At 43.0% G+C, this 1,153,433-nt stretch overlaps 4 protein-coding genes across 4 annotated transcripts; 2 read left to right on the top strand and 2 right to left on the bottom strand.

Annotated features, from left to right (window-relative positions):
* Window positions 1–216,093: 216,093 nt before the first annotated feature.
* TMEFF1 (transmembrane protein with EGF like and two follistatin like domains 1) lies at window positions 216,094–478,718 on the top strand. Its single transcript, XM_069730570.1, has 10 exons — window positions 216,094–216,662; window positions 316,507–316,619; window positions 339,416–339,545; window positions 364,410–364,436; window positions 391,591–391,687; window positions 457,990–458,138; window positions 459,896–459,961; window positions 463,891–464,014; window positions 469,689–469,847; window positions 477,414–478,718. Exons 1-10 carry the CDS (start codon window positions 216,506–216,508, stop codon window positions 477,496–477,498), a joined length of 1,107 nt encoding a protein of 368 aa, XP_069586671.1. The 5' UTR covers window positions 216,094–216,505; the 3' UTR covers window positions 477,499–478,718.
* Window positions 274,691–278,537, bottom strand: LOC138642421 (uncharacterized). Its single transcript, XM_069730568.1, has 4 exons — window positions 278,455–278,537; window positions 277,881–278,057; window positions 277,553–277,663; window positions 274,691–277,371 (listed from the first exon to the last, which is right to left on the bottom strand). The coding sequence occupies exons 1-4, from the start codon at window positions 278,456–278,458 to the stop codon at window positions 276,689–276,691; spliced, it is 975 nt and encodes a 324-aa protein (XP_069586669.1). The 5' UTR covers window positions 278,459–278,537; the 3' UTR covers window positions 274,691–276,688.
* A 471-nt stretch (window positions 478,719–479,189) lies between the features above and the next one.
* CAVIN4 (caveolae associated protein 4) lies at window positions 479,190–497,250 on the top strand. The gene is made up of 2 exons (XM_069730571.1): window positions 479,190–479,715; window positions 494,654–497,250. The coding sequence occupies exons 1-2, from the start codon at window positions 479,311–479,313 to the stop codon at window positions 495,305–495,307; spliced, it is 1,059 nt and encodes a 352-aa protein (XP_069586672.1). The 5' UTR covers window positions 479,190–479,310; the 3' UTR covers window positions 495,308–497,250.
* Window positions 497,251–578,791: 81,541 nt separating this feature from the next.
* Window positions 578,792–1,125,172, bottom strand: LOC138642420 (dynein axonemal heavy chain 5-like). The gene is made up of 77 exons (XM_069730567.1): window positions 1,125,100–1,125,172; window positions 1,116,186–1,116,343; window positions 1,109,789–1,109,889; window positions 1,109,488–1,109,676; window positions 1,108,511–1,108,585; window positions 1,108,320–1,108,421; window positions 1,102,033–1,102,104; window positions 1,101,718–1,101,819; window positions 1,094,364–1,094,550; window positions 1,076,751–1,076,916; window positions 1,074,500–1,074,593; window positions 1,070,322–1,070,420; window positions 1,069,871–1,070,052; window positions 1,067,906–1,068,025; window positions 1,061,077–1,061,278; window positions 1,060,577–1,060,672; window positions 1,050,699–1,050,872; window positions 1,048,317–1,048,406; window positions 1,044,734–1,044,889; window positions 1,043,919–1,044,058; window positions 1,020,351–1,020,502; window positions 1,009,117–1,009,324; window positions 1,003,079–1,003,166; window positions 982,953–983,076; window positions 982,241–982,407; window positions 974,154–974,246; window positions 971,564–971,761; window positions 969,639–969,719; window positions 967,976–968,380; window positions 967,764–967,882; window positions 967,341–967,477; window positions 965,894–966,056; window positions 964,458–964,569; window positions 960,785–960,913; window positions 950,171–950,370; window positions 934,439–934,592; window positions 927,980–928,246; window positions 927,158–927,286; window positions 924,930–925,145; window positions 918,354–918,500; window positions 916,093–916,265; window positions 909,962–910,140; window positions 904,528–904,715; window positions 902,848–903,042; window positions 902,013–902,147; window positions 897,157–897,346; window positions 882,274–882,491; window positions 881,376–881,687; window positions 867,367–867,456; window positions 866,945–867,181; window positions 852,405–852,572; window positions 850,233–850,439; window positions 847,343–847,672; window positions 846,478–846,684; window positions 845,647–845,889; window positions 831,072–831,226; window positions 752,418–753,082; window positions 749,275–749,555; window positions 745,232–745,447; window positions 739,650–739,817; window positions 722,819–723,037; window positions 721,180–721,356; window positions 675,845–676,039; window positions 674,117–674,272; window positions 673,563–673,745; window positions 662,245–662,415; window positions 660,313–660,691; window positions 652,238–652,509; window positions 651,450–651,614; window positions 650,879–651,146; window positions 645,575–645,696; window positions 644,984–645,331; window positions 644,513–644,701; window positions 636,872–637,004; window positions 615,821–616,029; window positions 614,966–615,187; window positions 578,792–579,525 (listed from the first exon to the last, which is right to left on the bottom strand). Exons 2-77 carry the CDS (start codon window positions 1,116,331–1,116,333, stop codon window positions 579,307–579,309), a joined length of 13,968 nt encoding a protein of 4,655 aa, XP_069586668.1. The 5' UTR covers window positions 1,116,334–1,116,343; window positions 1,125,100–1,125,172; the 3' UTR covers window positions 578,792–579,306.
* Between the last annotated feature and the right edge of the window lie 28,261 nt (window positions 1,125,173–1,153,433).

The following is a 1,153,433-nucleotide window of genomic DNA, read 5'->3' as shown; positions in this document are numbered from 1 at the left end:
AGCGAAGGGAATGAGGATGTCGAGTCCACATGGGTCAAAATACATGGAGGTAAAAATACTGTAATAACAAAATTCTCATTGGGTCTGTTACAAACCCCAAACTATAACAGAAATCATAGAAAGTCTACTACTAAGGCAGATAGATGAAGCTGCAACTAATAATGAGGTCCTTGTAATGGGAACTTTAACTACCTGGATATTAACTGGGAAACAGAGACCTGCGAAACCCATAAAGGCAACAGGTTTCTGCTAAAAACCAAGATAAATTATCTTTCATAATTGGTACAGAATCCAACCAGAGGAGCAGCACTTTTAAACCTAATACTGTCTAATAGACCTGACAGAATAACAAATCTGCAGGTTGTCTGTCATCTAGGAGATAGCGACCACAATATTGTACAGTTCCTGTCGTCTTTCGCTAGGGGGACTTGTCAGGGAGTCACAAAAACACTGAAATCTAGGAAGGCAAAGTTTGACCAGCCTAGAGATGCCCTTAATCTGGTTGACTGGGACAATATACTCAGAAATAAGACTATAGATAATAAATGGGAAATGTTTAAGAACATCCTAAATAGGCACTGTAAGCGGTTTATACCTTGTGGGAATAAAAGCACAAGAAATAGGAAAAACCCAATTTGGCTAAATAAAGAAGTACGAGGGGCCATTAACAGTAAAAAGAAAGCATTAAAACTACTAAAGCAGGATGGCACCATTGAAACTCTAAAAAACTATAGGGAGAAAAATACTTTATCTAAAAAATTAATTAAAGCTGCCAAAAAGGAAACAGAAGCTCATTGCTGTGGAGAGTAAAACTAATCCCAAATTGTTCTTCAACTATAATCAATAGTAAAGGAATCAAAAGTGAAAGTGTAGGCCCCTTAAAAAATTGTGAGGAAAGAATGGTTGTAGATGAAGAGGAAAAAGCTAGTATTTTAAACACCTTCTTCTCCATGGTATTCACGGTGGAAAATAAAATGTTAGGTGAAATGCCAATAGACAAAGAAAACCCTATATGAAGGGTCACCAGTCTAACCCAAGAAGAGGTGCGGAACCAGCTAAATAAGATTAAAATAGATAAAACTCTGGGTCCGGATGGCATACACCCGCGAGTACTAAGAGAACTAAGTAATGTAATAGATAAACCATTATTTCTTATTTTTAGGGACTCTATAGTGACGGGGTCTGTTCCACAGGACTGGCGCATAGCAAATGTAGTACGAATATTCAAAATGGGCTCTAAAAGTGAACCTGGAAATTATAGGCCAGTAACTCTAACCTCTATTGTAGGTAAAATATTTGAAAGGTTGCTGAGGGATGTTATTCTGGATTATCTCAATGAGAATAACTGTTCAGCATGGGTTTATGAGGAATCGCTCCTGTCAAACCAATATAATCAGTATTTATGAAAATGTAAGCTATAGACCGGACCAAGGTGAGTCATTGGATGTGGTATATCTTGATTTTTCCAAAGCGTTTGATACCGTGCCACACAAGAGGTTAGTATACAAAATGAGAATGCTGGGTCTGGGGGAAAATGTGTGTAAATGGGTTAGTAACTGGCTTAATGATAGAAAGCAAAGGGTGAAAAAGCTATTTAAGTGGGCACCATCATACAATAGTCTATAAATACTTGTCTGGGATCACTACCATGCATGTAGAAAATTACTACAGAAACCATAAAAGAAACAGGTACATGCATATATTTGTAGGATCACCACAAGACAAAAGGATAATTTTCAAAAAGAATTTAGATTTTTATTATTAGACACACCACAGAAAAACAGACAATACACACGGTTAAAAACATTTAAAACTTGTTCCACATAGAACCAAAAATAGATCCAAGTCAATTACATATATTGTATAGTGATATAAATCAAATAACAACAACACTGCCCGGCTGTGCAATGTTATATATATATACAGGAAAAAAAAAATAATCGTATTTCCTATTAATACAAATGCACCAAATTTTTAAATATAAATCACTTGCGGAGGACTGGATAGGTTTATAGGGTATATAATAGAGCCCTCTTTCAGGGGGACAGCATCTCAGATAGTCATCTGTTCCATTTTACACTCTTGCAGTGCTAGAGCCCAATGCCCTGATGTACAAATTGCACCCTGATGTTGGAAGCAGTGCTACCTAACGTAGAGGAAATCCTAGGGCACAGGCTGGCACACACAAATATTCCTCCTTAACCCATGAGACACAGACTGTCTTTCTCAAGGTGGTAATGCCTGAGTTTTAACGGTTGTGTCTATTTATAAATACCTTGATTAGTATTTGCATTTCAGCTGTGAGAGGCGGCTTGTAGTTGGAGCAGATAGATCTAACCTCTAACACCCCGGAAGTAAAGTTCCCCGGTCACATGATTTACCTCACTGATGCCGAGACCAGTATTGTTGGGGGCGTTCAACAATACTGGTCTCGGCATCAACTACAAGCCGCCTCTCACAGCTGAAATGCAAATACTAATCAAGGTATTTATAAATAGACACAACCGTTAAAACTCAGGCATTACCACCTTGAGAAAGACACAGGGTGTGTCGGAACGCGTGGGTCCAGTAATCCTGCCCGGACTGTAGTACTGCACCTAGGACCATAAGGACGGTAGCGGACTGTGAGACGGTATAGGGTGAAGTATTACCATGTATTAGCCAGGCTATGCATTAGCAGTCTGTGTCTTATGGGTTAAGGAGGAATATTTGTGTGTGCCAGCCTGTGCCCTAGGATTTCCTCTACATTAGGTAGCACTGCTTCCAACATCAGGGTGCAATTTGTACATCAGGGCATTGGGCTCTAGCACTGCAAGAGTGTAAAATGGAACAGATGTCCCCCTGAAAGAGGGCTCTATTATATACCCTATAAACCTATCCAGTCCTCCGCAAGTCATTTATATTTAAAAATTTGGTGCATTTGTATTAATAGGAAATACGATTATTTTTTTTTCCTGTATATATATATATAACATTACACAGCCGGGCAGTGTTGTTGTTATTTGATTTATATCACTATTAGTGTTGAGCGATACCTTCCGATATCAGAAAGTATCGGTATCGGATTGGATCGGCCGATATTCAAAAAATATCGGATATCGCCGATACCGATACCCGATCCCAATGCAAGTCAATGGGACCAAAATATCGGAATTAAAATAAACCCTTTCTTTCCTTGTAGGTTCATTCTACATGAAGGAAAACAACTAAGAATAATGCAGGATGTATTTGGGGAGGTGGCGGAGACATTAAAGTCATAGAGGTTTAGCCCAATCAAATAGAACAGCATGTTTTTTTTTTTTTTAAAGACGTTCGGAGTGACAAAGATATTGACTATGTAAATATTTTTTTTATTTTGTCAGATATTGCTGTTTCACTATTCCACGCCCTTCCCCTTCTTTTTTTTTTACTTTTCCCACACTTTCATCTTCATCATCATCAGCATCTTTGACATCAACTTCTTCTTCACCTTATTCATCTTCTTCTTCATCCTTTACCTTTTTTTTTTTTGATTACATTCTTCATATTCATTTTATTCAACTATTATTATTCTTCCTATTCTACATATTCATTTTATTCAACTGTTATTATTCTTCCTATTCTACTTCTTCATCATATTCTCATTTGTGACAGGCATTCCCGCAGTTGTTATCTATAAAAGTTGGAAGATTACACCTTCCGTTCTGCCAGTCACAAAAGTTACATTTGTCCGCGTTCAGTTTGGCCTGCAGCATCAGGCTTTATCCAGGGGCACCACGAGGAGGAACGGACTCACCCCCATACACTGCTTAGTCTTCTTCTGCATATAATTTAGATAATATCTTTTGCTCTGATATTAAGTGTTATGCTTAATGTTCTTCTGCTCTTTGTTCTGCAGCCTCTTGTTCTTCTGCTTCTCGGTCTTACATGTCGTCGTCTCCAGGGTCGTCGTCTCCAGTGTCGTCGTCTCCGCCGTCGTTGTCTCCGCCGTCGTCGTCTCCGCCGTCGTCGTCGTCGTCGTCGTCATCGGGGTGGTCTTCCGGGTCGTCGACTTTAGGGTCTTCAACTTGGAAATGTTGCAGAAGGTACAAGAAGGCTGAGAAAATGCCAAGAACCAGCTGATGGAACTGGAACTCGAATGGCTACCCAAAGGTTCAAGAGCCTATGGAACTACCGAGGACCAGCTGACGTTACTGGAACCCGGTTACTAAGCAGGAGGTACCCGTGCTAAAAAGCACTACCAAGGACCGCCTGACGTTGGCGGAACTCGGATACCCAGAAGGAGGCACCTAAGCCAAAGGCTCTGCCCGGAACCAGCTGACGTTACTGGAACCAGGATGGGGAGCAGAAGGTACAAGAGCAAAAGACACTGCCGAGAACCAGCTGACGGTACTGGAACCCGGATGGGTAGCCGAAGGTCCAAGAGCCAATGGAACTACCGAGGACCAGCTGACGTTACTGGAACCCGGTTACTAAGCAGGAGGTACCCGTGCCTGAAAGCACTACCAAGGACCACCTGACGTTGGTGGAACTTGGATACCCAGAAGGAGGCACCTAAGCCAAAGGCTCTGCACGGAACCAGCTGACGGTACTGGAACCAGGATGGGGAGCAGAAGGTACAAGAGCAAAAGACACTGCCGAGAACCAGCTGATGGTGCTGGAACCAAGTGGTGGACCCGAAGGCCCACAGGAGAGGAGAGAACAGCTAGGCCGCGAGGCAGCCGCAGTTACCGAACACCAACAGTCCTACAGGGGGAGCTTGGCCTACTGGCACTACAGAACCAGCCTTGACTACCAATTCACGCAGCCCACATAGGAAGCTCCTAAACTGGAGGCACCCTGGAGTTGGCTAACCCGACCGCAACATGACGAGGCAAGCATAGGCGTCTCAGCGAGCTTGACACAACCCGGAAACAGCTGACGGTGCTGGAACCAGGCTTGGCACGAGGGAGTACCTGTGACAAAAACACTGCCGAGAACCAGCTGGCGGTGCTGGAACCCGGATGCGTTGCCCCAGTGTGCAAGAGCCAATGGCACGACCGAGGACCAGCTGACGGTGCTGGAACCCGGTTACTAAGCTGTAGGTGCCCGCGCTTAAAAGCACTACCAAGGACCGCCTGGCGTTGGCGGAACTCGGATACCCAGGAGGAGGCACCTAAGCCAAAGGCTCGGCCCGGAACCAGCTGACGGTGCTGGAACCAGGAGGTGGACCCGAAGGCCCACAGGAGAGGATAGAACAGCTAGGCCGCGAGGCAGCCGCAGTTACCGAACCCCAACAGTCCTACAGGGGGAGCTGGGCCTACTGGCACTACAGAACCAGCCTTGACTACCAATTCACGCAGCCCACATAGGAAGCTCCTAAACTGGAGGCACCCTGGAGTTGGCTAACCCGACCACAACACGACGGGGCAAGCATAGGCGTCTCAGTGAGTTTGACAGTCCCCGGAAACAGCTGACGGTGCTGGAACCAGGCTTGGCACGAGGGAGTACCTGTGACAAAAACACTGCCGAGAACCAGCTGGCGGTGCTGGAACCCGGATGCGTTGCCCCAGTGTGCAAGAGCCAATGGCATGACCGAGGACCTGCTGACGGTGCTGGAACCCGGTTACTAAGCTGTAGGTGCCCGCGCTTAAAAGCACTACCAAGGACCGTCTGGCGTTGGCGGAACTCGGATACCCAGGAGGAGGCACCTAAGCCAAAGGCTCGGCCCGGAACCAGCTGACGGTACTGGAACCAGGTGGTGGACCCGAAGGCCCACAGGAGAGGAGAGAACAGCTAGGCCGCAAGGCAGCCGCAGTTACCGAACACCAACAGTCCTACAGGGGGAGCTGGGCCTACTGGCACTACAGAACCAGCCTTGACTACCAATTCACGCAGCCCACATAGGAAGCTCCTAAACTGGAGGCACCCTGGAGTTGGCTAACCCGACCGCAACTCGACGGGGCAAGCATAGGCGTCTCAGCGAGCTTGACACAACCCGGAAACAGCTGACGGTGCTGAAACCAGGTTTGGCACGAGGGAGTACCTGTGACAAAAACACTGCCGAGAACCAGCTGGCGGTGCTGGAACCCGGATGCGTTGCCCCAGTGTGCAAGAGCCAATGGCACGACCGAGGACCAGCTGATGGTGCTGGAACCCGGTTACTAAGCTGTAGGTGCCCGCGCTTAAAAGCACTACCAAGGACCGCCTGGCGTTGGCGGAACTCGGATACCCAGGAGGAGGCACCTAAGCCAAAGGCTCGGCCCGGAACCAGTTGACGGTGCTGGAACCAGGAGGTGGACCCGAAGGCCCACAGGAGAGGATAGAACAGCTAGGCCGCGGGGCAGCCGCAGTTACCGAACCCCAACAGTCCTACAGGGGGAGCTGGGCCTACTGGCACTACAGAACCAGCCTTGACTACCAATTCACGCAGCCCACATAGGAAGCTCCTAAACTGGAGGCACCCTGGAGTTGGCTAACCCGACCGCAACAGGACGGGGCAAGCATAGGCATCTCAGTGAGTTTGACAGTCCCCGGAAACAGCTGACGGTGCTGGAACCAGGCTTGGCACGAGGGAGTACCTGTGACAAAAGCACTGCCGAGAACCAGCTGGCGGTGCTGGAACCCGGATGCGTTGCCCCAGTGTGCAAGAGCCAATGGCACGACCGAGGACCTGCTGACGGTGCTGGAACCCGGTTACTAAGCTGTAGGTGCCCGCGCTTAAAAGCACTACCAAGGACCGCCTGGCGTTGGCGGAACTCGGATACCCAGGAGGAGGCACCTAAGCCAAAGGCTCGGCCCGGAACCAGCTGACGGTGCTGGAACCAGGTGGTGGACCCGAAGGCCCACAGGAGAGGAGAGAACAGCTAGGCCGCGAGGCAGCCGCAGTTACCGAACACCAACAGTCCTACAGGGGGAGCTGGGCCTACTGGCACTACAGAACCAGCCTTGACTACCAATTCACGCAGCCCACATAGGAAGCTCCTAAACTGGAGGCACCCTGGAGTTGGCTAACCTGACCGCAACACGACGGGGCAAGCATAGGCGTCTCAGCGAGCTTGACACAACCCGGAAACAGCTGACGGTGCTGAAACCAGGCTTGGCGCGAGGGAGTACCTGTGACAAAAACACTGCCGAGAACCAGCTGGCGGTGCTGGAACCCGGATGCGTTGCCTATTAAAGATTGTCTTCCTAGAGCTCCAACTAGCGGTGTTGGAGCAAAGGGTAAGCAGGGGGAGCAGAGTGTAGGCCGAAGCCTGCACTGGAGGCAGCTTTGTGTCTGCGTTGCGTTTGCAGGACACTTTGCCGGCTACACAGTGGGGGAACAGCTGGCATTGCTGAACCCCACTGACACAATGGCGGGTGTTTTTCTCTGTGCAGCTAGCACTTCCGGGCAAAAACTTGCGGTGTTAGAGCCCAGGAGCAGCAGGAGGAGAGGAGCAGAGTGTAGGCCGAAGCCTAGTTGAACCAATTTCAAAGGAAACCTTTAACCCCCCCTCAGGTGTTACAAAGTACAAGAGCCACACCTTGTGCAGCATTAATGCTGCACAAGTCAATGGTTCCTCTATTAATTTGTCTGCTTGCACACGCTGAATGAAAGACGTACACAATTTAGCCCATTCTACAGTCAAACTGTAGTGGAGGCGTGACTTGTCTTTTTAAGGAGACGCAGCACAGGTGTCCCAAATAACGCCTTGGTGCTTGGCGCAGCTTCCTGAGCGTTGTTATTTGCTGTACAGGAGTCTACGCTCTTGTGTTATCCCTTGGCAATGCCCTGTTAGCGCTGCCCGTTTTATGACCTCATTTCATGTTGGCCGCTGCGGTTAACGATGGCCATAAATCCCAGACCCACAGTGCCTTTTCATAAAGTCACACTGCGGTGCTGGGATTCGTGGCCTTGGGCAGTAAATATTTTCGCCGCTCACACACGTCCTTACACCTGCTTCAGACTGGGCGGCCTCTGCTGATCCCTTCTCGCATGCCGCGGCCATGAGGCTGCACAGTCTGAAGAAGGCGGAAGGAGATGAGTGACGACAGGCGAACATATGCACTGCTCGTGCCCATAAACCACACCCTCGCTGACAAAATAAATAAGAAACCGAGGGGCGTTGTTTCGAGCAGGGCGGACGCACAGGCGCAGCCAGCTAACCAATGATGTCAAAAGACGGGAAGCGCTACCAAGGGTGGTGCTGCGTATCATTAGAAAGGAAAGTCACACCTCAGGGACAGTGGAATGGTCTCAATGAGACACATTTTCTCCGTGTTGAGTTCAACGTGGGCAAGTAGAAAAAGTCAGCCACCTTGTACAAATGCAGCAGTACTGCTGTACAAGGTGGCTGTTATACATAGAAACACCTGGGGGTGGGGGGCAGGCTTCCTTCAATTTCAGTTCATGTGCCTGCGTGGCGTTTGCAGGTCACGTTGCCGGCTACACAGCAGGGGAACAGCTGGCGGTGCTGAACCCCACTAACACATTGGCTGGTGTTTTTCTCTGTGCAGCTAGCACTTCCGGGCAAAAACTAGCGGTGTTTGAGCCCAGGGTCAGCAGGAGGAGGAGAGGAGCAGAATGTAGGCCGAAGCCTCCACTGGTGGCAGCTTTTGGTCAGTTGTGCCAGCGTGGCTTGTGCTGGACACGATGCCGGCTACACAGCAGGGGAACAGCTGGCGGTGCTGAACCCCACTTACACATTGGCTGGTGTTTTTCTCTGTGCAGCTAGCACTTCCGGGCAAAAACTAGCGGTGTTAGAGCCCAGGGTCAGCAGGAGGAGGAGAGGAGCAGAGTGTAGGCCGAAGCCTAGTTGAACCAATTTCAAAGGTAACCTTTAACCCCCCCTCAGGTGTTGCAAGGTACAAGAGCCACACCTTGTGCAGCATTATTGCTGCACAAGTAAAAGGTTGCTCTATTAATTTTGCTCCTTGCACACGGTGAATAAAACACGTACACTATTTAGCCCATTATACTGTCAAACAGTAGTGGAGGCGTGACTTGTCTTTTTAAGGAGACGCAGCACAGGTGTCAAATTTTACACCTAGGTGCTGGGCGCAGATTCCTGAGCGTTGTTATTTGCTGTACAGGAGTCTGCGCTATTGTGATCCCTTGGCCATGCGCTGTGAGCGCTGCCTGTCTTCTGACCTCATTTCATGTTGTCCGGTGCGTTTAGCAATGGCCATGAATCCCAGGCCCGCAGTGTGTTTTAAAAAAATCACACTGCGTGGCTGGGATTCGTGGCCTTGTGCAGTAAATATGTTTGCCGCTCACACATGTCCTTACACCTGTTTCAGACTGGGTGGCCTCAGCTGATCCCTTATCGCATGCCGCGGCCATGAGGCCACCCAGTCTGAAGAAGGCGGAAGGAGGGGAGTGAAGACAGGCGAAGATATGCACTGCTCGTGCCCATCAATCACACCCCCGCAGTCAAAATATATGAGACAACGAGGGGCGTTGTGTCGGGCAGGGCGGATGCACAGGCACAGGCAGCCAACCAATGATGTCAGAAGACGGGCAGCGCTAACAATACGGGTGCTGCGTGTCATTAAAAAGGAAAGTCACACCTCAGAGACATTGTAATGGTCTCTAATGAGACACATTTTGTACGTGTTGAGTTCCACGTGGGCAAGGAGAAAAAGTCAGCCACCTTGTACTAATGCAGCAGTACTGCAGTACAAGGTGGCTATTATACATACAAACACCTGGTGGTGGGGGGCAGGCTTCCTTCAATTTCAGTTCATGTGCCTGTGTGACGTTTGCAGGTCACGTTGCCGGCTACACAGCAGGGGAACAGCTGGCGGTGCTGAACCCCACTAACACATTGGCTGGTGTTTTTCTCTGTGCAGCTAGCACTTCCAGGCAAAAACTAGCGGTGTTTGAGCCCAGGGTCAGCAGGAGGAGTAGAGGAGCAGAGTGTAGGCTGAAGCCTCCACTGGTGGCAGCTTTTGGTCGGTTGTGCCAGCGTGGCTTGTGCTGGACACGATGCCGGCTACACAGCAGGGGAACAGCTGGCGGTGCTGAACCCAACTAACACATTGGCTGGTGTTTTTCTCTGTGCAGCTCGCATTTCTGGGCAAAAACTAGCGGTGTTAGAGCCCAGGGTCAGCAGGAGGAGGAGAGGAGCAGAGTGTAGGCCGAAGCCTGCACTGGTGGCAGCTTTTGGTCAGTTGTGCCAGCATGGCTTGTGCTGGACACGATGCCGGCTACACAGCAGGGGAACAGCTGGCGGTGCTGAACCCCACTAACACATTGACTGGTGTTTTTCTCTGTGCAGCTAGCACTTCCGGGCAAAAACTAGCGGTGTTAGAGCCCAGGGTCAGCAGGAAGAGGAGAGGAGCAGAGTGTAGGCCGAAGCCTAGTTGAACCAATTTCAAAGGTAACCTTTAACCCCCCCTCAGGTGTTGCAAGGTACAAGAGCCACACCTTGTGCAGCATTATTGCTGCACAAGTAAAAGGTTGCTCTATTAATTTTGCTCCTTGCACACGCTGAATAAAACACGTACACTATTTAGCCCATTATACTGTCAAACAGTAGTGGAGGCGTGACTTGTCTTTTTAAGGAGACGCAGCACAGGTGTCAAATTTTACACCTAGGTGCTGGGCGCAGATTCCTGAGCGTTGTTATTTGCTGTACAGGAGTCTGCGCTCTTGTTATCCCTTGGCCATGCGCTGTGAGCGCTTCCTGTCTTCTGACCTCATTTCATGTCGGCTGTTGCGGTTAGCGATGGACATGAATCCCAGACCCACAGTGTGTTTTCAAAAAATCACACTGCGTGGCTGGGATTCGTGCCCTTGTGCAGTAAATATGTTTGCCGCTCACACATGTCCTTACACCTGCTTCAGACTGGGCGGCCTCATCTGATCCCTTATCGCATGCCGCGGCCATGAGGCCACCCAGTCTGAAGAAGGCGGAAGGAGATGAGTAAACACAGGCAAACATATGCACTGCACATGCCCATCAATCACACCCTCGCAGTCAAAATAAATAAGACACCGAGGGGCGTTGTTTCTAGCAGGGCGGACGCACAGGCGCAGCCAGCTAACCAATGATGTCAAAAGACGGGCAGCGCTAGCAAGGGTGGTGCTGCGTATCATTAGAAAGGAAAGTCACACCTCAGGGACAGTGGAATGGTCTCAATGAGACACATTTAGTATGTGTTTAATTAAACGTGGGCAAGGAGAAAAAGTCAGCCACCTTGTACAAATGCAGCAGTACTGCTGTACAAGGTGGCTGTTATACATAGAAACACCTGGGGGGGTGGGGGCTGGTTCCCTTTAATTTCAGTTCAGGTGCCTGCATGGCGTTTGCAGGACACGTTGCCAGCTACACAGCAGGGGAACAGCTGGCGGTGCTGAACCCCACTGACACATTGACTGGTGTTTTTCTCTGTGCAGCTAGCACGTCCGAGCAAAAACTGGCGGTGTTAGAGCCCAGGGTCAGCAGGAGGAGGAGAGGATCAAAGTGTAGGCCGAAGCCTGCACTGGTGGCAGCTTTTGGTCTGTTGTGCCAGCGTGGCTTGTGCTGGACACGATGCCGGCTACACAGCAGGGGAACAGCTGGCGGTGCTGAACCCCACTAACACATTGGCTGGTGTTTTTCTCTGTGCAGCTCGCATTTCCAGGCAAAAGCTAGCGGTGTTTGAGCCCAGGGGCAGCAGGAGGAGGAGAGGAGTAGAGTGTATGCCGAGGCCTGCACTGGTGGCAGCTTTTGGTCTGTTGTGCCAGCGTGGCTTGTGCTGGACACGATGCCGGCTACACAGCAGGGGAACAGCTGGCGGTGCTGAACCCCACCAACACATTGGCTGGTGTTTTTCTCTGTGCAGCTCGCATTTCCGGGCAAAAACTAGCGGTGTTTGAGCCCAGGGGCAGCAGGAGGAGGAGAGGAGCAGAGTGTAGGCCGAGGCCTGCACTGGTGGCAGCTTTTGGTCTTTTGTGCCAGCGTGGCTTGTGCTGGACACGATGCCGGCTACACAGCAGGGGAACAGCTGGCGGTGCTGAACCCCACTAACACATTGGCTGGTGTTTTTCTCTGTGCAGCTCGCATTTCCAGGCAAAAGCTAGCGGTGTTTGAGCCCAGGGGCAGCAGGAGGAGGAGAGGAGCAGAGTGTATGCCAAGGCCTGCACTGGTGGCAGCTTTTGGTCTGTTGTGCCAGCGTGGCTTGTGCTGGACACGATGCCGGCTACACAGCAGGGGAACAGCTGGCGGTGCTGAACCCCACCAACACATTGGCTGGTGTTTTTCTCTGTGCAGCTCGCATTTCCGGGCAAAAACTAGCGGTGTTTGAGCCCAGGGGCAGCAGGAGGAGGAGAGGAGCAGAGTGTAGGCCAAGGCCTGCACTGGTGGCAGCTTTTGGTCAGTTGTGCCAGCGTGGCTTGTGCTGGACACGATGCCGGCTACACAGCAGGGGAACAGCTGGCGGTGCTGAACCCCACTAACACATTGGCTGGTGTTTTTCTCTGTGCAGCTAGCACTTCCGGGCAAAAACTAGCGGTGTTAGAGCCCAGGGTCAGCAGGAGGAGGAGAGGAGCAGAGTGTAGGCCGAAGCCTAGTTGAACCAATTTCAAAGGTAACCTTTAACCCCCCCTCAGATGTTGCAAGGTACAAGAGCCACACCTTGTGCAGCATTAATGCTGCTCAAGTCAAAGGTTGCTCTCTTAATTTTGCTCCTTGCACGCGCTGAATAAAACACGTACACTATTTAGCCCATTATACTGTCAAACAGTAGTGGAGGCGTGACTTGTCTTTTTAAAGAAAAGCAGCACAGTTGTCCAAAATAACACCTTGGTGCATGGGCGCAGCTTCCTGAGCGTTGTTATTTGCTGTACAGGAGTCTGCGCTCTTGTTATCCCTTGGCCATGCGCTGTGAGCGCTGCGTGTCTTCTCACCTCATTTCATGTTGGCCGGTGCGGTTAGCAATGGCCATGAATCCCAGGCCCGCAGTGTGTTTTCAAAAAATCACACTGCGTGGCTGGGATTCGTGGCCTTGTGCCGTAAATATGTTTGCCGCTCACACATGTCCTTACACCTGCTTCAGACTGGGCGGCCTCATCTGATCCCTTATCGCATGCCGCGGCCATGAGGCCACCCAGTCTGAAGAAGGCGGAAGGAGATGAGTGAACACAGGCAAACATATGCACTGCACATGCCCATCAATCACACCCTCACAGTCAAAATAAGTAAGACAACGAGGAGCATTGTTTCAGGCAGGGCGTACGCACAGGCGCAGCCAGCCAACCAATGATGTCAGAAGACGGGAAGCGCTACCAAGGGGGGAGCTGCGTATCATTAGAAAGGAAAGTCACACCTCAGGGACAGTGGAATGGTCTCAATGAGACACATTTTGTACGTGTTTAATTAAACGTGGGCAAGGAGAAAAAGTCAGCCACCTTGTACAAATGCAGCAGTACTGCTGTACAAGGTGGCTGTTATACATAGAAACACCTGGGGGTAGGGGGCAGGGTCCCTTTAATTTCAGTTCATGTGCCTGCGTCGCGTTTGCAGGTCACGTTGCCGGCTACACAGCAGGGGAACAGCTGGCGGTGCTGAACCCCACTAACACATTGGCTGGTGTTTTTCTCTGTGCAGCTAGCACTTACGGGCAAAAACTAGCGGTGTTTGAGCCCAGGGTCAGCAGGAGGAGGAGAGGAGCAGAGTGTAGGCCGAAGCCTGCACTGGTGGCAGCTTTTGTTCTGTTGTGCCAGCGTGGCTTGTGCTGGACACGTTGCCGACTACACAGCAGGGGAACAGCTGGCGGTGCTGAACCCCACTGACACATCAGCTAATGTTTTTTCTGTGTAGACAACACTTCCAGGTGGCAACTGACAGTGTTGAAACCCAGGGAATCAAAGAGGAGCAGAGTGTAGGCCGAAGCCTGCAGTGGAGCAAGTTGAAAGGGAACCTTTAACCCCCCCCCCCCAGGCATTTGTTGCTGAAAGAGCCATCTTGTACAGCAGTAATACTGCACATGGAAAATGGTGGCTCCTAAAATTATGCTCCTTGCAAACGCTGAAGTACACACTCATATAATGTGTCCCCTCACACCGTCAAACTGTCCCGGAAGTGGGACTTTCCTTTGTAATGTGACACAGCACAGCCGTCATTCCAACCCCCTTGGTGCCGTGCGCCACCTCCTCAACGTTGTTTGGTTCTGTCACGGAGCCCGCGCTGTAATGTTATCCCTTGGCCATGCACAGTTAGCGGTGCCCGTCTTCTGACATCATTTAGGTGTCAGGCTGGCAGTGCCTGTGCGTCCAAGCTGCCCGAGATCCAACCTCGCAGTGTCATCTAATGTAATCCCACTGCGGGCCAGGGATCCATGGGCATGCGCAGTGCATATCATCGCCTCTCACTCACCTCCTTCCTGCTTCTTCAGACTGTGTGGCGTCACGGTAGTGGCTTGCTATTAGGGATCAGCTGACGCCGCCTAGTCTGAAGAAGCGTGAAGAAGGGGAGTGAGAGGCTAGTATATGCACTGCGCATGGCCATGGATACCAGGCCCACTGTGGGATCACATTAGGCGACACTGCGAGGTGGGATTTCGGGCAGCGTGGTCCATGACGGAATCAAACAACGCTAAGGAGGCAGCGCACGGTGCCAAGGGGGTAGCAATGACGGCTGTGCTGCGTCACATTACAAAGGAAAGTCCCACCTCCGGGACGGTTGGACGGTGTGAGGGGACACATTACATGAGTGTGTAGTTCAGCGTTTGCAAGGAGAATAATTTCAAGAGCGACCTTTTCCTTGTGCAGTATTAGTGCTGCACAAGGTGGCTCTTTCAGTAACAAACGCCTAGGGGGGGGACAGGTCCCCTTACATTTTAGTTGTGCCAGCGTGGCGGTCGCATGACACGTTGCCGGATACACAGCTGGGGATCAGCTGACGTTACTGAACCCCAATAACAGAGGAGCGACTGTTGACTGTGCAGACAGCACTTCCAGGCACCAACTGGCGGTGTTAGAGCCCAGGGACAGCAGGAGGAGCAGATTGGAGGTATTGCCGCACACACAGCTGGGGATCAGCTGACGTTACTGAACCCCAATAACAGAGGAGCGACTGTTGACTGTGCAGACAGCACTTCCAGGCACCAACTGGCGGTGTTAGAGCCCAGGGACAGCAGGAGGAGCAGATTGGAGGTATTGCCGCACACACAGCTGGGGATCAGCTGACGTTACTGAACCCCAATAACAGAGGAGCGACTGTTGACTGTGCAGACAGCACTTCCAGGCACCAACTGGCGGTGTTAGAGCCCAGGGACAGCAGGAGGAGCAGAGGAACAGAGTGTAGGCCGAAGCCTGATTGGAGCAAGTTGAAAGGGAACCTTTAACCCCCCCCCAAGACGTTTGTAGCTGAAAGAGCCATCTTGTGCAGCACTAAGGATGCAAAAGGAAAAGGTTGCTCTTTTAATTATGCTCCTTGCAAACACAGAAGTAAACACTAAAAAGTGTGTCCCCTTATACCGTAAAACCGTCCCGGAGGTGGGAATTTCCTTCGTAATGGGACGCAGCACAGCTGTCATTCCTATCTCCTTGGTGCCGTGCGCTGCCTCCTCAGCGTTGTTTTAAGCTGTCACGGAGCCTGCGCTGTTCTGTTATCCCTTGGCCATGCCCAATTTGCGCTGCCTGTCTTCTGACATAATTTGGTGTCAGGCTGTCAGTGCCTGTGCGTCCACGCTGCTCCAGATCTCACCTCGCAGTGTCGTCTATTGTAATCCCACTGCGGGCCTTGGATCCATGGACATGCACAGTGCATATCCTCGACTCTCACTCCCCTCCTTCCCTCTTCTTCAGACTGTGCGGTGTCACGGCCGTGGCATGCTATTAGGGATCAGCTGACGGCGCACAGTCTAAAGAAGGCGGAGGGAGATGGGCGAGAGCCCGAGGTGAAGATATGCACTGCGCATGCCCATGGATCCCAGGCTCGCAGTGTGATTCAATCAGAAGACACTGCGAGGCGGGTTCTCGGGCAGCGCGGGCGCACAGGCGCAGCCATCCTGACACCAAATTATGTCAGAAGACAGGCAGCGCAAACTGGCCATGGCCAAGGGATAACAGAACAGCGCAGGCTCCGTGACAGCTTAAAACAACGCTGAGGAGGCAGCGCATGGCACCAAGGGGGTAGGAATGACGGCTGTGCTGCGTCACATTATGAAAGAAAGTCCCAGCTCCGGGACGGTATAACGGTATCAGTGAACACATTTTATAAGTGTTAAGTTCTGCGTGTGCAAGAAGCTAAAATAAAAGAGCTACCTTTTCCTTGTGCAACATTACTGCTGCACAAGATGGCTCTTTCAGTAACAAACGCCGAGGGGGGGGGACAGGTTCCCTTACATTTAGGTTGTTGTGCCAGCGTGGCGGTCGCAGGACACATTGCTGGCTACACAGCTGGGGATCAGCTGACGTTACTGAAACCCAATAACACTGGGTCGTATGTTTAGACTGTGCAGCCTGCACTTCTGAGCCGCAACTGGCGGTGTTGGAGCCCAGGAATAGCAGTTCAGGTGGTAGAAAGATGAACACATCAGGAGACCTGGATGACACCCAATTACTTAATCAGGCAGAGGAGTGGCAAATTCCTGCGAGATCCAGGCCTGGTTCATTTTCAGGAAAGTAAGCCGGTCAACGTTATCAGAGGATAGTCGCATGCGACGGTCTGTTAGTACACCACCTGCGGCACTAAAGACACGTTCCGATAAGACACTAGCCGCAGGGCAAGCCAGCACCTCCAATGCATACTGGCTTAGCTCTGGCCATGTATCCAGCTTAGAGACCCAAAACTTGAACGGGGAAGAGCCGTCTGGGAGTACACTAAGAGGGCAAGCCATGTAGTCTGTCACCATCTGACGGAACCGTTGCCTCCTGCTGACTGGAGCCGCTGGTGATGGTGTAGACATTTGGGGCGGGCACACAAAAGTTTTCCACAGTTGTGCCATACTTGGCTTGCCTTGGGCAGAGGCACTGCTTCTGCTCCCTCTTTGTGCAGAGCCTCCTCCTCCACTGCCTCGACGCACTGAGCTGCTTTGTAAAGCACTAGCAGCACTCCTCTCAGTTGGACTGGAGAAGATGATGGAATTCACCAGTGTGTCGTGGTACTCCCACATTTTACGCTCCCGTGTCAACGCCGGGATGAGGTTTTGGACATTGTCACGGTAGCGAGGATCGAGGAGGGCGTACACCCAATAATCAGGCACGTTGAGAATGTGGTCGATGCGGCGGTCGTCTCTCAGGCACTGCAAAATGAACTCAACCATGTGCTGCAGACTGCCAACTGGCCCAGAAACGCTGTCCCCTGCTTGAGACATGATCTCTGCCCGCTCTTCATCACCCCACCCTCGCTGTACACACTGACCACTGGACAATGGTGGAACTCCCTCCTCTGGACGTAGCTCTTCCTCGTCCATTGACTCCTCCTCATCCTCCTCACAAAGGGTCCCCTGCCGACCCCTTTGTGAGGAACCACGTGGCGCTGACTGTCCAGAACCTGATGGAAAAGGTGACTCCTCATCCTCCACCTCTTCCACATCATCCCTTATCCCCTGCAGGGTTTCTTGAAGCAAGCAGATAAGGGGGACAGTCATGCTGACTAGTGCATCATCTGCACTTGCCATCCGCGTGGAATAATCAAAAGGACGCAAAACCTGGCAGACGTCCTTCATAGTGGCCCACTCTGTGGTTGTGAAGTCTGAGCGGCGCTGACTGCGACTTTTTTGCGCCTGATGCAGCTGGTACTCCATTACTGCTTGCTGCTGCTCACACAACCGCTCCAACATATGTAACGTGGAATTCCACCTGGTAGGTAGGTCACATATGATGCGATGTTCAGGAAGGCGAAACCGACGCTGCAGAGCAGCAATGCGGGATCTTGCCAAGGTGGAACGCCGCAAGTGAGCACACTCTAGGCGGGCCTTGTGCAGAAGTGCATCAAGATCCGGATAGTCCCTCAGAAAACTCTGCACAACCAAATTGAGCACATGTGCCAGACATGGGATGTGAGTGAGGTTGCCAAGGCCTAAAGCTGCCACCAGATTTCGGCCATTGTCACACACTACCATGCCTGGCTGGAGATTCGCTGGCACAAACCACACATCGCTCTCCTGCTTTAGGGCATTCCAGAGCTCCTGCACTGTGTGGCTTCGATTCCCCAAAGAAACTAGTTTAAAGACGGCCTGCTGACGTTTGGCCACGGCTGTGCTCATGTCGGTCATAGGTAAACGTTCACGGGTCCATGTGGAGGTGGACTGTGACGGATCCTGCAGCGATGAATCTGAGGAACTGGTGTAAGAGGAGGAGTCAATGCGTACAGACTGGATTCCTGCTATCCTTGGAGTGAGCAGGACACGTCCTGCGCCACTCGCACGGTCTGTACCCAGCTCAACAACATTAACCCAATGGGCAGTGACGGAAAGGTATCGCCCCTGTCCATGTTGACTGGTCCACGCATCGGTGGTGAGGTGGACCTTGCTACTGACGGCGTTCAGTAGCGCGTGTTTTATTTGTCCCTCCACATGCTTGTGCAGGGCAGGGACAGCTTGCCTGCTGAAGTAAAAGCGGCTGGGCACCTTGTACTGTGGGACTGCCAATGCCATCAAGTCACGGAAGCTGTCAGTCTCCACCAGCCTGAATGAGAGCATTTCCAGCGACAGAAGTTTGGCAATGCCTGCATTCAGAGCCTGTGCTCGGGGGTGGTTTGCCGAGAATGCCCGCCTTTTCTCCCATGCCTGTACTACAGATGGCTGTAGACTAGGCTGGGAGTGTGAGGATGACTGGGAATGTGGTGCTGTGGGTGGAATTACACTAGGTCTCTGGACAACAGTGCCAGAGGTTCTTCCATGGCGATCCAAGGAGGAAGCCGAACCAGCTGTGCGTGAGCTGGAGGAAGAAGCAACACGAGCTGAAGAGGTGGTAGCTGCCACTGTTGGTTGGCCTAGCTCTTCAGTGTGTTTTTGGAACTCCACCGCGTGCCTGGTCCGCACATGTTTCCACATATTTGTGGTATTGAGGTTGCTGACACTTTTACCTCTTTTTACTTTCTGATGACACAGCTTGCATTTGACAAAACAAATGTCATCTGCAACTGTGTCAAAAAAGGACCAGGCACTGCAAGTCTTGGGAGCGCCCTTTTTGGCTTTTGAAAGAGACAGGCTCCTAACTGGTGCCAAAGTGGAGGCTACAGGCTCCGCAGTCTTCCCCCTCCCTCTCCTTCTTTGGCCCGTTAGGGGAATCTCTTCCTCTGAGCTGCTCCCACCACCTTCCTGTTCCTCACGCCACGATGGGTCAAGGACCTCATCATCTCCACTACCCTCTGCCACCAACTGCTCCTCCTGGGTAGTCTCGGCAGCACAGTACGCACCAGAAAGCGGCACCTGAGTTTCATCATCAGATGCGTACTGCGCTGTGGTCACCGCAGGCACTGACCCACCCGCCTCTTCAGAGTCAGAGAGACAAAGCTGTTGGGCATCACTGCACACTGCCTCTTCTTCCATTTCTCCAATACTGCTTGGCTGGCCCCCTGTTTCCAAGCCAAGAGATTCAGAGAACAGAAGTAGAGACGGCTCCTGTCCTGGGCTCTCTGACTGCCTGGCCAATTTGGCAGGTGGTGAAGAGACAGATGGCTGCTCTCCAGTGCTCGGTGCCTGAGAGGATGTGGCACTAATTGAAGTCGATGCGTTAGCTGCCATCCATCCGACAATGGCTTCAATTTGATCTTCACGCAGCAGTGGTGCACGGTGCTCTCCGACAAAGCTGCGCATGAAGGACTGTTCCCTGCTGAAACTGGGTGATGGTGAGTCACCGGTGCCAGCAGCAGGCACAGAATCACCACGTCCTCTCCCTGCTCCTCTCCCTGCTCCACGCCCACGCCCACGACCCTTACTCCCTGCCCTCTTCATCTTGGTTGACAGATAAAGATAAGCAGAAAAGTACTAAGGCCTTAGTGTGCTTATTCCTGAAATGCTCCTCCTAACAGGTGTAAGAAACACTAATGTTGTAAAGTGTGGACTAGACTTTATTATTGATAAAATGTGGCCTACACAAGTGTTAAGTGGTGTTTGGTGAACTTTACTTTTTTTTTTGTGCAGATCGGGCTACAGAGCTAGTTTAAATCACACGGAGACCGTGCAGACAGCCGTAAACGGCGCTGCTAGGCCCAAAAACCCTCCTCTAGGTTATCCTATCTAGTGTTTTTCCACTATTTTGCTGGAGACGGGTGGAAAGACACTAATAGGAAATTGTTTACAAAATTTTCAACAGGCTGCACTAGTTGAAAAAAAATTAAAAGTTGTTTAACGGTATGAGGCAGTGACAAACCCTGAGCTGAATACAACGGGCTGTCACTGCACACAGACTACAGGGCGAGCTGCGCTCACACGGAGACCGTGCAGACAGCCGTAAACGGCGCTGCAAGGCCCAAAAACCCTCCTCTAGGTTATCCTATCTAGTGTTTTTCCACTATTTAGCTGGAGACGGGTGGAAAGACACTAATAGGAATTTTTTAAATAATTTTTAAACAGGCTGCACTAGTTGAAAAAAATGAAAAGTTATTTAACGGTATGAGGCAGTGACAAACCCTGAGCTGAATACAACGGGCTGTCGCTGCACACAGACTACAGGGCGAGCTGCGCTCACACGGAGACCGTGCAGACAGCTGTAAACGGCGCTGCAAGGCCCAAAAACCCTCCTCTAGGTTATCCTATCTAGTGTTTTTCCACTATTTTGCTGGAGACGGGTGGAAAGACACTAATAGGAAATTTTAAAAAAAATTTTCAACAGGCTGCACTATTTGAAAAAAGGAAAAGTTATTTTACAGTATGAGGCAGTGACAAAACCCTGAGCTGAATACAACCGGCTGTGGCTGCACACAGACTACAGGGCGAGCTGCGCTCACACTGAGACCGTGCAGACAGCCGTAAACGGCGCTGCAAGGCCCAAAAACCCCCCTCTAGGTTATCCTATCTAGTGTTTTTCCACTATTTGGTTGGAGACGGGTGGAAAGACACTAATAGGAAATTTTAGAAAAAATGTGCAGCAGGCTGCACTATGAGCAAAAAAGGACAATGGATAGAACTGTGTGAGGCAGTGTGAACCCCCCCTGAGCTGAATACAACCTGGTATATGGCTGCACACAGACTACAGAGTGAGCTGCACACACACACACACTGAGACCTTGCAGAACGCTGTTAAAACAGCGCTGCAAGGCAAGAGCAAGGTGAACTGAACAGTGAACACATCGTTTGCTAAATTAGCCTTGGAAAAGCAAAATAAAGCAATTAGCTATCTCAACTGGCCCTCAGTTAGAACACAGCGTCCTGTCCCTAACTGAAATCACAGCAGAGTGAGCGCAAAATGGCGGCAGCGTTTTTTATAGTGCTGAGTGACATAATTTCAGCAGGCAATCACAGCCTTGCCAGTACTTACATGCCCACCATGCTAAACAGGAAGTGCCCACACTTCCATTCATTCCTCATTGGCTGCTGCGTTCAGTTTGAATTCTGGGAACTTCCGATTCCGGTATCCGATACGCGGGAAGTATCGGAATTCGGTATCGGAATTCCGATACCGCAAGTATCGGCCGATACCCGATACTTGCGGTATCGGAATGCTCAACACTAATCACTATACAATATATGTAATTGACTTGGATCTATTTTTGGTTCTATGTGGAACAAGTTTTAAATGTTTTTAACCGTGTGTATTGTCTGTTTTTCTGTGGTGTGTCTAATAATAAAAATCTAAATTCTTTTAGAAAGCAAAGGGTGGTTATAAATGGTATATTCTCTAACTGGGTCGCTGTGACCAGTGGGGTACCACAGAGGTCGGTGTAGTGACCTAAACTCTTCAACATTTTTATTAATGATCTGGTAGAAGGTTTACACAGTAAAATATCGAGATTTGCAGATGATACAAAACTATGTAAAGCAGTCAAAACAAGAGAAGATAGTATTCTGGTACAGATGGGTCTGGATAAGTTGGAAACTTGGGCCGAAAGGTGACAGATGCGGTTCAACAATGATAAATATAAAGTTATACACATAGGAAGAAGGAATCAATATCACCATTACACACTGAACGGAAAACCACTGGGTAAATCTCACTTGGAGAAAGGCTTGGGGATCCTAGTTAATGATAAACTTACCTGGAGAAGCCAGTGCCAGGCTGCCAAAGCAAACTGGATCATGGGGTGCATTAAAAGAGGCCTAGATACACATTATGAGTGCATTATACTGCCTCTGTACTCTTGACCACACATAGAGTACTGTGTACAGTTTTGGGCACTGGTGCTCAGGAAGGATATAATGGAACTAGAGTGAGTACAAAGGAGGGCAACAAAATTAATAAAGGGCATGAGGGAACTACAATACCCAGAGAGATTAGCAAAATTAGGATTATTTAGTCTAGTAGAAAGACGACTGAGGGGCGATCTAATAACCATGCATAAGTATATAAGGGGACAATACAAATATCTCTTCGAGAATTTGTTTATACCAAGGAAGGTGACGGGCACAAGGGGGCATTCTCTGCGACTGGAGGAGAGAAGGTTTTTCCACCAACAGAGAAGAGGATTCTTTACTGTTGGGGCAATGAGAATCTGGAATTCCTTGCCTGAGGAGGTGATGATGGCGAACTTAGTCGAGGGGTTCAAGAGAGGCCTGGATGTCTTCCTGGAGCAGAACAATATTGTATCATACAATTATTAGGTTCTGTAGAAGGACGTAGATCTGGGGATTTATTATGATGGAATATAGGCTGAACTGGTTGGACAAATATCTTTTTCGACCTTGCTATGTTACTATGTTACTACAATGCCCTATATGTGGCCAAAAATATTTTTGAGGCGCATTGCAAAGCTCAAAAGGGAAAAACCCTGGAATGGTTTGAGAATGCCATGTCACATTGGCAGAGCCCCTGAGGTGTCATAAGAACCACTCTATAAGTTACCCCATTTTACAAACTACACCCCCAATTAATTAATCTAGGGGTGCAGTGAGTACGTTTAACCCTCATGTGCCTCACAAAATTTTATACTATTGAGCAGTAATAAGTTAATACAAATAATTACATTTTTACCACTAAAATATTGTTTTAGCCCAAAGTTTTTAATTTTTATAAGGGTTAGTAGGAAAAAAATAGACCTCACAGTGCAATTTCTCCTAAGTGCGCCAATGCCTTACATGTATCTAAGATGAATTGTTTCATTTCTCCTTGTGGAGATTGACATGTTGAGAAGACTTAAAGCCGCAATGCTCCAATTAGCATGTCAATCTCCGCAAGAAGAAACTATAATTCTTGGATATTGGTCAGATGCCTCTCACTCAGTCAAACTTTGCACTGACAAGGGGCAGTACCCCGAAACACAGTGTCTGCAAATTGAGATTCTAGTTTGGCTTTTATCCTAAGTCATATGACAAGGCTCGTTAAAGGGTTGACATTGACGGTTAGGATTGCTACTTCCAATAGGTGGCATTAGAGTTCTAGTCCTCTTCCTCTCTGAAGAGACAATTTGTATAATACCTTACATGTAATTGTGAACTACTTTTAGGCACAGTGGATATCTCAGAATGGATAGATCGCCAAACAGTATTATAGTGCAGATTTTACTGTTATGGTTTGCAGGTGCCATGACCACTGAAAGATCCCCTGATGTGCCAGAACAGCAGAACCCCCATAAGTGAACCCATTTTACTAACTACACCTCTCAATAATTTCATGTAAGGCTGCATTAATCATATTGACAGAATTTTATATCATTGGGCAGTGAAGAAAAAATTATTAAATTTTTACAACAAAAAAATGTTGTTTTAGACCCAGATTTTACATTTTCATATGGGGAAATATGGCATCAAAATTTGTCACACAATTTCTAATGAACATGGCAATAGAATAAACAAGTATACATCAGGTTAAGAACTTGTTCTATTTATTTTTTAAGCTGTTTCTTGTGTTATCATTGATTAAATAGATTTATTCTTTGGGTTGGTGCGAATACAGTGAGACCAGATTAAGCTTTTTATGTTTGACTGCTATCACACACTAAAAATGCTTTTTTTTTGCAAATAAAACAACCTTTTGCATTGCCATATTTTTAGAGCTATAATTTTTCCATATTTCTGCCGATGTGCTTACCCCACATTCTCTTTATTATGGCCACAGGTAATGGACATTACGATCTATTTACACTATACAAACCTTGATCCACTGTGTTATTTTAGCATGACTACAAGGTCCTATTACATATACCGGTATATATTTTCTCACATACTATTATTGTGAGGACATAAATTAATTTATGAACATCTTTATCAGTTATACTATTATCCATATGTGCTTATTATCATATTGATATAAGGCTTTTCATCTTCTATTTACAATATGTACTGATTTTCACATTGCTATTTGAGTATTTATTATATAATTTTATAAATGTAATGGTCTTTCCTTTTTTTTTCTGTCACTGTATTCATGATCCATGTAGACAGAGAGTGTACCACTCCTGTCATTTTCTTATTGTATTTTGTATATATTTTCATTACGACTATTTAAAAAATGTGCATACTTTACTCTATTTGATCAGGGATCGATATTTTTTTGTGAGGAATACTATTGGTTTCAAATAAACAACAGGTCAAGAACTATTCATTTTTTACGCCGTTCCTCGTGCGGTATAAGTGATTAGGAGACTTTATTCTTCGGGTCGGTGCAATTACGATGCCAGATTTACTTTTTTTATGTTTGGCTGTTATCACACACTAAAAAATGCTTTTTTTTTTGCAAAAACAATCTTTTGAATTGCCATATTTTGAGAGTCATAATGTTTCTACATTTCTATATTTCTGCTGACAGAGCCATGCGGGGACTTATTTTTTTGCAGGACGAGTTAACGTTTTTATTAGCACCATTTTCAGGCACAAAACATTTTGTGATCGCTTTCTATTCTGATTTTTGGGAAGCAGAGAACAAAAAAAATCAGCAATTCAGGAATTGTTTTTTTTGTTGCTTTTTTATACTATTCACCATATGGGAAGAGCTATAAGGAGTGAGTGATAAATGCAGAAGTGGTGCACTTGTTTCTATTGTACTTTTCCTCTGTTCCACTCCTGGTTTTTGCATACAAATACTGATGGCAGGTACTTACCATATACAGAACATGTGAACGTGGCTTAAAAGAGCAGGTTCCCATCAGGGGTGTACATAGAAACCATGGGGCCCCATAGCAAAAATCTGAACCAAAAAAAAAAAATTCAGCTCACCGACTTGGGTTGCCACAAAGCCTCAGCTCCTCATGCTCCTTCTCCAGCAGCCGGTAGCTGCCCTCACAATTTCTTCAGAAATTTCAGGCTAATAAACCTGACCGCTGTCCAGTGGGGAAACTGTTTGTTCCTGATAGATGGACTAGTAAAGTGATTTCTGAGGTTCATTGTTCTGTGTTGGCTGGCCATCCTGGGATTTTTGGTACCAGAGATTTGGTTGGTTGGTCCATTTGGTGGCCTTCTTTGTCGCGGGATGTGCGTTCTTTTGTGCAGTCCTGTGGGATTTGTGCGTGGGCTAAGCCTTGCTGTTCCCGCGCTAGTGGGTTGCTTCTGCCTTTGCCGGTCCCTGAGAGACCTTGGACACATATTTCTATGGATTTTATTTCAGATCTTCCGGTTTCCCAGAGGATGTAGGTTATCTGGGTGGTTTGTGACCGGTTTTCTAAGATGGTTCATTTGGTACCTTTGCCTAAATTGCCTTCCTCTTCTGATTTGGTTCCGTTGATTTTTCAGCATGTGGTTCGTTTGCATTGCATTCTGGAGAATATTGTGTCCGATAGGGGTTCCCAGTTTGTCTCTAGGTTTTGGCAGGCCTTTTGTGCTAGGCTGGGCATTGATTTGTCTTTTTCTTCCGCATTTCATCCTCAGACAAATGGCCAAACCGAATGAACTAATCAGACCTTGGAAACTTATTTGAGATGCTTTGTGTCTGCTGATCAGGATGATTGGGTGCCTTTCTTGCCATTGGCCGAGTTTGCCCTTAATAATCGGGCTAGTTCTGCTACCTTGGTTTCGCCTTTTTTTTGTAATTTTGGTTTTCATCCTCGTTTTTCTTCAGGGCAGGTTGAGCCTTCTGATTGTCCTGGTGTGGATTCTGTGGTTGACAGGCTGCAGCAAATTTGGGCTCATGTGGTGGTCGGTGGACAATTTGGTGTTGTCTCAGGAGGAGGCTCAGCGTTTTGCTAACCGTCGTCGGTGTGTTGGTTCCCGGCTTCAGGTTGGGGATTTGGTCTGGTTGTCTTCCCGTCATGTTCCTATGAAGGTTTCTTCCCCTAAGTTCAAGCCTCGGTTTATTGGTCCTTATAGGATTTCTGAGATTATCAATCCAGTGTCTTTTCGTTTGGCCCTTCCAGCCTCTTTTTCCATCCATAATGTTTTCCATAGATCTTGGTTGCGGAAGTATGTGGTGCCCGTTGTTCCCTCTGTTGATCCTCCGGCCCCGGTGTTGATTGATGGGGAGTTGGAGTATGTGGTTGAGAAGATTTTGGATTCTCGTTTTTCGAGGCGGAAGCTTCAGTATCTGGTCAAATGGAAGGGTTATGGCCAGGAGGATAATTCTTGGGTTGTTGCCTCCGATGTTCATGCTGACGATTTGGTTCGTGCCTTTCATTTGGCTCATCCTGATCAGCCTGGGGGCTCTGGTGAGGGTTCGGTGACCCCTCCTCAAGGGGGGGTACTGTTGTGAATTCTGCTCTTGGGCTCCCTCCGGTGGTTATGAGTGGTAGTGCTGCTGTCTTTGGATCGCAGCATTTATCAGGTGTGTCCACTTTTTGCAATTTGGACTGGGCTATTTAGTCTTGCTTTATCCTTTAGTCAGTGCCAGTTGTCCATTGTTTTTGGAGGATTCACATCCATACCTGGTCTCTCCTGTTTGCTGTTCATTTCAAGATAAGATCTGGCTTTGTTTTTGCTGTCCACAGGCTGTGGACCTTATAGTTATGTGCATTTTCATGTTTTGTCTTGTCCAGCTTTGTCTGTGAAGGATTTTTTGCAGCCAAGCTGTGTCTCTGGAGATGCAGATTTACCCTCCATGTCTTTAGTCAGATGTGGAGATTTGTATTTTCTGTGGTGGATATTTTCTAGTGTTTTAATACTGACCGCATAGTACTCTGTCCTATTCTTTCTTTTTAGCTAGAATGGCCTCCTTTGCTAAATCCTGATTTCAGTCTGCGTATGTCATTTCCCTCTCCTCTCACAGTCAATATTTGTGGGGGGCTGTCTATCCTTTGGGGATTTTCTCTGAGGCAAGATAGTTTTCCCGTTTCTATCTTAAGGGGAAGTTAGTTCTTAGGCTGTGTCAAGGTGTCTAGGGAGTGTTAGGTACATCCCACGGCTACTTCTAGTTGCGGTGCTAAGTTCAGGGTCTGCGGTCAGTACAGGTACCACCTTCTCCAGATTACATCTCATGCTGCTCCTAGGCCACCAGATTATAACATATTCCACCATGACCATCATTGTCTTTTCCCCATCACCCCATCATTGCCCATTCCATCACCTACAACATTGCTTTCTCCCCCACCACCCCTATCATTGCCCTATCCTCCACCACCCCATCATTTCTCTCTCCCCCACCACCCCATCATTGCCCTCTCCCCCACCACCCCCACCATTGTCTTCCTCCCTACCACTTCCATCATTGCCTCCTTCCCCAGCACCCCATTTTTGTCCTTTCCACTGCCACCATCACTGCCTTCTCCTCCACCACCCCATCATTGCCCATTTCACCACCTCCATCATTTCCTCCTCCTCCACCAACCCCATCATTGCTCTTTCCACCATCATTGTCCTTTTCACCACCTCCATCATTGCCTTCTCCCCCACCACCACCATTGCCCATTCCACCACCTCCATCATTTCCTCCTCCCCGACCCCCCATTATTGCTCTTTCCACAACCCCCATGATTGCTTTCTCCCCCACTACCCCATCATTGCCCTTTCTGTCACCCCCTCCATTTCCTTCTCCCCATCACCCCCATCATTGCCTTCTCCCCATCACCCCATCATTGCCCTCTCCTCCACCTACACACACACAGACACACAGCACCATTCACCTCTCTACACGTTTCCCCGCAGCGCTGCGCACACACACATACACATACAAACCACCACTCATCTCTATATACACACACACAGCAGACAGCACCTCTCACCTCTCTGCATACTTTCCCACAGCCACAGCATCACCGTCGCCTCAGCTTCCTCTCACTGGCACAGCGGCTGCAGTGCTGAATGATGATGTCATCCAGCTGTGCCCCTGACTACTGTGTGAGACAAGAAGCAGGATGGATTGCTGCAGCTCTGCTGCTATTTTCTCTTAAAATATATCAATCTTCCATATAAGTAAATAAAAATGGAAATATGAAGAGATCCCACAAATAATGCCAATTAAAATATAACTTTTATTACATCTTATTAAAACAATTTAAAAAGCAACAATACCGTATAGTGGAAGCCGAACGGAAAAAGCCATAACAAAGTGTAAACAAGTGAAATGAACTAGCAACAATCATACATAATGACAAAAAGGTCTGGAAAGGAGTCCACATAATGCAACCATAATGGTATATCAAGATATCTTTCCATACAACCCGTATCTTTGGTACATAACCAATGTTAACAAAGATCTACTCAGCCGTGGAGAGGATAATAAGGATAATCCCTGTTATAAGCCAATAAAGATGATAAATGCCAGCCCAAAAGTTTATATAAAGTGCTTACCGCATCTCACATGTGTACCCGTTCGGCCTCCACTCACCCCGACGTACGTTTCGCCACCTGCTTCTCCCGATGTAATAAAAGTTATATTTTAATTGGCATTATTTGTGGGATCTCTTCATATTTCCATTTTTATTTACTTATATGGAAGATTGATATATTCTATGATTAGCAGTGCCCTTTGTGTACATGGGACATCCTTTTGGTGTAATTCTTGCTATTTTCTCTTGTAGCCTGCTCCCTGCCTGCCGCACATGAGGGCAATCTGGCCAGAGGCCTCCTGGAGCCTCGGGGCTGGATAAACAGGCCAGATTTCCCTCATTATTAGCCACCCTGCAGGTGCTCCCCGGAGTCTCTGGGCCCCGATGCAGCCGCACCGGCTGCACATGAGATATATCCGCCCCTCACACAGTCATTGCGGTCCAACTCTTCACCCCTCGGGGCCCCATAGCACTTGCTTTGCCTGCTGCCATTGGTGGTACGTCACTGGTTCCCATGAGTGTATAAAAAGCCATTCAGATTTTCATCTGGAAAAGTGAGACAATTTTTTTTCTCACTTGTCATCCATGTGCTGTCCGTATAAAATCATTTTTTTAAAATCAGCAGCTATTAACCATGTACAACATGATTTTCAATGTTGTTTGTTAAAGAAATGTAATGTATACGTAAAAATCGGATGCTATACTGTGGCCCTGTATGGTATCTCATTTTTTTTTACACACCCATAGACTTAAAGGGAACCTGTCACCCCGAAAATCGCGGGTGAGGTAAGCCCACCGGCATCAGGGGCTTATCTACAGCATTCTGTAATGCTGTAGATAAGCCGCCGATGTTACCTGAAAGAGGAGAAAAAGACGTTAGGTCGGATGGGCGTCTCTGGTCCGCTGCGGCGCCTCCTATCTTCATTCCATGAAGTCCTCTTCTGATCTTCAGCCACGGCTCCGGCGCAGGCGTACTTTGTCTGCCCTGTTGAGGCGCCGGAACGGTCAAAGAGGCCCGGCGCCTGCGCACTACAGTACTTTGCTCTGCCCTCAACAGGGCAGACAAAGTACGCAAGCGCCGGAGCCGTGGTTGACGATCAGAAGAGGACGTCATGGAATGAAGATAGGAGGCGCCGCAGCGGACCAGAGATGCCCATCCGACCGGACCAGCAGCGGGACCGCCCCTGGGTGAGTATAATCTAACGTCTTTTTCTCCTCTTTCAGGTAACATCGGGGGCTTATCTACAGCATTACAGAATGCTGTAGATAAGACCCTGATGCCGGTGGGCTTACCTCACCCGCAATTTTCGGGGTGACAGGTTCCCTTTAAATAGGTGAGACTCATCTGATTTACAGAAGATTCAGTCAATGAAAAATGTGGTCATCTGCACTGCTCCATTGAATAACATTGAATGAAATCTCGTTCGTTTTTTTTCACAGACAGCATTTGGACTGAAAATATGGCCATGCTAATGAGCACCTTAATAATAGGGAAAAGAGTTTATAAAGTGCTCTGCCAAATAACTAAAGAGGTTATCTGTTACTGGCAACCCCTTTTTAATAGCTTCACTCTGAAACACAAGATAAAAAAGCATATACTTCTCAGATTGGTGTTGTTCCTTAGATGTTCCTGCTGAGCCTTACGGTGGTCACATGATATAATGTCAAGTGGCTGCTGAAGCCAATCCGTGGCCGCTGATTAGCTACAGTGGTCACATGGCATTGTTTATGTCACGTGACCATTGAGAGACCTAGCGTAGAAGAAGATGAATGACACAAGTCCAGTAGTATGTTTCATTATTTTTTGCTGCATAGTGGAGATATTAAGAAGAGGTTGTCTGGTAGTAGATAACCCTGTTCTGAGAGACCTGTGGGAGGAAGAACCTTCTTGCACCCAGCTGCAATCTACAAAGTCATGGTCCCCTGCTTTCCTAGATGCCACAATCCATTCAGAGAATCTGGCTTTGGCAAGTAGACTAACTTCCCATGGCAGCAGACAGTAACAGAGAAGTCTTGACTTGGTCCACTCTCTTGCGGAAGACGGATCTGGAAGCTTCCACTAAATTATTGGAGTCATTCTACCATCAACAGAGCCACTTTTCTAGTGGTGCCCCAGGGGTGCAATGGGTATTTAATTTAATTTAATTTTGTTCACTAAGAGTGATTACAAAATATGTACTGTTCCATGGCAAATGTTGATACCTAATAAATAACGGAAAATTATTATAATAATAGGCACGTGTACACAATGAACATGAATGGGGCAAAAGTTTGGGATTTTTAATAAATGCGTTAAGCATCCTATTAGACTGTGCTTCTTTCTCAATATAAAATAGGGTCAAAAAGTGAAATTGACAGCCTGCTGTTGTCTTCAGGCATGAATTATTGTCTCCATTTACCCATTTATTGTTCTGTTTCTCCTCGTTATTCTGACTTTTTTAGAATTTATCTGCTTTTTGACTTTTAATTTACTTAGGTCTTTTCCAACTTTATGGCTCTGCATTCATATATTGCTTGTCCTCACTTCAGTGCTGCTCTCCAACCTCCTCATTCCCAGCAACAGCATGGGGTCCGCACAATGTGAGGGCCACTGCTGCTGATGTGTTAACTGCAGCCTATAAACTGAAAAGTGGGGGAGGTGAAGTCATTCTGGCAGATATGTTACTGAGACAAGAAGAGGTCAAGGGAAATATCCATTGAGGGGAAAGATACAATCTTTCCATTTTCACATCAGACATAATTATATCCAGCCTAAGTACTGTATAAATAGTGAAATGTCTGCAGTCAAGTAATAGAAAGGCTAAAATGGCATTCATCTAGGAAATCCAGTTATATTTGTCATGGGTCATCTATTACATCATTTATAAACCATATGGTCTTTGATTTTACCAGCATGACCATCTATGTACTATACACATACTGCATATTTTTTACATGAAACGGTGAAAAAAATGAAAACAATGACAGAATTGCTGTTATTTTTTTTTTTGCATATCATCCATACAATTTCTTACATGCTTATAAGAAGGTAGGGTGGCTTTAGGAGACGCTTGCTTGCGAATTCTGCAGTGGCTACAGTTTGTCTGGTAGGCCTTTCATGCTGGGGAGTTCTGCTGGACTGGTAGTTACTGCTCATATGGTGAGGACCTTTACACTGGGGAAGAATGTGCCAGTGGTCCTTACAGTTCATGTGGGAGTGCCTGCATGATGGTGCATGCATAGCGAGTGTCGTGTCTGTATAAAGAGGGCTCTAGAATAGGGCCAATAAGTTCATTCTGTTTTTCAAAGTTCAGTTCTGTTCTGTGGTCTACTTCCGGGACTGTTCAAGCTAGAAATAGAACAATTAGGTCTAAAGAGTTATTCTCATAATCATTAATAGTTAAAATTGCAACTTGCTTGTAAAAATAAGCAACCTTTTTTTCCAAAATACTTTCAACAAGGAAGCGATTTTCACTTTTTTTTGCTTACTGCTAATTGCCAAGTTTACTGGCCTGCATTGCAGTTAATCAGCGGAGGTTGGTCTCCTAGGCTAGTGGCATAGTGCTTACAAGCTCTTTCTAATAGAGCTCTTAAGTGCTGTTCTGAAGATGGCTGGATCTTGAAAGCCTCAGAGTTTCTATGTTTCTTCGATGCTGCAGAGAGAGACAAAGCTTCCTATGCTTACAGAAATGGAGAGAACATAGTTCAGGCCAGCTGTTTGAAGATGCTGTTGGTCCAAACTGTCAATCAAGCAGGAGCACACTGCCCTCTCTTCGGCAAACAGAAAGTCGGGTCAAACAACCCCTTTAAATATTATTATTATTTATTTTTATCGCGCCCTTTATTTCATGGCACTTTACATGTGAAAAGGGTGCAAATATAGACAAATACAATTAAATATGAGCAAAAAAAAACAAGGCAAACAGGTACATAAGGAGGGAGGACTCTGCCCGCGAGGGCTCACAGTCTGCAGGGGATGGGTGAGGAGGATACACTAGGAGAGGGTAGAGCTGGTTGTGCGGTTCAGTAGGTTGAGGATCACTGCAGGCTGTAGGCTTGTTGGAGGAGGTGAGTCTTCATGTTCTTTTTGAAGGTTTGTATGGTAGGCGAGAGTCTGATGTGTGTGGGGTAGAGAGTTCCAGAGTATGGGGGAAGCACAGGAGAAGTCTTGGATGCGGTTGTGGGAAGAAGAGATGAGAGGGGAGTAAAAGAGGAGATCTTGAGAGGATCAGAGGTTGCGTGTAGGAAAGTACCAGGAGATCATGTCACAGATGTATGGAGGAGACAGGTTGTGGATGGCTTTGTATGTCATTGTGAGGGTTTTAAACTGGAGTCTATGGGCGATAGGAAGCCAGTGAAGGGCTTAGCATAGGGGAGAGGCTGGGGAATAGCGGGGAGACAGGTAGATTAGTAGGGCAGCTGAGTGTAGGATGGATTGGAGTGGTGCCAGAGTGCTAGAGGGGAGGCCAGAGAGTATAAGGTTGCAGTAGTCGAGGCGAGAGATGATAAGGGCGTGCACTAGTGTTTTTGTGGTGTCGCAGTCAAGGAATGTGCGGATCTGGGAGATATTTTTGAGTTTGAGATGGCAGGAGGAGGCAAGGGCTTGGATATGTGGCTTGAAAGAGAGGGCAGAGTCGAGGATCACCCTGAGGCATCGGGCGTGTGGGACTGGAGAAAGTGAGCAGCCATTGACATTGATAGATAGGTCTGGTGGAGGGGTAAAGTGAGATGGGGGAAAGATGATGAATTCTGTTTTGTCCATGTTCAGTTTTAGAAAGCGAGCAGAAAAGAAGGCCGAGATAGCAGACAGACAGTGTAGGATTTTGGTGAGTAAGGAGCTGAGGTCAGGTCCGGATAGGTAGATCTGCGTGTCATCAGCGTAGAGATGATACTGCATACCGTGGGATTCTATGAGCTGTCCCAGACAAAGGTGTAGATGGAGAAGAGTAGGGGTCCCAGAACTGAGCCTTGAGGAACACCGACAGACAAGGGGCGCAGAGAGGACGTGGTGTGGGGGAGGGAGACACTGAATGTTTGGTCTGTCAGATATGATGAGATCCAGGATAGGGCCAAGTCGGTGATGCCGAGAGATGAGAGGATCTGCAGCAGAAGGGAGTGGTCTACAGTGTCAAAGGCAGAAGACAGGTCCAGGAGAAGGTGGACAGAGTAGTGTTGCTTGCTCTTGGCAGTTAGTAGGTCGTTGGTCACTTTAGTTAGGGCAGTTTCAGTTGAGTGATGGGGTCAGAAGCCAGTTTGTAAATGGTCAAAGAGGGAGCAGGAGGAAAGGTGGGAGGACAGTTCAAGATGGACATGTTGTTCGAGTAATTTTGAGGCATAAGGGAGAAGAGATATCGGGCGATAGCTAAACACAGAGGATGGGTCGAGGGAGGGCTTTTTGAAGATGGGTGTGATCTTGGCATGTTTGAAGGATGAGGGGAAGACACCTGTTGTGAGTGATAGGTTGAAGAGATGTGTTAGGGTTGGGATGAAGACCGTGGCAAGGTTAGGGATGAGGTGGGATGGGAGCGGGTCAAGCGTGCAAGTGGTGAGGTGTGATCTAGACAGGAGGGTGGAGAGCTGATCTTCTGCCATGGTGGAGAAGCTGGTTTTGGAGGAACAGGGTTGAGCAGCTAAGAGGGGCATTGGGCGCTGTGGGCCAAAGCATTATCTGATCGTATCGATCTTCTGTTTAAAGAAGGAGGAAAAGTCTTCAGCAGAAATGAGAGGGGAAGGAGGGGGTGCGGGGGGATGGAGTAGAGAATTGAAAAAGTGTTGAAAAGCTGTTTAGGGTTGTGAGACAGGGAGGATATGAGAGATGAGAAGTAAGTTTGTTTTGTGGCAGTGAGCGCGGACTTGAAGCTGGTAAGGGACTGCTTGTATGCAGTAAAGTGGTCAGCAGAGCGGGATCGCTTTCATCTCCGCTCAGCGACCCTGGAAGCCTGTCTCAGTTCTTTGGTCAGGCTGGTCAGCCAGAGCTGCTTGTTGAGTGTACGAGTTTTGCTATGCATAAGCAGAGCGGCCAAATCGAGTGTTGCTGTTACTGTGGTGTTATAGAAAGTGGCAGCAGCATCTGTGTCATCAAGGGAGGCTATGTCTGTAAGAGGGAGAAGGGACTCAGAGAGTGAGTGTAAGTTGAGGTGTTTGAGATTTCGGCGAGGATGATTGAGTTTGTGGAGTTGGGGTTGCACACTGGAAGAGGAGAGGGAAGAGAATGTCAGTAGGTTGTGGTCAGACAGGGGAAGGAGTGAGTTATAAACTGGAAGCAACATTAAATGTGCGAAATATGCTAAAAATAAAAAAGAAACAGCAAGTTTATTCTTAATATCCGACTCTATTTCCATCCCATCTTATATTGCAATCCCCAAGTGCCATGAAAGAAAAATCATGTCATGCCTCATAAAAACGGAACAACCCTATATATTTGCAACCAAACTATTGGGGGTAGTAAGGAGATCTAGAGAAGAAGCACAAGCATAAATGGACCTGAACACACAAAATGTTTCCACTCATCAGTTCATCTCATATTCTCAGTGGAGGGAATATAATCTTAATACACACATGCCTATGCACACATCTACTCACTAAGAAGGTAATACACATTTTTTCTCTACCAATGCATGTGTTCCTTTTGTACATGTCTGTTTTTGAGTAAATAGACATATACTACATAAATCATAATACTGTATATGCAATGCTTTATAGATTGCCAACGCGAACATAGAAAACACCTATGGTCAATAAGTAAAAACAGAACAAACAAATCTTCCACTGACATTGTAACAGGGTCGGCGTCAGCACCCAGGCAAGTGCCGGGGCCCTGGTGAGACGGAGGGCCCATTTACGGTACGGTACCCTAAGGTTCCGGGGGCCACTGCAGGCAGGACCGGCTTTAGGGGCAGGCAGCTGCCTAGGGCCCCCACTCCCCGAGGGGCCCTCAGCTAGTGGCACATCATGCAACCGCTATGGGGCCCCTGTGAGGCAGAGGGCGGTGTGGTCACAAGAAGAGGTTAGGAGTGTGTTTTTTTTGTTTGTTTGTTTTTTACTATAACAGTGAGTACTGAACTGTGGGGTCAATCTCGAGGGGAGGATGCATGTATACTTGGGCTGTGTTATATACCACTTGGCTCTGCTATATACTACATGGCTGTGCTATATGCTATGTGGGCTGTGTTATATACTACATGACTGTGCTATATACTACATGACTGTGCTATATGCTATGTGGGCTGTTATATACTATGTGGCTGTGCTATATACTACATGGGCTGTGTTATATACTATGTGGCTGTGTTATATACTATGTGGCTGTGCTATATACTAAGTGGGCTGTGTTATATGCTATGTGGCTGTGCTATATACTATGTGGCTGTGTTATATACTATGTGGCTGTGCTATATACTATGTGCGCTGTGTTATATGCTACATGGCTGTGCTATATACTATGTGACTGTGCTATATACTATGTGGGCTGTGTTATATGCTATATGGCTGTGCTATATACTATGTGGGCTGTGTTATATACTACGTGACTGTGCTATATAGTACGTGGGCTGTGTTATACACTTTGTGGCTGTGTTATATACTACTTAGCTGTGCTATATACTACGTGGGCTGTGTTATATACGTGACTGTGTTATATACTACGTAGCTTTGCTATATACTATGTGGGCTGTGTTATATACTATGTGGCTGTGCTATATACTACATGGCTGTGTTATATACTATGTGGCTGTGCTATATACTACATGGCTGTGCTATATGCTACGTGGGCTGTGTTATATACTACATGACTGTGCTATATACTACATGACTGTGCTATATGATATGTGGGCTGTGTTATATACTACGTGGCTGTGCTATATACTATGTGGGCTGTGTTATATACTACATGACTGTGCTATATACTACATGACTGTGCTATATGATATGTGGGCTGTGTTATATACTATGTGGCTGTGCTATATACTATGTGGGCTGTGTTATATACTATGTGGCTGTGCTATATACTACATGGCTGTGCTCTATACTACATAGCTGTGCTATATGCTATGTGGGCTGTGTTATATACTACATGACTGTGCTATATACTAAATGACTGTGCTATATGCTATGTGGACTGTGTTATATACTACGTGGCTGTGCTATATACTACGTGGGATGTGTTATATACTATGTGGGCTGTGTTATATGCTATGTGGCTGTGCTATATACTACATGGGCTGTGTTAAAAACTGTGTGGCTGTGCTATATACTACGTGGGCTGTGTTATATGCTACATGGCTGTGCTATATACTATGTGACTGTGCTATATACTATGTGGGCTGTGTTATATGCTACATGGCTGTGCTATATACTATGTGGGCTGTGTTATATACTACATGGCTGTGCTATATACTATGTGGGCTGTGTTATATACTATGTGGCTGTGTTATATACTACGTAGCTGTGCTATATACTATGTGGGCTGTGTTATATACTACATGACTGTGTTATATACTACGTAGCTGTGCTATATACTACGTGGGCTGTGTTATATACTACGTGGCTGTGCTAAATACTTCGTGGGCTGTGTTATATACTACGTGGCTGTTCTATATACTACATGGCTGTGCTATATGCTACCCATTTTGCAATTTTACAAATGTACTACGTTAATACTTTCTAATGTTTACTTTAAAAAGTTTTCCATTAAAAAATTGCCATATTCAATGTATGCAGTTTTTTCTTTGTAGCAAGTTCAGCTAACATTAAAATGCCTTCTGGTAACTGAGGAAGGGGGAGTAGGTCACAAAAATTGGCATATAAAGGGGTTGACTTATATAAAGCCCCTCTGCTGTATGGTATTGTAGAATTTACAATAGCTATCACTCATGTAAGAAGTGAAATCTGGGATTTTACCATACCTATACAGTATTTCTTTGCTGTATCTGTGCATCATGAATCGTGGCATGTGTTAAAGGGGGGGGGGGGGGCCCACTGAGACTCTTTCGCCCGGGGCCCTCAAAAACCTGGAGCCGGCCCTGCATTGTGAGCTCGTTTTTTTCTGTTCTTGTGAAGAAGAGTTGTATATTATTTTCCTATTGTAGAAAGCATGCTATGCTTGGCATTTCTTTTTTGCTGACAAAGTATGTCGGTAATAGCCTTTGGAAAGATCACACTTCTCACTTAGTTAAGAATTCAGATTTTCTTGCCAGCAAAAAAAATATTTATATAAACCAATACAGCATATGTGTTTTTATAGGTTTGCAAGTTTACTGTTTTATTGCCTGATCTTATATTATATTTAAATGTGTTGTCAGTACTGTGCCATTATATTTTATAGCAAATATTAGATGATTATAGTTTTTCTATGTGGCAGAGCATGAAGGATGTACAGCTTCCTACTATAGAGCTACAAAGAATGTTGTGCAGATGTATAGGCTCCAGCCTGTGCCTTACATATGAAGATTACTCTCCACTAGAATTAATGTATCTGGAAGCTGAGTCTGGAATTAAACATTTGCACTGTATTAATTTTCTCACCACTAGTATCTCCTTTACTCTATCATACTTTATTATTCAGTAATATTATTAGCATCAGAGATCCTGGCTCCAGCACCCAACTCCTTGTCTAGAGCCATGAATCTCCAACAACCATCACATTGAAATGTGTCAGTGTCAACATGACGATAATACAGTTCTGTCCTAATAAAAAATGAAACAAGCCGACCACTGTCCTTCTCCCACATGCTCTCCCTTTCTCTGCTTCTCCTCACTGCTGGAGACATATCTCCCAACCCTGGACCCCCACAGCTCATACCTCCCATTACTACCGCTCCCTATCTAATATGAACTACCGCAATCTTTCCAACATAAAACTCGTACCCCTGATGCCCACCCCCCTGCTCCCTCTCTCTGGAGCACTCTGGAATGCCCGCTCAATCTGCAATAAGCTTCATGTGATTCATGACCTTTTTCTTTCTCACAATCTTGCATTCCTCAGCCACACAAAAACATGGCTAACACATTCAGACACCGCCTCCCCTGCTGCGCTGTGTTATGGCGGCCTACACTTCACCCACACCCCTCACCCTGGCAACAGACATGGTGGAGGAGTGGGTCTTCTCCTTTCTTCAAACTGAACCTTTAACCCAATCCCACCTCTTCCCTCCCTTATCCTCCCCTCTTTTGGAGTCCACTCTGTCCGCATCTACTCTCCCTCCAACCTCCAAGTGGCCATCATATACAGACCTCCTGGCCCAGCCACTGCCTTTACTGACCAATTCTCCACCTGGCTTCTTCACCTTCTCTCTACTGACATTCCCACCATCATCATGGGTGACTTCAACATCCCCACTGATACCCTTCAGTTAGCAGCCTTCAAACTTCTGTCCCTTACTTCATCTTTTGGACTTACTCAGTGGTCCTCCGCAGCCACCCACACAGACGGTCATACACTAGACCTGGTCTTCAACCGTCTCTGCTCTCTAACTTCACCACCTCCCCTCTCCCTCTATCCAACCACCATCTGCTTACCTTCTCATCCCTGTCCTCTTCACCGGTCACCCATGTCCAGCAACATGCGCACCCCGCAGAAACCTTGCACACCTAGACACCCACACACTCTCTTACTCTATCATCCCACTGGCATCCATATCCTCACTCCACGACACAGTGCCGCTGCTTTCTACAATGCCACTCTCGTATCAGCTATTGACACGATTGCCCCTCTTGTTCATGGCAGAGTGCAACATATCAATAGACAACCTTGGCACAATAACACCACTAAAAAGCTCCGGCAAGTGTCCAGAGTTGCAGAACGGCGTTGGAAGAAAACACACTCGCAAGATGACTTCACTGCATTCAAACAGGCAATACTAGCCTTTAAATATGCTCTCACCTCTGCTAAACAGGCCTACTTCATAACCCTCATATTTTCCCTATCCTTCAACCCCAAACAGTTATTCAAAACCTTTAACTTCCTCCTCCACCCCCACTGCCCCTCCAACCTCCCTCATCTCTGCTGAGGACTTTGCCACACACTTTAAAAATAAGATCGACCAAACAAGGCAATTCTTCATTGTTCAACCACCACAACCCCTTTGTATTCCAGACCAATGCCAAAACCCCATAACCTCCCTATCCAACATCACTGAAGAGGGGATTAATTGTCTCCTTTTCAAATCGCACCTCACCACCTGTGCGCTCAACCCCATCCCATCCCACCTCCTCCCCAACCTCACCACCACACTTATCGCATCCCTAACCCACCTCTTCAACCTATTACTAACTTCTGGCACTTTCCCTTCTGCTTTCAAACATGCCACAATCACTCCTATCCTTAACCCCTTTACCCCAAAGGGTGGTTTGTACATTAATGACCAGGCCAATTTTTACAATTCTGACCACTGTCCCTTTATGAGGTTATACTGTGACTCTGGAACGCTTCAACGGATCCTGATGATTCTGACATTGTTTTCTCATGACATATTGTACTTCATGATAGTGGTAAAATTTCTTTGATATTACCTGCGTTTATTTGTTAAAAAAATAGAAATTTGGCGAAAAATTTTGAACATTTTGCAATTTTCCAACTTTGAATTTTTATGCCCTTAAATCACAGAGATATATCACACAAAATACTTCATAAGTAACATTTCCCACATTACATCAGCACAATTTTGGAACCAAAATTTGTTTTTGATTCAAGTTGTTTTTTCATTCAAGAAGTTTATTAACCCTTCAGGTGTTTCACAGGAATTTTTGGAATGTTTAACAAAAAATGAACATTTATCTTTTCTTCACAAAAAAATTACTTCAGCTCCAATTTGTTTTATTTTATCAAGGGTAGCAGGAGAAATTGGACCCCAAAATTTGTTGTGCAATTTGTCCTGAGTACGTTGATACCACATATGTGGGGTAAACCGCTGTTAGGGCACATAGCAGAGCTCAGAAGGGAAGGAGCGCCATTTGCCTTTTCAATGCAAAATTGGCTGGAATTGAGATCGCACGCCATGTTGTGTTTGGAGAGCCCCTGATGTGCCTAAACAGTGGAAACCCCCCAATTCTAACTGAAACCCTAACCCAAACACACCCCTAACCCTAGTACCAACCCTAACCACACCCCTGACTCCAACACTAATCAGCAAGACTGAGGCAGTTTCAGCCCAGTGACCGTGTGCTAGCGCTTATCTCCACGGTGTACAGCAAGTTCCTAGCCAAGTGGCAAGGCTCATATGAGGTGGTGGAAAAACTGGGTGAGTTGAATTACAATGTACGCAAGCCCGGTGAAAGGAAGCCATATCATGTGTATCATGTCAACTTGCTCAAGCCATGGCGAGACCGGGAACTGCTGGAAGCCCCTTTCCTGGAAGACCATCCTAAAGCCAAAGTGGAGGAAGTCACAATTCCAAATACTGTAATGACAGCCCAGAAGCAACAGTGTTGGAAACTGTTGCAGCGGAACCGTGACCTATTCTCAGAGTTGCCAGGGCATATACAGGTGGTGGAGCATGGCCTGTTAACAGAGCCACTTGTAAGGGTGAACCTCAAGCCCTATAGAATTTCTGAATCACGCTGTGAGATAATATCAAAGGAGGTTAAGAGTATGCTAGGCCTCGATGTGTGTTGTGAATTCTGTGGCAGAGCTCCCTCCTGTGGTCACAAGTGGTACTTCGGCTGATTCTCTCTGTGAGCTTCTGTTGGTGGAGGGAAGTGGTACTGCGGCTTCTGAGTTTCCTCCCTCAGGTGATCTGGTGAGGTCGTTAGGTGCTTCTCTACTTAACTCCACCTAATGCTTTGATCCTGGCTTCCTGTCAATGTTCCAGTGTTGGACTTGCTTTTCCCTGGATCATTCCTGTGGCCTGCTGCTCTGCATAGCTAAGTTCTTCTTTGCTATTTGTTTGCTATTTTTTCTGTCCAGCTTGTCTAATTTGTTGCTGGAAGCTCTGGGACGCAAAGGGTGTACCTCCGTGCCGTTAGTTCGGTACGGAGGGTCTTTTTGCCCCCTTTGCGTGGTTTTCTTTAGAGTTTTGTGTAGACCGCAAAGTTACCTTTTCTATCCTCGATCTGTTAAGAAAGTCGGGCCTCACTTTGCTGAATCCATTTCATCTCTACGTTTGTCTTTTCATCTTAACTCACAGTCATTATATGTGGGGGGCTGCCTTTTCCTTTGGGGTATTTCTCTGAGGCAAGGTAGGCTTATTTTCTATCTTCAGGCTAGTTAGTTTCTCAGGCTGTGCCGAGTTGCATAGGCAGAGTTAGGCGCAATCCACGGCTGCCTCTAGTGTTGTTTGGAGAGGATTAGGGATTGCGGTCTGCAGAGTTCCCACGTCTCAGAGCTCGTTCTATGATTTTGGGTTATTGTCAGATCACTGTATGTGCTCTGACCGCTATGTCCATTGTAGTACTGAATTGCCTTTCATAACAGTACAGGAAGCCCAAAGTACTAATGATTCTCAATAGAGGGAAAAAAGAAGTTCTGAGACCATTTTTTTTTCTTTGCACTGTGTTTTGCCTTTTTTTTCCCCTAGACATTTGGGTGGTTCAGTACACAGGTGTAGCGATGGACATTAGAAGTCTGTCTTCATTTGTGGATCAGCTCTCGGCAAGAGTACAAAAGATTCAAGACACTATTGATCAGAAAGCTATGTTGGAATTCCTATTCCTGATTTGTTTTTTGGAGATAGAACTAAGTTTCTGAGTTTCAAAAATAATTGTAAATTATTTCTGGCCTTGAAACCTCGCTCCTCTGGTGATCCAGTTCAACAGGTTTTGATTGTTATTTCTTTTTTGCGCGGCGACCCTCAGGACTGGGCATTTTCTCTTGCGCCAGGAGATCCTGCATTGAGTAATATCGATGCGTTTTTCCTGGCGCTCGGATTGCTGTACGATGAACCTAATTCAGTGGATCAGGCAGAGAAAAATTTGCTGGCTCTTTGTCAGGGTCAGGATGAGATAGAGGTATATTGTCAGAAATTTAGAAAGTGGTCCGTGCTCACTCAATGGAATGAATCTGCGCTGGCAGCTATGTTCAGAAAGGGTCTCTCTGAAGCCCTTAAGGATGTCATGGTGGGATTTCCTATGCCTGCTGGTTTGAATGAGTCTATGTCTTTGGCCATTCAGATCGGTCGACGCTTGCGTGAGCGTAAATCTGTGCACCAGTTGGCGGTATTACCTGAGCTTAAACCTGAGCCTATGCAGTGCGATAGGACTTTGACCAGAGTTAAACGGCAAGAACACAGACGTCTGAATGGGCTGTGTTTCTACTGTGGTGATTCCACTCATGCTATCTCTGATTGTCCTAAGCGCACTAAGCGGTTCGCTAGGTCTGCCACCATTGGTACAGTACAGTCAAAATTTCTTCTGTCCGTTACCTTGATCTGCTCTTTGTCATCGTATTCTGTCATGGCATTTGTGGATTCAGGCGCTGCCCTGAATTTGATGGACTTGGAGTATGCTAAGCGTTGTGGGTTTCTCTTAGAGCCCTTGCAGTGTCCTATTCCATTGAGAGGAATTGATGCCACGCCTTTGGCCAAGAATAAGCCTCAATACTGGACCCAGCTGACCATGTGCATGGCTCCTGCACATCAGGAGGTTATTCGCTTTCTGGTGTTGCATAATCTGCATGATGTGGTCGTGTTGGGGTTGCCATGGCTACAAGCCCATAATCCAGTATTAGATTGGAAATCCATGTCGGTGTCCAGCTGGGGTTGTCAGGGGGTACATGGTGATGTTCCATTTCTGTCAATTTCGTCATCCACCCCTTCTGAGGTTCCAGAGTTCTTGTCTGATTACCGGAATGTATTTCATGAGCCCAAGTCCGATGTCCTACCTCCGCATAGGGATTGTGATTGTGCTATCAATTTGATTCCTGGTAGTAAATTCCCAAAAGGTCGACTGTTTAATTTATCCGTGCCTGAGCACGCCGCTATGCGCAGTTATGTGAAGGAATCCCTGGAGAAGGGGCATATTCGCCCGTCATCGTCACCATTAGGAGCAGGGTTCTTTTTTGTAGCCAAGAAGGATGGTTCGCTGAGACCTAGTATAGATTACCGCCTTCTAAATAAGATCACGGTTAAATTTCAGTACCCCTTGCCATTGTTATCTGATTTGTTTGCTCGGATTAAGGAGGCTAGTTGGTTCACCAAGATAGATCTTCGTGGTGCGTATAATCTGGTGCGAATCAGGCGAGGAGATGAATGGAAAACTGCATTTAATACGCCCGAGGGTCATTTTGAGTATCTAGTGATGCCATTCAGACTTGCCAATGCTCCATCAGTGTTTCAGTCCTTTATGCATGACATCTTCAGAGAGTACCTGGATAAATTCCTGATTGTGTACTTGGATGACATTTTGATCTTCTCGGATGATTGGGAGTCTCATGTGAAGCAGGTCAGAACAGTTTTTCAGGTCCTGCGTGCTAATTCTTTGTTTGTGAAGGGATCAAAGTGTCTCTTTGGTGTGCAGAAGGTTTCATTTTTGGGGTTCATCTTTTCCCCTTCTACTATCGAGATAGATCCTGTTAAGGTCCAAGCCATCCATGATTGGACTCAGCCGACATCTCTGAAAAGTCTGCAAAAGTTCCTGGGCTTTGCTAATTTTTATCGTCGCTTCATCTGCAATTTTTCTAGTATTGCCAAACCATTGACCGATTTGACCAAGAAGGGTGCTGATTTGGTCAATTGGTCTTCTGCTGCTGTGGAAGCTTTTCAAGACTTGAAGCGTCGTTTTCTTCTGCCCCTGTGTTGTGTCAACCAGATGTTTCTCTTCCGTTCCAGGTCGAGGTTGATGCTTCTGAGATTGGAGCAGGGGCTGTTTTGTCGCAGAGAGGTTCTGATTGCTCAGTGATGAAACCATGCGCTTTTTTTTCCAGGAAGTTTTCGCCTGCTGAGCGAAATTATGATGTGGGCAACCGAGAGTTGCTGGCCATGAAGTGGGCATTCGAGGAGTGGCGTCATTGGCTTGAAGGAGCTAAGCATCACGTGGTGGTATTGACTGATCATAAGAACTTGACTTATCTTGAGTCTGCTAAGCGGTTGAATCCTAGACAGGCTCGTTGGTCGCTGTTTTTTGCCCGTTTTGACTTTGTGATTTCGTACCTTCCGGGCTCTAAAAATGTGAAGGTGGATGCTCTGTCTAGGAGCTTTGTGCCCGACTCTCCGGGTTTGTCTGAGCCGGCGGGTATCCTCAAGGAAGGAGTAATTGTGTCTGCCATCTCCCCTGATTTGCGGCGGGTGCTGCAAAAATTTCAGGGTAATAAACCTGATCGTTGTCCAGCGGAGAGACTGTTTATCCCTGATAGGTGGACCAATAAAGTTATCTCTGAGGTTCATTGTTCGGTGTTGGCTGGTCATCCTGGAATCTTTGGTACCAGAGAGTTGGTGGCTAGATCCTTTTGGCGGCCGTCTCTGTCGCAGGATGTGCGTGTTTTTGTGCAGTCCTGTGGGATTTGTGCTCGGGCTAAGCCCTGCTGTTCTCATGCCAGTGGGTTGCTTTTGCCCTTGCCGGTCCCGAAGAGGCCTTGGACACATATCTCTATGGATTTTATTTCTGATCTTCCCGTTTCTCAAAAGATGTCAGTCATTTGGGTGGTCTGTGATCGCTTTTCTAAGATGGTCCATCTGGTACCCTTGTCTAAATTGCCTTCCTCCTCTGATTTGGTGCCATTGTTCTTCCAGCATGTGGTTCGTTTACATGGCATTCCAGAGAATATCGTTTCTGACAGAGGTTCCCAGTTTGTTTCAAGGTTTTGGCGAGCCTTTTGTGGTAGGATGGGCATTGACTTGTCTTTTTCCTCGGCTTTCCATCCTCAGACTAATGGCCAGACCGAACGAACCAATCAGACCTTGGAAACATATCTGAGATGCTTTGTTTCTGCCGATCAGGATGACTGGGTGTACTTTTTGCCTTTGGCTGAGTTCGCCCTTAATAATCGGGCCAGCTCGGCTATCCTTGGTTTCGCCATTTTTCTGCAATTCTGGGTTCCATCCTCGTTTCTCTTCAGGACAGGTTGAGTCTTCGGACTGTCCTGGTGTGGATACTGTGGTGGACAGGTTGCAGCAGATTTGGACTCATGTAGTGGACAATTTGACCTTGTCCCAGGAGAAGGCTCAACGTTTCGCTAATCGCAGACGCCGTGTGGGTCCCCGACTTCGTGTTGGGGATCTGGTTTGGTTATCTTCTCGTCATATTCCTATGAAGGTTTCCTCTCCTAAGTTTAAACCTCGTTTCATTGGTCTGTATAGGATTTCTGAGGTTCTTAATCCTGTGTCTTTTCGTCTGACCCTTCCAGATTCTTTTTCCATACATAACGTATTCCATAGGTCATTGTTGCGGAGATACGTGGCACCTATGGTTCCATCTGTTGATCCTCCTGCCCCGGTTTTGGTGGAGGGGGAATTGGAGTATATTGTGGAGAAGATTTTGGATTCTCGTGTTTCTAGACGGAAACTCCAGTATCTGGTTAAATGGAAGGGTTATGCTCAGGAAGATAATTCCTGGGATTTTGCCTCTGATGTCCATGCTCCCGATCTTGTTCGTGCCTTTCATGTGGCTCATCCTGGTCGGCCTGGGGGCTCTGGTGAGGGTTCGGTGATCCCTCCTCAAGGGGGAAGTACTGTTGTGAATTCTGTGGCAGAGCTCCCTCCTGTGGTCACAAGTGGTACTTCGGCTGATTCTCTCTGTGAGCTTCTGTTGGTGGAGGGAAGTGGTACTGCGGCTTCAGAGTTTCCTCCCTCAGGTGATCTGGTGAGATCGTTAGGTGCTTCTCTACTTAACTCCACCTAATGCTTTGATCCTGGCTTCCTGTCAATGTTCCAGTGTTGGACTTGCTTTTCCCTGGATCATTCCTGTGGCCTGCTGCTCTGCATAGCTAAGTTCTTCTTTGCTATTTGTTTGCTATTTTTTCTGTCCAGCTTGTCTAATTTGTTGCTGGAAGCTCTGGGACGCAAAGGGTGTACCTCCGTGCCGTTAGTTCGGTACGGAGGGTCTTTTTGCCCCCTTTGCGTGGTTTTCTTTAGGGTTTTGTGTAGACCGCAAAGTTACCTTTTCTATCCTCGATCTGTTAAGAAAGTCGGGCCTCACTTTGCTGAATCCATTTCATCTCTACGTTTGTCTTTTCATCTTAACTCACAGTCATTATATGTGGGGGGCTGCCTTTTCCTTTGGGGTATTTCTCTGAGGCAAGGTAGGCTTATTTTCTATCTTCAGGCTAGTTAGTTTCTCAGGCTGTGCCGAGTTGCATAGGCAGAGTTAGGCGCAATCCACGGCTGCCTCTAGTGTTGTTTGGAGAGGATTAGGGATTGCGGTCTGCAGAGTTCCCACGTCTCAGAGCTCGTTCTATGATTTTGGGTTATTGTCAGATCACTGTATGTGCTCTGACCGCTATGTCCATTGTAGTACTGAATTGCCTTTCATAACAGATGTGATAGAGTCAAAAAGTGGTTGGTCGAGTCCCATCGTCCTTGTGCCAAAACAAGTGAGTGGCAGTATTGTAATGACTACCGCAGGCTGAACGAGGTGTCCAATTTTGATGCGTATCCGATGCCCCATGTGGACAAACTAATTGAGAGACTTGGACCATGAGGTACATTACAACCCTCGACCTGACGAAGGGCTACTGGCAGATCCCCATGTTCCAGAGTGCCAAGGAAAAGATGACCTTCTTGACGCCTGATGGGTGTTTCCAGTGCACCAGAATGCCCTTTGGACTGCAGGAGAACACAACTACTTTCCAGAGGGCTATGGATCAGATCTTGACTCCACATAAGAAGCATGACTCAGCCTACCTGGATGACACTGTGGTCTTCAGTCCTGACTGGAATAGTCATCTACCAAAGATACAGGCGATCCTAGATTCGTTGAGAAAATCTGGGTTCACCGTAAATCCATAGTGCTCAAAAAGATGTGGACAAGTATGTTTGAAAGTGCAGGATTTGTGCCACGTCTTAAGCCTCTCACCACTCCTGGGTTGATCCAGAAAATTTGTATGCAGATGAAGGAGTTCTGTCAGCAGCGTCAGTGTTTGGGGATCTCTGTGGATATAGTGGCTTGTGTTTTGTGGTCGACTTCTAAGTCTTTCGAGCCACAACAGGCACACCTTTTCTCCAGATGTTTTAGGTTTTGATATTCTGGCTGCAGTCTGTTTAGTATGACACAGGTGTTTTCATTTGTTTGCCTATAACCTTTTAAGTGCGGCCTGATATTCTGTTCAACACATTCTATAGCTGCTGCTTGATATCTGACACTTTCGTAAATAAGGACCGCAATTGCACAGTAAGGGTGTCCACGATGACTTCTCAGATAGTAATGTTATATGAGAGCAGCAAGTCACTTGGGAAAATAGATAAACTGACCTTGCGCTTCCTTTACAGACTAGGGACCCTGACCAGCAATCCCTAAAGGTTCCTGAGTGGGCAGAGATAGTCCTAGATTAGAAGATGGCAGCTTGGACCTAAAATGCCTGACAGGCCATCAAGTGCATCACGTACCTCCTAAATGCCTGGAGGGTAGGGTTGAGCGAAACGGATCGTTCATTTTCAAAAGTCGCCGACTTTTGGCACAGTCGGGTTTCATGAAACCCGACCCGATCCCTGTGTGGGGTCGGCCATGCGGTACGCGACTTTCGCGCCAAAGTCGCGTTTCAATGACGCGAAAAGCGCTATTTCTCAGCCAATGAAGGTGGACGCAGAGTGTGGGCAGCGTGATGACATAGGTCCTGGTCCCCACCATCTTAGAGAAGGGCATTGCAGTGATTGGCTTGCTGTCTGCGGCGTCACAGGGGCTATAAAGGGGCGTTCCCGCCGACCGCCATGTTACTGCTGCTGATCTGAGCATAGGGAGAGGTTGCTGCCGCTTCGTCAGAAGCAGGGATAGTGTTAGGCAGGGTCCATTAACCCCCAAACCGCTTGTGCTGTAGCGATTTCCACTGTCCAACACCACCTTTTGTTTGCAGGGACAGTGGAAGCTACATTTTTTTTCCTCAGCGCTGTAGCTCATTGGGCTGCCCTAGAAGGCTCCCTGATAGCTGCATTGCTGTGTGTACGCCGCTGTGCAAACCAACTGCTTTCTTTAAAGCACAAATCCTGTTGTTCCTTCCTTTCTGCACAGCTATCTTTTTTGTTTGTCCACAACACTTTTGATTTAATTTGTGCATCAGTCCACTCCTTATTGCTGCCTGCCATACCTGGCTGAGATTACTGCAGGGAGATAGTAATTGTAGGACAGTCCCTGTTTTTTTTTTTTTTTTTTTAATTCTCCCTGAAAAAAAATAAACAGTGGGAGATTAATATTGGCCTTTGTGCTTGTGTGCGCCAGTCCTGTGTGCCATCTCTCAAATATTGGGCCACAGAAAGCCTAGTGTCTGATTTTGGTTTTAAAATTCTCCCTGAAAAAAAAAAATAAACAGTGGGAGATTAATATTGGCCTTTGTGCTTGTGGGCGCGCCAGTCCTGTGTGCCATCTCTCAAATATTGGGCCACAGAAAGCCTTGTGTCTGTTTTTGTTTTTTTTTTTGTTTTTAAAATTCTCCCTGAAAAAAACAAATAAACAGTGGGAGATTAATATTGGCCTTTGTGCTTGTGTGCACCAGTCCTGGGTGCCATCTCTCAAATATTGGGCCACAGAAAGCCTAGTGTCTGATTTTGGTTTTAAAATTCTCCCTGAAAAAAAAAAAAAAAAACAGTGGGAGATTAATATTGGCCTTTGTGCTTGTGTGCGCGCCAGTCCTGTGTGCCATCTCTCAAATATTGGGCCACAGAAAGCCTAGTGTCTGTTTTTTTTTTTTTTTTTTGGTTTTAAAATTCTCCCTGAAAAAAACAAATAAACAGTGGGAGATTAATATTGGCCTTTGTGCTTGTGTGCGCCAGTCCTGGGTGCCATCTCTCAAATATTGGGCCACAGAAAGCCTAGTGTCTCATTTTGGTTTTAAAATTCTCCCTGAAAAAAAAAAAAAACAGTGGGAGATTAATATTGGCCTTTGTGCTTGTGTGCGCGCCAGTCCTGTGTGCCATCTCTCAAATATTGGGCCACAGAAAGCCTAGTGTCTGATTTTGGTTTTAAAATTCTCCCTGAAAAAAAAAAAATAAACAGTGGGAGATTAATATTGGCCTTTGTGCTTGTGTGCGCGCCAGTCCTGTGTGCCATCTCTCAAAAATATTGGGCCACAGAAAGCCTAGTGTCTGATTTTGGTTTTAAAATTCTCCCTGAAAAACAAATAAACAGTGGGAGATTAATATTGGCCTTTGTGCTTGTGTGCGCCAATCCTGGGTGCCATCTCTCAAATATTGGGCCACAGAAAGCCTAGTGTCTGTTTTTTTTTTTTTTTTTTTTAAATTCTCCCTGAAAAAAACAAATAAACAGTGGGAGATTAATATTGGCCTTTGTGCTTGTGTGCGCCAGTCCTGGGTGCCATCTCTCAAATATTGGGCCACAGAAAGCCTAGTGTCTCATTTTGGTTTTAAAATTCTCCCTGAAAAAAAAAAAAACAGTGGGAGATTAATATTGGCCTTTGTGCTTGTGTGCGCGCCAGTCCTGTGTGCCATCTCTCAAAAATATTGGGCCACAGAAAGCCTAGTGTCTGATTTTGGTTTTAAAATTCTCCCTGAAAAAAACAAATAAACAGTGGGAGATTAATATTGGCCTTTGTGCTTGTGTGACAGTCCTGCGTGTGTGGCATCTCTCTCATTTGGTGCCACAGAAAAAACCGAGTGTGTAACATTGTGCCTGATTTTCCTTGCAGTCTCACCCACCTATAAAGGGATATCTGAATCCTACATAAGTTTGAGTTCACCTTGTAAGTTGTTTTACAGTAACAAATACGGTTACTTTGGTTACGTTTTTAAAACAATGAGGAAGTCTGGTGGAAGAGGTCGTGGCCGTGGGCGTTCATTGCCAGCTGGTAATGATGGTAGTGGTGGTGGTGGTGGAGCATCAGGTAGTCATGGGAAAAACAATATAGCACCTAAGTCTCGAGCTGTGGAGCCAGGTTCGTCGTCTGGCTACACAAGGCCTCGAACGCTCCCTTTTTGTGGGAGTAGGAAAACCGCTTTTAAAGCTGGAGCAGCAAGAGCAAGTTTTGGCTTACCTTGCTGACTCAGCCTCTAGCTCTTTTGCCTCCTCTTCTGAAACTGGTAAATGTAAAAGCAGCGTGTTAGTTAGTGTTAGTGGATGTTCACGGTCAGGGACAAGTCTCTTCCTTGTCCTCTTCAGCAAAAACAACAATAGAGAAGGATGCGGCAGGCGACACAACGGGTCACTCCATGGAGCTCTTTACACATACCGTCCCTGGCTTAGAAAGTGAAACAGTTAACAGGCCATGCCCATTACAAGTTGAATCAGACATGGAGTGCACTGATGCACAGCCACAGCGAGATTACTATGCTGTTCCTTTTACTCAGACCACAACATTGCCCTCGCAGTGTACTGATCCAGAATCAGACCCTGATGAGACTATGGTGCCCCGTCACGAACGCTATACCACCGACTTACACGGTGAAACAGACGAAGTTGCACACGAGATAGAAGAGGAGGTTATAGATGACCCAGTTGTTGACCCCGATTGGCAGCCATTGGGGGAACAGGGTGCATGCAGCAGTAGTTCTGAAGCGGAGGAGGAGGGGCCGCAGCAGGCATCAACATCGCAACAGGTTCCATCTGCCGGGCCCGTATCTGGCCCAAAATGTGTGGCAAAGCCAAAACCTGTTGGAGGACAGCGTGGCCATCCGGTTAAAGCTCAGTCTGCAATGCCTGAAAAGGTATCCGATGCTAGAAAGAGTGCAGTCTGGCATTTTTTTTAAACAACATCCAATTGATCAGCGCAAAGTCATCTGTCAAAAATGTTCAACTACCTTAAGCAGAGGTCAGAATATGAAAAGTCTAAATACAAGTTGCATGCATAGACATTTAACCACAATGCATTTGCAAGCCTGGACTAACTACCAAACGTCCCTTAAGGTTGTAGCACCCTGGGCCAATGAAGCTAGTCAGCAACGCAACATCCCTTCCGTCACTGTAAGGCAACCATTTTCCGCACCACCTGCAGTATCTGTGCAAGTTTCGTTGCCAGGCCAAAGCAGTCAGGGTCAGGGAATCACCAGTTGCGTAGTAGGAAACACTGCATCTAGGGCACCGGCGGCAACAATACCGTCTCCAACCGTCTCTCTGTCTGCCATGTCCACCGGCACCCCCGCTAGTTCCACGATCTCCAGCTCTCCAATCCAGCTCACCCTACATGAGACTCTCGTTAGAAAAAGGAAGTACTTAGCCTCGCATCCGCGTACACAGGGTTTGAACGCCCACATAGCTAGACTAATCTCGTTAGAGATGATGCCCTACCGGTTAGTTAAAAGCGAAGCTTTCAAAGCCCTGATGGACTACGCTGTACCACGCTACGAGCTACCCAGTCGACACTTCTTTTCGAGAAAAGCCATCCCAGCCCTCCACCAGCATGTTAAAGAGCGCATCGTCCATGCAGTCAGGCAGTCTGTGAGTACAAAGGTGCACCTGACAACTGATGCATGGACCAGTAGGCATGGCCAGGGACATTACGTGTCCATCACGGCACACTGGGTGAATGTGGTGGATGCAGGGTCCACAGGGGACAGCAATTTTGGGACAGTTCTTCCTAGCCCACGGTCTAGGAAACAGTTGGCTGTAGCCGTTCGCACCCCCTCCTCCTCCTCCTCGTCCTCCTGCAGAAGCGAGAGCTCGTCCACAGACCGCAGTCGCACAACCACTCCATCCGCAGCTGCCACTGTTGCACACCAGGTGTCCCATTATGGGGCAGCTACTGCCAAGCGTCAGCAGGCTGTATTGGCTATGAAGTGTTTGGGCGACAACAGACACACTGCGGAAGTTCTGTCCGAGTTCTTGCAGAAAGAAACGCAGTCGTGGCTGGGCACTGTAGATCTTGAGGCAGGCAAGGTAGTGAGTGATAACGGAAGGAATTTCATGGCTGCCATCTCCCTTTCCCAACTGAAACACATTCCTTAAATCCTACACAAGACCAGAAAGGAGTAAATGTCCAACTAATGTTCATCCAATATAAATATTTTATTAATAAATTCAAAGTTTAAAACAATGTACAACAGACATGAAAGGTGAAAACAATATTTAAGATCTTGGTGCGCAAGCGCCGGATAGCGCTAATGAATGATGGCACACAGCTGATTCAGAGCAATATAAGTATGTGGGAATGGCACACACACACAGCCCCCGGAAGAAGCCCACGCGAAACGCGCGTTAGGGCTGCTGTGGATCGCACACTGACAGATACTATTATGGGTGAGTTGTAGCGTCCTGTTTAGGGGTCCATTAAATATTTGCTTTCCATTAGGCTCCATAGAGGATTTGAGATTAGCCTTTTATATGTGGATATGGTGGCCATGGTATTCTCATCAGTTCCCAGCTCTATTTTTGTGGCTTATATGCACTGCAAGGGGTCCTTGTGAATGTGGATGATATCCCTGTTAGGTATGCTCACTCGCCTGGTCTGTTACCTCAGTTGTGTTGCTCCTTCCCCTCATGAGTTATTGTTTTCACCTTTCATGTCTGTTGTACATTGTTTTAAACTTTGGATGTATTAATAAAATATTTATATTGGATGAACATTAGTTGAACATTTACTCCTTTCTGGTCTTGTGTAGGATTTATGTTGATCTGGAGTGTCCTGTGATATCTATCAGCAGTCTATCAATGTGGCAGTTTGCCCTTTGGATATATTTCTGTATATTTCAGTGGTTTTTCTTTCTATTGAAACACATTCCTTGCCTGGCTCACACCTTAAACCTGGTGGTGCAGTGCTTCCTGAAAAGTTATCCGGGGTTATCCGACCTGCTCCTCAAAGTGCGCGGACTTTGCTCGCATATCAGCCGTTCGCCCGTACACTCCAGCCGTATGCAGACCTATCAGCGGTCTTTGAACCTTCCCCAGCATCGCCTAATCATCGACGTTGCAACAAGGTGGAACTCAACACTGCACATGCTTCAGAGACTGTGCGAACAGAGGCGTGCTGTTATGTATTTGTGGGAGGATACACATACACGGGCAGGCAGTAGGATGGCAGACATGGAGTTGTCAGGTGTGCAGTGGTCAAAGATACAAGACATGTGTCAAGTCCTTCAGTGTTTTGAGGAATGCACACGGCTGGTTAGTGCAGACAACGCCATAATAAGCATGAGCATCCCCCTAATGCGTCTGCTGATGCAAAGTTTGACGCACATAAAGGAGCAGGCGTCTGCAGCAGAGGAAGAGTATATTATTGAACCACAGAAGTACCACACAATCTTACAAGATATGTCCTACAAAGAAATATAAATGTGTAAAATATTTGTATATTAATTTAAGGTACTCTGTGACAATGTGTGATGATAACCACCACCATTGAAGGGTAAGAACTACCAAACCACCATGAAAATGGACCTACCAGAGATAAACACCACAACAAGAATGTATCACTTAATCAACTTTTATTACATAATTCAAGTAACAATACTACAATCATTAGAAAGGTATCCAAATAAAAACAAACAATCAGTACATACCACAGGACATATAAAAATATTATAATAACAGCAAATACCCAGAATATACAAGTTCGATCCCTATCACGGATGAAAAAATAAATATATAAATATATATTCTATTAACGGTCACCAGGTTTAGAAAGATAATCTATTTCAAACAGCACATCTAGTCGTTAAAGGTATACAGCAAAAAAAAAAAAAAAAAAAGTATTTATATAGCAAGATTCATATGTGTTGACTAAGTGTTAATAATTGAAAAAATAAATAAAAAAATATAAAGTGCTATGTGCCAGGACAATTTATGTATATAAATATATTTTGATAAGCATATGCAAATGCCAACCAATTCAACTAAAAAAGTGTTAAGTGCTATAAGAATATAGCCAAATGCTCAAAGCCACAACAAATGCCTATAAAAACTGAGCCTAAGAACCAATAAGTGCTACGTGCTATGCTCAAAATCCAAATGAAGACGTGCAAACAGCAAAAAAAACTAACAATAAAAGGCCAGTGTAATGTATAAAAAAACAACAACTGGAAAGTGCTATGTGCCAAGACAATTATATAAATATATTATATAAGCATATGCAAATGCCGCCCAACTAAAAAAGTGCTAAGTGCTGTGTAAAAATATATAGCCAGATGCTCTTAGCCCCAGTAAATGGCTGTATAAAAAGAACTGAGCCTAAAACCAATAGGTGCTACGTGCTATGCTCCGGACACCCATATATCAGTGCCAGAGGGAAGATAGATGTAGGATACGCTGCCTCCACCTGCAGATGATCATGAAGCAGGGAAGTGCTGGAAACCATAGAGTGTCCGGAAGGGATCTATAGTAATGTAATGAGCGGTAAATACCTTGGGCAGCTGGGTCCTGTGGTTGCGCACACCCGACGCGCGTTTCGGACAAACTCCTTCGTCAGGGGGGTGTTGTATGTGAGTCCGAAGGAGATTATATAGCGGCGCTCCACTATCTCTAACGCCCCAAGGCCCGCCGGCGCATGCGCAGTCAGGAGGATCCGGAGGACTGAGGTCACGCCCCATGTGACCGGAAGTACGGGACTAGGTGCCCGACGTTACCAAGGACACAGGGACGCAACAACAGACGCCGGATCACAGACCGCACATGCGCTCCACCCGGGGCGCAGTATAGGAGAGACCGCAAACAATATAAGTGTCTATACGTGTCTGAACAGAGTGGGTCCCTCTATCAAGACCAGAAGGAAAATGATTCAGCCCCAGGAAATGTATAAAGTCTGATACTGCAGGACTTATACTGTGCTGACTATGTAGATAATATATGAAGAACAGTATCCTTATGAGTACATAAGTGATCTCATACCGGAACATACATAAAAAATTCTAATGTGTACTCAAATGAGAGCCAACACATACCATTGCTGGTCACAAAGCCCATCTGACGCACATAAAGGATCAGGCGTCTGCAGCAGAGGAAGAGGAAAGCCTTGATGACAGTCAGCCATTGTCTGGTCAGGGCAGTATACAGGACGAGGTAGCGGGCGAACAGGAGGAGGAGGAGGAGGATGACGAGGAGGATGATGGGGATGATTATTTTTGTAATGAGGAAGCTTCTCTGGGGCCAATAGCAACTGGTGGCGTTGCAAGGCCGGGGTCAGGTTTTTTTAGGGAGACAAGTGACTTAGATGTGCCTGAAACTGCCCCTCAACCCAGCACAACCGCAGATTTGACAACTGGAACTTTTGCCCACATGGCGGATTATGCCTTACGTATCCTCAAAAGGGACACACGTATTTGTAAAATGATGGCTGATGACGATTAATGGTTGGCCTGCCTCCTTGATCCTCGCTATAAAGGCAAATTGCAAAATATTATGCCACATGAAAACCTGGAACAAATATTAGCAACCAAACAATCAACTCTTGTTGACCGTTTGATTCAGGCATTCCCAGCACACAGCACCGGTGATCGTTATCACACGAGCTGCAGGGGGCAGCAGGCCAGAGGTGTTAGAGGTGCACAAATCAGAAGTGGCATTGGACAGAGGGGTTTTCTGACCAGGTTGTGGAGTGATTTTGCTATGACCGCAGACAGGACAGGTGCTGCAGCATCAATTCAAAGTGACAGGAGACAACATTTGTCCAGTATAATTACTAACTATTTTTCATCCCTTATCGACGTTCTCCCTCAACCGTCATTCCCATTTGATTACTGGGCATCCAAATTAGACACCTGGCCAGAATTGGCAGAATATGCATTGCAGGAGCTTGCTTGTCCAGCAGCTAGTGTCCTATCAGAAAGAGTATTCAGTGCTGCAGGTTCAATATTAACCGAAAAAAGGACTTGTCTGGCTACCCAAAATGTTGATGATCTAACCTTCATTAAAATGAACCACAACTGGATTTCGAATTCTTTTGCCCCACCTTGCCCGGCTGACACCTAGCTTTCCTATGAAAAGGTCTTGCTTGTGGACTGCTCTGACTAACTTTTCCAATCTCGTAATTTGCAGCAGCTGTTTGTCCAGCATACGACATGTTTACACCTCCCTAAATGGCCAAACTCCCCCCACGGGGCCGTGGTCTCGCCACTTGACGGAAGCACCCGTGAGAGTGTCGTTTGTCTGAAGAGGTGGGTGTGCCCGCTTTTGGTCGACGGCACTGCCACTGGGTCCCTCATAGTACAATAAAGTGTCTCTGGCGGTGGTGGTGCGCACCCAACGTCAGACACACCGTTGTAACATGAGGGGCCCTGGGCCTGTACCGCCGGCCACAAGAGAGTCCCCCCCAGCTCAAACAGTGCTCTACCGCTTGCAAAATTATCTCTCACAGTTCCACCAATGTTTAGTCTATGCGCTGACATCCTTCAATGCCTGGCACTGACAATACCAATGTGTTGACATGTATGATGGTACTTTAAATAGTCAGGGGCAGTGTCCTATATTTACACCAGTAAATACTTAGCGCCAAATTACTAGGTCTGCAACTCAGCAGAGTAGCCCACCCCTGTACCTAATTATTCCATCCATTTGTGTTTTCATTTTGGTGTATTGCAAGGCATTAACATCTATTTATTTTTTGGGAGTACTAACTGTCAGACACTCATTACAATCAGCCTCCGCTGACAACACCAATGCTGCCTGTGTACCCCTGCAAGAGAATTCAAAGTGTCTACAGCCCACTTTTGTTATGTTAGGCCTACTAAGCCTGTCTGCGGTCCATCCTTCCAATAGTCCTCCACTGACCACACCACTGCTGCCTGTGTACCCCTGAAACCTTTTTTAAAGTGCCTACAGCCTAATTTTGTTATGTTAGGCCTACTAAGCCTGTCTGCGGTCCATCCTTCCAATAGTCCTCCACTGACCACACCACTGCTGCCCGTGTACCCCTGGAACCTTTTTTAAAGTGCCTACAGCCTAATTTTGTTATGTTAGGCCTACTAAGCCTGTGTGCGGTCCATCCTTCCAATAGTCCTCAACTAACCACACCACTGCTGCCCGTGTACCCCTGGAACCTTTTTTAAAGTGCCTACAGCCTAATTTTGCTATGTTAGGCCTACTAAGCCTGTCTGCGGTCCATCCTTCCAATAGTCCTCCACTGACCACACCACTGCTGCCCGTGTACCCCTGGAACCTTTTTTAAAGTGCCTACAGCCTTAGCCCACTTTTGTTATGTTAGGCCTACTAAGCCTGTCTGCGGTCCATCCTTCCAATAGTCCTCCACTGACCACACCACTGCTGCTTGTGTACCCCTGAAACCTTTTTTAAAGTGCCTACAGCCTAATTTTGTTATGTTAGGCCTACTAAGCCTGTCTGCGGTCCATCCTTCCAATAGTCCTCCACTGACCACACCACTGCTGCCCGTGTACCCCTGGAACCTTTTTTAAAGTGCCTACAGCCTAATTTTGTTATGTTAGGCCTACTAAGCCTGTCTGCGGTCCATCCTTCCAATAGTCCTCAACTAACCACACCACTGCTGCCCGTGTACCCCTGGAACCTTTTTTAAAGTGCCTACAGCCTAATTTTGCTATGTTAGGCCTACTAAGCCTGTCTGCGGTCCATTCTTCCAATAGTCCTCCACTGACCACACCACTGCTGCCTGTGTAGCCATGGAACCTTTTTTAAAGTGCCTACAGCCTGAGCCCACTTTTGTTATGTTAGGCCTACTAAACCTGTCTGCGGTCCCTCCTTTCACTAGTCCTCCACTGACCAGACCACTGCTGCCCGTGTACCCCTGGAACCTTTTTTAAAGTGCCTACAGCCTAATTTTGTTATGTTAGGCCTACTAAGCCTGTCTGCGGTCCCTCCTTCCACTAGTCCTCCACTGACCAGACCACTGCTGCCCGTGTACCCCTGGAACCTTTTTTAAAGTGCCTACAGCCTAATTTTGTTATGTTAGGCCTACTAAGCCAGTCTGCGGTCCATCCTTCCAATAGTCCTCCACTGACCACACCACTGCTGCCCGTGTACCCCTGGAACCTTTTTTAAAGTGCCTACAGCCTAATTTTGTTATGTTAGGCCTACTAAGCCTGTCTGCGGTCCATCCTTCCAATAGTCCTCCACTGACCACACCACTGCTGCCCGTGTACCCCTGGAACCTTTTTTAAAATGCCTACAGCCTAATTTTGTTATGTTAGGCCTACTACGCCTGTCTGCGGTCCATCCTTCCAATAGTCCTCCACTGACCACACCACTGCTGCCCGTGTACCCCTGGAACCTTTTTTAAAGTGCCTACAGCCTAATTTTGTTATGTTAGGCCTACTAAGCCTGTCTGCGGTCCATCCTTCCAATAGTCCTCCACTGACCACACCACTGCTGCCCGTGTACCCCTGGAACCTTTTTTAAAGTGCCTACAGCCTGAGCCCACTTTTGTTATGTTAGGCCTACTAAGCCTGTCTGCGGTCCCTCCTTTCAATAGTCCTCCACTGACCAGACCACTGCTGCCCGTGTACCCCATGAACCTTTTTTAAAGTGCCTACAGCCTAATTTTGTTATGTTAGGCCTACTAAGCCTGTCTGCGGTCCATCCTTCCAATAGTCCTCCACTGACCACACCACTGCTGCCCGTGTACCCCTGGAACCTTTTTTAAAGTGCCTACAGCCTGAGCCCATTTTTGTTATGTTAGGCCTACTAAGCCTATCTGCGGTCCCTCCTTCCACTAGTCCTCCACTGACCAGACCACTGCTGCCCGTGTACCCCTGGAACCTTTTTTAAAGTGCCTACAGCCTAATTTTGTTATGTTAGGCCTACTAAGCCAGTCTGCGGTCCATCCTTCCAATAGTCCTCCACTGACCACACCACTGCTGCCCGTGTACCCCTGGAACCTTTTTTAAAGTGCCTACAGCCTAATTTTGTTATGTTAGGCCTACTAAGCCTGTCTGCGGTCCATCCTTCCAATAGTCCTCCACTGACCACACCACTGCTGCCTGTGTACCCCTGGAACCTTTTTTAACCCCTTAATCCCATATGACGTACTATCCCGTCCAGGTGACCTGGGACTTAATTCCCATGGACGGGATAGTACGTCATATGCGATCGGCCGCGCTCACGGGGGGAGCGCGGCCGATCGCGGCCGGGTGTCAGCTGCCTATCGCAGCTGACATCCGGCACTATGTGCCAGGAGCGGTCACGGACCGCTCCCGGCACATTTTACCCCCGGCACACCGCGATCAAAGATGATCGCGGTGTGCCGGCGGTGCAGGGAAGCATCGCGCAGGGAGGGGGCTCCCTGCGGGCTTCCCTGAGACGATCGGTACACGGTGATGTGCTCACCGTGTACCGAGCGTCTTCTCCCTGCAGTCCCCGGATCCAAAATGGCCGCCGGGCTGCATCCGGGTCCTGCAGGGAGCACTTCCGGGTCAGGATCAGGCTGCAGCTGCAGCTCTAATCCTGCCCGGCTGTATGTCAGATCACCGATCTAACAGAGTGCTGTGCACACTGTCAGATCGGTGATCTGTGATGTCCCCCCCTGGGACAAAGTGAAAAAGTAAAAAAAAAAATTTCCACACTTGTAAAAAAAAATAAAAAAAAAATTCCTAAATAAAGCAGAAAAAAAAAAATATTATTCCCATAAATACATTTCTTTACATAAAAAAAAAACAAAAAAAACAATAAAAGTACACATATTTAGTATCGCCGCGTCCGTAACGACCCGACCTATAAAACTGGCCCACTAGTTAACCCCTTCAGTGAACACCGTAAGAAAAAAAAAAAAAAAAACGAGCCAAAAAACAACGCTTTATTATCATAACGCTGAACAAAAAGTGGAATAACACGCAATCAAAAAGACGGATATAAATAACCATGGTACCTCTGAAAACGTCATCTTGTCCCGCAAAAAACGAGCCGCCATATAGCATCATAACCAAAAAAATAAAAAAGTTATAGTCCTGAGAATAAAGCGATGCCAAAATAATTATTTTTTCTATAAAATAGCTTTTATCGTATAAAAGCGCCAAAACATAAAAAAAATGATATAAATGAGGTATCGCTGTAATCGTACTGACCCGAAGAATAAAACTGCTTCATCAATTTTACCAAACGCGGAACGGTATAAACGCCTCCCCCAAAAGAAATTCATGAATAGCTGGTTTTTGGTCATTCTGCCTCACAAAAAATCGGAATAAAAAGCGATCAAAAACTGTCACATGTCCGAAAATGTAACCGATAAAAACGTCAACTCGTCCCGCAAAAAACAAGACCTCACATGACTCTGTGGACCAAAATATGGAAAAATTATAGGTCTCAAAATGTGGAGACGCAAAAACTTTTTTGCTATAAAAAGCGTCTTTTAGTGTGTGACGGCTGCCAATCATAAAAATCCGATATAAAAAACTCGCTATAAAAGTAAATCAAACCCCCCTTCATCACCCCCTTAGTTAGGCTAGGTTCACATTGCGTTAATGGGTTAACGCTAACGGACAGCGTTGCACGGCGAAAATGTCACAATTAACGCCGTGCAACGGGTCCGTTAGCACAACCATTGACAGCAATGTGATTTTCGGGTGTAGCGCATCGCTAGAGCGTGCCATTTTCGGCTCGCGCTAGCAAGGTGCCATTCTTTTGTGGCGCGCCTCAGACGCTGCTTGCAGCGTCCGCGGCGCGCCCGAGGTCCGATCCCCGATCTTCCAGAGCGGGGACGTTAACGCGACCACTAAACACGACACCTAAAAAGACATTGCGTTAGCGCAATCCGCTAGTGCTAAACGGATTTCCCTAATGCAATGTGAACCTAGCCTTAGGGAAAAATAATAAAATTAAAAAAAATGTATTTATTTCCATTTTCCCATTAGGGTTAGGGTTAGGGCTAGGGTTAGGGCTAGGGTTAGGGTTTGTATTACATTTACGGTTGGGATTAGGGTTGGGATTAGAATTAGGGGTGTGTCAGGGTTAGGTGTGTGGTTAGGGTTACAGTTGGGATTAGGGTTAGGGGTGCGTTTGGATTAGGGTTTCAGTTATAATTGGGGGGTTTCCACTGTTTCGGCACATCAGGGGCTCTCCAAACGCGACATGGCGTCCGATCTCAATTCCAGCCAATTCTGCATTGAAAAAGTAAAACAGTGCTCCTTCACTTCCGAGCTCTCCCGTGCGCCCAAACAGGGGTTTACCCCAACATATGGGGTATCATCGTACTCGAGACAAATTGGACAACAACTTTTTGGGTCCAAGTTCTCTTGTTATCCTTGGGAAAATAAAAATTTGGGGGGCTAAAAATCATTTTTGTGGGAAAAAAAAGGATTTTTTATTTTCACGGCTCTGCGTTGTAAACTGTAGTGAAACACTTGGGGGTTCAAAGTTTTCACAACACATCTAGATAAGTTCCATGGGAGGTCTAGTTTCAATATGGGGTCACTTGTGGGTGGTTTCTACTGTTTGGGTACATCAGGGGCTCTGCAAATGCAACGTGACGCCTGCAGACCAATCCATCTAAGTCTGCATTCCAAATGGCGCTCCTTCCCTTCCGATCTCTGCCATGCGCCCAAACAGTGGTTCCCCCCCACATACGGGGTATCAGCGTACTCAGGACAAATTGAACAACAACTTTTGGGGTCCAATTTATTCTGTTACCCTTGTAAAAATACAAAGCTGGGGGCTAAAAAATCATTTTTGTGAAAAAAAAAAAGAATTTTTATTTTCACGGCTCTGCGTTATAAACTGTAGTGAAACACTTGGGGGTTCAAAGTTCTCACAACACATCTAGATAAGTTCCTTGGGAGGTCTAGTTTCTAATATGGGGTCACTTGTGGGGGGTTTGTACTGTTTGGGTACATCAGGGGCTCTGCAAATGCAACGTGACTCCTGCAGACCAATCCATCTAAGTCTGCATTCCAAATGGCGCTCCTTCCCTTCCGAGCTCTGCCATGCGCCCAAACAGTGGTTCCCCCCCACATATGGGGTTTCAGCGTACTCAGGACAAATTGGACAACAACTTTTGGGGTCCAATTTATTATGTTACCCTTGTGAAAATACAAAACTGGGGGCTAAAAAATAATTTTTGCGAAAAAAAAAAAAAAATTATTTTAACGGCTCTGCGTTATAAACTGTAGTGAAACATTTGGGGGTTCAAAGCTCTCAAAACACATCTAGATAAGTTCCTTATGGGGTCTAGTTTCCAAAATGGTGTCACTTGTGAGGGGTTTTAATGTTTAGGCACATCAGGGGCTCTCCAAACCAACATGGCGTCCCAACTTAATTCCAGTCAATTTTGCATTGAAAAGTCAAATGGCGCTCCTTCCCTTCCGAGCTCTGCTATGCACCCAAAAAGTGGTTTACCCCCACATATGGGGTATCGTCGCACTCAGGACAAATTGCACAACAACTTTTGTGGTCTAATTTCTTCTCTTACCCTTGGGAAAATAAAAAATTGGGGGCGAAAAGATCATTTTTGTGAAAAAATAAGATTTTTTATTTTTACGGCTCTGCATTATAAACTTCTGTGAAGCACTTGTTGGGTCAAAGTGCTCACCACACATCTAGATAAGTTCCTTAAGGGGTCTACTTTTCAAAATGGTGTCACTTGTGAGGGGTTCCAATGTTTAGGCACATCAGGGGCTCTCCAAACGCAACATGGCGTCCCATCTCAATTCCAGTCAATTTTGCATTGAAAAGTCAAATGGCGCTCCTTCCCTTCCGAGCTCTGCCATACGCCCAAACAATGGTTTACACCCATATATGGGGTATCAGCGTACTCAGGACAAATTGGCCAACAATTTTTGAGGTCCAATTTCTTCTCTTACTCTTGGGAAAATAAAAAAATGGGGGCGAAAAGATCATTTTTGTGAAAAAATATGATTTTTTATTTTTACGGCTCTGCATTATAAACTTCTGTGAAGCAATTGGTGGGTCAAAGTGGTCACCACACATCTAGATAAGTTCCTTAGGGTGTCTACTTTCCAAAATGGTGTCACTTGTGGGGGGGTTTCAATGTTTAGGCACATCAGTGGCTCTCCAAACGCAACATGGTGTCCCATCTCAATTCCTGTCAATTTTGCATTTAAAAGTCAAATGGCGCTCCTTCCCTTCCGAGCTCTGCCATGCGCCCAAACAGTGGTTTACTCCCACATATGGGCTATCAGCGTACTCAGTACAGATTGTACAACAATGTTTGGCATCCATTTTATCCTGTTACCCTTGGTAAAATAAAACAAATTGGAGCTGAAATAAATTTTGTGTGAAAAAAAGTTAAATATTCATTCTTATTTAAACATTCCAAAAATTCCTGTGAAACCCCTGAAGGGTTAATAAACTTCTTGAATGTGGTTTTGAGCACCTTGAGGGGTGCAGTTTTTAGAATGGTCTCACACTTGGGTATTTTCTATCATATAGACCCCTCAAAATGACATCAAATGAGATGTGGTCCCTAAAAAAAAATGGTGTTGTAAAAATGAGAAATTGCTGGTCAACTTTTAACCCTTATAACTCCCTAACAAAAAAAAATTTTGGTTCCAAAATTGTGCTGATGTAAAGTAGACATGTGGGAAATGTTACTTATTAAGTATTTTGCATGAGATATCTCTGTGATTTAAGGGCATAAAAATTTAAAGTTGGAAAATTGCGAAACTTTCTAAATTTTCGCCAAATTTCCGTTTTTTTCACAAATAAACGCAAGTTATATCGAATAAATGTTACTACTAAAATGAAGTACAATATGTCACGAGAAAACAATGTCAGAATCGCCAAGATGCGTTGAAGCGTTCCAGAGTTATAACCTCATAAAGGGACAGTGGTCAGAATTGTAAAAATTGGCCCGGTCATTAACGTGCAAACCACCCTCGGGGCTTAAGGGGTTAATGTGCCTACAGCCTCATTTTGTTATGTTAGGCCTACTAAGCCTGTCTGTGGTCCATCCTTCCAATAGTCCTCCACTGACCACACCACTGCTGCCCGTGTACCCCTGGAACCTTTTTTAAAGTGCCTACAGCCTAATTTTGTTATGTTAGGCCTACTAAGCCAGTCTGCGGTCCATCCTTCCAATAGTCCTCCACTGACCACACCACTGCTGCCCGTGTACCCCTGGAACCTTTTTTAAAGTGCCTACAGCCTAATTTTGTTATGTTAGGCCTACTAAGCCTGTCTGAGGTCCCTCCTTCCACTAGTCCTCCACTGACCAGACCACTGCTGCCCGTGTACCCCTGGAACCTTTTTTAAAGTGCCTACAGCCTAATTTTGTTATGTTAGGCCTACTAAGCCTGTCTGCGGTCCCTCCTTCCACTAGTCCTCCACTGACCAGACCACTGCTGCCCGTGTACCCCTGGAACCTTTTTTAAAGTGCCTACAGCCTAATTTTGTTATGTTAGGCCTACTAAGCCTGTCTGAGGTCCCTCCTTCCACTAGTCCTCCACTGACCAGACCACTGCTGCCCGTGTACCCCTGGAACCTTTTTTAAAGTGCCTACAGCCTAATTTTGTTATGTTAGGCCTACTAAGCCTGTCTGCGGTCCCTCCTTCCACTAGTCCTCCACTGACCAGACCACTGCTGCCCGTGTACCCCTGGAACCTTTTTTAAAGTGCCTACAGCCTAATTTTGTTATGTTAGGCCTACTAAGCCAGTCTGCGGTCCATCCTTCCAATAGTCCTCCACTGACCACAACACTGCTGCCCGTGTACCCCTGGAACCTTTTTCAAAGTGCCTACAGCCTAATTTTGTTATGTTAGGCCTACTAAGCCTGTCTGCGGTCTATCCTTCCAATAGTCCTCCACTAACCACACCACTGCTGCCCGTGTACCCCTGGAACCTTTTTTAAAGTGCCTACAGCCTAATTTTGTTATGTTAGGCCTACTAAGCCTGTCTGCGGTCCATCCTTCCAATAGTCCTCCACTGACCACACCACTGCTGCCCGTGTACACCTGGAACCATTTTTAAAGTGCCTACAGCCTGAGCCCACTTTTGTTATGTTAGGCCTACTAAGCCTGTCTGCTGTCCCATCTTCCAAAAGTCCTCCACTGACCAGAGCACTGCTGCCCGTGTACCCCTGGAACCTTTTTTAAAGTGCCTACAGCCTAATTTTGTTATGTTAGGCCTACTAAGCCTGTCTGCAGGCCATCCTTCCAATAGTCCTCCACTGACCACACCACTGCTGCCCGTGTACCCCTGGAACCTTTTTTAAAGTTCCTACATCCTGAGCCCACTTTTGTTATGTTAGGCCTACTAAGCCTGTCTGCGGTCCCTCCTTCCAATAGTCCTCCACTGACCAGACCACTGCTGCCCGTGTACCCCTGGATCCATTTTTAAAGTGCCTACAGCCAAATTTTGTTATGATAGGCCTACTAAGCCAGTCTGCGGTCCATCCTTCCAATAGTCCTCCACTGACCACACCACTGCTGCCCGTGCACCCCTGGAACCTTTTTTAAAGTGCCTACAGCCTAATTTTGTTATGTTAGGCCTACTAAGCCAGTCTGCGGTCCATCCTTCCAATAATCCTCCACTGACCACACCACTGCTGCCCGTGTACCCCTGGAACCTTTTTTAAAGTGCCTACAGCCTAATTTTGTTATGTTAGGCCTACTAAGCCTGTCTGCAGGCCATCCTTCCAATAGTCCTCCACTGACCACACCACTGCTGCCCGTGTACCCCTGGAACCTTTTTTAAAGTTCCTACATCCTGAGCCCACTTTTGTTATGTTAGGCCTACTAAGCCTGTCTGCGGTCCCTCCTTCCAATAGTCCTCCACTGACCAGACCACTGCTGCCCGTGTACCCCTGGATCCATTTTTAAAGTGCCTACAGCCAAATTTTGTTATGATAGGCCTACTAAGCCAGTCTGCGGTCCATCCTTCCAATAGTCCTCCACTGACCACACCACTGCTGCCCGTGTACCCCTGGAACCTTTTTTAAAGTGCCTACAGCCTAATTTTGTTATGTTAGGCCTACTAAGCCAGTCTGCGGTCCATCCTTCCAATAATCCTCCACTGACCACACCACTGCTGCCCGTGTACCCCTGGAACCTTTTTAAAGTGCCTACAGCCTAATTTTGTTATGTTAGGCCTACTAAGCCTGTCTGAGGCCCCTCCTTCCACTAGTCCTCCACTGACCAGACCACTGCTGCCCGTGTACCCCTGGAACCTTTTTTAAAGTGCCTACAGCCTAATTTTGTTATGTTAGGCCTACTAAGCCTGTCTGCGGTCCCTCCTTTCACTAGTCCTCCACTGACCAGACCACTGCTGCCCGTGTACCCCTGGAACCTTTTTTAAAGTGCCTACAGCCTAATTTTGTTATGTTAGGCCTACTAAGCCAGTCTGCGGTCCATCCTTCCAATAGTCCTCCACTGACCACACCACTGCTGCCCGTGTACCCCTGGAAACTTTTTTAAAGTGCCTACAGCCTAATTTTGCTATGTTAGGCCTACTAAGCCTGTCTGCGGTCCCTCCTTCCACTAGTCCTCCACTGACCAGACCACTGCTGCCCGTGTACCCCTGGAACCTTTTTTAAAGTGCCTACAGCCTAATTTTGTTATGTTAGGCCTACTAAGCCAGTCTGCGGTCCATCCTTCCAAAAGTCCTCCACTGACCACACCACTGCTGCCCGTGTACCCCTGGAACCTTTTTCAAAGTGCCTACAGCCTAATTTTGTTATGTTAGGCCTACTAAGCCTGTCTGCGGTCTATCCATCCAATAGTCCTCCACTGACCACACCACTGCTGCCCGTGTACCCCTGGAACCTTTTTTAAAGTGCCTACAGCCTAATTTTGTTATGTTAGGCTTACTAAGCCTGTCTGCGGTCCATCCTTCCAATAGTCCTCCACTGACCACACCACTGCTGCCCGTGTACCCCTGGAACCTTTTTTAAAGTGCCTACAGCCTGAGCCCACTTTTGTTATGTTAGGCCTACTAAGCCTGTCTGCTGTCCCATCTTCCAATAGTCCTCCACTGACCAGACCACTGCTGCCCGTGTACCCCTGGAACCTTTTTTAAAGTGCCTACAGCCTAATTTTGTTATGTTAGGCCTACTAAGCCTGTCTGCGGTCCATCCTTCCAATAGTCCTCCACTGACCACACCACTGCTGCCCGTGTACCCCTGGAACCTTTTTTAAAGTGCCTACAGCCTGAGCCCACTTTTGTTATGTTAGGCCTACTAAGCCCGTCTGCGGTCCCTCCTTCCACTAGTCCTCCACTGACCAGACCACTGCTGTCCGTGTACCCCTGGATCCTTTTTTAAAGTGCCTACAGCCAAATTTTGTTATGTTAGGCCTGCTAAGCCAGTCTGCGGTCCATCCTTCCAATAGTCCTCCACTGACCACACCACTGCTGCCCATGTACCCCTGGATCCTTTTTCAAAGTGCCTACAGCCTAATTTTGTTATGTTAGGCCTACTAAGCCAGTCTGCGGTCCATCCTTCCAATAGTCCTCCACTGACCACACCACTGCTGCCCGTGTACCCCTGGACCCTTTTTTAAAGTGCCTACAGCCTAATTTTGTTATGTTAGGCCTACTAAGCCAGTCTGCGGTCCATCCTTCCAATAGTCCTCCACTGACCACACCTGCCCGTGTACCCCTGGAACCTTTTTTAAAGTGCCTACAGCCTAATTTTGTTCTGTTAGGCCTACTAAGCCTGTCTGAGGTCTCTCCTTCCACTAGTCCTCCACTGACCAGACCACTGCTGCCCGTGTACCCCTGGAACCTTTTTTAAAGTGCCTACAGCCTAATTTTGTTATGTTAGGCCTACTAAGCCTGTCTGCGGTCCCTCCTTCCACTAGTCCTCCACTGACCAGACCACTGCTGCCCGTGTACCCCTGGAACCTTTTTTAAAGTGCCTACAGCCTAATTTTGTTATGTTAGGCCTACTAAGCCAGTCTGCGGTCCATCCTTCCAATAGTCCTTCACTGACCACACCACTGCTGCCCGTGTACCCCTGGAACCTTTTTCAAAGTGCCTACAGCCTAATTTTGTTATGTTAGGCCTACTACGCCTGTCTGCGGTCTATCCTTCCAATAGTCCTCCACTGGCCACACCACTGCTGCCCGTGTACCCCTGGAACCTTTTTTAAAGTGCCTACAGCCTGAGCCCACTTTTGTTATGTTAGGCCTACTAAGCCTGTCTGCGGTCCCTCCTTCCAATAGTCCTCCACTGACCACACCACTGCTGCCCGTGTACCCCTGGAACCTTTTTTAAAGTGCCTACAGCCTGAGCCCACTTTTGTTATGTTAGGCCTGCTAAGCCAGTCTGCGGTCCATCCTTCCAATAGTCCTCCACTGACCACACCACTGCTGCCCATGTACCCCTGGAACCTTTTTCAAAGTGCCTACAGCCTAATTTTGTTATGTTAGGCCTACTAAGCCAGTCTGCGGTCCATCCTTCCAATAGTCCTCCACTGACCACACCACTGCTGCCCGTGTACCCCTGGAACCTTTTTTAAAGTGCCTACAGCCTAATTTTGTTATGTTAGGCCTACTAAGCCAGTCTGCGGTCCATCCTTCCAATAGTCCTCCACTGACCACACCTGCCCGTGTACCCCTGGAACCTTTTTTAAAGTGCCTACAGCCTAATTTTGTTCTGTTAGGCCTACTAAGCCTGTCTGAGGTCTCTCCTTCCACTAGTCCTCCACTGACCAGACCACTGCTGCCCGTGTACCCCTGGAACCTTTTTTAAAGTGCCTACAGCCAAATTTTGTTATGCTAGGCCTACTAAGCCAGTCTGCGGTCCGTCCTTCCAATAGTCCTCCACTGACCACACCACTGCTGCCCGTGTACCCCTGGAACCTTTTTTAAAGTGCCTACAGCCTAATTTTGTTATGTTAGGCCTACTAAGCCAGTCTGCGGTCCATCCTTCCAATAGTCCTCCACTGACCACACCACTGCTGCCCGTGTACCCCTGGAACCTTTTTCAAAGTGCCTACAGCCTAATTTTGTTATGTTAGGCCTACTAAGCCTGTCTGCGGTCCATCCTTCCAATAGTCCTCCACTGACCACACCAGTGCTGCCCGTGTACCCCTGGAACCTTTTTTTAAAGTGCCTACAGCCTGAGCCCACTTTTGTTATGTTAGGCCTACTAAGCCTGTCTGCGGTCCCTCCTTCCACTAGTCCTCCAATGACCAGACCACTGCTGCCCGTGTACCCCTGGAACCTTTTTTAAAGTGCCTACAGCCAAATTTTGTTATGCTAGGCCTACTAAGCCAGTCTGCGGTCCGTCCTTCCAATAGTCCTCCACTGACCACACCACTGCTGCCCATGTACCCCTGGAACCTTTTTTAAAGTGCCTACAGCCTAATTTTGTTATGTTAGGCCTACTAAGCAAGTCTGCGGTCCATCCTTCCAATAGTCCTCCACTGACCACACCACTGCTGCCCGTGTACCCCTGGAACCTTTTTTAAAGTGCCTACAGCCTAATTTTGTTATGTTAGGCCTACTAAGCCAGTCTGCGGTCCATCCTTCCAATAGTCCTCCACTGACCACACCTGCCCGTGTACCCCTGGAACCTTTTTTAAAGTGCCTACAGCCTAATTTTGTTATGTTAGGCCTACTAAGCCTGTCTGAGGTCCCTCCTTCCACTAGTCCTCCACTGACCAGACCACTGCTGCCCGTGTACCCCTGGAACCTTTTTTAAAGTGCCTACAGCCTAATTTTGTTATGTTAGGCCTACTAAGCCTGTCTGCGGTCCCTCCTTCCACTAGTCCTCCACTGACCAGACCACTGCTGCCCGTGTACCCCTGGAACCTTTTTTAAAGTGCCTACAGCCTAATTTTGTTATGTTAGGCCTACTAAGCCAGTCTGCGGTCCATCCTTCCAAAAGTCCTCCACTGACCACACCACTGCTGCCCGTGTACCCCTGGAACCTTTTTCAAAGTGCCTACAGCCTAATTTTGTTATGTTAGGCCTACTAAGCCTGTCTGCGGTCTATCCTTCCAATAGTCCTCCACTGGCCACACCACTGCTGCCCGTGTACCCCTGGAACCTTTTTTAAAGTGCCTACAGCCTAATTTTGTTATGTTAGGCCTACTAAGCCTGTCTGCGGTCCATCCTTCCAATAGTCCTCCACTGACCACACCAGTGCTGCCCCTGTACCCCTGGAACCTTTTTTAAAGTGCCTACAGCCTGAGCCCACTTTTGTTATGTTAGGCCTACTAAGCCTGTCTGCGGTCCCTCCTTCCACTAGTCCTCCAATGACCAGACCACTGCTGCCCGTGTACCCCTGGAACCTTTTTTAAAGTGCCTACAGCCAAATTTTGTTATGCTAGGCCTACTAAGCCAGTCTGCGGTCCGTCCTTCCAATAGTCCTCCACTGACCACACCACTGCTGCCCGTGTACCCCTGGAACCTTTTTTAAAGTGCCTACAGCCTAATTTTGTTATGTTAGACCTACTAAGCCAGTCTGCGGTCCATCCTTCCAATAGTCCTCCACTGACCACACCACTGCTGCCCGTGTACCCCTGGAACCTTTTTCAAAGTGCCTACAGCCTAATTTTGTTATGTTAGGCCTACTAAGCCAGTCTGCGGTCCATCCTTCCAATAAGTCCTCCACTGACCACACCACTGCTGCCCGTGTACCCCTGGACCCTTTTTTAAAGTGCCTACAGCCTAATTTTGTTATGTTAGGCCTACTAAGCCAGTCTGCGGTCCATCCTTCCAATAGTCCTCCACTGACCACACCTGCCCGTGTACCCCTGGAACCTTTTTTAAAGTGCCTACAGCCTAATTTTGTTATGTTAGGCCTACTAAGCCTGTCTGAGGTCCCTCCTTCCACTAGTCCTCCACTGACCAGACCACTGCTGCCCGTGTACCCCTGGAACCTTTTTTAAAGTGCCTACAGCCTAATTTTGTTATGTTAGGCCTACTAAGCCTGTCTGCGGTCCCTCCTTCCACTAGTCCTCCACTGACCAGACCACTGCTGCCCGTGTACCCCTGGAACCTTTTTTAAAGTGCCTACAGCCTAATTTTGTTATGTTAGGCCTACTAAGCCTGTCTGCGGTCCATCCTTCCAATAGTCCTCCACTGACCACACCACTGCTGCCCGTGTACCCCTGGAACGTTTTTCAAAGTGCCTACAGCCTAATTTTGTTATGTTAGGCCTACTAAGCCTGTCTGCGGTCTATCCTTCCAATAGTCCTCCACTGGCCACACCACTGCTGCCCGTGTACCCCTGGAACCTTTTTGTAAAGTGCCTACAGCCTAATTTTGTTATGTTAGGCCTACTAAGCCTGTCTGCGGTCCATCCTTCCAATAGTCATCCACTGACCACACCAGTGCTGCCCGTGTACCCCTGGAACCTTTTTTAAAGTGCCTACAGCCTGAGCCCACTTTTGTTATGTTAGGCCTACTAAGCCTGTCTGCGGTCCCTCCTTCCACTAGTCCTCCAATGACCAGACCACTGCTGCCCGTGTACCCCTGGAACCTTTTTTAAAGTGCCTACAGCCAAATTTTGTTATGTTAGGCCTACTAAGCCAGTCTGCGGTCCATCCTTCCAATAGTCCTCCACTGACCACACCACTGCTGCCCGTGTACCCCTGGAACCTTTTTCAAAGTGCCTACAGCCTAATTTTGTTATGTTAGGCCTACTAAGCCTGTCTGCGGTCCATCCTTCCAATAGTCCTCCACTGACCAGACCATTGCTGCCCGTGTACCCCTGGAACCTATTTTAAAGTGCCTACAGCCAACTTTTTTTATTTATTTTATAATTATAAAGCCAAAATGGACTACGCTGTACCACGGTACGAGCTACCCAGTCGTCACTACTTTTGCGACAAAAGCCATCCCAGCCCTCCACCATCATGTAAAAATCTGCATTGTCCATGCTCTCAGGCAATCTAATAGTTGAAAGGTGCACCTGACAACAGATGCATGGACTAGTAGGCATGTCCACGGAAGGTTACATGTCCATTACGGCGCACTGGGTTAATGTGGTGGATGCATGGTCCACAGGGGACAGCCTACTAAGTCTGTCTGCAGTCCCAAATTGAAATTGTCCTCCGCTTACCACACCAATGCTGCCTGTGTACCCCTGGAACATTTTATAAACTGCATTGAGCCAAATTTTTGTTTTAAGGCCTACTACCAGTGTCTGCCGCTCCAAGGTGTTCTCCAGGTTGCCCTTCCTGAGCTTCGATCTTCAGGCTCTTGTTAAACAGTTTTTTAATCAAACTGCAGTGGGGATAGTACCTGGGTTGGGGCCTACTACCAGTGTCTGCCGCTCCAAGGTGTTCTCCGGGTTGTTTTTCCTGAGCTTTGATCTTCAGGCTCTCAATAAATAGTTTTTAAATCAAACTGCAGTGGGGCTAGTACTTGGGTTGGGGCCTACTACCAGTGTCTACCGCTCCAAGATGTTCTCCGGGTTGCCTTTCCTGAGCTTCGATCTTCAGGCTCTTGTTAAACATTTTTTAAATCAAACTGCAGTGGGGCTAGTACTTGGGTTGGGGTCTACTACCAGTGTCTCACGCTCCAAGGTGTTCTCCTGGTTGCCTTTCCTGAGTTTCGATCTTCAGGCTCTTGTTAAACATTTTTTTAATCAAACTGCAGTTGGGCTAGTAATTGGGTTGGGGCCTACTACCAGTGTCTGCCGCTCCAAGGTGTTCTCCAGGTTTCCTCTCCATAGCTTCGAGCTTCTAGCTCTCATTTGGTAGTTGTTGAAAACAACACTGCATTAGGCCTACAAGTTGGGTCTGGGTTGTAGAGACGGTGTCTTCCACTCCAAGGTGTTCCCCAGGTTTCCTCTCCATTGCTTCAATCTTAAAGCTCTCGTTTAGTAGTTGTTGAAAACAACACTGCATTAGGCCTACAAGTTGGGTCTGGGTTGTAGAGACGGTGTCTTCCGCTCCAAGGTGTTCCCCAGGTTTCCTCTCCATAGCTTCAATCTTAAAGCTCTCGTTTAGTAGTTGTTGAAAACAACACTGCATTAGGCCTACAAGTTGGGTCTGGGCTGTAGAGAAGGTGTCTTCCGCTCCAAGGTGTTCCCCAGGTTTCCTCTCCATAGCTTCAATCTTAAAGCTCTCGTTTAGTAGTTGTTGAAAACAACACTGCATTAGGCCTACAAGTTGGGTCTGGGTTGTAGAGACGGTGTCTTCCGCTCCAAGGTGTTCCCCAGGTTTCCTCTCCATAGCTTCAATCTTAAAGCTCTCATTTAGTAGTTGTTGAAAACAACACTGCATTAGGCCTACAAGTTGGGTCTGGGTGGTAGAGACGGTGTCTTCCGCTCCAAGGTGTTCCCCAGGTTTCCTCTCCATAGATTCAATCTTAAAGCTCTCGTTTAGTAGTTGTTGAAAACAACACTGCATTAGGCCTACAAGTTGGGTCTGGGTTGTAGAGACGGTGTCTTCCACTCCAAGGTGTTCCCCAGGTTTCCTCTCCATTGCTTCAATCTTAAAGCTCTCGTTTAGTAGTTGTTGAAAACAACACTGCATTAGGCCTATAAGTTGGGTCTGAGTTGTAGAGACGGTGTCTTCCACTCCAAGGTGTTCCCCAGGTTTCCTCTAAATTGCTTCAATCTTCATGCTCGTCTCAAGTAGTTGTTGAAAACAACACTGCATTAGGCCTACAAGTTGGGTCTGGGTTGTAGAGACGGTGTCTTCCGCTCCAAGGTGTTCCCCAGGTTTCCTCTCCATAGCTTCAATCTTAAAGCTCTCGTTTAGTAGTTGTTGAAAACAACACTGCATTAGGCCTACAAGTTTGGTCTGAGTTGTAGAGACGGTGTCTTCCACTCCAAGGTGTTCCCCAGGTTTCCTCTCCATTGCTTCAATCTTCATGCTCGTCTTAAGTAGTTGTTGAAAACAACACTGCATTAGGCCTACAAGTTGGGTCTGGGTTGTAGAGACGGTGTCTTCCGCTCCAAGGTGTTCCTCAGGTTTCCTCTCCATAGCTTAGAGCTTCTAGCTCTCATTTAGTAGTTGTTGAAAACAACACTGCATTAGGCCTACAAGTTGGGTCTGGGTTGTAGAGACGGTGTCTTCCGCTCCAAGGTGTTCCCCAAGTTTCCTCTCCATAGCTTCAATCTTAAAGCTCTCGTTTAGTAGTTGTTGAAAACAACACTGCATTAGGCCTACAAGTTTGGTCTGAGTTGTAGAGACGGTGTCTTCCACTCCAAGGTGTTCCCCAGGTTTCCTCTCCATTGCTTCAATCTTCATGCTCGTCTTAAGTAGTTGTTGAAAACAACACTGCATTAGGCCTACAAGTTGGGTCTGGGTTGTAGAGACGGTGTCTTCCGCTCCAAGGTGTTCCCCAGGTTTCCTCTCCATAGCTTAGAGCTTCTAGCTCTCATTTAGTAGTTGTTGAAAACAACACTGCATTAGGCCTACAAGTTGGGTCTGGGTTGTAGAGACGGTGTCTTCCGCTCCAAGGTGTTCCCCAAGTTTCCTCTCCATAGCTTCAATCTTAAAGCTCTCGTTTAGTAGTTGTTTAAAACAACACTGCATTAGGCCTACAAGTTGGGTCTGAGTTGTAGAGACGGTGTCTTCCACTCCAAGGTGTTCCCCAGGTTTCCTCTCCATTGCTTCAATCTTCATGCTCGTCTTAAGTAGTAGTTGAAAACAACACTGCATTAGGCCTACAAGTTGGGTCTGGGTTGTAGAGACGGTGTCTTCCGCTCCAAGGTGTTCTCCAGGTTGCCTTTCCTGAGCTTCTATCTTCAGGCTCTTGTTAAATAGTTGTTAAATGGAACAACTGCATTTGGCCTACTAGTTGGGTTGGGGCCTACCAACAGTGTCTGCCGCTCCTTGCTGTTCTCCTGGTTTCCTGTCCTGAAATTCCATTTTCAGGCTCTCGTTAAGGCTGGGGTCACATTGCGTTTTAGTCAGAGCGCTAGCGGACAGCGTTGCACGGCGAAATTAACGCCATGCAACGCGTCTGTTAGCGCTCCCATTGCCCGCAATGTACCAGCGCATTGCTAGCGCGTGTCATTTTCGGCACGCGCTAGCGACGCGCCGGTCTTTTGCAAGCAGCGTCCGAGGCGCGCCCGAGGTCCGTTCCCCGCTCTCGCAGATCGGGGATCTGCGAGAGCGGGGACGTTAACGCGACCCCGAAACGCGACCCTTTAAAAACATTGCGTTAGCGCAATCCGCTAGCGCTAGCGCTAAACGGATTGCACTAACGCAATGTGACCCTAGCCTAAGTAGTTTTTAATGTTAGACTGCATTTGGCCTACTAGTTGGGTTGGGGCCTACTATCGGTGTCTGCCGCTCCTTGCTGTTCTCCTCCACTGAACAAAGCTGTGCCGCCTGTTTACTACTGTTGCCAATTTTGAACTGCATTTAGACTACTTACTGATTTGGGCCTACTCTCTGTGTCAGCCTCTCATTACAGTTGTCCTCCACTGAACAAAGCAATGCCCCCTGGTTAGTCCTCTTACCAATTTTGAACTGCATTTAACCCACTTTATTCTTTGGGCCTACATCTGTGTTTCCTCCTCATCCTGCCCATTGCCCAGCCAGTGATAGATGAGTCTGCTGGTACATTGACCCAGAACGCTACATTCCCCATGCACGCTACACAGCCAGAATGTGACCCTGCTGAAAGTCAGGTTCCCTTTCCCACATACCATAACACCTTACACGGGGACAAAGAGGAAAGTGCAGATGAAAGTGCAGGTTCCTTCATCAGGTGGGGGGGGGGAATACTCGTTGGCGACGTCACTGGCACAGGGCCCCTCATAGTACGCAAAAAGTGTCGCTGCCGGTGGGAGGCGCCCCCGCCGTGCAAACACACCGCCGTACTTTGAGGGGCCCTGTGCCAGTGCCAATGCCAACGAGTGGGCCCCCCCTGCTTGCTCAGGATCACAGCACTTGCAAAGTTTAAATACTTACCTCTCCCTGCTCCACTGCCCTGAGGTGGTCCAGATTACCTGGGCCCACTAAATACTTGAACCAGCCCTACCCCCCAGAACTTTAGCCAAATGGCCCCCAATTTCCAATGCCTAACTATTATTATAAGGGAAATTAAGATTGACAAGCTTCATTAAGAAGAATGGCTGGTTTTGCCATTAAAATGGGCACTCTAGGTGTTTTCCTGGCCCCCCACTCACTGCCGACTATGCTTCCCCATTGACTTGCATTGGGTTTCGTGTTTCGGTCGATCCCGACTTTACGTCATAATCGGCCGATTTCACTCAACCCGACTTTTGAGATAGTCGGGTTTTGCGAAACCCGACTCGACTCTAAAAAAGTCAAGGTCGCTCAACCCTACTGGAGGGCAGTGCAGAGTGTAAATTACCTACAAAAGGGAAAGTGTGCTGATGAAAGGAAAGATCCCAGTGTGAGTAAACCATGAAATGCAAAACAAAGTATAAATTATGCACTGTTAGAGTATATGCTGCCTACTTCCTAAAAAGAAACATAAGGTAGATGCAAAGGAAAGAACATACATAGCAAGGAAATAAACCTTTGCAGTTTTTTCGCTGACTGGCGGCTATAGCAGAATGGCTGAGCATCCACAAGAAACTAATCACTAGCAGGAAATGCCAGCAGGGGAACAGACTGTAATGCCGCACCTGAAAGGTGATAGGTGTTTTCTTTTGTTTGCAGTATTTTATGCTAAACGGACTGCAGCCAGAATAAAAAAAACTAAATTACAGGAGAAAAGGTGTGTCTGCTGTTGCTCAGCAGACAAAGAAGCTGACCACAAAAAACAGGCTCAAGGGTTTGAATCTAAAAGCATGACAGATGGGTGTCTGTTTAGCTTCCATTAGAGTATCTGCCAAAATTCTGTACACCATAATTGAAACCAAATGGCCCACGTTATAGTAAAGCTATATTAATTTCCATGACTATCCTTGTGTCTGACATATAAAATATGAGACATCAGTGATGACTATAGCTATCTGTCACTGGTATAATGTAAATAGTTGACAAACAATGAATGTTCCTATATCTAATTTTGAAATTGCACTCCTTCTTAAGCTTCACCCTTAAAGTACACTACTTTTGCTAGTATTTTTTGGTGAAAAAGGTAAAAATTCTAGAGGAACTGGTCATCAGAGCTTGTTATCTTACCCATAGGAATGGGGGGTACAGTTACCTTAGTCTCAAACCTATGCTGTTGTTTGGGGGCAAAGGTTTCATTGGGCAGGGGGGCCATCATTGGCTTGAATGGCTTCTTCTGCCTAGGGCACCAAAATACCTTGCCCAGCCCTGCCAGGATTACTCAATGTTGTATAACTCTGTCCAATTTCCAATGTATCCATACTATTTAAATGGATACACCACACAAGAAGAAAGCCTTTACTAACCTCAGGCACCAAGGTATGAATGACGATATTTTTGAAGAGTATCAGTCACTAAATGATTTTTACACTTATCATGAATTCAGGAAAAATGAACTATTTTAGTTGACAAATCTTAAATGTTTGTTTCTTTCATTTCAAGAAAGAGTGCAAAAATACAACTATTAAGGACAATATTGTCATTACTGACAACTACCATCTTCATCATCTCCTTGTTACCAGAGTACAGAGAAAGTGTAAATACGTAATTGCCATTTAAAGCAGTTAGGTTATTTTATATTTACTGTATATCATTCGGAAAAAGGATGCATTCAACAAAGTCACTATCTGAACAGTTGTTATATGTGATTACAGGTAATTGGGGAAAGTGCTTTATGCTGCTGACAACTAAGTGCATTTGCTTTATATGTAAAGGCATTGTACAAATGAATTTTCAAGAATATAAGTGAGTATCTGTAGAACAAAGTGTGTATTGCATGGTTAATGTTCTGTCCATTCTAGGAAGGACAGTGTAGCTCGTATTATGCATTAAGATTAGTACTATAGTGTTTGGTTTGTTGTGTTATAGCACCATCTAGTGGTGCTTAAATTTATAATATGTGTCTTAGTAATAATCAGAGTGTTGCATTGTGGGATTGTACCAAGGTATGGCGGGACAGGGAAACTCCATTACTTTCTGTGTACTTCCTGGGACACACGTGCTCATGTGCTGTGCTGGAACCATCTACTTACTTGCCATCCTGGTTAAGTTTATCAGGTAAGATTGTTACCTCTGCTCTTCAAATTTAGAGTTGTACAGAATGTGATTTACTGTATAGCAGCTAGTACTTAGGAAATCTATTATCAGTGACTTACTGTATGTAGTTATATACAAGTTGCATCATACTGTATGCTTTTTCTGTTAGTTGTAAAGTGTCAGCTGTGCTATTATTTTACCCAATACTTATTCATGTCATTTGTATTCTTATAGTTTTACCGCGCATTCGTAATAACTGTTTACCAATAAACAAGTTAGACTACAGAGAACAGTCTGCTTATTTGGAAGACAGAAGTGGTTTATGCTGTATGTTGGATCACACACCGTATCAACGTGTATGAAGACAGAACAGTTAAAGCTAATATGATTACTATCAGTAAACAGTAAGATGTGTTTGATACACCAAAGATTGTAGAAAATATCCATTTATACATAAAAGACAATGGGCCCAATTTGTCATTGCATTTTTGCCATTTTTTTCAGCCGTGAATACTTCTCAACTAGTGATTTTTTTATTTGTAAAAAATGTGATCAATTTGTGCATCTTTAAAGTTGTCTTTTGTTATTTAATTAGTTTTCGGATTTTTACACTAATGTAGTTTCTCCACATTTTCTAGATTGATTCATCAAATGTGACCTTTTAAGAAATTGCTAAATTTGGTGCAAAAACACTCTAGACCCCCCAAAATTGATTTTATTGATGTCAGTTATTGTGGCCCAAATTTTGTGCCATTTTATGAAACATGCAAGTTTTTCCACTAAAAAGGCACAAAAAAGGTGGTTCTTTAAAACATTGTATCAAAGCAGGGTGTGATTATCACTTAAAAATTAACAATTAATATCTTATTTTGAATTGTATTGTCCCTCCAGCCATGTGGGGGACTGTTAAACACGGGGGTAATTAGACAATGGGGGACTGCTAAACGCGGGGGTAATTAGACAATCTCAAGGAGATTGTCTAATTACCCCCGCGTTTAACAGTCCCCCACATGGCTGGAGGGACAATACAATTTTCCCCTGATGAGTGAATAGACGAGACGCGTAGGAAAATGTATTCTTTCTATTGGGGTTAATTAAAACACTGGCAGCTTGGGTTTATGTGTGGCCGGAATGTGCCCCCTTCCCGGATATAGCGCCAATACTGAGCGGTTACAACCTCGCTAGAGGAAGGAAGTCCAGAGGTGAGATCGTTCCAGTTTTTATATATCACTGTTACTGCGATTCACCCAATAACCGACATTTGTGATATGGGATATGCGGTCTGTGATTGTTAATGTGATGTGTTTATGATTCTCGTGTTGGGAGAATTACTCCCCTAGGAACTTGTATATGATTTTGGTTCTAAGAGTCTCGGGGATATGGTGGCTAATTTTAACATTCCTATGAATGTGATTTTTGGTGAGTCCTTTTTTCTATTTGCATTTTTCCATTTTTTTGGGGGGGATATTAATACTATTTTAAAATAAGATATTAAAAGTTAATTTTTAAGTGATAATCACACCCTGCTTTGATACATTGTTTTTGGATTGGTGGTCATTGTGCTCTTATTCTTTAAAACATTGCATAGCACTCGACCCAGTGTTATACTATAAGGCACATGTATTTTCTTATGCCGATTTGGCATGAGAGAACAATTGCAGCATTCTCCGATTGGCAGCGAGACGGGGGTGTCGGCTGTGGCCTTGGCTCACGGGACTGAGACTGCAGCTCCATAGTAAGGTAAGAAAATCTTGTCATCTTACCTGAATGTCCACTGTGCCCAGTCTGGGTCTATACCTCTTGCCGGTCAGGTGTGGTCACCACCGCATTCCCAGGTAGTGTAAAAAGTCCACGCCCTTATCCAAACCCTGGGATATAAGTCAAGGTGTCTGCTGTGTGCCGTGTATGTGTTCTATGTTTGTGTAGATCCAGGAGGTAGTTGGAACAGTGACTGATTTTTCTTGTGGTTGCTGGGAAACAGATAACAGGAAGTCAAATCACTCAATAAGTTATCACAGATTCCCTTGCACCAGAGGGAGAGGTGCTCCCAGATGTCCAGGCATGGAGGGTGATAACTTAGAGGGATACCACAGATTCCCTTATCTGGTGAGCCAGGCAGGACATCCAGCGCGAAGGTTGGTAGGACCAAGCAGTTGAGTGTTCTGTGCGATTAGCAGTTGTCGGTTAACAGGACAGCTGGTACGTGTCACAGAATAATAAAGAAGGCTTCGATTTCTCCCGGACATCTATTGATGTTGTTAATGTAACGTGCTGTCGTTTTGACTATAGAGTTGTAACCTAAAGCTTTTTTTTTATTTTTTGCACATTTCCCCTGTAAATCACACTGTCACATCGGTTCTTGCTCTACTTCCCATTTTGTATTCTGAGATAACTTCTAGCTGTAGCTTAGAAACTTTGCGGAACTGAAACTGTGCTGTGACTGTGCTGTGTGATACCTGTTTTTAGATACATGACTTTAGTGACTTTAGATACACCAGCAGACAAAAGGAGAAGTGAGCGTCTGAGTGCGTCCAAGCATAGACAAAGTGTTAGAACCTGTATCAACTTCTTGAAGTTTTTGAAATGGGGAATAAAGTGGGCAAACAGGAGGGTCTTTTACTTCCTGATGACAAAACTTTCCCCCAGATAGTTACTGAACAAGAAGGTGTTAAGTATGTGGAGAATTTTAGACTGCTCATGAAAGTATGTGGGCTTCATTAGGAAAGTAGACTTCAGGCTGCGGAATGGCATGACGTATTGAAAAGGAAAAAAGGAAAGTTAGTTAATGTTAAGTTGCTGAAGCATGCAAATGCGTGATATAAAGTAACAGCAAACTTACATTGTTTAGGAGGTACAGAAAGATATGTGAACAAACCAGGAAATGATTTTTATGTGTATAAGATGGGGAAAGGTGTTAAGCCATCAGCGCCTCCCCCAAATGGGGATAGGAGATATTGGACATGTGCAGTCTGATCTCAACAGAATCCATGGTATAGGGAAAATAGAGAGTGTGGCGCTCTCCGCCCCTCCCTACAGGGAGAAGGCATCATTGCTCCAACCATGCCCTCCCAAGCTACGCAAAAGAGGGAGGAATTTTCTCCTCCTTCCCCTCCTCTGTCACTCCCCTGTCCTTCTGTTTCTCCTCCTCCCCCTCCTCTGTCACTTCCCTCTCCTCCTTCTTCACATCTCTCTCCTCCTTCTCTTCCACATCTCTCTCCTCCTCCTTCTCTGCCACACCTCTCTCCTCCACACCTCTGTCCTCCTCCTCCCCTTCTGTCAATCCCCTCTCCTCCTTCTTCATGTCTCTCTCCTCCTTCTCTTCCACACCTCTCTCCTTCTCCTCCTCCTTCTCTTCCACACCTCTATCCTTCTCCACACCTCTCTCCTCCTCCTTCTCTGCCACACCTCTCTCCTTCTCCTCCTCCCTCTGCCACACCTCTCTCCTTCTCCACACCTCACTCCTCCTCCTCCTTCTCTGCCACACCTCTTCCTTCTCCTCACCTCTCTCCTCCTCCTCCTTCATTACTGGCTGTGTCTCTATATCCAGTTCTGACAGCACAAGGCAATTTCTATGTCCCAAGTACAGCACAGCCATTGCCAGTTATGATATCTGGAGAAGAAGGTGAGAACTTCCCTGCCCACAGTACTGCAGGCAGCCCCCAGACACATCAGGCAGCAGACAGCTCAGCCCGGGGTGCGGAGGAGGACAGACATCACCATCTGCTGGTAATGTACAATTTCAGCACCGGTCAGAGATGCCAACATTCACACCAACATGGAACTATAATCCACCGAAGCTCCAGTCAGCGGAGGGGACATCCTCACACAAAAAAGCAAATTCTAAGTCCAAATATCATCCCGTGCATGACCCCAGTACACAGTATCACAACTACTCTGACGAGGATGAAGATGGAACATCATACATGCTCCCCAGCACTAGGGAAAAAAACCCACAGGCATCAAGAAGGCAGGGGCAGATAGAGGCACTGCCTTTACACTATGTGCACTTCACCCCAAGTCAAGTTGAGAGAGAGAGGCTACTCGCTGCAGTAAGGGAGCCCAGAGCAGAACAGCAGAGAACTCACTGGGTACCAAGCAGGACCTGAACCATGTGACCGAGGGGAGTGGCCATGGGCGGAGCCAGGTGCCGGGGTGAAAGAAGGCGAACAGTGCTGGAGAGTAGTCAAATGTGCCAAGGTCAATAACCAGGGAATAAGTGAGGTACAGGAAGCTGAGACAGAAGGATAGTCAGGTGGAAGCCAGAGTTCAGAAAGCCGAGTAAGTGAATGGATAGAAACATAAAGCAGGGAAGCCGAGAGGATTAACCCCTTAATGACCGCCGATACATCTTTTAACGGCGGCAATTAAGGGTACTTAAACCACAGCGCCGTTAATTAACGGCACTGTGGAAAAAATGAATAGCGCCCTCAGAGTCTGATTTTCTCTGGGGTCTCGGTTGTTGGGGGTAGCTGAGACCCCAGAGAACATGATTCGGGTTTTTTTTTACCACCCCCGGGTTGCGATCACAGGTAATTAACCGTTTACCGGCGATCGCAAAAAAAATTTCCCATTTAATTTCTCTGTCTTCCGATGTGATCGCACATCAGAGGACAGAGAAATGGGGTCCCCGATAGCCCCCCCGATACTCACCTGTCTCCCCCGGTGCTCCTCATGGCTCCCGATGGGCGCCGCCATATTGCTCCAGCCAAAAAATGGCGGGCGCATGCGCAGTGCGCCCGCCGGCCGGCACCCGGAAGATCTTTGGGGTCTCAGGTGACGGGGGTAGCCGAAACCCAAAGAACATGATCGGGGTCGGTTTTTACCAACCCCTATTTTGTGATCGCCGGTAATTAACTGTTTACCGGCGACCGCAAAAAAAAAAGTGATGTAATTCTCTGTCCTCTGATGTGATCGCACATCAGAAGACAGAGAAATAGGGGGATTCGGGGACCCTATCATACTTACCGGTGTCCCTGGGTCCTCCTGCGTCCTCTCCTGCCCGCCGGCTTCTTCATCTGGTAAAAAAATGACGGGCGACAGGAGAGAGGAGTTGGGGCTAAATTTAGGGTTAGGGTTGGGGCTAAATTTAGGGTTAGGGTTGGGGCTAAATTTAGGGTTAGGGTTTGGGGCTAAATTTAGGGTTAGGGTTGGGGCTAAATTTAGGGTTAGGGTTGGGGCTAAATTTAGGGTTAGGGTTGGGGCTAAATTTAGGGTTAGGGTTAGGGTTGGGGCTAAATTTAGGGTTAGGGTTAGGATTGGGGCTAAATTTAGGGTTAGGGTTAGGGTTGAGGCTAAATTTAGGGTTAGGGTTTGGGCTAAATTTAGGGTTAGGGTTGGGGCTAAATTTAGGGCTAGGGTTAGGGTTGGGGCTAAATTTAGGGTTAGGGTTGGGGCTAAATTTAGGGTTAGGGTTATTGTTGGGGCTAAATTTAGGGTTAGGGTTGGGGCTAATTTAGGGTTAGGGTTGGGGCTAAATTTAGGGTTGGGGTTAATGTTAAGGTTGGGGCTAAATTTAGGGTTAGGGTTATTGCTGGGGCTAAATTTAGGGTTAGGGTTGGGGCTAAATTTAGGGTTGGGGTTAATGTTAAGGTTGGGGCTAAATTTAGGGTTAGGGTTAGGATTGGGGCTAAATTTTGGGTTAGGGCTAGGGTTAGACTTCTTTCACACATGCGTCGGTACGGGGCCTTCGCAATGCATCGGCCCAACGTACCGATGCACGTTGTAAAAATTGTGCACAACGTGGGCGGTGGATGCAGTTTTTCAACGCTTCTGCTGCCCAGTCTATGTCCTAAGGAGGAGGAGGTGGCGGAATTATGGCCACGCATGCGCGATCGGAAATGGCAGACGCGACGTACAAAGAAATGTTACATTGAACATTTTTTGTGACGACGGTCCGCCAAAGCACAACGGATCCAGTGCATGACAGACGTGACGTGTGGCCATCCATCGCGATCCGTAGGCAATACAAGTCTATTGGCAAAAAACGCATCCTGCGGGCACATTTGCAGGATCCGTTTTTTTGTCCAAAATGACGGATTGCGATGAATGCCACACAACGCAAGTGTGAAAGTAGCCTTAGGGCTAGGGTTAGGGTTGGGGCTAAAGTTAGGGCGAGGGTTAGGGTTGGGCTAGGGTTAGGGTTGGGGCTAAAGTTAGGGCTAGGTTTAGGGTTAGGGCTAAATTTAGGGTTAGGGCTAGGGTTAGGGTTGGGGCTAAAGTTAGGATTAGGGCTAGGGTTGGAGCTAAAGTTAGGGCTAGGGTTGGGGCTCAATTTAGGGCTAGGGTTGCGGCTAAAGTTAGGGTTAGAGTTGGGATTAGGGTTAAGGTTTGGATTAGGGTTAGTGTTAGGGTTAGGGTTGGCATTATGGTTACGTTTGGGATTAGGGTTAGGTTTGGGATTAGGGTTAAGGTTAGGGTTGGGTTAAGGTTAGGGTTGGGATTAGGATTTGGGGTGTATTGGGATTAGGGTTAGGGTTGAGGTTAGGGTTGAGATTAGGATTAGGGGTGTGTTGGATTTAGGGTTTTGATTAGGGTTATGGTTGAGGTCGAGATTAGGGTTGTTTTGGGGTTAGGGTTGTGATTATCGTTAAGGTTGTGATTAGGATTATGCATCGAGTTGGGATTAGGGTTAGGGGTGTGTTGGGATTAGGGTTGGAGTTAGAATTGGGGGGTTTCCACTGTTCAGGTACATCAGGGGGTCTCCAAACACGACAGCCAATTTTGCGCTCAAAAAGTCAAATGGTGCTCCCTCCCTTCTGAGCTCTGCCGTGCACCCAAACAGTGGTTTACCCCCACATATGGGGCATCAGCGTACTCGGTATAAATTTGACAACAACTTTTGGGGTCCAATTTCTCCTGTTACCCTTGTAAAAATAAAAACTTGGGGGCTAAAAAATCTTTTTTTGTGGAAAAAAAAATAGTTTTTTATTTTCACGACTCTGCATTATAAACTTCTGGGAAGCACTTGGGCATTCAAAGTTCTCACCACACATCTAGATAAGTTCCTTGTGGTGTCTAGTTTCTAAAATGGGGTCACTTGTGGGGGGTTTCTACTGTTTAGATACATCAGGGCCTCTGCAAATGCAACATAACGGCCGCAGATCATTCGATCAAAGTCTGCATTCCAAAACGGCTCTCCTTCCCTTCCGAGCTCTGCCGTGTGCCCAAACAGTGGTTCCCCCCACACATGGGGTACCAGCATACTCAGGACAAATTGGCAAACAACTTTTGGGGTCAAATTTCTCCTGTTACCCTTGTAAAAATAAAAACTTGGAGGCTACAAAATCTTTTTTGTGGAAAAAAATATATTTTTTTATTATCACGACTCTGAATTATAAACTTCTGGGAAGCACTTGGGCATTCAAAGTTCTCACCACACATCTAGACAAGTTCCTTGGGGTGTCTAGTTTCTAAAATGGGGTCACTTGTAGGGGGTTTCTACTGTTTAGGTACATCAGGGACTCTGCAAACGCAACATAACGCCCACAGACCATTCTATCAAAGTCTGCATTCCAAAACGGCTCTCCTTCCCTTCCGAGCTCTGCCGTGTGCCCAAACAGTGGTCCCCCCACACATGGGGTACCAGCATACTCAGGACAAATTGGCCAACAACTTTTGGGGTCAAATTTCTCTTGTTACCCCTGTGAAAATAAAAACTTGGGAGCTAAAAAATCTTTTTTGTGGAAAAAAAATATTTTTTATTTTCACGACTCTGCATTATAAACATCTGTGAAACACTTGGGCATTCAAAGTTCTCACCACACATCTCGATAAGTTCCTTGGGGGGTCTAGTTTCCAAAATGGGTTTTTTTTTGTTTAGGTACATCAGGGGCTCTTCAAATGCAACATAATGCCCGCAGACCATTCTATCAAAGTCTGCATTCCAAAACGGCCCTCCTTCCCTTCCGAGCTCTGCCATGCGCCCAAACAGTGGTCCCCCCCCATATATGGGGTATCAGCCTACTCAGCATAAATTGCACAATACATTTTGGGGCCCAATTTCTCCTGTTACCCTTGTGAAAGTACAAATTTGGGGGTGAAAAGATCATTTTTGTGGAAAAAATATGATTTTGTTTATTTTCATGGCTCTACATTATAAACATTATAAACTGTGAAGCAGTTGGGGGTTCATAGTGCTCACCACATATCTAGATAAACTCTTTGGGGGGTCTAGTTTCCAAAATGGGGTCACTTGTGGGGGCTTTCTACTATTTAGGCACATCAGTGACTCTCCAAACGCGACATGGCGTCCGATCTCAATTCCAGCCAATTCTACATTGAAAAAGTAAAATGGCACTCCTTCTCTTCCAAGCTCTGCGGTGCGCCCAAACAGTGGTTTACCCCCACATATGGGGTATGGACGTACTCAGGAGAAATTGCACAACAACGTTTGTGGTCTAATTTCTTCTGTTACCCTTGTGAAAATAAGAATTTGTGGGCAAGAAAATCATTTTTATGTAAACAAATGCGATTTTTTATTTTCACGGCTCTGCGTAATTACCTTCTGTGAAGCACTTGGGGGTTCAAAGTGCTCACCACACATCTAGATAAGTTCCTTAAGGGGTCTAGTTTCCAAAATAGTGTCACTTGTGGAGTGTTTCCACTGTTTAGGCACATCAGGGGCTCTCTAAATGTGACATGGCATCCTATCTCAATTCCAGCCAATTCTGCATTGAAAAAGTCAAACGGCGCTCCTTCTCTTCCAAGCTCTGCCGTGCGCCCAAACAGTGGGGTATCGGCGTATTCAGGAGAAATTGCACAACAAAATTTATGGTTAAATTTCTGTTTTTACACTTGTAAAAATAAAAAAAATGGTTCTGAAGTAAAATGTTTGCAAAAAAAAGATAAATGTTCATTTTTTCCAAAAAAAAAAAGGAATGTAGTCAGCTTACCGGTCTTAGACGAAATCCCCAGACCTGCCAACGCCCAGCACGGTTCGGGGTGAGCACCCACAGCAAATGAAGACAAAAAGAGAAATGATCCAGCTGGAGGTGGAGGCAGTTCAGACTTTGTGAGACTTTATTAGACAACTAAAGCAATAAAAAGTTCTTCAACAAGAAAAATCTTAACATAGCAAACACCTGGCACACCAGTGAGGAGGATCAACGCGTTTCAACTATGAAGTCTTACTCATGATTATGAGTAAGATTTCATAGTTGAAACGCGTTGATCCTCCTCACTGGTGTGCCAGGTGTTTGCTATGTTAAGATTTTTCTTGTTGAAGAACTTTTTATTGCTTTAGTTGTCTAATAAAGTCTCACAAAGTCTGAACTGCCTCCACCTCCAGCTGGATCATTTCTCTTTTTGTGTTCATTTTTTCCTTCCACATTGTTTCAGTTCCTGTGAAGCACGTAAAGGGTTAATAAACTTCTTGAATGTCGTCTTGATGGATCGAGTTGCACCAACACAGGAACTGAAATAAAACATTTATTTAGTGTCATGAAAGAATTTTTTGCAGCAACAGACCAATTTTTCACATCAGCCCCCTTGAGGGTGAGGTCCGTCAAAGGCTATACCACCTATGAAAAAACCCTTAATGAACTTCCTATAGAAGTTAGCAAAGCCCAAAAATCGCTGCAACCCCTTCAAGTCATGAGGCTGCACCCAATCTGTAATGGCCTGGACCTTTTTAGGATCCATGCGGAATCCCTCCCCTGACACAATTAAACCCAGAAAAGACAGTTCTTGCACAAAAAATGAACATTTTTCCATTTTAGCATACAAATTTTTCTCCATGAGTCTCCTAAGAACCATACGCAGATGGTGCAAGTGGGTTTGACTGTCCACTGAGTACACTAAAATGTCATCTAGGTAGATGACCACAAAATGCCCAATTAGGTCAGAGAAAATAACATTAATGAAGTTTTGAAAAATGGCAGGAGCATTAGTGAGACCAAAAGGCATAACTAAGTTTTCAAACAGCCCTTCAGTCGTCAGGAACGCTGTTTTCCGTTCATCCCCTTCCCGGACCCTTATAAGGTTATAAGCCCTTTGTAAATTGAGCTTAGAGAACCATTTGACCCGTGTGAGTTGGTTACATAAATCAGGGATCAGGGGAAGAGGGTACGTGTTTTTTACCGGAATCTTGTTCAGTTCCCGAAAGTCGAGGCACGGCCACAAGCCACCATCTTTCTTTTTTCCAAAAAGAACCCCGCTGCCATCGGTGAAACAGAAGGCCGAATATGCCCCTTGATATGCCCCTTGCTTGCTCTGGTATGTACTCCTTCATGGCTTGATGCTCAGGACGGGAAAAATAAAACAGGTGAGCCTTGGGTAGCTTGGCTCCCGGGACTAAATCAATGGCACAATCGAAAGGTCTATGTGGTGGAAGAGCCTCAGCCTCGCTTTCAGAAAACACGTCTTCAAAGTCTTTCAGGTATTCCGGAATACCCTCCAGACCGACAGACGACACAGATACAGATTTTACAGGGGTGACAAGAGGTACCAGGTTACAACATATACCATTATCCTTACATCCCCACTGAGTGATCTCCCCCGTCACCCAATCAAGGATTATGGCGCTGAAGCTAAGGCATTCCTAGTACCAGTCCAGCAGGCAAATTATCTAGTATCTAGTTTTCCACATGAGTAGAACCCACTTTCTGAGAAAAAACTTCAGACATGAAACAAATTCCGTCCCGAGTAAGAGGAGTCGAGTCAATAGCCACAATTTTAACAGTATCCTTAAGCCTGACTGTCCCTATCTTATTAAAAGTCACCTCCCGGGCATCGATCAGGTTAATGGTAGAACCGCAGTCAACAAAGGCGGTGGTCATGACAGGACTGCCAGCAAGTTCCAATTCCACCTGAAGCAAAATTTTAGCAAGTGAGGAAAAATGTACCTGGTAGTCTGGAAACTTCCTCGATCGTTACCCAAACTTAGGCGTTTCCCGATGTCTTAGCAGAAGAAGGACAAGAGGGACAGTCCCTTTTCCAATGTCCAGAGGCTCAACAGTAAAAGCATAGTTGGTTGTCTCTGCGGTGTCTTCTCTCTTTCCATCATGCGATAGCCCTAACCTCCATGAGCTCAGGGATGGACGTAGTGTCACACAGGTTGGAGTATAATGGAGACTACGGCCGCATCATTCCCCTGGCATGGAGACTTCGGTCCATGCGGGCTGCCTGCGTCATTGTATCCTCCAGGGTATCGGAGGGCAGATGTAATGCCAGAGAGTCCTGTAAACAGTCAACAGGCCCCTGCAGAACATCCCCCTCAGGGCAGCGTTTTTCCAGGATACTTCAGCCGCCCAGTGTCTAAACTCTGAGCAGAACCATTTGGCTGAGTGCCGCTCCTGTGTCACACTCATCACTTTGTCCTCTGACAGACACACTCTATCAGGCTCATCATAAATGTGCTCCAAAGCCTCAAAGAACAGGCTCACTGACATACGTTCAGAAGCAGAGGGAAAGAGAAAGCCCATGCCTGTGGAGCCTCCCTTAACAAGTACACAACAATCTCCACCCTCTGCCTTTCATTACTAGAAGCTTGGGGACATAACTCAAAAAAGAACTTGCATCACTCTTTAAAAACCTTAAACAATTTTTTATCCCTGGAAAAATTGTCAGGTAACTTTACTAGCGGTTCTGGGGTCCACTAGGGATATGTCAGTGGGGCCCCATCCCGAGTCCCCAATGGAACAGGACCCTGTAGAGCGCCCACCACATCTCTCTGCACCTGTTGGTGCAAGTGAGCCAGGGCTTGCTGCTCCATGGACAGCTTCTGCATAAGTTGAGAGAGCTCATTAACCTGCTCTGTGAGAGCCCGTGCCAGATCCATAATAAACTCCCACCTAACCACTTGAAGAGACTCTATGGTCAGTTATAATGTCAAGGCTCCCGGGTGTAATTACTGCTGGGAGGCTACTCGCTGCAGTAAGGAAGCCCAGAGCAGAACAGCAGAGAACTCACCGGGTAGCAAGCAGGACCTGAACCATGGGACCGAAGGAGAGTGGCCAGGGGTGGAGGCAGGCACCAAGGTGCAATGAGGTGAACAGCGCTGGAGAGCAGTCAAATGTGCTGAGGTCAGTAACTAGGGAAAAAGCAAGGTATCGGAGGGTGAGACAGAAGGATAGTCAGGTGGAAGCCGGAGGTCAGAAAGCCAAGTAAGTGAATGGATAGAAACACAAAGTAGAGAAGCAGAGAGGAATAAACAGATCAGATAAGGCACGGAGAGCATACAGACAACACAGAATGCACACGCACACCAGGGAGTTAGACACACGGCCAGAACAGATGTATAACTGACAGAGAATCCTAGTCCAGCATGGGTATAAGGCTGTGTGCACACGTTCAGGATTTTTTGCATTTTTTTGCTAGAAAAATGCAATAAAACCGTGAAAAAAACGCATACATTAAGCATCCTATTATTAGAATGCAATCCGCAATTTTTGTGCACATGTTGTGTTTTTATCCGTGGCAGAACGCATTCTGGAATTCTTTGTGCGGAATCGCGGGGATTCCACACACATAGGAAGGCATTGATCCACTTACTTTCCGCATGTGGCTATGGCCACCATGCAGGAAGTAAGCGGATCATGTGCGGTTGGTACCCAGGGTGGAGGAGAGAAGACTCTCCTCCAGGCCCTGGGAACCATATACCTGTAAAAAAAGAATTAAAATAAAAAATCGTGAGACTCTTACCTTCCGGTGGCCCCGGCAGCCTTCCCGCTCCTCGCGATGCTCCCGTTCCCAGGGATACTTTGCAGCAATGACCTGTGATGACGTAGCAGTCATTCTTAGACATCCACTGGAGATCCTAACTCCGCATGACATCTCAACAATCCTCAACCAAACCCAGCCAAACATCTCTCCACTGCTAGGAATCTTTGCCTCCAGTGCTATCTACTCTTGCCTGACAATGTCATCATCTCCAGATGCACGGTCCTAAACCCGGCCACTCTACTCCGACTCCCAAGGGGGGTGCAGATATGGACTCTTCAGATCAAAATCTGCATCGTACCTTTCACAAGGATCTGGATTTGCTCCGAACTGACGACCATGATTGTTTCAGCATCATGCAACAGGAAACAGCAGGATTACCCAATATGGTGGATGAGCCACTGGCAAACCCAGATTTGATCCTCTATGTAGATGGCTCCAGATTTGCAGATGATGAAGGAAGATTCCACACGGGATGTGCAGTTACCAGCAGTCAAGAAATCTTATGGTCCAGAAGTTTGCCACCTAGCCTGTTAGCCCAGGAAGCAGAACAGATACCGCTGACGAAAGACTGCTAGATGGAAATAGGCAAAGTTGTGAACATTTATACCAATTCCAAGTACTCACATGGCATAGCACATGACTTTGGACCCTTCTGGCCTGCAAGGGACTTCATCAAGAAAAGCGGGACAACTGTGAAGCATCATGGAGCCATCAGAGACTTACTGTGAATACACTCCAGCTACCAAAGGTGGTGGCAATATTAAAAGTCAAAGCACATGGAAAACTGAACACAGTAGAGGCACTGGTCAATAATATGCCAGACATGGCAGCCAAAAAAGCAGCCAAAGGAAGACAATATGGAGAGGTGGGGCATGTCGTACAGCCGGATGGCTACTACATGATGACTGAGGACAAGAAACCTGACAAAATTACATCCTGGGATTTGTTCAAGAAGTTGCAGGAGCAAGCTCCAAATAAGGAAAAAAAGAACTGGATGTGGAAGGGAGCAACACATGAAGAAGAAAGGGTATACACAATGGACTCCAAATCCTGTCTTCCTCGAGGCATGTACCCTATGGTGGTTGAATGGGCACATGGGCCCACACACAGATCGAAGACACAGATGAATGATCTGATCGGTGCTTACTGGTTCGCTCTGGGGATTTCCACCCTAACAGCCAAATTTACTAGCAGATGTTTGACCTGTGGCAATTGCAACCCTGGACGAGTGGAGAAAGTTCCCACACATTATCTTGCCAGACCACTGTACCCCTTCCAGAGGATCCAGATAGACTACATACAGTTGCCGCCAAGTGGAGGATTTGAATTTGCCCTTGTGGTTGTAGATGTGTTTTCAGAATGGCCAGAAGCTTTTCCAGTGAGGAACCAGTCGGCGAAGACTACTGCAAAGAAGCTACTTTCAGAAATAGTTTGCAGATATGGGGTTCCAGAAGTGATAGAGAGTGATCAGGGACCCACATTCACAGCAAACCTAACATGAGAGATCGGATCAGCAGTGGGATCAGATTTAGGCCTACACACTGCCTACCATCTCCAAACTGGCGGGACAGTGGAAAGACTAAATGGGATACTTAAGAACAGGATGTTGAAAGTTGCCCAAGAGTCAAACAAACTATGGCATGAGACACTCCCAATCACACTATCTAATGTAAGGCACACTCCCAGTGGCCCAGAAAAGCTGTCATCATATGAAATTTTGTTTGGGTCTAGTCCCAGGTTAGGGGTATTCTTCCCTCAGCAGCTGACTGGGCAATATGATACTTTGTCTGCTTATGTAATTGAACTCACCAAGAAACTTGCTAATATCCATTCTCGAGTTTTCTCTTCATTGCCAGATCCAGATTCAGTATCCGGTAGCACTCCTTGAAACCAGGAGACTGGATGTTGGTGAAAAAGTTTGTAAGAACGCCACTCGATCCCAGATTTGATGGTCTTTTCCAAGTGCTGCTGATGACACCAACCTCTGAGAAACTGGAGGGAGGACCCACTTGGATCCACGCATTGCATTGCAAGCAAGGTCCCTTACCAGAAGATACACCCAAGCCACAATGATGCTGTGGATGCCCTGCCTGACCGGATAGCTAACCTACCTAATAAAGAATACACACCGCTCACTAAACAAGCTGTTGACTAAGCGACTATGATTACAATGCCATGGACCCCCATTAGGGGCAGATCTCCTGACCACCCATTTGTGAAGTCAGTATGAAGGGGGGTGTATGCACTAGGCATGCGTCAGCTCACTGGCAGCATAAAAGAGTTCCAGCACTTTGGGACAGGAGGTTAGGATTAGGGCAAGTGATATCTAAGGGGGATTGTGATTGAAATATATTTATATATTTCATATAGATCTCACTTGTACATATACTCATATATACTCACAGCTAATATATATGCTATAATCCATTGCTTAAAATTTCTGACATAAACTGATATAAGCCAGACAGACTGTTTGGGGCTTTCCAGGCAAAAAGAGGAACAACACCAGATGTGCTAAGTGATGAGTAGACGTCTCAACTTTGTCCTAATTGCAGAAAAGGTGACAGTTACACTTTAGTTTCTTAATCAGCATTCATATGTGCGTTAATCACAATATCAATAATATAATGGTGGGAGCGTCACTCTGTCCGAAGCCTTTATAGACTGCGCAAGCGTGACGCACCGCACCTGCGCAGTCTGGGCCAGAGTGACGCAGCCGAACTTACTTATCCCCCCCAATATACCAGCCATGGGGGCTCCACACACCCGTGTATCCCCCATAATATAGCAGCCATGGGGGCTCCATGCTCTGCAGCTCCGGTCAGGGTAGATGTAGAGCCCAGCGGAGCTCCAGGACCTTCGATGATGTCACCAGCATGTGACCAGTGACGAGAGTGGGCAGAGTCAGCCCTCGCTGTGCTGGCTGTAGCGGTGCTGTATCCATTATAGCCAGCGCCGCACTCAGGCAGTAAGTACAGCCACACTCACGCAGTACAGCCACACTCGACCGCACTCACACAGTACAGCCAGACTCGCCCGCACTCACACAGTACACCCAGACTCGCCCGCACTCACACAGTACAGCCACACTCAGCCGCACTCACACAGTACAGGCACATTCAGCCGCACTCACACAGTACAGCCACACTCACACAGTACAGCCGCGCTCAGTATAGCTGCACTCAGGCAGTATAGCCGCACTCAGGCAGTATAGCCGCACTCAGGCAGCACAGTCGCACTCAGCACAGCCGCACTCAGCACAGCCGCACTCAGCACAGCAGCACTCAGCACAGCAGCACTCAGCACAGCCGCACTCGGGCAGCACAGCCAGAGAGAGAAAGATGGTAGCAACATATGGCAGAATGGAAACAGGAACAGGCAGAATGGGTGCAGCACATTACAACAGAATGGGGGCACAGGATGGGAGCAGAACATGACAGAATGGTTGCGCAGGATGGGAGCACCACATGACAGGATGGGGGCAGGATGGGAGCAGAACATGACAGAATGGTTGCGCAGGATGGGAGCACCACATGACAGGATGGGACAGAATGGGAACAGCACATGACAGAATGGTTGCGTACGATGGGAGCACCACATGTCAGGATGGGGGCAGGATGGGAGCAGCACATGACAAGACGGGGCGCAGGATGGGAGCACAAGACAGGATGGGGATGCAGGATAGAGCAGCACATGACAGGATGGGGATGCAGGTTGGAACAGCACATGACAGGATGGGGGCGCAGGGTGGAGCAGCACATGACAGGATGGGGATGCAGGATGGAGCAGCACATGACAGGATGTCGGCGCAGGATGGAGCAGCACATGACAGGATGGGGACGCAGGATGGAGCAGCACATGACAGGATGGGGGAGCAAGATGGGAGCAGCACATACCAGGATGGAGACCATATAGCAATATAAATGCTCGCCTCCCGGGCGTAGAATGGGTTCAATAGCTAGTCTACTATATAATTGTCTAAGGGTCACTTCCGTCTTTCTGTCCTTCTGTCTTTCTGTCACGGTTATTCATTCGCTGCCTGACATGGCTGCCGCGACCAATCAGCGACGGGCACGGTCCGGAAGAATATGGCCGCTCCTTACTCCCCGCAGTCAGTGCCTGTCGCCCGCATACTCCCCTCCGGTCACCGCTAACACAGGGTTAATGCCGGCGGTAACGGACCACGTTATGCCGCGGGTAACGCACTCCGTTACCGCCGCTATTAACCCTGTGTGTCCCCAACTTTTTACTATTGACGCTGCCTATGCGGCATCAATAGTAAAAAATGTAATGTTAAAAATAATAATTAAAAAAACCTGCTATACTCACCCTCTGTAGTCCGCTGAGCCTCTCGCGCCGGCCGCCATCTTCCGCTGCAGGTTCCGGTGGCAAAGATGGTATGGGAGAAGGACCTGCCATGACGTCACGGTCATGTGACCGCGATGTCATCACAGGCCCTGCGCGCCTGCGCGAGAAGGACCTGCCATGACATCACGGTCATGTGACCACGACGTCATCACAGGCCCTGCGCGCCTGCGCTAGAAAGACCTGCCTTGACAACATGGTCATGTGACCGCGACGTCATCACAGGTCCTGCGCTCATGCCAACCCTGGGAACGGAAGCTGCCGTGGACTACAAGGGGCCCTTGGAAAGGTGAGTATATGGTTATTTTTTATTTTTTAAACTGTGACAAACCTGGCTGGGCAATATACTACATAGCTGGGCAATATACTACGTGACTGGGCAATATACTACGTGGCTCTGTGCTGTATACTACTTCGCTGTGCAATATACTACGTGGCTCTGTGCTGTATACTACGTCGCTGTGCAATATACTACGTGGCTCTGTGCTGTATATTGCGTCACTGGGCAATATACTATGTCACTGGGCAATATACTACGTGGCTGCGCAATATACTACGTCTCTAGGCAATATACTACGTAACTGGGCAATATACTACGTCATTGGGCAATATACTACGTGGTTGGGTAATATACTACGTGGCTGGGCAATATACTACGTCATTGGGCAATATACTACGTTGCTGGGCAATATACTACGTCACTGGGCAATATACTACATCACTGGGCAATATACTACGTGGCTGGGCAATATACTACGTGGTTGGGCAATATACTACGTAGCTGGGCAATATACTACGTGACTGGACAATATACTACGTCACTGGGCAATATACTACGTGGCTGGGCAATATACTACGTGGTTGGGCAATATACTACATGGCTGGGCAATATACTATGTCCCTGGGCAATATACTACGTGACTGGGCAATATACTACGTGGCTGGGCAATATACTATGTGGCTGGGCAATATACTACGTGGCTGGGCAATATACTACGTGGGCTGTGCAATATACTACATGATTGGGCAATATAATACGTGGCTGGGCAATATACTACGTGGCTGGGCAATATACTATGAGGGCTGGGCAATATACTACATGGACATGCATATTCTAGAATACCCGATGCGTTAGAATCCGGCCACCATCTAGTTCCATATATATTTAGATAACCAATAACAGAGGAGCTTGACCATATGGTAATTAACTAACCACCCCTTTCTATATGCAATTATAAAACCATGTATGTACAATAAACCATCAGTATTGATGGAATGTTATTCTGTCACTTAGGTGTACAGTGCCATTCTGGAGCACTCAAAATACTCTGTCGAATTTGGGAATCGCCACAGAACACACGGATAAATTTATCCAAACCAAATATCCAGAATACCTTTACTAACTGGCTACAAATACGCCTATAAACAAACATGCCGCAACATCATGCAGTATGGTCATGGGGTGTACGGTTGCTATATTGGACCATAAAAACAGGTATGTAAATATTAACATATGCCTTTTTTAAAAGATTTGCTAAAAAAAGAATGAAACAAAAACCCACCATTGGGCCTTTACCAAAAATGTCAGGATAAGAAAAGCTAGAAAAGCTGGGTAGGAGTATATCCCAAAAGCACCTGCAACAGGTTCCTATATTATTACTACAAAAAAAATGCAAAAAAAAAAAAAAAAAAACATTTTGTGAAATAGGCAGTCATGTTAAAATTTCTGTAATGTAAAGATTTTGTATTGTCTTTAAAGGAAAGAAAAAGAGATGACTTGCGGTCTAACAAGCCAGGAAGCACACTTTCTGTGAAACACAAGACTTAGTTTCAGTATTTTCTTTAAGTAGCAAAAATTTGACATAGGTATATTAAATTACCATCCTCCTTTGCTGTGTGGGAAGAATAAACAAATGCAGTTATAAATATGCTGTTACTGCAGTATATCACAGCCATGTACCATAAAATCCTGACTGACAACCTCCTTCCCTCTGCCAGGACATTAAAAATGGGTGGTGGCTGGGTCTTCCAGCAAGACAATGACCCAAAACATACAGCCAAGGCAACAAAGAAGTGGCTCAAAAAGAAGCACATTAAGGTCATGGAGTGGCCTAGCCAGTCTCCAGACCTTAATCCCATATATAACTTATGGAGGGAGTTGAAGCTCCGAGTTGCCAAGCGACAGCTTCAAAATCTTAATGATTTAGAAATGATCTGCAAAGAGGAGTGGACCAAAATTCCTACTGACATGTGCTCAAACCCCATCATCAACTACAAAAAACATCTGACTGCTGCGCTTGCCAACAAGGTTTTTGCCACCAAGTATTAAGTCTTGTTTACCAGAGGGATCAAATACTTATTTCTTATTGCAAAATGCAAATAAATTTACATAATTTACACAATGTTATTTTCTTTATTTTATTTTTTAAACTCTATCTCTCAATGTTAACCCCTATCTGACCTCGGACCGGATAGTACGTCCGAGGTCAGATCCCCTGCTTTGATGCAGGGCTCCGCGGTGAGCCCGCACCAAAGCCGGGACATGTCAGCTGTTTTGAACAGCTGACATGTGCCCGTAATAGCCGCGGGCAGAATCGCGATCTGCCTGCACCTATTAACTAGTTAAATGCCGCTGTCAAACGCAGACAGCGGTATTTAACTACCGCAACCGGCCGGGCGGCCGGAAATGACGTCATCGCCGACCCCCGTCATATGATCGGGGGTCGGCGATGCGTCTCCATTGTAACCAACTGATCGCCGGTGGCTGTAAGCGCCACCCTGTGGTCAGCGCTCACAGCACACCTCCATTTCTGCTACATAGCAGCGATCAGCAGATCGCTGCTATGTAGCAGAGGCGATTGAGTTGTGCCTGCTTCTAGCCTCCCATGGAGGCTATTGAAGCATGGCAAAAGTAAAAAAAAAAAGTTGAAAAAAATGTGAAAAAAATAAAAAAAATATAAAAGTTTAAATCACCCCCCTTTCGCCCCAATCAAAATAAATCAATAAAAAAAATATAAAATCTACGCATATTTGGTATCGCCGCGCTCAGAATCGCCCAATCTATCAACTAAAAAAAAGCATTAACCTGATCGCTAAACAGCGTAGCGGGAAAAAAATTCAAAACGCCAGGATTACGTTTTTTTGGTCGCCGCGACATTGCATTAAAATGCAATAACGGGCGATCAAAAGAACGTATCTGCACTGAAATGCTATCATTAAAAACGTCATCTCGGCACGCAAAAAATAAGCCCTCAACCGACCCCAGATCACGAAAAATGGAGACGCTACGGGTATCGGAAAATGGCGCAATTTTTTTTTTTAGCAAAGTTTGGAATTTTTTTTCACCACTTAGATAAAAAATAACCTAGTTATGTTAGGTGTCTATGAACTCGTACTGACCTGGAGAATCATAATGGCAGGTCAGTTTTAGCATTTGGTGAACCTAGCAAAAAAGCCAAACAAAAAACAAGTGTGGGGTTGCACTTTTTTTGCAATTTCACCGCACTTGGAATTTTTTTCCCGTTTTCTAGTACACGACATGCTAAAACCAATGATGTCGTTCAAAAGTACAACTCGTCCCGCAAAAAATAAGTCCTCACATGACCAAATTGACGGAAAAATAAAAAAGTTATGGCTCTGGGAAGGAGGGGAGTGAAAAACGAACACGGAAAAACGTAAAATCCCAAGGTCATGAAGGGGTTAAAATTAACCTAACCTTAAAATTATAGACTGTTCGTGTCTTTGTCAGTGGTCATAAGTGAAAACACCGTGTGCACAGTCACTATATGGTGCATAGACTAGGTTCCCAGACCATCAATACAAATAAAAAAGAAGTCTAGCACTCATCTTCAGCAAATGTGGAATAGATTTATTTGTAGCACTTGAAACGTTTCAGTCCAAAGGGACTTTCATCAGTCAAAAGACGCCGCCACTCTATAGGGCACAAAGGATAGGAGTAATATAACTTAGGCAGAGTGCTAATATGGTGGGGCGATGACCACCTATAAAGTAAAACACCTGCAGTCTGAGGATGATGGTAACAGGAGAAAAAGAGGCACGACCTCCAGACACGGAATCCACCGCAAGTCTGATGAAAGTCCCTTTGGACTGAAACGTTTCAAGTGCTACAAATAAATCTATTCCACGTTTGCTGAAGATGAGTGCTAGACTTCTTTTTAATTTGTCAGTGGTCAAACTTACAAAATCAGCAAGGGATCAAGTACTTATTAACCCCACTGTATGTAGTTCAAGTGAATGGTACTACTATGGTGGACTTCATTATTTCTTCAATTTTCCAAAACTGTACATGAGAATTTCTTACTTCACCAATTTGGACACAGACTGTCGAGAAGTTTTCATATAAATATTTTGTATGGCTGCTATAGTTTTTCATAACTTTTTACCATTCCGATTCATCAATTTTACACGTGTCATGTGTTAGTTCAGTACAATAATCAAGCAAAACATTTGCATAGTGTAACATGAATGTGTTGAATTGCAGTATAAATATCTAAAGATGACATATAAATAAACAAAGAAAAAATCTCCTGATTTGTGCCTGAAAATACATATGTTAGTAATAGAAATGTGAGTTTTTCTCCAGTATGCAATTTTCACATTTGTGCTGCTGTATGTGAATATAAACAGGTGCAAGAGCTAATGCCAATCAATGCAAACAGATGCAGTTAGAAGATCAAAGAAAGAAGTATGAAATGTAATCTAGACACCAAAACTACATCACTGTGAAGCTCAGCGACCACGTCTCATATTTCATGAAAATTGCATGCTGGTTACTTATGTAAACACACACTGTGTCAAAAAATGTAGCAACATCAGCAATGCTTTATTAATAATAAATAATTAATAAATCCAGGAATAATTAGAGAGAAAGAAATACAGTATGTATGTAGGTTACTTGTTGAAAATGAATGTAGTCAGTGCAGATTTGTGTACTGTTTAGGTTATGTTCACATTACGCTAATGTAAAAAATGGATCCATTGCATAACTGATGCCAATGGAAATATAGGGTTCCCATTGATTATTATGGAGTCCATCTGTGTTCCGCTATGTTTCAATGTTTAGAACTGAAGAAAAAGTTGTACATGATGTGCTCTTTCTCCAGTAGAGTTGAGCGACCTTGACCTTTTTAGAGTCGAGCCGGGTTTCGCGAAACCCGACTATCTCAAAAGTCGGGTCGAGTGAAATCGGCCGATTATGACGTAAAGTCGGGATCGACCAAAACACGAAACCCAATGCAAGTCAATGGGGCAGCATAGTCGGCAGTGAGTGGGGGCCAGGAAAACACCTAGAGTGCCCATTTTAATGTCAAAACCATCCATTCTTCTTAATGAAGCTTGTCAAGCGTAATTTACCTTATAATAATTGGAAGGCATTTGAAATTGGGGGTCATTTGGCTAAAGTTGTGTGGGGTAGGGCTGGTTCAAGTAATTAGTGGGCCCAGGAAATCTGGACCACGTCACGGCAGTGGAGCAGGGAGAGGTAAGTATTTCAACTTTGCAAGTGCTGTGATCCTGAGCAAGCAGGGGGGGCCCACTTGTTGGCATTGGCACTGGCACAGGGCCCCTCAAAGTACAGCGGTGTGTTTGCACGGCGGGGGCGCCTCCCACCGGCAGCAACACTTTTGCGTACTATGAGAGGCCCTGTGCCAGTGACGTCGCCAACTAGTATTCCTCCCCCCACCTGATGAAGGAACCTGCACTTTCATCTGCACCTTCCTCTTTGTCCCCGTGTAAGGTGGTATGGTATGCGGGAAGAGCAACCTGACTTTCAGCAGGGTCACAATGTTGTTGTGTAGCATGCACGGGGAATGTTGCGTTATGGGTCAATGTACCAGCAGACTCATCTATCACTGGCTGGGCAATGGGCACGATGAAGTGGAAACACAGATATAGGCCCAAAGAATAAAGTGGGCTAAATGCAGTTCAAAATTGGTAACACAGGAATAACCAGGGGGCATTGCAGTGGAGGACAACTGGAATGAGAGGCTGACACAGAGAGTAGGGCCAAATCAGTAAGTAGCCGAAATGCAGTTCAAAATTGGCAACCGTAGTAAACAGGCGGCACAGCTTTGTTCAGTGGAGGAGAACAGCAAGGAGTGGCAGACACCGATAGTAGGCCCCAACCCAACTAGTAGGCCAAATGCAGTCTAACATTAACAACTACTTAACGAGAGCCTGAAAATGGAATTTCAGGACAGGAAACCAGGAGAACAGCAAGGAGTGGCAGACACCGATAGTAGGCCCCAAACCAACTAGTACGCCAAATGCAGTTGTTCCATTTAACCACAATTTAATGAGAGCCTGAAGATAGAAGCTCAGGAAAGGCAACCTGGGGAACACCTTGGAGTGTAACACACCATCTCTCTCCACCCCATACCCATTTTGTAGGCCTAATGCAGTGTACTTTTCTACAACTACTAAACGAGAGTCGGAAGACCGAAGCAATGGCAAGGAAACCTGGGGAACACCTTGGAGTGTAACACACCATCTCTCTCCACCCCATACCCAATTTGTAGGCCTAATGCAGTGTAGTTTCCAAGAACTACTAAACGAGAGCCGGAAGATCGAAGCTCAGGAAAGGCAACCTGGGGAACACCTTGGAGTGTAACACACCCTCTCTCTACACCCCATACCCAATTTGATGGCCTAATGCAGTGTAGTTTCCAAGAACTACTAAACGAGAGCCGGAAGATCGAAGCTCAGGAAAGGCAACCTGGGGAACACCTTGGAGTGTAACACACCCTCTCTCTACACCCCATACCCAATTTGAAGGCCTAATGCAGTGTAGTTTCCAAGAACTACTAAACGAGAGCCGGAAGATCGAAGCTCAGGAAAGGCAACCTGGGGAACACCTTGGAGTGTAACACACCTTCTCGCTACACCCCATACCCAATTTGAAGGCCTATTGCAGCGTAGTTTCCAACAACTACTAAACGAGAGCCGGAAGATCGAAGCTCAGGAAAGGCAACCTGGGGAACACCTTGGAGTGTAACACACCCTCTCTCTACACCCCATACCCAATTTGAAGGCCTAATGCAGCGTAGTTTCCAACAACTACTAAACGAGAGCCGGAAGATCGAAGCTCAGGAAAGGCAACCTGGGGAACACCTTGGAGTGTAACACAACGTCTCTCTACACCACGGAAGGGCTGATTCTTAGGAAGGAAGGCTGTTGGAAATAAGCATTGCGCGTCCGAGGGTGATTATATTCTTATTAGGTATATACTCACCCTCGGACGCGCCCTGCTTCTTTATTTGGAATGAATGTTTATTTGCAATGTGGTGTTGACTTTCTCTATTATTTTGGTAATTAATGATTTTATTATTTTCATTGTTTTGCATCTTCTCGGCAATAATATAAAGAAGATGCGACAGGACAACACTCGGTGGATGCCATATGTGTGTTTTCAATTTAAAAAACCTTTCAGTTAACTACTTGCAGGAGAAAGTAATTGTAGCTGGTGGCCATTTTTCGTACTGTACCAGATTTTAGTTGTGTGTTTGTTTTTAATGTTAAAATGTCTGCATTTGATATCTCACCAGTATTTTCTTTTTTATAAGCAAAATACTTTTTTTTTTATTTTATGATGTTGGTTCAAGGGGTACACGGGCAGCAGTAGACAGGTCAGTGGAGGCCTAGTGGAAGGAGGGACCGCAGACAGGCTTCGAAGCCCTAACATAATAAATTGGGCTGCCTGTAGGCAATTTAAAACTGGTTCCAGGGGAACACGGGCAGCAGTAGACAGGTCAGTGGAGGCCTAGAGGAAGGAGGGACCGCAGATGCGCCAATGTTTCCCCCATACCAAATTTGTAGGCCTAATGCAGTGTAGTTTCCAACAACTACTAAACGAGAGCCGGAATATCGAAGCTCAGGAAAGGCAACCTGGGGAACACCTTGGAGTGTAACACACCCTCTCTCTACACCCCATACCCAATTTGAAGGCCTAATGCAGCGTAGTTTCCGACAACTACTAAACGAGAGCATGAAGATCGAAGCTCAGGAAAGGCAACCTGGGGAACACCTTGGAGTGTAACACACCCTCTCTCTACACCCCATACCCAATTTGAAGGCCTAATGCAGCGTAGTTTCCAACAACTACTAAACGAGAGCCGGAAGATCGAAGCTCAGGAAAGGCAACCTGGGGAACACCTTGGAGTGTAACACAACGTCTCTCTACACCACGGAAGGGCTGATTCTTAGGAAGGAAGGCTGTTGGAAATAAGCATTGCGCGTCCGAGGGTGATTATATTCTTATTAGGTATATACTCACCCTCGGACGCGCCCTGCTTCTTTATTTGGAATGAATGTTTATTTGCAATGTGGTGTTGACTTTCTCTATTATTTTGGTAATTAATGATTTTATTATTTTCATTGTTTTGCATCTTCTCGGCAATAATATAAAGAAGACGCGACAGGACAACACTCGGTGGATGCCATATGTGTGTTTTCAATTTAAAAAACCTTTCAGTTAACTACTTGCAGGAGAAAGTAATTGTAGCTGGTGGCCATTTTTAGTACTGTACCAGATTTTAGTTGTGTGTTTGTTTTTAATGTTAAAATGTCTGCATTTGATATCTCACCAGTATTTTCTTTTTTATAAGCAAAATACTTTTTTTTTTATTTTATGATGTTGGTTCAAGGGGTACACGGGCAGCAGTAGACAGGTCAGTGGAGGCCTAGTGGAAGGAGGGACTGCAGACAGGCTTCGAAGCCCTAACATAATAAATTGGGCTGCCTGTAGGCAATTTAAAATTGGTTCCAGGAGAACACGGGCAGCAGTAGACAGGTCAGTGGAGGCCTAGAGGAAGGAGGGACCGCAGATGCGCCAATGTTTCCCCCATACCAAATTTGTAGGCCTAATGCAGTGTAGTTTCCAACAACTACTAAACGAGAGCCGGAATATCGAAGCTCAGGAAAGGCAACCTGGGGAACACCTTGGAGTGTAACACACCCTCTCTCTACACCCCATACCCAATTTGAAGGCCTAATGCAGTGTAGTTTCCAAGAACTACTAAACGAGAGCCGGAAGATCGAAGCTCAGGAAAGGCAACCTGGGGAACACCTTGGAGTGTAACACAACGTCTCTCTACACCACGGAAGGGCTGATTCTTAGGAAGGAAGGCTGTTGGAAATAAGCATTGCGCGTCCGAGGGTGATTATATTCTTATTAGGTATATACTCACCCTCGGACGCGCCCTGCTTCTTTATTTGGAATGAATGTTTATTTGCAATGTGGTGTTGACTTTCTCTATTATTTTGGTAATTAATGATTTTATTATTTTCATTGTTTTGCATCTTCTCGGCAATAATATAAAGAAGACGCGACAGGACAACACTCGGTGGATGCCATATGTGTGTTTTCAATTTAACCCCTTCAAGACCCAGCCTATTTTGACCTTAAAGACCTTGCCGTTTTTTGCAATTCTGACCAGTGTCCCTTTATGAGGTAATAACTCAGGAACGCTTCAACGGATCCTAGCGGTTCTGAGATTGTTTTTTCGTGACATATTGGGCTTCATGTTAGTGGTAAATTTAGGTCAATAAATTCTGCATTTATTTGTGATAAACACGGAAATTTGGCGAAAATTTTGAAAATTTCGCAATTTTCACATTTTGAATTTTTATTCTGTTAAACCAGAGAGATATGTGACACAAAATAGTTAATAAATAACATTTCCCACATGTTTACTTTACATCAGCACAATTTTGGAAACAAAATTTTTTTTTGTTAGGAAGTTATAAGGGTTAAAATTCGACCAGCGATTTGTCATTTTTACAACGAAATTTACAAAACCATTTTTTTTAGGGACCACCTCACATTTGAAGTCAGTTTGAGGGGTCTATATGGCTGAAAATACCCAAAAGTGACACCATTCTAAAAACTGCACCCCTCAAGGTACTCAAAACCACATTCAAGAAGTTTATTAACCCTTCAGGTGCTTCACAGCAGCAGAAGCAACATGGAAGGAAAAAATGAACATTTAACTTTTTAGTCACAAAAATTATCTTTTAGCAACAATTTTTTTATTTTCCCAATGGTAAAAGGAGAAACTGAACCACGAAAGTTGTTGTCCAATTTGTCCTGAGTACGCTGATACCTCATATGTGGGGGTAAACCACTGTTTTGGCGCACGGCAGGGCTTGGAAGGGAAGGAGCGCCATTTGACTTTTTGAATCAAAAATTGGCTCCACTCTTTAGCGGACACCATGTCACGTTTGGAGAGCCCCCGTGTGCCTAAAAATTGGAGCTCCCCCACAAGTGACCCCATTTTGGAAACTAGACGCCCCAAGGAACTTATCTAGATGCATAGTGAGCACTTTGAACCCCCAGGTGCTTCACAAATTGATCCGTAAAAATGAAAAAGTACTTTTTTTTCACAAAAAAATTCTTTTAGCCTCAATTTTTTCATTTTCACATGGGCAACAGGATAAAATGGATCCTAAAATGTGTTGGGCAATTTCTCCTGAGTACACCAATACCTCACATGTGGAGGTAAACCACTGTTTGGGCACATGGTAAGGCTCGGAAGGGAAGGAGCGCCATTTGACTTTTTGAATGAAAAATTATTTCCATCGTTAGCGGACACCATGTCGCGTTTGGATAGCTCCTGTGTGCCTAAACATTGGCGCTCCCCCACAAGTGACCCCATTTTGGAAACTAGACCCCCCAAGGAACTAATTTAGATGCCTAGTGAGCACTTTAAACCCTCAGGTGCTTCACAAATTGATCTGTAAAAATGAAAAAGTACTTTTTTTTCACAAAAAAATTCTTTTCGCCTCAATTTTTTCATTTTCACATGGGCAGTAGGATAAAATGGATCATAAAATTTGTTGGGCAATTTCTCCCGAGTACGCCGATACCTCATATGTGGGGGTAAACCACTGTTTGGGCACTCGGCAGGGCTCGGAAGAGAAGGCGCGCCATTTGACTTTTTGAATGGAAAATTAGCTCCAATTGTTAGCGGACACCATGTCGCGTTTGGAGAGCCCCTGTGTGCCTAAACATTGGAGCTCCCGCACAAGTGACCCCATTTTGGAAACTAGACCCCCCAAGGAACTTATCTAGATGCATATTGAGCACTTTAAACCCCCAGGTGCTTCACAGAAGTTTATAACGCAGAGCCATGAAAATAAAAAATAATTTTTCTTTCCTCAAAAATGATTTTTTAGCCTGGAATTTCCTATTTTGCCAAGGATAATAGGAGAAATTGGACCCCAAATATTGTTGTCCAGTTTGTCCTGAGTACGCTGATACCCCATATGTGGGGGTAAACCACTGTTTGGGCGCACGGCAGGGCTCGGAAGGGATGGCACGCCATTTGGCTTTTTAAATGGAAAATTAGCTCCAATCATTAGCGGACACCATGTCACGTTTGGAGAGCCCCTGTGTGCCTAAACATTGGAGATCCCCCAGAAATGACACCATTTTAGAAACTAGACCCCCAAAGGAACTAATCTAGATGTGTGGTGAGGACTTTGAACCCCCAAGTGCTTCACAGAAGTTTATAACGCAGAGCCATGAAAAAAAAAAAAAAAATTATTTTCTCAAAAATGATCTTTTAGCCTGCAATTTTTTATTTTCCCAAGGGTAACAGGAGAAATTTGACCCCAAAAGTTGTTGTCCAGTTTCTCCTGAGTACGCTGATACCCCATATGTGGGGGTAAATCACTGTTTGGGCACATGCCGGGGCTCGGAAGTGAAGTAGTGACGTTTTGAAATGCAGACTTTGATGGAATGCTCTGTGGGCGTCACGTTGCGTTTGCAGAGCCCCTGATGTGGCTTAACAGTAGAAACCCCCCACAAGTGACCCCATTTTGGAAACTAGACCCCCAAAGGAACTTATCTAGATGTGTGGTGAGCACTTTGAACCCCCAAGTGCTTCATAGAAGTTTATAATGCAGAGCCGTGAAAATAATAAATACGTTTTCTTTCCTCAAAAATAATTATTTAGCCCAGAGTTTTTTATTTTTCCCAAGGGTAACAGGAGAAATTTGACCCCAATATTTGTTGTCCAGTTTCTCCTGAGTACGGTGATACCCCATATGTGGGGGTAAACTACTGTTTGGGCACATGCCGGGGCTTGGAATTGAAGTAGTGACGTTTTGAAATGCAGACTTTGATGGAATGCTCTGCGGGCGTCACGTTGCGTTTGCAGAGCCCCTGATGTGCCTAAACAGTAGAAACCCCCCACAAGTGACCCCATTTTGGAAACTAGACCCTGAAAGGAACTTATCTAGATGTGTGGTGAGCACTTTGAACCCCCAAGTGCTTCATAGAAGTTTATAATGCAGAGCCGTGAAAATAATAAATACGTTTTCTTTCCTCAAAAATAATTATTTAGCCCAGAATTTTTTATTTTCCCAAGGGTTACAGGAGAAATTGGACCCCAAAAGTTGTTGTCCAGTTTCTCCTGAGTACGCTGATACCCCATATGTGGGGGTAAACCACTGTTTGGGCACACGTCGGGGCTCAGAAGGGAAGTAGTGACTTTTGAAATGCAGACTTTGATGGAATGGTCTGCGGGTGTCACGTTGCGTTTGCAGAGCCCCTGGTGTGCCTAAACAGTAGAAACCCCCCACAAGTGACCCCATTTTAGAAACTAGACCCCCCAAGGAACTTATCTAGATATGTGGTGAGCACTTTGAACCCCCAAGTGCTTCACAGACGTTTACAACACAGATCCGTGAAAATAAAAAATCATTTTTCTTTCCTCAAAAATTATGTTTTAGCAAGCATTTTTTTAGATTCACAAGGGTAACAGGAGAAATTGGACCCCAGTAATTGTTGCGCAGTTTGTCCTGAGTATGCTGGTACCCCATATGTGGGGGTAAACCACTGTTTGGGCACACGTCAGGGCTCGGAAGTGAGGGAGCACCATTTGACTTTTTGAATACGAGATTGGCTGGAATCAATGGTGGCGCCATGTTGCGTTTGGAGACCCCTGATGTGCCTAAACAGTGGTAACCCCTCAATTCTAACTCCAACACTAACCCCAACACACCCCTAACCCTAATCCCAACTGTAGCCATAATCCTAATCACAACCCTAACCCCAACACACCCCTAACCACAACACTAATTCCAACCCTAACCCTAAGGCTATGTGCCCACGTTGCGGATTCGTGTGAGATATTTCCGCACCATTTTTGAAAAATCTGCGGGTAAAAGGCACTGTGTTTTACCTGCGGATTTTCCGCGGATTTCCAGTGTTTTTTGTGCGGATTTCACCTGCGGATTCCTATTGAGGAACAGGTGTAAAACGCTGCGGAATCCGCACAAAGAATTCACATGCTGCGGAAAATACAACGCAGCGTTCCCGCGCGGTATTTTCCGCATCACGGGCACAGCGGATTTGGTTTTTCATATGTTTACATGGTACTGTAAACCTGATGGAACACTGCTGCGAATCCGCAGCCAAATCCGCACCGTGTGCACATAGCCTAATTCTAAAGGTATGTGCACACGCTGCGGAAAACGCTGCGGATCCGCAGCAGTTTCCCATGAGTGTACAGTTCAATGTAAACCTATGGGAAACAAAAATCGCTGTACACATGCTGCGGAAAAACTGCACGGAAACGCAGCGGTTTACATTCCGCAGCATGTCACTTCTTTGTGCGGATTCCGCAGCGGTTTTACAACTGCTCCAATAGAAAATCGCAATTGTAAAACCGCAGTGAAATGCGCAGAAAAAAACGCGGTAAATCCGCCATAAATCCGCAGCGGTTTAGCACTGCGGATTTATCAAATCCGCAGCGGAAAAATCCGCAGAGGACCAGAATACGTGTGCACATTCCTAACCCTAACCCTAGCCCTAACCCTAGCCCTAACCCTAACCCTACCCCTAACCCTACCCCTACCCCTAACCCTACCCCTACCCCTAACCCTACCCCTAACCCTACCCCTAACCCTAACCCTACCCCTAACCCTAACCCTATTCTAACATTAGTGGAAAAAAAAAAATTTCTTTATTTTTTTATTGTCCCTACCTATGGGGGTGACAAAGGGGGGGGGTCATTTATTATTTTTTTTATTTTGATCACTGAGATAGATTATATCTCAGTGATCAAAATGCACTTTGGAACGAATCTGCCGGCCGGCAGATTCGGCGGGCGCACTGCACATGCGCCCGCCATTTTGGAAGATGGCGGCGCCCGGGAGAAGACGGACGGGACCACGGCTGGATCGGTAAGTATGATAGGGTGGGGGGGGACCACGGGGGGGGGGATCGGAGCACGGGGGGGGGGATCGGAGCACGGGGGGGGGAATCGGAGCGCGGGAGGGGTGGAACGGAGCGCGGGGGGCGTGGAACGGAGCACGGGGGGGCTGGAATGGAGCACGGGGGGTGGAACGGAGCACGGGGGGGGTGGATCGGAGTGCAGGGGGGGTGATTGGAGCACGGGGGGGTGATTGGAGCACGGGGGGAGCGGACACGAGCACGGGGGGGAGCGGAGCACAGGGCGGAGGGGAGCCGGAGCAGTGTACCGGCCAGATCGGGGGGGGTGGGGGGGCGATCGGAGGGGTGGGGTGGGGGCACACTAGTATTTCCAGCCATGGCCGATGATATTTCAGCATCGGCCATGGCTGGATTGTAATATTTCACCCGTTATAATGGGTGAAATATTACAAATCGCTCTGATTGGCAGTTTCACTTTCAACAGCCAATCAGAGCGATCGTAGCCACGAGGGGGTGAAGCCACCCCCCCTGGGCTAAACTACCACTCCCCCTGTCCCTGCAGATCGGGTGAAATGGGAGTTAACCCTTTCACCCGATCTGCAGGGACGCGATCTTTCCATGACGCCGCATAGGCGTCATGGGTCGGAATGGCACCGACTTTCATGACGCCTACGTGGCGTCAAAGGTCGGGAAGGGGTTAAAAAACCTTTCAGTTAACTACTTGCAGGAGAAAGTAATTGTAGCTGGTGGCCATTTTTAGTACTGTACCAGATTTTAGTTGTGTGTTTGTTTTTAATGTTAAAATGTCTGCATTTGATATCTCTCCAGTATTTTCTTTTTTGTAAGCAAAATACTTATTTTTATATTTTCTGATGTTGGTTCCAGGGGTACACGGGCAGCAGTGCCCTGGTCAGTGTAGTAGTAGTTGAAAGAATGGACCGCAGACAGGCATCGAAGGCCTAAAATAAAAAAATTGGGCTGGCTGTAGGCAATTTTAAATTGGTTCCAGGGGTACACGGGCAGCAGTGGTGTGGTCAGTGGAAGCCTAGTGGAAGGAGTGACCGCAGACAGGCATCGAAGGCCTAAAATAATAACACATGGCTGTAGGCAATTTTAAATTGGTTCCAGGGGTACACGGGCAGCAGTGGTGTGGTCAGTGGAGGCCTAGTGGAAGGAGTGACCGCAGACAGGCATCGAAGGCCTAAAATAATAACACATGGCTGTAGGCAATTTTAAATTGGTTCCAGGGGTACACGGGCAGCAGTGCCCTGGTCAGTGTAGTAGTAGTTGAAAGAATGGACCGCAGACAGGCATCGAAGGCCTAAAATAAAAAAAGTGGGCTGGCTGTAGGCAATTTTAAATTGGTTCCAGGGGTACACGGGCAGCAGTGGTGTGGTCAGTGGAGGCCTAGTGGAAGGAGTGACCGCAGACAGGCATCGAAGGCCTAAAATAATAACACATGGCTGTAGGCAATTTTAAATTGGTTCCAGGGGTACACGGGCAGCAGTGGTGTGGTCAGTGGAGGCCTAGTGGAAGGAGTGACCGCAGACAGGCATCGAAGGCCTAAAATAATAACACATGGCTGTAGGCAATTTTAAATTGGTTCCAGGGGTACACGGACAGCAGTGGTGTGGTCAGTGGAGGCCTAGTGGAAGGAGTGACCGCAGACAGGCATCGAAGGCCTAAAATAATAACACATGGCTGTAGGCAATTTTAAATTGGTTCCAGGGGTACACGGGCAGCAGTGGTGTGGTCAGTGGAGGCCTAGTGGAAGGAGTGACCGCAGACAGGCATCGAAGGCCTAAAATAATAACACATGGCTGTAGGCAATTTTAAATTGGTTCCAGGGGTACACGGGCAGCAGTGGTGTGGTCAGTGGAGGCCTAGTGGAAGGAGTGACCGCAGACAGGCATCGAAGGCCTAAAATAATAACACATGGCTGTAGGCAATTTTAAATTGGTTCCAGGGGTACACGGGCAGCAGTGCCCTGGTCAGTGTAGTAGTAGTTGAAAGAATGGACCGCAGACAGGCATCGAAGGCCTAAAATAAAAAAATTGGGCTGGCTGTAGGCAATTTTAAATTTGTTCCAGGGGTACACGGGCAGCAGTGGTGTGGTCAGTGGAGGCCTAGTGGAAGGAGTGACCGCAGACAGGCATCGAAGGCCTAAAATAATAACACATGGCTGTAGGCAATTTTAAATTGGTTCCAGGGGTACACGGGCAGCAGTGCCCTGGTCAGTGTAGTAGTAGTTGAATGAATGGACCGCAGACAGGCATCGAAGGCCTAAAATAATAACACATGGCTGTAGGCAATTTTAAATTGGTTCCAGGGGTACACGGACAGCAGTGGTGTGGTCAGTGGAGGCCTAGTGGAAGGAGTGACCGCAGACAGGCATCGAAGGCCTAAAATAGTAACACATGGCTGTAGGCAATTTTAAATTGGTTCCAGGGGTACACGGGCAGCAGTGGTGTGGTCAGTGGAGGCCTAGTGGAAGGAGTGACCGCAGACAGGCATCGAAGGCCTAAAATAATAACACATGGCTGTAGGCAATTTTAAATTGGTTCCAGGGGTACACGGGCAGCAGTGCCCTGGTCAGTGTAGTAGTAGTTAAAAGAATGGACCGCAGACAGGCATCGAAGGCCTAAAATAAAAAAATTGGGCTGGCTGTAGGCAATTTTAAATTGGTTCCAGGGGTACACGGGCAGCAGTGGTGTGGTCAGTGGAGGCCTAGTGGAAGGAGTGACCGCAGACAGGCATCGAAGGCCTAAAATAATAACACATGGCTGTAGGCAATTTTAAATTGGTTCCAGGGGTACACGGGCAGCAGTGGTGTGGTCAGTGGAGGCCTAGTGGAAGGAGTGACCGCAGACAGGCATCGAAGGCCTAAAATAATAACACATGGCTGTAGGCAATTTTAAATTGGTTCCAGGGGTACACGGACAGCAGTGGTGTGGTCAGTGGAGGCCTAGTGGAAGGAGTGACCGCAGACAGGCATCGAAGGCCTAAAATAATAACACATGGCTGTAGGCAATTTTAAATTGGTTCCAGGGGTACACGGGCAGCAGTGGTGTGGTCAGTGGAGGCCTAGTGGAAGGAGTGACCGCAGACAGGCATCGAAGGCCTAAAATAATAACACATGGCTGTAGGCAATTTTAAATTGGTTCCAGGGGTACACGGGCAGCAGTGGTGTGGTCAGTGGAGGCCTAGTGGAAGGAGTGACCGCAGACAGGCATCGAAGGCCTAAAATAATAACACATGGCTGTAGGCAATTTTAAATTGGTTCCAGGGGTACACGGACAGCAGTGGTGTGGTCAGTGGAGGCCTAGTGGAAGGAGTGACCGCAGACAGGCATCGAAGGCCTAAAATAGTAACACATGGCTGTAGGCAATTTTAAATTGGTTCCAGGGGTACACGGGCAGCAGTGGTGTGGTCAGTGGAGGCCTAGTGGAAGGAGTGACCGCAGACAGGCATCGAAGGCCTAAAATAATAACACATGGCTGTAGGCAATTTTAAATTGGTTCCAGGGGTACACGGGCAGCAGTGCCCTGGTCAGTGTAGTAGTAGTTGAAAGAATGGACCGCAGACAGGCATCGAAGGCCTAAAATAAAAAAATTGGGCTGGCTGTAGGCAATTTTAAATTGGTTCCAGGGGTACACGGGCAGCAGTGGTGTGGTCAGTGGAGGCCTAGTGGAAGGAGTGACCGCAGACAGGCATCGAAGGCCTAAAATAATAACACATGGCTGTAGGCAATTTTAAATTGGTTCCAGGGGTACACGGACAGCAGTGGTGTGGTCAGTGGAGGCCTAGTGGAAGGAGTGACCGCAGACAGGCATCGAAGGCCTAAAATAGTAACACATGGCTGTAGGCAATTTTAAATTGGTTCCAGGGGTACACGGGCAGCAGTGGTGTGGTCAGTGGAGGCCTAGTGGAAGGAGTGACCGCAGACAGGCATCGAAGGCCTAAAATAATAACACATGGCTGTAGGCAATTTTAAATTGGTTCCAGGGGTACACGGGCAGCAGTGGTGTGGTCAGTGGAGGCCTAGTGGAAGGAGTGACCGCAGACAGGCATCGAAGGCCTAAAATAATAACACATGGCTGTAGGCAATTTAAAATTGGTTCCAGGGGTACACGGACAGCAGTGGTGTGGTCAGTGGAGGCCTAGTGGAAGGAGTGACCGCAGACAGGCATCGAAGGCCTAAAATAATAACACATGGCTGTAGGCAATTTTAAATTGGTTCCAGGGGTACACGGGCAGCAGTGGTGTGGTCAGTGGAGGCCTAGTGGAAGGAGTGACCGCAGACAGGCATCGAAGGCCTAAAATAATAACACATGGCTGTAGGCAATTTTAAATTGGTTCCAGGGGTACACGGGCAGCAGTGGTGTGGTCAGTGGAGGCCTAGTGGAAGGAGTGACCGCAGACAGGCATCGAAGGCCTAAAATAATAACACATGGCTGTAGGCAATTTTAAATTGGTTCCAGGGGTACACGGGCAGCAGTGGTGTGGTCAGTGGAGGCCTAGTGGAAGGAGTGACCGCAGACAGGCATCGAAGTTCTAAAATAATAACACATGGCTGTAGGCAATTTTAAATTGGTTCCAGGGGTACACGGACAGCAGTGGTGTGGTCAGTGGAGGCCTAGTGGAAGGAGTGACCGCAGACAGGCATCGAAGGCCTAAAATAGTAACACATGGCTGTAGGCAATTTTAAATTGGTTCCAGGGGTACACGGGCAGCAGTGGTGTGGTCAGTGGAGGCCTAGTGGAAGGAGTGACCGCAGACAGGCATCGAAGGCCTAAAATAATAACACATGGCTGTAGGCAATTTTAAATTGGTTCCAGGGGTACACGGGCAGCAGTGCCCTGGTCAGTGTAGTAGTAGTTGAAAGAATGGACCGCAGACAGGCATCGAAGGCCTAAAATAAAAAAATTGGGCTGGCTGTAGGCAATTTTAAATTGGTTCCAGGGGTACACGGGCAGCAGTGGTGTGGTCAGTGGAGGCCTAGTGGAAGGAGTGACCGCAGACAGGCATCGAAGGCCTAAAATAATAACACATGGCTGTAGGCAATTTTAAATTGGTTCCAGGGGTACACGGACAGCAGTGGTGTGGTCAGTGGAGGCCTAGTGGAAGGAGTGACCGCAGACAGGCATCGAAGGCCTAAAATAATAACACATGGCTGTAGGCAATTTTAAATTGGTTCCAGGGGTACACGGGCAGCAGTGGTGTGGTCAGTGGAGGCCTAGTGGAAGGAGTGACCGCAGACAGGCATCGAAGGCCTAAAATAATAACACATGGTTGTAGGCAATTTTAAATTGGTTCCAGGGGTACACGGGCAGCAGTGGTGTGGTCAGTGGAGGCCTAGTGGAAGGAGTGACCGCAGACAGGCATCGAAGGCCTAAAATAATAACACATGGCTGTAGGCAATTTTAAATTGGTTCCAGGGGTACACGGACAGCAGTGGTGTGGTCAGTGGAGGCCTAGTGGAAGGAGTGACCGCAGACAGGCATCGAAGGCCTAAAATAGTAACACATGGCTGTAGGCAATTTTAAATTGGTTCCAGGGGTACACGGGCAGCAGTGGTGTGGTCAGTGGAGGCCTAGTGGAAGGAGTGACCGCAGACAGGCATCGAAGGCCTAAAATAATAACACATGGCTGTAGGCAATTTTAAATTGGTTCCAGGGGTACACGGGCAGCAGTGCCCTGGTCAGTGTAGTAGTAGTTGAAAGAATGGACCGCAGACAGGCATCGAAGGCCTAAAATAAAAAAATTGGGCTGGCTGTAGGCAATTTTAAATTGGTTCCAGGGGTACACGGGCAGCAGTGGTGTGGTCAGTGGAGGCCTAGTGGAAGGAGTGACCGCAGACAGGCATCGAAGGCCTAAAATAATAACACATGGCTGTAGGCAATTTTAAATTGGTTCCAGGGGTACACGGGCAGCAGTGGTGTGGTCAGTGGAGGCCTAGTGGAAGGAGTGACCGCAGACAGGCATCGAAGGCCTAAAATAATAACACATGGCTGTAGGCAATTTTAAATTGGTTCCAGGGGTACACGGACAGCAGTGGTGTGGTCAGTGGAGGCCTAGTGGAAGGAGTGACCGCAGACAGGCATCGAAGGCCTAAAATAGTAACACATGGCTGTAGGCAATTTTAAATTGGTTCCAGGGGTACACGGGCAGCAGTGGTGTGGTCAGTGGAGGCCTAGTGGAAGGAGTGACCGCAGACAGGCATCGAAGGCCTAAAATAATAACACATGGCTGTAGGCAATTTTAAATTGGTTCCAGGGGTACACGGGCAGCAGTGCCCTGGTCAGTGTAGTAGTAGTTGAAAGAATGGACCGCAGACAGGCATCGAAGGCCTAAAATAAAAAAATTGGGCTGGCTGTAGGCAATTTTAAATTGGTTCCAGGGGTACACGGGCAGCAGTGGTGTGGTCAGTGGAGGCCTAGTGGAAGGAGTGACCGCAGACAGGCATCGAAGGCCTAAAATAATAACACATGGCTGTAGGCAATTTTAAATTGGTTCCAGGGGTACACGGACAGCAGTGGTGTGGTCAGTGGAGGCCTAGTGGAAGGAGTGACCGCAGACAGGCATCGAAGGCCTAAAATAGTAACACATGGCTGTAGGCAATTTTAAATTGGTTCCAGGGGTACACGGGCAGCAGTGGTGTGGTCAGTGGAGGCCTAGTGGAAGGAGTGACCGCAGACAGGCATCGAAGGCCTAAAATAATAACACATGGCTGTAGGCAATTTTAAATTGGTTCCAGGGGTACACGGGCAGCAGTGGTGTGGTCAGTGGAGGCCTAGTGGAAGGAGTGACCGCAGACAGGCATCGAAGGCCTAAAATAATAACACATGGCTGTAGGCAATTTTAAATTGGTTCCAGGGGTACACGGACAGCAGTGGTGTGGTCAGTGGAGGCCTAGTGGAAGGAGTGACTGCAGACAGGCATCGAAGGCCTAAAATAATAACACATGGCTGTAGGCAATTTTAAATTGGTTCCAGGGGTACACGGGCAGCAGTGGTGTGGTCAGTGGAGGCCTAGTGGAAGGAGTGACCGCAGACAGGCATCGAAGGCCTAAAATAATAACACATGGCTGTAGGCAATTTTAAATTGGTTCCAGGGGTACACGGGCAGCAGTGGTGTGGTCAGTGGAGGCCTAGTGGAAGGAGTGACCGCAGACAGGCATCGAAGGCCTAAAATAATAACACATGGCTGTAGGCAATTTTAAATTGGTTCCAGGGGTACACGGGCAGCAGTGGTGTGGTCAGTGGAGGCCTAGTGGAAGGAGTGACCGCAGACAGGCATCGAAGTTCTAAAATAATAACACATGGCTGTAGGCAATTTTAAATTGGTTCCAGGGGTACACGGACAGCAGTGGTGTGGTCAGTGGAGGCCTAGTGGAAGGAGTGACCGCAGACAGGCATCGAAGGCCTAAAATAGTAACACATGGCTGTAGGCAATTTTAAATTGGTTCCAGGGGTACACGGGCAGCAGTGGTGTGGTCAGTGGAGGCCTAGTGGAAGGAGTGACCGCAGACAGGCATCGAAGGCCTAAAATAATAACACATGGCTGTAGGCAATTTTAAATTGGTTCCAGGGGTACACGGGCAGCAGTGCCCTGGTCAGTGTAGTAGTAGTTGAAAGAATGGACCGCAGACAGGCATCGAAGGCCTAAAATAAAAAAATTGGGCTGGCTGTAGGCAATTTTAAATTGGTTCCAGGGGTACACGGGCAGCAGTGGTGTGGTCAGTGGAGGCCTAGTGGAAGGAGTGACCGCAGACAGGCATCGAAGGCCTAAAATAATAACACATGGCTGTAGGCAATTTTAAATTGGTTCCAGGGGTACACGGACAGCAGTGGTGTGGTCAGTGGAGGCCTAGTGGAAGGAGTGACCGCAGACAGGCATCGAAGGCCTAAAATAATAACACATGGCTGTAGGCAATTTTAAATTGGTTCCAGGGGTACACGGGCAGCAGTGGTGTGGTCAGTGGAGGCCTAGTGGAAGGAGTGACCGCAGACAGGCATCGAAGGCCTAAAATAATAACACATGGTTGTAGGCAATTTTAAATTGGTTCCAGGGGTACACGGGCAGCAGTGGTGTGGTCAGTGGAGGCCTAGTGGAAGGAGTGACCGCAGACAGGCATCGAAGGCCTAAAATAATAACACATGGCTGTAGGCAATTTTAAATTGGTTCCAGGGGTACACGGACAGCAGTGGTGTGGTCAGTGGAGGCCTAGTGGAAGGAGTGACCGCAGACAGGCATCGAAGGCCTAAAATAGTAACACATGGCTGTAGGCAATTTTAAATTGGTTCCAGGGGTACACGGGCAGCAGTGGTGTGGTCAGTGGAGGCCTAGTGGAAGGAGTGACCGCAGACAGGCATCGAAGGCCTAAAATAATAACACATGGCTGTAGGCAATTTTAAATTGGTTCCAGGGGTACACGGGCAGCAGTGCCCTGGTCAGTGTAGTAGTAGTTGAAAGAATGGACCGCAGACAGGCATCGAAGGCCTAAAATAAAAAAATTGGGCTGGCTGTAGGCAATTTTAAATTGGTTCCAGGGGTACACGGGCAGCAGTGGTGTGGTCAGTGGAGGCCTAGTGGAAGGAGTGACCGCAGACAGGCATCGAAGGCCTAAAATAATAACACATGGCTGTAGGCAATTTTAAATTGGTTCCAGGGGTACACGGGCAGCAGTGGTGTGGTCAGTGGAGGCCTAGTGGAAGGAGTGACCACAGACAGGCATCGAAGGCCTAACATAACAAAAATGTCAATACAATGGTATTGTCAGTGGCAGGCATTGAAGGATGTCAGCGCATAGACTAAACATTGGTGGAGCTGTGAGATAATTTTGCAAGTGGTAGAGCACTGTTTGAGCTGGGGTGGGGGGAAACTGTCTTGTGGCCGGCGGTACAGGCCCAGGGCCCCTCATATTACAACGGTGTGTCTGACGTTGGGTGCGCACCACCACCGCCAGAGACACTTTATTGTACTAGGAGGGACCCAGTGGCAGTGCTGTCGACCAAAAGCGGGCTCACCCACCTCTTCAGACAAACTGCACTCTCACGGGTGCTGTCGCCAAGTGTCGATACCACGGCCCCGTGTGGGGAGTTTGGCCATTTAGTGAGGTGTAAACATGTCGTATGATGGACAATCAGGTGCTGAAAATTACGAGATTGGAAAAGGCATTCAGAATAGTCCACAGGCAAGACCTTTTCATAGGAAAGCTATGTGTCAGCCGGGCAAGGTGGGGCAAAAGATTTTGAAATCCAGTTGTGGTTCATTTTAATGAAGGTTAGATCATCTACATTTTGGGTAGCCAGACGAGTCCTTTTTTCTGTTAGTATTGAACCTGCAGCACTGAATACTCTTTCTGAAAGGACACTAGCTGCCGGGCAAGCAAGCTCCTGCAATGCATATTCTGCCAATTCTGGCCAGGTGTCTAATTTTGATGCCCAGTAATCAAATGGGAATGACGGTTGAGGGAGAACATCGATAAGGGATGAAAAATAGTTTGTAACCATACTGGACAAATGTTGTCTCCTGTCACTTTGAATTGATGCTGCAGTACCTGTCCTGTCTGCGGTCATAGCAAAATCACTCCACAACCTGGTCAGAAAACCCCTCTGGCCAACGCCACTTCTGATTTCTGCCCCTCTAACTCCTCTGGTCTGCTGGCCCCTGCAGCTCGTGTGAGAACGATCACGGGCGCTGTGTGCAGGGAATGCCAGAAGCAAACGGTCAACAAGAGTTGATTGTTTGGTTGCTAATATTAGTTCCAAGTTCTCATGTGGCATTATATTTTGCAATTTGCCTTTATAGCGAGGATCAAGGAGGCAGGCCAACCAGTAATCGTCATCATTCATCATTTTAGTTATGCGTGTGTCCCTTTTGAGGATACGTAAGGCATAATCCGCCATGTGGGCCAAAGTTCCAGTTCTCAAATCTGCGGTTGTGCTTGGTTGAGGGGCAGTTTCAGGCAAATCCACGTCACTTGTGTCCCTCAAAAAACCAGAACCCGGCCTTGCCGCGCCACCAATTTCCAGTGGCCCCGGAAAAGCTTCCTCATTAAAAATATAATCATCCCCATCATCCTCCTCGTCCTCCTCCTCCTCTTCGCCCGCTACCTCGTCCTGTACACTGCCCTGGCCAGACAATGGCTGACTGTCATCAAGGCTTTCCTCTTCCTCAGCTGCAGACGCCTGATCCTTTATGTGCGTCAAACTTTGCATCAGCAGACGCATTAGGGGGATGCTCATGCTTATTATGGCGTTGTCTGCACTAACCAGCCGTGTGCATTCCTCAAAACACTGAAGGACTTGACACATGTCTTGAATCTTCGACCACTGCACACCTGACAACTCCATGTCTGCCATCCTACTGCCTGCCCGTGTATGTGTATCCTCCCACAAAAACATAACAGCCCGCCTCTGTTCACACAGTCTCTGAAGCATGTGCAGTGTTGAGTTCCACCTTGTTGCAACGTCTATGATTAGGCGATGCTGGGGAAGGTTCAAAGAACGCTGATAGGTCTGCATACGGCTGGAGTGTACGGGCGAACGGCGGATATGTGAGCAAAGTCCACGCACTTTGAGGAGCAGGTCGGATAACCCCGGATAACTTTTCAGGAAGCACTGCACCACCAGGTTTAAGGTGTGAGCCAGGCAAGGAATGTGTTTCAGTTGGGAAAGGGAGATGGCAGCCATGAAATTCCTTCCGTTATCACTCACTACCTTGCCTGCCTCAAGATCTACAGTGCCCAGCCACGACTGCGTTTCTTTCTGCAAGAACTCGGACAGAACTTCCGCGGTGTGTCTGTTGTCGCCCAAACACTTCATAGCCAATACAGCCTGCTGACGTTTGCCAGTAGCTGCCCCATAATGGGAGACCTGGTGTGCAACAGTGGCAGCTGCGGATGGAGTGGTTGTGCGACTGCGGTCTGTGGACGAGCTCTCGCTTCTGCAGGAGGACGAAGAGGAGGAGGAGGGGGTGCGAACGGCTACAGCCAATTGTTTCCTAGACCGTGGGCTAGGCAGAACTGTCCCAAACTTGCTGTCCCCTGTGGACCCTGCATCCACCACATTTAACCAGTGTGCCGTGATGGACACGTAACGTCCCTGGCCATGCCTACTGGTCCATGCATCTGTTGTCAGGTGCACCTTTGTGCTCACAGATTGCCTGAGTGCATGGACGATGCGCTCTTTAACATGCTGGTGGAGGGCTGGGATGGCTTTTCTGGAAAAAAAGTGTCGACTGGGTAGCTCGTAGCGTGGTACAGCGTAGTCCATCAGGGCTTTGAAAGCTTTGCTTTCAACTAACCGGTAGGGCATCATCTCTAACGAGATTAGTCTAGCTATGTGTGCGTTCAAACCCTGTGTACGCGGATGCGAGGCTAAGTACTTCCTTTTTCTAACCATAGTCTCATGTAGGGTGAGCTGGACTGGAGAGCTGGAGATCGTGGAACTAGCGGGGGTGCCGGTGGACATGGCAGACTGAGAGACGGTGGGAGATGGTATTGTTGCCACCGGTGCCCTAGATGCAGTGTTTCCTACTACGAAACTGGTGATTCCCTGACCCTGACGGCTTTGGCCTGGCAAAGAAACCTGCACAGATACTGCAGGTGGTGCGGAAAATGGTGGCCCTACACTGCCGGAAGGGATGTTGCGTTGCTGACTAGCTTCATTGGCCGAGGGTGCTACAACCTTAAGGGACGTTTGGTAGTTAGTCCAGGCTTGCAAATGCATGGTGGTTAAATGTCTATGCATGCAACTTGTATTGAGACTTTTCAGATTCTGTCCTCTGCTTAAGGTAGTTGAACATTTTTGACAGATGACTTTGCGCTGATCAATTGGATGTTGTTTAAAAAAATGCCAGACTGCACTCTTTCTAGCATCGGATACCTTTTCAGGCATTGCAGACTGAGCTTTAACCGGATGGCCACGCTGTCCTCCAACAGGTTTTAGCTTTGCCACGCGTTTTGGGCAAGATACGGGCCCGGTAGATGGAACCTGTTGCGATGTTGATGCCTGCTGCGGCCCCTCCTCCTCCGCTTCAGAACTGCTGCCGCCTGCACCCTGCTCCCCCAATGGCTGCCAATCGGGGTCAAGAACTGGGTCATCTATTACCTCTTCTTGTAGCTCGTGTGCAACTTCGTCTGTGTCACCGTGGCGGTCGGTGGTATAGCGTTCGTGATGGGGCAACATAGTCTCATCAGGGTCTGATTCTTGATCAGCACCCTGCGATGGCAATGTTGTGGTCTGAGTCAAAGGACCAGGATAGTAGTCTGGCTGTGGCTGTGCATCAGTGCACTCCATGTCAGATTCAACTTGTAATGGGCATGGACTGTTAACTGCTTCACTTTCTAAGCCAGGGACGGTATGTGTAAAGAGCTCCATGGAGTAACCCGTTGTGTCGCCTGCTGCATTCTTCTCTGTTGTTGTTTTTGCTGAAGAGGACAAGGAAGCGACTTGTCCCTGACCGTGAACATCCACTAACGACGCGCTGCTTTGACATTTACCAGTTTCACGAGAGGAGGCAAAAGAGCTAGAGGCTGAGTCAGCAAGATAAGCCAAAACTTGCTCTTGCTGCTCCGGCTTTAAAAGCGGTTTTCCTACTCCCAGAAAAGGGAGCGTTCGAGGCCTTGTGTAGCCAGACGACGAACCTGGCTCCACAGCTCCAGACTTAGGTGCAATATTTTTTTTCCCACGACCAGCTGATGCTCCACCACTACCACTACCCTCATTACCAGCTGACAATGAACGCCCCCGGCCACGACCTCTTCCACCAGACTTCCTCATTGTTTTAAAAACGTTAACAAACGAACGGTATTTGTTGCTGTCACACAACTTACACGGTGAGCTATAACTTCAGTATGATTTAGCTACCCCTTTACAGGTGGGTGAGACCACAACGAAAATCAGCCACAATGTTACACACTCTGTTGTTGTTGGCAACAAATGAGATGGCACACACGCAGGACTGTCACTGAAGCGCAAATGTAAATATTTATCTCCCACTGATTTGTGTTTGGTTTTTTTAAAAGGGAGACTTCAGAAAAAAAAAAAATTAAAAAAAAATTATTTTTTACAGAAGAATTTATAAAACAAATAAAATGAAATGATTGTTTCAGGGAGAATTTAGGAAAAAAAAAGGCTTTGTAGGGCCCACTGAGTGAGAGAGGACGCACACAGGAGTCAGGAGTGGCACACAAGCCCAGAGGCCAATATTAATCTCCCACTGATTGATTTAGTGATTTTTTTCAGGTAGATTTTGGAACCCAAATCAAGCAAAAAAATTAATAGGCTTTCTATGGCCAACAATTGGGGAGAGAGAGAGAGATGGCACACCCAGGAGTCAAGACTGGCACACAAGCAGAAGGGGCAATATGAATCTCCCACAGATTTTTTTTTTTTTTTTTTCAGGGAGACTTGAGAGAAAAAAAAATACCAAAAAAAATATTTTTTTCAGGAATAATTTAGAAACCAAAGAAAATAAAATGATTGTTTCAGGGAGAATTTAGAAAACAAATAAAACAAAAAATAGGCTTTCTAGGGCCCACTGAGTGACAGATGACGCACACAGGAGTCAGGAGTGGCACACAAGCCCAGAGGCCAATATTAATCTCCCACTGATTGATTTAGTGATTTTTTTTGGTAGATTTTGGAACCCAAATCAAGCAAAAAAATTAATAGGCTTTCTATGGCCCACAATTGGGGAGAGAGAGAGAGATGGCACACCCAGGAGTCAAGACTGGCACACAAGCAGAAGGGGCAATATGAATCTCCCACAGATTTTTTTTTTTTTTTTTTTTTCAGGGAGACTTGAGAGAAAAAAAAATACCAAAAAAAAGATTTTTTTCAGGAATAATTTAGAAACCAAAGAAAATAAAATGATTGTTTCAGGGAGAATTTAGAAAACAAATAAAACAAAAAATAGGCTTTCTAGGGCCCACTGAGTGACAGATGACGCACACAGGAGTCAGGAGTGGCACACAAGCCCAGAGGCCAATATTAATCTCCCACTGATTGATTTAGTGATTTTTTTCAGGTAGATTTTGGAACCCAAATCAAGCAAAAAAATTAATAGGCTTTCTATGGCCCACAATTGGGGAGAGAGAGAGAGATGGCACACCCAGGAGTCAAGACTGGCACACAAGCAGAAGGGGCAATATGAATCTCCCACAGATTTTTTTTTTTTTTTTTTTTTTCAGGGAGACTTGAGAGAAAAAAAAATACCAAAAAAATGATTTTTTTCAGGAATAATTTAGAAACCAAAGAAAATAAAATGATTGTTTCAGGGAGAATTTAGAAAACAAATAAAACAAAAAATAGGCTTTCTAGGGCCCACTGAGTGACAGATGACGCACACAGGAGTCAGGAGTGGCACACAAGCCCAGAGGCCAATATTAATCTCCCACTGATTGATTTAGTGATTTTTTTTTGGTAGATTTTGGAACCCAAATCAAGCAAAAAATTTAATAGGCTTGCTATGGCCCACAATTGGGGAGAGAAAGAGAGATGGCACACCCAGGAGTCAAGACTGGCACACAAGCAGAAGGGGCAATATGAATCTCCCACAGATTTTTTTTTTTTTTTCAGGGAGACTTGAGAGAAAAAAAAATACCAAAAAAAAGATTTTTTTCAGGAATAATTTAGAAACCAAAGAAAATAAAATGATTGTTTCAGGGAGAATTTAGAAAACAAATAAAACAAAAAATAGGCTTTCTAGGGCCCACTGAGTGACAGATGACGCACACAGGAGTCAGGAGTGGCACACAAGCCCAGAGGCCAATATTAATCTCCCACTGATTGATTTAGTGATTTTTTTCAGGTAGATTTTGGAACCCAAATCAAGCAAAAAAATTAATAGGCTTTCTATGGCCCCCAATTGGGGAGAGAGAGAGAGATGGCACACCCAGGAGTCAAGACTGGCACACAAGCAGAAGGGGCAATATGAATCTCCCACAGATTTTTTTTTTTTTTTTTTTTTCAGGGAGACTTGAGAGAAAAAAAAATACCAAAAAAATGATTTTTTTTCAGGAATAATTTAGAAACCAAAGAAAATAAAATGATTGTTTCATGGAGAATTTAGAAAACAAATAAAACAAAAAATAGGCTTTCTAGGGCCCACTGAGTGACAGATGACGCACACAGGAGTCAGGAGTGGCACACAAGCCCAGAGGCCAATATTAATCTCCCACTGATTGATTTAGTGATTTTTTTCAGGTAGATTTTGGAACCCAAATCAAGCAAAAAAATTAATAGGCTTTCTATGGCCCCCAATTGGGGAGAGAGAGAGAGATGGCACACCCAGGAGTCAAGACTGGCACACAAGCAGAAGGGGCAATATGAATCTCCCACAGATTTTTTTTTTTTTTTTCAGGGAGACTTGAGAGAAAAAAAAATACCAAAAAAATGATTTTTTTCAGGAATAATTTAGAAACCAAAGAAAATAAAATGATTGTTTCATGGAGAATTTAGAAAACAAATAAAACAAAAAATAGGCTTTCTAGGGCCCACTGAGTGACAGATGACGCACACAGGAGTCAGGAGTGGCACACAAGCCCAGAGGCCAATATTAATCTCCCACTGATTGATTTAGTGATTTTTTTTGGTAGATTTTGGAACCCAAATCAAGCAAAAAAATTAATAGGCTTTCTATGGCCCACAATTGGGGAGAGAGAGATGGCACACCCAGGAGTCAAGACTGGCACACAAGCAGAAGGGGCAATATGAATCTCCCACAGATTTTTTTTTTTTTTTCAGGGAGACTTGAGAGAAAAAAAAATACCAAAAAAAAGATTTTTTTCAGGAATAATTTAGAAACCAAAGAAAATAAAATGATTGTTTCAGGGAGAATTTAGAAAACAAATAAAACAAAAAATAGGCTTTCTAGGGCCCACTGAGTGACAGATGACGCACACAGGAGTCAGGAGTGGCACACAAGCCCAGAGGCCAATATTAATCTCCCACTGATTGATTTAGTGATTTTTTTCAGGTAGATTTTGGAACCCAAATCAAGCAAAGAAATTAATAGGCTTTCTATGGCCCACAATTGGGGAGAGAGAGAGAGATGGCACACCCAGGAGTCAAGACTGGCACACAAGCAGAAGGGGCAATATGAATCTCCCACAGATTTTTTTTTTTTTTTTTTCAGGGAGACTTGAGAGAAAAAAAAATACCAAAAAAATGATTTTTTTCAGGAATAATTTAGAAACCAAAGAAAATAAAATGATTGTTTCAGGGAGAATTTAGAAAACAAATAAAACAAAAAATAGGCTTTCTAGGGCCCACTGAGTGACAGATGACGCACACAGGAGTCAGGAGTGGCACACAAGCCCAGAGGCCAATATTAATCTCCCACTGATTGATTTAGTGATTTTTTTTTGGTAGATTTTGGAACCCAAATCAAGCAAAAAATTTAATAGGCTTGCTATGGCCCACAATTGGGGAGAGAGAGAGAGATGGCACACCCAGGAGTCAAGACTGGCACACAAGCAGAAGGGGCAATATGAATCTCCCACAGATTTTTTTTTTTTTTTCAGGGAGACTTGAGAGAAAAAAAAATACCAAAAAAAAGATTTTTTTCAGGAATAATTTAGAAACCAAAGAAAATAAAATGATTGTTTCAGGGAGAATTTAGAAAACAAATAAAACAAAAAATAGGCTTTCTAGGGCCCACTGAGTGACAGATGACGCACACAGGAGTCAGGAGTGGCACACAAGCCCAGAGGCCAATATTAATCTCCCACTGATTGATTTAGTGATTTTTTTCAGGTAGATTTTGGAACCCAAATCAAGCAAAAAAATTAATAGGCTTTCTATGGCCCCCAATTGGGGAGAGAGAGAGAGATGGCACACCCAGGAGTCAAGACTGGCACACAAGCAGAAGGGGCAATATGAATCTCCCACAGATTTTTTTTTTTTTTTTTTTTTTCAGGGAGACTTGAGAGAAAAAAAAATACCAAAAAAATGATTTTTTTCAGGAATAATTTAGAAACCAAAGAAAATAAAATGATTGTTTCATGGAGAATTTAGAAAACAAATAAAACAAAAAATAGGCTTTCTAGGGCCCACTGAGTGACAGATGACGCACACAGGAGTCAGGAGTGGCACACAAGCCCAGAGGCCAATATTAATCTCCCACTGATTGATTTAGTGATTTTTTTCAGGTAGATATTGGAACCCAAATCAAGCAAAAAAATTAATAGGCTTTCTATGGCCCCCAATTGGGGAGAGAGAGAGAGATGGCACACCCAGGAGTCAAGACTGGCACACAAGCAGAAGGGGCAATATGAATCTCCCACAGATTTTTTTTTTTTTTTTTTTTCAGGGAGACTTGAGAGAAAAAAAAATACCAAAAAAATGATTTTTTTCAGGAATAATTTAGAAACCAAAGAAAATAAAATGATTGTTTCATGGAGAATTTAGAAAACAAATAAAACAAAAAATAGGCTTTCTAGGGCCCACTGAGTGACAGATGACGCACACAGGAGTCAGGAGTGGCACACAAGCCCAGAGGCCAATATTAATCTCCCACTGATTGATTTAGTGATTTTTTTTGGTAGATTTTGGAACCCAAATCAAGCAAAAAAATTAATAGGCTTTCTATGGCCCACAATTGGGGAGAGAGAGATGGCACACCCAGGAGTCAAGACTGGCACACAAGCAGAAGGGGCAATATGAATCTCCCACAGATTTTTTTTTTTTTTTCAGGGAGACTTGAGAGAAAAAAAAATACCAAAAAAAAGATTTTTTTCAGGAATAATTTAGAAACCAAAGAAAATAAAATGATTGTTTCAGGGAGAATTTAGAAAACAAATAAAACAAAAAATAGGCTTTCTAGGGCCCACTGAGTGACAGATGACGCACACAGGAGTCAGGAGTGGCACACAAGCCCAGAGGCCAATATTAATCTCCCACTGATTGATTTAGTGATTTTTTTCAGGTAGATTTTGGAACCCAAATCAAGCAAAAAAATTAATAGGCTTTCTATGGCCCACAATTGGGGAGAGAGAGAGAGATGGCACACCCAGGAGTCAAGACTGGCACACAAGCAGAAGGGGCAATATGAATCTCCCACAGATTTTTTTTTTTTTTTTTTTTTTCAGGGAGACTTGAGAGAAAAAAAAATACCAAAAAAATGATTTTTTTCAGGAATAATTTAGAAACCAAAGAAAATAAAATGATTGTTTCAGGGAGAATTTAGAAAACAAATAAAACAAAAAATAGGCTTTCTAGGGCCCACTGAGTGACAGATGACGCACACAGGAGTCAGGAGTGGCACACAAGCCCAGAGGCCAATATTAATCTCCCACTGATTGATTTAGTGATTTTTTTTGGTAGATTTTGGAACCCAAATCAAGCAAAAAAATTAATAGGCTTTCTATGGCCCACAATTGGGGAGAGAGAGATGGCACACCCAGGAGTCAAGACTGGCACACAAGCAGAAGGGGCAATATGAATCTCCCACAGATTTTTTTTTTTTTTTTTTTTTCAGGGAGACTTGAGAGAAAAAAAAATACCAAAAAAAAGATTTTTTTCAGGAATAATTTAGAAACCAAAGAAAATAAAATGATTGTTTCAGGGAGAATTTAGAAAACAAATAAAACAAAAAATAGGCTTTCTAGGGCCCACTGAGTGACAGATGACGCACACAGGAGTCAGGAGTGGCACACAAGCCCAGAGGCCAATATTAATCTCCCACTGATTGATTTAGTGATTTTTTTCAGGTAGATTTTGGAACCCAAATCAAGCAAAAAAATTAATAGGCTTTCTATGGCCCACAATTGGGGAGAGAGAGAGAGATGGCACACCCAGGAGTCAAGACTGGCACACAAGCAGAAGGGGCAATATGAATCTCCCACAGATTTTTTTTTTTTTTTTTCAGGGAGACTTGAGAGAAAAAAAAATACCAAAAAAAAGTTTTATTTCAGGAATAATTTAGAAACCAAAGAAAATAAAATGATTGTTTCAGGGAGAATTTAGAAAACAAATAAAACAAAAAATAGGCTTTCTAGGGCCCACTGAGTGACAGATGACGCACACAGGAGTCAGGAGTGGCACACAAGCCCAGAGGCCAATATTAATCTCCCACTGATTGATTTAGTGATTTTTTTTGGTAGATTTTGGAACCCAAATCAAGCAAAAAAATTAATAGGCTTTCTATGGCCCACAATTGGGGAGAGAGAGAGAGATGGCACACCCAGGAGTCAAGACTGGCACACAAGCAGAAGGGGCAATATGAATCTCCCACAGATTTTTTTTTTTTTTTCAGGGAGACTTGAGAGAAAAAAAAATACCAAAAAAAATGATTTTTTTCAGGAATAATTTAGAAACCAAAGAAAATAAAATGATTGTTTCAGGGAGAATTTAGAAAACAAATAAAACAAAAAATAGGCTTTCTAGGGCCCACTGAGTGACAGATGACGCACACAGGAGTCAGGAGTGGCACACAAGCCCAGAGGCCAATATTAATCTCCCACTGATTGATTTAGTGATTTTTTTCAGGTAGATTTTGGAACCCAAATCAAGCAAAAAAATTAATAGGCTTTCTATGGCCCACTATTTGTGAGAGAGATGGCACGCTCAGGACTGGCACACAAGCCCAGAGGCCAATATTAATCTCCCATTTTTTTTTTTTTCCAGGGAAAATTTATAAACCCAATAAAAAAAATAATAATAAATAGGCTTTCTATGGCCCACTATCTGAGAGAGAGAGATGGCACGCTTAGGACTGGCACACAAGCCCAAAGCCCAATATTAATCTCCCACTGATTGATTTAATGATTTTTTCAGGTGGAATTTAGAACCCAAATCAAGCAAAAAAATTAATAGGCTTTCTATGGCCCACTGAGTGAGAGATGGCACACACAGGAGTAAGGAGTGGCACACAAGCCCTGAGGCCAATATTTTTCTCCCACTGATTGATTGATTGATTTTTTCAGGTAGAATTAGGAACCCAAATCAACCCAAAAAATAAATAGGCTTTCTATGGCCCACTATTTGTGAGAGAGATGGCACGCTCAGGACTGGCACACAAGCCCAGAGGCCAATATTAATCTCCCACTTTTTTTTTTTTTCCAGGGAAAATTTATAAACCCAATAAAAAAAATAATAATAAATAGGCTTTCTATGGCCCACTATCTGAGAGAGAGAGATGGCACGCTTAGGACTGGCACACAAGCCCAAAGGCCAATATTAATCTCCCACTGATTGATTGATTGATTTTTTCAGGTAGAATTATGAACCCAAATCAACCAAAAAAATAAATAGGCTTTCTATGGCCCACTATTTGTGAGAGAGATGGCACGCTCAGGACTGGCACACAAGCCCAGAGGCCAATATTAATCTCCCACTTTTTTTTTTTTCCAGGGAAAATTTATAAACCCAATTAAATAATAAAAAAATAGGCTTTCTATGGCCCACTATCTGAGAGAGAGAGATGGCACGCTTAGGACTGGCACACAAGCCCAAAGGCCAATATTAATCTCCCACTGATTGATTTATTGATTTTTTCAGGTAGAATTTAGAACCCAAATCAAGCAAAAAAATTAATAGGCTTTCTATGGCCCACTGAGTGAGAGATGGCACACACAGGAGTAAGGAGTGGCACACAAGCCCTGAGGCCAATATTTTTCTCCCACTGATTGATGTTGTGATTTTTTCTGGTAGATTTTGGAACCCAAATCAAGCAAAAAAATAAATAGGCTTTCTATGGCCCACTGAGTGAGAGATGACACAGACAGAGATGGCACTCTAGCAGAAATGTCAATCTTAATCTCCCACAAAAAAAAAAAAAAAAAAAAAAAAAAGGAACTGTCCTTCAATTACTATCTCCCTGCAGTAATCTCAGCCAGGTATGGCAGGCAGCAATAAGGAGTGGACTGATGCACAAATTAAATAAAAAGTGTGGACAAACAAACAAGATAGCTGTGCAGAAAGGAAGGAACAAGAGGATTTGTGCTTTGAAAAAAGCAGTTGGTTTGCACAGCGGCGTACACACAGCAATGCAGCTATCAGGGAGCCTTCTAGGGCAGCCCAATGAGCTACAGCGCTGAGGAAAAAAAAAAAAAAAGGAGCTTCCACTGTCCCTGCACACCGAAGGTGGTGTTGGGCAGTGGAAATCGCTACAGCACAAGCGGTTTTGTGGTTAATGGACCCTGCCTAACGCTATCCCTGCTTCTGACGAAGCGGCAGCAACCTCTCCCTAAGCTCAGATCAGCAGCAGTAACATGGCGGTCGGCAGGAACTCCCCTTTATAGCCCCTGTGACGCCGCAGACAGCAAGCCAATCACTGCAATGCCCTTCTCTAAGATGGTGGGGACCAGGACCTATGTCATCACGCTGCCCACACTCTGCGTTTACCTTCATTGGCTGAGAAATGGCGCTTTTCGCGTCATTGAAACGCGACTTTGGCGCGAAAGTCGCGTACCGCATGGCCGACCACGCACAGGGGTCGGATTGGGTTTCATGAAACTCGACTTCGCCAAAAGTCGGCGACTTTTGAAAATGTTCGACCCGTTTCGCTCAACCCTATTCTCCAGCTTTAAAAACGGGCACATACCTGAACCCTGACAGACCCCATAATAATCATTGTGGACCCTGTGCTTCCGTTTGCATCAGTTATGCCCTTTGACATAATTCCATTTGTTTTCAAACTTGAATAGACAAACAGAATGTCAAAGCGGAAAAGTGAACATATTCATACAGTACCTGCTTACCTAATTCTATATGGCATAGGTGCTAACCAGCGTCGGACTGGGGTGTCTGGGGCCCACAGGAGGAATTGACCCTAGGGGCCCATTCTACAGCTATATCCAAATACCTATATTGTTACAGATACAAGAAATGTCATAGGGATCTATGACTGGCACTACCTGGTCATCACGGCAGATAACTCATCACATATGTCGTTTTATGAGATTGGCATCAGTTATGGAGCTGTTGTGATATCACAGCCCATTGTGGTCAGGGGAGATGCTGTAATATTTCGGGTGAGTGACATTACAAGGGGAGTCATTGAGGCACACAGCTTCTGACAGTACAACCTTTCCAAACATGTAAAACGCTGTATAATCACAATTATGTATCACTCAGTTGAAAGGGATTGCCCAAGACCAAAGCCGCCCATCAGTGCTCATAACAATGAGATCCAGCCCCAACATCACTAGAACGCTGTCAGTGCGGGAGGTGAATATATATTTATTTTACAGTAGACAATATAGTATTTATGGAAGAGTTGTCCAAGTAGTGCTCAGCCCCTTTACGGATAGGTGATCAATATCCAACTGGCTGGGGACCCCAACTGATCAGCTGTTAGCAGCCCCCACTACCACCGGAAGTACTCCTGTACATGCTTTGTATACTGTGTATTCACCTTTCCCAGCTATTGTAGCTCTGCTCCCAATCACTTTAATAAGAGCTGAGCTACAATACTCGAGAATGGCCACTACGTGTACAGACCTGTGTTGTTCCAGCTCCGCAGGGACCTGGTAAAAGCTGACAGGTGGGTCATCAATATTGTAGCCTTGGAAAAAACCCTTAATTTGCTTCTGAAGTTCTGATTATAGCAGCAATCTGGTCATCTGTACCTTTAACCATGTCCTGGCCACACAGGCACACTCACACACAGACACGCAGGCACACACACACACTCACACACAGACAAACTCACACACAGACACGCAGGCACACACACACTCACACACAAACTCACACACAGACACACTCACACACAAACATGCAGGCACACTCACACACAGACACACTCACATACAAACACGCAGGCACACTCACACACAAACACGCAGGCACACACACACACTCACACACAAACTCACACACAGACACACTCACACACAAACATGTAGGCACACTCACACACAGACACACTCACACACAGACACACTCACTCACACACAGACACACTCACACACAAACACGCAGGCACACTCACACACAGACACACACACAGACACACTCACACACAAACACGCAGGCACACTCACACACAGACACACTCACACACAGACACACTCACACACAAACACGCAGGCACACTCACACACGCAGGCACACTCACACACAAACACACTCACACACAGACACACTCACACACAGACACACTCACATACAAACACGCAGGCACACTCACACACAGACACACACACACAGACACACTCACACACAAACACGCAGGCACACTCACACACAGACACACTCACACACAGACACACTCACACACAGACACACACACAAACACGCAGGCACGCTCACACACAGACACACACACACAGACACACTCACACACAAACATGCAGGCACACTCACACACAAACACACTCACACACAGACACACTCACACACAAACACGCAGGCACACTCACACACAGACACGCAGGCACACACACACACACACTCACACACAAACTCACACACAGACACACTCACACACAAACATGCAGGCACACACACACAGACACACTCACACACAGACACATAAACACGCAGGCACACTCACACACAGACACACTCACACACAGACACACTCACACACAAACACACTCACACACAGACACACTCACGCACAAACACGCAGGCACACTCACACACAGACACACACACACAGACACACTCACACACAAACACGCAGGCACACACACACACTCACGCAGAGACACACTCACACACAGACACGCAGGCACACTCACACACAGACACGCAGGCACACACACACAGACACGCAGGCACACTCACACACAAACACGCAGGCACACTCACACACAAACACAAACACGCAGGCATACTCACATACAGACACACTCACACACAGAGACACTCACACACAGACACACTCACACAAATACGCAGGCACACTCACACACAAATACACTCACACACAGACACACTCACACACAAACACGCAGGCACACTCACACACAGAAACTCAGGCACACACACACAGACACGCAGGCACACTCACACACAGACACACTCACACACAAACACGCAGGCACACTCACACACAAACACACTCACACAGAGACACACTCACACACAAACACGCAGGCACACTCACACACAGACACGCAGGCACACTCACACACAGACACGCAGGCACACTCACACACAGACACGCAGGCACACTCACACACAAACACGCAGGCACACACACACAAACACGCAGGCACACTCACACACAGACACACTCACACACAGACACACAGACACACTCACACACAAACACGCAGGCACACTCACACACAAACACACTGACACACTCACACACAGACACGCAGGCACACACACACAGACACGCAGGCACACTCACACACAGACACGCAGGCATACACACACAGACAGACACGCAGGCACACTCACACACAGACAGACACGCAGGCACACTCACACACAGACAGACACGCAGGCACACTCACACAGCACAGCTCACCTCCCTGCAGCCTGTTCTTTGCCGGCAGCTTTCTGTGTGAGACAACACGCTGGATGATGACGTCATCCAGCTGGGCTCTCACACAGGGAAGCAGGACGCCGGAATGTGCTGCTGCTGCTGCCAGGAGGTGAACTGCTGTGTGTCTGACTCTGTGTGCGGCTGTGCCTGTGTATGTGGTGCGGACGGTGCTTTTGCGGTGCTGTGTGTATGTGGTGCAGTGGTGCGGTGCTGGGGCTTTACATGCGGGCAGTGTTAGCCTCACCCTGCGGCTAACGCTGCCCGCTATTAAAGAGAAATGGTATTCACGCTTCTCCACGCCCCTATGGGCGTGGAGAAGCATGAATATTCATTTGGCTTTAGCAGCGGGGAAAGGATTCTGTCTCCAGCTGCTGCTAGGCTGGCACAGAGTGGGCCCCCTTGACTCAGGGGCCCCATAGCCAGTGGCTGGGGCCCCGGGAGCAGTGGGGGCCCTTGAAGCATTGGGGGCCCTAGGCAGCTGCTGGCAAGTATGCAAGCAGGTGTCAGTGCCTGGGCCCACCGGAGAATCCTCCGGTTCTCCGGTGGGCCAGTCCGAGCCTGGTGCTAACTCTATTCTGTTTTGTAATAAGAAGCCAGGTAATTTCTGCTATTCAGTTGTCAGTTTCATAAAATAGGAGTATAATGCTTTGGCATTTGCCTCAATAAATGGGTTTTCCAGCATATCCTAAATCTAATGGGTTTGGTAAGTATTTTGTATCAATCTGTTAAAGCCCAAACCTAGACTGGATTTAAAACAAAGTCAAAGTATAAGACTGTTGTTCCACTTCTGTGACGACACAGCAATTAATTTTAATTATGCCAGATGTCTATTTTCAGTAGCCCAGGAGACACAGGCTATTGTCTAAATGTTGGTTATTGATTTTACATGTTTTTCTTTGGTGGGTCAAGAAACAGACAGTTGTCATATGAGTCTGAAAGATGACTCTTGAATTGATGTGAATTGTTTAACTCTTATATCAGCTCCTACAGCTTATTATCTGCTATCCTTGGAGGACAGGGACGCAGGGTCATTGTTCAATCGATGTTTGCTAATATGTTGACTACCCATTGTATAACTCAATGTAGCTTGCAGACCTGCAAAACAGTGGAGGACAAACTATGCAGATTGATTAACCCTGCTGTTCTGTTGGTCAAAAATGACCGACTTTGAACTTCAATATTCTTTAAAATATTCAAGATGCGGCTCTGAAACCCGTGGCCGACCGACCCATCCTCATTTAAGTCAATCAACCACAAGTTTCAGAACCGCATCTTGAACACCCCAAAAAATACCAAAGTTCAAAATAGGTCTCCCCAGACCGAACAGAACAGCAGGGTTAAATACTCATATAATGAGAGTTGACCTCCTGTGACTTTCACCAATTCTGTGGAAAAATGCCTGAATAAGAGCTGTGATCAATAAAAAGGGATCTGCCTCTGTTTCTAGGAAGACTCTACAAAACAACAGCCAGGACACAATAGCTTCATCATTAAAGATTCTACACAACAGACAAGGCACTATCAAGATGAACACAGATTTAAAATTCTACAGGATGTCAGCTTAAGGGACCTCGGTCCTAGCTGGAGGAAAACAGATCTGCTTCATTGAGCCTCACAGAATTCATGAAATCATTTAGCAAAGCCTGGTTGGGACCCTCCGGTCACCTGCCCCATGGATATATTGGGGAAGCCAGGTTGGGACCCTCCAGTCACCTGGCCCCATGGAAATGTTCGGAAAAGCAGATTGGGAACCTCCAGTCACCTGGCCATATGTCTAATTGGACTGTCAGCTTCCTAAGCTTGTCATTACCTTCTCTCTGTAGATGCCTGCCAAAAGTAGTGTGCCACTGGTGGGGTTAGTAGGACCTGGAAGCTCCAAAGTCACAGCTATTATAATTCCAGCGTGTCAGCAGAAGAATGAGACTATGTAATTTTGCATCATCTTGGTATTTGCTGGGACTGTTCTATATGTTATTGTCTGTTTGGTGGTTCCATAGAGTATTGCCACACTGTTTTACCCTCACTCTGAGTTGTCTGAGTAGTATTATGCCCATGGGAACAGGAGCATGAGCATTCAGTGGGATGAACCCTGGTCCATGAGGTTTTTCTTAAGACAGCCAGGCTAGCGGACGAGAGCACCACTGACACTCATGTCTCCACAACTGCCAGTGGCTATACAATTCTTCCCTTTTTAGAGCTCCTTCAGATGTCCTTTTTTGCATTAGAAAAAAATGGTGATGTCTAAATTAGGCCCTAGGCTTAGGGTATAGGTACTGTATGTGCACATTACATCTTTTAGATGTCGGTGTAGCATGGTGGCTTGGTGGATTGCAATGTATCCTTATAGTACTAGGGTCCTGGGTTTAAATCCCACCGAGGACATGTTCTCCCTGTATTTGTGTGGGTTTCCTCCCAGTACTCCGGTTTCCTCCAACACTCCAAAGCCATACTGATAGGGAGTCTACATTGTGAGCTTCAATGGGGACAGTGCCAATAATGTCTGGAAAGTGCTGTGCAATTAATGTTACTGTATAATGAAGTAAAATAAATAAATACTTGATTTATTTTTGATGCAGAAAATTGCTGGGTGTATTTTTCTTTAAGCGCCATTTCTGATATTTTTTGGACATCTTTTGTGACTGCTTTGCCAGCAGCGTCTTTTTAAAAAAAAAAAAAAATCTACCAATACAAAAGTGTTAGAAAGAAGGTTTTCCGGACCAATAGTATTATTAGATTAGGAGAGGACTCAACAATGAATATAACCTATAAAGACTACGAAGTCACAGCCTCCAAGAATATCAATTAAAAATAGTTTTTATTTATCTAAAAATATATACAAAAAAATGATAAAAATGTCAATATGACATTCTAATTTAGCAAATGGCATATGAAATATAGGAATAGTTTCCATATAATAATCATGAAATGAGGTTCACAGATAGAACTCAAACAAGAGACACAGAGAAATACATGGGTAAAAACAGGTGAAAAAAATTGTTATTTTCTATATCTTTCAGTCATAAAGCATAAACATATATACCAGGGATAATCTTCGGACACATACAGGTGCTTCTCACAAAATTAGAATATCATCAAAAAGTTAATTTATTTCAGTTCTTCAACACAGAAAGTGAAACTCATATATAGAGTCATTACAAACAGAGTGATCTATTTCAAGTGTTTATTCCTGTTAATGTTGATGATTATGGCTTACAGCCAGCCAATGAAAACCCAAAAGTCATTGTCTCAGTAAATTAGAATAATAAACAAAAAAACCTGCAAAGGCTTCCTAAGCTTTAACCCCTTCCCGACCTGTGACACAGCGTATGCGTCATGAAAGTCGGTGCCAATCCGACCTGTGACGCATATGCTGTGTCACAGAAAGATCGCGTCCCTGCAGATCGGGTGAAAGGGTTAACTCCAATTTCACCCGGCCTGCAGGGACAGGGGGAGTGGTAGTTTAGCCCAGGGGGGGTGGCTTCACCCCCCCCGTGGCTACGATCGCTCTGATTAGCTGTTGAAAGTGAAACTGCCAATCAGCGATTTGTAATATTTCACCTAAAAAACTGGTGAAATATTACAATCCAGCCATGGCCGATGCTGCAATATCATTGGCCATGTAAATTTATCAAAAGTCCTCCAGTATAAAGCACACCTCAAAATCATATTCATAAACCAATATTCCTCCCACTATCCGAAAGGAATAAATGAGGGCATATTCAATACATTAAAAAACAAATTTTAATCAATAATTCACCATAAAAACATATGTCCCCTATTTGAGGAAGCCAGTCAGGCGAAACGGCGCTGTCGGGGTCGCTGTGGAACTTTATTTACCAGATCGCTGACTAAGTAAGTTCACATTGCCTATATGCTATTAGTCAGTATTGTACTAAGTTATGTGCTTAGGATATTGGCGTTTCATCAGGTGGCAGGGATTTTAGCCCTATAGGAATTAGCACTATGCGATTTGGCAGTATGCATTTTCCATTGCCCCTAACGCTAGAATAAGCATTTTTCTGTACTTTATTCTATATTCAGCTGCTTGAGGATTAGTTTTACAGTGTCATTTCACTAATTATTTATTTATGGACATAGTATTTAACTATTGCTACAATATTCCTCTATAGCTGTTCATGGTTAGTTAAACTATACTATCTGGTATTTATTGTTTTCCACTTTATGTTTTGTAAGCTTTACCCTGCTGTTGTTATATTTGTATGTTTTTATGGTGAATTATTGATTAAAATTTGTTTTTTAATGTATTGAATATGCCCTCATTTATTCCTTTCGGATAGTGGGAGGAATATTGGTTTATGAATATCATTGGCCATGGCTGGAAACACTTATGTGCACCCACCCCACCCCACCGATCGCCCCCCCAGCCCTCCGATCTGTGGTCCGCTCCCCTCCGTCCTGTGCTCCGCTCCCCCGTCCTCCTGTCCGCTCCCCCCGTGCTCCAATCACACCCCCCGTGCTCCAATCAAACCCCCCCGCACTCCGATCCCCCCCCGCACAGCGATCCCCCCCGCACAGCGATCCCCCCCCGTGCTCCGATCCACCCCCCCGCATAGCGATCCCCCACTCCGTGCTCCAATCCACCCCCCGTGTTCTGATCCACCCCCCCATGCTCCAACGCCCCCCCTCCCCGTGCCCTGATCTCCCCCCCTTATACTTACCGAGCCTCCCGGTGTCCGTCCGTCCGTCTTCTTTCCTGGGCGCCGCCATCTTCCAAAATGGCGGGCGCATTTTCAGTGCAGTGCGCCCGCCGAATCTGCCGGCCGGCAGATTCGTTCCAGAGTGAATTTTGATCACTGAGATATAACCTATCTCAGTGATCAAAATAAAAAAATAGTAAATGACCCCCCCCCCCCTTTGTCACCCCCATAGGTAGGGACAATAAAAAGAATAAAGAATTTTTTTTTTCCACTAAGGTTGGGGTAAGAACTAGGGTTAGGGTTAGGGGTAGGGTTAGGGTTAGGGGTAGGGTTAGGGTTAGGGTTAGGGGTAGGGTTAGGGGTAGGGGTAGGGTTAGGGGTAGGGGTAGGGTTAGGGGTAGGGTTAGGGTTCGGGATGTGCACACGTATTCTGGTCCTCTGCGGATTTTTCCGCAGAGGATTTGATAAATCCGCAGTGCTAAACCGCTGTGGATTTACCGCGGTTTTTCTGCGCATTTCACTGCGGTTTTACAACTGCGATTTTCTATTGGAGCAGTTGTAAAACCGCTGCGGAATCCGCAGAAAGAAGTGACATGCTGCGGAATGTAAACCGCTGCGTTTCCGTGCAGTTTTTCTGCAGCATGTGTACAGCGATTTTTGTTTCCCGTAGGTTTACATTGAACTGTAAACTCATGGGAAACTGCTGCGGATCCGCAGCGTTTTCCGCAGCGTGTGCACATACCTTTAGAATTAGGCTATGTGCACACGGTGTGGATTTGGCTGAGGATTCACAGCAGTGTTCCATCAGGTTTACAGTACCATGTAAACAAATGGAAAACCAAATCCGCTGTGCCCATGGTGCGGAAAATACAGCGCGGGAACGCTGCGTTGTATTTTCCGCAGCATGTCAATTCTTTGTGCGGATTCCGCAGCGTTTTACACCTGTTCCTCAATAGGAATCCACAGGTGAAATCCGCACAAAAAACACTGGCAATCCGCGGTAAATCCGCAGGTAAAACGCAGTGCCTTTTACCCGCGGATTTTTCAAAAATGGTGCTGAAAAATCTCATACGAATCCGCAACGTTGGCACATAGCCTTAGGGTTAGGGGTGTGTTGGGTTAGGGTTGTGATTAGGGTTACGGCTACAGTTGGGATAAGGTTTAGGGGTGTGTTGGAGTTAGAATTGAGGGGTTTCCACTGTTTAGGCACATCAGGGGGTCTCCAAACGCAACATGGCGCCACCATTGATTCCAGCCAATCTTGTATTCAAAAAGTCAAATGGTGCTCCCTCACTTCCGAGCCCCGACGTGTGCCCAAACAGTGGTTTACCCCCACATATGGGGTACCAGCATACTCAGGACAAACTGCGCAACAATTACTGGGGTCCAATTTCTCCTGTTACCCTTGAGAAAATAAAAAATTGCTTGCTAAAACATCATTTTTGAGGAAAGAAAAATGATTTTTTATTTTCACGGCTCTGCGTTGTAAACGTCTGTGAAGCACTTGGGGGTTCAAAGTGCTCAACACATATCTAGATAAGTTCCTTGGGGGGTCTAGTTTCCAAAATGGGGTCACTTGTGGGGGGTTTCTACTGTTTAGGCACACCAGGGGCTCTGCAAACGCAACATGATGTCCGCAGACCATTCCATCAAAGTCTGCATTTCAAAAGTCACTACTTCCCTTCTGAGCCCCGACGTGTGCCCAAACAGTGGTTTACCCCCACACATGGGGTATCAGCGTACTAAGGAGAAACTGGACAACAACTTTTGGGGTCCAATTTCTCCTGTAACCCTTGGGAAAATAAAAAATTCTGGGCTGAAAAATTATTTTTGAGGAAAGAAAACATATTTATTATTTTCACCGCTCTGCGTTATAAGCTTCTGTAAAGCACTTGGGGGTTGAAAGTGCTCACCACATATCTAGATAAGTTCCGTTGGGGGTCTAGTTTCCAAAATGGGGTCACTTGTGGGGGGTTTCTACTGTTTAGGCACACCAGGGGCTCTGCAAACGCAACGTGACGCCCGCAGACCATTCCATCAAAGTCTGCATTTCAAAAGTCACTACTTCCCTTCTGAGCCCCCACGTGTGCCCAAACAGTGGTTTACCCCCACACAAGGGGTATCAGCTTACTCAGGAGAAACTGGACAACAACTTTTGTGGTCCATTTTCTCCTGTAACCCTTGGGAAAATAAAAAATTCTGGGCTAAAAAATTATTTTTGAGGAAAGAAAACGTATTTATTATTTTCACTGCTCTGTGTTATGAACTTCTGTGAAGCACTTGGGGGTTCAAAGTGCTCACCTCACATCTATATAAGTTCCTTTCGGGGTCTAGTTTCCAAAATGGGGTCACTTGTGGGGGGTTTCTACTGTTTAGCCACATCAGGGGCTCTGCAAACGCAACGTGACGCCCGCAGAGCATTCCATCAAAGTCTGCATTTAAAAACGTCACTACTTCACTTCCAAGCCCCAGCATGTGCCTAAAAAGTGGTTTACCCCCACATATGGGGTATCAGCATACTCAGGAGAAACTGGACAACAACTTTTGGGGTCAAATTTCTCCTGTTACCCTTGGGAAAATAAAAAATTGCGGGCTAAAAAATCATTTTTGAGAAAAGAAATGTTTTATTTTATTTTCATGGCTCTGCGTTATAAACTTCTGTGAAGCACTTGAGGGTTCAAAGTGCTCACCACACATCTAGATTAGTTCCTTTTGGGGTCTAGTTTCCAAAATGGGGTCATTTGTGGGGGATCTCCAATGTTTAGGCACACAGGGGCTCTCCAAACGCGACATGGTGTCCGCTAATGATTGGAGCTAATTTTCCATTTAAAAAGCCAAATGGCGTGCCTTCCCTTCTGAGCCCTGCCGTGCACCCAAACAGTGGTTTACCCCCACATATGGGGTATCTGCGTACTCAGGACAAACTGGACAACAACATTTGTGGTCCAATTTCTCCTATTACTATTGTCTAAATAGGAAATTCCTGGCTAAAAAATCATTTTTGAGAAAAGAAAAATTATTTTTTATTTTCATGGCTCTGCATTATAAACTTCTGTGAAGCACCTGGGGGTTTAAAGTGCTCAGTATGCATCTAGATAAGTTCCTTGGGGGGTCTAGTTTCCAAAATGGGGTCACTTGTGGGGGAGCTCCAATGCATAGGCACACAGGGGCTCTCCAAATGCGACATGGTGTCCGCTAACAATTGGAGCTAATTTTCCATTCAAAGAGTCAAAAGGCGCGCCTTCCCTTCCGAGCCCTGCCGTGTGCCCAGTGGTTTACCCCCACATATGAGGTATCGGCGTACTCGGGAGAAATTGCTCAACAAATTTTAGGATCCATTTTATCCTATTGCCCATGTGAAAATGAAAAAATTGAGGCGAAAAGAAATTTTTTGTGAAAAAAAAGTACTTTTTCATTTTTACGGATCAATTTGTGAAGCACCTGAGGGTTTAAAGTGCTCACTAGGCATCTAGATAAGTTCCTTGGGGGGTCCAGTTTCCAAAATGGGGTCACTTGTGGGGGAGCTCCAATGTTAAGCACACAGGGTCTCTCCAAACGCGACATGGTGTCCGCTAACGATGGAGATAATTTTTCATTCAAAAAGTCAAATGCGCTCCTTCCCTTCCGAGCCTTACCATGTGCCCAAACAGTGGTTTACCCCCACATGTAAGGTATCAGTGTACTCAGGAGAAATTGCCCAACAAATTTTAGGATCCATTTTATCCTGTTGTCCATGTGAAAATGAAAAAATTGAGGCTAAAAGAATTTTTTTGTGAAAAAAAAGTACTTTTTCATTTTTACGGATCAATTTGTGAAGCACCTGGGGGTTTAAAGGGCTCACTATGCATCTAGATAAGTTCCTTGGGGCGTCTAGTTTCCAAGATGGGGTCACTTGTGGGGGAGCTCCAATTTTTAGGCACACGGGGGCTCTCCAAACGTGACATGGTGTCCGCTAAAGAGTGGAGCCAATTTTTCATTCAAAAAGTCAAATGGCGCTCCTTCCCTTCCAAGCCCTGCCGTGCGCCCAAACAGTGGTTTACCCCCACATATGAGGTATCAGCGTACTCAGGACGAATTGGACAACAACTTTCGTTGTTCAGTTTCTCCTTTTACCATTGGGAAAATAAAAAAATTGTTGCTGAAAAATCATTTTTGTGACTAAACAGTTAAATGTTTATTTTTTTTTCTTCCATGTTGCTTCTGCTGCTGTGAAGCACCTGAAGGGTTAATAAACTTCTTGAATGTGGTTTTGTGCACCTTGAGGGGTGCAGTTTTTAGAATGGTGTCACTTTTGGGTATTTTCAGCCATATAGACCCCTCAAACTGACTTTAAATGTGAGGTGGTCCTTAAAAAAAATGGTTTTGTAAATTTCGTTGTAAAAATGAGAAATCGCTGGTCAAATTTTAACCCTTATAACTTCCTAGCAAAAAAAAATTTTGTTTCCAAAATTGTGCTGATGTAAAGCAGACGTGTGGGAAATGTTATTTATTAACTATTTTGTGTCACATAACTCTCTGGTTTAACAGAGTAAAATTTAAAAATGTGAAAATTGCGAAATTTTCAAAATTTTCGCTAAATTTCCGTTTTTATCACAAATAAACACAGAAGCCCAATATGTCACGAAAAAACAATCTCAGAACCGCTAGGATCCATTGAAGCGTTCCTGAGTTATTACCTCATAAAGGGACACTGGTCAGAATTGCAAAAAACGGCAAGGTCTTTAAGGTCAAAATAGGCTGGGTCATGAAGGGGTTAAAAAGGCCCCTTAGTCTGTTTCAATAGGCTCCACATTCATGGGGAAGACTGCTGACTTGACCGATGTCCACAAGGCAGTCATTGACACTCCACAAGGAGGGTAAGCCACAAAAGGTCATTGCTAAAGAAGCTGGCTGTTCACAGAGTGCTGTATCCATCATATTAATGGAAAGTTGAGTGGAAGGAAAAAGCGTGGTAGAAAAAAGTGCACAAACAACAGGGATAGCCACAGCTTTGAAAGGATTATTAAGAAAAGGCCATTCAAAAATTTGGGGGAGATTCACAAGGAGTGGACTGCTGCTGGAGTCATTGCTTCAAGAGCTACCACACACAGACGTATCCAGGACATGGGCTACAAGTGTTGCATTCCTTGTGTCAAGCCACGTATGACCAATAGACAACGCCAGAAGCTTCTTACCTGGGTAAAGGAGAAAAAGAACTGGACTGTTACTCAGTGATCCAAGGTGTTGTTTTCAGATGAAAGTAAATTTTGCATTTCATTTGGAAATCAAGTTCCCAGAGTCTGGGAATCAAAGCATCCTGGGTTTCCATAAAACCTCAGGAGTGCCACAGGCTTATCGCCTCCATGCCAAGCCGCATTGATGAAGTAATTGATGCAAAAGAAGCCCCGACCAGGTATTGAGAGTATTTACTGAACATACATTTCAATAGGCCAACATTTTGGATTTTAAAATCATTTTTCAAGCTGGTGCCATAAAGGATTCTAATTTACTGAGATAATGACTTTTGCGTTTTCATTGGCTGTAAGCCATAATCATCAACATTAACAGAAATAAACACTTGAAATAGATCACTCTGTTTGTATTGATTTTATATAATATATGAGTTTCACTTTTTGTATTGAAGAACCGAAATAAATTAACTTTTTGATGATATTCTAATTTTGTGAGAAGCACCTGTATATGTAGTTATATATTGTACATACAAAGTTCCATGCTAAATACGAGTATACAAGATTATATCATAATAAATTGCATTGAGAATGTCAGTATTAATATAAAATATACATAAAATGTGTCCAGACAATTCCCTTCCTAAATTGTAGGTTCAATGCCCATTTGGAAAGCAAGTATTAAATAGCATATTGTATATACCATACAGTATGAGTAAATACCTGCAGTGTTTCTAATTTATAAGCGCAGGTAATCCACATGCTAAATTACATATACGGAAAGTTAGAACACCTTACCCGTCCCTGAGAGTACTCCAAATACCTCAACACAAGTTTCAGGGTGCCAGAAGAATGGTTAGGCAATTTCTTTTAGCCGCTTCACAGCTGTCTAAGGCGTAAGCGGTTAAAAAGAAATAACGAAAGGTGAAATATATGCCCAGAAAGTTTTATATGCAAATTGCCTCTTCTGAGAAAAAGAGGACTTAAACTCTATAGCGCCACCTATTTGAAGTAGCGATCCTACAAGTCACAATCAACTCTTTAACGAGTCGTGCAATATGACTTAGGATAAAAGCCAAATCAGTATCTCAATTCGCAGACACGGTGTTTCGGGCTGTTGGCCCTCGTCAGTGCAAAGCATGAGAACTGATTTGGCTAGGTGAGAGGCTCTGGACTGGGGTCTAAGGGGTATCGTTTCTCCTTGTGGAGAGTGACATACCATCTCTGGCTTGTCAAGGTAAGGAGGCTTATTCGCCATGCAACGCTCCTCTGGGAAATTAAATATGCAAATTGCCTCTTCTGAGAAAAAGAGGACTTAAACTCTATAGCGCCACCTATTGGAAGTAGCGATCCTACAAGTCACAATCAACTCTTTAACGAGTCGTGCAATATGACTTAGGATTAAAGCCAAATCAGTATCTCAATTCGCAGACACGGTGTTTCGGGCTGTTGGCCATCGTCGAGGCAATTTGCATATTTAATTTCCCAGAGGAGCGTTGCATGGCGAATAAGCCTCCTTACCTTGACAAGCCAGAGATGGTATGTCACTCTCCACAAGGAGAAACGATACCCCTTAGACCCCAGTCCAGAGCCTCTCACCTAGCCAAATCAGTTCTCATGCTTCGCACTGACGAGGGCCAACAGCCCGAAACACCGTGTCTGCGAATTGAGATACTGATTTGGCTTTAATCCTAAGTCATATTGCACGACTCGTTAAAGAGTTGATTGTGACTTGTAGGATCGCTACTTCCAATAGGTGGCGCTATAGAGTTTAAGTCCTCTTTTTCTCAGAAGAGGCAATTTGCATATTTAATTTCCCAGAGGAGCGTTGCATGGCGAATAAGCCTCCTTACCTTGACAAGCCAGAGATGGTATGTCACTCTCCACAAGGAGAAACGATACCCCTTGGACCCCAGAAAGTTTCAGTCATTTTGATGTGTTGTTAACACATTTTCAGGCAGGTTGCAGGAGTAGTCCCTTTGAAAAAGACATCATGTGCACATACTTTTGTGCCTTATTTATTTTGTTTTTTTTACGTACAAGAGTTTCATCAGTGATTTTCATCAGTTTGTGAAAAAGTGCTCTCCGATTTTTTTCACAGACCAAAGCCTTGCACTGTCGATTTTGATCTGAATCTCAAATCAAGATCAGACGTGTTTCTGTGATTTCGCACTGACTATGCGGTCTGAGAAAGAAATCAGACATGTGAACTACTACAAAGAATATTATTATTATTTACTATTTTTTTTATGGTGCTGTACCTGGTGATGAGAGGTGTGCTGATCCTGGGAAAAACACGATGTACTGTAGAGGCAAACACACCCTGGTCCAGGCACACATGAATATGTGGTTTTCCCATTAACAAAGTACATTTTAATTAATAGATCTTTCTGTGAGGTAAAACATGTTTTTGAACAGCAGGGAAATGTTAATACCTCACAGAAAGCAGCAGCTGCGATCCCCTGCTGTAATGTCTGTATACTCTTTTGCTTCCTCCCCTGCCCAGGAGCTGTGGTATGATCAGACCATGTCCCTGTACGGTCAGACACAGCCATTACACAGTACACAGTAGGGGCACATTTATAAGATTATCTCAGCACAGGAACATTTTTTTAACACATCCAATTATGAAAATTATTATAATTCAAAATGTATTAATTAAAATGTACTTTATTCAAAGGACAACCACTTCTACTATGGCTTCTATTATAACGGAGGCGCCAACGGTATATGCCCACAGAGAAACTTTAACATGTGTCTGTGCATTTTGTTTCTCCAGCCAGCCACTCCATAACACCAGAGGGAAATAATGTACTCTTTAATTTTGGAATTCACAAACAATAGGTTGTAGGGGCTTGAGAAAAATGTAATTACTTTGCAGATAAATCAAGGACCGATTGCAATGAATATGCTTTTTCATGTATCATTTTTTTAACAAACCAATTGTTCGCAAAAAGAAAAAACTAAACAAAACAAAATAAGACTTTCTACTTTGATCCGTGTTGTGGATCAAACTCACAATGCAAGCCAATGTCCTGTGATAAAACATTAACATGTGGATACCATCTTTATTCTGTCTGTATTTTACTATAATGGGTAGGAAAATATATCATTTTTGTTCTCTTTATATGTGAACACAGATTCTAAAAACTGATACATGGACCAAAAATGGCTGAACCAGAATTATCAAAAATGAGGAAAAAAATAATAGGCAAAAATCAGCCTTTTAGGTAAAACATGTTTTAAATGTTTTTCAATTCGTAAAAACTAAGCAGCCAACTACTGCTTTGCAAAACTGCAGCAATACTCAATAAAATCACATGCCACCGCGTTAACTCAGCTGTAGGGTGATAGCACTTTTTTAATACTTGTTTTAAAGTTAAAATGAGTTATGGATAATAAAGGAAGATAAGGTAAAAGATAAAGAACATATTCTACTCGTTATTTTAATCAACTCCTAGATTTGCTTTAAAAAGTATCGTAAATTTAAAAACTTGGCTCAAAACCCACAAATGTATGGAAATCCTCTGGACTACATATGCTATCACAAAAAAGGGAAAACATTGCTTAAATTGCTGTCTGTATCAGTGGACAGTATAGCTTGACTTTTTCCAGCAGTCCTATAGACAATGAATAGAGCAGAGGTTTGGGCATGCAATTGCTTTGGGGTCCCAAAAGCCAGAACACCACGTATTAGTAAGCTGTACCGTATACAATGGGTAGTGGATAATTTTCAGTTCTTCTAGTAACCTTTTAGGCATCTATCTCCAAAGTTTAAACTCTTAAGATTTTGTTTCTTCAGCTCTTCTTTTCTTAATGATTGGGTAACGTTTATGTTAAAAGCAGATGCTCTTTAAATACATGTACATGACATGAATTGCCTTTAAAGAAGTCACTGAAATGGTTTTTCAAACAGGATCCAGACTAAAGTGTTAAAAGTATGCTCTCTTATTCAATCCCTCGCCACCCAATCAACCCAATGGTATACACAATACATCACTAACCAAACAAACCCCAAGTTGGCTATGTGTGCCAGGCGCTGCTGCCTTTGGCTTCTCACTTGTAAAAGAAATCCAACGGTGACTTGCTGGGCAGACATGAAATTACAAAATCTTATAAAATAGTTAAAAATACAATCATACTTAGAACCCGTGTCAAATCGACAAATGGACGATTTTTCATCTGTTTTGTTCATCTATATGGCATGTGTTTTTGTCTATCAACAGTTAATAAAATTTACAAGATAAAATATAATTTCTTCTGTTAAGAATTGCAACGTATCCATAAAAATCAAATGTTATATAGTTGATCCATGTGGGATATGATTGTTTTTGCACACCTATAGACTTAAATAGGCAAGTTTCATCTGAATTTTGTATGAGAGTAGTGAGTGCTGCAATTTCTTTACGCGGACATTTGGGCAGTGTGAAAAGCTGCCCTCTGAAAGGCCCTTGTTATGCTGAGTCACTGTTCATGGATAAATGATGAAACAGGGTAGTCAGGAGGTCCAAGGTCAGATATCAGGAGGGTTCATAGATACAATGGTGTGGTGGAGTATCAGTCTAGTGTCAAATGCCATCAGGGAATGTCAAGATAAGAGGATCAAAGACCATATAGTCATAGGCCAAGTCCAGGGTCAGTAACCTGAGGTCAGAGAACGTCAACAGCAAAAGGGATACCACACATAAATAGTGACAAAAAATCCAGAGCTCAGAGAATCAGACACAGAACTATGCACACACAGCACAGAGCACAGCTGGCAATAGTCTGCTCATAGCTAGCCAGCTAAATAGCTAGCAATTAATCAAGAACAGGAGGCACCTGGAGGAACACCCGTAGGCTAGGCCAGATTGAGAAGCAGCAGCAGGTCTATCAATCAAAATTGCTGACAGTCAAGCATGTGCGAGCACCATATTGGAAAACTGGGCTGTCACTCAAAAAACTGACAGTGATAATAATAATAATAATAATAATTTTTATTTATATAGCGCCAACATATTCCACAGCACTTTACAATTAAGCGGGGACATGTACAAACAATAAATTCGGTACGAGTTAAGACAATTTAAACAGTGACATTAGGAGTAAGGTCCCTGCTCGCAAGCTTACAATCCTCGGCGTGTGACGTCATCTGCATCGTAAGTGCACTGGGAATGCGGGTAGCCACGTGGGCTCCTTGTGTGGTAGAACGGCAGGACGCCATCTAATAGTAGGTCTCCCACATGGTATTGTTTTCAACATCGCCATGGTTACTTACAGCTGCCACATGATTACCCTAAGGGAAGTGGTCATGTACATATGTTTTTTCCACACCCCTTTTTCTACTTAAATACAAGCCCTACACCTTTACCACTCTCTGCAGGACAGCATAGAGGGTGGCAGGACTTTATGTCCCTCCTTTTTAGCACATAGGCACTTTATCTCCATGCACAAGCAAATCCCCTGAAGAATTAGCTTGGATGAAACGCGTCGGGACGGACTATACAGGGAGAGTGCAGGGCATGTGTATACAGGGGTAGCTGTGGACTGCCCTTGTAAGGGCAGGAGCTTTGGGGATTGCTTACTGTTAGCCCCATAGGGATTGACATAGGGACTGTCATCTCTTCTTTTCTGGATCATCCCCTGACCAGAGGTTATCCGCTGCTCCTTTGCCTACACCCTGGAACTGGTGAGATTGTTCCTTTTTTACTATGTATATAGCCACAAGTAGCACTAGCTATATCATATGCTTTCATTGCTGGTAATTAATTGTTTTTACATGTAACTAGGTATATGATGCTGAGTGTTATATATGGTTTTCTGACTTCAGCTTCTTTACAGGCTATATCCTAGTTTAATTTGATTTCACTAACATCTCAGAGTCGAAATCATTTAATCCTGTTAGGGGTTAGTCAGTTTCTATGGTCACCATACCATTTGGTTGAGACTATGCCCCAGTTTTTATTCACTTGGGTGTTTGGTTTTGTTTTTGTGTGGCTTTAATAATAAAAGTTACGTTTTATTTTTTCCACTTATGCTTTGTTATATATAATTTACAGTGGTATTGTCTATGTGACTTACAGTCAGCATATAGATTTTGCTTTCTTCAAGCTTACAATCTACAAGGAAATGGGGGGACACAATAGGTGAAAAGTGATTGTTATTTCAGGTCTGGCAATTATAATAAATAGGGATTTTCATATAAAGCTGCATGATCCGGTCATCAGCCCGTGTGTTTAAGTGCAATAGTCAAGTATCAAGTGCAGTTATCATGTGTATGGAGGGTGTGGAGACAGATGAATAGTAGGGTGCAGATTCAGAGTAATATTTAGAAGGAGGGAACAGGGCAAAGTTAGTTTACTGAGTAGTTGATGTGGTAGGCTTATTTGAAGAAATTGGTTTTTCAAAGCGCACTTGAATTGGTCGGGGCTAGGTATCAGTCTGCTCGTCTGGGGAAGTGCATTCCAGAGAGCTGGCGCAGCATGACAGAAGTCTTGCAGAACTGTGGAGAGCTTTGTGGGTGAGAGAGATGAGTTTATACTGGACGCTGTAGCGAATGGGTAGCCAGTGTAATGACTGGCACAAGATGGAGTCATCGGTGAAGCGGCTGGACAGAAATATGACTCTGGCTGCAGCATTCAAGATGGATTTTTAAGATGCAGGTGACAACAGCGAGTGAGTGATCGGATATAGGGAGTAAAGGAAAGTTTGGCTTCGAATTTGACCCCAAAACAGCGGGCATGCTGCTTGGGAGTTATGGTTGAACCCTCCAGCGTAATTTCGATGTTGGGTAGAGTGAGGTTAGTAGAAGGGAGAAACACAAGAAGTTCAGTTTTGGAGAGATTTAGTTTCAGGTAGAGGGAAGACATGATGTTAGAGACAGCAGACAGACAATCCTTGGTATTTTGAATTAGGGTTGGGGTGATGTCGGGGGAAGAAGTGTATAATTGCGTGTCATCAGCATAGAGATGATACTGGAACCCAAATCTGCTGATTGTTTGTCCAATAGGGGCCGTGTAAAGAGAGAAGAGGAGGGGGCCTAGGACTGAGCCTTGCAGAACCCCGATAGTAAGGGGACGAGGAGAGGACGTGGGGCCGGCAAAAGATACAGTGAAGGAGCGGTCAGAGAGGTAGGAGGAGAACCAGGAGAGGCCTGTGTCCTTGAGGCCTATAGAGTGGAGCATAGTGAGGAGGAGCTGGTGATCCACAGTGTCAAATGCAGCAGAGAGATCCAGGAGAATCAGCAGAGAGCAATGACCTTTGGATTTAGCTGTTTTTAGATCACTAGAGACTTTAGTGAGGGCAGTTTCAGTGGAGTGTAAAGAGCGGAAACCAGATTGTAAGGGGTCAAGAAGAGAGTTATCCGAAAGATAGCGGATTAGACGGGAGTGGACCAAGCATTCCAGGAGTTTAGAGATGAAGGAAAGGTTAGAGACAGGTTTGTAGTTAGCAGTGCAGTTCTGGTCCAGGGATGGCTTTTTAAGTAAAGGGGTTATGATGGCATGTTTAAATGAGGGAAAGATACCTGAAGAAAGAGAGAGGTTAAATATTTTAGTCAGGAGAGTGGTGACCACTGGTGAGAGAGACTCCAGGATATGTGAAGGAATGGGGTCACTGTTGCAGGTTGTAGGCCGAGCAGAAGTGAGGAGCTTGGAAACTTCATCATCTGAAACAGGCTCAAAGATGTCTAGTGAGATTGAGGTGCAGCAGGGAAGGGGATCCAGGCACTGAAGAGATTGCGCTGAGATATTCTGATGGATGTGGTTGACTTTTTCTAAGAAATAAGTGGCCAGATCCTCACCGCTGAGGTTGGTGATGGGGCCTGTACTTTAGGTTTCAGGAGGGAGTTTAAGGTTTCAAAAAGTCGTTTTGGGTTGTTGGATAGTGAGGTGATAAGGGTGGTGAAGTAGGATTGTTTGGCCAGATAAAGGGCAGAGTTATAGGTTTTGAGCATGAACTTATAGTGGATGAAGTCTCCTGCTAAGAGAGATTTTCTCCACTGCCGCTCTGCACACCTTGAGCAACGCTGAAGAAAGCGTGTTTGCATAGTGTGCCAGGGCTGCCGTTGTTTGTGTCGGGTCTTTCTGCATGTAGAAGGTGCTGCTTCATCTAGGGCATTCTTCAGTGTATTACTGAAGTGTGACAATGCTAAGTCTGGACAGGAGAGGGAGGAGATGGGGGCTAGAGATGTGTGGAGATTGTCCACAAGCTGCTGGGTATTAATGGTACGTGTATTCCGATAAGTGTGGTAAGTGGGGGTGTCCCGGGTGAGGAGACAATTCTTGACAGAGAAGAAAAGACAGTTGTGGTCCGAGAGCGGGAGAGGGGAGTTAGTAAAGTCGTACAGTGAGCCGGGATGGGAGAAAACCAGGTCCAGAGTATTCCCGTCCTCATGCATAGGAGAATTAGTGAACTGTGAGAGGCCGAATGAAGAAGTTAGAGAAAGAAGATGAGAGGCAGATTGGGAGAGGGGATCATTGATGGGGATGTTAAAGTCTCCCATGATGAGGGCGGGGATGTCACAGGATAGAAAGTGAGTAAGCCAGGTGGCAAAGTGGTCTAGAAACTGGCGGGAGGAGCCTGGAGGGCGATAAACAACCACCACTCGCAAGGAGAAGGGCTTAGGCTGGTTTCACACTTGCGTTTCAAAACGCATGCATTTTTTAAAAAAACGCATGGTGAAAAAACGCATGTAAACGCGTGCAAACGTTGCGTTTTTTTGACGCATGCGTTTTTGCATGTGGTGAAAAAAATGCGGTGTTTTGACGCGTTTACATGCATTTTTTCATGCGTTTGCATTTTTTAAACGCATGCAGATAAATGTGTGACAGCTGCCAATCATCAAAATAAAGTAAAAAACCCACTATAAACAGAAAGAGCTAGGGTTAGGGTTAGGGGTAGGGTTAGGGGTAGGGATCCTAACCCTACCCCTAACCCTAAAGGGATCCTAACCCTAACCCTACCCCTAACCCTACCCCTAACCCTACCCCTAACCCTACCCTTAAAGGGATTAGGGTTAGGGGTAGGGTTAGGGGTAGGGTTAGGGGTAGGGTTAGGGTAAGGGGTAGGGTTAGGGTTAGGGGTAGGGTTAGGGGTAGGGTTAGGGTTAGGGGTAGGATCCCTTTATCAATTTTATGGTGTGGGGTGGTTTATCAGTGTGTTTTTATGTTTTTTTTTTTAAAAAACACATGCGTTTTTAACGCATGCAAACGCATGCACATAAAAGGCATGCGTTCCCATTGACTCCAATGTGTTTTTTGACCCCAAAAAAACGCATGAAAACGCATGCGTTTTTTTGTGTCCAAAAAACGCCTCTCAAAAATACTACAAGTTGCATTTTTGAAAATGAACGCATGCAGTAAAAAAACGCATGCGATTGAAAATGCGACCAAACGTGTACACAAAAAAACGCATGCGTTTTCAATGTTAAATATAGGGAAAAAAACGCATGCTTTTTTTGTGCAAAAAACGCTGCAGACAAAAACGCAAGTGTGAAACCACCCTTAAAGAGTCTGACGGCGTGGACTTCAAAGGAAGGAAATGTGAGTGAGGGAACCGGGGGGATGATCTGGAAAGCACATTGTGATGAAAGGAGCAAACCAACACCTCCACCCTGTCTGTTCTCAGGTCTGGTGGTATGTGAAAATTTCAGCCCACTAAACGAGAGTGCGGCAGCGGCGGTGGTGTCTTAATGCTGGCTCCAGGTCTCTGTAATAGCCAGAACGTTAAGGGAATTAGAGAGGAAAAGATCGTGAATATAAGTTATTTTGTTACACACAGACCGTGCATTCCAGAGAGCACAGTAGAAAGTGATAGGAGAAGGCATGCACTGAATGTTAATAAGATTAGCAGGGTTTCTATATGTAGAAACAGTGCAGCACATTCCAGATCCTATAGGGCAGCAAAGTTGTCACTCACAGCATCCCTAGGCCACAGTAAATGATGAATCCGTGACAGCCCTATTGACTAACATTGGATTTCGGACCAAAAATACAGATGTTTGAACATACCCTAAGGGTGAGTGGGCAGGAAGTGCCAAAAGAAAGAAAAGGAAAGAGAAGGCTATTAGTCTGCATGAAACATAAAGCTGTGGAATATGAATCCCTTTCACCAATTCTCAAAAGCCAGGAACAGATGATAAAGGTCACACTAGAGAGGAATACGGACGACCGAGAGGTGCAAAAACAATGCATTGCACACAGACCAATGTTTCTCTATGGGGCAGCTCCCATCAGCCGTATATTTCTTGGCCGTATTTTACGGGCTGAGAAAATCGCAGCATACTGCGTTTGTCTTTGTATTGCGCAAAAAATCCACCAATTAAAGTCTATGGGGGTGAGAAAAATACGGATTACACATGGACCATGCATTTGACTTGCGAGAAATACGCAACAGTGTTCTATAGAAAAGCCGGTAATTCAGTGCGGTGTACAGTAAAATCACACTGACAGATTAGAATAGAATAGATAAAATAAATGTGTACACATAGAATAGGTGTATATATATATGTCATTGACACACACATATACACTGTGTGCAGAATTATTAGGCAAGTTGTATTTTGATCACATGATACTTTTTATACATGTTGTCCTACTCCAAGCTGTTCAGACTTGAGAGCCAACTACCAATTAAGTAAATCAGCTGATGTGCATCTCTGTAATGAGGAGGGGTGTTATCTAATGACATCAAAACCCTACATAAGGTGTGCTTAAAATTATTAGGCAACTTCCTTTCCTTTGGCAAAATGGGTCAGAAGAGAGGTTTGACAGGCTCTGAAAAGTCCAAAATTGTTAGATGACAAAGTACTGCAGTGCGCAGGCGCCGGGCCTCTGACCTTTCCGGCGCCTGTGCACTGCAGTACTATCCTCTGCCCTCAAGAGGGCAGAGCAAAGTACGCCTGCGCCGGAGCCGTGGCTGAAGATCAGAAGACGTCTTGTAATGAAGATGGGAGGCGCCGCAGCGGACCAGAGACGCCCGTTTGACCTGACCAGCAGCGGGACCGCCCCTGGGTGAATATAATCTAACGTCTTTTTCTCCTCTTTCAGGTAACATCGGGGGCTTATCTACAGCATTACAGAATGCTGTAGATAAGCCCCTGATGCCGGTGGGCTTACCTCACCCGCGATTTTTGGGGTGACATGTTCCCTTTAAGACTGACTTTTCAAAGGTTTAATAGACTGATGAAATGAGTGACTCTTGATGGGCCCGAGGCTGGATCAGAAAAGGGCAGAGAGCTCCACTCCGACTCAGACGCTAGCAAGGTGGAGGTGGGGTACTGGTATGGGCTGGTATCATCAAAGATGAACTTGTGGGACCTTTTCGGGTTGAGAATGGAGTGCAGCTCAACTCCCAGATCTACTGCCAGTTTCTGGAAGACAACTTCTTCAAGCAGTGGTACAGGAAGAAGTCGGTATCGTTTAAAGAAAAACATGATTTTCATGCAGGACAATGCTCCATCACATGCCTCCAATTACTCCACAGCGTGGCTGGCCAGTAAAGGTCTCAAAGAAGAAAAAATAATGACATGGCCCCCTTGTTCACCTGATCTGAACCCCATAGAGAACATGTGGTCCCTCATAAAATGTGAGATCTACAGGGAGAGAAAACAGTACACCTCTCAAAACAATGTCTCGGAGGCTGTGGTGGCTGCTGCACGCAATGTTGATCGTAAACAGATCAAGCAACTGACAGAATCTATGGATGGAAGGCTTTTGAGTGTCATTATAAAGAAAGGTGACTGTATTGGTCACTAATTTGGGAGGGGGGTTGTTTTTGCAAGTCAGACCTGTTTATTTATAAATTTTGTGAAGTTATATTGGTTTACCTGGTGAAAATAAACAAGTGAGATGGGAATATATTTGGTTTTTATTAAGTTGCCTAATAATTCTGCACAGTAATAGTTACCTGCACAAACAGATATCCTCCTAAGATAGCCAAATAAAAAAAAACCTACTCCAACTTCCAAAAATATTAAGTTTTGATATTTATGAGTCTTTTGGGTTGATTGAGAACATAGTTGTTGATCAATAATAAAAATAATCATCTAAAATACAAATTGCCTAATAATTCTGTACACAGTGTATAATAATAATAATCTTTATTTATATAGGGCCAACATATTCCGCAGTGCTTTACAGCTTAACAGTTTCAAACACAACAGTCAAGTAACAACGTTAACAATACAATAATTAAAGCACAATAAGACAACCCTGCTCGTGAGAGCTTACAGTCTGCAATGAGGTGAGGGAGATGCAAAGTACAGGTGTGTATTTACAATGATGTATTTACAATGATGGTCCAGCCATCTTCAGGGAGTGGGGGATAGATGGAAGTAGTGAATGGGCTACACACGAACATAAAATGACTGATTAGGAAACGTGATAGGCCGCTCTGAACAAATGTGATTTGAGCGAGCGCCTAAAACTATGCAAATTGTGGATGGTCCTAATATCTTGGGGTAGAGCATTCCAGAGGATTGGCGCAGCACGGGAGAAGTCTTGGAGTCGGGAGTGGGAGGTACGGATTAGTACAGAGGTTAGTCGAAAGTCATTTGCAATGCTGCGCCCCCTGGTGGTATAAACTCATATGAACTCTAGCGTGAGAAAATATTCAGAAACATTCCCACGCTAGAGTTCATATGAGTTTATGCCACCAAGGGGGCGCAGAACCGCAAGTCAACGAAGCTGCATTCCATTCATTCCCCAGTTTTTACAGCCAGAGGCGGCTGCATTTGCAGGCTTCTGGTTGTAAATTTATGCAACTTTTATTAGCCACATAAGCACCAAACTGTAAAAGACAAGTAGGTGTGGCTTTGGGTTTCTGTATGAATTTACCAAAAAAAATCAAATACAACTTAGTGGTCCTGTTCATAGTCTTGCAGGCCCTTTAATTATTAGGTAACAGAAAGGTATCAACATTTAGGTTGATTCCCTATTAATGGTAATAATTATTATCACATGATGAAAATCTCAGGAAGTATGACAGAAGGAGAAATGACTCTGGTAAGTGCAGAGCTGTCACTGCTGAGATTTACTGAGCACGATTTCCATTTTCTTGCGTACTGAGAAAACACATGTAAACTGGGACGCTATGGCCATTGTGACGGGAAGGACAATGGAGTGGTAAGGACTGATTGTCAAGCTGTTTTTATAGAGGACACGTGACAATGCTCCAGATGTGTGAGGCGCATGTGGCTTGCTTTCAGGGACAGTCGTATACAGACATTGTGCCGTTCTATCAACTGCTCCAATCATATAGCACAAGTGTCAAATGTACTCATGCAGAGAGAGACTATAGACAGGGCCGTATTTGGCATTCATGATGCCCTAGACACTTTAAGTGGTCCCACCCCCTATTGGTAAATCAGAAAAGGGCCTCAAGCAGCCATCAGTGGTAGGGCTCGCTCCCACTTGCGATTAAATTGGACGAATGCAATCTGATTAAAAATCAAATTTCACTTGTTCCAATTTAATCTTATGCTTCTGCTGTCAATGACGGTTTTTTCTCCTGTTTCGATTGGATAGCGATTGGACGGAAAAAAAACACAGCGTGGCAAATTTGGATCTCATGCACCGTTATAAGTCTTTTGGTGTGTGTGAAACATCGCACTGCACCCGGATATCCCCAAAGTGCAGTGCCATTCTCGCGGACGCTGGCAATGGAGGACATTAATTTCTACATCTCCTCCACACTTGTGCTGCAATCCTCTCTTGTGAGAGCATCGGAGCACAGAGCACTGACACTTGGCACACGCTTGCAGCGGAGCAGGAGCCTAGGGTCATTAGCATATTACATCTGATACTCTCACATCGAATGTGATACATTAATGGGACTCCGGCCTTACACGTACACATTCTCTCCGTATTTTTCACGGCTACAACAGGTAACCAATATAGTCTATGAGACATTTCACAAATTCATGTTTTTTCACGGACTGTGTGCCCGTACAAAACTCACAGAGATATGTTCATTTTTTACAGTACAACATATGAAAAGTGTTACTACATGTCTATGGGTCCAGAAAAAACATATATATCACACGGATAGTATCAGTATACAGTCTATGTGTCATCCGTGTGCTGTATGTGATTAACATTGCAAAGTATAAGAGAAGCTTTGTGATTTATTTATTCACCTGTGAAAAGCACTGACGATAACTGATGGGAAAATGGACACATGGACAGTACACTGATGACACCGGAAACATTTTACACGTACGTGTTTAAACATGGATGTGTGAATAGTGCAGGGCCGGCGTCAGCACCCGGCGCACCCAGGCAAGTGCTGAGGTCCTGAGGAGGCAGGGGGCCCACTCGCCATCGGGGACACTGGCGCGTTATAGTGCCGGCCCCCGCGAGTAGACCCCCCGCCTGCTCCGGGCCCCGGCACTTGCGATACTTACCTCTCCCGCTTCCAGCGCTGCAGCGTCTTCCATCCTCTGACTGTGACATTCAGGTCTTAAAGCGCGATGACGTCACCAGTGCGCGCCCTCTGCCTGAGCAGTCGCAGCACAGAGAGCAGGAAGACGCCGACAGTGAAGAGTCCAGAGCAGAGCAACGTCAAGCAACGAGAGATGAGTATTTCATTTTTTTTTTTAATATTTGGAGCAATATATGGGGACCATCAGAAGGGGCCCATATATGGAGCATTATATGGGGCCAATTCTATAGGGAGCATTATATGGGGCCAATTTAATATGGAGCATCTTATGTGGCCAATTCAATATGGAGCAGTATATGGGGCCAATAACACTGGGGAACAATTTGAAAAAAAATTTCTGTTGAGTTAGGTTTTTGAGCTGATTTATACTAAAATTGGCATGCTGATTCCAAAAAATGTAGTCAGTTTTTTTCTAGCACGTCAAGTTTTTCCTCCACATCTTACCTGCCAGAGAAGCACAATTGCACTGATATCTGTGATAAGACTTGTTATCTGATTACAATTCGACTCATATAGAGCTACGTGGCAACTTGTAAGAGTAGTCACAACTGAGACAGTGTGGTGAGAGGTGTGTGCAGCTCCCAATACGTCATAATTATCAATATCTTTACAAAAAATTTTTATCATAGTAGGAATAAATAGGATTTGTGATAGCTTTTCTCTTTACATTGGGCGCTTAGTTGTAATTTATATATCTTTTATGATTTTTTTCTTTGTTAGTTTTCAAAGCTTGTAACTTTCCATCTCAGTGTTTTATTTACATATGTACATATTTCCTTTGTTTCAGATCATGTCTGCTCCTTCTTCCTCTCGTCGTTAATGCCTATTTGTACTATTTAAAAAAAAAAACACTTTTTAGGTACAGTAGTTTACATATTTTTGAGAAGACAAAAATCCTATAGTTCAAAAACTTGACGTGATAGAGAAAAACTGAGATCATTTCTGGATTTAGCATCCAAAAATTAGTTAAGAACAGTTGTCTGACTTAACTCCTAAAAAATTGTGTTCTCCAGTGTAATATATGAAGCATCTTATGGGACTAATTATATATGGAGCATTTTATATGGCCAATTATATTTGGAGCATTATATGGGGCCCATTATACATGGAGCATCTTATGGGGCCAATTATTTTTGGAGCATTATATGGGACCCATTCTGTAAGGAGTCTTATATGGGGCCCATTCTGTATGGAGCAATATATGGGACTCAGTATACTTTATGGTGCTGATCATATACTGTATGGAGCTTTATATGAGGTCCATTATATATGGAGCAATAGATGGGGCCCATCATATACTGTATGGAGAGTTATATGTGGCTCACTATACTATATGGAGCATTATATGGGGTCAATTCCATATGGAGCAATATATGCGGCTCATTCTGTATGGAGTAGTCTGTGGTGCTCATTATACTGTATGGAGCATTATATGAGGCTCATTATTCTGTATGGAGCAAAATATTGGGCTCATTATTCTGTTTGAAGCAATATATGGGGCTTATTATTCTGTATAGAGGACTATGTGGTGCCAATTATACTGTATGGAGCACTATATGGGGCTCATTATTCTGTATAGAGGACTATACTGTCTGGTTTCTGAGCTAATGTAGAATGCACAATAGATATCACTCATGTAATATAAGAAGTAAGTGAAATCTTTGGCATTGTACTATACCTATATTTCTCTGCTGTATCCATGCATTATGAATTGTGGTATGTGTTAAAGGGGCCCACAGGGACTCTTTCGCCCAGGGCCCATGAAAACCTGGAGCCAGCCCTGGAATAGTGCCTAAAAGTATCCATTCCCTTTAAATAGTAGTCAAGGGCCCCATACACATTAGACTAAGGTCAGCCAAACCTGCCAATATCTCTGTGCTCGGCCGACAATCTGATCCTATATTCACACATACGTGTGAGTGTTACAATCTGAGAGAAAGAGACATCCAGCCAGTACAAACCCTTGGAAAGTCACATTTTTATTCAAGTTTATCACTAAGCAACAAATGCAATCAATTCATTTCTACTGAGAGAAGCTGAATACATCCGAGTCGGAATGTGACCGCAGGTTTGCAAATCGCATGCATTAGGTCACATGACTGCCTTCTTGCATCAGGGAATCGCAATAACGTGCGCACCACCAAGCTGTCACGATGCAGCAGTCACATACAGTGCATGCAGACTCTTGTTCCAAGTCTGGACAACCCCTTTAATGGAATTGGCAGTAGATACCTCCTTGCCACCTGCCTCAACTAGGTGTATACAGTTGAAAAATGATGCCTGACAGAGCACATGCTGATTCCGTCTGCATCATTATAGTCAGCACATATCACTGACTGCTGTTTTGTGTGTCTTCAGATCTAAGCCGACATGCACCATATATATACGGTGCCACAGGGGCTGATTTCCGCATAGCGCAGGATATATACACTATTTCCAGTCACTGTGCTACATCATGCAGTGACAGGGTCAAAAATAGCTGCTGTCTCTGACAGCAGACCATTCCTGCACGTCTCCCTGATGTGTCTGTAGTGCCCCACCACATAGGCGAACGTTTTGATTGGCTGGTCAATTCTGACCAATCAAGCACAGCAATGTGACAATAAAGTTTGAATAAAATCCAAACATGTGACATGGTGTGATCGGTGCTGTCTGACACAGCACCAATCATCACATAAGTCACAATGGGTGGGGTGATCACAACGTTACCTCTCCTGATTAATCGCTTTGGCGCTGATTGGTGTGAGAATCAGACTGCACTCAGATGTCATCCGAGTGCAGTCCTATTGGAATACCTGGGGTGGACCCGCAGATCCATGACAACGAACCTCCCAAGGGTGAGCTGACCAGGTAGACCACCCCCTATACAGGGAGCGCTATGGGCAGACCCAAGGGAGACTATTGCCGCAGAAGCTGGAACCCGGAGACATGTAGTAGGAGGTACAAAATAGAGAAGCTGGGCGTAGGACGGACAGAGCGGAGTAAAATGAAGTACAGTTAGGTAAGAGCTGGGTACAGGCGAGACCAAAGGAGCACTGCAAAGGGGAGAAGGGGAAGACACAAAGGAAGCAGGACTGGACAGAGACACCAGACTAACAGAGTATGGAGAGGACACTGGGAAGGCTGGAATGGACGAGGAGACAAGGAAGCCTGGGGAAGGCAGAGAAGCTGAACTGGCTGGACATAGTGGAGACTCAAAACAGGCAGTGCAAAGACAAAGGTGGACCTGAGTCACAGAAACACAAATGACAGACAGGCAAGGAGCAGAGGAAGGAATCGCCTTATATACAAGGAGTGCTGGAGAACTTCCGGGTCACGGTCCTCCAGGATCACAGAGAGGAGATACAGAGCGCCTGTAAATCAGAAAGAGGAAGTGCTGGAGTGGGCGGTGCTCACGCGCACCCAACAAGAACCAGGGAACGGAGAAGAATGAAGGAGAGGATGCGCGCCTGCAGGAGGAGCGCGCCACAGCATGTAATAATGAGCGGGAGTGGCGGTGACAATTGGTTGACAATAGTTTCTGAACAATCAGTGCCAAAGGGGTTAATCTAAAATGGCAATCCCCACTCTCCATGCAATCTTTTCCTCAGAGTTGGCATGTTGAGTGGTTGTGAGACCCCCGTGTTACTTGAGAGAAAAAAATCATTGATGGATCAGTGAGATCCCCCTGCGACCTGTGTCTTTTGTTGTTGCGATCTCCTGTGCTACAATTTGCCTCCTGCTCCTGTGCTGCAAGCTCCTTGTGTGCTGGCTGCTGTGTGACTGATCTATAATCACAGCAGCAGCAGTCTCCCAGCCCCTGTCCCAGTCACCCAATCCTACCCTACTCTGTCCTCCTCCCCCCACCCACTTTTTTGTGTGTGCGGCATCCTGTGCTGAGCTTTCATGCTCTTCCCGTGACTACAGTGCTCTGGTCAGTATCGCTCCTAATCAGAGCCTGCGCCATGGGACTGTTTCTTTTTTTAGTTCAAGTAGCGGACATGCAAGTAACATTCGATTTTGTTTCAAGAAAAAAATGACAGCTTGAGCCCGCAGCTGTGTTCTGGGTAAAAACTTTAACTCTGGTCACTGACATCGGTTGATGGGACTACTGCTCCCATCAGCCTACGCCTGCTGCAGCTAATAACAGTGATAACAGGTGTGGCTGATGGGAGTATTCATCAGCCAGCACCTGCGCTCTAAATAATTAAAAAGAAAAGTGTGGGTTCTCTTGTATTTTTGATAACCAGCCAGGCAAAACTGACAGCTGCGGTTTGCAACCCTCAGCTGTCAGCTTTAGCAAGATTAGTTATCATTATCAAGAATAGAGGGGTTCCCAAGCCATTTTTTAAAAATTATTTAAATAAGTTATTTAAAAAAAGGTGTGGGGTCCTCAACATTTTTGAAAACCAGCCAAGCTAAAGCAGACAGCTGAGGGCTGGTGTTCTCAAGTTGGTAAGTGGCCATGGATATTGTCCCTAGCAGCCTAAAGATAGCAGCATGCAGCTGCCCTGAAAAAACGCATCTACTAAATGCACCAATTCTGCTACTTTGCCTGGCTCTATCCACTTGCCCTGTGGGGAACCCATGCCATTGTTTAAAATTATTTATTTAGCGCGCAGGCTGATGAATACTTCCAGTAGCCGATGCCTGCTCTTGCTGCTATTAGCAGCAGGAGGCTTAAGCTGATGGGAGTAGTACTCCCATCAGGGCCGGCTCCAGGTTTTTGAGGGCCCCGGGCGAAAGAGTCTCAGTGGGCCCCCCCTTTAACGCATACCATGATTCATGATCGCATGTAACACAGCCATGCAGTATATAACACAGCCCACGTAGTATATAGCACAGCCACGTAGCATATAACACAGCCATGTAGTATATAACAGCCCACGTAGCATATAACACAGCCACATAGTATATAGCACAGTCCACGTAGCATATAACAGCCCATATAGTATATAGCACAGCCACATATTATATAACACAGCCCACGCAGTATATAGAACAGCCATGTAGTATATAGCACAGCCCACATAGCATATAACATCCCATATAGTATATAGCACAGCCACATAGTGTATAATACGGCCCACATAGTTTATAGAACAGCCATGTAGTATATAGCACAGCCCATGTAGCATATAACAGCCCATGTAGTACATAACACGGCCCACGTAGTATATAGAGTACGGCCCATGTAGTATATATCACAGCCCACGTAGCATATAACAGCCCATATAGTACAGTTATATGAAAAAGTTTGGGCACCCCTATTAATCTTAAGCTTAATGTTTTATAAAAATTGTTTTTTTTGCAACAGCTATTTCAGTTTCATATATCTAATAACTGTTGGACATCGTAATGTTTCTGCCTTGAAATGAAGTTTATTGTACTAACAGAAAATGTGCAATCTGCATTCAAACAAAATTTGACAGGTGCATAAGTATGGGCGTTTGATACGGACCCCAAACTTTACTATTTAGGTTTGACCATCTTCATGATGTCCGATTTTCTTTTAGAAAAAAAAAAATAGTACAGTGTTGTTTTTAATAGATAGCGGGTTTACGTATTAGCGTGTCACTGTCAGAGACATCCGATTTTCTTTTTGAAAAAAATAATAGTACAGACTAGAGTAGTTTTATAGTTAGGGAGGTAGCGTCTTTTGCATTAAAAAATGTGATATCTCCAGGTATTAACTAGTGCATTAGGGGAGTGTAAGTCGCATTGTTAGTGACGTCTGTTTTTCTTTTGCAAAAAAAAACATTGTTTGCGTAGAGTAAATTTTTAGCGAGTGCATTAGGGGAGAATACGTCGCATTGTTAGTGACATCCGTTTTACTTTTGCAAAAACAAAAAAGAATAGTTAGCGTTAGGTAAATTTATAGGTAGGGCATTAGTATTGAACGTCACTGTCATTTTTTTAATACAAACTTTATTTTAAATCTGATTTTTCTTTTCATTTTTTCCTTTAAGTGTTTCTTCTAAATTTAACTTTTTTTTGCTCTTCTTTTTGGAAACATTTTGGGGAATTGTGCTGCATATGGGACATTCGGCAATACTGGAGTACTGATATTCTCTACAGCACACCGGTATACTGTATGGCCAGGGCAAGGCCACAATTTGAAGAGATCCAAAAATGTTTGCATTATAGTGATAAATCACAGTGTCCTCCCCGAAGTGATCCTAACTTTGATCGTCTATACAAAATTTAGCCAGTAGCTGACCACTTCAGCAGAATATTTGCTGAGGCGTACAACCCCCACAATGTTAACAAGGCTGTATCAATCAGTGGGTGTTTTCCTGAACTTGGTCCACACCCCAAATCAAGTTTCTGAGACTGGGATAAAAGGTGTGATACTATATATAAGTGTAATTGAATTTTATACTAGTAGGATTTGTACTGTGTTTTTATGATACCTGAAGAAGGATATATACTGTATCCGAAACGCGTTGTATCTCTTCTATTTTAAGTTATGAAATAAAAAAATATGAAATATCATCTTTGAATGTGAGTCCTGGGAAGCGCTGCCATTCATGGGCTGGATGTGCTTTTCTTGAACTACTCATCCTGTGTGAGCCTTACTCTGGCTCTCTCACTTGGATCCACCCGAGGCAAGCTGCAAGCCCTGTATATTGAAAAGTATCTCAGAGGGAATTTGGAGGATACACGATCTAAAGCCATTTTAGTCTTTTATCAGGTGAGTGCATAAAATTGTGCACCCTTTAAAGACTATAATATTGTGTTTACGCACTTAGGGCGCCGCGATTTGTCTGTTCTTCTCTCCCAAACAGGGTTTTTTTGTATATTGTTACCGAAAGGAGTTCTTCCTAATCGGTTGAAGATCGACACCCCAGACAGCAAAGGGGAGCGAGCAGCCTAGAGTGAAAATGGAGTATTATAACAACAGAATTGAGAGGAGAAAGGAGCTGTTATCATCCATTAAGAACATGACTAATACAAGGTTGGATAATTCTTGTACTGAACCTGTGATTGATATTGAGACTTTGAAAAACATATGAAGATGGAAATAAGACATCAGATTGATGCAGAATTTCTAGGTATTTGTATTCATCAAAAAATTGTTCCAAATGGTTTGAAGATACATTTTAATAGTACTTTTTCAGATGACAGTAATTTTACCAATAATTGGAATAATATTTTAAATGATTGTTCTTATAGTCTTATGAGTTTGTTAGTGGAAAAGCGTTCTGAGCTAGCCAGTAAAGCCACAATGATTTGTGAAAAGAAATTACTTGAACTTGAAAAGTTTAAAAGTTTAATTTTTTTTAATTTGGTGAATGATGACATTACCAGGAAACTCAAAGTATTTGAAAATGATCTAGTAGATGTAAAAATAAAAAAATTTCGTAGGGATACTGTTAAAACTAAACCAATGTCAAAGGAACCAATCAGGAATAAAAACCTGATAGGTATCAATGGACCAACAAAGAAAAAACCTACTAATTTAAGAACAGAAGTCCTGGTCCCACAGGAATTAGGTTTAAAACAAACAAGGACTATAATCAATTCAAATATAAAAAAATATACATGATATTGAAACAACTATATCTCAAATTAAATTACCTCTAAATACATCTACCCCAGAGAACATTCACACCATATTGAATAAAAATGCAAAAAAGAAAAAACCTCCACCCATTGAAAAAAACATTCCATTAGAGCCCAGGATCATTATAATGAAAAATGCTCCAACATTACCTCTCCCTAATCCTGGACTTCCCCCATTGGAAATTCCTACTGCTTCCCACAGGTTGGAAATTTCCAATGTTGAATTTGATATAAATGAACTAACTATCCATGATCATACAGAATCCCCATCTACATTCACCACAGTATTACAAGCGCCCACTCCATCACCATCTTCAGTAGTATCCAACATCTCTTTTTTAGAGATAGGTCCCACACGTCCAAGTGTTTCAGAAATAATTTTACCACCACTAATCAGTTCTTCACAAACAGCTCAAATTTTCAGTCCAATACAAAAGAATCATATTACAAATTACTTCGCACCAACTGTAATATCAAGATCCAAAAAAAGAAAAGTAGAGCAAGAGGAAAAAGAGGAAAGGGATCTAATAGAAATCTGAGAATATGTAAAAAAAACAAGGAACCCTGAAACTTATAAACAACTAAATCCGCCTCTGGTTAAAATATTTAATTTGTCGTCCCATATTTTATCCTCCTCAGAAATGGAAATTTTAAGTAGGGGACTAAATTTCTGCCCTGCTCAAGATATGAATGCATTCGATCTTTTTCTCGATTTAAATGCATACACTCGTAAACTCACTCTTAAAAGGCATTTCTTGTTGAACGAAAAAAATGGGGACATTGGGGATCCCCCAAAAATACTGATCCCAATAGAGACAAACAAAGAAAGGGAATATATTCATAAGGAGGTACACCCAAAATCTCTATTTAATCCTCATCAACACCGAGGACCAAATATAGATACCTTTTTTTCATTAGTATCTGAAGAATTTAGGAAATGGGAAAATAATAATAATAAACATAAAATCCAAAAGCATGGAACTGGAAAAAACAAGATAAAAAAGGAGAACAATATCTCTAAAAGAGAGAAAATGGCATTGGAGGATTTGAGACAAAATACAGATATAGTAATAAGGCAAGCTGATAAAGGAGGGGGAGTAGTTGTGCAAAACAGATCTGACTATATTGAGGAAGCTTTGAACATATTGTCTGATATGAGATATTACAAAATTCTAAAAGAAGATCCTACACAATCCTTTGTTCGGGACTATCACCATATGATTAAGGAAGCCTATGAGAGGAACATTCTCAATAAAACAGAAAAAAGGTTTTTATCAAATCCTGCGCCAACCATGGCGTTATTTTATCATCTACCAAAAGTGCATAAGAACTGTGAAAAACCACCTGGTAGACCAATTATATCAGGAATAGGGTCTTTAACTTGTCACCTTTCTCATTATATTGACCTGTTTCTACAAGATCTAGTAAAGTCTCTTCCTTCATATTTGAGAGATTCCACACAATTAATCGAGGAGCTGAGGGATATTGAATGGGAAGATAATTATTCCTTTATCTCATTGGATGTTAATTCATTATATTCCAACATAGATCACGAAATGGGGGTAAATGCAGTGGGTTTTTATTTAGCAAAGACAGAGATGCTCCCCGAACAAAGAGATTTTCTGTTAAAGGGTCTGAAATTCATTCTTGAACACAATGTGTTCATTTTTGAAGGCGTACTGTACTTACAGTTGCTCGGCACCGCGATGGGGACTCGGGTCGCGCCAAGTTTCGCAAACTTATTCATGGGGCGATTCGAGTCCTCATCGTCACTTTCTAAGCCTGTTTTCTATGACAAAATAAGGCTTTATAAGCGCTTCATAGATGATCTGATTATCATATGGAAGGGGACAGAGGAGGAAGCGGCACAATTCATAAAGGAGCTCAATAATAACACCTGGGGGATTACCTTTACATCACAAATTAATAAAGAAAAAATGGTATTTCTTGATTTAGAGATCAGCCATAGTGGTAAAAAAATCATCACGAAATCCCACTTCAAAAAAGTGGATTCAAATGGCTTTTTAGATTTCAATAGTGCACATTACAAGAAGTGGAAGGTTAATATACCCCACAGCCAATTTTATCGCATCAGAAAGAATTGTACGAGAGAATCTGATTATGTAGCTCAGTCTAAAATTCTAAAAAGAAAATTTAAAGAAAAAAGATACCCGAAAAATTTGATAAATGGTGCATACAGGGACAACAAAATAAAAACACAGGAAGAATGTTTAAAAGGAAAAACCAGGAAGGGGGACACTTTGACTACTGGTAAGGAAAAAAGTGATGATCGCTGGAAATTGAATTTTGTGACAACATTCAATAGGGGCAATAAAATCATAAGAACTGTGCTTTCTAAATATTGGTACATCTTGAAGCGTGACCCTGTCTTGGGAAAACATCTCCCTGATAAACCAGGGATTACATATAGAAGGGGGAAAACTTTGAAAAATTTGGTGGCCCCCAGTAAATTAAAAAAACAGTTGGATCCAAAAAGAAAAAACATTTATAAAAATAAGGATCAAACTTTATGTGGAGTTCTTCAAGGCACCGGAGTTTTTAAATGTAACTCCAAAAAATGTTGTACCTGTGGGATCCTAGATCATAGGGCTAAAACTATTAAATGCAATAATACTGGTGAGTGGTGATGTCTTTGAAATCTCACAAAGACTTGTGAGATTAGTAGATCATGTTGTATATGTCATCACATGCAGTTGTGGTTTGCAGTATGTGGGACGCACTGTACAGACACTGCGGTCCCGCATTAATGGCCACAGAAATAGAGCAAAAAATGGCTTTTTAAAACATAGTCTCTCAAGGCATCTACTACTTAAACATAATAAAATTTTTAACATAAAAGTAACTCCAGTGGAGCAGATACCCTCTGGAGTTGCAAACAGGAATGCTCTTTTAAACAGGAAAGAAACGTTTTGGATATATCGTTTGGGAACATTATTTCCAAATGGATTGAATGATATCATAGAGAGAGTTTAAAGGATTTTTTTTTTTTAAGTTTATTTATTTTTTTTCTTGTGATTTTTTTTCCTTCTTCTTGTGTTTTTTTTTTTTTTTTTTTTTCCCTTTGATATATATTTTTTCATTTATTTATTTTTATCTTTTTAATTTTTTTTTCTCTCTTCCTTGCATCAATGTTAACAAGGCTGTATCAATCAGTGGGTGTTTTCCTGAACTTGGTCCACACCCCAAATCAAGTTTCTGAGACTGGGATAAAAGGTGTGATACTATATATAAGTGTAATTGAATTTTATACTAGTAGGATTTGTACTGTGTTTTTATGATACCTGAAGAAGGATATATACTGTATCCGAAACGTGTTGTATCTCTTCTATTTTAAGTTATGAAATAAAAAAATATGAAATATCATCTTTGAATGTGAGTCCTGGGAAGCGCTGCCATTCATGGGCTGGATGTGCTTTTCTTGAACCCCCACAACATGCATTCAAACAAAATTTGACAGGTGCATAAGTATGGGCGTTTGATACGGACCCCAAAGCGTACAACATCGCTATAGTATAGATGAATCTCTGGTTCATTTCAAAGTGAGGCTAAAATTTCGACAATACCTGGTCAGTGAGAGGGCCAGGTGTGGAATGAAACTGTACAAGCTGTGTGAGAGTACGTCAGGGTACACCCACAGATTTATGGTCTACAAAGTGAAGGACACTCAGATTAACCCACCTGAGTGCCCCCCAGTCTTGAAGGTGAGTGGGGAATTTGTGTAGGAATTGCTGCACCCACTGCTGGATAAGGGTTATCATTGATAACATTGATAGCTTTTACACCAGCATCCCACTTTTCAAGACCCTCTCTGCCAGAGATACAGTTGCATATGACACTGTGTGAAAACATCAGAAAGGCCTCACTATGCCGCTAATTGGGCAACTGTTGAGACAGGGTGAAAGCAGAGCCCAATGTAGTGACAAAATGCTGGTCAAGTACAAGGACAAGAGGGATGTCCTTATCTTGACAACTTTACACCGTGACAACAGCTTCCATGTTACTGTCTGACGTACCACAACACAAGTCCCAGATTGTATCTTCGATTACAATAAGTACATGGGGGATGTAGAGCTCTCAGATCAGGTCCTCAAACCATACAGTGCAATGCAAAGAGCTAATGTATGGTACAAAACAAATCAGCCCTGCACATTGTACAGATGGTACAATGGATTTGTGCTGTTTCGATCTGCAGGCCATACGGGTACCTTCCTTCAGTTTCAGAAGGTAGTCTGGAGCGCCCCCAAGGACCGTGGGGTACTCGGTACTGGATCGGCACAGTTCTTAAAGGGGATGTGTCACAGCAGCAATGACCCGGTCTGTGGTCCTAGGCGTCCAATTAAAGGGGTGTGGATGAGAATAATGAAAAATGTGAATAAAGTTTACAGTAATAATGCATCACAACACCCAGATCACTGGTGTGTTATCCTAAAAGGTATGGGAATAAATTCCCACAATTTGAAACACCATAGTTATAAAGAGGAAAGGACATGGAAAGTCTAATAATAACTTCCCATGATGAAGCTGCGACTGCAGCGATACACGTGGGGCCTTTAGCTCACCCCCTCTTATCCTTTATTAGGATTCCATGCTCACATGGCTCCTTCTTACAGTCTTTCTCCTCAGTTGGTAATGCGGTTTTACCCACTCACATCCCATAGGCTATTGTAGCCTTCTGTTGATCTTTATTCCACCAGGAGTGACCATCTGTCAGGTTGTATATTTACCTTTTCCTAGTTGCTGCACGCTCCATTATTGGACTTTCCTTGTCCTTTCCTCTTTCCAACTATGGTGTTTCATATTGAAATTATTATATAAAGATATTAGAGTGATGTCATAGCTACATTGCAGCGGATAATTGTAATACCGATCGAATGTAGTCCGGAGTTGTGCATCCTGGGTGCCGTGGATGAGGAGATGTGGGTCCACCATGATAGAATATTTCTTCGGGAAGTTCTATTTATGGCTAGAAAAGCCATTTAGGTGGATGGAGGGGAAATCTCCTTCGATTAAACAGTGGAAGAAACTAATGAATTATATAATTCCTTATGAAAACATATTATATAGAAACAGAGGATGTCCCCAGAAGTTCCATAGGATTTGGGAAAGGTGGTGTGATTCACCCTTGACGCACTTGGCTCCTAATGCCATGGTCTCTTCAATTTAGCGATATAGTCCCTGATGTTGATCCCTTGCAGACCCTGAAAGTGATGATTTGGGTAGGCTTAATAATATGCGTGTTAGGCCGGCGTCACACTTGCGAGTTTTACGGACGTAAGAGCGCAGAAACTACGTCCGTAAAACTCGCATAACATACGGCACAATGATTCTCAATGGGTCTAGTCCTATCAGCCGTATATTACGGATCCGTAATATACGGCGTTCTACGGCTGCACAAAATCGCAGCATGCTGCATTTGTCAGCGTATCGCGCAAAAAATACGCCAATGCAAGTCTATGGGAGAGCGTATAATACGGAATGCATACGGACCATGCGTGTGCCTTGCGAGAAATACGCAACTTACTGGCAGATGTCCGGAAATGTCCAAAGGACTCAATCAGGCAGGTGAGACATGCTAATTAGCTGAAAAAGCCAGACAGTGAACCCGGAAGTCTGCTGCATGCCTCCACGGAGTGATATTCAGCATGGCAAACATTGTCAATACGGACATGCTGATAATTTTGGTCCAAGAGAGGCCTGTGATCTGGGACCAAAGAGACCCAAATTATGCCAACAGGGCACAAAAAGAGGCTGCATGGAGGAGTGTGTGTGGGTCCCTCTTCCCACATTATGACCAGCAGCCACGTGAGGCACAGCGACAGATAAGTAAGTACACCCATGTTTGAAATGTAATGTTCTTGTGAAACAGCAGGCCTTTACTACTTAGAATTTATCATCAAGAATGTCTTAAATATTCATGAAAGAACTAGAAAGCACACCAGTAGATACATGGTGTTGTACCTGATAAAAGGATTTCAGTAATGTTTGGAATAGGTGTCCCTCACTAACAGTGTTTCCCATTAATTGTCCTTTCTGTGATAGAGGTTAGGGGACTCTGTCCTTGTGGCCTTGCTTGATAATTGTGTGTGTGGTTTTTAAATTTAATATTAAATGTGCTCCACAAATGCCTATTTGTATGCTACACTTAAATCTGTGTATTCAATTTCACCTTGTGTGAGCAATCTGCATAATGGTGTAATGAATGTGTTTATTTTTTGTTGTTTTAGTGGGTGATGTTACAACAAGGTGGCGGAGTATCCGTGACCAGTATAGGAGGGAGAGGCAGCAGCGGGAGAAAAGTGGAGCCGGGGCACCTCCTAAAAAAAGAAAATACATCTACTTCGACCGCCTAACCTTCCTTAAACCCAGCATGGACCTCAGGCCGTAAGTACAAACATCACTCACTGTTTGTATTAAGTCTTTTGATAAAAATTTTCATTAAAATTTTGATTAAATATACATTTTTCGTTTTCAGAACTCAGTCTAACCTCACTGACAGGGAGACAGGGTCTGAGTCAGAGCTGGTCATTGACCCAGTTGGGGAAGGTGAAGAGGTGGCTGGTCCATCTGCTGCTCCCTCCGGCTCCATCCCTCATGGATCCTCCACATCTGGCCAGGCAGCTCCATCTGCATCAGAACCACACCCAGAGGCCCCAGAGTTTGCATCTTCCGCCGCAGCATCAGCAGCAGCAGCAGCAGCACCACCACCTAGCCAGGATGACCCTGGAAATAGCAGCAGCCCAACTGTTGCCCTGGATCCATCCCCACAGGCTGCAGTCAGACCACAGTGTTCACGCCGCAGGAGAGAGCTGATCCAAAGCCGGCGAAACGTTGATGCTGGGGTCATGAACTATTTGGCACGGGTTCGAGAGGATGATGGGGAGGAGGGATTTACAAGGAGGCTTGCCCAGTACTTAAGGTCCATAGAGCGGGAGTTGAGGCTGCGTTTGAGAGGGTGTTTTCAGATCCTTATTGACGCATGCACCCCCCCAAATAACCCATACAATCTCTTGCAGATGATTGAACAGTGGCAGATGTCACCTGAAAATATTCTGCGGCCTCAGAGATTACAAGGCCTGGCTGCTCAACAAGGATCTGAAGCACCCCCTCAACGTCAGCCAACCCCTCAACCCCAACCCACAACGAACCCACAATGGCAACCTCAGCAATATATGGCAGGATATCATCAAACAACCCAATATGGCCACTTGTCCTCACCTAGTGCTGGAGGCTGGTCCCAACCTGGGTATGGACAATATGGTCATTTTGGGTTGGGGTATGATTCCCGGACATATGGTCAGCAACAGCAGGGGTATGTCCCAAATCCTCGGCCCACTCTTCAAACTTTCCAGCATCATAGCTGGGCTAATGTCCCTCAGGCCACTACAACATCTGCACAGGGTGCTGGACAATTGGGCCTACAAAGGTAACTTGATGCTGACCCTGAGCAAGCTATATCTCCTGCACCAACCTACCAGGACTTTTAATTTTTTTGTGTTTTTTTTTTTTTTTTTAATTTTCCTTGTTATTTTTTTGTGGTTTATATTCTTTTATCCACAAAATTGGTTTAGATTGTGCATACATAGCAGTCTTAATTGTGGATGTTGTAAATAATTTTGTTGCCACTAAAAAAAGGCCAATTTGATGCCAAAATCTGGTTATGGGCCAAAAAAAAAAAAACCATAACAAATGTTCTACAGTAAAAAGTTATATTACTACCAATCAAAGTCTGGATGCGCTCGAATCATTCTACCATCACACACACATGATATGCTGACAACCATATGTGAAATAATTAAATACAACAGACCGAGTTTTTAAATTGGTTAACACATACTTCATAGATACAAATAATTAAACATGCAAAAATGCATAGTCTTGCCAGGGAGTAGCACCTTGAGGAGTCAAAAAATAATTTGTAAAGACATCATGAACTTTAAGACCAGAAAGTGGACGGCGCGAAGGAGGGACATATGGGGTAGGCCTACTAACATTGTTCATGAGGTGATCTTCAAAATTTGGAGAGGAACAATCATGTATTCTTGTGAAATTATGTAGAATTACACAGGCTTTGATCACTTCATTGATTGTAGCCTCACTCAGCTGGATGGCAGACTGAAGAACACGCCATTTGGCAACAAGAATCCCAAAGGCGCACTCAACCAGTCTCCGTGCCCTTGCAAGTCTCAAATTAAACACCCTCCGCCGGTGGTCAAGGTTGCGCCTGGGGTAAGGCCTCATGACGTGCCTCGTCAGTTGGAAGGCCTCATCTCCAACAAAAACAAAAGGCACTGCTTCCGCATTGGAGCCTGGGAGTTGTTGTGGTGGTGGGAGGTTCAACTGGTTGTCACGTAGCCGCCGACCCATTATGGACGAATTGAAGACCCTAGAGTCTCCAGTTCGCCCATAGGCCCCAATGTCTACAATTATAAACCTGTAGTTACTGTCAGCAACTGCTAACAGAACTACAGAGAAAAACTGTTTGTAATTGTAGAATTGGGAACCAGAGTTCGGCGGCTTACGCACCCTGATATGTTTCCCATCCACAGCTCCAATGCAGTTAGGGAAGTCACAAGTATTTTTGAAACCAGTGGCGATTTTGAGCCAATCCTCCAGTTTTTGGGCTCAGGCATCACAACTTCCTGAAGTTTCTGCCATATTTGGGAACAGGTTGTCCTAACAATGCCTGAAATTGTCGACCGCCCAATCAGAAACTCCAGGTGTAGACCCGCATAGGACAAGCCTGTGGACAGGAAGCTGCAATACAAGAAAAAGGTAAAAAAAACATTAACATGATGACTACGAAAACAGGAATAAGCACAAGTGTATATTTCATTTACTAGGACATTATTTACAATAGAAAAAGGTTAATTTTACTATCTTAAAATAATAGCATATTAACAACATTCTTTTATATGTGCTTGTGGCTTCATGTCCAAGTTAAGTTACTGAAACCTAGTAGGACACCACACAGTTTTGAACAAACAAAAAAACAGTATGGGCGAATGTGGAATACATACCGTAAGGTTAGGAGCAGACGCTCCTCAGCAGAGATGGCTTTTCTCATCCAGGTGTCCTGATAGGTGAGGCCAGGACGTAAGATCTCCAACAACATGTCAAAAGTCCTGATGGACATGCGACTATACAGGTAAAACTTGTCAGGATGTGCCCTCAAAGCTGAATATAGTCTCTGGAAATGTCCTTTACTCTGGCGTTGGGTCAATAGAGGATGGACCCACAATCTTCATCTCCTCCTTCGCGGATCAACATTGACCGGATATGGCTGGCCAAAGCGACGAGACAACACCCAGTGAAGCAACACCCGCTGAGTTGTGCTTAAATACACATGGTCAGACATGTTTGTAAGGTCCAAGCAACACAGCCAAAATATGCTAGAGAACATATAGGGCAGATGGGAGGGGTCCACCTGTTGTAGAGGACTTAAATAGTGTGTTTAATGATGATTTAAATGCTTTGCAGGCCAGAAAACCGTTAAATGTCCATTTTGTGAGGGTGCGTGAAAAATACGCAATACGGATTACATACGCGCAAAATACGCGACCACACCTAAGAAACACATTAACTACGGAAGTCGATTACGGAGACATTGTGGCATATTGAACGCGTAGTACGGACGTATAATACGTTCCGTATTGTCTTACGCCAAGTGTGACGCCGGCCTTAGGAGTCGAGTTTCCTCTGCTGCACAGGGGGAATCTCGATCCATCTCTGCTGCGGTCTCCCATTCTTCTCCAGCCGCAGTGGAGTCTGCTCAGCAGGGACGTCGATCCCAGCGTCTCGCTCAGTCTGACTCTGTGCGAAGAGTTACTGCTGCTTTTCCTGCTTCTGCCATTGAAGCCAGTGCTGGGCAGCGGCGAGTGGACGTTTCTGGATCTAAGTCCTGCTTTTCTCTGTCTGAGCATGCCCAGGGTAGGATCTCCCGTTGGAGATCGAGGGTCACATGCTCAGGTACTGCAGCACATCCCATTGGTCCTTTTGGCAGGTCCTGAAAGGGCAAAACTTCTGTAGCTGTTTCCTGTGCTGGAGCTATATAAACTGCGCATGACCACACGGCCATGCGCTAATATTGTCTTGTAAATATGTGTGTGTGTGTTGTGAGTGAAAGTCGCTCTTTAAATAACCCTCCCTATTGAATGTCTGTTCGCGGAAGGTGTATGTTTGCTATCTAGCGCCCGACTTATCCAACAGCACGAAACACACATTACAGCTACCAGTTGCTGTGTCCGCCAGTACGGCGCTGTGCGCTTGCTCTGCGCTTTCCTGACCCAAGCCTGGGTGGTTAGTGGCGTTCGTCAGTGCGGCACCGCACGCACTCTTGTGCCTTAATATTATTATTTATGTTCCTCTGAAACACCCAGTTGCGGTGTTGTGCCAGCAAGTGTCTAATCGGACTTCAATCCTGTGTAGGGGTTGAGTCCGCTGACTTCTTGTTCGCGCTTTATGTGCGGTACTGCGGTCCTGTGACGCAACAGGATCGCTTCCTTCACGCAGGGTGAAGTTAACCCATGTGTGTATACTTAGTACCGCCATATAGTCCGTCTTACTAGCAGCAGGGTCTTTTACCTGCACGGTGGACCTCGGACTGAGAACGCACCTAATACCATAACATCTGATTCTTGGTGCGTTCCGCCAGTCCCTAACAGAATACTAGCGCCAAGGTCTGGCTAGTAATGACGGACGATCAGCGTTCACAGCGGTACATCCAACAGCTGGAGGGTAGGTTGGCGGCTCTAGAGCGTGCAACCTCAGCTGTGGACGTTACTGCTGTCGCTGTTCAGGCTGCAAGTGCAGTTGCAGCCAGTTTGTCCGCTGCCACCCCTGCTCCGACCTTATCCCATCTCCCGCTTCCAGACAAGTTTGCTGGTGACAGTAAGCTATGTCGGGGATTCGTGAGCCAGTGCTCCATACATCTCGAGCTGCTGGCTGCACGTTTTCCTACGGAATGGGCGAGGGTGGGATTCATCTTGTCTCTTTTGTTGGGCAGGGCGTTGGAGTGGGCAACGCCGCTTTGGGAACGTGGTGATCGTGTGGTACAGAGTGCTCCTATCTTCCTGGACGCTCTGAGGCAGGTCTTTTTGGGACCCCGTGTCACCCACGATACCGCGCTCCAATTGTTGGCAATTACTCAGGCTTCGTCCATGGTCAGCCAGTTCGCCATCCTATTCCGGACTCTAGCTTCTGAGCTGGAATGGCCGGATAAAGTCCTTATTCCGGTGTTCTGGAAAGGACTGGCAGATCATGTGAAGGACGCCTTGGCCACCAGGGAGATTCCCGCCACACTGGAGGAGCTTATTACTATAGCTACCCGCATCGATCTCCGTTTTAACGAGCGGAGGTTGGAGCGGACCCAGTGTAGGCAGAGGTTTCGGCTGGCTCCCACATTTGCCAAACCTCTAGAATCTCCTGTTATGGCGTCTGACTCCCATGAGGCCATGGAGGTTTCTCGAGCGGGACCTAGGTCTCAGACCGCTCGAGTACCTGTGGTGTGTAAAAATTGCCAGCAACCGGGACATTACGCTAATAAATGTCCACGGCGGTCGGGAAAACGATCGCGTCTAGTGACCATTGGAGGAGGTTCACTGGACACAGCGGCATTTTCCTCCAAATTGTCCTTTAAAGGGACAATCCTGTTAGGCACATCCACTCTTACAGTAGAGCTTTGTGTGGATTCAGGAGCAGAAGGAAAATTTATGTCTTCTGCTTTTGCTCTGCGCCACGCAGTACCTCTGGTTATGCTTGCCAAACCAGTAACCGTTAGAGTGGTGAATGGGTCGACACTTCCGCTACAGATCACACATCAGACTGTCCCTTTCACGTTAGCCATGTCCCCATCCCACCAGGAGATTATTTCCCTTCTTGTCATTCCCGAGGGAATGGATGAGATTCTGCTGGGAATACCCTGGCTCCGTTTCCACTCCCCACATATTGAGTGGACCTCTGGGAGGATATTGGGTTGGAGTGAATCCTGTAAGGGCAGATGTGTGAAAGAGTGCGTTCAGGTTTCCACCACTGAGATGCCCGCAGATCTCTCTACTCTCCCCAAATACTATTGGTCTTATGCAGACGTCTTCTCCAAAAAGGCCGCGGAGACCGTCCCTATGACTGTCCTATAGATCTCTTGCCTGGAGCAGAATCTCCTCGGGGACGTGTCTATCCCCTCTCTCTCCCGGAAACGGAGGCTATGTCCCAGTACATCCAAGAGAATTTGGCAAGAGGGTTTATTAGGAAGTTAGTGTCACCAGCAGGGGCAGGGTTCTTCTTCGTACAGAAGAAGAATGGAGAGTTGCGTCCTTGCATAGACTACAGGGGTCTTAACGCCATCACCGTTAAGAATAAGTACCCGCTGCCCCTGATTTCTGAGCTTTTTGATAGGCTACGGGGAGCTAAGGTATTTACCAAATTAGACCTGCGGGGAGCTTATAACCTGATTCGCATCCGTGAGGGAGACGAATGGAAGACGGCGTTTAACACCAGAGATGGGCACTATGAGTATCTGGTGATGCCCTTCGGGCTCTGTAATGCCCCAGCCGTTTTCCAAGACTTTGTCAACGACATCTTCCGGGATATGCTTTCCACCTCGGTCATAGTCTATCTGGATGATATTCTCATCTTCTCTCCAGATATTGACTCCCACCGGAGAGATGTTGGCAGAGTCTTCGACCTCCTACGGGCAAACTCTCTTTACGCAAAGTTGGAGAAGTGTGTGTTTGAGCAGGAGTCTTTACCTTTCCTGGGCTATATCATCTCTGCCCAGGGATTGGCTATGGATCCTGCCAAACTACAGGCTGTGATGGACTGGCAAGAACCCCATTCACTTAAAGCGGTGCAGCGCTTTATGGGGTTCATTAATTATTACCGCCAGTTCATTCCCCATTTCTCAACTTTGGTAGCTCCCTTGGTAGCCCTCACCAAGAAGGGAGCAAATCCCAAAGTGTGGTCTGAAGAGGTCTCCAAAGCCTTTTCTTCTACTAAGTCTCATTTTGCTAGCGCTCCCATCCTACATCGTCCCGATGTCAATAAGCCGTTTATAATGGAGGTGGATGCCTCTTCCGTTGGTGCTGGAGCAGTCCTCTTCCAAAAGGATGCTCAAGGTCGGAAGCATCCGTGCTTCTTCTTCTCCATGACCTTCACACCAGCGGATAGGAATTATTCCATCGGGGACAGGGAGTTGCTAGCGATGAAATTGGCTTTCTCAGAGTGGAGACATCTCTTGGAGGGGCTCGTTTTCCCTTTCAAGTTTTTACAGACCACAAAAATTTGCTCTATTTGCAAACGGCCCAGCGGCTACATAGCCCCACAGACTCTCTGTGACATCTTGACTGGTATCCTGACCGACGATACGGACTGGACCTGTGACTTGGACTTATGACCTATTAGCTACCACCCTGAACGAGCCGTTAGCATCTTTCATCCTTTGGTATATATACATATGAGATTCTTCCCATGAGATTTTCCCTACATTGGTTGGGTCATTCTATCGAACCTGTAGCGGCTCTCTCTTTAGGATATGGTATCTGTTTAGCTTTACCCTCACCACTCATAGGCTGGTAGCTTTCTGTTTGGGTGTATATGTTTCTATAGGGGGTCCTAGTCTGCCTTGTGTTAGCTGGGACAGGTGCTACAGTGTTATGTTATGTTATTGTTATGCACATGCATGTATTTTGGATATTGCATTTGTCATTATCGCTCCTCTTTTTGGGTGCGCCCTGTTATTATTCTCAGCTCTCTCAGGTGCCAATATCTATAAATTACATATTTGTCTGTGGGCTATGCTCTGTATCCCTCGTCATTATGGGCATTTTTTGTGCTTTTAATTGGTTTTAAATGTGTTGTTTGCTTATTAGACTGCTAATATAATAAAATATTTTTGATATTTTGCTACCATTTAGTCCTGTTGATCTCCTTTACAACATGTCTTTTCTCTACTAGTTCTATAGCCCAGCGGCTAAATTCTCGCCAGGCCAGATGGTCCTTATTCTTCTCCCGATTCCACTTCACCCTCCATTATCTCGCTGGGGAGAAGAATATTCGAGCTGATGCTCTTTCTCGCTCTGTTGTGTCATCTGAGGAGGAGGAAGGAGAGCCTCGGCTTATTGTTCCTTCTGAGAGCTTGAGAACCGTGGCTCCGGTGTCGCTTGAGTCTGTGCCTCCGGGCAAGACTTTTGTGCCCATAAATTTGCGACCGGAGGTTCTCTCTTGGGCTCATTCCTCCAGGGTGGGTGGACACTTTGGGACAAAAAGGACATCTGAGCTGCTGGCGAGGACATACTGGTGGCCGCATATGCTCCGAGATGTCAGAGATTACGTTCTGGCGTGTGTCTCATGCGCCAAAAATAAGTCTCCTCGACAACGGCCGTCTGGGTTACTCTATCCCTTGCCGGTGGCAGACAGGCCCTGGGAGATGGTCGGTATGGACTTTGTAGTGGGTTTGCCCAAGTCTCGCGGCTGTACCATCATTTGGGTTATTACCGATCATTTCTCGAAAATGGTGCATTTGGTGCCGCTCCCACGGTTACCTTCTGCACGGGCCTTGGCATCGTTGTTCATAAGACACATCTTCCGCCTACACGGCATGCCAGACAAAATTGTCAGTGACCGGGGTCCCCAGTTTGCGTCTCGGTTCTGGAGAGAGCTTTGTCGTCTTCTCAGCATTGAGTTAAATCTCTCTTCCGCATATCATCGCGAGACGAATGGGTTGGTAGAGAGGGCCAATCAGACTCTGGTCACATATCTACGACATTTTGTTTCTGCCAGGCAGGATGACTGGGCATCTTTATTACCATGGGCAGAGTTCGCCCTTAATAACGCTGTAGCCGACTCCACCGGTCAGACTCCTTTCCTCCTTAATTACGGCCAGCATCCGCGGGTTCCTGTGCCTATGCCCGTGTCCTCTGCTGACTCCAGGGTGGCAGACTGGGCAGTGGAGGCACGGGACATTTGGGACCGCACTCAGGATGCCATTCGGGCCTCGAAGGAGAGAATGAGGTCCTCCGCCAATGCACATCGGCGCCCTGCCCCGACCTTTGCTCCTGGCGATTTAGTGTGGCTCTCCGCCCGTAACATCAGGCTGCGAGTTGAGTCCACTAAATTTGCTCCTCGCTACTTGGGCCCATTCAAGGTCCTTGAGCAGGTTAATCCTGTGGTCTATCGTTTGGCCCTTCTGCCACGCCTGGGTATCACCGACACCTTTCATGTGTCCCTCTTGAAACCCGTGTATATGTCCCGGTTTTCCGAGTCATCTGCTGGGACATCGGGTTCGTCTACGGACGATTATGAGGTGAACGCTATTTTGGGGTTCAAGGTGGTACGTGGCAAAAAATTTTATTTGGTGGACTGGAAGGGTTATGGCCCCGAGGACAGGTCCTGGGAGCCTGTTGAGCACATTCGGGCCCCGCAGCTCATTGCTGCCTTCGAACGTAGCGAGGCCCAAGGAGGGGGGCATGTTAGGAGTCGAGTTTCCTCTGCTGCACAGGGGGAATCTCGATCCGTCTCTGCTGCGGTCTCCCATTCTTCTCCAGCCGCAGTGGAGTCTGCTCAGCAGGGACGTCGATCCCAGCATCTCGCTCAGTCTGACTCTGTGCGAAGAGTTACTGCTGCTTTTCCTGCTTCTGCCATTGAAGCCAGTGCTGGGCAGCGGCGAGTGGACGTTTCTGGATCTAAGTCCTGCTTTTCTCTGTCTGAGCATGCCCAGGGCAGGATCTCCCGTTGCAGATCGAGGGTCACATGCTCAGGTACTGCAGCACATCCCATTGGTCCTTTTGGCAGGTCCTGAAAGGGCAAAACTTCTGTAGCTGTTTTCTGTGCTGCAGCTATATAAACTGCGCATGACCGCACGGCCATGCGCTAGTATTGTCTTGTAAATTTGTGTGTGTGTTGTGAGTGAAAGTCGCTCTTTAAATAACCCTCCCTATTGGATGTCTGTTCGCAGAAGGTGTATGTTTGCTATCTAGCGCCCGACTTATCCAACAGCACGAAACACACATTACAGCTACCAGTTGCTGTGTCCGCCAGTACGGCGCTGTGCGCTTGCTCTGCGCTTTCCTGACCCAAGCCTGGGTGGTTAGTGGCGTTTGTCAGTGCGGCACCGCACGCACTCTTGTGCCTTAATATTATTATTTATGTTCCTCTGACACACCCAGTTGCGGTGTTGTGCCAGCAAGTGTCTAATCGTACTTCAATCCTGTGTAGGGGTTGAGTCCGCTGACTTCTTGCTCGCGCTTTATGTGCGGTACTGCGGTCCTGTGACGCAACATGACGCAGGGTGAAGTTAACCCATGTGTGTATACTTAGTACCGCCATATAGTCCGTCTTACTAGCAGCAGGGTCTTTTACCTGCACGGTGGACCTCGGACTGCGAACGCACCTAATACCATAACATCTGATTCTTGGTGCGTTCCGCCAGTCCCTAACAATGCGACTATTATAATCTGACCTGGTACGGGTTTAAAACTTTTATAAAGAATCTGTTGGTTAGGAGGTGCAATGCCTGGTAGAGTATATTGCGCTGAATGTTATGTTACATTTGTTTTGTTTGTTTACTTTATTATTGAAAGTGTGACGTTATATCTATGTCAAGGTGAATGGTGATCATATGGATTATTTTGACTTTACACTACATTGTCATATGTTTGTTATCTTATTCTGTGGAATTTTTCAATAAAAAGAGTTTAAAAAAAGATGTTTTGTAGAGTTCTGATGGTGGTAGTGGTGGTGCAGGGCAGGCGTCGTAGGAACGAATTGTGAGGACACAGCAAGGTGAAGTATTCACTTTTTACTCACAGTCAGACGTTACTCCCCAGTCAGGGTGCTGTGACCTCCAGGTGAGCGGTCCAGGAAACTCTCCAGCAGATTGGGGTAGCTGTCCAGAACCCCCCTTTTTGTATGCCTTTCCTGGCCGTCTCTCTACGCTGGTTTTCACTCTTCCTTCCCAGCGTCTCACCCACAATGTCCTAAGCCAGCAACCACGAACCTTGTCGGGCGATGTCCTCTGAGTCCCCTGGGTTCTATCCAGCTACATTTTAGCCTGTTCTGGGTGGATGTGGCTGTGGCTTTTTACAGAAGTCCCAGTCTCCGGGATTCCAGTTGAGACTTTAAGTTCTTCCACTAGATCAGGGGCTGGTTCCCCTTTCTGCGACCTGGTCCCTCTAACCTGACACTTGTTAGACTGAATGTGGGCCCCATGGGTGGCTTCTGCACTTCCCGTGCCCCTGAGACCCTCTCTTCTCCTTCCTGGGAGCTTCCTTTCTTCCCCTCCACTCACAGGAACTGCAGACCCACACGTCTGCTCAGCTCTAGCTCTCCTCAAAGACTCCTCAACTCCTCCCTCCTGTCTCCCCTGACATCTCCTCACTCTCCACCCACACCTTCTACCTAATCCCTCCCTGGCCTGGGGAGGTCTGGTGTTGGGTGCAAATGTTAGGGTTCTGTACAGTGTCCTCTCCTTAACAGAGAGTTGGGGTACCACACCTCTAGCTGAGATGCAGTACCTCTGTGGCGACTGGACCTTCAGGGGCGCCACAAGTCATCAAGACCATAATGTTTGGCACTCAAGAAGGTCAGGGTTCCAGTACTTCTGAAACTGGTAGTACACGTATCGTGCCAGGTCGACATTTTCCAGTAGAGGTTCCCCAAACAGCAAAGAAGGGAAAATAACATAAATGGTGTAGAGTATGCTCCAAGAGAGGAATACAATTTACAATTGTGAAACCTGCCCGAAAAAATCTGGCCTTTACATTAAGCATAGCTTCAGAGAATGCCCCATGTATATAAATAAATAAAATTTGTTTTTACCTTGTTTACACAACACACTTTTATAATCTGATGTACTCCACCCGAAACCAAATTATAAATTCACACACCAGTAAAATCGAAAGCATTATAATCATTACTACAAAACTACACATCTAGATACATTCCTTGAGGGGTGTAATTTCCAAAATAGGGTCACTTGTTTGGGATGTCCACTGTTTAGGCACATCAGGGGCTCTCTAAAAGTGACTCGCAGACCTTTCCATCAAAGTCTGCACTCCAAACCATCACTCCTTCCCTGCTGAGCCCTGTTGTGCACCCAAACAGTAGTTTTCCACAACATATGGGGTATCAATGTAATCAGGGAAAATTGGAAAAGATTTTAGAGGTCCATATTCTCCTGTTTCCTTTGTAAAAATAAAAAAATTGGAGCTAAAAATACATTTTTTAGGAAAAAATCTGATTTCTTTTTTATTTTCACAGATCACCGTTATACATTTCTGTGAAGCACATGGGGGTTAAAGGTATTCACCACACATCTAGATAAGTTCCTTGATAGGTCTAAGTTCCAAAATGGGGTCATTTGTGGGTGATTTCCACTGTTTAGGCACATCTGTGGCTCTCTAAATGTGACATGGCGCTCGCAGACCAGTCCATCAAAGTCTGCGCTCCAAACTATCACTCCTTCCAGTGGTTTTCCCCCACATATGAGGTATCGGGCATACTCAGGAAAAATTACACAACTCTAGTGGTCCATTTTCTACTGTTACCCTTGTGAAAATAAAAACTGTGGGGCTGAAATATCATTTTTGTTTAAAAAAAATTAGATTTTTTATTTTCACAGCTCAACGTTATAAATTTCTGCGAAGCACCTGGCGGTTCAAGGTGCTCACTACACATCTAGATAAGTTTCTTGCTGGGTCTAGTTTCCAAAATGGGGTTACTTGTGGGGGGTTTCCACTGTTTCGGCACATCAGGGGCTCTCCAAACATCAACATGGCATCCACTCTTGATTCCAGCTAATTTTGCATTCAAAAAGTCAAACGGTGCTCCTTCCCTCCCAAGTCCTGTTGTGCAGAAAACAGTAGTTTTCCCTCACATATGTTGTACTGACTTATTCAGGAGAAATTGGCAACAATATTACGGGTCCATTTTCTCCTGATACCTTTGTGAAAATAAAAATTTTGTAGCTAAATATAATTTTTGTAGAAAAATGTGATTTTTTTCTTTTCACAGCTCAAAATTATAAATTTATGTGAAGCACTTTGGGGTTTCAAGGTGCTCCCCACACATCTAGATTACTTCTTTGAGGCGTCTAGTTTCCAAAATGGGGTCACTTGTGGGGAGTTTCTACTGCTTAGGCACATCAGGGGCTCTCCAAACATAGCATCTGCTCTAGATTCCAGCCAATTTTGCGCTCAAGAAATCTAACGGTGCTCCTTCCCATCAGAGCCTTGCTGAACACACAAACAGTGGTTTTCTCCCATATAAGGGGAATCGGCGTACTCCGGAGAAATTGCAGAACAAATTTTATGGTCCAATGTCTCCTGTTATCCTTGAGAAAATAAAAAAATGGATCTAAAATAACATTTTTGCGAAAAGAAGTTACATGTTTATTTTTTTCCTTCCGCGTTCCATTAATTCCTGATAAGCACCTGAAGTGTTAATAAACTTCTTGTATGTGGTTTTGAGCACCGTGAGGGATGCAGATTTTAGAATGGTGTCACTTTTGGGTATTTTCTGTGATATTGACCCCTCAAAGTCACTTCAAATGTAATGTGGTCCCTGAAAAATAATGGTTTTGTAAATTTTGTTGGAAAAATTAAAAATTGCTGGTCAATTCTTAACCCTTAAACTTTCTAAAAAAAAAAAATTGTTTCCAAAATTGTGCTGATGTAAAGTAGACATGTGAGAAATTATATCTATTAACTATTTTGTGACATATCTCTTTAAGGGCATAAGAATTAAAGGGAAGGTGCCATCAAAAAAAAAATTTTTTCAGAAATTGTAAAAATGTAAAGAATTAATGATTACATTTTCTTAAAAAATATTATCATTTGTTTATAATTTAGTAAAATATGAAAAATAATTTGAAAAGTTTTGGAATTTCCACTTTTCAACACTAGGGGGAGCAGCTGCTGAAATTTCAGAAAAACCTAGTGTAGAAATAGCTCACATTACAGCACTGCAGTAATAATGGGCGGAGTCTGCTGACATGTGATGTCTCCTCTCCTCTCCTTCTGGGTGTTTGCTAAGGGATTAGAGAGGATGATATTCAGGAACCCAGTGAGCAGCCATTTTGTTTGTGACTGCAGAGTATGGCTGCCGTCACACTATCAGTATTTGGTCAGTATTTTACCTCAGTATTTGTAAGCCAAAACCAGGAGTGGAACAATTAGAGGAAAAGTATAATAGAAACATGTCACCACTTCTGCATTTATCACCCACTCCTGGTTTTGGCTACAAATACTGAGGTAAAATACTGACCAAATACTGATAGTGGACGGCAGCCTTAGGCTACTTTCACACTAGCGTTGTTGGCTGTACGTTGCAATGCGTCATTCAGGAGAAAAAACGCATCCTGCAAAGTTGTCTGCAGGATGCGTTTTTTCCCCATAGACTAACATTACCGACGCATTGCGACGTATTGCCACACGTCACAACTGTCATGCGACGGTTGCGTCATGTTTTGGTGGACCGCCGCCACAAAAAAAGTTACATGTAACGTTTGTGCGTCGAGTCCACCATTTTCGACCGCGTATGCACGGCCGAAACTCCGCCCCCTCATGCCCAGACCTAACAATGGGGCAGCGGAAGCGTCGTAAGACTGCTTCTGCTGCCCACATCGGACATTTCTTTCACAGCATACGTCGGTAAGACGCACTGCGAAAGGCTCGTACCGACGCTAGTGTGAAAGCAGCCTTATACTGACAAGTAGACAGTCACCGAGGATGGCAGGCAGCAAGGATTCTGGGAGATATGTGGTGGAGGGAGCAGGGTGACAGCAGCACAGAGTATTTCAGGAGAGCAGTGTGCTGGTCTATGGGGGCCCCCTGTTTGGTGCGCGGAGCAGCCAGGGATTGTACATAGAGCGCTGTCTTTTATACACATGGATGGACCGTCAGCTCCACAGAAATCCAGGAAACATTTCTGCGGACTGATGGCCTGGTCTGATCCAGACTTTGCATGCAGACCCCATTCCCCTCCTCAGATCCTGTCTTCTCCATCCTGTCCTGGCGATGTGTGAAAGGGAGGCGACAGGCGAAGTACGGGGTGACGCTGGGAAGGAAATGTAGCCATATAGTAACAATAAAAATGAGACCCCTCTCTTCAGCTGCCTCACCAGCCCTGACTGCACCTAACTGGAGGTCACGCTGTCCCCTCTATTACCCCAGACCCGCGTGCTGGTGTTCAGCCAGAACCACCATAGAATGGGTCCGCTTTCTGAAGATAATACTGCCATAGTGTTCTCACATAATACCGCCATATAGATCACACACAATACTATCAAATAGATCACACAATACTGTCATACAGTTCTCACATAATACCACCATATAGATCACACATAATACCGCCAGTGTTCTCACATACCGCCATATAGATCACACATAATACTGCCATAGTGTTCTCACATAATACCGCCATATAGATCACACACAATACTATCAAATAGATCACACAATACTGTCATACAGTTCTCACATAATACCACCATATAGATCACACATAATACCGCCAGTGTTCTCACATACCGCCATATAGATCACACATAATACTGCCATAGTGTTCTCACATAATACCGCCATATAGATCACACACAATACTATCAAATAGATCACACAATACTGTCATACAGTTCTCACATAATACCACCATATAGATCACACATAATACCGCCAGTGTTCTCACATACCGCCATATAGATCACACATAATACCGCCAGTGTTCTCACATACCGCCATATAGATCACACATAATACTGCCATAGTGTTCTCACATAATACCGCCATATAGATCACACACAATACTATCAAATAGATCACACAATACTGTCATACAGTTCTCACATAATACCACCATATAGATCACACATAATACCGCCAGTGTTCTCACATACCGCCATATAAATCACACATAATACCGCCAGTGTTCTCACATACCGCCATATAGATCACATAATACTGCCATAGTGTTCTCACATAATACCGCCATATAGATCACACATACCGCCAGTGTTCTCACATACCACCATATATAGATCACACAATACTGCCAGTGTTCTCACATACCACCATATAGATCACACATAATACTGCCATAGTGTTCTCACATAATACCGCCATATAGATCACACATAATGTTGCCAGTGTTCTCACATAATACCGCCATATAGATCACACACAATACCACCATATAATTCTCACAATACTGATCAAGCATAATACCACCATACAGATCACATAATACCGTCATATAGATCTCACATAATGCCATAATACAGCATGACGCTCGCAGCTCGCATTGAGTTGAGTGTGCAATGGGGAAAGATATGCAGGGGGGAGAGGAGTGCATAGAAGTGGATTAGATACACGGTTCACCAGACAGTATCACACAGGAGAGGATTAGATACACGGCTCAGCAGTCAGTATTTCACAGGATTAGGCTATGTGCACACGTCAGGATTTTTTCCTGACATAATCCTGAGAATTCTGCCAGAAATCCGCGTGCTTTTTTTGCGCGGATTTCTTGCGGAATTTGCGCGATTTTTTGCGTTTTTTTTGCTTTTTTTTTTTATTTTCCGGAATGTCCTTTTTGATAGGAAATCCGCAAAAAGATAGAGCATGTCCGGATTTTTTGCGGTATGCGTTTTTTTTGCGGAAAAAAACGCTAACATCTGCACAAAAAATGCGGAATGCATTCTAAATGATAGGATGCATAATGTTAGCGTTTTTTTAGTGGATTTATAGCGTTTTTATGGCGAAATTCCGCAAAAAAAAAAACGCTAAAAATCCGGACGTGTGCACATAGCCTTAGATACACAGGTCAGCACAGGATAGGATTAGATACACGGTTCACCAGACAGTATCACACAGGAGAGGATTAGATACACGGCTCAGCAGACAGTATCACACAGGAGGATTAGATACACAGGTCAGCACAGGATAGGATTAGATACATGGCTCACCAGACAGTATCACACAGGATAGGATTAGATACACGGCTCAGCAGACAGTATTACACAGGAGATGATTAGATACACGGCTCAGCAGACAGTATCACACAGGATAGGATTAGATACACGGCTCAGCAGACAGTATCACACAGGATAGGATTAGATACACGGCTCAGCAGACAGTATCACACAGGAGAGGATTAGATACACGGCTCAACAGTCAGTATTCCACAGGATTAGATACACAGGTCAGCACAGGATAGGATTAGATACACGGTTCACCAGACAGTATCACACAGGAGAGGATTAGATACACGGTTCACCAGATAGTATCACACAGGAGAGGATTAGATACACGGCTCAGCAGACACTATCACACAGGAGAGGATTAGATACACGGCTCAGCAGACACTATCACACAGGAGAGGATTAGATACACGGCTCAGCACACAGTATAGGATTAGATACACGGCTCAGCAGACCGTATCACACAGGAGAGGATTAGATACACGGCTCAGCAGACAGTATCACACAGGAGAGGATTAGATACACGGCTCAGCAGACAGTATAGGATTAGATACACGGCTCAGCAGACAGTATCACACAGAAGAGGATTAGATACACGGCTCAGCAGACAGTATAGGATTAGATACACGGCTCAGCAGACAGTATCACACAGGAGAGGATTAGATACACGGCTCAGCAGACAGTATCACACAGGAGAGGATTAGATACACGGCTCAGCACACAGTATTACACAGGAGAGGATTAGATACACGGCTCAGCAGACAGTATCACACAGGAGAGGATTAGATACACGGCTCAGCAGACAGTATCACACAGGAGAGGATTAGATACATGGCTCAGCACACAGTATAGGATTAGATACACGGCTCAGCAGACCGTATCACCCAGGAGAGGATTAGATACACGGCTCAGCAGACAGTATAGGATTAGATACACGGCTCAGCAGACAGTATCACACAGGAGAGGATTAGATACACGGCTCAGCAGACAGTATAGGATTAGATACATGGCTCAGCAGACAGTATCACACAGGAGAGGATTAGATACACGGCTCAGCACACAGTATAGGATTAGATACACGGCTCAGCAGACCGTATCACACAGGAGAGGATTAGATACACGGCTCAGCAGACAGTATAGGATTAGATACACGGCTCAGCAGACAGTATCACACAGGAGAGGATTAGATACACGGCTCAGCAGACAGTATAGGATTAGATACACGGCTCAGCAGACAGTATCACACAGAAGAGGATTAGATACACGGCTCAGCAGACAGTATAGGATTAGATACACGGCTCAGCAGACAGTATCACACAGGAGAGGATTAGATACACGGCTCAGCAGACAGTATCACACAGGAGAGGATTAGATACACGGCTCAGCACACAGTATCACACAGGAGAGGATTAGATACACAGGTCAGCACAGGAGAGGATTAGATACATGGCTCAGCACAGTATAGTGATAGATGCAGGGTCTGATGTCCTGTGAGGAGATACAGTGAGGTCCGAGCAGCACAGAGATTCTCCCCCATCCCCCTCTGTTACCTCTCTGCAGCTCCAGATAAGAGGACATCAGACCACAGCACTTCAGACTCTCTAGCGATTCTAGAGATTCAGCCACACACCAGGCAGCAGAGGACAGGGAACGGCCGCTGAGTGTGAGGGGAGACAGATGGAGCTGCCCCTCCAACAGCACGGCTCTACAGTGGAGCTCACAGGTACACTCCACTATAGGCTGAAGCAAGATGGCGCCGATCTCCTGCCTCTGCTGTGATGTGGAGACCGCCCAGGGGGCGTGGCCACATCAGAGCAGAGAAGCTTATAATGGTAGTAGCTATGGGGTCGGACGCCGACTGCTGAGTCCTATGCCCAGGGCAGCCGTATGTGAAGACTGTAAGTGTCGTGCAGTTACACTTACAGTCCTGCAAATGAAAATGGCGGCGCCCAGTGGCAGAAAAAAAAATGAATTAAAAAAAAACAATAAATACTATGCACTTGAAAATAACTTATGAAAATAAGGAATTAAAGAGGTTTTTTTTTTTTTTTACAATATTAAAACGCGGCACCTTCCCTTTAAATGTTTGAAAATGGCTACATTTGACAAATTTTCGTCAAATTTCTCATATTTTGACAAATAAATGCAAGTCATATCAAACAAATTTTACCACTATAATGAAGAATAATATATAACTAGAAAATAATCTCTGAATCGATGGGATCCATTGACGCGTTCCAGAGTTATTACCTCATAAAGTGACACTGGTCAAAATTGGCTTGGTCATGATGGTGAAAGCAGGCTTTGGGTTGAAGGGGTTAACAATGATGACCTATCATTCGATAGGTCATCAAAGTCTGATCAGTGGGGGTGCAACACATGACACGCCGTCAATCAACTGTTCTTGATGTTGTCGGTGGCTGGAACTCCTCAGTTATGAGGCTGCACAGCTCCATCTACTGTAAAGTGGCTGCAGCAGGTACTGAATATCTGCCCCCTGTGCTGCGCAGGCATGTACTATGGAGGACAGAGAATGAACTTCAATCCAATATTGCAGCCAGCATGCAGCCAGCGGGTAAGGAAAGGGTGAATCAAACACCCGAAAACCCCACCCCTATGGCTGAAGATTGTTCCCTCCAAATTCAGGTGACAGAGTCCCTTTAAACATACAGAGAACTGCTGTATGTAAAAGCTCATGTTAAAATCGCATTGCATACGGATGTCATACAGTTACTAGATGAGGAAAATCGCATCCTCGCATTGTAAATGGATTAGACACGGATCACCGTACAGAGAACATCTGTGTGATTCTTGGCCCTCAAAATCGGACCGATTTTTTTATATACGTTAAGTGTGACTCCAGCTTTAGCCATATAGTTACGTGTAAGGTGGTCTCCTCCTGTTTGTTGCGGGCTCCGGCGATGAACTTTTTCAGCACGTCAGCTGATTTTATCACGATCCACCCACAGCTGTTAATATGTTAAATGCCACTGTCAATCTCTGACAGCAGCATTTAACACGATCGTGACAGAAGCACGTCACTAATCCCGCTAATCAGCGCCCGTGTCACATGACTGTGGCTCGCCGATGGGTTGGCATTACTACCTGGGGTCTGCAGCAGATACCTGTGGTTGTCATTGCCAGATTGTTATGAGCGCCGTCCAGTGGTTGGCACTCATAGCAAGTGAGCATTTCTGCTACACATAACAGGGCTAAAGCCCTGCTGTGTGTAGCACAATCGTTCAGATGATAACAGCTTCCAGTCTCCCTTGGGGACTATTGAAGCAAGTGTAAAGTAAAAACAAAACATTTTTAAAAATATTAAAAAAGTATAAAAGTTCAAATCACCCCCCATTCGCCCCATACAAAATAAAAAAAAATACCCATAGAAATATTTGCCCCATATAATGCTGCACATGGCCCCATAAGATGCTTCATAGAGATATTTACCCTCATACAATGCTGCACATGGCCCCATAAGATGCTCCATAGAAATATTTGCCCCATATAACGCTGCACATGGCCCCATAAGATGCTCCATAGAGATATTTGCCCCATATGCTGTTGCTGCAATAAAAAAAATCACATACTCACCTCTCATCGCTTAGGCCACCGGCACTTGCTATACTCACCTTTCCCGTTCCACCGTCGGCACCGCTGTGTCTTCTGCGTCCTCTGCAGTGACTGTTCAGGCAGAGGGCGGCGCGCACACTAATAGCGTCATCGCGCCCTCTGACCTGAGTGTCACTGCAGAGGACACAGAAGACGGAGCGGCGCCAATGGTGAAACGTGGGACAGGTGAATATGCCCCCGTTATACTCACCTGCTCCTGGCGCGGTCCTTGCAGGTCCCTGGTTCTCCGGGCGCTGACAGCTTCTTCCTGTATTGAGCGGTCACATGGTACCGCTCATTACAGTAATGAATATGCGGCTCCACCCCTATGGGAGTGGAGTGAGGTCCATATTCATTACTGTAATGAGCGGTACCATGTGACCGCTCAATACAGGAAGAAGCTGTCAGTGCCCGGAGAACCAATGACCTGCAGGGACCACGCCAGGAGCAGGTGAGTATTATTAGACAGCTGCCGCTCCCCCTCCCCTGCCGACCCCTGGGAATGACTCGAGTATAAGCCGAGAGGGGCAATTTCAGCCTAAAAAATGGGCTGAAATTCTTGGCTTATACTTGAGTATATACGGTAATCCGATCGATAAACTGCATCAAGAGAAAAAAAATGTAAACGCCAGAATTATGTTTGTTCGTCCGCTGCAACATTGCATTAAAATTAACTAGTCAAATATACAATATTGCACAAGGGTAATCATTCAAGTAGTAAATCATATAATGCCCCGTAAAACTATTTAGCATTGCTATCGGGTAATGGGACCCTGGGTTGTTAATAGGGTTCAACAGGGACCTTAGGGTAGCCGCCGTGGTGTGGGGGCGCCATAACGTTCCCCCTAGGGCGACAACCCCCGCAGGTAGGCAAGTACCAGTCCAGGTATTAGTGTAGGAATACTAGGTCTTCATACCTGTTTGTTCACGGTGTTTTTTGTGCATTTTTTTGGGGACTACCACAGGTTGGTGGTATTTTAAATATTTTCTAATAAAATAGTTTTACGGGGCATTATATGATTTACAACATTGCATTAAAATGCAATAATGGGCGAGCAAAAGATTGTATCTACACTAAAATGGTATCAATTAAAACGTCAGCTTGGCATTAAAAAAATAAGCACTCACCCAGCCCCAGATCACGAAAAATGAAGACGCTATGGGTCTCGTAAAATGGGGTTTTTGCTTTTTTTATCAATTTTGGATTTTTTTTTCACCACCGAAATAAAAAAGAACCTATACGTGTTTGGTATCTATGAACTCATTATGACCTAGAGAATCATAATGACAGGTCAGTTTTAGCATTTAGTAAACATTGCACTTTAAATGCAATTTCACCACACTTTGAATTTTTTCCCATTTTCCAGTACACTATATGGCAAAACCAATGGTGTTGTTCAAAAGTATAACTCGTCCCACAAAAACAAGCCCCCACATGGCCATATTGACGGAAAAATAAAAAAAGTTATGGCTCTGGGAAGAAGTGGAGCAAAAAACAGAAACTCAAAAACAGAAAAAAGGTGGTGATCATTCTTCTTGCCAGTGGATAGTCCTGTACAAACATGTGCTGCCAAGAGCAATCCTATTAGGCCTCTTTCACATGTCCGTATCTCCGGTTTTCACACATACCGTAGACATGTACACACGTAGACCAATCAAATGAATGGGTCTGTGCACGTCGGTGTGTTTCCATGGGCCGTGTGTCCGTGGGCAAAACGCGCTGACATGTATGTTTTTGCCGTCAGCACGGACAAAATGTCTCACACACATGCATACGGAGAACACACACTGATATTCTCCGTGTGACACGCATCGGCACAGGGGAAGAAGTGTTACAGTAAGCGCTGTTTCCTAGTGACTGGTGCTGAAGCCAGCTCGCATCATTCTTCCCTGCTCTGCCAGCGAGAATGATGAGCGTTATATTAAAGTCCGAACAACAGCAGGTGGGAGCTTTGGGGACTCTTACCCCCATCATCCGACACCTGCTGACGCTAATAACAGTGACAGTAGGTGCGAATGATTGGGGTATTCCACAGCCGCTGGCTGCGATCTACTGAAATAAATTAATGAAAAATCCACCAAAAAAGAAACGCACAAGCAGGGCGGCACAGTCTCTGTTACAGAGGTTATCTCCAGACTGCTACCTAGTATCTAGGTGCTCAGCAGCGGTTTATGCAGCCATAGAATTTCAACTTCAGGTGCTCCTCAGAAACAAAGACGTCCATCTGCACAATTCACATATAAGAAAGGATGAGGGCACTCACCAGTCTTCACGAAATTCAAACTTTTATTAGCAACATTTCCAGATAAAATTCATGGCCGGGAACAAAGGAGCCGGAGCTCATGTGAGCAGGGGAGAACAGGGACGACGGCCATTTTGCGCTGTGCTTGCACTTCTACGGGTCAGTTTGTGCAAGGGCAAGACAGCCGAAATATAGTGCCGGCCATGACACCTCCCTCCACCAGCAAATCCCTCCCACAAAACCTAAAATACACTTACTATAAAAAGCACAATTTAAAACAACATCACGCATTATGCATTTCTCTACAGCTTGCGAATAATGGCTGTCAATATAAACAAGGTTAATAATCTTGCATGAACAGTGCATATATATGTATATAAGAGTGATATCGCGTTCCATGAATCGCTTATGTCACAAACGGCATCTCTTTATATATACTGAAGCCTATCATCTACTTTCATTGTCACCTCAACTAGAGAAATATCGAAAGGTCTACCCTATCATTAAAGCCCAAGGGTCCCATCGCATTACTGCGCATGATCCACCTCGCCTCGGCTCTAAGGAGAAAATTATCCAGATCACCCCCTCTGGCTGGCAAACTGACCTTCTCGATCCCCGCAAAGGTGAGATACTCTGCACTGCCCTCATGTCTTTCTCTTACATGGGTAATCAGACGCAGTACCCCTTTACCTGTTACCACTGACCTGCAATGTTCACGGAAACGGACATACAGAGGTCGAATTGTCTTCCCTATGTAGTAATACCTACAGGGACAAAAGACCACATAAACTACGTGGTCTGTTCTGCACATTATGAAATCGTTCACTGCATGTTTCTGTGCACCTATATGGAGGACCCGTTCCGTTATATGTTGTCTACAGACAGAACAGTGTCCGCACCTGAAATTGCCTTTCAGTACCGCAGTACTTAGCCAGTTCTGATTAGACTTAGTTATCCGATTTCTCACTAATTTGTCTCTTAGTCTGACACTTCTTTTGTTGGCTATCAAAGGACCTCTAGCTACAACACTCGCCAATTCTTTGTCCTGTCCCAAAATATGCCAGTTTCTTTTGATAGCCAACCGTATCTGTCGGTCCATATTACTATATGTGAAACAAAAAGTAAATCTTTTCCCTGTATCAGAACTCTGTGTTGATGACCCGTGCTCACTGCCCATCTTTCTTTCTGTTGCTACTCTCTCCTTTGCTGATACTAATAAATTCTCTGGGTAACCCCTCTTTTTAAATCTCTGTAACATCTCCTCTGATTGGCATTCAAACCCCTCATCGATGTTGTTTACTCTACTTACCCTCAAAAATTGACTACGGGGCAACGCCTGCTTTGTATGCATAGGATGGAAGCTCTTAAAATGCATCATGGTATTAGCTGCCACGGGTTTACGGTATAATGATGTACAAATTTTATCTTTCTCAATCTCCACTAAAACATCTAGGAATTCCAGCCGTCGTCCTCCAAACACTGACGTGAAGGCCATATTCATACTATTGTTCCTATTTAGGTGTAATACAAAGTTATTAAAAGCCTCCTCTGTGCTATCCCAGACCACTACCACATCATCGATATATCTTTGATAAAATTTAATGTGCTGCAAAAAGACATTGCTATCCGCATAAACATATTTTTCCTCAAAAAGGCCCAAAAATAGATTGGCGAAAGTGCACGCTGCCGGAGTCCCCATCGCAGTCCCCACCTTCTGTACATACCAATCATCCAGAAACATAAACGCATTATGCGTAAGAATGAAATCCAGACCTTCGCATACAAACCCAATAAATTCACGGCTTTTATCTGTAGTGCACAAAATCTGCTCAATGGCCTCCACACCTGTCCTCTGGGGGATCCTCGTGTACAAACTTTCCACGTCTATCGAGGCCAAGGAATTATTATCCTGCCACTCAAAATTTTGAATGCTTTTAAGGAAAGAATTTGTATCCTTCAAATAGGCAGGAATATCCTTCAACATCGGGCGCAACAACCAATCGATGTACTGGGACAGGGGCTCAGTGAGCGACCCTATCCCAGACACGATTGGTTGTCCAGGAGGACACCGAACAGATTTGTGCACCTTCGGGATGTGGTACCAGTGGGGTCTGGTGGGGAACTCCGGCAGCAATTTCTCCGCTTTTCTCTGTGTAATAACACCCAATTCCACATACTTCCTCAAATAAGACCTCAACTCAGATTTATACTTTTGCAGCGGACTACTTGGTAACAATCTATACACCGTGCTATCTGACAATTGCCTCTTTGCTTCGGTGATGTAGTAGGATCTGGGAAGTAACACCGTTTTACCCCCCCTTGTCAGCGGCCCGTACCACCGTGTCTTCCCACGTACGTATCTCATGTAGGGCCCTAATCTCTTCTATGGTCAAATTATTGGGGGGGGTTTGATATATGAGTGCCTCCACATCTTTAATAACTTGCGCTTCAAACAAGTCCACTAAATTACCGGGGGAAACCGTGGGCATAAACCTGGAACTTTTTCCCCATCCTGATGGTTACAACTATCAAGATCTTCATTTATGCCTAACAATAATCTGGCATCCTCTCCTATGTCAGCTAAAGCCCCTGTTCCTGCCATGAACCCCAGTGGGCCAATTGAACATGGAGTCTCTCCTTCTGGAACATTACTGGCAATAGCTTTATTGTTAAACGCTTTCAAAAGGTGAATCTTCCTAGTGGACTTGAAAAGGTCAATTTTGAAATCGGTCATGCTAAATTCCTGCGGTACACAAAACCCCAAACCCTTAGCCAATAAAGACAAATGAGTCGGAATCAGCACATGGTCAGTCAGATTAATTACTGTATCTTCAACCGGAACGTCTAGTATCTGCGTGTCCATGCAACCTGTTTCCGTTTGTGCTGCTTGCCTATGCCGGCTCTTCCTTCTGCTCCTCCGGGTCTTTCTCCTAAAGGGGTCGACACTTCAGGAGTCTCAGTTTCCAAACCCTTAGTCCACGCGGGACTCTCCCATTATCACAATATGACTGGAGGGACTTGTTCGTCCAGAATAATTTAATCTCTTTTTCAGCCAAATTCGTCATTTTGTACTCCAAAGCTTTAGTGCTTAGTGAGTGTATCCCCTCCACCTGCTCACACTCTCGGAAATAACTATCAACATCTTCCCGGCCGGCTTGTAATCCCAATCTGGGTTGAGTGGCTGTCAAATCCATCTGCTCCATCTGGTGATCAAATCCACAAACCTCTTAACACCTGTCGGTCCAACCTTGGACGTGCTCGGCCCCAAAAGATATGATACAAAAATCCACCAAAAAAGAAACGCACAAGCAGGGCGGCACAGTCTCTGTTACAGAGGTTATCTCCAGACTGCTACCTAGTATCTAGGTGCTCAGCAGCGGTTTATGCAGCCATAGAATTTCAACTTCAGGTGCTCCTCAGAAACAAAGACGTCCATCTGCACAATCCACATATAAGAAAGGATGAGGGCACTCACCAGTCTTCAAGAAATTCAAACTTTTATTAGCAACATTTCCAGATAAAATTCATGGCCGGGAACGAAGGAGCCGGAGCTCGTGTGAGCAGGGGAGAACAGGGACGACGGCCGTTTCGCGCTGTGCTTGCGCTTCTAAATTAATGAAAAACCCGACGTGGGTTCCCCCCTATTTTCTTAACCATCCAGACAAAACTCACAGTTGGGGGCTGCAACCCTCAGCTTTCAGCTTCTGCAAGGTTGGTTAACAAGAATAGAGGGGACCCCACGCTGTTTTTTAAATTATTTAAAGAAATAATTTAAAAAAACGGCATGGGCTACTGTTTTGAGGCTGGGGGGAAGGGTTATATCAATGGCCCATTACCAGTCTGAGAATAGCAGCCCACAGCTGTTAGCTTTAGCAAGGCTGGTTGTCAAAAATTGAGGAGACCCCACGCCAGAATAGCCAATAATTCAATTGTCAGCTTCGGTAATATCAGAACTTGACAGGATATGAGACATGGTTTACATACAGTAAACCATTGCATATTCATTAGTTTTTTATATGTCCCTCACTAATAATGTTAGTAGTGTGTGTGTGCAAAATTTTGGAGCTGTAGGTGTTAAATTAAATAATTAAATCATGGAGACATCTGGTGTGGGCTCCCGCTCAATTTTCTCTGCCAGAGAGGGAAAGCCAGTGACTGAGGACAGATGTTTATAGCCAAGAGAGGGACCATGGATTTAGAGTGCAATAAAGATGGAAAACCTGTGTGTGTTTAATTATTTCAATAATAGACTTTATTCTGCATGTGTGTGTATTTTTTAACCCTTTCATACTAGTGGATTAATAATGGATAGGTGTCTTATTGACACCTCTCCATTATTAACCGGGCTTAATGTCACCTTACAATAGCAAGGAGAAATTAACCCCTTATTACCCCATATGCCACCCCAGCTCCAAAATTTTACACAAACACACTACTAACATTATTAGCGAGGGACATATATAAATCCAACAGATGTGCAATGGTTTACTGTATGTAAACCATGTCTCATATCGTGTCGGGTTCTGTAATGATTTAACAAAAGCCGCCAAATGAATTACCGGCTATTCTGCTATCTAGCTCTGTATGAAACATAAATATATATGTGTCTCACTGACATATATATATATATATAGACGGTATATATGTTTTCAGGGATATGTCCATTTTGCAAGCAGGCGAGAAAATCTCGCCATACGGATGACATATGGATGTCACATGGATGCTTACATGCGAGAAAATCGCATCCTCGCACTGCACACGGATGACATACGGATCACTGTTCAGGGAACATTTCTGCAATTCTCGTCCGTGTAAAACGGACAGCTTTTTTATACGTTGTGTGTGACTCCAACCTTAGGTAGAACCTCCAGGAAAACCAAGATACAAACTGGCCATAAGGATAAAACGCAAATACTTTATAAAAACAGATAACCATACAAACATTCATATTCATTACTGGTTTTCATTAACTTTTCTTGACTCGACGTCTTCTTCTACCCCCTACCCAAATATCTATCTTTAAATCGTAACCACTTTTGTAATTTGCTTTATTATAAAATTCTCTACCATTCTCTGTATCCTGCTAATCACTATGAGCTTTTTTTTCTCTTTACTTCTTGTGATGTTTCAGTTTAGGGTATTTTCAAAAGGAGCATCACAGAAGGATGGCCCTGCGTTCACTCCTCTGCAACTTCTATCACCGGCCTGAAACAGGACGTCATTATGGGGCAGTGCTGCTATCAGTTACCACAACTTCTTTCACCGCCATCCCGATTATATCCTGGCTCAGTAGTGATGATAGAGAAGAGACTGTAGCTTCAGTAGCCGCCATTACACTTCTTTTATCCCCGCCACCAGCATCTTCACTGATCACCACCACAATCTTCTGTCCCTGCTGCCCACATTTTCTGGGGCTGCAATTACACTTTTTCAGTTCCCAAAGCCCGCATTTTCAGCAGCCACCACCACACATCTTCTATATCAGCTGTTTAAATCTTCAGTGGTCACCACAGTTCTTTCCCTGTCACCAACACTCCACACTACAGTTCCTGCTTCTGACACTACCACCACTTTCCCTAAAAGGAATCGTCATCAGGGGATGGTGATAAAAGCAGGGTGAGTGACACTAGTGCCGCTCGTGATTTACTTGATAACATAGTTATTAAGGTTGAAGGAAGACTTTAAGTCCATCTAGTTCAACCCATAACCTAACCTAACATGCCATAACATGTTGATCCAGAGGAAGGCAAAAAAAAACCCATGTGGCAAAGAGTAAGCTCCACATTGGGGAAAAAATTCCTTCCCGACTCCACATACGGCAATCAGACTAGTTCTCTGGATTAACGCCCTACCAAGGAATCTAGTGTATATAACCTGTAACATTATACTTTTCAAGAAAGGTATCCAGTCCCCTCTTAAATTTTAGTAATGAACCGCTCATTACAACATCATACGGCAGAGAGTTCCATAGTCTCACTGCTCGTATAGTAAAAAATCCAGGTCTGTTATTAAACCTTAAACCTTTTTTCCTCCAAACGCAGAGGATGCCCCCTTGTCCCCGTCTCAGGTCTATGATTAAAAATATCATCAGAAAGGTCTTTGTACTGTCCTCTCATGTCTTTATACATTAAAATAAGATCACCCCTTAGCCTTCGTTTTTCAAAACTAAATAGCCCCAAGTGTAATAACCTATCTTGGAATTGCAGACCCCCCAGTCCTCTAATAGCCTTGGTCGCTCTTCTCTGCACCCGCTCCAATTCAGCTATGTCTTTCTTATACACCGGAGACCAGAACTGTGCACAGTATTCTAAGTGTGGTTGAACTAGTGACTTGTCTAGAGGTAAAATTATGTTCTCCTCATGAGCATCTATGCCTCTTTTAATGCATCCCATTATTTTATTTGCCTTTGTAGCAGCTGCCTGACACTGGCCACTAAATGTGAGTTTGTGATCCACCCATACTCCCAGGTCTTTTTCATTAATATTTATGTTAAAAGAACAGGGCCCAATACTGACCCCTGTGGTACCCCACAGCTAACAGCTACCCAGTCCGAGTGTGCTCCATTAATAACCACCCTTTGTTTCCTATCCCTGAGCCAGCTCTTAACCCACTTACACATATTTTCCCCTATCCCCATTATTCTCATTTTATGTATCAACCTTTTGTGAGGCACCGTATCAAAAGCTTTTGAAAAGTCCATATACACTACGTCCACTGGGTTCCCTTGGTCCAGTCCGGAACTTACCTCTTCATAGAAATTGATCAGATTAGTCTGACAGGAACGGTCCCTAGTAAACCCGTGCTGATACTGGGTCATGAGGTTATTCCTCTTCAGATATTCCAGCATAGCATCATTTAAAATACCCTCCAGGATTTTACCCACAGTAGAGGTTAAACTTACTGGTATATGATTTCCAAGTTCAGTTTTTGTTCCCTTTTTGAATATTGGCACATTTCCTATACGCCAGTCCTGTGGTACAGACCCTGTTATTATGGAGTCTTTAACCCCTTAAGCCCCAAGGGTGGTTTGCACGTTAATGACCGGGCCAATTTTTACAATTCTGACCACTGTCCATTTATGAGGTTATAACTCTGGAACGCTTCAATGGATCTTGGCGATTCTGACAAATTTTTCTCGTGATATATTGTACTTCATGATAGAGGTAAAATTTCTTCGATATAACTTGCATTTATTTGTGAAAAAAACAGAAATTTGGCGAAAATTTTGAAAATTTTGCAATTTTCCAACTTTGAATTTTTATGCCCTTAAATCACAGAGATATATCATATAAAATAATTAATAAGTAACATTTCCCACATGTCTACTTTACATCAGCCCAATTTTGGAACCAAACATTTTTTTTGTTAGGGAGTTATAAGGGTAAAAAGTTGACCAGCAATTTCTCATTTTTACAACACCAATATTTTTTAGGGACCACATCACATTTGAAGTAATTTTGAGGGGTCTATATGATAGAAAATAACCAAGTGTGACACTATTCTAAAACTGCACCCCTCAAGGTGCTGAAAACCACATTCAAGTAGTTTATTAACCCTTCAGGTGTTTTACAGGAATTTTTGGATTGTTTTAAAAAAAATTAACATTTAACTTTTTTTCACAAAAAAATGTACTTCAGATCCAATTTGTTTTATTTTCCCAAGGGTAAGAGAAGAAATTGGACCCCAATGGAGCGCCGTTTGACTTTTCAATGCAAAATTGACTGGAATTGAGATGGGACGCCATGTTGCGTTTGGAGAGCCCCTGATGTGCCTAAACATTGAAACCCCCCACAAGTGACACCATTTTGGAAAGTAGACCCCCTAAGGAACTTATGTAGATGTGTGGTGAGCACTTTAACCCACCAAGTGCTTCACAGAAGTTTTTTCACAAAAATTATTTTTTAGCCCCCAGTTTTGTATTTTCCCAAGGGTAACAGGAGAAATTCGACCCCAAAAGTTGTTATCCAATTTGTTCTGAGTACGCTGATACCCCATATGTGGGTAGGGACCACCGTTTGTGCGCATGGCAGAGCTCGGAAGGGAAGGAGCGCCATTTGGAATGCAGACATAGATGGATTGGTCTGCAGGCGTCACGTTGCATTTGCAAAGCCCCTGATGCACCTAAACAGTAGATATTCCCCAGAAGTGACACCATTTTGGAAACTAGACTAGATAAGGAACTTATCTTGATGTGTTTTGACAGCTTTGAACCCCCAAGTTTTTCACTACAGTTTATTAAGCAGAGTCGTGAAAATAAAAATTATTTTTTTTCCCACAAAAATGTTTTTTTAGACCCCCAAATTTTTATTTTCCCAAGGGTAACAAGAGAAATTGGACCCCAATAGTTGTTGTCCAAATTGTCCTGAGTATGCTGATACCATGGGGTAAACCCCTGTTTGGGGGCACGGGAGAGCTCGGAAGGGAAGGACTACTGTTTTACTTTTTCAATGCAGAATTGGCTGGAATTGAGATCGGACGCCATGTCGCGTTTGGAGAGCCCTGATGTGCCTAAACAGTGGAACCCCCAATTCTAACTGAAACCCTAACCCCAACTCACCCCTAACCCTAATCCCAACCATAACCCTAATCACACCCCTAACCCTGACACACCCCTAACCCTAATCCCAACCGTAAATGTAACCCTAACCCTAACTTTACCTCAACCCTAACTTTAGCCCCAATCCTAACTTTAGCCCCAACCCTAACCCTAACTTTAGCCCCAACCCTAACTCTAACTTTAGCCCCAACCCTAACTTTTGCCCCAACCCTAACCCTAGCCCCAACCCTAGCCCCAACCCTAACCCCAACCCTAACCCTAGCCCTAACCCTAGCCCTAACCCTAATGGGAAAATGGAAATAAATACATTTTTTTATTTTTTTTTATGTTTCCCTAACTAAGGGGGTGATGAAGGGGGGGTTTGATTTACTTTTATAGCGGGTTTTCTAGCGGATTTTTATGATTGGCAGCCGTCACAAACTACAAGACGCTTTTCTTTGCAAAAAATATTTTTTGCGTTACCACATTTTGAGACCTATAATTTTTCCATATTTTGGTCCACAGAGTCTTGTGAGATCTTGTTTTTTGCGGGACGAGTTGACATTTTTATTGGTAATATTTTCGGGCACGTGACATTTTTTGATTGCTTTTTATTCCAATTTTTGTGAGGCAGAATGACCAAAACCAGCTATTCATGAATTTCTTTTGGGTGGGGGGCGTTTATACCGTTCCGCATTTGGTAAAATGGATAAAGCAGTTTTATTCTTCGGATCAGTACGTTTACTGCGATACCTCATTTATATCTTTTTTTATGTTTTGGTGCTTTTTATACGATAAAAACTATTTTATAGAAAAAATAATTATTTTTGCATCGCTTTATTCTGAGGACTGTAACTTTTTTATTTTTTCACTGATGATGCTGTATGGCAGGACAAGATGACTTTTCAGCGGTCCCATGGTTATTTATATCCGTCTTTTTGATCGCATGTTATTCCACTTTTTGTTCAGCGGTATGATAATAAAGCGTTTTTTTTTTTTTTTTTTACGGTGTTCACTGAAGGGGTTAACTAGTGGGACAGTTTTATAGGTCGGTTCGTTACGGACGCGATGATACTAAATATGTGCACTTTTATTGTTTTGTTTTTTTATTTAGATCAAGAAATGTATTTATGGGAACAATATATATATTTTTTTCTTTATTTAGGAATTTTTTTTTTATTTTTTTTTACACATCTAAAAAATTTTTTTAAAACTTTGTCCCCGGGTAGACATCACTGTATAGTGACAGATCGCTGATCTGACACTTTGCAGAGCACTGTGTAAGATCAGCGATCTGGCGTGCCCTGCTGCTTGGTTACCAGAGCCTGCTCTGGACCTGGAAGTACTCCCTGCAGGACCCGGAAGTAGCCCCGCGGCCATTTTTGGATCCGGGGCCTGCAGGGAGGAGACACTCGGTACAAGGTGAGCACATCGCCTTGTACCGATCGTCTCAGGGAAGCCCGCAGGGAGCCCCTTCCCTGCGCAATGGTTTCCTATGCCCCTGGAACACTGTGATCATGTTTGATCATGGTATGTCGGGGGTTAATGTGCCGGGAGCGGTCCGTGACCGCTCCTGGCACATAGTGTCGGATGTCAGCTGCAATAGTCAGCTGACACCCGGCCGCGATCGGCCGCGCTCCCCCCATGAGCGCGGCCGATCGCATATGATGTACTGTCCCGTCACTGGGAATTAAGTCCCAGGTCACCTTGATGGGATAGTATGTCATATGGGATTAAGGGGTTAAAGAATAAAAATAATAGTCTATCAATGACTGTACTTAAAGGGAACCTGTCACCCCCCAGGCGTTTGTAACTAAAAGAGCCATCTTCTGCAGCACTAATGCTGTATTCTGACAAGGTGGCTCTTTTAGTTATTGTTCGTTGTACTGCAGAAATAATCACTTTTGAATTTGGTCCCTCATACCTGTGAAATCGCCACGGAGGCAGGTCTTTCCCCCCTCATCCAAACGCCTCCCTGCCGTCACTCTGCGAGAAGGGCGCCGCCTCCTCGGCGTTATTGTGTTGTCCAGGCGCATGCGGGTGCATGCAACTGCAGTAAACAAGACATCAAGTGATGTCAGTTGTCGGGCTTTGCGAACTGCGCATGCCCAAGGCAGAATATGACCGCGCAGGGCCCGGGGTTTTGTCAATTTTAGTGATTTTTAGACGCCTCCGTACTTCCTGCTGGGTTAAGCAGGTGACATTTAATGGGGAATTTTTGTTATCACTGATCATATTGTGTGCCATGGGATTTTCTTGTGTAAATACTGATGAAAAAAAAAGACATTTAGCATACTATTTACGTAGTTAAAGAATATTTTGGGATTATTTTTACTCTCTCTGGCAACGAGTCTCTCAATTTTTGCTGCCTTGATTTGCTTTTTACAGAATTTATTTAATTTTCTGTATTTATTTAATGCCTAAGCACTACCTGCTTGCTTTAATTCTCTAAATGCTTTCTTTTTGTCACTTATTGCGCCCCTTACAGCTCTATTTAGCCATATTGGTTTCCTCCTGTTTCTAGTATGTTTATTCCCATACGGTATATACTGTGCACAGGTCCTATCCAGGATGCTAATAAACGTCTCCCATTTTCTTTGTGTATTTTTATGTCTCAGGATATCATCCCAGTTAATTGCACCAAGATCATCTCTCATCCGTTGGAAATTTGCCCTCCTGAAGTTTAGTGTCCTTGTAACCCCTCTACTACACATCTTATTAACCCCTTTCTGACATGGGACGTACTATCCCGTCGAGGTGGGGTGGGCTCCCATGACCATGGACGGGATAGTACGTCCAGCGCGATCGGCGGCGCCCACGGGGGGAGCGCCGCCGATCGCGGCCGGGTGTCAGCTGTTTATCGCAGCTGACATCCGGCACTCTGTGCCAGGAGCGGTCACGGACCGCCCCCGGCACATTAACCCCTGGCACACCGCGATCAAAGATGATCGCGATGTGCCGGCGGTGCAGGGAAGCTTCCCGCAGGGAGGGGGCTCCCTGCGGGCTTCCCTGAGCCCCCCGCAGCAACGCGATGTGATCGCGTTGCTGCGAGTGTCTCACCTCCCTCCCTGCTTCCTCCAGCCCCGGATCCAAGATGGCCGCGGATCCAGGTCCTGCAGGGAGGGAGGTGGCTTCACAGAGCCTGCTCAGAGCAGGCACTGTGAAGGCTGCAGCGCTGCATGTCAGATCAGTGATCTGACAGAGTGCTGTGCAAACTGTCAGATCACTGATCTGTGATGTCCCCCCTGGGACAATGTAAAAAAGTTAAAAAAAAAATTTCAAAACGTGTAAAAAAAAATAAAAAAAATATTCCTAAATAATGAAAAAAAAAATAAAAATATTATTCCCCTAAATACATTTCTTTATCTAAATAAAAAAAAAACAATAAAAGTACACATATTTAGTATCGCCGCGTCCGTAACGGCCCGACCTATAAAACTGGCCCACTAGTTAACCCCTTCAGTAAACACCGTAAGAAAAAAAAAAAACGAGGCAAAAAACAACGCTTTATTATCATACCGCCGAACAAAAAGTGGAATAACACGCGATCAAAAAGACAGATATAAATAACCATGATACCGCTGAAAACGTCATCTTGTCCCGCAAACAACGAGCCGCCATACAGCATCATCAGCAAAAAAAAAAAAAGTTATAGTCCTGAGAATAAAGCGATGCAAAAATAATTATTTTTTCTATAAAATAGTTTTTATCGTATAAAAGCGCCAAAACATAAAAAAATGATATAAATGAGGTGTCGCTGTAATCGTACTGACCCGAAGAATAAAACTGATTTATCAATTTTACCAAACGCGGAACGGTATAAACGCCTCCCCCAAAAGAAATTCATGAATAGCTGGTTTTTGGTCATTCTGCCTCGCAAAAATCGGAATAAAAAGCAATCAAAAAATGTAACGTGCCCGAATATGTTACCAATAAAAACGTCAACTCGTCCCGCAAAAAACAAGACCTCACATGACTCTGTGAACCAAAATATGGAAAAATTATAGCTCTCAAAATGTGGTAACGCAAAAAATATTTTTTGCAATAAAAAGCGTCTTTCAGTGTGTGACGGCTGACAATCATAAAAATGCGCTAAAAAACCCGCTATAAAAGTAAATCAAACCCCCCTTCATCACCCCCTTAGTTAGGGAAAAATTAAAAAAATGTATTTATTTCCATTTTTCCATTAGGGCTAGGGCTAGGGTTAGGGTTTGGGCTAGGGCTAGGGTTAGGGTTAGGGCTAGGGTTAGGGCTAGGGTTAGGGCTAGGGTTAGGGTTAGGGCTAGGGCTAGGGCTATGGTTAGGGCTAGGGTTAAGGCTACAGTTAGGGTTGGGGCTAAAGTTAGGGTTAGGGCTATGGTTAGGGCTAGGGTTAGGGCTACAGTTTGGGTTGGGGCTAAAGTTAGGGTTGGGGCTAGGGTTAAGGCTACAGTTAGGGTTGGGGCTAAAGTTATGGTTAGGGTTTAGATTACATTTACAGTTGGGAATAGGGTTGGGATTAGGGTTAGGTGTGTGTCAGGGTTAGAGGTGTGGTTAGGGTTACTGTTGGGATTAGGGTTAGGGGTGTGTTTGGATTAGGGTTTCAGTTATAATTGGGGGGTTTCCACTGTTTAGGCACATCAGGGGCTCTCCAAACGCGACATGGCGTCCGATCTCAATTCCAGCCAATTCTGCGTTGAAAAAGTAAAACAGTGCTTCTTCCCTTCCGAGCTCTCCCGTGTGCCCAAACAGGGGTTTACCCCAACATATGGGGTATCAGCGTACTCAGGACAAATTGGACAACAACTTTTGGGGTCCAATTTCTCCTGTTACCCTTGGGAAAATACAAAACTGGGGGCTAAAAAATAATTTTTGTGGAAAAAAAAAAGATTTTTTATTTTCACGGCTCTGCGTTATAAACTGTAGTGAAACACTTGGGGGTTCAAAGTTCTCACAACACATCTAGATAAGTTCCATGGGGGTCTAGTTTCCAATATGGGGTCACTTGTGGGGGATTTCTACTGTTTAGGTACATTAGGGGTTCTGCAAACGCAATGTGACGCCTGCAGACCATTCCATCTAAGTCTGCATTCCAAATGGCACTCCTTCCCTTCCGAGCCCTCCCATGCGCCCAAAAGGTGGTTCCCCCCAACATATGGGGTATCAGCGTACTCAGGACAAATTGGACAACAACTTTTGGGGTCAAATTTCTCCTCTTACCCTCGGGAAAATACAAAACTGGGGGCTAAAAAATAATTTTTGGGGGAAAGATTTTTTTTTTCAATTTTCACGGCTCTGCGTTACAAACTGTAGTGAAACACTTGGGGGTTCAAAGCTCTCACAACACATCTAGATCAGTTCCTTAGGGGGTCTAGTTTCCAAAATGGTGTCACTTGTGGGGGGTTTCTACTGTTTCGGTACATTAGGGGCTCTGCAAATGCAATGTGACACCTGCAGACCATTCCATCTAAGCCTGCATTCCAAATGGAGCTCCTTCCCTTCCAAGCCCTCCCATGCGCCCAAACAGTGGTTCCCCCCCACATATGGGGTATCAGCGCACTCAGAACAAATTGGACAACAAATTTTGGGGTCCAATTTCTCCTGTTACCCTCGGGAAAATACAAAACTGGGGGCTTAAAAATAATTTTTGGGGGAAAGATTTTTTTTTTCAATTTTCACGGCTCTGCGTTACAAACTGTAGTGAAACACTTCGGGGTTCAAAGCTCTCACAACACATCTAGATCAGTTCCTTAGGGGGTCTAGTTTCCAAAATGGTGTCACTTGTGGGGGGTTTCTACTGTTTCGGTACATTAGGGGCTCTGCAAATGCAATGTGACACCTGCAGACCATTCCATCTAAGCCTGCATTCCAAATGGAGCTCCTTCCCTTCCGAGCCCTCCCATGCGCCCAAACAGTGGTTCCCCCCCACATATGGGGTATCAGCGCACTCAGAACAAATTGGACAACAAATTTTGGGGTCCAATTTCTCCTGTTACCCTCGGGAAAATACAAAACTGGGGGCTAAAAAATAATTTTTGTGGGAAAAAATTTTTGTTTTATTTTTACGGCTCTCCATTATAAACTTCTGTGAAGCCCTTGGTGGGTCAAAGTGCTCACCACACATGTAGATAAGTTCCTTAGAGGGTCTACTTTCCAAAATGGTGTCACTTGTGGGGGGTTTCTACTGTTTAGGTACATTAGGGGCTCTGCAAACGCAATGTGACACCTGCAGACCATTCCATCTAAGTCTGTATTCAAATGGCACTCCTTCCCTTCTGAACCCTCCCATGCGCCCAAACAGTGGTTCCCCCCACATATGGTGTATCATCGCACTCAGGACAAATTGGGCAACAAATTTTGGGGTCCACTTTCTCCTGTTACCCTCGGGAAAATACAAAATTGGGGGCTAAAAAAATAATTTTTGTGGGAAAAATTTTTTGTTTTATTTTTACGGCTCTGCATTATAAACTTCTGTGAAGCACTTGGTGGGTCAAAGTGCTCACCACACCTCTAGATAAGTTCCCTAGGGGGTCTACTTTCCAAAATGGTGTCACTTGTGGGGGGTTTCAATGTTTAGGCACATCAGTGGCTCTCCAAACGCAACATGGCGTCCCATCTCAATTCCTGTCAATTTTGCATTGAAAAGTCAAACAGTGCTCCTTCCCTTCCGAGCTCTCCCATCCGCCCAAACAGTGGTTTACCCCCACATGTGGGGTATTGTCGTGCTCAGGACAAATTGTACAACAATGTTTGGGGTCTATTTTCTCCTGTTACCCTTGGTAAAATTAAACAAATTGGAGCTGAATTAAATTTTTTGTGAAAAAAAGTTAAATGTTCATTTTTATTTAAACATTCAAAAAATTCCTGTGAAGCACCAGAAGGGTTAATAAACTTCTTGAATATGGTTTTGAGCACCTTGAGGGTTGTAGTTTTTAGAATGGTGTCAAACTTGGGTATTTTCTATCATATAGACCCCTCAAAATGACTTCAAATGAGATGTGGTCCCTAAAAAAAAATGGTGTTGTAGAAATGAGAAATTGCTGGTCAACTTTTAACCCTTATAACTCCCTAACAAAAAAAAATTTTGGTTCCAAAATTGTGCTGATGTAAAGTAGACATGTGGGAAATGTTACTTATTAAGTATTTTGTGTGACATATATCTGTGATTTAATTGCATAAAAATTCAAAGTTGGAAAATTGCGAAATTTTCATAATTTTCGCCAAATTTCCATTTTTTTCACAAATAAACGCAGGTACTATCAAAGAATTTTTACCATTGTCATGAAGTACAATATGTCACAAGAAAACAATGTCAGAATCACTGGGATCCGTTGAAGCGTTCCAGAGTTATAACCTCATAAATGGACAGTGGTCAGAATTGTAAAAATTGGCCCGGTCATTAACGTGCAAACCACCCTTGGGGGTAAAGGATACATGAAAACTTATTATTTTGTGATCACTATTCCCCAAGTGACCCCCAACCCTTATATTTGATATGCGGTCTGGCCTGTTTGTTAATATTAGGTCTAGCAGTGCCCCCCATCTTGTTGGGTCCTGAACCAGTTGTGAAAGCTAATGTTCTCTCATAGGTGTCAAAAAACGATTACCTTTGCTGGAACTGCAGATTTCTGTCCCCCAATCTATTTCAGGGTAGTTGAAGTCCCCCATAATAATGACTTCTCCTTGAGTCGCAGCTTCATCTATTTGCTTTATGAGGATATTCTCCGTTGCTTCCATTATTTTTGGAGACTTATAACTAACCCCTATCAGTAATTTATTATTTTTTCCCCCTCCCCTTATCTCCACCCACGGGGACTCTACATTTTCATTAGATTCACCTATATTATCCCGCAGGATTGGTTTTAAGGATGATTTTACATATAGACACACACCTCCCCCTCGCTTCTCCGTTCGGTCATTTCTGAACAGACTATAACCCTGCAAGTTAACAGCCCAGTCATGGCCCTCATCCAGCCACGTTTCAGATATCCCCACCATGTCATAATTATTCTCCAACAATATTAATTCTAATTCGTACATTTTGTTGGCGAGGCTACTGGCATTAGTATACATGCACTTTATGTATCTCTCTGTACCTCTATTCTTTCTTAAATTATTAATTGTTCTAACCCTACCCCCCACGCTACCACCAGCCCCAGCTTCCTTATTTGTGCCCAGGTCTCTATCTGCACTATCTTCCCCTCCTATAAAATGAATACCCTCCCCCAAATCCCTAGTTTAAACACTCCTCCAACCTTCTAGCCATTCTCTCCCCTAGCACAGCTGCACCTTCCCCATTGAGGTGCAGCCCGTCCCTAGCGTAGAACCTGTAGCCAACTGAGAAGTCGGCCCAGTTCTCCAGAAACCCAAACCACTTCTTCCTACACCAATTCTTGAGCCACTTATTAACCTCCCTAATCTCCCGTTGCCTCTCTGGCGTCGCACGTGGTATAGGCAGTATTTCGGAAAATACCACGTTGGAGGTCCTTGCTTTCAGCTTGCAGCCTAATTCCCTGAAATCATCTTTAAGGATCTTCCACCTACCTCTAACTTTGTCATTTGTACCAATGTGCACCATGACCGCTGGGTCCTTAATTGTTTGAGGGCAGTGTTTTTATGCAGGGACTGTGACAGCCAATGTGTCATGGTTAGGACATGGTTAATGTCCTGTTTTCTCAGGGTTAATGTTGTTGGCCTCTCTTTCAAGATGGGAGGGGTATTTATACTCACTCCTAGCTGGGTTTCTCTGTCAGCTATACGTTCTCCCTTAGTCTGTGTGCTTGACCCCTGCAAGTGTGTGGTCAGTTTGCATTGTGTTTATCTTGCTCTCCATGCGTTACTCTGTTTGCTCTTCTGGATTACTGAACTCTGACTTTGCTTCTGACTATCCCGTCTCTCCCTTTTGATACCTCGTGATCTTCTGGCTCCGATCTTTGCTTGTTTGATAACTCTTTAGTGTTTAACCCTTCTCTGTCCCTGGCATCTGGCTCTACCCCCTGACCTCCTCCCACTCTGTCACATGTCTAAGGTCCTGTTGGTTGCCAGGTTAGTAGCCTGGCATTTAGCTCAGCTCCTTTGCTGCTGTTTGCAGCTCTCCCGGCAGCATTAATACCCGGGAGCCGTGATAAAATGAAAATGTCAGCGGCAGAAACAGAAGAAGCTATGGGGCGGCCACTGAAGCTGTGGTCATTTCTCCATCACAGCTACTGAACCAGGACATCATCAGGGCATGGCGGTGACAGAAACTGTGGTCAATTCCATGGTGCTGTACATGAGAAGGGGTTACATACAAAATACAAATATAATTACAATGAAAAACTAACAATGACAGAGTAATACAGAAGGGAGAAGGCCCTGCCCTTATGGGCTTACAGTCTACAGGGTAAATGACAACAGTGCCGGCCCATGAACACAACCTATGTCAGGTGTGTGTGTGTAGGGGGGGGGGATAGAGGCTGTGGAGAAGTGCCTACAGAGCCCTCCTCCTGTGACATTCCCGAGACTCCCCTCAAACTAAACATCACAGGAAGTAAAGACAACATAAAAACAATAGCAAGATAGCACAACTTTATAATAAGGCAAATTGCAAGAGAAGATAGTGATGAGTGAGTGTACTCGTTGCTAGGATTTTCCCGCTCCGATTTACTCGGATTTGACCTCCGAGTATTTTTTAGTGCTCGGAGATTTAGTTTTCATCACGGCAGCTGAATGATTTACAGCTATTAGCCAGCCTGAGTACATGTGGGGGTGGCACGGTTGCTAGATAATCCCCACATGTAATCAAGCTGACTAATAGTTGTAAATCATGCTGCTGAGGCGATGAAAACTTAATCTCTGAGCAGTCATAAATACTCAGAGACCACCCGAGCATGCTCAGGAAAACCCGAGCAACGAGTACACTCGCTCATCACTAGTTAAAGATAAATATTTATAATGGTATATGGATGTCAGGGATGGAATTAGGGGCAGGCAAACTAGGCTTTTGCCTAGGGCCCCCACTCACCCAGAGGCACCTAGCCAGTGGCATACCGCGAATAGCGGCACACCACACAAACACTATGGGACCCGCATTGTGCATTCAACTGTACCAGCATCGTAGATATCAATACCGTTGAAAGAAAGTGTTTGGAGGAGCGTGAAGCGTGGAGGACACAGCGTTAGGTGATGCTCCCTCTACCATCATTCCCCCTCTGTGTCTGACACAGTGGTCGCGATGACGTCACTTCATCGTGTGACACTGTGCCGGCAGTGGAGCTGCTCAGAAGATGGGGCTACATCATACTTTATGGGGCTGCATCATACTGTATAGGGTGCTGCATTATACTCTATGTGAGGTTGCATTATGCACTCTATGAGGCTGCATTATACTATATGCACTCTATGGGGTTGCATTATACTATATGGAGCTGCATTATACTATATACCCTCTAGGGGGCTGAATTATACTCAATGAGGGCTGTATTATACTCAGTGGGGGCTTCATCATACTCTATGGATCTGCATCATACTGCATCAAGGACTATGGGGACCGCATTATACTATATGTACCCTATGGAGCTGCATTATACTCTATTGAGGACTATGGGCTGTGTATTATATTATATGAACTATATAGGGGGAATTCTATTGAGGACAATGGGGATTGCATTATACTATATAAAGGACTATGGGGGGCATTACAGTATGAGGAGTGCAAGGTATTATATGAATAATTATGGAGTGTGCATAAGACTATATTGAGGACTATGGGGGGTGCATTCTATTATATAGAGGATTATGGGAAGTGTATTATACTATAATGAGGACTATGGGGAGCATAGTATACTATATAGAGGACTATGGAGAGTATATTATACCATATGGTGGACTTTGGGGTGCATTATACTGTATGGTGAACTATGGGGTGTGCATTAGACTATATTGAGGACTATGGGGAGTGCATTATACTATATGGAGAACTATGGGGAGTGCATTATACCATATGGAGGACAATGGCGCACATTATACTATATGGAGGACAATGGTGCACATTATATTATATGGAGGACCATGGGGAGTGTATTATACTATATGGAGGACTATGAGGCTCATTATACTATATGGAGGATTATAGGGTGCATTACACTATGTGGAGGACTATGGGTGCATTATAACAAACAAGCAAAAAGCCAATTTATTGAAAACTGCAGGTATGCTGCTGATAACATGATAGGTATGGGGACAGATTGATCTACTAGTGACCGTTCTGAGCCCGTCATTCTTCCTTAGGCTACTTTCACAACTAGCGTCGGAATATCCCCGTCGCAATGCGTCGGGGAGAGATTCCGATGCTAGCGTTTAGTGCATTGCACAATGGAGGCTGTTGTGAATTCTGTTGTCGAACTCCCTCCTGTGGTCGTGAATGGTACTTCGGCGAGTTCTGTCTATGGGCTCCCTCTGGTGGCTATGAGTGAAGCTGCGGCTTCTGAGGTTCCTTACACAGGTGACGTGGTTTATCCTTTGGTTGGCTGTTCTATTTAACTCCTCTCTGATCGTTACTCCATGCCAGCTGTCAATGTTTTTGCATTTGTTCAGTTCGCTCCTGGATCTCTCTGGTGACCTGCCTTCTCCTGCAGAAGCTAAGTTCCTGATAGTCATTATTTGTTCACTGTTTTCTTGTCCAGCTGGTTATCATGATTTTTTCTTGCTAGCTGGAAGCTCTGGGATGCAGAGTGGCCCCTCTGCACCGTGAGTCGGTGCGGAGGTCTTTTTTGCACACTCTGCGTGGTTTTTTGTAGGTTTTTGTGCTGATCGCAAAGTTACCTTTCCTGTCCTCTGTCTATTTAGTAAGTCTGGCCTCCCTTTGCTGAAACCTGTTTCATTTCTGCGTTTGTGACTTTCTTCTTTACTCACAGTCAATATATGTGGGGGGCTTCCTTTACCTTTGGGGAATTTCTCTGAGGCAAGGTAGGCTTTATTTTCCATCTCTAGGGCTAGATAGCTCTTAGGCTGTGACGAGGTGCCTAGGTCTGGTCAGGAGTGCTCCACGGCTATTTCTAGTGTGTGATAGGATTAGGGCTTGCGGTCAGCAGAGTTCCCACATCCCAGAGCTGGTCCTGTATGTGGTTTAACTATCAGGTCATTCCGGGTGCTCCTAACCACCAGGTCATAACAGGAGGCAGTGGATGCATTTCTCCGGCGCATCCGCTGCCCTATTGTACGGTGCGGGGAGGTGGGGGCGGAGTTCCGGCCACGCATGCGCGGTCGGAAAAAGCGGTCCATCAGGAGCAAAAAACGTTACATGTAGCGTTTTTTGCTCCCGACGGTCCGCAGAAGCACGACGCATCCGTCGCTCGACGGATGCGACATGTGGCAATCCGTCGCAAATGCGTCGTCAATACAAGTCTATAGGGAAAAACCGCATCCTGCAAGCACTTTTGCAGGATGCGTTTTTTTGTGCAAAACGACGCATTGTGACGGATTGCAGAAAACGCTAGTGTGAAAGTAGCCTTAGCCGCAGTAAAGAGGCCAGGAAACAAGCGTCGAACACCTTCATTATTGTCGATCACGCTCGTTTGACGGCGTGAACTCAGCGCATGTAAATACAGCCGAAATGTTTCTGTGAGATGGTGCACTATGTGAGCATTTGGGCCCCACTTTATCGGAAAGGCTCCACTGATCAGTGACCTCTATGTCTGCTATGTGCTCTCTATGTATGCTATGACACTATAGATAGAGTTCTCCCATGCACAGTGTCTCCGCTCTCCCAGCAGTCAGCTCTGATGATGAGCATACTGTGGGCTCACTACTAGTGGCTACAAGGAGAGGCATGGGGGCTGCCGTCACGTGGGCCCCTTCATCTTCTCCTCCTCCTCCACTCAGTCCCTTTGTTGTGAGCAGCAGCCACACGTATTGCGCCCATCTAGCGGCTGGTGACATTGCCTCTGCTGCTGGGAACAATAACCGGGGGCAAGAGGGGAAGGAGGGGCAGAGCAGGCAGCGCCCGCCGGGGGTCTCTGGCATGGTCCTGAGGATGGGTGACAGCCTCCTGTGAGGTGAAGACACTGGCCGTCACTGGCTGCAGGGAATGAGGAGGCAGTGCCCGCTGCTGCCCCGTGCTGTGTGCCATCATTGATGCTCTTGGCCTGCCCGAGTAGCCGGTACCTTCCTCGCCACAGCCGCTCGTAGCCCCAGCATCCCGCTGCCCCTCGCCATGGACGGACCGTCTGCCGCTGCCTGCGGGCGGATGCCTCCCCTGTGGTCCTGCTCCTCTGTGCTGCTCTTCTTCCTCGCCTTCTCGGGGGTCCAGGCGTCCAACCAGCTGCCCAGCGAGTGCCAGAACGGCAAGGGCAAAGGCACCAACTGCTCAGGTACCGTGCCCGCCTCATGTGCCACTGACTGGGATGGGACCTGCCCGCACCTGGCCGGCATTGGCAGCACACTGTCTATGGATGCATGTGTAGATGCTGTGTATAGGTATAGATGTATATATACTGTATGTAGGTATGATTTATATATTCTGTATATAGGTATACATGTATATATACTGTGTATAGGTATAGATGTATAGATGCTGTATATAGGTATAGATGCTGTATATAGGTATAGATGCTGTGTATAGGTATACATGTATATAGGTATGATTTATATATACTGTATATAGGTATATATGTATATATACTGTATATAGGTATGATTTATATATTCTGTATATAGGTATACATGTATATATACTGTGTATAGGTATAGATGTATAGATGCTGTATATAGGTATAGATGCTGTATATAGGTATAGATGCTGTGTATAGGTATAGATGCTGTATATAGGTATATATGTATATATACTGTATATAGGTATAGATGTGTAGATGCTGTATATATATAGGTATACATTTATATATGCTGTACATGTATACATTTATATATACTGTGTGTGTATATATATATATATATATATATATATATATATATATATATATATATATATGCACACACATACACAGACGCACTTATACAATTCTCATAATGGACTCCATACTATAATATGCATGTGTTATATATGTGTAATATAAATATTTATAAATATGTAAACGTGTTTCTAGTTGTGTCCCAATTACGTAGACCTAGAGCATGTCTCACATACTGTACAATTGTGTTGTACTATATACCTACACATATATTTATACAGCAATCTACACACATATATATATATATACACATGATGAGGTTATCGAGCGGTGACGTTAGCATTGTCGGGGTCTCGGTCCTGGCACCGTCTGTGGGATTTCTGGATAGAAGGACTATTGTATATGTATTTGTGCTAATAGGACCGTGCATTGTATTAGACAAAGACCCCCGGTCGGCGTGTATTGTTTTAGTATATTCCTGTCTGTGGGAACAATAGGACGTGCAGCTCCCTGTGTGCTGGTACAGTGTGTCGGCAGATGATCCATCAGAGCTTGGTCGCTGGCAGGTGCTTGGCAGGAGTCATTAATAAGCACGCCGCACCCCTCGCTGGATATTGCTGGGCTCTTTCTGTCACTTTCGGTAGGAGCCCAGAATTGACCACGTGACATGACCCTTAGGGCTGGAAGTGACCCAGAAAGCTGATTGTCATGTATCCTCGGCATCGACTTCTGCTGGGTCCCAGCACAACTCCTCTGCCCCAGTGCCAGGGTGCCAGTGCATCGCAGAGCTGTTCCACCCCCCGTTTAGGATGCCCTCCTGCACGCTGCACCGCTGTGTACTGCACTATATATGAAGTTTGGGTCATGCTCATTTATTCCTGTTGGGTTAATTTGTTTTCAGCCCCTGAGGGGCGCTTAACAATGGCATAATAATGGCAGCGTATGCTAATCGCTCATAACGGTGGCTTTCTTTATCAAAGTCTCCTGGAGACAAGGCGTAACCTAATACGTATTAGTACAAGCACATAGAAGCATTGGAATTGAATGGAGCCAGAGAATAAATCTAGGACTCATCTGTTGGCCTGGATATTACGCAGAACGCCCCAGTTCTATGGCATGTCATGGTTGTGGGCTGAAAAATAACCCTTTGTTAGCTTTGCTAGAGTGTAATGCTATGGGTCAGTAGCTCTGCATTGTGGTGCGGGTCTGTTTTGTGGGTAATGACATGAACAAACATTTCCATGAATGTTAGAAAATGACAAAAAAGCAGTAACAGAAATCTCAAATTGCAAAAATTAAAATTTCAGTTCCATCTTTTCATTAAAGTATATGGGAAAGCTGTGTGACAACAAGGGAGGGCTCGTAGGGTATGTGCCCCTGCTGAGGGTGCCATAGGGGGCGCCACTCTTGCATTGCCCAGGATATTTAGATGCAAGCCTAGGGCAGCAGACCCGAGGTGAGAATGGTGGGCTAGCGGTGGTGAAGTCCAGGGACGTCCTGTGATGCCCCCATTTCTCTTGTGACGCAATTAGTTTTCGGCACAGAATTGATAGCAGGTTCCTCCTATTAGCAGCTTGCTTCACCATGGTATGTAGGTCACTATTAAAATGTGAATGACTACTCCAGTGACGTTCATCCTTCTTCCCACTGTGAGAGAAGCCTCTTTAATTCCGAGATTGCCACTTGGCTGGGGTAGTGGAGGATAGTCTCAGCGTGAGCTGACCTCATGATCCGCGGTTAGAAAATCAATCTCTAAAAAATGTCTTTAAAGTTCAAAGAACTGGATGAAATTCTTCTTAATGAAAGGTGATTTCAATACGAGAATAAAGGGAAACGGCTTCACCTTTGTTTAAGCATGAAACCCAAGTACATTTACAGAGGACGGGGAACAGCATGCACTTTTAATGTATAAACATCACAAGCTCATGTCTGATAGCACGTCAGACGGGTAAGATTTCATAAATGCTTGTTTTCCTCATGGATTAACAATTCTGGACATCTTTCCTTATAGTTCTCTATTGTTCCTCTGTTAATCCTCCTGCAAATATAGCAATTATCTCACAGCTGAGCATGACCATTTCCTTTCCAGTAGGATGTGCGCCTACACTGCCAGCCTTGACTGGACAGCGTCATTATGTAGGGAATTATGCCATGTTCACACATTTTATGAACGCGGCAGCATCATATATACTTATGATGATGCTGAATTCTGGTGAGGTAACCCACAGTCAGACTATGGACCGCAAAACACGGGTGTGTGAACCCGGCCTAAAGGAACATTTTGGTTAAAGGTTTTATCCAGTTTTATAATGATGGTATATCTTTAGCGTAGGCCACTAGATTGGTGGACCCTTAGCACCTACAGCTAAAAGAGCCACGGCACCTGCCCACCATTGCTTATACACCTCCGTACAGCTCAGCACTGCACTTTCAGTAACACCGATGGTCGTTATTGTAGGTTTTTCTTATTCATCAGTCTATGGGAGAAGTTCACCTTAGACGACCCTTCTTCTGGGGTGTATCATCCGATAACTTTCCTATCTACAATTTGAATGGTAGGGATGCCATATAAATTTCTATACCAGAAATGTAAGGGTATGATCACATGGAATTTTTTGTGAAAGGTCTTTGACCCAGATTCTATGCCAATTATCACATGGGAAAAAGATCACGTCAAACCTGCTTTCAACAAGCCTTCCGTTCATTCCAGTTGGAAATGTGGCAACTTCACACTATTTTGCCTACACGTGGTAGAACAACATGCCAATTCTTGATGGGAGTTTTTCACAGTCTTGTGATTTGTCTCCTGTTTTGTGTATGCTTCTATGGCTTTTGCCTGAAATGTGTCAAAAAGACATATCCTTTTGCCATATACATAGTATGATAAAAAGAATGATGAAAAATTGTATCATAACAGCGCCAAAAATCGCACGTTCTTACAAAAATGCTGAAGCCTGAAAAATCCACAAAACAGTGTGTGTGAACATACCTTTAGAATCAAACCTGTAGTTCGGTCAATGGAAACAGCACATCTGTACACGGCATGTACATACATATTTATACATATATGTATGTATATATTTTGCTATATATACACCACAGAGCATCTGGTTGACATTTTCTGCATATTTTCCGCAACAGTTTTTAGTTTTAGGGTACAATAAAAAAATAACTGGGATCCAGCCTATACCAGATATGATCAGTTCTACATTGTAATACACCTTGGTCCCATAGTGTAAATTTGGGGAACAGGACATAAACAATGTGTCCTTTTGGTCTTAAATAAAATCTGTTGGCGAAATGACACTCCTTGTAATGTCCCCCATTGTGCAGGAATATGTGATTGAAATGACAAATTCAGTTTGCGCCAATGTTTACGGCACAACTCATGGTGGTTTTCAGATGGACTTCTATGGTCCCACGATCTTATCCTAAAAGGTTCAGTTTTCTAATAGTTTCAGATGGTAGAAACAATATGTACTGCGCTCTAAATTGAAAACATGACTGTGGTTAGAAGAGAATAAAAATGATTATTGGCTGAGATGGGGCACACGTTTCGTGAGCTATGGCCCCCAGGACAAGCATGTTGTAGAGGAGATGTGGGCACTATAGGTGGCGGCACTAACGGTATTTCTAGGTTATTTTCTCTTGGCTACAGAGTGTAAAACAATCCCATTGTTTCTCACATAAGCGCAGTTTAAGGGCAGAACACTTCCAAGATCCCAATGTGTGGTGGAAATGTTCCTTGCGCTTGATCAGCTCTAGACAGACATATCACTTACAGTCTGTTTTGCCACCTGTTCTGTAGCTAAATAATATCCTTCCTATAGGTCTGAATTCAGCCCGGTTTCATTTTACCAGCTTTTGTTAAATGGCAGTTACATGCTTTCAATTAGAGCGTTGACAGTCATCCCATACCGAGCATATTGACGTGTGAAGAATGCCGCGCAGAACACCCTACTACTCTGGAGCGTGTATGGGCATAATGTACTAATCAGTGTTATCCTACAATATGGGACAATATATCTCTAGAATAAAAGTATGCATTGTATCCAAGAAGTGTCCCCGGGTATCAATGCAAAATCTGTATCAAGGACCATGTATAATACTGGTGTCCTCATATATGCCCACTGATGCACATGGGCCCAGGCGTAACTGCTATCCCGTCACTCCCTATAGCTATGGTATTGTAAGTAAAATGAGATTTCCTTGTAATTAGCATCCTTTTCCTTTGTTTTCAGGCATTAGCCTTCTGTGAGCATTGCTGCATTCATTCTCCATTGATTATTGTGCCGTAGAAGGTCATAATTAGGTACGCGGTTTGGTACCCCTTGCAGATACCGCTGGGTGAATGGAAAAGGGATTCTCCTTCCCTCAGGATATGCTACAAGTTACCACAGTCTTATTTCATATACGTCAGATTGTAAGTGTTCTTTTAATTGAAAGAAGCTTTCAGTTACAGAGATTGTAGGAAATGAATATTATTCCAACTGCAGTTATAAATATAATTAAAGAGTTTTCGCACTTCTAGTCCACCCCCTTCTTAAGTGCTATATTCTCACATGAAAAATAAAAATACCCTATCTTCAGTTTCCACACCACTACGCTCAGCGATGTCGGCCCTGAGTTTCCTGAGGTAAAATTAAAACAAAGCCACAATAACAGGAATTAGAATTCCCCCTAAAATTCAAAAGTTCACACAGCAAAAAAAGGGGACAGCAGTATTTACCTGCCCAGGTCTCAGAAATAATGCAGCAAACCTATGTAATAAAGATGGCGTCAACACAGGTGCAAAGTAATGAAGAGACAACCACTCACAGCCTACCAGTTCATGGAAGGGGTGATTGCTTAGCACTATCTGTGTATGACCAGTGTCCTATACAAGCCTTTTTCTTTGCAATTTTAATGCTAAACAACCACCCCCTCCATGAACTGGTAGGTTGTGAGTGTTGTCTCATCAGTATTTTGCACCTGTGTTGCCGCTATCTTTATTACATGGGTTTGCTGCATTAGTTCAGTGACCTGGGCAGGTACCGTAAATGCTGCTGCCCTTTTTAGCCGTGTGGCCTTTTGAGTTTCATGAGGCTTCCATGACATTGGTATGCCACATGAGCCCTGCACCCAATCAGTGACCGCTATTGAGCTGGTGCGCTCTCACTTTTTTCAGATGACCCTTGGACGTGCAAGGGAATTGTGAGTCTTTTAGCCCATTGGCTGCAGGGCTGTCATATCATAACAATGTCATGTGAGATTTGGAAGACTCAGCGCCAACATTGCTGAAACAGTGTCGGTATGGAATGTCAGAAATACAATTTTAAAGAAATGGTTATCTGAGCAGTGGACATCCCCTTTAAGTTTAGGGCTACACAGCAACTTTTGCCATGGTACAGGTTGCAAGACCAAATATCATTATGTATAGTTGCGACATTGCTGCTCTATATAAGTGACATTCTTTTTGTGGTGGCAGTAAACAAGGTATAACAATGCAACCCCATTCACTAGTCTCGGTTCTTAGTCCACGTATAGCTCCAGCCTAATTATTCCATACAGTCATGGCCAAAAGTATTGACACCCCTGCAATTCTGTCAGATAATACTCAGTTTCTTCCTGAAAATGATTGCAAACACAAATTATTTGGTATTATTATCTTCATTTAATTTGTCTTAAATGAAAAAAACACAAAAAGAATTGTACTAAAGCCAAATTGGATATAATTTCACACCAAACATAAAAAAGGGGGTGGACAAAAGTATTGGCACCCTTCGAAAAATCATGTGATGCTTCTCTAATTTTTGTAATTAACAGCACCTGTAACTTACCTGTGGCACCTAACAGGTGTTGGCAATAACTAAATCACACTTGCAGCCAGTTGACATGGATTAAAGTTGACTCAACCTCTGTCCTGTGTCCTTGTGTGCACCACATTGAGCATGGAGAAAAGAAAGAAGACCAAAGAACTGTCTGAGGACTTGAGAAACCAAATTGTGAGGAAGCATGAGCAATCTCAAGGCTACAGGTCCATCTCCAAAGACCTGAATGTTCCTGTGTCTACCGTGCGCAGTGTCATGAAGAAGTTTACAGCCCATGTCACTGTGGCTAACCTCCCTAGATGTGGACGGAAAAGAAAAATTGACAAGAGATATCAACGCAAGATTGTGCGGATGTTGGATAAAGAACCTCGACTAACATCCAAACAAGTTCAAGCTGCCCTGAAGTCTGAGGGTACAACAGTGTCAACCCATACTATCCGTCGGCATCTGAATGAATAGGGACTGTATGGTAGGATACCCAGGAAGACCCCACTTCTTACCACGAGATATAAAAAAGCCAGGCTGGAGTTTGACAAAACTTACCTGAAAAAGCCTAAAACGTTTTGGAAGAATGTTCTCTGGTCAGATGAGACAAAAGTAGAGCTTGTTGGGCAAAGGCATCAACATAGAGTTTACAGGAGAAAAAAAGAGGCATTCAAAGAAAAGAACACGGTCCCTACAGTCAAACATGGCAGAGGTTCCCTGATGTTTTGGGGTTGCTTTGCTGCCTCTGGCACTGGACTGCTTGACCGTGTGCATGGCATTATGAAGTTTGAAGACTACCAACAAATTTTTCAGCATAATGTAGGGCCCAGTGTGAGAAAGCTGGGTCTCCCTCAGAGGTCATGGGTCTTCCAGCAGGACAATGACCCAAAACACACTTCAAAAAGCACTAGAAAATGGTTTGAGAGAAAGCACTGGAGACTTCTAAGGTGGCCAGCAATGAGTCCAGACCTGAATCCCATAGAACACCTGTGGAGAGATCTAAAAATCGCAGTTTGGAGAAGGCACCCTTCAAATATCAGGGACCTGGAGCAGTTTGCCAAAGAAGAATGGTCTAAAATTCCAGCAGAGCATTGTAAGAAGCTCATTGATGGTTACCGGAAGCGGTTGGTCGCAGTTATTTTGGCTAAAGGTTGTGCAACCAAGTATTAGGCTGAGGGTGCCAATACTTTTGTCTGGCCCATTTTTGGAGTTTTGTGTGAAATAATCAATGTTTTGCTTTTTGCTTCATTCTCTTTTGTGTTTTTTCATTTAAGACAAATTAAATTAAGATAATAATACCAAATAATTTGTGTTTGCAATCATTTTCAGGAAGAAAATGAGTATTATTTGACAGAATTGGAGGGGTGTCAATACTTTTGGCCATGACTGTACTTCAGGATGCTACTTTAGGCCTGCCTAACATACATGATTCTGGGTCTCCAACAAACCACCCACACCGTCAATTCATGCAGGATATGTGCACGCCCCCTTTTAAGTCTAGCAGACGTGTAGATGTAGGGGCTGCAGAGGTAGCAGTCCCCCGTAGGCCCTGATGCCTGAGTGGGCCTAAAGCCCCTGTGCCCTACAACAAGACATCAGTATAATAAATGGCAAATTGTCATATTTTTCATTATGTTAGATGTTATTCAGCACCAGCAGCAAATAAATAACTAACGTAAATTTTGTATAATAACCAGGATTTGGTGATACTTTGGTGGGCCAGTCCAACCCTGGCTACAATGACAGAAGATGCCAAGTTTAACTTGACACACCATCTTGATAACTTGTCACAGAAGGTTATTTCATTTAATAGGATTAAGACGACTTAACAGTACACAAGCCATGGACGGATGTCATGTAAGGTTTCAAATTCCCTTTTTTTCTGCTGTGATACCATAGTGCTGTATTAAGGGTCTTAATCTTGGCTACATCTGTATTTCTTAGGCCGATGATTCTCTCGTGCAAGAGAATCTGATCGACTATGTAAATGATACTCTCTTAACCCTGATCGGAGTCTGAACCGAGTGTCGGCTTAGTGTGATCCGATTCTCTCTGAATTCTAGCACAGGAGTGGAGAAGGTGGAGAACAAAATTTCTCTATTCCTGCTCAGGCTTCGTTAGGTTCATTCTACCCTGACTTCAGGGACTATGAGGATTATAGATATCTTCATGCAGATTCAGGATGTAAAGTATACAAAATTAAGGGGAAGAATACATTTCAGCACATCTAAAATGAAAGCCATAATAAAATCCGCTCATTTTGGTGTGGATTTTGCTTCAGTGAATTTCATTGTGGAATTTTCAGTGTGGGAAGTCCACAGCATATCAGTCCTGTGTGAGCAAAACCTTGGCTTGAAGGTCACACTGGAGAAATGGAGGCCACTTGAGTAACAAAATGGGGGTATAAAAAAACATGTACATTTTTGCTGAGTAGCTATTTTATTAGGCAGAGAAAATCACTGGCGACTGTATCGCCCACTCAGAAACTTAAATAGCTATAGTACGGTAGTTACTGGGACCCCACTAAACGGCTCCCCTATAGCTTCCCGGGCTGTGAGCATTGTCTTCATGGTGGTGGGCATGTGTATATTCAGCAGCCAATCTGAATAGGCAGAGCTGCAGTATAAAGTAGGCCTCACACAAGCTTATTTTATGGTGTGTGTATATGCACTGCAATACATGGACTGACCGAGGGTCTCCCAACCTGAGTTTACAACCTCATATATGCTTATGAGTTTGTAAGTTTGATTCGGGAAACCCTTAGTTCATGCATTTCGATATGTATATACCGTATATACTCGAGTATAAGCCGACCCGAGTATAAGCCGACCCCCTAATTTTGCCACAAAAAACTGGGAAAACTTATTGACTCGAGTATAAGCCTAGGGTAGGAAATGCAGCAGCTACTGGTAAATTTCAAAAATAAAAATAGATGCTCCATACCGTTCATTATTGCCCCATAAGATGCTCCATATAAAGCTGTGCCACATATAATTCTCCATATCGTTCATTGTTGCCCCACAGATGCTCCATAGAAAGCTGTGCCCCATATATAATGCTCTGCACCGTTCATTATGGCCCCATAGATGCTCCATAGAAAGCTGTGCCATATATAATGCTCTGCACCGTTTATTATGGCCCCATAGATGCTCCATAGAAAGCTGTGCCCCATATATAATGCTCTGCACCGTTCATTATGGCCCCATAGATGCTCCATAGAAAGCTGTGCTCCATATAGAATGTTCTGCACCGTTGATTATGGCCCCATAGATGCTCCTTATAAAGCTGTGCCATATATAATGTTCTGCACCGTTCATTATTGCCCCATGGATGCTCCTTATAAAGCTGGGCCATATATAATGTTCTGCACCGTTCATTATTGCCCCATGGATGCTCCTTATAAAGCTGGGCCATATATAATGTTCTGCACCGTTGATTATGGCCCCATAGATGCTCCTTATAATGCTGTGCCATATATAATGTTCTGCACCGTTGATTATGGCCCCATAGATGCTCCTTATAATGCTGTGCCATATATAATGTTCTGCACCGTTGATTATGGCCCCATAGATGCTCCTTATAATGCTGTGCCATATATAATGTTCTGCACCGTTAATTATTGCCCCATGGATGCTCCTTATTAAGCTGGGCCATATATAATGTTCTGCACCGTTGATTATGGCCCCATAGATGCTCCTTATAATGCTGTGCCATATATAATGTTCTGCACCGTTCATTATGGCCCCATAGATGCTCCTTATAAAGCTGTGCCCCATATATATTGCTCTGCACCGTTCATTATGGCCCCATAGATGCTCCTTATAAAGCTGTGCCCCATATATATTGCTCTGCACCGTTCATTATTGCCCCATGGATGCTCCTTATAAAGCTGTGCCATATATAATGCTGCTGCTGCAATAAAAAAAAATCACATACTCACCTCTCTTGCTCAGGACGCCGGCGCTTTCAATATTTACCTGCTCCTCGTGCGGCTCCGTCTCCAGCACTGACGCTCAGCAGAGGGCGTGCACTGACTACGTCACCGCGCCCTCTAACCAGAGCGTCACTGCTAGAGGACGCTGGAGACGGAGCCGCACCGGAGCAAGGAGCAGGTAAATATCGCGCAGCACTGCGCTCCCCGTTTACTTACCTGCTCCTGGCGTGGTCCCTGCTTCCCCTGTGCTGCATCTTCTTCCTGTATTGAGCGGTCACAGTTACCGCTCATTTACAGCAATGAATATGCGGCTCCACCCCTATGGTTGGTGGAGCCGCATATTCATTTCTGTAATGAGCGGTACCATGTGACCACTCAGTACAGGAAGAATCTGCAGCGCCGGGGAAGCCAGGGACTGCAGGGACCGCGCCGGGAGCAGGTAAGTATAATTACACAGCCCCCGCTACCCCTCCCCTGCTGACCTCCCGGTATATGACTTGAGTATAAACCCAGAGGGGGACTTTCAGCCCAAAAAAATGGGCTGAAAATCTCGGCTTATACTCGAGTGTATACGGTACTATTAAATATGTCCGCCTAGAACTGGCCTTATAGTTTCAGCAAGATGTTGATCATATCTGTATGTGAGGAAAAGAAATAGCAGGTGAACATAACCAGCAGACATATTGGGAGCCTGCGGCAAGAGAGGTAGTGGAGTAAGGGAATGGTTAGACTGTGTGGTGGTGGTGCGGTGGTAGTGTGACTGCATCCATCTGTGCCGGGCCAATAGCTGTGCAATTGTGAAGCAAAATTGTGTGGCCATTAGCTATGGAGAGGTGGGTAGAGATCCAGACCTACCGTTTAGCTGTACCCTAAAGGTATATCACCCAGGAAATCTGAACAAGACAAAGGAATCCAGGCAAAGGTTTCACAGCAAAAGTAGTTTTTGGTAAACTGTTATTTCACCCTCAAAACTGTGGCAGGAGTCATGCGGTCATGTGGCATACCAACGTCATGTGACTTCTGGCAGACGCATCAGCGTTGTCGGTGCTGGAGATAAATAAGCATTTTTTTAATTTAGTGTGGCAAACGTAAGCTATTTAGGAGGGGTTTTCTAGTGGTGGACAACCCCTTTAATATCACCTGATTGTTCAGCCTTCCACACCAATACCAGTTTCTGATGGAGCCCATTGGGAAAACTAATAGGCCTCCCCTTGTCTGTATGTAGCATGGACAGTGATGAGGGTCTCTGGCATCTTCCTTGGCAGAGTGGTCTGCCTGTGATGACACAACTTTGTGAAGACCATTATAGTGCTGGTTTTATGTAGGATACTACTGTATGCAGAACACTATTGCCACCAGTGCTGATTTGACATCTATTAAATAGCGGTTTGCTTGTCTGCTGTAATTTCGTCACTCAGCCCCTAATTATATGGCGCCTATACCACGTAGGTATAATGTGCGATATTCTGCGGTATTTCACATCCGCCGCAGCTTTCTGTGACTGCTATTATATGTTTTCTGCTTCTCAGTACACTCAGCTTGTACTGTATTTGTTTTAGCTGACAAGAAAGAAAATGATGCTGTTACCCCCCATGGAAGTAAGAGACTTGTCTGAGTAAATGGCTTTTTAATCACTTCTTAGGCGAATTGAAAGGGAAATTTACTCAGATGCTTAGATTTTCTGTGTTTTCCCTGAGAAGATTGTTTTGAGGGACAACTTGCTTGGAGCAGTGAGCAATTATTGATTCTCTGCTCCAGTGAAGCTTTATGTTAGATCTTTTTTTATCAGCCGGCTAAGAAAACTGAAGCAGGCTGGGGTCCTTTGTTAGGCGGGAGACCAGGCCCGCTTTTTACTTTAGGTCATTAGGTGAGATCACTTGCTGATTGATGTTGCTGCCAGCCGTCGCCTTCTAATAATATGTTTAATTTTCTATGTAGGATCTGTCACATGTCAATTTCTAAATTCAGCCTGATGGGTTCTGCAGAAGGCCCTATCCTGTGATGTTATACTAAAATATAAAATGTGTGAAGACTAGAGTAAAATTATTTTGTAGAAAAATATATCTTTAGAAGGGTTGTCCTATAAGTAACATATATCCACAGAAAGATATGATAAATACATGATCCCTAGGGGTCTAGGAGTCCCTTGTGTGAATGGAGCAGTAGTGAGCATGTGCAGCCAGTGATGTGAGCAATAGTGAGCATGTAAAACCACTGGTGTGAGCAGTAATGAGCATGTGCAGCCAGTGGTGTGAGCAGTAGTGAGCATGTGCAGCCAGTGGTGAGAGCAGTAGTGAGCGTGTGAAACCACTGGTCTGAGCAGTAGTGAGCATGTGCAACCACTGGTGTGAGCAGTAGTGAGCATGTGAAACCACTGGTCAGAAAGTAGTGAGCATGTGCAGCCACTGGTGTGAGCAATAGTGAGCATGTGAAACCACTGGTCAGAAAGTAGTGAGCATGTGCAGCCACTGGTGTGAGCATGTGAAATCACTGGTCTGAGCAGTAGTCAGCTGGTGCAACCACTGGTGTGAGCAGTAGTGAGCATGTGCAACCACTGGTGTGAGGCTAGTGTGAGCAATACTGAGCATGTGCAGCCAGTGGTGTGAGCAGTAGTGAGCATGTGCAGACAGTGGGGTGAGCAGTAGTGAGCATGTGCAGCCAGTGGTGTGAGCAGTAGTGAGCATGTGCAGCCAGTGATGTGAGCAATAGTGAGCATGTAAAACCACTGGTGTGAGCAGTAATGAGCATGTGCAGCCAGTGTTGTGAGCAGTAGTGAGCATGTGAAACCACTGGTCTGAGTAGTAGTGAGCGTGTGCAGCTACTGGTGTGAGCAGTAGTGAGCATGTGAAACCACTGGTCAGAAAGTAGTGAGCATGTGCAACCAGTGGTGTGAGCAGGTGAAATCACTTGGCTGAGCAGTAGTGAGCTTGTGCAACCAGTGGTGTGAGCAGTAGTGAGCATGTGCAACCACTGGTTTGAGGCTACTGTGAGCAATAATTAGCATGTGCAGCCACTGATGTGAGCAGTAGTGAGCATGTGCAAACACACTGGTGTGAGCAGTAATGAGTATGTGCACTCATTACCTTTCTTTTCAGGCAGGATATTTTGGGCTTGATGCTCTTGGAATGAGTGGGGTATCAGTAGCCAGACCCCATAATATACTTATGAACTATTCTGTGAATATCAGATCTATGTTGTGTATGAGAAACACTGTTACTCTCTCTTGCTGTATACAGCGTTGATTATAGTAGCAGTAGTTAATTAATCAGGGTAAGTTTTTTGTATTCACTTTTCTCTTTCTGATGCTTTGTTGTATATTTTTAACTTGATATTATATTAGTAGTTGAAATATACAACTCTATGTATGGTTTTCAGAGATAATACCAGCATTTGCTGGACCTACCCAGCCCATTTATTATCATGGGAAACAAGCATAGGGCAGGATGAAGGTTGGCAGTAGCCACTTCCCCTACCTTGTGTAAAGGTATATAGTGTACATGAATGCTCATATGTTCTGAGCATGCATATTTATGGGCAAGCAAGCCTATAACCTGGTGTATAATAAAGAAATGTTGCTTATGAAGTAATATTTTATTACAAATATGGTGGCGTAATGTGCTACGGTCAGCAAAGCCGTGACATAATAATAATCCTGGATGAAATAAACTCACTAGATGAACCTTCATACAATTGTACGGCACGTAACTCATATACTGCCAGTGGCACTGAATAATTTAGGAAGGCTACGTTCCTTACATAAACAGAATATATTCAGAATAGAAATACAAAGCAATCATCCTATAAAATGATGAACTATGATGTATATGGCCGGAAAACGAGGGCTTCTATAACCTGGCAGTGACTAGTTCCATAAATATAGGATGCTGATGGGACATTGGAAATATACCTTCTCTCAGCCATTTGGCTCCCGTCACCAAGAAGCAGACATCTCAGGAACAGAACGGCCCCGTCCTCTCTGTCAGGCTAAATGGCTGAGCAGGAGATTCGGATAAGGACCTCAATAGGACAGAACAGTGTTTTAATGCCATGTAGGTCATCAATTACAGTCTTCTGTATAAAAATAGTATGACATCCAAACGCTTCTGCCGCTTTCTTCCTCCGTTATGATTTCAAGAGTGCGATTTGTGTAGCCATTAGGATTTACCTGCCGCTTTCGTCCGCCAGGGTCCCATCCTCCTTGTACCATTGTGACTTCTCCAAATGAGCACTTGATTTGTTCTCGCTTCTACAATAATCATGTAACGATGGTAGCTTCAGTAGGTAGCGCTTCCTGGATGTGAGCCTCGGGGGCGAGAGCGACGTGTCGGCTGGAGCACAGATTCACCCTATGTCTTCAATTATTTACTGCAACTTTTATCTGTAACTAAAAGTCCCACAGTAATGACACTGTTTCCCGATTCTGCACGCAGTGAACACCGTGCTCATTATGTCTTCTTGTCAGTGAGTGCAGGAAAGTGAATTTGCATTTGCTTCATATTCTGATTATCTCCAATACATAGATGTGATGAGCCCAGGAGTCATTTTTTTCTTTAAATAGTGCACAATAAATATCTACCATGTTGGTTCTCACTTACACCACTAAATAGTCTTATCCAATTTATTTCAGTTTAGTTATTGCAAAGCCTTTTGCATTAGCAGTAGAGGGTTTTTTACTTCCTTATGGCAGTGTCAATCAGGCCCTTGTCGTAGGAAGGTCTAGGCCCTTGTATCGCATAAGACCAATTTAATTTAAATAGCATTAACATTGAGGTCCAAGAGCTTTGATTTATACCTTTGCCCTCACAGAGGGTCCCCAGATTTACTGAACTTGGCACACCCAAGTATTATAGACATAGCAGGAAAAAGCTGCTGATTGTCAAATTTTCAGCTCTCACCTAAAAGTGCCCACCTACCTTAGATCACTATCAGCTGAATAGAGGTCTAAAGGGGTAAGGTTTCTCCTTGTGGAGAGTGACATACCAGCTCTGGCTTCTCAAGGTAAGGAGGCTTATTCGCCGTACAATGCTCCTCTGGGAAATATAATATGCAAATTGCCTCTTCAGAGAAAAAGAGGACTTAATTCTATAGCGCCACCTATTGGAAGTAGCGATCCTACAAGTCACAATCAACCCTTTAACTGACTGCTGTTTTGACGGGCTCTCCCATACACGCTGCTGAACCAGGCATACTTGTGTTTTCAATGGAGAAAGGTGGAATAAAGCACTGCCAGACATCGCGGCTTGGTGACAGCATATTTCCTGGAAGAACAAAAGAATCTGGCATTTAAATTCAGCAGGCCATTTAAAGTTCAACAAGCATGACTTCCAGTACACCATTCATCTTCTGATCAGAACTATGCCCAGACCGTTATCTAGAGTTCATACAGGCAGGTGGTGGCCATACGTGATAGAAATGAGGGAATTCATTCTCTGTAAATCAAATTTGTGTTGAATTTTATGCAACTCAAAGGTCCTAACAAATTTGGACAAGTTGCTTTTTTATTCATGTGAGTTACCAAAATAAATGGGCAAAGCCATGTTCACATTGCATAAGATTTCATTAGCCACAGTTGGATAACATACCGTAACTTCATTCACTACCGTCTCGGCTGCCAGATAATGCAATCCAACTGTTACATCGCATGGCATAGTGCAGCTAATCAGTAGGGAATATAAGATCTTATATAAAAGCCTAAGCAGGGAACGCAGCAGCAATTTTAGGGTGATATATGATAGTGAGAGGACATCAGAGCTTGCAGAAATAGAGTTAGGAAGGGAAAGTCCTAAAACATTGGGCAAATACTCCAAACAATAATGTGTTGTACAATGGCAGCGTGAAGACGATGAGTGAAGTAGTTTGCAAATAATACAAAGATTCAATCGATAAGGATAGAATTAGGATAGATATTGGCAGCTGTCACAGTGTAATTGATCAGTGATTTAGTGTAGCTGGCATTTGTCCTGCTGCATTTGAGTTACACATTTTTTACTTCATGCACTAGAAAGCTGCAGAAGAAAGTTTTCAGAAAAAAGTCTGAAACCATTGTCACAAGCGATTGTTCTGAGTTTTTGCATTTCTTGTGCAATCCTTTTTGTGAAATGGGGAATAATTTTTTAATGCAAAATAGAAATTCCCCAAAATCCAGATATCTGACTGTGATTGTCAACCTCACAAAGTATATATTACAAACATTTTTTTCACTACTGTTATTATTTTACTTGTCAAATTTTATATCCATCTACACCACACCAATGAAGCAAGGTCTTGCAGGTGCTGGCTTTTTGAATGTGTACTAACCTAGCAATTATTACTGCACATCTAGGGGAAGGGGAGTTATGGTACATTTTGTTAGAAAAATAGAAAAAAAATGTATACAGCTGTGCATGTCTGTCTTTGCACACATTTTACTAGTCCAGTTTGACAACAATATGTGCCACATCTACGGTATATTACAGACTGCTGCCACATTTTGCTTTCTGCACTGATATCTACCTATCTAGCATTTCTTGTTATGTCATTTTTGGAAAGGGTTGATTAACTTGGGGTTGAAAATACTGTCAAACGTACATTATACTGCTATACAAAAGATGTATGGTAAAAGAAGACGTGGCAATGTTAATGGATGGGTTAGTGTAAAAGAAAAAAAAATATGCTGGCTACGGCCAGTTTCACACGTCCGTTTATTTCCGGTACCGGAAAAAAAGTTGTACCGGAGATGACAGTGTCCGTGTGTGTAATACTTGCGGCAACCGTATGCCGCACCTGTGCCAGTATCACACGGACGGGCTCCAGAGAAGAAGTGCTACAGTAAGTGATGTTCCCCGGTGCGAAGGGCTGAAGATGGCTCTCATCATTCTCCTCATCTCTGCCGGCGAGTTGTATTCAAGAGATAACAATGACAGCAGGCAGCGGCTGATAGGACTATTACTCCCATCAGCCTACGCCCGCTGCTGCAAATAACAGTGACAGCAGGAGCGGCTGATGGGAGTATTCATCAGCTGTCACTTGCATTATAGATAAATAAATGAATGAAAAACCCGGCATGGATTCCCTTCTGTTTTCTATAACCAGCCAGGCAAAACAGCTGGATGCTGCAACCCTCAGCAAGGCTAGTTATCAAGAATAGAGGAGTCCCCATGCGGTTTTTTAAATTATTTAAATAAATAATTTTAAAAAACTGCGTGGAATCCCCACATTTTTGACAACCAGCCTTGATAAATCAGATAGCTGGGGGCTGGTATTCTCAGGCTGGTAAGGGGCCATTGATATAGGCCCCCGCAGCCTAAAAATAGCAGCCTGAAGCTGCCCAAAAAAGGCGCCTAGTCTGGCGTTTTGCCTGGCTCTTCCCTCTTGCCCTGTAGTGGTGGCAAGTGGGGTTCATATTTGTGGCGTTGATGTCACCTTTGTATTGTCAGGTGACATCAAGCCCACAGCTTAGTAATGGAGAGGTGTCTATAAGACACCTATTCAATACTAATCCTATAGTTACATTGTAGATAAAGACACAGCCAGAATAAAGTCTTTTATTAGAAATAAAATAAAACACAGTTTTAAAAATAATAAACACAGTTATACTCACTTAACACCTAATTCCACAGAAACCCTCGTCTCCTGTAATAAAACTAAAAATAAAAAGCAACAATATCCCTCACCCCTCCGTCATTCTGTCCCACGCTGTAATCCATGTCTGGGAGGATAAATAGTTTTCAACATGGATGGTGCCAAGATGCGATCGTCCAAGCTGAAAACCACTGGTGAATGAGCTGCTGCATAGCTATCTCTCCATTACTAAGCCGTGGGCTTGATGTCAAAGGTGACATCAACCCCACAAATATGAACCCCACTGCCACTGCTACAGGGCAAGTAGGAAGATCCGGGGAAAGCACCAGAATTGGCGCATCTAATGGATGTGCCTTTTCTGGGCAGCTGTGGGCTGCTATTTTTAGGCTAGGGGCCTATATCAATGGCCCCTTACCAGGCTGAGAATACCAGCCCCCCAGCTGTCAGCTTTAGCAAGGCTGTTTGTAAAAAATGAGACCCCATGCTGTTTTTTAAAGTTATTTATTTAAATAATTAAAAAAACAGTGTGGGGATTACTCTATTCTTGATAACTAGCCTTGCTGAAGCTGACAGCTGAGGGTTGCAGCCCCCAGCTGTCAGTTTTGCATGACTGCTTATAGAAAATACCCAGTCCAGGTTTTTCATTCATTTATTTATAGATCAAGTGGCAGCTGTCTGAATACTCCCATCAGCCGCTCCTGTTGTCACTGTTATTAGCTGCAGCAGGTGTAGGTTGATATGGGAGTAATAGTCCCATCAGCCGCCGCCTGCTGTCATTGTTTTCTCTTGAATACAACTCTCATCATTCTCCCCTTCTTGCACTGATCGCCTGCAAAGCAGGGGAGAAAGGTGAGAGCGTCTTCAGCAAACAGCTTCGGGGAACAGCGCTTACTGTAGCGCTTTTTCCCTGACACCGGTGCGTGTCACACGGATGACATCAATTTGTGTTATCCGTGTGCATGTGTGTGGGATGTTTTGTGGCCCTTGCTGACGGTATAAAATGGACATGTCAGCGTGTTTTGCCCACGGACACACGGTCCGTGGAAACATACTGACATGTGCACAGACCCATTCACTTGAATGGGTTTACGTGTCTCTGGTACATGCAAAAACTGTCACCACACGTATCGGAGACATGGACGTGTGAAAGAGCCCTAAGAATGTTGGAGTTGCTAACAGAAGAATTACCACTGCCAGTTGTCTGGGCAGTATTCATACCCAAACAGGGCCCAATAGACCTAATTTGCCTCCAGGAAATGTAATCATATTTGTGGGAAGTGGAGAAAGTTATGGAATATATAGCACATCATTTGTCTTAATCATAGCAGGCTGATGTTATTGCTGTCAGTGACCCCATCAGTTTGAGTCAGTGTTCTTCACTGAGCAGTTTGCCTGATTACAAAAGACTAAGAGGTGCAAACTTGAATGGTCTTTCATTGCATTTTTAGTAAATGGGCTGTTGGTTACTGACATGGCTACCATCTGTTTCTAGGATGAGGTCACTTTGATATTACTAAGGCCTTTTTCACAGGTCAGTGTGTCCAGTATGTGTGGTGACAGTTTTCACACGTACTGGACACACTTACACACATAGACCCATTCAAATGAATGGGTCTGTGAACAAGTCAGTGGATTTCCAAGGACCCTGTGTCTGTGGGCAAATTACTCTGACATGTCCGTTTTAACAGCAGCACGGGTCGCAAAACGTCTTGCACACGTGCACACAGGTGACACACGCAAACAAAAGAGGGAAAGCACTGCTGCAATGTATGCACACCACACAGATATGAAGGATTATATACGAAACATATTTATTGCAAACATGAACACATCACTACAAATAAAACATAATTAAAACCAGAACATACGCAACCCCTCAGGACGTGTAATACATGTCTGATATAACAGAGACATATACAAAGCCTAAAACCTATTGGCTCATGAGGTAACATAAACAGCCCTAAATGAGGAAAAAATGTCCCACATGGTCCAAACCACAAGAACACATATGATAAGGGATATCTACTATATAATTGTCTAAGGGTCACTTCCGTCTGTCCTTCTGTCTGTCTGTCACGGATATTCATTGGTCGCGGCCTCTGTCTGTCATGGAAATCCAAGTCGCTGAGTGGTTGCGGCAAAACAGCCACGACCAATCAGCGACGGGCACAGTCCGGAAGAAAATGGCCGCTCCTTACACCCCGCAGTCAGTGCCCGGCGCCCGCATACTCCCCTCCAGTCACCGCTCACACAGGGTTAAAGCCGGCAGTAAAGGACCGCGTTATGCCGTGGGTAACGCACTCTGTAACCGCTGCTATGAACCCTGTGTGACCAACTTTTTACTATTGATGCTGCCTGTGCGGCATCAATAATAAAAAATGTAATGTTAAAAATAATAAAAAAACAAAAAACCTGCTATTCTCACCCTCCGTATTCCGCCGAGCCGCACGCACCTGCCGCCATCTTCCGTTCCCGGTGATGCATTGCGAAATTACCCAGAAGACTTAGCGGTCTCGTGAGACCGCTAAGTCATCTGGGTAATTTCGCAATGCATCCTGTGAACCGAAGTTGGCGGCAGCTGTGCGCGTATCGCCGGAGCTTCGCTGGATCCCAGGTGTGAGTATATAACTATTTTTTATTATAATTATTTTTTAACAGGGATATGGTGCCCACACTGCTGTATACTACGTGAGCTGTGTTAGATACCGCGTGGCTGCTATATACTACATAGGCAGTGTTATATACTATGTGGGCAGTGTTATGTACTACGTGGGCAGTGTTATATACTACGTGGCTGTGCTATATACTACGTGGGATGTGTTATATACTATGTGGTTCTGTTATATACTTTGTGGGCAGTGTTATATACTACGTGGGCAGTGTTATATACTATCTGGCTGTGCTATATACTACATGGGCTATGTTCTATACTGCATGCTATATACTACGTGGCCACTGTTATATACTGTGTGGGCAGTGTTATATACTACATGGCTGCTATATACTGCGTGGGCTGTGCTATATATTACGTGGCCAGTGTTATATACTGCGTGGCCTGTGTTATATACTATGCCGCCTGTGTTATATACTGCGTGGCTGCTATATACTGCGTGGGCTGTGTTATATAGTACGTGGCTGTGTTATATACTGTGTGGCCACTGTTATATATTGCGTGGCCTGTATTAACGCATCGTGTATTCTACAATATGTATGTATATATATATATATATGTGTATGTATTTGTCGGCTATATACTACATGGCTCCTATATACTACGTGGCCTGTGCTATATACTATGTGGCTGCTATATACATAGTATATGTCATGTGGTGATTCAAGTTGCAGAATCACCACATGACACTTTTCTCTTCAAGTGATTTGATGAAATCCTCATACTTATCATATGTTGTGTTTCATGTTATTTTGTCTGATTTGTTTAATGTGGTATATCTGTTTTCTCACTTTTTGTTCTCATTTCTTGATATATAATCAGATTTTTATGTTCTATTTAGATAAACCTTGGTAAAGGCCTACCCTGGCCGAAATGTCGGTTTACTGATCACTGACTTTAATAAATTCATGAGTTCTGCAAAGATTTCTATTTTGTGTCTAAGGTTTTTCATTCAACTATTTTATCTTTTGCCATATGTATCAAGAGAGCAGCATTTGCAGTTTTACATTACTGGTCTGTCAGCAACAGCCAACAAACACAGCTCTGCAATGCCTAGTATTACAAGCTTTGTTTTGCAGGAGTGCTGGAGAGATGAGCTAACAATTATGTAAAAACAAACAGATGCAGATGGCAGAAGATAAAATCTGGCAGGAAGGGTACTGCACAGGAGCAGAGCTCATATAGGGTTATATATTGTGTTATAATTCTCAAATACACTTTGTGTCAGAGGTGTAGGCAGTGCAGAGTTATGCTGACAGATTTTTCTTTCATTATGAGCTAGAAACACGATGTAATAGTGGTTGCAGGGCATAATAAAACTTTTTTTTTATATTTCGCCTCTCCTTTCTGGAGATATTAGTAATCAAATTATTTTCACCTAATGAGTTAACTTTCGTTATGTCCAAGTGGGTGTTATCAGATAGCTTTCACTGGATGCTGTACTCCTTCTCCCAATATGAGTTGCTGTCTGATAGCACCCACTTGGACAAAAGTTAACTCATTAGGTACCAATACTTTCATTGCTAATATCTCCGCAATGGAGAGGCGCTATTACAAAAACAAAAAGTAAAAACATTTTTTTCTGCTCTGCAGCCACTATTATATAATGTGTCCAGTTCAACATGTAAAATTTAGTGAAAGGTTGCCTTTAAGTTTTTTGTTCTTTAGAACATGTATTTTCCTGCAGCGCCATCTCAGGCAAATGAGGTATTGCACAATTCCCACGGAAATCAGTGGCTGCCCATGTAATGCACAGACATACGAAGTCTTCTTGGTCGAAACATAATACATTTTTGTAGCTGCTTTCCATTTTTCCATATAAATGAGGGTCCTAAATGTGTGACCCTCATCTGGTAAAAGGGTTGCCCACTAAAGACCGATCTGTCGGATACATTTGGACTAACCATGTGATCTACACACCACATACTGTACGTGAAATATGTTACTGATGTAGCAGCTTGCTGCAGACATTCCCAGGCCAGACGCATTGCTTACTATCGAACGAGCTGCTCATCAGCTTTGAAGGATTCTGCTGTTATTTTTTCTGTCAATGTCACTCAACCCAGCCAGGAGGAAAACGTTATTGTATACCTCCCATCGCATACCTATCTCAAGGGACCTATAGAAAGCAATTGCCTGCATGCTAATGGTTACATCTGGTGGATGTTCCAGCAAAGATAGTAAGTGTTTTGTAATGGATTAATCATTGCTTTCCTGTGACCATCTCATACTGAATCGTTTAAGAAAATGACATGGGATGTTTTCTGTAGTTTGTGACAAGTCAGCCTATTCTAATATGCTGAAAAAGTGAATTGGCAGCACCTCCAAAAATTACACATTGATCTAATGCCGCTAGGTAAAATATATCTAACATTCTGATCAGACTGTATGAAGCCCACTGACTTCTCAGTGGGTCCCTATCGCCTTAAAGGAGAGGTGTCGTGTGCTAACCACTGCTGCAGCGACAATGCACCGACAGAGCGGTCAGCCTGGTGCCTATGTTGTACCCCAGAGTCCAGTTGCCATGGTGACATTGCCTCCCTCTGTAGGGTGATGTCATGCCTGGAAGCAGGAAGAGGTCCCCATGCCAGGTAATACACGGCATGCACCACAATTCCTGCTCCAGGCCAGAGGGGGAAGCTCTAAACCCAACTTCTGGGGAGCTGCTCTTTTTGGTCGGGAGGAGGAGTCAGTGTAGTCTGTTAGGGAGTTAGTCGGAGGAGAGGGGAGAGAGAGGAGCGGAGACAAGGACTCTGGGGAATTGCAACTGCGTCAGAGCTAACCCCAGAGCGGAGCGCTGACAAGAAGGACGCAAGAGTCCTTGGCTGTGCGGGTGCTGCACGCCCCGACAGCCGAATCTGGAGGGCAGGGGGCTGCCAGTGAACAGGCGGTGCCTGTGATAGGTCCTTGCTGTCTGCCATACAGGTCAGAGACAACATGCAGGAGAGCGCCGCAGCTTAGCTACAGGCAGCAAGGACCCGAAAAGAGAGTGAATGCCTCCAACCCCACCTGGCAGGGTGGACCCCCTGAATGCTTCCAGGCTAGCCGGACTCCTTCTGTCATCTGTAGCTGGTACCCTGGATTGCATTGTCATCTATTAAGAAGTAAAAGGTAATGAAAACTGAACTTTTCTGCGTCCCTTGCTTATTTTCTGCACTCCAACATTCACCACCACCTGAACCCACTGTTATATCTGCCGTGGGGCCCCGCTCTACTCGTGGGGAGCTGTACCATCTTTGCTGTGTCACCACCGGCCCCAGTGGAGCTGAACCGCAGCGTCGGCCATCCCTTGCCGAACACCACGGGTGGCTTCACGAATCAATCCCATATAACTTTCCCCTTTAATTTTTTATTGCATGCCCAGGGCCACGGAACCGGGTTATGGCCCCGTAACTTCCCCAAAGAACTGTCTGACCTGGTTCCGAGTACCCCATAGACCTGGTGGGTGTCGCACCTCACCTCGCCCATGCTGCAAGACTGAGTTCCCATGACTCCAGACCACATTGCCCCACCAGCACAAAGTCACAGAAACAATGGCCGCCACACAGCACCAACACCAAATGAAAGGAGCACTGAAACTCACCTTCCTCAAGCTCTCCCATGAGAGCAAAAAAATGGGCTAGACCCCTTTATTTGCAGTCTCCTGCAAATTTAAAATCACCTGTGTCATAGGACAGATCATGCAATATGCTGAAAAGGATAATGGACCGCATCTCCAAAAATCATACATTGATCTAATGCCGCTAGGCAAAAATATATATAACTGAACATGAGGTTCTTCGTTTAACATTCATTCCTTTAAGGTGATAGGGACCCACTGAGAGGTTTGCCGTGACGTGGCAGTGGGTTTCATACAGTCTGAGCAGAATGTTAAGCTAAGAACCTCATGTTCAGTAATACATATTTTTGCCCAGTTGCATTACATCAATGTATGAATTTTTTAAACTGCTGTCCGTGCTCTTTCTTTAGCCTATTCTAATAAGTAGAGATAGTAAATGTTGTTTTCAAGTCTAAAATGTAACATTTGTCAAAAACCGTTAATTAGTATTTGGTACGTCATTAGGATTGGTGATCTTTTCAGCATAATTTATATATAAGATAATTACATGACTACAGTATGGCAATACATTGCTTGTAGGAAAACGCCAGGAAAAACTGATGCATACAGTTCCAGTGAAATCTGCATTGTCATAATATAGCTTAAAGGGGTTGTCCGGTCTTCTGCTAAAAGTCTGTAGTCACATACTCTATAAGACTGCAAGCTTCTGATCCCTTATAGCGTGCAAGTTGCAGCAACACACATTGCCAAAAGGCCAGCAGATTAGGATTTCTTGCAGCTTGTACAGTATGCTGCCGGCATGGCAAATAGCTGGCTGTGACACAAGGAGGCAGTGCATGGCCAAGAATGTAAAAGCAATATTCCCTATGCCTGCACCACCCCCATAGGTCCTGCGCCAAGCACAGCACAGGGCATCAGTTCTCACTAATGTTTGGTTCTGTACATTCATGTTATGGCTCGTTCACCTGGCCGTATTTTCAGTCCAAGTGCAGTCCGTGAAAAAGACAAATTCAATGGAGCAGTGCAGATAACGGATTTTTTCCACTGATCGAATCTGCGTGCACTAGTTTCTTCCATAAATCAGATGAGTTTCACCCATTCAAGTCTATGGGTGCATGAAAAAAAAAAATCAGATGCCATACAGAGCTACAGTATAGCATCCAATTTTTACAGATACATTGCAGTTCTGTGACTTGGGAAACTGTAGATGGAATTGGGAATGATTAATAGCTGGTGTAAAATCGGATTGTATATGGATGACAAGTGAGAAACAAATTGTCCCACTTTTCTGACGATTTTTTATGCCCTCCTATAAACCTGGCCTAAGGGACAGACTTGCAATGTTAAACTTTTTGTCTACAGTCAATTAGCATTCATTCATGGACTCTTTGGGGCAGCTTCTGCTAATAGTTATCACTAGAATTCTGGCGTAATCATTTAGAAATGGCATAATGTTTTTGCTGAACTTGTAAATTACAAAAGTAAGTGCCTTCTAGTCCATCACTGGAGTATACTTTGGGCGGTGGCGCATGGTAGCGAAAAATGTGCAAATTCATTAAAAGGCATGAATTTGGCATATTTTACTCCAATGCTCTGCTCATCAAGCCTGGAATAAAAAAAAACACCAGTCTTGAGGAATTAGGCTGCCGTCACACTAGCAGTATTTGGTCAGTATTTTACATCAGTATGTGTAAGCCAAAACCAGGAGTGGGTGATAAATGCAGAAGTGGTGCATATGTTTCTGTTATACTTTTCCTCTATTTGTTCCACTCCTGGTTTTGGCTTACAAATACTAATGTAAAATACTGACCAAATACTGCTAGTGTGACGGCAGCCTTAAGGCCTTTGTGTTGTGTATGAATAAGTGTAAAACCTTTGCATGGTGTAACAGTGTAATCACATTCACTATGAGCTCCCAAGGTCTGATATTAAGAGCAAAGCCCACCATACTCATTTGTTGGCTGAACAGTTCTTTGGCAGATCGACCAGCTGGCAGCCATTAGGCCCTGCTCACCCACACACGGGACCGCTTGCTTGGCAGAGTGCTCCTGTGTTCTCTGTGAGAGCGTTATCTTCAGCTGTATGGTGGTGGCTTATTTCTGGGAGAACAATGCGATTGGCAGCCCTACCTGGATATGCTCGTTCCTGATAATCAGTTGTCCGGCTTCCAAGAACACATCTGATACCAGGGGTATATGCCGATTAAGCTGAGGTTAGTCTCCAGTGTATAGGCCCCTTAATTGTCCCCTTATCCTTCCATCAAGAGTCACGGATACATGCACAAAATCTGTAAGCCTGGCCTCCCGGAGATAACCTGAGCGAGCTAGTCTGCCAGAAACTGCAATAGAACCTTGATGAAAAATGTATTCCCGCACCAGTGGGGTCCCAGCTCACGGACCCCCACCAATGCAAACTTCTGACCTGCTTCTATTGTCTGATATAATAGCTCTAAATCACAACTTTACTGTAAGGAAGTTCAACTCTTAAAAACACTGATCCATTCAACTCAAGTCAAATCTGTTTCATGGCACATAAAATATTGATAATGGACCCTGGAGATGCTCCGCATTGTGCAGAACTTACTAGATATTATTTACAATCTATCTCGCATTTGATGGTGACACTTCTTATTGCTCTAAACAAGATCTGTACATACTAGTGACACTTATTTGTAATACAGCTAGTGACTGCATTCACGATTCGCTTCCACATGCTGCATGTTTGCTGGGATAAGCAACTCGGTTCCAGCTGATTGCCTCCCAGTCACATTACACTTCACACGGTTTGGAGATAACTTCCTCTTGAGAAAAATAAAAATCCTTACTTGGAGAATATATGCTTAGCATTTCAATCATAAGCACACTTTTCATAGCGTATTGAACGTTAAAGGAATATTTTCATGTTTAGAAGTCTATGGGATAGGCGATAACATCCCAATCGCCGCGGGTCCGACTGCTGGAACCCCACTGATTCTGAGAACCAGGGCACTAAAAAGCTCCAAGTGAATGGAATGGAGTAGAGGTCCATCATGCACACTGCCACTCCATTCATTCTTATAATACTTAATTAAATAAAACTACAGGACACTTCATAATGCAGATATCTTTCCAAACTTGAGAATACCCCTTTTATTGATATATTAAGTGTAATCATTATTGTATCAATCAAATGACATCATAACTCTTAACCCTCTACTATCATATGATGTATAGTTGCGTCATATGCTGGCTGACTTGGGTTCAGGAACTGAGCCCACGTCTTTGCCGGCAGATGATGGCTGTGATTTTCGGCCATCATCTGCATCTAATAGCCGCACGTACAGCAGAGCTCTGTCTGTGGCTCTTCACCTATTAAATGCCACTTCTGAGCTCTGACAGTGGTATTTACATATTGCTGTTGGGTGAGGCAGGTCATTCTATGTGTTCATTGGCACCCCTATGACACAATTGCGGAGTGCCAATGAGTTTGCACGACAGCAGAAAAAAATCTAAACACCAGAATTACATGTTTCGGCCAACTTCAGAGTTCTAAAAATTGTAATTAGAGGAGATAAAAATATTGTATGTACCCAAAAATGGTATAAATAATAATAATAATAATAATAATAATAATTTTTATTTATATAGCACCAACATATTCCGCAGCGCTTTACAAATTATAGAGGGGACTTGTACAGACAATAGACATTACAGCATAACAGAAATACAGTTCAAAACAGATACCAGGAGGAATGAGGGCCCTGCTCGCAAGCTTACAAACTATGAGGAAAAGGGGAGACACGAGAGGTGGATGGTAACAATTGCTTTAGTTATTCGGACCGGCCATAGTGTAAGGCTCGGGTGTTCATGTAAAGCTGCATGTACCAGTTAACTGCCTAAGTATGTAGCAGTACAGACACAGAGGGCTATTAACTGCATAAAGTGAATGAGAACATGATGCGAGGAACCTGATTGCCTATTTAAAAAAAATAAATAAATAAAAACAATAGGTTTTTTTTTTTTTTTAAATAGGCCACACAGGGATCGTTAGGTTAATACATTGAGGCGGTAGGCCAGTCTGAACAAATGAGTTTTTAGGGTACGCTTAAAACTGTGGGGATTGGGGATTAATCGTATTAACCTAGGTAGTGCATTCCAAAGAATCGGCGCAGCACGTGTAAAGTCTTGGAGACGGGAGTGGGAGGTTCTGATTATTGAGGATGCTAACCTGAGGTCATTAGCGGAGCGGAGGGCACGGGTATAGTGGTAGACTGAGACCAGAGAGGAGATGTAGGGTGGTGCCGAGCCATGGAGTGCTTTGTGGATGAGGGTAGTAGTTTTGTACTGGATTCTGGAGTGGATGGGTAGCCAGTGTAATGACTGGCACAGGGTAGAGGCATCGGTGTAACGGTTGGTGAGGAATATGATCCGGGCAGCAGCAGTCAGGACAGATTGGAGCGGGGAAAGTTTGGTAAATAAAAACGTCAGTTCAGGCTTCAAAGATCAAGCCCTCACGCAGCCCCATTGACTGAAAATGGAAACCATGTCAGGTCTTGGAAAATGGTGACACTAGCAAAAATGGTGGCACTAGCAAAAAAAGTATTTTTTTTACACATTTCTGATTTTTTTTTTCACTACTTAAATTCCAAAAAAAAATGCATGTGTTTGGTATCTCGGTAATCGTACTGACCAGGAGAATCATATTGGCAGGCAATTTTTACTGTATAGGGAGCACTCTAAGTAAAAACCCATAAAACTATTGGGGCATTGCGCTTTACTAAATTGGGAATTTCTTCTCTGCTTTCCAGTACATTCAAATTGTCCTGCAAAAAACAAGCACTCACTGAACTAAAGGTCCTTCTCAAAAAATTAGCATATAGTGTTAAATTTCATTATTTACCATAATGTAATGATTACAATTAAACTTTCATATATTATAGATTCATTATCCACCAACTGAAATTTGTCAGGTCTTTTATTGTTTTAATACTGATGATTTTGGCATACAACTCCTGATAACCCAAAAAACCTGTCTCAATAAATTAGCATATCAAGAAAAGGTTCTCTAAACGACCTATTAACCTAATCTTCTGAATCAACTAATTAACTCTAAACACATGCAAAAGATACCTGAGGCTTTTATAAACTCCCTGCCTGGTTCATTACTCAAAACCCCCATCATGGGTAAGACTAGCGACCTGACAGATGTCAAGAAGGCCATCATTGACACCCTCAAGCAAGAGGGTAAGACCCAGAAAGAAATTTCTCAACAAATAGGCTGTTCCCAGAGTGCTGTATCAAGGCACCTCAATGGTAAGTCTGTTGGAAGGAAACAATGTGGCAGAAAACGCTGTACAACGAGAAGAGGAGACCGGACCCTGAGGAAGATTGTGGAGAAGGACCGATTCCAGACCTTGGGGAACCTGAGGAAGCAGTGGACTGAGTCTGGTGTGGAAACATCCAGAGCCACCGTGCACAGGCGTGTGCAGGAAATGGGCTACAGGTGCCGCATTCCCCAGGTAAAGCCACTTTTGAACCATAAACAGCGGCAGAGGCGCCTGACCTGGGCTACAGAGAAGCAGCACTGGACTGTTGCTAAGTGGTCCCAAGTACTTTTTTCTGATGAAAGCAAATTTTGCATGTCATTCGGAAATCAAGGTGCCAGAGTCTGGAGGAAGACTGGGGAGAAGGAAATGCCAAAATGCCTGAAGTCCAGTGTCAAGTACCCACAGTCAGTGATGGTGTGGGGTGCCATGTCAGCTGCTGGTGTTGGTCCACTGTGTTTCATCAAGGGCAGGGTCAATGCAGCTAGCTATCAGGAGATTTTGGAGCACTTCATGCTTCCATCGGCTGAAATGCTTTATGGAGATGAAGATTTCATTTTTCAGCACGACCTGGCACCTGCTCACAGTGCCAAAACCACTGGTAAATGGTTTACTGACCATGGTATTACTGTGCTCAATTGGCCTGCCAACTCTCCTGACCTGAACCCCATAGAGAATCTGTGGGATATTGTGAAGAGAAAGTTGAGAGACGCAAGACCCAACACTCTGGATGAGCTTAAGGCCGCTATTGAAGCATCCTGGGCCTCCATAACATCTCAGCAGTGTCACAGGCTGATTGCCTCCATGCCACGCCGCATTGAAGCAGTCATTTCGGCCAAAGGATTCCCGACCAAGTATTGAGTGCATAACTGAACATTATTATTTGTTGGTTTTGTTGTTTGTTATTAAAAAACACTTTTATTTGATTGGATGGGTGAAATATGCTAATTTATTGAGACAGGTTTTTTGGGTTATCAGGAGTTGTATGCCAAAATCATCAGTATTAAAACAATAAAAGACCTGACAAATTTCAGTTGGTGGATAATGAATCTATAATATATGAAAGTTTAATTGTAATCATTACATTATGGTAAATAATGAAATTTAACACTATATGCTAATTTTTTGAGAAGGACCTGTATGTCGATGGAAAAATAAAAAAACGTTATGGATCCTGAAAGAAGGAGGGAAAAAAATAAAAACGCAAAAGCGGAAAACACCTGTGTTGGCAAGGGGTTAAAGCATGAAAACATAGCTTTTAGTATCGTAAATGGACTGGAAGCAGAAATATGGGGAGTTGTTAAATTTGTTCTTACACTGATTTTATTTTTGTAAATATAAATATAAATTAGATGTAAATTAAACAGAAAAAAAAATCAGTTGCAAAAAATCCTTGTGTTCTTGGAACATTTTGCAGAAGTTATATGTGGATTTGCATCAGATTTTACACTATAGTTAGACTGTCATGCTGTGAATACATTGCTACTTCTGTAATATGCTGTGCATGTTGCTCCTGGATTATTGTCATGTTATGCTGGATTATGTGCCCTATTGTCCCTCCACCCCTCCGGGAGCAAACACAACCCTCTGCTTTAAATTCAGAATGATTTGTATTGCACACAAGTATAATTTTACATTCCTTGGCTTGATATGAAGATGGTAATATTTAATGTTTTTTATTCGTGAAGAATGTATTGTAGATTGTCTAGGCTGTGAAGCTGATGGTAAATTTATACCTCTCTTGTATCTCACCTTGGCACTTATTTACTTCAGTGTGTTCATGAAATAAAACCTATAATGACATTTTTTAATAAAGGATGTTTAGGTTGGATGAAGGTTTTTAGTATATAACCTTTTTCTGGTGTGAATTGATTTTGGGCTATGCTGGATTGCTCAGTCTTACGACTCATTCACCATCCGATATTTTCATGTAGGAGAAAAACGGACCAATGATAAAGTAATAAGATGAGGTAGGAAGAATCACACCCAGTTGGACATCAGTAACCTGGTCAGATAACAAACTGGTTTAAAAGATTCACACGAGATAGAGCAGAAAGGTCAGAAACAGAAGGAACATTGTTGATCAACTGGACATTAACAACAAAGCTTTTCAAGCTCACTGTGGATACTGTTTTTGTTACTTTTCCCTAGTAGGTGACCCTGCATGAGAACCAAACTCTATCATCGCAATTTTCACGGTCTGCCACAATAACGGACCGCAAAAAACTTGAGGATTGCCATTTTTGCGTTTCCAATACTGTTGAAAAAGTATTGGAAAAAAAAAGCGGCATTCCGCAAAATCGGAAGTCACGGTGCACCACAAAAACAACCTTCCATTGTTTTTGCGGCCCCATTGATTTTCAATGGGGGCCGTGTCTGTAAGCCGTGAAAAAGGCTCAATATTTTTTCATGGTTGTAAATACGGCCCTCGCGGCCAAACGGCGCTCCGTGGAATTATTGCGGCCCCATAGAAATGTATTGGGGACGCAAAACCACAGTAAGTGTAAAACAAGCCTAATGTACACTCTGCACCCCATCTTGACTGAAAAAACTGAAATGTAGTAATTTTTGCAAATTTAATAAAAAAAGAAAAACTGAAATATCACATGGTCATAAGCAGGGGAGTAGCTACAACAGGTGCAGGGGTTGCAGTCGCACCCGAGCCCTGGAGCCTAGGGGGCCCTAAAAGTTCCTTTGGTCTATAGAAAAAGACTATTGCTATTAAAGATTTAAAATATTTGGGGGCCCCGTTGGAGCTTTCGCATCGGGGCCCATGAGTTTCAAGTTACGCCACTGGTCATAAGTATTCAGACCACTCAAATTAAGTCAGTCGTCTTCGTCTCATCAGACCAGAGAATCTTATTTCTCATAGTCTGGGAGTCCTTCATGTGTTTTTTAGCAATCTCTATGCAGGCTTTCATATGTCTTGCACTGAGGAGAGTCTTCCGTCAGGCCACTCTGCCATAAAGGCCCGACTGGTGGAGGGCTGTAGTGATAGTTGACTTTGTGGAACTTTCTCCCATCTCCCTACTGCATCTCTGGTGCTCAGCCACAGTGATCTTGGGGTTCTTCTTTACCTCTCTCACCAAGGCTCTTCTCCCACGATTGCTCAGTTTGGCTGGACGGCCAGGTCTAGGAAGACTACTGGTGGTCCCAAACTTCTTCCATTTAAGGATTATGGAGGCCACTGTGCTCTTAGGAACCTTGAGTACTGCAGATATTCTGTTGTAACCTTGGCCAGATTTGTGCCTTGCCACAGTTCTCTCTCTGAACTCCTTGGCCAGTTCCTTTGACCTCATGATTCTCATATGGTCTGACATGCACTGTGAGCTGTGAGGTCTTATATAGACAGGTGTGTGCCTTTCCAAATCAAGTCCTATCAGTTTAACTAAACACAGCTGGACTCCAATGAAGGAGTAGAACCATCTCCAGGAGGATCACAAGGAAATGGGCAGCATGTGACTTACTGTATGTTCTGGAGTCAAATGCTCCTGATTCATGAAGAGGAGTGCAGGACCTCTGTGTGAGTCACCACAAATCCTACTTCAGTCTCTAAGCTGGAGTAGGATTTGTGGCATAGTAAATTCCATTGCTCGTCATGAAATTGACGACCTGCTTTCACTAATGCCCCCATCCTGACCTAACTGCAGCTGAGTGAAAATGGCATAGAACACCAAAATATGCAATATTTTATCGCAGTCCGGACTTCTTCCAAATTATGCAACCTTTCAAAGCTTTTTACGTTAGAATACTGGCTAAAAGCTTTGATGGATCGGGCCCTAAATGTTGGCAACAGAGTAAAAGGGAGGGGTGGCTTAACTAAATGGTGCATTACCTGAACAGCAGCACCAGATTGCACCAAAACTTAGTAAATCAAATAAAACTTGGTATACAGTTAAACAAAAATGGCTAAAGTTTTACCAAAACTACCATCTAACATGAACTACTGTGACACATTTGGTCCATTTTAAGACTGTCTAGTCTGAATTTACACTGTCTAAAATTGAGACAGAATTAGGAAGTCTGTTCACTGTGTGTGATCTTTTTAATTGTGAAAATTTTCTTTATTACATCTAGACTAAAGAAACCCAGATACAAATCATGCACCATAATTTAATCAATGCTATATGGTCTTTGTGCCTACAGGTCTCTAGAGAAGAATGACTAGAATCATAGTATCCTTTCCTATAAATTACACTGGTCAACGCAATTTTTCTGGCAAAAGGTTTTAAAATATATTTTAAGTCAATTTTGGCTGCTGATTATGAATATGAACTCCGTTTTTGGCTATCAAATTAGGATTTTGAGATATTTTCAATTTTTGATAAAAATTACACTTGATGTTTTATGATAAAAACACATGATTTTTGATACTACACTTTGTATATTTTTAATCAAGGAATAACAAAGATTACAAAGTCTATGTACAGCAAATCAAATATACTTACAGAATTAAACTACAAAATATAAAAACAAATATATATGGCACACAGATAAATGACAAATGGCAGTTATTTGAACTTTCTTTTCTTGGCTGATCTGTCATGTACAGCTTCTGGGTTGTCTCTCTTCAAGCTCCAGCAATAGTCAGCCATCATATGTGAGTCCCAGCCGCCTTGATACCGTTCTTCCATTGTTTTAATGTCCTGATGAAAACGCTCCCCTTGTTCCTCGCTCACATCCCCAAGGTTCTTTGGAAAAAGTCCAAATGGCTGTGTAAATAGTGAATCTTGATACTCATTCTACATCCAAGATTTCGCAGACTCATTAGTAGCTCTTCCACAATCTCTTCATAGTTGTCTGCTTTCTTATTCCCTAGAAAATTCTGCACCACATTACAAAATGCATTCCAAGCCCTTTCTTCTGTCTCATTCATTGATGTGATAAAATTTGGGTCTCTCATAAGTGTTCTTATTTGAGGTCCATCAAATATTCCAGCCTTTTTCTTCTCTTCACTAAGACCAGGAAAAGTTGAACATATATAGTTAAAGCATTCTCCACTGTGATTGAGAGCTTTGACGAACTGCTTCATCAATCCAAGTTTTATGTGTAAGGGAGGAAAGACAATGTCCTTCCTATCCACTAGAGGATCATGGCTGACATTCTTATTGCCAGATGCCAAACTCTGTCGCTGAGGCCATTCAGTTTTCACCCAATGCTCTGCTGTAGCTCTACTGTCCCAGTAGCACAGAAAACAAGGGTGTTATCATAACAAATAGGAATTATGCATGTTCAAAGAAAACAAAGATCTTCTCACATTTATTGGGAGACTAAATGAAAACTAAATTTACCTTAGTGAACAGTATAAACCGGCACTTTCATACACTACTTATATTTATCATGGAATTCATGAAAATGGGCTATATACCTGTAATGCAAAAACGTGATGTGATAGAGAAATTATGAGATCAGATTTGAATTCAGCACCCTCAAATTAGTCTAAAACTGTTCTCAAAGTCCATGCCAGAAATTCTTTTTTTTTTGTAGACCAGTGTTATCCATTGTCCTATACAGTGGAAAAATGTCACATATTATAGACCATTTTTTTTTTACAGCTGGCCACTATGTGTTTCTTTTAGTTGATGTAGGATGGCTGGACTTAATGTTACAAATGAAAACAAATAAAAAGACCCTCTTTCAGTGTTAGATATTTGGCAATAACCAAGGAGAACATACATTTCATGAATACTACAGTATATAAAAAACTTGTGCGTTCACGTTCATGTTCGTTGCTAGAATGGCAACTCATAAGTATTCTCCGCATGGCTTTGTAACCTGACACAGCATGTTCCTTCCGGGATTATTATTGGCACAGTGTGTTTAAATATGTATATGCATGTTGTCTTCACCTCCCAAAGAATATAAATTCTGATCCCAATTATCTTTCATGGTTCACTGCATTCTGAATTTTTAAGGATATACTGCACAAATGAACCAAGACCGGCCAGGACATTTATCACCTGCTTGTTGATCCATTGTTGATGTGAATTGGGCTTCCAGGATTAATTCATGTCAGCTTGTTATGAGTCAGGGAGCATTCTGCATTTAGGGTGAAGCAAAATCAACATTATTTAAAGTATGGTTTATACTCCTTTACTAATTAAAGAAGGTAATAAGTTATTATTTTTGGAGAGTGTCCATAAACTTGTCAGATCCTCATAATCAAGTCAATGAATGTCGTATATTCATTGTTACATCTAGTTTCCATAGTCCTTAGTCCATCAGCAGGTGACCATGACATGGGGAAACACTTAAAAAGGACTTTTAAGTTTACCATCCTTAGTATAAAACTGTCTCCTATATTTGATGTATGCAGCATAACCTGCACTCTTTTTTCTTAAATAATTCCAATAAGAAACAGTTTCCGACTTAACTTTTCTAGAATCTGCTCGAGAGTTCATTAAGATGGAAAGAAGAACTGATTAGCCAAAGCTGTGATATTATTCTTCATATGTGTGTAATTTAGCTTTAATATTGAATTTATTAACGCTCATTTATTATTCATTCAGCTATGAATAATTTATCAGACTGGAAATGCTTTTTGAGCATCTTGCATTAGAAGTAGTTAGTTAAGAGATGCAACTTCATATGACATCATCTGGAAAGTGACATTCTTGTTTCTACAGTCCTTGGTATAATTTATGTTGCCATAATGGCTATATCTTAAGGATACTTTTATATAACGTTGATCCAAGCTTAAACTTTTTTTTATAAATGGTTTTAACATCAAGATGCGTGTGTAGTTACATGAACATCAAATGTCTTCTGCTTTTGATCCATTCTTCTTACGCTGACACAAGTAGGGCAAGCAAATGAAAACAAAGTACAATACTTTGATAAATTGATGTTATTCTAACTCTCTTTAGTAGTCAATTTTCAGACTTGTCAACAAGTCTTTGAGTATATGAGTCATCCAAGCAGATCTCTAGCACTATGATCTGATGTTCCATTTTGATGTGTAGTACTCGTATATACAGTAGTTTAGAAAGGATCAATATTTGTAGTAATGTGTATTGATGTATTGGGAAGTACATTTTGCAATGCTAGATTTTACTCACTTTTTTAATTTATAAAGGTGGTCAATTTTGGACATGTGATGAAGGCAAATTCACTAAGAAGGGAAATTCTACTCAGAATGGTCAGTGTTAAAAGGAAACAGGGAGACCAAAGGCCTGTTGGCTGAATACCATCAAGATTACAGTGGAATGAACATCAAGCAATTGAAAGGCCGTGAAAACAAGAAAGCCCAACAAGAAACGGCCTATAAAGTATCCATGGTCGCACACGACTAAATGGATGGAATCAGAAAGATGGTTCTCTTTACTGAGCTATTAAGCTTATAAAGAGGTGATAAGAACATGTAATAACCCATGTTCTTACTGGGATAGAAAGTTTTGCCACCCTCTTGTGTTTTACTTTTATTTTTGTCATGGATACAAGTAACGAGGTTGATTTTTTTTTTCCATTAACGCACTTCTCTATGTTGGAAAAATAAAACTGGCAACTATGGTACATGCAGCAAGCAAAAATCAAATGATAGATATAACTAATATCCATATATAGGGCAGTAAATGAGAATATGAGAACACACAGAAAAAAATGCACAGAGAACAAATGAAATTAATGAAATTGTTATTATATTTATTAAAAGTTAAAAGATAAGGGATAAAAAATGAACATGAGTCAATGTAGCAAAGTGATCAAATGATGGCACCACATCACTGACAGGTCAATATAATGTAATAAGAGACTTGGAAAATACATAAGGTAAATTCATGATAATATGAAGTATTAACGTACAGTTGAAAGATCAAGCTAAAATGAGTATCAAAATACTATAGTGTATCAAAAAATACTAACAGATGTCTGAATGCCAAGTCCAATCACAATAGATACTTGGACTTATTAAAGTAAATCACTGCAGGCCGAAACAACACAGAGAATTATCAGTATACTTGAGCTTTGCTTTGTAGTGGTGCCACTACCCCAACGCGCGTTTCTTCAGGCGTGCCTTCTTCTGGGGAGTGCACTTATCTTTTGATAACTTTTAATAAATGTAATAAAAATGTCATTATTTTTAAATCCATAAGTTCTCTGTGCACCTTTTTTCTATATGCTGGCATCCTCCTCTATATTGACCAATTTACCTAAGGCCGAGAAGTGGCAAAAATGTAGCAGGAAAGACATGATCAAACTCAAAGAGACTGTCATTAGGTTTATGCTGCCCGTTCTGAGAGCGGCTTAGAGTAGGAGCAGATGATGACAGCACAGTGTCACTTTTTTGAGCTTCTTGCTGCATTTTTTTTTCCAAGTTAAAAATTTTTATTGGAATTTTTTTTTTACAAATCAAGGAAATACAACAAGCAGCCACAAAATATGTCTCTATCCCTGTTTTGTGCTGCCCTCAGATTGCAAGTACATCTCTGATAACACATTCCCTTTAAGTACTAGAGTATTATTTCTCATTGGGCCTATTAAATACTGTGTCTCTGATCGATTCAGTGGGCAAGTCAGCAATGAATGTTCTGAACCTGATTATCATTTTGGTTGCTGAACAGGCCAAATTGAAGAGCAAATTTATGGATCTTTTGCTTGCAGATGAAGTTCATTCATTTTAAAATACATCTTCATTCAGTGTCTCATTGAAGTTCTGTTCATTGTATTTTTCAATATGAAAAATTACTGAAATTGAATTGTTACAAAGTCATCTAGCTTCTGTCGTCTTTTTGTAAGCATAGACCTTCCTCTTATTCCTCCAATAAATCTAGTTCTAGTTCATTAATTTAGGTGTCTCAAACAGTATATATGTTTAAAGAGAACTGTCGCCGCATAGAACACTATTTACTTGCTGATTTAGAGTAAATCTGCAAATAAATAGCATTGCAATGTTGCCCGATCACATTACTGAAAGTGCAGCTACCGTGGGAAAATTAACTTATTTCTTCCTGGGAGCCGCTGGCTTTCAGTCATAGGTGCATGCACAGAGCGCTTACAATCACTGCTCACAGCACAGCTCACTATACTGCGATTGACGGCTGTAAGTATGCACTTAAACATACAACACACTCTGCATAGAAACACTGAAGAGCAAGATGTCAATCAAAGTGCAGTGGCATGCTTACAGTCGCCACTCACAGTATAGTCAGCAAGGCTGTGAGCAATGGCTGTAATTTCTCTGTGCGCAGCCTCATGACTGAAAGCCGACGGCTCCCAAGAAGAAATAAGTTAATTTTCTTCCAGTAGCCACACTTTCAGTAAGGCGGCCAGTTAGAATTGTGAAGCTATTTAATCGACAATTAACCTTATATTAGCAGGTAAATAGCGTTTTCTGAGGTTGATGGGTTCCCTTTACTAAAAAAAAAAAGACAGGTTAATTCAGATCTGTTCCAGAAGAGTCTTTGGTCCAAAAGTATTGATTTCCAGAAAATAATATACATAGAGGACTGAACTTGATAAAGCTTTGCAGAAATATGTGCAGCGATGGTCTTGCATACTTTACGCCAACCAGAGAAAATTATGAAAAATGTCCATTATACAGAATAAGGCAATGACACTTTTAACTACATTGTAAATAAGAGATTGTGAGTTACACCCAAAAGGATTCATCTAAAAGGCCCCTTCACATTAAGCGACGCTGCAGCGATACCGACAACGATCCAGATCGCTGCAGCGTCGCTGTTTGGTCGCTGGAGAGCTGTCACACAGACAGCTCTCCAGTGACCAACGATCCCGAAGTCCCCGGGTAACCAGGGTAAACATCGGGTTACTAAGCGCAGGGCCGCGCTTAGTAACCCGATGTTTACCCTGGTTACCAGCGTAAAAGTAAAAAAAAACAAACACTACATACTTACCTACCGCTGTCTGTCCTCGGCGCTGTGCTCTGCATTCCTCCTGTACTGGCTGTGAGCACAGCAGCCGGAAAGCAGAGCGGTGACGTCACCGCTCTGCTTTCCGGCTGACCGACGCTCACAGCCAGTACAGGAGGAGTGCAGAGCACAGCGCCGAGGACAAACAGCGGTAGGTAAGTATGTAGTGTTTGTTTTTTTTTACTTTTACGCTGGTAACCAGGGTAAACATCGGGTTACTAAGCGCGGCCCTGCGCTTAGTTACCCGATGTTTACCCTGGTTACCAGTGAAGACATCACTGGATCGGTGTCACACATGCCGATCCAGTGATGTCCACGGGAGATCCAGCGACGAAATAAAGTTCTGGACTTTGTTCAGTGACCAACGATCTCCCAGCAGGGGCCTGATCGTTGGTCACTGTCACACATAACGATTTCCTTAACGATATCATTGCTACGTCACAAAAAGCAACGATATCGTTAACTATATCGTTATGTGTAAAGGTACCTTAATCTTTTTGAAAGTTATCTACCATAATGGGTTTTCTTCTAGTGGTCCTCATGGCCCTTGTTATGTGCCAGCTTAGCCTGGGGTCTAGACGAGTATCCATTAGTGCTCTCATTTGCTTGTCTGGCCCCAAACAAAAGAGACATTATCTTTTTGCACCTTGCCCCCCACCCTTTTAAATGCATTTGTTGTATGCTATATACCATGATAAGAGTCTAAACAGTCTTTAGCCTCGGAGTATCTTCTACCTGACTAAAGGTACCGTCACACTAAGCGACGCTGCAGCGATATAGAAAATGATCCGACCTAAACTAGATCGCTGCAGCGTCGCTGTTTAGGTCGATGTAGAGACGTCAAACACAGCAACTCCAGAACGATGCAGGAGCGATCCAGTGACGTAACGGCGACTCACTTATCGTTCTCGCTCCATGTAAAAACGTTGCTGGCGTCGTTGCCTTTGATGTCAAACATGACGATACACGCCAATCTAGCGACCAAATAAAGTTCTGGACTTCTATCTCCGACCAGCGATGTCACAGCAGGATCCTGATCGCTGCTGCATGTCAAATACAAAGAGATCGCTATCCAGGATGCTGCAATGTCACGGATCGTTGTCGTTCTCGTTGCAAAGTTGCTGAGTGTGACGGTACCTTAAGCGTTCTACACTTCCATTACCTAAACTTCTGGTAGTGGCAGAAGCATGACAAGCTCTATGTTCTTGGCACACAACCATCATTTATAATGCAAAATTACTGTGGGTCCCACTACTTGGACCACCACCAATCGTGAGAACATGGGTCTCATGTTTTCCAATTTAATGGAGCAGTAGTGACATGTGCACAACTGCTTCATTCACTGTCCCATAGACATGCGCCGAGACTCACTGAAGTATCCGAGGACAATGCATGTTTGCTTCAGTCAGTGGTTGGACATTTGCTTTACTGCTTTATTCAGTGTCTGTGGGACTCCCTGAAGTACCCCAGTACAAGTCTTGGCTACTTAAGTCAGTGGTTGGGCATGTGCACTTCTGCCGAGTGCAATGCTTGGCTATGTCAGTCAGTGGTTGGTCATGTTCTCTACTGCCAAGTACAATGCTTGGCTATGTCAGTCAGTTGTTGGGCATGTGCTCTACTGCCAAGTACAATGCTTGGCTATGTCAGTCAGTGTTTGGGCATGTGCTCTACTGCCGAGTACAATGCTTGGCTATGTCAATCAGTGACTGGGCATGTTCTCTACTGCCAAGTACAATGCTTGGCTATGTCAGTCAGTGGTTGGGCATGTGCACTACTGCGGAATACAATGCTTGGCTATGTCAGTCAGTGAATGGGCAGATGTAATACTGCTGAGTACAATGAATGGCCACTTCAGTCAGTGGTTGGGCATGTCCTCTACTGCCGAGTACAATGCTTGGCTATGTCCGTCAGTGATTGGGCATGTGCACTACTGCTGAGTACAATGCATGGCTACTTCAGTCAGTGGTTGGGCATGTACTCTACTGCCAAGTAAAAGGCTTGGCTATATCAGTCAGTTGTTTGGCATGTGCACTACTGCCAAGTACAATGCATGGCTACTTCAGTCGATGGTTGGGCATGTGCACTAAGGGTACGTGCCCACGGTCAGTAATCGGCAGCGCTTTCGACGTGGCACATGTCCGCTGCCAGCTTTTGAACACAGGTGATTCCGCATGTGTTCATTGAACACTTCCAATACATTTACTGGTGAAATTTATCTTGTGGAGACTCGAGTCTCCACAAGATAAATAGACAAGCTGCGGTCTGGAAACATGCGCCGCATGTCCATCTCCGCGGGTGATCCACGGACGTCTGTGCACGCATAGTGGGCATGGGATGTCTTGAAATACCATCCACTATGCTGTAATATCTGGACGCTGTGGGTTGGACGCTGCAGAGGCACGCAGCATCCAACCCGTAGCATTTACTGACCTTGTACCGTAAGAACTCTGATTGTGTCACAGCTGCTGCTCCCAGTAATCTAAGTGATACATCGTTGGAATCAGGGTTTCTTTCCCTATACTACGCTACTCTCAGATGGGGTAGCAAAAACCTACTGACAAATTCCCTTTAAATACTTCAGATTCAGTGCCACTCATTTCACTTTTCCATATCAAATGTGACCATGTTTGGCTGGATGAACTAGAGAGCTGCTGAAACCTCCTTGTGTCCCGACTCCCTAGTAGATCTTTGTGTTTCTTTATCATTCATGTCTTGTCATTGCAGGTCTCCTTCCTATTAATAATGAATACAGTATAATTTTGATTGTTTAGTCCAGGAATATTATCTTTTGGTTACACGTACCCCTGATAAACCAGCGACATAGCAGTTGCAGGGACTGTAAATTTTACTGAAGCTTTTCAATGGTTGACCCATGAAAATAAAGAAATTATTTGAATTCCTCTCTGTATCAATGTAATAAAATGTACAAATCTAAAACATGTTCTGGTCACTGTCAATGAACCTTACTTGTGTATTAATAAACACATGCTACTGTTAAATGAAATGCAAATTAAATTTATTTTTACTGTACGCTGTCAATTCTGCATTGCCACTTATTATGCAAAGTAAATCAGCATCAAGCTTGGTACTAATGGGGCACTAATGAAATTAGTTCATAACATGCACAGGAATTAAATACTATGTTTTATACCAACATTATTACAAATTTAGCATTCAGTAAAGTATTTTTTATGAGTGGTGGACTTCAGCTGACCTGATTGTTTTTGCTATTTGGTTTGACTGGTTTAAAAGAGGTTCCATTATTTAAAAAAAAATCACATTACAGGTGTTTTCCACTTTCCAAAAATACGACCCCAATTTCTTACATACAGAAAAAGCACCAAATGTAGCATGTACTCACTTTCCCAAGGTCCAGCTCCAGGTCTTCACAGTTGCCCTCGTTTACTAAAGTGTACATTACTGCTGCAGCTAATCACAGCAGCTTTGTTCTTGTAGGCAGGACATGCCACTGAGTTTGATGATTAGATGCAGCGGTGATATGCACTGGAGTCATGACATCAATGAACAATAAGTCAATAAATCCCAAAAGCAGTCACCCCGAGGATGGTGAGAAGCGGCTTCGTTTTCTATTTTATAAGTAAACAAGCCTTTGGGGCCATATTTTTAATGTGGGAAACTTCTTTATTAATATTAATAAATAGCAATAATATATTTACCATTGTTTATCCGAAAATTCTGTGCTGCTTATATAAATAACTAGATGGTGGCCCGATTCTAACGCATCGGCTATTCTAGAATATGCATGTCCACGTAGTATATTGCCCAGCCACGTAGTATATTGCCCAGTCACGTAGTATATTGCCCAGCTACATAGTATATTTTCCCAGCCATGTAGTATATTGCCCAGCCACGTAGTATATTGCCCAGTCATGTAGTATATTGCCCAGCCACGTAGTATATTGCCCAGTCATGTAGTATATTGCCCAGCCACGTAGTATATTGCCCAGTCATGTAGTATATTGCCCAGCCACGTAGTATATTGCCCAGTCATGTAGTATATTGCCCAGTCACGTAGTATATTGCCCAGCCACGTAGTATATTGCCCAGTCATGTAGTATATTGCCCAGCCACGTAGTATATTGCCCAGCCACGTAGTATATTGCCCAGTCACGTAGTATATTGCCCAGCCACGTAGTATATTGCCCAGTCATGTAGTATATTGCCCAGTTACTTAGTATATTGCCCAGCCACGTAGTATATTGCCCAGCCACGTAGTATATTGCTCAGCCACGTAGTATATTGCCCAGCCACGTATTATATTGCCCAGCCACATAGTATATTGCCCAGTCACTTAGTATATTGCCCAGCCACGTAGTATATTGCCCAGCCACATAGTATATTGCACAGCGACGGAGTATACAGCACAGAGCCATGTAGTATACAGACTTAAAATAAAAAATAAACATATACTCACCCTCCGTTGAAGTCCTGGCCCTGTGTGCGGTACACGCGGCAGCTTCCGGTCCCAGGGTTGGTATGGGCGCAGGACCTGTGATGACGTCGCGGTCACATAACCGTGACGTCATGGCAGGTCTTTCGCGCAGGACCTGTCATGACATCACGGTCACATGACCGAGACGTCATGGCAGGTCCTTGTCGCATATCATCCTTGCCACTGGAACCTGCCGCTTGAATGGGTCGGTCACCGGAGCATCGCGAGGAGCGGGAAAGGCGCCGGAATGTGAGTATATGATGATTTTTTATTTTTTAAAATATTTTTAACATTAGATCTTTTTACTATTGAGGCTGCATAGGCAGCCTCAATAGTAAAAAAGTTGGTCACACAGGGTTAATAGCAGCGTTAATGGAGTGCGTTACACCGCGGCATAATGCGGTCCATTAGCGCTGGCATTAACCCTGTGTGAGGGCTGACTGGAGGGGAGTACGGAGCGGGCACTGACTGCGGGGAGGAAGGAGCGGCCATTTTCTTCCAGACTGTGCCCGTCACTGATTGGTCGTGGCTGTTTTGCCATGACCAATCAGCGACTTGGATTACCATGACAGACAGAGGCCGCGACCAATGAATATCCGTGACAGAAAGAAGGACAGACAGAAAGACGGAAGTGACCCTTAGACAATTATATAGTACGATTAATCCCCAATCCCCACAGTTTTAAGCGTGCCCTAAAAACTCATTTGTTCAGACTGGCCTACCGCCTCAATGCATTAACCTAACGATCCCTGTGTGGCCTATTTATAATAAAAAAAAAAAAAAAAAAAAAAAAGGTTCCTCGCATCATGTTCTCATACACTTTATGCAGTATTAGCCCTCTGTGTCTGTACTGCTACATACTTAGGCAGGTAACTGGTTCATGCAGCTTTACATGAACACCTGAGCCTTACACTATAGCTGGTCCGAATAACTAAAGCAATTGTTACCATCCACCTCTCGTGTCTCCCCTTTTCCCCATAGTTTGTAAGCTTGCGAGCAGGGCCCTCATTCCTCCTGGTATCTGTTTTGAACTGTATTTCTGTTATGCTGTAATGTCTATTGTCTGTACAAGTCCCCTCTATAATTTGTAAAGCGCTGCGGAATATGTTGGCGCTATATAAATAAAATTATTATTATTATTCAGCAGTATATGCTTACTTTACATTTTACTTTATACATATATGTCATGGCTCGACTCCAGGGTTCGATCTAGTGACCTCTAGCTGTGGTCGGGTTCCGTCTCTGTTGGATCACAACCTGTGTTGTCTCTGGCCAAGTGCTAATAATGTTAGTCTTTTCTTTTCTGAGTTGCTGTTATGCAGATGTTTTCACTTCCTTGTTTGGCTTGTCCTATTACATCTTGGGAGGGGCTATTTATACTCACCATGTACATGCAGTCCTTGCTGGCTATCCCAGGTTACATGGATGTTTGGAGTCCCAGCTCCCCAGTCATGGATTATATTGCTGAAGTTGTTGTCAGTTACACTCTCAGTATAGTTGAGAATGCAGTTAAGGACACTCAGGGTCAGCTGTCGTTGAGTGTGGGTGCCATTGTGTAATTTTAGGGTGCCAACTCCACCGTCATGCAGGGGCAAATCAGGGACAAGTTAGGGATTTACCTAGTCTGTATAGTAACCTGTGGTATGTAAGTTTAGTAGTGGGCTAGTAATACAGGAGCTAAGCTAGGAGGTGTAGTGGGTGCGTAGTGCTTTAGCTAGGCTCAGAGGAGTAGTGGGTGAGTAATACTGGTGCATCCTTATACACCTCCCAAAAATGGAACATCACTGCTGACATTCCTTTAATATGGCAATGTTAAGGGACTGTATAACATGTAACCAACTGAGATGGCATCATCAGCTGGATCACAAAATTACTTGAGGGGTCTTGTAACTGCATTTAAGAAGCATAGGAAGAGGGTACTTTATCGTAAGTGTAAGTAAATGACAGGCTGGGAACCTTTTAGAGACCGAGTGCAATTCATAACCAACTTATTTTTCGCAAAGTGCCAGCATGGCAATTTAACCTGAATATTGAGGTCTTGGTCTCCATCTTCCTGTAATGTCCCCCATTCTGGTATAATGTCCCCATTCTGGTATAATGTGCTCAACTTGGTGTAATGTCCCCATTCTGTATATAATGTCCCCAATTCTGGAATAGTATCACTCATGGTGGTATAATGTCTCCATTCTGGTATTCACATTGCAGTCCTTTGGTCTGACCTTAGCAGGGCACAGAGAAGTTCGCCTACTCAGGAGCGTGATTGAGGGACACTGTGGATGACATAAGATGCGTCATTCACATGAACCAAGCAGGAGAACAGTGATTGTGACGAGAGAGGAGGTGCCGAAGCCAGACCAGCGTCACCCATTGGATTGCACTGTGCCATATGGGGACTTGTATCCAGCTTTCTAGAATGCTGTGAAAGAGGCCTTAAAGGTTGTGGCTATAGTTTATATTGGGAAAACCTCGCAACAGTTTCCCTTGAACCGTTCAGCAATTTGATCTGTGCCTGAACCCTTATATCTTTGATACACTATAAGTATATATAAATCTGTTTACAAGTGAAATATAAAGATTCCACTAATACTCAACTTTTGGAATAAAGAATATTTGGTTCTGAAACAATCTATATAGTTTGTGGACACAATCTCTTTCTTTCATGCTTTGGGCTACCATAGGTCTCAACATTTTGAAACACAGTCTTATTAATAGTACATTTTATTACCGTAAAATGTGGTCAAGCACATCTCAGTCATTTACAGTAAAAGAGTTGTAATTTTTTCACAGCTAACAATGTTCCTAGGTGTTTTCTAGAAAATCACAGATGACCCCCTTACCCTTTTCTTCTTTGTCCCTTACATAATGCACCATCATCAGTCATAAAACTCTGGACATTTAGAGCAGGGACCCCAATTAATAGCAGTCAGGACTGCTGCCCAAGAGCCAGTATATTGTGTTTAATTCTCTCAAATGCATTCAGGTAAGGGATTATAGGAAAAATTGTATTATCTTTATCCTGCAATTTAACATAAAAATAATATCCTGCACTAACATCCAGAGGATAATACCACAATTTCATCCTGGTTATAGCTGGGTGGATGGAGAACATACATAATAACAGCTTTTGAAGTGAAACAGCACTAAATGCTTCGCCTTTTACCACTCCGCTTAGCTCATTTATAGAACGGAAAGTAAAAATGCATAAATATGATTATAAAGGACTTCTACAGACTCTGTGCTTGCTACAGTCAGGACATTCACACAAGGGTCTGCTGTCGAGGCTACTAAAGATACTCATTTCTAATAACGAAGCCCACCAAAAAATTAGTATTTTGAGCCTGACTTTTGCCCACTTACCCCAATAGGAAAAATAAACCCCCTCCACCCAAATAAACTGGTGCAGTCAACATTAAATAACCCAAAAAATGAATCGAATGTTCACATGGAGTATTCTGGCTATAAAAATCTACAGAAATGTAAAAGTGGAAAAAATAGTTTTTGCCTTGTTTTTGGAATGTTTTTTATGCATGGGATGTTTTTTCCTGCTTCTTTTACTCAAGTAGCCAAAGTTGGAGCTACCCTCATTCCAGTGATGTCTCACCTACTGGACATGTTGTATTTTTGATACAATCTTTGTTTTATCTGCTGCAAACAGGGGAGTAACGTTCCTGGTCACAGATGTCTCGACCACAACCTGGCCCGAGTGTGTGAGGACCCGTGCGGATGAGCAGTCCACCAATGCCAGCAGAAACTTCAACTGGATTCATGGCTTCAGATGCACATCCTGGTGAAGTGTATTGCAGCGCACAGTGACACATTGCTGGGATCAGGGTCTCTGTGTGTACATTATGCTCCTCTCAGATTTGGTGGCAAAAGCCTGGTGACTGTTTCCCTTTAAGGCAGACACAACTCAATAATCAACATGTTGCTTTTTTCCACGCTGAAAAAAAAAAGCACCATGCGGTGTTTTCTCATCAAAATCAACAGAAAGCTTATTCAAAGCGTATTAGAAGTTGTATTTGAATCTGGGCTTCGGAAACTCTTTTCTGTGTAGACGTGCTGCTAAGCCAGTTGGATTCATTCTACAGCATAGCAATATACGGCATATAACAGACGTACCTATTGACTACGTTTTAGCTGTGATTTAGGTTACAAAATCATTATTCTTCACCATTGACAATACTTATTTCCAATTTATTGCTATCCCTAAAGGACATTTCCCATTTTCTTCCAAAATACTTTGCTAGAGATAATAAAATAATAGGTGCTATTAATCTATCTGGAAGACAATTGCTGACTCGGATAGCGTGTACATGACCCGCAGAGCCTCTCCCCTCCTCCATTAGAGCTGTGCTAGCTAGAACAAATCTGAGCTGTCTGCTACTTAAAGTATCAATGTGTATGGTAAAGGTTAATTAATGATTATGCCATTACAAGCTCACCCATGCTAAGAGGCCACTAAGCCTTCAATGACTGCAATTGATTGTAAGGGAAGTGTCTGACTTTCAGAGGGAATCAAAGGGCATTAGGGAAAGTTTCTATGTGTCTGAAGAAGCTGTTCTTCTAAAAGCAGTGGGGCCAAGTGAACCTACATGGCTCATTACTGCGACCCTATGGGAACGTTGTATTTCACCATCATAATTTCTGAATTTGAATTTTTTTGTGAAGCTGAAATCTGTTAAGGAGTTTTTCCAGTTTTGGAAAGCCCTGTTCCCGCCTCCCGCTGCAGTTAAAAAACAACAACTGCCTTTTACTCATCCTCCTCCAGTCCAGCGTTGAGTCTCTACCGCCATCTTGACGTTGTTGCAGCCAGTAGCTGAGCTTAGCAGTCAGAGCTGCTGAACTCCCTGATTGGCTGCCTCGCTGTCACCATGACATCATTGCTGCGGCATCGGGAGAAGCGGCAGAGACTCATCACTGGACTACAGGAGGGTGATAAAGGGTGATTTGCTTTTTCAATCAAACTGCAACCACTACACATTTTTGATCACTTAGGGTACATGCCCCACAATCCGGAGTTGCTGCGGGTTTAACGCTGCATATTTATGTTGCATCAAACCCGCATGTTGATTTCTCTTGCAGAGGCGCGAGCCTCCACAACAGAAATTACATCCCTAGAATGGAAGCCCCCCCCCAATATTACCTCCTGTCAGTGTATCGCCGGCGGTTGGATAGAGCGGTCACATCTCCTGATGTGACTGTTCTACACGTCCGTGGGACAATCTGGATTACCTGGACTACGGCGGACAGGGAGTATATGTTGGTTTATTATTTTACATTATTTCAAGGAAGAGAGGGCATCAGGGATTTGGTGTGAGGTGAGTATAATGTTTTTTTTAATTTTTATGTGAATATGTATTTAATTTTCCTTTTTTTAAACTGTGAGCAGAGGCAGCGGCAGATGATACTACTCTCCCATCAGCGGCACCTGCTATCACTGTTATCAGTGACGGCAGACATAGTTCGATGGGAGCAGTAGTCTCATGGGCCCACGCCTGCTTTTTTACCGAAGGTAATCGCTGTGGGTCACAGTCAGCTGTGGAATCACGCTGACATCTGCCAGCATGATCCTGCAGTGCTATGACCGACTGTACCGGTGGTAGCATTACCGCACATAGCCGCTCACACACACACAGACATCTGCACACACAGACACGTCACCCGCATACAGCCGCACACACACACAGACACCCGCACACACACACCCGCAGACAGACCCGCACATATTCTACGTCCACACACACATTCTCCGCCCTCTTCTTACTTCTGACATGATTTCCTTTCTGCAGCGTTTTTGCCAGCAAATCCGCAGACCTTTTTATACCTGCGGTTTGCTGCGGATTTGACTGACTCAATGGAAGTCAATGAGTGCAGAAACATTGCAGATCCGCAAAAAGAATTGGGTTGTCCACCGTGGACAAGTTCTATCTGTTAGTAGGGACCCTTGAGAATAAGCTGATCCCCCTTCCTTGTGGGCCCCAAGCTGCTGGACTATCATTTTTATCAGTGGTGGAATGTAAGCATGTAACACTTGGGACAATACATGTCTCTTCACTACTGAAATGATAGCATTATTCCTGGGGGCTAGTGATAACCCGAGTATTACCAGCACTTTTATAGCAGGCGTATGCTGATGTTTCCGTTCTTTTCCTGAAGTTGCAGTGAACGTTTGTTGCCGTACTTCTGCACATAATAATTGAATTTGTCATTCCAATCTGTTTGTTGTTATTGTAGCATATTATTCAGTGATGCATCATTTAATGTTACAACCAGTTTACAAGACTTATGTACTCAAGGCCAATTGGATTAAATGATTTTCATCCTTTACCAGACTAACAGATGTGTAGTAACCTGTATAATCTCCTGCAAATCTTCATCCTGCATGTTGGCGGTTGGGCAGCCTCTTCAAAGACTCTTTACTTAGGGATAATGATTATCATTATCATTTTTATTCAGTTTAGCATGTTCCTTATTATGTGTGTGGCCTCCTGACTCCCATTGTCTCTCATAGAAAACACAAGAGTGGCGTAGTACTTTGTAGAGTCGCCTTATTTTCAGTTGCAAGATTTCAACAATATATTAGTACTTACTGTAAAGGGAACCTGTCTCCAGGTCTTACCCACGTCCTCTTAGAGCATTATAATGCAGAGATAGACCCTGATTCTAGTGATGTGTCCTTACTGGGCTGCTTGCTGTAGTTTTGATAAAATCACTTTTTTTCTTACCAGCAGGAGCTTATCACTAGAGGACTAGTAAACTTGCTGCCATGTAGTCCTCTATATCCATGAGCTTTATATATCCTTAGCTCATCGCAAATTGGCAGCTTTGAATCTGTGAATTAGTGCGGTGGGCGGGGTTATAAAGGGCTCAGCATTCAGCGAACTGCAGCAAATAAAACAATGATTTTATTAAAATTACAGCAGGAAGTCGAGTAAGTGATGCATTGCTGGAATCAGGGTCTCTGTCCCTACATCATGCCGCTCTCAGATGAGGTAGCAAAAACCTGGTGACAGATTCCCTTTAAGTGGTTCTTGACCTGGCTGAGAGGGGAGTGGTATGGCATTTTTTTGCTGCCATAGTTGCAGTTTTTATCTGGGTAATATGGTGATACACATCCTAACTACAGCCTTCATTATTCAGTTGCCAGGATCACTTCCCCTGGGCCCCAGTGTGTCTCTTCTAATTCTGGTCTTCAAATTAATGCCATATTAACATAGGGCAAAGGGCAAATTACTCAGAAAATATGCCAATTTGTAAGCGGAAAAATGCATTAACAGCACATCAATTAAAATATTATAATTCTTGGTAAATAATCTTTTTTTTTACAATTAGGTAATATAAAAGATTTCCATGTTTCGATCATTATTGATTATTGGGATGATATTCATCATTTTTCTGCAAGTTACCTTCAGTCGAACAATAATATAAAACAGCTGCTCCAGTCCTGCCTTGTTGTGCTGGCTCAGTTACTAGGCTCATTGCTCATTTCCATTGTAGTACGGGAAGAGTAACCTGCTGTCATGGAGCCCAGTACCAGCTCAATGCAATCACTTTCCATCCATGCAAATCCAGTATAGAGCTAGGTGATTTGTCCAGTCTTTGACTTCTGCTAAGATACTATGCTTGATAAAAAAAATACTACTAAAATAAAATGGATAAACCTAAATATAATTATATTGACAATACTGAAAACTATGAAACAATAATCTAAATATATGTTAATTCATTATAAACTCTACTATCTACCTTCTGCTCATTCCCTTCTACTATATAATTGTCTAAGGGTCACGTCCGTCTGTCTTTCTGTCTGTCCTTCTGTCTTTCTGTCACGGATATTCATTGGTTGCGGCCTCTGTCATGGAAATCCAAGTCGCTGATTGGTCGCGGCAAAACAGCCACGACCAATCAGCAACGGGCACAGTCCGGAAGAAACTGGCCGCTCCTTACTCCCTACAGTCAGTGCCCGGGGCCCGCATACTCCCCTCCAGTCACCGCTCACACAGGGTTAATGCCGGCGGTAACGGACCGCGTTATGCCGCGGTTAACGCACTCTGTAACCGCTGCTATTAACCCTGTGTGTCCCCAACTTTTTACTATTGATGCTGCCTATGCGGCATCAATAGTAAAAAAATGTAATGTTAAAAATAACTAAAAAACAAAAAACCTGCTATTCTCACCCTCCGTAGTCCACCGAGCCGCTCGTGCCTGCCGCCATCTTCCGTTCCTGGTGATGCATTGCGAAATTACCCAGAAGACTTAGCGCTAAGTCATCTGGGTAGTTTCGCAATGCATCCTGGGAACGGAAGATGGCGACAGCCGCGTGCGTATCTCCGGAGCTTCGGTGGATCCTGCCAGAGGGTGAGTATATAACTATTTTTTATTTTAATTATTTTTTAACAGGGATATGGTGCCCACACTGCTGTATACTACGTGGGCTGTGTTAGATACCGCGTGGCTGCTATATACTACATAGGCAGTGTTATATACTATATGGGCAGTGTGATATACTCTGTGGGCTGTGCAATATATTACGTGGCCACTATTATATACTGCGTGGGCAGTGTTATATACTACGTGGCTGCTATATACTTTGTGGGCTGTGCTATATATTACGTGGCCAGTGTTATATACTGCGTGGCCTGTGTTATATACTATGTCACTTGTGTTATATATTGCGTGGCTGCTATATACTGCGTGGGCTGTGTTATATAGTACGTGGCTGTGTTATATACTGCGTGGCTGCTATATACTGCGTGGGTTGTGTTATATAGTACGTGGCTGTGTTATATACTGCGTGGCTGCTATATACTGCGTGGGCTGTTATAGTACGTGGCTGTGTTATATACTGCGTGGCTGCTATATACTGCGTGGGCTGTGTTATATAGTACATGGCTGTGTTATATACTGCGTGGCCACTGTTATATATTGCGTGGCCTGTATTAACGCATCTGGTATTCTACAATATGTATGTATATAGCAGCCACATAGTATATAGCACAGGTCACATAGTATTTGTCTGCTATATACTACATGGCCTGTGCTATATACTATGTGGCTGCTATTTACATACATAAATACATATCCTAGAATACCCGATGCGTTAGAATCGGACCACCATCTAGTGTTATATAATCAGTATACAATTTCTGAAAAATGCTGTGATGTCCCTCTTTTGATTTTAGACTTGATAAATGCCCTATTCTACACATTTCACATACATTTTTAGCTAACTGTGCCTGTACTGCTTCAGGTTTCTGCCGTGTACCTGTTTAATTGCTGCTGGATATCTTTCCTGCCAGAAAAATCAATATGGCCGCTCAGCTGGCTGAAATCCCTAGGGTTTGTGGAGGTGGCCGGTCATCAGTAGGGGAGAAGGTGTTTCTAGAGCAGCCGTCCTGCTGAGACTGAGCAGATAACGAGCCGCTCATTACTACACGAATGGACTAGAGATTGGAGATTGCGCCTGCCATGCTGACCATACTGTGCCCTTCTTTACTTCTTTTCATTCTCTTTACTATCCTGACAGCTCTTGGATAATAGCATATATACAGTATAAGAAATATGTTTTATGAAAACTACAGCAAGCATCCCAGTAAGTGAAATATCACTGGACTCAGGGTCTCTCTCTATATTATGCTGTTCTTAGAACTGAGAACGCATAGTCTGAGACAACGGCGCAGTGAAGCTGCTGGTCAGAAATGGCAATCAAGCAGGAGCAGAACGCCACCCAAGAATGAAGAAGCGATAGGCTGGGGAGCAGTGTGCTCCTGAACAAACCTTTAAGGCCTCATCATGACTGCTCCGTAGTAGCTTTTCTCAGTCAGTTATACACCTTATACTTCTAGTGACTTTTTCCGGAATGGGAACATTTGTTCCTAGTGTTCTAACACATCAGTTCGGCTCATTCTGTTGACAATTTCTTTGGTTTTCATAGAGAAAATTAAATGTTTTTCATTTCTATGGCATGTATCATTGAATAATCGTATCCCTACGTCCTAACCAATGATATATACCAGGAAACTATGTTTTTACCTAGATCTCCTATTGCCCTGCACTGAACACATAGTAGGCATAGTAGAATCAAATATCACATAGAATAGACATTTGAGATCCCCGGAGACCTACGGTATTTGTGCTTCGCATTTTGAGTGTTAATAGAGAAAATTGTAAAGACTCATCTGTAGACAAGGACACATGTGTCGGCAGTGGCAGATCCTGCAGAATTGTAATGGCTGATGTTATATGACGTGTTATGCTAGTCATATCCCTTGGAGACATTCGCTTATGGGTTTTTCTTAGCATTATAGTCTATGGCCACGTCGGCGCATACATCCGAATCACGTTTTGCAGGGGGGTTTCGGACGTTCGCCCCGACGGGGCCACTGAGTGTATACTAAACACAATGTGAAAGCACCCTTTCTTTGATATATACGCAGAGTGGAACCCTACCTGGACACCCTCATACCAGCAGCCCATATAACCACTATATCTTTGTCTATATACAGTTATATTGGATGTAGATAGTGTTAATTACTGATCATTTGTTTCTTGGTTTGATGACATTAACAGATGCATTTGTAAAGCACCACTCCAGCGTTCGAAACACCGCAAGTGCCGACACTGGTGGAATGGTGACGACACGGGGCGGTGAGTGCAGGTGTTTCTATTTTGATGGGGGAAAACATTCAGATTGAGATTAGCATTAGCAAACGTAGTCAGAAGGGTCCCTAAAGTCCCCTCCTAAAGAAAATGGCTTTTAATCAAAAGTGGGGTCTGAACTTCCAGGTTGAGGCATCCCGACAACATTCTGCAGCACTCCTCACTGCTCGTTTTGCACCGGCCCAGCACTGCTACACCCATTTCTGAAATAAAAGTAAAGCTTCTGTTTATCCTAAAACACCGCTGGGTTCTCCTGGATATGACTACATCCCATTCAAGTTATAAAAACAATGCTAACATTTACTTATTGCAGCAATTAGGCCGGACAGCATTCATGGGCTGTGCGATTATATAATAATGCTGCATGTATACCTTGCAGATATGTGGCTAACTATATGACATACATTTTACAACTTGATTTAATCTCTGCTGATGTAATTAGGTTATTGCGAAAGCGCCGTTAAAGAGCCATTTCCTTGGCGACCGAGCACTACAAAGAGCGGCTGTGCGCCGCTCGCAGGCTGATAACCTTGCTGTTGGCAAACAGTTTTGCATGAGGCTGATAGAAAATCTCAGATAAATGCGATTGATAACAACTCGCACATAAGACCTACGAACATGAAACAATACTGTATGTAGCCTGTTTTAGGCCGATAACTAGTTGTGAATGCATTGCCCTATTTATTCAGTGTTATATACATGACATGCTGTGACTCTTATAAATATGTAATGATCTGCAGGATATTTGTCTGTTTTATTTAAAAAAAAATCCAATAAGTAAGATAAAAAAATACATCAGTACAGAACATAGGCCTGGCAGCTCCATGCGCCATGTGTATATGGTCTGCTGTACCCTGCTGCTTAACGCAATGTTCTGGTAATTCAAATAATCCCATATTAATAGGTAAACACTTCTCAAAGGTAATACTTATAAATTACATGTTCACCAAGGTTAGAAAGGAATGTTACTATATATATATCTATTTTTTCAAATATTATTTTTATTAATAACTAGCTGAAGAGCCCGGCGTTGCCTGGGCATAGTAAATATCTGTGGTTAGTTATAGCACCTCACTTCTCTTATTTTCCCATCACGCCTCTCATTTTCCCAATCGCATCTTTCATTTTCCCCCTCACATCTTTCATTTTCTCCTCACACCTCTCATTTTCTCCCTCACTCCTCTCATTCCCCCCTAACACTTGTCATTTCGACCTCACATCTGTCATTTTCTGATCACTCCACTATTTTCCCTCACTCCTCTCATTTTGTACTCACACCTCTCATTTTCACCTCAGTATATACATGTTTGTCATCTCCCTTATATATATTATACACCTGTATGTCATCTCCTGTATATAGTATATACCTGTATGTCATCTCCCCTGTATATAGTATATATCTGCTGTGTGTCATCTCCCCTGTATATAGTATATACCTGTATGTCATCTCCTCTTTTATATAGTATATACCTGTATGTCATCTCCTTCTATATATAGTATATACCTGTATGTCATCTCCTCCTGTATATAGTATATACCTGTGTGTCATCTCCCCTGTATATAGTATATATCTGTGTGTCATCTCCTCCTGTATATAGTATATACCTGTATGTCATCTTCTATATATAGCATATAAGTAGTGTATAATAGCCATGATCCGTCAAACTCAATCTGACAGGTGCCCCGCCCCTATCAAAGTGTATCAAAATGTGTAACCCCTCCCCTCCCCTTGTCTGACGGCTGGTATCCAGCTGTCCCTCCTTGTTTGATTTCCCCTTTTGATATAGTTTAATATAGTTTAATTTGTTGTAGTTTTGATATTATTCCCGTATTTTGTGGAATAACACATGTTTATAATTATAGCCTAGTCGTGTATTTATTTTACACGTGGTTTATAACACCTTTCTCATTTGTTTTATAATAGATTTTATACGTATCCCCGAGTTTGATTCTGTAAGCTTTTGTTTTATTCACAGTGTATCCATATAGTGAATAGGGCTGATGTTTCTGTATGCAATCCTACATCCTGTTATGTGAAAAGTATTCTCAAACACTAACTAAATGGTGAACATTACCTAAATTAGGTTAACTGTGGGTCAGAGGTTTATAGCACCTAGGTCAAGCAATTGTTGTTGTATTTGCGTACCCCATAAATGTTTATTCTCACAAACAGAAAAGTTATTGTGTCCTGAAGATGGCATCTGAGGTTATTTGTTTTTTGTATTAGCTTTCTCAGAAAACAGCTGTGTTATCTGAGGGTCAGATATTTTTGTACAAACTCATGCTGTTTGGTGATCTTTGTGAAGCAGAACTTTGTTTTATAACACATTTGTACTTGTATTGTACCTGAATTGATATTTGCTTTCTCTTTTTTGTGTCCTGAAGATGGCATCTGCAAAGTTATTTGTTATCTACTGAGGCCATTGCAAGTTGTGTTTATTCACATTGTAGCAGGTTTTATCCTTGTGGCTGCCTTATATACACAGAAGAGATATGCACCAATGTCACAACACAAGTTATAATATGACCCAATGTTACAACACAAGTAAGAAGCGGCGTGTTTTATACGAATAAAAACCAAAGACACGATATTGTAAAAAATTTAAAAAGATTTATTTCTCACAATAAAACAGCATCTCAAAGACATTTCAATACTATGAATCCCAACCCGGCGGTAAATTTCTACTGTTCAGAGCATGGCTCTGCGTTGTACTACGTACCAAATCCAGTAAGTTAGACCCTGGTATTACGGATCCTTTGAAAATAAATTCAGCATTATTATTCCATGCTGTGACATTTTTATTCTGCAGCAACCTGTTTAGTAAAAATTCAGCATTCTTTTTATATCTTTGGTTTATATTATATTAGCTTTTTGTCATAGGTCAGGGATTTTTTTGCACTTTATTAATATGCTGAACACATAGGTCAGGGATTTTTGCACTTTATTAATATGCGGGCCACATAGGTCAGTGATTTTTGCACTTTATTAATATGCAGGCCACATAGGTCAGTGATTTTTTGCACTTTATTAATATACAACACACAAGAAATAGACATTTAGAACTTATTTATGATTAATATGCGATTATTAGGCATTTAGGACTTATGTTATCATGTTTTTGCACTTTATTAATATGCTGACCACATAGGTCAGGGATTTTTGCACTTTATTAATATGCGGGCCACATAGGTCAGTGATTTTTGCACTTTATTAACATACAACACACAAGAAATAGACATTTAGAACTTATTTATGATTAATATGCGATTATTAGGCATTTAGGACTTATGTTATCATGTTTTTGCACTTTATTAATATGCGGTTATTAGTCATTTAGGACTTATGTTATGTTTTTTGCACTTTATTAATATGCGGTTATTAGTCATTTAGGACTTATGTTATCATGTTTTTGCACTTTATTAATATGCTGAACACATAGGTCAGGGATTTTTGCACTTTATTAATATGCGGGCCACATTGGTCAGTGATTTTTGCACTTTATTAATATGCAGGCCACATAGGTCAGTGATTTTTGCACTTTATTAATATACAACACACAAGAAATAGACATTTAGAACTTATTTATGATTAATATGCGATTATTAGGCATTTAGGACTTATGTTATCATGTTTTTGCACTTTATTAATATGCTGACCACATAGGTCAGGGATTTTTGCACTTTATTAATATGCGGGCCACATAGGTCAGTGATTTTTGCACTTTATTAACATACAACACACAAGAAATAGACATTTAGAACTTATTTATGATTAATATGCGATTATTAGGCATTTAGGACTTATGTTATCATGTTTTTGCACTTTATTAATATGCGGTTATTAGTCATTTAGGACTTATGTTATCATGTTTTTGCACTTTATTAATATGCTGACCACATAGGTCAGGGATTTTTTGTACTTTATTAATATGCGGGCCACAAACACTTCTGCACCCACGGGCGCTTCTCAACCAACCATGCATCCGGTACTCATCAGGCACTGTGAAATAATGCAAAAATACATCTGTGCGCGGCTGTCGGCATCAACATTTTGCTATTATAAGTTTATGGTTCTGTAAAGAACACGCAACACATACAGAACTCACACACACACACACAAATACACACAGCACACAACACGCACACATTTCTCAAAATGCCATACACTTCAGAATATATTTGCAATTCACTACGCATGTAACACATATTTCTTCGCCCCACACGCATTTAACAGTCTTTCATATGTATCGCAGAAAGATTTTAGTTCCAACTGCGGGTCAGCGGCTTAAAGAAAAGTTATTGTGGCCTTGATTCTGGGGTAACACATGTTTATAAATATAGCCTAGTCGTGTATTTATTTTACACATGGTTTATAACACATTTCATTTGTTTTTGTTGTTTGATTGTCATGTAAGAAGCGTTGTGTTTTATACGAATATAAAAGTGACACATTCCCATATATTATTACAGCTTTCATTAATTCTACATTATTTTAGCACATATTAATTTTACACTATTAATTTTACAGGAGCCTGTGCTGCCTATAATTTGACTCCTTTTTATACAAAGACATCTAACATATACAGACTTTTAATATTTTTGTGTAAAATCGCGGTCAGACAGGCACAAACACACACACACACACACACACACACACGCACACAACACAGAACCACACACAACAAACACACAGAACCCACACACACACACACACACACAAGAAATAGACATTTAGGACTTATTTATGTTATTATCTTTATGCACTTTGGATGTGCTGTCTATAATTTGACTCTATCCTTGTTTTGTTGAAAATAACTGGACATACATAAGAAACCGGGCAATATATCTTTATAGAAATAACACTTCTGCACTCTTTGTGTATTTCTATCAGTTTTATTCAGGCATTTATAACACAACATGTTTGATATTGGTAATTTGATTCTGGGAACACATTTTAAGTTACTGCTGCACATGTATTACTGTTTTTCTTGTTTTTTGTGTAAAATTTCGTTGTTGGCTTACAAAGACATTTCTTTGAGAAATGTGTAGCATAACCAATTACCCATCACGGCCACTAGATGGCAGAATATCATATTAATTATTCTGGGATAACATTTCTCTTTGTGCATTTCTATCAGTTTTATTTATGCTTTTATAACACAACATGTCTGCTATTGTTAATTTGATTCGGGGATAACACATGTTTATAAAAATAACGCTATAGCAAGCGGTAATGTCAAATTCTGAAAATAGCCATTTTATATTGAATTACTAACATTTTTCTATTTTAGCGCTGACACAGCCACATATATTATTCCAGCTTTCTTTAATTCTGCATTATTTTATCACATGATGAAAATAGTCATTTTATATTGAATTACTGCAGCTCGCGGCGCGTTACCACTGGACTCGTTTCTCAATTAATTTCCCAGCTGGCGCCGCTATCTATAATTCTGCGTATACCTTAGGCGTGTATTTACATGGCAGTGTAATTATTTCTCACAATAAAACAACAGCTCAAATTTTAAGTTAGCTAACAGCATAATGATGACAAATGCATCTTTGCGGAATCTGATAACGACACGCTGAACAAAGGACGGAGCCTGACAAATACACACAACACACAACACGCACATATTATGAAAAATGACAACCATTGTATGTGATTTAAAAGACTTTAGTTAGATTTATCAGGGGTGATTTAGTTTGAAAGCACGCAGCTCCTCGGTAATGTCAGGTGTTGGACACGCATTTAACAGTCTTTCATATGTATCACAGAAAGATTTTAGTTCCATCTGTGCGAGTTTGCTTTGAGCGTACTGCGCAGACATGTCAGTAAACATTTTGACATGGTCAGCATCCCACGAAGGACGACCTGTGTAAGGTGTATGTACAGCAACTTTCTGCTTTCTACCTACACGGCGTCGGGATACGGTTCGCTTCTTTAGAGGTAATACAGGGGCAAAAACGCTAGAAGAGTCTGCAAGAGCAGTATCTGCAGATTGCACAGTCTGGCACACAGGTATATTGAGGGGCTCTGTGGGTGACCACATACCCTCGGAGAGCTGTTCAATTTCTCTGTTTTCAGGCGTAACTTGGGGTATGGCGCCTGTGCTATTGGCGGGCCGAGTTATGCGGGGCCTAGCGTTCGGCGCTGCACGTTTCTCTCTTGAAACGTTCGTATATTTCTGATGTGAAATCTTGGGGCTTGGATTCCCGGGTTGTTTTGGTGCAGCGTAGCATTCATCACGATCCACAACACAGATGGGCGAGAGAGATGTTGTTCGCACCGCCGTATTAGCTCTTTGTGGTTGATTCTCTTCAGTGTCGTAATTACGCCGGTGCAAAACTCGTTGTTGAAGAGGCGACGTATCTAAAAGAAAAGATACAAGTGGCGGTTAGCCGCGAAACGGCGCAAAATTGGAAAAGCTAAACGGCGACGCATAGCTATGATCATACGTAATATTTGAAAAGTTAATGGGGACAGGTAGCCATGAAATCATTGTAACAATATTTACATAAACCTGTATAGAGCAGTCCAGATATATACTTACAAGTATGAAGCGGGAATTGTCCCACATCAGCTCCTGGTTTAACGGGCAGCGCAATGCTCAAACTCGCAGAGGCGGGAATATTCTCTTTTTCAAGCTGTATTTTCCGGGCAACTAGATTAGCGGGTGTAAGTAAAAATATAACGATTAGCGAACACAGAATTGATTTTCTACACAAAACTGCAGCGGTGAGAAGAATATATATATATATATATATATATATATATATATATATTCAAAAATGAATTTTCTGACAGTTAGCTAGCAGCTGTAAGTAAATATGAGTATTACACAAAAGTGAGAATCGACTGTATTTCAAGTGAGCAGATACCTTTTCTATTCTTGAAACATCGGCGTAACGAGTTGCCGCGTCTTTTAGGCGCATCGGGTTTCGCTGAAGTTGCAGGGTTCTTGACATCTATGATCTCCACGTCTGAACCCAGCGTATCGCGTGGTTCGGGAACACACCAGTTTTCAGCCATATCGTCAGATGTCTCCGTGTCAGTATCTGTATGAGAAATTGCGCGTAGTTCGTGTTTACATACAAAGGATTAAAGCAACTGATATAGTATAATATAGTTTTACGGTATAAACATATTTGCGGTGTAAATTAATATAGCAAGACTTATGCCGCTATATATTAATAATTCAGTATTATATTGATGGCTACCGCTATTATTTGTTTTATTAATTTAATCATATATTTATTATGCCATAATTTGTGTAATACAATAGTTAATAGATGCTATAGTTTTACGCCATAAACAGTATATATTAACATAGATAATATATATATATATATATATTTAGCTTTCTTACATGTGATACATGAAAGATAAATATCTTTGTACCGTGTTACAATGACATTTTTCCCTATCTAAAAGCAAAAAGGTGCTCCTAATTACCCATGATGAGATGAAGAGCAGGCCCATTATCGGCTATCGGCGCCACGGCTTCAATGCGCGCATAATTCTGCGTTATGAAATTATTGCGCCAATCGGGCTACATACACGGCTCTTAAATAAGAAAGAATGCATGAATATATAATTAATATAATTTACTTATAATATAATGACACAATCAGAATGAGTCAATACTCTGTACATTATACGCGTATAATACCGAGTTAATACATGCATTAATTGCATGTATGACTGTGTTCTGGGTATTAACAGAAGGCGTGTGATGTGTCGTAACTGGGTGTGTTTCTGGGTGTTAACACCTGAGTTGCTTTCTGACACTCAGGATAAATACAGCTGACTGTCCCACTACAGGCCAACAGACATCCACCAGAAGCCCGACTAGGTTAAAAAGCAGAGCTATTCTAAATGTAAGTATATAAGACAGTTGTGTTATTATTCGCAAATGCTTAATTATATTTAACTATGCATCTCTAAAACCATAATTAAGGGTGTTATTTGTCTAATAAGTTAGTGTTATACTGGAAGCTAACTGCATATTTAGTAGCGATGTATAATATAGTTTTTACTGTATAAGCAATATTTGTGGGACATAATTAATATAGAAAGGCTTATGGCTGGGTCATAACAACCATTGTTATCTGACATGTGCGCGCAATTAGTCACGGGTGCCGTATAATGCGGTTTCCTGTAGGTGTGTTCACGGTGGGTGGTAATTTCTCTCTGAACAGTTGCGCTACTCTCTGAAAAGTAGGTGTTTACTGTTTTATTTGCGGTCTAATATTATCAATGCCTGTAAAGCATATTTTTGTAACGTAGTTTTAAACTGTATTTATTGGCGGCGCAGTTATAGATAAAACTTATCCCCTATTTATTTAAGATGGAAAGCCAATACCCTCGCGAGCAATGCAGCCCCCTTCTTGCAAGCACACAATTAGGTATTATACGCGTATAATGTACAGAGTATTGACTCATTCTGATTGTGTCATTATATTATAAGTAAATTATATTAATTATATATTCATGCATTCTTTCTTATTTAAGAGCCGTGTATGTAGCCCGATTGGCGCAATAATTTCATAACGCAGAATTATGCGCGCATTGAAGCCGTGGCGCCGATAGCCGATAATGGGCCTGCTCTTCATCTCATCATGGGTAATTAGGAGCACCTTTTTGCTTTTAGATAGGGAAAAATGTCATTGTAACACGGTACAAAGATATTTATCTTTCATGTATCACATGTAAGAAAGCTAAATATATATATATATATATATATATTATCTATGTTAATATATACTGTTTATGGCGTAAAACTATAGCATCTATTAACTATTGTATTACACAAATTATGGCATAATAAATATATGATTAAATTAATAAAACAAATAATAGCGGTAGCCATCAATATAATACTGAATTATTAATATATAGCGGCATAAGTCTTGCTATATTAATTTACACCGCAAATATGTTTATACCGTAAAACTATATTATACTATATCAGTTGCTTTAATCCTTTGTATGTAAACACGAACTACGCGCAATTTCTCATACAGATACTGACACGGAGACATCTGACGATATGGCTGAAAACTGGTGTGTTCCCGAACCACGCGATACGCTGGGTTCAGACGTGGAGATCATAGATGTCAAGAACCCTGCAACTTCAGCGAAACCCGATGCGCCTAAAAGACGCGGCAACTCGTTACGCCGATGTTTCAAGAATAGAAAAGGTATCTGCTCACTTGAAATACAGTCGATTCTCACTTTTGTGTAATACTCATATTTACTTACAGCTGCTAGCTAACTGTCAGAAAATTCATTTTTGAATATATATATATATATATATATATATATATATATATTCTTCTCACCGCTGCAGTTTTGTGTAGAAAATCAATTCTGTGTTCGCTAATCGTTATATTTTTACTTACACCCGCTAATCTAGTTGCCCGGAAAATACAGCTTGAAAAAGAGAATATTCCCGCCTCTGCGAGTTTGAGCATTGCGCTGCCCGTTAAACCAGGAGCTGATGTGGGACAATTCCCGCTTCATACTTGTAAGTATATATCTGGACTGCTCTATACAGGTTTATGTAAATATTGTTACAATGATTTCATGGCTACCTGTCCCCATTAACTTTTCAAATATTACGTATGATCATAGCTATGCGTCGCCGTTTAGCTTTTCCAATTTTGCGCCGTTTCGCGGCTAACCGCCACTTGTATCTTTTCTTTTAGATACGTCGCCTCTTCAACAACGAGTTTTGCACCGGCGTAATTACGACACTGAAGAGAATCAACCACAAAGAGCTAATACGGCGGTGCGAACAACATCTCTCTCGCCCATCTGTGTTGTGGATCGTGATGAATGCTACGCTGCACCAAAACAACCCGGGAATCCAAGCCCCAAGATTTCACATCAGAAATATACGAACGTTTCAAGAGAGAAACGTGCAGCGCCGAACGCTAGGCCCCGCATAACTCGGCCCGCCAATAGCACAGGCGCCATACCCCAAGTTACGCCTGAAAACAGAGAAATTGAACAGCTCTCCGAGGGTATGTGGTCACCCACAGAGCCCCTCAATATACCTGTGTGCCAGACTGTGCAATCTGCAGATACTGCTCTTGCAGACTCTTCTAGCGTTTTTGCCCCTGTATTACCTCTAAAGAAGCGAACCGTATCCCGACGCCGTGTAGGTAGAAAGCAGAAAGTTGCTGTACATACACCTTACACAGGTCGTCCTTCGTGGGATGCTGACCATGTCAAAATGTTTACTGACATGTCTGCGCAGTACGCTCAAAGCAAACTCGCACAGATGGAACTAAAATCTTTCTGTGATACATATGAAAGACTGTTAAATGCGTGTCCAACACCTGACATTACCGAGGAGCTGCGTGCTTTCAAACTAAATCACCCCTGATAAATCTAACTAAAGTCTTTTAAATCACATACAATGGTTGTCATTTTTCATAATATGTGCGTGTTGTGTGTTGTGTGTATTTGTCAGGCTCCGTCCTTTGTTCAGCGTGTCGTTATCAGATTCCGCAAAGATGCATTTGTCATCATTATGCTGTTAGCTAACTTAAAATTTGAGCTGTTGTTTTATTGTGAGAAATAATTACACTGCCATGTAAATACACGCCTAAGGTATACGCAGAATTATAGATAGCGGCGCCAGCTGGGAAATTAATTGAGAAACGAGTCCAGTGGTAACGCGCCGCGAGCTGCAGTAATTCAATATAAAATGACTATTTTCATCATGTGATAAAATAATGCAGAATTAAAGAAAGCTGGAATAATATATGTGGCTGTGTCAGCGCTAAAATAGAAAAATGTTAGTAATTCAATATAAAATGGCTATTTTCAGAATTTGACATTACCGCTTGCTATAGCGTTATTTTTATAAACATGTGTTATCCCCGAATCAAATTAACAATAGCAGACATGTTGTGTTATAAAAGCATAAATAAAACTGATAGAAATGCACAAAGAGAAATGTTATCCCAGAATAATTAATATGATATTCTGCCATCTAGTGGCCGTGATGGGTAATTGGTTATGCTACACATTTCTCAAAGAAATGTCTTTGTAAGCCAACAACGAAATTTTACACAAAAAACAAGAAAAACAGTAATACATGTGCAGCAGTAACTTAAAATGTGTTCCCAGAATCAAATTACCAATATCAAACATGTTGTGTTATAAATGCCTGAATAAAACTGATAGAAATACACAAAGAGTGCAGAAGTGTTATTTCTATAAAGATATATTGCCCGGTTTCTTATGTATGTCCAGTTATTTTCAACAAAACAAGGATAGAGTCAAATTATAGACAGCACATCCAAAGTGCATAAAGATAATAACATAAATAAGTCCTAAATGTCTATTTCTTGTGTGTGTGTGTGTGTGTGTGGGTTCTGTGTGTTTGTTGTGTGTGGTTCTGTGTTGTGTGCGTGTGTGTGTGTGTGTGTGTGTGTGTGTTTGTGCCTGTCTGACCGCGATTTTACACAAAAATATTAAAAGTCTGTATATGTTAGATGTCTTTGTATAAAAAGGAGTCAAATTATAGGCAGCACAGGCTCCTGTAAAATTAATAGTGTAAAATTAATATGTGCTAAAATAATGTAGAATTAATGAAAGCTGTAATAATATATGGGAATGTGTCACTTTTATATTCGTATAAAACACAACGCTTCTTACATGACAATCAAACAACAAAAACAAATGAAATGTGTTATAAACCATGTGTAAAATAAATACACGACTAGGCTATATTTATAAACATGTGTTACCCCAGAATCAAGGCCACAATAACTTTTCTTTAAGCCGCTGACCCGCAGTTGGAACTAAAATCTTTCTGCGATACATATGAAAGACTGTTAAATGCGTGTGGGGCGAAGAAATATGTGTTACATGCGTAGTGAATTGCAAATATATTCTGAAGTGTATGGCATTTTGAGAAATGTGTGCGTGTTGTGTGCTGTGTGTATTTGTGTGTGTGTGTGTGAGTTCTGTATGTGTTGCGTGTTCTTTACAGAACCATAAACTTATAATAGCAAAATGTTGATGCCGACAGCCGCGCACAGATGTATTTTTGCATTATTTCACAGTGCCTGATGAGTACCGGATGCATGGTTGGTTGAGAAGCGCCCGTGGGTGCAGAAGTGTTTGTGGCCCGCATATTAATAAAGTACAAAAAATCCCTGACCTATGTGGTCAGCATATTAATAAAGTGCAAAAACATGATAACATAAGTCCTAAATGACTAATAACCGCATATTAATAAAGTGCAAAAACATGATAACATAAGTCCTAAATGCCTAATAATCGCATATTAATCATAAATAAGTTCTAAATGTCTATTTCTTGTGTGTTGTATGTTAATAAAGTGCAAAAATCACTGACCTATGTGGCCCGCATATTAATAAAGTGCAAAAATCCCTGACCTATGTGGTCAGCATATTAATAAAGTGCAAAAACATGATAACATAAGTCCTAAATGCCTAATAATCGCATATTAATCATAAATAAGTTCTAAATGTCTATTTCTTGTGTGTTGTATATTAATAAAGTGCAAAAATCACTGACCTATGTGGCCTGCATATTAATAAAGTGCAAAAATCACTGACCAATGTGGCCCGCATATTAATAAAGTGCAAAAATCCCTGACCTATGTGTTCAGCATATTAATAAAGTGCAAAAACATGATAACATAAGTCCTAAATGACTAATAACCGCATATTAATAAAGTGCAAAAAACATAACATAAGTCCTAAATGACTAATAACCGCATATTAATAAAGTGCAAAAACATGATAACATAAGTCCTAAATGCCTAATAATCGCATATTAATCATAAATAAGTTCTAAATGTCTATTTCTTGTGTGTTGTATGTTAATAAAGTGCAAAAATCACTGACCTATGTGGCCCGCATATTAATAAAGTGCAAAAATCCCTGACCTATGTGGTCAGCATATTAATAAAGTGCAAAAACATGATAACATAAGTCCTAAATGCCTAATAATCGCATATTAATCATAAATAAGTTCTAAATGTCTATTTCTTGTGTGTTGTATATTAATAAAGTGCAAAAAATCACTGACCTATGTGGCCTGCATATTAATAAAGTGCAAAAATCACTGACCTATGTGGCCCGCATATTAATAAAGTGCAAAAATCCCTGACCTATGTGTTCAGCATATTAATAAAGTGCAAAAAAATCCCTGACCTATGACAAAAAGCTAATATAATATAAACCAAAGATATAAAAAGAATGCTGAATTTTTACTAAACAGGTTGCTGCAGAATAAAAATGTCACAGCATGGAATAATAATGCTGAATTTATTTTCAAAGGATCCGTAATACCAGGGTCTAACTTACTGGATTTGGTACGTAGTACAACGCAGAGCCATGCTCTGAACAGTAGAAATTTACCGCCGGGTTGGGATTCATAGTATTGAAATGTCTTTGAGATGCTGTTTTATTGTGAGAAATAAATCTTTTTAAATTTTTTACAATATCGTGTCTTTGGTTTTTATTCGTATAAAACACGCCGCTTCTTACTTGTGTTGTAACATTGGGTCATATTATAACTTGTGTTGTGACATTGGTGCATATCTCTTCTGTGTATATAAGGCAGCCACAAGGATAAAACCTGCTACAATGTGAATAAACACAACTTGCAATGGCCTCAGTAGATAACAAATAACTTTGCAGATGCCATCTTCAGGACACAAAAAAGAGAAAGCAAATATCAATTCAGGTACAATACAAGTACAAATGTGTTATAAAACAAAGTTCTGCTTCACAAAGATCACCAAACAGCATGAGTTTGTACAAAAATATCTGACCCTCAGATAACACAGCTGTTTTCTGAGAAAGCTAATACAAAAAACAAATAACCTCAGATGCCATCTTCAGGACACAATAACTTTTCTGTTTGTGAGAATAAACATTTATGGGGTACGCAAATACAACAACAATTGCTTGACCTAGGTGCTATAAACCTCTGACCCACAGTTAACCTAATTTAGGTAATGTTCACCATTTAGTTAGTGTTTGAGAATACTTTTCACATAACAGGATGTAGGATTGCATACAGAAACATCAGCCCTATTCACTATATGGATACACTGTGAATAAAACAAAAGCTTACAGAATCAAACTCGGGGATACGTATAAAATCTATTATAAAACAAATGAGAAAGGTGTTATAAACCACGTGTAAAATAAATACACGACTAGGCTATAATTATAAACATGTGTTATTCCACAAAATACGGGAATAATATCAAAACTACAACAAATTAAACTATATTAAACTATATCAAAAGGGGAAATCAAACAAGGAGGGACAGCTGGATACCAGCCGTCAGACAAGGGGAGGGGAGGGGTTACACATTTTGATACACTTTGATAGGGGCGGGGCACCTGTCAGATTGAGTTTGACGGATCATGGCTATTATACACTACTCATATACCTGTATGTCATCTCCTCCTGTATATAGTATATACCTGTAGGTCATCTGCTCCTGTATATAGTATATACCTGTGTATCATCTCCTCTTGTATATAGTATATACCTGTATGTCATCTCCTCCTGTATATATATGTACCTGTATGTCATCTCCTCCTCTATATAGTATATACCTGTGTGTCATCTCTCCTGTATATAGTATATATCTGTGTGTCATCTCCCCTGTATATAGTATATACCTGTGTGTCATCTCCTCCTGTATTAGACCTCATTCACACGTTATTTGCTCAGTATTTTTACCTCAGTATTTGTAAGCTAAATTGGCAGCCTGATAAATCCCCAGCCAACAGGAAGCCCTCCCCCTGGCAGTATATATTAGCTCACACATACACATAATAGACAGGTCATATGACTGACAGCTGCCGAATTTCCTATATGGTACATTTGTTGTTCTTATAGTTTATCTGCTTATTAATCAGATTTTTATTTTTGAAGGATACCAGACTTGTGTGTGTTTTAGGGTGAGTTTCGTTTGTCAAGTAGTGTGTGTTGAGTTGCATGTGGCAACATGCGTGTAGCAACTTTTTGTGTGTCAAGTTGCATATGACAGGTTAGTGTAGCAAGTTGTGTGCAGCAAGTTTTGCGCATGGCGAGTTTTGCGCGTGGCGAGTTTTATGTGTGGTGCCTTTTGAGTATGTGCAAGTTTTGTGTGAGGCAACTTTTGCATGTGTTGCAACTTTTGTGCATGTGGCAATTTTTCCGCGTGTGCAAGTTTTCCGTGTGGCGAGTTTTCCATGAGGTGAGTTTTGCACTTGTGGAGAGTTTTGCGTGAGCCTAGTTTTTGCATGTGGCGAGTTCTGCGCGTGGCGAGTTTTGAGCGCCGACTTTTGTGTTTCGACTTTTATGTGGCGAGGTTGGTGTATGTGTGGTGAAATGTGTGCTGAGGGTAATATGTGTTCATGCACGTCGTAGTGTGTGGCGCATTTTGTGTGTGTTCATATCCCCGTGTGTGGTGAGTATCCCATGTCGGGGCCCCACCTTAGCAACTGTACGGTATATACTCTTTGGCGCCATCGCTCTCATTCTTTAAGTCCCCCTTGTTCACATCTGGCAGCTGTCAATTTGCCTCCAACACTTTTCCTTTCACTTTTCCCCATTATGTAGATAGGGCCAAAATTGTTTGGTGAATTGGTAAGCGCGGGGTTAAAATTTCACCTCACAACATAGGCTATGACGCTATCGGGGTCCAGACGTGTGACTGTGCAAAATTTTGTGGCTGTAGCTGCGACGCCTCCAACACTTTTCCTTTCACTTTTTTCCCCATTATGTAGATAGGGGCAAAATTGTTTGATGAATTGGAACGCGCGGGGTTAAAATTTCACCTCACAATATAGCCTATGACGCTCTCGGGGTCCAGACGTGTGACCGTGCAAAATTTTGTGGCTGTAGCTGCGACGGTGCAGATGCCAATCCCGGACATACACACATACACACACACACACACACACATTCAGCTTTATATATTAGATTAATAAAAAGATTATTAAAATAAGAAAGGTACAGGATAAGAAGGAGGGGCGGAGACTCAAAAGTAGAATTTGCAAGACATAGGTAATTAATGTAAACCTCAGTAATTATGCATTGGCATATCTTCAGGACATGATTGCATAATATATCATTAACAATATATGCTATTGAGAGGTCACAAGTATAAAGTGAATAAGTAGTGCAGAATAAATACAAATTGAAACTATTACTTCTAATCACTTGTATCTGTTAGAGAAGACCTTATTGTAATAAATATATACGGTAGCTATTAACTGATTATATGCGTTCAGCAAAATAAGATATTTGTCCTGACTTCACATCTTTTTGTCATCCAAAGCAAAGCATCTGGCTAGTAAAGTATGTGAATGGATGCATAGAATACTGCTGGGTTTCACATGGTAGTGATAGGGAAAACCAGTATGTCATGTTACTAAGCGTACTTATTGTAACAGACCTAGTCGCAAACCTATTATGGGGATAATGGTAGAAAGAGCGCACCCAGAGTAGTAAAATAAAAGAAATTGGTGAATAAATGAAGTTATTACCCGAGTTGTAAGCAAGTAATGGCGGCAGTCCAGTCCTTGAAGCAGCATCTGAAGGAGTATTCATCTGAAATCCAAAAACATCTTTATATGCTGCATTATTAACCTGATTAATTAAAGTGGACCTGTCACCATTTTTCCTTTCTATTCTCCTTGATCCCCTGAGTTTGACCTTTTTTTGTTCTTTACAATCCGCCATATGGTTCCAAAGGTATGGGCACTAATTTTTACGGTCTTTACTAAAGGGGCGTGGTTGGGGGAATTTTCTGGGGCGCGTCTTTAGACCGCTCTGCATAATTACCCTGTGAGCAGCTCCCCCTTAGTAAAGACCATAAATATTAGTAATATTATTAATAATAGCACTAAATAGAAAACAAATGAAAGCAAAAACTAGACACTTTTCACCTGGAGATAGGTCCTCTTTAAAGACATACAGTGGTACCGTAGGGTTCTATATAAGAATAAGTTCACATTTGCGTATACGTGCGCAGCGTATCATCTGCATGCGGAAACGCATGCAAAAACGCATGCTTACGCTGCATTTTATATCCGCATCAGCTTACATAGTTACATAGTTACATAGTTATTAAGGTTGAAGGAAGACTATATGTCCATCTAGTTCAACCCATAGCCTAACCTAACATGTTGATCCAGAGGAAGGCAAAAAAAACCCATGTGCAAAGAGTAAGCTCCACATTGGGGAAAAAAATTCCTTCCCGACTCCACATACGGCAATCAGACTAGTTCCCTGGATCAACGCCCTATCAAGGAATCTAGTGTATATACCCTGTAACATTATACTTTTCCAGAAAGGTATCCAGTCCCCTCTTAAATTTAAGTAATGAATCACTCATTACAACATCATACGGCAGAGAGTTCCATAGTCTCACTGCTCTTACAGTAAAGAATCCGCGTCTGTTATTATGCTTAAACCTTTTTTCCTCCAACCGCAGAGGATGCCCCCTTGTCCCTGTTTCAGGTCTATGATTAAAAAGATCATCAGAAAGGTCTTTGTACTGTCCCCTCATATATTTATACATTAAAATAAGATCACCCCTTAGTCTTCGTTTTTCCAAACTAAATAGCCCCAAGTGTAATAACCTATCTTGGTATTGCAGACCCCCCAGTCCTCTAATAACCTTGGTCGCTCTTCTCTGCACCCGCTCCAGTTCAGCTATGTCTTTCTTAAACACCGGAGACCAGAACTGTGCACAGTATTCTAAGTGTGGTCGAACTAGTGACTTGTATAGAGGTAAAATTATGTTCTCCTCATGAGCATCTATGCCTCTTTTAATGCATCCCATTATTTTATTTGCCTTTGTAGCAGCTGCCTGACACTGGCCACTGAATTTAAGTTTGTCATCCACCCATACACCCAGGTCTTTTTCATTGACGGTTTTGCCCAGAGTTTTAGAATTAAGCACATAATTATACATCTTATTACTTCTACCCAAGTGCATGACCTTACATTTATCCCCATTAAAGCTTATTTGCCATTTATCAGCCCAAGCTTCTAGTTTACATAAATCATCCTGTAATATAAAAGCATTTGCATGCGTTTTTACCTTCGTTTGCGTGGTTTTTTGTGCATGCATTCGCTATTTCCAGAAGGGCGTGTCTCAATGGGCATGTCGCAATCAGTTCCTGGACATGCGCAGTCCGAAGTACGCAAGCGCATCGAACGCATGCGTACGCATTCGTTCCCATTGACAGTAATGTGTTTTTTGACGCACTCATCCACATGCGCATACCTGCGTATATTTGACTGATTTTTGACACCTCCAAAAATGCAACATGTTGCGTTCGCCTCGCCCCCCTGCCGCACACCACGAAACGACGCATGTGTACGCAAAAGCATGCAAACGCATGTCCATGCGTACACCATGTTAAATATATGTATATATATTCTATGCTGATCAAACGTTGTGCACAAAGACGCAAATGTGAAACCAGCCTAAGTATATGGTTGTATCATAATTTAGAGGTTATGTGAGGCCTTAAAAAGAGTATTCTTCTCTATTGACTGCCTCTATTCTAAGTTTATGGTACTGAAAGTATTCGAGACCAAGACAATATTTGGCTTTCTTTATCAGTGTCATAAACTTAGAGTGTCAGGGGGTATGCTTTACCATTTGCTCCATTCAACTCCTAACTGCAGTCATGTGGATAGGGAAGATCAGGGCTCTCCCCATAGTGGGGCCCAGGGCCACACCAATCTAACATTTATTGCCTATCCAGTGGATAGGTGATAGTTTAGGCTACTTTCACACTAGCGTCGGGATCTCCCCGTCGCAATGCGTCGGGCAGAGATTCCGACGCTAGCGTTTAACGCACTGCACAACGGAGGCAGCGGATGCATTTCTCTGGCGCATCCGCTGCCCCATTGTGAGGTGCGGGGAGGTGGGGGCGGAGTTCCGGCCACGCATGCGCGGTCGGAAAAAGCGGTCCGTCAGGAGCAAAAAACGTTACAAAGCGTTTTTTGCTCCCGACGGTCCGCCAAAGCACGACGCATCCGTCGCACGACGGATGCAACATGTGGCAATCCGTCGCAATGCGTCGTCAATACAAGTCTATGAGGAAAAAACGCATCCTGCAAGCACTTTTGCAGGATGCGTTTTTTCTGCAAAACGACGCATTGTGACGGATTGCAGTTAACGCTAGTGTGAAAGTAGCCTTATGCAGCCCAGGATACCCTCTTATTTGTCTCTCTGGCCTAGGTATCTGACTTTCAGCTTCCTTCAGCAGCACTTAAGCAGGTTTTCCTGGAGCCTTCATACCTGGTTTTATATAGGTAGGGCATGAAATAAATAACCAAAAATATACTGATCAGTTTTATCAATCATTATTTTTGTTTGTGAACTATACCATGACCATGATAACATCCTATGGGCAGATATTATTTGTTTCATTGTGTGTTTTTTTTAGCATATTTAACCAAAGTTAATTTTCTCAGCGACCTCTCCCAGAGGCCAGCATGTTTCCAAAGGCTATGGTTTCTGCATTTATTGCAGTTTACTACCTAGCACTATTATAGGAGTAATGGGCAGAATGTAAGTGACAGACTCCCTTTAAATAGAATTTTATTAGTGGGTAATGCCACATCTATAGCTGTAATTTAGATGGTCCTCTTGGAATTGCTGCCTAAATTAGGCTGTTTTGTAGCTTTCATCATGATCACATATCGCACATCAAGCCTGTATACATTTTATGTCAGTGCACGTCCTGCTTGATGAAATTTGATGTTGCCATTACTCAGAAGCCGTGATTTGTTAAAAGCCCTTGTCTTAGATGTCATTCGCTTATTATTATATGACAGATATGTTAGTTTTCACGTTGTTATTTTTACATAGATGGAATTTTGTCTGTAAGTCATGATTTGACGCGCCTGGAGCTGTCCTTTACCTCTTGCCCCACATGAAGGAAGTGGAGATAAAACCACTCCACAAGCTCCCTTGCTTTCCATCTATTATGGATGAGACCTAGAACACTCGACATTTCATAGCTGTGTTCACATATTTAATTACCGTACATACAACTTTAAGACCTACAGACACAGGTTCTTAATGGAAATTAGAGGGCATATCAGACTACAGAGCAAACACCTCCTTACTTTATCCACTCAACACTAGATCATTTTCTTAAGGATCTTGGTGAACAGTAACAGACTCAGCAGAAATCCCTGTTAAGTCCCAGAAGGAGTTTAAACTTCCGCCTATTACCAATCAGTGGTTTCACCTATTGATCTTGTGACTAGCAGTATGTTACTAATGCTGTAGCATTGAATAGAGGTCAATGGTTCATGCAAATAATGTTCCTGGATCAAAAACCTTGCTGATGAACTAGATTTTATTCCATTTTTGCCCCACTTAGAATAAAATATACAACCTTACAGGAATCGCACCAAAATTATATGAAAAATTAGGCTAATTTTTTCATTAAGAAAAAGATTTACAATATAATAACTTGACATTTGCATTTGATGTATCTAACAAGTTCAAAGGGTTAGCCATCCATGACTTTCCGACATTGACGTCAAATAAAAAATACTGGATGCTTGTATCACTGATGCCTGATAATGGTCTTCTAACGCTGCATGAGTCCATTATCTCTCTGTACATCGCGTTCTGACCATCCTGTTTGTGACCTGCACAGTCAGTCACCATGCAGTGATTGGCTACCTGAGTCACATGTCATGGTAGCCGGAGGAAGTAGAGGAGACCAGTGGGGAAATTGGACAGCATAGGAAGAGGAGCACGGATGAGTATGTTGACCTTTTTCCATTTACAGCATGCTGAACAGTTCCTGTAAAACATTTTTGGGGACTGGACAACCCTTTTCGTCTAATTAATAATTCACATTATTTAAACATATTTAATTATTTTATTTTGTAGTATTAATGATCTAGTCTTCAAAGAATTCAAGTGTTGCATTTACATGGTTACTCTATGAGCAGGCCACCTGATCAGGGCATATGAACATCCTCTGACAAGATCCCCTGTTCAAGGCCACCTTTTGTTTGCCAGTATGATGATCACACATGTAAGGTTACGTCTCTCTACTGTTTTGCTGTCTTAAAGATCTCCTTTAAGAGAGCAGAAGATGTCAATCTTCTATGGAGCCCTTACCCCTGAGAAGTTGAGTGCATTATATGTATAGCGTGAGCCGTCTAGTCTGAAGAGCAGTGAGGTCGCTGAGAAGAGGAGCAGAACTGCACTAGATCCTGGAGAAAGTGGCAGAATGTGAGTATATTTGTAAACTCACACCGTACACATATACACAGATTTAATAAAAATAATATACATGGAAGTGTTTCTTTAACTCCATTTATGCCCTGACATCTGCTCACACTCTCCAATGTCCCCTAGTTATTCTCTAGAAATCATACATTTTCTGTGCCAGTAACGGGTTTCGGATGTTTGCCAATAAACTGCTAAGAGTCTGAATGGGAATCCTGTTGGTAACAATCTTCTGAAAGCACCACTCCAGCGTGTCTTTTTATTCTATTGCTGAAGGCATGTTTCAAATGTAAGTCTCTTGTCCCATGTCTTATATTTCCCTACCGGAGCCTTCATCTGTTATTACCACTGCTCCCTTCAGTCTACGGCACTTTGTCGGCTCGCTCCAAGGTTTCATGGAGCGAGCCAGAAATCATAACTCAATACAAGTATAAAATAATCTCATTCTGGCTAACATTGAGAGCTTGTGACGTAGCTTCTGACTTCCAACCTGTCAGAAGCTGCTGTCACAAGATGGTGCCGCGGAGCTGGAGTTGCGGTGAAAAAAAGATGGAGACACTGGAGGGTGAGTATAAGAGTAGGGGCAGGGACCTAAGGTTTAAAGCACCACTCCAGTCCTGAAAAAAAAACTCTGGAGTAATGCTTTAATGATTTTAATGCATCACATTTTTGAGACAGCATCCCAAGAACATGTAACTCCTATATTATTATTTCTTTTTTTATAGTTAAGATTCCCTTCCAATTCTCTCAGTGTCTTACATTCATTTTGGATTATTTCTACCGTATATACTCGAGTATAAGCCGACCCAAGTATAAGCCAACCCCCCTAATTTTGCCACAAAAAACTTGGAAAACTTAATGACTCGAGTATAAGCCTAGGGTGGGAAATGCAGTAGCTACTGGTATAGATACCAATAAAAGTAAAATTAATTGAGACATCAGTAGGTTAAGTGTTTTTGAATATCCATATTGAATCAGGAGCCCCATATAATGCTCCATACAGTTTATGATGGCCCCATAAGATGCTCCATATTAAAATATGCCCCATATAACCCTGCATAAAGGTTAATAATGGCCCCATAAGATGCTCCATAGACAAATTTGCCCAATATAATGCTGCACAAATGTTGATTATGGCCCCATAAGATGCTCCATAAAGATATTTGCCCCATATAATGCTGCACAAACCTTGATTATGGCCCCATAAGATGCTCCATAAAGATATTTGCCCCATATAGTGCAGCACAAACATTGATTATGGCCCCACAAGAAGCTCCATAAAGATATTTGCCCCATATAGTGCTGCACAAACGTTATTGCCCCATAAGATACTCCATACAGACATTTGCCCCATACAATGCTGCATAAACGTTAATTATGGCCGCATATGATGCTACATAAAGATATTTGCCCTATATAGTGCTGCAGAAACGTTGATTATGGCCCCATAAGATGCTCCATACAGACACTTGCCCCACATAGTAACATAGTTTTTAAGGTTGAAGGAAGACTTTAAGACCATCTAGTTCAACCCATAGCCTAACCTAACATGCCCTAACATGTTGATCCAGAGGAAGGCAAAAAAACCCATGTGGCAAAGAGTAAGCTCCACATTTGGGAAAAAATTCCTTCCCGACTCCACATACGGCAATCAGACTAGTTCCCTGGATCAACACCCTAACAAGAAATCTAGTATATGTACCCTGTAACATTATACTTTTCAAGAAAGGCATCCAGTCCCCTCTTAAATTTAAGTAATGAATCACTCATTACAACATCATACGGCAGAGAGTTCCATAGTCTCGCTGCTCTTACAGTAAAGAATCCGCTTCTGTTATTATGCTTAAACCTTCTTTCCTCCAGACGTAGAGGATGCCCCCTTGTCCCTGTCTCAGGTCTATGATTAAAAAGATCATCAGAATGGTCTTTGTACTGTCCCCTCATATACTTATACAGTAACATAGGATCACCCCTTAGCCTTCGTTTTTCCAAACTAAATAGCCCCAAGTGTAATAACCTATCTTGGTCTTGCAGACCCCCCAGTCCTCTAATTATCTTGGTCGCTCTTCTCTGCATCCGCTCTAGTTCAGCTATGTCTTTCTTATTCACGGGAGACCAGAACTGTACACAGTATTCTAAGTGTGGTCGAACTAGTGACTTGTATAGAGGTAAAATTATGTTCTCCTCATGAGCATCTATGCCTCTTTTAATGCATCCCATTATTTTCTTTGCCTTTGCAGCAGCTGCCTGACACTGGCCACTAAATGTGAGTTTGTCATCCACCCATACTCGCAGGTCTTTTTCATTGACGGTTTTGCCCAAAGTTTTAGAATTAAGCACATAGTTAAACATCTTATTACTTCTACGCAAGTGCAAGACCTTACATTTATCCCCATTAAAGCTCATTTGCCATTTATCAGCCCAAGTTTCTAGTTTACATAAATCATCCTGTAATGTAAAATTGTCCTCCTCTGTATTGATTACCCTGCAGAGTTTAGTGTCATCTGCAAATTTTGAAATTCCACTCTGTATGCCCCCTACAAGATCATTAAAAAGAGATCATGTTAAAAAGAAGAGGGCCCAATACTGACCCCTCTGGTACCCCACCACTAACCCCACCCAGTCCGAGTGTGCTCCATTAATAACCACCCTTTGTTTCCTATCCCTGAGCCAGCTCTTAACCCTCTTACACATATTTTCCCCTATCCCCATTATTCTCATTTTATGTATCAACCTTTTGTGTGGCACCGTATCAAAAGCTTTTGAAAAGTCCATATACACTATGTCTACTGGGTTCCCTTGGTTCAGTCCGGAACCTACCTCTTCATAGAAATTGATCAGATTAGTCTGACATGAACGGTCCCTAGTAAACCCGTGCTGATACTGGGTCATGAGGTTATTCCTCTTCAGATACTCCAGCATAGCATCCCTTAGAATGCCCCCCAGGATTTTACCCACAGTAGAGGTTAAGCTTACTGGCCTATAATTTCCGAGTTCAGTTTTTGTCCCCTTTTTGAATATTGGCACCACATTTGCTATATGCCAGTCCTGTGGTACAGACCCTGTTATTATGGACTCTTTAAAGATTAAAAATAATGGTCTATCAATGACTGTACTTAATTCCTGCAGTACTCGGGGGTGTATCCCATGCGGGCCCGGAGATTTGTCAATTTTAGTGATTTTTAGACGCCGACGTACTTCCTGCTGGGTTAAGCAGGTGACACTTAATGGGGAATTTTTGTTATCGCTGATCATATTGTCTGCCATGGGATTTTCGTGTGTAAATACTGATGAAAAAAAGTCATTGAGCATATTGGCTTTTTCCTCATCCTCATCCACCATTTCACCCAGACAATTTTTAAGGGGGCCAACGCTATCATTTTTTAGTTTCTTACTATTTACGTAGTTAAAGAATATATAGTGAATATAAATAGTGCTGCACAAACGTTGATTATGGCCCCATACAGACACTTGCCCCATATAATGCTGCACAAACGTTATGGCCCCATAGATGCTTCATACAGACACTTGCCCCATTTGCTGTTGCTGTGATAAAAAAAAATCACATACTCACCTCTCCGTCGCACAGGCCCCCGGCACTTTCAATATTCACCTGACTTCGTGCCGGCGCCACTCTATCTTCAGCGTCTTCTGCACTGACGTTCAAGCAGAGGGCGCGCACTAACCATGTCATCGCGCCCTCTGACCTGAGTGTCACTGCAGAAGACGCTGAAGATGGAGCGGCACCCGGAACGGGGAGCAGGTGAATATCGCGCAGCGCTCCCCCTCCCCATTATACTCACCTGCTCCTGGCACGGTCCCTGCTTCCCGGCGTTGCAGCTTCTTACTGTACTGAGCGGTCACCGTTACCGCTCATTACAAAAAATGAATATGCGGCTCCACCCCTATGGGAGGTGGAGCCGCATATTCATTACTGTAATGAGCCGTACCATGCGACCGCTCAGTACAGGAAGAAACTGGGGCGCCGGTCAGCCAGGGACCTGTAGAGACCGCACCAGGAGCAGTTGAGTATAATTAGACAGCCCCCGCTCCCCTTCCCCTGCTGACCCCTGGGTATGACTCGAGTATAAGCTGAGAGGGTGACTTTTAACCCCCATAAATGGGCTGAAAATCTTGGCTTATACTTGAGTATATACGGTATTTTTCTTTCTATACCATGAAAATACCACACACTAGAGTCATTACTGGGGACTATGAATCCATCCCCTTTTCCAATTATTATGAAGTGTCTGTCGTGTAGTCTCGGTTTCATTAGTCATGTTGGCCTTGTACCTCTCAGTGTATATTTCATCTATGGAGCATTTCATAACGTCTAATTACTTACATATAAATAGCTGCACCTTATAAACAAGGTGATGAACACACTGCCATTAGAAAAGCACCAATGAACACATCTTAATTGCTTGCTGACCATTTCAGAGAAAACTCTCCAAGACAGCAATCTTCGTTACTCTCGGATGACGGGCTTTTGGTCATTTGTGCAATCTCGATGGGTTTAATTTTTTTAATGTTGTAGAGGCATTCACAAATGAAATAGATACATAATTTTGCTTTCCATTTATATTTGTTTTTCCCTATGACCACACAGCGCCAGAAACTCGTCAGACTATTTTTTCTATCACCAGCATGTGTATTTTAATAGTTTGATACTTATGGAATAAAACATGAATATTTTATCTATTTTTGGATATGTCGATCAATTTTACTTTTCTTGGACAAATTTATTGATGGTCATCTGTATTTAAAACAGCGCCCATTGCATACAAAGGATAAATTTGGTCATTCACAGCATGGTAAGCGATTTATTCACTACTTTTTTTAAGTATAACCTGGTTTTAGTTCATCTATGTCCAGATTACCTTGAACATTGGTTCACTCCTGTGAACGAAAGTTTGTTTAGGAACAGAAAATCATAATTCATGTCCAAAACGGATTGGTTGCATAATAGAAATAAAGTGACCCCATTAGTTATTAAGAGATCCGTCTGGTCTATGTTATGTGTCCATCTTTGGAACAGAAAAATAAAGGTCATCACGCTGAACTTAACGAAACACAGATGAAACCCATAATAGCCAATGGTGTACATCTGCTTCCTTTTACATCACATTGTGTAAGGGTCCATTTTGGACAATTAGTCCATTCGTTCCTAAATACAGAACTCCCATATGCAGGTCTGAACCCAGTCTTACTATGGTAAAGCTATGGCATTGACGACAATGATAATCTGTGGTCAATTCTTAGCTCCCTATTATATGCTGATAGTGTTTATGCAAAAATGTCTTCAATCATACGCCTCCTGATCATAATTAGCTTCAATAAAATGTGGACTCCACATACCATATACACTTTTCTATAAAACACATGATCGCAATGATTGATAACACTTGTCACCAGTGTTCCCTTGTTATCTTTGGTCATATTATGCATACGCAAGGCAGATCACAACACATCTGAAAGGCAATTCCCATCCACTATCATTTATCATAGTCCTCTGCATCTTATTGCCAGCACAGAAGGCACCGCATGTTGACAAACTCTAGACATTTTTCTGACCTGATACAAGTTCTATCTTAGCTTTTCAAATAAGTATCGTTACGGGGGAACAAAGAATCAAGCAGAGAGACACTGTGTGAACGCTAGAAGACTCTGTTAAGGAGGTGCAGAAAACACATCAAAAAGCACTTCAAGGAGTGATTATGAGATTGCTTTGTATGGTGTCACCAGAAACTCCGCCGCCGAGGAGACTTCACTTAATTGCCACGAAAAGTCATCTTTTACTGGGAAAAGCAGACCTTTTCTGGATGATTTTGGTAGTTCCAGTCACGAGAGCAGATTCTGCAACACTTAGCGAAGTAATTAATGTAGACTTACTGGAAGCCAATTAGAGATCTTGAACAATCAATGCTATCCTAAAGGACAGTGATGGAATGACAGATGGAAGAAGTCCTGCCAGATACAGCATTACTTCCTGCCATCATGCTATATGACACCCTAAAGACTGTATTTCCTAGAAAATTGTATATATCTTACTAATTGTCTTATGTGTCTAAAAATGCTTTTCTAGTAGTAGTTCCTGTTGTAATTATATCGCTAGAGAGACATGGGAGAGCAAGTGAATTAAAGAATCATCGACAATTGAAATCCGAGGCCCAATAAAAATTTGCAGATTTTTTAAAGTCACTTTTCTTTCTTTATCTTGTAATATTCATGGTTGTTTTTTGTACCACAGTCTTCAAAAAGGCTCACATGGGTCATGAATTTTGCACAAAGTAAAAAATGGTCTTTATTTTTGTCTTTGACCTCTTTTACAAATATTTTTTATCTGAAAAAGTGGTGTGTTTTGCAAACATTGCGCCAGAATGGTCTGATGTACATACGATTACTTTTAGGGGAAGATTGGAGTACATTTGCAAAAAAAAAAAAAAAAAAAAAAGAAATGTGACTTTTTCAAAACTTGCAATTGATGAATTATTTAAAAACATCTGGAAACGCCAAGGTCTGCCCAAAATGGAAAACATAAGAGAATAATACGGTAGGCAACAACATAAAGAATTGTCTTTAAAAAGGGAGAAAACTAAAACAAGAATTAGTCCAAAAACATCACAAACTAGACAAAAAACAACAATATAAATAAATGCAATATGGAATTGTGCCCCAAGTGTGCACTCTGGAGATATACAAGGCAGTCACATAAAAGGAGTAGTCCAGTGCGGCAAAATCCAGAAAAGTATTCATGAGGCATCAGAAAAACAAAAACAAACAGGAGACAATACCAGGTCAGTCCAATAGAAGAGTTAAGGTACCTTCACACATAACGATATTGTTAACGATATCGTTGCTATTTGTGACGTAGCAACGATATCGTTAATGAAATCGTTCTGTGTGACAGCGACCAGCGATCAGGCCCCTGCTGGGAGATCGTTGGTCGCTGAACAAAGTCCAGAACTTTAAGGCCCCTTCACATTAAGCGACGCTGCAGCGATACCGACAACGATCCGGATCGCTGCAGCGTCGCTGTTTGGTCGCTGGAGAGCTGTCACACAGACCGCTCTCCAGCGACCAACGATGCCGGTAACCAGGGTAAACATCGGGTAACTAAGCGCAGGGCCGCGCTTAGTAACCCGATGTTTACCCTGGATACCATCCTAAAAGTAAAAAAAAACAAACACTAGATACTTACCTACAGCTGTCTGTCCTCCAGCGCTGCGCTCTGCTTCTCTGCTCTCCTCCTGTACTGGCTGTGAGCCGGAAAGCAGAGCGGTGACGTCACCGCTCTGCTTTCCGGCTCACAGCCAGTGCAGGAGGAGTGCAGAGCACAGCGCTGGAGGACAGACAGCGGTAGGTAAGTATCTAGTGTTTGTTTTTTTTTACTTTTAGCATGGTAACCAGGGTAAACATCGGGTTACTAAGCGCGGCCCTGCGCTTAGTTACCCGATGTTTACCCTGGTTACCAGTGAAGACATCGCTGGATCGGTGTCACACACGCCGATCCAGCGATGTCTCCAGGGAGTCCAGCGACGAAATAAAGTTCTGGACTTTGTTCAGCGACCAACGATCTCCCAGCAGGGGCCTGATCGTTGGTCGCTGTCACACAGAACGATTTCATTAACGATATCGTTGCTACGTCACAAATAGCAACGATATCGTTAACAATATCGTTATGTGTGAAGGTACCTTTATTTCGTCGCTGGACTCCCTGGAGACATCGCTGGATCGGCGTGTGTGACACCGATCCAGCGATGTCTTCACTGGTAACCAGGGTAAACATCGGGTAACTAAGCGCAGGGCCGCGCTTAGTAACCCGATGTTTACCCTGGTTACCATGCTAAAAGTAAAAAAAAACAAACACTAGATACTTACCTACCGCTGTCTGTCCTCCAGCGCTGTGCTCTGCACTCCTCCTGCACTGGCTGTGAGCCGGAAAGCAGAGCGGTGACGTCACCGCTCTGCTTTCCGGCTCACAGCCAGTACAGGAGGAGAGCAGAGAAGCAGAGCGCAGCGCTGGAGGACAGACAGCTGTAGGTAAGTATCTAGTGTTTGTTTTTTTTTACTTTTAGGATGGTATCCAGGGTAAACATCGGGTTACTAAGCGCGGCCCTGCGCTTAGTTACCCGATGTTTACCCTGGTTACCGGCACCGTTGGTCGCTGGAGAGCGGTCTGTGTGACAGCTCTCCAGCGACCAAACAGCGACGCTGCAGCGATCCGGATCGTTGTCGGTATCACTGCAGCGTCGCTTAATGTGAAGGGGCCTTTACAGATACAATCCCTGACAGAGTCACTAGTGGGGATTTATGGTAAATAGTCGTCTAATGCACTCATTTGCCTGCTGAACCCGACTACCTGCTTGCCTCCTGGCTGGCCTCGGTGATTAGCTGCCGATTAGGACCATGGAATGCAAGATTCCTAATGTTTAATTCATAGATTGGGTGGTGCTCACTAGGAAAGTAACCCACTCCCCATACTGAATCACCACAAGAAGTAATGACTGGCCAGAAACAGAGCAATGGTGTATGATATCAAGAAGACCCCCACAGGAGCGGGGAAGGCAAATAGTAAATGGATATGAGAAAACTAACAATACAGATGGGTAGAATAGATAGATGTGTGAATAAAAATAGCACAGATGGACATATAGACAGGTAGATAAATAGAAAGTACAAACCAAATTCCCATAAATTTGGCCTCTGTGGTAAAATGTAAAGAAAACAAAAATGAAATGATTTGGAAACATCTAGCCATATACAGTGGGGAAAAAAGCATTTAGTCAACCACCAATTGTGCAAGTTCTCCCACTTAAAAAGATGAGAGAGGCCTGTAATTGACATCATAGGTAGACCACAACTATGAGAGTCAAAATGAGAAAACAAATCCAGAAAATCACCTGGTCTGATTTGGCAAGATTTATTTAGCAAATTATGGTGGAAAATAAGTATTTGAATGGGGCCATGTATGAAGAATGATTGGGCCATGTATCGTGAGATTTTGAGTGCAAACCTCCTTCCATCAGCAAGTGCATTAAATATGAAATGCGGATGGGTCTTTCAGCATAATAATGATCACAAGCACACTGCCAGGGCAATGAAGGAGTGGCTTCGTAAGAAGCATATGAAGGTCCTGAAGTGGTCTAGCCAGTCTCCAGATCTCAGCCCCATAGAAAACCTTTGGAGGGAGTTGAAAGTCCGTTTTGCCCATTAACAGGCCCAAAACATCACTGCTCTAGAGGAGATCTGCATGGAGGAATGGGCCAACATACCACCAACAGTGTGTGCCAACCTTTTGAAGACTTACAGAAAACCTTTGACCTCTGTCGTTGCCAACAAAGGATATATAACAAACTTTTGAGATGACCTTTTGTTAATGACCAAATACTTATTTTCCACCATAATTTGCAAAATAAATCTTGCCAAATCAGACAGGGTGGTTTTCTGGATTTGTTTTCTCATTTTGACTCTCATAGTTGTGGTCTACCTACGATGTCAATTACAGGCCTCTCTCATCTATTTAAGTGGGAGAACTTGCAACAATTGGTGGCTGATTAAATACTTTTTCCCCACTGTATTTTTCACAACAGGACATAAAACACATCTCAGAAGCTGAAAATTAGACATTTCTCCATTCAATTTGAAAACATTAACTCATTTAGAGATTATTGGCAATGGCAACAACACATCTTAAAAAAGTTGGTACAGAACCATGTATACCATTGTGTAGCATCGCCTATTCTTTTTACAATAGTTTGTAAACACCTGGAAAGTGGGGAGACCAGTTGTTGGAGTGTTAGGAGAGGCATGTTATACCATTCTTGTGTGATTTAGGATTCTAGATGTTCAACAGTACTGGGTCGTCTTTGTCTGATTTTTCGTTTCAAAATGTGTCTGAGGGCCCGTAGGTGAGTGAAATCTAATATAAGCCAACGGCTTATATTATGATGATATTATGTACTGTAGATGGTGAGATATTCAAGCTCTTTACAATTTTATGTTGATAATTTTTCTGAATTTGTTGAATAATTTTTAGACACAGTTGTTCACAGATTATCTAACCTTCTTTGGCTGTGAGAGACTCTGCCTCTCTGACATACTCTTTTTATACACAGTCATGCGACTTAGTTGAAAAATGACATTCCACTTGTTTTTCATTAGTACAACTTACTTTTGTTAACTTTGTAGCAATTTTTTTTACATTTGTTGGTGGCAGCAATTTCTATTTTTTTTTATGAAAGGGAAAAATGTTTAACTTGCAACTTGTAATATGTGTTGTACTGTATGTTATGTTGTTATAAAATATGACTATTAGAGATTTTTAAATCATTGCATTCTTGTTTTCTTTCGGAATTGGGGTTTTAGATGGTTAGATGCATAGATAGATAGATAGATAGATAGATAGATAGATAGATATGATCATATAAAAATGAGCATGTAAGACAGAGGGGTTTTTCATTTCTTTAAATTGGTATTTGATTAAATATGTATAATTGCACACACAAAAAAATTTCAACATTTATAATGTATTATTAACCATAAATACATTATTATATTTTATTAGACTGGAATGAAACATTCAGTAGTTATTAAAAAAAAATCTTACAACAAAATTCATAAATTGTGTGCTAGAGGCACTGGTAATCCAAATGAAATGTGAAGTTAGATTCCCATAGAAAGATGGAAAAACATATTGAATATGGTACTTTAACCTGAACGTAGGTGCAGCACGTGACATGCAAATCGTCCGCAGAAGACCTTACCTTTAAATCCTCAAACGTCTATACAGTATAGAGACAATTATGTGCTATAAACAATGAGGACAGTTTTCATAAATGTGAAGAAAAAGATAAGTAAAAAGTACTTTAGTCAAAAGGAAAAGTGATTTATAAGTGCAAGTGGGGGTTTGATTTCAGATGGAAATATAATCTTAAATAATAGAATTCATCATATGTTACATCAGCTGCTGTTTTACATGGAGTTACATGTTAGTACCGCAGACTATTATTTGGTGATGCCTACATTCTCAGCAGTATTGCACCTGACTATCGTACCTGTAGTACCTGACTGTAGAACCTGTACATTTCCCTGATGAAGGACATGCTACACATTAATTAAGACGGAAGAAATGAGGCCATTGTGTATTTACCTTTTTATATCTTGTTCATTTTTTTAATCCCAGAATTGCCTCTTTGAGGCTACAATCTGCACACTGGTATCTGGACCATTAGCTCCTCTTGTGCATGTCTCTTGAGTGCAGTGAATTATATATAAAGGGCAGCGACATTTTGCACCTTGAGCCTTTGATTTGTAAAGCTCTCTGCAATGAAGAACAGCACCGTAAAGCCAATCTATCAAAGCGTCTTAGAGGTATGCCTTACGGGATAATGGATGTTTCTAACTACATCTAAGGTCTATGTATATTTCAGAAGCAGTTTTATGGTTTTTTTTTGCCAAGTCTTAAAAAAGTAAGGTCCGTAAGCCATTAATCTATTGACTTTTGACCACAATAAAAAACACAATTTATCCTTGAAGAATGGTGCCAAGATGGAGTCAAATCCAAACACGCTCTAATTGTCATTCACATTTCTCTAGAACAATATTTGCATGTATGCTATGCTGTTTACCAAGTAATGGACATGGAGTAATAACTGTATGGAGCTATGGGGCATTGGTGATATCTCCAGTATGTTAGTATACAGTGCACAAAATCCATAGGAGCCTAGGAGCTCCTGATGAAGGTGTTGATTTCACAGTGCTCTGACACTATTGTATGAAGTCGAAAATTGGCCAAATTGTGTTGATGAATCACTCTCGATTGGTGATTCTCACTAATTTGGCAAGGACATACCAACAATTTAATATTTAGTGATAAAGGATGCCATACAGGCACACAAGGATCTGTTAGCAAGGATCTTTCATGAATGATTAGGCAATCAGTCCCGTTATTCAATATGATAACTGTTGGATAGATCCTTGTTCAGCATCGTGTATACATTCAACACCACCACTGCAGCTAATCACTGAGCTAAACAACAGAGGGAGGCAGCGCTGGACACAGGGAAAGTGAGTACATCATTGTTATTTTACTCCTGTGAGCACCTGTGTGCCAAAAAAGTGAAAAGTTATCTAACACAGAATTGTTTTGTTGCCCTATTTGGCTGATGACTTTGAAATAGGAGTTGATTGTATTTGTCCACTAATGATTTGGTTCTCATAACACTAAGAGCACACGGTATATGTTTGTATGTATACTTGCATTCAATAGCATTGTCTACTACTCCATATGGAACTGCGGATGCATACTGGCCTGGCGTATACTAAAAAGATACTGTCAACCGCATTCATAGTATGTATGTGTTGTTTATACAATGCCAATTTTAAAAAATTGGGACATTGTGCGAATTGTAAAGAGACAATAATGCAATGATTTGGAAATCTCTTATAGCCATATTGTATTGCCAACAGACCATAGAACACAGATCAGAAGTTGAAAGTTAGAAGTGCACCGATTTTGCAGCCTCCTCAAGCAACTGATCAGTAGCAGTGCCGATAGACTTCCACCGATCTAATGTGGTGGCCTATCCAAGGAATAAGCCTTCAATTTTAACAGGCTGTACTACTGGTCCTTCTCAGGGCACCTGTCCATGTCTGATCATCTAAGGAATCTTTCCATTCCAATCTGCCCAATAATATATGAAGACCTGTAAGGCAGAGTTCTCATCTCGCTTTTCCACACTTCAGTGGCTTTATTGCGTTTCCTTCTGAGGTCCTAAAAGACAGGATTCCGGTGCATTTTCCAGTGGGGCAATTGAATTTAGTGAAGCTGATGGAATCACTTTTTCCCCTGTCTGAACTCCTTTTCGGCAGTATCTGACTTTTTTGAAGTGGGCACAAAAACATGGTCGACTGCTTTTTTGTGCTCACCTGAAAAAAACAGACCTTGCCGAAAAGGAGGTAAGTCACGTGATTATGTCTGCTTCAATAAAATCAGTGAATCCCTGGGACAAAAATGTGAGGTGATGTGACCCTGGCCTTGTTCTGTTTCTTACTAGATGACTGTAAAAAATGGTTTGATGCTTAGGCATAGAAAAAAGAGCTGTTAATAATATCAAAGTAAGAATATAATATGTAAATCGTGATGGTACTTTGGGGGCCTGCCTATCAGTAGTCCCTTCCAATAGCACTGCAGTATGTATCGCCCCACCCGCAGAAGACTTCAGTATATTGGTTTATCTGCACCACCGTCATTAGCTGAGAGAGACCTTGGGATGAGTGCCCCATTTTATGCTGGTGTCTTATTAGGATTCATATTATGTACTAGAATCACGGTGTGATTAATCAGATATGCACTTGACATAGAGGAAAGCTTCTGCCAAAACATCACTTGTGTATTCATTGCTTAGGTCTCATGCTCCAATAAATACACCATTTTAGAGCATTATGCCTCACAGAATGCATTGATCTATCCAAGTACTGCCATCTTTTGGAAACAATTGAGATTTATATTGCTCCATAAACCTATACGCTTCGCGGGCATTGGAGTCATATTTGTGTAAATTGAGACTGGATACAGGAAACATAAAATAATATTTGCACTCTGATCTTTGCTGTGCTTATAATAAGTGAGGTCCGAAATCCTCTGGTGATTGTATAAGCTCTTAAAGAGAGTTTGTCAGGAGATTCCTACCCACTAAGCCAATAGGTGTGTCAGGCAGGATGTGAGAAACCATACCTGTCACCGATCAGCTGGAGTAGGAAATGTAGAGACCGACGGGGACCCAGAAGGCCACACTTCTGATTAATATGTATCACATATTTTCTATTATTTGACCCCATTCTGATCAGTGTCCCATGTGTTCAGTAGTTCTAACACTACTGAAAATGACTTTCTATCCTCTTGATATTCATTCATTCATTTTTAGAACATTACCCATAAAGGTAAATTCCAAACTATTAATATTCATGACATATCTGTCATCCTCTGCTGTACACTCACTTGGCTATCTCCATAGACTAAAATGGAAAGTGTCAACGTATGCCAGGCAAACTTTAACCTTTTCGCACCAATGAGATACAGAAACCTTTGTTCTGATTATATGGCCCCCTAGCCGTCAAAGCCGCATTGATCAAACAATTCTAGCATTATTTTTTATACTGAGATTCAGAATAACGTTTTATTTTATTTGATTTTATTTCATCAAGTCCCCTGTCCCATCTGTACAGACAGCATAATGCAGAATGTTGGGCCACAAAGGCCAGACCACACCAAGGCAACATAGTGAGGGTGTACTGATAAACCCAATATTTCCCAAGATGTATGATAAGAGGTGTTAAATAAACAAGAAAAATGGTACATGTCGATGGATGCCATTTATTATGCCATATATGTTCATTTGTATGTTTTTTTTCTTCATGGCAGAAGATTATATTGACTTAGAATCATGACAAATTATATAACTTAACGCAACCGAAGATAAGATCAGTTGGAAACCCTTAGGCTACTTTAGATCCATGTCAGCAAAGCCTGGTCCTCGGGGCACATGCAGTGTGCTAGCAAGTGCAATCAGTTCCTTACAGCATATGGAAGAACCGCTCTGATTGTGCCCTTCATGAGCCAGATGTCTGGCCTAATTGGCAGAGACCTGGCAATCACAGAATCATCACAAACAAGCAAAATTTACATTTATTTTTAAACCTGTTCATTGAAATGCAGACTCTGTTGAAACGTGAAAAGAAATGATCATGATCACATTTCTTTTGGTGAATACGAAGGGGGCATCATTACCTTCCTGCACTGCCTCTATGTTTAGACTGTGGGCATTACCAGCATTGTAGGAATGGTAAGAGGTTGATTACACCAGGCAGCCTTGCCCTATTTATCTGATCATTATTCCACCATGCACTGCCTTTGCTGTATCTTTTACATGTAATCCCTTCTTGCAGATACCCTGCTGGCACCTCATTGTTTTGTTGCTGTGCCCTCCTGCCTTGCCGTCTGTCAGCAGCGCCACAATCCCCTCTCATTCTTGATTCTTTTTAAATATGTTGTTTTTCACGTTTTTCTATGGACAACAAAGCTTCTGCTTTTCTTATCCTCAGAAATATGTCTAGTATGATAATTGCAAAACTCATTGGTATTAGAATCACTAGCACCACGCACTTTATTCATAGCAGTGGTTACATATATGTATCATGTTACCATTAAACCTCTCATTAACGTGAAATTTGAAATGCATTGATTTATTGTCTCCAAAGTGAATGGATTTTTACAAGGAATCTGTCAGCACGATCCAACCCCCTAAACTATCTATGTGGTAATGTCATCCATATCTTTTTATGCAAAGGTGGTAGGCAAGGAATAGAGTCAGATTAAAATGTGGATTTTTCAGTAATGGTGCTCCGGACTGCATAAAATAAATAAATGGTTGACGTTACTTTTCGGAGTGTAAAAAGTTTGCTTAAAAAAAAAAAAAAAAACATTCTGACCTGTACTCACCCTTCTCAGGTCCAGCACTGAGTCTCTGACGCTGCTCTTGTTGATTATTGTGCTAACGTCACATCAACAGCGCTGCAGCCACTAACTGGCTATTGGCTGCAGCACTGTTAGGCTACGTTCAGGCTAGCGTTGTGCTAGTGTGCGTCGGGTTAGCGTCGGGCGACGCAGCGGCAACGCACGCGTCATGCGCCCCTATGTTTAACATGGGGGACGCATGCGTTTTTGTTTGTTGCGTTTTGCGGTGCATGCGTCTTTTTTGCCGCAAGCGTCGGACCAAGAAAACGCAACAAGTTGTATTTTTCTTGCGTCCGATTTTCGGCAAAAAACGACGCACGCGTCGCAAAACGCAGCGTTTTTGCGTGCGTTTTGCTGCGTTTTTGCATGCGTTGTGCGTTGCGTCGCCGACGCAGCGGCGCACAACGCTAGTCTGAACGTAGCCTTAATGTGACATCAGCACTGCAGACAGCAGAAGCAGTGGCACACACTCAAAACTGAACCCAGGGAGGGTCCAACCTGCAACCGGGAGATGGATTTTATGAAAAATTTAAATAGCAAAATTTCTGATGAACCCAATGGTACCATATCAGCAATTCCACCTATAAAACAGACCTTGATGTGCTGGTCAGGTGACAAAAAATATAGTAATCTACTTTTCAAAAAGAGCAAATAGGGGTAAATTGCTCTCCTACTAATCCCTCTGCCCAGTCAGGAGATCTTATAGGGAATGTGTTATCAGAAAATGATCTATTGTTTATAATGATTTTTGCTAAATCTATTAAAAACATTAAAAAAAAACAATGGCAATGGCTAATTGTCCATATCACTGTCTAATTTTATTTTTTTTTTTAAATAGAGGTTTTATTTGTCATTATAATCCTGGCTGTGTTGATAGCAATACTGCTGGAAAGTCATTGGTACATAATAGGAAGTGTGAGTCTAATATTAGTCCCAGTGGCCAATGTGAAAATTTAAAGAGTTTTTGTTTAGTGATGGAAAAATGCTAAAAAAAAACCCAAACAATCACAACAAACAAACATAACATATATTTGTTATAAAAACTTGGCTTTAGTCAAAGGGCTCACAAAACTGCCACACTCTGCTTTAATTGATATAAATGTCTTTTATAAGAAGCATAGTTCCCTTACATGGTGACATAATGTATTTTTAAGAAAACTCTTGGTGATAAACGGCCTGAATTGTGCAGAGAAATAAAGATGTTGCCTCCAGGTTTATACTTGAAGAATTTCACATTTGTGTCATCATTGGACATTATTACCCCAAATTGTATTTACTGTCCTCGCACCACTTGTTTTCTCTTGGCTAATGGTTTTAGAGTGAGTTATTGGAGGTTGTCTCATTTATCATATAGGGCCTAATGCTGACTGCATCAGTATTGAAAAGTATCCAGGTACAGGTATGTTGCACAGTTTTGCCAGATTATCAAGGTAATTCTTGTGAAAGATGATCTGGGTTAAAGGCAAGGCGATGCGTTGGCTTTTAGGACAGCTGCATTGTGACTATCCAGCCAGCACAAAATATTCTGTGCAGAAATCTTCTCTTATGTTTTTTTAGTTTTCAGTAAAAAAAGCGAAGAGCCGCTTCTTTAAGAATGTGCTATTATATGATGAAAGAACATGAAAAGGCGTGAATATAGACTTCTTGAACCTTAAATCAATTTCCGAAACCAATAAGCTATTTTATTACTGATTCTCCCTTTGATGATTTCTTTTAAAAATATGTATGCTAATAAAAAGCAGGAGCTCGTGCTCATAAATGTTGCTCTTTTCTCAACCGGCATAGTGGACGACTACTAGCAAACTGTGTTCTGGAGATACTTTAACTCTAAGTAAGGACTGTAGAGGCCACCACACACATTAGTAGAAAGGCAAATGAAAATGGTGATTTCGGATGATGATGCAGTAAAAGAAAGAGCTGGCATCGAATGTCAGAATTTCACTGCCCAATTTGTTTGTCCTCCCGTGGGAAAAGTGGCCACCAGAGGAATCTGGCATCAGCTTACTCCATTCACCCCCATTGTCCTCTCGGCCAAAGCATGCACACGTGTGTATTGAGGAGACTGACGAAAAAGCTGCTGGCTAAAGGAGCACTTGGCCCATAGTTGTCTAAATGGTATGTGCATACAGTATATCCTCTTTTTCAGGCAAGTTTCACCTGACAAAGCGATGCGAAACCGAGGCAAAAAAATGAACATAGTGCACAGCAATGTAAAAAGGGCATTGCTGTGCACATGATCAGTCCATTGTACTTTGTCTCCACCGCTTCACGGTTTGGAAAAAGAAGTAGCCTGTTCACATAGGAAGCCGTCTCCTAGCCTGTTCACATAGGAAGCCGTCTCCTAGTTTACATTTTAGAAAAAAACGCCACTCCACAGCAAAAAGGATGGGAAAGATGTCAGCGAAGCCACTTCAGGAAAAAAACCACAAACTATTTCCTTAAGTGACTTTTTTTTAGCAAAACCTTGTCTACTGCGACGACATCTTAAAAGACTTCAAAGCAGCTCAGTGATTCAGATGTGAGCACTGTAGCCTTGGGTACCTGGGTTCAAATCTCACTAAGGACAATACCTGCGAGGCAAGCCCCTTGTGTGGGTTTCTTCCCACACTCCAAAGACATACTGGTAGAGAGCTTAGATGATGAATTCTGTTACATGCTATAGTATATGAAGTGCGGTAGAAATTAATGTGCTATATAAAGTGAATAAAATGTGCACATGCCCTAAGTGGCACCACAGTCCGCATGTTCACAGAAGCTACATACAAGTATACAGACGCTTCCTTATTTTTTCCAACACTCTTCTCTACTGTCTCCTTTGAATAACTTTCATATTTATTCTCTAGCCCCTTGCTGGTGTCTTCTGCTCTTGCTGGGATTAGCACACAGGGGAGGCACTGCTGCACTATAAGGGCTCAGACAGACTAACATATTTTCGGTCTGGGTGTAATCCAAAAAATCACCAGATGGCACTCAAACCAATATTATTTTATGGAGTTGTGAACATTTATAATTTTTTTTGTTGGACTGAAGTAAAAAAAATTGCAGCATGCCCAATTTGCATCTGTAAATCAGATTGCACTCAGGCATACAAGTCAATGGGTCCACCCCAAGAAACGGATGACATCTGAGTGAGGCCGATTTTCGTGGACTGGCATAGTGAAAATGGAGAAATTAAATTTTTGTTCTCCACATTGGAGAAAATCGGATCACACTATGATCACACGCTGATCTCAATGTGATTAGCATAATAGTCCCGATTCTCTCGGATGAGAGAAAATCGATCGTGTGACCCTGGCCTAAGGTGGTACTATTCACACTCCCCATGGTAGCCACTGATGCCCATTCATCTTCTGCAGTGTTTAACTATTAACTGAAGATGTAATTGAATTATTCTTTGTGTTCACCCTACAGCTTTAAGCAAATACTTGGTAGCCATTATCCCTGTTATAGTGGATCATCGATGTAAAACGCTGGCGGCTCTTGCACATCAACTGTGCGCCACCATAACTGGGATGTATAATTACGATAGTTTGCATTAAAGTGGATCTTTGGTTAAAGCAAGTTACAAGTGTCTGACCGTAGATCCATTCATTCACTTTGGGGCTTCCAGAAAAAAACAAGCACAGAGAGAGTAAATGGATCAGTGGTCAAGTCACACATGCCGCTGCAGTCTAATGGGGAATAAGTTTTGCCCTATGTCCCTGGTCCTGGCCCCATGTTCCTTGTGCTGTCCCCATGTCCCTTGTGCTGGCCCCATGCCCCTGGTCCCACATCATGCTGCATCCACAGAAGAAAAAAAAAACATTCTTCTTACCTTCCCAGCACCGGGCGGCGTCTTCACCCTTCAGATCCGGCGCAGTCGTGATAAAATGTCCGCCGACCTATCAGAGGCTAATGTTAGTGCGCCCGTCGAGGTCACTTTCATGCACTTCCTCTGATAGGCCGTTAAATATTGTGATGCAGACTTTCTGCATTGCAATACATTTCAACTGAATGTGCATCCTCAGACACACATTCAGATGAAACCAGTGGGCCCCATCTACTTCCTGCTCGGGAGCCCGCCAAAGACCCAGGCCCACCGGAGAATTGTCCTGTGGCCCGGCGCTACAGTCCACCTCTGCACAGGTTGGTGGATGGCTTTTCCAGTAAACTTTAGTTAAAATTATTAATAATTCCTGGTCAGCTTTCTGGATCCCAGTATTTACCAAACATATTGGGTTAAAAAGCATCAGTGTATATTAATATTACATCTTGTTTTCATTGTTTATTCATTCATATGAAGAAACATTATGGCTGTGTCTTCTGGTAAATGGGTATATGTGTCGGAATATTGTCCCTGTCTGCAATGTACAGCTTCTGCTAATGGTCTAAAGTATTTAAAATCTGTAGTGTGAGCATCAAGAGTCCTGAAAAGTTGTCTACGTCCTGGAGAGCAGCACATTTAATTCTGCTAATGGCTGGATATCCTTTCTGTAACCTCTTTACCTCTTTCTTCTAACAAGAACGGAGGGCACACCCCATTCTTTCATTAAATGTTTTTACTTGCATCCCTCAGCGTCTCATCCTTCAACAAAAGCCCAGATCTTTAAAGCCGTCTGCTTCTTTCATTTAGCCCGGCATTGTCTCATGCTGCATGCTTGGATTGGAAACCTACCGCATCCCTTTTCAATGATTTCATCTGTTCTGGGTCAAGACACACATGCTGTTTAAGAGCAGAACTATAACATTAACTGAGGTCTTGACTTTTTTTTGCCTTAGAGCAATTTTTTGGCTTTAAATAATGAAAGAGTACGTTATAAAAAATGTCATGCGATTTTACAGTCGATGTAATGCAACAGTTCACTGTGCAAGCGGGAAAGTAAGCAAGCACAAAGTGATAGCTAAAAACACAAGAAGACAATCAAAATGTGTCTGAGCCACTGTTAGCACCATCATATTCCTCTCCCAGGTGACTTAATAAATTGTAAAGGTGCATTTCAGAATAGCATAGCAGAAAGAGCTAAAACTGCCAGTGCAGGACTAGCCGTGCAGGATCTGCAGAAGCCCTGATCAGCTGCAGTGGTGTGGATGGTGTGTGTGTGCGTGTGTGTGTGTATGTGTGCATGTTTCTGTGTGCATGTGTATGGGTATGTGTGCGTGTCTATGTGTATGTGCATGTATGTATGCATGTGCTTATGTATGTGTGAGTGTATTTGTGCGTGTGTGTATACATGTTTGTGTGTGTGAATGTTTATTTGTATGTGTGCGTGTGTATGTGCGTATGTATGTGTGTGGGTAAACTCCTTCATGACTATTTTAGGTGATACCTAATGAAGCTGTGAAGCTGCTTGACAGAATGCCAAGGATGTGGAAAACTCATCAGAGTTAAAAGGGGGGTACTTTGAGGAAGCTAATGTTTAACATATATTGTGTTCTGTGTCTCACCTGTTTCCTTTCTCTTTGTTTCCATGCATTCCTTCATGGTTTTGCTACTTTCAGTCTGAATCTACATTGTGCACATTCCAATATTAGCAAGAAAAACTATTTTATGAACAGGTGTGATCAATATTTTGACTGGTGCTGTACTGTATATATGTATAGAAAAAAGAAAACTTCATCTCACCCCTATGAGTACTTTCATAGTCCATGAAAGGAATCCAAGCACGGAAGGGCGTTTCTGCTTGACGCTGTAAACTGCTGCAAAGAGACAAGCGGGTTTCCAGCTCCGGATATAAAATAAAAAAACTTTATTCCATAATATCAAAAGAAGAGAGATTCAGTTGTTGGACATAGACCGGTGTATGCCGGAGGAAGATGCCGTTGTATCACTGAACGCGTTTCGAACACTTTATATATTGTATGTTCTCTCCGTGTTTGTGTGGGTTTCCTCCGGGTACTCCGGTTTCCTCCCACATTCCAAAGACATACTGAAAGGGAATTTAGATTGTGAGCCCCAACGGGGACAGCGACGATAATGTGTGCAACCTGTAAAACGCTGTGGAATATGTTAGCGCTATATAAAAATAAAGATTATTATTATATGTCACTTGACACATTGTAAGGTTTTAATATTTGAGGTTGAGACCGTCCTGATTAGGGTCACTGATTAGTGGTGGGGTGGCTTTTGCATTATTTTGATAAAAATTATATTAACCAAGCACCCCTATATTACTTTCATGCACCATTGCTGTTTATTTACTGCAGGGTATTTGCCTATTATGTCTCTATCTTGGGTTTTGTCTCTAATCTTTATTTTTTGTATTTTTTATTTTTTTTATATAGCGCTAACATATTCCGCAGCGCTTTACAGTTTTGCACACATTATCATCACTGTCCCCGATTGGGCTCACAATCTAGAATTCCTATCAGTACGTCTTTGGAATGTGGGAGGAAACCGGAGTGCCCGGAGGAAACCCACGCAAACACGGAGAGAACATACAAACTCTCTATTGTATATACACACAAATATATGCAACATACAGTATATATATCCGATTGAAGGGTGGTCACAGAGCATAATCAACCACTGCTTCATTCATCCAGGGCTCTAAGACCCATTTCCTTATTATTATTATTATTATTATTATTGTGGGCCATGACAGTTGGACTTCCATTGAAAAGCTATTTGTGGGATGGGGATAACTTTCAAACTTGAGAATACCCCTTTAAAAACTAATGTACTTTATTAACCATAGAACATTGGTATAACATTGTGTTGATATTATGAAGCATGCTTGATTAAAATATTACATGTTGGAAGTAATAGTATCTGATGTGTGATGGCAGAAGCTAATTCTAAACACATACTGGCGGTGACGTCTCTAATTTATCCTGTGTAATCTGCCTTCCATTTTGAAATAATTAGGAACACATCAAAGCAATCAATTGGCACAGCTGTGTCATAATTGCCGCTAATTCACTTAGAGATATGTATCTTACAGAACATTTACAGCATGTTCCAGAACACATTAGGAGGCTGCTGAACTGAGACTTGTAGCTTTCTCCAGCTCCATTGTGTTTCTGGCATTTCTTGTCCGTCGTGTATTGTATTTTAGGCTTTCCTATATCTATCCCATATCTATACACCCCATATTTATATATATATATATATATATATATATATATATATATATATATATATATATCCATCTAATGTAACATCAGCTTAGTTATGCAGACAGAAGCTAAACTGAGATAGGTAAGAAATGTTCTCCATGTGCATGGCCTGAGATGGAGGCCAGGCAGCTGTCATGGGAGCACTACCGCCCTGTTTAATAGCACCTTGTCCCGCACAGGCAAAGTAATCCCAGCCTTTGCTTATTTGAGGACTTGAGAACGCTGCTGACAGGAGATAAATACTTCAAACTTTACTTCTTTCATATGAAATGCTGAACTCATATTTTCCTATTTTTCTCTAAAATAACCTGAGCTGATCTAAGTAATTTATGTTGGAAGTTTAGTTTATTTTACATCTATATACAGTAGATCATATTTTTTTCTTTTTGTTACTTTGTTTCCTAAATGCAACGTTAAAGGGACCCTGTCATGTTCTAAAACACCATTACCTGCACCACACGCAACTCTATGAGTGAAATCCATTAGCTCCCTGGAGGAATAAAGTTCATTTTCTCTTGGTAGCCAAGCTGTCATGGGGATACTGCGACAGAGAGGTACTAGAAGACCGTAGCGTCTAGTTTACTCGCACTCCTGCACTTATTAGAACTGCTTCACCATCCTATTAAACAGGACGGGTTTTCCTTGCTCTTTCATAGCAAAGGTTAATCAGTTCAGTTGATCTACTGGAGCGCTCCATCCTAAATTGTCTCAGCTGTTCTGTGTTGGCCACTCCCCTCTAGTATATTTGCTCATCACTGGCACTTGGGAGTTGCAAGTGATAGCTATTCTTCCTGGTTTGGTGATGAAGGAGAAAGTTCATGGAGTTGGCGGTAGGAGAGTTTTTCTGGAGATTGCTGCGTGGAGTTGGTTTGCATGTTTTTGCTTATCCTCTCACATTTGGTTTCCTCTTCCTACACCATCCATGTGCAACTAATAACCATTTAATTTAATCTATAAAAGGTGTTGAATTAATACAATTTAGAACTTGTTGCCATGGTACTCAGCCTAGGAAGGGCTGTGTGGGGTAAACAGACTTGGTCAATTATTTGATCTAGCACATTGCAGCAAATAATAAGCTAGAAGGATTCCTGGTGATGAAAGCACCACATAATATAAGTGAAATTCTGGACTCAAACCAACTTTTACATTATTGATCCATGATAGGCAACTACGGAAAAACGGGATTAAGCTTGAGCTTTTTTCAGCTGTTAACTGCTGTACACTCCATTGCTTTGTGTTGTGTGAGCAACCTGAAAAATTGATGTATACCAGCCAAATAATAATAATAATTTATATAATAATAATTTTTATTTATATAGCGCCAACATATTCCGCAGCACTTTACAATTAAGCGGGGACATGTACAAACAATAAATTTGGTACAAGTTGAAACAGTGACATTAGGGGTGAGGTCCCTGCTCGCAAGCTTACAATCTACAAGGAAAATAATAAATGTAAAATAATAGTTTACAAGGCAGACTGTTCAAGTATTCTAAAAAAAAAATAATTTTTATGGGATTTATTGTTATAGAATGCTCATATGGATGGCAAGTAATATTGGATTAGACAGTTCTTGTAACATAATTACTGTGTTAACTCATAACTTTTTATATTACAGAATTGAACATGAGGGAGTCAGAAGTACGACGAGTATGTGATGAAACAGTCTGTAAATATGGAGGCGTCTGCAAAGAAGATGGGGATGGAATGAAATGTGCCTGCCAGTTTCAGGTAAAGACTACCACAATAAGTGTTTACTTAACAATATGAAAGTGTTCACATGAGACAGATAGTCTGCGGCTTTTTCACTACGGAAATTCTGCAAGATTTTATACATGTTTTTAGGCCAAAAAGTGTGTCTGAAGGTAGTCATGTAAGCAATTAAAAAGTGGAAGGAACCCGTAAACCAAATCTTTGAGAAACTCCTGCACAATGTACTTAGGTTATCAGGAAAATAACTTTCAAATTCTATTCATGTGAGCACTTTAGGGCTTTTTGTCTATGATGTGAAATAAGTACTATGAATGTTCTGCACCTGCTTTGTAATTATTATGTAGAGTTTTGGTCTTTTAGTATTTTCATAAGAAATGAATCGTTTAATGTCAGTTGTAGTTAATATATTTTCAAAAGACTTTTTTTCTGCTGCTTTCAAATCTTTTAACCTATGCAGATGTCTGGAAGAAAATCCTGCAGGTGCATAATTATAATAATTAGAATTATTTGCTGCCTTTTTGCCAACAGAAAAAAAACCCATAGCTGGCAAAAAATATATTTTCTTACTAAATAAGAAAAAATGTCAATCTCTAAGGTTAAATGGAGACGCGCGTTGTACGTGACTGGCTCCGTGTGCAGATCCGTGTGCTCTTCCACATACTGGACAGGTGCAGGAGCTACCTATACTAGCACATAGGCGAACATGTGCTGTCCGTGTGCGCTCCGTTGTGACACAAATTGCACTCATATGAACTTCACTCTTAGGCCACGGTCACACGTTCAGTATTTGGTGAGTATTTTACCTCAGTATTTGTAAGTCAAAATCAGTAGTGGAACAATCAGAGGAAAAGTCTAATAGAAACATGTCACCACTTCTGTATTTATCACCCACTCCTGGCTTTATCTTATAAATACTGAGGTAAAATACCAAATACTGATCGTGTGAGTGTGATCTGAGACCTCGTTCTCACTACTCTATTTTCGGTCTGCTGTTACCCAATGGAATAAGAACAATATCTTTCACTGACTGAATCAGTGTGTGAAAGAGTTACTGCATACACTAGTTTCTTCTGTAAGTCGGTATGCGACTCACCCATTCAAGTGCACAAAAAAAAACGATGTCATGCGGAATTACAGTGTAGTATTTGATTTTTACGGGTACATTGTAATAATGTAACATAGGAAACTGTAAATGGTCGTGTAAATATTTAATAGTTGCTTCTGTCAAAAAGGGATTGTATGCGGATGACAAGTGAGAAAAAAATTGTCCATTTTTTCTGGATGTAACTGAGCGATTTTTTTTTTTATATGCTCGTGTGAACCTGGCCTTATGGTCACTGACACATCAGAGTGTGCCAAAGGCACCATTTATAGGGTATCATCACACGTAACAGGGAGGGAAGGGTAAAAAAATACCAGTGGGTGTATTTGTTGGTTTGTACCTCTCTCTGTGTTGTTCACACTGCTGACAGATGGAGCTTTGTCAGCTCACTGACATCCGCTGCAATCACAGAGGCTAGCAGTTTTATATTGGTATCCTGGGTCTTAAGAAAGGCCTCCGTTGCTGATTAGTACTAAGGCCTGTGCTTTTTATATGCGCAGGCAGTATTGTACTGTACTATATATTCATTTAAGACATTATACATTAGTGTTTTTTCTTTTAGTTTAAAGGTAAAAGTACGGTACTCTTCATTGGACAAGAAATATATGATATATAAAGATCACCACAACTTCAAAGAAATGGTTTTAATAACTTACACTGTTCATTCATGCCATTATAGCCAACTGCCTAATATAGGTTGTAATAGTATTGCCAGAAAAGGCTATGATGTTTTGAGGGTCTGGAGAAATTGGAGGCCAAGACAAAATGTTGAACTTAAGTTATGTCTTGCAAATAGTGTTGAGCATTCCGATACCGCAAGTATCGGGTATCGGCCGATATTTGCTGTATCGGAATTCCGATACCGAGTTCCGATATTTTTGTGATATCGGGAACCGGTATCGGGATTAAGATTCATGTGTAAAATAAAGAATAAAAATAAAAAATATTGATATACTTACCCTCGGACGCGCCCTGGTTGTCACCGCTGCAATCGCCATGCTTCCCTTCCTAAGAATGAGCGCGTTAAGGACCTTCGATGACGTCGCGGCTTGTGATTGGTCGCGTGAGCGGTCACATGACCACTTAGCGACCAATCACAAGCCGTGACTTCAACGAAGGTCCTTAACGCGCTCATTTTTAGGAAGGGAAGCATGGCGGTTGCAGCGGTGACAACCAGGGCGCGTCCGAGGGTAAGTATATCAATATTTTTTATTTTTATTCTTTATTTTACACATGAATATGGATCCCAGGGCCTGAAGGAGAGTTTCCTCTCCTTCAGACCCTGGGAACCATAGAGGATACCTTCCGATATTTGTGTCCCATTGACTTGTATTGGTATCGGATATCGGTATCGGCGATATCCGATATTTTTCGGATATCGGCCAATACCATTTGATAACGATACTTTCAAATATCGGACGGTATCGCTCAACACTACTTGCAAACCATTCTTGAACAATTTTAGCAGTGTGCATTATCCTGCTGGCAACAGCCAATGCCAGCAGGGAAAAATGAGGCCATGAAGGGGTGTACATGGTCCTACAGTGTTTAGGTAGGTGGTGCATGTCAAAGCAACATCTACATCTTCCAAGCAGAACATTGCCCAGACCATCACACTCCATCATCTTACTCTCTCTTCTACAGATAAGTAGCTCACACACATCCGCTTGTCTTTATGAATGTCAATAAACTTCAGACCATGTTTCATTGCTCCATAGTCTGGTTCTGATGCTCATGTATCCATTATACAATAAGTGCTTTTGGCAGTGGCTGGGTTCGGTATAGGTTACATACTGTAGCCCTGTAGCAAATTGGAAGGTACTCTTAATTCTGAAATCTTTTGTGTTGTCTTTCATCCTTAACTTCTTCACTATTTGTGATCCAGTGGCTCTTGTAGGATCAAACTAGGCTACCTAGGTTTCTCACGCATCAGTGATCCTTAGGAACTCATGAGTCATGACCACAGCATCGGTTCTCCTTCCTTGGACCACTTTTGTCAGTTATCAACCACTGCATAGCAAGTATACCCCCACCCCACAGAGATATTCGGATTCACTTGTCCAGCAATGACAGTTTGGCCCTTGTAAAAATCATTCAGATCTTTACACTTGCCCAAATTTCCTGCTTTTTTGAAAAAACAGTTGTATATTTGCTGGATAATATATCCTACAACTTGGTAGGTGCCATACATACAAGGTAATCAGTGTTATTCACTTCACTTGTCAGTGGTTTTAATGATATGGCAAATAGGCATATATTGCGGTAAATGGAAATTTGTTAATCTTTAAAATACAGAAATAGTTTCTTGTCATGCATCCTGTCAATATAAAAAATCTGGAATTTAATTTATAAAATGGTGCTAAAAAGAATCACAACTTGTCCAGAAAACCAAAATTCAAGGAAAAATAAAATTCAGTTAAAAAGCTTAACCCTTTTCTGACATCGGACGTACTATCCTGTCGAGGTGGGGTGGGCCCCTATGACCACGGACGGGATAGTACGTCCAGCGCGATCGGCGGCGCTCACGGGGGGAGCGCGGCCGATCGCGGCCGGGTGTCAGCTGCCTATCGCAGCTGACATCCGGCACTATGTGCCAGGAGTGGTCACGGACCGCCCCTGGCACATTAACCCCCGGCACACCGCGATCAAACATGATCGCGATGTGCCAGCGGTATAGGGAAGCTTCCCGCAGGGAGGGGGCTTCCTGCGGGCTTCCCTGAGCCCCCCGCAGCAACGCGATGTGATCGCGTTGCTGCGAGGGTCTTACCTCCCTCCCTGCTTGCTCCAGGCCTGGATCCAAGATGGCCGTGGATCCGGGTCCTGCAGGGAGAGAGGTGGCTTCACAGAGCCTGCTCAGAGCAGGCACTGTGAAGCAGCCTGCACTGCTCTCAGATCGGTGATCTGACAGAGTGCTATGCAAACTGTCAGATCATTGATCTGTGATGTCCCCCCCGGGACAAAGTAAAAAAGTAAAAAAAATGTTTTCCAAATGTGTAAAAAAAAATTAAAAAAAATATTCCTAAATAATGAAAAAAAAAAATATTATTCCCATAAATACATTTCTTTATCTAAATAAAAAAAAACAATAAAAGTACACATATTTAGTATCGCCGCGTCCGTAACGACCCCACCTATAATACTGGCCCACTAGTTAACCCCTTCAGTAAACACCGTAAGAAAAAAAAAAAAAACGAGGCAAAAGACAACGCTTTATTATCATACCGCCGAACAAAAAGTGGAATAACACGCGATCAAAAGGACAGATATAAATAACCATTGTACCGCTGAAAGCGTCATCTTGTCCCGCAAAAAATGAGCCACCAAACAGCATCATGAGCAAAAAAATAAAAAAGTTATAGTCCTGAGAATAAAGCGATGCAAAAATAATTATTTTTTCTATAAAATAGTTTTTATCGTATAAAAGCGCCAAAACATAAAAAAATGATATAAATGAGGTGTCGCTGTAATCGTACTGACCCGAAGAATAAAACGGCTTTATCAATTTTACCAAACGCGGAACGGTATAAACGCCTCCGCCCAAAGAAATTCATGAATAGCTGGTTTTTGGTCATTCTGCCTCACAAAAATCGGAATAAAAAGCGATCAAAAAATGTCACGTGCCCGAAAATGTTACCAATAAAAACAACAACTCGTCCCGCAAAAAACAAGACCTCACATGACTCTGTGGACCAAAATATGGAAAAGTTATAGCTCTCAAAATGTGGTAACGCAAAAAATATTTTTTGCAATAAAAAGCGTCTTTCAGTGTGTGACGGCTGCCAATCATAAAAATCCGCTAAAAAACCCACTATAAAAGTAAATCAAACCCCCCTTCATCACCCCCTTAGTTAGGGAAAAATTAAAAAAATGTATTTATTTCCATTTTCCCATTAGGGCTAGGGCTAGCGTTAGGGTTAGGGCTAGGGTTAGGGTTAGGGTTAGGGCTAGGGTTAGGGTTAGGGCTAGGGTTAGGGCTAGGGTTAGGGCTAGGGCTAGGGCTAGGGTTAGGGCTAGGGCTAGGGTTAGGGCTAGGGTTAGGGCTAGGGCTAGGGTTAGGGCTAGGGTTAGGGTTACGGCTAGGGTTAGGGCTAGGGTTACAGTTTGGGTTGGGGCTTAAGTTACAGTTAGGGTTTAGATTACATTTACAGTTGGGAATAGGGTTGGGATTAGGGTTAGGGGTGTGTCAGGGTTAGAGGTGTAGTTAGGGTTACCGTTGGAATTAGGGTTAGGGGTGTGTTTGGATTAGGGTTTCAGTTATAATTGGGGGTTTCCACTGTTTAGGCACATCAGGGCCTCTCCAAACGCGACATGGCGTCCGATCTCAATTCCAGCCAATTCTGCGTTGAAAAAGTAAAACAGTGCTTCTTCCCTTCCGAGCTCTCCCGTGTGCCCAAACAGAGGTTTACCACAACATATCAGCGTACTCAGGACAAATAGGACAACAACTGTTGGGGTCCAATTTCTCCTGTTACCCTTGGGAAAATACAAAACTGGGGGCTAAAAAATAATTTTTGTGGGAAAATAAAAGATTTTTTATTTTTACGGCTCTGCGTTTTAAACTGTAGTGAAACACTTGGGAGTTCAAAGTTCTCACAACACATCTAGATTAGTTCCCTGGGGGGTCTAGTTTCCAATATGGGGTCACTTGTGGGGGGTTTCTACTGTTTAGGTACATTAGGGGTTCTGCAAACGCAATGTGACGCCTGCAGACCATTCCATCTAAGTCTGCATTCCAAATGGCACTCCTTCCCTTCCGAGCCCTCCCATGCGCCCAAACGGTGGTTGCCCCCAACATATGGGGTATCAGCGTACTCAGGACAAATTGGACAACAACTTTTGGGGTCGAATTTCTCCTCTTACCCTCGAGAAAATACAAAACTGGGGGCTAAAAAATAATTTTGGGGGGAAAGATTTTTTTTATTTTTACGGCTCTCCATTATAAACTTCTGTGAAGCCCTTGGTGGGTCAAAGCGCTCACCACACATCTAGATAAGTTCCTTAGGGGGTCTACTTTCCAAAATGGTGTCACTTGTGAGGGATTTCTACTATTTAGGTACATTAGGGGCTCTGCAAACGCAACATGGAGTCTCATCTCAATTCCTGTCAATTTTGCATTGAAAAGTCAAACGGCGCTCCTTCCTTTCCGAGCTCTCCCATCCGCCCAAACAATGGTTTACCCCCACATATGGGGTATCAGCGTACTCAGGACAAATTGTACAACAACTTTTGGTGTCCAATTTCTTCTCTTACCCTTGGGAAAATAAAAAATTGGGGGCGAAAAGATAATTTTTGTGAAAAAATATGATTTTTCATTTTTACGGTTCTGCATTATAAACTTCTGTGAAGCACTGGGTGGGTCAATGTGCTCACCACACCTCTAGATAAGTTCCTTAGGGGGTCTACTTTCCAAAATGGTGTCACTTGTGGGGGGTTTCAATGTTTAGGCACATCAGTGGCTCTCCAAACGCAACATGGCGTCCCATCTCATTTCCTGTCAATTTTGCATTGAAAAGTCAAACGGCGCTCCTTCCCTTCCGAGCTCTCCCATCCGCCCAAACAGTGGTTTACCCCCACATGTGGGGTATTGGCGTACTCAGGACAAATTATACAACAATGTTTGGGGTCCATTTTCTCCTGTTACCCTTGGTAAAATAAAACAAATTGGAGCTGAATTAAATTTTTTGTGAAAAAAAGTTAAATGTTCACTTTTATTTAAACATTCAAAAAATTCCTGTGAAGCACCAGAAGGGTTAATAAACTTCTTGAATGTGGTTTTGAGCACCTTGAGGGGTGTAGTTTTTAGAATGGTGTCACACTTGGGTATTTTCTATCATATAGACCCCTCAAAATGACTTCAAATGAGATGTGGTCCCTAAAAAAAAATGGTGTTGTAGAAATGAGAAATTGCTGGTCAACTTTTCACCCTTATAACTCCCTAACAAAAAAAAATTTTGGTTCCAAAATTGTGCTGATGTAAAGTAGACATGTGGGAAATGTTACTTATTAAGTATTTTGTGTGACATATCTCTGTGATTTGATTGCATAAAAATTCAAAGTTGGAAAATTGCGAAATTTTCATAATTTTCGCCAAATTTCCATTTTTTTCACAAATAAACGCAGGTACTATCAAATAATTTTTACCATTGTCATAAAGTACAATATGTCACAAGAAAACAATGTCAGATTCACTGGGATCCATTGAAGCGTTCCAGAGTTATAACCTCATAAAGGGACAGTGGTCAGAATTGTAAAAATTGGCCCGGTCATTAACGTGCAAACCACCCTTGGGGGTAAAGGGGTTAAAAAAGAACAATAAAAAAAAAATGATTAATTAACTTTCATTCAAAACAGTATAACAGTAAAACAGTTACCTACCTGCCATTAAAACTATAAAGCATCAGCATTCCTTCTACACATTTCTTTTCCGTTACCATTTTCCCATTTCCACTCTTCCTATTAATTTAGTGCATTGTTATTCTTCCAATATTTGGTTGTTGTCATTATAAGTAAACACTTCTCACTTTTCATTGACAAACCATGGTTTAGTTACAGAAATAGCTTCTGTGGTGGACAGGAATATGACTTATGGTCACCTGCAATGTCTTAGAAACACTTCATTTGTTGCCGCAGTAAATAAACCTGCGAGTGTCTGGCTTTGTGTCCACGTACATTGGCACACTGGAATAAACTGCTGGATATATCACCTATATTTGCTTTATCCACATTTATTGCCTTAGTGTATCATATATATTGACAATATTTATAGTGGAGAGCTCTATCTCTCATCTGACCCCTGTTAAGGCTTCCTGTTTCTGTACACTATTGTCCAGTACCAATGAATACAGTGGTTATATTACTTATTATTAGTATTTTCTTTCTACCAGCCTTAAATACAATAAAGGGGTTCACCATTTTATTATTCCATCAGATTGCACTGTTTAAATATAATAAATTTAGCTTTTATTACTCCCCCTCCTCTTCCCCAGCTCTACCATTGCTTATCCATCAGTGCCCCGTCTTTGATGACATGGCTCCAGAAGTGACCTCATGAGTAGAGATGAGTGAACCTTTTAAGGTTCGGTTCGGCTTGGATCGGCGAACTTCCTGATGTCCTGATGTTCGCCGAACAGTTTGCTGATCAATTTGCCAAACTTATCCAAACCCCATTGAATTCAATGGGACGCAAAACCAAACGCATAGACAACACCTTCAGGGGAGCCCAAAAGCTGCCAAACAGCTCAAATTAGTGGCAGACACCAAGAAAAGTGGCATCAATTGACCAAGAGTACAAATAATATAATTGCGCAGCATGAATGCATGGGACAGGGCTTGGACCAGCATTTCTAGCTTAAACATTGATCATTAACAGGTGGATAAGTGACAGGCAACGTACAGGAAGAAGACCCAACTTTCAGTCAAAATGTTTCCAAAAATTATGGTCAGGCACCAGGAAAAGTGGTACGAACTGACCCACAGTAAAAATTTTATAATGGTGCAGCAGTCAGGAATGGGCCATTCATGAGACAGGGACTTGGCCAGCATTTACAGCTTTGAAATTAAGAGGTGGGTGAGGGACCGCTGTAAGCCTGCTGTACTGGTAACCCTGCCAAATTCAGGCAACACACACGAAGGAGACCCAACTTGGAGTCAAAAAATTTTGAAAAATTAGGGCCAGACACCAGAAAAAGTGGCATCAAATGACCCACGGTAGAAAATACATAATGGTGCAGCATGGATGGATGGGAGAGGTCCTGGCCCAGCACTTCTAGCTTACAAATTGGTCAGACAGATGTGGGTGAGTGACATGTGTATGCCTGGTGCACTGAGACCCCTTCCAATACAGGCAACCCATCAGATGGAGACCCAACTTGGAGTCTCCACATTTCAAAAAAATATTGGCACGCATCACTAAAGTGGCATCAATTTCCCCAGAGTAGAAATAGTATAATGGGGCTGTGATGCCACTTCCACTACAGGCCACCCACCAGATGGAGTTAACTTGGAGTCTCCACATTTCAAAAAATTATTGGCACATACCGCTAACATGGCATGAATTTTACCACAGTAGAAATATTATAATGGTGCTGTGAGACCCTTTCAACTACAGGCAATCCACCAGATGGAGACCCAACTTAGAGTCTCCACATTTCAAAAAATTATTGGCACACAAAACTAAATTGGCTACACACAACAAGGAGACCCAAATAAGAAAATAAGAGTCTCCATGTACCAAATATTTGGTTTGTTGTGACTCACGAGCAAGCAAAAAGGAGAAGGAATATTAATTGCTTAAAAAAAAAAAAAAAGAAGCAAATTGTAAAAGTGACAATGCTGGAGACACATTCTGATTGTTGCGCCACCAAGGCATTTGTTAGTAACATCAGTAGCAGTAGCAACAGCAGCCACAGAAGCCATAACAAAGGTGTCACAGACTGTAATAACGCAAGATCATACTGAAAACTACACCATCGCCCAGTCTGCGACTAGAGTGCAAAAGTCATTGGAGAACCATGACTTGTTCATTTTGATGAAAGTTAGGTGGTCTACACTTTCAGGGGACACACAAATGCGCTTATCTGTCAGGACAACACCAGCAGCGCTGAAGACACGTTCTGAGAGAACTCTGGCTGCTGGGCATGACAGAACCTTCAAGGCATAACCTTCAAGGCGTAACTGGTGAGCTCAGACCACTCTTCCATTTTTGAAGACCAAAATACAAAAGAGTCCAAACACCCCTGTCATGATCTGTACTTTTTTCCCTGTCCTGTATTTTGTATAATATGTCATGATGTGATGCGACTTCTCTTTCCTTGTATTTACTGTACATTTTGCAATGTCATGGGGTGTATGTAACTAACCTGTCTCCTTCCCCCAATGCTTGCAGCCCTGAGCTCTAATGTAGTTAAGCTTTGTCCACACCACTAGGGAAGGAATAGCCATTCTTCCTCACAGCAGGTGGCTAGTCAAATGCACACAATGAATAGACTAAGTGGAGCCACCAGTCTAGAATCTTCTGGTGGACCCAACCATTGAATAGAAGGTGTGACCTCTACCCCCCTTCTTGGGCGGATCCCTGGAGCTCAGACAATCCATTCTTATTTTGAGATCAGATGTGAGTTGATCCTTGAAGGAGAAGGAGTGGGGATTCTTAGCTGAGGCAAGACCCCATGTCCATCTGTGACTGCGGAAGCGAACGGGGCGAGACTTGAGCTGAGGACATATCTCGTCGTTCGTGAGATTGTTTTGGGATCCCTTGGACTAATTGTGGACTATTGCTTTGTTACCTGGCACAAGGATTATCGGGAGGTGCCCCCGAACCTGTTCCATTGGACTAATTGTGGACTCTGTAGATCTACCTGCATGTGTTGTTCCAGCATTCTTGATAATAAATCTGTTGAATCATCCCTCGGCCTGTTGTCCCTTCTTGCTCTGCCGTACACCCCGTCACAAACTGGTGGCAGCAGTGGGATCAGAGCAGAAGGAATGGAGGACAACGGCCCATCAACATCGAGAACCAGCACCACAGAGTACAAGAACTGGAGTTTGGGGAGCCTACAATCAAAGGCGCGGGAAGTAGGAGTCCGTTTTAAAGGACTCTCCAAGGAGCAGCTTATTGAGGCTTTGGAAGGAGTTCGCCTGCAAGATGACGCTGAGGAAGGACCCTCACAACAAATGGAGGAAAGACTGCAGCCGGAGGTAAATACCCAAAAAAGTCAGTGGGTTGTGTGGTACGAGGAGGAGTTGGCATTGCTGGGAGAAGAGGCCACCATAGACTACAAGAAAGAGGCCATTCACCGAGCTCAGGAGAGGGAGAGGGAGGCCATTCACAGAGCCGAGGAGAGGGAGGCCATTCACAGAGCCGAGGAGAGGAAGGCCATTCACAGAGCCGAGGAGAGGGAGAGGGAGGCCATTCACAGAGCCGAGGAGAGGGAGAGGGAGGCCATTCACAGAGCCGAGGACAGAGCTCAGGAGATGGCATTGCTGGAGAGGCAGATCGCTTTGGAAGCAGCTAGAAGCTCCAGACAGACTCTAACCCCAGCACCCACCATGAGGGAACTCCCCAGAGTGTCCCGCAAAGACTTCAAGCCCTTTAATGAGGCTGCAGGCGACATTGAGGGCTTCTTCCAGGACTTTGAGCATCAGTGTCGATTAATGGAAGTCCCGGAAAGGGACCGAGTCCGACATCTGGTGGGGCTCTTAGAGGGTGGAGCTGCCGCAGCCTATAGAGCTATGGACCCTCAAGGGAACTGTGAGTATGCGGAGATTAAACGGACTATTCTAGAACATTATGCTGTTACCCCAGACACTTACAGGACTCAGTTCCGTACTTTAGCCTGTGATGAGGAAGTGTCTTTCAAGATGTATGCCCACAGACTCAAACAAATATGTCATCGCTGGCTGGAGGCAGAGGAGGCCTTAACCTGGGAGACCTTCCTCCAGGTTATCCTAAAAGAGCAGTTTTACTTCAAGTGCCCTGCTGAGATCCGGGAATGGGTGCGTGAAAGGAGACCAGCCACTGTGGAGGAAGCTGCAGCTCTAGCTGATGAGGCTCTCACCATCAAGCCTCAGTGGAGGATTCTGTTGGAGGATGGAGAGAGGCCTACCAGCTCCACAACACCGGTGGCCCCCAGTTCTTCTGTCCCCATTGTTCCCCGTTCCTCTAAGCCACCACCTCATGCTGATACCCGTGTAAATGTGCCTCCAGTTGCTTCTACTGCGTTTTCTGGAATACGACGAGGAGAGGAAGTAGCAGAGCGCAGGTGTTATGGTTGTGGGCATCCGGGGCATCTGCAGGCCTCATGCCCAGCCAGCTCATGGAGGAGTCGTCCTCAAACCCCTACAGCACCTTCAGGTAGGAGCCGGCCTCCAGGTTCCCTTACCCCTCGCCCAAGAGGACGCCTTGGATGGAGTGAGACCCAGCACAGATGCTATCGATGTGGACAGCCGGGGCATCTGCAAGCCTCCTGCCCAGCTGTTCAAATGAGGATTAATCCTGTACCCAGTCGCATTATTAATTATGTACACCCAAGTGCCATGGAGGACGACGTGTCACCACTACGTGAGGACTGGCCTGGTGCCTCACCCACCCATGTTGCACCACTAGGAGTTTATGGTGTGCGACCCGCAGCTATGACGACTTCTGCTCATCGAGGTAAGCACTTGCAGGAGGTCGTGCTGGATGGACAGAGACTTGTTGGATTTTGTGACTCAGGGGCTTTCCTCACACTGGCTGATCCCCGAGTGGTTCGGCCTGAGGCAATCCATCGAGGACCTGGGATTGTCATTGAACTGGCTGGTGGACAATGGAGGACTATTCCCACAGCCACTGTGGATCTGAACTTTGGTTTTGGGGTCAAGCGATGTGTGGTTGGGGTGATGGGTGGTCTGCCTGCAGATGTTCTCCTGGGCAATGATGTGGGAGAGCTAAGATGCCAATTTGTGGCTGCATGAAACCACATGTAAGTTACGCTCTGCCTGTGTGTACTTAACCAGCGACCTGTAGAGGTCCCTGGTACGTACACAAATTGGGGGGGGAAGGGATTGTCATGATCTGTACTTTTTTCCCTGTCCTGTATTTTGTATAATATGTCATGATGTGATGCGACTTCGCTTTCCTTGTATTTACTGTACATTTTGCAATGTCATGGGGTGTATGTAACTAACCTGTCTCCTTCCCCCAATGCTTGCAGCCCTGAGCTCTAATGTAGTTAAGCTTTGTCCACACCACTAGGGAAGGAATAGCCATTCTTCCTCACAGCAGGTGGCTAGTCAAATGCACACAATGAATAGACTAAGTGGAGCCACCAGTCTAGAATCTTCTGGTGGACCCAACCATTGAATAGAAGGTGTGACCTCTACCCCCCTTCTTGGGCGGATCCCTGGAGCTCAGACAATCCATTCTTATTTTGAGATCAGATGTGAGTTGATCCTTGAAGGAGAAGGAGTGGGGATTCTTAGCTGAGGCAAGACCCCATGTCCATCTGTGACTGCGGAAGCGAACGGGGCGAGACTTGAGCTGAGGACATATCTCGTCGTTCGTGAGATTGTTTTGGGATCCCTTGGACTAATTGTGGACTATTGCTTTGTTACCTGGCACAAGGATTATCGGGAGGTGCCCCCGAACCTGTTCCATTGGACTAATTGTGGACTCTGTAGATCTACCTGCATGTGTTGTTCCAGCATTCTTGATAATAAATCTGTTGAATCATCCCTCGGCCTGTTGTCCCTTCTTGCTCTGCCGTACACCCCGTCACAACCCCACAATGGCATCAGTATTGAGCTTGAGATACTCCTGCACCATCCTCTCCAATCGTTCACTTTGTGTCAGACTTGTGCTTTGTTCTGCTGGTGCATAGGCTGGTCTAAAAAATAACAGCTGACAGTTTTTCACTCACCCCAACTGTAGCGGGTAAACAAGTAAAGGTTCTGAGGCCAGAGACCTGTGTGAGAGCACTTTTCACAGTGACGGAGGAGGAAGCAGCAGTTGCGGTTCATGGGGGAGGCCAGTGGTTGGCGAGGCCCGCTAGGCCACATTTTAGCAGATAGAGATTCCCAGACTAATGCATGCTGAATGCACATGTGCCGGTTTATGCATGTAGTACTAAAATTATTACAATTTTTGCCTGTACTGAGTTGTTTTTTACACAGTTGGCAGATAACGTGAGTTGGGTCATCCTTTACAGTCTCAAATAAGGCCTAAGCTAGGCAACCCTTACCACCCCTACAAACTGCAGACTCACGACAGCTGCTGGCCACAGCCAGAGTTGTTGGTGAGGATGCAGTGCTTGTTGTGGTTGCATCACTCCGTGTGCGGCAAGCAGCAGTGTAACCTCCTCGTCTTCCTCCTCCAGCTGCTTTTCTGAGCTACTCAGCTGCATGCCTCTTAGTTCACAACATGCATTCCTCTTAGTTCACATCATCATCCTCACTGTTCTCCTACTCCTCGCTTTGAGAGTCACCCTCCTCCTCTTCCTGCCATGGAAGCACCGTACTGTCCGCGTGCGCCTCAGGTACAGCGGGTACGGAAAGTATTCATACCCATTTAAATTTTTCACTCTTTGTTTCATTTCTGCCATTTGGTAAATTCAAAAACATTCATTTTTTTACTCATCAATGTACACTCTGCACCCCATCTTGACTGAACAAAAATAGAAATGTAGCAATTTTTGCAAATTTATTAAAAAAGAAAAACTGAAATATCACATGGTCATAACTATTCAGACCCTTTGCTCAGTATTGAGTAGAATCACCCTTTTGAGCTAGAACAGCCATGAGTCTTCTTGGGATTGATGCAACAAGTTTTTCACACCTGGATTTGGGGATCCTCTGCCATTCCTCCTTGTAGATCCTCTCCCAGGTTAAATGGTGAACGTTGGTGGACAGCCATTTTCAGGTCTCTCCAGATATGCTCAATTGGTCAGGGCTCTGGCTGGGCCAGTCAAGAATGGTCACAGAGTTGTTCTGAAGCCACTCATTTGTTATTTTAGCTGTGTGCTTACGGTTATTGTCTTGTTGGAAGGTGAACCTTCGGCCAAGTCTGAGGTCCAGAGCACTCTGGAAGAGGTTTTCATCCAAGATATCTTTGTACTTGGCCACATTCATGTTTCCTTCAATGGCAACCAGTCGTCCTGTCCTTGCAATTGAAAAACACTCCCATGGCATAATGCTGCCACCACTATGTTTCACTGTTGGGATTCTATTGCGCAGTTGATGAGCAGTGCCTGGTTTTCTCCACACATACCGCTTAGAATTATCACCAAAAAGGTCTATCTTCATCTCATCCGACCAGAGAATCTTATTTCTCATAGTCTGGGAGTCCGCCATGTGTTTTTTAGCAAACTCCATGCGGGCTTTTATATATCTTGCACTGAGGAGCGGCTTCCATTGGGCCACTCTGCTATAAAGGCGCTACTGATGGAGGGCTGCAGTGATAGTTGACTTTTGTGGAACTTTCTCCCATCTCCCTACTGCATCTCTGGAGCTCAGCCACAATAATCTTGGGGTGCTACTTTACCTCTCTCACCAAGGCTCTTCTCCCACGATTGCTCAGTTTGGCTGGACGGCCAGGTCTAGGAAGACTTCTGGTGGTTACAAATGGTTGCAATGAAACAAAGAGTGAAAAATTTAAAGGGGTATGAATGCTTTCCGTACCCACCGTATCTGAGTTTCATCGGGATCACCTCCACCCCCAAGGGTGAACGTCTGGTGACAAGGGTCTTAGTTCTGCTCAGACCCTACTTTGTTGCGCCCCTGATCCAACTGAAAAAATTGGGGGTATAGGTGCAAATGCTTTCCTCCTCTTGAGTCTGTTAATCTTTGGAGCAGACCTCTGATGCCCATGGAATAGAATGTGCAAACAGCTTTACAGACTCGCCCATCTGTGGTTCCCTACAGTTAGTCGGGCAGTTGGAGAGTCATGACGTGGGGGGAAATAAGGGTAATTGGGGTGCCCTTCTTAATCAAAATGTTTGGCCCCGATAACCTTATAAAGCCTAAACTCACCTCTTGTGCCGGCGCTGTTCCCGTGGTGTCAGAAGTCGCTCTCCCTGGGGCTGTCATGCGGTGTTGGGACACGTCATGTGATGCTGGTGCCCAATCAGCCCTGCGTCACGGTCCCCTCTTCGTATATTTTGAGCATGAAGATTGGTAGCCTGTTTACACTGCACGATTATGGGGAGATAATCATCCCTGGGAATGCACCCTGAAGAGTGGTAAATGTAATACAGTTAGCAGTGATAGATGACCGAGTGCCTCCGCAGTGTGCGTAATGTAGCACACAAAGTGTGTAAAGTAGCACACTGCCTACTGGTAATGTTGCCGACATTGCTAAACTCAGAGGCCCAAGCCCAAAGGGTAATGTTTGCCAATATAGTCATATAACACACTATTTGTATACTCCAGTACTTTCATTGTGTAGAGCCATGACTGATCAATGCCACAAGCACAATCTAGAACAATGTCTAAGTATTGACCGTTTGCAGATTACATATTGATGAGATTTTACACACTTATATGGATTACCTCGGAGTAAGGGTACCGTCACACTATACCATTTTGATCGCTACGACGGTACGATTCGTGACGTTCCAGCGATATCGTTACGATATCGCTGTGTCTGACACGCAGCAGCGATCAGGGATCCTGCTGAGAATCGTATGTCGTAGCAGATCGTTTAGAACTTTCTTTCATCGCTGGATCTCCCGCTGTCATCGCTAGATCGGTGTGTGTGACACCGATCTAGCGATCTAGCGATGCGATCCAGCGATGCGTTCGCTTGTAACCAGGGTAAACATCGGGTAACTAAGCGCAGGACCGCGCTTAGTAACCCGATGTTTACCCTGGTTACAAGCGTTAAACTAAAAAAAAAAACAAACAGCACATACTTACATTCTGGTGTCCGTCAGGTCCCTTGCCGTCTGCTTCCCGCACTGTGACTGCCGGCCATAAAGTGAAAGCAGAGCACAGCGGCTGTGCTTTCACTTTCACTTTACGGCCGGCAGTCACAGTGCGGGAAGCAGACGGCAAGGGACCTGACGGACACCAGAATGTAAGTATGTGCTGTTTGTTTTTTTTTAGTTTAACGCTTGTAACCAGGGTAAACATCGGGTTACTAAGCGCGGTCCTGCGCTTAGTTACCCGATGTTTACCCTGGTTACCCAGGGACCTCAGCATCATTGGTCGCTGGAGAGCTGTCTGTGTGACAGCTCCCCAGCGACCACACTACGATTTACCTACGATCACGGCCAGGTCATATCGCTGGTCGTGATCGTAGGTAAATCGTATAGTGTGACGGTACCCTAAGAGGGGAAATCTGATGTAAGGCCAAGAGATCTGTAGCATCGCTTGGAAAAATGATTGTCAGGTTGGTCACACTTGCCAAACATAGTGTTTGACAAGTGTGACCAACTTTTTTACTATTGATGCTGCCTATGCAGCATCAATAGTAAAAAGATATAATGTTAAAAATAATTTTAAAAAAATCATATTCTCACCTTCCGGCAGCCCCCGCAGCGTTCGCGATGCTCCCGGCAACTCCCGTTCCCAGTGATGCCTCGCAGCAATGACCCCAGAGGACGTAGCATCACGTGGGACTGCTACGTCATCACAGGTCATTGTCGCAAGGCATTACTGGGAATAGGAGCTGCCAGGAGCATCGCTAAGGCCTGGGCTGGATTCGGGGGCCGCCGGAAGGTGAGTATATAACTATTTTTTATTTTAATTCTTTTTTTAGGGCCTGGAGGAGAGTCTTCTCTCCTTCACCCTGGGTACCATCTGCACATGACCCGCTTACTTTGCGCATGGTGGGCATAGCCCCATTCAGGAAGTAAGCAGATCAATTCATTCCTATGTGTGCGAAATCGTTGAAATTCCGCACAAAGAATGAGCATGCTGCGTATTCTTCCGCGATGCGATTCCGCCTTGGAAAAATATGCAGCATTGGCACAGCATTGCGGAATTCCATTGAATTCAATGAGTTGTTTTGTGTATGCGTTTTCACAGCGTTTTTGCGGCGAAAAGCCACGGCAAAAATGCATACAGTCCGCAATGTGTGCACATAGCCTAAGAAGTCAAAAGAAAAGATTTTGCTTTACTCATAGACTCTGGAATGGAGTCACATATCCCTTACATAGACGTGAAATTGCATGGCATTTACCATATAGTGTCTACAATAGAAGAATACATTTATGAATGATTGAGGGTTTTCTAACACAAGTTTATAAAAAGCAATTGAAACGTTATGGCCAAATACCTAGTGTTCCACCCTGCAAAGTGAGGCTGACATAAATATTAAGTGAAAACTGACAGCCGCATATAAATATTACCCAATGTATAAATAGTTTAACAGCACATAAATCAATAGTGATAACCAAGTATCCAATATATATATATAGTATGCCTATAGCGTGTCCTGTATGGGTTTGTAACCAAAATACTGCCGCCATGTGGTTGGATGACAAGACATTTACATACAGTATGTAGGCCAATAGAGGGGGATCTGACACCTAATTGTTTATACAGGCTCGGACTGGCCCAGAGGAGAATTCTCCGGTGGACCCCTGTGCAGGAGTAGGCCACCACCCTCTTATATGAGCAGTAGTTGACACAGTATACTTGAATCACTATGTACAGACAAATGCAGCATTTTTTTTTATTCCAAAATCAACCCATTTTATTGCTATAGAAATTTGTGAATGATGGTAAAGTCATATTGGCATGTAGCTGGAGTTGATATTACTGGTGGGCTCTTGGTACCCCAGTCTGACACTATGCAAGGACATTGTGGCCCACACTCACTAACCAAGGGGAAACAATGCAGTGCCACCCAATTACCAGTGTAGTTGAGAGTGGCTCCTGCTACCCTTATAGTTAACACCCTTATAATATCTCTGTATAGGAATGTACAGAGTGATGTAGGTGGTAGAAGCTGGGCGGGAGAGGGAAAGCATCGACTTCTGTCCACACCATTTCCTGCTGCACTCATTTCCTACGTCAAAATGCAGTACAGGAATATATAGCGTGATATGGGCGATAACAAGCACATGGGGGTCCATGCTTAGCGGTTCCTGCTGCTCTAGCACGGTGGTGTGGGGAGTGTAGGACGCTCGTGTTTCAGATTAGCGGCTTCAATGCCCAGCGGATCCTGCTACATTCAGCTCATACACCCAAGTCCTGGAGGGAGAAGATGGAGAAGAAGGCCACGTCATCCAATCGCACTGCACTCAGCAGTGTGGCAGATGGCACCTCCTGCTACACTGAACTGCGCTTTCACTGAGTAGGCCAGTGGGGCATCATGCAAAGGGACCTCCATATTGGTTTGTCTTGGGTGTTTTTTGCATTCAGAATAGCTGATGCATTTGCATTACTTTATCATTCCTAATTCCACTAACTCAGTATATAAACTGCCCCATAACTCATATACATGCGCTGTATATAAGGACACAAATAGAAAAATGACTATTACTGTGTCCCCAGAAAATTGGTTGCTGTGCATTGGTTATCGGAAAAGTAGTGAACAACCTTATTCTTATGGATAAAGGTGGTATACAAACTGAAGTAGGCCTCATCCTTTGGAGAAAATCTGGTCCCCCTGGTTAGATACACAAGGTGTAGCTTCCTTGATATTATCGAGTCATTGATTTTACAGTATTTTGCAATGAAGTATTGCATGTACTGTAATAGGTAAGGGGTATTATGGGGAGCGGTATTTGATTGGGTACATTTTTATTTGTATATTTCTATGTTGGAGGTGTAAGACACTTATAATTCACTATAAATATGTGTAATTTTAGGAAACTACACTAATTCTCCAATTTGCAGATTGAGTGTCACATGGAAATTAACTTATACTGCAATGACATTGGTTGCTCATTTGCCAACTATCAAGGGTGGATTAGACAGCTGCCATTGGCCAGTCTACATGCACCATACTGGTAGCATTGTTGTCAGGGGAGGTGGGGGATTTGTGAGAGTTTCTGTTTTCTGCTTGTCTTTGTCAAATGAAAATGTTCAATAAAAATATCTGATAAAGAAAAATAAAAAAGACACACATTTAAGAAAAGGTAAAAAGTCCAGAACATGCAAGTGTGTGTTCATGAGGGGCTCAATAAACAGGTCACTCTAGGAAAGAGCAGGTGATTCGCTGCCAATCTGCAGTTCCTACTCTCTGCCACCACCACCAATCTAGCTTAAGCTGAACCATGTGAGACAGGCAGATCATAAGGACAGACTTACTATTAGACTGCCACCGCCAATCATGTGATGATGTCAAGCATCCCCTTAGCATCTCCTACATCAGCATCTCAAGGCCAAAATAATTCATACTTAGTGTAGGATAAGTAGGAGATGTGGCAGTGTTAAAGGGAACCTGTAGGATCACTTTACTGTCCCCAAAACACTACTATAGTAGTATGGATGCAGATTTAATTAACTGATCATGCATACTAATGCAATCTTTGAAAAATTAACTTTTATTCCATCGCATGTGCTAATGAAGCAGAACTAGTCTGGCAAAGTATCTTCTCTCCAGGTTAGTTCTGCCTTGGACCTTCTAATCATACCTCCCTAGGTGTAATTGACAGTCTACATACAGTACTCATTATGGTTGGGACATTATGCAGGCTGTTAGTCCTGCTAATGGAGGCAGAGTAGAAGATCTGAGGCAGGGCTAGTCAGGGTTAGGAGACTTCCCTTTGGACTAGTCAGGGTTAGGAGACATCACTCTGGACTAGTCAGGGTTAGGAGACGTCACTCTGGACTAGTCAGCTTTAGGGGACATCCCTGTGGACTAGTTGGGGTTAAGAGACATCCCTGTGGACTAGTTAGGGTTAGGAGACATCCTTCTGGACTAGTCAGGATAGGAGACATCCCTCTGGACTAGTCAGGGTTAGGAGACATCCCTGTGCACTAGTCAGGGTTAGGAGACATTCTTCTGGACTAGTTAGGATTAGGAGCCATCCCTCTGAACTAGTCAAGCTTAGTAGATGTCCCTCTGGACTAGTCAGGGTTAGGAGACATCCCTGTGGACTAGTCAGGATTAGGAGACATCCCTCTGGACTAGTCAGGGTTAGGAGACATCCCTGTTGACTGGCCAGGGTTAGGAGACATCCTTCTGGACTAGTAAGGATTAGCAGACATCCGTCTGGACTAGTCAGGATTAGGAGACATCCCTCTGGACTAATCAGGGTTAGAAGACATCCCTGTGGACTAGTCAGGGTTAGGAGACATCCATCTGGACTAGTCAGGATTAGCAGACATCCCTCTTAACTAGTCAGGGTTAGGAGACATCCCTGTGGACTAGTCAGGGTTAGGAGACATCCTTCTGGACTAGTCAGGATTAGCAGACATCCCTCTAGACTAGTCAGGGTTAAGAGACATCCCTCTATACTAGTCAGGGTTAGGAGATATCACTCTAGGCTAGTTAGGGTATGAAGACATCCCTGTGGACTAGTCATGGTTAGGAGACATCCCTGTGGACTAGTCGGGATTAGGAGACATCCTTCTGGACTAGTCAGGGTTAGAATACATCCCTCTGGATTAAGCAACACTGCAGAATTAAAGTTACCCTTATTTTTCGGACTATAAGACGCACTGGACTATAAGGCGCACCCAGGTTTTAGAGGTGGAAAATAGGGAAAAAAATATTTGAAGCAAAAAAATGTGGTACTATTATATGTGGTGTTATTATATATAATAGTATGTTATTATGTTGGAAGCTGCAGGACCAGTATGGTGTCTGTGAAGTACTGTATGAAGATGCTGGAGGGTGAGTATAACAATGGGGGTACAGGGCTTGAAAGCACCACTCCAGCACTGCAAAATAACACTGGAGTGCTGCTTTAAAATCCCATGGAAGAACTATAACTCCCAGCATGTCCTGCATATCCTATGACATGCTGGGAGTTAGGCTGCTGTCACACTAGCAGTATTTGGTCAGTATTTTACATCAGTATTTGTAGCCAAAACCAGGAGTGGAACAAATAGAGGAAAAGTACAATAGAAACATATGCACCACTTCTGCATTTATCACCCACTCCTGGTTTTGGCTTACAAATACTGATGTAAAATTCTGACCAAATACTGGTAGTGTGACGGCAGCCTTATAGTTCACCAAAGGAGTGGCAGAGTGCTTTATTGTGTTTTGTAAAGACTAACCTCTTAATTGTGGCAGCCAGCCAGGCACGCAGTGGTGAGGTAAAAAGCTGGAGAATCCCATGACCGCACACACAGAGCCTTCCCTCTTGTTGCCTTTCCAGCACAGGTTATAAAAGGAAGCCAGCAGATTCTAGTGGGGATTCTGAAGGACCTGTGATGAAGTCAAGAAGAGGGAGGGCTCTGAGCTGCCATGTGATGCTCCAGCCCGCCCACTTCTGACATCACACAGGTCCTCCTTGTGCACAGCAGTCCAGCCCAGGCAGGTATGCAGCATCTCATCTCCTCTCCCCTGCCACCCTGCTGCTGCTGCCCCCTCCTCCCCTGGACACACAGATCTCCCCCGCTGCTGCAGGAATCCAGCGCTGGGGAAACCATGTGTGTCCCTGCAAGTGGAGTATTCATTTGCTGCTCCTGGCTCCCTGCTCAGCTGATAGGTGGGCGGAGAGCCGCTAATGAATATTACCTGCACTTAATCATCGGGACCATGTGGTTTCCTCAGCTGATTCAGGGCAGTGGGGGACATTTTTCTGCCTCCTGAAGTGGGATCACAGTGCGATCCCACTTGCTGCTGCCCCCCTCACCACATGTTACATCCCTACCATAAGACGCACCCACACTTTCCTCCCAAATTTGGAGGAAAAAAAGTGCGTCTTATGGTCAGAAAAATACGGTAATTTTTCAAAGATTGCAGCATTTGTAAGTTATATAAAATACATAATCAAATTAAAGAACTCTGCATCCATACGGTTCTAGTAGTCAAGGAGGATAGTCGGGGGACCTTACAGGTTCTCTTTAAAATAATATCCACCCACTACTATTAGTTATTTCTAAACTTTTGTTTAGTTTGAATTATTTTGAAATGTCTAAAGCATGCAATAAAAGAATTGGAAGGTACTGTAGCTAATAACAGTTTGTCTTACGGGCTACAAAAATAGGATATAACTCCTCCCGCAGACAGTATTATCTGAACGTTATATCACTGGGTACCACTACACCACGTTCCTGCTGTATCTTCACAATCTTTTCTTCACCATTTAACAAATGCCACTTTATTTTGCAGTGTCACACTAACTACGTGCCAGTGTGTGGATCAAATGGAGACACTTATCAAAATGAATGCTTCCTAAGAAGATCTGCCTGCAAACAACAAAAAGATTTAAGTGTGGTATCAAAAGGACCGTGCTTTTCTGGTAAGAACAGTCTATCATCCCCATAAACCCGTCTGTAAAGCTTATATTAGGTATAAATAAGGCCTCCAGAAATGGGACTCTTAATCACAGACTTCCACTGGTATGTCTCCTGGCATCACAGGTTTGATTTGCTCGACGAATTTAGAGGATGAAAATCAATTCACCCTCTGATTTTATCCTTCTGTGGTCTGTGCAGAAGTATAATAATTGTGTATGACCACAATATACCAGCTTTCTGCTCGCATATATGGATGCAATGCTAATGGTGTATTTTAATAGCTATTCCAAGAGACCCGTAGACATTTCAGATGCCGATTCTATGTGCGAATGCTGGTATTAACTACATGCTATATTACTTTGTTACATCGCTTGGTTTTATTTAACTATTTTATGGACTGAAGCACTTTACTGAGAGAAGACTGAAGTAGTGTTCAATCCAAGCTTTCTTTTTAGGGAATTGACCACCAGAACTGCCATATCTGCTGTGACTATAAGTGAATTGGGGGGGGGGGTAATGTAATGTTTCTTAAAGGGAATCTGTTAACAGGTGTTTGCTATTTAATCTAAGGGCAGCATGATATAACGGCTGAGACACTGATTTCAGCAATGTGTCACTTATTAGGATGTGTGCTATAGTTTCAATGCAATTAAGGTTTTATCAGCACGAGATTATCACAACAAGGACTACAAGTCTCGTGCTTCCTGGTCCAGTGCCTACCACTGATTAGCAGCTTACTGTCTATACACAATGTACACGGAAAGTTGTTCATTAGTGGTGTTGGCAGGGTTAGCTCTCTGAGCTCTCCTACATCTAATAACTGTGTTACAACTGCTGCACCCAGTAAACTAAGTGATACATCACTGGAATCAGGGACTCTTTTCCTAAATTAAACTGATGAAAATAGCATAAACCTGGTTACAGATTCCCTTTAATGGAATGGTATATGTGATACCAAGGTCTTATGAAAAACTGGATTTTAACCTATCAAGACGTGGACTAATTTGGCTTTATTGTCCACACATGTTTTTCAACGATGCCTTCCAAGTGCTGTCTTTTTTTTTTCTTTTTTTTTTAGACTAAGCTGAATGAGGGCTTTGCATTTATTGGTAGTACCATTGTTGTGCATATACAACCTGATGCCAAACTTTTATTTACTTTTTATTCAAAGAAATATAAAATACAGCAATTCTGCTGTATTATTTACATTTATATATTTATATTTTAATTTGCTGAACAAATAAATTGTTAATTTTATTCTGTGAGTCAACACAATAATGGTGATACTAAATGTCTAAAGTTTTTTTATGTTTTATTACTTTGTTACAATGAATACTCTGGAAAGAAATGATTACTTGTGTTTGTTGCCATATTTTGAGACCACAGGGTGGCGCTCACAGCAAACCAGCATCAGTAACCATAGAGGTCTTAAAGACCTCTATGGTTACTATGCAGACGCATCGCTGACCCCCGATCATGAGACGGGGGTCGGCGATGTGCTCATTTCTGTTCAAAACAGCTGACGTGTCCCGGCTTTGATGCGGGCTCACCTCCGGAGCTTGCATCAAAGCGGGCGTTCTGACCTCGGACGTACTATCCCAAGGTCAGAAAGGGGTTAAAAAATCGCCTTTCAGTATTATTAATTTGCTGTTTTGTCTGTGCATTCAATACGATAACTACAGTACTAAATTATTTTTTTTTGTTTTATTCCTTGTGCTAAAAAAATATTTTTTTTATTCCCACATTTGTAGACCCAATATGTTTTTATATTTATTTTATTATTTAAGACAGAGTTGTGTGAGGGCTTGTTTTTTGTAGTTTTCACTGACATCATTTTGGGGTACATACATACAGTCATATCCGAAAGTGTTGGCACCCTTGAAATTGTTCAAGAAAATGAAATATTTCTCCCAGAAAATTATTGCAAATACACATTTTGTTATAAATGTTTATTTCCTTTGTGTGTATAGGAACAAAACAAAAACACAGAGAAAACAAGCCAAATTGGACATAATTTCTGTCACAAGGGTATCACGTCCCCCTGGAAGACGTGGAGTTAGACAGTCACGTTGGATAATGAATCGCGGGTCTTCTTTAGAAAATGGTGTCATTCTTGTCCTATTTTAAATGGATTTCCTTTCTTTCAGTGCTGAGAGGGCGAATGACTCTTTCCATGCTGGCTGAGACCATACAGCCTGGTTATTCTCAGCTGCAACTGCTTATGATTTACTCCTTGTATATATACTGGCTCTTGGTGTTTAGTCATTGCCGGTGAAAGATTCGTCTTCCTGTGCTGAGTGCTAAAGCTAAATGGTTGAAGTGGAGTTGTTGTAGTAGTGATCTGTAGTTTGCAGTAGTACGCGTATGTTTATCTCCTGGTCCCTATTCCCATTTAGTTTCTTCCTCTCTGTCACAATACTCCTCCCTAATGTTGGTTTGTGTTTTTGTATGATAGAGGTTTTCTGTTATCCCTGTTTTGTCATTGTGTCTTGTTTATCTTACATTTCTGTCCCATTCCTCATGGGGTAGGGGAGGGGACAGATTAGGGTTTAACAGAAGCATAGCAAGTTCAGAAACCTGAGCCTCTCTACCTTCAAGAGAACCCACAGGACAGGGATAGTTGGGGTCTCAGTTCCAGGGACAGTTTGATACCCCTCTCCCTTACCGATGACTGGCCCAGCATGACCGTTTCACACAAAACCTTGAAAATGGGCCGGACAATATTGTTGGCACCTTACCATAGTTGTAGGTAACCAACTTTGTTTCAAACAGGGCAATGATGTTTATAAGCCAAACCTCCAACTCCTCAATTTTCCTGCCTTCCGACTCCATAACTCCGACTGTGGCTTAATCTCTACTAAAAGCCTACATCAGGAACAGAACAGACATTTATAGGACATTTCATAACTTTCCCAAATGCTTATGAAAAAATTTACTGCTCATTCTGCATTGAACTACTGTTCCCAAATTGTTATATATTTTAGGAGTCGGTCCATTTTAAGTTGGCTTTAGGCATGGGATGCTCTTTCAAACTCACCTGTTGCAAGTAACAGGTGTGGGCAATATGAAAATCACACCTGAAACCAGATAAAAAGGAAAGAAGTTGACTCAATCTTTGCATTGTGTGTCTGTGTATACCCCACTAAGCATGGAGAACAGGAAGGGGAGAAGAGAACTGTCTGAGGACTTGAATTGCAATTATTCATTACAAAGGGTGTGCAACCAAAATTGTTGAAAAATATCAACCATCTCAAACTTACAAGTCCATCTCCAGATGTTCCTTTGACCACGGTGTGCAACATAATCAAGAAGTTTACAACCCTTGGCACTGCAGCTAGTCTCCCTGGATGTGGACGGCAGAGAAAAATTGATGAAAGGTTTCAATGCAGGATAGTCTGGATGGTGGATAAGCAGCCCAATCAAGTTCCAAAGAAATTCAAGCTGTCCTGCAGTATCAAGGTACTTTAGTGTCAGTGTGAACTATCCGTCATCATTTGAATTAAATTAAATGCTATTGTAGGAGACCCTAGATGACCCAACTGCTAACACAGAGGCATAAAAATCTAGAAGGCTTTTTTCCAAAATGTATGTAAGTCAAAACCTTTCCCGGAAAGCTTCTTTTCAGCAGACCAAGATAGAACTTTTGTGTTTACTGAAAATGGAATGAGGCCTACAAAGAAAAGAACACAGTGTCTACAGTCAAAGATGGTGGAGCTTTAAATATGTTTAGGGCTGTTTTGGCACTGGGTGCGTTGACTGTGTGCAAGGTATCATGAAACCTGAAGATTACCAAAGGATTTTTGGGTCACAATTTAGTGCCCAGTGAAAGAAAACCAGGTTTGCGTTCTAGGTCATGGGTCTTCCAGCAGGACAATGACCCCAAACATAATGTAAGAATCACCCAGAAATGAATGGAAACAAAGCATTGAGGAGTTATGAAGTGGCCAGCAATGAGTCCATATCTAAATCCCATTGAACCCCCATGGACAGATCTTAAAATTGCTGTTGCGAGAAGGCACCCTTCAAATATGAAAGACCTGGAGCAGTTTGGAATAGAAGAGTGGTCCAAAATTCCAGTTGAGAGGTGTAACAAGCTTGTTGATGGATATTGGAAGCGATTGATTGCAGTTATTTATTACAAAGGGTATGCAACCAAATATTAAGCTGAGGGTGCCAACAGTTTTCTCCAGACCACTTTTGGGATTTTATGTGGAATGAGGAATTTGTCTTTTTATAGTATAGTATAGCTGGATTCAGCCCATCCCCCAGAGCGATCTCCCTCTGTCAAACTCTTTACCTGCTGCAGACATAGGGTTTAAGCTTCTGCAGGACCCTAATAGCGCACACTCTACATTGCCATGTGCCCTGGGATACGATGATAAGGTGAAGATACATGTAAAGAAGCTGCGGAGACACCATCACGTGTTTCTCGACGCAAGCAGTGAATAGCCAGGCCTTTCCCCGGGAAGGAACAACCACGGGAAGGGCAGCATCCTATGAAGGAAAGCCACCTATGCCAAGCATGGTATCCATCCACAGACAGCTGTTTCGGGGTTTTTGCCCCTCATCAGTGTGGAGTAGGAATCTGGCTATTAGGAGCAGTGCTTAGTAAAAAGGCTATAAAGGCACAGATGATTGGCCTCGGGGAGACCAAAACATCCAACACCGCGGAGACACCATCACGTGTTTCTCAACGCAGTGATTCCAGAACACTGCCCCCATCCCTTATGGGAAATATGCAGATGCATGTAAAGAAGCTGCGGAGACACCATCAAGTGTTTCTCGACGCAAGCAGTGAATAGCCAGGCCTTTCCCCGGGAAGGAACAACCACGGGAAGGGCAGCATCCTATGAAGGAAAGCCACCTATGCCAAGCATGGTATCCATCCACAGACAGCTGTTTCGGGGTGTTTGCCCCTCATCAGTGTGGAGTAGGAATCTGGCTATTAGGAGCAGTGCCTAGTAAAAAGGCTATAAAGGCACAGATGATTGGCCTCGGGGAGACCAAAACATCCAACACCGCGGAGACACCATCACGTGTTTCTCAACGCAGTGATTCCAGAACACTGCCCCCATCCCTTATGGGAAATATGCAGATGCATGTAAAGAAGCTGCGGAGACACCATCACGTGTTTCTCGACGCAAGCAGTGAATAGCCAGGCCTTTCCCCGGGAAGGAACAACCACGGGAAGGGCAGCATCCTATGAAGGAAAGCCACCTATGCCAAGCATGGTATCCATCCACAGACAGCTGTTTCGAGGTTTTTGCCCCTCATCAGTGTGGAGTAGGAATCTGGCTATTAGGAGCAGTGCCTAGTAAAAAGGCTATAAAGGCACAGATGATTGGCCTCGGGGAGACCAAAACATCCAACACCGCGGAGACACCATCACGTGTTTCTCAACGCAGTGATTCCAGAACACTGCCCCCATCCCTTATGGGAAATATGCAGATGCATGTAAAGAAGCTGCGGAGACACCATCACGTGTTTCTCGACGCAAGCAGTGAATAGCCAGGCCTTTCCCCAGGAAGGAACAACCACGGGAAGGGCAGCATCCTATGAAGGAAAGCCACCTATGCCAAGCATGGTATCCATCCACAGACAGCTGTTTCGGGGTTTTTGCCCCTCATCAGTGTGGAGTAGGAATCTGGCTATTAGGAGCAGTGCAAACAAAGCATTGAGGAGTTATGAAGTGGCCAGCAATGAGTCCGTATCTAAATCCCATTGAACCCCCATGGACAGATCTTAAAATTGCTGTTGGGAGAAGGCACCCTTCAAATATGAAAGACCTGGAGCAGTTTGGAATAGAAGAGTGGTCCAAAATTCCAGTTGAGAGGTGTAACAAGCTTGTTGATGGATATTGGAAGCGATTGATTGCAGTTATTTATTACAAAGGGTATGCAACCAAATATTAAGCTGAGGGTGCCAACAGTTTTCTCCAGACCACTTTTGGGATTTTATGTGGAATGAGGAATTTGTCTTTTTATAGTATAGTATAGCTGGATTCAGCCCATCCCCCAGAGCGATCTCCCTCTGTCAAACTCTTTACCTGCTGCAGACATAGGGTAAGCTTCTGCAGGACCCTAATAGCGCACACTCTACATTGCCATGTGCCCTGGGATACGATGATAAGGTGAAGATAAACTGTCTTTTCATATCCTTATGGAAACTGGTATGATCCATTATTACATGAAATGACATAAACTGTAAATGACAAAAAGTTTTCTTGAATAACACTATTACTTTAGGTCTCAGCACCATCTCAATAATTTGGATGGGTCTTAATACTCATTCTCACAGGACAGCATCTTCAATGTATAATTTATGTATTTATTTTAACCATTTTTGTTAGGTCAAGAACACTTAACACACATATACACATACAAGTGCTTCTCAGAAAATTAGAATATCATCACAAAGTTATTTTTTTTCAGTTCTTCAATGCAAAAAGTTAAACTCATATATTATATAGAGTCATTAGAAAAAAGAATGATCTATTACAATTGTTTATTTCTGTTAATCTTGATGATTATGGCTTGAAAAACTGAAATAACTTAACTTTTTGATGATATTATAATTTAGTGAGAAGCACCTGTATATCTACATCCAGGAGATAATTCAGAAAATGTGAATTGATCCTTTATTAAATGTTTCTTTACATGTGTCTACCTGGCCGACATCTACTTAGCAATGGCTTTACTGGGTATTGCAGCCAGGACAATTATTGAATCTCACTGCTATGCAAACATACATTAATCACATGTATCATTCATTTTTTACAAAGAAGAACGGAAACAATAAGTGGTGTTGGCTGCTTGCATAGCAGTGATAATTGCCAGGCCTAACCATAACCTTATTACTGCAGTAACCTGCAATGTTTTGTGCACAAAATGCATTTTATCCGAACAAAGAATAACCCGAAAACTCAGCGACATAAAAACTAGTGCAAAAAGCAAAACCCTGGCGTTGCCTGTGGTGGCTAAACAGGACGGCAGGAATTTGACTACTTGCCGCTACTATTTTTATTCCACAAACACATTGCTGAAAGATGGATGGGAGAGACTGCAGCAGCTGTCCGTCAGCCGCCATTCACCAAGCTTTCTCCATATGCAGGAAATACAGCACCTTCCAGCACCTGCTTAGTGGACAATGTCCTAAACTGCAGGGAAATCCATGCGGGAGTAAGCTAAGCACATTTCACTGAAAAATGTTTCACTCAGAAGATACACTGTTTATTAATGGGCACTACTGATAGACCTGACACAGAGGGGCACATCTATCAAAACTGTCAAATTAGACAGTGTAAACTTAGACTTCACGGTCCTAAAATGTGCCAAATTTATCAAACTGGTTCAGGCGGTTTGATAAATTTGTCTAATTTCAAGAGTCTAAGACAGATACATAAAGACCAGCCTACGCCTCTTCATGAATCAGGAGAGCTGGGGGGATGGTGCACACCTTTGTGTGTCCCTGGAGCAAGATTTTTGTTGCGTAGCGAATACCGCTGCTTGCCATTAATTTGATGGGTGGTAATCGCCATGTCCGCCCCAGCACTGCCTACGAAGGTGGGCGAAAATGGCGTGAGTATGCCAATAGTTTCATAATTTTAATGAAGTTGCAGACTTTTGAAACAGCTTTTTTCCCAGAATGCTGTAGTAAAATGAATCAGCCAGAGATGTTAGATATACACAAAAGTATAAAGCAAAACCTGGAAGGGATATTGTATGGTTTAGAGATTTTATGGGATGCTGCCATTTGTGAAGTTTCTGGTTCAAAGAATGAAAGGTATACAGAGCTGGAATAACAGTTAGACATAGAAGGCATTGGTTTATGGGCTCCACTAGTTTTGGGGGCCCTGCACAATGGATATAAAATAATATTGATTTCCTATTGAAAGAAATTTGCAATCAGTGTGCTGGCCTGGTCAACTGGCATTGGAGGCCAGCTGAAGCAAGGGATGTCCAATGTGAACATTACAGCAAGCGGCAGTGAAATTATGTTATGGGGTATATTCAAGAATTAAGGAGCAGTAGAGGAGGGTGATCTATGCATTAGGTAGTTTGATTGGCCAGAATGGAGAGTGGAAGTGGAGGAGAGGTAAGTGGCCGTGAGTGCTCGCCGAGAATAGAACATTCAGGCTTCGGGACCACAGATGAGTACATATAGGTCTACACCCCAGGTCAACTTAACTTAAATGACCTCTTCTGGGTTAAAATGAAGTTTGAATAACTTATTTTGTGTTCAATTTAATAATTTTTAGTTTGTGTATTCAAATTGTTGTTAGAAAATGTAAAATAATTCTACTTTTTTAGGGTCCTCTATAGAATTTAATCTGACATTGGGCATATATCCGAAAGTGCTAGATGAAATATTGCAAGAAGAATGTTAATCTTTGTTACTGCCAAGCAATGTGGGGAGAATAGAAGCACACAGGAAAGTCTGAGATGTGGCTGCAAATTAATAAGAACCCTAAGCTGCAAATTGTATTAAGTGTGAAGGAGATTTCACTGATGTGACTCACGGAACAATAGCCGAGATAAGAGAGGGAGAAAGCTCGGCGAGGTCGCATGTGCTGCGCTGAATGGATTTATAGCAATCTCCTTCCCAATTCTGCACACTGCTCACTCTGTGTTTGCCCTTTGATTTCTGCGCATTGTTATTCTCCACATGATTCACTTATTTACAGATTAGCTGCCACAGGAAGAAGGTAGACAAAAGAAAAAGCTTCTACAAGGGCAGGCCAAAAATGCCAACCACTTCTATGTTCTGGGGAAACCATTACAGCTTTATAGTCAGGGCTGCGCTTAGTTGACTTTTTTATTACTATTTGTTCATGTTTGTGCAATCAATGCTTTAGTCGTTACTATGTACACCATCAGTCTTCTGGGTTAATTGATCACGCTGATCACTTCTTTACTTTTTTATATTTCCTTGTTTGCTTACTTATCTTTGTTTCTTAAAGCCGTTTTTGGGTACTCTGATTTCCCTTAGAAATGATTATTTTAGCTAAAAAAATTGAATATCCTGTACTGATCAGTTTCTAATGAGTATGGCCAGCGCACAATACTAATACTATGGACTTCGCATCTGCACCGTCTAGCTTGCTGACAGATTGGGCAGGAGAGTATCGCTGGAGGCACACTTTGAAGATGTCACACAGGTCTACCCTCTAAAGAGAACCTGCTAGCGCATTTTGTTTCTGGTTATTTTTGTTTATCAAATCCACCATATTGTTCCAGAGACATGGGCCATGCTATTTAATGCTTTTTTGTTTTGTCTTTACCAAGGGGAGGATGCTCACAGGAGTCTATGGGGCCATGTCTTTAGGCTGCTCTGCATACCAATTACCCTGTGAGAAGGCCCTGTTGATAAAGACGATAACATTTTCATTTTGGACAAAAAAATCAGACAAAATGAACATTTTTCAGTGGTCTCTTAATTTTTGCCAGAGCTTTTATATGCCAATAGGGCAAATCCCTACATGGCTATAACACTTTCCATTCAGCATGAGCAATGTTATAAGCTAAGTCTTGCTGTTTTTCTAAATGCTACAGTATCTTGCTAGGAGACTCTGTCACAGTGTCTGGGCTGATGGAACAGTGTTACAGTACATCCTTTTAAGAAGAGGCATCTAGGAATGTCCCAGTGCCATAATAGAAGACCCAACGGTATCATACCTCATGTTTTGCAGAGATGGGCAAACACCTCAATACTTGTTTGCAAATGGAGGGTCTGATTTGACTTATTATCCCATGTCAAATGTCAAGGCTCAATAAAGAGTCGATATTGACTTTTACGATTGCCATTTACAATAGATGGTACTCGAGTTCAAGTCCTCTTCTCTCTGAAAATGTAATGCAGGTGTCTGTATTCAACGAACAGAGATCATGAGGCTTGAAACAGTCAGGGATTGACATACCGTAATTCAATTTAAATACAGCAGAAGCCTTAAACAATTAGTGTAACTATGCAAATCAACAGTAGAAAGAATAACAATACGTTTAGAATAACTTAGAACGTATTTCACTATTTAATGTTTTTTTCACAAAACTTGGTGCACCCAGTCATGGGAGCCACCACGTATGTTCTCACTGAAGCTGTGGCCCTAGCGGGGGTCACCGACTAGGCCTCAAGTCTCTATCTGACATTGTCTATCAAATCTCGTTGAGCTTCTATGCACCAACCGGCCCCCTCCCAACTTATAATCCTAATCCCAGCCGACCTCTCGCTCTGTTTCTCCACATTCGCTGGCAGGCCTCACCTGTCGCAGTCTCTTCACGAATCTTCTCAGCTTGACTTTCAGCGGAGAGGACTAGGCCTCAGCTTTTGACAGGCGACATTGGGCCTCAGAGGCTTGACCAGTGCAGGGCGCAGATCCTGGCTCTGACCAGCATATGTGGTACCTGGAGGTCTCCTGTGGGGAATCCGGACTTTGCCAGGCGGCGACCGACACCTGGGTAGCCGGGCCTCAGTGGTGTTTCTGGAGCACGTCTGCTCCGCTCTCTTCCCTGGCACCAAATCGTGGTTTGGCGCACAGGGCTTTTATATCAGGCAAGTCATTCCTGTGGGTCACCTGATCCAGTCCAGTACACGAGGTCACTCCCCCTGCAAATCTTGCAGAACAATTTGTTGCTACTAGAATTCGGCTGGCCAGCAGATGGCAGTCTCTCCTCATTAATGGCACATCCTACAAGAGTTCTTCAGAGATTTCACGATTTCTTATTACAAAGAGGCTGATAGCATTTTATTAATGAAGTTTGTGATCTCGGGGTCATTCTTTTGGAAATCCTTCACAACTATTCATATTATAGTAGCATCTCCACGGTTGAACTACTCACCTTGCGCAGGCGTGTACTACGGAGAACATAGAATGAACTTCAATCCAATATTGCGGTCAGCATGCAGCCAGCGGGTAAGGAAAGGGTGAATCAAACTCCCCAAAAATACTACGCCCATATGACCGAAAACCGGTCCCGCCAAATTCAGGTGACAAGTTCCCTTTAATATGTTGCCTATATAAAGACTCAGGAGTTCTGCTGCATGCTTTTGAGGTGGCAGCAGTGGTTGTCAGAATCACCTTGGCATCAGTGCTATACTCCATTTTTGGCACACACCCATTCTTCCTAACTTTTGTGCTCTCTTGCACCAGTTTACTTGTATACAGCCCACAACAAGTGGTATTGATTTCACAAGTACTGCTATCATCTCAGCCATACAGCAGTGCTTTTTTACGAGGACTACTCAGACTTTGAATTCAGGCTTGAATATTGCAATAATGTTTTTATTCAAGAAATATATCTTCTCTTTCCCTATGATCATTCTCAAGGGTGAGGCTTGATGGAAGCACCAGAGATAAACAAGGAACCCTGTTTATTTTCACACCATTAAAAAATTCTGCTCCTGCACAAAGCACATTTTTAACACTTGATAATCTCAGGTCTTGCACTCTTTAGGTATCTGCTGTTCTGACAGTATATGACACTTTCGGCTTCTCCAAGAAATATCAAGAATCACTCCATCATCTGTATAGACACATATTTATACAGTGACTGCTGGCATCTGAGGATGTCATGAACTGACAATATGTTGGAAAATCAGCCATGTGCACTGGCACATTGGCTATAATAATAGGTGCATGTGATCTCCGTGTGCTATCTGTGGCACACGCATTTGAACAAGCAATAATATGTGAAAGTCACCCATTTTTGGGCAACTCTTGGTTTGGTATTTTTTTTAGCAGTGTAGTTTTTTATTTTATTTTTCTCGGTCAAAGCCAGAAGAATGGGAAATATCAAAGAGGGACTTATACTACTTTTCAGTGCTGGATTCACTTCTAACTTTGCTGTAAAAACAAATAACCAAAAATAGCCAAAATGACTGCCACGAAAACTCCTTATTAAAAAAAAACAACAAATCTGTGTATGAAACCCCCTTATTTAGTTTAATAAATATACTGATAGGGAATTTAGATTGTGGAGATAGCGTTGCTGATGTTTATAAAGCTCTATGGAAACAATGGTGCTATATAAATGAATACAATAAATGAAAAAAGAAATAATAAACATGAAAACCTGCTATCAATTCTATAATTCTATTTATATAAGTAACATTACACGCATTGAACATTATTTTAGACAGCCAGGCTGTATTAATAGTGCAACTGATGAGTGGAAATTTAATTTGCTAGACAACTATCTGATCATTTAATGCTATAAACTATAAATTAATTATCTTGTAGGTTGTTTCTTGCTATTTAAATTTCAGGCTTCAGAAAACAGATAAATATGCAATTAACCTTTTTTTCTTGAGGTTTTGGGGTGTAGCAGTATTTAGAATTACAATGCAGCCGTAGTGAGATCTGCTAATATAGTTTGGATTGGATATTTGGGCTGTCTGTGTGCGAGAAAAGCTAATTTATACTTGCTCACTGGTCATGTGCAGTCGCAGATTCGCACCATAATTTTATGAGTTTTCTGGTGTCAGTTGTTGTAAATTCGTTAGTCTCTAGAGGTTAGGCCCCTCCTCATAAACCTCACCCAATTATCCCTTTTATGCCAGAAAACTAGTGCATATCTTCCCTATTTTCCACCCCATACAGTACATGACACATTTACCTTCATTCTATTTATTCTTAGTTGCATGTTTACCTAGCTACTCCGCCGCCTGCCCCCTCCTTTCAGACCACTGTCTGGTCTTCGTACAGCGGATGACACCTCTGAAGCAAGGGCAACACGGTAGCTCAGTCGTTAGCACTGCAGCCTTGCAGCGCTCAAGTCCTTGGTTCAAATCCCACCAAGGATAACATCTGCAAGGAGTTTGTATGTTCTCCCCGTGTTTGTGTGGGGTTTCCTCCAGGTATTCTGGTTTCCTCCCACATTCCAAAGATAGGGAATTTAGATTGTGAGCCCCATCGGGGACAGCGATGATAATGTGTGCAACCTGTAAAGCGCTGTGGAATATGTTACGCTATATAAAAATAAAGATTATTATTATTATTTCTGCTTGAATTATGTCCGATAAAGGGTTCTGGCTAGCACAATTAATTTCGAAAGCTGATACATAGAAGACAACCACAGGCAGTGTTTCAGTTTGAATCTCGTAGAAAATATTTCAATAAAATCACTCGAGGAAAATCCAAAATTGTTGAAGTGCTTTTCAGTCACTTACAAGTATGTTAAGTCTGGATGAGCAGTGGTCATTTCTCATAAAAAGAGCAACCAAAAAGCTTGTGGCCTACAAGAGTTGTGCCGTCTCGGTTCCAAAGTAGTTGCTGACATTGTGCTGTAAAACTTGTGCACCCTTGAGAAAGTAAGAAACAACAGCCAACAAATGTAAATCGATACACGGAAATGTAACATCTCTGAAGCTAAAAATCTATATCCACAGACAAACCAGCAGCAACAAGCGACCCCCAGTCAGTAAACCTTTACCAATCAGCAGCAGTAAGCAATGAGCATACAGCGATCTACTGTAGACTGTCCAGTGCACATAGGCTGCCATGGTTCTTGGTGGTGCGGTTTACTAAGGGCGATGCCCAGCACAGATTGATAATCTTTTGCACTGCACAAAAAATCATTCCACCCAGTGAATGAGCATTTTGTTCATTCATGGGGTGATCAGCTGCTATTTACACTGAAATACTATTCATTAGAATGCTCATTCACTATACTCTTTGAGTGTAAATACAGCTTGAAGCACCATTTTAGCGGGATTTTTTTATTTCAATGCTGCAATGATGCTGCTAATCTAAGTTCCCTGACCCCAGTTTTACACTTACCAGCTGCCGTCTTCAGCTCTGCCCGGTGCTGCTCTATCCCCACACCTCCATCTTGTGACCGTAACTTCTGACTGATTGGAAGTCAGAGGTAGCTGTCACAAGCTCTCAGTATTAGTCTATGAGATCCTTGTTCTGGCCTCGTTCTGGCTCTCCTAGAATTACATTGAGTTATGACTTTTGGATCGCTCCAGCAAGTACTGAAGGTCAGAAACTGCTGGAGACTGACTGGGGAAGCACCGATTAAAGGTGAAGAGGCAGCTGGTAAGTGTAATACTAAGGGCAGGGAACTTAGATCTACCCCTTCACAACCTTGGATGTACACAATGTATCATGGTTGGGAAGTGCTTCCTGGCAATTTTGTGTGCACGGGAGCTGTGCATGCGTGATCGCCGCTGAGTGTTCAGCTGATATCACATCTGATAACCGGCTCTCACTGCCAAGAGCTGTGCCCGCAGCAAAATCTGAACTCCAATATGGCACTTCTTCCCTTCCAAGCTTTGCAGTGTGCCTCAAAAGTAGTTTTCGACCACATATGAGGTATCAGAGTACTCTGGAGAAATTGCACAACAAATTTTGGGCTTCATTTTCTGCTATCCTTGTGAAAAGATTAAAAAATGGGTCTAAAACAACATTTTTGTGGGATATTTTTTAATCATTTTTACAGATCAACTTTGTAAACATCTATGAAGCATCTGTGTGTTCAAGGTGCTCGCCACACATTTAGATAAATTATTTGAAGGGTCTTTTTAAAAAAATGGGGTCACTCGTGGGGGGGTTTCCACTGTGTATGCACATTAGGGGCTTTCCAAATGCAACATGACACCTGCAGACCATTCCATCAAAGTCTGCATACCAAAACGTTACTCCTTCCTTTCTGTGCCGTGCACCCAAACAGTAGTTTTCCCTCACATATGGGGTATCGGCGTACTCAAGGGAAATTGCACAACACATGTTGGGGTCCATTTGCTCCAGTTAACCTTGTGAAAATAAAAAAATTAGGTCTAAAATAAAAATTTTGTTAAATGTTCAGTTTTTGCTTCCACATTTCATAAATTCCTGTGAAGCACATGAAGGGTTAATAAACTGCTTGAATGTGGTTTTAGGCACCTTGAGAGGTACAGTTTTTACAATGGTGTCACTTTTGGATATTTTCTGTCATATAGTCCCCACATAGTCACTTCAGATGTGACATGGTCCCTAAAAAAATAGTTTTATAAACTTTGTTGGAAAAATTAGAAATTTCAGGTTAACTTTTAGCCCTTCTAACTGCCTTACAAAAAATTATGTTTCATAAATTGTGCTAGTGAAAACTACAGGAAATCTTATTTAGTAACTATTTTGTGTGAGATCATTCACTGGTTTAACCCTTAGTGACAGAGCCAATTTGCAGCTTAACGACCAGGCTAATTTGTACAATTCTGACCACTGTCACTTTATGAGGTTATAACTCTGGAACGCTTTAACGGATCCAACTGATTCTGAGATTGTTTTTTCATGACATATTGTACTTCATGTTAGTGGTAAAATTTCTTCGATATTACTTGCGTTTATTTATGAAAAAGCGGAAATATGGTAAAAAAAATTCAAATTTTGCAATTTTCAAACTTAATTTTTATGCCCTTAAATCAGAGAGATATGTCACACAAAATAGTTAATAAATAACATTTCCCACATGTCTGCTTAACATAAGCACAATTTTGGAAACAACATTTTTTTTGTTAGGAAATTATAAGGGTTATAAAAGATGACCAGCGATTTCTAATTTTTACAACAAAATTTACAAAACCATCTTTTTTTAGGGACCATCTCACATTTAAAGTCACTTTGAGGGGTGTGCATGACAGAAAATACCCAAAAGTGACACCATTCTAAAAACTTCACCCCTCAAAGTACTCAAAACCACAATCAAGAAGTTTATTAACCCTTTACGTGCTTTACAGGAACTGAAGCAATGTGGAAGGAAAAAATTAATATTTAACTTTTTTTTTACAAACATTTTATTTCAGTACCATTTTTTTTTATTTTCCCAAGTGTAAAAAGAGAAAATGAACCACAAAAGTGTGTTTTGCAATTTCTCCTGAATACGCCAATACCCCATATGTGGGAGTAAACCACTGTTTGTGTGCACAGCAGAGCTTGGAAGAGAAGGAGTGCAGTTTGACTTTTTCAATGCAGAATTGGCTGGAATTGAGATCAAATGCCATATCGCGTTTGGAGTGCCCCTGATGTGCCTAAACAGTGTAAGCCTCCCACAAGTGACACCATTTTGGAAACTAGACCCCTTAAGGAACTTATCTAGCTGTGTGGTAAGCTCTTTGAAACCCCAAGTGCTTCACAGAAGTTTATGACGTAGAGCCGTGAAAATAAAAAAAAATCGTACTTTTTCTACAAAAATTATCTCTTCGCCCCAAAATTTTTATTTTCACAAGGGTAACAGGAGAAATTAGACCACAAAAGTTGTTGAGCCATTTGTCCTGAGTACGCCAATACCCCATATGTGGGGGTAAACCACTCTTTGGACGCATGGCTGAGCTTGGAAGGGAAGGAGCGCCGTTTGACTTTTTCAATGCAGAATTGGCTGGAATTGAGTTTGGATGCCATGTCGTGTTTGGAGAGCCCCTGATGTGCCTAAACAGTGGAAACCCCTCACAAGTGACACCATTTTAGAAATTAGACCCCTTACGGAACTTATCTAGATGTGTGGTGAGCACTTTGAACCCCCAAGCTCTTCACAGAAGTTTATAAATTAGAGCTGTGAAAATAAAAAATTGTAATTTTTCCACAAAAACGATATTTTTGCCCCAAAATTTTTGTTTTCACAAGGGTAACAAGAGAAATTGGACCTCAAAAGTTGTTGTCTAGTTTGTCCTGAGTACGCCAATACCCCATATGTGGGGGACCACTGTTTGGGCACACATCGGGGCTTGGAAGGGAAGTAGTGACGTTTTAAAATGCAGACTTTGATAGAATGGTCTGTGGGAGTCATCTTTTATTTGCAGAGCCCCTAATGTACCCAAACAGTAGAAACACCCCACAATTGACCCCATTTTGGAAACTAGACCCCCAAGGAGCTTATCTAGATGTGAGGTGAGCACTATGAACCCCCAAGTACTTCACAGAAGTTTATAACGTAGAGCCATAAAAATAAAAAATAATATTTTTTGCCACAAAAATGACCTTTTCACCCCCAAATTTTTACTTTCACAAGGGTAACAGGAGAAATTAGACCACCAAAGTTGTCCTGAGTACTCTGATACCCCATACTGTTTGGGCGCATGGCAGAGCTTGAAAGAGAAGGAGCGCCGTTTTGGAATGCAGACTTTGATAAAATGGTGCCTAAACAGTAGAACCCCCCCACAAGTGACCCCATTTTCGAAATTAGACCCCCCAAGGAACTTATCTAGATGTGTTGTGTGAACTCGGAACCCCCAAGTGTTTCACTAAAGTTTATAACACAGAGCTGTGAAAATAAAAAATCATTTATTTTCCACAAAAATGATTTTTTAGCCTGCAATTTTTTATTTTCCCAAGGGTAACAGGAGAAATTGGAACCCAAAAGTTGTTGTCCAATTGGTCTTGAGTACGCTGATAACCCACATGTGGGAGAAAACTACTGTTTGGGCACACGTCAGGGCTCGGAAGGGAAGTAGTAATGTTGTGGAATGCAGACTTTGTTTGGAATGTCTGCGGGAGTCATGTTGCATTTGCAGAGCCCTTGATGTGCCTAAACAGTAGAAACCCCCCACAAGTGATCCAATTTTGGAAATTAGACCCCCCAAGGAGCTTACCTATATGTGTGGTGAGCACTTTGAACGCCCAAGTGCTTCACAGAAGTTTATAACGCCGAGCTGTGAAAATAAGAAATCATTTTTTTTCCACAAACATCATTTTTTAGCCCCCATTTTTTTATTTTCCCAAGGGTAACAGGAGAAATTGGACACCAAAAGTTGTTGTCCAATTTGTCCTGTGTACGCTGATTCCCCATATGTCGGGATAAACCACTGTTTGGGCGCACGGCAGAGCTCAGAAGGGAGGGAGCACCATTTGACTTTTTGAATGCAATATTGGCTGGAATCAATGGTGGCACCATGTCGCGTTTGGAGACCCCCTGATGTACCTAAACAGTAGAAACACCCAATTCTAACTCCAACCCTAACCCCAGCACACCTGTTCTCTGGGGTCTCGGCTACGCCCGGCTGCCGAGACCCCGTAAAAAATCCTATTCTGAGGGGTTCTATACACTTTTTCCACAGAGCCGTTAATTAACGGTGCTGTGGTTTAAGTACCCTTAACTACCACTGTTAAAAGGCATGTTGATGGTCGTTAAGGGGTTAAGGGTATAAAAATTAAAAGTTTGAAAATTGGGAAATGTTCTAAATTTTTGCTAAATTTCCACTTTTTTCTCAATAAACGAAAATCATATTGACCAAATTTTACCAATATCATGAAGTATAATATATCTTGAATAATCAGTCTCAGAATCGGTGGGATCCGTTGAAGCATTCCAGAGTCATTACCTCGTAAAGTAACACTGGTCAGAATTGTAAAATTTGGTGAAGGTGAAAACAGGCTTGGGAGGTAAAATGGTTAATAGCACCACACAATGTAGCAATAAAAAAAATTATGTAGTGGTGCTTTTACACTCAAGAAAGATATCACAATGCAGAAGGTTAGCACTCAACACAACAAAAGTTATTGAACTTGTATAGTTAAAGGGAACCTATCTCTAGGTTTTCCTAATGTAAAACATTGCAACCACCTTTACAGCCTGTTTTACAGTACTCTAGGCAGTTGTATATGAGTCTCCAACCCTTTCTGCATAGCCCCCAAAATATCTTTTACAAAGCCCCGATATGGCATGGCCCTGTCCGATGGGTGTTTCTGGTTTTGATCCAGTGCCTCCTCTTTCTCTGGAAACACCATCATGTGCACTAGCTTTACTTTTGGATCATTGGGGCTCTTTAGCCTCTCCTGGCGCATGCTCATTACAGTACTTTGCTCTGCCTGCTGAGGGCATAACGACTGCGCAGTAGCATGATTGGGGGACACTGAGTGGCTGGTATATGATTCAAGATCCACATGAATCAGGCTGCATTTTGAGGTCTATGTCTTTAACAAAATGCTATGTTCGTATCTCCAATCATATGCAAACCTTGAAGCCAAGGCTAGTTATACTGTGTGCATTACATTGCTCTTGCATCATCTCAAACCATAATCCCAAACACTTTGTGCACCACATTATGACAAATTCATGGCCATGGGAGAGGTGTACAACACAGGAATTTACAGATCGTAAAAGAGAGAAGCCGCTCTTGCCAAATTACATCTGTTTGCATCTTTCAGAAAGTTTCTCTATATATAGGCAAAACTTGAAAATTTCGATGCCCCAACAATTTTTTGGGAAAGCTGCAAGAGCGTCTTAAAAAAGAAAGGTAGCCCCTGTATGTGCTAAAACTTGACATTTAGCCAGTATATATTGTTTTTTTGTGTGTGTCCAGTGTGTTAACTAATATGTCTTCCCCTCCCCTCTTATGTAAAAAGCCCTTTATTAAAATTTACTTAACAAAAAAAAAGAAAGGTACCAAAATTTATGACTTTTTTGTCTGCCAGAGCGCAAGTCACTTTTTAAATTTCCCCCTTGATTTGCATGTTCATGAACATCTCAATAAACGTAGCGTCACATCTAGAAGAGTCCTAACAAACCTTGTATATAATAGAAGAATATTTTACTACTGTCAGACGAATGTTTGAAACCTGAGTCTATTTTGTAGCAGCTGGCCCCAGATAAAGAAGCAATGAGGTTTGAGGATATCCAGTGTTTTGTTTACACTGCACCCATCACCTAAAAACAGAGCAGACAGCTTTGTTGGCGGAGCGTACAATGCCCTATTTGTCCTAGGACTTGTAATCGCTGTATTGCTCTTTTAGAAATGGCTATATGAAATTGAATTGAAACTTGCTATTATTTTAGCAGTGAGCACTAGGAGCTGCAATCTCATTTACACACGAGGATTGTTGAGTTCATACCTTGATTTTCTCCCTTTTGCCACAATCCACCAAGATGAGATTTCATATGATAGAAACTATCACAACAGAAATAATAAACAATAAGAACAATTCATGAATTTCTGAAATGCTGAGTGTATAAAGAAATGTCTGCAGTGTTTCTCAGGGGTTTCAGACATCAGACAAATACGTATTGTTTATAGGGGGTTGTAATTAATAGATTAAATGAAGATTTCGCTATAAATGTATGTGCACATTGAGTTTTTTGAAGAGTCAAAAACTCCTAAAAAAAATTCTCAACAAACACTTGAAAGAGACTTCCTAATCATTTTTATAGTAAAACCACTTGCTGTTCGTATGTTTAGTCTTTTGATCATTTTTTACACTTCAGGGTTAGAAAAACGCCTGTTGGTAGAAAAGAAAGTGCATATCAATTCTGTGAAGCCTCTCCTGATGGCATTGGCTCCAAACTAGGGACTGGCGGATCAGAAGGTGGCAAAAAAAAAAAATCAGGAAAAAATAGAGATTGTCCTATCAGAAGGCTGTAAAAAAAAAAAAAAAAACTTCAGAAAAAAATTCTGCAAAAAATTTGTAAAAACTTGTGAAAACTACTTAGGCAAAAGAAATACTCCTCAAAAACTCTGCAGAGATGGAGCGTTTCTTGAAGCTTTTTACATTAGAAAACTTGTCATTTTTGACCACCTGAAGTAAGTTCATGTGCACGTACCCTGAGGGTACGATCACATACTGCAGATTTGATTGGGACATTTCTGTGACAGTCCCTTTCATCTGAATGGGGTTTGCAATAATTGTTATAATTTTTCATAATTATTATAATTATTACTTTTAATTAACGCACATGCTGCAGAAACAACCCCTTTCACATATAGGTGCCCATATACATCATACATTTATCAGCTTGTTTTTTTCCTTTTTCAATCAAAATGATGAACCCCTTTTCCCCCTTCCCTATTGCAATTAGGTTTATTAGCAAAATGTACAAACTTTCTGCTGTTTTCTATAATACAATCAAACAAGAATAATTTATATAGTTCAACTCAACTAATATAATAAATAGATTTTTAAAATTCAAAACAAAATGCCTACTGCAGTCTTAGAATTATTATCCCTTCATGACAAGCACCTTTAGTACTATGTATTGTACCATTGGCTGTCATAATCTGCTCCAAATATAACGCATGGCCATACACCAGCTTCAGAAGGTTTCCTGAGCAATCTTAGCTCATTCCTTATGGGCAGTGGCCTCCAGTTAACTAACTTTCTTCAATGTGTGCGTGCTGCAACTGCTTTTTTCAAATCCCACCATATATTTTCTGTGAGGTTTCCAATCAGGAGACCGTGATGTCCACTCCAGAGTCATCCAGGACGTCTTCTGAAATCAAGCTTTTGATGACTCTGAGGTATGCATGTGATCACTGTCCTGTTGTAATATCCACAATAAGGGTAAGTTCACACACGGCGTTTTTGCTGCTTTTTTTTTTTCTGCAGCAAAACCTGATCTTCTTGGCAGGAAAGAAGCTGCATCAAAAACGCAGGTTTAAATGCATTTTTTGTTGCATATTTGGTGCGGTTTTTTTTCTCTTTGTCCATGCTAATGTCCTTGGATTTTCAGCAGCAAAAACGCAGCAAATAATAATACCTGCGTTTTTGCTGCGTTTTTTTCAACACCCATTCAAGTCAATGGGTGAAAAAACGCAGCAAAAACGCTGAAGGAAGTGACATGCTCTATGTCCAAAAAGCGCAGCAAAGCACAAAATACTGATCAAACAAAAAACCAATGTGTGTGCAGGAGATTTCTGAAATCTCATAGGCTTTGCTGGTACTGTAAAAAGCAGCTGAAAATTAGCATAAAAAAGGGAAGTTTCAACTTCCTCATAGAAGGCATGATGTTTTTTCCTTAGGCCACCGCTGTGCTTCACTGTATGCAGAGTGTTGTTTAGAGCAGATGGGCCATTCTTCATCCTCCAGACATACTGCTGATACATAGGCCTGAAAAGTTCTAGTTTTGTTTAATCACTGTACAGAACAGAATCCAAAACCTTCTGTGACGTATCTGTATGGCTTAGAGCACTTTGGAACTGACCTTTATTTGACTGTGATCTTAGGGTTAGTAGAAGTGTACATCTTGGTTTTCAAGCATGAAGACCTTCAGAATTTGATATGCTCCTTTATGTGTAAACTGAAACCTCAGTGCCTGTTGCCACCAAATCTTGCTGTAGGACTTTCGCAGTTATTTGAGAGTTTTTGACCACATGCCTCCTCAGGAATTTGGTGGTCCCTGCTGATAGCTTTCTCTTTCTACTATGTCCTGGTAATGTAACAAGTGTTCTTTGAACTTGCGGACTGTGCTAGCAGCTGTATTACTAGGAACTTTTATTGCCTTTATTATTTATTTTTATCCTTTTCCTTGTTTGTGCAAGGCAATGATCAATTTTCTTAACTTTTTGACTTAGCCATATTTCTAACATGCAATCAAACATCACAGTTAATAGACTTCTAGCCAGTCTAGGTATTTGATGTTTTCTCTCAAGAAAACATTAAGCAACTAATCTAGCCCTGGATTATTACATCAGAAATGTTTGAGACAAAACCTGATTTAAAAATGTGTGCTTTTATGAGGTATTCAATGTGGTAAAGAATTTGACTCCAGTAAAAAATGTTGATGAATTTGGAGAAATTACTTTTTATATTGGTTTTAGAGATATTGAAATTGTTTTTAACTAATTAACTACATACAGCAAACGTTTGTAAATTTTCCTAATACGACTAATTTGCAAGGAAAGTTGAATAATTTTGATTACAGCTGTACAGTATACATCGGTCAAAATTGCTAGACTATTTGTAGTTTTCTTCAAGATAACAGTTCTGATTCATTAAAGTGAGTACGCCAGAACATTGCCGTAAATTGCTTTGAAAAGTTGTAAAACATGGATTTGCACAAAGATTTTGGTACTTTTACTGTTTCCACACTAGTTTTTCCGAGCTCTGTCCATTTTGGAATGGTATGGGGCTTGGCGAGAGTATCTTTTTCATCACAAGCTGAGGCATTTCTTATGCCAGAAATCTTACTCTAGTCCCTGGCGAGACACACACCACACATCAATATCCTGAATCCATCTGCCCCCTCTTCAAGAGGACATGAAAATTGCCGGTCATGATGAATAAGGCCCAAATTCTTTACCTACCCAGACTTAAGGTACCATCACACTGAATGATATCGCTAGCGATCCGTGACGTTGCAGCGTCCTGGCTAGCGATATCGTTCAGTTTGACATGCAGCAGCGATCTGGATCCTGCTGTGCCATCGTTGGTCGCTGCAGAAAGTCCAGCACTTTATTTCGTCGCTGGACTCCCTGCAGACATCGCTGAATCGGCATGTGTGACACCGATTCAGCGATGTCTTCACTGGTAACCAGGGTAAACATTGGGTTACTAAGCGCAGGGCCGCGCTTAGTAACCCGATGTTTACCCTGGTTACCTGCAACCAGGCACAACATGTATCTCTGATGTGATCTATTCACACAGTATCTCTTTTTCCCATATGCCTCCTGAGGAACCACATCATGGGGGGGAAACGCGTAGAGGCGAGACCTGAACACAGATAAGTGTTTCAGGCCTTTTAAGTTTATATGTTTTTCACCAGTTGTGTGTTTTTTTTTTTTTTCCCCGCAACCATTGTATTTGCATACGAGTACTTTACCAACTGTGATCATAATATAGTTGTATTCGTTAAGCTGTTATATACATCTTTCCTATTGCCGTGCAAGCATTGGTTTAAGTATTGTTGCTATTTGCTTTATCTTTAGGGTCTGACCGAGCTATAGGGACCTATTTATCTGGGTCACTAGTATAGCCCCTAAGGCACCACCCGTATTTAGTATCCCGATATATCTTCTTTTAGGGATTCAGCCAGGGTTAATAGGGGCAGCCGCCGAGGAGCGGGGGCGCCATTTGCGTTCAAGAGGGTGCCAACCTCCGCTGACAGGTAGGGAGACTCGGTTAGGGACTCCTTAGGGTGTATTAGCCTTAGTTTCAGGCGTTATACTTTAGCATTAGGGATTGGTACGGTCAGACCGTTTGTCTTTACTGGTGAATCACTACCTGGTGTTTTTTCTCTTTTTTTGGTCCCGAGTTTGGTTAGGCCATGTATTGGGTGTTGTTTGTGGTATAGTATCTTTATACATGTAGAGGGACTTATAGGGCCTTAAGGGTGAGTCGACGGTGAGCGGGGGCGCCATATTGCGTCCAAGAGGGTGCCAACCTCCGCAGACAGGCAGGGAATATTTGTAGGGACGTGTAGGGTTTTTGCTATCGGCCCCGTTGTCCCTCCCACCCTTTGCCCTTTACAATCTTTTTGGGCCAGGTTTTTTAATTGACCCACCCCCATTTAGAGGGGTCTGGGTGTTGTGTCAGTCTTTTATCCTTATTTTGTTTAATAAAGTTTATTGGATAGATTAGTTTTTTTGTTTTTCTTACCTGCGTAAAAGTTAAAAAAAACAAACACTACATACTTACCTTCCGCTGTCTGTCCCCGGCGCTGTGCTTCTCTGCACTGGCTGTGAGCGCCGGCCAGCCGTAAAGCACAGCGGTGACATCACCGCTCTGCTTTCCGGCCACTGTGTGACAGCTCTCCAGCGACCAAACAGCAACGCTGCAGCGATCGACATCGATGGCGGTATCGCTGCAGCGTCGCTGAGTGTGAAGGTACCTTTAGGATTGCTGGAATAATGGATGTCAATCCAACAAATGTGAGCTTGTATTTGTAGTTATTTGTGCATATTTGGTGCAGGCGGGGGAAACATTTACTTATTCATGTCTTGCCATTGCTACATAAGTATGCATGAGTTTTCTTAAAATGTTCATGTATTGCTTTCTAGTTAGCATTGCGCCATGTTTATCTTCCAGTATAACACCAGATTTATTTTATGACTGTGAGAAGACAGAATGCCTAACAGCTGGAGTATGATGGCCATAAAATGTAGATTTACACATCAATGCAGAGATAACAAATGGCAAAAAAAATCTGTTTAATTAATGTTTGATTTGTTTCTCTTTTGATCCTTAGATGCAGCATCTGGATCTGGAGAAGGTGGTAAGTTGTTTTACATTCCAGATTATAAGTATCTTTAAAGTAAGAAAGACCGTTTTATTGTACACAACCCAACTCAGTAAATGGGATGTAAAGAGGCTTAATTTAGTCTCCTTTAGATCCAGGATGATCACTGACTATCCAATGGGAAGTAAATTGATGATAGGTTATTTTTTTTTTATTATTTAACAGGAACTTAAAGTTTAAGTTTCTAGGATCTAAACTGCTGCCACCACCTTCTGTGTCCTTTTATTAAGATCCTAATGATCTGTTCATTACAGCTTTGCATACTGGGAGAAATGACCTTTATACATCTCTCTCCCTTTGTGGTAATCAGCATTGAGCGGTCCAATGGGGGGATATGGACTAACCTTAGTTCATGCTGTGAGCCTACTTACCTAGCCCCTCTGCCTTTGACTGATCTGCTGAGGCAGCCCGCTCACAGCAGATGCTCATGTTGGTCCGTACTCACCCATTAGGTCACATGGCACTAAATATCATGTAGGGAGAGCAATGTGTAAAGTTAATTTCTCCAGATGGGCTAGGCAAGAGAGCTGTAATGAATGGATTGTTAATATCCACACAGTAGGCAGTGGCAGCAGTTTAGATATGGGAAACCTGTTGGCAGGGTCCATTTAAATGTACAGCTCTGGCAAAAATTAAGAGACTACTGCAAAATGTTTGTCAATTTGTCTGATTTTTCTCTTTATATGTATATTTTTGAGTAAAATGTAAATTGTTCTTTTATTCTATAAACTTCTGACAACATGTCTCCGAATTTCCAAGCAATACATTTTGTATTATTTTTCTGAAAAGGAGAAATGGTCAAAATTGAAAAAAAAAACCAATGCTTTCAGACCTCAAATAATGTTAAGAAAACAAGTTCATAATCATTTAGAAACAACAATACTAATGTTATAACTCAGGAAGAGTTCAGAAATCAATATTTTGTGGAATAACCATGATTTTTAATCACAGCTTTCAGACGTCCTGGCATGCTTTCCACCAGTCTTTCACACTGCTTCTGGTGCAAAAATGTAAGCAGTTCTTCTTTGTTAGATGGCTTGTGACTATCCATCATCCTCTTCATTACATTCTCAGAGGTTTTCAATGGGGTTCAGGTCTGGAGATTGGGCTGCCCATGACAGGGTTTTGATGTGGTGGTCTCTAAATTTTTGCCAGAGCTGTGCAGTATACTTAAAACGACTTTCGAAATATATGAAAATGAAGAGTCTGTTCTTTGACTCATATCCTTGTAATACCATTCTACTTTGGGGTATTTGTGGTCTCCTGATTATTCAGATGTATCGTGTATGGCAAAAGAGATGTGACAGTGGGTTACAATAATGGCACACAGTGCCATACAATTGGCCATACGGGAACTTGCCAGGTTTCCTGATTGTCCCCAACCATTTCTGTAGCAATGTGCAGGATGATTCCTTTATTCTGATATGGTATTTTGTGTGCTATACTAATTTCACTGGGGGTAAATTTGCTTTGATTCTCAAAATAATGCGAGGAAAAGGAAAAAGGAAAAAAGATTAACTCAACAGTGAAGGAGGAACGCCAGATAGGGCGCGGTGCAGGTTTGTTCTTGGGTTGAATATACAGGAAAAAATGGTATTCATCCAGCAGCCGCTACATCAGAACAAAAAAGTCTAAATCCTCACATTAATTAATATAAACATTAAAAACTGGGAGCAATTAAAATCATGGCAGTAGGCGTCCAGATTTCTGGTCTACGCGTTTCATACATGATTAAGAGCATTTTTGCTTTAAAAGTGCAGACCAGGTTATTGTAGTAAATGTGGAGTTTTAGATTTTTTTGTTGTGATATAGTAGCTGATGGATGAACACCCTTTTTACCTGCATACATTTGTTCAGCGGCTTGCCATGTATGGTGGGTCATCTCTTCTCCAGGTGTATCCTCCCTCATATATGCTCTGGGTGTGATTGACAGCCTCCATACACTCCAGGTTATGTTACCACTGCTACATTGCGTGTATGTGCATGATTTTCAACAGTCCTACCATGAGCAGGTATGGAGGCTGTCAATCATGCCAATGAGACGTGAGTAGGGTATCTGAGACAGGACTTAGTCTGAGGTAAGAGACCTCAAGCCATACTGGTCATGCCTCATTAGTCTATGGATCACAGCAGAAAATAAGTATATTTTTGAAAAAGATAGCAACATTAGTATTACACATAATTAATGCCTTAGCAGAATACAAATGCATGCTCCTATAGTTGAGGTTGGGGACAGTCAGGGGACCTGACAGATTCCCTTTATTGGGAGCCAATGGAGCACTAATAATGGGGACAGCTTGACTATTAATACGATCCCTCTGTCCTCATACAGTATCTTGTTATCGGTAGCACATCACTTGATTACGCAGAGCAATGCCGATAACAATGATTTTTCTGAAGCAATAAAGGATCCGATCACCCAATAAATCAGAATTTGGTTTCCTCACTGGGTGACTGATAACTGGCAAGTTTACACAGGGCGATAAGATCGTTCATCAATTATTGACTCCTCTAAATGCATCGTTAGTGTGTGTGCATAATATAGAGAAATTACCTTGTAAAAGCCTCTGGGAGCAAACACGGATATGAATAGTCATCTCAACAGTGCTGTGGAATATGTTGGCACCATATAAGCAATGAGAAATAAGTTCTGACTCTTGCATTTGTAACAAAGCCTAGAATAATGGAAACTGCTGTAGTATCTAATCTTGGTTTGTTATAGAGTATCATATTCATGTGGTTTATGTCATCCACTAAATTACAGCCTGATTTTCAGTTTTACAAGCTAACATAAACTCCGCAGTTATACAACAATATGTTTAATGAAGTCTCAAGTATTTAATAGGAGAAAACAAAAATACTTGTTCAGAAATTATGCAGCACTTCAAGTAACAGTGCAGTAGAGTACAAATGGCAGACAAACAGCCTGATGTGTGATGTTCAATGGCAAAAAAGTTCTGGAACAGTCTTGATGGAAAATGGGGCTGTCTTACAAGCAGCAGCAACGTGAAGGAGGTTCACAGACTCTACATCAACAATTAAAGGCCCCCATACGTATTACACTAGCATCTGCCGAGCTTGCCTATATCGACGGGTTCAGGCGACCGTCTAATATGTTTTGGAACCCCTGAAAAATTATTGTCTGGGGAAATAAGGATCGAGCATGTCCAATTTCAGACAATCCTTTTGTCCTTTGATGCTTTTTTTAATCCTTTGCAGCAGCTCACTGTTAGAGAACACAAGAGTACTCGGCACAGCGAGTTCTCCTTTGTATGGGATAGTTGGGCAAAACAGCTGTGGGCTGAACGTTAAAAATGTGTATACGGACTTAAAGGGGTATTCCCATCTTCAAGATCCTATCACAATATGTAGTAGGTGTAATAATAATAATATTATCAAATAACTCCCATTAGAAATGTGGCATAGTTCTTCTGATTTATTATGTCTCTTTCCTCATGTGCATTCATTGCAGGACCTTGGGTGTCCATGGTTTCGACCACTAGTAACTAGTTAACAAACTGTCACTATATTGGTGGTCGTAACTATGGATACCTAAGGTCCTGCTATGCTTACAATTGAGGAAAGATACATAACAAATCAGAAAAACTATACTACATTTCTAATTTTAGATATTGGCTAAGTTTAGGTATTTGCTAATACTATATTGGGATAGGATCTTGGAGATGGGAAAATCCCTTTAAGTCTGTCTAGATCACGTACCATGTAGAAAAGCCACGGAGACACCATCACGTGTTTCTCAACGCAAGCAATAAATAGCCAGGTCTTTCACCGGGAAGGAACAACCACGGGAAGGGCAGCATCCAAAAGGAAAACCACCTATGCCAAAACATGGTATCCATCCACAGACATCTGTTTCGGGGTATTTGCCCCTCATTAGTGTTGAATAGGAAACTGGCTATTAGGAGCAGTGCCTGATAAAAAGACCGTCTCCGTGTGCGGTTCCACCATTACTCCAAAGCAACATGCCCGCTGCCTTGGGGTCATCCTTGATTCTGACCTTTCATTCACCCCCTACATCCGATCATTGGCTCGCTCTTCTTACCTGCATCTCAAAAACATTTCTAGAATTCGCCCTTTTCTTACTTTCGACTCTGCAAAAACTCTTACTGTTTCACTTATTCATTCTCGTCTGGACTATTGTAACTCTCTACTAATCGGCCTCCCTCTTGCAAAACTCTCCCCGCTACAATCTGTCCTGAATGCTGCAGCCAGGATCATATTCCTCACCAACCGTTACACCGATGCCTCTACCCTGTGCCAGTCATTACACTGGCTATCCATCCACTCCAGAATCCAGTACAAAACTACTACCCTTATCCACAAAGCACTCCATGGCTCAGCACCACCCTACATCTCCTCCCTGGTATCAGTCTACCACCCTACCCGTGCCCTCCGCTCCGCTAATGACCTCAGGTTAGCATCCTCAATAATCAGAAGCTCCCACTCCCGTCTCCAAGACTTTACACGTGCTGCGCCGATTCTTTGGAATTCACTACCTAGGTTAATACGATTAATCCCCAATCCCCACAGTTTTAAGCGTACCCTAAAAACTCATTTGTTCAGACTGGCCTACCGCCTCAATGCATTAACCTAACGATCCCTGTGTGGCCTATTTATAAAAAAAAAAAAAAAAAGGTTCCTCGCATCATGTTCTCATACACTTTATGCAGTATTAGCCCTCTGTGTCTGTACTGCTACATACTTAGGCAGATAACTGGTTCATGCAGCTTTACATGAACACCTGAGCCTTACACTATGGCTGGTCCGAATAACTAAAGCAATTGTTATCATCCACCTCTCGTGTCTCCCCTTTTCCTCATAGTTTGTAAGCTTGCGAGCAGGGCCCTCACTCCTCCTGGTATCTGTATTGAACTATATTTCTGTTATGCTGTAATGTCTATTGTCTGTACAATTCCCGTCTATAATTTGTAAAGCGCTGCGAAATATGTTGGCGCTATATAAATAAAAATTATTATTATTATAAGACTATAAACATAAGGATGAATGACCTCGGGGAGATCAAAACATCCAACACCGCGGAGACATGCATGTAGAAAAGCCGCGGAGACACCATCACGTGTTTTTCAACGCAAGCAATAAATAGCCAGGTCTTCACCGGGAAGAAACAACCACGGGAAGGGCAGCATCCAAAAGGAAAACCACCTATGCCAAAATATGGCATCCATCCACAGACAGCTGTTTCGGGGTATTTGCTCCTCATCGGTGTTCCTTCCCGTGATGGTGATGGTGTCTCCGCGGCTTTTCTACATGCATTTGCATATTTCCCATAAGGGATGGGGGCAGTGTTCTGGATCACTGCGTTGAGAAACACGTGATGGTGTCTCCGCAGTGTTGGATGTTTTGATCTCCCCGAGGAAATTCATCCTTATGTTTATAGATCACGTACCAGGCAGTCATCAATAGTCACGCAAACCATAACTAGAATTCAAATAAACCCTTCAAAAGGTCCAAAAAAGAAGCTTGCCAGCATATAGTGAAGCGTATCGGATGCCCAGAAATTAGGAATAAAGTATCCCATCAGAGAATTAATGCCAGTGATATATACCAGATGTCTATTAATATCAGATAAGAAGATTACAATATTTATTAGGGTGCTTCCTTATGACTGAGAAAAGAAAAGGAGAATGCTGAATTTTGTGTTGACATTATCATATGGTGCTTTGGAAGATCTAAGTATGTAATAGTTAAAAAGACAGAATTAATGACGTCTACCCTGTATGTGATGCAGGGTAAGGTACCCGGCAGCATTAAAGGGAACCTGTCACCCCGTTTTTTCAGATTGAGATAAAAATACTGTTGAATAGGGCCTGCGCTGTGCGTTACAATAGTGTATGTAGTGTACCCTGATTCCACCCCTAAGCTGCGAAATACATTACCAAAGTCGCCGTTTTCGCCTGTCAATCAGGCTGGTCAGGTCGGGTGGGCGTGGTGACATCGCTGTTTCTTCCCCAGCTTTCCGTTGGTGGCGTAGTGGTGTGCGCATGTACAAGTTCCGAATCCACTGGGCGCAGATGAAGAAAAATTGCGCGATCTGCGCTATTACCCTTGTCATCGGTGGGGGCGGCCATCTTCTTGACGCCGCGCATGCGCAAATGGGGCTTCAGGAAAATGGCCGCGGGATGCCGCGCGTGCACAGCTGGAGATCGCGGCGACCATTTTCCTGAAGCCGAGATGCAAATTCGGCTTTGGGAAAATGGCCGCCGCGATCTCCATCTGCGCACGCGCGGCATCCCGCGGCCATTTTCCTGAAGCCCCGTGCAGCAGAGCACTCCATCTGTGCACTTGGACATGCGCACACCACTACGCCACCAACGGAAAGCTGGGGAAGAAATAGCGATGTCACCACGCCCACCCGACCTGACCAGCCTGATTGACAGGCGAAAACGGCGACTTTGGTAACGTATTTCGCAGCATAGGTGGGGAATCAGGGTACACTACATACACTATTGTAACCAGGGCCGTATTTAGAGTTTCTGCTGCCCTAGGCACTTTTAGTGCTGCCTCCCACTTTGGTGAGTAAGACACTATCGGCTGTCGCCTATGGCATCAGATCGGCAGTTTTTCTGCATCTGCTGCGTACCGGATCACTTACGGCAACACTGCGTTCAACCTCATTCATTCCCTATGGGATTTGCGGCACTTGCCATGATCTGGCAAATGCGGTACCATACCTCCCAACTCTTGAAAAAGGGAAGGAGATATGAAGTTTGCGGCAAATTTTAGGCCACACCTCTGACCACACCCATTTCACAACTAGTCACACCCATATCCACGTCCCAACCACAGCCATTTAGCACTGCTGATCACACTGTTTTATATACAATAATTATAAACAAAAAAAATATGGCCACACAGTGCTCCATACTGTATAATGGCCACACATGATGCTCAATACTGTATAATGGCCATTGGCCACACATGATGCTCCATCCTGTATAACGGCCACACATGATGCTCCATCCTGTATAACGGCCACACATGATGCTCCATCCTGTATAATGGCCACACATGATGCTCCATCCTGTATAATGGCCGCACGTGATGCTCCATACTGTATAATGACCACACATGATGCTCAATACTGTATAATGAACGCACATGATGCTCCATACTGTATATTGGCAGCACATGATGCTCCATACTGTATAACGGCCACACATGATGCTCCATCCTGTATAACGGCCACACATGATGCTCCATACTGTATAATGGCCACACATGATGCTCCATACTGTATAATGGCCACACACTGCTCCATACTGTATAATGGCCGCACAAGATGCTCCATACTGTATAATGGCCACACAAGATGCTCCATACTGTATAATGGCCACACAATGCTCCATCCTGTATAATGGCCACACATGATGCTCCATCCTGTATAATGGCCACACAATGCTCCATACTGTATAATGGCTCCACATGATGCTCAATACTGTATAATGGCCACACAATGCTCCATACTGTATAACGGACACACATGATGCTCCATACTGTATAATGGCCACACATGATGCTCCATCCTGTATAGCGGCCACATGATGCTCCATACTGTATAATGGCCACACATGATGCTCAATACTGTATTATGGCCACACAAAGTTCTCCATACTGTATAATGACCCCCCCTCTTGTATGCATGGCTCATATTCCCCACCCCCCTGTATGCATGGCTCATATTCCCCACCCCCCTGTATGAATGGCTCATATTCCACCCCCCCTGTATGCATGGCTCATATTCCACCCCCCCTGTATGCATGGCTCATATTCCACCCCCCCCTGTATGCATGGCTCATATTCCACCCCCCCCCGTATGCATGGCTCATATTCCACCCCCCCCCGTATGCATGGCTCATATTCCACTCCCCCCCGTATGCATGGCTCACATTCCACCCCCCCCTGTATGCATGGCTCATATTCCTCCACCCCCCACACCTGTATGCATGGCTCATATTCCTCCACCCCCCATCTTGAATGGCGCGGCTTACCATCCTCCTTCTTCCCCCCTCCCCTGTCCCCCCATCCCTCATACTCACCTGCTCCTCACCGCGCGGCCGCGACGTCCCTCTGGCTGTCCCGACTCCCGGCGCGCTGCACCTTCTTCCTGCGTGAGCCGTCAGGTGATACCGCTCTGCTCATTAAGGTCATGAATATGCGCATATTCATGACCTTAATTAGCTGTACCACGTGACCGCTCATTAAGGACGAGCTCCAGACGCCGAGACCAGGCATCGCTGGAGCAGCAGGGTGAGTATTGTCTTCAAGGAGGGCGGGTGGGAGGCGGGTGGGAGGCGGGAGGGAGGGAGGGTGGGCGGCCAGTTGGGGGGGGGGGGCGGAGTCGTTCGGGAGGTGACCCAGCTTTAAAAAAAAAAAACAAAAAAAAAAAACCAACCTTGCTCAGGTGCCGCCCCCTGCATTGTCCCCGCCCTAGGCACGTGCCCTCACGTGCCTAGTGGCAAATACGGCCCTGATTGTAACGCACAGCGCAGGCCCTATTTAACAGTATTTTTATCTCAATCTGAAAAAATGGGGTGACAGGTTCCCTTTAAAAGCAAAAGTGAACTAAAGTTTTCCAAAGTTACGACGTGCGCACATTAATGATGTGGAATGAATTTGGCTTTTGTTTAGTCTACCAAATTATTAATCAGCAAAATGAGTTTCTCCGCAATTAGTGATATTGAATAAACACTCTCTGAATGTAATGTACAAACACAGTCCCGACAGCACAGCTTGAGCTACTCGAAATATTCATGATTGGCTGTTTCCCCTTCAGCATAATCTGTGCTGGTAAGTACGAAAAACTTGACATTTAGCTTCTCTATTAATACCATGAAATAGAGGAGCCGGGAACAGAGCTTTAAAAAAGCAGATGCCTTTAAGTTTGAAAAATGCTCCGCGCTGTGTCGCATGACAAGCAGATTTAGCACCATGTCAAAGTTAATATACACCATGAGTGTTTGATCCTCATGTTTTAAAGTCCACAATAAATCACACACCATGAATCAATTGGCTTCCTATCATCTCGTGGGCAGCTCGTCTTATAAGGGCAACTGTGTCCCTCACCGAAAGTCACTTCTCCAATTATAATTACTGCCCAAAGGTTACTAGGAAAGTGTGAAAAAAAGAGCCGACACCTTTATTGTCTCACAGTCTAATTCATATTTGATTAAAAAAATCGACAAAAAAGGAAAACATGGTCACCGGTTGGAGTCAACCTTGTTAGTGTTGCACTGTCCATGTCTTCATGGCCACAAGATCAATGTCAATTCTGAACGTTGACTTTGGGCTTTTGATCTCAATGTACAGCCTCCTCTGCCGAACACAATGCACGTTAGAGGTCAACGGATATTCCCCTGCCTCCACAACATAATAGTCATTTCCAATGGAGCCTCATGCTTTTCTCTGATCACTGAACTCATTGGTGACTAATATCCATATCATTTACTGTATGGGGTACATTTACTCATATGTAATGCCTTCTCTTGTGTGGAATGTGAAAAGAATGTTTATTATAAGGTGTAACCTATTGATGTCAGATGTGCATTGGCTTCCAAAACTGCCAGTGAGCTGTTGTAAGACTCTGGATGGAATATATAACATTGTGTCAAGTAAAGTGCCATGGTAGTGGGCATACCTGAAGAAGCATTCCCTTTTCCCGAATTAAGTAAAAAGTTTGGTTTCACATTGTTAGAAACAACATTCAGCTGTTTTTTACTGAAAGCATTTTCTAAGAAACCCAAAGGACAGCAAACTTTGGCTCCATTACTGCTCAGAGGTGCTACAAATCTTTGATGCAATAGTGCATCCACCACTTCTACATAACTCCACGTCGAGGCACATTTGTCACTTGGTTGTCAAGAAGAATTGAGTGATAAACTTGTGTGAGGCCGGTGATGGAAGCCATAAGGGTTGTTTTTCAGATGGATTTAACAAAGGAACAAATGAATGCACATTCACTTCTGATTTTTGTTCAACCATTATCAAGCTAAAACCCTGGCAAAACCAAAGTAAAGCACAGCACTTATGAAGAGAGTCATAAATATTCCACCCCGAAAAGAACTGGAGTTATTTTATAAGCCAAGGTACAATCAAGATTATTAGTGTTACTCGTATTAACGTAATATAATAAATTATTTATGCCCTTTATGCAAAGTGTCAGATAACATACCTGTATGGTCGTAGAGAAAGTCATCTTTGTTTATAGAGGACCCTTCATTGAACTCCAATTAGTGCTGCTCCACTGATCCTGGAACAGTTTTTCTTTTTCTTCTGTGCCCCTCTATTTCAATGTTATTCTCCCGGCAATAAAGATGCAAATTTTCCCCTTCAAATAACTGGGCAGGTCCTGCAGAATGTACATGAAGCATGGCCGTATTTTGATTGACCAGCGCCAGAGATAAGAAAGCAAACGCCTACGGTTATGTTTTATGGTACACGCCCAGTTAGTGGAAGGGAAAATGTATGTCTTTTTTTTCTGGGGGCATAGCTTTGGGACATACCGTAATAAAAAGAAAAACTCTTCCAGAATCAATGGTGAAATTGTAGGAGATACTTGGTTTAAAGGGAATCTGTAAGCAGTTGTTTTGTATTTAATCTGGGAGCAGCATAACGTAGGAACCGAAAGCCTGATTACTGGGATTTGTCACTTATTAATCTGCCTGAGACAGTTTCAATACCATCAGTATTTTATCAGCAGGAGATTATCACTATAGGACTACATCTCACGTGCCAAGCAGTCAAGCTAATCTGTGTAACCCCGCCCCCACCACTGAGTAGCAGCTTGCGCACAGTGTACACAATCAGCTGCCAGTCAGGGGTGTGGGCGAGGTTATTCACAGCCCAGAAGTCTTAAGGTACCATCACACTCAGCAACTTTGCAACGAGAACGACAACGATCCGTGACGTTGCAGCGTCCTGGATAGAGATCTCGTTGTGTTTCACACGCAGCAGCGATCTGGATCCCGCTGTGCCATCGCTGGTCGGAGCTAGAAGTCCAGAACTTTATTTGGTCGTCAGGTCGGCGTGTATCGTCATATTTGACATCAAAAGCAACGATGCCAGCAATGTTTTTACATGGAGCTAACAACCAGCGAGAACGATAAGTGAGTCGCCGTTACGTCACTGGATCGCTCCTGCATCGTTCTGGAGCTGCTGTGTTTGACGTCTCTACAGCGACCTAAACAGCGACGCTCCAGCGATCGGCTCGTTGTCTATATCGCTGCAGCGTCGCTGAGTGTGACAGTACCGTTAACTCTGCTACATCTACAACAGAGAAATCATAGATTCTATCAAAACGGAATGAAGCAGCCCATTAAGTGATACATCACTGGAATCAGGCTCTCTTTCTGCTCTCAGATTACATAGCAAAAAAACTGCTGACAGATTCCTGTTAAATAAAAAAAATCCAAGGAAAGGTACTCTTTAAGTATCTGTATGGGGGGTTGTATGTCCTTCCCATGTTTTAATGGATTTCCCTCAAATACTCTGGTTTCTTTCCACATGCTAAAGACATACTGAAAGGGAATTTAGATTGTGAACCCCACTGGGGACTGTGAGTGTATAAAGTGCTTTGGAATATGTTGGTGAAATACAAGCAAGCATAATAAGTACCATAAATTAGAATCCTGAGGGTTGTCCCGTGCCAGGAAGTCCCAGTTCTCCACACTAGCCCCACCAAACGCCTCCCATTTCATCCTGAGTAGTGATTAGCAAACATGCTCGGATAACATTTTATCCAAGCATGCTCGGGGCTTATCCGGGTATCTCTGGAGTGCTCATATATTATGTTCGAGTCCCTGCGGTGGCATGATTTGCAGCTTACACATGTGAGGATTCCCTAACACACAGGCAATCCCTGCATGCGTTGTGTCTGTCTAAGGGTACCGTCACACAGTGCAATTTTCATCGCTACGACGGTACGATCCGTGACGCTCCAGCGTCGTAACAATATCGCTCCAGCGTCGTAGACTGCGGTCACACTTTGCAATCTACGACGCTGGAGCGATAATTTCATGACGTATGTGCGATGTAGAAGCCGTTGGTTACTATGCGCACATCGTATACGATATATGTTACACCATGCGATCATGCCGCCACAGCGGGACACTAGACGACGAAAGAAAGTTTCAAACGATCTGCTACGACGTACGATTCTCAGCGGGGTCCCTGATCGCAGGAGCGTGTCAGACACTGCGATATCGCTCGAACGTCACAGATATATCGCTCGAACGTCACGAATCGTGCCGTCGTAGCGATTAAAATTTCACTGTGTGACGGTACCCTAACAGCCGAAAATCATGCAGCCGCAGGGACTGGAACATAATGTACGAGCACTCCAGAGATACCCGGATAACCCCCGAGCATGCTTGAATAAGACGTTTTCCGAGCACGTTCGCTCATCACTAGTCCTGACTGATGACTGCACCATCATGATATGGTATTCTCCAGTGAAATTTGTATATTACCCTAGCAATAGTTATTCATGGCGATAACTTGTGTTCAACGGACAACTTCTATAAGGCAGACGATGTGACCTATAGTTTGCATAACAGCAGAAAGAAAAGAAAAATTTAAATTTCATTTTGAAGTTGTCTGGATGTGGATCCATTTGTTCTGCTCGGCTAGCATGCGTGTGCAGCACTTTCAGATCTGCATTCGGCAGGTGTATGGTAATTAGTCTTGCCACATGCGCGTAAGCGGCTGCCGCTGCGCTTTCCCGGGCAGCTCGTATTAGGATAGCACAGCAGATAAACACTGGCTGAGATCATTGTTTAGGAAGCATTTGATTTTCCACAAACATTGTTTAAGAGGATTTTGTCAGAACCCAATTTGCTGCTTCATCGTCTTCTTGGCTACTTTCAGTTGCTGAGGCAGAAAGTAAACATTACGTGTAAACGTGTGGGATTAGATAAATGATGGCTGGCAAAGGCGATCATAAATCCTAATAGAAATCAGAATGTATCGGTCATTGGCATAGAACTGCAGAATTCTGCTTTTTACCAATAGCATCCATCACCTCCTGCTCATCGATTGCTAAAAGCGCTCGTCTTTTACTGGTCAACCAAGCTTTTCCAAAGTATCTTAGCGCTAAATGAGTTACGTTGGTGCGATGTGTGATTTATGGCCTCAGTTGCTTATATCAGTGATAGATTGTGTACAGGAGATATATTTGTTCCATTCGTTTCTTTTATACTTTATCTGTAAGCGATGGAACAATTTTCAAATCTATGATTCTGTCTCGCCTTTTTGGGGCGAACGCTGTAGCAGAGACGGCCGGGAGGTAAGAATCATGTCTTATGAATTGAGAGCATAATTGGTTTATCCACCAGGAAAGTATTGCACTATATGAGTATGGGAGACTCAAATGTAATTATCTATTCACTTACCGTATACTGCCACGTTAGCGAAATACCTGCTGGATCGTTGGATTAAATATAACGCCAATTATCTCCATAGCATAATAAGATTCTGAACGATGCATTAAAATCATAGAAGCTAAAGTGTAGGAAAGACTTATTGCCGCACTGAATAACATCTGGTGGGCACAGCGCTTATTATGTCACAATAGTTGTTTTACCATGACATGCAGCCAACATGATCACATGATTAGCCTTCAGGGCACAATATCTCAGCCCCATCAAGCATTTTAGGATTAAACTAAATGGGTTGTATGGACTTCTGGACCATGTAAATAAGCCAATCAGGGAATGAAAATTTGTAGGAACGCTCATCTTAATGCGGCAATCACTTGATGAAGTATTTATACAAAGAAGAGCTATGCAGAATCATGGTGCACACCCACACATGAATGACTTTAAAAATGGCTTTATTGAAGCAAAGAATGGCAAGACAGCTTAAAAACATTAAAAAAACAAACACAAAAACACCAACACAATGACAATAGGCAGGACAGAATAATGCCAAAATATAGACCATGAATAATAAAATAGTACATAAAAATAATTATGATACTAATTCATTATAGTAAGACTACTAGATATGACGGGTGAGTAAAGATTATAGTATTTGAAGGAAAAAGCACTTAAATTCTGATGAACAGGACTAGAGATAATATGCAAAGAATGAATAATATAGACAACATATATTTTTTCTCACTATTGAATTATTGATACATGATGTATATATTAAAAAAAACACTGCAAAAGCCAAAGATAGCTTAGGCTACTTTCACACTAGTCCGTCGGTACGGGCCGTCGCAAACCATCAGCCCAAAGTACTGACGGACAGTATGATTGATTAGCACAACGTGGGCAGCGGATGCAGTTTTACAAGGCATCCGCTGGCCCATTGTAATGTCCGGGGAGGAGGGGGCGGAGTTCCGGCCGCGCATGCGCGGTCGGAAATGGCCGACTCGACGTACAAAAAAGTTACATGCAACTTTTTTTGTGCCGACGGTGCGCCAAAGCATGACGCATCTGTCGCACAACAGATGCGACGTGTGGCCATACGTCGCAATGCGTCGGTAATATAAGTGTATGGAGAAAAAACGCATCCTGCAGGCACATTTGCAGGATGCGTTTTTTCACCAAAATGACGCATTGCGACATCCGTCACACGACGCTTGTGTGAAAGTAGCCTTATTGCTTTCAAATATAATCTTTGTCAAGGGAACGATTTCCCCTGACAAAGCTATACCTGATAGCAATACGCGTTGGGTTCAGTCAAGGTTAAGGCTCCACTGCAGTTATACAGTTGTGCTCAAAAGTTTACATACCCCTGCAGAATTTTTGCTTTCTTAGCCATTTTTCAGAGAATATGAAAGATAACACCAAATCTTTTTCTCCACTCATGTATAGTGGTTGGGTGAAGCCATTTATTGTCAAACTATTGTGTTTTCTCTTTTTAAATCATAATGACAACCCAAAACATCCAAATGACCATGATGAAAAGTTCACATACCCCATTTTTTAATACCGTGTATTGCCCCCTGTAACATCAATGACAGCTTGATGTCTTTTGTAGTAGTTGTGGATGAGGTTCTTTATTTTCTCAGATGGTAAAGCTGCCCACTCTTCTTGGCAATCAGCCTCCATTTCCTGTAAATTCCTGGGCTGTCTAGCATGATCTGCGCGCTTAAGATCTCCCCAGAATGGCTCAATGATATTGAGATCAGGAAACTGAGATGGCCACTCCAGAACCATCACTTTGTTCTGCTGTAACCAACGACAGATCGACTTAGCCTTGTGTTTTGGATCGTTGTCATGTTGGAATGTCCAAGTACGTCCCATGCGCAGCTTCCCGGCTGATGAGTGCAAATTTGCCTCCAGTATTTGCTGATAATGTGCTGCATTCATCTTTTCTTCAACTTTGACCAAGTTTCCTGTGCCTTTATATCTCACACATTCCCAAAACATCAGTGATCCACTTCCATGCTTTACAGTAAGAATGGTGTTCCTTTCGTCATTGTTGACCTCTCTCCAAATGTAATGTTTATGGTTGCGGCCAAAAAGTTCAATTTTGGTCTCATCACTCCAAATTACCTTGTTCCAGAAGTTTTGAGGCTTGTCTCTGTGCTGTTTTGCGCATTGTAGGCGAGACACTTTGTGGCATTTGTGCAGTAATGGCTTTCTTCTGGCGACTCGACCATGCAGCCCATTTTTCTTCAATTGCCTCCTTATTGTGCATCTTGAAACAGCCACACCACTAGTTTTCAGAAAGCCCAGTACTTCAGCTGATGTTTTTCTTTGCATCCCGAACAATTTTCCTGGCAGTTGTAGATGACATTTTTGTTGGTCTACCTGACTGTAGTTTTGTTTTTACAGAGCCCCTGATTTTCCTTTTGTTAATCACAGTTTGAACACTGCTGACTGGCATTATCGATTCCTTGGATATCTTTTTGTATCCCTTTCCTGTTTTACAGTTCAATTGCCTTTACTTGTAGATCCATTCACAATTCTTTTGTTTTCTTCATGACTCACAATCCAGAAGCATCAGTGGCTGGATGAAAAATGTAAGAGTCTGTCTGGATCTCAGAAACTCACTCAGCTTTTATGCACACACACTGATTACAAGCAAACTGGTCACAGGTGAGGATGTTACCTTTAGTAGCCAGTCAAACCCATTTGTGTCAACTTCTGTGCATGTTATCAGGCCAAAATCACCAGGGGATGTGAACTTTTGATCAGGGTCATTTGGATGTTTTAGGTTGTCATTATGATTTAATTAGAGAAAACACAGTAGTTTGACAATAAATGGCTTCACCCAACCACTATCCATGAGTGGAGAAGAAGTTTTGGTGTTATCATTCATATTCTCTGAAAGGAGGCCAAGAAAGCAAAAATTCTGCTGGGATATGTAAACTTTTGAAGACAACTGTGTTTGTTACTTTGTCATTTGTTTCCATCTGCTCCTTTTCTTATGTTACTATTATTATCATGACCCTGGACAGATTGATTATCAGTGATCCCCCCCCCCCTTTTTACCTCACTCCCATGAACAAATGATAGACACATTTTTCTTTGGATATTAAATGGCCACAGCAGCCAATTTATTAGTAATTAAAAGACTCTTGGTAGGGTCTTCGAAGTCATAAAAATTCTAAAGTCTGGTGGTCTTTTTCCCATGGCATTGACTTCCCCCCCCCCCCCCTCGCTTTTACTCCCAACCGCGTTTTAATTTTAGCTTAGGAGCGCCGTGAGTCCGGTGGAAGAGGTTGCCTCCATTCTGTTAATGGGAACCTGACGTTCCATCGCCAGGTATCACCCAAAAAACTCACGACCATGTGACCCCGACATACCATCGCCGGGTGCCACCCATTTTCACGTTAGTGTGACCCCGACATTACCACTGCCGGGTATCACCCCATTACCACCAGACCACCACCAGGTAACCAACCAATGAAGGGGGTTCGTGGCCTTTTCAAGAATCCCCACTTCAAATTTTTTACCGACTTCGAGGACCCACCAACGCCTCAAGATATTGCCAAATTCTTTGTAGCAAGACCTTCGACTCACCAGGCGTCATCCGCCAGCACTCAGGAGAGGAAACCAAACCCCCTGTGGAGGAAAACCTCTGGGGAACCATGGCTGACGGATTGCCCTTCCCCTGGACCTAGAAGGAAACATGCCAGATTAACATTGCACTTACATATTATCGCCATGTTGTGGATGCCGACTATCGCCACTGTGACCCAGAATTCCTCCTTCTTCTCGGGTGGGTGGTACTTGTTGTCCAGCTGTCCGTCTGCGGTCAAAGAGAAGACCTACGTCCCATCAGTCCTTTTAACCCTTCCCTGAGACCCCACCTCCCATTGTCCCATGTCATTTCCTCCCTGCTGTCCCTTTAACCAAACCTCCCTAGCTCCACTCTGACCCACCCCCTCTATCCCCTTCACCTCCCTGTCTTTTTTTTTAACCACTCACTCTCTTCCAGTGTCATGTCCGCTTTCCCCTATCCTTGCGTGCGTGTCCAGCGGATACTTTATCCACTGATTTGATACCTCAGTCATGTATCAGATCTATTAGCATTGGATGTGTATTAGAATTTTCCATGTGTGTCTATACCATAAAAGCATCAGGGATATTTATATTATTATGTATATTGCATTTTGGGTTAAACACCTCTCGTGTTAGGGCTAGCGGAACAAAAAGATATTTGGGTGTATTATTCATAATCTGACTATTGTCTCTAGCCCTGTTTATTCAGGATTTTTGTACTTTTTCCTCCATATACAATAATCTTTACTTACATGTCATATGTGCTAGCCTTACTATAATGTCAGCTTTTCATTTCATGTAAAAAGGAGATGGGATGTGCTGCTGATAACATGATGTTCAAGGTATATAGAATGAGCCATATTAACAGTTCTTTTGTGCACGTAAAAATTTTGACAACCTGTATAAAATGGCCTGTAAACTTCTATATAGCCAATCGACTTTTTGTTTTTGGCCTGGATTGGATGGTCTACAGGGGTCATTATGGATTTATGTTCCAATTGTTTTCAGATATCATCATGATAACATTTGCACATGTAGTGTGCCTTGGGAAATCACAGTTTCTCAGACAGTCCAGGTATACTCTCCAATCTTAAAACCTACATATAATCTCCAAAGTGTAATAGATACCCTAGTAAATAGATACCAACCAAAAAGATAAGATTCAAATGAGACCAATACCAGTAATACCAAGATGCTCCCAGAAGAAAATGTAGGGACACACAAATATTATGATGTAAAAAAGACAATAAGTTTATTCAGTAATTACATAGTCATAATAGAATAAAGCATTAACCCCTTAACGACCGCCGATACTCCTTTTAACGGCTCCTCCTGGCTGCCATCTGCTGGCCGGCAGGAGAAGAGCAGTTGGGGCTAAAATAGGGTTAGGGCTAGGGTTAGGGCTAGGGTTAGGGTTAGGGCTAGGGTTAGGGTTAGGGCTAGGGTTAGGGCTAGGGTTAGGGCTAGGGTTAGGGTTCGGGCTAAATTTAGGGTTAGGGTTGGGGCTAAATTCAGGGTTAGGGTTGGGGCTAAATTTAGGGTTAGGGTTGGGGCTAAATTTAGGGTTAGGGTTGGGGCTAAATTTAGGGTTAGGCTTCTTTCACACTTATGTCGGTACGGGCCGTCGCAATGCGTCGGCCCGACATACCGATGCACGTTGTGAAAATTGTGCACAATGTGGGCAGCGGATGTAGTTTTTCAACGCATCCGCTGCCCAATCTATGTCCTGGGGAGGAGGGGGCGGAGTTACGGCCACACATGTGCGGTCAGAAATGGCGGACGCGACGTACAAAAAAACATTACATTGAATGTTTTTTGTGCCGATGGTCCGCCAAAACACAACTGATCCAGTGCACGACGGACGCGACGTGTGGCCATCTGTCACGATCCGTTGGCAATACAAGTATATGGGCAAAAAAAGCATCCTGCGGGCACATTTGCAGGATCCGTTTTTTGTCCAAAACTATGGATTGCGACGGATGCCAAACGACGCAAGTGTGAAAGTAGCCTTAGGGCTAGGGTTAGGGTTGGGGCTAAAGTTAGGGTTAGAGTTGGGATTAGGGTTAGGGTTTGGATTAGGGTTGGTATTAGGGTTAGGGTTGGCATTAGGGTTACGCTTGGGATTAGGGTTAGGTTTGGGATTAGGGTTAAGGTTAGGGTTGTGATTAGGGGTGTATTGGGATTAGGGTTAGGTTTGAGGTTAGGGTTGAGATTAGGATTAGGGGTGTGTTGGATTTAGGGTTTTGATTAGGGTTATGGTTAGGGTTGACATTAGGGTTGTTTTGGGGAAAGGGTTGTGATTATCGTTAGGGTTAGTGATTAGGATTATGGATCGGGTTGGGATTAGGGTTAAGGGTGTGTTGGGGTTAGGGTTGGAGCTAGAATTGGGGGGTTTCCACTGTTTAGGTACATCAGGGGGTCTCCAAACACGACAGCCAATTTTGCGCTCAAAAAGTCAAATGGTGCTCCCTCCCTTCTGAGCTCTGCCATGCGCCCAAACAGTGGGTTACCCCCACATATGGGGCATCAGCGTACTCGGGATAAATTGGACAACAAATTTTGGGGTCCAATTTCTCCTGTTACCCTTGTGAAAATAAAAACTTGGGCTACAAAATCTTTTTTGTGGAAAAAAAAATATTTTTTTATTTTCACGACTCTGCATTCTAAACTTCTGTGAAGCACTTGGGCATTCAAAGTTCTCACCACACATCTAGATAAGTTCCTTGGGGGGTCTAGTTTCCAAAACGGGGTCACTTGTGGGGGGTTACTACTGTTTAGGTACATCAGGGGCTCTGCAATCGCAACATAACGCCCACAGACCATTCTATCAAAGTCTGCATTCCAAAACAGCGCTCCTTCCCTTCCGAGCTCTGCCGTGCGTCCAACCAGTGGTTTACCCCCACATATGGCACATCAGCGTACTCGGGATAAATTGGACAACAAATTTTGGGGTCCAATTTCTCCTGTTACCCTTGTGAAAATAAAAACTTGGATGCTACAATATCTTTTTTGTGGAAAAAATTTTTTTTTTTATTTTCACGACTCTGCATTTTAAACTTCTGTGAAGCACTTGGGCATTCAAAGTTCTCACCACACACCTAGATAAGTTCCTTGGGGGGTCTAGTTTCCAAAATGGGGTCACTTGTGGAGGGTTTGTACTGTTTAGGCACATCAGGGGCTCTCCTGTGGTGCGCCTAAACAGTGGTTTACCCCCACATATTGGGTATCGACGTACTCAGGAGAAATTGCACTACAACTTTTGTGGTCTAATTTCTCCTGTTAGCTTTGTGAAAATAAAGGGGGCAAAAAGATCATTTTTGTAGAAAAAATGCGATTTTTTTATTTTCACGGCTCAACGTTATAAACTTCGGTGAAGCACATGTGGGTTCAAAGTGCTCACCACACATCTAGATAAGTTCCTTAAGGGGTCTAGTTTCCAAAATGGTGTCACTTGTGGGGGGTTTCCACTGTTTAGGCACATCAGGGGCTCTCAAAACGCGACATGGCGTCCAATCTCAATTCCTGCCAATTCTACATTGAAAAAGTAAAACGGCGCTCCTTCACTTCCAAGCTCTGCGGTGCGCCCAAACAGTGGTTTACCCCCACATATGGGGTATTGGCATATTCAGGAGAAATCGCACAACAACTTTTGTGGTCTAATTTCTCCTGTTACCCTTGTGAAAATAAGAATTTGTGGGTGAAAAGATCATTTTTGTGTAAACAAATGCGATTTTTTATTTTCACGGCTCTACGTTATAAACTTCTGTGAAGCTCTTGGGGGTTCAAAGTGCTCACCACACATCTAGATAAGTTCCTTAAGGGGTCTAGTTTACAAAATGGTGTCACTTGTGGGGGGTTTCCACTGTTTAGGCACATCAGGGGCTCTCTAAACGTGACATGGCGTCCGATCTCAATTCCAGCCAATTCTGCATTGAAAAAGTCAAATGGCGCTCCTTCACTTCCAAGTTCTGCGGTGCGCCCAAACAGTGGTTTACCCCCACATATGGGGATGGGGTATTGGCGTATTCAGGAGAGATTACATAACAAAATTTATGGTTACATTTCTGTTTTTACACTTGTGAAAATAAAAAAATGGTTCTGAATTAAAATGTTTTTAAAAAAAAAGTTAAATGTTCATTTTTTCCTTCCACATTGTTTCAGTTCCTGTGAAGCACGTAAAGCTTCTTAAATGTGGTTTTAAGCACTTTGCGGGGTGTAGTTTTTAGAATGGTGTCACACTTCGTTATTTTCTATCATATAGACCCCTCAAAATGACTTCAAATGTGATGTGGTCCCTAAAAAAAAAAAGGTGTTGTAAAAATGAGAAATTGCTGGTGAACTTTTAACCCTTATAACTCCCTAACAAAAAAAAATTTTGTTTCCAAAATTGTGCTGATGTAAAGTAGACATGTGGGAAATGTTATGTTTATTAACTATTTTTCATGACATATCTCTCTGATTTAAGGGCATAAAAATACAAAGTTTGAAAATTGCAAAACTTTAAAAAATGTCACCATATTTCCGTTTTTTTTAATAAATAATCGCAAGTAATATCGAAGAAATGTTACCACTAACATGAAGTACAATATGTCATGAAAAAACATTCTCAGAATCAGCGGGATCCGTTGAAGCGTTCCAGAGTTATAACCTCATAAAGTGACTGTGGTCAGAATTGCAAAAATTGGCTCGGTCATTAAGTACCAAATTGGCTCTGTCACTAAGGGGTTAAAGAGAACCTTTAACTTCCTTTATTGCTATTAAACTGCTCCCAATGTCATGTTAGTGATGCACACTGTATCACTAACAGGTTTGCCTCAAGCAAAACATCCCAATATTACCTTCGGTTACAGCCATAGGGGTGGGCAGCTCTAGCTTTTCTGTCATGGTCAATCAACTGTATTTTGAAATTCTCCACGCCTATCGTATTAGCATTCCTTCCCATCACTGCTCCCTACGTCACCGCAATTTCCCATCACACTCGGTGCTTGAGCAATGACGCTCAGCTTGGCAAATTGAGGCCGTTTCAAAAGTAAACCAGGCGCTAGGCCTTTAATAGGTTTTGGTCCCAAGTAAAATTTTACAGACATATTCACTACGTTGACTTTTTTAGATCATTGACTTACATTTAAAAAAAAACTATACCAAGTAATTAATATCAGTATCCCCTTAAAGAGTTTGGCCACTACTTTTTTATTCATGGCCTATCTGATTAGTGAGTTTGTGACACCCGGCATCTAACCCCGACTGATCGGTTAATACCGGCTTTAACAAGAACTGTGGCCAAAAAATAGCTGCTCTGTGAAAACTATAGGGACTGCGGTGTGTACTGCAGATCCACCTCCTGTTCATTGTAAAAAATATATATATGTAGCATTTGATTAATATCGTCATCCCCTTAAAAAGAATGTCTGCTATATTTTTATTGATGGCCTATCATTAGGACAGGTCATAATCTGAAAAACGAAGACTTTTTTAGTATACATCTAGCCTTAGCATCTACATTAGTAAATAAACATAACATCACCTAAAAAAACAATGAGGATGAAATTTGCTTAGTCTGTGGTCCGTCCTAAGCATAAAATAATGTTCTATGCCTAAAATATTCTCTTACTTTTTGCTGTATGTTTTTTTTTCATTGTTGTCCATTAAGGTATTACACAAACACATTTCCATACATAAGGTTTTCCTGTATAGCAAAAGAGATAAACTACAACTGTCGGGTACTGTCCAGTAATTTAGTAGATATTTCAGGTTTCTAATTCTTAAATCTGAATGCATAAAAGGATAAAAATGCAAAATAACATTTATTCTCCAACTGCTGTGGTATCAATCAAAAACAGATAAGACATCGCAAAATATATGGTGCCACTTCAAGCAGACAAGTAACTTCACAAATTATTACAGTTCAGGAAAGATTCCAAGGGGTCCAAAGGACGTAAAATGCATAATTGTATTTTTAGTGAGTATTTTTTGTCAGGTTCTTCCCAAACAATTGACTAATGGAGCCGCCGCACCATCTTAAGTCAGAACAGCCACTAAATTATCAGTGTTGGAATAGGCGCAGTCAAGTGTCACCACAAAAATGCTAGCCCTTGCTGCTAGACATATGGAAATTTTGACAGTAATTGGCCGGTCTGAAACATAATAATCAAAGTAACTGCATTGGTCACAACACTGGGTGAACCTTTAAAAGAAAAGGGCTCTTGAGTGGCATTGTAAGCTCCCAGGTGGCACTGACATAGCTCATAAAACAGTTGTGGTTGATATTTCAGATTGTCATTTTTGGGGGGCTGAGTTCTGTGTATTAATAAGTCTTGGGTATAACATATCATTTCTGTCTAAAACTGCCTGCCATTAGTATGAAGTCTGTTAGGTCTCTTTAACTTCCCAGGCAATACCCCTTGGCACAAACACATTTGTGGAGCTAAGAAGCATCACAATTGCCAATTCTTACAGTGATGATTCAATGTGAAACTTCATAGGGTCATATTTTAGGAGAAGGTCAGAAAACACTGTTTTCTTTCCTTGGGGTTAGTTGAATTATATTTTTGCATGTTTGCTATGGGTAAAAACATGCAATATTTGCAAGGGATGCTTCTGGCTGGTATACACCTGTTGGCAGCATATCAGGTTTGTAGCTTGCCACAGACACTGTTCTACTGATGAAACAAAGGTCTTGAGAATAATTTGACCTATTCATTTTTTCTTATCTCTTTGCATCTTGTTCATCCTTCAATTTTTCAGTTTTTCTATTATTTTCACTCTTAAATAGCAGAAGTCATGCATGAAAAACACACTAAAACGGAATGATTTATTCATTTATTTTATATATATAATATGCAGAAAATGCAGCAGAGCAAGAATGCTTTCAAAGACTGAAGTATTAACAGTTTATGTTTTGGAAATTAACAAAAAACACAGTGTTCAGCCAATGAGTCTTAGTGCAGCAGATGAAAGACACATCATGCTTAGTTCTCTTTGAAATTGGAAGATGTCCAGCAGTGCCATCAGCTCAGAACTGGCATCACAATGAGTTGGAACCAACTACACCCATCTATAGTTCAGAGAAGTCTGGACTTCTGGACTTTGTTATGGGAAAAAAGCCACCTATGACATGACTCAATTATGCATGAAAACATAGGACCTGGTTTGCAGAAAAATGACAGCAGTGCGATTTTATAAGTCACAATTTGAGATATTAGGATGTAACAGAAGTCAGATTGTTTGGTGATAGGTTGGAGAGCAGTACAATAATGAATGTATGCAGGCTACAGTGAAGACTGGTGGAGGTTCTTTGTAAGGCTGGAGTCACAGCATCACACCAGCGTATCACATTCTATGCAAGAGCATCCAATGCGATATTCTAATGACCCTCGGCTTCTGCTCTGCTGCGAGTGGGAGCCGAATGTCATGCTATTGTGCTCCAATGCTCTCACATGAGAGGATCGAAGCCCAGCTGCTGGTGATGGCGTATATCGCACCACACTCTGATGAAATCTGAGCGCTGTGCGTTGCCACTCACCCATAGACTTATATGGATTTGAGTGAGTCAAGACTTGGCCAAGTCTTGGTGCCATTCACAGCATACTGCGATTGTTCTCACTTGCTGATTAATAATGGCAAGTATTTCCACACCTGCCTACAACTTTTGGACAGTACTGTACATGTGTATATATATATATATATATATATATATATACTGTATATATATATATATATATACAGTACAGACCAAAAGTATGAACACACCTTCTCATTTAAAGACGTTTCTCTATTTTCATGACTATGAAAATTGTACATTCGCACTGGAGGCATCAAAACTATGAATTAACACATGTGGAATTATATACTTAACAAAAAAGTGTGAAACAACTGAAAATATGTTTTATATTCTAGGTTCTTTAAAGTAGCCACCTTTTGCTTTGATGACTGCTTTGCACATTCTTGGTATTCTCTTGATGAGCTTCAAGAGTTAGTCACCGGAAATGGTCTTCCAACAATCTTGAAGGAGTTCCCAGAGATGCTTAGCACTTGTTGGCCCTTTTTCCTTCACTCTGCGGTCCAGCTCACCCCAAACAATCTTGATTGGGTTCAGGTCTGGTGACTGTGGACACCAGGTCATCTGGCATACCCCATCACTCTCCTTCTTGGTCAAATAGCCCTTACACAGCCTGGAAGTGTTTGGGGTCATTGTCCTGTTGAAAAATAAATGATGGTCCAACTAAACGCAAACCGGATAGAATAGCATGCCGCTGCAAGATGCTGTGGTAGCCATGCTGGTTCAGTATGCCTTCAGTTTTGAATAAATCCCCAACAGTGTCACCAGCAAAGCACCCCCATACCATCACAGCTCCTCCTCCATGATTCACGGTGGGAACCAGGCATGTATACTCCATCCATTCACCTTTTTCTATGTCGCACAAAGACACGGTGGTTGGAACCAAAGATCTCAAATTTGGACTCGTCAGACCAAAGCACAGATTTCCACTGGTCTAATGTCCATTCCTTGTGTTCTTTAGCCCAAACAAGTCTCTTCTGCCTGTCCTTAGCAGTGGTTTCCTAGCAGCTATTTTACCATGAAGGCCTGCTGCACAAAGTCTCCTCTTAGCAGTTGTTGTAGAGATGTGTCTTCTGCTGCTGCTAGAACTGAGCTGCTGTTAACCTGCAATTTCTGAGGCTGGTGACTCGGATAAACTTATCCTCAGAAGCAGAGGTGATTCTTGGTCTTCCTTTCCTGGGGCGGTTCTCATGTGAGCCAATGTCTTTGTAGCGCTTGATGGTTTTTGCCACTGCACTTGGGGACACTTTCAAAGTTTGCCCAATTTTTCGGACTGACTGACCTTCATTTCTTAAAGTAATGATGGCAACTCGTTTTTCTTTACTTAGCTACTTTTTTCATGCCATAATACAAATTCTAACAGTCTAATCAGTAGGACTATCAGCTGTGTATTCACCAGATTTCTGCACAACACAACTGATGGTCCCGGCCCCATTTATAAGACAAGACATCCCACTTATAAAACCTGATAGGGCACACCAGTGAAGGGAAAACCATTCCCGGTGACTACCTCTTGAAGCTCATTAAGAGAATGCCAAGAGTGTGCAAAGCAGTCATCAAAGCAAAAGGTGGCTACTTTGAAGAACCTAGAATATAAGACATATTTTCAGTTGTTTCACACTTTTTTGTTAAGTATATAATTCCACATGTGTTCATTCATAGTTTTGATGTACAATTTTCATAGTCATGAAAATACAGAAAAATCTTTAAATGAGAAGGTGTGTCCAAACTTTTGGTCTGTACTGTACATATATATATATATATATATATATATATATATATATATATATATATATATTGTAATGCAAACCAAGAGCTTGAAATCATAGTTTTGTGATTTTCCAAGTCCATCAGTGACATATATGTGACATGATGCAAATTCCTTCACACGTCCATTTGATTTGTGATGGTTTTGTTCAAGTAATTAAATCCTCTTTCTCCCCTGAGCTGCATGCAGTGCTCATTTTGTATTCATGGCAACACAAAACAATTCCAGGGGCTAAACTATTATATAATGCAGGTCACTAAGCCGTAATAGCGATTAAATTATTCTCTAATATATGGGCCATTCCCTGCTTGCTGTGTGCCTCCGGAGCGTCACTTACATCTCAATGTATTTATTTTGCTTTTAATTTAATGCTATTTATGTACTAAAAGGTCCAATTATTACATAATTTCTAGTGAGTAAACATACGGTAATGATTGCCTGTATTTGGTGATGTTCAGTTGGAAGCACAGACCTTTCTGTCTGTCCTGGCTAATACACAATTAGAAGCACGTCGTCACTAAGGCGACGTTCACACGTTCAGTATTTGATCAGTGTTTCAATCAGAATTTGTAAGCCAAATCCACGGGCACCATGTATCAGCCACTGTCTGTATGAACTCAGCCACGTATGTTTGACTCTGAAACGCCTGGCATTTCAGAGAAAAACATACTTTAAAAGCCAGCTGGAACTGAGCAGATATACAGAATAAGCAGATCATAGTTATAGACAAGTATTGGTATTTGCTTATAAATATTGGTACTATTATCTGAAGCTTCATGAAATGACTTCATCCTTTTTGTTTTGCAGAATACGAAGGATCTGGAACTGAGGTTCATAGGAAACATCCTAAATGTGGTGCTTGCAAGTATGGTGCTGAGTGTGATGAAGATGCAGAAGATGTGGGGTGAGCACAATTGTTCTTTCTTCATGGCATCTATCAAAGCTCAAATGTTGGTCTGTGTATAAACCCCCACACCACAGCTCTCTATATACATTGTATAGTGCCAGAAAGCAGCTGATCATGTTGGGGGCATGGTTGGACTAAGAGGCACGAGGCCAGTTGTCCTGTAGTGATAATCCAATGATAAAAAAATGATCACATTGCTGGAACAGGTGCCAGCAGAGTGCGGCTCATTCATAGCATTACCACTGCATCCACATGTAGTTAGTTAGTCCTGGTAGTCCCAATTGTCATTATGAGTCCAGGGCCGGCGTCAGCACCCGGCGCACCGGGCAAATGCCGGGGCCCTGGGGAGAGAGGGGGGCCCACTCACGCTGTCATAGATACAGCTGGGAGAGCAGAGCAGGAGATAATGTGCTCTCTCCGCCCACAAAGTCACTGCTGGCTGCATTCTCTTAACCCCTATGTGCCAGCTCTGACACAAGCATCTTCTCACTCAGTCAGTGCAGCCAGGCAGGCACACATAGGGGTTAAGAGAAGGCAGCCAGTGTGACATTGTTTGTGGGCGGAGAGAGCACTTTCTCTGCTCTGCTCTCAGCCCCTGGCTGGCTGCCGTGCTGCTGAAGATATGAGGCTGATTCAGGAGGAGCTCCTAGTCCTACCAGTGCCTGAGTGAGTGGCGCTGCTATATACTATGTGGGCTGCGCTGCTATATACTACGTGGGCTGCGCTGCTATATACTACGTGGGCTGCTCTGCTATATACTACGTGGGCTGCGCTGCTATATACTACGTGGGCTGCGCTGCTATATACTACGTGGGCTGCGCTGCTATATACTACGTGGGCTGCGCTGCTATATACTACGTGGGCTGTGCTATATACTACGTGGGCTGCTATATGCTACGTGGGCTGCTATATGCTACGTGGGCTGCTATATACTACGTGGGCAGTGTTATATACTACATGGCTGTGTTTATATGCGATCATGAATCGGGGTATGTGTTAAAGGGGGGGCCCACTGAGACTCTTTCGCCCGGGGCCCTCAAAAACCTGGAGCCGGCCCTGATTATGACTAACCCTGGGTTGAATATAGTTATTCAGTCCAGAATAAGGCTTTAATGTGCTAGAGATTTCTTTCACCGTAGTGTGTTTTTTCCCCTTTAATTTACAATGATAGTAATGTACAAGATCATTTTGGTAAAGACAGGATTAGGAAATGCTTTTTAAGAAAAGAGCATGTGCACATCGCCATTTACGTTTCTTCGTAGTATGTTTATAGACATCTTCTAACACTGAAAAATCTATAATTCTGGTCCGTGTGACATACAGACTCCCCGGTGACCATTACATAAATGGTTTCTGGGTTATGATAGGTGTAATGACTTTTTGGCTGTTAAATGAGCTACTATCAGATCTAAAGGAAAAACTTTTATTCTCTATAAAGGCTGTAGATTAAATGCGTTGGAGAAAACGACTATCAAATGTAATTTCTCACATATTTTCTTGTCTTGGTGAAATATATTTAACACGAAATTTTATTAGCTTTTCTATACATTGCAAGGTTAAAACCTATTATTTGCCCCAACGAGGGTCAGCAAGTACATGCAAGGACAACATCAAAGAGGTTCTCTTGTGATACAGTGTAGGAAATGGAGCCAAGCAGCAAGTCTCTCTCAGTGATCTATTTTACTAACGACGCGTTAAAAAATAAAGTTCAGTAAATTATTCATTCATGTTCTGTGAACATTTAGTGCTCATCATACCTTGCTTCATCTAATATATGTTGGCCATCATTTTATTTTAAGAAGGTAGTAAATGCACTGGTGGACATGTATTAATAAAAAATGGACACATAGAACTTGTGAATAAGAGGCACTAATTATCCTGGCCTGGCTAATTAACTGGCCAGGGTTGCCAGTAGAACATCTGTGTGTGGTTTACATATACTGATCATTTCTCTGTTTTTGCTCCAAAATATCATATAATGTAAATCTACTAGTTCAAGCACAGTCTCAGCTTAAGGTACCCATAAATCACGGCTAGCAGTCAGTTGTATATCTTTCTTTCCCGACTCACCATACACATACAGGTAAAGCTAGACCAAGCGTGCATGTCTTTTCAGTGGAGAAAGCTAATGCCAGACACCACTGGTGGCACCTTATCTTACCACAGGAACAAAGGTATCAGGTGTTGTAAGAAAGCCGTTACTCCTGCAACATCATCTGGTGGGCCCCAATACAAATTAGATGACTAGCCAGACTGGCCAATTTAATGAATTCAGCTGATGTTATTCTAATATAGTACATTCAAAAGTTTGAACACACTGGCTCGTCCAAAGGTTGTCCTTGCTTTTACTGGAGCGTGCATATTGTAGATCCATATTGTAGATCCATACTGATGGTTTGGGATGAGTTGGACTGCAGAGTGCAGGCAAATAAGCCAGCAACTGCTCAGCAACTCTGGGAAGTCCTTCAAGACTGTTGAAACGCCATTTCTGGTGAGTACCTAATGAAGCTGTCATCAGAGTGAAAGGGGGATACTTTGAGGAAATTAAGGTTTAATATATATTTTCGTTTGTATCTCACATGTTTCTTTAGTCCTTGTTTTCATATGTGTACCTTTGTGTTGGTGCCTTCAGGCTGAATCTACAATGTGCACATTTAAAAAAAAAAACGAGGTTGGAAATTGCATGAAAGGCGTTCAAACTTTTGATCAGTACTGGGGTGGAGTGGGAGGATCCAATCTAACCCAAGAAGAGGTGCGAAATCGGCTAAATAAGATTAAAATAGATAAATCTCCGGGTCCGGATGGCATACACCCACGAGTACTAAGAGAACTAAGTAATGTAATAGATAAACCATTATTTCTTATTTTTAGGGACTCTATAGCGACAGGATCTGTTCCGCAGGACTGGCGCATAGCAAATGTGGTGCCAATATTCAAAAAGGGCTCTAAAAGTGAACCTGGAAATTATAGGCCAGTAAGTCTAACCTCTATTGTTGGTAAAATATTTGAAGGGTTTCTGAGGGATGTTATTCTGGATTATCTCAATGAGAATAACTGTTTAACTCCATATCAGCATGGGTTTATGAGAAATCGCTCCTGTCAAACCAATCTAATCAGTTTTTATGAAGAGGTAAGCTATAGGCTGGACCACGGTGAGTCATTGGACGTGGTATATCTCGATTTTTCCAAAGCGTTTGATACCGTGCCGCACAAGAGGTTGGTACACAAAATGAGAATGCTTGGTCTGGGGGAAAATGTGTGTAAATGGGTTAGTAACTGGCTTAGTGATAGAAAGCAGAGGGTGGTTATAAATGGTATAGTCTCTAACTGGGTCGCTGTGACCAGTGGGGTACCGCAGGGGTCGGTATTGGGACCTGTTCTCTTCAACATATTCATTAATGATCTGGTAGAAGGTTTACACAGTAAAATATCGATATTTGCAGATGATACAAAACTATGTAAAGCAGTTAATACAAGAGAAGATAGTATTCTGCTACAGATGGATCTGGATAAGTTGGAAACTTGGGCTGAAAGGTGGCAGATGAGGTTTAACAATGATAAATGTAAGGTTATACACATGGGAAGAAGGAATCAATATCACCATTACACACTGAATGGGAAACCACTGGGTAAATCTGACAGGGAGAAGGACTTGGGGATCCTAGTTAATGATAAACTTACCTGGAGCAGCCAGTGCCAGGCAGCAGCTGCCAAGGCAAACAGGATCATGGGGTGCATTAAAAGAGGTCTGGATACACATGATGAGAGCATTATACTGCCTCTGTACAAATCCCTAGTTAGACCGCACATGGAGTACTGTGTCCAGTTTTGGGCACCGGTGCTCATGAAGGATATAATGGAACTAGAGAGAGTACAAAGGAGGGCAGCAAAATTAATAAAGGGGATGGGAGAACTACAATACCCAGATAGATTAGCGAAATTAGGATTATTTAGTCTAGAAAAAAGACGACTGAGGGGCGATCTAATAACCATGTATAAGTATATAAGGGGACAATACAAATATCTCGCTGAGGATCTGTTTATACCAAGGAAGGTGACGGGCACAAGGGGGCATTCTTTGCGTCTGGAGGAGAGAAGGTTTTTCCACCAACATAGAAGAGGATTCTTTACTGTTAGGGCAGTGAGAATCTGGAATTGCTTGCCTGAGGAGGTGGTGATGGCGAACTCAGTCGAGGGGTTCAAGAGAGGCCTGGATGTCTTCCTGGAGCAGAACAATATTGTATCATACAATTATTAGGTTCTGTAGAAGGACGTAGATCTGGGGATTTATTATGATGGAATATAGGCTGAACTGGATGGACAAATGTCTTTTTTCGGCCTTACTAACTATGTTACTATGTTACTATGTTACTATGATTTAGTCCATCTTACCAACTAGGAACCAACTTCAGTAACTGCTTCTTACAGCAATGGTTGTGTATCTGTGCTCTGTCCTGTGGTAAGGTAAAATGTTAGGTCATGTAGTGTGTCACGTAGGACAAAAGGTCAATGGATTGACAGAGCCTTCTCAGCCAAAGTATGTTCACTCACTAAAAACTTAGAGTTCATTCTAATTGTGTCTTCTATTTGTAATTTGCCGTGACCCTAAGCCAGATCCTAGGACAATGTATGGTGAAAGTTGGACCCCATTGACTTATAATGGAGTCCATTGGTGTTTAATTGAGGTTTCCATAATTTTGATAACAGAGGTGATAAAATCTTTGGCGAGTACTCTGAATGGTTATATGAGCATTATTTCACTTGAATAGGATGTTTCGTGGAGGCCATCAATTGAAGGTGTCTGTTCGTGCCTGATGCCCTTTAATACTGGAGGAATATTTCCATGATTTTTTCTGTCTTTGTATGTCTGTAATATCAATTTTCATTACATAAGACCCAACAACACTGCCCCTTCTAAAGCTTTTGAAGGCAATAAATATAGAAAAAAAAGTTTATTTGATTACATATTAATGAAGGCACAGTAATATCTCATGAGCAGGGCTACTTTTCTTGCTTACTTTGACAAAATATTCATCTCTAAGAACTGGATCAACTCCTGGTTTGGCACCATAAAAAAAGTGACTCATGCATAGACTGCAATATAGTTGAACTCAAACTTATAGCATAGAGTGATGATACAGTTACCATTTATTGTTACCATTATTATATGAGACAGTTGTTGGTTATCTTGTGATAACACTGACATCTGTTTCACTTATGAAAAGTTATCAACATAACATTGGCCAGCCATTGAGGCTGCGTCTGTGTTCCATCACTGGTTTGATCTACGGTATATAATTTATCATTGGTCAGTATGAATATACTATGCCTCTTATTTACAGACAGTGGGAACCTAGCTCAAATCTCAAAAGGTGCTATAATAAAAAGAGGTAGGAACAGATAGGTAAACAGGCTTATGCCACCATTTTTACTTTTTAAAAATGTGAAAATGGGTAAGCGTCATGCCCTGAGTCAAACTGTGCCTCTCGAAACATATAGATTTTTCCAGGAATTGCTGCTCAGAATTTGTTACGCGAAGTCTGGAATACAGTATGAAAAGTTTGTAAATAGCAAACAGAGTGCTGAATTATTCTTATATTTGGAACTACATTGTAATAAGGTAATGAGAAGGAAAAAATCCAGCATGCGCAGCAAGGTTTAGTAAAGTTAAAACGTGACTTTTAATGCAAAATTAAAACAAAAAATAGTTTTAAAAAATGTCAAAAAAGGAGGAAGGAAAGGGGACGGGATTAAAGGATCTACACGTTTTGAGCATTGTCAGGACTAAGAGCATGTGCTTGAAATGCATAGACCTGCTTCCCCCAGGATTCTTTAACCCCACCCCTTTCCTTTTTAACTTATTTTTTGTTTTAATGCCGCAATAAAAGCTATGTTTTAACGCTTCGGAAGCCTTTGCAGGTGTTTATGTTAATTATTCTAATTTACTGAGATAATGACTATTGGGTTTTCATTGGCTGTAAACCATAATCATCAACATTAACAGAAATAAACACTTGAAATAGATCACTCTGTTTGTAATGACTCTATATAATATATGAGTTTCACTTTTTTGTATTGAAGAACTGAAATAAAATTATTATGATATTCTAATTTTGTGAGACACACCTGTATGTTGGTGTTGAATGAGGGATTTATAGTCTTGAGACCTGCTTTTCCATGAACACCATCTTAACCTCACATTTGAGTGGCAGAACATTATCATTAACTTGCGTTGGCCATGCTATAATGATAGAAATACAATCTTGTCAGATTCTAGGGCCAAGATTATTATTGATGCCGTGTATGGCAGAGTTACAGGATAACATGATGGACAGTAACAATGTTGGTAATAACGAACAATTTCAGTTCACTTGGCTTTAAACTGCCTTGAGGCCTGTGGGACTGTCAACCCATCCTCTGACTGCACTGAATGTAATCAAATTGTGTTCACATTGTGTGTGAAAAATGAGATCTGTAACCGAGTTATTCTCTGCCCTCACAAATCATTTATTATGTCACATTGAGCGAAACTCTCATCCATATAAAGGTGTGTAAAATGCATCTAATTGGCAGAAAATGGAGGACAATGCCATCTGCATGCATTTATCTCATATTCCAGCAGGCAGTGTACGGGGACAATCGACAGAGCATGCCTGCTTCTTCTACTGCATGAGACTCCTTCACACGCGATCAAAATACATAGTAATCAGTGTCTTAAGATGTCATACGGGAAGAACGCAAGTAGTCACCATCTCTGAAACATGAGCCTTCAGCCATACATAACTATGTGACCTAATGTAACCTTGTTAGCTCGGGTCAGCCATATTTATCTGCATGTGCCTAGTCCTTCTGTCTTGAGGGATGGTATATGTGACGCCCAGGAGACCGGGATACCCAGCACCGGACCAATGGAGTCTGTCTCTTGAGGGGGATGTCACGGGTGGCTTGACCCGGTGCTGTGGCCTCAGGCAATGCCAGTGTAAGGGGTATCATGAGGGGACAGGCACTTACTTGATCAGCAGCAGGTTCTCCCAGCGGTGACGATCTCGATCCTGGATAGATGGCTATTGTCCAAATGAAAGACTGAGGCACTGAAACGTTTAACCAGTTTACTTTAACATAAAAGGATTTACAACCAGTCCTGTCACCGGAGTCTGTATGGGAACTCTGAGTTACTTTGACCCTGCCGGGGTCTTCGCCTCTTATTGTGCGCAATTTCTGTGTGGCCCTGCTGCTGTATGTGAACTGGCTGCCGGCCCAATCTGTCCCCTCCGGGTCCTGGTTCGACGGGCAACCCGAGTCCTTTTATCGGTTTACCCCCTCTGGGAGTACCGCTGAACTCTGTGTCTGTTGCTGCATCCGACCCTAGTGAAGCTGATATCACCTCACGTTTTTCCGGTTGCTGTATTATATATAATGAATACAGCCACGGATCCGGTATCCGTCTTTGCGCCTGTTCTGGGTAGTGATTAATGCTACCCGGTTCTCACAATGTCCTTTTTCTCTATCCCTCTTCTCCTCAGGCCGGTGATTTAGGCCTGGTAACAGTCACAGGGCTGTTAGAGATTCAACTGTATGACCTCTCACTATCAGCTCCTTGGCCCAACTGCCATTTCTTCTCTCAGACCAGAATGGATCAAGGGGAGTCTCTGGAGCTCCCCCTTCTGGCCGGAGGTGGTAGTGCAGTCTTGCTATTTTAGTATTTGTACTTACTGTCAGTAACTATTTTTGTGGCAAATACCCCTAGGGGTGCCACATTCCCCCTTAGTTAAGAACAGTACTCCGGGACTGTGGGACAATAACATTTTGAAATAACAATTAATATGTACAGAGTCTTAAAAATGAAAAGTTACAAAAACCACTCAAGGAAACAAAAATAGAGTTCTGTAAAAAGTCACTTCAAATAGCGTCCATTAATACAGTTCTATCCTTGAAGGTATTAGGAACGGCACTGTACTTAGTGTCCAGGAATTTAGTTCCATTTTTCCAACGGAGTTATCAATATAAAGTCTAAAGAAAGTTCAAAAAGAGCAAAAAGCAAAGTTCAAAAAGCAGTCTTTCCGGAGCTTTGATTTAGTGCCTCCGGGCTGATAAAAAGTTCAAGAATATGCAATAAGTTCATACAGACAAGTCTCTGTAGGCACTGGGCTTAAACGTTGCAGACTGATAGCAATGACTATACTACATTTTCTGTTTAACTATATACGGCATAACATATATACAATTCACATTATGAGCTTTATAGTTGGTAATCTGCATACCTGGCCGGTAATTGACCCTGGGTACTACGCTGTGATCTACGTAATAGCGGTGTCTCTTCATGTGGTGTACTACTGTCTACTGCGGATGTAGTATCTGCCCGCTCTGCTAAAGATAATTCCACGACTATGGAGTTGGCAAGTCCACCGTGAATGGGATTACTCTGACCAGGAATCTGTTCTTCCTGGCCTGGAACCTCCTGTAGTACGGGGTCAGCCTCTTCCTGTCTTGGGACTTCTGGTATTGGGTTCGGTGTTGGGTAAAAGGCCACCATGGGAACCACTACTGCACCATGGTATGTTAGTAGGGTTTTGGGAAAGTCTCCTATACAGGTGTGATACACTTCCTCTTCTTTTTCCTTTACTGGTTGAACCTGTATGGGTTGAATAACTTCTGGTTCTGGCTGGACAACGTCTGGCTCTTTCAATGCTTCCGGACATAATTTAAGATTGTCTCTTGACACTAGTACAGATGTTAAGCCTCCATTTTTGCTAATGAGACACATTTTAGGATTATCCACTCTTGTTGGTAAAACTGTGTAGGGTACGGCTTCCCACTGATTGTCCAGTTTATTGGTTCGACGATTTCTCTTGAGCACTTGGTCACCCGGTCTTAATGGGGTCGCTAGAGCATTCTAGTTGAAAGTTCGCTCTTGTCTTTCTCTAGTTTGCTGAAGGCTTCTTTCCACACTCTCTTGCACTTGGCGATACTGCTTTTGCCGTATGATATCCCAATTGGAGTCTTGAACTTCTGCGTCTGGTTTCAGAATTCCCATTTCTAGATCGATTGGTAATTGGCCGGGTCTTGCACGCATAAGGTAAGCTGGGGTGCAGTTGGTGGAGCTCACCGGGACATGATTATACAGATCCACCAAGTCAGGCAATTTCTCTGGCCATTGATTCCTTTCTGTCTCAGGTAAAGTCTTTAGTAGGTCTATTACAATATGGTTCATCTTCTCGCATAAGCCGTTTGTTTGTGGATGATAGGCCGTCGTCCGGATCTTTTTGCAACCATACATATTACAGAATTCTCTGAAGATCTCTGATTCAATGGCTGTACCTTGGTCGGTGAGAACCTGTTCCGGATATCCATGGGGTCTACAAAAGTACGTTTGGAACGCTTTGGCTGCTGTTTTTGCTGTCAGATCTTTTACGGGTACTACTACCAAGAAACGTGAATAATGGTCCACGATGGTCAAGGCATAGACATAGCCGGACCGGCTTGGTGTCAACTTCACGTGGTCCATGGCTACAAGTTCAAGTGGTTGGTGATTATGGGCTGCAGTGGTGCTCTTTGGTTCTTTTGATCGTTTCTTCTGAGGTTGCACGGGCCACAATTTCTGCACCACTGTTCGATTGATTTTCTCATCCCGACCCAATAAAATCTTTCTCTTAGAAGTACTTCTAACTTTTTCCAACCGAAGTGACCAGCACCATTATGGTAAGCTTCGAGGACCATCTTCACATCTTGTTTAGGCACAATAATCTGCCAAACCAATTCATGTGTTTTCGGATTGGTGTATCTTCTACAGAGCTTCCCTTGATACAGGAACATTTTGCCTCTCTCTTTCCAGAGTTGATGCGTCTCTTCTGGGGCATCCTCATAGGGATATGCACTTTGCTCAGTCAACAGTTCCTTCACCAACTTCACAGCCGGATTGCTGTCTTGGGTGTCAGCCCATCTATGGTGTGCTAACGGATTAAAATTCACCTCTTGTTGTTTCTGATAGGTACTTGACTGATGATGTTTTGCCTTGGGACGATGGAAGGCTGGTAGTTCAATTTCTTCAAGCTCCCCCGTATCCTCTTCTACATCTCTCAAGTGTGGCATCCGGGATAGGGCATCGGCATTTCCATTCTTGCGACCTGCTCGATACTTGATTATGAAGTTGTAATTAGATAACCGGGCTATCCATCGCTGTTCTAACGCACCTAATTTGGCTGTGTCCAGGTGGGTCAACGGATTGTTGTCAGTATAGACAATAAATTCTGCAGCGGCCAGATAGTGTTTGAAACGCTCCGTCACAGCCCAAACTACTGCCAGTAGTTCCAATTTGAAGGAGCTGTAATTTTCTGAATTTCTTTCAGTAGGCCGGAGCTTTCTACTTGCAAAGGCGATGACTTTCTCCCGACCTTCTTGCTTTTGTGACAGCACCGCTCCTAGTCCCACATTACTGGCATCGGTGTAGAGGATGAAAGGTTTATGGTAATCTGGGTATGCCAGAACCTCTTCTCCGGTTAGTGCCTTCTTTAGTTGTTCAAAGGAGTCTTCCCTTTCGTCGTTCCACTGAAAAGGAGGGTTTCGGTTTGAAGGTTTCTTCGTCTGCCCTACCAAGGTGTCTTGCAAGGGTGCTGCCAACTTGGTAAATCCTTTTATAAATCTGCGATAGTAACCCACCAATCCCAGGAATTGTCTCACTTCTTTTGCGCTGGTAGGTCTTGGCCAATCCCTTATGGCGCTTATTTTCTCGGGATCTGGTGCTACTCCCTCCGAACTCACGATGTGTCCCAGGTACTGTACCTTTGGCTTGAGAAGGTGACATTTGGATGGCTTGACTTTCATGCCATACCTGGATAAGGCTTCGAACACTTCTGCCAGGTCTATTAAGTGTTGTTCGTAAGTCTTTGAGTAGACGATCACATCATCTAGGTACAGGAGGACGGTCTCGAAGTTCTTGTGTCCGAGGCAGCATTCCATCAGCCGCTGGAAGGTACCGGATGCGTTGCAGAGTCCGAACGGCATGCGATTAAATTCACATAGACCCATTGGTGTGGTGAATGCCGTCTTTTCCTTATCTCTCTCAGCCACAGGGACTTGCCAATACCCGCTTGTTAAGTCTAAGGTGGAAAAATAATTAGCAGATTTCAAAGCAGTTAAGGACTCTTCTATCCTAGGCAAGGGGTAGGCGTCTTTATGGGTGATGTTATTAATCTTCCGGTAGTCTACGCACATTCTCATGGTTCCGTCCTTTTTTTTGACAATCACTAGAGGGGCCGCCCAGGGGCTACAGCTGTCTCTTATTACCCCGGCCTGTTTCATTTCCCTCAGCATATCTTTTGCACATTGATAGTGAGCGGGCGGTATGGGTCTATATCTTTCTTTTATTGGGGGATGGTCACCTGTGGGGATTGTGTGTTCTACCCCTTCTATCCGTCCGAAGTCCAATGGGTGTTTACTGAAGACTTGTTCATATTCCGTCACTAGCCTATACACCCCTTGTTTTTGATGGGTAGGTGTTGAATTTATGCCCACGTGTAGCTGTTGGCACCAATCCTCCATTTCTCCATCTGAGCCATTGCCTTCCACCTGACAGGTTGGTTCTAAGGGCTCAATGGTTGTGATGGCATTGTTGTCAACAGTATATAGCTTTGCCATTGTAGCATACCTTGGCAAAGTGACCTCTTCCTCTCCACAGTTCAAAAGTCGTACCGGCACTCGTCCCCGGTGTACCTCGACTATCCCTCGTGCTGTGAGTATAGTGGGCCTGCTGTCGGTGTACACTGGTTCTATTAAGGCTTGATAATCTCGTCCCTTAGTACCAATGGCTGCTCTACACCATACCAGCATTTCTGTTTTTGGTGGGATTACAATAGACGTTGGATCACTTACCCTCACACTGCCGATTTCTCCACCTGCAACTTCTACCTGTTGCCTTAACATCAATACTTTTATTTCTCTCCGGAGAACTCTCTGCTGGCAGGATTGGGCAGTTTCAGCAATTTGCTGTAAGACAGAAATGACTTCGGAAAAGCAGTTCTCTAACACATTCATTCCTATCAATACAGTTGGTTCACAGTTCCGCCGGTCAACATCAACAACAATTATACCCTGTTTCTTCAGTTCTACTTTACCAATCTTTATGGTCATCTCCCTGAATCCTAGTTTCGGTACCAACTTACCATTACTGGCCCATATATCTAGTTCAACATCAGAGGGCCCTTTATCAATATCTGCATCAGCCCAGTACCTCTTATAAAGGATATACGGTATAGATGAAATCTGGGAACCTGTGTCCAGCAAAGCGTTGAGGGGAATTCCGTCCAGCACGATAGGGATAATGGGTCGTCCTCCGATGTACCTGTCGTGCCAGGGTGTTGGGCCTTGAAAGTTCATTCCTGCGAAGCGGCCCGCATTCCCAGTGGATTCCCGTTTAAATCACAATCTCGTGCAAAGTGGCCCGGCTGCTGGCAACGGCGGCAAATGGGCTGTCCATCCGGTTGGTAGCGGTCGCGGGGTCGTCCTCTCCATGTCGGGTATCTCCGGGGTCTCATCCATGGAACATCCTCTCTACAGTTTGCCAACTCCATCTTGTGTCCTCTCATCTCCTGCATGGTTTTAGCCATTGAAGCAACAACATCAGCTAAAGAGTCAAGCTTTTGTTGAAGAGCCTCATTAGTACTGGGCCCCAGGGGCTTAGCAATGGCCCCAGACATAGCTGATGTCACTGGCACTCCCTGTTGTTGAGGTGCCTCTGCCATGGGTTGCGCAGGATCCTGATCCCGAGGTGCCTCTGCCAGCTGGAGACGTATAGCGCTCTCCTTTAATTGGGCAAATGTCAATTCAGGGTTCTTAAAAACAAGCATGCTCACATGCCCCCGGTGAGAAGGGGTGTAGAGTCCCTCAATAAATTGATCTCTTAGCAGTTTATCCGCTCCGGTGTTTAAAATGGGTTCAGCCAGTGTAAGTGATTTAAGGGCTTCCTGCAGGTTTAAGGCAAAGTCTCTCACGCCCTCATTAGCTTTTTGTTTGCAACTAAAGAATCGTATTTTAGCTTTGCTGCTGGCCGTGGTTTCAAATGTAGCTTTTAATCCAGCAAATATGCGTTCAACAGTGCCTTTTAGATCAGCTGCCCATGCTGTGACTTCTCGCTTAGCATGGCCACTTAACTGCATCATCAGGAGACTAACACGCTGAACTTCACCCACAGGGAACATGTCAAAATGGGCCAGCATCTTTTCTCTGAAATCGTCAAGGGTATTAGGCTCACCTTCATACATTGGAAGCCATGGGCCACCCGGGGTATATGGCATCAGCACCGGCATGATGGGCGCCACTCCTTGCACCGCTGCGCTGCCGGACTCTCTATTGACACTCTGTCTTTCAGCTGCATTAGCGTTGCCGAGTGCTGCGGCGTCTCCGTGCTGCGACATACTGTGCCCCCTTAGTTAATCCGGACCCTTCCGGTCCTCCGCTTCCGTCGGGATAGTGTAGATTCGTTCCGCTGTGCAGCAGGATCGATTTTCCCCTTGCTCTGATGTCAGAGCGCTCAGCTTGGTGCCGCCCACAATGACACGCCCCCTGCTGCTCCCACCCACCGCGCTCTGTAATGGCAGATTCTGAAGTTTTTCAGTTAGACTGGGGCTCAGGTGATGGCGTAGCTCAATTAACAGTCTCGTGCCTAACGGTTATGAAGTGATTACCTCAGGGGATGGCGGCCATCTTTACTCCATTATAACCAATGGGGAAAAGTCACTTTCAATAGTTTTCAATGGGGAATGGATTTTTCTTTAATAAAGTCAATTTTCAAGATTTTTCATCCCAGTTTTCACAGTTTTGGGCTCCAATCACGGCACACAATACCCGGTATACGGGCTGGCTAGATCCTGTTCGTGACGCCAATTGTCACGCCCAGGAGACCGGGATACCCAGCACCGGACCAATGGAGTCTGTCTCTTGAGGGGGATGTCACGGGTGGCTTGACCCGGTGCTGTGGCCTCAGGCAATGCACAGTGTAAGGGGTATCATGAGGGGACAGGCACTTACTTGATCAGCAGCAGGTTCTCCCAGCGGTGACGATCTCGATCCTGGATAGATGGCTATTGTCCAAATGAAAGACTGAGGCACTGAAACGTTTAACCAGTTTACTTTAACATAAAAGGATTTACAACCAGTCCTGTCACCGGAGTCTGTATGGGAACTCTGAGTTACTTTGACCCTGCCGGGGTCTTCGCCTCTTATTGTGCGCAATTTCTGTGTGGCCCTGCTGCTGTATGTGAACTGGCTGCCGGCCCAATCTGTCCCCTCCGGGTCCTGGTTCGACGGGCAACCCGAGTCCTTTTATCGGTTTACCCCCTCTGGGAGTACCGCTGAACTCTGTGTCTGTTGCTGCATCCGACCCTAGTGAAGCTGATATCACCTCACGTTTTTCCGGTTGCTGTATTATATATAATGAATACAGCCACGGATCCGGTATCCGTCTTTGCGCCTGTTCTGGGTAGTGATTAATGCTACCCGGTTCTCACAATGTCCTTTTTCTCTATCCCTCTTCTCCTCAGGCCGGTGATTTAGGCCTGGTAACAGTCACAGGGCTGTTAGAGATTCAACTGTATGACCTCTCACTATCAGCTCCTTGGCCCAACTGCCATTTCTTCTCTCAGACCAGAATGGATCAAGGGGAGTCTCTGGAGCTCCCCCTTCTGGCCGGAGGTGGTAGTGCAGTCTTGCTATTTTAGTATTTGTACTTACTGTCAGTAACTATTTTTGTGGCAAATACCCCTAGGGGTGCCACATATAGAACAAGAATCATGTATAAATTCGCCAAAAGCTTGACATTTGCTTACATATTTTGGTCACATATGCAGGATGTCCTAAATAATTATCAGAAGACGTGTAGGTGTACCAACACAAATATATAATGTGCCATAGTTATTGGAATAACCTCTGACAGCAGTGGGATCTTTCCATTAATAACATACAAGGCTGCGTAGAGTTTCATGTTCTCTTCTAGTCCTTCAGCAATGTATCGGCTGGTATACGGGAGCATTTACGCTAGAAACACTAAAATAGGGAAATGCTAGTGGTATTCAATTACCAAAAATAGATGTGTAGACAGTAACGTAGTGTAGGTTACCAGTGCTCAGGCAAGGCAAGTTCCTTCCACCAGTCCAGTATTGAACGCCTTATAGTATAGCCCAAGCTCATGTATTGTAATTTGAGTAAAAAATACTAATGTAATTATAGTTTGTGCTTTCACGGCTTAGTTTTTTCAGCTTACTTTCATAAATTTTAAAAGTATAGACATTTTTTTCTTTTCTTTTATTACATTTTTATGTAAGCTTTATTACCCTACTCTATTCCAAACCCTTGTCCTAAACCTAACCCTTTCCCTTAAGTCTAACCCTAAACCAATCTCTAAACCTGACTCTAGCCCTATGTCTAAGCCTAACCCTAAAACAATCCTTAGGGTATGTGCACACGTCAGGATTTCTTGCAGAAATTTTCCTGACAAAAACCGGACATTTCTGCCAGAAATCGGCATGCGATTTTACCGCGTTTTTCACGCGTTTTTGGCGCTTTTTTATGCGTTTTTTCCCAAATGCATAGAATAGCGGGAAAAACGCAGAAAATCCGCAAAATTAATGAACATGCTGCTGTTTTTTTTACCGCGATACGTTTTTTTCACGGAAAAAAACGCATCATGTGCACAAAACATGCAGAATGCATTCTAAATGATAGGATGCATAATGTATGCGTTTTAATGAGTTTTTATAGCGTTTTTACAGCGAAAAAACACGAAAAAAACGCGAAAAAACCTGAACGTGTGCACATATCCTTAGCCCTAACCCTAGTTAGAGTTAGAAAAATTGTAAAAACAGAAACGCAGCTCTTTACAATGAGGGAAGTCAGATTTGAATCATGTGCAGAGCACTTGATTCAATACTGCCTTCATTTATTATGTGTTGCAGCGTATGCAGAGCTCAGCAGTGGACATTAGTTTGTAATTAGCTGCTGTACTCTGCATATTCAACAATTTCATTATTCTGAGCTTTATTATTTCGGTCCCTGCCTATCCAGAGCGCAGCAGCTGATGAAAAACTCATCCCATTTGCACCACTCTGTATAAGCAGTTCCAGGCAGGTACGTACTGTGTGTTTGCAGGAGCACATCAATTCACAAAGTGTGCGGCATGGGGAAGAGCCCCTTAGAAAGTGGCGCTGGAAGTAACTGCCTCACATTATGCCTCTACCCATGATGCACTACCAAAAGTATGTTCTTAACATGCTCAAATTATACAAACATCTAAATACACCCTCAATACCATTTTATTTTCTCCTATGTGTTTCTACTACCTAAATGTTGAGCCATCTAGAGGTAAATCTATGATAACTCAGAACTGTGGTTCACATATTTTTACACATAATAGTACAGTCATGACCAAAAGAAACATTTCCCAAAGAACCAGGAGCAATTTGGGAATGAACGATGCTTTTTCCAGCATGATGGAGCATCATGTCACAAGACAAAAATGATAACTAAGTGGCTCGGTGAACAAAATTAAATTTTGGAGGCCATGGCTAGGAAACTCCCATGATCTCAATCCCATTGAGAACCAGGGGTCAATTTTCAAAAAGTGGGTGGACAAATAGTGGTAAACTCTAAGCACTGATTAGGTACCATCAGTCAGGATTTGACCCAGAAGCAGATATTCTGCATGCCGTTGCCTCAGCTTTAGATCTGGAGTAGTGGGTCCAAGAAACCACCCCATAGTTCTTACTCCTTATGTCAAACAGCTGAGACAAGCACCTTTTGGCACTTTGTGCGTTTTGTGGCTTGATATCTATAGCTATGTAAGAATTTTGCTATGTTTTCTTTTACTGTAGATCAGTCATTTATGTTGTAGACATGACATGAGAAATGTGAAAGGATAAGTCCCAGGCATCTCTCAAATTAATGACAGTTCTTTCCTAGAACCAGGATCGTCCCTGCAATAAAGATGCTGCGTTGCACACCAGATGAGCCAAGAAGGATTCATTATAGACAAATATAAATGCTACAAACATCCTTTAATGTATCTATTATACATTTCTTGATTAAATTCTTTCTTGGATATTTAGGCCTTTTTACTGGTATCTTTCTATTATGAAAAGTACACAGTCAGGAAGAGACTGTGCCCCTGGCACAAAATGTGCTTCCAGTCATGGGTGGAAAGCTGCGTAAATCCTTTATATCCCTGGAAGAGAATTTTGCTGCCTAGAGATAGAGGTAGTAGGAAATAGATGTACCCTATATGGTATCTGAGCATATGTGAATTTAGACTCTTGTATATATAGTACAGAGGGTTTTGCAGGAAAATGTATGTTCAATCTTCTCCCAGACACTATATGGTCCCACCAGAAATAACTCTTGTTGGTTTTTAATTTCTGCTGGATTGCACTAGAGAAAGCAGGCTAAAACTTGAACAGATGGTTGTCATAAAGAGGATACCAGCAGGGAAAATTAATGTACCAGCGTATGCTAACTGGTATGTGGAATTAAATGTTTGGATCAGAAAATTAGAATACAGGATTTCTTGGCAAACAAAACACTGAATGCCTTCTATTGTAAAGTAGCAAAACTCAGATGGGGTTACCTAAAGGAAATCGATTGAGGGGACAAATATCACTGTCATTTTCATCTACATCTATACCTACGTGTCTGCCTGTATTTATGGGAGGCATTGTTTAATATTCATGGCATTAATGTATGAACTATATTTTCTAGTAATCTGGCTCTAGCGCTGCGTCTGAACAGCACATGCATGATATATACACAACAGGTTAAGTGATTTTTGGGGGTCGTGTATGGCATACTCACAAAGCTATGGACAGCAGATTGTGCATTTAGACGTACAGATCCTCACACAGAAGACTCAAGGCATTATTAGAAATGTAATTTGAGGATTAATGCTGCAGCTTTGAAATGCCTACACATAGTAAACATGAAGGACCCGATTTATCATTGCATTTCTATGTGTATTTTGAATGAATACCTTTTAATTAGTGACTTTTTGATTGCAACAAAGTCATTAAACGATTTGCGCCTTTTTTTCAATTTGTCTTTTATGGTTTAGTTAATTTTCTGATTTTTATATCGAATTGACTTTTCCAAATGTTTTGGACAGATTTCTGAAATGTTACTTTAAACAAAAAAAAAGTCACCCAATTTAGCTCCACAGAAAGAATGGCAATCTTGGCCTTTGCACAAAATTCATGAATCACTTGTGCCTTTTTCACTAATTTGACACAAAAGACGTCATTGAAAACCACAAGTCCAAAAAGAAAAAATGACATTAAAAATCCTGCAAATGATGAATCAGGCCCTGAGAAATAACAATATTTCTAGCCATTATATGACTTGTATCCTAAATTGTCATACGTTTTCCCCTTGCAGGCTCACTTTGAATTACTGTGAGGAAGTTAACTGCTATGATTTCTCATATGCACACAACACAGAGAGGGATTCCTGCTTTTCATTCCTTAGTTAGCACACATAGACTAACAGCAGCATGGATGAAGTCATGCAGCAGAACTGAGCTGTGTGGAAGTGAACCAGCACTGGGGTGAGGTAAAAGACTTGTTAGAAAGCTCAACATAAAATTCCTGCCTGTTTTTTCACGCTTCTCACTCCTCTACCACTTCAAATTCCATAGAGGAAATTGGGCTCTATCAGATGGCACCATAGAGAGCCTGAAATCCAACTTATCTGAGCAAAAAAGGAGTTGAGCTTTTCTTTTTAAGGCCGGCTTCACACTCAGCGTATGAAAATACGGTCCGTATATTACGGCCGTAATACGCTGAAATGTCCCGAACATAGTGGTCCGTAGCTCCTCCGTAGGCAGGGTGTGTCAGCGTTTTTTGCGCATGGCATCCTCCGTATGTAATTCGTATGGCATCCGTACTGCGTGGTTTTCTCGCAGGCTTGCAAAACCAACATACCGCTATAGAAATGATCCATGTGTCCCAAAAAGAAAAAAAAATATATATATACTGTCTATATATATATATATATATATATATATATATGTCATTAGACACATATATGTATATATATTAATATTTTTTCCAGCGCTATACAGCTTGAAAGCCGGTAATTCAATTACCGGCTTTTTCTTTCTCCTTCCTAAAACCCGACATGATTTGAGACATGGTTTACATACAGTAAACCATGTCTTCTCTCCATTTTTTTTGCAGATTCCACACTACTAATGTCAGTAGTGTGTATCTGCAAAATTTGGCCGTTCTAGCTCTTAAAATAAAGGGTTAAATCGCGGAAAAAATTGGCGTGGGCTCCCGCACAATTTTCTCCGCCAGAGTAGTAAAGCCAGTGACTGAGGGCAGATATTAATAGCCTAGAGAGGGTCCATGGTTATTGCCCCCCCCCTGGCTAAAAATATCTGCCCCCAGCCACCCCAGAAAAGGCACATCTGGAAGATGCGCCTATTCTGGCACTTGGCCACTCTCTTCCCATTCCCGTGTAGCGGTGGGATATGGGGTAATGAAGGGTTAATGCCACCTTGCTATTGTAAGGTGACATTAAGCCTAATTAATAATGGAGAGGCGTCAATTATGACACCTATCCATTATTAATCCAATTGAATGAAAGGGTTAAATAAAACACAAACACATTATTTAAAATTATTTTAATGAAATAAAAACAATGGTTGTTGGAGTATTTTATTCTACGCCCAATCCAGTCACTGAAGACCCTCGTTCTGTGAAAGAAAAAACATAATAAACCAACAATATACTTACCCTCCGCAGATCTGTAACGTCCAACGATGTAAATCCTTCTGAAGGGGTTAAAACATTTTGCAGCAAGGAGCTTTGCTAATGCAATGCTACTCCTCGCTGCAAAACCCCGGGGAATGAGTCTAAATATAGATCAATGATCTATATTTAGCTTCATTTGCTGTGAGGCGCCCTCTGCTGGATGTTCATAGATCGTGGGAAATTTCCTAGAAAGCTCCCAGGCTTTCTAGGCAAGTTCCCACGATCTATAAACAGCCAGCAGAGGGCGCCTCACCACAAATGAAGCTAAATATAGCTCATTGATCTATATTTAGACTCATTCCCCGGGGTTTTGCAGCGAGGAGTAGCATTGCATTAGCAAAGCTCCTTGCTGCAAAATGTTTTAACCCCTTCAGAAGGATTTACATCGTTGGACGTTACAGATCTGCGGAGGGTAAGTATATTGTTGGTCTATTATGTTTTTTCTTTCACAGAACGAGGGTCTTCAGTGACTGGATTGGGCGTAGAATAAAATACTCCAACAACCATTGTTTTTATTTCATTAAAATAATTTTAAATAATGTGTTTGTGTTTTATTTAACCCTTTCATTCAATTGGATTAATAATGGATAGGTGTCATAATTGACGCCTCTCCATTATTAATTAGGCTTAATGTCACCTTACAATAGCAAGGTGGCATTAACCCTTCATTACCCCATATCCCACCGCTACACGGGAATGGGAAGAGAGTGGCCAAGTGCCAGAATAGGCGCATCTTCCAGATGTGCCTTTTCTGGGGTGGCTGGGGGCAGATATTTTTAGCCAGGGGGGGGGCAATAACCATGGACCCTCTCCAGGCTATTAATATCTGCCCTCAGTCACTGGCTTTACTACTCTGGCGGAGAAAATTGTGCGGGAGCCCACGCCAATTTTTTCCGCCATTTAACCCTTTATTTTAAGAGCTAGAACGGCTAAATTTTGCAGATACACACTACTGACATTAGTAGTGTGGAATCTGCAAAAAAAATGGAGAGAAGACATGGTTTACTGTATGTAAACCATGTCTCAAATCATGTCGGGTTTTAGGAAGGAGAAAGAAAAAGCCGGTAATTGAATTACCGGCTTTCAAGCTGTATAGCGCTGGAATAAATATTAATATATATACATATATGTGTCTCACTGACATATATATATATATATATATACCTATTCTATGTGTACACATTTATTCTACCTATTGGACTGTAAGCTGTCAGTGTGATTTTACTGTACACCGCACTGAATTACCGGCTTTTCTCTCTAACAGCGCTGCGTATTTCTTGCAAGTCACACTGCTTGTCCGTGTGAAATCCGTATTTTTCACTCTTCCATAGACTTTCATTGGCGTATTTCTTGCGCAGTACGGTGACAAACGCAGCATGCTGCGATTTTGTACGGCCGTAGAAAGCCGTATAATACTGATCAGTAAAATACGGCAGATAGGAGCAGGGGCATAGAGAATAATTGTGCCGTATTTTTTGCGAGTTTTACGGACGTAGTTTCTGCGCTCTTACGTCCGTAAAACTCGCAAGTGTGAAGCCGGCCTAAAGTGGATGGTGAGTTAAGGGGGGGGGGGGGGGGTGTGGAGAGAAGTTGCTGATAAGTAGGAAAGGAAGCAGATTTCTCTATGATACTGTATATCTCAACATTTTTTTATTCTCTTGTACTATTGATTTCTACTTCCTGACAAAAAATTATGTTTTAAATATTATGCTGATGTGAAGTAGACATGTGGTAAATGTTATTTATGAACTATTTTGTGTGACATAATTCACTGGTTTAAGGGCATAAAAATTAAAAGTTAAAAATTCTCCACATTTTTGCCAAATTTCAGGTTTTTTCACAAATAAACACATGTCATATCGAACAAATATTATCACTGTCATGAAGTACAATATGTCACAAAAATACAGTCTCAAAATCAGTGTGATCCGTTGAAGCGTTTCAGAGATATGACCTCATAAAGTGACAGTGGTCAGAATTTTAAAATTTGGTCTGATCATTAAGGTCAAAATTAACTCGTTCACTATGGCTGGGTTCACATTGCGTTATAACGCGGTGTAACGTAGTCCGTTAACGCCGCCATAGACTGCAATGTCGGACGCATCGCTAGCGCATGCCCTCAATGGGTGTGCGCTAGCGATGTGCCGTCATTTGAGTGACGGACCCGAGACACGGGCTGTAGCGTTTCCGGGTCCATCACTGCTAGCGCAGATGGAGCTAGCAGATGCTCCATCTGGGCTAGCGCATTGCAAAAGTCGGCACGTAAACGTATGCGTTGAACGGACTGCACTAACGCAATGTGAGCCTAGCCTAAGGGGTTAATAAAACTTGACTGCCATTACCTAATTGTTACTTGAAGATTCCTTTTTGCATCTAGCCAGAGGTGAGGCCCCATGCATGAAAAAGTGGCTAAACATATGGTGAGTCAGCATAATCTTTCGCTGTGTCTATTATCCATTAGACTTCACTTTCAGTGAGCAAATTTTGGTGAACCCGGATTATTGAGCCATTTGGCTGGTCAGTAAAAAGTGCTACATTTCAGCTACTGGGAAATTGAAGTAGCTGTCCATCTATATTTTAGCAGATATGTTTGGAACGTAATTTTGAGACAGTTTCTAATATTTAATTATTATGGTAGTTATTATGGTTCTTCTTCGTGAAGTGTCATCTGGGTGCTTTCACATTGCGTTCTGGCACTTGTGTGGAGGCTCCGTCAGGGCTTAAGTCTGAACCCCCCCCGCAAAATGGGATTTGGACATATGCAGCGACAAAGTCGTAGACTATAATGGTGTCAGAAGAGTGAAAGTGCTCTCTGAAGTGCATCGTTTCGGGTGTGTACACCACTGGAGGCATAGTGGATTGCGTCTGATTGTCTGCCTTCAGTAGGCGTGCACACCAGAAAATGATGCATGGCAGAGAGCACGTTCACTCTTCTGACACCATTATAGTGTTTGGCCCTATTGACGCATACGTCTGCCTCCCGTTTTGAGGGGGGTTCGGACTTAAACCATGACAGAGCCCCCAGACAGGTGCCATAATGCAATGTGAAAGCACTCTAAGGCTGGTTTCACACTTGCGTTTTAAAACGCATGCGTTTTAAAAAAAAACGCATGGTGAAAAAATGCATGCAAACGCTGCGTTTTTTAGACGCATGCGTTTTTGGATGTGGTGAAAAAAACGCGGTGTTTTGACGCATTTACATGCGTTTTTTCATGCGTTTGCATTTTTTTAACGCATGATGAGAAGTGTGTGACAGCTGCCAATCCTCAAAATCAAGTAAAAATCCCACTATAAACAGAAATAGCTAGGGTTAGGGGTAGGGATCCTAACCCTAACCCTAAAGGGATCCTAACCCTAACCCTAAAGGGATCCTAACAATAACCCTTAGGGTTAGGGTTAGGTGTAGGGTTAGGGTTAGGATCCCTAGGGTTAGAGTTAGGGCTAGGGTTAGGATCCCTAGGGTTAGGGGTAGGGTTAGGGTTAGGGGTAGGGTTAGGGTTAGGATCCCTTTAGGGTTAGGGTTATGATCCCTTTAGGGTTAGGGTTAGGATCTCTTTATCACCTTTATGGTGGGGGTGGCATATCAGTGTGTTTTCTGTTTTTTTCTATAAAAGCGCATGCGTTTTTAATGCAACCAAACGCATGTGCTTAAAAACGCATGCGTTTCCATTGACTCCAATGCATTTTTTGCCGCAAAAAAACGCATACGAACGCATGCGGTTTTTTGCGTCAAAAAAACGCCTCTGAAAATTACTACATGTTACATTTCTGCAAAAGAACGCATGCAGAAAAAAAACGCATGCGTTCAAAAACGCGACCAAACGCGTATAAAAAAATGCATGCGTTTTTAATGTTAAACATAGGAGAAAAAAAACGCATGCGTTTTTTTGCGGTACAAACGCTGCAGATAAAAACGCAAGTGTGAAACCAGTGTCAGTGAAATCTTCCCCACGGGCTGCACATTATTCTTGTTCTCAGAATACGCAGATACGCGAATACGCATGGAGGAACATGAGACAAGTCCTTTCTATCAGTCTCCTGCAACTGAAAAACCTTGCGCAAACAAAATCTGTTTTTCAATTGCTATGTGCCACAAAATCTTGTCCCGAACACATCTGTTAACATAAAGATAAAGTGGCCGATCTCTGTATGACTGGTGAAAACGACTGATCATCAGTTTGACTAGGGGTGAGCTGCAATTTTAGGCACAGCACACGGACAATGTGTTTGATAGAGCTGTGCAATTTAGGGATTACTGTATGTGATTTTAGAAGGCTATAGTCTTTAATACACAAGGTATTAATTCATATGTATTACTTTATTGCAATATCCCTACAATAGACGTTTTGCTATGTTCCATATTCCCTATAACAGCCATGCCAGCACCGCTATTTACCATGTAATTGTCAGGAGAACCATATTGTGAGAAATGGTTATGACTTTACTTAATGCATATAAAATGTGTATCACTGCTTCATGTTTTATCTAATCGCTAGAAGCAGCTTAGAAAGTGCTGCAGAAGAACTTCCTCTAGGGCCAATGTTTCTATCTCCTCCAGTCTTATCAGTATGAAGTCACAACCGCTGAACGCAATGAGATTATGTGCATGTATATATCAGGCCCATGCTGGGCATTGTAAGCCATTAGTGTGATATAAAATGGAATGGGAAACTAAATCATAGCACAAAGTAATATTAAATAGGTTGCATGGTTTATTTTACATGTAAGGGATTATATAGGATTACACAACATGGATGATTTCCTCCTAAAAGAGTGACTCACATGTGCAGAGGTTGTGGCTGACATGGCAGCTCTCGCTATTGAGGTGAATGAGACTGAGCTGCAGTACCGCGCACAACCTGTAGATAGTTGTGGCACTGTTTTGAGAATAAGACACATGCATAGGAGCCTCAATAAGATATATATAGATAGCAGTTTTGTTTGCTGATCTGACCCTGAACTCTAAAGCTGGAGTCCCAAGATTTTACTTTCTATGCAGAAGGTATATAGAATGGCGCAAAACTGATTTTAATTCTACATAATTTGCATTTCCTTAGCATACATAAAATTAATAGATATGTCCCTTATTAAAGCAAAAATAATTATTTGTGTATTTTTCATATATGGCATAGATATTTGGAGGTTGCCACACATTTAAAGAGACACTGTATGCTAATCCGATTTGTGCCAACGTAGTTAAGTAAGCCTGGTAATTTATTAATACTCATTATTCATATTCCCTCTTTCTTCTGATCACTGATGCGTCTGTCCAATTGTTTAAAGCCGTTGATCTGCACAGCCCTTCATCTCTGTGAAGCTTGCTGTATCTCGCCTCTTTTGTGTTCTGGTGAATATTTAACATGCTCCTCCTTTGTAGAGCAGTCCTAATTGCTCACTTCATGTGCCACTGACAGTCTCTTGCTGGCTTTTGTGTGAAGATGACAGCACACGCCTTTCATACTGGTGCAACTTCTGGTGTAGGCTAAGCCAGGCTTTTGTGTATTGGGAGGTTTATTCAGAGATACCTTGCAATGGTGTCAAGCAATTGCATGTTAAGGGAGAGGGGGCAATTAAAAAAGTTGCGAGGAGATTGTATTCAGAAATGACACACAAAGGAAAGATGTTCTTCTCTTCTATTCTTTAGTATTATTTTTTTCCCTATTTTTATTATACATATATATTATGTTCATAAAGCATAATTTTATCATAGAGGGAGAAAGACAAAGAAATAAATATCTTATTATTGTGCTGGGATCTAATCTCAAAGTGTGAACATAGACCTGTGTGTTCTCATGGAGACAGACTACGAGCCCTGTGTGTAGTCTGAACCTCTTTTTCATCTAAATCTTCTCCTTCTGTCAGTACGTTAGCAAGGACAGAGGAATTAATGAAATACATGGATTTTATAGTCATATGTCGGTTTAGGAGCTGTATACACTAAATCAGTAATGTCAAACTCAAATACAAATGGGACCAAAATTAAAATCTTGGACTAAGTCACGGGCCAACATTTATATTTAGAAAAAAATGTCCTTTACAGGCAACAACTGCCTAAAGTCTGGAAGCCATGGATGTCGCCAAATGCTGGTGGAGCGACCCCAGGAACAGGGCCACGCGTTTCGGTACCAGGCTTCTCTGGTTCAGTTCTGAGGCTGTCACGGTGGCTAGACCCAGTCCGTGACCCTGCTAAGGGGCGTCCAATGAAAGTGGTGAAACAGTCTGTCAGTGGTTCGTGACGCCACCTGTGGTGTTCGGTCAGGGTGACCGACGCTGCAATGGGGTCCACTGGGGTGATGGAATGGCAGCTGGATGGTGTACCTTCCCACAGGTGAAGTATGTCCCCAGGGCTTCCCAGTAAGGTGGATGGTAATGGTGTGAGGTATAGTCAATAACGAGGACACAAGGTTGCATTCTCTTTACCTCTTTACTGAAGGCTTCAGGATCCTCAATCCAGAGTACGTTTAACAGGGCTCTCAGAGACCGGCCGGTCCGATGGGCACATCCAGAGTTTCCCTCGCAGATGGAAATCGTTGCCTACCACTAGCGCCTGTGTGTTGTAGTCCTACCCTGCTGAGCATTCGGAATAGTCCTCACAACTGCTGTTCTCGTTCGTTCGTTCTCTACAGCTCTCTCTCATTCTTTGGTTCCAGATGTTACTAGTTTCTAACGTCCCTCAGGTATGTTATGGCTAGGACACCACCCGTATGACGGGAAGGCTTGGAGGTCTTCCGGGACCCTAGAGACGCCCCTCTCCCAATGTTGCCCCCTATGTCTTCGTAGGTGTAGTAAGGTAGACAGCCAACCTATGATTAACTGTCCAGCGGAGTTTGAAGTAAGGCCTGAAGTCAGTTACTCCTACGGTGTTCCGGCCACCGACTACACGCCTCAGTAAGATGTTGCCTCTCTCTCTCGGCACGACTCTTACTGGCTCTCCTTTGTGCTTGATCTCGTTTACACGGTTCCACAATATCCTTCCCTTCATTTATCTTTCTTAGGATACCGCCGCAGGGTGTGCAGGCGTGGTTCCGTAACGTTCTGTTCTGTTCGCTAGGCACCTGGCAGGCTCCCACGCCTGACAGGGACCCCCCTGTGCCTTCTCCCTGCAACACCCCCTGCCACGGGATGTTGCCTGGATCCAACCCAGTCAGCTTCTGACTAACTTTCTCCCCAGCCCCTAGTTTTACCAGTGTGAGGAGTGGCCCAATAAATAAAGCCTTTTTCTCCCCCTAGTGGCCGGAGTGTGAAGTGTAATATGTTCTGGTGATACCTGGTCAGGAGAACTCCTTAGTGCCATCAGACGTACCGCTGCTCCCCTTAGCGGCAGAGCGCCATACTGCAATGACCAGGTCTCTGGGGCGCTGCACTTGGTTTCCTCTTTTGTGGTGCTTTGCCAGGCCTTTACTGTAATTGACTTCAGTTGATGCTTGTTTGTAGTATTTCTGTCTTAAGTTTTGAAATGCATCCTCAGTGGGATTGAGATCTGGTGACTAACTCTGCCATTGCAGAATATTCCACTTATTTGCCTTAAAAAACTCCTGGGTTGCCTTTGCAGATTGTTTTGGGTCATTGTCCATCTGTACTGTGAAGGACTGTCCAATCATCGTGGTACAGGTTGACCTTAGTTTAATCTGTCCAAAAATGGTTTTCCAGAACTGGTTTGGCTTCTTTAGATGGTTTTTGGCAAAGTCTAATCTGGCCTTTCTATTTTTGATAAGCATACTACCCAAGCCCATTTTCCTCAACACTTCACAGCCCCTTGGGGTAAGGGGAGACAATGTGTCACTCAGCTTCCACGCTCTCTGTAGTACAGACACAGGTGATATGTATATGGCGCAGCCTGTTTTAACTTTTGAATGTGCATTGCAATAGTATCTATATGTATCCTGCTTGCTTGATCATGGCATGATATTATGAATATACATTTCTCTGGACTTAAGCATGTTTTGATGCATATTACCTTAGTATGGTTTGACTTAGATATATTGTTGTTTTATTAAAACTTGACACTCAGTCTCTGCAAGATAAATAGCACCGTTCTATGTTTAGTATGTGATGATTCCGCATGTGTTCAATGAACACATGCAGAATCACCGCGCATACAAAAGCCGGCAGCGCTTTGGACGGGGCGGGGATCCACTGCGTTCAAAGCGCTGCTGGTACGCCATGTGGAAACATAGCCTTAAAGTCAGAACGTTTTTGCTCTGTAATCTGAGTGTATAAGTCAGGATACCTGTCTTAGGCTAGTTTCACACTAGTGTTTGGCAGGGCTGCGGAGGAATGCGCAGTTCCTCCATTAAGCCCCGCCCACTGCTGCACCTCTTCCTTCAGCTCCGTCGACATATGGTACTTCATGTTAGTGGTAAAATTTCTTTGATATTACCTGCGTTTACTTGTGAAAAAAATGGAAATTTGGCGAAAATTTTGGAAATTTCACAATTTTCCAACTTTGAATTTTTATGCCTTTAAATCACAGAGATATGTCACACAACATACTTAATACATCAGCACAATTTTGGAACCAAAGTTTTTTTTTGTTAGGGAGTTATAAGGGTTAAAAGTTGATCAGCAATTTCTCATTTTTACAAGACCATTTTTTTTAGGGACCACATCACATTTGAAGTCACTTTGAGGGGTCTATATGATAGAAAATACCCAAGTGTGACACCATTCTAAAAACTGCACATCTCAAGGTACTCAAAACCACATTCAAGAACTTTATTAACCCTTCAGGTGTTTCACAGGAATTTTTGGAATGTTTAAAAAAAAATTAAGGTTTAACTTTTTTTTTACAAAAAATTTACTTCAGCTCCAATTTTTTTTATTTTACCAAAGATAACAGGAGAAACTGGACCCCAAAAGTTGCTGTCCAATTTGTCCTGAGTACGCTGATACCCCATATATGGCGGAAAACCACTGTTTGGGCACATGGCAGAGCTCGGAAGGGAAGGAACGCCATTTGACTTTTCAATTCAAAATTGACTAGAATTGAGATGGGACGCCATATCGCGTTTGGAGATTGAAACTCCCCACAAGTGGCACCATTTTGGAAAGTAGACCCCTAAGGAACTTATCTAGATGTGTGGTGAGCACTTCGACCCACCAAGTGCTTCACAGAAGTTTAAAATGTAGAGCCGTAAAAATAAAAAATCATATTTTTTCTCAAAAATGATGTTTTCGCCACCAATTTTTTATTTTCCAAAGGGTAACAGAAGAAATTGGACCCCAAAAGTTGTTGTGCAATTTGTCCTCAGTACGCTGATACCCCAAATGTGGGGGTAAACCACCACACCATTTTGGAAAGAGGACCCCCTAAGGAACTTATCTAGATGTGTTGTGAAAACTTTGAACCTCCAAGTGTTTCACTACAGTTTATAACACAGAGCCGTGAAAATAAAAAAAAAATTTCCACAAAAATTATTTTTTAGCCCCCAGTTTTGTATTTTCCCAAAGGTAATAGGAGAAATTGGACCCCAAAAGTTGTTCAATTTGTTTTGAGTACGCTGATACCCCATATATGGGGGGAACCACCGTTTGGCGCATGGCAGCGCACGGAAGGGAAGGCGTGCCGTTTGGAATGCAGATTTAGATGGAATGGTCTGCAGGCGTCATATTGCATTTGCAGAGCCCCTGATGTACCTAAACAGTAGAAACCCCCCACAAGTGACCCCATAATGGATACCAGACACCCCAAGGAACTTATCTAGATGTGTTATGAAAACTTTGCACCCCCAAGTGATTCACTACAGTTTATAACGCAGAGCTGTGAAAATAAAAAATCATTTTTTTCCACAAAAATTATTTTTTAGCCCCCGGATTTGTATTTTCCCAAGGATAACCGGAGAAATTGGACCCCAAAGGTTGTTGTCCAATTTGTCCTGAGTACGCTGATACCCCATATGTTGGGGTAAACCCCTGTTTGGGCGCACGGGAGAGCTCGGAAGGGAAGGAGCACTGTTTTACCTTTTCAACGCAGAATTGGCTGAAATTGAGATCGGACGCCATGTCGCGTTTGGAGAGTCCCTGATATGCCTAAACAGTGGAAACCCCCCAATTCTAACTGAAACCCTAACCCAAACACACCCCTAACCCTAGCCCTAACTTTAGCCCCAACCCTAACTCCAACCCTAACTTTTGCCCTAACCCTAACTTTAGCGCCAACGCTTACCCTAACTTTAGCCCCAACCCTAACCCTAACTTTAGCCCCAACCCTAACTTTAGCCCCAACACTAACCCTAATGGGAAAATGGAAATAAATACATTTTTTTAAATTTTATTATTTTTCCCTAACTAAGGGGGTGATGAAGGGGGGTTTGATTTACTTTTATAGCTTTTTTTGGCGTATTTTTATGATTGGCAGCCGTCACACACTAAAAGACGCTTTTATTGCAAAAATAGTTTTTGCATCTCCACATTTTGAGAGCTATAATTTTCCATATTTTGGTCCACAGAGTCATGTGAGGTCTTATTTTTTTGCGGGACAAGTTGACATTTTTATTGGTACCATTTTCAGGCATGTGACCGTTTTTGATCACTTATTATTCCGATTATTGTGAGGTAGAATGAACAAAAACCAGCTATTCATGAATTTCTTTTGGGGGGGGGCGCTTATACCGTTCCACGTTTGGTAAAATTGATAAAGCAGATTTTTTCTTCGGATCGGTACGATTACAGCGATACCTCATTTATATCATTTTTTATGTTTTGGCGCTTTTATACGATAAAGTCATGTGAGGTCTTAATTTTTGCGGGACAAGTTGACATTTTTATTGGTACCATTTTCAGGCACGTGACAGTTTTTGATCACTTATTATTCCGATTATTGTGAGGTAGAATGAACAAAAACCCTGCTATTCATGAATTTCTTTTGGGGGGGCGCTTATACCGTTCCACGTTTGGTAAAATTGATAAAGCAGATTTTTTCTTCGGGTCAGTAAGATTACAGCGATACCTCATTTATATCATTTTTTATGTTTTGGCGCTTTTATACGATAAAAAATATTTAATATAAAAAATAATTATTTTTGCATCGCTTTATTCTAAGGGCTATAACTTTTTTATTTTTCGTTGATGCTGTATGGAATTTTTTTGTGGAACAAGATGACATTTTCATTGGTACCATGGTTATTTATATCCGTCTTTTTGATCGCGTGTTATTCCACTTTTTGTTTGGAGGTATGATAATAAAGCATTGTTTTTTGCCTCGTTTTCTTTTTTTTACGGTGTTCACTGAAGGGGTTAACTAGTGGGACAGTTTTGTAGGTCGGGCTGTTACGGACGCGGCGATACTAAATATGTGTACTTTTATTGTTTTTTTATTTAGATAAAGAAATGTATTTTTTGGAACAATATTTTTTTTTCTTTATTTAGGAATTTTTTTAATTTTTTTTACACTTGTAAATACTTTTTTTAAAAACTTTTTTACTTTGTCCCGGGGGGGAGGGGGGGGGGGGGAATGACTATATAGGGTCAGATCGCTGATCTGACACTTTGCTGTGCACTGTCAGATCAGCAATCACACAGGCACAGCAGGGAGGCATGCATGCTCCTGCTCTGAGCAGGGCCTTGGAAGCCACCTCCCTGCAGGACCGGGACAGCCCCCATTGCTATTTTGGATCCGGGCCTGCAGGGAGGAGGAGGTGGGAGACCCTCGGAGCAACGCGATCACATCGCGTTGCTCCGAGGGTCTCAGGGAAGCACGCAGGGAGCCCCCTCCCTGCGCGATGCTTCCCTGTGCCGCCGGAACACTGCGATCATCTTTGAACGCAGTGTGCCGGGGTTAATGTGCCAGGAGCGGTCCGTGACCACTCTTGGCACATAGTGCCGGATGTCAGCTGCGATAGTCAGCTGACACCCGGCCCCGATTGGCCGTGCTCCCCCCGTGAGCGTGGCTGATCGGTGATGACGTACTATCCCGTCGGTGGTCATACGGGCCGATACCACTTTGATGGGGTAGTACGTCACATGTCAGAAAGAGGTTAATTGCCGTATGATCAGTATGTTTTCTTTCTATTTTTAAGGCTGATTGTTTGGTTTGCACCTTGCTCGCATGAAGTCTTCTCTTTATGTTAAACTTAAATACTGAAAGTCCTACTTCCTGGAAAGTTTTCTTTACTTGGGTGGATGTTGCAAATAAGTTTTTCTTCACCATGGAAAGGATTCTGCGATCATCCACCATTGTTGTCGTCTGTGGATGTCAAGGCCGTTTTGAGTTCCCAAGCTCACCAGTGCACTCTTTTTTTTTTTGCAGAATGTATAAAATTTGTCCACTCCTAACATTTCTTCTATCTCTCTGATGGATTTCTTATTTATCTTATAATAAAAACAAGTACAATAATCTTGAACAATACAAGTCAGAACTGGTACAGGAGGAGAGAGGATCCTGCCCCGTGAGGGCTCACAATCTACAAGGGATAGGTGAGGATACAGTAGGTGAGGATAGAGCTGGTCGTGCAGTGGTTTGGTTAATCGGTGGTTACTGCAGGTTGTAGGCTTGCCGGAAGAGGTAGGTCTTCAGGTTCTTTTTGAAGGTTTCAATGGTAGGTGAGAGTCTGATATGTTGCGGCAGAGAGTTCCAGAGTAGGGGTGATGCACGAGAGAAATCTTGTATGCAATTGAGGGAAGAGGAGATAAGAGGGGAATAGAGAAAGAGATCTTGTGAGGATCGGAGGTTGCGTGCAGGAAAGTACTGGGAGACGAGGTCACAGATGTATGGCAGTGACAGGTTGTGGATGGTTTTGTATGTCATGGTTGTATGTCATGACAAAATGTCACGATTCACACCGAGACTGTCAACAGTACATCATGATCGGGGAGACCTTTGGCTAGCCCACGGCTACCAAATGTGCACGGGGCTTATCTTAGTTATCCCTCCACTGCTCCAATGTGATGAAAACACAAACAAGGCTATTGACCTCTCAATTTACGGCAGGGGCTTATTTTAGTTATCCCACTGCTCTGCAATATAACACGAACTACAGGAATTTATGTATATCCCGCTTTACAGTTCCGCTTGAAAACTTGCAGCTCTCTGGCGCCCCTTACCCTCAGGTCAGATTAGGTACTGCACCTATTGTAATAAGTCACAAGAAAGGCTGCCTGCTATGTACTGGCTATTGGGCACGCTGCAGCGAGGGCGATATAACTACTCCCACTCAGGCAGGAACAATAATTATCAATGCCGCCGTCACTACAACGACTCCCAAAAGCGCAGGACAAGGTATGCCGCCACCAGCTTCAATTAACGGGTCCGAAGCTAACCCAAAACAGTAGCGTAATTCCCTTCAGAAGACTTAAGGTACGTTTTAGAGCAGGAGAACAAAGCTAGTATTTTAAATATTTTACTCCATAAAGATCAGGCAGTGTTTATAACAAGGTATATAAAGATGTTACAATATGAGACAAAGTATGTATGTACAAAGCAATTATAAAATAACATGGATTAAAGAAGAAAGATAAAACTCACATGTGCTCAGATCATCTTAGGCAAACATGCTGGTAGGCCGAGCCCCAAATATCCCAGTGCATCAGGAGGTCTGGATAGGAACAGCTCCTCAGGCAAGACTGAATGCTGGGTGAAGTGCAGAAACTTATAACTGCAGCCCTGTGACATCACTAAAGGGGTTAACATCACCCTCCCCTCTCCTCAGCTCTACATCACACTCTCATATTAGCCAGGTATGGTGTACATGTGCAAATATTACAGATTGCTTTTACATCGCGGACAATTACATAACTTTTAACGAATCCTCTTTTTAATAGTTGAGTTATGTATTAATAAATACATGTATTCTGAGTGCTAGATGATTTTAAAGTGTAAATGTCAAGAAAAGAAGAGGTTGTGGAATAGTTTCTACTTCATATCCTCTTCCTTTCTTGTCCTTTGCATATGTCATTTTTTTCAATATGTGACATATTTCTGTCACGCACAGTGTCGGAAGACTAAGTGCAACACGAAGGGATAAGGGGAAGGGAGCCCAACACTAGGGAAGAGAGGAGTGAGGACTCCTAGGCAGATCTAAAGTCACCCTGTCTGCCCTGAATGTCCATATATAAGTTCTGCACCAATCGCTGAGCAAGAACCTAATCCCTGCCTGACCCTGGCAATAAGCCCTGCTTAGGGAATAACGGGGCTTAGTACTAGTCAATCTCCACTACAACTAAAGACAGCTTTGATAGACAAACAAGGGGAACATTTATCTTCAGTAGACTCAAGAGAAATAGCACAGATGTCCTCCAACAGCACCAAAGAGACGATAGGTGCCTGGTATAGCTCCAAGCCTCAACAAGGGGAAATGGAAATATCGGCGATTCCCAGAAGCGAACATGAAGTCTATAAATACCCAGGTCAAGATGTGTCAATTAGAGCCGCGGGAAGGTTGCCACTGGGTCCAAGAGTCAGAAGGACTAGGAAGACGTTGCAAAGCCAACCGCAGAGACCTTCTGCAGCCAGATGCTGTGCGACTGTCTCTGACATACCTGTGACAATTTCCCTATTTATTTGGTGCTGGTCCACTTCCTCGCTATCTGTAGCTATGATTTTAAAGTGTACCACCTTTTAAAGAGGTTCTCCAGGAGTGGAAAGAAATACATAGCTAAAGGAAATGTCATTATACAGTGCAGAAAATAAGTATTTGATACACTGAACATTTTGCAACTTTTCCCATCTACAAAGAATGGAGAGGTCTGTAATTTTTATCATAGCTACACTTCAACTGTGAGAGACAAAATCTTTAAAAAATCTGGAACATCACATTGTATGATTTTAACATACGGTAATTAATTTGCATTTTGTTGCATGAAAGGACAGAGGCTGCTCACATTGCTTTCCTTGACCCTGTTTATCAAATCTAATACCAGGGGTGCTGAAATTAGGAGAAACTGCTCACACTGCTGTCTTTTCTGTCTATCTGATTTAATACTGGACATACCAGGGGTTCTGAGGTAAGAAGAGGCTGCTTACACTGCTGTACCACACTGTCTATCTAATCTGACATTGTAGACACTGGAAGTGCTAAGGTAATGAGAGGCTGCTCACACTGCTGTCTTTTCTGTCTCTTTGATCTAATACTGGACATACCAGGGGTTCTGAGATAAGAAGAGGCTGCTTACACTGCTGTACCACACTGTCTATCTGATCTGACATTGTAGACACTAGAAGTGCTAAGGTAATGAGAGGCTGCTCACACTGCTGTCTTTTCCGTCTCTTTGATCTAATACTGGAGACACAAGGGGTGCTGAGGTAAGGAAAATCTGCTGTCCATCTTGTCTTTCTGATCTTAGTACATGGTGTAAGTTATCTCTAGGTCACATCAGCAGAACTTCCTACTGGACGTACTGACAAGCACCTGTCCTTTAAGTATTTTAAGACAGGTCTCCCTATCAGTGTAATATTGTAGCGGCCATTTTAATTCTACTGTGGGTATGTATTTTACTACTCTAGTATTTTTCAAACTGTTTCTGTACTCTCTGTTTTTGTAAGAACAATTTCATAATATCAACATATTCTAAGGTATTTAATTGATGGTACTTATTTATATTTATTGTTTAGTTTAATGTCTGCGCGATGAATTTCTTAAGTCAGTTTCATTGTGAACTATTGCACTGGTCATAGCATACCCACACAGTTGTCATGGCAGCCCAAGCTCATGGCATGAGCTGTTCATTATAATGGAGAACAAGGGACCTGATCAAGGCCCCACTACCATAATGGAAAAGGCATCTTCCTTGCCTCAGGCTTTTGTCAGATAGATGCAGAGTACATCCATTGTCTATTGAAAGGCACAGCAAGGGCATATAGGAGCCATGAGGTGAGAATGTGCTCCAGAAAACAATGGAGAGAAAATGTGGGTGGAGAATGAACTAGTCTCAACTGTGTAATGGGTACCAATGTATATACAGAAAATGTCAATATACCGTATAGAAATTAAGACCTAGAAGAAGCATCCCAATACCTACAGTACACACCTAAAGAAAATCACAGGATATTCAATAATGACAAGTTAACTTACATAGATAAAAAGTAAGTGTATAACATTCTTAGTGAATTTTGCATATTGATTAAAGCAAAGGATCCACATCAAGAGTTTGCAACTAAACAGTAGTTGGGCAGTCATTGGAGTGACAACAATGTGGCAAAGTGATCATACAGATTCTTCAGTAGTGCATTGGGGAACATGGCATTTACAATTTGTGCAAAGCTGCTGAAATATGAGAACTCAAGGGTTGGGATACCAGAAAACAATGTGGCATGGACTGGGAAGTGCAAGATGGTGTGCCGGAGGGTTGCCACTCTGAAATGTATGGTCGGCACTGCTGGCAGATGCTGTTTATAATGAACTAGATGGTGGCCTGATTCTAACGCATCGGGTATTCTAGAATATGTATGTATGTATGTACGTTGTGCTGTGAGTCGGGGTTAAATTTCATGCCAATATCGCTGATTGGTCGCGCCCGGCTGGCCGATCAGCGAAGTGTGGTTCAAATCCAGCGCCAATTCGCAGCCGGACTGCGCCTGTCACTGATTGGGCGCGACCAATCAGCGAAGCGTGATTTAATTCCCACGCCAATGTCGCTGATTAGTTGCGGCCGGCCAGGCGCGACCAATCAGCGACACGGGATTTCCGTGACAGATAAACAGACGGAAGTGGATCTTAGACGATTATATAGATAGATGATCATATCAGTGGCCACCATATAACACATAGGGCAGCATGGTGGCTTAGTGGAATTGGGGTCCTGGCTTCAAATCCCACCATGTACAACATCTTTAAGGAGTTTATATGTTCTCCCCGTGTTCGCAGGGATTTCCTCCAGTACTCCAAATAGGGAATCTAGATTGTGAGCCCCAATGAGGACAGTGATGAGGATGTCTGTAAAGCGCTGTGGAATTAATGGCGCTATGTAAGTGAGTAAAATAAACAGTCGCAGAAAACACACTGCAGATTGAAGGGAATTCCATTGATGGAGGAGCATCTAGAGAAACCAGCACCGCAAACCACAGCACAGTCCTCGTGTAAAGCGATCAGACTATATAGCAGCCTCAGTGTAATCACAGTGTGACCCCAGGGCACCATCACCCTACTAACCTCTGTGTCCACGGCGGCAGGTGAGGGGTGTGCAGAACTCTGACCATACACACAGGGGTAAATAGCACTGGACCTCAGAGTATAATACTGCACATTTGATTCACCAAATGTCTCGGGGTGATTGGAGAGAATCTGCTCATCCTTAGACCACAGCGGTATGGCCTTCACCCATCTGATACACACGACATATCCTAAAAGTAATCCTCTTTTACTAACATTGCACATCTGGTCACAAAAGCATCAGACAGGCACAAATGTGCCAAAGGGGGAATGAGAAAAACAGCCACATTGATGCCAACTGCTGCTGTAGTCACAGATCAGTTCTCCTAGAGCCTATCATGTAGGACCATCATGAGATGAGATCCTCGTGAGATGGCACACTGTACCCTGCACACCGTACCCTGCCCCCCGCACCTTGCTCATCATACCCTGCACACCATACCCTGCACACAGCACCTTGCCCATCGTACCCTGCCCACCGCACCTTGCCCATCGTACCCTGCACACCATACCCTGCACACAGCACTTGCCCACCGTACCCTGCACACCGTACCTTGCCCACCGCACCTTGCCCACCGTACCCTGCACACAGCACCTTGCCCACCGTACTCGGCACACCATACCCTGCACACAGCACCTTGCCCACCGTACCCTGCACACCACACCTTGCTCACCGTACCCTGCACACCATACCCTGCACACAGCACCTTGCCCACCGTACTCTGCACACCATACCCTGCACACCATACCCTGCACACAGCCCCTTGCCCACCGTACCCTGCACACCATACCCTGCACACCATACCCTGCTCACCATACCCTGCACACCATACCCTGCACACAGCACCTTGCCCACCATACCCTGCACACCAAACTTTGCCCATCATACCCTGCACACCTTACCCTGCCCTTGCCCATCAGCCACTTGGACCTCCTGGAGTCTGAGCCTCGCTGTATTTCCAGCCTCAGCTCAGACACTGGGTCACAGCAGAGACCTGCAGTACAGATACAGAGCCTCAGTGTCTTCTGCAGGGAGAAGGGAAGACACCCGCTCACCATGACGAGCACCCGGTCCACGTCCGGATAGGTGAGCGGGTCTGGGGGTCTCAGCCGCACGTTACACGGCAGCTCCACCTGCAGGCTGCTCAGCGGGTGCATGATGAGGCTCCACTGCTTAAGGGGCTAATTCTGGGACTCCGCTGCCCAGCCCGAGGATCGAAGCGGTTACCGACGCTCCTCGCGCGCTCCGGTCTGAAGACTACATTGCGGTCTCTCGAGATTGCACTGCATGGAGCGGTGACTGGATCGTCACGAGGAGCGGGAAAGGCCTGTTCTGGATCCGAGGGGCCGACGGACGGTGAGTATATAACGATTTTTTATTTTTTAAATTATTTTTAACATTAGATCTTTTTACTATTGATGCTGCATGGGCAGCATCAATAGTAAAACGTTTGTCACACAGGGTTAATAGCAGCGTTAATGGAGTGCGTTACACCACGGCATAACGCGTTCCGTTAGCGCTGCCATTAACCCTGTGTGAGCGCTGACTGCGGGGAGTATGGAGCGGGCACTGACTGCAGGGAGTAAGGAGCGGCCATTTTGCCGCCGGACTGTGCCCGTCGCTGATTGGTCGTGGCTGTTTTGCCGCGACCAATCAGCGACTTGGGATTTCCGTTACAGGCAGACAGAAAGACAGACAGACAGACAGAAAGACGGAAGTGACCCTTAGACAATTATATAGTAGATTGTGCCCATGCTATGGAGAACTGTTTGAGGTTTGTACAATGTAGAAGATAATAACTTGTAGACTGTAGGCTGATCTATGCTTAATGTGCAAGTAAGATACAAAGTCCTTGGCGCTGATGTTGCTAGGGAGAAAGTGGAACACAGTGCTAAAAGAAAAGTCTACCATTGTAAATATTTATTAGGGCAGCCTTCAGATTCCCTAATGAATAATTGTCTTTGTTGCTGCTTTTTGCTGACCTAAAACTGTTATAGCCGCTGGTTATGAACTGACACCGTTGCTCACAGATCGCTGTGCTCTTTTTGATACTAATTGCTGTGTAGAAAAACGGCTTGTCAGAAACACTGCCAAATTCTAGGACACATGACTTACACTCACTCATCCACTCACCTATCCCAACAGGCTCACAATGAGCTAAGTGCACCCCACAGCCAGTTCACACATCCATACCACACTTTTCACTGCCAAACCTGACCTTTTTGATGGGCCAGCAAGACACCTACCCTGGGAAACACATCAGGATACACGCATGTGATTTTTGGCAGATCTAAAATTCATGTTGTCTCTCCTAGATCTGACCATGAATTTCTCTAAAAGATGTTATAAAAGTCCCATCCCCTACTCCTCACCCATTCTACTGCTCAGCTGAGAGGAAGATGGCTAATTCTATGCACAGGAAGATGGGTGAAAAGACATAATTCTAATTTATAAAACCAAAAACAGCTGTTCCATCTCGCATGTTCAACGTGGATATTTTCTCTCTGAGCCCTGTTCATACAGGTACTATACAGATGATCAGGTTTTTAAATACATCAGATAGGGATTATATACATTAGACAGGACTGGGTATTATGGGTATACCTTGGCGATTGGTGGAGCAGCTTAACATACTTTTTTTTGCAAAAAAACGTATTAACTAAATACCCGGTATTTTTTCATTTTTTGACGAGCACTTGCTTATTTACTGTGACTTTTTTACAACAGAGTATTTTTTGACCTCTCTGTGCGCTTTTGTGTTTTCATAATTCTAATTTATGTAGTATTTTCCAACAAACTTCCTAGTGGAATAATATGACATATGCCATATTCCAGAGCATGTTTTCATCATCCTAGACTGACCAAACATGAGTATGATATATCCATAATTCGAGTTGATATTACATTTTTGTGATTTCTCAAGGCCTAAAATCCTGATGCTTGAACCCTCAAAAACTAAGTTGTCCCTCTGATCATGGACACCGTATAACTGAGGATTGTGTGGATATCAGATTAGTATGGCAGTGGTATGGAAGTATTGCATTTCCATTGCCATGTGATGTAACTAGTATGGAGATGTCCAGACTTCTTAGGGGCATTTATTTTCACCTTTCATTTATTAGCACCTCTATGCTAGTTGGATTTAGTTATCTAATCCATAACCCAATGCATAGCAAGGCTCATTGAGTGTAGTCAAGAATTTGGAGTCCCAACACCAAAGATTGCAAGATTCCTGCAAGTCCTCAGCATTGGAGTATTCATTTATTTTAATATCATGATTTTTTAAGAGATTACAGAAGTGAACAGGTGTGTCAGTATGGAGGATTTTCTCCATTGATAGTGAAATAACCTTCTAGCATTTTTCATTTTTGAGCTGGGGAGGTTGAGTTGGTGGAGTTTACTAATGTTTGGATCCCGCTCTCTATAGGGCATAGAGGGGTGACTCCTGCTGCAGATAGTTGCCATACAGCCAATGTATTTTCTATGCCTTGCAGATTATACAAAGGTGTATAGTAGAAAATCAAGTGACCAATGTATCTCACTGATTGCCTATATAATGAAATACAATGGGCCAGAGCTTTAGCCATAATTATTTTTGATCTATTATAACATTTGAAGATAGGATTATTGGGAGACAAGTATAATAAAAAAGGTGCGGAATGAGTTAGAAAAAGAATGTTAAAGACACCTAGAAATTCAAAGAGAGCATCTGGGTAGAGTTATTATTTACAAATACAGTATCTACAAGTTTAACATTTTTTAAATTTTACACGTTTTATGAGACTTTAAAGATTATTGTATGGCCACATAACACTGTCAAAAACCAAAACAGGACAGTGACAAACTCTCATTTGTTCATTTTCTTGTCTGTCATGATCCCAATGGCAGGGGATCACTAAAGGACAAGCACAGATACAAACAAGCTCTAGCGCGATGGAACCTGAGCTGACCGCGACCCTGAACCTAACACACAAATAAAAGTAGCCGGGGAACGTGCCTACGATGATCCTAGACGTCTCGCTCCAGCCGAAGATCTAACTTCCCCTATTAGAAGAAACACAGACCTCTCTTGCCTCCAGAGAAACACCCCACAGAAATAGCAGCCCCCCACATATAATGACGGTGAAATGAGAGGAAAGCACATACGCAGTATGAAAACAGTTTCAGCAAAATGAGGCCCGCTAAAGCTAGATAGCAGAGGATACAAAAGTGATCTGCGCGGTCAGCGAAAAACCCTTCAAAAAACCATCCTGAAATTACTTGAACTCATGTGCCAACTCATGGTACATGAGGAGCAATTTCAGCCCACTAGAGCAACCAGCAGCAAAGAAACAAATATCTGCAGGCTGGACTAAAAACCAAATAAAGCAAAACACCAAAACAGGAAAATCCAAACTTAGCTTGACCAGAAGGTTCTAGGAGCAGGGAGCAGAGGTAACAAGACACACTGGATACATTGATAACCGGCGAGGAAATGCCAGCAAAGCCAGGTTAAATAGGAAACTCCCATATCCTGATGGAACAGGTGGAACCCAGAGACCCAGGAAAGACAAGTCACCCAGTACCATCAGTAACCACCAGAGGGAGCCCAAAAACAACTCACAACAGTACCCCCCCCCTTGAGGAGGGGTCACCGAACCCTCACAAGAACCACCAGGGCGACCAGGATGAGCCCTATGAAAAGCGCGAACCAAATCATCAGCATGAACATCCGAGGCAACCACCCAAGAATTATCCTCCTGACCATAACCCTTCCACTTGACCAAATACTGGAGTTTCTGTCTGGAAACACGAGAATCCAAGATCTTCTCCACAACATACTCCAATTCTCCCTCCACCAGCACTGGAGCAGGAGGCTCAAGCGAAGGAACAACAGGTACCTCATACTTCCGCAACAACGACCGATGGAACACATTATGAATAGCAAACGATGCCGGGAGATCCAAACGAAACGACACAGGGTTAAGAATTTCCAAGATCCTATAGGGACCGATGAACCGAGGCTTGAACTTAGGAGAAGAGACCTTCATAGGAACAAAACGAGAAGACAACCACACCAAGTCTCCAACAAGAAGTCGAGGACCCACGCGGCGACGGCGATTAGCAAACTGCTGAGCCTTCTCCTGGGACAACTTCAAATTGTCCACCACATGACTCCAAATCCGATGCAACCTATCCACCACCATGTCCACTCCAGGACAATCAGAAGGTTCCACCTGACCAGAGGAAAAACGAGGATGAAACCCCGAATTACAAAAGAAAGGAGAAACCAAGGTAGCAGAACTAGCCCGATTATTAAGGGCAAACTCGGCCAGCGGCAAAAAGGTAACCCAGTCATCCTGATCAGCAGAAACAAAACACCTTAAATAAGTTTCCAAGGTCTGATTAGTTCGTTCCGTCTGGCCATTCGTCTGAGGATGGAATGCAGACGAAAAGGACAAATCAATGCCCATCTTAGCACAGAACGTCCGCCAAAATCTAGACACAAACTGGGATCCCCTGTCAGAAACGATGTTCTCAGGAATCCCATGCAAACGAACCACATTCTGAAAAAACAGAGGGACCAACTCAGAGGAGGAAGGCAACTTAGGCAAGGGTACCAGATGAACCATTTTAGAAAAGCGATCACACACAACCCAGATGACGGACATTTTTTGAGAGACAGGGAGATCCGAAATAAAGTCCATGGAAATGTGCGTCCAAGGCCTTTTCGGGATAGGCAAAGGTGACAACAATCCACTGGCCCGAGAACAGCAAGGCTTAGCCCGAGCACAAACCTCACAAGACTGCACAAAAGAACGCACATCCCTCGACAAGGAAGGCCACCAAAAAGACCTGGCCACCAAGTCTCTAGTACCAAATATTCCAGGATGACCTGCCAACGCAGAAGAATGGACCTCGGAGATGACTCTACTGGTCCAATTATCTGGAACAAACAGTCTCTCAGGCGGACAACGATCAGGTTTACCCGCCTGAAACTCCTGCAAAGCACGTCGCAAGTCTGGGGAGACAGCAGACAAAATCACCCCATCCCTAAGGATACCAGAGGGCTCAGAATTTCCAAGAGAGTCAGGCACAAAACTCCTAGAAAGAGCATCCGCCTTCACATTCTTTGAACCTGGCAGGTATGAAACCACAAAATTGAAACGAGAGAAAAACAGTGACCAACGAGCCTGTCTAGGATTCAGACGCCTGGCAGACTCAAGGTAAATCAAATTCTTGTGATCAGTCAAGACCACCACACGATGTCTAGCACCCTCTAGCCAATGACGCCACTCCTCAAATGCCCACTTCATGGCCAAAAGTTCCCGATTACCAACATCATAATTCCGCTCAGCCAGCGAAAACTTTCTAGAAAAAAACGCGCATGGCTTCATCACTGAGCCATCGGAGCTTCTCTGTGACAAAACCGCCCCCGCTCCAATCTCGGAAGCATCAACCTCAACCTGAAAAGGGAGTGAAACATCTGGCTGACGCAACACAGGAGCAGAAGAAAACCGGCGCTTAAGTTCCTGAAAGGCCTCCACAGCCGCAGGAGACCAATTAGCAACATTAGCACCCTTCTTAGTCAAATCCGTCAAAGGCTTAACAACACTAGAAAAATTAGTTATAAAACGACGATAGAAATTAGCAAAGCCCAAGAACTTCTGTAGACTCTTAAGAGATGTAGGCTGCGTCCAGTCACAAATAGCCTGAACCTTGACGGGATCCATCTCAATAGTAGAAGGGGAAAAAATATACCCCAAGAAAGAAATCTTCTGGACTCCAAAGAGACACTTTGAGCCTTTTACAAACAAGGAATTGGCCCACAGGACCTGAAACACCTTCCTGACCTGCTGAACATGAGACTCCCAGTCATCAGAAAAAAACAAAATATCATCCAAATACACAATCATAAATTTATCCAGATATTCACGGAAAATATCGTGCATAAAGGACTGGAAGACTGAAGGAGCATTAGAAAGTCCAAAAGGCATTACCAAATACTCAAAATGGCCCTCAGGCGTATTAAATGCGGTTTTCCACTCATCACCTTGCTTTATTCGTATAAGATTATACGCACCCCGAAGATCAATCTTAGTGAACCATTTAGCCCCCTTAATGCGAGCAAACAAATCAGTCAACAATGGCAAAGGATACTGATATTTTACGGTAATCTTATTCAAAAGACGATAATCTATACAAGGCCTCAAGGAACCATCTTTTTTGGCCACGAAAAAAAAACCTGCTCCCAAAGGGGACAAAGATGGACGGATATGTCCCTTTTCCAAGGACTCCTTAACATAATCCCGCATAGCAGTATGCTCAGGCACTGACAGATTGAACAAACGACCTTTAGGAAATTTACTGCCTGGAATTAAATTTATAGCACAATCGCAATCCCTATGAGGAGGAAGCGGACTGAGCTTAGGCTCCTCAAAAACATCCCGATAGTCAGACAAAAACACAGGAATCTCAGAAGGAGTAGATGAAGCGATAGAAATCGGAGGTGCATCATCATGAACCCCCTGACAACCCCAGCTTAACACAGACATTGATTTCCAGTCAAGGACTGGATTATGAGTTTGTAACCATGGCAGACCAAGCACTAGGACATCATGCAAATTATACAGTACCAGGAAGCGAATCACCTCCTGATGAACAGGAGTCATACGCATGGTCACTTGTGTCCAGTACTGAGGTTTATTCATAGCCAAAGGTGTAGAGTCAATTCCCTTCAAAGGAATAGGGACTTCCAGAGGCTCCAGACTAAACCCACAGCGATTGGCAAATGACCAATCCATAAGACTCAGGGCAGCGCCTGAATCCACATAGGCATCGACGGAAATGGATGATAATGAACAAATCAGAGTCACAGACAGAATGAACTTAGACTGTAAAGTACTAATGGCAACAGACTTATCAACCTTTTTTGTGCGTTTAGAGCATGCTGATATAACATGAGCTGAATCACCACAATAAAAGCACAACCTTTTTTTTCCGCCTATAATTTTGCCGTTCACTTCTGGACTGAATTCTATCACATTGCATTATCTCAGGTGACGGTTCAGGCGACACCGCCAAATGATGCACAGGTTTGCGCTCCCGTAAACGCCGATCAATCTGAATAGCCATAGTCATAGACTCATTCAGACCAGTAGGCGCAGGGAACCCCACCATAACATCTTTAATGGCCTCAGAAAGGCCATCTCTGAACTTTGCAGCCAGGGCGCACTCATTCCACTGAGTAAGCACCGACCACATCCAAAATTTTTGACAATAAATTTCTGCTTCATCTTGCCCCTGAGAGAGGGCCAACAAAGCTTTTTCAGCCTGAATCTCTTGGTTAGGTTCCTCATAGAGCAAACCCAATGCCAGAAAAAACGCATCCGTATTAAGCAACGCAGGGTCCCCTGGTGCCAATGCAAATGCCCAATCCTGAGGGTCACCCCGCAGGAAAGATATAATTATCTTGACTTGCTGAGCAGGGTCTCCAGAGGAGCGAGATTTCAAAGAAAGAAACAACTTGCAATTGTTCCTAAAATTCAGAAAACGAGATCTATCTCCAGAAAAAAACTCTGGGACAGGAATTCTAGGTTCAGACATAGGAGCATGTACAACAAAATCCTGTATATTTTGAACCTTAGCGGCAAGATTATTCAGGCTGGAAGCCAAACTCTGGACGTCCATGATAAACAGCTGGGATCAGAGCCATTCAAAGATTAAGAGGAGGAGGAAGTAGCCACGCTGCAATATGGCTAGGCAGCAAACTCTGAGGGAAAGAGAAAAAAAAAAAAAAAAAACTTCCTCAGACTACTAATCCTCCTACTTCAGCCAATACAATTAACACTTTGTTGGCCGGTTATACTGTCATGATCCCAATGGCAGGGGATCACTAAAGGACAAGCACAGATACAAACAAGCTCTAGGGCGATGGAACCTGAGCTGACCGCGACCCTGAACCTAACACACAAATAAAAGTAGCCGGGGAACGTGCCTACGATGATCCTAGACGTCTCGCTCCAGCCGAAGATCTAACTTCCCCTATTAGAAGAAACACAGACCTCTCTTGCCTCCAGAGAAACACCCCACAGAAATAGCAGCCCCCCACATATAATGACGGTGAAATGAGAGGAAAGCACATACGCAGTATGAAAACAGTTTCAGCAAAATGAGGCCCGCTAAAGCTAGATAGCAGAGGATACAAAAGTGATCTGCGCGGTCAGCGAAAAACCCTTCAAAAAACCATCCTGAAATTACTTGAACTCATGTGCCAACTCATGGTACATGAGGAGCAATTTCAGCCCACTAGAGCAACCAGCAGCAAAGAAACAAATATCTGCAGGCTGGACTAAAAACCAAATAAAGCAAAACACCAAAACAGGAAAATCCAAACTTAGCTTGACCAGAAGGTTCTAGGAGCAGGGAGCAGAGGTAACAAGACACACTGGATACATTGATAACCGGCGAGGAAATGCCAGCAAAGCCAGGTTAAATAGGAAACTCCCATATCCTGATGGAACAGGTGGAACCCAGAGACCCAGGAAAGACAAGTCACCCAGTACCATCAGTAACCACCAGAGGGAGCCCAAAAACAGAACTCACAACACTTGTCACCATTGACTGAGCATTTTAGGTCATCCTTGTCGTCGTTAATTCTTCTTGTCTCTGCACAACTTGATACATTCATTAAATTCCTATTCATTTATCTCCCTTGTGTGAGGCTTCCTGTAAAATCAAAACAAACTTGCTTCAATTGGACAGACATTTGGCTTTTCTGTTAGATTACTCCTCTCTGAGTTTTCCTAAGTAACCCTGTTAGCCTTTTCTTTGTTACATATAATTCAAACTGTCAGCTTTTTTTAAGGAGAGTTATCTTGAGACTATGGCTAGACTCTCAACCCTCAGCTTTGTTTATATCTGCAGGTCTTATTAACATTCTCTGCTTGAGCCGGGCCGGCTGCGGCAGTCCGTGCATTATGTAACCGTTCACAATATCCAAAGCAAGGCTTGCTCTTCTCCTCTGCTTTGTCTGATGTTTTTTTGAAAATAATCAAATCTATTCTATCCTTCTGCTACCATCTATAATATTTAACCAATGTTCCTGTTCTTATAAGGACAAGCCATTTTTGCCTCTATTATCATCTAGAAGTCTAGAGGAAAGCAAATATGCAGTTTTTATCGTTCTTATTATTAATAGTAATCATTACTTAACCCTAAGTCTTACTGGGGAAGATATACTAATGCGCTTGTGCAATAGTTGCATTAGAAAAAATGAGAGAACACCTTTGAGGACCTTTTCTTTTCTTACTTGATTGTATTTTTGTCTAAAAATCACTTTTGTAATTGGGTTCATTACAAATGTTGCACTTTATGCCTTCTCTAGCCTCTGTGTTGCAATGTCTAATGCCTGTTGTATGTCAACACACAACTTCAAAGTCAAATGTGCAAGAAGAGCAAACAGTCTGCAGAAGCCAAATAGTACATTATTTTTAATTACATCCGAAAGCAAAAAATTATTTTAGCCACAACTGTATACATTTAAAGGGACTCTGTCACCTGAATTTGGAGGGAGCAATCTTCAGCCATAGGGGCGGGGTTTTCGGGTGTTTTTCTTGCCTTGCGCAGGCGTGTACTATGGAGGGCAGAGAATGAACTTCAATCCAATATTGCAGCCAGCATGCAGCCAGCGGGTAAGGAAAGGGTGAATCAAACACCCGAAAACCCCGCCCCTATGGCTGAAGATTGTTCCCTCCAAATTCAGGTGACAGAGTCCCTTTAAGTATAAAGAAAAAAAGTCCCTTAAGGTCCACACCTCCTTTAAACATCTCACTACTTTTAGGGACACAGACAACTTTATTTTATGTTTTTGCTAGGAAGCAATCCCTACTATATTGTGATCTATTAATGCATTAATGCACAGTTTCTACAGTTATTTACAATGCATAGTTTCTACTGTATGTACATGTGTGGTTGTTCTCATCATCAGTCGAGAGTTTTTCACGGTAAGAGATTCAAACTTAGAATTCTCTATCACGACAGTGGAACAAGTCCAAGACCACCTAGCATATCACAGCTAGCAACAGCAAAAACAGTATTAAAATCTGCAAAATATTAGATCATCTTATTATTAATAAAAGCTAAGCTTGGAAGTAATTGTCAAGTTCGCAGTTTCCATTTCCAGTTCCTTTGAGTGTAATCTTTTTCCTCCCGATTAGGCCATGTGGCAGATTTTACTCACTTGAAATTTGCAATAAAGTACAGTAGAATTTACGTGAATGAGGTATCGGATTTATATGGATCTTCACAGTGGATTATAAAACATCTTAAAACTCTGTGACATGTAACATTTCCTTTGTTTCCCGTCATCATGTTACTTATTTGCTAAGATTTGTCAATATTTCCTAAAAAATACTGAGCATACTTTTCTCTTTATGGGTAAAATAGATGTTTTTTTGTTTTCCCCATAATATGCTACTGATTGTACAAACTGTTATACAACTGCAGTTTGAACGATGTAATTCATTTGTGAAAGCACCACTCCACCGTTTTTTATTTTAGCATTAGAGTGGTGTCACTAACCTAAGTTCTCTGCCCTTAGTCTTAAACTTACCATCTTGTCATGTTTAGGACATGGTTAGTAACATAGTAACATAGTAACATAGTTAGTAAGGCCGAAAAAAGACATTTGTCCATCCAGTTCAGCCTATATTCCATCATAATAAATACCCAGATCTACGTCCTTCTACAGAACCTAATAATTGTATGATACAATATTGTTCTGCTCCAGGAAGACATCCAGGCCTCTCTTGAACCCCTCGACTGAGTTCGCCATCACCACCTCCTCAGGCAAGCAATTCCAGATTCTCACTGCCCTAACAGTAAAGAATCCTCTTCTATGTTGGTGGAAAAACCTTCTCTCCTCCAGACGCAAAGAATGCCCCCTTGTGCCCGTCACCTTCCTTGGTATAAACAGATCCTCAGCGAGATATTTGTATTGTCCCCTTATATACTTATACATGGTTATTAGATCGCCCCTCAGTCGTCTTTTTTCTAGACTAAATAATCCTAATTTCGCTAATCTATCTGGGTATTGTAGTTCTCCCATCCCCTTTATTAATTTTGTTGCCCTCCTTTGTACTCTCTCTAGTTCCATTATATCCTTCCTGAGCACCGGTGCCCAAAACTGGACACAGTACTCCATGTGCGGTCTAACTAGGGATTTGTACAGAGGCAGTATAATGCTCTCATCATGTGTATCCAGACCTCTTTTAATGCACCCCATGATCCTGTTTGCCTTGGCAGCTGCTGCCTGGCACTGGCTGCTCCAGGTAAGTTTATCATTAACTAGGATCCCCAAGTCCTTCTCCCTGTCAGATTTACCCAGTGGTTTCCCGTTCAGTGTGTAATGGTGATATTGATTCCCTCTTCCCATGTGTATAACCTTACATTTATCATTGTTAAACCTCATCTGCCACCTTTCAGCCCAAGTTTCCAACTTATCCAGATCCATCTGTAGCAGAATACTATCTTCTCTTGTATTAACTGCTTTACATAGTTTTGTATCATCTGCAAATATCGATATTTTACTGTGTAAACCTTTTACCAGATCATTAATGAATATGTTGAAGAGAACAGGTCCCAATACTGACCCCTGCGGTACCCCACTGGTCACAGCGACCCAGTTAGAGACTATACCATTTATAACCACCCTCTGCTTTCTATCACTAAGCCAGTTACTAACCCATTTACACACATGTTCCCCCAGACCAAGCATTCTCATTTTGTGTACCAACCTCTTGTGCAGCACGGTATCAAACGCTTTGGAAAAATCGAGATATACCACGTCCAATGACTCACCGTGGTCCAGCCTATAGCTTACCTCTTCATAAAAACTAATTAGATTGGTTTGACAGGAGCGATTTCTCATAAACCCATGCTGATATGGAGTTAAACAGTTATTCTCATTGAGATAATCCAGAATAACATCCCTCAGAAACCCTTCAAATATTTTACCAACAATAGAGGTTAGACTTACTGGCCTATAATTTCCAGGTTCACTTTTAGAGCCCTTTTTGAATATTGGCACCACATTTGCTATGCGCCAATCCTGCGGAACAGACCCTGTCGCTATAGAGTCACTAAAAATAAGAAATAATGGTTTATCTATTACATTACTTAGTTCTCTTAGTACTCGTGGGTGTATGCCATCCGGCCCCGGAGATTTATCTATTTTAATCTTATTTAGCCGGTTTCGCACCTCTTCTTGGGTTAGATTGGTGACCCTTAATATAGGGTTTTCATTGTTTCTTGGGATTTCACCTAGCATTTCATTTTCCACCGTGAATACCGTGGAGAAGAAGGTGTTTAATATGTTAGCTTTTTCCTCGTCATCTACAACCATTCTTTCCTCACTATTTTTTAAGGGGCCTACATTTTCAGTTTTTATTCTTTTACTATTGATATAGTTGAAGAACAGTTTGGGATTAGTTTTACTCTCCTTAGCAATGTGCTTCTCTGTTTCCTTTTTGGCAGCTTTAATTAGTTTTTTAGATAAAGTATTTTTCTCCCTATAGTTTTTTAGAGCTTCAATGGTGCCATCCTGCTTTAGTAGTGCAAATGCTTTCTTTTTACTGTTACTTGCCTGTCTTACTTCTTTGTTTAGCCACATTGGGTTTTTCCTATTTCTAGTCCTTTTATTCCCACAAGGTATAAACCGCTTACACTGCCTATTTAGGATGTTCTTAAACATTTCCCATTTATTATCTGTATTCTTATTTCTGAGGATATTGTCCCAGTCTACCAGATTAAGGGCATCTCTAAGCTGTTCAAACTTTGCCTTCCTAAAGTTCAATGTTTTTGTGACTCCCTGACAAGTCCCCCTAGTGAAAGACAGGTGAAACTGCACAATATTGTGGTCGCTATTTCCTAAATGCCCGACCACCTGCAGATTTGTTATTCTGTCAGGTCTATTAGATAGTATTAGGTCTAAAAGTGCTGCTCCTCTGGTTGGATTCTGCACCAATTGTGAAAGATAATTTTTCTTGGTTATTAGCAGAAACCTGTTGCCTTTATGGGTTTCACAGGTTTCTGTTTCCCAGTTAATATCCGGGTAGTTAAAGTCCCCCATAACCAGGACCTCATTATGGGTTGCAGCTTCATCTATCTGCTTTAGAAGTAGACTTTCCATGCTTTCTGTTATATTTGGGGGTTTGTAACAGACCCCAATGAGAATTTTGTTACCATTTTTCCCTCCATGAATTTCAACCCATATGGACTCGACATCCTCATTCCCTTCGCTAATATCCTCCCTTAAAGTGGACTTTAGACAAGACTTTACATAGAGACAAACCCCTCCTCCTCTCCGATTTTTACGATCCTTTCTAAACAGACTGTAACCCTGTAAGTTGACTGCCCAGTCATAGCTTTCATCTAACCATGTCTCGGTTATTCCCACTATGTCAAAGTTACCTGTAGATATTTCTGCTTCTAGTTCTTCCATCTTGTTTGTCAGGCTTCTGGCGTTTGCGAGCATGCAGTTTAGAGGATTTTGTTTTGTTCCAATCTCCTCACTGTGGATTGTTTTAGAAATGTTCTTACCTCCCTTCAGAGTATGTTTTCCTGGGTCGTCTTTGTTCGAGTCTAATGTTTTTCTTCCCGTCCCCTCTTCTTCTAGTTTAACGCCCTCCTGATGAGTGTAGCGAGTCTTCTGGCGAATGTGTGTTTCCCAGGTTTGTTGAGGTGTAGTCCGTCTCTGGCGAGGAGTCCATCATACCAGTAATTCACACCGTGGTCCAGGAATCCGAATCCTTGTTGTCTGCACCATCGTCTTAGCCAGTTGTTTGCATCAAGGATCCTGTTCCATCTCCTGGTACCATGCCCGTCTACTGGAAGGATAGAAGAAAAAACTACCTGTGCATCCAGTTCCTTTACTTTCTTCCCCAACTCTTCAAAGTCCTTGCAGATTGTCGGTAGGTCCTTCCTTGCCGTGTCATTGGTGCCAACATGTATCAGAAGAAATGGGTGGACGTCCTTGGAGCTGAAGAGCTTTGGTATCCTATCGGTCACATCCTTGATCATCGCACCTGGAAGGCAGCATACTTCTCTTGCAGTTATGTCCGGTCTGCAGATGGCTGCTTCTGTGCCTCTCAGTAGTGAGTCTCCCACCACCACCACTCTTCGTTGCTTCTTGGCTGTACTTTTTGCTGTCACTTGTTGCTGTGTGCCCTTTTCTTTTTTGCTTGCTGGTATTGCTTCATTCTTAGGTGTGCCATCTTCATCCTCTACAAAGATTTGATATCGGTTCTTCAGTTGTGTGGTTGGTGATTTCTCCATGGTCTTCTTGCTTCTTTTGGTCACATGCTTCCACTCATCTGCTTTTGGAGGTTCTCTGACACTTTTTTCACCTTCTGTGACCAGTAGAGATGCTTCTGTTCTGTCTAGAAAGTCTTCATTCTCTTTGATGAGTTTCAAAGTTGCTATTCTTTCTTCCAGACCCCGCACCTTTTCTTCTAAAAGGGCCACTAGTCTACACTTCTGACAGGTGAAATTGGATTCTTCTTCTGGTCGATCTGTGAACATGTAGCACATGCTGCAGCTCACCATGTAGGTTGTCACATCTGCCATGTTGCTCCTAGATCCTGCTGACTTGCTGTGTGTTTTCCTTCTTGTGTAATCTACTCAGCCAAGCTCTCTTGCAATAATGTCCTACAGGCATGGTGATGCTTTCGAAGCAGCTGGTCCCGGCTGTACCCAACGATCTTCTAGCTTAGGGAGACTTCGCTTCTCCCAGAAGGCACCTGGAATATGCAAATTAGCCTCCTGAAGCTTGAATCCCTGGTTTGGTGATGCTTTCGAAGCAGCTGGTCCCGGCTGTACCCAACGATCTTCTAGCTTAGGGAGACTTCGCTTCTCCCAGAAGGCACCTGGAATATGCAAATTAGCCTCCTGAAGCTTGAATCCCTGGTTTGGTGATGCTTTCGAAGCAGCTGGTCCCGGCTGTACCCAACGATCTTCTAGCTTAGGGAGACTTCGCTTCTCCCAGAAGGCACCTGGAATATGCAAATTAGCCTCCTGAAGCTTGAATCCCTGGTTTGGTGATGCTTTCGAAGCAGCTGGTCCCGGCTGTACCCAACGATCTTCTAGCTTAGGGAGACTTCGCTTCTCCCAGAAGGCACCTGAAATATGCAAATTAGCCTCCTGAAGCTTGAATCCCTGGTTTGGTGATGCTTTCGAAGCAGCTGGTCCCGGCTGTACCCAACGATCTTCTAGCTTAGGGAGACTTCGCTTCTCCCAGAAGGCACCTGGAATATGCAAATTAGCCTCCTGAAGCTTGAATCCCTGGTTTCAAGTGTCCTGTTCTCTCAGGGTTAATGTTGTTAGCCTCTCTTTCAAGATGGGAGGGCTATTTATACTCGTTCCTAACCTGGTTTCCTTGTCAGCTCTAGGTTTACTTCAGTCTGTATGCTTGACTTCTGAAGAGTGTGCTGGCTTGCATAGTGTATTGCTGTCACTTTCTTTATTCATTTTCCTGGATTACTGACCTCTGGCTTGGCTTCTGACTATTCCCTGATTCTCCCTGTTGGTATCTCATAATCTCCTGGCTAGGACCTCTGCTTGTTTCACAATTTTTTTATGCTTGTCCCTTCTCTGTTTCCCTGGCGTCTGGCTCCGCCCCTGAATGCCACCCACTCTGTCACATGGTCTAAGGTCCTGTTGTTTTACCTGATCCCTCTGTCACATGTGTAAGGTCCCATTGGTGATCAGGTTAGTAACCCGGCGTCTAGTCCAGCTCCGTTGCTGCTGGGTGCAATACCCTGGTGTCGTGACACATCTACTGTCTTCATCTGTTCTTTGGCACCGCTTCGGACAATCTTCTGCAGTTTGTGACCTGCTAGATCACTCCAGTATTTGTTGGGGGAGCCAGAAGTCACAATTCAATATAAGTTGATGAGAGCCAGAACAAGGATCTCACAGACTTACACTGAAAGCTTGTGACTGTTACCTCTGACTTACGGTCAGTCAGAGGTTGCAGTCACAATAAGACAAATCAGGACCAGAGCTGCGCCGATAACAGCTAAAAACAGAAAACGGCAGCTGATAAGAGTAAGAGCATTTCCCTCAGCATTTTTCGTGTTTTGCTACCTCACAACCTGGAATTTCACTGTTTCCATCCATTCGCGTCAATAATATGAACATTTGGTTTTATTTTTATTTTGAAGCAAACAATAAATAGTACAGAATGACTGAAAACTTCAGTGTGCATAACTGTTCACACCTCTAAAGTCAGTACTTTGTAGATCCTCCTTTTGCATCAATTACAACTGCTAGTCGCTTTGGATAAGTCTCTATGAGATTTCTACATTTTGCCACTGGCATTTTTGCCCATTCCTCAAGGCAGAACTTCTCCAGCAAAGTCAAGTTAGGTGGTTTCCTCTGGTGAAAAGCAATCTTCAAATCTTCTCACATATCTTTTGGAAAACTCAAAACAAGCCTTACAATTTTTTTCTGTACGTAAATGCTTTTTTCTGGACACTCTTCCATAAAGGCCACCTCTATATATTATATGGCTTTTTGTGGTCTTATGGAGAGATACTCCAGTCTCTGCTTGGGAACTCTGCACCTCCTTCAGGGTTACCTTAGGTCTCTGTGCTGCCTCTCTGATTAATGTCCTACTTGCCTTGGCTTAGAGTTTTGGTGGGGGGTCCTCTCTTGGCAGGTTTGCTGTAGTACCATGTTCTTTCCATTTGATGATGATGATGATGATGGATTTGATGGTGACAATCGGGGATCATTAGAGATTGGGATATTTTTATAACCCATCCCTGACTTGTACTTTTCAACAACTTTGTCCCTGACTTGTTTGAAGATCTCCTTGGCTTTCCTGGTGCTGTTTGGTTAATGGTACCTCTTGCTTAATGGTGTTGCAGACCCTGTGGCCTTTTAGAAAAGATGTCCATATACTGACAGACCATGTGACACTTAGATTGCACACAGGTGTAATCCCTTTCACTAAGCATGTGACTTATGAAGGTAATTAATTGCACCAGAAATTTTTAGTGGGTTCCTCACCAAAGGGGTGAATACATATGCACATGACAATTTTTGTAATTTGATTCCATAAATTTAATTTTATGCCTATATTTTTCTTACTTCACTTCACCAATTGAGACCATTAAGGCTACGTTCACATTAGCGTTGCGCCGCCCTGCGTCGGCGACGCAACGCGCGACGCATGTTAAAACGCGCGCAAACGCGCGCAAAAACGCGCGCGTTTTGCGACGCGTGCGTCGTTTTTGACAAAAATCGGACGCACAGAAAATGCAACTTGTTGCATTTTCTTGCGTCCGACGCTAGCGTCGGAAACGACGCACGTGGCGAAAAACGCCACCCAAAAAACGCACGCGTCCCCTATGTTAAACATAGGGGCGCGTCGCCGCTGCGTCGCCGCTGCGTCGCCGACGCAACAGCGGCGCAACGCTAATGTGAACGTAGCCTTAGTGCTGATGCATCATACACAAAGGGGATTACAAAAATATCTAAACTCAGGTTGTAAAGTAACAAAATAAGTAAAATGCCAAGGGGGTGAATACTTGTGCAAGTCACTGTACATTAGAGACACCATTCAGCACTGAAATGCAACAAACCTCGCTGGAGTGGTGCTTTAAGTGTCCTACAATGCCCTGCTTATAGTGACACTTAAACTTATGACCTGTTTAGGGTCTTTAATTAAAGACCTTGTCTCTACACAAGGGCTCAGACCTAATATTTACACCTGATCGTCAATTCTAAATTGCATCCCTCAGAACATGTTCATTTACCAAAATATTAGGACACAGCTAAATTAGCTGTTTTGTCTTCATATGGTTTTATATTGTGCTACTTGGAATTGTTTTAGTTTGTAGACAACCATAGAATATCCTGGCACTGTGATGGCATGAAGAATTTGATATGTCAGAAGCGTATTGGCGTTTTGTGGAATATTTCTTGAGCATGTAATGCTTTTAACCATGTAAATAACATATTTTCAGTGCTTTTCTCTCACATTTGGTTGTATTTTTACAGACTAGTGTGAAGTTTCTGCTAGATTAATTCCCTCCTGATAATTAATGTAGGCATATCCACCCACATTTCTTTTGGCAAAATAATTTCAGTAATCCACCAATTAATATGTATGAGTATGCATACATTTTAGTGCCTATGGAGATCAAATGGCTAAGTGATTGTTAGAGTCCTCCAATATCTCCTATGTTGTAAGAATAGAACACACTTGAAAATCCAACTATTCCTATAGAATCAATTTCATCTTGTTAAAACATATTTTGTATTTTAATAATGACAACTAAATCCAATCATTGCAAGTTTGGTCGCTGAGCAATAAGTGAAGATGACAATGAAGAAATGTTCAGATTGCCCCCTCCATCTATATTTAACTGGTTAGATTTTAATTAACCGTGATTACGTCAAGCTCCTCAAATGGCATAATGTGTTAGCTTGATGTGCTCCCTTTAGTAATGGTTTTGCAGTGTTGAGTTTGCTTGGAGGGCTGAGTCTTTGAAGGATCTCACTCTGACATGAATATACAGAAAGTAAGCTTTGAAATTTCCTCAATGAGCAGAGAGACATGATTGTCAGCATTTGACTTATCAAAGTTGAGCTATGATGATTGCAATATATTAACAGGATAATTCTTTGATGGGAGCGCTTCTTTCAGTGTCAGGTAATGCTGTGCAACAGTATTATTTTTATATAGCTTTACTGTAGACAATGTTTCTTTTTATTGCATGTTACTTAGTATATTTAAATTTGTACAGTCATGTATTTTACTATATTCATGTTTTTTCTTATTTTCTGTGAACTTAACAATTTTGATCTTTTTTCAAAATAACCTCGGGGACCCTCATAAATGCTTAAAGGGAACCTTGCACCAGACAAAATATGCTATTAACCTGCAGATATGGGGTTAACCTGCCCAGCACCCACACTTAGCCGAACATTGGGCAGAGAAAATGAACTTTATTCTCCCCTGCAGCATTCCGGTTTGAGTCACAGGAGTGGCACCTACGCTAGTTTAGTTAATACTCTGGGTATACAGAGTGGCTGTTGTAACCATGCCCCCTGGCCCTGACTGACACTGGCTCAGAGTGGTAACCGAACCAGCGTCACCCCTATGTCTGGAACCCAAACACTGCCAGGGAGAATAGGGTTAATTTTTCCCCCAAAGCGTTTGGCTAAGTGTGTCCCGAGCACGTTAATAATGCTATAAACATGCAGATTAACCCCATATCTGTAGGTTAATAACATTTTTTTCTGGTCCAAGGTTCCCTTTAAAATGAAGGAGCTGTGTCGCTGACCCATTTTAAGATGTCAAAAAAAGTTTAAAGATATTTAAAATGCCCTTGTGCTGAGATAATCTTTTAAATGTGTTCCTCTTGTGTACTGTGTAATGGCTGTGTCTGACTATGCAGAGCTGCTCCAGTTCATGGGTGTCGCCAACCATACCTGCTTGGCCAGCTGAGATAGTATAAGTCAGGAAAGGTAAGTGAGTATACAGATGAAACATCAAGGGCTCGCAGTTGCTGCTTTCTGAGATAACACATTTTCCTACCTGAGATAACACATTTCCTTGAATGTTTTATAAAGGAAGTGAGTGTTTCTGAATTCTCACTAGTTCTGTGAGCTCATCATAAATCAGTCAGAGGAATATACTGTAAACTCAGCGGCTGTTGGAGCTCCTGTGTCACTGACTTGATTTATGATAAGATGGCTAGAATTGTGGTAGAAAGACTTCTGTGATGAACCAGGCAAAGAATTGTGTTACCTCAGGCAAGGAACTATGTTACCTCAGAAAACAGCAACTGTGAGCCCCTGCTGTTTCATCTGTACTGTATACTCACTTATCATAAGTGACTTATGTTATCTCTCCTGACACTGGTCAGAATTGTTACATTTGGCCTGGTCAATAAAGTCAAAATTAGCTCGATCACTAAGGGGTAAAAGGGATGGTTCAACACTAACATTGATTTAATCCTAAATGTCTATCTCTTTAATGTAATAGTATAATCACTTTTTTAATATACTTTATCTACCTCCTTTATCTACCTCCTCTCTTCTCCAACTGCTAGAGAGAGTTCATTTCAGGGGGGACAGAGGCTGCGGCAGTAACATCAAATGCACTGGGAATTCTCAAAGGAATAGTCATCTAACCCAAAGTAGATGAAAAAATTAAAGTTGTTATAAAGAGTAGAGAGGGAACGATAGGGCTTTTTAATTGAAGTACACAGAGGGTAAATAAGTATTTGATACACTCTGCCGATTTTGCAAGCTTTCCCACCTACAAAGAATGGAGAGGTCTGTAATTTGTATCATAAGTTTACTTCAACTGTGTGAGACAGAATCTTTAAAAAAATCCAGAAAATCACATTGTATGATTTTTACATAATTAATTGCCATTTTATTGCATGAAATAAGTATTTGATATAATAGAAAAACAGAATTAATATTTGGTACAAAGTTCAGACGTTTCATATAGTTCTTGACCACTGCAAACACTGCAGCACGGATTTCAGGTTTCAGGTCTAACGCTTGGCAACATTGAGTTTCAGCTCCCTACAAAGATTTTCTGTTTGATTCAGGTCTGAAGACTGGCTAGGCCGCTCCAGGACCTGAACCATGATAAAGAACCAGTCGGTTTGAAACACGTAAGGCCATGAGTTTCCCGGGTTACTTGCCTTTTTTCTAAGTCAATGGTTTTATACCATAATTTTAACAATGTTATACATTAAAGATTTTTGTTTTTAAATAATTTTTCACTGAGAGATATGTTGCAGGATACCTTTCCTTCTTTACTATTTTCCCCACTATATTAGAAACGTGATTAGGTTTTTACATTAAATAAATAGCCATTTAGGATTAAATCACTGAGGAACAGAACGGTGCTTTAGCAACATCGCGGATTTTACATTTTCAGGTTTGGTGTGGGTTCTAAAAATCTGCTTTGCCAGCACTCACAAAGTGATGATATCCTAGTAATCTGCCTTCACTTATTGAGATGTCAATACACAACTAATTTCCACCTTCAGAATTGCTACATATTTTTATGTTTTTGCCTCATCGCCTTTCAAGAGGCTTAATTTTTTTTTTCCCCTGATGTTTCTGTGAAATCTTTTTTTTTTTATGTTGGGTTGCCAACGGTGCAGGTGTTCTGGCAGCTTGATTCCACATGAGTGCCTTTCCAATTACATATTTTGATACCTCCCTAGTCTCCATTTGCTGCATTGGCAGAACTGCGTTTTTTTCTGAAAATTTTTTTGCCAAAATCACAAACAGCCAAATTTATAATGGACAAATTAGAAAAACAAAACTGAATGTGAAAATTGAGAAAAAGAAGCAGATCTGTCTAATAAGATATATTACAAAGTTGCTTTTTATGTATACTATTGGTTTCTGAAATAAAAATTAAGACAACGGTTACCCTTTAATTTCCATGATACGTAATAACACTTTTGCAGTCAGGATTGGGTTTTTTTGTCCAAAGTTGATGATGCACATCCTGCAAAGACTAAGCATTTTGGTTGTTTAGTGCTAGTGTTCTCTCTCAGTGGTTTCCAACTTGCAGTAAGCATACTCCAGGAGTTATTATTATTATTGATTATTATAGCGCCATTTATTCCATGGCGCTTTACATGTGAGTAGGGGTATACATAATAAAAACAGGTACAATAATCTTGAAGAATACAAGTCACAACTGGTACAGGAGGAGAGAGGACCCTGCCCGCGAGGGCTCACAATCTACAAGGGATGGGTGAGGATACAGTAGGTAAGGATAGAGCTGGTTGTGCAGTGGTTTGGTCGATCAGTGATTAATGCAGGTTTTAGGCTTGCCGGAAGAGGTAGGTCTTCAGGTTCTTTTTGAAGGTTTCGAGGTAGGTGAGAGTCTGATATGTTGTGGTAGAGAGGTCCAGAGTAGGGGTGATGCGTGAGAGAAATCTTGTATGCGATTGTGGGAAGAGGAGATAAGAGGGGAGTAGAGAAGGAGATCTTGTGAGGATTGGAGGTTGCGTGCAGGAAAGTACCGGGAGACGAGGTCACAGATGTATGGAGGAGACAGGTTGTGGATGGCTTTGTATGTCATGGTTAGGCTTTTGTGCTGGAGTCTCTGGGTAATGGGGAGCCAGTAAAGAGATTGACAGAGGGGAGAGGCCGGGGGAATAGCGGGGAGACAGGTGGATTAGTCGGGCAGCTGAGTTTAAAATAGATTGGAGGGGTGCGAGAGTGTTCGAGGGGAGGCCAAAGAGCAAGAGGTTACAGTAGTCGAGGCGGGAGATGATGAGGGCATGGACTAGGGTTTTTGCAGATTCTTGGTTTAGGAATGTATGGATCCATGAAATATTTTTGAGTTGAAGGCAGCAGGAAGTGGAAAGGGCTTGGATATGCGGTTTGAAGGAGAGATCAGTGTCAAGGATTACCCCGAGACAGCAACCTTGTGGGACTGGGGAGAGTGGGCAGCCTTTTACTGTAATGGATAGGTTTGTTGGGGGGTGTCGCATGAGATGGGGTAAAGACAATGAATTCTGTTTGGTCCATGTTAAGCTTTAGAAATCTAGCGGAGAAGAAGGATGAAATAGCGGATAGACATTGAGGGATTCTGGTTAGTAGGGTGGTGATATCTGGTCCAGAGATGTAGAGCTGTGTGTTATCAGCATAGAGATGATACTGAAAACCATGAGGTTCTATGAGCTGTCCCAGGCCAAAAGTGTAAATGGAGAAGAGCAGGGGCCCTAGAACTGAACCTTGTGGGACTCCGACAGATAGGGGGCGAGGTGAGGAGGTGGTGTGTGAATGGGAGATGCTAAATGTTCGGTCAGTCAGGTATAACGAGATCCAGGATAGGGCCAAGTCTGTGATGCCAAGGGATGAGAGGGTCTGTTGTAATAGGGAATGGTCCACTGTATCAAAGGCAGAGGACAGGTCCAGGAGGAGGAGGATAGAGTAGTGCCGCTTGCTCTTGGCGGTTAATAGGTCATTGGTGACCTTAGTTAGGGCAGTTTCAGTGGAGTGGTGTGACGGGAAGCCTGATTGTAAGCGATAGAAAAGGGAGCAGGAAGATAGATAGGAGGACAGTTCAAGATGGATGTGTTGTTCCAGTAGTTTTGAGGCATAGGGGAGAAGTGATATAGGGCCCCTCCATAGCCTCAGGTGATGCACATTATGGCTGAAACAAAATAATTACCCCTGCTCTTATAAGTGTCTGGCAATGAAACATTGCTGACTGCTTGGGTACCCAAAATTTGAGCTATGAAGAAGTGCCCTGTGGTGACTCAATGACTATGGATTCAGGAAGAAGCTTTAATATAGATTTCAGCCAATGAGAGAACTAGGTTCGAAGTAGAGAGAGGCTGTGGGAGGTTCTTGTCCCTGAAGCTATACAACTCCTCTAGCATTTGGGATGGATTCTTCAGCCAAAAGAATAAACAGACAGGTACTCTGTAGACCGGGAGATAAATTGAAGGATAACATTGCATGCACTTTGCACATGACTCTAGTGTTAGAAAAGGGTGCATTAGAGATTTGACGGGCAAGAGGGTCAGTAGAGGAAGCAGACTGTGGGAAGGTTGCACTCCTAATTCCTTTGTCCCCTGCAACTGCGAGCATTATATCATACACGCAAACCTGCTGTGGTAGGTTTTTCACAGCATGCCTTTTCACGTGTGCTCCTACGGTGCCCCAATAAGAATCAGCCAGTGCCCATTGCCCAGGCTTATTTCACCTAATAGCTTTTTGTATTCACAAAGATTCAGCCAGTGTACTTATATGTGACTGACATAGTCCTACCATAGTGTCTTTAAATATGCTAGCTACAGTGTCCTCATAACTGAATATGCTGTCGCATCTCCGATATGAGGTGTTCTGATGCTCCGTGTCTTCAGTGAACCAGCTCTGTGTGGAAAACTGAAGCCTGAGACCCAAGATAATAGGAGGTTCAAACCAGTCACACAGTGCAAACAAAGAAAAAAACAGAATCAATCCAGGGTTCAATTCCAAAATGTTGTTTGTTCCGCCATCAAAGGAACGACGTTTCGACCCCATGTAGGTCTTTCTCAGCTATCACTCCAACAGTGCAGTCTTACACAAAACAGCCCTGTCACAGAATAAATTATTACTGCGCATTTGTACTATTTGTACTCACCAAGAGGCTTATGGTTGAGGAACAAAAATGTTTTTGTTGTGCTGCTCATGTCTCGATTTTATTCCTGGATGAAAATCATGATGTAGTGGTGTGTCTTCTATTAACATAGAAAACTGGGACAATATAAATTATTTTTTTAAACCTCACTTTTACAGAAAACGTTCTACAGGGATGGTTAGGCAGGGAATTTACTCATAAATAATGTGGAAACACTAGAAGCAATGGAATGAAACTGAAAGGGGGTGAAGATACAGGTTAGATATTAGAAAAAACTTTTGACAGTTAGGGTGATCAATGAGTGGAACAGGCTGCCGCGAGAGGTGGTGAGTTCTCCTTCAATTTTCAAGCAGAGGCTGGACACATATCTGTCTGAGATGGTTTAGTGAATCCTGCCCTGCATTGAGCAGGGGGTTGGACACCATGACCTTGGAGGTCCCTTCCAACCCTAACATTGTATGATTTTATGAAATAAGTGAATGTTGCTGGGTTAGTGCACTATTTATCGTTTTCTTTTAAACAATTGTATCTGCTGATTCCAGGTCTTTCTTTAGCTCTCCACTAGTGATGGGCGAACCCCCTGATGTTCGGGATTGGCGGGTTCGCCTGAGTTTTTTTGTAAAGTTCGAGTTCGGGGCCGGAGATGACGCGAACTTGCATCCAAACCCCGAACTTGGACTTTACAGATATGGGATGGGGCCGTTCTCTGCGCAATCACTTTTCTGTCTGCCATCTGTAAGGATTATCCTGTTTTTATTACGTTGGATCAATAAAGAAAAAGTTTTTTTGCCATTTATCTGGAGTATATACATGGTTGGATGGGATGGGGCAGCTTGTAAAAAAAAAATTAATAATAAACATTATAATTATACTTACCTGTCCAGCGACGCCTCCCCCCGTCCCGCTGTCTCCCGGCCTCTTCTGCTCCCGATGCCGCTCATTACCTTCCAGTGATATTCACTGCACTCAGCAGTCTTCGGCTTTTTCTGGCAGTGTTCGTGCGGTGACGTCGGGACCCATACCAAACACTGTGTGTTTGGTACGGGTCCCGAACTTTACAGTTCGGGTTTGCCCATCACTACTCTCCACAGGTGGTCCTTGGCTCTTAGACAACTCTTCTGATAGCTATTTTCACTCCTCTGTCTGAAATCTTGAGGGGAGCACCTGGTTGTGGCCAGTTAATGGTGAAATGATGTTCTTTCCAATTCCGGATTATGGCACCAACAGTGCTCAATGAAACCTTCAGTAGTTTAAAAAATCTTCTATAATCAAGGCCATCAGTATGTTTTACAACGCTAAGGGTTGCAAAGGACTTGAGACAGCTCACTGGTTTTAATGAGACACCTTTTTATAGGCCATCAGTTGAACCATGTGATATTGTTTTTTACGAAGTGTCAAGATTGCTTTCTAATTACTGATAAATTTCAGCTAATATCATGACTTTCCATGGCTTTTTGCCCCTTTGTTTTCATGTATTTAATACTTTTTCCCTGTGTCATTTTCCATTATTAAACATAACTTAATTTATGGACATCTTTGCCTGCATAGATTAGATGGGTTTGACCAAAATTTGGTGAGAATTTCATGACAATATCACCTTTAGAAATAGATTTACTTTTGGTGACGTTATCAATACTTATTTTACAGATCTCATAAGAATTTCACTGCTGATAATATTCTTATTGAGTTAACATTTGGCAATGCTACATCAGTCTTGCGCACCTGAATACTAGAAACTTTTGTCAGATTTGAATTGAAGGTGAACTGCCTTCTTCTTATGGGGAAGACCTGTTCTTATTTCCACTAGCTTACTATAAACTATCTACAAAAACACAGACTATTCTTTTGGTTGGTAAGTGTAAGATTCTCCATATCATACCACAATGACAGTGTTTGATCAGAGTTACCTTTTAAAAATAATATATTGATGGCTGAACCATACAATACAAGCACTTTTTACCATTTACCTTTTGTGCCTCCCCTATTTCCTCATAGACTGTAAGCATGCGAGCAGGACCCTCACTCCTTTTGGCATCTCTTTAATTCTGTGTTGACTCTGTTATATCTTTATTGTCTGTACATGTACCCTCTGTATTGTGAAGGGATGAGGAATATGTTGGAGGTATAGAAATAAAAATTATTAATATGAAATATGAGCTGGTGGTTATCAAATATAATCTTCTAAAGACTTTTCAGACATGTGTGCAAATTGGTCCAAGGTTGGACCGCAATGCATGAACTGGCCACAGCTCTCCTGACACGAGCATGACAACCTCATAGAAATACATGAAGTTGTCACGCTCGGGTTTGGAGAGCCACTGCCAGTCCGTGAATTACGGTCTGATCTCGAATCGATGTGCACGGACATCTGAATGATCCCTTAATGAAAAATGTGATGCTCTGTTTTTGTGTGGGTTTAATTCTGTTAACATTTTAAAGATATTTAGGCATATAAAACTGAGGATTGTAATACCATCCAAAGCCTACATGTCTGTAATTTCTTATCTGTATTATATACCTTTTTTATTTTATCCTCTATGGGCATATCTTCCCTGCAGCAACGATTGTCTTTGTTTCTTCCAGTGACTTCATTAGTAAAATCTTAGTGCTGACAGTGTTCAGTGAAGGAAACCCAATGCTAGTGCAGATAGCTACTTTTTGTATTGATAAATGGACATTTGTATTAATTGGTGTTGCAAAATTATTTGCACTACTGGCTACGGTTGGGTTTGTTTTGGTATGTTGGACTACAAAATAAGTTGTATAGTTGCAGATATCTATTACATAGCTTCATTTCATAATATTATTTCATAATAGTGATTTCTGAGATAGGCTCTTGTACAAATAGTCAAACTTCTAGCATGTTCTCAGAAGTTGCTTTACTTAGCCATATATCTTTTTGGAAGCAAACAGATATGTAGACATAGAAGAATATAGCCCACAGGTAAATCAGATGTCTTTTACTAGTGATGTTCTTACCATGAGACAGAGTTTTAAAGGGAATCTGTCAGTAGGATCAACCTTTCGAAGCCGTCAATACGGGTATGTAGATCATAGGAAGCTGAATAAATTGATACCTTGATATCTTCGATCTGATGTCTTATTCCAGAGATATACATATTTTTCTTATATGAAAATTAACTGTTATAGGGCCAGACAAAAATATTTGTAGCAGCACTTGTCCTTTTCACAGGGCTTTGGGTTCCATCCCACAGACAACCAGTGTGAGGGAAGGACAATACAGCAGAGCTGACAACGATGTGAGATGACAACTGCAAATTTTCTTGTTGTGTTTGTAATGAGACAAGTGTCAACTCTGCTATATTGTGTTGGTTTTAATTTAGGCATACAGTTGTGCTCAAAAATGTCCTTCCTCCGGAGAATTTTTGCTTTCTTGGCCTTTTTTTCAGAGAATATGACTGATAACACCAAAACTTTTTCTCCACTCATGGTTAGTGGTTGAGTAAAGCCATCTATTGTCAAACAACTGTGTTTTCTCTTTTTAAATCATAATGACAACCCAAAACATCCAAATGACCCTGATCAAAAGTTCACATACTCCATTTCTTAATACCGTGTATTGCCCCCATAACATCAATGACAGCTTGAAGTCTTTTGTGGTAGTTGTGGATGAGGTTCTTTACTTTTTCAGATGGCAATAATAACACAAAGTATATGCATTCACATTCACATACTGTATCTCATTGAAAGTCTGTGAACAGTACAAACAATGGCAGTATTGTACAAACCCATACAATCAGAGGGTATGGAGGTAAAGGTAAATATAAGTATTACATCCAAAAAGTATGGGAAGGCAGAGTTTAAAGTGGCAGGCTCATATTAGTATTAGTGGAAGTGGAAAACTTTAAGAAGGTAACCACATCTTGTCAGTAAATGGCCTGTGATGGAGGCCATGAGTGTTATAATAATGTATGGAAGGGCACGTGTATGGATATAGGTGCAAACCAGGGAGCTGCTGTGCTGAGTAAAGGACCTGTCAAAAGCCTGATTATTGCTTCCTGTGAAAGAATTTTAAGTTAGTGACCCACACATTGACTTGTCCCGCAGTAACAACATGGCCTATTTCTATGGCTGCTCTGGCATTTGGTCCTTTAGAGACAATTCAGCTAGGACAGTAAATCTAAAAAAAATTAGTCGTTGTTTTTCAGCCCGAATATTGTACTTGATAGTAATATTGATGAACTGATATAGCAACTTGAACATTCCTTTGTTATTTAATCATTCATTCTTTTTCCTAACAGATGTGTGTGTAACATAGATTGCAGTGGACATAATTTCAACCCAGTCTGTGCGTCAGATGGAAACTCTTATTCTAATCCTTGTATGGTGAGAGAGGCCTCATGCATCAAGCAGGAGCAGATTGATGTAAAACACCTGGGAAGCTGTACAGGTACGAACCCAAAACATGATTTCTAGAAAATTGAATAATGCACAAAATGTAGTATTTTATAGTATGGCAATATAGACGATGGTTCAAATCTGGCCTCTTCTGCTGCATTTTCCCCTTTTCATTCAGATATCCGTATTTATTCATCTCAGACATGGAATATTGGTTAGATATCTCATATTTGCCCTGTATACAACAAATAATAGGAAATGACCACACCTTTCTGACAGGAAAAGGGATCTAGGCACCTACATTTAAATTTTGGTGGGTTTCAGTATTTTTGCCCTACGTTTATTAAATTGATGGTATTTTCAAATCATGTAGTATATTAACATCACATCATTGAACACTAAAGAAATCAATACGGCATGTTTTAAAGTACGATTCCAGCAGTTATATTTATTTGAGCCCAGGAATGATGCTATTAATCTAAGTTCTCTGATCCTAGTATTATACTCACCAGCTACTGTCTTCAGCTCTTCCCGACACTGCTGCAGTCCATCTTGTGACCGCAACTTGTGACTGACGAGAAGTCAGAATGAATGGTGACCAGCTATCAATGTAAGTCTATAAGAGCCTTGACCTTGCTCAATTAGACGTAAGGCCCCTTCACATTAAGCGACGCTGCAGCGATACCGACAACGATCCGGATCGCTGCAGCGTTGCTGTTTGGTCGCTGGAGAGCTGTCACACAGACAGCTCTCCAGCGACCAACGATCCCGAAGTCCCCGGGTAACCAGGGTAAACATCGGGTTACTAAGCGCAGGGCCGCGCTTAGTAACCCGATGTTTACCCTGGTTACCAGCGTGAAAGTAAAAAAAACAAACACTACATACTTACCTACCGCTGTCTATCCCCGGCGCTCTGCTTCTCTGCACTCCTCCTGTACTGCTGTGAGCACAGCGGCCGGAAAGCAGAGCGGTGACGTCACCGCTCTGCTTTCCGGCTGACCGACGCTCACAGCCAGTACAGGAGGAGTGCAGAGAAGCTGAGCGCCGGGGATAGACAGCGGTAGGTAAGTATGTAGTGTTTGTTTTTTTTACTTTCACGCTGGTAACCAGGGTAAACATCGGGTTACTAAGCGCGGCCCTGCGCTTAGTTACCCGATGTTTACCCTGGTTACCAGTGAAGACATCGCTGGATCGGTGTCACACACGCCGATCCAGCGATGTCCACGGGAGATCCAGCGACAAAATAAAGTTCTGGACTTTGTTCAGCGACCAACGATCTCCCAGCAGGGGCCTGATCGTTGGTCGCTGTCACACATAACGATTTCCTTAATGATATCGTTGCTACATCACAAAAAGCAACGATATCGTTAACGAAATCGATATGTGTGAAGGTACCTTTACATTGAGTTGTGACCCCCGGCTCGCCTAGCAAACACTGGAGCTATCTGGCAGGTCACAAATTGCAGAAGACAGACTAACAGTGCAGATAGCAGACGGCTGGTAAATATAAGACCAGGGGCAGAGAACTTCGGTTAGTGGCACCACTGCAGTGGTAAATTAGAAAGAAATGCTGGAGTGGTACTTTCTTATTACAATTTTTCCTAGCGTTTCTGAGGGAAAAAGCTTTGTCCCTTTGTAACAAACTGGAAATAAAATATGGGCCAGTAGGAGGATATGGATCTGTAAAACACAGAAATTGAGCCAGAGGCATGTTGAAGTATTTGGATTTCTTGCCACTTTAGTATATAGAGGCTCTTGTACAATAACCTCCTCAATGGGTCTAAGTCTTTTTATTTTTTATATATTAAGTCACAGATGACACTAATCCAGTTGGAAAGAAAGATGACGGCTTACAGTACCGCCCAGAGGTGAAAGGTAGGTCCGCACCAGACTCGTTGTTCCAAAGACACCATTGTTTTAACTATGTATACTTTTTCTCTGCATCATTTCTGCATCCAGAACTCACTGCTCAAGACTCCTGCTTGAGAGCACCATCCTAATGTAAATGTTAGAGTCACATTTTGACAACAGCCGCTATTGCTGCAGAATTTTATGATGCACATTCATTTTATTGAACAAAGGATATTTGTAGTTCAAAACACAGACATGTCTCCGGCTGTCACTGAGCTGCAATTACTTTAGAAACATAGTATATTTGGACAAGTCGTGTTCTAGAATACTGAAGAGCAGAATAAAATACTGTGAGCTGAAAACAAACACCACTTCACCGGCTGCAGATATAGCCTTCTTACATAAAATGCAATGGCAGATATAAACATGAAGCTGATAGTGTACTTGTAGGAAAAAAACGTGCAACGCACATCTAAAACTCATGGATTAATGATCTATTGCGGCTAAGCAAAAATATACAAAACTAAACACAAGGTTCTTAGTTCTGATCAGATTGCATGAAGCCCACTGGGATGGCCATTGTTGTGGTGGTTTTGTCCCTGGGGTGGTGTGACCTGGAGCTGTGGGGTCTTTACCTTGCAGCATGGGTGCTGCGGGGCATCTGGGTCACTACCTCTGCTGATCACTTCAAGGTTAGGGATCCACTAAGAGTTTCGCCGTGACATGGCTGTGGGCTTCATGCAATCTGATCATATTGTTAACTAAGAACCTTGTGTTCATTCCTGTAATTTTTTTACGCACAATAGATCAATATATGAGTTTTGGATGTGCAGTCCATGTTTATTTCTACCACCAGAGCAAGAAGCCAATTGTACTTGTAGATTTTAGTTTGATTAACTTTAGCAGATTTTAAAAATTAGGCCCTGATTCATTATTATGTTTGCCCCTTTTTTGGCTTTTGGTGATTTTAGCCCTCGATTCACTTAGACTCATTTATTTTATGCTCCACTCTTAATGAGGGGCATGCATGAATAAGATGCTACAAATTTGTTAGAGCCAGTTAATGAATTCAGCACATCTTCTCAGTGGTGTGTGCCTTGTCAGAATCGTTACTCTAGTCTTGGACAGTTGTAACATTCTGGCTTAAGGAATGCCGCTACTTTTCAGGAATTTGATTCAGCTCCTCCCCAGATTTGCTCATTTTGGCAAATTTACTTGAGACTGATGTTAAAGCGTCAAAAGTCAAAAAAATTTTGCTCGAATTTATGTTGCTAAAAATTTTTGAGGCTTTTCAAAGTGTTTTTCTAGAATTCTGGAGTAAATACTTAAATAAATCGTCCCCTTAGGGTTCTATCATGGGTTAATTTATAAATTTAATTTATAAAGGATAAACTCATATTGCTATTACATTCTATTTGATAATCTAGTGCTTTTTGTTATTTTAAACCATAAGGATAAAAATCCACATTTGCAAACGTGATGTCCTCAAATATCATTCAGCAGAGGGGATATTTTATATTGCCTGTGGACATGATAGCAGACTCCCTGTCCACAAGAAATAGCTACAGGTTTAATCTCTGTTAGTACCGCACTCATCCATGTAATGAAATACGGTAATAAAATAACTAAATTGTTCCTAAGGCCTTGCGGAACTGTCACTGGATCAAAAGGGGCCAGTTTGTGCTATTATTGTATTCCTGCTGCTGTTTTCTGTATGCTGTTTTGTTTTTTTTGTAAATCCGCAATGCGATTCTAAAGATACGGGCTTTTTAGTAATTGCCTTTTTGGGGGAAGTCTTTACAAGAGGGTGTTGCTCACAGGATTCCCTTAGAGGTGTCTTTAGGCTGCTCTGTGCAATTACCCTGTGAACCACACCCCCCTAGTAAATATCATAAAAATTAACACTAAATAAAAAGTCCATATCTCTGTGACCGTATGGCGGATTTAAAAAAAAAAAATCTGGGAGCAATTCTAAAATCAATGGAAAAACTGTACACTTTTGCCCTACTGACATATGCTCTTCTCTGATGAATGAATTTCTGGTAGGAAACTTTGTAAATACAAAATAAACACTGAGCTACAATAAACTTCTATTTCTCCACAAGGTTATATCACAGACACATCTTCTTTAGGAATTAATAAAGTTTAGTACAAATACATTGCTTTACTCTAAATTAAATCAGAACTGGTCTCCGACCGTATTGAAAAGTATTAATTTATATAACATAAAGTAACATGAGATTTCATGAGAGAAGAGAATGAAAGCAGGAGGAATAGTGAGTTAAAGAAGTAAATTAGGGATAAAACCTTTTCTGTTTTTGTGCCTGAAGAGGTCAGGGTAACATTTTGTCTTCTCGTTTAAAGTGGTGCTCCCGTGAACTTTTCTTTAACTGTTCTCTAAATCTGTGTATATGTAGCATAGTGGGAGTGTATTAATATGCTTACCTACAGCCATCTTCTCCGGGATGCAGCACAATTCTTTTCCTCTTCTCAGTGGCATCATCTCTCTTCAGACTTTCCTGATCAATGTGTGACCTGGAAGTCTCTTTTCCAATATAAGCCTATAGAGCCCCATTCTGAGCTTCGTTCTGACGCTCCATAGACTTACACTGTAAACGCCACTCCAGGGTCATGTAGAACACAACGTGACCCATGACAGCACTCAGAAAAGAAGCGGAACTTTGCTGGATACCGGAGATGAGAGCGGTAGGTGAGAATATTAACACACGGACAGCACACTACATACAGGGTGTTAGGCGTCGAGTTCCTGCCGCTGCACAGGGGGAATCTCGAGCCATGTCTGCTGCGGTCTCCTATTCTTCTCCAGCCACAGTGGAGCCTGCTCAGTGGAGACTTCGGTCCCAGTGCCTGGCCAGGACAGATACTGCACGTTTGGTTACTGCTGCCCTTCCAGGTTCAGCCTTTATAACTAGTGCTGTTCGGCGGTGAGCAGGTGCTCCTGGGACTAAGTCCTGCTTTTCCCCTCCTGAGCATGCCCAGGGGAAGACCTCTCATTGGAGGTCGGGGGTCACACGCTCAGGTCCTGTAGCAGCTCCTATTGGTCCACTAGGAAGGTCCTGAACTGCTACAGCTATAAAAGGTTTGCATGGCCGCACGGCTATGTGCTAGTATCATTTGTGTTTGGCAGTTGCCAGTGGATACTCTGCCACACTGTATATATGTGGTGTGAGTCTGCTTAGCCTTGGGGCTGTACACTCAGGAAGGCAGCTAGCGTCAGTGGGGGCAATTAGCCTTGGCTTAGCATCTGGTTCCTTCATGTGTGCGGTTAGCACAGAAGAGTTCCAGAGCAAGCACAACTTTTAATTAGGGTTTTAGTCCCCGTGTACAGCGTGACTCTGTGAGGCAGCAGAGCTCGCTTTCATTTCACACGGGGTGAAGTTTAACCCACGTGTGAGCTCAGTGTCCATCTGCCTTTACTTGCAGCAGGTATCTCTCCACGGTGGACCCTGGGCTGTGAACGCACCTCGTATCTATCACCCTATTACTTGGTGCGTTCCGCTAGCCCTAACACAGGGTTAGTGGAAAAAAGTTAATAGGAGGTTTCTTAAATCAAAAACAGTATTCCCTATACCTTCTGCGCGTTAGCAAAGTTCATGTCATCCACTGCATTTTAACTCAGAAGTCCCCATTATATGGCCATTTTGCTCCATACAGCTTTGCACATACATATGGATCTTTCCTATCACTGTTGCTTCCACAATTCTGCCCTGTAATCTCTCATTCCTTGTATATCTATAGAGTGGCAGAATTTAGAGCCTTACGTTTGGAAATCCTTCTGAATTTATGTTTGTTGGAATGATCAAACTCCATGTGACCAGACCCTAAGAAAGCTTTATCCTTCCACCTTCACTCATTGAGATGTGTGTGATACAACAAACTTAATGTAATGATTTTTATATACACTGATAGTTGGAACATTATTTTCTTGTTAGACTCCAGTGATCAAAGGGAAGATGACTATATGGGCAATTATATGCCATGTTCAGAAAACTATAATGGATATTGTGTGCATGGAACGTGCGAGTTAAGCTACCCAACACAGAAAGCATCATGCCGGTGAGTAAAAATAATTCATAAGTAGAGTAGGATATCCATCTTATAATTGTACTAGATATCTCCTCTGCTCTGATGGTGTTGTGTGTCTTCACAAAGAGTTTGTATGTGTGTGGTGGATAGATGGGGTCCCACAGGGTCAACACCTGCCTTCCATATATCAAATGTGACAGAATTGCTTGAAGTCACAGTTTCATAAAAATGTATTGTATCTTTGTGTTTGGAACCAAGGAAACTCTGTCAATATAGAAATCCAAGGTTAGTTGTATGTTTTTGATAATTCACTTTATTATGTAGTAGACTACTATCCAACTTGTAGTCCATCAGTGAGATTCCAAATGTTGGCTTACATCATGTGTGGATCTTTAGTGGTTTATACATGTACGTAAAACTGGATGATATTTCACTCCATCTACCCACATAGAGTTACAGGCTGCTGTATGCCTGCAAAAAGCTTATTTTATTAGTCACAAATACATTTGAAACCAGCTCTTCCACTGCATGTACGGGACCACCCTCTGATCCCATTAGATGAATATCAGCTAATTAAAAACCTTAAAAACTATTTTCAAAATTTATTAATGCATCATAAAATCCAGTTGGTATTCCATAATGAAAATGCTGACTCATTTCTAATGGAATCTCCATTTTTAATCATGCCATAAAAATGATTATGCCATGAGAGTTTCCTATTCCAGCGCACCTGTATTTTAACTGTGGAACACTAACTAGTTGAAAAGCGTTTCTAACCTGCACACTGGATAAAGTTCTATTTCGTGACATTTACAGACATATACGATATATATTTTTATAACAGAATAAAAAATAAAAGTATTAAAGAATGGTTTAAATAACAACAGCAGCAAGTACAACGACTTCAAAACTTTTGTAAGAATGATAGGTAGATGTTAGGTACTTTTTTTATAAGAATCCTATGACTGTCTTTTGTATGATCGTGCCACTGTTTCATAACATAACCCCCCTCTTCCCCATACTCCTTATACTAATGTTGACCGAACCCACCATTAATGACTGGTTCTGCCGGTAGTGCAATGTGTATGGGAACCTCAAACAATTGATTGTCAGGAATTTAATGATCCAGCATGGCTGATTTTGGACTGCCAATCCTTTTGTTCTCCCTGAGATAAGCCATCACTAGAGATGTCTGGCATCGGCTCTCTCACAGAGAATTCAGAAGTACTCAACTGAGTTTATGTGAGAGACGGCTGAGATAGTTGCCGGCTGAACCATTGATCAGCCAATAACTATATGAGAACTGACTATTATCTACAGGAGCGGACACTGACAGGTTGGGGCCCCTGTGCAAGAAATGTGTCTAAGCCCATCTCTTTTTCTGGCAACAAAGATATATACAGTTCCTGGCAAAAGTATTCGGGCCCCCTGGAACTTTTCAACCTTTTCCCACATATCATGCTTCAAACATAAAGATACCAAATGCAAATTTTTGGTGAACAATCAACATCAAGTGGAACACAATTGTCAAGTTGAATGAAATTTATTGGTTTAAATTTTTGTGAATTTTTGTGGAAATTCAAAAACTGAAAAGTGGGGCGTGCAATATTATTTGGCCCATAGATCTATCTATCTCATTCCTTCTATTTATCTATCTATCCATCTATCCCATATCTATCTATCTATCTGTGTGTGTAATGGAGTGTGGGTTGAACAAATGCTAAAGAGGAGGTTGGACCAGAAATGACATTACAATTTTTTTTTTGTTCAGTAATAGATCTTTATTTAGCTTTCGAAAACGCATACAAATCTTCATGAAAGCAACGCATCAAAAATGCATCAAATCCACACCTGCGTTTTCTGCCAAGAGATGCAGATTCTGTGCAGAATATTCCGCTGGCCAATCCACAACGTGTGCATATACCCTTAGATCTGAGAATTTTACACTGACACTTCACCATTTAGACTTTGCTTATTACAAGGCTATACAGACCACCGTAGTTGGCCGAACCAAAGGTGATTACTTGTTCTTGAGTTGCCATGGCACCTACCGGTACCCTAAGACAGGTGCCAAATGGCTTGAAGAGGGCGCCTCCTCCATCAAATAACCATCTAGATACTTATGTCACTATTAACAGCGGAATCTAGGGGATTAAATGGCAATGATTGGTTCTATACCAATCCTAGGCGCTACAGCAGGGTGTCAGCTATGATATACCTCTGACAACTGCTGAATATGGTCCCAGCTCTGCCTGTGAGCTGCACCATCATCGCACCAGACATGTTTTGTAGCTTTGCAGGAAGTCATCTCCTGCTGTGCCGTACATGTACGGTGGATGTCAAGAAGGTGCAAAATAAGTCTTTCTCTCCATATTCACCTACCACCAGCAATCCAGCAGCACGGAAAAGAGGTGTACTTGAATTGAACAGTCATTCTGTGGTGACAGAGTGCCTTTAAAATATTAATGTGACTTATTGCAACCAATCTTATTTTAAGTATTATCTTTTCAGAGGAAGTCTAAAAATGAAATATGGTAAATTTGATTGCTTTTGGCAACAGTGATATTTTATATGTTTTAGCACTCATTTATACACGATGTGTACTGTCCATGTAAGAATCACACACCATTGACCAATGTAATTCTAGAGGGCTGCTCAGATGACAATCAGTCAATGTAAAAAATTTGCAGCATGCACTAGTCTTTTCATTATTTCGAATGAGACTCGCCCATTCATGTCTATAGGTGCACACAAAATTGTTCCGGTATTTTTCTGTCTGTGTGTCCATGCAAAACTCACGGAGACATATGTTTTTTTCCAGTATCGTGAATGAAAAGAGCCAATACAAGTCTATGGGTCTGTGAAAAACACGTACAGCATATGGATGACATCCATATGATATCCAAATTTAACATAGCACAGGATAGGAGAAGCTTTGTACTTCATTTATCCATCCGTGAAAAACACTTTTGACACACTGATGGCAAAAACAGACACACGGATAACACACCGATGGTAAAAAATGGACACAATGATGATACACTGATGGTAAAAACGGACACCGTGATGGCAAATGCAAGACACATGGATGACACACCGATGGTAAAAATGGACACAATGATGATACACTGATGGTAAAAATGGACACAATGATGATACACTGATGGTAAAAATGGACACAATGATGATACACTGATGGTAAAAATGGACACAATGATGATACACTGATGGTAAAAATGGACACAATGATGATACACTGATGGTAAAAATGGACACAATGATGATACACTGATGGTAAAAATGGACACAATGATGATACACTGATGGTAAAAACGGACACGGTGATGGCAAATGCAAGACACATGGATGACACACCGATGGTAAAAACAGACACACGGATAACACACCGATGGTAAAAACGACACACTGATCACACATTGATGGAAAGCACTAAAGATACCGGTACCATTTTTTACATGAATAAACATGTAGGTGTGAATGAGGCGTTAAACTGTGTATATAGTGTGATATATAACACAAATATAAAATAAGGACAAAAGATGACAATACGGAAGAAAATCATCCTAAGTTTCTGGATGTAAATCAGACTCATTTGAACTCGGACTTAAGGCCAAAGTGCAGAGAAGCAAATACATTTATCTGTTTAGTTTCAACAATGTGTAAAACAGTAGCATTCCTTTTAAATATTTTGTATCCACTTGAATATCATATCTAAGAATACTCTTTCACACCAGTAACTATTCTAACACAGTTTTCTTTCTGTTTGTTGAGTTATTCTCAGACCTGAAGGATCCAATTCCTTCCTTTGTTTTTTTTTTCTTTAATTTTGACATTAGCTTTTTTTTATGGGGATAGGGCAGGTACCAATGTTTCTTCTAAACAATCACGTCTACTCTGAAGTCCTTCATTTAAGCATAGTATGGACGCTGAGCTTCAGCCGTCTTCATGCACCAGTGCTTCCTCCACCTCGCTCCTTGCTCGGATGTCTAGTTCAGGTTTCATGGTTGTCAGGTTTGATATCTGTACCTGCAACTATGGATTTTAAATGAAATAATGTGCACTGGTTGCTTCTTTTGAAGTAAATACTGCTCACATCTTATTCAGTCCATCGTTGTAAAGAAAAGCCGCATCAGATTAGGAGCCAGGATTTATAAAGAGAAGTGCATTCATTTACTATGGTGAGCAATAGATAAAGAAAATGTACTAGTAAAATGTGGTGTTTTTAATTTAAAAATTTTAAACCTGCATTTTATAATATTAAATCTGTATTTTTGCCAGTATTAGTACATACGCTCCAACATGTTTAATTTGACATTATTGAATTTTAATAGTATACTTTGTAAAAGTATAAACCGTGTTTTCAAAACACCAGACATACTAAAAGTACAGCTATGGTTACTTTTTAAATTTGGATCCCCGTCACTGTTCTCAGCCGCCAAATCTAAGGCTTGTAGTAAAAATATTTGCAGTGAATATATTAGAAAGTTAAGCCATGCCTTGGATTTAGTTATTTAAGACCCCGCTATAACTTTCATGAGATCCCCTCTAAGATGAAAATTGTAAAATGTTTTCTAGCATTAAAGCTGCTGACACATTTCCATTTTGCATCTTGTGTAATCTCTTAATCTTATCGCCGAAAACTAGCACTGTATGATAATGTCATTTTAATATAAACCTCTAAAATAGATGTGTTTGAATTCCTTTAGCAGAAAAGATGCCTGCCAGGCGAAATAGCTCAAACCTGCTAAGTCTTAAATTTTATTTCTACTGGGTCTTTTATGATTAAGATGTAGAAAAATTACATTTAATACACAGATGAAATATCCGAATAAATATACGGTAATAGCGCTGGCAGTGGGCATCAATAATTCAGTGTATACTGTTTCCAATAAACATACATTTGAAATAAACATGAGCGTGAATCAGTCATGGTTTTTGTCCTTCACTTTAGTTTATTGGTTTACCTAAGAATCCTTTCATCTTTAGCTTAAGGAATAGTGTATATTAAATGGTAACATAAAATACATGATAGATAGATAGATAATAGATAGACAGATATATAGATAGATAGATAATGGATAGAGAGATTGATAGATCTATAGATTGATGATATAATAGATATATAGATAATAGATAGATAGATAGATGATACAATAGACAGATAGATAGATATGTGATAGATAGATATGAGATAGATAGATAGATAAATAGATAATGGATAGAGAGATTGATAGATAGATCTATAGATTGATGATATAATAGATATATAGATAATAGATAGATAGATGATACAATAGACAGATAGATAGATATGTGATAGATAGATATGAGATAGATAGATAGATAGATAGATAGATAGATAGATAGATAGATAGATAGATAGATAGATAGATAGATAGATAGATAGATATGGGATAAATATAGATTTATAGATAGATGATATAATAGACAGATAGATAGATATGTGATAAATAGATAGATAGATATGGGATAGATAGATAGATAGATAGATAGATAGATAGATAGATAGATAGATAGATAGATAGATAGATAGATAGAGATATGTGATAGATAGATAGATGATAGATAGATAGAAAGATAGATAGATGAAGCAAGCAAGTCACAAGTATATGTAGTGTGATGACACCATAAAGTGATTAATAAATCTTTTTTTCCTCACCAGGTGTGAATCAGGATACACAGGTCAATACTGTGACAAAACAGATTTCAACATACTTTATGTGGTGCCAAGCAGACAAAAGCTCACCCACGTCCTCATTGCAGCCATCATTGGAGCCGTACAGATCGCCATTATAGTTGCTATTGTTATGTGCATAACAAGGTACATATTTATGGGGGATTTACTACATTTTTTTGTTTTACTGTGTATGCTTAGTCTAAATGAAGATGTTTTAGCACTGATTTCAATTCCTCTATATATGATTGTTCATAAAGCTACTGGACTTTTAGACATGGAAGCATAAAATAGGGCTATATTTGACAAAAATATGTTAGTGGTTTTGTTAGGCTAGTTGCAGTATGTAGTTCTGTAATTCATTTTCAGATCCCCTCAATATGCAGTTTGCATCCTTCCTTTCCTATATTCCAGCTATTACCATGTGAACATGTTTCTACAAGTAATCCTAGAAGTATCCTTTCTCCTTGCGGAGATTGACATGCTAAGGATGCCAAGATGAGGAGACTTAAAGCTGCATTGCTCCTCTGGGAAATATGCTAATTATGCAAATTGTCTCTTCAGAGAGGAAGAGAACTAGAACTCTAGTGCCACCTTTTGTAAGGTAGCAATCCTACAAATCAATGTCGACCCTTTAAGGAGCCTTGTCACATGACTTTGGATAATAGCCAAACCAGTAACACATACTGGATGTGACGTCTGTGTGTCCAGTATACGACAGTCTTCACTAGCTCTCATATACTAGTACAGTTTCATTCCTGTACTTCTTTCTCCCAATTGCAGCTCATGACGAAGATCTTCTCCTTTCTGCTGACAGACATTCGTGCTGAGGAGTTCATGATTCCCCCCTCTGTTCCTTGGAGAGTGTGCTTTGGTCTCCTCTCTCCATAATGACAAGCAGAATGTGTGATTTCGCCCTCCTTGTGCAGATTGTCATGTGTGCTCTACCTTGTATCTATACTCTGATACAATACAGCCTTTGGAATCTGCCCTCCCTAATAACTTGGAGGCTTTCTCACCTTTTAAATTGCTATGTACATATTTCTTTGTTTGCTGGTATCCCTGATAAAGAGAAGGAAGACAGAGAGTGCTTACACAGCTAAGAGCAATGTGCACAAGTTTTAGGCAGGTGTGGAAAAATGCTACAAAGTAAGAATGCTTTCAGAAATAGAAGTGAATATAGTATATCCTTATCAAATAACAAAATGTAAAGTGACCGATAAAATTAAAACTAAATCAAATCAATATTTGATGTGACCATCCAATGCCTTAAAACAGTATCCATTCTTCAAGGTATACTTGCACACAGTTTTTGAAAGAACTCAGAACAGAGGTTGTTCCAAACGTCTTGTACAACTAATCTCAGATCTTCTAATGATGCAGGGCTTGTGCAAAGCCATCTGTCTCCTTGCAATCCCAGACAGCCTCGATGCTGTTAAGAGTAGGACTCTGTGGGGTCATATAATCACTTCCTCTTTGTTCTTCTTCACACTGAATATAGTGACTTATTAATGACATTAGCTTGTTGTCTTGCCACAGAATAACTTTGGAGCCAAGTAATTTCTCTCCTGATGGTATAGTATGATGGATAAGTATCTGCCTGTATTTCTTAGCATTGAAGACAACATAAATCTTGGCCAAATCCCCAACTCCATTTGCTGACATGCAGCCTCAAAGTTGCTTGTTTGGAATCTCCACCAGGCGTCACTGTTGCTTGCACTCATTATCGTTACAGACAGATATTTCACATTTTGACACATCAGTCTAGATCCTACTGCCATTTTTCTGCACCCCAGGTCCTAGTTTTTCTCAAATATTTGATATGGATTGCACAGCTCCCAACCGTCCCTCATACTGCGGGACTGTCCTGATTTTGAGGCTGTGCCCCGCAGTCCCGCACAGGACTCTACTTTTCCCACACAGCCATCAGGAGAAGCAGCCGACATGCCCCCTTGTTTTAGGCCACGCCCCTCCACATCTTCTTCTTCTGTGTCGGTGGAGAGGGAGAGAGGACATTCTGAGGTATGTGTGTGTGTTGCACATATACATGCAGCTGGCCCTGCTGTGCTTACAGTACAAGACATTATAATCAGGAGTGGTGGGAGCAGTTAGAGCAATCTAGTGCAGCCTGTTAGTCATATGCACAGTATATATATATATATATATATATATATATGAGTGTATGCAGAGTTTGCAGAGCTGGGCTACATTTCAATGTGCAGGATCTGTGAGGCAGCAGTGTGGACAGCGGGTGATGAAATCTTTGCCTGCAATGTAAGCAGAGCTGCTGGGACACATCTACAGCCCCGACTGTACACTGGCATCGTCATATGTGGCCATTATACAGCATTGAGCATCATGTGGGGTCATTAAACAGTATTGAGCATCATGTGGGGCCATTATACAGTATGGAGCATCATGTGTGGCCATTATACAGTATGGAGCATCATGTGTGGCCATTATACAGTATGGAGCACTGTGGGGCCATTATACTGTACGCATCATCATGTGGGGCCATTATACAGTATGGAGCACTGTGTGGCCAATATACAGTATTGAGTATCATGTGTGGCCATTATACAGTATGGAGCATCTTGTGTGGCCATTATACTGTACGTTGCATCATGTGGGGCCATTATACAGTATGGAGCACTGTGTGGCCATTATACTGCACGCAGCATCATGTGTGCCATTATACTGTACGCAGGATCATGTGGGGCCATTATACAGTATGGAGCACTGTGTGGCCATTATACTGTATGCAGCATCATGTGGGGCCATTATACAGTATGGAGCACTGTGTGGCCATTATACAGTATTGAGCATCATATGTGGCCATTATACAGTATGGAGCACTGTGTGGCCATTATACTGTACGCAGCATCATGTGGGGCCATTATACAGTATGGAGCACTGTGTGGCCAATATACAGTATTGCACATCATGTGGGGCCATTATACAGTATGGAGCACTGTGTAGCCATTATACAGTATTGAGCATCATGTGGGGCCATCATACAGTATGGAGCACTGTGTGGCCATTATATTGTACACAGCATCATGTGGGGCCATTGTACAGTATGGAGCACTGTGTGGCCATTATACAGTATTGAGCATCATGTGTGGCCATTATACAGTATGGAGCACTGTGTGGCCATTATACTGTACGCAGCATCACGTGGGGCCATTATACAGTATGGAGTACTGTGTGGCCAATATACAGTATTGCGCATCATGTGGGGCCATTATACAGTATGGAGCACTGTGTGACCATTATACAGTATTGAGCATCATGTGGGGCCATTATACAGTATGGAGCATTGTATGGCCATTATACAGTATTGCACATCATGTGGGGCCATTATACAGTATGGAGCACTGTGTAGCCATTATACAGTATTGAGCATCATGTGGGGCCATCATACAGTATGGAGCACTGTGTGGCCATTATATTGTACACAGCATCATGTGGGGCCATTGTACAGTATGGAGCACTGTGTGGCCATTATACAGTATTGAGCATCATGTGTGGCCATTATACAGTATGGAGCACTGTGTGGCCATTATACTGTACGCAGCATCACGTGGGGCCATTATACAGTATGGAGTACTGTGTGGCCAATATACAGTATTGCGCATCATGTGGGGCCATTATACAGTATGGAGCACTGTGTGACCATTATACAGTATTGAGCATCATGTGGGGCCATTATACAGTATGGAGCATTGTGTGGCCATTATACAGTATTGCACATCATGTGGGGCCATTATACAGTATGGAGCACTGTGTAGCCATTATACAGTATTGAGCATCATGTGGGGCCATCATACAGTATGGAGCACTGTGTGGCCATTATATTGTACACAGCATCATGTGGGGCCATTGTACAGTATGGAGCACTGTGTGGCCATTATACAGTATTGAGCATCATGTGTGGCCATTATACAGTATGGAGCACTGTGTGGCCATTATACTGTACGCAGCATCACGTGGGGCCATTATACAGTATGGAGTACTGTGTGGCCAATATACAGTATTGCGCATCATGTGGGGCCATTATACAGTATGGAGCACTGTGTGACCATTATACAGTATTGAGCATCATGTGGGGCCATTATACAGTATGGAGCATTGTGTGGCCATTATACAGTATTGAGCATCATGTGTGGCCATTATACAGTATTGAGCATCATGTGGGGCCATTATACAGTATGGAGCACTGCGTGACCAGTTTATAATTATTGTTTGTGAAACAGTGTGATCAGCAGTGCTAAATGGGAGTGAGTGAGGTGGGGATATGGGTGTGACTAGTTGTGAATGGGTGTAGTCAGGGATGTGGCCTAAAATTTGCTGCTTTCTTTGCGTTCATTAAAAGTTGGGAGGCATTGGATTACCTTGTTTTCATGTCAAAGGTATGACTTTTTGTCCTAAATTTTTCCATGTCCCATTTGTTGCTGAAAGTTTTGAGCTGATTGCACTGCTGGTCAAAGTTTCCTTTACCGACCTCTGTGTCTATGGTTCTCAATGTTGCCCATTTCTTTGTGCTTTTTCAAATGAACTTGAACTCTTAAAACCCTGGCCTTTGAAATCTTTGCCAGAGAAGTCTTTGCTAATGCAGTTTAATTAGCGTGTGTCTCAGTCTTGTGATGTGTATGACCAGTGACATGAAATTATTGTCTTCCACAACCTCACCTTTGTGGCTGAGTTTGACTGTTGCTATATATATATATATATATATATATCTGTGTCTAGCTATCGCCCGATATCTCTTCTCCCTTATGCCTCCAAATTGCTGGAGCAACACGTCCATCTTGAACTGTCCTCCCACCTCTCCTCCTGCTCCCTCTTTGATCGGTTACAATCAGGCTTCCGTTCCCATCACTCAACTGAAACTGCCCTAACTAAAGTCACCAACGACCTACTAACTGCCAGGAGCAAGCGACACTACTCTGTCCTCCTTCTCCTGGACCTGTCTTCTGCCTTTGACACTGTGGACCACTCACTTTTGCTACAAATTCTCTCATCTCTTGGCATCACAGACTTGGCCCTTTCCTGGATCTCATCATATCTGACAGACCGAACATTCAGTGTCTCCCTCCCCCACACCACCTCCTCACTTCGCCCCTTGTCAGTCTGTGTTCCTCAAGGCTCTGTTCTAGGACCCCTACTCTTCTCCATCTACACTTTTGGCTTGGGACAGCTCATAGAGTCCCATGGTATGCAGTACCATCTCTACGCTGATGACACGCAGATCTACCTATCCGGACCTGACCTCACCTCCTTACTTACAAAAATCCCGCACTGTCTGTCTGCTATTTCAGCCTTCTTTTCTGCTCGCTTTCTACAACTGAACATGGACAAAACAGAATTCATCATCTTTCCCCCATCTCACTCTACCCCTCCACCAGACCTATCCATCAATGTCAATGGCTGCTCACTTTCCCCAGTCCCACACGCCCGGTGCCTCGGGGTGATCCTCGACTCTGCCCTCTCTTTCAAGCCACATATCCAAGCCCTTGCCTCCTCCTGCCGTCTCAAACTCAAAAATATTTCCCGGATCCGTGCTTTCCTTGACCGCGACACCGCAAAAACGCTAGTGCATGCCCTTATCATCTCCCGCCTCGACTACTGCAACCTCCTACTCTCTGGACTCCCCTCTAGCACTCTGGCACCGCTCCAATCCATCCTACACTCTGCTGCCCGACTAATCTACCTGTCTCCCCGCTATTCCCCAGCCTCTCCCCTATGTCAAGCCCTTCACTGGCTTCATATCACCCAGAGACTCCAGTTCAAAACCCTCACAATGACATACAAAGCCATCCACAACCTTTCTCCTCCATACATCTGTGACATGGTCTCCCGGTACCTACCTACACGCAACCTCCGATCTTCTCAAGACCTCCTTCTCTACTCCCCTCTCATCTCTTCTTCCCCCAAGCGCATCCAAGACTTCTCCCGTGCTTGCCCCATACTCTGGAACTCTACCCCAACATATCAGACTCTCGCCTACCATAGAAACCTTCAAAAAGAACCTGAAGACTCATCTCTTCCGACAAGCCTACAGCCTGCAGTGATCCTGAAGTTACTGAACCGCCGCGCAACCTGCCCTACCCTCTCCTAGTGTTTCATCACCCATCCCCTGCAGACTGTGAGCCCTCACGGGCAGGGTCCTCCCTCCTTATGTACCCGTGTGCCTGTTATCTGCTCATGTTTAATGTATTTGTCTATATTTGCCTCGTATTCACATGTAAAGCGCCATGGAATAAATGGCGCTATAAAAATGTATAATAATAATAATAAATATATATATATATATATATATATATATATACATACACAGATGATAGATATGTGAGATATGTGCCCAATATTGCGAACCTTCGGGGGCAGAGTCCTCTATCCTCCTGTACCAGTTATGACTTGTATTGTTTAAGATTATTGTACTTGTTTTTATTATGTATACCCCTCCTCACATGTAAAGCGCCATGGAATAAATGGCGCTATAACAATAAATAATAATAATAATATATTTGGACACATATCTCACATGTATGGTATCATCATGTCCAAAAAAGGTCAGATCTATGAAAATTTCTAATGATTGAAACCATACATTAAAAGAAAAAAAAACATAAGGCAAACATTGCCATTGCTTGGTCATTGCATTTCCGCCCCCCAAAAAGCAATAAAAAGTTATTAAGATGTCATCTATACCCCAAAATATTATCAATAAAAATCTCAGTTCAGGGCACAAAAAGCAAGCTCTCACACAGCTCCATTAACAGAAAAATAAAAAGTTTGGGGTCTCAGAAAATGACAACTAGTGATGAGCGAATATACTCGTTACTCGAGATTTCCCGAGCACGCTCTGGTGCCTTCCGAGTATTTTTTAGTGCTCGGGGATTTAGTTTTTTCTCCGCAGCTGGATGATTTACAGCTACTAGCCTGCTTGATTACATGTGGGGATTCCCTAGCAACCAGGCAACCCCCACATGTACTTATGCTGGCTAGTAGCTGTAAATCATTCAGCTGAGGCGATGAAAACTAAATCCCCGAGCACTAAAAAATACTCGGGAAATACTCCATCTTGTAGTAATATCTCTATCTTGTAGTTATGTTTCATCCTGGTCCCCATCTTATAGTATTGACCCATCCCAGTCCCCATCTTGTAATAAAGTCCCCAATTATGCTGCTCTTCACATACACATTAATAAGAAAAATAAAGAAAAGGATTCTTCTCACCTGTCCCTGCTACCACGGTGAACCACATTCTCTTCTGCTCCACAGCCAAGGCGGCGCACGGCAGTGACGTCATACCCTGTCCGCAACGTGCGCGCCGATGTCAGCTGCAAGCCTTTGAATTGCCGGTGGCTGGTCTTGTGGTGCAGTCAGCTGATTTCTATGCCGCGATACATTTCAATTGAATGTGTGTCCTAGCATGCATATTCAGCTGAAAAGAAGCAGTGGCCGCCCACTGGAACTGGCTGCGATTGTCTCTGGATCTCTGGTGCTCACGGACCACATGTTTGGGGCCCTTGGTTTATATCAAGCAAACAGCCTAGGTGTAGAAAAGCTCTAGAGCTCCTTGTGCCGTGATACTAGGACAGATGTATGCACTGCTTTAGCTATGTGATTGCTCAGTATTATGTATGTTACTTCTGAAGACTGTTTTTAATACAATAATGTTACTTAAAAGACTGTTTTCACTTACAGGAAATGTCCGAAAAACAACAGAGGACGTCGACAGAAGCAAAATCTTGGTCACTTCACTTCAGATGCTTCATCCCGGATGGTGTAGCCTCAGTGTTTTTTTCTGTATTCTTCTTGTTTATTTTTTATACTTACATTGACCATGTGCTGTACATTTTTATTATATCTTTTTTTAAAGAATGGAAATATTTATTTCAGAGGCCTTATTTTTGGACATTTTATAGTTTAGCTTTGTTGGTTGTCTGTTGTACGTGCAAAACATCAGCTCTGGCAGCAATGGACTGATACAGCTTTCATTATGTTTCTTGTTTTTTTTTTTTTGTTTTTATATTCTTTTTCCAACAAATGCATTTTAGTATTTTTCTGTGTGTGCTTTCGCATGGTGGTTAGTCACCCATATTTTGTTCTAACAACATCTCAATTTTTAATAGCATTTGGGTTCCAGCCACAAATTGGGCAAAAATGTGTTAACTGAGGAAAGGTCAAAGGTCGATAAAGTATAATAAAAATTATTTCGGGATACATTTTGTAAACTGATATGTGATACTTTAGTGTGAGAAAAGACTGTAAATCGAACCTGAACCTCCAATGTCTTGAAAAAAAAATGGCGGATGAAATGTTCACTACATCCCCAAGATTGGTTGCTCCTATGGAACACAGGCTCAGGCCTCCTGTGGTTGTAGATAATGAACAAACCTGAAAACTATGTAAGAAATACCCTACAAACCAGGCATGAGCTAAAGGTAACAATGTTTACAGTTTTTTTTCTTACCAAGCTTCATAGAAGACACTGTGTTTAATAGATATTTCAATGTTTTATAGAATTAGTTATGGACATTTTTTTTAAAACACTGGCTATCGCATGATATGTGAATTGTATTCTGTGAGTAGTGGTAACACGTTAAATATGTTCTATGGTTTCTAATCCTGAAATTAGGGAGTCTGTCTTCAGGGGCCAGGGATTGCAGTAGGTGCATTGTTCTGTGGTGTCATTACCTGTAACTGTTTTGTATTATCTTTTTATTTATTTTTAGTTGATTGTGTCTGTGACTATCTGTATTTTCTACACCATTGAAGTAAAACACGATAATTGGGCACCAAAAAATAGGCACCACACAAACAATCCCCATTGCTCCCATGCCATCACAGACCCTTGAAAAAGAACTCCTTCCTTTTTTAATACAAAATATAGCATTTAATACTACTGGGAGAAAATATTTCCTTGGCTCTTACATTAAGGTCCGCACAATACTTTTGTTACATTTAGATAAATGTTAAAATTCATGTAAAATAAAATTTGAAACTGTTGATCAGCATACATATGTTTATTTGAACACCATTACAAAAATAAAAGGCTGCTTTAATAAAAAAAAATGTTTTCCCCTCAGTGCAGAATGTTTTTTAATAGATACCGTAGTAATGATGCCTACCCTAAATAGCTAGCCAGCTTTATGTCAATGGATGTGTATGCTGCACTGAATATTTGATAGGGATCATGTTAAAATATGTACTGGAAGACATAACAACTTGATTTGGGTACAGGTCGCAGTAAGATAGTGTTTTTATACACCATGCTAACCAGTTCTAATACCTTATTCATTCACCCTCATTCAACAGATGGTCTGGATATTTCAGTTAACTAGTCCACAGTATTTTCTTTCATGGATTTATTACTCAGAGCATGCTTCCTAATTTTAGTGGTTTGCTATTTCATGAGGTATGTTCACCACAGTGCTTGAACGATGAGTAGTTATAAATGTCTTCCCAGCCTCCTGGGGTGGAGCTTTCCATTTCATGTTGAAGGTCTACTGAGGCAGCTGTCTCTCTGCTCCGATGCCAGAATTGCTTCTCAAGTCCCAAACAGTACCCTGAGGACTTCAGCTCCTGCAAACATCTCATCATGGATCATCGTGAAACGACTCCTGATAGCATTAACCTCAACCGTTTGTCAGTTGTATCTGAAGATGATGAAGACCACGATTCTGCCTTAACAATTGTTACTGTTCTTGACAAAGTAGCTACCATTGTGGAGACTGTGCAAGCCAGCCAGAAAAGAATTGAAGAACGTCACAGAGAAATGGAGAATGCCATCAAGACGATCCAGATTGACCTACTGAAGCTTGCACAGGCGCACAGCAATACCACCTACACTGTTAACAAATTACTTGAGAAGACCCGTAAAGTAAGCTCCAATGTGAAAGATGTAAGATCTCGGGTCGATAAACAGAGTGACCAGGTCCTAAAAGTAGAATCCAAGCAGGAGGAGATGCTGAGAAAGAACAAATTTAGAGTTGTCATTTTCCAGGTAATGAAACCAACTCAATTGTCAGGGGTTGAAGTTGAATGCTTTGTGAGGATTATATCTCATCTTGCAAAAAACTGTTCAGAGAATTCAGTTTTAAAGAGTATTTCTATTTTTTTTATATTATGATATTCCACATTTTTATTTATTAGCTTGCAATTCTTACATCTTTTCACACTTTTTTTGCAAGTCTAAAACATATTTTAGGCTACAATAAAGCCTATAAAAAATATAACTTTAAGCAACTTGTAACTTGGGACCAATGGCATGTGACTGTTTTGCAGTCAGTATATGGGGGAAAGGTTCTGATCATGTATTCTATATTTAGATGCACTCATTTTCATCACCAGGCTGAGAAGAATTAACTGCTGACCAGCTTGCCCTATTTGTTGCCGTGATGAATGGTAACATGAGACAGTTAAAGCCATATAAATATAAATATGCATATATATAGCACAGAGAGAAAAACGCAGTTATCTTTCCGCCATATTTGGTAGGAGCCTTACTAAGAAATAATATATTTTAGTCCATTTTTTGTGTGTTAAAAAAACACATACATTTGACTTAGTTTTTATGTAATATAAAAATTATGATGCAACTCTGATGTATGATGTGACAAGCTCAGCCTGTCTTTCGGGTGACCATATTTAGGCTTCCATTATTTCCAACCTATATGATTTGATGGTATCTCTGCTATACATCATCTGAACTTTAAAAAATATCTTCAATTTTTTTTTTAATTTTCTCATAAATTTTAGAGTAACATTTTAGCACAGATAAGAAAAAAACTGATATTCATATTAACATTAACTTTTGCAGATTGAGAATTAAATTGTGAAACATACAGTCAAGTTTAGCTAATCATAAAGTGACGGTCAAGTCGAACTCAAGAAGACTTACGTTAAGGCAGGTTGTGCAGAGCAATTTACAGTCAAAGAATAAAATTGATATATTCATAAGGAAGAAGTTAAAGGGTGTGTCCCATTATTATTATTATTATTATTATTTATTTATATAGCACCATTAATTCCATGGTGCTGTACATGAGAAAGGGGTTACATACAGAGTTATAGATATCATTTACAGTAAACAAATTTACAGTGACAGACTGGTACAGAGGGGAGAAGACCTTCTCCTTGCGGACTTACATTCTACATTCTATGTCCCATCATTACCATTCATGGCGGAGACATTGCTTCTAGGTACAAAAACAGTTGAACACAGCTTCACTATCCTGTTTGCATAACTTTTATAGAAATTAATGTGAATTAAGTAAACAGGATAGCACAGCGAACTACACTGTTTCTGCAACTCAAGATTTCCACTAAGGCTATGTGCACACGTATTCTGGTCCTCTACGGATTTTTCCGCAGCAGATTTCAGCAGATTTGATAAATCCGCAGTGGAAAACCGCAGATTTGCCGCAGTTTTACTGCGGTTTTACAACTGCGGATTTCTATTGGAGCAGTTGTAAAACCGCTACGGAATCTGCAGAAAGAAATTACATGCTGCGGAATGTAAACCGCGTGTTTTTTTCTGCAGCATGTGCACAGCGTTTTTTGTTTCCCATAGGTTTACATTGTACTGTAAACTCATGGGAAACTGCTGCGGATCCGCAGCTGCGAAAACGCTGCCGATCCACAGCAAAATCCTCATCGTGTGCACGTACCCTAACAGCATAGCTCGCTTTACTACACTGTCTCCGTAACTCACATTCATTTCTATAGAAGTTACGAAAACCGAGTCACGCAGCTGTATTTGGTTGTTACTTATAACCCACATCTTGGCTGGTTCCTTGCAGCAGTTATTCCCGTCTCGGACATGAAAGACAGAAATTGGAATAACACTTTAAGAAATTATCTAGATAATAAACTGTGAAGATGTGATAGGGCCCCCTCCCAGTTTTGGTAGTATTTATTATTCGCAAGGCCCTGTGCCTTTATAGGGTTGGGAAGATTTGGAGATAGATTAGCAAATCCATAAGACCATAAGAGTCAAATCTTCTATAAATTAGTATCTGGAGTTGGGGAGGCTACTGGTAAGATACTCATTCGGGCAGAAATTATCAAGCTGATCCCTGTGTGGCCTATTTATAATTAAAAAAAAAAAAAAAAAAAAGGTTCCTCGCATCATGTTCTCATACACTTTATGCAGTATTAGCCCTCTGTGTCTGTACTGCTACATACTTAGGCAGGTAACTGGTTCATGCAGCTTTACATGAACACCTGAGCCTTACACTATAGCTGGTCCGAATAACTAAAGCAATTGTTACCATCCACCTCTCGTGTCTCCCCTTTTCCCCATAGTTTGTAAGCTTGCGAGCAGGGCCCTCACTCCTCCTGGTATCTGTTTTGAACTGTATTTCTGTTATGCTGTAATGTCTATTGTCTGTACAAGTCCCCTCTATAATTTGTAAAGCGCTGCGGAATATGTTGGCGCTATATAAATAAAATTATTATTATTATTATTATAAGCTGACCTTTTCTAAGAATGTGCATTTGTCTGGCAGCTAGTAAAGGAACAGTGAAGAGTTTACATTGGGATGAGTTAAGGAAGGCAGCTTTTAAATGTATACAGGCCACTTTTGGGTTTTCGCATATTATAAGAGACCAAAGACCAAGCTCCAGAATCTGGTCAGATTGGGGCAGAACCACCATGTATGTATGTATGTAGAACATATTCTAATGAACATCCTCTAAAACATGAAGCCGGTTTATGTGGCACTGCATGTGCTGTGCAACTGGAGACTAGGTACCATTACATAGGGGCTTTATATGCTGTTGTCATGGCGGTAATATTCACAGTGCAATAGGAGACTGAAATCCATATGGATTGATGATTGGCATTATAAGTGGTTATTCCAAGGTCTTGATGACATTTATTGATATACGCTTGTAGAGAGACTTAGGGTGGGCTATAATTTATTTATAAAGGAGGGAAATTAGGCTTTTGCATTTGGACTAGAATAACTAGTCATCTCAAAAGCAGAGAGTGTATGGAGAATGTTTCTGTAGTAATACAAAAAGGAGATCCCATTTTTAAGCCTCAGGTCATTTTTAGTTTCTTGTATCTCCTCAAAAAAGCATCCATGTGTGGGATAGCGTGAGTAACTGACACATTTTGTGGAATTTGTTTGGCCACAGCCAACTTAAAGTTGGAATCTTAAGGGAATGATGTAGTCTGATACCGAAGGTAGGTATGGAGACGCAGTATGGATGAGTCGGAAAGGGGTGCATTTCTGGAATAGTCATGGCCACATAGACATATGTGAATAGTTGCATAACAAAGCTCGCTGGGAAATAGTGGCAGCTTTATATCATTTAGCCACACTAGGGAATCCTAGTCCATCATTCATTTTAGGAGTGTAGAGGACTTACAAAAGTCTAGTTTGATTTCTTTATAAACCACAACGATTTTGATAAGTTCTAGTGTGTGTAATAATATTAAGAAAGCAATACATTTAGTGCTGTTTCTGATTCTGGACTAACATGCACATAAAGTATACATACCGTAAATTGTTATGGTTCAATTGTTTCTTTTATACTTGTTACAGTTTAGCCTTTAACCAAATTAGGCCTCATTCAGACATTCATTTACATGTTCTACCCATGTGGAATATGTATAGAATACGTACTCATTATAGTCTGTGGGGCTGTTCGCATGTCTGTGGTTTTTTGAAGACTAAGGCCCTGATTCAACAAGACTATTGCTGCTGATATTAGTGTTTATAAGTGGACATGTTGGAGTCAGATGCTCTTAATAAAGCAGTTAATACAAGAGAAGATAGTATTCTGCTACAGATGGATCTGGATAAGTTGGAAACTTGGGCTGAAAGGTGGCAGATGAGGTTTAACAATGATAAATGTAAGGTTATACACATGGGAAGAGGGAATCAATATCACCATTACACACTGAACGGGAAACCACTGGGTAAATCTGACAGGGAGAAGGACTTGGGGATCCTAGTTAATGATAAACTTACCTGGAGCAGCCAGTGCCAGGCAGCAGCTGCCAAGGCAAACAGGATCATGGGGTGCATTAAAAGAGGTCTGGATACACATGATGAGAGCATTATACTGCCTCTGTACAAATCCCTAGTTAGACCGCACATGGAGTACTGTGTCCAGTTTTGGGCACCGGTGCTCAGGAAGGATATAATGGAACTAGAGAGAGTACAAAGGAGGGCAACAAAATTAATAAAGGGGATGGGAGAACTACAATACCCAGATAGATTAGCGAAATTAGGATTATTTAGTCTAGAAAAAAGACGACTGAGGGGCGATCTAATAACCATGTATAAGTATATAAGGGGACAATACAAATATCTCGCTGAGGATCTGTTTATACCAAGGAAGGTGACGGGCACAAGGGGGCATTCTTTGCGTCTGGAGGAGAGAAGGTTTTTCCACCAACATAGAAGAGGATTCTTTACTGTTAGGGCAGTGAGAATCTGGAATTGCTTGCCTGAGGAGGTGGTGATGGCGAACTCAGTCGAGGGGTTCAAGAGAGGCCTGGATGTCTTCCTGGAGCAGAACAATATTGTATCATACAATTATTAGGTTCTGTAGAAGGAAGTAGATCTGGGGATTTATTATGATGGAATATAGGCTGAACTGGATGGACAAATGTCTTTTTTCGGCCTTACTAACTATGTTACTATGTTACTATGTTAATATATTAGGACCATCTGATGAATGACATGCACCTTGCCACAAACCTTACTCCATTCAAAGCCTGTAATAAGATTTCTGGTATAAAAAGCACCACAGCTTGCTGTGAATTAGAGTGGCTATAGAAGTATACCCCTATCCTTCTTGAGCTCTGCCAATTTTGGAAAATCTGTGCGAAACTGGCCTGAGAATGCCAAAAGTCGCTAGTGACATTTGATCCCTTTGATGAACACGGCCTAAGTGTCTCTAAAAATTGAAACAAAATGGAAGATTTTTCCATTTTTGATTGAAGTCAAATTGGAAAGCCCTTGGATGTACATTTCTTTACCTTTTAATGGGTAGGACAAGCTTAGATTTTTTATTATTTTGTTTGCATTTGAGAAAAACTGATGAAACCTTGATTGAAGAAACGGACCTAACCCTGACCTAACACTGATAAAAAATCACTCAATTTTTTTCCATGTACAAGAAATGGACAAATGTCTGAATGATGCCCTCAGCTTAAATTACCTTCACCCTCACACCTAAAAAAAAATATTAATGCACATGGCCATGTATAGTATCTTACTGTATTTCCAGATACTTCCAATTTTGTATACGGGATTTTTCTGACAGATTCCATACAACTTTTAACAAAGAGAAAAATAATGTGGCATACTCCATCTAATGCTGGAGCTCTAGAAGCATTATTTCTAGCAGTGATCAACTCTGACATTTGACAGTACAGTAAATTGTACAGAACTGTCAAATATGCCGGAAAAAATAGCACAGCTTAATGCTCTATTTTGAGTAAAATAGTTGATACCATGACAGAAACCCAAAAGTCCTGATTAAAGTCAGTGTAGCTCATCAGCAATATTTGTTTTCCATCATGTGACAGAAGCCCAAAATTCTAAATTCCTTTATTTCGTTTACTTGCCAAATCGTTAGCTACCCCTATAATTATCAGCCACATTTCTCTTCATAATACTACAAATCCCAAAATCATATCAGTCTGGACAAAACACAAGTGTGTTAAGAAAGACCAGACGGATCAAATCCGCTCCATATAATACACATAAGAAAATAGGAGAAACCGGAGCATATGGATAAACAGCTCTTTATTAATACAAACATTAAAAATATCAGTAATATACAGGGTATATAAGTTCCAACAGATAACAGAGGTAGGGGGGGGAGAACCCACTCCTCAAGGCGCCCGACACTAAGCAGTTATTGCGTATAAAACTGAAAAGCACAAAGTGTGCTGTACCCAAGTAAAGTAGCAAGCTAATCAGCGGTAAATAGCACAGTGATCCGAACGGGTCACACTGAGCGCAATATAGAAAACATTGGTGGAAAGTAACAGATTAGCTTACCAGCTCAGGGGATGGCCGAGGAGGGGGATCCCGCCGGAAAAAAGACCCTTTTGGATAGTGTGATCTTCCATTGTCTGCATATAGGCAATACCCTTCATTGTAATTTTGCCTGTGACGTTAATAAAATTACCGTTACTTCTAAAAAGTTATCTCTATAGAACAAATTTTGCCCTTAGTAGCCTGAATGGAAATTGCACAATTTAATATATTATAAAATATATTTTTTATAAAAGTAATAAGATGAAAAATTTGAGGAAAAAAAATTATTATTTTTTTTTTTTATAAATGAAAAGCTTAATTGAAAGAATAGATAATCTTCTGATGGCACCCTCCCTTCTATACATTATATCATTCATTCACTCGGGTCACCAAGCTATATCATTTTGCAGCTATACTTCCTTGGACTTCATACTTGGCTCTTTCATAGTGGGAGAGCTATTTGGTCAGTTATGTCAAATTGTGTTACTGTTTCAAGTCTCCTGTAATAAATAACAGTAGATCGCAAAATACTGAAACTGGCAAATTGTTTAGAAGAAAGCTTCCACATTTTTCTAATAATTAACTATCTCTTCAACCTTGAAAGGGTAGAAAAATAATACACAACAGCTTTTATTTATTTTATGTGTATCCCAGGACCAAACAGCAGTATTGGAGCAATATTATTACAGAAAGAGCCAGATCAGAAGTTTGGTTTACTTTCGCAGTGGCTGTATGTATGATGTGGGTCATTTGGGGGCATACAACTTTAGAGTCATCTAAACAACTGAGTGGGTGATGACCAAGCCAGTTACACTAATGAGCTAAAGGATAACAATGTTTTGAAATTTTCAGGCTCCATATCTCACCATCCACAACTGCTTCGAACATGACACTAGCATCATCTTGGCTATCTCATACATGAATTTAATTAGCAACTATTTAGCATATAATTAGTTATGCAGATTTTTGTCATGTCACTGCATTGTTATGGTTTTGCACCTAAAAATCTAAATTTTATTACTTTTTAATTCTACCTTTGCCTGAATCCTTCTGGAAAAGCTCTCCATCAGATTCAAGCATGTCTCAACCGAAATCTGATCCCAGGTTCTACACGTTCCCAAAGTTGGTAAAAACTGGTTGACTCACTTGGGTATGCATAATGCTTTTTTTTCAACTCTACCCACAAGTGTCTGATTGGATTGAGGTCTGGGAACAGAGGGGGCCAATCCAGCACCTCTACTTCATTGTCATTGAACCATTTATTTGCCAGTCTCAATGTATGCTTCGGGTCATTGTCCTGCTAGAACACTATATTGTCCTTTCATACCCATACTACTCAAGTGTACAAAGTAACTTGTCTTGTACTCACATATAGCCCAGCATTGCTACCACCATCAATCCTAATCAAGTATCCAATGCCTTTGGCTGGGAAACAACCACATATCATCAGGCTTCCTCCACCGAACTTTGCGGTTCCTTCAATTTCATGATTGGTTAGCCCTTTTTTCCTTGTTTCTTCCAGACCCATTTGCATCCCTCAGAGCCTAGTCTTTTGATTTTCAAGTAATGTCTCCAAATCACCCATTTCAAATTTTCTACTTTTCTTTTTGTACTTCTCTGCAAACTCGAGCCAACAAATGGGTCACCATTCCAGTCTTGTGTAATGTGCATCACACTGTGCTTGCATGGACATGTGTAATCTATTACGAAACATACGAGCCACCTTCACTGCCATGTGTGTCACGCCAGAACTGATAGACCTTGTGATGAGCAGACTTGTTGACTTGGATATTTTGCCTGTACATCCACCTCTTGGCTTTTTAATTGGTGGATGGACTTCATTTTGTACCTTATTTTTCAGACTATAAGACGCACTGGATCATAAGACACACTTAGATTTTAGAGGTGTAAATTAGGAAAATAAAATTGAAGCAAAAAATGTCATCAATTCTGTACTTAATATCCCCTATCCTGGTATATATGGTCCCCTCATCTCCACCCTGATACACATGGCCCAATCATCCCTACCCTGGTATGCATGGCCCCATCCCCATCCTGGTATGCAAGGCCCCCATCTCATCCTAGTATGCATGGCTGCTCATCCATATCCTGGTATGCATGGCCCCCTCATCCCTATCCTGGTATGCATGGCCCCATCTCTATCCTAGTATTTAGGGCCCCATCCCTATTCTGGTTTGATTTCCCCCAACCCCTGGCCCTGGTATGCATGGCCCCATCCTGATAATTGGCCCCCACTCCCATCTCCATCCTGGTATGCATAGCCCCATCAGAAAACATTTAAAAAAAAAAACATTAAACTTACCTACTCGAAGCTCCCTCGCAGTGTCCTGCTCCAGTGCCAGCAACTGCTTTATGCTTGCAAGCAGCGCATGGCAGGGACATTATGTGTTGCTCTCAAGCAGAGCACAGCTGCCAGAATACTCACCGGGACTGTGCATGCAAAGAGTGAGTATTCACTGCTCTTCTGTAGCGCGCAGTGTAAGGAGCCGGCTTCCTGCTGCTGCTGGCGGTCACGTGTGCCGCTACTTAAGAGAAATGAATATTTCTAGGGCCCCCGCTCCCCAGGGGCCCCCAGCCAGTGTTGCACCGCTAATAGCGGCCCACCACACAGCCGTTATGGGTGCCGCATAGATGCTGATACAGTTGAAAGCAAAAATGGAGGAGAAAGCGTCAGATGATGTTCCCTCCCCCATCATCCCCCTCTGCCTCTGACACAGTGGCACTTCTTGGCACACCATGCAGTGTGCTGGGCAGACAGCAGTGCAGACTGGAGCAGCAGGGAGCAAGGAGGAGAGGTAAGTATTTTATTTTTATATATATTAATATATATATATTATCTTCTATGAGGGGGGCTACATTATACTCTTATGAGGGGGATGCATTATATTCTATGGGGGCTGCATTATACTCTATGAAGGGGATACATTATATTCTATGGAGGGCTGCATTATACCATATGAGGGGGGCTGCATTATAGCCTATGATGGGGTTTTGCTATATTCTATGGGGGGCTGCATTATACTCTATGAGGGGGCTACATTATATTCTATGAGGGCTACATTATACTAAATGAGGGGGCTACATTATATTCTGTGAGGGGCTGCATTATACTCTATGATGGGGCTACATTGCATTCTATGGGGGCTGCATTATACTATATGAGAGGGGCTGTATTATATTCTATGGGGGGCTGCATTATACCCTATGAGGGGGGCTGCATTATATTCTATGGGGACTGTATTATACCCTGTGAGAGGGCTTCATTATATTCTATGGGGGGTGCATTATACCCTATGAAGGGTCTGCAGTATATTCTATGGGGGCTGCATTGTACACCATGAAAGAGTGTATTATACTATATGGAGGACTATGGGGAGCGTATTATACTATATGGAGGACTGGGAGTGTATTATACTATATAGAGGACATTGGGGAGTGTATTATACTATATGGAGGACTACGAGGAGTGTATTATACTATATGGAGGACTGGAGTGTATTTTACTATATGAAGGACTATTGCAAGTATATTATACTATATGAAGGACTATGGGGCACATTATTTTATATGGAGGACTATGGGGTGTGCATTATACAATATGGAGAACTGTGTTGCACATTATGCTGTATGGATGACTGTGGGGTGCATTATACTATGTGGAGGACTATGGGGTGTATTATGCTAAACAAGTAAAATGCTGCCTATTCATCCAGTGATTGGATTGTTTATGCCGGAACAAAAATCAGTGTTCTTAGCAGCACATCGCCCAGTGAAAACTGCAGATATGCTGCTGATAGCATGATACTGTATGGGGACAGATTGATCCACTAGTGATTGTTCTGTCCTCATCATTGTTCCTCAGCCAGTGTAAAGAGGCTGGGAAACAAGCATCGAACGACTTCAATATTGTCGATCACGCTCGTTTAGCGGCCTGAACTCAGCACATGTAAATTAAACCAAAATGCTTCTGTGTGATGTGTAATATGTGAGCATTTAAACTTTTTCCCATAGCCCCACTTTTCCTAAAACTGGCACTGATCAAATGGCAGACACTGTAATGACTAATCTATAACACTGTGAGTAACAGATCATTTTAGCTGAGTTTTAAAGCCCCCCCATACACATTAGGTTGGTCAAACCCTCAGATATTGACAGGTTTAATATGGAAGCACCAGCTAACTAAGGGTCGGGAGAGATGTCAATCGAGTATATCCAATTTTGGACTTCCAATCACATTATCTTCAGGAAATAAGGCTCCAGCCAATGTGTCAGTAGGGGCTTTCACATAGAGCACACTCGAGTCCTTGTCTGATCGAGCGATCCTGTGTATGGGAGTGTCAGCTCTGGTGTCAGTAAGCTGAATGATCGGCCAAAGCATCGTTCGACTGACAGCTATCTAATATGTAAGGGGGATTTTACAGATACGATGACTTCAATTTCACTTCCAAGTCAACAGATTTCACCAATCCCTTGTTCTGTACTGCATTTGTAATTAAAGTATCTTAAAAAGTAAATTTTATAAAAAATAAAAATAGCAAAAAATTGTGGAAAAAATCTTTTTTTCCTTCAAATTTTTTGCAATCTGTCTTATATGCTGATCCATCTTTATTTAAACCAGTATATCCTTTCCTACAATTGTATTCCTTGCTTCTCTTACAGTCGTGAAATAACTTTCAGGTTACTTTGCTCTGGTGGGTGTTACAATATCAGCATGGTACCATTAGTCACAATACGCCTTATATTGCACTTTTTTCTAATTGCACTGCAACCTCTATACACTCCTCTATTTTAATATTCTTCATGAATTATTCAACTTTTTTTCACTAAACTTTACAAGAGCTATTTTTTATGTTTATGAGTCATCAGAGTAGTTACTATCTTTGCCACAGAATTACCATATTAACAATATTACACTATATATTGCACTGGCAGACACAGACGGAAAAGTGTCATGTGCAAGAACAGCACATTGGCCCTTTGCAATCCAATGGCTCATCATAATGCCAAATTCCAGCTGCTTTGGAAGTAGAAATGGGACTCCTTACCTCTTGGGTTAATTTGTGGCTCCACAGGTTGCAGCAATGGTATGTCCGCCTCTGATTTATTATGATGATACTGTAGGTCAGGGGTGGTCAATTAATTGATTATTATGGAGGGTCAAACCAATAGGCTAAAATTAATTCTGCTAAAAATGTATATTAACATGTTAATTATAACTAAAAGGGCCAGATGTGGCCTGCGGGCTGCACTTTGGCCAGGATTACTGTGGGTCATTGGCTTCTGCTGGGCTGCAGATGCAGCATTAAGTTTCACTGCCCACCTGTGATATTCAGTGAGTTTTAGAGCATGGATATATATAAATCTTTTGTAAGAGAAAGCATTCAGAGAGAACAAAAAGTAAGGAAAGATCTACACTGGAGGCCACTGGTAATGTGAGCTATTCATTTTGGTTTCTTTCAGAGGATGAGTGTAAATTTTACAATTTAGCTTTCAATATACCATTCATTTCTGTTTTGTTGCCTTGTGGATTTGTTATAAAGGTTCATTTGCATGGACTGATCAGCGATAAGATACGCCTGATTCAGTAAACTTTTACCAATCTGCGGTTGTTTGAATGGATTATCCAGGCAGACCAAAGCTGTGCTAGATCATTCAGTGCACATGCGCAGCACGAGTCCTGTTTTCACAGGATCATGCACTGCTGAGAACAATGATCTTTTATGCTTCACAAAACATCATTTCACCCAATGAACGAGCATATTGCTCATTATTAGAGTGTTCGACAGCCTATTTGCACACCAAAATAATCGTTAAGCAAGGGTTTTTAACAACGTTCATTCACGCTTCTATTGCACTGTAAATGCCCCTTTCGAAGAACTGCAGTCTGTCCAACAAGATTTATCCAAACATGTACATTAGATTACCTTCAGCCAAACACTTGTTCTTTCCTGACTTCCCAAAGCAGCCAGACCACTATGGCAGCAGTTTATCTCCCAAGGGAACAAAGGGCCGCGCATATTATAGTTCAATGTGCATTATCCTCCTTTAACCTGGTGTCTGCCATGAACGCACTGTGAGGGGTACCCACATATACACTCTGCTGAAAGGAGAAGCTTTTTAAACATTAGTATAATATTTATGACAACTTTATGTTCATGTTGCACAACTCAGGTTATCAGAAGACAACATTACTTATTTGTACTACTGCCCATGTATATTTTTCTTATATAAATTTCTGTTTTTATTTAGTTTCACACCTTCAAAAATTAGTTTTCTCGTTAATTCACGGCTTCTGCCGTCTTACGCTTCCTACCGCTGTTTCTCCTTAAAACCCCATATTTAACTTTCTACATCACTTACGTATTTATTTTAAACTAGAGCACTCAAAAAACCTCTTGTCTGCTTATTTCTTCCTATTCCTCAATCACATTCTCTCCTCTCACTTTGGTGTTTCAAATCAGAACTTCCTCCTTATCCCTTTCATTCTATACCACTATTTTCCTTATTTGTTTCACTCCCAACATTTTTATGTCTTCTTACCTACTACTTTATCAAAGTTTCTTTCTCATTGGAGACTTCAAATGCAATCTTGCATCCAAGCTGGAATTCTCAATTTGGTAGTTTGAACTCTTTCCTTGAACTCACACTCCCATTTTACACTTCTATTGGTTCAGCCTTCTTTCAGGTCAGCCACCTGTAGCGCTGTGCTCTCTCCTCACCAACTGACTCTCCTTTTGTCCTGTCCATGTCCTTTTGTTTCCTCCACCTCTTCACCAATCCATGCGTTATATTTTTCCCCTCTCTCCATTCAATTGCGAACATAGCTCTATGTACAGCTCTGGCAAAAATTAAGACACCGCCACATCAAAACCCTGTCATAGGCAGCCCAATCTCCAGACCTGAACCCCATTGAACACCTCTGGAATGTAATCAAGAGGATGATGGATAGTCACAAGCCATCAAACAAAGAAGAACTGCTTACATTTTTGCGCCAGAAACAGTGTGAAAGACTGGTGGAAAGCATGAAAGCTGTGATTAAAAATCATGGTTGTTCCACAAAATATTGATTTCTGAACTCTTGTTGTTTCTAAATTATTATGAACTTGTTTTCTTTGCATTATATGAGGTCTGAAATCACTGTTTGTTTTTATTTTGATAATTTCTCCTTTTCAGAAAAAAAATACAAAATTTATTGCTTGGATATTCGGAGACATGTTGTCAGAAGTTTACAGAATAAAAGAACAATTTACATTTTACTCAAAAATATACCTATAAAGAGAAAAATCAGACAAACTGAACATTTTGCAGAGATCTCTTAATTTTTGCCAGAGCTCAATTAGTCTTCCCTTTCTCTTTTATATTTTATATGTTATCCTATGTTCTAATTCCGCTTCCTTCACATATTATTTTAATTAATTCTTAATCATCTTTGAGGAATTTTCCATTGCTGGTATGTTTAATGGTTCATTTTATATAGTTAGACCCTCTTCCTCTTTTTCTATGTTTCCCGTCAACTCTTTGATTGATTATTTCTGGTACTCTTCTCACTTTTTTTCCTCCTTCCCGTCTTCCAGGACTCTTTTAGAATTTGAATCCCAACCCCTCAGTGCTTCGTTACCTAGTGTTTTTGGCCCCCATTTTGGTCTTTAAAGGGAACCTGTCACTGCCAAAATGGAAGTTGAGCTAAGCCCACCGGCATCAGGGGCTTATCTACAACATTCTGTAATGCTGTAGATAAGCCCCCGATGTAACCTGAAAGATGAGAAAAAGAGGTTAGATTATACTCACCCAGGGGCGGTCCCGCTGCGACAGGCGTCGCAGTCCGGTCCGGGGCCTCCCATCTTCTTACAATCACGTCCTCTTCTTGTCTTCACGCCGCAGCTCCGGTGCATGCATACTTTGTTTGCCCTGTTGAGGGCAGAGCAAAGTATTGCAGTGCGCAGGTGCTGGGAAAGGTCAGAGATGCCCAGCGCCTGCGCACTGCAGTACTTTACTCTGCCCTCAACATGGCAGACAAAGTACGCCTAGGCAGGAGCCGCAGCATAAAGAAAAGAAGAGGACGTCATCCTATGAAGATGGGAGGCCCGGGACCGAACCACGATGCCCATCGGATCGGACCGCATTCGGGACCGCCCCCCAGGTGAGTATAATATAACCTCCTTATCTCATCTTTCATTATACATCGGGGGCTTATCTACAGTATTACAGAATGCTGTAGATAAGCCCCTGATGCCGGTGGGCTTAGCTCAACTTCCATTTTGGGGGTGACAGGTTCCCTCTAACTATCTCAATGTACCAGTGTGTATAACCTGTTGTTTTTTTTACACTTGATAAACAAGTCAGTACGCCATTGATCGTGTAGTGGATAATAAAGAACCTTCTATGAATGTAGCAGCAAGAGACTTCTTTCCAGCAGCGCAGACAATTTTTAAATGTTTTTATCCTGTTTTGGTCATTTCCATCTGGTGGATTTTTCCCCAGTCACGGGTCAGCTGCATCTAGCTATCTAAACCTTTATAGCGGTTAGATCTTCACACAACCACCCAAGATGAGCAAACCTCTTGTTTTTACTGCCTCTTATATTATGGTTTTACCCTATTGAGCACTTCTCCCTTCACAGTCACTATTCGTATATGATTTTGTTTTTGCATGTATTGAATCATTTTTTCTGGTTACAGGTATAAAACCGATGTACAAATAAAGCATCTCATCAGATGTTTCTGTACATTTTTATTCTGTAATTTGAAAATTGCATGTTGGTTTAAAATTAATAAAACAAAACAAAATATACAACTGTTACATTTTTTTTTCCACAAGTATTTATTTTCTATGCTTCCCATGCCTTATTAATCTATTATGCTTAATTAACTTCCAGAACTGATTGTAAACTCTCACATTTTTATTTTACAACAGGAAGATATTGAGTGCCCTACAAAAGTGAGTGTTGCTAAAGAATCGTCACTGGATGGGCTTCTAAGGGATAAACTCTACCCACCAAATGACCTTTCCTCTGATGAAGAATACGAAATTCAAGAATCCAGATCCTCAAGGCTGAAAAAATCTGGAAAGCAACGAATTGATAATATCAAAAAAGCATTTTCTAAGGAGAGTATGCAAAAAACAAAACAGAATTTTGGAAAAAAAGTAAACCGGATCCGCACAAGAATAGTGACTCCAGAAAGGAGAGAAAGAATAAGGCAGTCTGGTGAGAGACTCAAACAGTCTGGAGAAAGGTTCAAGCAGACCATAGTGAAAGCAGCACCTAATAAAGAAACATTTAAAATTAAGAAGAAGGAAAAACAGCGCACCACTGCGGAAGGTCAAGAAGGTGAGAAGGAAGATGTTGAATCCATCTCAGAAGGTCCCTTAGTGGAGCCTATCTCAGAAGTCACCTACACTGAAGTGGTCACTGTTAAGAAGAAGAAGAAAAAGAATGATGATAAAGCTGAACTTTTGCCAGACCAGGAAGAAGAGAAAACTGCCCCAGTCTCAGAAAAACCTGTTCTTAAACTGGAAACAAAGCTAGATGCAGAAGAAACCCCACTTGTAAACATCAAGTTATCATAGATTGAGACTTGGGAGGAATACATGACATTGCATATGTAACATGCCATACTATGCCCGCATACGCCTTCAAGCACTTAAAGAACAGTGGAGTTGCAAAAATGTTCATCCTGCCCAAATATTGTAATACTATTCATTATACCAACATGGCTAAATCCGTACATCATAATAATTTTAACTGATAATGTTTTATCAAAGCGTGAAAAGATTTCTAAGCAATTTAAAAAATTTAAAGGGGCTGAATTAATTTAATATAAACATGAAAAGTTTATTTCTATGATGTGTTCTACAAAAAAATTATTTAGGCAAATAAATTATAAAATCACACAAGTTTGAATGTGATTAATGGCAATGAATAAATAACATGATATTGGCTATGGTGCTCTACATGTGGTTGGGATAGGATAGCTGAAAGGAACCAAACTCTTTTCTATTAGCATGGCGATGTCTTGGGTTGTTTGAGGGTTTTTTTAAAGAATGAAATGTTATTTTATTATATGTGTGAATTATATACATACAGATGTGTGGTTGTGTATGAATAAAATAGAGTGAGTACAGTATATTCTTCCTTTTAGAAAACACAAAACATGTCAATATCATGGACATAAGCTAATATGTAAAAGTCTGATTGAAGTCAGTTACCAAATGGATCAGAATGGTGTGAAATATGTTCAGTTTGTTAATTGTAAATTTCTTTGACTGTAGCTGTGGATAAATAGACATGTGGTCATATTAAAAAATACCACATTCTCTGACGGAAAGCCGAAAATGCACAAACCATTCATGTTAAGAAAAACACTAAGTGAATACAATCAACGACTAATCCTGAGTACAATTGCTTACAGCGCAGAGTAAAAGTTAAATGAATGTGAACAGTGTGTGCAATATGTAAACTGACATTCTTATAACAATGGCATACTTTTTTTATTGTAATATGATGCAATAGAAGGTGATAATCATGAGGAACAGGATACAGTAGGTGTCTACCGAATGTTTCCATATTTAGTAGGAACTAAAAGTATCAGGAAGTTCTCAATGGATACAAAATATTGAATAGTTTTAAGAGTAGAAATACATGGAGTCACACTGTTGGTGGAAAAAACGGCCATGTTTTTTTGTTTTGTACAACCCACTTAGGTCTGTACAGTACATACTTCATTGGAACTAAATGGGACTGCCTCCATATTCCACATAAAGCTGCTCATATTAACGATATATAATACCACCTGTTATATAGACAGCAGAATAAGACTAGATAACTAACAAATGAGGTTCTAACTACATTAATTGCTTTATGGATAGGTTGGTTTGTCCACTGTTTGGCTAACGGTTGGCGAAAATATAGTATCCACATAAAGGATGATCTTGGCAGCTATACGATATAGGATTAGTATACTACTTTATTATTGTTTGTCATATCATTGGTATATTCAGTCTGGCATAAAAGATTATAGCCTCGAATCGTCTGTTCAAGGTTTGAGAATTGTTTGTGTAGGGCAAAATGGCGCCAAAAGCTCTGTTACGACTTCAATACTGAATGGGAGAGCTTTTGTCGAATTAGCGGGAGCAGTCAACTAGAGCTCTAATCTTTCAGTGGTCCCATGTAAATGTCATTGGCTTTCCTAAATACCTTTTTCCTTGCACTAATTTGATATATCCAACAAATTATGTATTTCATATTTGGGCACATATCAAATCTCAAGTTAGATTTCCGTATTTGACTACCATTTACTACTGTTGATTTATAGATCTTTTGAATTAAGACATGAAAAATAATAATTGTTCTCAACTTGTAATATGATTTTTTAATAAGGCCAATGATAATTTGTCTTTTTACAGCATGCTACTGGAAAAGGCTTTATTTGAATTGCTGAACAATGATGTTATATGGCAGGATCTGATTATTTGTAACATATATTTAATAAATTTCCTTCTTTTGGAATGAATCATTTCTCAAAATTCACTGAAATGTTGCCTCTAAATCATACACTTACATATTTCATTCTACGAGACATACATTGTGTTAAATGTTAAACGCTATGAATGATTTCTTTCATCATTGTGCTAATAAATTAACCCAAAAGCCCTCAGTGCCTGGATGACAGTCATTAGATTCCACATATTTATTACTGACTGGAAAACAAGGGCTGCTACAATCTTGTTACACATCTCCCTGCGGAGTCCCAAAGAATCTGATATGTGTTTAGCATACAACTTTTTGCGAGCCCTGAACAATTTATTGTTGGGAGAAATATTGATGTGCCATGTCTGATTTCAGACTGTCGATCATACTGGGCCACAGGTATATAATCTGTCATCTCATGTTTTTTCAGATATTCAGTTGGATGTGCTTGGGCGGGGCCTGACCTTCTGCCCCACTAATTCTTTTGACTATTTTTTAGCATTAAAAGATCTGCATCTCTTCTCCCGGAAGCTCGTTCTGAGGAAACTTCATCAAAAAGAGAGATCGACACAAGAATCACTAACAGAGATTGAGAGGGAGGCATTACAGAATCTCCAGGACCTCCTTGATGAACAATTAACATCTCATCAAGGTAGGTTCCCTTCATCTCTCATGCCCAGATCAACAAGGTTTCCCCCCTTGTCGCTGTGTCCAGCTGTTAAGATCTTTACTAGACTAGTGTCATAAGATTTTAAAAAACTATCATCCAGACATCGATTTGATAACTTGACACATCGACAACGACAGGCTATTAAAGAACTACAATCCTATAAGGATGTAGTATACAAACCAGCTGACAAGGGGGGAATATCGTGATCTGGCCATGTGACAAGTATGAGAAGGAAGCGTTTCGTCAATGGACGAAAATACCTACACTAGATTATCGTATAATCCAGTATCCTCCTTCTCATCTCGGTTACAACAGATCCTCAATAGAGCCTACGAGGAAGGTATTATTGATAAGAAAATGCTGGAGGGGTTAACGGTCAGGACCCCCAAGACACCAACTTTCTATCTTTTACCCAAGGTCCACAAGGATGCCGCCGACCCTCCCAGACATCCAATAGTGTCTGAGATTGAGGGATTGACTGACCCAATATGCAAATTTATAGACCACTTTCTGAAACCACTGGTTGAAAATGTACCATCTTATGTACGCGACACGACGGATGTCCTTACGAGGGTCGATGGCGTCTAGGTGGACCAGGATGTTTTATTGGTCACTGCAGATATCCAGACCCTCTATACATGTATTGATCACAACTAGGGTTGAGCGAAACGGGTCGTTCATTTTCAAAAGTTTTGGCAAAGTCAGGTTTCATGAAACCCGATCCGACCCCTGTGCGGGGTCGGCCATGCGGTACGCGACTTTCGCGCCAAAGTCGCGTTTCAATGACGCGAAAAGCGCCATTTCTCAGCCAATGAAGGTAAACGCAGAGTGTGGGCAGCGTGATGACATAGGTCCTGGTCCCCACCATCTTAGAGAAGGGCATTGCAGTGATTGGCTTGCTGTCTGCGGCGTCACAGGGGCTATAAAGGGGCGTTCCCGCCGACCGCCATGTTACTGCTGCTGATCTGAGCTTAGGGAGAGGTTGCTGCCGCTTCGTCAGAAGCAGGGATAGCGTTAGGCAGGGTCCATTAACCACCAAACCGCTTGTGCTGTAGCGATTTGCACTGTCCAACACCACCTTCGGTGTGCAGGGACAGTGGAAGCTACATTTTTTTTTTCCTCAGCGCTGTAGCTCATTGGGCTGCCCTAGAAGGCTCCCTGATAGCTGCATTGCTGTGTGTACGCCGCTGTGCAAACCAACTGCTTTTTTCAAAGCACAAATCCTCTTGTTCCTTCCTTTCTGCACAGCTATCTTGTTTGTTTGCCCACACTTTTTATTTAATTTGTGCATCAGTCCACTCCTTATTGCTGCCTGAAATACCTGGCTGAGATTACTGCAGGGAGATAGTAATTGAAGGACAGTTCCTTTTTTTTTTTTTTTTTTGTGGGAGATTAAGATTGGCATTTCTGCTAGAGTGCCATCCCTGTCTGTGCCATCTCTCACTCAGTGGGCCATAGAAAGCCTATTTATTTTTTTGCTTGATTTGAGTTCTAAAATCTACCTGAAAAAATCACTACATCAATCAGTGGGAGAAAAATATTGGCCTCAGGTCTTGTGTGCCACTCCTGACTCCTGTGTGTGCCATCTCTCAGTCAGTGGGCCATAGAAAGCCTATTTATTTTTTTGCTTGATTTGGGTTCTAAAATCTACCTGAAAAAATCACTACATCAATCAGTGGGAGAAAAATATTGGCCTCAGGGCTTGTGTGCCACTCCTGACTCCTGTGTGCATCATCACTCACTCAGTGGGCCATAGAAAGCCTATTTTTTTTTTTGCTTTATTTGGGTTCTAAATTCTACCTGAAAAAATCAATAAATCAATCAGTGGGAGATTAATATTGGCCTTTGGGCTTGTGTGCTAGTCCTAAGCGTGCCATCTCTCTCACAAATAGTGGGCCATAGAAAGCCTATTTATTTTATTTTTTTTTTGTTTTATAAATTCTCCCTGAAAAAAAAAAGGGAGATTAATATTGGCCTTTGGGCATGTGTGCCAGTCCTAAGCGTGCCATCTCTCTCTCTCAGATAGTGGGCCATAGAAAGCCTATTTATTATTTTTTTATTGGGTTTATAATTTTTCCCTGAAAAAAAAAAAAAAAGTGGGAGATTAATATTGGCCTCTAGGCTTGTGTGCCAGTCCTGAGCGTGCCATCTCTCTCACAAATAGTGGGCCATAGAAAGCCTATTTATTTTTTTTTTTTGGTTTTATAAATTCTCCCTGAAAAAAAAAGGGAGATTAATATTGGCCTTTGGGCTTGTGTGCCAGTCCTAAGCGTGCCATCTCTCTCTCTCTCAGATAGTGGGCCATAGAAAGCCTATTTATAATTTTTTTTATTGGGTTTATAAATTTTCCCTGAAAAAAAAAAAAAAAAGTGGGAGATTAATATTGGCCTCTGGGCTTGTGTGCCACTCCTGACTCCTGTGTGTGCCATCTCTCAGTCAGTGGGCCATAGAAAGCCTATTTTTTGTTTTATTTGTTTTCTAAATTCTCCCTGAAAAAATCATATTATTTTATTTGGTTTCTAAATTCTTCCTGAAAAAACCATTTTTTTTTATTATTTTTTTTTTCTAAAGTCTCATTGAAAAAAAAAAAAATCAAATCAGTGGGAGATTAATATTGCCCTTTCTGCTTGTGTGCCAGTCTTGACTCCTGGGTGTGCCATCTCTCTCTCTCTCTCCAATTGTGGGCCATAGAAAGCCTATTATTTTTTTAGCTTGATTTGGGTTCCAAAATCTACCTGAAAAAATCACTACATCAATCATTGGGAGAACAATATTGGCCTCTGGGCTTGTGTGCCACTCCTGACTCCTGTGTGCGTCATCTCTCACTCAGTGGGCCATAGAAAGCCTATTTTTTGTTTTATTTGTTTTCTAAATTCTCCCTGAAAAAATCATTTTATTTTATTTGGTTTCTAAATTCTTCCTGACAAAATCATTTTATTCTATTATTTTTTTTTTCTAAAGTCTCCCTGAAAAAAAAAAAAAAATCAGTGGGAGATTAATATTGCCCTTTCTGCTTGTGTGCCAGTCTTGACTCCTGGGTGTGCCATCTCTCTCTCTCTCTCTCCAATTGTGGGCCATAGAAAGCCTATTATTTTTTTTGCTTGATTTGGGTTCCAAAATCTACCTGAAAAAATCACTACATCAATCATTGGGAGAAAAATATTGGCCTCTGGGCTTGTGTGCCACTCCTGACTCCTGTGTGTGGCATCTCTCACTCAGTGGGGCATAGAAAGCCTTTTTTTTTTTTTTTGGTTTCTGAATTGTCATTGGAAAAATCATTTTATGTTATTTGGTTTCTAAATTCTTCCTGAAAAAATCATTTTATTTTATTTTGTTTCTAAAGTCTCCCTGAAAAAAAATAAAAAAAATAAAAAAAAACAGTGGGAGATTAATATTAACATTTGTGCTTCAGTGACAGTCCTGCGTGTGTGGCATCTCTCTCATTTGGTGCCACCAAAAACAGAGTGTGTAACATTGTGCCTGATTTTCGTTGTGGTCTCACCCACCTGTAAAGGGGTAGCTAAATCATACTGAAGTTATAGCTGACCGTGTAAGTTGTGTGACAGCAACAAATACCGTTAGTTTGGTTACGTTTTTAAAACAATGAGGAAGTCTGGTGGAAGAGGTCGTGGCCGGGGGCGTTCATTGTCAGCTGGTAATGAGGGTAGTGGTAGTGGTGGAGCGTCAGGTGGTCGTGGGAAAAAAAATATTGCACCTAAGTCTGGAGCTGTGGAGCCAGGTTCGTCGTCTGGCTACACAAGGCCTCGAACGCTCCCTTTTCTGGGAGTAGGAAAACCGCTTTTAAAGCCGGAGCAGCAAGAGCAAGTTTTGGCTTATCTTGCTGACTCAGCCTCTAGCTCTTTTGCCTCCTCTCGTGAAACTGGTAAATGTAAAAGCAGCGCGTCGTTAGTGGATGTTCACGGTCAGGGACAAGTCGCTTCCTTGTCCTCTTCAGCAAAAACAACAACAGAGAAGAATGCAGCAGGCGACACAACGGGTTACTCCATGGAGCTCTTTACACATACCGTCCCTGGCTTAGAAAGTGAAGCAGTTAACAGTCCATGCCCATTACAAGTTGAATCTGACATGGAGTGCACTGATGCACAGCCACAGCCAGACTACTATGCTGGTCCTTTGACTCAGACCACAACATTGCCCTCGCAGGGTAATGATCAAGAATCAGACCCTGATGAGACTATGTTGCCCCATCACGAACGCTATACCACCGACCGACACAGTGACACAGACGAAGTTGCACACGAGCTACAAGAAGAGGTAATAGATGACCCAGTTCTTGACCCCGATTGGCAGCCATTGGGGGAACAGGGTGCAGGCGGCAGCAGTTCTGAAGCGGAGGAGGAGGGGCCGCAGCAGGCATCAACATCGCAACAGGTTCCATCTGCCGGGCCCGTATCTTGCCCAAAACGCGTGGCAAAGCCAAAACCTGTTGGAGGACAGCGTGGCCATCCGGTTAAAGCTCAGTCTGCAATGCCTGAAAAGGTATCCGATGCTAGAAAGAGTGCAGTCTGGCATTTTTTTAAACAACATCCAATTGATCAGCGCAAAGTAATCTGTCAAAAATGTTCAACTACCTTAAGCAGAGGGCAGAATCTGAAAAGTCTCAATACAAGTTGCATGCATAGACATTTAACCACCATGCATTTGCAAGCTTGGACTAACTACCAAATGTCCCTTAAGGTTGTAGCACCCTCGGCCAATGAAGCTAGTCATCAATGCAACATCCCTTCCGGCAGTGTAGGGCCACCATTTTCCGCACCACCTGCAGTATCTGTGCAGGTTTCTTTGCCAGGCCAAAGCAGTCAGGGTCAGGGAATCACCAGTTTCGTAGTAGGAAACACTGCATCTAGGGCACCGGCGGCAACAATACCATCTCCCACCGTCTCTCAGTCTGCCATGTCCACCGGCACCCCCGCTAGTTCCACGATCTCCAGCTCTCCAGTCCAGCTCACCCTACATGAGACTATGGTTAGAAAAAGGAAGTACTTAGCCTCGCATCCGCGTACACAGGGTTTGAACGCCCACATAGCTAGACTAATCTCGTTAGAGATGATGCCCTACCGGTTAGTTGAAAGCGAAGCTTTCAAAACCCTGATGGACTACGCTGTACCACGCTACGAGCTACCCAGTCGACACTTTTTTTCCAGAAAAGCCATCCCAGCCCTCCACCAGCATGTTAAAGAGCGCATCGTCCATGCACTCAGGCAATCTATGAGCACAAAGGTGCACCTGACAACAGATGCATGGACCAGTAGGCATGGCCAGGGACGTTACGTGTCCATCACGGCACACTGGGTGAATGTTGTGGATGCAGGGTCCACAGGGGACAGCAAGTTTGGGACAGTTCTGCCTAGCCCACGGTCTAGGAAACAGTTGGCTGTAGCCGTTCGCACCCCCTCTTCCTCCTCCTCGTCCTCCTGTAGAAGCGAGAGCTCGTCCACAGACCGCAGTCGCACAACCACTCCATCCGCATCTGCCACTGTTGCACACCAGGTCTCCCATTATGGGGCAGCTACTGGCAAACGTCAGCAGGCTGTATTGGCTATGAAGTGTTTGGGCGACAACAGACACACCGCGGAAGTTCTGTCCGAGTTCTTGCAGAAAGAAACGCAGTCGTGGCTGGGCACTGTAGATCTTGAGGCAGGCAAGGTAGTGAGTGATAACGGAAGGAATTTCATGGCTGCCATCTCCCTTTCGCAACTGAAACACATTCCTTGCCTGGCTCACACCTTAAACCTGGTGGTTCAGTGCTTCCTGAAAAGTTATCCGGGGTTATCCGACCTGCTCCTCAAAGTGCGTGGGCTTTGCTCACATATCCGCCGTTCGCCCGTACACTCCAGCCGTATGCAGACCTATCAGCGTTCTTTGAACCTTCCCCAGCATCGCCTAATCATAGACGTTGCAACAAGGTGGAACTCAACACTGCACATGCTTCAGAGACTGTGCGAACAGAGGCGGGCTGTTATGTTTTTGTGGGAGGATACACATACACGGGCAGGCAGTAGGATGGCAGACATGGAGTTGTCAGGTGTGCAGTGGTCGAAGATTCAAGACATGTGTCAAGTCCTTCAGTGTTTTCAGGAATGCATACGGCTGGTTAGTGCAGACAACGCCATAATAAGCATGAGCATCCCCCTAATGCGTCTGCTGATGCAAAGTTTGACGCACATAAAGGATCAGGCGTCTGCAGCTGAGGAAGAGGAAAGCCTTGATGACAGTCAGCCATTGTCTGGCCAGGGCAGTGTGCAGAACGAGGTAGCGGGCGAAGAGGAGGAGGAGGACGAGGAGGATGATGGGGATGATTATATTTTTAATGAGGAAACTTTTCCGGGGCCACTGGAAATTGTTGGCGCGGCAAGGCCGGGTTCTGGTTTTTGGAGGGACACAAGTGACGTGGATTTGCCTGAAACTGCCCCTCAACCAAGCACAACCGCAGATTTGAGAACTGGAACTTTGGCCCACATGGCGGATTATGCCTTACGTAGCCTCAAAAGGGACACACGCATTACTAAAATGATGAACGATGACGATTACTGGTTGGCCTGCCTCCTTGATCCTCGCTATAAAGGCAAATTGCAAAATATAATGCCACATGACAACTTGGAAATAATATTAGCAACCAAACAATCAACTCTTGTTGACCGTTTGCTTCTGGCATTCCCTGCACACAGCGCCCGTGATCGTTCTCACAAGAGCTGCAGGGGCCAGCAGACCAGAGGTGTTAGAGGGGCAGAAATCAGAAGTGGCGTTGGCCAGAGGGGTTTTCTGACCAGGTTGTGGAGTGATTTTGCTATGACCGCAGACAGGACAGGTACTGCAGCATCAATTCAAAGTGACAGGAGACAACATTTGTCCAGTATGGTTACAAACTATTTTTCATCCCTTATCGACGTTCTCCCTCAACCGTCATTCCCATTTGATTACTGGGCATCCAAATTAGACACCTGGCCAGAATTGGCAGAATATGCATTGCAGGAGCTTGCTTGCCCGGCAGCTAGTGTCCTATCAGAAAGAGTATTCAGTGCTGCAGGTTCAATACTAACAGAAAAAAGAACTCGTCTGGCTACCCAAAATGTAGATGATCTAACCTTCATTAAAATGAACCACAACTGGATTTCGAAATCTTTTGCCCCACCTTGCCCGGCTGACACCTAGCTTTCCTATGAAAAGGTCTTGCCTGTGGACTATTCTGAATGACTTTTCCAATCTCGTAATTTTCTGCACCTGATTGTCCAGCATACGACATGTTTACACCTCACTAAATGGCCAAACTCCCCACACGGAGAGTGCTGTTTGTCTGAAGAGGTGGGTGTGCCCGCTTTTGGTCGACGGCACTGCCACTGGGTCCCTCATAGTACAATAAAGTGTCTCTGGCGGTGGTGGTGCGCACCCAACGTCAGACACACCGTTGTAATATGAGGGGCCCTGGGCCTGTACCTCCGGCCACAAGACAGTTCCCCCCCCCCAGCTCAAACAGTGCTCTACCACTTGCAAAATTATCTCTCACAGCTCCACCAATGTTTAGTCTATGCGCTGACATCCTTCAATGCCTGGCACTGACAATACCATTGTATTGACATTTTTGTTATGTTAGGCCTTCGAAGCCTGTCTGCGGTCCCTCCTTCCACTAGGCCTCCACTGACCATTGTACTGCTGCCCGTGTACCCCTGGAACCAATTTTAAATTGCCAACAGCCCTATTTTTTTATGTTAGGCCTTCGAAGCCTGTCTGCGGTCCCTCCTTCCACTAGGCCTCCACTGACCATTGTACTGCTGCCCTTGTACCACTGGAACCAATTTTAAATTGCCAACAGCCCTATTTTTTTATGTTAGGCCTTCGAAGCCTGTCTGCGGTCCCTCCTTCCACTAGGCCTCCACTGACAATTGTACTGCTGCCCTTGTACCACTGGAACCAATTTTAAATTGCCAACAGCCCTATTTTTTATGTTAGGCCTTCGAAGCCTGTCTGCGGTCCCTCCTTCCACTAGGCCTCCACTGACCATTGTACTGCTGCCCGTGTACCCCTGGAACCAATTTTAAATTGCCAACAGCCCTATTTTTTTATGTTAGGCCTTCGAAGCCTGTCTGCGGTCCCTCCTTCCACTAGGCCTCCACTGACCATTGTACTGCTGCCCTTGTACCACTGGAACCAATTTTAAATTGCCAACAGCCCTATTTTTTTATGTTAGGCCTTCGAAGCCTGTCTGCGGTCCCTCCTTCCACTAGGCCTCCACTGACCATTGTACTGCTGCCCTTGTACCACTGGAACCAATTTTAAATTGCCAACAGCCCTATTTTTTTATGTTAGGCCTTCGAAGCCTGTCTGCGGTCCCTCCTTCCACTAGGCCTCCACTGACCATTGTACTGCTGCCCTTGTACCACTGGAACCAATTTTAAATTGCCAACAGCCCTATTTTTTTATGTTAGGCCTTCGAAGCCTGTCTGCGGTCCCTCCTTCCACTAGGCCTCCACTGACCATTGTACTGCTGCCCGTGTACCCCTGGAACCAATTTTAAATTGCCAACAGCCCTATTTTTTTATGTTAGGCCTTCGAAGCCTGTCTGCGGTCCCTCCTTCCACTAGGCCTCCACTGACCACACCACTGCTGCCCGTGTACCCCTGGAACCAATTTAAAATTGCCGACGGCCAGCCCAATTTTATTATGTTAGGCCTTCGAAGCCTGTCTGCGGTCCGTTCTTTCTACTACTACTACACTGACCAGGCCACTGCTGCCCGTGTTCCCCTGGAACCAATTTAAAATTGCCTACAGCCATCTGTTATTATGTTAGGCCTTCGATGCCTGTTTGCGGTCACTCCTTCCACTAGGCCTCCACTGACCACACCACTGCTGCCCGTGTACCCCTGAAACCAATTTAAAATTGCCTACAGCCAGCCCAATTTTTTTATTTTAGGCCTTCGATGCCTGTCTGCGGTCCGTTCTTTCTACTACTACTACACTGACCAGGCCACTGCTGCCCGTGTTCCCCTGGAACCAATTTAAAATTGCCTACAGCCATGTGTTATTATGTTAGGCCTTCGATGCCTGTCTGCGGTCACTCCTTCCACTAGGCCTCCACTGACCACACCACTGCTGCCCGTGTACCCCTGGAACCAATTTAAAATTGCCTACAGCCAGCCCAATTTTTTTATGTTAGGCCTTCGAAGCCTGTCTGCGGTCCGTTCTTTCTACTACTACTACACTGACCAGGCCACTGCTGCCCGTGTTCCCCTGGAACCAATTTAAAATTGCCTACAGCCATCTGTTATTATGTTAGGCCTTCGATGCCTGTTTGCGGTCACTCCTTCCACTAGGCCTCCACTGACCACACCACTGCTGCCCGTGTACCCATGGAACCAATTTAAAATTGCCTACAGCCATGTGTTATTATGTTAGGCCTTCGATGCCTGTTTGCGGTCACTCCTTCCACTAGGCCTCCACTGACCACACCACTGCTGCCCGTGTACCCCTGGAACCAATTTAAAATTGCCTACAGCCAGCCCAATTTTTTTATTTTAGGCCTTCGATGCCTGTCTGTGGTCCGTTCTTTCTACTACTACTACACTGACCAGGCCACTGCTGCCCGTGTTCCCCTGGAACCAATTTAAAATTGCCTACAGCCATGTGTATTATGTTAGGCCTTCGATGCCTGTCTGCGGTCACTCCCTCCACTAGGCCTCCACTGACCACACCACTGCTGCCCGTGTACCCCTGGAACCAATTTAAAATTGCCTACAGCCAGCCCAATTTTTTTATGTTAGGCCTTCGAAGCCTGTCTGCGGTCCGTACTTTCTACTACTACTACACTGACCAGGCCACTGCTGCCCGTGTTCCCCTGGAACCAATTTAAAATTGCCTACAGCCATCTGTTATTATGTTAGGCCTTCGATGCCTGTTTGCGGTCACTCCTTCCACTAGGCCTCCACTGACCACACCACTGCTGCCCGTGTACCCATGGAACCAATTTAAAATTGCCTACAGCCATCTGGTATTATGTTAGGCCTTCGATGCCTGTCGGCGGTCACTCCTTCCACTAGGCCTCCACTGACCACACCACTGCTGTCCGTGTACCCCTGGAACCAATTTAAAATTGCCTACAGCCATCTGTTATTATGTTAGGCCTTCGATGCCTGTCTGCGGTCACTCCTTCCACTAGGCCTCCACTGACCACACCACTGCTGCCCGTGTACCCCTGGAACCAATTTAAAATTGCCTACAGCCATCTGTTATTATGTTAGGCCTTCGAAGCCTGTCTGCGGTCCTTCCTTCCAATAGTTCTCCACTGACCAGACCAATGCTGGCCGTGTACCCCTGGAACCCAGCTGAAAGTGCATGTAGCCTCCTTTTTTTCTTTGTTTTATATTTAGAAAGCCCAGATGAACTACGCTGTGCAACGGTTCAAGCTACCCAGTTGACATTTCTTTTGCGAGAAAAGCCATCCCAGCCCTCCAGCGGCATGAAAAAGTCTGCATTGTCATAGCACTCAGGCAATCAAACAGTAGAAAGGTGCACCTGACAAGAGACGCATGGACCAGTAGGCATGTCCACAAAAAGTTACGTGTCCATTACGGCGCACTGGGTTAATGTGTTGGATGCATGGTCCACAGGGGACAGCCTACAAAGTCTGTCTGCAGTCCCTAATTCCAATTTTCCTCCGCTGACCACACCACTGCTGCCCGTGTACCCCTGGAACCAATTTTACAGTGTCTACAGCCTAATTTTGTTATGTTAGGCCTACTACGCCTGTCTGCGGTCCCTCCTTCCAATACTCGTCCACTGACCACACCACTGCTGCCCGTGGACCCCTGGAACCTATTTTTAATTGCATAGAGCATCCTTTTTTTAATAGTAGGCGTACAAAGTCTGTCTGCGGTCCACTATTGAAATTGTCCTCCACTGCCCAGAGCACTGCTGCTTGTGTACCCCTGTAACTTTTTTAAGCTGCAGTGAGCCACATTTTTGGTTTAAGTCCTACTACCTGTGTCTGTCTGCGCCACTCAGTTCAGCTGTGTTCCTTTGAAAAAAGCTGAGCGTCAATAGTCTTGTTTTCAGCCTCTAGGAATTTTAAAACTGCATTGGGGGTACAACTTTGGTAGGGCCTACTAACGGTGTCTGCCTCCCCAAGGTGTGCCCCAGGTTTCCTCGCCATTGCTTCGATCTTAATGCTCTCGTTTAGTAGTTGTTGGAAACTACACTGCATTAGACCTACAAATTGGGTATGGGGTGTAGAGAGATGGTGTGTTCCACTCCAAGGTGTTCCCCAGGTTTCCTCTCCATTGCTTCGATCTTCATGCTCTCGTTTAGTAGTTGTTGGAAACTACACTGCATTAGGCCTACAAATTGGGTATGGGGTGTAGAGAGATGGTGTGTTCCACTCCAAGGTGTTCCCCAGGTTTCCTCTCCATTGCTTCGATCTTCATGCTCTCGTTTAGTAGTTGTTGGAAACTACACTGCATTAGGCCTACAAATTGGGTATGGGGTGTAGAGAGATGGTGTGTTACACTCCAAGGTGTTCCCCAGGTTTCCTCTCCATTGCTTCGATCTTCATGCTCTCGTTTACTAGTTGTTGGAAACTACACTGCATTAGGCCTACAAATTGGGTATGGGGTGTAGAGAGACGGTGTGCTACACTCCAAGGTGTTCCCCAGGTTTCGTCCACATTGCTTTGATCTTCCGACTCTCGTTTAGTAGTTGTTGGAAACTACACTGCATTAGGCCTACAAATTGGGTATGGGGTGAAGAGAGATGGTGTGTTCCACTCCAAGGTGTTCCCCAGGTTTCCTCGCCAATGCTTCGATCTTCATGCTCTCGTTTAGTAGTTGTTGGAAACTACACTGCATTAGGCCTACAAATTGCGTATAGGGTGTAGAGAGATGGTGTGTTCCAATCCAAGGTGTTCTCCAGGTTGCCTTTCCTGAGCTTCGATCTTCCGGCTCTCGTTTAGTAGTTGTTGGAAACTACACTGCATTAGGCCTACAAATTGGGTATGGGGTGTAGAGAGATGGTGTGTTACACTCCAAGGTGTTCCCCAGGTTTCCTCTCCATTGCTTCGATCTTCATGCTTTCGTTTAGTAGTTGTTGGAAACTACGCTGCATTAGGCCTACAAATTGGGTATGGGGTGTAGAGAGATGGTGTGTTCCACTCCAAGGTGTTCTCCAGGTTGCCTTTCCTGAGCTTCGCTCTTCTGGCTCTCATTTAGTAGTTGTTGGAAACTACGCTGCATTAGGCCTACAAATTGGGTATGGGGTGTAGAGAGATGGTGTGTTCCACTCCAAGGTGTTCCCCAGGTTTCCTGTCCATTGCTTCGATCTTCATGCTCTCGTTTAGTAGTTGTTGGAAACTACACTGCATTAGGCCTACAAATTGGGTATGGGGTGTAGAGAGATGGTGTGTTCCACTCCAAGGTGTTCCCCAGGTTTCCTGTCCATTGCTTCGATCTTCATGCTCTCGTTTAGTAGTTGTTGGAAACTACGCTGCATTAGGTCTACAAATTGGGTATGGGGTGTAGAGAGATGGTGTGTTCCACTCCAAGGTGTTCCCCAGGTTTCCTCTCCATTGCTTCGATCTTCATGCTCTCGTTTAGTAGTTGTTGGAAACTACACTGCATTAGGCCTACAAATTGGGTATGGGGTGTAGAGAGACGGTGTGCTACACTCCAAGGTGTTCCCCAGGTTTCGTCCACATTGCTTTGATCTTCCGACTCTCGTTTAGTAGTTGTTGGAAACTACACTGCATTAGGCCTACAAATTGGGTATGGGGTGTAGAGAGATGGTGTGTTCCACTCCAAGGTGTTCCCCAGGTTTCCTCGCCAATGCTTCGATCTTCATGCTCTCGTTTAGTAGTTGTTGGAAACTACACTGCATTAGGCCTACAAATTGCGTATAGGGTGTAGAGAGATGGTGTGTTCCAATCCAAGGTGTTCTCCAGGTTGCCTTTCCTGAGCTTCGATCTTCCGGCTCTCGTTTAGTAGTTGTTGGAAACTACACTGCATTAGGCCTACAAATTGGGTATGGGGTGTAGAGAGATGGTGTGTTACACTCCAAGGTGTTCCCCAGGTTTCCTCTCCATTGCTTCGATCTTCATGCTCTTGTTTAGTAGTTGTTGGAAACTACGCTGCATTAGGCCTACAAATTGGGTATGGGGTGTAGAGAGATGGTGTGTTCCACTCCAAGGTGTTCTCCAGGTTGCCTTTCCTGAGCTTCGATCTTCTGGCTCTCGTTTAGTAGTTGTTGGAAACTACACTGCATTAGGCCTACAAATTGGGTATGGGGTGTAGAGAGATGGTGTGTTACACTCCAAGGTGTTCCCCAGGTTTCCTCTCCATTGCTTCGATCTTCATGCTCTCGTTTAGTAGTTGTTGGAAACTACGCTGCATTAGGCCTACAAATTGGGTATGGGGTGTAGAGAAATGGTGTGTTCCACTCCAAGGTGTTCTCCAGGTTGCCTTTCCTGAGCTTCGATCTTCCGGCTCTCGTTTAGTAGTTGTTGGAAACTACACTGCATTAGGCCTACAAATTGGGAATGGGGTGTAGAGAGATGGTGTGTTACACTCCAAGGTGTTCCCCAGGTTTCCTCTCCATTGCTTCGATCTTCATGCTCTCGTTTAGTAGTTGTTGGAAACTACGCTGCATTAGGTCTACAAATTGGGTATGGGGTGTAGAGAGATGGTGTGTTCCACTCCAAGGTGTTCTCCAGGTTGCCTTTCCTGAGCTTCGATCTTCTGGCTCTCATTTAGTAGTTGTTGGAAACTACGCTGCATTAGGCCTACAAATTGGGTATGGGGTGTAGAGAGATGGTGTGTTCCACTCCAAGGTGTTCCCCAGGTTTCCTGTCCATTGCTTCGATCTTCATGCTCTCGTTTAGTAGTTGTTGGAAACTACACTGCATTAGGCCTACAAATTGGGTATGGGGTGTAGAGAGATGGTGTGTTCCACTCCAAGGTGTTCCCCAGGTTTCCTGTCCATTGCTTCGATCTTCATGCTCTCGTTTAGTAGTTGTTGGAAACTACGCTGCATTAGGTCTACAAATTGGGTATGGGGTGTAGAGAGATGGTGTGTTCCACTCCAAGGTGTTCTCCAGGTTGCCTTTCCTGAGCTTCGATCTTCTGGCTCTCGTTTAGTAGTTGTTGGAAACTACGCTGCATTAGGCCTACAAATTGGGTATGGGGTGTAGAGAGATGGTGTGTTACACTCCAAGGTGTTCCCCAGGTTTCCTCTCCATTGCTTCGATCTTCATGCTCTTGTTTAGTAGTTGTTGGAAACTACGCTGCATTAGGCCTACAAATTGGGTATGGGGTGTAGAGAGATGGTGTGTTCCACTCTAAGGTGTTCTCCAGGTTGCCTTTCCTGAGCTTCGATCTTCCGGCTCTCGTTTAGTAGTTGTTGGAAACTACACTGCATTAGGCCTACAAATTGGGTATGGGGTGTAGAGAGATGGTGTGTTACACTCCAAGGTGTTCCCCAGGTTTCTTCTCCATTGCTTCGATCTTCATGCTCTCGTTTAGTAGTTGTTGGAAACTACGCTGCATTAGGTCTACAAATTGGGTATGGGGTGTAGAGAGATGGTGTGTTCCACTCCAAGGTGTTCTCCAGGTTGCCTTTCCTGAGCTTCGATCTTCTGGCTCTCATTTAGTAGTTGTTGGAAACTACGCTGCATTAGGCCTACAAATTGGGTATGGGGTGTAGAGAGATGGTGTGTTCCACTCCAAGGTGTTCCCCAGGTTTCCTGTCCATTGCTTCGATCTTCATGCTCTCGTTTAGTAGTTGTTGGAAACTACACTGCATTAGGCCTACAAATTGGGTATGGGGTGTAGAGAGATGGTGTGTTCCACTCCAAGGTGTTCCCCAGGTTTCGTCCACATTGCTTTGGTCTTCCGACTCTCGTTTAGTAGTTGTAGAAAACTACACTGTCTTAGGCCTACAAATTGGGTATGGAGTGTAGAGAGACGGTGTGATACACTCCAAGGTGTTCCCCAGGTTTCGTCCACATTGCTTCGATCTTCCGACTCTCGTTTAGTAGTTGTTGAAAACTACACTGCATTAGGCCTACAAATTGGGTATGGGGTGTAGAGAGATGGTGTGTTACACTCCAAGGTGTTCTCCAGGTTGCCTTTCCTGAACTTCTATCTTCAGGCTCTCATTAAATTGTGGTTAAATGGAACAACTGCATTTGGCGTACTAGTTGGTTTGGGGCCTACTATCGGTGTCTGCCACTCCTTGCTGTTCTCCTGGTTTCCTGTCCTGAAATTCCATTTTCAGGCTCTCGTTAAGTAGTTGTTAATGTTAGACTGCATTTGGCCTACTAGTTGGGTTGGGGCCTACTATCGGTGTCTGCCACTCCTTGCTGTTCTCCTCCACTGAACAAAGCTGTGCCGCCTGTTTACTACGGTTGCCAATTTTGAACTGCATTTCGACTACTTACTGATTTGGGCCTACTCTCTGTGTCAGCCTCTCATTCCAGTTGTCCTCCACTGCAATGCCCCCTGGTTAGTCCTTTGTTACCAATTTTGAACTGCATTTAGCCAACTTTATTCTTTGGGCCTATATCTGTGTTTCCTCCTCATCCTGCCCATTGCCCAGCCAGTGATAGATGAGTCTGCTGGTACATTGACCCATAACGCAAAATTCCCCGTGCACGCTACACAGCAAGATTGTGACCCTGCTGAAAGTCAGGTTCCTCTTCCCGCATACCATACCACCTTACACGGGGACAAAGAGGAAGGTGCAGATGAAAGTGCAGGTTCCTTCATCAGGTGGGGGGAGGAATACTAGTTGGCGACGTCACTGGCACAGGGCCTCTCATAGTACGCAAAAGTGTTGCTGCCGGTGGGAGGCGCCCCCGCCGTGCAAACACACCGCTGTACTTTGAGGGGCCCTGTGCCAGTGCCAATGCCAACGAGTGGGCCCCCCCTGCTTGCTCAGGATCACAGCACTTGCAAAGTTGAAATACTTACCTCTCCCTGCTCCACTGCCGTGACGTGGTCCAGATTTACTGGGCCCACTAATTACTTGAACCAGCCCTACCCCCCACAACTTTAGCCAAATGACCCCCAATTTCAAATGCCTTCCAATTATTATAAGCTAAATTACGATTGACAAGCTTCTGTAACAAGAATGGATGTTTTTGCCATTAAAATGGGCAGTGTAGGTGTTTTCCTGGCCTCCACTCACTGCCGACTATGCTCCCCCATTGACTTGCATTGGGTTTCGTGTTTCGGGCGATACCCGACTTTTCGCCATAATCGGCCGATTCCACTCGACTCGACTTCTAAGATAGTCGGGTTTCGCGAAACATGACTCGACTCTAAAAAGGTCAAGGTCGCTCAACCCTAATCACAACCATGGTCTGGATGCGGTCTGCTTCTTCTTGGGGACCTCCGACCTGGACAGCTCTCTCAGTGAACTGATCCTTGAGCTGCTGTGCTTTGTACTCACCCATAATTTCTTTGTGTTTAAAGATATTTTCTATCTACAGAAGCACGGCACAGCCATGGGTGCGGCCTGTGTGCCCTCGTACACTAATCTCTTCTTAGGACACTGGGGAAGATTCCTTTTTGGCGACGTGGGCGCGGAGGCCGCTGACCATGTGCTGTGCTGGCTGAGATATATCGATGATATTTTTTTCATGTGGAGTGGGACAGCACGGCAGCTCGAGGAATTCATGTTTAAACTTAACTCTAATTCCTAGAATATCAGGCTGACTTATCAATACCATCCTACTAGGGTGGACTTTTTGGACGTCAATCTGGAGCTCGACTATAGAAAGCCCACCTCCGTGAATGCTCTTATTCACGCTGATTCAGCCCATAATCCTTCTACTATTAGAGCTGTCCTGGTTGGACAGTTCCTAAGAATGAGGCGGATCTGCTCATCAGATCAAAAGTTTTACACCCAATCCCGGTTTGAATCACGTGGATACAGCCACAGGAGCATCAGATGTGGGTTTGATAGGGCTAAGAGGGTCCAAAGCAGTGACCTATTATATGGAACAAATACTCGTACTAAAAAGGGTAATAACGATACTGTTAGATTTATTATTACATATAACCACGAGTGGCAGAACATTAGGGCAATCCTGAATAAACATTGGCCCATACTGAAAACGATTGCCACCCTGGGGCCAGCCCTGGGTGATTTTCCAGCTATGACTTCCAGGAGAGCACCCAAAATTGGGAATCTTTTGGTGAGGATTCACTACATACCTCCGATTAGGAATGTATTTAATAACACAATATCACTGGTGCACAGCACTAGTACCCACCAAGTCAGTGGGAGTGATTGATGGAATCACACAGCTGCTGATATCTTCAGAAAATGTGCCAACTTCTGAAAACAAGCAATGGATATATAAATAAATAACTGATATCGCGCTCGGGTGGTTAAATGACCTATCCCTAGACAGGGATGTGGTAAGACCAATAAGCACGACCCCACTAGGAGTAGCAGTGAGCTAAATTATGAGCTATTGTGCACGCTGTCTGCCTGTGCACTATAAACGGTATCTAATGCACATGCAAACAAAGAAGATGATGTACTTCCCGGCACAATACATATATACAAATGTAGTGACCGCAATCAGCACACATAAAGAAACGATTGCTGTATCTCTTACCATGTGCCACCCTGTGTGTCCGCCCTGTAGCTCCTGATAAGTATCGGAGGTGATGCGCAGTATCCCGTAGGTCACCGTGGCAGGTGAAAGGGGCGAACCTGGCTTGCGGATGGTGGTCGACAGGTGGGCACCCCTATGCTGATCAGTTGGTGAGTGCAGAGCCAGGGAACGTCCCGGCCGGAGGCGTCCCTGGTTACACTGAGGAAAAAAAGATGGCCGCCGCTGCCGAGCAGCATGTGACGTCACAGGCCTACGGAGCCTCACTGAGGACAGAAAACTGACCAACGCGTTTCGAAGGGTGAGCGCCCTTCTTCATCAGGGTTATGGCCCTGCAGTAAAGTTCCTCTTTTATATACCCTTGCCACACCTATATGTCTGCCCTCTAGACCTTAGGGAACCGCCTCAATGAACTTAATAGCGATTAATACAGAATGACAGCCTGTTGTCCCCCCACAACATCGGACCCCTAATGGTGTCCAGATCATGCCTAAATGTCAGCTATAGTTGAAAGACAAGGGCATCATGCTAGGGACGTGTATAAATGCTTAAAAGTGTATTAAACTAAAATGCTTATGAAAAATACTTATAAAAACATACTTTATTATTAAAAAACTAATACCACACTGCCTAGTGTGTGTGATAACGCCTGCAAACTACCCCCTTGCATTAAAAATGGTGCATCATAAAACATCTACCATAAAAATGAGTATGCACCAATGCGCATAAATATGAATACAACTAAAAGTCAATTTAAAAAACTGTGTTCTCACTACACCTGTATAGGAGTACATATGTACTGCGACAATGGGCACCTGCGATGCTTGCGACACCATCGCATCTCGAAGGCTGTCCATAGTCACAGACAACCCTAAACGAATTATATACGTCATGCATACCCTCCCGTGTGTACAGTTAGAATGCATAGAACTCAAACTCGTGGTTTAGGCCCTTGGGGGTGAGACAGTTTAACCTAAAAATCCATTCCAACTCAATCTTGGACATCTGTCTCAAGAAATTGCCCCCCCCTCAAATTTTGTCGGACTTTCTGGATGCCGCAGAAACGAGCATCCTTCATACTGCTGTTGTGTACCTCTTTAAAGTGACGAGATAGGGTGTGACCCAGAAATCCCTTCTGGATATTCCTCAGGTGCTCCTTAATTCGTACCATTAGTTTCCTTTTGGTCATGCCAACATACAGTTTTTCACAAGGGCATTGGATTAAATAAATTACTCCTGTTGAGGAACATGTAATTTTATCCTGAATGTTAAATATCTCCGTATTGTTGGAATCCCTGAATGTAGTTTAGCAAACCCTCTTAATGCCTGTATGGATGCAACAATAGCACCCCCCACATGACGTGAAACTCCCATTGGGGCTAGATCGCTGGCTCCGCAACAAATCCTGCTTACTGCAGGCCAGTTTGGCTGTGGGGGCCAACAAGTTCTTTAATGTCTGGGCTTTTCTGTACACAAAACTAGGGTGTGATGGTAGATAATCCCCTACAATCCTGTCCTCACGCAGAATAGCCCAATGTTTCCGAATGATCCCCTGGAATTGTTTGTATCCTGTATGGAACTGTGTGATGATGGGCAATTGTTTAATTTGTTCCGGGATAGTTGCTGTTCCTTGAAACACGGGTCTATGTTTGTGTACCAGGGTGCTTCTGGGTACAGCCGGCAGCGGCGGCCATCTTTTTTTCCTCAGTGTAACCAGGGACGCCTCCGGCCGGGACGTTCCCTGGCTCTGCACTCACCAACTATACCCCACACTGGTCACCTCTGATCAGCATAGGGGTGCCCACCTGTCGACCACCATCCACAAGCCAGGTTCGCCCCTTTCACCTGCCACTGTGACCTACGGGATACTGCGCATCACCTCCGATACTTATCAGGAGCTGCAGGGGGGACACACAGGGCGGCACATGGTAAGAGATACAGCAATTGTTTCTTTATGTGTGCTGATTGCGGTCACTACATTTGTATATATGTATTGTGCTGGGAAGTACATCATCTTCTTTGTTTGCATGTGCATTAGATACCGTTTATAGTGCACAGGCAGACAGCGTGCACAATAGCTCATAATTTAGCTCACTGCTACTCTTAGTGGGGTCGTGCTTATTGGTCTTACCACATCCCTGTCTAGGGATAGGTCATTTAACCACCCGAGCGCGATATCAGTTATTTATTTAGGAATGTATTTAACACTCAGGGTCCTCTCCTAGGTTGTTTCCAGTGCGGCCACTTTCTGCCATGTGCAAATGTCAAAAGTAGTTCTATATTTGAGTCATCTGACGGTCTTAAACAATTTGAGATCCGACAGCATATTACTTGTGGCACAAGTAATGTTATTTATTATGCCACATGTACTTGCCCTTTGGTATATATAGGCCTTACCTCTAGGGAACTTAGAGTTAGGGTACGTGAACATGTTCGTGACATTTGCGCTGCCAAATCGGTGGTAGATTTCTCTGAGTTGAAGACGATCCCGCGCCACTTTTGGATACACCATAATTGTGACACAACGTCGCTCCGAATTAGGGGTATAGAAAAGTTTACATATGGGAGAAAGGGGAGGGAACAACAAGAAATTGTTGGCACAAAAAGAGGCTAAGTGGATAGTGCAATTAGAGACTATAGTGTTGTGAATTCTGTGGCAGAGCTCCCTCCTGTGGTCACAAGTGGTACTTCGGCTGATTCTCTCTATGAGCTTCCGTTGGTGGAGGAAAGTGGTACTGCGGCTTCTGAGTTTCCTTCCTCAGGTAATGTGGTGAAGTCGTTAGGTGCTGCTCTATTTAACTCCACCTAGTGCTTTGATCCTGGCCTCCAGTCAATGTTCTAGTATTGGACTAGCTTCCTCATGGATCGTTCCTGTGGCCTGCTGCTCTGCATAGCTAAGTTGCTCTTGTGTTATTTTTGTTTACTGTTTTTTCTGTCCAGCTTGTTTATTTGTTTTTTCTTGCTTGCTGGAAGCTCTGGGACGCAGAGGGTGTACCTCCGTGCCGTTAGTCGGTACGGAGGCTCTTTTTGCCCCCTTTGCGTGGTTGTTTGTAGGGTTTTGTGTTGACCGCAAAGTTACCTTTCCTATCCTCGCTCTGTTCAGAAAGTCGGGCCTCACTTTGCTAAATCTATTTCATCTCTACGTTTGTCTTTTCATCTTAACTCACAGTCATTATATGTGGGGGGCTGCCTTTTCCTTTGGGGTATTTCTCTGTGGCAAGGTAGGCTTATTTTCTATCTTCAGGCTAGCTAGTTTCTCAGGCTGTGCCGAGTTGCATAGGGAGCGTTAGGCGCAATCCACGGCTGCCTCTAGTGTGGTTGGAGAGGATTAGGGATTGCGGTCAGCAGAGTTCCCACGTCTCAGAGCTCGTTCTATGTTTTTGGGTTATTGTCAGGTCACTGTATGTGCTCTGACTTCTATGTCCATTGTGCTACTGAATTACCAAATCATAACAGTACTGGAGGTCAAAAGTACTAATGATTCTCAATAGAGGGAAAAAAGAAGTTCTGAGACCATTTTTTTTTCTCTGCACTGTGTTTTGCCTTTTTTTTCCCCTAGACATTTGGGTGGTTCAGGACACAGGTGTAGCGATGGACATTAAAGGTCTGTCTTCATGTGTGGGTCAGCTCACGGCAAGAGTACAAAATATTCAAGACTTTGTGGTTCAGAATTCTATGTTAGAACCAAGAATTCCTATCCCTGATTTGTTTTTTGGAGATAGAACTAAATTTCTGAGTTTCAAAAATAATTGTAAACTATTTCTGGCTTTGAAACCTCGCTCCTCTGGTGACCCAGTTCAACAAGTCAGGATCATTATTTCTTTTTTACGTGGCGACCCTCAGGACTGAGCATTTTCTCTTGCGCCAGGAGATCCTGCATTATGTAATATTGATGCGTTTTTCCTGGCGCTCGGATTGCTGTACGATGAACCTAATTCAGTGGATCAGGCAGAAAAGAATTTACTGACTCTGTGTCAGGGTCAGGATGAGATAGAGGTATATTGTCAGAAATTTAGAAAGTGGTCCGTGCTCACTCAATGGAATGAAGGTGCGCTCGCAGCTATTTTCAGAAAGGGTCTCTCTGAAGCCCTTAAGGATGTCATGGTGGGATTTCCTATGCCTGCTGGTCTGAATGAGTCTATGTCTTTGTCCATTCAGATCGGCCGACGCTTGCGTGAGCGTAAATCTGTGCACCATTTGGCGGTATTATCTGAGCATAAACCTGAGCCTATGCAGTGTGATAGGACTTTGACCAGAGTTGAACGGAAAGAACACAGACGTCAGAATGGGCTGTGTTTCTACTGTGGTGATTCCACTCATGCTATCTCTGATTGTCCTAAGCGCACTAAGCGGTTCGCTAGGTCTGCCACCATTGGTACGGTACAGTCAAAATTTCTTTTGTCCGTTACCTTGATCTGCTCTTTGTCATCTTATTCTGTCATGGCATTTGTGGATTCAGGCGCTGCCCTGAATTTGATGGACTTGGAGTATGCTAGGCGTTGTGGGTTTTTCTTGGAGCCCTTTCAGTGTCCTATTCCATTGAGAGGTATTAATGCTACGCCTTTGGCCAAGAATAAGCCTCAGTATTGGACCCAGCTGACCATGTGCATGGCTCCTGCACATCAGGAGGTTATTCGCTTTCTGGTGTTGCATAATCTGCATGATGTGGTCGTGTTGGGGTTGCCGTGGCTGCAAGTCCATAATCCAGTATTAGATTGGAAATCCATGTCTGTGTCCAGCTGGGGTTGTCAGGGGGTACATGGTGATGTCCCATTTCTGTCTATTTCGTCATCCACCCCTTCTGAGGTCCCAGAATTCTTGTCTGATTACCGGGATGTATTTGATGAGCCCAAGTCCGATACCCTACCTCCGCAAAGGGATTGTGATTGTGCTATCGATTTGATTCCTGGTAGTAAATTCCCAAAAGGTCGACTGTTTAATTTATCTGTGCCAGAGCACGCCGCTATGCGGACTTACGTGAAGGTGTCCTTGGAGAAGGGGCATATTCGCCCGTCATCGTCGCCATTGGGAGCGGGGTTCTTTTTTGTGGCCAAGAAGGATGGTTCGCTGAGACCTTGTATAGATTACCGCCTTCTAAATAAGATCACGGTTAAATTTCAGTACCCCTTGCCGCTGTTATCTGATTTGTTTGCTCGGATTAAGGGGGCTAGTTGGTTCACCAAGATAGATCTTCGTGGTGCATATAATCTTGTGCGTATTAAGCGAGGCGATGAATGGAAAACTGCATTTAATACGCCTGAGGGCCATTTTGAGTACCTAGTAATGTCATTCGGACTTGCCAATGCTCCATCAGCGTTTCAGTCCTTTATGCATGACATCTTCCGAGAGTACCTGGATAAATTCCTGATTGTATACTTGGATGATATTTTGGTCTTCTCGGATGATTGGGAGTCTCATGTGAAGCAGGTCAGAACGGTGTTTCAGGTCCTGCGTGCTAATTCTTTGTTTGTGAAGGGATCAAAGTGTCTCTTTGGTGTTCAGAAGGTTTCATTTTTGGGGTTCATTTTTTCCCCTTCTACTATCGAGATGGACCCTGTTAAGGTCCAGGCCATCCATGATTGGACTCAGCCGACATCTCTGAAAAGTCTGCAAAAGTTCCTGGGCTTTGCTAATTTTTATCGTCGCTTCATCTGCAATTTTTCTAGTATTGCTAAACCATTGACCGATTTGACCAAGAAGGGTGCTGATGTGGTCAATTGGTCTTCTGCTGCTGTGGAAGCTTTTCAAGAGTTGAAGCGTCGTTTTTCTTCTGCCCCTGTGTTGTGTCAGCCAGATGTTTCGCTTCCGTTCCAGGTCGAGGTTGATGCTTCTGAGATTGGAGCGGGGGCTGTTTTGTCGCAGAGAAGTTCTGATTGCTCGGTGATGAAACCATGCGCCTTCTTTTCCAGGAAGTTTTCGCCTGCTGAGCGAAATTATGATGTTGGCAATCGAGAGTTGCTGGCCATGAAGTAGGCATTCGAGGAGTGGCGTCATTGGCTTGAGGGAGCTAAGCATCGCGTGGTGGTCTTGACTGATCATAAGAACTTGACTTATCTCGAGTCTGCCAAGCGGTTGAATCCTAGACAGGCTCGTTGGTCGCTGTTTTTCGCCCGTTTTGACTTTGTGATTTCGTACCTTCCGGGCTCTAAAAATGTGAAGGCGGATGCCCTGTCTAGGAGTTTTGTGCCCGACTCTCCGGGTTTGTCTGAGCCGGCGGGTATTCTCAAAGAGGGAGTAATTGTGTCTGCCATCTCCCCTGATTTGCGGCGGGTGCTGCAAAAATTTCAGGCTAATAAACCTGATCGTTGCCCAGCGGAGAAACTGTTTGTCCCTGATAGGTGGACGAATAAAGTTATCTCTGAGGTTCATTGTTCGGTGTTGGCTGGTCATCCTGGAATTTTTGGTACCAGAGAGTTAGTGGCTAGATCCTTTTGGTGGCCATCTCTGTCGCGGGATGTGCGTTCTTTTGTGCAGTCCTGTGGGATTTGTGCTCGGGCTAAGCCCTGCTGTTCTCGTGCCAGTGGGTTGCTTTTGCCCTTGCCGGTCCCGAAGAGGCCTTGGACACATATCTCTATGGATTATATTTCAGATCTTCCCGTCTCTCAAAAAATGTCAGTCATTTGGGTAGTTTGTGATCGCTTCTCTAAGATGGTCCATTTGGTACCCTTGTTTAAATTACCTTCCTCCTCTGATTTGGTGCCATTGTTCTTCCAGCATGTGGTTCGTTTACATGGCATTCCAGAGAATATCGTTTCTGACAGAGGTTCCCAGTTTGTTTCGAGGTTTTGGCGAGCCTTTTGTGCTAGGATGCGCATTGATTTGTCTTTTTCCTCGGCTTTCCATCCTCAGACTAATGGCCAGACCGAACGAACCAATCAGACCTTGGAAACATATCTGAGATGCTTTGTTTCTGCTGATCAGGATGACTGGGTGTCCTTTTTGCCTTTGGCTAAGTTCGCCCTTAATAATCGGGCCAGCTCGGCTACCTTGGTTTCGCCGTTTTTCTGCAACTCTGGGTTCCATCCTCGTTTCTCTTCAGGGCAGGTTGAGTCTTCGGACTGTCCTGGTGTGGATACTGTGGTGGACAGGTTGCAGCAGATTTGGACTCATGTAGTGGACAATTTGACCTTGTCCCAGGAGAAGGCTCAACGTTTTGCTAATCGCAGACGCTGTGTGGGTCCCCGACTTCGTGTTGGGGATTTGGTTTGGTTGTCTTCTCGTCATATTCCTATGAAGGTTTCCTCTTCTAAGTTTAAACCTCGTTTCATTGGTCCGTATAGGATTTCTGAGGTTCTTAATCCTGTGTCTTTTCATTTGACCCTTCCAGATTCTTTTTCCATCCATAACGTATTCCATAGGTCGTTGTTGCGGAGATACGTGGCACCTATGGTTCCATCTGTTGATCCTCCTGCCCCGGTTTTGGTGGAGGGGGAGTTGGAGTATATTGTGGAGAAGATTTTGGATTCTCGTGTTTCAAGACGGAAACTCCAGTATCTGGTTAAGTGGAAGGGTTATGCTCAGGAAGACAATTCCTGGGTCTTTGCCTCTGATGTCCATGCTCCTGATCTTGTTCGTGCCTTTCATATAGCTCATCCTGGTCATCCTGGGGGCTCTGGTGAGGGTTCGGTGACCCCTCCTCAAGGGGGGGGGGTACTGTTTTGAATTCTGTGGCAGAGCTCCCTCCTGTGGTCACAAGTGGTACTTCGGCTGATTCTCTCTATGAGCTTCCGTTGGTGGAGGAAAGTGGTACTGCGGCTTCTGAGTTTCCTTCCTCAGGTAATGTGGTGAAGTCGTTAGGTGCTGCTCTATTTAACTCCACCTAGTGCTTTGATCCTGGCCTCCAGTCAATGTTCTAGTATTGGACTGGCTTCCTCCTGGGTCGTTCCTGTGGCCTGCTGCTCTGCATAGCTAAGTTGCTCTTGTGTTATTTTTGTTTACTGTTTTTTCTGTCCAGCTTGTTTATTTGGTTTTTCTTGCTTGCTGGAAGCTCTGGGACGCAGAGGGTGTACCTCCGTGCCGTTAGTCGGTACGGAGGGTCTTTTTGCCCCCTTTGCGTGGTTGTTTGTAGGGTTTTGTGTTGACCGCAAAGTTACCTTTCCTATCCTCGCTCTGTTCAGAAAGTCGGGCCTCACTTTGCTAAATCTATTTCATCTCTACGTTTGTCTTTTCATCTTAACTCACAGTCATTATATGTGGGGGGCTGCCTTTTCCTTTGGGGTATTTCTCTGAGGCAAGGTAGGCTTATTTTCTATCTTCAGGCTAGCTAGTTTCTCAGGCTGTGCCGAGTTGCATAGGGAGCATTAGGCGCAATCCACGGCTGCCTCTAGTGTGGTTGGAGAGGATTAGGGATTGCGGTCAGCAGAGTTCCCACGTCTCAGAGCTCGTTCTATGTTTTTGGGTTATTGTCAGGTCACTGTATGTGCTCTGACTTCTATGTCCATTGTGGTACTGAATTACCAAATCATAACACTATAGTACCCAAAGGGTTAAATGAAGCATTAAGCTTCGCTCCCTTTTTATAAATGGGTAATTATATTCTATACCTCCCTCCCCCTTGTTCTTTTTCTCTCGCCATCGGGTGTTATGCCCTCATGTTTACCAGCTTCTTGCACCTCCTTGATCATGTTTGAATCCATTTTTTAACTGTTCCTTTTTTTCTTATGTTAGCTATTCTAATTTGGTTTATTGTCACATTCACAGTTTTAATCTTTCCGTGCTTGAACCTTCTTATATCCATTTGCATACATCTCCTGCTGTGCCGCTTGACCCATTGGAAGAATTTAATATGCCATTGAATTTGGATCCAACCCTTTGCATCAATCGGAAGATTTTGCACTTGCATCTACTTTTGTATTAATTATCCTATGCTGTATTTTTATGCAAATAGTGTTGTCTGATTATATGGTATAATTAATTTAATTATTTATATGGGGCTGTCCTGCAGTAACTTCTGAGGGGAGTTTTTGGTGGCGCGCATGTGCCCTGTTTATCCAGCAGCTCCTCGTCTGCCGCGGTGTCTTCCCAGCCTCTTACACATGCTTTCATGCATGCGTGATGGTGCCTGACGCCGGCGGCCGCTGTAGGACCTGCAGTGTGCAGGGCACATGCGCCAAGATACCAATACTATTGGCCAAGACACATCATGTGACTGGCATTAGATGAGTCACCAATGGGATAAAAAGGTCCTTGTGTGCAGTAAGAGTTATCCCCTTGAGAAAGCAACAAACAAACAAGCGAAACGCATGTTGGGGGCTCTGTTGGATATCTCTGGTGCCATCCACCCCATTCTAGTGTTAGCTGCTGGTAAGTGCCATTTACAGCTATTTGCTTTGATGATTATATGGTTACTTTGGGTTAGCACTTCATTTTTTTTTCCTTTAGTGCTACTCATTTTGTTTGGTGCTGGCTGCAGGGAAGTGCTATTGTATAAGGATTTATTCAATGAGACCATACTATTGCACTATATTAGCACTTTTATTATAGCATGCCTTCCTGATTTATGTGTTACTGGCAGCTACATGGGGTATATGGCACTCATGATCTTTCGTGTCATCCTGTTGTTATTTTTACTGTGTGTTACACCTTATTAAATTTTCACAATAAAATACTCTTTTTAACCTAAGTACTCCCTTTTCCTCCTATTTTTTCTAGATAGTATATGGAGTTGGTTGCCTTTGCTGTCCTCTTTTTTGAGGCTTTGTTTTGCATAATTTTATGCAAGGTATTTAGACAATGTGGGTAGCTGGTATCTGTGTCTCACTTGTCGATCATACCGACTCCTGAAAATTTGCTGCCGCCAGACATGTCTGGCATCGGCTCACTCATAGAGGACACAGGAGTACTTAGCCAAACAAGCGCTTGTCTGTATGGTAGAGCTGGCTACCATCTGAACCATTGTTCCGTTGACGGCCCGTAAATGTGCATGGCAGGCTTTGCACTCATGACCAATCAAACATTTGAGACATATGATTTATTGCATAGTAGAGGTCCTTCTCAAAAAATTAGCATATAGTGTTAAATTTCATTATTTACCATAATGTAATGATTACAATTAAACTTTCATATATTATAGATTCATTATCCACCAACTGAAATTTGTCAGGTCTTTTATTGTTTTAATACTGATGATTTTGGCATACAACTCCTGATAACCCAAAAAACCTGTCTCAATAAATTAGCATATGTGGCACCCCTAGGGGTATTTGCCACAAAAATAGTTACTGACAGTAAGTACAAATACTAAAATAGCAAGACTGCACTACCACCTCCGGCCAGAAGGGGGAGCTCCAGAGACTCCCCTTGATCCATTCTGGTCTGAGAGAAGAAATGGCAGTTGGGCCAAGGAGCTGATAGTGAGAGGTCATACAGTTGAATCTCTAACAGCCCTGTGACTGTTACCAGGCCTAAATCACCGGCCTGAGGAGAAGAGGGATAGAGAAAAAGGACATTGTGAGAACCGGGTAGCATTAATCACTACCCAGAACAGGCGCAAAGACGGATACCGGATCCGTGGCTGTATTCATTATATATAATACAGCAACCGGAAAAACGTGAGGTGATATCAGCTTCACTAGGGCCGGACGCAGCAACAGACACAGAGTTCAGCGGTACTCCCGGAGGGGGTAAGCCGATAAAAGGACTCGGGTTGCCCGTCGAACCAGGACCCGGAGGGGACAGATTGGGCCGGCAGCTAGTTCACATACAGCAGCAGGGCCACACAGAAATTGCGCACAATAAGAGGCGAAGACCCCGGCAGGGTCAAAGTAACTCAGAGTTCCCATACAGACTCCGGTGACAGGACTGGTTCTAAATCCTTTTATGTTAAAGTAAACTGGTTAAACGTTTCAGTGCCTCAGTCTTTCATTTGGACAATAGCCATCTATCCAGGATCGGGATCGTCACCGCTGGGAGAACCTGCTGCTGATCAAGTAAGTGCCTGTCCCCTCACGATACCCCTTACACTGTGCATTGCCTGAGGCCACAGCACCGGGTCAAGCCACCTGTGACATCCCCCTCAAGAGACATACCCTATTGGTCCGGTGCTGGGTATCCCGGTCTCCTGGGCGTCACAATTGGCGTCACGAACAGGATCTAGCCAGCCCGTATACCGGGTATTGTGTGCCGTGATTGGAGCCCAAAACTGTGAAAACTGGGATGAAAAATCTTGAAAATTGACTTTATTAAAGAAAAATCCATTCCCCATTGAAAACTATTGAAAGTGACTTTTCCCCATTGATTATAATGGAGTAAAGATGGCCGCCATCCCCTGAGGTAATCACTTCATAACCGTTAGGCACGAGACTGTTAATTGAGCTACGCCATTACCTGAGCCCCAGTCTAACTGAAAAACTTCAGAATCCGCCATTACTGAGCGCGCGGCGGGCGGGAGCAGCAGGGGGCGTGTCATTGTGGGCAGCACCAAGCTGAGCGCTCTGACATCAGAGCAAGGGGAAAATCGATCCTGCTGCACAGCGGAACGAATCTACACTATCCCGACGGAAGCGGAGGACCGGAAGGGTCCGGATTAACTAAGGGGGCACAGTATGTCGCAGCATGGAGACGCCGCAGCACCCGGCAACGCTAATGCAGCTGAAAGACAGAGTGTCAATAGAGAGTCCGGTAGCACAGCGGTGCAAGGAGTGGCGCCCATCATGCCGGTGCTGATGCCATATACCCCGGGTGGCCCATGGCTTCCAATGTATGAAGGTGAGCCTAATACCCTTGACGATTTCAGAGAAAAGATGCTGGCCCATTTTGACATGTTCCCTGTGGGTGAAGTTCAGCATGTTAGTCTCCTGATGATGCAGTTAAGTGGCCATGCTAAGCGAGAAGTCACAGCATGGGCAGCTGATCTAAAAGGCACTGTTGAACGCATATTTGCTGGATTAAAAGCTACATTTGAAACCACGGCCAGCAGCAAAGCTAAAATACGATTCTTTAATTGCAAACAAAAAGCTAATGAGGGCGTGAGAGACTTTGCCTTAAACCTGCAGGAAGCCCTTAAATCACTTACACTGGCTGAACCCATTTTTAACACCGGAGCGGATAAACTACTAAGAGATCAATTTATTGAGGGACTCTACACCCCTTCTCACCGGGGGCATGTGAGCATGCTTGTTTTTAAGAACCCTGAATTGACATTTGCCCAATTAAAGGAGAGCGCTATACGTCTCCAGCTGGCAGAGGCACCTCGGGATCAGGATCCTGCGCAACCCATGGCAGAGGCACCTCAACAACAGGTAGTGCCAGTGACATCAGCTATGTCTGGGGCCATTGCTAAGCCCCTGGGGCCCAGTACTAATGAGGCTCTTCAACAAAAGCTTGACTCTTTAGCTGATGTTGTTGCTTCAATGGCTAAAACCATGCAGGAGATGAGAGGACACAAGATGGAGTTGGCAAACTGTAGAGAGGATGTTCCATGGATGAGACCCCGGAGATACCCGACATGGAGAGGACGACCCCGCGACCGCTACCAACCGGATGGACAGCCCATTTGCCGCCGTTGCCAGCAGCCGGGCCACTTTGCACGAGATTGTGATTTAAACGGGAATCCCCTGGGAATGCGGGCCGCTTCGCAGGAATGAACTTTCAAGGCCCAACACCCTGGCACGACAGGTACATCGGAGGACGACCCATTATCCCTATCGTGCTGGACGGAATTCCCCTCAACGCTTTGCTGGACACAGGTTCCCAGATTTCGTCTATACCGTATATCCTTTATAAGACGTACTGGGCTGATGCAGATATTGATAAAGGGCCCTCTGATGTTGAACTAGATATATGGGCCAGTAATGGTAAGTTGGTACCGAAACTAGGATTCAGGGAGATGACCATAAAGATTGGTAAAGTAGAACTGAAGAAACAGGGTATAATTGTTGTTGATGTTGACCGGCGGAACTGTGAACCAACTGTATTGATAGGAATGAATGTGTTAGAGAACTGCTTTTCCGAAGTCATTTCTGTCTTACAGCAAATTGCTGAAACTGCCCAATCCTGCCAGCAGAGAGTTCTCCGGAGGGAAATAAAAGTATTGATGTTAAGGCAACAGGTAGAAGTTGCAGGTGGAGAAATCGGCAGTGTGAGGGTAAGTGATCCAACGTCTATTGTAATCCCACCAAAAACAGAAATGCTGGTATGGTGTAGAGCAGCCATTGGTACTAAGGGACGAGATTATCAAGCCTTAATAGAACCAGTGTACACCGACAGCAGGCCCACTATACTCACAGCACGAGGGATAGTCGAGGTACACCGGGGACGAGTGCCGGTACGACTTTTGAACTGTGGAGAGGAAGAGGTCACTTTGCCAAGGTATGCTACAATGGCAAAGCTATATACTGTTGACAACAATGCCATCACAACCATTGAGCCCTTAGAACCAACCTGTCAGGTGGAAGGCAATGGCTCAGATGGAGAAATGGAGGATTGGTGCCAACAGCTACACGTGGGCATAAATTCAACACCTACCCATCAAAAACAAGGGGTGTATAGGCTAGTGACGGAATATGAACAAGTCTTCAGTAAACACCCATTGGACTTCGGACGGATAGAAGGGGTAGAACACACAATCCCCACAGGTGACCATCCCCCAATAAAAGAAAGATATAGACCCATACCGCCCGCTCACTATCAATGTGCAAAAGATATGCTGAGGGAAATGAAACAGGCCGGGGTAATAAGAGACAGCTGTAGCCCCTGGGCGGCCCCTCTAGTGATTGTCAAAAAAAAGGACGGAACCATGAGAATGTGCGTAGACTACCGGAAGATTAATAACATCACCCATAAAGATGCCTACCCCTTGCCTAGGATAGAAGAGTCCTTAACTGCTTTGAAATCTGCTAATTATTTTTCCACCTTAGACTTAACAAGCGGGTATTGGCAAGTCCCTGTGGCTGAGAGAGATAAGGAAAAGACGGCATTCACCACACCAATGGGTCTATGTGAATTTAATCGCATGCCGTTCGGACTCTGCAACGCATCCGGTACCTTCCAGCGGCTGATGGAATGCTGCCTCGGACACAAGAACTTCGAGACCGTCCTCCTGTACCTAGATGATGTGATCGTCTACTCGAAGACTTACGAACAACACTTAATAGACCTGGCAGAAGTGTTCGAAGCCTTATCCAGGTATGGCATGAAAGTCAAGCCATCCAAATGTCACCTTCTCAAGCCAAAGGTACAGTACCTGGGACACATCGTGAGTTCGGAGGGAGTAGCACCAGATCCCGAGAAAATAAGCGCCATAAGGGATTGGCCAAGACCTACCAGCGCAAAAGAAGTGAGACAATTCCTGGGATTGGTGGGTTACTATCGCAGATTTATAAAAGGATTTACCAAGTTGGCAGCACCCTTGCAAGACACCTTGGTAGGGCAGACGAAGAAACCTTCAAACCGAAACCCTCCTTTTCAGTGGAACGACGAAAGGGAAGACTCCTTTGAACAACTAAAGAAGGCACTAACCGGAGAAGAGGTCCTGGCATACCCAGATTACCATCAACCTTTCATCCTCTACACCGATGCCAGTAATGTGGGGCTAGGAGCGGTGCTGTCACAAAAGCAAGAAGGTCGGGAGAAAGTCATCGCCTTTGCAAGTAGAAAGCTCCGGCCTACTGAAAGAAATTCAGAAAATTACAGCTCCTTCAAATTGGAACTACTGGCAGTAGTTTGGGCTGTGACGGAGCGTTTCAAGCACTATCTGGCCGCTGCAGAATTTATTGTCTATACTGACAACAATCCGTTGACCCACCTGGACACAGCCAAATTAGGTGCGTTAGAACAGCGATGGATAGCCCGGTTATCTAATTACAACTTCATAATCAAGTATCGAGCAGGTCGCAAGAATGGAAATGCCGATGCCCTATCCCGGATGCCACACTTGAGAGATGTAGAAGAGGAAACGGGGGAGCTTGAAGAAATTGAACTACCAGCCTTCCATCGTCCCAAGGGAAAACATCATCAGTCAAGCACCTATCAGAAACAACAAGAGGTGAATTTGAATCCGTTAGCACACCATAGATGGGCTGACACCCAAGACAGCAATCCGGCTGTGAAGTTGGTGAAGGAACTGTTGACTGAGCAAAGTGCATATCCCGATGAGGATGCCCCAGAAGAGACGCATCAACTCTGGAAAGAGAGAGGCAAAATGTTCCTGTATCAAGGGAAGCTCTGTAGAAGATACACCAATCCGAAAACACATGAATTGGTTTGGCAGATTATTGTGCCTAAACAAGATGTGAAGATGGTCCTCGAAGCTTACCATAATGGTGCTGGTCACTTTGGTTGGAAAAAGTTAGAAGTACTTCTAAGAGAAAGATTTTATTGGGTCGGGATGAGAAAATCAATCGAACAGTGGTGCAGAAATTGTGGCCCGTGCAACCTCAGAAGAAACGATCAAAAGAACCAAAGAGCACCACTGCAGCCCATAATCACCAAACAACCACTTGAACTTGTAGCCATGGACCACGTGAAGTTGACACCAAGCCGCTCCGGCTATGTCTATGCCTTGACCATCGTGGACCATTATTCACGTTTCTTGGTAGTAGTACCCGTAAAAGATCTGACAGCAAAAACAGCAGCCAAAGCGTTCCAAACGTACTTTTGTAGACCCCATGGATATCCGGAACAGGTTCTCACCGACCAAGGTACAGCCTTTGAATCAGAGATCTTCAGAGAATTCTGTAATATGTATGGTTGCAAAAAGATCCGGACGACGGCCTATCATCCACAAACAAACGGCTTATGCGAGAAGATGAACCATATTGTAATAGACCTACTAAAGACTTTACCTGAGACAGATAGGAATCAATGGCCAGAGAAATTGCCTGACTTGGTGGATCTGTATAATCATGTCCCGGTGAGCTCCACCAACTGCACCCCAGCTTACCTTATGCGTGCAAGACCCGGCCAATTACCAATCGATCTAGAAATGGGAATTCTGAAACCAGACGCAGAAGTTCAAGACTCCAATTGGGATATCATACGGCAAAAGCAGTATCGCCAAGTGCAAGAGAGTGTGGAAAGAAGCCTTCAGCAAACTAGAGAAAGACAAGAGCGAACTTTCAACCAGAATGCTCTAGCGACCCCATTAAGACCGGGTGACCAAGTGCTCAAGAGAAATCGTCGAACCAATAAACTAGACAATCAGTGGGAAGCCGTACCCTACACAGTTTTACCAACAAGAATGGATAATCCTAAAATGTGTCTCATTAGCAAAAACGGGGGCTTATCATCTGTACTAGTGTCAAGAGACAATCTTAAATTATGTCCGGAAGCATTGAAAGAGACAGAAGTTGTCCAGCCAGAACCAGAAGTTATTCAACCCATGCAGGTCCAACCAGTAAAGGAAAAAGAAGAGGAAATGTATCACACCTGTATAGGAGACTTTCCCAAAACCCTACTAACATACCATGGTGCAGTAGTGGTTCCCATGGTGGCCTTTTACCCAACACCGAACCCAATACCAGAAGTCCCAAGACAGGAAGAGGCTGACCCCGTACTACAGGAGATTCCAGGCCAGGAAGAACAGATTCCTGATCAGAGTGATCCCATTCACGGTGGACTTGCCAACTCCATAGTCGTGGAATTATCTTTAGCAGAGCGGGCAGATACTACATCCGCAGTAGACAGTAGTACACCACATGAAGAGACACCGCTATTACGTAGATCACAGCGTAGTACCCAGGGTCAATTACCGGCCAGGTATGCAGATTACCAACTATAAAGCTCATAATGTGAATTGTATATATGTTATGCCGTATATAGTTAAACAGAAAATGTAGTATAGTCATTGCTATCAGTCTGCAACGTTTAAGCCCAGTGCCTACAGAGACTTGTCTGTATGAACTTATTGCATATTCTTGAACTTTTTATCAGCCCGGAGGCACTAAATCAAAGCTCCGGAAAGACTGCTTTTTAACTTTGCTTTTTGCTCTTTTTGAACTTTCTTTAGACTTTATATTGATAACTCCATTGGAAAAATGGAACTAAATTCCTGGACACTAAGTACAGTGCCGTTCCTAATACCTTCAAGGATAGAACTGTATTAATGGACGCTATTTGAAGTGACTTTTTACAGAACTCTATTTTTGTTTCCTTGAGTGGTTTTTGTAACTTTTCATTTTTAAGACTCTGTACATATTAATTGTTATTTCAAAATGTTATTGTCCCACAGTCCCGGAGTACTGTTCTTAACTAAGGGGGAATGTGGCACCCCTAGGGGTATTTGCCACAAAAATAGTTACTGACAGTAAGTACAAATACTAAAATAGCAAGACTGCACTACCACCTCCGGCCAGAAGGGGGAGCTCCAGAGACTCCCCTTGATCCATTCTGGTCTGAGAGAAGAAATGGCAGTTGGGCCAAGGAGCTGATAGTGAGAGGTCATACAGTTGAATCTCTAACAGCCCTGTGACTGTTACCAGGCCTAAATCACTGGCCTGAGGAGAAGAGGGATAGAGAAAAAGGACATTGTGAGAACCGGGTAGCATTAATCACTACCCAGAACAGGCGCAAAGACGGATACCGGATCCGTGGCTGTATTCATTATATATAATACAGCAACCGGAAAAACGTGAGGTGATATCAGCTTCACTAGGGCCGGACGCAGCAACAGACACAGAGTTCAGCGGTACTCCCGGAGGGGGTAAGCCGATAAAAGGACTCGGGTTGCCCGTCGAACCAGGACCCGGAGGGGACAGATTGGGCCGGCAGCCAGTTCACATACAGCAGCAGGGCCACACAGAAATTGCGCACAATAAGAGGCGAAGACCCCGGCAGGGTCAAAGTAACTCAGAGTTCCCATACAGACTCCGGTGACAGGACTGGTTGTAAATCCTTTTATGTTAAAGTAAACTGGTTAAACGTTTCAGTGCCTCAGTCTTTCATTTGGACAATAGCCATCTATCCAGGATCGGGATCGTCACCGCTGGGAGAACCTGCTGCTGATCAAGTAAGTGCCTGTCCCCTCACGATACCCCTTACACTGTGCATTGCCTGAGGCCACAGCACCGGGTCAAGCCACCTGTGACATCCCCCTCAAGAGACATACCCTATTGGTCCGGTGCTGGGTATCCCGGTCTCCTGGGCGTCACACATATTTCACCCATCCAATCAAATAAAAGTGTTTTTTAATAACAAACAAAAAAACCATCAAATAATAATGTTCAGTTATGCACTCAATACTTGGTCGGGAATCCTTTGGCAGAAATGACTGCTTCAATGCGGCGTGGCATGGAGGCAATCAGCCTGTGACACTGCTGAGATGTTATGGAGGCCCAGGATGCTTCAATAGCGGCCTTAAGCTCATCCAGAGTGTTGGGTCTTGCGTCTCTCAACTTTCTCTTCACAATATCCCACAGATTCTCTATGGGGTTCAGGTCAGGAGAGTTGGCAGGCCAATTGAGCACAGTAATACCATGGTCAGTAAACCATTCACCAGTGGTTTTGGCACTGTGAGCAGGTGCCAGGTCGTGCTGAAAAATGAAATCTTCATCTCCATAAAGCATTTCAGCCGATGGAAGCATGAAGTGCTCCAAAATCTCCTGATAGCTAGCTGCATTGAACCTGCCCTTGATGAAACACAGTGGACCAACACCAGCAGCTGACATGGCACCCCACACCATCACTGACTGTGGGTACTTGACACTGGACTTCAGGCATTTTGGCATTTCCTTCTCCCCAGTCTTCCTCCAGACTCTGGCACCTTGATTTCCGAATGACATGCAAAATTTGCTTTCATCAGAAAAAAGTACTTGGGACCACTTAGCAACAGTCCAGTGCTGCTTCTCTGTAGCCCAGGTCAGGCGCCTCTGCCGCTGTTTATGGTTCAAAAGTGGCTTTACCTGGGGAATGCGGCACCTGTAGCCCATTTCCTGCACACGCCTGTGCACGGTGGCTCTGGATGTTTCCACACCAGACTCCGTCCACTGCTTCCTCAGGTTCCCCAAGGTCTGGAATCGGTCCTTCTCCACAATCTTCCTCAGGGTCCGGTCTCCTCTTCTCGTTGTACAGTGTTTTCTGCCACATTGTTTCCTTCCAACAGACTTACCATTGAGGTGCCTTGATACAGCACTCTGGGAACAGCCTATTTGTTGAGAAATTTCTTTCTGGGTCTTACCCTCTTGCTTGAGGGTGTCAATGATGGCCTTCTTGACATCTGTCAGGTCGCTAGTCTTACCCATGATGGGGGTTTTGAGTAATGAACCAGGCTGGGAGTTTATAAAAGCCTCAGGTATCTTTTGCATGTGTTTAGAGTTAATTAGTTGATTCAGAAGATTAGGGTAATAGGTCGTTTAGAGAACCTTTTCTTGATATGCTAATTTATTGAGACAGGTTTTTTGGGTTATCAGGAGTTGTATGCCAAAATCATCAGTATTAAAACAATAAAAGACCTGACAAATTTCAGTTGGTGGATAATGAATCTATAATATATGAAAGTTTAATTGTAATCATTACATTATGGTAAATAATTAAATTTAACACTATATGCTAATTTTTTGAGAAGGACCTGTATGTTTAGCAATGTATGATCCAGGCCTTTTAATGTCATATTCTGGTAATGTCATATTTTTCAGTTTCACATTCGCATAAGTTTTGAAATGTTTTACCAGATTTAACTACAGTATATAAATAATCTCACTGAGGCTCAGGTGCCAAATTGAACTTTTTCTATAAAGGCACCCTGCACAATAAAAATAGCCAAATCCACCAATTTTAGCAATTCGAATTCAATCAATTATTCTACCCTTTTGTACTTCGTGAAATAAGTACGGTAGTTGCCAGAGCTGTCTAGCACTGACTTACTTCTCTTTCCCTACTGAAAACACATAAACAGTCAATCTGAGCTTTTTTGTATATGGGAGAGTTGGAAACTGTTATTAGAATCAGCAATGGTATATGCATGACCACCTTGACATGCTGCATTGATTATTATTATTATTATTTATTTATATAGCACCATTGATTCCATGGTCCTATATATCAGTAGGGGTTACATATAAATTACAGACATCACTTACAGTAAGCAAACTAACAATAACAGACTGATATAGAGGGGCGAGGACCCTGCCCTTGGGAGCTTACAGGATAGTGGGGAAGGAGACAATAGGTTGGGGGTTGCGGCAGCTTCGGTGTTGGTGAGGCGGTACCTCCGGTGGTGGTGAGGAGGCAGCGGAGTCATTGCAGGCTGTAGGCTTTCTTGAAGAGGTCGATTTTCAGGTTCCGTCTGAAGGATCTGAATGTGGTTGATAGTCATGTTGGGGCACAGAATTCCAGAGGAAGGGGGATAATCGGGAGAAGTCTTGGAGGTGATTAGGTGAGGAGTGAATAAGTGTGAAGGAGAGAAGGAGGTCTTGGGAGGACCGGAGATTATGTGAGGGAAGATATCGGGAGATTAGGTCAGAGATGTATGGAGGAGACAGGTTATGGATGGTCATTATTAGTAATTTGAACTGGATACGCTGAGGGAATGGGGACCGATGAAGAGATTTGCAGAGGGGAGAAGCGGAGGAGTAGCATATTTACATATTGATAACCTGTGTGTTAGATAGTTATGTAATATCAGTCAGTATCATTATCTACACCCAGCACTCTATTAACAGCTGCAGCAGTTGTCGGATATAATCAATGTGCAGGGCAAGACACAGCAGCTCCGTACATTTCTGCAGCTCAATCTCACACATGGTCCTTACATTATAAAATAAAGAGCCAAATGTAAGAGTTACAAATTAAAATGTTACAATTTAAAGCGGTTGATTAGCACTTTTTTATTGACGGACTATCTTTATCATCAGTATCAGACCGGTGGGGTGCGACACCCAGCACTCGCATTAATCAGCTGTTCCTCATGTCAGTGTGATCAGTTGAAGAACAACACAGCTCTGCCAACTGTATAGTAGCCATGACGGGGTACTGTACATCTGCCTCTATTTGTTTGACTATGGGTGCATCTACAGTACTCCACTGTGACTACTACAGAGTTGACAGAGCTGTGCTGTTAAGCTCCAGCACTGATCACATCCAGTCGGCACCAGTAACAATTGATCGGCGGGGGTGTTGTGCCCCACCAATCTGATATTGATGACCTATCATAACGATAGACCATCAATATAAAAGTACCAGTGAATCTATTTAATGCATAAAGATGCAGAAATGGTAGGCACAACCGAATAGATGGTGGCATTCTATAAGAATGTTACATACAGTTAGGGCCAGAAATATTTGGACAGTGACACAATTTTCGCGAGTTGGGCTCTGCATGCCACCACATTGGATTTGAAATGAAACCTCTACAACAGAATTCAAGTGCAGATTGTAACGTTTAATTTGAAGGGTTGAACAAAAATATCTGATAGAAAATGTAGGAATTGTACACATTTCTTTACAAACACTCCACATTTTAGGAGGTCAAAAGTAATTGGACAAATAAACATAACCCAAACAAAATATTTTTATTTTCAATATTTTGTTGCAAATCCTTTGGAGGCAATCACTGCCTTAAGTCTGGAACCCATGGACATCACCAAACGCTGGGTTTCCTCCTTCTTAATGCTTTGCCAGGCCTTTACAGCCGCAGCCTTCAGGTCTTGCTTGTTTGTGGGTCTTTCCGTCTTAAGTCTGGATTTGAGCAAGTGAAATGCATGCTCAATTGGGTTTAGATCTGGAGATTGACTTGGCCATTGCAGAATGTTCCACTTTTTGGCACTCATGAACTCCTGGGTAGCTTTGGCTGTATGCTTGGGGTCATTGTCCATCTGTACTATGAAGCGCCATCCAATCAACTTTGCAGCATTTGGCTGAATCTGGGCTGAAAGTATATCCCGGTACACTTCAGAATTCATCCGGCTACTCTTGTCTGCTCTTATGTCATCAATAAACACAAGTGACCCAGTGCCATTGAAAGCCATGCATGCCCATGCCATCACGTTGCCTCCACCATGTTTTACAGAGGATGTGGTGTGCCTTGGATCATGTGCCGTTCCCTTTCTTCTCCAAACTTTTTTCTTCCCATCATTCTGGTACAGGTTGATCTTTGTCTCATCTGTCCATAGAATACTTTTCCAGAACTGAGCTGGCTTCTTGAGGTGTTTTTCTGCAAATTTAACTCTGGCCTGTCTATTTTTGGTAATGATGAATGGTTTGCATCTAGATGTGAACCCTTTGTATTTACTGTCATGGAGTCTTCTCTTTACTGTTGACTTAGAGACAGATACACCTACTTCACTGAGAGTGTTCTGGACTTCAGTTGATGTTGTGAACGGGTTCTTCTTCACCAAATTAAGTATGCGGCGATCATCCACCACTGTTGTCATCCGTGGACGCCCAGGCCTTTTTGAGTTCCCAAGCTCACCAGTCAATTCCTTTTTTCTCAGAATGTACCCAAGTGTTGATTTTGTTACTCCAAGCATGTCTGCTATCTCTCTGATGGATTTTTTCTTTTTTTTCAGCCTCAGGATGTTCTGCTTCACCTCAATTGAGAGTTCCTTTGACCGCATGTTGTCTGCTCACAGCAACAGCTTCCAAATGCAAAACCACACACCTGGAATCCACCCCTGACCTTTTAACTACTTCATTGATTACAGGTTAACGAGGGAGACGCCTTCAGAGTTAATTGCAGCCCTTAGAGTCCATTGTCCAATTACTTTTGGTCCCTTGAAAAAGAGGACGCTATGCATTACAGAGCTATGATTCCTAAACCCTTTCTCCGATTTGGATGTGGAAAATATCATATTGCAGCTGGGAGTGTGCACTTTCAGCCCATATTATATATATAATTGTATTTCTGAACATGTTTTTGTAAACAGCTAAAATAACAAAACTTGTGTCACTGTCCAAATATTTCTGGCCCTAACTGTATAATAAGAACACACAACGCTACAAGCCTAAACAAAGGACTGCAAATTGAAATAAGTAAAATAGACAGTCTTTATGATAATGTACAATAAAAATACAGAATGGACCAATAGATTAACACTTAAAAACCCAAATATGTTCTTAAATAACCAATCTCCAGCCAAAATGAAGTACAATAAGGACAACCCACCCATGGCACAAAGTAAGAGCATAGCTGGCTGGAAAGGTGTATACAGTGATGTGTTAGTCCAGGGGACAGAGGAGCCTGTCCCCAGTAACTGTTTAGCATCGCACAGCGACTTAGAGGCATGTAACTTTAAACCTCCCGATGCATTAGGAGTGCTGTACCCTTAAATCTGCAACTGCTTTTGAAGAGCACAGGAAAGAGAGGGCTGATGGAAATGAATGAGGACGTTGTATCAGGACTGACGAGGAGTGATGTACAGTAGAAGGAAGCTGCATGAGGAGGCTGAGGAAGGATATCCAGTTGTGTAAAAAAAAAGTGTTTGCCCCCTTTTTGCTTTCCTATCCTTTTGCATGTTTGTCACACTTAAATATTTCAGATAGCCAAACAAATTTAAATATTGGATAAAGATAACACAAGTAAACACAAATTTAAGTTTTTAAATGAAGGTCTTTATTATTAAGGGAAGAAGAAATCCAAACCCACAGAAAAATGGGCTACATGGCAGAGTTCCAAGATGAAAACCACTGCTGAGCAATAAGAACATAAGGGCTCATCTCAGTTTTGCCAGAAAACAGCTTGATAATCCCCAATACTTTTCAGAGAATACTGTTGACTGACGAGAAAAAAGTTGAACTTTTTGGAAGGTGTATGTCCCATTATATCTGCTGTAGAAGAACCTCATACCAACAGTTAAATATAGTGGTGGTATTGTGATGGTCTGGGGCTGTTTTGCTGCTTCAAGTCCTGGAAGACTTGCTGCGGCAAATGAAACCATAAATTCTGCTGGCTGCCAAAAAATCCTGAAGGAGAATATCCAGCCATCTGTTCATGACCTCGAGCTGAAGCGCACTTGGGTTATGCAGCAGGACAATGATCCCAAACACACCAGCAAGTTCACCTTTTAATGGCTTATGAAAAACAAAATTAAGACTTTGGAGTGGCCTAGTCAAAACCCTGATCTTAATCAGATTGAAATGCAATGGCATGACCTTAAAAAGGCAGTTCATGCTTGGAAACCCTCCATTGTGGCTGAATTACAACAATTCTTCAAACGATAAGTGGGCCAAAATTCCTCCAGAGCGTTGTAAAAGACTCATTGACAGTTATCGCAAATGCTTGATTGCAGTTGCTGATGCTAAGGGTGGCCCAAACAGTTATTAGGTTTAGGGGGAAATCAATTTTTCACAGAGGGCCCTATAGGTTTGTATTTAATTTTCCTTTAACTCCTTTACCCCCGAGGGTGGTTTGCACTTTAATGACTGGGACAATTTTTACAATTCTGACCACTGTCCCTCTATGAGGTAATAACTCTGAAACGCTTCAATGGATCCCTGCGATTCTGAGAATTTTTTCTCATAATATATTGTACTTCATGATAATATTAAAATTTCTTTGATATGACTGGTGTTTATTTGTGAAAAAAAATGGAAATTTGGTGAAAATTCTGAAAATGTCACAGTTTTCCAACTTTGAATTTTCATGCCCTTAATACACAGAGATATGTCACACAAAATACTTAATAAGTAACATTTCCCACATGTCTACTTTACATCAGCACAATTTTGGAACCAACATTTGTTTTGTTAGGAAGTTATAAGTGTTAAAGATTGAAAAGCAATTTCTCATTTTTACAACACCATTTTATTTTTAGGGACCACATCACATTTGAAGTCACTTTGAGGCGTCTATATGATAGAAGATACCCAAAAGTGACACCATTGTACAAAATGCACCCATTAAGGTATGTGCACACGTTGTGGATTTTGCTGCGGATCCGCAGCGTTTCCGCATCTGCGGATCCCCAGCAGTTTCCCATGAGTTTTCAGTACAATGTAAACCTATGGGAAACCAAACACGCTGTGCCCATGCTGTGGAAAAAAACGTGCGGTAACGCAGCATTTTATTTTCCGCAGCATGTCAATTCTTTGTGCGGAATCCGCAGCGTTTTTACACCTGCTCCAATAGAAAACTGCAGATGTAAAACCGCAGCGGAATCTGCAATAGAAAACGCAATAAATCCGCAGGAAAAACCGCAGCGGATTTACACTGCGGATTTATCAAATCCGCTGCGGAAATATCTGCAGAGGAGCTCTCTACGTGTGCACATACCCTTAAGGTGCTCCAAACCACATTCAATAAGTTTATTAACCCTTCAGGTGCTTCACAGGAGATTTTGGAATATTTAACTTTTTTTCACCCCCAAAATTTTTTCAGATCCAAATTTTTTTATTTTCCCAAGGGTAACAGGAGAAATTGGACCCTAAAAGTTATTGTTCAATTTGTCCCGAGTACGCGGATACCCCATATGTGGGAGTAAACCACTGTTGGGGCGCATGGCAGAGCTCAGAAGGGAAGGAGCGTCGTTTGACTTTTTCTACGCAAAATTGGCTAGAATTGAAATCGGACACCATATCGAATTTGGAAAGCCCCTGATGTGTCTAAACAAGGGAAAACCCCACAAGTGACACCATTTTGGAAACTAGACCCACCAAGGAACTTATTTAGAAGTGAGGTGAGCACTTTGAACCCCCAAGTGCTTTACAGAAGTTTATAGCGTAGAGCAGTGACAAAAAAAATGATCTTTCGCCCCCAATTTTTTTGTTTTACCAAGGAAAAATTGGACCCTAAAAGTTGATGTCCTGAGTATGCTGATATCTGATATGTGGAGGTAAACCACTGCTTGGGTGCATGGCAGAGCTCAGAAGGTAAGAAGTGCCGTTTGACTATTTCAACACAAAATTGGCTGGAATTGAGATCGCGTTTGGAGAGGCCCTGTTGAGCCTAAACAGTGGAAGCCCCCACAAGTGACCCCATTTTGGAAACTAGATCCCCCAAGGAACTTATCTAGATGTGTGGTGAGCGCTTTGAACCCCCAAGTGCTACATAGAAGTTTATAAGTTTAGAGCCGTGAAAATAAAAAATCATATTTTCCTCACAAAAATGTTATTTTAGCTCCAAATTTTGCATTTTCATAAGGGTAACAAGAGAAATTGCAGCATACAATTTGTTGTGCAATTTCTGTTGAGTACGCCGATACCCTACATGTAGGCGAATACTACTTTTGAGGCACACTACAAAGCTCTGAAGGGAAGAGGCACCATATTGGAGTTCAGATTTTGCTGGAATGGTTTGAGGATCCCATGTCACATTGGCAGAGCCCTTAAGGTGCCAGAACAACAGAAACCCCTATATATGAACTCATTTTACAAACTACACTCCCCAATGAATTGATCTAGTGGTGCAGTGATCATATTGACACCACATGTGCCCTCACAGAATTTTATACCACTGAGCGGTGAAGAAAGAATAAATTACATTTTTACCACTAAAATGTTGCTTTAGCCCCAGGTATTTAATTTTTCAAAGGGTTAATAGGAATTTTTTTTGAAACAAACTAAGTTCCATTTTTTCCTGAGTGCGCCAATACCCTACATGTAATAGGGAAATATTTTTCAGGCACAGTGCAAAGCTCAGAAGGCAAGGAGCGCCAGATTTTACTGTTATGGTTTGCAGGTACCATGACCCACTGGGAGAGCCCATGAGGTGCCAGAACAGCAGAACTCACCATAATTGACCCAATTTTATGAACTACATCTCTCAATAAATTCATATAGGGGTGCAGTGATCATATTGACACCACGAGTGTGTCACAGAATTTTAGAACATTGGGGGATGAAGAAAAAATAACTACATTTTTACTAACAAAATACTGTTTTAGCGCCAGATTTTACATTTTCACAAAGAACTGGGTAAAAATGGCACCAAAATTTGTCCCACAATTTCTAGTGAATGTGGCAATACCCCATATGTGGCTGTATAGTACTACTTAGCCATACGGAGAGACTCGAAGGAACGGATCGCTATTTGCCTACTGGAGCCCAGATTTTCCTAGAACCATATACAGAGCACCTAATTGCTAGAAGAGCAGAATCCCCCCTCAAGTAACCCCATTTGGGAAACTATACCCCCTGGGGAATTTATCTACAGGTGTAGTAACAATTTTGACTCCATGGGTATTTTCCAGAAACAAGCAGCAATGAATGTTGCCAAGGGAAAATTGCAAACTGCCATTGTAGTGAGAAGCACGCTCTAGTGACCAGTACGTTGCAGTCACTAGTACGTTATGCCCAACCCGTGCTTCTGGAGGCTTGCACCCGTAAGTTAGCCGGGCTCTCATCGCTTCAGAAATGCCAAAAGTGGATGCCATATGTGGTTTAAGTATAATTTGGGGCTCAGAAGGGAGGGGGCATTTGGATTTGGAAGTGGAGAATTTGCTGAAATTCTTTTGGTGAGTCATTTCGATTTTCCAGAGTCTCTGTGCTACCAATAATGTGGAGGCCCCCTATATTTTTCTTAACAGATGGTGGACCTGACTGAGGGGTTACTTTTTTAGTGGATTGAGTTTAACCTTCGTCCGGCTAAGTAGGTACAATTGTAACTATTCCGTTTTAAAATTGCAATAACTTTTTTTTTTTAAAAGCCGTAGAGGGCTGAAATTTCGTGACATCTCTGCAGTTTTGGTCCAGAATATATTGGCCAAATTTCAATAAAATATATATGAAGGTACAATTGTACCTCTGCAGCCTGTTAACGTTGTAAAATTATGCAGCCTGACGAAGGTTAAGCTTTTATTGGGAACATTTTCCATAATGTTTGGATCACATTTATCCAGTGTTCTATGCTGAGCACTTACTTTGGGGTTTCTATCTAAATCTCTGAGTGACATGATTCAGATGAAACCCCCAAGGGATCCAATCACTATAATGAGGCAGCAGAGTTAAGGTACCATCACACATAACGATTTCTTTAACGATATCGTTGCTTTTTGTGACGTAGCAACGATATCGTTAATGAAATCGTTATGTGTGACAGCGACCAACAATCAGGCCCTTGCTGGGAGATCGTTGGTCGCTGGGAATTATCAGGACCTTTTTTTTGGTCGCTGATCACCCGCTGTCATCGCCGAATCGGCGTGTGTGACGCCGATCCAGCGATGAGTTCACTGGTAACCAGGGTAAATATCGGGTTACTAAGCGCAGGGCCGCGCTTAGTAACCCGATATTTACCCTGGTTACCATTGTAAAAGTAAAAAAAAAAACAGTACATAGTCACATTCCGGTGTCTGTCACGTCCCCCGCCATCAGCTTCCCGCACTGACTGTGAGCGCCGGTCGTAAAGCACAGCGGTGACGTCACCGCTGTGCTCTGCTTTACGGCCAGCCGGCGCTGACACAGTCAGTGCGGGAAGCTGACGCCAGGGGACGTGACAGACACCGGAATGTGAGTATGTACTGTTTTTTTTTTTACATTTACAATGGTAACCAGGGTAAACATTGGGTTACTAAGCGCGGCCCTGCGCTTAGTAACCCGATGTTTACCCTGGTCACCCGTGGACTTCGGCATCGTTGGTCGCTGGAGAGCTGTCTGTGTGACAGCTCTCCAGCGACCACACAATGACTTACCAATGATCACGGCCAGGTCGTATCGCTGGTCGTGATCGTTGGTAAATTGTTTAGTGTAACAGTACCTTTACTCTAGACTCCGTCAGGCCTCTGTTCAGTGGTGTCCTTCTTTTCAGAAATGCAAAAAACTGTGGTCGATGGTAATTTTATGCAATCCTAAAAAGACGGACTCAGCTGGATCAGAGGTCAGTTGGCGTCCACAGTGCCTCCATCTGCCTCATTATAGGGAATCTTCCGCCAGAGGTTCTGTCTGAATCATATATTTCAGAGATTTACATGGAAACCCCGATGTAAGAGCTCAACGCAGAATAAATGTGCGCCAAGCCTTTTACTGCGATCTTTGGGAGGCCGAATGAAAAAATCAACAGCATGTGAAGAATTGGTTTTCTTGATTTTTTACGCCGTTCCTCCTGCGGTATAAGTGATTAGGCAACTTTATTCTTCAGGTAGGTGCATTTACAGCTATACCAGATTTATATTGGATTTTTATGTTTGACTGCTGTGACACACCACAAGATGCTTTTTATTGGAAACAATAGTATTTCAATCATCACATTTGTAGAGCTATAATTTTTCCATATTTCTGCCCACAGAGTCATGTGAGGTGTTGTTTTTTTTGTGGGACAAGTTGACATTTTTATTGGTACCATTTTTGGGTACATAACATTTTTTGATCACTTTCTATTCTGATTTTGGTAGAGAGAATGACCAAAAAACAGCAATTCATGAATTTATTTTGGGGGGGTTCTGCCGTTCTGTGTGTGGTAAAATTGATAAGGCAGTTTTATTCTTCGGGTAAGTACGATTACAGCAATACCTCATTTATATTTTTTTTATGTTTTGGAGCTTTTATCCAATAAAAACTATTTTATAGAAAAAATAATTATTTTTGCATCACTTTATTCTGAGGGCTATAACTTTTTTAATTTTCTGCTGATGAACCTGTATGGCAGCTTGTTTTTTGCAGGACAAGATGTTGTTTTCAGCGGTACCATGTTTATGTATATCTGTCTTTTTTGAATTTGCGTTATTCCACCTTTTGTTTGGCAGTATGATGATAAAGCATTGTTTTTTGCCTTGATTTTTATTATTTTTTTATGGTGTTCATAAAAAGGGTTAACAAGAGGGACCATTTTATAGGTTGAGATGTTGCGGACGCTTGGATACCAAATATGTGTATTTTTATTGATCATACTTTTTTCATTCAAATATTTATTTAGACATAGAATATTTATAGATTTTTTTTATTGTTTTTTATTTAAAAAAATATTTTTATCAATTATTTAAAAACATTTTTTTTTTACTTTTTTCTAACTTTTTTTTACTTTGTCCCACTATGGGACAATCAATTTCTGCAGCCTGATCACTTTTATAGCACGGAGATGAAGCAGCATCTGCATGCTATAGAAACTGTCAGCGCTGCACTGACAGAGAGACTTGCTGATCATGCACTGCACATGATCAGCAAGTTTCTTAGCTCTGGTGACCCAGATGGTGTCATGACGACATCGGGTCAGCATGGAAACAATCGGGACCCCGAGTCACGCCGCGGGGTCTCCAATCCAAAGGCAGAGGGGCTGTCTGCCCTCTGTCGGTTTCCGTAATGCTGTGATCATGTTCGATCACAGCATTATGGGCTAAAGTGCCGGGAGCGGTCTGTGACCGCTCCAGGCACCTACTCCCGGGTGACAGCTGTCAGAATCAGCTCCCTGTTCGCGGGCAATCGGGATGACATAAAATTTCATCCATGGTCAATTAGGCCCCAGTCACAGGAATGGAATATCATGTCTGATGTCAGAAAAGGGTTAATAAAAAAGACCTTCATTTAAAAACATCATTTTATGTTTACTTGTGTAATCTTTGTCTAATATTTAAATTTGATTGGTGATCTGAAACATAAGGCTGTGTGCACACGTTGCGTTTTTTTCGTGGTTTTTCCCGATAAAAACGCTATAAAACCGCAAAAAATGCATGCAATAAGCATCCCATCATTTAGAATGAATTCCGCATGTTTTGTGCACATGATGCGTTTTTTTCAGCGAAAAAAACGCATCGCGGTAAAAACCACAGCATGTTCATTAATTTTACAGTTTTTTGTGGATTTCCCACTGCAAAATGCATTGGGAAGTGCCCGGAAAAAAACGCGGCAAAAACGTGTCAAAACCACGGCAAAACCGCATGCAGATTTCTTGCGGATTTCTTGCAGAAAATGTCCGGTTTTTCTCAGGAATTTTCTGCGAGAAATCCTGAACGTGTGCACATAGCCTTAAGTGTGACAAACATGCAAAAGAATAAGAAATCAGGAAGGGGAGAAACACTTTTTTACACAACTATACTGCAGGAGGAGTCTGCATGCAGGGGCTGATGAGGAGTGATATATAGCAGGAAGAGACTGCATAAAGGGGTTGAGGAGTGATATACTGCTGAAAGAGGCTGTATACATGAAATGAGGAGTCATGTACTGCAGGTGGAGACTAGAGATGAGCTAATATCTACGGAAAACGATCGCCAAACATAAATTCTGTCCGAATATGGCACATTCAGATTCATGATCAGAAACACAAGCAAATTTTCATAAAATCGGAAAAAATCGGTAACATTCGGTAAAAGTGAGGGAAAATATTTGTGTTGCCACTAAATTATTTTTATCACTTTGGCTAGTATAGTGGTGATGTATGATGAGCAGGGGGCATGTGCTTGATGAGGGGAGGGGTTGGGGAGAGGAGCAGCCTGCTTATAAAAAAAAATTCTAACTTTATGTATTCACATTGCTGATAGCCAATCAGGGAGCAGGAAACATCCACAATCTCCTGACATAACAGCTTGTGATATTGGCTGCTAAAATCACATTTCCCTCCCTATATAAAAAAAACAGACATCTTATTTTAAAAGTGCCATTTTGTCATTATAACAGTGCAGAGAGGCTGCTACTGACGCTGGTCTTGGGAACTGATAGATTTTAGCTAGTTAGCTATGCGGTTGTTTCTAAGTCAGATAGATAGCTAGTGTGCTGTGTGGCGGTGAAATTGAACTTCCAGCAGATTTCTTTTCTTTTGCCATTAGCGAAGTCCACAGACAAAGACAGCAGGGCACATTTCATAGAAGTGTGTTGTGCACTGCTTCTATTATGCTCCATGCACAAGTAGACCTTTCAAAATAATTTTATTTTCCAGTTGTTAAAAGAGACTCAGCAAGGCATATGTCACCTTGTCATTCAGTGCAACAGAATTTAATCTGTGTTCAGAGCTGTTGCAGAGTTGTTGCAGAGTAAAAAAATATATATTTTTTCAGGTGTTAACGTGATTCCGTATGCAATACCTCACCTTGTCATTTAGTGGAAGAGAAATTCATCTGTGCAGAGCTGTTGCAGACAAAAAAAACTATTTTTTTCTGCTGCAAACACGATACCATATGCCATATCCCACCTGTTGTGAATTCTGTGGCTGAGTTCACTTCTGTGGTCACAAGTGGTATTGCAGTCTCTGGGCTTCCTCCCTCAGGTGTTTTGGTGAGCTCGTTGGCTGCCTTGCTATTTAGCTCCACCTGAGTCTGTCTTCCTTGCTCCTTGTCAATGTTCCAGTGTTGGATCTGAGCTACTGCATCTTTCCTTGGGCCTGCTGCTCTGCTAGATAAGTGCTTCTAGTTTGTTTTCTGTTTTTTTCTGTCCAGCTTGCTATTGTCTTTTGCTGGAAGCTCTGAGAAGCAGAGGGGTGCACCGCCGTGCTGTTAGTTCGGCACGGTGGGTCTTTTTGCCCCTTTGCGTGGTTTTCGTTTTAGGGTTTTTTGTGGACTGCATAGTTCTCTTTGCTATCCTCGCTCTGTCTAGAATATCGGGCCTCACTTTGCTGAATCTGTTTCATTCCTACGTTTGTCTTTTCATCTTGCTAACAGTCATTGTGTGTGGGGGGCTGCCTATTCCTTTGGGGTATTTCTCTGAGGTAAGTCGGGCTTGTATTTCTGTCTTCAGGCTAGTCAGCTCCTCGGGCAGTGCCGAGTTGCATAGGTAGTTGTTAGGCGCAATCCACTGCTGCTTATAGTTGTGTGAGGATAGATCAGGTACTGCAGTCTACAGAGATTCCACGTCTCAGAGCTCGTCCTATTGTTTTTGGTTATTGCCAGATCTCTGTATGTGCGCTGATTACTGCACGCTGTGTTGCCTGATTGCCAGCCATAACACCCACCTTATCATTTTGTTGTGGTGAAATTCATTTGTGTTCAGAGCTGTCGCAGAGTAAAAAAAAATATTTTTTTCTGTTACTAAACGAGATACAGCATGCCATTTCCGACCTTCTCATTTAGTGGTGGTGAAATTCATCAATGTGCAGAGCTGTTGCAAAGTAAAAAAAAATATATGCTCTGTGAGAAACATGATACAGTAGGCTAGATCTGTGTTTGAAATTGTTTGGAGCATATATTGTATTGTATACAGGCCTCATCCACATTAAAAACATACTTTCTTCTGTTACTGACATGATACAGTAGGGGAGATCTCAGTTTGAATTGTTTGGAGCATCTAGGCTTTGTTATACAGGCCTCATCCACACGGAAAAAATTCTTTCTTCTGTTAGTAACGTGATACAATAAGGGAGATCTCGCTTTGAAACTGTTTGGAGCATATATTTTTTGTTACATAAGCCTTATCCACACTGAAACAATTCTTTCTTCTGTTACTAATGTGACACAGTAAGGGAAATCTCACTTTGAAATTGCATGGAGCATATATTCTATGTTATACAGGCCTCATTCAGAGTTAAATAATTATTTATTCTGTTACTAACGTGATACAGTAGGGGAAATCTCAGTTTGAAATTGTTTGGAGCATATCTTCTATGTTATACAGGCCTCATCTGCACTAAAAACATACTTATTTTCTGTTACTAACACGATACAGTAGGGGAGATCTCAGTTTGAAATTGTTTGGAGCATCTAGGCTTTGTTATACAGGCCTCATCCACACTGAAACAATTCTTTGTTCTGATACTAATGTGGCACAGTAAGGGAAATCTCACTTTGAAATTGCTTGGAGCATATATTCTTTGTTATACAGGCCTCATTCACAGTTAAACAATTATTTCTTCTGTTACTATTGTGATACAGTAGTAGAGATCTCAGTTTGAAGTTGTTTGGAGCATATATTCTTTGTTGTACAAGCCTCAGCCACACCGAAATATTTTTTTCTTCTATTACTACGCGCAGACGTGTACAACGGAGGACACCGCATGAACTTCAACCCATTATTGCGGCCAGCATGCAGCCAGCAGGTAAGAAAAGGGTGAATCAAACACCCGAAAACCCCGCCCATATGACCACAAACCTGTCCTGCCAAATTCAGGTGACAGGTTCCCTTTAAGAGAGGTTTTATCCAAGACAGCAGTGAGGCACACAGTGTGTATCGAAGCTCTAGACTTCCAACCTCTGGCACGTCAATTCATCAACGCCAAGTCATGGACTGGTAAATAAGCTCTATCCCCAGGAGTAGCCTCACTGCACTGTTACATTGTCAAAATGGCACTAAAGCAAGATGTCTGCTCTTTATGTGGAAAGGGACATGTGATTTCAGCAGCCAATGACACAAGCCATTGTGTCAGGATATTGTTGATGTTTCCTGTGCCCCGATTGGCTATCCGCAATGTGCCCACAAAGTTAGATGACAAAAAAAGTTTACTAGCACGCTGCTCCTCTGAGCTCTGCTAACTCCCTACCCTCAAACACCTGCCTCCCGCTCATCATACACCACCACTAATCCTAGCCAAAGTGCTCAAATTACTTTAGTGGCAATGTAAATATTTTCCAGCACTATTTTCTGAACGCTACTGATTTTTTTCCTATTTTTTATAAAATGTTGCTTTTGTTTCTATTCACAAATCCGAATGGTCATATTTGTGCCAAATTTATGTTTGGGATTCATTTTTCAAATTCGCTCATCACTAATGTCATTGTGCCACCAGGCGCTCCTTTCTTAATGCTGGTCTACAACAGGCCACAGGATGAAAGTAATCTGCGAGTACTGGAGTAGGTGGCGGAGCAGGAAGCCGATTGTTCTGTGCTCTATCATAGCTGTTACCAGTATCCGTAACATGATACCGAGACTGTTAACATTTTGCCTGTCAAAGCTGCCATAAGCTCGACTGGCACTACTTTCTTGAGAGTTAAATCAGCAAGCTGGCCGAACATGGTTAGAAAGAAAGAAAATTCTGTTGCAAACAAAATTATTGAACCCCAGTTGTAAATTAAGTTTATTACTAGTGATGAGCGAATTTACTCGTTACTCAAGATTTCTCGAGCATGCTCGGGGGTCCTCTGAGTATTTTTTAGTGCTCGGAGATTTAGTTTTTCTTACCGCAGCTGAATGATTTACATCTGTTAGCTAGCATAAGTACATGTGGGGGTTGCCTGGTTGCTAGGGAATCCCCACATGTACTTATGCTGGCTAACAGATGTAAATCATTCAGTTGCGGCAAGAAAAACTAAATCTCCGAGCACTAAAAAATACTCGGAGAATCCCCGAGCATGCTCGAGAAATCTCAGGTAACGAGTATATTCGCTCATCACTATTTATTACCAAAATTTACAAACTTTCTGTTTGCAATAAACTAATTAAACAGGAAGAATTTATATACCTCAACACAACTTATACTGTATAATAAGTGCTTTCACCAAATTCAGCACAAGATGTAACTTTTAAGTACTACTGCAATCTCAGAAGTTTTTAATCCTTTCATGATAAGTGTCTGTATTAGGGTACCGTGACACAGTGGCATTTTGATCGCTACGACGGCACGATCCGTGACGCTCCAGCATCGTAACAATATCGCTCCAGCGTCGTAGACTGCTGTCACGCGTTGCAATGTACGACGCTGGAGCGATAATTTCATGACGTATGTGCGATGTAGAAGCCGTTGGTTACTATGCGCACATCGTATACAATATCGTGCACACCTTTGCTACACCATGCGATCATGCCGCCACAGCGGGACACTAGACGACGAAAGAAAGTTTCAAACGATCTGCTACGACGTACGATTCTCAGCGGGGTCCCTGATCGCAGGAGCGTGTCAGACACTGCGAGATCGTAACTATATTGCTCGAACGTCACGAATCGTGCCGTCGTAGCGATCAAAATTGCACTGTGTGACGGTACCCTTAGGGATGAGCGAACAGTAAAGTTTAGGGTCCATACCAGACACCTAGTGTCCATTACCAAACCCCAAACATGGACTCTGCAAGCTATAACTGTGAACTAATAGCAAAGCCACAAAAGAGGACTAACATCCTCCAAAAATTAAAAAAAACAGCAGAAAAACGGCAGCACCGCTTACATGCCCATGTCTCCGAACGAATACACCTCAGGATGCAGCCAGCCCATATAGCAAGATGTTGGAAACACAGGTGCAAAATACTAAATAGACAGCTACTCACCGCTTACCCATTCTTGGAGGGGGTGACTGCTTAGTATACATTTGCACAATAAAGGCCTGTATAGGATGCTGTTTACATAAAGGAAATGCATTGTGTCTGGTTCTCAGCCTATTAGTCACGCCCCTACTATTCAATTATTCCGGCTAGCCAGCACACTCCCAATGCATCTCAGTGTGATCACCCCTGTACACAAGACCAAACATGCTGGGCTTGGCTGCACCCTGAAAAATATGGCGCACAAATATATATAAAAGTAGTGAGATAATGGTTGATATTTTGGCCAAAATACGCAAGCTCGCAATCCACGTCAAGGATCCCCACACTTGCGAGTCCTATCACTAAACTAATAGAAAAGCCACAAAAGAGGACTAAAATCCTCCAAAAATTAAAAAAAAAACAGCAGAAAAAAGACAGCACTGCTTACCTGCCCAGGTCTCCGAGCACCGAGCATATGCACCACAGGATGCAGCCAGCCCATATAGCAAGATTTTGGCAACACAGGTGCAAAATACTAAATAGACAGCCACTCACCGCATACCTATAACTGTGGGAGTACTATGCTGAAAAAGCTGCTGTGTGTACTCTGCAACCCATATCTGTGGGAGTACTGTGCCAGAATCCGAGGTGTGTACTCTGTGACTCATATCTATGGGGGTACTGTGCCAAAAAGCTCCCTTGTGTACTCTGTAACCCCCACCTGTGGGAGTGTTGCGCCTTTAAGCAGCTGTGTGTACTCTGCCCTCTGCCTGTGGAAGAACTGTGCCGAATAGTGGCTGTGTGCACTCGGAAACCCATATCTGTGGGAGTACTGTGCCAAAAAGTCACTGTGGGTACTCCACTGCAACCCATATCCATGGGAGTACTGTGCCAAAAAGCCACTGTGTGTACTCTGCAAACCCTGCCTGTGGGAATACGATACGATACGATACACTTTATTGATCCCGTGGGAAATTATAGTATCACAGCAGCACAACTTAAATCATAAAAATCATAAAAGAATTACATAGTTGACATGACAGTAGAGTTGACAGAAGAACATTATACATTAGAATAGGACATACACAACCAGTGAACTGAAATGTAGAGAAATAAGTAGACATTCACCTTGGTGGTTTAACCCTAATGTTATTGTTGTACATTCCCATGGCAGTTGGCACAAACGATTTCCTATATTTTTCCTTCTTACACCTCAGAAGTATTAGCCGGTTACTGAAGGTGCTCTTCTGTCTCATGAATAGCTCATATAGTGGATGTGCATTATTGTTCATAATTGCCATACACTTTTTCAAAGTTCTTTTCTCCACTACGTCCCCAAAAGAGTCCAGAATGATTACAGCCCACAGCAGAACTTGCCTTCTTAATAATCTTATTCAGCTTATTAGCATCAGAGGCCCGCACACTACTACCCCAGCACGTGATTGCAAAAACGATGGCACTTGCCACTACAGATTGGTAGAACATTTCTAACATTTTGCTACACACATTAAAAGACCTCAGATTCCTTAGGAAATACAGTCTGCTCATCTCCTTCTTGTAGACAAAGTCTGAGTGGCATCTCCAGTCCAGTTTGCTATCCAAATGGACCCCCAAATATTTGTAACTCTCCACCTGCTCTACCTCCTGACCAGCAATAGTGATCGGTAAGCATTCCAACTTACTTCTGCTATAGTTGGCCACCAACTCCTTGGTTTTCTTAACATTTAGTTGTAGATAGTTACCATTGCACCAATCCACGAAATTCGACACCACCCTTCTGTATTCCTCATCCCCCTGATCTCCCCTAATGCATCCCACAACCACGGAGACATCCACGACCACAACTGTGCCAAAAAGCACCTGTGTGTATTCTGTGGGAGAACTGTTTCCAAAAGCTGCTGTGTATACTCTGCACCCGCCAGCCGGGTTGGGGGGGGGGGGAGTCGGGGATTTGCACCTTTAAGCTGCTGTGTGTATTCTGCCCCCCCATCTGTGGGAGAAATGTGCCAAAAAGCCACTCTGTGTACTCTGCAACCCCTCCCCTACCTGTGGGAGTACTGTGCTAAAAAGTCACTGTGTGTACTCTGCACTCCCCCATGTGGGAATGCTCTGCCACCCACCTGTGGGAGTACTATGGCAGACAACTGCTTTGTGTGCTCTGCAACCCTTATCTGTGGGAGTATTGTACCAAAAGGCTGTTGTTTGTACTCTGCAATCCATACCTGTGGGAGTACTGTGCCTTTTAGCAGCTGTATGTACTCTGTCCACCACGCCTGTGGGGGTACTGTGCTTTTAAGCTGTTGTGTGCATTCTGCATCCCTTGGCTGTGGAAGTACTGCGGCTTTAAGCTGCTGTGTGTACTCTGCACCCTCTTCCTGTGGGAATACTGTGCCTTTAAGCCACTGTGTGTACAATGACTCCCCACACCTGTGGGAGTACTGTGCCCTTAAGGCGCTATGTTTTTTCTAGTCTTGAAAATAAGTGGCATCAGCCATCTCATTGCTATTTCTAGGCCAAAGAAATATTTTTTCTACACCGGTGTGTGTTTTCTAGTAGTCTATTAAATAAATAATTGGCATCAGCCATCTCATTGCCATTTCCAGGCCAAAGAAATAATTTTCCTAAACCGGTGTGTATTTTATAGTAGTCTGGGAAATTAATAATAGGCACCAGCCATCTCTTTCCCATTTATATGCCAAAAACATAATTTTTCAGGATTGCTGTAAGTTTTCTAGTAGTATTGCAAATAAACAATTGGCATCAGCCATCTCGTTTCCTTTTATTGGCCAAAGAAATAATTTGTCATGGCCACTGTGTGTTTTCTAGTAGTTTCGCAAAGTTATAATTGGCATAAGTCATCTCAATGCCATTTGAAGGCTAAAGAAATAATTTGTTTAAACCGATGTGAGTTTTATAGTAGTCTGGGAAATAGATAATTGGCATAAGCCATCTCGTTGCCATTTATAGGCCAAATAAATAATTTTTCAGGACTGCTGTATCTTCTAGTAGTGTGGCAAATAAATAATTGGCATCAGCATTTTTGTTGCCATTTATAGGCCAAAGAAATGATTTTTCAGGACCACTGTGTCTTCTAGTAAAGTTGTGAATAAACAATTGGCATCAGCCTTATTGTTGTCATTTCGAGGCCAAATAAATTTTTACGGAACTCTGTGTGTTTTCTATTAATGTTACAAATAAATAATTGATCAAATTATTTTTACTGCCAGAAAAGGAAGAGATTCTAGCCAATATAAAAATGCTAAATATTTGTATTTAATAAAAAAAGTATAAAATCAATACATACATTTAATAAACAGGAATGCCTCCATTCTGCACCTCATGAAATTCCGGATGTGCCGAGTCAGGTAACCCACATGCGTTCCACTTGCGGGTCACCATGCACTGATCCAGAAGTTTCCCTTTGCTATGGGGCATGCAGGAAATGTGTCATGCGCCGGTAACTTACCTAATCAATTCGTCTCTCTCACGCTATCATTGGGAAGTTGTACACCAATGATGGGTTTAGACACATCTCTCACTTGCGGCCTCTGCACTGTTAACCGCACATATTGGATCAAGCATACTATATAATATTAAGTCCCCCTGCCTTTAGACACCTCCCCAGAAGAAGCTTTATGCGAAACGGCATAGGGGTCAGGGAAGTGTGGCTGATCTTCTTATATAGCTGGTCCCATTGCTCCTCTAACCATCCAGGAGATGTTTCCCTTGCTATAGTTTACTTTGTACAATGTCTTTATATTATTTAAAATGCCTGTTATTCTGTGCATTATAGTAATATTTACTATTTAGCATTTAGGCTTCTCTCATTACTTATACTAATTGTGATCTAATGCTGTGTCATGCTAAAGCTGCATATACTGTTCTTCAGAGATGCTTTTTGTCAGGTACCACGACAATACTATTTTCTACAGCACTTAGCAATTCCTATTGGGGCTATTGGCAAATTCTGTTGAGTTCATGCACTAAAAAATTGTGAACACTTTCTGTGGCACATACAGGATTGATTCCGTTCATAATTTATGGATTAGATATATACAGCTTAATTACACTTCCTCGTAGGAGGTTTCCCCCACCCTGTCTGTTTATTAAATGTATGTATTGATTTCATACATTTTTTTGTTACATAAAAATATTTAGCATTTTTATATTGGCTAAAATCTCTTCCCTTGCTGGCAGTATTCATGAATTATCTTCCATCAATTTGATAAATTTATGAATTTGAAGTGTCTAGCACACTTTACTTATCTTGTGTTGGGACATATGTTAATGAAATAAATAATTGGCATCAGGTATCTCATTGCCATTTGTATGTCAAACAAGTAATTTTTATGTACCGCTGTGTCTTTTCAAGTAGTGCGGTAAATAAATAAATCTCAGCAGCCATCTCTTTGCCAATTGTAGGCCAAACAAATAATTTCCTGCACCGCTGAGTCTTTTCTAGTATTGTGGCAATAAATTAATCTCAGCAGCCGTCGGGACCACCACTGGTACAGGATCACAAGTGCAGGTTCACAGGTGCTGGTTCATTCGGGTCAGGAACAGGGCTAGGCACTGGCAGAGTGGGTTTGGGTTTAGATACAGCAGTACGGACAGGACCAAGTGCGGACTGGACAGATGGGGTCAGGAAAACGGGATGGACAGAGTCAGATGCGAAAAGTATGATATAGGGACCTAGGCAGCAGGAAAATCACTGGTACTAAGATTGCTAAGGCATCTCGCATTTGGGGAAGGTGCCTTAAATGCCTAATGTCTCCCAACCATTGGCTGGGGACACTTTCCGATGCACGCAGACCCTTTTAATAAGTAGGGAGTGCTTGCTCTCATGCACTAAACATTCTCCCATGAGACCTGGATCCAAGAAGTATCGTTTCTCCTTGCGGAGAGTAACATGATAAGCATGTCGAGGTGAGGAGACTTAACCCTCCGTCACATACAACTGATCTGACAGGCGCTTCTCTTTTACTTTCATTTCTCCTTCCTCACCAGATTGTGAGGAAACCCCCTCCCTCCAGGTAGTCTCCTGTCTCTTGAAGGTCTGTGAAACCTGATATCACAGTTGGATTTCAGAGCTTCAGGGGAGAGGATATAGCTGCACAGATCTCTCAGGCTCATTGTATGTGAATACGTCACATTCAGTAAGGTTGGTATTTTATGTTTTTATTCATCACAATAGTTTATTTAGCTTGTTTTATGAATGTATAGCACAAAATGTGAGGATATTTCATAGAAATAAGGGAGATTTTATAAAAGAAAGTGTGCTGCTCAGGCATATACAGTAGTTCCCTAACATATTCCTTCTCTTGCTTCAGATTATCTGCTGAAATGGAGAGGAAAATGTACAATTTATCCAAACAACTTGATGTTGAGGAAGTAACAAACATGCTGTTAGATGATAGAGACCTCACACTGAATGAGGATTTAGGAGAGGAAAGTGAGATTGATTCTCATGACGAGAAGCGTGAAAACAATCGGTATCCCCTCTTACCTTCAAGTTCAGCTCAAAAGGTTCCGCCCAGAAGATGATGGTGAAAAGTCACCATCTGCACCACCTCACAAAAGAAGGAGATGCACCACCTGCCAAACGGAAAGCGGAACCAGAAGGCTTTCAAATTATGAATGTCTCAAATGTCATAAAGCAATTTGCCTGACACATGCAAAAATGGTGTGTAATTCTTGCTATTTGCTCTGCAAGTGTGACTTTTCTGGGGAAACCTCAGCATCTACTTCTGATTGAATATGTTTTTAATAGTACTTAAGGTACCTTAAAATTAAGTTTGTGTTCAAAAATTTTCTTTGTACATTTTTTTGAGAGAGTCGAACTGGGGACTATTTGGCGGGAGTTTTGAAAAGTTTGTATTTCATAGTTATTAGTTTTATGTTAAGTAAATGTTTTTTTTTGCAACTGATTATGTGTAGTCTCTTTTATTACATCCCTATGAAGGTCACTGATCACTTTTAGAGCACTGAAATTGCAAACATTAGATATTATAGGTATTTTTCCAGCAGGCGCCTGACAGGCACATTGTATGTGAACTCGTTAGTCCGAATATTGTATGTGACGGAGGGTTAAAGCTGCAATGCTCCTCTGGGAAATATGCAAATTGTCTCTTCAGAGAGGAAGAGGACTAGAACTCTAGTGCCACCTATTGGAAGTAGCAATCCTAACAGTCAATGTCGACCCTTTAACGAGCCTTGTCACATGACTTAGGATAATAATTTGCAGACACTGTTTTTCGGGGTACTGCCCCTCATCAGTGTAAAGTGGAGATCTGGTTTAGCTAATTGAGAGGTGTCTGACCGGGATCCAAGAAGTATCGTTTCTCCTTGCGGAGAGTGACATGATAAGCATGTCGAGGTGAGGAGAATTAAAGCCGCAATGCTCCTCTTTGCTTATTATCCTAAGTCATGTGACAAGGCTCGTTAAAGGGTCGACATTGACTGTTAGGATTGCAACTTCCAATAGGTTGCACTAGAGTTCTAGTCCTCTTCCTCTCTGGAGAGACAATTTGCCCATGAGACCTGCAAGCCATGTGCAGGCCCTTAGAGAAGAGAGTCGCCGGCGGAGCACGTATGTATAAGTGAACACACCAGTATCCCTGCAGGTGGGAGGAAGGGTACACATCCAGGGGCACCGACGCTGTTGTAATACTTGGTTTCAGAAGAAGCACTTGAAGATTGCAGGGTGGATGTCACAGTTGCCATGAGCTGCATTGGAAATCTTTGATGGGATTTGAAGAAGGTGGTTATACAACCCCTGGCAAAAATTATATAATTACCGGCCTTGGAAGATGTTTATTCAGTTGTTTAATTTTGTAGAAAAAAAGCACATCACAGGCATGACACAAAACTAAAGTAATTTCAAATGGCAACTTTTTGACTTTAAGAAACACTAAAAGAAATGAAGAACAAAAAATGTGGTAGTCAGTAATGGTTACTTTTTTTTAACCAAGCATAGGGGAAAAATGATGGAGTCACTCAAAAACAGAGAAAGAGAAATCCATGAGAATAAGAAATACATCAATATAACACAACAACAATTTTAGATCTGTAGTCTCAATGTATGGGGTGTGTTTACATCCATCCATGGTTACCAGTGGTAGTAGAGCAGCTGCAGAATATTTATATTTAGTATACTGTATAATTTTCGGTTGATTACAATGCTTGTAAAGCTGAAAAAAGACATGTCTATCCAACCTGTTATCCTACACCAGAGGTCACCAACCTTTCTGACCTTGAAAGCCACATTCAGCTATGAAAGAGGGTCGTGAGCCACATTCAGCTCTGAGAGAGGATCGCAAGCCACAACCAGCTCCTTCCCCACTCACAGTAATGACAGTATAATGACAACCAAAGCTTTTCCACAGAAATCACACCAAGGCAGTATGCCAAGCTCCACGGTTTCCTATCTCACCCCCATTCAGATCTGCTCTTCTGTGCAGAGCTACAGACAAAAGTCACCAAATAGAGATCTGCTCTTATTAACTGTTTACTACTCCTGGTGCTAATGCACCAAGCTGACAGGCAGCCGCGAGCCACATAGCATGGGCTCGCAAGCCACATATGGCTCCCGAACTACAGGTTGGGGAGCCCTGTCCTACACTATTGATCCAGAAGAATGCAAAAGTCAAATGTCCTTCTTCACTCTAAATTTGTAAAATGAAATATTTCATTTGATCAAAAATACAGAGGTTGGATATAGTCACAGTGTAAGCTGATGACCGAATGCAACAAACAGACACAATTAGGAAGTAACCAATAAAGCTCTTTATTTCCCTGATGTGGCAGGAAATTGTGGTAATTATAGCAATGGTAAATAATCTGATCTAATATTCTGCAATGCTTCTGAACTGCAGAGCATTAGATCAGCTTCTGACAGGCAGGGAGGAGATGTGTCAGCTCCCGCTCTTAGCAGGCACTGACAAGCCACCTTCCCTGATGGACCCTGCAGCCATTTGCTGCAGCTCCAGGATTGAGAGATACCGAAGGAAGAACAATGTTAGTGAGCATGCAGGAGAGTGGAGCACAGGAGAGAGACACCAGGAGACAATAGCAGCGTTTGGACTACCTCCCTAGGTGAGCACAGATTTCAGTAGCCGAAAGACCGAGGTTATGTCGGACTCTAGGAGGCACAGCAGAAACCGGCAGGACAGCTGGATTATAAATCATCTGTCCGCCTTAATACCCAGGAGGCACAGTGGCACATAGAGCTCGGGTCATGATAGAGACCCTGTAAAAAGGCTCGAGCCACCTGTCATACTAGTTTGTGTCCTAACCTTCATGGAGGACAGAGAGAACTGTGAGGACCTTGCTAGAAGCCATAGGCAGTAAGGGACTGCAACATCACCACACTAATAAGAAGGCTTCTAACTCCACCTGGTAAAGGGGACTCTGAATTTGCTTCCAAGCCGGCCAGACCCTGCCTGTACCTGTGATCTTGTGCCCTGGACTGTGGTTGCCTGAAGCCTTCAGTAAACCAAGTAAAGATACTGCAAACCTTTGTCCTCAGTTCTTTACTGCACCACTCACCATCCTCATCTATACACCGGGAGCCTTTGGGCCCTACTTCACCTGTGGGAAGTTGTACCATCTAGCTGCCATAACATCACCCCAGAGGACCCCTTTAAGCAGCGTCGGTCCCCACTGACCGAACACCACAGGTGGCATCACAAACACAAACTTTATTCCAAATCCCTCTTAAAGAACTTTCCCCTTTTGATTTGGCGACCAGGGCCACGGACCGGGTCTGGATATGTGCCTTGTAGCCTACCCAAGAAGCCTACGTTGGGGGTTTATGATGGGTTTCCTCGCATCGTTGCTGCTGTTATACTATTGAATGACTTGAAAAATGTTTGCACCTTTAAATGTTAAGATTTGTTGCACTTTAGGAAACTGGTTAGTGAGTTAGTATAATAAAGTGATTGTGTTATATGCAGATAGTGTCAAGGACAAATAGTAAGACTAACTAAATGAAAGAAAAGCTGATGTTTGTTTTTGCACTTTGAATAAGGAGACCGTTAAAGATAGTATACCCGTAAGGGTAGTTACCGTTTCATAGTAAAAGTTCTATTTTTGAAAGTTATTTATATATTTTTGTAAATATGTTCCTGCAACGTTAAAGTATCAATTACCTCCCATAAAAGGAAGCTCAAGTTTAGAAATATTTACCTGTTAAACCTGTTTTCATGCATACCAAAAATGTTTTTGCATGTCTTTAATAACCTGTTATTGTTGTTTTCTTTCCCAGTCCAGGAGTGCTGGATTTAACAGGGGGGAGTGTGATGCACCAGGGTCCTGATTGTCACAGTGGCATTGCTTTCCTCACGGGGAGAGTGATGTCACGCTTGGAAGCGAAGGAAGATCTCTTTCACCAGGTAAACACAATGCACACAACATGTCCGTAGTCCATGCAAGAAGGGGGAGCTCTAAACCTGGTTTAGGGGGAACTCCCCTATAAATACATTCTGGCTTGGAGGGAAAGTGAGTTTTGAGTAGTTAGTGCTAGACAGCAGACTGGAGCAGTCTGAGGCAGAGAGACGTGTTTGGGGCCGTGCAGCCAGAGTTGCTGCAGCTCCAGGATTGAGAGATACCGAAGGAAGAACAGTGTTAGTGAGCATGCAGGAGAGTGGAGTACAGGAGAGAGACACCAGGGGGGAATAGCAGCATTTGGACTACCTCCCTGGCTGAGCGCAGATTCTGCTAGCCAGAAGACTGAGGTTGTGTCGGACTCTAGGAGGCACAGCAGAAACCGGCAAGACAGCTGGATTATAAATCACCTGTCCACCTTAATACCTAGGAGGCACAGTGGCACATAGAGCCCGGGTCATGATAGAGACCCTGAAAAAAGGCTCGAGCCACCTGTCATATGGGTTTGTGTCCTAACCTTCATGGAGGACAAAGAGAAGTGTGAGGACCTTGCCAGAAGCCATAGGCAGTAAGGGACTGCAACATCACCGTGCTAATAGGAAGGCGTCTAGCCCCACCTGGTAAAGGGGACTCTGAATTCACTTCCAAGCTGGCCAGACCCTGCTAGTACCTGTGATCTGGTGCCCTGGACTGCGGTTTCCTGAAGCCTTCAGTAAACCAGGTAAAGAGACTGCAAACCTGTGTCCTCCGTTCTTTACTGCACCACTCACCATACACATCTATACACCGGGAGCCCTGAGGGCCTACTTCACCTGTGGGAAGTTATACCATCTAGCTGCCATAACATCACCCCAGAGGACACCTTTAAGCAGCGTCGGTCCCCACTTACCGAACACCACAGGTGGCGTCATGAACACAAACTTTATTCAAAATCCCCCTTAAAGACCTTTCCCCTTTTGATTTGGCACCCAGGGCCACGGACCGTGTTGCAGCCTCCGTGACATCCCCTTTAAGTACCAGACCCGGTACCGAGTACCCCATGGCCTTGGCGGGCGACTCATATCACCAATAGTATTTATAATTGTGTGGTCCTTTGCTACAGTGGGGCAAAAAAGTATTTAGTCAGTCAGCAATAGTGCAAGTTCCACCACTTAAAAAGATGAGAGGCGTCTGTAATTTACATCATAGGTAGACCTCAACTATGGGAGACAAACTGAGAAAAAAAAAATCCAGAAAATCACATTGTCTGTTTTTTTAACATTTTATTTCCATATTATGGTGGAAAATAAGTATTTGGTCAGAAACAAAATTTCATCTCAATACTTTGTAATATATCCTTTGTTGGCAATGACAGAGGTCAAACGTTTTCTGTAAGTCTTCACAAGGTTGCCACACACTGTTGTTGGTATGTTGGCCCATTCCTCCATGCAGATCTCCTCTAGAGCAGTGATGTTTTTGACTTTTCGCTTGGCAACACGGACTTTCAACTCCCTCCAAAGGTTTTCTATAAGGTTGAGATCTGGAGACTGGCTAGGCCACTCCAGGACCTTGAAATGCTTCTTACGAAGCCACTCCTTTGTTGCCCTGGCGGTGTGCTTTGGATCATTGTCATGTTGAAAGACCCAGCCACGTTTCATCTTCAATGCCCTTGCTGATGGAAGGAGGTTTGCACTCAAAATCTCACGATACATGGCCCCATTCATTCTTTCATGTACCCAGATCAGTCGTCCTGGCCCCTTTGCAGAGAAACAGCCCCAAAGCATGATGTTTCCACCACCATGCTTTACAGTAGGTATGGTGTTTGATGGATGCAACTCAGTATTCTTTTTCCTCCAAACACGACAAGTTGTGTTTCTACAAATCAGTTCCAGTTTGGTTTCATCAGACCATAGGACATTCTCCCAAAACTCGTCTGGATCATCCAAATGCTCTCTAGCAAACTTCAGACGGGCCCGGACATGTACTGGCTTAAGCAGTGGGACACGTCTGGCACTGCAAGATCTGAGTCCATGGTGGCGTAGTGTGTTACTTATGGTAGGCCTTGTTACATTGGTCCCAGCTCTCTGCAGTTCATTCACTAGGTCCCCCCGCGTGGTTCTGGGATTTTTGCTCACCGTTCTTGTGATCATTCTGACCCCACGGGGTGGGATTTTGCGTGGAGCCCCAGATCGAAGGAGATTATCAGTGGTCTTGTATGTCTTCCATTTTCTAATTATTGCTCCCACTGTTGATTTCTTCACTCCAAGCTGGTTGGCTATTGCAGATTCAGTCTTCCCAGCCTGGTGCAGGGCTACAATTTTGTTTCTGGTGTCCTTTGACAGCTCTTTGGTCTTCACCATAGTGGAGTTTGGAGTCAGACTGTTTGAGGGTGTGCACAGGTGTCTTTTTATACTGATAACAAGTTTAAACAGGTGCCATTACTACAGGTAATGAGTGGAGGAAAGAGGAGACTCTTAAAGAAGAAGTTACAGGTCTGTGAGAGCCAGAAATCTTGATTGTTTGTTTCTGACCAAATACTTATTTTCCACCATAATATGCAAATAAAATGTTAAAAAAACAGACAATGTGATTTTCTGGATTTTTTTTTCTCAGTTTGTCTCCCATAGTTGAGGTCTACCTATGATGTAAATTACAGACGCCTCTCATCTTTTTAAGTGGTGGAACTTGCACTATTGCTGACTGACTAAATACTTTTTTGCCCCACTGTATATACTGGATACACATGTAATCATCTGTCATAGTTATCTTGCTTCTAATTATAATGAGATGAGTACCAAAAAAAGATTTGCATTTTACAAGAAGTGTGAGCCTACAGTAATCTTAAACTTGGTGACCAGAATGAACGGGGCTTCAGGAAAATGGCCGCGGGATGCCACGCGTGCGCAGATGGACATCGCGGCGGCCATTTTCCTGAAGCCGAGATTCGAACTCGGCTTCAGGAAAATGGCCGCCGCGATGTCCATCTGCGCACGCGCGGCATCCCGCGGCCATTTTCCTGAAGCCGTGGGAAGCAGGAGACTCCATCTGCGCATGCGCGGCCTCAGGAAGATGGCCGCGCCCACCGAGAAACCGCTGAATAGCGGCGAGCGCGCTCTTTTTCTACAGCTGCGCAGTGCATTCGGCACTTGCGCATGCGAGAAGCACTACGCCACCAACGGGAACATAAGCAAGATGTGGGGGAGAAACAGCGCTGTGACCACGCCCATCCGATCTGACCAGCCTGATTGACAGGCGAAAAAGGCCACTTTTGTAAGGTATTTCGGCAGCATAGGTAGGGAATCAGGGGACAAAAAATACCCTATTGTAAAGCACAGCTCAGGCCCTATTTAACGGTATTTTTATCTCCTACTGAAAAAACGGGGTGACAGGTTCCCTTTAAACAGATAGTAATAAGGAAAGGAAAAATAAAATCTTTTAAATAAATTTTTAACTTAAAAACACGATTTAAGTTTAACCCCTTAGCGACCGCCGATACGCCTTTTAACGGCGGCCGCTAAGGGTACTTAAACCACAGCGCCGTTAATTAACGGCGCTGTGGAAAAAGTAAATAGCGCCCCGCAGAGTCGGATTTTCTCCGGGGTCTCGGCTGCCGGGGGTAGCCGAGACCCCAGAGAACATGATTCGGGGGGTTTTTAACCCACCCCGCATTTGCGATCACCGGTAATTAACCGTTTACCGGCGATCGCAAAAAAAACAAAAAAACGCGATCTCTTTTTAATTTCTCTGTCCTTCGATGTGATCGCACATCGGAGGACAGAGGAAAGGGGTCCCAGGTAGCCCCCCAATACTAACCTAGCTCCCCCGATGCTCCTCGTGGCTCCCGGTGGACGCCGCCATCTTCAAAATGGCGGGCGCATGCGCAGTGCGCCCGCCGGCCGGCCCCGCGAGAATCTTTGGGGTCTCGGCTGCCGGGGGTAGCCGAGACCCCAAAGAGCATGATCGGGGTCAGTTTTACCGACCCCTGTTTTGCGATCGCCGGTAATTAACTGTTTACCGGCGACCGCAAAAAAAAAAAAAAAAAGTCAAAGTGTAATTCTCTGTCCTCTGATGTGATCGCACATCAGAGGACAGAGAAATAGGGGGATTCGGGGACCCTGCCATACTCACCTGTGTCCCTGGGTCCTCCTGCTGCTCCTCCTGGCCGCCGGCAAAAGAAAATGGCTGCGGATGCGCAGTGCGCCCGCCATCTGTCTCCATCTGCCGGCCGGCAGGAAAAGAGCAGTTGGGGCTAAAATTAGGGTTAGGGGTAGGGTTAGGGGTAGGGTTAGGGGTAGGGTCAGGGGTAGGGTTAGGGGTAGGGTTAGGGTTAGGGGTAGGGTTAGGGCTAGGGGTAGGGTTAGGGGTAGGGTTAGGGCTAGGGCTAGGTTTAGGGCTAGGGTTAGGGCTAGGGTTAGGGCTAGGGTTAGGGTTAGGGCTCGGATTAGGGTTAGGGCTAAATTTAGGGTTAGGGTTGGGGCTAAATTTAGGGTTAGGGTTGGGGCTAAATTTACAGTTAGGGTTGGGGCTAAATTTAGGGTTAGGCTTCTCTCACACTTACGTCGGTACGGGGCCGTCGCAATGCATCGGCCCGACATACCGACACACGTTGTGAAAATTGTGCACAACGTGGGCAGCGGATGTAGTTTTTCAACGCATCCGCTGCCCAATCTATGTCCTGGGGAGGATGGGCGGAGTTACGGCCACGCATGCGCGGTCAGAAATGGCGGATGCGACGTACAAAAAACGTTACATTGAACGTTTTTTTGTGCTGACGGTACGCCAGAACACTGATCCAGTGCACGACAGACGCGACGTGTGGCCATCCGTCACGATCCGTCGGCAATACAAGTCTATGGGCAAAAAACGCATCCTGCGGGCACATTTGCAGGATCCGTTTCTTGTCCAAAACGACGGATTGCGATGGATGCCAAACAACGCAAGTGTGAAAGTAGCCTTAGGGCTAGGGTTAGGGTTGGGGCTAAAGTTAGGGTTAGAGTTTGGATTAGGGTTAGGGTTTGGATTAGGGTTGGTATTAGGGTTAGGGTTGGCATTAGGGTTACGCTTGGGAATAGGGTTAGGTTTGGGATTAGGGTTAAGGTTAGGGTTGTGATTAGGGGTGTATTGGGATTAGGGTTAGGTTTGAGGTTAGGGTTGAGATTAGGATTAGGGGTGTGTTGGATTTAGGGTTTTGATTAGGGTTATGGTTAGGGTTGACATTAGGGTTGTTTTGGGGTAAGGGTTGTGATTATGGTTAGGGTTAGTGATTAGGATTATGGATCAGGTTGGGATTAGGGTTAGGGGTGTGTTGGGGTTAGGGTTGGAGCTAGAATTGGGGGGTTTCCACTGTTTAGGTACATCAGGGGGTCTCCAAACACGATAGCCAATTTTGCGCTCAAAAAGTCAAATGGTGCTCCCTCCCTTCTGAGCTCTGCCGTGCGCCAAAACAGTGGGTTACCCCCACATATGGGGCATCAGCATACTCGGGATAAATTGGACAACAACTTCTGGGGTCCAATTTCTCTTGTTACCCTTGTGAAAATAAAAACTTGGGGGCTACAAAATCCTTTTTGTGAAAAAAAAAAAATATTTTTTATTTTCACGACTCTGCATTCTAAACTTCTGTGAAGCACTTGGGCATTCAAAGTTCTCACCACACATCTAGATAAGTTCCTTGGGGGGTCTAGTTTCCAAAATGGGGTCACTTGTGGGGGGTTACTACAGTTTAGGTACATCAGGGGCTCTGCAATCGCAACATAATGCCCACAGACCATTCTATCAAAGTCTGCATTCCAAAAAGGCGCTCCTTCCCTTCCGAGCTCTGCCGTGCGCCCAAACAGTGGTTTACCCCCACATATGGCACATCAGCGTACTCGGGATAAATTGTACAACAACTATTGCTGTCCAATTTCTCCTGTTACCCTTGTGAAAATAAAAACTTGGGGGCTACAATATCTTTTTTGTGGAAAAAAAAATATTTTTTATTTTCACGACTCTGCATTATAAACTTCTGTGAAGCACTTGGGCATTCAAAGTTCTCACCACACATCTAGATAAGTTCCATGGGGGGTCTAGTTTCCAAAATGGGGTCACTTGTGGGGGATTTCTACTGTTTAGGCACATCAGGGGCTCTCCAAACGCGACATGGCGTCCGATCTCAATTCCAGCCAATTCTACATTGAAAAAGTAAAACGGCACTCCTTCTCTTCCAAGCTCTGAGGTGCGCCCTAACAGTGGTTTACCCCCACATATTGGGTATCAGCGTACTCAGGAGAAATTGCACAACAACTTTTGTGGTCTAATTTCTCCTGTTACCCTTGTGAAAATAAGACTTTGTGGGCGAAAAGATCATTTTTGTGTAAACAAAAGCGATTTTTTTATTTTCACGGCTCTACGTTATAAACTTCTGTGAAGCACTTGGGGGTTCAAAGTGCTCACCACACATCTAGATAAGTTACTTAAGGGGTCTAGTTTCCAAAATGGTGTCACTTGTGGGGAGTTTCCACTGTTTAGGCACATCAGGGGCTCTCTAAACGTGACATGGCGTCCGATCTCAATTCCAGCCAATTCTGCATTGAAAAAGTAAAACGGCGCTCCTTCACTTCTAAGTTCTGCGGTGCGCCCAAAAAGTGGTTTACCCCCACATATGGGGTATTGGCATATTCAGGAGAAATTGCATAACAAAATTTATGGTTACATTTCTGTTTTTACACTTGTGAAAATAAAAAAAATGGTTCTGAATTAAGATGTTTGCAAAAAAAAGTTAAATGTTCATTTTTTCCTTCCACATTGCTTCAGTTCCTGTGAAGCACGTAAAGGGTTAATAAACTTCTTGAATGTGGTTTTGAGAACCTTGAGGGGTGTAGTTTTTAGAATGGTGTCACACTTCATTATTTTCTATCATATAGACCCCTCAAAATGACTTCAAATGTGATGTGGTCCCTAAAAAAAAATGGTGTTGTAAAAATGAGAAATTGCTGGTCAACTTTTAACCCTTATAACTCCCTAACAAAAAAAAAAATTTGTTTCCAAAATTGTGCTGATGTAAAGTAGACATGTGGGAAATGTTATTTATTAACTATTTTTCATGACATATCTCTCTGATTTAAGGGCATAAAAATACAAAGTTTGAAAATTGCAAAAAATTTTTCATAAATAATCACAAGTAATATCGAAGAAATGTTACCACTAACATGAAGTACAATATGTCACGAAAAAACAATCTCAGAATCAGCGGGATCCGTTGAAGCGTTCCAGAGTTATAACCTCATAAAGTGACAGTGGTCAGAATTGCAATAATTGGCTCGGTCATTAAGTACCAAATTGGCTCTGTCACTAAGGGGTTAAACAATCGGTAATTTTTCCATGACATTCTAGTGGTCTTTCTTAAGATGCGGTAATTTAAATATTAGTAATGTTTATAATTAATATAGTGTAAGGTGGTTGTCGGACAACTAGTGGTAGGGAGATAAACTTGAAGTAATGATTTAGTACATATAGGATCAAAAGGGGTTAATCGGCCATGACAGTTAGATTGTGAGCAGCTGATGAGATGGGAGAGAAGGCAGCTCACCATATCTTCACCCCTGGGTGTGGTTCACTGTGTAAATTGAGACCTGTTTGTCTCACACATACCTGAGTGTATGGAGGTGTGCAGATCTCTTGGACGCTAAGCTAGATGGGCTAACCAGCACTAATGTATGGACTTTATGCTTTATGTTGTATATTGAGCCGGGCAAAGGCTGTATTGGAGTTTTTTGTGATTTGGTTTGAGAACTGCAATAAACCAGCTGGACTTTTAAACAGAAATGGTTCCAGTAATACCTCAGATCACTCCCAAGTTGATAGCTTTGTTACAATAGGTACCCAAATAGTATTAAAACAGAAGCTTTGTTACAATAGGTACCCAAAATAGTATTAAAACAGAAGGCTAATTGTTACCGGGCTACTGCAACAGTGTGGAGCAAGAAGACTGCAGCATCTGATTGCTCCTACTCTGGCGCTGAGAAGAAGCACTTCTCTTTAATTTTAAATGTGCTTATTTCTTCTGACAGATCAGGGGTTAATCGGACATGTTGGAAATCCCTGTGCTCACAGCTGTGCTCGGTTAGCCACTCCTTTTCCCTTTATAATCTGGGTTCTGTTACTAATCATTGTCAGAGCTAGCATTTGCTGCATGGCTAACAGAGGGAGTGGAGTACTTTTGAGAAGGAGAGTTGAAGGAGGTATTAGTGACAGTTGCTTGGTTTCTATGTATGGTAATTCCTTATCCTTCGCTATTTTGCAGGGTGAGTTAGGGCACCCGCTAGTGTTAGGGACATGGAAGGAGCCCCTGATCCTGGGTCTCCCGACAGCTGAGTACTGACATTAGCTCTGAACACTACCACTTTCTCTGATCCATAATGGATCCAATCTCTGTTTTAACAGGGCAATTGGAGCAGCTCAGTCTAGAGGTGGCGGATTTAAGCACGGTCATTTTGCAGCACCCTAATACATCTGATGTGGCAATCTCGACTCTCAGGCAAACCATAGTGGAGCCCAAGGTCGCGTTGCCTGACAGGTTCTATGGGGGGGTGACAAGTTTGTTGTTTTCAGAGAGGCCTGTAAACTGTACTTCAAGTTACGTCCAGTTTCCTCAGGTACATAGGAGCAAGGTTTGGGGATAGTAATCTCACTCCTTCAGGGAGATCCCTGAGCATAGGCGTTTTCTCTTCCACTGACTCTCAGTCGCTTCAGATGGTGGAGGGCCTTATATATGATGATCCTGACCACGTCTCCTTTGGTAAGTCCACATTGCGTCAACTTCTGCAAGGAGACCGACCGGCCAAGGAATTTTGCTCTGAGTTCCAGAGGTGGGCCACGGATACCAAGTGGAATGACCCCACACTCTGTAGTCTGTTTTGTGAGGGCTTACAGTAAGGGTGAAGGATGCCTTAGCTCTATATGAGACTCCTGATTCCCTTGAGGCAGCCAGGTCTCTAGCGATCTGAGCTGATCGCTGTCTTTGCCAGAGACATAGAGAGTCAACTCTGGTTGCGGGAGGTCCAGGGTCAAGGGAGGTCAGCACTGAGTCTACTGAGCAATCCATACAGGTGGGTGCGGCATTAGATCCTGGTAAATTGGCTGTTTTCCAGCCAGAGGCATAGCTAGGGTTTTGGTTCATGGGGGGCAAAACTTCTCAGTGGGTCCCTAATCAGGTAATAATAATAAATAATAATAATTTTATTTATATTATGCCAACATATTCCGCAGCGCTGTACATTATAGAGGGCATTTGTACAGACAATAGAGATTACAGCATAACAATAATCACAGTTCAAAACAGATACCAAGAGGAGTGAGAGCCCTGCTCGCAAGCATACAAACTATGAGGGAAAAGGGGAGACACGTGACGTGAATGGTAACAATTGCTTTTGTTGTTCGGACCAGCCATAGTGTAAGGATCGGGTGTTCATATAAAGCTGCATGAACCAGTTAACAGCCTAAATATGTAACAGTACAGACACACAGAGCTAATCAACTGCATAAAGTGTATGAGAACATGATGGGAGGAGCCTGATTATGGTTTAAGTTTTTTGAATAGGCAACACAGGGATAGTTAGGTTAATGCGTTGAGGCGGTAGGCCAGTCTGAACAAATGCGTTTTTAGGGCACGCTTAAAACTCTGGGGATTGGGGATTAATCGTATTAACCTGGGAAGTGCATTCCAAAGAAATGGTGCAGCATGTGAAAAGTCTTGGAGACGGGAGTGGGAGTTTCTGATTACTGAGGATGTTAACCTCAGGTTATTAGCAGAACGGAGAGCACGGGCAGGGTGCTAGACTGAGATCAGGGAGGAGATCTAGGGTGGTGCTGAGCCATGGAGTGCTTTGTGGAGGAGGGTAATAGTTTTTACTGGATTCTGGAGTGGATGGGTTACCAGTGTAATGACTTGCAAAAGGTAGAGGCATCGGTATAAGTATAACGATTGGTGAGGAATATGATCCTAGCTGCAGAATTCAGGACAGATTGGAGAGGGGAGAGTTTGGTAAGAGGGAGGCCGATTAGTAGAGAGTTACAATAGTCCAGACGCGAATGAATAAGTGAAACAGTAAGAGTTTTTGCAGATTCGAAAGTAAGAAAAGGGTGAATTCTAGAAATGTTTTTGAGTGGTGGAACCACACACGGAGAAGGCAATGTCAGGCAAAGGTAGGTTAGTAGAGGGAGGACATGATGTTAGAGACAGCGGTAAGACAATCACTGGTGTTTTCTAAAAAGGCAAGCATGATATCAGGAGAAGAAGTGTATAATTGGGTGTCATCAGCATAGAGATGGTACTGGAAACCAAATCTATTGATTGTTTGTCCAATAGGGGCAGTATAGAAAGAGAAGAGGAGGGGGCCTAGGACTGATCCTTGAGGAACCCCAACAGTAAGAGGAAGATGAGAGGAAGAGGAACCAGAAAAAAGATACAGTGAAAGAGCAGTCAGAGAGATAGGAGGAGAACCAGGAGAGAACGGTGTCCTTGAGGCCGATGGAGTGTAGCATAGTGAGGAGGAGCTGATGATCCACAGTATTGAATGCTGTGGAGAGATCCAAGAGAATTAGCATGGAGTAGTGACCATTAGATTTAGCTGTTAGTAGATCATTAGAGACTTTAGTGAGGTCAGTTTCAGTAGAGTGTAAAGAGCGGAAACCAGATTGAAGAGGGTGGAGAAGAGAGTTATCTGAGAGATAGCGGATAAGACGTGAGTGGAACAGGAGTTCGAGGAGTTTGGAGATGAAGGAAAGATAGAGACAGGTCTATAATTAGCAGCACAGTTTTGGTCGAGGGATGTTTTTTTAAGTAATGGACGTATGATGGCATGCTTAAATGAGGAGGGAAAGATACCAGAAGAGAGAGAAAGGTTGAATATTTTTGTTTGCTGAGAGGTGACAGCAGGGGAAAGGGACTGGAGGAGATGTGGCGGAATGGGGTCACTGGTGCAAGTGGTCGGGCGAGAAGATGCAAGGAGCCTGATTACTTCTTCTTCTGTAACTGGTTCAAAACCTTCATTACAACTGGGTGACGCACCCTAATAGTGGAGGAGAACCTCAGCAGATGACGGCGCTGTTGCTGAAAATAATCTCTATATAAAGACCAATATTGATATTACCGCCATATGGTCAGTGATAAATACCAGTCCTACAGAACATATAAAAGATCACAGCACAGTTACAGATGGTGACTTACCGCTTAAGTTTTTTCTGATGGAATCGTTCAGTTTTCATGTCTTTTTCATCTGGCCAAGACCGACATGACAACTTATTCCAGCCAGGAATTGGCTGCAGAGAATGCAAAAAAGACACATTTCACGTCTCATATTTTTAGTACTGTCCCCAATGGGACTATTCACAACCTGCACAAACTCCTCATCCTGCTGATACTCCAATGCTGAGCTGCTGCTGCCGTATGTGACCCTATTACTGCACCTGCTGTGCGGTTCTCTGTGCCCTTTAAATTCTAAAGCTACCCTCTAGAACAGTCCTCAAGAGCCACCAACAGGTCATGTTTTCAGAATTTCCTAAGTATTGCACAGGTGATGGAATTGTCTGTGCAGGTGATGCAATTATCACCTGGGCCATACTAAGGAAATCCAGAAAACATGACCTGTTGGTGGCTCTTGAGGACCGGAGTTGGGGAACACTGCTCTAGAATATAGTAATGCCGGGTGCAAATGGCTTACAAAACAGCACCCACATTTTGTCCCCTAGAAAGTAATAATGCCCTCTGTGTCCCTTTTGACAGTCACAGTAACCTGCGTTCCCCTAAAATAATGAGTGTCCAATTTACATTTACCAATGTCCTGCGTCTCCCCTATACAGCTCCCCTATATACAGTATGATGCTATCTTACGCACAGTATAATGCACCGTCACTGTATATTTACTGACTCCTTAGTATCCCCCAAATTATTTAATGGCCCCGTCACTGTAATCTCTACACTGTACGATGGCCCTCTAGATAACCTCCATATAGCATAATACATCATATAGTCCTCAATAATAATAATAATCTTTATTTATATAGCGCCAACATATTCCGCAGTGCAATATAGCATAATGCACATCCCATAGGTTCCATATAGTATAATGCACTCCCCTTAGGTCTCCATATAGTATAATGCACTTCCCAATAGGCCTCCATACAGTATACTGCACTCCCCATAGGCAGCCTCTATAGTATAATGTGCCCCCCACAGGCAGACTCTACAGTATTATGCACTCCCCATAGGCAGACTATATAGAATAATGCACCCCATAGGCAGACTCTATAGTGTAATGCAACACCTAATATAACGAACCCCCATAACATAATGCAGCCCCCCATAGGCAGCCTCTACAGCATAATGCAGCCCCCCATAGGCAGACTCTACAGTATAATGCACCCCCATAGGCAGACTCTACAGTATAATGCACGCCCCATAGGTAGCAGCCTCTATAACATAATGCACTCCTCATAGGCAGCAGCCTCTATAACATAATTCAGACTCCCATAGGCAGACTCTATAACATAATGCAGCCCCCCATAGGCAGCCTCTATAGCATAATGCAGCCCCAATAATCAGCCTCTATAACATAATGCAGTCCCCATAGGCAGCAGCCTCTATAACATAATGCAGACCCCCCATAGGCAGCCTCTATAACATAATGCAGCCCTTTAGGCAGACTCTAAAAAAATAAATACTCACCTCTCTTCCTCTTTGTTCCTGTGCTGCTCCAAGCTCCAGCTCATCTCCAGACCACGGGCGCCGAGCAGTTATGTCATCGCACCTGCTGTCAGTGCCGGCATCGGTGATGTCAGACACTGACTGGTGGAATGATGGGAGAGGGAGCAAAACGCTCCCACTCCCATCAATGATGTCAGCTGTATCGGCATCCAGCCGATACAGCTGAACCTGCGATGATGGGCGGGGGGCCCACTGCTGGCACCGGGCCCCTGACCGCCTCCTCAGGGGCCCCATAGCAGCCAGGCAGCAGAGCAGGGAGATCAATTCTCCTTGCCCTGCTGCAGAATGTAACTGTATCAGCGCAACATGCATGCCGATACAGCTACAGTAGCCTAGCTCCATGTTGGCCCCCTCAGAGAGCGAGGCCCAGGGCAATGACCCCCTCTGCCCTCCCGGTAGCTATTCTACTGTGTCCGGCGTAAGGAGGGTGTGTGTTTCTTTTGTGGTAAAAAGGGCCATTTCATGGGCATGGGCACGGGCACATTTCCTTCCCAAGCACACAGTAAAAAAAATGTCCGAAAAACTAGATGGCCCGGGTTGCGGGGAGGTTAGCAACCCAGGTGTACTTATCACCTCTGTGGGTAAGACACAGTTTTTTCTAACAGCCGTAATCCATGTGGGTGGAATTAAGGTGGATGTGTCTGCAGTTCTGGACAGTGGCGCAGGGTTTAATTTGATCGATGCTAGGTTCGTCCAGGTCCAAGACCTCATCCCACATACTCTGTCCAGACCCATACCTGCCATTGATTCTGCCCCCTTAAGACAGGGGCATTTTACCCAAGAAGTCTGAGACTTTGGGGTTCAGATGGGGGCCAAGCACACTAAGGTGTTGGACAGTTATGTGCTAGAGGGTCTGCCCTCACCAGTGGTACTGGGACTTCCTTGGCTAGCTCTGTACAATCCTGTAATAGACTGGCAGACTCAGGAAGTAGTTAAATAAAGTGTTTATTGTCAAGGATTCTTGCTTCGGTACCCAAAAGGCTAGGGTGGATACCCAGTCTGTGCCTAGTTACCTGTTGGATTTTGGAGATGTGTTCTCTGAGCAGGGGAGTCAAGAACTCCCTTCCCCAACATCCTTATGATTGCGCCATTAATCTCGTTCCTGGGGCCAAGCTGCCCAAGAGCAGACTCAAATATCTGTGGTCCAGAGAGACAGGCCATGAAGGACAACATCACGGAAAGCTTGGCAAAGGGTCATATCAGACCATCCTCATCCCCTATTGTATTGTTTTTTTGTAAAGAAAAAAGATGGGGGTTACGCCCTTCACTGGATTTCCGGGAACTCAATACGATCACTGTCTGTGATCCGTATCCGATCCCTCACATTCCAGACCTCTTTAACTAAATTGTAGGGGTAAAATGATTCTCTAAGATGGACCTCAAGGGGGTGTATAATCTCATCCACATTAAAGAAGGGGATGAGTGGAAAACTGTGTTCAATACGCCTGAGGGACACTATGAGAATCTGATGATGCCTTTTGGATTGAAGAACGCGCCCGCCGTCTTTCAACACTTTATAAATTACATCTTTAGTCACCTGGTAGGCAGATTCGTTGTAATCTATCTGGATGACATACTAATTAATTCACCTAACCTTGAGTCTCACCATGTACATGTCAGGCAGGTCCTACATATGCTTTTTTAAGAAAGAGAAATGAATGGCACCAGGAGTTGAGTCAAATCAAAAAATATACAGGATTCGATCCTTGTGGACATATGAAACACGGCTGCTAGTTGCCACTGGGAAAAGGTGCACAGCACAAAACAGCCAAGAGAGTATCCATTGGTAATAAAGAAAAAAGATGTGGCACTCACCCAGTTTGCAGTAGAATCAATGTCTTTTATTTACCATACTCCAGTTACAGACATTCGCTCGGAAGCGGCAGGTGAGCGTGAGGGTATGGGGAGTGAGGAGAGGATGGCCGTTTCGCCTGGATAGCGTTTCTACGGGTCCAGGTCTTACATATACTCCAAGACAATAGATTATATGACAAACGTGAGAAGTGTATGTTCTCGATTGAGGAGATCCCTTTCCTAGGATATGTGTGGTCTTCCACCGATTTTCACATGGATCCAGTGAAAGTCCAGGCGGTATTGGATTGGGATCGTCCGGAGGATTTGAAGGCTTTACAAAGATTTTTAGGTTTCGCCAACTACTGCCATAAGTTCATAAAAAACTTTTTGGTAGTAGTCAAACCCCTTACGGATATGACCAGGAAGGGGACGGACTTCTCCAAGTGGTCCAGTCCTGCCAGGGAGGCATTTGATACGTTGTAAAGGTGTTTTTCTTCTGCTCCTATTGTTATTCATTCTGACGTCTCTCGGCCTTTTATCATTGAGGATGATGCATCTGAAGTGGGAGTGGGGGCTGTATTGTCGCAGGGTGTGTCTCCTGGTAAATGGCAACCATGTGCTTATTTTTCTAAAAAAAAACTGTCACTGGCTGAGAAAAATTATGACATTAGTAATAGGGAACTCTTAGATATCAAATGGACTTTTGAGGAGTGGCGTTATTTTTTGGAGGGAGCGGTTCACCCAGTGATGGCAGTCACGGATCATAAGAATCTGGTATACTTGGAATCGATGAAACATCTAACATCTCGACAGGCAAGATGGGCATTGTTCTTTACCAGGTTTAACTTTTTTGTCACTTATAGGCTGGGGAACAAAAACATTAAGGCAGATGCCTTATCCCCTTGCTGTTCTGGGGGAGGAAATAAGTGTGAACCAGTACCTATTCTTCAAAGAGGGGTCGTCATGGCGTCTCTATGCTCCTGCTGCCTGTCCACTTAGTAAACTGTTTGTTCCAGTAAATCTCTGTTTTAGAGTCCTCAGCGAATATCACTATTCAGTATTGGCAAGATATCCTGGTAATATAGCCACCGCTGATCTGCTTACTCAGCGTTTTTGGTGGCTAGGTGCTCATCAGGATGTCCAGGAGTATGGAGCCGCCTGCAGTATCTGCGCGCGTTCTAAGACCTATCATACTCGTCCGGGGGCTTTCCAACCATTGGAAATTCCCAGCAGACCTTAGACTAATTTGTTGGTTGATTTTATCATGGATCTACTGGTGTCAATGGGGAATACTGTAATTCTGGTTGTGGTAGATATATTTTGTAAAATGTCTCATTTCATCGCATTACTAGCTTTACCGAATGCCAAATCCTCGGCACAAGTTTTCGTCAGGGAAATAATTAGATTACATGGGATCCCGACTGACATTGTTTCTGATTGGGGGGGTGCAGTTTGTCTCCAAGGTTTGGGGGGCATTTTTCACCCATCTGGGGATCCATTTGCCATTTTCGTCCGCTTTTCCGCTGCAGTCTAACAGGCAGACGGAATGGGTTAACCAGAATCTAGAGACATACCTCAGGCATTTTGTATTTGAAAATCAGGAGGACTGGGTTACCTATTTACCGTTAGCCGAATCTGCTGTAAATAATCATTGTCAGGAATTGACTGGTAAGTCCCCGTTTTTTCGGGGCATATGTGTTCCATCCTCAATTTAGTTCTTTGAATGGTAATCGCCTGTCTGGATTACCAGAGAAAGAACGGTTTTCATCTTCCATTTCTAGCATATGGCAGGGGGTTACAAATAATTTGAGAAAGATGGGATCCAAATATAAGAGTGTGGCTGATCGGACACATTTGGTGGGTCTGGACCTGTGTGTTGGTGACTTGGTGGCTGTCCTCTAAGAACACTAAGCTAAAGGTTTTGTCTTGGGAACTGGGTTCCAAGTTTATCGGCCCTTTTAAGATTGTGGTCGTCACCAATCTTGTAGCATTTTGCCTTGCCTTACCGCCTACATTTAGGATCCATAATGTATTTAATTGTTCTCTCTTCAAAAAATATGTTGCTTCTTCTGTACCATCACTTCTACCACCATCTCATGTCATTGTTGATGATAATTCAGAGTTTCAGATTGCGAAAATTTTAGACTCTCGTCTTGTTCGTCGGTCGTTTCAGTATCTGGTACATTGGAGGGGGAGAGGATGTGAGTACCTGCATCTGATGTTCATGTGGCCAGACTGGTCCTGGCTATTCACGTGGCACACCCTGATAAGTATGGTCCTGAGGTTCCGGAGGTCCATCGTAGAAGAGGGTGTACTCTCACGGGGTTACCGGGACAGTGTGGAGCCAGAAGACTGCCACATCTGATTGCTCCTACTTTGGCGTTGAGAAGAAGCACTTCTCCTTCATTTTAAATGTGTATATTTATTTTGGCAGAACAGGCATTAAATGGCCATGTTGGAAATCCATGTGCTCACAGCTTTGCTCGGTTAGCCATTCCTTTTCCATTTATAATCTGGGCTCTGTTACTAGTCCTTGTCAGAGCTAGCATTTGCTGCATGGCTTACAGAGAAAAATGAGTACTTATGAGGAGACTAGAAGGGGTTATTAATGACAGATGCTTGGTTTGTATGTGTGGTAATTCCTTATCTTTCTCTGTTATGGTTTATTCCCCAACCTTCACACACCGGTGCATTCCTCTGTTATATGTGAGTGAATATTTTGTATGCCTGGAGTTTTTGATTAACCCTTGTCTGTGTTGCCTTGTTTGTCGGGTCAGTGTACTACGGTGCTCAGTAGCGCCCCCTCTTCCGTGGGTGGGGAAGAGAACAGACGGAGGGCTAACTTAGGAGATAAGGCAAGGCGGAGGCCCCGGCATCTTTGCCATCTGAAATATCCCGGGGAGCAGGGCAAGTTAGGGCATCCCCTGGTGTTAGCGACAGGGAAGGAGCCCCTAGTCCCGAGTCACCCGACAGCTTTGTTGTGATACTAATGGTATCAATTACCTGGAAATACTACAGACTCTCCCTACTCAAAGAGATGAATTGAATGAATCTAAATGTACAGAGACACCTCTTGCATTATATTATTAGTACAATATTAAAAAAAACTAGGGGGCCGATTCATCAAGACAAGAGTAGCACAAGATCGCGATATGCCACTCTTGACAGAATACACGCCACCAAATTTATTAAGAAGCACACCCCACTTAATTAATATGGTGACTCTAATAAGTCTCATGTGCCTCAGTGCACAGTGCCAGAAAAGCCACTCCAGTCCATACTGAAGTATCATTTCTAGCATGGAAAACACCAGCAGATTTGATAAATTTAATGGGGGCCATAGTAACGGCCCTGTCCTGTCCCCAAAATGTTTGCGCAACTCTGTGTTTTGAAAAGATGTTGTGCCTTTTCAAAGCTTTCACATCACTTTTCTGGCATAAGAGCTTTGATCTTTTACCGTGTACGGACTCACTGTATAAAGAGGATCTGTATCGCTTGGTGTTCATATAATCAATATTTATTGAATATCATATCAAATATATACATTGCATTGTACACAGGTCCAAGATTAAGAACTGTATTTTCTGAAAATAATTAAACAATGCTAATTTATTATAAAATATATGTAGAATAATGAACAAATCCATACATAATTTTCTATTAAGTTTTAGAAGACACAGATTAAAAATAAAAGAAACACGAAGACATGCATGCAGAATAAATCTTCATTTGGTGAACAATCTGCTTGTCTTATGATATGATGGTAGATTAATGATGACAAATATGATTTGTTTTAGAAGTGCTATAGGGCAGGGACATTCATAATGTATAAAATGTGCCATATACAGTATATGCGATTTCAGCATAGATGTGTTCAAAATAGCAATATTGTAAGTAATGATAGTGTTAATAATAACCGTAATAACCTGTAAAAGTGTAAGTGATTACAGTGGAATTTCGAGAGCTTCAGAATCTTTGCTCCTAACCATCCATGAAAGTCATGGAAGCCAATCTATTTATTTGTTGTCACAAAGAAGGGCAACACCTCTCATTGTCCAGTGGTCTGGCACAAACACGGTTCTTAGGTACAGGGAGAAGACATATGTCAGGTCCGTCCTACGTGGCTTCTTGTACACTGGGCAGGAGTACAGACTACTCAGCTGTTTCTTAGGATCCAAAGGGCCAGTGGTACTTATTGCATAGACGTGAACAACAGGCAGATTGGTAAAGAGGACCTGGAAATAAAAGGAACAGCTATTAAACCTAAGCAGAATAATAAACGGGAAAATAATATATTATAATCCTTATAGGTGCACATTTACATTTGCCAGATGGCAGAGACAATATTAACAATTATAGCTTTGAAATTTCCATTCTAATTTTATGCAAATCATTCAGATGTGAATTTTCAGTTATTCCTAATTATTTCTGGTACCTTTTGTTTTTTCTGCGCTAGTTTCCATATATCATAAATCTACACCATCCCGAAAGCTACAGTATGAGTATTATGCGGCTATATAGAAGTGGGTTGACATAGGGGGTACACACTTTTCTCAAAGAGGATCTGCAGCAGCTGGGCTGAAATGATAAGAGGGCAGAGTGAACTGTCAAGCAGCACAAGGAGTAGTCTACTCCATCGCCAGTTTACTCAAGTCATTAGTGGTCGATTACTGTTAATGTCCACATGACTATAATTGGCATATTCTGCTGAAATACTGCACTGATTGAATCGGTAAAGGTACAATTCTCTAATCAGTTGATGTTCATGATATATATGAAGACTGCAGTTCTGGCTAACATGCCTATGTGTTATGTATGGCTCATAGGTAATGGACAAGCTTTGCAGACATAACTGGCTTTATGTGGTATTTTATATACCATAATATATTGATGGCATATACGTTATTTATGGCACAAGCTCCTGAAACTTCAAGTTCTCAGGCTGTTTGTGTGTCCTGGGACAGCTGCTAATTACAACATAATTGACCTTATTTATCACGACGCCTCTACAGCTTAAGATATCACTGTATCTCCGGAAGGTGGGCCGTGCTGCATAAGGAAATCTGGGTCTGCGATCAGCATCAGTAATGAGATATATGAATCAGAACACAAATCGATGGTTGCTCCGCTCCATCACGTTAGATGAAATAGATTTCAGAGAATACAGATTAGAAGGCATGGTCAGGGCAATGTTAATGTAAACTGGTACACTGGTTTTACTGAGGGTCTTCAGGAGCTAATAAGGCCTGGTGACTTCTGACAAAGGAGATTGTCTAGTATTAGATAAGCATGGAGTGGTTAACATTGTATTCATGCAAAAAAACATATTTGTGCTATGACAATTGCTAAATCCATCTTTTGAGTTTTGGGGGAGAATACAGGTCCTTCTCAAAAAATTAGCATATAGTGTTAAATTTCATTATTTACCATAATGTAATGATTACAATTAAACTTTCATATATTATAGATTCATTATCCACCAACTGAAATTTGTCAGGTCTTTTATTGTTTTAATACTGATGATTTTGGCATACAACTCCTGATAACCCAAAAAACCTGTCTCAATAAATTAGCATATCAAGAAAAGGTTCTCTAAACGACCTATTACCCTAATCTTCTGAATCAACTAATTAACTCTAAACACATGCAAAAGATACCTGAGGCTTTTATAAACTCCCTGCCTGGTTCATTACTCAAAACCCCCATCATGGGTAAGACTAGCGACCTGACAGATGTCAAGAAGGCCATCATTGACACCCTCAAGCAAGAGGGTAAGACCCAGAAAGAAATTTCTCAACAAATAGGCTGTTCCCAGAGTGCTGTATCAAGGCACCTCAATGGTAAGTCTGTTGGAAGGAAACAATGTGGCAGAAAACGCTGTACAACGAGAAGAGGAGACCGGACCCTGAGGAAGATTGTGGAGAAGGACCGATTCCAGACCTTGGGGAACCTGAGGAAGCAGTGGACTGAGTCTGGTGTGGAAACATCCAGAGCCACCGTGCACAGGCGTGTGCAGGAAATGGGCTACAGGTGCCGCATTCCCCAGGTAAAGCCACTTTTGAACCATAAACAGCGGCAGAGGCGCCTGACCTGGGCTACAGAGAAGCAGCACTGGACTGTTGCTAAGTGGTCCCAAGTACTTTTTTCTGATGAAAGCAAATTTTGCATGTCATTCGGAAATCAAGGTGCCAGAGTCTGGAGGAAGACTGGGGAGAAGGAAATGCCAAAATGCCTGAAGTCCAGTGTCAAGTACCCACAGTCAGTGATGGTGTGGGGTGCCATGTCAGCTGCTGGTGTTGCTCCACTGTGTTTCATCAAGGGCAGGGTCAATGCAGCTAGCTATCAGGAGATTTTGGAGCACTTCATGCTTCCATCGGCTGAAATGCTTTATGGAGATGAAGATTTCATTTTTCAGCACGACCTGGCACCTGCTCACAGTGCCAAAACCACTGGTAAATGGTTTACTGACCATGGTATTACTGTGCTCAATTGGCCTGCCAACTCTCCTGACCTGAACCCCATAGAGAATCTGTGGGATATTGTGAAGAGAGAGTTGAGAGACGCAAGACCCAACACTCTGGATGAGCTTAAGGCCGCTATTTGAGCATCCTGGGCCTCCATAACATCTCAGCAGTGTCACAGGCTGATTGCCTCCATGCCACGCCGCATTGAAGCAGTCATTTCTGCCAAAGGATTCCCGACCAAGTATTGAGTGCATAACTGAACATTATTATTTGTTGGTTTTTTTGTTTGTTATTAAAAAACACTTTTATTTGATTGGATGGGTGAAATATGCTAATTTATTGAGACAGGTTTTTTGGGTTATCAGGAGTTGTATGCCAAAATCATCAGTATTAAAACAATAAAAGACCTGACAAATTTCAGTTGGTGGATAATGAATCTATAATATATGAAAGTTTAATTGTAATCATTACATTATGGTAAATAATGAAATTTAACACTATATGCTAATTTTTTGAGAAGGACCTGTAGTAAGTATGAGTAATGAGTTTACCTCTTTTCTTAGCTGTTACACTGGATAGTAACATTAGAACAGCATGATGTAGGGGCAGATTCCCTGATTCCAGGGATGTGTCACTTACTGGGCTGTGTGTTGTTTCTATAAATGCAGTGATTTATCAACAGGAGATTATCAGTAGAGGACAAGTTGTCACGTGCCAGTGAGTCATCCTGCTCTATGTAAGCCTGCCCCCACTACTGAGTAGCAGCTTTCTGCCAATTCACAGTATTCACAGAATGCGGCCAATCAGCAATGTGGGCAGGGTTATGCAGAGCTCAGCATTCAGAGAACTGCTAGATCTGCAGCTGAAAAACTGATGTTATGGAAAAGACAACATGCAGCCAAGCAAGTAACACAGTGCTGGAATCAGGGTCCTAGCTCAAGATTATAATTTCCAAAACCTGATGACAGATTCCCTTTAATACCTGCCAGGCTTCCACGTACAGTGCCCATGTGATACTGGTACAATTATCTTTTTTATTGTATTCATATAAAGTTCTAATAGGAAAAAAAACCCAACATAAATAGGTGCCATATAACCATAATCCTCAAGGGGGTACACCGAACAGAGGATAAGAAGTGAAATGAACAGTAGGTAAAGTTTAAAAATAACAGTTTATTAATACATATTAAAAAAGGCAAAAAAAAAAAAAAATAAGAAAAAAAAAAAAAGGGGGAAGGGGGAGGGGAACTGGACCAAAGGAAAAATAAAAAAAGACAAAAAGTGGGACTTCCAAGTGGTAAAGGGAGAGGGAAGCCAGCAAAAATAGATCTACATACAGAATAATACATGCACCGTATGAACAAATGTCCCCTCCAACATAGAACATAAAGGGTCTATATAACACAAGTGTGACTACCAGAATCTGGTTTTTGTAGACCAAACATATAAAACCGGGCATAAACTACCACCTACACATATTGCCACAATTGTGATACATATGGGAGGAGGGAGAGGCCAAAAATAAAGCAAAAGTAGGGAATATCTCAAAGTACCAAAACCGTAGAGGCTGAAAAAATAAAGCAGCTACTCCTAAGGCTGATGAGAAGAAAACCCCTATATGTTAGCAGAATAAATGGCTCAAAGAACGCCGTTGGTGAGAAGGAATTTAATTACCTGTAATATGTTCGTGGAGGAGATTGAGGCAAGTGCCGGGGGGTTCAGGCAGGCATGTAGAAGCGTGTGGCTGTGGCTGCGCTCTCCCGACGCCCGACACTTGTTGAAGTGACGTATGAGCCACTAATTATTAGGACTATGATAATATATAAATAGGTGCCATCCTACAACTACATACAAATGAAGTTGCAACCTGGCCTTTTGTGGTGACTGGGGAGAAAGCAGCTATCTTACTTTGTGCTCATATCGGCTTTGTGGCCCATTATATGGTGAATTCATTATAGCTGTCACTTTCCCTGTTCTCCAGTGATGGAAATAATGCATATGGAACCTTAAGAAATATTTTGTAATAGTTCATAAAAGAGAATAACTTAATGGCTAAAAATTGAAATGACACTTAAATTCGTGTAGAATTAGGAGATGACATGATACAATGTGTAAATGAAAGTTATATGCTGCGTCATTTTCCCTTTCCCTTATACTTTGCTGTCTTGTCAAGAGCAGGATATTAAAAAGAAAAGCAAGGAGTGCTTTATTTTTAGATTAGAGATCATCTTTCCGCAGAACAATATGTACTAGACATGGAAAACAAACAGCGGTACGTCACCTATAGGTGTCAGAGCACCGCGCCTGGTACAAACACATATTGCCACTAAATGAAATCCTCGTCCTGCTCCTGTTTCAACTTGTCATATCAAACCGACTGTGACAGTTGCAAATGAATAAAATACTAAAAATGACAGTTTAATCAGTGAGACTGGTAGTCCATAATCCTTCATGAAAAAAAAACGCTTTTCATTGCCAGCTCTAGTGATAAGAGTTACATTTCCCAAATTGTACTGAATACACTGTGTGCAGAAAACAGAGTGCTATTCCACTGACAGCGCTGTCAGGGCCGTCACACTAATCTCATTTTCTGGTTAGACTAAAGAAATGTAACAAGAGCTGCCTGTATACACCGGAGTAATGCCATGAGTTTAACATCCCACAGTCCAAAAGCACTCAGCGATTATTAAAGTGGGACTCCGGGCAAAAATAAAAGATAGACAAAATGTGCCCACAAGGGGCATTAAAAATGCCAAGTCCTTCAATTATTACCATTATTCCACCAAGGAAATACTACTCACTGTCATCACTAGTAGAGAGCTATGGCGCAATGTAGAACTGCTTCCCGTGTAGGCAATTGATCTGTTCCGGCTGGGGTTGCATCAACATGGAGGCGGCACACTCGCTCTGGTAATAGCACCTGACTGTGGTGTGTCTTTTATATTGGAAAGGGGTTGCTGTAACTGCACAAACTATTTTAGTTTCATAGTTTGATTTTCTTGCATGCTGTTTAATTCCAAGGTTAATGAAGGGTTAGAAGACCTAAAATATTCAACCTGATATATTTTGATGTGTATGGTGTATTATTATTATTATTTTTTGTTATAGCGCCATTTATTCCATGGCGCTTTACATGTGAGGAGGGGTATACATAGTAAAAAAGTACAATAATCTTAAACAATACAAGTCATAACTGGTACAAGAGGAGTGAGGACCCTGCCCGCGAAGGCTCACAATCTACAAGGGATGGGTGAGAATACAGTAGGTGAGGATAGAGCTGGTCATGCAGCAGTTTGGTCGATCGGTGGTTACTGCAGGTTGTAGGCTTGTCGGAAGAGGTGGGTCTTCAGGTTCTTTTTGAAGGTTTCGATGGTAGGCGAGAGTCTGATGTGTTGTGGTAGAGGGTTCCAGAGTAGGGGTGATACGCGAGAGAAATTTTGTATGCGATTGTGGGAAGAGGAGATAAGAGGGGAGTAGAGAAGGAGATCTTGTGAGGATCGGAGGTTGCGTGTGGGCAAGTACCGGGAGATGAGGTCACAGATGTATGGAGGAGACAGGTTGTGGATGGCTTTGTATGTCATGGTTAGGGTTTTGTACTGGAGTCTCTGGGCAATGGGGAGCCAGTGAAGGGATTGACAGAGGGGAGAGGCCGGGGAATAGCAGGGGGACAGGTGGATTAGTCGGGCAGCTGAGTTTAGAATAGATTGGAGGGGTGCGAGAGTGTTAGAGGGGAGGCCACAGAGCAGGAGGTTGCAGTTGTCAAGGCAAGAGATGATGAGGGCATGGACTAGGGTTTTTGCAGATTCTTGATTGAGGAATGAACGGATTTGTGAAATATTTTTGAGTTGAAGTCGGCAGGAAGTGGAAAGGGCTTGGATATGTGGTTTGAAGGAGAGATCAGCGACAAGGATTATCCCGAGGCAGCGACCTTGTGGGACTGGAGAGAGTGGGCAGCCATTTACTGTAATGGATAGGTTCGTTGGGGGGGGGTCACGTGAGATGGGGGAAAGATGATGAATTCTGTTTTATCCATGTTAAGTTTCAGAAATCTAGCGGAGAAGAAGGATGAAATAGTGGACAGACATTGAGGGATTCTGGTTAGTAGGGAGGTGATATCTGGTCCAGAGATGTTGATCTGCGTGTCATCAGCATAGAGGTGAATACTGAAAGCCATGAGATTCTATGAGCTGTCCCAGGCCAAAGGTGTAAATGGAGAAGAGCAGGGGCCCAAGGACTGAACCTTGTGGGACTCCGACAGATAGGGGGCGAGGTGAGGAGGTGGTGTGTGAGTGGGAGATGCTGAATGTCCGGTCTGTTAGGTATGATGAGATCCAGGATAGGGCCAAGTCTGTGATGCCAAGGGATGAGTCAAGGGTGTATCAATCAGAGTAGTGTTTTTATCTCTCAGGTTGCGTTCACGCGTTCAGTATTTGGTCAGTATTTTACCTCAGCATTTATAAGCCAAAACCAGGAGTGGGACAATCAGAGGAAAGGTATAATAGAAACATGTCACCACTTCTGTATTTATCAGTCACTCCCGGTTTTGGATTACAAATACTGATGTAAGATACTGAACATGTGAACATGGCCTAAGGTTAAATGAGCAGAACACCATGCAGCAGGTTAGGACTGTCTCACCTGAGAAACTGAGGATTCTCCAGTGGTGGCCCAGGCACTGACACGTGCTGGCATACAGGGCCAGCAGCTGCCTAGGGCCCCTGCTGCTCCAGGAGTGTGTTGCTAATAGCGGCACACCATGCAGCTGCTATGGGGCCCGTGAGTCAGGGGGGCCCGCCCTATGCCAGCGGAGCAGCAGCGGGTGACAGGAGACAGAAGCCGGCTGCTGAGGCTAAAGCCTGTCCCTGCTGCTAAAGAGAAATAAATATTCACTCTTCCCCACACCCCCATGGGCATTGAGAGGAGTGAATATTCATTTCACAGCCACAGGCTGTGGCTAACAGTGCTTACCATCAGGGCCCGCATACCAGGGCCCCTGCTCTCCCAGCCCATGTGTCCCATAAGTCAGGGGGGCTGGCACCAGCGCCACTCCCCAGTGCAGCCTATGTGTCCCAATAGTCAGGGGGGCTGGCACCAGCGCCGCTCCCCAGTGCTGCCCATGTGTCCCATAAGTCAGGGGGGCTGGCACCAGCGCCGCTCCCCAGTGTGCTCCGCATTCAACTGTATCAGCGTTACTTCATCGTGCACCTTGCTTTGTGTGCTGGGCAGAAACAGTGCAGCTCCTGACACCGGAGCAGAGCCAGAATGTGGGAATGAGGAGGAGAGGTGAGTATTGTGGTTTTTTTAATACTGTGGGGTTGGATTATATTCCATGGGAGGGGCTACATTATATTTCATATGGGGCTGCATTATATTCTGTGGAAGGGGGGCTGCATTATACGCATTATACCCTATGAGGGGGGCAGCATTATACCCTATGAGGGGGTTACATTATTTTCTGTGGGGGGGCTAATTTATACTATATGAAGGTGGCTGCATTATACCCTATGAGAGGGCTACATTATATTCTACGAGGGGCTGCATTATACCTTATGAGGGGGTTGCATTATATTCTGTGGGGGGCTGCATTATACCCTATGAGATGGCTACATTATATTCTAAGGGGGGTCTGCATTGTACCCTATGAGGGGGCTAGATTATATTCTATGGGGGGCTGCATTATACTTCTGAGGGGGTTGCATTATACTCTGAGGGGGCTACATTATATTTTGTAGGTGGGCTGCATTATAGCCTATGAGGGGCTACATTATATTCTATGGGGAGCTGCAATATATTCTATGAGGGGTGCTATATTATATTCTATAAGGGGGCTACATTATATTCCATGGGTGGGCTGCATTATACTATATGAGGGCTGTATTATATTCTATAAGGGGGATACTTTATATTCTATGAAGTGGTACCCCAACCCCTGCTACATAATTAAGACTTGTACTACCTTATATTATACCCTGATATTAGCGTGTTTTACAGCACAATTGGTGGTCTTGTATTTATTTCTATGTAGCCACATATTGGGCCCCAAGAACAATTTACTCTGGTGGGCCCAAGGTGCTCCAGTCCGACGCTGCCATGTAGTATATTTTCTTGACAATGAATTGTGCTTCTAAAATAATTTCATTCAGTTCAAGGGTCATGCAGTTTAATAGTAAAGTTACATTTTATATGGTTGGCAGTTCTTTGTATTATGATGAAAGTACATGCGTCAGTCTCTGCACAGCTGGTACAGCCATTTCTAACTTTAATACATGTCTACTATATGTAAGGATTAGGGGATTGTTAAGTAAGTCATTGCTGGCTGCTATCCCAAAATCTGAACACACTGACATTTTACTAGCACAACCTACATTGATTCTTAAAACATCGGTTGTCACAAGTGCTGGACTGTATTAAAAGGCTTATCATAACTGATAAAACTGTTATTAGCGGCAGGTTTCATTTTCAGTGAATGAAAGAAAATCAAACTAAAATTACAAAAGTCTATGGGGACATTAGTGACCGTTTGTGAAGGATTCCAGATTATGATTATTATTAAAGAGACCATACACTGGCTAATTTCTCATACGTCAGTGGCTAGTGGCACAATAGTTGTACACAAAAAATAAATGACCTCCTACAATTATTTGCATAGCTACAATTAATGTTATTTTTTTAGGCTGTGTGCACACGTTCCGGATTTTTCGCCTTTCTTCGCTATAAAAACGCCAAAAAATGCATACAATAAACATCCTATTATTAGAATGCAATCCGCAATTTTTATGCACATGCTGCATTTTTTTTCCAGAGCGGAAATGCATTCTGGAAAAAAACGCAGCATGTTCATTAATTTTGCGTAATCGCTGGGATTCCGCATACATAGGAATGCATTAATCCGCTTACTTCCCACATGGGGCTATGCCCACAATGCGGGAAGTAAGCGGATCATGTGCGGATGGTACCCAGGGTGGAGGAGAGAAGACTCTCCTCCACGGACTGGGCTCCATATCCTGGTTAAAAAAAGAATTAAAATAAAAAATAGTGATATACTTACTTTCCGATGGCCCCCGGAGTCCTTCTGCCTCTCAGCGGTGCACGCGGCGCCTTCCGTTCCAAGGGATGCTTTGCGCAAAGGACCTGGGATGATGTCGTAGTCATGTGACCGTGACATCACAAAGGTCCTTCGCGCAAAGCATCCAAGGGAACGGAAGCCACCGCGTGCACCGCTGAGGAGATCGTGGGCCGTCGGAAGGTGAGAATAACTATTTTTTAAATTATTTTTAACATTAGATCTTTTTGCTGTTGATGCTGCATAGGCAGCATCAATAGTAAAAAGTTGGTCACACTTGTCAAGCACTATGTTTGGCAAGTGTGACCAACCTGTCAATCAGTTTTCCAAGCAATGCTACAGATCGCTTGGAAAACGTTAGCATTCTGCAAGCTAATTACGCTGGCAAAACGCTAGTGTTTAGTGGGAAAATGCATGCCAATTCCACATGCGTATTTCCCGCATCAGGGAGATCCGGAATTGCCGCGGAAATTTCTGCGGCAATTCCGGACGTGTGCACATAGCCTTACTGTTCAGGCTAGGTTTACACTAACGCAGTCCTCTTCATTGAACACTACGTGTGGATTCCTGTCTGTATCCACAAAAAACACTATTCTAACAGGAACTCTAACAAAGATCCAAAGGAGCTGTTTCCTTCAATGAATCAAGTTTTTGTGCATATTTTAAAAAGACGTACACTGCCAGGATATGGAGGCCAAACAGTGTACACAGTGATTCCATTGGCATGATTGAAGTGAATGACCCTGTTGGGGTTCCTCTCAGAATCCAGTTTTTTAGGGGATTTGAGAGAAACCCCAACATAGTGCTCAACAGAAAGTACTATATTAGTGTGAACCTAGTCTTACTTTTAGCAAACCTTAATACAAGGATACAAATGTCTTGCAGTGATAACTAGGGATAAGCGGACCCATGGAGAGTCAAGTCCGTCAAGTTTGACCAAAATTTGGTCCAAAGTTCGGTTCGGGTACCAGAACTGTACTAAAACTTTAACCTGAACCTCGTAGAAATCAATGGGAACCCAAACTTAGGAGCTGCAAAATTTCAATTTCTCACTCCTCCCCGAACTGTAAAACTGACCACCAAGAGGAGTCCATGTTCGGATTTCATCACTGGGTGTCTGGTATGAACACCGAACTATAGAGTTTGGGTTCGCTCATCTTTTGTGATAACTTATAAATTATAATATAACTAGATGTAGGCCGGTAATGTCACGATGGGAGCAGGCATGCAACGCTGTTGTTGCCTAATGGCATCCTGTGATAATCTAATGCCTTTTGCATCAGGGGACCCATGTGCTTGACGCCTACACTTATATGCATTGTATTTGTCCCAGCAATGCTGTTGCTCTTCAAGAGTATAATTTGCCTTTTATTGTCTTCGACGTTGTGCCTTTGCTGCTTTCCTTTCATTGTCATTGGCGTACTTTTTAGGAGGAGCCATATTGGCGTTGATATTTGCTTTTTAAAGGGGTTTTCCCACAGACAAAAGTCATTTTAAAAATTGTATGTGACTGACCGTGTACAGAGCATACCACAGCTCCTGGGCAGGGGAGAAAGCAAAAGACAATACTGACATTACAGCAGGAGATCGCAGAGGATACATTTTGGGAGGTAAAATATTTTTTAAAAACAGTCAGTGAAATATTTTACCTCACAAAATGAATCCACTGTGATCCCTTGCTGTAATGTCAGTATTGTCTTTTGCTTCCTCCCCTGCCCAGGAGATGTGGTATGCTCCGTATACAGTCAGACACAGTCAATTTTTAAAATGAACGTTCATTCGTGGGAAAACCCCTTTAATGTGACGGCTTTCTCTGCCTATAGACACGTCATACATCTGCCACCGTGATCAGCCGACTGATTCACTGCACCTGTGCGTATTTCGCGCAGACGCAGTAAATCAGACCCCCGCCATCTTTGTGCAGACAGATACTGGCGGTCACATTAAAACTATGCATGAGCTCCTCCTGTACAAAGATGGCGGCAGTCAGTGAATCATTCAGCTGATCCCAGCGGCGTGTTCATGACGGTGTTCCGCTGGTGGTACCGCGCAAGACGCTGCGTAAGTGTGAGTGTGTGACTGTGAGAGTGTGAGAGTGTGAGAGTGTAAGAATGTAAGAGTGTGAGAGTGTGATACGTACAGAGAGTGTGTGTGTGATGCAACGGTGTTCCACTGGTGGTACCACGCAAGACGTTGCATGAATGTGAGTGTGTGACTGTCAGAGTGTGTGAGTGTGAGTGTGTGAGTGTGAGAGTGTGTGAGTGTGATATGTACAGAGAGTGTGTGTGGTGCAATGGCGTTCCGCTGGTGGTACCGTGCAATAGGTTGGTACCAGCAGCAGTTTCCATATTGAGACACCCATCACTTGGGCGTCCCAATATGGCGGTCGGTGAACTTCCTCCACTTGGAATTCTAGGATACGATGACATCTAGACAGAACAGGAAATGAAAACATTACAAGGCAATTATATAAATAGATGAATGTGTCCAAATTACAAATAGCAGCATTACCTGGCAGCCCAAAGCTGTAATTTTTAGTTATACAGTGAACAGCAAAAGGGTAACAATTTTATGAACTTTTGACTTTCAGGCTCTATATCTCATTATTCGCTTCTACTTTGATCTTGAGAGTACCAACATTTTATAGACAGTCATCTTGGATATCTCATACTTAAATTTGACTTGCAACTATTTAGCATATAGTTCTGCAGATTCTTGTCATGTCACTGCATGGTTTCTGTGTTGCTCCTAAAGATCAAAATTTTAATTTTTATTATTTTGCTAGTATTATGTAAATCCAACACTGCCTGAATCCTTCTGGGCATGCTCTCAATGAGATTCAAATGTGTGTCAACCGAAATTTTATCTCAGGTCTCTTCTACACGTTCCTAAAGTTGGTGCATACTGGTCGACTCATGTATGTATGTATGTAGTGTTTTCTTCAATTCTACCACGCCACGAGTGTTTGATTGGGGTGTAGTCTGGGGACTGTATAGGGGCCATTCTAGCACCTCAACTTCATTGTCATTAAACCAGTTCTTCACCAATGCTTCGTGTTGTTGTCCTGTTGGAATACTGTGCTGTGTTTTTCATATCCATAGTACTTGAGTGTACAAAGTAACTCATCTGGTAGGAAACTCACATAGAGCTCAGCTTTGAGACCACCATCGATCCAGGTCAAGTATCCAATGCCTTTGGCTGTGAAACAACCCCATATCATCAGGCTTCCTCCACCGAACTTAACATTTCCTTCAATTTCTCAATCTGTTAGCCCCTTTTTCCCTTGTTCCTTTGAGACCTATTTGTACCTATGAGAACCTAGTCTATTGACTTTCGTGTCATCGCTCCAAATCACCTGTTTCAAATTTTTAAATATCCAATTTTTGTACTTGTTTGCAAACTTGAACTGATGTTTCTTATGACAATATTGAAGTTTAGGTTTCTTCCTGTAGCGTAGCTACTGGGGGGGCAGACGAGGCCGTTGCCCGGGCCCCATCACATGAAGGGGGCCCACCGGGAGCCACGGCCACTTCCGTAACGAGGCATAACACAACACATGAGGAAAGCAGTATAAAGCCTGCTCCTGTCTGACAGAGACAGGACACGCTGGTAGCAGTAGCCAGTAGGGTTGAGCGACCTTGACCTTTTTAGAGTCGAGTCGTGTTTCGCGAAACCCGACTATCTTAGAAGTCGAGTCGAGTGGAATCGGCCGATTATGGCGAAAAGTCGGGTATCGCCCGAAACACGAAACCCAATGCAAGTCAATGGGGGAGCATAGTCGGCAGTGAGTGGAGGCCAGGAAAACACCTACACTGCCCATTTTAATGGCAAAAACATCCATTCTTGTTACAGAAGCTTGTCAATCGTAATTTAGCTTATAATAATTGGAAGGCATTTGAAATTGGGAGTCATTTGGCTAAAGTTGTGGGGGGTAGGGCTGGTTCAAGTAATTAGTGGGCCCAGTAAATCTGGACCACGTCACGGCAGTGTGTTGCAGGGAGAGGTAAGTATTTCAACTTTGCAAGTGCTGTGATCCTGAGCAAGCAGGGGGGGCCCACTCGTTGGCATTGGCACTGGCACAGGGCCCCTCAAAGTACAGCGGTGTGTTTGCACGGCGGGGGCGCCTCCCACCGGCAGCAACACTTTTGCGTACTATGAGAGGCCCTGTGCCAGTGACGTCGCCAACTAGTATTCCTCCCCCCACCTGATGAAGGAACCTGCACTTTCATCTGCACCTTCCTCTTTGTCCCCGTGTAAGGTGGTATGGTATGCGGGAAGAGGAACCTGACTTTCAGCAGGGTCACAATCTTGCTGTGTAGCGTGCACGGGGAATTTTGCGTTATGGGTCAATGTACCAGCAGACTCATCTACCACTGGCTGGGCAATGGGCAGGATGAGGAGGAAACACAGATATAGGCCCAAAGAATAAAGTTGGCTAAATGCAGTTCAAAATTGGTAACACAGGACTAACCATGGGGCATTGCAGTGGAGGACAACTGGAATGAGAGGCTGACACAGAGAGTAGGCCCAAATCAGTAAGTAGTCGAAATGCAGTTCAAAATTGGCAACCGTAGTAAACAGGCGGCACAGCTTTGTTCAGTGGAGGAGAACAGCAAGGAGTGGCAGACACCGATAGTAGGCCCCAACCCAACTAGTAGGCCAAATGCAGTCTAACATTAACAACTACTTAACGAGAGCCTGAAAATGGAATTTCAGGACAGGAAACCAGGAGAACAGCAAGGAGTGGCAGACACCGATAGTAGGCCCCAAACCAACTAGTACGCCAAATGCAGTTGTTCCATTTAACCACAATTTAATGAGAGCCTGAAGATAGAAGTTCAGGAAAGGCAACCTGGAGAACACCTTGGAGTGTAACACACCATCTCTCTACACCCCATACCCAATTTGTAGGCCTAATGCAGTGTAGTTTCCAACAACTACTAAACGAGAGCCGGAAGATCGAAGCTCAGGAAAGGCAACCTGGAGAACACCTTGGAGTGGAACACACCATCTCTCTACACCCCATACCCAATTTGTAGGTCTAATGCAGCGTAGTTTCCAACAACTACTAAACGAGAGCATGAAGATCGAAGCAATGGAGAGGAAACCTGGGGAACACCTTGGAGTGGAACACACCATCTCTCTACACCCCATACCCAATTTGTAGGCCTAATGCAGTGTAGTTTCCAACAACTACTAAACGAGAGCCGGAAGATCGAAGCTCAGGAAAGGCAACCTGGAGAACACCTTGGAGTGGAACACACCATCTCTCTACACCCCATACCCAATGTGTAGGCCTAATGCAGTGTAGTTTCCAACAACTACTAAACGAGAGCATGAAGATCAAAGCAATGGAGAGGAAACCTGGGGAACACCTTGGAGTGGAACACACCATCTCTCTACACCCCATACCCAATTTGTAGGCCTAATGCAGTGTAGTTTCCAACAACTACTAAACGAGAGCATTAAGATCGAAGCAATGGCGAGGAAACCTGGGGCACACCTTGGGGAGGCAGACACCGTTAGTAGGCCCTACCAAAGTTGTACCCCCAATGCAGTTTTAAAATTCCTAGAGGCTGAAAACAAGACTATTGACGCTCAGCTTTTTTCAAAGGAACACAGCTGAATTGAGTGGCGCAGACAGACACAGGTAGTAGGACTTAAACCAAAAATGTGGCTCACTGCAGCTTAAAAAAGTTACAGGGGTACACAAGCAGCAGTGCTCTGGGCAGTGGAGGACAATTTCAATAGTGGACCGCAGACAGACTTTGTACGCCTACTATTAAAAAAAGGATGCTCTATGCAATTAAAAATAGGTTCCAGGGGTCCACGGTCAGCAGTGGTGTGGTCAGTGGACGAGTATTGGAAGGAGGGACCGCAGACAGGCGTAGTAGGCCTAACATAACAAAATTAGGCTGTAGACACTGTAAAATTGGTTCCAGGGGTACACGGGCAGCAGTGGTGTGGTCAGCAGAGGAAAATTGGAATTAAGGACTGCAGACAGACTTTGTAGGCTGTCCCCTGTGGACCATGCATCCAACACATTAACCCAGTGCGCCGTAATGGACACGTAACTTTTTGTGGACATGCCTACTGGTCCATGCGTCTCTTGTCAGGTGCACCTTTCTACTGTTTGATTGCCTGAGTGCTATGACAATGCAGACTTTTTCATGCCGGTGGAGGGCTGGGATGGCTTTTCTCGCAAAAGAAATGTCGACTGGGTAGCTTGAACCGTTGCACAGCGTAGTTCATCTGGGCTTTCTAAATATAAAACAAAGAAAAAAAGGAGGCTACATGCACTTTCAGCTGGGTTCCAGGGGTACACGGCCAGCATTGGTCTGGTCAGTGGAGAACTATTGGAAGGAAGGACCGCAGACACGCTTCGAAGGCCTAACATAATAACAGATGGCTGTAGGCAATTTAAAATTGGTTCCGTGGGTACACAGGCAGCAGTGGTGTGGTCAGTGGAGGCCTAGTGGAAGGAGTGACCGCAAACAGGCATCGAAGGCCTAACATAATAACACATTGCTGTTGGCAATTTTAAATTGGTTCCAGGGGAACACGGGCAGCAGTGGCCTGGTCAGTGTAGTAGTAGTAGAAAGAACGGACCGCAGACAGGCATCGAAGGCCTAAAATAAAAAAAATTGGGCTGGCTGTAGGCAATTTTAAATTGGTTCCAGGGGTACACGGGTAGCAGTGGTGTGGTCAGTGGAGGCTTAGTGGAAGGAGTGACCGCAGACAGGCATCGAAGGCCTAACATAATAACACATTGCTGTTGGCAATTTTAAATTGGTTCCAGGGGAACACGGGCAGCAGTGGCCTGGTCAGTGTAGTAGTAGTAGTAGAAAGAACGGACCGCAGACAGGCATCAAAGGCCTAAAATAAAAAAATTGGGCTGGCTGTAGGCAATTTTAAATTGGTTCCAGGGGTACACGGGCAGCAGTGGTGTGGTCAGTGGAGGCCTAGTGGAAGGAGGGACCGCAGACAGGCTTCGAAGGCCTAACATAAAAAAATAGGGCTGTTGGCAATTTAAAATTGGTTCCAGTGGTACAAGGGCAGCAGTACAATAGTCAGTGGAGGCCTAGTGGAAGGAGTAACCGCAGACAGGCATCGAAGGCCTAACATAATAACACATGGCTGTAGGCAATTTTAAATTGGTTCCGTGGGTACACGGGCAGCAGTGGTGTGGTCAGTGGAGGCCTAGTGGAAGGAAGGACCGCAGACAGGCTTCGAAGGCCTAACATAAAAAAATAGGGCTGTTGGCAATTTAAAATTGGTTCCAGTGGTACAAGGGCAGCAGTACAATGGTCAGTGGAGGCCTAGTGGAAGGAGGGACCGCAGACAGGCATCGAAGGCCTAACATAATAACACATGGCTGTAGGCAATTTTAAATTGGTTCCGTGGGTACACGGGCAGCAGTGGTGTGGTCAGTGGAGGCCTAGTGGAAGGAGGGACCGCAGACAGGCTTCGAAGGCCTAACATAAAAAAATAGGGCTGTTGGCAATTTAAAATTGGTTCCAGTGGTACAAGGGCAGCAGTACAATGGTCAGTGGAGGCCTAGTGGAAGGAGGGACCGCAGACAGGCATCGAAGGCCTAACATAATAACAGATGGCTGTAGGCAATTTTAAACTGGTTCCGTGGGTACACGGGCAGCAGTGGTGTGTTCAGTGGAGGCCTAGTGGAAGGAGGGACCGCAGACAGGCTTCGAAGGCCTAACATAAAAAAATAGGGCTGTTGGCAATTTAAAATTGGTTCCAGGGGTACACGGGCAGCAGTACAATGGTCAGTGGAGGCCTAGTGGAAGGAGGGACCGCAGACAGGCTTCGAAGGCCTAACATAACAAAATTGTCATTACAATGGTATTGTCAGTGCCAGGCATTGAAGGATGTCAGCGCATAGACTAAACATTGGTGGAGCTGTGAGAGATAATTTTGCAAGTGGTAGAGCACTGTTTGAGCTGGGGGGGGGAACTGTCTTGTGGCCGGCGGTACAGGCCCAGGGCCCCTCATATTACAACGGTGTGTCTGATGTTGGGTGCGCACCACCACCGCCAGAGACACTTTATTGTACTATGAGGGACCCAGTGGCAGTGCCGTCGACCAAAAGCGGGCACACCCACCTCTTTAGACAAACAGCACTCTCACGGGTGCTGGCGCCAAGTGGCGATACCACGGCCCCGTGTGGGGAGTTTGGCCATTTAGTGAGGTGTAAACATGTCGTATGCTGGACAATCAGGTGCAGAAAATTACGAGATTGGAAAAGTCATTCAGAATAGTCCACAGGCAAGACCTTTTCATAGGAAAGCTAGGTGTCAGCCGGGCAAGGTGGGGCAAAAGATTTCGAAATCCAGTTGTGGTTCATTTTAATGAAGGTTAGATCATCTACATTTTGGGTAGCCAGACGAGTCCTTTTTTCTGTTAGTATTGAACCTGCAGCACTGAATACTCTTTCTGATAGGACACTAGCTGCCGGGCAAGCAAGCTCCTGCAATGCATATTCTGCCAATTCTGGCCAGGTGTCTAATTTGGATGCCCAGTAATCAAATGGGAATGACGGTTGAGGGAGAACGTCGATAAGGGATGAAAAATAGTTTGTAACCATACTGGACAAATGTTGTCTCCTGTCACTTTGAATTGATGCTGCAGTACCTGTCCTGTCTGCGGTCATAGCAAAATCACTCCACAACCTGGTCAGAAAACCCCTCTGACCAACGCCACTTCTGATTTCTGCCCCTCTAACACCTCTGGTCTGCTGGCCCCTGCAGCTCGTGTGAGAACGATCACGGGCGCTGTGTGCAGGGAATGCCAGAAGCAAACGGTCAACAAGAGTTGATTGTTTGGTTGCTAATATTAGTTCCAAGTTCTCATGTGGCATTATATTTTGCAATTTGCCTTTATAGCGAGGATCAAGGAGGCAGGCCAACCAGTAATCGTCATCGTTCATCATTTTAGTAATGCGTGTGTCCCTTTTGAGGATACGTAAGGCATAATCCGCCATGTGGGCCAAAGTTCCTGTTCTCAAATCTGCGGTTGTGCTTGGTTGAGGGGCAGTTTCAGGCAAATCCACGTCACTTGTGTCCCTCAAAAAACCAGAACCCGGCCTTGCCGCGCCAACAATTTCCAGTGGCCCCGGAAAAGCTTCCTCATTAAAAATATAATCATCCCCATCATCCTCCTCTTCGCCCGCTACCTCGTCCTGTACACTGCCCTGGCCAGACAATGGCTGACTGTCATCAAGGCTTTCCTCTTCCTCAGCTGCAGACGCCTGATCCTTTATGTGCGTCAAACTTTGCATCAGCAGACGCATTAGGGGGATGCTCATGCTTATTATGGCGTTGTCTGCACTAACCAGCCGTGTGCATTCCTCAAAACACTGAAGGACTTGACACATGTCTTGAATCTCCGACCACTGCACACCTGACAACTCCATGTCTGCCATCCTACTGCCTGCCCGTGTATGTGTATCCTCCCACAAAAACATAACAGCCCGCCTCTGTTCGCACAGTCTCTGAAGCATGTGCAGTGTTGAGTTCCACCTTGTTGCAACGTCTATGATTAGGCGATGCTGGGGAAGGTTCAAAGAACGCTGATAGGTCTGCATACGGCTGGAGTGTATGGGCGAACGGCGGATATGTGAGCAAAGTCCACGCACTTTGAGGAGCAGGTCGGATAACCCCGGATAACTTTTCAGGAAGCACTGCACCACCAGGTTTAAGGTGTGAGCCAGGCAAGGAATGTGTTTCAGTTGGGAAAGGGAGATGGCAGCCATGAAATTCCTTCCGTTATCACTCACTACCTTGCCTGCCTCAAGATCTACAGTGCCCAGCCACGACTGCGTTTCTTTCTGCAAGAACTCGGACAGAACTTCCGCGGTGTGTCTGTTGTCGCCCAAACACTTCATAGCCAATACAGCCTGCTGACGTTTGCCAGTAGCTGCCCCATAATGGGAGACCTGGTGTGCAACAGTGGCAGCTGCGGATGGAGTGGTTGTGCGACTGCGGTCTGTGGACGAGCTCTCGCTTCTGCAGGAGGACGAGGAGGAGGAGGAGGGGGTGCGAACGGCTACAGCCAACTGTTTCCTAGACCTTGGGCTAGGCAGAACTGTCCCAAACTTGCTGTCCCCTGTGGACCCTGCATCCACAACATTCACCCAGTGTGCCGTGATGGACACGTAACGTCCCTGGCCATGCCTACTGGTCCATGCATCTGTTGTCAGGTGCACCTTTGTGCTCACAGATTGCCTGAGTGCATGGACGATGCGCTCTTTAACATGCTGGTGGAGGGCTGGGATGGCTTTTCTGGAAAAAAAGTGTCGACTGGGTAGCTCGTAGCGTGGTACAGCGTAGTCCATCAGGGCTTTGAAAGCTTCGCTTTCAACTAACCGGTAGGGCATCATCTCTAACGAGATTAGTCTAGCTATGTGGGCGTTCAAACCCTGTGTACGCAGATGCGAGGCTAAGTACTTCCTTTTTCTAACCATAGTCTCATGTAGGGTGAGCTGGACTGGAGAGCTGGAGATCGTGGAACTAGCGGGTGTGCCGGTGGACATGGCAGACTGAGAGACGGTGGGAGATGGTATTGTTGCCGCCGGTGCCCTAGATGCAGTGTTTCCTACTACGAAACTGGTGATTCCCTGACCCTGACTGCTTTGGCCTGGCAAAGAAACCTGCACAGATACGGCAGGTGGTGCAGAAAATGGTGGCCCTACACTGCCGGAAGGGATGTTGCGTTGATGACTAGCTTCATTGGCCGAGGGTGCTACAACCTTAAGGGACGTTTGGTAGTTAGTCCAAGCTTGCAAACGCATGGTGGTTAAATGTCTATGCATGCAACTTGTATTGAGACTTTTCAGATTATGCCCTCTGCTTAAGGTAGTTGAACATTTTTGACAGATGACTTTGCGCTGATCAATTGGATGTTGTTTAAAAAAATGCCAGACTGCACTCTTTCTAGCATCGGATACCTTTTCAGGCATTGCAGACTGAGCTTTAACCGGATGGCCACGCTGTCCTCCAACAGGTTTTGGCTTTGCCACGCGTTTTGGGCAAGATACGGGCCCGGCAGATGGAACCTGTTGCGATGTTGATGCCTGCTGCGGCCCCTCCTCCTCCGCTTCAGAACTGCTGCCGCCTGCACCCTGTTCCCCCAATGGCTGCCAATCGGGGTCAACAACTGGGTCATCTATTACCTCTTCTTGTAGCTCGTGTGCAACTTCATCTGTGTCACCGTGTCGGTCGGTGGTATAGCGTTCGTGATGGGGCAACATAGTCTCATCAGGGTCTGATTCTTGATCATTACCCTGCGAGGGCAATGTTGTGGTCTGAGTCAAAGGACCAGCATAGTAGTCTGGCTGTGGCTGTGCATCAGTGTACTCCATGTCAGATTCAACTTGTAATGGGCATGGACTGTTAACAGCTTCACTTTCTAAGCCAGGGACGGTATGTGTAAAGAGCTCCATGGAGTAACCCGTTGTGTCGCCTGCTGCATTCTTCTCTGTTGTTGTTTTTGCTGAAGAGGACAAGGAAGCGACTTGTCCCTGACCGTGAACATCCACTAACGACGCGCTGCTTTGACATTTACCAGTTTCACGAGAGGAGGCAAAAGAGCTAGAGGCTGAGTCAGCAAGGTAAGCCAAAACTTGCTCTTGCTGCTCCGGCTTTAAAAGCGGTTTTCCTACTCCCAGAAAAGGGAGCGTTCGAGGCCTTGTGTAGCCAGACGACGAACCTGGCTCCACAGCTCCAGACTTAGGTGCAATATTTTTTTTCCCATGACCACCTGATGCTCCACCACTACCACTACCCTCATTACCAGCTGACAATGAACGCCCCCGGCCACGACCTCTTTCACCAGACTTCCTCATTGTTTTAAAAACGTAACCAAACTAACGGTATTTGTTGCTGTCACACAACTTACACGGTGAGCTATAACTTCAGTATGATTTAGCTACCCCTTTACAGGTGGGTGAGACCGCAAGGAAAATCAGGCACAATGTTACACACTCTGTTTTTGGTGGCAACAAATGAGAGAGATGCCACACACGCAGGACTGTCACTGAAGCACAAATGTAAATATTAATCTCCCACTGATTTGTTTTTGTTTTTTTCAGGGAGACTTTAGAAAAAAAAATAATAGAATAAAATGATTTTTTCAGGAAGAATTTAGAAACCAAATAAAATAAAACGATTTTTTCAGGGAGAATTTAGAAAACAAATAAAACAAAAAATAGGCTTTCTATGGCCCACTGAGTGAGAGATGACGCACACAGGAGTCAGGAGTGGCACACAAGCCCAGAGGCCAATATTGTTCTCCCATTGATTGATTTAGTGATTTTTTCAGGTAGATTTTGGAACCCAAATCAAGCAAAAAAAATAATAGGCTTTCTATGGCCCACAATTGGAGAGAAAGAGAGAGATGGCACACCCAGGAGTCAAGACTGGCACACAAGCAGAAAGGGCAATATTAATCTCCCACTGATTTGATTTTTTTTTTTTTTTCAGGGAGACTTTAGAAAAAAAAAACAATAAAAAAAAATGATTTTTTCTGGAAGAATTTAGAAACCAAATAAAATAAAATGATTTTTTCAGGGAGAATTTAGAAAACAAATAAAACAAAAAATAGGCTTTCTATGGCCCACTGAGTGAGAGATGACGCACACAGGAGTCAGGAGTGGCACACAAGCCCAGAGGCCAATATTGTTCTCCCATTGATTGATTTAGTGATTTTTTTCAGGTAGATTTTGGAACCCAAATCAAGCAAAAAAAATAATAGGCTTTCTATGGCCCACAATTGGAGAGAAAGAGAGAGATGGCACACCCAGGAGTCAAGACTGGCACACAAGCAGAAAGGGCAATATTAATCTCCCACTGATTTGATTTTTTTTTTTTTTTCAGGGAGACTTTAGAAAAAAAAAACAATAAAAAAAAATGATTTTTTCTGGAAGAATTTAGAAACCAAATAAAATAAAATGATTTTTTCAGGGAGAATTTAGAAACCAAATAAAATAAAATGATTTTTTCAGGGAGAATTTAGAAAACAAATAAAACAAAAAATAGGCTTTCTATTTCCCACTGAGTGAGAGATGACGCACACAGGAGTCAGGAGTGGCACACAAGCCCAGAGGCCAATATTTATCTCCCACTGATTGATTTATTGATTTTTTCAGGTAGAATTTAGAACCCAAATCAACCAAAAAAATAAATAGGCTTTCTATGGCCCACTATTTGTGAGAGAGATGGCACGCTCAGGACTGGCACACAAGCCCAGAGGCCAATATTAATCTCCCACTTTTTTTTTTTTTTCAGGGAAAATTTATAAACCCAATAAAATAAATAATAAATAGGCTTTCTATGGCCCACTATCTGAGAGAGAGAGATGGCACTCTTATGACTGTCACACAAGCCCAAAGGCCAATATTAATCTCCCTTTTTTTTTCAGGGAAAATTTATAAACCCAATAAAAACAATAAATAGGCTTTCTATGGCCCACTATCTGAGAGAGAGAGATGGCACGCTTAGGACTGGCACACAAGCCCAAAGGCCAATATTAATCTCCCACTGATTGATTTATTGATTTTTTCAGGTAGAATTTAGAACCCAAATAAAGCAAAAAAAAAATAGGCTTTCTATGGCCCACTGAGTGAGTGATGATGCACACAGGAGTCAGGAGTGGCACACAAGCCCTGAGGCCAATATTTTTCTCCCACTGATTGATGTAGTGATTTTTTCAGGTAGATTTTAGAACCCAAATCAAGCAAAAAAATAAATAGGCTTTCTATGGCCCACTGAGTGAGAGATGGCACAGACAGGGATGGCACTCTAGCAGAAATGCCAATCTTAATTTCCCACAAAAAAAAAAAAAAAAGGAACTGTCCTTCAATTACTATCTCCCTGCAGTAATCTCAGCCAGGTATGGCAGGCAGCAATAAGGAGTGGACTGATGCACAAATTAAATAAAAAGTGTGGACAAACAAACAAGATAGCTGTGCAGAAAGGAAGGAACAAGAGGATTTGTGCTTTGGAAAAAGCAGTTGGTTTGCACAGCGGCGTACACACAGCAATGCAGCTATCAGGGAGCCTTCTAGGGCAGCCCAATGAGCTACAGCGCTGAGGAAAAAAAAAATGTAGCTTCCACTGTCCCTGCACACCGAAGGTGGTGTTGGACAGTGGAAATCGCTACAGCACAAGCGGTTTGGTGGTTAATGGACCCTGCCTAACGCTATCCCTGCTTCTGACGAAGCGGCAGCAACCTCTCCCTAAGCTCAGATCAGCAGCAGTAAGATGGCGGTCAGCGGGAACGCCCCTTTATAGCCCCTGTGACGCCGCAGACAGCAAGCCAATCACTGCAATGCCCTTCTCTAAGATGGTGGGGACCAGGACCTATGTCATCACGCTGCCCACACTCTGCGTTTACCTTCATTGGCTGAGAAATGGCGCTTTTCGCGTCATTGAAACGTGACTTTGGCGCGAAAGTCGCGTACCGCATGGCCGACAACGCACAGGGGTTGGATCGGGTTTCATGAAACCCGACTTTGCCAAAAGTCGGCGACTTTTGAAAATGAACGACCCGTTTCGCTCAACCCTAGTAGCCAGTTGCAGAGTCTCACTCCTGCAGTGCATGGTGCTGTCTGACCTGATGATGGAGCTTCTCCCAGGCTGCAATTTTTATTTTTCACTCTGTGCATGCTCAGATTGTCTCAGGCATGCTGGGTTCTAGTGCCCACATTGCATTTCACTCAGACACTTCCTGGTCCTGCCTCACTGCCTGCAATCTTCATCGGTAAGTGGGGATGGAATTTATTAGATTTACTAAATTCATGTATGTCACTGCGGGGTGAATATGAGAGGATGGGGCTATTGTGGGCGCTGAAGTATGAGAGGGGGACGGGGCACTGGGGGGTGAATGTGAGACGATAGGGTATTGGGGCTAAAGTGGGAGAGGGGGACAGGGCAATGGGGAGGTGAATGTGAGAGGATGTGGGTATTGTGGGGGCTGAAGTGGGGAGGAGGGGCAGGGCACTGGGGGATGAATGTGAGACCATGGGGGTATTGTGGGGGCTGAAGTGGGGGAGGAGGGGCAGGGCTCTTGGGGTGAATGTGGGACCATGGGGTATTGTGAGGGTTGAAATGGGGGAGGAGGTACAGGGCACTTGGGGTGAATGTGAGACCATGGGGGTATTGTGGGGGGCTGAAGTTGGGAAGGAGGGACAGGGCACTTGGGGTGAATGTGAGACCATGGGGGTATTGTTGGGGGCTGAAGTGGGGAAGGAGGGACAGGGCACTGGGGGTGAATGTGAGACCAAGGGGGTATTGTAATGGCTGAAGTGGGGGAGAAGGGGCAGGGCACTGGGGGTGAATGGAAGACTATGGGGTATTGTGGGGCTGAAGTGGGGTAGGAGGGGCAGGGAACTTGGGGTGAATGTGAGACCATGGGGGTATTGTGAGGGCTGAAGTAATAGTTGCAGTCTGGGGAGGCTGGATATGGGGTGGTTGGGGGCTTTTAATACTTACCACCTGGCTCTTTTCCCAGTATTAGTATAACAATAACAGTAACCATGAGCTGCATCACATTTAAAGCACCACTTCAGCAGTTTTTTTATTTCACTGCATCAGTGGTGCTTAGAATACAAGTTCCCTGCCCCCTGTCATATACTCAACCTTCCGACATTTTCAATGTAAGTGTATGAGAGCCTTGTCCTGGCCTTGTTTTGGCTCTTATAGACTTGCATTGAGAGCTTGTGACATAGCTTCTAACTTCTGGCCAGTCAGAAGCTGTGTTCACAAGATGGAGCCATGGGACTGCAGCGGTGCCAAAAATGGTAAATACGCCGAAGGATGAGTATATGACTGGGGGCAGGGGACTTGCGCTTAAAACACCACTCCAGGGTGGAGTGGTGTTTTAATAACTTCATAATAAGTAATTTATTATATAACATTTATAAAGGCTTGGAATAAATGTCTGCACTTTATGTGACTGCAAACTGCCAAATCATGACTGGGAGCGCCTGCTGTCATGAGTCCCCAATATCACTGGCGTTATCAGGCGGTCATGCGACCACAGTTTTGCTATGTGCATGTGTCGACTAGAAAGATTTAGTTTCTCTCAATAGAAGGGAATTGAGAGAAGCCGAAAGAGTCATCACGTGGCCGCCTGCTCGAATCTGTGATACTGAGGCCACTGTTACTGTACATGGGGGGACTTAGGGGGCATTATTAAATGTTAAGTGGTGGTGACTTAAGAAGCATTATTGTTTATAGGGCACCAGTAGCGCAACTACTGGCTGGTAGAGGCTGCTGCGCCGGCTGTTAGTCAGTGCTGGGGCACGGTTACAGCTGCCGCTCTCTATACACAGAGCGGTGACTGAAACCATGCCAGCGCCACCATGAGAAAGAGTGAGGCTGCTGGGAGGAATAAAGTTAATTTCCTCTCGTCAGAGGGGCTCTCAGTGCGGGCGACGCACTGTGTTACAACACTATTAACAATTATACTGTGTTTTGGAGGAGCTGTGGGAACATCATTCTATGTATAGGGGAACTGGGTATGTACGGGAACTGTAGGCCCATCATACTGTGTATAATGGAGCTGTAAGCCCATCATACTGTGTATAGGGGAACTGTGAAGGTATTATAATGTGCATAGGGGAACTGTTGGCTCATTATACTGTATATAGAGATCTGTGGGGCATTATACTTTCTATAGTGGAGCTCTGTCAGCATTATACTGTGTAGAGGGGAGCTGTTAGCTCATTATACTGTATATAGGGGAGCAGGGGAACATCATATGGTGTATAGGGGAGCAGGGGAACATTACAGTGGGGCAAAAAAGTATTTAGTCAGTCAGCAATAGTGCAAGTTCCACCACTTAAAAAGATGAGAGGCGTCTGTAATTTACATCATAGGTAGACCTCAACTATGGGAGACAAACTGAGTAAAAAAAATCCAGAAAATCACATTGTCTGTTTTTTTAACATTTTATTTGCATATTATGGTGGAAAATAAGTATTTGGTCAGAAACAAAATTTCATCTCAATACTTTGTAATATATCCTTTGTTGGCAATGACCGAGGTCAAACGTTTTCTGTAAGTCTTCACAAGGTTGCCACACACTGTTGTTGGTATGTTGGCCCATTCCTCCATGCAGATCTCCTCTAGAGCAGTGATGTTTTTGGCTTTTCGCTTGGCAACACGGACTTTCAACTCCCTCCAAAGGTTTTCTATAGGGTTGAGATCTGGAGACTGGCTAGGCCACTCCAGGACCTTGAAATGCTTCTTACGAAGCCACTCCTTCGTTGCCCTGGCGGTGTGCTTTGGATCATTGTCATGTTGAAAGACCCAGCCACGTTTCATCTTCAATGCCCTTGCTGATGGAAGGAGGTTTGCACTCAAAATCTCACGATACATGGCCCCATTCATTCTTTCATGTACCCGGATCAGTCGTCCTGACCCCTTTGCAGAGAAACAGCCCCAAAGCATGATGTTTCCACCACCATGCTTTACAGTAGGTATGGTGTTTGATGGATGCAACTCAGTATTCTTTTTCCTCCAAACACGACAAGTTGTGTTTCTACCAAACAGTTCCAGTTTGGTTTCATCAGACCATAGGACATTCTCCCAAAACTCCTCTGGATCATCCAAATGCTCTCTAGCAAACTTCAGACGGGCCCGGACATGTACTGGCTTAAGCAGTGGGACACGTCTGGCACTGCAGGATCTGAGTCCATGGTGGCGTAGTGTGTTACTTATGGTAGGCCTTGTTACATTGGTCCCAGCTCTCTGCAGTTCATTCACTAGGTCCCCCCACGTGGTTCTGGGATTTTTGCTCACCGTTCTTGTGATCATTCTGACCCCACGGGGTGGGATTTTGCGTGGAGCCCCAGATCGAGGGAGATTATCAGTGGTCTTGTATGTCTTCCATTTTCTAATTATTGCTCCCACTGTTGATTTCTTCACTCCAAGCTGGTTGGCTATTGCAGATTCAGTCTTCCCAGCCTGGTGCAGGGCTACAATTTTGTTTCTGGTGTCCTTTGACAGCTCTTTGGTCTTCACCATAGTGGAGTTTGGAGTCAGACTGTTTGAGGGTGTGCACAGGTGTCTTTTTATACTGATAACAAGTTTAAACAGGTGCCATTACTACAGGTAATGAGTGGAGGAAAGAGGAGACTCTTAAAGAAGAAGTTACAGGTCTGTGAGAGCCAGAAATCTTGATTGTTTGTTTCTGACCAAATACTTGTTTTCCACCATAATATGCAAATAAAATGTTAAAAAAACAGACAATGGGATTTTCTGGATTTTTTTTTCTCAGTTTGTCTCCCATAGTTGAGGGCTACCTATGATGTAAATTACAGACGCCTCTCATCTTTTTAAGTGGTGGAACTTGCACTATTGCTGACTGACTAAATACTTTTTTGCCCCACTGTATATGGTGTATAGGGGAGCTGTGGGATCATCATACTGTGTAGAGGTGAGCTTTAGGCCCACAATACTGTGTATAGGGGAGCTGTGGGCTCATCATACTGTGTATAGGGGAGCATTGGGGACATCAAATAATGTATAGGGGAGCTGTGGGATCATCATACTGTGTATAGGGGAGCTGTGGGATCATCATACTATAGGGAAGGTAACTGTAGGCCTATCATACTGTGTAGAGGGGAGCTGTGAGCGCCTCATACTATGTATAGGGGAGCTGTCAGCTCATCATACTGTGTATAGGGGAGTGAGTTGTGGGCCTATCATACTGTGTAGAGAGGAGCTGTGGGCTCATCATACTGTGCACAAGGGAGCAGTGCAGACATCATACGGTGTATAGAGAAGTTGTGGGATCATCATACTGTGTATAGGGGAGAGTTGGGGGCATGATACTGTGTACAGAGAAGCTGTGGGTCCACCATACTGTGTATAGTGGAACTGTATATGAAGGAACTTAGGAGACATTATTAATTGTTAAGTGGGCACTTAAGCATTATTGTTATTGGGACTCAGAGTATTGTGACCTGACCATCAAAGTTGCATATGGGGCATTATTACTTTCTAGGGACAAAATGCGGAGGGCACTAGCACAGGGCATTAATATTGACTAGGGGGCAATTTTACCATCTAGAGAGCACAAAGGAGTCATTATTATTAAGTAAGGAGCACAGTGGTGGCATTATTACTATGTGGGGCGGTAAGTGGAGCTGTAATTGTACCATGCGGTAGGTGCAGTAATAGGGACACATACAGCAGCGGCTCCGTATTGGGGTATCAGCAGGATGAGGAGTTTGTGCAGGTTGGGAATAGATAAGAGATGGGGCTGGAAATGTGAGAAGTCTGATGTGTCTGTGTTGTATTATCTGCAGATGAGTCCTGGCTGGAGAAGTTGTCATGACGGTCTGGGCCAGATGGAAACGACTGCAAAAATGAACGATTTCATAAGAAAGAACATTAGCGGTAAGTCACGATATGTAACTATACTGTAATCTTACATGGCCACCATATGGTGGTTAGATCGGTGCTCGCTTTTGTATATAGATTTATTTTCAATAACAGCGTGATCACCTGCTGAGGTACATCTATGCCAATAATTAGGGGGCGCCACCAGGGCCACCATCAGAGCATTATAGCTGTGACTGGCATATGGGGCCCGATGAGCAGAGAGGGCCCGCATCGGGCCCCGTCTTATCTGCTCACCGGGCCCCTACCGGCAGCCGCAGGCTGAACCGGGCCCTTAGCGGCGGCCGGCACTGCAGCTGTTTAACGCTATTGACATGCGGGCCCGCGCGCCCGCACATCAATAGTTAACAGCCGCCAGCCAATCTGAGGCTGGCAGCTGACGTCAGCCGCAGCGTGCACGCTTCAGCTGCGTGGAGAGAGCAGGAGCGCGGCAGGTAAGCAGAACTTTTTTTTATTTTTTTTTATTGAGAGCAGCGATCCAGGGGGGCCCAGGGCAGGAAAGCTGGACACAGGAAGGGCAGAAAGATGGACACAGGGGGGGGCAGAAAGCTGGACACAGGGGGGGGCAGAAAGCTGGACACAGGGGGGGCGGAAAGCTGGACACAGGAGGGGGCAGAAAGCTGGACACAGGGGGGGCAGAAAGCTGGACACGGGGGGGCAGAAAGCTGGACACGGGGGGCACAAAAGCTGGACACGGGGGGCAGAAAGCTGGACACTGGGGCAGAAAGCTGGACACAGGGGCAGAAAGCTGGGCACAGGGGCAGAATGCTGCGCACAGGGGCAGAACACTGGACAGGGGCAGAACGCTGGACACGGGCAGAATGCTGCACACAGGGGCAGAACGCTGGGCACAGAGGCAGAAAGCTGGGCACAGGGGACGAAAGCTGGACACAGGGGTAGAAAGCTGGACACAGGGGTAGAAAGCTGGACACAGGGGCAGATTGCTGGACACAGGGGCAGATTGCTGGACACAGGGGCAGATTGCTGGACACGGGGGGGGGGCAGAAAGCTGGACACGGGGGGCAGAAAGCTGGACACGGTTGGCAGAAAGCTGGACACAGGGGGGGCAGAAAGCTGGATACAGGGGGGGCAGAAAGCTGGACACAGGGGGGGGCAGAAAGCTGGACACAGGGGGGCAGAAAGCTGGACACAGGGGGGGGCAGAAAGCTGGACACAGGGGGGGGCAGAAAGCTGGACACAGGGGGCAGAAAGCTGGACACAGGGGGGACAGAAAGCTGGACACAGGGGCAGAAAGCTGGGCACAGGGGCAGAAAGCTGGGCACAGGGGTAGAATGCTGCGCACAGGGGCAGAACGCTGGACACGGGCAGAAAGCTGGACACAAGGGCAGAAAGCTGGACACGGGCAGTAAGCTGGAAACGGGCAGAAAGCTGGGCGCAGGGGCAGAAAGCTGGACACAGGGGCAGATTGCTGGACACAGGGGCAGATTGCTGGACACAGGGGCAGATTGCTGGACACAGGGGCAGAATGGAGAAACGGGGCATCATTGGAGACACAGGGGGCAGGATGACAGACATGGCGGCATGACTGGAGACACTGGGGCATGACTGGAGACAGATGGGGCAGGATTGGAAACAGATGGGGCAGAATTGAGACACGGGGCATGATTGGAGACGGGGCAGAATTGTGATACGGGCATGATTGGAGACACTGGAGGCAGGATTGGAGACAGATGGGGCAGGATCATGGGGCAGGATGGATACGAGGGAGACAGATGGGGCAGGATGGGGAGATCATATGGTGCAGGATGGATACTCATTAGGGCAGGATGGGAGAACATATGGCTGACGCCAGGAATGAGACACACGGGGGCTAGGATGGCGAATATTATTACCATAGGGGCTAATTAAGAGATATTATTACTGCAGTGATGTATTTATTTTATTTTTTGAGTATACTGTTCTAAATGGGGGGCGGTCCTATTACTGTGTAGAGTGATACTATGTTGCCTTCTTCATGTGGTGTAATGTAGAAGTTGGGAAAATTAAGTAATGTGTTCTGCAAGTGGAACTCGGGATAACGGTGTTATTTCCTGCAGAGACGAGTCCTGACTGGATGAAGTGATGGCGGTCTGTGCTGGATGAAAGATGAAGGACTTCACCTAGAGACGTCACTGGTGAGTCAGTGTGTTACCTATACACTGACACTATACACTGTATACTATATACAGAGGTCCTGTGTATAATGTCACCAGTGATCACTGGATTACCTATACACTATATACAGAGCTCCTGTGTATAATGTCACTGGTGATCACTGTATTACCTGTACACAGACACTGCATACTAAGTACAGATCTCCTGTGTATAATGGCACTGATGGTGATAGTATTGTGGTTTTTTTTTAATTATTGATCACTATTGTAGTATTCAGTCACTATGTGGTGGTAATATGTGGTCTGGTCATGATGTTGTGGTATTTGTTCCTTGTATTTGATATTATTCGATCACTGTGGTGGTAATATGTCATCTGTTCATGGTGTGGTGTATTTGTGCCTTGTAGATAGTATTATAGGTCACTGTGGTGATATGGTGTCTGGTCATGGTGCTGTGGTATTTGTTCCTTGTATGTGGTATTATAGGTCATTTTAAAAATTGAAAAATAAATAAAAATATACCTAAATTGTATTGCATATTTTAACAAATATTTGATAGGTTGCAGTAGAGTAGGGCCTGGCCAAAAGTGTCTACCTTGTCATTTTGGTGGCTTAAAAAATCTTTTAGCCAAAACAAAAGCTGCCGGCTATATGTGTGATCTGGTGATGGGAACTGTTAATGTGTGATAGGTGAGAAGTGGAGTTTTTCCAAGAAAGAGTGGTGGGACTGTGGACAGTTTGAGGGGTGGAGCGTGGAGGCAAGGCTGGGGTGGAGCCTGGGCGGAGTCTCAAGGGGGCCCCGGAAATTTTGCCAGTATGGGGCCCTGAAATTTCTAGTGGCAGCCCTTGGCGCCACTGTAGCTGTAATCATGGTTATCTGGTTAGGGGCTCACTGAGATGTTCCCACCCACCCCCCGAGCTAAAACCCTAGCTATGCCTCTGGTTTCTTCACCTTTTTTCAGGCCACCATTCCAGGCTTGTGTAACATGTGTCGACAGTGCTTACATCAACATCTGTGATCTCACTATTATAAAGCATATGAGCCACCTCCCCTGCCGTGTTTGTCGCGCCAGTGGTGATAGACCTTGGCATGAGCCAACTTGTTGACTCCAATATTTTGCCTGGATGTCCACCTTTTGGCTTCTGAATGGATGGATGGACTTAATTTCACATTCTTCTCACTGTCATGGCACTCACATGATGCAGTTTGACAATTTTCTTGGCCAAGAGACCGCTATTGATGAGATGAATGATGCAGTTTCTCTTTTCTTGGGAAATCGTCTTCATGGCTGCTCCTCGATTTAAACCAATGACCTTTTAATTGGGAATCAACCTAATAATACACTGACCTATTAGGGAACAGGTTGTATTTTGTAGTATTCAGGAAGAAAAATATTTTTCCACCACCAGGAAAAGAATCTGCATAACTAATCATATGCTAATTAGTTGCAAGTCAAATTTACTGTATTTTTCACACTATAAGACGCACTGGACCATAAGATGCACCCTAAATTTTCAGAAGGAAAATGTGGAAAAAAATTAATGCTTCAAATGGGGATCCATCTTACAGTCCTGAATTCTGCTTACCCTGGGGGGATTGTTGTGAATTCTGTGGCAGAGCTCCCTCCTGTGGTCACAAGTGGTACTTCGGCTGATTCTCCCTGTGAGCTTCCGTTGGTGGAGGAAAGTGGTACTGCGGCTTCTGAGTTTCCTTCCTCAGGTGATGTGGTGAAGTCGTTAGGTGCTGCTCTATTTAACTCCACCTAGTGCTTTGATCCTGGCCTCCAGTCAATGTTCTAGTATTGGACCTGTTTCCTCCTGGATCGTTCCTGTGGCCTGCTGCTCTGCATAGCTAAGTTCCGCTTTGCTATTTTGTTTGCTGTTTTTTTCTGTCCAGCTTGTCTATTTGTTTTTTCCTGCTTGCTGGAAGCTCTGGGACGCAGAGGGTGTACCTCCGTGCCGTTAGTTCGGTACGGAGGGTCTTTTTGCCCCCTTTGCGTGGTTTTTGTAGGGTTTTGTGTTGACCGCAAAGTTACCTTTCCTATCCTCGCTCTGTTCAGAAAGTCGGGCCTCACTTTGCTAAATCTATTTCATCTCTACGTTTGTCTTTTCATCTTAACTCACAGTCATTATATGTGGGGGGCTGCCTTTTCCTTTGGGGTATTTCTCTGAGGCAACGTAGGCTTATTTTTCTATCTTCAGGCTAGCTAGTTTCTCAGGCTGTGCCGAGTTGCATAGGGAGCGTTAGGCGCAATCCACGGCTGCCTCTAGTGTGGTTGGAGAGGATTAGGGATTGCGGTCAGCAGAGTTCCCACGTCTCAGAGCTCGTTCTATGTTTTTGGGTTATTGTCAGGTCACTGTATGTGCTCTGACCTCTATGTCCATTGTGGTACTGAATTACCTTATCATAACAGGGGATCAAAATGCTGGTGGAGCGGAGTCCGGGGGGTGTTTGATGATCTGGCAGTAATATGACCCAGACTGGTGTGGCGTGCTTGGTGGTGCAGCGGCTCCGGCGACATTTTGTGAAAGCTTGGAACCCCCGCACATCCATTGCTGCGATGCGGTGGTCTCCTGGAAATCCCATCTCAAGGCTGGTGCTGCAGGTTAGGCGGTGCTCGGTGGTGCGGGGACTCCGGTGACATTTTGAGAAAGTCTAAAGCCCCGAACTTCCATTGCCTTGATGGTGTGGCCTCCATAAAAATAGCCGCTGGATGGAGGCGGTGCATGCACAGATTGAGATCTCGGCAACGAAATTTCGTCTCCTGAGGTCCCGAGATCTCGTTGCCGAGATCTCAATCTCCTGGAAAATGGCCGCCAGACAGAGATGGCGCATGCGCAGATTGAGATTTCTGCAATGACATCTCAATCTGCGCATGCGCTGCCTCCGTCCGGCGGCCATTTCCCATTTGCCACAGCATCAAGGCAATGGAAGTGTGGGGCTCTGGGCTTTCACAAAATGTTGCCGGAGCCCCAGCATCACCAAGCCATGCTGAACCTGCCGCATCAGGATGGGACAGTGTCGGACAACCGGAAGAATTGTCCGTCTCCTGCTGCCACCTCACTAATTGTAAGTACGGTACAGTCTAAGCTTAAGACGCACCCCAGTTTTCCCCCAAAATTTTATTGGGAAAAAGTGTGTCTTATAGTCCGAAAAATATGGAAAGTATGAGATATCCAAGTTGATTGTCTATAAAATGATGGTAGTCTCAAGTTCAAAGCAGAAATGGATAGTGAGATATACAGCCTGAAAGTCAAAAGTTCAAAACATTGTTACCCTTTTGCTCTTCACTGTAAATTTACAAAATCTGGAGAGTGAGCCACAGATTGGAGACCATTAATATAAAGTATAAACTGAATACTAATGTATCCAGGGCCAGCTCCAGGTTTTCGTGGGCCCCGAGCGAAAGAGTCTCAGTGGGCTTCTTTAACACATACTACAATTCATGATGCACAGATACAGCAGACTAAGGCTCGTTTCATACTTGATACAGCAGACATAAGGCTCGTGTACTTCCTCCCTTCCTCCTCCATGATACCACGCCTACGCTCCGCCTACTTCTTGCGTCCTGCGTTGCCCTGCGTACCTATCTTTTTGATTGGGTACGCAGGCCATAAGTATAGTACAATGCCAAAGATTTCACTTACTTCTTACAGTATAGTCCTCCATACAGTATTATGGGCACCACATAGTGCTCCATACAGAATAATGAGTCCCATATAATGCTCCGTGCAGAATAATGAGCCCCATATATTGCTTCATACAGAATAATGGGCCCCATGTAGTGCTCCATACAGAAAAATGGGCCCCATATAATGCTCCATACAGAATAATGAGCCCATATAACGCTCCATACAGTATACAATGGGCCGCATGTAATGCTCCAGTATACGATGGTCAGCATATAATGCTCCATACAGAATGGGCCCCATATATTGCTCATTATATAATGAGCGCCATATGATGCTCCAGTATATGATAGGTCCCATATAATGTTCCATATATAATGGGCCCCATATGATGCTCCAGTATATAATCGGCCTCATATGACGCTCCATATATGATGGGCTCCATATAATGCTTCAGACATTAAAAAAGGTTATGAAATATCTCTTCTCGCTGGCTGCTGATCTGCTCCAGACTCCTCAGCGTCGCCGTCTTCCGGCTCTCTACTCTGACTGTTCAGGCAGAGGGCACTCACTAGTCACGTCATCGCGCCCTCTGACCTGAAACATCAGAGTCAGAAGACGCGGAAGATGCCACAACACATGACCGGAAGAGGTACAGTAGGCATTGCAAGTACTGGAGCCCTGAGCAGGCCAGGGGGGGGCACAACTCACGAGCGATGGCACCGGGATCACATAGCACACGTGTCCCCAACAGGCAGTGGGCCCACTGCCTGCTCAGGGCACCGGCAGAGTAATATAGGTATAGTACAATGCCAAAGTTTTCACTTACTTCTGACAGTATAGTCTTTCATACAGTATAGTCCACCATTTGCCCGGGTGCACCGGGTGCTGACGCCGGCCCGGAATGTATCTTTCCTGCTTATCTTGTCAATGGTCAGGACTAAAGATTCTAAAACCACCATTTATAAATTGAACCATACCTTAGGTTGAGCTTCCATCAGCTTAGTGTTTCTGCGGTCCCAGCCAGCACCATCAAGAAACAATCCATAAATGTATACACCCCCAATGTCAGCTGGAGGCGGTGCATTGACATCTTCTTTCATCATTTTGGTGACATCATTATGTAAAATCACACTGTCTAAAGCCCAGCCTTTTGATAAATTCATGCGGGTTGTTTCCTGTCTCATAGCTGTCAGAAAACCCTAGTGGAAAAATGCTTTTGATTAGATAAGAGAGGATGCACTATATAAAAGGTTCATTTATTTCTGCCATCAGTAGCATAAAAATTGGAAGTATGTATGATCTTCAAATCATCACTCTACACAGTTTGAAAGAAGCCTTGCTTCCAGCTTTGTCAGCACTATGTTACTCTACTGTGTCTGGACTGGAACAAGTCCAAATTAAAACTGAGCAGAATACAAATTAAGTAATAAAATAATAATCATTATAATTATGTTATTATTTAATTTCTCATCTGCATCTACTTTTCTTTCACTATATACTACAATGACATGATATCATATGACTGCAACGGTTCGTTACTTCCCTCCCTTTTTTTAATACATTCTCCATTATTCCTGCACTTTTTGAGTTGTATTCTATCATTGTGGTTTTTTCCTGATAAAGAGGTCTGGAAATCTTGAATGCATTGACAATAAACCGGATTCATGCTTCACCTTCATGTGTGATGGTATCTTTGAACCTTGGGCAGCGCGGATTCTGAACCACCATATTCTTCATTCATTACATTTGTTACTTTATAACACACCTGGACCTCATGTAGAGTAAAAGAAAGGTGCAGAAACCCCCTTAACAGTTGCTTTGAATCAACTTACCTGTGGATTAAAGAACCCTGTCATCCAGAATTGATTTGGACGGCCTTCGAATAACCAGCTTCGAAACTGTTGATTTCTTTCCAACAGTTCTGTAAACCAAAAGCCGAGGGTGGCAGAATCCCAGGAAATCTTGTACCAAAGTTTAGGAATCCTGGCATCATACATATTGTCTAAAGCATCTCTCAAGTCTTCTGACATAATTATAGTTCCTGTAAAAAACAATTTTGAATTAATTTTTAATTACATTCTCTAATTATAAAATATCAAAACATGAGAACAAGAACCTTACAGTACTTCTGTATGTGTCAAATTTTAATAGAAAGCCATAGGGAGTTCTTTTATGGAAAATACCGTGACATGTTCCATGGAGCAATATAAGCCTGATTGATCAATGTGATTTCGCCAGTTTTATGGTTTAAAATACTTTTAAGTTATGCAAAATTGTTGCAACTTTGCATTTTATGCCAGTCCTGGGCACCTCCACCAACAAGCGCTTGTATGGAATGGGTGCGGCAAAGCCTGCCTGGTAAATTCATCCAAAATTACGCCACTTTGGCAAAGGTGCACAGTAATTGTAAGATATGCCTACATCATTAAGAGGCATGCCTATTAATGAATTAGGCATATTTTACTCCAGCAGTGCCTTCAATAAGACCGGCATACAACACATCAGTCCTAACGAATCTGGCCTTATATCTACAGGCTTATTTTATAAAACATTTTGGAACACTAAAAGGTAAAACCTATTGTACAAAGCTCTTCCCTTAAATGAAGATTAATTTATTAATATTCTAACATTGGGATGTACTGTAATTTTCCAAAACGTGTCAAAATAAGAAGAAACAGCAGTGAACTATGGTACATACTATTCAGTCAGATATATAGGCACAAGTGTTACGGCAAAGATATTTGGGACAAGTCCATAAGTCACTTTCCACACCAGTGAAGATCATATATCATCTGTGGGTGTTGATACATGCCTTGCGCAAAGAAATACTTTGATAAAAATAAATAGAGTAGATATGACTATTTGGGCAGTTGTCCAATGCCAAATATCCTAGCAGACCACTATGAGTTATAGCTAAGGATTGCTTAAATTAAGCAGAAGGAGACTCTTAGCAATCTGAAAATATCAATCTGGGAGCACATGGAACATGACTAGTTCATTCCAGTCCACCACGCTGAGTGGGAAGGGGCAGTCTACGTGTACTTCTGCAAGCTTTCTATTGCTCCTAATGATTTCTAGTTAGGAATACCACTACTACAACCATTAGAAACTTGTTCTCTACAGGTGAGTGGTGAAAATGCGAAGGGAAAAATATGGATACCACTCTTTAAACCCATGTAAACATAGTAAACATATATCAAAATATTCAAACAATGTATTTGCCATCATTGCCCTTATTGTATGCTACAATATTATCCCAAAACTATGTTTAATAAAATTACAAGAATAAATATAACATTATAGCTTTTGCTCTGGAGTCTTGGTAATCTACATTCCTCCATAATTTCACCTTGCCAAAAATCATACCAATAGGGAAAGCTATTTCTTCTACATCCTCTAAGGTGATTGTCTGCCTTTCAATAGTCAGGCTGAAAAATGCTTGAGCAAAGACCAGCATGAGGATGATATGTTATTTGGTAATCAGCAATGATGGTTTCTGGCCATTAGTATTCATGGTGACAGGCAGCTCATCACTATAAAATATACACTTGCAGCTTTTCTGCCTGCGATTCTGCTAGTCAGTCATATAGAAATGAAGGAGTATGGTGAGAAAATCCCTGATCACAGAAATAAGAGCATTTTCGTACACCATGATAGTAGCCGGCAACAATAACTGTGCCAAAGGATAAAAGTGAATGCGACTGAACTCGACTAATGCAGATTTGTTTTAAAGCCTCTTTCATAGTGTGACCTTCATAATCATCCATAGAAATAAAGCTTTCTGCATAAAGGTACATCTGTCAGCAGCTGAGCCATGGTTGGAGCATGTGTGTACTCTGTGCTGCTATCTGTAAAGGCTTGCAGCCTGACTCAGGGCTAAGGAATGGAATAGCTCAATGCCATTAATTCTAAAGAAAGGGTAGACCAGAAAGCTGCACCCTCAGAAAGACAAAAATAAATGTATGTGAGATGCTGCAGAATCAACATGGTCCACGTCCTGGGCATGTCTCAATTCCTTTAATAGTTGAGAAAATTCACTGAGATAATTATCTATAAAATATAATATCTACCTTAGTAGATTAAAGCTTTCATACTACTTCAAGAATAACCAGTCCCTCCAGATGTTGGCGCTAAGCACCGAGTCCCCTCAGAACAGCAATAAATGTGACCCACTAATGGTCACCTAATGTGATTGCTTGGCATTAAGTCTTGGATCTCTTGCAATCTCTAAATAAGCAAACTTTACTACGCTTTGCTGTAAACTTTGTAAAACTTGTAAGAGAAAGTTGCCATCTGCCTCTTAGCGGCCCTGTTGTCTGTATGCTGGCAGCTTTTTAGATTACTAAGAAAATCAACAGATTACCATATGCTCCAGCTGTCCTCTAGTCACTATTTCCCTACCCAGCTTCATCTAATCCCTCTAAGCTTTCAGCGTAGGAGGCAGAGGAATGAGCCGATCCTTTCCAATAGAGCTCTTCAGTTTCTGAGTTAGCCAGTGTCGGGTCCAGCAGCCATCGGCCTTCATTCATTCTGGGGCCAGCAGCTTTGAATCTGAGCCTTAGTAATTTTCTGCCAACTTGAAGAACTTTTCATTTTTTTGAGAGAGTAAATTATTAACGTATTGTCACACATACAGAAGAGACCATACAATTGAAATCATTACGCCCGTGAGATTTTCAGCATACACTAACACTGCATTAGGGAGTAGACGTCATACTTTATATTCAGCATATTCTGGAGGGTAGGTGACTATGGGTATGTCATGATCTCCAGGTTTCAATATAACAGTGTGGTTTTAGATTGATGTTGGAGCCATTGTAATTTTAGGGGATTTGTGGTTAATTATACAATTAGTTTGGATCTAATGTGCGATGTTTATTTATATTACTGACTTGGAAGCGAGGAAACAATCTGACAGGAAGTGTGGCAGAATATTGACAGTTTAACTGCTCCGGCACAACCGGACATGTCAATAGAATGTCCCCGGCAATGACAGGGGCTCCAATTTTTACGTTTTGTAACCCTGCTTGCTCTGAATGAAGTAGCAGTGTGCACTGACATGAAAACACCTTTGACTCCTACATCTGCCAAGTGACAACAAATCAACAGTACTGAGAATGGAATTATGCATGGAGGATCCGAAAATATCTCATTTCCACTTTACTTCAAAACATCAGCTATTATTGTACCTTACGCTTCAACGGATCCTGATGATTCTGACATTATTTTCTCGTGACATTTTGTACTTCATGATAGTCATAAAATTTCTTTGATATTACCTGAGTTTATTTGTGAAAAAAATGGAAATTTGGCGAAAATTTTGAAAATATCGCAATTTTCCAACTTTTCATTTTTATGCCCTTAAATCACAGAGATATGTCACACAAAATACTTAATAAGTAACATTTCCCACATGTTTACTTTACATCAGCACAATTTTGGAACCAACATTTTTTTTGTTAGGGAGTTATAAGGGTTAAAAGTTGACCAGCAATTTCTGATTTTTACACCACCATTTTTTTAGGGACCACATCACATTTGAAGTAACTTTGAGTGGTCTATATGATAGAAAATAGCCAAGTGTGACACCATTCTAAAAACTGCACCCCTCAAGGTGCTCAAAACCATATTCAAGAAGTTTATTAACCCTTCAGGTGTTTCATAGGAAAGTTTGGAATGTTTAAAAAAATGAACGTTTAACTTTTTTTCACAAAAAAATTACATCAACTCCAATTTGTTTTATTTTATCAAGGGTAACAGGAGAAATTGGACCCCAAACGTTGTTGTACAATTTGTTCTGAGTATGCTGATACCCTATATGTGGGGGTAAACCACTGTTTGGGCGCATGGCAGAGCTCGGAAGAGAAGGAGCGCCGTTTGACTTTTCAATGCAAAATTGATTGGAATTCAGATAGGACGCCATGTCGTGTTTGGAGACCCTCTGATGTGCCTAAACAGTGGAAACCCCCCACAAGTGGCATCATTTTGGAAAGTAGACCCCTTACAGAACTTATCTAGATGTGTTGTGAGAACTTTGAACCCCCAAGTGTTTCACTACAGTTTATAACGCAGAGCCGTGAAAATAAAAAATCTTTTTTTCCCACATAAATTAATTTTTAGCCCCCAGTTTTGTATTTTCCCAAGGGTAACAGGAGATATTGGACCCCAAAAGTTGTTGTCCAATTTTTCCTGAGTACGCTGATACCCCATATGTGGGGAAGAACCACCGTTTGGGTGCATGGCAGAGCTCGGAAGGGAAGGAGCGCTATTTGGAATGCAGACTTAGATGGATTGGTCTACAAGAGTCACGTTGTATTTGCAGAGCCCCTGATGTACCTAAACAGTAGAAACCTCCACAAGTAACCGCATACTGGAAACTAGACCCCCCCAAGGAATTTATCTAGATGTGTTGTGAGAACTTTGAACCCCCAAGTGTTTCACTACAGTTTATAACGCTGAGCCGTGAAAATAAAAATTCTTTGTATTTTTCCACAAAAATTATTTTTTAGCCCCCAGTTTTGTATTTTCCCAAGGGTAACAGGAGAAATTTGATCCCAACAGTTGTTGTCCAATTACTCCTGAGTACACTGATACCCCATATGTGGGGGGAACCACCGTTTGGGCACATTGCAGAGCTTGGAAGGGAAGGCATGCCGTTTAGAATGCAGACTTAGATGGATTGGTCTATAGGCGTCACATGGCATTTGCAGAGCCCCTGATGCACCTAAACAGAAGAAACCCCCACAAGTGACCCCATATTGGAAACTAGACCCCCATGGAACTTATCTAGATATGTTGTGAGAACTTTGAACCCCCAAGTGTTTCACTACAGTTTATAACACAGAGCTGTGAAAAAAAAATTCCCACAAAAATGATTTTTTACCCCCCAATTTTTTATTTTCCCAAGGGTACCAAGAGAAATTGTACCCCAAAAGTTGTTGTCCAATTTTTCCTGAGTACGCTGATACCCCATATGTTGGGGTAAACCCCTGTTTGGGCTCACGGGAGAGCTCGGAAAGGAAGGAGCACTGCTTTACTTTTTCAACACAGAATTGGCTGGTATTGAGATCGGACACCAAGTCACGTTTGGAGAGCCCCTGATATGCCTAAACAGTGGAAACCCCTCAATTCTAACTCCAACCCTAACCCGAACACACCCCTAACTCTAATCCCAACCCTAACCATTTCCCTAACCACACCCCTCGCCCAAACACACCCCTAACCCCAACACACCTCTAACCCTATTCCCAACCCTAACCACACCAATAACTCCAACACACCCCTAACTCTAATCCCAACCGTAACCCTAACCATACCCTAACCCTGACACACCCCTAACCCTAATCTCAACCCTAATCCCAACCGTAAATGTAATCCAAACCCTAACCCTAACTTTAGCCCCAACCCTAACTGTGGCCCTAACCCTAACTTTACCGTATTTAGCAAATGGATAAAAATTAACCTTTATTTAGGTATATTTAAAAGCCAATAAATGGCACATATGTATAGACCAAAAAAAAAATAAACAAATAGGAACCCTAAAGTGATACGTGCCCTATTACCTTCACAGAATGGGGAAACAAAACAAAACAAACAACAAATAACAAATACCAGACAGCACTGGCAGTATTAGAAGTCACTTCCAATCCACAATTGTTCTCATAAGTTCACCGAATATGGGCCAACATTAGTAAAAATTCACAGCGCATCGGTATATGGACACAGAATACACCCCTTTGATGGGTTTTCACTGCAACTGTGTCTACTCAGCCAAAAAAATGTACAGTTTTTACTCTTGATCCCTTACTCCGGATGGTTTCTAAACAACAAAATGGGTATGCTATGTGTCCCATACACTTCCACGACACATCACATGCAATTGCTCCACTTAAATAATTATAACAATGGATACTATATATTGGATTGGAGCACTGTCAGTGCAGAATAGCAGCACATACAAAAAGCATTTCAGGATGCCCCATAACTTGATTACCCATCCATATATCTGGGATACAAAATGACTCATTTCACAATTTCATGAGTGTTCCCTAATGGGTTAAACTATGGCACCTTCAAGGGTTAATGATGGTGGGATATTCTCTCAGGAACGCTGCGATGCATGAGACCAGATAAACAGAGAAAACCCATATGCTTGGGTAGGTCTCACCGCATGTACGATTCCGTCATCATCAGCTGTTCCTCTATCTCCGTCCACCTCATGTCCAGCCCTGGTGTTAAAGTATGATGCTGCAAGAGGCGTCTCCCGACGCGTTTCTTCCTTGTGGATTCATCAGGGGAGAATGCTGCTGCCATTGCTGGTCTCCCCTTTCTGTGTCATTTATAGATTCCGCCCGGCGCCGCGCTGAGATAGACTCCGCCCCCTGGCGTGTGACACGCGCCCCGGGCTTTCCCCTGTAATTCCGGCCAGTTTGAGACGCTCACCTGCTTCATTGCGTGCTGGGAATTCCCGCTCCGCGGCGCATGTGCACCGCCGTGACGAGGCCAGACGTATCACAGGATATGTGAGCACACTCCTGCCAGACATTGATAGAAAAGAGAATTGGGACACAGATGCATGTGTTCATGCTATTCTGTCCCCTAAAGTGCCTATACACACTGCAGCACCGGTTCAATTCATTATTATTGTGCCGCAAAAGTGATTGACACCCTAGAAACAGGAAGATTAGTATAACCACCAATCCTGTTCACCAATTGGCATGATTCATAGATCTCTCAGCATATTTACATGACTTCCAGATTATGGAGGGTACAGGTAAGTTGCCTACTTCTACAGATAGCAAACCCCTTTGTCTATGAGACCTGGAGAGCAAACAAGGACGAGAGGCCAAAAAGAAATATCAAATATTGACCCATAAAATATATGGCTTAATAAAGAGAATTGTATGAAAAAATCTTTTAAGAGAAAAATCTTTAATCATAAGGAAAGAATTACCATATGCGGGACATCACCCTCCATCACCTCCCCAAAACGTGGGAAACCGTGACCCTATGGATGCCCTGCCATATATAACTGCACTCCTTTCCCTGCCTACCGCGGAGGTTGGCACCCTAGGAGAGACCTGCGCATATGGCGCCCCCACTCGACGTCGACTGTCCCCAAAATATCTTTCCCTATAAAACCCTCGTATCTACAAAGGATAGCAGGAAAGAAGGAAATAAGGCTATCAAAAGTTGTTTTAGATATACTACAAGGGCACATGTAGGTTCAAGATTAATATGGTTTGCCCCTGTAGACACAACCCTACCTATCGCGGGGGTTGGCACCCTAAAAACCTTCGCATATGGTGCCTTCGTATGCAAATCTGCTCCTGGGCTGGTGGGAGGAAACGGTCATTTTCGGAGACACATTGACCCATCCTGAGGAGAGAGTAATTTTGTGGCTGAGGTATATTGATGATGTTTTTGTAATTTGGAGAGGAGGAGCCACTGAGTTTGGCAATTTTGTTGAAGGTCTAAACATCAAAGATTTGGGCCTCCGCTTCACCTATGAAGCTAGTACCACCAGCTTGGCATTTTTGGATATACGCATTGAAAAGCATCCCAATGGGGAATTGATCACAAGAACACACAGAAAAGACACAGCCACAAATTCTCTCCTCAGGTGGGAAAGCAGTCACCCCGCTCCTCTGAAAAGAGGCATCCCTAAGGGACAATACTTTAGAGTACGTAGAAACTGCTCAAATAATGATATGTTCCAGGAACAAGCCAAGGACCTAAAAAATCGATTCTTGGAAAGGGGTTATCCAGAGGGTGTACTGAATAGAGACCTGCGCATATGGCGCCCCCACTCGACGTCGACTGTCCCCAAAATATCTTTCCCTATAAAACCCTCGTATCTACAAAGGATAGCAGGAAAGAAGGAAATAACGCTATCAAAAGTTGTTTTAGATATACTACAAGGGCACATGTAGGTTCAAGATTAATATGGATTGTCCCTGTAGACACAACCCTACCTATCGCGGGGGTTGGCACCCTAAAAACCTTTGCATATGGATTCCCAGCACGCAATGAAGCAGGTAGGCGTCTCAAACTGGCCGGAAATACAGGGGAAAGCCCGGGGTGCACGTCACACGCCAGGGGGCGGAGTCTATCTCAGTGCGGCGCCGAGCTAAATCTATAAATGACACAGAAAGGGGAGACCAGCAATGGCAGCAGCATTCTCCCCTGATAAATCCACAAGGAAGAAACGAGTCAGGAGACGCCTCTTGCAGCATCATACTTTAACACCAGGGCTGGACATGAGGTGGACGAAGATAGAGGAACAGCTGATGATGACGGAATCGTACATGCGGTGAGACCTACCCAAGCATATGGGTTTTCTCTGTTTATCTGGTCTCATGCATCGCAGCGTTCCTGAGAGAATATCCCACCATCATTAACCCTTGAAGGTGCCATAATTTAACCCATTAGGGAACACTCATGAAATTGTGAAATGAGTCATTTTGTATCCCAGATATATGGATGGGTAATCAAGTTTATGGGGCATCCTGAAATGCTTTTTGTATGTGCTGCTATTCTGCACTGACAGTGCTCCAATCCAATATATAGTATCCATTGTTATAATTATTTAAGTGGAGCAATTGCATGTGATGTGTCGTGGAAGTGTATGGGACACATAGCATACGCATTTTGTTGTTTAGAAACCATCCAGAGTAAGGGATCAAGAGTAAAAACTGTACATTTTTTTGGTTGAGTAGACACAGTTACAGTGAAAACCCATCAAAGGGGTGTATTCTGTGTCCATATACCGATGCTCTGTGAATTTTTACTAATGTTGGCCCATATTCGGTGAACTTATGAGAAAAATTGTGGATTGGAAGTGACTTCTAACACTGCCAGTGCTGTCTGGTATTTGTTATTTGTTGTTTGTTTTGTTTTGTTTCCCCATTCTGTGAAGGTAATAGGGCACGTATCACTTTAGGGTTCCTAATTGTTTGTTTTTTGTTTTTTTTTGGTCTATACATATGTGCCATTTATTGGCTTTTAAATATACCTAAATAAAGGTTAATTTTTATCCATTTGCTAAATACGGTATTAACTCTATTGGATAAGTACACCACGTTTATTATATACTAACCCTAACTTTAGCCCCAATCCTAACCCTAACTTTAGCCCCAACCCTAACTTTGGCCCCAACCCTAACTTTAGCCCCAACCCTAACTCTAGCCCTAACCCTAACTTTAGCCCCAACCCTAACTTTAGTCCCAATCCTAACCCTAACTTTAGTCCCATCCCTAACCCTAACTTTAGCCCCAACCCTAACCCTAACTGTAGCCCTATCCTTAGCTTTAGCCCCAAACCTAACCCTAATGGGAAAATTGAAATAAATACATTTTTTTAATTTTATTATTTTTCTCTAACTAAGGGAGTGATGAAGGGGCATTTGATTTACTATTTATACCGGGTTTTTAAGCGGATTTTTATGACTCGCAGCTGTCACACACTAAAAGATGCTTTTTATTGCAAAAAATAGTTTTTGCGTCTCCACATTTTGAGAGCTATAATTTTTACACATTTTGGTCCAGAGAGTCATGTGAGGTCTTGTTTTTTGTCAGACGAGTTGATGTTTGTATTGGTACCATTTCCGGGCACGTGACATTTTTTGATCGCTTTCTATTCCGCTTTTTGTGAGGTAGAATGACCAAAATCCAGAGAGGTCAGAGAAGCCCGGCGCCTGCGCACTGCAGTACTTTGCTCTGCCCTCAACAGGGCAGACAAAGTACGCCTGCGCCAGAGCCACAGCGTGAAGACAAGAAGAGGACATCATCGTAAGAAGATGGGAGGCCCCGGACTGGACCGCGACGCCCATCGGATCGGACCGCCCCCCCAGGTGAGTATAATCTAACCTCTTTTTCTCATCTTTCAGGATACATCGGGGGCTTATCTACAGCATTACAGAATGCTGTAGATAAGTCCCTGATGCTGGTGGGCTTAGCTCATCGTCGATTTTGGGGGTGACAGGTTTCCTTTAATGTACACTCTGCACCCCATCTTGGCTGAAAAAAACCCAAGAATGTAGAAATTTTTGCAAATTTCTTAAAAAAGAAAAACTGAAATATCACATGGTCATAAGTATTCAGACTCTTTGCTCAGTATTGAGTAGAAGCACCCTTTTGAGCTAGTACAGCCATGAGTCTTCTTGGGAATGATGCAACAAGTTTTCACACCTGGATTTGGAGATGCTCTGCCATTCTTCCTTGCAGATCCTCTCCAGTTCTGTCAGGTTGAATGGTGAACATTGGTGGACAGCCATTTTCAGGTCTCTCCAGAGATGCTCAATTGGGTTTAGGTCAGGGCTCTGGCTGGTCCAGTCAAGAATGGTCACAGAGTTGTTCTGAAGCCACTCCTTTGTTATTTTAGCTGTGTGCTTAGGGTCATTGTCTTGTTGGAAGGTGAACCTTCCGCCAAGTCTGAGGTCCAGAGCACTCTGGAAGAGGTTTTCATCCAGGATATCTCTGTACTTGGCGGCATTCATGTTTCCTTCAATAGCAACCAGTCGTCCTGTCCCTGCAGCTGAAAAGCACCCCCATAACATGATGCTGCCACCACCATGTTTCACTGTTGTGATTGTATTGGGTAGATGATGAAGAGGCCCTCAACACATACCCCTTAGAATTATCAAGAAAAAGGTTTATCTTCATCTCATCAGACCGCAGAATCTTATTTCTCATAGTCTGGTAGTCCATCATGTGTTTTTTTTTAGCAAACTCTATGCAGGCTTTCATATGTCTTGCACTGAGGAGAGGCTTCCGTCGGGCCACTCTTCTATAAAGACCCAACTGGTGGAGGGCTGCAGTGATAGTTGACTTTGTGAAACTTTCTCCCATCTCCCTACTGCATCTCTGGATCTCAGCCACAATGATCTTGGGGTTCTTCTTTACCTCTCTCACCAAGGCTCTTCTCCCATGATTGCTCAGTTTGGCCAGATGGCCAGGTCTAGGAAGACTTCTGGTGGTCCCAAACTTCTTACATTTAAGGATTATGGAGGCCACTGTGCTCTTAGGAACCTTGAGTACTGCAGAAATTCTTTTGTAACCTTGGCCAGATCTGTGCCTTGGCACAATTCTGTCTCTGAGCTCCTTTGCCAGTTCCTTTGACCTCATGATTCTCATTTGGTCTGACATGCACTGTGAGCTTTGAGGTCTTATATAGACAGGTGTGTGCCTTTCCAAATCAAGTCCTATCAGTTTAGTTAAACACAAGAGCGGAAACTCCTAAACCCTTCATCCAATTTTAATGTGGATACCCTCAAATGAAAACTGAAATTCTGAACTTCAACTGCATCTGAATTGTTTTGTTTAAAATTCATTGTAGTAATGTCTATAACCAAAATTAGAAAAATGTTGTCTCTGTCCAAATATATATGGACCTGACTGTATGCACTTTAAATGCTAAATTGCTAAGTAGCAACACATAAGTTCACACTCAGAAAGGAATATGCTATAACAGCATGCATAATTATCATGGGGTGTACAGTTACCAAATTAGAATAATAAAACAGGTATTCAAAAATTAAAATGTATCCCTTTTTAAAGATGTAAACAAACCCCACCCTCCTGGCATTTACATAAAAAAAGCCAGGAAAAGCTGGCAAGGTTTCATGTCTCAAAGACAAGCAAAAACTGGACTATTACAGAAAGCAGTGTGCAAAATATATACATTTTTTACAACACGTAGAATTTGTGAGGTAGACATTTACTTTTTCATTTTAAGAATATTGTAATCTTTCTGTTGTATTTTTGTAACACTGATTGGCGGCACCCTCCGTGGTTCTCCTCCTTCCTGCATGAGCGAATGCAAACATACTGACCACTCCAGCTGCTGCAGTGTCCTCACGCTTCTCTCCCTCCTTCCTGTGAACGCTGCTCTGATTTCCGGTGGCATGCCTAGTGAGTGTGCAAGCTCCCTTGCTCTAAAAGGAGCAGCGTGCTCACCTGCCTAGATGCACCCAGCCAATAGCTGGGATGAACCTTGTATAAAAGGCACCCTTCCAAACAAGGAGGGCCTGAGCAATCCCTATAGCTATTTAGCGGTAGTTGGTGTGTGCAGCTGTATGTTGCCAGGTACCCCGTCCTTAGTCTAACATAGTTATTTTCCTATCCTGTACCTATATATATTTATGTAGTTTATACATTACCCTGAAACTGCTCCTGCGGTACCTGAGCCCTGTAGCCGCTTCAGCAGTAGCTGAAACATTTCCCAAGACCTGTATGTCTGAATGAGTACCTATCTCCAAAATCCATGTTGTCCCTACTGTCTGTCAGTGTCCGAATCCTTCCTTTCTGTGATTCCGCTCCAGTGTTCTTATCCAGAGAACTTGACCCCTAGAATTGGCAGCTGCAGTACCGTGGGTCTGGATAGAAGTGGTACATGCAAACCTATGCCCCTCCTAAGCAAGCATGGCCCCCATGGCAGAGTGGGTCAACGAACCATGTGCGCCACCAGTAAGCATGACAGTTTGCTCAGACCATGGATCCCACTGACCCCAAGAATCCCCAGGCCTCAGAGCTGTACAAAGATCTGACCTGACAGTTTGATCTGCTCCAGCCCAAGTTGCAGCACATATGGCTGAGTCTACTCTGCCTGCAACCTATGCTTCTGGAGTTAATTGTTTATTGGCTCCACTACGATTCAGTGGAGACCTTAAGCAGTGCCACAGATTCTTGAACCAGTGCACCCTGCACTATGAACTTTTGGCTCATCAGTTCCTGTCTAATCGGGCTAGAGTGGGATTCCTTGCAGGACAGGCTCTAACTAGTGATGAGCGAATGTGCTCAGATAACGTGTTATCCGAGCATGCTTGGGTGTTATCGGAGTATCTTCATGTTTGAGTCCCTGTGGCTGCATGTTTTGCAGAGGTAGACAGATGTATCTTCTGGTTCCAGGTGGTCACAGGATAAGAACATCAATGTGGAGGTATCTTCCGAGTCTCTACTTTCTATCGACCAGATGGTAGAATCCCAATCCATCATTGTTTTTTCAAAGAGGTTGGCCAGCCTTGCGGGGCTGGAAGAGGTTGAGCAATTCAAGATTCTTGTTTCCAAACTGTTCTACTTTGAGGATGTTCAGTCGGTGAGAAGCATCCTGTCCAAAAAGAAGGTGGGAGATGTAACCTTTCTTACAGTAGCTTGGAGAGAAGAAGAATCTTGCTCCATCTTCTCAGTAGAGAGACCTCCTGAGTCTAAAGAAGAAGGGGTTTAAGGGGGGTACTGTAATACCCATTGCCTGCACCCGTGCATGATTTCCCTCCTCCCTGCTTACAGGGACACCAGCATACTCACTGCACCATGAGTACATAAAATGTGTTATTAAATTGCTGCACTGTAGAACATTAACAATCAATCAATTCACAGTTACACTGACTCTGCAGGTCCTGCACTTCCCAATCATTTGATATTTTTGTATTATTATTATTTAAAGACTGACACTACAACTCTCATTTTTAAAGTTCCTTATTGCTGCAGTCAGATTTTGACCTTTTAGTCCATATCAGTATTGATGAACTGTGCGCTCTGAATCCCAAGATTGTAAAATCCTAAAATGGCAGCTGCGTCATCTTTTTATAGTGACTGTGCACTTAACTGGTTGCACTAGATCATGTGATTTGATAGTTGCAGTGCATTAAGGGAAAGCCTGCACATATGCGTCTGATGTCATGAGCATGATATCTAGATGATGCAATCTTTAGTATGTGCAAAATGGTGGTAGGCATTTCTATTTTGCAATCCACACAAATCGACTATTGTTTGATTTCACAATGGCCTTCAAATTTCAGGGAATTCAAGTCAAAGTCAATTTTCAGACAATTGTTCTGCTCATCTCTAGATATTGTTAATCAATTGCAGGAGCTAGAGGTATTTACATGTAAAGATAACATGTATATACTAATACTTATTATCAGTAGCAATTATTTGACAGGAGGAAAATGAATCCAATATAACGTTGATCATATTGCTGATAGCACTCTATTCGCATCTGTTTTAGAGGCAACATTTATGGCACTATAATGGAAACCCAATGAACCCCATTATAATCAATGTGATCACTGGTACATAATGTTAAAGGTCTGGCAGGTTTTTTTTAATTTAGATGTTGTGTTACTATTATGGAGCAGACCACCAAAATAGAAAAAAAAAATCTCTGATATAAACAGAACCTAACACATACACGCAAAGTTCTACAATTTGTCTTGTCTAGCAATATACACTTTTCATCTATTATCTGATTATTAATAAATGCAACAAAATTAAATATCATCAACTAAAAAAACATATATTTCCATTATGAAATCTTCATTTTTTTCAGAACATAGGGCTTCTCCTACAGTAACCAGAATAATTAATATGTAAGTTAGCAAACAATTATATGCAACATAGTGACTTGTTTCCCTGAGAACAAAGGAAATATTGACGGTACTGAGCTTGACAGGTTCATCCACAAAACACCGATCAGAGAAGCACACACATTTGTCAAACTGTTATTGCTATCATTTACTTTCATTATAATTGCCACAATTAGATTTCTTATAGCAAAGAACATCAATCACAGCATCATTTCTACATTTCATTACTAGGCAGATATATGTCTGAATCATTTTTTTCTAAAATTCATTTAGGAAACATAACCACAATCCCTCTGTTTCAGTTTACACTGCGATGTATGCAGTGGCTCTCAATGTCTATAGTTGATAAAGTAGAAATGGTTATAGCATTATTGTGCATTTGAAATAAGGTTAAAGCCAAGTTCTGGCCAAAGGCCACTTTACGTATTATATTAGGATGTGTCAAAATAACAACTCACAATTACAAAGATTCTGAATTGGACTCTTTTAAAGACGCGCAGTCTAAAACTTAATATGTAGGTTATGGAAATCCAAATTTACTGGGTTACATAAAATCCATTATCTAGTGTACATCATTTTAATACATTTAATTGACTTGAGCCAGATTAAGTACGTGCGCCACCAGTGTTAAGTATTATTCTCACCATACAATTAATATACAGAATTTACCCTAATATGTCTGATGGTCAATCAAAATATACAGAACACAGTCAATGATGGTATTATTCCACATGGCTTTTCATCTTAGGATTATTTACTGTCTCTTATTATTCTAATCTTCACCTTGCTGTTGGGGTTCCTAAGGGATCAGTCCATGACACCCTCCTCTTCTCTCTATCCACAACCCCAACTGGACAAGCTATCAGCAGATTTGGTTTCCAGTACCATCTCTATGCTAAAAACACCCTATTCTACACATCTCCTGACATCACCACCACCCTAATACAAAATACTAAGGACTGTTTGTCTGCTGTCTCTAACATCATGTTCTCCCTCTATCTGAAACTGAATCTCTACAAAACTGAACTTGTGTTTTCTTCTACTGCTAACCTACAGTTGTGGTCAAAAGTTTACATACCCCGGCAGAATTTTAGCTTTCTTGGCTTTTTTTCAGAAAATATGAATGATAACACCAAAACGTTTTCTCCACTCATGGTTAGTGTTTGGGTGAAACCATTTATTGTCAAACTATTGTGTTTTCTCTTTTTAAATCATAATTACAACCCAAAACATCCAAATGACACTGATCAAAAGTTTACATACCCGGTGATTTTGGCCTGATAACATGCACAGAAGTTGACACAAATGGGTTTCAATGGCTACTAAAGGTAACTTCATCACCTGTGACCTGTTTGCTTGTAATCAGTGTGTGCATAAAAGTTGAGTTAGTTTCTGGGATCCAGACAGACTCTTGCATCTTTCATCCAGCCACTGACATTTCTGGATTGTGAGTCATGGGGAAAGCAAAAGAATTTTCAACGGATTAAGAGGAAAAGGTAGTTGAATTGTATAAAACAGGAAAGGGATACAAAAAGATATCCATGGAATTGATAATGCCAGTCTGCAGCATTCAAACTGTGATTAACAAATGGTAAATCAGGGGATCTGTAAAAACAAACAAACCAACAAAAATTTCATCCACAACTGCCAGGAAAATTGTTCGAGATGCAAAAAATCCTCACAAAACACATAAGCTGAAATACAGGACTCTCTGAAAACTAGCGGTGTGGCTGTTTCAAGATGCACAATAAGGAGGCAATTGAAGAAAAATGGGTTGCATGGTCTAGTCGCCAGAAGAAAGCCATTACTGTGCAAATGCCACAAATTATATCACCTAAAATACGCAAAACAGCACAGAGACAAGCCTCAAAACTTCTGGAACAAGGTAATTTGGAGTGATGAGACCAAAATTGAACTTTTTGGCCACAACCATAAACGTCACATTTGGAGAGAGGTCAACAAGGCCTATGATGAAAGGAACACCATATCTACTGAAAAGCATGGAGGTAGATCGCTGATATTTTGGGGATGTTAGAGCTACAAAGGCACAGAAAACTTGGTCAAAGTTGAAGGAAAGATGAATGCAGCATGTTATCAGCAAATACTGGGGCAAATTTGCACTCATCAGCCCGAAAGCTGCGCATGGGATGTACTTGAGCGTTCCAACATGACAACAATCCAAAACACAAGGCCAAGTTGACCTGTCTTTGGCTACAGCATAACAAAGTAAAGATTCTGGAGTGGTCATCTCAGTCTTGTGACCTCAATATTATTGAGCCACTCTGGGGAGAACTGAAGTGCACAGATCATTCTAGACAGCCCAGAAATTTACAGGAACTGGAGGATTTTTGCCAAGAAGAGTGGGCTGCTTTATCATCTGAGAAAATAAAGAAGCTCATCCACAAAAAAACTTCAAGCTGTCATTGATGTTAGAAGGGGCAATACATGGTATTAAGAAATGGGGTATATAAACTTTTGATCAGGGTCATTTGATGTTTTGGGTTGTCATTATGATTTAAAAAGAGAAACCACAGTAGTTTGACAATAAATTACTTCACCCAACCACTAACCATGAGTGGAGAAAACGTTTTGGTGTTATCATTCATATTATCTGAAAAAAGGCAGAGAAAGCAAAAATTCTGATGGGGTATATAAACTTTGGAGCACAACTTTACCTATACCAGATATTGCAATTTCCTTGGGTGTTTCATCCATAACTCACAAGCAGCATGCTTGCTGTTTTGGGGTCATATTGGAAACACAACTTTCCTTTGCTCTCTATATGCAGTTACTCACTCATGTCACCTGCATCTTAAAAAAAATCTCTAGAATTCAACCTTTTCTCACCTTTCAACCTTTTTGAAACTGCAAAAACTCTTAGACTATTGTCGCAGCTGTGGATCATGAATCCACTGTGCCACAATTCTGTCTTACCTAGGAGGGGCACAGCTAATTGGCTACCTGGCATTCACTGGTACTTCTGGTGGTGGAGTTAGACTTGACATCCAGGTAGCCGACAGGTACCATTCCTAGGCAGTCCTCAGTATTGCAGATGCTGACCCTATGGGTCACGATTGCAGACACAGACATAGGCTTAGAGTTACTGGCAGGACAGAATTCTGGCACTGTTCAGACAGCACAGATTCTGGGTCACTGGGCTGAATGGACACAGACTCAGAGTCCGGTACCACAGGAGGGGTGTCAGTGTTCAGGTAGAGGGGTGTGGCTTCAGGCTCAGGTAATGCTGGAGCAATGTGAGACCCAGGTACCATGGGTGCGGCTTCAGGTACCACGGTCTCAGGTTCAGGTATCGCTGGATACCAGGCAAAGGGGCGTGGTTTTCCCTAGACAAGTTGACCCTCACAGCATGTTATTATGCCCCTGTGTGTGTCTTCCTCACTTCCTCTGAAAAAAGGAAAGTGTGCACCAATCTTCAGAGGAGCAACGATGTGGGTCAAGAAGGGTGCATGCATGGGTAGGTTTTGCTGAGAGCTGGCGATGATGCCAGCTCTTGCAACTCATGTTATTAAACCCACAGAGGTAGGTGAACATGCTTTAATGGCTGACTAGTCGGAAAAGGTTGAAAAGTTACAGGGGGCCGAATACTTTCGCAAGGCACTGCAATGGCCAGAGAAGGCAGGAAAGCTTTCTCCACCCCCACAACCTATCCTCCTTTGTTGCTACGACTGATTTTGTGTTTGGTAATATGAAGGCTGCCATTTAATAAAACTTCATAATTGCACTCTAGACATGGTAAGCATAAATATATAAAAGTAGTTATCAATTTGCCATTAATTGATTTTTTAATTATATTTGTTTTAATTTCCCACATAACTCCTTTAAGTCTGTCTAAATCACATGTAAAATATGGAAGGCTTTACACACTGTTACTCAAAATACATAAAAATTGGAAGAACAATTCAGAAAATCCATATACAACACACACACTGAACATTTGGTGTGATTTTGATGACATACAGGTCCTTCTCAAAAAATTAGTATATAGTGTTAAATTTCATTATTTACCATAATGTAATGATTACAATTAAACTTTCATATATTATAGATTCATTATCCACCAACTGAAATTTGTCAGGTCTTTTATTGTTTTAATACTGATGATTTTGGCATACAACTCCTGATAACCCAAAAAACCTGTCTCAATAAATTAGCATATTTCACCCATCCAATCAAATAAAAGTGTTTTTTAATAACAAACAAAAAAAACATCAAATAATAATGTTCAGTTATGCACTCAATACTTGGTCGGGAATCCTTTAGCAGAAATGACTGCTTCAATGCGGCGTGGCATGGAGGCAATCAGCCTGTGACACTGCTGAGATGTTATGGAGGCCCAGGATGCTTCAAAAGCGGCCTTAAGCTCATACAGAGTGTTGGGTCTTGCGTCTCTCAACTTTCTCTTCACAATATCCCACAGATTCTCTATGGGGTTCAGGTCAGGAGAGTTGGCAGGCCAATTGAGCACAGTAATACCATGGTCAGTAAACCATTTACCAGTGGTTTTGGCACTGTGAGCAGGTGCCAGGTCGTGCTGAAAAATGAAATCTTCATCTCCATAAAGCATTTCAGCCGATGGAAGCTTGAAGTGCTCCAAAATCTCCTGATAGCTAGCTGCATTGACCCTGCCCTTGATGAAACACAGTGGACCAACACCAGCAGCTGACATGGCACCCCACACCATCACTGACTGTGGGTACTTGACACTGGACTTCAGGCATTTTGGCATTTCCTTCTCCCCAGTCTTCCTCCAGACTCTGGCACCTTGATTTCCGAATGACATGCAAAATTTGCTTTCATCAGAAAAAAGTACTTGGGACCACTTAGCAACAGTCCAGTGCTGCTTCTCTGTAGCCCAGGTCAGGCGCCTCTGCCGCTGTTTATGGTTCAAAAGTGGCTTTACCTGGGGAATGCGGCACCTGTAGCCCATTTCCTGCACACGCCTGTGCACGGTGGCTCTGAATGTTTCCACACCAGACTCAGTCCACTGCTTCCTCAGGTTCCCCAAGGTCTGGAATCGGTCCTTCTCCACAATCTTCCTCAGGGTACGGTCTCCTCTTCTCGTTGTACAGCGTTTTCTGCCACATTGTTTCCTTCCAACAGACTTACCATTGAGGTGCCTTGATACAGCACTCTGGGAACAGCCTATTTGTTGAGAAATTTCTTTCTGGGTCTTACCCTCTTGCTTGAGGGTGTCAATGATGGCCTTCTTGACATCTGTCAGGTCGCTAGTCTTACCCATGATGGGGGTTTTGAGTAATGAACCAGGCAGGGAGTTTATAAAAGCCTCAGGTATCTTTTGCATGTGTTTAGAGTTAATTAGTTGATTCAGAAGATTAGGGTAATAGGTCGTTTAGAGAACCTTTTCTTGATATGCTAATTTATTGAGACAGGTTTTTTGGGTTATCAGGAGTTGTATGCCAAAATTATCAGTATTAAAACAATAAAAGACCTGACAAATTTCAGTTGGTGGATAATGAATCTATAATATATGAAAGTTTAATTGTAATCATTACATTATGGTAAATAATGAAATTTAACACTATATGCTAATTTTTTGAGAAGGACCTGTACAGTACAATTTATTTACAACCTAAAATCTACAAACCTTTTTTATCAAAAGTACTAAAAGCTAAAGTTGAGGTTTTGTTGGATATGTTGCATATAAAGAATATTACTAAAAAGGTTTTCTGGTGGATGATTTTTCACATCCAGGTGACATTTGTAAAGCCAGTAATTCAATAGATATGAGAAACAAAATTTAAATTTTTTTAATAAATAACATTTTAACAATTTTTGACATCTAAGAAGAAGTTGTATTTTTTAATCATAGAAAATATTTTAGTGTAAAGAGGTTTCTGTGAACAAGTTTGTTCCACCTATTGGCTTGAGCTGGTTTAAAATAATAAAAAGCATTTATGACATCTCCACTGCAATCTGTAAAAAATGACTGGCGTGGTAGCAGATAGCAGGAGCTGCATATGGGGAGAGTCAGTAACAGTTCTTATTACTAGTTTAACCCAGTGCAACCAGATGCATTTAAGAAACTTGTTCCTGGAAATCTCTATAAGAATACCTATACAGAAAATTCAAGGATCAAGGTATAATTTTCCCACTCATTTGTATGAGAGGCTGAATTGGATAACCTTTAGGCCAAGTGTCCAATATGGCAAGGTTCACAACTCCATTGGAGCCTCGACTGCAGACTTTATTCTACTAATAGAAAATGACAAACTGGTAGATGTATTGATTAAAAATTAATGCAAAATAATAAAACTCTACATGCTTTTCCCCCTTGATCAGACAGGTCATGTTTTGAAGAAAGCTTGGAATGTCTTACAGTCTATTTAGAATTTCCACATATACTCATTTCATACCCTATAATTTACTGCTATGATAATTTTTTCATGTTAAAAATCTTTTTAGAAAAGTTAATTTAAGACAAAAAGTTAATCAGGCTTATTGTGTAGATGGAAGTATATCAGAAAAGAAATAATCTTACCATCAATTGCCAGTTTAAGGTCAGTAAGTGTACTCCTAACTCTTGCAATCACACGCTGCATACGATCAATCTCTTGCCTCAAGAATATATTCATTGGTTGAATAGGGCCCATCTTCTGAAGGCGAGCTTTAACCTACAGGACAAAGACGTCAGAGAAGATATATTAAAAATATAGGAGTACAAAGATATCTGTATTCAAAAGATTTCAAGGTGACGATCTACAGAACAGGGTAGGAAACCATATATTTTGATAATATCTTTTTCATAGGACTTCTGGAGCAAGAGCCACAAATTACAATTTAAAGAGATTATCTCATCAGAAGATATCTCTTTCAAAATGCAGCCACCAGGTCCCACTCCTGGCACCCTTAGCTAACAAAAGACAAAACTGACTGGCACATCTAGACTAGTGTGAATAGGTGCATACCAGGAGGAGCTACCTCCATATACAATATACAAAAAAAAATGCTCTCTATCATGCTAAAGCATGTCAATTTGGAATATGTGAAATTAGAATAGCAATACAGCTTTGGAGGATTAGGAAAAAATATGAGACGCTTAGCATAAAATTTGGCCAAATATTATGTGCCCATCAACCATCGTCAAGGTGGTCTCAGCCTGATGGGTTTCTGACCTGTGTGAATATCTCTCTAAGGCTGATGACTGAATTCCTGGGTGAATGTGGACACCTCTATCAGAAATGCCTGCATTTATGGGTAAGCAGGGACCTGCTGTAATTAAAATCACCACCTGGTGAAGAGCTACCTCCATATACAAATAATTCATAATTTTATGCTAAGCGTCTAATAATTGTTCCTAATAATCCAAAGCCATATTGCTATTCTAATTTCACATATTCCAAATTGACATGCTTTAGCATGATAGAGTACAACTTTTTTGTATGTTGTATATGGAGGTAGTTCCTCCTGGTATGCACCTATTCACACTAGTCAGGATATACCAGTCAGTTCTTTGTCTTTTGTATGTTAGCTTACTGACCGAGCACTCCACCCTTCACCAAGTGGTGATTTTAATTACAGCAGGTCCCTACTTACCCATAAATGCAGGCATTGCTGACAGAGGTGTCCACATTCACCCAGGAATTCAGTCATCAGCCTTAGAGAGGTATTCACACAGGTCAGTGACCCACAAGGCTGAGACCACCTTGACGATGGTTGATGGGCACATAATATTTGGCCAAATTTTGTGCTAAGCGTCTCATATTTTTTCCTAATCCTCCAAAGCTGTATTGCTATTCTAATTTCACATATTCCAAATTGACATGCTTTAGTATGATAGAGTGCAACCTTTTTTGTATATAGTATACCCTTAGCTAACAGATCATTTTTGCTGGTGTATCACACAGCCAGTCTTATCTATGAACTGTTCCAATATTTACAGCCACAACTGTTTATCCCTCTCCCATAATGATAGTTCTGCTTCACTTCATTTGTCTTATCTATTGCATTATTTCTGTGCTGTATTGTGTATAAATATGTGATTCTTCAGATTTTGTTTTAGTCTACGCCTGATGAAGAGACGTATGTAGTCTCGAAAGGTTGCAATTTGTTACCATCTTTTCAGTTAGCCATTAAAAGGTATCAACCACCGAGGACTCTCAAATCTAAATATTTTTCACACAGCCAGTAAGGAATTTTCACAACACAAGGCTTGCAAATCCATGCACATTCCACAGAAATAGCCATATTTAGATATATCAGGATAGGAGGGATGTGGAAAGAGTGCTCTCAAACTCCAGGACAGATGCGGCCGAAAAAATAACCAATAGAAGTTAATTAAGTTTTATAAAAGGATTTCTAACTTGATAAAGTGGCCTGTATGTCCTGTAACGCGTAGCTTTTGGAGTTCCTTAATAAAATTTTCATCTACTTAGTCACTTCCATGGAATGCTTTTGTACCCACATCAGTCCTAGAGTTTGAAGCAATTCGTTTCATGTCCCTTCTAATCTAATCTGGCAGCATCTCCATCCTATCACCCATCATACCTACACTGATGTTGTACCCACTTTGCACCCTGAGCCTCTTTCTTTTAATTTCTTGACTCTTATCATATAAAATCTCACCCTATATTGTACCATTTTTTGCATGCTGTATACCTTGTATGAATTTAGTATTTTAACTTCTTGCTCCTACTGATAAGGATGTAAAGAATCAATGAAGATATATAAAAATGGAGCTGGCATCTTGTACCACACCTATGTTACAGTTAGAGACCTCATAAGTCTCTTGTGCTTTTGTGGACAATGATCTGTTTGTTCTGCTTTCGCTAATTAAGGTTATTGTGCAGCTACAGATAACAGAATCATAAAAGGCAACCACTATTGCTTAAACCAAGAAGGTAATAATTACAGATTTTAGCAATGATCATGAAGATAAGCGATTGTCTAGATAAACCTGCGTAACTTCCTTAATAAAGAGTACTGCTTTTGACTGCTATTGAAGGTTGAATGAGGTCATTCTCTGCGTACACGTACATCCATTTGATATCAGATTTGGCAGCAGACAATTAAGACGATTGCACACCACTGGAGTGTGCACCTAACACTACCTGATGAGTTTCTCCCATCTGTACCTGTCCCGTATAACTAATAGCATGTTCTCATTACCTTCATAGATTTATGTCATATAACTCTGTAGCCATATGCATTCAGCCCAGATAGCATATAGTTCCATTTTACTCAGCTTTATTTTAAATGTGCCACCTACTCTTTGATGTAGAGAAACAGTATACATACAGTGCAGACCAAAAGTTTGAACACACCTTCTCATTTAAATATTTTTCTGTATTTTCATGACTATGAAAATTGAACATTCACACTGAAGGCATCAAAACAATAAATTAACACATGTGGAATTATATACTTAACAAAAAAGTGTGAAACAACTGAAAAAATGTCTTATATACTAGGTTCTTCAAAGTAGCCACCTTTTGCTTTGATGACTGCTTTGCACACTCTTGGCATTCTCTTGATGAGCTTCAAGAGGTAGTCACCGGGAATGGTTTTCACTTCACAGGTGTGCCCTGTCAGGTTTAATAAGTGGGAATTCATGCCTTATAAATGGTGTTGGGACCATCAGTTGTGTTGTGCAGAAGTCTGGTGGATACACAGCTGATAGTCCTACTGAATAGACTGTTGGAATTTATATTATGGCTAGAAAAAAGCAGCGAAGTAAAGAAGATCGAGTGGCCATCATTACTTTAAGAAATGAAGGTCAGTCAGTCTGAAAAATTGGGAAAACTTTGAAACTGTCCCCAAGTGCAGTTGCAAAAACCATCAAGCGCTACAAAGAGACTGGCTCACATGAGGACCGCCCCAGTAAAGGAAGACCAAGAGTCACCTCTGCTTCTGAGTATAAGTTTATCCGAGTCACCAGCCTCAGAAATTGCAGGTTAACCGCAGCTTAGATTAGAGACCAGATCAATGCCACACAGAGTTCTAGCAGCAGACACATCTCTACAACAACTGTTAAAGGGAGACTTTGTGAAGCAGGCCATCATGGTAAAGTAGCTGCTAGGAAACCACTGCTAAGGACAGGCAACAAGCAGAAGAGACTTGTTTGGGCTAAAGAACACAAGGAATGGACATTAGACCAGTGGAAATCTGTGCTTTGGTCTGATGAGTCCAAATTTGAGATCTTTGGTTCCAACCAACCGTGTCTTTGTGCGACGCAGAAAAGGTGAACGGATGAACTCTACATGCCTGGTTCCCACAGTGAAGCATGAAGGAGGAGGTGTGATGGTGTGGGGATGCTTTGCTGGTGACACTGTTGGGGATTTATTCAAAATTGAAGGCATACTGAACCAGCATGGCTACCACAGCATCTTGCAGCGGCATGCTATTCCATCCGGTTTGCATTTATTTGGACCATCATTTATTTTTCAACAGGACAATGACCCCAAACACACCTCCAGGCTGTGTAAGGGCTATTTGACGAAGAAGGAGAGTGATGGAGTGCTACGCCAGATGACCTGGCCTCCACAGTTACCAGACCTGAACCCAACCGAGATGGTTTGGGGTGAGCTGGACCGCAGAGTGAAGGCAAAAGGGCCAACAAGTGCTAAGCATCTCTGGAAACACCTTCAAGATTGTTGGAAGACCATTTCCGGTGACTACCTCTTGAAGCTCATCAAGATAATGCCAAGAGTGTGCAGTCATCAAAGCAAAAGGTGGCTACTTTGAAGAATCTAGAATATAAGACATATTTTCAGTTGTTTCACACTTTTTTGTTAAGTATATAATTCCACATGTGTTAATTCATAGTTTTGATGCCTTCAGTGTGAATGTACAATTTTCATAGTCATGAAAATACAAAAAAATCTTTAAATGAGAAGGTGTGTCCAAACTTTTGGTCTGTACTGTATGTTGTGCCTTAAAATCTAAATATCTGATAAAATATCAAGATGCAAAGTAAATATAGTCACTCACAGGAGACAGTGAATAAACATGTGAACAATTTATTCAAATATTGGTTGTCTTTTTATGCTATTTTTCATCAGCAATATATAAGCGTGACTAAGTTGAGATTCTCATTAGGGTAATAAAATATCACTTTTTAATTGTAACTTCATATACATTCACATACTATACCATATCTTAAAGGGCTTTTCACCATTTTTAGTATGTCAAACTGGCCACATCAAGAAATAGTGGCTGCACAACTGAGTAAAATGTAATGACATTAATGACAGACAGTCTGACCTGCTTTCTGTTCTCACTATAGAGTGATTACTGCGGGAAGTACAGCAGAGATGAGTGCGATTATGAACACTTCCTCAGTTTCCCCCACAGCAGTCAGTATGGAGGGGGAGGTAGTACAGCAGAGCTGATCTTTGTCTCATAACAAACATTTCTAAAGCTGCAGTTCTCTTTTCACCATGCTTCCAGCCCTATCCCCCCTGCCCCCTTCCCCCCCCACACACACACACACTGCTGTGAAAGGAGAGCTGAAGAGGGTTAGTAATCTCTGTTTTACACTCCACACATGTAACAACTGCAGTGAGACCAGTGAGGAGAGAAGACTGTCTGTAATTACATGTCTTACACTGATAAACCTGTTGTAAGCTATTTTGGGGCTGTATTATTTTTACCATTTGTGTTGCTGTTTGCTTATGAAGACGTACATGATTCCAGCAAAAAATCTCTGGTAACGCCCCTTAAATTAAGTTAAATTATAATCTAAACTTTGCAACCTAAAATCTCTGCAACAGAGAGGAGAAGTTGAAAAATAAAAACTACATTTTACCCAGCTTTGCAGCTACTATTCCATGTTGTGGAGAGTTTAACATACTCAAACTGGTGAAATGTCCTCTTTAACAAAGAACTATCTGGATGTAATAGAATTAAACGGTAATATTCTAGAATTAAGTAGCAACTACATAATTTGGACGTATACAGCAGTAAAAGGCAATAGTAACATAGTAACATAGTAACATAGTTAGTAAGGCCGAAAAAAGACATTTGTCCATCCAGTTCAGCCTATATTCCATCATAATAAATCCCCAGATCTACGTCCTTCTACAGAACCTAATAATTGTATGATACAATATTGTTCTGCTCCAGGAAGACATCCAGGCCTTTCATAGTAACATAGTTAATCACCCGTTTCACCACAGTGTTACTTAATCTGCCGTAAGGATGAAATAATATGACTGGGGAACAACTGTTTTTAGTACTTAGAAGTTATCTTTTGATAGCAAATGGTACTTAAAAAGCATTATTTTATATGCGTACATGTTAAGGCTGTTTATGTGGATCTGGGTGAAGGCCAATATGTTGTGTTTATAGCTCTGCCAATATGTAATGAAATTCCCACTGTAAGTGTTCCTTTACTTGAGCCTGATTATTCCCGTCTGTGATGAACAGGTTTTTTTTTTTTTGGGAGGTTTCATAATGAAACTTGATTTTAATATATTCTTTTCAACCTACCTTCATACAATTTGCTCATCTACATTTTCAGCACCTAATTCTCCTCTGCATTTCAATATGACAGACAACAGACTTTTCCCTCACACTAATACATTCATACTCTTAAAATGTGCTGAAATGCGGCCCAAAGGAGATAAAGACAGACAATTTGTCTCCGCTTGCATGCACGAAAAGCGCACTTATTGTATAAGAATACAAAGTTAATATTTAGCTAGGCGCCTTAAAAGTAAAATAAACAGAATACTCCGAATTGCCAGCAATAATTAGTAAGACATCCAATTCTGCCGCAATCATTCACATTTATTGCATAATTTCAATATAGAATAAAGCTGTGTATTCATTAAGAAACCAATTTTTAAAACCAAAGCTATAGTCTGGAAATTAGGGAAACATCATTCCTCTAAAGTTTGATACAAATACATTAATCAATTACTTTATACTGTGTGTGCAAATTAGCTTTGGTCTCCTAGAGAGCAAAATGTGACAGGTCTGATACATCCGAGCATCAACCATCCAGTAGTGTGACACCATGTTGTCTACTGTGCAAGCTGGATAAAATAGCATTAGAGAAAAAATTTAAAGAAATAAATGGATGTAGTAGGGACTCGGTGACTGGAAATGATATGGTGGAATTGTGGCTAGAAAGTTGATGAGAACAAAGAGATTTGGCTATATAGATTGGAATACTCTTGGGACACTGTGGCTGCCAATGTAAGGGAAACACTGCAACTCTCACACTTACTTACACTGTGGATGCTAGGTAGGCACCATGGCTGGAACTGTTAGGCCATGTCCATACATTGAGTATTTGGTCAGTATTTTACCTCAGTATCTGTAAACCAAAATCAGTTGAGGAACAGTCAGAGAAAAAGAATAATAGAAACACGTCTCCACTTCTGTATTTTTCACCCACTCCTGGTTTTGACTTACAAATACCAAGGTAAAATACTGACAAAATACTGAACGCGTGAGAGCGGCCCTATGGTAAAACTGTGACTGGCAGTGATGCTGACCACAGCATACAAGTGTGTGATGGCATGCATCAGTCCTACAATGGTGACATCATCACAGACATCTCGGTTGCTCCGGTAAATGAGAGGTCAATATAAATGTATAATAAGCTGTACAATAAACAATAGTGAACCTTCACTGACTAAAGTAATGGTTTATTACATTTGTTTCAGCTTGAAAATTAACCACTACGTTAATGATGGGCAGTGTTTTTTTTTTTCAAGTATCACATTAGAGAGTTGTGAATTAATCAATATGAAAAACATGCGAAAGCAATTATTTCTTGAATTCTTTCGGGTAGATCCAATCAATATCTCTATATGATTGGATGTCTCAAGGCAACATCTTGAATTCCGGCCTTGGATGTAAAATGTAGCAACGTCAACTCTTCTAGGTTTAGTGTACTTAAGCAATATGTTGTAATGCTAGTAAAATAAAAGATCAATAAGTAGATTGATGTCAGCAGCAGAAGCATGAAGACACTTACTGTGGGGTTATTAAATCAACTTGGACATGTGGACAAGCTTGCACAGCTGGTTTGTACTGTGTTGCACCTTATATAGTATGAATTATTAAACCCAAATCTAAACATAGCTCCACTCTTGCTTATATGTACTGAATGATAAATATGTGTCCACCCATACTCACTCACACAAACCCAAAGTGAAGAACAAGATGGTACCTCATGTGGAATGTAGTCCTCTGGCAATTTCTCCAACATCTCATCTGCAAGACGTTGGACAATAGTTTCTCTGGTCTCTCCTGCTCCTCCCCCACTGTCCTTCGGCTGAATATTGACTATTGTGCTTAGAGTCTCATTTGCCATGTTAGTTTGGTAGGTTATATCTGCATTTGGATGTAATCCAAACACCTTTAACAAAAACACATGAAATATTCATTATATGTTTAATGCTTGAGCAAACACAACAAGAAAGGCTGGAGAAGAAAACATATACATGTGCTGTGTACAGAAGAAAGGTACAATGGATACCTTAAATGATCAAACATGATCTTGGGATATAGTAAATCTAATTTATCAAATTTTGTATGTCTAGAAGATATAATTCCTGACCTATTGCCAAAGGCCTCCAGAGATGGTGGGCCTATGGTAATTCGAGGGTATATGACTTATACAAGTATGAGGCTGTTTTACCTGTGGTGTGTCCACCATTGGCAGCTGCTCTATGTGCTGGAGATACTCATCTACTGTTTTACCCTTAGGGATGCCATAGCCTTTATAGAAGCAAAATTTGTCAGAAAACATGTGCTCTCCAAACCAGACTCTAGCAAATGTGTTCAGCAATGTCTTATCGAGATCATCGGTTACACGGCCACCGTACTGCACTTCTCCCAGCATGTAGCGCAGACAGTTCCAGTTCACTGGACGTTTGGTGCCGACATCATCCAAATGATTTTGGACAAACTGCACACTGGCAGCAAAGTCGGCTTGGTTAAATTCGTAGGGGATATTCCAACCTAGAGGTCCAAACTTTCTTCTCTCCTAAAGGAGAATAAAGCAAGAGATTTGAAATGTGAACATGAAATCTAAAAATGTTATAGCCAAAAAATAATTTGTTTGGTACTGTAAAACAGTCCATAATCACTATTTAAAGGACTTTAGTATTATTTTTCCAAAAAAATTGGGGACATTTGTAATTAATACAGGCTTAATGAATACATAGTATACAACTATATTGTAAAAATAAATTATTTAGTATATTTTAGCTCATTTTATAGTTTTTACCTGCACTGTTGTATGTAGAAAAGCAACTGCGTAGAGCAATGGTTTCCACTGTGGAACATTGGTTACATCCAGAAGCTCCTGAGAAACTCCAGAATACGTCCTCTTCAATCCGGCTTTCACTCCTATTGATATAAATAAAACATAATCATAGTGTGTGTAGCCTCTATTACCAGCACTATGAGCATGAAGGGCAGCTTTCCAATAACAGCAATTGGTAATGCTTTGTGATCGGCACTTGGAAACAGTTTATATCACGGGGCTACTGTGACAGAGAGGTTCCAGAGAACCGTAGCGCTCTGGGCCTTATTCACACACAGTGAACAGAAGCTCTTCTCCTGTATTTTGACCTGGCTGCTTTGTGCCAGCAGTGCAGGAGTTAACCTTATTTGCTAAGTTGCTGTGAGCTGGGTCTCTCAGCTGAAGTGGATTTTTGTAATCTCCTCCTCTATACAGACCCAGCCTTGACTACAGCTAGTGTCAGTGATCAGTTCTGCTGCCTGGCTTGGAGGTTGAAGGAGAGTGATATTTGGAGCTTTGAGATTTATTACAGAGATTGGTGTCTGCTGTTTTGGTTGCTTGTTAAACCTGTTTTCCTTCCTAATTTTCTCCTTCTCTTCCCTTCTATGCGTACCCTCTGTGGTTGTGTGGGCATTTGGTGAGTTTGAGACTTTTAGTTACCTTGTCTGTATACCCTGTTTATTGTTGTGTTTATACACTGGTGCAGTCCTCCTCCCTGAGGGGGAGAGGGGGTCATTTGTAGGGCCTGCACAGGAGACAGGGATACGCTGGCGGCCTGGGCCTCCTAACCATCATAGGTACTCCCGAGATAAGGGAAAGCCAGGGCCCCATTAAAGTGATAGGGACAGGTGCAGGTCCCAGTGCGCCCTCCTGCTCTTTTAACGCCGCTTACGGCGTGACAGTTTATTTTCAGCAAAATGCATCTTAATGGACAAATGGGGCACCCCAGTTCTGAAAAGTATGACATATGAGATGTATGTGTCATTGAAGGGTCTGCTCTGAATTTTGGAGAGTAGCACAATAGGTAAAGTTAGCAACAGCACCATATCTTTTCTGTATAGGATAGCTTGCAGGAAATGGCTTTTATCATCTGCATTCTCAACCTGACAATGGCAAGACAAGAGTATTATAAAATTGACTAATTAAACTTAAAAACACAATGAAAGGCATGCCCACTTTTTATTTGGCCACTGGTTGTCCAATATACTATTTGGGGCATAGAAATGACATTCCGGTGTGTCTATGCTGCATTTTATATATACCCATTGGGAAACAATGTACGGTAGAGTCTGAAGACTTTTTTAAACTCTTAGAAAGCCTTTAAAGGTGTTTTTTTTGTTAATTATTCTAATTTACTGCGATAATGACTTTTTGGTTTTCATTGACTGTAAGCCATAATCATCAACATTAACAGAAAGAAACACTTGAAATAGATTACTCTGTTTGTGTGCACCTTACATATTATAAAAATCAGGGAAGAATTCGCATATCCGCATGTAGGATAGAAGAATGCAAGATTAGTGAGTAGCCACCATGGATTATGGATCAGTGGACACTAGTAACTAGTCAATTGTATATAAGGAAATGGTAGAAATATCTGATTAGCAAATAAAATTAATTATAACATTTTATATATGAAGCAAATTGATTAGTTGAAGTACAAAAAGTCAGTTGTATTGTAGATAATGTAAAAGTACAGCAAATAGTCCAATTAATGTGAAGTACCTCTACGCACACAACTTTCTGTACCTGAGACCTAGTTTTGTAGTCATTAATTCATAGCAGAAAAAATACTGTACATTTATCAGAAATTAGCTCCCCATTGGCGTACCACTCCAGACTATTTTCCTCACATGGAAACCGTGTTGACGAGCCCCTGAATGGGCACGCCACTGGTCACACTGTACTGCATTCAATTAAGCATCTAAAATCATCAATTCTTTATTCAATAATAATTGCTCCTCAAGGGCCATTGTAACCGCTGGTTTCTGCAGGACTGCTAATGTTGCAGGAACCTCCCGTGGTCGAGTCTTATAATTCCTGCTGCAACATTTTCTCAAGTTATTCGAGAACTCAAAAGCCATTGTGTGGCCTTTTGAATGTGACACAGTGGGCAGCAGTGAAAAGGGCGGCATGAAAGCCGGTTCTCATTCTATTCTCATTTAAACTTATTTAAGTTCTATGTGTTTGCACAAAAAATGCCACGTTATATATTTGTTAAAAAATACATATGCTGCTCTTTCAGTGCCAAATAATCTTACTATTGTTTAGCTTTATCTAGAAAAATCAGGGGTGCACAACCTGTGGCCGAGCGTCCATGTGTGGCCCGCAATGCCCTTCTGTGAAGCCCTCAACTATCTACTCACATACATGATAGTGTCTGGCCACATATGACACGGAGAAGACCAGTGGTGCGTAGCACGATAGGAATGGGTATTCTATGAATGGAGTGCTGTGTGGTCATTTCTGGGGTACCCATATTTTGGCATATTGAGTGAGTCCTGTCTGGTAATATTAGCAAAACCTACAAAAATAAGAGCCGATTCACAGAAGGACAGAGACAGGAATAGACAAAGAGGGTGGTTATAGCTAAGTCACATGATTCTATAAATAGCCAGCCTCCGGGAGCGAGTCAAGCACAGAGGCGTAGAGAACAGTTGGCTGGTAACACTACCAATGAACCAGGGGTGTAAACCATGATCACTTGGCTAGTAAGGAAAATGGAGTAAAATAGACCTAAATGATGGAGGATCTATCTATATGTAATGAATTACATTTATGACAGCAAAAAAAGTCAAGATGAAAAACTCCTTTAAGAAATAAAACATTATTATGTCAGCCTAACCACTGTTTAAACACTCTCACATGGTACTTAAAATAGCTGCCCTGGACATTTACATGCACCCGCTTATCAGCTGCTCCCAGTTCCGGCGGCATCTGGAGTGCTCAGTTAGGTAGCAGCACAGCACAACTTTGTCAATGGTATAGTGCTCATGGTACTGCACATTCACCTCCTTTTGATTTGAATAACTGAGCATTTATGGACGCTACTGGCACTGGAAACAGCTTATTGGCAAGGGTGCAGGGTGTAGCACCCCACCAATCAGATATTAACCTATGCTAAGGATAGGTCATCAATGTAAAAGTGCCAGACAATCACTTTCACTAGACCTGTCAACTTTCCTGATGTTTTAGTAATACTTGTATAAATAACCATACTTGAGCACTTTATCTCAAAACTCGTGTTTTTTTTATTTCACTCAGCTTTGTACTATTACTCTGGCACTTCTCCTGGAAATATAAGAATAAACTAAAAAAGGGTGTGACCATGTACTTTGTCAAAGAAGTGTGCACTGGACAGTGTTGGGATATGCATTGTCATGCCCATCAACAAGTGATATAGAAAACAGGTATTAATTGAAAAGGAATGGTACAATGCAAAGCTAAGCAAGAAAAGATGCTGCAAAAAAAATTTCCTTCATGGTGAATGTACACACGCCCACCATAGATTAGAACAGATTTTTCAGTGTATGAAATGTAATGATACAGCTCTGATCTCCTGGTCTAAACTCCAGCATTAGACAGTGCATATGAGCTTAGGTGTGTCATATTACAAACCCTTCTATCAGCTCTCCTGATTACTGAGTGTATCAGTAATCACACTTGTCTGCTGTGCACAAGCAACTTGCAAAGGCTCTGCAGTGAGGTCAGGACTGTCATTATATCTCACACAGTAGTAACCTGCCTGTTTTGGACTACTCCTGTTTGAGATATAATGATACCCTGCTCTAATCTCACTGCAGAGCCATTACAACGTGAGCACACCAGAGATTAGTGTGATTATTACACATCTACAGAAAAGTAGAGTGGGTGGAGGGGCAGTACAGCAGAGCTGACAGAGCTAGGAGAGCTGATAACAGGGTATATAATGTGACACAGCTAAACTCAGCTGTGCTGTCCCTCCCTACAGAGGGACACTATCTGTGATTTCTAATCATGCAGGAGGTTAGATCGGTAGATCAAGGCTGTATCTTTACATCTCACACACTGAGAAACCAGCTGTAAGCTATTGTTGGGTCGTGTTCTTTTTTCCTTTGAGAGTTGCTGAATGCTTATGATTCGTTAGCATCATACAGGGAGAAGAAGTACACACCCTTAGTGAAAACGAACACCCACTTGGACTTAAAAAAGTTAACTCATTATGTGCAAATACTTTCATTGCAAATATCTCTAAAACAAATGGGAGAAATAATAAAAAAATATTTCTCTCTGCAGCCACAATTCTTCACAATTTTTTAGCTACTTGTATAATATTAGTCATCTTTTACATTTAACATTAATTACATGTAATCCATAATACATATTAGAGATATGTGAAAAATGCATTAATCTGATGTTTAGAGAACTGAACTGATTATTATATGCACTCTCAGTAAAGAAGACATTTTCAAAATACTAAGATAATGGTTTTAGACACAAACATAGAAAATGGTACAATATAACGAATATGCTTCTATTTTCATGAAGGATCTTAAAAATTTAACAAGAGGCATTCTTTACCAGATGAGCACACTTGCAAGATCAATGAAAAACTGAAAGACTTGACTGATAATAACTAGTGATGAGCAAGTGTACTCGTTGCTCGGGTGACCTCCGAGTATTTATGATTGCTCGGAGATTTAGTTTTCATCGCAGCAGCTGAATGATTTGTAGCCAGCCTAAGTACATGTGGGGGTTGCCTGGTTGCTAGGGAATCCCCACAAGTAATCAAGCAGGCTAATAGCTGTAAATCATTCAGCTGCTGGGATGAAAACTAAATCTCCGAGCAGTCAGAAATACTCGGAGGTCAAAACTCGAGCTACGAGTATACTCGCTCATCACTAATAATAACATGCCAAAAAGTAAAATCTAGTTCAACTTTAAAAATGGCAAGGAACAGCATTATAGTAAGAATTGTAGCACACAAATGAATGAAAGGTTGGAATTGAATAGATTGGCCCACGTGCAACATTTTTCACTTACTCACAAGATAGGGCATAATTGCATCATTTCATAGATTATAATGGAGCGACATTGCACTTGTGCAACAGTCACTTAATTACAATGGGAGACTTGGGACCCTATTATCAAAATTCACCATCTCAACATTGGGACACCCATCATAAATTTATCATCTATCATGTGTCTGTGGGACAGCTCCTTATACGCTTCATTCAGACTTACATACTATACCAGTCTGACTCCATTGTTTAAAAATATACTCTCAAACAAAGATAAGGAACATACCTTGCGGTGGCTCATTAGTAAATTTTATTGATGACTGTAGCAAATTTATAGGGAACTTGGGGTGGACTTCTGTGGTGATCCAAGTTCTGAAACCATCATGCACAGTTTCTGTGATGGTAATTGTATCCAGTAACTCGTCCATGAAGTCCAATCCTAAATGACAGTTTTGAAGGAGTAACCACCCACCATCTTGCATGGATTGACTGAGAAGACGTCTAGCATGAACCTCTTGCCCCTGGCCCATAGAAATTGCACGACAAGGTGCATTCTGTGAAACGAATAAAGAACATTAGCATGAAACAAGTTCTTTCACTCATTCTAGAATATGCCAAAAGCCTATCGTTCATAGACATTTTATGAATACAACAGCTTGGTTTTTCCACACTAGTCTGAGTACAGAATAAAATCTGCATGTTTATGACTGCAAGATGTGTATACTGTAGATAGGATTAACACCCGTAATAAAGTAATTTTGTTAGGTATTATCCAAAAAACTATAAAAAAATATCTCTGCATACTGACCACCAATGAAAAGTACACATACAGGACCTTATGGTAATTTATACAGTACCTTAGATTTGGCCAGGCGCTCAATATTTTCTGTGGGATCTGAGCCCATGGATAGGAAGCAGATCATAGGGGTTCTGCAATCACTTTCAGCCCACATAGACTCCATATCAAGAATAAATCCTTCAGCATATTTTACTCCAAGAGATTCTGCTATGTAATGTCTAGCCTACAAATAAGCAGAAAATAACAATACAATATTGTAGTGCATCATGTTTATAACGCAAAATGTGTAGCCCACTGATTATAATACAATTAGAAAAAAAATCAAGGCTGAGGTTTGATAACTTTATCCTACATCATAAATGGTAGGAAAATCTTGAAGATAGCTGAAGCTTCCAATGAGATGAAAAAATGAAGCATGGACATCAAAAACAATGTCAGTGTCTAATTTTGACTAAAGAATGTCACTTACAGGAAAACTGTCACGATTCCAAACCATAGATGGCATGAATATCGGAGAATTTCAGAGAAATATAAACATGACTACAATTGTGCAGCCGGGCTTTGATTCATGTTGGCTGTGGTTTGGACAGCCTGAATTGTGCAACAGGTTCCCCTCAAGATGTCAGCCTTGTCATTTGAAAATATAACAGCTGTATTGGTATTATTTACAGTGACCTATTAATGCTTCAATATTAAAAAATCCTCGTATAAGCGCTTCACATACAATTTTGCCACATGACCAGTTAATTGTACATGTTCATTATTTTTTATGTTATTGGCTCCAATAACTGCGCCATTATTCCATGAAAAGCCTAATGCAGATCTCAAATGTAGACGCAACTGTACCTGTGCAATAGTACGATCAGGACACCAGCTTCGAATAAGGAGTAGTTTTCTAAAAGTATCCAGTAGGCCATCATATCCATCAGGTAATGATGCCTCTTCTGGTGCTTCCTCATCAAACCAGATCTTCCATGATTTCTCATTCCTCGCCACCTGTCCAAGGAGATTGTTGAAAGGTGGTAGATTGGATAACTGGACTAGATTGAGCCAGGTCATATCAAGTATCCATTTTTTTGGTTTTGGCTCCACAGAATTCAGATCTAATGTCGCACCACCTGGAAGGGGTGGAGAAGAAAATTTCTTAGATTTAAGTTATAATAGCACATTGTCATCTGGTAAATATCGTTTTGTTTATTTGTGCAAGCTTATTCACCCAGGGGTTATGTAAGTTTGAGTAGGCCATCGATATCCAATCATTTTCTAAAGTAGACTCCTCACAGAATTCATCTAGGGTAGTACTGAGCATTTTTAACCTATAAGTGATTCACAAACCTTAATAACATTTACTGTAGATGTGAGAAGAAAAATAAAATTCCACTAAAATACTGTTTTAGCACCACATTTATAACTTATATGAGGGGAAATGGGAGAAATTGAACCCCACAATTTGTTATGCAATTTCTCCTGAATGTTGCAGTACCCCATGTGGGGTTGTACACTACTGTTTGGTGGGGATCGGATAGGTAGGAGCACTACTTGGCTATTAGAAGGCAGGTTTTGTTTGAATAGATTGGGGGCTCTATTAGTTGAGCCCTTGAGGTGCCAAAACAGTAGAAACCCCCCAGGTGACCCCATATTGCAAATTTCACTGCCTAAGGAATTCATCTAGTGGTGTACTGAACATTTTTAACCTACAAGTGACTCAAAAACTTTATAACATTTAGCTGTGAGAATGGAAAATTTATATTTTCCCACAAAAATACTGTTTTAGCACCAAATTTATGATTTACACAAGGGGTAATGGGATAAATTGGACCCCACAATTATGCAATTTCTCCCAAATGTGGCAGTACCCACTATGCGGTTGCACACTACTGTTTGAGCACACGGCAGATATTGGATGGGAAGGAGAACTACTTGGCTTTTAGAACGCAAATTTTGATTGTATAGATTGTGGGCTCCATTAGCTGAGTGCCTGAGGAGCTTTCAATTGTTCTTTTCACAGATTATGTGGTTCTTGTGTATTTTTTAGTTCTTTTATTTCATCTGTAACCAAGTTTAGAAAGATATCAACTGCTGACAGATCTCCCCCTGGTGGTGGCATCATAGAGCTAGGACTTCAGAAGGAAGTAAAGGGACCTTGTCCCTGGGATGTTGATGTTACCTCGTCCAGGTTAGCCAAGAATTGGACATCTGAGAGAAGATCAAGTGGGATGTTGAGATCGGCACAAGTCTTCCTGTCCTTTTGTATGAAGAACTTGTGCCATCTCAGATTTCTGACAAAGAGGTTAATATCCATGATACTATCAAAGACTGATAAGTCCGTAGTAGGTATAAAGGAAAGACCTTTGCTTTAGACTGACATTTCTATGTTAGTGATGGGTCTCAGATAGATTTATGACTTTTAACTCTAATCCTTGTTGTAGGGGTTGCGGTTTTGTAAGGGGTATGCTTGATCTAAAAAATCTGACCTAGGTGAAGGTGGGATAAATATTTCCCCTCTGATAAAGCCCCTATTTCTATCTCTTTGTCGCCCTCTAGAATTTTTTTTTGTCTAGTGTCAGTTTCAGATGTTTCAAGTTGCATTAATCTCAAGGAGCTACTGGTGGCTTCTTTTTTCCAATTACTCAATGAGTTGGGGGGGATCTGCAGCGTAATGCTTGTGACCAACCAGTCAGACTTGATTTGGCACTACTTGCCACTGCAAGAGTCCAAACTATTGATATTTTCCTATATATTATGCTTAATCCCCCCTGATGAACCCCTCAAACGGAGGGGAGGCTACACAATCCTTATGGGTAAACTGTGAGCAGGTCTACACTTGGGGCTACCCTTATGAGGGCAGGAGCAATGTAGGGGCATGACAAGGAGCTTTAGTGGATAAGAGCAATTTCTTCCTCCACCCCCCCTCTCATCACTAGTGCTCATCTTCTGCTCCTATTCTGTGAACCTGTGGCAGAGAAAGAAACTAAATTGGTGATATCAAACTGATTTTTTTATATGAGCACTGATTAATTTGAGCTCTAGCACTTTATACATGTCGTCTTGGTTGCCTATGATCTATATTTTGGCTACTAACCTTTCATGGTAATAATGAAAAGTTATATTATGCTGAAACTCTAGGATATTACTTCTATCACAACATTACACTTAGTTTCTTTCCATGACTAAGTAGCTCCTCTGTCCCATATTTCCATGTTAACATGAGGGTCATTTGTCTTCCTTCGATCCCAATATGGACTTCTGTTACCTGGACAGTGCATATAAGCTGCCTCTCTAACCTCTGGTACTTCAGTGATGCTCACACACCAACTGCTTGCGTTCCACGCTTGCGTGCTAAGGAGCGTTTCCAGAAAGATCCTGTTTATAGGAGGAGGGAGGTCACGACAGGCGCCGCAGATGTCATGAGTAGCTTTGGCCCCCTACAACGCGGATTGGATGGCGCATCACTTAAAAAATGATCACCCTCACCCTGACACGCACTCTGAAGACGTTGGGTTGAGTGGGCACTGAGCTGGTCATCCTTGATCCCTGGGTATTCATCAGTATCCACATACACAGTTATTGTTTACTGTATAGAGGGGTTCCAATATGAGTATTGCTAAGAGGGTCAAATGGATATATGGTTGATTCTGGTACCTACTTTTGCACTCATCTTCCCTTATGCTGATATATAATCTTTCATCTGTTGGTCCTATACCTTTCTGAAGCACATGTTATTGCCTTTGTTTTTCTTTCACTTGAATGTCATATGTGAATTATAGGACTTTCATTTTGATATTAGATAGCTGTATATTTTACTCATCAAGTGCCATATACTGTTAATGTCCCTCTCTGATTTGCTCCATTGGTGCTTTGCTCTAGATATATGATATCCTAGGTTCATTATATAGGTCTTTGGTGGGGGGGTCACAGTATTTTAATTATTTCAGTACCCAATCTATATTTCTATATCCTTCATTTTTGGATAGTGTATAGCATTTCTCTATTAGTCACATCAGCGTCCCCTGTAGAACATAATAAAGATAATTTTAATATTTTGGATCTCTTCAACACTCTGTCTTGTGTACATTTAGTCTGAGTTGGCGGTGTGGTATCATACAGTAAAAATGCTTTTTTATAAAAAGTAGTTTTTTTTGTCGCCACATTCTGAGAGCTGTAGCTTTTTTATTTTTTGGCGAACAAAGCTGTATGAGGGCTTATTTTTTGTGGGACGAGTTGCAATTTTTTTTGTACCATTTTGGGGCAGATAGTAATTTTTGTTTGTTCTTTATTTAGGTTTTTCATACACAGAATGAACAAAAACCAGCAATTCCGTTTTTATTTTTTATTTTTTGAGCCCTTCACCGTGCGGTTAAAGTGATAAAACAGATTGGTTCATCAGTTTGGTATGATTACAGCGATACCAGATTTATACTTTTTTATGCTTTTCTATTTTTACACAATAAAAACAATATTTTACAAAAAATGAATTTGTTTTTGCATCGTCATATTCTGAGAGCTGTAATTTTTTTATTTTCTTGCTGAATGAGCCATATTAGATCTTGCTTTTTTGTGGGATGGCTGACATTTTAATTTTTGCCATTTTTTGCTTACATATGACCTTTTTATCACTTTTTATTCACTTTTTTGTGAGTCCGTATGATGAAAAAGCAACATTTTTGCCATTTTTTTAATTTTTTTTAACAGTGTTAACCATACGGAATAAAGTGTCAGTTTTATAGAGTGGGTTGTTTAGGACGTAGTGATACAAATTCTGTGCACTATGTTTTGTTTATTTTTCTTTTATCACAAATGCTGCGTTTTGTGTGGCGAAACGGCTTTTCGTGATTTGCGTGCTCTTTTTTTGTGTTTTTTTTAACTTTTTTAGTTTATTAATTTTATTTTACTTTTTTACTTTTTCACTTAGTACCATCGTGGGATTTGTATAATTTTGATTTTGATTGCTGGTCTCATGCACTGCAGTACTCATATACTGCAGTGCATGAGACTGTCAGTGTCTCACTTAAGTAAAAAGGGCAGCACACTGCAGCGCCAAAACATGCAAACTTGAAAACACGAAATTTGAACTGCATCACTGCACTAGAAATATGAAAAATGAGAGCTTTTAGCGCATAAAAATGGCCATATTTATGTGTACCTCGTAGCCACTTTACGGCATCTCTCTTATACGAGGTCCTACGCTTGACCTACCTCACCGAGAATAAACGTCTCCATCTGAATGGGTACATGTGAAACCTCTTCTTGGACTCAAATTCTCTCTTTCTGTGGAGGGGTATTGGACCTACTATAATTAAAACACCTGTGGCTAGGAGGCGGGGAGTGCACGATCAGAAATTTTTCATATTTCTAGTGCAGTGATGCAGTTCAAATTTCGTGTTTTCAAGTTTGCATGTTTTGGCGCTGCAGTGTGCTGCCCTTTTTACTTAACTATATACGAGTTGGCGACTCTGGGTTCAGCACCTGTTCACACTCAGTCTATGTTTGGATGTGCAGGTCAGGTTTTTGAAATGTATTCTTTAGCCTTCTGATCGTGCACTCCCCGCCTCCTAGCCACAGGTGTTTTAATTATAGTAGGTCCAATACCCCTCCACAGAAAGAGAGAATTTGAGTCCAAAAAGAGGTTTCACATGTACCCATTCAGATGGAGACGTCGTATAAGAGAGATGCCGTAAAGTGGCTACGAGGTACACATAAATATGGCCATTTTTATGCGCTAAAAGCTCTCATTTTTCATATTTCTAGTGCAGTGATGCAGTTCAAATTTCGTGTTTTCAAGTTTGCATGTTTTGGCGCTGCAGTGTGCTGCCCTTTTTACTTAACTATATACGAGTTGGCAACTCTGGGTTCAGCACCTGTTCACACTCAGTCTATGTTTGGATGTGCAGGTCAGGTTTTTGAAATGTATTCTTTAGCCTTCTGATCGTGCACTCCCCGCCTCCTAGCCACAGGTGTTTTAATTATAGTAGGTCCAATACCCCTCCACAGAAAGAGAGAATTTGAGTCCAAGAAGAGGTTTCACATGTACCCATTCAGATGGAGACGTTTATTCTCGGTGAGGTAGGTCAAGCGTAGGACCTCGTATAAGAGAGATGCCGTAAAGTGGCTACGAGGTACACATAAATATGGCCATTTTTATGCGCTAAAAGCTCTCATTTTTCATATTTCTAGTGCAGTGATGCAGTTCAAATTTCGTGTTTTCAAGTTTGCATGTTTTGGCGCTGCAGTGTGCTGCCCTTTTTACTTAACTATATACGAGTTGGCGACTCTGGGTTCAGCACCTGTTCACACTCAGTCTATGTTTGGATGTGCAGGTCAGGTTTTTGAAATGTATTCTTTAGCCTTCTGATCGTGCACTCCCCGCCTCCTAGCCACAGGTGTTTTAATTATAGTAGGTCCAATACCCCTCCACAGAAAGAGAGAATTTGAGTCCAAGAAGAGGTTTCACATGTACCCATTCAGATGGAGACGTTTATTCTCGGTGAGGTAGGTCAAGCGTAGGACCTGGTATAAGAGAGATGCCGTAAAGTGGCTACGAGGTACACATAAATATGGCCATTTTTATGCGCTAAAAGCTCTCATTTTTCATATTTCTAGTGCAGTGATGCAGTTCAAATTTCGTGTTTTCAAGTTTGCATGTTTTGGCGCTGCAATGTGCTGCCCTTTTTACTTAACTATATACGAGTTGGCGACTCTGGGTTCAGCACCTGTTCACACTCAGTCTATGTTTGGATGTGCAGGTCAGGTTTTTGAAATGTATTCTTTAGCCTTCTGATCGTGCACTCCCCGCCTTTTAGCCACAGGTGTTTTAATTATAGTAGGTCCAATACCCCTCCACAGAAAGAATTTGAGTCCAAGAAGAGGTTTCACATGTACCCATTCAGATGGAGACGTTTATTCTCGGTGAGGTAGGTCAAGCGTAGGACCTCGTATAAGAGAGATGCCGTAAAGTGGCTACGAGGTACACATAAATATGGCCATTTTTATGCGCTAAAAGCTCTCATTTTTCATATTTCTAGTGCAGTGATGCAGTTCAAATGTCGTGTTTTCAAGTTTGCATGTTTTGGCGCTGCAGTGTGCTGCCCTTTTTACTTAACTATATACGAGTTGGCGACTCTGGGTTCAGCACCTGTTCACACTCAGTCTATGTTTGGATGTGCAGGTCAGGTTTTTGAAATGTATTCTTTAGCCTTCTGATTGTGCACTCCCCGCCTCCTAGCCACAGGTGTTTTAATTATAGTAGGTCCAATACCCCTCCACAGAAAGAATTTGAGTCCAAGAAGAGGTTTCACATGTACCCATTCAGATGGAGACGTTTATTCTCGGTGAGGTAGGTCAAGCGTAGGACCTCGTATAAGAGAGATGCCGTAAAGTGGCTACGAGGTACACATAAATATGGCCATTTTTATGCGCTAAAAGCTCTCATTTTTCATATTTCTAGTGCAGTGATGCAGTTCAAATTTCGTGTTTTCAAGTTTGCATGTTTTGGCGCTGCAATGTGCTGCCCTTTTTACTTAACTATATACGAGTTGGCGACTCTGGGTTCAGCACCTGTTCACACTCAGTCTATGTTTGGATGTGCAGGTCAGGTTTTTGAAATGTATTCTTTAGCCTTCTGATCGTGCACTCCCCGCCTCCTAGCCACAGGTGTTTTAATTATAGTAGGTCCAATACCCCTCCACAGAAAGAGAGAATTTGAGTCCAAGAAGAGGTTTCACATGTACCCATTCAGATGGAGACGTTTATTCTCGGTGAGGTAGGTCAAGCGTAGGACCTCGTATAAGAGAGATGCCGTAAAGTGGCTACGAGGTACACATAAATATGGCCATTTTTATGCGCTAAAAGCTCTCATTTTTCATATTTCTAGTGCAGTGATGCAGTTCAAATTTCGTGTTTTCAAGTTTGCATGTTTTGGCGCTGCAGTGTGCTGCCCTTTTTACTTAACTATATACGAGTTGGCGACTCTGGGTTCAGCACCTGTTCACACTCAGTCTATGTTTGGATGTGCAGGTCAGGTTTTTGAAATGTCAGTGTCTCACTGACACAGCCTGTGAGATCAAGCTTACAGACCACCGCACCCTGGGGTCATCATCACATGACCTCTGGGTACCATTGTAACCACCGGCACCCTCAATTCTTATTGTGGGGGTCCGAAAGTTAGCATTGGGGTCCAGTGACTCCTTTGCAACCAATTAAATACTGCTGTCACGATTGACAGCTGTATTTAAAGGATTAATCAGCTTTCAAAACCAGGTTGATACAGCAAGAAGTCAACTGTCATGTACAACTGACACTCGTGGGAATTGCCGCTGCCGGGCGGCGCTATTCCTTTATTCCTTAGTGCCAGTAAAAAGCAGCGCTGAAGAATAAGGCCCCTTAAAGACTGCCATAAAAAGGTGTATTGGCGGTTGCTAAGGGGTTAAAGAAACAGTGTTTGAATGCACAGCACACCTTCTATATATGCATGGCTATGGTGTGTAGGTAGCACCATAGCCCTTCAAAGAGCTGATCAGTTAGGATACTGAGTTGGACCACCGCCAGATACTGATGGCCTTTCATTAGTTTGAATCGGTAAAATCCCATTAATTGGTGGTTTAAGTTGCTATAGACATAAAATAACCTTAACAGGACAAGCATCAAATTTGGTATATTGTATGAGAAAATGAAGGCATATTGTATAGGTGGTTATATCTACATTAAGACTAGACTGCTAGAGAGGAAAGCAAAGAGTTAAATCTGTGAACAGTTTATGGTTAAAAATTAATATATTATTAATACTTGAACTAATATAATATTAGTTTAAAATGTTGTTTAGTAACAATTCTAGGATCTTAGTTAACTGTTTTGGGATTAGCTGTTGGCCAATAAAATATAAAACTGGGGAGAAAGTGCTGACTGAGAACGTTTTCATATTGTACCTTTAATGAACGTCTGGAATTCATTATGAGAGATTTTCTTAGCTTGCAGATCTATCTTTAATGCCATGAGCAAAGTGAACAGAAACTTGTGGTTTTCATACAGGCCCCGAGCAGTGTACTTAAACACCTCGAAAGTAAGGTACTCAATGATGTTTGCAATTCTCTTGGCCGTCAGTTGGGATTTCACCGATCTTTCCATTGATAAGTCAAAGATGCCCAGGAACTGGCGGAGTGATGTCTGATACATTACATTCACCAAACTCATTTCCACGATGAGGAAGTAGAGGATGCTGCCGCGTGTTGCTACAGGGCGATATTCCTCACGAGCTGTATTAATCTTCAACTCTGTTTCTGCTGCAATCGTCAGCTTCTCACTGACCTTGAAAAACCAAAACCCACAGCACATTCATAATTCATATACATGAACCACAAGAAAGCATAGTTTTGTTCTCAGACGTTTACAAATCTAGGGCTATCTTGTATCTTATGACAGTGAAAAAAAAGTTGTATATTCCCTTTGCATACTAATGTTTATTAAAAATGATCCATAATTTCCGGTGAGCATTCATTTGCAAGCAGCAGTGCAGTACCATAGGCTTTCTGTGTGTGCGGCCGTAAGGAGCCTTTAAAGTTTCTAGGGCAGTATAACTTTGCAGTAACACAAGCTTGGTATGCCACCGTATGATGTTTGGGGTATATGGAGGAACAGTGGGGCCCTAGGGAGTTTTATGGGTGCAGTAATATCACTCATTTAATTATAAATGAACAATAGCCGTTATATACCTTAAAGGGAACTTGCCAGCTGATTCAAGCTGTCCAAGCAACAGAGGCTTGAATCAAAGCCAGAAAGTTTCTCAGAAAATATATTTAGGAAATCCAACTGGGGACCATAGCCAAAGATGAGACTAGTCTGGTGCAGCATCCAACCAGCTTTTTGTTGCGCTCCTAGACGTGATTCAACCAATGGTAGGAAAATGCGTGTCAAACCTGCGCTGCTGAAGGATCCAGGATGTCAGCTTAATTCTTTCAAACGTTTATGCTGAACAGGTTTAACAGTCAACGTGTTTCAAGGTGACACAGGACCCCCTTCTTCAGGACAAAAACCTTAGGCGTGATTGACAGGTCTCTTTCATAAGGAAAGACCTGTCAATCACTTGGAGCGGCACCAGACCAGTCTTGTGGTGGGGACGGACAGCAGAAATCACATGACAAATTCCCTTTAATAGCGTGAAAAAATGTAAAGTGAACTGGGTTAACTGGATTAGGAAGTCAGAACTGATGTCAAAAAGAGCAAATCTACAGGCTTCATAGCATAAAACCTAGGTTTGACTGATCAAAGATTGATTCCCATTTCAACACAATGAAACTTTATGACAAGACAGTTTTACTATCCTTTTGATTGTAATTTTGCAATCCACACTGGAAAATAAAAAGGAGATGACATTTAAAGGTTGAGCAATATTTACTGTTAAATGACACCCACAAAATGAGTCCACGGCTTAGCGAAAGCAAATTATTCTCTCAAAGGAAGATATCAGCCGTGTAAGTCTTTCCACAGCAGGCAGAATTATATTTCTGTCTGTTATAAATGTTTAATTTTCTTGGAACAACTTTAATGGTAATGCATTTATTATTACTACATTTCTAATCGCATCAGGGACATGGGTACAATAATTTTTTATGTTTTGTACTGTGTCTTGGCAAATGTTTCACAAGCATTAATAATGAATTGCATGTGGCTAATAAGGTAAAGCCAAATTGTGCTAAGATATACAGTATGTATATTTATCCTCTAGGCCCATTGGCAACACAGCATCATTATTTAGCACTATTAAACCAGAGCCAGATATATTTTTCTTAAGCTGCTAGGTTGTATTATCACATTACACCAAGCACATAAATTTGGTAACATAGATATATGATACACTGTACCTCCTCTGCTGTGGTTTTTGTGATCCTGAGAACCTCAATTAGAGACTCATCTTCTACAAGAGAACCTTGCGTGCTGGTGAGTCGGAATAGGAGATTGTCCTCGAGCTCCTGCATCTTCCTCTTGTTTGAAGTCACTTCTTCCATTAGCTTGACCCTCTCAGCCTCTAGCTCCTAAAGACAAGTGTACGGAAATTTGGGCTTATCAGCACAACACAGAATAAGGCAATTTCATGGACAGCAGTTAATTTTCATGTATAATTTTCAGATTTTTCTTTGCGGAGTATGCATTCCTATCTTATTGAAACATTTACTAATACCAGTATATTTAGAGTATACCGGGTCAGGAAAAAGGAGTTGTATAGTACATTTTTGTTTAATAAATGTTACGATTTAGATATCATATAAAGCACCAGTCCAATATTTTTTCTTTATTTCACCGCTGGAGTGATATCACTAATATAGAGAGGGGCAAAGAGTCAGCTCACCATATATCTGGAACTTGGTAGTTTGAGGCAGTGACAGGTGTTATATGCGAGGGTCACTATGTGTCCCCCGGGATGTGCATAGAAGCATATTTAGACCACTGGAATGCATTGCAGTTACAGATGAAGCTGTGATTGCAGTGCAAAACAAAAGTAAGTTTGGTCTTGGGCAAGCTATTTGCCCAAGGCAGATTTAAGAAAACCCGCATGGGCTTTTATTTTTGGCGTGAACTACAGGATGGTAGAGGGGCAGTACGCTCCCTCCAGGTCGGGTCTTACAAGTGGCCCATGGCCACAGATTCCATTTTAAAAGCCCTGCAGCAAAGGGTTGGATTTGTCAGTGTTTGCTTGCAAGAGGCAGAGCAGGTGGCTCTGCAACAGCCGGCTTGTGTGAGGTACCACAGAGCCAAGAGAAGCAAATGCCTGGCACCCCTCAGTGTGACACAGTGGTGCAGTCGCCCATGGCAACTGGTCTTGGATACGGACTGTTTTGATGCGCGGCTACGATCCGGAGGACACTGTGTGCTTTTCGTTTTCTGTGAGTTTTTTGGACATTAAACACGTTTGCCTTGAACTTTCCTGGGTCACTGCCTCATAACTGCACAGTGAGAACACCGGCGGCACTACAGTAGTGAAATGAATCCACCCATAGAGTAGCCCTGGCCATGGGCGTTTCTTGAGAGAGAAATAGAAAGGAATGTTCTCCAGCGTAGAACTGTAAAACTTCAAGTTTATTGTGTTCTTGTTTTAAAAAAGATACAAGGGTGATCCAAGGGGGCACAGGACTGACGTGCTTGGACTAGATAACCTTAGTCATGGTCTTAGCCATGTAAGTATTTAACTATGGGCAGGGAACAAACATTGATGATACCACTCCGGCAGTTAAATAAAAAACAGAGTGGTGCTTTAATTATATATAAAAAAGGACAACTTTTTATGCAATTATTCATATTTTATCAAAATAACAAGTATGCTCAGGAAGAACGGCACCTCCAAATCTGCACCTTTTTCAAGTGCCAATTCCCTTGTCCAGCCTTTGTCCTGTACTTAGCAGCCAAACTTCAAACTTGCCATGGAGGAAAAAAACAGAAAAGGTTTGGCAAAAGTACCTACCAGGGCATGGATTGAAAAATGTTATATTTTAAACAGACCACTCTACCTCTTTGTATGACAAGGTTAAAATACAAAAGATATAATTTTATGTTTTTTTGCTAAAAGTATTCATGAAGTGTTCATTATTTTTATCGCTTATTGAGCCGAATCGGCCTGAAAAACATGTTGTGTGCACATACCCTACACCTGTGGCACAAAAATGGAACAACTGAGACTTATGCAAATATTATTAATTACACTAATACATATGTAACAGTCAGAAAAGCTATCCAGTTCCCTGTCTCCCTTACTATTTAACCTAGCCCTAGAACCCCTAGCCGAACGAATACGAAATAATGAACAAATTAAAGGTATACATACCCGACATAAAGAACACAAAATCAGCCTTTTTGCTGATGACATCATACTGACGCTAACTGACCCTTATAACTCCACATCTGAGGTCTTCAAAGAACTAGATAAATTCTCAGACCTATCCAACTACAAAATCAACCTGTCAAAATCCAATATTCTTCCCCTCAACCTTGAAACCAACCAAATAGAGGCAATAAAGAAAATGTCATCTCTAAATTGGTGTGACAAAGAAATTCCCTATTTAGGAATCTCTCTTTGTAGTAACCTCCAGTACATGATAAAGGCAAACTTGAGTAAAATTACTGACTCAATAAGCAAGGTTTGTGCAAATTTCAAAGACAAAGAGCTTTCATGGTGGGGGAAGAATTACACTCTAAAAACATTTATCCTCCCAAAAATTCTTTATGTCCTCCGATGTCTTCCTTTACCCGTACCCGCCATCCTTTTGACAAATATTCAATCCACATTGAACACATTCTTATGGGGAGGAAAAAGAGCCAGAACCTCTACCCTTTCATTATATAACAAAAAAAGTAACGGGGGCATGGGCCTTCCCAACATCACTGCACATTACCAAACCTTGCTGATCAAACAGAGCGCCCATTGGATTCTTCAACAGGACCCTCCAGCTTGGTTCGACCTAGAAATGTCTTTAAATAACGATAATCAATTAAGCAACATTATTTCACAAGCAATTTTAAACCACCTTCCCAACCCTAACGCCCACCCCTTATTCCTTGCCATCGCCCAAGCTTGGCACAAATTCTCCAAACCAAAGAGAAGGACACACAAATTTTCTATCCTAAAAAATCTACCCCTCACTCTCATCTTTCGCCTCGCCAACAAAACTCTCCCCCCCATCTGGCAAGAATCGAAAATCTTAAAACTAGGGGATATCCACAATGGCTCTAACTTCCTAGATTTCATATCGCTGAGGAAAAAATTCAACATTCCTACCTCCTTATTCACAGAATTCATCCTCCTAAAAGACAATGTATATACATTCCTCAACTCAAAAATGAACTTCACACATGCCTCCATAAAAGTCCTAAACAATCCCCACCACAAAATTTTCTGGAGCCATGGCTTCCTTTACAACTCCTTCAACAATGACGAAATCATGCTAAAATCCCCCTACATGTTCACCTGGGAAAAAACTCTGAACTCTACCTTCTCCCCAGAAAATTGGGAAGATGCTCTCTCAACAACCTATAACTCCACAATTTCATTTCCACTCCAAGAGACACACTTTAAAACAATTAGCAGATGGTACCTCACCCCGGCAAAATTGGCTCACTTCGGACCCTCAACGTCCCCACTCTGCTGGAGAGATTGCGGTTTCAAGGGAGACCTAATTCACATGCTTTGGCAATGCCCTAAAGTCAAAAATTTTTGGTCTCTGATTTCCACTACCTTTAACAGACTCTCCAACAAAGTCTTTACCCTTACCCCCCAAATGGCCCTCCTATCTATTAACTTGGATGAATTGGACTCAACACTCCAACCTCTACTCATTCATCTATGCCTTGTAGCAAAAAACATCATTACTCGCCACTGGAAGAATAAAACACTACCCAATCCGAATATTATTTTACAATTATTCCAGCAACATAGATCCCACGAACTGAAATTCGCTCTGATCAACAACCAGTTTGGAAAATTCTGCAAGAAGTGGAACAAATGGGACAAGGCCTTTCCGCCTCCCATCACTTGATCTATTCGCCTCTAACATATAGGCTTAATATTACTTAATTCTTAATTCCCAATTCTTAATTCCATACACTATCCATTAATTAAAAGATTAGTGTCAAATGCTTTGGATTAAATGCTGTCCTCATATGATTGGCCTTAAATGGCTTGCAATCAATTCAAAGTCCTATGAATAATATAATTTGAATAATTTGATTAATTTGCAAAAATTGTCTACAATAAGTTGTATTACAATGAACGTTCCTTTTGTTATATTGTAACTGTAATTGCTACAAGTTCTTGTTAAATGAATCCAATAATGTATCACTTAGACTGGTTTCACACTTGTGTACAGGAGGGCTGCGGATGGCAGCGTACTTCCTCCCTTCTTCCTCCATGAAACCATGTCTATGCTCTGCCTACTTCTCCTTGCGTCCTGTGTTGCCCTGCATACCTATCTTTATCATTGGGTATGCGAATATATGCAGATGCCTCTGCATGCGCCATTTTGACGCTGCGCTGACCGCAACAAAATGCAACATGTTACGTTCTGCGCAGTTCAATACGGTGCATGGGGAGGCATCTGCATACATTTGCATGACCTGCGTACCCGATGATAAAGATAGGTATGCAGGGCAACGCAGGACGCAAGGAGAAGTAGGCGGAGCGTAGGCATGGTTTCATGGAGGAAGGGAGGAAGTACGCTGCCATCCGCAGCCCTCCCGTATGCTTGTGTGAAAGCAGTCTAAGTTGAATGGGTTGTGAGGCAATCAGAGTTCTTAGATTTGGCAATGCAGCTAAGCTGTGAAAGCTAACCCCACCCACACCACAGCTAACCCCACCCACTCCAGGGTCTCTGTGTACATAGCTATAGACAGTGAGGTGCTTATCGCAGGAGGGGGCAGAGTCGGACAACCTAGCACATGGCAGTTAGCCCTAGCAATGATAATGTCCTAGTGATAAAAACCCTCAAGGGCTGCAAAGTTGTTTGATATGTTATTCTGTTACCCTGCTGAATATTACTAATTTTTTAGGGGGGTGGGCCCAATCAGGGCTTTTGCTCTGGGACCCCATAATGTCTATGTACCCCCCTGACCTATGAAATATTTTCCAGGTTAACAACACCATAAAAGAACACTAGTGAACAAGACACCTAACATTGTGTGAATACAATCAAACTCTGGAATTTTTCTTGCACCAAAGCTTTGATTTGTGCTTCAATTATATTGTAAATGTTTCAGCTTACTCTCATAAGTGCATTTATTAAAATGCCCATAGCAGCAGCAGGATTCACAGGACTGTATAGGGAATATGGATTGTATTGCCAGAAGCATTGAACATTACAATAAAGAAATAAGTAGCCAGATGGAGCACCATGGTACACTTTCATCCTTTCCAATTGTTTCGTTACAGAGAAAGATCTTTATTGCACTGCAGAGGCATCGTGGAATGAATGATGGGAATAAATACGCAAAGATATTGTGTAAAGCTTTGCTAACATGTAAAATGTTATGAAGTGTTTGAGAAACCGATTTTCTCAGATCTTGAATTACACCACACTTTGATCTATTCCCGGGGTTTCTATGGATATCACATATGTGGGTGTACATGCCAACGCCTGATGGACCATTTTTTCATTATCTTTAAATAGCACTAAATACACTGCGAAGGAGATATGCCAGAGCAATGCTGAAACAATGGGAAAATCATTTTATAACAGGATACTAAAAGTGATAGAAATAGGTGTAATCGTCAACCAAACGGCCAGTGGTGAAACATCTCATCCATAAATGGTTCTCGTCACTGTGCTGCTATAAAAGCACATTACTTCTTTTAAACTCAGACAAAGCAGGAGACTCTCCAGGAAACTGGCATTTTTTTCTGAAATATCTTTTCTGTCATTGTTTTTTTTTGGACGTTTCCTGGGTGTTTTTCCTACAGTTTCGGCTACCCTTGTTTTCCGGGAGGGATTTTCCATGGTTTTATGACATTTTCACGGTCTTTTTTTTTAAAATCTTCATTACATAATGTGGTCAATATAAAGGACCCCCCCGCTCCCCCCCTTCCTGATCAGGGTCATTTCAGATTTTATCGTACATGAGTTTTTAATGACTCTATAATTGCTCCTTGTTTGGATATTCAAATAATTTTGGTTTCTTTTTTTCCGCAACACATGGGGATTCATTTTTATGTCATTTTTATATCCTTCTTTTGCGGATACCAGGGGAAGATATAAAGAATAATAGGATATACATGTCTGTTTTTCACATGGACTCTCACACTACAAATGTGTAAAGAAAGTACCTCACAACACAACTCTACACACCTGTCTGACTCTTGTTTAGAAGAGGGGTTTCAGGGCAAAGAGAACTCAGTTCTGGCCACAGTAAACTGGCCCTGTACCCCCCTTCATATACAGAGATCAAGAGGGTAAACATGCAAAGAAACAATGTCTGCCTTCTCTTTGGGGTGTCTGGCTGAGTGGGACAGCAGCTTCCCTCCCCCACAGCATCACAATCTAGTGAAAGTTTCTTAGGGTACCGTCACACAGTGGCATTTTGATCGCTACGACGGCACGATCCATGACGTTCCAGCGATATATCCGTGACGTTCCAGCGATCTCGCTGTGTCTGACACGCTCCTGCGATCAGGGACCCCGCTGAGAATCATACGTCGTAGCAGATCGTTTGAAACTTTCTTTTGTCGTCTAGTGTCCCGCTGTGGTGGCATGATCGCATGGTGTGACAAAGGTGTGCACGATATTGTATACGATGTGCGCATAGTAACCAACGGCTTCTACATCGCACATATGTCATGAAATTATCGCTCCAGCGTCGTACATTGCAAAGTGTGACAGCAGTCTACGACGCAGGAGCGATATTGTTACGATGCTGGAGCATCACGGATCGTGCCGTCGTAGCGATCAAAATGCCACTGTGTGACGGTACCCTTAGAATGCACTGACCTTTGAAGACATGAGTGCAGAGATAAGAGTGAACTGCCTCAGTGCAGAGATAAGAGTGGACTGCCTGAACGTTTAAGCCATGTGCACAAGTTCAGGATTTTTCACGTTTTTTTCGTGTTTTTTCGCTATAAAAACATGATAAAAACGCGTAAAAAACGCTTACATATGCCTCCTATTAATTACAGTGTATTCCGCATTTCTAGTGCAAATGTTGCTTTTTTTTCCCGCGAAAAAAATCGCATTGCGGAAAAAAAAGCAACATGTTCATTAAAAATGCGGAATTGCGGGGATTCCGCACACCTAGGAGTGCATTGATCTGCTTACTTTCTGCATGGGGCTGTGCACACCATGCGGGAAGTAAGCAGATTATGTGCGGTTGGTACCCAGGGTGGAGGAGAGGAGACTCTCCTCCACGGACTGGGCACCATATAATTAGTAAAAAAAAAGAATTAAAATAAAAAATAGTCATATACTTACCCTCTGATGGCCCCGATGTCTTCCCGACTCTCTGCGCTGCATGCTGCCGCTTCTGTTCCTATAGATGGTCTGTGTGAAGGACCTACGATGACGTCGCGGTCCTGTGATTGGTCGCATGACCGCTCACGTGACCGCGACGTCATCGAAGGTCCTGCACACACACACCATCTATAGGAATGGACGCCGCTGAGGAGGTCGGCTTTCTGCAGGGTGAGTATAACCATTTTTTTTATTTTTTTTAATTATTTTTAAACATTCTATTTTTTACTATAGATGCGGCATAGGCAGCATCTATAGTAAAAAGTTGGTCACACTTGTCAAACACTATGTTTGTGTGACCAACCTGTCAGTCAGTTTTCCAAGCGATACTACAGATCGCTTGGAAAACTTTAGCATTCTGCAAGCTAATTTCGCTTGCAAAATGCTAAGAAAAACGCAAAAAAAACGCAAAAAAAAAATGCAGATTTCTTGCAGAAAATTTCCGGTTTTCTTCAGGAAATTTCTGCAAGAAATCCGGATGTGTGCACATACCCTTATAGTCCAGAAGTAGCTAAAAGGGTTTTTCGGGGACAAAACTTGCAAGTAATTACAACATCATGAATTCTAACAGAATGTAATTTATACATTGCGAGGTCTCCCCTGCTCGTCACATAACCGCAAATATGATTTGCATACTTACATTCACGTACTGACTACTGTCTCTGTTACTTGCCTTAATGGTCTCAAGAACCAAGATTACTAGTGTAATCATACTGACTTAAAAAATTATGATACTAGGTCATTTTTACCAGGCAATGAACACTGTATAAACAAAACCCCAAAACAATGGTGGATTTGTTGTTTTTTTTTTTTATTTCACTGCACTGGGAATTTTTTTCCCATTTTCCAGTACACTGTCATTCATAGGAGCATAAAAAACAAAGTTTTAATGAAAAAAATGAGAGGAGACATAACAGCAAAATATGCACCCATTGGTGGAATTAATTATCCTAACTAAGGTGAGTGAGTAATAAGATAATTAATACAATCAGTGGCTGTGTATGCTTTCGATTTTATCAGAAACTTTTTATTGTTTTTTCTTTGCTCCCATATTGAAATGGGATCCTGATTGAGGAAACTGGTGTGGATTGAAGTAAATACCTAGATAATGAGAGGTGATCATCTTGGAATATTTGTGAGTGGTGGTAACCAGCCACTCACATAGATAAATTGCTTTAGTTTTTTATATATGATTTCTTTTTTTATTTTCATCTTCCATTCTGTCAGTAAGCTTTGTGGGTGTGAGCACTCCTCATAAAAATTTTTTTAATTTCTATCTTGTGTTACCTCGCATTCAAACTACTATTGGTGTAGATACAAACAAACCATCATCTGGTCTTGTTAATTACAGTAATTTTTAAAAAATGTTATGGATTTTGACTGAAAGGAATGAGAAAAGTAAGGGTCGATGGGCATTGCTGTCTTGGTCCGGTGTCTCCTCTCTTCCTGCGATGCCTTCCTCATTTTTGCTTTGTGTGTGTCATGCCCTCAGCCGCAGGTCCGGTCTCCGCTGCGCAGGGAGGCTGGCGCCTATTACACAGCTTTGCTCACCCTGTCCATGGCTCCAAACGTTCAGCGGCTCCTTTCTCTGCTAAGAACCTGCATCCTCTTGGCAGGTATCCTGGAAATGATCTTAGGAGCCACGCCCCGCTTCCTGCACATACTTAAAACAGCAGGACACCTGTTCGCTGTGTCATGATGCTCTGTGCATAAAAAGCACCCTCCCTTTATGGGAGGTGCCTGGGCAACGTGTTCATTCTCTGGATAGTTGCCCCAGCTTCAGGCCACACTCTGCTGTGCTCTGCACCTTAATGATACCTCTATTTTCACAGAGTCCTCTTCTGGCGATTCCCATCCTGGACTCCTCTGGTCTCTCCGGTTCCCACTCCAAGTTGTCTTGCCTCTTCTCACGGAACCCTCCTGACCCAGCTACCGGTGGGATCAACCTTTCTGGACTTCATGAAGCTCCTGGGATTCTCTCCACCAGCAGGCCCAAGTATTCTACTGTGTTGCTAGATTGTCAGTATGGGTCGTCCTCTGGTCCTGGTTTCGTGGCATTCAGGCCACCTGGTGTTGTGACGGGGGAATCCCTGTATAGGGGTACACCTAGCCCGGTGCTCCACTAGGTGGTACAGTGTTATGATCCAGAGGTTCTTTCCCTCTGACTCAGTTTCCCTTTTTATTTTTACTTTAATAAATAGCTTTTGGTTTATGAGATCCACTCTCCTGTCTTTTGAGTATCGGGTATACAGCCGCCACTGCACCATCAGTGGTCTAGTGAGTCCACTATACCTTGTCCCACTCTGTGGGCATTACAGTGTGGATGACGTGTCCTATGTCATTCACACAGTGTCCCCAGCATCCCACTCCTGCATGGGCATACTTTTCTCTGCCCAGTCAAGGGCAGAGCAAAGTACTACAGTGCGCAGGCAATGGGAAAGGTCAAAGAGCCCCATTACATGCGCACTGCCATACTTGACTATGCCCTGGTCAGGGCAGAAAAGTATGACTATGCAAGAGTGCGATGCTGGGGACGTTGTGTGGATGACGTAGTATGCAGGCACCGGACCAAGACCAGCAACGTCCATTGGACTGGTGAATATTATAAAAGGTATTTTTCTTGTCTTGCAGGCCGGATTGGGGGCATATATATAGCATATTAGAGTGCTGTATATCAGGGCTGAAAGGTGGTGGCCTTATTTCACATAGGACAAACCTGGTGAAAGTTTCCTTTAATGCTATTAAGTATTACCTCTTGTCATTACAATTAAAAAGGTTGTTCCCTTCCAAACAATGTCCTGTCCAAGTTCCAGTGTGTTAACAAATAACAAACTGTGCTGAGCTCACTTTCCCTGGATTCACTGGCGAGTCTGCACTACTTCTCCTAGTGTCTGGCATTGGCTGCGTTGCTGAGGTCACAGACAGTGTGGCAGCCAATCAGAAAGCCCCACTTCTCTGAACGAGCTCACTGAGTGTCTGCTATGCTGTCAATGTGATGTTAGCACCGCAGCCAATACCAGACTCCAGAAGTAGTGGCAGAGACTCACCGGTAAACCCGTGGAAGGTTAATACAAGGTAGTTTGTTCTGTTTTAAAGGGAACCCATCACCAGGTTTTCCCAACATAACTGAAGGCAACCACCTTTAACGCCTCTTTTTCAGTAGTCTAGCCACCTGTATATAAGTCCCCTATTAGTCCCCAACCCCCTCTGCTTATTAAAAAAATACCTTTTATAATCTCCCAGTGCTGAACGGTCTGGTTCAAAAGGCTTCACTGGTAGTGCTCGACACCAATACTATCCCAAGCACTGTCCTCCTGCACTGCTTGATGTGGATGACGCGTCCAACGTCATACTCACAGTGTCCCAATCTCGCTCCTGCACAGGCGTACTTCACTATGTCCCGCTGAGGACTTTACTTTCGGGCTTTACTTCTGGGTCATCTGTACTATTTGTCCTCCCCCAGAACATAAAATAAGAGATTTTAAAGGTGACTAGTTCCCTTTAACAAACTTTAGCCGGGGCAAAACATTATCTGAAAGGGAACAACCCCTTTAAGTATAGCAGGGTATGAAGTGTATCAATATAGTTATTAGAGAGGAAGCTGCCTAACTGTTCTATATTGAAAGTCATTTAGGACTTCAGTAACACTCCACTGGGAGTACTAGATCAACATACATTTTGGCCATGTAATGTATTTTTTTAGTGATAAATGAATGCATGAATGTTAATACAAAAACGCCTCTAACTTTACAGCTAATTGAATATTTTATTTTCTTTCAACAGATTTCAATTTTACGGTAGATAGCTGATGTTTGTACAATCATTACTTGTTTGTTTTCAATCCATTTTTTGTTGAAAATAATCATATATAATATGATGTGCTGTGAGGAAGCCTTTCATGAGCCCTTTACCATTTATATCACAAATTTAATCCAATTATAAAAGGATTTCATATTTTAAAGATATTACTGTAGCAATTTTAGTATCACCTTTTTCTGGTGTCACAAGTAAGGAAGTGAAAAAAGAAAAAAAAATGCTTTTTTACATCCTTTCCCTAATAAATTGTTTGTCCAAAACTTTTTTAACACCCATTGCAAAAGTTGATATGACTGAAAGATATTGGACATGTGCAGGTACATTCAAAAACAATACATAATAAAATATGCTTATAGATGACCTAAGTTTAGCAGTTTCCATACCTGCTTTTCGGTCAATATCACACGTCCAAGGAGCTGATCTTCTAAGCCTTTCATGGTGACAGTAAAGTCAATGACTGCTGTCTTGGCACTGATTTCAGGGGTATAGGCCGGGTTGGCCAGTTTAGTTGTAATATAAAGAGTAAATCCTTTCATAACATCAACTTCTTTATCACCAACTTTTACCTACAAGAAATCAGACAATTTATATTTATCAGTTGTAGCCTCTTATTTAGCATTTGAAGGTGATTTGCACTTTGTAAAGATTATGGTATTATTGGAGCTCAGCTAAGAATGTGTCTGTGCCTCCATTTAAAGCCTCAGTCACAGATTATATCACACTTGACAGAAATTTTTGGCCATCACTATAAGTCACTGAGAAGTGCTGAGCACTGTTGGTGTCGGTTCTGTCTGGCCACAGGTCTTGATTTCCATTTTTAACCAAAACTTTTACGCAGATGTTAGCGAAGTTGGGTTGCTTCTGTCTATAAATGGTTCCAGCTGAAAAACACAGAATTCTGAACATAATTATACGTAAAAATATATTATCATCTTACTTTGAAGGTAGAGCCAGATTTAATGAAATTTTTCTCCAGAACATTATCAAGTGCCGGGTCAAGTTCTTCTCCAACATCTTCTATCATGAGTGGTCTTCCCAGAGAAAGGCTGTCCTCCAAGTGGGTCCTGAAATATTTGTGATTCAGGGATGTCACCTGGGATTAGAGAACAAATGGAAGAAATCAAAAAGCCTTTTCTATATCTTTTCTATTTTTCGTTTTCATTAAGTTACTTTGTATCTTCATATTTACTACTCCAAAGTATGTGTGAAAGCTATACTGTAACCTTAATATAACCATATATTACACTATGAATACATATATTTGCAGAAGATGTATATTACACTACCGTTCCAGAATGTTCTATAATAACAGCATTGACCTCTGACTCAGTTAATGGAGTCCTCATAAGAAATTATACAATGATAATTTCATATAAATGTAATAATGATAGAGAAAGTGCAGGAAAAAATAAGATGTGCAAAAAAAATACAAAAGCGTTTGCCAAGCCTAATCTGATATTCAGAACTATACCTAGCACTTTACAGCATGTGGCTGGGTTTTATGTTCTGTAACAAAGAATAAGATAAATAAAATTATAATTGGGATTTCATGTTTATGGCTTCCTGATAGATTTATTAACAACATATGGGCCATCAGAATTCAGTGTTAATTACCAAGCTGCAGGCACAACTTTTTTAAGTGAAACGGAGATACACAGGAAAGAGGGAAGGGTGGTTATTATCATCATAAAGCCACTGACAATGGGGATCAAACTAAAATAATAGGATGCAAATTAAAAAGAATGCCTTTGTCATAGATTTTTGTTCAGAACTAAAACAATAGTCTTAATCTACTACATATAACGGAGCAAAACCATAGAAGATGTAGAGGTTTGCGGTTGCACTTATAGTGGACCTGATTAAAACTGACCACTTTTGCACTTAGTTTATTATCACTGCTTGCTTGAGAATTCTTTCTTTTATACCAAACTGTTCCAGAGATATGGGCCTTTTTATAAAATTCTCATTTCTATGGTCTTTACCAAGGGGGCATTGAATATAGTGCAATAGTGCAGAGTAGTGATGAGCGAGTATACTCGTTACTTGAGATTTCCCGAGCATGCTCGAGTGGTCTCCGAGTATTTCGCCGTGCTGGGAGATTTAGATTATGTCGACACAGCTGCATGATTTTTGGCTGCTAGACAGCTTGAATACATGTGGGGATTCCCTAACAAACAGGCAACCCCCACATGTATTCAGGCTGTCTAGCAGCCACAAATCATGCCGCTGCGGAGACATAAACTAAATCTCCGAGCAGGCCAAAATACTCGGAGGGCATGCTCGGGAAATCTCAAGTAACGAGTATACTAGGTCATCACTAATGCAGAGTAATGCTAAGATACGCACTCAAAAAAACAGCCCTTGTGGTAAAGATCATAAAATTTGCTCTAAATATAAAGAACCATATCTCACAGATTTAAAAAATGGCATACTCAGGGGAGCAGTAGGAATAGAATAATAGTAAAAACTGGCCACTTTTGAGCCGGTGACAAGTTCTCTTTAAGCTTTGGTATCTCAGGGTACCCTATAACCACTCGTACACACAAGAGAATACCAGTGTTATAAGTGAGATACGATTAGGCAAACCCAAGGTTGAAGTAATTCTTCTGGTTCATGCAGAGTCATGAGCAATTGGTATATGGCAATAAAGTTTTCTTAATCTTACCTGTAACTCATTGTTCTTCTCTTTATTCTTAATCCAGATTTTACCCTGACCTTGTGGGTCTATAAGAAGGGGGAAGCGAGATGCTTTCGTAACAATGATTCCATTCTGAATAGAGAGGTCATCGCTGGGAAGTCCTTGAAGATTCCATTCACCAATCGTAGCATTGTCCACCAGCATAGAGATGAGATGCAGGTCCTAAAGAATAAATGAAAGCTTCATATTGTTAGGTTTACAATGTGGAAAACAAAATCAGATTTTATAAATACGAGAGTTTGGTCTGGAAAAAGAGACATCATGAAACATCAGTCTGAGGTTTGTCCTACTACTTTTTCATATTATGTATTACATGAAAATCGCCATTGTGCTGTAAAGCTTGGTAAATTTGTCAAATAATCCACTTTATATAAAAAGTACACTGGCGCAACTGAAGAAAATCATTACCAAAATTATATAAGAACATTATAAATATTCAACACCCTGGGTATGTAATACACTAAAGGTACCTTCACACTAAACGATATCGCTAGCGATCCGTGATGTTGCAGCGTCCTCGCTAGCGATATCGTTCAGTTTGACACGCAGCAGCGATCAGAATCCTGCTGTGATGTCGTTGGTCGGGGCTAGAAGGCCAGAACTTTCTTTGGCCGCTGGCTCTCCCGCTGACATCGCTGAATCGGCGTGTGTGACACCGATTCAGCGATGTCTTTGCTGGTAACCAGGGTAAACATTGCGTTACTAAGCGCAGGGCCGCGCTTAGTAACCCGATGTTTACCCTGGTTACCATCCTAAAAGTAAAAAAAACAAACGCTTCATACTTACCTTCAGCTGTCTGTCCTCCGGCGCTGTGCTTTCCTGCACTCACTGTGAGCACAGCGGGCGGAAAGCAGAGCGGTGACGTCACCGCTCTGCTTTCCGGCCGCAGTGCTCACAGCCAGTACAGAGAAGCAGAGCGCCGAGGACAGACAGCGGAAGGTAAGTATGAAGCGTTTGGTTTTTTTTTACTTTTAGGATGGTAACCAGGGTAAACATCGGGTTACTAAGCGCGGCCCTGCGCTTAGTAACCTGATGTTTACCCTGGTTACCAGGGGACTTCGGGATCGTTGGTCGCTGGAGAGCTGTCTGTGTAACAGCTCTCCAGCGACCAAACAGCGACGCTGCAGCGATCCGGATCATTGTCTGTATCGCTGCAGCATTGTTTAGTGTGAAGGTACCTTAAGGCCTCCCCCATCCCCCAGCCATACTTCTGACTGACACAAAAGCAACAAAATGTACAATGTTCTTTTCTGTAAGACTTTTGATACTCAATAGACTTGAATTATTTCCACTATTTTTTTTTATCTTTGTAACATATAATAATAATCTTTATAATAATCTTTATTTTTATATAGCGCTAACATATTACGCAGCGCTTTACAGTTTGCACTCATTTTTCATCGCTGTCCCCGTTGGGGCTCACAATCTAGGTTCCCTATCAGTATGTCTTTGGAATGTGGGAGGAAACCGGAGTACCCGGAGGAAACCCACGCAAACACGGAGAGAACATACAAACTCTTTGCAGATGTTGTCCTTAGTGGGGCTTGAACCCAGGACTCCAGCGCTGCAAGGCTGCTGTGCTAACCACTGCGCCACCGTGCTGCCCAGCATATGAATTATTGTGCACAATAATCATTCTCTCTATCATGCGTGTGGCTAACAGAAGAATTTTTAAAAAGATATCAAGGGAGGACAAATAAGGATTTCAATACTTTCGGTAGTAGTTGGAAAGGTTAAATAAGAAATTCTGTCTACATCTTTTGGAGGCAAAGGGTGGGCACATAGGTACACTCATATACTGCAGTCATATTGCAGGAGATATCGATCATCGCTGTTAAAACAGGTGTAAAAAGTAATATCCTTATTGTTCCGTTATTTTTTAAGGTGCCACCGAAAGCCTGACAGTTTTATGGCACTTTGAGAGGTACTGGACTAAAATTCTTCAACAAGAACTCAATCTTACAAGTCAGAACTTTTCCATTACAATGTCATTTTTTTTGGTCCATAAACCTCAAATGTCATTTATTTGAGTCTTTGAACCATGACAGCTACTCTATGCTGTTGCAACCAAGAAATATAGAACTGACAGAGAAAATTAATTAAAATGTCCTGCTCTTAGACAAAACCAAAAGTGACAACAGAGGTTTGAAACGTTCAATCACTTTCTTCCAATCTAAAATGACAACAAAAGAAGATTGGGGATGTTTAGGCTTGTTGGAGAATTCAGAATAATCCTCTTTATACATACGAGGCTCTTTGATTTATTTATTCACCTGTCGGAGGAAAAAGTGCAAAGCAGAATAGACACTTACGAAGTGAGAGAATGAACTGCAGCCCACTCATACTGCCAACTTATACAACAATAACACATAGCCAACACAGTGGCTCAGTGATTAGACCTGTAGCTTTGCAGCACTGGAGATTGTAAGGAGATTGTATGTTCTGTTATGTGAGCGCCAATGGGGACAGTGATGCTCATGTCTGTAAAGCGCTGTAGAATTAATGGCGCTAAATCAGTAAGCATAAAAAATTAATAAATAATAGTACAGCATTAATGGTAATGATAAAATGGTGCTTTAATACCGTATATACTCGTGTATAAGCCGAGATTTTCAGCACATTTTTTTTGTGCTGAAAACGCCCCCCTCCTCAGCTTATACACGCGTCAGACATCAATACTCACCCTCTGTCGCTGGATCTCCATCCCTGCATCTCCGTTATCCGGGCGCCGGCAGCTTCTTCCTGTGCAGAGCAGTCACATGGTACCGCTCATTAAGGTAATGAATATGTACGTGTCTCCACTCCCATAGGTGTGGAGCGCATATTCATTACCTTAATGAGCGGAACCATGTGACCGCTCAATACAGGAATAGCTGCCGGCCCTGGGACAACAGAGAAGCAGGGAAGTGCAGAGACTGCACCAGGAGGGGGTGAATATGACGGAGGAGGACGGTGGAGCCATGCATACACGGGGGAGTATGGGGGAGCCATGCTTACATGGGGGAGGACGGTGGAGCCATGCATACAACGGGGGAGCCACACATAGCAGGACAGGGATGAGGGGACAATGCATACCCAGGCTTATACTTGAGTCAATAAGCTTACCCAGTTTTCCATGGCAAAATTAGGTGCCTCGGCTTATACTCGGGTCAGCTTATACTCGAGTATACTGTATATGGTAAGTTATGAGCAGGTTTCTGCATTATGACAACCTGATCTAGCTTCAGTCACCTTACAGTAACCTAAAATTGTTGCAAAAACATGTACAGTGAAACGTCATTTTAAAAATACTTTTTAATAATATTCAATCCCATGACAAGGTAACAAATGTTAGATAGGTACATGTCTAAACTGCCAGCACCAGCAATAGGGCACATTATTTGTGTGATATGTACAAATGTAAAATTGACCTAGTAAAACATGTGCAAAAACAAAATTGATTGCAACAGGCACACTTTGTATAGTTGAAAGATACAGTTAAATGTCTGGATTTGGGGGAATTTTGCTTTGTGATATAAAAAATAAACTTTCCTCTTTACAAAAAAGGCTGCACAAGAAATTAAAAATTTCCGTAGGGTCACTTGTGACAAGCAAACATACCGTCTGACGGAGTTTGGTTTGAATTTTTTTTTCTCTCAAAAATATTGTCCTGCTTTTCTTCGGCTTTCTAGTGCATTGTGAATGAAGAAAAATAAAAGCTATTGTAATTGAAATGTATTGATGACAGATACACTAAACCATATAATTGATGAACCACACTAGATCTGTCACTGCTTCTTGCACCTTTGCTATCTCTCCCCCCCCTTTATCAATTGAATTTCTTTATTAGATCCAACACATTTCTGTCAGGAGAATTTGTCTTATATTTTAGGGCATACACTTTCTGCCTTTAATGCTGTGCTGTGAGCTCTGACATCAACTCTAAAATCACCCTCCAATGGCTGCTGCATTCCCAGCCTAAAGGTACCTTCACACTAAGTGACGCTGCAGCGATACCGACAACGATGTCGATCGCTGCAGCGTCGCTGTTTGGTCGCTGGAGAGCTGTCACACAGACAGCTCTCCAGCGACCAACGATGCCGGTAACCAGGGTAAACATCGGCGCTCTGCTTTCCTGCACTGACTGTGAGCACAGCGGCCGGAAAGCAGAGCGGTGACGTCACCGCTGTGCTTTCCGGCTGGCCGACGCTGACACAGGATGCAGGAGGAGTGCAGAGAAGCAGAGCGCCGGGGACAGACAGCAGAAGGTAAGTATATAGTGTTGTTTTTTTTTTACTTTTACGATGGTAACCAGGGTAAACATCGGGTTACTAAGCGCGGCCCTGCGCTTAGTAACCCGATGTTTACCCTGGTTACCAGTGAAGACATCGCTGAATCGGCATCACACACGCCGATTCAGCGATGTCTGCAGGGAGTCCAGCGACAAAATAAAGTTCTGGACTTTCTGCAGCGACCAACGACATCACAGCAGGATCCTGATCGCTGCTGCGTGTCAAACACAACGATATCGCTAGCCAGGACGCTGCAACGTCACAGATCGCTAGCGATATCGTTGTGAAGTTGTTTAGTGTGAAGGTACCTTAAGCCTACTACTTGCATTATGCGTCAATTTTTCCTGATTGACTGCAGTAATACCATGTGATATGATAGTTAGATGACATTGTGAAGAAGCAAGCACCCAAGATCATGTCAGCCATTTATTCAAAGTTTCCTAGGAGCCATTTATCAACACAACACTAGGCCAAATGTTGGTCCTGCTATTGTGATCAGCCTGCGTGGTTTAAATGCGCTACAATGGCCTGCAGCATGCAGGGAATTTGTCTCTTATCGAAGATATCATAGCAAAGGGAGCTATTAACAGCAGATTTAGGTGATTTATCTGCCCAACTGCATTCAGTATAGCAGAACCATCATCAGACAACCATTAATACCCTCACTGATTGCATGCCAAGGTGTATAAATGCATGTATTACTGCACGTGCAACTGTAACTCACACTTTGTTTCCATTTTTTTAAATTTGCATATCATTGGCATATCTGTCGATCCAGTGTTTTTCATAGTTCCACGACTTTTCCTTCTTGGTAGTGCAATTTCAAAGTTGATGAGTGTGGTTATACAGTACATATACAGTGTTCAACATAAATCAGTATACTTTCTCTGAAAAGTAAGATTTTAATCAATATCTGACTAAACACAAGAACAATTTATAAAGTTTTGACAAGAGTGTCATAGAACATTTTTTTCATTTTGTCAACCTATAACATTAAAGTAAGGTTAATGATATAACTTTACAAAAGTCTTTAGGTTTAATCAAATTTATTAAAGCAAAAATAAATACACCTTACATAAAAAACAACTATATCTAGTATTTTGTATGACCTCTATGATTATTAAGGACAGTACCAAGCTGTGTAGGCTTGGAATGAACAAGTTTTTGATAGATTGCAACATCTATTTCCATTGTTCAAGAATGACCTCTTTTAGAGCTTGGATGCTGGATGGAGAGGGATGCTCAACAAGTCTCTTCAGAATTCCCCATAGGTGTTCGATTGGGTTGAGATCAGGAGACATACTGTGACCCTGACTTACTACTCACAGGCAAGCTGTGAGACAGGTTACTTAGGAAGTCCGAGGTCAGGAACCAGGAGGACTCGAAGTGCAGAAGGGTAAGTCAAAAGCGTGGTCAGTAAACAATCCAGAGTCAAATGTCAGGAAAGTACATCAAAATTAAGGAGTACAAGAAATGGATAGTTAGAGGCTAATTCCAGGGTCAGATACCTAAAGTCAGAAAGTCAGACAGCGTCAAAAGCAGAAGGGGAATGCACAAGAGAAGTCACAACAAATTCAAGGTCCGGTGACAGGGTCAGAGGAAAGAGGCACAGAGATAAGCAAACACAACCTGCTTAGGCAAAGCTACCACTGACACTGACTAATAACAGCTAGCCAGCTAAATAGCTTGCAAATAATTAAAGACAGGAGGCACCTGAGGAAACGCCAGCAGACTTTAACAGATAGAGTAGCAGGACTGTGAATCAAAATGCTAACAGCCTAGCACATCCCAGGATCAGATTGGATGACTGGACTGTCACTCACACCACCAACAATCCCACACACTCCAGATTCCATGGAGTGGCTGATTTGTCACTCAAAGTGTTCCTAGACCACAGTCTAGGATGCCCATACTTGGGCATTGAATCATTTTCACCCTGTAGTTCTTGAAACAATGGGCTTTGATGAGTGTTTTTGAATCATTGTCATGGTGAAAAAGTGCATGTCTACCAAAGGTACGTAAGGACCTTAATGGTCTCACATAAGGACACGGACACCAACATGTTTCACCATAGGCACAATGTATTTTTCTTTGTACTCCTCACCTTTGTGATGCAATATAGTTTTGAAGCCATCAGTTCCAAATACCTATACAGTTAGGTCCAGAAATATTTGGACACTGACACAAGTTTTGAGTTTTGGCATTTTAGCTGTTTACCAGAATAAATTTAAGATAATGTTATAAAATCAATATGGGCTTAAAGTGCAGACTCTCAGCTTTAATTTGAGGGTATTTACATACTAATTGGAGTAAGAGCTTAGAAATTACAACTCTTTAATATGTAGCTGCCTCTTTTTAAAGGGACCAAAAATAATTGGACAATTACCTCAAAAGCTCTTTAATGGTCTGCATGGGCTCGTTTATTCATAATCAGTTCTGCAGATAAAAGGTATGAAAAGGCAAAGAAGTAAAATGTTCTGCAATGGCGGAGTCAATCCTCAGATCTCAACCTCATCGAGCATGCATTTCACATATTTAACCCTGCTGTTCTGTTCGGTCTGGGGAGACCTATTTTGAACTTTGGTATTTTTTGGGGTGTTCAAGATGCGGTTCTGAAACTTGTGGTTGATTGACTTAAATGAGGATGGGTCGGTCGGCCACGGGTTTCAGAGCCGCATCTTGAATATTTTAAAGAATATTGAAGTTCAAAGTCGGTCATTTTTGACCAACAGAACAGCAGGGTTAATCCCATTTTGACCCTAGACGTGTAAGTACATCCTAGATAGTCAAGTACTGAACCTGCATCTTTACCAGCACATGCCTCTAACAGCCTTGGGTGGAAGCACGATCCAACCGCATCTGTTAAATGCAGTTGTCAATAACTAACAGCGGCATTTAACTGGAGCAAGTGATAAGTCCTGCCCATTGCCACCTCTGTCACGTGACAGTGGGATGATGATGTGCTGGCATGATAGCCGAGGGTCTGCAGAAGACTCTTGTGGTTGTTATTGCAGATCTCTTATGAACACTGGCCGTTCATAGGAGATGAAGATTTCTGCTACACAATGCAGGGCTGAATCCCTGCAATGTGTATCGCAAGCGATCAGTTCATCCCAGATTCAAGTCTCCTAAGGGGATTATTGAAGCAAATAAAAAGGAAAAAAAAAGTTTTACAAAATATTAAAATATACAATAGTTCAAATCACCAGCCTTTTGCTCTATTCAAAATAAAATAAAGAAAAAAATACACATATTTGGTCTTGCTGCTTTAAGAATGTCCCATCCATCAAAATATAAATTAATCCGATCTGTAAATCACGTAACAAGAAAAAAAAATCAAAACGCCAGAATTAAGTTTTTGAGGTCGCTGCAACATTGCAATATTGCAAATGCAATAACAGACGATCAAAACATTGTATCTGCAATCTTGCCTTGCGCAGGCGTGTACTATGGAGGACAGAGAATGAACTTCAATCCAATATTGCAGCCAGCATGCAGCCAGCGGGTAAGGAAAGGGTGAATCAAAAACCCCCAAACCCCGCCTCCATGGCTGAAGATTGTTCCCTCCAAATTCAGGTGACAGTGTCCCTTTAACTTCTGTGGTTGGCTTGAAGGTCTCTGTGAGATGGTTGCATTTCCATCTTTGTTACATTTGTGCATCACTTTTGCTACAGTATTCTGACAGATAAGTAAGGTTTTGCTGATCTTCTTGTGGCCTTCACATTTCTTGAGTAAAGAAATTATTTTTATTCTCAGGTCTTGTGACATTTCTCTTCCCTGCGATGCCATTACTGACAGCATGAAAGGGGAAGAACTATTCTTTGTTAAATAACACCCTTTTACAGTCAACTGTCTGCTGAGCACCAATTTAATGAATAATTAAACTTACCCGTGGCTGAATGTTTGTTCATTTCAATTTTGTAGTCTAATCTTTAGTTTTGCCCCTAAAGGTACCGTCACACTAAGCAACGCTGCAGCGATACCGGCAACGATCCGGATCGCTGCAGCGACGCTGTTTGGTCGCTGGAGAGCTGTCACACAGACAGCTCTCCAGCTACCAACTATGCCGGTAACCAGGGTAAACATCGGGTTACTAAGCGCAGGGCCGCGCTTAGTAACCCGATGTTTACCCTGGTTACCAGCGTAAAAGTAAAAAAAAAACAAACACTACATACTTACCTTCCGCTGTCTGTCGGCCCTGCGCTTAGTAACCCGATGTTTACCCTGGTTACCAGCGAAGACATCGCTGAATCGGCGTCACACACGCCGATTCAGCGATGTCAGCAGGAAGTCCAGTGACGAAATAAAGTGCTGGACTTTCTGCAGCGACCAACGACATCACAGCGGGATTCTGATCGCTGCTGTGTGTCAAACTGAACGATATCGCTAGCCAGGATGCTGCAACGTCACGGATCGCTAGCGATATCGTTTAGTGTGACGGTACCTTAAGACTTTCATTGTGGCTGATTTTGTCCTGAATGAATTTTAAGTACTGTAAATATATATATATATATATATATATATATATATATATATGTATATATATATTTACTAGATGGTGGCCCGATTCTAATGCATGGGGTATTCTAGAATATGCATGTCCACGTAGTATATTGCCCAGCCACGTAGTATATTGCCCAGCCACGTAGTATATTACCCAGCCACATAGTATATTGCCCAGCTATGTAGTATATTGCACAGCCCACGTAGTGCAAAAGCTCTGGAAAAGCAAAATGGCTCCTCACCCACCAAAAGAAATTCAACAAATTCTATGCTCTCAAATACCAATATGCCCCCTCCTTTCTGAGCCCCACAGTGTACCTAAACCACATATTGCATATACATTTGGCATTTCTGAAGTGATGAGAGCCTGCCTAACTTATGGCTGCATGCCTCCACGAGGACGGGCTGGGCAAAATATATTGGTGACTACAGCGTACTGGTAACTACAACAGCAGTTGTAGTTGCAACATTCAATGCTACTTGCTTCTGGAAAATACCCATTGAGTCAACATCATAACTACACCTGTAGATAAATTCCCCAAGGTCTATAGTTTCCCAAATGAGGTCACTTGAGGGGGGGATTCTGCTCTTTCAGCAATTAGTGGCTCTATATATGGAGTCCACAAACTGTTCTAGGAAAATCTGCGCTCCAGGAGGCAAATAGTGCTCTGTTCCTTCCGAGTCTCTCCGTATGGCTAAGTAGTACTGTACAGCCACATATGGGGTATTGCCACATTCAGAAGAAATTGTGGGTCAAATTTTGGTGCCATTTTTACCCAGTTTTTGTGTGAAAATGTAAAATCTGGGGCTAAAACAAAATTTTGTTGGTAAAAAATGTAGTTATTTTTTCTTCACTGTCCAATGGTAGAAAATTCTGTGACACACTCATGGTGTCAATATGATCACTGTACCCCTAGATGAATTAATTGAGATGTGTAGTTTGTTAAATTGGGTCACCCATGCAGAGTTCTGTTGTTCTAGCATCTAATGGGCTCTCCCACCGAGTCATGGCACCTGCAAGACATAACAGTAAAATCTGGCGCTCCTTGCCTTTTGAGCTTTGCATTGTGCTTGAAAAATATTTCCTGATTCCATGTAGGGTATTGGCGCACTCAGGAAACAATGGAGCTCAGATTGTTTAAAAAAAATCCTTTTAGCCCTTAGAAAAATTAAAAACTTGGGGCTAAAATAACATTTTAGTCGTAAAAATGTAATTTATTCTTTCATTACCACTCAATGGTATAAAATGATATGAGGCACATGTGGTGTCAATATGATCAGAGTTTTCAACCTTTTTTTATTTAATTGTGAACAAAAAAATGGTCAATTGTGAAGTTATAGGCATTATCAGCTTATTACAAAATTAAATCAAACAGTTTTCAAGTGAAAACTTTATTCTAGGTGATGTTACATTTGCACATAGGACCCCTTGTTCGAAAGAAGCTTCTGAACTCTCTCATCCATTGAATTTGTCAGTTTTTGGATGGTTTCTGCTTCAATTGTTTTGCATGTGGACAGAATACCCTCCCAGAGCTGTTGCTTAGATGTGAACTGCCTCCCGCCATCATAGACACTCCTTTTGATGATGCTCCAGAGGTTCTCAGTGGGGTTGAGGTCAGGGGAAGATGGTGGCCACACCATAAGTTTGTCCTCTTTTATGCCCATAGCAGCCAGAGATGCAGGTGTGTTTTTTGCAGCATGAGATGGTGCATTATCATGCATGAAAATGATCTTGCTGCGGAAAGCACGGTTCTTCCTCTTGAACCATGGCAGGAAGTGTTGCTTTAGAAACTCCACATAGATTATGGAGTTCATCTTTACCCCTTCAGGGATCATAAAGGGGCCGACAATCTCTCTCCCCATGATTCCAGCCCAAAACATTACTCCACCTCCTCCTTGTTGGTGCCTTAGCCGTGTTTTCATGGGGTGTCCATCAACCAGCCATCCTCCACTCCATCCATCTGGACCATCGAGCGTTGCATGGCACTCATCGGTGAACAAAACAGTTTGGAAGTTAGTCTTCATGTATCGTTTGGCCCACTGGAGCCGTTTCTGCTTGTGTGCAGAGGACAGAGGTTGTCGACAGAATGGCTTACGCACAGCTGCAAACCTCTGAAGGACCCTGCATCTTGTTGTTCTGGGGACGTTGATGGCACCAGCAGCTTCACAAACTTGTCTGCTGCTATGACAAGGCATTTTTGCAGCTGCTTTTTTAACCTTACACAATTGCCTGTTGGAAAGAGTCCTCAATTTTTCCTTATCAGCACGCACACATGTGTGCTGGGAATCAGCTACATACTTCTTCATTGTGCGATGATCACGATGAAATGTCTTGGCAATGTTGATTGTAGTCATGCCTTGACCTAAATACTTCACAATTTGTTGCTTCTCAGCAGCCGACACATCCTTTTTCTTTCCCATTTTGGCCAAAAATGTAGGCTGCTTAATAATGTGGAACAGCCTTCTTAAGTAGTCTTGCCTTTACTTGCTTTCAGTGATATAAAGATCCCTGACACACATCACCATCAATGAGTTTAAATGACAAACAAAAAAAATCTAAACTTATCACTCCTAAACTCTTTGGGCATAATAATTTGGAACACAGTGTAGGGCAGGGGTGTCAAACTGCATTCCTCGAGGGCCTCAGACCATGGGTGTTTTCAAGATTTCCTTTGCATTACACAAGGTGCTGGAATCATTCTGTGCAGGTTATTAAATTATCACCTTTGCAATACAAGGAAATCCTGAAAACATGACCTGTTTGCGGCCCTCAAGGAATGCAGTTTGACACCCCTGGTGTAGGGGTTTCTGTTGTTCTGGCACCTCAGGGGCTACGCCAATGTGACATGGCACCCTCAAACCATTCCAGCAAAATCTGAATATGGCATTTCTTCCATTCTGAGCTTTGCACTGAACATGAAAAGTAGTATTCCCCCACATATGGAGTATCAGTGTAATCAAGAGAAATTGCACAACAAACTGTATGGGTGCAATTTCTCTTGTTACCTTTATGAAAATGCAAAATTTGGGGTCAAAGTAACATTTTCGCGAGGAAAATGTTATTTTATTATTTTCATGGCTCATCATTATAAACTTCTGTGAAGCACCTGGGGGTTCAAGGAGCTCACCACACATCCAAATACATTCCTTGAGTGTTCTAGTTTACAAAATGGGGTAACTTGGGGGAAGTTTCCACTGTTTAGGCACATCAGGGGCTCTCCAAATGGGACATGACGTCCGCTAATGATTCCAGAAACTTTTACTCCTTCCCTTCTGAGCCCTGCCGTGTGCCCAAAGAGTAGTATTCTCCCTCATATGGGGTATTGGCATACTCAGGAGAAATTGCACAACAAACTGTATAGTGTAATTCCTCCTGTTACCCTTATGAAAATGCAAAACTTGGGGCTAAAAAACATGTTTGTGGGGAAAATTTGATTTTTTTTTTATTTTTATGGCTCAATGTTATAAACGTCTGTGAAGCACCTGATGGTTCAATGTGCTCACCACACATCTAACTCAGTTCCCTGAGGGATCTAGTTTCCAAAATGGTGTCCCTTGTGGGGGATTTTGACTGTTTAGGCACATCAGTGGCTCTCCAAACACGAGATGACATCCGCCAATTGTTCCAGCAAATTTCGCATTCAAAAAGTCAAATGGAGCTCCTTCCCTTCCGAGCTCTGCCGTGTGCCCAAACAGTGGTTTTCTCCCTCATATGGGGTATCGGCATGCTCAAGAGAAATTACACAACTAATTTTGGGGTCCATTTTTTCCTGTTACTCTTGTCAAAATAAAAAGAATGTTATCTGTAGTAAATTTTTTGTGAAAAAAGTTAAATGTTCATTTCTTTTACATATTCCAAAAAATCTTGTGAAGCACCTGAAGGAATAATACTCTTCTTGAATGTGGTTTTGAGCACCTTGAGGGGTGCAGTTTTTAGAATGGTGTCATTTGGGGATGTCTTCTATTATATAGAGCCCTCAAAGTGACTTCAAATGTGATGTGGTCCCAAAAAAAGGTTTTGTAAATTTTGTTGTAAAAATGAGAAATTCATGGTCAACTTTTAACCCTTATAACTTAAAAAAAAAAGGTTCCAAAATTGTGCTAATGTAGAGATAACATTTTAGAAATGTTATTTACTAAGTATTTTGTGTGACATATCTCTGCGATTTAAGGGCATAAAAATTCAATTTTTGAGTATTGCAACATTTTCAAGATTTTCTCCAAATTTCCTTTTCTGTTTCACAAATAAATGCAAGTCATATCAAAGAAATGTTAGCAGTATCATAAAGTACAATATGTCACGAAAAAACACTCTCGGAATCACCAGGATCCATTGAAGGGTTCCAGAGTTATTACTTCATAAAGTGACAGTGGTCAGAATTGTAAAAATTGGCCTGTCATTAACGTGCAAACAACCTTTGGAGTAAACGGGTTAACCCCTTTCCGACGTGTGTAATAATACGCCCATGTCGCACTCACTCCCTTTGATGTGGGCTTTGGCGCTGAGCTCACATCTTTCCCGGCATATTTCAGCTGTTTTGGATAGCTGACTTGTGCCTCTAACAGGGTGGAATAGCGATCCACCAGCGGCTGTTAACCCATTAAATGCCACTGTCAAACTCTGCGCTTCAGGGAGTGCGCCGGAAATCTCACGCATTGGTGACCCCATCACGTGATCGCGGGCCATCAATGGGTTGGCAGGACAACCAGAGGTCTGGCTCTGGGAAGAAGAGGCGCAAAAAACGAAAATGGAAAATGGTAGGGGGTTAAGGGGTTAATGGAAAATCTGTATTCCAATACAATAATATAGAAAAATACAGAATATTAATACATAACCAGGCAGATGTTCCATTCCAGGGCTAAAGCAAGAATAGTTATATGAAATAGCAATTATGGAAATAAAAACTGCTGAAAAGATTTGAACCCCACCATAAAACATTACAAACATGAAGAGCTTTTATAATATTTACATTTACTATTGATTTTGGCCACAAGTGCTCTGTAATAAACTAGTGAGAGTTGGTAAAGAAATTTACAAATGTCCAATCCTCGCCATCTTGACTTTAACGCTTTCTGACACAAGTATGTAATCTGATTTAGAAACAGTCAAAAAGCATTCTAAAATACTTTATAAATGGAACTTGAAATTCTATGTCCCACCAAGTAATAAAGTACGAGATCCTGGATGACTGACAGTAAAATCAATAAGTAATGTGCAGAAGTCAGATTCCAGAGACTTCACAAGGTAAGCTTCACAAAGGAAGTTTGGATCGAACTCCTTCATAGAAGGGAATAGAAACTACTCTATATATTTTTTATACTTTCCATTGGCTGTAAGAAAAAAAAAAGAAAAGATCACTTCATTATAGTCAACAGAAATAATTCTATAAAAGATGTCTTTGCAGTGTTAAAACACTACAAACACGTACCCTTCCATCTCCACTCTGGACTAATCATTTAGGCAGTGCCCTGTGCCCCCCAACTGCAATATCAGAAATCACATCAGCCCTCTTGCACTTGTAGAGTCACAAAATATAGGACAAGGCACAGCTATTCCCTAATAATAAACTAACCCATGAATGATTGTGCTGCCCTACAGCTGAGATCAAGAGAGCCCTATAATGAGTGTCCTCCACTTTAAGGCCGGCCTCACACTCAGCGTATAAAAATACGGTCCATATTATACGGCTGTAATACGCCACAAAATTCAAAAAATGGTGATCCGTAAGTACTCCGTAGGCAGGGTGTGTCAGCGTATTTTGCGCATGGCATCCTCCGTATGTAATCCGTATGGCATCCGTACTGCGAGATTTTCTCGCAGGCATGCAAAACTGACATACAGACATACAATGGATCCATGTGCTCAAAAAATCGTAAAAACATATATACTGTCTATATATATATATATATATATATATATATATATATATATATATACTAGCTATTGAACCCGTTCTACGCCCGGGTGGCGAGCATTTATATTGGTATATGGTCTCCATCCTGGTATGTGCTGCTCCATTCCTGCGTCCCCATCCTGTCATGTGCTGCTCCATCCTGCGTCCCCATCCTGTCATGAGCAGCTCCATCCTGCGCCCTATCCTGTCATGGGCTGCTCCATCCTGCGCCCCCATCCTGTCATGTGCTGCACCCATCCTGCACCCCCATTCTGTCACGTGCTGCTCCCATCCTGCACCCCCATTCTGACATGTGCTGCTCCCATCCTGCACCCCCATTCTGACATGTGCTGCTCCCATCCTGCACCCCTATTCTGACATGTGCTGCACCCATCCTGCGCCTCCATTCTGACATGTGCTGCACCCATCCTGCGCTTCCATTCTGTCATTTGCTGCTCCCATCCTGCGCCCCCATCCTGTCATGTGCTGCTGCCATCCTGCACCCCCGTTCTGTCATGTGCTGCCCTATTCTGTCATGTGCTGCTCCCATCCTGTGCCCCCGTTCTGTCATGTGCTCCTCCCATCCTGCACCACCATTCTGTAATTTGCTGCTCCCATCCATATGCCCCATACGCTGCTCCATTATGGTTGATGGCCCCCATAAGATGCTCCATAGTATATGCCCCGTATGCTGCTCCATTATGGTTGATGGCCCCTATAAGATGCTCCATACTATATATGCCTCATATGCTGCTCCATTATGGTTGATGGCCCCCATAAGATGCTCCATAGTATATGCCCCGTATGCTGCTGCATTATGGTTGATGGCCCCCATAAGATGCTCCATAGTATATGCCTCATATGCTGCTCCATTATGGTTGATGGCCCCCATGAGATGCTCCATAGTATATGCCCCGTATGCTGCTGCATTATGGTTGATGGCCCCCATAAGATGCTCCATAGTATATGCCACGTATGCTGCTCCATAAAGGTTTATGGCCCCCATAAGATGATCCATAGTATATGCCCCGTACACTGCTCCATAAAGGTTTGTGGCCCCCATAAGATGCTCCATAGTATATGCCCCGTACACTGCTCCATAAAGGTTTATGGCCCCCATAAGATGCTCCATAGTATATGCCCCGTACACTGCTTCATAAAGGTTTATGGCCCCCATAAGATGCTCCATAGTATATGCCCCGTACACTGCTCCATAAATGTTGATGGCCCCCATAAGATGTGTTATGACCTGGTGGTGAGGACAATAATGGACCTGGTGGTTAAGAGCACACGGAATGACCTGATAGTTACTAATAATACAGGACAAGCTCTGAGACGTGGGAACTCTGCTGACCGCAATCCCTAAACCTATCACACACACTAGAAATAGCCGTGGAGCGCTCCTGACACTCCCTAGGTGCCTCGTCACAGCCTAAGGAACTCGCTAGCCCTAAAGATAGAAAACTAAAGCCTACCTTGCCTCAGAGAAATTCCCCAAAGGAACAGGCAGCCCCCCACATATAATGACTGTGAGTTAAGATGAAAATTACAAACACAGAGATGAAATAGATTTAGCAAAGTGAGGCCCGACTTACTGAACAGACAGAGGATAGGAAAGGTAACTTTGCGGTCAGCACAAAAAACTACAAAAAGACCACGCAGAGGGCGCAAAAAGACCCTCCGCACCGACTCACGGTGCGGAGGCGCTCCCTCTGCGTCCCAGAGCTTCCAGCAAGCAAGACAAAAATCAAAAATAGCAAGCTGGACAGAAAAAATAGCAAACAGAGAAAAACAAGCAGGAACTTAGCTTCTGCTGGGAAGACAGGTCACAAGAACGATCCAGGAGCGAACTAGACCAATACTGGAACATTGACAGGTGGCATGGAGCAATGATCTAGGTGGAGTTAAATAGAGCAGCCAGCTAACGAATTAACCTCGTCACCTGTGGAAAGAACCTCAGAAGCCGCAGCTCCACTCACAACCACCAGAGGAAGCCCATGGACAGAACCAGCCAAAGTACCATTCATGACCACAGGAGGGAGCTTAACAACAGAATTCACAACAGTACCCCCCCTTGAGGAGGGGTCACCGAACCCTCACCAGAGCCCCCAGGCCGACCAGGATGAGCCAAATGAAAGGCACGAACCAGATCGGCAGCATGAACATCAGAGGCAAAGACCCAGGAATTATCTTCCTGACCATAACCCTTCCACTTGACCAGGTACTGGAGTTTCCGTCTCGAAATACGAGAATCCAAAATCTTCTCCACCACATACTCCTACTCCCCCTCAACCAACACCATGGCAGGAGGATCAACGGATGGAACCACAGGCGCCACATATCTCAGCAACAACAACCTATGGAATACATTATGGATGGCAAAAGAAGCTGGAAGGGTCAAACGAAATGACACAGGATTGGGAACCTCAGAAATCTTATACAGACCAATGAAACGAGGCTTAAACTTAGGAGAGGAAACCTTCATAGGAACATAACGAGACAACAACCAAACCAAATCCCCAACACGAAGTCGGGGACCCACACAGCGCCGGCGGTTAGCGAAACGTTGAGCCTTCTCCTGGGACAATGTCAAATTGTCCACCACATGAGTCCAAATCTGCTGCAACCTGTCCACCACAGTATCTACACCAGGACAGTCCGAAGACTCAACCTGCCCTGAAGAGAAACGAGGATGGAAACCAGAATTGCAGAAAAACGGCGAAACCAAAGTAGCCGAGCTGGCCCGATTATTAAGGGCGAACTCAGCCAAAGGCAAAAAGGACACCCAATCATCCTGATCAGCAGAAACAAAGCATCTCAGATATGTTTCCAAAGTCTGATTAGTACGTTCGGTTTGGCCATTAGTCTGAGGATGGAAAGCCGAGGAAAAAGACAAATCAATGCCCATCCTAGCACAAAAGGATCGCCAAAACCTCGAAACAAACTGGGAACCTCTGTCCGAAACGATGTTCTCCGGAATGCCATGTAAACGAACCACATGCTGGAAAAACAACTGCACCAAATCAGAGGAGGAAGGCAATTTAGACAAGGGTACCAAATGGACCATCTTAGAGAAGCGATCACAAACCACCCAAATGACCGACATCTTTTGAGAGACAGGGAGATCCGAAATAAAATCCATAGAAATATGCCTCCAGGGCCTCTTCGGGACCGGCAAGGGCAAAAGCAACCCACTGGCACGAGAACAGCAGGGCTTAGCCCGAGCACAAGTCTCACAGGACTGCACAAAAGAACGCACATCCCACGACAAAGACGGCCACCAAAAGGATCTAGCCACCAAATCTCTGGTACCAAAGATTCCAGGATGACCAGCCAACACCGAACAATGAACCTCAGAGATAACTCTACTAGTCCATTTATCAGGGACAAACAGTTTCTCCGCTGGGCAAGGGTCAGGTCTATCAGCCTGAAATTTTTGCAGCACCCATCGCAAATCAGGGGAGATGGCAGAGAAAATTACCCCCTCTTTGAGAATACCCGCCGGCTCAGGAACACCCGGAGAGTCGGGCACAAAACTCCTTGACAGGGCATCAGCCTTCACATTCTTAGAGCCCGGAAGGTACGAAACCACAAAATCAAAACGGGAGAAAAATAGCGACCAACGAGCCTGTCTAGGATTCAACCGTTTGGCAGACTCGAGATAAGTCAAATTCTTGTGATCCGTCAAGACCACCACGCGATGCTTGGCTCCTTCAAGCCAATGACGCCACTCCTCGAATGCCCACTTCATGGCCAACAACTCTCGATTGCCAACATCATAATTGCGCTCAGCAAGCGAAAACTTTCTAGAAAAGAAGGCACATGGTTTCATCACCGAGCCATCAGAACTTCTTTGCGACAAAACAGCTCCTGCTCCAATCTCAGAAGCATCAACCTCGACCTGAAACGGGAATGAAACATCTGGCTGGCACAACACAGGGGCAGAAGAAAAACGACGCTTCAACTCCTGAAAAGCTTCCACAGCCGCAGAAGACCAATTGACCACATCAGCACCCTTCTTGGTCAAATCAGTCAACGGTTTAGCAACACTAGAAAAATTACTGATGAAGCGACGATAAAAATTAGCAAAGCCCAGGAACTTTTGCAGACTCTTCACAGATGTCGGCTGAGTCCAATCATAAATGGCCTGGACTTTAACAGGGTCCATCTCGATAGTAGAAGGGGAAAAAATGAAACCCAAAAATGAAACCTTCTGAACTCCAAAGAGACACTTAGACCCCTTCACAAACAAAGAATTAGCACGAAGGACCTGGAACACCATTCTGACCTGCTTCACGTGAGACTCCCAATCATCCGAGAAGACCAAAATATCATCCAAATATACAATCAGGAATTTATCCAGGTACTCTCGGAAGATGTCATGCATAAAGGACTGAAATACTGATGGAGCATTGGAAAGCCCGAATGGCATAACCAGGTACTCAAAATGGCCCTTGGGCGTATTAAATGCTGTTTTCCATTCATCGCCCTGTTTAATACGCACAAGATTATACGCACCACGAAGATCTATCTTGGTGAACCAACTAGCCCCCTTAATCCGAGCAAACAAATCAGACAGCAGCGGCAAGGGGTACTGAAATTTGACTGTGATTTTATTTAGAAGGCGGTAATCAATACAAGGTCTCAACGAACCATCCTTCTTGGCCACAAAAAAGAACCCTGCCCCCAATGGCGACGACGAGGGGCGAATATGACCCTTCTCCAAGGATTCCTTTATATAACTCCGCATAGCGGCATGTTCTGGCACAGATAAATTGAACAGTCGGCCCTTAGGAAACTTACTACCAGGAATCAAATTGATAGCACAATCGCAATCCCTATGAGGAGGTAGGGCACTGGATTTGGGCTCATCAAATACATCCCGGTAATCCGACAAAAACTCCGGGACTTCAGAAGGGGTGGATGACGAAATAGACAAAAATGGAACATCACCATGTACCCCCTGACAACCCCAGCTGGACACAGACATAGATTTCCAATCCAATACTGGATTATGGACCTGTAGCCATGGCAACCCCAAAACGACCACATCATGCAGATTATGCAACACCAAAAAGCGAATATCCTCCTGATGTGCAGGAGCCATGCACATGGTCAATTGGGTCCAGTACTGGGGCTTATTCTTGGCCAAAGGCGTAGCATCAATTCCTCTCAATGGAATAGGATACTGCAAGGGCTCCAAGAAAAAACCACAGCGCCTAGCATACTCCAAGTCCATCAAATTCAGGGCAGCGCCTGAATCCACAAATGCCATAACAGAATAGGATGACAAAGAGCAAATCAGAGTAACGGACAAAAGAAATTTCGACTGTACCGTACCAATGGTGGCAGACCTAGCGAAACGCTTAGTGTGCTTAGGACAATCGGAGATAGCATGAGTGGAATCACCACAGTAAAAACACAGCCCATTCCGACGTCTGTGTTCTTGCCGTTCAGCTCTGGTCAAAGTCCTATCACATTGCATAGGCTCAGGTCTATGCTCAGATAATACCGCCAAATGGTGCACAACTTTACGCTCATGCAAGCGTCGATCGATCTGAATGGCCAAAGACATAGACTCATTCAGACCAGCAGGCATGGGAAATCCCACCACGACATCCTTAAGGGCTTCAGAGAGACCCTTTCTGAAAATTGCTGCCAGCGCACATTCATTCCACTGAGTGAGTACAGACCACTTCCTAAACTTCTGACAATATATCTCTACCTCATCCTGACCCTGACACAGAGCCAGCAAGATTTTCTCTGCCTGATCCACTGAATTTGGTTCATCATAAAGCAACCCAAGCGCCAGAAAAAACGCATCAACATCGCGCAATGCCGGATCTCCTGGAGCAAGGGAAAATGCCCAGTCTTGAGGGTCGCCACGTAACAAAGAAATAATGATTTTCACTTGTTGAACAGGGTCACCTGAGGAGCGAGGTTTCAAAGCAAGAAACAATTTACAATTATTTTTGGAATTCAGAAACTTAGATCTATCCCCAAAAAACAAATCAGGAATTGGAATCCTAGGCTCTGACATCGGATTCTGAACCACAAAATCTTGAATGTTTTGTACCCTTGCAGTGAGATTATCCATACAAGAGGACAGACCTTGAATGTCCATATGTACACCTGTATCCTGAACCACCCAGAGGTAAAGGGGAAAAGAGTGACAAAACACACTGCAAAGAAAAATAATGGTCTCAGAACTTCTCTTATCCCTCTATTGAGATGCATTAACACTTTTGGCCACCTGTACTGTTATGACCTGGTGGTGAGGACAATAATGGACCTGGTGGTTAAGAGCACACGGAATGACCTGATAGTTACTAATAATACAGGACAAATTCTGAGACGTGGGAACTCTGCTGACCGCAATCCCTAAACCTATCACACACACTAGAAATAGCCGTGGAGCGCTCCTGACGCTCCCTAGGCGCCTCGTCACAGCCTAAGGAACTCGCTAGCCCTAAAGATAGAAAACTAAAGCCTACCTTACCTCAGAGAAATTCCCCAAAGGAACAGGCAGCCCCCCACATATAATGACTGTGAGTTAAGATGAAAATTACAAACACAGAGATGAAATAGATTTAGCAAAGTGAGGCCCGACTTACTGAACAGACAGAGGATAGGAAAGGTAACTTTGTGGTCAGCACAAAAAACTACAAAAAGACCACGCAGAGGGCGCAAAAAGACCCTCCGCACCAACTCACGGTGCGGAGGCGCTCCCTCTGCGTCCCAGAGCTTCCAGCAAGCAAGACAAAAATCAAAAATAGCAAGCTAGACAGAAAAAATAGCAAACAGAGAAAAACAAGCAGGAACTTAGCTTCTGCTGGGAAGACAGGTCACAAGAACGATCCAGGAGCGAACTAGACCAATACTGGAACATTGACAGGTGGCATGGAGCAATGATCTAGGTGGAGTTAAATAGAGCAGCCAGCTAACGAATTAACCTCGTCACCTGTGGAAGGAACCTCAGAAGCCGCAGCTCCACTCACAACCACCAGAGGAAGCCCATGGACAGAACCAGCCAAAGTACCATTCATGACCACAGGAGGGAGCTTAACAACAGAATTCACAACAAAGATGCTCCATAGTATATGCCCCGTACACTGCTCCATAAATGTTGATGGCCCCCATAAGATGCTCCATAGTATATGCCCCATATACTGCTGCGATATATAAAAAAAAAATAACATACTCACCTATCGTCGCTGGGCTCCGAGTGCTGGGGGACCTGAGCAGGCAGGGACACCGGTGTGCTGTGGGGGTCAGGTGCCGGAGTCGCCGCTAGCTCAGCCCCCCGACACTTGCTATAGTCACCTGGTCCTGATCCAGCGCTGCGTGCCGCTCCATGTTCCGGGTCCTCTGGCTTTGACTGTTTAGTCAGAGGGCGGCGCGCATTAAGCGCATCATTGCGCCCTCTGAACTGTGAACGTCACAGGCAGAGGACCTGAAAGTTGGAGCGGCGCGCAGCGCTGGAACGGGACAGGCGAATAAAGCTTATACTCACCCTCCTGCCACATCCCTGCTTCTCCGTTGGAGATCGCGCTGTGCGTTCAGTGCTTACGCATACAGCGATCTCCTGGGCTGCGTCACTCTGTGGGGTCCAGACTGCGCCGGCGCTTGTGCTTGTGCAGTCTATAAAGGCTTCGGACAGAGTGATGCTCCCAGCCTTTTATTATAGATATATAATTAACTCGAGCCTGGGAAAATATTCTGAAAAGTTCCCAGGCTCGAGTTCATATGAGGACATCCAGCAGAGGGCGCATCACCGCAACTGAAGGTAACTACAGGTCATTGACCTACATTCCATTCATTCCCCCGGGGTTTTACAGGCAGGAGCACAGCTGCATTAGCAGAGCTTCTGCTTGTAAAATTAGTTAACCCCTTCAGATGGATTTACATCGTGGGACGTGACAGAACGACGGAAGGTATGGGATATTGATATTTTCTTATTTTTCCTTTTTTACAGAACGAGGGTCTGCAAGTGGATTACCAGTATAATAAAATATTACAACAACCTGTGTATTTATTTCATTAAAAGACTTTGTAATAATGTGTGTGTGTTTTATTAACCATTTCATACTATTGGATTAATAATGGATAGGTGTCATAATTGACGCCTCTCCATTATTAATCTGGCTTAATGTCACCTTAAAATAGCAAAGTGACATTAACCCTTCATTACCCCATATCCCACCGCTACACAGGAATGGGAAGACAGTGGCCAAGTGCCAGAATAGGCGCATCTCACAGATGTGCCTTTTCTGGGGTGGCTGGGGGCAGATGTTTTTAGCCAGGGGGGGGGCAATAACCTTGGACCCTCTCCAGGCTATTAATATCTGCCCTCAGTCACTGGCTTTACCATTCTGGCGGAGAAAATTGCGCGGGAGCCCATGCCAATTTTTTCCGTGATTTAACCCTTTAATTTAATAGCTAGAGCGCCCAAATTTTGCACATACACACTACTAACATTAGTAGTGTGGAATATGCAAAAAAGGGATATGAGATGGTTTACTGTATGTAAACCATGTCTCATATCATGTCGGGTTTGGGAAGGAGATAGCAAAAGCCAGCAATTGAATTACCGACTTTTAAGCTATCTAACGCTGTAAGAAATATTAATAAATATATATATGTCTCACTGACATATATACAGTCATATGAAAAAGTTTGGGCACCCCTATTAATCTTAAGCTTAATATTTTGTAAAAATTGTTTTTTTTTGCAACAGCTATTTCAGTTTCATATATCTAATAACTGATGTACACGGTAATATTTCTGCCTTGAAATGAGGTTTATTGTACTAACAGAAAATGTGCAATCTGTAGTCAAACAAAATTTGACAGGTGCATAAGTATGGGCACCCCACCAGAAAAGTGACATTAATATTTAGTAGATCCTCCTTTTGCAAAAATAACAGCCTCTAGTCGCTTCCTGTAGCTTGTAATGAGTTCCTGGATCCTGGATGAAGGTATTTTTGACCATTCCTCTTTACAAAACAATTCCAGTTCAGTTAAGTTTGATGGTCGCCGAGCATGGACAGCCCTCTTCAAATGATCCCACAGATGTTCAATGATATTCAGGTCTTGGGACTGGGATGGCCATTCCAGAACAGTGTAATTGTTCCTCTGCATGAATGCCTGAGTAGATTTGGAGCGGTGTTTTGGACCATTGTCTTGCTGAAAGATCCATCCCCTGCATAACTTCAACTTTGTCACTGATTCATGAACATTATTGTCAAGAATCTGCTGATACTGAGAGGAATCCATGCGTCCCTCAACTTTAACAAAATTCCCAATGCCGGCATTGGCCACACAGCCCCAAAGCATGATGGAACCTCCACCAAAATTTACTGTGGGTAGAAAGTGTTTTTCTTGGAATGCTGTGTTTTTTGGCCACCATGCATAACACCTTTTTGTATGACCAAACAACTCAATCTTGGTTTCATCAGTCCACAGGACCTTCTTCCAAAAAGAAATTGGCTTCTCCAAATGTGCTTTTGCATACCTCAGCCGACTCTGTTTGTGGCGTGCTTGCAGAAACGGCTTCTTTCCCATCACTCTCCCATACAGCTTCTCCTTGTGCAAAGTGCGTTGTATAGTTGACCGATGCACAGTGACACCATCTGCAGCAAGTTGATGCTGCAGCTCTCTGGAGGTGGTCTGAGGATTGTCCTTGACTGATCTCACCATTCTTCTTCTCTGCCTTTCTGATGTTTTTCTTGGCCTGCCACTTCTGGCCTTAACAAGAACTGTACCTGTGTTCTTCCATTTCCTTACTATGCTCCTCACAGTGGAAATTGACAGGTTAAATCTCTGAGACAGCTTTTGTATCCTTCCCCTGAACGATGTTGAATAATCTTTGTTTTCAGATCATTAGACAGTTGTTTTGAGGAGCCCATGATGCCACTCTTCAGAGGAGATTCAAACAGAAGAACAACTTGCAAGTGGCCACTTTAATTAGCTTTTCCCATGATTGCATACACCTGGCTATGAAGTTCAAAGCTCAATGAGGTTAGAAAACCAAAGAAAGTGCTTTAGTAAGTCAGTAAAAAGTAGGTAGGAGTATTTAAAACAAGAAAATAATAAGGGTGCCCATACTTATGCACCTGTCAAATTTTGTTTGAATGCAGATTGCACATTTTCTGTTAGTACAATAAACCTCTTTTGAAGGCAGAAACATTACGATGTCCAACAGTTATTAGATATATGAAACTGAAATAGCTGTTGCAAAAAAAACAATTTTTATAAAACATTAAGCTTAAGATTAATAGGGGTGCCCAAACTTTTTCATATAACTGTATATACCCCTATACTATCTGTAGACATTTATCTTAGCTATTCTATTCTAACCTGTCAGTGTGATTTTACTATACACCGCACTGAATTGCCGGCTTTTCTATAGAACACCGCTGCGTAGTTCTCGCAAGTCACACTGTTGTGACTTACACCGTGTGTAATCCGTATTTTTCTGGCCCCCATAGACTTTCATTGGTGTATTTTTTGCGCAACACGGTGACAAACGCAGAATGCTGCGTTTTTCTATGGCTGTAGAAGACCGTATAATACGGATCAGTAAAATACGGCTGATAGGAGCTGGGGCATAGAGAAGCATTGTACCGTATGCAATCCGTATTTTCAGCACCTCACTTACGTCCGTAAAGCACGCTAGTGTGAGGCCGGCCTAACTCTTTAACACATCTTTCAGGGAAAGAAAATTGAATTGAAGCAGCTATGAGTTATACATTTATCATATATAATACTGTAGTGGATGGAAGGGGCTTCAAGAGGCCACTCTGGCTTGGCCAGGGTGTTTATGTATAGGACTAGGATATTGACCTAAATTATTGCTCAGAGTGAAGGAATGTATAGCTGTATGGTAATGTACACTACTAAGTGTAAACCCACACTGAAAACAGTACTAAGCCTCAAACTCATTTGTGAGAAAAACGGATGAGTGCAATCCCCCACCAAAAAAATCGGATTGCACTTTGCCTAATATTATTCTATGAGTCCTTGCTCATCTGCAATTTTTTTTTGTCAGCTCAGATTGGAGTGAAAAAAAATCACAGTATGCTACTTTTGTTCTCATATATTGGGCGAGACTCGCCAATGCAATTCAATGGATGCGAGAAAAAAAATCGTAAAGCACATGGACCATGCGTGTGCCGTCCGATTGTTACACACCCATCTCCTTGAAAACCTGACATTTCATCAGCCGTGTACAGTAAAATCAGTGTGACAAGTCAGAATAGATAGATATACAGGTGCTTCTCACAAAATTAGAATATCATCAAAAAGTTAATTTATTTCAGTTCTTCAACACAAAAAGTGAAACTCATATATTATATAGAGTCATTACAAACAGAGCGATCTATTTCAAGTGTTTATTTCTGGTGTCGATGATTATGGCTTACAGCCAATGAAAACCCAAAAGTCATATCTCAGTAAATTAGAATACTTTATAACACCAGCTTGAAAAATGATCTTAAAATCCAAAATGTTGGCCTATTGAAATGTATATTCAGTAAATGCACTCACAATACTTGGTCAGGGCTCCTTTTGCATCACTTAATGTATCAATGCGGCGTGGCATGGAGGCGATCAGCCTGTGGCACTGCTGAGGTGTTATGTAATCCCAGGTTGCTTTGATGTGTCAAACAGAAATCAGTCCCAGGAGCGCTGAAGGAAACTCAGACAACATATGTCGTTTGCCGCAACGTGTTTCAATGGTAAACACCGTCTTCTTCAGGTGTTTACCGTTGAAACGCGTTGTGGCAAATGACATATGTTGTCTGAGTTTCCTTCAGCGCTCCTGGGACTGATTTCTGTTTGACACACATTCTTATCCTCCTTTGGAGGTATTCAGCTGGAGCTGCGGTGGTGCTCGACAACTCTCTTTCATCTCCCCTTCCCTGGGTCAAGTCCTCTGCGCTCCCCTCTGACTGCTTTCACTTATCTTGCAGTTTGCTTTGATAGCAGTCTTCAGCTCGTCTGCATTGTTGAGTCTGGTGTCTCATCCTGTTCTTGACAAAACACAATAGATTCACCATGAGGTTAAGGTCAAGAGAGTTGGCTGACCAATCAAGCTCAGTGATACTGTTGCTTTTAAACAAGCTATTGGTGCTTTTGACAGTGTGGACATGCGCCAAGTCCTGCTGGAGAATTAAATTTCCATCTCGAAAAAGCTTGTCGGCAGAGGGAAGCATGGAGTGCTCTAAAATTTCCTGGTAGATGGCTGTGCTGACATTGGTCTTGAAAAAACACAGTGGACCTACACCAGCAGATGACATGGCTCCCCAAACAATCACTGATTGTGGAAATGTCACAATAGACCTTAAGCAGCTTGGATTGTGTGCCTCTCCACTCTTCCTCCAGATTCTGGGACCTTGATTTCCAAATAAAATGCAAAATTTACCTTCATCTGAAAACAACACCTTGGACGACTGAGCAACAGTCCAGTTCTTCTTCTCCTTGGCCCAGGTAAGACGCTTCTGGCGTTATCTATTGCTCATGAGTGGCTTGACAGAAGGAATGCGACACTTGTAGCCCATGTCCTGGATACATCTGAGTGTGGTGGCTCTTGAAGCACTGACTCCAGCAGCAGTCTACTCCTTGTGAATCCCCCTCAAATTTTTGAATGGCCTTTTCTTAACAATCCTTTCAAGGCTGCAGTTATTCCGGTTGCTTGTGCACCTTTTTCCACCACACTTTTTCCTTCCACTCAACTTACCATTAATATGCTTGGATACAGCACTCTGTGAACAGCCAGGTTCTTTAGCAATGACCTTTTGTTGCTTACCCTCCTTGCGGATTGTGTCAACGACTGGCTTCTGGACATCTGTCACGTCAGTAGTCTTCCCCATGATTGTGGAGCCTACTGAGACAGACTAAGGGACCTATTTAAATGCTTAGGTAGCCTTTGAAGGTGTTTTTGTTTTAATCATTCTAATTTACTGAGATACTAACTTTTGGGTTTTCATTGGCTGTAAGCCATAATCATCAACATAAACAGAAATAAACACTTGAAATAGATCGCTCTGTTTCTAATGACGCTATATAATATGAGTTTCACTTTTTGCATTGAAAAACTGAAATAAATTAACTTTTTGATGAAATTCTAATTTTTTGAGAAGCATCTGTATATACATAGAATAGATAGTTATAAAGATGTTTGTGACATATATAATTAGTACAGTGTGTGTGCAGCTTACTGTACATGTATTTAATTATTAAATAAATATCTGAAAAAATGGTGTGGGATCCCCAGAAATTTTATTAATCAGCAGAGGGAAAGGACTGCTTGGGGCTGATGTTTATAGCCTGGGAAGGGGTTAACTCACATGGAGCTTCCCAGGCTATTAATATCAGCTCACAGCTGTATAATTAGCCTTCACTGGTTATTAAAAAGGGGGACCCTCCAAAAAAAGGACCCCCTATAATTAATAAACAGAAAAGGCTAGGCAGACAGCTGCGGGCTGATATTAATAGCTAAGGAAAGGGCCATGGATATTGGCTCCCTCCCAGACTAATCATCAATTCTCAGCTGCCTCAGATAAGGTGCATCTTTAATATGCGCCAATTCTGGCACTTAGCCTCTGCTCCTCCCACTTGCTCCCATTGCTAACACCTTAATCATAGTGTAAATAAAAAAACACCAATAATATAGTCATTTAACTGAAATAAAGACACTGACACCTTTATTTTAACTTAAACAAAAGTATATATATATACTCACCTTGATGCCTAATCCACTGAATACCATGTCCCCTGTTAAAGTTTAAAATGAATAAACAACCTTATTCCTCACTTCTCCAACAAGAAGATAATAATCCAATTGTCCATTGATGAGTCTAGACATCTACTTGGCAAGCTGAACGCTTGCATAATGCGAACGTTCAGCCTACTAGCCAAGAGAGAAACTAAGCTGCGTATTCTAGTGCAGCTCAGTGCCTCGTGGTGATGTGAGAAAGTTGAGCGAGAGTTCATACCCAATGAACTGCTTTCACCTCATTGACGTCAGCACAAGAGATGTGAGAAAATGCACATGCTCGCTCTGACATCAGTGAGGTATGCAGAGTTCATTGGGTATGAACTCCAATCAATCTTCTCACTTCATGCTGCAATTTCACAAGCATGTCGAATACACCCGAGAAAAAATAAGGTGATGTGAGCTGCCCCATAGATTAACACTGGTCCGAGTGCTATTCAATATTTTCTCGTATAGCACTCGTCTGTATTCTACGGTAGAGTGACCCCGGTCTTAGGTTAAGTTCCCAAGCGGAGTTTTTTGGTGCAATTTTGATGCTGCATATTTTCGCTGCACAAAGAACACAGCATCTTACAATTCCAGCAAAGTGGAGGGAATTTATAGAAATCTCATGCCCGTAGTGTTTTGTTTTTTTGCGCATCGTAAACTGGCTTGCGGTGAGCGTTTGAAAGTCACAAAATTTTAATGTCTCTTGCGGGTACGCTAAGTATTATGTACAGATTTTCATCAGAGAATTCCATTAGATGTTGAAAATCAATAGGTAAAGAACACATATGTCTTTTAGTGCATTTCTGCTGTGGAAACGCACTAAAAACATGTCACATGACTGGATCAATAAAGTTTTACCAAATCCAATTACCAGGAAGTATCAAAAACAAAGTCGCTTTATTTAACATATGACATAGCAAAAAGAAGAAAAAATGTAGCGTTAAAAATGTGATAAAAACACATGTGAAAAAACACTCAAAACACAAAGAAAATGTTAGCAACCTGATTTAAATAATAGGTGCAGAAAAATCTTCAACATCAAAAACTCACCAAGTACTCATCATGTCAACATGGACAAAGCAAGAACAACAGCTTGAATCAGCTTACTGAAGAATAAGATATTGCAGCACATTGTAAAGTGAAATAGAAATAATTTTCTACTGAGTACATAGGTCAGGACTTTCAATCTCTGATGGGCACAGTGAAAAACATCTCAAATATTTACACTCTGTTTTAATATAACCTTATATAAATCAGATGGCGAGCTGGAACACTTTGAATACTGGTATTCATTAGACAATTGCAAAGCTGCCAATAACAATGCAGGGAAGAGCTTTGCATCTTCACTTATACAGTGTAATGATATAGTCTGTGATTTTACCTAAAATGACCTTACCCAACCCATAACTCATATTGAGGATGTGTGACAGCTTCTGTTCCTCTCTATCACTCGTTAGTGTTAATTCAGCTATCAAAAGACTAAAAGTATACAAGTGCACAGTGCGAGTCACAGCACAGTTATTTCCCTGACTCATCCACACACCCTTAATTGTTAAAGTGGGTTCGTGTGAGTGTGAGCAAAAATAGTTCTAACACTAGATTAAAGGAGTTGTCTGGCCTTAGGCTGCAAATCTGCAGTCACTCTATGTGACTGCAGACTTGAGAATCTTCACATCGCAAGGATCCTCACATCCGGTAAAGGGAGCGGCGGGCGCTTGGCTGCAAGTATATGATTTCCATATATGCGGTCACGTGCCGACTAGCTAGACACAGCCTCACTCAATGCAAGTGTAATGAGTGAGGTGAACACAGACTAGTCAGAATGTGGGCATGATGTAAAGAGTGACTGCAGACTTGTAGTCTAAGGCCAGACCACCCCCTTACCATTAAATTTACCCAGGGGTTGATGTTTCCAAGAACTAGAAAAGGAGTGTAGAGAGTCGCACTCTTTTAAATATAGCCTATGTTTAACATTCAAAACTCCATATAATCCAATAATCTGACTGTTGGGTCATGTAAAATATATATATATATATATATATATATATATATATTGTGGTGCAGTGGCCCACGTTACAGCCAGGGGGCGCTGTGTGTGCGCTTCAAGATGCGCTTTGAGGCATAAATGTGATGAGACAAAGTCCGGCAGGACTGTAAATGGGTGGTGTGTGTGTTGCAGAGGAAGACACTCTGCGCTGTCAGTCTGAAGTTTGGTTGGTGTTCTGGGACCTGCAGTCCCACAAGTAATGGTGTAGTTCTAATGGGAGACTGGCAGGGCTAGTTATGAGAGATTGGAGGGTCAAACTAGCCACACACACCCACACTCCCACCCAGGGGAGTGGTTACAGGTATGTAATGTGACCAGGGTGTTGGTCACATGGTTCCTGTGTATGGATCTGTTTGTTCCATGTGCAAGGTCCTGGATGGTCGGTGTTGGAGTCTCCTGGCATTGGAGAAGTCCTGGGAGCACCCGAGACCGTGGACCTAGTGGACGGTCAGTGTTGGATTGTCCTGAAGAGGGCTGGAGTCCTGGAAGCACTGCTGAGGCTATGGACTGAATGCTCGAGGGTGTTGGATTGTCCTGGGACTGGAGTCCTGCAAGCACCTGGTAAGAGTGTGAGTCCTGGAATGGTCAGAGTGTTGGATTGTCCTCGGATGGACTGGAGTCCTGTAAGCACTTGGTAAGATCATGGACTGATAGCCTGTGTGTTGGAAGTGCCTGTGATAGGACTTCCGGAAGCGCATGGAAAGGCTGCATCTACAGAGCCTGAGATGGTTTCTGTGTTAGGGAAGCTATAGTTCCTACTGTGGGTCTGGACTATCCGAGGGCCCTGGACACAAGGATGGTGATCCCAGTGAGGCAGTTTCCCTGTGAACCAGCACTGGCAGGAGTGTTGTGAATTCTGTGGCTGAATTCACTCCTGTGGTCACAAGTGGTACTGCAGCTTCTGAGCTTCCTCCCTCAGGTGTTCTGGTGAGCTCGTTAACTGCTTCATTACTTAACTCCGCCTGATGCTGCTATCCTTGCTCCTTGTCAATGTTTCAGTGTTGGATCTGAGCTTCTTTTGATTGTTCCTGTGACCTGCTGCTCTGTATAGCTAAGTGCTTTTTGCTTTTTTGTTGCTTTTTTTTCTGTCCAGCTTGTCTTTTGTTTTGCTGGAAGCTCTGAGACGCAAAGGGTGTACCGCCGTGCCGTTAGTTCGGCACGGTGGGTTTTTTTTTGCCCCCTTTGCGTGGTTTTGCTTTAGGGTTTTTTGTAGACTGCAAAGTTCTCTTTACTGTCCTCGCTCTGTCCTAGAATATCGGGCCCCACTTTGCTGAATCTATTTCATCCCTACGTTTTGTCTTTTCATCTTACTCACAGTCATTATATGTGGGGGGCTGCCTTTTCCTTTGGGGAATTTCTCTGGGGCAAGTCAGGCCTATTTTTCTATCTTCAGGCTAGCTAGTTTCTTAGGCTGTGCCGAGTTGCCTAGGTAGTTGTTAGGCGCAATCCACAGCCGCTTTTAGTTGTGTTTAGGATAGGATCAGGTGTGCAGTCTACAGAGTTTCCACGTCTCAGAGCTCGTTCTTGTATTTTTGGGTATTTGTCAGATCACTGTGTGCGCTCTGATCGCTAAGCACACTGTGTTTCTGGATTGCCTTCATAACACCTGTCATTAGCAAACATAACAGTACAAGGAGCCCAAACTAATGATTCTCAATAGAGGGAAAGAAAAAGTTCTGACATCATTTTTTTTTTTTTTTTTTCTGCTCTGTGTTCATTTTTTTTTTTCCCCTAGACATTTGGGTGATTCTGGACACAGGTGTGGACATGGATATTCAGGGTCTGTGCTCTTCAATGGATAATCTCGTTATAGATGTACAAAAAATTCAAGATACTATTGATCAGAAATCTATGTTAGAACCAAGAATTCCTATTCCTGATTTGTTTTTTGGAGATAGAAGTAAGTTTCTAAGTTTCAAAAATAATTGTAAGCTATTTCTGGCCTTGAAACCTCATTCTTCTGGTAATCCTATTCAACAGGTTTTGATTATTATTTCTTTTTTGCGCGGCGACCCTCAAGACTGGGCATTTTCTCTTGCGCCAGGAGACCCTGCATTGAGTAGTGTCGATGCGTTTTTCCTGGCGCTCGGATTGCTGTACGATGAGCCTAATTCAGTGGATCAGGCTGAGAAAAATTTGCTGGCTTTGTGCCAGGGTCAGGATGATATAGAAGTATATTGTCAGAAGTTTAGGAAATGGTCAGTACTCACTCAGTGGAATGAATCTGCGCTGGCAGCTTTGTTCAGAAAGGGTCTCTCTGAGGCTCTTAAGGATGTCATGGTGGGATTTCCTATGCCTGCTGGTTTGAATGAGTCTTTGTCTTTGGCCATTCAGATCGGTCGACGCTTGCGCGAGCGTAAATCTGTGCACCATTTGGCGGTACTGCCTGAGGTTAAACCTGAGCCTATGCAGTGCGATAGGACTATGACTAGAGTTGAACGGCAGGAATACAGACGTCTGAATGGTCTGTGTTTCTACTGTGGTGATTCCACTCATGCTATTTCTGATTGTCCTAAGCACACTAAGCGGTCCGCTAGGTCTGCCGTCATTGGTACTGTACAGTCCAAATTCCTTCTGTCCATTACCTTGATATGCTCTTTGTCGTCGTTTTCTGTCATGGCGTTTGTGGATTCGGGCGCTGCCCTGAATCTGATGGATTTGGATTATGCTAAACGTTGTGGGTTTTTCTTGGAGCCTTTGCGGTGTCCTATTCCATTGAGAGGAATTGATGCTACACCTTTGGCCAAGAATAAACCTCAATACTGGGCCCAGCTGACCATGTGCATGGCTCCTGCACATCAGGAAGTTATTCGCTTTCTGGTGTTGCATAATCTGCATGATGTGGTCGTGTTGGGGTTGCCATGGCTACAAACCCATAATCCAGTATTGGATTGGAATTCCATGTCGGTATCCAGCTGGGGTTGTCAGGGGGTACATGGTGATGTTCCATTTTTGTCGATTTCGTCATCCACCCCTTCTGAGGTCCCAGAGTTCTTGTCTGATTATCAGGATGTATTTGAAGAGCCCAAGTCCGATGCTCTACCTCCGCATAGGGATTGTGATTGTGCTATCAATTTGATTCCTGGTAGTAAATTCCCTAAAGGTCGATTATTTAATTTATCCGTGCCCGAACACGCCGCTATGCGCAGTTATGTGAAGGAATCCCTGGAGAAGGGACATATTCGCCCATCGTCATCACCACTGGGAGCAGGGTTCTTCTTTGTAGCCAAGAAGGATGGTTCGCTGAGACCGTGTATTGATTACCGCCTTCTTAATAAGATCACTGTTAAATTTCAGTATCCCTTGCCATTGTTATCTGACTTGTTTGCTCGGATTAAGGGGGCTAGTTGGTTCACTAAGATAGATCTTCGTGGTGCGTATAATCTGGTGAGAATCAGGCAAGGAGATGAATGGAAAACTGCATTCAATACGCCCGAGGGTCATTTTGAGTATCTAGTGATGCCGTTCGGACTTGCCAATGCTCCATCTGTGTTTCAGTCTTTTATGCATGACATCTTCCGTGAGTATCTGGATAAATTCCTGATTGTTTACTTGGATGACATTTTGATCTTCTCAGATGATTGGGAGTCTCATGTGAAGCAGGTCAGAATGGTTTTTCAGGTCCTGCGTGCTAACTCTTTGTTTGTGAAGGGATCAAAGTGTCTCTTCGGTGTGCAGAAAGTTTCATTTTTGGGGTTCATCTTTACCCCTTCTACTATCGAGATGGATCCAGTTAAGGTCCAAGCCATCCAGGATTGGATTCAGCCGACATCTCTGAAAAGTCTGCAAAAATTCCTGGGCTTTGCTAATTTTTATCGTCGCTTCATCTGTAATTTTTCTAGCATTGCCAAACCATTGACCGATTTGACCAAGAAGGGTGCTGATTTGGTTAATTGGTCTTCTGCTGCTGTGGAAGCTTTTCAGGAGTTGAAGCGTCGTTTTTGTTCTGCCCCTGTGTTGTGTCAGCCAGATGTTTCTCTTCCGTTCCAGGTCGAGGTTGATGCTTCTGAGATTGGAGCAGGGGTGGTTTTGTCACAGAGAGGTTCTGATTGCTCAGTGATGAAACCATGTGCTTTCTTTTCCAGGAACTTTTCGCCCGCTGAGCGTAATTATGATGTGGGCAATCGAGAGTTGCTGGCCATGAAGTGGGCATTCGAGGAGTGGCGTCATTGGCTTGAAGGAGCTAAGCATCGCGTGGTGGTATTGACTGATCATAAGAACTTGACTTATCTCGAGTCTGCCAAGCGCTTGAATCCTAGACATGCCCGTTGGTCGTTATTTTTTGCCCGCTTCGACTTTGTGATTTCGTACCTTCCGGGCTCTAAAAATGTGAAGGCGGATGCTCTGTCTAGGAGTTTTGTGCCCGACTCTCCGGGTTTATCTGAGCCAGCGGGTATCCTCAAGGAAGGAGTCATTGTGTCTGCCATCTCCCCTGATTTGCGGCGGGTGCTGCAAAAATTTCAGGCGAATAAACCTGATCGTTGTCCAGCAGAGAAACTGTTCGTCCCTGATAGGTGGACTAATAAACTTATCTCTGAACTTCATTGTTCGGTGTTGGCTGGTCATCCTGGAATCTTTGGTACCAGAGAGTTAGTGGCTAGATCCTTCTGGTGGCCATCTCTGTCACGGGATGTACGTACTTTTGTGCAGTCCTGTGGGATTTGTGCTAGGGCTAAGCCCTGCTGTTCTCGTGCCAGTGGGTTGCTTTTGCCCTTGCCGGTCCCAAAGAGGCCTTGGACACATATTTCGATGGATTTCATTTCTGACCTTCCCGTTTCTCAAAAGATGTCAGTCATTTGGGTGGTCTGTGATCGCTTTTCTAAAATGGTCCATCTGGTGCCCTTGGCTAAATTGCCTTCCTCCTCTGATTTGGTACCTTTGTTCTTTCAGCATGTGGTTCGGTTGCATGGCATTCCTGAGAATATTGTTTCTGACAGAGGTTCCCAGTTTGTTTCAAGGTTCTGGCGAGCCTTTTGTGGTAGGATGGGCATTGACCTATCCTTTTCCTCGGCTTTCCATCCTCAGACTAATGGCCAGACCGAACGAACCAATCAGACCTTGGAAACATATCTGAGATGTTTTGTTTCTGCAGACCAGGATGATTGGGTGTCCTTTTTGCCGTTGGCTGAGTTCGCCCTTAATAATCGGGCCAGCTCGGCTACCTTGGTTTCTCCATTTTTTTGCAATTCTGGGTTCCATCCTCGTTTCTCTTCAGGACAGGTTGAGTCTTCGGACTGTCCTGGTGTGGATTCTGTGGTGGATAGGTTGCAGCAGATCTGGACTCAGGTAGTGGACAATTTGATCTTGTCCCAGGAGAAAGCTCAACTTTTCGCTAATCGCAGACGCCGTGTGGGTCCCTGACTTCGTGTTGGGGATCTGGTTTGGTTATCTTCTCGTCATATTCCTATGAAGGTTTCCTCTCCTAAATTTAAACCTCGTTTTATTGGTCCGTATAGGATTTCTGAGGTTCTCAATCCTGTGTCTTTTCGTTTGACCCTCCCAGACTCCTTTTCCATACATAATGTATTCCATAGGTCGTTGTTGCGGAGATACGTGGCACCTATGGTTCCATCTGTTGAGCCTCCTGCCCCGGTTTTGGTGGAGGGGGAATTGGAGTATATTGTGGAGAAGATTTTGGATTCTCGTGTTTCTAGACGGAAACTCCAGTATCTGGTTAAATGGAAGGGTTATGCTCAGGAAGATAATTCCTGGGTTTTTGCCTCTGATGTTCATGCTTCCGATCTTGTTCGTGCCTTTCATGCGGCTCATCCTGGTCGGCCTGGGGGCTCTGGTGAGGGTTCGGTGACCCCTCCTCAAGGGGGGGGTACTGTTGTGAATTCTGTGGCTGAATTCACTCCTGTGGTCACAAGTGGTACTGCAGCTTCTGAGCTTCCTCCCTCAGGTGTTCTGGTGAGCTCGTTAACTGCTTCATTACTTAACTCCGCCTGATGCTGCTATCCTTGCTCCTTGTCAATGTTTCAGTGTTGGATCTGAGCTTCTCCTGATTGTTCCTGTGACCTGCTGCTCTGTATAGCTAAGTGCTTTTTGCTTTTTTGTTGCTTTTTTTTCTGTCCAGCTTGTCTTTTGTTTTGCTGGAAGCTCTGAGACGCAAAGGGTGTACCGCCGTGCCGTTAGTTCGGCACGGTGGGTGTTTTTTTTGCCCCCTTTGCGTGGTTTTGCTTTAGGGTTTTTTGTAGACTGCAAAGTTCGCTTTACTGTCCTCGCTCTGTCCTAGAATATCGGGCCCCACTTTGCTGAATCTATTTCATCCCTACGTTTTGTCTTTTCATCTTACTCACAGTCATTATATGTGGGGGGCTGCCTTTTCCTTTGGGGAATTTCTCTGGGGCAAGTCAGGCCTATTTTTCTATCTTCAGGCTAGCTAGTTTCTTAGGCTGTGCCGAGTTGCCTAGGTAGTTGTTAGGCGCAATCCACAGCCGCTTTTAGTTGTGTTTAGGATAGGATCAGGTGTGCAGTCTACAGAGTTTCCACGTCTCAGAGCTCGTTCTTGTATTTTTGGGTATTTGTCAGATCACTGTGTGCGCTCTGATCGCTAAGCACACCGTGTTTCTGGATTGTCTTCATAACACCTGTCATTAGCAAACATAACACAGGAGTCAGTGTGTGGAGCCGAAGCTCCTGAGAGGTAACCCCTGGTATGGGAAAAACCTGTAATATACGGTAGAGAGGTATCTGCCATTGGAACAGACTGTCAGGGTTTAATATGTTTCATTGATGCATGTAATGAACTGTAATGGAGAGAAAAAACGTGACTACCGAATGTTTTGTAAAGCCACACGTGTTAAAGTAACAGACTGTGTGTAACCTGGCTTACGGTGTGGTTTATGATGCTTTAATAAACCGGAACTGACTTAATCTGTGTGAAAAATCGTGCCTGTATGCGTTATTCCCGTGCAAAGCGAGTGTCCCCCAAGACCCGAAGTAAGGGAAACGCTACAATATATATATATATATATATATATATATATATATATATATATACATACACATACACACACACTGCTCAAAAAAATAAAGGCAACCGCTACCTCAGCCTTTGTGCAAGGAGGAACAGGAGGAGCACTGCCAGAGCCCTGTAAAATGACCTCCAGCAGGAGGTCTGCACAAACGGTTAGAAACCGACTCCATGAGGATGGTCTGAGTAGCCTGAGTGCATTTGCCACAGAACACCAGGATTGGCAAATTCGCCTCTGGCGCCCTGTGCTCTTCACAGATGAAAGCAGGTTCACACTGAGCACATGTGACAGAAGTGACAGAGTCTGGAGACGCCATGGAGAGCGATCATGCTGCCTGCATGCCTTCAGCATCACCGGTTTGGCAGTGGGTCAGTAATGGTGTGGGGTGGCATTTCTTTGGAGGGCCGCACAGCCCTCCATGTGCTCATCAGAGGTAGCCTGACTGCCATTAGGTACTGAGATGAGATCCTCAGACCCCTTGTGAGACCATATGCTGGTGCAGTTGGCCCTGGGTTCCTCCTAATGCAGGGCAATGTCAGACCTCATGTGGCTCGAGTGTGTCAGCAGTTCCTGCAAAATGAAGGCATCGAAGCTATGTACTGACCCACCCGTTCCCCAGACCTGAATCCAATTGAACACATCTGGGACTTCAGGTCTCGCACCTTCCACCAACATTACGTTGTACCACAGACTGTCCAGGAGTTGGCGGATTCTTTAGTCCAGGTCTGGGAGGAGATCCCTCAGGAGACCATCTGCCACCTCATCAGGAGCATGCCAAGGTGTTGTAGGGAGGTCATACAGGCACATGGAAGCAACACACACACAACTGAATATCATTTCTTTGTCTTGAGGCAAGTTCGATCAACCTGTGATTTGATTTTCCACTTTGATTTTGAGTATCATTCCAGATCCAGACCTCCATGGGATATTAATTTTGATTTACATTGATCATTTTTATGTTTTCTTGTTCTCAACACATTCCACTATGTAATGAATAAAGATTTGCAACTGAAATATTCCATTCTGATCTCTCCTTCAAACCACATATCCAAGCCCTTTCCACTTCCTGCCGACTTCAACTCAAAAATATTTCACTAATCCGTTCATTCCTCAACCAAGAATCTGCAAAAACCCTAGTCCATGCCCTCATCATCTCTCGCTTTGACTACTGCAACCTCCTGCTCTGTGGCCTCCCCTCTAACACTCTCGCACCCCTCCAATCTATTCTAAACTCTGCTGCCTGACTAATCCACCTGTCCCCCCGCTATTCCCCAGCTTCTCCCCTCTGTCAATCCCTTCACTGGCTCCCCATTGCCCAGAGACTCCAGTGCAAAACCCTAACCATGACGTACAAAGCCATCCACAAACTGTCTCCTCCATACATCTGTGACCTCGTCTCCCGGTACTTACCTACACGCAACCTCCGATCCTCACAAGACCTCCTTCTCTACTCCCCTCTTATCTTCTCTTCCCACAATCGTATACAAGATTTCTCTCGCGTATCAGCCCTACTCTGGAACCCTTTACCCCAACATATCAGACTCTCACCTACCATCGAAACCTCCAAAAAGAACCTGAAGACCCACCTATTCAGACAAGCCTACAACCTGCAGTAACCACCGATCGACGAAACCGCTGCATGACCAGCTCTACCCTCGCCTACTGTATTCTCACCCATCCCTTGTAGATTTTGAGCCTTCGCGGGCAGGGTCCTCTCTCCTCCTGTACCAGTTATGACTTGTATTGTTTAACCCCTTAGCGACCGCCGATACGCCTTTTAACGGCGGCCGCTAAGGGTACTTAAACCACAGCGCCGTTAATTAACGGCGCTGTGGAAAAAGTAAATAGCGCCCCCCAGAGTCGGATTTTCTCCGGGGTCTCGGCTGCCGGGGGTAGCCGAGACCCCAGAGAACATGATTCGGGGGGGTTTTAACCCACCCCGCATTTGCGATCGCCGGTAATTAACCACCCCGCATTTGCGATCGCCGGTAATTAACCGTTTACCGGCGATCGCAAAAAAAAAAAAACCGCGATCTCTCTTTAATTTCTCTATCCTCCGATGTGATCGCACATCGGAGGATAGAGAAAAGGGGTCCCAGGTAGCCCCCAATACTTACCTATCTCCCCCGATGCTCCTCGTGGCTCCCGGTGGGCGCCGCCATCTTGAAAATGGCGGGCGCATGCGCAGTGCGCCCGCCGGCCCCGCTAGAATCTTTGGGGTCTCGGCTGCCGGGGATAGCCGAGACCCCAAAGAACATGATCGGGGGTCGGTTTTAGCGACTCCTGTTTTGCAATCGCCGGTAATTAACTGTTTACCGGCGACCGCAAAAAAAAAAACTAAGTGTAATTCTCTGTCCTCTGATGTGATCGCACATCAGAGGACAGAGAAATAGGGGGATTCGGGGACCCTACAATACTCACCTGTGTCCGTGGATCCTCCTGCTGCTCCTCCTGGCCGCCGGCATCTTCTGGGCAAAAGAAAATGGCGGGCCGCATGTGCAGTGTGCCCGCCATCTGTCTCCATCTGCCGGCCGGCAGGAGAAGAGCAGTTGGGGCTAAAATTAGGGTTAGGGTTAGGGGTAGGGTTATGGTTAGGGGTAGGGTTAGGGGTAGGGTTAGGGGTAGGGGTAGGGTTAGGGGTAGGGTTAGGGGTAGGGTTAGGGGTAGGGTTAGGGGTAGGGTTAGGGGTAGGAGTAGGGTTAGGGCTAGGGTTAGGGGTAGGGTTAGGGGTAGGGTTAGGGCTAGGGTTAGGGCTAGGGTTAGGGCTAGGGTTAGGGTTAGGGCTAGGGGTAGGGTTAGGGCTAGGGTTAGGGCTAGGGTTAGGGTTAGGGATAGGGCTAGGGTTAGGGGTAGGGCTAGGGCTAAATTTAGGGTTAGGGTTGGGGCTAAATTTATAGTTAGGGTTGGCGCTAAATTTAGGGTTAGGCTTCTTTCACACTTACGTCGGTACGGGGCCGTCGCAATGCATCGGCCCGACATACCGACGCACGTTGTGAAAATTGTGCACAACGTGGGCAGCGGATGTAGTTTTTCAACGCATTCGCTGCCCAATCTATGTCCTGGGGAGGAGGCGGCGGAGTTACGGCCACGCATGCGCGGTCAGAAATGGTGGATGCGACGTATAAAAAAACGCAAACGTTACATTGAACGTTTTTTTGTGCTGACGGTCCGCCAAAACACTGATCCAGTGCACTACGGACGCGACGTGTGGCCATCCGTCACGATCCGTCGGCAATACAAGTCTATGGGCAAAAAACGCATCCTGCGGGCACATTTGCAGGATCCGTTTCTTGTCCAAAATGACGGATTGCGACGGATGCCAAACGACGCAAGTGTGAAAGTAGCCTTAGGACTAGGGTTAGGGTTGGGGCTAAAGTTAGGGTTAGAGTTGGGATTAGGGTTAGGGTTTGGATTAGGGTTGCTATTAGGGTTAGGGTTGGCATTAGGGTTACGCTTGGGATTAGGGTTAGGTTTGGGATTAGGGTTAAGGTTAGGGTTGTGATTAGGGGTGTATTGGGATTAGGGTTAGCTTTGAGGTTAGTGTTGAGATTAGGATTAGGGGTGTGTTGGATTTAGGGTTTTGATTAGGGTTATGGTTAGGGTTGACATTACGGTTGTTTTTGGGTAAGGGTTGGGATTATCGTTAGGGTTAGTGATTAGGATTATGGATCGGGTTGGGATTAGGGTTAGGGGTGTGTTGGAGTTGGGTTGGAGCTAGAATTGGGGGGTTTCCACTGTTTAGGTACATCAGGGGGTCTCCAAACACGACAGCCAATTTTGCGCTCAAAAAGTCAAATGGTGCTCCCTTTATTCTGAGCTCTGCCGTGCGCCCAAACAGTGGGTTACCTCCACATATTTTGCATCAGCACACTCGGGATAAATTGGACAACAACTTCTGGGGTCCAATTTCTCTTGTTACCCTTGTGAAAATAAAAACTTGGGGGCTACAAAATCCTTTTTGTGGAAAAAAAAAATATATATTTTTTTTTATGACTCTGCATTATAAACTTCTGTGAAGCACTTGGGCATTCAAAGTTCTCACCACACATCTAGATAAGTTCCTTGGGGGGTCTAGTTTCCAAAATGGGGTCACTTGTGGGGGGTTACTACAGTTTAGGTACATCAGGGGCTCTGCAATCGCAACATAATGCCCACAGACCATTCTATCAAAGTCTGCATTCCAAAAAGGCGCTCCTTCCCTTCCGAGCTCTGCCGTGCGCCCAAACAGTGGTTTACCCCCACATATGGTGCATCAGCGTACTCGGGATAAATTGTGCAACAACTATTGCAGTCCAATTTCTCCTGTTACCCTTGTGAAAATAAAAATTTGGGGGCTACAATATCTTTTTTGTGGAAAAAAAATATATTTTTTATTTTCACGACTCTGCATTCTAAACTTCTGTGAAGCACTTGGGCATTCAAAGTTCTCACCACACATCTAGATAAGTTCCTTGGGGGGTCTAGTTTCCAAAATGGGGTCACTTGTGGAGGGTTTCTACTGGTTAGGTACATCAGGGGCTCTGCAAACGCAACATAATGCCCGCAGACCATTCTATCAAAGTCTGCATTCCAAAATGGCGCTCCTTCCTTCCGAGCTCTGCCGTGCGCCCAAACAGTGGTTTACCCCCACATATGGGGTACCAGCATACTGAGGACAAATTGGACAACAACTTTTGGGGTCCAATTTCTCTTGTTACCCTTGTGAAAATAAAAACTTGGGGGCTAAAAAATCTTTTTTGTGGAAAAAAAAATTTTTTTTATTTTCACGACTCTGCATTATAAACTTCTGTGAAGCACTTGGGCATTCAAAGTTCTCACCACACATCTAGATAAGTTCCATGGGGGGTCTAGTTTCCAAAATGGGGTCACTTGTGGGGGATTTCTACTGTTTAGGCACATCAGGGGCTCTCCAAACGCGACATGGCGTCCAATCTCAATTCCAGCCAATTCTACATTGAAAAAGTAAAACGGCACTCCTTCTCTTCCAAGCTCTGCGGTGCACCCAAACAGTGGTTTACCCCCACATATTGGGTATCAGCGTACTCAGGAGAAATTGCACAACAAGTTTTGTGGTCTAATTTCTCCTGTTACCCTTGTGAAAATAAAAATTTGTGGGCAAAAAGATCATTTTTGTAGAAAAAATGCGATTTTTTTTTTTCACGGCTCTACATTATAAACTTCTGTGAAGCACATGGGGGTTCAAAGTGCTCACCACACATCTCGATAAGTTCCTTAAGGGGTCTAGTTTCCAAAATGGGGTCACTTGTGGGGGATTTCTACTGTTTAGGCACATCAGGGGCTCTCCAAACGCTACATGGCGTCCAATCTCAATTCCAGCCAATTCTACATTGAAAAAGTAAAACGGCACTCCTTCTCTTCCAAGCTCTGCGGTGCGCCCAAACAGTGGTTTACCCCCACATATTGGGTATCAGCGTACTCAGGAGAAATTGCACAACAACTTTTGTGGTCTAATTTCTCCTGTTACCCTTGTGAAAATAAAAATTTGTGGGCAAATATAATTTTTGTAGAAAAAATGCGATTTTTTTTTTCACGGCTCTACATTATAAACTTCTGTGAAGCACATGGGGGTTCAAAGTGCTCACCACACATCTAGATAAGTTCCTTAAGGGGTCTAGTTTCCAAAATGGGGTCACTTGTGGGGGGTTTCTACTGTTTAGGCACATCAGGGGCTCTCCAAACGCGACATGGCGTCCAATCTCAATTCCAGCCAATTCTACATTGAAAAAGTAAAACGGCGCTCCTTCACTTCCAAGCTCTGCGGTGCGCCCAAACAGTGGTTTACCCTCACATATGGGGTATCGACGTATTCATGAGAAATCGCACAACAACTTTTGTGGTCTAATTTCTCCTGTTACCCTTGTGAAAATAAGAATTTGTGGGCGAAAAGATCATTTTTGTGTAAACAAAAGCGATTTTTTATTTTCACGGCTCTACGTTATAAACTTCTGTGAAGCACTTGGGGGTTCAAAGTGCTCACCACACATCTAGATAAGTTCCTTAAGGGGTCTAGTTTCCAAAATGGGGTCACTTGTGGGGGGTTTCCACTGTTTAGGCACATCAGGGGCTCTCTAAACGTGACATGGTGTCCGATCTCAATTCCAGCCAATTCTGCATTGAAAAAGTCAAACGGCGCTCCTTCACTTCTAAGTTCTGTGGTGCGCCCAAAAAGTGGTTTACCCCCACATATGGGGTATTGGCGTATTCAGGAGAAATTGCATAACAAAATTTATGGTTACATTTCTGTTTTTACACTTGTGAAAATAAAAAAAATGGTTCTGAATTAAGATGTTTGCAAAAAAAAGTTAAATGTTCATTTTTTCCTTCCACATTGTTTCAGTTCCTGTGAAGCACGTAAAGGGTTAATAAACTTCTTGAATGTGGTTTTGAGAACCTTGAGGGGCGTAGTTTTTAGAATGGTGTCACACTTCATTAATTTCTATCATATAGACCCCTCAAAATGACTTCAAATGTGATGTGGTCCCTAAAAAAAATGGTGTTGTAAAAATGAGAAATTGCTGGTCAACTTTTAACCCTTATAACTCCCTAACAAAAAAAAATGTTGTTTCCAAAATTGTGCTGATGTAAAGTAGACATGTGGGAAATGTTATTTATTAACTATATTTCGTGACATATCTCTCTGATTTAAGGGCATAAAAATACAAAGTTTGAAAATTGCAAAATTTTTAAAATTTTCGCCATATTTCCGTTTTTTTCATAAATAATCGCAAGTAATATCGAAGAAATGTTACCACTAACATGAAGTACAATATGTCACGAAAAAACAATCTCAGAATCAGCGGGATCCATTGAAGCGTTCCAGAGTTAAAACCTCATAAAGTGACAGTGGTCAGAATTGCAAAAATTGGCCCGGTCATTAAGTACCAAATTGGCCCTGTCACTAAGGGGTTAAGATTATTGTACTTGTTTTTATTATGTATACCCCTCCTTACATGTAAAGCGCCATGGAATAAATGGCGCTATAACAATAAATAATAATAATAATTCAGTGATATCTAGGATGCGGGATTTTAGTGTTCCGTTGTTGTTTCAGATGCTGTACATCTCGTATCTTCACAGCATAGACAATTGCCTTCAGATGACCCCAGCATCTGACACAACGGATACTGGAAGCCTGTGTTAGCATTTCTTCTGCAGTGTTGCTATCAGTGTGTCATAAGTGGGAGAAGAGGGTTGCATTGACAATCCAACACAATGGGCAGCACTTTGAACACATTTTATAAGGGGTCATAAACTTGCAATGTACTTGTACTGATGAAAGAATAAAATTATGTTAAAACCAAGCATACCATTATTTTTCTTGTGAAATTCTCAATAAGTTTGATCTGTCACATGACCCTTTTCTCATTGGAAAAAATAAAGTTGGATCTAAAATGGCCGACATGGTAACTAACCACCCATCTTGAAAGGTTTTCTCCCTCCCATATACTAACGTGCCACAAACAGGAAGTTGATATCACCAACCATTCCCATTTTATTTAGGTGTATCCATATGAATGGCCCACCCTGTACAATATATATATATATATATATATATATATATATATATATACTGCTCAAAAAAGTAAAGGGAACACTAAAATCCCATATCCTAGATATCACTGAATGAAATATTCCAAGACATGAATGAATGAAATGCCTCAAGACAAGGAAATTATGCTCAGTAGTGTGTGTGGCCTCCACATGCCTGTATGATCTCTCTACAATGCCTGAGCATGCTTCTGATGAGGCGGCAGATGGATATATGTATGTAAATTAAAACAATTAACATGCTCAATAAGAAAAGTACAAGGGATACAATGCTTACATCACTGTACGGTATTCTATTATGGTTCATTTCCTTCTTCCATAACTGAAGCAGAAGAGCCCGATACTCCTGGTTAAATGGACCGCTATAAGAGAGAAATCCAGTGGCCAAAAGAACATCGCCTACTAGTCGAATTATTTGATTCTGGAAGTTTTTACTGCTTTCTGTCCATCTTATCTAGAAGCAAGTGAAAAAGGGAATAATTTATTTAACAAATGTCTAACATTTTACCAGTGTTTAATTTTTTTGGGGGGGACATATTTTGAGATATCGCATTTGCATCCATTTTGAAAACATTAAGAAAAAGATCAATCAACAAGAAGCCTGGCACTTATTCACTTAACATTATAGTGCCATGTTAGGTACAGTACATGCTAGGTTTCCATCGACAATCTGATCAATATGAGTGCATTAGAAAAAAAACGATGCCAAACAAGATTGGTCTACAGTCAAGTGCTGCCAGTCAAAAAGTCAGAGTAAGCAACTTGGAGCTACTAGTTACTGTACAAAGCAAACAGCACTTCTACTACATAAAGATATGTCCCATTGCAATGTAATGTGCTGTAGCATGCCCTATCTCATGGATAAATCGTTATCCAGTTAATTTTCCCCTACCGGACTAGGCACATTTTTGGGTATTATTTCATGTTTGATCTAAAATTTTTCATGTTTGAATATTCAAATAATTTTTGCCTCTTTTTTCATGATTCATGGGGCTTAATGTTATATAATTTTTAGATTCCTTTTTTGCTAATATCAAGGGTAAATGTATATAAAAATAGGAAATACATGTCTGTTTTTCAAATTGTTTTTTTTAAGACCACAAAAAAACAGTTTAAATTGCGATCCCAGTTCCATGAAAATTATTTTTATGTATTGGACATACCTTTTTCTATGCAGACATGGCTAGAAACAGCGATTCATACTGACAGTATTATTTATTATTGGTTTGCAGTGCTTACTAGTCCTACAGGGATACTTCAATATGCAATCTTAAGCTGTTTAGTGCATTATCCAACATGTCAGTGATTGACTGACAGTTTGCCTACCAGGCCCTGCCTCCAGAAAGATCTGATAGGCGGAATTGATATGAATAATATGGAGGCCATTGTTAGACCTCCGGTTGCCAGAACAACCCATCGACACCCAGTGCGGGGTGCCAATAGGCTGATAAAAGGAGTGATAGCCCGCTGTAAAACTCTTCACATGCTGCTGTCAGTATTGACAGTAACATGTGATGTTTTAAAGTGCTGACATCGGAGCTAGTTATGGCCCCAGACATACAGGAAAAGCTCAGCTATGTATAACATCTGGCTCCTGTTGCGCGTGCCACAATCTAAACATACAATTTAGATTACATCCATCCATTTAGTTTATATCCATTTGTAGGAAGGGGTTAAGGTATGAACAAATGTGAGAAAATGCCAAATGGCCCAAAATGGACAAGCTTCTCTGGTTTAGTCCCAAGTACATTGCAATATTCAGTCTTTACACCTAAGATTTATAAACCAAATTTCCCAGGACAAACCCCAGTCTTTACATTTTATGCACCAGCACTTGTCATCACCAATTATTCTAAAAAGAAAATAATAAATAATCAGATACAATGTAAAGTGATAGTCAAGGATATGTTTCTTACTTTTTCCCCTCCAAGCCCCTCAATCAGTGCCGTTGCATTGACCATTTTCCTTCTACAAGCTTCTGCATCATCTAAGAGCATTTGTTTTTCCCTCATTGCCGCATCATACATGGCTTGCACATCGTCCAGTTCTTTCTGCTTAGCATCAAGTTGGTTTTGTGCATTATTCAGTTCTGCTTGGGCAACAGCAAGTTTGGCTCCCTGTAGCGCCAAGTTAGCCTACGAAAGGGATAATGGAATTCAATTAATGCAGTTGTACAGACGAGTGCATTTAGTCCTCTCAACGTCTATGAGCCTTAAGTATCAACACATTCTCGGAGTTAAAGTGGCTTTATGACTTAGCAATCAAAGTTCAGCTTCTGTTTTATGAAAATACCTTGAATTATGGGTTCTATCTAATTGCTGTTAATACCTAGAACACAATATTGAAACAGATTTGACACCAGGTCTAATTATTAAGCATAAAAAATTGCAGGTCTAGAATTATGTACAATATTTGTCTTCGATCAGACCATGAAACCCTGAGATCATGGTAATGTGTTTCCATACACTTTTGTAATCTTAATTTACAACATTATACAGAATTAATCTATATATAAAGAAGATAACATTTTCTGTACTATACTTTATTATGTACCAATTTTGAGTTAGTTTTCGTCTAGAGCCAAACACAGAATTCTGCTGCTACCAGGGAGCAATACATGTGGGATATCAGATGTTGATTACACACTTGTCAGGTTACATGTTAAACCGCAGAATAAAACCAAGTTACTATTTCCAAAGGTCAGCAGCAGAATTGTGAGATTGAGAGCATAAGATGAACTCTAAATCAGAAACTGACGACAAAACGTTACCCGGAAATATACAGTATAATACTGTAATATGTATACTGTTAAAAGAGAATGCAACCATGCTGCTCGCCTCCAATTCACCTATAGAAAAGAGGTTGTATGGGCTAAGTTCACCCTTCCAACCATTAGGGAGCCTCGTAGAACCATTGCAGAATTTTCTAATAACAAATGTAGAAACTTAATTTTTGATGGCATTGTAATATGTTGCCAATTGTTCCATGCTCAAAGCATTTCTTCTTCTACCAGTGATGACATGAAAGACATTTTTCATTTCATTGATGTTAGAAGTCAGCAGAAGTTTCAAAGGCCTCATGGAAGTGACTTTCCACATCCTTTTACATTACCAGAATGAATAATGATGTGTAATACACATCAATAATCAATTAGAAACACATTTTACAACAGCTGAGGCAGCAGTCAGCAAGGAGGACACTTTGTAGCAGACACATGAAACCATTCACAAGACCGTTGACTTCAGGATAAGACTACATTATGCCATTATTTCCTGCACTGCTAAGTCACTAGCATCGTTGCCTTTGTATTACATGGTCTTTTCATATCTATGCTTTAGGCTTTTTTTGCTTCCAGTGGGACAACGCCAATAAATATTTTATGTGTGTGAAGGATATAGTGTCAATTTACAATTATTCCTTCAATACAATAAAAATTAAAAAAAATAAAAACATACATTTAGATTTGGTTAACACTCAATATTGGCCTTGTAAATTTCAGATTGAATTTTCAATTGCGTTCATGGAGCCAATACTACGATGTGGTCAAAAATCCATATGCTATTCTATAGAGAAGAGCTGCAACAAAGGTTAAAAAGTAATAACTATTAAATATATGACCCAGTGACACCAGCAATACGTTATAGTAATGCAATGGTATCACTGGTGCCAATAGTACAGAATAGCAAGAACTGGGGGCAAGGAAGGCGAGGGACAAATGGGAATATATAGGCAGACCAAATCATCACAGATGATGGTTTCTGTATGTTTTAACTCTACCTTCTATAGCGATCATCCTAAATTACACTGCACTCTGCTGGTCTCTATGGACTATGGGAGACTGCCGAAAGTTTGGATTTAAATACATTATCTTGTCCAGTTCCTCATGCATTATTCAGTAATGTATATGTGCACATGTCCATACTCTGAAGGAAGCCATTAATATTTCAAAGTGCACATTCGGTACACTCTGAAGTCACGGGGTATGCCCAGCTTTTCTTATTGCCCAAGCAAAAGCCTGCTGTCTTGCTGTTATTAGACCACTATGAGCAACAGCAGGAGGTTCCCCTTAAAAACACAAGAATGAATAAAAAGATCTTTCACTATGGTTATACAATCTTAAATGTCTGCTCTTGTTACAGAGTGTAAATCTTCACCTTTACGACCTTTACAATAATAACAGATTATTAGCCAACAAATCTGGAAATAAAGTTGTGATAAAGAATGTAGATTTGATTTTCAATGGGTGATCCTTTATGCCGTAATGGATTAGAACATCCAATGTGGCACCCACAAATTACAACACTCGCTACTAGGGTTGAGCGAAACGGGTCGAACATTTTCAAAAGTCGCCGACTTTTGGCTAAGTCGGGGTTTCATGAAACCCGATCCGACCCCTGTGCGGGGTCGGCCATGCGGTACGCGACTTTCGCGCCAAAGTCGCGTTTCAATGACGCGAAAAGCGCCATTTCTCAGCCAATGAAGGTAAACGCAGAGTGTGGGCAGCGTGATGACATAGGTCCTGGTCCCCACCATCTTAGAGAAGGGCATTGCAGTGATTGGCTTGCTGTCTGCGACGTCACAGGGGCTATAAAGAGGCGTTCCCGCCGACCGCCATCTTACTGCTGCTGATCTGAGCTTAGGGAGAGGTTGCTGCCGCTTTGTCAGAAGCAGGGATAGCGTTAGGCAGGGTCCATTAACCACAAAACCGCTTGTGCTGCAGCGATTTGCACTGTCCAACACCACCCTCGGTGTGCAGGGACAGTGGAAGTTTTTTTTTTTTTTTTTTTCCCCTCAGCGCTGTAGCTCATTGGGCTGCCCTAGAAGGCTCCCTGATAGCTGCATTGCTGTGTGTACGCCGCTGTGCAAACCAACTGCTTTTTTCAAAGCACAAATCCTCTTGTTCCTTCCTTTCTGCACAGCTATCTTTTTTGTTTGTCCACACTTTTTATTTCATTTGTGCATCAGTCCACTCCTTATTGCTGCCTGCCATACCTGGCTGAGATTACTGCAGGCAGGGAGATAGTAGCTGCCTGCCATACCTGGCTGAGATTACTGCAGGCAGAGAGATAGTAATTGTAGGACATTCCCTGTTGTTTTTTTTTTTTTTTTTTTTTTTGGTGGGAGATTAAGATTGGCAATTTGGCATTTCTGCTAGAGTGCCATCCCTGTGTGTGCCATCTCTCTCACATAGTGGGCCATAGAAAGCCTTTTCATTTTTCTGTATTTTTTTTTGTGGGGTGTATAAATTCTCCCTGATAAAAATACAGTGGGAGATTAATATTGGCCTTTGGGCTTGTGTGCCAGTCCTGAGTGTGCCATCTCTCTCACAAATAGTGGGCCATAGAAAGCCTATTTTATTTTTTTTTGGGTTTTATAAATTCTCCCTGAAAAAAAGGGAGATTAATATTGGCCTCTGGGCTTGTGTGCCAGTCCTGAGCGTGCCATCTGTGCCAGCCCTGAGCGTGCCATCTCTCTCACAAATAGTGGGCCATAGAAAGCCTATTTAATTTTTTTTTTGTTTTATAAATTTTCCCTGAAAAAAGGGAGATTAATATTGGCCTCTGGGCTTGTGTGCCAGTTGTGAGCGTGCCATCTGTGCCAGTCCTGAGCGTGCCATCTCTCTCACAAATAGTGGGCCATAGAAAGCCTATTTAATTTTTTTTTTGGTTTTATAAATTTTCCCTGAAAAAAGGGAGATTAATATTGGCCTCTGGGCTTGTGTGCCAGTTGTGAGCGTGCCATCTGTGCCAGTCCTGAGCGTGCCATCTCTCTCACAAATAGTGGGCCATAGAAAGCCTATTTAAATATTTTTTTGGTTTTATAAATTCTCCCAGAAAAAAAGGGAGATTAATATTGGCCTCTGGGCTTCTGTGCCAGTCCTGAGCGTGCCATCTGTGCCAGTCCTGAGCGTCCCATCTCTCTCACAAATAGTGGGCCATAGAAAGCCTATTTTTTTTTTTTTTTGGGTTTTAGAAATTCTCCCTGGAAAAAAAAAGGGAGATTAATATTGCCCTTTGGGCTTGTGTGCCAGTACTAAGCGTTCCATCTCTCTCTCTCTCTCAGTCAGTGGGCCATAGAACGCCTATTTTTGGTTTTATTTGTTTTCTAAATTCTCCCTGAAAAAATCATTTTATTTTATTTGGTTTCTAAATTCTTCCTGATAAAATCATATTTTTTTTATTATTTTTTTTTCTAAAGTCTCCCTGAAAAAAAAAAAAAAAAACAGTGGGAGATTAATATTGGCCTTTCTGCTTGTGTGCCAGTCTTGACTCCTGGGTGCGTCATCTCTCAGTCAGTGGGCCATAGAACGCCTATTTTTGGTCTTATTTGTTTTCTAAATTCTCCCTGAAAAAATCATTTTATTTTATTTGGTTTCTAAATTCTTCCTGATAAAATCATATTTTTTTTATTATTTTTTTTTCTAAAGTCTCCCTGAAAAAAAAAAAAAAAAAACAACCAAAAAAAACAGTGGGAGATTAATATTGGCCTTTCTGCTTGTGTGCCAGTCTTGACTCCTGGGTGTGCCATCTCTCTCTCTCTCTCTCTCTCTCTCTCTCTCTCTCTCTCCAATTGTGGTCCATAGAAAGCCTATATTTTTTTTCCTTGATTTGGGTTCTAAAATCTACCAGAGAAAATAACTACATCAATCATTGGTAGAAAAATATTGGCCTCTGGGTTTGTGTGCCACTCCTGACTCCTGTGTGCGTCATCTCTCAGTCAGTGGGCCATAGAACGCCTATTTTTGTTTTTATTTGTTTTATAAATTCTCCCTGAAAAAATCATTTTATTTTATTTGGTTTCTAAATTCTTCCTGATAAAATCATATTTTTTTTATTATTTTTTTTTCTAAAGTCTCCCTGAAAAAAAAAAAAAAAAAAAAAACAAACAAAAAAAACAGTGGGAGATTAATATTGGCCTTTCTGCTTGTGTGCCAGTCTTGACTCCTGGGTGTGCCATCTCTCTCTCTCTCTCTCTCTCTCTCTCTCTCTCTCCAATTGTGGTCCATAGAAAGCCTATATTTTTTTTCCTTGATTTGGGTTCCAAAATCTACCAGAGAAAATAACTACATCAATCATTGGTAGAAAAATATTGGCCTCTGGGCTTGTGTGCCACTCCTGACTCCTGTGTGCGTCATCTCTCAGTCAGTGGGCCATAGAACGCCTATTTTTGTTTTTATTTGTTTTATAAATTCTCCCTGGAAAAATCATTTTATTTTATTTGGTTTCTAAATTCTTCCTGATAAAATCATATTTTTTTTATTATTTTTTTTTCTAAAGTCTCCCTGAAAAAAAAAAAAAACAAAAAAAAAAAACAAAACCCCCCAAAAAATGGGAGATTAATATTGGCCTTTCTGCTTGTGTGCCAGTCTTGACTCCTGGGTGTGCCATCTCTCTCTCTCTCTCTCTCTCTCTCTCTCTCTCCAATTGTGGTCCATAGAAAGCCTACATTTTTTTTCCTTGATTTGGGTTCCAAAATCTACCAGAGAAAATAACTCCATCAATCATTGGTAGAAAAATATTGGCCTCTGGGCTTGTGTGCCACTCCTGATTCCTGTGTGCGTCATCTCTCACTCAGTGGCCCATAGAAAGCATATAGTTTGTTACATTTGTTTTCTAAATTCTCCCTGCAAAAATCTATTTTTTTTTTTTGGGGGGGTTTCTAAAGTGTTCCTGAAAAAAATAAAAATAAAAAAAAAATAATAGTGTGACATTAATATTAACATTTGTGCTTCAGTGACAGTCCTGCGTGTGGGGCATCTCTCTAATTTGCAGCCACCAAAAAAAGAGTGTGTAACATTGGGCCTGATTTTCGCTGTGGTCTCACCAACCTGTAAAGGGGTAGCTAAATCATACTGAAGTTATAGCTCACCGTGTAAGTTGTGTGACTGCAACAAATAACGTTAGTTTGGTTACGTTTTTAAAACAATGAGGAAGTCTAGTGGAAGAGGTCGTGGCCGGGGGCGTTCATTGTCAGCTGGTAATGAGGGTAGTGGTAGTGGTGGAGCATCAGGTGGTCATGGGGAAAAAAATATTGCACCTAAGTCTGGAGCTGTGGAGCCAGGTTCGTCGTCCGGCTACACAAGGCCTCGAACGCTCCCTTTTCTGGGATTAGGAAAACCGCTTTTAAAGCCGGAGCAGCAAGAGCAAGTTTTGGCTTATCTTGCTGACTCAGCCTCTAGCTCTTTTGCCTCCTCTCGTGAAACTGGTAAAAGTAAAAGCAGCGCGTCGTTAGTGGATGTTCACGGTCAGGGACAAGTCACTTCCTTGTCCTCTTCAGCAAAAACAACAACAGAGAAGAATGCAGCAGGCGACACAATGGGTTACTCCATGGAGCTCTTTACACATACCGTCCCTGGCTTAGAAAGTGAAGCAGTTAACAGTCCATGCCCATTACAAGTTGAATCTGACATGGAGTGCACTGACGCACAGCCACAGCCAGACTACTATGCTGGTCCTTTGACTCAGACCACAACATTGCCCTCGCAGGGTGCTGATCAAGAATCAGACCCTGATGAGACTATGTTGCCCCATCACGAACGCTATACCACCGAACGACACGGTGACACAGACGAAGTTGCGCAGGAGGTACAAGAAGAGTTATTAGATGACCCAGTTCTTGACCCCGATTGGCAGCCATTGGGGGAACAGGGTGCAGGCGGCAGCAGTTCTGAAGCAGAGGAGGAGGAGGGGCCGCAGCAGGCATCAACATCGCCACAGGTTCCATCTGCCGGGCCCGTATCTTGCCCAAAACGCGTGGCAAAGCCAAAACCTGGTGGAGGACAGCGTGGCCATCCGGTTAAAGCTCAGTCTGCAATGCCTGAAAAGGTATCCGATGCTAGAAAGAGTGCAGTCTGGCATTTTTTTAAACAACATCCAATTGATCAGCGCAAAGTCATCTGTCAAAAATGTTCTACTTCCTTAAGCAGAGGTCAGAATCTGAAAAGTCTCAATACTAGTTGCATGCATAGACATTTAACCACCATGCATTTGAAAGCTTGGACTAACTACCAAACGTCCCTTAAGGTTGTTGCACCCTCGGCCAATGAAGCTAGTCATCAACGCAACATCCCTTCCGGCAGTGTAGGACCACCATTTAGCGCACCACCTGCTGTATCTGTGCAGGTATCTTTGCCAGGCCAAAGCAGTCAGGGTCAGGGAATCACCAGTTTCGTAGTAGGAAACACTGCATCTAGGGCACCGGCGGCAACAATACCATCTCCCACCGTCTCTCAGTCTGCCATGTCCACCGGCACCCCCGCTAGTTCCACGATCTCCAGCTCTCCAGTCCAGCTCACCCTACATGAGACTATGGTTAGAAAAAGGAAATACTTAGCCTCGCATCCGCGTACACAGGGTTTGAACGCCCACATAGCTAGACTAATCTCGTTAGAGATGATGCCCTACCGGTTAGTTGAAAGCGAAGCTTTCAAAGACCTGATGGACTACGCTGTACCACGCTACGAGCTACCCAGTCGACACTTTTTTTCCAGAAAAGCCATCCCAGCCCTCCACCAGCATGTTAAAGAGCGCATCGTCCATGCACTCAGGCAATCTGTGAGCACAAAGGTGCACCTGACAACAGATGCATGGACCAGTAGGCATGGCCAGGGACGTTACGTGTCCATCACGGCACACTGGGTAAATGTGGTGGATTCAGGGTCCACAGGGGACAGCAAGTTTGGGACAGTTCTGCCTAGCCCACGGTCTAGTAAACAGTTGTCTGTAGCCGTTCGCACCCCCTCCTCCTCCTCCTCCTCCTCGTCCTCCTGCAGAAGCAAGAGCTCGTCCACAGACCGCAGTCGCACAAACACTCCATCCGCACCTGCCACTGTTGCACACCAGGTCTCCCATTATGGGGCAGCTACTGGCATACGTCAGCAGGCTGTATTGGCTATGAAGTGTTTGGGCGACAATAGACACACCGCGGAAGTTCTGTCCGAGTTCTTGCAGCAAGAAACGCAGTCGTGGCTGGGCACTGTAGATCTTGAGGCAGGCAAGGTAGTGAGTGATAACGGAAGGAATTTCATGGCTGCCATCTCCCTTTCCCAACTGAAACACATTCCTTGCCTGGCTCACACCTTAAACCTGGTGGTGCAGTGCTTCCTGAAAAGTTATCCGGGGTTATCCGACCTGCTCCTCAAAGTGCGTGGACTTTGCGCACATATCCGCCGTTCGCCTGTACACTCCAGCCGTATGCAGACCTATCAGCGTTCTTTGAACCTTCCCCAGCATCGCCTAATCATAGACGTTGCAACAAGGTGGAACTCAACACTGCACATGCTTCAGAGACTGTGCGAACAGAGGCGGGCTGTTATGTTTTTGTGGGAGGATACACATACACGGGCAGGCAGTAGGATGGCAGACATGGAGTTGTCAGGTGTGCAGTGGTCGAAGATTCAAGACATGTGTCAAGTCCTTCAGTGTTTTGAGGAATGCACACGGCTGGTTAGTGCAGACAACGCCATAATAAGCATGAGCATCCCCCTAATGCGTCTGCTGATGCAAAGTTTGACGCACATAAAGGATCAGGCGTCTGCACCAGAGGAAGAGGAAAGCCTTGATGACAGTCAGCGATTGTCTGGTCAGGGCAGTGTACATGACGAGGTACCGGGCGAAGAGGAGGTGGAGGATGAGGAGGATGATGGGGATGAGTATATTTTTAATGAGGAAGCTTTCCCGGGGGCACGGGAAATTGGTGGCGTGGCAAGGCCGGGTTCTGGTTTTTTGAGGGACACAAGTGACGTAGATTTGCCTGCAACTGCCCCTCAACCAAGCACAACCGCAGATTTGACAACGGGAACTTTGGCCCACATGGCGGATTATGCCTTGCGTATCCTCAAAAGGGACACACGCATTACAAAAATGATGAACGATGACGATTACTGGTTGGCCTGCCTCCTTGATCCTCGCTATAAAGGCAAATTGCAAAATATTATGCCACATGAGAACTTGGAACTAATATTAGCAACAAAACAATCAACTCTTGTTGACCGTTTGCTTCTGGCATTCCCTGCACACAGCGCCCGTGATCGTTCTCACACGAGCTCCAGGGGCCAGCAGACCAGAGGTGTTAGAGGGGCAGAAATCAGAAGTGGCGTTGGCCAGAGGGGTTTTCTGACCAGGTTGTGGAGTGATTTTTCTATGACCGCAGACAGGACAGGTACTGCAGCATCAATTCAAAGTGACAGGAGACAACATTTGTCCAGTATGGTTACAAACTATTTTTCATCCCTTATCGACGTTCTCCCTCAACCGTCATTCCCATTTGATTACTGGGCATCCAAATTAGACACCTGGCCAGAATTGGCAGAATATGCATTGCAGGAGCTTGCTTGCCCGGCAGCTAGTGTCCTATCAGAAAGAGTATTCAGTGCTGCAGGTTCAATACTAACAGAAAAAAGGACTCGTCTGGCTACCCAAAATGTAGATGATCTAACCTTCATTAAAATGAACCACAACTGGATTTCAAAATCTTTTGCCCCACCCTGCCCGGCTGACACCTAGCTTTCCTATGAAAAGGTCTTGCCTGTGGACTATTCTGAATGACTTTTCCAATCTCGTAATTTTCTTCACCTGATTGTCCAGCATACGACATGTTTCCACCTCACGAAATGGCCAAACTCCCCACACGGGGCCGTGCTATCGCCACTTTGCGCTTGGACCCTTGAGAGTGCTGTTTGTCTGAAGAGGTGGGTGTGGCCGCTTTTGGTCGACGGCACTGCCACTGGGTCCCTCATAGTACAATAAAGTGTCTCTGGCGGTGGTGGTGCGCACCCAACGTCAGACACACCGTTGTAATATGAGGGGCCCTGTGCCTGTACCGCCGGCCACAAGACAGTTCCCCCCCCCAGCTCAAACAGTGCTCTACCACTAGCAAAATTATCTCTCACAGCTTCACCAATGTGTAGTCTAGGCGCTGACATCCTTCAATGCCTGGCACTGACAATACCATTGTTTTGACATTTTTGTTATGTTAGGCCTTCGAAGCCTGTCTGCGGTCCCTTCTTTCTACAACTACTACACTGACCAGGCCACTGCTGGCCGTGTTACCCTGGAACCAATTTAAAAGTGCCTACAGTCAGCCCAATTTTGTTATGTTAGGCCTTCGAAGACTGTCTGCCGTCACTCCTTCCACTAGACTTCCACTGACCATACACTGCTGCCCATGTACCCCTGGAACCAATTTAAAGTGCCTACAGCCAGCCCAATTTTGTTATGTTAGGCCTTCGAAGCCTGTCTGCGGTCACTCCTTCCACTAGACTTCCACTGACCAGACCACTGCTGCCCGTGTACCCCTGCAACCAATTTAAAAGTGCCTACAGCCAGCCCAAGTTTGTTATGTTAGGCCTTGGAAGCCTGTCTGCGGTCACTCCTTCCACTAGACTTCCACTGACCAGACCACTGCTGCCCGTGTACCCCTGGAACCAATTTAAAAGTGCCTACAGCCAGCCCAAGTTTGTTATGTTAGGCCTTCGAAGCCTGTCTGCGGTCACTCCTTCCACTAGACTTCCACAGACCAGACCACTGCTGCCCGTGTACCCCTGGAACCAATTTAAAAGTGCCTACAGCCAGCCCAAGTTTGTTATGTTAGGCCTTGGAAGCCTGTCTGCGGTCACTCCTTCCACTAGACTTCCACTGACCAGACCACTGCTGCCCGTGTACCCCTGGAACCAATTTAAAAGTGCCTACAGCCAGCCCAAGTTTGTTATGTTAGGCCTTCGAAGCCTGTCTGCGGTCACTCCTTCCACTAGACTTCCACAGACCAGACCACTGCTGCCCGTGTACCCCTGGAACCAATTTAAAAGTGCCTACAGCCAGCCCAAGTTTGTTATGTTAGGCCTTGGAAGCCTGTCTGCGGTCACTCCTTCCACTAGACTTCCACAGACCAGACCACTGCTGCCCGTGTACCCCTGGAACCAATTTAAAAGTGCCTACAGCCAGCCCAAGTTTGTTATGTTAGGCCTTGGAAGCCTGTCTGCGGTCACTCCTTCCACTAGACTTCCACTGACCAGACCACTGCTGCCCGTGTACCCCTGGAACCAATTTAAAAGTGCCTACAGCCAGCCCAAGTTTGTTATGTTAGGCCTTCGAAGCCTGTCTGCGGTCACTCCTTCCACTAGACTTCCACAGACCAGACCACTGCTGCCCGTGTACCCCTGGAACCAATTTAAAAGTGCCTACAGCCAGCCCAAGTTTGTTATGTTAGGCCTTCGAAGCCTGTCTGCGGTCACTCCTTCCACTAGACTTCCACAGACCAGACCACTGCTGCCCGTGTACCCCTGGAACCAATTTAAAAGTGCCTACAGCCAGCCCAAGTTTGTTATGTTAGGCCTTCGAAGCCTGTCTGCGGTCACTCCTTCCACTAGACTTCCACAGACCAGACCACTGCTGCCCGTGTACCCCTGGAACCAATTTAAAAGTGCCTACAGCCAGCCCAAGTTTGTTATGTTAGGCCTTCGAAGCCTGTCTGCGGTCACTCCTTCCACTAGACTTCCACAGACCAGACCACTGCTGCCCGTGTACCCCTGGAACCAATTTAAAAGTGCCTACAGCCAGCCCAAGTTTGTTATGTTAGGCCTTGGAAGCCTGTCTGCGGTCACTCCTTCCACTAGACTTCCACTGACCAGACCACTGCTGCCCGTGTACCCCTGGAACCAATTTAAAAGTGCCTACAGCCAGCCCAAGTTTGTTATGTTAGGCCTTCGAAGCCTGTCTGCGGTCACTCCTTCCACTAGACTTCCACAGACCAGACCACTGCTGCCCGTGTACCCCTGGAACCAATTTAAAAGTGCCTACAGCCAGCCCAAGTTTGTTATGTTAGGCCTTCGAAGCCTGTCTGCGGTCACTCCTTCCACTAGACTTCCACAGACCAGACCACTGCTGCCCGTGTACCCCTGGAACCAATTTAAAAGTGCCTACAGCCAGCCCAAGTTTGTTATGTTAGGCCTTGGAAGCCTGTCTGCGGTCACTCCTTCCACTAGACTTCCACTGACCAGACCACTGCTGCCCGTGTACCCCTGGAACCAATTTAAAAGTGCCTACAGCCAGCCCAAGTTTGTTATGTTAGGCCTTCGAAGCCTGTCTGCGGTCACTCCTTCCACTAGACTTCCACAGACCAGACCACTGCTGCCCGTGTACCCCTGGAACCAATTTAAAAGTGCCTACAGCCAGCCCAAGTTTGTTATGTTAGGCCTTGGAAGCCTGTCTGCGGTCACTCCTTCCACTAGACTTCCACTGACCATACACTGCTGCCCATGTACCCCTGGAACAAATTTAAAAGTGCCTACAGCCAGCCCAAGTTTGTTATGTTAGGCCTTCGAAGCCTGTCTGCGTCCCGTTCTTTCAACTACAACTACACTGACCAGGCCACTGATGGCCGTGTTCCCCTGGAACCAATTTTAACTTGCCTACAGCCAGCCCAATGTTAGGCCTTTGATGCCTGTCTGCCGTCACTCCTTCCACTAGGCCTCCACTGACCTGTCTATTGCTGCCCGTGTACCCCTTGAACCAACATCATTAAATATAAAAAAAATTAATTTGATTATAAAAAATAAGATCGTGTTGAGATCTCAAATGCAGACATTTTAACAATCAAAACAAACACACAACAAATATCTGGAACTGTACTACAAAGGTCCAACAGCTACAATTTCTTTCTCCTGCAAGAAGTTAACTGAAAGTTTTTTGGAGTTGTTAACACAGATATGGCATCCACCGAGTGTTGTCCTGTCGCGTCTCCTTTAAATTATTTCCAATAAGATGTTAAACTATTAATTTAATAAAATCAATAATTAAAAAAATAATTGAGTAAGTCAAAAGCACATTGCAAATAAACATTAATTACAAATCAAGAAGCATGGCGCGTCCGAGGGTGAGTAGATACCGAATAAGAATATAATCACCCTCGGACGCGCAATGCTTATTTACAACAGCCTTCCATCCTAAGAATCAGCCCTTCCGTGGTGTAGAGAGAGGTTGTGTTACACTCCAAGGTGTTCCCCAGGTTGCCTTTCCTGAGCTTCGATCTTCCGGCTCTCGTTTAGTAGCTGTTGGAAACTACGCTGCATTAGGCCTACTAATTGTGTATGGGTGAAACAGTGGCGCATCTGCGGTCCCTCCTTCCACTAGGCCTCCACTGACCTGTCTACTGCGGCCCGTGTACCCCTTGAACCAACCTAATAAAATATTTAAAAAATTAATTTGATTATAAAAAATAAGATCGTGTTGAGATCTCAAATGCAGACATTTTAACAATCAAAACAAACACACAACAAATATCTGGAACTGTACTACAAAGGTCCAACAGCTACAATTTCTTTCTCCTGCAAGAAGTTAACTGAAAGTTTTTTGGAGTTGTTAACACAGATATGGCATCCACCGAGTGTTGTCCTGTCGCGTCTCCTTTAAATTATTTCCAATAAGATGTTAAACTATTAATTTAATAAAATCAATAATTAAAAAAATAATTGAGTAAGTCAAAAGCACATTGCAAATAAACATTAATTACAAATCAAGAAGCATGGCGCGTCCGAGGGTGAGTAGATACCGAATAAGAATATAATCACCCTCGGACGCGCAATGCTTATTTACAACAGCCTTCCTTCCTAAGAATCAGCCCTTTCGTGGTGTAGAGAGAGGTTGTGTTACACTCCAAGGTGTTCCCCGGGTTGCCTTTCATGAGCTTCGATCTTCCGGCTCTCGTTTAGTAGTTGGTGGAAAAGTACACAGCATTAGGCCTACAAAATGGGTATGGGGTGGAGAGAGATGGTGTGTTACACTCCAAGGTGTTCCCCAGGTTGCCTTTCCTGAGCTTCGATCTTCATGCTCTCGTTTAGTAGGTGTCGGAAAGTAGGCTGCATTAGGCCTACAAATTGGGTATGGGGTGGAGAGAGATGGTGTGTTACACTCCAAGGTGTTCCCCAGGTTTCCTTGCCATTGCTTCGGTCTTCCGACTCTCGTTTAGTAGTTGTAGAAAAGTACACAGCATTAGGCCTACAAAATGGGTATGGGGTGGAGAGAGATGGTGTGTTACACTCCAAGGTGTTCCCCAGGTTGCCTTTCCTGAGCTTCGATCTTCATGCTCTCGTTTAGTAGGTGTCGGAAAGTAGGCTGCATTAGGCCTAAAAAATGGGGAATGGGGTGGAGAGAGATGGTGTGTTACACTCCAAGGTGTTCCCCAGGTTTCCTTGCCATTGCTTCGGTCTTCCGACTCTCGTTTAGTAGTTGTAGAAAAGTACACTGCATTAGGCCTAAAAAATGGGTATGGGGTGGAGAGAGATGGTGTGTTACACTCCAAGGTGTTCCCCAGGTTGCCTTTCCTGAGCTTCGATCTTCATGCTCTCGTTTAGTAGGTGTCGGAAAGTAGGCTGCATTAGGCCTACAAATTGGGTATGGGGTGGAGAGAGATGGTGTGTTACACTCCAAGGTGTTCCCCAGGTTTCATTGCCATTGCTTCGGTCTTCCGACTCTCGTTTAGTAGTTGTAGAAAAGTACACAGCATTAGGCCTACAAAATGGGTATGGGGTGGAGAGAGATGGTGTGTTACACTCCAAGGTGTTCCCCAGGTTGCCTTTCCTGAGCTTCTATCTTCAGGCTCTCATTAAATTGTGGTTAAATGGAACAACTGCATTTGGCGTACTAGTTGGTTTGGGGCCTACTATCGGTGTCTGCCACTCCTTGCTGTTCTCCTCCACTGAACAAAGCTGTGCCGCCTGTTTACTACGGTTGCCAATTTTGAACTGCATTTCGACTACTTACTGATTTGGCCCTACTCTCTGTGTCAGCCTCTCATTCCAGTTGTCCTCCACTGCAATGCCCCCTGGTTATTCCTGTGTTACCAATTTTGAACTGCATTTAGCCCACTTTCTTCTTTGGGCCTATATCTGTGTTTCCACTTCATCGTGCCCATTGCCCAGCCAGTGATAGATGAGTCTGCTGGTACATTGACCCATAACGCAACATTCCCCGTGCACGCTACACAACAACATTGTGACCCTGCTGAAAGTCAGGTTGCTCTTCCCGCATACCATACCACCTTACACGGGGACAAAGAGGAAGGTGCAGATGAAAGTGCAGGTTCCTTCATCAGGTGGGGGGAGGAATACTAGTTGGCGACGTCACTGGCACAGGGCCTCTCATAGTACGCAAAAGTGTTGCTGCCGGTGGGAGGCGCCCCCGCCGTGCAAACACACCGCTGTACTTTGAGGGGCCCTGTGCCAGTGCCAATGCCAACGAGTGGGCCCCCCCTGCTTGCTCAGGTTCACAGCACTTGCAAAGTTGAAATACTTACCTCTCCCTGCTCCACTGCCGTGACGTGGTCCAGATTTCCTGGGCCCACTAATTACTTGAACCAGCCCTACCCCCCACAACTTTAGCCAAATGACCCCCAATTTCAAATGCCTTCCAATTATTATAAGGTAAATTACGCTTGACAAGCTTCATTAAGAAGAATGGATGGTTTTGACATTAAAATGGGCACTCTAGGTGTTTTCCTGGCCCCCACTCACTGCCGACTATGCTGCCCCATTGACTTGCATTGGGTTTCGTGTTTCGGTCGATCCCGACTTTACGTCATAATCGGCCGATTTCACTCGACCCGACTTTGGACATAGTCGGGTTTCGCAAAACCCGGCTCGACTCTAAAAAGGTCAAGGTCGCTCAACTCTACTCGCTACAGTCGATGTAATCCTAAATCCGGGGTGTAACGGAGATTGATTGCGACACATGTCTCGCAGCCAAAGATGGCTCTGTGCCGCTGCACTGCAGCATAATGAAGGCGCTTGGGGTCACGCTGTGACCCCTCGGGTTGTACAACTGCTGTAAGCAAGTTAAGAAAAAGGTTAATGGACTTCGGATTTCTTCTGACTCCCTTATCGCAGTTGAAGAACATTAGAGGTGACAAAGCAACGTCATTGACCTGCAGTTTGCTGCGATGTAGCAGTGACACAGAGTGATCTTTGACCAAGTTATCGGCGTTGCCGCCAAAGTTGTCGTCTAGTTGCAGCCTAAAAAACAGAGCTATTCTGAACTTTGCTGGAAATTCTTTATACAGTAGTTTCCAATGTAAACTCCATCAAGGGCCAATTATTCTTAGTGTGCACAGCATAACTCCAGCTAATCAGGAGAATATGCCTAAAAGCTGGCAGGGGGGAGATGGAGCGGCATAAATATATAATGAAATGACACATAACACAATGCTGCAAATCAGCCAAGAAAAAAGTAACACTAATAAAACGCAGAATACTAATTAGCTAGACAACATGATATTTATAGCAAAAGTGAAGACATACAGTACTTTAAAGTTTCTTGGGGATTATATATATATAATTTTTTTTTTTGCTCTAACCTCTTTGTTGTTGTCTCTGCTACTTTGTAATACAATCAGTGTCTGAGGTATGAAGTACCCACCAGGGAATCTATTTGCTAGGGATTATGTCACAGCATAAATGAAAGCATATTGTTTGTAATGCAATCCATTTGTATTCTGAGTTTGCAGTATTATAAAACCTTTCGATGTCTGAGGAATATTTTTAGAACATGAACAGAAAATAAAGTTATTTTGCTCAGCATCAAACATGCCAAGAACCTGATGACCGCTAAAGTCATTGGGCAATCTTGATGGCCAGTCCAAGCCTAATAACTGCCTTATAATAAACCATGTACTTTTAAAATAAAATACATTTGATGGATGACCTTCAAATGACCTTGAAAAGTCTCGCTTGTAAGATTCGAGAAATGTAAACCATACCTTCAGGGGAAGAACCTCTTTATTAATTCCAAAGAAGTATGCCATGGCTTGCGTCCACGAACAGAGTCCTGCCACATTTCCACATACTTTTTTGGCAGAGTCTAAATTATAGTCTTCCATATCCAGGTATGGCTGTAAAAGTTCTACCATTTCCTCAGTGATTGTGTCCTACAAGTGTACAATTAAAGAAAATGGTTTTAGATACAGATCATCCTCATTCATAATGTTAGAGAAAAAATGACTTAGACAAAGAACATTTTTAAGTTTTCCAGATTTCTCTCTTCCCTACATATCCCATAAGACTACAGATTACATGGGATGGTGAAACCGCCCACTCCTTCCTATCTACCCTTGTGACAATGACCACCACTTACGGATGTAGACTATAGATCTTAATTTTAGCTAATTTTGAGAATGTTATAGAATCCCTTTACGCAATTAGAAGCTGCATTGGAGAAAAAAATCTATATATCTTAGCTCCTTCACAAAAGAGTTTAAAACACAGTAAGATAAAGCAGACCATTTTATGCATTTTAGAAAACAACAAGATCAGTATTGTTGACCTTCAATGGCTGATAAATTATTTCCTCTTTGATGGACATCAAACATATGTCTGTTCCTAATTGCATTTTGGTATGAAATTCAATATTTCCAATAATCTGATTACTCAATCAATCCTTCTGAAAAGCTGCCCAGGGCAAGGATCTGATCCAACACTAATTCAAGCAGTAGTAAAATTTGGTGCTATCTCCAAAAATACAATGCTGAGCAACAATAAGCTCTGCATCACCCGCCACATTAGTTTGGCGCCTAATATAATGCAAATCAACATTCATGTGCAAGGATATGGGGGAGAAATTATTTTATTTAGTTTTACTGCATACATGTATTCTGTATAACTAAGTTCATTTACATGCAGTCCTGTGACATTTGTAAGCGTATATTAGCACTTGTATGTATGGTGGGTTTTTAAGGTATTGCTACCTGAGTTGCAAGAATGGATTTGATTTCCTATTCTACCAAGTAAATTAGTGTTTGGCAGAAAAATATTTTCTATAACTGATAAATGCTTGAGTTTTAGGTAAGGGTTAAATAATTAATGAATTAAATTCCAACACCTGGCCTATGTGCTTATAAGAATACAATTACCTCTGTATGTATGCTTTTATCTTTATATGTACCTGAAGAAAAGAGTGGTCCACTCTACAAACCTGCGCCAAAACCTGCAAATGAAATATGCCTTATCTTGGCTACAAGGTACACATAAAATGGCCAATTTATGCGCTAAACTTTCTCAATTTTTCATATTTCTAGTGCAGTAATGCAATTCAATTTTCATGTTTCATGTTTGCAGGTTTTGGCACTACAGTGTGCTACCCTATTTATTTGACTGAAGAAACGGAGTTGAATCAAAAAATAGGAGTATCCAGAACACCAAACAAAGACCAAAAAAAACCTAAATGGATACCAAACCTATTTCACTAGTAATGGACATAGTGACGGTTCAGGACATAAACATACAAAAAATCCGATGAGAAAAAAATGTGTACACAAGAACCAACTATATTAAAAATTACAATTTTTATTAGCAAAAAGCATAAGAAAAAACATGTAAAAACATGAAAGGTGTTAAAAAGTGGGAAACCAGAAACTGGCACAGGGACCCACCATAATTGCTACAGAGGCACTACAACAAACTACATACAAATGAGATAAACATAGTATACGTCAAAAATCTAAATGCGTAAGTACACAGTGCAAAAATAGCATCTCTACAGATGTAAAACAGACTCCGAAAAAGATCTCCAATAGTAGTATAAACCTTATTACCTTTAGGTGGGTGCCAATGCCAGCCCCTACGCACGTTTCGGCAGAAAGAAGAAGAAGGCAGTTTGGCACATAGGCCAGGTATTGGAATTTAATTAATTATTTAACTCTTACCCTGTAATCACATATCAAAATAAACATATAACCCCAGATACTAAGGTAAACACAGCGATTAGCAATAACAATGTATCCCAATTCAGCCTGTATGGTCCATACATTCATTGAATCATACAGGAACTAATGTGGACAATTTGAAAATCCAGAAACTTTCCCTATTCACCAATCATTGGTATCTCTAATATTTGTTCTATTATAAGTTCTAGATTGGTGAGGTTTTCCTTACACACGTGAAAAAAATGCCTCTACAAATTATGGTTCATAATCTCATTTTTTATATTAGACCTGTGTTTATTCATCCTGAGATGAATTGGCAAAGTGATCCGTCTCACATATTGAAATTTACATTGACACTGCAATACATAAATTACATACGAACTGTTACAATTTAAAAAACTTTTTACCAAAAAAACTTTCCCCTATAGCAACTGATACAAATTGCTTTCTGCCTGAATGTATCTATTTACAGTTCTTACATACACTGGTGTAATATAAAATATGGGATTATGAACTATAGTTTGCTTGAGGCATTTTTTTTCATATGCATGAAGAAAACCCTGTCAATCTAGAATTTATTACAATAGAATAAATACCGGCTAGTCATACTAATAGATTTCAAAGACTGGTGAATAGGAAAAGATTTGGGATTTTCAAATTGTCCACATTAGTTCCTGAAGGATTGAATGAATATATGGACCGTACAGGCTGAATAGGGATATATTGATATCTGTTTGTTATTGGTAATCGCTCTGTTTAGTGTCTGGGGGTATATGTTTATATTGATATGTGATTACATGATGAGGGTTACATAATTAATTAATATAAATACCTTCACCTGGTCTAAGTGCTTATTAGAATGCAATTCACTCTGTATGTATGTTTTTAGCTTTACTTGTACCTGATTAAGAGAGCAGTCTGCTCTAAAAATGGTTGTTTTATTATTGAAGGGAACCTGTCACCATTTTTGTGTCCTACCAGCTAAAAATATCATCTTACTCAGAGTCTGCTATGCATTCCCTAAATACTTATGTAACCCCCTGACTCCCGCTGTATAGCCCTGAAAAAAACTTTTTTTATTTCTCCAGTACTGTATTCTAATCAGGTCTATCCAGTCCAATGGGCTTGGTTTTGAGCCACTCCACTCCACCCCTTCCCCCAACTACTACTTGCTGTCCTGGACGTGGATGACGCCTCCTGCATCATCCTCATCGTCTTGACAAATTTTGTGCCTGCACAGGCAACACAGACAAATTGTATCTTGCGCTTCTGCAGTGTGATTTGCCCAACTGTGGGCAAAGCCGAAAAGCAGAACTGCGCATGCGCCGGTAAATGTATTTCCGGCTCATGTACTGGAACTTCTTCCATGTACCAGAAATACAATTACCGGCGCATGCACACTTCTGTTTTTTGGCTTTGCCTGCAATTGGGCAAAGCATACTGTGCAAGCGTGAGACATGATTTGTCTGTGCAGGCGCAAAACTTCTCAAGGTGATGAGGATGACACAGGAGGTGTCATCCAAGTCCAGGTTGGCAAGCAGCAACCGGGGGAAGCTACGCCCATCGGACTGAATAGACCCGATTAGAATACAGTGCTAGAGAAATCCAAAACATTATTCAGGGCTATACAGGGAGAGTCAGGGGGTTACACAAATATGTAAGGAATGCATAGCAGATGCTGAGTAAGATGATATTTTTAAGTGTTGTGACACAAAACTGGTGGCAGGTTACCTTTAAAAAGTGAGACAGCGCCTTCAGATCGTCATTTTTTCCTTCCTGTTCTTTGCAGGAGATAAATATGTTATTATTGTGAACACATCAACAATAATATGTAATAATCCAATGTAGTGTAGTGTAATGTAATAATTTTTACAAACTATAGTAAAATACAAGATTTCATGGCAGATGAGCCAAAATAATATTTCATGCAAAATTGTAAGCCTGTATTATGATATTAAATGCAGAGAAAATTTCATGCAAAACACTTGTCCACGGGTGCCAATAGTGGGGCAATAAAGCCTTTCTCCTATCCATTAAATAGTCAATGTGGTACATATAATAAGTATAGAAGATATACCAAATTTAGAGAATCTTTAAAGAAACACACTGTTAGGGTTGGCGGAACGCACCAAATATATAATTTATTAAATGGAATTGGTGCGTTCGCAACCCGGGATCCACCGTGCAGGAAAGCACCTGCTGCTAAATAATGGCGGCTCTATATGGCGGTATATACCAACTCTGTTAGCTTCACAGAGTAACCGCGAGAGGAAAGCTCTGTGCCCTGTTAGACTTTCACAGAGGCACAGGCCAACTACCCAGATGTGAGCAGTGAGTGGTCATGCATGCATACAAAACTCCTCGCCGGAGATGCCAGCATTCTAGGGGCTTATTTCAGCCAGGTCCCTGAACACACTTAAACACAATCTCCTCGCCGGAGGTGCCAGCATTCTAGGGGCTTATTTCAGCCGGGTCCCTGAACACATTCAAACACATGACCACATTGGCGCAAAGCATATAGCATAAGACGATACTAGCGCATGGCCGTGCGGTCATGCGCAGTTTATATAGTTGCAGCACAGGAAGCTGCTACTGAAGTTTTTGCCCTTTCAGGACCTTCCAGAAGGACCAATGGAAAGTGCTGCAGTACCTGAGCATGTTTTGCCCTTTCAGGACCTTCCAGAAGGACCAATGGAATGTACTGCAGCACCTGAGCATGTGACCGAACATGTGGCCCTCGACCTCCAATGGAAGACCCTGCCCTGGGCATGCTCAGTGTGAGTAAACAAGGACTTAGTCCCAGAGAGGCTCGCTCACCGCAGATCAGTGCAGGGTACCATAGGAAAGCCAGAAAAGGCAGTAGTGACCCTATGCACCGAATCAGCCCCAGCGAGACGCTGGGAGCGACGTCTCCGCTAAGCAGAGCCCACTGCGGCCGATACCGAATGGGAGACCGCAGCAGACACGGATCGAGATTCCCCCTGTGCAGCAGAGGAAACTCGACTCCTAACACAATCCTCCTCCCATCAAAGTTTTTATCCTCTTAATATATTGCAGTCATCATATTATATAGCACTGTGTACTTACAATTGCTCATTTTGCCTTTCTACCCAGCTAATTCTTCTCTTTTCTCTTCTCTTTGTAGAAACAGGAAGTCTCACATCCCTGTATGACTCATTCCTGTCTTAAACTTCTGATCCAGCTACTCTGTTCCCTGCCCCCCAGGACCATAGACTATTGCAGTGACTCATGAGTCATGACTTGTGTGTAGAAAAATGACCTCCTGTTTCTACATAGAGCTTGGAAGGATTCTGCTAGTCTGTTTTTAATCATGTGATGTCATAGACCTAATGGAAAAGAGAAGAATTGGCAAGAGAGAAGGGCAAAATGAGCAATGTAAGTACACAAGGCTATATAATATGATGACTGCAATATATAAAAAGGGTACAAATGTTGATGGGAGGAGTATTTCTTTAATCTGTACAATTCATGCATGTGCCCTAATGGACCAAACATTTGTTTTAAATAGTGAGGATACCACATATTGTATTTATTGTGGAATCAACTGTAATTTTCATGACTGCTGAAACAAGAATATAAAGCACTCAATGAGTATCATAAGGAAATCTTGATGCACAAACCTTTCGGAACTCTAGTAATGAGTTCAGAAATCCGGCATTGTTCATTAGTTTCAGGGCTTCTGCCCAGGAAGGTTTCACACATGGTCTCTCTGGGTCAGCTGTCACTGTATCAATCCTCCTTTGGAACAGCAACAAGACACAGTCCATAATTCTCATAATTAAATGAGGGGGTCTTCCCAATTTACGAACAGTTGAGATGTCAGCGGGTTTGATAGTCTGTAAAACATTGCACAAGTTATTTACCATCTAAGAGTTCATATTATATTAGTGAAATTAGTTACATATCCACATAAAAATGTGCATGCATATTCTTCTCTTCTACTGCATGCCTACATGTTCTTAAAGGGAACCTGTTATGTAAAATAATACTATTAACCCCTTCATGACCTTGAGATTTTCCGTTTTTCCGTGTTCGTTTTTTGCTCCCCTCCTTCCCAGAGCCATAACTTTTTTATTTTTCCGTCAATATGGCCATGTGAGGGCTTATTTTTTGCAAAACAAGTTGTACTTTTGAACGACATTATTGGTTTCAGCATGTCTTGTACTAGAAAACGGGAAAAAAATTCCAAGTGCGGTAAAATTGCAAAAAAAGTGCAATATCACGCTGGTTTTTTGATTGGCTTTTTTACTAGGTTCACTAAATGCTAAAACTGACCAGCTATTATGATTCTACCGGTCAGTACGAGTTCATAGACACCAAACATAGCAAGGTTCTCTTTTATCTAAGTGGTGAAAAAAAAATTCCAAACTTTGCTAAAAAATAAAAAATAATAAAAGTTGCACCATTTTCCGATACCCGTAGCGTCTCCATTTTTCATGATCTGGGGTCGGGTGAGGGCTTATTTTTTGCATGCTGAGCTGGCGTTTTTAATTATTGCATTTTGGTGCAGATACATTCTTTTGATCACCCGTTATTGCATTTTAATGCAATGTCATGGCGACCAAAAAACGTAACTCTGGCGTTTCAAATTTTTTTCTCGCTACGCCGTTGAGCAATCAGGTTAATCCTTTTTTTTATTGATAGATCGGGTGATTCTGAACCCTGCGATACCAAATATGTGTAGGTTTGATTTTTTTTTTATTGATTTATTTTGAATGGGGCGAAAGGGGAGTGATTTAAACTTTAATTTTTTTTATTTTTTTCACATTTTTTTTACATTTTTTTTTTACTTTTGCCATGCTTCAATAGCCTCCATAGGAGGCTAGAAGCTGGCACAACGCGATCGGCTCTGCTATATAGCAGCGATCATCAGATCGCTGCTATGCAGCAGAAATGCAGGTGTGCTAAAAGCGCCGACCACAGGGTGGCGCTCACAGCAGGCTGGCATCAGTAACCATAGAGGTCTCAAGGACCTCTATGGTTACAATGCAGAAGCATCGCTGACCCCCGGATCATGTGACGTGGTCGGGGATGCGCTCATTTCCGGCCGCCCGGCCGGTAGCGCCGGTTAAATGCCGCTGTCAGCATTTGACAGCGGCATTTAACTAGTTAATAGCGGCGGGTGAATCGCGATTTCACCCGCCGCTATTGCAGGAACATGTTAGCTGTTCAAAACAGACACTTCAGCTTCCATCAGTTTAGCCAGACCTGTGCAAAAAAATCATAAGGATAAAAAAAATACAGAACCTAAAATATATATAAAATATGATTTTACAAAGATCGATAAAAGCTATTTTTGGTTTACTTTTTTATTAATGAATTTTCCAGGTTATTATGGTTATGTGAATAACCAAATATTTGTGATTGTTTTTGTCCCGGCTTTGATGCCGGCTCACCGCCAGAGCCCTGCATCAAAGCGCGGTATCTGACCTCGGACGTACTATCCCATCCGAGGTCAGAAAGAGGTTAACCTGCAGATGTGGGGTTAGTCTGTTGGTTAATAGTATTCTGAACCTGCCCAGTGCCCGCACTGAAAGCCCCACTGCCAAGTGGAAATTAACTTTACTGTATTCCCCCCAGCAGCGTTTGGCTTCCAGTTATAGGGGTAGCACCGACACGGCTTCAGTCACTGCTTTGTGCATAGAGAGAAGAAACTACGGTACTTAAAAGGAATGTCCACTTTTACATATAATGTGTTTTTTTATAATTTATTGTTACAATGACTCGAGAATGAAAAGGTGACCCAACTTTACAAATGATCTTGATTAACAACATCCCACTATGTAGTTCTATTCACTTTTGTCCCAGGCAGACAGTCTTACAAATTTGGATGAAGGAAAGATCAGGCAATTCAAAGTCAAGCACCACATCATGTCAAACTACCAAGTTGTCTGGTAGCCTTGGTTTTCAGCCCTGCTCCCTTTGAGAGAGCATACATACTAAACCAAGCCAAGTGCTGTGTGTATGTAGACCGTGGTGGGTCAGGAGAGAGGTATTTGTCAAACAATCATTCAACTGTGCTGATGTGGAGTGGACATGTGGGAAATGTTGCTTATTGAGTATTTTGTGTGAGATATCTCTGTGATTTGGTTGCATAAAAGTTCAAGGTTGAAAAGTTGCGAAGTTTTCATGATTTTCGCCGGGTTTCCGTTTTTTTCACGGATAAACGCAGGTACTGTCAAAGGATTTTTACCATTGTCATGGGGTACAGTGTGTCACGGGAGGGCAGTGTCGGGGTCGCTGGGATCCGTTGAAGCATTCCGGAGTTGTGGCCTCGTGGGGGGACAGTGGTCAGAATTGTAAAGATTGGCCCGGTCATTAACGTGCAAACCACCCTTGGGGGTAAAGGGGTTAAATTACTAACACTGACCTACAAAGCCATCCATAACCTTTCTCCTCCATATATTTCCAAACTAATCTCTCAATATCTTCCGTCACGTAATCTCTGGTCCTCCCAAGACCTCCTTCTCTCCTCCATGCTTATTCGCTCCTCACCCAATCGCCTCCAAGACTTCTCCCGAGTATCCCCCATCCTCTGGAATTCTGTGCCCCAACACGTCTGATTATCCACCACATTTGGATCCTTCAAAAGAAAGCTGAAAATCTCTCTTCAAGGAAGCTTACAGCCTGTAATGACCACACGGCCACCTCAACACCATCGGAGCTACTGCAACGCCCAACCTACTGTCGCCTTCCCCATAATCCTGTAGAATGTAAGCCCGCGAGGGCAGGGTCCTCTTCCCTCTGTATCAGTCTGTCATTGTTAGTTTGTTTACTGTAAGTGATATTTGTATTTTGATGTAACCCTTTCTCATGTACAGCACCATGGAAATAATGGTGCTATAGAAATAAATAATAATAATAATAATAATACCCAAGGTGTATGCGCACCGTTATACATGGCTGCAAGATCATCAAAAGTTTTTATTCAGTAACCATGACAACACATTATTATTATTATTTATTTTTGGCGGTTTGGTGGATCGGTGTTCACTGCAGATTGTAGGCTTGTTGGAAGAGGAGAGTCTTCAGGTTCCTTTTGAAGGTTTCCACGGTAAGCGAGAGTCTAATATGTTGGGGCAGAGAGTTCCAGAGTAGGGGGATGCGTGGGAGAAAGCTTGTATGCAATTGTGGAAAGAGGAGATAAGAGGGGAGTAGAAAAGGAGGTCTTGTGAGGATCAGAGGTTGCATGCAGGTAAGTACCGGGAGCATATAGCCAAGCATTTTATGTTGCATACAAAAAAAAGTATCAACATTTTAAACATGACTATTTCTTTATTTTAGGTGCATTGGAGTCATTTAGTTGGTTATACAGAACACAGTTCTTCATCATTGTTTTGTACCAAGAAGGTTATATTACTTGTGCGGAAGAATAAATTGTCTAATACAACAACACAGAAGTAACATATTTATTTAGGACTTACTATTACAATTAAAATATGAAAAGAGGGGGCTTCAAACACATTGTGAAGAAAGAAAACTGGGCAACCCTGAAATAATCCCACCTTTACCAAACTTTAAAAGCACAACTATTTCTACCTACGTCTATGCTTCTGGCTTACACCACTTGACGCCAGTTATGGTTATTGGAAAGTTTGGTGGATAAGTTACCTTAATAAAGGTGGATAATTAGAAACTGTAAAAGCAAATAAAAGTAATTTACCTGCAGAGCTGCTTCAGCTTCTTGCAAGGCTGGTCTTGCCACTTCCAGCTTTTCCTCAGCGGATGCTTTAGCAATTGCAATTTCATCAACAATAGCCTGTGCTTTGTCTTTCACCTTTTGCACCTGCATCTTTACTTTTTCAGCAGCTTGTGCCTTCAGAGTCACTTCCTGCAGAACTTCATCTGCTTTTTTGGATGCAACAGCAAGGTCTTTTTCTTTAACTGCAAGCTCTTTTGACAACTGATTGACAGACACTTCAGCTTCCATCAGTTTAGCCAGACCTGTGCAAAAAAATCATACAGGATAAAAAAAAAATACAGAACCTAAAATATACACAATATGATTTTACAAAGATCGATAAAAGCTATTTTTGGTTTACTTTTTTATTAATGAATTTTCCTGGTTATTATGGTCATGTGAATAACCAAGTATTTGTGATTGTTTTTGTAGAACCATGAAATAAAATATTTTATATGAAAAAAATGATGTTTTTGTTTTATAGGGACATTTTATTTTATTTTTTTTTAAATATGTTACATATTGTATTTATATAATTTGTCACCAAGAAGTCATTAAAAATCTCTAGGGAACCTTTTTTTTTAACCAATTGTGCTTTTTTCCACTATACTTGTAACTTGGGCCTTCATAAGAGTTTTCATCTACATTGAAAAACCATCTGATGTGCCGCACGTCACTGGCAGAGCGGACCTGGGCCTCCTATGACCCAACAACTCTGCTATGTCAGGCAGACCCCTGGTGATCACGTGATCTCTAGGTCCTACAGAGGCATCCGCAGTGCCAAAGCCACATGTTCACCACATAGCCATGTTTAGGCACTAAGTAGAAATAAACAGAAAACAGAAAATTGATAAACTCTTGTCTCCTCACCCCAGAGTCAGCAACTTTATCTGAAAGCCAGAGACTTGACCTAGACCTACAAGATTGCAGGGCATTTAACCCTGAGCAATTTATAGCACTTAATCAATACTAGGTTAATATTGGGTAAATATTAGTTGCATGTACAGTGGGGAAAATAAGTATTTGATGCACTGCTGATTTTGCAAGTTTCCCCACCTAGAAAGAATGTAGATGTCTGTAATCTTTATCATAGGTACACTTCAACTGTGAGAGACGGAATCTTAAAAACATCCAGAAATTCCCATTTTATGATTATTACATAAATAATTTGCATTTTATTGCATGAAATAAGTATTTGATACAATAGAAAAACAGAACTTAATAATTGGTCCAGAAACCTTTGCTTGCAATTACAGAGGTCAGACGTTTCCTGTAGTTCTTGACCAAGTTTAAACCAACTGCAGAAAGGATTTTGGCCCACTCTTCCAGACAGATCTTCTCCAGATCTTCCAGGTTTGGGGGCTGTCGCTGTGCAATATTGAGTTTCAAAGATTTTCTTTTGAGTTCAGGTCTGGAGACTGGGTCAGCCATTCCAGGACCTTATTACGAAACCACAACTTAATTGCCCTGGCTGTGTGTTTCTGGTCATTGTCATGCTGGAAGACACAGACACGACCCATCTTCAATTCTCTTACTGAGGGAAGGAGGTTGTTGGCCAAAATCTTGCGATGCATGACCTCATCCTCCTCCCTTCAATTGTCCCACACCTTCTGGCATAGCACTATTTTAGAAGGCCTATCCACCTCAGGAAGAAGAGATGCAAAGTTCTCCTTGTACTCTTTTTTTGGCCAAGATGAATGTAATGCAAGGGTAACGGGAAAGGCACTGGTACATAAAGTCTGCCATAAGTGCCAAGCTCTCTACAGCCAACACTTCCCTGTCCCCACCATGAGGGATAGTTCTGCTTACTATGGTGTCATCATTGCTCACCATCTTTATGGAGTCCTCAAAGTCTTGGAGAACCAAACAAATGTCATCCATGCCCATTCTTCAGTTATGTGCGGAGGCTGACCAGAATACGGAAGGGCGTGTTGGAGCTGGTATGAAATGCGTCGGGTAAGGTGGGTCCCCGGTTACTTATCTTCAGGTAATTATACCTATCCATGCTCTCGGCTCACATAGTAGGCACTTGACTGGGCCATACTTCTGATCATCTCAATCTATTTATATTTAAATACTGGTTTACTGTAGCAACTCTGTCTGTATAATACACAGTGTTTTGGCTGTGGCTCTCTCAATTATCTATACTTGTTTTACACTGTTATACATTGACAGGATTTTTTTCCCTTGATATGGATTTTGAATTGCGATATTTGCACAATTGAATGTACTGACAAGTACTTTATGGGTATAAGGAATACATGTATACATATGTAATTTGGTAATTTATTGTCATTGATGGTCTCCATTGGCCGAGTCTACCTATATCAAGGAGACCCCTGATTTAATAGGTAATTATTATCTGGGTGTACCCACCTATTTGTACTAGAGGTATTTTCTCTAATTTTTTACCTTGGTTTTACATTATGTGCTCAATAAAATTATTTATATTTTAAATTTCTACCAGGCCATGTGTAAAGCTATTCTTTTGGCGTTCTTTCGTTTTTTTGCCTTATGGTCACCTATACTGTATATAGATGATAATTATAATGGCGTTCTTAATCTCCAGACTGGGGGCAAGAAATAAATTCAATAAATTACAAATATGTCAAATATATATATATATATATATATATATATATATATATACTTCCCCATCTTCTGCTGTATAGCATGCTGCCAATAAGACATCATGTTAAATGTGAGAGAATTGCTTCAACTTAGCATACAAGCTTGGTCTGAGATTAGGCAGGTCAACAATTATTGTCTGTAAGAAATCATGTTTCTTTTTTAATCTCTTCTCCCAAAAGTGATAATAGACCTGCTGTCTTCATTATGATTAAATGACATAACTAGTCAGCCATTTACACCGAGACATGTTAAAACAAGCTTGAAAGCCTTTTTAGTCTATATTACTGCCAAGAAAACACACATTTCTTAACCAGTTTCTCGACTTTTTTTATATATATATTTTGCCATGCTGATAGGTATTTGCATTGTCATGTCCTAAGAAAATTGGAGTTTAAAACAAGAAATTAAGTGCAAATAAAACATTTTTCCCAAATGTTCAATGTGTGGAAAAAATATATGTATATATATATATATTTTTAATAATGGAAATGTACCTGTTTTCATGCGATTGGACAGATTTCCAACATATTCAAACTTCTCTCCATATATTGCTTTATATCCACCAATGAACGAAAGATATGATTTTGGAGTGACATATGTTTGACGCCTGTATCTTTCAAAATATTCAACACACTTTTCTGCCACAATATCTTGAAATGTACCCATTGTGTTCACTACGTTCCTCTTAACCTCATCTGTACATTCTATTTTATAGGAAGCCAAGAAGTGATGGGCCACAGCGACCAAGGCATCCCGAGGCCAACGTTGGAACCAGTCCATTGTACATCCAGAAATCAAGCCAGGAAACTTCAGAGCTCTTGTTCTAAACTTTTCCCCAACAGGGGAGAAGCACAGAACCACGTGTAAATTGCTGCGCACCCTAGACAGGAAGTAATCATAAAGGTTTTCAGCAGTTGGAGCTCGCCTTGGATATTCTTTCTTCATGACAGGGATTAAATCTTGGGTGATTTCATCAATTTCATCCCTTGCAAACAAGTTGGACACTTCTCCAGAAGCCAGTACATTATTCATATACTCTAAAAAGGATTCGTCCTTAATTTCATTGTCGGTAAATATGAAGGTAATTCCTTTTCCCTTCTGGCCTGCGGTACGGTATAACAGCTTCAGATCATCCAGAAGATTATTTGTACCATATGTTCTGCAATAAAAAGATGAGTAAGAACACAGCCATACAAAGTCTTAAATATTTCACAAAATGCACAAAAATGTAATGTCTTGAAGTATAGAAAGTTCTTTTCTCTCTCAACACCATACTTGGTATCATTACAAAATTTGAAACATGTAAAAACATTTTTAGACCGCTTTAAGCTTTAGCAACAGTCCAGAATATGTCACTAGTTGTGGTCATAGCAAAAAGGGCATTTTATGTGTGACTGTGCCTGCTGTTAACCATAACATCAGTGGCATCTGAAGTAGATATTTATATTCTGCTCTTTGATAACTGCTCTTTAATAGTTATCTAAAATAAAACACATTGTTCAATTCTCCTCAAGGAGAAGAAGCAAGCAATTTGTATACTTCTTAAGCTGGCCATACGAATTAGATAGCTGTCCACCAAAAAATTGGTCATTAATATAGTTTGAGATCCCTCTTTTATGCACAAGCAGGTCTTTAAAAATGAAAAATATTTATATATTTAGACCTTTGCTAAATAACTATATAATTTGTCTGCATAAATGTATATTTATATCTTAATTTATTTATATATAAAGGGGCATCTAAAAGTTTAGGCACGCCTGGTCAAAATTACTGTTATTGTGAACAGTTAAGCAAGTTGAAGATGAAATGATCTCTAAAAGGCCTAAAGTTAAAGATGATACTCTCCCTTTGTATTTTAGGCAAAAATAAATCTATCTATCTATCTATCTATCTATCTATCTATATATATATATATATATATATATATACCATATTGTCACTTTTTTTGCATTTTAAAAATTGCAAAAAGGAAATGGGCCAATGTAAAAGTTTGTGGACCCTTGGAGATTTGTGTGCTCTGATAACTTTGACCAAGGTTTCAGACCTTTATTAGCCTGTTGGGGTTATCGCTTCTTCACCATCATAATGGAAGGAAAGACCAGGTGATGCAAATTTCCCAGATTTAACCTCGTTATCCCCAAGGGTGGTTTTCACGTTAATGACCGGGCCAATTTTTACAATTCTGACCACTGTCCTTTTATGAGGTTATAACTCGGAAACGCTTCAACGGATCCTGGCAATTCTGACAATGTTTTCTCGTGACATATTGTACTTCATGTTAGTGGTAAAATTTCTTTGATACTACTTGGGTTTATTTGTGGAAAAAAATGAAAATTTGGAGAAAATGTTAAAAATTTTACAATTTTCCAAATTTGAATTTTCATGCCCTTAAATCACACAGATGTCACACAAAATACTTAACCCTCCGTCACATACAATATTCGGACTAACGAGTTCACATACAATGTGCCTGTCAGGCGCCTGCTGGAAAAATACCTATAATATCTAATGTTTGCAATTTCAGTGCTCTAAAAGTGATCAGTGACCTTCATAGGGATGTAATAAAAGAGACTACACATAATCAGTTGCAAAAAAAAACATTTAACACAAAACTAATAACTATGAAATACAAACTTTTCAAAACTCCCGCCAAATAGTCCCCAGTTCGACTCTCTCAAAAAAATGTACAAAGAAAATTTTTGAACACAAACTTAATTTTAAGGTACCTTAAGTACTATTAAAAACATATTCAATCAGAAGTAGATGCTGAGGTTTCCCCAGAAAAGTCACACTTGCAGAGCAAATAGCAAGAATTACACACCATTTTTGCATGTGTCAAGCAAATTGCTTTATGACATTTGAGACATTCATAATTTGAAAGCCTTCTGGTTCCGCTTTCCGTTTGGCAGGTGGTACATCTCCTTCTTTTGTGAGGTGGTGCAGATGGTGACTTTTCACCATCATCTTCTGGGCGGAACCTTTTGAGCTGAACTTGAAGGCGAGAGGGGATACCGATTGTTTTCACGCTTCTCCTGCGTAGCTCTCCAAGTACTAGTTCATGGGCCAATTTTTTCAGATACAATCGTCTACGGAGTGGTTCAAGCTTGTTTTCAAGATAAATTACTTGTGAATTTATACCACCCAAATTCAACATAGCAAAAAATATGACCATTGGCCAGCGTTTGATGTTTCTGCTGACGTTAAAGTGGAGCACATCTGATCTGCTGTATCCACACCCCCTTTGGTGGCATTGTAAAATGTAATTATCTCCGGGTTTTTTTCTGCCCCAGTCCCAGGATCGATGGCAGCATCATCATGAAGTGTTGATAGAAGAAGTACGATTTTTTTGGCATGTGGTACATAGGAAACTAAAGCCTTTCCTTTATGGAATGCAAACATACTGCTGTACTGTTGTCTCTCTTTCACACTTACAAACTGTGGCGGCAATTCCCTTTTGTTTTTTCTTACAGTTCCCACATATGACAGCTTCTGAATTTTCAGATAATCAATCAGATCACAACTTGTAAACCAATTGTCAGCTGTAATATTGCGACCCGATCCAAATAAGGGTTCAGCCAGTCTTTTTACAACATCAATGGGTTTGTTGCTCACACAGTAAGGACCTTCTGGTTGTTTTCCTGCATAAACTTCCAGGTTGTAAGTGTAGGTCTTACTGGCATCAACAAGGGCATAAATTTTTATTCCATATTTGTTTGGCTTTGATGGAATATATTGACGAAAGGCACATCTACCACGAAAACAAGGGAGCATTTCGTCAATAGTGAGATTCTCTCCAGGGTAATAACTTTGTTTACAGTTTACAACAAATCTTTGAAATATATCACGAATTGGAGCAAGTCGGTCATGTGTTTTGCGTTCGGTTCGGGTAGTTCTGTCGTCAAACCGAAGGCAACAAATTAGAATCTTGAATCTGTTTATGGACATAGCAAGGCTAAATTTTTCAACTCCATCCCCATCTTTACCCCAAAGTTCCTCCAAACTTTGTCTATTTGCCCTATAAGCTCCTGCAAGGTATAGTAATCCAAAAAAAGCACGCAGTTCTATTTCATCTGTGGGCTTGATGGTTCTGTTGCAGATGTACTTGTCCTTTATAATGTCTATATATTGGTTGGTATATGTGACAATAGAGTCCAGAATGTCATCTGTAAATATACTGTTCCAGCATTCAACTGCAGTTTTTGCATTACGTGCAGTTCCTATTACTGCAGGAAGGTGAGTAATAATGTTTAAAGGTTTCCTACGTTTTTTCTGGAATGGCTTCTTGTTCCATTTAGTATTTTTATCTTTTCCAATATAATATGATCCAACTTCTTCATCCTCACCACTGTCACCATCTTGCTCTGTTTCAGAATCCAGGACACATTCTTCCACCTCATCATGAGAATCAATCTCACTTTCCTCTCCTAAATCCTCATTCAGTGTGAGGTCTCTATCATCTAACAGCATGTTTGTTACTTCCTCAACATCAAGTTGTTTGGATAAATTGTACATTTTCCTCTCCATTTCAGCAGATAATCTGAAGCAAGAGAAGGAATATGTTAGGGAACTACTGTATATGCCTGAGCAGCACACTTTCTTTTATAAAATCTCCCTTATTTCTATGAAATATCCTCACATTTTGTGCTATACATTCATAAAACAAGCTAAATAAACTATTGTGATGAATAAAAACATAAAATACCAACCTTACTGAATGTGACGTATTCACATACAATGAGCCTGAGAGATCTGTGCAGCTATATCCTCTCCCCTGAAGCTCTGAAATCCAACTGTGATATCAGGTTTCACAGACCTTCAAGAGACAGGAGACTACCAGGAGGGAGGGGGTTTCCTCACAATCTGGTGAGGAAGGAGAAATGAAAGTAAAAGAGAAGCGCCTGTCAGATCAGTTGTATGTGACGGAGGGTTAATAAGTAACATTTTCCATGTGTCTACTTTATATCAGCACAATTTTGGAGTCAAAATTTTTTTTGTTAGGGAGTTATAAGGTTTAAAGGTTTGAAGTCATTTTGAGGGGTCTATATGATAGAAAATAACCAAGTGTGACACCATTCTAAAAACTGCACCCCTTAAGGTGCTCAAAACCACATTTAAGAAGTTTATTAACCCTTCAGGTGCTTCACAGGAATGTTTGTAATATTTAAAAAAATGAACATTTGACTTTTTTCACATAAAAATTACTTCAGATCCAATTTGTTTTAATTTACCAAGGGTAACAGGAGAAATTGGAGCCCACAAGTTGTACAATTTGTCTTGAGCACATCGATACCCCATATGGGGGGAAACCTCTTTTTGGGCGCATGGCAGAGCTCGGAAGGGAAGGAGCCCCATTTGACTTTTCAATGCAAAATTGGCTGGAATTGAGATAGGAAGCCATGTGGCGTTTGGAGACCCCCTGATGTGCCTAAACAGTGGAAACCCCACACAAGTGACACCATTTTGGAAAGTAGACCCTCTAAGGAACTTATCTAGATGTGTGGTGAGCACTTTGAACCCCCAAGTGCTTCACAAAAGTTTATAATGTAAGGCCGTAAAAATAAAAAAAATCATATTTTTCTCACAAAAATGATCTTTTCACCCTATTTTTTTATTTTCCCAAGGTTAACAGGAGAAATTGGACCCCAAAAGTTGTTGTCAAATTTGTCCTGAGTATGCTCATACCCCATATGTGGGATAAAACTACTGTTTGGACACACATCGGGGCTCGGAAGGGAAGAAGTGGCGTTTTGAAATGTAGACTTTGATGGAATATTCTGTCGGCATTATGTTTCGTTTGCAGAGTCCCTGATGTACCTAAACAGTAGAAACCCCCCACAAATGACCCCATATTGCAAACGATACCCCCAATGAACTTATCTAGATGTGTTGTGAGAACTTTGAACTCCCAAGTGTTTCACTAAGGTTTATAACGCAGAGCTGTGAAAATAAAAAATCATTTTTTCCCCACAAAAATGATTTTTAGCCCACAAATTTTTATTTTCCCAAGGGTAACAGGAAAAATTGGACAGCAAAAGTTGTTGTTCAATTTGTCCTGAGTACGCTGATACTCTATATGTGGGGGTAAACCATTGTTTGGGCGCATGGCAGAACTCAGAAGGGAAGGAGCACCGTTTTACTTTTTCAATGTAGAATTGGAGAAATTGAGATTGGATGTCATGTTGCGTTTGTAGAGCCCCTGATGTGCCTAAACAGTGGAAATCCCCCAATTCTAAATCCAGCACTAACCCCAATACACCCCTAATCCTAATCCCAACACTAACCACACCGCTAACCTCAACACACCCCTAACCCCAACACACCCCTAATCCTAACCACACCCCTAACCTCAATACACCCCTAAGCCCAACACACCCCTAATCCTAACTGTAACCACACCCCTAATCCGAACACACCCCTAATCCCAACCCCAACACACCCCTAACCCTAATCCCAACCCTAACCATAACCCTAACCACACCCTTAACCCTGACACACCCCTAACCCAACCGAAAACATAATCCAAACCCTAACCCAACTCTAGCCCCAACCCTAACCCTAACTTTAGCCCCAACCCTAACCCTAACTTTAGCCCCAACCCTAACTTTAGCACCAACTTTAGCCCCAACCCTAACTTTAGCCCCAACCCTATCCGGAAAATGGAAATAAATACATTTTTTTATTTTATTATTTTTCCTTAACTAAGGCGGTGATAAATGGGGATTTTATTTGCTATTTATAGTGGGTTTTTATAGCGGGTCTTTATGTTTGGCAGCTGTCACACACTGAAAGACGTTTTTTATTGTAAAAAATAGTTTTTGCATTTTGAGAGCTATAATTTTTCCATATTTTGGTCCACAGAGTCATGTGAGGTCTTGTTTTTTGCAGGACGAGTTAACGTTTTTATTGGTACCTTTTCGGGCACATGACTTTTTTTGATCGCCTTTTTATTCTGATTTTTGTTGGGCAGAATGAACAAAAACCAGCAATTCATGAATTTATTTTGGGGGGGGGGGCGTTTATACCATTCCGCGTTTGGTAAAATTGATAAAGTACGGTAGTTTTATTCTTCAGGTTAGTACGATTAGAGCGATACCTCATTTATATCATTTTTTATGTTTTGGAGCTGTTATATATTAAAAACTATTTTATATAAAGATTAATTATTTTTGCTTTATTCTGAGGGCTATAACTTTTTTAATTTTTTGCTGATGACATTATGTGGCTGCTCGTTTTTTGCGGATCAAGATGACGTTTTCAGTGGTGCCATGTTTATTTATATCCGTCTTTTTGATCGCGTGTGTTAGTCCACTTTTTGTTCGGCGGTATGATGATAAAGCATTGTTTTTATAGGTTGGGTCGTTACGGATGTGTCGATACTAAATATGTGTACTTTTATTGTTTTTTTTATTTACATAAAGAAATGTTTTTATTGGAACAATTTTTTTTTCTTTATTTAGGATTTATTTTTAAATATTTTTACACAGTGTAATATTTTTTTTGTACTTTTTTACATTGTCATCACTATATTGTCAGATCGCTGATCTGACACTTTGCACAGCACTGTCAGGTCAGCGATCTGACAGGAAGTGCAGGAGGCTTGCCATCGCCTGCTCTCAGCAGGCACTGACAAGCCACCTCCCTGCAGGACCCGGAAGAACCCCGTGGCCATCTTGGATCCTGGGGACTGCACGGAGGAGACAGGAGGAGATCCTCAGAGCTACGCGATCACATCATGTTGTTCTGAGGATCTCATGGAAGCACGCAGGGAGCCCCCTCCCTGCGTGATGCTTCCCTATGCCACCGAAACACTGTGATCTTGTTTGATCGCAGCGTTCCAGGGGTTAAAGTGCCGAGAGTGATCCGTGACTGCTCCTGGCACATAGTACCGGATGTCAGCTGTGATAATCAGCTGACACCCGGCCGCGATCGGCCGCGCTCCCCCCGTGAGTGCGGCTGATCGCATATGATGTACTATCCCTTCGATGTTCATACGGGCCCAAGTCACCTTGACGGGATAGTGCATCCGATGTCAGAAAAGGGTTAAAAATACCCAGCTTCCTCGTAACCTAGTGCTAAAAACAGTTGCCATGGGTTCTTCTAAGCAGCTGCCTAGCACTCTGAAAATGAAAATGGTGGAGGTCCACAAAGAAAGAGAAGGCTATAAAAAGACAGCAAAATGTTTTCAAGTTGCTGTTTCCCCAGTTTGAAATGTACCGTAATTAAGAAATGGCTGGTAACAGAAACAATGGAAGTCAAGATAAGGCTTCGAAGACCAAACAAAATTTCAGTGAAAGCTGCTCATAGGATTGCTAGAGAGGAAAATCAGAACCCCCGCTTGACGGCAAAAGACCTTCAGAAAGATTTAGCAGACTCTGGAGTTGTGGTACATTGTTCTACTGATCTGAGACAACTGCACAAATATTTGTAGAAAAAAAGGAAATGACGAACGGCCTCACAGGTGCGCCAAGCTGGTGTTAGGAGTGGATAAACTGGAAGATACGCTGCAGCTCCAGCCGGATGCCTTGCAGGAGGATTAAAGGGGAAAAAAACAGTCATAGGAGAGCAAGCGAGATGGTGAATTGATATAAAATCTTCATTTATTAGTTTCCACAACATATTTCAACGGAATAGCTCCGTCTTCCTAAGGTAGCAGTTATAGGTAGCGTGGGGATAAGTATATAAAGGGAAAGCAGCTATGAACAATCAGACACAATTCCACAGACCCAGAATCACATGGGCTACTTGCACATTGAACAAGTCTGTAGGAACCTGTTCACACACCACCAAGAAACTTGAAGACACAAAAGAGCACAGTGAGGTCAAAAATACTCTGTTGTAAAAAAAAATCACAGTAATAAGCAAGTGCTAGTCAAAAGGTGGAAAAAACAGGGTATTTAGTTGATACTTTTTTGCAAAAAAATGTATACTAAGCTGCTCCACCAATCGTCAAGGTATACCCATATAGAGAAGTCCCAACTAATGTATATAATCCCTATCTGATGTATTTAAAAACCTGATCATCTGTATAGTACCTGTATAAACAGGGTTCAGAGAAGGAATATCCATGTGGACATGCTGGATGGAACAGCTTTGATGCAAATGACCCATAAGGAGTGGTGGACTCCATAGTCTTATAGAAGCAAGAGAACAATTATAGAACCAGAAACACATGGGCTACTTGCACATTGAACAAGTCTGTAGGAACCTGTTCACACACCACCAAGAAACTTGAAGACACAAAAGAGCACAGTGAGGTCAAAAATACTCTGTTGTAAAAAAAAATCACAGTAATAAGCAAGTGCTAGTCAAAAGACTAGCACTTTTGACTAGCACTTGCTTATTACTGTGATTTTTTTTACAACAGAGTATTTTTGACCTCACTGTGCTCTTTTGTGTCTTCACAATTCCACAGACCGCCCACATAGTTAAAACGGGCCAATCAAGGCTACACTAAAAAAATGTAACATGGATGATGCAAAATAAAACACATAAGTTAAAAACAATCTAAATTTAATTAAAAGACAGTACACATAAAATATACACATAATTTATATATGAATAGCAGCATGCATACATTACGTAATTTTCTCAATAGTGAAGTTTAGCCCCTCAGGGGCCAGTGTGCCAACCTTAAAAATCCAGAAACTCTCTCTTCTTATTAGATTATTATACCGGTCAGGCAAATCATCTGGAATCTGGTCGATGACAGTAAGTTTTAATGTATTCAAATTCTTTTGATGCACTAACGAGAAGTGTTTAGAAAGACTATGTAGCATGAACCCATTACGGATGTTTTGACGGTCTTTGTTGAGTCTAGCATGCATCGTCTGTATCGTCCGACCAATGTACTGCAAGCCACAACCACATTCAATTAGATAAATGATGTAGCACGATTGGCAACTAACATGGCAGTTGATTTTGAAGCTGGCACCTGTAGTACGGGACTTGAATTCCTGTGTCCCATTCAGCATGGAAGCACAGCTCAGGCACTCAGGGGTCCTGCATGCAAAACAACCTGGTCTAGAGCATATCCTGGCTGTGCAAGAAGATGAGGACTTGAGAGTTATATTGCTGGGGGTGACAGGATTCCTAAGAGTGCAATTTTTTCGAAAGATCATTACACTATATGTAATTTGAATAAAAAGCATTGGTTTATCCTTAAAGGGGACGCTATATTATAAATGCACATGCCTGCACAACCTAGAACGATCTTTCAAAAAATCGTACTCTTAAATCTCATGTGTACATTGGGTAGATTTTAATATGTCCAGCCTGCCAGGTGTTTGTGTTTCCTATGCACTTTTCCCATGACATCAGTGGCATCAAAAAACACATGTACATAGTGTCATAACATGGTTTGCCAACATCTGGAACAAGAAAAAGTTTTTGGAATAACCTAACACATGGACCATTACCCCTCCATTCTATCTATTCTGTACTGAATCTCTTCTCTGTGAACCAAGTTGAGAAAAATTTCTCAAAACCTTGCAGATTTGAATCTGCTCCTCTCTACTCTCACCCTTTTGTTATTTTCTGCTGAAATCAGACAATATTTAAAAAATTATATTGTATTTTGCTTTTCTTTTTTACTTTTATGCATTCTAGCTCTAACTTTTACCTAACTCTAGTCCTCATTTTAGTAGTAACCCTAGTCCTAATCCTCATTCTAACACTGGTCCCAAACAAACCATAGCCTAATCCTACTCCTAGTTAAGGTTAGGTTAAGTATATAAAAGCGTTATATTTATTATAGTGGTTTTGTTTTGTTTTTTTCACAAGGGACATTTCTTTGGACAGCTAGCTGAGCAAATTTCTGTTTCTCCTTTCACAAAATTATTAGTGAAGGGAAAGGCAGGGAGCTGTGGGAGATCACGGTACAATCTAGATCAGTGTTCTCCAACTCCGGTCCTCAAGAGCCACCAACAGGTCATGTATTCAGGATTTCCTTAGTATTGCACAGGTGATGGAATTATTGCCTGTCCAGGTGATGCAATTATCACCTGTGCAATACTAAGGAAATACTGAAAACATGACCTGTTGGTGGCTCTTGAGGACCGGACTTGGGGAACGCTGGTCTAGATCTTCTCCTTCTTAGTGCCCATGCTAAGTGCAAAATTTCAGTTGAGTTTGTCATCGCTTGCTGCGCCCTGCATGGGCAGCATCTAAGATGAAAAAGCTGTTAGTATCAGAAGTAAGTTTTGTTATCTCGGTCGATGCTAATGCAGAGAGCAGCAGCGGATGACAAAATGTCCTCAACTGCTGTGTTCCGCATAAGTGCTGCCTGCCCTGCAGAAGATAAAGGAGCTGATGGATGTTTTATGGATTCAGTTAGCTCACCGCATCCTCCTGAACCATTTTACCGTCGGGGTTGGGTTGTGGAAGTAGGGGGAAGGGTTGCAATTAGAGTTGAGCGACCTTGACCTTTTTAGAGTCGAGCCGGGTTTCGCGAAACCCGACTATCTCAAAAGTCGGGTCGAGTGAAATCGGCCGATTATGACGTAAAGTCGGGATCGACCGAAACACGAAACCCAATGCAAGTCAATGGGGCAGCATAGTCGGGCCAGGAAAACACCTAGAGTGCCCATTTTAATGTCAAAACCATCCATTCTTCTTGATGAAGCTTGTCAAGCATAATTTACCTTATAATAATTGGAAGGCATTTGAAATTGGGGGTCATTTGGCTAAAGTTGTGGTGGGTAGGGCTGGTTCAAGTAATTAGTGGGCCCAGGAAATCTGGACCACGTCACGGCAGTGGAGCAGGGAGAGGTAAGTATTTCAACTTTGCAAGTGCTGTGAACCTGAGCAAGGAGGGGGGGCCCACTCGTTGGCATTGGCACTGGCACAGGGCCCCTCAAAGTACAGCGGTGTGTTTGCACGGCGGGGGCGCCTCCCACCGGCAGCAACACTTTTGCATACTATGAGAGGCCCTGTGCCAGTGACGTCGCCAACTAGTATTCCTCCCCCCCACCTGATGAAGGAACCTGCACTTTCATCTGCACCTTCCTCTTTGTCCCCGTGTAAGGTGGTATGGTATGCGGGAAGAGCAACCTGACTTTCAGCAGGGTCACAATGTTGTTGTGTAGCGTGCACGGGGAATGTTGCGTTATGGGTCAATGTACCAGCAGACTCATCTATCACTGGCTGGGCAATGGGCAGGATGAGGAGGAAACACAGATATAGGCCCAAAGAATAAAGTTGGCTAAATGCAGTTCAAAATTGGTAACACAGGAATAACCAGGGGGCATTGCAGTGGAGGACAACTGGAATGAGAGGCTGACACAGAGAGTAGGCCCAAATCAGTAAGTAGTCGAAATGCAGTTCAAAATTGGCAACCGTAGTAAACAGGCGGCACAGCTTTGTTCAGTGGAGGAGAACAGCAAGGAGTGGCAGACACCGATAGTAGGCCCCAACCCAACTAGTAGGCAAAATGCAGTCTAACATTAACAACTACTTAACGAGTGCCTGAAAACGGAATTTCAGGACAGGAAACCAGGAGAACAGCAAGGAGTGGCAGACACCGATAGTAGGCCCCAAACCAACTAGTACGCCAAATGCAGTTGTTCCGTTTAACCACAATTTAATGAGAGCCTGAAGATAGAAGTTCAGGAAAGGCAACCTGGAGAACACCTTGGAGTGGAACACACCATCTCTCTACACCCCATACCCAATTTGTAGGCCTAATGCAGTGTAGTTTCCAAGAACTACTAAACGAGAGCCGGAAGATCGAAGCTCAGGAAAGGCAACCTGGAGAACACCTTGGAGTGGAACACACCATCTCTCTACACCCCATACCCAATTTGTAGGCCTAATGCAGTGTAGTTTCCAACAACTACTAAACGAGAGCATGAAGATCGAAGCATTGGCGAGGAAACCTGGGGAACACCTTGGAGTGGAACACACCATCTCTCTACACCCCATACCCAATTTGTAGGCCTAATGCAGTGTAGTTTCCAAGAACTACTAAACGAGAGCCGGAAGATCAAAGCTCAGGAAAGGCAACCTGGAAAACACCTTGGAGTGGAACACACCATCTCCCTACACCCCATACCCAATTTGTAGGCCTAATGCAGCGTAGTTTCCAACAACTACTAAACGAGAGCATGATGATCGAAGCATTGGCGAGGAAACCTGGGGAACACCTTGGAGTGGAACACACCATCTCTCTACAGTGGAACACACCATCTCTCTACACCCCATACCCAATTTGTAGGCCCAATGCAGCGTAGTTTCCAACAACTACTAAACGAGAGCCGGAAGATCGAAGCTCAGGAAAGGCAACCTGGGGAACACCTTGGAGTGTAACAAACCCTCTCTCTACACCACGGAAGGGCTGATTCTTAGGAAGGAAGGCTGTCGGAAAGAAGCAGGGCGCGTCCGAGGGTGATTATATTCTTATTAGGTATATACTCACCCTCGGACGCGCCCTGCTTCTTTATTTGTAATGAATGTTTATTTGCAATGTGGTTTTGACTTACTCTATTTTTTTGGTAAATAATGATTTTATTATTTTCATTGTTTTGCATCTTCTTGGCAATAATATAAAGAAGACGCGACAGGACAACACTCGGTGGATGCCATATCTGTGTTTAAAATTGAAAAAACCTTTCAGTTAACTACTTGCAGGAGAAAGTTATTGTAGCTGGTGGCCATTTTTAGTACTGTACCAGATTTTTGTTGTATGTGTTTGTTTTTAATGTTAAAATGTCTGCATTTGATATCTCTCCAGTATTTTCTTTTTTATAAGCAAAATACTTATTTTTATATTTTCTGATGTTGGTTCCAGGGGTACACGGGCAGCAGTGGTGTGGTCAGTGGAGGCCTAGTGGAAGGAGTGACCGCAGACAGGCATCGAAGGCCTAAAATAATAACACATGGCTGTAGGCAATTTTAAATTGGTTCCAGGGGTACACGGGCAGCAGTGGTGTGGTCAGTGGAGGCCTAGTGGAAGGAGTGACCGCAGACAGGCATCGAAGGCCTAAAATAATAACACATGGCTGTAGGCAATTTTAAATTGGTTCCAGGGGTACACGGGCAGCAGTGGTGTGGTCAGTGGAGGCCTAGTGGAAGGAGTGACCGCAGACAGGCATCGAAGGCCTAAAATAATAACACATGGCTGTAGGCAATTTTAAATTGGTTCCAGAGGTACACGGGCAGCAGTGGTGTGGTCAGTGGAGGCCTAGTGGAAGGAGTGACCACAGACAGGCATCGAAGGCCTAAAATAATAACACATGGCTGTAGGCAATTTTAAATTGGTTCCAGGGGTACACGGGCAGCAGTGCCCTGGTCAGTGTAGTAGTAGTTGAAAGAATGGACCGCAGACAGGCATCGAAGGCCTAAAATAAAAAAATTGGGCTGGCTGTAGGCAATTTTAAATTGGTTCCAGGGGTACACGGGCAGCAGTGGTGTGGTCAGTGGAGGCCTAGTGGAAGGAGTGACCGCAGACAGGCATCGAAGGCCTAAAATAATAACACATGGCTGTAGGCAATTTTAAATTGGTTCCAGGGGTACACGGGCAGCAGTGGTGTGGTCAGTGGAGGCCTAGTGGAAGGAGTGACCGCAGACAGGCATCGAAGGCCTAAAATAATAACACATGGCTGTAGGCAATTTTAAATTGGTTCCAGGGGTACACGGGCAGCAGTGCCCTGGTCAGTGTAGTAGTAGTTGAAAGAATGGACCGCAGACAGGCATCGAAGGCCTAAAATAAAAAAATTGGGCTGGCTGTAGGCAATTTTAAATTGGTTCCAGGGGTACACGGGCAGCAGTGGTGTGGTCAGTGGAGGCCTAGTGGAAGGAGTGACCGCAGACAGGCATCGAAGGCCTAAAATAATAACACATGGCTGTAGGCAATTTTAAATTGGTTCCAGGGGTACACGGGCAGCAGTGGTGTGGTCAGTGGAGGCCCAGTGGAAGGAGTGACCGCAGACAGGCATCGAAGGCCTAAAATAATAACACATGGCTGTAGGCAATTTTAAATTGGTTCCAGGGGTACACGGGCAGCAGTGGTGTGGTCAGTGGAGGCCTAGTGGAAGGAGTGACCGCAGACAGGCATCGAAGGCCTAAAATAATAACACATGGCTGTAGGCAATTCTAAATTGGTTCCAGGGGTACACGGGCAGCAGTGGTGTGGTCAGTGGAGGCCTAGTGGAAGGAGTGACCGCAGACAGGCATCGAAGGCCTAAAATAATAACACATGGCTGTAGGCAATTTTAAATTGGTTCCAGGGGTACACGGGCAGCAGTGGTGTGGTCAGTGGAGGCCTAGTGGAAGGAGTGACCACAGACAGGCATCGAAGGCCTAACATAACAAAAATGTCAATACAATGGTATTGTCAGTGGCAGGCATTGAAGGATGTCAGCGCATAGACTAAACATTGGTGGAGCTGTGAGATAATTTTGCAAGTGGTAGAGCACTGTTTGAGCTGGGGTGGGGGGAAACTGTCTTGTGGCCGGCGGTACAGGCCCAGGGCCCCTCATATTACAACGGTGTGTCTGACGTTGGGTGCGCACCACCACCGCCAGAGACACTTTATTGTACTAGGAGGGACCCAGTGGCAGTGCCGTTGACCAAAAGCGGGCTCACCCACCTCTTCAGACAAACTGCACTCTCACGGGTGCTGTCGCCAAGTGTCGATACCACGGCCCCGTGTGGGGAGTTTGGCCATTTAGTGAGGTGTAAACATGTCGTATGCTGGACAATCAGGTGCAGAAAATTACGAGATTGGAAAAGGCATTCAGAATAGTCCACAGGCAAGACCTTTTCATAGGAAAGCTAGGTGTCAGCCGGGCAAGGTGGGGCAAAAGATTTCGAAATCCAGTTGTGGTTCATTTTAATGAAGGTTAGATCATCTACATTTTGGGTAGCCAGACGAGTCCTTTTTTCTGTTAGTATTGAACCTGCAGCACTGAATACTCTTTCTGATAGGACACTAGCTGCCGGGCAAGCAAGCTCCTGCAATGCATATTCTGCCAATTCTGGCCAGGTGTCTAATTTTGATGCCCAGTAATCAAATGGGAATGACGGTTGAGGGAGAACATCGATAAGGGATGAAAAATAGTTTGTAACCATACTGGACAAATGTTGTCTCCTGTCACTTTGAATTGATGCTGCAGTACCTGTCCTGTCTGCGGTCATAGCAAAATCACTCCACAACCTGGTCAGAAAACCCCTCTGGCCAACGCCACTTCTGATTTCTGCCCCTCTAACTCCTCTGGTCTGCTGGCCCCTGCAGCTCGTGTGAGAACGATCACGGGCGCTGTGTGCAGGGAATGCCAGAAGCAAACGGTCAACAAGAGTTGATTGTTTGGTTGCTAATATTAGTTCCAAGTTCTCATGTGGCATTATATTTTGCAATTTGCCTTTATAGCGAGGATCAAGGAGGCAGGCCAACCAGTAATCGTCATCATTCATCATTTTAGTTATGTGTGTGTCCCTTTTGAGGATACGTAAGGCATAATCCGCCATGTGGGCCAAAGTTCCAGTTCTCAAATCTGCGGTTGTGCTTGGTTGAGGGGCAGTTTCAGGCAAATCCACGTCACTTGTGTCCCTCAAAAAACCAGAACCCGGCCTTGCCGCGCCACCAATTTCCAGTGGCCCCGGAAAAGCTTCCTCATTAAAAATATAATCATCCCCATCATCCTCCTCGTCCTCCTCCTCCTCTTCGCCCGCTACCTCGTCCTGTACACTGCCCTGGCCAGACAATGGCTGACTGTCATCAAGGCTTTCCTCTTCCTCAGCTGCAGACGCCTGATCCTTTATGTGCGTCAAACTTTGCATCAGCAGACGCATTAGGGGGATGCTCATGCTTATTATGGCGTTGTCTGCACTAACCAGCCGTGTGCATTCCTCAAAACACTGAAGGACTTGACACATGTCTTGAATCTTCGACCACTGCACACCTGACAACTCCATGTCTGCCATCCTACTGCCTGCCCGTGTATGTGTATCCTCCCACAAAAACATAACAGCCCGCCTCTGTTCACACAGTCTCTGAAGCATGTGCAGTGTTGAGTTCCACCTTGTTGCAACGTCTATGATTAGGCGATGCTGGGGAAGGTTCAAAGAACGCTGATAGGTCTGCATATGGCTGGAGTGTACGGGCGAACGGCGGATATGTGAGCAAAGTCCACGCACTTTGAGGAGCAGGTCGGATAACCCCGGATAACTCTTCAGGAAGCACTGCACCACCAGGTTTAAGGTGTGAGCCAGGCAAGGAATGTGTTTCAGTTGGGAAAGGGAGATGGCAGCCATGAAATTCCTTCCGTTATCACTCACTACCTTGCCTGCCTCAAGATCTACAGTGCCCAGCCACGACTGCGTTTCTTTCTGCAAGAACTCGGACAGAACTTCCGCGGTGTGTCTGTTGTCGCCCAAACACTTCATAGCCAATACAGCCTGCTGACGTTTGCCAGTAGCTGCCCCATAATGGGAGACCTGGTGTGCAACAATGGCAGCTGCGGATGGAGTGGTTGTGCGACTGCGGTCTGTGGACGAGCTCTCGCTTCTGCAGGAGGACGAAGAGGAGGAGGAAGGGGTGCGAATGGCTACAGCCAATTGTTTCCTAGACCGTGGGCTAGGCAGAACTGTCCCAAACTTGCTGTCCCCTGTGGACCCTGCATCCACCACATTTACCCAGTGTGCCGTGATGGACACGTAACGTCCCTGGCCATGCCTACTGGTCCATGCATCTGTTGTCAGGTGCACCTTTGTGCTCACAGATTGCCTGAGTGCATGGACGATGCGCTCTTTAACATGCTGGTGGAGGGCTGGGATGGCTTTTCTGGAAAAAAAGTGTCGACTGGGTAGCTCGTAGCGTGGTACAGCGTAGTCCATCAGGGCTTTGAAAGCTTCGCTTTCAACTAACCGGTAGGGCATCATCTCTAACGAGATTAGTCTAGCTATGTGTGCGTTCAAACCCTGTGTATGCGGATGCGAGGCTAAGTACTTCCTTATTCTAACCATAGTCTCATGTAGGGTGAGCTGGACTGGAGAGCTGGAGATCGTGGAACTAGCGGGGGTGCCGGTGGACATGGCAGACTGAGAGACGGTGGGAGATGGTATTGTTGCCACCGGTGCCCTAGATGCAGTGTTTCCTACTACGAAACTGGTGATTCCCTGACCCTGACTGCTTTGGCCTGGCAAAGAAACCTGCACAGATACTGCAGGTGGTGCAGAAAATGGTGGCCCTACACTGCCGGAAGGGATGTTGCGTTGATGACTAGCTTCATTGGCCGAGGGTGCTACAACCTTAAGGGACGTTTGGTAGTTAGTCCAGGCTTGCAAATGCATGGTGGTTAAATGTCTATGCATGCAACTTGTATTGAGACTTTTCAGATTCTGTCCTCTGCTTAAGGTAGTTGAACATTTTTGACAGATGACTTTGCGCTGATCAATTGGATGTTGTTTAAAAAAATGCCAGACTGCACTCTTTCTAGCATCGGATACCTTTTCAGGCATTGCAGACTGAGCTTTAACCGGATGGCCACGCTGTCCTCCAACAGGTTTTAGCTTTGCCACGCGTTTTGGGCAAGATACGGGCCCGGCAGATGGAACCTGTTGCGATGTTGATGCCTGCTGCGGCCCCTCCTCCTCCGCTTCAGAACTGCTGCCGCCTGCACCCTGTTCCCCCAATGGCTGCCAATCGGGGTCAAGAACTGGGTCATCTACTACCTCTTCTTGTAGCTCGTGTGCAACTTCGTCTTTGTCACCGTGTCGGTCGGTGGTATAGCGTTCGTGATGGGGCAACATAGTCTCATCAGGGTCTGATTCTTGATCAGCACCCTGCGAGGGCAATGTTGTGGTCTGAGTCAAAGGACCAGCATAGTAGTCTGGCTGTGGCTGTGCATCAGTGCACTCCATGTCAGATTCAACTTGTAATGGGCATGGACTGTTAACTGCTTCACTTTCTAAGCCAGGGACGGTATGTGTAAAGAGCTCCATGGAGTAACCCGTTGTGTCGCCTGCTGCATTCTTCTCTGTTGTTGTTTTTGCTGAAGAGGACAAGGAAGCGACTTGTCCCTGACCGTGAACATCCACTAACGACGCGCTGCTTTGACATTTACCAGTTTCACGAGAGGAGGCAAAAGAGCTAGAGGCTGAGTCAGCAAGATAAGCCAAAACTTGCTCTTGCTGCTCCGGCTTTAAAAGCGGTTTTCCTACTCCCAGAAAAGGGAGCGTTCGAGGCCTTGTGTAGCCAGACGACGAACCTGGCTCCACAGCTCCAGACTTAGGTGCAATATTTTTTTTCCCACGACCAGCTGATGCTCCACCACTACCACTACCCTCATTACCAGCTGACAATGAACGCCCCCGGCCACGACCTCTTCCACCATACTTCCTCATTGTTTTAAAAACGTAAACAAACTAACGGTATTTGTTGCTGTCACACAAATTACACGGTGAGCTATAACTTCAGTATGATTTAGCTACCCCTTTACAGGTGAGTGAGACCACAACGAAAATCAGGCACAATGTTACACACTCTGTTGTTGGTGGCAACAAATGAGAGAGATGCCACACACGCAGGACTGTCACTGAAGCACAAATGTAAATATTAATCTCCCACTGATTTGATTTTTTTTTTTTTTTTCAGGGAGACTTTAGGAAAAAAAAAAAAATAGAATAAAATGATTTTTTCAGGAAGAATTTAGAAACCAAAGAAAATAAAATGATTTTTTCAGGGAGAATTTAGAAAACAAATAAAACAAAAAAAGGCTTTCTATGGCCCACTGAGTGAGAGATGACGCACACAGGAGTCAGGAGTGGCACACAAGCCCAGAGGCCAATATTTATCTCCCACTGATTGATGTAGTGATTTTTTCAGGTAGATTTTGGAACCCAAATCAAGCTAAAAAAATAATAGGCTTTCTATGGCCCACAATTGGAGAGAGAGAGAGAGAGAGATGGCACACCCAGGAGTCAAGACTGGCACACAAGCAGAAAGGGCAATATTAATCTCCCACTGATTTGTTTTTTTTTTGTTTTTTTCAGGGAGACTTTAGGAAAAAAAAAATAGAATAAAATGATTTTTTCAGGAAGAATTTAGAAACCAAAGAAAATAAAATGATTTTTTCAGGGAGAATTTAGAAAACAAATAAAACAAAAAAAGGCTTTCTATGGCCCACTGAGTGAGAGATGACGCACACAGGAGTCAGGAGTGGCACACAAGCCCAGAGGCCAATATTTATCTCCCACTGATTGATGTAGTGATTTTTTCAGGTAGATTTTGGAACCCAAATCAAGCTAAAAAAAATAATAGGCTTTCTATGGCCCACAATTGGAGAGAGAGAGAGAGAGAGATGGCACACCCAGGAGTCAAGACTGGCACACAAGCAGAAAGGGCAATATTAATCTCCCACTGATTTGTTTTTTTTGTTTTTTTTTTTTCAGGGAGACTTTAGGAAAAAAAAAAATAGAATAAAATGATTTTTTCAGGAAGAATTTAGAAACCAAATAAAATAAAATGATTTTTTCAGGGAGAATTTAGAAAACAAATAAAACAAAAAAAGGCTTTCTATGGCCCACTGAGTGAGAGATGACGCACACAGGAGTCAGGAGTGGCACACAAGCCCAGAGGCCAATATTTATCTCCCACTGATTGATGTAGTGATTTTTTCAGGTAGATTTTGGAACCCAAATCAAGCTAAAAAAATAATAGGCTTTCTATGGCCCACAATTGGAGAGAGAGAGAGAGATGGCACACCCAGGAGTCAAGACTGGCACACAAGCAGAAAGGGCAATATTAATCTCCCACTGATTTGTTTTGTTTTTTTTTTTTTTCAGGGAGACTTTAGGAAAAAAAAAATAGAATAAAATGATTTTTTTAAGAAGAATTTAGAAACCAAATAAAATAAAATGATTTTTTCAGGGAGAATTTAGAAAACAAATAAAACAAAAAAGGCTTTCTATGGCCCACTGAGTGAGAGATGACGCACACAGGAGTCAGGAGTGGCACACAAGCCCAGAGGCCAATATTTATCTCCCACTGATTGATGTAGTGATTTTTTCAGGTAGATTTTGGAACCCAAATCAAGCTAAAAAAATAATAGGCTTTCTATGGCCCACAATTGGAGAGAGAGAGAGAGATGGCACACCCAGGAGTCAAGACTGGCACACAAGCAGAAAGGGCAATATTAATCTCCCACTGATTTGTTTTTTTTTGTTTTTTTTTTCAGGGAGACTTTAGGAAAAAAAAAATAGAATAAAATGATTTTTTCAGGAAGAATTTAGAAACCAAAGAAAATAAAATGATTTTTTCAGGGAGAATTTAGAAAACAAATAAAACAAAAAAAGGCTTTCTATGGCCCACTGAGTGAGAGATGACGCACACAGGAGTCAGGAGTGGCACACAAGCCCAGAGGCCAATATTTATCTCCCACTTTTTTTTTTTGTTCCAGGGAAAATTTATAAACCCAATAAAAAAAATAATAAATAGGCTTTCTATGGCCCACTATCTGAGAGACAGAGAGAGATGGCACGCTTAGGACTGGCACACAAGCCCAAAGGCCAATATTAATCTCCCTTTTTTTTGTAAGGGAGAATTTATAAAACCAAAAAAAAATAAATAAATAGGCTTTCTATGGCCCACTATTTGTGAGAGAGATGGCACGCTCAGGACTGGCACACAAGCCCAGAGGCCAATATTAATCTCCCACTTTTTTTTTTTTTCCAGGGAAAATTTATAAACCCAATAAAAAAAAAAAAAATAAATAGGCTTTCTATGGCCCACTATCTGAGAGAGAGAGATGGCACGCTTAGGACTGGCACACAAGCCCAAAGGCCAATATTAATCTCCCACTGATTGATTTATTGATTTTTTCAGGTAGAATTTAGAACCCAAATAAAGCAAAAAAAAAAAAAATGGGCTTTCTATGGCCCACTGAGTGAGTGATGATGCACACAGGAGTCAGGAGTGGCACACAAGCCCTGAGGCCAATATTTTTCTCCCACTGATTGATGTAGTGATTTTTTCAGGTAGATTTTAGAACCAAAATCAAGCAAAAAAATAAATAGGCTTTCTATGGCCCACTGAGTGAGTGATGATGCACACAGGAGTCAGGAGTGGCACACAAGCCCTGAGGCCAATATTTTTCTCCCACTGATTGATGTAGTGATTTTTTCAGGTAGATTTTATAACCCAAATCAAGCAAAAAAATAAATAGGCTTTCTATGGCCCACTGAGTGAGAGATGACACAGACAGGGATGGCACTCTAGCAGAAATGTCAATCTTAATCTCCCACAAAAAAAAAAAAAAAAACAGGGAGTGTCCTTCAATTACTATCTCCCTGCAGTAATCTCAGCCAGGTATGGCAGGCAGCAATAAGGAGTGGACTGATGCACAAATTAAATAAAAAGTGTGTACAAACCAAAAAGATAGCTGTGCAGAAAGGAAGGAACAAGAGGATTTGTGCTTTGAAAAAAGCAGTTGGTTTGCACAGCGGCGTACACACAGCAATGCAGCTATCAGGGAGCCTTCTAGGGCAGCCCAATGAGCTACAGCGCTGAGGGGGAAAAAAAAAAAATGTAGCTTCCACTGTCCCTGCACACCGAAGGTGGTGTTGGGCAGTGGAAATCGCTACAGCACAAGCGGTTTGGTGGTTAATGGACCCTGCCTAACGCTATCCCTGCTTCTGACGAAGCGGCAGCAACCTCTCCCTAAGCTCAGATCAGCAGCAGTAACATGGCGGTCGGCGGGAACTCCCCTTTATAGCCCCTGTGACGCCGCAGACAGCAAGCCAATCACTGCAATGCCCTTCTCTAAGATGGTGGGGACCAGGACCTATGTCATCACGCTGCCCACACTCTGCGTTTACCTTCATTGGCTGAGAAATGGCGCTTTTCGCGTCATTGAAACGCGACTTTGGCGCGAAAGTCGCGTACCGCATGGCCGACCCCGCACAGGGGTCGGATCGGGTTTCATGAAACCCGACTTTGCCAAAAGTCGGCGACTTTTGAAAATGAACGACCCGTTTCGCTCAACCCTAGTTGCAATCAGAAATACGGTCATAAATGCATATTTTTATTTCATAAGCTTACACTATGTAAGTGCAGGAGCATCTGCATGTGCATCAGATGAAGACAGATGGATCATACTGCATGCCTATGTCAGCGGTGCAATTTCAGTAGATCTATGGAAGATGTGCATGCTCTGCCACCAGAAGGGTGATTTAGTGGACATACAAGGCTTTCAGAAGTACTATCCTCAGGAGACACCTTCCAGATCAGCAAAGGCAGTTATCTTTTGAATGGGGGAACAAATCTTAATTTAATTAAATTGCAAAAATATTTATTTTTTTTAGTTCTGTGGTTTTAACAGCATGGTATATGTTGGCAATGACCCCTTTAAAGGAGGAATTGATGGGTTATTTCTACTCATTTTGGTTTTATTGCATGCTGTGAGATATATGATCTCTTCAGTTTTTGCTCAAATCTTTAGGCATGCACATTAATGGTAGATTATTACATCCATTCACAATACAAGATGTAAAATGCTCCTCTTTCTATAAGATGCTTCAGTTTTTAAATTCTTTAGAAATCATTTCTTTGATTGAATTGAAAATTAAGACCCAATTCATTTATTTTTCTTTAGAACTCATAGGAGATATTGATCGTAGAGACAGAAGTGGAACATTAAGCACCCTGTTAGGAGGATGTACAATGCTCTGTCCGCCTTATGAATGTGAATGATTGGTCCTGGAGGGTTCAGGTTGGGAGCAATGGCGATTGTGCAGGCTGAGAATTAAATGCTTTCCATCCCTGGCACAGCGTGACTAGAACATTTCGAAAGATGAACTGCAGAGGACTGTAGGGACAGGACTGAATCGATCCTGCACTTTTGCACATTGTGATGCACAAACACAAAGCACAACAATCCAATATAAGAACGGATTTCAGATAGTTACACTGACCTGATTTCAATCTATAGATACATCAAGAAGAAGCAACATTATAAAAGCTGAAAGTTATTGTTTCAATTAATTCTCAATATTCTAATGCCTAATTGTTCTTCAACACCAGCAGCCATGGAGATCTAAACAGACGACAGGAGGGTACTGTGAGGACATACGACCTAGTCCCACAGGATTATTATCATGGATTTATACCATCAACACATCCACATTAACGTTGCTTTTGGGTAAGCAGGTCAGAAAATACATCTGCCTACCCAGCAAGGATTCTATAAGTAGAAAAAAAAGGTATTTAACCTGTAGTCAGTTTATAATGAGGCTCACATTGTAGATATACACTGTAATTGTACTTTGTGATTATTTTACAAAACTTAACCAAGGACACTCGCCAAGCAAAATCTAAAATACATAAGATATTTAGTCCGCCTGTCAAACAGGTTTGCAAAATATTAATCATAAGTAATGAAGAATTTTTCCAATGATGGTGACTGCATTGACCTAGGGAAAGCCTATCAGGGAAACTCTAAGGGAGGAAATCATCAAAGCAGTTTTGGGGGTTAAAAAGTCACATTTTGTTTGTGCAAAAAGAAAAATATATTGTGACTTTTTGCTACTTTACAATACGTCTTTTGCTACATTTTTGAAAATAGGTGGGAAAGTTAGTTTAGCAAAAGGGGTTAAATGGGTTTTCCACTACTTTACACTAACTCCATTGTTTTATAACAGCCTCCAGATGGGCACTTTCAAAAACACCATCCTGTCCCAAAGTCGTCTCTGAATGCTGGTGGTGTTCCTTGGCATGTGATGCGGCAGTCAACACTGCTCTTACTTCCTTCGACATCAGGACAAATCCGCCCCTGTTCTGGGCTCTGGATTCTGATGTGACATCACCACCACATGACTATACGTGCTGTCTAGTCGTCACACCACACTAATTCAGTGCATGTGTACAACAGACACTTGTTCTGTCGTACGCATGCTTAGCACACCCAGAAGGGGCAGACATACCATTTATGCAACAAGGGTCCAAGAGTTAAGGAGACCCACTTCTATTTCAGGTAGAATTGTGTATTTAGATGAGTTATTGGACTGCGATGGGCCCATATATTGTTCTTGCACATGGGCCTCTTCTGTCTTTGTACAAGCCTGACACTCAGTACCTGAGCCACATCTCCATTGCCCCTGACTCTCATGATTATCTATTATCACAGGGTCACTGGCACAGTGTATGAGGGGAGATATGTGTCACTGTGCATAATGGTGTCAGTGATGTGAAACCAGGAGAGGTTTCCTCCAGCACACTACGTGTTGAGAGGGTTAAACTAAAGTAGCTTACATGGGCTGGTTTGAGGTGGGCTCCCATAAAGTGGACGGGCGGGTGCGGGCGGGCGGGTGCTCCCCATATCTCCCCCTGCAGAGCCGACACCAGCTTGTGTATTGACAGGACCTGTGATGATGTCACGATCATGTGATCATCACATGGTTAGGTTAAATAGCTGAAACTGAGAGTCAGTGTTGTGTCTTGAGAGAGGAGGAACTCCCCCGTGGCTCCAGGAGGAGCTGTGTACTTTATATGTTACCTGCGGGTGATTCCTGCAGAGAAAGGACCCTTTTGAACTTTAGATTTGTTTAGTTTTGCCATTAGGCTGGAAAGGCCATGCCTGTTTTATTCAATGCTGCTATGCTTTATGTTGTCTTTTAATAACCAGCAAGCGATTTACCTCAAGAGGTGTTAAGGAGGGCAACAAAATTAATAAAGGGGATGGGAGAACTACAATACCCAGATAGATTAGCGAAATTAGGATTATTTAGTCTAGAAAAAAGACGACTGAGGGGCGATCTAATAACCATGTATAAGTATATAAGGGGACAATACAAATATCTCGCTGAGGATCTGTTTATACCAAGGAAGGTGACGGGCACAAGGGGGCATTCTTTGCGTCTGGAGGAGAGAAGGTTTTTCCACCAACATAGAAGAGGATTCTTTACTGTTAGGGCAGTGAGAATCTGGAATTGCTTGCCTGAGGAGGTGGTGATGGCGAACTCAGTCGAGGGGTTCAAGAGAGGCCTGGATGTCTTCCTGGAGCAGAACAATATTGTATCATACAATTATTAGGTTCTGTAGAAGGACGTAGATCTGGGTATTTATTATGATGGAATATAGGCTGAACTGGATGGACAAATGTCTTTTTTCGGCCTTACTAACTATGTTACTATGTTACTATGTTACTGAGTCTACCTGTGCAAGCAGCCAAGTAAAGCAACCCCTCATGCTATGTAGCACCAATATTCAACTATTTATCTATGTAGCACCAATAAGTGAGAGAAGATTAAGAGGCATGACACTGGGTGTATTTTCTTCACTTCTGGATTATAAGCTAGAATAAGGAACCATGGGATTTGTAGGAAAACACCAGGAAAACTAGAGAACTGGAAGTAAGACCGGTACACACCAAAGTTGTGGCCAGTAGACTGTACTTGTCTCAGAAAGGACAGAAAATATAACGTGTACCACTACACTTTTAATGAATTGCCTCAATGTGTATTTTATGGAGTTTTTTCTCTGTTTTTAACCCCTTACCGGCATCGGACGTACTATACCGTCCGATGCCGGCTCCCCTGCTTTGATGCAGGGCTCCGCGGTGAGCCCGCACCAAAGCCGGGACATGTCAGCTGTTTTGAACAGCTGACATGTGCCCGTAATAGGCGCGGGCAGAATCGCGATCTGCCCGCACCTATTAACTAGTTAAATGCCGCTGTCAAACGCAGACAGCGGCATTTAACTACCGCTTCCGGCCGGGCTGCCGGAAATGACGTCATCGCCGACCCCCGTCACATGATCGGGGGTCGGCGATGCTTGTGAATGGTAACCATAGAGGTCCTTGAGACCTCTATGGTTACTGATTGCCTGTCGCTGTGAGCGCCACCCTGTGGTCGGCGCTCACAGCACACGTGCAATTCTGCTACATAGCAGCGATCAGCAGATCGCTGCTATGTAGCAGAGCCGATCGCGTTGTGCCTGCTTTTAGCCTCTCATGGAGGCTATTGAAGCATGGCAAAAGTTAAAAAAAAAAGTTTAAAAAAATGTGAAAAAAATAAAAAAAACATAAAAGTTTAAATCACCCCCCTTTCGCCCCAATCAAAATAAATCAATAAAAAAAATATCAAATCTACGCATATTTGGTATCACCGCGCTCAGAATCGCCCGATCTATCAATTAAAAAAAAGTATTAACCTGATCGCTAAACAGCGTAGCGGGAAAAAAATTCGAAATGCCAGAATTACGTTTTTTTGGTCACTGCGACATTGCATTAAAATGCAATAACGGGCGATCAAAAGAACGTATCTGCACCGAAATGCTACCATTAAAAACGTCATCTCAGCACGCAAAAAATAAGCCCTCAACCGACCCCAGATGATGAAAAATGGAGACGCTATGAGTATTGGAAAATGGCGCAATTTTTTTTTTTTTTTTTTTAGCAAAGTTTGGAATTTTTTTTCACCACTTAGATAAAAAATAACCTAGTCATGTTTGGTGTCTATGAACTCGTAATGACCTGGAGAATCATAATTGAAGGTCAGTTTTAGCATTTAGTGAACCTAGCAAAAAAGCCAAACAAAAAACCAATGTGGGATTGCACTTTTTTTGCAATTTCACCGCACTTGGAATTTTTTTCCCGTTTTCTAGTACACGACATGCTAAAACCAATGATGTCGTTCAAAAGTACAACTCGTCCCGCAAAAAATAAGCCCTCACATGGCCAAATTGACAGAAAAATAAAAAAGTTATGGCTCTGGGAAGGAGGGGAGCGAAAAACGAACACGGAAAAACGAAAAATGCCCCGGTCATGAAGGGGTTAAACCCCCCGAAACATCCCGTGGCAGATGCAATTTGGAAGTCAATAATGAAATATAAAAAGCACTTTTTAGGGGATGATTTTAACTCACTATTTTGAGGTCAATTGCATTTTCATCTAAAAACTCTTGTTAGACACACATGAAAACCAAGCCAAAAAGACGGCACAGTAAAACATTTGAAAGAAGTCAAGTAAATCATTTCTAAAAAGGGGAATTCCTGTAAAAATTGTGTTACTCACTTTAAATAAAGAATGTAGCACTTCCTTCCCCTAATGTATGCCAACATTTTCACATGTATTATAAGCTTTAACCATAAAAGCTACCATATTCCCTTCAGCACTATATACTGAAGAAAAGAAATTCATAGTAGTTTTAGAACAAAACTTAATACAGTATTTGCACCTAAACTTAGTGCGCAAATTGCATTAGGCTAAAACTCATTAAACTGCCATTTTCATTGCAACTTTCCATACTGTTGAGGACATTTTAGTTGGAAAAATGTTAGTAGAATTTTGTAATAAAAATAAAATAGCATAGTGAGATCATGGACAAGTAGTCCACCGAATTACTGTTAAATTAAGCAAAACCGATCAAAGATTTTGGGCCTGATTCATAAAGAATGACGTTTTGCACTCCAAACTTAATGAAGGCAGAGCTGGAGTAAAATGTGCCTTATTTATTAAAGGAAATCTGTCACCAGGTTTTCGCTACCTCATCTGAGAGCTATATGATTTAGGGAAAGAGAACCTGATTCCAGTGATGTATCACTTAGTTTATTGGGTTCAGCAGTTATGACACAATCAGAGTTTTATCTGCTCTGGTGTAAATATAGCAGTTCTCAGAAAGCTGATCCTTCCCACACCACTAATTAGCAGCTTTCTAAGTACATTGTATATTGCCAGTAAGCTGCTAATCAGTGCTGGGAGATGGTTGGACCCAGGCTGACAGCTAGTTTGACAGTGCTAATATCCTTATTCCTGCAAACAAAACTCTGACTGTATTGACACTACAGCACACAGCCTAATAAGTGACACCGCACTGAAATCAGCGTCTCAGTCCATACCTCATCCTGCTCTCAGATTACATAACAAAAACCTAGTGACAGATTTCCTTTAAGGGGCACATCTTACAACTGCCTTACACTTCCACCAGAAATTTTACTTTACTCCAGTTGAGAACCGAAGTACATTTTAGAGTAAATTATGGCATCAATTTTGATGAATTTGCCAGCCACGGCTTGCCCTGCACAAGCTATGCCTACTTTGGTGAAGCTGGCTAGGACTGACAAAATAATGCAAAAACACATAACATTTTTGCTGAACTTCAAGTTTCAATACTTCAACCTAGCAAAAACATCTTATACCAATCCTATTGTTTGTAGCACATAAGTATACGTCCTTGAGTATAACCCTTCCTATGGTGTACAAAAGGTCTGGAAGCTAGAACACAGTACACTGATTAATATATTTTGGCATATCAGTGACAGGAAGAATTGGATTTTTCGAGCATCACTCTGGCTGAATAAATGTGGTGTGGAAATTGCATGTCATTTGTATTGGTGGAAATGCTCTTGATCCATACATTTTAGGCATGGATGATCACGTGGGGCCCCCGTGGTCTCCCTGCCTTGCCGTAGGATCTGTGCGCGCCGCGCGTCTGTGGTCGCTATGGTAGCGCCCCTTCATTTCCGGAGCATTTAGCATCATGCACTTCCGGTGTACTCCCCTTCTTAAGACACATTGCGACGTACATTCCATGCCCCCTGACGAAGGTTTTCTACCGAAACGCGCGTTGGGGCGGAGACGCGTGCCAGGAGTGTCCATTCTTACTGCGGTGGGTAATCATTTATCATACGCTCTGTTTTCTTTGCACTGTTTTTTTGTGGCGCTGTGCCTGTGTCCAATTACTTAGTAACCGATTATTAGATCTTTTCGGGTGTCAGCGCCCAGCACTTATACTTGAGTATATTGGACGATGTTTGTGAGCCGAGTACTCTGTGCGGCTATTATGTTGGTCATACTGTCCATATATCCCACCAGTCTATATTAACCATGTGACCTCCTGTCACACGTCTCCTGCCATGTTTGTGCAGCACTATTATTAGACCCTTATCTGTGTTTTATCGCTTTACACCTGTTGTTATTTTAATAATAAAGTTTATTGATGGTTTCTACAATCTGACTAAACATCATCTTTTTTCGGAGATATATCCATACATTTTAATGTAGGGTCATATACAAGAATGCCAAAATCATGTGCGGAGGTTAACATTTCATTTGAACCCTGCTGATTAAAAAGGCCAACCAGATAAAGTTCTAGGTAAGAAAAGACTTGCAACATACAAGGCATATCATAATTCATAATTAAGGGGCCCTGTTCAATATTTTTTTTTATAGTGGCTCAGTTCACAATGCTTCCCATCACTCCCCCATACATAGTTAAAAAAAAAAGAAAGGTTTTGGTAGCATGTTAGCCAGTTAAAAAAAGATTGATTGTTCTCAGTAGGAAAAACCAAATACTATTCTTGTAGTTATGATACCTTTTAATAGCTAACAAAAATAAAATAAGTGATGTTACAAAGCAAGCTTTCCAGACTACTTAAGGTACCGTCTCACAGTGGCACTTTGGTCGCTACGACGGTACGATCCGTGACGCTCCAGCGTCGCTCCATTATCGCTCATAATTTCATGACATATTTGCGATGTAGAATCAGCAGAGGAGGTGGAGAATATCATGCACACCTTTGTTACACCATGCGATCATGCCGCCACAGTGGGACACTTGATGACGAAAGAAAGTTTCAAACGATCTGCTACGACGTACGATTCTCAGCGGGGTCCCTGATCGCAGTAGCGTGTCAGACACAGCGAGATCGTAAGTATATCGCTGGAACGTCACGGATCGTGCCGTCGTAGCGACCAAAGTGCCACTGTGAGACGGTACCCTTAGGTCTTTGCTAGTGATTAGTGGACGTGCTTGGATAAGATGTTATCGGGTGCTAACCGAGTCTTTGGTGTGTTTGCAAAATACACTGCTCAAATAAAGGGGACACTTAAACAACAGAATATAGCTCCAAGTAAATCAAACTTCGGTGAAACCAAACTGTCCACTTAAGAAGCAACACTGTTTGACAATCAATTTCACATGCTGTTGTGCAAATGGAATAGACAACAGATGGAAACAATTAGCAATTATCAAGACACACAATAAAGGAGTGGTTCTGCAGGTGAGGACCACATACTACATATCAGTACCAGTGCTTTCTGGCTGATGTTTTGGTCACTTGAATGTTGGTTGTGCTTTCACACTCGTGGTAGCATGAGATGGACTCAACAACCCACACAAGTGGCTCAGGTAGTGCAGCTCATCTAGGATGGCACATGAATGCGACCTGTGGCAAGAAGGTTTTGCTGTGTCTGTCAGCATAGTGTCCAGGAGTTGAAGGCACTACCAGGAGACAGGCCAGTACATCAGGAGATGTGGAGGGGGCCGTAGGAGGGCAACTACCCAGCAGCAGGACCGCTACCTCAGGCTTTGTGCAAGGAGGAACAGGAGGAGCACTGCCAGAGCCCTGCAAAATGACCTCCAGCAGGCCACAAATGTGCATGTGTCTGCACAAACGGTGAGAAACCGACTACATGAGGATGGTCTGAGTGCCCTGAGTGCATTTGCCACAGAACACCAGGATTGGCAAATTCGCCTCTGGCACCCTGTGCTCTTCACAGATCAAAGCAGGTTTACACTGAGCACATGTGACAGACGTGACAGAGTCTGGAGACGCCGTGGAGAGCGATCTTCTGCCTTCAACATCCTTCAGCATGACCAGTTTGGCAGTGGGTCAGTAATGGTTTGGGGTGGCATTTCTTTGGAGGGCCGCACAACCCTCCATGTGCTCGCCAGAGGTAGCCTGACTGCTGTCAGGTACCTAGATGAGATCCTCAGACCCCTTGTGAGACCATATACAGGTGCGGTTGGCCCTTGGTTCCTCCTAATGCAGGACAATACCAGACCTCATGTGGCTGGAGTGTGTCAGCAGTTCCTGCAAGATGAAGGCATTGAAGCTATGGACTGGCTCGACCATTCCACAGACCTGAATCCGATTGAACACATATGGGACATCATGGCTCGCACCATCCACAAATGTTACGTTGCACCACAGACTGTCCAGGAGTTGGCGGATGCTTTTGTCCAGGTCTGGGAGGAGATCCCTCAGGAAACCATCCACCGCCTCATCAGGAGCATGCCCAGGCATTGTAGGGAGGTCATACAAGCACGTGCAGGCCACACACACTACTGAGCATCATTTCTTGTCTTGAGGCATTTCCACTGAAGTTGGATCAGCCTGTAACTTCATTTTCCACTTTGATTTTGAGCATCATTCCAACTCCAGACCTCTTTGGGATATTAGTTGTGATTTACGTTGATCATTTTTAGGTTTTATTGGTCTCAACACATTCCATTATGTAATGAATAAAGATTTACAACTGGAATATTTCATTCAGTGATATCTAAGATGTGGGATTTTAGTGATCACTATATTTTTTTGAGCAGTGTTTGTTCAAATCCCCGCGGCTGCATGTCTCGCGGCTGTTCGACAGGAGCAACACATGCAGGGATTGCCTGTTTGTTAGACAATCCCTGCATGTGTTGCACTGTCGAACAGATACGAGACATGGAGGAGCAGGGACATGAATATATTATTCGAGCTTGCCGAAGTCACTCGGTTAGCGCCCGATAACATCTTATCTGAGCACGTTTGCTCATCATCACTAGTCTTTCCATCAGAAATAGTATAACAAGACGAACAAAGAAAAAGGTTTGATCCAGCAAAGAGGATAAGGATACTTTATATAAAATATAGCTTTTAATCAAGATAGTTAATACATGCGGTGTCAAGCACTAACACACTAGAAGGAAAGATCAATGCGTTTCGACTTGCGTATTAGTTGTGATCTGACCTGACGACTGGGTAACACAATTATATATCTAATTAAATATAGTGTCTTGAACGTTTGATTGGCTACACAGTAGAAATAATTAACATATATGTAAAACAGACTGAGTGATTCGATTAAAACATGTGAGACAGCAACTGAAAATCCAAAACTAGCAAATAGATTTAATACTGTAAGATTAGATCATGTCTTGAATTCAGGCCATGTGGTACTTGAATGTCCAGCATGAAGATTCAGTAAGATTCTCAGTTTAGCAACTTAAAGTTTGTAGTCACCCCCACGTTAAGGTCTATATACCTTTTCTATTCCAGAGAACCTAAAGCTAGTTAAATCTCCCTTATGGGCATTAGCAAAATGTTTAGAACCCTCAGACGCTGATATTGCCATAGGGTTAATTGCATCAGAAAGATGCCATCTTATGCGGACTTTCACTGGACCACTGGTACAGCTCATACTATATATTGAATTTTACACTTTGTGCATTCTATTAAGTAAATTACATTTGTTGTATTGCAGTTAATAAAGTCATGCATTGGGAAACAAGATGAATTATGATTTGATTGAAATCTGTATGATGTTTGTATAACATCACATGCCTTGCAACGATTCGCTCCACATTAAAAAAAAAACCTTTTATGTTAAGCCATGTATTCTGTTTATGAAAATTGTCAGTAATGCTGTTAAAAAGGCTAGGAGACAGTATAGAGCCCAAAGTGGGTGCTTTTTTTTGCGACAAAACGTATATTGTTATTGAATACTTGTTTTAATTTATCGTCCTGGTTAAGCATGGGCACATATTTTTTCACAATTGAAACGATAGTGCTATATTGTGGACAGTAATTCATAGCAAATGTAACAATAGAATTATTTTTTTTTCATTTCTTTGTTTTGTGCCCAATAGATTTTTGCGATCTATATTGAATACTATTTTATGTGCTTTTGTAAGGGACCATTTAGGGCACGTTTTCTCTGACTCTTACATGAATGTTTTTTTATCCAAACAATTTTGTTTCATTCTAATCAATTCTCTGAATATTTTTGGCAGTGGGTCAGTAATGGTGTGGGGTGGCATTTCTTTGGAGGGCCGCACAGCCCACCATGTGCTAGCCAGAAGTACCCCTACTGCCATTAGGCTACTTAATGAGATCCCCAGACCCATAGTGAAACCACATGCAGCTGCAGTGGGCCCTGGGTTGCTTCTGATTCATAACAATGCTAGGCTTCATGTGGCTGAATTGTGACAGCAGTTCCTGTAAGGTGAAAGCATTGATGCTATGGACTGGCCTGTCTGTTCCCCAGACCTGAATCCAACCGAGCACATCTGGGACATCATGTCTCGTTCCATCAACCAACGCCACATTACACCACAGACTGTCCAGCAGTTGACCCTCAGGAGAACACCCGCCACCTTATCAGGTACATACCCAGGTGCTCTAGGGAGATCATACAGGCATGTGGAGGCCACACACACTACTCAGCATTATTTCCTTGTCTTGAGGCATTTCCACTGAAGTTGGATCAGCCAGTAATTTGATTTTCCACTTTGATTTTGAGTATCATTCCAAATCCAGACCTCCAGAGAAATTCATTTGGTTTTACACTGATAATTTTTCTGTTTTATTGTTCTCAACTCATTCCACTATGTATTGAATAAAGATTTGTAACAGAAATATTTATGTCAGTGATATCTGGGATGTGGTATTTTAGCGTTCCCTTTATTTTTTGGAGCAATGTATATTCAGTGAGTCACAATTGTTATTTTGTTAAGATCTTCATGACTACGTGGAAGAAATGCTGAATGAATGACAAAGATAAGAGACCAACTATTGGTTACATATAGTGAAGTACTCAACAAAAAGATTAATTTCTTGTTGAGTTTTTCCAAAAAGAAGGATCACACTAGAAATAGAGTAAAGAAGGTAGCTGACTAATATACTGTATAATATATTCCTACAACAAATAAAATACATTTTTGTAATGAATTAAGAGATCTTTTTTAACCCCTTTTTTATTTTCATTTTTCCCTCCCCTTCCTCCAAGAGCTATAACTTTTAAATATTTCCATCAATATGGCCGTATGAGAGCACATTTTTTGAAGGACGAGTTGTACTTTTGAATGACAAATTATTTTACCATATAGTGTACTGGAAAAATGGGAAACATTTCTAAGTGCAGTGAAGTGGAGTGAAAGTACAAAAAAAAATTGCAATTCCACAATTGTTTTTTGGGTGTTTTATTTATCATGTTCACTATATGGTAAAACTGACCTGGCAATTGAATTCTGCAGGTCAGTACGAGTGTACTTATACTAAACACTAGATGGTGGCCCGATTCTAACGCATCGGGTATTCTAGAATATGCATGTCCACGTAGTATGTTGCCCAGCCACATAGTATATTGCCCAGCCACATAGTATATTGCCCAGTCACGTACTATTTTGCTCAGTCACGTACTATATTGCCCAGTCACGTACTATATTGCCCAGCCACATAGTATATTGTCCACTCACGTAGTATATTGCCCAGCCACATAGTATATTGAGAAAAAAAAAGAAGGTTTGCACTCACCCAGCCCGGTAAAACGATGAAGTCTTTATTAGGACATGTGCCAAATGGACAAGGAGATCATGTTGACCACAGGATGACAGCTGTTTCGCGCACACAGCGCTTCCACAGATCCCGGTCTCAAGAGTGCATTGTGGTCTCGCGAGATGATGATGTAGCAGTCTTGCGAGACCGCTACGTCATCATCTCGCGAGATCGCAATGCATGGACCGCTCACCGGAGCGTCACGAGGAGCGGGAAAGGCGCCGGAAGGTGAATATATGATGATTTTTTTTATTATTATTTTTAACATTAGATCTTTTTACTATTGATGTTGCATAGGCAGCATCAATAGTAAAAAAGTTGGTCACACAGGGTTAATTGCAGCGTTAATGGAGTGCGTTACACAGCGGCATAACGCGGTCCATTAGCTCTGCCATTAACCCTGTGTGAGCGCTGACTGGAGGGGAGTATGGAGCGGGCACTGACTGCGGGGAGGAAGAATGTTCCATGTTGCAGCCGGACTGTGCCCGTCGCTGATTGGTCGTGGCAATGGTCGTGGGCATTTTGCCACGACCAATCAGCGACTTGGATTTCCATGACAGACAAAGGCCGCGACCAATGAATATCTGTGACAGAAAGAAAGACAGACAGACGGAAGTGACCCTTAGACAATTATATAGTAGATGTATAGTTTTGTTTTTTGTTTTAAGTGGTGAAATTTTTTTTTTTAAATTTGTATGAAAAAAATGTTTGCTTTTGTCGCCGATTTCTGAGATCTACAAGCGTTTTCATTTTTTATATACATGATGAATAGTAAAGGATATAACAAAACTATATTTCTGTATATAATGCAAGGAAGTTTAGGAATGGTAAAATGTACCTTTAAACCAAAATGTCCAATCAATATACCTAATTTGAATGTGTCTGTGTCTCTGTGCACAATGAGTCATCCACAGTTGGGCGTAACTATGGATACCTAAGGAGAGGAGCTCCCCCTGTGGCGAGTTAAGTCATAAGCCATTTTTGAATGTTAGCCTGTGAGGCAACACTGTGAGGCAAGATTGCAAACATGGATCAAATTGAGCATGCTGCTACACGTAGAGAAGCGAATCAAATGATGCGTAACCTGTGTCTTAATGAAACAGAAGATGAACAAAATTGTTGAAAAACTGCTGATGCAGCCCAACAGAGGGCGGCCAGATCAGGAGAAACGAATTAAGTAAGTGAATCACGTAGAGCATCTAATGCTGCACGACAACGAGCAACATGCAATGCACAAAGTGATACACATATTTCACAAAAAAGAGAACAAGATAGAATACATGTCCAAAATGCAAGAGCTACTCGACGACGGCAAGTTACATTTGCCACTAGAGGACTTCCCAATCAAATTGATGAGACATTTATTGAAGAGCACTATGCTGGCGAACTGACATTTCGATGTCGGTTCTGCCAATCAAAAAATTTCAAAGGCGAAATGGCGCAGGACAAAACAATCCCTTCCTGCTGCAAGAGAGGGCGCATCCAATTATGTCCCATTCGTATGGATAATCAATTAGTCAAGTTGATGAAAGGAGAGCATCAGCACTCCAATAACTTTATGGCTAATATAAGGCAATACAATAGCTCGCTTGCTTTGGCATCAATGGGAGCACAAGTAGCGCCACCTCCTGGGCATGGTCCAAACTGTTTTTGAATTCATGGACAAATTTACAACAGAACTGCCCCATTGCATTCCGCTGTGGGTAATACCCCCAAGTATGCCCAGATTTATATCTAGGACAGGGAAGAAGCATTAAGTACAAGAAGTCAAGCAAATAAAAAGTGCCTCCCAGTACTGCTATTATCTCTTGGAGAGAAAATGAAAGCAATTAACCCACTCACAAGAGCCTTCACAATGATGAGGAAATTTGAAATAGAGGAAGAGAGGATTGTTGAATTAGAAAATCGCGATCCACTCAAAATAATATCAATTATAAATGACTACAATAATGACCAGAGGCGCTACAATGCACCAAGGTGCAATGAAGTACCGTATATGCTCGAGTATAAGCCGAGATTTTCAGCCCAAATTTTTGGGCTGAAAGTGCCCCTCTCGGCTTATACTCGAGTCACGGTCTGTGGCAGGGTCGGCGGGTGAGGGGGGGAGAGGTCTGAGGCATACTTGCCTAGTCCCGGCGATCCTGACACTCCCCCTGCCTGTCACACGGTCTTTGGTGCTGCAGCTCTTCCCCTGTACAGCGGTCACGTGGGACCGCTAATTATACTTATGAATATGGACTCCACTCCCATAGGGGTGGAGCCGCATATTCATTTCTCTAATCAGCGGTAACGGTGACTGCTGATAGAGGAAGAAGCTGCGGCCCCCGGAGACCAGCTGTCCGGGAGAAGGAGCCAGGGACGCCGGGAGCAGGTAAGTATGTCATATTTACCTGTCCACGATCCACATGCCGGGCGCCGCTCCATCTTCCCGGCGTCTCTCCGCTCTGACTGTGTAGGTCAGAGGGCGCGATGACGCATATAGTGTGCGCGGCGCCCTCTGCCTGATCAGTCAGTGCGGAGAGACGCCGGGACCGGACGCTGAAGAGCTGCAAGCAAGAAAGGTGAGTATGTGTTTTTTTTTTTATTACAGCAGCAGCAGCGTTATATATGGCACAGATTTATATGGAGCATCTATGGGGCCAAACTGAACGGTGCAGAGCATATAGGGCACAGATTTATATGGAGCATCTATGGGGCCAAACTGAACGGTGCAGAGCATATATGGCACAGCTTTATATGGAGCATCTATGGGGCCATAATGAACGGTGCAGAGCATATATGGCACAGCTTTATAAGGAGCATCTATGGGGCCATAATGAATGGTGCAGAGCATATATGGCACAGCTTTATATGGAGCATCTATGGGGCCATAATGAACGGTGCAGAGCATTATATATGGGGCACAGCTTTATATGGAGCATCTATGGGGCCATAATGAATGGTGCAGAGCATTCTATATGGCACAGCTATATATGGATTATCTATGGGGCAATAATCAATGGTATGGAGCATTATATATGGCACAGCTTTATATGGAGCATCTATGCGGCAATAATGAATGGTATGGAGCATCTATTTTTAGTTTTGAAATTCACCGGTAGCTGCTGCATTTTCCACCCTAGGCTTATACTCGAGTCAATAAGATTTCCCAGTTTTTTGTGGCAAAATTAGGGGGGTCGGCTTATACTCGGGTCAGCTTATACTCGAATATATACGGTAGCTATAATTTATCAAAATGCAATGGGTGAACCCTCATTTAATAGGGGCATCAGAGTTCACCTCAAAAGTGAAAATCAGCTTTCTTCACAGACAGTGTGATGCAATGACATATCCACTTCTATCCCCATATGGGGATAGTGGATGGACAATAAATTTGACAACTCCAATTGCCCTAAGTGTGCAACATCAAGGAATTGGTGACATTCATCTACCATCCATACCAGTGGATCAAGATCGACAAGAAAAAAATCACCCTGTAGCAGTACTATGCATACAGACTTGCCATTCGGGGAGAGTTCAATCCCCTTTTAAATGCTGGGAAGTTGACGCAACAATTTATCGTTGACAGTTATGTCAAAATTGAATCCGACAGGATCGAATATATAAAACAAAATCAAAAGGCATTACGCGTTGACAGTTATGCCGGCGTTATGGATCACATCCATAATGCTGCATTACACCAAGGGCTAAAAGCTGGGACACCAGTAATTTTACTGCCCACTTTCATTGGAAGTCCAAGAGCTATGCAGCAAAACTACCAAGACGCCATGACAATTGTCTGAAAATTCGGAAAGCCAGATCTTTTTGTTACGATGACCAGAAACCCAAAGTGGAAAGATATTACTGAAAACTTAGAACCATGGCAAAGGCCAGAGTTCAGACCAGATTTGGTTGCAAGAGTATTTAAAATCAAACTCCAATATGTGCTTAACAAGATTTTGAAAAAACACATTTTTGGCCATGTAGTTGCCTATGTGCATGTAATAGAATTTCAAAAGCGTGGACTACCACACGCTCACATGCTCTTAATCCTTGGAGAGGAAGATAAACCGAGGGACAATGAAATAATTGACAAATTGGTCTCTGCTGAAATCCCAAATGAGACAGCAAATCCAAAACTACGTGAGGCAATGATGAAGCACATGATTCATGACCCATGTGGCGAAGATCAACCTGGTGCTATATGCATGACAGATGGTCAATGCGCAAAAAAATTCCCAAAGGAATTTAATACAGAGATAAACCTCAATGTTGATGGTTATCCACAGTACCGTCAACACAATACTGGGAAAACCAGACGAGGAACGCGAGAAATCGACAATAGATCGGGAGTTCCATACAACCCTTCTTTATTACTCAAGTACACATGCCATATCAATGTTGAGATATGTGCTTCAATAAAAAGTGTTAAATATATTTTCAAATATGTATACAAAGGACATGACTGTCCCAATATCAAGTTTGATACATTAAACTGGAATGAACCAGCCATGTACCTAGATTCTCGGTATATAAGCGCCTCTGAGGGAATGTGGAGAATCAGAAAAAATAAAATGCATGATGCTTCACATACGATTGAAAGGCTTGCTGTTCAGATTGAAAACTTGCAGCAAGTGTTTTTCGAAGATGGTAATGTGGATATGGTTATTTCAGACTCAAAAGCCTGTACTCTACAGGCTTATTTTGAGCTAAACAGAGTTGACGCTTCCGCCCGTCAGTATTTGTACAGTGAAATCCCTGAACACTATGTCTGGGATAGAAAAGCTGATGGAAAAAACGACGGGCTCAATTTGGGAAAACAATTGCCCGAATGTATACGGTCTCTTTAACAGATGGTGAACTGTATTACCTAAGACTCCTTTTACTTCACATAAGCGGAGCATAGACTTATGCTGACTTAAGGACTGCCAAAGGAGTTGTACATGACACGTATAAAAATGCGTGCATTGATCATCTTTTGGAAGACGTTTGCTAATGGGAAGACGGTATAACGGATGCAATCGCTTTTCAATTGCCCTACCAACTTTGCGAATTATTTGCTATAATTTGTGTATATGGGGAACCAGCTAAACCATTGGCATTATGGCAAAAATATAAAACCGAATTTATGGAGGATTACACCAGGCGGTATACTTCAGAAATTGCTATGCAAGCAGCTCTTCGTGAAATTAATGAAGTGCTCTTAAGCAATAAAAAGTCCTGTGCTGACTATGGATTGCCAACTCCAGTAAACGTCCCAGATGAAATACTGGACCAACTGAATTATGCTGTAATAAAGCAGGAGGCTGAGCAATTGAAATCTATGCTTAATGAAGCTCAGAAATCAGCTTTCGATGCAATTATGCAAGCAGTCAATGCTGCATCACAGCCAGACGACACTAGCTCACACTGTTTTTTTCTGGATGGTCCAGGAGGCAGTGGGAAGACATTTTTGCACAAGACACTACAAGCAGAAAAGTCTACAGTCATGGTCAAAAGTATTGACACCCCTGCAATTCTGTCAGATAATACTTAGTTTCTTCCTGAAAATGATTGCAATCACAAATTCTTTGGTATTATTATCTTCATTTAATTTGTCTTAAATGAAAAAACACAAAAGAGAATGAAGCAAAAAGCAAAACATTGATCATTTCACACAAAACTCCAAAAATGGGCCAGACAAAAGTATTGGCACCCTCAGCCTAACACTTGGTTGCACAACCTTTAGCCAAAATAACTGCAACCAACCGCTTCCGGTAACCATCAATGAGTTTCTTACAATGCTCTGCTGGAATTTTAGACCATTCTTCTTTGGCAAACTGCTCCAGGTCCCTGATATTTGAAGGGTGCCTTCTCCAAACTGCCATTTTTAGATCTCTCCACAGGTGTTCTATGGGATTCAGGTCTGGACTCATTGCTGGCCACCTTAGAAGTCTCCAGTGCTTTCTCTCAAACCATTTTCTAGTGCTTTTTGAAGTGTGTTTTGGGTCATTGTCTTGCTGGAAGACCCATGACCTCTGAGGGAGACCCAGCTTTCTCACACTGGGCCCTACATTATGTTGCAAAATGTGTTGGTAGTCTTCAGACTTCATAATGCCATGTACATGGTCAAGCAGTCCAGTGCCAGAGGCAGCAAAGCAACCCCAAAACATCAGGGAACCTCCGCCATGTTTGACTGTAGGGACCGTGTTCTTTTCTTTGAATGCCTCTTTTTTTCTCCTGTAAACTCTATGTTGATGCCTTTGCCCAAAAAGCTCTACTTTTGTCTCATCTGACCAGAGAACATTCTTCCAAAACGTTTTAGGATTTTTCAGTAAGTTTTGGCAAACTCCAGCCTGGCTTTTTTATGTCTCGGGTAAGAAGTGGAGTCTTCCTGGGTCTCCTACCATACAGTCCCTTTTCATTAAGATGCCGACGGATAGTACGGGTTGACACTGTTGTACCCTCGGACTGTAGGGCAACTTGAACTTGTTTGGATGTTAGTTGAGGTTCTTTATCCAACATCCGCACAATCTTGTGTTGAAATCTCTTGTCAATTTTTCTTTTCTGTCCATATCTAGGGAGGTTAGCCACAGTACCATGGGCTTTAAACTTCTTGATGACACTGCGCACGGTAGACACAGGAACATTCAGGTCTTTGGAGATGGACTTGTAGCCTTGAGATTGCTCATGCTTCCTCACAATTTGGTTTCTCAAGTCCTCAGACAGTTCTTTGGTCTTCTTTCTTTTCTCCATGCTCAATGTGGTACACACAAGGACACAGCACAGAGGTTGAGTCAACTTTAATCTATGTCAACTGGCTGAAAGTGTGATTTAGTTATTGCCAACACCTGTTAGGTGCCACAGGTAAGTTACAGGTGCTGTTAATTACACAAATTAGAGAAGCATCACATGATTTTTTGAACAGTGCCAATACTTTTGTCCACCCCCTTTTTTATGTTTGGTGTGGAATTATATCCAATTTGGCTTTAGGACAATTCTTTTTGTGTTTTTTCATTTAAGACAAATTAAATAAAGATAATAATAACAAAGAATTTGTGTTTGCAATCATTTTCAGGAAGAAAATGAATATTATCTGACAGAAATGCAGGGGTGTCAATACTTTTGGCCATGACTGTATTTGCTCAGTAGCCTCCACTGGATTGGTGGCTACATTACAACAAAACAGTAGCACCTACCATTCCAAGTTTGGCCTTGGAATTACAACAAAAATTAAGCCAACCTCACTTCAAGCAAAGGAGCTTAGGGAGTTATCTGTCGTTATTTGGGATGAAGTAACAATGACTCCCTGTTTTAATATGAACACTGGATAATTTGTTCCAAGTCATATGTGGAAAAAAAGACCATTTGGCGGAAAAGTTTTCATAAACGGTGGTGACTTTCGTCAAACCCTACCAATATTGGAAGGTGGAAAAAGAGCCCAAATTGTACAGTCCACCACTAAATACTCAAAATCCTGGAATCAGTTTTCACGGTTCCAGTTACAACAGAATATGAGAACGTCTCAGGATGAAGTTGAGTACAACTCATGGTTACTGAAACTTGGCAAAGGAGAGTTGTCAAGTGTATATGGTCTACCTGAAGACACAATTGAAATCCCGAATTCTTTTATTGAAGAGGGTGATTTAATTACAGCTATTTTTGGCGACTCAATTGAGATTACCGATGCAACGGTAGAAGCAATTGCCAATAAAGCAATTCTTACGCCATTGAATGATGACGTTCATGTCTTGAATGACAAAATTCTTAGTCAAGTTCAAGGTGAACACTCAACATATCGCTCCATCGACACAATTGCTGAAGAGGAGGGTGTGATTCTCACAGATTACCCTGTAGAGTTTGAATCCCACTGGGATGCCTCCTCATGAACTAAAGCTGAAACCAAGAGCTGTAATTATGCTCCTGCGTAGTCTTAACAGAAAGCGTGGCCTTTGTAATGGCACAAGGCTTTATGTGAAAAGCTTAACAGCAAATGTTATTCATGCCGTTGCTTTAAATGGAAAAGCAAAGGGTCAGACAGTTCTTATTCCAAGAATTGACCTGATTTCCAAAGATAAAAACTTGCCAGTCCAGATGCGACGGTGTCAGTTTCCTGTCATGTTGACTTTTGCAATGACCATCAATAAATCTCAGGGACAGTCCTTGGATATTGTAGGAATTTATTTGCCTCTCCCAGTGTTTTCATATGGGCAGTTACAGTATATGTGGCTTTCTCCAGGGGAAGGAAAAGCCAATAAATAAGGGTCAAACTATTTGAGACACAGAAGCAAGGTAAACTTATTCCTAACATTGACAAATGGTTGACTGTCAACTGTGTGTAAAAATAAGTCTTTTATTAAGCTTTTTAACAATTGTAAAAGCCAAAAAATTTTGTACACAAAACCGGGACTAACTCCTAGCCGCGGTCTATGGACCAAACATTGGGCATGGGCAGGGCCTTGGGGGCATATCCCAAGTGCGCTCAACCATGTGAAATAGTTTACGCTCAGGAACATTGAGGAATAGCGCTATTGGATAGCTCTACCCATTCATTTTCTTTAGGAATAGGGCTATGGGATAGCTTTACCCGTTCACTTTCTTCATGGATAGCGCTATCGGATAGCTCTACCCGAACAGTATTAACTACAGAGCTTTTTCATATACAAGGTAGGAGTGGCAGGAGAGGTACACTAGGTATTTATCTTTGCTATTAGTCTGCACATACGTCAGTCTGGTGCATGGGTACACCCCATTGTGTGGTTCGCAACATTAGAGACATCACATCTCAATCTTCAATTGTTCCACCGTACTGAACAATAACATAGAATCCTATGGTAATTCAACGTCGGTTCAGTACAGCTACGTGGCATTTCAGTGTTTTGCCATAATACAGATACTTAAAGCGTTTTTTCCCTTTCAGAAAATCCCTGTTCCAGGGACTCAAATTGTTATATAAAAAAAAAAAAACACGTGTTCCTTGCTCCACTGCGGAGTCAGCGCAGTTGCTCCCAGTGTCTGAAATTGGCTGCAGAGCTTAGTTCAACAGCTCTGCCAGTGTCGATGGAACGCACCTCGATCAGGCTGGGTTCACATTAGCGTATCTGTGCACAGCGTATGCCTGCGTACAGATCCGCATGTGTCTTGTGTACATATATTTAACATTGTGTATGCAGGTACATGCGTTTGCATCAGTTTGCATGTGGATGCGTCTGCATGCGTCATTTCGTGGTGTCCAGCGAACGCAACATGTTGCATTTTTTGATGCGTCAAATATGCGCAGGCAGATGCATGCGGATGAGCACGTTGGTACGCAAGGACATGCATACGCATGTATTCGATGCATTTGCATACTTCGGACTGCGCATGTCCAGAAACTGATTGAGACACGCCCATTGAGACACGCCCTCCTGGAAATATCGAATGCATGCACATAAATGACGCAAATGCAGGCACAAATGCATACAAACGCATTAATATGCAGCGATTCTTTTTGCGTCATGCGTAAGCTGATGCGGATAAAAAATGCAGCATAACCATACGTTTTGGCATGCGTTTGTGCATGCAGATGATATGCTGTGCACAAATATGCTAATGTGTACTTAGCCTCAGAGCAGCTGAGCTCAGTGATTGACTGCAGTGATGTATGCGCTGCTCCCAATCTCAGACACCAGGTAACTGAACACTGAATCTGGGGATGGTGAGTAAAAGTTTTTTTGTTTTTTTAGAAAAAACTGTGCCCAAGGATGGAGATTTTCTAAAAGGTAATAACTCTTTAAATGTGCTAACATTCATGACAAACCCCCGACTGCTAAAACGCTAGCAGTCAATATAGTCGTATATTTCTAGGAGAAATAATAAAGGAGCAAAACAACAAAGTTATAAGTCAAGATGATCCACAATTGATATCTGATGGGAATTGTAAGTATTTGCTACAACAGAGAAGCCAGGAGAGCTGACAGGACCACTTTAAATACTGTACATTAATTTTTCATACGATAACTGTGCTTACTTGACCTTCGAAGAACATAACAATGGAAAGCAAAATACCTGTTTCTGGGAAACTGAGAAATAGTTCCTACTGTCTTAAAGGGACTCTGTCACCTGAATTTGGCGGGACTGGTTTTGGGTCATATGGGCGGAGTTTTCGGGTGTTTGATTCACCCTTTCCTTACCCGCTGGCTGCATGCTGGCTGCAATATTGGATTAAGGTTCATTCTCTGTCCTCCATAGTACACGCCTGCGCAAGGCAAGATTGCCTTGTGCAGGCGTGTACTATGGAGGACAGAGAATGAACTTCAATCCAATATTGCAGCCAGCATGCAGCCAGCGGGTAAGGAAAGGGTGAATCAAACACCCGAAAACTCCGCCCATATGACCCAAAACCAGTCCCGCCAAATTCAGGTGACAGAGTCCCTTTAATGAAATAGTCAAAGATCATGAATCTACTATGAAGATGGTGAATAAGAAAGCACAAGCTTATTTCTACAAGGTTACAGTCCTCTCTAAGGCTACGTTCCCATTTGCATTGTGCGATGTTGCATCGGCGACGCAACGCACAACGCAAACAAAAATGCACAAAAACGTACGCTAAAACGCATAGTTTTGCGACGCATGCGTCCTTTTATGCCGAATTTTAGACGCAAAAAAAACGCATCTTGCTGCGTCCTCTTGCGGCAAAAAAAAAACGCATGCATCGCAAAACGCATGCAAACGCATGTCCATGCGCCCCCATGTTAAATATAGGGGCGCATGGCGAATGCGTTGCCGCGGCTGCGCCCGGCGCAGCCCGGCAGAACGCAAATGTGAACGTAGCCTAACAGCATTAAACTGTAACTATTTTCAGAGGTGTACTTCTTTATTCCCCTCAACGCTACTGAAAATCAAAACATGAAATTAATCGAGCTTTATCCCCAGAGTAAAGAGCCAATGTTTACATATATTTATTTACTTCAAATGCAAATATTAGATTTTAGACTTTCTGATCTGAATCGGGCACAAGGGTATTTGCTGGACCATAAAATATCCCAAACTGATTTGTAATTCAGCCAGACATTATTGTAATTGATACATCACTGTATTTATCTGAGAAATTCAGGTATGGGATCTGCCAGCGTGTACATTCAGACACTTATTCCATACTTTATTCTACTGGGAGAGTTCTTGAATCATGATGCCATTTTTAAGATTCCAGTTTTATACCACTCGTATAGGTCAGCCTATTACAATGGGAGGGATTCGTTACCAAACTGGATGAGTGTTTATTTTTTTTAAATGAAAAATTAGTAGCTAGTTCTCACTTGAGAATCCCTGCAAAGACTGGTTCCCCAAATTTAGGTACACATAATAGAACTGCAAATTTCACGCAATGTGCAGAATCATGATTAAGGCTACGTTCAGATTAGCGTTTCCCGACGCTGCGTCGGGAAACGCAGCGGCGACGCACGCGTCATGCGCCCCTATGTTTAACATGGGGGACGCATGCGTTTTTCTTGTTGCGTTTTCCGACACGTGCGTCGTTTTTGACGCTAGCGTCGGACGCAAGAAAATGCAACAAGTTGCATTTTTCTTGCGTCCGATTTTCGTCAAAAAACGACGCACGCGTCGCAAAACGCAGCGTTTTTGCGTGCGTTTGCACGCGTTTTTTCGTGCGTCGTGCGTTGCGTCGCCGACGCAGCGGCGCGCAACGCTAATCTGAACGTAGCCTAAAACATTCTTCATTTATTGGAAATTACGAGATAAAATCCAATGTTCTATATGTTTAATGTTTAGCACAATGGTTATTATCTGATGAATATCAGTAAATGAAAAAAAACAACAAAATGTTAGAATCCCGTTGCTGGTCTTTGTGTGAAATTTGTTGTTTGATTTTTTTACTAAAAAAACTACTACTACAATATCGATCACAGCATTTGGAAGGCAGACAGAGGGAGGGAGCCCCCTCTGTCCCTTGTCATGAGGACATCCGGGTCACCAAGCTCTAGCAAGACAGTAAGATCATGTGCAGTGCATGATCTAACTAACTTGTGCCAGTAGAACACTCACAAAAAGATGATTATAAGGCAGTATGTATTAATCAAAAACAAATCTTTATTAAAGTATTACAAAGATTAAAAACCATATTGACAGATTTAGGGGAATAGAACAATATCCCTCTCCAAAATCAAATGTTGATGCACAGCGCCAGATGACAAACAGGTATATACCATATCAGATGTTAATGGCGGGGAATACCAATATTACCAACAATATAATTCGCGTATGGTGTGAACACATACTATAATTACGGCAAAACACAATATCACCCACCGCATTGTTACACACTGCCTGGAAAATACCAATAATCCCCAACCTATCTACAGCCCATACCACTGATGAATAGAACCAGTACCGCTAAGCCAGATATTACTGGTAAAACAACAAGCGGTCATCCCTTGATAAAGGAGTCCGAAACGTGCGTCGGGGCGGACGCGCAGGCACGGGTGACAGCAGGGATTCCATATCTCGGCCCCTTATCAGGTAATTATACCGGTCCACTGACCGCTTGTTGTTTTACCAGTAATATCTGGCTTAGCGGTACTGGTTCTATTCATCAGTGGTATGGGCTGTAGATAGGTTGGGGATTATTGGTATTTTCCAGGCAGTGTGTAACAATGCGGTGGGTGATATTGTGTTTCGCCGTAATTATAGTATGTGTTCACACCATACGTGAATTATATTGTTGGTAATATTGGTATTTCCCGCCATTAACATCTGATATGGCATATACCTGTTTGTCATCTGGCGCTGTGCATCAACATTTGATTTTGGAGAGGGATATTGTTCTATTCCCCTAAATCTGTCAATATGGTTTTTAATCTTTGTAGTACTTTAATAAAGATGCGTTTTTGATTAATACATACTGCCTTATAATCATCTTTTTGTGAGTGTTCTATGTAGTATTTGATGATAGGCTAGCAGAGTCCTGTCATTTGCATGGTTAATATTGTGGGAAGTATTTGTATTGTACCATGCTTCGTTGTCATTTGTGTATATGGATAACTTGTGCCAGTGAAGCACTCACAGTTACAAAGCATAGCAATGGTTCTGCATTGCTATGCTTTATAACTGCAAAAAAAAAGTAAACAAAAGTTGTGAAAATGTATTTTTTCTAAAACAAAAATCACAAAATTATATATATATATATATATATATATATATGTATATATATATATATATATATATATATATATATATAGCTCAAAAAAATAAAGGGAACGCTTAAACAACAGAATATAACTCCAAGTAAATCAAACTTCTGTGAAATCAAACTGCCACTTAGGAAGCAACACTGTTTGACAATCAATTTCACATGCTATTGTGTAAATGGAATAGACAACAGATGGAAATTATTGGCAATTATCAAGACAGCCTCAATAAAGGAGTGGTACTGCAGGTGGGGACCACATGTCACTACCAATGCTTTCTGGCTGATGTTTGGGTCACTTTTGAATGTTAATTATGCTTTCACACTCGTGGTAGCATAAGACGGACTCTACAACCCACACAAGTGGCTCAGGTGGTGCAGCTCATCCAGGATGGCACATCAATGCAGCTGTGGCAAGAATGTTTGCTGTGTCTGTCAGCGTAGTGTCCAGAGGCTGGAGGCACTACCAGTAGACAGGCCAGTACACCAGGAGACAAGGAGGGGGCCATAGGAGGGCAACAACCCAGCAGCAGGACCGCTAGCTCAGCCTTTGTGCAAGGAGGAACAGGAGGAAAATGTCCAGAGCCCTGCAAAATGACCTCCAGCAGGCCACAAATGTGCATGTGTCTGCACAAATGGTTAGAAATGGACCCCATGAGGATGGTCTGAGTGCTCGACGTCCACAGATGGGGGTTGTGCTCACAGCCCAACACCATGCAGGATGATTGGCATTTGCCACAGAACACCAGGATTGGCAAACTCGCCATTGGTGCCCTGTGCTCTTCACAGATGAAAGCAGGTTCACACTGAACACATGTGACAGACGTGACAGAGTCTGGAGATACCATGGAGAGTGATCTGCTTCCTGCAACATCCTTCAGCATGATCGGTTTGGCAGTGGGTCAGTAATGGTGTGGGGTGGCATTTCTTTGGAGGGCCGCACAACTCTCCATGTGCTCACCAGAGGTAGCCTGACTGCCATTAGGTACTGAGATGAGATCCTCAGACCCCTTGTGAGACCATATGCTGATGCGGTTGGCCCTGGGTTCCTCCTAGTGCAGGACAATGCCAGACGTCATGTGGCTGGAGTGTGTCAGCAGTTCCTGCAAGATGAAAGCATTGAAGCTATGGACTGGCCCGCACAACTGAACATCATTTCCTTGTCTTGAGGCATTTCCACTGAAGTTGGATCAGCCTGTAATTTGATTTTCCACTTTGATTTTGGGTATCACTCCAAATCCAGACCTTCATGGGATATTCATTTTGATTTACATTGATCATTTTTATGTTTTATTTTACTCAACACATTTCACTATGTAATGAATAATGATTTGCAACAGAAATATTTCATTCAGTAATATCTAGGATGTGGTATTTTAGTGTTCCCTTTATTTTTTTGAGCAGTATGTGTATATATATATATATATATATATATATAAGATGGTGGCCCGATTCTAATGCATCGGGTATTCTAGAATATGTATGTAGTTTATTTGTGAAGATTTCAGAATAATGCAATGAATACACAGGATTCGGCCAGCCAGGCGCGACAAATCAGTGAAGCGTGGTTCAAATCCCGCGCCAATTTGCGTCCGGACTGCATCTGTCGCTGATTGTTCGTGGCCGGCCGGCCGCGACTAATCATTGAAGCCAGGGCCAGCTTCAGGTTTTTGAGGGCCCTGGGCGAAAGAGTCTCACAGCCCACGTAGCATATAACACAGCCCACGTAGTATATAGCACAGTTACGTAGTATATAACACAGCTATATAGTATATAACACAGCCCCATAGTATATAGCACAGCCAGATAGTATATTGCACAGCTACGTAGTATATAGCACAGCTACGTAGTATATAGCACAGCTACGTAGTATATAGCACAACCATGTAGTATATAGCACAGCTACATAGTATATAACACAGCCCACTCAGTATATAACAAAGCCCACATAGTATATGACACAGCCCATGTAGTATATAGCACAGCCATGTAGTATATAGCACAGCCATGTAGTATATAGCACAGCCACATAGTATATAACACAGCCATGTAGTGTATTGCACATCCACGTAATATAAAGCACAGCCCACGCAGTATATAACACAGGCCACATAGTATATAGCACAGCGACATAGTATACAACACATCCCATGCAGTATATAACACAGCCCATGCAGTATATAGCACAGCCACATAGTATATAATGCAGCCCACGTAGTATATAGCACAGCCACGTGGTATATAGCACAGCCACATAGTATATTGCACAGCTACGCAGTATATTGCACAGCTACGTAGTATATAGCACAGCCACATAGTATATATATCACAGCCCATGTAGTATATAGCACAGCCCACATAGTATATAACACAGCCCATGCAGTATATAACACAGCCCACGTAGTATATAGCACAGCCTACGTGTTATATAGCACACTCCACACAGTATATAACACAGCTATGTAGTATATAGCACAGCCACGTAGTATATAGCACAGTGACGTAGTATATAGCACAGTTTACGTAGTATATAGCACAGCCCATGCAGTATATAACACAGCTATGTAGTATACAGCACAGCCACGTAGTATATAGCACAGCGATGTAGTATATAGCACAGCTTATGTAGTATATAGCACAGCAACGTAGTATATAACACAGACCATGCAGTATATAACACAGCCCATGCAGTATATTACACAGCCACGTAGTATATAGCACAGCCACGTAGTATATTGCACAGCTACATAGTATATAGCACATGATACGTAGTATATAGCACAGTGACGTAGTATATAACACAGCCCATGCAGTATATAAGACAGCCCACGCAGTATATAGCACAGCAACGTAGTATATAACACAGCCCACGCAGTATATAATACAGCCCACGTAGTATATAGCACAGCGACGTAGTATATAACACAGCCCACGCAGTGTATAACACAGCCCACGTAGTATACAGCAATGTGGGCACCATATCCCTGTTAAAAAAACAATTAAAATAAAAAATAGTTATTTACTCACCTTCCGGCAGCTCCCGGAACCAGCCCAGGCCTTCAGCGATGCTCCTTGTGATGCTCTGTTCCCAGTAATGCCTTGCATTCCCAGTAATGCCTTGCATCATGGCAATATCCCGTGATGATGTAGCAGTCTCGCGAGACCGCTACGTCATCATCTCGCGAGACCGCTACATGATCTCGAGTCATTGCCGCAATGCATTCTTGGGACCCGAGCATCGCGAGGAGCGGGAAAGGCTGCCGCAGACGCTGGAAGGTGAGAATATAATGTTTTGTTGCTTTTTTTAATTATTTTTAACATTATATGTTTTTAATATTGCATATTGCTGCATAGACAGCATCAATAGTAAAAAGTGAAGCAGAGTTTAAATCCCAGCCCAATATCGCTGATTAGTCGCGGCCCGCCGGGCGCGACCAATCAGCGACCCAGGATTACAGACAAACAGACGGAAGTACCCCTTAGGCAATTATATATATATATATATATATATCACCAATACATGAGGAGATGAATGAAAGCAGCACTCACCCGTGATCTTCAATGATAATATAGTCCTTTATTGACCGTGGCTCAACATTCCCAGCTAGGAACAAGGCAGGTTACAACATGAGGAGGGAGCGGTGAGGGAGGGTGCAGAGACGAGACAGACGACGGCCGTTTCGCGAACAATCGCTTCAACGGGTCCAGTGATGGATGGTGATTCAGCTGCGTCTTGTGCATGCACCGCCCCGTCTTCAGAAGAAGCTTACCTCGTCTGGTCTCTAAGGAGAATTTGTGGAGGTCTGAATGTGAGAAAGCTCGTTCGGTGCCGATCGACTGACCTCTTGTGACTGTATAAATATATATATATATATATATATATATATATATATATACTGTATCCATAAGTAAATATTTTTCCAAAAGAAAATGACCCACCAGAATGAACCACCCTATAAAACTGTAACACTAGTTAACCCCTTCAGTTAACACCGTAAAAAAAAAATAACACCGAGGCAAAAAATGATGTTTTATCATATCGCTGAACAAAAAGGGCAATAATATGGAATAAAAAAATAATATAAATAAAAATGGTACCGCTGAAACCGTCATCTTGTCCAGCAAAAACAAGCCACAATACAGCTCTATCTGTGGAAAAATGTAAAAAAATTATAGCTCTTAGAATAAAGCGATGCAAATATAATTATTTTTTATAAAATAGTTTTAATAGTGTAAAAGCACAAAAACTTAAAATGATGATATGAATGTGGTATTGCTGTAATCATACTGACCTGATGAATAAAGCTGCCTTATCAATTTTGCCACATGCAGAACGGCATAAAAAACAAATCCTGAACTGTTGGTTTTTGTTTATCCTGACTCCAAAAACAAGTCATGTGCCTGAAAATGGTTATAATAAAAAATGTCAACTTGTCCTGCAACAAGTCCTCACATGACTCTGTTCGCAGAAATATGGAAAAATTATAGCTATCAAAATATGGCAATGAAAAAATAAGTTTTTGCAAAAAAAAAGCCTCTTTTAACATGTGACAGCAACCAAACATAAAAAATATATAAATCTCTTACCACTAATTGCAACTCTTCACCTGGTGTTGATTTTTTCATTCTGCCTCCCAAAGATTGCAGTAAAACATGGCTCACATTTGTCCAGCAGAGCGCAGGATAAATTTATCCACTGAGCACTTACACCAGGGTCTCCATGTAAATTTCTGAAATACGTGATTCAGACGGAACCCCTGGCAGAAGATTCCCTATAATGAGGCAGATGGAGGCACTGTGGATACCATACGGCAGTGTCCATCTTTTAAGGCGTGCATAAAAGTGCCATTGGCCATAGTTTTGTGCACTTCTGAAAAAAAGGACACCGCTGAACAGAGACCAGATGGAGTCCAGAAACCCCAATGTAAGTACTCAGCGTACAGCACAGTATAAATGTAATTCCAAATGTTATGTAAAATGTTCCTAACAAAAGCTTTACATCAATCCACAAAAAAATCAAGTCCCCTATCAGGTCTGTCCTTTGTCAATGCAACAATCGGAGGCTTCTACCTAACTGGTAGCCCAAACGCTCTGGAAAAGCAAAATGGCTCATCACCAGCCAAAAGAGATGCAACAAATTCTGTGCTCCCAAATACAAATCTCTGCTCCCATCTAAACCCCAGTGTACCTAAACCACAATTAGCGTCCATATGTTTGCCATTTTTGCAGCTATAAGAGCCTGCATAATTTACGGCTGCATGTCTCTAAAAGCACTACCTGTGCACTACACCGTACTGGTCACTACTAGAGTTGAGCGACCTTGACCTTTTTAGAGTCGAGCCGGGTTTCGCGAAACCCGACTATCTCAAAAGTCGGGTCGAGTGAAATCGGCCGATTATGACGTAAAGTCGGGATCGACCGAAACACGAAACCCAATGCAAGTCAATGGGGCAGCATAGTCGGCAGTGAGTGGGGGCCAGGAAAACACCTAGAGTGCCCATTTTAATGTCAAAACCATCCATTCTTCTTAATGAAGCTTGTCAAGCGTAATTTACCTTATAATAATTGGAAGGCATTTGAAATTGGGGGTCATTTGGCTAAAGTTGTGGTGGGTAGGGCTGGTTCAAGTAATTAGTGGGCCCAGGAAATCTGGACCACGTCACGGCAGTGGAGCAGGGAGAGGTAAGTATTTCAACTTTGCAAGTGCTGTGAACCTGAGCAAGCAGGGGGGGCCCACTCGTTGGCATTGGCACTGGCACAGGGTCCCTCAAAGTACAGCGGTGTGTTTGCACGGCGGGGGCGTCTCCCACCGGCAGCAACACTTTTGCGTACTATGAGAGGCCCTGTGCCAGTGACGTCGCCAACTAGTATTCCTCCCCCCACCTGATGAAGGAACCTGCACTTTCATCTGCACCTTCCTCTTTGTCCCCGTGTAAGGTGGTATGGTATGCGGGAAGAGCAACCTGACTTTCAGCAGGGTCACAATGTTGTTGTGTAGCGTGCATGGGGAATGTTGCGTTATGGGTCAATGTACCAGCAGACTCATCTATCACTGGCTGGGCAATGGGCAGGATGAGGAGGAAACACAGATATAGGCCCAAAGAATAAAGTTGGCTAAATGCAGTTCAAAATTGGTAACACAGGAATAACCAGGGGGCATTGCAGTGGAGGACAACTGGAATGAGAGGCTGACACAGAGAGTAGGCCCAAATCAGTAAGTAGTCGAAATGCAGTTCAAAATTGGCAACCGTAGTAAACAGGCGGCACAGCTTTGTTCAGTGGAGGAGAACAGCAAGGAGTGGCAGACACCGATAGTAGGCCCCAACCCAACTAGTAGGCCAAATGCAGTCTAACATTAACAACTACTTAACGAGCGCCTGAAAACGGAATTTCAGGACAGGAAACCAGGAGAACAGCAAGGAGCGGCAGACACTGTTAGTAGGCCCCAAACCAACTAGTACGCCAAATGCAGTTGTTCCATTTAACCACAATTTAACGAGAGCCTGAAGATAGAAGCTCAGGAAAGGCAACCTGGAGAACACCTTGGAGTGGAACACACCATCTCTCTCCACCCCATACCCATTTTGTAGGCCTAATGCAGTGTAGTTTTCTACAACTACTAAACGAGAGTCGGAAGACCGAAGCAATGGCAAGGAAACCTGGGGAACACCTTGGAGTGTAACACACCATCTCTCTCCACCCCATACCCAATTTGTAGGCCTAATGCAGTGTAGTTTTCTACAACTACAAAACGAGAGTCGGAAGACCGAAGCAATGGCAAGGAAACCTGGGGAACACCTTGGAGTGTAACACACCATCTCTCTCCACCCCATACCCAATTTGTAGGCCTAATGCAGCCTACTTTCCGACAACTACTAAACGAGAGCATTAAGATCGAAGCTCTGGAAAGGCAACCTGGAGAACACCTTGGAGTGGAACACACCATCTCTCTCCACCCCATAGCCAATTTGGAGGCCTAATGCAGTGTAGTTTCCAACAACTACTAAACGAGAGCATTAAGATCGAAGCTCTGGAAAGGCAACCTGGAGAACACCTTGGAGTGGAACACACCATCTCTCTCCACCCCATACCCATTTTGTAGGCCTAATGCAGTGTAGTTTCCAACAACTACTAAACGAGAGCATTAAGATCGAAGCTCTGGAAAGGCAACCTGGAGAACACCTTGGAGTGGAACACACCATCTCTCTCCACCCCATAGCCAATTTGGAGGCCTAATGCAGTGTAGTTTCCAACAACTACTAAACGAGAGCATTAAGATCGAAGCTCTGGAAAGGCAACCTGGAGAACACCTTGGAGTGGAACACACCATCTCTCTCCACCCCATACCCATTTTGTAGGCCTAATGCAGTGTAGTTTCCAACAACTACTAAACAAGAGCATTAAGATCGAAGCTCTGGAAAGGCAACCTGGAGAACACCTTGGAGTGGAACACACCATCTCTCTCCACCCCATAGCCAATTTGGAGGCCTAATGCAGTGTAGTTTCCAACAACTACTAAACGAGAGTCGGAAGACCGAAGCAATGGCAAGGAAACCTGGGGAACACCTTGGAGTGTAACACACCATCTCTCTCCACCCCATACCCAATTTGTAGGCCTAATGCAGCCTACTTTCCGACAACTACTAAACGAGAGCATTAAGATCGAAGCTCTGGAAAGGCAACCTGGAGAACACCTTGGAGTGGAACACACCATCTCTCTCCACCCCATACCCATTTTGTAGGCCTAATGCAGTGTAGTTTCCAACAACTACTAAACGAGAGCATTAAGATCGAAGCTCTGGAAAGGCAACCTGGAGAACACCTTGGAGTGGAACACACCATCTCTCTCCACCCCATAGCCAATTTGGAGGCCTAATGCAGTGTAGTTTCCAACAACTACTAAACGAGAGCATTAAGATCGAAGCTCTGGAAAGGCAACCTGGAGAACACCTTGGAGTGGAACACACCATCTCTCTCCACCCCATACCCATTTTGTAGGCCTAATGCAGTGTAGTTTCCAACAACTACTAAACGAGAGCATTAAGATCGAAGCTCTGGAAAGGCAACCTGGAGAACACCTTGGAGTGGAACACACCATCTCTCTCCACCCCATAGCCAATTTGGAGGCCTAATGCAGTGTAGTTTCCAACAACTACTAAACGAGAGTCGGAAGACCGAAGCAATGGCAAGGAAACCTGGGGAACACCTTGGAGTGTAACACACCATCTCTCTCCACCCCATACCCAATTTGTAGGCCTAATGCAGCCTACTTTCCGACAACTACTAAACGAGAGCATTAAGATCGAAGCTCTGGAAAGGCAACCTGGAGAACACCTTGGAGTGGAACACACCATCTCTCTCCACCCCATACCCATTTTGTAGGCCTAATGCAGTGTAGTTTCCAACAACTACTAAACGAGAGCATTAAGATCGAAGCTCTGGAAAGGCAACCTGGAGAACACCTTGGAGTGGAACACACCATCTCTCTCCACCCCATAGCCAATTTGGAGGCCTAATGCAGCGTAGTTTCCAACAACTACTAAACGAGAGTCGGAAGACCGAAGCAATGGCAAGGAAACCTGGGGAACACCTTGGAGTGTAACACACCATCTCTCTCCACCCCATACCCAATTTGTAGGCCTAATGCAGCCTACTTTCCGACAACTACTAAATGAGAGCATTAAGATCGAAGCTCAGGAAAGGCAACCTGGGGAACACCTTGGAGTGGAACACACCCTCTCTTTACACCACGGAAGGGCTGATTCTTAGGAAGGAAGGCTGTCATAAAGAAGCAGGGCGCGTCCGAGGGTGATTATATTCTTATTAGGTATATACTCACCCTCGGACGCGCCCTGCTTCTTTATTTGTAATGAATGTTTATTTGCAATGTGGTTTTGACTTACTCTATTTTTTGGGTAAATAATGATTTTATTATTTTCATTGTTTTGCATCTTCTTGGCAATAATATAAAGAAGACGCGACAGGACAACACTCGGTGGATGCCATATCTGTGTTTTAAATTGAAAAAACTTTCAGTTAACTACTTGCAGGAGAAAGTTATTGTAGCTGGTGGCCATTTTTAGTACTGTACCAGATTTTTGTTGTATGTGTTTGTTTTTAATGTTAAAATGTCTGCATTTGATATCTCTCCAGTATTTTCTTTTTTATAAGCAAAATACTTATTTTTATATTTTCTGATGTTGGTTCCAGGGGAACACGGGCAGCAGTAGACAGGTCAGTGGAGGCCTAGTGGAAGGAGGGACCGCAGACAGGCTTCGAAGCCCTAACATAATAAATTGGGCTGGCTGTAGGCAATTTAAAATTGGTTCCAGGGGAACACGGGCGGCAGTAGACAGGTCAGTGGAGGCCTAGTGGAAGGAGGGACCGCAGACAGGCTTCGAAGCCCTAACATAATAAATTGGGCTGGCTGTAGGCAATTTAAAATTGGTTCCAGGGGAACACGGGCGGCAGTAGACAGGTCAGTGGAGGCCTAGTGGAAGGAGGGACCGCAGACAGGCTTCGAAGCCCTAACATAATAAATTGGGTTGGCTGTAGGCAATTTAAAATTGGTTCCAGGGGAACACGGGCGGCAGTAGACAGGTCAGTGGAGGCCTAGTGGAAGGAGGGACCACAGACAGGCTTCGAAGCCCTAACATAATAAATTGGGCTGGCTGTAGGCAATTTAAAATTGGTTCCAGGGGAACACGGGCGGCAGTAGACAGGTCAGTGGAGGCCTAGTGGAAGGAGGGACCGCAGACAGGCTTCGAAGCCCTAACATAATAAATTGGGCTGGCTGTAGGCAATTTAAAATTGGTTCCAGGGGAACACGGGCGGCAGTAGACAGGTCAGTGGAGGCCTAGTGGAAGGAGGGACCGCAGACAGGCTTCGAAGCCCTAACATAATAAATTGGGCTGGCTGTAGGCAATTTAAAATTGGTTCCAGGGGAACACGGGCGGCAGTAGACAGGTCAGTGGAGGCCTAGTGGAAGGAGGGACCGCAGACAGGCTTCGAAGCCCTAACATAATAAATTGGGCTGGCTGTAGGCAATTTAAAATTGGTTCCAGGGGAACACGGGCGGCAGTAGACAGGTCAGTGGAGGCCTAGTGGAAGGAGGGACCGCAGACAGGCTTCGAAGCCCTAACATAATAAATTGGGCTGGCTGTAGGCAATTTAAAATTGGTTCCAGGGGAACACGGGCGGCAGTAGACAGGTCAGTGGAGGCCTAGTGGAAGGAGGGACCGCAGACAGGCTTCGAAGCCCTAACATAATAAATTGGGCTGGCTGTAGGCAATTTAAAATTGGTTCCAGGGGAACACGGGCGGCAGTAGACAGGTCAGTGGAGGCCTAGTGGAAGGAGGGACCGCAGACAGGCTTCGAAGCCCTAACATAATAAATTGGGCTGGCTGTAGGCAATTTAAAATTGGTTCCAGGGGAACACGGGCGGCAGTAGACAGGTCAGTGGAGGCCTAGTGGAAGGAGGGACCGCAGACAGGCTTCGAAGCCCTAACATAATAAATTGGGCTGGCTGTAGGCAATTTAAAATTGGTTCCAGGGGAACACGGGCGGCAGTAGACAGGTCAGTGGAGGCCTAGTGGAAGGAGGGACCGCAGACAGGCTTCGAAGCCCTAACATAATAAATTGGGCTGGCTGTAGGCAATTTAAAATTGGTTCCAGGGGAACACGGGCGGCAGTAGACAGGTCAGTGGAGGCCTAGTGGAAGGAGGAACCGCAGACAGGCTTCGAAGCCCTAACATAATAAATTGGGCTGGCTGTAGGCAATTTAAAATTGGTTCCAGGGGAACACGGGCGGCAGTAGACAGGTCAGTGGAGGCCTAGTGGAAGGAGGGACCGCAGACAGGCTTCGAAGCCCTAACATAATAAATTGGGCTGGCTGTAGGCAATTTAAAATTGGTTCCAGGGGAACACGGGCGGCAGTAGACAGGTCAGTGGAGGCCTAGTGGAAGGAGGGACCGCAGACAGGCTTCGAAGCCCTAACATAATAAATTGGGCTGGCTGTAGGCAATTTAAAATTGGTTCCAGGGGAACACGGGCGGCAGTAGACAGGTCAGTGGAGGCCTAGTGGAAGGAGGGACCGCAGACAGGCTTCGAAGCCCTAACATAATAAATTGGGCTGGCTGTAGGCAATTTAAAATTGGTTCCAGGGGAACACGGGCGGCAGTAGACAGGTCAGTGGAGGCCTAGTGGAAGGAGGGACCGCAGACAGGCTTCGAAGCCCTAACATAATAAATTAGGCTGGCTGTAGGCAATTTAAAATTGGTTCCAGGGGAACATGGGCGGCAGTAGACAGGTCAGTGGAGGCCTAGTGGAAGAAGGGACCGCAGACAGGCTTCGAAGCCCTAACATAATAAATTGGGCTGGCTGTAGGCAATTTAAAATTGGTTCCAGGGGAACACGGGCGGCAGTAGACAGGTCAGTGGAGGCCTAGTGGAAGGAGGGACCGCAGACAGGCTTCGAAGCCCTAACATAATAAATTGGGCTGGCTGTAGGCAATTTAAAATTGGTTCCAGGGGAACACGGGTGGCAGTAGACAGGTCAGTGGAGGCCTAGTGGAAGGAGGGACCGCAGACAGGCTTCGAAGCCCTAACATAATAAATTGGGCTGGCTGTAGGCAATTTAAAATTGGTTCCAGGGGAACACGGGCGGCAGTAGACAGGTCAGTGGAGGCCTAGTGGAAGGAGGGACCGCAGACAGGCTTCGAAGCCCTAACATAATAAATTGGGCTGGCTGTAGGCAATTTAAAATTGGTTCCAGGGGAACACGGGCGGCAGTAGACAGGTCAGTGGAGGCCTAGTGGAAGGAGGGACCGCAGACAGGCTTCGAAGCCCTAACATAATAAATTGGGCTGGCTGTAGGCAATTTAAAATTGGTTCCAGGGGAACACGGGCGGCAGTAGACAGGTCAGTGGAGGCCTAGTGGAAGGAGGGACCGCAGACAGGCTTCGAAGCCCTAACATAATAAATTGGGCTGGCTGTAGGCAATTTAAAATTGGTTCCAGGGGAACACGGGCAGCAGTAGACAGGTCAGTGGAGGCCTAGTGGAAGGAGGGACCGCAGACAGGCTTCGAAGCCCTAACATAATAAATTGGGCTGGCTGTAGGCAATTTAAAATTGGTTCCAGGGGAACACGGGCGGCAGTAGACAGGTCAGTGGAGGCCTAGTGGAAGGAGGGACCGCAGACAGGCTTCGAAGCCCTAACATAATAAATTGGGCTGGCTGTAGGCAATTTAAAATTGGTTCCAGGGGAACACGGGCAGCAGTAGACAGGTCAGTGGAGGCCTAGTGGAAGGAGGGACCGCAGACAGGCGTCGAAGCCCTAACATAATAAATTGGGCTGGCTGTAGGCAATTTAAAATTGGTTCCAGGGGAACACGGGCGGCAGTAGACAGGTCAGTGGAGGCCTAGTGGAAGGAGGGACCGCAGACAGGCTTCGAAGCCCTAACATAATAAATTGGGCTGGCTGTAGGCAATTTAAAATTGGTTCCAGGGGAACACGGGCGGCAGTAGACAGGTCAGTGGAGGCCTAGTGGAAGGAGGGACCGCAGACAGGCTTCGAAGCCCTAACATAATAAATTGGGCTGGCTGTAGGCAATTTAAAATTGGTTCCAGGGGAACACGGGCGGCAGTAGACAGGTCAGTGGAGGCCTAGTGGAAGGAGGGACCGCAGACAGGCTTCGAAGCCCTAACATAATAAATTGGGCTGGCTGTAGGCAATTTAAAATTGGTTCCAGGGGAACACGGGCGGCAGTAGACAGGTCAGTGGAGGCCTAGTGGAAGGAGGGACCGCAGACAGGCTTCGAAGGCCTAACATAAGAAAAATGTCAATACAATGGTATTGACAGTGCCAGGCATTGAAGGATGTCAGCGCATAGACTAAACATTGGTGGAGCTGTGAGAGAAAATTTTGCAAGTGGTAGAGCACTGTTTGACCTGGGGGGGGACTGTCTTGTGGCCGGCGGTACAGGCCCAGGGCCCCTCATATTACAATGGTGTGTCTGACGTTGGGTGCGCACCACCACCGCCAGACACTTTATTGTACTATGAGGGACCTAGTGGCAGTGCCGTCGACCAAAAGCGGGCACACCCACCTCTTCAGACAAACAGTACTCTCACGGGTGCTGGCGCCAAGTGGCGATACCACGGCCCCGTGTGGGGACTTTGGCCATTTAGGGAGGTGTTAACATGTCGGATGCTGGACAATCAGGTGCTGCAAATTACGAGATTGGAAAAGTCGTTCAGAATAGTCCACAGGCAAGACCTTTACATAGGAAAGCTAGGTGTCAGCCGGGCAAGGTGGGGCAAAAGATTTCGAAATCCAGTTGTGGTTCATTTTAATGAAGGTTAGATCATCTACATTTTGGGTAGCCAGACGAGTCCTTTTTTCTGTTAGTATTGAACCTGCAGCACTGAATACTCTTTCTGATAGGACACTAGCTGCCGGGCAAGCAAGCTCCTGCAATGCATATTCTGCCAATTCTGGCCAGGTGTCTAATTTTGATGCCCAGTAATCAAATGGGAATGACGGTTGAAGGAGAACGTCGATAAGGGATGAAAAATAGTTAGTAACCACACTGGACAAATGTTGTCTCCTGTCACTTTGAATTGATGCTGCAGTACCTGTCCTGTCTGCGGTCATAGCAAAATCACTCCACAACCTGGTCAGAAAACCCCTCTGGCCAACAACACTTCTGATTTCTGCCCCTCTAACACCTCTGGTCTGCTGGCCCCTGCAGCTCGTGTTAGAACGATCACGGGCGCTGTGTGCAGGGAATGCCAGAAGCAAACGGTCAACAAGAGTTGATTGTTTGGTTGCTAATATTAGTTCCAAGTTCTCATGTGGCATTATATTTTGCAATTTGCCTTTATAGCGAGGATCAAGGAGGCAGGCCAACCAGTAATCGTCATCGTTCATCATTTTTGTTATGCGTGTGTCCCTTTTGAGGATACATAAGGCATAATCCGCCATGTGGGCCAAAGTTCCAGTTCTCAAATCTGTGGTTGTGCTTGGTTGAGGGGCAGTTTCAGGCAAATCCACGTCACTTGTGTCCCTCCAAAAACCAGAACCCGGCCTTGCCGCGCCAACAATTTCCACTGGCCCCGGAAAAGCTTCCTCATTAAAAATATAATCATCCCCATCATCCTCCTCGTCCTCCTCTTCGCCCGCTACCTCGTCCTGTACACTGCCCTGGCCAGACAATGGCTGACTGTCATCAAGGCTTTCCTCTTCCTCAGCTGCAGACGCCTGATCCTTTATGTGCGTCAAACTTTGCATCAGCAGACGCATTAGGGGGATGCTCATGCTTATTATGGCGTTGTCTGCACTAACCAGCCGTGTGCATTCCTCAAAACACTGAAGGACTTGACACATGTCTTGAATCTTCGACCACTGCACACCTGACACCTCCATGTCTGCCATCCTACTGCCTACCCGTGTATGTGTATCCTCCCACAAAAACATAACAGCCCGCCTCTGTTCACACAGTCTCTGAAGCATGTGCAGTGTTGAGTTCCACCTTGTTGCAACGTCTATGATTAGGCGATGCTGGGGAAGGTTCAAAGAACGCTGATAGGTCTCCATACGGCTGGAGTGTACGGGCGAACGGCGGATATGTGAGCAAAGTCCACGCACTTTGAGGAGCAGGTCGGATAACCCCGGATAACTTTTCAGGAAGCACTGCACCACCAGGTTTAAGGTGTGAGCCAGGCAAGGAATGTGTTTCAGTTGGGAAATGGAGATGGCAGCCATGAAATTCCTTCCGTTATCACTCACTACCTTGCCTGCCTCAAGATCTACAGTGCCCAGCCATGACTGCGTTTCTTTCTGCAAGAACTCGGACAGAACTTCAGCAGTGTGTCTGTTGTCGCCCAAACACTTCATAGCCAATACAGCCTGCTGACGTTTGCCAGTAGCTGCCCCATAATGGGAGACCTGGTGTGCAACAGTGGCAGCTGCGGATGGAGTGGTTGTGCGACTGCGGTCTGTGGACGAGGTCTCGCTTCTGCAGGAGGACGAAGAGGAGGAGGAGGGGGTGCGAATGGCTACAGCCAACTGTTTCCTAGACCGTGGGCTAGGCAGAACTGTCCCAAACTTGCTGTCCCCTGTGGACCCTGCATCCACCACATTTACCCAGTGTGCCGTGATGGACACGTAACGTCCCTGGCCATGCCTACTGGTCCATGCAGCTGTTGTCAGGTGCACCTTTGTGCTCACAGATTGCCTGAGTGCATGGACGATGCACTCTTTAACATGCTGGTGGAGGGCTGGGATGGCTTTTCTGGAAAAAAAGTGTCGACTGGGTAGCTCGTAGCGTGGTACAGCGTAGTCCATCAGGGCTTTGAAAGCTTCGCTTTCAACTAACCGGTAGGGCATCATCTCTAACGAGATTAGTCTAGCTATGTGGGCGTTCAAACCCTGTGTACGCGGATGCGAGGCTAAGTACTTCCTTTTTCTAACCATAGTCTCATGTAGGATGAGCTGGACTGGAGAGCTGGAGATCGTGGAACTAGCGGGGGTGCCGGTGGACATGGCAGACTGAGAGACGGTGGGAGATGGTATTGTTGCCGCCGGTGCCCTAGATGCAGTGTTTCCTACTACGAAACTGGTGATTCCCTGACCCTGATTGCTTTGTCCTGGCAAAGAAACCTGCACAGATACTGCAGGTGGTGCAGAAAATGGTGGCCCTACACTGCCGGAAGGGATGTTGCGTTGATGACTAGCTTCATTGGCCGAGGGTGCTACAACCTTAAGGGACGTTTGGTAGTTAGTCCAAGCTTGCAAATGCATGGTGGTTAAATGTCTATGCATGCAACTTGTATTGAGACTTTTCAGATTCTGCCCTCTGCTTAAGGTAGTTGAACATTTTTGACAGATGACTTTGCGCTGATCAATTGGATGTTGTTTAAAAAAATGCCAGACTGCACTCTTTCTAGCATCGGATACCTTTTCAGGCATTGCAGACTGAGCTTTAACCGGATGGCCACGCTGTCCTCCAACAGGTTTTGACTTTGCTACGCGTTTTGGGCAAGATACGGGCCCGGCAGATGGAACCTGTTGCGATGTTGATGCCTGCTGCGACCCCTCCTCCTCCACTTCAGAACTTCTGCCGCCTGCACCCTGTTCCCCCAATGGCTGCCAATCGGGGTCAAGAACTGGGTCATCTATTACCTCTTCTTGTAGCTCGTGTGCAACTTCGTCTGTGTCACCTTGTCGGTCGGTGGTATAGCGTTCGTGATGGGGCAACATAGTCTCATCAGGGTCTGATTCTTGATCAGCACCCTGCGAGGGCAATGTTGTGGTCTGAGTCAAAGGACCAGCATAGTAGTCTGGCTGTGGCTGTGCATCAGTGAACTCCATGTCAGATTCAACTTGTAATGGGCATGGACTGTTAACTGCTTCACTTTCTAAGCCAGGGACGGTATGTGTAAAGAGCTCCATGGAGTAACCCGTTGTGTCGCCTGCTGCATTCTTCTCTGTTGTTGTTTTTGCTGAAGAGGACAAGGAAGCGACTTGTCCCTGACCGTGAACATCCACTAACGACGCGCTGCTTTTACTTTTACCAGTTTCACGAGAGGAGGCAAAAGAGCTAGAGGCTGAGTCAGCAAGATAAGCCAAAACTTGCTCTTGCTGCTCCGGCTTTAAAAGCGGTTTTCCTACTCCCAGAAAAGGGAGCGTTCGAGGCCTTGTGTAGCCAGACGACGAACCTGGCTCCACAGCTCCAGACTTAGGTGCAATATTTTTTTTCCCACGACCACCTGATGCTCCACCACTACCACTACCCTCATTACCAGCTGACAATGAACGCCCCCGGCCACGACCTCTTCCACCAGACTTCCTCATTGTTTTAAAAACGTTACCAAACTAACGGTATTTGTTGCTGTCACACAACTTACACGGTGAGCTATAACTTCAGTATGATTTAGCTACCCCTTTACAGGTGGGTGAGACCACAACGAAAATCAGGCACAATGTTACACACTCTGTTGTTGGTGGCAACAAATGAGAGAGATGCCACACACGCAGGACTGTCACTGAAGCGCAAATGTAAATATTAATCTCCCACTGATTTGTGTTTTTTTTTTTAAAAAGGAGACTTTAGAAAAAAAAAAAAATGATTTTTTAAGGAAGAATTTATAAACCAAATAAAATGAAATGATTTTTTCAGGGAGAATTTAGAAAACAAATAAAACATAAAATAGCCTTTCTAGGGCCCAGTGAGTGAGAGAGGACGCACACAGGAGTCAGGAGTGGCACACAAGCCCAAAGGCCAATATTTATCTCCCACTGATTGATTTAGTGATTTTTTCAGGTAGATTTTGGAACCCAAATCAAGCAAAAAAATTAATAGGCTTTCTATGGCCCACAATTGGAGAGAGAGAGATGGCACACCCAGGAGTCAAGACTGGCACACAAGCAGAAAGGGCAATATTAATCTCCCACTGATTTGTTTTGTTTTGTTTTTTTCACGGAGACTTCAGAAAAAAAAAATACAAAAAAAATGATTTTTTTCAGGAATAATTTAGAAACCAAATAAAATAAAATGATTTTTTCAGGGAGAATTTAGAAAACAAATAGAACAAAAAATAGGCTTTCTAGGGCCCACTGAGTGAGAGAGGACGCACACAGGAGTCAGGAGTGGCACACAAGCCCAGAGGCCAATATTTATCTCCCACTGATTGATTAAGTGATTTTTTCAGGTAGATTTTGGAACCCAAATCAAGCAAAAAAATTAATAGGCTTTCTATGGCCCACAATTGGAGAGAGAGAGATGGCACACCCAGGAGTCAAGACTGGCACACAAGCAGAAAGGGCAATATTAATCTCCCACTGATTTGTTTTTTGTTTTTTTTTCAGGGAGACTTTAGAAAAAAAAAAAATGATTTTTTTCAGGAATAATTTAGAAACCAAATAAAATAAAATGATTTTTTCAGGGAGAATTTAGAAAACAAAAAAAAAAAAAAAAAGGCTTTCTAGGGCCCACTGAGTGAGAGAGGACACACACAGGAGTCAGGAGTGGCACACAAGCCCAGAGGCCAATATTTTTCTCCCACTGATTGATTAAGTGATTTTTTCAGGTAGAATTTAGAACCCAAATCAACCAAAAAAATAAATAGGCTTTCTTGGGGTTGGAAAATCTGCATAAAAATTATATGGTCAAATACGTAATTGCCTAATAATTCTGCGTATATTTTAGCATCATGTGAAGCCATATTAAGATGTATTTTTAAATCTGTACCCTAAACTAAACTTAAGAAAAGAAAGTCAAAGTATTGCAATTGACTTGGCAGTAAGAGAAAGTGAATAAGCCATTATTACACCACATTTCCAAAATGGGATTTCTATAAAACACCATCTGGAAGTTTGACTGAGATTTAATTGTTTAGACCTCCACAAGGTAACAAAATTATTTGCTTTCCACATAAACTACCTCTAGGCAAGGCAATATTTAGAATCTTGGCTATTACATCTTTCAAAACGCTAATTTACATGTCTTTTTGCAGTTCTGAACACCTGTCTATAGTCTTAAGTATTGAACATTAGGGAATTAATATTTAAACTAAAAGTCACCAGAATAAAACATTACATAATAATAGAATATTAACCGCCATTACCATTACAGTATTAAACAATTTGACATGCCACTTAATGACAGCAGCATAATAAAATATTGATGTAATTAGCCATTGATTTATTCTCCCATGTAATAGGTTTCTTGTTATAATTGCTCTGCAATCCCTTGTTGAACTACAGCAAATAACACAGGAAAGGAAGCACAAATCGATGGCTGGCCGGACTGGCTGGCTGCTAGGGAAAAACAGCAAGTGCCCCTAGTACTGTAGCAGTAGCTACATATTAACAATATGTTAGAACATGAAGAAAAAATACTTAAAGAGGATGGACACTACTTTTTAATGGATGACCTATCCTCGGGATAGCCTGCCGGTACCTGGTAGTTGGGGGTGTTTAGCTGGCAACCTCGCCGATCAACTGTTACTGACAGTGGCCAAAAGTTCTCAGATGGTGTCATAACACAGCAGCTCTGTGAAAATTATAATGACTGTGACCGGGTACTGCAAATCACACACACATCGATCAGATATTGATGGCCTATTCTAATGATAGGCAGTCAATAACGAAATAGTGGACAACCTCTAAGGACTTTTAAGAATATTGCATATTAACATACCATTTATAGTATTTCCTTACAAACACTGGACCACCTGAGAATATCACAGATGTCTCAGTTTATGACATAATAGGATAATGGGCCAATGAACAAAAGGTTCAGTCAAAATTAGCATCAATTAAAGTCGTCCAAAGTTACATGATTTTGATTTACTACTACTACAGCTACTAATAACCATGCTTGTGATGTTCTTAAAATTGAATAGGAGTGTATAGTTAGGATGTAAGCCCTCTGTTTGGCCCAAGGTACCCCATTCCGACTAAAAACATTGTTCTTGCCAATGTATTGTGTCCTATATTCCATATGGTACCATGATTATTATTTCTACTACATACTGTATATACTAAGGTATATTAACCCCTTAAAGTCCACTGCTTTTATATTGACGATCTTCCCCTATGAGATATCATCAATATTAAATCAGCATGTATCTGTCACTAATCAGTTGCTATCAGCTCTGGAAGTGGTCAGATTAAAGTCAAAGAACAAAGTAACAGCACAAATCTTTACAACTGCTCCAAAAACTACAGTTCCTATTCAGTTGGATTGGAGCGTGGGTCAAATTCCCACTGATCAATGGGAGTAGTTGGCAACCCCTTTAGGATTTAGGCCTATTTTGGCCTTAATGATCAAAATATTTTTTTTCTTATTTTCGTGTATTAATTGTTGCATTTCTGGGACCCATCATTTATTTGATTTTTTTGCTCTTTTTTTGTAGCAGTATGCTAGTTTTTTGGGGGCGGATTTGAAAAAAGTTTTTCGTTTTTGTGTGGCCATATGTTTTACATTTTTCTATGAACTGAGCAATGTTCAGGCTTATTTTTTGTGGGACATGGTACATACAACTTTGTGTACTTGTTATTACACTTTTGGGGAAGAGAGGGGCAGAATGAAAAGAAAAACCACAATTATTTGGCTTAATGTAGTAATAATAATACCTACCTCTAGCAGGATCTAGACATGGTAGACCTAGAGGCAATTATTAGTCTGGTGCCCATAGCAACCCATGGGCACTCTGAGATCAGGTTGTGAGGTGTGGAATGGACTGACAAAAGGGGCACTCTCCCTCTGTCAAACTGTGTTTTCTATGTACCACAGCCTCTGAGCTAATCTGCAGAGATCAGAGTTAGCAGATGCAGAGCCATCTCATCAGTATATTACAGCCAGCTCCCACTGTGGATGGCATAGAGACAACTTCTATGTCCATGCCATTCTGATGAAGTATGGTATGTACAGTTCCACCATACGTGAATATACAGAAGCATCATTTTGCACTTACAGGTTAAAGGGGTTCTAAAAGGTTTTTAAAAATGCATAGAGTTTCTGTAGTTTAGATTATCAATATTAGATGGTGTAGATCTGTTTGTAAATTTACCACATTGCCACACATTGCATCATCTCTATTGTTTCAAGTGAATAGGATAAAGCTGAAATGCCAAGCAGAGCCCCAGCCATCATTCCTCTTCAATGTTCCACCTTTCTATGAGCATAGGCTTCACGTTCCTACTGCGCAGGTGCCTGCAAGTCACTGGTACTTCTGTACTGCAAGGTTTATGTGCACCAGAGAACACAGAGAGGAAACCGGTTATTACGTACCGGTAATAGGATTTTACGGAGTCCATGACAGCACTCACGGAGAAAGGGGATCCGCCCACCCTCAGGACAGGAACCTACAGAATAAAAATGGGGGGTCCCCCTCGACTCCTCAGTTGTGTTTCAGAGTATGCGAGGAACTGCACAAGGATTAGTACACAAAAAATTATCTTGTTCATATTCTAATATCACCAATATAAAGTAAAAGTTTAATCACTCTTCCACAAAGAGTGCAGGAAATTCAGCAATTAATTATGGGGGGGACGCGAGGGTGCTGTCATGGACTCCGTAAAGCCCTATTACCGGTACTTAATAACTGGTTTTCCTATGGCCATGACAGCAGGCATGGAGAGACTTTTAGAGACTATCACTGGGAGGGACCACAGCACTAAGCACTGATTGCCCAAACTGTAAACTAGAGGTGGATGAAAGATCAAGACGATAATGTCTATTAAAGGTGGAAGGTGATGACCACGTTGCCGCCTTACAAATCGATTCAATGGAGATATCCTCCTTTTCGGCCCATGATGACAAAATGGCTTACGCTGAGTGCGCCTTCACTTCCACTGGTGGAGATTCCCCTTTGGTTGTATACGCCAGGTTGATCGCATCATTTATCCACTGGGTGATAGTGTTCTTTGTGACACTGAATCCCTTTCTTTGACCTTGAAAAGAGACAAACAGCGCCCTACTCTGTCTCCACACTTCCATCCTTCGCAAGCACTCTAGCACCACTCTTTTAGCATCTAGAGTGTGGAATTTTTGCTCCTCTAGTGTAGTAGGGTTATCATAGAAGGATGGTAAATAGATCTGACTCTAGGTAAATACATTGGGTCAGGATTTAAAACTATTTTATCCTGAAAGATCTTCAAAAAAGGAGCATCTACTGATAATGCCCGAATATCACTGACTCACCTTGCCGAGGCTAAGGCTATTAACAAGGCAGTCTTAAGGGTCAGTACTTTAGCAGAGGCTGAAGACAGGGGTTCAAAAGGGGTGCCCATTAAGGCATCTAGTACTAGGTTTAAGTCCCTTGGAGGCAATCTAGCAATACGCACCGGGTTACTAAACTCACAGGCTTTTATGAATCTAGTGATCCACCCTTTCCCCGCTATGTTATAGTTATATAATGCCCCCAATGCCGACACATGTACCCTAAGGATACAAACAGGTAACCCCAATTATCAGCCCTTCTGCAAGAACTGTAGGATTGCCGGAATCGGAATCTGGTCTGATAGGGGAGCTGAGAAAAACAACAACAAAAAATTCCAGGTTTTACAATTAATTTTTGTGGTTATTTCCTTTCTACTTGTTAGTAAAGTAGCTATTAGGGCCTGTGAAAACCCTCTACGCTTCAGCAGCTCCCTCTCAAATTCCACAAGTTCCATTCCATCAAGTAGAGACCTTGCATCTGTGGATGAGGGAATGGCCCTTGAGAAAGAAGCCCCGGCCCCGACGGTAGCACCCATGGGTCGATGATGGACATTTTCTTCAGCCAGGAGAACCACGGCCTCCTGAGTCAGAATGGGGCAATTAATATCACTCTCACACTCTCCTCTCTGACTTTCTTGAAGACTAGCGGTATCAGACACATCGGGGGAAACGCGTAGCCCAGAGCATAATCCCACCGGACCCAGAGAGAGTCTAATATTTCTGGCTGGTCTGATGCCCGTAGCAATGCAAACCTCCTGACCTGTCTGTTGTCTCTTGTGGCAAACGGGTCTATCTGCGGGATGCCCCATAATTGTATGATCTGCCTAAAAACCTGCTGGTCCAGGGACCATTCACCCTGCGGCAAGGAATGTTGACTGAGATAGTCCGCCTGAACGTTGTGTTCCCCTCTGATGTGAAGTGCTGACAGTGAGAGGAGGTGATTCTCGGCCAATGTCATAATGTCGCCTGCCGTGGACATCAGCGACTGTGATCTGATCCCCCCTTGACGGTTTAAATAAGCTACCACGGTGGTGTTGTCATTTTGTATCTGCATATGTAAATTCCACAATGTCTGTAGAAATAGCAGGGGCACGTACTTTACCGCCATGAGCTCCTTTAGGTTTGAGGAACACTCTTCCTCTCTGGCTGTCCACCTCCCTTGGGCTATTCTGTCTCCCATTGAGCTCCCCACCGCAAGGGGCTGGCGTTGGTTGTAATCACATTGTCGGGTACCACCCCCATGGAACCCCTTTGGACAGATGCGCTGGGTCCAGCCACTGGGTTATCCTGCTGACCGTGGTGACCGATAACCTTAATCTTCCTCCAAGGAGAACCCGCAACCTGCTCTCTGCCTCGAACACTTCACTCTGCAGCAATCAAGTCTGGGACTGAGCCCACTCTACAGCTGGCATGTAAGCTGTCAGAGAACCTAGCAGGGACATATCATTTCTTAAGTATAGGTGCGAACTGCCCATTATCCTTCTGATTTTGCAGATAGACAATTTTTGGGCTTCCGGGAGAAAACAATGTTGATTTACTGAGTCTAAGAGGATGCCCAGGAACTTCTGACAGGTCGAGGGGACTAGTTTTGACTTCTTCAGATTGACCAGCCAACCCAGATCCTGCAGGGATGATATTATATGGTTCAGTTTGGTACTACATTGAGCAGCCGACCCTCCCACTATCAGGAAATCATCTAGATAAGGTATAACCAAGATATCTCATTCTCTTAAATGGGCCATCACTTCTGCGATCACCTTGGTAATTACCTGTGGTGCCATGGAGAGACCAAACGGCATAGAGGTAAACTGAAAATGTCTAACCTGACTGCCTAGTTGTACCACCACTCTGAGGTATTGCTGGTGGTCTTGGTGTATTGGTATATGATAATAGGCATCCTTCAGGTCCAGGACCATCATGAAACACCTGGGAAATAGAAGCTTAGTTGCAGATTTGATGGACTCCATTTTAAACTTATGACACCTCAGGAATGTATTTAGTCTCCGCAAATTGATGATGGTTCTGAAGGACCCATCTGGTTTGGAAATCAGGAAAAGAGGGGGATAAAACCCTCTCCCCTCCTAGTTTCTGGGGACATCAACCAGGACCCATTTTTCCCTTAAATGTCCAATTTCTATTTCCAGGGCCCGCTGCTGGTCAGGGGAGCTTCTTAAAGTCGTTAACTGGAAGAAGTCTGGGGGCGTATTGCGGAACTCCAATCTCAGCCCTGATGACACTATACCGAGGACCCAGGAGCTGGATGTTATGTGGAGCCATTTATTACAGAAATATAACAATCTACCGCCCACTGGAAGATCTGGACTAGCGATAGTTGCACCCCCATTTAGAGGACGAGGTTGCTCCGAAGTAGGCACCTTTCTGCTTCGGATCCCCCAGCTCCCACTCCCAGTGCTTGTACCTTCTCAGGAATGACAACCATTTCCTAAAAGTACTCCTAAAAGAAGGGGCCAAACAAGTACTCACCCCAGCATGGTATAGCACATAATTTCGCATTAGTCTGGGCATCCCCCCTCCAGCCCTTTAACCAGAGTGCTCAGCGGACAGCATTCGACAGGCCAGCAGATCTAGCGACTAACCGTAAAGAATCCACCGAGGCGTCTGCTAAGTAAGCTGCCCCTTCACAGATCTGAGAGAAGTCCAGCAACTTGTCTCTAGGTAACCTCATTCTTATTTGATCTTCCAGCTGGTCCAGCCAGAATAACGTAGACCTGGCAGTACAGGTACCCGCAATCACTGGCTTAAACGCCCCCGCTGACAATTCCCAAACTCTCTTCAGGAGCATGTCTGCCTTCCTATCTGATGCGTCCTTGAGATGACCTCCATCCTCTAGGGGTGGTGCCGACATCTTAGATGAAGAGGCTACAGCTGCGTCTACCTTAGGGATTTTAACCCATTCCATAAGTACTTCATCATCAAACGGGTATCTCTGTTTTGAAGTGGATGGTAGAAATGTTCGGTTATCCTGTCTATCTCATTCCCTTTTAACCAGGTCTTTCACAGAGTTATTCACTGGCAAGCCTGCAAACATTAGGTCCTGAGTGGACCTGGGCTCCCTGCTGTCTGCGACCCCCATAGTGGCTCGTACCGACCTTACTAAGAAGTCCACATTCTCAATTGAAAAGCAAGGCCTTTCTTCCTCGTCCGAAGATGATGATGATGAGGGGAATTCTGAGGACTCAAACCTCTGTCGTCTTGCCGACGGACTAGAGCCTGAGCTATACTCAATAATATTAGCTTTCCTTTTCTGGGTCTTCCCTCTATGGGAGTTCCTAACTTCTCCCCTGATCAAAGATCTCAGATCCGCCGTATGTACAGGGGCTTCTTCTTCCAGGGTCTGGCAGACACATGACTGACATAGCCTGTTAGGTAACTGTCAGGGAGGGATACTGTGCATAAGGCACACTGCCTGTGCTTAGCTTTTGCTATCCTCTTAACCTGGGAAAACAAACAAAAGAAGGGGGGATTCAGCCATTTAGGTGACCATATCAGCACTCACCAATGAAGCTGTCCTAGCAGGGTACCAGCTCTGGAGGCGGTGATCCAACGTGCGACATAGGGGTCCTTGATGGCTGATACCCCCTTCCACTGCTGCTGTCAGTGGTTCCGCTCCCTCCAGAGTGATCGCTGCTGCACTTGCTTCTTTTCCATTGCTCCGGCGCTACTAACACCAGCAGTGGCAAGTGCTCCTCCATGGCGTCCACAGATGACATCTTTGCAGCACACTTCCTGCTGCACAACACTGGCATAAGGAGGCCTGGCCCTGCCTCCTATAACACGCCTCACGGCCCCTCTTGGAAGTTGTCACCATCACTTCCGGGTCACAGGCGCTTCTTCCTCCCCACGCTGCTGCCGCTTACCGCTCCATGTGCGGCACCAGCTGGGTCTTCTGGATGGACACAGGGACTCATTTCTCCTCTGTGCTGCACCCTTGCAACCCAGGGCAGCCTCACCCCGACCCTGGCAATCGCAACATCCTGGCCAGACGAGGGAGGGTCTACGAGAGAACACCCCCGATGCTTCTTCCGGTGCCCCGTCTCTGCCGCTCTCTACGGATGCTGCGCAGAGGCTCTAGGACCAGGGTAAGACTTCTTCTGCTGGTTCCCACTCGGACAAGAACTCAACTGAGGAGGCGAGGGGCACCGCTCCCTTTTTATTCTGTAGTTTCCTGTCCTAATGCTGGGCGGATCCCCTCTCTCTGTGGGTGCTCTCGTGGCGATTGGAAAATACCAGTTAATCTCTGGCCCTGCGCAAAAATAACGTGAAAGTTATGCCTATGGTAGGACAGAACACTGATCAGGAACGCAAGGAGATGGAATGAGGCAGGCGCAAGATTTCCGGACGAGTGTACAACATCACAAGGACAGAGTGACGCTGTGCGAGATGATACATAGGATAATGAAGTATAGAGGCAGAGTTATCTTCAGGGCTATGTCCTCCCCATAGCCTGGAAGAGGTCATTTACATGAAGTGATAAAATATGATTTCTCACCAACAAGGCATCTGATATGAAGCACAGGTATCACTCTTTTCAGCATACTATGACCTGTATGTCCATATTAATAGTTTAGATAAGTCAAATGTGGTGACAGATTCCCTTTACTTCCCAAAATAAATAATAAAGAGGCTGCAGTGCTCATCCATGCACCACGTTTTGCACCACTCCAGAGTTATTTTTTTTAAAAATATTACTGGAGTGGTATCACTAATCCCTGCTCCCTGACTCTAGGATTATACTTACCAACCACTGTCTTCTGCTCTTCCTGGGGCTACTCCAGTCCCAATCTGCCATATTGTGACTGAACATAAGTCAGAGGTAATGGTCAAGCTCTCAATGTAAGTCTATAAGGCTCTCATAGACTTACATTTAGTAGTGACTGTCACCTTGCCCGCCCAACACTGAAACAATCAAAAAATTCACAACCTGCAGAAGTCGACCAAACCGCCTCCGATAACAAATGAAGATGGAGGCTGGTATATTACTAGAGGCAGTGAACTTACATTAGTGATAACTCCCCAGTTGAAAAAAAACCACTAGAGTGGTGTTTTGAGATAAAAAAGTAATTGCATGAGAAAAAAAAAGTGGAAAAAAAAATCTGAATAAAATCAAACTATGTAGTTCTGTTTTCGGTAAACCAAAATATATCTCCTTTATGCCAAAACAAAACAAGTTGACTGGGGTTGTGGTTAATACCCATCAGGTATTTCTGATAAATATAATTCCTTAATTATATAGCATTTTTATAGTGTTTTATAGCTTTTAATACAAGTGAAGATACCATGTCAGTATTACATTCAGAGATGTGCTAAAATAATTGGAAATCATGCAAATACAGAACCATCCACATGACAGTATGCTTTTTTCAATAGGGAAATGTTCAAAATTAAGAACTGAACTTCCCTTCACAAAATGTGTAGTTGCAACATTAAAAAGAGGCGAATGCACGAGTCTACATGAGGTCAATATACTACATCTGTTTTGCTGGCACATTTTGTCTCCTTGTCACGGGGTAAAATGCTCAAGAGTCCTTATTTCGAGAAACAAAATTGCTCCATTTTCTGTCTGCATTAATGAATGTCTTGAAGGAGTTAGACTCATTAGCTGCTGAATCATTGCACTGCATGGTTAACAGCTATCGGTCAAGAGTATTTCTTTCCCCCTTTACATAAAATCTGTCATCACGGCAAGACATATATAGAAACCTGCAATTATCCTGTATTCTGCTGAAGGGCCACTGAACGCATTAGACAGCTGAAGGCTCAAGCACAGACATGCAATTGTATATTACACCGATTGCTTGCAGATGCTAACTGACAATTAAATCTTGTTGGTTTTATTAAAGTCATTGATTCAACTCAAGGAAAGATAGAAGAGCCTTGCAAACAATGACAATTTAGGATGAATATTTTATACCAGCCAAGCTAAAGTCTACCTAAATGAGTGATTCCAGGTTTCTAAGCAAAGACCTTGAAACTTATTTGACATAATGCTTTTCATGGTGTGTAGGAGTTATGTTAATCCTACGGTAGGAAAAAAAAATGTTGAAAAACTGTTCTTACAGCTTTGCCTTGTACTATTCCTCTATTATTCCTCTTAGAAATACCTGAATAAATTGACAAATGGGTGTTAGCAGTTAGCGGTGCGTCTTTACACATAATGAGTTATAAGAAAAGATGCTCTGGTATGGTTTCATGTTGAACAAAAGTACTTAATAAGTAGAAAAGATAGAAGAAGTAACATGTCCGTTGAGCACACACTACTTAGTAAATCAGTTTGAGTGTTGGAATCGAGTACAAATGGCCAACCAGAGGAAATTATTCTGAGGACATTCCCGTCATCCACACAGAACATGGAAGCCTAAATGTACCATAAACTTGTGAGACATCACTGCAAACATAGCTTAAATAATTTATCAAGTGTAAGCGGTTATCCCTGAATTAACCCAAAATAGGATAACAAATTATCTATTCCAAAGTTAGCTTTAGATGGGGATGTTGTCTGTTGGATTTCATAGCCTGTATAGCAGCACCATTCTAATAAGAAATCTTGGGCATACCGGACGATATCTATTGAAGTCCCCTAGATTGCCAGTTCAACGTTCCATATTATTATTATTAGTAGTAGTAGTATTTATTTTTAGAGTATTATTGATTCCATGGTGCTCTACATGAGAATGGGTTATATACAAAATACAAATAGAAATTATAATGAACAAACTAAGAATGATACACTGGTAGAGGAGGTGGAGGGCCCTGCATTTGCGGGCTTACAGTCTACAGTCCTATAACACAACATGCATTTTAGTATTGAGCTCGCTGGATGAGAAAAATGATGAAACAACAGTACTAAGATAGACTAAGAGTGTCACAGGTTTACTGCGACAGAGAGGAGCCAGAAGACTGCAGCGTTTGATTTCTCCTACTCCTGCACTGATTAGAAGCACTTCACCTTCATATTAAAGATTGAGGTTTCTTTTAGCAGTGCAGTGGTTAATCTGCTCAGTTCAGAGCTCTTGGAAGCTTTCCTGCATTAAGACTCTCAGCTGTTCACTGCTAGTCACTCCCCTCTCAAATATTCTGGGTCCTGGCAAGCACTCATTGCCATAGAACGCTTCATGCTGCTTGGTTAGCAGATGGTGGTTTGTGGTTGTTGTTTGAGAAGGTGTTTGGTGGATTTATCTGAGACTCTTGCTAGGTTTTGGGTGTGTGCTAATCCCCCTCATTTGCCTTCTTTTGTTTTACCCCATCCTCCACTCCCCAGTGTTTACCTCTGTTGTTTGTGTAAGTATATTTGTATGTTTCATATTTTTCATTATCCCTGTTAGTATTACCTTGTTAGTCTTGTTGGTGTATTATGGTACACTACTACTCCCCTCTTCCCTGGGTGAAGGAAGGGTACAAACTGAGGGAAGATTCAGGAGCTAAGGCTAGGTACATGGCCTCGGCGACTTCACCATCAGATGTAATCAGGGGAACAGGGTGAGCTAGGACACACCTAGCATTAGGGACACATTGGAGCGCTTGGTCCCGGGACACACAACAACAGAGTCGTGACAAAGAGTCTGTTTACAAAAAATCAACTGGCGGAATTAAACAACTGCCAATTTTGAAAACCTTTACTAATCGATGTTCGTTTAAGAGCCTGTTTAAAGAGGCAAATTATGGTAAATGATGCACACTGAGTGTTCTGTAATAGATTGCTCAGTGCACATATGCTGGGAGTGTGAGTCCTGTTTACACAGCATGATGCACTGCCAAGAACGATGATCTTTTGCACTGCAGAAAAGATCATTTCACCCGACGTACGAGTGTTTTGCTCATTCATCGGGTGACTGGCAGTCTGTTTGTACTGGAAGATTATTGTGAAATGAGCATTCTTAAGAATACTAGTTCACAACTATTTTTTGATGTAAATGCAGTTTAAGAATAAAAATTATATTTCTTCACAGGGAACACATTTTTTCCTATACAATATAACAAGAAAATAGATTTTCACAGGAGTATTGTCTAAAATTAATATATTACTAAATTGTTCACATTGAAAATATATTTCTAGACTTACTATACGAAGTATCAGGATCAGACTGGCCCACTGGAGAACAGGTGCATCCCCCGGTGGACCTTGCGCCTGAGTAGGCACCCCTCTCCCTATATGAAGTGTTTGGCACAGTACACTTAATGTGACATGGATAGACCAAAGCAGCATCTCATTATTCATTTAACAAACTACTCAATTTATTATTATACAGAAGCATATATTTGTGAACAAGGGTAAGGTAAAAAGATATGCTGTTGAACAATGAGCCCTCAGCATTTATGTCACTGGTGGGCCCTTGGCAGCCCACCCCAACCAGGGTTGTCATCTTGACTTATTTTTTCAAGGCAGCTTAACAAAAAATCAGACAATCAGTTTTATGGACACATTGGAAAACCATAACAAATCATAATGATTATAAGGGATTCACACCTACAGCCAATAATTCTGATATGAAGACATTAGCTGTACTAACTGGAAACTGTAAAGTAATGATATTATTCTCAATAATCTATAGATGTTTCTACAGCCTCCAAAAAAAAACAGACGCCTCCAAAACTTTTTGCAGTCAGGGCAAAAAAGTGCACTATTTTTACAGACTATCCAAGAATTTCTGGACAGTTGGCAATCCTGACTGCGGCATTGCACAGTATATTTTCTTCTGCCCCATATTTACATCTATTTTATATGTATATACCTAGATTGCATGTAAAAGTGTAAAAATAAAAATCGTCCAGTCTCTATCTAAACTTTTACATGAGGTTTAGTATCACGCATGTTCATTTATAGATAACATGAGAACAGTTTATTCTTAAATTGACATTCAACCCACAAAATTGTGAAAAAAAGAAGAAGTTATACCAGTGTTTTTGGTCAGCATTTCTAGCCCAAGTTCTTACAACTCATTAATTGAAATATTTACCTGGACAGAGTAATCTGGAAGCTCTGGTAACCCGCTATAAAGGAAGCCAATCTAGTCAAACTCTGCTTTCCTGATCCTCCAACACCAACCAGCAATGCATTTCCTTGTGGAGTCCGAATAATACGGGATATTTTTATAAGGTGTATCATTGCATCCTGAACGATCAAAAACAATCTTTAGTCATTATTGGGTTTATTATAAAACTCTATGAAACACATCTAAGATATTATCTATGATATTAGTTCCCAGCATGTTGAGTATGTCTACTAATAAAGAGATTAAATACTTTTCAAACAATTTTAACTAATAAGTTCACTAAGGACAGGCAGAACAATATTTGCCTGATATCTTGGTCATTTCCGCCATCTTACACTAAGCAAAGATTGGATAAAGAAAATTGTAAAAAAATGCATTTTCCTTTCATGGTGATAAAAGCTGATTAATATGGACTAGAGATGGTTATATTCAATGGAACTTATATTCAATATTTTCTTGTCTCGGCACCAACATTTATTACTCGATCCACTGCACCATTGTTTCTCTTTCTAATCTTTACTTTTTGTATCTTCATTCAAGCTATATATTTTAACCCCTTCACGACATGCCCCGTACTAGAACGGCGCATGTCGTGTCTCCCCCTTTGATGTGGGCTGCAGCGCTGAGCCCACATCAAAGTCACGACATGTCAGCTGTTTTGTACAGCTGACATGTGCGCGTAATAGCTGACAGCGGTATTTAACTACCGCTTCCGGCTGCGCAGCCGGAAATGAGCGCATCGCCACATGATCGGGGGTCAGCGATGCGTCAGGATAGTAACCATAGAGGTCCTTGAGACCTCTGATGATTGCTGCTGTGAAGCTGAGCCGATCGAGTTGTGCCAGCTTCTAGCCTCCAATGGAGGCTATTGAAGCATGGCAAAAGATGAAAAAAAAGTTTTTAAAAATATGAAAAAAATATAAAAGTTTAAATTACCCCCCCTTTCGCCCCATCCAAAATAAAACAATAAAAAAAATCAAACCTACACATATTTGGTATTGCCGTGTTCAGAATCGCCTGATCTATCAAAAAAAAGCATTAACCTGATCGCTAAACAGCGTAGTGAGAAACAAATTCAAAACGCCAGAATTACGTTTTTTTGGTCGCCGCGACATTGCCTTAAAATGCAATAACGGGCGATCAAGAGAACGTATCTGCACAAATGTGGTATCATTAAAAACGTCAGCTTGGCACACAAAAAATAAGCTCTTACCTGACCCCAGATCATGAAAAAAGGAGACACTATGGGTATCGGAAAATGGCACTTTTTTTTTAGCAAAGTTTTGAATTTTTTTCACCACTTAGATAAAAAATAACGTAGACATGTTTGGTGTCTATGGACTCGTAATGACCTGGAGAATCATAATGGCAGGTTAGTTTTAGCATTTAGTGAACATAGTAAAAAAAAGCAAACAAAAAACAAGTGTGGGATTGAACTTTTTTTGCAATTTCACCACACTTGGAATTTTTTTCCCGCTCTCTAGTACAAGACATGGTAAAACCAATGATGCCGTTCAAAAGTACAACTCATCCCACAAAAAATTAACTCTCATATGACCATATTGACGGAAAAATAAAAAAGTTATGGCTCTGTGAAGGAGAGGAGCAGAAAATGAAAACGCAAAAAATGAAAAAGGGCTGCGGCGTGAAGGGTTTTGAGTCTAATTTAAAATCATATAATATATATGAGGCCAAAGATAGTGCAACTATCTGACAGATATAATATTACTACAGTATATAGTCAGTTAGGTCTGTACCACCTTCATTTTCCATTTGCAGGTCTCCGCATATCTTTATGTAATTGGTAAAACAATGATGAGTCTTCATTTTAATTGGTTTTAATAATATATTACATTAAGATTGTTTAATATCACTTCAACATTTTTTCTTTATATGTTTAATACAAAAAATGTAATGTTTTTCCTTAGATGGTACATACAGTATATTTTCACCATCTCAAGACATAATGACAAAGTACAGTACAATTATCGTACTTAATTCACATTGCACATTATAATAGATCACACACAATGAAATATCATATTTACCCTTATTAAACAAAATCAGCAAATAAATTCTATGGAGCAGAATGAAACATATTCCTATAATGATCTGACAATATCTTGCACCATGGGGCTCCTCAATTAATAGCCCAGTTATCCCATTATCACAGAATGTATGGAACGCAGTTCACTTTCGAGATGTGGGAAAGCAGTTACTTCCCAATTTTGACTTGATATAATGACATTCATACTTCCTCTCTTTATCAGAACAAAAAGCAGAGTTTTAGGGAACTGGATACATACACTTGACTTTGGTGTGTATGTTGTTCTCAATGTCATGCATTATTTAAGAGCCGCTGCAAGCGTTTTTTGTAAGACGTAGGAGAGCCAATCTCAGCTACATAAAGCATATAGATTTACAAAGGTTAAACATGCTTTGGGCTATGGAAGGGAATTTGTTTTGTATATTATTAAATAATATTTTTATTCCATATGTTTAAGTTCTAGTTAGAAAACTGCAAAATCTAAAGTACAGAAGTCAAATAAGGTGACTGACGATGACGTGAGTGCAGTGCTGTATTCAGTCTGCTGCTTGTCTGAGGTATACTTATTTTTTCTCTGATTATGTAACCTACGGCTGATCTGATTCCCTTGCGTGCCCACAACTGAAGAGTTTTGAGGCAGCGCAATCTCCAACTTTTAATCCTTCCTTTAGTCCTACCAAACAAAAGGACATTTGAAAAATGATGCTGGTGTAAAATGGACAATAGGGAAACAGTATTTATAAACTTTTTCTTTGTAGTGCGACTATGTGGTTTATGTTGGCAGATATGCAACAGACTTATTTGTGTGCAGGAGGAGTTTACACTTTTCTGACAGTAGATGGCGATGTTGTTACTGTTATATGCTTAATTGAATGTAATGCATATACTTGTTGTACTTTGGTTTCACTTTCTCTCTGGTAAAAGATCTTTTTAGACTTCCTATTATGCTGTATTAAGAAGTTGATGCATGTACCTCATGTTCTGTGTAGATAAAAGTTAAATTACCCCATATAATCTACTCTCACAAGTTTCTTCTGCGACCAAACTATGCAACAGTTTAATGGTATAAACATTTGGAGTTTCAAAATTGCATATTTTTCAAAATGTTCTTCAAATTTCAGATATTTTCACAAATACAGATCTGGCAAAAATTAAGAGACCACTGCAAAATGTTCAGTTTGTCTGATTTTTCTCTTTATAGGTTTATTTTTGAGTAAAATGTCAATTGCTCATTTATTCTATAAACTTCTGAAAACATGTCTCAGAATTTCCAAGCAATATTTTTTTTTTATTCTAAAAATGAGAAATGGTCAAAATTAAAAAACAAGACAAAACAGTGCTTTCAGACCTCAAATAATGCAAAGAAAACAAGTTCATAATCATTTAGAAACAACAATACTAGTGTTTTAAATCAGGAAGAGTTCAGAAATCAATATTTTTGTGGAATAACCATGATTTGTAATCAGAGCTTTCATGCGTCTTGGCATGCTTTCCACCAGTCTTTCACACTGCTTCTGGCGCAAAAAATGTAAGCAGTTCTTCTTTGATTGATGGCTTGTGACTATCCATCATCATTTTGATTACATTCCAGAGGTTTGCAATGGGGTTCAGGTCTGGAGATTGGGCTGCCCATGACAGGGTTTTGATGTGGTGGTCTCTTAATTTTTGCCAGAGCTGTATATGCAAAACAGGATAAGTCACCAATATCAGATCAGAGGGGTCTCACATCAGGCACCATCACAGATCATCTCTTACAGTCACAGACAGTGGATGGATGTAGACAATGAATGTGTTGTGCAGCTCTATACAATGCATAGTGGTTTCTGCACATCTGCCCCCATTATCTTGTGGTGGCAATGTAAACTTTGAATAGAGCCATCCAAAACTTAGCACTCTTACTAAACTGTTATTGGCTCTGGTGACAACTGTATGTAGCAATGTGCAGAGCTCCAGTATACAGCACTGTTCAGTGTGTAGCAGCCTCTCCAGAGAACTGCAGATCAGGTCATCTTTTAGCTGGAGCTAATAACAGCTGATCTCTGTGGGCAGAGGCATATCTGGGCGAGCAAGTGGGGGTCTGCCCTTGGCACAACCAGAAAGGTAGGGGGGCACCATCGGGCTGCCTGATGCGGCCGTCTGAGATGTCTCTCATGCAGCTAGATTCTTCAATGTCTCTTTCTGGGAGCTGCAGCTCTGAGGGCACGCACAGCTCCATTGACCCTCTGTGCTCCTCAGACCACTGTCTCGAACCGACTGAGCTGAGCTCAGCCAGCAACTAACTTTCCCTACAGACTACCAGTTATATATATGTGGGGAGTGACCTAATAAATAGGAGCAAAAGCTCCCCCTGGTGGCCTGGAGTATGAAATGTGTTGCATGTTTGTGATACCTGGATGCAGTTATCCTTTCTTGCCTCCAAATGACGCATCACTCTCCCCGAGAGGAAAGCAATACCACTGCGACGACCAGGACCCTGGGGCGCCACAATATTCCTGTATGGTTATTGGTTCTGATCCTGTGCATAAGTAGCAATCCATCATTTGTCAGGTAACTGATACAAGGCTGTGTTAATAATGTATTATGTCATCTGACAAGTTAAGGATTACTATGTCTGCATTTATGCTAGAAGCATTAATTATAAAATTAAGCATTTAGCTTGCCAAATCCTAAGACTAGGGTCACACTACCGTATTTCCTCTCTTCTGAGAAAACCAATATCACTATGCTAATCACACTCTGATCAGAGTGTGATCATAGTGTGATTCGATTTTCTTGGAGGAGGAAAATATGGGGAAAAAAATGTCTCCATCTTCTCCATTCTGTCAGTCCGTGAAAATCGAACAGCATTCTGATGTCATCTGAGTGCAGTACGATTTTTTCCATAGACATATTGACGTGCATGGCTGAGTGCGATCTAAATATTGTGTGCAAATCATGCAAGCTGTGATTTTTTCGTTGCACATACTCTGTCCCAGGAAAAAAATGGACATGTGCACAGCCCCATAGAATAACTTTAGTCCAAGTGCGTTCCAAAGTTTTGTTGGATGAAAATAAAGAGAAGTATGCAAAAAGGATCATCAAAAATAATTAATGTTTGCATCTTGTATTTCACACAAAGAAAACCAGTACAAAATCCTTCATCTCTAGTACCATACGCCTGAATTTTTACATAAAATGGACCCATCTATTTCTTCCCTTAGCTGGCACGGCTTTCTGTCAAGAGGTCCTATATTTCACATTTTTTGGGACTGTCCACTGATTGAACCGTTCTGGGTGAAATTACAACTCCACATTAAGCTTGTTTTTGGAGTGGATCTCCATTAAGTCCTCAGCTCGTTCTATTACTGTATATACTTGAGTATAAGCCGACCAGAGTATAAGCCGAGACCCCTAATTTTGCCACAAAAAACTGGGAAAATGACTCGAGTATAAGCCTAGGGTGGAAAATGCAGCAGCTACCGGCAAATGTCAAAAATAAAAATAGATACCAATAAAAGTAAAATTAATTGAGACATCAGTAGGTTAAGTGTTTTTGAATATCCATATTGAATCAGAAGCCCCATATAATGTTCCATACAGTTCATGATGGGCCCCATAAGATGCTCCATATTAAAATATGCCCCATATAATGCTGCACAAATGTTGATTATGACCCCATAAGATGCTCCATAGACACATTTGCCCCATATAATGCTGCACAAATGCAGATTATGGTCCCATAAGAAGCTCTATAGAGATATTTGTCCCATAAAATGTTGCACATGGCCCCATAAGATGCTCCATACAGACATTTGCCCCATACAATGTTGCACAAATGCTGATTATGGCCCCATAAGATGCTCCATACAGACATTTGCCCCATACAATGTTGCACAAATGCTGATTATGGCCCCTGTTATGAACAGGTGATTCAGAACCCCAATGGACCTGGTGGTTACGAGCACAGAAAATAACCTGATAGTTGCTAATCACATAGGACGAGCTCTGAGACGTGGGAACTCTGCTGACCGCAATCCCTAATCCTATCACACCACACTAGAGGTAGCCGTGGATTGCTCCTAACGCTCCCTATGCAACTCGGCACAGCCTGAGAAACTAGCTAGCCCTGAAGATAGAAAAATAAGCCTACCTTGCCTCAGAGAAATTCCCCAAAGGAAAAGGCAGCCCCCCACAAATAATGACTGTGAGCAAAGATGAAAACACAAACACAGAGATTAAATAGATTTTAGCAAAGTGAGGCCCGACTTACTAAATAGACCGAGGATAGGAAAGATAGCTTTGCGGTCAGCACAAAAACCTACAAAAAACCACGCAGAGGGCGCAAAAAGTCCCTGCGCACCGACTAACGGTACGGAGGTGCTTCCTCTGCGTCCCAGAGCTTCCAGCAAGCAAGACAAACCAATATAGCAAGCTGGACAGAAAAAATAGCAAACAAAAGTAACACAAGCAGAACTTAGCTTATGCAGGGCAGACAGGCCACAAGAACGATCCAGGAGAGAGCAAAACCAATACTGGAACATTGACTGGAGGCCAGGAACAAAGAACTAGGTGGAGTTAAATAGAGCAGCACCTAACGACTTAACCTCGTCACCTGAGAAAGGAAACTCAGAAGCCGCAGCCCCACTCACATCCACCAGAGGAAGCTCATAGACAGAACCAGCCGAAGTACCGCTCATGACCACAGGAGGGAGCTTGACCACAGAATTCACAACAGTACCCCCCCTTGAGGAGGGGTCACCGAACCCTCACCAGAGCCCCCAGGCCGACCAGGATGAGCCAAATGAAAGGCACGAACCAGATCGGCAGCATGAACATCAGAGGCAAAGACCCAGGAATTATCTTCCTGACCATAACCCTTCCACTTAACCAGGTACTGGAGTTTCCGTCTCGAAATACGAGAATCCAAAATCTTCTCCACTATATACTCCAACTCCCCCTCAACCAAAACCAGGGCAGGAGGATCAACGGATGGAACCACAGGTGCCACGTAACTCCGCAACAATGACCTATGGAATACGTTATGGATGGAAAAAGAAGCTGGAAGGGTCAAACGAAAAGACACAGGATTAAGAACCTCAGAAATCCTATACGGACCAATGAAACAAGGCTTAAACTTAGGAGAGGAAACTTTCATAGGAATATAACGAGATGACAACCAAACCAAATCCCCAACACGAAGTCGGGGACCCATACAGCGCCTGCGGTTAGCGAAACGTTGAGCCTTCTCCTGAGACAATGTCAAATTGTCCACTACATGAGTCCAAATCTGCTGCAACCTATCCACCACAGTATCCACACCAGGACAGTCAGAAGACTCAACCTGCCCTGAAGAGAAACGAGGATGGAACCCAGAGTTGCAGAAAAATGTTGAAACCAAGGTAGCCGAGCTGGCCCAATTATTAAGGGCAAACTCAGCCAAAGGCAAAAAGGACACCCAATCATCCTGATCAGCAGAAACAAAACATCTCAAATATGTTTCCAAGGTCTGATTGGTTCGTTCAGTCTGGCCATTTGTCTGAGGATGGAAAGCCGAGGAAAAAGACAAATCAATGCCCATCCTAGCACAAAAGGCTCGCCAAAACCTCGAAACAAACTGGGAACCTCTGTCGGAAACGATGTTCTCCGGAATGCCATGTAAACGAACCACATGCTGGAAGAACAATGGCACCAAATCAGAGGAGGAAGGCAATGTAGACAAGGGTACCAAATGGACCATCTTAGAAAAGCGATCACAAACCACCCAAATGACCGACATTTTTTGAGAGACGGGGAGATCCGAAATAAAATCCATAGAGATATGTGTCCAGGGCCTCTTCGGGACTGGCAAGGGCAAAAGCAACCCACTGGCACGAGAACAGCAGGGCTTAGCCCGAGCACAAATCCCACAGGACTGCACAAATGAACGCACATCCTGTGACAGAGACGGCCACCAAAAGGATCTAGCCACCAAATCTCTGGTACCAAAGATTCCAGGATGACCAGCCAACACCGAACAATGAACCTCAGAGATAACTCTACTCGTCCATTTATCAGGAACAAACAGTTTCTCCGCTGGGCAACGGTCAGGTCTATTAGCCTGAAATTTTTGCAGCACCCGCCGCAAATCAGGGGAGATGGCAGACAAAATTACCCCCTCCTTGAGAATACCCGCCGGCTAAGGCAAACCCGGAGAGTCGGGCACAAAACTCCTAGACAGGGCATCCGCCTTCACATTTTTAGAGCCTGGAAGGTACGAAACCACAAAGTCAAAACGGGAGAAAAACAGCGACCAATGAGCCTGTCTAGGATTCAACCGTTTGGCAGACTCGAGATAAGTCAAGTTCTTGTGATCAGTCAAGACCACCACGCGATGCTTAGCTCCTTCAAGCCAATGACGCCACTCTTCGAATGCCCACTTCATGGCCAGCAACTCTCGATTGCCAACATCATAATTACGCTCAGCAGGCGAAAACTTCCTGGAAAAGAAGGCGCATGGTTTCATCACCGAGCCATTAGAACTTCTTTGCAACAAAACAGCCCCTGCTCCAATCTCAGAAGCATCAACCTCGACCTGGAACGGGAGCGAAACATCTGGTTGCCACAACACAGGGGCAGAAGAAAAACGACGCTTCAACTCTTGAAAAGCTTCCACAGCAGCAGAAGACCAATTGACCACATCAGCACCCTTCTTGGTTAAATCAGTCAACGGTTTAGCAATACTAGAAAAATTATTGATGAAGCGACGATAAAAATTAGCAAAGCCCAGGAACTTTTGCAGACTCTTCAGAGATGTCGGCTGAGTCCAATCATAAATGGCCTGAACTTTAACAGGGTCCATCTCGATAGTAGAAGGGGAAAAAATGAAACCCAAAAATGAAACCTTCTGAACACCAAAGAGACACTTTGACCCCTTCACAAACAAAGAATTCGCACGCAGGACCTGGAACACCATTCTGACCTGCTTCACGTGAGACTCCCAATCATCCGAGAAGACCAAAATATCATCCAAGTATACAATCAGGAATTTATCCAGGTACTCTCGGAAGATGTCATGCATAAAGGACTGAAATACTGATGGTGCATTAGAAAGCCCGAATGGCAAAACCAGGTACTCAAAATGGCCCTCGGGCGTATTAAATGCTGTTTTCCATTCATCGCCCTGTTTAATACGCACAAGATTATACGCACCACGAAGATCTATCTTGGTGAACCAACTAGCCCCCTTAATCCGAGCAAACAAATCAGACAGCAGCGGCAAGGGGTACTGAAATTTGACTGTGATTTTATTTAGAAGGCGGTAATCAATACAAGGTCTCAACGAACCATCCTTCTTGGCCACAAAAAAGAACCCTGCCCCCAATGGCGACGACGAGGGGCGAATATGACCCATCTCCAAGGATTCCTTTACGTAACTCCGCATAGCGGCGTGCTCAGGTACAGACAAATTAAACAGTCGACCTTTAGGAAACTTACTACCAGGAATCAAATCGATAGCACAATCGCAATCCCTATGCGGAGGTAGGGCACTGGACTTGGGCTCATCAAATACATCCCGGTAATCTGACAAGAACTCTGGGACCTCAGAAGGGGTGGATGATGAAATAGACAGAAATGGAACATTACCATGTACCCCCTGACAACCCCAGCTGGACACAGACATTGATTTCCAATCTAATACTGGGTTATGGACTTGTAGCCATGGCAACCCCAACACGACCACATCATGCAGATTATGCAACACCAAAAAGCGAATATCCTCCTGATGTGCAGGAGCCATGCACATGGTCAGTTGGGTCCAATACTGAGGCTTATTCTTGGCCAAAGGCGTAGCATCAATTCCTCTCAATGGAATAGGATGCTGCAAGGGCTCCAAGAAAAACCCACAGTGCCTAGCAAACTCCAAGTTCATCAAATTCAGGGCAGCGCCTGAATCCACAAATGCCATGACAGAAAAGGATGACAAAGAGCAGATCAAAGTAACGGACAAAAGAAATTTCGACTGTACCGTACCAATGGTGGCAGACCTAGCGAAACGCTTAATGCGCTTAGGACAATCAGAGATAGCATGAGTGGAATCACCACAGTAAAAACACAGCCCATTCCGTCATCTGTGTTCTTGCCGTTCAGCTCTGGTCAAAGTCCTATTACATTGCATAGGCTCCGGTTTATGCTCAGGTAATACCGCCAAATGGTGCACAGTTTTACGCTCACGCAAGCGTCAATCAATCTGAATGGCCAAAGACATAGACTCATTCAGACCAGCAGGCATAGGAATTTTAGGTTCTAACATAGGATTCTGAACCACTAAATCTTGAATGTTCTGTACACTTATAGCGAGATTATCCATCAAAGAGGACAGACCTTGAATGTCCATGTCTACACCTGTGTTCTGAACCACCCTGATGTAAAGGGGAAAAGAAAGACAAAACACAGTGCAAAGAAAAAAAAATGGTCTCAGAACTTCTCTTTTCCCTCTATTGAGAAGCATTAGTACTTTGGGCCTCCAGTACTGTTATGAACAGGTGATTCAGAACCCCAATGGACCTGGTGGTTATGAGCACAGAAAATGACCTGATAGTTGCTAATCACATAGGACGAGCTCTGAGACGTGGGAACTCTGCTGACCGCAATCCCTAATCCTATCACACCACACTAGAGGTAGCCGTGGATTGCTCCTAACGCTCCCTATGCAACTCGGCACAGCCTGAGAAACTAGCTAGCCCTGAAGATAGAAAAATAAGCCTACCTTGCCTCAGAGAAATTCTCCAAAGGAAAAGGCAGCCCCCCACATATAATGACTGTGAGCAAAGATGAAAACACAAACACAGAGATGAAATAGATTTTAGCAATGTGAGGCCCGACTTACTAAATAGACCGAGGATAGGAAAGATAGCTTTGCGGTCAGCACAAAAACCTACAAAAAACCACGCAGAGGGCGCAAAAAGACCCTCCGCACCGACTAACGGTACGGAGGTGCTTCCTCTGCGTCCCAGAGCTTCCAGCAAGCAAGACAAACCAATATAGCAAGCTGGACAGAAAAAAATAGCAAACAAAAGTAACACAAGCAGAACTTAGCTTATGCAGGGCAGACAGGCCACAAGAACGATCCAGGAGAGAGCAAAACCAATACTGGAACATTGACTGGAGGCCAGGAACAAAGAACTAGGTGGAGTTAAATAGAGCAGCACCTAACGACTTAACCTCGTCACCTGAGAAAGGAAACTCAGAAGCCGCAGCCCCACTCACATCCACCAGAGGAAGCTCATAGACAGAACCAGCCGAAGTACCGCTCATGACCACAGGAGGGAGCTTGACCACAGAATTCACAACAGGCCCCATAAGATGCTCCATACAGACATTTGCCCCATACAATGCTACACAAATGCTGATTATGGCCCCATGAGATGCTCCATACAGAAATTTGCCCCATATAATGCTGCACAAATGCTGATTAAGACCCCATAAGATGCTCCATACAATGCTGCACAAATGCTGATTATGGCCCCATAAGATGCTTCATACAGACATTTGCCCCATATAATGCTCCACAAATGCTGATTATGGCCCCATAAGATGCTCCATAGACTATTATGCCCCATATGCTGTAGCTGCGATTAAAAAAAAAAAAATCACATACTCACCTCTCGTCGCTCAGGCCCCCAGCACTTGCTATATTCACCTTTATGCGTTCCACCGCTGGGTGCCGCTGTGTCTTCCACGTCCTCTGCCCTGAAGTTCAGGCAGAGGGCGGCGCGCACACTAATCGCATCATCGCGCCCTCTGACCTGAGCGTCACTGCAAAGGATGCGGAAGACGGAGCGTCACCAGTGGTGGAACGCGGAAAGGTGAATATAGAGTAATGCCCTTGTTATACTAACCTGCTCCTGGTGCGGCCCTGCACGTCCCTGGTTCTCCGAGCGCCAGCAACTTCTTCCTGTATTGAGCGGTCACATGGTACAGCTCATTACAATAATGAATATGTGGCTCCACCCCTATGGGAGTGGAGTCGGGTCCATATTCATTACTGTAATGAGCGGTACCATGTGACCGCTCAATACAGGAAGAAGTTGTCTGCGTCGGAGTACCAGAGGCGTGCAGGGACCGCGCCAGGAGCAGGTGAGTATGATTACACAGCTGCCGCTCCCCCTCCCCTGCCGACCTTTGGGAATGACTCGAGTATAAGCCGAGAGTGGCAATTTCAGCCTAAAAAAATGGGCTGAAATCCTCGGCTTATACTCGAGTATATACAGTACTATTTTCCCTGAATCCATATCCAAGTGATCCATTAGATTGCTTTTACCTATGTTAACAGCAGCACGCTGTTTAACTGCCTACCATTGGAAGCAAACCTCTCCACCTTCCCAACTAGATCTATATTCTCGCATCAAGGATATCGGGAACTTTGAATCCCGGGCAGCCCTTAATGACAATACTGTAGAGAGATTTAACCTTGTTTGTTCTCCTTGGGATTCCTTGTGGTCCATGTTAAATATATGACCGCTATGAGATGGCTATAACTAGGTTGTAACATTCCACATAATTTCCCCCTTTCCTTTTGTCTGAGTTTGTTTGTTTGTAAAATTTTACTCTTTATCTATTTGAAAATGTTTAACTATTACTATAGTATAAGATTGGTTGTTAACCTATAAATGATAGTGAAAAATCTAAAATGCCTAATTATTTTTTCTTTTCCTGTAAAATTTGAACAATTTCAGTAAAAATTACAATGTAAAAACAAAAATAATGTTTGTTGTACATGAAACAAAAGACGACATAAAAAAAACAACTTAAAAAGCCAAATGGCTGTTGCTCACATAAACCTATAATAGAGTTTAATTCTGCCATATCAAAAAATCACATGGTTAACTAATAGTAAAAAAAAATGGTAGCCCTAAATAACCTTAATAAGTTGCTTAGTGGTGGATATGCAAAACTACAGCTAAGAAGACAAACCGTGTTCAATGATAAAATGGAACTAACAATACAGATTAGTAAAAAAAGTAAGAACATCCCGCAGATTAATACAATGTGTTAGATGGTAGATGGACAATAAGGTGAGGGTGTATAAAAATCCCTTATAGGCAATGTACAGTATGCAAATAAATGATATATATCACCTCATGTGATTATATGGTAAAAATCACCTAATCTCAGAAGGTATAATAACCAAACTAATAATACAGCCTACACCCCATATGAGAAAACATCATAAATATAAACTATGGGTAAAATGTACATACTGCCAGCACAACCAAATAAATGGAATGCATGAGTCTGTTCATGTATGAAACAAGACCTGCTAAGGTAACCTGGATCATAAAGAATGCACCGATAGGTGAAGAAAGATGATAACCCACATGTATTGCCACTCAAAATGTGGCTTCATCAGGGGCAAGGAGGCAGATGTTTTGTCGGATTGCAGTCAGATTGAAAGAACGGTTGTCTGCACGAGCCTTAACAGCATGTAGTATACTCACAGTCAGGATTCGGCTCAGCTTGCCAATTCCAGCAGTCATCACGTGACCACTCATATGCAATTTTCATACTTATTTCAGTGAAACAGAGGCTGTAGTTTATCACTGAACACTGAGAGAATCAGGAAGGGAAGCTCGTCAGCACTTGACTAGCTTCTGGCACCAACTTTTCCTTATTTTTCGTTGACAACTTTGCTTATCCAGATGCTTTAACACAGATTCATGCAATGCGACTTTTAACAAATGTTGAATTTTTATAATGTATCTCATTCAATTTGTCGTATTTTAAAGGATTTGTGATTTTTATTGCTAAAAGTACTCAAAAATACTAGTTCATGGATAAATAAGAACCTGGTGGAAGAGTGTTAACACAGCCTAAGGCATGAGAATATGCTTCAAATACTCTTTATTTGATTTTTCTTTTACGTCCACAATCCTACATTGCAATAAGGTGATACATATTGAAAAGTAGCAACGTTTGGGGTAATATATCCTTAGTCAGGTAAAACTGGTCAGAAGAGGAAGAGGTAGAAATTCAGAGACAGGGTTGTGATCCCCAGGAAAAGCCCATGTGGTTGTGGAATTCAGAATCATGAGCAGCAGTGGTGCTGCTGCTCCCTTTTCTAACTGGTTTAACACTGATGCATGGTATATTACCAAAACTCTTCAAAATATGTCACTTTTATGCAGTGTGGATTGTGGACAACTAGGGAATAACATATAGCATTAGAAGGAAAATCGTATGCCGTATGTGATGCAATTCCTCCAAGTGTATGTTGTATTGACGACCAGAGGAGCCACATGGTCTACTCCAAGGAAATGTGCACCAACTTCCAACCTTGCCATTTGTAGAAGGTTGTGTAATTGGCAGCATAGCTCTCTGGCCTTCTATGTCCATGGGTCCATCAAGTTTGCCTCAAATGAAAATATTTTCTGCTTCTTTCAGAGAATAAATTGTGAGTTTGAAGACATCTGTACAATACTGAGCAACATTTTTAACCTTTACATGAATTATGAACAAGTGCTGTCATCTATTTACCTTGAAAAACACCAAATCCATTCTAGCCCCTCTGACTGTTTCATTGTACTGCTGCATGAACATATTGAGCCTGTCTGAGAGCTGTTCAAATGATGGAATAGGTTCATAGATTTTAGGCGCTTCAAGATCAGCATCATCTGGCTCCTCTCCTGTTGCTTCAGGAGCATCTCGTAAAAAGTCAACAAAGTAAGACTCTCTCGCCATGACTTGCACTAACTCTTGCCCATGATCCTCCATTGCAACCTGTAACAAGATAAATAGTTTTTATAGTATATATAATATTTCTTAGAACACAAGAACAGGTTTTAGAATCAAATACGGAATTTCATGATATACAGTATATAGATCCTTAAGAGTGTGCTATGTATTCTATATATGGTAATGATAAAGTAATAGACCTAAAAACCAGTGGCCTTTTGGTACATTTTATCACTGACGATGACTCCCAAACCCATGAGCTTTGCAGTTTCCAACGTAATAAGAGTCCCAAACAGCAAAAAAAAGCATTGAGAATGAACAGTTCTTTATATACCTATCATTATAAGTTGTACTGTAATGCAAGAATTGGGACAAAAAACATGATCAAATCAATAGTCCTTTATTTCCTATGAATGTGCCTGATCTGTGATTTTCAGAGACTTGATTTAGAGATCTCACTGAGGATAATGTATTAAGGGCACTCTGGAACCTCGAGGCAGCAAATTCTGCCAAAATGATGCCCATCCAAGAGTTGAATTATAGAACATGGACATCAACCAATGATCTTGGGTCAGAAACCAACATACCAAGAAGGTTATACTGCGATGAACTAGGTAAATCAAGCATAATTACCTTCTGCATCATGTTTTCAAACCAGTCCTTGTCTTTCTGGTCAATGAACCTGTCTGCTATGACACGTGTGCACTCATGCTGGAAAAGCGCTACCAAGATGTCAGAATTGCGACAGATGTCCGATGTTACTGTTAATATCCCCTGCCAAATACGACTCAAATCTCGCAAGTTAAAGATGTAATGAAATTTAGCTGGTGTAGGCAGCATCTGCAGAACAGATCAAGAAGAGCTCTTATAAGAACAATTATCCATAATTAGCAATATGTACCGCAAGATAACATCAATCTATCAAGTTTGAAGAATACGGTTGTTTCTTCTGTAAGTTGTCGTGAAGTGTCCTCATTTTGCAAAATAGTAATTGTAAATGACATATTCACTGCTGACAAGGAGCTACAGTAAAATATGTATACAAACGCGCTCCATGTCCAACCATGTGGCTGGCCAAAGGTGAAGAGAGGGCCTTCCATTAGACTTCTGTTAAAGGGAACCTGTCATTGTTCATGTTGCCCAAACTGTAGGCACCATGAATCAGCACTAAGCTATACATTTGCAGGCAGGTATGCTCCAACGTTTCAGAGAAAATATAGTTTAAAGATACATCTGAGGGAGACAAGATGAATCCAATGAGGCTTCTCCTCATCTCTCTCCAGGTAATTGATGAGTCTATCCCTATACACACACAGAATAAACTGGCTATTCATTTTAAGTTGGCTGGGAGAAAGCTCATTGGATTCATCTCTGCTCGAACAACAAATTTAGACATTAAAATCTGTTATAGCCCAGTAGTCAGTCATGTTCAGTTAATCTAATATTCCTGTAGGAAGTTGAAAATATCCTACAATAGAAAGGCGATTCAAATAGTTACCTTGATTTTAGTAGCCTGCCATACTTTGCGAGTAGTAGGTACTAGAGCGGAGGCCAGTTTGCAAACTTCTAGAGGAAATCCTCTCTGCTCACAGAAGTAGCCTTCAGCCACTGTCCGGAATATCTTATCGATAGATGAGTTGGACGGGAGAGTGCAGTTGAACACTGTGAACTGACGTTTCAATCTTTGAGGAATGTCATTTCGGCCACCTCCTGGGTGAATCATGGCTGCCACAAACTGGATGTCAACGATGCTGGTGAATTCGCCAGGTTTTTCCAGATTGTAAAACCCTTTTTGTTCCATGAGTTGCCTTACGATTTCATTAGTGATCTATCAGCCCAGAAGAAACAGAGAAACATGACAATCAGTTAAGTACTGTGTGATCTCATGACCAGAGTAAATGTTTTATGGTACAAATACTTAGATTATAACTAGGCATTTCGAGGAATGAATAGTAGGCCATTATTGCCTATAATCTGACAAGGGCACAACTAAAATAGGTGCCACAAGGATCTCGAGACTTAGGGAGCCCAAAAAGTTCCTTTGCCCCTTACGAAAAATTATTGCTATTAAAGATGTGTAGTTGGGGGCCCTGTTGAAGATTTTTCATTGGAGCCCAAAAGCTTCAAGTTACATCACTGCTGACAATTATATATTTGGTCTCATTTGTGCAAAAGATGTTGTTTTTCTGCCAATGTGCATAAAAGCAGTAATAAGTGTGGACCTCATAAATTCTAATAAAATGGCTGAGTGTCACGGTTCCACCCCTCAGTGTGTCTGGTATGCAGTTACTGACAGTTCAACCGTCCAATCTGGTATTGTGGTGTGCTGAAGCTGTCAGTACTATAATTGACAGCTTTGCCATCCAATCTGGTACAGGGGCATGCTGAGCTGTCAGTGCATTGATTGACAGCTCGACTATCCAGTCTGAGACTGTGAGGTGTCGGCTGTCTCATGTGTTCATTATTCGACTTAGTGGCCATGCTTCTTAACTGAGCCGAGTTTCCCAGAACACTGCCAGACATACATTCATCTTGTGCTGTGCTATCTGTGCTTTGAGTTCTATATATTTGATCTGTTGCCTGACCTTGGACTTTGTTCTGATTACCCTCCTGTTTAACCCCTTCTGCTCTGATCCTTTAGCCTCCCGGTACTCTGACCTCGGAATGATACCTGACTACGCTTTTGTCGCTTCCTTCTGTTTATGACGTACCCTCCTGGCTTCTGACCTTGGACTACTTGACCACTCTGACTCACGGCTTGGCCATGAGAAATGACTAGCATCACACTGAGAATGGATTGGCTAATGGAATCACGGCATTCACTTTAGACAAAATAATTATTTGATGTCACAGAAAAAGTATCATGCTAAAGTTTGACTGCCTTAATTGTTAACGATGGGAAGGCTAGTAAATGTAATTTTTCAGTATATCTAATATCCAAGAAGTATAGTTTCTCCTTGCGGAGATTGACTTGCTAAGCATGCCGAGATGAGGAGACTTAAAGGGAACCCGTCACCCCCAAAGTGGAAGGTGAGCTAAGCCCACCGGCATCAGGGGCTTATCTACAGCATTCTGTAAAGCTATAGATAAGCCCCTGATGTATCCTGAAAGATGAGAAAAAGAGGTTATATTATACTCACCCCGGGGTGTTCCCCTCTGCGGTCCGGTCCGATTGGTGTCGCTGTCCGGTCCGGCGCCTCCTATCTTCATCAGATGATGTCATCTTCTTGTCTTCACGCTGCGGCTCCGGCGCAGGCGTACTTTGTCTGCCCTATTGAGGGCAGAACAAAGTACTGCAGTGCGCAGGTGTCGGGCTTCTCTGACCTTTCCCGGCGCCTGCGCACTGCAGTACTTTGCTCTGCCCTCAACAGGGCAGACAAAGTATGCCTGTGCCGGAGCTGCAGTGTGAAGACAAGAAGAGGATGTGATTGTAAGAAGAAGGGAGGCCCCGGCCCGGACAGCGACACCCACCGCAGCGGGACCGCCCCTGGGTGAGTATAATCTAACCTCTTTTTCTTATCTTTCAGGATACATCGGGGGCTTATCTACAGCATTTCAGAATGCTGTGGATAAGCCCATGATGCTGGTGGGCTTAGCTCACCTTCCATTTTGGGGGTGACTGGTTCCCTTTAAAGCAGCAATGCTCCTCTGGGAAATATGCTAATTATGCAAATTGTCTCTTCAGAGAGGAAGAAAACTAGAATTCTAGTGTCTCCTATTGGAAGGTAGCAGTCCTACAAGTCAATGTCGACCCTTTAACGAGGCTTGTCACATGACTTAGGATAATAGCCAAACCAGAATCTCAATTTGCAGACACTGTGTTTCGGGGTACTGCTCCTCGTCAGTGCAAAGTGGAGATCTGGTTTGGCTGTACGAGAGGCGTCCAACATGTAAAAATATAATTAGATTGTAGTGAAGCATTGAGTCAAACATATCCCCATTACAAATTGGGGGACATCTATTATGGATGTTTTATATACGTAACTGATATCTTTACCTTCTGTATTCTAATCTCCTCATTATTCTTTTCCACAGACAGGACAAGGTAAAAACTTAATTTAGTAAGCAATGTTACAATCATGTATAAAAGACAGCTCACCAAGCTTAATTATACAAGAAAACACTAGTGTTTTCTTTTACTTCATTTCAATGCAATTATAGATAGGCTTCTGCAAGTAATTATTATCAAGTCCACTTTCCAAGTAACAGGTCATATTATTCTTCGTCTATGTGCCTTAATTAGTGTTATGCATATTTACAGGCTATTTTAGAATATCTAGAAGTAGCTAGATCAAACATGACTAAGATGGTATTAGCAAGCAAATAAGTTATCAGAACATAATGGGCTGACATCTTCTACCAGGTATCACATGTGATGAAACTATTACCTGATCACCCCATTCATTGATCACAGGCATATTAATATCATCAACAAAAACAGTCATTTTCTTCCCAGCTGGAGGACCGTATGTAGTGCCCATTCTTTTATCTATGTAACTTTCAATGCTTCTCTGGAACATGTTTGGAAGAGTGGCAGAAGAGAAGTTCAGCGACTTGGTGATGTGATATTCTGGGTCATATTTGCTTGTGTAGCCCTTAAAGAGAACACAGATGAGGTATTAGGACAAAAAATCTATTGATCAGCATATAGAGTGCCTCGGTTCCTTATATGATCTGAAAATGCTAATACAAAGTCATTTCACTCCTGAAAGGCCTGCAGCTAAGACTGAATAATGTCACCCCCTTTTTAAGCCTTGGGATGGCCTCCAGCAAAGAGAACGGTGGCAGCTGGCATGTACAATACGACAGGTTTACTTTACTGAAGTCTATTTCTCCACACACACAGATTTGTGCCAGATGGCTTTAAGATATATTTTTGGATTAACACAAATCCAAGAAAAGCTTCCAGAAGTGCTGTATGTGCCAAGATCAGACAACAGTAGTTTGCTGCAAGTAAAACTTTTGCTGCTGAAGGATCAGTAGGAGTTATTTATAGTAAATGGTAAAACATACTGATATGATCGTTAGAAAATGTTTAACTAAACATCACAGGAATTAAGAGGTCACCAGAAATATATTCATTTATTATGAAATTAATCATTAAGATAGTGGAAGCACTGTATTGCATAACACTCTAGTGACTTCATCATCATTGTCAAATTGTATTTAGTTGCAGGAACAACTGATGCAGGAAGTTCTAAATCAATGCACAATAGTGATTTGATGGCGTCCAGTAAAATTCCATTTACAGCAGTTTCTTAACATTTCGGCCAAATTCCCAGCAACTTCCCCACAGTTTGTCAGAGCAAGCATGTAAATTCCCCTCTGCTGACATGTCGCTCATCAGCAAAATATAGTCCACTCTCCAAAAAGGACTGAATATTGCCTGCAGTCGTCACAGCCTGTGTCTTCTGATTGGCTGCAAGGAAATGACTGGATATTTGCCCGTGGCTTTTTCCAGCGATAATCAAAATCACTATCACTCATAATGAGAGCAACACAGATAATAGACTTATAATGGATTGAAGCGCAATAAAGCCTTTATTACCTTTATTTATATATGCAGGCCCTATTAATTGAAGGCAGAACAAAGGAGGGAGGTCTGGGCTTGAGACAAGCACTAATTGCGTAAAACCCTCCACTGAGATGTGAGCAGTAGAGATGGGCGACCCCTAACACGGACCTCTGCTGCACGTTCATGTTACTGTTCGGGTTCGGTAGCCCGAGCACAGTTTGTTGAAAGTCTACACCTTAGCAATCAACAGGCTTTACTCTGTGGGTACTTCCAGATAAATCACATCAATGTCAAGTATTGACATGGCTGCGATTGGCAGGCACACTGTGTGAAAAAAAACATGGGGTTTTGTCTATTTTTGATAACCAGTGCAGGCAAAGCTGACAGCTGCGGGCTGAGTGATGGATCTCCCCTTGTGTTTGTTTATAGGGAGATACCTGTAGGTCACTGGCAGTGGGCAGGGAGAAGCCGATGGAGACTGGCATTTTAGACTAATCACCTGTGTGTCTTTTAAAGCACGTTCTTCTCTGAAACACCTCAGCATTTGAAAGTCAGACATACATGGTTGAAATCATACAGCCAGTGCCTGATACATGCTGACCGAGGATCGGGGAGCATGTATCAGCTGTCAGGTTTCTTGCAACGCACTGTGCCTAAATATAGAGCATGAATACAGTCATATTGTATGTCATTTGGATATGTGCCATAATGTTAGCTGAAAATGGAAAAATAATAGCTCAAGGTGATTGCTGTTTATATGTTTAAAGAAATTAAACTCTTTATCAAAAAGCGACATTATCAGTTTCCCTAAGAACAATGAGCATCCAGCTGCAAGATCAAATAAAAAAGTAAAATAATTGGAGTAAATATTTGGTGGGAGCACAGGTGCTAAGTGGGGACAAAATGTATTTTTCTAGAATGTCTAAAGTAGACTGTCAGAGTATTTGGCACACACATAAGATTTGATGAATACGATGCACATAAACCAAACATAGAAAATAAATGGAGGTGGAAAACAATAACACAACAATAGAAAGGAATCTACCTTGATCATGACTGTCTTTGCAGTGCCCTGTTCACCAATCAGCAAAACTGCTTTTCCTTGCTTCATAATGGTATGCATTAGAAAATCCGTCCGGACATTATCGACATTTGGAACAAGAATTGAGGCATATTCTGGTATTGTGTCTTTTGGATACACATACTCAGGAACCTAGGACATAAAGCAAAAAAAAAATCATTTATTTAAATGAATAAGTGGTCACTTATTTATTAATAACTGTGACTATTTATGTCATTAGTGCGCTTTTTGAATATTGGTCAAGTCAAGCCCGTTAGAGGCATTTTTTAGTTTACACGTATTACTATTGACTGCTCTGGTTCTTCTGAAAGATGCAGTCATGAAACACTACATAACAGGTCTTTCTCTGCAGAGTCCTTGCTAATGTCAGAAAAGAGGGAGATGGCTATTATTGCTAACACCGGCATCATCTTGTAAAAAAAAGCTCTTGAGATCTACTTTACCAGCAAATAATTTTTTCTCCACAAGAGTGGAATCTCACTTTATAAATCATGCTGCAGCAATAAACATAACCTTAGCTGAATCTTCATTTATTCACCTCTAATTTTACAAGAATAAATGCAGTGTTAATGGTGTTAATGTCATTGTGATTTATTTGTCGCAAGGGCAGCTGTACAAGAAAGTAATGGGGATCATTTTCATTTTGCTTCTAGTTTCAGAAGCTTTTCACTGGAGTTCATTATTATTCCATCGAGTTATACAACACTTTCCTTAAATTATAGCTTTCATCAGTGAGTCCCATGAGCCCCCAAGGGAAAAATTAGACCTGGATCCTCACCTCCGTGTTGGTCAGATATAATGGCCTTTGTAGCATTCTAGATCCTATAACGACATACATGTAATAGTGTCCCCATCATGACAACGTCCTGTAATAATTTCCCCCGTCCTGGTCTCTTTTGGTAATAATATCCCCAGTTCTGGCCCCAATCCTGTAATAATGTCTCTTATCCTAGGTCTTTTGCTGCTCTAATACCCCCTGTCCTGGGCTTCTTCCTGGTATAATGTCCCCTTCCTGGTATAATGTCCCCCATCATGGGCCCCTTCAGGTTATAATGTATCCTGAGTATAATATATACTGGTATAATATATGTCCGTTCTGTTTTCCAAAATATATAAAAAAAATTAACGATTCTTCTTACCTTCCTCTGTTCCCATGACATGAGACTTCCTCTTCTGTAGCCGGCAGCTGACTTCAGTGTGCCAGCACGGGCAGCGCAAGGCAGTGACGTGAGGTCCTGCAAACCACCGCCAGCCACCAGCCTCTGATTGACCGGTGGCGTGTATTGCAGCATTAGTGATGAGCAAGTGAGCTTGGGTAAGGTGTTTCCGAGCAAGCTTGAGCACTCATAGAGTATCTTCGTGTGCTTTAATAATATTTTCAAGTCGCCGTGGCTGCATGTCTTGCTGCTGTTAGACAGCTGTAACACATTTTGGGACTGCCGGTTTGTTAGGCAATCCCTGCAAGTGTTGCGGCTGTCAAACAGATGCGAGACATGCAACCACGGTGACTTGACAATATTATTAGAGCATGCCGAATATGTTCAATAAGTGCTCAGGCATGCTCGGAAACACCTTACCCAAGCACTCTTGCTGATCACTATTTGGCATGCCTCTGCCCCAGATTGGATGGCTGAGCTGTCACTCACAATAATGACAGATCAGCACAACCCTGATTCTATAGGGTGGCTGAACTATCATTCACTACATCCAGGAAACAGTGAGTGGTGGAATCATGACAATAGGAAGAGACCTATCAATCAAGCCGGCATTGTTAGGGAGATGTCAGAGTGAAGAGGCACAGAAGAGATGGTTCCTGGCTATCGCAAATTATGTTTTCTCAGAAAAAATGTAGGATTTCAGACTAACATATAGGCCCCAAATCATCATTGCCTTTAAGTCTGTTTATTGATGGACATCTCTCCGCGATTTTCCGGACATCTGAATGGCCTACAGACTATCACAGGTACGAATGCTAATCTGTGAAAATTCAGATAGCACTCACACGTGAAAATCGAATGTCTGAACGAGCCCTTAATGTACACCAAATATTTGGGTAGTCTACCACTATTGTTAGTAAAACATTTGCATTGTCATGCTCACGCCCTGACTGGTGGGTGTGAGCTCGGGGGGTTTGTGGCCCCACTGTGCCACAAACCAGACTACCCTGGAAGGGGCGTGACTATGACAGCTGCCTGGGTTTTCACTGGAGCCTCTGATGGTGAGGTCAGGCTTGTGCAGCAGGCAGCTGCCAGGTGCTACTCCAGGGTGGTGTCTGGCTGTGGCTGCTGATCCCACTTGGGACACAGGAACACCAGGATTGGTGCGGGCATCAGGCAGGACTGGCAGAAGAGCATGGCTGGAACTCAGACGAGTAGGCTGGCACGGCAGAGAACACAGGGCTGGCAGAGACATGGCAGAGAACAGAGGACTGGCAGAGACATGGCAGAGAACACAGGGCTGGCAGACACACGGCAGAGAACACAGGGCTGGCAGGGACAGCAGGAAACACAGGACTGGCTAGGACGGCAGGAAACACAGGACTGGTTGATGTGGTATATGAAGGAACAGGTAGGGGCCTGTTCACACTGGAGGTGCAGGTACGGATATGTAGTTTGGAGGAACAGGTAGGGACCTGTTCACACAGGAGGTGCAGATATGGAAATGTAGTATGAAAGAAGTAAGAGGGAACAGGTTGGGACCTGTTCAGACTGGAAGAGAACTGCAAGGCTGTGAATAGGAGCGGTAGAGCAGCAAGAGATAGCACAGCAATAAAAGCTAAGCAGAGCAGAGCCACAAGGAATGTGGAGAGGAGCTGCAGCAAGAGATACTGCAGAAGCTAAGCAGAGTGGAACCGCAAGGATTGCGGAGAGAAGCTGAAGCAAGAGATTAGTGCAGCAACGGGAGCAGAGCAGAGCAGAATGGAGCAGAACCGCAGGAGTGCGGAGTAGAGATCAAGCCACAAAGGAACAGAGCAGGCAGAGCCGCAAGAGTGCGGAGCGTAAGCAGACTGAGAACACAAGGAAAGACACAGCAGGGAAGGAAGCCACAGACAAGGAGACTGAGATAGGACAAAGTACAGACAAGGCACTGGAACAAGACACAAGGACAAATACACAGGGACCAGGATATTCTGCCTCCTGGAGGACGGACAACAAGATCAAGGCAATAGCACAGAGAAAAGCCTCCAGAGAGGGAGAAACTCAGAGCAAGGCCTGGCAAACTCAGAAGCTAAATAGTAACTGAGCTAACACATTGCACAGGCCCAGACCACAGGGTGGAGCTGCACTATATACTGGAGGCCTCTTGGTAATTGGTCAGGAACAGATTAGACAGATGCACCTGATTCCTATAAGAACCAGAGAGTTCAGGCGCTGCCCCCCAATACACACAGCCATGAGGCATGCAGAGAGCAGAGACACAGAACATGGAGCTGGCATGAAACAGAAACCACATCATGGCCTGGAGCAGTGGGTAAGAATGTGTGAGAAATGAGAGGCCATGCTGTGATGCCAGCAGAGTTGTTACAGTACCCCCCCTTTACGGCCCCTCTTCTTCAAGCCTGCCAGAATAACTTGTAGAAGAAGGATAGGAGCACACAGTCAGAGCCATCACAACATTTCTCTGGTGGAATGAGGTATATGAGACATTAGAGATCTCAGATTGCCCAGTCTCTTTGAGTCCAGTAAGATCAGCCTCCCACTCAGAAGACACAAGGGACAGGACTTCTTTCACCTGGTTAATTGAAAGCCGGAACTTGGAAGCTTGTGGTTTGACCACAACAAAATCTGATTCTTTGAACACTGAAGACACCTTCACTGGATCCAATTTAAGCCCATCATCACAAGAAAATTGGACCTCCTCTTTTAGACCGGTGGAAAGCAGAGATGAGAACACTTCTGTCTTGGGATCTTCGCCCAATAGCCAGATGGAAACTGGAGGCATACATACAGGAAACATCTTCAGCCTGGAACCCTGAAAAAACTGGACCTCCTCTTCTAGATTATAGGATGAGTAAGTCTCTGTCTTAGTATTATCAGCAAGTAGCCACTTGGAAGCAGAAGACAAACATTTAGCAAGCCCCATCAGCCAGTTACTCTGACAAAACTGGACCATTTCTTCCTCCGGATTGGTGAAGAACAGAGATGCAAGAGCTTCAACTTCTTCATCCACCTGCCACTTGGAATCCAAAGGCATCATTACAGGAAGCATCTTCTTCCCAAAGTTCAGAGGAAATATTTTAAGCAACAAGGACCTCCAATGTGGTATTTTCCGAAATACTGCCGGTACCACGTGCCACGCCAGAGAGGCAACGGGAGATTAGGGAGGTTAATAAGTGGCTCAAGAATTGGTGTAGGAAAGAGGGGTTTGGGTTCCTGCAGAACTGGGCCGACTTCTCAGTTGGCTACAGGCTCTACGCTAGGGACGGGCTGCACCTCAATGGGGAGGGTGCAGCTGTGCTGGGGGAGAGAATGGCTAGAAGGTTGGAGGAGTGTTTAAACTAGGAATTGGGGGGGAGGGTATTCATTTTATAGGAGGGGAAGATAGTGCAGACAGAGTCCTGGGCACAAATAAGGAAGTTGGGGGTGGCGGTGGCATGGGGGGTGGGGTCAGAACAGTTAATAATTTAAGAAATAGAAGTACAGAGAGGAACATAAAGTGCATGTATACTAATGCCAGAAGCCTCGCCAACAAAATGGACGAATTAGAACTAATGTTGTTGGAGCATAATTATGACATGGTGGGGATATCTGAAACGTGGCTGGATGAGAGCCATGACTGGGCTGTTAACTTGCAGGGCTATAGCCTGTTCAGAAATGACCGTACAGATAAGCGAGGGGGAGGGGTGTGTCTATATGTAAAATCATCCTTAAAACCCATCCTGCGCGATAATATAGGTGAATTTAATGAAAATGTAGAATCCCTGTGGGTGGAGATAAGGGGAGGGGGAAAAAATAATAAATTACTGATAGGGGTTTGTTATAAATCTCCAAAAATAATGGAAGCAATGGAGAATATCCTCGTAAAGCAAATAGATGAAGCTGCGACTCAAGGAGAAGTCATTATTATGGGGGACTTCAACTACCCTGAAATAGATTGGGGAACAGAAACCTGCAGTTCCAGCAAAGGTAATCGGTTTTTGACAATTATGAGAGACAATTACCTTTCACAACTGGTTCAGGACCCAACAAGAAGGGGGGCACTGCTAGACCTAATATTAACCAACAGGCCAGACCGCATATCAAATATAAGGGTTGGGGGTTACTTGGGAAATAGCGATCACAAAATAATAAGTTTTCATGTATCCTTTAAAAAGATGTGTAGTAGAGGGGTTACAAGGACACTAAACTTCAGGAGGGCAAATTTCCAACGGATGAGAGAGGATCTTGGTGCAATTAACTGGGACGATATCCTGAGACACAAAAATACACAGAGAAAATGGGAGACGTTTATTAGCATCCTGGATAGGACCTGTGCACAGTATATACCGTATGGGAATAAACATATTCGAAATAGGAGGAAACCAATATGGCTAAATAGAGCTGTAAGGGGCGCAATAAGGGACAAAAAGAAAGCATTTAGAGAATTAAAGGAAGTAGGTAGTGAGGAGGCATTAAATAAATACAGAAAATTAAATAAATTCTGTAAAAAGCAAATCAAGGCAGCAAAGATTGAGACAGAGAGACTCATTGCCAGAGAGAGTAAAAATAATCCTAAAATATTCTTTAACTACATAAATAGTAAGAAACTAAAAAATGATAGTGTTGGCCCCCTTAAAAATAGTCTGGGTGAGATGGTGGATGAGGATGAGGAAAAAGCCAATATGCTAAATGACTTTTTTTCATCAGTATTTACAGAAGAAAATCCCATGGCAGACAAAATGTCTAGTGATAAAAATTCCCAATTAAATGTCACCTGCTTAACCCAGCAGGAAGTGCGGCGGCGTCTAAAAATCACTAAAATTGACAAATCTCCGGGCCCGGATGGGATACACCCTCGAGTACTGCAGGAATTAAGTACAGTCATTGATAGACCATTATTTTTAATCTTTAAAGACTCCATAATAACAGGGTCTGTGCCACAGGACTGGCGTATAGCAAATGTGGTGCCAATATTCAAAAAGGGAACAAAAACTGAACTCGGAAACTATAGGCCAGTAAGCTTAACCTCTACTGTGGGTAAAATCCTGGAGGGCATTCTAAGGGACGCTATACTGGAGTATCTGAAGAGGAATAACCTCATGACCCAGTATCAGCACGGGTTTACTAGGGACCGGTCATGTCAGACTAATTTGATCAGTTTCTATGAAGAGGTAAGTTCCGGATTGGACCAAGGGAACCCAGTGGATGTAGTGTATATGGACTTTTCAAAAGCTTTTGATACGGTGCCACACAAAAGGTTGATACATAAAATGAGAATAATGGGGATAGGGGAAAATATGTGCAAGTGGGTTGAGAGCTGGCTCAGGGATAGGAAACAAAGGGTGGTTATTAATGGAGCACACTCGGACTGGGTAGCGGTTAGCAGTGGGGTACCACAGGGGTCAGTATTGGGCCCTCTTCTTTTTAACATATTTATTAATGACCTTGTAGGGGGCATTCAGAGTAGAATTTCAATATTTGCAGATGACACTAAACTCTGCAGGGTAATCAATACAGAGGAGGACAATTTTATGTTACAGGATGATTTATGTAAACTAGAAGCTTGGGCTGATAAATGGCAAATGAGCTTTAACCCCTTTCTGCCATTAGACGTACTATTGCGTCCATGTGGGGTGGGCTTTACTTCCCAAGGATGCAATAGTACGTCATATGCGATCGGCAGCGCTCACGGGGGGAGCGCCGCCGATCGCGGCCGGGTGTCAGCTGTTTATCGCAGCTGACATCCGGCACTATGTGCCAGGAGCGGTAACGGACCGCCCCCGGCACATTAACCCCCGGCACACCGCGATCAAAGATGATCGCGATGTGCCGGCGGTACAGGGAAGCACCGCGCAGGGAGGGGGCTCACTGCGGGCTTCCCTGAGCCCCCCGCAGCAACGCGATGTGATCGCGTTGCTGCGAGGGTCTCACCTCCCTCCCTGCTCCCTCCAGCCCCGGATCCAAGATGGCCGCGGATCCGGGTCCTGCAGGGAGGGAGGTGGCTTCACAGAGCCTGCTCAGAGCAGGCACTGTGAAGCAGCCTGCACTCCTATCAGATCAGTGATCTGACAGAGTGCTGTGCAAACTGTCAGATCACTGATCTGTGATGTCCCCCCCTGGGACAAAGTAAAAAAGTTAAAAAAAAAATTTCAAATGTGTAAAAAAAAATAAAAAAAAATATTCCAAAATAATGAAAAAAAAAATAAAAATATTATTCCCATAAATACATTTCTTCATCTAAATAAAAAAAAAAAAACAATAAAAGTACACATATTTAGTATCGCCGCGTCCGTAACGGCCCGACCTATAAAACTGGCCCACTAGTTAACCCCTTCAGTAAACACCGTAAGAAAAAAAAAAAAAAACGAGGCAAAAAACAACGCTTTATTATCATACCGCCGAACAAAAAGTGGAATAACACGCGATAAAAAAGACAGATATAACTAACCATGGTACCGCTGAAAACGTCATCTTGTCCCGCAAAAAACGAGCCGCCATACAGCATCATCAGCAAAAAAATAAAAAAGTTATAGTCCTGAGAATAAAGCGATGCAAAAATAATTATTTTTTCTATAAAATAGTTTTTATCGTATAAAAGCGCCAAAACATAAAAAAATGATATAAATGAGGTGTCGCTGTAATCGTACTGACCCGAAGAATAAAACTGCTTCATCAATTTTACCAAACGCGGAACGGTATAAACGCCTCCCCCAAAAGAAATTCATGAATAGCTGGTTTTTGGTCATTCTGCCTCACAAAAATCGGAATAAAAAGCGATCAAAAAATGTCACGTGCCCGAAAATGTTACCAATAAAAACATCAACTCGTCCCGCAAAAAACAAGACCTCACATGACTCTGTGGACCAGAATATAGAAAACTTATAGCTCTCAAAATGTGGTAACGCAAAAAATATTTTTTGCAATAAAAAGCGTCTTTCAGTGTGTGACGGCTGCCAATCATAAAAATCCGCTAAAAAACCCGCTATAAAAATAAATCAAACCCCCCTTCATCACCCCCTTAGTTAGGGAAAAATTAAAAAAATGTATTTATTTCCATTTTCCCATTAGGGCTAGGGTTAGGGTTAGGGCTAGGGTTAGGGCTAGGGTTAGGGCTAGGTTTAGGGCTAGGGTTAGGGCTAGGGTTAGGGCTAGGGTTAGGGCTAGGGTTAGGATTAGGGTTAGGGCTACAGTTTGGGTTGGGGCTAAAGTTACAGTTAGGGTTTAGATTACATTTACAGTTGGGAATAGGGTTGGGATTAGGGTTAGGGGTGTGTCAGGGTTAGAGGTGTGGTTAGGGTTACTGTTGGGATTAGGGTTAGGGATGTGTTTGGATTAGGGTTTCAGTTATAATTGGGGGGTTTCCACTGTTTAGGCACATCAGGGGCTCTCCAAACGCGACATGGCGTCCGATCTCAATTCCAGCCAATTCTGCGTTGAAAAAGTAAAACAGTGCTTCTTCCCTTCCGAGCTCTCCCGTGTGCCCAAACAGGGGTTTACCCCAACATATGGGGTATCAGCGTACTCAGGACAAATAGGACAACAACTTTTGGGGTCCAATTTCTCCTGCTACCCTTGGGAAAATACAAAACTCGGGGCTAAAACATATTTTTTGTGGGAAAAAAAAAGATTTTTTATTTTCACGGCTCTGCGTTATAAACTGTAGTGAAACACTTGGGGGTTCAAAGTTTTCACAACACATCTAGATTAGTTCCCTGGGGGGTCTAGTTTCCAATATGGGGTCACTTGTGGGGGGTTTCTACTGTTTAGGTACATTAGGGGTTCTGCAAACGCAATGTGACGTCTGCAGACCATTCCATCTAAGTCTGCATTCCAAATGGCGCTCCTTCCCTTCCGAGCTCTGCCATGCGCTCAAACGTTGGTTTCCCCCAACATACGGGGTATCAGCGTACTCAGGACAAATTGGACAACAACTTTTGGGGTCAAATTTCTCCTCTTACCCTCGGGAAAATACAAAACTGGGGGCTAAAAAATAATTTTGGGGGGAAAGATTTTTTTTTTTAATTTTCACGGCTCTGCGTTACAAACTGTAGTGAAACACTTGGGGGTTCAAAGCTATCACAACACATCTAGATGAGTTCCTTAGGGGGTCTAGTTTCCAAAATGGTGTCACTTGTGGGAGGTTTCTACTGTTTAGGTACATTAGGGGCTCTGCAAATGCAATGTGACACCTGCAGACCATTCCATCTAAGTCCTCATTCCAAATGGAGCTCCTTCCCTTCCGAGCCCTCCCATGCGCCCAAACAGTGGTTCCCCCCCACATATGGGGTATCAGCGCACTCAGGACAAATTGGACAACAAATTGTGGGGTTGAATTTCTCCTTTTACCCTCGGGAAAATACAAAACTGGGGGCTAAAAAATAATTTTTGTGGGAAAAAATTTTTGTTTTATTTTTACGGCTCTCCATTATAAACTTCTGTGAAGCCCTTGGTGGGTCAAAGCGCTCAGCACACATCTAGATAAGTTCCTAAGGGGGTCTACTTTCCAAAATGGTGTCACTTGTGGGGGGTTTCTACTGTTTAGGTACATTAGGGGCTCTGCAAACGCAATGTGACACCTGCAGACCATTCCATCTAAGTCTGCATTCAAATGGCACTCCTTCCCTTCTGAGCCCTCCCATGTGCCCAAACAGTGGTTCCCCCCACATATGGTGTATCATCGCACTCAGGACAAATTGGGCAACAAATTTTGGGGTCCAATTTCTCCTGTTACCCTCAGGACAATACAAAACTGGGGGCTAAAAAAATAATTTTTGTGGGAAAAAAATTTTGTTTTATTTTTACGGCTCTGCATTATAAACTTCTGTGAAGCACTTGGTGGGTCAAAGTGCTCACCACACCTCTAGATAAGTTCCTTAGGGGGTCTACTTTCCAAAATGGTGTCATTTGTGGGGGGTTTTAATGTTTAGGCACATCAGTGGCTCTTCAAACGCAACATGGCGTCCCATCTCAATTCCTGTCAATTTTGCTTTGAAAAGTCAAACGGCGCTCCTTCCCTTCCGAGCTCTCCCATCCACCCAAACAGTGGTTTACCCCCACATATGGGGTATCCGCGTACTCAGGACAAATTGTACAACAACTTTTGGGGTCCAATTTCTTCTCTTACCCTTGGGAAAATAAAAAATTGGGGGCAAAAAGATAATTTTTGTGAAAAAATATGATTTTTTATTTTTACGGTTCTACATTATAAACTTCTGTGAAGCACTTGGTGGGTCAAAGTGCTCACCACACCTCTAGATAAGTTCCTTAGGGGGTCTACTTTCCAAAATGGTGTCACTTGTGGGGGGTTTCAATGTTTAGGCACATCAGTGGCTCTTCAAACGCAACATGACGTCCCATCTCAATTCCTGTCAATTTTGCATTGAAAAGTCAAACGGCGCTCCTTCCCTTCCGAGCTCTCCCATCCGCCCAAACAGTGGTTTACCCCCACATATGGGCTATCAGCGTACTCAGGACAAATTGTACAACAACTTTTGGGGTCCAATTTCTTCTCTTACCCTTGGGAAAATAAAAAATTGGGGGCGAAAAGATAATTTTTGTGAAAAAATATGATTTTTTGTTTTTACGGTTCTACATTATAAACTTCTGTGAAGCACTTGTTGGGTCAAAGTGCTCACCACACCTCTAGATAAGTTCCTTAGGGGGTCTACTTTCCAAAATGGTGTCACTTGTGGGGGGTTTCAATGTTTAGCCACATCAGGGGCTCTCCAAACGAAACATGGCGTCCCATCTCAATTCCAGTCAATTTTGCATTGAAAAGTCAAATGGCACTCCTTCGCTTCCGAGCTCTGCCATGCGCCCAAACAGTGGTTTACCCCCACATGTGGGGTATTGGCATACTCAGGACAAATTGTACAACAATGTTTGGGGTCCATTTTCTCCTGTTACCCTTGGTAAAATAAAACAAATTGGAGCTGAATTAAATTTTTTGTGAAAAAAAGTTAAATGTTCATTTTTATTTAAACATTCAAAAAATTCCTGTGAAGCACCAGAAGGGTTAATAAACTTCTTGAATATGGTTTTGAGCACCTTGAGGGGTGTAGTTTTTAGAATGGTGTCACACTTGGGTATTTTCTATCATATAGACCCCTCAAAATGACTTCAAATGAGATGTGGTCCCTAAAATAAAATGGTGTTGTAGAAATGAGAAATTGCTGGTCAACTTTTAACCCTTATAACTCTCTAACAAAAAAAAATTTTGGTTCCAAAATTGTGCTGATGTAAAGTAGACATGTGGGAAATGTTACTTATTAAGTATTTTGTGTGACATATCTCTGTGATTTAATTGCATAAAAATTCAAAGTTGGAAAATTGCGAAATTTTCATAATTTTCGCCAAATTTCCGTTTTTTTCACAAATAAACGCAGGTACTATCAAATAATTTTTACCATTGTCATGAAGTACAATATGTCACGAGAAAACAATGTCAGAATCACCAGGATCCATTGAAGCGTTCCAGAGTTATAACCTCATAAAGGGACAGTGGTCAGAATTGTAAAAATTGGCCCGGTCATTAACGTGCAAACCACCCTTGGGGGTAAAGGGGTTAATGGGGATAAATGTAAGGTCATGCACTTGGGTAGAAGTAATAAGATGTATAATTATGTGCTTAATTCTAAAACTCTGGGCAAAACCGTCAATGAAAAAGACCTGGGTGTATGGGTGGATGACAAACTTAAATTCAGTGGCCAGTGTCAGGCAGCTGCTACAAAGGCAAACAAAATAATGGGATGCATTAAAAGAGGCATAGATGCTCATGAGGAGAATATAATTTTACCTCTATACAAGTCACTAGTTCGACCACACTTAGAATACTGTGCACAGTTCTGGTCTCCGGTGTATAAGAAAGACATAGCTGAACTGGAGCGGGTGCAGAGAAGAGCGACCAAGGTTATTAGAGGACTGGGGGGTCTGCAATACCAAGATAGGTTATTACACTTGGGGCTATTTAGTTTGGAAAAACGAAGACTAAGGGGTGATCTCATTTTAATGTATAAATATATGAGGGGACAGTACGAAGACCTTTCTGATGATCTTTTTAATCATAGACCTGAAACAGGGACAAGGGGGCATCCTCTGCGGTTGGAGGAAAAAAGGTTTAAGCATAATAACAGACGCGGATTCTTTACTGTAAGAGCAGTGAGACTATGGAACTCTCTGCCGTGTGATGTTGTAATGAGTGATTCATTACTTAAATTTAGGAGGGGACTGGATACCTTTCTGGAAAAGTATAATGTTACAGGGTATATACACTAGATTCCTTGATAGGGCGTTGATCCAGGGAACTAGTCTGATTGCCGTATGTGGAGTCGGGAAGGAATTTTTTTCCCCAATGTGGAGCTTACTCTTTGCACATGGGGTTTTTTTGCCTTCCTCTGGATCAACATGTTAGGGCATGTTAGGTTAGGCTATGGGTTGAACTAGATGGACATATAGTCTTCCTTCAACCTTAATAACTATGTAACTATGTAACAGGGATGTTCCTGGAAACTGGTCACTGGTATTGTCACTGGAGGTGTGCGAAGAGGACGCCACTGCTTCCTTTACTTCAGTGAGGTCAGCACACTGTGACTCAATAGCCAGCAGATTAGGTGGAGAAGATATCAACACTGTAGATTGACCTTGCAGTTTAGGAACAAGAAACTTCTGGAGACTTGATAGTTCCAAACGCAGAACCACGCTGGGTCTTCGGACCGGAACGGGCAGCAGAGTATCCGGTTCAGAACGACCATCGGGCGGACTGGTCAACAAGTGGAAGACAAATTTCTCCGCATATAATGCTCCGATTTGGAGCTGTAGTTGTCCCTTCGACACTGGACTGTTCATAAGTAGGCAATCACCAAACACCTTCACAGGATTCTGGAGCAGTGGAACAGGAACCACACTTAGACTCCGTCTGGTTTGCAGCTTGAACACATTTGCAGGACCGAAGCTCCCACAAGGCACTGGAACAGACACAGACTTTAGTGGAAGGGAGTTATTCTCACCAAGGGCAGCCTTCCTACTGACCCAAGGTTTTGGAACTTTAGATCCCCTGGACAAAGACCATCCAGGTGTTCCTCACAACTGCAGCAACACACGGCAGAGAACACAGGGCTGGCAGGGATGGCAGGAACCACAGGACTGGCTAGGACGGCAGGAAACACAGGACTGGTTGATGTGGTATATGAAGGAACAGGTAGGGGCCTGTTCACACGGGAGATGCAGGTACGGATATGTAGTTTGGAGGAACAGGTAGGGACCTGTTCACACTGGAGGTGCAGGAATGGAAATGTAGTATGAGGGAACAGGTGGGGACCTGTTCACACTGGGGGTGCAGGAACGGATATGTAGTATGGGGGGGAACAGGTAGGGACCTGTTCACACAGGAGGTTCAGGAACGGATATGAAATATGAAGGAACAGGTAGGGACCTGTTCACACAGGAGGTGCAGATATGGAAATGTAGTATGAAAGAAGTAAGAGGGAACAGGTTGGGACCTGTTCAGACTGGAAGAGAACTGCAAGGCTGTGAATAGGAGCGGTAGAGCAGCAAGAGATAGCACAGCAATAAAATCTAAGCAGAGCAGAGCCACAAGGAATGTGGAGAGGAGCTGCAGCAAGAAATACTGCAGGAGCTAAGCAGAGTGGAACCGCAAGGGTTGCGGAGAGAAGCTGCAGCAAGAGATTAGTGCAGCAACGGGAGCGGAGCAGAGCAGAGCAGAATGGAGCAGAACCGCAGGAGTGCGGAGTAGAGATCAAGCCACAAAGGAACAGAGCAGGCAGAGCCGCAAGAGTGCGGAGCGTAAGCAGACTGAGAACAAGAGGAAAGAAACAGCAGGGAAGGAAGCCACAGACAAGGAGACCGAGATAGGACAAAGTACAGAAAAGGCACTTTAACAAGACACAAGGACAAAGACACAGGGATCAGGATATCCTGCCTCCTGGAGGGCAGACAACAAGATCAAGGCAATAGCACAGAGAAAAGCCTCCAGAGAGGGAGAAACTCAGAGCAAGGCCTGGCAAACTCAGAAGCTAAACAGTAACTGAGCTAACACATTGCACAGGCCCAGACCACAGGGTGGAGCTGCACTATATACTGGAGGCCTCTTGGTAATTGGTCAGGAACAGATTAGACAGGTGCACCTGATTCCTATAAGAACCAGAGAGTTCAGGCGCCGGCCCCCTATACACATAGCCATGAGGCATGCAGAGAGCAGAGGCAGAGACACAGAACATGGAGCTGGCATGAAACAGAAACCACATCATGGCCTGGAGCAGTAGGTAAGATAGTATGAGAGATGCGAGGCCATGCTGTGATGCCAGCAGAGTTGTTACATGCATGATTGCTTTTTTAGGAATGACAAACCTTTTTGGACCAATGGTCCCACTGTCCACTTTCATTAATGACAAACTCAAAAATAGTTTCATCCCCTTTAACTGTAGGAAGCTGAAGTGGAGCAGAATGGTCACGCAGGAAAATTTCCATCTTCATACGATCCTCAAGTTCCAACAAGGCTCCGACTGACCACATAACAGCAAACACAAAGAGCCGAGCCAAATGTTCTTGACTGGGCTGCTTCTCCTCCTTGTCAGAGAGGAGACCCTAGAAATCAACATAAAATAGAAATGGACATTGACCTTGGGACAAAAAGAAGGTGAAAAGGAACACAATAAAAGGAGATATCTGGAAAATGCTTGCACATTCACTAAGGAGGAAGATATTTCCTTTTGTGAGGACAGTATTCCTTTACTAGATATATGGTTGTGTTCGAAGAGCTTTGTCCTTACCTGAAGCAGATCAATAGCTTGTCTAATATACATACACTCCAATATCTGCATCTTTGGAGACACCGCGGTGAAGACAAAATTTATTAAATCCTATGGGAAAAAACAAAACGAGACTCTTAGGGCTCGCTCACATGAGCATATGAGTGAGATTAGCATAATCAAGAGGATGCTCTCTAATAAGAGAATCAAGGGCTGTGGTACCCCGTCTTATATCAAGGTTGTGCTTTCAGTTATGGTGAGGAACACTACACTATAGATTAGCAATCATTGTTTTTTTAACTATTTAAAAGGAACCTGTCAGCAAAAAATGGAGTTATTAGTCCTCAAGCGGGATGCTATAGGGCCAATTAATACCTTAACAGAGGGCCTCCGGTTAAATTTGTCAATTACACCCATCATTAGGGCAGTACTGCAGTGGGGACCATAGGCGAGCTTGCCCAATCTGCCTTGACTGACATCCAGCTTAGCACAGCTAAATAATAACTTCACACATCAACCCAGGCATACATACAGTATCCAATTTTCTAATCTGCAGTACGGATTTTTCTTTATACTGGTATTTATACACCACTACATTTTTTGTCCTTTCTATATCTGTTTGTGGCAGTTTCATGTGGCCTGTTATTTCTTATTTTAATATTTCAATTTAATGCAAATTAAAATGTTCATTGTTATTTGCTATATGACCATACGAAAATCACTATGAGTAAAACCAGAATTGTGACTAAAAAATGGCATACAAGCTATTTGCCGCCTTTATGTATTTTAGATACCTTTTTATGCCTAATTAAGCATGTGTCATATTGTGCGGCAAAATGCTGGTCAAAAGTAAACCAGAAAAGAAGTGGGCTAAGGAAAAGGATAGTGCCTAGAAAGTGGCACCAACTTTATCACATTGTTGAGCCAGTTTAATAAATTAGACATACCTCCAAACTCTGAAAGATAAGAAAGAGGGTCACGTACAGCAGTGCACAGAGTGTGATAGCCCTTTCATGGAGCCCGCAGTGACCCATACACATTGTGTGGTGCCCACAGTACATTACCCTACAAACAGTTTGATGCCCTAGCAGTCTTCACCCACACAGTATGATTCCTTCACAGACCCCCTCCACACAGTATGCAAGTCCCACAGTTTCCATTCACATAGTTTCATGCCCCTAATGTCCCCACATTCAGTATGATGTTCCCACAGCCCCCTCCTACAATAAGATCGTTCATTCACCCACACATGCCCTCACAATTCCCACACACAGTATAATACTACCACATTCCTCCCCCACAGTATTATTCCCCCATAATATTCAACACCCATTATAATGTCCGCAAAGTCCCCCACACAGTATAATGAGCTTGTCTCTGCCTCCCAGTCTGCTTTGAGAATAAAAAAAATGTGACTTTCAGGTTCTTATAAGTCCTTCAGGCCAAATCCTGAGAACACAGATACAGTTGAAGTCTTGACATCTTGTTGTCCTGCTGGATGCAGGATGGTTTAGAGCAGGGGTGCACAACCTTTCTTACAGCATGAAGTAGTGACAGTCAGTGTGTGTCACTGCTGTCCATGTATAGGTCGACATGAGCTTGGTGACAGATTCCCTTTAAAAGAAATCTGTCACCAAGATTTTGCCAGCTTATTTAAGAGCAGCATAATGTAGACATGGAGACCCTGTTTCCAGCTATGTATCACTTACTGGGATGTTTGCTATAGTTTTAATGACATCACTGGTTTTATCAGCAGGAAAAGAAAGAAAAAGCCAGCTCACCGATCTTCAGAAGGTGCACGGAACCCCCGTCCTGATGAGACGTACCATATAGAAAATTGAAGAAGGTTCGTTCCAGCTCTTCTTAATGAAAAATTCTTGACTTTATTTCATAAGATTAAAATACAAACAGCCCCTCGGACATCTCTATAACGCACAGGAGGACATGAGCTACCTGTGCGTTATAGTGATGTCCGAGGGGCTGTTCGTATTTTAATCTTATGAAATAAAGTCGAGAATTTTTCATTAAGAAGAGCTGGAAAGAACCTTCTTCAATTTTCTATCAGAAGAACATTATCCCTAGAGGACTAGTAAACTAGCTACTATGTAGTCTTTCATATTCATAATCTCTGTATACCCCGCCCCTTCCACTGATTCACAACTGTCTGCTTATGCACCAGAGGATAGGACCTGGGAGCCTATTGAGCATATTCGTGCCCCTCAGTTTATTTAGGCCTTCGAGCGTGACGACTGTCACCGGAGGGATGCCGGGGGGGTAATGTTAGGCGTTGGGATTCTCCTGCTGCACGAGATAGATCCCAAGCATTATCTGGTACTGTGGTTGCCCATTCAGGTCCGGCCACTGTGATTTCTGCTCAGCACAGAAGTCGGTCCCAGCGTCTTGCTCAGGCTCCTGGTATATGTTTGGTTACTGCTGGCTCTCCAGTCAAGTCTATGGTAACCAATGATATGCGGGTGCAGCCTTGAGCTCTGGAGTCTAAGACCAGAGATCACCTTACTGAGCATGTCCGTGATGTGGCGGCTTCTCATTGGTGGTCGGACGTTATCTGCTCTGGTGATGTGGCAGCCCCCAGTTTGGCCCGCGGGCGATGTCTCAGCCGACTAGGCATGAGTGCTTGGGGTGGAGCTTAGCATATAAAAGGCTCTCGGCGGCGCACGCGGGCATGTTAGTGTAATTTATGTTTGGTGTGTGTGGGTAGCTACTCTACCACTCTGTCTGCACGTCTCTATGTCTTTGCTCAGAGACTGTACATGTTTGCAGGCAGGTTGCACACTTATGTGGTTTCCTACCCTTGGCTCATCGCCTGAGTCTCTACTCTGCTACATGCTTAGAGTGCCGGTCAGGCACAAGTTCGGTAGCGTCAGGACTGGGGTAACTAGCCGCTTGGCTTAGCATCTGTTTCGCTCATGTGTGTGGTTAGCATAGTCCAGTTACAAAGCAAGCTCAACCCTTAAGCTATACTTCTCAGTGCACCTAGTGTCAAAGAGCCCTTTCTCTTGGCTCAGCATCTGCTTAATTGGTATGTGCGATTAGCACCGTTTAGTTGCAGAACTAGACTAATCCACATGCTAATATCCCTGTCACATTAACAGGGTATAGCACTTTGCATGTTTGTGCTGTACCGCTCGGTGAAGTAACTGAGCTTTGTACTCTGTGTTCCGTTGAACTAAGAAAACCCTTACCAAAAAATGCCCTAAATCAAACAAGCACGATGCTACCCTTAACTCTTAGTAAGAGAAAATTCATAAGGCACTTACATAAATATGTAGTGTCAACAAGGACAAAGGTGCATGTGCTCTGGTCCACTGGCCCCAACATACAGTCATGGCCAAAATTTTTGAGAATGACACCAAAATTATATTTTCACATGATCTGCTGCCCTCTGGTTTTTATTAGTGTTTGTCTGATGTTTATATCACATACAGAAATATAATTGCAATCATATTATGAGTACCAATAGGTTATATTGACAGTTAGAATGAGTTAATGCAGCAAGTCAATATTTGCAGTGTTGACCCTTCTTCATCAAGACCTCTGCAATTCTCCCTGGCATGTTCTCAATCAACTTCTGGACCAAATCCTGACTGATAGCAGTCCATTCTTGCATAATCAATGCTTGCATTTTGCCAGAATTTGTTGGTTTTTGTTTATCCACCCGTCTCTTGATGATTGACCACAAGTTCTCAATGGGATTAAGATCTGGAGAGGTTCCAGGCCATGGACCCAAAATCTGTATGTTTTGTTCCATGAGTCATTTAGTTATCACCTTTGCTTTATGGCAAGGTGCTCCATCATGCTGGAAAAGGCATTGTTGGGCGCCAAACTGCTCTTGGACGGTTGGGAGAAGTTGCTCTTGGAGGACATTCTGGTACCATTCTTTATTCATGGCTGTGTTTTTAGACAAGACTGTGAGTGAGCCAATTCCCTTGGCTGAGAAGCAGCCCCACACATGAATGGTTTCAGGATGCATTACAGTTGGCATGAGACAAGACTGGTGGTAGCGCTCACCTCTTCTTCTCCGAATAAGCTGTTTTCCAGATGTCCCAAACAATCGAAAAGGGGATTCATCAGAGAAAATGACTTTGCCCCAGTCCTCAGCAGTCCACTCCCTGTACCTTTTGCAGAATATCAGTCGGTCCCTGATGTTTTTTCTGGAGAGAAGTGGCTTCTTTGCTGCCCTCCTTGAAACCATGCCTTGCTCAAAGAGTCTCCGCCTCACAGTGCGTGCAGAAGCACTCACACCAGCCTGCTGCCATTCCTGAGCAAGCTCGGCACTGCTGGTAGTCCGATCCCGCAGCTGAAACAGTTTTAAGATCCGGTCCTGGCGCTTGCTGGTCTTTCTTGGGCGCCCTGGAGCCATTTTGACAACAATTGAAGCTCTCTCCTTGAAGTTCTTGATGATGCAATAGATTGTTGACTGAGGTGCAATCTTTGTAGCTGCAATACTCTTCCCTGTTAGGCCATTTTTGTGCAGTACAATGATGGCTGCACGTGTTTCTTTAGAGATAACCATGGTTAACTGAAGAGAAACAATAATACCAAGCACCAGCCTCCTTTTAAAGTGTCCAGTGATGTCATTCTTACTTAATCATGACTGATTGATCGCCAGCCCTGTCCTCATCAACACCCACACCTGTGTTAATGGATCAATCACTAAAATGATGTTAGCTGCTCCTTTTAAGGCAGGACTGCAATGATGTGGAAATGTGTTTTGGGGGTTAAAGTTCATTTTCTGGGCAAATATTGACTTTGCAAGTACAGTAATTGCTGTTAAGCTGATCACTCTGACATTCAGGAGTATATGCAAATTGCCATTAGAAAAAATGAAGCAGTAGACTTTGGAAAAATTAATATTTGTCTCATTCTCAAAATTTTTGTCCATGACTGTACGTTTCACCCAAGGCTATTTTCAGTTTATGTATGTTTTCCTCTCCTTCTTCCAAGAGCCATAACTTTTTTATTTTTCCATCCACATAACCATATGAGAGCTTGTTTTTTGTGGGACAAGTTGTACTTTTGAATTACATCATTCATTTCATTATATGATGCATTGGAAAGACAGTACAGTACAGTAAATTCCAAGTGCATTGAAATTGCAATAAAGGTGCAAATCCACCATTTTTTTGAAGGGGGGGTTTATCTACAATATTTAGTATACAGTAAAACTGACCTGGCAATATGATTCTCCAGTTCACTACAATTACACAGATACTAAACTTGTATAGTTTTTTTTCAGTGGTGAAAAAAAAAATCTGAAATTTGTCTAAACAATTTCTGCTCGTGTCACCATTTTACGTGACCTGCAGCACTTTAAATTTTTGAGTGATGGGGCTGGGTGAGGGCTTATGTTTTGTGCTCTGAGCTGATGTGTTTTACGATACCATTTTGAGGTAGATACATTGTTTTGATTGCATCTCATTGTATTTTATTGCAATGTTGCAGTGGCCAATAAAAACATAATTTGGGCGTTTCAATATTTTTCTCATTACACTGTTTACAATTTGGAATAATTAATTTTTTATTTTTATTGATCAGACATTTACAGACTCATAAATAACAAATATTTGTATTTTATTTCATTATTTTTAATAGGGGAATAGGGGGTATGATTTGAACTTTGTTTTTTATTTAATATTTTTTTCTAAAATTTTTACTTTCTACTGTACTTGTTAGGACCTTAAGGGACTTGAACTTGTGATTGTATGTTTTGTTCTACTATATGCAGCAATAGTACAACTGTGTGTAGCAAAAATCATAACCCATGAACGTCAAATAACGCTAGCTTTCACGGGAGTATTGTAGTGAGAGGCATGGGGGTCATCAGCACACCTCCAACTGCCAGCGCCTCACGTCACAGGCACGGCGCCAATGCGAGTATGAAATTATCTTTTTTTTTTCTTTTTCTATATAGCACTAACATATTCCGCAGCGCTTTACAGAAATTATCATCACTGTCCCCCATGGGGTTTACAATCTAAATTCCCTATCAGTATGTCTACGGAATGTGGGAGGAAATCGGAGTGCCTGGAGGAAACCCACACAAACACGGGGAGAACATACAAACTCCTTGCAGATGCTGTCCTTGGTGGGGTTTGAACCCAGGACTCCAGCGCTGCAAGGCTGCAGTAATAACCACTGAGCCACCGTGCCGCCCCATGCACCTCCCTGCTGATGCGTGTTAAATTCCTTTGTCAGAGATTGACAGCAGCACTTAACGAGCCAACAGTGGTGGGCGGATCTCCCCTTCACTTGCAGCTGTTAGAGGCAGATGATGGCAGAATAACACATGCCATCATATGACAGGAAAGATGTGGGATTGGTGTGCCAACCCGCATCATAGTAATGGATCCGGCATATAAAGTAACTGTACGTCATATGTCGGGAAGGGGGTTAAAGATTTACTGTTATTATCCTCTTTGGGTTTGGGGACCTGGGAATTTTTTTGCTTCCGGTTATATTTTTGCTATAAAGTACATTATTGATATATTAATTTTGCCTTTAAAAATGGCTGTTATTTTTTTTTTAAGGTATTTGCGTTTTGACATTTTAAAGCATTTTTTGTGGTGCTTTAGTATTAATTATGATTTTAATGCCTGAATTTTAGCACTAAAATTGTCACATACAGTTAGGGCCAGAAATATTTGGACAGTGACACAATTTTCGCGAGTTGGGCTCTGCATGCCACCACATTGGATTTGAAATGAAACCTCTACAACAGAATTCAAGTGCAGATTGTAACGTTTAATTTGAAGGGTTGAACAAAAATATCTGATAGAAAATGTAGGAATTGTACACATTTCTTTACAAACACTCCACATTTTAGGAGGTCAAAAGTAATTGGACAAATAAACATAACCCAAACAAAATATTTTTATTTTCAATATTTTGTTGCAAATCCTTTGGAGGCAATCACTGCCTTAAGTCTGGAACCCATGGACATCACCAAACGCTGGGTTTCCTCCTTCTTAATGCTTTGCCAGGCCTTTACAGCCGCAGCCTTCAGGTCTTGCTTGTTTGTGGGTCTTTCCGTCTTAAGTCTGGATTTGAGCAAGTGAAATGCATGCTCAATTGGGTTTAGATCTGGAGATTGACTTGGCCATTGCAGAATGTTCCACTTTTTGGCACTCATGAACTCCTGGGTAGCTTTGGCTGTATGCTTGGGGTCATTGTCCATCTGTACTATGAAGCGCCGTCCAATCAACTTTGCAGCATTTGGCTGAATCTGGGCTGAAAGTATATCCCGGTACACTTCAGAATTCATCCGGCTACTCTTGTCTGCTCTTATGTCATCAATAAACACAAGTGACCCAGTGCCATTGAAAGCCATGCATGCCCATGCCATCACGTTGCCTCCACCATGTTTTACAGAGGATGTGGTGTGCCTTGGATCATGTGCCGTTCCCTTTCTTCTCCAAACTTTTTTCTTCCCATCATTCTGGTACAGGTTGATCTTTGTCTCATCTGTCCATAGAATACTTTTCCAGAACTGAGCTGGCTTCTTGAGGTGTTTTTCTGCAAATTTAACTCTGGCCTGTCTATTTTTGGTATTGATGAATGGTTTGCATCTAGATGTGAACCCTTTGTATTTACTGTCATGGAGTCTTCTCTTTACTGTTGACTTAGAGACAGATACACCTACTTCACTGAGAGTGTTCTGGACTTCAGTTGATGTTGTGAACGGGTTCTTCTTCACCAAATTAAGTATGCGGCGATCATCCACCACTGTTGTCATCCGTGGACGCCCAGGCCTTTTTGAGTTCCCAAGCTCACCAGTCAATTCCTTTTTTCTCAGAATGTACCCAACTGTTGATTTTGCTACTCCAAGCATGTCTGCTATCTCTCTGATGGATTTTTTCTTTTTTTTCAGCCTCAGGATGTTCTGCTTCACCTCAATTGAGAGTTCCTTTGACCGCATGTTGTCTGCTCACAGCAACAGCTTCCAAATGCAAAACCACACACCTGGAATCCACCCCTGACCTTTTAACTACTTCATTGATTACAGGTTAACGAGGGAGACGCCTTCAGAGTTAATTGCAGCCCTTAGAGTCCATTGTCCAATTACTTTTGGTCCCTTGAAAAAGAGGACGCTATGCATTACAGAGCTATGATTACTAAACCCTTTCTCCGATTTGGATGTGGAAACTATCATATTGCAGCTGGGAGTGTGCACTTTTAGCCCATATTATATATATAATTGTATTTCTGAATATGTTTTTGTAAACAGCTAAAATAACAAAACTTGTGTCACTGTCCAAATATTTCTGGCCCTAACTGTATAAACACATTTTGATCCAGATATATTCCATTTACATATTGCATACATTCACTTATTCACACAAATGCTCAGCTTTTCTCCCCTCTTCTGATGGACAGGGAGGGGTGGAGCTTAAATCTGACATATGCTGAACGCTGGAAGAGAGGGACTATCGGAGTCAGAGGCCCACCAGGGGATCCACCTATTTCCCGGAGGGCCAGTCCGAGCCTGCCGGTAAGTGATACATTGTTGGAATCACAGTCCTTGCCACTAAATCATGCTGCTCTCATCTGGCGTAGCAAAAACCTGGTGAAGAATTCATTTTAAAGGATAAGCTGGTAATGTCTTGGTGCCACGTACATTCAGAGCTATTATGCAGTTTTTACCTCAATGAGTGAGAGCTGATTTGTCAGTAAAAAGGGCTAGCTACCCAGTATTATGTAGATGGTCTAATTTTACATCTTAACCTGTAGATAACGTCTAAATATGAATTTAAACTGTTAAATTTGTATACAACCATAAGAATGTGATTTTTCATTTATACTGTTGTAAAACGTTTTATTCACTGTGCTTTCTGCATTGTGTTGTATTTCAATGGGAATGTAAGATAATTACATTACAGCAGGTACAGCTTGTAAATTGCTTAAAAAAAATGATCCTATACTGTGTTATCTTCAGAAAGAATGTCGATAGGTCACATAAGCACAATAAATCACTTCCACATCTTGCAAAGGAAAAATGCAAGTCACCTAAAATGCAAAATGTACATGCCTCATTAAAAAATGAATGTGGGCCCTGTCAGCACGATCCTGTAATGTAAAGACATGGATGTAATGGCACTGTATATGGAGCGCCCCCAAGGGCTGTGGGGTACTCGGATCCGGGCCCTTCTTCTGTACTCAGTGGGGATGTCATGGTGGCTGACCCGGTCCGTGGCCCTCGGGAGGTCCATTGATGAATTGGGGGAAAGGTCTTTAAAGGGATAGTGTTCGTGACGCCACCTGTGGTATTCGGTCAGGGCGACCGATGCTGCTTAGGTGTCCGCTGGGGAGATGTTATGGCAGCTAGATGGTACACCTTCCCACAGGTGAAGTATGTCCCCAGGGCTTCCCAGAATGTAGATGGTGGATGGTGGATGATGTAAGGCGCAGTGAATAACAAGGACACAAGGTTGCAGTCTCTTTACCTTTACTGAAGGCTTCAGCATCCACAGTCCAGGGTAGGGACCACAGGGTAGGCAGAGTCCGGCCGGTCTGAAGGCAAATCCAGAGACCCCTTATCCAGGTGGAATTCAATAGCCTTCCTATGCACACAGTAACACTGTAGGTCCCTACTTGCATAAGCTCCAATAAGGTCCTCACTGTTGTTACTCCTCTCACTGTTCCCCATGGTCGGATAGAACAAAACACGTATGAGCGGTGACTTGAGACTTTGGTTAGGGACTCTAGAGACGCCCCAGCCTCTTTAAGGTTGCCACCTTGCCTCCTGTGTATAAAGGGCGGACAGGCAACTTGGAATCACCTGCCCTGCTGGTCTCTGAAGCAAGGCATAGAGCACTTACTCCTTCTGTATTACGGCTACCGGATCGCGCACCAGAAGGATGCAGCTTCTTTTGGCCACCCTCCTCTCTGGTATCCACTTGTTGCTATGCCTTCGTTTCTCACTCACTGCAATACACTTCTCTTCTATATCTCTGTCTTAGAATGCTGCCACACGTGGGGCAGGCGCAGCTCTGTGGACCCTCGTCCTCCTCAGACCGTAGTCTGGATCTGACTGGAGATCACTCCAGCCAGCTCGACCTGGAGACCTTTCCGTGTCGGTCCCCAGCCAGGAACTCCCTAACTTTCTCTCCAACTACCAGTTTTACCTAACTATGAGGAGTGGCCTAGTAAATAGACCCTTTGCTCCCCCTGGTGGCTGGAGTGTGAGGTGTGTTGTGTGGTTAGTGATACCTGGACAGAGGATCTCCTTCATTGCCTTCAGACGTACAGTAACATCACTCCCCCTGGTGGAAGAATAATTACTGCAACGAACCAGGACTCTGGGGTGCTGCATATACAGATTACATTGATACCTGTCACAGGTTTACCATTACAGAGAGGAGCCAGAAGACCTCAACGTCTGAGTTCTCCTACTCCTGCGCTGAATAGAATCTGCTGAATAGCTCTGTTGAGAGCTCTTGGAGCTATGGCTCTCAGCTGTGCACTGTTAGTCACTCCCATCTATATAATGTGGGTCCTGGCTAACACACATCATCAGAGTTAGCTTATGCTGCATGGATGGGAGGATAGTTGTTGGTGGTTATTTGAGTAGGAGGTTGGTGGGTTTACCTGTGACAGTTGCTTGGTTTTGTGAGTGTGATAATTCCTTTCCTTCTACTTTAGTTTAACCTCATTCTTCACTCCCCAGTGCATACCTCTGTTATATGTGAGTGTAAATTTGTATGTTTGGTATTTTCCGTTACCCATGTTCTTATTACCTTGCTAGCCTGGTTGGGGTACTACGGTGTACCACTACTCCCTTCTCCCCTGGGGGGAAGGGTACAGACTGAGGGCGCATTCAGGAGCTAAGGCAAGGTACATGACCCTGGCATCTTCACCTTCAGATGTAACCTTGGGAACAGGGAGAGTTAGGTGTCCCCTAACATTAGGGACAGGGAAGACACCCCTGGTCCTGGGACATCCGACAACAGAGTCACGACAATACCTTTGGTGAAGAAATCTGCTTTGTTGTTCTTCTTTAAACACCATTTGAAGTTTTCTGCTAATTGTATTTAGGTGCACAGCAGCCAGACTGTGCACTGGGTCTTCTCATTCTTGTCTGAGGTTCCCCGATCCCTCTGCCTGCCTCCAGTCTGTGTATGACCGGACTCACCTGTTTGAAATTTCAGCAGTGCCAACAGGAGGCGTATAATTCACAGACCGGAAGCAGGCGGAGGGGTCGGGGAATCTCAGACAGGGAGGAGGATACACAGTGCACAGTCCACCCCTTGCACCAAAATCTAATTAGCAGAAAACTTCAAATGGTAAATAAAGAATAACCACAAAGCAGATTTTGTCACCAAAGGTATCACTGTAATCAGTATTACAGTGCCATTACATCCATGTCTTTACTTTACATTACAAATCGCGGTGACAGGTTCTTTTTAAAGCTTCCTTTGGGTACAGATATTTATTCCTTACATATATTAGTATTTGACAATTACACATATTGCTTCTGTGAACTATTTATTAATTATAAGTTATGAGTTTTTAATTATTTTGACTTTTTTATTGGCCACAGGGGCTATTTAAACACACAGACCAATTCTGATGCTATTGTGATATCTTTCTTAAATGAGATTGAGCTCTCATTCCCCCACATGCTTATCTGGAACTGACAGTGTCTGACTAGCAGCAATGTGTTTTATATCATGAAACACACAACCCAAGTTAACTTCTATACATTTTATTATTGCTACAATACATACATATATAAGCTGATAATTTTGCACATAAAAGGTGTCATTAACTTTGTTCCATGTAAGTCAGACCCTACGCCAACTAAGAAAGAAGACGTATTATAGCAGCATTGGCTTTATAATCTCTTCTGTCTTTTGATATGTACTGTATTGTATGCTCCCATGTAGAATTATTCCCAGGCACTTCTCAAATTAAGAGGATTTTCAGACCTTTCCCATTAGAATCCCACTGGGAAAGATTACTGCAATTATTTTCCTCAACAAGCAGACACACAAAGGAGTTTTCCTTCACAAGAAAGCCAACAATAAATTCTTAAAATCATTACTAACACAGTAATAGCTATGTATACATATATACAGTATATATATATATATATATATATATATATATATATACACACACATATACGTGCACAGTACTGTACATGCATGTAATATTCTCTGTAATTATGTATATGCAGTGTGAGTAAAGCAATTGTTTGTTTGGGATGCTGTGCACTAGGCCTAGCTCTCTACAGTCATGATTCTCATGTATAGTTTGCTGCCAGACGGCCTATGACTTGAATCTGAATTATATACAGAGCCAATAAGACTGGTTGCAGCCAGTTGCATCAAACGTGCCTGGTGTGTGACAGGTTATGGGATTAGCTCAGAGGAACTCTGTCTCCTGTGTCAGGATGGCACTTCAAACAAAGTTCACACCATAATAGCCCTGATCTCAACATCATCGAATCTGCCCAAGGTTACATGAAAACACAAGGATTTGTGTAAGCCTACATCCACAGGAGATCTGTGGTTAGTTCTCCAAGATGTTTGAAACATCCTTCCTGCCGAGTTTCTTTAAAAAACTGTGTGCAAGTGTACATAAAAGAATCGATGCTGTTTTGAAGGCAAAGTTTGGTCACACCAAATATTGATTTCATTTAGATTTCGTTCACTTTGTATTTTGTTAAATGATAAAAGTAAAATAACACTTCTAATTTCTATTTCTGATAGCATTCTTACTTTATAGCATTTGTTATGCTATAATGTCTCTTGTCTGTACAAGTTTTGTCTATAATGTAAAGTGCTGCGGAATATGTTGGCCCTATATAGATAAAATTATTACTATTATGACTATTTTCTCCACACCTAAGTACAATTTTACTCTAAATATACTGTATTCTATACAAAAATGTATATATACAGTCTATACATTTACAGATCAACTGCCGAATAAATACCAATGGTGATGAAAGTGGCTAAAGTGAGGAAGATGGAATAATGCACTTGTAGCCTGCATTATGCATTGCAGGAGCAAATAGGCATATACTGAAACCAAATACTAGAAGAGCTTTGTTCTGCTCTAACTTTTTTGAGAAAGCAAAGTTTGAATTGCAATTTCTTCAACGCTTCTATATTCAAAACTCTGACTATTTAGTCAAACACCATTTGAGTATAAAATGGATAACAGGCTTTCCAGAAGTACTGAACTTATACCGGATTCACACAGATGTCCAGATTGTCAATAAAGCAGAACTGAGCCTACACGTTGGCAAAACACTTTGTGAAATCATCAAATCTGTTATTAATTATCTCAGCTCAGAGACCAAGCAAAAACACAAATTGAAAAATTAGTTTACTAATTTATGCAATATGAGCATTTATAACAATGCTTCTGTTCTGGTTATCACCTGTAGATAGTTACAGTTAGGGCATAGTCAGACAGCCATATAAATCGGGCAGCATAGAAAAAAGACTGGCCGGCAGGTCTTCCGACCCAAGCCTGACAGCTCCATTCTATGCAGCTATAACACTCAGGCCAGGAGACCCACCGGCAAGTCCATGCACTGTGGTCCGATCTCAGTCCGATTTATTTGGCCATCTGACTGTGACCTTAATTGTAGTTACTAGAATACGTCTTTAATTTAGGACTGTACACAATTAGAAACAAACATGTTTTTAAATAGCATCCTTTGACTGAATGTGGCTAAGACGTAACACCTGACATATGGTAAATGAGTAAAGTATAATTATTAACAAGAATAGCTTCATATATTCTTCTTAATCTATCACAAGATCAACTTAGATTTCTGCATATAAAAATTGTAAAAATCATACCGGAACATTTGAAACCTAATCACATTACCGAAGATACAAAGTGTAGAGCAAGAGTCAATTAAAGTTCACTCAAGAATTCGATGTTCACGGTAAGAGATTTTTTGTGGTGATCCAATCAGTAAAGTTAAAGCTTACTAGAAAACAACCTAATACAAATTAGTGGGATGTGAAGCTATAATAGGGTATAATAAATACCTGGAAGATACTGTCAAAGCAGTTCCATAGAACATCTTGCTGATTTGCGGGTAGGGTACGCAACCAAGCCTTTAGCACAGGTCTCCAGTCTAACACAGAAGAACTCATGAACACCATTCCATTACGAGACACAGTGGCTGGAGAGGCATTATCAATGTTGTGAGGTTCAAACACAATTTTGCAGTTGGGTGCCATTGGAATACGGTCCCCATTTGCCAAAGTGAGAGTTTTGTTATCATCCAGAACAGAATTCAAATTCTCAATCCATATGGCATCGACTGGGCCATCCAAGACTATCCAAATATGCTCTCCCTGGAAATGAAATCAGTAAGACTGTAGAAACATTGTATACATCATGCACATAATTATACGCAATGAACACAATTTACTTGAAAAAACTAATTTGAATTCTGTTTAAAATTGCACAAATGAAATAAAGTGTGTGAATAAGACTTATTGTAACTTAGGTACAGCAGTTAAACATATGATTACAGGGGGTCCAGCTGCTTGGACCCCACCAATCACAAAAATGAGGATTCCAAAGTTTCCTGTATGAATGAAGTAGGAGTGAGCAGGTGAAATCATTGCTCCAGTCACTGTCTATAGAAGTGGTGGTTGGACATGGTTGCTCAATTCACAGAGGAGATATTTGAGATAATGAGGAATCACTAGTAAGGTGTTCTAGGTAGAATTGAGTTAAAAAAATCCTCTAAAATGTATTTTAACCTGTGAGGATAATTTATCCAATAATGGACTCTATTCTACTTTCCTCATCCGTTATAATACAGCTTGACAAGTCCATATTATTTTATACAACTCTCTTAACTTTGTTTTCTTCTATTCACTGGTTTAGGCAAGTCAAACATATGTTATTGTCAGTTTTCCTTGCTGAGCCTACCTTCTTTGCTTTTAATGTTTTTCTCCACAAAGTTGAAAATATACCGTCTGTCCAATCATTTGTGGCCACATCAAGTGTGCCAAACATCTGAGAAGCAGTGATAGCTTTAGGGTTCATTCGCATTTCCTTGTGAGGTGCCCCACAGTCCGTCATTGCTTTCATTAGAACATTAATGCACTTTGTTTTGCCTGCGCCACTAGGTCCCAAAGTCATCATTCCTTAAAAAAACAAAACAATGCACTGTTTAGATTGGAATTTAGGTTGTTGTTTTCATAAATGATAACATAAGTGGATTTATAGATACGTTAATAGTATTTAGAAAAAGAACTTGTAAAACAAGATTATGTTAACAAATCAACCAATGTATTAGACTCCATTCTGGCTGCAAAATCAATAACGCTCTAATTTATTTTAGAAGGTTCCTAAATTATTAAGTCAAAGAGTTTGTTTCACAAAACGTGGCATTTTCTCTTAGAACCCAATTTGTTTGAAAAGCATTCATGAACGTCCAAACCAATTATCTTCTCGCACAGAACTTTAAAATAGCAAATAATGTATTCTTGTAATATGTCAAACTCTATTTACTTCTCTTACACATTTTTTACAGCATTGTGTATAAAATGCTAACTTTACCGTAATCACCAATGCTGTAATCAGTGGATTTGTTTTCCAAACAACTGACCAATTTGTAGCAACATTCATTCATCACTATTCATCCTACATGAATATCGTGGTGTAGACATAGCATTTTGGAAACATTTACAACACTCACATTGTGCAGAATTTGAACATATTTTAGAAACAAGGTTTCAATGTCCCAAAGGTCTGAGCACAAAATCTGCATTCATAACTACAGGAAAAAAAAATCTATCTGTATTTTAGATGCACTTTATTCTTTTTAGGACAAACCAAGCAATACTAATGTAATCTCATGTGGGAGATCTGCTATTATAAGTGGTAAGTGGGAAAAAAAGAACAATGATCGAATTACTCCCTTAAAGTGGTTTCCCTGTCTCAGAGATACCACAGAATATGCCATAAATGTCTGAATTGCGCATGTCTCAAAACGAAAACTTACATATATATAAATAACACGGCCATGTCTCATGCCAACGGGAATAAAAACTTGGCTATGAAGCTGACCCTCTCACAGTTCACTTGTATAGGAGTTCCTAAACCAGATGAGCACTCATCCGAGATGGGACAAGCTCTTTATGGAGTTGTAATGAGGAGTAACACTCATAATACCCAAGATCTGTATTTTCATTCTAAGTAAGCCATATTTGACAAAGGATTGAACAATGCGAACCTGGCTTTCAATTTGGTTCGCAAACAACTAAAAAAAAATCAATACAGCTATTCTAACTTATAAGTTGCAGAAAATGCTTAGCTTACTTAACTTCTTACCAACAAATAATGCACAGTTACATCATGTACTGGCTCCCTGGCCCTGATGCAGGCACACAAACCAAGGCCACATCATTCCAGGCAGATGATGGCTGTGATATTCATCCATCATCTGCCTGTAACAACCGCAGGTGGAGCTCTGTCCGCAGCCGTTAACCTGTTAAATGCAGGGGACGTGGCCTGGACATGGCAACTAGAGGACACACACACAGCACCCTCTTCAGACCATGTTCCTAGTGAAATTATATAAATTTACAGCCTCCCACATGCCGTCCATTATGGGAAAGGAAGACAAGAAATAAAAGGCTAATCTGAGGTCCTACACCTCTGTCAGTAGGTCTGAAGTGCAGCATTTTTATCATAGGACTCATCTTCCCGCACTGCATCTGTCGCCATTACTGCCTCATTTCAGCGTGGAACAAGAAGCAGTCATAACCCTCATGATGCCAGATAGATCAAGTCTGCAAGTACCTCAGCAACTTCACCTCTCTTAAAGGGACTCTGTCACCTGAATTTGGCGGGCTATGTAAATGCCCTGTGTCCGGTCCGATGGGCGGTGTTTCTTCTTTTTTCATTCACCCCTTTCCCGCTGACCGCAATATTTTCTTGAATTTGAGTAGGCTTCCTCCGTAGTTCACGCGTGCGCAATGCAATCTTGCCTTGCGCACGCGCAGTATGCTTTGCCCAACTGCGGGCAAAGCCGAAAAGCATTAGTGCGCATGCGCCACCGCACTATGTCCCAGAACACAGAGAAATACTTCCGGGACATAGTGCGACGCCGCATGCGCACTAATGCTTTTCAGCTTTGCCCGCAGTTGGGCAAAGCATACTGCGCATGCGCAAGGCAAGATTGCATTACGGAGGAAACCTACTCAAATTCAAGAAAATATTGCGGACAGCGGGAAACGAAGGGGTGAATGAAAGAAGAGGAAACACCGCCCATCGGACCGGACACAGGGCATTTACATAGCCCGCCAAATTCAGGTGACAGAGTCCCTTTGATGTCAGCCTCACAACAGAACAGCTTCACAAGTTTCACTGTACTCTCACCGAAGCCCACATACTCAGCAGTGCTTGCTTCACATCTGAATTTACCCCCTCCCCCAGCCACAGCATATTCTGATATGGGGAACACCATAATTTATCTGAAACATCATATAGTGTCTATCCCTACTAAACAAGCTATGGAGAAATATATACAGGTCCTTCTCAAAAAATTAGCATATAGTGTTAAATTTCATTATTTACCATAATGTAATGATTACAATTAAACTTTCATATATTATAGATTCATTATCCACCAACTGAAATTTGTCAGGTCTTTTATTGTTTTAATACTGATGATTTTGGCATACAACTCCTGATAACCCAAAAAACCTGTCTCAATAAATTAGCATATTTCACCCATCCAATCAAATAAAAGTGTTTTTTAATAACAAACAAAAAAACCAACAAATAATAATGTTCAGTTATGCACTCAATACTTGGTCGGGAATCCTTTGGCAGAAATGACTGCTTCAATGCGGCGTGGCATGGAGGCAATCAGCCTGTGACACTGCTGAGATGTTATGGAGGCCCAGGATGCTTCAATAGCGGCCTTAAGCTCATCCAGAGTGTTGGGTCTTGCGTCTCTCAACTTTCTCTTCACAATATCCCACAGATTCTCTATGGGGTTCAGGTCAGGAGAGTTGGCAGGCCAATTGAGCACAGTAATACCATGGTCAGTAAACCATTTACCAGTGGTTTTGGCACTCCATAAAGCATTTCAGCCGATGGAAGCATGAAGTGCTCCAAAATCTCCTGATAGCTAGCTGCATTGACCCTGCCCTTGATGAAACACAGTGGACCAAAACCAGCAGCTGACATGGCACCCCACACCATCACTGACTGTGGGTACTTGACACTGGACTTCAGGCATTTTGGCATTTCCTTCTCCCCAGTCTTCTCCAGACTCTGGCACCTTGATTTCCGAATGACATGCAAAATTTGCTTTCATCAGAAAAAAGTACTTGGGACCACTTAGCAACAGTCCAGTGCTGCTTCTCTGTAGCCCAGGTCAGGCGCCTCTGCCGCTGTTTATGGTTCAAAAGTGGCTTTACCTGGGGAATGCGGCACCTGTAGCCCATTTCCTGCACACGCCTGTGCACGGTGGCTCTGGATGTTTCCACACCAGACTCAGTCCACTGCTTCCTCAGGTTCCCCAAGGTCTGGAATCGGTCCTTCTCCACAATCTTCCTCAGGGTCCGGTCTCCTCTTCTCGTTGTACAGCGTTTTCTGCCACATTGTTTCCTTCCAACAGACTTACCATTGAGGTGCCTTGATACAGCACTCTGGGAACAGCCTATTTGTTGAGAAATTTCTTTCTGGGTCTTACCCTCTTGCTTGAGGGTGTCAATGATGGCCTTCTTGACATCTGTCAGGTCGCTAGTCTTACCCATGATGGGGGTTTTGAGTAATGAACCAGGCAGGGAGTTTATAAAAGCCTCAGGTATCTTTTGCATGTGTTTAGAGTTAATTAGTTGATTCAGAAGATTAGGGTAATAGGTCGTTTAGAGAACCTTTTCTTGATATGCTAATTTATTGAGACAGGTTTTTTGGGTTATCAGGAGTTGTATGCCAAAATCATCAGTATTAAAACAATAAAAGACCTGACAAATTTCAGTTGGTGGATAATGAATCTATAATATATGAAAGTTTAATTGTAATCATTACATTATGGTAAATAATGAAATTTAACACTATATGCTAATTTTTTGAGAAGGACCTGTACAGAGACTGGAGGCCACATACAAAACTGAAATACATTCCCTTACTTCTAGCCTGTCAAAGATTACTGACAAGGTACAGAGATTAGAGGATGATGTCATACAAGTTGTGGGCCATCTAAGGCTACGTCCCCATGGTCAGTAATTGGCAGCGCTTTGGACACAGCACATGTCTGCTGCCAAATCGCTGCTGGCTTTTGAACGCAGGTGATTCTGCATGTGTTCACTGAACCATGCGCATTCACCACATCCAATACATTGTACAGGTGATATGTACCTTGCGGAGACGGAGCGTCTCCTCAAGATAAATAAACATGCTGTAGTCTGCCGCAGGTGCACGGATAGTGGAGATGGGATTTCTTGATTACCTGAAAGCATCAAAGCACAAGCGATTATGCAAGCACTTCATACAGTATTCAATGATCCTACTGATAAGGAGCTGGAGATCGACAGGGTGCCCGTACACTAAGCCATCATGGCCCAAATCCTGAGTGTCCCAGTGGACATGATATGTTGCATACATTTTTCAATGTGAAAGAGGTTATTATGAAGAAAGGGACTTAGGCCCTGTTGATTTCAATGGAAAACACATACAATTGCTCACAGGTCTATCCCAAATCATACTTGCTAAAGAAGAGTACTGAAACCACTACTGGATACCCTCCAGGAAAATGGCTTGGCATACTCCTGGGGGCACCCATTCCAGCTGCAGGTCTGGAAAAATGGAACGTAATATACTTTGAAAGTCCCAAGTGACATGAGGCTATTCTGTGATGCCATGGACATTCCCAGAATCCATATATCTGACTGGCCACATGCTCTACCATTGCTACAAAGAGTTCCAGAATGTCGCAGTAGGCGTTCAATGGATCATGAGCTTGAGGGTGATCCACCTAGACGGAGAGAAACCTGACAATCATATGAATTCCTAAAATTAATCTGGTCTTTCCTGATGAGAGACAGTTTGCATATGTTTACTTTTTTCTGTAAGCATATAATTAGACATAGCTGATGGAGTTTTAGGCGCTACTCTTCCACTATATAGAATGGTTCAGATCATGTTATATCTTAGAGCGGCATTTAAGTCAAGTTCATATTATATTACTATAATATCAGGCTGTATTACTTTAGTTGCTATATATTCCATGGTTCCCCCTAAGGCAAACCCTAGGTCTGAAAGTTTACTTATGCCTGTAACTACAACCCCCAATTAGGGACTTGAATTGGGATCTGCTTGTTTCTGTTTTCTAGTGTTCAATTTATTCATATTCTATACTTCTTGGATTAGACGATGAGACACATACGTTACTACTGTATCTAACGTCTATACTTCCTCCTTGTTCTTAATCTTTCTATCCTTTTTCCCTTTCACTTTTTCTTCATATTATATGGCACAACTCAAAATTTGCTCATTGAATGTCAGAGGACTTAATGTTCCAGAGAAAAAGAGCTCAAGTGTTTTATCATATGCATAGAGGCTCCCCTCTCTGCCTGCAGCACCTCGGTATTCACCGTAACCATGTCCCAAGGTAATGTGACACTAGTCTGAGCTCACTTATTGCATTTGCAATGATGTTGCCTTGACTCTGTTATACATTCCCTGCCACCTATTACACCTCTAGGGGATTTTTTGCAGTGGTGTCATCCATTTTTTGTGCACATTTGGGAATATTCCCCCAGTGCATTATTCAGCATTTTTCGGTCTGCAGTCAGTGTAGGGTGCTCATTTTTTCTTCATGTTATCTTCAGCATTGTATTTTGTCATTTTTTACATGCTATCTTTTAGCTGCTTCTCCCTGAAACTTGTTTTGTCCTTGTATTGTTATATTCTATAGTATTTTTTGTATATTTGATACTTTAATAAAATTATGTTCATATATATCTCTTTTGTACCTCTATTTGGCATGCCCAGACCCCTGGTCTGTGACCTTTCCCTATACGATCCTTGTGTGATCTAGGGATTATTTGAGTGTCTGGTGCGATTTTTCTAGGTTTATTTGGTTTGGCTTAGAGGTATGCCCCCTGTTGGCCGAGAGGGCACTGCTGTTTAGGTGTTTTGTTTTTTTTGCTATATATTCCATGGTTCCCCCTAAGGCAAACCCTAGGTCTGAAAGTTTACTTATGCCTGTAACTATAACCCCCAATTAGGGACTTGAATTGGGATCTGCTCGTTTCTGTTTTCTAGTGTTCAATTTAGTCATATTCTATACTTCTTGGATTAGACTATGAGACACATACGTTACTACTGTATCTAACGTCTATACTTCCTCCTTGTTCTTAATCTTTCTATCCTTTTTCCCTTTCACTTTTTCTTCATATTATATGGCACAACTCAAAACTTGCTCATTGAATGTCAGAGGACTTAATGTTCCAGAGAAAAGGAGCTCAAGTGTTTTATCAAATGCATAAACAACACGTATATTTTCTCTTTATTCAGAAAAACAACTTTAGAGGCAATCATATACCTCAGTGTCAGTTTACTAACAGATATTATTCATCTTGGCACCACAGTACAAATGCTGTCTCAAAGTCTAAGGGGGTGAGTACTGTATAGGCATAGAAAGATCACTGCCGCATACTATAAACTCTGACACAGAGGGGAGGTATGTGCTTATTTAGATCTCTGTCTATACCAAAATGTTGTATACCGCATAGGAAATGTGGATTACGTCCGCGCTGCCAAAGTAATGCAATTCTAGAGTAGTGATGAAGTTTAAAGGTGGTGTATTCAACGTGTTTCAAGGTCATTAGGACCCCTTCTTCAGGAAATACCACGTACAACATCATGTGACCTTGAAACGTGTTGAATAAACCACCTTTAAACTTCATCACTCCTCTGGAATTGCATTACTTTGGCAGCGCAGACGTAATCCACATTTCCTATGCGGTATACTGTATTTTGTAGTTGATCGACTTGTTGATCTGCAGCAGCCTAAATCTACACACGCTCCGACTCTGTAATATCAGGTGAGCAGTTTTTGATTGAAAGCTCTCTGGCTTATTTGTGGGATAAGACGCTATCTGGCGCTTTGTGTCTCCCTCTCTTTCAAATATTACACCAAAATGTTGACTTTGGCAAACTGCTATCTCCCTAATTATGTTCAAATTAAGACATGCCTTCAACACAAATTTTGCGAAGGGCCTTATTATCACTGGAGGTGACTTTAATCTGGTCTTGGATCTTTAGGGTACCGTCACACAGTGGCATTTTGATCGCTACGACGGCACGATCCGTGACGCTCCAGCATCGTAACAATATCGCTCCAGCGTCGTAGACTGCTGTCACACTTTGCAATGTACGACGCTGGAGCGATAATTTCATGACGTATGTGCGATGTAGAAGCCGTTGGTTACTATGCGCACATCGTATACAATATCGTGCACACCTTTGTTACACCATGCGATCATGCCGTCACAGCGGGACACTAGACGACGAAAGAAAGTTTCAAACGATCTGCTACGACGTACGATTCTCAGCGGGGTCCCTGATCGCAGGAGCGTGTCAGACACAGCGAGATCGCTGGAACGTCACGGATATATTGCTGGAACGTCACAAATCGTGCCGTCGTAGCGATCAAAATGCCACTGTGTGACGGTACCCTTAGACACATGCCTGGACATGAGTCACTAATCTAAAAAACAAACTAAAGCTTTGCTAAAGCTTTAGTGTGCTCCAGTATCCAGCTAAAGTGTACTCCAGTATCTCCAACTGATTGATGCATGAAGCCAGGATACTACATCCAGACAAAGGATTATACGTAGTATTCTCCTTTACACCGTATGCATAGCTACATCTCAGATAGGAATTGCTATTTGGTCAGATCATGCTCCTGTGTATTGTAATCTGACTATACCGGACTCCCAACAATTCCTCAGATGTTGGAGCTTAAATGAAAATCTGCAATAGGTTCTTATTAGATGACAATGAGGTGTCAGGAAAAGGGGAGATACACTCACCTTGTTAGGCTGCTGAATGGCAACACATAACAGGCATATAAAACAGCTGCTGTGCAGATACCGGTCAAGAGGACGACCATAGATAGAGAGAGAAGACGGAGGTATCACTCATGCACTGCGCTGTCCAGACACAGTGAGTGAATGGAGTGCTTGTGGATCCAGTTTAGTCATTTTAAACATTTAAAACACAGGTTCCCTTATAGAACTTCATTCTAGAACTATAAAATCTAATAAGAAGGAAATTATTAGTTTAATACTCTAAGATTCATAAATAAATCAATAAATGAATAAAATTTGAACACTATATAAAACTGTAGTAACGGGTTCTAAAAACTCGGGATATTCCTGAGAGATACTGCCGTGTAAGCGGACTCGGTGCTTGAGAACTGCAAACTAATGGTGGAATAAAATCTTATCTGCATAGCATTTCATTCCACCATTAGTTTGGTGGAAGCACCCCAAGCACTCCATTCACTCACTGTGTGTAGACACATTGCTGTGGCACACAGCACTATCCTTCATGTGTTAGGCTACGTTCACACTAGCGATGTGCGCCGACTGCAAACATAGTTCATTCATCAGTTTGAATCTTATATACATTTTTTATTTGATTGGTGTATTCTTATCAATTATTTATATTTCATGTTTCTTTCATTATTGCTCTTGTGAATTCTGCAAGTATAATCGAAATGTATATGAGAATTTTGGTTTTAATTCTTTTTTGTAACTGGAATTGTAAAGTGGACTAGTAACTGCGCTCATCCTCGTGACATATTTGAACTCTGACATGCCATGTGCCCAATTTGGTGTCTTTTTCAAGAGATACAGCATAAAAGACAGCTATACCATACAGTTTCACCAGGTTTTGTTGTGATGAAGAGGTCTTGCGTGATCTCGAAATGCGTTGAGTTTTAAACCTGTTTTAATAAATGTTTTAATTTCACCGAGATTTCGCTATCAGCAGCGCATGAGTGATACCTCAGTCTTCCTCCCTCCAGGTATACGCAGACCAACTTAATGTTAGAAAGGAGTTAAGGTATAGATAATAGAACAAACTTGTGCAAAATACCAAGATCACCTGTGAAGGTACTCATACGAATTTGCAGATAAATGTGGTCACTCATTGGCAAGAAGATTTCATATACGCATGTCAAGGACATACGTATCCAAATTAAAAGGAGCATCCAGGCCAAAAACTTATGACCCCACTGACACAGCTGAAGCATTTTGTTGCTGCTATAGCTCGCTATATAATATTCATGGACAATCCCATGACATGCCATCTAATATTCTTGAAACAAAAATTGGCCGTTAAATCATTTCCTATCGGAAAGATCCCTAGGTCAGATGGACTCAATAATAGATTTTATAAGATGCTTACACCCTAGTTATTACCATTTTCAGCAAAAGTGTTCAAAATATCTCAGAAGACTCCTCCTTTGCCCCCCAATCACTTGAGGCTCACATAATTGTTTTATCAAAGCCTGGAAAAGAACCAAATGCCTGTCCTAATTTCCGTCCAATATCATTAATCAGTGTATAGTGGATGTCAAAATATTCTCTAAAATAATAGCAAAACACGGATCTCCCACTACTTACCCTAAATTGTTAGAAACAATCAGGTTGGCTTTGTTAAAGATAGAGAAGCTTGTGATAATACAAATAAAACGTTGTTAATTTCACATGAAACTAAACAGTGGATCCAAATGCGCCTTGTTTCTGTCGATCCTGAAAAAGCATTCAACAGTGCATTGGTCTTTCTTGAAGAGCACCCTATGAAAAATTGGGTTGGGACATTTTTGCTATCTAAAATTCTATCCTTATACACTGACCCTAAAGCGAGAGTTAGGGGAAACAGCCTTCTATCACACATATTTTCTATTAAATATGGGACGAGGTAAGGTTGTCTCTTATCACCTCTCCTATATACATTGGTGAAAGAACATTTAGGGGTAGCATTAGGCAAAATTCCAGGTATTAGTGGAAATCCTAGAAGATCACATCACTGTAAACTAGCTCTACCCGCAGATGGCTTATTGCTTTCTGTTTCAAACCCAATGATCTAATTTCCCTCTACAGTATAATAAAGGAATTTGACATTGTGAGCAATTCTAAAGTCAACTATTCTAAAACAGAAGCCATGAACATAACCTTTAATACTGAGCTGACACAACTAATTGCTAACTTTCCTTATAAGTGGTAGACAGACACAATTACTGTAAGTAGCTGAGTACACAAATTCCTTGGAACTTGGATGATCTGTTAGGGCTGGCAAAACACAGCAAATAATATAAATGAAGCTATAAGGTGTGTTTGTAGCCCGGGTCCTCCGTGCAGAGATATTACCTGCTGCTCGTAATGGCGGACAGTATATGGCGGTATAATGAGAACACACACGGGTTAACGTCATCCGGTATGTATGGAGACGGACCCTGTGGCATCACAGAGCCACAATATCGGGAAATGCAGAGGGTGCAACAGTGACCAGACCCATGTGGGAGTGTGGGCCCACCAATGCCATTGCATATTTCAGCTGCCTGCCGGGTCCTTGCACTGCAATACATGCAAGCCAGCTGTCAAGACTCTGTTGACAGGTGACCCGGGACCAGGGGCTCCTTCCCTGTCCCTAACACTAGGGGACGCCCTAGCTCGCCCTGTCCCCCTTATCTACCGAACCAGCCCTCCATCTGTACCCTTCCCCCACCCAGGGAAGAGGGGAGTAGTTGTGCACCGTAATACACCAACCAGATGAACAAGGTAACACAAACGGGGGAAATGGAAAATACCAGGCATACACATATTCACTCACATATAACTGAGGAATACACCGGGGAGTGGAGGATGGGGAAAAAAGAAAATACAGAAGGAGAAGGAATGAGAATTATCACACTTACTAAACCAAGCAAAAGTCACAGATAAATGCACCATATGCCTTCTCATATAACCACCAACTACTATCCTCCCAGCCATGCAGCAAAAGCTAGCTCTGACGATGTGTGTCATTCAGGACCCAGATTATATAGGGGAAAGGAGTGGCTAACCATGTACAGCTGAGAACCCTAGATCCCAGAGCTCTAAACATGGCCAATTAACCCCTCTAGAGCCAAAAGAAATTTACAACCATTTAAAAAGAAGGTGAAGTGCTTCTTTTCAGCGCAGGAGTATGAACAATCAGACGCTGAGGTCTTCTGGCTCCTCTTTGTCGGCACAAACCCGTGACACTGGCAGCTGAAGTTGACATGCCAGTCACGAGTGTCACATGGCAGTGACGTAATGCACTGCTCATGCTGGCTAAATGAATTCAGCTACAGAAAAGGACATTGCATGTCATGGGAGTAGAAAGGGTAAGAAGAATCGTTTACTTTTTTTAATTTACTGTATGGGAAGAGAGCAGCAGAACATTATACCATGACATGGGATGGGGAGCATTATACAAGGAAGGGGTCCAGGATGAAGAGCTTTATATAAGAAAAGGGTCCAAGATGGGGATTATTACACAATGAAGGCGACAAGGATGGGTCCAGGATTGGGGGGCATTATAGAAGGAAGAGGTCCAGGAAGTGGGGCACTATACAAGGATGGGACCAAAAATGAGGAGCATTATAAGAGAAAGGAACCCAGGATGGGAGACATTTTACCAGGATGGAAGTCATTGTACCAAGAAGTTGCCCAGAATGGAGGGCATTACATCAAGAACAGTGAGGATGCATTTGCAGTTATTAGGGAAGGCCATATACTGCCCCTAGGGCCTGACGAGGAGGGGGGCCTGGACAGGTGAAGATGTGTCAGCCTCAGAATGTAAAGTGGAAGGGTTTTGTTTCTAGCCTTATTTCTTCTATGTTATGAATGTTCTTTCTTTCGATTACAAAGAAAACAATGCAAAACATATTGTTTTACTCTTATTACTTAAAATCATAATCTGCCAGTAAGGTACATTGAGATTATGATTTTGTCATACACCGTAGAAAAACAAAACAACTATGCTAAAAATAACAGATTTAGGATCTACATTGGAAACAAACCTATCCATACAAGCTGTACTACATTCTACATACTGGGAAGTTGGCCTAAACAATACAATGCAAGGTGTCACAATTAAAATCCATGCTAAACACTCAATTACTCAAATGTCTTGGTCACATAAATATTATAAATCCCAAATATGGCTCAAATGTAATATAGGCACTTCCAAAAATACAATAAACCTACAAGGAAAAGGTAAGCCAATGCCCTATAGAAGAAAATATACATTTTATTAATTTCAACAAAAAAAAACAATTGACACACTGTTAAATATTAATTATTAATTGAATTATTCTTATTCTCAATTCTGTACTGAGCACATTGCCTCTCGCTGACATTACAAAAGCTATTTCTGTATATGTATCTCAGAGTATAAGTTAACACCATATAGAGAGAACACGTGATCTGTGGGGCATATAAATAATGTCTCTTAGGAGGGTGTGGGGGTTGTCACGCGGGAGCTGTCACCTCCTGCCTTCACCATCATTCTCCATGGACATCAGACAAGTCACACAAGAAAGGAACAGCTGGTAACCATGATGACTTCAGACTTCACACAGAAAGACGGCTTTTACCAGTCAGAACTTTGGGAAAGATGAGTAACAAGCGCTGATATTTACAAACGGACAATCTGTTTGTAACTATTTCCTCTATTTTTATGGTTTTTCTGTGGACAATTCAATAAACCACTACATTTTTTTATGAGAATATCATGCCTTTTTTTCTTTAAGAGAAATGCACCTGGTAAAGTTCTGATTAAATAAATGTGCGAAATAAGCATATTTAACACACACATAAATAATAAATAAATAATTAAAAGAGAAAATATCTTTCCTAGATCTTTCCTACTGCAAGTAAAGTGATATGTAAAAACAAAATATTTCTATGTAGAGGAAAGAGCACCATGCCAAGCTATCAAAAAATGCTGTGTAAAAATGGCAAAAATGAAATACCCTAGGTAGAATGCATTGCAAAAAAGTATTAAATTAAAATAATCAATTTATCACACAGATTCAACAATAATACTAATGTGTCCACAGGAGTTGATCACGTGTTTGAAAAATACGACCAAATGGTCTGTAAAACATATGAGACATAAAGTTCCTCAAGTGAATCACAGCTATTAGGTCATATAAAGTGCAATATTATAACTAAGCAAAGTGCAATGCAGGGAATATTAACTATTCATAATCAGATATATCAATCTACTATAACAAATTCATTTAGCAAAATAAGTATCATAATTAAAGTGCAATTCAGAGATTTCAAACCTGACACAAAACCAGGTAATGAAGCATGGTAACATAAAAATTAAAACATATAGAAACCTGAGTGACGGTAGCAAGGACCCAACGCGCGTTTCATGCCAGCTTCTTCCAGGGCGATTGTATGTGGATTGGATTGGATTGTACAATCTCCCTGGAAGAAGCCACCCACTCTTTATACTTGAAAGTACAGAGCAAATACAGTCATGGCAGAGCTGCCACAAAAATTACTCAAAAGATGCCGGCGAAGACGCTTCAGGGAAATGTGCACCAACATTTTCCTTAAGTATTTTTGCCTTGGAAAACTCTATGGTTCTGCCAGCATCTTAAAGACACCAACGTGCGCACATGCCTTAATGAAAATCTGCACAAGGTATTTAACCATCACATTTTAACAAACCCTCTAGGGATTAGGACCTGTGTGAGTCTTAAGAAACATGTTGTGAATTCTGTGGTCACTCCTGTGGTCACAAGTGGTACTGCAGCTTCTGAGCTTCCTCCCTCAGGTGTTCTGGTGAGCTCGTTAACTGCTTCATTACTTAACTCCGCCTGATGCTGCTATCCTTGCTCCTTGTCAATGTTTCAGTGTTGGATCTGAGCTTCTCCTGATTGTTCCTGTGACCTGCTGCTCTGTATAGCTAAGTGCTTTTTGCTTTTTTGTTGCTTTTTTTCTGTCCAGCTTGTCTTTTGTTTTGCTGGAAGCTCTGAGACGCAAAGGGTGTACCGCCGTGCCGTTAGTTCGGCACGGTGGGTTTTTTTTTGCCCCCTTTGCGTGGTTTTGCTTTAGGGTTTTTTGTAGACTGCAAAGTTCGCTTTACTGTCCTCGCTCTGTCCTAGAATATCGGGCCCCACTTTGCTGAATCTATTTCATCCCTATGTTTTGTATTTTCATCTTACTCACAGTCATTATATGTGGGGGGCTGCCTTTTCCTTTGGGGAATTTCTCTGGGGCAAGTCAGGCCTATTTTTCTATCTTCAGGCTAGCTAGTTTCTTAGGCTGTGCCGAGTTGCCTAGGTAGTTGTTAGGCGCAATCCACAGCCGCTTTTAGTTGTGTTTAGGATAGGATCAGGTGTGCAGTCTACAGAGTTTCCACGTCTCAGAGCTCGTTCTTGTATTTTTGGGTATTTGTCAGATCACTGTGTGCGCTCTGATCGCTAAGCACACTGTGTTTCTGGATTGCCTTCATAACACCTGTCATTAGCACACATAACAGAAACAGTGCTGATTTGCGACAGCTTTTTAAGTCAAAATCAGGATTGCATCCAACTCCAAGAACTCCAATACAACAATACATTTTTGAGGTTTGTTTAACATCATAAAACTAACCAAATGATAATCAACCAAACATTTTAAAAAATGACATCAAACATGAAAGAATGTAATCCTGAATAATATCTGTTCCAATAGAAAGCAGATCCTGGTTTCAATTATTCCTTCCCAGCCACAACGCAATTAGCACTCTTACCATGCCTCACGCGCTGTGTTTCATACAGCTGGATAAGTTTCAGAATCCAAGGAGGATGATGGATAAGCCCGGCTTCTTCTGTCTGCTTTAGAATGGCAGCTTCCAGCTCTGGATAACCAGCTTTATCCAGAGTTATACCAGGGAACAAGTCATTAATCAAGCTCATAAACAAAGGCTCATCTTCATCCACCTAGAAGGTAATCAATAACATTAGTATATTTAATATGTAGCCAAAGATAAAAAGGTGAAGCATTGAGTACTAAGGCCGTTTATTACAACTATTCCAATCTGCATATCTATTTTTATAGTCAGCTGTACCGAACATAGTTCACACGGTCACATAAATGTAACGATTAAAGAAGTAGTAAGATGTCATGTGTCGTCATGTTCTGCTTTATTGGGCATCAGACCACCCGCCACATTGAACATGCGGTTTGGTCAGCCACGAGAATGTTATGAAGCTGAAAAAGCTAAACATGCTAATTAGTGATGAGCGAATATACTCGTTACTCGAGATTTCTCGAGCACGCTCAGGTGACCTCTGAGTATTTTTTTAGTGCTCGGAGATTTAGTTTTTCTTGCTGCAGCTGAATAATTTACGTCTGTTAGCCAGCATAAGTACATGTGGGGGTTGCCTGGTTGCTAGGGAACCCCCACATGTACTTATGCTGGCTAACAGATGTAAATCATTCAGCTGCGGCAAGAAAAACTAAATCTCCGAGCACTAAAAAATACTCGGAGGACCCCCGAGCATGCTCAAGAAATCTCGAGTAATGAGTATATTCGCTCATCACTAATACTAATGCATAGTTTTGTGGAAAAAAATTCTGTACACTTTTTATGTTATTCATTGAAATGTCTGCTCATTCTAGGCTTAGGAGTCTAAGAGTGGTCCCAATCAGTGACTAATTAGAAGAACGTTGTCATTAAAGGGAATCATTAAAGGTAGTTTGGGGTACCTAATCTGAGATCAACATAACAGAGATTAGCCATTTACTGGGCTGCTTGCTGTAGTTTTGATAAAATCACTTATTTAACAGGAGAATATTTTCATTAGGTAACTCGTAAACCTTTTTGCATGTAGTCCTCCATATTCGTGAGCACTGTATAATCCCTCCTCACCATTCATTGGTACATTTCTGCCTATGCACAGTGTACATGGAAAGCTGTTTATTTGTGGTGTGGGTGGAATTATACAGAGCTTAGAATTCAGAGAACTGCTAGATCTGCAGCAGATAAAATTGTGTTTTGTTATCAAAACTACACAAAGCAGCACAGTAAGTGATACACCCCTGGAATCAGGATCTCTGCCTCTATATCATGCTCCTCTCTCATGAGATAGCAAAAACCCACTGACAAATTCCTTTTAAATGAGACCTCTCACTTGACTACTAAGCTGAGAATGAGCAAGGATTTGAATCAATAAGTTCCAAGTTCCAAATTATACAGAATTTTTACACTGACCTATATGCAGGTGCTTCTCATAAAATTAGAATATCATCAAAAAGTTAATTTACTTCAGGTCTTCAATACAAAAAGTGAAACTCATATTATATAGAGTCATTACACACAGAGTGATCTATTTCAAGTGTTTGTTTCTGTTAATGTTGATGATTATGGCTTACAGCCAATGAAAACACAAAAGTCATTATCTCAGTAAATTAGATTACTTTATAACATCAGCTTGAAAAATGATTTTAAAATCCTAAATGTTGGCCTACTAAAATGTATGTTCAGTAAATGCACTCAATACTCTGTCGGGGCTCTTTTTGCATCAATTACTGCATCAATGCGGCGTGGCATGGAGGCGATCAGCCTCTATGTGATTAAGGTCAGGCGAGTTTGCTGGCCAATCAAGCACAGTGATACTGTTGTTTTTAAACCAGGTATTGGTACTTCTGGCAGTGTGGACAGGTGCCAAGTCCTGCTGGAGAATTACATTTCCATTTCCAAAAAAGCTTTTCAGAAGAGGGAAGCATGGAGTGCTCTAAAATTTACTGGTAGACGGCTGCGCTGAATTTGATCTTGATAAAACACAGTGGACCAACACCAGCAGATGACATGGCTCCCCAAATCATCAATGATTGTGAAAACTTCCCACTAGACCTGAAGCAGCTTGGATTGTGTGCCTCTCCAGTCTTGCTCCAGACTCTGGGAACTTGATTTCCAAGTGAAATGCAAGATTTACTTTCCTTGTGGAGTGTGTCAGTGACTGCCTTCTGGACATCTGTCAAGTCAGCAGTCTTCCTCATGATTGTGGAGCCTACTGAAACAGACTAAGGGACCTTTTTAAATGCTTAGGAAGCCTTTGCAGGTGTTTTTTTGTTAATTTTTCTTTAAACAGAAGATCGATACGATCAGAGAAAGCTTCGGCCCACAGCACCCAATGCCCCTCTTAGCTGCTCAACCCTGTTCCCCCAAAACCAGCTTCTCCATCATGACAGATCAGCTCTCCACCCTCCTGTCAAGATCACACCTCACCACTTGCACGCTTGACCCGCTACCATCCCACCTCATCCCTAACCTTGCCACGGTCTTCATCCCAACCCTAATGCACCTCTTCAACCTCTCACTCACAACAGGTGTCTTCCCCTCAACCTTAAAGCATGCCAAGATCACACCCATCCTCAAAAGCCCTCCCTTGACCCGTCCTCTGTGTTTAGCTATCGCCCAATATCTATTCTCCCTTATGCCTCCAAATTGCTGGAACAACATGTCCATCTTGAACTGTCCTCCCACCTCTCCTCCTGCTCCCTCTTTGACCGGTTACAATCTGGCTTCCGACCCCATCAGTCAACTGAAACTGCCCTATCTAAAGTCACAATGACCTACTAACTGCCAAGAGCAAGCGGCACTACTCTGTCCTCCTTCTCCTAGACCTGTCTTCTGCCTTTAACACTGTGGACCACTCACTTCTGCTACAGATCCTCTCATCTCTTGGCATCACAGACTTGGTCCTATCCTGGATCTCGTCATATCTGAAAGACTGAACATTCAGTATCTCCCTCGCCCACACCACCTCCTCACTTCTGTCGGTGTTCCTCAAGGCTCTGTTCTAGGACCCCTACTATTCTCCATCTACACCTTCGGCCTGGGACAGCTCATAGAATCCCACGGTTTGCAGTACCATCTCTACGCCGATGACACGCAGATCTACCTATCTGGACTTGACCTCACCTCCTTACTTATCAAAATCCCACACTGTGTCTGCTATCTTGGCCTTATTTTCTGCTCACTTTCTAAAACTGAACATGGACAAAACAGAATTCATCATCTTTCCCCTTCTTACTCTACCCCTCCATTTTCCTGTCAAGATCACATCTCACCACTTGCACACTTGACCTGCTCTCGTCCTACCTCATCCCTAACCTGTCGGTGTTCCTCAAGGCTCAGTTCTAGGACCCCTGCTCTTCTCCATCTACACCTTCGGCCTGGGACAGCTCATAGAATCCTACAGTTTGCAGTATCATCTCTATGCCGATGACATGCAGATCTACCTATCTGGACCTGACCTCACCTCCTTACTCACCAGAATCCCACAATGTCTGTCTGCTATTTCAGCATTCTTTTCTGCTCGCTTTCTAAAACTGAACATGGACAAAACAGAATTCATCATCTTTCCCCCTACTCACTCTACCTCTCCACCAAACCTATCCATCAATGATAACAGCTGCTCACTTTCCCCAGTCCCACACGCCTGGTGCCTCGGGGTGATCCTCGACTCTGCCCTCTCTTTCAAGCCACATATCCAAGCCCTTGCCTCCTCCTGCCATCTCAAACTCCAAAATATTTCCCGACTCTGTGCTTTCCTTAACCGCGACACCACAAAAACACTAGTGCAGGCCCTTATCATCTCCTGCCTTGGCTACTGCAACCTCCTACTCTCTGACCTCCCCTCTAGCACTCTGGCACCACTCCAATCCATCCTACACTCTGCTGCCTGACTAATCTACCTGTCTCCCCGCTATTCTCCAGCCTCTCCCCTATGCCAAGCCCTTTCACTGGCTTCCTATCGTCCAGAGACTCCAGTTCAAAACCCTTACAATGACATACAAAGCAATCCACAACCTGTCTCCTCCATACATCTGTGACATGGTTTCCCGGTACTTACCTACACGCAACCTCCGATCCTATCAAGATCTCCTTCTTTACTCCCCTCTCATCTCTTCTTCCCATAACCACATCCAAGACTTCTCACATGTTTCCCCCATACTCTGGAACTCTCTACCCCAACACATCAGACTCTCGCCTACCATAGAAACCTTCAAAAAGAACCTGAAGACTCACTTCTTCCGACAAGCCTACAGCCTGCAGTGATTCTCAACCTACTGAACTGCCGCACAACCAGCTCTACCCTCTCCTAGTGTATCCTCACCCATCCCCTGCAGACTGTGAGCCCTCGCAGGCTGGGTCCTCCCTCCTTATGTACTTGTGTGCCTTGTTTTTTGCTCATGTTTAATGTATTTGTCTATATTTGCCCCCTTTTCACATTATTATTATAATTATTATTATTATAGCGCCATTTATTCCATGGCGCTTTTCATGTGAGGAGGGGTATACATAATAAAAACAAGTACAATAATCTTGAACAATACGAACAATACAAGTCACAGCTGGTACAGGAGGAGAGAGGACCCTGCCCGCGAGGGCTCACAATCACATGTAAAGTGCCATGGAATAAATAGCTCTATAAAAATGTATAATAATGATAATAATAATAATAATAATAATAATAATAATAATGTCATAGGAAATCAAATGTCTAATAAAATCTGCCACCTGCTATGTCAACGCCATTTGAAATGGCTGGTTCTCCATTTCTATAAGCACCTGGAAGCCAACCAATTGTAACGTACCAGCTTTGACAGGTTCATGTCACGCAGAACTCTCATTACAACAGTCTTCTCCGGCTCATCAGGGTTGGATCTTTTCACTGCCCCCAGAGTTCGAAGGACAGAGAGAATATTCCTCAGTCCAAAGTCATAATGAACCTAATAACATGAAAATATATACAGTATATACATGACTGAAAAAGAACAAGAGGAAATATATGCATATATGTACCACAACACTTTTACATGTGCATATCTTTATGCACAGAGACTACTTTTCTGAGTGTTTTCTCAAATAGTTCTTTATTAGCAATATATGACAATCATTGTGATGGTAGCTAAATTTTTCAGTTATATCAATATTAAAGCTTTGGGCCAGCTTCACTAAGACTCCGGTAGAGTACGTAGACTTGTAGTGATGGATGTGCTGGAGTAAGATGTACTTAATTCATTAACAGTCCCATGCTTCCTAATGAACTAGCGCATATTACAACTGGCGGTGTGCCTCCTTCAGAATTGTTACTCTAGTTAGGAACTGGAGTAACATTTCTGGTGTAAAGTATACTACAACTTTTCATGAAATTGTTGGATGGGCTTTACCATATCCCATCCTGCTCCTAATCAGCCCACTTTGGCAGAGCTGGCTGACACTGGTGTGAAAATGCCAAAAGATACAAAAGTTTTGCGCACACCAGTGTGCCTTTAAGTACATGATACCCATTTCTATGTTGTCCGATCAATTAAGAGATGTGGATTGTTATGTAGGATAAGAAGATTTGTAACTGCCTGGATAGCATTGCAGATCAAACTAGTCTCAAAGCTCAAAGAACTCATCATGTCCCCATACTGACCAACCTACCTGCTTAGATAACTGTTCCTCACACAACTTGTACAAGGTGTAGAATTTGCGGCTGAGGATTTGGTTGTCTCGGAAGCCAGCACTGGCAAGCTTTACCCTCATGATAATAGCACGGTCTGGTACCATCATGGCCACTGTACGGAACTGAACTTTCAGATTTTCAGGGAGTTCTTGACGTCCCGCATAACCTGGGTTCTTAGGGAAGTAAAGGTGATATATAATAGTAAGCATTTATAGTGATTTAGAATAAATATGTTTCATCGACTGTTTCCATAAGGTATCTTATTAAAGACATAGTTATATAATGCAAGCAAAAGAATACAAATAATACTGGTAGTTGTCAGTGTGCAATCATTCTTAAAAAAAATAAAAGAAACATGGAAAATTTTGCTTGTTGGTAATAATAATTGTATCTTCCCTCTACTGGCACTCACTGGCGCTGTTGGTTGCAAAACATCTGGCACCAAGTAATGCCAGAGAACAATTCTGTAGGACTGTAGCCCTTTTTCCCTGTAGCTGCCTGCTAACAAATAACTAACCTACAGAGCCAGGCCAACAGTAGCTTTTGGGCACCTGCAGCTGTGCAAGTTCCTCTCTACTTCATGCTGAAAGGTCATGAGGTTATCTTATGAGAATTCAAAGACCATTTAGCCAAGTATGGAGTTTACATTAGCATTCTCAAAGCTAGCACTGGAAATATTCTTTCAGATTTTAAAAAATGTCAACGTGCTCCAAGCACAATAAAAAGTGTTAATAAAGGTATATTAACTGGACAGAGTTGTATACCAGCTTATGTGATCCAAGGTGACTACCATCTCTGTGCGTAGGATTCAATAACATGTGATGGCCACCTTGCTAGGAACCAGTAAATCTTTCTAAATGATTTAGACTTTCCAATCATTATCCTTTGTGGTATCTACTGCTGCCAATGAGCATATGTTCATACAGCAGTCTGCAATTAAAAAAAAATAAAAAGCAGTGGTTTGTGTATTAATAAAGAGGTATCCTCAAGTTTTGAAGTTATCTCCTATTCATAGGACTGGGATAACTACTTGATCACTGAGTTCCAACCACTGGGACATCCATCGATACTGAGAACACAGGCTCTGAAGAGCTTTGTGTGATTGAAGCGGTGGTCGATCATGCACACTGCCACTCCATCCATTCTGAAAGAGTTAGCTAAGCCCTGAGCTCAGGCAGGTCCATTAGGATGAGTGGAGAAGCAGGGCACCTGATCCCAGTGGTTGGCCCCACAGAAATCGAGTAGTAATTCCCTATCACACGGAAATAACCCTTTTATTGAAGTAATTATTAGAGAATACCCTTAAAAGGGGATGCCCAACAAGATCGATTATAAATGTATGAATGCTGAAGAATCCAGGTTCTCAGACCTACACCGATCCCAAAAATGGGAGGCCCAGAGTCCCACGTTAATTGGTCAGTGCATGTACAAACACCACTCCTATCGACAGTGAATACAGTGGTGGTCACACTCACTACCACTCCATTCACAAAGACGACTTTGGGAACGGTGATCGGCGATTTAACCTCCAGCTACGATATATCTTTTTCAACGCTCTTATGGACAGGTGATATGTGTTGTTCCAACTGCTTTAATACATTTATAGTATTCATCATTCCCCAAATAAGACAGTTTAATTTACGTGAAGATGAATTTACCATAGTTAAAAATATTCCAAATTCTCGGTCCATGTCCACGACGTCCCCATCTGTAAATATGAATTGGCTTTTCTTGTTCTTCTTACATTGTAAGACTATATAAATTTGTTGTGCAGCCACAGACAGTACAGGGAGCTCAATGCGATTAAATTCATCGAAACATCCCCAAGCTCCGGACTGTGCCAAGCCTGTGCCAAACACAAAAGTGTAAGAAACTGATTAATTCTTAAATTGAAAAAACAAAAAAAACAAAACAAAAGAACATATAAAAGGTTCTTCAATTCTAACCAAATCCTTACCTTGTTTGTAGAAAATAGTTTTGACTTTTTAGAGAAATCCAATGTTGAAATTGTTTGATAATTAGATGCAAGTGCGTCAGTGTGGGGACTGTGGGGACAATGCACTTGCAGCTCTTCTGTGTCCCTCCCTAGTCCTCCGCACCAGCTACCTGCCTCCATTATCTGACTGACAGGTCACTTTTACCTCAGTGACCTGCTTTCCCTAAAAGGATCTCTCATCAGGGCCATCAGTTCCCTGATGCCCAGTAAACCTTTGATGGCGCTGATGAGAGTTCTCAGTAGGGAAAGCAGGTCACTGAAAAAAAGATCCAATAATTATAATCTTATCTTTGTTGTAAGTCCATTAACATTTTGAAGGTACAGAGGCATTTTTCTAATACATTTCAAATTGATCCGGCTTTTAGTAGTAGATCTTCAACGATTAATGGTCAAAACAACTTGAAACGCATCAGAAAAACTTTATTGTCTATATTTTAATGGGTTTACAATACATATTACTGGATGTTAAACCACTGTGTGCTGGACATCAAATTATCATTGGACTTTATCAAATATGTCTATAGGCTCATGATCTTGGTTCATCTACCGATACTTATCATCTACAGGCTGGATCAACGCATGCAGATTAAGCAACCGTGAGCTGTATCTAACAATACTCGTCATCTACAGTGAAAAAAGAGTGACCTGTCAGAGCCAGGAGGGAGGCGGTGGGTGTGGAATAGGGAGAGAGGCAGCAGAGTGCATTGTCCTACGTTTGATTTCTCGAAAATGTCAAAAGGTTTTCATACAAGCAAGGTAAGTATGCCATCCGCATTAAAGCACCTTTACATATACGCCATTAGTTTGAGGTATAAAATCCTGATGACAGGTTCCCTTTAAGATATCATATGTACTATTCTAAACTTCAGTACAGCAAACAAAACAATTACCCTTGAACCAAATACCTGTGAAATCAGATTGGTTGATAGGCAGTGTGACCTTAGCAACCAAACTGAGCAGAGTTTACACTGTGCTGAGTACCGAATAAAGTCTGAAATACAGCACAGAAACATCGTGACTAATTAAAGCTTATAAAGTGTATACCATGGAAATATGCTATATATATTAAAATGTATAAAAAATCCTAAGATAAAAAATAAAAGCTAGAGGCATGTTATAAAATTGAAATGGGACAGCAGAATTGTAGAATCCCTCACTAGATTGCCCTCACACTAGTAACTTAAATTGTATATCTATAACACAATAACACTCAAGTATATGAACTAGTCAAATAAAATGAGCAAAGTAATTTGTTATGGAGTAATAATCTCCGAGAGAGTGATATACAATGTTGGACTGGGATGCCCAGGGCCCACCAGCAACCAACTCCAGGGCCGCACTTTTCAGCTACATGCCAATATGACTTTACCATCATTCACAAATATCTATAGCAATAAAATGGGTTGATTGTTAAATAGATGAGATGTTGCCTTTGTCTGTACATAGTGATTCAAGTGTATTGTGCCAAGTACTGCTCATATAAGAGGGTGGTGGCCAACTCCTGCACGGGGGCCCACCGGAGAATTCTCTTGTTCTCCTGTGGGCCAGTCCGAGCTTGGTGATACAGTATATGCAACATTCATATCCTATCATCAATATTACATTGTGGGTCACTGTAAAATCAGGGTTTTTATACTGAAAACTGGTCATTTGACTAGGATATATATGTCTTTAAATTTATTCTAGTTTCCTCTATATTTAACTGCATATATGTCTAGACAAAGCAATTTCTGAGTAATGTCAAGTCCATTAATTCTGTGTGCTGTGTGACAAATCTTATCGTCATCACATTTAACAACCGAGATTTTGTCTGTATAGGAAAGCGTATAATGCGAGGTGTTCCTTGCACAGACCTCTCTTGGGGATGCATTTTCATGATAACATGACCTTGGACATTCTCCGCTTTCTCTTATAAGGTGGAAATGCTTTTCCATTCAGTTCTTCACTTAAGCTTTTAAATACTTTTTATCCAGACACATTCTACTTTTCTTACATTAAGATTCAGATAGCAATGAATTAACAAACGATCGCAGACACGAGTTAACTCTTGTGATACTAGGGAAGACCCATTCTATCTTAGCAGGATATAGGCGAGTTAGTGCTGGAAGTAGAAAATACAAGAACCGCCACCTGAATTAGATTATTTATCTGTGCGACTGGCTAATCACGTCCAATATATCTGCACAGAACATTGAGCATTCATTTGAATATTATACTCCGTATTTAAATGGGGCACTGGCCACTAAATTATTTAGCGATATTACAGTCACTTAAACAGCGGGCTGCTCCCACTGTAGTGTGCACTTAAAATGCAGACTGGAAAAGTCTATGTATACTCTGCGGTGGTTTCCAAGCAATTGCATGATTAACATTTTAAGTAGAAATCCTACCTCAATCAATTATTTGCCAGTGACCAAGCACAAGATGTCACTAACAATGCTACAATTTGTGTTGTTTAAAACAACTAATTTCAAATATTCAATTTGGAAAGTCAGCAGTAAGAAATGGGGTTCTTTGCTCAGGAACTTCATTGGTTGTTTGGACAAAAATATCAGGTGTTGAGTGTCTCATTCTGTCTCTTTATACATTACACAGACAATCCATCCAGCTACATGGGTCCTGTGTAATTCTACATTTCCCCTGAAGTGGTGCTGCAGGAATATTAAACACTTACTGCTATGCTTGTCCATAGATCACAGTATATTGGTGAGGATAGACGCAGGGACACTTTGTATGCCGCTTATTGGTAATCCCTTTTAACCCACACCAATTTTCTAGAGTAGAAACATTCTTTAAAAAAACAAGTCATTATAGAGAGTACTCCAACTGCTTTTGGCTAATGTATGTCACAGTTCTTATACTCCTGTTGATTTCTCCTTTAAGTAGTAGGTTTAGAGGGTGTCTGCATTGCCTACCCCCAATGGAAGTCAATGAGAAAACTGTCATTTGCTATGTTATTACTTCTATTTTATTCTATACTTCAAAAAGTAAATGATGATAGTGCAGGACTTTGCAATATAATTGTTTTTCTAGATCTTTCTATTAGAAAATGTTGATGTTAACGGCAATTAGTCAGTAGGATCAACCCTCCTAAGCCATCTATATAGGCATGTAGGTCATCTATGTCCGGCCCATAGGTCTTAACAGCTCAATTACATATAAGTAAATGTGGATTTTCTCTGGAATAAGATATCGGATGTCAGATATCAACAGGTCACTTTATTCAACTTTATAGGACCTGCTTGTCCATTTTGACGGCTTAGGAGGGTTTATCCTACTGACAGATTCACTGTGGGTTGCACTAAACCAGGCAGGGTCCTGCTCCTGCTGCTAAGCTGAAGCGTTCAGTGCAGGAGCGAAAGACATTAGGTCTTACAGTGCTCACTCCGCCAAGAACAGCCACTGCCATCAGCATAGTCCTCACATGCTCTATGCTGCGGATTGACAAAAAAATCCATTAAGGGTATGTGTAGATGACATTTTTTTCTGGTTTGTACGCTCCACAAAAAGCTCAGAAAAAGCAGGGAATCACTAAAAAAAATAAACATATGCACTGCAAAGTAAAAATGACTCAATGTTTATATATTCAGTATTTTCAGCTCCTTTTAACCATTTCAGATTTTCAAAGATACAAAGCGTCTTCAGGTGGTTGCCACTTGGGAACTGCTCATTAGTTTATTCAATAAAAGTTTTTTTTCCTTAAAAAGATGATGATCAAAGACGACTGAATAGATATTAAAAAGAGGCATCATGGCGAAGACGCCGGCATGTCCTGAAGGGTCTTCCCCCTGAAAAACATGTCGGGTTGTAAAAGACTTTGTGTGCACATACCCCCATGGAGTGAGGAAAATCATTACACTGTAAAGTCCTGCACTGTAATCATTTTTCTTTTGCAAGTGGAGGTACGCTATAAAGTTGTGGTTTGTAGGAACACTGGCGGGAAGTAATGTACAGTCTGCCACTGCATGTATGACCTTTTGTATCCTTACAGTAGTTTAACCATAGCTAGGCTATTATGTAGCCTTCTCGCCTGGTGTTTTAATTCATTATATACCAGATACAACATTCACAATCAATAAGTCCAATAAAATCCATTAATTATAACATTTTTCTGCACATTTCTTTTTATTTGAGTGTACTTGTCTCCTCTGCCTGGATCAATTTCCACTACTGGAGAAAAAAGATGGAGAACTTGGTCATTATTGCGATCAACTCTTTAGAATTGCCAAGCTCTGGATGATCTGGATTTGGCTTTGTCTGGCTCGCTTGATACTTGACCTATTCTAACAATACTTAAATGTGTAAAGCAAGAGGCTAACAAATTTTATTACCATGATGAGAAGATCCAGAGGACAATGCTGAGAAGCTAGAAAGTGTAAAGTCCTCTTTGTAATAAATCTGATCTAATCTATTACACCAAGCTTGACCTTTTTGTATCCAGAGAGTTTGTCTTGCTAACTTTTGCTGTAGTTTTATTTTATTATCTACAGCAGTAACTTAAACAACCACATAAGAAAAATAAAAGTTCTCATGAAAAGTCTTACATAAGACCTGTATATAACTACCTCCAATTTCTTTCACATTTAATATGTGAAAACGGCAATAGAAACATTATAATTATCTTTCATTTAGCAATGTAAATGTATTATAATTAAATGCACCATTAATTTTTATATTTGGCAAAAAATATCTTTTTAAGTTACATAATTAAACCAGTTTAACCTATATGACTAGCAACTGAATGCTTCAACCTGTTTTGTTCTGTCATCTACTGGTGATAACACTGTTTCAGCTACATTTAAATTCAATGTGAAATTAGCAACTGAACAATTGTCCACAGTGTAACCCAATATGATTCTTGGTACACAGATCCCATGGGTAACCAATCCATTTAAAAAGGGGTAGCTGTAAAATCATTTCTCAAATAAGTGTAACAGCAGAAGAGTTCAATTCTACGCTGCCTCCATTCTAAGGCATTGGTAAACATGCCATGGAAAGCAATACCGACACAGAAGCCAATTAGTCCAAGATGGATCATCATCTGTAATTCATTCGATAACTATGTGAACCCATGTGTGCAGAAAATTTAAATATACCTTTGTAGATACGGCCCAGACCTCTGTAGTCCATTTGGTCAGAACAGTTGAAAACCACCACATACTTCCCAAGACACTTGCCCATGTCTTTGGTAGTTTCAGTCTTTCCGGTGCCAGCAGGTCCTGCCGGTGCACCACCCATGCTCATCCCCAGAGCCTGAGAAAGGGTGATGTAGCATCTGTAGGATTGAAGAATGGTGAAGAAATTAAAACAAAAACAAAAGAGGATCTGTTACCAGTAGTCAGTTGCTGTTATTTTATTCCCGCTGCTCCCAAGCATTCAGGTTTTAAAATAAATTCACCATGCTATTCCAGAGATATTAAGATAAGTGAAAGCAGTCAGAGGGGAGCGCAGAGGAATTGACCCAGGGAAGGGGAGATGAAAGGGAGTTGTCGAGCACCACTGCAGTTCCAGCTGAATACCTCCAAAGGAGGTTAAGAATGTGTGTCAAACAGAAATCAGTCCCAGGAGCGCTGAAGGAAACTCAGACAACATATGTCATTTGCCACAACGCGTTTCAACGGTAAACACCGTCTTCTTCAGGTGGGAGATATTAGCTTTTTTATTTAATGCTACTTTTCATGGACTTTACTAAGAGGGCATTGCTTACAGGGTATCACAGAAGGTCCTGTGAGTAACTCCCCATTGTTAAAGACCATAAAAATTTGCACTTAACAAAAAGGCCAAAATCTGTGGAACTGTATAGTGGATTAAAAAAAAAAAAAAGGAATACTCAGGGGAGCAGCGGGAATAAAATAAGAATGGAAACTGACCACTTTTCACTTGGTGACTAATTGTCTTTAAATCATATACCGTAATCAGTGACAAAACTTTTCAAAAGTCACTTCATTATTATTATAGCGCTATTTATTCCATGGAGCATTGCATGTTAAATTTTGCTTGGAGAAAGTGTTGTATTTTTGGGGAAAAAAATCTCTACTTCCTCTTTTGTGAGTAATGTATTCATAACAGTAATCAATCTATTAACATATAGAAATGTGTTCAATGGTAAATTACAATTTTCTTGGCTAGAGGTTCAAATAAGTCTGTCTTTGGTCTACTTTCCGTAGCCTGTGATATGCCTCAAAGAAGACCTGTCACAAGATCAAAAGTGGCCAGATTTTGTACTTATTTTATTCCAGTTGTTCCTTTAATTATACATTTACTTGTTTTGTTTTACATTTTCAATAGCAGACCCGGGCAAAGTGTGGCCCTTAGACCATGTCCGAACCTCTGGCTGTTCCAGTCCAACCAACGGACCGAGACAACTGAAGGCTGACAACAGTGACCAACGAGCCGCCCTTTGCCATCCACTGTCTGCGTACCTATAACTGCTGTCTGTATCCTCAGGATGCAAGATAGCTGTGAATACATTGGTGGAGGATGGAGCCGCCAGCTCCTTCTTCCACCAATCAGTGTGTGCATCTGAGAGAGCACATGCGATGACAATTACTACATTCCATCTGCTGTGCAGGGAGTCCATGCACCAGAGACCAGAACAGAACACCGGGGAACGGGATCGAGGTGAGTATGTGCTGTTTGTTTGTTTTTATATATGTGTATGGGATGTGTGATGGATCATACTGTATATAGGAGGCTATGTGGTGGCTCACATTGTATATATATATATATATATATATATAGTGGCTATGGGAGTGCTCTACCTGTATAAAGGGGGGTATTTGGGGGCTCAAAGTGTATATAAGGAGGCTATGAGGGGGCTCAAACTGTATATTGAGGACTTGTGTGGGGGCTAATTCTGTATATAGAAGGCTATGTGAGGGTCTCAAATTGTAAATGGTGGCTCATACTGTGTATAGGGGTTGCATGGACTGTGTATGGGCTCATACGTTTTGTGGGGGGTTTCAGCATACATAACTCTGCTCAACATTAAGTTATACAATTATGATTAATATAAAATCATTATAATTAATATGTTAATATCAATATTGAACAGAATTAATTTCAGCCTATTTGGTTCGACCCTCCACAACAGTTATGGTCTCTAATGTGGCTTCATGGGAAAATGAATTGCCCACCTCTATGTTATATGGTTCCAGTGATATGGGACTTTTTATTTAGTGCTCATTTTTATGGTCTCAACCAAGGGGCTGTTTGCAGTGCAATAATGCAGAACAGCCTAAGGACGACCCCAGAGAATCATGTGAGCCATGCTTCTTTGGTACAGACTGTTTGGGCTAGCGGAACGCACCAAATAATAAGTAAGGAATAAGGTGCGTTCGCAGCCCGGGGTCCAACGTGCAGAGATATCACTTGCTGCTCGGTAATGGGGACACTATATGCCGGTATTACACCAAAGTACACACGAGTCAACGCCACCCGGTATGAACAGACGCAAACTCAGTTACTTCACAGAGCCGCAGAGCACAATACAATGCTGTACCCTGCTAGCTGACACAGAGTGCAGCAGAGTAGGCTCTAGTGGGATCCCTAACGCTCACCCCCACTACACTGGTGGTTGAACTCGCTCTGTCACTCAGTGGCTTTTGAGCTCATGCCTGAGGACGTCCGGAGACAGATGCTGGGTTCAAGCAGGAATTCCCACCCTACTCTGACAAAGGTATTGTGCTGAGATTATTAATGCGGATGCGACTTCAAACCACTAACGGAAAGCAATAGCGCACAGAGTGCGCGCAGTGTTGCGCTTGCGTACACCGCTACTGACGATGACCTAGTGTGTGGAGGAGGCTTAGCCACTGACTGGCGCTGTATCTTAGCTCCACTCACCCTAATGCCCAAGCAACAACCAGACGGAAGGGGATCATTAAGGAGCATTCACCAGATACAATCATACAAGCTCACACACACAATTTAGGTTTTATACTAGCGCATGGCCGATTGGCCATGCAAACCTTTTATAGCTGTAGCTCTCCAGGACCTTCCTAGTGGTCCAGTAGGAGCTGCTACAGGACCTGAGCATATGACCCCCGACCTCCATTGAGAGGTAGACCCGTGGGCATGCTCAGTAGGAGAAAAGCAGGACTTAGTCCCTGGAACGTCTGCTCACCGCTGAACAGTGCTGGTTACAAAGGCTGAGCCTTGGAAAGGCAGCAGCAACCAAGCGCACAGAATCAGCTTGAGCCAGACGCTGGGACCGACGTCTCTGCTGAGCAGGTTCCGCTGTGGCTGAAGGAGATTGGGAGACTGCAGAAGACATGGTTCAAGATTCCCCCTATGCAGCGGTGGGAACTCGACACGTAACACAGACCCAAAAAATTAGTGCTAAATAGAAACTATTGGCAGTCTAAAAATTAAAATAAAATAATTGCATACTTAAAAGGAACAACCGGAATAAAACAAGATGAAAACTGGCTTGACTTGGTGATAGGTGCTCTTTAAGTAAAGTATTATAAATGACACAACTATTCCCACATAGAGTATATGTAGATGTGGAAAGAAGAAGAGACCCATGTATAATAAAATCATACTTATTAACCCTAGAACGCGTACCTGGGGCCTCGCAGGCCTGCTAGGTTACTTGTTTTCTATTATCTGTAAAACTACATTAGTTAGAATTTTGAAACTCAAGGTAATCCTCAGGTATATAGTTGTTAGTAATATCCAGTTGTTTATATATTTTTATGTTATAGGCATCTCGTATAGCAACGCTTTTTTTGTGACTACCCCAGATTCACGTACCTGGGGCCTTTGAGGCCTGCTTTGGTTTACATGTACTCCTCAGTCTTTTTGTCTGTACTGTTGTTGGGGAAGAACTTATGACTCAGTCTTTATGACTATTGGTCGATGGCTGTTGCTGGGAAGAGTGTGGATTCTGCCTGACATGGTAATGTGATCCTGGAAAAGAAGCTGACGCTCCAGTCCAGAAAGATCTATGTTCCAACATAGTGAAAACACTAGCTTTACCAATTTTCCATTCTGGAAAAAATATCACTATGGATAATTATTTTACTAATTTAGAACTGGCCAATTTTTTGCTTCAGAAACAACTAACACTTGTTGGTACAATGAGACCAAACCGCCGCGAAATTCCACCAATAATGAAGCACAATGCACAGCAACCAATCTACGAGAGTGTATTCGGTTTCTGCAATGAGGCAACAATGGTGTCCTATAAAGCCAAGAAAGAAAAATCTGTGATATTACTGAGCACAATCACGATGAAAGTATTGACACCAATGACAGGAAACAAAAACCTGAAATTATACTTCATTATAATAAGACAAAAGGAGGTGTCGACAAGATGGACGAAATGATTACTGAATATTCGTGTAAAAGGCAGACTAAACGTTGGCCTGTTGCCCTTTTTTCCAATATCCTTGATGTGTCATCCCTCAATAGCTATATTGTTTATTGTCAAACTAATCCAGAATTCCATGCCAACAGGAATGACAAGAGACGTCTATTTTTGACAGAACTTTGTTATGAACTTTTGATGCCTACTATGCTAGAGAGAAGCAGCACAAAATGCTTATCAAGGCAAATTACAGAGGCAATGATCCGATGTGGAATATGCTTTCAGGAACAGCCAGAGCAAAGAGAAAAAAAAAGAAAGCGCTGCTATATTTGTCCAGCAAAGAAAGAAAGAAAATCGGAGCGTTTCTGTTCTACTTGCGGACAAAATGTATGCAGGGAACATTCTGAAGAAAAAATAATATGCAAGAATTGTCGGGGGAATATGTAAAGTGGAAAATAAATATTCCTGCACCAAGTTTGCTACAGACTTTATGTAAAAACTTTTTATAAGAAAAAATGTATCCATCATAAAAAATTGTACTGAGTGAATATATTGGGCGTGCCCGTTTAGTTACATTTTTGTTGTTTTATGTACATAATTTTTTTTTGGAATTATACACATCTTAGGCTATGTTCCAAGTAGCGCTGGGGTTCACCAGAATGGGATCCATAATGGATCTGACCTCCTGGTAACTCCAGCCAAGGCTGATGGAATGCCGGGATTCCACCAGCCTTAGCTGAGGTCACCAGGAGGTCAGATCCATTACGGATCCCCTCCTGGTGGACCCCAGCGCTAGTGGGAATGCATCCTTACTTTGCAAATTTAAAATAAACTTTGAAAAGTATTTTTATTTGAGTTATTCCATGTTATTTGCACACAGGCCTAAAAGGCCCCAGGTACGTGAATATGGGGTAGTCACAAAAAAAGCGTTGTTATACGAAATGCCTATAACATAAAAATATACGAACAACTGGAAATTACTAACTATATAGCTGAGGAATACCTAGAGTTTCAAAATTGTAACTAAAGTAGTTTTACAGAAAATAATAAAAAAGTAACCTGACAGGCCTGCGAGGCCCCAGGTACGCGTTCTACCAGCATTAGCCGGGGTCACCAGGAGGTCAGATCCATTACGAAATCCCGTCCAGGCGGACCCCAGAGCTAGTGGGAATGCATGCTTACTTTCAAATAACTTTGAAAAAAAAATTTTTTTGAGTTATTCCATGTTATTTGAAAACAGGCCTCAAAGGCCCCAGGTACGTAATAGTGTAGATTTCTATGGTCACACATTCTAGGGTTAATAATGAATTAAAAAATACATATTGAAAGGTAAAAAAGCAAATAAATGCAATAGGGGATACCAGACCAAAGAACCCTATATATTCACAGCCTAAAAATAACACAAAAAATGGCCTTAGCTAAGTAGATGTACAGACCATGATTATATGCACAAGAAACGTACGGTTCCATACATCTATCTATTGAAAAGGTACAGAGGGTATGTAAAATTCATTATAATAATCATAGTGGTAAAACCATCTGTAAATTTATGAAAATACCCCCACAAAATGCGGACCCTGCGTAACCAAAAACAACCGGTCTATGTATGTTCTCCAAGAACAGTATTCCATGATTGTGCATATAATCATGGTCTGTACATCTACTTAGCTAAGGCTATTTTTTGTGTTATTTTTAGGCTGTGTGTATATAGAGCTCTTTGGTCTGGTATCTTGTGGTGTCCCCTATGGCATTTATTTGCTTTGCATTATTTCAGTTCTTTAGTTCAGAGTTAGAGATGGGTACATACCCAATACAAAAGACATGCTTAAAATAAACATTGTGTGGCAAGTAACCGATTTTCCATATAAAAATTCCTCTGACATGTCTTCCCAGCTCATGCCAAGTATATTTTACCTGTCAGTCAAAGGTGTAATGACCAGCCTGTCCGTGCAGCCCAAGTACTCATTGCAATAGCTGAATTCAACATCTGTAATCTGGATGATACATTTATCTATGTCCTCAATGAAATAAAACCTAGATTGTTTTTGCCACTCAAAATCTGAAGCAGATCTAATGTTCATTCGGACCTATAAAAGAGAAGGATTGGCATATTAGATTAAATCAAGTCCTGGCCATCAGTCACTTTTCTTTGCAGTAAATCAGTCGTCAAGTGACTTAATGGACAAGGCATCATCACTTCCATTGCCCAGTGGAGAGTTCCCAGTACTTTCCGTACCCACTGTTTATAACATACACACACATACAAATATACAACTCTGGCAAAAATTAACAGACCACTGCACAATTTTCAGTTTGTCTGATTTTTCACTTTATAAGTATATTTATGAGTAAAATGTAAATTGTTCTTTTATTCTATAAACTACTGACAACATGTCTCTGAATTTCCAAGCAATAAAGTTTGTAGTTTTTTTTCTGAAAATGAGAAATGGTCAAGTAACAAAAAAAGCATTGCTTGCAGACCTCAAATAATGCAAAAAAAAATAAGACAACAAGTTCATAATCATTTAGAAACAACAATGCTAATGTTTTAGCTCAGGAAGAGTTCAGAAATCAATATTTTGTGAAATAACCATAATTTTTAATCACAGCTTTCACGCGTCTCGGCATGCTTGCACCCAATCTTTCACACTGCTTTTTGGTGACCTTATACCTCTTGAGCAACATAGGTTAAGAGAGGTAAGTAAACCTAATTTCTTTATTATATAAAGATCTCTTCGCTCTATCTAATTTTCAAAAAGTAAACCTATATAACCTATCCTAGTCACTTATTTATTTATTTAAATCAGATCAGAGTCATACTTACTATAAAACAGACTGAGTGTTGGACTATACTGAATTATTTCCCCCACTTGTCATGATATTGATATTCTGGTACAGGAGAGATCTGCAGACAGATTGCTACATGTCATGACTGATCACAATGTATAGTCTTAAAGGCGCTCTGGAAAATTGTCACAATCATCATCTGTGGTGAACTACTTCCGGACCACCCATAGACAATAAAAATCTGGGTGGTCCACAGTCTACTCTGCAGTGATGTTTTAAAAATGTCACTGCATAGTACTGCAGCTAAGTGTGCTTTCACATTGCGTTCCGACACCCGATCAGCGGCTTACATCCAAACCCCCAGCAAAAAGGAATTCGAACTTATGCACAGACAGGGCCATAGACTATAATGATGCTGGCAGAGTGAGCGTGCGCTCTGCCGGCATCATTATGAGTGTGTATGGCTAATGGAGGCGGACACACAGATGTAGTAGACTGCGTTTGAGTGTCCACCTCCAGTAGGCATATACTATCAAAAATGATGGACATCAGAGACCACGTTCACTCTGTCGCCACAATTATTGTCTATGCCCCATCAGCACATATGTGGGAATCACAGTTTGTGGGGGGTTCGCATGTGAAAAGGGTGCTGGAACACAATGTGAAAGCACCCTAACTTTCCTACCACTATATACACAGCACTGAACAAGCACGGTGTACACAGTAATAGGGAACGCTAGCAGAGCTTTCTCCTCTGGGCCCAACATTCATGTGATTGCTGGGTGTAGGGAGGGAGCAGAAGTTGCTGGGTCCTAGGAGACCCAGTCACAGTCAGTTCTTAAATGCTTCCAGGAAGCTTCATTTTCATTGTAACTAGCACTACGATACCAGCCCCAATTACAGGGAAAATGAGAATTAAAAAAAAAAAGTATTTAAAGTTTGGAATGCCCCAAAAGGTCTTTTATGCACAATATGTGAAGTATATGGAAAACAAATAAATACAATAAAAAAACCAATCCAAAAGCCTGTTACTATCCCCATCCCCATAAAAACCACGTCTGATATATAAAAATAATTGTTAAAGAGGAACCTTGTTTCCTATATTTTCTGACGCACATCACTCGATAGTGGCAAAAAAAATTAAAATGAGAGTATGAAAATGTACGGAAAAAAATGAAAATGTGCTCGGTTGGAATGAACTGGTCTTGAACTGGTTAAATATTAGAAGGAGCAGAAATGTGGGCTGGGGGGCAGGTGTGACATCATAGCAGCTAGTTGCGAGATGGAGCATGCAGAAAGATAACTGAAAAAAATTGGAAAAAATGGGACACTGTGTACAGGAACTAAAAGGTAAGGTTTAATTCCATTGATTGTACAATTCAGCTTACCAGGTCATCAAAGATATCCTTCTGGTGAACATGGATGGTGATCAGAGTCTCATATTTAGTTCTCTCCATCTTGGTCAAGTCCTTTGTGGTCATATCAATCAAATCATTCAGGAGATCAAGAAATTTCAGATTTGTTGTCTGCATTACCTTTATCAAAGAGACAATGTGATGGTCATAAAAAAGTACCTTCTGAAGCTCCACAAAGTTGCTGAATATAATAATAATCTTTATTTTTATATAGCGCTAACATATTCCGCAGCGCTTTACAGTTTTTTGCACACATTATCACCCACTGCTTAGCATCACCTTTTCTTTCTCCGGTGGACCCTACATGGTCACTCACTGCAATGGTCACCATACCATTAGACATATCCCATGCAGACTTTCTTTATTCAGTAGAATTTCTTAAATCTATCTGAAATTAATATTTTCAAAACCAAAATTCTTGTGTTTGTTTCCTCTGCTAACCTACCTAAACCTGATATTTCCATGTATGTGTGGTTCTACCATAACTTCCTAGCTTCAGGTCCACCTTCTTGGGTTTATATTTCATTGCGATTTTTCCTTCATATCCTACATCCACTCACTCATTGCTTTTTGACCTTTGAAAATTCAAAAACTCTTACTGTCACGCAAGCGTATATTCTGTCATCCGAGAGAATCATGTCAGTTATGCACGTGACACGTTGTTAAAACTCTGATCAGAGTTTAATCAGAGTGTGAGCATAGTGTGATCTAATTCTCTTGGAAGAAAAGATGGAGACAAAAAATTCTCAATCCTCTCCATTCTATAAGTCTGTGGAAATCAAACTGCACTCAGATGTTATCTGAATTGAGTCCAATGGTTTCCACAGACTCATTGACTTGCATGGTTCGAGTACGATCAGAATATCAGATCAAACTCGGGCATGCAGCAATTTCTTCCTCGGACCATCTAACATATGCGCGGCCCCAAAGATTAACAATGGTCCAAGCGAAATCCGATGTTTTGTCAGATCATACTTGGAAAATATGGCCATGTGCACAAGCCCTCATTCTTATTCATACTAATCTGGACTACTGAAACTCGCCACTATTTGAACTTCCTCTTACTAAAGTTTTCCCTCTTCAATCTATACATAATACAGCAGCCAGGGTCTGATCTCTGCCAAACCACTGCACCGATGCTTCCACCCTGCATTAGTCGTTGCATTGGTTGCCTATCCACTATAGAATACCACATAAATTTACCACATTCACCCACAAAGCTGTCCGTAGTTCTGCACTGACCTACATCTTCTCTCTGTCTACCACCCCATCAGTGCTCTCTGTTCTACTAAATATGTAAGATTAACATCTACCATAACCTCAAACTTCCACTTATGTCTACAAGACTTTTCCCATGCTGTGCCCGTTCTCTGGAATGGTTTACACCAATCAATCTGGTTAACTCCCAGTATCCACAGTTTTAAGCATACCCTAAAATAACATCTTTTTAGATAGGCCTAATATCTCACTTCACTAATCTAAATTCTCCCTGTTCTCCCTCCCTACATTTTCCTCAGAATCTGATTCTTTCTAACAGGTGTTCCTACACCCTCCATGCAATCATTAGACTTTGTATCTGGCTATGTAAAGATACTGGCTGATAACTAGTTCATTCACTTTAACTTGAATACCTTTATTGATTATTATAATTATGGCTGGACCACACAATACAAACATTTGATCTTCTGTGTAATCCATACTTCTTTATAGATTGTAAACTTGCCTCTCGTTTAAAGGGAATCGGTCAGTAGGATCAACCCTCCTGAATTGTCAATATGAGCATGTAGATCATAGAAAGTTTAATATAATGACACCATGATACCGGTGATCTGTGATCCCAGAGTAATACACAGACAAATTTCTCTTATTATGTAAAGGAGCTGTGAAGAGCTATGGGCCGGACACAGATCTCGCCAAGAATTTGCCTCTTGAGCTTATTTTAAATTAAATGGGGTGTTACCAGTGTGAGGTATGTAAGGACTATGTTACACACCTGTCCCGGGTATCTTGAGGTTAGCTTTCTTCACCTTGGTCAGCTGCCCTTTGTTGTGCTTCACGTCGGGTTTTACAGGTCGCCCAGCATGGCTCAGTGACATCATCTCCATGATCCTATTTAAGACCCATTATGACACACACGTCTTAGGCCTCTTTCACACTTCCGTTTTTAACAATCAGTCACAATCCGTCAAAATGTTGTAAAGATGGATCCCGTGCAGATTGTAAAAAACAGGTGCACTGGATCCGTTTTTTTGGAGGATACATCAAGGCTATGTGCACACGTTGTGTATGCGTCTTTGCCACGTTTTTTCGCTGCGAAAACGCATACTCAACACAACCCAGGTTAAAATAATTAATTAATTTTTTAATTAATTTAAAAAAAATTGTGATATTCTTACCTTCCGGCGTCCCCCGCAGCATTCCCGCAGCCTTCCCGATGCTCACGATGCTGCCTGCAGCTCCCGTTCCCAGTAATGCCTTGCGAGCAATAACCTGTGATGACATAGCAGCCTCGCGAGACCGCTACGTCATCGGGTCATTTTGCAAGGCATTACTGGGAACGGGAGTTGCGGGCAGCATCGCGAGCATCGGGAAGGCTGCGGGGGACACCGGAAGGTAAGAATATCACGATTTTTATTTTTTTTATTATTTTATTATTTAAGCCTCACAGAAGGAAAACCTGCTCTCCTTATATACTTGTCTCGCGCTGGTAATGCCTCCTTTTATTTAAAATTTGTTATAGAGGCAGATTCTCAAGGAGATCTAGTTCCGGCCCACAGATTTCAACAGATCATTTACACATTAAGAAAAATTTGGATTTCTCTGGAATAAGACATCAGATCGCAGCTAGCAAGGAATCATTTTATTCAGCTTCCTACATGTCCATATAGACGGCTTAGGAGGGTTGATCCTACTGATAGAGTCCCCTTAAATTGCAGAATTATTTTTTACTCTGTAATGTTGGAAGTTGTTTGTACATGTCCCCACAGAATTGTAAAGTGCTGCGGAATGTGTTGACGCTAAATAAATAAAATTATTTAATATTGTTAATCCATACAAAATGTGATCAGCTGATCACTGGTTTTTCCAGAGAAAATGTTATGTAAGCAGGTTTCTAAGAATATAGTAGGCGCTATTGTATTTTATATGTGGCACCCCAGGAGTCCGGATGCCACAATGGTATTGTCTTCCTCACAGGGGAGGTGATGTCATGCCTGGAAACAAGGAGGGATACCTTAATCAGTAAGGCTAATCACCACAGAAACGCAGTCAATAAATCCCATAAAATATCACTTTTATTAACTACATAATAAAACCCAATACATGGAAACAGGTACAGCGGAAAAGATGGGGACAGTGGAGCACTATGTGGCAGTACAATAAACACAAAAGGGGCTAAAGGTACCACCCACTACATACACATACCGTGGAACAGTGTACTTTGGCTAACAAACCATGAATATGGTAAAATGAATATATAAATATAAATTGAATCACTAAAGATTAGTCATTATCAAGCCAATATAACTGAAATAACCGAGTAATACCTGGTATGTGCAGCGGTGGGGGACCCAGAGCCCACCATGGCGCTCGTTTCAGAGCACAGGGTGGCTCCTTCCTCAGGGGGCCCCCATTTTACCATATTTATGGTTTGTTAGCCAAAGTACACTGTTCCACGGTATGTGTATGTAGTGGGTGGTACCTTTAGCCCCTTTTGTGTTTATTGTACTGCCACATAGTGCTCCACTGTCCCCATCTTTTCCGCTGTACCTATTTCCATGTATTGGGTTTTATTATGTAGTTAATAAAAGTGATATTTTATGGGATTTATTGACTGTGTTTCTGTGGTGATTAGGATATCTGTTACAGTTATATGAAAAAGTTTGGGCACCCCTATTAATCTTAAGCTTAATGTTTTATAAAAATTGTTTTTTTTGCAACAGCTATTTCAGTTTCATGTATCTAATAACTGTTGGACACAGTAATGTTTCTGCCTTGAAATGAGGTTTATTGTACTAACAGAAAATGTGCAATCTGCATTCAAACAAAATGTGACAGGTGCATAAGTATGGGCACCCTTATCATTTTCTTGTTTTAAATACTCCTACCTAATTTTTACTGACTTACTAAAGCGCTTTTTTTGGCCTTCTAACCTCATTGAGCTTTGAACTTCATAGTCAGGTGTATGCAATCATGAGAAAAGCTATTTAAAGTGGCCACTTGCAAGTTGTTCTCCTGTTTGAATCTCCTCTGAAGAGTGGCATCATGGGCTCCTCAAAACAACTGTCTAATGATCTGAAAACAAAGATTATTCAACATAGTTGTTCAGGGGAAGGATACAAAAAGATGTATCAGAGATTTAACCTGTCAATTTCCACTGTGAGGAACATAGTAAGGAAATGGAAGAACACAGGTACAGTTCTTGTTAAGGGCAGAAGTGGCAGGCCAAGAAAAACATCAGAAAGGCAGAGAAGAAGAATGGTGAGATCAGTCAAGGACAATCCTCAGACCACCTCCAGAGAGCTGTAGCATCAACTTGCTGCAGATGGTGTCACTGTGCATCGGTCAACTATACAACGCACTTTGCACAAGGAGAAGCTGTATGGGAGAGTGATGCGAAAGAAGCCGTTTCTGCAAGCACGCCACAAACAGAGTCGGCTGAGGTATGCAAAAGCACATTTGGAGAAGCCAATTTCTTTTTGGAAGAAGGTCCTGTGGACTGATGAAACCAAGATTGTGTTGTTTGGTCATACAAAAATGTGTTATGCATGGCAGCCAAAAAACACAGCATTCCAAGAAAAACACTTGCTACCCACAGTAAAATTTGTTGGAGGTTCCATCATGCTTTGGGGCTGTGTGGCCAATGCCGGCATCGGGAATCATGTTAAAGTTGAGGGACGCATGGATTCCTCTCAGTATCAGCAGATTCTTGACAATAATGTTCATGAATCAGTGACAAAGTTGAAGTTGCGCAGGGGATGGATATTTCAGCAAGACAATGATCCAAAACACCGCTCCAAATCTACTCAGGCATTCATGCAGAGAAACAATTACACTGTTCTGGAATAGCCATCCCAGTCCCCAGACCTGAATATCATTGAACATCTGTGGGATCATTTGAAGAGGGCTGTCCATGCTCGGCGACCATCAAACTTAACTGAACTGGAATTGTTTTGTAAAGAGGAATGGTCAAAAATACCTTCATCCAGGATCCAGGAACTCATTAAAAGCTACAGGAAGCAACTAGAGGCTGTTATTTTTGCAAAAGGAGGATCTACTAATTAATGTCACTTTTCTGGTGGGGTGCCCATACTTATGCACCTGTCAAATTTTGTTTGAATGCAGATTGCACATTTTCTGTTAGTACAATAAATCTCATTTCAAGGCAGAAACATTACTGTGTCCAACAGTTATTAGATATATGAAACTGAAATAGCTGTTGCAAAAAAAACAATTTTTATAAAACATTAAGCTTAAGACTAATAGGGGTGCCCAAACTTTTTCATGTAACTGTATATGCAGTTGTCCCTATTTGGTCCTAGCATGCACACATTGGGTATTTATTTTTGTATTTTTTTTATGTACTATAATTCCTCTCTATGTGTGTAAAATGTATGCTACAACTCTATTACTTAATCAGTAAGGGGTTAGATAGTCTGTTAAGGGCAGTGAAAGGAGAAGAGGCAAAGGAGAGGAGTCTGGGGTCTGGAGCTGCGAGTGGGCTCACCCCAGAGGAAAGCGCCAAGAGACTGGACACTAGGGTCCGTGGTAGTGTGGAAATTGCAGACTCAGCCACTGAACCCAGAGGGCAGGAGATTGCAAGTCTCCTGTCCCATCCAACACCTGCAGGTACCACAGCAGGTCAGGAGCCTGGGGCTGCCAGAGTAAGGACAGTGCCCATGAAAGGTTCAGGCTGTCAGTCATACAGGTTGAGAATACAGACACAGAGATGACTCGTGCAGAGATTCAGGCAGCAAGGGTCAGATATACAGCACAGAAGGAAGGCTAAGTGGATCCCAAGCTGTTTCCAGGCTGCCCGGTCCCCACCATCACCTGTTACCTGTACCCTGGACTGTATCTGAATTCTACCAGTAAAAGGTAAAGGAAACTGCTATCCCTATGTCCTGCAAGTATTTCCTGCACCCTCAGTCCTGCACCCCACTGTCAATCATCCGTCTTACCAACTACACCGGGAGCCCTGGGGACTAAGCTCTACCTGTGGGAAGCTATACCATCTAAGCTACAAAACCATCAGCCCCAGAGGACCCCTTTAAGCAGTGTCGGCCACCCCTGGCCAAATACCACAGGTGGCGTCACAAACATTACTACATTAGACTTTATTTCCATTTTCATTCACCCCATTTACTGGACGCCCAGGGCTACTGACCGGGTCACTGCCAATGTGACCACCCCTTTAAGAACAGAACCGGCCCGGTAGCGAGTACCCCACAGTCCTAGCGGGCGCTCCATATATATATATTACATCTTAGATTAAAAAATGGTATTCATACAGTACATGCATTAAAACACTTTTTACTAACAAATTATTACCTTTTTATCAGTCTTGGAAATATTTAGAGCATCTTCAGCGTCTCTTGTCCAGATCATTTGAATTCCAAGAAGACCAATCTGTGCTGGGTACATGGCCTGGAAGTCATACAACTTGAAGCCAGAATCACTGATGGCTATGGACGCTTGCCTGATTATGGTGTGCAATGTCTTTTTTACTCCATTCAGGAGAAGTCCCAACCATGTCTCCACATTTCCCTAAGCAAAAATATTAACACCAGTCAACAATGAGAATTAATTTTGTACGCAAAAGCCCTAATTCATCAATTGCAGGGTTTTTTAAGTCACTTTCCTTTTCGTGTGGTATCAGTTGCTGCGTAAATTCTTTAAAATGAATTCATAAATTTGGCGCAAAGTCAAAATTGTCTCTTTATGCCTTGAACTGTCTTTGCATAATTTTGGCGCCAAGAGTCACACGTTGCACAAAGAGGTGGAAAAATTGTTCCAAAATACTGCAGTACTCAAAATACACCAGGTGGGGACTGAAGTTTAGTTGTTGCAAATTTAGCCACTTTTTAAAAAAATTGCATTTGATAAACCATGCAAAAACATCTGCTAAAGTACGCTCACAAAGCGGTAAAACAAACAAAAAAACAGGCCAGCACATATCATACAGACTTCAAAAAAGTTGCAAATAGAATAATGAATTGGGTGCAACCAAAAAATAGGTACAAAACTAGACACAAAATAGGAGCAAAAGGTAATGATGCATCAGGGCCATACATCAGTCTGTGGTGTAACTAGAGTCCTACAGGCCCTCATTCAAAATTGCAGTTGCAGAACCTCCACTTCAGCATCAAAGATCAGACCATACGCTTGAGTATATAATGGTATATACGTAAGTATTCTGTTATACTAAAAGACACCCCCAATAACTTCATTTTCCATAAACCTGTGTAAATGTTAGTGTAGTGTTGTGTAAGTGTAAAATACTCACTGATCTTCTCTGGTTCCCAGTCCACTTCTTTTCTGAGTCATGGCAATTCAGACTTTCGAATTGAACTATGCCCTATGTGGCCCTGAAGTTTCTTCTATTATATAAATCCATGGAGCATTAGATTGAGGGCCCTAGATGCATAGTTTGTAAGAGAGACTTCCGGCTCACATGGAGCACAGTGTGATCCAGGGAGCCCGAATTTGCATCACGTGACTCAGAAGAGAAGACTTTTATCCTGTCATGTGACAAGGCTCGTTAAAGGGTCAACATTGACTTTTAGGATTGCTACTTCCAGTAGGTGGCACTAGAGTTCTAGTCCTCTTCCTCTCTGAAGAGACAAATTTCATATTCAGGAGAAAAGTGGAACAGCACTGGATACTGCACAAGACTGATCAGAGAGTATGTTAGAACACTGACACTACGCTACACTAACAGTTACACAGCTTTATAAAAAATAAAGTTATTGGGAGTGCTTCTTTAATCTTGGAAGACATATTCAGTTGAATTCAAATTCAAATTGGGACAAAGCTTTTTAGGTATGTTAAAGCGTTACCTTCAAGTTTTCAGCAAATTTTTTTTAACTGAAACTTATCAGAATTTACGATATTTTAGGCTTACGCTGTGCTAAGGTCTATATTCACATCATTGCAAGTTATCACCCATCCACACAAAGTTGATAACTTACTGAACAGTGGGGGTATAACCACTGGTACTCTCTATTCGGAGTACCATCCAATGGATTGGCGAGGGTCCCAGTGGTTGGATCCCCACATCGATCAGCAAGATAGCAAATTGTAAATGGTTATTACCAAAGTTGCAAGTTAAGTCAATGCTTCTTTACACAGTAATACAAGATTAGCATCACCCCTACAATAAATAATAGCACAAGTAAAAGAAAACAGTGGCTCAGCAAAACTGTTCTGGTCATTATTCATTTTCATATGAGGAATGTGCGGAGATTGGATTTGTACCAATATTTAGCTCTACAGCCTTGCAGCTTTGAAGTCCTGGGTTCAAATCCCACCAAGGACAACATCTACAAGGAGTTTGTATGTTCTCCCCGTGTTTGCATGGGTTTCCTCTGGGCACTCCGGTTTCCTCCAACATTCCAAAGACATACTGATAGGGAATTTAGATTGTGAGCCCTATCAGGGACAGCGATGATAATGTGTGCAACCTGTAAAGCGCTGCGGAATATGTTAGTGCTATATAAAAATAAAGATTATTATTATTTTTCAATGGATTCTACTAATAAATTTTGACCCAGGCTTACCTGGGCATTCACTGGTTCAATCAAGTTTACTTTTTCTCCTTCTTGGGATTCAAAATATAAAATGTGATCATAGTTCTTCTCATGAAATCCAACTCTATTGACATTGTCAAATAAACTTAGAAGATGAGCCTGAAAAGGCAAAAAAATAATACATGAAAAAAAAACTTTAAGTTTCTTCAAACGGCACCACAGTGTCACCATAAAGGTAGATTGGCAAAAAGTAAAGATATAACACCACAGCAAAGCAGAAGAAATGTACATGTTTACTGCCATCATATTTCCACATAAGGAAATTACTACTGATTCTGGGATAGTGGGTGGATACAGGCATATTGTAACTTTTTGCCCTTATTGGCCAGTTCTGCATCCCGTCACAGGACACAGCACTGAAAATCCTAATAAGAATTGATCTATTTATTGCATTTTGATTACAGCGCCCTTGGACGAACACAGTATTTGTATTATTGTTTGCAATTTGGCCAAAATTTTGCTTCCATAATATACATGATTTTAATGTCAAGAAAATATGGTAGTTATATGAATTTATAATGAACTGACATCACTATATTACAGTCCATACACGATTGCATTTATTAGGAATTAAAAAGGAAAATGGACATATGGAGCGATATAAACGGCGACCAATATCACATATGTTAAAGGCTTTGAATTGATCATAACTATCAATTTGGAATCTACCTGTAAATTCAGATGAAATAATATGATGTTTCAAGAATTAAAATAATAATAATTAAAAAAAACCTAGAAATTGTGTCTTTCAGATGTGATAATTGCTGATAGAGCGTGAGATAGTTCTGTTACCTGAATGGTGTGTGAATCGGATGCTTGACCAAGTATCTCCAGAAGGGCAGGATCAGAAACAAAGAAAAACCTGGGGAATACTAAGCGCTTCTTTTCCAGGTATCCAGTAAGGGACTTTTGACACATCTCCAGCTGTTCCAATAAATGTGGCAGCAATTGTGCCAATGTTTCATCGCCGACACAGCACTGGACTATGTTGGGGGTCTCATGAGCCCTCTGCATGATTTTCTGCCAAGACTTGTCAATGTTCTGGAACCTCTTGGCTTCCTGAGAATAGAATGTCACAATGTCAGTGACTTCTCAAGGTGATGTCATTTGTAATATTAGCAGATAATATACCGATGGACAGCTAATTAAAGTGGCAGTTTAATTAAACATGAACACTTTAATTTTGCAACCTGCCAAGAAAATGACAATTAGAGATTCAATGATAGTAATGAGAAACACTTCTGCTTCTTCTAGGTGTCTAAACACGCTAGGGAAGGAGGACGCTGCCAAAACTGCTATTTTACTGCATCGCTAGCCACAGATCAAACCTGTCCAGGGCATCATGTTCCCAGAGGTGACGTTTAATGCACCTGGGCTAATGCAAAAATCGGCACATATACCGCAACCTCTCTGCACAGTAAGGTAGATTCAACTTGTATTACTTCATAATATGCAATTATTTTATGCTATAACAACACTGCACTATTACCTTATTCTATTACTGTCCTCCTAGGAGTCAGATGTCTGCTTTGCCATAGGATCTAGGATCTGTCCATGAACACCCGTATAGCTACACATTGAATGTGTGTTTCTCCTAGTCCTTTTTCCAAACTCAAAATATCTAAGCTACTTAGGTAATCATGTTCCTAAGAAATCAGCTCCAATGTCTCCGAACATTAAATTATATACATGTCATATGCTTTTAAAAGGAGGAAGCTATTGCGCTGTACTAAAATAATTAAAGGGATTCTGTTAGCAGGTTTTTGCTATTTAATCTGAGGGTATCATGTGGTAGAACCTGGGACACTGATTTCAGTGATGTGTCACTTATTAGGCTGTGTGCCGTTGTTTTAATACAATGAGTATTTTATCAGCAGGAGATTACCACTGTTGGACTAGGGGCTCCTGTGCATCCGGGTCAAACTCCGCCCCCACCACTAATTATCAGCTTACTGTCAATTTACAATGTATATAGAAAGTTGTGGTGTGTGCAGGGTTAACTTTGAGATCTGCGACGTGCTACATACTTGATACATTGCTGGAATCAGGCTCTTTTCTCTTACATTATCCCGCTATCAAATGGGGTAGACAGATTCACTTTAACTAAAATAATAATTAGTATCAGTTAATTAATGCTAATTAAATCAGTCATCCAGGATTAGAATAAGCTGGAATAAACTCTACCAGATACCGTCAATGGACAAGAGTGGTGCTGATTTTGAAAATATCTTTACTAGTCTCCGTCAATATAGATACTGTATAAATATCTGAAATTTTCAGAGTGTGAAATTATTTCAGAATAATGTCAGTAACGACGTGATGACCGAGAGTAAACATTTTGATAAAACATAGACCACTCCTTTTTCCCTTTAAATGTCTCTTATTTTGACTGTGTATTTCAGTTACAGATTTCTCATCAATATCAAAAAGGCTTATTAAATTGCAAAGGTCAGGCACTATCCCAGTAGATTCAGCTCCAGCCCTTTGGATATACATACGAGCTTTGAAGGGAAAAAAAATCAAAGCTTATACCAGGAGGCATGTCACTCTGATCTTACAGGACACTGCTGGATAAGTCAGGCCATTCTAACAAAATCAATCATGTGAGTCATGATCTGAGCGTGGATGTCGGCTCCCTTCGCTGTACAAGGCGCATCCTCTCCAATGTCCATTTCAATATATTTACAGTCTCCGGGTAGAAGAATAGTGACACTGAGCAATATTCACATTGCTACATCCTACACTTATTTTTGGATAGTATGAATATTTTCTAAAGGAAGACACGCAACTAATAATAATATGTATTAACGAAAGGCCATTACATGTTTCAGGTATTATCATCTGTACATAGAGATATATTACAGATGCAGTAACCAAGGCAATGTACATCATGCCTGACACACACTGGCACAAGGGACATCGAGCCTTTGTCCGGCATTGCGCCGTGGGATGTGCCTACCGAGAGAACATAAGTGGCCAAGCCTACCATGTATTTTTCTTTTGCAGTCTTTTACCATTCTCCCTATAGACTCTTCTACAGATCTATCAATTTACTGTCACCACACAGTCATTTTCCCTATTGATCCGCCTTCCCTCGTGCTTATAAACTGGTTTGCTTTTCAAGTGACAACAAGCCATATAGCCATCTGCAGAACCAGGGCTGCTTTTCGCTCTACTGTACGTTACACTTATAATTTACTAGTATGGTTTTCCATGACAATTATAGGCATATATTGTATTTGGAAAATAATTTAGAGAGTAATTGACGTTTTAATTGTTATGTCATAAATTAATAATATACATGAAAATAAGCAACTATGTAATATATCTTATCAGGTAGATTTTCTTCTTTCTCTGCCACAACTGATCTCTCTTGATCAAAATTCTCAATTCTGAGGTAAAATCTCTTTTCATTGAAGTGGAGCGCCCCCACGTCAGGGCAATGGGGTACTCGGTACCGGGCCCCTTCTGTAGTCAATGGGGATGTCACAGTGGCTGGACCCGGCCCGTGGCCCTTTGAGGGGCGTCCAATAAAAGGACAACAGTTTATAGGATAGTGTTCGTGACGCCACCTGTGGTATTCAGTGAGGGTGACCGACGCTGCTTAAACGTCCACTGGGGTTATGGCAGCTAGATGGTATACCTTCCCACAGGTGAAGTATGTCCCCAGGGCTTCCCAGAGCGTAGATGGAGGATGGTGCAAGGCGCAGTGAATAACGAGGACACAAGGGTGCAGTCTCTTTACCTTTACTGAAGGCTTCAGCATCCACAGTCCAGGGTAGGGACCACGGGGTAGGCAGAGTCCGGCCGGTCTGAAGGCAAATCCAGAGTCCCCTTATCCAGGTGGAAATCAATAGCCTTCCCCTAGCACACAGTAACACAGTAGGTCCCTACTTGCATAAGCTCCAATAAGGTCCTCACTGTTGTTACTCCTCTCACTGTTCCCCGTAGTCGGATAGAACAAACCCGTAGGACTGATGGCCTGAGGCTTTTTATAGGGACCCTAGAGACGCCCCGGCCCCCACAAGTTGCCACCGTGTCTTCTTAGGTGTTAAGGTCGGGCAGCTAACGTGGAATTAACTGTCCTGGCAGTCTCTGAAGTAACAGCATAGAGCTCTTTACTCCCTCAGTATTCTGGCTACCGGATCTGCGCTTCAGATGGAGGCAGCCAGCTTCTAGCTGGTCTCCCACTGATGTTTCACTCCTGTTGCTATGACTTCTCTTCTCACTCACTACAGCACAATTCTCTTCGTGTCCTTTCCTGGGATGCAGGCGCAGCTCCGTGTACCCTCGTCCTCCTCAGACCGCAGTCTGGGTCTGACTGGAGATCACTCCAGCCAGCTTGACCTGGAGACCTTTCCTCGTCGGTCCCCATCCAGGAACTCTCTCTACTGCCTCCCCAACCCACCAGTTTTACCCTGTGTGAGGAGTGGCCTAGTAGATAGAACCCTATGCTCCCCCTCGTGGCTGGAGTGTGAAGTGTGTGTGCGACTGTGATACCTGGACAGAAGATCTCCTTCATTGCCTTCAGATGTAACATCACTCCCCCTGGTGGAAGAATAACATTACTGCAACGAGCCAGGACTCTGGGGCGCTGCAGAAGACTTTCCCATTAAATGAGATTGAAGATGGCGGCTGCTACAGATACAATTCTATGTAGATAGGAGGGGAGGAGCTAGAGGCAGAGCTCCTCCCACCTCCCCACCTATGTACATAGAATTGTATCCATAGCAGCCGCCATCATCTATCTCAGTAATGGGAAAGTCTTCAATGAAAAGAGATTTTATCTCAGAATTGAGAAATTTGATCAAGAGAGATCAGTTGTGGCAGAGAAAGAAGAAAATCTACCTGATAAGATATATTACATAGTTGCTTATTTTCCTATATATTATTAATTTATGACATAAAAATTAAAACGAAAATTACTCTCTAAATTATTTTCCAAATACAATATATAACTACAATTGTCATGGAAAACCATACTAGTAAATTATAAGTGTAACATACAGTAGAGCGAAAAGCAGCCCTGGTTCTGCAGATGGCTGAATGATCAATTTTGGCAGAGAAAGAAGATTTTGTGAAATAAAAATGAAAACGACAGTTACGCTTTACAATTTTTGCCTATGAGGGCTGTAAATATATTAATCATAATGCCAATAAGATTATTGACATACGTTATTAATATATGCAATTAGTTATACTCATTTCAGTCACCAGCTGAATAGTTATCTACTACATTGACAAAACCGATCCAGCTATTTATGGAGGGCCGTTTAAAATCCTTTTAGAAAATCCTTTCAGCCACTTTGCACCTACATTTAGAGTTAAGCAAAAAGTTTCACACTGCCCTGGTTCATGATATCATATGGATTAGTAAGTGCAAGACGCACTCGGGATGCCAGGCGCAGAAAAGAAGACTGCCATTGCCAAGCTGCCACGAATGATCAAACTGGACTCAAGAGCAGGGCAAATCAAATCTTTTTGCTCAACTTACCATCATGTTATCAGCAAAATATTGCTCTTCAAATGAGCCCAGAACATACAGAACATTAGGCTATCTCCTTGTCATTCAGTTAGGGCCATTGTACTTAGTTTGCTATTCTTAAAAAGGACCATCTACATAATTTTTCATGTTGAACTAGACACATAATATAATAGCCAATGCAAAGCAGAATGAAACATTTTTTTTTTTATTCTATTTTGCCTTTCCATTGTAGAGACATGTCCAAAGTATTTGGCACCCAAACAGTTAATTTAAAAAAAGTCCAAGTGGGCATTACCAGAGAGATTTCACTGGGGGCATGTACTTCTTCCTCTTTCTGATGCTGACCAATCATGATCAGGCAATAACACACTGGGGAAAAAGAACACGCCTCCACAATAGAATTGTAGAATTGACAAACAGTCTTCTCTCCTCCCTTGAGCACAGCAGACCTGACTATGGTTAGCTGACAGCTTTCATCTCTCATCTCTTGCAATCTCATTACAAACACTTTTAGTAGCTATCCGCTCAGAGAGCTGCAAGCTCTGCCAATGATAAGCAGGCATCCACATACAAGGGGGAAAAGAACACACTTGTACTTTACCTTAGAAAAGGCTCTGTATGAGACATAGTGACACAGAATTTGGTGTGCATAGGGGCAGCAGCACAGCAGAGTTGGCAGTATTACACTTTGGCAATGATAATGTGCATTTGGTCATGCCAATAAAGCTCATTTAAACTTTAGAGGAGAGCTACTAGAAGTGTTTGTAATGAGTCTCAAATCTGCAGCACTGACCCTCCACCCACACTTAATGTCAGTGAGAAGAGCAGAAAACTGTCAGTTAATCACACTCGGGTCTGCTGTGCTCCAACACATGTCATTACTCTGCAGTGAGGAGAGAAGACTGTTCATCAGAGCTAATGTGGGGTTGTGCTCTTCTTTCACCAATATGTTGTGCTTGCTTATGATTCGCCAGATTCAGAAAAAGGAAGAAGTACACACCCCTAGTGAAATCTCTCTGGCAATATACACTTGAACTTAAAAAAAATAATTACTGTTTATGAGCCAAATACTGATAGCTAACATCTCTGTAAAATGGAGCTGCTGAGATTGCTCTGATATCTTGACATTTGCACTCTATTCTTAAAGGGGTTGTCCAAGCCTATGACGAAAGTGTGCAATCATTCTATGTGACTGGAGATGGCAGAATGGTGACAACATGCAATGGACACACTATCATTATTCTCTAATATCCCATATGTGAGTGGCCTGTCTTGTGGCTGCATGTATGCAAGTTGCATATGTGCAGACACATGGCAACTAGCCCCATCTGGCATCTCTCTACAGAAGTAAATTGAGATGCAGGTAAGAGTAGTTGGCACATGAAAGCAAGTATGCAAATCGCATGTATGTGGTCATGTGACCTTCCGCTTGTCCTGGGATTACCAGGGAATCATACAGTGATTGCAAACTTTTGTCCCAAGCCTGGACAACCCCTTTAATTAAAGTACATTTGTAAATGTAATCTATTTCTACTTTAAACACACTAAACATTTTTTTTCTCAATACCCCTCTTAAGGATGGACATCTATTTTGAGGTCCTATGGCTCTTTATTCCAAGAGTGCCTAAATCCACTCAAGAAAGTTAGTTAATCCATTGAGCTCACTGTATGCTCACCTGAGGTGCAATGTATTTTGTCCTACTTCTTAACTCTTTGTAGCTATCTGATCTCATTCTCATTGGTTATAGAACTAAAATGATACCCACCTGTGGAAGTTGTTTTGCAATGTCCCCACCAACAAACACAGCTTCCAGGTAAATCCAAAGGTTTTGCACCGTAAGCCAGTTCTCAATAATTTCTGTGGTGTTGGACAGTTTTTGTACCCATTGCTGTATGGTTGGTTTAAATGGTGCATTATATCTGTTTAAAACACACATCAAAAATAAAAATCACTGTCATATTAAAGACTGTTTCATATATATTTATTTAAAGAAAATGTCTTGGCATAATAGTTGTAACCATAGAACTCTAAAATCTCTACTGCCAAATTTCGGTGACAAACATCAAATCATAATTCAAAAAAAGAATTATATATTCATTTTTTTAATTTATGCTTTAAAGGAAATATATATACATAGCTACTTTTATCGTAGGCCAGTCATTTTCTCTATTTGGATTGGCAAGAAATAGAAGGAAATCTTATAAACGGCTTGGCAACATGCTAAGCTACAGACAGCTACATAAATGTAACTGCAATTTATTTAAAAAAAAAAATCTTTTCAGGTAAAAGAAAAAAAATGTTGGATTTGAAAAGCTAACGGTTAGAACGTTTGTATCCATATATCCAAGCCCCTTTGCAACATCGATCAGCTATGTATATAGAAATCACAGGTGTCACACAGGCCATGGCGTAAATGTCAGTGTGGGAATTTTCTTAGCTGCCAATATCTATGCCCATTGTTCAGTAGCTCTTAGAAAAATTGTAAAGAGCTCAAATTTCTTTCTCTGACTGCCGGCTTTGAAGTGACTTTTCTTTAATAGAATAGATCCACATTTAAGACGTAACCTTTTGCTAGTGCAAAAGTCTACAGCGTGTGATCTTATTTATCAGAAACGAAAGCCAACAGGTATAGTACAGTAGATGGGAATAACAGGAAAATATCTTGAAAACCCAAATTACAGCAGGAAAACTTCAGCAAATCGTTAAGGAAACACTATAAGAATACCTATCTTAGGTGTAAAACAACGGGTAGGAGTGAGAACATCTGGACATTGTAGATCATTAGATAATGCAGAATTTTACTTTCTACTGTCAGAAAATGTTTCTCAAAGCCAAGGACTACTTATTGCACTTTTGTTTTTCCATCTGTCTATTGCATGCCATAATCAAACATGCTTGTCAACTTTTGGAAGAGTTGATGATGGAATGCGTAACAGATGGTGAAGACAAAACACATATTATACATGCAGTATATATATTTTGGCATCATTTGAAGATGTCCACACTCATGAAATATTGTGTTATTACACTGATGGCTATTCAATCTGAACATCACAACAATGTATATGATTGGGTAGCTTCTTTTATTTGCAGACAATTTCAAAAGGAAAATAATAAATTGGGAAATAATTTTGATCAGTTGTTGTGGAACATAGCCTACTTATATTCAACTCAATCCATCTACAATGGATACTTTTCGAGACAGAAAGTAGAGGTACCTACTGTCACAGGGTTTCCGCAACAGAGAGGAGCCAGAAGACCACGGCATCTGATTGCTTCTACTCCTATGCTGAGAAGAAGCACTTCACCTTCATTTTAAATGTATTTATTCTTTTTGGCAGAACAGGAGTTAATCATCCATGTTGGAAAACCCTGAATTCCCAGCTGAGCCCAGTTAGCCACTCCCATTCCCATTATAACCTGGCTCGTGATTCAATTCCATGTCAGAGCTAGCATTTGCTGCATAGCTTAGGAGGAGAGGAGTTCGTATGAGAAAGAGTTCTGGAGGAGTTTTATTACGGCGCACGGAAATACTCACCTTGCTTCCTAGGTCCCTCGCCGCATCCCGCCTCCTCTTCAGGGTCCTCAGCTGCGCTGAGGAACCCGTTTCCCACGCATGCACGCTAGGCAGCTTAGGTCACGGTCGCGAGCACTCCCGGCTGTAACAACCCTGCTGGCATCACTGCATGGCCTCCCATCCCCCACCTGCATTATACTCAAACTCACTTACTTCTCTGGGCCTTGTTGTGACTTCTCTCTGCTGCCAGCTCCATGCTGTGTGCCTCATGTCTGCTGCTTGCTCTGTGCATGCTCTGCCTGTGTGCATAGGTGGCGGCGCCGGCAACTCCTGTGTCTTATTGAGACTGTGTGCACCTTGCTAAGGTGTCCCCGGCCAATTGCCATGAGGCTTCCTGTATTTAAGACTTCCCCACCCATTGGTGGGGGCCTGTGCATCTTACTCCCTCAGTCAGATCTTAGCTGCTCAGGTGCCAGGCCCTGTCTCTGTTACTCTTATGTCCACCACCTAGGGGAGCGTTGTACCCTGGTTTGCATCCTGTATTTGCCATCCAGTGGGGCCTTGTACCCTGGCCTATGTCCGCCACCCAGAGGGGCGTTTGACCCTGGCTTGTGTCCATGTCTCTGTCCCTTTGTCTTAGCCAAGTCTTGTTCCTGTGTCCGTTTATATCCCTGCCTTGGTTTCCTTTCCCTGCTGTGCCTACTGCCTACTCTGTGTCTTGTTTGCTCTCTGCTTTGCTCCTTGCTCTGCATGTTACATTGCTCTGCTCTCTGTGGTTTTGCTCTGGGCTCTGCATTCTGTGTCTTGCTCTGCACTCTGCCTGTTCCTGTGTCCGTTTATATCCCTGCCTTCGTTTCCTTTCCCTGCTGTGCGCACTCTGTGTCTTGTTTGCTCTGCTTTGGCTCTGCGACCTTGTTTTGCTCCTTGCTCTGCATAATGTTACCTTGCTCTGCTCTCTGTGGTTTTGCTCTGGGCTCTGCACTCTGACTTTGCTCTGCTCTCGGCTCTGCACTCTGTGGTTTTGCTCTCCGCTCTGCACTCTGTGGCTTTGCTCTGCACTCAGCTCTGCACTCTGACTTTGTTCTGCTCTCAGCTCTGCATTCTGTGACTTTAATCCCAGCTCTGCTCTCTGTAACTTTGCTCTGCACTCTGTGGCTTTGCTCTGCGGCTCCGCTCAGCTCTCGCTCTGCGGCTCCGCTCCTTGCGGTTTTACCTGGCTCTGCTCCTTGCGGTTCTACCTGGCTCTGCTCCTTGTGGTTCTACGTCTCTTGCTCTTGGCCCCGCCTCCTGCGTTTCTGCACTTGGCTCCACCTTCTGCTCTTGGCTCCGCCTCCTGCGTTTCTGCATGTGGCTCCGCCTCCTGCTATTGGCTCCGCCTCCTGCGTTTCTGCACTTAGCTTCGCCTCCTGCTCTTGGCTCCACCTCCTGCGTTTCTGCACTTGGCTCCTCCTCCTGGCTGCGTCTCCTGCATCTCTGTTCTTGGCTCTAGCTCCTGTGCTTTCACTTTGCATTGGCTCTTGCGGTCTTTCTCTACCTATTCTTAAGTCATCCTGTCTGAACAGGTTCTTACCTGTATTCCATACCTGCCTGCAGACCAATCCCTACCGATTCTTCCAGTGTTCTTACAGCCTTGTCCGCCTGTCCTGCCAGAGAGCCAGCCGTACTTGCCTGCCTACTAGAGAGCCAGTCACGCCCGCCTGCCTGCCAGTGTCTCTGTTGTACCTGTCTGCCTGTCTGTGTCCCAGCCGTGCCCGCCTGTCTGCCAGAGTGCCAGCTGTGCCCGCTTGCCTGTCTATGTTCCGTTCTCCGGTGGGATCAGCAGCCACAGACAGACACCACCCTGGAGTAGCACCTGGTAGCTTCCTGCCGCACAAGTCTGACCGAACCATCAGAGGCTCCAGCGAAGACCAAGGAAGCTACTTAGTTACGCCCCTTTCAGGGTGACGTTGAACGAAATTTATTGGTTATATTAAATTTTTGTGGAAATTCAAAAACTGAAAAGTGGGGCGTGCAATATTATTTGGCGCTTTAACGTAATACTTTGTTGCGCCACCTTTTGCTGCGATTACAGCTGCAAGTCGCTTGGGGTATGTCTCTATCAGTTTTGTACATTGAGAGACTGAACAATGGCCACCACACAGGACCAACACTAAATGAAAGGAGTCCCCATCACCCCCAAGGAGTGGAGTCGTGCACCGACCACAGCCACAGTGGCAATGCAACAGCATGGCAGTTGGCCTGGTGTCTCACAGCCCCCATGCTGCAAGACGGAGTCCCCATGACTCTAGACCCACTAAGAGGTTTGCTGTGACGTGGCAGTGGGCTTTATACAGTCTGATCAGAATGTTAACCCCTTTACCCCCAAGGGTGGTTTGCATGTTATGGACCGGGCCAATTTTTACAATTCTGACCACTGTCCCTTTATGAGGTTATAACTCTGGAACGCTTCAACGGATCCCGGTGATTCTGACATTGTTTTCTCGTGACATATTGTACTTCATGATAGTGGTAAAATTTCTTTGATATTACCTGCGTTTATTTGTGAAAAAAAAACGGAAATATGGAAAAAATTTTGAAAATTTCGCAATTTTCCAACTTTGAATTTTTATGCAATTAAATCACAGAGATATGTCACACAAAATACTTAATAAGTAACATTTCCCACATGTCTACTTTACATCAGCACAATTTTGGAACCAATTTTTTTTTTTGTTAGGGAGTTACAAGGGTTAAAAGTTGACCAGCAATTTCTCATTTTTACAACACCATTTTATTTTAGGGACCACATCTCATTTGAAGTCATTTTGAGGGGTCTATATGATAGAAAATACTCAAGTGTGACACCATTCTAAAAACTGCACCCCTCAAGGTTCTCAAAACCACATTCAGGAAGTTTATTAACCCTTCAGGTGTTTCACAGGAATTTTTGGAATGTTTAAATAAAAATTAACATTTAACTTTTTTCACAAAAAATTTACTTCAGCTCCAATTTGTTTTATTTTACCAAGGGTTACAGGAGAAAATGGACCCCAAACCTTGTTGTACAATTTGTCCTGAGTACGCCAATATCCCATAAGTGGAGGTAAACCACTGTTTGGGCGCATGACAGATCTTGGAAGCGAAGGAGCGCCATTTGACTTTTTAATGCAAAATTGACTAGAATTGAGATGGGACGCCATGTTGCGTTTGGAGAGCCCCTGATGTGCCTAAACATTGAAACCCCCCACAAGTGACACCATTTTGGAAAGTAGACCCCCTAAGGAACTTATCTAGAGATGTGGTGAGCACTTTGACCCACCAAGTGCTTCACAGAAGTTTATAATGCAGAACCGTAAAAATAAAAAATCATTTTTTTTCACAAAAATTATCTTTGCGCCCCCAATTTTTTATTTTCCCAATGGTAAGAGAAGAAATTGGAACCAAAAAGTTGTTGTACAATTTGTCCTGAGTACGCTGATACCCCATATGTGGGGGTAAACCACTGTTTGGGCGCATGGGAGAGCTCGGAAGGGAAGGAGCGCCGTTTGACCTTTCAATGCAAAATTGACAGGAATTGAGATGGGACGCCATGTTGCGTTTGAAGAGCCACTGATGTGCCTAAACATTGAAACCCCCCACAAGTGACACCATTTTGGAAAGTAGACCCCCTAAGGAACTTATCTAGATGTGTGGTGAGCACTTTGACCCACCAAGACCTTCACAGAAGTTTATAATGCAGAGCCGTAAAAATAAAACAAAAATTTTTTATCACAAAAATTATTTTTTAGTCCCCAGTTTTGTATTTTCCCAAGGGTAACAGGAGAAATTGGACCCCAAAAGTTGTTGTGCAATTTGTCCTGACTGCGCTGATACCCCATATGTGGGGGGGAACCACCGTTTGGGCGCATGGGAGGGCTCGGAAGGGAAGGAGCGCCATTTGGAATACAGACTTAGATGGAATGGTCTGCAGGCGTCACATTGCGTTTGCAGAGCCCCTAATGTACCTAAACAGTAGAAACCCCCCACAATTGACCCCATATTGGAAACTAGACCCCCCAAGGAACTTAGCTAGATGTGTTGTGAGAACTTTGAGCCCCCAAGTGTTTCACTACAGTTTCTAACGCAGAGCCGTGAAAATAAAAAATCTTTTTCTTTCCCACAAAAATTATTTTTTAGCCCCCAGTTTTGTATTTTCCCAAGGGTAACAGGAGAAATTGAACCCCAAAAGTTGTTGTCCAATTTGTCCTGAGTACGCTGATACCCCATATGTTGGGGTAAACTCCTGTTTGGACACACGGGAGAGCTCGGAAGGGAAGGAGCACTGTTTTACTTTTTCAACGCAGAATTGGCTGGAATTGAGATCGGACGCCATGTCGCGTTTGGAGAGCCCCTGATGTGTCTAAACAGTGGAAACCCCTAAATTATAACTGAAACCCTAATCCAAACACACCCCTAACCCTAATCCCAATGGTAACCCTAACCACACCTCTAACCCAGACACACCCCTAACACTAATCCCAACCCTATTCCCAACCGCAAATGTAATCCAAACCCTAACCCTAACTTTAGCCCCAGCCCTAACTGTAGCCTTAACCCTAACTGTAGCCTTAACCCTAGCCCTAACCCTAGCCTTAACCCTAGCCCTAACCCTAGCCCTAACCCTAGCCCTAGGCCTAACCCTAACCCTAGCCCTAATCCTAGCCCTAACCCTAACCCTAGCCCTAGCCCTAACCCTAGCCCTAACCCTAGCCCTAACCCTAGCCCTAGCCCTAGCCCTAGCCCTAACCCTAGCCCTAACCCTAGCCCTAACCCTAGCCCTAGCCCTAACCCTAGCCCTAACCCTAATGGGAAAATAGAAATAAATACATTTTTTTAATTTTTCCCTAACTAAGGGGGTGATGAAGGGGGGTTTGATTTACTTTTATAGCGGGTTTTTTAGCGGATTTTTATGATTGGCAGCCGTCACACACTGAAAGACGCTTTTTATTGCAAAAAATATTTTTTGCGTTACCACATTTTGAGAGCTATAATTTTTCCATATTTTGGTCCACAGAATCATGTGAGGTCTTGTTTTTTGCGGGACGAGTTGACGTTTTTATTAGTAACATTTTCGGGCACGTGACATTTTTTGATCGCTTTTTATTCCGATTTTTGTGAGGCAGAATTACCAAAAACCAGCTATTCATGAATTTCTTTTGGGGGAGGCGTTTATACCGTTCCGCGTTTGGTAAAATTGATAAAGCAGTTTTATTCTTCGGGTCAGTACGATTACAGCGACACCTCATTTATATCATTTTTTTAATGTTTTGGCGCTTTTATACGATAAAAACTATTTTATAGAAAAAATAATTATTTTTGCATCGCTTTATTCTGAGGACTATAACTTTTTTATTTTTTTGCTGATGTTGCTGTATGGTGGCTCAATTTTTGCGGGACAAGATGGCGCTTTCAGCAGTACCATGGTTATTTATATCTGTCTTTTTGATCGCGAGTTATTCCACTTTTTGTTCGGTGGTATGATAATAAAGCATTGTTTTTTGTCTCGTTTTTTTTTTTTTCTTACGGTGTTTACTGAAGGGGTTAACTAGTGGGACAGTTTTATAGGTCGGGTCGTTACGGACGCGGCGATACTAAATATGTGTACTTTTATTGTTTGTTTTTTTTATTTAGATAAAGAAATGTATTTATGGGAATAATATTTTTTTTTTTCCATTATTTAGGATTTTTTTTTTATTTATTTTTTTTACACACTTGTAAAAAAAATTTTTTTACTTTTTTACTTTGTCCCAGGGGGGACAATACAGATCGTTGATCTGCCGGTTTGCACAGCACTCTGACAGATCACCGATCTGTCTGAGAGCAGTGCAGCATTACCAAGTGCCTGCTCTGAGCAGGCTCTGTGAAGCCACCTCCCTCCCTGCAGGACCCGGATCCGCGGCCATCTTGGATCCGGGACTTTCTGCAGGGAGGGAGGTAGGAGACCCCCGGAGCAACGCGATCACATCGGGGGTCTCAGGGAAGCCCGCAGGGAGCCCCCTCCCTGCGCGATGCTTCCCTGCACTGCCGGCACATCGCGATCATGTTTGATCGCGGTGTGCCGGGGGTTAATGTGCCGGGGGCGGTCCGTGACCGCTCCTGGCACATAGTGCCGGATGTCAGCTGCGATAAGCAGCTGACACCCGGCCGCGATCGCCCATGACGTACTATTCCGTCTGTGGGAAGTAAAGCCCACCCCACATGGACGGAATAGTACGTCTAATGGCAGAAAGGGGTTAAACTAAGAACCTCATGTTTGGTTAAATATATTTTTGCCAAGAGGCATTAGATCATTGCATGATTTTTGGGAGTGCTGTCCTCTCTCTTTTTTCAGCATACTTTATGGCAGAGTGGCCCTACGGAAGCTTCTCCTCAGTGCAAGACATATGAAAGCCCACATAGAGTCTGCTAAAAAAAAAACACACGAGGGACTCCCAGACTAAGAGAAATGTCGCGCCTGCCGCTTCTCTCCCTAGCCGCCGACATACTTACCCAGCCGTGCATGCTCCTGCTGCTGCTGCCGCGTCTTCCGAGTCTTCCTCCTCCTGGCGTTCCTCTCCGCGCGCGCCCGGCATGTGTGCACGTCCATCGTCCTCCTCGCTTCCGGTTTCTTTACAATCTCCTGGCTCCTGTCGGCCCACCTAGCACCATTCGTGCGTTTCCGTTTGTCCCTTATCCGTCTCGTGTCCTCATTGTGTCCTGCTTCCCATACCTCCTCTTAGACTAATAGTAGCTCTTTCTCATAGTCTCCAGACACCGCTATCCGCTTCTTAGTCTGTCTCCTCCTGTGACTCCTACCTCCTGTCCCCAGGTATCAGCTTTCGCAGCAATAGTCTCCCCTGGGCCTGCCCCTGATGCTCCCTGTTTAGGGGGTGGTCCACCAGGCCAGCTCACCCTAGGGAGGTTCATTGTCGCAGTCCTGCGGGTTCACTCTAGGAATTTCTCTCTCTCCTTATTCCGTTATGTTACAGTACAATCAGTCCATGGACCCCGCTGGTATCCCGTCCCCAACCCAAAAGGAACTTCTATGTCTACGGGAGAATCAGACTAGGATTATGTCCTTTCTTACAACTATGGAGTCCCATCTCTCGACCCTCCAGACAACCAATCCGGGGAGCGCATCCCAGCTGGCCAGTCTCCAACAGGAGCTTACTCAGCAGCGTGATACCCAGGCCCATATCCTTAACTATATGGCATCTGTGGATGACCGTCTCCTCGCTCTTCAGACTGCTGCCTCTGCCTCGACCCAAGCCATAGTTGTACCGCTGTACAGAGGAGATCCCAAGTTATGTAGGGTCACTTAACCAGTGTCAACTACATTTTGAGTTGATGCCACAGCAATACCCCACAGATTGAGCCAAAGTGGCCTTTGTGGTATCCCATCTGGAGGGAGAGGCTTTAGCCTGGGTCAACCCTCTTTGGGAGTGTGACGATCCTTTAGTCTCACAACTTTCCTCCTTTCTTGACACCTTCTGTAAGGTATTCGATGAGCCGGGTCATTTGGTCTCTGCTACTGAGGCGCGCTTTAACCTCCACCAGGGTACGCACTCTGTGGGTCAATACGCCATTCGGTTTCACACCTTATCTTCCGAGTTAGGTTGGAACAATGAAGCCTTGGTGGGAGCTTTTTGGCATGGTCTTTCGGCTCGAATTAAAGATGAGCTGGCGGGTCGGGATGCTCCGACATCTTTGGAGGATCTGATTTCCTTGGCGACTCGCATTGATTTACGCTTTCAGGAGCGTTCCCGTGAGGCCGCTAGGGAGAGATTTCCTTGAGTTTCTTCAGCTACCCGTAGTCCTTCCCGCTCTAGTCCTGTGTCGAGTTCGGCTGGTCCTGCCCCGGAGCCCATGCAATTGGACTGACTCAAGCCTGTAGAGCAGGGCCGAAGGGAAAGACTCACACAGGGTCTCTGTTTCTACTGTGGTAGTATTTCTCATTTTCTGTGTTCCTGTCCCTTGAGACCGGGAAATGCCTCCGCCTAGGACAGGTAAGAGAGGACTCCCTAGGTGGTTCTGATTCCTCTCTACCCTTGATTCTCTCTGTTCTTTTTCACTTGGGTTCCAAGCGTTCTTCTGAAGTAGTTTATGTCGAGTCAGGTGTGGCCAACTTCAGTGTCTCCTGATTTACCCCTTGTACACTTCTGAGACCCAAGCTATGTTCGAGTATGTACAGGAAAATTTAGCCAGGGGCTTTATTCGTAAATCCTCTTCTCCCGCTGGTGCAGGTTTCTTTTTTGTCAAGAAGAAAGATGGTTCCCTTCGTCCCTGCATCGACTACCGAGGTCTCAACAATATCACGATTAAGAACAAGTACCCACTTCCTCTCATTCCAGAGTTGTTCGCCCGTCTCCGGGGTGCGAGAATCTTCATAAAATTGGATCTACGTGGACCCTACAATTTCATCCGTATCCATTCTGGTGACGAGTGGAAGACTGCATTCAATACCCGAGACGGCCATTATAAGTATTTGGTTATGCCTTTCGGCTTGTGCAACGCTCCCGCAGTATTCCACGCGCTTGTGAATGATGTGTTTCGGGATCTACTATATTCCTGTGTGGTGGTGTACTTAGATGATATTCTTATATTTTCTCCAGATCTCTCTACCCACACAACAGACGTCCGTCAAGTTCTTCTACGTCTCAGAGCGAATCATCTGTATGCCAAGCTTGAGAAATGTGCCTTCGAACAGTCTTCCCTACCGTTCTTAGGGTATATCATATCTGACTCAGGTCTACATATGGATCCAGTAAAAGTGTCCGCCGTACTGAACTGGCCGCGTCCTCAGGGAATTAAGGCAATCCAACGGTTCCTTGGTTTCGCTAATTATTACCGACAGTTCATTCCACACTTTTCCACCCTGTCTGGTTCTATCTACGCACTGATTTTCAAGGGGGCAAACCCTCACTCTTGGCCTCCTGAGGCCGAGAGAGCTTTCCAGTCCTTGAAGCAAGCCTTTGCCACAGCTCCCGTTCTCCATCGGCCTGAAGTTAACAAGCCCTTCATTCTGGAGGTGGATGTTTCTGCTATTGGAGCTGGAGCGGTTCTTTCTCAGAAGTCCTCCTCCGGTCGACTAGTTCCCTGCAGCTTCTTTTCTAAGACCTTCTACTCCTCCGAGAGGAACTATACTATTGGTGACAGGGAACTGCTGGCAATCAAACTAGCATTGAAGGAATGGCGGTATTTGTGGAGGGAGCAGTACATCCATTCAAGAGCTACTCGGAAAAGGTTTGTAGAGTGAACGGCACCAGAGGAATACTCTGTCAGGACTTGGATACACGTGAGTCCACTTTACCAGCTTGCACGAAATCTCAGGGATCGAGGTGCTCAGCATTAATAGCTTAAAGTCTATGATGCAAAAAATTGAAAGAAATGCGGCACTCACCCTTTGCTGCTTGTGAAATCGTGCTGTTTTTATTGGACCGACATGAAGAAATTGTTACATGTCCATGTATTACATCAGGCGTGCAGGAGGTGTGGGGAGAGAAAGTGGATTTCACAAGCAGCCATTCGAGATCTACACAGATCACAAGAATCTGGCATACATCCGTTCAGCACAAAGGCTTAACCCTCGGCAGGCCAGGTGGTCGTTGTTCTTTGCCCGATTTGATTTTGAGTTACATTTCCGTCCTGGCGACAAGAACTTTGAAGCTGACACCTTATCCAGATCGTTTCTTACTACCGATTTCGAGGAGAGGCCTTCGCATGTTGTGGATCCAAACAAGATCATCTTGGTTTCTCCTGTTAGTTTGACTTCGTTGCCTCCGAGAAAGACTTTTGTTCAAGAGAGCAATAGAAGGCGAGTTTTACATTGGGGTCATGCTTCCAGGCTGGCAGGGCATGTCGGCTTCAAGAATACCTTTACTCTGGTATTGCGATACTACTGGTGGCCATCTCTTCCTCTCGATGTCCGAAATTTTTTCGCTTCCTGTCCCTCGTGCACCAAGAACAAGGTTCCTAGGCATCCTCCCCCTGGTCTTTTGCATCCGCTTCTTATACCATCTGCTCCTTGGCAACATATTTCAATGGACTTTAATACTGATTTACCTCGGTCGTCTGGTCATACTGTTATTTTTGTAGTCGTGGACCGATTTTCCAAGATGGCTCATTTTGTCCCTCTTTCTGGATTACCTTCTGCTCCCGAATTAGCAAAAATCTTCATCGCTTATATTTTTCGGATACATGGCTTCCGCAACATATAGTTTCAGAGAGAGGAGTACAGTTTACCTCGTGCTTCTGGCATGCATTATGCAAACTAATGAACGTGACACTAGCTTTCTCCTCCGCCTACCTTCCGCAAACCAATGGTCAGGCAGACTGCACTAATCAAATCCTGGTTTCCTATCTTCGTCATTTCTCTAATGCCCACCAGAACAATTGGTCTAGTTTACTTCCTTGGGCCAAGTTTGCATACAACAATCACTATAGTGAATCCTCCTCCAAGTCGCCTTTCTTTATCGTTTATGGACAACATCCTGGTGTTCCTCTGCTGGTACCCCCTGCCTCGGGTGTGCCAGCGGCTGATCTTCTGTCCGCAGAGTTCTCCAGTGTCTAGCAGGAGACCAAAAACGCACTTGAACGAGCTGGAGGCAGAATTTAAAAACATGCCGACAAGAGGCGTCTGGATTCTCCACCTTTCCAACCTGGAGATAAAGTGTGGTTGTCCTCTATGACTCCTAGTTTTCTAAGTTGACAGATGAGGGGGGTGCCAGTACAGGGGTAGCACTGTTTCAGCAAGGCATGTCCTCTGAAAGCCAGAGGAGTGTCTGCTCCAGTAAGGAGGAAAATAGGAGAGCAGGGCAGGCCAGACAGGTGCTGGTAGTGGGGGACTCAATTATTAGGGGAACAGATAGGGCAATCTGTCACAAAGACAGGGATTGTCGAACGGTGTGCTGCCTACCTGGCTCTCGAGTCCGACACATCGCTGATCGGGTTGACAGATTATTGGGAGGGGCTGGTGAGGACCCAGCGGTCATGGTGCACATTGGCACAAATGACAAAGTTAGATGTAGGTGGAAGGTCCTTAAAAATGATTTCAGGGACTGCAAGCTGAAAGCAAGGACCTCCAATGTGGTATTTTCCGAAATACTGCCTGTACCACGTGCTACGCCAGAGAAGCAACGGGAGATTAGGGAGGTTAATAAATGGCTCAAGAATTGGTGTAGGAAGGAGGGTTTAGGTTCTTGGAGAACTGGGCCAACTTCTCAGTTGCCTACAGGTTCTACGCTAGGGACGGGCTGCACCCCAATGAGGAGGGTGCAGCTGTGGTGGGGGGAGAAAATGGCTAGAAGGTCGGAGGAGTGTTTAACCCTCCGTCACATACAACTGATCTGACAGGCGCTTCTCTTTTACTTTCATTTCTCCTTCCTCACCAGATTGTGAGGAAACCCCCTCCCTCCAGGTAGTCTCCTGTCTCTTGAAGGTCTGTGAAACCTGATATCACAGTTGGATTTCAGAGCTTCAGGGGAGAGGATATAGCTGCACAGATCTCTCAGGCTCATTGTATGTGAATACGTCACATTCAGTAAGGTTGGTATTTTATGTTTTTATTCATCACAATAGTTTATTTAGCTTGTTTTATGAATGTATAGCACAAAATGTGAGGATATTTCATAGAAATAAGGGAGATTTTATAAAAGAAAGTGTGCTGCTCAGGCATATACAGTAGTTCCCTAACATATTCCTTCTCTTGCTTCAGATTATCTGCTGAAATGGAGAGGAAAATGTACAATTTATCCAAACAACTTGATGTTGAGGAAGTAACAAACATGCTGTTAGATGATAGAGACCTCACGCTGGCCAATGGTCATATTTTTTGCTATGTTGAATTTGGGTGGTATAAATTCACAAGTAATTTATCTTGAAAACAAGCTTGAACCACTCCGTAGACTATTGTATCTGAAAAAATTGGCCCATGAACTAGTACTTGGAGAGCTACGCAGGAGAAGCGTGAAAACAATCGGTATCCCCTCTCGCCTTCAAGTTCAGCTCAAAAGGTTCCGCCCAGAAGATGATGGTGAAAAGTCACCATCTGCACCACCTCACAAAAGAAGGAGATGCACCACCTGCCAAACGGAAAGCGGAACCAGAAGGCTTTCAAATTATGAATGTCTCAAATGTCATAAAGCAATTTGCCTGACACATGCAAAAATGGTGTGTAATTCTTGCCATTTGCTCTGCAAGTGTGACTTTTCTGGGGAAACCTCAGCATCTACTTCAGATTGAATATGTTTTTAATAGTACTTAAGGTACCTTAAAATTAAGTTTGTGTTCAAAAATTTTCTTTGTACATTTTTTTGAGAGAGTCGAACTGGGGACTATTTGGCGGGAGTTTTGAAAAGTTTGTATTTCATAGTTATTAGTTTTATGTTAAGTAAATGTTTTTTTTTGCAACTGATTATGTGTAGTCTCTTTTATTACATCCCTATGAAGGTCACTGATCACTTTTAGAGCACTGAAATTGCAAACATTAGATATTATAGGTATTTTTCCAGCAGGCGCCTGACAGGCACATTGTATGTGAACTCGTTAGTCCGAATATTGTATGTGACGGAGGGTTAAACTAGGGATTGGGGGGAGGGTATTCATTTTATAGGTGGGGAAGATAGTGCAGATAGTGACCTGGGCACAAATAAAGAAGTTGGGGGTGGCGGTGGCATCGGGGGTGGGGTTAGCACAGTTAATAATTTAAGAAAGAATCGAGGCACAGAGAGATACATAAAGTGTATGTATACTAATGTCATAAGCCTCGCCAACAAAATGGATGAATTAGAATTAATTTTGTTGGAGCAAAATTATGACATGGTTGGGATATCGGAGACATGGCTGGACGAGAGCCATGACTGGGCTGTTAACTTAACTCTCTCCCTGATTAGCCTCAGGAAAAAAGTGTAATAAAGTATAAAGGGCATAATCCCCTAAGGGCAATCAGGGACAGTGTCAGAGGCACTCCCAGATACATGTGTGTGATATATTAAGTATTTTATATCTGTCTTGAGACTCTTTTGGCTGTGAGCACTATGCACTTTATTCTGTATTTTACCTATATGCAATATTGAACTGTGCCTCAAGCGGATGATATTAAATTCTTTATCTTGGATGTAATACACATGGTATATTTATACCCAGGATACTGTCATCATACATGTTCCATCCAATGTATGTTTCTTTCCATACTGTTTTTTCAGTTTGCTTTTATCTCCTTAAAACACTTTAAAATTAGTATTTTCAATAAAGACATTATTGATTCTTTTACGCTGTGTTGGGGGACTTTTGTTGCTAGTTTACAGATTTTGTGGTTGATCACGGTCCTCCGTACTTTTGTGGATATTAGGTTTAGTATAGCCTACTAGTTACGCCTATACTATTAGATTAGGCGGGATTCCCAGCAGTAAGTGCACCCTATGAGAACAGACACCCTACTTTACAAGGCCAAAATTGCTGGGCTTTTTATTCCTCTTTTTGTGGCTTTACTTTTAATTTCAGTATTAGGACTCGCAAGTGTGAGGTGCCTTGGCACTTGTTACAAGCCTTGCATAACTTGGCCAAAATATCAACCAATACATCATATATTATGTATATTTTTTTGCACGTCATTTTTCAGGGTGCGGCCAAGCCCAGCATTTTTTTACCTTGTAAATTAAGGTGTCTGTTCTCATGGGGTGCACTTAGATTATGTGCCAAATTTGGTGAAAGGTCCTTTTTGACCATGTAAAAGCCAATATTGCTTAAATATATTTGCTTGTATATAAAAATGTATTTACAGGACTACAAAACGCCCAATCTTCTTATGATTAAGTGATGTAAACATAAGAGGATAATTTATCTTTTAAGAAGAAAAGGGACTGCCTAGCAAAGCTCCATGACAAGTATTGCAAGCATGAAAATGGGCTTATGTTTTGGTCAATATATGTAGCCTGTTTAATAAAACCATGCACAGCAGTGAGCTAGAGAAAATGTGTCAGCTACCTGTTACTCATTATAGAACCCAATACCATAAGACTATCTTCCATCAGTGCTATTTTCTCAGATGTGTCAGATCCCTTGAGTAGAAGTTCTCCTCTTGACTTGAACTGGGCGAAAGTAAACACATGGGCACTCCATTCATTGATGACATTCTTCAGCTTTGCTTCAATATCTTTCTCTTTGACTGCACTGATACAGATGTCCTTTAACAAAAATAATGAAAGTCATCCAAATGCATTCCAAACACTTCACGAAAGTTTACAGTGTTATTTTCAGATGATTTTACTACATTGACATAGTGTCCCCCATAAGTGACCTGGCACTACATTGGCCAACGCCTATTGACTTGCCATAGTATGCAGGTGCACATTTTTAGTAAGTCTAGGTAGAGCTATTCTTGTATATAAGTAGTCATACTTTTTCAAATTATACAGTACATAATTTAAAGGGATTGTCCAGTCTAAGAAGAAAAGTCTGTAGTCACGTTATGCCTCAAAGTTATAGCGGAGGGAGGAGAGTATTAGGCAATTATGCAAATGTTGTAAATGTGGTCACATGACCACCCACCTACGTGGGGGCTTCTATGGAATCGTCACAGTGTAGCACACTCTGTAACAATTCAGACGTCTGCAGTCACATACAGTGATGCTCTTTTAGATTTCTTTTCTATTTCTTACTCTTTAATTTTTTCTTCCTACTAAAGCTTTCCACTTTGAAGCTTATCAGAACTGTACTTACAAAGAAAGTGCACAAGTAAAGTGTAAAGATTCTTAATATTTTTCTAATTGTATGTTTGTGTATCTGAAGCTATTTGCATATAGTTGTCTTTTATATTACACTTTTGTAAAAAAAATCATTTAATTAAAAATGGAAAATAAAGTCTATATTTATAGTGAATATTACTACTGGTTTTCTGAAAAAAAGATTGAAGAAGAGTGTTTCTTACGGTAGAGACACATCTAATAATGTGACATAAATGACTGTTCCTACAAGGTAAGTGCACAATTATAGTGTAAAGACTTTTAATATTTTTTGACTGCATGTTAGTTGAACTGATGCCATTTGCAAGTAGTTGTTTTTTTATATTCAATCACAGAGAAAAAAGACAGGGGGCACTACCAGTGGGCAGAGGACCAATCACAACCTATGAGGTAAGTATGAACAGGGGTGTGACCGATGCACAGCAACAAAATGTATCAAGAGAGCAAGAGAAAGAACCATGCATATAGAGTGCACTCCCAAAGTACAGTCAAATTACAAAATTGCTAAATTTATTGAAAAAGACAGGAAACACAATAAAAGCATATTAAAACACAAACAACAACACCACTGGTCCTATAATAAATCAGCATATAGAGACGACCTTAAGGCACAAAAATGTGTCACGAGTAATACCACACATATGCACATAAAATGGTTTATTCTTGTATAAATATACAAAATAAGGCAATCGGTATAGTCTGGGCGTCCCCAGAAAACCATATAGTAGAGGGGTGCCCCTGTGTAGATAAAGGAGCTAATGCTAGCTATAAGGACCCAATAAGCCTAATGAATATCAGCAAAAAATGAGTATAAACCATCTAAGATGCGACTCCTACGTATAAGGAAGCAAGGCTACAAATATAGTAGAAATATCAGCCCAATAAGTAGTATGGAAACGCTTAGGGTTCACACGCCATCACAATGAAAAAAATAAGGGAAGAACCTATGCCGAAAGGTTAAGCCAAGAGGCTGCATGTAGAAAAAAGATCACCATGTCAGGCGGTCCAGTACGTTGCGTCAGCCGTCAGGAGGTCAAGGGGCGAATAGTCCTTGGACCGAAGTAGTGTGGGGGAAGCCCCACGCATATCGCTGCAAGATGCAGCTTCGTCAGGGGAAGTGGCAAGGGAGGGAGTCAGGAAGACTTAAATAGCGGTCGATCAGTTGGTCACAAGTAATAACAGGTGTGCGCCGACTGGTATCCTCTGCTTCCGGGTCTTCACACACCTGAGACACTGGTGTTTCTTGCACTGTCATACAGTTGACAGAGTGGAAAACGCCCCATGATCAGGGTGCCAAACCCAAACAGTAGCACTGACTTCCTGGAGAAGTCTGTGTTCAGGGTCCATGCCGAACCGGACCCCGAAATTTGCTGTTCGGTTTTGCCCATCTCTAAACTTGGAGAAGGTTATGTTTTGGGGCCGCTTTGGTTTGGTGTCTTAAATCTGTGCAGGGTACAATAAAATCTCAAGACTATCAAGGCATTCTGGAGTGAAATGTGTTGACCAGTGTTAGAAAGCTTGGTCTGAGTTGCAGGTGATGAGTCAACCAACAAGATAATGACCCAAAATACACAGCTAAAACATGCAAGAATGGCTAAGAGCAAAGCATTGGACTATACTGAAATGGCCTCCTGTGACATCTGATCTATATCCTATTGACCATCTTTGGAAGGAGAACTACATGCAGTCTGGAGAAGGCAACCTTTACACCTGAGACAGCTGCAGCAGTTTGCTCAAAGGAGTGGGTCAAAATACCTGTGGACAGGAGCAGATGTCTCATTGAGAGTTACAGAAATTGTCTGCAGTGATTGACTCAAAAGGTTGTGCAACAAAATGCCAAGTTAAGGGTACCATAATAATTTTCCAGGTCATTTTAATTTTTTGTTATGTTTAACCATAATACAAAAGCAAGGTCTGATTTTCATTAGAATGATTTTCAGTACATTTAAATCGAAAATTACTTTTGTCAATTTCAAATTATTTCAGTGACCATTGTGGGCTTTCCTGAAGAATACCAACAATTTTATCCATGTCTAAGTCTTTAACTTAGTAGTAAATTATATACTCTACTCATCAAATATCTTTCCTGAAAAATAGATTTTGATGAATAATCCCGAGCAGGCAGAAATACATAATAGTGTCAGCTTAGCTTGTGTTAGCATTATTATTTGTGTGCAGATACATTTCTTAAAACTCCACAATTTATTTATTTGTTAATAGTTGTTAGATACTATGACATACTGATAGGTAGGCTCAATAAATCTAAACATCAGAGAATGATAAAAACAACAGAAACCATATAATTTGGCCAACAAAAAATTAAGTGCCAAGTCCATTGCCAAGGAACCAATAAACAGTATTGTGCTCTAGCAGTAAATTGTCTTCTGACAATTCCTTTTAATGGAAATCATGTCATAAATTGGCTGCAGTGATTGCCTAGGGACTGTTTATTCATTCTTGTATAGCAAATAATTGCAAAACACTATTTAGTTGCTGACAAGATACTAGATGGTAGACAAAAAGCTTTCGCTTGGGACGGGTGGTAGCATTTCAAGTGTTTCACTGAATTTGTACTCTAAAACTTTGAATCATTGTGCTAGGTTTTTTCTTTTCACCCATGGAATATTCCTTTGAGGCCCAGATGATATGTTAGAATTTATTTTTTATTACCCTACCCAACAATGTAATTAGTTTGGCAACCAGACACACAGTCCGCAAAAAAACATGGACATATGAACATCTCCATAGATTATAATAGGCATGAGTTCTAGCCATACAAAACAGACATCTGAATGAGACCCAAAGCACCTGCCAGGCTCAACGTAACTTGTATTTAATGATTTACTGTAAAAGAAAAAAAAAAATTGGGCCTCATAAATTGTTATTGCCATCATAACCAAAATTCAGCTTTCATTTAGTATACATGAATGTGAATGGGGTCACTGACTCACAGGTCCAATTTTTCTTGGTTGCAATGCTATTCAGTCATATTGTAAAAGACTAGAACATTTTTATTGTTCCAGATTCCTCTAATTATATGTTTGATACATTCAAGTCACAGCCATCGCGTAATTTATTTTAAGTGCACAAGGCTATTTGCATGGCTAATTGAAGTAGAAAAAAATGAGTATGCTGTACTTAAGAAGACAAGCTACGCAGCATACACACAAATGAAGGGCTCCGATGCTGATGTACTCTCATTTGTTTTATATAAATATTCATACAACAATTACATCTCCGCATGCTTCCATTTACAGATAGCTATAGTTCACCTCCCTCGGAACAGAACTCATTGATATTGAAGAGGAAATGCCACCTGCAGACCAGACTGCTTCTCCAAACCTATGCACATATGTGGGTTCACAGATTCAAAGATTAATCATTTTATCTTTTTTGAGCTTGTTTGCATTTTATGATGTCCACTTGTACCTTTTGACAATGAGAAGTGTAAAGATCGCTGTCACAAGAGGTGCATCCGAGCCCGTAAAGGAGGGAAGCCCACCAGGGCCTCTCTATTTTCAACTGCATGTGCATTTAGTATAACGGGCCTGGGGGTATTTACTGCGTGGGGGAGTTTTAGCGTAACAGTGCTGGAGATTTACTGTGTGGGGGAGCTTTACTGTGTATAGGGGAGATTTAGTGTAAAGGGCTGGGGGAGATTTACTGTAAGTGGGGGTATTTGCTGAGTGGGGGCATTTAGTGTAACAGGGCTGGGGGAGATTTACTGTAAGTGGGGGTATATGCTGAGTGGGGGCATTTAGTGTAACAGGGTTGGGGGAGATTTACTGTGTGCAGTGGCATACCACCAATGGTGGCAGGCCACGCATCTGCTATCGGGCCTGTGAGCTGTGCCCCCACTATAAAGGGTCAGTCAGCACGAGCAATAATGATGGAGGAGGGACGCTTCCACACCCATCATTCTGCCTCAACATCTGACATATCAGAGCAATGGTTATGATGACGTCATTACAGCGTGCCCGCTGTTCTGAGATGTTCGACGCTTAACACCACATGCTTAGGAGACTGGAGCATCAGGTGGAACGAGGAAAGGTGAGTATTGTAATTATTTTTTTTAATCGGTGACTGGTGACCATACTAGAGTATGGAGGACCATAGGGGTGTATGAAGGACCATGGCAGGTACATTATATTGTATGGAGGACTATGAGGAGTGCATTATAGTCTGTGGAGGACCATAGGGGGTGCACTATATTGTATGGAGGACCATGGGTGTGCATTATGTTGTATTTCCCTTCTGTACCAGTCTGTCATTGTAAATTTGTTTACTGTAAATGATATCTATCACTCTGTACGTAACCCCTTTCTCATGTACAGCACCATGGAATTAATGGTGATATATAAATAATAATAATAATAATAATAAAGTATCTGGAGAGTGCATTATATTGTATGGAGGACCAAGGGGAGTGCATTATATTGTATGGAGGACCATGGGGAGTGCATTATAATCTAAGTAGGACCATGGGAGTGCATTATACTATATGGAGGATTATAGGGGAATAATGGAGGACTATATGGGGCCCATTATACTATATGAAAGGTTATATGGGGCCATTATATTGTGTGAAAGTAATTATTCAGTATGAAAGTTTTTGTAGGATCCATCATACTGTGTGGAGAGCTATGTGGGGGCCATTATACTGTATGTAGGCCCATTACACTGTATGAAAGGCTGTGTGGGGGTCAGAGTTGAGGGGTCATACTGTGTTGGGGTCACCATACTTTGCCTTGGGAGGTGAGGTGGGGTAAAGTAGGGTCATTATACTTGCATGGGTATGCTATTGTGGAATAATTCACCATGGGGTATCATATGTGTTTGGGGGATACTTTTGTTGGCATTATAGTTTATGGGGCAATGAAAAAGAATCTAGAACTTCAGCAGGAGCAAAATTGCTATCTAAAGGCTGGAAAGTTGTAAGATATGTTATTCAGTGATCCCGACAATTATTAATTTATTTTATTTTTGGGGGAGGGCAACTAGAACTATGGGGCCTTATGATTTCTATGTATGCCCCTGACTGTGTGTGGGGGTATTTACTATGTGGAGGAGATTTAGTGTAACAGGGATGGGGGAGATTTACTGTGTGTGGGGTGTTTACTGAATGTGGGGGGAGACTTACTGTGTGTGGGGGTATTAACTGTGTGGGAGATTTAATGTAACGGGGATGGGGAGACTTACTGTGGTGTAGGAGATTTCATGTAATGGTGGGATGATTTGAGGACACAAGTTTGGGTAGCAAGGAAGAGACAGGTGCAAACACAATATGGGGAGCAGGAGAAATTTGAAGACGCAATATGAGTAGCAATGGGGGGGAATGGGCGGCATGTTTGAGGGAACAGCATGGAGGATGGGTGCAGACAGTATGAGGACCGAGGGGAAAATGTATGCAAACACAGTATGGGTTGTGAGGAGATAGTATGGAGAGTGAGAGGGTAAATGTATGAGGAGGGAGGGGGTAAAGTGTGAGGAGAATATTGAAGGGAATGGTGCGAGGAGACAGTATGGGGGGAGAAATGTATGAGTGAGCACAGAATAAGGACTGAGTAGTGTGGGGGGGGTGTAGCATGGGAGAACAGTATAAGGTGACAGCCAGGGAGGGGAAGTGTGGTGAGGGGCACAGTTTAGACATTGGGCTCTATAGGGGTGACACAGTGGGAGAGGACAGTGTGAAGAGTGGACTCATGGAAAGGAGAGGACAGAGTGGAGGCCATGTACCATAAGAGGCACAGTGCGGGTCATATTTTGTGCAGGAAATATAGTGAGGGACAATTATTTATTCAGGGGCTCAGCATAGGGCAGATATTTTTATTCAGCAGCATTATAATGATACTGCATTGCGTTCTTCCAAACATGATGTCCTTCTCCAGCAATTGCTCTCTTCTTATGATGTGTCCAAAGTAGGCAAGTTTTAGCTTGGTGATCCTTGCTTTGAATGACACTGTTGGTTTGTTCCAAAATTGATTTGCTTGTTCATGTTGTCATCCATGTTATTGATACCATCCTTCTCCATCTCCACATTTCAAAATTGTTGATTCTTCTTCTGTTTTGTTTCTTTATCGTTCAGGTTTCACATCTGTATGATACAACGAAAAAGACCAAACTATGTACAATCCGAGTGTTTGTCGCCAGTGAAATGTTTCTCAATTTGAAGACCTTGTCCAGTGACTTCATTGTTGATTTGCCCATAACTATCCTTCCATTGACTTCTGCTGTCATCGCTGCATCTTCAGTGATTATGTCACGATCCATGTTTGGATCTGTGGCAGATCTGGTTTCCCTCTGATTTAAACCTTTTCTCCTTTCTGGTAATTGGGGGTTAATGCAGTTCCCCCCCCCCCCCCGGTGGCCGCTGGTGTTATTGCATTGCTGCTGGGTCAGCTGATGTTTGTGACCACTCCCACCATCCTTTATAAGGTCACCTGGTGCATCAGCTGACTGTTGGTTATACAGTTCCTTTCAGGAGACCAACCTTGCAGTAGCAGCTCCCTGGTGTCAGCCAAGTCTGGTGTTTGGAGCTCAGTTGCTGTACTATCTGTGTTGTGGAGTCTGCAGTGGCGTGCACAAGCTAAGTTCTGAGTTTTGTTAGTTTGTAGTTTGTGCATTCACCTTTTGGTATCGTGTTCCCCTCACTCTCATATTGTTTATTCCTGTTTATTTGCTTTGTGGTGCTGTTTACACTGTTCACCTCCTGGGGTGGGGGTTGAGGGTCTAGTCCAGGGTTTAACAGGAGACAGGGACAGGTCAGTGACTTGGGCCTCCCTACCTTCATGGGTACTCCCAAGTTAAGGAAAGACAGGGCTTCCCTTAGCCTGAGGGGCAGTTCAGGGGCCCAAATTCCTCATCTCCTGTTTTCCTATTTCTGCCCCGTGACATTATAACCAACCATTCCTTTTTTTTTTCTGGTGAGCCATGGCCCAAATGCAGGCCTTTGCCCAATTGCTACAGACTCTCACCGAGGAGTGTAAGGTGCTGCGTGGTGAGGTCTGATGTTGAGTGTCCAGAGGCCACTCATTGAAAGGGGGGTACTGTCACGATCCATGTTTGGATCTGTGGCAGATCTGGTTTCCCTCTGATTTAAACCTTTTTTCCTTTCTGGTCATTGGGGGTTAATGCAGTCCCCCCCCCCTGGTGGTCGCTGGTGTTATTGCATTGCTGCTGGGTCAGCTGATGTTTGTGACCACTCCCACCATCCTTTATAAGGTCACCTGGTGCATCAGCTGACTGTTGGTTATACAGTTCCTTTCAGGAGACCAACCTTGCAGTAGCAGCTCCCTGGTGTCAGCCAAGTCTGGTGTTTGGAGCTCAGTTGCTGTACTATCTGTGTTGTGGAGTCTGCAGCGGCGTGCACAAGCTAAGTTCTGAGTTTTTTTAGTTTGTAGTTTGTGCATTCACCTTTTGGTATCGTGTTCCCCTCACTTTCATATTGTTTATTCCTGATAATTTGCTTTGTGGTGCCGTTTATACTGTTCACCTCCTGGGGTGGGGGTTGGGGGTCTAGTCCAGGGTTTAACAGGAGACAGGGACAGGTCGGTGACTTGGGCCTCCCTACCTTCAAGGGTATCCCCAAGTGAAGGAAAGACAGGGCTTCCCCTAGCCTGAGGGGCAGTTCAGGGGCCCAAATTCTTCATCTCCTGTTTTCCTATTTCTGCCCCGTGACAGATATTGATGCGAGTAGATTGAAGCCCTTTACAACTACCAGTTTGTTACCTTCCATCTCAAATGTGTCCCAGTTGTACCTGGCAATAGTTAATATCCTTGTTTTCTTTGTGTTGAGTAGCAGACCCATATTTGAGCTTTCTATCTTGACACTCCGTAATAAGTCCTTCATTACTTCTGCGCTTGCTGTTATCAATGTTGCATCATCTGTGCATTTAAGATTGTTGATGATTCAACCAGCAATTATGATTCTTTCTTCTTTTCCAGCAAGTCCAGTCTTCCTGAAAATAGCTTCTGCATATTAATTGAAGAGAAATGGTGACAGGATGCAGCCTTCTCTGACGCCTTGCTCTACTTTGAACCATGCCGTGTTGATGTGTTTTGTTCAGACTACTGCATCTTGGTCTATGTAAAGGTTCCTAAATCAGGCTGATTCCTGGTATTCCAAAATTTCTGGTGATCAACGTAGTCAAAGGCATTGTCATAGTCAATGAAGCAAAAACAGATCTCCTTGTTGTATTCTTAGGTCTTTTCCATTATCCATCTAATGTTAGCAATCACATCTATTGCTTTTCTGCCTTTTCTGAATCCTTACAACTAAAATATTTCACTAGAAAGAGTCAATGATTTTACTTTTCTCAAAGAAGGCAAAGGCTACAAAAAATATCAATTATCACTCTTCTAAACTTATTTGACCATACTCTTGATGAGCCACGAATATTGGTAAACTGGAGGTTATTGAGAAATGGACCAAGCTTGCTCGGGAACACTCTAGAAGTTGCTGTTTTGTTATGCATTACACACACACACATACACACACCTTAGCCATAACATTAAAATAATCTACCTTGTGTAGGTCTCACTCATACAACCAAAACAGCTCTAACCTGGCAAACTATAGACCCAACAATGCCTCTGAAGGTGTTCTGTTGTTTTTGGCTTCCAGAACTTAGTAGCAGATCATTTAAAGGGATCTATATGTTAGATTATATTGGATTTGTAGGACCCATGCGCTGAACAGTGGATTTGAAGCTTGCACACTGTATACTGACCGATTGGAAGGAGAATTCAATCATGAGAGTGTGGGTTAGGCAATAGCTCATTCGATACCAAAGGCTGAGCGTTGCATGGGATGGGAAGTAATACAGAAGGAGTACAGAGATGACGGTGTATGAGAGGTGTAACATCTGGAGATTTCAGCCCTTGATAAGTGCCATTGTAATGAGATAATCAATGTTCTTATTGCCACCTTTCAAGCTAATTGGTGTACAGCAAATATGTAGTAAACAAGGGTCATTAAATCTCTCCAAGTTGGATACTTAGAGGCAAGTGTTTCAGAAGCAATGAACTAAGGATACTAATGAGTGTAACTTACACAACAAGCTATGATACTGGGTACACATAATGGTAATACACTTAATTTTTGTAATTACTAATGACAATGGTTCCTTTAACAGAACAAATCAAACCTTTGGGAACTAAAAGATTGGAAAGAAAAGTTTAGATTTATGTTACAGTGTTGAAAAATGATGATTAACCATAGGTTATCTCAATGAATTGTTCACTGATTGGAGACTTATGCAATAATTTGCTGAAGTTGAGACTGGAAAAATAATTGGAATATCTGCTGCCACATAAATGATTAGGGAATGTCAAATCATAACACATTTCTAGAAACTGTGCTATAGATATGGATGGCCCCTGAGAGCCTAACAAGGATGAATTAGAAGTATGAAGCGAAGTTCACAAGAACGTATAAAAAAATCAGACGATTTTCATCCAGAAGAAAAACGGATGATTTTTCATCAATTTTTTTTAGCTGAGAAATTCAGTTTGTGTGAAAAAAAAAAACAGTCATCTGAACCATCTAAATGAATAACATTGGTTTCATGTTCAATCCTTACGAAAGCAAAGACAGTGACGCCAGCGCTGATTGGGCACTAGGCACCACGTGTCACAACACCGTATGAGAGCTCAGGGACCGCAAGTGCTAACAACGACGGAACGGCACCAGCACAGAAGGTGAGTATAGGCTTTTTTATTTTATCGGGGCCAAACATTGAAGAAGAGGTTGCCCTAGTCGTGGACAACCCCTTTAAGGGTGAAAACGTAAAAATTTAATGAAAGTTTATTGGTAAACTTTTTTCTTATGCTGGTAAAGTGTAATCTTGGCACTAACCTCAATATCTTCTTTGTAATTTAACAAGGATGCTTCCATTATGTTCTTTAAGGAAAAGCTTTCTGACTCCACATCAAAAGTGTGGCCAGTAAGTTGTGATATTCTGTCCCAGTGTCTCTTCATCATTGCCTGGAGAAAGAAAAACAGCAGGAAATTCCATATAAACAGTAGCGAATTACGGTATATTACACAGAACAACACACATTGGATGTATTTAGATTACTATGTCGTTTTGCTAGTTTGCCATTACATTGTAAAACCCATGGCATAGTAAACCATTTAAAACTCCAGTGAAAGAGACAATGTAATGCTTGGTAACAGTTTACACATATGGTTTTTCCTTGTGTTTTTCTTCTTTGTCCCATTTAAGTCAATGGAGAAAATGTATCAAAAATTCTGCAACTTAGGGATAAAACACAAACCCCAGCACACTTTTAACATGTCATGGCTTCTAAAAAGTGAACAAAAATGAAATAATAATGCATCTGAACTGCACAAAATGTAACACTTAAAAAAAGAAGCATGCTATGCATTATACAACAAGGATGACTAAGGGCTGTGCATTATACGTAATGGATGACTATGGGCTGTGCATTATACGAAATGGATGACTATGGGCTGTGCATTATACGAAATGGATGACTATGGGCTGTGCATTATACGAAATGGATGACTATGGGCTGTGCATTATACTACATGGATGATTTGGGCTGTGCACTATACTACTTGGATGATTTGGGCTGTGCATTATACTACATGGATGATTTGGGCTGTGCATTATACTACATGAATGATTTGGGCTGTGCATTGTACTACATGGATGATTTGGGCTGTGCATTATAGTACATGGATGATTTGGGCTGTGCATTATACTACATGGATGATTTGGGCTGTGCATTATACTACATGGATGATTTGGGCTGTGCATTATATTATATGGAGGACTATGGATAGTACTTTCTACTTCTGCTATGAGGCCCCATGACTTCTATGTAGCCTCTGGTGAGTATAATGGTTTATTTTTTGCTATGCATTAAAGAAGAGTGGCAGTATGGGGGACAAATAGAAGGATGGTGAATATATATATATATATATATATATGCACCGGGATGGGGCCCACGATAAGTGACATATACCGGGATGAAGGATATACAGTATATACCAGGATGGAGGACATGTGTATCTCAACATATAATCAGGATGTAGGGGGGACAGGTCCAAATCTTGCATTGGGGCCCACCAGACTCTAGTTACGCCACTAGTTTAAAAGGTGCTTCTCACAAAATTAGAATCTCATCAAAAAGTTAATTTATTTCAGTTCTTCAATTCTTCAATTATCTCTAATTTACTGAGATAATGGCTTTTGTGTTTTCATTGGCTGTAAGCCATAATCATCAACATTAACAGACATAAACACATGAAATAGATCACTCTGTTTGTAATGACTCTATATAATATACAGTACAGACCAAAAGTTTGGACACACCTTCTCATTTAAAGATTTTCCTGTATTTTCATGACTATAAAAATTGTACATTCACACTAAAGGCATCAAAACTATGAATTAACACATGTGGAATTATATACTTAACAAAAAAGTGTGAAACAACTGAAATTATGTCTTATATTCTAGGTTCTTCAAAGTAGCCACCTCTTGCTTTGATGACTGCTTTGCACACTCTTGGCATTCTCTTGATGAGCTTCAAGAGGTAGTCGCCGGCAATGGTCTTCCAACAATCTTGAAGGAGTTCCCAGAGATGCTTAGCACTTGTTGGCCCTTTTGCCTTCACTCTGCAGTCCAGCTCACCCCAAACCATCTCGATTTCATACAGCTCTGGTGACTGTGGAGGCCAGGTCATCTGGCGTAGCACCCCCTCACTCTCCTTCTTGGTCAAATAGCCCTTACAAAGCCTGGAGGTGTGTTTGGGGTCATTGTCCTGTTGAAAAATAAATGATGGTCCAACTAAACACAAACCAGATGGAATAGCATGCCGCTGCAAAATGCTATGGTAGCCATGCTGGTTCAGTATGCCTTCAATTTTGAATAAATCCCCAGCAGTGTCACCAGCAAAGCACCCCCACACCATCACACCTCCTCCTCCATACTTCATGGTGGGAACCAGGCATGCAGAGTCCATCCGTTCACCTTTTCTGCATCACACAAAGACACGGTGGTTGGAACCAAAGATCTCAAATTTGGACTCATCAGACTAAAGCACAGATTTCCACTGGTCTAATGTCCATTCCTTGTGTTCTTTAGCCCAAAAAAAGTCTCTTCTGCTTGTTGCTTGTCATTAGCAGTGGTTTCCTAGCAGCTATTTTACGATGAAGGCCTGCTGCACAAAGTGTCCTCTTAACAGTTGTTGTAGAGATGTGTCTGCTGCTAGAACTCTGTGAGGCATTGACCTGGTCTCTAATCTGAGCTGCTGTTAACCTGCGATTTCTGAGGCTGGTGAATCGGATAAATGTATCCTCAGAAGCAGAGGTGACTCTTGGTCGTCCTTTCCTGGGGCAGTTCTCATGTGAGCCAGTTTCTTTGTAGCGCTTGATGGTTTTTGCAACTGCACTTGGGGACACTTTCAAAGTTTGCCCAATTTTTCGGACTGACTGACCTTCATTTCTTAAAGTAATGATGGCCACTCGTTTTTCTTTACTTAGAATTTGTATCATGTCAAGAAAAAAACAACTAAGGCTAGGTTCACATTGCGTTACTGGGTGTCCGCTAACGGACTCATTACATGGCGCAATTGTCGCAATTAACGCTATGTAACAGATCCGTTAGCGCACCCATTGACTGCAATGTGCTAACGGATCCCTAACGCATCGCAAACGTATGCCATTTTTGGCATGCATCTGCGATGTGCCGTTAGTTTCGGACGGACCTTGAACGCTGCTTGCAACGTTCAGGGTCCATTCCTCGCTAGCGCAGATCGGGCATCTGCGCTAGTGGGATTGCCGAACGCAATCCCTTTTAGGACATTGCGTTAGCGCAATTCGTTAGCATATCCGCTAAATGGATTGCACTAATGTAATGTGAACCTAGCCTAACAGTCTACTCAGTAGGACTATGAGCTGTGTATCCACCAGACTTCTGCACAACACAACTGATGGTCCCAAACCCATTTATAAGGTAACAAATCCCACTTATTAAACCTGACAGGGCACACCTGTGAAGTGAAAACCAGTCCCGGTGACTACCTCTTGAAGCTCATCAAGAGAATGCCAAGAGTGTGCAAAGCAGTCATCAAAGCAAAAGGTGGCTACTTTGAAGAACCTAGAATATAAGACATAATTTCAGTTGTTTCACACTTTATTGTTAAATATATAATGCCACATGTGTTAAGTCATAGTTTTGATGCCTTCAGTGTGAATGTACAATTTTCATAGTCATGAAAATACAGAAAAATCTTTAAATGAGAAGGTGTGTCCAAACTTTTGGTCCGTACTGTATGAGTTTCATTTTTTGTATTGAAGAACTGAAATAAATTAACTTTTTGATGATATTCTTATTTTGTGAGACACACCTGTAAGTATACAATTAGTGACTGGCAGTAAATAATGAGCAGATAAAGGTGTTTTCTTATGGTAAAAAATATTATTAGCATCTTTGTCCAAAATTCTCTGCGCCTATTACATTTTCTAGCACAATTTGGAAGGAGAATGAATTTCATACTTTGTTTGACATCATTTCAAGTAGAGGGCAGCTCTCGCTGAAGTCATCAATCTTGGTCTTTAAGTCATTAAATGCTTGCCATTCCTTCAATGCTTTTGGCAGCTTCCGAATTCTGAAATATAGGAGGAAAATATTATGTATGACTGTGCTTACCAAAAACTGTAAATTACAGCAAGCACAGCGTTAACATGTTTATTTGCAAAATCATGTAAAAGACGAAGTTGTTAAAAACAACAAAATACAAGAGAGCCAAAATAAAAGAGTGCCTCCAACAAAAGCTTTTTATTTGGAGAAGAAAATGATGAAGGAAACATCCTTTGTTCTTGTACAGTTGGAGGCAAGAATAAAAAATTAATAATCTGATCAAAGGCAATGTCATATTATTCAACATTACTTAAGATATTTTTCTAACAAAACCCGAGACATCCTGAGTTGTTTGTCTGTATTCTGTATATGGACCAACAGACAAGGCTGTAGTAAAACAGTCTAGTCCCGTTTCAAAATTTGCAGCTTTTCTTAAGTCATGTGTTTTATATTGTCGTATTAGTTTCCATTTTTGGCACCAAATTCGTCAAAATGACGCATTCAATTCATGAATTTGGGACAAAGTCATAAATGGGCTTTTTTCCTGTCTTGAACTGTTCTTGCTCAGTTTGGAGCAACAACTTTCAAAAATTGGGTCAAAATACTGTCATACTTGAAAATACACCAGGGGGAGATTGGGGTAAAATTGTGCCAAATTTTGCAGCTTTTTAAAATGTCGCAATTGATTAATCAGGCTACGGCTAGGGCCACACCACCGTAATTTCTCCCACTGAATAGAACCAGGCTGAATATGATTATCACACTTTCATAAAACTCTAATCAGAGTTCGGTCAGAGTGTGATCATAATGTGATCAGATTTTCACGGATGAGGAGAAGGTGGGGAAAAAAATCTCTCCATCTTCTCCATTCTGTCATTCCGTGCATATCGGACTGCACTCAGATAACATCCCAGTGCAATCAGATGTTTTTCAATGGCCTCATTGACTTGCATGGCCAAATCTGATCAAACATGGTCATGCTGCAATTAGACAGGCTCACGGCCCCATAGAATAACATTGGTCCAAGATTTTCATCGCATTGCACGCAGACCGAAAATATGGTTGTCTGCACAAGCCCTAAAACCTCTGGAATTCCCAGACTCCACCCACAAAGCAGAAAAAAAAAACACAGGCGAGTACATATAAAATAGACTTCAGAAAAGGCACAAATAAAATAATAATTTGGTTGCAAACAAAGAAAAGGCACAAAACACACAAAACTAGGCAAAAACACAGGCGCAAAGGCAATGATGCTAACAGACACGCCATAGCCTGCTTTGTCATTACAACTTATTCCTCACTTTTCCACAAAATAATTCAGATCAATAGAAGCGGTGACAAAAAACACACACCGATTTTGGAAGTCCAAAAGTTCACTGTTGATCTTTTCAATATCCAAATCACTCCACAAGATCTCATAATATCCATTGATATTTTCTATAACTGCATTGTAAAGACCATACAGCTTCTGCAGCAAAGATAGCTCCCGTTTAATTCTTTGCAGCTCGGAGTATTCTAAAAAGTAGTAAGCAACAGGAAAAAAACATGTATTGAGAATTATTAAAACAATTTAAAAAACGCTAACAGCAAATACTCCAGTCTGAAAGGATAATATATTTATCCACATGGATTCATGCATCGATGGAGTGTACAATCTAATGTGCATAAAAGATGCATAGAGACTTAAAGATGCTATCATCAGAAAATAACCTGAACAAATCAGTTTTTCTGTGCTAAATGTATTTTTTTTATTTTGGCAATGGTTTCGGGGGTTTTTTTATACATAGTACAAGGTGTATTAAAATAATTAACAGAAATCTTTTCATTTTAACACTAAATGCTAGGGATTTATTAAAGTTGTTTCAGGAAACAACACATGTAAATTGCCACAATGAACAGTTCCCAAACCTTTTTTAGAGTTTTTCAGGAAACAACACATGTAAATTGCCACAATGAACAGATCCCAATCATATATTTTTATATTTTGTATTAAATATATATTATTGTGTATGCGTTATTTATATATGAATTATTGCTATTATAATTATTGTGTTTGTATTAAAGTAACTAATGAGCCTATGGAAAGGTCCTTGTGAAGGGAGGTCAGCTGTGAAATCACCTATTGTGACTGGTGGATCCTGTGTTATTATCTCAGTAAAGAGGTATTACCTACCCAGTCATTATAATCCTGCCTCTACGGATCAAAAAACTCCTGTAAACTCTTCCTGAAAGGACAGGAAGTATGAGCCTAAAAAATTCCCAGTGGTCAAAGAAAGCTGTAAGATTACTAATTTTTTTATTTTTTTTATAAAGATCATGATATTAAAAATAGGCTTTTTTAAAAATACATGTAACACAAAAACTTAAACAATAGGTCATTTTCTGACAGTTTTTATATTTTTGGAATGCTATCTCATATTAACATGGTGAGATATGCTGCCAACAACAATTATTTTTTAGGAGGCATTAAAGATTACATGGACTTGTAAAGGGTTTTTAATCAATTTTTGGAACATCAATTAACTACAATTCACTTCTATTCAACCTTTGCTTGTTTCTCCTGTAAATTGAATTTTACTTATGCTGCTGCGAACATTAATGCAGGACAACCCACTTTCAGAGCCATTCCAGGTTGCTTATGTAGCCCTTGATTCCTATGAGCATCTTGGTTATGAGCCTATTAACAACTGTATATATCGTGATATGTAGGATCAGGAATATTTAACAGATTTCTCATAGCTTCAAGGTTAGCAGTTCTTTAAAACCTAAACATGATGTTATTTTAAATGTACGGTTTACCTGTTACTGGGAGACCAAAGAGTTCTTCTCCTCCAGAAAAAGTAATATATTTCCTCCACAATTCATCAAATTTGGCCTGAAATACTTGTAATCTGTCACTCGCTTCCCGAGGAGGAATCCCTTCTACTCCGGGACCGCTATGAAGAAAAAATGTACAAGTACATTAATAAAATAGTCTATGAGTTATGGATTAAATACGTCCAACATTGTTTGAACAGCTATTTCTACCAAAGCAATAAAAGCGCCGCAGAGCTCATTCGATTTCAGAGAATTAAAAAATTTAAAGACACCATGTTGGTTAAATGAAGACCTAGCAAATAATCTGATGCCATATGTAATGAATAAAATATGCTTTAAAACGGACCACTAGCGGTTCAGTAACGCTCGACAAACCAAGAGGCAATGATCTGCATCTTTACTTACGAAAAATCATAGTCTTTGTAAAACTCTGCAGCATCAACTTGGAATTTCTTGACACCGTCCAGTAAATCTGTTTTCATCTCTGGTTGCACTTTAATAAGTAAATTCTGGGTTTGCACCACCTGACAAAAAGGGCATTAAATAATTAAAAAGACCAATAGAAGGAATCTTGGCTTTATAATTTATCTCACATTTAAAAAGCATGGTGTACAGACCTGTGTGTTCAAGTTCTTCCAAGCATATGCTAATCCGTCTACACGCTCAGAATTACCGTCTTGAAACAGGAGATCATATTTTACCAGAAGGCTATGCGACTCTTCAATTGGTCCAATCATCATGTCAATTTTAATTTCTGACTCTCTGATTTCTTTTAAGGCATCCATTGCTCCACGAACATCATCAAGATCATTGATTGGTCTGTTCAATCTTTTACTGAGATTATCAATAAATGAATAGATCTCATCCATGTCCATAGCAGCTTTTTTATTTAAAGCTGAACCGATAGCTCTCTTCCACCTGCGGCACTCTTGGACTAATGCCATTTTCAGACAATCAGTGAAAAAGTCAACAGATCCTACAATGCAGTGCCCTGGGAGTTCATTAATTTGGGTTTCCAATTGCTGTAAAAAAAATATAAAATATAAAATTCCACTAGCCACGCCACTGCACGAGATCGGGAGGATCACCTTTACCTGACAGCATCAGTGGTTCATCTTTTGATTACCAGGCTTGTCGCAGTGTCACATAAGCATCATACCACAACAACGGGTAAGAAGCGGTACTCCCGCTCCCATGCAGTGGCCACAGATCACTGGAATATGTCATTAGATTAACTCCAATGCTTCATATTAGCTTATTCCGTGAAGACCAAGATATTGGAAATGGACTACATCTATTTATTTAATTGCCTCGTAATGTTTTCATTTCCTGTTCTTTCGAGATGTCACCGTATCCCAGAATTCCAAGCGGAGGAAGTTCACCGAATGCCATATTGGGACGCCCAAGTGATGGTGTCGCAATATGGAAACTGCTGCTGGTACCAACCTATTGTGCGGTACCACCAGCGGAAAACACCGTCGCAACACACTCTATATGCTGTACGCACCACACACACAAACACACACACACACTCACACACTCACTATCACGCAGCATCTTACGCAGGACCACCAGTGGAACACAGTCGTGAACACGCCACCTCCAAGATCAGCCGAAATGATTCACTGACTGCCGCCATCGTTGTACAGGAGGAGCGCATACGCAGTTTTAATGTGATTGCCGCTATCTGTCGGCACAAAGATGGCAGCAGTCTGATTTACTGTGCACAGATGCAGTGAATCATTCGGCTGATCCCGGCGGCAGATGCGCGACGTGTCTTCAGACAGAGGAAGCCGGTCACATTAAAGGGGTTTTCCCACCAATGAAAGTTCATTTTAAAAATTGACTGTGTCTGAGTGTATACGGAGCATGCCACATCTCCTGGGCAGGGGAGAAAGCAAAAGACAATACTGACTTTACAGCAGGGGATCACAGAGGATTAATTTTGGGAGGTAAAATATTTCACTGACTGTTTTTAACTAATATTTTACCTCACACAATGTATCCTCTGCGAACTCCTGCTGTAATGTCAGTATTGTATTTGAGGGGAGGACACATTACAGGAAGGAGAGAGACAGGGGAATAGCACATGGGGTAGACAGGTCAAAGAAGAGAACACAGACGGGAGAAGTCAGCACATGGGGAAAGAGAGAGTGGATATGTGGGTGAGCACATGAGGGAGAGATTCTCAACGCTGCAAAGCCTGCCCCCATCACGACCTTACCACCCTCCCGATGCAATAGCATCGGGCCTCCTTTTAGTAACTCATATTTTGCTTACCGAATAATAATTCAGTTGACTTCTAAATTCAGACATTACTGGGTTGGTGTCTAGGAATTCCTTCACTTTTTCATCAACATCCTATGAAAAGAAAAAGGATTTATTATGACACTCAGAGAGATTTACAAAACTAGTAGTAGATCAGTGATCACAACGCCTATGAATGAAGATATAGGTTCCCCGCGACATCCTTAGAGGTGTGCAACTTGTGTGGTCATATAGGAAGCATCTACAGAAAGGAGTGGCACTGGCGCTAATGGCCTTGGCACCTTGAGTTAGTATATCACATGATTTAGGCAAATAATATTTCTTATTTTATCAATTTGACAATGGTATTTGCATTATTTAGAAACCATGATTACATTACTTGGGCATGTTATGGTACAATACAAGAAGAGGCACTTATAGCTGGCACTGTATTTTTCTTTTAAAATCATCAAAATTAATTGTGGTTTTTAAAGGGAACCTGTCAGCGGGATTTCACACCACAGCTTATTTATATGTGCATGTAGTTTGTTCAAAGACAAAGTTCAGCAATACCTTTGCATAGCCAATCTGTTTCTCCATTACAGAGAAATCAGACTTTGAACTGATAATAAATTTGGCTATAGATCTAAAGCCTCTATCACTTCAGTGCTATTCCCCGTCCAGTGCCACAGTCACCTACTGCTTGAGTAATGGTCCCTTTCCTGTATTCACACAGCATATAGACTGTCAGTAAAGCAGGAGGAGGCAGCAACGGGCAAGGAATAGAGCTGGAGTGGCGGAGGCTTCAGAATTACCATAGTCATTTGTATATCAAACACTCATTTCTTAATAATGGAGGAACGGACTGGCCATATAAAAGGTATTTCTGGACTTGTCTTTAAAATAGCCACATGTGCATATAAATAGTGTGGGGGATGATATCCCTTTAAAAAAAAGCCAAAGTGCTAATGCTTTTTCATGTTCTCTTCAGCAAAGACCAAATTACTAGAATATTATAAAGAATGACAGCGGTTTCCAGTTAAAAGAAGACAGAGTGAACTGTCTGTTTGAGCATTAAGGAAGAGGGGAAAGTGATTAAAACCAAAGGACAATACGCTATTGAGAAGACCCTCACAAAAAAAAGGATTCATTATCCATATGGTTATTGAACCTACAGGGCAAGAGACAGCAAACCTGTATCCACCTTGCATACAGCCATATGGCGCCACGTTGCATGCAGCCATATGGCACCACATTGCATGCAGCCATATGACCCCACATTGCATGCAGCCATATGGCCCCACCATGCATGTAGCCATATGGCCCCACCATGCATGTAGCCATATGGCCCCACCATGCATGTAGCCATATGGCGCCACCTTGCATAACCATACTTCCTTGAAAACAATGACTCTAAGCCTAGGAAAAATGAAAAGGGGCCAAAAAGCCATGATTTTGCATGCAGCCATATGGTCCCACCTTGCATGCAGCAATATGGCACCACCTTGTATGCAGCCATATGGAGCCACCTTGCATGCAGCCACATGGCGCCACCTTGCATAACCATAGTTCCTTGAAAACAATGACTAAGCCTAGGAAAAATTAAAAGGGGCCAAAAAGCCATGATTTTTCCCTCATGGCTATGTATCAGCCCTTAGATTGTTATGAGTGCAGTATTAAAGAACTATTCATCAGGTATCACTATTTTGGCTATGAGTTTTTTGCCTACATTGTAAAAACAGAATTGTAAATCGACATTAAATTATTGTGTTGAGTAATATATTGTGGAATGGACTTAAGTAAATGCAATTTGTTCAACTTCTTGGAAAAATACTGTACTGGACAACAGGTCAGTACCAAGCAGTATAATTGCTTCATGACATCCTAGTTTTTAGGCAAATAATGTGATTTGGGTGGATGTTACTTTTAATGATGTTCCTCACGTAGAAGTGTCTTACCTGATTCCAGATCCCAGAAAATGTAGTAAAACTGTTCAGAACATCAGTAGCATCCGTTTTAAGCAGCAGGACAATAGAACTGAGGTTCGATACAACTTTGCTCACATCTTTATGTTCAGTGATTTGCTTATCCAATGGTTTCAGCACCACCATCTTGGTAAGTTCATCGCCCATTTCTCTAGCAGCATTTTGCTCCAACTAAAAAGTGAGTGAAACAGTAAAACAGTTCATCCCAATCCATAGAATCACTATCCTAATAAATCAACAAGGCATTTGATTCTCCAATATACTAAAAATGTCCTTTTTTTACTCTTTTCCTTAAAATGATTCAGAAATTACTTTTTTCTTCACATAAAGTGCAGCTCATCATAGGAAAACCAGCACACACACTCGATGCTGTGTCAATGCCCTTCTAGTGAAAATTAACGTGATAGGAAATAAATCAGAACTTAATTGGGAAGTACACAGTTTGCTGAACAAAATGACTAATTGAAAAATGCTAAATTACGGACTGAATAAATTCCTTTCCGCACAGAAAATGAAATAATTGCCATAGATTATGCAAAGCCATCACCATGTGGCTTAATTCCTTTGAATATTATTTTAGATTAATTCTTATAAAGTAGACTTAATGGAATAGTCATTTAAGTTTTTTCACATATTTAACATTCCCTTTACTTTACCAATTAAAATAGAATTTGTATTTCAAGTCAGAATCCTCTGCAGCGTGATGTAATGAGAATGGAAAGACGCAGTAGGTCCTTGCTAGGAAAGAAATGGCCCCTACTTTACCTGTGAGCATGACAGGACAAGTGTTAACAATGGCAAACTAGAAAAGCTCCGTGGACGCAAATGATTGAGAAGACCAAACCAGGACACCTCGTCATTGCCGCATGATTGGGAATACTGAGAATATAATAAAAAGTCTAAAGCAAAAACTCGAATGAAGTTTGCTTGGTACAAACACAACAAGGTGATAAAAATAAAAAATCTGCAAAATACAGAAAATCAACTCTTTTCCGCAAGTTTAATTGCAGAATACATGGAGGAACAGGCAACAGACACAAAGGTCTTCCGATGATCAATTGAGATATTTTTTGCAACTGCAACACTGCTACGGAAAGATTGAGACACAATTAGATATTGCTACAATATAGACTTTCTCCATAACCAGCTGTAGTCATGGGAAATATTATTGATGAGGGGTCATACCAGGATAGGGTTGAGGGGGCTATGTATACCTAGATTGGGGATATATATATATATATATATATATATATATATATATATGTACACCAGGATGGGGGATATTAGAACAGAATTGACCACATTTCTTACTTCTATTTCTTTTTCTATTTTGCTGCTCTAAAACCTAGGTGCGTCTTATGGTCCGATGCGTCTTATAGTCCACAAAATACAGTAAATATTATCGAATACATTAAAGTAATGTAGCATGGCATCCATTTAGATGAATGGGCAACTATGTGTTCCATTATTGTGTCAGGTCCAAAGTGGGAAACACTCATTCCAGCAGCTCTGCACACTAGTAGTTGCTGTCCCATTATTTGCTCCACTTTTTGTATAGTTGTACATGCTATATAGTGAAAAGGTTAGGACTGTAAAAGGTTAGATTGATAACTTATGTTTAGTGCAGGAACCTCCAAAGGTAGATGTATCTAAAAATATATATTGGGAGGAATGCAGTAAAACTGACATTTCATATGCTAGTCTTAGGAAGCCTACAGACACCAAATTTATAACAAAAAACAAACACCCACAGCATTTGTCAAAGGGAATCTGTCACCAGGTTTTTCTGTCCTATCTGAGAGCAGCATAATATAGGAGCAGAGACCCTGATTCCCGAGATGTATCACCTACTGGATTGCATGATGTAGTTTGGATAAAATCACTGTTATATGTGCTGCGATCTAGTAGTACTCTGGATGCTGAGCTCTGTGTAACCCAGTCCACATCACTGATTGGCAGCTTTTTGTGTACACTGTGTGTAGGCAGAAATCTGCCAATTAGTTGTGGGGGTGGGGAATGGACATACAGAGCTCATAAATATCAAAAATTACATTGTTGCAGGTATAATAATCCTCTTAGTGATAATCTACTGTTAATAAAAACACTTTTATCAAAACTACAGCAAGCAACCCAATGACAAAAAAGAAGAAACATGGCCTCTAACCCAAAATTACTCTGCTCTTAGATGAGGTGCAAAAAAACCTGCTGACAGTGTCACTTTGAGACATATTTTGGCTGACCTTGAGTCACAAGCTGAAATCATGCCCTTAATTTCTGGTGTAAATTCTAGTAAATTTGTCATTAGCCCTACTCCTCTTACACAGCACCCCACATTTTTTGATAGGGCAGATAGTGGCAGTCCGTAGTGATTTAAATAAGAGAACATCAAAGTCTAATAGGTAATTTGTTAAACCACTACATGGAAGTTCTCATCGTTGTGGGCTCTGTTGTATTTAATTTTACCTCTCATGAGCATAAGAAAACCCGAATCATAACAGCCGGCCTGTCACAGTCAATCAGCCTGAATACACATCCACAATGGCTCAAATACACTCTACACTACCTGTTGCTGTTTGTGATGTAGATCCGCAAAATTCCACAGAGGAATGTCCTTGGCTGCTGACAATACAATATTTATGGCTTTGTTCACAGCACTCTGAAACAGAATGAAATAGCATTGGTAAGCTGAACATAGAGTTTAGATGTGGATTGCCCTATTACAGGAAACGGCCATTTAAACTGTAGTTTTCCATAACCATCGGCTTCAGGCAGGCAGTGGTGGCAGATGCCTTTGCTTATTTGCTAAGCAGTAACATTCATCCATATACGTGGGATAATATATATTTTTCCCAACTAATAAGTAGTTTATAACCTATTGAAGTTGAAATGAGCAGATCCAACAACTTCCCTCGAGAAGAATGCTACAATTGAAGCTATGCTCTGAACTGCCCTTTGACTACATTGTATCAAAGTTATATATAATACTTTAAAACATTTCACATAGAAAGAGAATGACATTTCTACGACAGAAACTCTGAAAAGAATTTCTTACCAAATAAATTCACCTTTATGATTTTGTTCCAAAACTGTCCCAAACCCATATTAAAAAGTGTACCCCTGAGTTTCACTTACACTACATTTATATAAATATATATATATATCTATACTGACATGCTTATTGCAATACCAGTATCCCTGGGAAGTGAAATAAATAGTAGTGTCATTGGAAAGTCACCTGCAATCAGTGTCGAACTGGAGTTTCTTGGGCCCATTAGAGAAAATCATTCTTGGGGCCCACTATGTAGGTTCATAGAAATAAATACAAGACCACCAATTGTGGGGTAAAGCACGCTAATATCAGGGTATACTATAAGGTAGTACACATCTTAATGATATAGCAAGGGTTGGCACCCACATTTTGGTGCAAATTCCATGATAAATGCCCCCTGGTGTTTATTAACAATAAATTACATCACGCTTTCCCCCATACCAGAAGTCCGCTGCCTCTGAATAACCCTTGACTCTGCCCTGTCCTTCAAACCGCACATCCAAGCTCATTCCACCTTCTGTCGTCTCCAGCTCAAAAATATCTCCAGGATCCGTCCTTTCCTCAACCCTCAATCTATTAAAATGCTTGTTAATGGCCACATCATCTCCCACCTCGACTACTGCAACATCTTTTTCTGTGGCCTCCCTACTAACACTCTCGCACCTCTCTGGTCCATCCTTAACTCTGCTGCCCGAATAATTCATCTCTCTCCTCGCTACTCCTCCACTTCCCCCCTCTGCAAATCTCTTCACTGACTCCCATTATCTCATTGTATCATGCTATATAAATAATCTACTATATAATTGTCTAAAGGTACCGTCACACTCAGCGATGCTGCAACGATATAGACAACGAGCCGATCACTGGAGCGTCGCTGTTTAGGTCGCTGTAGAGACGTCAAACACAGCAACTCCAGAACGATGCAGGAGCGATCCAGTGACGTAACGGCGACTCACTTATCGTTCTCGCTGGTTGTTAGCTCCATGTAAAACATTGCTGGCATCGTTGCTTTTGCTGTCAAACATGACGATACACGTCGACCTGACAACGAAATAAAGTTCTGGACTTCTAGCTCCGACCAGCGATGGCACAGCGGTATCCAGATCATAACGAGACACACAACGAGATCGCTATCCAGGACACTGCAACGTCACAGATCGTTGTCGTTCTCGTTGTAAAGTTGCTGAGTGTGAAGGTACCTTAACCCCTTTACCCCCAAGGGTGGTTTGCACGTTAATGACCGGGCCAATTTTTACAATTCTGACCACTGTCCCTTTATGAGGTTATAACTCTGGAACGCTTCAATGGATCCTGGTGATTCTGACATTGTTTTCTCATGACATATTGTACTTCATGACAATGGTAAAAATTCTTTGATAGTACCTGCGTTTATTTGTGAAAAAAACGGAAATTTGGCGAAAATTATGAAAATTTCGCAATTTTCCAACTTTGAATTTTTATGCAATTAAATCACAGAGATATGTCACACAAAATACTTAATAAGTAACATTTCCCACATGTCTACTTTACATCAGCACAATTTTGGAACCAAAATTTTTTTTTGTTAGGGAGTTATAAGGGTTAAAAGTTGACCAGCAATTTCTCATTTCTACAACACCATTTTATTTTAGGGACCACATCTCATTTGAAGTCATTTTGAGGGGTCTATATGATAGAAAATACCCAAGTGTGACACCATTCTAAAAACTACACCCCTCAAGGTGCTCAAAACCATATTCAAGAAGTTTATTAACCCTTCTGGTGCTTCACAGGAATTTTTTGAATGTTTAAATAAAAATGAACATTTAACTTTTTTTCACAAAAAATTCAATTCAGCTCCAAATTGTTTTATTTTACCAAGGGTAACAGGAGAAAATGGACCCCAAACATTGTTGTACAATTTGTCCTGAGTATGCCAATACCCCACATGTGGGGGTAAACCACTGTTTGGGCGCATGGCAGAGCTCGGAAGCGAAGGAGCGCCATTTGACTTTTCAATGCAAAATTGACTGGAATTGAGATGGGACGCCATGTTTCGTTTGGAGAGCCCCTGATGTGGCTAAACATTGAAACCCCCCACAAGTGACACCATTTTGGAAAGTAGACCCCCTAAGGAACTTATCTAGAGGAGTGGTGAGCACTTTGACCCACCAAGTGCTTCACAGAAGTTTATAATGTAGAACCGTAAAAATAAAAAATCATATTTTTTCACAAAAATTATCTTTTCGCCCCCAATTTTTTTTTTCCCAAGAGTAAGAGAAGAAATTGGACCCCAAAAGTTGTTGTACAATTTGTCCTGAGTACGCTGATACCCCATATGTGGGGGTAAACCACTGTTTGGGCGGATGGGAGAGCTCGGAAGGGAAGGAGCGCCGTTTGACTTTTCAAAGCAAAATTGACTGGAATTGAGATGGGACGCCATGTTTCGTTTGGAGAGCCCCTGATGTGGCTAAACATTGAAACCCCCCACAAGTGACACCATTTTGGAAAGTAGACCCCCTAAGGAACTTATCTAGAGGTGTGGTGAGCACTTTGACCCACCAAGTGCTTCACAGAAGTTTATAATGCAGAGCCGTAAAAATAAAACAAAATTTTTTTCCCACAAAAATTATTTTTTTAGCCCCCAGTTTTGTATTTTCCTGAGGGTAACAGGAGAAATTGGACCCCAAACTTTGTTGCCCAATTTGTCCTGAGTGCGATGATACACCATATGTGGGGGGAACCACTGTTTGGGCACATGGGAGGGCTCAGAAGGGAAGGAGTGCCATTTGAATGCAGACTTAGATGGAATGGTCTGCAGGTGTCACATTGCGTTTGCAGAGCCCCTAATGTACCTAAACAGTAGAAACCCCCCACAAGTGACACCATTTTGGAAAGTAGACCCCCTAAGGAACTTATCTAGATGTGTGCTGAGCGCTTTGACCCACCAAGGGCTTCACAGAAGTTTATAATGGAGAGCCGTAAAAATAAAACAAAAATTTTTTCCCACAAAAATTATTTTTTAGCCCCCAGTTTTGTATTTTCCCGAGGGTAACAGGAGAAATTCGACCCCACAATTTGTTGTCCAATTTGTCCTGAATACGCTGATACCCCGTATGTGGGGGGGAACCACTGTTTGGGCGCATGGGAGGGCTCGGAAGGGAAGGAGCTCCATTTGGAATGTGGAATTAGATGGAATGGTCTGCAGGTGTAACATTGCATTTGCAGAGCCCCTAATGTACCTAAACAGTAGAAACCTCCCACAAGTGACACCATTTTGGAAACTAGACCCCCTAAGGAACTCATCTAGATGTGTTGTGATAGCTTTGAACCCCCAAGTGTTTCACTACAGTTTGTAACGCAGAGCCGTGAAAATTAAAAAAAAAAATCTTTCCCCCCAAAATTATTTTTTAGCCCCCAGTTTTGTATTTTTCCGAGGGTAAGAGGAGAAATTCGACCCCAAAAGTTGTTGTCCAATTTGTCCTGAATACGCTGATACCCCGTATGTTGGGGGAAACCACCGTTTGAGCGCATGGCAGAGCTCGGAAGGGAAGGAGCGCCATTTGGAATGCAGACTTAGATGGAATGGTCTGCAGACGTCACATTGCGTTTGCAGAACCCCTAATGTACCTAAACAGTAGAAACCCCCCACAAGTGACCCCATATTGGAAACTAGACCCCCCAGGGAACTAATCTAGATGTGTTGTGAGAACTTTGAACCCCCAAGTGTTTCACTACAGTTTATAACGCAGAGCCGTGAAAATAAAAAATCCTTTTTTTTCCCACAAAAAATATGTTTTAGCCCCGAGTTTTGTATTTTCCCAAGGGTAACAGGAGAAATTGGACCCCAAAAGTTGTTGTCCTATTTGTCCTGAGTACGCTGATACTCCATATGTTGGGGTAAACCCCTGTTTGGGCACACGGGAGAGCTCGGAAGGGAAGAAGCACTGTTTTACTTTTTCAACGCAGAATTGGCTGGAATTGAGATCGGACGCCATGTCGCGTTTGGAGAGCCCCTGATGTGCCTAAACAGTGGAAACCCCACAATTATAACTGAAACCCTAATCCAAACACATCCCTAACCCTAATCCCAACAGTAACCCTAACCACACCTCTAACCCAGACACACCCCTAACCCTAATCCCAACCCTATTCCCAACCGTAAATGTAATCTAAACCCTAACTGTAACTTTAGCCCCAACCCAAACTGTAGCCCTAGCCCTAACCCTAACCCTAATCCTAGCCCTAACCCTAACCCTAGCCCTAACCCTAGCCCTAACCCTAGCCCTAACCCTAGCCCTAACCCTAACCCTAGCCCTAACCCTAGCCCTAGCCCTAGCCCTAACCCTAACCCTAACCCTAGCCCTAACCCTAACCCTAACCCTAGCCCTAACCCTAACCCTAACCCTAGCCCTAACCCTAGCCCTAACCCTAGCCCTAACCCTAGCCCTAAGCCTAGCCCTAACTCTAACCCTAGCCCTAATGGGAAAATGGAAATAAATACATTTTTTTAATTTTTTCCTAACTAAGGGGGTGATGAAGGGGGGTTTGATTTACTTTTATAGCGGGTTTTTTAGCGGATTTTTATGATTGGCAGCCGTCACACACTGAAAGACGCTTTTTATTGCAAAAAATATTTTTTGCGTTACCACATTTTGAGAGCTATAATTTTTCTATATTTTGGTCCACAGAGTCATATGAGGTCTTGTTTTTTGCGGGACGAGTTGACGTTTTTATTGGTAACATTTTCGGGCACGTGACATTTTTTGATCGCTTTTCATTCCGATTTTTGTGAGGCAGAATGACCAAAAACCAGCTATTCATGAATTTCTTTTGGGGGAGGCGTTTATACCGTTCCGCGTTTGGTAAAATTGATAAAGCAGTTTTATTCTTCGGGTCAGTACGATTACAGCGACACCTCATTCATATCATTTTTTTATGTTTTGGCGCTTTTATACGATAAAAACTATTTTATAGAAAAAATAATTATTTTGGCATCGCTTTATTCTCAGGACTATAACTTTTTTATTTTTTTGCTGATGATGCTGTATGGAGGCTCGTTTTTTGCGGGACAAGATGACGTTTTCAGCAGTACCATGGTTATTTATATCTGTCTTTTTGATCGCGTGTTATTCCACTTTTTGTTCGGCGGTATGATAATAAAGCGTTGTTTTTTGCCTCGTTTTTTTTTTTTTTCTTACGGTGTTTACTGAAGGGGTTAACTAGTGGGCCAGTTTTATAGGTCGGGCCGTTACGGACGCGGTGATACTAAATATGTGTACTTTTATTGTTTGTTTGTTTTTATTTAGATAAAGAAATGTATTTATGGGAATAATATTTTTTTTTTTTTTTTCATTATTTTGGAATTTTTTTTTTTTTATTTTTTTTTACACATTTGAAAATTTTTTTTTTTACTTTTTTACTTTGTCCCAGGGGGGGGACATCACAGATCAGTGATCTGACAGTTTGCACAGCACTCTGTCAGATCACTGATCTGACATGCAGCGCTGCAGCCTTCACAGTGCCTGCTCTGAGCAGGCTCTGTGAAGCCACCTCCCTCCCTGCAGGACCCGGATCCGCGGCCATCTTGGATCCGGGGCTCGAGCAGGGAGGGAGAGAGGTAAGACCCTCGCAGCAACGTGATCACATCTCGTTGCTGCGGGGGGCTCAGGGAAGCCCGCAGGGAGCCCCCTCCCTGCGCGGTGCTTCCCTGCACCGCCGGCACATCGCGATCATCTTTGATCGCGGTGTGCCAGGGGTTAGTGTGCCGGGGGCGGTCCGTGACCGCTCCTGGCACATAGTGGCGGATGTCAGCTGCGATAGGCAGCTGACACCCGGCCGCGAGCTGACAAAGTACGCCTGCGCAGGAGCCGCGGCAGGCAGCAAAGAAGACGACGTAATCGCCGATCAGACTGGACCGCATCAGGACCGCCCCTGGGTGAGTATAATGTAACTTCTTTTTCTTCACTTGCAGGTTACATTGGGGGCTTATCGACAGCATTACAGAACGCTGTAGATAAGCCCGTGCCCTGATGCCGGTGGCCTTAGCTTATAGGCAAATTTTGGGATGACAGATTCCCTTTAAACAGCCAGGATTGGTGCAAGAGTTTGACTGTCAGCCAAGGTAAGCCATTTGTGAAAACTCATTTGCAAATAGGGTCTACCAGTATGACTAATGTTCGAAAGGGATTAAATAAGGTCATTGACTGTATTAGTTTAGTGTGCAGTCTGATTTGCATCATAATACACACTATAATAGTCCTTGCCTGATGAAGACAAAAGGTACCGTCACATTTAGCGACGCTGCAGCGATCTAGACAACGATCCCGATCGCTGCAGCGTCGCTGTTTGGTCGCTGGAGAGATGTCACACAGACAGCTCTCCAGTGACCAACGATGCCGGTCCCCTGGTAACCAGGGTAAACATCAGGTTACTAAGCGCAGGGCCGCGCTTAGTAACCCGATGTTTACCCTGGTTACCAGCGTAAATGTAAAAAAAAACACTACATACTTACATTCCAGTGTCTGTCCCCCGGCGTTCTGCTTTCCTGCACTGTCAGCGCCGGCCAGCCGGAAAGCAGAGCGGTGAAGTCACCTCTGTGCTTTACGGCCAGCCGGCGCTCACAGCCAGTGCAGGAAAGCACAGCGCCGGGGGACAGACACCAGAATGTAAGTATGTAGTGTTTGTTTTTTTTTCAGCGATGTCTGCGGGAGATCCAGTGACAAAATAAAGTTCTGGACTTTCTGCTCCGACTAACGATGTCACAGCAGGATCCTGATCGCTGCTGCCTGTCAAACTCAACGATATCGCTAGCCAGGATGCTGCAACGTCACAGATCGCTAGCGATATCGTTCAGTGTGACGGTACCTTTAGTCTTCTTAGACTTAGTCTTTGCCTGATGAAGAGACGTATGTAGTCTCGAAAGCTTTCAATTTGTTACCATCTTTTCAGTTAGCCAGTAAAAGGTATCAACCACTGAGGACTCTCAATTCTAAATATTTTTCTATCTACTGGCTAACACGGTACCAAGATATATTTCTTTCCTGTAACACTATAATAATAAATCATAATGCATAACTCAGACATTGCAAATATCTCAATACACACTGGGGATAAATCACACCCCACATTTTACACCCCCCATACACAGTAGATTGCTGCCTGCCAACCGATCATTTGGCCGACAGCCAAGTCTCCCAAGTCCACCAAAAACAAGAACACTTGGTTCAGTGTGAGAACTGCTGCTAAACTCCTGTGGTAGAAGATTATCACCCAAAGAACAAAAGAATCAGCTGTTCAAAATCCGATGTTCCAGATATCTCTGTCTCCCAACAGTTGATGTCGGGATAGAGTCGGAATCCCCCCATACATACTAGAGTGACGATATCGGTGGGTTTGACTGACATTAGTCTAAGGTGAACTTTTGAACAAAAGGTTTTTTAGCAGTTAGTAAGTGTAACATAAGGAAAAACTTAGAAAGAAAATTAGAAGTCAGCTTGGAGTTCAATGACCCATATAAATGCACTTGGCCAAAGCCCTGTGCTTTTGTATGCTCACAGAACTCCTTGTTGACTTGCAAGATTCCTGTAATAGACAGCAGGGGAGAAAACAATTTTTCTTACTTGTATATCCTCCAGGCTAGGTCGCATGACAACGTTTGGGATAGCAAGGTGAATCTCAGCCTTGAATAATGGATTTGTGGTTTGGTCCTTCACAAACTTTGATGTCTGGTATTTGGAACTGACAGTATGTAATCGTCGTTTCAAGATATCTAAAGACACTTTTGTACCTAAAACATTCAAAAGGAAAAAGTTAGTAGGAAAATAAAACAGAGGACACTCTGCAGGTGTGTGAAAATAAGACAATTTTATTAACATTCTTTCTTTGGATCTTACATTCTTTGAGATTTTAAGATCCAACTCACAGGAATCTCTCTTAACTGTCCATTTCCTTTTCCTTTTTTACTTACATCAATTATACTGTATAAGAAACCATACATTCTATGGATGGATAATTTTTTGGCTCTACATTCTGCTACATTTTCAATTAATATTATTTTACTTCTTTTGCAATTTTTATAACCATTTATGGATGTTATGAACATACTTCAAATGGCCAGGAACTATCATTTATCCAAGCTACAACTATTAAAAGATCACCATATAATGTTGTTATTGTCCCTGAACTAATTGGATTGCCAAATTTTGAAGCAATTATGCCTGGTAAAATATAAAACAGTACTGGGAGGCAAAAACTATTGAAAAAAAATATGCATATAAAAAATTATATTATGGTCAAGCAGTATCAAAAGTAATTAGAAAAAGAACAACTTACATTTGACAAGAGAATCCGTGTTTTTCTGACACAAATGACCCATCACATTATAGTAACTACAAGACAGACATTCTTGGCAGCGAGTTTTCTGCTTAGCATCTAGGTGCAAACAGGCAAAAGAAGGCTAAAAGAAGAAAAAAGTAAAAACAAAAGCAGTGGATTAGAAGGCATAGCATATGATACTAACTAAACAGCATAAAAGAAAAAAAAAATAGCTAAATCCCTGTTACATCCAACTAATGTGTTAGCCGTCAGATATCAATAATCGTATTCTCTGTAGACCTTGAAGAGTCCAAGAATTATGACTGTCCAATGTTGGAGACTGGTCAGTTAATAATGGTTGTCTAGTTTGATTGATTGACCTTCAATCTAGAAGTCCTTGTATGCAGGCTTGCGTGAATGATTGGTCCATGAATTAATGCCCTGATAAATGAAATGTTAGCCTGTGAAGTCTTCCAGCCAATGTACAAGACCATTTGCAGTTTGAAAAATGTTACTTTTTCCTAGTGAACATGTGCAACTTTGTCAAGGCGAGTGATCCCATTAAATTTATGGTGCACCTTCAGGGACACTGCTTGTTCATAACCCTTATAACTCTGATTGACAGAATTAGGTCACATTCCCACATAGCGTAAATGCAGTTGGTATTTTTGCTGCGTTTTTTGTGCGGAAGATCTCTTGTATTTGTTAGTTCCAGTAAAGTGGATATGATTTTAAGAAACCTCATGGCTCTATAAGTTTAAAAATGCTGCGGAACTAGCATGTGGTGTGATTTTCCCAAAAAACTATTATGGGAAGCCTAAGAATAATGAATAGAAAAATGCAACTGCGTTTTTTTTTTTTTTTTTTTAAAGTGCGGAATTGCAGCATCTCTACACTAAAAAATGCATTACAGTATGACATCAAATCTACACAAAAAAGGGAAACACTAAAAAAGCAACAAAAATGCACTAAACAGAGCAGATTTCGTTTCTTTTGTTGCTGCATATACTTGCAGAAAATTTACAGAAAAAGTAGTGCTTCCATGGGAACATGAAATTAAGTAAATGCTGTAGAGGTAAGAATATTTTCCCATATTCAGCACAAAAAAAGGTTTAATTTTTTTGGTGTATCAAAATTTTTATTAAAAAATAAGTTATTTGGATATAAACAACTTTCTACATTATTAGACTCCATTATGCAGTTTTTGCTAGTTTTCACACTTAAAACTACTAGTAAGATCGCAATCTTATTTTCCAGCACATTTGTAATTACTGGTGTGCATTTATTGCGGTAACACACTGCAGTTCCATAATGTGCCAAGAAGAGAATGGCTCTTAATCCCATCATGACCGGGCTATTTTCCATTTTTTCATTTTTGTTTTCTTCCTCCCTTTTTGCAAGAGCCATAACTTTTTTATTTTTCTATTCACATAGGCATATGAGAGCATGTTTTTTGCAAGACAAGTAGTACTTTTTACATTGTGCTAGATGGATCTATAGCATTGGACACAAAAAAGAAGAAAAAAGGTAATTTAACTAGCTGCATCTCCTGAATGCCCTCTGACGAAGGAGACAACTCTGTGTCCGAAATGCATAAGGGAAGTACCGCCCCTTGAGATCACCATACCCAGCAGCGTAGCGTCACACGCTGCTTGCTTCCATACACAGTCCAGCAGAAGCGCCAGGTGAGCCTCCGGCCGGGACTCCTTGGGAGCTTTCACAAGATCTCATGCCTCAGTGTTCCACCCCTGCACCGCTCTTCCATGGGATCATCGCAACCACAGTGAGTGCTTACGGACCCCTGCACCATTCCTCCTACGGGATCGTTATAGCTGCAGTGAGTGTTCATAGTCATTGTGTCCTCTTAATGGACAACTGCATTTCTGTTATCAGTACAACAACACTGAATAGCATTTCACAGGTGTACAGTGATTTATCTATTTATATGCTACAACTTGATTCACGTGCTTGGGTTTAACCTAGTACCAGAAGTGGTCACAAACATTTAACCCTAAATGCACTATTGTATGAACGCATATAAGAGGCTACACATATCACATGTACAATTCTATGTACACCAAACAAGTAATTTACCTTCACGCTACTTATCTTACGCATAATTTACAACCTGTAAATTTTGCTTTTCTCACCATTTCCCCATAATGCTTTCAATTTTTAGGATATGGGACTTTTTTGAACGTGGCGATACAAAATATGTGTTTCTATTCTATTTATTTTTCAATAGGGAAAAAAGGTGGGTGATTAGAATTTTATTTTTTTGTTGTTTTTTTATATTTTTAAGAACATTTTTTTTCTCACTTTTTACTGTATTTGCTATTTTCCTTAGGGGATTTGAAGCTGCAATCATCTGATTGCAAGTACTATACATATCGCTAATATCATGATCTTATATGAACGCCAGCTAAACGATGGCTTTCACAGGAGGACCGTAATGACAGGCATGGGGTTCTTCAGCAGCCCTAGGCTGTCATTGCCACTCATCGGCATCCCACAATTACATCATGGGCACAGAGAAGGGCACATGTAATGATATGACCCCCTATTGGGGTTACAGATCGACAGCAGCATTTAACATGTTAACAGCCACCGGCAGAGATCTGTTCCACCCGTTAGAGGCAGATGATGGCTGAATAAATGCAAGCCCACATCAAGGGCAGGGACACAACATATTATGCAACTGTACGTTATATGTCGTGAAGGGGTCAATGCGTTTGGCACATCTTACTACAGCAAACTCACCATTTAATTTATAGCAATTTCCATGGCTATTATGCTCAGCATTGCAATAGGACTCTTTCATACCTATGGGTCCGTCTATATCAGTGACAGCACACAGATGATATTAGTGTGAAATCCGTGTTCTGTCTGTGGTTGACATTGCAAAGGATAGGATATAGGGCACAGTAGTTAAAGAAAGTGCCCCTGACTGCTGTGACACTCACATCTGGACTGGGTGGCACAAGAGAGGATTGTGGCCCCACTGTGCCACAAACCAGACTACCCTGGAGGGGCATGACTAAGCAGCTACCTTAGTGTTCACTGGAGCCTCTAGTGGTGAGGTTAGGCTTGTGCAGCAGGTAGCTGCCAGGTACCACTCCAGGGCGGTGTCTGGCTGTAGCAGCTGATCCCATTGGGGAATGAAAGTCTATTGACAGGTTCGGTCAAGTACAGACGGGCACGACTGGTACTCTAGCGGGCATGGCTGGCACTCTAGCAGGCAGGCACAGCTGGCACTCTGGCAGGCAGGCGGGCACGGCTGGCACTCTGGCAGGCAGGCGGGCACTGCTGGCAATCTGGCAGGCAGATGGGCATGGCTGGCACTCTGGTGGGCAAGTGGACATGGCTTGCACTCTGGCAGGCAGGCAGGCATGGCTGGCACTCTGGCAAGCAGGCAGGCACGGCTGGCATTCTAGAGGAAAAGGGACCGTAACGGGTAGGATAGGAACACAGGCAGGTATAAGTAGGATAAGGGAGCAGGTAGGAACCAGTACAGACTGGAGGGACAGGAACTGTAAGGGACCAGTTCAGACTAGAAGGACAAGGACTCACAGGGCACAGAGCGAGAGCAGAGCAAAGCCGCAGGATGTGGAGAGCACGGCAGAGCCGCAGGAAACAAAATGGGAGTAGAGCAGAGCCGCAGAATGCACGGAGCAGAGCGGAACTGCAGGTTGCGGCAAGCAGAGTAGAGCAGAGGGAGTGGACATAAGGATATGCACAGCTGAGTGGGAAAGGCAACAGGCAAGGATATAAACAGGTACAGGTATAGACCAGAGTTCAGACAGGGACAAACACAGGAACTAGTACAGGACAAGTATTCAGGCCTGGGTATACAGCCCCCAGGATGGCAGAAACGAGACACAAGAACACAGATAAGGGCCTGGGAATGCAGCCCCCAGGGAGGCAGATACAGGACAGGACCTGGTAACTCAGCAGCAAGACACTAACAGAGAAAGTTCATTGATCAGGAATCTCCCAGTGAGTAGAGATGCCTTAAGTACCTGATGCCTCTCAGCAATAGGCTGGGGACATATTAGGAGTCTGCACAAAGTCTCTAGAAGAATCAGGAGGTGTCGGGGCCACCGCCCTAAGCATACAGCCAGGAAGTATGCAGCAAGCAAGGACATGAGGCCCACAGCAAGGAGTCGGCAGAGGACAGAACTCACAGCATGGCCCTGAGTAGTGAGTAAGATGGGAAGCCATGCACAGATGCCGGCATGGATGTTACAACTGCTCTGCTCTGGTAAAGTATTAATTGAAGAAAAACAAAGAAAACTAATCTATCCAATAAACTTTATTAAACAAAATAAGGATAAAAGACTGACACAACACCCAGACCCCTCTAAATGGGGGTGGGTCAATTAAAAAACCTGGCCCAAAAAGATTATAAAGGGCAAAGGGTGGGAGGGACAACGGGGCCAATAGCAAAAACCCTACACGTCCCTACAAATATTCCCTGCCTGTCTGCGGAGGTTGGCACCCTCTTGGACGCAATATGGCGCCCCCGCTCACCGTCGACTCACCCTTAAGGCCCTATAAGTCCCTCTACATGTATAAAGATACTATACCACAAACAACACCCAATACATGGCCTAACCAAACTCGGGACCAAAAAAAAGAGAAAAACACCAGGTAGTGATTCACCAGTAAAGACAAACGGTCTGACCGTACCAATCCCTAATGCTAAAGTATAACGCCTGAAACTAAGGCTAATACACCCTAAGGAGTCCCTAACCGAGTCTCCCTACCTGTCAGCGGAGGTTGGCGCCCTCTTGAACGCAAATGGCGCCCCCGCTCCTCGGCGGCTGCCCCTATTAACCCTGGCTGAATCCCTAAAAGAAGATATATCGGGATACTAAATACGGGTGGTGCCTTAGGGGCTATACTAGTGACCCAGATAAATAGGTCCCTATAGCTTGGTCAGACCCTAAAGATAAAGCAAATAGCAACAATACTTAAACCAATGCTTGCACGGCAATAGGAAAGATGTATATAACAGCTTAACGAATACAACTATATTATGATCACAGTTGGTAAAGTACTCGTATGCAAATACAATGGTTGCGGGGAAAAAAAAAAAAAAAAACCTGCAGGACCTGCAACCAGGCACAACATGTATCTCTGATGTGATCTATTCACACAGTATCTCTTTTTCCCATATGCCTCCTGAGGAACCACATCATGGGGGGGAAACGCGTAGAGGCGAGACCTGAACACAGATAAGTGTTTCAGGCCTTTTAAGTTTATATGTTTTTCACCAGTTGTGTGTTTTTTTTTGTTTTTGTTTTTTTTTCCCCGCAACCATTGTATTTGCATACGAGTACTTTACCAACTGTGATCATAATATAGTTGTATTCGTTAAGCTGTTATATACATCTTTCCTATTGCCGTGCAAGCATTGGTTTAAGTATTGTTGCTATTTGCTTTATCTTTAGGGTCTGACCAAGCTATAGGGACCTATTTATCTGGGTCACTAGTATAGCCCCTAAGGCACCACCCGTATTTAGTATCCCGATATATCTTCTTTTAGGGATTCAGCCAGGGTTAATAGGGGCAGCCGCCGAGGAGCGGGGGCGCCATTTGCGTTCAAGAGGGCGCCAACCTCCGCTGACAGGTAGGGAGACTTGGTTAGGGACTCCTTAGGGTGTATTAGCCTTAGTTTCAGGCGTTATACTTTAGCATTAGGGATTGGTACGGTCAGACCGTTTGTCTTTACTGGTGAATCACTACCTGGTGTTTTTTCTCTTTTTTTTGGTCCCGAGTTTGGTTAGGCCATGTATTGGGTGTTGTTTGTGGTATAGTATCTTTATACATGTAGAGGGACTTATAGGGCCTTAAGGGTGAGTCGACGGTGAGCGGGGGCGCCATATTGCGTCCAAGAGGGTGCCAACCTCCGCAGACAGGCAGGGAATATTTGTAGGGACGTGTAGGGTTTTTGCTATCGGCCCCGTTGTCCCTCCCACCCTTTGCCCTTTATAATCTTTTTGGGCCAGGTTTTTTAATTGACCCACCCCCATTTAGAGGGGTCTGGGTGTTGTGTCAGTCTTTTATCCTTATTTTGTTTAATAAAGTTTATTGGATAGATTAGTTTTCTTTGTTTTTCTTGGTTTAATACTAATTTGGATTATCAGATATTATACTTTCTAAAGTATTAATTGCTTTTGTCCCATCCTACTCTTATTTTTGAGACCAGTAAGCCCTTTTCTCCTTCCCTTCTATGCAACCCTTAAAAGGTGATCCCTGCTCCTTTTCTGTCTCCTCTCACATTGTGGGTCCCGGAGGCTGTTTGTGGTCTGGTAAGAGTAGCATGCTATGGCCAACAGCCTGGCTGTGAGAGACAGTATCAAGAGGAAGGGAGAGTCCTGGCTCAATCATATAATGAGTGAGCAGGATGCTACTACTTTTGAAAGTCGAACACTTTACCCCGGTGGCTAGTGGTCCATACATGTCCGCCCGTTGGATTACTGGAGACCAGGACTCATCATGTCACAGAGTGAGCGTGCCAATGTCAGGTGCATTCCTGACTTAGCCATTCTCCCTCACCTTCATATTTTTCCTGCAGCAGCTGCCAGCCTTCCCTGTCCCAGTGGTAATGTAGCATGATTTATAAAAATTAAAATTCCCTCTCTCCTGCCACACAGTGCTATGGTATTATTGATGTGATCTCAGGGTAGTAGGTCTTCTATAGAAGAGTCTCTTACTGCCATGAATACAACATGATGTCCCCTCACAATTACTAAATGACATTACATCTATGCCACCACCCCTTCCCTCTCCACAATTTCCTGATCAACGCCATCGATCTGCTAGAAGGCATAGCAGGACATCCATCTTGCAGCTCCAGATACTACAGGTGAACCAATGGCTCTAGATCCTCAAGTTGGTGCTCTCCTTCATCCACAGAAAAATTTTCAGATGCATTGTGAGGTCCCGCAGGCGTTCGTGTCGTGGGACTGGACGACATACCAGATCTTACAGAAACACTCCAGATCATTGTCACTCAAAGCATGGTCAGACCCACATAGCTCCAGTTCCATCTATTCCACAAGGTATATATGAGTACCAGTTTTCTGACGATTGGGGTCAGGAGATGGTGCAGGTGTAGGTTCTGCTCTTGAAACACTTTTGGGTCAACTTTCTGCTATGATTCCCAGTAAAAAGATTACAGATAAGTCACTTCTAATGGGTTCTAAGGACCCCTCTCAACATGCTAGCATCCAAAAAAAATCCCCTTTTCTGTGAAATCAGCTCGCTTGATTCCCATTTTGATGATGACACAGTTAACAAGATTTTGGCAGACGACTATAACAATATTTGGTCCACAGTGTCCACTGATGAACATATGGTTGACCAAGAGTGGTGTGTCACCTACAGACCATTTAAACGAAAAGCAAAAGTTGCCAGAACCATGAATAATTGACTTCATGCCTTTTTAGTCATAGGCTGCGTCATAGGTCGCAAGCACCTTGAGCGGCATTCTGACATGTTTTTTTTTTACCTTGATAGAGGGTGTTAGGTGTTAGGAGGTGTTTAGCCTCATTTGCGCTGGGAAGGTAAGGCCATGAATAAGATTTGTGGCTTCGTCTCATGCTAGCCAAGAAGAACAACTGTCGTGTTCCACAGATCCCCCTTTCATCCAGCAGCCTCTGATTCTATCACTGGCACAGTGTCAGTGCCTGTCTGAAGACATGGAAGAAGTGTAAGGACGCGGACCAGGCTGCGGGTACCTGCATTGAGTTGGGTCCGGAATTGTCGAGGCTGCGTCCCATGTTGTCCGGGGGAAGTAATAGGGGACCAGACAGGCCCCATGACCAGGGACAAGAGGGTGTGTTTAAACTGGAAGTAGAGCCGAAAGCACACAAAGCAAAAGTTAGTTTCCCACCGTCAAGGAGAGTGCAGTAGGGTGCGCCGCGAACTCTGCACCCCAAGCATCAGTGCCACGACATGCTGCGACCGACTTCTCCTGGACACTTGGGTGGGATGGTGAAATTGTATAGCACTATGCGCTTGGCTGAAAGAGAGACTGCGCTCGTGCAGGGAAACAAGAGATGGCTGCAGGACATTAAATTGTGATCCTATCTGCCAGCCAGAGCACAGCAGCCCCTGCATGACACTGAGATTTCGGCAGCTCTCTTTGCTTGAGCTGCACAGGTTTATGGACTAGGGGCTCAGCAGGTAAAACCGATGACTGCCCGCTGCTGCCAGAAGTTGGACTGTAATCTGTGGAACCCCATCTCAGGATACTGGAAGTGCATTTGAACAGCAAGATCGATTGCTGTTGAGGGGAACTAGAAAAAAAAAATCTATAAATCTTCAGCATAGCGAGTGTGAGCGAGCTGAGTGTGACCTGAGCGTAAGTGTGGACGGCGGTAAGTGTGACTTGTGATTCAGTGAAGAGGTATTTGGAAGGCCTTTAACAAATACCTGTGTGAATTGGTGTGAGTTGCTGAATTGGGGGTAGCTATATTCATAAGGGTTAACTTAGGGTGGGGGCTCATAGTTAAGGGTTTATAAGGGGCAGCTGTTTGGGGCTCAAGTTCTTTTTGGAAGTGCATTTGAACAGCAAGGTTGATTGCTGTTGAGGGGAACTAGAAAAAAAAATCTATAAATCTTCAGCATAGCGAGTGTGAGCGAGCTGAGTGTGACCTGAGCGTAAGTGTGGACGGCGGTAAGTGTGACTTGTGATTCAGTGAAGAGGTATTTGGAAGGCCTTTAACAAATACCTGTGTGAATTGGTGTGAGTTGCTGAATTGGGGGTAGCTATATTCATAAGGGTTAACTTAGGGTGGGGGATCATAGTTAAGGGTTTATAAGGGGAAGCTGTTTGGGGCTCAAGTCCTTTTTGGAAGTGCATTTGAACAGCAAGGTTGATTGCTGTTGAGGGGAACTAGAAAAAAAAATCTATAAATCTTCAGCATAGCGAGTGTGAGCGAGCTGAGTGTGACCTGAGTGTAAGTGTGGACGGCGGTAAGTGTGACTTGTGATTCAGTGACTTTGGAGTCAGGGAGTTTCCAAGGGAGGAATTACTGAATTGCTGTCTGTTTTGTATTAATACTTTGTATTTATTTATTTATTTATTTATTTATTTATTGAAATGTTCTGTCTGGTGCAATCCCCATTAGGAAATGTGCTCCACTCTTGTTAATGCCATCCAGTGCACATCTTGCCACATGTATGCAGTCCTTGAGCAGCCGATCGAGGGTGCATACTGCTGTGCGAGATGTGAGCACGTTGTGCATTTGGAAGCCCAGATTCTGGATCTAAATGTGCAGCTGGCAACACTGAGATCCATAGACAACATGGAGAGGAGTCTTCTGCTCACGGAGCAGACGCTCAATGGGACAGATGAGGGGGGGGATGGTGGGATGGAGCTGCAGGACAATGAAGTAGCAAGCTGGGTGACAGTTAGGAAGCGGGGTAGAGGGAAGAGTGCCAGGGAGGCTAGTCCTGATCTGGAACACCCCAATAAGTTTGCTAAGTTGGCAGATGAGGGGGGTGCCAGTACAGGGGTAGCACTGCTGCAGCCAGGCATGTCCTCTGAAAGCCGGAGGAGTGACTGCTCCAGTAAGGAGGGAAATAGGAGAGCAGGGCAGGCCAGACAGGTGCTGGTAGTGGGCGACTCAAATATTAGGGGAACAGATAGGGCAATCTGTCACAAAGACAGGGATCGTCGAACGGTGTGCTGCCTACCTGGCGCTCGAGTCCGACACATCGCTGATCGGGTGGACAGATTATTGGGAGGGGCTGGTGAGGACCCAGCGGTCATGGTGCACATTGGCACTAATGACAAAGTTAGAGGTAGGTGGAAGGTCCTTAAAGATGATTTCAGGGAATTAGGCTGCAAGCTGAAAGCAAGGACCTCCAACATGGTATTTTCCGAAATACTGCCGGTACCACGTGCCACGCCAGAGAGGCAACGGGAGATTAGGGAGGTTAATAAGTGGCTCAAGAATTGGTGTAGGAAAGAGGGGTTTGGGTTCCTGCAGAACTGGGCCGACTTCTCAGTTGGCTACAGGTTCTACGCTAGGGACGGGCTGCACCTCAATGGGGAGGGTGCAGCTGTGCTGGGGGAGAGAATGGCTAGAAGGTTGGAGGAGTGTTTAAACTAGGAATTGGGGGGGAGGGTATTCATTTTATAGGAGGGGAAGATAGTGCAGACAGAGACCTGGGCACAAATAAGGAAGTTGGGGGTGGCGGTGGCATGGGGGGTGGGGTCAGAACAGTTAATAATTTAAGAAATAGAAGTACAGAGAGGAACATAAAGTGCATGTATACTAATGCCAGAAGCCTCGCCAACAAAATGGACGAATTAGAACTAATGTTGTTGGAGCATAATTATGACATGGTGGGAATATCTGAAACGTGGTTGGATGAGAGCCATGACTGGGCTGTTAACTTGCAGGGCTATAGCCTGTTCAGAAATGACCGTACAGATAAGCGAGGGGGTGGGGTGTGTCTATATGTAAAATCGTCCTTAAAACCCATCCTGCGCGATAATATAGGTGAATTTAAATGAAAATGTAGAATCCTTGTGGGTGGAGATAAGGGGAGGGGGAAAAAATAATAAATTACTGATAGGGGTTTGTTATAAATCTCCAAAAATAATGGAAGCAATGGAGAATATCCTCGTAAAGCAAATAGATGAAGCTGCGACTCAAGGAGAAGTCATTATTATGGGGGACTTCAACTACCCTGAAATAGATTGGGGAACAGAAGCCTGCAGTTCCAGCAAAGGTAATCGGTTTTTGACAAGTATGAGAGACAATTACCTTTCACAACTGGTTCAGGACCCAACAAGAAGGGGGGTACTGCTAGACCTAATATTAACCAACAGGCCAGACCGCATATCAAATATAAGGGTTGGGGGTCACTTGGGAAATAGCGATCACAAAATAATAAGTTTTCATGTATCCTTTAAAAAGATGTGTAGTAGAGGGGTTACAAGGACACTAAACTTCAGGAGGGCAAATTTCCAATGGATGAGAGAGGATCTTGGTGCAATTAACTGGGACGATATCCTGAGACACAAAAATACACAAAGAACATGGGAGACGTTTATTAGGATCCTGGATAGGACCTGTGCACAGTATATACCGTATGGGAATAAACATACTAGAAATAGGAGGAAACCAATATGGCTAAATAGAGCTGTAAGGGGCGCAATAAGTGACAAAAAGAAAGCATTTAGAGAATTAAAGGAAGTAGGTAGTGAGCAGGCATTAAATAAATACAGAAAATTAAATAAATTCTGTAAAAAGCAAATCAAGGCAGCAAAGATTGAGACAGAGAGACTCATTGCCAGAGAGAGTAAAAATAATCCTAAAATATTCTTTAACTACATAAATAGTAAGAAACTAAAAAATGATAGTGTTGGCCCCCTTAAAAATAGTCTGGGTGAGATGGTGGATGAGGATGAGGAAAAATCCAATACGCTAAATGACTTTTTTTCATCAGTATTTACACAAGAAAATCCCATGGCAGACAAAATGTCTAGTGATTAAAATTCCCAATTAAATGTCACCTGCTTAACCCAGCAGGAAGTGCGGCGGCGTCTAAAAATCACTAAAATTGACAAATCTCCGGGCCTGGATGGGATACACCCTCGAGTACTGCAGGAATTAAGTACAGTCATTGATAGACCATTATTTTTAATCTTTAAAGACTCCATAATAACAGGGTCTGTGCCACAGGACTGGCGTATAGCAAATGTGGTGCCAATATTCAAAAAGGGGACAAAAACTGAACTCGGAAATTATAGGCCAGTAAGCTTAACCTCTACTGTGGGTAAAATCCTGGAGGGCATTCTAAGGGACGCTATACTGGAGTATCTGAAGATGAATAACCTCATGACCCAGTATCAGCACGGGTTTACTAGGGACCGTTCATGTCAGACTAATTTGATCAGTTTCTATGAAGAGGTAAGTTCCGGATTGGACCAAGGGAACCCAGTGGATGTAGTGTATATGGACTTTTCAAAAGCTTTTGATACGGTGCCACACAAAAGGTTGATACATAAAATGAGAATAATGGGGATAGGGGAAAATATGTGCAAGTGGGTTGAGAGCTGGCTCAGGGATAGGAAACAAAGGGTGGTTATTAATAGAGCACACTCGGACTGGGTAGCGGTTAGCAGTGGGGAACCACAGGGGTCAGTATTGGGCCCTCTTCTTTCTAACATATTTATTAATGACCTTGTAGGGGGCATTCAGAGTAGAATTTCAATATTTGCAGATGACACTAAACTCTGCAGGGTAATCAATACGGAGGAGGACAATTTTATATTACAGGATGATTTATGTTAACTAGAAGCTTGGGCTGATAAATGGCAAATGAAATGGGGATAAATGTAAGGTCATGCACTTGGGTAGAAGTAATAAGATGTATAATTATGTGCTTAATTCTAAAACTCTGGGCAAAACCGTCAATGAAAAAGACCTGGGTGTATGGGTGGATGACAAACTTATATTCAGTGGCCAGTGTCAGGCAGCTGCTACAAAGGCAAATAAAATAATGGGATGCATTAAAAGAGGCATAGATGCTCATGAGGAGAATATAATTTTACCTCTATACAAGTCACTAGTTCGACCACACTTAGAATACTGTGCACAGTTCTGGTCTCCGGTGTTTAAGAAAGACATAGCTGAACTGGAGCGGGTGCAGAGAAGAGCGACCAAGGTTATTAGAGGACTGGGGGGTCTGCAATACCAAGATAGGTTATTACACTTGGGGCTATTTAGTTTGGAAAAACGAAGACTAAGGGGTGATCTTATTTTAATGTATAAATATATGAGGAGACAGTACAAAGACCTTTCTGATGATCTTTTTAATCATAGACCTGAAACAGGGACAAGGGGGCATCCTCTGCGGTTGGAGGAAAAAAGGTTTAAGCATAATAACAGACGCGGATTCTTTACTGTAAGAGCAGTGAGACTATGGAACTCTCTGCCGTATGATGTTGTAATGAGTGATTCATTACTTAAATTTAAGAGGGGACTGGATACCTTTCTGGAAAAGTATAATGTTACAGGGTATATACACTAGATTCCTTGATAGGAAGTTGATCCAGGGAACTAGTCTGATTGCCGTATGTGGAGTCGGGAAGGAATTTTTTTCCCCAATGTAGAGCTTACTCTTTGCCACATGGGTTTTTTTTGCCTTCCTCTGGATCAACATGTTAGGGCATGTTAGGTTAGGCTATGGGTTGAACTAGATGGACATATAGTCTTCCTTCAACCTTAATAACTATGTAACTATCTAACTATGTAACTGCACTGGCCATTGCCTGTACTACAAGCCCCAACGGATCACCTGCGGCTGAGGACCTTAAAGACACGATAAGTTTGATTACTGGACTGTTGTTACATTGCAATTTCTCCTTTTGAATTTAACTGTTTTCTCATTGAGAGGAGTTACTCTATTGTTCCAATTAAATTTAAATTAATTTGTTAACCCTTCCTCTGCCTCCCTTGCATCACTGCAGCCTGCTTACAGAATCAAGCTCCACCACCTGTGAGGCAGTGACTGATGTTACATGTGAGGGTCACTGTATGTTCTCCTCAGGATGTGCATGGAGGTGTAATGAGGACATGAGAGTGCATTGCAGTCACAGGTATAGCTGAGGTTGCAATGCAGACTAAAGTGAGTGTTGGTCTTGGACATGCTGGTTATCCAAGGCAGATATAGGGAAAACCTGCTCTGGGCTTTTGGGTTTTGAAACGGACTACAAGACAGTATTGGTGCCATCCATTTCATTCCTGGCCAGGTTTTCCATGTGGTTGAAGGCCACATGTTGCTAGTTAAAAACCCTGCAGTATAGGATTTGGGTGTGTCTGGGTCACAGTCAGAGTCAGTCTGGCGTTAGCTAGAGGGCAGAGAAGTCGGCTCTGCAGAGCTCCATGTGTGAGCCAACACAGGCAAGCAGAGCCAAGCAGCCAGGGGAGCTGAGACGCCTGGCACCGACAGCGTGCACAGCGGTGCAATCACCCACGGTAACTGGTCAGAGGTGGACTGGCGTGCTTAGTGACTATAATCCAGAGAATATTGTGTGCTGTGTTTTTTTGAGTTGAACATTAAAGAGACATTTTGCTTTGAACTTTGCTGGGTCACTGCCTCATCACTACATGTGGTGCATCGCCGGGCCTTGTTCTTGTCAACGTTGCGTGGCCACTGTGTTGTCCTGGGCAATAAGCCCATCTGGACTGTCAGGGCTGTTCAGCTCCCAGGCTACTCCCCCATATACCCTGCACGCATCCCCTATCACATCCATATATCCGAAAAGAGTCGAACAATGCTCTGACTCCTTCTCCCCCATCACACTTGCTAGAATAGCAAATGCTTGTTACCAGTTTGCAAACATCCTCGGTATCAGCCGATACCTACTTTTTCCCTCCTCATCTCTTTCCTTCTTAGTATCGCTAGGCGTTACTTTATCCAAGTTAAATTTTTCCAAAGGAAGCAGTGAAAATATTTCCACATACTCCCCTTCCTAAATTATATCCTTTACCTCCTGCCTCAGATGCGCTCCCAGAGGGTCTTCAAAACACACAAAGACCTCACTTCTTGCACGATCATCTAAACGCACCCTCATCCTCCTTTTCTTTCTCTTCTGAGATCTTTTCCAAACCTGTCCCTGACGTACCAGCCTGCTGTTGCCCACTTGGAACCCCCTTTTTCACCATTGCAGACTTCTCTGCCACCACCCCTGTCTGCGGCGGAGGCCCCCAAGCACCCTCCAGGGACTGCATATTACCGAACCCTATGCGCTCTGCTACTAATCACTGCAAAACACCAAACAATTGACCCCACAAATCAGATCAGCAAACGTTATGATCTTGCCTACCATGTACCACCCCTTCCACATTACAAACATCACTACCACTAGCAACATTCGCTACAAAAGGTAAATTGAATACATTATTACCATGCTCATCAGGATCACTCAGTGAAATGATCGGATCACCCACCACGCTGCTTGCTTCCAGCTCCTCGTCCGCTGATGCTGCTGCATCCCGAGCCACACTCTCAGAAGCTTTCATTTCCATAGCTGCATTCTGATCAGAGGACCCACCTGTAGATGGAGCTCTGCATGCCCGGACTGAGCCTGATGCCGCACATGTCACTGCGCCCATCTCCAGCATGCCCACTGACCTCAATAACCCCCCACTCTTCTTCACTTTTTCACCGTGACTGTGCCCCCCTGCCTGTCCATCACTGGGGGCCAACGTGCCTCTGCTCCGGATCCCTGTAGTCCGCAAACCAGATGTAGTCCGCATCTGGGTAACGCCTACGTCAGGAATGCCGTTTCTCCAGCGAGGATTCCTCCTGGTGACCGGGAGAGAGGCAGAGCATGTGGCCATCTCCTCCACCCCCGGAGGGTCCCCAAGGGGCTCCTAGATCTTTTCCTGCTACTCTGGTATCCCTAAGGCGCATAGCCCACTGGTGGCCATGACCGACGAGCGTGTGCTGCGGGGGGTGAGAAGTTACCGCAGCTCCAGGAGGGTCCCTGCAGGCCACATGTAGCGGCTTCTGCACAATGTTTGATCCATGGACCGCCAATGCTGCCAGCACTAGCTCCATCAGCTCTGCTAGATCTGCCATTACTCCAGATGCTGCTACAGCTTCCTATGTTGTGTCCTGTCCTGTGTTTCATTGACCAGAACAAAGAGGAGGTAAATTGCTCTCCCCACACCTTATAAAAGGTTCTTTGACCCATCCCCACATTCCCCAACCCCCTAACCAAACACATCGCTTGGCCTTACCCCACTGGCGACAATACACTTCTGTGCCCTTGTTGACCTTTATGTTAACCTTCTCACTCCCACCCTCTATCTTGTCATGGTGCCTGTCTTCCCAATATCAGGGCTCACTAGCTTTTCTTATGCAGATTACATGTGTTTTTATTACATTTCCAATTTTCTATGGGAAAAATATGCAAAATATAAAACTCAGTATACTCACAAGAGAAATTGGCATGTTGCAGATTTTAAACGCAAAACAGTTTACACAGGGGGTGTCAAACTGCATTCCTCGAGGGCTGCAAACAGGTCATGTTTTCAGGATTTCCTTGTACTGCACAGGTGATAATTTAATCACCTACACACATAATGATTGCAGCACCTTGTGCAATGCTAAGGTACTCTTGAAAACACGCATGGTTTGCGGCCCTCGAGGAATGCAGTTTGACACCCCTGGTTTACACAGTGTAAACAAAAAACATAGTGGGCATGATTTAAATCCCATCCACTTTGCTAGAATACTGTAGGACAATGTGATCTGCACATCGATAATGTACACCACCAAAAACTCATTATGGGAACTTCACCTAGAGAAATATTCGCACCTTGTACATTTATGGCATATCTGCATATCGTTAATATACAGATAAAACCTAATACAACACTTCTTTCTTATACCTTTTTGTCTTTTTTCATCTCTGTATTCCAGTTTGCGCCAATTGATGCATCCAGTTTCACATTGCTGAATGGGCAATCTTAGGAGCATTTGCTTCTACTCAGTGCTGCAGACCCCTTCTTCCCTCTACTGTGTGCTACTGACAAGCCCCACTATGAGTTATCATCAAGCTAATCTAAGTGTATAATTCACCTTATGCTTCTATGCACTCTCTGATACTATACATTTTCCTGCCTGATCAATTGAATCTTCTGCCATCCACAACCATATAGCTGTTTGGGTGGGTTTTACATAATTGGCTTGTTGTAGCATAACTCAACTTTCCTGTACTTCTCCATAAAAGAGGCTGTAATAACGAGGCAGTAAGACACAAAAAGAGCACAGCGAGGTCAAAAATACTCTGTTGTAAAGAAGTCACAGTAAATAAGCAAGTGCTAATCAAAAATGAAAAAAATACAGGGTATTTAGTTAATATATTTTTTGGAAAAAAATGTATATTAAGCTGCTCCACCAATCGCCAAGGTATACTCATAATAGAGCAGTCCTATCTAATGTATATAATCCCCATCTGATGTATTTAAAAACCTGATCATCTGTATAGTACCTGTATAAGCAGGGTTCAGAGAGAAAATATCCATTTGGACTTGCTGTATTGAACAACTTCAGTGCAAATGGCCCACAGAGGAGTGGTGGACTCCCAGTCTTGTAGAAACAAGAAAACAAATGGATATTTTCTCTCTGAACCCTGCTTATACAGGTACTATACAGATGATCAGGTTTTTTAATACATCAGATAGGGATTATATACATTAGATAGGACTGCTCTATTATGGGTATACCTTGGTGATTGGTGGAGCAGCTAAATATACATTTTTTTGCAAAAAAAAATGTATTAACTAAATACCCTGTATTTTTTTCATTTTTTGACTAGCACTTGCTTATTTACTGTGACTTCTTCACAATAGAGTATTTTTGACCTCGCTGTGCTCTTTTTGTGTCTTCATGTTTCTTGGTGGTGTGAACAGGTTTCTACAGACTTGTTCACTGTGCAAGTAGCCCATGTGTTTTTGGTTCAATAACGAGGCAGTACAGAATTGTGTTTGTTTCCTGCTGCTGACAGATCAGTTTTGTGAAAATGCCATTCTACTGATCCATAAGACAAAAGATATAATCCTCTGCCATTGTTATGTTTGCTAATGACAGGTGTTATGAAGGCAATCCAGAAACACAGTGTGCTTAGCGATCAGAGCGCACACAGTGATCTGACAAATACCCAAAAATACAAGAACGAGCTCTGAGACGTGGAAACTCTGTAGACTGCACACCTGATCCTATCCTAAACACAACTAAAAGCGGCTGTGGATTGCGCCTAACAACTACCTAGGCAACTCGGCACAGCCTAAGAAACTAGCTAGCCTGAAGATAGAAAAATAGGCCTGACTTGCCCCAGAGAAATTCCCCAAAGGAAAAGGCAGCCCCCCACATATAATGACTGTGAGTAAGATGACAAGACAAAACGTAGGGATGAAATAGATTCAGCAAAGTGGGGCCCGATATTCTAGGACAGAGCGAGGACAGTAAAGCGAACTTTGCAGTCTACAAAAAACCCTAAAGCAAAACCACGCAAAGGGGGCAAAAAAAAACCACCGTGCCGAACTAACGGCACGGCGGTACACCCTTTGCGTCTCAGAGCTTCCAGCAAAACAAAAGACAAGCTGGACAGAAAAAAAGCAACAAAAAAGCAAAAAGCACTTAGCTATACAGAGCAGCAGGTCACAGGAACAATCAGGAGAAGCTCAGATCCAACACTGAAACATTGACAAGGAGCAAGGATAGCAGCATCAGGCGGAGTTAAGTAATGAAGCAGTTAACGAGCTCACCAGAACACCTGAGGGAGGAAGCTCAGAAGCTGCAGTACCACTTGTGACCACAGGAGTGAATTCAGCCACAGAATTCACAACAGCCATAGACACTATTAATGCAACATTTGCAGTTTCACATCACTGGTCTCTCGTTAGCAGGCAACAAAGACAGCTCAAGTAATATCAATTACTTTATATAGCCCCATCCTGCAGTATATCCTCTTAGCCCCTCTATACAAAGCTCCATCCTGCAGTAACATAGTAACATAGTAACATAGTTAGTAAGGCCGAAAAAAGACATTTGTCCATCCAGTTCAGCCTATATTCCATCATAATAAATCCCCAGATCTACGTCCTTCTACAGAACCTAATAATTGTATGATACAATATTGTTCTGCTCCAGGAAGACATCCAGGCCTCTCTTGAACCCCTCGACTGAGTTCGCCATCACCACCTCCTCAGGCAAGCAATTCCAGATTCTCACTGCCCTAACAGTAAAGAATCCTCTTCTATGTTGGTGGAAAAACCTTCTCTCCTCCAGACGCAAAGAATGCCCCCTTGTGCCCGTCACCTTCCTTGGTATAAACAGATCCTCAGCGAGATATTTGTATTGTCCCCTTATATACTTATACATGGTTATTAGATCGCCCCTCAGTCGTCTTTTTTCTAGACTAAATAATCCTAATTTCGCTAATCTATCTGGGTATTGTAGTTCTCCCATCCCCTTTATTAATTTTGTTGTCCTCCTTTGTACTCTCTCTAGTTCCATTATATCCTTCCTGAGCACCGGTGCCCAAAACTGGACACAGTACTCCATGTGCGGTCTAACTAGGGATTTGTACAGAGGCAGTATAATGCTCTCATCATGTGTATCCAGACCTCTTTTAATGCACCCCATGATCCTGTTTGCCTTGGCAGCTGCTGCCTGGCACTGGCTGCTCCAGGTAAGTTTATCATTAACTAGGATCCCCAAGTCCTTCTCCCTGTCAGATTTACCCAGTGGTTTCCCGTTCAGTGTGTAATGGTGATATTGATTCCCTCTTCCCATGTGTATAACCTTACATTTATCATTGTTAAACCTCATCTGCCACCTTTCAGCCCAAGTTTCCAACTTATCCAGATCCATCTGTAGCAGAATACTATCTTCTCTTGTATTAACTGCTTTACATAGTTTTGAGTAGATCTCTCTTTTGTGTCCTTTGAATAAAGCCCCTTCTGTAGTATATCGCTTTTCTTATCCCCTCTATGAACAGACCCATTCTGCAGTATATCACACCTCTTGGCCTCCTATACATAGCCCCATCTTGTAGAACATTGCTCCTCTTAGTTACCAGTACACTGGCACATCACTGCTTTCTAGTATGAGCTCTCTGCAATGTAATGTGGGAGAGTCCTTTGCTTTTTATGACATCATCTCTTACATTAGAAACTCTGTTCTAGCCCTATCCCAGAGTCAAGCTATGATGTTAGGATGCCAGCTGAGAGAGACTAGACTGTGAATGATCAACCAGGAGCAAAGGAGCTACTTCAGGATCTGGCAAAACGGGCCAGATTTTAATATATGTACATTATTATAAAATCATTGTGTGTGATTGGGGAAAAATGAGTGCAAAAAAATAATTCAATTGGGTGTGGGCACCAAAGGGCAATTTTGTACAGGGCACCATTGAGCCTAAGGCCAGCCCAGATTTTGTAGGACTACAGTATGTTGGAAACAGAAGATAATTCTGCTCTCCAGAGGGATACCTTTATTAAATTAAAATTTCACTAAAAATTCAAAGAAATGCGAATTTCAAGTCTTTTCAGAAAATACTTATCTTATGGGGTAGAAAGAAAAAAAGAATAATTCATTACCTTTAGATTGTCCCTATCGGATGGTTTCAATTTGCTTTTAAGGGCATCGATCATCTCATACAAGCAAAGCTCCACTTGTTTGCTTTGCCTAGAGAATAAAATTAGAAGATTATTTAAGTACAAAAATTATCTTTTAAGTGCCTCTTGGAGTTTGGTAGTGACTAAAATAAAGTGATTGTGCGCTACAGATTTACAATTTCATTTTGGTAAAAAAGTATTTTAAAGAATGCATTTGATCTTAGTTTAATGCAATATACAGTATTACACATGAACTTAGAGTTGCCCTTAACTTATTTGCAGCATCATAAATTGAAGACCTCATATTCATACAAAGACATATCAAAGAATAAAAAGGACTCTTTAATGTCTGGTGTGGCTTGGCAATATAGATTATTAGTCATAATAAAAGGGGAAAAATTATTTTGACATCAATTCATTCTCGGCATTTATGTCAGCTTTATCAAATATTGCCAGCAAATCAGATGCACGATTCTGAAAACACATCATTATTGAAACTTTGAAAGAGGACCTGACAGCTGATACTGTCTCATTTGTGGGCAGTAGGTATCAGGCATTGGCTGTATGATCTCAGCAAGGTATGTTTGCCTTTAAAACACTGTGCCGGCTGCTTCTCCCCACCTGCCGACCTGGAGTGACAGGTCTCTTCCTTCAAGTGGATATAGTCAGAGACCTGTCAATCCAGGGCAGCAGACAGGGAGAATCCATCGGGGATCCGCCTATCCAGTTACTCTACAGCGCAACCCTGTCCCCGGTGGCTTACAGTATGTTTTTCTCTCAAGCACCTCAGCATTTCAGAGTCAAACAAAGATGGCTGAGATCAGTGCCTGATACATGCTGCCTGTGGATTGCTCAGCATGTATGAGATGTCAGGTTCACTTTAACTCCATTGAACCTAGTAAAGACACCCACAGAAACCATAACATCTCACAATTTTTTTTTTCAGTAAAGTAACGGCAGGGGTGGGGAACCTCAGGCCCCAGGACCATTTACGGCCCTCGAAGACCTATTATCAGGCCCCCCGAGCAGATTCTCGGGGACTGCATTCTTGGGCAGGGAGGTGTATTTTGATTACAACCAGCTCATTAATTTCTTCTTGCTCTGTCAGCACACACATGCAGTGTTCACTACTGAACACTGAAGGGCATGCAATGAAAGATTACGTCCTAAAACCAGTTTCTGAGTCAGGATGTACTTTGTGGGCGGAGTTTGTATGACCCCCAAAGGATAGTATAAATATCCAAATGGCCCTTGGCAGAAAAACAATTCCCCGCCCTTGGTCTATGGGTTCTGCTTAATACCATTTGTGCCCATTATGTGATGGATTCTTCTCCAACATGAATTCCATGTGTTTGCTTCTATAACGGGTAAGTTCACATGACATTTTTTTCATGTGTTTCTTTTAGCTGGCCTGTTCTGAAGAATGCCTGGAAAAGCGCTAAGAAAATACTTGAAAGATTTTGTTCTTCATACGTTTAAGCTTTTCAGCAAGTGGTTAAAAGAAGTGAACCGACCATTCTTCGGGCATTTTCAGTGATGAAGCTACTCCATACTTTAGCAAACTAGACTACTGTATATACTCGAGTTTAAGCAGAGTTTTTCAGCACATTTTTTTGTGCTGAAATACCCCCTTGGCTTATACTCCAGTCGTTGTCCCAGAAGATGGTGGGGGAGGGGGAGCAGTGGAGCAGCAGGACCCAGGAGGCATGAGTTGGTGGCTGTGGCTAGTCCTGTGCCCGCTGCTAAAGAGAAATGAATACTTACTGCGCTTGCAGTGAATATTCATTTGTCTTATAGCACACAGTGTCAGCTGCCGGCTTCCAGCAGCTGCTGGACTATCATGGGTGCCCGCTACTTAAGAGTTATGAATATTCACCTCTCTCCACTCCCATAGGCATGGAGTGGAGTGAATATTCAGTATCATAATGAGCGGGGACATGTGATCACCCAGCCACTGGAGCTGCTGGCACCGAAACAAGATACAGCGAGGGCGCGCAGGGAAGGTAAGCAGAAAAAGCAAATCTTCCGATGAACAAGCAAAATGCTTGTTCATCAGGTGAAATGTTGATTGTCATTCTCTATAATGCATCATCCTGTGTAAACAATGAAAGTTTATGTGCACTGAATAATCTATCACAGATTTTTCACTGTGTATCTTTAACTCCTTAACGACTGCCGATACGCCTTTTAACGGCAGCAGTTAAGGGTACTTATTCCTCAGTGCCACATTTTAATTGCACTGAGAAATAAGTGTATAGCGCCCCCCAGCGTCGGAAATTCTCAGGCGTCTGGTAGTTGAGACCCCGGAGAACATGATTCGGGTCTTTTTTAACAACCCCAGTGTTGCAATCACCGTTATTCACGGAATAGTGGCGACTGCAAAAAAAAAAGTCTGATTTCCCATTTAATTTCTCTCTCCTCTGATGTGATCTAGCATCCCTGGACCCTCCGCATCCCTTGGTCCTGTCCCCCAGCTGCCGGCATCTTCTTCCGAGAAGAAAAGGCGGGCGCATGCATAGTGCACCGGCCAGCAGATCTGCTGGCCAGCACCCTGCAACAATAGGAAATTGAATAGACCCTATCACAGTGATCAAACTAAACAAAAAGTAAATACACACACACACACACACACACACCTTTATCACTCCCTTAGTTAGGTAAAAATAATAAAATTTAAACAAATGCATTTATTTTCATTAGGGTTAGGGTTGAGTTGTGGTTAAGGTTATGGTTAGGGTTGGGAATAGGGTTAGGGGTGTGTTGAGGTTTGGGTTGGAGTTAGAATTGAAGGGTTCCACTGTTTAGGTACATCAAGGGGTCTTCAAACGTAACATGGCGCCCACCATTGATTCCAGACAATTTTACATTCAAAAAGTCAAACGGTGCTCCCTCTCTTTTGAGCTCTGCCATGGGCCCAAAGAGTGACTTTCCCCCACATACAGGGTATCGTTGTACTCAGGAGAAATTGCACAACAAATTTTGTGGTTCATTTTCTCCTGATACCCTTGTGAAAAAAAAAAAAATTGGTTCCAAAGTACATTTTTTGTGAAAAAAGTAAAAATGTTCATTTTTTCCTTCCACATTGCTTTAGTTCTCGTGAAGCACCAGAAGGGTTAATAAAAGTTTTGTAAATTTTATTGGAAAAATGAGAAATTGCTGGTCAATTTTTAACCCTTATAACATCCTAACAAAAAAAATAGTGTTTCCAAAATTCTGCTGATGTAAAGTTGACATGTGGGAAATGTTATTTATTCATTATTTTGTGACACCTCTCTCTGATTTAAGGGTTCAAAAACTAAATTTTGAAAATTGCAAAATTTCCGTTTTTTTCATAAATAAACGCAAGTTATATCGAATAAATTTTACCATTAACATTAAGTTCAGTATGCCACGAAAAAACAAACTCAGAATCAGTGGGATACGTTTAAGCGTTCCAGAGCTATAAGCTCATAAAGTGACAGTGGTCAGAATTGTAAAAATTGGCCCGGTCATTAAGTACAAAATTGGCTAAGTAAAATTAAATAGTGCTTTTTAAAACAAGCAAATTTCAACCATGAAAAATCTTCTTTATTCTTAAAGGGAACCTGTCAGCAGGATTGTGCATAGTAACCTACACACAGTGTCATGTCGGCGCCGTTATACTGAATAAAATACCTTGGTTGATGAATTCCTTCTTGTGGCTGTTTCTTAATCTTTATTTTCAGTTTTGTGTTAATGAGATTCTCGTGCCCCAAGGCGGGGTTGGGGTATGTGGTCCTCTCACTGACCTGCCCCCTAGTTTACATAATGAATCCATCACATACTGAATTAAAAATAAAAATGCTTCTGCAGGCAGGTGCCAGCCGTGGCACCTGCGCTGCAGCATAATCGCATGGCTAAGGAAAAAAGAAAAACTAATTTGGAAATGGCACCCGCCGCGTCTGCACAGTAGCAGCTATCGGTTTATATAGAGATCCGATAGCTGCTGTTGCGCAGGTGCCGGAGAAGCCATCTTGCTGGAGAAGAAAAAAATGTCCTTCACTAAGATGGTGTCGCCCGCGCATGTGCAATAGCAGATGTTGGCGATCTCCGAGGACTGGGGGCTGGTATTCTCAAACTGGTAAGGGGTCATGGATATTAGGCCCCCAGCCTAAAAGTAGCAACCCGCTGCCGCTCCAGAGAAGGTGCATCTATTAGATGCGCCAATTCTGGCACTTTACCCAACTCTTCCCACTTGCCCTGTAGCAGTGGCAAGTGAGGTTAATATTTGTGGGGTTGAGTCACCTTTGCATTATCACATGACATCAAGCCCACAGCTTAGTAATGGAGAGGCATCTATAAAACAACTATCCATTACTAATCCTATAGTTATATTGTAAATAAACAAACAGCAATTATAAAAATATTTATTTGAAATAAAAAAACACTTTTTAAATTTAAAAATAGCAAACACAGTTAAACTTGCCTAACGCCCATTCCATTGAAGCCATCGTCTCCTGTGCCTCTATGCTTCTCCATTGTTGCAGAGGCAAAGGGGTCTCTACCAGCAACTCGATAATGCGCTTAGTTCAGATCAGTATCACAACTATATCGATAGTCTGCACTGCCAATCTGCAATCTGGAAGCACTGTGCTCCATAAGATAGAACATTAGAACAATCCACTAAGACAAGCATTTGAATCTTGATCAAGCTTGTCCCCTGACAAATAACATTAGTACGATATACGGTTGATATGCCGGGGCTTAGGCTGGATTCACAGTTTGTTTTTCCCATATATAGCATAAAAAACTCTTTACATACATGTAAAAATCTCAATAGAGTCTATAAATCAGCAGAAGCAGCAAAAGTATGGTCAATTAGTCGGCAGTAGCTGCAAAAGCAAACACAATTTTAGGGTGTAAAAAAAGAGAGATAAAATCCTGTGAAACCAATGAATTGATACCACTCTATAAATCACTTGTAAGGCCATATCTACAATATGGATCCAGCTTTGGGCCCCAAAAGGATATTTGGAACTTAAGACTTAAGGAGGACAACTAGATTATTACAAGGGATGGAAAGCCTCTCATATGATGAAAGGTTGGAAAGTTGGGCTTGTTTAACCTTTCTACGTCAGCGCCTGTTTTCGCTTTCGAGACCAGGCCAATTTTTATCATTCTGACCAGTATCACTTTATGTGGTAATAACTCTGGAACGCTTCAACGGATCCCAGTAATTCTGAGACTGTTTTTGTGACATATTGTACTTCATGATAGTGTTAAAATTTGTTTGATAGGACAATTTTTTAAACATAATTCTTTTTTTGTTAGAAGGATTAAAAGTTGATCAGTAATCTAATTTTTCCAACAATGTTTACAAAACCTTTTTTTTTTTAGCAACTACATCACATTTGAAGTGACTTTCATGGGCCTATATGACAGAAAATACCCACAAGTGACACCATTCCAAAAAATGCACCCCTCAAACTGCTCAAAACAACATGCAAATCACAAAAATGTTACGTTAGCCCCTAATTTTGCATTTTTACAAGGGTAACAGGACAAAATCATAACATTTGTTGTGCAATTTCTCCTGAGTACGCAGATACCCCATATGTGGGGGAAAACCACTGTTTGGGCACCCGGAACGGATCGGAAGGGAAGGAGCGCCATTTGGCTTTTAGAATGCAAAAGTGACTGGAATTGATAGCGGACACCATGTTACTTTTGGAGAGCCCCTGATGTGCCTAAACAGTGAAACTCCCCACAAGTGACCCCATTTTGGAAACTAAACCCCTCAAGGAATTTATTTAGATGAGTGGTGAGCACCTTGAACCAACCCACTGCCCACCCTCCCCCCGAATGCCTGTAAGTATGATCTTTTCATGTCCCATCTGTTTAATGGATGCCAATATAACCAATGGGTGATGAATGCTTGTAATGAATCTCTAACTATCATCTCTCACCCACAGGTGACATTTAACGAATACGTCATGATGAGTTCACAACATTCACTAAACGGATCTCATAGTAGTTTATCTGTCTACTGAAAGAAAACTTACATGGACAAAGTGTCTGCAGCAGCAGCAATGACCTTCTCTGTTCTTTCCAAGAAAACTGGAACGGTGATGGTTTCTTCTTCAGGTAAATCCACCAACAGTGTGTCAGAAATGTCCAGAAGTAACTTCTCAATTCGGCACTCCAGGATGTCAGAGGCTTCCTTACAAATCTGTTCCACCTCTCTTAAGGAGCTGTAGACATTGGCTATATCTGAAATATTAGAAAAATGGATCATTTAATTTCTTGTGAAATTATAAAATATTTCACATATTATATTTAACAGATAAACACAAGTTTTATAGCAGGGCAACAAAAAGAGATAACTTCAAGCACCAGAGCCCAGGTGTGACCAAAATCCTTGTATCCCCAATGCTTTCACCCCCTAGAACAACTAAACATTTTGTATTTTTGGTGTTCATACTTTTTTTTTATGATCATTCCTTTTTACAGTTATGTACTCATAAGAAAATCCATAAAAAAAATCAATGAAAGAAAATATTGGCACCTATAAATGTTTTAGAGGCAGAAATAAAGTTGTCTCTTCCCTTCCTTTTTATTGCGATGGGGTGCTTGACTTGAGAAACTCGTGTAGATGTACAGGGTGAATTACCATAGGAATAGTTTAGCGATGGAGTTAAGATCAAACAGCTGCTTCTATATTCACAGCATGCAGAGTTCAATGATCACAATCCTGGGAGGCATTGTAAATTAGGAGGGAACAGCGAAGTGAATATGATTTTGTCATTGCAGAGAATACCCCTGGATTATAATAACACATGTACATGAATATGGAGAGTAAAACATTTGACACCCTGACGTGCGAGAATCCTGGCTCTGAGAGCAACAAGAAAAGGATCCACTTTAGAACAATTGCTGAACAGGTGTAAGAGTGGTGGACTGTGCTATTGGGTTCCTACCCCTGAAGACACCAATTCTCTGCATATTATAATGTAATTGTGACGCTGTAAGAATCTGGCTGCACTCGGATGTCACCCGAGTGCAGTCCGATTAGAGCATGTAGATTCAAACGGAGAGTGGACCCACTGGACCGTGATGACGAACCCCTCTCGGACGAGCTGACCAGGTGGACCGCCCCCTATACAGGGAGAGTTAGGGGCAGGCCCGTGAGGGACTATCGCCACGGAAGCTGGAGGGTCGACTGAGAACAGATGAGAACACAGCAGGCACAAAGGGAAAGAGGGAACAGAAAGGAAATACTGAGACAAGGGAGAAGATGGGAAGGCTACAGAGGCACGGAGACTGGCAGGACAATATGGAGACACCGAGGCTGACGGGAGCAAGGAAAAGATATAGGAGCCGGGCAGGTACCGCAGAGGAGAAGGAACTGAAGGAACAAGGCAGGAACACAGGAAACAGGCAGGCACTGCAGAGGGCGGAGGAGACCCAAAGTCAGAGAGCTAGGAACCCTCAGAGACCACAGGTGGCCAGAAGCACTTGTAAACACAAATGAACATCAGGCACAGAGAAGCAGCAGGAAGCAGTTTACATAGCAGCATGGGAGCTACTTCCGGGTTACAGTCCTCCAGGATGACAGAGCGGACAGGAAGGAGCGCCAACAGAGGAATCAGATGTGCGCACGCGCAGAGCTGAATGCGGCGCGCGTGCGCACCCGGCGAGCTGCAGTGGGGAGAGGCGGCGGCAGCAACGGCATGACAGTACCCCCACCTTTACGCCCCTCCTTTTTAAGACTAGAAAGAAACCGGGACAAAATACGAGGAGCCCGAATGTTCACTCGAGGCTCCCAGGACCTCTCCTCAGGACCAAAACCCTTCCAGTCAACCAAAAACAAAGTTCTCCCTCTAAGTTTTTTCATGGCTAAGATGTCCCTAACCTCAAAGACATCATCCTCGGAAACAGGCGAAGGAGAACAAAGGTTAGAAGAATGAAACTGATTAAAAACTACAGGTTTAAGGAGAGACACGTGAAAAGAATTAGAAATACGCAGAGAGGCAGGCAACTTAAGTTTGTAAGAAACGTCATTAATACGAGACAAAACTTCGAATGGACCGATATAGCGAGGACCCAGCTTATGTGAAGGGATTTTGAGACGGATAAATTTAGAAGAAACCCAAACCTTGTCCCCCGGATGGAATATAGGAGAATCAAGACGTCTTTTGTCCGCATGTCTCTTCATCCTAACTTGAGTCAACTCAAGGGCGGACTTGGTCTCCTGCCAGACCCTGGAGAACTCTCTAGACAGAAGATCAGCCGCTGGTACAGTAGAGACAGGAGGAACCGGAAGAGGAAGACCAGGATGTTGACCGTAGACGATAAAAAATGGAGATTTGTTAGTAGCTTCGCTGGGATGGTTATTGTAAGAAAACTCAGCCCATGGCAGTAAGTCAGACCAATCATTCTGATGAGAATTGGAGAAATGGCGGAGATAAGTTACCAAGGTCTGATTAGTACGTTCCACCTGGCCATTGGACTGTGGATGGTAGGCCGAAGAAAAATCAAGCGAAATGTTCATAGATCTGCAGAGGGATCTCCAGAAGCGGGCGGTGAATTGAACACCTCGGTCAGAAACAATATGTAAAGGAAGACCATGAAGACGAAAAATATGGTGAACAAAAATCTTTGCCAATTCGGGAGCAGAAGGTAAACCTGGGAGAGCGATGAAATGAGCCATCTTGGAGAAACGGTCCATGACCACGAAGATGACGGTGGAACCAGAAGAATGAGGCAGATCAGTGATGAAATCCATAGATAAATGTTGCCACGGAGAGGAAGGTACTGGCAAAGGATGTAGAAGCCCAGAAGGTAGTTGCCTGGGAATCTTATTCTTGGCACAGGAAGGACAAGAGGCGACAAAACTTTGGACATCCTTAGACAACGTTGGCCACCAGTAAAAACGAGAGATCAAACGAAAGGTTTTTTTGAAACCAACATGTCCAGCCAGATTGGAGGCGTGACCCCAAAGTAAGACACGTCTCCTGTTCCCTTCAGCGACAAAGGTCTTACCCGGAGGCAACGAAGTAAGAGAGACTGGAGCAACTGTGATGACTCTGGCAGGATCAATGATGTGTGCAGGCTCGTCCTCCAAATCCACCACCTGGAATGACCTAGACAGAGCGTCGGCTTTGGAGTTTTTATTTCCTGGCAAAAAACGAAGTTCGAAGTCAAACCTGGCGAAAAACAAGGCCCACCTGGCCTGCCGAGGATTAAGTCTTTGCGCAGAACGAATATACGCCAGATTCTTGTGATCGCTGTAGATTATAAAACGATGTAAAGCCCCTTCTAAGAGGTACCGCCACTCCTCTAATGCCAACTTGATTGCCAACAGTTCTTTATCACCGATGGAATAATTTTTTTCCGAGGAGGAGAAGATCTTTGAGAAAAAACCACAGGGCACAAGACGACCAGAAGAGGATTTCTGCGAGAGCACAGCTCCAGCTCCAATTGCAGAAGCATCTACTTCAAGAATGAAGGGTTTATTGGCCACTGGACGATGAAGAATAGGAGCTGAGGCAAAGGCTTGCTTGATGGACCGGAAAGCCTCTTCGGCCTCAGACGACCACAGATGAGGATTGGCACCCTTCCGAATCATGGATGAGATTGGAGCTGAAAGAGAGGAAAAGTGAGGTATAAACTGCCGATAGTAGTTAGCAAATCCAAGAAATCGCTGAATTGCTTTCACTCCAAGAGGACGCGGCCAGTTGAGCACGGCAGAAACTTTTCCCGGATCCATACACAAACCAGCGTCGGAAATGATGAAACCCAAGAAGGGTAGAGATGACTGTTCGAAGACACATTTTTCCAGTTTTGCGTACAGCCGATTCTCTCTCAAACGCTGAAGTACTTGCCGTACATCTCTTCTGTGAGTAGACAGATCTGGAGAGAACACAAGGATATCGTCCAAGTACACTACAACACAGGTGTAAAGTAGATCCCGAAAAACATCATTTACGAACTCCTGGAAGACTGCGGGTGCATTGCATAAACCGAAGGGCATAACCAAATATTCATAATGACCATCTCTGGTATTAAACGCAGTCTTCCACTCGTCACCAGAACGGATACGGATCAAATTATAAGCTCCTCTGAGATCCAATTTGGTAAAGATTCGTGCTCCACGCAGACGATCAAAGAGTTCTGGTATGAGAGGAAGTGGGTACTTGTTTTTGATCGTGATGGTGTTGAGACCCCGGTAGTCTATACATGGGCGAAGAGAACCGTCCTTCTTTTTAACGAAGAAGAACCCAGCTCCTGCAGGTGAGGAAGACTTTCGAATGAAGCCTCTGGCCAGATTCTCTTGAATATATTCGGACATGGCTTGAGTCTCGGTAAGAGACAATGGGTAAATACGACCCCTAGGTGGAGTAGAACCAGGAACAAGGTCTATCGGGCAGTCATAAGAACGGTGCGGCGGCAAAATCTCCGCTTCCTTCTTGTTAAAGACGTCCGAGAAAGCGCAATAGGCAGGAGGAATTCCCACGGATTCCGAAGCAGACCGAGAGGAGGACACAGGCTTGACGGGAAGCAGGCACCTGTTCAGACAAGACTGTCCCCACCGTAGAACATCTCCAGTACGCCAGTCCAGCGTGGGTTCGTGATCTCTCAACCAAGGAAGACCCAAAAGGAAAGAATGAGACAAAGAAGGTAAAACATAAAAGGCCAGTTTCTCACGATGAAGTGCTCCAATCTGAAGTTCGACTTCCTCCGTAACCAAGTTGACGGTCTCCCGCAAAGGCTGACCATCGACGGAAGCTATTTGTCTAGGAGTCTCCAAGGGTCTAACAGGTATCCCAAGCCTGTTAACAACCTCGAGCTGAACAAAGTTCCCAGCCGCTCCTGAATCAACATAAGCCTCCAGAGAAAAGTGATGGGAACCTAAATGAAGAATAACAGACAAAACCAGAGGCGGAGAGGAATCATAACCACCTAGGAAGGCCTCTCTTACCTGTCCTAGGCGGATGCGTTTCCCGACTTCTGAGGACACGCGCGTAAGAGATGAGAGGCACTGCCGCAGTAAAAACAAAGACCTTGTGCGAGTCTCTCTTTGCGGCGTTGCTCAGAAGACTTAAGGCGATCGACCTGCATGGGTTCAGGAGAAGATGAAGAAGCCACCGGGGCTGCTTGAGAAAAGGAAGTCCCTCGAGCAACAGTGGTCTGGCGAAGAGGTCTCCCCTCTCTGGCAAGCTCACGAGTGCGCTCCTGAAAGCGCAGATCAATGCGTATGGCCAAGGAGATAAGATCATCCAAAGAGGTGGGAGTGTCCTGTCCCGCCAACGCATCCTTAATCCGTGAAGACAAACCACGCCAAAACGCTCCAACCAAAGCCTCATTATTCCACCCAAGGTCTGAGGACAGAGTCCGGAAACGGATGGCGTACTGGGCTACTGAGAGAGTACCCTGGTAAAGGTTAAAGAGGGACTCAGTGGTAGAGACCAGACGACCAGGTTCATCAAAAACCTTACGGAAGGTATCCAGGAACGGATTGAGTTGGGAGACCAAAGGATCATCACGCTCCCAGAGGGGATTAACCCATGCCAAAGCCTCACCCTCCAAATGGGATACTATAAAAGCAACCTTAGCTCGGTCGGTAGGCTAAAGTAGCGGAGACAATTCAAAATGCAACTGGCATTGATTAAGAAAGCCGCGGCACGCTTTAGAATCCCCACCATACCGAGGAGGTCTAGCAAGTCGGAGCGAGGGTTGTGGCGCAGAGACAGGAGTGGAAACAGAGGCCACATTCTGGAGGGAGCGAAGCCGATCATTAATGGAGGCCATAAAATTCAAAATATGGGACCGAGTGTCCCGTTGTTGACCTAGCTCCTGCTGAAGGGCAACCAACTGCGGAGCAATACCAGGATCAGAAGGCTGTAAAGCCGCTAGGCGAGACTCCATATTCTTTAAAAATGACATGATCCTAGTCTGGTTTTCACGCAAAAAGAGTAACTCCTTTTGAGTGGCAGAGACTCCAGCGGGGTCCATGGCCTGATGTTACTGTGACGCTGTAAGAATCTGGCTGCACTCGGATGTCACCCGAGTGCAGTCCGATTAGAGCATATAGTAAAGTTGTGACACACATAATACACACAGATTATAAGTAAACAAGTACCAATATTGTAAGAAATATATCATGTGTGTATATTTGGACTAAACTAAAGGGACAACTGTAAACAGAAATCCTAATACTCCACAAAGAACCACAGTCCGTAAATCCCATAAAATATACCTTTATTAAATATACAAAATTATAAAATTGAACAACGGATAAGATACATTGGGACAAATGGGGGCTAGTGAGAAAAACTGTACGGCAGTAAAATACAGGGCTACAGAGTACTCCCCACCATGTCAGCACAACATGTCACATAATATATACTCCAATGAGTGATGTAAACAAGTACACACAATAGAGCACTGATAGATAATACTGAGGCCAGGGACAGTATATTAACAATTTAGGTGCAAGTGCACATATGGCAAAGAGATTTCACTGCATGCCGGCCACATATCAGTATAGAATATAGAAAAGTGTATACCTGATGCTTGCTTATACCACATAATTATGTCACATAATATATACTCCAATGAGTGATGTAAACAAGTCCACACAGTAGGGCACTGATAGATAACACTAAGGCCAGGGACAGTATATTAACAATAAGGTGCAAGTGCACATATGGCAAAGAAATTTCACTGCATGCCGGCCACATATCAGCATAGAATATAGAAAGGTGTATACCTGATGCTTGCTGGCCGGTGAGGGACCTGAGCATCAGGTATACACTTTTTTACACATTAGAGCATGTAGATTCAAACGGAGAGTGGACCCACTGGACCGTGATGACGAACCCCTCTCGGACGAGCTGACCAGGTGGACCGCCCCCTATACAGGGAGAGTTAGGGGCAGGCCCGTGAGGGACTATCGCCACGGAAGCTGGAGGGTCGACTGAGAACAGATGGAAACACAGCAGGCACAAAGGGAAAGAGGGAACAGAAAGGAAATACTGAGACAAGGGAGAAGATGGGAACGCTACAGAGGCACGGAGACTGGCAGGACAATATGGAGACACCGAGGCTGACGGGAGCAAGGAAAAGATATAGGAGCCGGGCAGGTACCGCAGAGGAGAAGGAACTGAAGGAACAAGGCAGGAACACAGGAAACAGGCAGGCACTGCAGAGGGCGGAGGAGACCCAAAGTCAGAGAGCTAGGAACGCACAGAGACCACAGGTGGCCAGAAGCACTTGTAAACACAAATGAACATCAGGCACAGAGAAGCAGCAGGAAGCAGTTTACATAGCAGCATGGGAGCTACTTCCGGGTTACAGTCCTCCAGGATGACAGAGAGGACAGGAAAGAGCGCCAACAGAGGAATCAGATGTGCGCACGCGCAGAGCTGAATGCGGCGCGCGTGCGCACCCGGCGAGCTGCAGTGGGGAGAGGCGGCGGCAGCAACGGCATGACAGTAATAGTGTCATGCAGTTTTAGAAATATTTTTTCATGTATAGTGTGGAACGGGTATAAGTTAAAATTTAGGACATAGTGTAAGTGGCAAACCTCAGTAAAAAGGAACTGTTTCCTTATAGTTAATGAAATAGGGATGTACGGAAACCAAGGTTAAGTTCAATTGGCAGTGGGCAAGCATCTATCATTCGAGCCAGTGGGAAGTCTTACTGGAATCCGTTGCGGACATTCCTGCAACATCCGGAGCTCAAGGCTCGGTACAGGTACTATGAAGAGTGCCTTATCCCTTGGTGTACAGGGGATGATGAACGTGGAACCTCATGAAGTGAAGGTAATGGATCACAGGTGCACTGCAGGACTGAACGGGAAATCACTGGGGCTGACAGGAACATTAACTATAGGGATAGTCCAGGAAGAACGGAGAGTAATGCAGAATATGCGCTTTAGTAACGAAATAGGAACTAAGAAGTGTTGCGCCCAATACTGCGTGTTCCAATCTAAAGAACTTGAACTGTCCAGTAAACTTTTGCTTATTAAAATGAACTTTGTTTCCCCAGAGCTATGTGAGGCAGCTCCTGAAGATGGAGCCCTGAAGAATGTGGAGGCATGCGGCCTACAAGTGAGTATGATGCAACCCACAAGTGGTAGTACATTGGGACTGAGACAGGATTTTCCTATAAAGTGCCAGGGTTTTATGGAGCAGCAGCTTGTCCACAGCTACCACCCTCGTTCACTTTACACATGCATTTAAAGAACGGCAAGAAAAATGATCCTTTCATAGCATACACAGTAATCTTGTATTAACCTTGAAAACATGCATCACTTCACAGCACAGACTGTTGTCCACTTGTAGAAATCTGCTAGTTTGTGAAAGAAGTCAATTAAGTTTCCACTGAAAAGTGCAAGATACAAATTTATATTTTTTGCACCGACAAAAACAGAATTGGGTGAAACCGGATTCCATTGCTAAACTTCTTATCACAAACCACGCCGTGGGTATGGTTTGAAAATGCATGTTGAGCTGCATCATCTAGATTCACCCTCAGATATCACCTAAGAAATAATTATACCACACAACAAAATGCCAAAAAAGCTTACTGGAAATATAACTACATTACTGAATGTTTTTGCTTTTATTTGTAGACATTAAGACAGAACTTTCCATTGGATACAATAAAAAGGGTTTTAAGGTTTATGTAAACATAGTATAACATTCGTATAAAAATTAGTGATGAGCGAATATACTCGTTACTCGAGATTTCTCGAGCATGCTCGGGGATCCTCCGAGTATTTTTTAGTGCTCGGAGATTTAGTTTTTCTTGCCGCAGCTGAATGATTTACATCGGTCAGCCAGCATAAGTACATGTGGGGGTTGCCGGGTTGCTAGGGAATCCCCACATGTACTTAAGCTGGCTAACAGATGTAAATCATTCAGCTGTGGCAAGAAAAACTAAATCTCCGAACACTAAAAAATACTCGGAGGATCCCCGAGCATGCTCGAGAAATCTCGAGTAACGAGTATATTTGCTCATCACTAATAAAAAATACATTGGCCCTAGGTTGCCTTATTTAAAGAGGTACTCTTATTTTATTAAATTTCCTAAGTTATAAAGCAGGAAAATAAGCAAGTTTGTAATCTACTCACTTTCACTTTCTGCTTTCATTCTCATGCAATGAGAACTTTTATCTTACATAGTGAACAGCTTTTTTCCAAGCAGATCAGCCACCAGAATCTGGCCAAGTGTAAGCGGTAATTACACTCCAGACTGAGAAGTTAACTTTTAAGATACCAGTCAGCTCTCTCCATCCCATTGACTTCTAAAAAACAGTTAGATGTTCACCTTCCTCTCCCCTCCGCTCCCTTTCAGATCTCAATCAAGCTGCACTTATCAGTCTTTCATAATCATATTCCCTGGCCCGCAGCATCTGCAGTTTCAAGAGCAGTTCTCTTAATTACAGCGCTCACTTTCCCGAGTCATATTCTTGCCCAAATGCACTGTTATCCCTATCTATAAATTTAGTGATAAAAATGTAGACTTCAGAACAATGACAGCAGCATAAGCGAACGGACCGGAACAGTCACTCAAGGAAGAGCACCTGACCTCCTCCCAAGCAACCAGGAAGTAAGGAGATAGCAAAAGGAGGAGAGCTGCTCAATAGACAACTTGTGGATAACCTTTTAACATGCAACAATGTATTTTGACTGCTTAGGCTATGTTCATATGTCCAGTAGTGATCCTTTAGAATGGATCCAGCAGGAATCAGTTTGCAAAAAGTTGTGCAGACACAACTTTTCAGTCCATTTTTTAAAAACTGATCTCTGCTGGATCCGTTTTTTTAACATTGAAGTCTATATAAATAGATCCGTTAGTTAGGCTACTTTCACACTAGCGTCGGCCCGTCGCAGTGCGTCGGGCCGACGTACCGACGCATCCTGTGCCAACGCAGCACAACGGGGGCAGTGGATGCATTATTACAATGCATCGGCTGCCCCAATGTGAGTTGCGGGAGGAGGGGGCAGAGCGGTCGGAAATGGCGGACACGACGCACAAAAAACCGTTGCAAGCAACTTTTTTTGTTCCGACGTGTGGCAATGCGTCGCTAATGTTAGTCTATGGGGAAAAAACGCATCCTGCAGCCAACTTTGCAGGATGCGTTTTTTCACCAAAACGACGCATTGCGACGTGCGTCGTACGACGCAAGTGTGAAAGTAGCCTTAGTCCTCTTTTTTTTCCATTTGTAACAGATCCAGTAAGAAGATCCTTTACAAATGAAAGAAAAATGGATGACTATTAAACAGATCGTTTTCCACAGACTTCAATGTTAAAAAAGCGGATCCCGCAAAAATCTGTTTTTTAAAAAAGGCCTAAAAAGCTGTGTCTGCACAACTTTTTTGCCAATGGATTGCTGTTGGATCTGTTCTAATAGATCATTACTGGACATGTGAACACAGCCTTAGTAGTGTCTCTCTATAGCAGTGATTCCCAACTCCAGTCCTCAAGAGCCACCAACAGGTCATGTTTTCAGGATTTCCTTAGTATTGCCCAGGTGATAATTGCCTTACCTGGAAAGGCAAGAATTCCAGCACCTGGGCAATACTAAAGAAATCCTGAAAACTTGACCTGTTGGTGGCTCTTGAGGACTGGAGTTGGGGAACACTGCTCTATAGTATCCATTCTGTACTGCTCTGAGCTGTGCCGAGATGAGCTGCGTCTTTGGACATGTGAGAGCTGCTCAGCTACATTTTATTTTTCTAGTACAATATGTGTTCTTGTCTTCAATATAGAAATTCGCTTACAGTTTCCAGTAAGTCCTGTCTTTTATATGGTAGGACTTGCTTTATCGGCTTACTTTTCATAGTTTATGTTCATTCAGACCCCCAGCAGTTCCAGTCACAAATTGTCAGCAGATATTTTCACATCATTAATTATTATGCTTTACTTATATAGTGCTATCATAATCCGCAGCACTTTACAGATATTATCATCACGGCCCCCAATGGGGCTCACAATCTAGATTCCCTAACAGTATGTCTTTGGAGAACCCGGAGAAAATCCACACAAACACAGGGAGAACATACAAACTCCTTGCAGATGTTGTCCATGAAAAAATATGTTGCATAAATATACCTTTAATGTTCATTTTTTTATTTTCAAAATGTCATGTTGGGCATTTCATAACAAATCAATTGTTTTCCATTTGATAATTATTGTAAATTATTTTTCAAGTTACAAACGTTGTTTTGAAATCAATTTATTTTGTATCTTGAGGGGCCAGTATATACAGTTATCATATACTTACATTTGTCAATATTCAGGGAAGTCCAAGAAAGCTGAGTAAGACCTGGTGATAGGACGTCTTCAATCTGACTGATGAAAGGAGTCATAAGAGGTTTGAGCAGAGCTGGAATTCTATTAGTAAATGACTGATAGTCCATCAGCATATCTTGAAGCCTTAAATATAAAGAAACAAAGCGGAGTTATAAGTTTGTACTGAAATATGTAATCAAGTAGAACAAACAATTCATGTAAAGAGTAAAAAAATTTTATCTGCACTTATGCACTTCATTTTTGTCTTGCCCAAGTCAAGGAATAAGCTGCTGCTTGGGGCACCATAGGACCATTGTAAACTACAAAACCCAAAACAATCCGCCATTAAAATATATTTATACAACTCATTGAATGTCAAGTCAAAGCAGCTGAGAATGTTGTAGGCGCCACAAATGACAAAAAACACCTGTCTTCAGTACAAGAAGATGTGAATAAATATTTGTCTATCCGACATTAAACTAGGACTTCCTGTGGTCCTGTGGTTGTGATGCAGTGGAATGACACGTGTTGCCCTGCACCCAATGACCCGTGATGCTAGTTGTCCACTACTAGGATAACCCGTCATGGGAGGTGAGTACAGGCTTTATTATTTTATCCAGGCCGCACATTTAGTTCAAGAAGGGGTTGTCTTAGTAGTGGACAACCCCTTTAAGAAGGGCACTATTAATTTTATTTTTCAGAAAGAAGTGATAGATTCAATTTGTCCCTCTGCTTTCCTTAGAGAGCGGGGCCATTTTATGCAATATTATTTTAAGACTTGTTACGAAGACAGTTTTATTGCACTTAATATGTCAGGGTACATGGGTTGCCTTTGGTCATGGGCCCAGGATCCCAAAAGCTATCTTTGGCCCAAATGAAAAGACCAATACTATGTATGCACGTAATGGCACTGATGCAAGTATTCCATCACTACTGGACATCACTTTGTAAAGAGCAGTCAGCTTGTTAGTGCAGCCTTCTTTACAGACTGTATCGTTCACATGTTCTTAAAGCGTCAGTTGATGGGAGAAAATGTGACCATCCTCTTCCAATTGAAAAACAGTTTTTCCATGCATAGAGTTCTGCAATTCATAGAGGTTTTACTCTGCCTAAGGCTGTGGTCAGACGGCTGTAGATTCTCTCATCCGGGTGCGGTGTGATGTGAAACACACAACCATAGACTTGCATGGGTGCTCGCCAGTAGCGTAGCTACCGGGGGACAGAGGGTGCGGGCGCCGCGGGCCCGGTGCTCTGAGGGGGCCCACCCAGAGCTACGCTACTGTAACTATCAGGGCGCGCAGCGCGCCGATACAGTTACATGCTGCAGCAGAGCAGGGAGAATCGATCTCCCTGCTCTGCCGCTATGGGGCCCCTGAGCAGGCGGGGGGCTCGGTGCCAGCAGTGGGCCCCCCGCCCGTCATCGCATGCTGTGCTGCGCTCCTTCTCCCATCATCCCCCAGATCGTCTAACAGCGGGCGCGATTACGTCACCGCCTGGCGCCCACTGTCAGGAGATGAGCGGGAGCAGGGAGCGCCACTGGAACAAGGAGAAAGAGAGGTGAGTATTTATTGTTTTTTTATGGGGGTGCTGTCTTATATACTAGATCTGCCTATGGAGGGTGCTGCCTTATATACAGGATCTGCCTATGTGGGGTGCTGCCTTATATACAGGATCTGCCTATGGGGGTGCTGCCTTATATATAGGATCTGCCTATGCGAGGGGGTGCTGCCTTATATATAGGATCTGCCTATGGGGGGTGCTGCCTTATATACAGGATCTGTCTATGGGGGAGTGCTGCCTTATATATAGAATCTGCCAATGGAGGGGGTGCTGCCTTATATACAGGATCTGCCTATGGGGGGTGCTGCCTTATATATAGGATCTGCCTATGGGGGTGCTGCCTTATATACAGGATCTGCCTATGGGGGGTGCTGCCTTATATATAGGATATGCCTATGGGAGGGGGTGCTGCCTTATATATACAGTGCCTACAAGTGGTATTCAACCCCCTGCAGATTTAGCAGGTTTACACATTTGGAATTAACTTGGCATTTTGACATTTGGACTGTAGATCAGCCTGGAAGTGTGAAATGCACTGCAGCAAAAAAGAATGTTATTTCTTTGTTTATTTTTTTTTTTAAATTGTGAAAAGTCTTTTCAGAGGGTCATTTATTATTCAACCCCTCAACCCACCAGAATTCTGTTTGGTTCCCCTAAAGTATTAAGAAGTAGTTCAGGCACAAAGAACAATGAGCTTCACATGTTTGGATTAATTATCTCTTTTTCCAGCCTTTTCTGACTATTTAAGACCCTCCCCAAACTTGTGAACAGCACTCATACATGGTCAACATGGGAAAGACAAAGGAGCATTCCAAGGCCATCAGAGACAAGATCGTGGAGGGTCACAAGGCTGGCAAGGGGTACAAAACCCTTTCCAAGGAGTTGGGCCTACCTGTCTCCACTGTTGGGAGCATCATCCGGAAATGGAAGGCTTATGGAACTACTGTTAGCCTTCCACGGCCTGGACAGCCTTTGAAAGTTTCCTCCCGTGCCGAGGCCAGGCTTGTCCGAAGAGTCAAGGCTAACCCAAGGACAACAAGGAAGGAGCTCCGGGAAGATCTCATGGCAGTGGGGACATTGGTTTCAGTCAATACCATAAGTAACGTACTCCACCACAATGGTCTCCGTTCCAGACGAGCCCGTAAGGTACCTTTACTTTCAAAGCGTCATGTCAAGGCTTGTCTACAGTTTGCTCATGATCACTTGGAGGACTCTGAGACTGACTGGTTCAAGGTTCTCTGGTCTGATGAGACCAAGATCGAGATCTTTGGTGCCAACCACACACGTGACGTTTGGAGACTGGATGGCACTGCATACGACCCCAAGAATACCATCCCTACAGTCAAGCATGGTGGTGGCAGCATCATGCTGTGGGGCTGTTTCTCAGCCAAGGGGCCTGGCCATCTGGTCCGCACCCATGGGAAGATGAATAGCACGGCCTACCTGGAGATTTTGGCCAAGAACCTCCGCTCCTCCATCAAGGATCTTAAGATGGGTCGTCATTTCATCTTCCAACAAGACAACGACCCAAAGCACACAGCCAAGAAAACCAAGGCCTGGTTCAAGAGGCAAAAAATCAAGGTGTTGCAGTGGCCTAGTCAGTCTCCTGACCCTAACCCAATTGAAAACTTGTGGAAGGAGCTCAAGATTAAAGTCCACATGAGACACCCAAAGAACCTAGATAACTTGGAGAAGATCTGCATGGAGGAGTGGGCCAAGATAACTCCAGAGACCTGTGCCGGCCTGATCAGGTCTTATAAAAGACGATTATTAGCTGTAATTGCAAACAAAGGTTATTCCACAAAATATTAAACTTAGGGGTTGAATAATAATTGACCCACACTTTTATGTTTAAAATTTATAAAAATTTAACTGAGCAACAAAACTTTTTGGTTTGTAAGATTTATGCATCTGTTAATAAATCCTGCTCTTGTTTGAAGTTTGAAGGCTCTAACTTATTTGCATCTTATTAAACCTGCTAAATCTGCAGGGAGTTGAATACTACTTGTAGGCACTGTAGGATCTGCCTATGGGGGTGCTGCCTTATATACAGGATCTGCCTATGGGGGGTGCTGCCTTATATACAGGTTTTCCCAATGGGGGGTGCTGCCTTATATATAGGATCTGTCTATGGGGGTGCTGCCTTATATATAGGATCTGCCTATGAGGGGTGCTGCCTTATATACAGGATCTGCCTATGGGGGTGCTGTCTTATATACAGGATCTGCCTTTGGGGGGTGCTGCCATATATACAGGATCTGCCTATGGGGGGGTGCTGCCTTACATACAGGATCTGCCTATGGGGGGTGATGCCTTATATATAGGATCTGCCTTTGGGGGGTGCTGCCTTATATACAGGATCTGCCTATAGGGGTGCTGCCTTATATACAGGATCTGCCTATGGGGGGGTGCTGCCTTATATACATGGTCTGCCTATGGGAGTGCTGCCTTGTATTATATTGAGGACTATCTGGTACATTATACTATATGGAGGTTATCTAGGGGGCCATCACACAGTGTGGAGATTACAGTAAAGGGCCATCATACAGTGTTGGAGCCATAAAACAGTTTGGAGGCTACTAAGGGGTCAGTATACTGTGTGGGTGGTACTATACAGTGAGGGGGCATTATACTGTGTATAAGAGAGCATCATACTGTGCATAGGGGGGCTGTACAGGGGGAGACTCGGGACATTATTAAATGTAAAGTGAGCACTTATTGCTATAGGGGAACTCAGGTTACTGTGACTATCAAAGGGGCACACAGGGCAATATTACTTTCTAGGGGGCAAAATGTGGGTGCTGTTTTCTAGGGCACTTGCACCTGGCATTACTATATTATAGAGGATTACTTTAGAATTTAGAGGGCACAGAGAACCACACAGCAGGTGAAGTAATAGGGACACATACGGCAGCAGCAGCTCAGTATTGGGGTATCAGGTGCAGTAATAGGGACACATACGGCAGCAGCGGCTCAGTATTGGGGTATCAGGTGCAGTAATAGGTACACATATGGCAGCAGCGGCTCAGTATTGGGGTATCAGTTGTAGTAATGGTGACACATACAGCAGCAGCAGCTCAGTATTGGGGTACCATGTGCAGTAATAGGGTCACATACGGCAGCAGCCGCTCAGTATTGGGGTATCAGGTGCAGTAATAGGGACACATACGGCAGCAGCGGCTCAGTATTGGGGTATCATGTGCAGTAAATAGGGTCACATATGGCAGCAGCAGCTCAGTATTGGGATATCAGGTGCAGTAATAGGGATACATACAGCAGCAGCAGCTCAGTATTGGGATATTAGGTGCAGTAATAGGGACACATACGGCAGCAGCGGCTCAGTATTGGGGTACCAGGTGCAGTCATAGAGACACATACGGCAGCAGCGGCTCAGTATTGGGGTATCAGGAGCAGTAATAGGGACACATACAGCAGCAGCAGCTCAGTATTGGGATATCAGGTGCTGTAATAGGGACACATACGGCAGCAGCGGCTCAGTATTGGGGTATCGGGGCAGTAATAGGGACACATACGGCAGCAGCGGCTCAGTATTGGGGTATCAGGGGCAGTAATAGGGTCACATACGGCAGCAGCTGCTCAGTATTGGGGTATCAGGTGCAGTAATAGGGACACATATGGCAGCAGCGGCTCAGTATTGGGGTATCAGGTGCAGTAATAGGAACACATACGGCAGCAGTGGCTCAGTATTGGGGTATCAGGTGCAGTAATAGGGACACATACGGCAGCAGCGGCTCAGTATTGGGGTATCAGGTGTAGTAATAGGGACACATACGGCAGCAGCGGCTCAGTATTGGGGTATCAGGTGCAGTAATAGGGACACATACGGCAGCAGGGGCTCAGTATTGGGGTATCAGGGGCAGTAATAGGGACACATATGGCAGCAGCGGCTCAGTATTGGGGTATCAGGTGCAGTAATAGGAACACATACGGCAGCAGTGGCTCAGTATTGGGGTATCAGGTGCAGTAATAGGGACACATATGGCAGCAGCGGCTCAGTATTGGGGTATCAGGTGTAGTAATAGGGACACATACGGCAGCAGCGGCTCAGTATTGGGGTATCAGGTGCAGTAATAGGGACACATACGGCAGCAGGGGCTCAGTATTGGGGTATCAGGTGCAGTAATAGGGACACATATGGCAGCAGCATTGGGGTATAAGCAGGATGAGGACTTTGTGCAGGTTGGGGATAGATGGTGATGCTGCTGGAATATGAGAAGTGAAATGTGTCTTTGTTGTATTCTCTGCAGACGAGTTGTACTGGAAGAAGTCGGTCTGGGCCAGATGGAAAAGACGGGAAAAGTGAACGATTCCATCAGAAAGGACGTCAGCGGTAAGTCATTATCTGTAACTGTGCTGTGATCTCTTATATGTTCTGTAGGACTGGTATCTACCACTGACCATATGGCGGTAATATCCATATTGGTCTTTATATAGAGATTATTTTCAATAACAGCGTGGTCATCTGCTGAGGTTCTCCTCCACTATTAGGGCGCGTCACCAAATTGTAATCAAGGTTACCTGGTTAGGGGCCCACTCAGAAGTTTCGCCCCCCTCGGACCAAAACCCTAGCTACGCCTCTGGTGCTCGGGATCCGAATTTTTGAAGCCACTCGCAGTTGCTGTGAGAGGGTATGAGAAAAAAATAGCAGATCTGCGCTGTCCCATAGTATAACACCAGTCCAAGTGCTATCCATTAAAACTTTAGATGGCACTCGGCCATGTTAAACGCTCATATGAGTGAGCCCTTTCAAAAGCCTTTTGGCTGCACAAATAAACAAGCAGACACCTTAGCTGTAAGTGTAATCTGAGCTTCAATATTGCATTGTTGTAGAAAATATGGCTTTAGAAAATGAGGAAAATATTAAAGATCTCAAATATACATTTGTACAGCTTTACTTTAGATTTCAATTTGAAATGTTTTAAATTGTGGTTTAGAGTCAAAAATTTATATTGATCACTATTTGTCCCCAAAATGTTGCGCCCTAAAACACTCTGATTTCTTAAGCAGCAATAGCATAAAATTCTTAAATGATGTGTGATTCAATTATTCAAGCTGAATTGTAGACACCATGCATTTAGAAAAATGAATGTCAAAAATGCATGATGCCAAAAGTGAAACATGGTGGTGACAATATCCCTATGTGGGGATGTCTGAGTGCTGCTGATGTTAGGGAGCTACGATTCATTGATGAATCATGAGAAGATGCTCCCATAACTCCACCTTAATAGAAGTACATTTTTCTAAATGCATGGTGCCTACAGGAAACATGGTGATTGCAGTTTCCTTATGTGGGGCTGCATGAGTAAAACTGAAGATTTTGCAATTAAATGTATATTATTAACCTTTCTTTCATGTTATAAGTTAAAAAAATATTCTATGACACCCAGTCTTGGCAAAAAAATTTAAAACTTTCATGTCTTCAGTGAGATAGTGATTGAAATTTAATTTTTCAAAGGGGGTGTACTCACTTATGCTGGGCACTATATACAGTGCCTTGCGAAAGTATTCGGCCCCCTGGAACTTTTCAACCTTTTCCCACACATCATGCTTCAAACAAAGATACCAAATGTAAATGTTTGGTGAAGAATCAACAACAAGTGGAACACAATTGTGAAGTTGAACGAAATTTATTGGTTATTTTAAATTTTTGTGGAAATTCAAAAATTGAAAAGTGGGGCGTGTAATATTATTCAGCCCCTTTAACTTAATACTTTGTTGCGCCACCTTTTGCTGCGATTACAGCTGCAAGTTGCTTGGGGTATGTTTCTATCAGTTTTGTACATCGAGAGACTGAAATTATTGTCCATTCTTCCTTGGCAAACAACTCGAGCTCAGTGAGGTTTGAAAGAAATCGTTTGTGAACGCAATTTTCAGCTCTTTCCACAGATTCTCGATTGGATTGAGGTCTGGACTTTGACTTGGCCATTCTAACACCTGGATACATTTATTTGTGAACCATTCCATTGTAGATTTTGCTTTATGTTTGGGATCATTGTCTTGTTGGAAGACAAATCTCCATCCCAGTCTCAAGACTTTTGCAGACTCAAACAGGTTTTCTTCAAGAACGGTCCTGTATTCGACTCCATCCATCTTCCCATCAATTTTAACCATCTTCCCTGTCCCTGCTGAAGAAAAGCAGGCCCAAACCATGATGCTGCCACCACCATGTTTGACAGTGGAGATGGTGTGTTCCGAGTGATGAGCTACTGTATGTTGCCTTTACGCCAAACATATCGTTTGGCATTGTTGCCAAAAAGTTCGATTTTGGTTTCATCTGACCAGAGAACCTTCTTCCACATGTTTGATGTGTCTCCCAGGTGGCTTGTTGCAAACTTTAAACAACACTTTTTATGGATATCTTTCAGAAATGGCTTTCTTCTTGCCACTCTTCCATTAAGGCCAGATTTGTGCAGTGAACGACTGATTGTTGTCCTATGGACAGACTGTCCCACCTCAGCTGTAGATCTCTGCAGTTCTTCCAGAGTGATCATGGGCCTCTTGGCTGCATCTCTGATCAGTCTTCTCCTTGTTTGAGATGAAAATTTAGAGGGATGGCCGGGTCTTGGTAGATTTGCGGTGGTATGATACTTTTTTCATTTCAATATGATCGTTTGCACAGTGCTCCTTGGGATGTTTAAAGTTTTGGAAATCATTTTGTATCCAAATCTAGCTTTAAACTTCTCCACAACAGTATCACAGACCTGCCTGTTGTGTACCTTGGTCTTCATGGTGCTTCAAACAGAACCCTGAGACTATCACAGAGCAGGCGCATTTATACGGAAACTTGATTACACACATGTGGATTATATTTATCATCATTTTGCAATTAGGACAACATTGGATCATTCAGAGATCCACAATGAACTTCTGAAGTGAGTTTGCTGCACTGAAAGTAAAGGGGCCGAATAATATTACACGCCCCACTTTTCAGTTTTTGAATTTCCAAAAAAAATTTAAAATAACCAATAAATTTCATTCAACTGCACAATTGTGTTCCACTTGTTGTCGATTCTTCAACAAAAATTTACATTTGGTATCTTTATGTTTGAAGCATGTTGTGTGGGAAAAGGTTGAAAAGTTCCAGGGAGCCAAAAACTTTCGCAAGGCACTGTACGTACACACACTTAACATTCAGCTTTGCATATAGCTATGCCAAATGGAACTAGGTCAGTTTTAGCCAACATTCCTATAAGCGCTGACCTTACTTTTGCATTCATTCAGCAGATTCTCGTGATGATTGCCCTAAGCACAGCTAAGAATACAGGTACTACTTGAAAAACCTAGCAAGAACTTGCAGCTTTCCCTGCACCTTCCTCGGACAAGAATTTCCAAAGTTACAATTGGATGTGACGGATTCACAGACGATGCTGCGTGCCTGGCTACCTGTCAAATAATAGAGTTATCCAGATGAGATAGCAGTGTGCTCAGTCCCAGTGGAGGACACAGATGATGAAGGAGCTGTTCAGACTAGTGACCTAGAATTAAATGCAACACATAGAGAGGTTGTTTTTCATTATTATTTGCAAGTTTGGTAAGCACGGGTCACAGTTACCACTGAAGATCTGCAGATTCCTTATACTTGGTTGCTCATGTCAACAGTAATCTCCTTCAACTGGTGTCTGCATCACTGAAACCAGCAGACATATTTGCACTGTACTTCAGTGCCAGGGGCACAAACGTACAGCAAAGATCTGTGCCAGAGTAGTACACAAGCTCCAAAACACCTCATCTCAAAGCCTCCACTTGTGTCTCCTTTTACAATCCACCAGTATATGTGAGCTATTAGATTAGTCCTTTGCTTGCAATGTAATAGACAGCAGTAGGCTGCATGTAAGATGGCAGTAATCTCAAATCCCTCAAGTATAGATGGATGGGTCACACAGATGATATCTCCATACCTATCCACTGAAAAAGTCAATATAGCTTTTTTTCAAAGTTCATTATTATTATTATTTATTATTATAGCGCCATTTAACAATACAATAATCTTAATCATACAAGTCACCAATGGTACATGAGGAGAGAGGACCCTGCCCGCGAGAGCTCACAATCTACAAGGGATGGGTAAGAATACAGTAGGCGAGGGTAGAGCTAGTTGTGCAGCGGTTTGGTCTATCGGTGATTACTGCAGGTTGTAGGCTTGTCGGAAGAGGTAGGCAAGAGTCTGATATGTTGGGGTAGAGAGTTCCAGAGTATGGGGGATGCACGGAAGAAATCTTGTATGCGATTATGGGAAGAGGAGACAAGAGGGGAACATAGAAGAAGATCTTGTGAGGATCGGTGTTTGCATGCAGGTAAGTACCGGGAGACGAGGTCACAGATGTATGGAGGAGACAGGTTGTGGATGGCTTTGTATGCCATGGTTAGGGTTTTAAACTGGAGTCTTTGGGTAATGGGGAGCCAGTGCAGGGATTGACAGAGGGGAGAGGCTGGGGAATAGCGGGGGGACAGGTGGATTATTCGGGCAGCAGAGTTTAGAATAGATTGGAGGGGTGTGAGAGTGTTAGAGGGGAGGCCACAGAGCAGGAGGTTGCAGTAGTCAACTTTAATGGATATGTCTGTTTGGGGAGTCAAGTGAGATGAGGGGGAAGATGATGAATTCTGTTTTGCCCATATTAAGTTTTAGAAATCTAGCAGAGAAGAAGGATTAAACAGCAGACAGAAATTGTGGGATTCTGGTTAGTAGGGGGGGATATCTGGTTCAGAGATGTAGAGCTGTGTGTCGTCAGCATAGAGATGATACTGAAAGCCGTGAGATTCTATGAGCTGTCCCAGGCTGAAGGTGTAAATGGAGAAGAGCAGGGACCTAGGACTGAACCTTGCGGGACTCCGACAGATAGGGGACGAGGTGAGGAAGTGGTGTGTGAGTGAGTGGGAAACAATGAATGTCCGGTCTGTTAGATAAGACAAGATCCAGGATAGGGCCAAGTCTGTGATGCCAAGGGATGAGAGGGTCTATAATAATAGGGAATGGTCCACTGTGTCAAAGGCAGAGGACAGGTCCAGGAGAAGGAGGACAGAGTAGTGTCGCTTGGCCTTGGCGGTTAATAGGTCATTGGTGACCTTAGTTACGGCAGTTTCAGTGGAGTGGTCTGACCGGAAGCCAGATTGTAAGCGGACAAAAAGGGAGCAAGAAGAGAGGTGGGAGGACAGTTCAAGATGGAAGTGTTGTTCCAGTAGTTTTGAGGCATAAAGAGAGGGCTTTTTGAGGATAGGTCTGATTGAGGCATGTTTAAAGCTTGAAGGGAAGCCACCAGTTGTTAGTGATAGGTTGAAGAGATGGGTTAGGGTTGGGATGAAGACTGTGGTGAGGTTTGGGATGAAGTGGGATGGTTTCCGGTCAAGTGCACAGGTGGCGAGATGCGATCTTGAGTGTAGAGTGGAGTGTTGATCTTCTGTAATGGTGGAGAAGTTGGTTTTGGAGGAGGAGGGCTGGGCAGCTAGGAGAAAGGGCTCTGGGGGCTGTTGAACAAAACTGTTTCTGATGTTATTAATCTTCTGCTTGAAAAATGAGGCAAAGTCTTCGGCTGAGATGAGTGGAGAGGGAGGGGGTGCTGGGGGATGGAGGAAAGAATTGAAAGTGTTGAATAACTGTTTAGGGTTGTGGGACAGGGAGGAAATGAGAGATGAGAAGTAGGTTTGTTTTGCTGCAGTGAGTGAGGCCTTGAAAGTAGTGACTGTTTGAATGCGATAAAGTGCTCATTGGAGTGGGATATTTTCCATTTCCGCTCAGCAGTACTGGAAGCTTGCCTCAGTTCTTTGGTCAGGCTGGTGTGCCAGGGCTGTCTGTTGACTTTGCGAGCTTTGGTATGTGAGAGGGGCAACTGATTCCAGAGCTACAGCTATTGTGGTGTTATAGAAAGCGGCAGCGGCATCCGCATTGTGTAGCGAACTTATGCCTGTAAGAGGGAGAAGGGATTCAGATAGTGAGTGTAGATTGAGGTGTTTAAGATTTCTGCAAGGGTGTGCAAGTTTGTGGGGTGGGGATTGTGGACAAGGAGTGGAGAGGGAAGAGAATGTGAGTAGGTTGTGGTCCGAAAGAGGTTGAGGCGAGTTAGAGAGGTTAGATAGGAGCAGAGGCAGGTGAAGATGAGGTCCAATGTGTGGCCATCTTTGTGAGTGGCTGTAGAAGACCATTGAGTGAGGCTGATGGAGGAAGTGAGCGCTAGAAGCTTAGTGGCAGCTGAGAGGGAAGTGTCAATGGAAATGTTGAAATTGCCGATAATGATAGTGGGGATGTCGGCGGAAAGGAAATGAAGTAGCCAGGTGGTAAGGTGCTAAAAGAAGGTGGTGGCTGGCCCTGGGGGGCGGTAAATGACAGCCAGTTGGAGGTTGGAGGGGGAATAGAGTGCACCTCAAAGGAAAGGAGGGTAACAGAGGGTGGCAGTGGGATTGGGGTGAAGGAACAGTTATCTGACAGAAAACCAACTACTCCACCATGTTTGCTGCTGGGGCAGGGGGTGTGGGAAAGGTAGAATCCACCATACGAGAGTGCAGCAGGAGAGGCTGTGTCAGAGGGGGTGAGCCAGGTTTCTGTGATGGCGAGGAAGGAAAGTTTGAGAGTAATGAAAAGATCATGGATGTAGGAAAGTTTGTTGCAGACAGAGAGAATGTTCCATAGTGCTCCTGGGCAGACTGACGTCTTGGCAGACTTATGCTATACACTATATGTGCAACAAAGTGCATTCAGGTGTGAAGCAGAGGGGAGTGGCCTGTGCTCCTCTTGGTCAGATAATTAAGAGAGCCAGATGTATAAGATCAAGGCAGAGTAAACAAGGTCATAAATAACATTGGGGATATTGCAGGGTTCAGTCGAAAAGCATACCAAGTTTTGTTACAGGCTGAGATAGGAAAGTTCAGTTTGGAAAAGCTGGATGACATAGCAAGTTTTGTTACAGGATTATAATAAGTTTATAATAATTATAAGAGGACAACATCACTGCTTATAAAGACGGTGCAAAAATATTGATTTCTGTGATTTTCACTTATGTAAGATGCTCCATTCAATAAAGCCATTTAATGCCAGGTCACATATTGGAATGAGGCTGGGTCAGTGATTGCCTGGCAACTCTAAAATGGCTATACCAAACAGACTTGGAGCAAGCTACTCCGTTTCCAAGAGTCCTGGGGTTGCCCTGACCTTCAACCTTTTACCCATATACAGGGTTCTGGACTTACAGAAAGGTCCCTGGCCAAAGGCCCCAGAGTCTGCTGCTATTTAGTGGTGCAAGCTTGAAAGAAGGATAGTCAGGTAGCTGGGTCAAAACCAAGAGGGCCGCAAAGGTACAAAATCATCAGGTAGAAGATAAACAAGCCAAGGTCAAAACAGGAAAACACAAAAAAGAAACTGGAGCAGAACACACAGACCTTAACCAGGAAAGAACAAAGCTATATCTGGAAGCTGGACACTTTATTAGCATGTGGTGCTTTCCAATGGGCCAAAGTAAGGAGCTGATAATATCAGCTGGACAGCACACACCCTTACTGTGAGACTGGACAGCACTGCAGGTACCAGCCACCCTAAACATAGTGGCTCCTGCACCGTCCAGAGCTTCTGAACAAGACATTTTTTTCTATCAACTGCGCCGCCCACAGAGTGAATACGGCAGCACATGGGGATAGAAGCAGACATCGCAGGAGCAGGTTCGGTTGGAGATGCGACACATATGCTATACATGTCATGCAGCCTATCAGATGGCACATTCATCTATGTGAACTCCACATACAGTATGTGTATGCTGACATGCAGTCAGGTTCTGATTCGTGCTTCCCATTGTCAGATGACAGGTTCCATTTAAAGGGACTCTGTCACCTGAATTTGGAGGGAACAATTTTCAGCCATAGAGGCGGGGTTTTCGGGTGTTTGATTCACCCTTTCCTTACCCGCTGGCTGCATGCTGGCTGCAATATTGGATTGAAGTTCATTTTCTGTCCTCCATAGTACACGCCTGCGCAAGGCAAGATTTCCTTGTGCAGGCATGTACTACGGAGGACAGAGAATGAACTTCAATCCAATATTGCAGCCAGCATGCAGCCAGCGGGTAAGGAAAGGGTGAATCAAACACACGAAAACCCCACCTCTATGGCTGAAAATTGTTCCCTCCAAATTCAGGTGACAGAGTCCCTTTAAGATGTTTTGCAAGGTGAAGGCGCCGAGTGCCACAGTGTTTCAGAAACACATTTTTTCAAAAGCCAGATCAGGACTATAGGGAGAGAAGAGACAAGTCTGGCCCCAGCTCTGGTTAGCTTCTCACCACATCACCCCAGTTGAATGACAGATCACTCCAGTGTGTGTACTCATAGAGGGACCTGTCAATGAACTGGAGTACCGAGGCTCTCTTTAAATGGAATCTTTCAGCAGGATAATGCTATGTATCCAAGAGCACCATAATGTAAGGGCAAATACTCAGATTACATTGATGTGTCACTTCCTGGGCGGTGTTTTACTTTTTCAATACAATCAGTGTTTTATCAGCAGGAGATTATCAATACAGGACAGCTGCCTCGTGCATCCTAGTCCAACTACACCCCCAACACTGATCAGCAGTTTTCTGTCACTATACAATGTTCATAGAAAGTGGTGATATTGGTGCAGGTTATAAAAAGCTCAACAACTAAGCTCTGCTAGAACTGCAGCAGAGAAAACTTCTGCACCCAGTAAACTACGTGATACATTGTTGGGAATCCGGGTCTTTGTCCATCCATTATGCAGCTGTCAGATTACAAAGCAAAAATCCTGCTGATAAGATTCCCTTTAACCCCTTTCTGACTTCGGACGGGATAGTACGTCCGAGGTCAGAAGCCCCGCTTTGATGCAGGGCTCCGCGGTGAGCCCGCATCAAAGCCGGGACATGTCAGCTGTTTTGAACAGCTGACATGTGCCCGTAATAGGCACGGGCAGAATCGCGATCTGCCCGCACCTATTAACTAGTTAAATGCCGCTGTCAAACGCAGACAGCGGCATTTAACTACCGCTTCCGGCCGGGCGGCCGGAAATGACGTCATCGCCGACCCCCGTCACATGATCGGGGGTCGGCGATGCATCAGGATGGTAACCATAGAGGTCTTAGAGACCTCTATGGTTACTGATCACCGGTGGCTGTGAGCGCCACCCTGTGGTCGGTGCTCACAGCACACCTCCATTTCTGCTACATAGCAGCGATCAGCAGATCGCTGCTATGTAGCAGAGGCGATCGAGTTGTGCCTGTTTCTAGCTATTGAAGCATGGCAAAAGTTTAAAAAAAAAGTTAAAAAAATGTGAAAAAAATAAAAAAAATATAAAAGTTTAAATCACCCCCCTTTCGCCCCAATCAAAATAAATCAATAAAAAAAAAATCAAATCTACACATATTTGGTATCGCCGCGCTCAGAATCGCCCGATCTATCAATTAAAAAAAAGCATTAACCTGATCGCTCAACGGCGTAGCGAGAAAAAAATTCGAAACGCCAGAATTACGTTTTTTAGGTTGCCGCGACATTGCATTAAAATGCAATAACGGGCGATCAAAAGAACGTATCTGCACCAAAATGCTATCATTAAAAACGTCATCTCGGCATGCAAAAAATAAGCCCTCAACCGACCCCAGATCACGAAAAATGGAGATGCTACGATTATCGGAAAATGGCGCAATTTTTTTTTTTTTTTTTTTAGCAAAGTTTGGAATTTTTTTTCACCACTCAGATAAAAAATAACCTAGTCATGTTAGGTGTCTATGAACTGGTACTGACCTGGAGAATCATAATGGCAGGTCAGTTTTAGCATTTAGTGAACGTAGCAAAAAAGCCAAACAAAAAACAAGTGTGGGATTGCACTTTTTTTTGCAATTTCACAGCACTTGGAATTTTTGTCCCGTTTTCTAGTACACGACATGCTAAAACCAATGATGTTGTTCAAAAATACAACTCGTCCCGCAAAAAATAAGCCCTCACATGGCCAAATTGACGGAAAAATAAAAAAGTTATGGCTCTGGGAAGGAGGGGAGTGAAAAACGAACACGGAAAAATGAAAAATCCCAAGGTCATGAAGGGGTTAACACTACAGTAAAATAACAAAATGGATGCATGTTACTAGGCTATACAGGAAAAGTTACCAAAACAACATCTTTTGACCTTACTCAACACTCTGCAGCAATTGGTTGAACCTTCCAAACATAGACTTCCTGCTCTTCAGCTATTGGCTGAAGCTTCCAAACATAAACTTCCTGCTCTTCAGCTATTGGCTGAAGATTTCAAACAAAGACTTCCTGCTCTTCAGCTATTGGCTGATGCTAATAATTTGGAGGAATTTTATTTAAAATGTCATTTATTATTGATAGTTTGAGACATAAACGAGGGAGTAAATGCTTTCATCATAGATTATTTGCTGTATTAACAGGTCACTTGCAATCCTCTAAAAGGATCAGTGGGACACATTGTAGCTCTCACTGCTGTAAAACCAACATAACATAAAGTAAAACAATGTCCCCAAACCAGGCCATGATGTTCCCATAGTTCAAATGGATTTAATCTCTTCCCAATGTATTGGTTTGATGTGCAAACTGATCTGTTTTCTAACAAGAATATAAAACCACTGGATAAAATGCTATAAAAATGAATTAGAAGATAATAAAAAACAAAACAAAAGTTTGATCGAATATGTAGTGTCATTTTTGGGTATTCGATTTTTATAGAGGCGACAAATGAATTTCCATTGCATGACGCAGGCTTCCAACCAAGAGGAAACATAGTCTATTCTGTAAATATTTAATGACGCCCCAAGGATAAAAGAAATGTTAGTATTTTGTAGCTCTCCTGCCTGACAGTTTTAGCTGCACAGTTTGAGTTACTATCATTGTGTTAAAACAAAATCCCAAATATGACCACATGAAGAGGAATAGTATAGGGGGCTGAAATTCTGCATAAAATGGCTGATTCTTACATCTTCATTAACATTATTTTGTTAGAATAAAGAGAAGAAATCTCAAGCATATTAGTAACATAATAGAGAGGAGACTTTGCAATATACAACTGTGCCTATAATGGTTGCGAAAGGCAATCTGTCAGCAAACAGCGGCACTTATCTTCAGTCATCGGGGTAATCTGCAGGTGTATACCTGTGCCGCAGCCCAATTGGAAGTGCAGGGGCAGGGAACCGTCAGCGCTCATTACCCACTCTCCGATCACGTCCACCACTCCATGACGCTATAGATCAGAATGTCACTCAAGGAGCGGTGTTCGTGATTACTGTGCGCTAATAGTCCCAGTGCAATACCGATAATAAAGGCGAGAGAATAGAGCGCCATTTTCTCACTGCAGTCACACTTACAAATGGACTGCCGAATGGTATTTACCTGCGGATTACCACTATGGCTGCTTTTTTAATTCCGGACAGGATCCTTTAATATTCAAGATCTATATCTATATTTATGAATTTTAATTATTTTAATTACTTACAACAGGACTATAATGTTGTAAGTCATCTAATACAGCAAACGACAGAGTAGAGAAGTAGATCCAACCTCACACAGTCAAGAGCACTAGAAGCTCAGTGTTCATAATAATTAGAAAAAAATATGCTGATCAAAATGTCACCATCCCCAAGAGAGTCACTATTCTATTCACTGGGCATATAAATTGTCCAGCGGCCTCCTTGTCAGATCTCCAAGCTGAGAGAGGAAAATCAGCATCATGTAAGTACAATGACTGAGCAGCGTTATAAATCATAGCTTCAGAACACACTCCTCAACAATGATCCTGCAACACCAAGAAGGAAAAGGGCATAGAATTATAGAAATATCAGGATCGAGAGATATAATAATGATATGCAAATGATTAAATTTTTAAAAGAATAATTTTCAAAACATGCTGATTTATTCATGATCAACTATGAGCTCCATATGCAAAAATACACATACAGTCCGTACATACACATACGTATGCCTTGGTATGCAATGAATGAGTTTATTAAAGGTTCTGTGAGTAATCATCAAGATCCACTGCTGGCTGCTCCCTTTGCAACGACCAATTATGTCTCGGATGTGTACAGTGGGAGACATGTTTTGAGGCTGCAAACCATAGTAGAACATTTAGGACATACAGGTTGCTCACAGTAGCATAATCATCAAGTGGCTTGGCGTTGCTATGTTGAAAAACTTCTCTTTGGACACTTTGCAGAAATGACCATATCATTGGTTCTACATTATTATTATTATTTATTTATATAGCACCATTGATTCCATGGTGCTGTACATGAGAAGGGGTTACATACAAATTACAGATATCGCTTACGGTAAACAAACTAACAATGACAGACTAATACAGAGGGGAGAGGACCCAGCCCTTGTGGGCTTACATTCTACAGGATGGTGGGGAAGGAAACAGTAGGTTGGGGGGGGTTGCAGCAGCTTTGGTGTTGGTGAGGCGGTAGCTCCGGTAGTGGCGAGGACGCAGCAGGGTCATTGCAGGCTGTAAGCTTTCTTGAAGAGGTGCATTTTCAGGTTCCATCTGAAGGATCCAAATGTGGTTGATAGTCGGACATGTTGGGGCACATAATTCCAGAGGATGGGGGATATTCAGGAGAAGTCTTGGAGGCGATAAGGTGAGGAGCCAATAAGTGTGGAGGAGAGAAGGAGGTCTTGCGAGGACCGGAGATTACGTGGGGGAAAGATATCGGGAGATTAGTTCAGAGATATATGGAGGAGACAGGTAATGTATGGCTTTGAAGGTCAGTATTAGTAATTTAACTGGATACACTGAGGGAATGGGAGCCAGTGAAGAGATTTGCAGAGGAGAGAAGCAGAGGAGTAGCGAGGAAAGAGATGAATTAGTCAGGCAGCAGAGTTAAGGATGGACTGGAGAGGTGCGAGAGTGTTAGCAGGGAGGCCATAGAAAAGGATGTTGCAGTAGTTGAGGTGGGAGATGATGAGGGCATGCACAAGCATTTTAGTAGATTGAGGGTTGAGGAAAGAACGGATTCTGGAAATATTTTTGAGATGGAGGTGACAGGAGGTGGAAAGAGCTTGGATGTGCAGTTTGAACGACAGGGCAGAGTCAAGGGTTACTGGAGGCAGCGGCCTTGCAGTACGGGGAAAAGCATGATGTAATTTATTGTGATTGATAGATTGGGTAAGGAAGATCTGTGAGATGGGGGAAAGATGATGAGTTCAGATTTGTCCACATTGAGTTTGAGGAAGCAAGAGGAGAAGGAGAATATGGCTGATCGACACTCCGGGATTCTGGACAGCAGAGAGGTGACATCTGGGCCAGAGGGGTAGATCTGAGTGTCATCAGCATAAAGGTGGTACTGGAGTCCATGGGACTTTATGAGTTGTCCCAGGCCAAGTGTATAGATTGAGAAGAGTAGGGGTCCTAGAACAGAGGCTTGGGGACTCCAACAGAGAGAGGGTGGGATGAGGAGGTAGTGTGGGAGTGGGAGACACTGAATGTGCGGTTGGAAAGGTATGAGGAGATCCAGGATAGGGCGAGGTCTTTCATGCCAAAGGAAAAGAGGATCTGTAGTAGGAGGCAGTGATCAACTGTGTCGAAAACAGAGGACAGGTCTAGAAGGAGTATAAAGCATTGTCCATTAGCTTTGGCTGTAAGTAGGTCGTTAGTAATTTTGGTCAGAGCAGTCTCGGTGGAATGATGGGGACGGAAACTAGATTGTAGATTGTCAAAGAGTAAGTAAGATGAGAGGTGGGAGGAAAGTTCAGTGTGGATGTGCTGCTCCAGAAGTTTGGAAGCGAATGGGATCAGTGATATTGGGCGATAGCTGGACATAGCGGTTGAGTCAAGGGTTGGCTTTTTAAGGACAGGCGTGATTGTGGCATGTTTGAAAGCAGGAGGGAAGGTACCAGAAGTTAGTGATAGGTTAAAGAGGTGGGTTAAGGATGGGATAAGTGTGGTGGTGAGGTTTGGGAGGAGGTGGGGTGGGATGGGGTCTAGTGCACAAGTGCTGAGGAGTGATTTAGAAAGGAGACAATTAAGCTCCCCTTCAGTGATGTTGGAGAGGGAGGTTATGGGGGAATGTGGCACCCCAGGAGTCCGGGTATCACAGGCTGTGGTGTCGCCTTCCTCTCGGGGAGGGTGATGCCATGCCTGGAAACGAGGAGGATCCCTTTAACAGGTAACCTGTACATTCAACACTTTTTGACTCCAGGCCAGAAGGGGGAGCTCTAGACCCGGTTTCAGGGGAACTTGCCTATATATGTTCTAGCTTGGGGGAGGAGTTATATCAGTCTGCGGAGAGTGTGAGGGAGGAGCACAGGAAAAGTGAGAAGCTGGAGGGGAGCTGCGACTGAGCTCCCTCCACGTTGAAGCACAGGAATCGGACAGAGGGAGTCTGAGGCTGTGCGGTTCTGTATGCCCCAAAGCAAATACAAGAGGGCAGGAGATTTAAAGCTACCTGTCCACAAGTACACCTGAAGGCACAGCAGCATATAGAGCCTGCAGTCGCCGCAACTAGTGACACCTGTAAAAAAGCTTGTGTTGTCTGCCATGCGGGTACTGTCCTAGGACAGAGAGAGAAGGGACCTTGTGAGAAGCCTCAAGCAACAAGGGATGCACACTACAGCGCAGTAAGGAAGGCTTCCAACCCCACCTGGTTAAAGGGGCTCCAAATCACTTCCAGGCTGCTCGGACCTCTCCATTACCTGTAATCTGTACCCTGGACTATGGCTGTATACCTCCAGTAAAAGGTAAAGAGACTGCAACCTTGTCCCCTCCAATTCTTTCCAGTACTACACCGTCTGTCATTTTTACCCACTACACTGAGAGCCCTGGGGATCAAGCTTCACTTGTGGGAAGCCACACTATCCCTGTTGCAGTACCATCATCCCTAGTGGACCCCTTTAAGCAGAGTCGGTCATCCCTGACCGAAAACCACAGGTGGCGTCACGAACATTGTTTATTTAAAACAACCCCTTTAGAAACCTTCCCTTTATCTTGGACATCCAAGGCCATGGACCAGGTCACTACCTCCATGACCACCCCTCTAACGACCACCGGACCCCGCCTGAGTACCCCAAGGTCCTAGCGGGCGCTCCAGGAAGGGCATTGGTCTGATATGTAAGCAGAGGGACCAGTCTGGGGTGCCTATCTTGCGCCAGGTCTGGAACTGTTGGGGCTGTCTCCTCTGTTGTCCGGGGAAAGCCTAAGCAACCTGACTGACCTTTGCACTCAGCAGCAGGGGGCATGGATAGCTCAGGGAGAGCAGAGCGTGCACAAAAGGGAGCAGACGTGGCGGGAAGAGACAGCACGCAGCAGACAGGAGTGAGCACTCCTCCCCGCAAGCACCGGTTCTATGCAGGCCAGCGCCAGAGCTTACCTGTTGCTGCCAGAGAAACTTGTGAGAAGAGACGTGTAGTGCGCCTGCTGACCGTGACTAAGCAAGGAGCTGAGCGCTCCGGGTCCGTGAGTACAGCGCGGGTGCCGCTTGAAAGAGTCCAGGACCTATGTGGACAAGCATCGCGCCAGCCTTTGTTGGCGCCATCACCTCTCCACTACACCCACAGCCCTAGGACCAGCAGATAGAATAAGCTAACCCCACAAGAACTGTCCTTACTGTTTTTGCTGTTCTTTAATCATACCCACAATTTCACCATTCAACTGTTCTATTCCGTTTAACCAGATACCTCCCTGCGTGGAGTATCCCACTGTTGATTAAAACTCAATTAACCCTTGCTCTGTTTCCTGCCTGCCACTGCTTACCTACCTGCTTACAGATATGCAAAGGGATTGTAGTAGTTGAACAATAAAGACTTGCCTTGTTTGGTCAATCTTATTTTTAAAGTGTGTGGCAAAGTCCTCAGCGGAGATGAGGGAGGTTGAAGGGAGCAGTGGTGGGTGGAGGAGGGAGTTAAAAGTTTTGAATAACTGTTTGGGGTTGAAGGATAAGGAAGATACGAGGGTTGTGAAGTAAGCCTGTTTAGCAGAGGTGAGGGCAGATTTGAAAATCGAGTGTTGCTTGTTTGAGTGTAGTGAAATCATCTTGCAAATTTGTTTTCTTCCAATGTTGCTCTGCAACCCTGGACACTTGCCGAAGCTTTTTAGTGATGTTATTGTGCCAGGGTTGTCTATTGATACGTCGTACTCTGCCATGAACGAGAGGGGTGACCGTGTCAATAGCTGATGCGAGAGTGACATTGTAGAAAGCAGTGGCATGGTCTGTCATGGAGTGAGGATATGGATGCCAGTGGTAGAATAGAGTCAAAGAGCAAAGTCAGAGATTCAAAGTAAAGTAACATTGTGCTGTTAGAATATGTAGAATGAAGACTAGAGAGGTCTGATTTCTTTACATTATTCCAATGTGACTTTCCCTTTTGAAGGCCTAAGGCTTTGCTCATGTGGTCTCCAGAGCAATCTTCAGCTATGGTTACATTCAAGGCAAAAGCTGGATTCATCACTGAAGAGGATAGACCTCCATTTCCATTACTGTCTTGCTGGTGTGAGGTTAATGAATCAGCTGTAGGTGGACATCTGACTTGTTGCCCAAAATTATGCAAACGCCTTCTGATGGTTAGTGAAGACACTGTTCAACACTTAAATGTGATAATTGAATTCCTATTTCACTTGCCGTATAGAAAGGTTCAAGTATGGAACTAATGATATGGCCAATTTTCCAAAGTGTCCCAGAAGCCGTTTTTCAACACGACAAAACCAGGCCATATGCTGCTCATACTACTGCGAGCAGCCAGTGTGCCCTACATGTGCGACTGTGGCCTGTAGTATCTCCAGACTTGCCTACTATTGAGCACATCTGGGACTTCTTTGGACAGCGATTATAAGGGGAGCTGCCAGTAGAAGATCTTGATGATTTGTGTACCAAATGTGCATTCAGAGTGGCAGAACATTGTTCAGACAATCATAAATAATCTAATTGATAGCATACCGAGACATGCAAGTGCGAGTATTTCCAAACATGAAGCTCATATTTGACACTTAATAAATCAAGTTGTTTTGAAAACTTTGTCTCCATCGTTTCATCATTTGCATATTATTACCATGTCTATCCATTCTGTGATTTTTCATAAATCCCTGACGGTGTTGCAATTTCAGTGTTGAAGAGTGTATTATATTTAGATTTGCTTTAGTCACCATGTCGACAGGTTATCCTTTGTTTTGTAATTCCAAAGCCTTTTAAAACAAAATAGTGTGTTACATTCTGTTATATACTATTGTAGTTTCCTTCCTCATGTTCCCTTTATGTAACAAAATTAGGGCAACATATTTTACATACTTCTTTGGCCCAAACCCAAGTTTCCTTGAAGCAATTGCTCTCAGAATCCAGGTCCATAGGACTTAAAGGCAAATTCGGCATGACTTAACTCATGGCAATATAAAACGGTCAACAGTCACTTCAGCACATCTCTTACTACTGAGTAAAATGTAAAGGTGGAATATGCAGCGTTCACAAAACCTATACATATTCATGACATTTCCCGTTATAATTTAATTACATTCATTCTGTAAGTTTCTTATTCAGTAAATGTATCTGTTCCTAACCACTTAGCAGTCACATACTGGCAGCTCTGGGTTTTTGCTGACAACCACATTTCAATCTTTGCTCTGCTTACTGCAATTCCCCACACTCTGAAATGGTCTGCAGTTTTTAATAACTTTGGCATAAGCACAAAATCCGATATTAGATTTTTTTTATTTTATTTGTTTTGCTTGTTATTTTGTGATAAAGCCACAGTAGATAACTGCATAAAAGCAAGACAAGAGAAATTCCATTATGGCAAAGCTTTGAGCCCATCTTAAAATGTGCCGGACACACACACATTATTTAATATGGATTCCTTGCTCCTGATATATTACAGTCTGTCCCACCTAGGAAAAGGACTAATAAGACTGGATATGGTCATGTATAGTTCTCGATAATTTGTAATTGCGTAATAGATGCATTCCTAAACTGCAGGTATGTATTGAATATTATGATACATTTTTACAATTACTGTATACCAGAGTGTAATAAATACTCTTTTTTAGAATAAGTACTTACTTGATTTGTTGCATTTTAATCTGCTGCTCTCTAGTGGCAATGCTATGTATGACATCGGGAACTTCAAAACCCATCTTATGAAGGTATTTTGTTTCATATAGAACTTCCAAAACTATAGGATCCAGGTTAACATATAGTTCCTACATATGAGCAAAATAAGTATTAGATAGTGGCTTTCTCATCCATGCAGTAATTCAGGTGGTGACCCAAAAAAGTTCAACATAAACATCTTTATTTTCAAAGTTACAAACAATATCCAGAACTTTATCCTTTGGTTCGCAGCTGGAACATCCATATCAGTCACCGTATCGCTCATGGATAAGTCAGAAGCTTTGCTTTCTCTGGCCTGTGTTCAAACTCACACAGACTTGTTCTACACAGAGCCTCCTGCTCTGCTGCTTGCAAACACACTGACACCCATACCTCAACGGAAAGTTTAAATGGGTTTCGTGGACATGGGCCACTCCAAAGTCCTGGAATGGAGGCAGAGATCCATCCCACTACCATCCTATAGATCTCTCCAAAAATAAAGGCCAAAAGTAGTTTGACCAAATCCTCACTCACTTTTCTTTTGCATTGTAATCACAGTCCTGGCTGTACTTACAATGCTCTCCAGCAGGTTACGTATACCTCCATGCATAATGGCCCTCATATTTGATTCCCCTCACTGCCTCACAATAGGCTTAGATAATGAACAGTTTTCCTTCTTTATCAAGAGTATTCAAATAATAAAACGTATTGCAAGAAAAAAATGTCTGACAGCGGCTCCATTGATATTGAAAGGCAAACAGATTAAATTGTGTTTCACTAAATACCTTTGTGTCTGGATGTCGGACCAGCAGTGAAGCATGCAGGCCAGTTTTGGCTATTTCCACACATCTGCACCATCCTCTGTAATACAGCAGCTCAAACTCCATTAGGACGCCAGCCATTTTGTTGTAGCTCCGGATAATTTTTTTCATTTCAATGCCCTAAAAAAAGTAAGCAGCTTTGTTTCAATTTTTAAAATTTACTTGCCATGACTCCACTCTGAAAATTGACTGAAAAAGTGCTACCTACAGACTCCCAAGAATGAATATATGCATTTCTATGTGAAAGCAACTAGTTATTCAGATGTTTAGTATTTTTAGCGCCTAGCCTACTAACAGCTTTAGGATTCCAAAGACGCCAAGAGGCTAAAAGAACTGACCTGACCATACTTCAGGCAATCTCCGATCTGAAGACGCTCTACACTTTATAACAGAATAAGTGGGAAGGCTCAAAAGATGCTCAGGCATTATTTTGAACATTTTGTCAGCATTTTTGTCAGCATTTCGGCTACATTCCCATGATGAGCTTTTAGCGAGTTTTTGACGCTGCGTATTTTCGAAAAAATGCAAGTAATCTATTTTATTTGATGGGTGCAAAAAATCTGCAACATCAAAAACTCATCATGGGAAGATAGCCTCAGCAGCTCTTTCAATATTAAATGGAGTAAAAAAAAATCTGAAAAATTCCAGCAAGAAAAACTCTACAAAAAAATGTTGGAAAGGCGCTAAACAAAAAAAACCTGGAAAGATGGAAAAATATTCACAAAACGACAAAAAATAAAAAAAACAGGTAGGCAAAAAAAAACACTTTTCCTGAAATGTCTTCCTCTTGAAAACTCTGTGGGTTTGGTCATCTGGAAAAGACATAGTGTGGACATAGCCTAACACTCAATGGTGCAGCGTCTCTTTCTGTTGATTCCCATGCGGCAGATTTATTGCAGAAATGTATGACTGTCCAATTGAAATGAATGGGGTGTGCAAAATTACATGTCCGTGATTGAAAAATAACCCCATTCAGATATATGGGAATGTACACTAAAGCATACATTCTGGGCAATTCCAACTCTACAAAAATTACTTTCCACCTGCCTATAAATGGGGATGCCCAAGCTTATGATATTCATGATGGATTTTTAGGGTAGGTCATCAACAGAGGAGTAAAGATTGTAGTTGAAAACTATTTCAGAGCAGAGAGCCATTGGCTGCCTGCCCCACAATACCTATACTACTCACAGACCAGTCAGAGACAATTACCAGGCGGCACAATGACATCACTTCATTGCGTCACCCGCTTAGAGCAATGGAGAAAGAAGAAGCATATGACCATTGTGGGAGTCGTGACAAGCATTGTAGGTTTATTTGTGTGGGGAGGTTTTTCTGAGAACCACTGTGGGGGCCACAATGAGTGACATTATTAGTGCCACAACTGGGGATGTTACTAGTGTATGGGAGCCACAATTATGGATACTATTGATGTATGGAGTAAAATGGGAAATATTATTTGTGTAAGGGGCCAAAATGGGAATATTATTTATGTATGGGGTGAAAGTGAGGGACAATAAGGATATCCCTCATTGTGACCCGTAAACCTGCAATGTCCCTCCCTTCTGGCCCAATACAATATTAATAATTAAAGGGGTAGTTCACTACTATATGTATTTCCCTCATGTAAAATAAGAACAGCTATACGCACCTCCGGAGCAGGTGCCCTTCCAGCGATGTTGGCACGTGCTCTCCTATTGCTCGCGTGACATTGCTAAGTCATGCAGGCCCTGTAGCCAATAAGCAGTCACTTTACTCTCGCCTCATTTGGACGTAACAGATTTGGGGGAAGTCCGAAAGCAACACCATGCTCTCTTATTCCGAGTGTCAGTTTTGTCTAAAGAATATGTGTCTACTGACTTACTGCAGGGCTCTCGTGAAGTAACAATGGCACGTGAGCATTGGGAGAGCAGTTGCTTACGTTGGAATAGTGCACACATCAGAAGTGAGTATAGCTTTTATTATTTTGCCAGAAGGAAATGATGATTGACAAAAGTGATCGGGACAAATGATTGAGAAGGAGTTGTCCAGGTAGTGGACAAACCCTTTAATTTATGGAGCCACAATTTGGGAGGTCCCAACTGTATCAAAGCACAAAAGTTGGATGATACTACTGTATGGGGGCAGAAAAAGTGTGCGTTACGACTGTACTGATGTAATTGTGGATGGTGCATTACTGCTGTATTTGGGCACGAAAGGAGACATAAGCATTCGTGCTATTTGGGTACATTGGGAACATTTCTACTGTATAGAGGTCACAAAGGGGAACATCACCACTAAAATAGTTTTTTATTTTTATTTTGGATATACTGTTACTGTAATGGAACAAATGGGAAGTACTATTACTGTTGTAGGGCATCAGGGTGACACTATGGCACTTTTTTCTTTATCCAGCATAGTCTAGAATTGTGGGAAAAATGTAAGTAGGCTGCTCTAGGAGTGATAAGCCATTGATGTCTGCCTGAGTGTCTACGCGTAAGGCTTCATTCACATGCCAGTTTTTATCGTACAAGTGTTATTTGTGTTTTTTCACCATTTATTAATGGTGATATATAAATAAGTAAAATAAATAAATAAAAATGGCGTGGCGCATTGTTTTACCCTTGTGGTAATATTTGTTACATTGGTCATTGTTTGGTAGACTTTGTTCAGTAACAATATTGCGATAATATTTGTCATTTGGTAACTTTATGACCGTATTATTTAGAAGTCTTACTTTGAAAATTATATTGTTGCGTTTTATTTGAGATTTATATGCTTTATCTGCATTTTTTTTCATTTACAGGGGGCAAACACTTTTGGATTTATAAGATCTAGCAACACTATTGGGCCCATGTATCTTTGAAACACGGTTGGGGATGGGAGAAGGTCCAAATTTTGCCCTGGGGCCGATAGGACTGATCTTCAATATCATATCAGTGGGGAATCCAGTCCGCGGCACCCAATCAATCAGCCATTTTTATCTCTGGCAAACAGAACAGCATGTTTTTGCACACTGTGTGGTGGACATTTTCAGGTGCCATAGCTCAGCTCCTACTCAAACAAATAGAAGTACTCAGGAAAGACCACCATACCCCATACAGAGCTGTGCTGTCCCAGCTATGAACACTTTGCACATCCAGCCATCTTGGGAACAGCAAACAACTGATTAGTAGGGCAACCATGAGCCAGACCCCCACCGATCTGATTTTGAGGACCTCTCTTAAAGATACGACATCAATCTGAAAATCCTTGTAAATATATTCAACGACCAAAAAAAGCTAATATTGAAATAACATAAATACAAGAGATAAATTGTTAGTCTGTTCAAATTAAAAAGGAAATAAAATTAAGTAAAGGTTTATAAGCAAATGGTACAATAAAACAAATCTATAATACAATATTTATACACCATTTGTAAAAAGTAGACTATTTTATATCTTCTATTTACTGTACATGGACACTTTTTCCTTATTACCATAGGTATTTCTCTAGAATGCTAGGAGAACTGGAGAAGATAGTTTTTATATTGCTAGCTTTAAGATGATGGAAATAATGGACAACTAACCTGTAAAAGCTCCATTTTCAATTTGAGAAATCTCATTGGCTGGTCAATTTTTCTGTACAGCTGCCGAGCCCACATAATTTTCCCTGTTATCTGCAGTAAGAATAAAGATAAATCTAAACCAATTTGCAAATAATATATAGCAACACCTACATTTACTGGAGGTAAAACAAGATCAAATAACACATCTATTTGTTTTTTTTTTAAATGTAAAACAACCCGTGAAACATAGGCAAAGTCTCAGTACTGTCATGTTCTCCCAGTAAAGTGTATGCACAATCTGGGAGCCTGGTTAAGCCATGGTTAAAGGGGTATTCTCAAGTTGCCTCTTGAGTACCTCACAGCTCTGCAGTCTCCTTACTTCCTAAATGCTTGGGGCGTGGTTACTCCTCCTTGAGTGACAGTTCTATGAGTAGCATTGTCCTGCTGCAACATATTAACAGTCTGTCATTGTTCTGAAGTCTCCACTATTAAACTATTAATACTATGTTTGCTATACAGTGGGGAAAAAGTATTTAGTGAGCCACCAATTGTGCAAGTTCACCCACATAAAGAGATAAGCGAGGCCTGTAATTGACATCATAGGTAGACCACAATTATGAGAGTCAAAATGAGAAAACAAATCCAGAAAATCACCTTGTCTGATTTGGCAAGATTTATTTTGCAAATTATGGTGGAAAATAAGTATTTGGTCATTAACAAAAGTTCATCTCAATATTTTCTTATATATCCTTTGTTGGCAATGACAGAGGTCAAACGTTTTCTGTAAGTCTTCACAAGGTTGGCACACACTGTTGTTGGTATATTGGCCCATTCCTCCATGCAGATCTCCTCTAGAGCAGTGATGTTTTGGGCCTGTCGCTGGACAAGATGGACTTTCAACTCCCACCAAAGGTTTTCTATGGTTGAGATATGGAGACTGGCTAGGCCACTCCAGGACCTTCATATGCCTCTTACGAAGCCAGTCCTTCATTGCCCTGGCGGTGTGCTTGGGATCATTATTATGCTGAAAGACCCATCCACATTTCATCTTCAACGCCCTTGCTGATGAAAGAAGGTTTGCACTCAAAATCTCACGATACATGGCCCCATTCATTCTTTCATATACACGGATCAGTTGTCGGGGTTCCTGTGCGAAGAAACAGCCCCAAAGCATGATGTTGCCACCCCATGCTTCACAGTATGTATAGCGTTCTTTGGATGCAACTCAGCATTCTGTCTCCTCCAAACATGACGAGTTTTGTTTCTACTTAACAGTTCTGCTTTGGTTTCATCAGACCATATGACATTCTCCCAATACTCTTCTGGATAATCCAAATGGTCTCTAGCAAACATCAGACAGGCCTGGACATGTACTGGCTTAAGCAGTGGGACACGTCTGGCACTGCAGGATCTGAGTCCCTGGCGGTGTAGTGTGTTATTGATGGTAACCTTTGTTACGGTGGTCCCAGCTCTATGCAGGTCATTCACTAGGTTCCTCCGTGTGGTTCTGGGATTTTTGCTCACCGTTCTTGTGATCATTTTGACCCCACAGGGTGAGATCTTGCATGGAGCCCCAGATCAAGGGAGATTATCAGTGGTCTTGTATGTCTTCCATTTTCTTATTATTGCTCCCACAGTTGATTTCATCACACCAAGCTGCTTGCTTTTTGCAGATTCAGTCTTCCCAGCCTGGTGCAGGGCTACAATTTTGTTTCTGGTGTCCTTCGACAGCTCTTTGGTCTTCACCATAGTGGAGTTTGGAGGGTGACTGTTTTGAGGTTGTGGATAGGTGTCTTTTGTACTGATAACAAGTTCAAACAAGTGCCATTACTACAGGTAATGAGTGGGGGACAGAGGAGCCTCTTAAAGAAGAAGTTACAGGTCTGTGAAAACCAGAAATTTTGTATGTTTTTAGGTGACCAAATGCTTATTTTCCCCCATAATTTGGAGATAACAGCGCATTTAAACAAACACAGAGATCAGAAAAGTGAGATTGTGATTAGATCTGCTGCTGTGGAAACTGTTGACCTGGGGGAAAGGATGGGGGGATTATGATTATACTGGAGTGATAAGAGAAGCTTGGTCTGAGAGATTAGGATTAGAGAGGCGAGCAGCTAACTGTTGTACAAAAATCAATGTGCTGGAGAGAGTTGACTGGGATCTTAGGAGTTAAAACCTCTCCTGGAATGGAGCTATTGTAGTGGCTGAGCTCCTGGAAAACAAGCTGTACATCACGTAAGATAAATGCTCTCACAGCAAGAGAATGAAAAAGGAAGTAAATTACAAACTTGTTTATGTTCATGATGTCTAACTAACAAAAGCAATTTAATAACATGTGAATACTGCTTGTAGTTCATTTTTTAAAAACTAGAAAACTGGAAAATAAGGAATGTGTATACTCACTGGGGGAACATTTCGAGGTGTTGGAGGACTATCTTTATGCTTCTGGTACAGTTTCCGGACCATATCCAAATCGCGGCTGTATCGCTGCAGAACTACCATATATTTTTCCCCAAAGTCAAGATGATCCTTTCCAATTCTTTCAAATTTCACCAACAGATTAACCATTTGCTCGGTCTCAAGTATCAAAGAAGAATAAAATAATGCAGCGTGAATACCAAGCAAACAAATCTATATTACATTGTTATTCCCAATATTAGAGTTATCACATATCCAAAAGGCATAGGCCCTGTCAGAATAGTGTTCTGGCAAGCATATGCACCACCACTTCATTCGTTCTCTATCGGACTGCATTCAGCTATCTCTGGCAGTCCTATAATGAATAAATGGAGCAGTTGCTAAAATGTATAGAATATTGACATATAGGTCTCAAATCCCAGCGAGCTGATTATTTTATAAATTACCAAGATGAGAATACTCCTTTTACCCCTTCACACAATGGCCATTTTCTGTTTTTCATTTTGTTTTTTTCCTCCCCTTCTTCCAAGAACCATAACTTTTGCAATTTTCTATCCACATTGCCACATGAGGGCTCGTTTATTGCGGGACACGTTGTATTTTTAAATGACACCATTAATTTTACCAAATATCATACTGGAAAATGTGAATAAATTCCATGTGTGTTGAAATTGTAAAAAAAAAAAATTTTATCTACCATGTTCACTATATGGTAAAACTGACCTGCAAATAAGATTCTCCAGGTGTGCACGAGGAGCCAGATACCAAACATGTATAGCTTTTTTAATTTAATTTGGAAATTTGTAAAAAAAAATAAAAAATTAGCTTTTGTTACCATTTTCCCGAGACCAGTAATGTTTTAATTTTTCAGGGCATTGGGCTGTGTGAGGGCTTATTTTTCACGCCCTAAGGTGGCGTTTGTACTTTCACCATTTGGGGAGGGATATGATGTTCTGATCTCCTCTTTTTGCAATTTATTGCAATGTTTTGGCAGACAAAAAGCTGTAATTCTGGCATTTTTATTTTTTTTCATTATGCCATTTAGCGATCGGATTAATTTATTTTATATTTTGATAGATCAGATTTTGACTAACGCAGCGATACCAAACGTGCATTTTTTTGTTTTATTATTAATGGGGCAAAAAGCAGTGTTTTGAACTTGTTTTTTGTTTCTTTTTATTTTGCAATTTTCCAAATTTGAATTTTTATGCCCTTAAATCACAGAGATATGTCACATCAAATACTTAATAAGTAAGATTTCCCACATGTCTACTTTACATCAGCACAATTTTGGAACCAAAATTTTTTTTTGTTAGGAAGTTATAAGGGTTAAAAGTTGACCAGCAATTTCTCATTTTTACAACACCATTTTTTTTTAGGGACCACTTCTCATTTGAAGTCATTTTGAGGGGTCTATATGATAGAAAATAACCAAGTGTGACACCATTCTAAAAACTGCACCCCTCAAGGTGCTCAAAACCACATTCAAGAAGTTTATTAACCCTTCAGATGTTTTACAGAAATATTTGGAATGTTTAAATAAAAATGAACATTTAACTTTTTTTCTCAAAAAATTTACTTCAGCTCCAATTTGTTTTATTTTACCAAGGGTAACAGGAAAAAATGGACCCCAAAAGTTGTTGTACAATTTGTCCTGAGTACGCCGATACCCCATATGTGAGGGTAAACCACTGTTTGGGCGCATGGCAGAGCTCGGAAGGGAAGGAGTGCTATTTGACTTTTCAATGCAAAATTGAATGGAATTGAGATGGGACGCCATGTTGCGTTTGGAGAGCCCCTGATGTGCCTAAACATTAAAACCCCCACAAGTGACACCATTTTGGAAAGTAGACCCCCTAAGGAACTTATCTAGATGTGTGGTGAGCACTTTGACCCACCAAGTGCTTCACAGAAGTTTATAATGCAGAGCCGTAAAAATAAAAAATCATATTTTTTAACAAAAATTATCTTTTCACAGACAATTTTTTATTTTCTCAAGGGTAAGAGAAGAAATTGGACCCAAAAGGTTGTTCTGCAATTTGTCCTGAGTATGCTGATACCCCATATGTGGGGGTAAACCACTGTTTGGGTGCATGGCAGAGCTCGGAAAGGAAGGAGCGCCATTTGACTTTTCAATGCAAAATTGACTGGAATTGAGATGGGACGCCATGTTGCGCCCTGATGTGCCTAAACATTGAAATCCCCCAAAAGTTACACAATTTTGGAAAGTAGACCCCCTAAGGAACTTATCTAGATGTGTTGTGAGAGATGTGTAGTCTTTCACTACAGTTTATAACGCCGAGCCGTGAAAATAAAAATTATTTTTTTCCCACAAAAATTATTTTTTAGCCCCCAGTTTTGTATTTTCCCAAGGGTAACAGGAGAAATTGGACCTCAAAAGTTGTTGTACAATTTGTCCTGAGTAAACAGATACCCAATATGTGGGGGGGAACCACCGCTTGGGCGCATGGCAGAGCTCGGAAGGAAAGGAGCGCCATTTGGAATGCAGACTTAGATGGAATGGTCTGCAGATGTCACATTGCATTTGCAGAGCACCTAATGTACCTAAACAGTAGAAACCCCCCACAAGTGACCCCATATAGACCCCCCAAGGAACTCATCTAGATGTGTTGTGAGAACTTTGAACCTCCAAGTGTTTCACTACAGTTTATAACGCAGAGCCGTGAAAATAAAAAATCATTTTTTTCCCACAAAAATGTTTTTTTAGCCCCCAAAAGTTTTATTTTTTTATTTTCCCAAGGGTAACAAGAGAAATTGGACCCCAAAAGTTGTCCAATTTGTCCTGAGTACGCCGATACCCCATATGTTGGGGTAAACTCCTATTTGGGTGCAAGTGAGAGCTCGGAAGGGAAGGAGCACTGTTTTACTTTTTCAACGCAGAATTGGCTGGAATTGAGATCGGACGCCACGTTTGGAGAGCCCCTGATGTGCCAAAACAGGGGAAACTCCCAATTCTAACTGAAACCCTAACCCTAGCCCCAAACCTAACCCTAGCCCCAACCCTAGCCCTAACCCTAGCCCAAGCCCTAACCCTAACCATATCCCTAACCCTAGCCTTAACCCTAACCCTAGTCCTAACCCTAACCCTAGTCCTAACCCTAACCCTAGCCCTAGCCCTAACCCTAGCCCTAGCCTTAACCCTACCCCTAACCCTAGGCCTAACCCTAGCCCTAATCCTAACCCTATCCCTAGCCCTAACCCTAGCCCTAACCCTAGCCCTAACCCTAGGGCGCTTGCTCTGAGCAGGCGCTGGTAAGCCACCTCCCTGCAGGACCCAGATGTAGCCCCGCGGCCATTTTGGATCTGGGGCCTACAGGGAGGAGACGCTCGGTACAAGGTGAGCATATCGCATTGTTCTGAGGGTCTCAGGGAAGCACGCAAGGAGTCCCCTGCCTGCGCGATGCTTCCCTGTACCGCCGGAACGCTGTGATCATGTTTGATAGCAGTGTTTCGGGGGTTAATGTGCTCCTGGCACATAGTGCTCTATGTCAGCTATGATAGTCAGCTGACACCCGGCCGCAATCGGACGCGCTCCCCCCGTGAGCGCGGTCGATCGCATATGATGTACTATCCTGTCACTGGGAATTAAGTCCCAGGTCACCTTGACGAGATAGAACGTCATATGGGATTAAGGGGTTAAATGCTGCTGCCAGAGATTGACAGCAGGATTTGAAAGGTTAACAGCCACAGGTGGAGCTCCACTCCACCCGCGGCTGTAAAGGGACATGACATCTGATTAAATCAGCCATCATGTGTGGGTAAAAACGTGGGCTCGGCATCAAAGTCAGGGAGTCATCATATGGCATAAGTTTATGCCATATGTCGTGAAGGGGTTAAAGAGAAATTGTCACCAGGTCAAAAGTGTCCAGTCTCCATTACCCTGTGAGCAATGCACCTTTGATAAGGACCACAATATTTAGCACTAAATAAAAAGGTATACATCTCTGGAACCGTATGGCAGATTGAAGAAAAAAAAAGCGGAATATTCAGGAAAGTATGGGGAATAAAGTTAGCACCTAAACTGCCAACGTTTGACCTGGTGACAGGTCCTCTTTAAAGGAAGTCTGTTACCATGTTTTTGCCACTTAAAGGGAAGGTGCCGCATTTTATTTTTTGTATTAAAAATTATTGTTTATATAAACAATTATTTTTAATACAAATTTACATTTTTTTACTTTTTTTATTATTAATTATTTTTTCAGGTACTGGGCGCCGCCATTTTGCTTTACAGGAGTGTAAGTGTAGCTGCACGACACTTATACTCTGCAAATACGGCTGCCCTGGGCATAGGAGACTGCGGTCGGCGTCCGACCCTATACCTTACATTGAGCTGCTCCCTGCTGTGATCTGGCCACACCCCCTGAGCCATCCACATCACAGCAGAGGGAGGAGATCGGCGCCATCTTTCTGGAGCTCACAGTGTGTCTGTGAGCTCCAGTTTCCCAGTATAATCGCAGGAGCCATGCGGTTATAGGAGGAGGAGACCAAGGATGGCACAGGAGGGAGAAAGGAGCAGCACCGGCAGCAGTAAAGTAATATCGGCGGGGGAGGGTGAGAGGTAATCTAATCCTATCCTTTGTGATGCTGACTGAGCAGTGCATCTCCTCCCATGTATGTTACTGTGCTCAGACATGTATCTAATCCTCTCCTGTGGGATACTGTCTGCTGAGCTGTGTATCTAATCCTATTCTGTGTGTTACTGTATGCTGAACCGTGTATCTAATCCTACTCTGTGGGATACTTTGCTGAGATGTGTATCTAATCTTCCCCTGTGTGATCCTGACTGCTGAGCAGTGTATCAAATGCTATCCTTTGTGATACTGACTGCTGAGCCGTGTATCTAATCCTCCTATGTGTGATACTGACTGCTGGGCCGTGTATCTAATCCTTTCCTATGCACTCCTCTCCCCCCTGTTATGTGTGATCTATATGGCGGTATTATGTGAGAACACTGCCGGTATTATGTGAGATCTATATGGCGTCGTTATGTGAGAAGTATATGGCGGTATTATGTGAGAAGTATATGGCGGTATTGTATGTGATCTATATGGCGGTATGTGAGATCTATATGTTGGTATTATGTGTGATCTATATGGCGGTATTGTGAGAACACTGGCGGTATTATTTGAGATCTATATGGCATCGTTATGTGAGAAGTACAGTTAGGGCCAGAAATATTTGGACAGTGACACAAGTTTTGTTATTTTAGCTGTTTACAAAAACATGTTCAGAAATACAATTATATATATAATATGGGCTGAAAGTGCACACTCCCAGCTGCAATATGATAGTTTCCACATCCAAATCGGAGAAAGGGTTTAGGAATCATAGCTCTGTAATGCATAGCGTCCTCTTTTTCAAGGGACCAAAAGTAATTGGACAATGGACTCTAAGGGCTGCAATTAACTCTGAAGGCGTCTCCCTCGTTAACCTGTAATCAATGAAGTAGTTAAAAGGTCAGGGGTGGATTCCAGGTGTGTGGTTTTGCATTTGGAAGCTGTTGCTGTGAGCAGACAACATGCGGTCAAAGGAACTCTCAATTGAGGTGAAGCAGAACATCCTGAGGCTGAAAAAAAAGAAAAAATCCATCAGAGAGATAGCAGACATGCTTGGAGTAGCAAAATCAACAGTTGGGTACATTCTGAGAAAAAAGGAATTGACTGGTGAGCTTGGGAACTCAAAAAGGCCTGGGCGTCCACGGATGACAACAGTGGTGGATGATCGCTGCATACTTAATTTGGTGAAGAAGAACCCGTTCACAACATCAACTGAAGTCCAGAACACTCTCAGTGAAGTAGGTGTATCTGTCTCTAAGTCAACAGTAAAGAGAAGACTCCATGACAGTAAATACAAAGGGTTCACATCTAGATGCAAACCATTCATCAATACCAAAAATAGACAGGCCAGAGTTAAATTTGCAGAAAAACACCTCAAGAAGCCAGCTCAGTTCTGGAAAAGTATTCTATGGACAGATGAGACAAAGATCAACCTGTACCAGAATGATGGGAAGAAAAAAGTTTGGAGAAGAAAGGGAACGGCACATGATCCAAGGCACACCACATCCTCTGTAAAACATGGTGGAGGCAACGTGATGGCATGGGCATGCATGGCTTTCAATGGCACTGGGTCACTTGTGTTTATTGATGACATAAGAGCAGACAAGAGTAGCCGGATGAATTCTGAAGTGTACCGGGATATACCTTCAGCCCAGATTCAGCCAAATGCTGCAAAGTTGATTGGACGGCGCTTCATAGTACAGATGGACAATGACCCCAAGCATACAGCCAAAGCTACCCAGGAGTTCATGAGTGCCAAAAAGTGGAACATTCTGCAATGGCCAAGTCAATCTCCAGATCTAAACCCAATTGAGCATGCATTTCACTTGCTCAAATCCAGACTTAAGACGGAAAGACCCACAAACAAGCAAGACCTGAAGGCTGCGGCTGTAAAGGCCTGGCAAAGCATTAAGAAGGAGGAAACCCAGCGTTTGGTGATGTCCATGGGTTCCAGACTTAAGGCAGTGATTGCCTCCAAAGGATTTGCAACAAAATATTGAAAATCAAAAAATATTTTGTTTGGGTTATGTTTATTTGTCCAATTACTTTTGACCTCCTAAAATGTGGAGTGTTTGTAAAGAAATGTGTACAATTCCTACATTTTCTATCAGATATTTTTGTTCAACCCTTCAAATTAAACGTTACAACCTGCACTTGAATTCTGTTGTAGAGGTTTCATTTCAAATCCAATGTGGTGGCATGCAGAGCCCAACTCGCGAAAATTGTGTCACTGTCCAAATATTTCTGGCCCTAACTGTATATGGCGGTATTATGTGTGAAGTATATGGCGGTATTATGTGTGATCTATATGGCGGTATTATGGGAGAACACTATGGCATTGTTATTTGCAATCTATATGATGGTATTATGTGAGAACTATAGGACAGTATTATGTGTGATCTATATGGCGGTATTATGTGAGAACACTATGGCATCATTATTTGAGATCTATATGATGGTATTATGTGTGAACTATAGGACAGTATTATGTGTGATCTATATGGCGGTATTATGTGAGATCTATATGGCGGTATTATGTGATAACACTATGGCATCGTTATTTGCAATCTATATGATGGTATTATGTGAGAACTATAGGACAGTATTATGTGTGATCTATATGGCGGTATTATGTGAGAACACTATGGCGTCGTTATTTGCGATCTATATGATGGTATTATGTGAGAACTATAGGACAGTATTATCTTCAGAAAGGTCACCCATTCTAGGGTGGTTCTGGCAGAGCACCTGCACACGGGTCTGGGGTAATATAGGGGGGCAGCATGACCTCTAGTTAGGTGCAGTCAGGGGAAGGCTGATGAGGCAGCTGAAGAGAGGGGTCTCATTTTTATCATTGCTATATGGCTACATTTCCTTCCCAGCGTCACCCCGGACTGCGCCTGTCTCCTCGCTTTCACACATCGCCAGGACAGGATGGAGAAGACCGGATCTGAGGAGGGGAATGGGGTCTGCATGCAAAGTCTGGATCAGAACCGGCCATCAATCCGCAGAAATGTTTCCTGGATTTCTGAGGAGACTGTCCATCCATGTGTATAAAAGACAGCGCTCTATGTACAATCCCTGGCTGCTCCGCACACCGAACATGGTGCCTGCATACACCAGCACACTGCTCTCCTGAAATACTCTGGGCTGCTGTCACCCTGCTCCCTCCACCATATATCTCCCAGAATCCTTGCTGCCTGCCATCCTCTGTGACTGTCTACTTGTCAGTATAACTTTGCAGTCACCAACAAAATGGCTGCTCACTGTGTTCCTGAATATCATCATCTCTTATCCCTTAGGCCTCTTTCACACTTCCGTCGGTAAGGGTCCGTCGCAATGCGTCGGGCCAATGTACCGACAGACGTTGCAAATTTTTGGCACGACGTGCAGTCTGGGGAGGAGGGGGCAGTGTTTCAGCCGCGCATGCGCGGTCGAAAATGGCTGACGCGACGGACAAGAAAAAGTTACATGGAACTTTTTTTGCGCCGACGGTCCTCCAAAACACGACGCATGCGTCGCACGATGGATGCGACATGTGGCCACACGTCGCAACGCATCGCTAATGCAAGTCTATGGAGAAAAAACGCATCCTGCGGGCAACTTTGCAGGATGCGTTTTTTCTCCAAAACGATGCATTGCGACGGACGTCACACGACGCCAGTGTGAAAGTAGCCATAACAAACACCCAGGAGGGGAGGAGAGGAGACATCACACCCATGTCAGCAGATTCTGCCCATAATTACTGCAGTGCAGTAATGTGAGCTAGTTGTACACTAGGTTTTTGTCACATTTCATTAGCTGCTCTCCCTAGTGTTTAAAAGTGGAAATGCCAAACCTTTTAAAATTATTTTTCATGCTTTACTAAATTATAAACAAATGATGATATTTTTAAAGAAAATTTAAACATTAATTCTTTACATTTTTTCAATCGCTGGAAAAAAATGTTTTGATGGCACCTTCCCTTTAAGTTTAGAGCAACATAGTGTAGAGACCCTGAATCCTATGATGTATCACTTACTCAAGTACTTTCTGTAAGGGCTCCTTTCCACTTGCGAGATAAACGTCCGTGTCTCGCATGTGAAAACCAAGCTCTGGCGCCGGCACTTGGGAGTGGAGAGTGCGGCTGCATAGCAATACATGGCCCTGCACGCTCCGCTCCCAAGTGCCAGCGCCAGAGCTTGGTTTTCACATGCGAGACATGGACGTTTATCTTGCAAGTGAAAAGGAGCCTTAATTGTGATAAAATCACTGTTTTATCAGTAGGAGATTATAACTAGAGGACTAGTTGGCCTACTGCTATGTAGTCTTTCACAGTCATGAGATCTGCCACCGATTGCTAGCCTTCTGCCTATGCACAGTGTACACAGTAATGTGGGAGGAGTTATACAGAGCTCAGCATTCAGAGAACTGCCTGCAAGATCTGCTGCAGACAACGTAGTTATTAATGAGAACTACAAAAACCAGCAAAGTAAGTGATACATTTCTAAAATCCTCACGTGATCTCCGGTCCTCCCAAGACCTCCTTCTCTCCTCCACACTTATTCGCTCCTCATCCAATCGCCTCCAAGACTTCTCCCGAATATCCCCCATCCTCTGGAACTCTCTGCCCCAACACGTCCGACTATCAACCACAGTCGGATCCTTCAGACGGAACCTGAAAACTCATCTCTTCAGGAAAGCCTACAGCCTGCACTGACACCGCTGCTGCCTCATCACTACCGAAGCTACCGCCTCACCAACACCGGAGCTACCGCCTCACCAACACCGGAGCTCCTGCAACCCTCAACCTACTGTCTCCTTCCCCATAATCCTGTAGAATGTAAGCCCGCAAGGGCAGGGTCCTCGCCCCTCTGTATCAGTCCGTCATTGTTAGTTTGTTTACTGTATGTGATATTTGTAACTTGTATGTAACCCCTTCTCATGTACAGCACCATGGAATCAATGGTGCTATATAAATAAATAATAATAATAATAAAAATCAGGATTTCTACTCCTACATCATGCTGCTCTCAGTTAGGATTGCAAAAACCTGATAACCAATTCTCTTTAAGTGATGTCTTCACATGTGTCATGCTTCCAAGTACAATAAGTCAAAGCTGATGATTACATACAAATTTGTGTAAAAACAGGCATTTTCTTGATTAGTGCTGACCTATATGTATCCAAAGTGGCTGTTAATCACTGGAGAATTTGACCAAACTGTGTGCCAAGTACCTCACTATATATTATAAGTACAGTGATTATGACTTGCAATTTCCGTGTGTTAGAACACAGTACACTTACAGTCAATGGCTTTTCAAACCAGGAATCCACAAATCCCTGAAGAGATTGGTAAAGACCTTCTATTTGGTTCTTGAATTCCACATAATCCTTATCAAACTGAAAACAAAGAAAGATAAGAGTCAAGCAGAAAACGCTAGTGCACATTGTATTGTTAGTGAACACACATAAAAAGGAGATTCCTATACATAGTGGAACTAATTATTTTAATTCTTTGTTAGCAAGTCATTCAAATCAATTTTATGTAACAGTATTACTTCGTGTGTCCCTTTTAAGGAGCAGAAAATTAGACTCAAATGAAAAAATATACCATGTATTTTTTTTATAAATGATCTTTAGGACAATGCATTATAGTGGTAATGACGGTATGATCACTTTGGCAGCAAATCTTACATGACTTGGTGTGACCCAAATAAAAGCTTCATTACTAATAAAAATATTAAGAATAATAAGGCAGTAGCATTTATTCGATCCAGCACTTAAATTATCATGGTTCTACTTACTTCTTGTTTCCGATGATCTAGAACGTCATAGGTCTTTGACTTAGTGTTAGTAACAATTGTCTGATATCGAATATTGATCTTTTCAATTCCTTCAATTCTAATATTCTGAAGATCAGCCAAACTTTCCAAGACATTGCTCATGTCCGATATCTTTTCAAGACGCTTACAGAATGTGTCCAATTTCCCAAATATATAATTTTCACTGGAATTACAGAAGAGTGACGATTTATAGGCGCATTAAAATATAATTCAGTACAATTTAGGAATTTAATCGCTTTTACAGTTCTCAAACTGCATTATTGAAATGCAATTCATTTAACACTTTTTTCCTTTGATAGCCTAGATTAGTCATTTGGACTGCAATTTAAGAAATTATAGAATTACATTTATCTTCCTTATTTGCTTTTTAATTCTGAGCAATATAAGGACAAAGTTATATTTCCGCTAATTGAAGTAATACAATAAATTAGTGGAAAACACTGCTCAAAGAGAATCTGACACCAAGTTTACGCTGTCCCATCTAAGAATGATATAAAATAGATGAAGAGTTCTTGATTCTCTTGCTGGGTCACATTCTGGGTGTCCTGCTGCAATATTATATGCTGCAGCTCTGCTAGTGCTCTCAATGATCAACTTCTCCTATGTAGTCATCAATATTCATGAGATCTGCTTAACCCCTCCCCTACCATGGATTGCAACCTTCTTCCTATGTACAGTGCAGGCAGGAAGCTGTCAATCAATGCTGCAGGCAGGCTTAGATTCACCTCATCATTGAGAGAACTATTGGAGCTGCAGCAGACAAACCATGCTTTAATCAAAACTACTACAAGAAGCACCATAAGTGACAGAGCTGGAATCAGGGGTCTATGTTCATAATTTTTTTCACCATCAGTTAGGAAAATACCTGTTGAAAAATTCCCTTTAACCCCTTTACCCCCAAGGGTGGTTTGCACGTTAATGACCAGGCCAATTTTTACAATTCTGACCACTGTCCCTTTATGAGGTTATAACTCCGAAACGCTTCAACGGATCCTGGTGATTCTGACATTGTTTTCTCGTGACATATTGTACTTCATGATAGTGGTAAAATTTCTTTGATAGTACCTGCGTTTATTTGTGAAAAAAACGGAAATTTGGTGAAAATTTTGAAAATTTCGCAATTTTCAAACTTTGAATTTTTATGCAATTAAATCACAGAGATATGTCACACAAAATACTTAATAAGTAACATTTCCCACATGTCTCCTTTACATCAGCATAATTTTGGAACCAATTTTTTTGTTTGTTAGGGAGTTATAAGGGTTAAAAGTTGACCAGCAATTTCTCATTTTTACAACACCATTTTTTTTTAGGGACCACGTCTCATTTGAAGTCATTTTGAGGGGTCTATATGATAGAAAATGCCCAAGTGTGACACCATTCTAAAAACTGCACCCCTCAAGGTGCTCAAAACCACATTCAAGAAGTTTATTAACCCTTCAGGTGTTTAATAGGAATTTTTGGAATGTTTAAATAAAAATGAACATTTAACTTTTTTACACAAAAAATTTACTTCAGCTCCAATTTGTTTTATTTTACCAAGGGTAACAGGAGAAATTGGACCCAAAAAGTTGTTGTCCAATTTGTCCTGAGTACGCTGATACCCCATATGTGGCAGTAAACCACTGTTTGGGCGCATGGGAGAGCTCGGAAGGGAAGGAGCGCTATTTGACTTTTCAATGCAAAATTGACAGGAATTGAGATGGGACGCCATGTTGCGTTTGGAGAGCCACTGATGTGCCTAAACATTGAAACCCCCCACAAGTGACACCATTTTGGAAAGTAGACCCCCTAAGGAACTTATCTAGAGGTGTGGTGAGCACTTTGACCCACCAAGTGCTTCACAGAAGTTTATAATGCAGAACCGTAAAAATAAAAAATCATATTTTTTCACAAAAATTATATTTTTGCCCCCAATTTTTTATTTTTCCAAGGGTAAGAGAAGAAATTGGACCTCAAAAGTTGTTGTCCAATTTGTCCCGAGTACGCTGATACCCCATATGTGGCAGTAAACCACTGTTTGGGCGCATGGGAGAGCTCGGAAGGGAAGGAGCGCCGTTTGACTTTTCAATGCAAAATTGACAGGAATTGAGATGGGACGCCATGTTGCGTTTGGAGAGCCACTGATGTGCCTAAACATTGAAACCCCCCACAAGTGACACCATTTTGGAAAGTAGACCCCCTAAGGAACTTATCTAGATGTGTGGTGAGCACTTTGACCCACCAAGGGCTTCACAGAAGTTTATAATGCAGAGCCATAAAAATAAAACAAAATTTTTTTCCCACAAAAATTATTTTTTAGCCCCCAGTTTTGTATTTTCCCTAGGGTAACAGGAGAAATTGGACCCCAAAAGTTGTTGTCCAATTTGTCCTGAGTACGCTGATACCCCATATGTGGGGGGGAACCACCGTTTGGGCGCATGGGAGGGTTCGGAAGGGAAGGAGCGCCATTTGGAATGCAGACTTAGATGGAATGGTCTGCAGGCGTCACATTGCGTTTGCAGAGCCCCTAATGTACCTAAACAGTAGAAACCCCCCACAAGTGACACCATTTTGGAAAGTAGACCCCCTAAGGAACTCATCTTGATGTGTTGTGAGAGCTTTGAACCCCCAAGTATTTCACTACAGTTTATAACGCAGAGCCATGCAAATAAAAAATATTTTTTTTTCCACAAAAATTATATTTTAGCCCCCAGTTTTGTATTTTTCCAAGGTTAGCAGGAGAAATTGGACCCTAAATGTTGTTGTCCAATTTGTCCTGAGTACGCTGATACCCGATATGTGGGGGGGAACCACCGTTTGGGCGCATGGGAGGGCTCGGAAGGGAAGGAGCATCATTTGGAATGCAGACTTAGATGGATTGGTCTGCAGGCGTCACATTGCGTTTGCAGAGCCCCTAATGTACCTAAACAGTAGAAACCCCCCACAAGTGACCCCATATTGGAAACTAGACCCCTCAATGAACTTATCTAGATGTGTTGTGAGAACTTTGAACCCCCAAGTGTTTCACTACAGTTTATAACGCAGAGCCGTGAAAATAAAAAATCTTTTTGTTTTCCCACAAAAATTATTTTTTAGCCCCCAGTTTTGTATTTTCCCAAGGGTAACAGGAGAAATTGGTCCACAAAAGTTGTTGTCCAATTTGTCCTGAGTACGCTGATACCCCATATGTTGGGGTAAACCCCTGTTTGGGCACACAGGAGAGCTCGGAAGGGAAGGAGCACTGTTTTACTTTTTCAACGCAGAATTGGCTGGAATTGAGATCGGACGCCATGTCGTGTTTGGAGAGCCCCTGATGTGCCGAAACAGTGGAAACCCCCCAATTATAACTGAAACCCTAATCTAAACACACCCCTAACCCTAATTCCAACGGTAACCCTAACCACACCTCTAACCCTGACACACCCCTAACCCTAATCCCAACCCTATTCCCAACTGTAAATGTAATCTAAACCCTAACCCTAACTTTAGCCCCAACCCTAACTGTAGCCCCAACCCTAACCCTAACCCTAGCCCTAGCCCTAACCCTAACCCTAGCCCTAACCCTAACCCTAGCCCTAACCCTAGCCCTAACCCTAACCCTAGCCCTAACCCTAGCCCTAACCCTAGCCCTAACCCTAGCCCTAGCCCTAACCCTAGCCCTAACCCTAACCTTAACCCTAGCCCTAACCCTAACCCTAGCCCTAACCCTAACCCTAGCCCTAGCCCTAACCCTAGCCCTAACCCTAGCCCTAGCCCTAACCCTAGCCCTAACCCTAGCCCTAACCCTAACCCTAATCCTAGCCCTAACCCTAGCCCTAATGGGAAAATGGAAATAAATACATTTTTTTTTATTTTTCCCTAACTAAGGGGGTGATGAAGGGGGGTTTGATTTACTTTTATAGCGAGTTTTTTAGCGGATTTTTATGATTGGCAGCCGTCACACACTGAAAGACCCTTTTTATTGCAAAAAATATTTTTTGCAATACCACATTTTGAGAGCTATAATTTTTCCATATTTTGGTCCACAGAGTCATGTGAGGTCTTGTTTTTTGCGGGACGAGTTGACGTTTTTATTGAAAACATTTTTGGGCACGTGACATTTTTTTATCGCTTTTTATTCCGATTTTTGTGAGGAAGAATGACCAAAAGCCAGCTATTCATGAATTTCTATTGGGGGAGGCGTTTATAACGTTCCGCGTTTGGTAAAATTGATAAATCAGTTTTATTCTTCGGGTCAGTACGATTACAGCGATACCTCATTTATATCATTTTTTTATGGTTTGGTGCTTTTATACGATAAAAACTATTTTACAGAAAAAATAATTATTTTTGCATCGCTTTATTCTCAGGACTATAACTTTTTTATTTTTTTGCTGATGATGCTGTATGGCGGCTCTTTTTTTGCGGGACAATATGACGCTTTCAGCGGTACCATGGTTATTTATATCTGTCCTTTTGATCGCGTGTTATTCCACTTTTTGTTCGGCGGTATGATAATAAAGCGTTGTTTTTTGCCTCTTTTTTTTTTTTTTCTTACGGTGTTTACTGAAGGGGTTAACTAGTGGGACAGTTTTATAGGTCGGGTCGTTACGGACGCGGCGATACTAAATATGTGTACTTTTATTGTTTTTTTTTTTTATTTAGATGAAGAAATGTATTTATGGGAATAATATTTTTTTTTTTTTTTTCATTATTTTGGAATATTTTTTTTTATTTTTTTTACACATTTGGAAAAATTTTTTTTTACTTTTTTACTTTGTCCCAGGGGGGGACATCACAGATCAGTGATCTGACAGTTTGCACAGCACTCTGTCAGATCACTGATCTGACATGCAGCGCTGCAGCCTTCACAGTGCCTGCTCTAAGCAGGCTCTGTGAAGCCACCTCCCTCCCTGCAGGACCCGGATCCGCGGCCATCTTGGATCCGGGGCTCGAGCAGGGAGGGAGGTGAGGAGACCCTCGCAGCAACGCGATCACATCGCGTTGCTGCGGGGGGCTCAGGGAAGCCCGCAGGGAGCCCCCTCCCTGCGCGGTGCTTCCCTGCACCGCCGGCACATCGCGATCATCTTTGATCGCGGTGTGCCAGGGGTTAATGTGCCGGGGGCGGTCCGTGACCGCTCCTGGCACATAGTGCCGGATGTCAGCTGCGATAAGCAGCTGACACCCGGCCGCGATCGGCCGCGCTCCCCCCGTGAGCGCGGCCGATCGGCTATGACGTACTATCCCGTCCAGGGTCAGATAAGCCCAGGGCACCTCGACGGGATAGTACGTCTAAGGTCACAGAGGGGTTAAATAAGGGTTTGGATTGTAATTATTATTCTCCGAGTATCTTGGGCGTGCTCATAGATTATGTTTGAGTCACCACAGCTGCATGATTTGCGGCTGCTAGACAGCCTGAATACATGTGGTGATTGCCTGTTTGTTAGGGAATCCCTGCATGTGTTCAGGTTGTCTAGTAGCCGCAAATCATGCAGCTGTGGCGACTCAAACAATCTACGAGCACACCCAAGATACTCAGAGAACAGCCGAGCATGCTCGGAAAACACACTCGCTCATCACTAGTTTTGAACCATATTTTCCAATATTACTGCAGTGAAACAGATGGTTCATTATCTCATATTCCAACAATGCACTTCACGAAAAATGCTAACCCTAATTTGCTGTGCAAGTAGGCACAATATTATGAACAGTTATTGGGCACAACATAGTGATGGTTAAGAGCAATTCCGAATCTTTTTTTTACAGAAGATTGCACTAATTTTCATTAACTCAAGAAATCACACAATCAAACAGCGGAAACCAGAAAAAAGCTGAATGTATCTTGGGTGCCACACAGAAATAGGATGAAGAGATGTATGTGCGTAAATCAAGAGTACAACATCTGGCAAAAATTATGGAATCACCGGCCTTGGAGGATGTTCATTCAGTTGTTTAATTTTGTACAAAAAAAAGCAGATCACAGACATGGCACAAAACTAAAGTCATTTCAAATGGCAACTTTCTGGCTTTCAGAAACACTAAAAGAAATCAAGAACAAAAAATGTGGTAGTCAGTAATGGTTACTTTTTTTTAACCAAGCATAAATAGAACATAAATAAATAAAGCAAAACTCTTGATTCACGCATTTCCATCTCTTCATCCTTTTTCTGTGTGGCACCCAAGATACATTCAGCTTTTTTCTGGTTTCCGCTGTTTGATTGTGTGATTCCATAATTTTTTCCAGGGGTTGTCCACTTTTTAAGAACAGGCAGCATCCTCTACAGGTTGAATCATGATTTAGACTGGGGAAAGTCAACTCACGTGTGAATAGATCAGCAGTAAAAATGTGTCACTACAGCTTCATTCACTGATAATGGGAGTCAAGGTGACAAATGCATTATTCTTCCTATAGAAGTCAATAGAGCCAAGTAACATATGTACACTCTTACACCAATCATGCTGTAAGGACTGGTAAGGGTTCTAGCAGTAATATCCCTCCAATCAAATGTTTGTCACATATCCATTGGAGAGGAGATAAATATTGTTTTTGCGATAAGGAATTAAATTCTAATACGAATGTCAATGTGCAGAAGGATCAGCACAAAGCAAACTCTACTAAAATCATTAATAAAAGCATTGAGCAAAGACTAGGCATAGTTAATCCTAGCCAAGCAGTTAACATATACACGTAATGTCAGGCTACAAGCTTGTGGCAGTTGAATTAGATAAAATTTGGAACAATTTGATGTTCTATGGACATAACAGATTAATATTTTTAGTATAATTGCATAAATCTTTCAACAAAATATTACCTAAAATTAATATTTACCTGAATTCAAACTGCCTTTCATTTGGAGTTTCCTTCAGTCTCTCTTTAACTTTGTGGAAAGAAGATTGGTACTGTTGGTTTAGGTACACACATTCCCGGATTCTCTTCAGAAGCTCTTCCCTTAAAAAAATAACAATATATACTTTAACCCCTGACATGAGTACTTTCCGTGTTTTGTGTTGTGTTTTTTTCCTCTTTTTCTTCCAAGAGCCATAACTTTTTATCTCTCTGTTGACATAAGCATATCAAAGATTGTGGGGCGAGTTGAACTTTTGAATGTCACCACTCATTTTTAATCACATAATGTAATGGAAGCAGGGTAAAAATGTCAAGTGCTGCAAAATTGCAGGAAAGGTGCAATTCCACAAGTGACCTGGCAATATGATTCTCCATGTCTGTACTATTATGGAAATATCAAACCTTTCTTTTTTTTCATTTAAGTAGCAAAAGCAAAATTAGAAATTTGTATAAAAAAAAAATTAGCCTTTGATGCTATTTTCTGAGACTTGTAACATTTTCCATTTTTGGTCGATGGAGCTGTGTGAGTGGGACGGGAGCATGGAATGATTTCCCCCCTGCCAGTGTGCTACAAATGCCGCCGTCGTAGATTGACAACGGCATCTAACAGGTTAACAAGTGTGGGTGATGCTCTGCTGAGTATCACAGTTCCTGAATTCACATCAAAGTCAGGCAGCCGCCATATGACGTCAACTGTACGTCATGTCAGCAAAGAGTTGAATTATTTTAACTATAGAATGTCAATATATTGTGACCAATTCCCTCATTTTAACTCCAGGGGTTTGATAACTAAATCCTTAAACAGTAGTTAATACAGCAAACCAAGCTGTCTAGACGCTTTTAGACGCAAACGACATATGCAGCTAGTTCAGCTGCCCAAAGGCCCATGGTGGAGCCCAGTGAACACTATGTATCTCAGATACTATGATGATCATTCACACTTTTCTTTCCTTATCTCAGACTCAGGATATTGGGAGGAAGGGCCCATTGCGTTTTTCTGTGCTCAACTAATGCCTTCAAATATAGTTGATTGAAATTATTTGCTTTTTCTGTTTTGATTTTTTTTCAAGTGTGGTCTGTCGTGGGATTCAAACTTAGAACATCTAGTACACCAGACAGTAGCAACTGGCCACAGATTACGCTGCTAAGTATAGAAAGATTGTCTCTGTCTAGAGTTCTAAATGATATTCTTCTTTGTTACAGGCATATTGTCCTGGTACAGAGAGATATTCTTTGCATACCAGTACATCTCTATATGTAGGGTTAAATTAAAAGTCAGATTTTTTTCTGTACAAAAGTTTAAGAAATAATGAAAAGCAATCAATCAATTACATTAATCAAATTATTTATACAATTTTTAGAAATAAATGTAACAAACCATTTTTGGCATCCATGAGTTTGTAACAGCTCATCTAATGCATTGAACAGTTTATTTACAGTGATCGATAAATGGCTTAAAACATGGTTGCTTGTTATTCTCCATTACTTCCATAAAAAAAAGTTAACATAATACAGATATATTTGGCAAAATGGCGCTTATAAAAACTACAGTTTATCTTGCAAAAAATAAGACCTCGTAAAGTGAAGCTTACATAAAATAAAAAAGGTATGGCTGTTACAACCATGAATGAATGTATAAAAATATAATCATCTCGTCATCTGAACAACTGCATTCCAAAAATGTCACTGTACATGTACATGCATATGTTGAATCTAGTTTTTGCTTTTCTATGAGGCCTCTATTTTTATATACGCCATTGCATATACAGTAGGAACTTCTATGTAGAATTACTAAACCACAAGCCATTTTGTAGGGAAAAACTATTTTTCCACCTCTGCTGAATATCAAATATATGGATACAATTAAAATTAAAAGAACCAACAAAATATTAGTAATCATCAAACATATTTGCTATATAATGAGAATTAAAATTGTCCATGCTGTACCTTTCCAAGTCCCAGATCTTCACAACTCCCTGGTTCAGGTAATTCTTGCATGTGGTCACAATTTGATTGGTGACTTTTAAGAAGAGAGATGTCATATGCTCTGAAGTGTTATAATACTGGGAAGTACTATAGATCATTCGGATGCTGTTCATCAAGCTTGGAATGTGTTCTACCATTGTAGCCTGCACATATAATAGCATATATCAGATTACAGGTACGCTGACAAATGGGTCCTTCATTTATCAAAAGCTTTACCCATCCCCGGGCCAGACAAAATCTAACATACTAAAAAAAAATACTAAATATTAAAAAAATATTAAAACAATAAAAGGATCAAATTTGTAACAAGAAGGTGCATTCACTTAGGAGCTACAAACGCAATGAGATAATATCATAAACCTAAAAAAAAAAGACTTCAGCAATTAACACTAATTTAGCCAGAAAGACTTACAGGAGAGGCTTTGCCCAAAGGTCCAAAGAATCTGTCTAGGGTGTACAAATATTTCACATTGTCCTTTGCTTCATTGGCTGCATTTGTTACATTGCAGTCCTATCCAAAAGTAACAAAAACAACAACATTAAGTTAATCATATTGACAAACGGGGGAACAAATTATAACTACTACAGGAATTACTGTTGTTTTCATGCCTAGTGATATACAACTTAACTTTCTAGAAAAGTCGTAGAAGTGTGGCACTGCAATGCCGAAAGTTACCCGTCAAGAAGAGTAAATTGGTCTGAGTTTAGCTCTGGGATATAAATGACTTTGCTCACAACATATTTCATCCGTGACACCGGCTACTGCATTTTTATAGACTGGCAGTGGTTCAAGTCCCATAAACTTCGGAAGGTTTTATTGAGAATAGTGCTGTATAACCAGACATCTAACGCGCCACTTTCTTTAGTCTCTCAGTCCTGATTGGCATCTGTACATACACTTATATTAGTTTTAGCTCAAATAAAAGCTCTTCTACTTGATAAGTATTCATGAACTGATGTAAGGGAAAGCCTTAGTAAGTGCTCTACTTTACTATCACTGCAACAAACTCTAATATATTGTTAGCTTTCCTTTTACTATGGCAATACGTGTAGTACAACCTGCAATAATATCAATAAATAGATTAAATGGGAAGAGCAGCAATGCGTGCTGTTATTCTTGTAACTAAAGGTAAGGTGAATACGAGCAGTGATGTTTAGCAATTATAGCATAAAATAAAATATAGTGGTCAGAAGGTGATTACCATCTTTAGAAGTTACCAACTATCCATAGGTAGCACCCACTGATCCCAAGAATAGGGCTCCACAGGGTGTCTGGGCATGTTCACTACTCCATTCATTCTCCATAGTGCTACTGGAGATTGACAAGTACAGCACTTGTCTTTGTATGGCAGCCTTATTGAGAAGAAATGAAGCAGTGCTTCTTTAGATCAATGGGGTTCCCAGTGGATGGTCCCTAATATAAATAGGTGGCATCTTATACAGATAGAAATAACCCTTTAACCCCTTAGCGCCATTGACATTTTCGGGGGGGGGGGGTTGTTTTCTTTTTTCATTTTTGCTTTTTTCCTTTCCTTGAAGGCCGTATGAGGACTTGTTTTATAGACGATGAGCTGTACTTTTGAATGACATCATTCATTTTACCACATGGTGTACTGGAAGGAAGGGAAGAAAATTCCAATTGTGTTGAAATTGCAAAAAAAAGCAGTCTACTATTTTTTTGGTTTGTATTTTTTTATTTACCATGTTCACTTAACAGTAGAACTGACCTGGCAATAGGATTATGCAGATATCAAAAATGCATACTTTTTTTTATTTAGGTGGTGAAAAAAAAATCTGAATTTTGTAAAAAAAACTGTGTGTCGCCATTTTTTCAGACCCGTACGTTTTCACTTTTCAGGATATGGACCTGTGTGACAGCTTATTTTGTGCTCCTCGAACTGACATTTTACTGATATCATTTTGGGGTACATATAATGTTTTGATTGCCTCTTATAGCATTTTATTGCAATGTTGCGGACTACAAGACACAATTTTTTCCTCCTAAAATGTGGAGGAAAATGAGGGGTGTGTCTTATAATCCAGATGTACCTTCTCTGGCTGTGGTGGGGAGGTGGAGGAGCAGGAGCAGTGGAGCAGCATGTCACAGGAGGCAGGAACCCGGGGCTGTGGCTAATAAAAATTCACTGCATTCCATGCCCATGTTCGTGGAGGCCGTGAATTTTAATTTCTATTGAATAGCAGATATGCCGTTAGCTACAGTAGCCGACTTCCTGCAGCTGCCAGACGTTCACGTGTGCTCGCTACTTAAGGCAATGAATATTCACTGCTTTCCACTCCGATAGGCGTAGAATGCAGTGAATATTCATTCCCTTTAGTAGCGGCACACGTGAAATACTGGCAGCTGCAGGAAGCTGGCGGCTGCGACTAACACTGTGCTCACTATTAAAGAGCAATGAATATTCACTGCTCTCCATGTACATAGTCCCAGCGTGGAGAGCAGTGAGTTTTTCGGCAGCTGTCCTCGTCCCTGCCATGCGCTGCTTACAAGCATAAATCAGCTACTGGGATCGGAGCAAGACGCTGCGAGGGAGTGCAGGAAGATAAGTATAATGGTTTATGGTTTGTTTGTTTTCTATGTATTTTTGATAGGGGCCATGCATACCAGGATATGGAAGGGGGCCAATCATACCATCATAAGGATGGGGCCATGCATACCAGGTCGGAGAGGTGGTCCCTGCATACCAGGATAAGGATGGGGCCATTCATACCAGTATGGTGTTGGCAGATATGCAACAGATACAGATTTATTTGTGTGCAGGAGGAGATTACACTTTCCTGACAGTAGATGGCGATGTTGTTACTGTTATTTGCTTAGTTGAATGTAATGTATATGCTTGTACTTTGGATTCATTTTTCGCTTTGGTAAAAGGTCCTTTCAGAATTCCTGTTATGCTGTATTAAGAAGCTGATGTACATACCTCATGTTCTGTGAAGATAAAAGTTGAATTACCCCATATAATCTACTCTCCCAAGTTTCTTCTGTGACCAAGCTATGCAACAGATGGAGATGGGGTCCCTGCATACCAGGATAGGGATGAGGAGGCCATGCATACCAAAATGGAGGCCAATAATACTAGCATAAGGATGGGGCCATGCATACCAGGACGGAGATGGGGGCCTTGAATACCAGGATAGGGATGAGCAGGACCATGCCTGCCAGGCTAGGGATGAGGGGCCATGCATGCCAGAGTAGGGATCAGGAGGGCATGCTTACCAGAGTAGGGATGAGGAGGGCATGCTTACCAGGATAGGGATGAGGGGGCCATGCATACTAGGATAGGGTTGAGGGAGCCGTGCATACCAGGATGGGGATGAGGGGATGCATACCAGGATAGGGATGAGGGGGCCATGCACACCAGGATGGGGATTATGGGGCCATGCACACAAAGATGGAGAGGAGGGGGCCATGTATACCAGGATTGGGATGAGGGGGGCCATGTTTACAAGGATGGAGATGAGGGGACCGTACATACCAGGATAGGGGATATTAAGTACAGAATTGACCACATTTTTTGCTTCAATTTTTCTCTAATTTCCTCCTCTAAAACCTAGGTGTGTCTTATAGTCCGGTGCCTCATATAGTCTGAAAAATACGTAATTCAGATGTTTTAATTTTTTTCTCACTACATTATTTAACGATTGGATAAATTTATTTTATATTTAGTTCTATTTTTAATGGAGCAAAAAGTGGGTGATTTGAACTATTATGGGTTTTTTTTTTCATATTTTTAAAACTTTTTGATTTTATTTGTACTGTATTCACACTTGTAAATACAAACTTGTTATTCCCCTTAGGGGCCTTGAAGCTGCAATCATCCGATCACTTGTACTATACATAGCAGTGCATCAGTACTACTATGTACAGTGAAAATCACCAACGCAGGCCAAGGACTGGCTTTCACAGGAGGATCGGAATGACAGGCATGGGGGTCTTTAGCAGACCCCTGGCTGTCATAGCAACCCGTTAGCGCCACGCCATCGCGTCAGGGAGAGATTGACAGTGGGATTTAATAAGTCAACAACCATGGGCAGAGCTTTGCTCCACCCATGGCTGTTAGAGGCACATGATGGCTGATTAAATCAGCCGTCAACTGCAGGGAAAGGTGTGGGCTCGAGGTGCAAGCCCTCATCAAAGGCAGGGAGCCAGCATATGACGCACTGGTACATCATATGTCAGCAATAGGTTAAAACATTGAGCTGATTAAAGAATGCCTTGCAGCCAGAACTTTCAGACATCTGCTCAACCCAGCATCAAGTATTCAATTTACCTACAGTGCTGCCACAGAGGAAATGAGGAATTGCATGGGGCCAGCTATTCAGTTCCATGGATGTGCTAAACCCTCCAGTGTACAGTAGGAGACAATCTTTGTAACAGTCCACTGCTCTGGCTAATAGTTACTGAATAGGGGACCTCTTTCTATTACCCATTTTTCAATTTTCAAATGATTTTTCTTTAAACAAGAGAAATTATTCAATCTACGTGCACAGTGAGAAAACAAAGTAAGATAGAATTCTAGAGTAAAATAAATGCCCATTATGTAAACAGAATGTAAAAGAAAAAAGAAGTACCAGTTCTTTCCATTGCTTTAACATCCTGGACTTAGCCGCTTGTAGGATACTGAGAACCTTCTTGACCTTAGGACTTTTAATCTCATCTAAAAGACTTGAGAAATAATAATATATGTCATCAGTTAAAAGCAATTACCCAGGACACCACACAATTATAAGAAAAAATTTCAATATAGCCTCAAATGTAGTTAAATACACATAATATACCGCACCAAAAAAATCTATATTCTATAATAAGCAAAACAAATTAGATACACACATTTAAAATCATCTAAGAATGCTCAAATACGTAAAGGTCTTTATCAAAGTCCATAATACGGCAAGTCATCTCAGAAGTGTGTAGATTTACAGGTGATTTTGGAGATACACAAGATAAATATTCTTTACATATTGCACCTTACATAAACATTCTATTAAACCCTATTTTAGATTTGTAACACCAAACTACTCATGTTATGTGTCACAATTTTTCAAAACATGAAGGACTCGATTTTTTATTACACTTGTGCTTTATCTTTAGCTTTTGGTGCTTTTCATTTGCATTTTATTCTTTTAATTTGCACCTTTTTTTGTCTAAATTATGTTTTTAATGCTTTCGCCTGTTTTTTTATATGTTCTTCATTGTGGGTGGGGTTTGGGATTTCCAGATGTTTTTGGCTCATTCATCAATTGCAACTTTTTAACCCCTTCAATTCGCGGCCCTTTTCCATTTTTGCGTGTTCGTTTTTCGCTTCCCTCCTTCCCAGAGCCATAACCTTTTTATTTTTCCGTCAATATGGTCATGTGAGAGCTTATTTTTTGTGGGACAAGTTGTACTTTTGAACGACACCATTGGTTTTACCATGTCTTTTACTAGAAAACGGGAAAAAAATTCCAAGTGCGGTGAAATTGCAAAAAAAGTGCAATCCCACACATGTTTTTTGTTTGGCTTTTTTGCTAGGTTCACTAAATGCTAAAACTAACCTACCATTATGATTCTCTAGGTCATTACGAGTTCATAGACACCTAACATGACTAGGTTATTTTTTATCTAAGTGGTGAAAAAAAATTCCAAACTTTGCTAAAAAAAAAAAAAAAAAAGTGCCATTTTCCGATACCCGTAGCGTCTCCATTTTTCGTGATCTGGGGTCGGGTGAGGGCTTATTTTTTGCGTGCCGAGCTGATGTTTTTAATGATACCATTTTTGTGCAGATACGTTCTTCTGATCGCCCGTTATTGCATTTTAATGCAATGTTGCGGCGACCAAAAAAACGTAATTCTGGCGTTTCGGATTTTTTTCTCGCTACGCCGTTTAACGATCAGGTTAATGCTTTTTTTTAATTGATAGATCGGGCGATTCTGAACACGGCGATACCAAATACGTGTAGGTTTGTTTTTGTTTTTATTGTTTTATTTAGGATGGGGCGAAAGGGGGGTGATTTAAACTTTTATATTTTATATATTTTTTTCATATTTTTAAAAACATTTTTTTTTTACTTGTGCCATGCTTCAATAGCCTAGAAGCTGGCATAGCCTGATCGGCTCTGCTACATAGCAGCGATCATCAGATCGCTGCTATGTAGCAGAAATGCAGGTATGCTGTGAGCGCCGACCACAGGGGGGCGCTCACAGCAGACCTGCATCAGTAACCATAGAGGTCTCAAGGACCTCTATGGTTACCTTCCTGATGCATCGCCGACCCCCGATCACGTGACGGGGGTCGGCGATGACGTCATATCCGGCCGCCCGGCCGGATGCGGTAGTTAAATGCCGCTGTCTTGTTTGACAGCGGCATTTAACAGGTTAATAGCGGCGGGTGAATAGCGATTTCACCCGCTGCTATTGCGCGCACATGTCAGCTGTACAAAACAGCTGACATGTCGCGACTTTGATGTGGGCTCACCACCGGAGCCCACATCAAAGGGGGATTCACGGTATGCGCAGTAAACGTACGCCGCATGTCGCGAAGGGGTTAAAAGTCGCCAAATTTTGGCACAAATATATTCCACTTCCCCCTGGAGTGATTTTATGTACGCATGGAATTTTTGTGCACATTTTTTCACATTTGAGCAGAACATGTGACTGTTTATGCTAAAAAGGTGCAAAAGAGGTTGAAGGCAAAAATAAACAATATTTTTTGATTCTGCGGAAAAAATTCATGAACCACGTGCGCTACTTTGAAGAATTTGTCAACAAATACCACAAGGCAAGTAAAGAAAAGTGACGATTGATGAATTGCCCCTAAAAGATTTCTATTACAAATGTTTTAAACCTGTTGAAAGATGACATCCGTGACTTCCAATGTTCCAGCTCAGCAGAGGGTCCAATGTCATCAGCTTCTTTCCTCATCTGCTCACTTTCTGCAAGAACCTGCTCAATCTGCTTAATCCAAACAGAAAGCATTCCTTCCAGCTTCTCTATTACTTCACTGTTACCTCCTGCAAAAGATCACAATTCAATTTAAATATTATTATTATTATTCATTGTTATAGCGTCATTTGTTCCATGGCGCTTTACATGTGAGGAGGGGTATACATAGTAAAAAAAAAAGTACAATAATCTTAAACAATACAAGTCATAACTGGTACAGGAGGAGTGAGGACCCTGCCCGCGAAGGCTCATAATCTACAAGGTCATTTAAGTTATCATTCCACAGTATAAAGCCAAGCATCGCATTCATTTAACTCTTTTATACAAGTAACTATTTATATGAATAACAGTATGATCAGATCTTATAAGACATTATTCACTTAAGTGCGCATCACCAATAAACTGTAGATAATTGGGAAAGGGAATATGGAAAGGTAGTAAGTGAATATACGATAATTTTTATTAATAATTGTATAAAATGATAGAAACATTATTAAAATAATTCACATACACCCAAATAGGGATGTATATTGAGTCACTGATTAATTATATATTGCGTGTCCATTAAAGCTATAACTCATTAAATTCCCAGTTAGATCAGTTAGTTATAATTATCGTTATTCATTAAGTCCTTGGCCATTGTCCCATATAAATTAAAGACCAGGTAAAATAATATCAAATTCCATATATTAAACCACAAGATTAGTTGCATAGGTATTTATAATATGAAGTGACTTGTGCTTTTATTGATTCCACGTATATAATAATCATTGATTATATAACAGTTGTTCGGTGATATTCATTGCCAGACAGGTAAACGATTATTACATTATTGACTGAGTAATATCTTGGGCCATTAATATCACTAGTATGAATTATGCTGCAGCTATAGGATAATGCATCTCCACTGTAATAGATGCAGACACCATGCAACTCCTAGTGCACCACAGATAATTTGAGAGACAAGGCAGCACCGGCTCAATATGTGAACGGTCATGTCGATCTACATATGGCTGATACAATTACACTGTGAAACAGTGTGCATCCGCTGTAATATTGCACAGTCAGTATTGACCAGGGACGGACTGGGACTGAAATTCAGCCCTGACATTTGAAATCACACCGGCCCATGCTGTCCGCACAGCCGAGCTCCAGATGGTAACATATTACCAATATTACCCTATCTAGAAGAAAACAAGATTTACTAAAAGACCAACATTTCTAATAATACCAATAATATTGTTATATAATATTAAATAATAACATTGCAATATTACAGACAAACGCCAACAAAGTAAACCGAATATTACCAGCATATACAGTATTGATAATACCACCATACTTATAGTTAAAGGAGATGAGGTTAAAGTCTATGTAACTTCAGACTTCTGAATCCTCATAACGCGCACTGTGAGGATTCTCCGGTGACTGCATTGGGAGCTGCCGTCATGTGACTGTAAGTATGTGACTTCCATACGTCCGGCTACGTTCTGACTGATTGAACTCAGCTTTACTAATTTCACTTGTGCTGTGTGAGGCTGTGCACGTCTAGTTAGCAGGTGTCCACATGTATGCAAATCACATACTTGCGGTAACATGATGAAGTCATCAGGGGCGTAACTACAGTAGGTGCGAGGGTTGCAATCGCACCCGGGCCCTGGAGCTTAGGGAGCCCCAAAAGTTTCTTTGGCCTATATAAAAGGACCAATGTGGGATTATATCATTAGAAGAGACAAGGTCTCATTCAGTACAACACATAGCTCCTAACAGAAACCAGCAGTGTACCTGTGTGCTGGTAACTAAGAAGAGTGATATACTGTAAGATGTGGCTGTACAAAGAGGGGTTGAGAGGAGTGATGTACTGTATGATGGAGCTATTTATAGAGGGGTGAAGAGGAGTGATAATCTGTAAAATGGAGCTTTATATAGTTGGGGCTGAGTGGAGTGATGTACTGCAGCATGGGGTTATATATAGAAGGGCTAAGAAAAGTAATGTACTGCAAGATGGGGCTGAATGGAGGGATATACTTTTGGATGGTACTGTATATAATGGAGCTGAGGGGACTGATATACTGCAGGATGTTGCAGTATATAAGTGGCCAAGATAGGAAATATACTGCAGGATGTATCTGTTTATAATGAGCAGAGAGGAGTGATGAACTGTAAATTGGGGCCATTTCTAGGTGCTAAGAGGAGTTGATCTGTGTTTGTTGTATGGTGCTGAAAGAGAAGTGATGTGAGGCTCCAAATGGTACTCTGTTGATGCATATGACTAAAAATAATCTTCTGCTATATGCATAAAAAGAGCAACATTTGCAGTTTCACCATTACTGATCTGCTAGCAGCAGGCAACAAGCACAAGTCTGTACTGCCTAGCAAGCTCCGCTAGGAGGAGTGCAGGAGAGTTGAGTTGAGAGATAAAGCGGCAAAAAATTCTGTAAATCTACACAGGCAACTATTATGATGTACTATATAAGGTGAAAGAAAATCGGTCAGGTGAAATACTGTAGAGGAACAGAGAGTGCGCATAGGCATAAGTGAATTCTACACTTAGTTTAGTTTGATGATATGTCAGAAAGGTGGGGTTTGTCAAGAGCACACAGGAGAGGGGGAGGGGCTGCAAGACTGAGGAGAAGCAAGGGCTTCTGGGAATTGGAGTTTTAACAGCGACAGAATAAGAATGCTCATTCAGCTATGTGAAGGTATAAGAAAGAAATGTTATGTTGTCTTATCCTGTATATTAACAATACGTGTGCATGTACGGTGCTTTGCGAGAATAACCCTTTGAACAGGTTATCCTGTCTCATACAAGCTATTAATCAATTCTGAGCTTATAGAGTAAGTTCTCTGTTCAGAATCTAAAAATAATGCCTGCTTGCTTTACTGGAGCAGTGGCTACAGGGGGAAAATTAACTTATGTTCTTCCTGAGGAAGGCTCTGCACATACATTACACAGAGCAAGTGGTCAATCAAAGTGTTGGGGAGTGAAAACAGCTGCGCTCACTGAGCAATGACTATGACCGTTCACTACACTGTCCCCATGACTGGAAACGAGCAGCTGCAGGAAGGATATATGCTGTAGCTGCTGCTATTTATTTATTTCTTATGCTTTGCTTATATAGTGCTATCTTATTCTGCAGCGCTATATATACATTGTCATCCCTGTCACCAATGGGGTTCACAACTTACATTTCAAAGACATACTGAAAGGGACTTTAGGAGGAAACCCAAGTACCCTGAGGAAACCCATGCAGATGTTCTCCTTTGCGGGATTTGAACCCAAGAACCCAGCGCTGCAAGGCTGCAATGCTGAGCCACTGAGCCACTGTCCTGCCCCGGTAAGGCAGGCAAACATGATTTTACCTACAGATGAATGCAGTATTTGAAGGTAAATAACATTTCTGGACATAATAGGTTCCCTTTAAGTCTGAAAGACCTGTCCTATTCTAATTCACACGATCAGTCCTTTGTTTGCACAAGCATTATGCAATTACCGTACTTATTTCTCCGGTGTTAGAGCTGGATTTTCTTTATTTTTCTTAAATAAATGTATTTTTATTTAAATTTTTCAAAGTACAATTACATACAGAACAATATACACTTCTCAAAGCTATAGAAACAATAGTATTCATATACAGTATGGTAAGAAGAGACCTGTCCAGCAAAGAAGGTTTCCTGAAATCCTACAAGTACCGAAAGCACCTGTAGGTAGGAAGGTATGTACAAATAAAGGAAAACTATCCATGAAACTGTCGAGAACTAGATGGAACTCGAGTAAAATAGAAGCAACGTGGAAGTGTTATTATCACATTTGCACAGTGATTATACAGTCAGATATGTCAATGTGGTGACAGTATGTGGAGATGGATCAGGAGCTAAGCATGCTATATTACATACCTGGCATCTGTGTCTAACAGCAGCGGCCAGAGCTGAGCTGTTAACCATTTAAATACAGCTATAAGTCTGTAAATGTCTCGATTGTTGGTGCTCACATACAGCAGCTCCCTTCCGTGACACGATTTTAGGGTAGCGATGGTTTAACCTGCTGAAGATCCCTATCACTGCCATGTTGGTACTTACCCAATCCTGTCAGCTATGCTGCAGAGCTGCGCCTGATTAACAACTTTTCAGCTTCCATATCACAAGCAGTCAGTGTGGGGTAAGGGGAGTACAGCAGAGCTGACAGCACTATGAGAGGAGAGCTGCAGATGTGTTTGTAATGAGACAACGTTCAGCTGTGCAATAATGCGTTATTTTGTGCTCATCTTTTGTACGAATTTGTAAACTTCTTTTTGGATTTTTATGTATTACAATAAAATTGTGATGGATTTCTCTGGAAAAAGACATTGGATCGCAGATATCAAAGAATCATTTTATTCAGCTTCCTGTGCCCTAGATGTCATAGACAGCTGAGGAGGGCTGATCCTACTCACAGATTCCCTTTAAAGGGAGCCTGTCACCATGAATATGCAATACATGTTGCATGTATCATGCTATAGAGCACGGGGAGCTCAGCAGATTAATATACAGTACAGTTTTATGGAAAAAAAAATCAGTATAACACGTGGGTTTTTTTTTAATTTAAACCTCTGTTCTTTCTGGAATTTTCAGTCCAGTGGGTGGTCTTTTCAGTGACTAATTGCTTTCTTTCTATGATTAAATGATGAAACACAGGATATATGAAAGTTTTTCTCATAAAACTATAAAATTAATCCACTCCGCTCCTCCTGCTCTTTAACATGAGGTGTGCCGATTGGACTGCATTTTCATGGCAAAAGAGTCCCTTTAAGGGTATGTTCACACGTTCAGGATTTCCATCCTTTTTTTTTCCTGACTGTTTTTTAAAAAACTGCAGCTCTTGGCAGAAAACGCAGGTCCTTTTTTTGGTCCTTTTTTGGTCCGTTTTTGATGCGTTTTTTGATGCGTTTTTTGATGCGTTTTTTTGATGCAGTTTTCTAGCCAGAGTCTGTGTGTTTTCTAGGAATTTTTTTAGGGTTAAAATGGCTGAAAATACCCTAACCCTACCCCTACCCCTAACCCTACCCCTACCCCTAACCCTACCCCTAACCCTACCCCTAACCCTAACCCTACCCCTAACCCAAAACCTAACCCTACCCCTAACCCTAACCCTAACCCTACCCCTAACCCTAACCCTACCCCTAACCCTAACCCTACCCATAACCCTACCCCTAACCCTACCCCTACCCCTATTCTAACCTTAGTGAAAAAAAAAAAAAAAAATTCTTTATTTTTTTTATTGTCCCTACCTATGGGGGTGACAAAGTGGGGGGGGTGTCATTTACTATTTTTTTATTTTGATCACTGAGATAGGTTATATCTCAGTGATCAAAATGCACTTTGGAACGAATCTGCCGGCCGGCAGATTCGGCGGGCGCACTGCGCATGCGCCCGCCATTTTGCAAGATGGCGGCGCCCAGGGAGAAGACGGCCGGACGGACACCGGGACGCCGGGTGAGTATAAGGGGGGGAGATTAGGGCACGGGGGGGGCATCAGAGCACTGGGGGGGGGCATCGGAGCACTGGGGGGGGCATCGGAGCACGGGGGGGCGGGATCGGAACACGGGGGGGGCAGCCACACTCCGCCCACGCACTTCCGCCCGCTCCCCGCACTTCCTGCTGCAGCGGTTCTGCACATCAAATCGCAGTAAAACCCGCAGATATATTTTTGATCTGCGGGTTTTACTGCGGTTTGGACCTCACAATGGAGGTCTATGGGTGCAGAACCGCTGCGGCTCCGGAAAAAGAATTGACATGCTCCTTCTTTTTTCCGGGAGCTATTCAGCGCGTCTTTTTTTTAACAATTTCCGGACCATGTGCACAGTGTGTCCTGTTTTCCATAGGGTACAGTGTACTGTACCCTGCATGGAAAACAGCTGCGGAACCGCAGCGGCAAAACCGCCGCGGTTCCGCGGTAAAAAACGCACTGTGTGAACATGGCCTAAAGAAGATAAGCAAATTGTTGTAGATCGCCATTTCCATCAGTGTACTTACTCGAACCAAACCCTTTTCCTTCCATAACTGCAGAATATCTGGAAGCAGGAGTTCTTGGGTTTAAAATTTAATTATTGTAATGGACAATACAGTCATGGCCAAAAGTATTGGCACCCTTGAAATTGTTCCAGAAAATTAAGTATTTCTTCCAGAAAATTATTGTAATTACACACATTTATTTCCTTTGTGTTTATTGGAACAATACAAAAATACCAAGAAAAAAGGCAAATATGGACATAAATTCTTTCAACACCCCAAAAATGGGCCACACAAAATTGTTTGCCCCTTTCCAAAATTGTGAGTAAACAACTTTGTTTCAAGCATGTGATGCTCGTTCAAACTCACCTCTGCCAAGTAACAAGTGTGGACAATATGAAAATCACACCTGAAGCTAGATAAAAAGGGGAGAAGTTGACTCAATCTTTGCATTGTGTGTCCATGTGTGCCACACTAAGTATGGAGAACAGATAGAGAAGAGAAACGAGAACCAAAATTGTTGAAAAATATGAACAATCTCAAGGTTAGAGATCATCTCCAGAGAGCTTGATGTTCCTTTGTCCTTTGTACGCAACATAATCAAGAAGTTTACAACCCATGGCACTATAGCTAATCTCCCTGGATGTTGACGACAAAGAAAAATTGTTGAAATGTTGGAGCACAGGATAGTCTGGATGGTGGATAAGCAGCCTGAATTAAGTTCCACAGAAATTCAAACTGTCCTGCAGTCTCAAGGTGCATCAGTGTCAGCGCAAACTATCCATCGACATTTGAATTAAATGAAACGCAATGACAGGAGACCAAGGAGGACCCCACTTCTGACACAGAGACATAAGAAAAGTTATACTGCAGTTTGCCAAAATGTACATGAGTAAGCCAAAATCCTTCTGGGTGTGACAATTCTACAAGAGAAATTAATTAGTGGACCCTCTGGACCGTGACGACGATCTCCTCACGGACGAGCTGACCAGGTGGACCGCCCCCTATACAGGGAGAGTTAGGGGCAGGCCCGTGAAGGACTATCGCCACGGAAGCTGGAGGACCAAGACCGACAAAGAGACAAAATGGAGATGAGGAACCAGAGGAAACGGAAGAGACACCAGAGTGGCGAGAAAGGCTGAGACACAGAACTGCAGAGATACAGGGACTGCGGAGATATCGGATGGCTGAGACACGGAGCTGCAAGGATACTGAGACTGCAGAGACACGGAAGGACTGAGACACTGGACTGTAGAGGTACCGAGACTGCAGGGTCACGAGGAGACACGGGACTGCAGAGACACAGGATCTGGCGCTGGAAGAAACCAAGGATGAAGCAGGGCAAAGGAGAACACCAGGACAAGTGTGCGGCCAAGAGTATTGGAAGAAACAAATGATCACCTGGCAAGGAAGAGTGGACAGAAACAGATTAATATACCTTCACAGAGCAGCACTTCCAGGTGATAGTCTTCAAGGGTGAAAGAGAGGAAGAAGAAAGGTGCCGGCCGGTAAGTTAGTAGTGCGCACGCGCAGAGCTGAACCTGGCATGCGCTTGCGCCCGATGGACAGCAAAGGGCAGCAGCGAGCGCTGACAGGAAGACACAGCAGAGGAGGACAAGCGCCGGGACACCGAGGACAGGTAAGTATGACAGGACGTGAAGTGCGGCAGCGACAGCGACGTGACACTGGGAAAGCGTCTTGTGGACAGATGAGACCAAGATACAGCTTTTTGGCTAAGCACATCATTTTACTGATTAGCAAAAACGAAATGAGGCCTACAAATAAAAGAACACAGCACCTACAGTCAAATGTGGTGGTGGTTCAAAGATGTTTTGGGGCTTTTTTGCACTGGGTGCCTTTACTGTTATGTAGGCAATCCAGTGACACAGTGTGCCAGCAATCAGAGCACATACAGCGATCTGACAATAACCCAAAAACAATAGAACGAGCTCTGAGACGTGGAATCTCTGTAGACCGCAATACCTGAACCTAACCTAAACACAACTAAAGGCAGCTGTGGATTGCGCCTGACACTACCTATGCAACTCGGCACAGCCTGAGGAGCTGACTAGCCTGAAGATAGAAAAACAAGCCTGACTTGCCTCAGAGAAATACCCCAAAGGAAAAGGCAGCCCCCCACATATAATGACTGTTAGCAAGATGAAAAGACAAACGTAGGGATGAAATAGATTCAGCAAAGTGAGGCCCGATATTCTAGATAGAGCGAGGATAGCAAAGAGAACTTTGCAGTCTACAAAAAACCCTAAAGCAAAAAACCACGCAAAGGGGGCAAAAAGACCCGCCGTGCCGAACTAACGGCACGGCGGTACACCCTTTGCGTCTCAGAGCTTCCAGCAAAACGAAATGACAAGCTGGACAGAAAAAGTAGCAACAAAACCAAAGAAGCACTTATCTAAGCAGAGCAGCAGGCCACAGGAAAGATCCAGAAGCTCAGATCCAACACTGGAACATTGACAAGGAGCAAGGAAGACAGAATCAGGTGGAGTTAAATAACAAAGCAGCCAACGAGCTCACCAGAACACCTGAGGGAGGAAGCTCAGAAGCTGCAGTACCACTTGTGACCACAGGAGTGAATTCAGCCACAGAATTCACAACAGTACCCCCCCCCTTGAGGAGGGGTCACCGAACCCTCACCAGAGCCCCCCAGGCCGACCAGGATGAGCCACATGAAAGGCACGAACAAGATCTGGAGCATGGACATCAGAGGCAAAAACCCAGGAATTATCTTCCTGAGCATAACCCTTCCATTTAACCAGATACTGGAGTTTCCGTCTAGAAACACGAGAATCCAAAATTTTCTCCACAATATACTCCAATTCCCCCTCCACCAAAACCGGGGCAGGAGGCTCAACAGATGGAACCATAGGTGCCACGTATCTCCGCAACAACGACCTATGGAATACATTATGTATGGAAAAGGAGTCTGGGAGGGTCAGACGAAAAGACACAGGATTGAGAATCTCAGAAATCCTATACGGACCAATAAAACGAGGTTTAAATTTAGGAGAGGAAACCTTCATAGGAATATGACGAGAAGATAACCAAACCAGATCCCCAACACGAAGTCGGGGACCCACACGGCGTCTGCGATTAGCGAAAAGTTGAGCCTTCTCCTGGGACAAGGTCAAATTGTCCACTACCTGAGTCCAGATCTGCTGCAACCTGTCCACCATAGAATCCACACCAGGACAGTCCGAAGACTCAACCTGTCCTGAAGAGAAACGAGGATGGAACCCAGAATTGCAGAAAAATGGAGAGACCAAGGTAGCCGAGCTGGCCCGATTATTAAGGGCGAACTCAGCCAACGGCAAAAAGGACACCCAATCATCCTGGTCTGCAGAAACAAAACATCTCAGATATGTTTCCAAGGTCTGATTGGTTCTTTCGGTCTGGCCATTAGTCTGAGGATGGAAAGCCGAGGAAAAAGATAGGTCAATGCCCATCCTACCACAAAAGGCTCGCCAAAACCTTGAAACAAACTGGGAACCTCTGTCAGAAACAATATTCTCAGGAATGCCATGCAAACGAACCACATGCTGGAAGAACAAAGGCACCAAATCAGAGGAGGAAGGCAATATAACGAAGGGCATCAGATGGACCATTTTAGAAAAGCGATCACAGACCACCCAAATGACTGACATCTTTTGAGAAACGGGAAGGTCAGAAATGAAATCCATCGAAATATGTGTCCAAGGCCTCTTTGGGACCGGCAAGGGCAAAAGCAACCCACTGGCACGTGAACAGCAGGGCTTAGCCCTAGCACAAATCCCACAGAACTGCACAAAAGTACGTACATCCCGTGACAGAGATGGCCACCAGAAGGATCTAGCCACTAACTCTCTGGTACCAAAGATTCCAGGATGACCAGCCAACACCGAACAATGAAGTTCAGAGATAACTTTACTAGTCCACCTATCAGGAACGAACAGTTTCTCCGCCGGACAACGATCAGGTTTATTCGCCTGAAATTTTTGCAACACTCGCCGCAAATCAGGGGAGATGGCAGACACAATGACTCCTTCCTTGAGGATACTCGCCGGCTCAGATGAACCCGGAGAGTCGGGCACAAAACTCCTAGACAGAGCATCCGCCTTCACATTTTTAGAGCCCGGAAGGTACGAAATCACAAAATCAAAGCGGGCAAAAAATAACGACCAACGGGCCTGTCTAGGATTCAAGCGCTTGGCAGACTCGAGATAAGTAAGGTTCTTATGATCAGTCAATACCACCACGCGATGCTTAGCTCCTTCAAGCCAATGACGCCATTCCTCGAATGCCCACTTCATGGCCAGCAACTCTCGGTTGCCCACATCATAATTACGCTCAGCAGCCAAAAACTTCCTGGAAAAGAAAGCACATGGTTTCAACACTGAGCAACCAGAACCTCTCTGTGACAAAACCGCCCCTGCTCCAATCTCAGAAGCATCAACCTCGACCTGGAACGGAAGAGAAACATCTGGTTGACACAACATAGGGGCAGAACAAAAACGATGCTTCAACTCCTGAAAAGCTTCCACAGCAGCAGAAGACCAATTAACCAAATCAGCACCCTTCTTGGTCAAATTGGTCAATGGTTTGGCAATGCTAGAAAAATTACAGATGAAGCGACGATAAAAATTAGCAAAGCCCAGGAATTTTTGCAGACTTTTCAGAGATGTCGGCTGAGTCCAATCCTGGATGGCTTGGACCTTAACCGGATCCATCTCGATAGTAGAAGGGGAAAAGATGAACCCCAAAAATGAAACCTTCTGCACACCGAAGAGACACTTTGATCCCTTCACAAACAAAGAATTAGCACGCAGGACCTGGAAAACCATTCTGACCTGCTTCACATGAGAGTCCCAATCATTTGAGAAGATCAAAATGTCATCCAAGTAAACAATCAGGAATTTATCCAGATACTCACGGAAGATGTCATGCATAAAAGACTGAAACACAGATGGAGCATTGGCAAGTCCGAACGGCATCACTAGATACTCAAAATGACCCTCGGGCGTATTAAATGCAGTTTTCCATTCATCTCCTTGCCTGATTCTCACCAGATTATACGCACCACGAAGATCTATCTTAGTGAACCAACTAGCCCCCTTAATCCGAGCAAACAAGTCAGATAACAATGGCAAGGGATACTGAAATTTAACAGTGATCTTATTAAGAAGGCGGTAATCAATACACGGTCTCAGCGAACCATCCTTCTTGGCTACAAAAAAGAACCCTGCTCCCAGTGGTGATGACGATGGGCGAATGTGTCCCTTCTCCAGGGATTCCTTCACATAACTGCGCATAGCGGCGTGTTCAGGCACGGATAAATTAAATAATCGACCTTTAGGGAATTTACTACCAGGAATCAAATTGATAGCACAATCACAATCCCTATGCGGAGGTAGGGCATCGGACTTGGGCTCTTCAAATACATCCTGATAATCAGACAAGAACTCTGGGACCTCAGAAGGAGTGGATGACGAAATAGACAAAAATGGAACATCACCATGTACCCCCTGACAACCCCAGCTGGATACCGACATAGAGTTCCAATCCAATACTGGATTATGGGTTTGCAGCCATGGCAACCCCAACACGACCACATCATGCAGTTTATGTAGCACCAGAAAGCGAATAACTTCCTGATGTGCAGGAGCCATGCACATGGTCAGCTGGGTCCAGTACTGAGGTTTATTCTTGGCCAAAGGTGTAGCATCAATTCCTCTCAACGGAATAGGACACCGCAAAGGCTCCAAGAAAAACCCACAACGTTTAGCATAATCCAAATCCATCAGATTCAGGGCAGCGCCTGAATCCACAAACGCCATGACAGAATACGATGACAAAGAGCATATCAAGGTAATGGACAGAAGGAATTTGGATTGTACAGTACCAATGACGGCAGACCTATCGAACCGCTTAGTGCGCTTAGGACAATCAGAAATAGCATGAGTGGAATCACCACAGTAGAAACACAGACCACTCAGACGTCTGTGTTCTTGCCGTTCAACTCTGGTCATAGTCCTATCGCACTGCATAGGCTCAGGTTTAATCTTAGACAATACCGCCAAATGGTGCACAGATTTACGCTCGCGCAAGCGTCGACCGATCTGAATGGCCAAAGACATAGACTCATTCAAACCAGCAGGCATAGGAAAACCCACCATGACATCCTTAAGAGCCTCAGAGAGACCCTTTCTGAACAAAGCTGCCAGCGCAGATTCATTCCACAGAGTGAGTACTGACCACTTCCTAAATTTCTGACAATATACTTCTATATCATCCTGACCCTGGCACAAAGCCAGCAAATTTTTCTCAGCCTGATCCACTGAATTAGGCTCATCGTAAAGTAATCCGAGCGCCAGGAAAAACGCATTGACATTACTCAATGCAGGGTCTCCTGGCGCAAGAGAAAATGCCCAGTCCTGAGGGTCGCCGCGCAAAAAAGAAATAATAATCAAAACCTGTTGAATAGGATTACCAGAAGAATGAGGTTTCAAGGCCAGAAATAGCTTACAATTATTTTTGAAATTAAGAAACTTAGTTCTATCAGCAAAAAAACAAATCAGGAATAGGAATTCTTGGTTCTAACATAGATTTCTGATCAATAGTATCTTGAATCCTTTGTACATGTGTAACGAGATTATCCATTGAAGAGCACAGACCCTGAATATCCATGTCCACACCTGTGTCCTGAAACACCCAAATGTCTAGGGGAAAAAAAAAGACTGAACACAGAGCTGAGAAAAAAAAAAGGTGTCAGAACTTCTTTTTTCCCTCTATTGAGAATCATTAGGTAGGCTCCTTGTACTGTTATGTAGGCAATCCAGTGACACAGTGTGCCAGCAATCAGAGCACATACAGCGATCTGACAATAACCCAAAAACAATAGAATAAGCTCTGAGACGTGGAATCTCTGTAGACCGCAATACCTGAACCTAACCTAAACACAACTAAAGGCAGCTGTGGATTGCGCCTGACACTACCTATGCAACTCGGCACAGCCTGAGGATCTGACTAGCCTGAAGATAGAAAAACAAGCCTGACTTGCCTCAGAGAAATACCCCAAAGGAAAAGGCAGCCCCCCACATATAATGACTGTTAGCAAGATGAAAAGACAAACGTAGGGATGAAATAGATTCAGCAAAGTGAGGCCCGATATTCTAGATAGAGCGAGGATAGCAAAGAGAACTTTGCAGTCTACAAAAAACCCTAACGCAAAAAACCACGCAAAGGGGGCAAAAAGACCCACCGTGCTGAACTAACGGCACGGCGGTACACCCTTTGCGTCTCAGAGCTTCCAGCAAAACGAAATGACAAGCTGGACAGAAAAAGTAGCAACAAAAGCAAAGAAGCACTTATCTAAGCAGAGCAGCAGGCCACAGGAAAGATCCAGAAGCTCAGATCCAACACTGGAACATTGACAAGGAGCAAGGAAGACAGAATCAGGTGGAGTTAAATAACAAAGCAGCCAACGAGCTCACCAGAACACCTGAGGGAGGAAGCTCAGAAGCTGCAGTACCACTTGTGACCACAGGAGTGAATTCAGCCACAGAATTCACAACACTTTACTGTCTTCAAGCCATCATGAAATCTGAAGATTACTAAAGGATTTTGGTTCGCTATATAGTGCCTAGTGTCAGAATGCTGGGTTTGTGCCCTAGGTCATGGGACTTCTAGCAGAACAATGACCCCAAACATATTCAACAAGCACCAAAAAATGGGTGGAAACAATGTGCTGGAGAGTTCTGAAGTGGGCAGCAATGAGTCTGGATCTAGATCCCATTGAACACCTATGGAGAGATCTTAAAACTGTTGTTGGGAGCAGGCACCCTTCAAATATGAGAGACCTGGAGCAGTTTGCAAAAGAAGAGTGGTCCAAAATTCCAGTTGAGAGGTGTAAGAAGCTTGTTGATGGTGTAGTATTTCTCCACTATCTGTGGACGGGGAGTACTCACTTGGCTGGTCGTTGAGGAATGTACCGAGACTCTCAGGGTTAAAAAGTCCATTTGGTTTATTAGTGCACAGCATAAACTTCTCTTCAAGAACTTGGTAACACACAGCAACCCGTGCACCATCCGGCAGCCATTCGGCTTCATAGAACCCTCTCTGAGCCCTAGTATGCCTGATATGGATTAGTGTCCGTTAACTGTCAGCGATGTCCGCACAGGTGCCCGGATACCTCTTACTCTCAGAGGCATCCTTCCAATACATCTCACACACGGGCTCACACTAGCCAGCACTGCTGCCCATGCACAAACACACAGACTCCATCTTGGGTCTCTAGACACACCCCCTTGGGTGGGGTATGTAGGTGACTGGACCCACCAATCTCTCCAAGTCACCTAGAAGCCTTCCCAATGTATAGTAAACCCTCAGCAGTAGATCAGGCTTCCATCACAGGGCCACCCACCTCTGTGATACATACCGCCCATTAACCACATGACCAGTTGCCATACCACAATGGTTATAGGAAGCGATTGATTGCAGTTATTTCAAAGGGTGTGCAACCAACTATTAAAGGGAACCTGTCACCCCCAAAATCGAAGATGAGCTAAGCCCACCGGCATCAGGGGCTTATCTACAGCATTCTGTAATGCTGTAGATAAGCCCACAATGTAACCTGAAAGATGAGAAAAAGAGGTTAGATTATACTCACCTGGGTGGGCGGTCCGATCCGATGGGCGTCATGGTCCATTGAGGGCAGAGCAAAGTACTGCAGTGCGCAGGTGCCAGGCCTCTCTGACCTTTCCCAGCGCCTGCGCACTGCAGTACTTTGCTCTGCCCTCAACAGGACAGACAAAGTACACCTGCGCCAGAACCGCAGCATGAAGACAAAAAGAGGACATCATCACAAGAAGATGGGAGGCGCGGGACCGGACCGCAGCAGGAATGCCCCTGGGTGAGTATAATCTAACCTCTTTTTCTCATCTTTCAGGATACATCAGGGCTTATCTATAGCATTACAGAATGCTGTAGATAAGCCCCTGATGCCGGTGGGCTTAGCTCATCTTTGATTTTGGGGGTGACAGGTTCCCTTTAAGTTGAGGGTGCCAACAATTTTGTTCAGCCCATTTTGGGGGTTTTATGTGAAATTATGTCCAATTTGCCTTATTTTTCTCAAATACACACAAAGAAAATAAGCATGTGTATAACAAAACGTGTAACTGCAATAATTTTCTGGGAGAAATACTTCCTTTTCTGGAACAATTTCAAGTGTGCCAACACTTTTGGCCATGACTGTATTCACCACAGCTCATGAATAAAATCACGTGTCACCTTCCTTTGTCCAGCCATCGTTCCTTGCCAGCTCCACCCATTTTGGCAAAGCTAGCTAAAAGTGGAGTAAAAACGACAAAAGTGATAAGAAGTTTGTGGCTAGATTTTCTGTCTCAATCACTTTGATGAATTCTGGCCTTAGAGTAGAAAAACATGCAGTTAGATAATGAGGTAAAGAGGGGCAAATCAGGAAAGGCACAAGTAGAGGTATGAGGTTGTTGGTAGGAAAGAGGGCTGATTCTATTTGTACACAGTGTTGAGAGGTAACGCCATTGCACCATTCCCTGTGATGGTAATCTGTGCAGCTACAGGATGTAGTAATCAGATACAGTTATCAAAGTATTGCACAATGTATCATAAATTTGGTGCATCTTAAAATATGTCACTTCTGTCGGAAATGACTTTTTAAGCAACATCCCTATAGTAGCAAATTTTTTATTTTTTGCTCAACAGCTGACCATGACTAAATTTTAAAAGTGGTGAGAACAGCATAAGGGTATGTGCGCATGTTAAGTATTTGCTGCAAATATTTCGGCATTAAAAACATGTCTCTTGGAAGAAGCACACTGCATAAAAACGGGCATTTTTCATGCAATTTTATGTTTATTTATATGTTTTTCCCAATTTCTTATAATGGGTGAAAAATGCTGTAAAAACACAGAGATCTGACGTGCTGCAGACTTGAAACAGCTTCAAGTATGCAAGCAAAAATTAAGCAACTTCAGAAAGCTGATTCACTATCGTGGGACAGTAAAAAGCTGCGTTTGTCGTGGGAAAAAGCAGCAAAACGCGACATGTGCAGACACCTCCGAATTGTTACAGTCACTCTTTTTTTAAAGCAAAAATGGCATGCCAAAAAACGTGCAATATTTAGAAAACAAAAAAACTGCTGAATAAGCTTGGATAAATTCTCCCTTTACTGACAGCTGATTGCTAAGGGTACCATCACACACTGCCATTTCGATCGCTACGACGGTACGATTCGTGACGTTCCAGCGATATCGTTACGATATTGCTGTGCCTGACACGCAGCAGCGATCAGGGATCCTGCTGAGAATCGTACGTCGTAGCAGATCGTTTAGAACTTTCTTTCGTCGCTGGATCTCCCGCTGGCATCGCTAGATCGGTGTGTGTGACACCGATCTAGCGATGCGATCTAGCGATGCGTTCGCTTGTAACCAGGGTAAACATCGGGTTACTAAGCACAGGGCCGCGCTTAGTAACCCGATGTTTACCCTGGTTACCAGCGTAAATGTAAAAAAAAACAAGCAGCACATACTTACATTCTGGTGTCCGTCAGGTCCCTTGCCGTCTGCTTCCCGCACTGTGACTGCCGGCCGTAAAGTGAAAGCAGAGCACAGCGGTGACGTCACCGCTGTGCTGTGCTTTCACTTTCACTTTACGGCCGGCAGTCAGTGAGTGCGGGAAGCAGACGGCAAGGAACCTGACGGACACCGGAATGTAAGTATGTGCTGTTTGTTTTTTTTTACGCTGGTAACCAGGGTAAACATCGGGTTACTAAGCGCGGTCCTGCGCTTAGTAACCCGATGTTTACCCTGGTTACCCGGGTACCTCGGCATCGTTGGTCGCTGGAGAGCTGTCTGTGTGACAGCTCCCCAGCGACCACACTACGATTTACCTACGATCACGGCCAGGTCATATCGCTGGTCGTGATCGTAGGTAAATCGTATAGTGTGACGGTACCCTAAGGTTCCCTGCAGGGAGACAACTTGTGATTAACTTATTATCAAGTGGCACTTCTTCTCTTCCAAAGTGGACAATCTCTTTAGTGTTAGCTACATCCAGTCCAGTATTCAGTGCTGTTCATGTCCTGTAGGTGATGAAAGGAGCCGAACCTTCTCCATAAAGAGCAGCATGTGGGTGTAACATACAGATGGGTAGCAGCTCTAGATACCAGGATTGGAGGCAACTTGGATCTAAGCAATTTACCCCTTTAGGCACTGCAGTCACTATTGGCCGCAACATTTACGAACTATGGTAGAGATAGGGGTTGCTTCTATAACCCCTTCAGTCCTCAGTGATCAAGACATGAGGTCTTATAGCTATTACTTTCTTGGCAGATCCCACTGAATGATACCAACAAGACCTCATGTCTGTAGTCATATAAAGTATACGGGTTCTTATCATTGTCGTGCCTGCAGGTAAATGTATTATGTAACCCCTTTTGATTTTGCTTCATATAGCTTATCATATACTTGAAATCCAAAATAAAACAGAAATGTACCTGCAGCTATAAAGTCCGATGGACTTTGTAGGTTTTCCAGAAGATTGCTGCTGTCCACCTTTTTAAGTTCAATTTTTCCATCAAGATTATTTTTTGCTGATGACAGTGTTGCAACAAACTTGTCCAAAGAGTCTAAGAATTCTTGAATCTGGGAGTTTTGGAGTCCATCCTTCACAGCCCCCCAGTTCTAAAAAATTTTTTATAAGAAATGAGAGACATTTAAAAGAAGAACAAAATGACACAAAGTTATGTGCATAGCACCTATAGGCTTATATGTATGTAACCTGATCTTGTGAAGCGTTCCGAAACATGACAACCACAGGAACGACATTTCAGTCTCGGATAGACAGTCAAGAAACTCAGAACTCCCTCTACTTCAAAGTGAAGAGGATCCATTTCGGTGTAATTACTTCTTATATTTTAAAACTACCAGTAAGAGTATGGAAGGGATGTGTAGCTCTTTCCTTTATGCGGAGTTGCTAATGTTGGGAGTTGGAATCATACTGTATACAAATCTTTATGAAAAACCGCTGTTTTTTAAGTCTTACCAAGCCAAATCTATACACAATTTAGCCTGATCTGCTATGTTGGCAAAGCGAATTAAAGTGGAGCATGCAGATCATTGATAAAATGTGTTATACAGTGCCTTGCGAAAGCATTTGTCCCTATATAACTTTGCAACCTTTTCCCACATATCATGCTTCAAACATATAGATACCAAATGTAAATTTTTGGTGAAGAATCAACAACAAGTGGAACACAATTGTGAAGTTGAACGAAATTTATTGGTTATTTTAAAATTTTGTGGAAATTCAAAAACTGAAAAGTGGTGAATGCAATATTATTTGGCCCCTTTAACTTAATACTTTGTTGCACCACCTTTTGCTGCGATTACAGCTGCAAGTCACTTGGGGTATGTCTCTATCAGTTTTGTACATCGGGAGACTGAAATTCTTGCCCATTCTTCCTTGGCAAACAGCTCGAGCTCAGTGAGGTTTGATGGAGATCGTTTGTGAACAGCAGTTTTCAGCTCTTTCCACAGATTCTCGATTGGATTGAGGTCTGGACTTTGACTTGGCCGTTCTAACACCTGGATACGTTTATTTGTGAACCATTCCACTGCAGATTTTGCTTTATGTTTGGGATCATTGTCTTGTTGGAAGACAAATCTCTGTCCCAGTCTCAAGTCTTTTGTAGACTCCATCAGGTTTTCTTCAAGAATAATCCTGTATTTGGCTCCATCCATCTTCCCATCAATTTAACCATCTTCCCTGTCCCTGCTGAAGAAAAGCAGGCCCAAACCATGATGCTGCCACCACCATGTTTGACAGTGGGGATGGTATGTTCAGGGTGATAAGCTGTGTTGCCTTTACACCAAACATATAGTTTGGCATTGTTGCCAAAAGGTTCGATTTTGGTTTCATCTGACCAGAGCACCTTCTTCCACATGTTTGGTGTGTCTCCCAGGTGGCTCGTTGCAAACTTTAAACAACACTTTTTATGGATATCTTTGAGAAATGGCTTTCTTCTTGCCACTCTTCCATAAAGGCCAGATTTGTGCAGTGTACGACTGACTGTTGCCCTATGGACAGACTATCCCACCTCAGCTGTAGATCTCTGCAGTTCATCCAGAGTGATCATGGGCCTCTTGGCTGCACCTCTGATCAGTCTTCTCCTTGTTTGAGATGAAAGTTTAGAGGGATGGCTGGGTCTTGGTAGATTTGGAGTGGTAGGATACTCCTTCCATTTCAATATGATCGCTTGCACAGTGTTCCTTGGGATGTTTAAAGCCGGATTTGGATACCAAATGATTTCCAAAACTTTAAACTTCTCCACAACAGTATCAAGGACCTGCCTGTTGTGCTCCTTGGTCTTCATGATGCTCTCTGTGCCTCAAACAGAACCCTGAGACTGTCTATCACAGAGCAGGTGCATTTATATGGAGACTTGATTACACAAAAGGTGGATTATATTTATCATCATTCGGCATTTAGGACAACATTGGATCATTCAGAGATCCACAATGAACTTCTGGAGTGAGTTTGCTGCACTAAAAGTAAAGGGGTCAAATAATATTGCACGCCCCACTTTTCAGTTTTTGAATTTCCACAAAATTTTAAAATAACCAATAAATTTCATTCAACTTCACAATTGTGTTACACTTGTTGTTAATTCTTCACCAAAAATTTACATTTAGTATCTTTATGTTTGAAGCATGATATGTGGGAAAAGGTTGAAAAGTTCCAGGGGGCCGAATACTTTCGCAAGGTACTGTATATTTGCAAATTGGTGCCAGATCTTCACTGTGTGGTAACAAGGGGTTAACTATAGGACCAACTGAAGTGGAGTGTAGCAATCAAATAGTCTCTTCAGAGAGGAAGAGGACAGAAACACTAGTGCCACCTATGGTAGGTAGCAATACTAACAGTCAATATTGACCCTTCTAAAGGATTTTGCCACATGACTTATTATAAGAAGGCAAACCAGAAAGTTAATTTGCAGAAACGTGTTTGGGGGTGGTTGCCTTTCATCAGTGCAAAGCAAGAGTACTGGATTATTTGGGTGAGAGGTTTCTGACTGAGGTTCTAATGGGCAAAGTTTCTACTTGAGTGAGCCAAGTCAGCATGAGGAGACTTATAGGCCATTCAATGCTCCTCAGGGAATTTATTTATGCAAATATCCTCTTCAGCAAGGAAGATGACAGGAACTCTAGTGCAATCTATTGCAGGTAGCAATCCTAAAAATCAATATCGATCCTTTAATGAGTCTTGGCACAGGACTTATGAAACCAAACCAGACAATTCATTTGCATGAAACTCTAAAGACATATTAATAAGGAATTTAGATTGTGATCCCCTATGGGGACAATGATGATAATGTATGTAAAGCGCTGTGGAATTAATGGCGCTATATAAATGAGTAAAATAAACATTGATCTATTGATCTATTGAAACTTCTGGCATCTGCCCAGATAGTGTGTGACAGATATCAATGTATGAGGAAAAGATAATAGTGCCATACAGTCTTTTCAGAGTTATTGGAGGCACTGAAGTACTTTTCATTTGCGGTGAATTGATTCATTACAAATTGAATTTTCTGGGAAAATTCTGAGAAGCTGACGAATTTGAATTTCTAAAGTTTTACTCTTCTCTAATAACTACAATAAGGTAGACATTGAAACAGTATCATCAGAAGAGAAAACATATTAGAATCAATATGTCTGTAGCCCTATGGCTCAAATAAGGGGGTCTATAGTATAAGCTCTGGCTCTACTTTAATGTAAATGTTGTTTTTTGCTTTCGTGGGTTAATGTCAGTTTTCCTTGCTGCAAGCTGCCGAGTTGCTAGGTGAGCTGATGTGAATGGTGACCACTCCCACCATCTTTTAAATAGTCTCATGATGCATCAGCTGACTGTTGGTGATAGAGTTAGGGTATGTGCACACGTTGCGGATTTTGCTGCGGATCCGCAGCGTTTCCGCACCTGCGGATCCGCAGTTTCCCATGAGTTTACAGTACAATATAAACCTATGGGAAACGAAATCCGCAGTGCATATGCTGCGGAAAAAAACGCGCGGAAACGCAGCTCTCTGGTGTCAGTGCTGAATCTGCTACTTCTGTGGAGTTCGGGGTCCTGTTTTCTTGTCCTCTGCGGTGTGGAGCTTGGCGGCGGTGCCTGGAGCTAAGTTACTTGTGTATTTTCCCATATCTGTCTCAAGCTTGTCAAAATCCCCTGTGTTTGTACTATCTGTAGGCTACCGTCCTTGCTGGCCTTTGCACTAGCCAGAGTTAAGTGAGGTGACAGATAGGGACAGGTTCATGATGATGGCGGGGGAAGGACCCACATAGAGCATTAGTGGAGCTCAGGGATAGGCACAGGATGAGTTAGGAGGTGCTCACATCCCTCATTCCTGTAACAACTCTGCTGGTATCACGGCATGGCATCTCATCTCTCACACTATCTTACCCACTGCTCCAGGTCATGATGCGGTTTCTATTTCTTGACAGCTCCATATTCTGTGCCTCTGCCCTCTGCATGCTTCCTGGCTGTGTGTATAGGGGGGCGGCGCCTGAACTCTCTGGTTCTTATAGAAATCAGGTGCACCTGTCTAATCTGTTACTGACCAATTACCAAGAGGCCTCCAGTATTTAGTGCAGCTCCACCCAGTGGACTGGGCCTGTGCAATGTGTTAGCTCAGTTTGTGTCTTGCTTCTGAGTTTGCCAGGCCTTGCTCTGTGTTACTCCCTCTCTAGTGGTCTTTCGCTGTGTTCTTGCCTTGATCTTGTTGTCCGCCCTCCAGGAGGCAGAATATCCTGGTCCCTGTGTCTTTGTCTTTGTGTCTTGTTCCATTGCCTTGTCTGTATTTTGTCCTACCTGTCTCCTTGTCTGTGGCTGCCTTCCCTGTTGTGTCTTTCCTTGTGTTCTCAGTCTGCTTATTCTCCGCACTCTTGCGGCTCTGCCTGCTCTGTACCTTTGTGGCTTTACCTCTGCTCTGCACTCCTGCGGTTCTGCCCCGTTCTACTCTGCTTAGCTTCTGCTGCTGCAGTATTCTCTTGCTGCAGCTTCTCTCCGCATTCCTTGCGGTTCTGCTCTGCTTTGCTGCTGCAGCAATCTCTTGCTGCAGCTCCTCTCCGCATTCCTTGCGGTTCTGCTCTGCTTAGCTTTTGTTGCTACACTATCTCTTGCTGCTGTTCCACTCCTATCTGCAGCCTTGAACTTCTCTTCCTGTGTGAACAGGTCCCAACCTGTTCCTTCATTCTCCTTTCCTTCTGGCTTGTTTCCGTACCTGCATCTCCTGTGTGAACAGGTCCCAACCTGTTCCTTCATACTTCATTCCTTTCTGCTTGTTTTCTTACCTGCACCTCCAGTGTGAACAAGTCCCTACCTGTTTCTTCATACTACATATCCATACCTGCACCTCCTGTGTGAACAGGTCCCTACCTGTTCCTTCATACACCACACCAACCAGTCCTGTGCTCCTGCCATCCCTGCCAGTCCTGTGTTCCTGCCAGCTCTGTGTTCTCTGCCGTGCCTGCCAGCCCTGTGTTCTCTGCCATGTGGCTGCCAGCCCTGTGTCTGAGCTGTGCCAGCCTACTCATCTGAGTTTCAACCGTACTCTTCTGCCAGTCCTGCCTGATGCCCGCACCTGTCCTAGCGTTCCTGTTCTCCAAGTGGGATCAGCAGCCACAGCCAGACACCACCCTGGAATAGCACCTGGCAGCTGCCTGCTGCACAAGTCTGACCTCACCATCAGAGGCTCCAGTGAAAACCCAGGCAGCTGTCATAGTCACGCCCCTTCCAGTGAAGTCTGGTTAGTGGCTCAGTGGGGCCACAAACCCCCCGAGCTCACGCCCACCAGTCAGGGCATGAGCGTGACAATTCCCTACCCATTAGGGCCTTCCTTCCCCTTTTCCCATCCCGTTGTTGGTGGTCGTTGCGCTGTCTGCTGGACTGACCCTTGTGGCCGTGACATGGACACTTCCATAATGGAATTAACTACTGAAAACATTGAGTCAATAGTCCACCAATAAAATATAACAAGTTTTTTTTTTTATTATATCAAAAAGAAGGCATACACATGTATATATACATTTAAAGACAAAATCAATAGGAAAAACAATAATAACAGTACTAAGTGGAGGACTACATATGTACAGGTAAAAACTGCATCTAACAAAAAATACACAATCATCCCTATGACTAAGTTAACATTAGCATCTCTGTGTGCAGCGTATCATCTGCATGCACAAACGCAAGTCAAAACGCATGCAGACGCTGCGTTTTTACTTTGCATCATCTTGCGCATGACGCCAAAAATAAAATGCTGTGTGTGCATGCGTTTAAATGCGCTTGGCATGCGTTTGTGCTGTTTATGCGCATGGTGGAGGTGGTGAAATCATTTCCTGGGCATGCGCATTATGAAGTACGCATTCGTATGCATGTCCTTGCGTACCAATGCGTTCCCATAGACAGTAATACGTTGTTTTGGCGCACTCATCTGCATCCGCAAGCCTGCGCATATTTGACACCTCAAAAAATGCAACATGTTGCTTTTGCCGCAAACTGCGAAACGACGCATGTGTACGCAAACGCATGATTCAAACGCATGTCACTGCATACACAATGTTAAATATATGTATGCAAGATGCATGCGGATCGGTATGCAGGTATACGCTGCGTACACATTCGCTAATGTGAACCAGGCCTAACCCATATTTTCCCATGTGGAATACCTCCCCAGCAGCCCCTATGCATATGCAGTTGTGCACTAAGCACTGTTATTATTTGTCAATAGTGGCATGTACTTATGACTGTCATATACAGACTGTTACCTGTTAAATCAGTATACCTGCATTCAGCCTCTACTAGTATAGGCTTTTATTGTCTAAGCACTAGCACTTTATAGTACTCTGTTTTATTTCATACTCTTCCTGCCCCAACACTCAATTGTGGACTACAGGCTACTAATATAATGCAATCAAACTAGGAGCTTATGACAAAAACATCAATAATTTTATTATATTGAAAAAAGGTATTGTAAAATGACACAAATGACAAGACACAAACAAGGATAACAGTAACCACATACTATGTACCCTGGTGTCCCTTAATCAATAATCGAGTATAGCACAATATGAATACTATAGCCTACCACCCTAATAGTCAGGGATGCAGGGCACACATATGGTAACGCTAGTCTGGAGTGTCTGGAAGACTATCCCACAAATATAAATGATCCAGGAACGAAAGGAGAGGTTTGTGGATGGTTTCCACGCTTGCTGATCAATGATGAGACGTATATCTTTCGTATGACAATCTGGGATATATGTCTCATCAATTGATCAGCAAGCGTGGAAATCATCCACAAACCTCTCCTTTCTTTCCTGGATATCTTTTGGTCACTTAATGACTTGTGGATCAGCTGCAGCTGATGTGCTTCATTACATGCTTTATAGATACTCATAAAAGGTGAGTGTAAATTTGATTTTATCACCTGCCGTACTCCTCGGATAAGACCCTATGTTGCGCTGATCTCTCCTACAGCTCTGCGATTACAAATACAAATTATCATGATCACCCAATTGCTAAAACATTGTAACCAAAGTGCTTGTGCATAGCTGCATAATTTAAATTTTGCATCCTACCCATAGTAGTGGGAAAAGCATCTGTTTATGACAAGTGAGTCTCCACTGCACCCAGAGTTTCTCGCATCACACTCGCAAGTGTGACCCCGGCCTCAGACTGAATATCACTTGTAATTAAAAGTTTAGAAAATGGCAAATTTGTCATTAAAACTAACACAAAATATGCAGTTCTTGAACTGTGTCATCCGACAGACCAATACATTATCTTACCTCCTGACATTTAAGTGCTGGCACCAAAACCTGAGCAAGTAAAATTTCCAGGCCTTGGAGTATGTTGCCATTTGTACACTCAAACATACTGAAGTTCACCTCCTGAAATATAAGTGATAGATGTTATAGTTCTGACTTTTATATCATAGTCGTCACTGTATCATATTTATTCAGAAATGCCAAATATTCAGTTATTATTTCTGAATGTTAATGTGAGTTACTTTGCACCTAGTAGCAGATATGGGTCCTTGTAGATTGCACGAGGAGCCATGTGTCTTCTTGATCAACACTATAAGTCATAGCATAAAATCTCACCTGGATAATATTGGCTGTAGTGATTGCTTTATCTGTTGTGCGCAAAAAGAAGAGGCACGTCCCGGTTAACCCCTGAAATTAAAGACAATTACCTTTTATATTTGCATCCTATTTCCCTTATGTTTCGGAATGAAAACATTGCAGAACATTGTATCAGTTAAAGAAGGGTCACAAGACGCTCGGCGTTACATTACCATAGAATACAGCCGAGTGCTATGTGAGTGTGATGCCCCAGGGTCCTGGTCGTCACAGTGGCACTGCTCTCCTCATGGGTAGAGTGATCTCACGCTTGGAGGTGATGAAGGATATTTTTCACCAGGTAATCACATACACACAACACGTTCATACTCCAGGCCAAAAGGGGGAGCTCTAAACCTGGTTTAGGGTGAACTCCCCTATAAATACATTCTGGTCTGGAGGGAAAGGGTGAGTTAGTGAGCAGACTGTCAGAGGACAGGAAAGAGGGCAGACATAGAATGTCAGAAGTTCTGAAGGGGCCATGTAGTCTGAGGTACTACAGCTCCTGGAGAAAAGAGAACTAAGGCTACGTTCAGATTTGCGTTGTTGTGTACTGCGTCGGCGACGCAACGCACAACGCACGCAAAAACGCATGCAAAATGCTGCGTTTTGTGACACATGCGTTCATTTTTATAGCGCAAAAAAAATGCAACTTGCTGCATCCTCTGCGCCCTGACGCTTGCGCCCAAAAAACGCATGCGTCACAAAACGCAACACAACGCATGTCCATGCGCCCCCCATGTTAAATATAGGGGCGCATGGGTCACCGCGGTTGTGCCCGACGCACTGCAAATGTGAACGTAGCCTTAGAAAGAACGAACAACTTGTGGAAAGTGTGCAGGAGAGAAAAGGCACAGGAGATAGATACCAGTGATACTTATAGGGCCCAGGTCGTAATAGAGACCCTATAAAAAGGCCTGCTTCACCTGTCATACGGGTTGTGTCCTAACCTTTATGGGGGACAGAGAGGAACTGTGAGGACCTTATAAGAAGCCATAGGCAGTAAGGGACTACAACACCACCGCGCTTTGAGGAAGGCTTTCATCTCCACCTGGTGAAGGAGACTCTGGATTTGCTTCCAAGCCAGCCGGACCCTGCCTGTCCTGTGATCTGGTACCCTGGACTGCGATTGCCTGAAGCTTCAGTAAACCAGGTAAAGAGACTGCAAACCTGTGTCGTCATTCTTTACTGCATTTCTCACCCCAGAGGACCCCTTTAAGCAGCATCGGTCCCTACTGACCGAATACCATAGGTGGCGTCACGTTCATAAACTTTAATCAATATTCCTTTTACATGGGCGCCCAGGGCCACGGACTGGGTCGCCGCCATGATGCATCCCCTTAAGTACTGGACCCGGTACCGAGTGCCCCACAGCCCAGGCAGGCGTTCCATGAGAAAACACTCGGACCAGTGTTAAACGGTGATGTGAGCTGCCCATAGATTATTTTCTCAGGCGTATTTGATGTGCGTGTAAAATTGCAGCATGCTGCGATTGTACTGGTATATCATCCGAGACTCGGCAATGCAAGCCTAAAAGTGCGACAAAAAAAAAAAAAAAATCGCACAGGGCTAGGACCATGTGAGTGCTGTCCAATTTTTACACACAGATTTCCTTTGTAAAGTCGGCAATTCATGTGCCGCATACAGTAAAATCACAGTGACAGGTTAGAATAGAATCGATAGAATAGATATATACACATAGAATACATAGATATATAGATGTCAGTGGCACACACATATATATGTTCATATATAACATAGATAGAAGAAAAGCCGGCAATTCATCTGCCATGTACTGTAAAATCACAGCAGGAGCCGACAGGATAGAAGAGATGGATTACATACAGTAAATACATATAGAATAGATACATATACAGATGTCTGTGACAAATACAATTATTACAGTGTGTGTGCAGCTTACTTTACATGTATTTAATTAATAAAAGATTATTTTTTTCTGAAAAAAATTGGGGCCGGGGGCCGATGTTTATAGCCTGGGAAGGGGGTAATACCCATGGAGCTTCCCAGGCTATTAATAACAGCTCACATTTAACCTTTACTGGCTATTAAAATGGAGGACCCTTTAAAAAATGATGTAGGGTCCACCTATAATTGATAACCAGCAAAGGCTATGCAAACTCATTATATAGAGCCCCTAAGTGCCACAAGCAGAATCCCCCCTCCCCTCCCCCCCCCCCCCTTCAAGTGACTACATTTTGGAAATTACACTGCTCTGGGAATTTATATCCAGTAGTATTGACAATTTTGACTGCATGGGTGTTTTCCAGAAACAAGCAGCAATGGATGTTGCTGAGTGAAACTTGCAAATCTGCCACTGCAATGCCAATAGGTTGTAGTGTCCAGTATATTGTAGTGTCCAGTACATTGCAGTGTCAATACATTGTAGTACCCATGCATTGTGTCCAGCTTGTGCTTCTGGAGGCGTGGACCCTATAAGTTAGGCGGGCTCTTATCGCTACAGAACTGCCAGACGTGAATGCTAACTGAGGCTTTAGCCACACTGTGGAGCTCACAAGGGGGAGGGGGGCATTAGTATTTGGGAGTGCAGAATTCACTGGGTTTCTTTTGAGGGGTGAGGAGCCATTTTGCTTTTCAAGAGCCTTGGTGTTACCAGTAAGGTAGAAGCCCCTTTAGTTCCATTGACCTGAGTGGGGACTTGCTTTTCTTTTTGTGGATTGAGTTGAAGCTTTAATTGGGAACATTTTACATAATATTTTGGATAACATTTATCCTGCACTCTACGCTGAACATTTACATCAGGGTTTCCATCAAAATCTCCAAATGATGAGATTCAGATTAAACCCCTTATGGGTCCATTCACTATAATGAAGCAGCAGAGTTACTCTAACCCCCCTCTGGCGTCACCGATGTCCATTTCACATTTCACAGGTGCACAAAACTGTGGTCGACCACGCTTTAAAAAAACAGACACCACTGAATCATAGACCAGACAGGGTCCACAGTGCCTCCATATACCCCATTATAGGGAATCTTCTACTGGACGTTCTGTCTGAATCCCATATTTCTGGGATTTACACGGCAACCCAGATGTAAGCACTCAGCGTAGAGCACAGGATAAATGTGAGCCGAGCATTAGGCCAGGATCACACATACGCGAGATACGGCCGAGTCTCACAGGTGAAAACCCAGCTCTGGCGCCGGCACTCCCGAGCGGAGTGTGCAGCTCCATGTATTGCTGTGCGGCTGCACGCTCCGCTCTGGAGTGCCGGTGCCAGAACTGGGTTTTCACCTGCGAGACTCGGCCGTATCTCGCATATGTGTGATCCTGGCCTTACTGTGATCTTTGGGAGGCAGAATGAACAAATCAACAGTAGCTGAAGAATTGGCTTTATTTCTTTTTTAAACCGTTCCATGTGTGGTATAAGTGAGTAGATGACTTTATTCTTCAGGTTGATGTGATTACAGCGATACCAGATTTATATTGTTTTTATGTTTGGCTGTTATCATACACTAAAAGACTTTTTTTTTTTTTTTTACAAAAAACATGTTTTTACATTGCCATATCTTGAGAGCTATAATTTTTCTATATTTCTGAGTCACATGAGGGCTTTTTTTTGGTGGGACAAGTTGACATTTGAATTGGTACCATTTTCAGGCACATAACATTTTTTAATCACTTTTTGTTCCAATTTTTGGGAGACGGAATGAACAAAATCCTGCCATTCGGGGATTGCTTTTTGAATTATTTTTTTATGCCGTTTTCCTTGTGGTAGAAATGATATTCTTTGGGTCAGTGCGATTTTTAGAAAAAAATAATTGTTTTTGAATTGCTATGTTCTGAGAGCTATAAAAATGTTATTTCTCTGCTATTGCAGTTGTATCATGGTTTATTTTTTTCTGGACAAGATGACGTTTTCAGTTATACTATTTTTATTAATTTTTTTACTTTTTGATTGTATATTATTAGACATTTTGTTTGGCAGCATGATGAAAAAGCATTGCTTTTTGCAGGTGTTTACTGAAGGGTTTAGCTAGTGTGACAGTTTTATAATTTGGGTCGTTACGGATGAGGCGATAGCAAATATGAAACTTTTTGTTTATTTTTGTTTTTATGTAAACATATGTTCACTTTTTTTGGCTTTTTTTTCATATTTTTACATTTGTTTTACTTTTTTTTACATAGTCCCTCTATGGGACTTTAACTTTCATTACTCTGATTGCTGGTATAATGTATTGCAATGCACTAGCATTGCAATACATTATACCTGTTAGGGTATGTTTCCACGTTCAGGAAACGCTGCGTTTTTGACGCTGCGTAGAGCCGCAGCATCAAAAATGCAGCGTCCAGATGTTACAGCATATTGGAGGGGATTTCATGAAATCCCGTCTCCACTATGCATTAAAAGACGCATGCGGCATACCCGCGAAAACGCACATGCGGTGCGTCTTTTAAGAACGCAGCATGTCCTTACATTGCAGAAACAACGCAAGGACAACGCAGGTGACCTGCCAGTGACCTCTGGTGCAGATTTGGTCAGGATTTTACCTGCATAAAATCCTGACCAAAACCTGATGCAATCCTGAACGTGGATACATACCCTAAGTGTTACGCTGTCAGAAGTGGAGCGCCCTACCAGGGCAGTGGGGTACTCGGCACCGGGTCCGGTCTCTCTTAAAGGGGATGTCACGGGGGCTACGACCCGGTCCGTGGCCCTGGGCGTCCAATAAAAGGGGTACAGACTTTAAAGAGGTATTGTAAATAAGTCTGTCGTGACACCACTGTGGTGTTCGGTCAGTAGTGGGACCGATGCTGCTTTAAAGGGGTCCTCTAAGGGGATGTTGTCGTAGCAATGATGGAAACGCTTCCCACAGGTGAAGCGGGGTCGCCAGAGGTCCTGAATTGTATGGCGATGATGGTGTAGGCCGGTAAAATGAGTAAAGGACACAAGTTGTAAGTCTTTTCCTGGTTTACTGTAGTTAGCAGGCCACAGTCCAGGGTACCAGGCATGGGTGATGGCATGGCCCGGCCGGCTCAGAGGCAATGGAAGATTCCCTTTTTCCAGTCAAGATCCGTGAGCCTTTCCAACTAGCGCTTGCTGTATATGAAGTCCCTGCTGCCTGAAGCTTTCTGCAAAATCCTCTATTCCCCCTGTCCTGAGACAGGTACCTGCATGACGGGCAGCTTGAGCCTTTTTATAGGGGCTCTATCATGCCCAGGGCTCCTCAGGTACTGCTGCATATCAGGTGTGGTGTGGGCCAATCCCATAAAGTTCTCAGCCCTCTGGTTCGGTCAAGTGTCCTACAGTTCCACTAAGGACTCGGGCTCCCGGTACCCGGTGTTGCGCTTCGGCTCTGAGGGTGCCCGGTCACAGTTCCCCTCTGAGCCCTGTTCCTCTCCTTTGCTTCTATCCTCTGAAGCTCCACCACACAACCCCTCAACTTATCTGTCCTTTTGGAGGCTGCAGCTCCCTCGTGGCTGCCAGACCTCTCTGTCTGCTCTCTCGGACTTCCTTCTCCTTCAGTGTCTCTATCGCCATGACCAAGTTTACATCATAGGTCGTGAAACCCTATCCAACCATGATGTAAACTTGCATCAACGGTCGCGAAGGGTTTAAGAGGAACTAAAATAGTCTGTATATAATGAAAAGGCAGGGAATGCAGCAGCCATTTTGTAGTGAATAGGGATAGTGAGAGAATGTAACAGTTCACATCTTAACCATAAAAATAGTAATAGAATGTCATAAAACACTGAAGAAACAGTACAAATAGTGTGTGACAGCAACAACAGTAAAGAAAATTACTGTGTGAGAAAACAACAATAGTGTCAAACTTTTTTCAGGGCTTTGAAATATTTTTGATTTGTGATGAACATGTTAATCAAATTTTCTGGGAAAATTCAGAGAATCTTGCGAATTTGAATTTCAACTACTAGTATGAGAAATATTACAAATAACTTTTACAAAAAATAATACAGCTAGTTGCAATAGTTGTTCATTAAGAATAAGTAGATATGGTGACTAATGTTAACTATGTGAAGAAATGGCTAAAAACAATTGGCCCAGTAAAATATTAACATATACTTCTGTTCTATTAGCCTGAGCTTCCATAACTCCCATTCATCTCTATGTGAGTTACAAAAACAGTATAACCCAGCACGTTCGGCTCTTTCGGTGATGCTCTCCACCTTTGGTGTAGACCGGTTTTCCCACAATTGGTAGAGATGAGAATACCAACTTCTGCACCATCTAATATAATATTTCCACCGTATTGATAAGAAGGACATGTACCTCACTGGAGCCCATGGTGATAAAAAGCTTCTTCTGTACGTTTGTATAAGAGACATTCAGATTTGCTCCTTCCGTCCACATCGGAATATTTGTCTTACCTGGCTATAAAACAGAATGAGGCGGATATGCTTATGATGCGAAATGTAAGGATAACTTAGTAATAAAGCATGACATTACATTAGTGAACATACCTGAGAAACTTCTTGGTAAAAGAAGATAAGCTTTTTTGATCCATTAGCAGCAAAAAAATCAGCTATCAAGCTGAACTGTAAAGAAGAAAACACATCTGAACACAGGGATATCATTTCGGTTAGCATAACAAATGAGTAGGAATTGATGAGGAGCGCCTGGGGGCGTCCAGTCTATGCCATAAATGGTGTTCCTAACATACGGATACTTTTAGGGGGGGGGATAAGTTTATCTTTGCCATATGTGCCAGGAAAGCTCCCATTGTACCCAACTGTGTCTTTAGGGCGGCATTCACCACAAGAAGGCCAATGAGTGAGTGGCCTCCATCTGAGTAATAGTCTCGCATAGTATACGTTCTTTTTAGCACTTGCGCCTATGGGTGACATACAGTATGGCACGGAGTGTGTCCATCTGAGCTATAAGTCAGGACATCAGGCATATTCCAAACCCAGAGTCAATAGACTGGGCAGTGCTGTCCAAACCGGGGGGCATAAGATCCATGCATGACACATTTTGCATTATATAGGTGAATATATGGGGTTCTGCATGAGTTTTGTTCTCTTATTTTTGGTGGGAGTTTTCTAAACGCATTTATGGCATAACAATTTGCGTAGTCTCTATGAAGTCTAAAGAAACCAGATAAACAGAGGTCTAAGTGTTTCTTAGTAGAAATGTGGACAGAGCCTTACATTTGTACATGATTTATACCCATAACTGCTGTTGTGTTTCCCGGGTATCTTCTACATCTTACAGATACATTCAGCTCTGAACCCTCCATAAGTTTTGGTAGTAAGCAAATGGATTTTCTAATTCCTACTTTATATTTTTTTTCTGCTCCTCTTTTGTCTTATTGTAACTTGTGGTTTTGTTACTGTTGGCCTTATATAAAGATAATAATTCTGAATTGTATTATGTGTATTGGATGTAACCTGTAAGACTACACACCGCCACCAGGTGTCAGTATTGGCCAAGAGTTTACCTTGTCATCATTAATGAGAAAGTCTTCCACTTCATTTTCCCCAATCCCCAATCCATCAGCCAGTTTGGAGACCAAATATTTATGTCTCGCATCCAACTGAGCTCTTCTCTCATCCTTTGTAACTTTTGCTAGCTTTGCCATTTCTTTCCTGGCTTCATTAGAAAGTACACTGTTCTTTTTCCCTGTTGGCTGTAAAATAAAAATGTAAAAAAAAAAATCATTTTTGTATACCTATTTTTTTTTTTTTTTTTATCTGTAGTTACTCTTTGTACAGTAGGTAAAAATATAAACGGCTACTTACTGGAATCGGTGCAGTTGGAGAGGACACGGTATTGGCGGATCCTGGTGCCAAGCTCATTCTCTTTCCTGCCCCTCGACGTCTCTGACCTTTGGTGTCTGCATCTGTCAATCACATAGAAAATGGATAAAATGCAGTAAATCAAAAAAGTATTGGACATGTGAGGCTAATAAATGTACTACAGTTTGAGGCTGCCGTCACACTATCAGTATTTGGTCAGTATTTTCCATCAGTATTTCTCAGCCAAAACCAGGAGTGGGTGATAAATGCAGAAGTGGTGCATATGTTTCTATTATACTTTTCCTCTATTTGTTCCACTCCTGGTTTTGGCTTACAAATACTGAGGTAAAATACTGACCAAATACTGATAGTGTGACGGCAGCCTAAAAGGTGTCTGCTTTAGATTTGCTGCACCTGAGACAACGGCGTCGCACAAATAAGGCAACGAGGTTTAGGCCACGGTCACACGTTCAGTATTCGGTCAGTATTTTACCTCAGTATTTGTAAAGAAAAATATGGAGAGGAACAATAAAGGAGACGTATAATAGAAGCACGTCACCACTCTGTATTTATCACCCACTCCTGGTTTTGGCTTACACATACTGAGGTAAAATACTGACCACATACGGATAGTGTGAACGTGGCCTGAGGAGGGGGTCTTTGTGTCTATAGGTAAAATCTCTTGTAATAATCACTTGTTAGATAATTATATACCCCCACCTGTACATAGCAATACTCATCTGATTATCACAGGGATTACTTGTTTTCTCTTAACTTAATCCGTGTTGCTGAGATTTTCGCATGTTTTTAGTTGTCATAGTAACAAGGAGGTTTATTTAGTTCAATAATGAACAACTGGATTAAAACTACAATTTACGCACTTTAATATTCAAGATTTAAGTCACGGAAGAAATTACCGATTAGCTTGTATACAAACCTTTCCATGTAACAATAGGAAATTACGTTCCTTGCTAATTCTGCAATCTAACAGATCGGTTTGCAAGAAACGTGTCATTATGAAATGTTCCTTGTGATTCCAGCTAATAGGTTTCTACCGTAGATTAGTAGTCGCCTTAATCCGCCATTTGTATTTTCTCTATGCACACATAAATAGGGAAAGCTGTCAATCACTTATTAGGACCGCCCACTTGACTGTTCAGCCCAGAATGAGCGGGAATTGCACTAAATAAATTACCGTTATATATAGTCAAGAAGTCAAAACGCAGAATACAGCAACATATCTCAAATATCGGCAAGGCCACGATTGACAAGGAAAAGGGTAAGCCCATCTCCTCAGTTGCATCTCATTTCCTTGAACATCATGGGAGTAGGCATCAAAAAATGCGCATAATGGTGGTGGATCAGGTTGTTGGCAGCTTTCGGGGTGGGAATCCAACCAAGGAACTTCTTCTCCGGGAGTCCCGTTGGATCTTCAATCTAAAGAGTATGTCACCTGGGGGTCTGAATGAGGAGTTCTCGTTCTCTGGGTTCTATGGTTAATTATTTGTTAATTAATTAATTTTTTCATTGATTTTTCAAACACAAAATTTTTTTGCTATTTCTTTTTTATATTTAGTTTTCTTTTCTCAGGTTTTTGACCCTTGCTATTTGTTTACCATTGGACATCAACGTTCATTAAATCATCATCAAGCTACCTTCCGGTCATTCTGGACAAGCAGGCATTGGTATCTGATGTGCCGTGATGGAATTATACTCACTTACTTTGGAGAGAAGTTACATCTCATTTTTACTCTGACGGCCATATTCCCCTGGATTCTAACTTAAGGTTGTGTTTGGACTTATCCGGACCACTTTGGGCATTGCATCATCTGTTTTGATATACATACCTCTCTTAGGACCATGTGTTGTTCGCAGGGTGGTCTATATATATATTTTTTTTAATATATTATTATTTATTTATTTTTTATCGCAGTACCAGGTCTGCTCTTACGTAGGAATTATTCTCAAGTCAGTCTAGCAGTATTTGGTCAGTATTTTACATCAGTATTTGTAAGCCAAAACCAGGAGTGGAACAATTAGAGGAAAAGTATAATAGAAACATATGCACAACTTCTGCATTTATCACCCACTCCTGGTTTTGGCTTATAAATACTGATATAAAATACTGACCAAATACTGCTAGTGTGACGGCAGCCTTACATGGTAACAATGTGCAGCCCTGTTGGGTGTGTAGCAGTTTGAAGTGGTGACTGAAAGTGCACTGGGGTGGGATGATGCACTTCTAGCTTCTCAGCTCCACCCTGTATCTCCTACCCTCCCCTGAGTGAGTGACAGGTTATGTTTGTGGCACACAGTCACTGACCTGTCAATCAGCCACGGGACGGTGCTATTAGATAGGAAATATAGCGTGAGGTTGAGAAACTAGAAGTGCGATGTCTTGTCCCAATGCATTTCCAGTCTCAACTTCAAAACGCGATTTCTCACGGCTGGAGCATGACTCTGATCACAAAATGAATGACCGGCTTTCCATTTAAAGGGCTACACAGTCATATTAATAATTTAGGGAGATTACATTTCTGATAGGTTCCCTTTAATCATTTTGATTTGCTGGGCCAAAAGAGAAGCAAGACTAGGGAGAGAAGATTTTACATTTTCATTACAATGCAATGCAATTTGTCAGCGTCTCCTATAAGAACAAGGATTAGTAAAACCTGGCACATGCTTGAGAGAGCTCAAACATTGGAGGTCATAATAACCTTTAATTACCTTCAGACCGAGTGAAAATCTTAATGACATTTTGGTCAGGAGATTCTCAGACCCACAGCTAGCTTGAGATATTAACCCCAAGAGGGGATTTGAAATTTGACCAGCGCAATTTTTGTGCAGTTTTCTACTCAATTGGCGGTTCCTCCAGATTGGATAAAGAATGCATAATGTTGGTCCATTCATCTCATGTAGGTCTAAATTTGAATTCTATGTGGTCTTGGGCCAATTACTTTGCATTTTTGTTAAATGCAGAGAACATTTCACCTCTATATTCTTTGGATACGTTTCTTCATGACTTAGAGCACATGTGAGAAGCATTAAGGTGATCGTAAGATACTGTGTTTTGGTGACTCGAATTTGGATACCTAAGTCAGGAGGCAATCGCCATGACTTACTTCTAAAAAGAGAAGTTATTTGGGTAATGAAGACTAATGTGTTAGTAGATTCATCAAAGCAATTTCACCAGAATTATGAGGTAAATTGCTGTGAAAACTAACAGTTGGGCAAAATTGTAGCAACTTTTGGCATTTTCACCCCAGTTTCTTCCAGCTCAGCCCAAAATGGTTGGGGCTTGGGTGAGAAAGGGGCATGGCAGGGGCTTGAACCACATTTTGTCTAATTCATGACAAGCTTTGGAATTCCATACATGGGAAATCTTTCTCTAGGCACATCTCTGATGTGATGCATGGAGGTGCCACGCATCTCCTAATGAATCAGGAGTGTCTGACTCCAACAAGTCCCTCATCAAGACCAGCGGAAAAAAAATGATGGTTTTGTTGAATCAGGGCCATTGAATATTGTTTTACTCCTTTGCCCACCTAGGTTCTAAACCAGCAATATTCTGACCGGCAACCTCTGGCATGGGCTTATAAACAGATTCCAAATGCATACCAGATACCAAGACCTTGGGCCATGGTAAAACATCTGAACCCCATGATGGCATTAAAGGGAGGTCACTGGGATTTATCAGAGGGATCTCCAATTGCAGCAGTTGTAATTGGAACCTGGCTGTGTATTATATAATGAAGGGTATCCGACTAATGACAGATAAATGCTTTATAGGGGTTAATATGTTAAATCACTGTCATGAGAGAGATCCTATAAAGAATACATATTGTGAAACTGAGATATTGCCACTATTAGAGAAGAAAAGCCATTTGAGGTGACCGGTACAGTCAGTGCCTTAGTCAGCCACAAATGCAAAGCTGACAAATACAGTGACCACCTTCAGTATAATTTACAGCTTGGTCTGTAAATATGAGCCATCACTAGAAAGCTGAGACTCGATGTGTGTGACAGTGTGATGCCATCTGTAAGCTCATTTTTTATATCTATTGTACATCAAGTAGAGCATAATCTATCCAGCCAATGACCTAAATCCTGTGGAACCAGGGTTGTGTAGGTTGGCAAAGAAAATGAAATATTGAGCTCCAGCCCCTTAGTGACCAAGCTAATTTTTACCTTCATGACCAGGCCAATTTTTACAATTTTGACCACGGTCACTTTATGAGGTTATAGCTCTGGAACGATTCTGACATATTGTACTTCATGATAGTAACAAAATGTGTTCAATATGATTTGCGTTTATTTATGAAAATATCACAACTCTGGAGAAAATTTTCAGGGGGGGGGGAATCGCAATTTTCAAACTTTCAATCTTTATATCCTTAAACCAGTTAGTCATGCTGTACAAAATAATTCATAAGTAACATTTCCCATATGTCTACTTTACTTCTGCATTATTTTTCAAACATAATTTCATTTTGTTAGGATGTTAGAGGGGGTAGCAATTTCTAATTTTTTAACACCATAGCAAGCACTCCCCACAGTTTTTTGGGTTGTCCAAAAGCAGCAAAACATGCGGAGCAGTGACTCGAGCATATCACTCGAGCACTCGCAATAATCGTTGCATACCCGAGTACCCAATGCAAACTCGAGTAGCGAGCACTTGCGCTCAACACTAGTCATCATATTGTCATCTGTGGGGTTTTTTACTTTAAAAAAAAAAACTAAACCCATCCCTAAGCCCATCCCCAACCCTAAAAGCCCAACCCTGGGCCCAATCCTAACCCTAAGGCTGCCGTCACACTAGCAGTATTTGATCAGTATTTTACATCAGTATTTGTAAGCCCAAACCAGGAGTGGAACAATTAGAGGAAAAGTATAATAGAAACATATGAACCACTTCTGCATTTATCACCCACTCCTGGTTTTGGCTTACAAATACTGATGTAAAATACTGACCAAATACTGCTAGTGTGACGGCAGCCTAAGTCTAATGGCAATGAATAAAAAAAATCTAAAATAAAAATAATTAAATCTGACTAAGGGGATGACACAGAGGGGGATGATTTACTAACTGGGCTTTTGACCACTGTGATAGACCTTATTACAGTGATCAAAAGTCAGGAACCAATAGGAAAATTCCCTGCTGGCCGGCAGATGTCAGCAGGCACAATGAGCGTGCACCCACCATTTTTCCTTATGAAGAAGGGGCGGAGGTTCAAGGATTGGAGCAGGAGGGCCCGGGGAACGACGGAAGTACTGAGGTAAGCTTGGGGATATAATTTCTCTCTCATCTGACATGGTATATCATATCAGAGGAGAGAAAAATTATTTTAATAGCGGAAAATCTTTTTTTGTGCGTGATCACGAATATTCATTGAATAACAGTTATCACGTGATCAGGTACCAGAAAGATTGGCTCTGATCATGTTCTCCAGGGTCTCAGCTACTCCCCGTAGCCACCATTTTTATGTGTATCAGTGGTCATTAAGGGGCTAAAAAGAGGAGCATAAGCAGAGAGCACCCTTTGATATATTTGTTTTTGTTGTTTTATTTTCATTTTAATTAATTTTATCAACGTATGAGTAAGAAATTATTGTCATGTTTCTGGATTCGAACACTTGATTATGTGTCTTGTGTCTCTTTCCACTGAGCTACAGCAGATACTGTATACCTTTTCTTTGGGTATTTTAGTTCTGTCATCTTTTTTCCTGTCTGTTTTGGGTAACAGGTGTTTTTCATTTACCGTACTCTGTTTGTCTGCTCTATTACCTTTCGGGTGCAGCTTTATATACCTTCTCTTGCTGGTGTTACCTGCTGGTGATTGTCTTTGTTGAATTCATTCACTTTGCTGTAGTTTATGTTGGTTGCAGCTGTTTCGTATGTGATTCCTTTATTCTTTTGGGAATTCCTAGTCTAGTGATACTAGGAACTGCTAAGGACATTCAGGGTAAGCTCCCATGGAGTGAGGATGCCACTGCATTATCTTAAGGTACCAAGCTCCTAAAACCTCTTGCCAAGGCCCAATGGGGTTCTTTTGCCTAATGAGTTTCCGAGTTCACCTTGGACCCACTTGTCTATGGATTTTGTCACAGAGTTGTCTAATTCTGGATGTAACACTGTGGTATGGGTGCTGAAGGACCGTTTTATCAAAGTGGTTCACTCGGTCCCTCTAACAAAATTGCCTAAGGCGATCAGGCAGAGACAGACCATGGTCAGAGGAAGGCTTTTCCTAGTCTGAACAGGGATTCATCAGGTTCAGGTATTTGTCTCCCTGGTTTGTACACTACCCGTATTAATGTGCTTTTTCAGTTATAACAATTATAATCCACATATACCCCTACGGCTCATCTCTCCTATCCCACAGGTGGAAAATAAAGGATTTCACCTTTGTTAACTGATATCAATGGAGGATTTAAAGGTTGGTCTATGTCTCCTTTCGATGCACTGCTGGGAAGGTCCACTTCAGTTTCCTCTTCTATAATAGGAGGAATGGGATCGTCTTCATCCACATCAGTTCTGATGCTTTCATCCATACTGTATACCCTTTGGGTTAGAAAATAAACATTAGGTCTCCTTCCTAGAAATTGTTAAAAAATCCCCCCAAATCAAAAGAATATTGTTGAAAATAAACATTAGGACTAGTGGTGAGCGAGTGTACTCGTTGCTCGGGTGACCTCCGAGTATTTGTTCGGAGATTTAGTTTTCATCACGGCAGCTGAATGATTTACAGCTATTAGTCAGGCTGAGTACATGTGGGGGTTGCCTGGTTGCTAGTGAATCCCCACATATAATCAAGCTGGCTAATAGCTGTAAATCATGCTGCTGAGGCGATGAAAACTTAATCTCCGAGCAGTCATAAATACTCGGAGACCACCCGAGCGTTCTCAGGAAAACCCGAGCAACGAGTACACTCGCTCATCACTAATTAGGACCTAATTTTAAAACCCGTGGGATGTAACATATTTTTACCATAAAACACATGTACATTAACATAGAATTTAAAGAGAACATGTTGTCTCCAGAAACGCTATTTACCTGCAGATGGGGGGTTAATCTGCAGCTGAATATCAGTAAAATCAGCCTAGGGTGCTTTTTGGGACCAGTGACTACAGGGAGAAAAGTAAGTTATATCTTCCCTGTGGCCGTTCGCTTCCGCTACTCAGAATGGCTATAATCACACCCAGCCACTTTGATTGACAGCTTGCTCTGCAGCGTGTGTGTGTGCAGCGCGGCCTATCAATCATTGTGCCGTTGAGTGATTACATTGCACTCACTGTTTAGTGACTGGAACTGCTTCCTGTATTAACAGGGAGGTAAAGTTAATTCTCTCTCGATAGCTGCTGCTCCAAACAGCCTAACATGATTTCAACACTATTTACCTGCAAATCACAACAAATTTGCATGTAAATAACAATTGTGGATTTGAGAGGTTTCCTTTAACCCCTTCACCTCTAAGCCTGTTGTCACCTTCCTGAGCAGGCCAATTTTTACAATTCTGAAAACTGTCACTTTATAAGACCATAACTCTGGAACACTTGAACATATCCCACTGATTCTGAAAAAGTTTTCTCATGACATATTGTACTTCATGATAGTGGTAACATTTCTTTGCTGTGCTTTTATTTGTGAAAAAAATGGAAATTTGGCAAAAAATGTTAACATTTCGAAATGTTCAAACTTTTAATTCAGAGACTTCAGAGAGTCATATTGTACAAAATAGTTCATAAATAACATTTCCCACATGTCTACTTTACATCAGCACAATTTTTGAAACATAATTTATTTTTGTTAGGAAGTCATAAGGGTTGAAAGTTGAACAGCAATTTCTAATTTTTACAACAAAATTTGCAAAACCATTTTTTTTTAAGGAACACATCACATTTGAAGTCATTTTGAGGGGCTTATATGACAGAAAATACCCAAAAGTGACACCATTCGAAGAACTGCACCCCTCAAGGTGTTCAAAACCACATTCAGTTTATTAACTCTTCAGGTGCTTCACAGGGATTTTTGGAATGTGGAAGGAAAAAAATTAACATTTACTTTTCTTTCACAAAAAAAATTTCCTTTTAGACCTAATTTTTTTACTTTTTTTCGTAACAGGAGAAAATTGACCATACAATTTGTTGTGCAATTTGTCCTGAGCATGCCGATACCCCATATGTGGGGGAAATCTACTGTTTGGGCACACGGCAGAGCTTGGAAGGGAAGAAGCACCATTTCAGTTTTTAAATGTAAAATTTGCTGGAATAATTAGCGAATGCCATGTCACATTTTGAGAGCCCCTGATGTACCTAAACAGTGGAAACCTCCCTAATGCAACACTATTTTTGAAACTAGACCCCTCTGGGAACTTATCTAGATGTGTTGCATTGGGAAAGCTCCGGGAAAAAAAAACGCAGTAAAATCAGGAAAATTCATTTACAGTAATGAATATGCGGCTCCACCCCTATGGGAGGTGGAGCCGCATATTCATGACTGTAATTGGCAGCCCCACGTGACCACTCATACAGTAGAAGGTGCGGCCAGGACAGGAAGCAGCGCCAGCCAGCGAGGGAGCCCGGTGAGTATTTTAAGAACAGCGGGCGGGCGCACAGGGGGTGGGAGGGGAGTGGGGACATGGAGCTTTATTTTAAACACGAGAAACAAAAAAAAAAAAAAAGAATATTCATATCTTCTCTACAGCAAACGCTGCTGCAGAGAAGATATCAATGGCGTCTTCAGCACCAGTAGGGGGGACAGCGCTTACTGTAGCGCTGTCTCCTGCACGGCACACGGACTGCACACGGACAACATCCGTGTGCGGTACGTGTTTTACACGGACCCATTGACTTTAACCCCTTCATGACCTTGGGATTTTTCATTTTTCCGTGTTCGTTTTTCACTCCCCTCCTTCCCAGAGCCATAACTTTTTTATTTTTCCGTGAATTTGGCCATGTGAGGGCTTATTTTTTGCGGGACGAGTTGTACTTTTGAACGACATCATTGGTTTTAGCATGTCGTGTACTAGAAAATGGGAAAAAAATTCCAAGTGCGGTGAAATTGCAAAAAAAGTGCAATCCCACACTTGTTTTTTGTTTGGCTTTTTTGCTAGGTTCACTAAATGCTAAAACTGACTTGACATTATGATTCTCCAGGTCAGTACTAGTTCATAGACACCTAACATGACTAGGTTATTTTTTATCTAAGTGGTGAAAAAAAAATTCCAAACTTTGCTAAAAAAAAAAAAAAAAAAATTGCGCCATTTTCCGATACTCGTAGCGTCTCCATTTTTCGTGATCTGGAGTCGGTTGAGGGCTTATTTTTTGCGTGCCGAGATGACGTTTTTAATTATAGCATTTTAGTGCAGATACGTTCTTTTGATCGCCCGTTATTGCATTTTAATGCAATGTCGCGGCGACCTAAAAAACGTAATTCTGGCGTTTCAAATTTTTTTCTCGCTACGCCGTTTAGCGATCAGGTTAATGCTTTTTTTTAATTGATATATCGGGCGATTCTGAGCGCGGCGATACCAAATATGTGTAGATTTGATTTTTTTTATTGATTTATTTTGATTGGGGCGAAAGGGGGGTGATTTAAACTTTTATATTTTTTTTATTTTTTTCACATATTTTTTAACTTTTTTTTTTTACTTTTGTCATGCTTCAATAGCCTCCATGGGAGGCTAGAAGCAGGCACAACGCGATCGGCTCTGCTACATAGCAGCGATCTGCTGATCGCTGCAATGTAGCAGAAATGCAGGTGTGCTGTGAGCGCCGACCACAGGGTGGCGCTCACAGCCACCGGTCATCAGTAACCATAGAGGTCTCAAGGACCTCTATGGTTACAATGGAGACGCATCGCCGACCCCCGATCATGTGACGGGGGTCGGCGATGACGTCATTTCCGGCCGCCCGGCCGGATGCGGTAGTTAAATGCCGCTGTCTGCGATTGACAGCGGCATTTAACTAGTTAATAGGTGCGGGCAGATCGCGATTCTGCCCGCACCTATTGCGGGCACATGTCAGCTGTTCAAAACAGCTGACATGTCCCGGCTTTGATGCGGGCTCACCTCGGAGCCCTGCATCAAAGCAGGGGATCTGACCTCAGACGTACTATCCCGTCCGAGGTCAGATAGGGGTTAATGGGTCCGTGTAATCCGTGCGCTCCCACAAACACTGACATGTCTCCATGTTTGGCACACGGAGACACGGTCCGCAAAAAATCAATGACATCTGCACAGATGCATTGATTTCAATGTGTCTACGTGTGTCAGTGGCTCTGGTACGTGAGGAAACTGTCACCTCACGTACCGGAGCCACTGACGTGTGAAACCGGCCTAACAGGGGGTGCGATGAATCACTGCCCGGCGCCAAGACGAGCGGGAGCTCAGAGTAGCGCAGGAACCAGGAAGAAGAGAGGTGAGTAATTATTTATTTTTTTAAGGGGTGCTGCCTTATAGTACAGAATCTGCCTATGGGAGGTCTGCCTAAAATTACAGGGTCTGCCTAATACTACAGGGTCTGCCTATGGGGGGGTCTGCCTAATACTACACTGTCTGCCTATGGGGGGCTGCCTTATACTGCAGGGTTTGCCTATGGGGGTCTGCCTAATGCTACAGGGTCTGCCTATGGGGGGTCTGCCTTATTACAAGGTCTGCCTATGGGGGTCTGCCTAATACTACAGGGTCTGCCTAATGTTACAGGGTCTGCCTATGGGGGTCTGCCTTATTACAAGGTCTGCCTATGGGAGGGTCTGCCTAATACTACAGGGTCTGCCTATGGGAGGGTCTTCCTAATGCTACAGGGTCTGCCTATGGGGGGTCTGCCTTATGCTGCAGGGTCTGCCTTTGGGGGTCTGCATTATACTACAGGGTCTGCCTATGGGGTGTCTGCCTTATACTTCAGGGTCTGCCTATGGGGTGCTGCCTTATACTACAGGGTCTGCCTATGGAGGTGCTGCCTTATAGTACAGGGTCTGCCTATAGGGGTGCTGTCTTATACTACAGGGTCTGCCTGCGGGTGCTACCTTATACTACAGGGTCTGCCAGTGGGTGCTACCTTATACTACAGGGTCTGCCTATGGGTGCTGCCTTGTGCTATAGAGTCTGCCTATGGGGGGTGCATTATACAATGTAGAGTAGGCCTATGCGGAGGGCATCATACTATATTGAGGACTATCTGGTACATTATACTATATTGAGAACGATCTGGTGCATTATACTATATGGAGGTTATCTAGAGGGGCATCATGCAGTGTGGGGATTACAGTGTTGGAGCCATCAGTTTCGAGGCTACTAAGGGGTCAGTATACTGTGTATAAGAAAGCATCATACTGTGTATAGGGGAGCTGTACAGGGGACACTCAGGACATTATTAAATGTAAAGTGGGCACTTATTGTTATAGAGGAACTCAGGTTATTGTGACTATCAAAGGGGCACACAGGACAATATTACTCTCTAGGGGGTAAAATATGGGCACTGTTTTCTAGGGCACTTGCACCCGGCATTGCTATATTATAGAGGGGTGTCTTAGAATTTAGAGGGTATAGAGAACCACACAGCAGGTGCAGTAATAGGGACACATACGGTAGCAGCGGCTCAGTATTGGGGTATCAGGTGTAGTAATAGGGACATATACGGCAGCAGCGGCTCAGTATTGGGGTATCAGGTGCAGTAATAGGGACACATACGGCAGCAGCGGCTCAGTATTGGGGTATCAGGGGCAGTAATAGGGACACATACGGCAGCAGCGGCTCAGTATTGGGGTATCAGGGGCAGTATTAGGGACACATACGGCAGCAGCGGCTCAGTATTGGGGTATCAGGGGCAGTAATAGGGACACATACGGCAGCAGCGGCTCAGTATTGGGGTATCAGGGGCAGTAATAGGGACACATGCGGCAGCAGCAGCTCAGTATTGGGGTATCAGGGGCAGTAATAGAGTCACATACGGCAGCAGCTGCTCAGTATTGGGGTATCAGGTGCATATATGGGACCTAGGATGAACATGAAGTGGACACCATGGACGGTTCTTCATTGGGATCCCATTCTCATCTTGGACTCAAGACTATCATGAGACTTTACATACTGGCTTTATGTCCAATACTGATTTTGGTCTTTTCTTTTTTGGCCATTATACTATCTACTATGGTATATGCTTGCCTGGCTAATGGGGGCAATATTAGGTGCTAAAGTTGGCTCATGGGGGTAGGTTCAGAGGGTATACATGTGTGTGTGGGGGGGGGGGTTTATTGGTATGCTTTTGATATGTGGGATAGTACTTTAGGTAGGCCCTTTTGTGGTTGTGTTTGAGCCAGGGTGCCTCAATAAAGGATGGGCTGGTCCCATATTACGTATTATCCTTTGGGGCTTATGATGGACCTATTTCGGTCTTTATATTGGGACTCCTTGTGATGGATGGGACAATTCTTCCTCCTAATGGTTCCATATTATCATTAACCTTGGTCTCATTATTATCTATTTGGATGGGTATTTTCGTTTTGTTATATTCCTACTTGATGGGATATGAGATTGCACCATCTGGGGATATATATTAGATCTACGGTATTTATACTTATTCAAGACATATATTATATTACATATCATATACAATAAATATTTATTTTTCTACACTAGTTGTTTATTATCACCATTGGTCTACTGTGGTGGTTGACGAGTTTGTGTGATCTTTCTTCCCCCCCCCCCCTCCTTCCTCTTTTCTCTCTCTCCCTCCCTCCCTCTCTTGTATATGTGGTCTTTTGGGGGTATGAGTCTGTATATGTGGATATGTATCTATCGATGTGTGGTGCGGGCATATTTATGCCCCCTGGCTTGCTTGTTTTGTCTCCCCTGGTATCTATGTATTGTACATCTGTGTGGACCTTGGGGGGTATTCTTGTCCATATGGGCCTTTTTTCATTTGGCCGCCTATCTGCGCTGGTTCGGGAGTTTCTCCCGGGCATGCGCAGGGGGGGACCTATATGATTGAGAGACCCATCAATATGGGTGAAATACATAGGTTTTTGGCAATAGCTGCGGACGCGCGCTAGCCTATTTATATGGTCTTTTTTCTGTTTTTTGTACCATATTGTTTGGACTTATGTTGGCATGTGCGCCTTTAAACCGTCACTCATGTTGATATGTGCGGTTCTTATCTTTATTGGATCGGTCCATGCATACACATCCTATAGTATGGCCACTTATGGTCATTTGGCTACGGGCTCATGGTTTTTCCACTTAGGCACCGGTGGTTGTGCAGGCACTGTTGTAATTATGGATGCGCTTCTGTGGGTGCTGCTGCGCACGCGCGCTTTATACGCGCTTCTTTGTTTAGAAGCAGGCGTTCTATATGCCTGGATCTGTAGTCCTGCAGGCGCTGTGGTAATTGTGGCTGCGCTCCTGTGGGTGCTGCTGCGCACGCGCGCTTCTTGGTTTAGAAGCAGGCGTTCTACATGCCTGGCTCTATAGTCCTTCAGGTGCGTCATTTCCGTTCCGGGGGGGCTGCAGTTCCTGTGATTACTGCGCTCCCCTGAATACTACCGCGCATGCGCACCTTATGTGCACCCTTCTGCATAGATGCAGGCGTTCTATATGCCTGTTCTTTAGCCTCCAGGCACGTCATTTCCGTTTCCGGTTCGGGGGTTGGCGCTGCAGCCCCGTTTTCATGAGTACACACACACCGGTAAGAGCTTTTAAGCATGATTATGGATATATATATAAACACTTGCTCATTGGCTGGTGGTATACTTCCCCTGACGAAGCCTCGTTTGGGAGGCAATACGCGTGGGGCTATGGTCCACCCGGCCCCCTGGACACCTCGGCTTACTAGTTTATAGGTCTGTCTATACTCTACCATAGGTATTATGTCCTTTTGACTCATGTATGGGATCTTCCTTTTCCTCCATTATATGTGGGAGGTTTATGGCTATTTAGCCTCATTATATATATATTTTTTTAGGGTTGTTAGTTACTGTTTTATATGGTTACCCTTAGATTCCCCATGAGCCGTTAGGCAGGATAGTATTATTATATGCGTTCTGTATATTCTATGGGCATACTGACAGGCTGCATTTATTGCCTATATATAGAAATGTGTACTCTGTATCCAGGTGGTCTGTGGTGGTGTAGTGTTTTTAACTGTTTTTATTGTTTTTGCCAATAAAGTGTTTTTGTATTTTGCTTACATATTGGGTGGTGTGCATTTCTATAGCAGCGGCTTTTTTCTTTCCTTGTTCATATTATTTTGCTGCTATTTGCACCCCCTGCCCATATATGACTGTTATGGCTGTGCGCCGATGTCTTTGATATTTAGGTGCAGTAATAGGGACACATACGGCAGCAGGGGCTCAGTATTGGGGTATCAGCAGGATAAGGAGTTTGTGCAGGTTGGGAATAGATGGTGATGGCTGGAATGTGAGAAGTGCAACGTGTCTTTGTTGTATTCTCTGCAGCCGAATCCTGGGTGGAAGAAGTTGTCATGTCGGTCTGGGCCAGATGGGAAAGACGGGAAAAGTGACGACTCCATCATAAAGGACGTCAGTGGTAAGTCATTATCTGTAACTGTGCTGTGATCTCTTATATGTTCTGCAGGACTGGTATCTACCACTGACCATATGGCAGTAATATAGATATTGGTCTTTATATAGAGATTATCTTCAGTAACATCGCGGTCATCTGCTGAGGTTCTCCTCCACTATTAGGGCGCGTCACCGAGTTGTAATCAAGGTTACCTGGTTAGGGGCCCACTCAGAAGCTTCTTCCCCCCTGAGCCAAAACCCTAGCTACGCCTCTGGTCAGTGCCATGGTGTGCTTACAGCCGCCACTTACTGTGCCGTGTCGGCCACACATCGATGGCTGGAAGACCATATAGTACATATCCTCCCGGTAGCCGGGCTTTCAGTGTAGTGGCTGCACGACTTCAGGACTCTATTAACCTGCAGATTAATCCCTCATCAACAGGTTAATAGTGTTTGTTCCCATAACAGGTTCTTTTTAAGCGGCGTGTGCCTCCAGTATGCCCAACACTGGCGTGCAGAGATGAATCAGGCAAATATTCATCTATGCAAATATGGCAGAAAACTTCAAACATGGAGAAAAAAAGCATGGTGGCTGAATGGTATATCTACACAGCCCACCACAATTATTAAGGGGTCATGGCTCAAAAGTCAAAAGCTGTGTAAAATAATCGTATTATTACATAACTTGTTACTATTACTGGCCTTGATTTGGGGACAGGTAATCGTGCGGTAGCATTAGCACACATATCTTTATATAGAATTATTATTAAATGTTAATACAAAGATCCTTCCATCACACATACCTTTCTCTGACGGCTCCTGTGTGGGGGGACGCAGAGGTCTTGTATGTGGCCACTGCGACTCTCACACTTGCTGTATGTTGTCATTACTTTGTATCCCCTGGTTTCCTTTTCTCGTTAGTATTGTTAGTTGCTGCCATAGCAACCGCTGTAATCTGATCTCCCTCATTGGTTACAACTGGCAGTCTGCTTTATTTGCAGGCATTAGCAATGAATGGCTTCTGGGGTCCCAGCCTGGTTTACTGGTTATTATTCAGTGTGAACCTGTGCTGATTCTTGGATACATTTCTAGCTACCGATGACTGACAGTATGTCATTCTCCATGCACGCACAAGGCAGCGTTGGCTGCCATGTCAAGGCTAACTGTACACACTGGGGCTGGGCATGGCTCCTGACCTGGGCCCAGCAATGTCAGTACATGGCTCCAGGCCGCGCACGCCTCTACCCTCTGCAGCTATTCTATACGTTTACACACCCACATGTAGCACATTTACCATAGATTCATTATACTCATTTAGCTGAGGTTCACGTTTTCCTTTTTAACTACTTCATCACAGGCCTATTTTGTTATGTTCATGAGCAGGCAAATTTTGGAGGTTTTCTTGTACATGCAGATGATTTTTTCTTGTTTGCATATTCAAGTCTTTTTATTTTATACACATATTAGATTTTTTGTCTTTTATTTGTGAATTTTTATATAACTTTTAAGCAGCACAGATATTTTAATTTGTGTTCCCTTGTCTGTTAAAATTATTGTTGTCTATAGAATATATAGCAGAGAGCAACAAACTCTGTGTTTGAAATTACTTTTTTATTTTGTCTTATTTACTCTAACTCCACAGGGTCCCCGTTGAGGCTCCCGCTCTCTCTGTGCTCCACAGCGCCCTGCCGCAATCTCTAGCCTTCCTGCTGCTTCCTGGCGCATGGTCAGCACTTCCCCGGGTATGGTGCTGAGGGCACGCGCGCTCCCGTTCTCTTAAAGAGACAGCGCCCATTTTTAAAAATATGCTATTAGCCAATCATGTTATGCTGTGTGTTATTTCTGGCCCGTCTGCCGTTGGGAGGGCGCCACAGCGACAAGTGATTCCTGTTGCTAATTTCCGGTTTAGTGTTCTGTTTGGGCTGAGCCCTGCTGTGCCTTGCCTGAGTCCTTCTTCCATACGGCTAATACTGTTTGTCTCCTCAGACTACTGGTGACTCCTTTCTCGGAACCTGAAATGATACCTGCACTGCCTCTACTACTGCTACCCGGTCCAGCCGTTCTACTAACCCGGACCCAGGACCACGACAGTATTGCCTGAGCCAGATCCGTCCCTTGCTTACACTACCAGTAATCTGACTACTACTACTCTGTTATCCCTGCCTCAATATCTGCACCGCTGGGCCAGCTTCCACATGACAGGGCTCTGTCTGTTGGTAGTGCAACACCCCAGGTCACCGGTTGTTGCAGTGATGTTACCTTCCTTTCGGGGAGGGTGATATCATGCTCAGAGGCAACAGAATTCCCTATATCAGGTAAGGCACTCACATGCAACATATTCCAAATCCAGACCAGGAGGGGGAGCTCAGGACCCAGACTGAGGGGAGCCTCCCTCAAATATGGATATATGTCCTGGTCTGGGGAAGGAGTTGGCCAGTCTAGGAGAGACAGAGAAGAAGAAGGAAGTCTAAGAGAGAGCAGACAGAGACGCCCAGCAGCCACGTGGGAGCTGCGGCCTCTGGAAGGAGAAAGACCCAAAGGGTTGTATGTGGTGGAGCTTCAGAGGAAAGGAGCAGAGGAGAGGAACAGGGCTCAGAGGGGAACTGTGACCGGGCACCCTCAGAGCCGAAGCGCAGCACCGGGTACCGGGAGCCCGAGGCTATAGTGGAACTGTAGGACACTTGGCAAAACCGGAGGGTTTAGAACTTTAAGTGAACGACCCGCACCACACCTGAGATGCAGCAGCACCTTAGGAGCCCGGGGCATGATAGAGTCCCTGTAAAACGGCTCAAGCTGCCAGTCATGCAGGTACCTGTCCCAGGACAGGGGAAAAGAGGACTTTTCCAGCAGAGGCGTAGCTAGAACTTTTGCCGCCCGGGGCTGTTCCCAAGTTTGGCGCCCCCCTCCCCCCCCCTCCCCCGGCTCAATACACACAAAGGTTACCAAAAATGGTTTTCCTGTTTTGTAGAACTTAAACTGGGCCTAATGGTGTCACCCCCACATGCCAAACCTGTGACTTAATACCACCACATCATGACCAGGCCACATAGTGACCGAATAATACTACATACAAGGGACAAATACCACAACACCATTTCCAGACCACATATTACCACCACATAGTGACTGAATACTACAATACTGATCAGTAATAAAAAAAAAAAAAACACAATACTATCACCATAAGTGCCAGTATTCACAGGAGATCTGTACTTAGTATGCAGTGTCTGTGTAGAGGTAATACAGAGATCACTGGTGACATTATACACAGGACCTCTATATAGTATACAGTGTATAGTGTCAGTGTATAGGTAACACTGACTCACCAGTGACGTCTCTAGGTGAAGTCCTTCAACTTTCATCCAGCACAGACCGCCATCATTCCTTCCAGCCAGGACTCGTTTCTGCAGGAAATAACACAGTTATCTCGAGCTCCGCTTGCAGAACACATTACTTAATTTTTCACAACTTCATTCAACATTACATCACATGAAGGAAAAAAGGTGATATAGTGTCACTCTGCACAGTAACAGGCCTGCCCCCCATTTAAAACAGTATACTCAAAAAATAAAATAAATACATCACTGCAGTAATAATATCCCTTAATTAGCCCCTATGGTAACACTATTCCCCACCCTGGCCCCGTTTATCTCATTCCTGGCTCCAGCCATATGTTCTCGCATCCTGCCCTCATGAGTATCCATTCTACCCCATATGATCTCCCCATCCTGCCCCACCAGCCTCCATCGTATCCGTCCTGCCCCATGATCCAATCCTGCCCCGTGTCTCCAATCATGCCCCGTATCTACATTCTGCCCATGCCTCAAGTACTGCCCCCAGTGTGTCCAGCAATCTGCCCCAGTGTGTCCAGCATATTACCCCCATGTTGTCCAGCAATCTGCCCCAGTGTGTCCAGCATATTACCCCCAGTGTGTCCAGCAATCTGCCCCAGTATGTCCAGCACTGCCCCCAGTGTGTCCAGCAATCTGCCCCAGTGTCCAGCATTGCCCCAGTGTGTCCAGCAGTCTGCCCCAGTGTGTCCAGCATATTACCCCCAGTGTGTCCAGCATATTACCCCCAGTGTCCAGCATTGCCCCAGTGTGTCCAGCATATTACCCCCAGTGTGTCCAGCAATCTGCCCCAGTGTCCAGCATTGCCCCAGTGTGTCCAGAAGTCTGCCCCAGGGTCTCCAGCATTGCCTCAATGTGTCCAGAAATCTGCCCCAGGGTCTCCAGTATTGCCCCAGTGTGTCCAGCAATCTGCCCCATGGTCTCCAGTATTGCCCCAGTGTGTCCAGCATTCTGCCCCATGGTCTCCAGTATTGCCCCAGTGTGTCCAGCATTGCCCCAGTGTGTCCAGCAATCTGCCCCATGGTCTCCAGTATTGCCCCAGTGTGTCCAGCAATCTGCCCCATGGTCTCCAGTATTGCCCCGGTGTGTCCAGCAATCTGCCCCATGGTCTCCAGTATTGCCCCAGTATGTCCAGAAGTCTGCCCCAGGGTCTCCAGCATTGCCTCAATGTGTCCTGAAATCTGCCCCATGGTCTCCAGTATTCAGTGTGTCCAGCAATCTGCCCCATAGTCTCCTGTATTGCCCCAGTGTGTCCAGCATTCTGCCCCATGGTCTCCAGTATTGCCCCAGTGTGTCCAGCAATCTGCCCCATAGTCTCCTGTATTGCCCCAGTGTGTCCAGCATTCTGCCCCATAGTCTCCAGTATTGCCCCAGTGTGTCCAGCAATCTGCCCCATGGTCTCCAGTATTGCCCCAGTGTGTCCAGCAATCTGCCCCATGGTCTCCAGTATTGCCCCAGTGTGTCCAGCAATCTGCCCCATGGTCTCCAGTATTGCCCCAGTGTGTCCAGCATTCTGCCCCATGGTCTCCAGTATTGCCCCAGTGTGTCCAGCAATCTGCCCCATGGTCTCCAGTGTTGCCCCAGTGTGTGCAGCATTGCCCCCAGACAGAGTCAGACATAAAGAAAAAAGAAAAAAGTAAAATCCTCACCTCTCCCGTTCCTAGCGCAGGTCCGGTGCAGTCAGCGTCTCTCCGGCTCTGCGACGCTCAGAACAGAGAGGCTGAGCGGCGCGCACAGTAGTGACGTCATCGCGCCCTCTGCTCTGAGACGTCGCAGAGTCAGAGGATGCTGCAGCTGCCGCAGGAACCAGGAGAGGTGAGTATTAGAGCGGGGGGCGGGGGCCCGGGGGTGGGGGGAGCCTGGTCGTGGCGGCGGACGGCGCCGCCCGAAGATTTAAAGGGGTGTCTTTTTTTTTTTTTTTTCTTTCTCCTCCTGCAGCGCCGGCCGCCCCCCGCATTGTGCCGCCCGGGGCGGACCGCCCCCCCCGCACCCCCCTTCCTACGCCACTGTTTGCCAGTAAGCTTCAGGCAGCAGGGGCCTCACATAGAACGGTGCTAATTGGAAAGGCTCACGGACCTCTACTGGAAAAGGGATTCTCCCATTGCCTCTGAGCCGGCCGGGCCACTTCACCATCCGTGCCTGGTACCCTGGACTGTGGCCTGGCAACTACAGTAAACCAGGTAAAGACTTTATAACTTGTGTCCTTTACTCATTGCCCGGCATACACCATCATCGCCATACACTATAGGACCCCTGGGGACCCTGCTTCACCTGTAGGAAGCGATACCATCTTTGCTGCAACAACATCCCCCAGAGGACCCCTTTAAAGCAGCGTCGGTCCCACTAGTGACCGAACACCACAGGTGGCGTCACAACAGACTTATTTACAATATCCTTTTAAAGTCCGTTCCCCTTTTATTGGACGCCCAGGGCCAGGTCGAAGCCACCATGACATCCCCTTTAAGAGAGACAGGACCTGGTGGCGAGTGCCCCATGGCCCTGGCAGGCGCTCCAGTAGCACCTGCGTACCCTGGGAATTCCATTATGACCCTGTTCGAGGGTTTTACTATGGGTATCTGGGGCTCGCATAGTAACGCCCCCTGCAGTTATCTCGGTTCGTGGTTCCACGAAATTGAAATAAACGAATGTGCACTGCAACACCTGTGCCTCCACTTTCATTCGTTACAGTGTGGTGAATAAACTAGGCAGGGAATAAAAAATAATTTACCTTTTTACCACCAAGTTTTACATTTTCACACTGGTAAATGGGTAAAAATGGCACCAAAATTTGTCCCACAATTTCTGCTGAATGTTAAAATATACCATTTGTGAATGTACAGTACTACTTAGCCACATGACGAGGGGCGGAGCGCTATTTGCCTCCTAGAATAGTTTGTGGACTCCATATAAAGAGCCCCTATGTGCTAGAAAAGCAGAATCCCCTCTCAAGTGACCCCATTTTGGAAATTATACCCCTTTGGGAATTTATCTACAGGTGTAGTGACAATTTTGACTCCTCCATGGGTGTTTTCCAGAAACAAGCAGTAGTGGATGTTGCTGAATGAAAATTGCAAACCACCGTTGTAGTGACCAGTACGCTGTGGTGACCAGTACATTATGCCCAGCTCATTCTTCTGGAGACACACACCTGTAAATTAGGCAGGCTCTCATCACTACAGAAATGCCAAACATGTGGGCACTAAATGTGTGTGCTGGGGCTCAGAAAGGAGGTGGCATTTGGATTTGGGAGCACAGAACTTGCTGAATTTCTTTTGGGGGGCAAGGAGCCATTTCGCTTTTCCAGAGCCTTTGTGCTATCAGTAACGTGGAAACCCCTATATTTCCATTAACAGATGACGAACCTGAGTGGGAACTTGCTTTTTTTGTGGATTCAGTTGAAGCTGAGAACATTTTACATAACGTTTGGGATCACATTTATCCAGCGCTCTATGCTGACCACTGACTTTGGGGTTTCCATCTAAATCTCTGAGTGACATGACAGATGAAACCCCCAAGGGATCAATTCACTATAATGAGGCAGCACAGTTACAGTGGACTCCATCTGGCCTCTGTTCAGCGTTGTCCTTTTCAGAAGTGCTGGGTCACAGGTCAGACAGCGTTCACAGTGCCTTCATCTGACTCATTATAAGGAATCTTCCACAGGGGGCTCCATCTGAATCACGTATTTCAGAGATGTACATGGAAACCCCAGTGTAAACGCTCAGTGTAGAGTGGAGGATAAATATGAGTTGAGCCGTACTGGATCCTTGGAGTCAGAATGCGACTTTATTGTTCGGGTTGGTGCGATTACAGCAATATCAGATTTCATGCTTGGCTTCTGTCACACACTAAGATGCTTTTTTCCGTAAATCAAGTTTATTAAGTTGCATATGGCTACATAGTAGAAATCAAAGTATTAATATGCATTTATGGACACATACAAAAATGTAGGAATAATACAATATTTGAATAACTTTGTATAATGATAACATTTTGTCTCTTCTACAACAACAAAAAAACGTCCATAACTGGCTCCCGAAAAGAGAGTCCGAAAATTACCAACAAATTGTTATGATTACAGCCTTGAGAGCGAACTACTTTTAACTAAATTAAAGGTCTATTAATTTTAATAATCGTTTATAAGTGTTGTGTATCAAATGCTCCTATTGTTCAACTGTCATATAATTTGAGATGATATTTAAATGTCAGTTGGAAGTAAGAGTGTCTAAGCTATAACTAACGGAGAATCAAGATATAACCTAGACCATGAAGAAAAGAGAAAAAGTAAGAGAGAAAGATAGAGAAAAAATGGGGGGAGGGAAGGAGGGGGAGAATCGGGTCTTTTGTCCTGACTGACTTGAATCTGTAATTCTTTTATACTAATATATTGATTATTCTACTCTCTATAATAATAGTGGGTATAAGCTTTAAATAATCCGGTTAGATCAATTAACGTAACCAGATATTCAGCTCCTCGGTCTCTCTGAAAGCAATCCAAGGAGACCAAACATTGAACACTTTACCCGAAGTTCCGGTATCTTGACCGATCAATTGTTCCATCCTATAGATATGATTCAGTTCCATAATAAAACCAGCGCGTGAAGGAGATTTTGATTGCTTCCAAAAAAAAGGAAATTAGGTTGCGCGCAGCTGTCAGGAAATGTCATAGTAGACTTTTCTTGAATTTGGCAATGGAGAGGTCACATATAGATAGTAGGGCCAATTCCATAGTAGGCTGAACTTTATGAAGAGATAGTTTGTTATAAGGTGCAAAGATGTTCACCCAGAAATTGTGTATAGGTGGACAGAACCACCAGATGTGCGGGTATGTACCCTTGTTCCTCCAGCACCTCCAGCAGGTATCTGGGGTAGTGCGAAATATAATATGAATACTGGATGAACATCTGTACCATCTAGTCAAAAGTTTATAACTTCTTTCTTGATAATCTGAACATAGTGAAGATCTGAAAGTGATGAGGAGACTTTTAAGGCGATCTTCTGGTGTTAATGGTTTGTTCAGTTCATTCTCCCATTTAAAAAAAAATATAGGAGAATCAAGTGAGGTTATTTGGTGTTCTTGAAACATTTTGTATAGCAGTGATATCGTATGAGTCAGAGGGCCCCCACCCAGGCACGCGGACTTGAAGGGGGTAAGCTGTCTAAAGATGTCGGCCTGTCCAGACAACTCTGTAAGATAACTTTTAATTTGTACATGAAAAAACACGAACCTGGTGGAGGCTCAGTTCCGGCAAAGATAGTCCGCAGGGGCTTTATTGAGGCTTGATCAATATAATCATGGACTATTGGGTAGCTATCTTTATGTTTATGTAGGAAGATAGTTTTATCCTGGCCTGCTGGGAAGTCTGGGTTATCGAAGATTGGAGTCAGGGGGCCTGGTATGGAAGAAAAATTAAGCTTTTGGTTGCCATATTTAATGAATAGAAGTTAAGATTTTTGTAATATAGGGTAGGTCATCTCTCTGAACCTTCACAAGGCCTTCCCTCCAAATGTGTGCTATAGGATTATGCCTTGAGAACTTCATCTCTAGGTCAACCCATTTTTTACTGAGATTGTGATGAAATAGGTCTAAAATACAAGTTCCAAGAGATGCATAGTTATAGAGTAAAAAATCTGGAAGGCTCAGTCCCCCGGATTGTTTAGTTCTGCTCAGGAGATGGTATGCCAAACGTGGACGTTTCCCCGACCACACAAATCTCGTTATCGCTGTCTTGAGTCTGGAGAAAAAGGAAGCTGGGAGAAACAAGGGAATGGTCTGGAAGAAATAAAGAAGACGTAGTAATAGATCCATTTTGATTGCATTAATTCTTCCAAGCCAAGATAAATGTAATTTGTTCCATTTCTCCAGATCAAGCTCTGTGTTGTTTAGGGCTATTTTATAGTTGGCATCATATAATTGTGATGACTTGGCAGTTAATTTTATACCTAGGTAAACAAGGGAGTCGGATCGCCACCTAAATGGGAAAGAGGAGCACAGCTGTGAGACTAAGGAGGGTGGTAACGAGATATTTAATATTTTGGATTTATGTGAATTGATTTTAAAATTACTTAATGCTCCAAAGCTATTCAATTCCGATAAGATATTGGGTAAGCTGGTAACAGGGGAGGTAATATACATAAGTATGTCATCAGCAAACAGTGCCAGTTCTTGTTCGTCCGATTGGATCTTCAGTTCTGCTATAGATGGGTTGTTGCGAATTGCAACTGCCAAGTGTTCCATGGTTAAAACATAAAGTAAGGGGGATAATCCTAAATCATGTGACAAGGCTCGTTAAAGAGTCGACGTTGACTGTTAGGATTGCTACTTCCAATAGGTGGCACTAGAGTTCTAGTCCTCTTCCTCTCTGAAGAGACAATTTGCATATTTCCCAGAGGAGCATTGCGGCTTTAAGTCTCCTCACCTCGACATCCTTATCATTTCACTCTCTCCGCAAGGAGAAACGATACTTCTTGGATCCCGGTCAGAAGCCTCTCAATCAGCCAAACCAGATCTCCACTTTGCACTGATGAGGGGCAGTACCCCGAAACACAGTGTCTGCAAATTGAGATTCTGGTTTGGCTACTATCCTAAGTCATGTGACAAGGCTCATTAAAGAGTCGACATTGACTGTTAGGATTGCTACTTCCAATAGGTGGCACTAGAGTTCTAGTCCTCTTCCTCTCTGAAGAGACAATTTGCATATTTCCAAGAGGAGCATTGCGGCTTTAAGTCTCCTCACCTCGACATGCTTATCATATCACTCTCCGCAAGGAGAAACGATACTTCTTGGATCAGGGACTATGAACTTTCTTGCCCTTAGCATTTTGAATGTGTGAGATAAATGTTTTTGGACCCCGTGGGTGTAAGGCTCTCGCTAAGAATTGGCCGCTTTTGTTCCCTAAATGGTAGAAATGGCTTCTGACTCTTTCTCTAGAACAGCGAGACTTCTGGTCTAGGATTGTAAGTAGCTGTGGACAAGCTGTGGACAAGTTTGACAGAGTAAGCGGGAAAAGGTCCTGCTTGTGTTGCGTCTCCAGTTTGTGGATCTGCGAGGAGAGATCAGCTATGTTAGTCAAGTGTTCTTTCTTAAGACGGGCTCCCTGAGAGATAAATACACCCCGTAAGACACTCTTCAGGGCTTCCCATTGCATTGAAGGGGAATGTGGGTCACCAGCATGGTCCGCCACAAAGCCCTCAATAGAACTTTTCACCGCTGATACACAAATCGGATCCTGTAACAGGCTGTCGTTTAACCGCCAGGAAAAGCTAGATCTCGCAGAAGGATCTAGGTGTATCAAAAAGTAAATAGGTGCATGGTCGGACAATAACACAGACCCTATATCGCTCTCACCTCAAAATCTAGCAAACAATGGGAGACAAAAAAATAATCGATTCTGCTGTATGTAGAATATATTTGAGAGTAGAAACTATAGTCTTTCGTGCCCGGGTGGAGAATCCTCCACACATCCACCAGTCGTAAATCATATATTTGTTTCTTCACTTTTTTAATAGAGGATGATGGATAAGAAGTCCTGCCTGACGAAACATCGACTAGAGGGTTCATTGGGAGGTTAAAATCACCCCTGAGAACTATCGGTAGGGCGCCTGCAAATTCCTCTAGGAGTCACTTACATGTGTAGCCGAATTTCTGCTGGCCCTGGTTGGGAAAGTATACATTTGCCAGGATAAGTATACGTGACCCCCATGCCACCTTCAAGAAAATATATCTTCCCTCCGTGTCGATTAATGATTCAAGGATCTCGGGTAGGAAGAATTTATGGAAGCCTATACTCCTTTAGATTTAGAATGAGGATTTGTACTATGGAACCACTTGGGTAGTAATGGGATGTACAGTTAGGAGTCACTCAAGTCTTGAAGTGTGTTTCCTGAAACATTAAAATTGATATATGTTGTTTATGGTTAGAGTACATGATCTGTCTCCTTTTCTCGGGTATATTTAACTCTTTAACATTATGGGAGCAAAATTTAATTCCAGTCATGTCTATAGTAAATTTCAAACGATTGATAATATGGACATTGGGACCAGATCCTAGGGAATTTTTTGTGCGATTTTTGGGTTGGGAATAGGTCAGGGAGTTGGAGGGAGAGGAGTGCGGAAGAGAAAAAGAGAAAAAAAAAAGTAAGAAAGCTGAAAATAGTAGAGAAAAGCTAAGTGTGTGGTGAATGGACACCTAGGGTAAGAAATCATGGTGTGGTTGTTTGGCGGTAGACCACCAAAAACTACAATCGGGGTGGGAAGAAGCCGAAGGCGAGAACTAGCCTCTGTCTATCACCCCCACAACCTAAGCAATAAAATATTATATCAAACTTTTGTTAACTGGTATCCGGTCCTGTTCGGACTAAATTCTTCACGCTTAACGTACAAACAAAAAAATAAATAAGTAAACCATCTATTCTGTAGTGTTATCCCGGTAACAGGTAACCGGGTTCATAGGCCAATAGAAAATATTTCACATGACGAAACACGGGTGACTCAGAACCAAGTCGTCGTAAGAGTCAATGTAGCTCATGTAGATTTGTGTGTATAAAATATTTCAAATTGAGAGACTAGAGGAGGCACTGCGAGAAGAAGATTCTCCTCATGTTGGGGCTGGAAGGGAGCCATTCTTCTTGCGTTGCTTGGTGTGCTGTGCTTTCAGCCATCTTGGAGGAATATCTGGGAGTTGGGGAGAATGTGGCCAATCAGGAAGGTCGGTCATCGGCAGCTCAAAAGTACCCAAAAAGTTGGTCAGGTTTCCCAGGTTACGGAAAATGGCTGTTTTCCCTCCTTTAAAGGCTATCAGCTGGAATGGGAATCCCCATTTGTACGTAATGTCTCTTTCTTTAAGGAGGGATAATAGGGGTTGTAATGCTCTCCTGAGCTGTAATGTACGCCTAGATAAATCTGAGAGTAATAAAATCTGTGTTCCACAGTGGCCTCCTTGACTTTATAATAATGAACTCTGCAGATAACATCTCTGGGTCTTGATTCTGATGGCGGTTTAGGTCCAAGAGATCTGTGTACACGGTCAAACTCTATTGAGCCTCCCTCCCCATCATTTAATAAGTCAAGGAACAGTTTTTGTACTCTGGAGTCCTGGTCAGAGGGATTTACAGTTTCAGGAAGGCCACGTATTTTGATGTTGTTTCGTCTATTGTGATTTTCTAAGTCCTCCATTCCTGTCGCAAACTCCTCCAATCTCAGAGCATGGCTAGCAATGACCTCTCTATGAGTTTGTAGTTCTTGTAGAATAATTTCCTGGGACTTCTCCACGTCCTCTACTCGGGATGTGAATTCTGATTTAAGGGCATGAATCTCTTTTTTGTAAAGGTACCGTCACACTGGACGATATCGCTAGCGATCCGTGACGTTGCAGCGTCCTGGCTAGCGATATCGTCCAGTGTGACACGCAGCAGCGATCAGGCCCCTGCTGTGATATCGCTGGTCGGGGAAGAAAGGCCAGAACTTTATTTCGTCGCTGGCTCTCCCACTGACATCGCTGAATCGGCGTGTGTGACGCCGATTCAGCGATGTCTTCGCTGGTAACCAGGGTAAACATCGGGTTACTAAGCGCAGGGCCGCGCTTAGTAACCCGATGTTTACCCTGGTTACCATCGTTAAAGTAAAAAAAACAACCACTACATACTTACCTACCGCTGTCTGTCCCCGGCGCTGTGCTTCTCTGCACTGGCTGTGAGCACAGCGGCCGGAAAGCAGAGCGGTGACGTCACCGCTCTGCTTTCCGGCTGACCGGCGCTCACAGCCAGAGCAGAGAAGCCCAGCGCCGGGGACAGACAGCGGTAGGTAAGTATGTAGTGGTTGTTTTTTTTACTTTAACGATGGTAACCAGGGTAAACATCGGGTTACTAAGCGCGGCCCTGCGCTTAGTAACCCGATGTTTACCCTGGTTACCGGCATCGTTGGTCGCTGGAGAGCGGTCTGTGTGACAGCTCTCCAGCGACCAAACAGCGACGCTGCAGCGATCCGGAACGTTGTCGGTATCGCTGCAGCGTCGCTAAGTGTGACGGTACCTTTAGAATTTTCAATGCGGCAAGCAAAGACTTCCAAATCTGTTTTGGTGGGAAGTGTTCTAATAAATTTGCTAAGCTCATTTACAATCCCGTCATCTGAGAGTTCATTATTATCATCCCCTTCTTCAGTCATTCTATTAGGAGAACCCTGGTGGGCTGGTAGATCATGTAGTTAGGAACTGTCACTTGAGATCTTAGTGGTAGATTTGGATCTTGTGCTCCTATGCTGGCTATTTGTATTTAGGAAACGATCCATGTCGCCAGAGTGAGTATCAGAATCTGGAGGTAGTCCAGTACGTTTTTTGGTTTTGCCCATATACACCCGTGGGTCTTTAATGGCTAATATATGGTTGTGGGGGGGATCTGTGAGGCATGTATGTCTACATCAGGTAATCAGCCTCTCCAACAGCAAGTCCCCTGTGAAGATTTCAAACTCAGTAAGGGATATGATTTGGGGTTTTGTGGGCTGTGAGCAAGTCAGTAAATGCCGCTTTATTTGTGAATAAGAGCCTGCTCTCCTGTGGAACCACTGCGTTTGGCGCCAAAAAGGAGAGACCAAGGAGGGGGGAGGGAAAGCAAGAGTGAAGCCACCGCAGCCCCAAATAGGAACAGCACCACATCCTCCACTCAAACCAGGTGAGCAAAATATGGGACAGCGGGACATGAAGGGACGATAAAGATAGGTAGCAGGGGTGTATTGCAGGCTGCCCTTACCGCGAGCCGACCAGCTCTCAGCAACTCACTTGTCAAGATCGCCGCCGCTGCGATTAGCGTCCTCACCCTGCACCTCCGGCACTCCCACACTCACCGGACCTCTCCGTGCTGTGCTGCGGTCTCCCTCCCTGTCTCGGGTCCCAGCACCTGTTTTACAGACTCGTCCTCTGCCACGGATAGTCGGTCCACCACTGGAGTCTCGCAGGGAAGCAGCAATGGCGTCTCTCCTCCTGGTTGCTTCAGACGCTGTCCGGCGTTCCTCTGCCACGGGGTCTCTCCGACTGCAGGAGAGACAAGGTGGAAAGCCTTATGTTCTTCTGTCCCCGGGGAGTATTTTCCGGGGGTTAGGTGCGAGTTTGGGGTCTCAGAACGGGAAAGTCCGGGGAGCTCGTGTTAAACACGTCTGCTCAGCTCAGAGTCCAGGCCACGCCCACCCTAAGACGCTTTTTATTGCAAAAATTAGTTTCTGCATCACCATATTTAGACAGCTATAATTTTTCCATATTTCAGCCAACAAAATTCATGTGATGGCTTTATTTTTTGCGGGATGAGTTGATTTTTTTATTGGTACCATTTTTGGGCATATGACATTTTTTGATTGCTTTCTATTCCGATTTTTGGGAGGCAGAATAAACAAAAAAAACAATTCAGTAATTGTTTTTTGGGAGCTTTTTTTATTCAGTAACGCATGTGGTAAAATTGATAAGGAAGCTTTATTCTTCAGGTCAGTATAATTACAGCATTACCCCATTTATATTTTTTATATGTTTTGACACTTTTACACAATTTTATAGAAAAAAATAGTTATTTTTGCATTGCTTTATTGTGAGAGCTATAACTTTTTTATTTTTCCACTGATAGAGCTGTGTGATGGCTTGTTTTTTGTAGGACAAGATTATCAGCAGTTCCTTTTTAATTTACATTCGCCTTTTTATCGCTTTTTATTGCATTTTCTGTTCGGTGGTATGAGAAAGCATTATTTTTTGCCTTTTTTTTAACACTGAAGGGGTTAACTAATGGGACAGTTTTATAGAGCAAGTCGTTCTGGATGCAGCAATACCAAATATGTGTACTTTTTTATTTTATTTTTTTTTTTTTTACATAAATGTATTTATTGGAATAATATGTTTTTCTTTTTTTGTTCTTTATTTGGCAACTTTATATATTTTACAGTTTTTAATAATTTTTTTTTACCTTTTGTGCTGATGAAAGCTTCCCTATGTGTTCTCCTCCACGCCACAATCGGTGCTAGTATCGACTTCATGCAAGACCTTACAACTTCCAACATGTGATCCAAACCAAGGTCACGCTGTGTAGCTGAAACCACCCCTATAGGTGGGAGGTGTGTGTGGTTAGCAAGTCCCACCCAGCTCTCCGATTAACCCTGTAAGCCCCCTTTATAAATAAAAACAAAGCTCGTAGAACTACAGGTCCCAGAGCAACATTTCCGGCTTACAGCGCAATGGACCTGCCCCTCTGCAACACATACCGGCCATTTACAACAATACATAGTAACATAGTAAGGCCGAAAAAAGACATTTGTCCATCCAGTTCAGCCTATATTCCATCATAATAAATCCCCAGATCTATGTCCTTCTACAGAACCTAATAATTGTATGATACAATATTGTTCTGCTCCAGGAAAACATCCAGGCCTCTCTTGAACCCCTCGACTGAGTTCGCCATCACCACCTCCTCAGGCAAGCAATTCCAGATTCTCACTGCCCTAACAGTAAAGAATCCTCTATGTTGGTGGAAAAACCTTCTCTCCTCCAGACGCAAAGAATGCCCCCTTGTGCCCGTCACCTTCCTTGGTATAAACAGATCCTCAGCGAGATATTTGTATTGTCCCCTTATATACTTATACATGTTTATTAGATCGCCCCTCAGTCGTCTTTTTTCTAGACTAAATAATCCTAATTTCGCTAATCTATCTGGGTATCTGGGTATTGTAGTTCTCCCATACCAGTCACTGTCTCACACCCCCAAATTTGGGGGGAAAATGGGGTCCGTCTTATAATTCAAATATGCCTTACTGGCCGCGGTGGAGCAGGGCTCAGGGTCGCTGCTGGAGGAGGCAAGAGTGGCAGTGGGAAAATGGCAGCGCATGCACAGATGGAGATCTCAGCACCAAGATCTCGGTAGATGAGATCTCAGCACCAAGATCTCGGTAGATGAGATCTCAGCACAAATATCTCCATCTGCAGATGCGCAGTCCCGGCAGCCATTTTCCCGGAGTCCACCACCAATTAAACCATGGAAGAACGAGGGCTCCGGGCTTTCACAAAATGTTGACGAAGCCCCCCACCACCGAACACCCGCAGTGTCGCACATCCGAACACCCCTTTCTCCCAGTCTGGGGTCTGCAGCATCGCCTCACTCCTGCCTCTGCCAGCAGCGACCCTGGGACCCCGCTTCACCGCAGCCACCATCCCCAGTAAGCAAAAAGACACATAGATTGCAAGGAGCACCCCAATTTTATTAAAAAAATATTTTTTTACTATTTTTCTTCTCAAAATCCGGTGCGTCTTATAAACCGCAAAATACGGTATTTAGTGCTGTAATCTAAATTATTTTATAATATACTTGCATAAAAATCCCTAGTGTTCCCTAATTACACTATCTAACTGTTACTTTATTATTTTTCAAGTGTAATCAGTGGCGATCCTTTCAGAGGAGGGGCTAGTCTTTATGCGCTGTCATTGTGCGATGTGCACAATCACAGCACGCTCTGTATTGCAGGCCCACATAAGTAGTAATGTACCCTGAGCAGTAGCGTACCCTGATACAGCTCTGTCATCTGTGTTGCCGTCTCATTACTACTCATCTGATCCGGTACTACAGAGCGCATCGTGATTGTGCACATCACACAATGACAGCACACAGGGGCACAGCTCCACTAACGACACTTCATTTCATGAAGCAGGCAGAGGCTGTTGTTGGGTGTCCCGGTACCAGAGGCTCCTTCCCTGTCCCTAACTCTGGGGGCGTCCTAGCTCGCCCTGTTCCCCAGATTACTTCTGATGGTGAAGACACAAAGGCCACGTACCTTGCCTTAGCTCCTGAATCCGCCCTCAGTCTGTACTCTTCCCCCTTCCAGGGAAGAAGAGAGAAGACATTATATTTACAGTTTAGGTTTTACTATAATCCCCAGCCTGTTGGTATAACAAGCCACCATATAATAACTATGGCATGAGTTGCAATTTATTTAAAGGTGTTGTTCTCTCTAAAACTACAAGTCGTTCTATGTAACTGCAGACTTGTGAATCATCACATCGCATGTACTTCATGCTATGAGGATTTGCCATTGCCGGGAGCGGGCACTACAAGTATGTACTATACATACTCCCGGTCATGTATTGACAGGGTGGGTACATCCTTGCTCAATGCATGTTGTGATGCAGTGACCCCTGTTACAGCTAGGGGGTGCTGTAAGTGGTCCTCGGGATGCGCATGGAGTCGTGTCTGTGATTATGATGGTGAAACAGTGACCGGCAGGATTGTAAATGGCCAGAATGTGTCTCAGAAAGAGTCTGCGCGATAAGCCTGAAGTAAGGTTGTTCTGGGACCTGTAGTCCCACAATTATTTGTGTTTGTTTACTTAAAAGGGAGGCTTGCAGGGTCTGGCTAACCACACACACCTCCCACCTATGGGAGTGGTTACAGGTACATAATGTGACCGTGGTGTGGTCACATGGTCTCTATAGTTGGAGAGTGTTTGGATCTGTTTGGTCCATGTGCAAGGTTCTGGAAGCCTAAGTGTTGGGAGTGATATCTCCCTGAATAGCATGTGGTGGGGCTTTGGCACTGAGTGGCTTGTATGTTGGGAGATCCTGGGAGTAGGATCGGATCCCTGAATAACGCGCTGAGAGGTCATGGACCTGAAGACTTGTGTGTTGGGAGATCCTGGGAGTAGGATCGGATCCCTGAATAGCGCGCTGAGAGGCCATGGACCTGAAGACTCATGTGTTGGGAGATCCTGAGAGTAGGATCAGATCCGTGAATAGCACACTGAGTGGCCTGTGTGTTGGACGGTCCCAGCTGGGGACAGGCGTCCTGAAGAGCACACGGAGAGGCCATGTGTGAGCAGAGTCAGTGACGGCACTGCATTGGGGGAGCTACAGCCGGTCTGAGGATCTGGACTGTCAGGTGTCCTGGTGAGCAAGGCATTGTCCAGGATGGTGATCCCAGTTCGGCAGCTTCCCCAGGAGAGAGGACTGATAGGAGGTCATCGTGTGGAGGAGCTCCAGAAAGATAACACCCCGGGAAGGGGGCTATTATAATGTCAGAGAAGTATCTGCCAGTGGAACAGACTGTTGGTGCTTGTTGTGTTCCATGGACATTGATGAACTGTTCGGCGTACGGTCACCCATGGTAACAAGACGAAGTGAGAAGTCCAGCGTGTTTAGTGACTGTGAGTTGAAGCTGTATAAAATGTATATAATGAACTGTGCATGACCCGGTTTATGCTGCATAAAATAAACCGGATAGACTGTTTCAGTGGAAACCAGTACCTGTGTGTGACTGAATCCCATGCTAAGCGAGTGTTACGCAACACATGCAGTAAGTGCTTTCTGACAACGTGTATTGAGGCTGGAAACTGTCAAGCTGGAATGTGTCAGTGAGTATGCATATCATGTACAGTTGTGCTCAAAAGTTTACATACCCCTGCAGAATTTTTGCTTTTTTGGCCTTTTTTCAGAGAATACGAATAATAACACCAAAACGTTTTCTCCACTCATGGTTGGTGCTTGGGTGATGCCATTTATTGTCAAACTACTGTGTTTTCTCTTTTTAAATCATAATCACAACCCAAAACATCCAAATAATCCTGATCAAAAGTTCACATACCCCATTTCTTAATACTGTGTATTGCCCCCTCTAACATCAATGACAGCTTGAAGTCTTTTGTGGTAGTTGTGGATGAGGTTCTTTATTTTCTCAGGTGGTGAAGCTGCCCACTCTTTTTGGCAAAAATCCTCCAGTTCCTGTAAATTCCAGGGCTGTCTAGTATGAACAGCGCGCTTAAGATCTCCCAAGAGTGGCTCCATATTGAGGTCAGGAGACTGAGATGGCCACTCCAGAACCTTCACTTTGTTCTGCTGTAGCCAATGACAGGTCAACTTGGCCTTATCTTTTGGATCGTTGTCATGTTGGAACGTCCCATGCGCAACTTCCAGGCTGATGAGTGCAAATTTGACTTCAGTATTTGCTGATAACATGCTGCATTCATCTTTCCTTCATCAGTGTTCCCCTCCATGTTCTACAGTAGGAATGGTGTTCCTTTGATCATAGGCCTTGTTGACCTCTCTCCAAATGTAACGTTTATGGTTGTGGCCAAAAAGTTCAATTTTGGTCTTATCACTCCAAATTACCTTGTTCCAAAAGTTTTGAGGCTTGTCTCTGTGCTGTTTTGTGTATTGTAGGCTACATACTTTGTGGCATTTGCGCAGTAATGGCTTTCTTCTGGCGACTCGACCATGCAGCTCATTTTTCTTCAAGTGCCTCCTTATTGTACATCTTGAAACAGCCACACCACTAGTTTTCAGAGAGTCCTGTATTTCAGCTGATGTTATTTGTGGGTTTTTCTTTGCATCCTGAACCATTTCCTGGCAGTTATGGACGACATCTTTGTTGCTCTACCTGATCGTGGTTTTGTTTTCACAGAGCCCCTGATTTTCCATTTGTTAATAATAGTTTGAATGCTGCTGACTGGCATGATCAATTCCTTGGATATCTCTTTGTATCCTTTCCTGTTTTATACAGTTGAACTACTTTTTCCCGTAGATCTGCTGACAATTCTTTTGCTTTCCCCATGACTCACAATCCAGAAACATCAGTGGCTGGATGAAAGATGCAAGAGTCTGTCTGGATCCCAGAAACTTAGCTTTTATGTACACACACTGTACACACACTGATTACAAGTAAACAGGTCACAGGCGAGGATGTTACCTTTAGTAGTCATTCAAACCCATTTGTGTCAACTTCTCTGCATTTTATCAGGCCAAAATCACCAGGGTATGTGAACTTTTGATCAGTGTTATTTGGATGTTTTGGGTTGTCATTATGATTTAAAAAGAGAAAACACAGTAGTTTGACAATAAATGGCTTCACCCAACCACTAACCATGAGTGAAGAAAAAGTTTTGGTGTTATCATTCATATTCTCTGAAAAAGGCCAAGAAAGCGAAAATTCTGCCAGGGTATGTAAACTTTTGAGCATAACTGTAGATCACTGGGCATAAATTAGTCACACATTTATAAATGGGAATCTGTCACCAGGTTTTTGTTATGTAATCTGAGAGCAGCATGATGTAGAGGCTAAGACTCTGGTACAAGTGCTATGTCACTTGCTGGGCTGCATACTGTCATTTTGTTACAATCACTGATTTTCCTACTGCAGATCTAGAAGTTCTCTGAATGCTGAGTTCTGTATAACCATGCCCACACCACTGACTGTCTGCGTTCTGTATACACTGTGCATTGACAGAAAGCTTCTAACCATTGGTGCGGGCAGGGTTATATAGGGGAGGAGAACTACATGGCATGGAACAACTAGTCCTGTAGTGATAATCTCTTACTGATTTTATTGAAACAGCATCACATAGCATCATAAGTGACACATCACTGGACGCTACATTATGCTGATCTCAGACTACACATAGCAAAAACCTGCTATCTAATCTGATTCCTTTAAGTGGTATATCACTGCTTTTGTATGCTACTTTGGGTGAACACAAAAACTAATCTATACAGAAAAAAATGTCCCTAACAAAATTACAGTATGTAATAATCTTCTGGGAGAAAAAAAGACATAACTACAGGAAATGATACATTACATTTGGAGGCCACCAACCTTTGATAATTACAGCCTTCTCACTGTGACATTGAATTGCTGTAATATGCAATTTTAGAAACTTTGTGTGGGAGGCCTTTTTTCATTATGGCAGACAGACAAAAACAAATTATAATAAGAGAGAGTGATAGAATAATAAAATGTAACCTTTCTAAATGATTACTAATAGAAAAACATTACCAGACTTGCAATACTTGGATAGTGCTATTGTAAAAGATTAATGTATAGAATCAGAGGCGTAGCTAGAGGTTCAGCTCAGGTGGGGGGCGGAAACATCTGCGTGGACCCCCGCTTACAATTATGGTGATGGACCTTAATAATAGGTATATGGGAACTTCAGGAGATGACCACATGCTGTTACTAAAAACAAATCTCTACACAACGACCAACACCGATATTACCACCATATGGTGACATATAGTGCTAGGCATCAGTCCTAGCGACCATATAAGTGATTACAGTTTTAGATGGTGACTTACAGATAATGTTCTTTCTGATGGAGTCACTCACTTCTCCTTTCTTTTCCATCTGGCCCAGACCGACATGACAACTTCTCCTGCTATGACTTGTCTGCAGAGATTACAACAAAAACACATCTGACTTCAAACATTTCCAGCCCCTTCCCCAACTTGCACAAACTCCTACTGATACCCCAATGCTGATCTGCTGCTGCCGTATGTGTCGCTATTACTGCACCAACTGTGTAGAACAACAAGTCTCCTCTTAGTGCTTCACACAGTAATGCCACCATTGTGCCCCTTAGATAGTAGTAATGTCTCCTTTGTGCCCTCTAGATGGTAAAATTGACCCCCAGAATCTATTAACCCCTTAGTGACAGAGCCAATTTGGTACTTAATGACCAAGCCAATTTTTGCAATTCTGACCACTGTCACTTTATGAGGTTATAACTCTGGAACGCTTCAATGGATCCCGCTGATTCTGAGATTGTTTTTTCGTGACATATTGTACTTCATGTTAGTGGTAACATTTCTTCGATATTACTTGCGATTATTTATGAAAAAAACGGAAATATGGCGAAAATTTTGCAATTTTTAAACTTTGTATTTTTATGCCCTTAAATCAGAGATATGTCACGAAAAATAGTTAATAAATAACATTTCCCACATGTCTACTTTACATCAGCACAATTTTGGAAACAAAATTTTTTTTGTTAGGAAGTTATAAGGGTTAAAAGTTGACCAGCAATTTCTCATTTTTACAACACCTTTTTTTTTTAGGACCACATCACATTTGAAGTCATTTTGAGGGGTCTATATGATAGAAAATAACGAAGTGTGACACCATTCTAAAAAGTACACCCCTCAAGGTTCTCAAAACCACATTCAAGAAGTTTATTAACCCTTTACGTGCTTCACAGGAACTGAAACAATGTGGAAGGAAAAAATTAACATTTAACTTTTTTTTGCAAACATTTTAATTCAGAACCATTTTTTTATTTTCACAAGTGTAAAAACAGAAATGTAACCATAAATTTTGTTGTGCAATTTCTCCTGAATACGCCAATACCCCATATGTGGGGGTAAACCACTGTTTGGGCGCACCGCAGAACTTGGAAGTGAAGGAGCGCCGTTTGACTTTTTCAATGCAGAATTGGCTGGAATTGAGATCGGACGCCATGTCACGTTTAGAGAGCCACTGATGTGCCTAAACAGTGGAAACCCCCCACAAGTGATACCATTTTGTAAACTAGACCCCTTAAGGAACTTATCTAGATGTGTGGTGAGCACTTTGAACCCCCAAGAGCTTCACAGAAGTTTATAACGTAGAGCCGTGAAAATAAAAAATCGCATTTGTTTACACAAAAATGATCTTTTTCACCCACAAATTCTTATTTTCACAAGGGTAACAGGAGAAATTAGACCACAAAAGTTGTAGTGCAATTTCTCCTGAGTACGTCGATACCCAATATGTGGGGGTAAACCACTGTTTGGGCGCACCGCAGAGCTTGGAAGAGAAGGAGTGCCGTATTACTTTTTCAATGTAGAATTGTCTGGAATTGAGATCGGACGCCATGTCGCGTTTGGAGAGCCCCTGATGTGCCTAAACAGTGGAAACCCCCCACAAGTGACACTATTTTGGAAACTAGACCCCTTAAGGAACTTATCTAGATGTGTGGTGAGCACTTTGAACCCCCATGTGCTTCACAGAAGTTTATAACGTTGAGCCGTGAAAATAAAAAATCGCATTTTTTATACAAAAATGATATTTTTGCCCCCAAATTTTTATTTTCACAAGGGTAACAGGAGAAATTAGACCACAAAAGTTGTAATGCAATTTCTCCTGAGTACGTCGATACCCAATATGTGGGGGTAAACCACTGTTTGGGCACACCGCAGAGCTTGGAAGAGAAGGAGTGCAGAATTGTCTGGAATTGAGATCGGAAGCCATGTCGCGTTTGGAGAGCCCCTGATGTGCCTAAACAGTGGAAACCTCCCACAAGTGACCCCATTTTGGAAACTAGACCCCCCATGGAACTTATCTAGATGTGTGGTGAGAACTTTGAATGCCCAAGTGCTTCACAGAAGTTTAGAATGCAGAGTCGTGAAAATAAAAAAAAATTTTTTTTCCACAAAAAAGATTTTTTAGCCCCCAAGTTTTTATTTTCACAAGGGTAACAAGAGAAATCGGACCCCAAAAGTTGTTGTCCAATTTGTCCTGAGTATGCTGGTACCCCATATGTGGGGGTAAACCACTGTTTGGGCGCACGGCAGAGCTCGGAAGGAAGGAGCGCCGTTTTGGAATGCAGACTTTGATAGAATGGTCTGCAGGCGTTATGTTGCGTTTGCAGAGCCTCTGATGTACCTAAACAGTAGAAACCCTCCACAAGTGACCCCATTTTGGAAACTAGACCCCTCCAAGGAATTTATCTAGATGTGTGGTGAGAACTTTGAATGCCCAAGTGCTTCACAGAAGTTTAAAATGCAGAGTCGTGAAAATAAAAAATATTTTTTTTCCACAAAAAAGATTTTGTAGCCCCCAAGTTTTTATTTTCACAAGGGTAACAGGAGAAATTGGACCCCAAAAGTTGTTGTCCAATTTATCCCGAGTACGCTGATGCCCCATATGTGGGGGTAACTCACTGTTTGGGCGCACGGCAGAGCTCAGAAGGGAGGGAGCACCATTTGACTTTTTGAGCGCAAAATTGGCTGTCGTGTTTGGAGACCCCCTGATGTACCAGTGGAAACCCCCCAATTCTAGCTCCAACCCTAACGCCAACACACCCCTAACCCTAATCCCAACCCGATCCATAATCCTAATCACTAACCTGTTATGATCTGATGGTTTAGGAACAACATGAGACAAGCTCTGAAGGAGGTGGTATCTGTACTGACCGCAGACCCTGAACCTAGCAGCGCAACTAGAAATAGCCGTGGGGGGTACCTGACGCTCCCTAGACCCCTCGGCACAGCCTAAGATCTAACTTCCCCTAAAGATGGAAACAGGAAACCTATCTTGCCTCAGAGAAAATCCCCAAAGGAAAGATAGCCCCCCACAAATATTGACGGTGAGAGGAGGGGAAAATAACATACGCAGAGATGAAATCAGATTTTAGCATAGGAGGCCAGTCTAGCTTGATAGATAGGACAGGAAAGGATACTGTGCGGTCAGTATAAAAACTACAAAACAATCCACACAGAGTTTACAAAATCTCCACACCTGACTAAAGGTGTGGAGGGTAAATCTGCTTCCCAGAGCTACCAGGTAACAGAAAAAATCCATAATGACAAGCTGGACAAAAATAGAATGCACAGAACAATAAGTCCACAACATGTGGACTGAAATGAGCAAAGCCAGAACTTATCTTTGCAGAACTGGTCAGGAAATCAGGAGAATCCAAGCAGAGATGTGAATCCAGCCAGAAAACATTGACAAGTGGCATAGGCTGAAGACTAGAACCAGGTTAAATAGCAGAGCCAGGAGAGACGATTAGTGAAAGCAGCTGCTAAAGCTAAACCCAAGGAGCAGCAGTTCCACTCAAAACCACCAGAGGGAGCCCAAGGGCAGAATTCACAAAAGTGCCATTTACAACCACCGGAGGGAGCCCAAGAACGGAATTCACAACACTAACCCTAACGATAATCACAACCCTTACCCCAAAATAACTCTAATGTCAACCCTAACCATAACCCTAATCAAAACCCTAAATCCAACACACCCCTAATCCTAATCTCAACCCTAACCTCAAACCTAACCCTAATCCCAATACACCCCTAATCACAACCCTAACCTTAACCCTAATCCCAAACCTAACCCTAATCCCAAGCGTAACCCTAATGCCAACCCTAACCCTAATACCAACCCTAATCCAAACCCTAACCCTAATCCCAACTCCAGAGGCGTAGCCAGAGCTTTTGCCGCCCGGGGCTGTTCCCGAGCTTGGTACTGTGCAGTGTATATATACAGGAGGAGTGGTACTGTGCGGTGTATATATACAGGAGGAGTGGTACTGTGCAGTGTATATATACAGGGCAGTGGTACTGTGCAGTGTATATATACAGGGCAGTGGTGCTGTGCAGTGTATATATACAGGGCAGTGGTACTGTGCAGTGTATATATACAGGGCAGTGGTACTGTGCAGTGTATATATACAGGGCAGTGGTGCTGTGCAGTGTATATATACAGGAGGAGTGGTACTGTGCAGTGTATATATACAGGAGGAGTGGTACTGTGCAGTGTATATATACAGGGCAGTGGTACTGTGCAGTGTATATATACAGGACAGGAGGAGTGGTACTGTGCAGTGTATATATACAGGGCAGTGGTGCTGTGCAGTGTATATATACAGGGCAGTGGTGCTGTGCAGTGTATATATACAGTGCAGTGGTGCTGTGCAGTGTATATATACAGGGCAGTGGTACTGTGCAGTGTATATATACAGGGCAGTGGTACTGTGCAGTGTATATATACAGGGCAGTGGTACAGTGCGGTGTAAATATACAGGGCAGTGGTACTGTGCAGTGTATATATACAGGGCAGTGGTACTGTGCAGTGTATATATTTCAACAGCCGCCCAGCCCAGGCCCCCAGCACCTGTCCTGTATATATATTATATATACTGTCATGCAGGCTGTACAGATACAGTATATACATATACAGGACAGGTGCTGGGGGCCTGGGCGGCTGCTGAAGTATATAATATACAGTATATCAGCTGTGGCCGCCCCAGGTCACCCAGACTGTCGTAATACAGCGATACATCGCACTCACTCACTCAGTGCGGCAAGGAGCTCCTCCAGAATCTGCATCTGACCTGATAAGTTCAGCAGCCAGCGAGGGGCGGGCGGGAGAGCAGAGCAGGAGAACGTGCTCTCTCCGCCCACAAAACAATGTCACGCTGGCTGCGTTCTTAACCCAGATGTGCCTGCACTGCCTGGCCCTGCACTGACTGAAAAGATGCTTGTGCCAGCACGGCTAGATGCCCGCCCCCCGCATTGTGCCGCCCGGGGCGGCCCGCCCCCCCCCACCCCCCTTCCTACGCCACTGCCCAACTCTAACCATAACTTTAGCCCCAACCCTAGCCCTAACTTTAGCCCCAACCCTAACCCTAAGGCTACTTTCACACTTGCGTTGTTTGGCATCCGTCGCAATCCGTCGTTTTGGACAAAAAACGGATCCTGCAAATGTGCCCGCAGGATGCGTTTTTTGCCCATAGACTTGTATTGCCGACGGATCGTGACGGATGGCCACACGTAGCGTCCGTCGTGCACTGGATCAGTTGTGTTTTGGCGGACCGTCGGCACAAAAAACGTTCAATGTCACTTTTTTTGTACGTCGCGTCCGCCATTTCTGACCACGCATGCGTGGCCGTAACTCCGCCCCCTCCTTCCCAGGACATAGATTGGGCAGCGGATGCGTTGAAAAACTACACTGCCCACGTTGTGCACAATTTTCACAACGTGCGTCGGTATGTCGGGCCGACACATTGCGACGGCCCTGTACCGACGTGTGAAAGAACCCTAACCCTAAATTTAGCCCCAACCCTAACCCTAAATTTAGCCCCAACCCTAACCCTAAATTTAGCCCCAACCCTAACCCTAAATTTAGCCCCAACCCTAACCCTAGCCCTAACCCTAATTTTATCCCCAACTGCTCTTCTCCTGCCGGCCGGCAGATGGCGACAGGTGGCGGGCGCACTGCACATGCGCCCGCCATTTTCTTTTGCCAAGACCAGGAGGAGCAGCAGGAGGACCTAGGGACACTGGTGAGTATAATAGGTGTTGTGAATTCTGTTGTCAGGCTCCCTCCTGTGGTCATGAATGGTACTTCGGCTGGTTCTGTCCATGGACTTTCTCTGGTGCCTGTGGGTGTTTCTGAGTTTCCTTCCACAGGTGACGAGGCTAATTCGTTAGTGGGCTAACTCCACTTAGATCTTTGCCCCATGCCAGCTGTCAATGTTGTACTATGGCTCTAGTTCGCTCCTGGATCGTTCTGAGTTCCTGTTGCTCCAGCAGAAGCTAAGTTCCTCTGTGTTATTTTGCTTGTTTGCTATTTTTTCTGTCCAGCTTGCTTTTGTCAATATTGCCTTGCTTGCTGGAAGCTCTGGGACGCAGAGGGGCGCCTCCCGCACCGTGAGTCGGTGCGGAAGGTATTTTTCCCTGCACTCTCTGCGTGGTCTTTTGTAGGTTTTTGTGCTGACCGCAAAGTAACCTTTTCTATCCTCGGTCTGTTCAGTAAGTCGGGCCTCACTTTGCTAAATCTATTTCATCTCTGTGTTTGTATTTTCATCTTTACTCACAGTCATTATATGTGGGGGGCTGCCTTTTCCTTTGGGGAATTTCTCTGAGGCAAGGTAGGCTTTATTTTTCTATCTTCAGGGCTAGCTAGTTTCTTAGGCTGTGCCGAGTTGCATAGGGAGCGTTAGGCGCAATCCACGGCTATTTCTAGTGTGTTTTGATAGGTTTAGGGATTGCGGTCAGCAGAGTTCCCACGTCCCAGAGCTCGTCCTTATTATCAGTAACTATCAGGTCCATTATTTGTCCAAACCACCGGATCATAACAGTACAGCTGGCCAAAACTATTGATGCATCTCAATAGAGGGATAAGTGAAGCTCTGAGACCATTTTTTTTCCTTTGCAGCGTGTTATGTCTCACTTTTCCCCTTTACCTCTGGGTGGTTCAGAACACAGGTGTAGACATGGACATTCAAGGTCTGTCCTCTTGGATGGATAATCTCACTACAAGGGTACAAAACATTCAAGATTTTGTGGTTCAGAATCCGATGTCAGAGCCTAGGATTCCAATTCCTGATTTATTTTTTGGTGATAGATCTAAGTTCTTGAATTTCAAAAATAATTGTAAATTGTTTCTAGCTTTGAAACCTCGCTCCTCAGGTGATCCTGTTCAACAGGTAAGGATCATTATTTCCTTATTACGTGGCGACCCTCAAGACTGGGCATTTTCTCTTGCGCCAGGAGACCCGGCATTGCGTGATGCAGATGCGTTTTTCCTGGCGCTCGGATTGCTTTATGACGAACCTAATTCAGTGGATCAGGCAGAGAAAATCTTGCTGGCTCTATGTCAGGGTCAGGATGAAGCAGAGATATATTGTCAGAAGTTTAGAAAGTGGTCTGTGCTCACTCAGTGGAATGAATGTGCCCTGGCAGCAATCTTCAGAAAGGGTCTCTCTGAAGCCCTTAAAGATGTCATGGTGGGATTTCCCATGCCTGCTGGTCTGAATGAGTCTATGTCTTTGGCTATTCAGATCGATCGGCGCTTGCGTGAGCGTAAAACTGTGCACCATTTGGCGGTACTATCTGAGCATGGGCCTGAGCCTATGCAGTGTGATAGGACTTTGACCAGAGCTGAACGGCAGGAACACAGACGTCAGAATGGGCTGTGTTTTTACTGTGGTGACTCCACTCATGCTATCTCCGATTGTCCTAAGCGCACTAAGCGGTTCGCTAAGTCTGCCACCATTGGTACGGTACAGTCTAAATTTCTTTTGTCCGTTACTCTAATTTGCTCTTTGTCGTCCTATTCTGTTATGGCATTTGTGGATTCAGGCGCTGCCCTGAATTTGATGGACTTGGAGTATGCTAGGCGCTGTGGTTTTTTCTTGGAGCCTTTGCAGCATCTTATTCCATTGAGAGGAATTGATGCTATGCCTTTGGCCAAGAATAAGCCTCAGTACTGGACCCAATTGACCATGTGCATGGCTCCTGCACAT

The sequence above is a fragment of the Ranitomeya imitator genome, chromosome 6, assembly GCF_032444005.1.
Source record: "Ranitomeya imitator isolate aRanImi1 chromosome 6, aRanImi1.pri, whole genome shotgun sequence".
Classification (NCBI taxonomy): Eukaryota; Metazoa; Chordata; class Amphibia; order Anura; family Dendrobatidae; genus Ranitomeya; species Ranitomeya imitator.
The sequence above is the reverse complement of the archived record's forward strand: the minus strand, read 5'-3'. Positions and strand labels throughout refer to the sequence as shown.

Coding starts and splice junctions, on each gene's coding strand:
- TMEFF1 (XM_069730570.1), top strand. CDS start 216,506: ATGGACGGACCGTCTGCCGCTGCCTGCGGGCGGATGCCTCCCCTGTGG. Junction 364,437..391,590: donor ATCTGGATCTGGAGAAGGTG/GTAAGTTGTTTT, acceptor TTTGTTTTGCAG/AATACGAAGGATCTGGAACT. Junction 464,015..469,688: donor ACACAGAAAGCATCATGCCG/GTGAGTAAAAAT, acceptor TTTCCTCACCAG/GTGTGAATCAGGATACACAG.
- LOC138642421 (XM_069730568.1), bottom strand. Junction 277,664..277,880: donor ATGTTTCAAGAATAGAAAAG/GTATCTGCTCAC, acceptor CCGCTAATCTAG/TTGCCCGGAAAATACAGCTT. Junction 277,372..277,552: donor ACAATTCCCGCTTCATACTT/GTAAGTATATAT, acceptor CTTTTCTTTTAG/ATACGTCGCCTCTTCAACAA.
- CAVIN4 (XM_069730571.1), top strand. CDS start 479,311: ATGGATCATCGTGAAACGACTCCTGATAGCATTAACCTCAACCGTTTG. Junction 479,716..494,653: donor TTAGAGTTGTCATTTTCCAG/GTAATGAAACCA, acceptor ATTTTACAACAG/GAAGATATTGAGTGCCCTAC.
- LOC138642420 (XM_069730567.1), bottom strand. CDS start 1,116,333: ATGGATGAAAGCATCAGAACTGATGTGGATGAAGACGATCCCATTCCT. Junction 1,050,873..1,060,576: donor GGTTTGAAAAGCCATTGACT/GTAAGTGTACTG, acceptor TTGATACTTGAG/ACCGAGCAAATGGTTAATCT. Junction 881,688..882,273: donor AAACATTAAAAGCAAAGAAG/GTAGGCTCAGCA, acceptor TTTCATTTCCAG/GGAGAGCATATTTGGATAGT.